Consider the following 1,153,433-nt stretch of genomic DNA (forward strand, 5'->3'; position numbering starts at 1 on the left):
AGATGACCCAGACTTTTACCTCAACATATTGGCCCTCATTACGACCCTGGCGGAAATCGAAAAACGATGGCGGAAATGCAATACCGCCATCGAATAGCGCTCGGTGCGATCATGACCCGTCACCGCAAAGTACGATGCCATTAGCGACACCGTAGTGAACGCCAACGCTAACTGCACCAAGTACGCGCGCACGCGCCATGCCAAACCGTAATTACCACCATGGCGCAACGGTACGCGAATTCTGACCCTAGCGGACATGCACCTAACGCCATCAAGCACGGCGGAAAGTACCATTCCGCCATGGTGAGAAGTACGGCATCGCGAACCAACCGTAAACGGCCCTACTGAGTGCCTGTACACCGCTCCCTGGCCACATTGTACAACTCCCCGTAGGTGCAATGAAGTCACACAATGCAACCAGTGAAATGTACTAGTCATCCATGCCTGCCAACAAACAAATGAATCTCAAGAGGGGCCAATGGGAGCTGCAGGGCACAGATGGCACGAATACAGAAGCTATACAAATGGACATGACCTCAGTCTCCCACCAAGAAACGCACACAAACACAGGCACCTGTGACCAGCAATATTCCGATAATCACATCATTCCACCAATCCAACTGGCTGACCGGCATCTGTTACACAAAAGCTAATCCCCCGCCCCTGAGCATGACATCATCAAAACAGTCATATTGGCAGCCCTTATCCCTGACCTCACTGGGCTTCGTAGGCAAACGCGCCCAGCACAGTACCACGCAACTATACTCCGAAGCTGGAACCCAATGCAGATCTCCTCACAATACATCGCTCCCCAAATAGGAATATGCCACATCACTTGCAAAGAAGAACGCTACACGGTTCATATCAGAATAGAAATTTAATGCACAACAAATTCACCAAGCCCATACAGCCATTAGGCCATGAACTCCAAAATACATTTCACCATTGTGGGCTGCATCCGCAATAAATGACCAGCTACTTCTTGTGTGACGCCCTGTTCCTTCATGGTACACAGGGGCTACATTCTCGTACGAAAAGGCAACATGGAAGTGCCTAGAACCGCAGGGCCGTCCCAATAGGGAGGCACTAGTCCAGCTGAAAGGCCGAAATGTTGCTCCTAGCCACTAGTACTGCGTAAGGGCATGTGGCCCATGAACTCCAAAATACATTTCACCATTGTGGGCTGCATCCGCAATAAATGACCAGCTACTTCTTGTGTGACGCCCTGTTCCTTCATGGTACACAGGGGCTACATTCTCATACGAAAAGGCAACATGGAAGCGCCTAGAACCGCAGGGCCGTCCCAATAGGGAGGCACTAGTCCAGCTGAAAGGCCGAAATGTTGCTCCTAGCCACTAGTACTGCGTAAGGGCATGTGGCCCATTGGCGATCGTCCCATAAGATCGTAATGCTGCTCCACTGATTAACACGAAGCAGCAGGTGTCGGGAGTAAAATCCATCTGCAGGAGTGGCATACAGATGGCAGTGGCAAAAGGGGAGGAGATACCTGTCAACCAAATGAAATGAAAAAGAATAGTATGGCCATCAGAACTACATTTGAATTACTCACTTCAATGATCACACCAAATCCACAGCCATATGCATGCTAGCCCACTCCAAAGGATCATCACCACCCAAAAACCACTTGCGAATCATAACTATCTATATCGAGGTGAAAACACTATCACAAACGAGTGTACCTGTGCATGCGTCTGTTAAAACAGAATCCATCAGATGGGATTGGTAACGTGCATAGACACAAGTGTCTGAAGGCGCGTCGAGACAGGGAGGGCTCAACAAGGCGAGATAGACGATGGTCCCACTATGGCAGCCCTGCATCACATAGCGCAGGGGAGGCGGATAGATTCCAAGAAGCCCTGTACATGGCAAACTCTGTATCAAATCATCTGTCCATGCATCCATACATCATTCCCTCATCCCGTAATGAAAACGCCTGTTTCCATACTCACATAACATGTGAAATTTCCATTGAGTCTGTGCGTTATGCAGCCTGCAAAATCCACTGTGCCCCAGCCCGTAATTCCAGTGTTGTGAAGTAACATGTATTTGGGAACGTCCGGCCTCATCGCCCACTTCGCTATTGCGCATCCCAAACTATTCATATCAATCATTGCATCCTCGCCATGGCCCCTGTCCCAAGGACATTGAACAATAGAACGTTATATTTGCAGTCAGACCTGTGGGCATCTCCTCGCCGCTAGCTGAAAACCGAAAGCGCTGCCCTTCGAATTCCTCATTTGCAACATCACGTCGAAAAGGCATCTGTGGCCGCTTGAAATCACAAATTAATCCATCTAGTGCGGCTGTGTGTGAAAATGGCAACTGCCTTCACTCACAAATGGGACGCCCCGCCCGTCGGTGAACCTCGGTACAGTGTTGCATGAGGGTCCACCGTTACTCGAGTACTACGTTCCACTGACCCTTCACAAGTCTGTTCGTGACTGCAAAGATAGTATGTGAAACAATGGGACCATAGCCGAATGAACATATCAACCAATGTTACACTGCCATCGGGTACAAATACATGATTGTAATAGCAAGATGCCATTCGTCGAATTGCAGCGTTGTGTGCGGGACGTGCTCGCCCAAAGGGGAGAGCAGCTTGCACAGGTGGAATGAATCACCACAGGTGGAGGCCATACAGCCTGAAAACACATAAATTGCACACCCAGTCTCCTCCCACAACCACACCCACTCCGAAATGCTACCGGCAGGACTAGCTATGTTGGCCCTGGGGGACCTGATAGCACTGCAAGTACTCCAACTTCAAGAAGAAGATGAACACCAACTACAACCGGCCGCACGGAGGAGACGCAGGAGGAGGAGGAGGGCAAGGCAGGACCAGCAAGGGCTGCCAGCACAGCCACTACCACCACGCAGGCAGCCCGCAATCCCACGCCTCCGAGCACATCCGTTCAACCTCACTGATGAGCAGATCCACACCCTCTACCGTTTGGACCGGGACACCATAACCGCCATTGTGGACATGACACAGGCTGACCTTGTCAGCATGATAGATAGCCCAACCGCCATCCCACCCCTACTGAAGGTGGTGTCTGTACTCCACTTCCTGGCCACAGGCACCTACCAGCACACAGTCGGACAGTTGCATGGCATATCACAGCCACTGTTCTCACGGACACTATTGCAAGTGCTCGATGCCCTCCTGCAGCACGCAGATGACTACATCTCTCTACCACGCTCGGAGCAGGAAATTACCAACACAAAAGTGGGATTCCATGCACTTGCCGGCATACCGGGTTGCATTGGTGCCATCGACTGCACCCATGTGGAATTGGTCGTCCCACATGCCATGGAGGCCCAGTACCGCAACCGAAAACAATTTCATTCTCTGAATGTACAAATGGTGTGTGACTCCAACAGGATCATTACACATTGTTGTGCCCGATTCCCTGGATCAACCCATGATTCTATGGTCTTGAGGAACTCTACAATACCACGCTACATGGAGCGACATGCAGGGAACAGATCCTGGCTACTCGGTGAGTCTCATTTCATGCATGATGATGTGGGGTATGTGATGCGGCAATGACCTGGCAGGAAGGGGGGGGGGTGCGTACGTAGCAATGGCATTCCTCAAAATTCCTTTATTGTCCACATACAGGTGATGCCGGGTATCCACTGAAGAGATGGCTCCTCACACCAGTCCGGAACCCACGGGACCAGCATGAGGAGGACTACAACCATGCCCACTCACGTACCCGTGTAGTCATAGAACAGGCATTCGGCCTACTTAAGACTCGTTTCCGCTGCCTCAGCAGGTCTGGCGGGGCACTCCTGTACCGCCATGTGAAGGTTGCAAAGATGGTCATGGCATGTGTCATGCTCCACAACATGTGCGTACGTAGAAATGTGCCCATGCCCCCTGACGCAGAACTGCAAGCACCTGAAGATGGTCATGATGAGGGTGGGGATGTGGCAGCACCTCAAGGAGTCTGCGAGGCACAGGAGGGCCGTGACATTCGTCAGCATCTCATAGATGCATGCTTCTAGCACTCACGCCTGGTGGCTGATACATGGACACGGGACTCGTGGCACTGTGTGTGTCTGGAACATGCACAATATGGACTGTACGCCTATAATGGCCTTGTACACAAAGATCAATGTCCACACATCTCATTGGATGATCGTGCATTGTTTATGGCATATGTGATATCATGTTAAACACCCTATCGACCCGCCACCCAAGTGAGCCCAACACACCCCCTCCACCCTCCTACCTCCCCCCCGAACACCAGTGTCCAAAGATGCTCATTGTCAGTGGGCAGTCGCTATTGCAAGCCCCCTCTGCGGGTATCAGGGGCACCCCTGCCTGTGGAGCGCAGGTTCCTCCCAGATCTACGTTGGGGGCTGCCCTGGACGGAACTTGCAACGGATGATGTCTCTGCCTGCTCACGTCCATGCATGTCCCTAAGGGTTTGTGAGAGCTCAGTGAGCACACGGCGCACTGCGGCAAGTTCGGCACATACGTCTTTGGACGTCGCATGCAGTTCCCCCCTCAGGCTCTCGGTGCTTCTCTCCATTTGTACTCTCAGGCTCTCGGTGCTTCTCTCCATTTCTACTCTCAGGCTCTCGGTGCTACTCTCCATTTGTGCCCTTAGTGTCTCTGTACTTCTCTCCATTTCTGCCCTAAGTGTCTCAGTTGATGTTTCTATGTCTGCCTTAGTGCCCCCACATTCATCGGCATGGTCCTTGAGGAGCGTGGCCAGTTGCTGCTGTTGCACGATTACCTGGTCGAGGGACTGTTGCCTCTGCTGGGCCATGGCCATTTGCGGTGGTGTCACAGAGTGGCTGATCACCTCATGTTGCCTTGCCACAGGGCTTGTGGGGGATGGCCAGTCGTCGTCTTGTGGGTGCCCCTGCGTGGTATCCTCATGGTGTACGGGATGGAACAGACAGGGGGATTGAGACAGGTCATGGATGGATCTAACTTCGACATCCCCGTTTTCTGTGTCGGAGCATGCTGCCATTAATGCAGTGTCACCTATGGTGCTGCTGCCACCAGAAGCAGTGCCTACTGTGGCATCCATTGGGGGGACCTGTGGTGGTGTTGTTGTGGGCATGCTGGCTGCTGGGGTGCCTGTTGGAGTTCCCTCCTCTGTGCTGCCACTTGATTTGTGCTGCTTCCGTGTCTTGATGCGTGCAGCTGAGGTGGAGGGTCTTTGGCCGTTGGTCTTGGCCCTCTTTGCAGGTGTGCTGGTAGGGGTGTCCTGGAGCTCGTCGTTTGGATCGGACCCTGTGGTGGAGTAAAGGAGGGCGAGCGTTATTAATGGGTCTGTGGGAATTGGAATGGCAATGTATCACATGCATTGGGGTGGTACCTGAGGGTGATTTGGGTCGGGGCCTTGGAGGTGGTTTCATTTGTGTGTGGAGTGAGGGTGCAGTTGTTTGGCAGCCTGCAGTTAGGGTGTGCCTGCTGCACGTGTAGAGGGTGTTTTTAGGATTTTTAATTATTTATGTATTTGATGTGAGTTTTAAAGTGTGCTATCAGGCCTATGTATGTGGACGTTCTCCTGGACATGTGTTACTGTTGCACTATGTGGGCACGTGGTACTTCACATGATTGGACATTGTGGTTTTGGCATTGTTTTATTTGGGACACCTACCTGATTCTTCGGATGTCTGCACTCCTTTCTCCATCCCTCCGACTCCCTCTATGCTCTCCATTCCAATGGTGGAGGCACAGATTTCTTCCCAGGGGGTCAACTTGATGGGTGATTCCGATCCTCCCCCGGTAGCTGTGGCAATGTTGCGGTTGGCAGAAAGTATGCTACGGACGCGTATCCGCAGGTCGTCCCATCGCTTTCTGCATTGCTGTGGGTTGCGGGGTGCGGTCCCCACCGCACTTACCCGCTGTGCCACCAGGGCCCATATGGCCTTCTTGTTCGCAAGTGCCGTCCTGGTCATTTGCGTGGAGAAGACGGCGGCAGCATTCTCCTGGAGGGTCTCTGTGAGCACGGTGAGTTCCTCACGGGAGAAGTGGACCTGCCGCTTGCGGTCGCACGCTTTCTTCGCTACTTTTCCCATTTTTCTTGGTTTCACTAGGGTGGATGACGGGTTGGGATGTGTCTCAGGGTAGTATTTTTAATGGTTGTGTGGAATTTGTGGTTTTATAGGCGTACGGCGTGATGTTTCCCGTTCCGGGACCATGCTTTTACTTCCGTTTCCGTATATTTACGGTCACCTTACTTTTCGGTTGGCGCTCACTGCGGTGTCCGCTAAGATGGGTGGCGGTATTGCACCTAGGGCGCCGTACGGCGGCGGTGTGGGCCGTTTTGGGGTCATTTCCGCCATCGCGGACTTTGCACTTCCGCCATGGCGTGGTGCTCATGCCCGATGGGTCGGAATGAGCCGCACTTTGCTCCATCGTGCAATGGCGGAAACGCTATTTACGCTATGGCGGTCCGGTCGGTTGATTTCCGCCAGGGTCGTAATGAGGGCCATTGTAATTACTGGCAACACTGGACACCTCTAGCATCATATGGGGTGGGAACGTCAATCTGGTCCTAGACTTAGAATTAGATAGATCCTCTAAAGTCAGAAGGGCACAAACCAAGGCATCCATTGCGCTGGATCAGATCATGCCACAATTGACATTGCGAGATGCATGGAGAGCAGTATATACATGCACGAAAGAATATACATATTACTCGAGTGTACACGACTCGCAATTGCGGATTGATTACTGGCTACTGTCTGAGGATGTGCTAGGCAGACTCGAGAACTGCAAGATACATCCTCGAACACTGTCATACCATTCCCCGGTATCCCTGGATATAGTATTCAGGAATGCCCCAAAACCACAAAAGAAATGCAGAATGCCCACAAACATACTTAAAGATCCTAATGTGACTGAATCCCTACACATAGAAATGGAAGAATTCTTTAATAACAATGTGGGGACGGTAGAAAAATACGCAACACTATGGGAGACATTCAAGGCCTGGGTGAGGGGGGCATTGATTTCTAAAACTACGGGACTGCTGAGGTCAGTGAGACACGAGCTATCCGAGACGGAGACACAAATCTGGAAAACTCCTATAGTGAAACCCGAAATACAGACACCCTAGCGGAGATAAATAAACTTGTCAAGGACTTTGATAGGCTGGCCACGAGGGAAATACAATACATAGCATCCCCAACCAGAGCGCGTAGATATGGGGAAGGTAATAAGGCGGGAAGGTCCCTGGCCAACCTCATCAGAGCTGATCAGCAACATACTCCAATCACAAGCATCCAAGATGGAGAGGGCGAGGTGGTAACGGGGGGTCGGGCCATAAACCACGAATTCTTGAAGTTCTATCAAAAATTATATTCAAATAACGATAAGAAATCATTACCAGAAATGCAAACATACTTAAATGGCCTGGAATTCCCAACGCTCCCGTTAGAAGTTAAAATGGCCCTTGAAAACCCGATCACTGAGGAAGAAATCACAGAAGAGATAAAAGCATTAAGTTCAGGGAAGGCCCCGGGATCTTATGGGTTGGGGGTAGAATTATGTAAAGAATTCGGCAAAGAACTGGTCCCAATCATGTTAAAGATATGGGAGGAGGAACTGGAATTAAATTAACTCCCTGACTCAATGAGAGAAGCAATAATAACAGTGTTACCAAAACCCTGCCGCCCTCCGCAGGACATGTCATCGTATAGGCCACTGTCACTCATACATGTAGACGCCAAGGTGTTCCCCAAGGTATTGGCAAACAGGTTATTACCAAACATGCCGACACTGATCCATCCCGATCAGAATGGATTTATCCCCACAAGATCCACAGCCTTGAATGTACGCAGGCTGTTCGCAATAATGGCGCCGATACAACCAGAAGCACAGGCAGTGGCGATATCCCTGGACGCCGAGAAGGCAGTTGACTCGGTGTCTTGGGTGTATCTCCTTGAGGTGCTCAGAAAGTTTGGAATGGGCCCCAACTTTGTCAAATAGGTTAAATTGCTTTACACAAAAACAGGGGCGAGAGTGCTCACGAACAATACAATCTCTGACCTATTTGCGCTGACCAGGGGTACCAGACAAGGCTGCCCATTCTCACCAATACTGTTCGCACTAACCATTGAACCCATGGCTATAATGGTCAGACTAAAGCATGGAGATAAGGGAATACGAATGTCAGGCCCAACCCAGACGATTTCGCTATATGCGGATGATACTTTATTGTATGTCCGGGACCCTGAAACCAACTTGGCACCCCTAATGCAAGACATACATAAATTTGCTGACTACTCGGGGATATAAAATAAATAACGAAAAATCAGAAATCCTCCCGTTGACGCCACACACCATATGCCCGACGACAACGGAGAATCTCAAATGGGCTACCGGGCACATACGTTACCTAGGTATAATGATATCCCGAGATAGGCAGACACTGTACACAGATAACTATGAACAAATTATACAGGTGCTTAATGTAAAGTTCCAAACATGGGCTAAGTTGCCTATATCCCTGAATGGCCGGGTCGCCATCCTCAAGATGGTGGGTCTTCCGAAATCGCTCTACCTGTTTGTAAATATACCAATATGGCCGGGTAGAAACTTTTTCGAAAAAATAAGAGCAATGGCAGTGACATTTGTGTGGGATGGGAAGACCCCCAAAATGAAATGGGAAACGCTGACCGAACCTTATAGCACAGGCGGAATGGCGGCACCAGATTTTGAATCATATTATTTGGTGGCGCAAGCGTAATTTGCAAAGTACTGGTATGACCTAGAAGACCGCTCACCCCATGTATGGCTTGAGAAATGTGCCGCATCTCCTATAGACCACCGTTCCATTATATTCAATCTTCAATACAAAGACTCCTGCCCCTATGACCCAGTGGGAACCATGGTACGTGTGTGGATAACATTGTATAAAAAGCTGAAAATAGAAACCCCATATGACCCAGATGTCCCACTGTGGAAATAGCCCGGTATTCCGCCCACGCTGGATAAAACAATACAGAGGCACTGGGGCCCGAACAAAGAAGTTTGAATGCGTGACATGTTCCCGAATGGGAAATTTGTGACCAGAGAGGAGCTTGGTAGTGCGGTTGGGTGGGGACCACTTAAAACTCTTCAGTGTCACAGGATGAAATCGGCATTTAATGCACGTTGGCCACTTTTTCCGGATGAACCACCCTCACACCCGTGCATACAGGCGGCCATGTCAGGTATAGGACTGGGAGTCTCCAAACTATACTCATTAGTACAAACACACATCCCTACAATAAATAATACCAAAGCTAAATGGGAAGAGGACCTAAACACAAGCATTTCAGAGGAAAAATGGACCAAATACTGCATGCTTACAAAATCATTGTCACTGAACGCAGGCCTTCGGCTGGTTCAATTGAAGGTCCTAAATAGGCTCTAGTAGGCTATACTCCAGCTAAGATGGCTAAATTCTCAACGGGACACTCGGGGGAATGCCCTAAATGCAGGGCAGTCCAGGCAGGGTCCTATCATATGTACTGGGAATGCCCTCTAATTGTTACGTTTTGGAAAGAGGTTGCGGAAATATTGGAAGAGATAACACAGATCCCAGCAACCCTATCTCCGCAAAAATACCTATTCGGGGTCATTGGTAAACAGGCCGAAACAACCAGGAGATTGATCAATGTCTCCTGTGCAGTAGCCAAAAGATGTATATTGAAATTTTGGACGAACCCTGTTCCACCTAAAATTGAGCACTTTCTCTGTGATCTGACCTATGTAAATGAATGCGAGGAACAATATACATTGACTGTAACATCAAGCAACCGCTCAAAAGACATATGGGCCCTGTTCAGGATATACCTGTGCGAAATCGCCTTGGATGAGGAAACCTCCATGTGATTGAAATGTAATTGATGAAATATGTATCTAACAATGTGAGTAATGTATGTACTGTGATATGCAATGTGCAATAAGTTGAATCTGTGTTGACCATCAATAAAACAGAGTTTTGAAAAAAAAGAAGGGGCAGAAGATATTGTATTTTTGTATTTTATTTGATTTTTATAAAGCGCTTTATATCAAAGTGCTGTACATCGAATCAGATGGTGCATACAATCAGAGATAACAGCATGTTTGCACCCATATCAAGCAGAGTGAAGTAAGTAGTACTTAAGGGAGTCACGGAACAAAGAAAGTACTGTGATAGCACTAAAGGAAAGGGGAAGAGCATTCCAATGCAGTGGGGCTAGCAAGGAAAAAGAGCAGATACATGATTGCATGAAGGGAGAATGAGGGGTGACAAGACGAAATTGGGAAAAAGAAAAAAGTGTACGAGTAGGGGAATCGAATGAGACCAAAAAAGAGAGGTAGTAAGGCACGAGATCATAGAGAGATTTAAAAACTAGGCATAAGGAATTCAATTTAAGACGGGACTGGAAGGGAAGCCAGCCAAGAGTAGAATGTGATGAAGAAATAGAGCCATGAGGAGCAAATAGAAAAATTAAGCGAATAGAGGCATTGAAAATAGATTTAAGACGTGCCAGATGGGTAAGAGGAAGACCAAAGAGAGCAGAAGTAGAGTAAAAGAGACAAGAAAATATTAATGAAGATAATAAAAGCTTAGTAGTGTCAAAAGTTAGAAATAGACAAGCTTTATGGAAATTGTACAGATGAAAGCGACAGGCATGTGCAGATAATGAAATGTGATGCTTAAAGGACAGTTCTGAATGAAAGTAGAGCCCTAGATTATGGGCCATAAGAGAAATAGATAAATAGGAAGGAGGAAAAGAAACAAAGGAAGTAGGGAGAGGGGAGGGAATAGTGTTAGCAGGGAAGAAAAGTACCTCGGTTTTAGCAGCGCTAAGTGCCAGAAAATGAGCCGACATCCAGTATTGGATGGCCAGAAGAACTGTAGAGAGTTGAGTGTGAATATCAGTGGAAAGTGAAGAGTAAGAAAGAAAGAGCTGAGTATCATCAGCATGAAAGTAACATAAAAGCCCAGAAGAGGAAATAAGATGTAGGAACTACCACCAGATGACAGTCCATGGTGCTCCAGTCGCATGAGCACCCCTCGTTATGAAGAAATGGGCCCAATCTAACGTGGACTGCCCGGAAGACCCAGCAAAGTGGACGTCCTAAACCTGTGAGAATGCCCCAACTAACTTCTCGGCAATACAACCACACCTCCTACCATACATTGCCTGCTGGGTATGAAAGCTACCCATGCCTGAGTGCCAGCCAACAGACACCTGGTTGGTACCTGAAGACCCCTTCTTGATCTGTGGCAGCAAGGCCTACAAGCAGCTGCCTGAACTCTGGAGAGGCAGCTGCGCCCTGGGCCATGTGGCACCCAGGCCTGGACTGGCCTATAGAGAACTCTGGAGATTTCCCGGTAGGCCTCTGCATCCTGGGCTTCTTTTGTGTGGTATGTCCACATTTTCTCATGGAAAACAGGTTGGGCTTGCTGAAAATGTGTCTTTTGGATCCCATTCCACCCCTGGTGGCACCCACCATCAGCGACACCATAGACATTCCAGCAAGATCTGGAATGCCGTGACCCACAACAAGCCTGTGATATTGTAAACAACTACACTCCTCTGACGGACCCACAGCTGTATGGCACCACATTAATACCACAGATGGGTGTCATGAGAGTAGGTTGGGCTGTGTATTGGTTGCAGGCAATTCTGGCTCTCGTGGCGAATGAGACAGTTGTCTCACTGGAAACATTGGCCACCGAGCAAAGGGAGTTGAGAAAACAGAGTTGAGAAAACGGACTCTCCAAAACGGTATGGCCCCTGACATGATATTGGCTTACCATGGCAGAGTGTGTGCACTTATTGGATCAGAGTGTTGTGTATTTGTTCCAGGTGCCTGTGATGAAATCTTTGACCATGCCACTGACATCACTACCCTTGGGGCTACCCCAAGGATAAAGCCAGGGACTTTCTGGATGGAATAAAAAAGTGGTTCAGTTGCTTCTGGGGAAAACTGCTTTCATATGTTCTGTATGCTGTTGGGGGGTTGCTTGCACTACTTATCATCTTCATATTATTCTGGTGTGTCATGTCCTAGTGTTGCCAGACCCCTGGGCCCTACTTGACCATGGCTCAGATCCCCCTCTATCCTAGAATCCGAAACTCCCTGAACCAAGAACTTTACAGACTTGCCCATATTGAGGTGTAACACTGGTCCCCATCCCAGTTGATGTGGGCCCTTTCAGGGCCAGAGGGGGGCTGTAGAAATGGCAATCTCCACGTGGGGATTCTGGACACCCTTCCTTGTGCTTTACATGTATGTCACTGGTGTTTATTGTGGGTTTTCTGTATTTTTTCTTACATTTTTCCAATGTATTGTGCAATGTTTCATTTCTCCAAGAGGCACTCTTCATCTGGCACGGTATGTGACTGTATATTTCCTGTTCCCTGCCTATGAATCAACATAATTGTCCCTGACTACAGTTGCTGTGCTTGTGTTTGTTTTAGCCTGTATTTAATTCCTGTTTATTCCTTTTATGTAGTTTATTTCTGCCAAGCGCTCCTGTGTTCTCCGGTGTTTGTATTTTGTCCATGACAAAAGCTTGGTCACTCAGTATTTGGTTACTGCATTGAGGCTTCACATGTACACCATTTCAACATTGCCTGCTCACTGTATTTTGTACCGTTACTTTATGATCTCTGTAGTTGCTGGGATCCTGGCACACTGGACATTGCCCACCTTTTACTCTTTGTTCCTGCACATATTGACAGCAGACATTGTGTTTGTTTTTCATGTATAGGTGTGTGTGACCCTGCCTTGCTTTGTGGACCTTGGTTTAGTTAATGCTACTTTGCTTAGTCCACTCTCTGTCCCCTGCACTGTGTGTAAGTATGGGTATGTGTTTGGGGGGCTGTGGAACTCCAGCCATGTTCCTGCTCTGACAAAGGGACGCCATTCCCTCCAAAACCAGTTCCCACTGTTGTTAAACCTATTGCCAGTCCAGGCAACAGCTAGTGTAATCAGCAGCCTGGGGCTGGCCCTTTCATCTCTCCCTGAGAACTTCCCCCCCTCCCTGTTGGGTAAGATTGTCATAGAAATAGTGAATCTTCCTGACCTGTGTCAACCCCAGAACTTTTTGTTTCACTGGTAGGTTGTGTTTCCTTATACCTCTGTGGTAACCTTTTTCCACACTCACAGAATTGTTTACTCTTTTTGTGAGTGTCATTTTTAGACTCTCCATAGTGTATTTTTAAAGTTATCCTCTTTAACAACTTTTTGGCAATAAGTGCCTTTTATTGCTCGGTTGCCCAAGGGGCTCCCCTTTTAACTTTCTTTTGCTACCTTAGAGAGAACTACGGTTCCCAAGGGTAGAAAGGATCTTTAGATCCCTTTTACATTTTATTTGGTGAAACCAGACCACCCCACCTTATGTGGAGTGCTGGGGAGATACAATGTATCCCCCTTCACACTAAAACTGTAACAATTCTGTTACAGGGACAAGCTTACCTTCAATGACTGGTGGCAGTGATATCTAGTATTAATTTGGTGCACCTTTACGGCGGGCTGTGTTCACAGCTGCAGTAAAGGCATCTAATGGTGCTCATTCCACCAAAATGGCCCCTGTCTTCTATTTTCGCCATTTTAGTATTTGGTGTCCTTTCCTGTTCCTTCCACTGACATCCGGGGTGGGAAGTTTCTTTGTGTGATTTTTATATTCGGCGGGAGTCCCCTGGACTCCCCTCCCAGGCTCCAGTCTGTCTGTGAAGGCAGGAAGCGAGGGAGGAGTCCAAAACTACATAGCCCTTTGTCTTCCTCCTTGCCTGAATGGGGACAAATCCCAGTAGGGGGCTGGCTGTACTGATTGGACAACCAAACCGCCCCTTGTTGTAAAATGCAAGGAGAGAATGCAGAGGTTGTGCTGTAGTTCTTGTTAAATACTGCGTACCTGGAAGCTGAAGACAGGTCAACCACTGTAACCAAAGCAGAAGAGGTTGATGAAGGAAAAGTGGCTGAGACAATTTCCAGAGACCCTGCTGTGTAACTGGAGCCTGCTTTAGCCCTTCCTTCCATTTGACATGGGGACTCCAAAAACAAAGACCCTGACCCAGACCCATATGGGACCCACTAGACTCAAGAAGTCCTACATTTTGAACCATCCCACATATTTCTGCGACCTTGTGGGGCTGCAATACCCCAATACCACGGGATCTCAAGCCATTGTGCGGTGCATGATCTTCTGAATACCGAATCTCGCTGAAACTTCTTGGACATCCTGGTGAATCTCCAGAGACAAGAAACAAGACCAAAAAGTCCCCTCACCAGAGTGCTGGATGTTTGTACCAATGAGAATGTAACTGCGATTTTCTGTCTTATTCTGTGCTCCTGTTAAAGGTGCCAAATCCACAGAACTGCATCCAGCCATGAGGAACACCCTGCCTAGAGCCTTCTTCTTTGATCCCTGCTGAAAAGTCCCTTCCAAGGTTCTGTTTCCAGTCACCATGAAAAGGAATCCACTGGCCGGGTTTTTAGCTGCAGATCCTGAAGTCTTCCTGCTGAAAAATCTTCTGCAATGCTGAGGTACTGTGTTGACTTGGGTATGTACTTAACCTAAGTATCTTGGGATTCCTGTGTAACTATGGGTGATTTCTGTGATGGGGAGGCCTCTCATCCAGTGCACCCAGTCCCTCTGCTAGAATCCTGCTAGGGTGTCTTTTGGAATGCCCTGGACCATCTTCTAACTCTAGAAGTAAAGTACTCACCTGTTTGCCCAGTCTTCCTAAGGAACTCTGACTTTTGTTACTTAAGAACCTATCCTGACACTGTCTGTTGGACACTAACTAGATCCAAGTGACCCCCCTTCTGCCACTGAGAACACTCATGTTCCAAGAATAAGGGAAAGACTTTTAAGGGATTGGGCCTTTTGCCTAGAAAAGAGAATACGTGTTTAAATGTTCCTTACTTGTAAAAGAGTTAGTTGGTAACTCTAACTCTAAGAGTCAACAGTAACAAAAGTTCTTACTTACCTTGGATGTGTGATGCACTATTCTCAATAGTATAATTAAAATCTTTCTTTCCTTAGAAACCGTTTTGACATCCTAATAGAAAGTAGATGTGATGGGTATATTACTCACCTGTGATTTGGTTGTACCTCTTCCCAAAAGTAATGTGCTGTTTTCACCAGATTATTCCTGTTAGGATAATTGTTTGAGTGTCCCCGAATTGGATCTTGCTTCCCCCTCACTTGCAGTTAGTCGGTCCAGAATAAGTCTGCATTAGGGTATTGCCTACTGGAATAACTTTGAGTCATTCGGTAAAGAGTAACATTGGGTTTTACTTTCCCTGTGCTATCTTACCCATTGACTTTGGTTCTAACTGTCCCTCATAGGTGGTACATAAGTTTAACTTGTAGTGCTGGGAAAGATCTAACCTAGACTTCATTGGGAGATTGAAAAAGTATATGGGTTTTACTTACCTTGAGTTAGCTGTGTGCCATCCAAAAATAAGTTACAAGAGTTACTGCTTATTTCAATGTGTGTTGCACTGATCTCAAAAGCACCTGTACTTGAATATTACATCCTTAGGTTTTACTCCCCTAGTATAACTGTGTGTTATCCCCAAAGTAGTTGTAGGTTTTGACTGCACCTAGAATAAGTGTTCCACTATTTACAAAATGTATACTGTCCCGTTGACTGATTATGCGATTTGCTGTTGAGTGTCAAGGTACAACTGGTAGGGTCTACTACCCTTGAATTACTGAATGTAATCTGAAAGTAACCATTGGTTTTTACCCCCCAGGAATATGTGTGACATATACTGAATGTGTATGAAAAAGTTTGACTTCCCTAGAACTACTGTTAGGTGTTCCAAATAAGGTTTATGCTTTGGTCTTCAGCATAGTGTTTTTATAATTGTGATTATATATAATGTGTGATAGTACTAATTTACCCCTAGATTTATCTGGGCCTACTTGTATTTAAATAAATCATTTATTTTTTATAATGCATAGTGTTTCAGTGTTTCTTTTTGACCATTTGTTTTACAATTTCATTTGTACTGATTCTACAACCCTCTCTCCCTCCTAAGATAAGCCTGGCCGCTCTGTCTACGCTACCATGAACTCAGGTGGTACAGCCTTGTACTAAGAGTGGAGGCTTGTACTGTCTCAGTTGAATGGTTTTACTAGGCCCTTAGTTGGACTTCAGAAAAACTGTCCTAACACTCCCTCACCCAGTAACGGCATCTGTTGGCTCTGCCTGTGTTTCCCAACCTGTCCTACACGCTGCAACTTCCCTCTCCCTTCCTGTCACCCAGTCTGCCTGGGAACAGCCCAGAAACCAGTTCCCCTGTTGTGTTCATCATGAGGAGGAGCATGCTCTGGAGGGGCACTTGTCCCTAGGCCTGTAATTTTCCTCTCCCTTCCTGTCACCAAGCCTCCCTGGGAACAGCCCAGATATCAGTTCCCCCTTTTGTGTTCATCATGGCGGTGGGGGTGGGTGGGCTCTGGAGGGCGGAGCAACAGCCTCACAAGGGTGTGGAGAGAGGACCTGGGGACTCGCTTTTTGATTTATGGCAGTGGTGGTCTGGATGCATGGGTGGGGAGAGAGAAGCTGCGGAGGCCCTTTAGCTGGTATCCTTCTCCCTGTCTGTCTTCTCCTTATCCTCTTTCCCTCCCCTTTTTCACCTTTCTCTCCAACCTGCTCTATTTTGCCACCACTGGGCCTCCCAGCTGCCACTGCCACTGACCCTCTCTCTCTCTCTCCCTCTCTCTCTCTCTTTCTCTCTCTCTCTCTCCTTCTCACTCTCTCTCTTCCTCTCTTTCTCTCCCTCTCACTTCCCCTGCTTCCCTCCTTCTCTCTCTCTTTCTCCCTCTTTCTTTTCTCTCTCTACTTCTCTCTTTCTCTCTCTCTCGATTTCTCTTTCTATCTGTCTCTTTCTCTTTCTCTCTTACTTCCTCTTTCAATTCTTTCTCTTACTTCCTCTCCTCCACATTCTCTTTCTCTTTCTTTCCTCACTCTCCCTCTCTCGCTCTTTTTCTCTCTCTCTCTCTTTCTCTCTCTCTCTCCCTCTCTCGTTATCACCTGTGGGCCTGTTGCTTGTTTCTCTTCCAATCCTTCCCTCTTTCTTTCTCTCTCTCTTTCTTGCTCACTCTCTCTCTCCTTCTCTCTTTCATTCTCTCTCTCTTGCTCTTTCTCTCTTTGTTTCTCTCTCTATATATTTCTCTTTCTCGCTCTCTTTCTCTCTTACTACCTCTTTCTCTTTCTTTCTTTCTCTTTTTTTCCTCTCTCTCTCTTTTTCAATCTCTCCCTTTCGGCAGCCCTTGACCCAAGTCTCTCCCCCTTCTATCAGCCCTCAGCCTCTTTATCCGCCCTTCCTGTCCCCTCTCCTACTATCTCCCCACTGGCTATTTTCTCGCTCACCGCACTCTCTCTCTTGCTCCGCAGCTGGCCGTTCCTTCTTCTTTCGCTCCCCTCTCCCCAGTCTCTCTTGCCAGTTTTTCATTTTCCCAGCAGCCTCACCACTCGGCTTTTCCCTCTCCAACTTTTCCCTTCTTCCCTTGGTGTGCCCCCCTCTGCATCAAAGGGTACTCTTCAGGCCCCCGTGACCCATGAAAGTGGTGGTGACTAGCCTGTATGTCTGCCATTGATGCCCCACCTTATGCCTGCAGCCCGGCTCAGAGAGACTGCTGTGTCCAGAGTGCCCAAAAAAGACTTTGGTGAATTCCTTGGTGCTCGCACTCTTTGGAGTTACTTGCCTATTATTGCCGGGGGGGGGCCTAGTCCGCCTGCATACACAATCCACCCTCACCGGGTCTGTTAATCTCTGGCCCTAAACTGTGGCTATGCCTGACCTTGCCCATTTTTGTTTGCCTCTCACGTCCACAAGAGTGTGCCAGGGAGCATTGTAACGCACAACAGTGTGCAATTTGTGTCACAAAGAATGTTTGAGTTTTTGAGAGAAAGGGAGATAGAACACCAAAGGACGGCATTGTATAACCCCAGTGCTAATATTTCGGTTGAGTGCGGCAACAGGTTTGTCAAGGAAGTAATACAATTAGCTTTGGGTAACAATTTGTATTGAAGTTTAGTGTTGATGGATGCTGTCAGGGTGCATAGGGATACACCCAATGGTCTCACACGGTGTGCACCTTTTGAACTGATGAGGGGCAGCAAGTCTGGGAGCAAATTGAGGCCTTTGTGCTTAGGTGGTGGTGTGTAAACTAAAGTGGATTTGGAAATGATTGTGAGAAAGACAAGGGAGAGACAAGAATGTTTAGCAGAGAAACACAATAAGATGTTTGGGAAGGAGTACCAGGTCTACGTAGGAGATGTAGTAAGAGCGAAGAGTCCCCGTTCTTTGAGAAATGGTTTGCCAGTTTTTTTGGCACTTTTGAAGGTGATGTCAAACTCAGTGATGTTACCATGTGGCGCAAGAGGAGAATTGCTGTTCAGAATTCCTCAGGTGCATGGTGGGTTGATGATGCGCCATGTGACACAGAAAGGTGTGTGGACAAGGTTACGAGAATAGAGCATGGTGATGATTTAGGGGGAGAAGTGTATGGTGGGGGCATGCCTGATGAAAGGAGGGACGAGGATGGTGGAGAGAGGGAAATGCATGGTGGGGAAGATGTGGGGCAGAATGCAGGAAACAGAACACGAGGTGGCTTGGAAAAGGTGTGGTCTTGCGCAGGGGGTGGGGAACAAGATGTTCATGCAGAATTAAATTGTTATCAAGAAATGTAGTGATTATGTTTGTTGATAATAGCATTGAAAGTTAAGCTTGTTTTGTTTTGGTTATTTTTTTTATTTTGTTTCTGTTGTGGGAAAGAGGATTACGGTGGGGAGGTATGTTATGGTGGGTGTTACATTGTCCCATTCAGTATTGATGCCATAGCATGGTGTTTACTTCTATGTTGACAGTGTTCAGGATTGACTGTTGTGGTCATTCCTGGAGAAGATAACCGTGGAGGGCCACGGATTAAACCCTTGTTTCACTTCACAATGTGGTGTCTTTCTTGTATGGGGCACTCACTACATAAAGCAGCCCAAATGTGTGTGAGTTATGAATTAAAAAGTAGTCTCTGACAAGCTTCTGCTGGCTTATCTCATTAAAAATAAGGAGTTTTTCCTGGAATCAGGATTTTCCAACACCTGTTTAACTGCAGTCTTGCATCAGAAACGTGACTGTTTTAATTTTTAGTAATTTCATATGCAAGTTAGACATTATGACCAGGCCAAGTAAAATTAATTAATGGAGAAAGCACTTCTAGCAGCGGTATGGATGTTGAGAAAATGACCGTCTGTTGATCGAGGTGGAACATATTAAAGATCAGGTATGGGCAAAATAAAAAGTGTCCAATAACTCAAGGATTAGCAGACCTGTATGACTGTGTTAGGGATAACTGAATATAAGATAAAGATTTTAAAACACTTGACCATGTCGAGTTGTAAGAAAATTTAAATTAGCAAGGAATGATCCGTTTATATGGATGGATGTTCTTAACATATAACTGGGAATAACGAGAAGGGATTAGTAGCTGGCATCAGAAATACTTGAGTAATTTACACCCTGAAACTTCAGCTGGTTATAAAAGGGGTCCCAGGAATAGTCCACTGGTAGAGCTAATGGCCATATATCAAGCCATCCTCACTGCTGTAAATCATCATCTCCAGGAACTGGTGATAATTACCAGTTCGGATTATGCCCAAAATGGATTTGTAGAACACTTGATGAATTGAAAAGCCATGAGTATGGTGTGTGCTAAAAAAAAAAAAAACTTGAAACAAACTATAGATGATTTGGTGACGTCAAACAGCATGACAATATACTGGAAAAAGATTAAAGGTCACTCTAAGATAGATGATGCTGACAAAAGAGGAAATTATTTGGCAGATCAATTAACCAACCCTGGAGCTCCCTAAGGGGATTCCATTGATACAGAACACTTACTGGAAAAAAGACAAATAATAGCACTTGATCAAAATATTATGCTGATAGTGACCAGAGATGCTTTGATGTCAATTTAATTACTGTTATGTTATGTTATGTTACTTTGACCTTTACAGTACACCATTACCATTTGCATAGACTCTAGGCGCTCACGTGGTTATTTAAAAAAGAGGGTCGGTGGATTATTGAGGGAAGAGGGTTAGCATAGAGGTTGTGCTCATCTGTTGATGCTTGCAGAACCAGGAGAAACTAGTGTCTGTGTGTGTCTGCTTTCTAAGTGTGATTTGATTGTGTGCACTGGCTTGTTGTGTCTGGAGGGTAATGCCCAGGGTCTGGGATTGTTTATTGTGTGTGCTTTTCGTTGTGGTGGATGTGTGTTTTGTGTGTTTTGTGTGTATTTTGGCTGGCCTTTAGGGCATGTGTGGTATTTGGGAGGTATGCGGGAGAGGAACCTGAGCAGGGGTGATTAGTACAGTAGCAAGCTTCAGGGTGTAGCATGTTTGCAACCGAGAGGCAGGATACAGAGGGCAGCAGTACTCTAATCAATACAGTGCCTGTACTTCAAAATTCAGCTAAATGCAATACATTGATTACCCTCAACTTCTTCTATGTGCAATACGTAGGCTACCCTAAGGGTTCTTTTAAGTGCAACAAGTAGGCTACCCTAAGGATTCAGCTAGATGCAATATATTGGCTACCCTCAAAATTCGTCTATGCACAATATATAGGCTGTCTTGAGGACTCTTCAAGGTGCAATACATTGGCTACCCTCAAAATTCATCTACATGAAATACATTGGCTACTCTCAAGAGCCAAACATTATAATATTAAGATTTACATGAACACACAATATACAAACACAAAGGAGGACAAAAAAACAGAGCTTGCATTTGCAAAGAAAGGCTTTGCATAAAATAACTACACAGTGCAGTGCACTAGCAAGGCATAAAACGATCCTCAACATTTCTCATTACGTGAGCAACACTAAGCTCAAACACAAAGACAATCCTTGCCTAACAAAGCCCCTGCATTAACAAGCAACATAAATATGCACACTCAAACGTGTGTGTCAATTGCACTCAAGCGTGAACTGAAAGTTTGCCTGCAGCCCCCAAGCTATGCACTAGGAGTCACTGGAGCCACCAGTTCCACTAACAGAATGTAACTGTGTCATTCATACAAATGCGACACATACATTCACACACACACACACACACACACACACACAATGCTTCATCAGGGCTTCAACCCACTGAGCGGTGTTGCCATTATAGTATTGCACGTTAAGGTAGATGCTGCTGTCTGTAGCTGTAAACACCACACTTATTATTTGCTAAATTATATGTAGTTGTATGAGTTTTTCCTCGTTTGTCAACTACTTAAATATTTACTCACAGTAAATCAGTGTAGGTTGTGTATAGGGTGCCAACCTCTCCCCCTCAACTGAATGTAGATAACATGATAGGCAGATCAAATGGTTCTATTATTGCAGAAATCAGGATTATAGTGCCTTTAGTTAAGGTAAAATGTGCACATGGCACTACGCATATCTGGGTTAGAATGACCCAGGAATTGAAGGGTGCTTTAAATATCACACATATACCATAAGTGTATAAAGATATATCATGAATAAGGGGTACAAAGTGAGAGATGCTTAAATAAATAAATAATAGCTCCCTGAAGAATTAATACAGTGTCGGACAAAAATATATTTCAAAATGGATAACTCAAGTACAAAATGGTGTCCAGTTCTAAGACAGGTTTGAAAGACTAATGGCAAGCATTTTCAGATAAGCAACAGAGGCTGATACATTAGAGTTAGTCTTTGGACGCATCTCGCAGTGAGATAATTGAGATTGTTAGGCTAAAAATGAAACTCTGTCGACAAGATTATTGATGAAGCTACATAAAACAAGGGAAACTTGAATACATTTATCTAGGTTGTTAATCAGAAGGTTACAATGTGCTTCATGCAGATCATTTTGAGAGATCAGCTGTATTATTTGGCATCATATAATAGAGTTTATCTTTTTCTTCACAGTATGAAGCATTAACTAACTTGGCAAGACCTCGAAAATCAGATAAGGAGTAGACATAGATGTGATGAGGGAGTTTTTGGCAGAAGTTGAAAACTGTCACACAGGAGCCGTATGGACCAAGGAACAGCTGCACACAGGGCCCAAAAGGAGCCACGACTGCCAACAGGACAGCACCCATTTCAGGAACAGGACCCCACAGGGGGCTCAAGACCTATTGACAATAGCCTTGATAAGGACCCACGGGTCGAAACACGTGTCGGCTGACAAACAAGGCGCACTACTGCCCTTAAGTGCACTTAACGCTTATCTGATGTAATATGATGAAACAATTCAACACTATCACTAATAAAAAGCAAATCCTGTATCGCACTAACTAAAGTGTTAGAAAAATTATTGCAACTACGGAAGCAAGATAGCCAGGAGAAAAACCTCCTTCTTTCTGTCATAAATGTGTCCAGCCAAGTCTAAAATAAGCTTATCAGTTTGTGAGTCAGAGAAAATTGTAGATGCCAGCTATGACTAATGTGGCCTTGGTGTACACCAGGTAAGCCATCCATTATTAAGGTACTATTTTTACTCTGACTAAGAGGACCTATCAGAAGCATAATCTGACCAAGGTAGTCATTTGAATAAGGATGTTGCATCATCCAAATAGCCTATTTAAGCAAGCTGAAGGCAAAATGTTTTTGAGTGTATTCCAGAGAGTGTCTTGTAACTACAACTAATAAAAAAGACTGCTGAGAAAACTCCTAGGTTCCTGATTTTCTTTTGTCTCTGCCTCTGAGGAGTGTTCATAGATGCCAGATGCTTTATGGTAGGGGAAAAGGACCCCCAGTTCATGTGGCACCCAATATGGGGCCCTAGTCTTTCCTAAAGATTCAGAGACAAGGACCCAAGCTTCATGGTGATGTTCTGGGAGACAGGGGAGATTGCTGAAAAAGATGATAAGGTGAGTGACAAAACTGCAGCATGGTCTAATTTCTGTCAGGGGGGTCTCCTCATGACCGCCAACATGGCACACCTGGCATCTGTGAATTATGGTATGTATTATGGGAGACAGAGGCAACAGAAAATAAATAAGACATGATCATGTACATATTAAGGGGTTGTGATCATTTTTGGGTAACTGGAAATATTGTGTGAAGAGAGAATAGCACCTAGAGAGTCCTGGCTCAAGGGAGCTTCAGTAGGAGACATTTCAAACTCCAGCGAGAGTGGAGCAGAAATATATAACGTGCAAACAGGTTTGCATAAGGTGATGTCTCAAACCCTGTACAAGGTAAAAGTAAAAGCGTGGAAAGGAAAAGGTGTGATCACAGTGTTTATTACAAGTTTTAAGTCGACTAGTCTGTCTGTTTGTTTATTGAGTAGAAATATTGAGGAGTGATAGAAGTTGTGAAGTAATTTGTAAAAGTTGAGAAGCAACAGTGATTGAGCATAGCAAAATGATTGGCGCCAATCAAGAGAATAGATAGGCTATTGAAATTAGAGGCTTGAGCAGCGATTGATGGGACTTGCTCATATTTGTTGTTTTAAAAGGGATGATTTAAGTTAAAATAAAATGGAGGCTTTATTTAAGGATCTGGTAAAAAATAGGCAGTCAACTGTGACTCTCTATACTATTAAACAAGGGAGTGAAATCCAGTAAAAAGATAAATAGAAGTTAAAATGATATACGCACAAAGATAGATCACAATGTTTTGAACGGTAAAAAGCTGATAAACGGAACACAAAATCGAAGAATGATTAAAGACAAGTGAGAGATTTGCAAGCATTTTTTCTGACTAAAAAAGTGTGCAATTGAAAGCATTCCTTAAAGCTGGGTTGTGTGCTAATCCGACAAGTGAATTCATTTTTTGTTTGAACAAATAATTACAGTTTATACATGGCATGTTTTAAAATTAACAGAAGATTGAAATGTATTCATTTAAAGAAAAAAAATACAATGTGCATAGTTGATAGAAGCCACGCACGGTATTCAGAGTGAGATTTATGTTTCAAAACTGCAGCATTTTTGAAGTTAGCCGAGGCCCCTTTTCAAAGCTAAAGATAAGGCCTGACACAGAGCCAGGAAGTGATTAATAGTTGCAAAAAACTTGAGACAACCCTGCAAGTTAAAGCGGCTATGAACTAGTTTTGCATGGAGAAAGAGGAATATGTTTTGTTTTAGTAAGAGTGACAATGTTTTTTATAAAACACAAGTGAAACTATGGGAAACCCTACAGAATTGACAAATGTATGTATGTGTATTAATATTGAGACAACAAAAAATCATGAACATATGGTCAATATGTGTGGGAATGAGTAGGGCCATAGCTAATGCATGCATGAGCCTTCTTGAAACAAGTAGTGATTTATTTGTGCATTTATGAAATATTTATATTTTCTGTACAGGGGCTGCAAGTGAGCCAGGGCTGGCTCACACCTTTATGGAAAGATAGCCATGAATCAGAACTCATTGAATTGACTTTAGTTATTTAGGGATTTTTGTGCTGCCTACATGTATGTCCAATTTTATCTCCCTCTCCTCCCCACTCTCCTCACCTGATCGGTAATCCTCCAACTCTTCAGTGTTGAGATGCCGACGTGAGCAGAAGTCTCTCTTCGTGGTCGAGGACACTTGTCTACCACGAGAGGAAGCCACAGTGAATGCTTGAAACAAGCAGTCCTGGGACTCCTCTCCCGTAGTAGGCGACAAGGGAAAAAAAGCCTTGACGGCAGAAAAAAAAACCCTTGGAAGGAACGATGCCAATCCGGAGTCTTCAAGGAAGATAGGTGGAACGTCGTCTCCAGTAGCTGCAGAGGAGTAGAAAGTCGGCTGCCGAGGAACTGAGGAGGTAGACTACAGCTGATGGTGGCAGAACAAGGCAGTCTTAGCCTCACAAGTCTGAATAGCAAGAGGGAGTCGAGCCGGCGGCGAGAGAGAGAGCCGCGGGAGCTGAAAGAGAACCAAAGTAAGCAAAGGAGGGAAGAGAGAGGGAGAGAGAGAGAAAGACGCCTCGCTCGAAGCTAGCAGAGGCGAAGGGAAAGGTACGGGCAAAGCCGCGGTAAGGAAAAACTAGCGTTCTCACCCAAAGCAGGAGACAAATCACTACGGGGGTTGCAACGCCGCGATCGCTGGGAGTAAGAGGCTGAAATACCTCCCAGCGACCGCCATGTTGCCGCAGCACTAGACCGCGGCTGCACGTAAGCGAAAGCAACGTGCTGGAACTACAGACTGCGCCGGAGCCTCCAATGCGGAAGTACCCGCCAATCGGCCCGGCTGCGGATGACAGTATGCCCCCTCACAAAGCGAACCCCCCCAGGCTTTCCCGGATATTTGCGATGGAAACCACTCAGCAACTGGGGGGCATGAATGTGGGAGACCGGTTCCCAAGAATCCTCCGACTCCGGGTAACCCTTCCACGAGACCAAGTATTCCAATCGTCCCCTGTAGAATCTGGAGTCACGGATGGCCGCTACTTCATACTCCTTCGAACTTCCAGAACCCTGAACCTGCAGACGGGGATGAGATCTCAGGTGAGGATCTGGAACAAAAGGTTTGAGAAGGGAGGAGTGAAAAACAGGATGCATGCGCCTAAGAGTTGGAGGCAATTTCAATCTGAAAGCGACAGGGTTGATCTTAGATAGAATAGAAAAGGGTCCCAAAAAGCGAGGAGAAAGTTTGGAAGGATGAACCCATCGAGGCAGGAATTTAGTAGAGAGCCACACCTTGTCTCCCTCCTTCCAATTGGGACAGTCCTGCCGACGTTTATCCGCCTGTTCCTTGTTCCGGCTTCTGCTCCTTTTTAGACTGAATTCCGCAATCCTATGTGCTTCTGCTACGGACCGAAGTACTGCTTCCGCAGTGGGAGAGTTTGAAGGAACTGGAATCACGGGAAAAATGGATCGAGGATGCACTCCATACGTGCAAAAAAAAGGGGAAAGACCTATCGCGGAATGTGTAGAATTGTTGTACGTAAATTCCGCGGTGGGTAACAACGACACCCAGTTGTCTTGGTGTCGGTTGGTATAACATCTCAGATATTGCTCCAAGGTGGCATTTAGTCGTTCTGTCTGGCCATTCGACTGCGGGTGGAAACCAGATGACAGTGCTCTCTCCATGCCCACTCTAGTACACAAAGCTTCCAGAAGTTTGAGATAAACTGGCTTCCTCGATCGGAAATGATCTTGTCAGGTAAGCCATGTAGTCGAAAAATGTCTCGTGTGAAGGTCTCTGCCATCTGAGTGGCGGTAGGTAAGCCAGGTAGGGGGGAAAAATGTGCCAATTTCGTGAAAGTGTCTATCGTCACCATAATGCAAGTGCAGGATTCGGACTCTGGTAGCTCCACAATGAAATCGGTAGAGATGAGACCCCAAGGGCGTGTAGGCATCTCGGGTTGGGTCAGCAAACCTAAGGGCTTGCCCGATGGGTATTTTGCTCTGGCACATATTGGACAGGCCTTGATGTAATCTTTAACCTCTCCTTTCAATTCAGGCCAGAAGAATCTTCTTGCTATACATTCCGTGGTGTTCTGTACCCCTCTATGCGCCGCGGTAAGTGGATCATGGCCCAAATGAATGATCTTCTTACGCCAAGGGCCTTCTGGAATGTACAGTCGGTCCTCGTAAAACACTAAACCTTCCTTCTCAGTATATTTTCCTCCTCTTAGCTTTGAAATTTTCATCCTTTCAGAAGCCAACGCGGTCTTCACTTCTTGGAAGAACACATTGACAAGTCCCAGGATCTTGTTTCTTCTGAACATAGCTTCTCGAGAATGAGGGTTATAGTCTCCAGGGACCTCCTTCCTTGATAGGGCATCTGCGACTTTATTCGAGGAACCTGGTAGATAGGTAATATGAAAGTCGTATTGGGTGAAAAAATAAGCCCATCGAGCCTGTCTTGAATTGACACACTCCATGTTTTGTAGTGCCTTGAGATTCTTATGGTCAGTCCTAATGAGAAAAGGATGACGCGCACCCATCAGTAAATGTCGCAATCCTCACAGGCCAGCTTCATGGCGAGTAGTTCCTTCTCTAAAACCGAATAGTTGAGCTGGCTGGGAGACAAAGTTTTCGAGAGATAGGCTACTGGATGTTCCACTCCATCATAGGTCTGTAACAGAACAGCCCCTATAGCCAATGCAGATACATCCGTCTCCACGATGAACGGTCGGTTTTGATCCGGATGTCGTAGAATCGGAGCGGAACAGAACAATCTTTTTAAGTCCCTAAAACCATGTTCAGCTTCGGATGACCATAGGAAAGGTCCAGAATCCTTCCTTAAGAGTCTCGTAATGGGAAGGACTATCTCGGAGAAGTTAGGAATGAACCTCCTGTAGAAGTTTGCGAGACCCAGAAATCTTTGTACCTCCTTTACACTGTCAGGGGAAGACCATTCGAGTATAGCAGAGACCTTGCCTGAATCCATGGAAATCCCTTCTTCCGAGAGAACGTATCCCAGGTAGTGTACAGAGGGGACTGCAAAAACACACTTCTCGGGTTTGACCAGAAGTTTATAACGTTGAAGACGCTCCAGCACTTGAGTCACATGAATGATATGGGATTCCAAATCGGATGAATAGATCAAAATATCATCCAAGTAGATGATGACAGTAACCAGTAACAGATCGGAAAATAAACGATCCATGAATCGCTGAAAAATGGCCGGGGCATTCACTAATCCGAACGGCATAACCTTGTATTCGTATAATCCGAACGGGGTGCGGAAAGCCGTCTTCCATTCCTCTCCCTTGGCAATGCGAAGCAAATGGTACGCGTTCCGAAGGTCCAGTTTAGTAAAAATGCGGGCCCCCTGTACGGCCTCTATGATCTCAGATATGAGTGGCATGGGATAGCGGTCTCTGATTGTAACCTTATTTAGTCCCCTATAATCAATGCAAGGACGCAAATCGGTGGAGTCCCTCTTTCTTATGAAAAACAATGAAGCTCCTGCCGGAGACTTGGAAGGTTGAATAAGGCCATTTTGCAAATTGGTATCCAAGTAGTTCCTTAAAACCTGTCTCTCGGTTTGAGTTAAGGAAAACATCCTCCCGAAAGGCACTAAAGCATTAGGTACCAGCTCTAAAGAGCAATCCTCAGGCCTGTGTGGGGGTAGATCCGCAGGTATAGTCTCCTTGAAAACCTGCTGATAGGGTAAACAATAATGTGGTAATGCGTGAACCCCCACATGATCACTTGTTAACACCGTCGAAGTAAGAGACTCCCCATGGAATGTTCCTGAGAGGCAGTGTTGTCTGCAGTACAGAGATGAAAAACTCAACTGGTTGCTAGTCCATTTTACCTGAGGATTGTGTTTCCAAAGCCAGGTAACTCCTAGAATTATAGGAAAGTGCGCTGCTCGGATGATATCGAACTTGAGCACTTCTCTATGTTGAAAAATGGTAACTCCTAGTTCTTCCGTGGTATGGGTTATCAGACCCGATGAGAGGGGTGATCCGTCCACACCCTCTACCTTTTGATCCTCTTTTCGGGCTACTCTATTAAGGCCCACCTTCTCTGCCCAGAGAGTGTCCACAAAGTTTCCGGCCGCCCCACAATCCAGGAGGGCTAGGGCGTCTATAGATCTTCCCCGGGATTCAATCCGTACAGGAATAACCATCAACCTAGAATCCTCCAAAGAGTTGGGAGCTGAAATGGAGAGAGAAACATAGGGACTAAACGGGTTGCAAGTTAATCCTCGGAACCAAGTCCCTACTGGCGCCGAGGAAGTTCGTTTCCCTGTGACATGGTTGGAACCACCTGACAATCTTGGAGCTGGTGCTGCTCAGACCCACAATAGGCACACAATCCCTTTTCCTTTCTCCTTCTTCGCTCAGCAAATGAAAGAGGACCCCTGGTAGCTCCGATCTGCATTGGCTCTTCGAGGGAGTGGGAGGAGGCGTGAGAAGAGGATGTAGAAGTATTGGATGTATGAGGACTTGTTGCTACACGATGTTTACGGAGTTCTGCTCGACGTTCGTGAAGACGATATTCAATCTGCAATGTGGAGGATAGCAGATCGGCGAAAGTCGGTGGACGAGAGGACCTAGCAAGCTCGTCCTTAATCTCTTCTCTTAAGCCCCTTCTGAAGATGGCGTACTGGGCTTGTTCCAGCCAACCTGCTTCTGCTGCCAGAGTCTTGAATCGGGATATATATGTTAGAACATCTGAGGAATCTTGCCGTACGTCCAACAAGTCTTCACATGCAGTGAAGGTTAGTTCCGGTCTCTCAAAGGTCTGTTGCAGTAAGGCCTGAAACCCGGCAAAGTCATGTAATATGGGGTTGGCACTGATCACCAATGGCGTGGCCCAAGAAAGGGCGTTACCAGTCATGTTTGAGATCAAAAAGCCTACCTTGGATTGATCAGTAGCAAAGGAACGAGGCCGAAATGTAAAATACACTACACAAGCCTCCATGAATTCTTTTATCTTCTTTGGTGAACCATCAAACTTCCCTGAAGGAAGCGACATTATCGGTAGTTCAGCAGGCGAAACCTCCCGTGTTGTGGCAAGTTGTCGCAGAACCACGTTCTCAGCTTTAACCGTCTGCAATTCTTGTGACAGGCCCTGAACCGCCTTCCAGAGTTCCTGGATCTGTTCTTCGGCTGACATTTGTTCTCCAGGCGTTGCAATCTGTCCAATTTTATCTCCCTCTCCTCCCCACTCTCCTCACCTGATCGGTAATCCTCCAACTCTTCGGTGCTGAGATGCCGACGTGAGCAGAAGTCTCTCTTCGTGGTCGAGGACACTTGTCTACCACGAGAGGAAGCCACAGTGAATGCTTGAAACAAGCAGTCCTGAGACTCCTCTCCCGTAGTAGGCGACAAGGGAAAAAAAGCCTTGACGGCAGAAAAAAAAACCCTTGGAAGGAACGATGCCAATCCGGAGTCTTCAAGGAAGATAGGTGGAACGTCGTCTCCAGTAGCTGCAGAGGAGTAGAAAGTCTGCTGCCGAGGAACTGAGGAGGTAGGCGACAGCTGATGGTGGCAGAACAAGGCAGTCTTAGCCTCACAAGTCTGAATAGCGAGAGGGAGTCGAGCCGGCGGCGAGAGAGAGAGCCGCGGGAGCTGAAAGAGAACCAAAGTAAGCAAAGGAGGGAAGAGAGAGGGAGAGAGAGAGAAAGACGCCTCGCTCGAAGCTAGCAGAGGCGAAGGGAAAGGTACGGGCAAAGCCGCGGTAAGGAAAAACTAGCGTTCTCACCCAAAGAAGGAGACAAATCACTACGGGGGTTGCAACACCGCGATCGCTGGGAGTAAGAGGCTGAAATACCTCCCAGCGACCGCCATGTTGCCGCAGCACTAGACCGCGGCTGCACGTAAGCGAAAGCAGCGTGCTGGAACTACAGACTGCGCCGGAGCCTCCAATGCGGAAGTACCCGCCAATCGGCCCGGCTGCGGATGACAATGTAATGCTTGTGATTTTTGAGTAGGGAAGCCCAGCTGTAGGTCCAAATGACAAACACTTGTTGAAGAAATTGACAATTGAGTAGGTTTTGAGAACAGCTTTTTTTCATGATATTTGTGCATGCTTGTTGAAGCTAGGTGCTAGAGAAGCTCTTGGTTGAATTATATGACATCGTGGGATAGTTAAGCCCCTGGTTGTTTAAGTTAAGCAAAGGTATATATTTTGAAAGATTGTTGTTTTGGCAAAGAAACTATATGGGACTGAACCATACTGTGAGTTTCCTGTGTTATACTAGAAATTGTCCCCAGTCATTGCACATATGTGAACTAAGGTGGTCCCATTGGGTCACTGTTTAAAGTCACTCAAGTAACTTCCCATTTCAAAGGGTTTGTTAGTTATTTTGGATTTAATGTTAGATACTTTGTCTGTTAGGCACACACTAGAGTACCCCTGATTTCTTTATCTCATTTTTAGCAATATAGGCATTTCATATTAGTGATAAATGGGAAATGTTGAAAGAGCATATATCATAAAGCATGCATGATCCTATCACACAGATGAGAAAAAGGTAATGGAACGGAACCATTCCAAAGAATTCTAGACACATTAATAGAAAATAATTGGAAAACAAAAAGGAAAGGTGCTTTGCTAAAAAGATTCAGTGCACTACCAAAAGGAAGAGCAGATACACACAGTTTATTTTCATAGAATTTGAAACAGAAAGCAAGGAAGTATGTCACCAGAAGAAAATGGGAAAGTGATTATAGAAGGAGAAAAGGAGAATGGGAAAGGGACACAAAATGATTAAGAGAGTAAAAGTAAGACACAGATTGCAAATGAAAGCACAGGAGAGTGCTATAAGTAACGGGAACAGTGAGAATATTGGTAATTAAGGACAGAGAGAGAAGGGATGGAATAGGCACCACACTACAATACAGAGTCATAAGGATATTACACATGCAGACTCACGCAGATGCACCAAAGCCACAGCAAATTAGACAAGATTCAAGAGGGGGGAGGGCCTCTCGCCCACTGCATAGCATAGATGCATTAAGAAAAATATGCATAAATTCACACAATTTGTGAAATATGTCGCCGAGAATAGAAATGTGATTATAAGTGCAAAATGCACTAAAAAGGATATTAGTACAATAGTAAATGATATTAGACTAAGCACAGTGAATATTTATGGGGAATATCAAGAATTAATAAGATAAAACACCTTTTTTCAGCAGAAATGTTAAAAGTGCATGTATTGGTGCAACCATTTGTATTTAGAATGGGGAAGCAGTAAGTAATGAGAGGAAGTACTCTCAAACGCTCCAAGGCTAAAGTTACAGAAAATATAGAGAAACAAGCATGATATATTTAACAGTTGTAGTGAGGAGAGATCTCATTAAATAACTTAGGAGATAACATGCACTTGTTTATGGATTAGTTATGAAGACACACAAGAAATCACACATGTATTTTTAAGGCCTGAACATATAAAGCAATATTTTTTACAGAACACACACCCTGAGTAATATGATTTTCAAGAATAAGGAGTGCATTATTTAGATTTTTTGCAGGGTTTGTTTAAATGGAACATATTCAAGAAAAAGTACAAGCAGGCTGAGAGCTGACAAGGAAAAACAAGGAAGGATTGACACAATTATTGAGCATGATATGGATTACTATTATGCATGATTAATTGATTTATTGGGAGAAGTAGAGAGAAGTAGAATTTGGAGTTATGAAAAGAGAAGACATTTTTCATGAGATTGGGAAAAATAGAGATAATTAGGTTAGAGTCCCTGTCATGATATGCTTATAGGGAGAGGGGGAGTGACACACACACACACATACACAAACATATGCACACACAGACACACACATGCATGCACACACAGGCATACACACACATGCACACACAGACACACCACACACACACATGCATGCACACACAGGTACACACACACATGCACACACAGGCACACACACATGCATGCACACACAGAATCTTGTAGAAGTACTGGCAATCAATCGAGTGCAGGCTCAATTCACATAAAAACACATATAGGTAGTCAGAAAAGGAACTGAGTGCTGCAATGAGGACACACACACATATTGGCTGTTTTTGCTTTACATTAGGAATACCAGTTAGGAACATTATGTCTTGCTGAAATACGATATAAGCGTAGCTGGATTGTTGAAGACTAAAAATGGAAGAGAGAAAGGGATACCTTGAATTTACAGGCTTAAGACGTGACAGGAAGGGTACACACTAATAAAGCTTCATATAAGAGTTGTAAGGATTCCTACTGGCAAGGCCAGGTAGGAGGGTGTGCATCAAATTCCCAGAAAGGTTATCAAAAAGAGAAGACAATACATCCACTAAGACGGTGGAGGAATAAAGTACATAGGGGAACAAAATAAAAGTACCCACATGCAAGGGATTATAATATGTAAAATATAAGAGTTTGTGTTGTGTTTAAACTGATTAATAGAACATAATAATAAACAGTTAAAACTAAAATCGCTGAAGTAAGAAGTTCCGAACCAAAAGATTGCTGTCAATTCAGGGGGTGAAATAAATAAAGTAAATAAAAAATTATGAATGAATAAATGGATATTAAAGCAACACGAAAACACAAGTTGATAGAAGATGTGAATAACGGAACAAAAAAACATTGTGAGACAAGGATGATGGAGGAAGGTGTGGATAAGATATTCAGATTTTCAAACAATTAGCAGCAATGGATGGTGCTTGTTTAAATTGATAAGTGTAGTATATTTGATTAAAATAAAATTTGATTAATGAAAGGCCAAGAACGTATGGATGGCCAGCATTGATCTAAGAGTATGAGGGAACTTTTAGCAGAATTGCACAAAAGAACATATGAGAGTAAGTAACAAGAACATTGTTTGTGTTTATTTGAAAATGTTGATTTATGTTCACACAGATGAAAAACAATTGTCATTTTTGGAAAACGGGAGGAATGTCTATATGGCCTTAGTGGAGTATAGTGATATAATGGGAAGAAACATTATGACAAAAGCAAGTACTAGTAGACAAATAGACAAAGAAAAGGTATGTACCAGATGACACAATAAGTGTGTGAATAACCTTATTGATCATTATTAGGAGTAAGAAGACCCAGGTGAGTACAGAAAAAGGGTAATAAGGGATACCGTTCTTTTAGGTCGCATTTTTCCCAAGAAAGGTATAAGCAGGTGTGAGTACAGAATAGTACACATGTGCAAGTATGGCCATATCTAATGAAGAGAGTGAAGAAGACTTTTGGATAAAAGGTGGAGTAACCTTTTTTGTAATCCTGATGACAAGGAATGTCAAATATGTATATTTGGTAAATGCATGAAACTTTAAGGATAGGCAAAACAGTGTATGCCTATATGCCACACTAGCATGCACTAAATAGGATCAGTGCTTGTTCCCAAAAACCACGGGTAGGTAAGATTAGTGTAGAAAGGGCAACAGAAAATGTTAATTATGTCTCAACAGAATAAATACAGCAAAGAAACAAGAGACCACAGTCGCACGCCATCAGGAAGAGGACTACAAAAGCACAGAGAACATTTTTAGCATAGCAGAAAAGATTAAAAACGGGCCGGTCACTACACTTATGACAATTCAAAAGAGACTAGAAGTGCACCATCATTTTATTTTTCAGGAAAATAAACCTGCATTTTAGTGGGCTGAGGATACCAAGAGATGACCTCAGCAACATCATGTCAAAAGAAAAAACAAGAGCCTATTTTAAGGAAATAACTGATCACTTTGGCAGCTTATCATGACTTTGCCTCTATTTTGGTTTCTACAGGGAGCAAGAAACCATATCACCTACAGATATACCAAGAAAAAAAGAAAGGGAGCGGCCGAAGACCACATCCATTTTTCGAAAACATTTTTTAATTTGTTATGTTGTTTGTTTTGTCTGTTATTATTTATATCATAAAGAAGGAGAATATGTAAACTCCACTGGTGTGAAGAATGACACAACCACAGAGAAAATGTTTCCTTTGTCACTAAAAAATAAGTACACTATAAAAAGAAATGGAATGGAAACCCGTGAACAAATGGGGCAATAAAGGAAAAAGCAAATATGTATGTGCTTTATGGTCTCATGTCATAGCCACACCCAGCTATCAGTCAGTATATATGAAGCATAGGTGACACTAAGATATGCAGGAAAGGGAGAAAGAAGCAGCCATTCTGTTATATTAGAAAAAGAGAAAATTAATTAGCAATTGTTTTTAGGAGGTAGGAGTGCTTAAAGGAAAACAACACAGTTATTATAAGGTTTAGGTTTGAGGAAGCAGTACTGATGATAAAAATGTACTTATTCTTCAAGAAACTCATCCAATTTTTATATTACAGATGAATGGGAGGCACCTGCACTCGAGGTGATTTACGGCAAACGATCCTGCGAGCAGGGAGAAAATCCCATATTGTCATGAAGAGTTGTGAGGGACCCAGCAAGATGCCCAGTTTCAAATAAAATTGAAGACTTTTCTTTATGAAACTCCCCCATAGTTGGGTTCCCCGGAAACAATCTAATGCCCCCCCCAATTGACTATTTTATGCAAATCAGAAGATTGAGGGTTCGAGTCACAAAACAGTGAATCCAAAAAGACTGGGCTTTGAATTAAGGGGCACTTGAACTTGCTGCAAAGCAGCTCAAAAGACAAATAAAATAAAATATGGACTAGATTGAGAAAGCCCTTGGACTTGGAATAAGGAGAATAAAGAATCAGGTGGAAGATGTGCAGATGGAAGACAAATAAGATGAAGACAAAACTGAATGCGCATGGGGAGAAGGCAGGGAACAAGGTTTTGTTGTGGGGTGGGAGGAAGAAGAAAATGTACAAAAATATTAAAATGTTGCACGTGGAAGGAACACTAGAAAATGAGCTGGTGGATTCCCTGAAGGAATGAGTAAATGTCCTAAATGATTTCTCCCGATTCTCATGGTGTCTGAAGTCACTTGTTATGCATGTTATTTTAATATTTAATTGGGTAACAGGGGTGGGAACAAGACAGGAGCAAACAAATTTATTGTTTGGGTATACGTACATACAAAGATTAAAAGATGGCAAAACAAATGCAATGGTCTTTCGACAGAAAAGAGATACATATATATCTTAGACTAGGAAAATACAATATGGTTGAAGACACTGTTGATTCTTTAGAATTGTCTTTTATTATACCTTCCATGTTGAGATTTTTGAGCATTACATTTAGGGGGTGAATGAAATAGGGATGCATAGGTACACTGTATATGGGGAGGGTGGACACTGGATGTAGTGGTCAAATATTAAACACTGGTTGAATATCGACCAGAGGGGGTATGTATAGGGGGTGCCAACCTCTACCCCCTCGACTGAGCATAGATAACATGATAGGCAGATCAAATTGTTCTATTATTGCAGAAATCAGGATTATAGTGCCTTTATTTAAGGTAAAAGGTGCACATGGCACTGTGCATATCTGGGTTAGAATGCCCAGGAAATGAAGGGTGTTTTAAATATCACACATATACCATAGGTGTATAAAGATATTTCATTAATAAGGGATATAAAGTGAGAGTGCTGAAATAAATAAATAATAATTCCTTGAAGAATTAATGCAGTGTCAGACAAAAATATATTTCAAAATGGATAAATCAAGTACAAAATGGTGTCCAGTTCTAAGACAGGTGTGACAGACTAGGACTCATGCCAAGAGTTTTCAGACAAGCACCAGAGGCTGATACATTAGAGATAGTCTTTGGCAGCATCTCACAGTGAGATAATTGGGGTTGTTTGGCTAAAAATGAAACTTGCCAGAAAAAGCAGACAAGAAAAATTATGAGGCTAGATAAAGCAAGGGAAACTTGGATACATGTATCTATGTTGTTAATAAGAAGGGCACAATGTGCTTCATGCAGATAGTTTTGGGTGTACAATTGAGAGCAAGGGGCACAGCACACAGCTTTTTGATCTTTCCCCTGGGAGAGCAGGGAGCCGACAAATTCAACATTTTTTAGCACTAAATGGACAGATGCATGGGGCAAATGCCTGCCCTTCCCATATCAATCACCCTCCCATGATGCAGCCAATGGCATGCCTAAACAGTGTGACAACTGTTGCATAGCACTGGCATGCCAGAATAGATGGTTGTGCGTTTATGGTGAACTGAAAGGGCTTTTTCTGCGGCTTCAAATCATCAAAAGGACCAGAGATAGTCTGTAGGAGTAGGTGGTTCTGGGGGCAGAGTGGTAGACCAGCGTAAATAACCAAAGAAAGGCGTGAAATAAGGAAGGGAGCAATTGGCATTTATGGATGGTCTTTTAGCAGGTGACTAGGCACATTTTCTGATTTAGGGGATGTTTTATGGCAATCAAATGAGTGACACCATGGGCCTCATTATGAGTTTGGAGGTAGCCATGCCGTTTTTAGCAGCATGGCTAACCCCAAACTCGGATCCGGGTCCTGAAAAATGGGATTTACCGGGCCATTCTGACATTTGTGGGCCCAGTAAATCCCATTTTCGGGACCCGGACCTGGTACCTCCCCATTCCCATTTGAGCCGCCAAAGGGCTCAATGGGAATGGGGAGGATGCTAACAATGGTCCCATTAATGACAGGTCCATTGTTAGCATCCTGTTCTGCTAACGGGTGCCACTCTGCACGTCTGGTCTGGCCAAGCATACAGAGCGGGACCCGCTGCAGAACTCGTAATGTGGCGGCCCGGTGTGAATGGTGCCGGCCCCTCATTGGCACCGTTCATACCGTGGCCGCCACAGTCGTAATGAGGCCCCATGTCATTTGAGCACTAGTGGGGTTTCTTTTGTAAATCATTGTTTTCTGTTATGTTTATCCTGTTGAGACACAAGACTTATAATTCCTGGACTGCATTGATCTAGTACACGAAAGCTCAAGACTGCAAACATGCTCAGGTGACATGGAGTCACCTTGCCAAACAATTTTTTTCACTGGGAGGAATAATAAGTTTGAGTAAGTAGGAAAAAAAGCAATATTGCTCTACATTATGTTTGTTGCTATGCCCTTTACCTTTTTACAAAGAGGGCGGAACAATTGGAAGTCTGAAGGCTGAGCGGACTGTGCAAGGGATTATTTTCTTTGTTTGGTTGTGTGTGTTTTAGTTACTGCGGACAAAATATATGTGGAAAGGTAGAAAACAATTATTATAACAATAATACATGACAAAGCCAAGAACTTTGACATGTGCCTAGTGAAATGTTTTTCTTTCTTGCTGCTGTAAGTATTGAAAACACATGCCCATCTAATGTTCATTCACGAGTTGCCATGTGTTGCAGTTATAATGTGGTAATTTTTATAGAGCTGTATGTAGCAGCTGGCCCACCTCTAAGCTCTGTATGAGTGCCTGGGGACCACTCTGATGGTGACGGTGTGCGGTACAAATACCTTTAAATATTAATGGGCATTGTTGTTGCCACTCAGCGGGTTGAACACTCTCTGCTGTTCTCTGTGTGATCTGCAGTTTGCAGGCTCGAATCCCAGCGAGGCCAAATCAGCCTTTAATCCTTCCGAGGTCGATAAATGAAAACCAACTTTGGTTGGGATGATGTATGTAAATATGTTCTATTTACAGCGTTTAGGTCTAGGGGCTATATAAATAAACAAATCATCATCATCATCATCCACCCCCCTGAGAATGAAGAAGGGCCTAGTCGGTGCATTGAAGGTTTCAAACTTGTCACATGACATTGTCCCATTCCTAAAATCAGTATATTGCACATGAGCTATCCATCCTGCATACATCTATTTACCAGAAGCCAGCATTATATGCCCAGGAACTCATACCTTTCGGCAGCTATTGCTATAACATGCCTAAGTACTCATTGTATTGTCTAGATATTGCCATGCGGTACTCAGGAACTCTCACCATATATTAGCTTTTCCCATTAGATGCTCATGCATTCACACCATTTTGCAGGTGTTGTTATACTTTGTCGAGGTACTCAGATCATATGGCAACATTTCTGCTTCAACTTATAGCCTAGTTTCTTCTCTGGTCTTGCCCTCTAGCTCTTTTAAGTATCTTCAAGGAACTCGTTCTACAATGACCATACTTGATATAGCTAGGAACTGCCTCCTTTTTCATCACCGCCTAACTCTTTCCATATATTTCACACCCATTTTCCATTCTTCCGCTGCAGCGCTGTGTTCACCAATTGAAGTGAGCTATTGGCTTGCTACACTTTAATTTGTGACAAAATCGTGGAAAAATAGATTATAGCAGCAGCAATAGACACGTTTGCGACAGCATCATCTAGGAGAGTGTCCTTCATTGAGATAAGGTCAAAAACATGAGAGAGAAAATTAATTTTGTTTAAAATACTGTTGTATGCATTGTCTGTTTATACACTGTAAGTGCACAGCTATGAAACAGTATTTAAATTGCAACCATTTAATGATTCAGGAGAGGATGTGAAGTGTGGGGTAGCAATAGAGGAGCAATGGCAGTTGTGGGTGTGTATTTTGGTGTTTACCCATAGAGCAATATTGTCTAGAAACTTTCATGGGTGAGTGTAAGGTCTCCTCTTTCCAGCTCCTTCTCGTAACAGAGATATACTGTTGAGAACAGCTACTTCAGAGAAGCCCCCACTGCTCCCCAACAGACTCTCCCCTTCCTCCCCAACAGCTCCACCCTTAGCCACACCCTCCCCACACAAACACACACACATACACACACACACACACACACACACACACACATAACATACACTCATTCACGGGAGCTTCATGAGATTTCTAAGCACTATAATTCAAACAAAATAGAACATCTGAGACAGTGTTTCAAGATTTCAGGTCAATTTTAATATACAATATGCATACAAATAAAAAACACTTGAGCGGACCTCATTTTAAACCACTGCCAATTTATGGCGAGTGCAGAAGTGAGGTGCCTTAATGGTTCACCAGGTTGCTTTTTATAAAAAAAGTGATCCTGTCAACATAGGTCATTTGTTATTCATTTGCAATAACGCAAATATGATTAAACTACATACACAATAATTCACCTAATCCCAAGAGGGCAGGACAATATTGCATATTCAACAGATGTTCCTGCTATGTCAAGAGTCTTTACTTTGCTTTATGTCTCAATTGCTTACTTTATGCCCCAGTTCACAGTTGGCGACCTATGTCTCAGGTCCTTAAACACAGAACCCACCTGCCCTTCGTTCCAACAATGGTCACCCCATTTGCACAACCTTTTAAAGATACCTGTCATGCTTTTAACAAGAATAGAAGGGCTGAACATTATGATTCAGTGTGTAACTAACCTTTGCTTAGTGCTGTCAGTCTTTACACAGCATTTAGCTAAGTGAATGAAACCATATTGAAACAGCTTTTCTCACATCATTGAATGGGTGGCCCTGCTTTTAATCTTATTCCACATACATTTATCAGTGAAGGCCAGGCAGCTAAAACGTGCCCTCTAGATGGACCCAGTCTTCTTCTGTCATAACACGTTCTTATAATGAATGACAGAAAAAGCCACAAACACATTTTCATTTTGATTTACTTAGTGAAACTGACAAATGCAACTCCTTTTTAACATTGTTAGGAGAACAGGGGTTTTGATCGCAAAAATGGATTAGCTTAGGGCTAAGAAAAATGCATATTATTATAATATTCTAACAACCCTCCTTTTAGCCTAAGCTCATTACTTTTCACCTAAATCAGTTAGACTTTCAATATCTATGCCCATTAAATCCTGAATTTGCATCTCTTCCATCATCATGATATTAATTATATGACAATCCATGGGAAGGGGCTTCATTCTTTTTACTACCCTAATACAGCTCTGAGATAAAAGGGAACAATATACAGGACTGCACTGGAGACAACAACAGCAACCTAACATCAAGCCAAATACCACTAATAATGTAGACAGCAACTTCCATGCCCAATCCTTTAACAAGTTCCAAAACCATTGGGACCACGTGCTCTCCTGTCCGACCTCATAATGTACTGCTTCTTTTAATACGTGTAACTGGTCAATAACATCAAAGATATCTCTGGAGCTATCTGGTTTATATGTACATCAAGAGGAGCCCACTATTTCACAGACCCCTCCTCTTGCAGCCATGAGAATGTCCAACACCATCCTATTTTGATGAGAACCATCCCCTGTTCCGGGAGCACCTCAAGACCTTCCTATTTGCTTCGGCCTTTGCCCCCCTTATCCCCTGCTGATCTGTTTTTCTCTTGGCACTGTGCACCTGGCCACCCTCTGTCCTCCGGGCCCAGGTACCTGCTCACTCTGCCACCCTCCTGCACTGCCTCCGGGCCACCCCTTGCATTGGGGTCTGTATCTGAACCCATACAGTCCCCCACCCCCGGTCTTTTCTTCTGCACTTATCTAACATACCCTGTCAGCTATACTCAGCACTTGCCACTTGCTGGCTGCACTACCACCTTTTATTGTCTTTATTATTTATTTATTTAACCTATTTATTATTATTTATCTGTTTCTCTTCTGCTGCGCACTTTCCACTTCTCCCCCTTCCATGAACTTTTCCCCTTTCCCTTTCCCATGCACTTGAGTGTTCTCAATGTCATTGGGCCTAGTAAGATCGCTGTTTTGTTCTCCCCTGTTTCCCTCCATTACCTTGTCGTGCTCTGAAACACTTGTGTACGAGCACGATATAAATAAAATATCAATATCAATATCAATATTTTGAAGTGCCACCAATCTAATATCGTTCTGTTCAGTTGTTAAATTCACAAATACATTTTCAGTCTCATTCAACATACTTTCAACCACTCTACTGAGCCTACGAATGCTTCTGGAGTCAAGGGCAACCCCTATCAATGGTATTATCCCTTTCCCAAAATCTGCAGCCACCTGGGCATCAGTATCAGTCTGGTCCACTTCTCTTTCCCCTCTCTGTAATGTCACATGCTGGTATATATTTTCTGTTGAGGCCACATAAATTCAAGGGAATACGTTATCAAGATAACATTTACCTGACCAATCCTTCTTTTACCATGTATATGCTTTCCCATCCTCATAAACATACATAATACCAATATTCATAAGGAAGAAAATCATTGGCATAATTTGTGTAGTCAACGATTGTATCAAAGAACTGTATATTATGATATGTTCTTCCTATAAATAATGGGGGCTCTCCTATCCTGTAGGTTACTTGGAATAAAGGATAGGTAACATTCATATAAGAGGTGTAGGGTCACCAAGGGAGTTTAGACACGCTACTCGAACTTGAAAGGTCACTTTTAAGGGTAGCATTACATATTTCAGAGTTTCTAATGCTAGTGTTAATCACTATCCTTGCAGGCAGGGAATGTGCTTTATACCAAGTATTTATGAAACTGCTATGAGACAGAAAAAGTACAGCACATAATATTGATTGATTAACTGGAACTTCTTAATAAGGTATTCCTATGCCATCTTCACTCTGCGGAATATGTGAACAAACACAACAGTTTTTTCTAGTAATAGCTTTTTGAACTTTGACCAAAGCCTGTACATATGAATTGTTACGGTACCCATCTCTGAAATACATCCAATGGGTGATGAGTATGGGTTAAAACATCGGAGGTAAAAGAGAGCTTGGTAGTAGCTTCATCATCATAGGGAAGAAGTGTCTTTAAAAGATGCACAGAATCATGCTCAAGATACCAAAAGATCACAGAAAGGCCCATCACCATGATCATACATAATGTCCGTATTACCATTGAGTCCCCTTTTGTCCATAGTTTTTTGTGAGCGAGAAGGTAGGGTCACTTTATTGTGTTTCCTTCGATATTGATCACTGAATGAGTGAAACACCATAACACATGTTTCTTCAGTCGTTGGCTACCCCGTTACCTACTGGTGTGCACCGGGATCAGGGCACATCGATTACTCGTAGGTGCAGGGCTGACCTCAATTTCAACCCTGCATTTGTAGGTTTTCAGTGGGCACAGACTGATATCAGTACAAGATATTCACTTGTAGATTGTTGATGAGCACAGAACTGACATCGGTACCAGATCTGGATTTGTAGATTTCAGAAGCCCAATCTTATTCTTTCATGGGTCACAAATTGTATCTGGTTGATCTCGGAATAGTATGATCTTCAAACAAGGTGGGTGTCTGTATTGCAGACTTTATATCGGAATTTGACAGACTCACAGGGGTGAAAAGATCCTTCATCTCAGACAAAGGGGAATGATGAGGACAAAGGAACCAACTTGATATGAGCAGCGTGGATCCAGTGCCTTTTCCCTTTTACTTGAACTGCAGTTTGGTCGGCCAACAACACCTGGCATGGTCCTAGCCAATGTGGTTCCAGTGCAGTGCTTCTTTTGAAAATGTCCCTCTCGCAAATGTTTGTCCAGCAAGCTATCCTTCACCTTCTGGTGGATAGAATGCAATTGTTCAGTCAATTGTTTACAATAATCAGCAAGTAGTGGGTGCTCAATGTCCTTCAAGGCTGGTGGTCTAGGAGCAGCCCAAACATTAGCTGGTCTGCCCATAACAATTACATAAGGGGATAATCTCAATTTGGACACAAATATAGTCCTCATAGAGAGCAATTTCAAAGGTAAAGCATCTGGCCATTTAAGTCCTGTGTGTGCACAAATGTTAGCTATTTTTTTTAATTCCATTGTGGCATCCAATTAACCCCGCACTTTGAGGATGATTAGCCGCATCAAATGTATTTTTAATCTGCAATCCACTGCACATATTTCGCATTACTTCTGCAATAAAGTTGGGGCCATTGTCAGACCAGATTACCCTGGGTAATCCAAATGTGGGGAGATATTCTTTCAACTTGACTTTCGCAGTGGAGATGGCTGTGTTGTCTTTTGTCATGCACTCAGCAACTCATCAAGTCACGTCAGACCCCGTACACAGTACCTTCAAGTACCTCTATGTCCCATTTTCCTATCCAGCAACGGCATGGTAGCCAACAACGCTGCGGTCGCCCGTTATCAAGAGGGATTCCGTTACAGCATTTGCAGTGTTCGTGGCGGCTATGGCCGCGTTGGCAGTTGCAGTTGCCATGGAGACTGAGAGAAGCTCACAGTACATGTCGAGCTGGTCACGTGACGCGATCCCGCTCACGTGACCAAGCGCTGTCCCGTTCACGTGATCATATGAGTGCAGGTTAAAAAGACTCTGAGCCTGTTACACAGCGCTTCTCAGCTGTTATTTCTACCAGTCTGTGACGCGCTTCATTCTTGTTCTGCTTCCTTGGATTTTTTACCTTGTTTTGCCTCCCGGATTCCTCACATTTCATCCTCTGGTTACGACTACTCGGCTGTTTGAACTACACAGAACTTAAAAAACTTGGCATTGCCACGCTGCGAACAGCACAAGAAACTTACCTGGCTGGTCGCCTCCTGGCCGGGGTCGCTCTGGAGTTCCACACACGCTGGAGAAGCACTGCGACCTGTAAGAAAGAAAGAACACAGGTTAGCAAAGGCAAGACAAAGCAGTGCCGCGCATAGCGCTTACTTACCGCATTACAGCGCTCATCACGCGCCATCATTTATCAGCGAGGCCCAACTTGACCAGTTCGCCTCGCTGAAACTCTGCACACCTAGGGAGAAAGAAACACATTATTAACCACAAGAAAGGCATGCAAGGATAACAGCACTGCACAGAACCTGCAATAAGACCTACCTTAGAGACATTGAAGTAAGTAACTTGGTCGCCCACACCCACTGAAGACAACGCGCCCCTGCTAAGAAGGCAGGACGGAGAGCACACCTAATTCCACAACAAGGTGAGGAGAGGGCCCAGAGGGGCAGAAGCCAAAAGGGGTGGTGGGAGGATACTTACCTCAGTTGGCCAGTCTTGAACCCAGCCCTCCTGTGTTTTCAGGCTGAACATCCTCCGTAGACAACATCCAGGGAAACTGGGGAGAAGATTCCGGAAACCAACCCGGGCTGAGTGGCGTCCCCGTGCATACCAGGTGAGTGTAACACTAAGCCCCAGGGGCCTGTGCCCTCAGTGGGGGGCGCCGGACACTGAACTGGCAGACTGCAAATGTACTGGACCGCATGCTGGAAAGGGGGAGTGGGTAATCTTCCCCCCTAAGGGGCCCTCGACGGTATGGAGGGCATCTTGTTAATCTTTGCAGCGGACTGCGGCTTTCTGTTCATGGAATGTTAATGGTTGTTTTGTTTAAGGGGACAATTTCAAAGGCAGCAAATATCTGTCTGGGATGTCAATTTCTCCATGAATGGTGTGGCTGGAAGTGTTGGGAGGCAGATGGAGATGGAGGAGAGGGGATGGAAGTGAAAGTGAGAGTGAGAAATGAGGCCAAATGAGGGCACCAGGAGTCTGGTCGTTGGCACCCTGAATGTGAAAGGCCTGAACTCACCAACTAAAAGATCCCTGGTAGCAAGGGAATTCCGGGAAGCCGCCCTTGATGTGCAGTTTCTGCAAGAAATGCGACAAGTGATGGGAGAGGAGCGGAATCTGCGTGGAGTGGGTATATGACAGGTACACTGGCCCTCAGGGACTGTGAAGAAGGGTAGGGTTGGGATCATTGTGCACAAACAATGCCGGCTGCAGGACTCGAAAGTGACCAAATTGCTGGATGGGCACTGCTCATACTGCAGGGCACCCTGGAGGGGGGGCGAATAATGTTGGCGGCCCTATATGCCCCCAATCAGGGTCAAGTGGGGTTCATACAAAGAGCACTGGACCACATACAGGCTTTGCACGCTGTGGTGTGCATCATTCAGGGAAACTTCACCTCCTGGGTGGATGAGGTGCTGGATAGGAGAACTATGAGAAACGGGGATGAACGTAAAGGGGAATTGAGATGGGTACACCTCCGACGGACCATTGATGTAAGGGGTTTGTCAGATGTGTGGAGAATGAAGCACCCAGGTTGTTTGCTGATCAGATGTCAGGAGACATTGTTGAGTATTTTGAGATAAATGACACAGGGAAAATAGACATAAAGAGAATATGGTATGCAGGAAAGGCCACATGGCGAGGTCTCTTAATTAGGGAAGGGGTACGGAAAAAGAGGGAAAGGAAGCTCCACAGGAAAGGCTCGGTCACGAGTTAATGGAGGGGGAGGCGAGGATGCACGCGGATGGTGATATGATATGATATGATGTGGCATTTATAACGCACCTGTAAACAAGTGTTTCTAGGTTGGGGATGGAGATGGGAGGCTGGAAAACTTGCAGGAAAAAAGAGCAGAATTAAAAGAGCTAAAACTGTGCGGATCCCTGTGCAAACTTAAATACCGTAAGCAAAAACATTATGAGAAAGGGGACAAAGCAGATGCACTCCTTTCAGCGATGCTCCGGGCCCAGAGGGCAGAAAGATGGGTTACAAACTTGGAAGAGACAGAGGGAACTCCCAGAACACGACAGTGGACATAGCGGAGGGCTTTGCGAACTATTACGAGGGCCTATACAAGACAGAATGCCATTAAGCAGCCGGAGGAGCAGAGGTATATCTTGGGGGGTGGACATGGTGAGTGGACATGGTGCAACTGACACAGAGCACCTAGAGAGCCCAATAATGGCAGAAGAAGTCCAGACGCATTCTCCCACTATCCCCAATGGCAAGGCCCCAGGCGATGATGGCTATACCACAGGGTTTTACAGGAGGTTCTCAGGCGTCCTCCTAGACCATATGGTGAAGGTATATAACAATATACTGGAAATTGGTGCTGCCCTTGCATCCTTTAGCAAGGCACTGATCACTGTGATACCCAAGGAAGGGAGTAACCCAGCACATTGCCCCTCTTATCGCCCCATCTCCTTGCTAAATGTTGATGAGAAGATTTTCACACGTTTTCTAGCCACCCGCTTAGAGGCGCGAATGCCACGCCTGTTGCACCCGGACCAGGTCAGGTTTATAGCTGGTAGACAGGGCACTGATGCAATAAGAAAGACACTAAATCTCATTGAACACTTATCCAGAGACCCAAGGGACTACACGCTCCTGAGATTCGATGCCGAAAAGGTGTTCGACTGAGTATAATGGGGGTTTCTGTCTGCAGTGCTAAGGAAGGTGGGTTTTGGTGACATGATACTGAGGGCCATAGGGGCAACATACGCAGAACCCACAGCACAGGTGGTGGTGAATGGGACAAAGTCTAGGGTCATTAGACTTGGGAGGGGCACTAGACAGGGCTGCCCACTGCCCCCCTGCTATTTGCAATAGCGATGGAGCCACTGGGCCGTGAGATACCGCAGGACGAGCAGATAGCGGGCATAAGAGTCTGGGATGTTGAATATAAGCTTAGCATGTATGCAGATGATATCTTGATCCATTTCTCGAAGGTGACCATAGAGGAGTACAGACGTGTATCTGGATTCAAAGTGTATACACTTGTGTATATGCAAGTTATAAATGCCATATCATATTATATCATAAAGTAAATGTGGGCAAGTCGGTACTATTCCCCATGGGCAAGGAAGTACGTGAGCGTACGGAGGAATGGGGGTACCTTGGGATCCCGTTAGAGGAAGGCAACATAAACTACCTGGGAATACAGATACCCAGGTCCATTACCCCCCATGCTACGGGCACTATTTAGGGACCTAGAGGCTTGGTCAAGGCTCACTCTATTGTGGCTGGGAATACTCAACGCAGTAAAAATGACACTGCTCCCTTGTGAGCTATATATATACCAAGCACTCCCCATCGAGATGCCAGACAGCCACTTTGCTGACCTAAAACAGGGGATAAATAAATGTATCTGGCTGGGGCAAAAGCAAAGGGTCTCATACAAAGTGCTGATGCAGCCAAAGGAGCGGGGAGGAGTAGGACTGCCTGACATGTGAACCTACTACAGAGCAGCACAATTTAGAGCGTTGATCCCCTACCGCAGGCTAGATCGAGAAAAACAATGGGTCGAAATCGAAAATGACCTCTAGAGACCATACACTGTGGAAGAATGGCTCTGGGCCCCGCTACATACTGTCCCGAAGAAAGTGAAAAGACACTACATAATGGGCCCATTGTTGACTCTATGGAGGACCAAAAGGGAGATGAAGGGAGTCACGACCTGGCCATCTCCGCTGAGCCATATGTGGGCCTCCCCAGTAAGAGAACATATCCCAGATCAAGCCAGGTTCCAGGACTGGTTTGACACAGGTTTGGAGAAGGTGGGTCAACTGGTGAAGGGAAAGACCTTTGTTGAAATAGGTGCACTAGAAGAATGCTTAGGGTTAGGGCTGCTCTCAATATTCAAGAACCTATAGTTTAAGGGGGTATTCATGTCAATGGGGTGGAAAGGTGCCCTGCAGAGAGATCTGACAGATACGGAAAAGGTGCTGAGTGCCGTGGTGGTAACGAAGGGATTGATTTCAAAACTATATCAGGCACTCTTATCTGCACGGGCAGGGTAAGTTGACACATACAGAAAAAGGTGTGAGAAAGACATGTGTGTGACTTGGACAGTGATCTATGGAGCAGGATGTGTATAAATGCCCACAGAACATCAGTAGCATGCCAGTACAAGCTCCACAGCATTAAATTAATGTATAGATGGCAGTGGAACCCGGTTAGATTATGTAAAATGTTTGCGGGAATTGACCCCAGAGGCTGGAGAGGGTGTGGCCAGAGGGCTGACTACTGTCACATGTGGTGGGGCTGTGGGGAAGTGCAGAGATTCTGGAAAGGGGTCCTAGGATGGATAAAGGCCTTAGATGGAGTTGAAAGAGATCTAGACCCCATGCTGGTACTTTTTTGGGAATCGAGATTGTGGAGGTAGAATGGAGACGGCTTCCCCACTTGGTGAACTTTTTGCTGTTTGCTGCGAGGGCATGCGTGGCAGCCGTGTAGAAAAGCAGTGGCGGCCGCTTACATTGACGGGTGGGCGCTGCCCCTCCACCGAGAGAGTAGAAGAGAAAAGACAACACTTCTTGCTATGCCTGCAAAATGGCAAATGCAAATGAAATTTGTGCAGGGCGGCAGATTAATTATTTATTTATTAATCTGCAGCTCTGCAATGCTGGGCTGCTTGCCTGGGCCAGGCCTGCTGCTGAGGCGGGGCGTGTCCTGATTTACGTAAATTTTCTGCGATGTAGAGTGTGTGTAGCTCATAGCTCTACGCACTCTATGTAACCATCCTCCCATTCAGGAGGCTGGCGGGGCGCTGGAGGAGTGGCCGCGCACTCTTGGTATTGTGCGCAAACAGCACACCAGAGTTTGAGTCCTCCTGTCTGCTCCTCCTACCTCTGTTCTAGCAGGCCCTGTAGCATAACAACAGGTAGGTTGTGGATTGTCATTGGCTGTTTACCAGCCAATGACAATCCGTGTGTGGTGTGGGTGGAGTCGGGTCATGGGCACACAGTGCCTAACCTTCTTCCTTTTCTTTCTTTGTATCCCAGGCCCCCTTGCTTGTGAGGTGGTGGACTGCTCGCGCCCAGCTGCCCAACCAGGCCCATCCACGTGTGCTGCCTGCCCTAACCGACGCTAACGGTACTCCAGTCCAGTCTCCAAGAGTCCAAGATAAGTGTTACTGTATACTGTTGATGTTGGGCTTGCATACTATGCTGCTGTAAGTTAAATTAAGTAAACTCTTATTCTTCACCATGCGGCATGATACCGCATGGTGAAGACTAAGAGTGTACTTAACTTTTAAAGGTAGCTCAGACCGCGGCACTCAGCCTACATCTCACTGTGAGATGCAGTGCCAGTAGCACGGCTCGCGCCCACTGACCATTTTGCCTGCAGCCTGCCTTCCGGCCTACCAGGATTCCTGGTGAAGGACGGGTGGCACCGCGGGCAGGTCTCAGGGTGCTGTGCACAGTGCTCCAAGACACAGAACACTCTGCAAGCTTCCGGTCGCTTGCGTTTTGAGAAGGAGGAATGCAGAATCAGGAATATTACAGTAGGCATGCAAGCCAAATATTATATTAAAACCAAATTTGTGTTTCAAGATGACAACTCGCACTCAGGATAATAGTCTTAGAGTTATCAAAGTCCACAAAATGGATTTTAGGGTTCGCAAAACAATAGATACAGAGTCTTCTTGGCTCTGAATAGCCTGTTTTATTTGCTTTGCTTATCAGAAAAAACAGCCAACACGTGTTTCGACCACCCGTATTGCGGACAGAATTGAGGTTAAAATTGGAAAAAGAAAGAAACAACCAAAAGGACATACCACACAAGAAGTGTCAGACGAGGAGTTGTAACATCATGGTCAGGTATTATATATTATAAATTTCAGAAACAGGGTAAGGCCCATATACTTTTCATTATATAGTGGTCTACATATATGATTTTTCAATTTAAGGGGAACATCCAAACAGTTTTATGGCGTTTTAGCACAATTCTTCATGAATGGATTTTGGGTGGAATTCATATCTTATTTTCAGAAAAAATGTGTTTCACTGGGAGGTTTTCAATCCTCTATCGCACGCTGACTGGCCGGTGTCTCTATACACTAATATGCATTAACTCATCAATCCATAATTTATTAGACAACTTGTTCACAATACATTTTTTGTTGAGTATTGTGCGAGTATCGTTGTGAGATCATTTATTTGACAATCATTTAAGCACAGTATGAGATGTTATTACGATGTTTACAGAAATGTTCCAATTGTTTCTTTTTATAATACCTGACCATGACGTTGCAACGGCTCGTCTGACACTTCTTCTGTGGTATGTCCTTTTGTTTTTTTCTTTCTTTTTTCATTTTTAACCTCAATTCTGTTCGTAATACGACACCTATTGATGTTTATGGATATGTATGACTTCTTACAGCCTTGAAAACGACCAAGGTGTTCGAAACACCTGTCGACTGTTTTTTCTGATAAGCAAAGCAAATAAAACAGGCTATTCAGAGCCAAGAAGAGTATGTATCTATTGTTTTGCGAACCCTATAACCCATTTTGTGGACTTTGATAACTCTAAAACTATTATCCTGAGTGTGAGTCATCTCGAAACACAAATTTGTTCTTTTTTTCATGATGCAAACCCCAGTGGGTGGGTTTTGTTTTTGGATCCTTGCTGCCGGAACATTTCTTACAATACTAATCCAATTGCAATATGGTCACGAGCGCACAGTAATTTGTATCAAACTCACAAATGTCTAATCCTTTGTTCATATGCATATTGATACCTACTGTGCATGTTAAACTCCATATTTTTCATCATGACTGATTGCATGTGTAATAGGGATCAGAACAGGGCTGCATTATTTGCTCCTAGAGACAGTACTGACAATCCTTTCAAAAGTAGTTATACCTCAGTGGAAACCCTCAAATAGAAATTCATCAAGCTCGAGAGATTATCCAAGAGTGAAATCAACAAATATTGGGAGCAAGCGTCACTCACCAATTATCTCGAAAATGACATTATCCCTCATGGTTTAAGGATTTTGATTTTCCCTAATTTTGATAGCGATGATGATGCAGACCTGGCATAAAAATGGGAGCGTGAATTTGAATCAAAGTTCCAAGGCCATGTTGGAATTACTAATTTTACATGCGACTCGGGAACATAAGAGCGTAATTACACAGATTAATACGTTAAAGGATGAAAAGAAGAGCATGCCTAATGCAGAAACCACTAAACAAAAGAACTTTGAAATAATGAATGAAATCCTCATAGAATATCAAGATGAGGTCAAGATGAGAAAGTTTAGAAAGTATTTCAGAGATGAGAGAGATTACAGACGAGAGAGTAAATACATTTCAGTCAAAATACGATAATGGTGGCCCTAGATCCAAACCCAGTTCATCTCACACAACTCCTGCTAGCTCAGATCCAGAATCTGAAGATGAAACTGCTGAAACAGAGGTTTCAGATGCAAAGACTTTAGAACCATTGAGTTTTTTTAGAACAAATTTACAGACACAAAAAGGGAGATCAGAGATTTCTCAATTCAAAACAGGTCTGATTTTAAACCACACCTACTGTCCTTACCTCAACACCAAGCACCACAGAAGGGTCAGGAGGGGGGGAGTCGCAAGCGGAAGTGTGAGTTCCGACGAAGAGATGGGTCGGCCAGGGATTCTGACCCGATCCAACACCAAGAAACGTCTAGTCAAATAACTCAACCCAATTTAGTGGTTAATCTTTCTAATCGTGAATTAACTCACTCTGAGATTTCAGTTCTGAACAAAGGACTCTCATTTGCTCCAGATATTGGTACTTATTTTGTAGATTTCCAAATTGACATGATAAAATTTGTGAGAAAATTAAAACTACGTTCTTTCAAGCCGCAACCCACACTTGATCCCCTCAGAACCTGTACTATATCAGAACTTAAAAATATAGAAACTCTGACATCTCTTAACCAGGACAACATCACTGACATACACACGATTTGTACTGAACTAGAGATCAAACCTAAGCATTTGGAAATCAAAGAATTCAAGCTTAATTCAAAATTCACTCCACAATTATTGTCAGAAAATGTAATGGAAGCTTTTTATAAGGCAATTACCGAAGATATACATGCTTATATTGACAGATCTAACATGAAACACAAAAAACAAGAATTATTGATCAAATCTCAGTAGTGATGAATGTAGGGCTTTGGATGATTCGACACAAGACCCTACCATTACTATAAAGGAGGCAGACAAGGGAGGCAACGTTGTTGTTCTTAATAAATCAGATTACATAAGAATGGGAAGAAATCATTTTGCAAGTCCCAACTGTTACATATTGCTCAAATCCAATCCGACCAAAAGAATAGTAACAAAATTACAAGACCTGATACTTGAATGTGTATAATAAAGGATACCTGTCTGATGATGAAAAAAGATTTCTGATTATTACTAATCCCACGATGCCTACACTATATTTCCTGCCCAAAATACATAAACCATATCATCATCTGCCAGAAGTAAGGCCCATAATGAGTTGTATTGGGTTGGCCACTGACAGACTTTCACAGTACCTAGTTGAAGCCCTCAACCCTTTTGTATTGAAAATGAAATCATGCATCAAAGATAGCACTCATGTTTTACAGTTTCTGAAATCTTTAAAATGGAAACCGGAATACTTGCTTGCAACCTTAGATGTGACCACGCTATACACTAGCATTGATCATGATATTGCAGTTAATACCTTAGAATACAACCTTCGCAACTCATCTGCATCTTATTGGAAACATATTGAGATGTTAAAAAGTTTTCTTGCTTTCACCTTATGAAACAATGTCTGTATATTCAATGAACAGTATTTTTTGCAAGCAAAGGCGTGGCCCTGGTGCCAAATGTGCCCCAACTTTGGCTAACTTATTCATGTACCAATATGAAGAAATGCATATTTATCATCAAGAATCTTTCTCAAGCAATTTGATCACATGGAGGAGATTAATTGATGACATGCTAATAATTTGGAAGGGAACTAGAGAATCATTTGACAACTTTGTGAAATATACCAACAACAATACATTTGGCATCACACTTACTGGTCATGCTAGCCCTTGGCAGATTGCTTTTTCGGATCTTCATATTTTCATTCAAGATGATACCATCCAAACCAGTACCTATCGTAAACCAACAGAGGTGAAGTCAGTACTTTATGCCAAGAGTAGTCACCAGCGTAGCACGATCAACAATATCCCATGGGGAGAATTTTACAGAGCCAGAAGGAACTGTAGTCTTGATTCAGATTATGCAGAAGAATGTGCTACTCTCACTCAATGGTTTTTAAACACTCTGATGTAAATAAGAAAGCTGCTGAGAAATGTGTTCATCTGAAGCAATCTGATCTGCTTGTTGATATAAAAGTGGCCAAAACCCAACCACAACACATATCCATCATAACGCGATTCTCAAGCGATTCCCCCGACGTTGTACAGATCGGTTGCAAAACATTGGCATCTCTTAAAATTGGAAAAAGATTTGCCACCCTTTATATCTGAAAAACCCATATTCACGTACACCAGAGCACCAACTATCAAGCAGAAATTAAGTCCTTCATTTCTGAATGTCTCTACTGCTAGTTCAGATAAGATCTGGCTTCAGAAAAGTAATGGTTTTTTCAAGTCTGGTAACTGTAACCAATGCCAATATGCATATGACAATTGTAAAGTTTTCATTGATCCTTTGGGCGTTCACATCAAGATTAACGATTTCATCAACTGTAAATCCTGTTTTGTAGTGTATGCAATTTTATGTGTGTGGGGTAAAATATATATCAGCAGTACTATCAGGCAGCTGAGGATACATATTTGAGAACATTTACAAGCTTAAGAAATCAAGATCCTAAATTTCCATTGGCCACGCATGGGCAACTAGAACACCAGTTGTCCAACAAAGAAGATTTATGATTTTTTGGGCTCATGAAAGCAAAAATGGGGAAAGGGGTGGGAACCTGCAGCTGAAATTGCATCAAATGGAATAGAAACGTATCTGTTTCTTACGATCTATGGAATATGGTTTGAACATGTATCATGAGATGGTTGTATTTTTGTAATTGTGGTCCACATGTAGGATTCTCATGGTATTTACTCGGCTGAAATAATATGCTTGGAGCATCATTTCTTGAAATGACTTGAGAAATGTTAGTGTGTATCAGTCACTGACCAGGTCACTCTTCGTATATTTTCAATACAATAACTTTGTATTGCGTTCCTTTCATAGCTCTCAACTCACACGCTTTTGGTGGGTGTCACCTGCCTTGTAAACAGCCGATTCACCCGCCAAGCCTCCAGCCCGCCCATTCCTTTTAATGGGCCTCTCACCCGCCAAAAATAAAATCGGGTGTTTTCACCCGCCTTTGCGATACAAATGGTTGAGAGCCATGTCCTTTGAGAATGAGATCAACAGCAGACTTAATGTATTACACTCATACTGAATACTCACTTTGATATTCATAATTGGAGAAGCAAAATTCCTCCTGAATGGAGTCTTTTTTACAAGCATTCTATTTGTTTATGTCAAGTTATTCTGGCAAGAGGTACCCATTTGCGGGCTTTACCAAATGAACAATTGCAGTGCTCAAACTATAGGTTTTTAGAATGAGTTAATACCCGCTTTGACCACATTTTAGTTCTTTGTCTTCTGTAATTCGTTACTTTTAGATGAACTCTGGATCTAATTGGAAATCTTTGCGGTTTTAGTGATTATAATTATTGTTCGTATTTCAGGTTATCTGGGACAGTGAAAATGCACCAATCTAGCATTGCAGTTCATTGTATCATAATACATTTAAACTTATTTTTACGATCCATGTGTCTGGCACTGGGCACTGACCTTTTTTGACGTCGCTTTGGTTACCTTTGACGGCACACGTACAAAAACGTGTGACGTCATCACGTTTCTTCGTCAGTATGGATGACATCAAGTTTCAATTTGGATTCTCCTGCTTGTGCAAGTGGATGGTGTGGTGGATAAGTGTAAACGCAGGCTGAATTTGTTGAGGGCGGTGACTGGGAAAGAATGGGGTGCGCAACAGAAGTGTTTACGAATGTTGTATAAGGGATTGATTTTGAGTGTGATGGATTTTGGGTGTCAGGTGTCAGTAGGTTATACGTCGAGTCAGAAGTTGCGGTTAGATAGAGTACAGGCAAGGGCATTGAGAGTGTGTTCGGGTGTGATGAGGTCCTCTCCAGAGAATGCGGTTCAGGTGCTTGTGGGAGAGATGCCATTGGGGATAAGGAGGGATGCGTTAAATATGAGATGGTGGGTGAAGTGTAGTGTGAAGAGTGTGGCTCATCCGGTGCGTGAATGTTTGAAGTATAACTGGAGGTTTGACTATTACAGGGATCGGTGGAGGAGGAAGGGGGGCACTTTTGGGTTTCACATGTGGGAGAAGGGAGTGCAGTGGGGTGTGGGTGATTTGATGATTGTGACAGATACGGATTTGGAGAGAAGGCCGAGGTGGATGATGAGAGCTCCAAAGGTGTGCTTGGAGTTGGCGAATGTAGTATCAAAGAAAAGAGGTATGCGGGGTGAGATCAAAGCTTTGGGTCAGGAGTATGTGGCAGGAAAGGAAGGATGCAAGGTGTTTACGGATGGTTCAAAGGATCCTGTGTCTGGGAGAGTGGGAATGGCGTATTATCTAGAAAGCATTGGGGAGTATAAAATAGGACGACTGACGAATGATGTGTCTATTTGTACGGCTGAGTTGGTGGCGATTGCATTGGTGATTGACAGGGTGTATGAGTTGGGGTATGAGAAAGTGGTGGTGTTTTCAGATTCATTGAGTGGGTTACAGGCGATTGTGGCAGGGGATGGTGATAGGAAGGATGTGATTTTGGACATTAGGATGAAGATTGATCGGTGTGTACGCGGAGGTATGGATTTGGAGTTGGCGTGGGTTCCCAGTCATAGTGGCATTTTGGGAAATGAGTTGGTGGATCTGGCGGCGGGTGAGGGTATGAGGAGGGGAGCGATTGAGGTGAGGTTGCCTTTGAGTGTGGATGAGGTGAAGGCTGTGATGATGAGACGGGTCCTGGATGAATGGCAGGAGAGGTGGGTGAATGGGGTGAAGGGCAGGTGGATGTTCGGTGTTCGTGGGAAAGTGTCGGTGAAGGTGGATGCAGGGAGTTCGGAATGGAGAAGGGGGGAGGAGGTGATGCTGAATCGGTTAAGGATAGGTCATGTGGGGCTGAACGACTGTCTATTTCGAATAGGGAAGCGTGAATCAAGGGACTGTGCGGTGTGTGGGGTACCTGAAACGGTGGGACATTTTTTGATTAGATGTGAAAGACATGTTACGGAGAGAGAATTGATGAGGGTTCGGTTGAATGCGTTGGGGGTGGTTGAGCTGAGTGAGAGGATTATATTGGGAGGAGATGGGGAGAGAGGCAGGAGGAGGAGTAGTGTGATGTTGGATTTTGTGAGGCAGACGGGTAGGTGGGAGGAGTTGTGAGCTTAAATGGAGACAAATAATAATTAGTGGGTATGGTGCACATCATCCTATAGGATGGGGAAGCGCCTGCGTGGGTCCGCCCACGCTTCCGATAATTAAGAAGAAGAAGAAGAAGGATTCTCCTGCTGACATCCGCTTCGCGCACGCCATTGAGGCTGTACATTGCTTTTGCGATCTATCCCAGGGATTTCCATGTTAGACACAGATAATTACATTGATGCCAAGTGACATTTATCTTTACGATCGTGATAGCACAGTCCCGACCGATTCCATGGTCGGGTCCCCTGTTATTTGAATCTCATATAAACATTAAACATGGACTAAGAGGATTTTATAGTATATCAGAATGCACATTGGATATTTGTATTGTAGGGGATGAACATGCAGTTTACAGACTGTTTCCCATGTTCATTCTCTGTTATTCAACACGCATTCCAAAGACGCCTCAAACAATTTACTCACAACTCAATTTAACATTTAGCATTCTTTATGATAGAATCTACAGATTTATTCGTTGGATTGAGCCAATCGAAGATAGAATACGCGCAATTGATCTCGGGACGCACCAGTCCCTCAGGTATGCATTTGTCCTCATTTTGGCAATCCCATTGTCAAATGTGATATTAATGCTGATTGTATTTCAGACAACAATTATTTAAAGTTAATTTTCAATGATTGATTTCTAGATTAAGGAAGCTTACATTTCAGAAACAGGATAAGGCCCATATACTTTTCTTTATATAGTGGTCTACATATATAATTTATAAATTTAAGGGGAACATTCAAACAGTTTTATGGCTTTTTAGCACAATTGTTCACGAATGGATTTTGGGTGGAATTCATATCTTATTTTCAGAAGAAAATTTGTTTCAGTAGGAGGTTTTCAATCCTCTCTAGCATGGTGAATGGTCGATGTCTCTATACACTAAAATGCATTAACTCATCAATCCATAATTTATTGTACATCTTGTTCACAATATATTTTTTGTTGTGTATTGTGTGAGTATCATTGGGAGATCATTTATTTTACAATCATTTAAGGACAATATGAGATGTTATTACGATGTTTGCACACAAGTTCCAATTGTTTCTTTTTATAATACCTGACCATGACATTGCAACTTCTCATCTGTCACTTCTTGTGCGGTATGTCCTTTGGTTTTTTTCTTTCTTTTTTCAATTTTAACCTCAGTTCTGTTCCTAATATGACACTTATTGATGTGTATGGATATGTATGACTTCTTACAGCATTGAAAACGACCATGTTGGTCGAAATACGTGTCGGCAGTTTTTTCTGATAAGCAATGCAAATAAACTAGGCTATTCAGAGCCAAGAAGATTGTGTATCTATTGTTTTGCAATCCCTAAAACCCATTTTGTGGACTATGATAACTGTAAGACTATTATCCTGAGCTCAAGTTGTCATCTCGAAACACAAATTTGGTTTTGTTTCATGATACAAACCCCAGTGGGTGGGTTTTGTTTTGGGATCCTCGCTGCCGGAAAATTTCTTACATTTTGCTCACAGTAATTTGTATCAAACCGACAAATCTCTAATCCTTTGTTCTAATATTATATTAGGCCTGCATGCCGACTGTCACATGCCACCATTCAATGCTACAGTGAGGAAGCGGGAGGGCGACGCACTGCATTGGATTGGGGAGATGGTGCCGCCAATGTAATGAGTTAAGGACACTCGATTGATGTAGTGATCTAGAGGAGGAGGGCATTTCTGAGGTCATGGGACCTCCACCTGTGAAAATATTCCTCCAGAGTCAGGCGTTATGCTCCACCTCATCCCAGCCTAGGCCACAGGTCTCTTTTGCACTATGAATTGCAGAAAATTCATGCAACCCTGTTTTTCTCTAGATTTTACATGAATTTGTTGTTTTTGTAGTGCACATTTGATGAAAATTGCATACAAGGGACCCAAGTGTACTGAAGTGCATGCATATGTGGTCCCCTCCAGTCCCTCTCATGGACCAATACACTTCTATCAATGGTCAAAGTGTATTTTTTGCCACATGTTTTCTCTCCTGAATCTCTCTCTTCAATCTGCTTCCTATGCTAACCTTGACTGTCTGTGCTAAAAAGAAACAAAGCACACCTCCGAAAATCATGTCTTGGATGTACACATGGCCCTTTTGATAAAAAATAATGTTTTGGGAAGCTATGGTGCGCAGTGGAGATAATCGTTAATTAAGCACGTGTAAAGCACAAGTTCACATTTATTTGTATTACCTGCTTAAACTGTAATAAATATATATTTGCTTTTTATGGTTTGGTTTCACTTGATTGCGTTGTGCCATAGGTGTGTCCGGATCGTGCGCATGCAGGTAGATGTAAGTTGATGATGTTGCTCATTACCTGTCTTTTTCCTGCCGTGCTCTTAACAACCCTGCTTCACGCCAATCAGCAGCTTCAATCATGCAGCAGAGAAGGGCAAGGGTTTGGCCGGCACATGCACAATGAATTCGCTGCCCCACTCAGAATATCCAATATTTATGAGCAAAGCTGAAATAGGGAGACGTCTAGAGCCTCGACATCTCTCTATTTCAGCTTTCAAGAGTGTCCGGTTGAGCTTCTAAAATGCAAACCCCCTGAATGCAAATGGCTCCTCCAAGCAATGTTATTCATCAATATGATGCAGGGGGGTCATTTTCCCTCCTTACCTTGATGAATAGCTTCCTACCGAGTGTCTCGTGGAATGTATAAAACATGCCTCATTCATCCAACACATGAGTATTCAGCCTAAACATTAAAAGGATATATGCACTTTCCTTGAGCATTTTGAAAATAAGTAAATCAACTAGAAGGGGGATCAGGCAAGGCACAGTCTAAGGATGGCCTTGATCTTCTTGTGATCTGTTGGAACAGTCCTGTCATATGTTGATTGAGGGTGGATGAGTTTTGCTTTAATAGGCTTCGCCTTGGTTCATGTTTTCATTTTAACTTTTACTTTCACGTCATGCGTCATTGCTGAATGGACACGCATCCACCTAGTGCATTTTCCACTCTCAGACGGAGTTTGTTGATGGCCCTGCTATAATTCCTATGCTAGCAGCGTGGTTCCCTATTCATGTAAAGGGCGAGGCGGCCGCCAGCTAACAGGCGCAGAACAGGCCGATGAATGGAGCCCATAGAGGACACTGGCCCACATAACATTAGGTGCACCTGCTGCTTACAGACTGGCAATCCACAGCCATCATTGGTAACACTGGCAACCTGTGTACACTTGGGCAAAAGCAGCAGATTTTGGAATTTTAACAACAAGCGTATTACATGTGGATGAGTACCACTACAAAAAAGAAACTATGGTCAGTCAGTGGGTGGGTGGGTAAATAACCAAGCAACACCTACAAGCTGTCTGTCCCTGGCCTGCTCATATGCCATTTCTCCCTAGCTGTGCAGGAGAGGTAACCTCAGAGAATTTGGAGGAATGGCAAACTTACTTGTGTGGGGGTATCTAAGCAGTTAACTCTCTCCTTCACGTCTGAAACCATTTTCATACTGCTCTCAGCCTATTTTGCCCTTTCTCAGATCAGTCTCTCGATTTCTCTTTACAGGCCATTCAAAACACCTTTCATGAACAAATCCAACCAGTCCAGGTTAATTGCGGAACCAAAAACATCAGAATTCAACCTGCATAGTGCACCTTCCAGATAGTTAATTGCAGTGACCATTCTCCAGAATGACAAGCCAGGTGAGCTACCACGAGTCTTATGTAGGGTTGGGTGCTCAGCTTTAAAAAAAATTAGAAAAGAAGCCCATGTTTGTAAGTGTTGGGGAAAAGCAGATGAACAGTATAGACTCATGAATGGTATCTATGGCTAGCTGAGAGGGTGGCATGCAAAAATGGAAAGTCATAAGACATATATTTGGAAAGAACCTCCATATGCGCCAAACAGAAGCAAACGTATTGCCCATTTGGAAACTGATTTTGCAAGGATAGGATTGGGGTGTCTGTTGCCACATACCTGATGATGATGTCCTGGTATCTTCCAGTTGAAAGGTATGCAGTGATTTCAATTTTATTTTACAGCTGAGAAATCTCACATTTAAAACCTCAGAATGCCTTCTTTCTTTCCCATTACTCCCAGTGCTTGGGAGTGGTAGGGCGATGCAGTTGGAAAAATCAAGGTGCATTTCTCCCTACATTGAAAAAAATGATTTTTTAGAACAATATTAACAGAACAAACTTGCCTCATTTTTCCCATAAGCACACATGCTCCAACACTCCTTTGACGCTCTGCCTTTCACAAGAATAGACTGTATTGCGAGAGACCTCCCGCGATAATCATCGCTCCTGACCTGCTCCAACAGATCCACTCATCCAAAAAGGCATAATAGTCACTCTGACACCTTGTCTGCACGCCCTGTGTTGTATTGTAGCGGTCTCCCTCCAGACAGGCTACTGCAGAGCTGCTCTATCTGACCTACTTGCCTATTAATTTAGCCATTGTGATAGTGTGCCTGTATGCCCATGCCATGCTCGTTAGCAAATACCTGCCATAACCACTGCCATTGACTTGCTCTAACCGATCATTCTGCCTAAATTGTAATTCGCCACTTTGGCTTCTTGCTTGCACACCTCATGGTGTCTTGTAGTGACTTTTCGTTATGTATTGCACCGTTCTCCCGCCACACTTGTTACTGCAGACCTGCTCCTATTAACCTATTTGTACCTTATCTTAGCCACTGTGAAAGCTTGCCTGAATGCCCATGTTGTGCTTGTTAGCAAACACCCGCCATAACCATTGCCATTGACTTGCTCCAACCAATCCTCTTGCCTAAAATTGCATTTTAGCCTATACACCCTGTGGTGTACTGTAGTGATTTCCCGTTGCATAGTGCAGCGTTCTTCCATAACATCTGCCACTGCAGACCTGCTCTTACTGACCTACTTGCATATCTTCTTAGCCTGTTGTGTTTTATAGAAACTTCTCGCCGTTTTGTAGGGGTCTCCCGGCATACCTGTTACTAGTGCCGCTCATACTGACATATTAGCACTTCCATTCTTAGCCATTGTGCTAACATGCCTGAATGCACATGTTATGCTAGCTAGTGGTCACCCGCCATAACCATTGCTGTTGACCTGCCCCGCAAGCTGCTTTAACTCTGTGCCCAACCTCTCCTTCTCTGATCTACCAAAGCCAAACCTACTATGTTAGGCCTCCTATCAACTATCATGTTCCCATACTGCATAATACACAATGCCATGCCCTGCAGAGGAGGGACTTACATCAAGCAAGACAATGGCCTAGCCAAATCTGGTTGCTAACGCCATCACCCTATCCCTTGCCCTACCCCTTTCTTGCCCACCACCGCTCCTTTTCCCCCCTCATATGAACAAAGAATGAATAGCCTTAACAAAATCACCACCATCCTAGAGCCGACACACACTTCCACTCAGATAACCACTAAACCCCCCTCTACTGAAGGAGTCACCAATAATTGCACTCCCATCATAGGCAACACCAGATACAAAAGACTTAGGTCACAAACCAAATCTCTCCACCTACCTATCACACCCACCCCTATTATCTACACACCCACCATAAAGACTCTATGCCCAATACTCACCAACACAATGGTTCACCCATAGCACCATCTAAACCACTGAAAAGTACCAAAGCCCCAATAACTACATCAAGACCAGACAACACACCACCCCTAGTACCCACTCCCAATCTCAAAGGTGCACTCATCAATGCACGGTCTCTCAGAGCACATGCCATGGAATTCATGACCTCATCATTGACCAACAACTAGACATCCTATTGGTCGCAGAAACCTAGCTACATCCAGCTTCAGGCCCATTACTAGCACTCGCTATCCCACCAGGATTCAGCATACTCTGGAAAGACAGAACTAACACCGAAGGAGGTGGAGTTGCCCTTATAGCCAAATCCACACTACAAATTAGACCATGCCCTATTGAAGCAACACCGGGACACAAATTCCTCCTAGCCAAATTCACCTCCAACCCCAAAACCACCAACAACTTCCTGGTTGTGTATAGATCCCCAAACAAAAACACACATCCTGATATAGACATACCATTACTACTCACCCCCTCATCAAACCTAACACTAAATCATACTCAGAGACTTAAACCTTGGCTACAATGACTCCCTTGATCAGGCAGCCACAGCATTCCACACAGCTATGCAAGACATGAGCTTTGTACAATTAGGCAATGTCCCCACCCATGATAAAGGCAGAATACTGGACTGGGTCCTCACTGTTAATTCACAAGTAACCATAGACTCTGTCCTTCCCACTGATTGGTCTGACCATCACATTTATGTATTTATTTATTTATTCGCATTTGTTTAGCGCACAGGCAGCCCAGAGAGCATTGTGGCGCTTGTTACACATATGAAAATGACTTGTTGTACATACAGTGAAGTCATTACTTAGTTGCAAGAGAAAAGGTAGCTACAGGAGAGGAGGAGAAGACAGGAGAGGAGGAGGAGAGAGTGGACGACACGAAGGAAGTGGAATTAGTTAAACAAGGGGTTTTCAGTTTTTTTCGGAAGGTAGTGAGAGAGGTTTCTGCTCTGAGCGTGCTCGGTAGTGCGTTCCATAGCTTAGGGGCAATGTAGGGGAAACTTATTCCACCTGCTCTGGCTCGTTTGATGCGTGGGACCCTGCGTTGGTTGGTGTGGCAATGCCTGGTTGGTCTGGAGGAGTGAGATCTGGTTAGCGGGTCAGACAGGTATGAAGGTGCAGACAAGTTGATACATTTGTGAGCGGTGGTAAGTATTTTGAATGTAATGCGCTCTTTGACAGGTAGCCAGTGTGCTGCCTTTCTGGCTTGCCCAATGTGGTCCCTTTTAGGTATATTGAGAGCTGCTCTTAGTGCATTGTTCTGTGTGGTTTGGAGTTTATTGAGATTGGAGTTGGAGGTGCCAGCCAATAGCGCATTACAATAATCTAGTTTGGCTCTAATGGTGGCTCTGGCAATAGAGAGGCAGTTATCTTTGGTAAGGAAAGGTTTGATGGCATTAATGAACTTAATGCTCAGGGCGGAGGCAGAAACAATGGAGTTGACTTGCTTGTCCATGGAGAGTGAGGCGTCGATGTGGACTCCTAGTGTTTTAACAGAAGGTAGAACTGGGATGACACAATTGTCTATGCAGATGTTGGTGTAGAGTGGGTCGAGGTTAGTGAGAGTGGATTTTTGACCAAGGATGAGAATTTCGGTCTTATCTCGGTTAAGACATAGGCCGTTCGTGGCCATCCATGCTTGGATGGTGGCGTATATATTCTGGAGGGCGGCTGTGTCCTGATGGTAGAGTCCTGTGAGCGGGAGGAGTACTTGGGTATCGTCAGCGTAGTTGGTGTATGTGATCCCAAGTGCGTCCAGTTTATCAAAGAGAGGTTTGGTAAAAAGATTATAGAGAGTAGGAGCCGTACATGAGCCCCGAGGGACTCCATGCCTGATGGTGGTAGGCTCTGCGTTAGCTATATTGGAAAACACTTTCAACACTCTTCCTTCGAGGAAGGAGGTGATCCAGTTTGTGGCTTGTTTGGAGAAATGTGCGGCCTGAGTGAGATGGTTAGTGAGGATGGCATGATCGACTAAATCAAATGCCGCTGAGAGGTCTAGGAGGAGCAGAAGGGCCGGCTTGCCTTTGTCTAAAATTAGGGTAATTTGGTTCTTCAGGTCTAGTAAAGCGGTTTCAGTGCCATGACCTTTGCGGAATCCGGACTGCCTTTTACCTAGGACAGAGTTATTTTCCAGGTAGGACTGTATCTGCATGTGTGCAGCTTTATCTAAGATTTTTAGAAGAAATGGAACCGTTGTAATGGGCCGGTAGTTGTTAGGTTGGGAAGGGTCCAGGGTTGGTTTCTTTAAGAGCGGGCGCACCCACGCCTCTTTAAGGCTGTCAGGGACTTTGCCCGTCTTGAATGAGGCGTTAATGAATGCTGTGTCGGTGTGAGGGGTGCCGCACACTCTTTAATGATGTTGGGGGGCATATATCGCCTTTGCATTGAGATGGTTTGAGCTGTTTGAGGATGTGGAGAGCATCAGATTCGGTGATTGGAGAAAAATTGAATTTGGGAGTGTGCTTATCTTTAGCAGTATTGACGGAGAGGGTCTGTTGGGGGTGCAGGGCCTTGAAGTGTTCTGCTATTTTATTTTGAAGAAGGTATATTTTATTTAACATCGCTGTTTGGATGCTATTGCACCAGGCTTCATCCTTAACAATCTCATCTGTACAGATAGGGGGGACGGTGAGCTCTTTAAAGATAGTGAAAAGCTCTTTTGAGTGGGAGTTAGCTTCCATGATACGTTTATTGTAGGTTTCTCAGCTTTTACCTTAACAGAATGACAGACCCCTCTGTGACTAAAAAACCTGAAACCTTTGAAACCCGAAGTATCAAAACACTCACAGAGGACAACCTCTCCCATGCCCCTAAGAGAAGCACCGGCCTCCACCATCCCAGATAGCAACAGCCCTACCTACCTAGCAGACTGCTACCAAAACTGCCTTACTAGCGCCATAGACTCACTAGCTCCTATCACAACGAAAACTCAGAGAACAGATAAACACTCACGTTTTATGCTCAATGAAGAACTAGTCTCTTTGAGATGCACCAAAAGATCACTAGAGCACTTCCACACAAAAACTAACACCCTAGACTCAGCAAAGGCATTCAACGATGCCAATAAAATCTACAAAAAAGCCATAATAACCCACAAAGCAAATGCCCTTAATCTGCGCATCACAAACGCCTCTTCTAATTCAAAAGAGCTATTCTCCATACTCAGAGAATTAGAGAATCCCTGCCAAGACACAACACCCATTATTGCCAGCAAAACATGGTGCACCACAATACAAGATGCCCTAGCTTCCAGAATTCTGCTTCTACAAAACAAAATTGCAGACAAAAAACAAACCCTAGCAGGCAAAACCGTACCTACCATCTCAGAAGAATCATTTACTGACAACCCCAGTAAACCACTCTACTTTACACTCGTCTCTCAAAAAGAGGTGTTAGACACCATAGCCAAACTAAAAGCTTCCAACTGCAAAGACGACCCATTTCCCCCTCACTTAGTTAAACTTTGTGCCCCCACATTAACCCCAATCATCACCAAATTCATCAATGCCTCCTTTAACACCAACAGAGTCCCCACTAGCATAAAAAGGCATGGGTGACCCCTCTACTGAAAAAGCCATCTCTAGACCCGTCCACCCCCACAAACTACCGACCAATAACAACGGTCCCATTCTTACTAAAAATAATAGAAAAAATAGCATACACCCAAATTCAAAGCCACCTACAACAACACCAACTGCTGGGAACCCGACAATCAGGATTTCGCCCAAACCACAGCACTGAAACAGCACTTTCCACTTAAAAATCCAAATGGATGCCTCCAGAGATGCAGGCAAACTCTGTCTTCTAATGCTGTTAGATCTCTCTGCCGCATTCAATTTAGTCGACCACGACAAGCTCTGTGCCACTTTCAATTTCTGTAAGGATGCCACCAAATGGGTGAAATCTTTCTTTGTAGACAGGACTTCCAGAGTATCTATCGGCAAAGTATCAGCTGACCCTATACCAGTGGCGATAGGCGTTCCGCAAGTATACTGCCTATCACCCACACTCTACAATGCCTATACCAAGCTGCTCTTCGCCGCCCTGGATGCCAATGGATGTCATGGGTGTCATCTACACCAACTTGGCAGATGACACCCAGATCCTTATTCCCCTAACAGGCAACCATGAGCAGGACACACTGCCTATCAATCAAATCTATGCACTAATTCAAAATTGGATGGCCCAGAACAGCCCCCGCCTCAATGATGAAAAAACAGAGCTGCTTATAGTCGGATCTTCTCCTAGAATTAACGCCCTACAGCCTGCTTATGCATCAATTATGATTGATGGCACCACAATCACAAACAAGTCAAAACCCTCAGGGTCTATCTAGATGCCAATCTCACCATGACAAAACAAGTAAACTCCCTCTCCTCCTCCACCTCCTATACCGCCATGCTCATTTCACTAAGCTGCACATTCCTCACACCAAAAAACTGTGCAAACCTTGCGAGAGCATTAATACTCTCAAAGTTAGATTACTGTAATGTACTCCTCCTAGGCACCTCCAAAGCTAATTTGACCAGACTCCATCTTATGCAAAATAAAGCTTTGCGAGCAACACTAGGGATAAAAAAGAGTGAGCACATCTCTAACACAAGGATAGACTACCACTGGCTAACCATTAACACAAGAATCATAGTCAAAACCTTATGCATTACACACAAATGCATTGCCAGCAAAGCCCCTAAATACATCAACAATGTTATTCTGAAAAAATCCTCCATCAGATCCCTTAGATTCAGCAACAATTCCCTCCTTGAAATCCCACGCTACAAAACTGCAAGAACGGGGGGAAACAGCTTCAAAGTTTTACCCCCTAGATACTGCAATGCCCTACCGACAAACATTAAAAACAAAGAATCCTGCCAGCAATTCAAAAAATCACTGACTGAAAACCTGGCTATTCAACCAATTTTAACAGACCTTGACACCCTTACATGACCGATCTATGCCACCATGGATGTCTTATGTACCTGGTCTGATTATGTATTCGACTTTTCGTTGTACTGTCTCCTCTTAATACCCTCTGTAGCATCTGTAAATACTGATTCTGCTTCTTGTTTTCACCTGTTCTGCATGTCCTGCCTAAATACCTCTCACCCAAACTGTAAGATTGTAATAACCAAACTGTCTGCAACTACACTATGATACCTATGGGTGTATAACAAATGTAATAAATAAATAAATACTGGCTTCTGTCACAGTTGCTAATGGGCATGTGTGTTAACTCATGCAGACAACATCTGCAATTCGACCCAACTAAGTTGTACTGGCCAATGATAAGTACAGCTGAGTTGGATATTAATTGCAGATGTTTTCTGTGCCTAGTCCCGACAAATTATACTTCTGTGTTATGAAAGAGCATACCTTTGAACAATAACTACATGATCCCATATAAATATGTACATCATATTTTGCTTATTAACAGGTGTCACTCCTCTTGAAAATGAATTTGGTGAATCAATTGCTCACAAAACCATTTTCCATACTCGCACACAGTGAACAACTGGAGGTGAAATGACTAGAGCCTGATTGGCCAGATTTAAAAATTGAACAGTCCACTAAAGATAGAGTAAAGGCCTACACACGCACACACGCACGTAGTGCACTGATCACCAAGTAGTTTATGTATTGGTTGGCTTTGATAGATTGCCTCACGTCCGTGGCTGGCAAAGGATATCTTAATAAGTCTGCAGTATTGTCCTTTCCCGGGCAGTGTACGATGTCGAACGAGTATTCTTGCAGCCAGAGTCCCCACCTTGAAATGCGTGGAGACATCTTGGCCGTTGGTTTGCCATAGATGGCTGTAAGGGCTTGATGATCCATGATGATAGTAAATGGACGTCCATATAGAAATAGATGGTAGTGTTCACATGCCCATACGTCAGCAAGACTCTCTTTTTCTGGTTGCGACTACGTGCATTCAGTTGTCAAGAGACTGCGACTCGCATATGCTACTATGCGTGTGGCTGAATTGGGCAGGGCTCCTGGTTTTGATTGTGCTAGGATTGCCCCTAAGCAGACGTGGCTTGCATCTACTGTCACTTCAGTTTCAAGTTCAGGGTCATAATATGCCATACAGGATGCCGATGCAATGCACTTTTTGATCTCCTGAAACGCCTCTTCGCATTGAGACGACCAGTAGAATTCTTGACATTTTCCAGTTAGCGGTCGGAGGGGTTGCTGACTGACACAAAGTCCTGAATATATCTGGTGCAGAAGCTCGCCATTGCCCGAAATGATCTAACTGCAGATGCTGAGCTGGGTGTATGGACTTCCACTAGGGCTTGCACGTTGTCTGGATCTGGTTGTCATCCGTTGTGGAAGAGTATGTGTCTGAAGAATTTAAGCGTAGACTTGCTGAGCTCACATTTGTCGGCATTTAAGGTCAAATTCGCTTCTAGTAGTGCCATGCACACCCTTCTAAGCGTGTCGTCATGTGCCTCTTGTGTGGCCCCAAAGATTAAAATGTAATCGCTGTAGTTTAAACACTGTGGAATATGCTTTATTACTTGATGAATTTCGTTTTGGAAAATTTCCACAGCTGACGACACACCGAAGCTGAGTCGCTTATACCTGAAAAGCCCCATGTGTGTAGAGAATGTCATTATATAGCTGGAATCTAGATGCAGCTCTAGCTGATAGTAGCCTTTGTTTAAATCGAGTTTTGAGAATGCTTTGGTCCCATGCAGCAAGTGCATCATGTCAGTTATGCAGGGTGCTAGGTGACACTCTCTTTCTATCGCCACATTGGGGGCTTTCATATTTACACAGATGCGAATGCTGGTGTTGTTTTCTTTCTTTGGCACAGGTACTATGGGAGAGACCCAAGGTGTGGGCCCTGATGCTGGCTCAATGATGTCTTGTTCCAGCAAGGATTGAATTTCGTACTCTACATGTCTTTGAATGTTGAGGGGTATACCCCGATAATGCTAAGCTGTCGGTCGTACTTGAATGTTTATATGTAACTTGAGTTGTTTGCCTTTAAGTTTCCCAAGGCCCTTGAATAATGTTGGGAACATTTTCTTTCGGCTGGGCGTGTAAGCAGACATAACCTGGTACATTACATTGAATAAACCCATCTGGATGGCTGACTGAAAACTGAGGATACTCCCCCTGTGCACTTCTCCTTTGACTACGTATATTTTGACTTTAAGGCTCTTGTACGTACATGTGGCAGTAAACATTCCTTTGCAGTCAAGGGGTTTGTTGGTGCCGTACAGGTAAGTGTCGGTATCTGCTTCTCGCAGTTCTTTCTTTTTGGGGAGTGACTTCATTGATGACATTCACTGTGGCTCCGATGTCGATGAGAAATTCACGGGGTCTGTCCATTGATTTGCAGCAGCAGCAGGGTTCGGCTATATTCAGTGGCTGTCTTGTTTCCAATGGGGTGTACGTAGCCTCTTTTTCGGTCACCACATGATGAGGAGGATTTTGATTTGCATCTTCGCTGTGGCGATGTGTCAAGGTATCTTATCTCCTGTCGGGGCACCCTTCTTTGTGATTCATGTCTGTATCTGGGTTGCTCCGTACCTTCTCTTCTGTTGTCACGCCGCCTTTCTCTATGAGACGATTCTCGAGTTCTGCTATGCAAGCTGTTTCTGCGAGTCGTTGGGGAACGCCATGTGCTTGTGTGAGGGCTCTCCCGTCTCAGTCAATGGCTTTCCCGCCTCCTGACGTCTCTATTATTCTCTGTAGATTGGAAGGATTTGATATTCTTGCAGACAGATTGGAAATGATTTTCTCCGCTACACTTGTAGCAGTGGTGTCCTACTACCGGGCATGGGCCGACATGCAGGAAGTTATATCCGCATCTATAGCATTTCTTTTGATCTGTACTGCATTCCGATGTGCGTATGGGGCACAGAGCTGGTGGTGACGCAGTTTGCAAGATCTTGACGTGGCTTAGGGACTCTGCTTGTAGAGACAGGGCTGAGTCTGCTCTTGCGAGTTGGAGAATTTTACTGAGGGTTCTGCTCTTTTGTAACAGTTTTTTTCCTGAACTCAGGTGACTCACATCCTGCTATTGCTTGAGATTTTAAAGCCTCCTCTGTGGAGTAGTGGTCAAAATCACAGTATTTTGCTGTCTTTCTTAGTCTCATGACAAAATTGTCCATGTTCTCTCCTTTTTTCTGTGTGGACTTGTGGAAGAAGTGTCGTTCATGGTCCACGTTCTTGAAGGGTGCGAAATAATTATTCAGCGAGTCAATTATGCCTTGAACTGTGTCCGTTGTATTTTCTGGCATTTCAAAAACAATGTCTCTCACCACGGGGCCTAGTGAGTGCATTAGTATGCCTCTAATACGGTGTTTCTCACTGACACCTGTGGGGTCAATATATATGTTTAGTTCCTTTAGCCACCTGAACCATCTGGGCACCAGACTGTTGGTGTCAGATATATCAAAATGTTGCATGGCTTGTAACTGCAATGACTCATGGCTTTGCTCCTGCCCTTGCCTGGGAGTGTGAGGGGTTGAATTAGTCTGGGGGCTGTGTGAGCTACTGCCCACTTTTTATTTTTTTATTTATTGTGCAATAGCCAACATTTGACTTTTAACACATTTAGAACAATACAAAAGATAACATTTTAAATTTAAAATAAGATTCTTCAATCAATTCCCAACATCCACAACAATAATATCTTCATCATACAAAGACAAAATGAAATAACAGAATGAAAACACATTAAGAGAAAAAAAGAATGAGAAACAGACTGTTCTCCCAAAAAAATCAATCAAACTGAAGATCCAAGTTTCACAGAGGAGAGTTCTCCAATATAATATAATAAGCAGGTTAATTATCCAAAATCCCTTAAGGACCCTCCATAGAAGAATTGGCCAGAATGACACTAGTTACTAGGATCTTAATTCATATGTAGGTGAGACTGAATCACCAATTAAATTAATTTCTCTTAGAGCTCTAACAAGAGAGAGCAGATTCAAGACAGGAGTATAATCGCCCCCAGAACGCATCAGAATCAAGCCAGGATGAATGATGAACAAACCTGCTAAATCTTCTGACCCTCATATTTCAAGTACCCTGGCAGCTAGATAATAGATGCTTTAGCGACTGGAAGACCCTGATTGAACACTTATCACAGTGTGGATCAATTTCCCCCTCTCCATCTCTAGAGGCCAAAATCTCTTGAGTGGGAAGTATATTTAAATGAAATCTAAGAAGAGATGATCCAAAACTCAGGTCAGGTGTTATTTTTAGATAAGTGGGAACCATAGAGAGGGGCTTATCGACCACAGAGAACGAAGCAGATCTTTTCGTCCTCTTCATGCTGTCAATCGTATCAATCCAGTCTCTTTGTTTCATCTTTCGTTTTACTCTGTCTGGATTTTGGAGTAATAGGGTCGAATCTCAATCCGCTCTCTCTAAGATTTCCAGGCATCGTTGCTTGAACTTAGTTAAGAATAGATTTTTTCCCTGATTTAATTCATCTGTAATTTCCTCAACAAGTGAATTTTTAGTAGCATCTAGAACTGATTTATATAGAGTTAGCCACTTCCATTGAAGCCATGATCTAAGAGACAGCAATCCCAATTCGTAACGGAGAGAGACTATTGGAACGCAGTCTGGGAGTCCCAGGGTACGTTTCCATATTCTGGATTCACAAGGATCCCATTCGAGGTCCATTGCTAGAATCTTATAGTCAAGACCAAACAAAAGAATTGGGATAACTTTACCTATATAGAATTTCACCAAGGGGAGAATAGAGCATTTGCAAAACTGAGATTTGATTTTTCTCATTTGTGCTCCCAATTTTACAACTTTCATTTCCAACAAGCGCATCAAGTTACCTTTCATTGGAAAGGAGCTAATTGAAGCTCACAAGTACATTAACTCCGAAACTACCTCAACTGGAAGTTGATCCAGGGTCCAGACATACTGTTTAATTATCTTTTTCGGATGTTTAAATATGATTATCTTGGATTTAAGTGGATTAATAATGAGGTTATTATTTCAGGCATAGTTTTCTAAGGCAAGCAAAAGACACTGGAGTCCTACTTGGGAATGATCAAGAACTACGACATCATCCGCATATGCCAACCAATACATTTTTGTTTTACCTAGTAGCAGAGATATTATACCTATTCCCTTCATTGCCTCAGCCAAATCTGCCATAAACAAAATAAACAAAAGGGGCGCTAGTAAGCAGCCTTGACGGACCCCTCTCTTTACACCAATCGGATTTGTCAAAAGGCCTGATCTACCCAATCTCACCTGCATAGAGTTATTGTGATGTAATTCTCTCAATAGAGGGCAAACCCCATTCATTTAATTTTTTCCAAAGAAAATGCCTGTCTATCATATCAAAGGCTTTGGAAAGATCTAACCAAGCACCGAAAAAGTGGTGGACCCTCCTTGGACAGACAGGAAGATCAAGGTACTCAAAACCAGCCCATTTAGAGAGGTAGATAAGCCCTTCCTGAAACCCGATTGTTGTCTTGGGATAACACCCATTTTTTTTGCCCATGATTCCAATTCCCCTAAAATGAGCCTTGTGAAGATTTTACTGTCTGCATCTAAAAGGGAAATTGGACGATAATTGGCAGCTAGCAATCTATCCCCCTTTTTATAAATTGGTATAACTAGGGAATTTTTCCATGAGTCCGGGAAGCTCTTCTGAAAAATTATATTATCAAAGAGTTTCTTTAGGATCTCAGCCCATAGGGAAGGGTCTTTTTTAAGGATTGATTTACCCAATCCATTTGGACCCCCCGCTCTGGTAGTTGATGATTTCCTTATTAGCATTTCCAGATTCATGGCTGTAAAGTCTAAGGACCACTTAATCAATTTGTTCTTCTCCCCAGTTATGGCGTTGGGTGAGTCATAAAGCCTGGCAAAATGCTCAGACCAAACTTGTTCTTGAATAATGACATCCATTTTTTTGATTCCTGTTTACCTCCCCTCCCCCTACCATTGTCCAGAAATGTCTTGAATTTCCCCTCGAGAGAGCAGATAACATTCTTTCTCCATCTTGTTGCCATATAAGGTACCTATGAACCCTGTACCAATTTCTATAGTTGTTCCTAAGAATTCTCATTCCCTCCTTAAATTGAACCAAATCTATACAGGAACTCTTTAGCTTCATTCTTTGCTGCCTGAGCTCCTTCTTCTTTTTTACAATTTCAACATTCTGAGTATGCTTGTGAATCCTATGAGGTCTCTGCACGTTAGAATTGACAGGAGCCAAATTAGAAAGAAAGAGAGAAAAGTCATCCAGATTACAGAAATGTGTCAGTTGTTGATCTGAAGATGGGTTGATCCAGCCCCGCAGTTCAGAGTTTAGATCACCCCTCCCTATGAAACCACCTAACAACATTTCCTACTCTATTCGTTGTAAGGGCCTGCTTACAAAATAATACCTCCCGAGCCCCTTCAAACAGTAAAAGCGCTCTCAAGATTTGGTGATCATCTATATTCCCTTCCCCCACTTGAAAGCTTGAGCAAGACTCAAAAATACATTGCGAGGCAAAGAGATAGTTAATGGTCGAGAAAGCAGAACCTCTGTTCCAAGATGGGGCACTAGGGCTGTCCCCCCTTACATTTCCATTAAACATTTCGAGGCCCCATTCATACATAAAGTCTGTCCAAATGTTCCCATTAGAGGTCTTCCGACAGTTTTTTCCTGAAATGGGATCAGTTGTGGAGAGACACTGAGAATTGAAATCACCAGCAATAATAAGATCTGCAGGATATTGCTGCAAACAGTCTACTAAAGCGTTCGAGTGATTAAGTAGAAAATCTGGGAGAGGGATAGCACTGGGGTTCCAGTAGACATTTATAACAAGCCAAGTGTTCCCCTTGATAATACCTCTCCTCTTCACTCTTACCACAAGAATGCCATCTCTATTGTTCCATACAATCTTTGAATTCTCAGAAATCTCATTGCTACATGCCACAAGCAGACCCTCTATGGGCCTACCCCCTTCTGAGCCTCAAGCTAGTTGCTGAAAGTCGAGAAGCCATCCAACTCAACTACGCCAGTTAACCAAGTCTCTTGAAATAATATTAATTCAGCTGATTTGAATATTTGCGATTTCCTTGGTTCCTGGGAAAAAGATGAATACCCTCTGGTGTTCCATGACAGTACGTTAATTTGAGCCTTCCCTAGAGTCTCTGCTGGGGAACACCCATTTTACGGAATACCTCAGAGATCATTTCAGGGACCATTTCCCACATGTTTGAAGAATTAGAGAAGATTCTTTCTTTATTGTTACTTTCCAGCTTCTGTTTTTGAGTGTTTAGAGGACCTTGACTCAGCTTTTTTACATTTGGACATATCTGGGAGATCATAAACCCTCTCTGGTCCCAAGCCATTGACTCACCCAAGATCAAATCAATAAACAGTCTTGATTTCAGGGTAACCTCTGCGGTATTTGTGTCAGGTCCAAAGGGAAAGCTCACCACATCACTGTCTGCTGTAGTAAAATATTTAAGGGCTGGAATCATCTTCATTTCCCACAGAATTGTAGATCGATTCAACGGGATTGTATTTTGGGAACTAGGAGATTTTCTTGAAAGAAAGACTCTATGATCTGTTAGTTTCATGTCAACGTGAGAGAGGCTCTGTCAGCCTCTCCTCTTCTTACTAAATTCATAAGTGTCTTTCCCGGAAATACTCCCATTGTCGCTTTCTAAGTTCACCGGTCCCTGAACCTCAGCAGGGGATATTTCAGGGTTTTTATTCAGTCGTTCTCCGTCCTCAGGTGATTCCCCTCTAGGTTTACGGAGGAACAACTTTTAACTTTTTTCAAAAGAATCGGAGCAATTTTTAACAACGGCTCAATGAGCTTAGTTTTACGTTTTGCCAGAAGGAATATAGGAGTAATTTATTTTGGCGGTTGAATTTTATCCGTTTCGATCCCCACCGTTAATTTTTCCACAGTTACATTTTTGTCCACTGAGTCCTTAATCTCTTGGCTCTTTGATTTAGTCTTCTTCAACTTTTTTCCTTGACCCTTTGTGGGGAGACTTTCCTTCTGGTTGAATTCGTCTTTTTTCAGACCATCTTTTAGATTTTTCAGGAACTTGATAGCCCTTGATGTCTTACAATTCTTTTTACTATTTCCTTGAGTAATAGCTGCCGATGGAACTTCAAGTATACCTCTTGCTTGCCTTTTTCTTTTCCGCTTGGTTCTTCCATTTACTTTCTTCTTCCTAGGAGCAGCACATTCAGATTCAGACGAGGATATATTAATCGGTTGGTCTGGGTCGGGTTGCGCAAGATCATTATCCAGCACAACTGCCAGCCTCAGAAACTCCTCCATAACCGAAGCTGATAATGGGGTATCTTGCAAGATGGATTCCATAATCATTTTAGAACTAGAGTCTTTCTCTTGGTTCACAGGACTTGTATCACTAGAATCACCTTTCTCTGAATTGATCACTGATACCCTCAGTAAATCAGCACAAACAGCTGCTATCTGATCCATTTTAAGAGATTGCTCCTTAACTTCTTCTTGGATCTCCTTCACAGCTACCCCCATTTATTCATTAATTGCCGATTTCAGGGCAGTCATAGTTGAGTCATTTATCTCCAATTCTTTAGTGACCTCCAGCAGAATACCCGTATGCTGGTGAACTTCCATCTTAAGATCTTCAAAGACTTTTACTAACGAAGTTAGAACAAAATTTAGGGCCATTATCGTCGGCTGAGCCAACTCCTGGGATTTATTGCCTTGGTCCATATTTGAAATTACTTGCAGAGATTTTGTAGATTTAGCAGAGTTACACACAGGAGGATTCTTAGTGGGCGATTGTCCTTGATCTTCGTACTCTGCATTTAAATCTACGCAACCTTTCGGTGATTCCATCACTTCTAGCTCCAGCAGATCTTCATCTCTTAGTTGGCTTAGATTGTCAATTGGTGGCAGTTGAGAATCCCCACACTGCGTTCGCATTATTTCTTCAATAGGTAATACATTAAGTAGATTACTCATAGAATGATCTGTTGATTTTGTTAGTTGGTTCGAAATCGCCTTTCTCATTGTCGTCGCTCTCAATGTACAATCCAGGGTGCCTTGAAAGAGTGCCCGAATAGGATGACTTGAAGGAGTTGATTCTGTTCCCCTGAGAGTTAGATCAGCAGAGGTTTTCTGGAGCCCTTATCCTGTAGGTGATTGATTATCAGCTGGATAGATACTAGGAGGAGGACAAAAATGCCTCCCCCCTCTTGTAGGGTTTGAAGAAACTTGAGACCCTCTTATCAGGACACTCTAAGGTTTCTGAAACTTCCTTAGTCTTGGAGTGGTCGTCCCGAATGCCTTGACCTTGGGTTGAACTTCGCAGATCATACATTATGGCCCCTAGTTTTGCTGTTCCCTTAATATGGTGGTATTTAATATGGTGATATTTATAAGGTCCAACTTTTGGTACCAACCCGTACCCAGAGTAGTTACAAATCACAGAGCAGTGGCTCAAAGGACTAGGTCCCGCAGTCACCACTTCCTCTAGATCACCTATTAAACCACCACTCCCCGGTGATCCTTTCATTTAGGGGAAAATTTATTTGGGAGTAGTACAGGCAAACCCAAATCACTAGTTCGGTACGTTCTCAAACAGAGCCTGCAAAGCAAATCACTGCCACAAGCAGCTTCTGTGCTTCTTAGCACTTCCCACACATTTAAGTTAATTGAAGAGATTGAGGATATAAACCCCAGGTATATAGGAGTGTGAGTGGCGTTTGGAGTTTTTTAAATTAGGACCAGTCAACAAAGGACACAGCAGTCACACAGCCACACCTTTAGTACCTCACCTGAGGCTCAGCCACCTCCTTCTATTCACAGCTGTGGTCCTCCTCCAGCCCAGTCAAGCAGGCACAGGAGGAGTTCACCGCCAGGCCTTTTCTGCTGATTGGTACTCGCAGTACCGTGGGGAGGCTAGACTCCCCGGGGGGGGGTGTTCCTAAAGCTCTAAAGCTCTGTGGGCCGGGGGTTGCTCAGGCACCACAGAGCCACCGGTGCTCACGTACCTCAATCGCTCGCTCTCACACACAGCCGATCCAAAAAAAAAACAAAAAAAAAGCTGCAATGCCACTACTGCTGCTACCTTCGTTGGCCTTTGTTGGGCTTAGTTGGGCTCATTGGAGTCGAGGTTGGCACCTCACAGCACAGCCGCTCCTGCAGTCGCGAGTCGAGTTTCCTAAGAACCTACTGAGACGTAAAAAAGTCAAGGGATCGTCAAGCCACACTGACACTGGCAATGCTACAATGCTATGTCAGCCGCTTCCGACAATCTCCAGCATTGCCCACTGCATTTCCAGACATGGTGGCATGGGCAGGAGGGGTTGTAACTGCTCACCTCTGAGTAATCTTGTGTGCTGGCTCTGGATGCCAGGTCTTCAGCTGTCATATGGATGGGTCAGTGTGTGGAGAAGCCTCACTGAGCACGTGGTTACCGGTGCCCAGCCTGTGGAGGATTGTCCCAATGAAGCTTTGGCCTTTGCTATGCAGGCGTCCTCTCTCTTTGACGGTGCGCAACACCTTTATGTGGCAGGTGTGTGTGAATGATGTTTCTTCTGTGGCGGTGAAGTTCAGGGCTGAGTTCACAACACGTGAGGATGTGGCTCTAACCACGTGTTACGAACACGCGTGAATACGCATTTCCTCTGTGGCAGTGAAAATTGTAACAGGCCCCGGAGTGCATGGCTTCCTTCGCTCTGTCATGCAGAGCAGTCCGGAGCGAGTTGATTTATAGCGTGGGCTGGAGCGGGCCGTAGCGTACCCTGGCTCCGTGATGAAACAGGAGCAGCGGCCTGCGTCGCGGTCTGGTGGACCAGAGAGGGCCCCTCAAATGTGACAGCAATAAAGAGCACGTCATGAGATGAAACCTTGTTGCCAATGTTAAATTCATATAAGCAGCAATGCAATAAGGCAGCAGGTAATAAGACACGTAACAATGAGACATGGAGACTCTGGACATGCAATGCTTCTACTTGATTTTCCTAAACCGAACTGGCACCAAGACGGTAACCACGCCCTTAACATCATGTGGGTCGCAGCCCCCAACATATCAACAACCGAAAGGCGACAGGGACCTCTTTCATAACAATAACAATAAAGAGGGGACACTACGCGCTCACAGCCACTTCGACCACTGTGTGGTAGCACGTTAGGAGTGATATGCAGCGTGTGCAGTTTAATACGGTTTCATTTGTGTCCATCTCTCCACCTCTTCCCCCCATTTCACCCAATCACCTACCCAAACTCTCTCACATTTAAGCTTTCCCATATAACACTACCCCCCACTCTTTCTTTCCTGCATGTCCCTTATGTCTCCCTCAAGCTTAAAAAAAGGGAATTGTGTGGCCTGGAGCTATTTGTACCCATTGGAATATAATTGCCACACGTTTCACGTCCTTACATGGTGTCCTGTTCCTCAGTAAAAAGGGGACCTCATATGTACTGCGGCGTAGCTGGTGTGGGAATGATCTATATACTGCTGCATAGCTGGTCCAAGAATTATCTATATACTCCGGCATAGCTCATGTGGGAATAATCTATATACTGCTGCATAGCTGGTGTGGGAATGATCTATATACTGCTGCATAGTTGGTGTGGGAATGATCTATACACTGCTGTATAGCTGGTGTGGGAATGATCTCTATACTGCTGCATAGCTGGTGTGGGAATGATCTATATACTGCTGCATAGCTGGTGTGGGAATGAGCACAAACATTTTTTACAGATGCATTCTCTGCAGTGGATATTGTGGGCCCCTATTTTCGACTTTCCCCCAAACATAATGTTTGGAGCATTCCAATTTAAAGCAAGAGGTGCTGGATGGCTGATTGGTGTCGCCTTCTGCATGGAGGAAATCTTTGTGGGTCTGACCCTGCATTACAGTAATGCTCAGAATCTCTTTTAACGCATAGAAGGTTGTTAAAGACTCCAATCAAGCAGTCCCACTAAGTCAGTGCCTTGTCTGGGATTGCTCAAGGGAAGCCCTTATTTATATATTTTTATGTCCAGTTCGTGTACTCTGGATGACAACCCTTATATAACACCCCTCTCTTAGAATCCCGCTGACCCCACTGAGCCAAGAAGTAAGTTTGTTTTGCAAATTTAAAACGTTTATTTGAGAATTAAACAATATATATATATCTCACACTTTTATAATAAATTAATAATTGATATCATACTTGTGAATATGAGCAGTAATCAGCAATGGATGAGGTGATATTAGCACGCTGGTTTAATTACTTAGGAGTAGTATATAGGATAAGGTAGCTGAGAATGCTTTATATGGTACAAGGAAATGCAAGGTGGAAAAGAAGCAACACAGGAATAAACTTGATATGATTTCAGCAAAACATAATATAATCACTTTTCCCCTTTTGGCAATTCATCCCCCCTCCCCCTCTATGCAATGTAAGGAGGTGGAAGTGACACACACAGTCTTCAGGAAAACAATCACAGTACAATCCCAATTCAGTTCCCCCCTAGCTAGCTTAGATCAACAGGGATGATTTTAAACACAGGCAAAGTACTTTAAAGGTTATATACAAAGAAGTGAAAAATATGCTAAAAATTATTTTAATTCCCTCTAGAGGTTCAGGGTGGGTGACAGCTACTTTGTATTAGTTCAGGATCACTTTAGCAATACTCTATGAATGATTGTCAGGTGGCAAACGAATTTCAGCAAAGGAAAGCAAGGAGCTGCTATTTTGCCAAGTGAAGAAATTGAGCGAAATTGCAATTCGCTGCAATTATTCAGAGTGCGTCGAGCGCGATTACGGAAAAAAGTATAATGAATAGAAAGTCGGTTCTAGGTTCGTTGGAAAGCCCAGAATCTTAGCTTTTATGCCAGTTAAATTTCGTTCCTAGGACAAACGGTTCCAGAGATACGGACGATTTTGTGAGGGTAGATTCTCAAAAGAAAAGTCAAGCTCAGAATGACAGATGACAGTTTTCAGATTTGAGATCACAGAAGGAACACAAGATTTCTAGGATGCAGTTCTCAATAGGTTAAAATAGTTTGAATTAGATTATTTTAAACTAAGAGATTGGGTTTTGCACAGTTCTGGCAGTACTCACACTATATTTTGGACAGGAATGCGACTTCGCCACGGATCGGGTCAGGATTGGACTGCGGTTCCCTCGCCACGGACGGTTTCTGCCTGGTTCTGCTCACAGCGATCTGGGTCAGCTCTGCTAGCGGCACTGCACAGCGGTCTGGATCTCTGGTTCTGGCAAAAGTTCTTGGAGCTGCACGGCGGTCTGGTCTCTGGTTCCGGGTACAGCTGTGCTTTCTGGGTGTTTCTGGCACAGGGTTTTAGGCCAGAATCAAACAGCTCAGCCCGGCTGTTTTACTCTGATGTGCCCCTTGGAAGTCTGGGGTGAAACAGTTTGCAAAAGATTTTGAGGCCTGCTGACAAATTCTGAAGTCTGAATTCAAAGTTCTGGTCTCTGTCTGGATTTGAAGTCTAAGTGCTGGATCTGGTGTCTTCTGGCAAAAGTTCTGCAAGTAATCAGCTTGAAGTGGGAAGTGAATCTCCCTACCTGTCCTGCACAGTCTCCTTTTATGTGTTTAGAAAGTGGGAGGGTCGGCTCATCTTCTATGCCCAACCCTCTCAACTTATCATTGGCCAGTTCATCCTCTCTCCCTTGATTGGGGAAACTGGGTTGTGAGTCAGAGTATTGAGGTAGATTGATGGTCACAGGATCCTCCCCTTGTCAAATTGCACACAAATCTATTTCTGATCCAAATACATATTTATCTATGTACCATTTTTCTAATATTATATGTCCAGTTAACATATTTTCTGAAGCACCAAACCATCCGATCCCTGTCTTTGTAAGATGTTGTGTCCACTTATGACAGAATTCTGCCCTTTTCATCCAGATAACGACCTCTAAACCTTTCCAGATTTTACACAAATGTGCACCAGGGATATGGGTTTCAGATGATAAAGTGTCAGATTTTTAACATGCATACATTTGGAGTAACAACCTTTTTTTCCGCTACTATCCCCAAGAACATACCACAGGGTCCTAACACCTCTTAAAATGTGCACAGAAAAATCACAAGAATGATGATGTTATTTATATAATTTTTACAAGTCCGCACTATGAATTACCCATCTTTTTAAAATTATGCTCTGGCCTCAAAGGGGTGTGGTTTTCCAAAGCACATGGTGGAATTTCTGGTTTATCCACTTCCCCCAAGCTCAGCTGGCTCACAGATGCAGTGCCCCTCCCCGATTCCTTCCAAGTGGAAGCCATTTACGACCCCCCTAATTTAAAATTTGCCTGGGCCAAAGACAGTGCTTTGTTTAGTTTCCTGCAGTCCCCAGGTGCTCCTCCCCTGATTCAATCAGGGAGGTGTAATCTCCTTTTGGTGGGGGCAGCAGAATGCAGCCAGGCCTGGGAAGAGTGGCTCAGCAAGTTTCACTCCTGTCGGGGGTAGTTGCCGGGCAGAATTCAATCTCTTTAAGCCGGCTTCAGCTAAATGTCACTTTGGTACCCAGTTTTCTACATTCAAATCAAACTGACAATTTTTACACATGCAGCTAGAACGCTGATCCTAAGTTCAAAACTATGACATTTCAACAGTTGAAAACTATGTGACACTCAACAGTAGGTCACTCATTTATTTTAAACATTTAGATTTTAGTGTCTTAGTCTCACAGGGCCTACGAAGTCGATTTGCAAATCTGACCATGGCAATGTCATCTCCTCTTTTGGAGCGGTGCACGGTGTGTGAGGGATGATGGCTGAAATTGTGCACACACCAGACACCCCTTCAAGTATTGGTCGAGGTCCTGCCCCATGTGTGGCCAGTATGCAACCTCTCTTAAGATCTCAAGTGTTGTGTGAAACCCCTTATGACCGACTGTGGCCGCATCATGGGCGTGACTTAACATCAGGCTTTCGGAATGAGGTAGGGACCACCCACTGATCATGGCCAGCTTGGGATTTCCTTACCAACAAACCGTCTTGGATTCGGAACATCTTTGGACATTTCATCAACACTCTAAGGTCCTCCTTCCCAATGTAATCGGTATCCGTCAGGGGAAAGTCTCAGGGTCCTCAATGTGATGGTAAAACTTACCAATTATTGGATCCCCCTTTTGAGCCGTAATTAAATCAGCATCAGGGGTCTCCTTACTCCATTGTGCAGTTGAAAGATCATTGTGAGCATTTTTCTGGGACCTAGTGATAGCAGTGACCTGGATTTCCCCCAACAGGGACTCTATTTCTATTAGATCCCCTTGGATGGCCCCGGTTTTGGCCGGCTGATCAGCTAAGTCATTTCCAGTTTTGTCTGGTCCCTCTACTTTGGAATGACCCTTGATCTTTTTCCAGTAGATGGTCATTCCATTCGAGGTGACCAGGTCATCAATGTTTTGGATTAACTTTCCATGTTTCAAGGGTTTGTTATTAGCACATAACAGGCCTCTGGTTTTCCAATTAACCAGGTGCTCCACTAACCCATTCCGTACATAATCTGAATCTGTGATTATGCCCAGTTTGTGGAGTTGATGTTGGACAGCAGTGAGGATGGCTTGATGCACAGCCATCAACTCTGCTACCTGACTACTTCGGGGACCAATTTTTTACCCAGCGGAGGGTTCTGGGGACTCATTCACCCATGCATTCCCTACGCCGGCAACCAGTTCTTTTTCCCCGTTGTTTTCAACATGGTAAGAGCATCCATCCACATAGACAGTGGGCATTCCCTCACACTTGTCTTCTTCAAAGACTTTGTGTGGGGAATTAAGGTATGCCTCCATGTTGTCCTTGAGTTTAAGACTTTCGTCCTTGAGACAGTTTTCTCTGGCACAATCATGCAAGTCAGCCAGACCTTGCGCGAGGGGACTCTTCTTGTTTTGGCCATACCTGACCTCCACAGGAAAGCCTTGCATTGACAGAATCCAGGAAGTAATTTGGGAATTACTCACATTTCCGGCCCGGATTCTATCACTTTGGAGGTATTTCAGAGGCTGGTGTGGAGTCTCCACTATGATGTGTTCCCCCTGGATGAACGGGCGGTAATTCTTCAATGCCCACACCATTGCCAGGAGTGACTTCTCACAATCATTGAATTTTTCCTCCACAGAGGATAAAGTTTTGCTCGCATAGGAGATTACTTTATTGACCTTGTCATGCTTTTGGTATAATACTGCTGTCAAGCACATATTAGAGAACCCTGTCTCCAGGAAGAACTCCTTGTTTCTGACAGGGTAAGCTGGTTAAGCGCTTGTGAGAGGCTTCTTTTGAGTTGTCTTACTGCCTCGGATTGTTCTGGACCCTATTCCCACTTGACCCCCCCTTCAAAAGATGAATCAGGGGTCTGGTGATCTCTGTGCAGCCCTCAATGAACTTTCTGCTGTAATTAGTCAGTCCAAGGAGGCTCCTTAGTTCCCGCAGAGTTGTGGGATCCTTCAGTTTCTGAAGTGCTTCCACTTTCTTTTCTTGGGGACAGAGACCCTGAGGAGTAATCTCATGCCACAAGAAATTAACACGAGTTCTACACCACTGTGCTTTCTGAAAGGAAAGTTTTGCTCCGGCAGCCCTCAACTGTGTCAGAACATAACGGATCTCCGCTATGTGTTCTTCCACAGATGAACTTTTGATGAGGACATTATCTACATAAGCCAGGTTACCCCTCGCACCCAGGTCGGGCATGGCCTTATGTAGGAAAATGTTGAATTCATTGCCGGAGTTGAGGTATCCGAAAGGAGTACAGGTCCATGTGTACTGCTGGCCCCCAAAGGTAAAATCCAGTTTGTATTGGTCCTCCGTACTAACAGGCACGGTCCAGTATCCATTGGTCAGGTCTATTGCAGTGAATACCTGTGACCCCTGAATCTGGGCCAGCCCTTGGTCAATGTAGGGCAGAGGCAATCGGGAAGTATGGACCCGTTTGTTGAGCTCCCTAAGGTCGGCACAGAGTCTCCACTGGCCGTTTGGCTTCAATATTCCCAGCACCGGATTATTGAAGGTGCTGTGTACTGGACGGATTATTCCCCGGGACTCAAGGTTCTTAATTATTTCAGTAAGGGACTCCATGGATGCGAGAGGCAAGTGATATTGCTTCACAAACGCTGGAGTCATGCCAGGGTCTGTGGGAATTGTTGTTGTGTGGATGTCGGTGTGACCACAGTCATATGAGTCTACAGCAAAGAGATCTTGGAAATCCAAGAAAACTTGTTTCAACTTTTGCTTCTGTTCCAGAGTCACACAGGCATCAGCTAGGTTGACTCTCTCTTCCACCATCTGCCTGAAGCCTGGAAAGACTTCTGGTTTTGCTATCTCAGCGGTCTCCTCCAGCTGGGTGGAGAAGTCCCTGGTCAGAGTGCTGATTTGGACTGGAGGCTTCAGGTGGGAAAGGCAGCCCTCATGGACCTGGAAAATCACCTCATCCCTTCTAAAGTCACAAGTCACGTCTTCCTTACCATAAGGGCAAGAAGTATACACCAGGAAGTTCCTCCCATGCCGGGTAAAGATCCTGTCTGGTGTTGTATTGTCATCACTGTCACTGTCAACACAGTCCTTGGGGATTGGTCCTAACAGTTCATTTCCTAAATCAATGGAAAAATGTCGGTCATCAACCGCCATTCCAACAATGGTGCCTACGGCTAGAGTAATACTCTGCAAGTCGCTGTTATCCACCTCTATTGGAATGGTGTTATGTTCTATGTTGACTAATAGTGTTGGGTTTACCCCTAACCCTTGCTGTTGGAGAGAAGCATTTAGATTAATGTAAGCATCAGGGTTTTTCAATTTTTGTCCTCTTTTAACCTTCACTTCCAGGGAGAATTGTCGGGTCCTTTCTGGGATGATGACTTCCTCTTTAATCTGAATTTCAACTGCATATGGTAGCAATTGAGCTGACCTAAATGCTTTTTCTGGATCATCAAAGCCCATGGGATTATCCGCTAATCGGGACCAAGCTTTGCAGTTTATTAGGTCCAAATTAATGGCGAAGCGATTGAGAATGTCACTGCCTAAGTAAAAGGTGGCAGTGACGTCTCGCACGACCCAACAATTATGGACTATGCTCTTGTTGCAAATGGAGATTTTGAGCATACACCTGCTTGGCAGAAGATGTTTCGAATTGGGTGTTTCCAGATCCATTTCCCATTTGTCTATCAGTTTGAATGTGGGAATGGCTGGGTCTTTTGGGAGTTGGCGGAACATGGCTTCGCTGATGAAGCTCTTACCGTTGTTCACACACACTTGAGCGAGAACAGAGTACTTCCCATCATTTAACTGAACAGGGATGAACCACTGCTCTCCAATTTACTGAATATCGGCCAGGCTCCGAGCTGATTTCACATCTTTCTGGACTATTGGAGTAGGAATGTCTGATTGTGAATTAGTAAAGAATTTCAGGGTGTTTCCCTCCAGTGTGGAATGCCACCTTAAACTGGAAGGAAGGTTGATTTTCAGAAATAGAGAGGACCCCCCATCACCAGTCTGTTGTCCTACTGCTATTACTGTCACATCTGGAATTTGGTTGTTCTGGAGGTGGAATTATACTTGGTCCGATTTTTGTTCAACCATGTAGCAGGTGCCGTTCAAACTAACATGCTTGACACTCTGTTTTAGTTTTATTGGTCGGCTAGTCTGGGTCCAGAGGACCTTGTTTACGCAATCTATTAGGGGTGACAGCCTTCTCAGGAGGTCATTCCCTAGTAAACAAGGGGTGCCCTCTGGAGTCACTACTATGACCGGGTGTTTCACCTTGTGTCGCCCAATTTTAATATCCAAGTCTGCAGTCCCCTCAACGGGAATTTTCTTCACATCAATGTTCTGCAGTTGTACAGGAAGAGAGGTGAGAGGAATGTGGTAATTCTCGCCCGTTCCTGCATTTATTTCATCAAAGGCCCTTTTGGACACTAGCTTGGGATCCAGTGTCCACCAGTGCCAAAATTGTACCCTGCCCCTGTACTTGTACCGGGGCATAGTATCTTCCCTCCTTCTCCTCAAGTGGGCACAGATGATGCACATTTTTGGACAACTGGTGGGCTAACTTTCTGGTTTTGGACATGGCGAGAGAAGAGATTTGGGCAGAATTCTGTGCAGAGTCATGGGAATCTGAAGGAAAAAGTTTACAACTGGATATTGATGTGGTTTTTGGTCCCCCTGGTTCCGGTTTTGGGCCGGCCCTGCCTTTTTGGAGGCAGTCACCAGTATGGGTTTGAACCAGGGGGTTTTGGTATTGTTGGTTCTGGGATAGGATGATGGGCGGCGACAGCTCAATCCTGTAAGCGGATTCAATTCAACACTACAGCTAAGTCATTGCCTAGTCTGGGATGCTGATGGAAACCCTTATTTATATATTTTTATGGCAAGTTATAATCTGGACGATGAACCCTTGTATAACACCCCTCTCTGAGAATCCCCCTGACCCCACTGAGCCAAGAAGTAGATTTGTTTTGCAATTTTAAAAGGTGCATTTGGAAAATTAAACAATATATATATATATATATCACACTTCTATAAATAAATTGATAATGGATAGTACACTTGTGAATATGAGCAGTAATCAGCAATAGGTAATCCTACAGTAGCACAGTTCTTTACAATCAATGAGGAGCTAGTATAGGATGGATAAGGTAGCAAAAATACTTTTATGGTTTCAAGGGAAAAGCAATGAGGAATAAAATGCAGTACAGAAATACTTGATATGATTTTAGCAAAAGATAAGATAATAACTTTTTCTCTGGCATTTCACCCCCCCCCCTATGCAATGTAAGAAATGGAAGGAGATGGAAAGAGGAGCACACAGTTCTCAGGAATGCAATCAAATACAATACGAAATTCAGTTCCCCCCAGCAAGCTTTGAGGAAACAGGTAGAAGTTTGAAACACAGGCCCAAAATGCTTTTAAATGTGATGGCAATGGATGGGAAAATGTGCTAACTGATTTTAATTCCCTCTAGAGATTCAGGGTGAGTGAGAGATGCTTGTTGGTATGAGTTCAGGCTCACTTTAGCAATGCTCTATGAGTTATTACCAGGTTGCAAACGGATTTTAACAAAGAAAAGAATGGAGCTGCTATTTTGACAAGTGGAGAAATTGAGCCAAATCGCAAATCGCGGTAAATTTCGCGAGTGCGTAATTCGCGACTGCGGAAAAAGGGAGTAGGAAGTCGGTTCTAGGTTCGTTGGAATGCCTAGAATCACAGCTTTAAAATGAAAGTTAAATTTCGTTCCTAGCCCAAACGGTTCAAGAGATACGGACGATTTAATAAAGGTAGATTTTCGGATTTAAAGTAAAACTCAAAATGACAGATGACAGTTTTCAGTTTAAAAGATGACAGAATGACACGATTCTAGGAGGCTGTTCTAATTAGGTCAAAATAGTTTGGATTAGATTATTTTAACTAAGAGATTGGGTTCTGCACAGTTCTGGCGGATACTCACTCCTAATTTTGAAATGAATGGGCCTCGTCACAGATCTGGTCAACACGTCCAGCGGCGGTTCTCTCTGCTCGGCGGGTCAATCAGGCACCGGTTCTGCTCACAGCGATTCGGATCTCTGGTTCTGCTCACAGCGGTCTGGGTCTGGTCTGCGGTTCCGGCAAAAGTTCTTGGCAAAGAATTCAAACAGCTCGCCTGGCTGTTGAATAGTTTGTAAAAGATTTTGAGGCCTGCTGACAAATACTTTTGCTTGCAGTGGGCCTTCTTGGTTCAAAGTTCTGTAGTCTCTGTTTAGCTTGGAAGTCTAAGTGTTGGATCTCTGAATGTGAAGTCATCGGTCAGCATGCTCCGCAGCAAATGGAATTGAATCCCTCTACCTGTCCCAGCAGTCTCTTTTTATGTGTTTTAAAAAGTGGGTGGAGAGGCTAGCATCACTAAACCTGCCCCTCTCTTGATTTGATAGGTCAATAGATTCTTTGGTCCCTGATTTGGGAAGGGATAGTGTGTCAGAGTGATGTCATTTTTATGACCTGCAGAAATGACACTCCCCTGGTCAATGTGCACACAAATCTATTCCTGATCCAAATACATATTTCCCAGGTGCACAGTTGTTTGACATCACATACACACATCATATATTACTAAAGATAGTCCCTGTCCCGACTCTGGCGTTTCTAGGAGCTTGCATTCAAAAATGGCAACTTATTTTCGATTTTAGTGGGTTTTGCAACATTGGTTTTTCATCAAAAATTATACAAAGGTACATTTCCCTTCCACATATATCCCAGTAACTTTCCATGTCTCTAGCTCAAATACAGTGTCTACAATATTCATAATTAGCGGGGTGTTGCCCCAGAACATGGTACAAATCGGAGTTTGGACTCAAATCGTGAGGGCATTTTCCATACTAAGACTCTCGAAGTTGTACATTCCTGTCATTTGGTTACAATAAGTTATCACTGTTACTATAATATATATATTTGTTACAATTCAACTCCCTAAAGTGTTTGGGTCTGCCTCCAGAAGTCTGGGTGGGTCAGTGATCACATGTCTCTCCTTGCTGGCGGAGGGCTGTTGACAGGAAACACTCAAAATTAACATACCCCATTCAACTGAAAGGGGCTATTGTCTCTCTCCTCCAGGCTGAAGGGGAAACCCCCTCCCTCTCACTCAGAAGGGCCATGTGATATCCTGCCTCCTGTTGTGAGTCTCTGGGGTGTTAAGAGTTCTCAACCTCTTGGCCTCTGGGAACAGCAGGTGGCTAAGATTTTCAATTAACCAACAAGCTTTGAAGTCCCTGCCCCTCTTGCAACTCCTAAATACAGTTTCCCTGTCAGAGTTTAGACCGCTAGCGCCGCCTTGGGGAATTTGTCGTTACTGCATCCATTTTTGAGTTGTCTTGAATTTGACAGGAGATTTTTGCTATTATTTTGATAGACATCCTTACATTAGAGTGGTGATGTGGAACCCCCCACAAGAAGGTTGTATCTTTGGAGTGGTCTTGTGCCAACTGCGCAGTTCTCCTGGATTCTGGCGTGAATGTGGGTGGCGACAGCTCATCCCCACATCCACCCAGTCTATTGATTTAGTTTGTTCTGGGATAGAATAATGGGCAGCGCCAGCTCATTCCCACATCTACCCTGTCTAAGGATTCAACATGGGTCAAAACCCTTGACAAATCCCCCCGCCTGACTGCACTTTGATTCAAGTCGAGGGGAAGTCTGGTGCAAAGGAGGTTTTGAGCCCTTGCGCTGGTATGTCCGCATTATCTTCTTCCAATTCTGTAGATGGCACAGTTCAGCATCTTTTCCTCCACCCAGTTGGATCGATCGGTTCTCCTCGCCGGTCCTGATGGGAATATTGGGCGGTACCCCGGGCCCCTCGGGTCTCTGCTCCCGGTCCCCGGTCGTCCTCCTTGGTCAGTCTCCATGGTTTCATCTCTCCTAGGATGATAAAGCAAAGCGGCAATACACATTCCTAGACATTTTTCCACCACTATTAATGGTGTGGCGAACATATACATTTTATGAATCAGAAGATATGAACATATACATTTTCTTTTTTAAATTAGGAGACAAGAACATATATATATACAAGAATCACAGAATTTTATATGCTATATGTGGAATATTTTAGGGTTGGAACTGAATTACTCTGGAGCGGCCCCCTCTGGGATTCCAGTGGATTCCTCCAGTTGTTGCAGAGTGTGCCTGGGATGGCAACACTTTAGCTGATTTATATGCACCCACTTGTCTTCCCCTTCCGCCATCATACCTTTGGAGATGCAGATCTTATACTCTACAGGGGAGATCTTGTCTATAATTTCAAACGGTCCCTTCCATGTAGGCAAAAATTTTCGCTGTTTGGCCTGGTTCCTTTGGAAATTGTATAGATAGACCCAGTCCCCCACAGTATATTCCTTCCTGGTGGTCTTCAGGTCGTAGTGGGTTTTCATGCTATCAGCTGATCTTTCTAGATTCCGCTGAGCATAGGCAAAAACATGTTGGAGGTCTTTCCTTAAATTTTCCACATACTCATGAGTTGTGGAGGCATTTATCAGTGTCTGCTCGTGGGTCCTGTAGAGCAAATGCTGAGGAAGCACCATCTTGCGTCCGGTCATCAACTCAAATGGTGACATTTTAGTTGCAGATGAAGGGGTAGATCTGATGGCCATTAGGACCAGAGGTAATCGGATATCCCAACTTGGCCCAGAATCCGCCACAAACTTTTTTAATATGCTCACAGTGGTTCGCTTGTATCTCTCCACTGCTCCAGAAGAAGCTGGCCTGTAAGCAATATGTAGCTTCCTTTTGACCCCCAGTATCTCCCACATCTTTGTCATTACTTCACTGGTGAAGTGGCTACCCCTGTCTGACTCAATCCTTTGAGGTAGACCAAAACGGGAAAAGATGTGGTTAATCATCAGGGCAGCTGCTGTTTCTGCCTTGCAGTTTGGGGCCGGGAGACATTCCACCCACTTGGTAAACAAGCATGTAACGGTCAACATGTACTTGTTTCCTCTAGACGAGCGAATTACAGGGCCCACAAAGTCGATTTGCAAATCTGACCATGGCAGTGTCATCCCCCTCTTTTGGAGAGGTGCACGGTGTGTGAGGGATGATGGCTGAAATTGTGCACACACAAGACACCCCTTCAAGTATTGGTCGAGGTCCTGCCCATGTGTGGCCAGTATGCAACCTCTCTTAAGATTTCCAGTGTTGTGTGAAACCCCCGATGACCGGCGGTGGCCGCATCATGGGCGTGACTTAACATCAGGCTTCGGAATGAGGTAGGAACCACCCACTGATCATGCCCAGCTTGGGATTTCCTTACCAACAAAACCTCTTAGATTCGGAACATCTTTGGACATTTCATCAACACTCTTAGGTCCTCTTTCCCAATGTAATCGGTATCCGTCAGGGGGAAGTTATCAGGGTCCTCAAGGTGTTGGTAAAACTTACCAATAATTGGATCCCCCTTCTGAGCTGTAATTAAATCAGCATCAGGGGTCTCCTTACTCCTTTGTGCAGTTGAAAGATCATTGTGAGCATTTGTCTGGGACCTAGTGATAGCAGTGACCTGGATTTCCCCCAACAGGGACTCTATTTCTATTAGATCCCCTTGGATGGCCCCGGTTTTGGCCAGCTGATCAGCTAAGTCCTTTCCAGTTTTGTCTGGTCCCTCTACTTTGGAGTGACCCTTGATCTTTTTCCAGTAGATGGTCATCCCATTCGATGTGACCAGATCATCAATATTTTGGATTAGCTTCCCATGTTTCAGGGGTTTGTTATTAGCACATAACATGCCTCTGGTTTTCCAGTTGACCAGGTGCTCCGCGAACCTGTTCCGTACATAATCCGAATCTGTGATTATGACCAGTTCGTGGAGTTGATGCTGGACAGCAGTGAGGATGGCCTGATGCACAGCCATCAATTCTGCCACCTGACTACTTTGGGGACCAATTTTGTATCCAGCGGAGGGTTCTGGAAACTCCTTCACCCATGCATTCCCTACGCCGGCCACCAGTTCTTTCTCCCCGTTGTTGTCAACATGGTAAGAGCATCCATCCACATAGACAGTGGGCATTCCCTCACACTTGTCTTCTTCAAATACTTTGTGTGGGGAATTAAGGTATGCCTCCATGTTGTCCTTAATTTTTAGACTTTCGTCCTCGAGACAGTTTTCTCTGGCACAATCATGCAAGTCAGCCAGACCTTGCGCGAGGGGACTCTTCTTGTTTTGGCCATATCTGACCTCTACAGGAAAGCCTTGCATTGACAGAATCCAGGAAGTAATCCGGGAATTACTCACATTTCTGGCCCGGATTCTGTCACTTTTTAAAGATATTGCAGAGGCTGGTGTGGAGTCTCCACTATGATGTGTTCCCTCTGGATAAACGGGTGGTAATTCTTCAATGCCCACACCGTTGCCAGGAGTGCCTTCTCACAATCGTTGAATTTTTCCTCTACAGAGGATAAAGTTTTGCTCGCATAGGAGATTACTTTATTGACCTTGTCATGCTTTTGGTACAATACTGCCGTCAAGCACGTATTAGAGAACCCTGTCTCCAGGAAGAACTCCTTGTTTCTGACAGGGTAAGCTAGGCAAGGCGCTTGTGAGAGGCTTCTTTTGAGTTGTCTTACTGCCTCGGATTGTTCTGGACCCCATTCCCACTTGACCCCCCCTTCAAGAGATGAATCAGGGGTCTAGTGATCTCTGCGTAGCCCTCAATGACCTTTCTGCTGTAATTAGTCAGTCCAAGGAGGCTCCTTAGTTCCCGCAGAGTTGTGGGATCCTTCAGTTTCTGAAGTGCTTCCACTTTCTTTTCTTGGGGACAGAGACCCCGAGGAGTAATCTCATGCCCCAAGAAATTAACACGGGTTCTACACCACTGTGCTTTCTGAAAGGAAAGTTTCGCTCCGGCGGCCCTCAACTGTGTCAGAACATAACGGATCTCTGCTATGTGTTCTTCCACAGATTAACTTTTGATGAGGACATCATCTACATAAGCCAGGTTACCCCTCGCACCCAGGTCGGGCATGGCCTTATGTAGGAAAATGTTGAATTCATTGCCGGAGTTGAGGTATCCGAAGGGAGTCCGGGTCCATGTGTACTGCTGGCCCCCAAAAGTAAAAGCCAGTTTGTATTGGTCCTCCCTACTGACAGGCACGGTCCAGTATCCATTGGTCAGGTCTATTGCTGTGAATACCTGTGACCCCTTGATCTGGGCCAGTTCTTGGTCAATGTAGGCCAGAGGCCATCGGGAAGTATGGACCCGTTTGTTGAGCTCCCTAAGGTCAGCGCAGAGTCTCCACTGGCCGTTTGGCTTCAATATTCCCAGCACCGGATTATTGAAAGTGCTGTGGACTGGACGGATTATTCCCCGGGACTCAAGGTTCTTAATTATTTCAGTAAGGGACTCCATGGATGCGAGAGGCAAATGATATTGCTTCACAAACACTGGAGTCATTCCAGGGTCCGTGGGAATTGTTGTGTGGATGTCGGTGCGACCACAGTCATATGAGTCTACCGCAAAGAGATCTTGGAAATCCAAGAAAACTTGTTTAAACTTTTGCTTCTGTTCCAGAGTCACACAGGCATCAGATAGGTTGACTCTCTCTTCCACCATCTGCCTGAAGCCTGGAAAGACTTCTGGTTTTGCTATCTCAGCGGCCTCCTCCAGCTGGGTGGAGAGGTCCCTGGTCAGAGTGCTGATTTGGACCGGAGGCTTCAGGTGGGAAAGGCAGCCCTCATGGACCTGGAAAATCACCTCATCCCCTCTGAAGTCACAAGTCACATCTTCCTTACCATAAGGGCAAGAAGTGTACACCAGGAAGTTCCCTCCATGCCGGGTGAAAATCCTATCTGGTGTTGTATTGTCCTCACTGTCACTGTCAAAACAGTCCTTGGGGATCGGTCCTAACAGTTAATTTCCTAGATCAATGGAAAAATGTTGGTCATCAACCGCCATTCCAATAATGGTGCCTGCGGCTAGAGTAATGCTCTTTAAGTTGCTGTTATCCACCTCTATTGGAATGGTGTCATGTTCTATGTTGACTAATGGAGTTGGGTTTACCCCCAACCCTGGCTGTTGGAGAGAAGCATTTAGATGTATGTAAGCATCAGGGTTTTTCAATTTTTGTCCTCTTTTAACTTTCACTTCCAGGGAGAATTGTCGGGTCCTTTCCGGGATGGTGACTTCCTCTTTAATCTGAATTTCAACTGCATGAGGTAGCAATTGAGCTGACCTAAATGCTTTTTCTGGATCATCAAAGCCCATGGAATTATCTGCTAATCGGGCCCAAGCTTTGAAGTTTATTAGGTCCAAACTAATGGCGAAGCGATTGAGAATGTCACTGCCTAAGTAAAAGGCGGCAGTGACGTCTCGCACGACCCAACTATTATGAACTATGCTCTTGTTGCCAATGAAGATTTTGAGCATACACCTGTTTGGCAGGAGATGTTTGGAATTAGGTGCTTCCAGGTCCATTTCCCATTTGTCTATCAGCTTGAATGTGGGAATGGCTGGATCTTTTGGGAGTTGGCGGAACATGGCTTCGCTGATGAAGCTCCTACCATTGTTCACACACACTCGAGCGAGAACAGAGTCCTTCCCATCATTTAACTGAACAGGGATGAACAACTGCTCTCCAATTTGCTGAATATCAGCCAGGCTCTGAGCCGATTTCACATCTTTTTGGACTATAGGAGCGGGAGTGTCTGATTGTGGATTGGTAAAGAATTTCAGAGTGTTTCCTTCCAGTGTGGAATACCACCTTAAACTGGAAGGAAGGTTGATTTTCAGAAATAGAGAGGACCCCCCATCACCAGTCTGTTGTCCTACTGCTATTACTGTCACGTCTGGAATTTGGTTGTTCTGGAAGTGAAATTCTACTTGGTCAGATTTTTGTTCAACCATGTGGCAGGTGCTGTTTAAACTAACATGGTTGACACTCTGTTTTAATTTTATTGGTCGGCTAGTCTGGGTCCAGAGGACCTTGTTAATGCAATCTATTAGGGGTGACAACCTTCTCAGGAGGTCATTCCCTAGTAAACAAGGGGTGCCCTCTGGAGTCACTACTATGACCGGGTGTTTCACCTTGTGTCGCCCAATTTTGATGTCCAAATCTGCAGTCCCCTCGACAGGAATTTCCTTCCCGTCAAAGTTCTGCAGTTGTCCAGGAAGAGCGGTTCTGTAACGCTCACCTGATTCTCGCAGAGGCGCCGGTCTTGACTGGGCGACTACCGTATCTTCAAAGGTGATGTGTAGCACCCGGTTGGCTCTTTGGGCTGGACCTCTGTGCACTGTATGCCTGACTTCAAGAGTAAGATGTCTGCAGACAGAAAATATGGGATTAATGAACTGGGGTTATTGGGGTGTCCCTATCTCTTCCCTTTTTTGCTCTCCTGTAGACCCCCAAAGGTTAACGCTCTCACCTTAGGTAAGTGAATGCCGAGCTCTCCATCTGCCTCGGGGCAGGGTGCTGTAACCAGTTTCTTCACTGGATCGGTAGCGCAGGCCTCTTGACTTTAGAGGACTGCTGTCCGTCGTTTACTGCACGAACGGTAAGTTTCAAGTAATTCTATTGTCTTTAAAGTCTTTAGCAATGATGTCTCTTGTTTTGCAGGTTCCGGCGATGGCGGATGACGGGCTGAAGTGAGTTGAAGATGGAGTCCGTATGATGAATAGAAGCGCTTGGAAGCACGTAAGTAAGCGCTTGTTGCCTGCTTCACGATGCGCTCTAACTGTCTTTTATTTTGCAGGTACGAGTTCGGAGCGGCTGCAGGGTGCCGGAATACCCACTGGGGTTGATGTGGAAAGAAGTAATGGCACGTGAGTATCAAAGTTCCCCAATGTCTTTAAACGCACCTTGTTTTGTCTTTCAGATGCAGGATGCAGCGCCGAAGGCCTCCGGAGCGTGCGAAGAGTCGGTAAGCTTTTGTCTTTCAGATGCCGGAATGCAGTGTGAAGACCTCCGGAGCGCACGAAGAGCAGGTAAGCCTTTGTCTTTCAGATGCCGGAATGCTAACCTGTTCTTTCTTGTCTTTATAGGTGTTGCTGAAGACTGGATTCAGGATGGTAAGCCTTTTTCCTTAGGCCCAGGATCCGATGCAGAAGACACGATGGCCCTCATTACGACCCTGGCGGAAATCGGAAAACGATGGCGGAGATGCAATACCGCCATCGAATAGCGCTCGGTGCGACTATGACCCGCCACCGCAAAGTACGAAGTCATTAGCGACACCGTAGTGAACGCCAACGCTAACTGCACCAAGTACGCGCGCGCGCGCCATGCCAAACCGTAAATACCACCATGGCGCAAGGGTACGCGAATTCCGACCCTAGCGGACATGTACCTAACGCCATCAAGCATGGCGGAAAGCACCATTCCGCCATGGTGAGAAGTACGGCATCGCGAATCAACCGTAAACGGCCCCACTGAGTGCCTGTACACCGCTCCCTGCCCACAAAGCACAACTCCTCGTAGGTGCAATGAAGCCACAATGCTACCAGTGAAATGTACAAGTCACCCATGCATGCCAACGAACAAAAGATCCACAAGAGGGGCCAATGGGAGCTGCAGGGCACAGATGGCACGAATACAGAAGCCATTCCAATGGACATGACCACATTCCCCCCCCGAAACGCACGCAAACACAGGCACCTGTGACCAGCAATATTCCGAAAATCACAACATTCCACCAGTCCACCTGGCTGACCGTCGTCTGTTACACAAAACCCAATCCCCCGCCCCTGAGCATGACAACATCCAAACAGTCATAATGGCATCCCCCATCCCTGACCTCACTGGGCTCCGTAGGCAAACGCGCCCAGCACAGTACTCCGAAACCGGAACCCAATGCAGATCTCCTCACAATACATCGCTCCCCAAATAGGATTATGCCACATCACTCGCAAAGAAGAACGCTACACGGGCCATATCAGAATAGAAATTTAATGCACAACTAAATCACCAAGCTCATACAGCCATCAGTCCATGAACTCCAAAACACATATCACCATTGTGGGCTGCATCCGCAAGGAATGACCAGCTACTACTTGTGTGACGCCCTGTCCCATCATGGTACACAGAGCCACATTCACGTACGAAAAGGCAACATGGAAGCGCACAGAACCGCAGGCCCGTCCCAATGGGGAGGCACTAGTCCAACTGAAAGGCCGAAATGTTGCTCCGAGCCACTAGTACTGCGTAAGGGCATGTGGCCCATTGGCGATCGTCCCATAAGATCGTAATGCTGCTCCACTGATTAACACGAAGCAGCAGGTGTCGTGAGTAAACGCCATCTGCAGGAGTGGCATACAGATGGCAGTGGCAAAAGGGTAGGAGATACCTGTCAACAAAAAGAAAAGAAAAAGAACAGAATGGCCATCAGAAGTACATTCGAACAACTCACTCCAATGACCACACTAAATCCACAGCCATATGCATGCTAGCCCACTCCAAAGGATCATCACCACCCCAAAACCACTTGCCACTCATAACTATCTATATCGAGGTGTAAACACCATCCCAAACGAGTGTACCTGTGCATGCATCTGTCAAAACAGATTCCATCAGATGGGAATGTCAACGTGCATGGACACAAGTGTCTGAAGGCGCGTCGAGACAGGGAGGGCTCAACAAGGCCAGATAGACGATGGTGCCACTATGGCAGCCCTGCATCACATAGCGCAGGGGAGGCGGATAGATTCCAACAAGCCCTGTACATGGCAAACCCTGCATCAAATCAGCTGGCCATGCATCCATTCATCATTCCCTCATCCTGTTATAAATACACCGGAATATTTACTCACAAGACATTCGGGATTTCCATTGAATCTGTGCGTTATGCAGCCTGCAAAATCCACAGTGTCCCAGCCCGTAATTTCTGTGTTGTGAAGTAACATGATTTTGGGAACGTCCGGCCTCATCGCCCACGTCAATATAGCGCATCCCAAACTATTCATATCAATCATTGCTTCCTCGCCATGGCCTCTGTCTCAAGGACATCGAACAATAGAACATTATACTTGCAGTCAGACCTGTGGGCATCTCCTCTCAGCTAGCCGAAGACCGAAAGCGCCGGCCTTCGAATTCCTCATTTGCAACATCACGTCGAAAAGGCATCTGTGGCCGTTTGAAATCACAAATTAATCCAGCTAGTGCAGCTGTGTGTGAAAATGTCAACTGCCATCACCCACTAATGGGACGCCCCGCCCGTCGTTGCAACCCTGTACAGTGATGCATGAGGGCCCACCGTTACTCGAGTACTACGTTCCACTGACCCATCACAAGTCTGTTCGCGACTGCAAAGATTGTATGTGAAACAATGGGACCATAGCCGAATGTACATATCAACAAATGTTACACGGCCATCGGGTACAAATACATGATTGCAATAGCAAGATGCCGATCCTCGATTAGCAGCGTTGTGTGCGGGACGTGCTCGCCCAAAGGGGAGAGCAGCTTGCACAGGTGGAATGAATCACCACAGGTGGAGGCCATACAGCCTGAAAACACATAAAGTGCACACCCAGTCTCCTCCCACAACCACACCCACTCCGAAATGCTACCGGCAGGACTCGCGATGTTGGCCCTGGGGGACCTGATAGCACTGCAAGTACTCCAACTCCAAGAAGAAGACGAACACCAACTACAACCGGCCGCACGGAGGAGACGCAGGAGGAGGAGGAGGCCAAGGCAGGGCCCGCAAGGGCCGCCAGCACAGCCACTACCACCACGCAGGCAGCCCGCAATCCCACGCCTCCGAGCACATCCGTTCAACCTCACTGATGAGCAGATCCACACCCTCTACCGTTTGGACCGGAACACCATAGCCGCAATAGTGGACATGACACAGGCTGACCTTGTCAGCATGATAGACAGCCCAACCGCCATCCCACCCCTACTGAAGGTGGTGTCTGTACTCCACTTCCTGGCCACGGGCACCTACCAGCACACAGTCGGACAGTTGCATGGCATTTCTCAGCCACTGTTCTCACGGACACTATTGCAAGTGCTCGATGCCCTCCTGCAGCACGCAGACGACTACATCTCCCTACCACGCTCGGAGCAGGACATTACCAACACTAAAGTGGGATTCCATGCACTTGCCGGCATACCGGGTTGCATTGGTGCCATCGACTGCACCCATGTGGAATTGGTCGTCCCACATGCCATGGAGGCCCAGTACCGCAACCGAAAACAATATCATTCCCTGAATGTACAGATGGTGTGTGACTCCAACAGGATCATTACACATTGTTGTGCCAGATTCCCTGGATCAACCCATGATTCTATGGTCTTGAGGAACTCTACTATACCACGCTACATGGAGCGACACGCAGGGAACAGATCCTGGCTACTCGGTGAGTCTCTTTTCATGCATGATGATGTGGGGTATGTGATGCGGCAATGACCTGGCAGGAAGGGGGGGGTGTGTGCGTACGTAGCAATGGCATTCCACATCATACGTTTATCGTCCACATACAGGTGATGCTGGGTATCCACTGAAGAGATGGCTCCTCACACCAGTCCGGAACCCACGGGACCAGCATGAGGAGGACTACAACCATGCCCACTCACGTACCCGTGTAGTCATAGAACAGGCATTCGGCCTACTGAAGACTCGTTTCCGCTGCCTCAGCAGGTCTGGCGGGGCACTCCTGTACCGCCATGAGAAGGTTGCAAAGATGGTGATGGCATGTGTCATGCTCCACAACATGTGCGTACGTAGAAATGTGCCCATGCCCCCAGACGCAGAACTGCAAGCACCTGATGATGGTCATGATGAGGGTGGGGATGTGGCAGCACCTCAAGGAGTCTGCGAGGCACCGGAGGGCCGTGACATTCGTCAGCATGTCATTGATGCATGCTTCTAGCACTCACGCCTGGTGGCTGATACATGGACACGGGACTCGTGGCACTGTGTGTGTCTGGTACATGCACAATATGGACTATACGCCTAGGATGGCCTAGTACATAATGATCATTGTCGACACATCTCATTGGTTGATCGTGCACTTGTTTATGGCATATGTGATATCATGTTGAACACCCTATCGACCCGCCACCCAAGTGAGCCCAACACACCCACTCCACCCTCCTACCTCCCCCCCGAACACCAGTGTCCAAAGATGCTCATTGTCAGTGGACTGTCGCTATTGCAAGCCCCCTCTGCGGGTGTCAGGGGCACCCCTGCCTGTGGAGCGCAGGTTCCTCCCAGATCTACGTTGGGGGCTGCCCTGGACGGAACTAGCAACGGAAGATGTCTCTGCCTGCTCACGTCCATGCATGTCCCTAAGGGTTTGTGAGAGCTCCGTGAGCACACGGCGCACTGCAGCAAGTTCGGCACATACGTCTTTGGACGTCGCATGCAGTTCCCCCCTCAGGCTCTCGGTGCTTCTCTCCATTTGGACTCTCAGGCTCTCGGTGCTACTCTCCATTTGGACTCTCAGGCTCTCAGTGCTACTCTCCATTTGTGCCCTTAGTGTCTCTGTACCTCTCTCCATTTCTGCCCTGAGTGTCTCAGTTGATGTTTCTATGTCTGCCTTAGTGCCCCCACATTCATCGGCATGGTCCTTGAGGAGCGTGGCCAGTTGCTGCTGTTGCCCGATTAACTTGTCGAGGGACTGTTGCCTCTGCTGGGCCATGGCCATTTGCGGGGGGGTCACAGAGGGGCTGTTGACCTCATGTTGCCTTGCCACAGGGCTTGGGGGGGATGGCCAGTCGTCGTCTTGTGGGTGCCCCTGCGTGGTATTCTCATGTTGTACGGGATGGGACAGACAGGGGGATTGGGACAGGTCATGGATGGATCTGACTTCCACATCTCCGTCTTCTGTGTCGGAGCATGCTGCCATCATTGGGGTGTCACCTATGGTGCTGCTGCCACCAGAGCCAGTGCCTTCTGTGGCATCCGTTGGGGGGACCTGTGGTGGTGGTGTAGTGGGCATGCTGGCTGCTGGGGTGCCTGTTGATGTTCCCTCCTCTGTGCTGCCACCTGATTTGTGCTGCTGCCGTGTCTTGATGCGTGCAGCTGAGGTGGAGGGTCTTTGGCCGTTGGTCTTGGCCCTCTTTGCAGGTGTGCTGGTAGGGGTGTCCTGATGCTCGTCGTTTGGATCGGACCCTGTGGTGGAGTAAAGGAGGGCGAGGGTTATTAATGGGTCTGTGGGTATTGGAATGGCATTGTATCACATGCATTGGGGTGGTACATGAGGGTGTTTTGGGGGTTTTTAATTATTTATGTATTTATTGTGGTTTTAAGGTGCGCTATGAGGGCGATGTGTGTGGACGTTCTCCTGGACATGTGTTCCTGTTGCACTATGTGGACACATGGTACTTCACATGATTGGACATTGTGGTTTTAGCATTATTTTATCTGGCCCACCTACCTGATTCTTCGGATGTCTGCACTCCTTTCTCCATCCCTCCGACTCCCTCAATGCTCTCCATTCCGATGGTGGAGGCACAGATTTCTTCCCAGGGGGTCAACTTGATGGGTGATTCAGGACCTCCCCCGGTGGCTGTGGCAATGTTGCGGTTGGCAGAGAGTATGCTGCGGACGCGTATCCGCAGGTCGTCCCACCGCTTTCGGCATTGTTGTGGTGTGCGGGGTGCGGTCCCCACCGCGCTTACCCGCTGTGCTACCAGAGCCCATATGGCCTTCTTGTTCGCAAGTGCCGTCCTGGTCATTTGCGTGGAGAAGACGACGGCAGCATTCTCCTGGAGGGTCTCTGTTAGCACGGTGAGTTCCTCGCGGGAGAAGTGGACCTGCCGCTTGCGGTCGCACGCTTTCTTCGCTGCTTTTCCCATTTTTCTTGGTTTCGCTAGGGTGGATGACGGGTTGGGGTGTGTCTCAGGGTTGTGTTTTTAGTGGTAGTGTGGTTTTAGTGGTTTTATAGGTGTACGGCGGGTTGTTTCCCGTTCCGGGCCCATGTTTTTACTTCCGTTTCCGTATATTTCCGGTCACCGTACTTTCCGGTAGGCGCACTCTGCGGTGTCCGCTGTGATGGGTGGCGGTATTGCACCTAGGGCGACGTACGGCGGCGGTGTGGGCCGTTTTAGGGCCATTTGCGCCATCGCGGACTTTGCACTTCCGCCATGGCGTGGTGCTCGTGCCCGATGGGTCGGAATGGACCGCTCTTTGCTCCTTCGTGCAATGGCGGAAACGCTATTTACGCTGTTGCGGTCCGGTCAGTCACTTTCCGCCAGGGTCGTAATGAGGGCCGATGAGCGTTCTGCTGCAGAGGATGCAGAATAACGCAAAGCAAGATTCATCCACCGGGTGTGGTTTAAATAGCCTCCTGTAGTGCTTAGATGTCTCCTTCCACAGCCACGCCTAGGTAAGAAAAGAGTTCCTGCTTTCCAGAAGAGTTCCAGTGTTCTGAATCTAGGGAGTGGCTCCTGCCCCACCCAACAGGAAAAGTAGTTCCAAACAGAAGAGGATCAGAGGCTCAGCTGGCAGGCAAGTAAGCAGCATGGTCTGCTGCAGGTAAGTCCACCCAAGCATCATGAGCCCGGCGCTTCCAGCGCTGGGACTGGGCACATTTATGAGCCTGGTGCCACTGGCGCCAGGACTGGGTCCAAAAGGTCCCAATTGGGACTGGTTGGCCCTCGGAACCTGGGTTATGGATCTGCTTCCAAGGGAGTTGGGAAAACCCTGACCTTTTGGAAGCAGAGATCATGACAGTACCTCCCCTCAAGGCCCCTGCCAAACCGGGCTTCTCTGGGGGTTTTGGCTTGTCAGGAAATGTTCGGTGAAATCTTTTGATTAGGCGAGGAGCGTGGACATATTCAGCAGGTTCCCAGGATCTCTCTTGGGGGCCGTAGCCTTTCCAGTCAATTAGGTAAAATAGTTTAGATTTGGAGATCTTGGAGTCCAGAATGCTTTTGACTTCAAACTCGAGGTCTCCATCAACTAGGATGGGTTTTGGAGATTTAGTTAGTCGGGTTTGAGGTTGCACGGGTTTTAATAGAGAGACGTGGAAGACCGGATGTATCTTCATGTGAGGGGGCAAGTCCAACTTCACCGCTACTGGGTTTATTATGGTAGTGATGGAATAGGGACCAAGGTATCTTGGGTTGAATGTGCGTGGCCCTTTTAGAGGTAGATATTTGGTGGATAACCAGACTTGGTCCCCTACTTGATATTGAGGGGCTTCCTTCCGATGTTGATCTGCTCCTTTCTTGTATTGTTCTTTAGCCCTTTGAAGGTGAGAAACAGCTTCCTTAAAGGCTTGGGTGATTGTAGAATGCAGGTAGTCTACTGCTGGTGTTTCAAGATCTTGGAGGGGATCCAACTCCGAGGTTCGAGGGTGACTGCCGTACAAAAGAAAAAACGGTTTTTTCCCAGTTCCCGAATGGACAGAGTTATTGTAGGCATATTCGGCTATCCAAAGGATGTCTTTCCAAGTTTTTTCAGTTTGTTGCAGCATGCAGCGTAAATACTGTTCCAGAGTTTGATTGGTCCTCTCGGTTTGTCCGTCGGTCTGAGGGTGGTGACTGGTCGATAGTCTCACATCAATTTGAGCCGACCGACAGCAACTTCGCCAAAAATGAGAAATAAATTGACTACCTCGATCCGAAATTAGAACCGAAGGAAAACCGTGTAGTCGGACGATGTTTTCGAGAAATTCTCGGGCCAGGGTTGCTGCTGTTGGCAAGCCTTTGAGCGGAATGAAATGCGCCATCTTGGAGAATAAGTCCACGATTACTAGAATTGTATTGTATCCGGAGCATGGAGGTAGATCGGTGATGAAGTCCATAGAAAGCGTATGCCAAGGGCGAGGTGGGATGTCAATAGGGCGTAAGAGGCCTGCTGGTCTTTCCTTTTGACTCTTGTTTTGGGCACATACTCCACAAGACATTATAAAGTCTCTAATATCTTTTTTCCAAGACGGCCACCAGAAGTAGCGCTTGATCTTTTCTGAGGTCTTGGCCATACCGGGATGACCTTCCATTAAAGAATCGTGATAACAGGAGATTACTTTTTTCTGTAAATCTGTGCTGGGTAGGTATAATCGTTTTTGAAAATACAATAAGTTGTCCTTTACTGCAAAGTCCTTTCCCTGCAGATGCCAATTCTGTATGTCTGCTGGAGTTACAAGTTGCCTGGCTTTATCCTTAACTTCCTCTATGGATTCTGTGGTGATTACACCCAGAATTCTTTGTTCGGGAATGATTGGTACAGGTTTAGGGTTGATCAAGTGTTCTTCCACTCCCATCCGAGAAAGGGCATCAGCTTTACCGTTCTTTGTACCAGGTCGATAGGTAATTATGAAGTCAAACTCGGCAAAGAATAATGCCCAACGGAGTTGTCTAGAGGATTGGGCTTTTGCGGTTTTCAAATATTGCAGGTTTCGGTGATCCGTAATCACAGTAACGGTGTGTCGGGCCCCCAGCAGATAATGCCGCCAAGCCTTAAAGGCAGACTTGATAGCCAGAAGTTCCTTGTCAGTAATCGTGTAATTGATTTCAGGAGGCGAGAATTTGCGGGACCAAAATGCCACGGGATGCAACTGATTGGTTACCGGGTCCTTTTGTGATAGAACTGCCCCCATGGCAAGGCTTGAAGCATCAGTTTCCACGATGTAGGGGAGTTTGGGGCGAGGGTGTTTTAAGATTGGTGCAGAGATAAATTTAGTCTTCAAATCCTGGAAAGCTTGTTCCGCCTCGGTAGACCATTCAAAACGTTTGTTTTTCTTTAACAAGGCAGTGATGGGCTGGACTATTCGAGAGAATTCGGGGATAAACCTGCGGTAAAAGTTAGCGAAGCCTAACATGCTTTGCACACCTTTTACGGAGGATGGTGATGGCCATTTGAGAACTGCATCGACCTTCTTTGAATCCATACGTACTCCGCCAGGTGATAATATGAATCCCAAGAATTCAACTTCAGTCACGTTGAAAACACATTTTTCCAACTTAGCGAAAAGTTTGTGTTGACGCAATCTTTCGAGGACCATTTTCACGTGTTTCCGATGTTCAGATTCCGATGAAGAATAAACGAGGATGTCGTCAATGTAAACAACAACACACACATCTATGAGCTCTCTAAGGACATCGTTCATAAAATATTGAAAGGCGGCCGGGGCATTGCAAAGTCCGAAGGGCATGACCTGATATTCAAATAGCCCATACTTGGTGCGGAAGGCAGTCTTCCATTCATCGCCCTTTTTTTCTCGTACCAAGTGGTAAGCTCCTCTAAGATCCAGCTTTGTATATATGCATGCTTTTCTGACTTGGTCCAGGAGTTCAGGGATCAAAGGTAACGGATATCTATTCTTAACGGTGATCTGGTTCAGGGAGCGATAATCGATACAAGTTCTAAGGTCTCCTTCCTTTTTTGGAACGAAGAACAAAGCTGAAGAAGCAGGGGACTTGGAAGGACGAATAAACCCATTCGCCAGGTATTGATCCAGGTATTGTCGAAGGTGAAGGTTCTCAGGCTCGGTGAGGGCATAAATTCTACTACAAGGAGGAGTAGATCCAGGTATCAGGTCTATCTGGCAGTCATAAGACCTATGAGGAGGTAGAGTGTTAGCCTGATCCTTCCGGAAAACATCTTGGTATTCAAGGTATTCGGGAGGTAACTGGGGAGTCTCTGAAGAAATTGCTGCCAGTGCAACACCAGGTGGAGGGTGACAAGTAGAGACACATTCTGGAAACTGGACCGTTCTTGCTCGCCAATCGATCAGAGGATTGTGTTTCTCTAACCAAGGTATTCCTAGAATAATCTGAAACTGAGGGGCCTTGATCACATCGAACACGATCTTCTCATGGTGTCCATCTTGACTTACTAGCGTCACCTCTTCAGTGGTATGCGTTACTGGCCCGGAGGCTATCTCCGTACCATCCACTGTAGTAATGACGTCCTTTACAGCCTTGGGACAAAGAGTTAGATTCATCCTCAAAACCATTTCATGATCCACATAATTGCCGATGGCACCGCTGTCGACGTAAGCTTCAATTGCATGTAATCGATCCGGATTATCAGGGCTAATGAGGACCATAGGTATCACGAAATGCGAGGTCACGGAACTGGTTTTCACGCTCGGCAAGAGGACCTCTATAAAACAGCGTAATCCTTTTGTCCTCAGGCCATTGAGTTTCCACTATAAGTCTATTGAAAGATGCAATATAAGCCAAAAGGTCTTGATTACCCTGTCGCAACGAAAGAAGCTCATTGTCCAAGGCCTGCCCCTGTGAATGTCTTGCGAACAGTTTTTCCATACTAAGCTGAAAGGCTTGAAAATCATGGAGAACCGGATCATCTTGATTAACTAGAGGGATCGACCAGTCTGCCGCATTGCCACTAAGGTACGAAAGTACAAAAGCTACTTTAGCTTGATCAGTTGGAAAGGCTGCTGGCCGGCATAAGAAGTGCAACCGGCACTGATTGATAAATACTGCAAACCTCTTTGGGTCACCAGAAAATCGTTCGGGCGAAGCCAGAGGTACATTCCCAGGTAGGTTGATCTGCACTGGATTCATAGAGGATGTTGAAGGAAGATTTGCCCCTGATGCGGGTAACGGGGTTTGTCCGGCTTGTGACTGTAGCAATTGTCTAGCAAGACCGTCTGTTCTCTCCTTGGAAATAATTAGTTCCCTTCTTAGAGCATTCGTTTCCTGACGAGCTGCATGCACTTCTGCCCTTAGTTCCCCAAGTAACCGGGCTAGATGGTCAGTATCCGAGGTTTCCATAGCGCCTGGGCGAGAGTTTTGCGGTAGGCTTTGCGTTCTGTAACGCTCACCTGATTCTCGCAGAGGCGCCGGTCTTGACTGGGCGACTACCGTATCTTCAAAGGTGATGTGTAGCACCCGGTTGGCTCTTTGGGCTGGACCTCTGTGCACTGTATGCCTGACTTCAAGAGTAAGATGTCTGCAGACAGAAAATATGGGATTAATGAACTGGGGTTATTGGGGTGTCCCTATCTCTTCCCTTTTTTGCTCTCCTGTAGACCCCCAAAGGTTAACGCTCTCACCTTAGGTAAGTGAATGCCGAGCTCTCCATCTGCCTCGGGGCAGGGTGCTGTAACCAGTTTCTTCACTGGATCGGTAGCGCAGGCCTCTTGACTTCAGAGGACTGCTGTCCGTCGTTTACTGCACGAACGGTAAGTTTCGAGTAATTCTATTGTCTTTAAAGTCTTTAGCAATGATGTCTCTTGTTTTGCAGGTTCCGGCGATGGCGGATGACGGGCTGAAGTGAGTTGAAGATGGAGTCCGTATGATGAATAGAAGCGCTTGGAAGCACGTAAGTAAGCGCTTGTTGCCTGCTTCACGATGCGCTCTAACTGTCTTTTATTTTGCAGGTACGAGTTCGGAGCGGCTGCAGGGTGCCGGAATACCCACTGGGGTTGATGTGGAAAGAAGTAATGGCACGTGAGTATCAAAGTTCCCCAATGTCTTTAAACGCACCTTGTTTTGTCTTTCAGATGCAGGATGCAGCGCCGAAGGCCTCCGGAGCGTGCGAAGAGTCGGTAAGCTTTTGTCTTTCAGATGCCGGAATGCAGTGTGAAGACCTCCGGAGCGCACGAAGAGTAGGTAAGCCTTTGTCTTTCAGATGCCGGAATGCTAACCTGTTCTTTCTTGTCTTTATAGGTGTTGCTGACGACTGGATTCAGGATGGTAAGCCTTTTTCCTTAGGCCCAGGATCCGATGCAGAAGACACGATGAGCGTTCTGCTGCAGAGGATGCAGAATAACGCAAAGCAAGATTCATCCACCGGGTGTGGTTTAAATAGCCTCCTGTAGTGCTTAGATGTCTCCTTCCACAGCCACGCCTAGGTAAGAAAAGAGTTCCTGCTTTCCAGAAGAGTTCCAGTGTTCTGAATCTAGGGAGTGGCTCCTGCCCCACCCAACAGGAAAAGTAGTTCCAAACAGAAGAGGATCAGAGGCTCAGCTGGCAGGCAAGTAAGCAGCATGGTCTGCTGCAGGTAAGTCCACCCAAGCATCATGAGCCCGGCGCTTCCAGCGCTGGGACTGGGCACATTTATGAGCCTGGTGCCACTGGCGCCAGGACTGGGTCCAAAAGGTCCCAATTGGGACTGGTTGGCCCTCGGAACCTGGGTTATGGATCTGCTTCCAAGGGAGTTGGGAAAACCCTGACCTTTTGGAAGCAGAGATCATGACAGGTGAGAGGAATACGGTAATTCTCCCCCCTTCCTGCATTTAGTTCATCAAAGGCCCTTTTGGACAGAAGGGTAGCTTGGGATCCAGTGTCCACCAGTTCCTAAATTGTACCCTGCCCCTGTACTTGTACCGGGGCATAATATCTTCCCTCCTTTTCCTCAAGGGGGCACAGATAATGCGCATTTTTGGACAACTGGTGGGCTAACTTTCTGGTTTTGGACATTGCTAGCGAAGAGATTTGGGCAGAATGCTGTGGAGAGCCTGGGGAATCTGAAAGAAAAAGTTGGCAACTGGAAATGGTTTCGGGTTCTGGGCTGCCCCCCCCCTTTTTGGAGGCAGTCATCAGCATGGGTTTGACCCATGGGATTTTGGTATTGTCGGTTCTGGGATGAGATGATGGGCGGCGGTAGGTCAGTCTCCACATCTCCCCAGTCTGAATTGGCATCCCTTGGAACCCATTTTTCCTTGGGAGGAGTTCCCCCAAATCTGAAGGAGAAGATCCTTTTCCCAGGATCTTCTGAGGGTCCCTATCCCTCAAATTGGAAGACCTGTACCTCCTCCACAAAGTGGGTCTGTTTGGGTCCTTTGTTTCTCCTACCCCCCTCTGCTCCTTGAGAGGCAGGCTTTCAGTGGCAGGAGATTTTGTTTCCGGTTCCTGGTTTTCCAGGGGCTGTTTACAAGTTGGGAAGGAAGCTTCCTCCAAGGCTTTACACCCCCCTTCCCCTTGTGCCTCGTCCCTGGGAACCGGTGGGTTATCGGGGTGCTGCCCCCGTCATTGTTCTGGAGCACCAGGTCCAGAGTTTGGGCATTCTACGGTGGCATGCTCATCTGAGGGTTCTGTTGAGCCCTCAGTATGTGACCCAGATCCCGTGCCATATTTTGGACCTGGCGCTCTAACTGGGAAACCCGCTCAGGCTGATACGGGGCTCTATTTTCTCCCCTGGGCTGATCCCGGGAAGGGTAGCTATCCCTTCTCTGGTAACACCCTGGATTGGGAAGATTCGGGTACCCCTCCACCCTTGGCCTCCCCTCTCCCGGATTAGGTTGTCTGGGCTCAGGGAATTGGGGAAAGAAGGATGGATGATTTTGGGGCTGGAAATTGGGTGGATACCTGGGCAAAAAGTTCTGCCCAGGATTTGGTGAATTTCTGCCCTCCTGGGGGATGTTAGGAGGGAAGTTCCCTGGGTCAGGTGCTTGGCTGGCTCCCCCCCTTGGGCTGGAGGAGTCCACACCACCCAGGATGGTTCGGTTTCCCTTGTAGCGGGGACTTACATAATCAGGGGAGCGAGGGACCCTATTTGTGGGACTACCTCCTCGACTCCCTGTCTGTGACTGGCCCAAGGGCCTTCTGGGCTGTGAATTATTTGGTGCAGGCAGGTTTTTAGGCCCCCCCATCTCCAAATCTAAAACGGGGGTGACCTTTACCTCTGCCACCTTGGCAGCAGCAGGGGTGCTGTTGGTTTTGGGGTTTTTCTGCGCATTATTTTTATTTTCTATGGGCTTCTGCACCTCATAGATCTGGGTAGCCTGTTCAATGACCCAGTCTAGTGACCTCTTCTCATGAAAATCTCTCACTAGCTGGGTCATGATGTATTTGGGCAAGGCATGGAAAAAAGTATTAACAAACTCTTTGCTGTCTGTGCGCACCCTTTTTGTAGTCTGTGCAAAAGCACGCTTTAACTCCTGCACAAATTCTTGTGGGGCCTGATCCTCTCCACATTGCAAATTGTAGGCTGCCTTGCGAGCCTCTTGAGGATTTCTATGAACAGAAAAATGTTTCAAGATGGCCGCCCTATATGTGGACCATCTTGAATGGTTTTGGTCCTCCAGCCCCGCAAAGAAACTGGAGTATTCAGGGGAGAATGTCCATTTGACGTACTGAATGCAGCTACTGCTGTCCTTCAAATGGAAAGTCTCCATCATTTGCTCATAGAGCTCCAAGTTTTCCCAAACAGAATACTTGGCGTTCTTATGATAAGGCGTGATGACACTCCTTATTGCCTTTATTTGTTTCAATGGGTCCTTAAGCAAGGCCCTTTTTGCCTTATTGGCCTTTTTGGTTCGGGTCACCCTGGTCCATTCATCCTCCGACTCAGAAGCGCTGCTCCCAGAGGTGCCCGGCTGATCTTCCAGGTTTTCCCGGATTCTGCGAGCCTGGGAATGGCTGGCAGAATGTGGGGACCTGGTCTCCTGTGTCCTGTGACGCTCAGAGGAGACTTCAGATCCCTCCTTGCTGCCAGTATTTGATGGGTATCCCCCCCACTGACCTAACTGGGCAGAGGTTTTCGTGATGCCCTTAGTGGGCCTACTCTCCTGGGGTTCCCCACTAAGTTGCACTGTGCCTGGGTGCCCATACCCGAATGCCCGCCCCTCCATTCCTGGGTGGTACTGGCCTATGAGCCCCATACTTTTAGCTGGATAGTAATCTGCCATCCCTGTGGCCCTGGGCTCATTTGCGCGAGGGGACATGGGGGTGGCAGAGTCCAGGGACTGGGAGAGACGAAGGCCTCTGGTACTAGGGCTCCTGAGGTTATGCTCAGGAGTTCCTCTTTCCCAGCGAACCTCATCTCTATCCGCCCCTGTTCCCTGTTGCAATGCAAGAGCCTGAGCTTTCAGTTCCTCAGTTAAGGCCACACTAGACTCTATCAGTCTCTCCTGCATCACTACCTGTTGCTGGAGCCTATCATTGTGCTGACAGAGAGCCTCATTTCTCTCTGTGCCTCCTGATTGGTCCTTGAGTACTGGGCCAGTCTTTGCTGCAGGATGGTTACCTCCTGAGTCCCATCCCTACTGGCCTGCTCCTTTCTTGCCAGAGCATCTTCCACCCTCCTGGTGTGCTCTAGCAAGTCAAGATGCTCTTTTTGGAGGTCACCCAGCCCCTGGAGGGCAAGGTGATTTTCTTCAATTTTTTCTTTTAATTGGCAGACTTCCTGGCCTAAGGTATCCCTTTCCTGACTAAGAGCCTGCATCTGTGCCGCCAGATCGTCCCTCTGCCTTTGAAAGGCACCAGCTTTCTGGCGTTCTTGATCAAACTCTGCCTGGGTATCCAGGTCTTTCAAAATCAATGTATTGCTTTCCTCTTTCTCTCTGTCTAGTCGGATTTGCAGGGTGGCTACTTGCTCTCTGCATGCCCTGTTAAAGTCTAGTTGTTGCTCCAGCTTTTTCTGGCTCTGCAGTAGGGAGTCCAAACCTTCTTGGTACTCCTTCTGTAAGGCCAGAAATCTGGTATCCAGGTCAGCCTTTTCCTGTTGCAGGATATCCATATCCTCCTTCATTTTAATGATGTATTGTCTACTCTCGTTTTCTGACTCCTGGCTTCTGTGCAGCCTCTGCTCAGAAGAGACCAGGTCAGATTGGGCCTTTTCTAACGCCGTCTGTTGCCTATTTGCCAGATCTTGGCCTTCAGCACATTTGTCCTGCATGGCTCCCACATATAGATACAAATATGCTGCTATCCTGGCAATCTTATTGTGTTCATCTTTTGCTTTAGGAGCCATATATAGTTCACTCAGGGCCACATGTAAGGGACCCTGATCTCTCCACATATCTGACCCAGTTGTAGTGACCTGTTGTGTGATCGCCTGCAACCATACATTTTGGTCCTGTTCAGACCATTCACCTCTCACGAACAGTTTATGTAAGAGGTGCTCCCTAGCTATCTTCATATCTACCAAGGTCGTCATTCTGGAACTTGATTTCCTTCCTGACTTACAGAAGTTTGTATTTTATTTTGCAAAACAGACCGTTTCCTTAGAGCGTTCCTTTGAGGAGTGCTTTACAGCGTAACACAGCGTGGTGATCTAACCGGATATGTATCCTGTCAGCTGGCACACTGTATTAATCTGCACAAGTGATAGACCTAATCCAGAATCCCCGGCTACGAGCCCCCACTTTGTTAAATGACTCCAACCAAGCAGTCCCACTAAGTCAGTGCCTTGTCTGGGATTGCTCAAGGGAAGCCCTTATTTATATATTTTTATGTCCAGTTTGTGTACTCTGGATGACAACCCTTATATAACACCCCTCTCTTAGGATCTCCCTGACCCCACTGAGCCAAGAAGTCAGTTTGTTTTGCAAATTTAAAAGGTTTATTTGAGAATTAAACAATATATATATATATATCTCACACTTTTATAATAAATTCATAATTGATATCACACTTGTGAATATGAGCAGTAATCAGCAATGGATGAGGTGATACTAACACGCTGGTTTAATTACTTAGGAGTAGTATATAGGATAAGGTAGCTGAGAATGCTTTATATGGTACAAGGAAATGCAAGGTGGAAAAGAAGCAACACAGGAATAAACTTGATATGATTTCAGCAAAACATAATATAATCACTTTTCCCCTTTTGACAATTCACCCCCCCCCCCTCTATGCAATGTAAGGAGGTGGAAGTGACACACACAGTCTTCAGGAATACAATCACAGTACAATCCCAATTCAGTTCCCCCCTAGCTAGCTTAGATCAACAGGGATGATTTTAAACACAGGCAAAGTACTTTAAAGGTGGTATGCAAAGAAGTGAAAAATATGCTAAAAATTATTTTAATTCCCTCTAGAGGTTCAGGGTGGGTGACAGCTACTTTGTATTAGTTCAGGATCACTTTAGCAATTCTCTATGAATGATTGTCAGGTGGCAAACGAATTTCAGCAAAGGAAAGCAAGGAGCTGCTATTTTGCCAAGTGAAGAAATTGAGCCAAATCGCAATTCGCTGCAATTTTTCCGAGTGCGTCGAGCGCGATTACTAAATTCTGATTCTAATGAATAGAAAGTCGGTTCTGGGTTTGTTGGACAGCCCAGAATCTTAGTTTTAAGATGAAAGTTACATTTCGTTCCTAGGACAAACGGTTCCGGAGATACGGACGATTTCGTGAAGGTAGATTCTCAAAAGAAAAGTCAAGCTCAGAATGACAGATGACAGTTTTCAGGTTTGAGATCACAGAAAGAACACAAGATTTCTAGGATGCAGTTCTCAATAGGTTAAAATAGTTTGAATTAGATTATTTTAAACTAAGAGATTGGGTTTTGCACAGTTCTGGCGGTACTCACACTATATTTTGGACAGGACTGCGACTTCGCCACAGATCGGGTCAGGATTGGACTGCGGTTCCCTCGCCACGGACGGTCTCTGCCTGGTTCTGCTCACAGCGATCTGGGTCAGCTCTGCTAGCGGCACTGCACAGCGGTCTGGATCTCTGGTTCTGGCAAAAGTTCTTGGCACTGCACGGCGGTCTGGTCTCTGGTTCCGGGTACAGCTCTGCTTTCTGGGTGTTTCTGGCACAGGGTTTTAGCTCAGCCCGGCTGTTTTACTCTGATGTGCCCCTTGGAAGTCTGGGTGAATGAGTTTGCAAAAGATTTTGAGGCCTGCTGACAAATTCTGAAGTCTGAATTCAAAGTTCTGGTCTCTGTCTGGATTTGAAGTCTAAGTGCTGGATCTGGTGTCTTCTGGCAAAAGTTCTGCAAGAAATCAGCTTGAAGTGGGAAGTGAATCTCCCTACCTGTCCTGCACAGTCTCCTTTTATGTGTTTAGAAAGTGGGAGGGTCGGCTCATCTTCTATGCCCAACCCTCTCAACTTATCATTGGCCAGTTCCTCTTCTCTCCCTTGATTGGGGGACCTGGGTTGTGAGTCAGAGTGATGAGGTAGGTTTATGGTCACAGGATCCTCCCCTTGTCAAATTTCACACAAATCTATTTCTGATCCAAATACATATTTATCTATGTACCATTTTTCTAATATTATATGACCAGTTAACATATTTTCTGTAGCACCAAACCATCCGATCCCTGTCTTTGTAAAATGTCGTGTCCACTTATGACAGAATTCTGCCCTTTTCATCCAGATAACGACCTCTAAACCTTTCCAGATTTTACACAAATGTGCACCAGGGATATGGGTTTCAGATGATAAAGTGTCAGATTTTTAACATGCATACATTTGGAGTAACAACCTTTTTTTCTGCTACTATCCCCAAGAACATACCACAGGGGCCTAACACCTCTTAAAATGTGCACAGAAAAATCACAAGAATGATGATGTTATTTATATAATTTTTACAAGTCCGCACTATGAATTATCCATCTTTTTAAAATTATGCTCTAGTCCCAAAGGGGTGTGGTTTTCCAAAGCACATGGTGGAATTTCTGGTTTATCCACTTCCCCCAAGCTCAGCTGGCTCACAGATGCAGTGCCCCTTCCCGATTCCTTCCAAGAGGAAGCCATTTACGACCCCCCTAATTTAATATTTGCCTGGGCCAAGCACAGTGCTTTGTTTAGTTTCCTGCAGTCCCCAGGTGCTCCTCCCCTGATTCAATCAGGGATGTGTCATCTCCTTTTGGTGGGGGCAACAGAATGCAGCCAGGCCTGGGAAGAGTGGCTGAGCAAGTTTCACTCATGTCGGGGGTAGTTGCCGGGCAGAATTCAATCTCTTTACGCCGGCTTCAGCTAAATGTCACTTTGGTACCCAGTTTTCTCATTCAAATCAAACTGACAATGTTTACAAATGCAGCTAGAACGCTGATCCTAAGTTCAAAACTATGACATTTCAACAGTTGCAAACTATGTGACACTCAACAGTAGGTCACTCATTTATTTTAAACATTTAGATTTTAGTGTCTTTCAGTCCAATTTCACTTCAGCTGCTGACATCCACAGCTCAGCCAGTTTTGTTATAAACATTGTTTTGGGCTCTTTCTCTTTCCAGATTTAGTATGCACACAAGAATACATTCTGCCAAATGTCTGCTGGTGTTCATTGAGATTTTTGAATATCTTGCGATGTTTAAAATAGGCATTTTTAGCTTGCATTTCAGAGAAACAAATGTGATTTCAACACGCTTTTTTATTTTAGCCACCGGCACTGCTGTTTTTCCTTTGGCACACATTTCACTCATTGCACTCCTGGCCCCTCACGCTCGCACTGGTGGGTGGCAGGTCTGGGGAACATTTTGCTGTGCGCAAAACTGCACGGTTCTCCAGGATTCTGGCGCAAATGTGGGTTTTTCCGCCATCTTGGATTTCCTAAGCCCACAGCACCAGATGTTGTAGCCTTATAACTTGAACGTGGGTCAAGACACCCAACAAGGTTTAATTACAGGGTGTGTACCCGGGGCAAGGGTGGCCTATATTAGTTGTAGGTAACTTTCAGCGGGAGGGCATGTGCTGACATGTTTTGTTAAGATAAGCATTGTGATTTTTCTTTGAGCATAGCCAGTGTGCATATGTGTTATAGCTTTTTCAGCTGGTCCATTTATTGTTACAACTATTGCATTGGAGTACAGTTAGGTGGGCGATAAGGGTGACGAGGGACGCAAAGCTTGTGAGTGTTTGGTAATTTATCCACCCATTAACTGCACATAGTCATGTTAATCGCCTTGGCCATTCCCACCCACTACCAGCACCGCCCTGCCTAAACACATCCTCCTGGGATCTCTTTGAAATAGGTCTTTTAAGCAGTAGCATTCAACGCTGGCCTGCCAGTGCTATATTTTAGTAGCCTCCTGAGTTAATGGCTTAATTGTAAATGTACTATTAATTTAACAAAATTGCCTAAACCAAGTGTATCTTCAGCCATTTGATTTACAAGCAGTGTGTGTGTCCTCATATCAGTACCTTGCACTGAAATCCTGTTAGAATCAAGCATCGGCAAAGGGCTTGTGAATAGTTAGTAGATAGATATATGCCAGCCAATGCTATCATATGTCTCCATCTTAGATCCAGTTGGCAGAATTATGACAATGCCCAGCAAAGAACTATCACATCCCTAGAGAAAAGCCCAAACTTGGCTTTGCCAATGCTTGTTTTCGTTAGGCAGAGAAGCAAGTGAAGTCTTTCTTGGAACTAGTAGCTTTAAAGTTTTGCTGCATTTGTGCAATTTGTGTACACGAACACATTAACACCTTAAAGCCTGCAGTTTCAGGAAAGGCTTCTCTCCTTAGTGCAGGGAATGGGCCGGAACGGCGCTCCGTCAATAAATGTCTTGCCGAGCCCCAGGGTGTCCCTGGCACGACTCTCACACCTACAGATTTGGGCTTAGGGTGTCGAAGCCAGCAAGGGAAACAGGGAACCCCATGCATTTCCCAAAAAAGGACACCCCTAGGAATCCACACATGGCCCAATTGGAGGGGCGGCACATCTCATGTAGCCCTCCCAGGGGCAGATAAGGGGGGGGCTGTCCTGCACTCCTCCCTGGGCTCAGGTGTCCGTTCCTAGGAGCAGATATCTGGTCCCAGGGATGGCTGCATGACATGGCAACCACTCCATTGCGGGGGCGAGGGGGTCAACGCCCCATCCCATTAGAAAATTCCCAGACCCTTTGGGGTGCCCCACAGCCCCCCATAAAAAGCATTCCACCATTTTCACTTTTTTCCTTTGGTAACCCAACTCCCCTTGGTGCAGAGAGGCACATTGATGTGCCAATCTGGCCCCAGGGTGACCAAACCTTACTGCCCCACCCACTGGGGGGTCTGTCCCACTATTTTTGGGGGCCCTCTCCCCCCTCAAACCAAATGGGTGGCGGGGGCACCTCATGCAGGTCTTCCTGGGCCTCCTACAAACGGCTGTGTGAGGTACACCCCCCTCCATTTGGGGTGGGGGGGAGAGGGCCCCCATAAATTGTGGGACGGCCCCCCCAGTGGGTGGGGCAGTAAGGTTTGGGCACCCCGGCTCCTGCTTGGCACAACAATGTGCCCCTCTGCGCCAAGGCAAGTTTCATAAACAAAACAAAAATGGAAAAGGTACACTACACTTTAGGGCGGGTTGAGGGTAATTTTCTAATGTACTGGGGGGTGACCCTCGACCCCCACACCAAATGCAGGGGGGGGGCATCTCATTCAGCCCTCCCTGGGGGCAGATGCCCCTTCCTAGGAGCAGATATCTGCCCCCAGGAAGGGCTACAAGGGGTGCCCCCATTTTTCCTTGGGGTGAGGGGGAGAGGGCCACCCCCCATTTCTGTAAAATATATCCCTGGTGGCAAGTGCCCCCCCACCACCCATCCCACCCAAAATTCCCTTTTTCTTATTTTTTGTTTTTGTTTTGCCCCCTTCCCTGGGGGCAGATGATCAGCTATCTGCCCCCAGGGAGGGGCCTAACCTGCAGGCCCCATCCATTGGGGGGCCTGAACACTAATTCCTGGTAGCCCTCCCCCCCACCCCCCAATTGGATGGGGGCCGCCTCATGTACTCCTGCCTGGGGCCATAAATCTGCCCCCAGGGAGGGCTACAAGGGGTGGCCCCCCTTTCCACTTGGTGTGGGAGGGGGAGGGCCACCACCATTTCATGGGGGCAAAAAAATCCCAGCACCCCCACCCCCACCCCCGTTCTATTTATTATAATTTTTTTTTTCTTTTTGCCCCCCTTCCCTGGGGGCAGATGATCAGCCATCTGCCCCCAGGGTTGTGCACATATGCGCCCCCATGCTTTGGGAGCCAGGGGGGAAGAGGGCAGCCCCCCGCCCCCCCACGTCACAAACGTTTTCATGGTGGTCCAGTGGGTTGCTGGTCACGGATCGAGCGCTTTGCGCTGATCCGTGACCAGCAATGCATCATATACGTGGTGTCCTTGGAAAGGGGAGATCCTCCCCTTTCCAAGGGCACCACTTTTTCCTATATCCCTGGTGGCCTAGTGGGCCCAAGGGCCCCAAACCCCCTCCCACCTCCCCCTTCCCTCGCCTTTTTTTTTCTTTTTCACCCCTGGGGGCAGTGATAATCTGCCCCCAGGGGTCTCCAGCACTGTGGCCCCATGCTTTAGGGCCACAGGGGGAAGGGGGCTGCTTATCAAATCAATCAAATGCTCTGCGTTCTATTACTCCATTAGCACCAGAACCTCTTTACAGCTTACCCATCCAATATCAATTAAGATGATACAAAAACCCCTGTCCACTTAGAGTCAGCCAGTAGATGGGCAATAGTCAGCCTTGCATGTGCCATCCTTAGAAATGTGGGCTTGCAATGTGTCTCCACTGGGTGGCACCTCAAGAGGTGGCACAGGGCAGCCCTTTTTAGGAAGACAGCTCAGGTGCTAGGCAGATTCTTGTAGGCAAAGTGGCATTCTTCAATAGGAGGCACTAGTGCATGCTCTAGAAAGGGGACAGCAAGAGAGCCTTCTCCGGGAAAGATGACCATAAGCAGAAGACTATCCCTGTCTACGGAATCCAGGTGCCTGTGGTCCAGGACTGAACAAACCCGCATTCACTTCTGATAAGGCAGGCGTGAACATGTCCATGCTGAGCCAGAACATTCAACAGTTTCTAGTCAATAGCGAAGTCTCATTTATTGTGCGAGGCATTACAGCATCCAATGCATCTATCCAATTTCTTCACATTTCACTGAAGTTAGTCTCAGAATTGTCCTCACGGATTAGTACCCCACAATAATGAACTTTGTATCTGTTATTTGGACTGTCAGATGCCTGGAGAATGAAGAGGTCCACAGAGGTGGAGGGGTAAACTCATCCTCAATGATAGGTAGAGGCTATTCTTATCTATAAATCTTCCCAGTGAAATGCCTTCCATCTCACTGAAGTACCAGGATAAAGTCGTGTTTACAACATCTACAAATCATCTTGGCTGTAAAAGGTGGGTTTTCATCTCCATACTTCTCCCTAACATGCTCTGTAATTTGGCATTTGGGGAGGTTCTCTGTGCAGTGCCCTTAAGAGTCTGCAGTGAAGTGTAAACATGCACAGCAATCACCTTACAATTGTACTTTGAGGCTCCTTTGACATCAGAATGCTGGCCTACCTTTATCTTTGCACTGCACCACGCAGTGATGGGTGCATATTTTTGGGGTGTTGGCAGAATGACAGAGATGCAAACAGCTTCAAGCAACTCAAGTTTCATCCTGTGGACCTGAGTCTTACCCGTTCATATACAGTCCAATTTTGGACACTGCCAGTCCCTCAATTTTTTTCTGTCGTCTCCCACATAGTAATTTTCATTTATTTTACTAAAATGATAACATTTGTCCAAAATCATCCTACCTCGCAATATACCTGGACGTGGCATGGCACAGTTGAACTGCCAACACACTTCTGTGCCATTCCAAAACCCATGCCCCGTGTACATGGTGGCAGGGTAGCCGACTTATGAATTTCCCGGTGGGTGGGGGGGGCTCAAATACAGGAAGTGACATCACTGGCAGTTATAGGACCACAAATTTGCATGTAGTCGCCAACTTGGTGCAACGGCGCGCGGGGGGGGTGGAGTCGCGCGCAGAACAGTGGAAGCATTGGCTAGCATGTGCTGCATATACTAAAGTCAAGTAAGAAGGAAATTTAAGCCTTCAAGTTGCATTCCAGTAAGTCATCAGTGCCCCTACTCCACCCCTCTATAATCATCCAGGTTGTATTAGCCCTCAAAAGGCAGAACAACACAACTAGGATGGGAGAACAAAATGCCGTCCAATCCTGCGAGTGTGTCAAACGTGAAAGCAAAGACTGTGCGGCTTCCTCCTACCTTGGAGCACAATCTCACTAATTAGGTGCACATCTCGCAAGTGGGAGCATGGGAATCCCCTGCGTGTGTGTGGCTGCAGACCCCGATTCACATGCTCACTTCAGTGTGAAACTCTGGCCAAGACTCTTTGGGCAAGAATTCAGGATGGGTCTCACACCTATAAACAGTGTGATATATTGAGTGGGCACCTCACTCCTTGGAGCATAGTATCAACCGTTGCTGGTAATATCACAACTGAATGTACAGTTTCACTCTTGGTCATCTCGGTGACCCCATGTATATTATTGGAGTCAGTCTCCCATCTGGGAAGACAATTATATTTCTGTTACAACACTCTGAATTGTCACTCCAGTTTTCTCGATCTATAGATCCATACCATATTCATTCAGTGTGTGCAGAGGTGATAACTTGTGTCTGAGAGAGCTAATTCTTTCATTCAGGACAGATAAAGGGGTAACAACCCCCTGTATGTGGGATCAGGCTCATTTTGCCCCATGGCCCCTCCAGAAAGAGTGAGCAGGTTTTAAGACACTGCTGATCCTGCTATTCCGACAGGCTCGAGCCTTCTATCCCTTGCCCCATCACGGCTCCCAAATCCTGAGCGGCAGCTTATGGACAGCAGGCAGCTCCGGACATGCCTGTTGCCAATTGAATGTAGACAGATCTACTATTTAGACACTGGGAGAGAGCCCTGAATCCACATTGGTGGTGAAGAAGCACTCAACATACAGAACACAATGGAATAGTGTTGCAGTCCTGCTGAGAAATGACAATTCTGAGCATGTGAGCAGTAGGCTGGATCAGTGCTGCCCCATAAAAGGTGTAGAAGCCTCTGTGAGAAGTGGTAGTACTGGCCCAACGGTGAGAAGTGTAGTATTTTCACATTAACTATGCTTAAGAACTTTGGGTTATTGAATAGTGCTGCTACATTCTGAGTAATTCCATCCCTTTAAATATATGAGCTCTTGTATAACCATGACAGTGTTGAGATATTCTGATGATGATGGACTTGTTCAATAGTTCTGGTTCTGTATCATTAAATGTACTTCAGATCTTTAGAGTATCGGAAGGATAGCTCAGGGACAACGTGCTCGCCTTGGAAGCAAGACGACACAGAGCAACACAGGTTCGATCCCTCAGTCCGCGCAACACAGGTTCGCTCCCTCGGTCCACACAACACAGGTTCGCTCCCTCGGTCCGTGCAACACAGGTTCGCTCCCACAGTCCGTGCTTAGAAACCTATGGGTAGTACACGCATTATAAATAACCAATAAAAATAAAAATAAATACATCTGTTGAGAAGTGCTGGGAGCCTTGTCAATAAGAGTGTAGCAGCTCAACTGAGAGGTGCTGATGTCGTCCCATCAAAAGTATAGCAGCCCCACTAAGATGAACTAGCATTGCCTCAACAAAAGCATAGTATTAACGCTGAGAAGATTCAACAATTATAGAAGCCCTGTTACAGCAGTACTATACCATCAAGAGTATAGCCAGCTAACTGAGGAGCACCAGCATTGCCCCATTTCAAATATGGCAGCTCTACTAGAAAGTGCTGGTTCATACGCCTCCGCTCCCCGCCCATAGCATTCAACCTCACCACGTGCACACTCAGAGACATGCAAACAGTCTCATTTTCCCTCTCCCTGTCCCTGCTCCCTGCCCCCTCCCTTGCCTGTACCTCCATTTCTAAAAAGCCTTCTGGGTTGGGTGTACCTCTACATCTGTTCACCCCTCTTTCCAAGAAGGGTGCACAGATGTACAAATACACCAAACCCAAAAACTATTTTTAGAAATTGAGGGACAGACTTGTTTTGCATCTGTGCCTCCATTTCTAAAAATCCTTCTGGGTTGGGTGTACCTCTACATCTGTGCACACCGGTGCACAGATGTAGAAGTATACCCAACCTAAAACGATTTTTAGAAATTGAGGGACAGATGCAAAGCAAGAGCCTCTTGCTTTGCATCTGTCCCACAATTTCTAAACATCATTTTTCCTCAGCTTTTACCCGGGCCGCCAGAGAGAGACACAGTATGGACGGAACAAAGGGCCATCTATACTGCGTCTCTTTTCTCCGGCCCAGGGGGGGTGAGGGGGCTCAGCCCCGACTTCATTCTGCCAGGGGGGTGGGAGGGCACGGGCCCCGCAGCCCCCCCGTACTCGGCGCCCCTGCATGGTGGGGTTGTAAAATCCACTGTGTCTTTTCCAGGGCCCTCAAGCCCAGTATTGCCAGGTCAGAAAGAGAAAATAAGCTGAATGCCCCTTCAAAACAAGCCAAAAACAAGCGGACTCCCAACCAAATAAGCTGAAAAAACAAGCACACCTCTAAAACAATGGGGATAGGTCTTAGAAGTTGAAAAATAACTGTAACGCAAATAATACATACAGCGAACACAAACATAATATGTTAACAAAAAGCATTTATTAAAATTGTTATTTTCTAACACTTGGTGTCTATTTTAATTTCTTGTATGTGTGCGACTTATAAGCGCATCATTGGCTTTTTGGATCCTTGGCTGCTCTGGTCCTTGATTCGTCGCTCACCTCTGGTCCTTGGCTCCATTGATGGTACCTTGCAAGTAGCCCCATGTCCTTCATGACACTGAGTCCAGTTATTTCCTGTTAAATGCTAGGACTGGTATTTTACTTCGTCCCATTATAAGTATAGGCCTACAAGGATCAGTATGCAAAGAGAAAATCCAGGACTGGCTCATGGCAACACGCATGACATAGCCTCCACCCCCTTGCCATCTTCCTTCTTTTCCTTCTGGTATTTGTCGTAATAAGAAAAAGAATAGCCATTTACAAAGTGTCGACTTGTACTCCCAAAGTGAACTAGCCAGGTGCTGTGGCAGTACTGGTGAACGGACTCAGTCTTCCGGTTCACGCTAGAGTTGGCCTATCAATGTACTGAGCAAGAAGGAAAATTTAAACCTACAGGAAAAATAATATATGAACAAAACACAAGCGGGAAGATAAGAATCATACCCGACTAGTAGCGCCCAAAACACCTTCTCATGGGAACTCTTTGAGCTCTCTTTAATCAAGCCTTAACATCAAACTTTGCACTCGACAATGACTTTATTTGGGCTGTAAATGCTACTGGTGTAATAAAAATGTCTTAACCTGGTCTGCCTTCAGCCAATCAATTTATAAGCACTGTGTGTGCCCTTCAGTGAAGTCCTGTTAACAGTTTTGGCTTTTAAAAACATATCAGGCATTTGCCAGGCACTGCCATTAGATGCCCAGGTACTTGCACCTGCTACCGTTCATACCATTAAAGACAGCAGGGCCTACCAAGGGCCTCTCCTATGCCTACACAAAAACCTAAACTATTGGCATTGCCATTGCTTGTTTCCATCTTGATTTAACTAAGTGTTGCCGTAAATACCCTGTAATTGTTTACCTCTTTGCTAGGTAATACGTCTTCAAAGGGTCTCTAATATTGAAAGAGCCCATCAATGCAAAATGCCTCCACACAACCTACAATGGGAGCGCTGGGAGTCCTTGCAGGTCATTAAGGGGCTGCAGACAGCCCGTCCAGGACGCTGCGTGTGGCTTAGAATTAGAATGGCAATCAGCCCGAGCTTCACATTGTGTGCTTAACTGCTTATGGGAGGATGGGATGTTCGTATTGTTTCATATGCATTTTTTTTTCTTTTTGTAAATGTGACCAAGTCGAGCAGGGACTGGAAAACAAGCGGAACAACAGCACTGAACTCACTGAGCCATGCAGTGTCAACACTTCTCACTGTAACGAGGCTTCATTAAGAGGGGGGGGGGGCAATGTGAACAGATGGCTGAGCGCGACTTCCCCTGTCCCTACTGCTTTCATCTGTAGAAAGATGCCTCTTCTACGGCCCTGCCCCCAGTGCTTAACTATATATCATGACTGAGCATGCGCAGTCAGCTGGATTTATCATGAATATGTATGTGTATGTGAAATAAGTGCATTATTAACGTGATAATGATGCACTTACTTCACATACAGGTACATATATATTTGTTATGTATACTTTCATATGTTTTGCACATTTAGTGCTTTTTAAAATCCTGGGACTTTATGAAACACAGTGTCCGCTGTGTTTATCTTCTGGAGTCCGGTGGATTTGTGAGGTTTGCTTACATTTACGAGTAGCTCTTAACAGGGCTTAGCCATGTTCTGTTATTTCAGTGAGCCTGGCTCACATCAAGTTACAGAAACGGCACCCCTGGGACCCCATAAACACAGGCAAACCACATTCCTGCTGTCAAAAAATCCTATCCTTTAAGTACTGACTGAGCATGCGCACGCATGCTCAGTCAGCAAGATAGGATTTTCTGACAGATAGGAAAAAGTGACGTTACACGAGCACCGCCCCCACCAATTTCTTTCCATTTCCACTGTTCTGTAATATTTGGTATCCCATACCGATCCGGTATCCCCTGTCTTCAGCAGACCAAAGTAGGAGATTTCCGAGCCTCGGTATGGGGTACCAAATATTGCACAACACCGGCATAACGCCCGAGTTCCATATTGTCCAGTCAGGGGAGTATTCAGCATTACCAGAGAGGCTGGGGGGACAACCACTGTGAAACTCCTGCTACTTTCCCATCAAATGCAGTGCACGCATTTCCAGGTTGTCTCATTCGCGCCCACAAACAACCCACCCCTGCTCCAATCAATTTTTTTAGTAACATTACTAGTGGCATCTCGCATTTTAATACAACAAAAAAAAACGGCAGAATCATTACAAATGCAGGGAACTCATCTATTAGAGCTCTGTCCAGGCGCTCTGGGGCAAAATACATGCACATCAACTAATTTGTATATGGATTGCACCAACAGAAATTACTTCACAGAAAGCACATTGCAAGGAGCATCATCAGTATTTGATACTTGGAGGCAGAATGCAAGTGACTTTAGAATAAACTGTCATAAGTAAGCCAAGTGGCAAATAATTTTGTGGTGCAAAATACCTAAATTGCACTGTTATATATGGAGCAAGTCAGGCTTTTTTAAAAAAAATAACAGCATGATATGTTAAAGCTTTGAAGTGAATCACTTACAGAGCTGCAGATAAGACGCAGTCTGATTACATGGGGCCTCATTACGACCCTGGCGGAAATGGAAAAATGATGGCGGAAATGCAATACCGCCATCGAACACCGCTCGTTGCGATTATGACCCGTCACCGTAAAGTACGATGCCATTAGCGACACCGCAGTGAACGGCAACGCTAACTGCACCAAGTACGCGCACGCGCGCCTTGCAAAACCGCAATCACCGCCATGGCGCAACGGTACGCGAATTCTGACCCTAGCGGACATGTACTGAACGCCATCAAGCACGTCGGAAAGTACCATTCCGCCATGGCGAGAAATACGGCATCGTGAACCAACCGTAAATGGCCCACTGAGTGCCTGTACTCCACTCCCTGGCCACATTGCACAACTCCTGGCAGGCGCAATGTACTCACACTATGCAACCAGTGAAATCTACAATTCACCCATGCATGCCAACGTAGAAATGCATGCAGGGGCTCAAAGCGCCCCGTGAGTGGGCATCCATGTACGGCATGTCACCATAGCCGTACTGATGCAGCACAGGCATGTGAAGGTACAATACATCAAAATGAAAATCAAGAACACATGACACAAAACAACAGTAGTCCCCCATCGCTTGCCACCAGCGCAAGGCAACATTCAAAACAGCATCCTGAGGGGGATTGCACCAGCCCTGTACTCTTGCCAGTAAACAAACCAACCATCAGCAGAAGCATGTACCACACAAGTTGGCAGAGTGACTGAGCAGCCAGGCTCATCCCAAGAGGGGCCGATGGGAGCTGCAGGGCACAGATGGCATGAATACAGAAGCTATTCCAATGGACATGACCCCAGTCCCCCTCCAACAAACGCACGCAAACACAGGCACCTGTGACCAGCCACATTCTGAACATCCCATCATTCCACCAATCGACCTGGCTGACAGGCACCAGTCGGCCAAAAGCCAATCCCCCGCCCCTGAACAGCACATCATGTAAACAGTCACAATGGCAGCCCCCATCCGTGACCATACTGTGCTACGTAGGCAAACGCGGCCAGTACAGTACCACACAACTCAACTCAGAAGGCGGAACACAATGCAGATCATCTCGCAATACATACCGCCACAAATCGAAAATCGCTACATCACCTGCAAAGAATAACGCAACACGCCAAATATCGGAATACAATTTAAATGCACATCCAAATGACAAAGGCCTCACAGCAATTTGCAAAATAACACCAAAACATCCATCATCACCGAGGGCTGCATCTGCAATAATTGACCAGCTTCCACTTGTGTGACGCCCTGTACCATCATGGCACACAGGGCCTACATCAACGTTCCAAAAGGCAACATGGAAGCGGCAAGAACCGCAGGTCCGTCCCATGAGGCAGGCACTAGTCCAGCTGAAAGGCCGAAATGTTGCACCTAGCCACCAGTACAGCGTAAGGGCATGTGGCCCATTGGCGATCGTCCCATAAGATCGTAATGGTGCTCCACTGATTCACCCGAAGCTGCAGGTGTCGAGAGTAAAACCCATCTGGAGGAGTGGCGTACAGATGGCATCTGCAATAGGGCAGGAGATACCTGTCACCCAAATGAAACACAAATTAACCGATTGCATTACGGGACTCATGATGCATTACAATCTTCATTCAACACACCAAATCCACACCCATATGCATGCTAGCCCACTCCAAAGGAATATACACACCCCTAAATCAGTATCGATTCATAACGAAATCAATCGAGGTAAATACACCATTGGCAACGTCGGTTACTGTGCATGCGTCCGTCAAGACAGAACCCATGACATGGGATTAGTAACGTGCCTAGACACAAGTGTATGAAGGCGCGTCGAGACAGGGAGGATCCGACAAGGGCAGATAGACGTAAGTCCCACTATGGCAGCCTTGCATCACATAGCGCAGGGGAAGGGGATTGATTCAAAAAACCCATGTACATGGCAGACCCTAAATGGAATCATCTGTCCATGCATCCATTCATCATTCCCTCATCCCGCAATGAAAACGCATGAATATTCACTCACATAATATTTGAAACTTCCATCGCGTCTGTGCGTAATGCAGTCTGCAAAAACCACTGTGCTCCTGGCCGGATCTGTAGTGTTGTGAAGCAAGATGGATTTGGGAACGTCCTGCCTTATCGTCCACTACGCTATTGCGCATCCCATTCAATTCATGTCATTCATTGCTTGCTCGTTATGGGCCCTGTCCCAAGGACATTCAACAATAGAACGTTACATTTCCAGGCAGACCTGTGGGCGTCTCCTCACCGCTACTTCGAAACCAAAAATGCTGGCCTTCGAATTCCTCACTTGCAACATTACGTCGAAAAGGCTTCTGTGAACGCTTGCATTCACAATTACATCAATGTAGTGCGGCTGTGTGTCATAATGCTAACTGGCTACAATCACAAATGGGACGCCACGCCCGTCGGTGAAGTACGTTACTGTGCTGCATGAGGGTCGGCCATCGATCGAGCCCTACATACCACTGACTCTTCACAGGTATGTAAGCGGCTGCAATTATAGCATGTGTAACAATGGGAGCATAGCATGAAAATCAGTCAAAGTACATCACACTGCCATCGGGATTTGATACATGATTCCAATCCCAAGATGCCATGCGGCCAAATGCAGCCTTACGTGCGGGACGTGCTCGGCCAGAAGGGATTGCATCTGCCACAGATTCATTCAATCAGCACAGGTGGAGGCCATACAGGCCGACAGCACATATATAGCAGACCCAAACCCCTCCCACAACCACTCCCACTCCAAAATGCTACCGGCAGGACTAGCGATGTTGGGCCTGGGGGACCAGATAGCACTGCAAGTACTACAACTACAAGAAGACGACGAACAACAACAGGTACAACAACCGGGCGCACAGGGGAGACGGAGGAGAAGGAGGAGGAGGAGGGCAAGGCAGGGTCAGCAAGGCCCACAAGCACTGCCACTACCACCACGCAGGCGGCCCGCAATCCCACGCCTCCGAGCTGATCCGTTCAACCTCACTGCTGAGCAGATCCACACCCTCTACCGTTTGGACCGGGACACCATAATCGCCATTGTGGACATGACACATGCTGACCTCGTGAGCATGATAGATAGCCCAACCGCCATCCCACCCCTACTGAAGGTGGTGTCTGTACTCCACTTCCTGGCCACAGGCACCTACCAGCACACAGTCGGACAGTTGCATGGCATTTCACAGCCACTGTTCTCACGGACACTCTTCCAAGTGCACGATGCCCTCCTGAAGCACGCCGACGACCACATCACACTACCACGCACGTACCAGGAGATTACCAATGCAAAAGTGGGATTCCATGCACTTGGCGGCATCCCGGGTTGCATTGGTGCCATCGACTGCACCCATGTTGAATTGGTTGTCCCACATGCCATGGAGGTCCAGTACCGCAACCGGAAACAATATCATTCAATCAATGTGCAAATGGTGTGTGACTCCAACAAGATCTTTACGCATTGTTGTGCCAGATTTCCAGGATCTACCCATGATTCTATGGTCCTGAGGAACACAAGAATACCACGCTACATGGAGCGACACGCAGGGCACAGATCCTGGCTACTCGGTGAGTCTCATTCCATGCATGACATCGTGGCCCATTTGATGCGTCAATGACCTTGCAGGAAGGGGGGGGGGCTACTTAGCACTATCATTCCACTGACACCCTTTATTCGTCTCATACAGGTGATGCCGGGTATCCACTGAAGAGATGGCTCCTTACACCAATCCGGAACCCACAGAACCAGCATGAGGAGGACTACAACCATGCCCACTCACGTACCCGTGTGGTCATTGAACAGGCATTCGGCCTACTGAAGGCTCGTTTCCGCAGCCTCAGCAGGTCTGGCGGGGCACTCATGTACAGCCATGAGAAGGTTTCTAAGATGGTCATGGCATGTGTCATGCTGCACAACATGTGCATACGTAGGAATGTGCCCATGCCCCCTGACGCTGTACTGCATGCACCTGAAGATGATAATGATGAGGGTGGGGATGTGGAGGCACCTCAAGGAGTCCATGAGGCACAGGATGCACGTGCAATCCGACAGAGCATCATAGATGCATGCTTCTAGCAACCACGCATGGTGCCTATTACATGGAAAGGGGACCTGTGGCACTGTGTGTGTGTAGTACAGGCACATTGTGGACTGTACGCCTATGAAGGCCTCGTACGCAAATATCAATGTCCACACATGTCATTGGATGATAATGAAGTACTGTATTGTGAATGTGATTTGATTTATACACCCTATGGACCCGCCACCCAGTGAAGCACAACACACCCCCTCCACCCTACTACCTCCCCCCCCAACACCAGTGTCCAAATATGCATGCTGTCCGTGGGTAGACGCTATTGCAAGCCCCCTCTACGGGTATCAGGGGCACCCCTGCCCGTGGAGCGCAGGTTCCTGCCAGATCTGCGTTGGGGGCTGCCCTGGACGGAACTTGCCACGGATGATGTCTCTGCCTGCTCGCGTCCATGCATGTCTCTGAGGGTTTGTGAGAGCTCCGAGAGCACACGGCGCACAGCAGCAAGTTCAGCACAAACGTCTTTGGACGTCGCATGCAGTTCCCCCCTCAGGCTCTCGGTGCTTTTCTCCATTTGTGCTCTCAGGCTCTCGGTGCTTCTCTCCATTTCTCCCCTGAGGCTCTCACTACTTTTCTCTATTTGTGCCCTGAGTGTCTCGGTGGATGTTTCCATGGCTGCCCTGGAACCCCCGCATTCATTTGCATGGTCCTTGAGTAGCGTGGCCACTTCCTGCTGTTGCTCGATCAGCAGGTCGAGGGACTGTTGCCTCTGCTGGGCCATGGACATTTGCGGTGGTGTGACAGGGGGGCTGCTCAACACATGTTGCCTTGGCACAGGACTTGTGGGGGTTGGCCAGTCGTCGTCTTCAGGGTGCCCCTGCGTGGTTTCGTCATGGTGTAGGGGATGGAACATGCAGGGGGATTGGGAAAGGTCATGGATGGTACCTACGTCGCCAGCACTGTTTTCCGTGTCGGAGCATGCTGGCATGACAGCTGTGTCACCTATGGTGCTGCTACCACCAGAGGCAGTGCCATCAGATACGTTCTTTGGGGGGACCTGTGGTGCTGGGGTTGTGGACTTGCTGGCTGCTGGGGTGCCTGTTGCAGTCCCCTCCAGTGTGCTGCCACTTGATTCCTGCTGCTGCCGTGTCTTGATCCTTGCACCTGAGGTGGAGGCTCTTGGGACGTTGGTCCTGGCCCTCTTTGCAGGCGTGCTGGTAGGGGTGTCCTGCAGCTCGTCGTTGGTATCGGACCCTGTGGTGGAGTAAAGAGGGCCGAGCGTTAGTTATGGGTCTGTGGGATTTGGAATGGCAACGTATCAAATGCATTGGGGTGGTACATGAGGGTGATTTGGGACTGGGCCTTGGAGGTGGTCTCATTTTCGTGTGGATTGAGGATGCATTCATTTGGCTGCCTGCAGTTAGGGGGTGCATGCTGCACATGTAGGGGTTGTTTATGGCATCTTGATTAATTTGTTTATTCATTCTGACTTTTAGAGGGCGCTGTCAGGGCAAAATATGTATTGCACTATGGGGTCACATGGTACTGCACATGTTCGTGCTTTGTGGATTTCGCATTGTTTCTCTTGGCCAACCTACCTGATTCTCCGGATGTCGGCACTCCTTTCTCCATCCCTCCGACTCCCTCTATGCTCTCTATTCCTATGGTGGAGGCGCAGATATCCTCCCAGGGGGTCAACTTGATGGGCGACTCTGATCCCCCCCCGGTAGCTGTGGCGATGTTCCTGTTCGCAGAAAGTATGCTGCGTACGCGGATCCGCAGGTCGTCCCACCGCTTGCGACATTGCTGTGGCGTGCGGGGTGTTGTCCCCACCGCACTTACGCGCTGTGCCACCAGGGCCCATATGGCCTTCTTGTTGGCAAGGGCCGTCCTGGTCATTTGACTGGAGAAGACGACGGCGGCATTCTCCTGGAGGGTCTCGGTGAGCACGGTCAGTTCCTCTCGGGAGAAGTGGACCTGCCGCTTGCGATCACACGCTTTCTTGGCTACCTTTCCCATATTTATTTTTTTAACTGGGGTTGCTAACGGGTTGGGATGTGTGTCAGGGTCGGATTTTTAATGGTTGTGTTGGGATTCGGATTTTATAGTTGTGCGGCGTGCTGTTTCCCGTTCCGGCCACATGCTTTTACTTCCGTTTCCGTATATTTACGGTGCCCGTAATTTGCGGTGCCCGCTCATTACGGTGACCGCTCATTACGGTGACCGCTAAGATGGGTGGCGGTATTGCACCTGGTGCAGCGTACGGCGGCGGTAAGGGCCGTTTTGGGGTCATTTCCGCCATCGCAGCCTTTCGGATTCCGCCATGGCGTAATGCTCGTGCCCGATGGGTCGGAATGGGCCGCACTTTGCTCCTTCGTGCAATGGCGGAAACGCTATTTACGCTATGGCGGTCCGGTCTGTTGATTTCCGCCAGGGTCGTAATGAGGCCCATTATTTCATAAAGCCTGCAGCATCATGCAACCTTCTAACACCCGATCACTCCCTGCCATGCACATTTCTAAAAGGACAAAAGTCCCTGCTAATAGTACCCCCTCCCTCCCATCAGTGCCTAATGGCTCACATTGAAATGCTCTGTTGACACAGAGCAACTTGCGAGCCCCTCTGCTGCTGCTCTGAGCTCCTTGGGACATTGTCCTGACAGAGGGTTCTGAAAGGGTAAGGTGTCCTGATGCCAGGACAATTACTGCGCTGAGCAGGAATTACTCAGCACACATTGTCCTGCCAGGTGGACACCTTTCTCATTGGGCACCCTCATTGAGGTGCCGAACGGGAAGGGTGGCCCACTGATGAAAGTCCTGGTCAGGCACTAAAAAGAGCGTGTGGGATGGCAACGTCCCCCCCCCAACCCCTGGCTCGGTATGGCACTGTTACTTGATCAGTCAGCTGAACTGCATTGAGTTAAATGAAACTTGGTTGGTTATATGGTTATTTGTAGCTTAAAAAAATCACAGCTGCCAACACTTGGTGGATTATTTGGTTATTATTAGCAAGCTGCCAACAGTGATGGAAATGGGTACACAAACTACGCTTGGAAATTGAAAAAATACTCCGAAATACTACCTCCTTAGGGAAATTGACCCGATAGATGGGTTCACTGAAGAGGGTGTTGTGTAGCGGTGCAGTCATCATGGCAGGCACGTAAAACACATACAAATAATATTTCATTTTACAGGGTTGACATGAAACGCAGATAAATCACACAATAAACGAGACTAACAACATATATATTACACATCTCACAGCATAGTGGGAGTATTTGTGGTGTTTCTCTTTTAAGAACATGTATTGACCCACAAAGGATGTCAAGAGAGGATTAGAATCAAAACCTACCCTTCTTCTAGGCCTTTGACTCTAATCCTCTCTTGACATTCCTCTCTACAACCTCTAGAGTCAGGCCCCCTCACAAAAAAGAGGGTCTCGCCCCATTTTCTCACACCCTCTAAGGATGTGTCATGACAGCCTCATACCTGACTGGAAGAAGGAGCCTCCGCATGCACGTGCAATACCACGGTGGTAGACTAAATGTAATGGCACTCTGTCTCTCACTGTGTAGGGCCTGCAGGCCTACCCCGTGTGATCACAGGCCTGCGGCCCTGCTAGTCTGGGTGCGGTCTGGGTGCCCCAGATCAGCATGTGTAACTGGGTGCCTCCAGGCCACTGGCCCTCTGTGCGATCGCAGAGCAGCTGCTTGACGGGAGCCCACGGCAGCTGCGGTCTTGTTATGTGACCACGACGATCAGGGTGATCCCTGCCACATTAATTTTGTGTTGGTGCCCCAAGCACCTGTTGGGCTGGCCCAGAGGCACAGTGCACAGAAATTATGTACTCCATTCCCCAATTCAAGGGATAGCTCAAGCAGAGCGTTGTTAAATGTTACCCCTCAAAAACAAGGGGATACCAAATATTACAACCCTATATTAGCCATTATATTTCGTATCCCCTTCAATAAAAGGATGAGATGGCTTCCAGAAGCTGTCACAGTGTAGGCTTATGATGTACTGCCCTCCCCAATGCAAGGGATAGTTAAAGCAGTACTTTGTTAAATGTTACCCCTCAACATCAAGGGGATACCAAATATTACAACCCTATATTAGCCATTATATTTGGTATGCCCTTCAAAAAAAGGATGGGATGGCTTCCAGAAGCTTTCACAGTGTAGGCTTATGATGTACTCCCCTCCCCAATGCAAGGGATAGTTCAAGCACTGCTTTTTTAAATGTTGCCCCTCAACATTAAGGGGATACCAAATATTACAACCCTATATTAGCCATTATATTTGGTATCCCCTTAAAAAAAAGGATGGGATGGCTTCCAGAAGCTGTCACAGTGCAGGTTTATGATGTGCTCCCCTCCCCAATGCAAGGTATAGTTCAAGCAGTGCGTTGTTAAATGTTACCCCTCAATATCAAGGGGATACCAAATATTACAACACTATATTAGCTGTAATATTTGGTATCCCCTTCGAAAAAAGGATGAGATGGCTTCCTGAAGCTGTCACAGTGTAGGATTATGATGTAAACCCCTCCCCAATGCAAGGGATAGTTGAAGCAGTGCTTTGTTAAATGTTGCCCCTCAACCTCAAGGGGATACCAAATATTACAACACTATATTAGCTGTAATATTTGGTATCCCCTTCAAAAAACGGATGAGATGGCTTCCAGAAGCTGTCACAGTGTAGGCTTATGATGTACTCCCCTCCCCAACGCAAGGGATAGTTCAAGCAGTGCTTTGTTAAATGTTACCCCTCAAAATCAAGGGGATACCAAATATTACAACACTATATTAGCTGTAATATTTGGTATCCCCTTCAAAAAAAGGATGAGATGGCTTCCAGAAGCTGTCACAGTGTAGGCTTATGATGTACTACCCCCCCCCCCCCCAATGCAAGGGATAGTTCAAGCATTGCTTTGTTAAATGTTACCCCTCAAAATCAAGGGGATACCAAATATTACAACAATATATTAGCTGCAATATTTGGTATCCCCTTCAAAAAAAAGGATGAGATGGCTTCCAGAAGCTGTGACAGTGTAGGCTTATGATGTACTCCCCTCCCCAACGCAAGGGATAGTTCGAGCAGTGCTTTGTTAAATGTTACCCCTCAAAATCAAGGGGATACCAAATATTACAACACTATATTAGCTGTAATATTTGGTATCCCCTTCAAAAAAAGGATGAGATGGCTTCCAGAAGCTGTCACAGTGTAGGTGTATGATGTACTCCTCTCCCAAATGCAAGGGATAGTTCAAGCAGTGCTTTGTTAAATGTTACCCCTCAAAATCAAGGGGATACCAAATATTACAACACTATATTAGCTGTAATATTTGGTATCCCCTTCAAAAAAAGGATGAGATGGCTTCCAGAAGCTGTCACAGTGAAGGTTTATGATGTGCTCCCCTCCCCAATGCAAGGTATAGTTCAAGCAGTGCGTTGTTAAATGTTACCCCTCAAAATCAAGGGGATACCAAATATTACAACACTATATTAGCTGTAATATTTGGTATCCCCTTCAAAAAAAGGATGAGATGGCTTCCTGAAGCTGTCACAGTGTAGGATTATGATGTAAACCTCTCCCCAATGCAAGGGAGAGTTCAAGCAGTGCTTTGTTAAATGTTGCCCCTCAACCTCAAGGGGATACCAAATATTACAACACTATATTAGCTGTAATATTTGGTATCCCCTTCAAAAAAAGGATGAGATGGCTTCCAGAAGCTGTCACAGTGTAGGCTTATGATGTACTCCCCTCCCCAACGCAAGGGATAGTTCAAGCAGTGCTTTGTTAAATGTTACCCCTCAAAATCAAGGGGATACCAAATACTACAACACTATATTAGCTGTAATATTTGGTATCCCCTTAAAAAAAAGGATGAGATGGCTTCCAGAAGCTGTCACAGTGTAGGCTTATGATGTACCCCCCCCCCCCAATGCAAGGGATAGTTCAAGCAGTGCTTTGTTAAATGTTACCCCTCAAAATCAAGGGGATACCAAATATTACAACACAATATTAGCTGTAATATTTGGTATCCCCTTCAAAAAAAAGGATGAGATGGCTTCCAGAAGCTGTGACAGTGTAGTCTTATGATGTACTCCCCTCCCCAACGCAAGGGATAGTTCAAGCAGTGCTTTGTTAAATGTTACCCCTCAAAATCAAGGGGATACCAAATATTACAACACTATATTAGCTGTAATATTTGGTATCCCCTTAAAAAAAAGGATGAGATGGCTTCCAGAAGCTGTCACAGTGTAGGTGTATGATGTACTCCTCTCCCAAATGCAAGGGATAGTTCAAGCAGTGCTTTGTTAAATGTTACCCCTCAAAATCAAGGGGATACCAAATATTACAATACTATATTAGCTGTAATATTTGGCATGACCTTCAAAAAAAGGATGAGATGGCTTCCTGAAGCTGTCACAGTGTAGGATTATGATGTAAACCCTTCCCCAATGCAAAGGAGAGTTCAAGCAGTGCTTTGTTAAATGTTACCCCTCAAGATCAAGGGGATACCAAATATTACAACACTATATTAGCTGTAATATTTGGTATCCCCTTCAAAAAAAGGATGAGATGGCTTCCAGAAGCTGTCACAGTGTAGGTTTATGATGTACTCCTCTCCTCTCCCCAATGCAAGGGGTAGTTCAAGAAGTGCTTTGTTAAATGTTACCCCTCAAAATCAAGGGGATACCAAATATTACAACACTATATCAGCTGTAATATTTGGCATCCCCTTCAAAAAAAGGATGAGATGGCTTCCTGAAGCTGTCACAGTGTAGGATTATGATGTAAACCCCTCCCCAATGCAAGGGAGAGTTCAAGCAGTGCTTTGTTAAATTTTACCCCTCAAAATCAAGGGGATACCAAATATTACAACACTATATTAGCTGTAATATTTGGTATCCCCTTCAAAAAAAGGATGAGATGGCTTCCAGAAGCTGTCACATTGTAGGCTTATGATGTACTCCCCTCCCCAACGCAAGGGATAGTTCAAGCAGTGCTTTGTTAAATGTTACCCATCAAAATCAAGGGGATACCAAATATTACAACACTATATTAGCTGTAATATTTGGTATCCCCTTCAAAAAAAGGATGAGATGCTTCCAGAAGCTGTCGCAGTGTAGGCTTATGATGTACTGCCCTCCCCAATGCAAGGTTTAGTTCAAGCAGTGCTTTGTTAAATGTTGCCCCTCAACATCAAGGGGATACCAAATATTATAACCCTATATTAGCCATTATATTTGGTATCCCCTTCAAAAAAAGAATGGGATGGCTTCCAGAAGCTTTCACAGTGTAGGGTTAGGATGTACTGCCCTCCCCAATGCAAGGGATAGTTGAAGCAGTACTTTGTTAAATGTTACCCCTCAACATCAAGCGAATACCAAATATTACAACCCTATATTAGCCATTATATTTGGTATCCCCTTCAAAATAAGGATGGGATGGCTTCCAGAAGCTGTCACAGTGAAGGTTTATGATGTGCTCCCCTCCCCAATGCAAGGTATAGTTCAAGCTGTGCGTTGTTAATTGTTACCCCTCAAAATCAAGGGGATACCAAATATTACAACACTATATTAGCTGTAGTATTTGGTATCCCCTTCAAAAAAAGAATGAGATGGCTTCCTGAAGCTGTCACAGTGTAGGACTATGATGTAAACCCCTCCGCAATGCAAGGGAGAGTTCAAGCAGTGCTTTGTTAAATGTTACCCCTCAACATCAAGGGGATACCAAATATTACAACCCTGTATTAGCCATTATATTTGGTATCCCCTTCAAAACAAGAATGGGATGGCTTCCAGAAGCTGTCACAGTGAAGGCTTATGATGTACTCCCCTCCCCTCCCCAATGCAAGGGATAGTTCAAACAGTGTGTTGTTAAATGTTACCCCTCAAAATCAAGGGGATACCAAATATTACAGCACTATATTAGCTGTAATATTTGGTATCCCCTTCAAAAAAAGGATGAGATGGCTTCCAGAAGCTGTCGCAGTGTAGGCTTATGATGTACTGCCCTCCCCAATGCAAGGGATAGTTGAAGCAGTCCTTTGTTAAATGTTACCCCCAACATCAATGGGATACCAAATATTACAACCCTATATTAGCCATTATATTTGGTATCCCCTTCAAAAAAAGGATGCGATGGCATCAGAAGCTGTCACAGTGTAGGCTTATGATGTACTCCCCTCCCCAATGCAAGGGATAGTTCAAGCAGTCGTTGTTAAATGTTACCCCTCATCATCAAGGGGATACCAAATATTACAACCCTATATTAGCCATTATATTTGGTATCCCCTTAAAAAAAAGGATGTGATTGCTTCCAGAAGTCATTGCCTTCATTTGGCAGTGCTTCCATCTCCTGTTGTGGGAGCTCAGGTGGTGCTCTCTCTGGTCATGGGCGACTCCTGTCGATTTCTTGCCTTTGATTCGGCCTCCAGTCACCCTCTAGGTTTCTTTCCATCCAGCTCCACGCTTCTCTGGGATCTGTGAAATGCACTGTCGTACCGTTGTGGTATATTTTCAGCTGTGCTGGGAACAGACGTCCGTATTTTATGTGAACAGCTTGAAGGCGTTTCTTGAGTGGGTCGAAGGACTGCCTCGCTTTCTGAACCTCCCTGGTGAAGTCTGGAAAAAAGGCGATTCTGGAGCCATTAAATGTTATGGAGCCCTTAGTTCTGGCCATCTGCAGTATGGCGTCCCAATCCCTATAGTTCAGGAGATTTGCTATTACCGTGCGCGGGGGAGCTCTGGGTATTTGTCTGCCCGTTGGCGAGCACTTTCAACTGAGAAGAATTTTGATAGGGTCTTGGGAGCGAATAGATCCACAAGCCATTGCTCTAGGAATAGCTCCATGCTCGGGCCTTCGGAGTTTTCAGGCAATCCAAGGATCAAGATGTTGTTCCGTCTTGCTCTGCCATCACTCTCTTCCACTCATTCTTCTAGTGCCTTGAGGCGTGCCAACGCTCCGGTCATTTGGTGATTTACAGTCCTCAGGCTGTCTTCTGTTTCCGACATGCGGCCCTCTGCTTCCCCGGTACGAGCCGTGAATTTTTGCAGCTCATGGCGCAATAGCGACACCTCAGTACTTATGCCATCCATGTTTTTTTCCATAGAAGTCCTTGAGTTGGTGATAGCATTCATGATGTCTTTAAGGGATATATTGTCATCCTTCGGTCCCAATGCATCACCAGAGTTGCCCTGCTCCTGCGGGGGAACTTGGGTAGTGATTGTGTACTGCTCCATTTTGCTCTGCGTTGTCACGTTCTTTGCCCTGTCTTTCCCCATGGTGGTCAAGCCAGTGTTGATTTGCAGTTGCTCCTTTCCCTCTCAGCCGATGCTTGTGCAGCTGTTTAGGTCAGTGGGGTGCTCGCTTCGGGCGCATCGATTCGGCAAGGCACCATCCAGTTGTTGCTGTTGGTTCAGGATCTTGTGGATACTGGTCAAGTGGTTCACCAGAGACACTTGTTCCACCTTCACAGGTGCACTTTCCAGCGTTTATTAACAAATGGTGCTGTCCGTGACCACCCGGCTGCGGTACTCCAAAGACGGCAGAGCCACGAGCCTTGGCTTCTATCTCTCTAGGGAGGTGCCGTTGTAATCTCTAACACCTCTTCCCTCCTTTTGGTTTCTCTTACGGTTTTATAGGCACTGTCCACTTTGTGGTTTTCTTCCCAGAAGTCCACTGCGTTATCACCTATGCCCTCTCCCTACTTTGTTTTGTGAGCCTGAGGATTGGCTTGGTCTGCACCCTATCTTTCGGGAAGGAGGTGTTTCTATTAGTTTCAGTTTAAACGTATGTCTTAGACTCGTATAGTGCAGGATTAGGGGCAGTGTTGCCGCTTCACGCCACGGACAAGCAGGCCAGTGCTCCAGTTGCCTCCTTTCCTGGGAGACGTGCTCGTTTCAGTTGTCTTCAGCAGTAGTCTTTGATCGGGCCGGTGATATCAGAATGTTGTTTTGCTCTGTCAAATCCTTGCAGCTTCTGAAATGCGCGCTGCCGCTCAAGTCGGCGCACTGGTTGTGTACAAGCTCGCCTCCCAGCAGGTGCTCGCTTTTGATAACGGTCTGGGCTCACAAGTGATTTTAAGTGTGTAAACCTTGTTTATTGCTGCATGTTATGGCGGCTAGGTGATGTATTCACAGGATATTAGTCTTATTGGGTTCACCAGGGTCACTCAGCGCTCAGCCACATCACTACTTTATTGGGAGCTCGGAGCGTTGTAGATTCAGTGCGCAGTTCTCATTCACCTTATAACAGCCATGCCCTCAGCATAGGCAGCTTACCTTCCATTCTCGGTTGCTTTGTGGCACGTGTGTTGCAATCCACGTGTCGCGTTCCACTTCAGGGTCCCACTGTGAGCGGTTGGGGTCCAGGGATAATTCTGCTGCGTATCGTTGTTGGTAGGCAGTTTAGCTTCTTCGCACTGTCTCTGGGTAGGAGACGTGTTTGATTTAGTTGCCCCCGCTCACTCCTTGTCGCAGGCGCTGCTCGCTTCGCTGTCGGCCTGGCTCTCCTGCAACCAGAGTGCCTTCAGGCAGCCTTCCTCGGTTTGCCTGCTAGCTCCGGACGCGTCATTCCCAGGGGCCCACAGCAGCTTCTCGCAGCTTCAGATGGGACCGCCCCATCGACCGCCGGGGCAGCAGGTAGGAGCCGAGCCGAGCTGGCACTTGGAGATCACATCAGGGGGAGGACCCATAGCGCGGCTCACCTTGTTGCTGCAGTGATCGGGATAGTAACGTCGGCTGGTCCTCTCTGTCGTCCTCAAGCAGGGTTGCTCCACCTCGTATCGTAGCAGGGGATGCCAGTGCCCGCCTGCTTTCATGGGCGCGCTCAACCACCTACTCGCAGTGTTGTTTGGGGTCAGGATCAGTGTTTAGTCTTCCTGATTTCGGCCTCAGCGATGTGATGGTAGTTGCTGTCGCGGGGCGCTTGGTTCAGTGGAGCCTTTAACGTAATGCGCACCTTCCTCTTAGCTCGCAGTCTCAGTGGCCATCTTGTCTGGCATACGCAGTGAGCCGCTTGTGGATTCCACAGCGCGTATCTCCGGAACCACACATCGGTACAGGTCCATAGTGCAATCACCCGTTGCAGAAGGGTTCTGCTGCTTTTGGAAGCTATTTTCGTAAGTTTAACAACATGAATTGTCAGGATAAAGGCAGGATCTAGCTGGCAGACTGGGAGCAGTGAGGAATCACGTCCTCATTGCCCGCTTGCTGGCCACACCCCCCTCCAAATTTGGTCATTATTGAAGGAAAGGTTACCCGTTTTATCGGGTGCTTTGCATCCGTTTACCGTGCGCAGCCCCTATTCGATGAGCCATAAACACATTTGGAGACCCTTTGCACACACCCGTCCATATTTCATTGTGGGCAAGGGGATGTTCAATGACCAGTCCTCCAGCGGATCTAACAGATCCTTTGGCAGACCTACACCCATTTTGAGGTTACAATCTCCGCCCCATATGCATTGCTCATTACGATTCCTCCTGTTTAGAAATAACTCACCAATAAACGCCTTGACTTTGGCTAACCTGTCTGCCTCAGCCTAATGGGGGCTGTTATAGAGGTTCAAAATGATTAACGGGTCCCCCCTAGAGGGTAAAATACAGAGCACCAATAGGTAGTCCATGTCAGTCTCCACTACCCTAAACCTACAGGTTAAGGAGGCTTAAATGAAAATCGCCAGACCCCCATAACATCTTACAGTAGCATTTATTTCGCTGAGATCCGCTACGATGTGTAGACATCTAACAGTGTGGTCTCCAAGGCCCAGGTCTCTTGCAGGAGAATGACATTGTGTTTTTTTTATTTTATTTATTTTTATTGGTTTTATGAAACAACAGAGAACCTTCGGAGCGAACATGAAAGGGACTTGTGTCCCTATAAACCTTATACAAAAAAAAATTAGATAATTCCCTGGCGTATACATCCTCCCCTCCCTCCTCCCCCCACCCCCTTTCAAGGCACAGTCTCTGATCGCTGCTTTCACTTATACTGTTCAATCCGTTGTCGGCAGTCCCGACCGGGCATTAGATCGTCAGAAATGGGCCGATTCCTCTAAATTAAAGTCTGTGTTTTCCAAGTCAACTATTTGGTGGGGCCGACTCACTGTTCTCCGGGAATTTCAACCAGTACGTTCCATGTTACTAAAAGCACTAAAGAACCCGAGCCATTCAATCTCTATCAGAACGCTGGATCCCTGTATAGCTTCTGTGATCTTTTCCAGAAGATAAATAACCCTGGCTACTGCCACCCATTCTTTCTTCAAGGGGAGGCAGATCCTTTTCCAAGTTCTAGCTCGACAGGCTCTGGCCACTAAAAGTAAACAATGTGACAGGTGTGGAAGATTGTCCAACTGCTCATCTCTTCTTTCAAATCCAAATAATACTAAGATTGGGTCTAGTGGGTGGGATCCTCCGTCCGCCTCTTTGATTCAGCTTAACACTTCTGTCCAATATGTGCGCACTTTGTGACATGTCCACCACATATGCCAATAATTGGCTTTTTCCCCGCATCCATGCCAGCAACGGGGAATCACCGCTGGAAACATCTTGGACAGTACTACCCGGTCATATTTCCACCTGTGAAGCAGTTTTATGGCGTGCATCTTATATTGACATGAAATTGAGGTCTTAAATGCCCTCTACAGAGTCGCACCCATAAACCGTCCCCAATTTCACAGCCCAAGTCCCTCTCCCATCTCGTTCTTCGACCCCTGATTGCTCCTATACGTTGGGACAAAAGCGCCGTATACAGGAGGGAGATGAGACCTTTCATATCTATATGCGTGTCCAAAACCTTCTCTACTGGGGTGAGTGGCCTCTGTATATGCTGCTTCCATTTCCCTGCCATGAATACCCCCTTCAATCTTAGATAGAGGAGTGGGGACAGCCTGCCAATGCCCAATGCTTCCTCCAGTTCCTGGATGCTTATGAATGTATTTTCTTTCACCAACTGACCTACCCTGCAAATCCCCGCTTCAAACTAGGACTGATAATGTTCGTGGCCAGGGATTGCATCCCTCACCAGTGGGGACCAAATGTGCCCACATTCACCTTCAATCCGGAAAAATGCCCGAACTCCTCTATCACCCGCAAGGCGGCTGGGACAGATTGGGCTGGCTGCCTCACGTGGAGCATTATATCATCTGCATAGAGACCGAGTTTAAAGGTTCTGTCTCCCACATCTATACCCATCACATCAGGGGACCCCCTCAGATATTGTGCCAAAATCTCCATGGTCATTGCAAACAATAGGGGCGAGAGGGGGCAGCCGTGTCGGGTCCCTCGCTGAAGATTAAATCTACATGATAGCCACCCATTTACCGTAACTCTGGCTGACGGATCTGCGTACAGAGCCTTGATCGCTCGTTGGGCACCCTCACCAAATTTCTCTAGTACCCCATGTAGAAACTCCCAGTTGACTCGGTCAAAGGCCTTTTCGGCATCTATGGCCACCAAGACTGGGTTGCCCCCCCTGGGTACTGCCTCCCTCATAAGATGGAGAGTCTTCCTGAGGGTGTCTGCTCCCTGCCTCCCCTGTATGAAGCCCACCTTATCAGAATGGATGAGCCCCGGAAGGAGGCCCTCTAGTCTTATTGCAATTATTCTGGTGAACAACTTTGCATCCACGTTCAGGGGGGAGATTGGTCTATAAGATTGGCAGTCTGCAGGGTCTTTTCCTTCTTTGGGGATGACCGTGATTAATGCTTTCCCAAATGACGGAGGGGCCCTCCCTGTGGACATAATATTTGTGAACAGATCTGCCAGGAATCCGCCAGTTGGCCTGCAAATGCCTTATAGAAGACTGCCGTGAACCCGTCCACTCCCGCGGCCTTCCCCAGCTTCAAACCTGATATTGCCCGGAGGACTTCCTCATCTGTTATTGGGGCCTCTAGGGTGAAGACTTCTCCAGGTCTAAGGGTCGGGAGGGTGACTCCCTGCAAATAGGATTCTAATGTTTCCCCTCCTACAACTCCTTCCTTCTTGTACAATATCTCATAGAAACTGGCAAATTCTCCTGCTATCACCTCTGGGTCCGATCTTTCCCCCTCTTTCCCATTCTTGATCTTTGCCACCCATCTATCTGGCCGCTGGGCGCGGAGCTTCGCCACCAGCCTGGCACCCGCCTTATCCCCTTTTTCGTAATATTTCTGTCTCAGGTGTTGGAGGCCTGCTACAATTTTACCCATCTCCATTTCTCTAAGTTCCTGTCTGTTGGTTTTGGTGATCCCCAGGTCTCTCTCCTTATCTTCCTCTTCCTTCCCCTCGACTCTCTCCAATAGGCGTATCTCAGATCTTAGTTTGTGAGCCAAGAGCATTCTAGTTCGCTTCTTGGCCGCCCCTTCACTAATCAATCTACCCCGCCATGTAGCTTTAGCCGCCTCCCATACTGTCTCCAAGTGAACCTCACCAGTGTTGTTTAACTCAAAGTACTCTCTAATGGCTGAAAACATCATCTGCTCTCTAAAAACCGCATCCCTCAATAAGAGGTTGTTGCACCTCCACAATGATTCCCTTGTTTTAAACCAGATATAATAATGTCTGCCCAAACCAGGTCTTGAACTGACCAGCTAACCCGGTGATGGTTACAAGCATCAGTTCTGCTCATATGCTGGTGTTCCAGAAATATATAATCAATCCTGGTTCTGGAGCCATGGACTGCGGAGTAAAATGTATAGCCTTTCATAATTGGGTGAGTCTCCCTCCAAAGAACTACCAACCTGTGTTTCCACATTAAGTCCAAGAACCCTCTGTAATGCTGCCCCTCCCCCCTACTACATTTGGGGGATTGGCTTCCCACTATGATCCAATCCCCGGTCCGCCCACATGTTAAAATCGCCTCCCAAGAGGATGAGCCCCTCAGCCCTATCCAATACCTCCCTCAGTACCTCCTTGATGAATTGCATCTGACCCATATTTTGCCATAAATGGCTGCTATGGTAATTTTGGAGTTTTCCAGGTTTCCCGAGACCACCACCGCTCTTCCATCTGCTCTGCCCCAAACTGACGACTCTAGCCTAAGGTTTCTGTGGCGTAGGATCCCAACACCTCCCTTTTTGGTGGGGTCCGATGCCCAGAATATCTGGCCCACATGTGAACCTGGAATACGCCTTTCTTCCCCTTTCACTGTTCTAGTTTCTTGTATTAGGAGTACACCCAGACCTGCATTCTTCATTTCCCTCCCCGCCCGCACCTCCTCACAAAGCTCCCAGTCGACTGGGCTGGGCCGGTCAGCCCTACGTTAGTCCAGATCTTCAGAGGAGGTTAGGGCCTCATACCGATTAGCTAGCTCAACCCCAATAGTATGCGCCTCTCCCTTCTGTGTGGTCAATCTTTCTAAATTAGGGTTGGACCTCCAACCCAACGGTAATCTGTGGCCAAGAGGTGGATACAAAGGCCCCTGTGCATGGGGTACTCTGTGCTTCCCTCCTCTTAACAAATTTGCTCAAGTGGTTCCCTGAATCAGCCACCCTCCCTGTACAACCGTAAAACAAATCCTGAGAGACCAGCCTACTATGGAGACTGTAGCTGTTTGGTTTTAGGCCTCTGGATAAATTAGAGTTGACCAAATAACAAACCACTATGCTGTCCCCCTTCATACATTTGGGTTTTTGGCCTACCCTTCCTACCCCAGTGCTCGGTCCAATCAGGTTGGCGTTGATCCAATAGGTCATTTTATTCATTAGTGAAATAGTTAATTCAAATCCACACTTAGGGAGCCCCGGTACACCCATGATAATCCCCATAAGAGGGGCTGCTGCAGGCAGTAAATTCAAAATGCTCTTCTACAGCGCTTCTATATGCATGTTAGCCCCAGTGTCCCGTATGAAAGTCCTAAAGCTTAAATCGGACCTCCTAGTACCCGTAAAATTTGAGTTAACAGTTACTGAGTTTAGCTGTGTGGTTACTGCATTATCCTTTGCCGGCATCACCAGCCCGCCAACCTCAGTGACCGGGCCAGGACGCTCACCACTCAACCCTCCCCCCCCGATACTATTTTACCATTTGGCTTTGCCCCAACCACAACCATACTTATTTCTGCCACTCTTTTTGTTAGAACTCTGAGTCATCCAGGATAGCCAGTGTGTTCATTACCCCAGACTTAAACATCTGCAATGACTCTAAAATGGTCTAAAGGGGCTTGAGCTTTACATCTAGAAGTGATTCCAGCCAGAGCTTATCCTTCTCCCCACTGGAGGAGGAATTTACATCCTGTCTCAGTTCCCTCTCCGGTCTCCCACCCATATGGCTATTCACCAATTGATCCGTTACTACACCCCCTCAAGGCACATAATGATGGATCCACACTGCGCAAAGTTACAATTAACTCTTTATTGAGTTAGTAACAGCAACGACCCCCAGCCAGGGGAAATCTTCTCAACTGACCTAGTGGAATGTGGAGTCCCTCAGATGCGCGGACACCACATTCCAGAAGGCGAATGTCAGTGAACATATTATGACAACAGTAACCAAGTTGTGAATAAGATGTATTGCACACACAAGCCCATCAATACATAGACATTTAAATATAATAACTTCTAATATGATAAACTGTAACCTCTAACACTCCCCATCCAGTCCCCCAGTCTCACCCCCTCCCCTTCCACTTCTACTTCGTTATCTGCCTCCATACCAGGGTGCAGAGGATCCTGAGGCATACAGACCCCAAGCACCTGCCCCTGTAGAGCCATTACCTGAACCACTGTGCCCCCTAAGGCCCCCATCCCCTCAATACAACTATTTTTTTCAGTGGCGCTACCTTTGGGATTCCCTCCTGAACCTGAAATAGCATCCCATGTTGCTTTTCCAGTAACAGTAATGTGATTCACTATTTTCTGGCCATGTCTTCCAAATACGAATCTAGGGAGTGTTGCAAAAGATGGGGCTTAACCTTGGCAAGCTCCTGGGCCGTTTTAATTTGTTTCGTTTTTTTTGCCCTTTCTGTAAGCGCCCCCGGTCTCCGATCATCCCTTGCTTATGGTGGAAATGCACCTAAGAACAGTAAAATTGAGCCATTATAAAATTGGTTAAAAAGAGTAAACAGACCGCTAAAACGTTAATGTCTAAATGGTGACTATGTATTGGGACCTTCTGGCATGTGCCAGAGCATAAGAAACAATTAGGAATGGGTTGTTGGCCACAGAGGACCACAACCATCTGCGGGACAAATGCAGCCACCCGCCACCCTGGATTGATAGCTTAGTAAGGACTGTTCGGCTCCAAAGGCAGCCACAACACCCATGGTCAGAGATGGCCACCGGCAGCCAGTCCTCACGAAAAACCTCCAGAGACCCAGAGAGGGGGGACAGGGAACGCCCAATGGCTCAAGGAGCAGCCTTAGTCTGTCTCCCCCTAACCCCACTCTCATAAACACAAATCTTGAAACAGTCAGAGGCATTGGAGAGCGATAGATTTCAGCAGCAAATCAATAGTCAACCAGTAGCGTGGCTCACGGGAGGGATTCTAGCTTGGCACACTCCTCCTTATCCAAATGCCGGGCAAAAGTGGAGGGCAGTGCAAATATATTCAAGTACAGTTTTTCAACAGTCCAGCTTTCACTTTACCACTTTCGGGTTACAGGTTTTCCGCACTCCACTATCATGCGGAAGTACCAAAGTGCAGAGGGGTGAGGAAACCCGGGTTACCAACCGAGGTCGGCCAATGACTTACTTGCAGACCTTGGTGACTGGAGTAACCCCCTCCATGCCGCTCCACCACGAACCACCAATAACCACTTGTGCCTCCACTTCACCTCTGTGCAGCACTCCGCGCTCATGTTAGGGTTAAATGCTCCTCCTCCTCCTCCACCTCACATGAGCATGGGCAGCAAAAACAGACTGGAAAGGCTGGCAGTCCCCCACCAATAATCACTTGTGCCTTGACGTCACCTCTGCGCCACGCTCCGCGCTTGTATTAGGGTTAAATGCTCTTCCTCCTCCACCTCACGTGAGCATAGGCAGCAAAAACAGCAGTAAATGTGCTAATCATCTTCATACCCAGTTTATAAAGGCTGGAGATTTCAATACCATTTTAAGCACCTCCCTGGGTAGATCCAGCAGAGTTGCTAGAGCTCTTTCATTCTCTGCACAGGAAATTCACAAGGGCATGTATGATTTTGAGCTTTTAGACCTGGGGAGGACACTCCATCCAAGTGATAGGGAATATTCATATTACTCTTCGGTCCATGAAATGCAGTCACGGATTGAATGTATCTTAATCGGGACGGGACTGTTACATAGGTCTCGGGAGTGTATTCTGCTCCTCAGGACTCTATCAGAACACCCCCGCTTATTGTGGACATTTCTTCTTGAGGAGAATGTGATTGAGCAACTTCTCTGGCATTTTAAATTGCATGCACTGTTGGATGTAGCATTTAAAAGTGACATCAACGTGGTCATTAACATCTTTTTTTAAACTAATATCGGCTTGGTCCCCCTGAATATTTACTATCTGGGACACAGTCAAGGTTTATCTTCATGCTGCATAGGCATAGAGAATGGAGCTATACGGCCATAAGGAGGAGTTTGATGGAACTCGAGGTAGAGATCAGACAACTTGAGATTGAAATAGATCAGGTCCAGCAATAACATCCTGCTTCCATCCATAAAAGTTCAACTGGACCAATTCTGCTCACTGGCAGATCAGGAGGTGAAATTAGTTTCTGCCCAGACACAGATCCGAAATATGGAGAGGACCGAAGACCTGCCACTTTCTAGCCTTACTGTTGTGTTCTGAAAGAGCCATCACCTCTTTTGTTTTGCTGTAGTCAACCCGAGTGGGTTGGGTATGCCCAGACATTGGTCCCGTGACTGCTGGGCCGAGAGACCCAAGCTACTCCTCACTGATGAGACCTAACAAGACCAAAACATGTTTGTGGATGATTGTGGTCTTGTGCAGAAGGGATGTGACCTAGTAGTTCAGGCTAGACTGCCCCTTTTGGGGTGGGACCAAGCCCAATTTGCATATGGTCTTTCCCCTTTTGTAACGGCTTGGCAGGCAATGAACAATGGCCTGGAGGGTTGCCCAGACCAATGCCAGTAGTTAAGATTAATTCTAAACCTTCCAGCCATCACCTCTTTTGTTTTGTTTTGTTTGTTTGTTTGTTTATTTATTTGATAATGCGCACCAAGCCGTGGGCAGCTGGGCGCAGCAATACAAGAATACTCAAAACTTAGTTACAATGCCTGTCCAAGATATAGTATATACATGTGATTACAAAGTGAATTACAATACAAGATACAATGCAGTCAATTGTACAGTTGTACAGTCAATTGGTATAATGTGGGTACATAAGTGAGGTAGAGTAGTCTTTGCTGTTCATGCAGCATTAGGACTAGAAAGTAGTAGTAGGTAAGTGAGAACCTATGGTTACCGCAATGAGTAAGAGGATGTGTAAATCACAAGTTCTTCGATAGTAGTTATGAGCAAGTGAGGAGACTATGGATCGTTCGAACGGAGCCATTTGAGAGCAGTGACTTTGAATCTAACGTATGGGAAGGGACGTCTTAGGTCGATACGTAGTGTGTTCCATGCTTGAGCGGCTTTAACTGGGAAGCTGGTTCCTCCAGCCGTGGTGAGTTTGAATCTAGGGATGTCAAGCAGGAAGGTATTGGCAGATCTAAGTGGTCGGGAGGTAAGTTTCCTAGTAACTTTTTCCGATAGGTAGGGAGGTGCTAGAGTGTTGAGGCATTTGGAAGTGATGGATAGGGTTTTGAGGAAGATTCTGTCCTTTATTTTGAGCCAGTGGGCTTCCTTCCTGAATTTAGAGATATGTTCTCTTTGTGAGGGATGTTCAGAGCTGCTCTTAGAGCGTTATTTTGTAATTTTGGAATTTGTCAGTCACATACTTGTTGGCTCCTGAGTACAGGGTGTTGCAGTAGTCTAATCTAGACATGATGAGAGCATTGGCCAGAGTAATGCACCTAGCATTGGACAGGAATGGTCTGGCGGCTTGAACTAATTTACAGGGATAGGCGGTGGTAGAGGAGAGAGAGTTAACTTGTTTTTTTAGGTTGAACGAGGAGTACAGGTAGAATCCTAGAGTTAACCTTGGTGATGTTATTATGGATGTTAAAGGATGTGTAGTTAGGGGTTCGTTTTTTTTAAGTTGGAGTTGGATCCGATGAGTCAGATCTCGGTTTTGTCATCGTTCAGGCAGAGGCCATTGGATGCCATCCATGCCTGAATGAGGATGTATATTTTGTTCACCAGAGCCAGGTCCTCATCATAGTTGCCCGAAAGGGGTATGAGGATCTGGGTGTCATCTGCATAATTAGTGTAGGTGACACCCAGTCTGTCCAACTCGTCAAATAGTGGCTTGGTGAAGATGTTATACATAGTGGGTGAAACACAGGATCCCTGTGGGACTCCACATGTTATTTGGATGGGTTTGGCGCAAGAGGAGGTAGAGAAAACTCTCATAGTCCGGTTGGCTAAGAAGGATTGAACCCAAGCGATGGCTTCTTCTGTGAAGTTGGCAGCAAATCTTAGGTGGCTACATAGGACTGCGTGGTCCACCAAGTCAAAGGCTTCTGAGAAGTCTAGTAGTAGTAGCAAGGCGGTTTTGCCATTGTCCTTTAACTCCTCAATTTTAGTCTTAAGGTCTAACAGGGCTGTTTCGGTACCATGGAGAGGTTGGAATCCTGATTGTCGTGAGCCTAACAGATGATTTGCTTCTAAGTAGTCTTGGATTGGTAGATAAGCTACCCTATCTATGATTTTGAGTAAGAAGGGTACAGTGGTGATGGGTCTGTAGTTGGTAGGTATTGAAGGGTCGAGGGTTTGTTTTTTCGGTAAGGGGAGGACCCAAGATTCTTTCAGGTTGGTAGGTACCGTGTTGGTTTTGAAAGAGGAGTTGATTAGCTTTGAGATGAAAGGGGCTAAGTCTCTGGCCGCGTCCTTGATTATTTGAGCTGGGCAACTATCACCCTTACAGTTGGAGGGTTTCAAGGAAAGAATAACCTTTTCGGTATCAATGATTGAGATGGTCTTAAAGCTAAATGGTTGTTGGGTGCGTGTTTCGATGGGTGAGCCGAGTGAAATGTGCGGAAAATGCGTTTTTTTCCCACATTTCGGACTTTGCGGGGGTGTCTGGGTAATAAATTCTGGGGCGATGTGCGCAAATCATACCTCTGCGGATTCCCACGGGTGTCCTCTTTTCGGAAATGCATGGGGTTCCCTGTTTTCCTTGGTGGCTTGGACACCTGAGGCCCATATCTGTATGATGTGCCAGTCGGCAGAGCGTCTGAAATTCAGGTCTGAAGACAGACTTGGTGTTACTTGTGTTTTAGGCTTTCCCCTTGGCGGCCAGGTAGGTGCACCCACACATGTGATGTACCGTTTTCATCGGGATACCTGTGGGAACGCGGGACAGTAGGCCATGTGTTGTTGGGGGCGTGTTTCGATGGGTGAGCCGAGTGAAATGTGCAGAAAATGTGGGGTTTTTCCCACATTTCGGACTTTGCGGGAAATTCTGGGGTGATTTGCCCAAATCATACCTCTGCGGATTCCCACGGGTGTCCTCTTTTCGGAAATGCACGGGGTTCCCTGTTTTCCTTGGTGGCTTGGACACCCTAGCCCCATATTTGTATGTTGTGCCGGTTTGCAGAGCGTCTGAAATTCCGGTCTGAAAACAGACTTGGGGTTACTTGTGTTTTAGGCTTTCTCCTTGGTGGTCAGGTAGGTGCACCCACACATGTGAGGTACCATTTACATCGGGACATCTGTGGGAACGCGGGACGGTAGGCCATGTATTGTGTTTGTGTGGTTTTCATAACGTTTTGACCTATTTGCTGGTGCCCTTTATCACACAACCCTTTCATTTCCCAAATGTGACCTACATTTAGTTGCTGCTTTAGGCACCATACTCTTTTGTAACCTGCACAAGTCACCTGCCCTTGAAAAGGTCTGTCTGTGCTCTTTCAGGAAATGTATGCTTGCCATTCCTCACCACATTGGTTTTCCCGATTTACACATGCTAAGTGTGTCTGTTCAGGCTGTGAGCGTAAAACACCTGTGTACCATGGCTCAGTGTTTGGCTTGTGGTATTGCTTGTTTTGTAAAACACTACAAAAAATGTGTGCTCTCCTAACTGAAAGAGTCGGGGAAATGTAGCGGAGCATTGCTTTTCTCAAAATTCATAGAAGCCATTGCTGTACCAAGCCAACCATGTCCAACACATAGCTTTTCTGTCGGTCATTTTCCTGCTTTTCCCCCAATCTATGGCAGTTTCCCCTACCTAGTTGTTGCCTGACCTACGCAAATCACCCCTTCCTAAACTTGGAATTTTGTCTACTTTTCAGAAATATATGCCTTTCCGTCCTCCAAATCGGCTTTCCTACCCTTTTCTTCCATTCCGTCCATGCATGTCCAATTGGCAAAAATGGCCAAAATGGCCAAAATCGCCTACCTCTCACAAAACGGTTGATAACCACATCAAAATTATTTTTTTCCTTTTCCACTCAACCTGTTCTTGAAAGCCAGGAAATTGGGGAATTCAGCACAGCAAACCATTCATTCCTAGCTCTACAAGGAAAAAACCACAGGCTACTTTGTACATCACTTTATTGGCATTTTTTGAAAAAACCCAACATTTTCCCACTTTTTGGTTATTTTCTCTCACCCCCCTACAGCAAGCTAGGATTCCTGGGTGGCGTTACGACCGCCTATATGTGGGAAAAAAAAGGAGCCGGATTTGGCTGAGATATCTTATGTAACAAAAAAGTAACAAGCCATTGAATGGCCACATACCGAAATCACCAAAAAAGGACCTGGCACTGTGGAGAAATACCCATGGCACTTAAAGGGTTAAGTAGTGGTCAGTCCAAGGTTGGGGGACAATGTCGGTAATGGTGATGTTGCAGTTAATTTCAGATACCCAGTCGAGGGTTCTGCCCTTGATGTGGGTAGGTGAAAGGACTTTTTGGGTAAGCCCGTGGTCGTTAAGTAAGGCTGTTATAGGGTAGGCGTGCTTGTTGTCTGGGTCATTGAAGCCGATGTTAAAGTCACCCATCAGTAAGGTTTGGGAGTGATTTCGCGTATTGTTCGCTATAAGGCTGGTGAGGTCCTCTTCGAAGGTTCCTAGTGGTCCTGGGGGACTGTAAATTAGGTGGATGGTCAGCGTGCGGTTGAGAGCTGTAGTTTAGCTGTGAGTAGTTCACAGGATGAGCAGGGGGGCGAGTTGGTCAGTCTAATAGGTAGGGTATTTTTGGAGAAGATGGCTAGGCCACCTCCTTTAGTTATTGGTCTATCTACTCTGAGTATCTGGTAATTATCAGGTGCAGCTAACATCAGAGTCGGACCTGCCGCCTCGTGAAGCCAAGTCTCTGTGATGGCGAGTAGGTCTAAACTACCATTACTTGGAATGTCGCAGATTTCAGGGGCATGGGCTACCATGGATCTGGTGGTGATAAGAGACAGAGTTAGAGTCAAGGAACTTTTAGGGGTCGGATTTTGAGGTGGTTTGATTAGGTATTTACCTTGATTTTGGTGCTTCTTTGTATAGGATAAGGTAGGCATTGGGTTTGGGATTACTTTTTTTGTTATTTGTGCACATTTGGCTAAGTGTTGTGGGGTGGGTGGGAATCCGGTAGTATTATTATTTCTTTTAGGCTCGTAGATGCAAGGTAGTCTTGCTCGAAGTCTAGTGTTTCTGTCCAAGGTAGGGCTTGTATTTAAAGTGGCGAAGGCAATGGTAGTAAGGAGAGCAACCGTAAATGTGAGGGTCAGGGTGTTTGAGTTTTTGTTCACATTGTTGGGTACACCTAGGTTCAGGATCCTCGGTAGTGACAGGAGTGGCCTGGGCAGATAGATGCAGTGGAGCTAAGGGTTCACCTAGGTTCAGAGGTCACACTAGTGAGTTAAAAGTGCATGTGCAGGCGCGGACACAATTTGAACAGTAAAAGGTTTACCTAAATTCAAGAATCATAGATAAGGCTAAAAAGGCATGCGCAAACAGGTACAGTTGACCAGTCGGGTCCACCTAGATTCAGGATTCCCAAATAGGGCTAAAGTGGGATGTACAGTCAGATGCAGTTGACCAGATGGGTTCACCTAAGTACAAAATTCACAAAGTGCGGCTACAGTGGCATGTGCAAGCAGGTACAGTTGACCAGAGGGGTTCATCTACTTCAGAAATCACAGGTACGGCTAAATGGCATACGCAAGCAGGTACTTGCATTCTGAACGACGGGGGCCTATCAACATAGCGACCATATTGAACGATGAAGGGACACTTATGTCAGATCTGAGTGACTTAGTGTATATGTTTCATACTTCTAGCAAGACACTGTATGCTAGGAAGAATACACAATTCCCTATGGAACTCAAAGCAAACCTATGCGATATGCCAATGCGCAAGTTGAATCAGAGCACCATATACTCTTAAATGCCCCAATCACAGAAAATGATATAATGAATGCCATTGCAGCGCTACCCACCTCAAAAGTCCTGGTATCGGATGGTTTAACTGCGTTATTTTTTTAACGAATTTAGTCCTAAAGTGTCCATACACTTGTTCAAAGTCTGGCAAGAAGCTTTCCAGCAAGGCTCCCTCCCTCCTTCTATGGGGAAGCCATGATTACGCTAATCCTGAAGCCCAGGAACGACTCCACTAATTGTGCCTCCTATAGACCCATAGCACTATGTGTGGTGGCATATATCTAGTTGGAAGATATGAACTCTTGTCAGGAAGTTCTGCGGATGAGGGGGCAGATAGAAAAAGGGGGAAGGCGGTGTAAACGCCTAATCTAAACCTAAATCTAAGATAGGAGCAAGCGTCGACCATCAAACGAAAATAAGGCAGTCCTAGTGGCATTGTGTCAAATGAAAAAGGGCCTATACTAAGAAACCTATTGCCAAGCCTTCCAACTAATAGAAAAAGGGTGTGGGATAATTTTCAAAAAAAGAAAGAAGTGTTCACAAATAATATGTCAGGATATGGTAGCCTGGGTCTTCCTTGCCCATGTTTTGAGCACGGGGTAAGGTGGGATCTTGGAGCACAGCACAGTCTCGAGCTCTCCCAGCATGATACGACAGTTCTGTTTTAGCTTATCAGGAGCCTTGATGGCCAAGTCTCTTTTATCTTCAAAAAGTCTCTTGCCTTCTAGGGCGAGTAAAATAACAAACACAAATTTCCTTTTCAGGTACCAATCACTTTCTACAAATCATATATACAGTCCTCTTTCAGTGGGTCTTGGGTGATGACTTCCACCCCGGGAACCCCCTCTTTTGGGCTTGGATCCTAAAACAGTTCCTATCAATATCAAGGCCTTCAGTGGTTGAGTCTCCTGTTTCCGAGGGCCTGATAGGTTTACAAAAATGACTAACAAACGCAGTTCTGTTCTACGTATTCCTCAGGGGATTGTTAGGCAGAATCCTGTGCAGTGCTCTTAGGGACTACTACACACAATTAAGACTACAGTTGGTGATACAAGTTTTACCTTTGGTACAAGCCTGTACTACTATGTCATAGTGGTAGCAGTGGCGGAGCAGCCAGGCTTATCTCAAGAGTATATGAGCAGTAGCAGAGATTACACAAAGGGACCACAATTACTGTGACTCAAGCAAACACTGACTCAAGGTTTCAGGTAGAAAAATATAAGTACATTTATTTTTTAACCATTCGTTATAAACACAACACTTCTATGAAACTTCAATAAAAACCACACGTTAAATATACAACTAACCAATTCACTTTGTACAGTAAGTCTCAAGGTAAGTACCCTGTGTTGGAATGAACCGGTGTTAGGCACAAAACACGTTACCGCGAATACGATTGCGATCTCTTTTTGACAGTTTGGTCTACTAAACAAATGGGTATCCGTGACATGAAATGCTACCGGGGCAAAAACACACTTAGCACGTGAGATACCCAGAGGGAGTTGGAGGCAAAAATCACAGGCAATATTTTGGTTAGGCAGGCAGAATCAAGAAACACTCAGAGACAGGAGTTCAAAAGTCAAAGGGCCGGAGCCAGGGTCGAAAGATGCCGGGGCCAGTTGCCGAAGATCACACGGTCAAACAGTTCACGATTCAACGCAGCCAAAAGTACTTCGATATTGTCAATGTTCGGAAGCAAAAGTTATAAGAAGGAGGGAAGACAAGGGCAAGCCTTGAAAATGAAGAAAAGGGATTCACCCAGTTTCCTCAACAGAACACAGTACCTTGTTCCAATGGTGCAGCTGGTGCCCTGGCAGTTGTTCCTGTTGGTTTCCCGCAGACCCACGATTCCTGGAGCTTCGTCGAGAAGGAAGGACGTCTGAAGGGGGTCTGCACCACACAGGGATGAGGCCGGCAGCAGCGACGTGGAATAAAAGGTGCGCTCCTTAAAAACAGGAGAGGCTCTTCAGGTGGCTATCCAGACCACTACAGCAGTGTGCAGCAATTTCGACCACGGAAGAGGATCCTCTGGCTGAAGAAGATGAGCTGGTTATCCCCACCAAGCTCAAGGGAAGAAGACTCCGGACTGGATCTTCTCTGAGTCGTTGAAGGGCGGATAGCTCAGGACTGCAGCAGGGCTTCACCGGGATGGGGTAGTTGCAGCAGCCATTGTTCTGTCTGCTTCTCTTCGGTTCCTTGTAGTTCCAGTGGCGACTCTCTGACTTCTAGCCCAAGAGACCTGCCTTTTATGCGAAAAATCCCCATTCACGCAGCCTGGCTGTCAATCACCCAGCAGGGGGGTTGTCCAGCACGGACAACTACCCTGGCCAATCATGACAAAGTGCGACTTGGGTTTCCTAGGATACCCTGTGCAGGGGGTGACTACACCCCTCCCTCACATTCAGCCCACCTAGACACCCAGGTGCCTTGAGGAGGGATTCTGAGCAGAAGCCCGCCAAAAGACAGTGAACATAGAAGGCGAATCTAGTTTGCCGCGCAAAGTAAAACACAAGAAGGACTTTAACAAAAAGAAATGGCGAATAAACCCAACCGGAGCAAAAAGAAAGACGATTTGGTCACGCAGGTTTATGTTCGAGGCTAATATAATAGCCAAGAACAGTACCACGTTTATCTAATATAATCGCGGTAGAAAAGTTAGGGTAGATACCACTGCCACCAGCCAAGTCTAAATGTTAAAAGAGCGAAACAATGCTCTAGGAGGTACAGATAAAAAGGCATACGAGTTAACCCTTTCCAGTATTCCATGGAAGATGGGGTGTACTGGATCTGTGGTAGATTGACTAAGTAAAGTTAATGGTAACTTTACCCTTTTCTGGGGGACAGTAGTCGCCTCAAAAATGGAGTCGAGGGAAGTCTCAAAGACAACCCGGTGCCACGGCACTGAAGGTGCTGTGTGACACACACAAAGAAAGGGGGCTACCGAAGTGGTGTACTTCAGAGTTCACACTCACAAAAACAGATGGAAACACATAGCAAAACACAGGTAAGAGTGAGGGAAAAGCTCTCACTCTTACCAAGTGGAGAAAAATAAACTCCAGAAGTCCAGCAAAGCTGCTGGGGGACTCACTAAGTGAGGGAAATTAGCCATAATTGAGAATTCTCCCTAACAGGGATGGCTTCACCCCTGGGTCCCCCTCTTCCAGGCGCAGACCCCTCGTTGCTTTCCGTCTCCCTCCACTGGGTGCACTATGGCTTATTTTTCGGGTGATGGCTTCACCCCTGGGTCCCGCTCTTCCGGGCGCACACCCCTCTTTGCTTTCTGCCTCCCTCCACCAGGTTCAATATGGCTTTCTCTTGGTTCCCAAATCTTAATGTCTTTTCTAACAGTTCATAGTGGACATCCCTCTACCAGGTTCATGTTTGTCAAAGCACTGTTTTTTGGGACTTTAGACTTTGTCCCCTCTTAGTCAGCATCACACTTCCGGGTTCACTCTGGCCAACTTCACATTCACATTTACTTTCAATGTTTGCAGGATTTCTCCAGCATGGGGTCTGGCATGGATTCACATGCTCATGAATATTCCCTGTCATCAGGCTGGGAATCCTCGGTAAAGAAAAAATCAGTTTCAGTTTCGTTTCTGAACTGTCTTCCTACTAGTAACCAATCACTGGTCTCGGGGTCATACTGCCCCCAACCAATGACTGCCCTCTATCTAAGCCCCTCCTCTGGCAGCCATCTTTAGATTTTTACTGCACGTTCAAGAGTCCTCGTGCTACAGCTCTCAAGCTTTTACTGCATTTTGCAATTTTTCGAAGAGATTACTTCCGATCAACGGGGACCCGTTTCGGAATTTTCTATGCCCCTCAAGGGCGAATTTTCACCAAGATTTCACTTCTCGGAGGATTCCGGAAGACCTTTGAGGCCTGCACCGCGTGGTCATGGCCCAGGACAAGGGAAACACGACTCCAGGACCCAAGCTGTTCAGAAGCTGCCCTGGATGCGGACTACAGAATGTCTTCAAGGAAGATGAGCACTCCCAGTGCCTCTACTGCCTTCACAACGACAAATCGCACGTGGAGAAGGACTGTGCGCTTTGTAAGAACATGTCGGAATGGACAATGAGGGATCGTCGTACCCGACTTGCCAACTGGCTGGAGGGGAAAGCCCCGGTCGATCCCGACAGCGACAGCCGAGGGGGAGCAAGGCAGCGACCCTCCCCACAAGGTGAAGGCCTCAGATGCCCCCAAAGTCGCAAAGGCCCTGATTCACCCAGCTAAGGCGTCGATCGAAGGAGTCGTGGCGGCCCTGGCAAAGCCTGTGGAGGTTAACCCAGTAGAGACGACATCCGGGCCTAGAGTTTCCCTGCCACCCCGGAGGGAATCCTGTTTTCAGCCTATCAATGAGACCCCTGTGAAACCCCGGGTGGAGGAAGAGGGGGGGCACGGTAGCCATAACAGACACAGATACCACCTCTGAAGATGAGCTGGATGGCGTCGCAAAGATCCTGGACAAGAGGTTTAAGGAAGTCCGGTCCTACGGGAGGGATCCCAACGAGGCAGACGTGGAAAGCGACGGTGGAGCCGACAAGGAGCCCTGGACCGTGGAGGAGACGGAGGACCCTACTCCCCAGCCATCGCAACTGGTGCCTATGCCACAGGACAACTCAGGAGCAATCTTGATGCCTATCCAGGCCCTGTGTACGGAGATAAGGACAAGATTGCCCTTAACCCCAGCAGATGATCCGGCAGCGCCTGGACCGTCGGGAAGCCCACTGAACAAGCGGAGGTGAATCCATCCTCCCCCTCCTTTCCAGCCTTCACCTCCTTCCCCTCCACCGAGGGATGAGACTGGAACGGAGACAGTGACGACAGGGACGGACGACGGCAGTGGGGACGACGGGACGGATCTCCCATCACCTCCTGCCCGGGCCTCCCCTCCCGATGAAATTGGCTCTTTCCACACCATGATCGCCAGGGCTTCGGAGCTCTTCCAACTTTGTACCGAAGAACAGAAGGAGTGCTTCCCCTACCAGCGACGGGAGGCCAAGAAGAAGACCGTCCTCTCAGTACCGTTAATACGACATCTGGGACGAAGGACTGTCGCTACTCAAGAACCCGTCCACAGCTCCTCAAAGAGGGACCGTTATGAGAAGAAGTACCAGGTCCCAGATTCCACCCGATGTGCCTCAGAGCTCAGCCGTCCCCGGATTCGGTGGTCTGCGCAGCGGCCAAGAAGAAATCAGCAGGGGCAACAGGATCAGCTTCCACTTCCCCACCGGACGGCGAGGGGAAGAAGCTGGACGCCATGAGGCGACCAGTCATCTCGTCGGCGGCGACGACCATCAAAGTGGCCAACGCCCTCGCGATCATGGCGCGCTACGACAGGGAGCTGTGGTTCAAGATCGCTCCCCTCCTGGACTTCCTCCCAGACGACAAGAGGGCAGAGCCCTTGAAATCCTGCAAAAAGGTGAGGTGGCTTCGGACCACGCCATCACGGTGGCCAAGGACATCGCCGACACCGGCTTTTGCGAGATGGGCAACAGCGTTTGCCTTCATCGGCGCGGTTGGCGTAAGGCCACCGATTTCCGTCAGGACGTGCAGACCAGGGTACTGGACATGCCCTTCGACGGGAACAACCTGTTCGGCAAGGTAGTGGATGAGTCACTGCAGGCCATCAAGGCGGACACTGAGACGGCCCGGGCCTTGGCTTCTCTCCAACAATGACGGTCACCCTTTCGGACCTCCGGAGGCAAGTCTCAAGGTGTCTCCAAAGGATTTGGTGGCGGTTCCTTGTCGTACCGCCAAGCGGCCCATTCATCGTCACAGGAGGCCTACAGAGGCTGCGGCAAGGCCGGAGGACATCGTCGTCGCCAGGGCGGTCAAGGCGCCAAGGCCTCGGCGAAGCAGGATTGAACCGGCCACGGCATCGGGCCCCCACCGAAGCACCCGAGTGGGAGGCCGGCTGGTGAAATTCGTTAGCGTGTGAGAGTCCATCTCCACCGACTGTTGGGTGCTGGACGTGCTGGGCCGTGGGCACACTCTGGAATTCCAAAGAAAGTGTCCCCATCTACCACCTGTGGCCCGGAAGGGAAACCACGTCCCACAGCTACTTCGGAGGTACGAGCAATGCTGAAAAAGGGCGCGATAGAACTCATCCCGAAGAGGCTCCGGGGGTCCGGAGTGTACTCGTGGTACTTCCTCGTCCGAAAGAAGACCAGCGGTTGGCGACCCATCCTGGACCTTTGTCGTCTAAACAAATACATCAAGTCCCAGAAATTCCGGATGGTCACCCTCCAGCACGTGCTGGGACAGCTGGAGGAAGGCGACTTCCTATCGTCGCTGGACTTGGAGGATGCCTACTTCCACATCCCCATTCTCAAAGGACATCGAAAGTTCCTACGATTCGTGGTCCAAGGACAACACTATCAGTTCAAGGCCCTTCCCTTCGGATTGAAGTCAGCACCCAGGGTCTTCACCAAGTGCCTGGCACCGGTGGTGGAGGCGTGGCTGCGCATGCAGGGTATCCACGTTTACCCCTACCTGGACGATTGGCTCATCCGAAGCAAAGTCAAGGAAACTCGCGGTTGATCACACAGTGAAGACCGTCCAACTGCTCGCGGTTCTGGGATTCTCGATGAACTTCACAAAACCCCACTTAGTACCGTTGCAAGACGCCCTGTTCCTGGGAGCCAGACTCGACACAGTGGCGCAATTGGCTTTGCGGTCGGAGGAAAGGACGAAGGCCATCTTGGGCAAGGTACAACAGGTGTTGACCATGGACGTGGCTAGGGTGAGGTCCATCAAGTCCCTACTCAGTATGATGTCATTGTGCATTTACTGCGTGCACCTATGCAGGTTGCGGATGCAACCACTGCAGGAATTCCTCGACGCCTGTTGGATGCAAGCGGCAGGCAGCTTCAAAGACAGGATCTCACTCAGCGAGACTTTCCGCCAAGCGATCTGGTGGTGGGGCACCTGCGCGCATCTAGCGGCGGGCATGGACTTCCAGATCCCGGCACATCAGGAAACGGTGACAACGGACGCCTCCCTGGAAGGATGGGGAGCGTACACCGGAGATCTCCACGCAAGAGGCCTTTGGCTCCCGGAGGAGAGGTCACTAAAAATCAACGTCCTGGAGCTCCGAGCCATGTTCTGGGCCCTCAGGTCGTTCCTTCCGTCCCTCAAGGGCAAGGTGGTAAGGGTCTTCACCGACAACACCACCACAATGTTCTACATCAGGAAGCAGGATCTGTGGCACTGGACCGTTGCCCAAGGGATGTTCCTGGTACCTTTCCATCTGGCAGGAATAAAGAAAACCATTGCCGACTCACTCAGCAGGGAGCTGCGCTTGTGCCATGAGTGGGAGCTTCGGCAGGATCAAGTGGATCTCCTATTCCGACGATGGGGCAATCCCCAGATCGACCTATTTGCGACGGTGACGAATGCCAAGTGCCGGAGGTTCGCCAGCAGGTTTCCCCAGCCGGGGAGCATGGGCGATGCCTTCTCATTCCCGAGATGGCCTGTTCCTGTATCCGTTCCCTCCGTTGCCGTTGCTGCTGTGACTCAGTCAACTGAGACGGTCCTGGTGCAGGATGATCCTCGTCGCACCGGCGTGGCCGAGGCAGATCTGGTTCCCGGATCTTCTGGACATGCCAGCATCCCCCTGGTCAAACTACCGACAGACGCGGATCTTCTCGCCAGGGAAGGAGGCGCCATCCTCCATCACGACCCAGAATCGCTAAACCTGCAGGCCTGGCTCCTGCAGCACTAGAGTTCGGAGGGTACAATAACCCGGTGGACTGCAAGGAGGTGCTTGCTTGCAAAGGCCAGGGCGTCCTCGACTCTCAAGTGCTATGGACACAAATGGAAGAGGTTCACTGTCTGGTGCCGTGCACAGAAGATTAACCCTCTGCGGATTACGGCCCCTCAAGTGCTGCCGTACTTGCTATCACTGGCCAAGGCGGGGCTGACACATGCCTCTATCAAGATCCATCTGGCGGCTATCTCCCGCTACACCCGAACTCCGGGGCGGTCATCTCTGTGGTCTCATCGCCTGGTGAAGGAGTTCATGAAAGGACTGTTCCGGTCGTTCCTGCCGGTGAAGGCCCCGGCCCCGGCTTGGGAGCTCAACGTGGTGCTGACCAGGCTCATGGGGCAGCCATTCGAGCCTCTGCATTTAGCACCGTCAAACTTCCTGTCGTGGAAGGCAGTGTTTATTGTGACCATCACTTCTGCACGACAAGTGGGAGAGATCCAGGCCCCCTCCTGTAAACCTCCATACCTGACATTTCACGAGATGAGTGTAGTGCTGAGGATGCACCCCTCCTTCATGCCTAAGGTGCCGTCGGACTTCCAACTCAATGAGCCTTTGGTGTTACCTGTTTTCTTCCCGTCGCCTTCGTCGCCGGCTGAAAGGACTTTGCACTCGCTGGATGTGGCAAGAGCGCTGAAGTTCTACATGGACCGCACGAAGAGTCTTCGGAAGACATCACAACTGTTTGTGAACTTTGGACCTGTGAAGCAAGGGAAGGCTCTCTCGAAGGCTTCCATTTCCAGATGGCTTCCGGCTGCATCATGCACTGCATCATGCACTGTCACCGGTTGGCAAACCGACCGTTGCCCGGCCGTCCGAGAGCCCATTCAACCAGAGTGATTGCTGCTACCATGGCGTTCCTGTCTGGTGTTCCACTGCTGGACATCTGCAGGACTGCTACGTGGACGTCGACGCACACCTTCACGAGATTCTACTGCGTTGACCGGGATTCCAGGGAGGAGTCCAGAGTCAGCCAGGCAGTGCTGCGCAACCTGTTCGCCTGAAGGTGAGCCTGGTGAGGAGGTAAGAGATGCTTAATGTTTAGTTGTTGAAATGCTTAATGTTGAGCCTTGCCATCTCCCGTGGTTGTGCATGTGTGTACTGCTATGTATTCTTGTATTCATGAGCATGTGAATCCATGCCAGACCCCATGCTGGAGAAGGAACAAGTTACTTACCTGTAACTGTAGTTCTCCAGCATGGGTTTGGCATGGATTCACATGTGAACCCTCCCTCCAACCCCTCTGCTGCTCTTCTCTTGGTCCTACTGCCACTTTACGTGCTACCAAATCTTAAGATGGTTGCCAGAGGAGGGGCTTAGGTTGAGCGCAGTCATTGGTTGGGGGCAGTATGACCCAGATTCCAGGGATTGGTTACTGGTAGAAAGACAGTTCAGAAATGAAACTGAAACTGATTTTTTCTTTACCGAGGATTCCCAGCCCGACGACAGGGCTTAATGTTGAGCCTTGCCACCTCCCATGGTTGTGCATGTGTGTACTGCTATGTATTCTTGTATTCATGAGCATGTGAATCCATCCCAGACCCCATGCTGGAGAGCAAAAGTTACAGGTAAGTAACTTGTTCCTTACTTCCCTTGATTTCTTATAGTTATTAGGTCAAAGGCTTTCGACTGTACAGGGATTTTGCTTGACCTCCTGTATGACCACTTTGAGCTATCTCGACAGCTCTCCTACGGCCTTCTGGTATCTGTAGTTTCACTCAGGGATCAATCAGAGTCGACCAGAGTTTCTCGAAGCGTTACCCACGTGTTGCAGGTCCCCTTCTGCAGCTGGTCTCCCCTTTACAATTTTTCTTTGAACTTCTTTTACTTTGCCACTTTGCAACTTTCATTCCCCACAGCCCGGTTCTTATCAGTTTTCCCTTCGACTCACTGGCTGTGATCAACTGCTTGGTTTTCTTCGCAACTGGAGTCAAGGCCGGTACCATGGTAGCAGGAGTCTCCCTCGATCCAGCTTATCAGCGTCAATACGCTTGGTGTACCTTTGACATCTGCTGCAAGACACTTGGGCTATTGTCCTCGGTCTTACGATTCCTTTTGCGGAGGTTTCACTGGGATTTGTCAAGAAGGGCAAGGTTGTGTCTCTCCTCGTCTGCCTCTCGATGTTTGTCGCCTTTCTCCTCCTCTTGAACTGCCTGGTCTTGATAGCTGTCTCATTGTACGGTCTGCCTCGCTCGTACTGTGCTCTCTATGCTCTCTTGCTCCCCTTTTTATCCCTCTGGGGAAGGGAAAGGGCCGTCAGGTGTGTGTGATTCTGATAAATTGCCTGACTTTCACCTGACCCTGGTATTGGGACAAGTCAGGTAAACGGCTCTGGTGTTAGTCCATTGTCTTTCATGTTGTGCGAAAGTGTTTGTGTTGGAAAAGGGGGGGCAGTGTTTTTGAATGTCCTACCGTCAGTGTCCCACTCCCACTCCCCGAGGACACCCCATCCAGGTGATCCTCCCTCACTAGTCCACCCACAGGATCCAATAGCGATGGCCATGTCCTGGCCACCTGGATGACAGATCTCCGGGATTTAGCCAGGGTGACACCTGCAGGTTTCTCACAGCGGTTAAACAGGCATAGGGTGCAAGCTTTAATCGGCCACTGAGTGACTACTGTATGTGTTTTATGTTGAAGGGAAAGTGTGAAAGGGAATTGTATCTGGGCAATCGCAAACAATGGAGGCTCTGCCAAAACTAGGGTGAGTTGGCAGTTAGTTGACAAGTTGTCCCACTGAGCTTGATCATAACCCTGGGGAGTGGCTTCCTCTGAGGGTTTGACAACTGAGAACTACGTCTGCCTCCCATCACAGTCTTCAGCTACAACCCAAACAGACTCGTTTTTGGGACACTGAGACTGCTAGGATCCCTCACTGATTGTTTCAATGTGTCCCTCCTCAGCACACGAGAGAAGCGGCTACATCCCCCATGCACAGCCACCACCCACTCACACAAATACTAGAGCAGTGTCTTCTGATTCTAGAATAGGTCTCTGAAGTACAGGCAAGTCGCAGTTCGGTCCAGAACCTTGCTACGACCCACCTCAGCAAGCTCTACCCCATGAGGCAGACGGGCGGCTGTAAGCCCGGTCTGCCGCAGGGCGTCCCTCTGTATCTGGTGGGTGATAGGGCACCGCTGCCACACTAGCTCAGGGAAGCCTTTCAGAAGCTACCCTGTACTGGTGTAGCAGCAACGTCCTATTTAAATGAAAAGCTCCAAGCTGCTGTGTACGAGCGGAGAGCTTATCACTTAAATAGTGTGCCACTGCCACACCAGCATGGGCAGTCTTTCAAAGGCTGGTGTAGCAGCAGTGCCCTATTGAAATAAAAAAAGTCCTGCTCCCGTGCTGGAGCACCCAGAAGAAGGGACATTTGTTTTTATGAGAAGCAAATCGTAATATATTTTTCAGTTTTTCAGGGGTGGGCTGCAGGGGCTATATTACAGGGACTCAACTTACTTTTATCTCTTATTTGATTAATTTTTTATTTTTTATTTGACTTTTTATTTTAGTAGAATTATTTGAGTACTGATTACATTTGAATTTTTAAGTTTTGGCTCCATGAGGTGGTGGTTTAGTTCCCCTCTGCATGTGAGCCAAAATTAATGGCCTAAATGATGACTAGGAGATAAGGTGTCAGGTTCAGTCCTTACCTCTTTGCTTCTGGACTCCTTTGCTGGGAAGAGGTAAGGCATGTCCTTTTAGGTAGCCACCATGCAATCCGATTACAGGATAACAGGTAAGCACTATGGCTACCCCGGGAGCCAGGTCCCAGGGGGGAAAAAACAAGGTGCTGAGAAGACGTTCCAGGTAAATTTGTTATTCTGGGAATTTGTCTTTACAGGAACCAGGAACAATTAGAAAACACAAGGTTGCATGGCAAACTAGCGTTCCGCAATACCAAACAATTGCAATGCGAGAAGCCTTCTGAATTACCTCTATTTATTTCTGGGTATCAGATGTTGCCGAGCACGTGAACGTGATGATGTCACCGCGTGGCAAGAGCGTCTGGGAGCTATCTTGGATCAGGACGCAATTTGAAAGTGTTTCCAAAATGAAACCTGATCAGAAAAGCGCCAAGTAGGCGAAAGCATGACATAAGGGTTGGCAGAGGCAGATATAGAGTCTGGCTTTTGTTTGGCTGAACTGTCTTTTGTCTTGGTTATCTGCAGTTAAAAGGGTTTGCATTTTGCATTATTCATATTACCAAACGTTTTTTAGGATCAGACAGTTGGCGACCATTGCTAAACACAGTTGGCCATTGCTGACTTTCGCCAGCGTCCAAACCAACCACAGTTGCCTATCCCCAAGTCAATCATTGCCAACCATGGCCCAACATCCCCAATCATAGCTAACCATTGCCAAGCATCACCAACCATGGTCAAGTCTTGCCGATCTTGGACAGCGATTGTGGACCATGGCCGACTATAGCCATCTGTTGAGCCAGTAAGGTTGTTCTGTGGGTTGAGTCCCCACCACAGAGATCTGAGGAACACCTCTAGACTCCACCTTTTATACTTTCAGGGTCTATCAAAGACCTTGAAATTATATGAGGTTAATGGTCAAGGTGTATTATTGAAGTGGCAAGAGTGAATTTAGTTTATGGAGGGTGTTTTGTCAAAGATTGTGTGACAGAGACAGGTAGAGAGAGATAAAGACAACACTTACCATTCCAGCACCCAATATGGCATCCAGAAAATCATCATGGAAGGGATAAACACGTTATAAATATAATCCCCACCTGTGGAACACCACCAATCACTGGGGCACCCTTGAACGGCATTAATAAGCATGCCAATTAATCTGTTTTTACATACTGCCTGCGCCTGCTATATGCATCTTCTTCTTAACAAATGTATGATATACAAAGCCCATAAGATAGGTAGACTGGTAATATTGCTCTGGAGAAGATTAATATACTTGCTACCGTGATCTCCATGTGAGCAGGAGTAGGTACAATTTTTATTTTATTTATTTGAAATATTTTCATGGTGAAACATATTCTAATGAGGCCTCACAGCGTTGACAGCATTGGCAGCTTCCACTGCCACAAGGTTGATGAAATAGGAACAGTTCCACTTTCTAAGAGTATCATCTGGTATGGAAGACTTTGCTAAACCAGGGGATTACACCGAGAACTGCACTAGAAGCAGCGAACATGCTTTAACAAGCTTGTGGCAGTGGGGTTTGAAAGGGAAGGCTTTATCAATCCTACTCACTGACAAATAATCCGGCAGGGCTTCTGTATTGATCTGCACAAAAGAGGAATACATCAGTACAGTACTCCACTCATGCACATCTTCTGAACCAAGGACGTTAGACCAAAGGACATGCAGGATAGAAGAGGTGGCACTTTGCAGCAGCACAACATCTCACTTATCTCCTGGCTCAGGGTCTGAGCCCAGGCCATTGTAAAAGGGAGGCAGCATAATGCGTGCCTGCTGCAACCATGCACCAAAGCAGTAGCCCACTTGTGTTCGGAATTGAGGGCTTCTTACCTGCAGATGCTGTAAGGGGTGAGAAGCACAACCATGTATGCCTACTGTGTTGATGTTTCTGCACAGCATACTGTGTTGCCCGCATCAATCTGCCCCACGCCACAAGGGCACGCTGTTCGTGGTCGAGGAGGCATTTCAGGGTCTCGCAGGGCACTGCACAGAAAATCACAGAGCGGCAGGCAGAGAGGTTTCTCCCATGGGGCTCTCCTGCTTGTGGAGTGAACTACACCATGCACACCAGCCGTGTGTGATAGCAGCATAGGTACTTTATGAAGAATAATTCTGTATCTTGTTAACAATAACAAGACTATGGGCCTCATTACGGGTCTGGCGGTAACTCTGCCGGTAAAACTGGCGGGTTGCCGCCAGACCCGACACAAATTACCAGCACCTGATTTCCCGGTAACGCCAAGGTATTTACAACCCCGGTGGCCGGGAAGTCAGGCGCCGGTAATTCTGTTCGTCCCCATTCCCATTGAGTCCAATAGGAACTCAAGTCCTATTGAGTTCTTGGAGTCCTATTGAGTCCAATAGGACTCAATGGGAATGGGGACCAAGGAAGCATCGTCACGGTTAATAACGGTTTTGGTGCTTCTGTGAAACTCTGCGGGCGGGACGGCACCTGCCCGCAGAGTCGTACTGTGCCGGTCCGGTAACAGTGCCGGTAGGCTTGCCAGCACCGCTGCTACCGGGCCGGCACAGTCGTAAGTCAACTTTATGTGTAGAAATGCTCATTTCTACACATATCTCTCAGGCATATTACCTCCATGTTCCTCTTCCTTGTCCCAGTACCTACTTTTAAGGTATCAGCCTCTTTGACAGAAACCCTTAAGGTGTCAGCATATGAGGAGGGTCACACAGCTTGCAGACTTAATTGCTGCTGTAAACACGCTACTGGTGTAATAAAAATGCTGAAGCCAGGTCTGCATTCAGCCACTTAACTTATAAGCACTCTGTGTTTATTTCATTGAAGTGCTGTTAAGCACAAGCATTGGCAAAGCCAACAATTTTGGCTTGTGTATAATATTAGGAACTTGCCGGGCACTGCTTACATGCCCAGGTACTGCCACCATTTTGCACCTGCAACTACCAATGGGCAGTTAATACCAATATGTCTGTGCCTGACAAGTGCCTTTGCCATGCCTACAAAAAAGCCCAAACTGTTCGCATTGCTAATGCTTGTTGTATCAGTGTGCTCCGTATTGTAGATGTTCCTGTTGCTGTCTGTCACAAACACACCTTGTACCCACCGACTTTCCTTATGTATTGCAGTTTGTGGTTGTTTTTATTAGTGCCTCTTTGATGGAAAATTGTATTTGAAAGGTTGCATTTTTTGATTTATGTAAGGAATCTGGTATATGAGTATGTATCACTAGTACTGTTCACGCTCTTTCTTGAATATAACATTTTGACAAAAAAAGTGTAGAACCTAATGGAGGAAGTCTTATGTGGTGTGTTAAAGCCCTTCAATCAGGAGGATGGGTGAAATGCACAAGGGTGGTTCATGAACTCATAGATGTGGCACCAGGGACTGTAAAGCTTCATATCTTGATCGGCTGGAGAACACCTGGACACAGTGGCGTACCGAGCGTGGCCTGGGGGAGGGCACACTGCTACCCCACATGCTCTTTTGAGAGACTGACTGGGACTTTCGTCTGTGGGCCACCTCTCCTGTTCGGCACCTCAATGAAGGTGCCCAAAAGGGAAAGGTGTCCCCCTGGAAGGACAATGTGTGCTGAGTAATTCCTGCTCAGCGCAGTAATTGTCCTGGCAGCAGGACACCTTACCCTTTCCGAAACCTCTGCAAGGACAATGTCCCAAGGAGTTCCAGGCAGCAGCAGAGGGGCTCGTAAGTTGCTCTGTATCAACAGAGCATTTCAATGTGAGCCATTAGGCACTGATGGGAGGGAGGGGGTACTATTAGCAGGGACTTTTGTCCGTTTAGAAACGTGCATGGGAGGGAGTGATCAGGTGTGAGACGGTTGCATAATGCTGCAGGCTTTATGAAATAATGGGTATTGCTTTACCCAAGGGGGGGGTTTGTTAGGCTCACATTAATGTGCATGATGCTATTGTGACTTTGCATGCAGGATGGGGACAATAAAACTAAATCCATCCTCTTATTGCTCAACATATTTCTATAATGGTGTATAGTTAAAGTTAATAATGAAAGGGTAGTTTCTTATGTAATGTGCTTTGCTTCCAAGACATTGCTATAAAGTATTATTTAAGCAGATGAAATGCAAAGGGAAACATTAATAAATATCTATATAAACTACAACTGTGAAGATGTGCTCAGTTGCTTAAATTGTCTCCATCCCGGTTTCACTATTAACCAAAGTGTGTAATCCTGGGAAGACCATGTAATCAGACTGTGTCTTATCTGCAGCTCTGTAAGTGATTCACTTCAAAGCTTTAATATATCATGCTGTTATTTTTTTTTTTTTAAAGCCTGGCTTGCTCCATATATAACAGTGCAATTTAGGTATTTTGCACCACAAAATGATTTGCCACTTGGCTTACTTATGACAACTTATTGTAAAGTCACTTGCATTCTGCCTCCAAGTATCAAAGACTGATGATGCTCCTTGCAATGTGCTTTCTGTGAAGTAATTTCTGTTGGTGCAATCCATATGCAAATTGGTTGATGTGCATGAATTTTGCCCCAGAGCGCCTGGACAGAGCTCTAATAGATGAGTTCCCTGCATCTGTAATGACTCTGTCGTTTTTTTTGTTGTGTTAAAATGCGAGATGCCACTAGTAATGTTAACAAAAAAATTGATTGGGGCAGGGGTGGGCGGTTTGTGGGCGCGAATGAGACAACCTAGAATTGCGTGCACTGCATTTGAGTGGAAAGTAGTAGGCGTTTCACCGTGGCTGTCCCCCTCACCACATCTTGCAATGCTGAATACTCCACTTACAGGATAATATAGGGAGGCTTTTCATAAGATGTAACTGTCTTGTTATTACCACAAAGCGCAGCTCGACATTTCACGAACTGTAAGGAGTCATTAATGGCTTCAGTCGAAGCCTCGTATTTTAATGACAAGTTAAAGTTTATGCAATGCCGAGCTTCGTTCCATTGTGGGTATAGATTAATCACTGTTTATTATTCTGAGAGAAAGCTTTATATCAGGGGCTCCTTAAAGACAGCCTCTCTTTTTAATGCAAAGCTTTCTCTCAGAATGAACAGTGTTTTATCTATTCAGCAACGGAGGCAGCTCGCGCGGTGCTCTGCTGCTTATGTCTGTGACAGCTCAAGAGGGGCTGTGGCTCAGGCTTAATGCAGCCAATCAGCAAGCAGCCGAAGACAGCCGAAAACCAGGGGATACCAGGCATTGTTTTCTTTTGCGAAGAAACATCTTGTTCGCTGCCATGGTGGTACTGGCGTGGAACCCGCTCCTCCTACTCAGTAAGAAGCGATGTTAATTATTTTTGGCAGGGCTCGGGTGCAGCCTACTCGTTTGGATGACATAATTTATTTGCGTGTGAGGATGTAATTCAAGCTGGTGTATTGTGGGAGAGGTCTGGGCGTGGTGATTTCTGTATACCCCCGAACCTTTGCGAGCGGGACGATCCGGCGAGGGGGATCATTATACTGTTTATGACTCTTCCACTTTATATTGTATTTGAATCCTGAAGCGGAAGCATCTGATACTTATTGTAGGTCCCTTTGCTGTTCTTACAATTTTACTCGTTTTGCTTGAAATCTTTGGGTAAGAATGTATTTGCCATGTTGGGTTAATACATATGTTTACCAATCAGACCTGCGAAGATGTGTGGTCAAGTAACTAAATTGCAGACTGGGCTCAAATCCCAGAATTACCATTAAACTGAAGTGTATGACGTTGTGAAAATAATGCCTTATTTGGCAACATTCTGAGTTCGTAGAAGTGAGTCCGTATGCAGTGTACACTTTTGGTCGCAGACCTTTTTTAACAAGACTTCCGTTTCGCGGCTTATTTAATAATAGTGATCGTTCATAAGCATTTCACAGTTATTCCTCTCTCTCTATTTTAATGTGACTTCCGCTGCTGCACCAGAGCATCCAAGGCGGATGTCACTCTTAGAAGTCGTGTCCTGTGTGTCTCTTAGAGCGATGCTGGTACACATGATGCAAATGAGGGGTTCCCGCACGTCTCGTCTGCATGGTGCGTGGCAGGGGAGTTGCTAGGTCTGGAAAAGACCTGGGGCTAAGCTGATGTCGGAACTGTTAGGACTCGGGGCTAGCTAGTCTTTTGGCTGTAGCTCCTGAGATTCTATCCAGGGCTACAGCCGAAAGATAAGGGGCTATAGCCCCCTAAGAAGCCCCCCTGCCCCCCAGCAACGCCCCTGGTGCGTCGTATCGTATAACTGGCCCTCGGGAGGCTCAGCAAGTTGGGAGGCTGGGGCTCCGCGCACAGCATGAGTATTAGAGAAGGCGTGTATCAATGGAAAATGGTCACTGCCAATTTGCATGCACCACACGAGTAACAGTGATACCTGTCGATCAGACAAGGTTCAAGGGCACTACAAAAGATTTGATACAAACATAGAGGGTGTGGGGGAGGGGGTGCAGAAGGAACCATTCTAATTGTAGATGACGTGCCCCCAGTGCAGAGCAATTCGATACAGTTGCTTAAGTGTCGCAAAATGTCTCTTTTCGGTTCCCTGTTTTAGCACAAGGCCACATAGCCTGTGACCCCGATATATGTACAGAGACCCCAATATTTGTGTGATTAAAATTCCTATTTGTATGTAAAAATAATCCCACTGCTATGCCTTGCTGCTTGATGACGTGGTGCTGATCTGCAGGAGCACAGGCCTGTTGCTCAGGACCTCATCTCCCCGATAGTGCTGCTTCTCTATTGATGAGTATCTATAATAAGGGTTCCTGGTAAGCCTTGGTCGTCCAGGTACAGTATTAGCAAAAACAAAAAGCAACAATCGCCAACTATGTAAAGACCGTTCGTATACAGCTAGAACCAACACTGCTTAAACTAGGTTGAACACAAAGAAAAAAAGAAAGTGAAAAAGGACACTGAAAAAACCAGGGTCCGGAAATTGTGTCTGTATTAGATATGTATTGTGGTGATTGTACAGATTGTTGCCAATAAAAGTGTATAAATGATTTGTTTGGTATGATAAATTCATGTTATTCTGGTACAAAATAAAAACCATGTTTTTACTAGAAATGTATAATTCTATGGTACTGGTTTGAATAACTAGAAATAGGGAGTGCGCCATAACAGCATTGGCGATTGTTGCTTTTTGTTTTTTCTCTATTGATGATCCAGGGTCAGACTCGAAGAGTTTTTTTTTTTTTTAAACATTTTGCACTCGGTGTGTATTCAAACATCTTGAGCAACGCACACGGGGCAAAAGGGTTGCAAGGTACACATACATCAGATCCATTCATTGTCACCTGCCTGCTCCATGCCATTATCGCCTCCTTGTAGATGTGTGAACGTGACAAAAAAGTGGAGGATTACATTTATTTAATACATTCGTTTGTGCTAATTTCATGAGATTAAATGTGCATTACTACCTGCAGAATTATGAACAATAAACACCAATGATTGCATGCCGTTTTTGAATCAGACAATATTGCATGTGTCAACCTTATCCTCTTTCAATTGCTTAAAACACTTGAGGTTGGCAATTTGGAATCGATTTATCCTGTTGCGTGTCTGACAAAAAAAGCACCTTTTATGCATGAATATGTTAAACTGGTTCCATGCCATAATATTGCCTGGAAAAAGTCGCCAGGTAGGCCCCTTTTCCTGACCCCTGAAATACTTTCCCCAAATATCCTGGAAGGGGTATCATTTATATTATAAACTCCAATCCTAGAGTATTTGGGGGAAAGTGTTTGATTTTACGGAGGGTGCCATTTTAGGGAAATGACGCCCCGTGGCGGCCATTTCCCAGGCGACTTTATCACTGGACACCATTACGTTGGGCCTCATTACAGGTATGGAAGTACCATGCCGCTTTTAGCGGCATGGCTACCCCCATACCGGGTACCGGGTCCGGGTTTCTTGAATGGGGAAAATACTGGGCCATTCCGATCTTGGAGGGCCTGGTATTTCCCCATTCAAGGAACCCGGACCCGGTACATCCCCATTCCCATTTGAGCCCCCATAGGGCTCAATGGGAATGGGGAGGATGCTGACAACGGGCCCGTTAATGACGGGCCCGCTGTTAGCATCCTGGTCTGCTCGCGGGACCCGCTACGGGTCCCACGAGCCAACCTCGTAAGGAGGCAGTAGTGTGTTAACGGCGCCGGCAGCTCTACCGGCGCCGTTAACCCCCTACCGCCTACCATGAAATGAGGCCCATTGTCTTGTATAAGAGTCGTTCTTTCCTACTTCAAAACTTCTGACTTTGCCACAGATGAGGGATAGTGGTGGTGGAACGAAGTCACGTGTCGCACTGGAAAATCACTGTCTCACTCCATTATCCTTCGTGCTTGTGCTTTTCTTTCTGTTATGTTATGTTATTTGGTATTTATATAGCACTATTTATATCATTGGTATGACCTCAAAGCACTGGTAGTGAACAGTAGTGAACACCCTCGGGGACCGCAAGCAGCAGTGTGTCATCAGCACTGGCGGCTCGCCAAGGGGCGCATAATCATATCACCTTGGAAGCAGCGGCAGCCCTCTGTGCATAGATCACCATTGCTATAGCAGGACTCAAAATAGTTGTTAGCGGGAGCAAACGTGTAAAAGAAGTTGATCAAAGAAATGAAAAACGGATAGAACATGGTAAATTAGCAAATATGTGGCTAGAAGAAAGTATACATGCAATAAGCTTCAATTGTCTGAAGAATGGGACTGGTAATCTATGAGTAGAAACCACTGCATTGGAGTCACCTAGGAGGGAGATTACATGTGAAGAGGGGCCCAAAGCTTGTACGTGTGTTTGGTTATTTGCCCACGCATTGGCTGTCGGTAGCCGTTCCCACGCTCTACCTGCTCCTCCCCAACCAAAACACATCCACCTCGGATCTCTTTGATCTAGCTCTATCATGCAGTGACATCAAACTTTGGTTTGCCAGTGTTATTTCTAAGTAGTCTGATGAGAATTAATGGCTTAATTGCAGCTGAAAATGTGCTCCTGGCTGAATAAAAACTTAATCAATTATGTCTTCAGCTACTTCATAGATATCTGTCACGTGCACTGTAAAAAGCAAGGATTGACAAAGCCAACAGTTTTGGCTTTTTTATAGGCATTGGAAGGCATTGTTATCATATGCTAGCAGTTCGGGCTGGGCTGCTACCTTCAGTGGCGGCAGCTGCTGACTGATTTGCACATGGCTGGTCCCCTTTTGCAATGGCGCAGACGGGCTAAAAAACGGTGGTGTGGAAGGTTGCCCAGAGCAATTACCAGTGGTTTAGATTCATTCAAAACCTTCCACCCATCACTTTTGTGGTCAGTTTGTTTCTCCTTGTGAGAGAGGGTATGCCCAGACGTGGATCCCTTGCTCGCTGCGCCACAGGGAACCAGGCTGCACCTCACTGAGGAGGTCCAACAAGGCCAAAACATGTCTGGGGTTGCTTGGTTTTCTGCGCAGAGGGGACCTGGCCTAGCAGTTCGGGCTGGGCTGCTACCTTCGGTGGCGGCAGCTGCTGACTGATTTGCACATAGCTGGTCCCCTTTTGCAATGGCGCAGACGGGCTAAAAACGGTGGTGTGGAAGGTTGCCCAGAGCAATTGCCAGTGGTTTAGATTCATTCGAAACCTTCCACTCATCACTTTTGTGGTCAGATTGTTATCATATGGCCAGGTTATCATATCCTTTTCCACCTGTTGCCATTTTATGGCCAGGTATTAGCATTATGGTAGTGCCTGGCAAATGCCTATCCCATTCCTACACAAAAGCCCAAACTGTTGTCTTGTTTCATATGAAAATAAAGGTCATGTAAGTCCCAGCATGCAGCGTGGACTGCCACATCTTGCAGAAGTGGCAACGCATGGAATATGTTCAATTTTCAGCAATAAGAGTTACGTTGCACACAAAGCACAACATTCACAAACCGAAACGTAACCATATTTACAAACAGTCAAAAACCCGAAAGAAAATTTAGGAACACACTCAAACGCAAAGGAAAGATACAACACAAATCTAAACCAGCATCAAACAGGAGCAGCCAAACATAATTATACTGTACTTTAATACAGCGTCAACTTCAAAATCCATCCAAAGCACCTTAAACCAAATACTTTACACCAGCAAAAAATGTTTTGCGTATGCAGGCTGCAGGATTTGACCCACAGCAGACTGAACATCCTGTCTGCAACTAGGAGAGGGGTGCAGAGCAAATTGCCACAATTTAGCTGGAACATCCTATGCTAGTAAGGTAGTTTATTGTGGTACAGGCTTGCTGAAGACCTATGCCCCTCATTTTCAAATCATATGGTAGGCTTACATTTCAGGGTGCGGGGGGTTATGATGGGTGCACGCCAGGACTCCATCCATATCAGAAGGGCATCTATTCCTGTAACAGTTTGAAATATAGACCTAAACCGGCCTTGCAAATAAGCAATGTACTTGTTAGTTGTACACTCTCAAATTAAGGGACTTCTCCAAATGATTACAACAGGGAGTAACTGATGGGCATGTGCCTGCTCCTTGTTGCCACCTGCACTGCTGTGTTGATGTGTATAGGCCACAGGCATCAGCAGCACAGGCCATATAGTGGAACTCTAATAAGAGTGTTATGCGATCAGAAGAGGGCCTTTGAGATTAAAAAGAATGCTAATTACTGCGCAAAAAGAAAATGTGTTACAGCAACCACTACCATTATTTTTAAAAGGTAACGTAGCCCCGACCACCTTCCAAAGACTTATAAACTCCATACTCAAAGGACATGAACAATATGTGGGGGCGAACCTCGATGACATCATATACAGCCAATCCTGGAAGAAACACCTGAAACATTTGGAGGCCATTTTAGAGACTTTTCAACAGGCCGGCCTACATGTTAACCTGAAGAAAACACATATGCAAACTTCAACACAAAATATCTGGGATTCTTTGTCGGTCAGGGTACCATCAGACCGCAGAAGGAGAAGATAGAGGCAATCAAAGACTTCAGTTCCCGGTCACGTCAGCTACTATCGCCGATTCATCCCTAATTTTTCAACTATAGCCACATCACTGACAGACCTTCTAAGAACCTCAGCCCCCGCCAAACGGGAATGGAGAAATGAAGCTACGGAGGCAGCCTTCAGTGCCCTTAAGAATGCTCTAAATGGATCAAGCGGTACTACGATGCCCTGATTATGAAGGCTCCTTCTTTCTTCATACCATCGCCTCTGGAACCGGTCTGGGAGCAGTCTTATTCCAAAATCAGGCGGAAGGCTGAGAGACCAATCCTCTTCATAAGCCGGAAACCTCTTCCTCATGAAATGGGATATGCTACCACAGAGGAAAAGTGTTTGGCGGTCAAGTGGGCAATGGAGGCCCTCCGGTACTACCTCCTGGGATGACATTTTACACTGGTGACTGACCATGCACCATGGGTCTGGTTAGCGAGACACAAAGATACGAACCCCAGAATTCTGAGATTGTTTCTGTCCCTTTACCCTTTTTCATTCCAAACCATCCACCATCCATGTCGACCGATGGCTCAAGCAGACTTTTATTACGCGCCCATACTCTTCCTGAATGTAAGGGCCTAGAGAGGGGGGGTCTGTGAAAGGGTTAACAAGGAGAGGGTGAGCCCTGAGGGAAAAGGTGGCAACACAGAGCATCACAGCAGTGAAGGGGTGCAAGGATGACTGCAGAAGGGGGGACAATGGGGATTGAAGATGGGTTGCTGCAGCGAATCAGAAAAGAGCAACTGAAGGTTAAGGGGCTTTCCTCTAATGTATTGTTGGTTCGTTGACATGGACCGTGTGTGGAAGAGGAGGGAGGTTTTGAATGGGCATACTGAAGCCCTCGGCGACAAAGAAGTCAGTGAGGGAAAAGATGTTCTAATAATCCAGCCGTGTTGGGCTGAAGTGAGAAAAGTGGCAGCCTCCAACAGCGTCGTCATCAGAGGGAAGCAGCCAAGTCAATTGTTTATAAAGGATGTCACAGGAGACCAGAGTAACTGACGAGGATCGCGTTCGGAGCCGTGTTGTCAAAGGGATTGAGAAGTAACTTGATTAATCACCACCGTCGCCGGAGGGAAACGCCCACGAAACACACTGCGTTTGTTATTGTTCAGAGTTTGAAGCATCAGTGTAACTGACATGCTCGCGTCCAGAGCCGTGTTGTCAAAGGGATTGAGAAGTAACTTCATAAATTACTGCCGCCGCCAGAGGGAAGCGGCCGCGAAGCTCACTGCGTTTGTTGATGTTTAGAAGTTGAATCTTCAGTGAAACTGACAAGCTCGCGTTCGGAGCCGTGTTGCAGAGGCAGAAGGTGAAATGACTCTGAAAGGCAACGCTGCCAGAGGGAAGCAGCCGTGGGATATTCAGCGCGTGTCAGTCTTTACAAGTAGACCAGTGAAAGTGACTTCCCCCGCGTTCAAGGCTGACCCATTTCATTGGAACAAAATGAGGCTGAAGTAGGGAGAAACCACGCCGGCAGGGAAATCCTGAATGCAGAGGGAAACACAGTAACTGTACAGGGAGCATATTTGTTTTACTTTCTTGAAACCTCTGAGGAGCTGAAAAGGGCCATACATTCACTTGGGCTGAAGACAAGAATATGCTCGAAACAGATTACAGTTGGGCGCAGAATGGGGAAGTGAGTCACCAGTTGTTCTAAGGAGGGAAAAGAAAGGACTATAGAGTTTCTCCAGTGGAACTGTACTATTACTATAATTTTAAATGTATTACTATTCCGCCCAATCTTTTATACGCTGAGCAGACCAGAGGAATAACAGTTTGATGTGAGAAAACAATACTACGGAGTGTTGTCCTTATTTCCCATGCATAGAAATTGTGACAGGGGGCAAAGTTATAAGCTGCGCAAAAAGTGCTCTTTCGATGAGTTGAGCAACATTACTAAAGGGCTGCTACCGGAGGTCCTTTAATATATATTTTATCCGATAGTGTGTAAAAAAAATAAAAAATAAAAAATAAAATAAAATTGCATTTAAAATATATTTTAAACATTACTTTAAATAATAATATATTTTAAAAAATGGGCATGCCCCTGCAACACAATAATTCTAAACTTGCCTGTCACCTGATAGATCCAGAAGGATGATACTTAATGGTTTGAGGCCCATTTCGTCAGTAATGTATTACCCTGCTTAATATCTATGGGCCTACAGAGGATACAGAGGATATGTACAAGAAGAAAGAGGGGATTCAACCTGGGAATCCTCCCGTCCTCTATCAAGCGTTGGTAAAAACCAATTAGTCAAATATTTATACAAAATGAATACATAGTACAATAAACATTTGAAGAAGAATTACAGAACTCAAGGGTTTATGAAAAAATACATTTTTGTATATTTTTTGGATATACAGGCACACAATGTTCAAAGAAATGTACAGATGGAAGCAAACAAAGTAGTTTGTTTTCTGTGGCAATGCGTTTCGAGGAATTGGTCCTCGTCTTCAAAGGACTGTACGGACTGTTAGAGGGGAATTGGACAAAGAAACTCAATGAACTACAACTGCTTAAGAATATAGAGAACTTTCCAAATACAGCGTGCTTACACGTCAAGTTTCTCTGTTTTGGTAAAGCACATCCTTATTTCATATTCAAACATTTTACAATCAAACAATTGCTAAAGAGATGTATAGCTCTGTAATTACGGCTGAAGAAGTTATCAATGCATAGTCAATTTTTGATGACGGGAAATATTGATATCTATCATTTTATGTAGATAACCTAACAAAATACAACAGTGGTAGATCAGCAAGTTTTGAATATAACTGCACCAAACGTGATGGAAATCATTACATCTGGGAAGTGAATCTAAGCTGAGGAGGTCATAATGGATAAACCCAGTGTCAAGAAATAGACAAAACAAAAATGGGTAGTAATGATGTGAAGGAGGTTGCCTAATATGGAATGCGCACTGGAGGATCTGAATCTCCAGACGATAGTGCCCGTGCTTTGAGTCTAGATAGTCTGCGGGTAACCTATCCCTGTGTAAAGGCGGGTGGTGTAGTATTATATAGCTTCAAAGCGACTTCCGTAAGCAGATTCTCCTTATAGTTTGAGCTCTGCAAAAAATATATCATACAGATATTTACCTTTTGAAAGTGCTCCTAATATGCAAGGATAGGTAAGTACTGAATGTACTGGAACAGACAGCCGAAAAGGTTTCAGCACTAAATCGTGTAAAATAGTAAAGGGAATTTGCAGTTGTCTACAGAGTTGGTGATATTGCCGGTGCGATAGCACAGCAAGTAGAGCGCTCGCTTTGACATTTGTGGAGAGCCTGCCGACCCAAGTTCGAATCCCGGCAGTGCTAAACTCAGCCTTTCATCATACAACATGGTTATTAATAATACCTAATCCCCCACACTAGCGTGAGAAGGGGGTTTCGATTCTATAAAAGACAACGAGGCGAGTATTATGCATTCACAATCTTTACTCTGAACCACAGCAGCAAAGAATAAAAAAACTTTGTAAAACGATTTTTTTTTTCCTCAAATAAACACAACGTTATGAACAATGCAATGGGAAACATCCCAGTCCAACATGGTGGGCAGGTCATGCCCTGGAGGTAGCCAGTGGGCTGTGAGCCAGTCCCATATATGTCCATTCCTTTAGCAACTCCTCCTCTTTCTGTCACTGATCCTTTTCACATGCCCACCGAACATTTTCTCCACGCAGAACGAAGAACAAATTCCCATGGAAACGTCGGAAACTGAAACCTTCTGCAACTTGGAGCTGAACATCCCGCTTCTTCCTGTGTCGAAGCCATCAACCGAAAGCTGAAACAACAACCAAACACCAGTAAGGGTGGGATAATACTCGCCTCCTTGTCTTTTATAGAATCTAAACACCCTTCTCACGCTAGTGTGGGGGATTAGGTATTCTATAGCAAGACAGGAAGCTCATATTAATTCAAAGCCCTTGCATTACATTCACAGCCACATGAGCAATACGTTTATGATAAAACGTCTTAAAAGTTGACTCCCTTGACCAGTCAGCTGCTTTTAAAATCTGTTCCAAACTACCCCCCAGAAAGGCTGCTTTAGAGGCCATAGCGCCCCGGACTGAGTGGGGGCCAAAAGAGGGTGGGGGTCATTCCGAGTCTGGAGGTAAGGTACACCATGCCGGTATTGATTTAGCGCCATGGTTTTCCGCTCCATGCCATTCCGACCCCTCAGACCGTAAATTACGGCACCGTAAACTACAATGCCGTAATTTACGGTCTTGGGTCGCGCGCGCGCACCACCATGGCGAAATTAACGCCATGGCGTAAACCGGAGCTGATTCCAAGTAAGGACCACACGTAAATTACGTCCTCTCCAAGGCCGTAAAGTACCTTACCGGCAAGCAGTACATACAGGCATCTCAGAGAAGGAGTAAAGAACCCTGAGCAGTGGGACCCAGAGCCACAGGTGCACACATGCAACACAGACGGAGGCCAGGAGTCTGGCATAGTAGAAAAGGAACACACCCACACACCACCACCCTCCCACACCAAGATGACACCAAGTCCACAACCACACAAACCCCTGCAACAACACCAGGCCCCCCCCACTGAGGAGACACAGGGATAGAAGGAGGGGGGAGACAGGCCCTGCATGCAGCACCAGTGCATCCTCCGTTACCACCCCTGCAGCCCCCATGCACACGTAGCATGACTTGACGCACTAGGAGAAGGCCTACCAGACAGACACCCCTGACCACCTAGACTGTGACACCGTCACCACCATATTGCGGCACAGACACAAGACAAGCGAGCACCATACAAATGTACAGTGCCAACCCGGCACAAGTGATGGTGTTGCCTGTGCCCCAGACCCATGCCAAAGGCACCCACCAGCACACAGTGGCATGTCACAACTGTCCATTATGCGACCACATATCCAAGTGCCCTTACACCCCCCCAAACACATCCCCAAACACACAAGGGTCCACCGATCCCCAACATGGACCACCCATGAGACACACAACAGTAAAGCTGGACCAAAAGCAAATGGAGGCATGCCAAATGACAATGGTGCCCCTGACAGCACCCACCGGTCGTATGTGGACCAGCTTGGCATGCACGTTGCGGACATCAACTGCAAACAATACCACTCCCCCTACGTGCAGATGGAATGCAACACTACCAAGAACCGCACACATGGGTGGGCCCGACACCAAACAACTACACATGACTCAAAGGGCCTGCTGAAATGACATGATATGATATGATATGGCATTTGGAACGCGCCTATACACAAGTGTCTCAAGGCGCGACGAGGCAGGGAGGGGGGAACAAGGGGAAGACAGACAACGATCCCACTAGGCCAGGTGTCACACAGACCGCGCAAGTGCAGGGGTAGTGAGAAGGGAAAAAGTGCAAGTGCAAGGGGACAGGGGAAGTGCAGTACAAAGTAAGTCGAATATCCAAAAATTAAATTAATAGGGCCAGCTGGTGGCAAGTGCAAGGTAAGTGCAGACAAGTGCTGGGAAGGGGGGGCTGTAGGGATAGAGAGACAGTCCCGCAGTGCAGGGGTTGCCAGGGAGGCAGTGCAAGTGGAGAGTGGCTGGGCCCAGGACCGAGGTCGGCGAGAGTGGCCCAGATCCAGATCCTGTGCAGTTTCAGTGAAGAATTCAGCAGGGGAGAGGGAGAGAGAAAGCAGAAGCAAAGAGGAAGGTCATGAGGTGCTTCCGGAACCAGAGATGGTTCTCCTCAAATATCAGGGATGCAGGAAGGCTGTTCCAGAGGGAGGCCCCTGCCGCGGAGAGAGATCTACCCCCAGCTCGTTGCTCCGAGAAGCGGCTGACCCTGAGTGAGTCGGAGACGGATGAGCAAAGGTCTTGGGAAGGAAGACATTCAGGAAGAGAGAGTAGAAGGTATTCATGCCCCAGGCCCCAGAGGGCCTTGTGGACAATGCATAGTGTTTTGAACTTAAGGGAAGGAGGGAGTGGGTGTGCCGATGAGGAGAATCTCAGTCCTACTAGCATTAAGGCAGTGTTCATTGGCTGCACACCATTCCTGGATATCAGACAGACAGTCGGAGATGAGGGAAGGAGAGGAGGACGCCGAGGGTAGGCTGAAAATTCGCCAGGTATCGTCCGCATAGCGCTGAAAGTTTGGGCAGAGGGTGGCGATGCGGTGGCTAAGGAGTGCCAAATACTGGTTGAACAGCCAGGGAGGGGGATTAGATCCCTGGGGAACCCCACAGGTGGAGGAAAAGATGTCAGAGAGGAGGGCCCCAAGTTGGACCTGGGAGGGTCGATTGAAAAGGAAAGAGGTCAGCACGCTACCGCGCCACATGGCCCAACATGCAGGATGACCTGTCTGGCTGGCTGTTGAGTCGTCTGACTGTGTCATGCAAGTGCACTGGTGCCACAGGGTGGGTGCCTGCATGAACCAACTGCGTAGAAACGATGGAGCCATTGTACGTTGTTCACCCTGACAACAAACCTGCCCAAGAACCAGGGCAACGGCACATATGAACATATTTTCACTTTGCCAGAATAAGGCACCCACATCACACTACATCTACACCAACTGACAAGGGATAGGCACACTACACCAGCACCACTCATTGGCGCACACCACAACCGCAAGTGCATATCCGAGGGCACACTGCACATTCACATTGTGGCATCCCCCAGCCTGGCACCACATTGGAGACCCACCCCTGAAAGTGGAATTCACGGAGGACAGCAGGGGTACGATATCACGTCACCGGCATGGCACCCCCATAGGAGTGTTGGGAATCACCATAGAATGGATCAGAGCTGGATGATGGACATGATCCACAGCCAAATGAGAATGTACACAGTACACAGCACCAGAATGATCCGACATCAGAACAGCAGCATGCGACAAAGGAACATTTACCCCAAGATGTCCACACCACCGTTCACGGACCATCATGTAGACACGACACCCCACAGCATTACATTGCATCGGACACATATTTGTGTCCCTGATCGTGCCGAATATATCTATGTACATGTACATATGGCCATCATCGAAAGCCTGCCATGACAGCCAAGTACTGTTCACCACCATGACAGTCCACACACCCACCTCATTTTGCGACACATGCAGCTGTTGGTGGATGTACCCTAACAGCAAGCCACATGACCCCTGTCATGAACCCCCTGAACAGACCCATGGGGCAACCAGACTATGGCCATACCCGTGCATGCGTGTAGATGCAGCAGTCACCAGGTTTGCGTGATGCACATATGTGCCCGCGAACCAGGACTGGTGGCTGACCCCTCCACTGATATGTGGTGTCGAATGGGCCCATGCCATATGTGCAGATGGACAAAAAGTGCAATGAAGAATGTCCACAACGGTTCAACTTTGCAACACCAATTGTGTATTGAGATAACAAGAAATGAAAAAACAGTGCTTACATCAGCAAATGCCCATGCCCCCTCCACCTCCCCCAACTCCAGAACACAACATCACCCCCCTCCCCCCAACTCCAGAACACATCACCCCCCGCCCCCCAACTCCAGAACACAACATCACCCCCCTCCCCCCAACTCCCGAGCAGTCGTCCCATGTAGGATCTGGGGACCACATGTGGCAGGAATGGCTAATGTCCCTTGCAGCCCTTGTCTGGGGGAGGCAAATCCCGTTTGCGCAAGGAACGCCGGAGGCGTCTCTCCGGGCTGCCTTGCGTGGCCTCACTTGTCGCGGACGTGTCCTCCTGCTGTGGCTCCGTATTTTGACTCCCTGCCTCAAGGGCATTAGCAATGCGGTTGAGGACATGGCATAGCCGGGTTGTATTGTCCGTCAGGGAGACGCACAATCTGGTGGTGCAGTCGTTGAGTGACTGGCGCATTTGATCGAGTTCCTCATGCAGTCCAGCCCTGGTCTGGCGATTTTCCCCAATATAGTTCTCTATGAGATCGCTCAATTGCTGAACTCTGAACTGGTCAGGTGAAGGGGGGCCATCGGATGATCTACTTGCACCAGCATGCTGTGCAGGGGGTTGTATGGGTGGACTGGGGGGAACGACGTCACACCCCAGCGGGTCAAGTTCAAGGCTGTGCACTGGTGATGGTGCATCCCCGGAGTCACTGCATGACGCCAGTGTCACGAGGCATGGTTCCAGCATTTGCATGCTCTCCTGGTCGTCCTCCGACATGGGCCCCTGGATGGGTGGCGGGCGGGGCTCCCACTCATCCGGTGCAGTAGCGGCAGCCTCCCCTGAAATGCTCGATTGTGCTGAGGTAGGGGTTTGCTCAGCTGCTGCCGCGGATGTTGTGTGGTTTGCTGGTCTGCCAGCTTCAAGTGGCCTTTCCGTAGGCTGAGGGGTTGTTTTCTTGGCTGCTGGCTACGACCTGGCCCTGCCAGTACCCGCGGAGGTGCTTGGCCGGCTTCCTTGGGGCTCTGTGCTGTCATGGTCTGTGCCTGTGGGGGTAGGAGAGAGGGACAACATTAGTGTATGTGCTATGTCCTATTTGCATACATGGTTGCATGGACATTTCAGTCATTCACGGGTTGTTCAGTTTGGGGGGTAGCTATGGCAGTGGTACATGTGCATGGTGATGACATATACACATGTTTGGGAGTGATTCGTTGTGCCCTGTTCATGTACATTTCGGCAGGTACTATGCCTACCACGCTGGACGGTGTGCATGATGGGCTGTGCAAGTCAGTGCAGTATGGTTGATGTGCGTTATGTACTCGCACTTGGGCCAGCATTAGGCGGCACTTGCCTCGGCATTTGTTGGATGGGGGGATGCGTTGGATGGGGGGAGGGCAACAGGAGAGGGTGCCTTTGATGGCCCCTGGGTCAGTTTACATGATGCAATGGACATTGCCAGTGTGCACTGTCAACACTCACCTCCTTCTGCAGAAGTCGTTCTGCCGCACTCCATGGTCCCCACGCCCTCTATGGATTCCGTGCCAATGAGCTGCGCGCAGGTCTCCTCCCACGGCTCTAGTTGGACCTGTGTACTTGGCCCACCTCCCGTCTGCAGGGCCTGGCTGCGGTTGCTGGAGAGGAGGCCCTGCACCCGCACCCGCAGGTCGTCCCACCGCTTGCGGCAGTCCCTTAGGGTGCGGGGGGTGCTTCCAACAGCGCTCACCCTCTGTGCCAGTTCCACCCAGATGGTCTTCTTGCGGAGGGTTGATTCCTTGCGCATATCGCCGCTGAAGACTACATCAGCATGCTCTGCCAGGTAGTCCACCATGACCTGCAGTTCATCGGTGGAGAATTTCACCTTGCGGACGCGATCCGCCACCCTTTTTGGTGCTTTCGGCATGTCCTGCGGTGCCTGGTCCGGTTCACGACTTTACTTTCCTCACAGGGCTGCTGGCAGCTGCGGATGGCAATGGATTGTGTTTTTAAAGATGGCCGCCGCTCTCCTTCCCGTTCCTGTGCGATGTCGTAATTTCCGGATCCGTTTTTTGGCGGAGACCGTAATTTACGGTTTCTGTAAATTACGGTCACCGTAATTTACGGTCACCGTTATGCACTGTCACTAATGCTTACAGGGCGGTGTAGTACTTTACGTGTCGGTTGCATGCCGGTAGGGGTTTTTCGGGGGGTTTTGCGGCAGGCCGCGCAGTCCTTTTCCGGCATGACGGAAAGCGCGTGTCCGAGAGCTCGGAATGGGCCGTAATTTTCGGACTTCAACCAGCACGGTGTCGTACTTTACGCCATGCCGGAAAATACAGATACTTACCGGCATGACTCGGAATGAGGCCCGATGTGTCAACCCCCCGCCTCCCGCATAACCCACTTGATCCATCTGGCCAAAGTAGAAGGGGAGACTGTCTTATGGAGTTTCCTGTAGGAAATCAGCAGCTGAGAGGTACTCAGAGGCCTAAAACCTTCAGTTTTAAACTCAAAACATTTCAAACAGTTGACCACACATAATTTACAATCTTCAGGAAAAGCTGGATAGGATATTGAGGAAGTCAAGCATTTAGTCCTTCGTGAGATAAAGAAAGTAACCCCTTTAGGGGTGAACATCTTATTATCCACATCCAGAGCTCTGATATCAGACACCCTCTTAATAGACACCAGACATAGTAACATAGCAAGTTTGCAAAATAACTGTTGCAGGGACAAATCTTCATTAGGAGGCCAGGACCTGAAGAGCTGAAGTACCATATTAACGTCCCAAAGAACCGAATACTTCGGTTTTGGTGGAACCTTAATATGAATAGATTTGAGGGCCCTACACACCAAAAAGTGCCTACCCACTGGTTCTCCCTTAACCAAAAGGTGACCGGCTGAAATAGCTGACCGAAACCCATTAACAGTCCTGTAGGCTTTCCCTTCCTTAAACAACTCCACTAGAAAATTAACGACTTCTACAGGAGAGGCAGAAACGGGATTGAGGTGCCTAACTACACACCAGCTAACCCAGCGGTTCCATGCTGAGGAATACCCAGACTTAGTAGAGGGCTCCCAGGAGTCCCTGATGACCGACATAGAGTCTTGCGAAAGTCCTCTGAAGCACCAGGAAGAGCTGAAATATTCCAAACCATAAGGGCAAGGTGTCCCTGCAGGACCAACTCATGAGGGAGACCCCCGGATCCACCAGCAACTGGGGATCTAGAGGGAGAAGACAGGGAACATCTACCGCCAATTCCAGAAGGGCCGGGAACCAAACCTGAGAGGGCCAAAAGGGGGTAACCAGAACCAGAGACACCGCTTGTCTGCGAAACTGGACCAGAACCTGAGCTATCGTGGCAAAGGGAGGAAAGGCATACCCCAACTGACCCGACCAATCCTGCAGGAAAGCGTTGGTGGCCTGAGCCAACGGATCTGATTTCCGACTGTAAAATCTGGGAACCAGACAATTTAGTCTCGAGGCAAACAAGTCTATCGCCAGGGGACCCCAGAGGGACGCTATGCGGGCAAAGAGAGACCTGTTCAACATCCAATCGATCCTGTCTTGCAGGTGCCTGGAGTTCCAATCTGCAACCTCGTTGCTGACTCCTGGGAGGTATTCTGCTTTCAATAGAATATCCCTGTCAAGGCAAAAGTGCCAAAACTCTCTTGCCAATTCTGCCAGGGCTTTGGACCTGGTGCCCCCCAGGTGATTGATGTACCTCACCGCAGAGATGTTGTCCATGTGGAGGAGAACACAATTCCCCTGATCCTTGAGGAGACTTCGAACAGCAAAGGACCCCGCTAACAACTCTAGACAATTGATATGTAGTTGTTTCTCTGACTCCGACCACTTCCCCCCCTGTGGAAACCTGACCCAGTCTGGCTCCCCAACCCGCTCTGCTTGCATCTGACTCCAGAATGACATCCGGAGATGGCCCAAATATTGCCTTGCCATTCCAGGCCTCCATGTGCCTGAGCCACCACAGGAGTTCCAACCTGGCCTCTGGAGGCATATCCACCATCTGGGAGTAAGAGAGACACTTGCGCACATGCTTGGCTTTCAGGCGCTATAGCGCTGTGTAATGTAGGGGAGCAGGAAAGATAGCGTGAATGGATGCTGACAGCATTCCCACAACCTTGGTTAACTGCCGGAGCGAGACCCTCCCTCTCCTGAGGAGCAAACAAATCTCCTTCTTTATCTTGGAAAGTCTGTTGTCCGGGAGAAGAAGGATGTAAAGCTTTGAATCTATATTGAAGCCCAGAAACTGGATACATTGCGTAGGCTTCAATGTGGATTTTTTTACATTTATCACAAAACCTAGATCCTGTAAAAGGGTAACAGTGAATTTCAGATGAGAGCACAGAGTTTGCTAATTCTGGGCTAGCAGAAGCATGTCGTCCAGATAAATTATGATCCGAATCCCTCTGGATCTGAGGAGAGCCATCACAGGCCTCATGAGCTTGGTGAAACACCATGGGGCCGAGGACAGACCAAACGGAAGGGATGCAAACTGCCACAGTCGACCCCCCCCCCATTGAAACTGAAGAAACTCCTGATGTGGGGGAAACACAGGAACCACTAGGGAAGCGTCCTTGAGGTCTAATTTGACCATCCAGTCCTCCGGGAGAAGGGTGTCCCTGAGCAAATGAATCCCTTCCATCTTGAAGTGGTGATATACCACAAAAGAGTTGAGGGCTTTTAGATTGATTACTGGGCGAAACCCCTCGTCTGGCTTCGGGACTAGGAAAATGGTACCCAGAAACTGAGAGGCCCTGTAAGAGGCCAGGACTACCGCCCCCTTGGAGATGAGATCCCCTACTTCCACATCTATGAGGGATTGTTTGACCCCGTCGAACACCAAAGGAAGGGGATAAGACAACTGGCAAGGAGGGGCATACAATTCTGATAGCCTTGAACAGTTTGTAACACCCAAGGATCCGAAGTGAGGGCCTCCCACTGTGGAAGAAACCTGGCTAGTCTGCCCCCTAGACTTTTGAGGGAAAAAACTTTTAGCACCTGAGAAAGTACCTCAGTGGCCCTCTTGATCTTCCAGCGCCTCTGCCGGCACGTCCTCTCCAATTTCAGTTTTGTTGAGGGTAAAACTGGATGTGTGCTCCTCAAGCAGAGGAGGGATTGTATGCGCCACGGGCGCAAATTGGCAGGGACGGGAGGAGCCCTGGGTAAAGCGGCCGGAGGAGTGGGCCCTACCTCGTCCAGCCTTGTTAAAAACCTTTGGGGCAAATACCTTTTTTATATTAGTCTGCCTCCCACCGGCACTAAATGGGCAGTCTGCAATCAACCCGAACCTTATGCCTTAAAAAACATGGACACTCCTGAACCATGTGGAAGATCTCCAATTGATGGATATATGGTGGATTCTCCACCCACTGCGGAGTGACTTTACTTTTTACTCACTTCATCATAAAATGTATGCTTGCTTAGATTATGATACCATTTATAATGCTATTATGCTTTCAGGCCCATATTTATTTTGAACCTAAATAGACAAGTGACTGCATGTGTTGAGTCTGAAAATTCAATGGGCACCACAGGAATTGCAGAACGGTAGCACTGAAGAATAACTATTAGGACGATCCCCAGGACCAGTGCCAGCCCCAGGTCTGCCAGCACCCTGTGCGAGATTTGTGTGCCCCCACCACAAATGCAGAACAGCAGGAGGCTCAGTTCTGTTGTTCGGCTGATACTTTTACATTTATCAGCCGAGCAACAGAACTGCGCCCCCTGCTGTTCTTTTAAAGTGTGTTTAATGGCTACGCCCGGTGCAGCATGATGCGCTAGGCCAGACCGATACTTGCGTTTACATGACACTGAGCTGGAGGCAAAGGACTAGCCTCCAGCTCCGTGTCATGTAAACTCAGGGCACCCTTTATTTTCTGCGCTAGGGGGTGGGGGCTGCCCATGTGCGGCTGCAGCACCTGAGCGTACCTTGAGACGGCGCTGCCCAGGACACAGCGAGTTAGTGGTCCTCTAGGAACTGTCACAGAGAGGAACGCCTGCCCCTCTCCCTGGGCGCATGGAACCCAGTACCGTATCCGTGCCAAGCTACCAGCGGGTTGTGCAACCTGGTGTAGTGGCATACTCCTCAGTGCCTGGCATAGTGGCATACTCCTCAGTGTACTCCTTTGGTATAAGCATGTACCACACAAGTTGGTAGAGTGACTGAGCAGCCAGGCTTATCTCATTTCTTAACTTATAGATTCTAAGAATGAAGCAACATATAGTGTTAGGTGAAACTGTACGTGTTTGCCTCCGTTGCTCATTCACTTATTGTGGAATATGTGCAGGATTATTATTCTTGCCCCATTTGCTGTGGTCCAATTTGAACGACCAAAATATTAATTTACTTTTGCACATTTTATTAAGGAAGATTTTCTCTAATTTTTGTTTGTGGAATGGGACTCTAGCTAGATAGTATTCTTTTATAGAAGTGTGTAAAGCAAGTCTGCCCTTAGTCTCAAAGTCACACTCACGCCACGGGCCAGACTCAGCCTAATATTAATGCGCTCCACCACGGGTGTGTAATTCACGAGAGAACAAAAGGGGCTGTGTGCTGCATTATGTAAATGGCAGGAAGTAAATGGCCATTCCTATAACAGATTAAACAGCCAATGAATTAACCTTTGCATAGACGCTACAGCGTTCATTAGCTTTGTTGTTCCAGTTGCCCGTACCAACACATCCTGGAGGAGGCTGCCAACAAATATCACTTTCTTGTAATGATAGTAAAATTGGGCGTAATGAAATATCACATAAAACGGCCAACAATAAATCCCTCATTCCGAAGGCCTTAGCACAGAAGTCCCAGCTTGTTACATCAAAAAGAACGTTCGGAGATTTAAGACCAAATTTCACCTGAATAGTGTTTATAGACTTTAAATCGGCAGCTTCGAGGTTTGCAAAATAAATCATTAGAAGGTTGCTTACAGCTGCTGGAAATTAATCCCTTTCCCATTTACCTACCCTTTGGAAGAAGCTGTTTGTTTCCTTCTCTGCAGGAGAAACACTTGTGTATAGGCGCGTTATAAATGCCATTTCATAGCATATCATATCAGGAGGGTGCGCAAATGGTACCCATGTTACAAAATCAAAGCTGCCTGAACCCAAGACATTATAGTTTTGTAAACGTTGTGATTGTTTCACTACTCCAAGTCACAGCATTTCGATCATGTTCAAGTCCACGGACTCATGTGGAGTCCGGACGGCAAGACCCTGGTTCTCTATGCATCCAGCAGTTTATAATTTTCCAGCATTATCCTTATTTTTCAGGTGTCCTGGAGAGAACACCTTTGCATATGTTGTACCAACGTCCCACATACAACATGCTCCTTAGAAAATGTCCGTGATCATTAAGCCTTCATAGCACTATGGGACCTGGGCCCTTCTAAAAGATGCCACACACAGACCTGGAGCCTCATTACAAGTTTGTCGGTCCGGTAACTACGGTACCGGTAAGCTTGCCGGTACCATAGTTGCCGGACTGGCAAACTACGAGTTCTGCTCGCGGGTGCCTTTACACCCGCCAGGACTGGCCTGCCGGGCTGAACGGCACCCGCGAGCAGAGCATGTCGGATGCACCAGCACCATTTTGAATGGTGCCGGTGCATCCAACCTCCCCATTCCCATTGAGCCCTGTAGTGCTCATTGGGAATGGGGAGTAAAGGTTTCCGACCCCTGGAAATGGGGAAATACAGGGTCCGCCAGGGTTGTAATGGCCCTGTATTTCCCCATTGCCAGGGGCTGGACTAATTCGCAAGTTTGCCGGCAGCCTTGTAATGTGGCCCATGCACATTTATTGGGTGCTATGGCTTTAGCTCACTGGACACATGCCACCTCTAGCCACAAGAAATTCAAGCATGACTGATGTTGTGTCCATGAACAGTAGGTCTTCACACCAAAAGTAAATTAGGGAGAGTCCCAGTAGGTCTTCGAATTCAAACTGTTTTACAAACACTCTTCTAATGAGCACGCAGTCAAAACTTAGAACGTAACTGAAACATCAGTGCTGGTCTGTGCACAATCAATACATAGCAACATTGCATACAACATAAGGTTGCCTTTTCATTACCTTATCAGGGTACAGTCGGATCCATCAAATCAGCACAAAACGAACTTAAGATTTGTTTTTTAACACTAATACATTAAGAGCATTCAAGGTGAAAGCTTGTCCACCAACAGATTTCAATATTGAACATGTCACATATGAAGAGAACACTTGCGTATTGTGAGAAATCACAGGCTTGCAGCTAACTCGTCTCGAAGTGGCTTATGGAGGCCGATGCAGTATTATAATATCAGCATTGGAAACGTAACGGTAAGGAGTACTTACCAATTAAAACTGTGAACTGCGTTATGCCAATCTTTGCACAGTGGCAGCCGGCCCGGCACACAGTGGCTACTAGGCTCTGTAGTTAGGCACCGCCTGGCTGGGCACCTTCCTACATTCTTCTGCATTGATCCCGATTCCTCCTCCGGCAACTGACACAGGGTCACACGAGGGCAGGCTGCCCAATCAATCAACCCCCTGTGTCATTGCAGGAGGGAATGTGGGGTGTGGCCAGGCCTGGGGCCTGGCTGGCACCACCCGGGGATATCAAAGCAACAAATGTTGCTATTTCCTGCCGTAGGCTGCTTGATTAGTAGCATCAATACAAATCAATGTGGAGGCCGGCGCCTGGCGTTGCAGGAGAGCACGAAATTGGAATGCAGAGAGATTCTTTGCATGCTCTTAGTCACTCTGGGTCTGGAGCATTTTTAGTAAAAACGTACATGCACACAAGTGGCAAACAGTATTAATAGATGAGGACTCTCGGACTGCTGGTGCGGCACCCCCGCTGAGATTGCGGGTGTGGCGCCCCCTAGAGGCTGACACATCAGGCAGCCGCCTGCACCGCCTGACACAAGACCGGCCCTGGGTGGGAATGACCATAAGGATTAGCATGGCCATGTGGACTCAATGGGTGGGAAAATAACGAAAGGACACCTACAAGCTTTGTGTTCTCCTCATATATGCCTCAGACTCAGCGAACTCCTTAGGCATCACCATTGACAGGAGCCTGTCCTTCCAGTCTCTTGTGGTCTCACACATCAATGGGGGAAATGCTGACAGGGCTCCCAGCTGCTCGCTTAGCTCCCCTAAAAGCAGTCCACCAAGCTGCAGCACATCTTATTATGGATGCACGGAAATTTGACCATCACCTCGTCTTACGCCAACAACATTAGCTTCCTCTCCTGGTCAGGATACTGTTAAAGACTGCATGTATCATCTACAAAGCAGTCGCGAGTAGGACACCAGCGTACCTGGTGGCTAAATTCCACATATCCGGTGGCACATGCTCCTCGTGCAGCAACCTTCTTAAATCACAACTCGTCCGCAAAGAGAGACCCTGCAAATAATCCTTCCCTTGTCAGGCACTCACATTCTGGAAATCTATCCCGGGGTCTGCTTGCACCCCCACAATTCTCAATGTTCAAACATCTCTCCAAACATGGCTTTTTCAACAACACTTGACCAAGGACTAATCCCAGTAGATGCATACACTGAAGCACAGACGTCATCTCACAGTACGCTGCTACTGTTAAAATTCCATCTCAAATGCTGGCTACGAATACCCTGTACAGCGTTCTGCTGTTCTCGAATTAGGTCCTCACTTTTAACAAAAAAAAACCAAATAAAATATGCTATCTCCCCAAGCTCTACATCAATGAATAGTTTTGTCTTATAAGTGCCAGCTAACAGCCAAAACTAAAAAGGAATACTTTCAAGTTACACTGAGCGATGAGGAATAAAGGAGTAAGTGTAGAAAGATGTAAGTGGAGACAGCCAACGGGAGGGGCATAAGGGGAAGTAGCCAAGGTTGTCCCTTCACTATTCAGACATCAGGAGATTTATTGTTTATCAGTAAAAAAAATGAAATTCAATCAAAGAACATTGCTAAAGTGATGTTATGGTTAAGTTGCCCAGAGAACAAGCTATACATTATCAGTAAAAACAAGTTTGTTAAAAGAATGTATTGAAAAAAGGTGCCAGTTAGGGTTCCTAAAGAAACCATAACTTAGCCACCAACTGCACTGCACATTACATCTCAAATTATGTCATTCATGATATCACTGATGAGCTCATATATCACCTTACCGACGGGTACACACTTCAACAAAAAGAAGCACAAACAAAACATATTCTGCATTGATGTGTGTGCGGAAAGTTCTGTTAAGGGACTGAGATGAAAATACGTGTATGTTACACATTTGCAATTGTAACATTGGTTATAGTGAACATTATCTGCACTAGGTGAACAAATAATGTTGTTTGTCACTTTTTGATTGTAGTGACTTTATGCATGGGGTATTGTCTGGTATACATTTCGTATGTGCCACATGGGTGGTATTTTAACGGCTGTATTGGAGCACCAAAGCTCTTGTGATGGGGTTTGGAGACTGACAAGTCTGATTGATATCTATGTATGGTGCATTCGTAGTGTGCAAGTAAGTGCTTTCTTCAGCAACATACTGTGACTTGTCATTTTACTTTGCCACAAGCAAATGTGTGCTTTCTGTTATACCGACATACACTCCTTAATATTGACTGACTTTATGTGGCTCACTAAACTGTCCTTAAATTGTTCTTTGCAGATTGCGTAACCCTTTTTGTAGTCCTGTGTGATGTCATCTTCAGGAACACAAACTGGCAAAAGTTTGAGGTTTTGTTTTCTTGCACTGCATACATATTGTCCCATTAACATTTTATTACTGATATTTCACAGGTTTATAATAGCTCTACTTCACTGCAAATTCCCTTACGTTACACCAATTATTTGTTCGATAGACCCATTGTCCCCTGCCAACTAGATGTAATCTCTGCTGGTTTAAAACATTTTATTTTCACTCCCTACTCCTGCAGTAATTTCCCAGAAATCCTTTCCGGTTTCCATGGTAGTGGAGCGTTGTGCCGATTCCCCCCCCGCCCCCGATAATGGAAAAAAACGGTCAAAAATTGCTGCAGAGCCTGAGCAAGATATCTGCCACTTAGTGTAGCTCTGGGGAAGAAGAGCCACTGGACCGAATCTCTCCCGCAATGGCCCCGACCTGTGCAGTATAAAATGAGGAATCATCGTATTAGCATCCTGTGCCTCTACTGGCTGGCATTGGGGCAGCTCCACAGCCTCGATTGCATGTAGTTGCAGTTGTACGGCACACATGAGCTTCAGACACAATCTGTGCCTGGGCCAAGATGAAGAGGGGCTGGGATACGCCTTTGATGGCCCTGTGAGGCCATGGCTGGCAATGCTGGATCTAGGAGGGGCCATAATGTGTGTGTGCTCATGAATAGAGGCGTGCGAGAGGCCAGCAGCGGCCCACCATCCAATCTGTTTGAAGACGGACCGGGGAGAGGGCCTCAGATGTGTTACGTGGCTGCTGCACTATGCCACTCCATCTATGTGTTTGATCTTGGCAAACGTGGGTCGCATGTGAGGCGGCTGGGAGTTTGCATGGTGTAGATGCTACTGGAATACTTATTCTGCTCACCTTACTTCCAAAGCAGATGGTGAGGATGGACACAGGTCTATATTCAATGTTGTGGACTGGTCAGGCAGTAGCTGTGCTGTTTTTCATGTTGTTAGGCTGAATGGATCCCTCCGCCTGCTATATGGAACAACGTGGAGAGATCTCTTCTACTTTCCAAGTATCCTCTGTGGTGACGGGCTACCAGCTTGTAAGCACTGTAGTTGGATGTGCGCCCTCATCACATATGGCAGGGTGAATCTATGGCCTACTGGGAGGCTGCAGCTTGGGAGCTGTTATGATCTGTGATGTTGTTCCCAGACCTCGATCACTGACCCTGCATACTTTTTGACATGTGGACTACTGACCCATGATCTGATGAACCTTCTGAGGAGGAAGTGTCCATTTCACACGGTTACCGCCAGGTATGTCCATTCACTCCTCGGGGTCCGATACAACAGAAACCACCCAATATGAGGGACGGATCACCAGATCACTTAATCCTCGAAGATTGACTAAGCATACTGGCAAGATGGACACCTCCTCGCAGTTTCAGGCTATAATGGTTGAGATGAAGATTATCAATCGGTGCAAACAAGATACTAATACCACAGTCCAGGACATTATGAAAGAGATAAAGGATATCAACGGACACATCAATTTGCAACCCGAGCACACTACGGAGAATGAATAGTGTATAAGCGCTGTTGAAGATGATCTACGAACCTTGGCGACTGATCTAGATGTGGCCATCAAGAAAATTCAAAAGCTTGGTGCAAAGATAGAGGATCAGGAAAATCATTCTCAACGGAATAATATAAGGATGATTGGTGTTCCTGGAAGTTAATGACATGGAAGGCCTCTTGTAGTCTGTGGCAAGATTCAAGATTACCTGCACAATGTGAACCTGTGACAGTGCATAATTGAACAAGCACATAGGGCACTCATTCCTAAACCCGACAAAGGAAACAGTCAAGAATTATAACAGTGCGGGTCCTGAACTTCCAGCACAAACTGATAGTGCTGAAGACCTATTGGGTGACGGGCACACTGCAAAAAGTTGGGACTCAGGTTCGCATTTTTTATGATTTCTTGACAGAGGTGTCCTGGTGATTCAGAGTGTTCAATCCAGTCTTTGAAGTTCTCAATGGGTCGGACCATCTATATTACTTGAAATTTCCTACGGTGTGGTGCTTTCAACTAAAGAAACAGTGTTATATGTTTGCCTCACCAGATGAAGCATAGCAATTCGTGAGGCGGCACAGCATACTTGCTGCAGATTATATTCCTGACCGGGAGACCAATTCCTCTACCATTGGCACAGATAGTCGACGGCATGAATCTTCAGGGCCCCAAAATCAGTGCACATAATATGGATGGGACAAAAGGGGTCCCTCCGCATAATGGATGTTGGTTCACAAGGAGACCTGGATAACTGATTTATATGTCCTTTTTGTGAGGTAGAGCGAGAGAGTTAGACACTGGACCAGTCCCCTGGGTATGTCTGAATAGACTATGGTCCGCAGATCTCTTTGAATGGAATGATTCTCCCCGTATCTATATGTCTGCTTTATCTGGACACTGGACAGGTGACGCAGCACACCTTGGTGCATACATACATTCTAGGGATGTCTATAAGTGATCCTTGGATTGCTCAGGTTTGGGTGGGGGGGTTGTAATTCCATTTGTGTTTTCATTCAAATGAATAACCGTGACTACACCTCATCCTTTGGTGACTCGCCCCCGCCCCCAATGCTGACTTTGGATGTGCTATCTTACTGGCTACATGTGTATGTGCAGCGATGGTGGGATCACATTGGTCTTGCGTGCCGGTTGTGCATTGGTTATACCCACTTCTTATCTGGCTCCTACGATGGGGCCCCAATGTTTGAAGAGCTTTGTTATTTGTATTATTTGTTATTTTTGTTTGGGGCTTCTTATGGATAATGTATGGGAAATGTTTATGGGATGGGGTACTTTGGGGTTTCGCGGTCTTCACAGGATGTTTTGGTATTTTGTCGGTCCATGGTGCGTGTAGTGTTAATTTTAGATGTATGGGCTATGTGCTCACACTGGGGCTCCTGGTAGTACGTTGGGTTCATACAATGGTTTTCACGCAGTGGAGTTGGTGGAGTCCTGATGTTCGGTGCACTTCCCTTCTCTTGACACGACAACGCTTCGGTTTATAACTGTAAATATACAGGGCATGGGCGACCCGATTAAGAGGCGTAGATTGTTGAACTTTTTAAGAGATGCTCGGGTGGGGGTTGGTTCATATTTTGACAGGAAACTCGGCTAGATAATCCTGAATCTGTGCAAGTAATGAGGGTGGGTTGGCCAAGCGTATCATGTGCCATATCATCAGAAGATTGGATTATCGAACTTCTTACACAAACATGTCCCATTTATTGCTCAGGGTACCATGGTAGAGCAGAAGGATATTAATTAATGGTTCGGGGTACATTTATTCAACAAAGTATTACCCTGCCTATGGAGGACAATCCTGGGTTTTACACACAAGTATTCACGAAATGCGCATCTTTAATGTATTCTCTCACATTAATGGGTAGAGATCTTACTGTTATGCTCTCACCGGCACTAGATGGGCAGTCTACAATCGATCCGAACCTTATGTGGAAGATCTCCAATTGATGTATGTAGGGAGGATTCTCCACCCATTGCGGAGTGACCTCCACCCACTGCGGACTGACTTTACTTTTTACTCGCATCATCATAAAAGTTATGCTTCCTTAAAGGGGCATGGCTAACTGCCATGCAGAGAGGATGTGTAGCAGAGGAGCTCCTGCAGATCTGACCAAAGATATGACTAATTAGGCACAGATGACATTTAAAAATCGAAAGGTGCAACTATAACTATCCCTGCAGCCTCGGCGTGGAACCAGCTTAGCCCTGTCTTATTCGGTTGGAGAGATTTACCAAGGTGAAAGCGTCCCTTGCTGTGCGGATCCGGAAATGAAAATAGCGGCTTTCATAAAGGCATCCTGTTGATTTTACAGCGCCGAGAATACAGAGCAGCAGCGGGTCCGCTACGGCCAGCTGATACAGCAGAGACTGGAAGAGTTGCTGAGGCTGCAGGGGAGATTGTATGTCGAATAGCAGGCTACAACCAAGAGGAGGAGGAGCGGCTTTGCGGTAACAGATTATCAGTGGAGGAACAGCGCAATCAAGATATCCAACCCGAAAGGATGGTGTGAAGCCGGTAACGCAATAGATCCTGGCAGGCAGCCAAAGTGAGTTGGAGTGGTGGACAGTGGAGGTGGCGGGTCGGGCCAGAGCCAGAGTAAAGTGTGGACTGCGCAGACACAGGCCGAAGCATCCCTTGACAACGAGGCAGACAGCTCGAGTGAGGATACCCCTGACGTTGGTTTCGGTGGAGACGTTGCAGAGCCAGGTCGCCGACTCTGATAAAAGACCACAGTGCCAAGACCTGCAGGATTCCGGCCTGGAGCCATTGAGACCCAGCGGACAGACGGTGCTGGGCCAGAGAGGTGTACTGCTCCAAACGGGATCGAGACAACGCTGGTGCGGGGGGTGCTCCCCCCCAGTGCTGAAACAGAGCGAGAACTCATAACACAGAGTGGAGTGACAGCGGCGAAGGACAAGGTGCCTGGACCAGTGGTCTGACAACTTGGCCCATGTTCCTAGGACAACAGACAGCAGCAGTCAGTGGCAGTAAGGAGAGGGGGCAATGCAGCACAGAGGGCTCGGCAGGGCGCATGTTCTGAAAGAGAGAGAACTGACGACACTGTTCCTACACGGCCATTGTAGGAGTTAAAGAGGAACAGAGACATGTGCAAATCGGCTGGCAAGCACCGCATTGGGGTTGAGCCAAACTACTACACTTCCTACTCCCCAGTGGCCACTGTACACAGAGGGGCTATTTGGGGGAAGGAACTCCCTAACATCAAGGGTGCATGATAATTGAAGGCGAGGGTATGGCTCCCTCCCACCAACAATACATGAACTTACATTAAGCGTCGGATCTGGTATAGGACTAACAGGTACACCGAGCCAACAAGAGTGGCTATGATGCAACGAGCCGCAACCCATATGCGTAAGTACGCTGGTGCTGTCCACAGTTATGATAAGCGATAACTACTGCTGCCGCTCCGCCCCAGCAGAAAAATTGAGATCTGGCTTGAAAGGGCACACACTTTCCCACCAACAGGAGCCAGACAGTATTACCATTGAGAAAGTAAGTATCCAGATCACTAAAGACAGACTACAAGGAGAAGGCACTTAATACACAGGTACCAGGTACCTCTATCACCGCAGCACTTGATGATGCCGGGAGTAAGCACATATACCACGTCAGCAAACCTAAGACACTCTAATACGAAGGCTGGTTGCTGTACTGGCTCCTGGAACAATATCCTCTCTATAGAACAACACAGAAACAACTTACATAAAGGACCAAAGTATAGTAGCCAAGCCAGAGCAGTCCCTGATACGGGAACCAAGAACATTGGGCTTTAGAGCCCAAATAACAATAAAGGCCCAGAGTGTGCACCACAACAGATTGATATTGAGTCATATTCATCAGAACAGATGGCAGCTAAAAACAACAAGACAAAGGGCAAACTGACCTCCATGGAGGCCTTTACTAAAGGTCCTGAGGCCGCTACAGATGGCAAAATCAAGAACAGAGAGGGCGCTCAGATCAAAGGACCGGTACAAACAGAAAACTGTGGAAATCAGCTGATCCTAAATGCCATCGCTGCTCTACAGGCCAACCTGGAATCCAAAATAGAAGAAGTAAGGGTAGATGCAGGCCTGTTGAGACAAGACGTACGTGATCTGGTGGAGCGCAATAGCAATCTGGAAACACAACTGCAGGAGAATACCACGGCCAGAGAGTATATATCAGAGGAGGTAAATATTCTACAAGAAAAAGTGAAGCTACTGGAGGAAAGAGCGGAAGACGCAGAAGGGAGAGCGAAGCGCAACAACATTAGAATTGTGGGCCTGCCGGAGGTAATGGAGGGGTCCTACCCCACCAACTACATAGAGAAACTACTGTTACAAGAGCTCGGCCCTGGAAACCTGATCCAAGGTTTTACAATGGAGCGAGCACACCAATCCCTGGTGAGATAGCCACCACCTAGAGCCCCACCCAGGCCTATAATAGCTAAAGTCATCAATTACAAGGACAGAGAAAAGATGCTGGCTTTCTCCAGAAATGGAGGTGATGTACAGAGGGCCTTTGCCAAACTGGCCATATACTCAGACTATACCTTCCAGGTACAGAAGAATCAGGCACAATTTATCACTACAAAATGTAGACAAAAAAAACCTTGGCTCAAATATATGCTAATTTATCCTGCCAAATTGAAAATCCTCCACAATTGTAAAGCCTTGTTCTTTGGAAAATTGTCGGAACCCCAAGATTGGATGAATGGAGCACAGATCCCGCAGCTAGCGGAGAGACAGCAGAAGGAAGACATGAGTTATGAAGCCATACTACTGCTAAAAGACTAGGTTACCGGCTGGAACATGCTGACGCCGGAAACCCTGCAGAGGAAGACCAATTTCAGAACAGCCGAGATAGAGAGTGGCAACAACTCTACAACCCTGGGTAGTATATTGTTATGGCAGGAGCAACTCAGACTATACACGGAAGACCAGTCCACATACTACCCCCTATCCTTTCTTTTTTTGGGGGTACGGGTTCGTACCCACCCGTTGGGCACCAGTAGCCCCGGCTATCAACTGGGCGTTCAAGAAGTGGGAGAGGTCTAGGCATGCAACGCATTGCTGGCAGTTCAGGGAAGTTTGGTTACATGTTGGTGGGAGGCGGGGGTTTGTTAACGGGAGGGGAAGGGATATAGGGGGGAAGCCTGATATAGTTGGGAATGTAAAACACACATTCCCGAGCAGAACGCAAGGTGGGCCTACCAATATCTGGGAAATTAATGCATGATGGTCGACAGGATAAAGATTATGAACTGGAATATCCAGGGTTTAAATAACATTGTCAAACGTCAAAGGGTGTTCTCGTATATCAGGAGACAAAAAGTGGGGATAGCGCTATTACAAGAGACGCATTTAAATGCACAAAAGCAGAATCAACTGGCAGGTGCGCGGGGGGTGATGGTGAGTTCCACATACTCGGTTTACGCAAAGGGTGTCCTTATTTGTATAAACCCAACTATCCCACTTAAAGTATTGAACACTAAGACGGTCTATGAAAGAATGGCTACATTTCATGGCATGTTGGAGAACCGGGAGGTATGCATTGTGAACACCTATGCCCCCAATCATGATGCCACCGTCTTTTTTAGGTCATTGTATGCAAGGCTAGGCCCCTACAGAACTGGAATTATGGTATCGGGTGGAGATTTCAATTGCACACTAAATCCCACAATAGATAGGTCAAATACGAAACACAAATGACCCGCCCCGATACGAAACACAAATGACCCGTCCAGCCAGCCAAAGTCTTAAACACACTCTAAAACCATTACCAGTTGAAAGACATTTGGAGGACACTACATAAGGACAGAAGAGAATACTCCCACTGTTCAGCCCCACATAAACTCTACACACAAATTGATTACTTATTCACAATAGAGGAGCATGTGACAGAATTCATGGATGCAGAATATCATGCTAGGGTGCTGTCGGACCATGCCCCTCTTGTAACAGAATGGAGGGTGTGCACCCCAAGATCGCCCATACCTACCTGGAGATTGAGAAGTGAATCACTGTTAGATAAGTGGTTTAATTAACACATCGGGAAACATACAGTTGAATTTATGGTAATTATTGAGGGAAGTGTCAAACAAGTAGGCACGATCTGGGAAACATACAAGGTAGTAATCAGAGGAGAGATGATAGCCACTGCCGGGGGGGAGTGCAAAGAACCATCACTAATGACCTAAGAGACACATAGGACAGGCTTTTTGAAATTGAAAGACAAGGAGATACTGGAGAAGGGAACCTGAGGGAGGAAATAAGGTTGAGACAAGGGTGTATAACACATTGGGACAGACTGGCAAAGGCCAACTATGCAAAACACCTAGAAAGAAGGCATGCGCAAGGAGATAAGCCAGGGAGAATGCTTGATTGGCTATATAAAAACAGAAATGGTAGAATCCCCATATATTCCATCCTTAATGGAAAGCAAGAAGAGGTTGATATGCAACTGGAGATTAATAAGGTCTTTTCAGACTACTATAAGGAGTTCTATACCGACCGACCCACAAGTAGAGCGTACAGAAGAACTGCAAGATGCCTTGGATCTTATTACCCTGCCGAGATTAGACGAACAACAAATGAGCATATTAGTACAACCCATTACCCCTGAAGAGGTAGAGGCCACTATTAGAACATTGCCCTCAGGTAAGACCCAGGCATGGATGGGCTGCCGGATGAGCTTTATAAAGCCTATGTAGACACACTGGCACCGCTCCTGGTCAAGGTGTACACAAATCAAATGAGCTAGGAATCCTCCCAGATAGCATGAGAGAGGCTACAATAATCCTGCTTCTTAAACCTAATATGATAAGTACTGATTGCGGTTCTTATAGGCCTCTATCTCTACTAAACCAGGACAGCAAAATCCTTACTGCAATTCTGGCAAATAGACTGATGAAAGTAATCCCCAAATTGATAAACCAAGATCAGACTGGATATGTGCCCGGAAGGAGCATTGCTGAGAATCTTAGACAACTACACCACGTCATTTATTGCACAAAAGACAGTGGGACGCAATGCGCCATAGCTTCGTTAGACACCACCAAGGCATTTGATTCCGTCCAGTGGGACTGGCTACATGCCACTATGGTTAGGATAGGAATATGACCACACTATAAGAAATGGGTGAAGCTAATATACACGCAACCGATGGCTAGGGTCAGGATTGGTACCACCTTCTCAGGCAAATGACAGCTATGAAAGGAAACAAGACAAGGGTGCCCGCTATCCCCAATGCTGTACATCATTGCAGCAGAACCCATTGAGGCCTTCCTAAGACAGGAATATGGAGATGCTGGAATAGAAATAGACAGGGTCTGGCATGTAGTGTCAATGTATGCGGATGATATGTTGCTATACTTGGCTAACCCTGAGGTGAATTTGCCATATGTGTTGGAGGTACTTGACAACATTGGTACACTGACCAGGATCCAAATAAATAAGGGAAAGTCTTGTCTCTTCCCACTGGGAGAGATGGCGACTCTCAGAGAGTTAGACCTACTGATCCTGCCTCTACCGTGGAGTAAGAACTAATTCAGATACCTGGGACTGAACATACACCAGGATCCCAAGCTAAACCATGAAGCCAACACTATGAAGGCTAGAGAAGGCTTAGCAAAATCAATGGGGTTTTGGAGCAGGCTAGCCTTGTTAATGGCAGGGAGAGCTGCATTATTAAAGATGGTGGCATTACCTAAACTTATGCATTGTTTCGGGGACGTCCCATACAACATCCAGAGAAAATTATTTCTGGAATTAGACGAGATGTGCAGAGGATTCCTTTGGCAGGGAGGCAGGCAAAGAGTATCACTTTCGGTGCTGCAAAGGCTCTATGCACAAGGGGATTGAAGATATCCATTTTCGAACTGTACTTCCTGGCGTGCCAGTTACACTGTAGTGCAATGGGTGGCAGATGAACCCACGGGAGAAACAGCTCTCTTATAACCGGCTATAAAAAAAGTTATTTCTACGAGACTTGATCTGAACCCCACAACGGGAACGGTATAATCATCCACACCTAGTGCAGTTGGGAAGACAATTATGGCATAGGACTTACAAGACCGTGGTTGGAGACCCATTATCGCCACAATCCCCATTAGCAGCGGTTATGGCAGATATGCAGGGATGTAGACTTAGGATAAGGGCATTTTTGGAAGGGTGCAGCATTGCAACCTTTGGGGATCTGAGGAAAGGCAATAGGCTGCTAGACTTTCAGGAATTACAAGAAGCCACTGGTATACAGGGGGTTCAATTCCTACTACACAGGACCATGATCAGTACTATAAGGGGTAGGTGGTCGGCCGTAATATCAGATAATATTGAGTGGAAGACACTGAAGCATTAATAAACAACTCAGAGGGAGGGCATGCTGTTTCTAGAATCTATGAGGTCCTGATAGATCGTACATCAAGAACAGAATTAAAATGCAGGGGACGATGGGAACAGGAATTGGGGAAATCATTTGAAGATGGAGAACGGCAAACTATAGTACTATATCACAAAAAGGTTTCAAGAATTTCCACACTGCAGCTCATTCAACTATACATCAGACAAAGGGCATAGTTAACCCTAGCTGTAATAGCAAAATGTAAAGGGGCGGGTAAGCAGACATGTCCCAAATGCAAGGAAAAGAACGCTGGGTTAGTGCATATGTTCTGGGAATGTGAGGTGGTGCAGGTATTTTGGATGAAGGTGGCAGACAAAGTTGTTCAAGGAGGCATCAATCTAGATATCCAGTCTTCAGAAGCATGTATGTTGGGACTTTTCAGGAGAAATACGAAGCAGTAATCCATGGCCAAGATCAAAGACCGTTTCTACATACTAGCTAAACGCAGCATTGCCATGCAATGGAAGGCCACTAAGGGACCAAATATTGACAGATGTTGGGAGGAACTGAGGAAATGGAATATGCGAAATGCACATAACTGTTGTATTACTGTTTATAATTGTTATACTGTGCAAAACCAAAAAAGATATTTTTAAAAGAAATAAAATAAAAAAATAATGTTTTTTGGATTACTGACTCCTACTATTCACTATGCTCTCTATGGTTGATCGATGTGAGATCTTCCCCCATCACAATCTCGGATCATGCTCCAGTGGTTTTGCAGGTCAATTTCCCATCTGTTCCTCCACAGGCTCCGCCTCGGAGAATAAACCTGGCTACACTGCTTTACTCAGATTTTGTTGGACATTTAATTGAGCGAGCAATGGAAGACTTGGTCGTATATTAAGGCTATCACCACTACTGAGGCACAATATTATTTGTCTAGATGGGCCCAATCCTTCCATGAGGAAGGGAACAGGCCTTTTCTCTGAATGACTATCTCTCTGAAGGGTCGACAGGGGGCCCAACTTATTGAGAAAATCAGAAATTAGGCTGGTGAAATGCTGACGGTGACCACTGATATAAATGACTGATTTGTGGAATTCTATCTGGAGTTATATGCCCCTCCCACCCACCGCTCATCAAAGATGATTTGATTGATACCTTCCTGCAGGGCATTCAGACACAGAGCGCCATTGCAGATGGCCAGACTGGCTTCACTACTGGACAAAGAGGATGGGTGTTTTGCCCTTCTCCCACACAAAGCAGTGATCGGTGAGCATGTGGGTTCACTGCTTTCTTCCTCATGAACTCTTGCATGCAGCACCAGATTATTGCATGACTTTAGGATAGTGTGATGGCTGCGTCTGTCGGGGCCGTGGTGGCAACTGCATGTATGCTTGGTGAATTTCCTATGTTATGGACGTGGACATCGGGGGCACAGGGAAGTGTTGCTGTTGTTAAGCTGGGCCAGCGGGCGTGTATTGATTGTCTTGCAAAATGACCCCACTTCCTGCAACCCCAGCACTGTACTGGTATTGCTCCCCCTCTCAGCCCAATAACTCAAAATCGACTTCTGGCCCCTATACCCTCTTCAAGCCCCCCTCTTCCACACTGCTGACCTCCTTGATACCACTCAGAATACTGTGGCTGCAGTCCACTGCTCCATTGCCCTTGTCCTGCACCTCGACAGAGCGCCGCTATTCTTGCCTCAGTTCACGCTGCTGCCTGCTCTGCTGGCTCTGTTTGAGTCATTGTTGTTCCTGCCCCTTCAACTGCTATTTTTCCTAGTTTCTTCTGTACCAGTTTTGCTTCCTCATCCTGCAACCTTTATGCTGTTTCCTTTGTTCTCTTTCTTTGATCCGCTTACAGTGACGTACAATTATAGTCTGTATTTCGGCCCACCCCTTTGCCTCTATGCCCATTATCTTCACGAGCGCTGTTGCACCTCCTTGGCCAGTCCCCTATTGATAACAAAATAGAAAAGAGGAACTGATCGGTCCCACCAGTCTCCCGTCCCTGCCCCCCACATCTCCTGCACTTTCAAAATGTACTGAGCAAGGTCTTCATCATCCCCCATCGTATATTGCATTATGGACTGTAAGTCTGGCGTGTCGGGATGTGCCTGCCAAAATGCTTCCCACACCTGCGATCTGATATAGTTAAGTCACCCCGTCATGTGTATCTTCATCTAGTACACTCCTGGGTATCCAACTTTAACCCAAACAATCCCAGCCTGATCTCCTACGATGGCTACAAGCAAGCATTGTATGTCTCCCACCACCAAAGGTATCCCATCTGTTTGTTTCTCAAAAGCACATATCCATTTCCCAGCCCCTGCAGGGAATGCAAGCACTGTAATCAGGTTGTTCTTATCCATCTGAGCCCAGGGTACATACTGCGTTCTCCCAGGGCCTTTATACAACAATGGCAACTACGTACCCAGTCCCATTCTCTCCTTCTTGCCGCAGCTCTCCTTTTTCCTTGCCACTGCTGCCCACCCAAATCTGCTCCTCAATTGCGTCCCCCACAAACTCTCTACCCATGGGGTAATTTCCAGCTTTTCACCTTCGGGTTCATCCATAGTGTCCCATTTCTCTTTCACACAATTCTCTGTTCGTTCCTCTGTCCTGCCTCACTGTCCCATGATCTACACACACAACTCCCCCTTACCCCCTTCTTCCCGGAGGGCCCTGAACCGCGCCAACTCTGCTTGCACTGCCTGTAAAGCTTCTTCTAGTTCCTTCTGAGGTTTTCTATCCGAGGCTACTGCAGGGTGGGGCAGTGCTGTTGCAGACAAGGGCATATATGTTGGGTTTGTATATCCAGTGGCGGGAAAGGTGGCTAGCGGATAAAGCCCCCCCTTGGGGTGAGGGTGGCTGTGTTCCTTAAGGGGCTGCTGTTTTGACTACACTCAGAGGTGGGCTGCGGTCATACTGGGACCTGCACTCCCCATTGTCCTCTATCATTTTTCACAATGATAAAATCTGTTTCCTCCTTCAATGTTTTTGACCTTTGTATCTAGCAATAGATAAATGGGGCAAAAGGAGGAACCCTCTTTTTTGTTTAAGCGGGGCCTGACTCAGGAGGGTAGATTACATATAGAAGGAGAAGAGAGAGTCAGAAGCTACCCCTGTTCAAAAACGCATTGGAGGTAGGTATGAAATGTTGCAGGCTAGGTTTAACAAATACTAGCAAAAGGCGGTCACAAAATAATCAGAAAAATAGATTCAAAGAAAATGTTTTGCTTTAATTGAAATAAGGACACACATCTAAAAAATGTAGGCCTATATATACAATATAGGACCTTAAAAAACACATAAGCCCAAGAGGGGAAGGCAAGCTAATATTTTCACTACACATTAAAGTGTGGGTTAGTAGCATAGATATTTGTGCAGATTCATATACTACTTATTGGTAGTAGTATGCCACTGTTGTCGACACATAAAGAAGTTGGTGTTTCTGGTTCGGAATGTTAGTGGCCTTCAGAAGATGCTATGTGATAGCAGGTGGTCTGAAGGGACTGAACTGTCCTCAGGACTAGGTCATTAGAAGACCAAGCAATGTGGAGTACCTTAGTAATGTCGTCAGGAGAACTTTAAATGAATAGATTCAGCCTGTTCTTAGTACTGGCAAAGTAGATTGGATACTTGTGTGTAAGGCATCTGGGAAGATTTGTTGGGCCAGGCCAACTGAGGGTGGCTGGTGTTGCCACGATAGAGTAAATTGCTGGCAGGATCGCCTTGTTACAGGAAAAGTGTTTGACCTTTGTATCTAGAAACAAAAAATGTGAACATGTGTTGCAACATCCCTCAATTATTTGTACTCTGCTCTGGCCATGGGCAGGACATTCACCCTTGGGTCTCTGCCACCCAATGCTTGTGATATTTCTCAATTTTATCTTTTTACAACAGCAATGCACTGCACATATACTCCAAAGGAGTCACTACCCCCATGTTGATAATCTTTATATTCAACAAATATTAAGTAGCATAACAAACACAATTTGTCATGAATGTTTCTACCAGTCCTCCTTTCCCTCTCCCGAGTCGCCTCTTGTCCACACCCCCTCCACGCACACTCTCTCACTCCTCACACTCGCCACCCACACTACTTCCACAGACCCTCCCTTGGCCCCGTCTGCTACACAATAAGAATTCAATATACTAAAACAACAACCAAATCAACAAACTAAAATAACAGCCTCTACTTCATCTTATTCCCCCTCCTGGGATATATCGGGCACAGGAATCTGAGCTCACTAATTATGCAGAGCCCCTACTTCTGTATTCTCTTTTCACAGGATACATTTTGGCACCACCTTCTTCCCTAGCTCGGAAATGATCCCACTTCTCTGTTTCTCTTCTCATCAACTTATAACAATAATAATTTTAAAAAGCCACGTGGCCTTCACACATTACCCAAGTCAAATACGCACTACTCTACCACACACTCTCGCTCCTTGTTCTTCACATGCACAAACCCACACACTGTTGCCCCCGTTCCCCCACTACTTACTTAGCGTGAACGCCCCGATGTTATAGCCCGCACAAGGTGTACTTACATCTGTGTGTGCTCCCAAGCTCCTCTGTCACAGGGTCCCAATAATGGCCTGCACCTTCCTAGGAGCTGTGATCCGCTCCAAAGAAGAGATGGGAATTCTGTGAATACGACTCCTGTATACCACTCCGGGTTGCGCTCTTGGGACTGGTGATTGCAGGTGGCCATGGCCCCTCCAGATGTGCAGCCTGGAAGCCTTAGTCTTTGAGGAAAATCTGGGATCATGTTGGGGTCACCAATGTAGAGACGCTCCTCAACGCTCACACCAGATAAAATACAACCCACTAGGGAAAAAGGCCCAGCACACTTCTTGCAAGGAGAACAAGCCTTATTGTCATAAAAAAGGCAAATACGCGCCAGCAAAGAACTCTGCTGCCACAAAGCACTCTGGCCAAAACCGCATAAGCAACACGTTCTAAAGGCACACAGTGTCATAAGTGACATAGATTACATAGGTTACAAATCCAAGTGACTGGTTGGTGCGACCCTATACATGTACTGACTGCTTCATAAGGGATGCCAGGCCATTGGTCCCAAATTCTGTCCGTCTTCATTGATGTGGGGTTCTTCTTTGCATGTCATCGGGTGCAAAACTCCTAATCAGCAATTACTAACACAAATCATTGCATTCCTTATCTGTGGCGTAATGTGCACCTGGTACTGCGGACATGGGCGCATAGGAAACCTTTGAGGTCACGATAACTTGCAAACCTCAGCTGCATCCCAGACGCATTGGAGCCTTTCCAAATCTTCTCACCCTGTTTTAAGGTTTGTTAGCCTCCCTCCCCCCGGCACCTGGCAGCACAAATTACAGGGACTCAGGATGTTGTGAGCTCTTCTTTCTGCTGTGATATTTCTGATAAATTGGCAATCTAACAGTTTTATGGTCAGTGGTCTGGGGCCGGCTGGTAGCCTGGAATGCTGGGGTCTTGGGATGGGGCATCTGGGCACTATAACTTAGGGTTTGAACGGGTGAAAGTCGGAGGCTGTGTCTCGTGGGATAACTTTTCACACGGTGCTCTCGGCCGCCTTGTGGCCTTGTAGGGCGCATTCCTTCTGGGATACAAGTGATGAACAATGGGGGGGTTATGAATGTCATGAATGTCCATGGGGGGGTTATGAATGTCCATGTGGCTGTTCTTTCTCATTGCGGCCTAGGCTGCAACACGACCAAGCAGGCACACGTATATATCTCTATGCTCTGAGCCTGGGGCTACTTCCCTGGCTTCAGCACAGCGCTATGCCTCGATTTCAAGATGGCTGCTGTTTTCTAAAATGGTGTTTCATTCACAGCGCAATCTATACCCAAACATGTACTACCCTACCCATAATGCAGCTTCTACTGACATCCCCCTACAACCTCTTTCAGGCCTACGACACACTTTCAGGCCTCCGCCTCCTCTGAAACCTCTTGGGAGCCTGGGACGAACGTCCCCGCTTCCCAACAATATCCACTGGTCAAAACACACAGTACCTTACTCCTCACCCCTAAATCCTACAGGTCTCCCATCTGGAAAAAAGTGAACATCACAATCCACCTAGACCACCACTCACCCTTACAGACACCAGTTGCTCCTGGTTCTTCATGCACCTACAATGAAGCAGACCACCACCTACAATGAAGCAGACCACCTTGTTTTTTCCTGCTACTCCCAAACCACCCCCTACCCTCGCTCTCTCGTTTCAATTTCAGATCTATGTAAGTACTGTGAGACCATGAAATTGGAGGCGTTGCATGGTACAACTCCCAGTATCATAAAACATTTAGCAAGCAGTATTGCAATGCACTAGATTTGAAGAATGTGTGCCCAATTCACAAAGATTTGCACTCGAGCAAATCAGAGATGCCCTCAAGCATCTCTTATTTGCTCATGCTTCCATGCACCTGATTCATGCAGCCTCAAAGTGAAGCAAAGCGGGAGATGACTGGAGCATCTCTGAGATGCACACGTGCAAATTGGATTCACAAAGATAAGTGCATTTGCACCTGCAACTCTCAGAGTGTTCTATGTTATTACAATGAAAGTCTTCTTTTTTTATGTGTTTTTTACTGAAACTTTATTTTTGAAAAACTCATCAAATACTTTTTTGGAGGGGTCACCTCCAGTCCCCTGTTAATTTAACATGATTCCTTACCCCCCACCCATATACCCTTACCCACTACCCCATATATTATTCAATTCGTTTTTTCGAGAATTATTTCTTTTTAAAAACCCATCGAAAAAAATACTGGCGATGTAACAACGTTGTACCATCTCCAGTGTTAAGCTTTGGCAGTGTGTAAAGCAGCAGGATCAAATACCCCGAGGCTTTTATAATTTACCCCAGTGCAAACCATTATGAATCAGGCCCTGGGTATTCGGACAACGTGAGTAAATCTGATTTTCTACTACAAAATAGCTTGTTGGGGAAGATTGCAAGATCCAACCCACATATGGACCACTCGCATAAGGAACCTGAAGCAGGCCGATGCCATGCTGGAACCCCTGCAGACAGGCCCCAGCGCAAAGAAGCTGTGTACAGGGCGCACATTGCACTTTATAAATGCTGCCCATCGTATTAATGAATCTGGCCCTACTGTTCTCACTGACATTTAACTGCTGTGTTAACTAGGCATTCGGGATCTGCCACTGGATGGGCCAATTGAAAATGTGCCTTTCTGCGCTGGCACATTTAGGGCCTGATTCATGGAAAAGTGTGCATTTCTCCCGCAATAGCCGCACACCGACAATGACACTGCGCGCCCCGCATATTCATGGAAGTGTCTGCACAAAGTAACCGTATATGCAAGTCGTGCCTGGAACGCCCCCTAACACCCCAACCGTAAAACAAAAACAGTCAGAACAGCTTTCTTTGTGTGCACCCCCCGGGTGCGAATACAGGCACCCTTGAAACAGTGTGTGAGGTCCCCCACAAGCGGGCCTGCATCTCGGGGACCCTGCGCGGCATCCCATGTAACTGTAACCGCACCCCGAGGACATGCATACAGTATCAAGGAAAGCATGTATATACACGGTCAAGCTACGCGTGTAACCTAAGGCCCTTCACCCCTACATACGCTCACCCCTACATCCGATCGGAACCCCATCTGTTTGCACGCACCCCTAAATCCGACATGCAAACTCATCTATCAGCATTGTAATTCCTTTGCGCAATTTCATACGCTTGCTTCCGGGTGGCAGAGATTTAGGGGGCACTGAGTGGACATTTCGCAGGCCAGAGGTTGCGCTGTCACATCCATGAATACGCTTATCTCACATTTGTGGGCGTGCTATGGACTACCTGCGGTCCGTCCCTTGTAACGCCCTCTTTCTGGCTTGTTCTTCCCAATTTCCGGTGTTCTGCCCCTTGCGCTGGCCACGCCCACCCCCTGCATGTAGTCTTGCGCAAGGCACTCGGCCACTCGCAGAGCCGTGCCAAGCCTGTGCAAACTCCACGCAAGTCCCAGAGAAGTCCCACACAGTCGATTCCATGAATCGACGAGCAGTGTTTCGCTCGCAGTTTGACGCGCAAGTTCCCATTTTACGTGCAAATAATTACATGAATCGGAGGCCCTTAGACTTTGTACAAATGAAATGATGTGTAGGCGACAGATTTGCACAATTCTATACAAGGCTCCTGCAAAATCAAATTTGGACGTGAACAGCAAAATATGACTACACCACATTCACGTAACCAAATTCAATTAAATTGGTCATGTAAAAAGGAGAAAATAAATGGCATTAATCAACGATGGTTAAAAATTGTATTCTATTATATCATTAATTGGGAGAAAATTGTACTCGTTGAGAAGGACACTTTTGCCCATTGAACTTCAAGAAAGAAAAACCTGCGACGGTAAGAAGATGGGGCCGCAAACTGTCTGAGGCGAAGACAGACTACAAGCAAACCATGTAAGGAAGTGAAAACTCCTGCGCTTTGCTAAAACTGCACAAAATAAACACAATGAGGTTTCTGTTGTCACGCAGCAAAGTGTGTTTCCAGCTACTGATGATATATGTCTCTAAATTCTGATAACGAGAGACTGAAATGTGACCTCCTTTGCGGCTGCAAAAAGTTCCCAGCTGGCCCCCATTTCCTCTTCTCAAGATTGGCGCTTTTGTACCTCGTAGTTCCCTCGCATCCTCCGCCCCCCATTGGTCGAAGTGTATGAAAAGAAGTAGTGGAACTATGTTCCCTGCTGGCCTGCCCCCACTCCCCTCAAACCCCATCACCACGTGCCCTCCCATGCGCAAAACAAACCCCCAAACAAACGTGTTTGCTATTTAAGAGAACGTTCGCCAAGCAGTTCATTTGGAGAGGTGACAGCAGTCGCCATTCCGGTGAATGCCAGTGCTCTGTGTACCCCACTGTGGCAGCTGTGTTGCTGCTGCTTCTGGATTAAACTACTTTAATCTGGATAGAGACCAACGCCAGTGAGCGCTATCACAGCGTCCACAAATACAGAGCCTGCATTGATGCGACTTAAGCACTTGAGGGCCAACCAGAAGTCAAGATCAGGGCACTGTATGTACTGTACACAAAAACTAGTTCTGGTGAGGCCGCAACTCACATTCTACACAGAAGAAAAACGATGGGTTAAAAAGAAAGAACCAGTTCCTCCTGTTCATTGAATAAACTGCTTCCCACACCCCCAGCCCAAGACTAAAGTCGTAGACGAGAAGATAAATGTGGGATTCGGTGCATATTCATATCACTGTTCCGTGAAACGTCAGGATCAGTTCCTCCAAATTTATATCACCAGGATATTATATGACGTGGCCCTAAGCCATTTGCATATATCTGTTTTATTATTAAGGCATGTCTCATTTTAAGTATGTTTTGGAAGCTGGGGGGTGAAGAGAGGTTCTAACATAGCAAGAATGCTGCTGCACAGAGCAGTGGATACGTGCTGTGTTAGGCAATGCACAATTCCGGCCCCCAAAAACAAACTACTTGGTTATAAATGCGGTTGGTCTCAATCTTTCAAATGCAAGAAACAATGGGATCATACCAAATTAAAGGCTGCGAAAATTTCGAAGACCAAAATACCGAATTTCGAGTACCCCATATTACCATACAGGGAGGGGTTAAGGTAATAAAATAGGTGGAGGTGTATTGGGTGGGGGGCTGCTTACCCATTGAGCCCTAACACCATCTGAACACTGCACCTCTCCACCAGTTTGACAAACCTAGTCCTCCAGCGACCTCAATTCACCCCCCCCCCAGAGCTGACTTAGTGAGTAGCAAACCAAGTAGGATAGCTACACCTGGGGCTCCACTCTGGATACCCTGAATACCCTTATCCCAAGCGCCCTCATCACAACTCCCCATAACATATGCCAACAGACTAAAACGGTAGTGTTTTGATTTTCACTCATCAAGTTTAAGGTTTTGCATCTTGCCTGTCCCTCTCCTCCCATCCACTTTCCTTGCCCACGCTCCGCATAAGCCTTCTGTTAAGATGCCACCGAAATGGCTGCGGTTGCCCTTACAAGACCACTTTACATTTGCCTGCCAGGGGCCAGATTACAGAAACTGAACACCAGTGCAAGTGCAAAAACTGCACGGTATTAGCACAAGGTCAAAGTTTGCCCTATTTTAAAAAAACACAGGGACATATTAGAAAACGATTGCACCACGACAAGTGCAATTTGGCATGTTATAAGCAACCGGGCAAAAATGGCCATAGTGCAAAAAAGGGACATTTTCAATGCATTTTTTTTACCAGTGCAAAGTTTGCCCTAGTGAAAATACCATTCGTATTAGCACTAGGGCAAACTTTGCCCTGTTGCAATAATGCAGTCAAAATGTATCTTTTTTTGCCCAAGGGCAATTTTTGCCCTGCTGCTTATACCATGTCGAACTGTACTTGTTATGGTGCAATAGTTTTCTAATATGTCCGTTTGCTTAAAGAAACAAAAGAATCTGGCCCCAGCAAGCCATTACACTCGTTTAGTGACAGAATAAACATTAGAATAGATGAGGACATGGTTATCTTGCTAGCACGTTGCAGGAGAGTGAGAGGGGTCCAGAGTGACACACAAACTCTTTGCTCTGATTTGAAAAAAATGTTGAGGTCCAAGATCACAGGTCTTTGAAAAGTTGAGTGAAACTACACAAATGCTTCTGCATAGCTCATGGTCAGGAATTGGATTTTCGGGACATTTAAGCAAAGCAAACTGTTGTTCGCCAAAGATGATATTTTTGAGGGTGGGTGAAATATGTCCCACTGGTGATAATTGGCTGGGATGCCAGTATAGAGCTGTGTGGCATCTGTGCAGATGTGAAATCCGACGTCATCCGAGCTTACAATGTTCCAAGCTAACCAGGCTGATGATGTATTAATGGCACGTAATGGATTTCTGGGTCTTTCTGAAGGACAGAACATGTGTAACATCTCTAAGACTTTGTGGGTAAAAACCTAATAAAATACCAATGTTGATAAAGGCACACTCTGTAAGCTTTAGACCTTGTTTTTGGGACTGCTATTAGCATCAAAATAAATATTCAATCTGAGTAATGTTCATTGAAAGGGGCCAGTTTGTCAGGCTGTTCCATTTCTGTCTGTATGGGTTTGAAGACGATTGAAATGTTTTTAACTGTATTTGGGAGCTGATGCAAAGGTAGGCGAGGCAACAGGAGCAAGTGGAGCATGGGAGAAATGGGGTGCACGTGTCTCAGACCATCTCCTGCTCTGGCCGATGCATTTTGGATCAGTTGTTGTACATGGAGATTGCATGTTTCCTGATCGCTGTAAAGTGAGTTCTATTCATCAAGTTGGCAGAAAAGAGACGACAGGCTTGCAGCTTTGAAGTTCTTCAGAGGGAAAATTCGTGTTACGTTTATATTAATGAATTATTGTAAGCAGTTGCCTTTTTTTCCTAAATGATCTCGGACAACTCACCCACTAAAGGTTATAGTCTAAAGGCCAATGTTTCTCTGTGCACAGAGAAGGTGAATAATAAGTCAAAGAGTTCACCAGAGAGCTATTTTTCACAAATGGGGTGTCAGTCCTCCGAGTTTCAAAAACAGGTATTTTATCTTAAGTAATTCATGTTGGACCCATACACTGAGAGGCAACTGGCAAGCGTCTTATTTTCGATGGAGTAGATGTAGTTGACCAGTCATTGCCTTCACCCACCATCCCCTTTATTTGGAGGTAAACCTTCGTGTCCACTCTAAGAGTAATTGGCTCCGATGAAGACGTCAAAAGATTAAACTTGAAGAGAAGTGTAAGAGGGATAAACCTTTGAGGCATTAAATTCCAGCCTGGGCTCATTGGAGCAGTGCACGTTTAAATGTCTGGTTTCCTGCTCTCAAAAAATAATTGAATGTAGCTGAGAAGTCAAGGTGGAGGAGGAAGGTGACTTCCCTGATTTTGCAATGGACCACAAGAGACATGTATGTTTATGCATGTATGTATGTCTGCATTAGAATTTATACAGCGGAGACCTCGCTGGGAAGCAGCACAAGGATGTACAGAAGGGCTTAAGGCATCCTGCTTTGTGGCGATTTAGGGGCATGTTTACAGTGCTGTAGATCAGATCGAAGCTGTAGTCACAAGGATATTGTTGTGGAAGTCCATTGACCATCGAGTTCTATGGGACCAAATCCCACCCACACCGAGGAAGGTCCTGGCCCATTCAACCTTTGCGTTTATCCAGTCATCCCGTATGAAAAACCTGAGACGTGGCATCACTCCAGTATTGCCAGGTGTGCCAAAGGATCCATCACAAAGATAACCTCACCATGAGTCATCAGCAGTGCACAGTTGCTGAAAGGCAATATGTTGTGTGCGTAACAAAGCACAAAAACCAGCAGATAAATGAATAATGCATGGCATATGGCGCTGCAGTAATTGCATGGCAGATTTCTACAGCCCATTGTCTGGGAGTGGTAGATTGTACAGCACACTAGGTATTCTTGTGGATTCTGGTAGGAAGCTCATAGAGGAAGGACACTATTCAGCGTTAAGCAAATCTACTGTGCCTGAGCTGTGTGTTCTATTTTGGCAAAATAAGTGGGGAAAAGGCCCGAGGTGTTCAAAGTAGATTTCACTAGCATGACACAATGCAGTAGTTTCGGTTTCACTGGTCTGGGTGGAAGCAGAATCTTTGTGGTAGTGAGAGGTTCAGAGTAGAGGGGGCCACCACGGGCCCTTGTCCGCTTGCTGGGTCATAGAGAATGGGGGAGGCATACGCCATGCAGTGGCAGAAGATTTTGTGGCAGGAGCCTGGATTGCTGGAGGCTGCCCAGCTTGGCCAGGGGATGAACTCCTGATGGCACTTGTATGGGGGGATAGATATGAGCTGCCTGGCAAGTGGCTTCAGGTATCATGCGGGTTAGGCGCACTTCCTCCCTTGTTGATGCGCAGGAGATGTTATCCACGCCGTGTACTGGTGCCCGCTGGTAGGCGGCGATGCACTGAGTCACCACGTGTTCTCTAAGAATGGCTGGCATGTTGCTGGGTGGAGCAGGCTCCTTTATGAATGTCCTGCTTTGGGTGGGGAGCAGGCTTGTCCCTGATGCAGTATGTAGTCTTGATAGGCTTGTCTGTAGTTGATAGTTGAGTATGCAGTTCGAACGTGTCCTTAGAAGTCCCCCGTGCATGTAGGGAAATCAATTGTTGGCGTGGGGGGTGCCACTCACCTGGTAGGAGCACGTGGCCTGTTGTACTTTGTGGCTTCACCCGCTGGCGGACTGCCGGGCGGGCCAGAGACGATGCTTCCTCAGTGCGCAGCCACGGACACGGTTCAGGCAGTCGCGATGGAGTAGTGCGGCGGGATCACACACGCTAAGGAGGAGGACTTCAGTGTGTGAGGAATAAACCTTGTCACCTGCTGTTAGGCGAGAAGGCCCTGCATAAATAAATGGAGCGCACACCGATGGAATCTACGTCTTGCTTTATTCACAACTTCTTCTTCTTCTGCTTCTTAATTATCGGAGGCGTGGGCGGACCCACGCAGGCGCTTCCCCATCCTATAGGATGATGTGCACCGTACCCACTAATTATTATTTGGCTCCATTTAAGCTCACAACTCCTCCCACCTCCCCGTCTGCCTCACAAAATCCAACATCACACTACTCCTCCTCCTGCCTCTCTCCCCATCACCTCCCAGTATAGTCCTCCCACTCAGCTCAGCCACACCCAACGCAGTCAACCGAACCCTCATCAATTCTCTCTCTGCAACATGTCTTTCACACCTAATCAAAAAATGTCCCACCGTTTCAGGCACCCCACACACCGCACAGTCCCTTGATTCACGCTTCCCTATTCGAACTAGACAGTCATTCAGCCCCACATGACCTATCCTCCACTGATTCAGCATCACCTCCTCCCCCCTCCTCCATTCTGAACTCCCTGCATCCACCTTCACCGACACTTTCCCACGAACACCGAACATCCACCTGCCCTTCACCCCATTCACCCACCTCTCCTGCCACTCATCCAGGACCCGTCTCACCATCACAGCTTTCACCTCATTCACACTCAAAGGCAACCTCACATCAATCGCTCCCCTCCTCATACCCTCACCCGCCGCCAGATCCACCAACTCATTTCCCAAAATGCCACTGTGACTAGGAACCCACGCCAACTCCAAATCCATACCCCCGCGCGCACACCGATCAATCTTCATCCTAATGTCCAAAATCACATCCTTCCTATCACCATCGCCTGCCACAATCGCCTGTAACCCACTCAATGAATCTGAGAACACCACCACTTTCTCATACCCCAACTCACACACCCTATCAATCACCAATGCAATCGCCACCAACTCAGCCGTACAAATAGACACATCATTCGTCAGTCGTCCTATTTTATACTCCCCAATGCTTTCTAGATAATACGCCATTCCCACTCTCCCAGACACAGGATCCTTTGAACCATCCGTAAACACCTTGTATCCTTCCTTTCTTGCCACATACTCCTGACCCAAAGCTTTGATTTCACCCCGCATACCTCTCTTCTTCGATACCACATTCGCCAACTCCAAACACACCTTTGGAGATTTCATCATCCACCTCGGCCTTCTCTCCAAATCCGTATCTGTCACAATCATCAAATCACCCACACCCCACTGCACTCCCTTCTCCCACATGTGAAACCCAAAAGTGCCCCCCTTCCTCCTCCACCGATCCCTGTAATAGTCAAACCTCCAATTATACTTCAAACATTGACGCACCGGATGAGCCACACTCTTCGCACTGCACTTCACCCACCATCTCATATTTAACGCATCCCTCCTAAACCCCAATGGCATCTCTCCCACAAGCACCTGAACCGCATTCACTGGAGAGGACCTCATCACACACGAACACACTCTCAATGCCCTCGCCTGTACCCTATCTAACCGCAACTTCTGACTGGACGTATAACCCACTGACACCTGACACCCAAAATCCATCACACTCAAAATCAACCCCTTATACAACATTCGTAAACACTTCTGTTGCGCACCCCATTCTTTCCCAGTCACCGCCCGCAACAAATTCAGCCTGCGTTTACACTTATCCACCACACCATCCACTTGCGCATTCCAATTCAACTTTCTATCCAGAATCACCCCCAAGTACCGAAACTCTTCCACGCTCTTCACCCTCACACCTTTCAAAACCAAATTCAACTCCTGCTGCACTCTTTTCCTTGAGAACACCATACTCACACTCTTATCCACAGACACCGAGAAACCCCATTTTCCACACCACTCCTCCATGCGTACTATCGCAGCTTGCAACCGTCTCTGTACCAACAACAAACACCGCCCTCTTACCCAGACCACACCATCATCCGCGAAGAAATCCACCTGACACCCAATTCCCGCCAAAGCTCGAATCAACCCATCCACCATCACATTAAACAGCATCGCACTAATCACACTCCCCTGCGGCATCCCATTCTCCATCTTCCAAACTTCAGACAGCACCCCCCTCACTCTCACCTGAAATGTCCTATCTGCCAAGAATGCCTTGATCCACCGAAACATTCTTCCCTTCACACCCATCTCCAACAGTCTCACTAACAACCCTCCCTTCCACACCATATCATACGCCTTCTCCAAATCCAAAAAGAACGCTCCCACCAACTCTCCATCACATAATGCCTCCTTCACCCCAGTCACTAATCTCACTAATGGATCAGCCACTGACCGATTCCTCCTGAACCCACTCTGAAAGTCACTCAAACATCCATTCGACTCCAAATAAAACCCCAATCGCTCAACCACCATCCGTTCCATAACCTTACACAGCACAACAGTCAATGCAATCGGTCTATATGACTTACACTCTGTAGGAACCTTGCCACCCTTCAAAATCGCCACTACAATCGCTCTTTTCCACAACTTCGGCAAAACTCCATTCTTCCAGATCTCATTGAACAACGCTAATACCTCTAACTTACATTCCTCAGGCAACTTCTCCAAAAATACATACATAATTCCATCCACCCCAGGGCTAGACCACTTCCCCTTCCGAATCGCTCCATTCAACTCTACCATCGAAAATGAAACCTCATATTGCTCCTCCCAAGGCCCAACATTCGCCACCACCTCTCGCGTCTCCTCCTCTACCACACCCATTCGTATCCTCACCTCTTCTGGAAAGTTCCTCGAACTGTGAACCCCCGCAAAATACTCCCCCAACAAATTCGCCTTATCCCCATCCTCACTAATCACTTCTTCTCCTTTCAACAACACAGACATACCACCCTGCGACCTCATTAATCCGGACATCCGCTTGAACTGTTTCCAAACCTCACTCACACCAGAATCACTCCCCAGGGACCCACAATAGCCCCTCCAATATCCTCTCTTTCTTTCCCTAATCACTCTCTGCGCCACCGCCTTAGCCTTCTTATATGCCACCAGATCCACCAACATTCCCGTTCTCACCGCTCTTGCTCTAGCCTTCTTTCGTGCCGCTACTGCTCTTGAACATTCCACCGACCACCAAGGAACCTCGATCTTCCCACCCTTCCCCTTCTCAACCTCCGGAATTGCTGCCACAGACGCTGCTCTCAGTCCCTGCACCAGATGCTCATTCCATTCATCCAACCCCCCCTCTCTTCCCCTTGGAACAATCAAATCCCGACACACTCCTTTGTACACCTCCCAATCAGCCTTCCTAAAATTCAACCGACTCCCAGTCATACATGACCTGATCCCTACCTCACCCCTCACAGTCACCAAAATAGCAGAATGATCACTCCCCATGTCTCCATCCTCACGCACCTCCCAATCACATTCACCTGCAATTGCAGCAGTCACCCAGGTCAAATCCAAGCACGACAGCTTCCCAGTCCTCACATCCAACCTCGTACCTGACCCATCATTCAGCAATACCAGACTCAATTCATCCGCCATGTCTTCCAATAGTTCTCCATTCGTATCTGTCCTATCACTACCCCACAATGTGTTGGCACTGTTAAAATCGCCACACAAAACACACGGTCCCACATGTCCTCTTATCACTCCAGTCAACACACCCACTTCCACCACCTCACACGGATTATAATAATTCAGCACCAATACTTCCGATCCTCCTACCCGAATCCCTGCCCCAATCGCCTCTACTGCTCCATCCACCACAATCTCCCTTGCAATCAACCCCTTTCGAACTGCTAAAGCCACTCCCCGCCCTCTTCCCTCCAACCTATCTTTACGAAACAACTCAAAACCTGGTATCACAAATCTCAAATCACCCCTCAACCACGTCTCCTGAATACAAACCACGTCAACATTCAATTCCTCACACAACACGGCTTTCAACTCCTGTCCATTCCTCAACAAACTCCTCGCGTTCCACTGCAAAATCCTCATGCCGGCACCCCATTCAGCTTCCGCACTTTAGCAACCTTCTTAAACACATCTTCTTCTGATACATCTACAACATTCAAAAACCTCCTCCCAGCTTCCACCACTCCTTTCGTAAGATCTGATGAACTGATAGACGTATTCCCCTGAACCAGATCCAGCACATTCACTATAAAGCACAAAAACTAAGTTTTCGGAACAACCACCATTTCTACACCTTTCACTTCACCCACCACTTTCTTTCTTCCCACAACCTCATTCACCACCAACTTTTTCTCACTCACCTCACTCACTACCCGTACTGGTTTCACCTTTGCAACAGCCTGCGCGTAAAACAGACCTTCCGCCGCCCTCACCTGTACCACTTCTCTCGCCACCCTGTAACTCTCACATCCCCTAAACGCGGAAGAATGCTCCCCCCCACAATTCACACATTTCTCCGGAGTCCCCACCTAACATTCCTTTATATCATGTTCTCCACCACACCTCCCACAATGTCTCTCATTCCTGCATGCTCTCGCCACATGTCCAAATCGTTGACACTTATAACACCTTAATGGCATTGCCACATAAGCTTTCACACGATACCGCTGATAAGCCATTTCCACCACCTCCGGACACTCCGTTCTCTCAAATCTCACTGCCACAGTTGTAGACACCACATCCCCATGTGCATCCCTCCTCCCCAACCTCCACGCCTCCACCACCCCCACTCCCGCCAGTTGCTCCTCCACCTCAGACATACTCATAACCACTGGCACTCCATACAGCACCCCCTTACAAGACACTTCACTTTGATCAAACACTCTTACCGCATGCCTACCCAGACAATGCACCTCCAGAATCTTTGCTTTGCTATCAGCATCCGACCCCTCTACCAACAACCGACCCCCAGCCACCACTTGAACCCGGGAAACATCTCCCACTGCTGCCTTCAACCATCTAGCAATCTCCGTTGGATTCACCCCCAGAAACGTCTTGTCACGATTTTCAGGTTTCAACACTACCTTCCACACACTATCAGACTGCATCTTCTCCTCAGACATATTGCTCACTGAGGCTTCCAGCCCCTCCAAAGCGCATTTTTCTGGAGTCCCCGACCCTGAGATGTCCCGGACCAGCCCCCCTTCATCATCCCTCTGAGGGGATCTGCTGCGATGCCGTCCCTCATTTCTCCCCTTCCCCCCTCCACAGGTGTAAATTTCACAGATGATGTCTTCCCCCTCTTTGCCTCCTCCTCCTCCACCCCCCCTTTCTTTCCAACCTTCCCTTTCCCCTTACCCATTCTTACCGCCTCCTCTGAGCACTCACTCCTTGCATCCGACTCCAGAGACCGCTCCTCCTCCTCGGACCCAGCACCCTCCACCCAGTCACTGCTCCGCCCTGCCTGGGTCCGCCTTCTCTGAGAGTCTCCTCTCCCCTGCAACAGAGCCACCGTCTCTAGTTCCTGTTAGAGGAACGGGCCTCTGCTAGCGTCCCTCCACCACTTCCTGTGGCTGTCACTAGTGTCGTATTCCCATCCGGAAGAAGCGCTCCCTCAACGCAGTGTTCCAGCGTGTCTAGTTTCTATCCGAGAAACGAGTAGTTCCCATCCCAGAAACGGAACGGACCGCCTTCTTGGCCCTCTTCCGTCTCCCACGCTTGTTGCTAGTTAGCTAAGAAATCCCATATTAGAGGAACGGGTCTGTCTAGTTCCCATCCGAGAAGCGGACCATAGCAACGCCCCGCCCACTCTTCTTTCACAACTTCTTAGGAACTGATTAACTCTCCCTTTTCCTCCTCCCTCCTCTTACGTCACGTGACCCGCTTCACTGGGGCTTCTCTGTCTCTTAAAGAGACACTGAGCCCAGTAACACCCCTGTGCAGCTGCACCCCCTGAGCGCACCTTAAGCTGCCGCTGCCCAGGACACAGCAAGTTAATGGTTCTCTAGGAAGTGTCACACCCTAGAGCTGTCTCCTCTGCAAAACTAGTGTTGTCAAACTATCGTAGCGCATCAAAATGACATCATAAATCGCCTAAATACTGTGCATTTTCTGCACAATGTTCGGCTAATAAGTTAAAAACAGGGAAGAAAATACATGAAAATTGTTTTTTTTTTAAAATGCTGAATAATGCAAATGGACACCCGATGCACTATGTACACAGCAATCATTTCATCAAATGCATCTGCAGCAGCTGCTTGTGATGTGTACACACTGTCCTTAGGCAAATCCTATTTACAGCCTTCCAAATTTACCTATCTACTTTCCATGAGCATGAGCTTCCCGTTCACACCATAGCATGCACGCAGGGATGTTCAGCCAAAAAAAAAAGCTTGAGCTATGCCAACAGTTTTGGCTTTTGTGTAGGCCTGGGAAAGGCGTTTGTGGGGCACTGCCATAAGGGTACTAACTGGACATTAATGAAAGCTGTTGCAAAATGTTGTGAGTACCTCAGCATATAATCGCAGTGCTTGGCAAATGCATATCTAATGCCTAAACACCAATCAAGATGGTTGGGAGGACTTCTGTGAAGGACACACAAGCTGCTTATAAATCCAGTGGCTGAAGGCAGACCTGCTTAAGACATTTATATTACACCAGTAGTGTGCTTACTGCTCCAATTAAGCCATTAACTTTCAGAAGACTGCTTTGAAATAACACGGTCAGTTACTTTGAGGGCAAAGGTTGAGTTTACAGCTTGATAAATTGACTCAAAGAGATCCCGTAGGGTGTGTTTTGGGTGGAGATGGGCTGGAAGTGGGTGGGAATGACCATAGGGATTGGCATGGCAATGTGTACTCAATGGGTGGGAAAATAACAAAAGAACTCCTACAAGCTTTGTGTCCTCCTCATATGCCTCAGACTCAACAAAATCCTTATGCTTCAGCATTGACCGGAGCCTGTCCTTCCAGGCTCTTGCGGTCTCACACATAGATGGGGGAAATGCCCTCCTGATGGGGCTTCCAGCTGCTCACTAAGCTGCCCTAAAAGCAGTCCACCAAGCTGCAGAACATCTTATTATGGGTGCACAGAAATTTGACCAATCGCCTCGTCCTACACGAACTACATTGGCTTCCTCTCCAGGTCAGGATACTGTTAAAGACTGCATGTATCATCTACAAAGCAGTCGCGAGTAGCACACCAGCGTACCTGGTGGCTAAGTTCCACATATCCGGTGGCACATGCTCCTCGTGCAGCAACCTGCTTAAATCACAACTCATCCACAAAGAGAGGCCCTGCAAATAATCCTTCCCTTGTCACGCACTCACATTCTGGAAATCTATCCCGGGATCTGCTTGCACCCCCACAATTCTCAATGTTCAAACATCTCTCCAAACATGGCTTTTTCAACAACACTTGACCAAGGACTAATCCCAGTGGATGCATATACTGAAGCACAGACCTCATCTCACAGTACTGCGCTACTGTTAAAATTCCATCTCAAATGCTGGCTACCAATACCCTGTACAGCGTTCTGCTGTTCTCGAATTAGGTCCTCACTTTTAACAAAAAAAAACGAATAAAATATGCTATCTCCCCTAGCTCTACATCAATGAATAGTTTTGTCTTATAAGTGCCTCCTAATAGCCAAAACTAAAAAGGAATACTTTCAAGTTACACTGAGCGATGAGGAATAAAGGAGTAAGTGTAGAAAGATGTAAGTGGAGACAGCCAACGGGAGGGGCATAAGGGGAAGTAGCCAAGGTTGTCCCTTCACTATTCAGACATCAGGAGATATATTGTTTATCAGTAAAAAAATGAAATTCAATCAAAGATCATTGCTAAAGTGATGTTATGGTTAAGTTGCCCAGAGAAAAAGCTATACATTATCAGTAAAAACAAGTTTGTTAAAAGAATGTATTGAAAAAAGGTGCCTGTTAGGGTTCCTAAAGAAACCATAACTTAGCCACCAACTGCACTGCACATTACATCTCAAATTATGTCATTCATGATATCACTGATGAGCTCATATATCACCTTACCAATGGGTACACACTTCAACAAAAAGAAGCACAAACAAAACATATTCTGCATTGATGTGTGTGCGGAAAGTTCTGTTTAGGGACAGATATGAATATACGTGTATTTTACACATTTGCAATTGTAACATTGGTTATAGTGAACATTAACTGCACTAGGTGAACAAATAATGTCCTTTCTCACTTTTTGATTGTAGTAACTTTATGCATGGGGTATGGCATGTCTGGTATACATTTCAAATGTGCCATATGGGTGGTAATTTAACGGCTGTATTGGAGCACCAAAGCTCTTGTGATGGGGTTTGGAGACAGGTCTGATTGATTTCTATGTATGGTGCATTCGTAGTGTGCAAGTAAGTGCTTTCTTCAGCAACATACTGTGACTTGTCATTTTACTTTGCCACAAGCAAATGTGTGCTTTCTGTTATACCGACATATACTCCTTAATATTGACTGACTTTATGTGACTCACTAAACAGTCCTTAAATTGTTCTTTGCAGATTGTGTAACCCTTTTTGTAATCATATGTGATATCTTCAGGCACGCAAACTGGCAAAAGTTTGAGGTTTTGTTTTCTTGCACTGCATGCATATTGTTCCATTAACGTTTTATTACTGATATTTCACAGGTTTATATTAGTCCTACTTCACTGCAAAATCCCTTACGTTACACCATTTATTTGTTTTATAGACCCATTGTCCCCTGCCAACTAGATGTAATCTATGCAGGTGTAAAACATTTTATTTTCACTCTCTATTCCCGCAGTAATTTCCCAGAAATCCTTTCCGATCTCGATGGTAGTGGAGCGTTGTGCCGATTTCCCCGATAAGGGAAAAAAAGGGTCAAAAATTTCTGCAGTAGAGTGGCGCTGGTGAGCCTGAGCAAGATGGCTGCCACTGAGTATAGCTCTGGTCGAAGAGGAGCCACAGGACCGAATCTCTCCCGCAATGGCCCGACCTGTGCAGTATAAAATGAGGAATCATTGTATTAGCATATCGTGCCTCTGCTGGCTGGTTTTTGGGCAGCTCCACAGCATTGATTGCATGTAGTTGCGGCTGTACGGCAAACGTGAGCTTCAGACACAATCTGTGCAAGGGCCAAGATGAAGAGGAGCTGGGATACGCCTCTGATGGCCCTGTGAGGCCCTGGCTGGCAATGCTGGATCTATGAGGTGCCATAACATATGTGTGCTCATGAATGGAGGCGTTCGGGCGGACGGCAGCGGCCCACCATCCAATCTGTTTGAAGACGGACCGGGGAGGGCCTCAGATGTGTGACGTGGCTGCTGCACTATGCCACTCCGTCCATGTGTTTGATCTTGGCAAATGTGGGTCGCATGTGAGGCGGCTGGGAGTTTGCATGGTGTAGATGCTACTGGAATGCTTAAGGTGCTCACCTTACTTCCAAAGCAGATGGTGAGGATGGACACGGGTCTATATACAATGTTGTGGATTGATCAGGCAGTAGCTGTGCTGTTTTTCATGTTGTTGGGCTGAATGGATCCCTCTGCCTGCTATATGGAACAACGTGGAGAGCTCTCTTCTACTTTCGAAGTATCCTCGGTGGTGACGGGCTACCAGCTTGTAAGCACTTTAGTTGGATGTGCGCCCTCATCGTATATGGTAGTGTGAATCTATGGCCTAATGGGAGGCTGCAGCTTGGGTGATGGTATGATCTGTGATGTTGTTCCCAGATCTCGATCACTGACCATGCATACGTTTTGACAGGTGGATTACTGACCCATGATCTGATTAACCTTCTGAGGAGGCAGTGTCCATTTCACGCGGTTACCGCCAGATATGTCCATTCACTCCTCGGGGTCCAATACAACAGAAACCACCCGATGTGAGGGACGGATCACCAGATCACTTCATCGTCGAAGATTGACTAGGCATACTGGCAAGATGGACACCTCCTTGCAGTTTCAGGCTATATTGGCTGAGATGAAGATTATCAATCAGCGCAAACAAGATTCTAATACCACAGTCCAGGACATTATGAAGGAGATAAAGGATATCAACAGGCACATCAATGTGCAAACAGAGCACAGTACGGAGAATGAACAGTGTATGAGCGCTGTTGAAGATGATCAATGGACCTTGGCGACTGATCTAGATGTGGCCATCAAGGAAATTCAAAATCTTGGTGCAAAGATAGAGGATCAAGAAAATCATTCCTGACGGAATAATATAAAGATGATTGGTGTTCCTGGAACTAAATGACATGGAAGGCCTCTTGTAGTCTGTGGCAAGATGACCTGCACAATGTGAACCTGCGACAGTGCATAATTGAACGAGCACATAGGGCACTCATTCCTAAACCCAACAAAGGAAATGGTCAAGAATTATAGCTGTGTGGTTCCTTAACTTCCATCACAAATTGATGGTGCTGGAGGCCTATCGGGTGACGGGCAACCTGCAAAAAGTTGGGGCTCAGATTCGCATTTTTTATTATTTCTTGGCAGAGGTGTCCTGGTGATGCAGAGTGTTCAATCCAGTTTTTGAAGCTCTCAATGGGTCGGACCATCTATATTACTTGAAATGTCCTACGGTGTGGTGTTTTCAACTAAAGAAACAGTGTTTGCCTATCTAGATGAAGCATAGCAATTCCTGAGGTGGCACAGCATACTTGCTGCAGATCGTATTCCAGACCGGGAGGCCAATTCCTCTACCATTGGCACAGATAGTCGACGGCATGAATCTTCAGGGCCCCAAAATCGGTGCACAAAATATGGACGGGAGACAAGGGCCCCCCCCCCGCGCGATGGATGTTGGTTCACAAGGAGACCTGGATAACTGATTTATATGTCGTTTGTGTGAGGTAGAGCGAGAGAGTTGGACACTGGACCAGTCTGCTGGGTATGTCTGAATAGACTATGGTTTGCAGATCTCATTGAATGGAATGCTTCTCCCCGTATATATATGCATGCTTTATCTGGACACTGGACAGGTGACACAGCACACCTTGGTGCATACATACATTCTAGGGATGTCTATAAGTGATCCTTGGATTGCTTAGTTTTGGGTGGGGGTTGTATGTTCCATTGGTGTTTTCATTCAAATGAATAACCGTGACTTCGCCTCATCCTTTGGTGACTCATTCCCACCACCCACCAAATGCTGATTTTGGATGTGCTATCTTACTGGCTACATGGGTATGTGCAGTGATGGCGGGATCAAAATGGTCTTGTGTGCCGGTTGTGCATTGGTTAGACCCACTTCGTATCTGACTCCTACGATAGGGCCCCAATGTTTGAAGAGCTTTATTTGTATTATTTGTCATTTTTGTTTGGGGCTTCTTATGGATAACGTATGGGAAATGTTTATGGGATGGGGTACTTTGGGGTTTCACGGTCTTCACAGGATGTTCTGGTACTTTGTCGGTCCATGGTGCATGTAGTGTTGTTAAGCGGCTTCACTTCAACACTACAGCTAAGTCAATGCCTAGTCTGGGATGCTGAGAGAAACCCTTATTGATATATTTTTAGGTCCAGTTCATGTACTCTGGATGACAACCCTTATATAACACCCCTCTCTTAGAATCCCCCTGACCCCACTGAGCCAAGAAGTAGGTCTGTTTTGCAAATTTAAACGGTTTATTTGAAAAATTAAACAATATATATATATATCACACTTTTATAATAAATTAATATCTAATAGTACACTGAGACATATGATGTGGATCCACTGAGACATATGATGTGGATCCACAATGGGTAATGTTACAGTGGTACACTTGATTACTTAGGAGTAGTATAGAGGATGAGGTAGCTGAAAATGCTTTATGGTTTCAAGGAAATGCAAGGTGGAATAAACTGCAGTACAGCAAATAAACTTGATATGATTTCAACCAACAACAATGTAATCACTTTTTCTCTGGCAATTCACGCCCCCCCCCCTATGCAATGTAAGAAGATGGAAGTAACACACACAGTCTTCAGGAATACAATCAAATACAATACAGAATTCAGTTCCCCCCCAGAAAGCTTAGAGGAAACAGGCAGAAGTTTGAACACAGGCCCAAAATGCTTTTAAATGTGATGGCAGTGGATGGGGAAAATGTGCTAACTGATTTTAATTCCCTCTAGAGATTCAGGGTGAGTGAGAGATGCTTGTTGGTATTAGTTAAGGCTCACTTTAGCAATGCTCTATGAGTTATTACCAGGTTGAAAACGGATTTTAACAAAGGAAAGAATGGAGCTGCTATTGTGACAAGTGGAGAAATTGAGCCAAAATCGCAAATCGCGGTAAATTTCGCGAGTGCGTAAATTGCGATTGCGGAAAAGGTATAGGGAGTAGGAAGTCGGATCTAGGTTCGTTGGAAAGCCTAGAATCACAGCTTTAAATTTCGTTCCTAGCCCAAACGGTTCCAGACATACAGACGATTTAATAAAGGTAGATTTTCGGATTTAAAGTAAAACTCAAAATGACAGGTGACAGTTTGCAGCTTTAGAATGACAGATGACAGGATTACTAGGAGGCAGTTCTACTTAGGTTAAAATAGTTTGGATTAGATTATTTTAACTAAGAGATTGGTTCTGCACAGTTCTGCTAGGTACTCACAATATAAATTTGAAATAGGCCTCGTCACGGATCTGGTCAACACGTCCAGCGGCGGTTCTCTCTGCTCGGCGGGTCAATCGGGCACCGGTTCTGCTCACAGCGATGCGGATCTCTGGTTCTGCTCACAGCGGTCTGGGTCAAGTGGATTCTGGATGTAACACTGCTTTCTGGGTACTGGCAAAAGTTCTTGGCAAAAGAATTCAGACAGCTCGCCCGGCTGTGGAATAGTTTGCAAATGATTTTAAGGATCCTGAGGCCTGCTGAGAAGAGTTCTCAGTTTGTGGGTTTAGGCCCTTGCTTTAAGTTCTGAAGTAAAGTTCTGGTCTTTGGAGATTGATGGATGTGAAGTCTGGAGTCTCCCGGCAGAGCGTCCCGCAGAAAATGGAATTGAATGTCTCTACCTGTCGCAGCAGTCTCTTTTTATGTGTTTTAAAAAGTGGGTGGAGAGGCTAGCATCACTGAGCCTGCCCCGCTCTACTTGTCATTGGCCCAATTCTCCCCTCTCCCATGATTGGGGGAAGGAAATGGATTGTCATCATGATGAGGTCTGTTTATGGGTCAGAGGATCCTCCCCTGGTCAATTTGCCCACAAATCTATATTTGATTCAAATACATATTTCCCAGATACACAATTTGTTGAAATTACATGTACACATTATATATTCCTTATGGTCCATGCTTGTCTGCCTCTGATCTTCCTGGGGGCTTGCATTAAAAAATGACAACATTTTGCGCTTTTTGACTGGTTTACCAATATCGGACATTTACCAAAAATTACACACATGTGCGCAAGGGGTATGGACATTAATTGATGAAGTGTCAGATTTTTAACATGCAGACATTTGGAGTAAGACCCTATTTTCCACTAGCAACCCCTCAGAATACACCACAGGGTCCTAACGCCTCTTAAAACGTGCACAGAAAAATCACAAGAATAATGATATTACTTATATGATTTTGACCAGCCCGCACTATGAGATATCTATCTTTTTAACTTATGCCCTGGTCAAAAAGGGGTGTGGCTTCCCACATCACATGGTGGAAGAACTGGTTTATCCACTTCCTCCAAGCTCAGCTGGCTCTCACAGGCACTTCTCCTCCCACTTCTCCCAAGAGGAAGCTACTTTACGGCCCCCCCAATATAACATTTGCCTGAGTCCATTGTTCAGTTTCCTGCAGCCCCCAGGTAATTCAATCAGAGAGGTGTCAACTCCTTTTGGTGGGGAAGCAGGATGCAGCTAGGCCTGGGAAGAGTGGGTGAGCAGGTTTCTCCTGTCGGGGGTAGTTGTCAGGCAGAATTCAGCAAATGTCACTTTAGTTCTCAGTTTAAATCAAACTTACAATTTTTACATATACATTAAATAATTACTTCCTTCAAGTCATTTCAGAATATAGTTTTACATTGTGTCCACCTCTTAGTAAGTCTTTCCTTGGTCTGGTTTGGGTTCCTCTGTTCAGTTTTACACAAAAGTCTGGTGGTTTTAAAATGCCGGCTTTCTGATAGTGGTGAGTACCGGTATTGCAACCATTTTTGGGATTAAGAAAATGAATTCCCCACAGTTCTGAGTTGCTTTTTGGCAATCAGCATTGCCATTCCCAATGGTTTCAGGCTACTGTGTGTGTAGCCCAATGGTGGTTTTAGGCAGTGCCCTCCTGTGCTCACAACAGAGGCAAAAATGGGTGGCAGCCTATTCTACATGTTTTCCCTGTGCACTCTCTGGGGAGTTCTGGCCATCATGATGTTTACCATGCCAGTGCTGCACAGTTTGATGGTAGGGCTTGGATGCATGGGTAAAAACATCCCACAAGCCCCCCCTCTTGCTATGGCTATTCTGTTCTTTCACTGATGGAACTCGCAAGATCTGGGATGTTCGCCTCCTCTTCTTCCAATTCCATAGATGGCACAGTTCAGCATCTTTTCCTCCCTCCAGTCGATCAATCAGTTCTCCTTGCTGGTCCTGATGGGAGGATTGGGCGGTACCCCGGGCCCCTCGGATCTTCGCTCCCGGTCCCCAGGTCGCCTTCCGTGGTCAGTCTCCATGTTTTCTTTCTCCTAGGACGACAAAGGAAAGTGGCAATACCTATTCATAGACATTTCTCCCCCACTATTGATATAGTGGGGCGACATATACATTTTATACTTTAATAGACATAGAATTCCAATTTTTAAAAACAAGATATAATTCAGAGACAGTGGCTTACAAGCGTCATGATATTTTAGAGACTATATATGGGATATTTTAGGGTTGTAACTGAATTATCTGGAGCTGCCTCCTCTGGTATTGCAGAGGACTCCTCCAGTTTCTGCAGAGTGTGCCTGGGATGGCAACGCTTCAGCTGATTAATATGGACCCACTGATCTTCCCCTTCCGCCAAATTACCTTTGGGGATGCGGATTTTGTAGGCAACAGGGGAGATCTTGTCTATAATTTGAAACGGTCCCTTCCATGTAGGCAAAAATGTTCATTGTTTGGCCTGGTTCCTTTGGAAATTGTATAGATAGACCCGGTCTCCCACAGTATATTCCTTCCTGGTGGTCTTCAGGTCGTAGTGGGTTTTCATGCTAGCAGCTGATCTTTCTAGATTCCGCTGAGCATAGGCAAAAGCATGTTGGAGGTGTTTCCTTAAATTCTGCACATACTCATGAGTTGTGGAGGCATTTATCAATGTCTGCTCTTGGGTCCTGTAGAGCAAATGCTGAGGAAGCACCATCTTGCGTCCGGTCATCAACTCAAATGGTGACATTTTAGTTGCAGATGAAGGGGTAGATCTGATGGCCACTAGGACCAGAGGTAGTCGGATATCCCAACTTGGCCCAGAATCTGCCACAAACTTTTTTTAATATGCTCACAATGGTTTGGTTGTATCTCTCCACTGCTCCAGAAGAAGCTGGCCTGTAAGCAATATGTAGCTTCCTTTTGACCCCCAGTATCTCCCACATCTTTGTCATTACTTCACTGGTGAAGTGGCTACCTCTGTCTGACTCAATCCTTTGAGGTAGACCAAAACGGGAAAAGATGTGGTTAATCATCAGGGCAGCTGCTGTTTCTACCTTGCAGTTTGGGGCCGGGAGACATTCCACCCACTTGGTAAACAAGCATGTCACCGTCAACATGTACTTATTCCCCTTAGCTGAGCGAATCACGGGGCCTACAAAGGCGATTTGTAAATCTGACCATGGCAGTGTCATCCCCCTCTTTTGGAGAGGCGCACGGTGTGTGAGGGATGATGGCTGAAATTGTGCACCCACAAGACACCCCTTCAAGTATTGGTCGTGGTCCTGCCCCATGTGTGGCCAGTATGCAACCTCTCTTAAGATTTCCAGTGTTGTGTGAAACCCCCTATGACCGGCGGTGGCCGCATCATGGGCGTGACTTAACATCAGGCTTCGGAATGAGGTAGGGACCACCCACTGATCATGGCCAGCTTGGGATTTCCTTACCAACAAACCGTCTTGGATTCGGAACCTTTTTGGACATTTCATCAACACTCTTAGGTCCTCTTTCCCAATGTAATCTGTATCCGTCAGGGGAAAGTTCTCAGGGTCCTCAAGGTGTTGGTAAAACTTACCAATAATTGGATCCCCCTTCTGAGCTGTAATTAAATCAGCATCAGGGGTCTCCTTACTCCATTGTGCAGTGGAACGATCATTGTGAGCATTGGTCTGGGACCTAGTGATGGCAGTAACCTGGATTTCCCCCAACAGGGACTCTATTTCTATTAGATCCCCTTGGATGGCCCCGGTTTTGGCCAGCTGATCAGCTAAGTCATTTCCAGTTTTGTCTGGTCCCTCTACTTTGGAATGACTCTTGATCTTTTTCCAGTAGATGGTCATCCCATTCGATGTGACCAGATCATCAATATTTTGGATGAACTTCCCATGTTTCAAGGGTTTGTTGTTAGCACGTAACATGCCTCTGGTTTTCCAATTAACCAGGTGCTCCACAAACCCGTTCCGTACATAATCTGAATCTGTGATTATGACCAGTTTGTGGAGTAGATGTTGGACAGCAGTGAGGATGGCCTGATGCACAGCCATCAATTCTGCCACCTGACTACTTCAGGGACCAATTTTGTATCCAGCGGAGGGTTCAGGGGACTCCTTCACCATTGCATTCCCTACGCCGGCTACCAGTTCTTTCTCCCCGTTGTTGTCAACATGGTACGAGCATCCATCCACATAGACAGTGGGCATTCCCTCACACTTGTCTTCTTCAAAGACTTTGTGTGGGGAATTAAGGTATGCCTCCATGTTGTCCTTGATTTTTAGACTTTCGTCCTCGAGACAGTTTTCTCTGGCACAATCATGCAAGTCAGCCAGACCTTGCGCGAGGGGACTCTTCTTGTTTTCGCCATATCTGACCTCCACAGGAAAGCCTTGCATTGACAGAATCCAGGAAATAATTCGGGATTTACTCACATTTCCGGCCCGGATTCTGTCACTTTGGAGATATTGCAGAGGCTGGTATGGAGTCTCCACTATGATGTGTTCCCCCTGGATAAACGGGCGGTAATTCTTCAATGCCCACACCGTTGCCAGGAGTGCCTTCTCACAATCGTTGAATTTTTCCTCCACAGAGGATAAAGTTTTGCTCGCATAGGAGATTACTTTATTGACCTTGTCATGCTTTTGGTATAATACTGCCGTCAAGCAGGTATTAGAGAACCCTGTCTCCAAGAAGAACTCCTTGTTTCTGACAGGGTAAGCTAGGTAAGGCGCTTGTGAGAGGCTTCTTTTGAGTTGTCTTACTGCCTCGGATTGTTCTGGACCCCATTCCCACTTGACCCCCCCCTTCAGGAGATGAATCAGGGGTCTAGTGATCTCTGCGTAGCCCTCAATGAACTTTCTGCTGTAATTAGTCAGTCCAAGGAGGCTCCTTAGTTCCCGCAGAGTTGTGGGGTCTTTCAGTTTCTGGAGTGCTTCCACTTTCTTTTCTTGGGGACAGAGACCCTGAGGAGTAATCTCATGCCCCAAGAAATTAACACGGGTTCTACACCACTGTGCTTTCTGAAAGGAAAGTTTTGCTCCGGCGGCCCTCAACTGTGTCATAACATAACAGATCTCCGCTATGTGTTCCTCCACAGATGAACTTTTGATAAGGACATCATCTACATAAGCCAGGTTACCCCTCGCACCCAGGTCGGGCATGGCCTTGTGTAGAAAAATGTTGAATTCATTGCCAGAGTTGAGGTATCCGAAGGGAGTCCGGGTCCATGTGTACTGCTGGCCCCCAAAGGTAAAAGCCAGTTTGTATTGGTCCTCCCTACTGACAGGCACGGTCCAGTATCCATTGGTCAGGTCTATTGCTGTGAATACCTGTGACCCCTGAATCTGGGCCAGCCCTTGGTCAATGTAGGGCAGAGGCCATCGGGAAGTATGGACCCGTTTGTTGAGCTCCCTAAGGTCGGCGCAGAGTCTCCACTGGCCGTTTGGCTTCAATATTCCCAGCACCGGAATATTGAAGGTGCTGTGTACTGGACGGATTATTCCCAGGGACTCAAGGTTCTTAATTATTTCAGTAAGGGACTCCATGGATGCGAGAGGCAAACGATATTGCTTCACAAACACTGGAGTCATTCCAGGGTCCGTGGGAATTGTTGTGGTGTGGATGTCGGTGCGACCACAGTCATATGAGTCTACCGCAAAGAGATCTTGGAAATCCAAGAAAACTTGTTTCAACTTTCGCTTCTGTTCCAGAGTCACGCATGCATCAGCTAGGTTGACCCTCTCTTCCACCATCTGCCTGAAGCCTGGAAAGACTTCTGGTTTGGCTATCTCAGCGGCCGCCTCCAGCTGGGTGGAGAAGTCCCTGGTCAGAGTGCTGATTTGGACTGGAGGCTTCAGGTGGGAAAGGCAGCCCTCATGGACCTGGAAAATCACCTCACCCCTCCTGAAGTCACAAGTCACATCTTCCTTACCGTAAGGGCAAGAAGTGTACACCAGGAAGTTTCCCCCCATGCCGGGTAAGAATCCTGTCTGGTGTTGTGTTGTCATCACTGTCACTGTCAAAACAGTCCTTGGGGATTGGTCCTAACAGTTCATTTCCTAGATCAATGGAAAAATGTCGGTCATCAACCGCCATTCCAATAATGGTGCCTGCGGCTAGAGTAATACTCTTTAAGTCGCTGTTATCAACCTCTATTGGAATGGTGTCATGTTCTATCTTGACTAATGGAGTTGGGTTTACCCCCAACCCTTGCTGTTGGAGAGAAGCGTTTAGATGTATGTAAGCATCAGGGTTTTTCAATTTTTGTCCTCTTTTAACTTTCACTTCCAGGGAGAATTGTCGGGTCCTTTCTGGGATGGTGACTTCCTCTTTGATCTGAATTTCAACTGCATAAGGTAGCAATTGAGCTGACCTAAATGCTTTTTCTGGATAATCAAAGCCTATGGGATTATCCGCTAATCGGGACCAAGCTTTGAAGTTTATTAGGTCCAAACTAATGGCAAAGCGATTGAGAATGTCACTGCCTAAGTAAAAGGCGGCAGTGACGTCTCGCACGACCCAACAATTATGGACTATGCTCTTGTTGCCAATGGAGATTTTGAGCATACACCTGCTTGGCAGGAGATGTTTGAAATTGGGTGTTTCCAGATCCATTTCCCATTTGTCTATCAGTTTGAATGTGGGAATGGCTGGATCTTTTGGGAGTTGGCGGAACATGGCTTCGCTGATGAAGCTCTTACCGTTGTTCACACACACTCGAGCGAGAACAGAGTCCTTCCCATCATTTAACTGAACAGGGATGAACAACTGATCTCCAAATTGCTGAATATCAGCCAGGCTCTGAGCTGATTTCACATCTTTCTGGACTATAGGAGTGGGAGTGTCTGATTGTGGATTGGTAAATAATTTCAGAGTGTTTCCTTCCAGTGTGGAATACCACCTTAAACTGGAAGGAAGGTTGATTTTCAGAAATAGAGAGGACCCCCCACCACCAGTCTGTTGTCCTACTGCTATTACTGTCACGTCTGGAATTTGGTTGTTCTGGAAGTGAAATTCTACTTGGTCAGATTTTTGTTCAACCATGTGGCAGGTGCCATTTAAACTAACATGGTTGACACTCTGTTTTAATTTTATTGGTCGGCTAGTCTGGGTCCAGAGGACCTTGTTTACACAATCTATTAGGGGGGACAACCTTCTCAGGAGGTCGATCCCTAGTAAACAAGGGGTGCCCTCTGGAGTCACTACTATGACCGGGTGTTTCACCTTGTGTCACCCAATTTTGTTGTCCAAATCTGCAGTCCCCTCGACAGGAATTTCCTTCCCGTCAAAGTTCTGCAGTTGTCCAGGAAGAGAGGTGAGAGGAATACAGTAATTCTCCCCCTTCCTGCATTTAGTTCATCAAAGGCCTTTTTGGACAGAAGGGTAGCTTGGGATCCAGTGTCCACCAGTGCCGAAATTGTACCCTGCCCCTGTACTTGTACCGGGGCATAATATCTTCCCTCCTTCTCCTCAAGGGGGCACAGATAATGCACATTTTTGGACAACTGGTGGGCTAACTTTCTGGTTTTGGACATTGCTAGAGAAGAGATTTGGGCAGAATTCTGTGGAGAGCCTGGGGAATCTGAAAGAAAAAGTTGGCAACTGGAAATGGTTTCAGGTTCTGGGCCGCCCCACCCTTTTTGGAGGCAGTCATCCGGATGGGTTTGACGCATGGGATTTTGGTATTGCCGGTTCTGGGATGAGATGATGGGTGGTGGTAGCTCAGTCTCCACATCTCCCCAGTCTGGATTGGAATCCCTTGGGACCTATTTTTCTTTGGGAGGAGTTCCCCCATCTCTAAAGGAGAAGATCATTTTCCCAGGATCCTCTGAGGATCCCTCTCCCTCAAATTGGAAGATCTGTACCTCCTCCACAAACTGGGCCTGTTTGGGTACCTTGTTTCTCCTACCCCCTCTCTGCTCCTTTGGAGGCAGACTTTCAGGGGCAGGAGATTTCGTTTCCAGTTCCTGGGTTTCCAGGGGCTGTTTACAAGTGAGGAAGGAAGCTTCCTCCAAGGCTTTACACCCCTCTTCCCCTTGTGCCTCCTCCCTGGGAACCGGTGGGTTATCGGGGTGCTGCCCCCGTCATTGTTCTGGAGCACCAGGCCCAGAGTTTGGGGCATTCTGCGGTGGCATGCTCATCTGAGGGTTCTGTTGAGCTCTCAGTATGTGACCCAGATCCGGTGCCATATTTTGGACCTAGCGCTCAAGTTGTGAAACCCGCTCAGGCTCATACTGGGCTCTATTGTCTCCCCTGGGCTGATCCCGGGAAGGGTAGCTATCCGTTCTCTGGTAGTACCCCTGGTTGGGAAGATTTTGGTACCCCTCCACCCTTGGCCTCCCCTCTCCCGGATTAGGTTGTCTGGGCTCAGGGAATTGGGGAAAGAAGGATGGATGATTTTGGGGCTGGAAATTGGGTGGATACCTGGGAAAAAAGTTCTGCCCAGGATTTGGTGAATTTCTGCCCTCCTCGGGGACGTTAGGAGGGAAGTTCCCTGGGTCAGGTGCTTGGCTGGATCCCCCCCTTGGGCTGGAGGAGTCTACACATAACCCAGGATGGGTCGGTTTCCCTTGTAGCGGGGATTTACATAATCAGGGGAGCGAGGGACCCCATTTGTGGGACTACCTCCTCGACTCCCTGTCTGTGACTGGCCCGAGGGCCTTCTGGGCTGTGAATTATTTGGTGTAGGCAGGTTTTTAGGCCCCCCATCTCCAAATTTAAAACGGGGGCAACCTTTACCTCCGCCACCTTGGCAGCAGCAGGGGTGCCGTTGGTTTTGGGGTTTTTCTGCGCATTATTTTTATTTTCTATGGGCTTCTACACCTCATAGATCCGGGTAGCCTGTTCAATGACCCAGTCTAGTGATCTCTTCTCGTGAAAATCTCTCACTAGCTGGGTCATGATGTATTTGGGCAAGGCATGGAAAAAAGTATTAACAAACTCTTTGCTGTCTGTGCGCACCCTTTTTGTAGTCTGTGCAAAAGCACGCTTTAACTCCTGCACAAATTCTTGTGGGGCCTGATCCTCTCCACATTGCAAATTGTAGGCTGCATTGCGAGCCTCTTGAGGATTTCTATGAACAGAAAAATGTTTCAAGATGGCCGCCCTATATGTGGACCATCTTGAATGGTTTTGGTCCTCCAGCCCCGCAAAGAAACTGGAGTATTCAGGGGAGAATGTCCATTTGACGTACTGAATGCAGCTACTGCTGTCCTTCAAATGGAAAGTCTCCATCATTTGCTCATAGAGCTCCAAGTGTTCCCAAACAGAATACTTGGCGTTCTTATGATAAGGCGTGATGACACTCCTTATTGCCTTTATTTGTTTCAATGGGTCCTTAAACAAGGACCTTTTTTGCCTTATTGGCCTTTTTGGTTAGGGTAACCCTGTTCCATTCATCCTCTGACTCAGAAGCACTGCTCCCAGAGGTGCCCGTCTGATCTTCCAGGTTTTCCCGGATTCTGCGAGCCTGGGAATGGCTGTCAGAATGTGGGGACCTGGTCTCCTGTGTCCTGTAATGCTCAGAGGAGTCTTCAGATCCCTCCTTGCTGCCAGGATTTGATGGGTACCCCCCCCCCCCGCTGACCTAACTGGGCAGAGGTTTTCAGGATGCCCTTAATGGGCCTACTCTCCTGGGGTTCCCCACTAAATTGCACTGTGCTTGGGTACCCATACCCGGATGCCCGCCCATCCATTCCTGGGAGGTACTGGCCTATGAGCCCCATACTAGCTGGATAGTAGGGCTCATGTGCGCGAGGGGACATGGGGGTGGCAGAGTCCAGGGACTGGGAGAGATGAAGGCCTCTGGTACTAGGGCTCCTGAGGTTATGCTCAGGAGTTTCTCTTTCCCAGCGAACCTCATCTCTATCCGCCCCTGTTCCCTGTTGCAATGCAAGAGCCTGCGCTTTCAGTTCCTCAGTTAAGGCCTTACTAGACTCTATCAGTCTCTCCTGCATCGCTACCTGTTGCTGGAGCCTATCATTGTGCTGGCAGAGAGCCTCATTCTCTCTCTGTGCCTCCTGATTGGTCCTGGAGTACTGGGCCAGTCTTTGCTGCAGGAGGGGAGCTGTGTCCCTATTGGCCTGCTCCTTTCTTGCCAGGGCATCCTCCACCCTTCTGGTGTGCTCTAACAAGTTCTGGTGTTCTTTTTGGAGGTCACCCAGTCCCTGGAGGGCCAGGTGATTTTCTTCCATTTTCCTTTTTAAGTGGCAGACTTCCTGGCCTAAGGTATCCCTTTCCTGACTAAGAGCCTGCATCTGTGCCGCCAGGTCGTCCCTTTGCCTTTGGAAGGCACCAGCTTTCTGGTGCTCCTGATCAAACTCTGCCTGGGTATCCAGGTCCTTCAGAATCAATTTATTGCTTTCCTCTTTTTCCCTATCTAGGTGGCTTTGCAGGGTGACTACCTGCTCAGCACATGCCCTATTGAAATATAATTGTTGCTCCAGCTTTTTCTGGCTCTGCAGTAGGGAGTCCAAACCTTCTTGGTACTCCTTCTGCAAGGCCAGAAATCTGGTATACTGGTCAGCCTTTTCCTGTTGCAGCACATCCATATCCTCCTTTATTTTAGTGATGTACTGTCTGCTGTCCTTTTCTGACTCCTGGCTCCTGAGCAGCCTCTGCTCAGAAGAGTCCAGATCAGATTGGGCCTTCTCTAACGCCATCTGTTGCCTATTTGCCAGATCTTGGCCTTCAGGATATTTGTCCTGCATGGCTCCCATATATAGGTACAAATATGCCGCTATCCTGGCAATCTTATTATGTTCATCTTTGGCTTTAGGGGCCATATATAGTTCACTCAGGGCCACATGTAGGGGACCCTGATCTCTCCATATATCTGACCCTGTTTCAGTGACCTGTTGCGCGATTGCCTGCAACCAGACTGTTTGGTCCTGATGAGTCCACTCACCTCTCACAAATAGCTTATGTAAGAAGTGCTCTCTGGCTATTTTGATGTCTACCAGTGTCGTCATTCTGGAATTTGAGTTCCTTCCTGACTTACAGAGGTTTGTATTTTATTTTTTGCAAAATAGACCGTTTCCTTAGAGCGTTCCTTTGAGGAGTGCTTTACAGTGTAACACAGCGTGGTGATCCGACCGGATGTATGTCTCCTGTCAGTTAGCACACTGTATTAATCTGCACAAGTGATAGATCTAACCCAGAATCTCCGGCTACGAGCCCCCACTTTGTTAAGCGGTTTCACTTCAACACTACAGCTAAGTCAATGCCTAGTCTGGGATGCTGAGGGAAACCCTTATTGATATATTTTTAGGTCCAGTTCATGTACTCTGGATGACAACCCTTATATAACACCCCTCTCTTAGAATCCCCCTGACCCCACTGAGCCGAGAAGTGGGTCTGTTTTGCAAATTTAAACGGTTTATTTGAAAAATTAAACTATATATATATATATATATATATATATATATATATATAATCACACTTTTATAATAAATTAATATCTGATAGTACACTGAGACATATGATGTGGATCCACAATGGGTAATGTTACAGTGGTACACTTGATTACTTAGGAGTAGTATAGAGGATGAGGTAGCTGAAAATGCTTTATGGTTTCAAGGAAATGCAAGGTGGAATAAAATGCAGTACAGCAAATAAACTTGATATGATTTCAACCAACAACAATGTAATCACTTTTTCTCTGGCAATTCACCCCCTCCCCCTATGCAATGTAAGAAGATGGAAGTAACGCACACAGTCTTCAGGAATACAACCAAATACAATACGGAATTCAGTTCCCCCCCAGCAAGCTTAGAGGAAACAGGCAGAAGTTTGAACACAGGCCCAAAATGCTTTTAAATGTGATGGCAGTGGATAGGAAAATGTGCTGATTTTAATTCCCTCTAGAGATTCAGGGTGAGTGAGAGATGCTTGTTGGTATTAGTTCAGGCTCACTTTAGCAATGCTCTATGAGTTATTACCAGGTTGCAAACGGATTTTAACAAAGGAAAGAATGGAGCTGCTATTTTGACAAGTGGAGAAATTGAGCCAAAATCGCAAATTTCGCGAGTGCTAAAAGTATAGGGAGTCGGGTCTAGGTTCGTTGGAAAGCTTAGAATCACAGCTTTAAAATGAAAGTTAAATTTCGTTCCTAGCCCAAACGGTTCCAGAGATACGGACGATTTAATAAAGGTAGATTTTCGGATTTAAAGTAAAACTCAAAATGACAGGTGACAGCTCGCAGCTTTAGAATGACAGATGACAGGATAACTAGGAGGCAGTTCTACTTAGGTTAAAATAGTTTGGATTAGATTATTTTAACTAAGAGATTGGTTCTAGTTCTGCTAGGTACTCACAATATAAATTTGAAATAGGCCTCGTCACGGATCTGCTCAACACGTCCAGCGGCGGTTCTCTCTGCTCGGTGGGTCAATCAGGCACCAGTTCTGCTCACAGCGATCCGGATCTTTGGTTCTGCTCACAGCGGTCTGGGTCAAGTGGATTCTGGATGTAACACTGCTTTCTGGGTACTGGCAAAAGTTCTTGGCAAAAGAAGTCAGACAGCTCGCCCGGCTGTGGAATAGTTTGCAAATGATTTTAAGGATCCTGAGGCCTGCTGAGAAGAGTTCTCAGTTTGTGGGTTTAGGCCCTTGCTTTAAGTTCTGAAGTAAAGTTCTGGTCTTTGGAGATTGATGGATGTGCAGTCTGGAGTCTCCCGGCAGAGCGTCCCGCAGAAAATGGAATTGAATGTTTCTACCTGTCCCAGCAGTCTCTTTTTATGTGTTTTAAAAAGTGGGTGGAGAGGCTAGCATCACTGAGCCTGCCCCTCTCTACTTGTCATTGGCCCAATTCTCCCCTCTCCCATGATTGGGGGAAGGAAATGGATTGTCATCATGATGAGGTCTGTTTATGGGTCAGAGGATCCTCCCCTGGTCAATTTGCCCACAAATCTATATTTGATTCAAATACATATTTCCCAGATACACAATTTGTTGAAATTACATGTACACATTATATATTCCTTATGGTCCATGCTTGTCCGCCTCTGATCTTCCTGGGGGCTTGCATTAAAAAATGACAACATTTTGCGCTTTTTGACTGGTTTACCAATATCGGACATTTACCAAAAATTACACACATGTGCGCAAGGGGTATGGACATTAATTGATGAAGTGTCAGATTTTTAACATGCAGACATTTGGAGTAAGACCCTATTTTCTGCTAGCAACCCCTCAGAATAAACCACAGGGTCCTAACGCCTCTTAAAACGTGCACAGAAAAATCACAAGGATAATGATATTACTTATATGATTTGGACCAGCCCGCACTATGAGTTATCTATCTTTTTAACTTATGCCCTGGTCAAAAAGGGGTGTGGCTTCCCACATCACATGGTGGAAGAACTGGTTTATCCACTTCCTCCAAGCTCAGCTGGCTCTCACAGGCACTTCTCCTCCCACTTCTCCCAAGAGGAAGCTACTTTACGGCCCCCCCAATATAACATTTGCCTGAGTCCATTGTTCAGTTTCCTGCAGCCCCCAGGTAATTCAATCAGAGAGGTGTCAACTCCTTTTGGTGGGGAAGCAGGATGCAGCTAGGCCTGGGAAGAGTGGCTGAGCAGGTTTCTCCTGTCGGGGGTAGTTGTCAGGCAGAATTCAGCTAAATGTCACTTTAGTTCTCAGTTTAAATCAAACTTACAATTTTTACATATACATTAAATAATTACTTCCTTCAAGTCATTTCAGAATATAGTTTTACATTGTGTTCACTTCTTAGCAAGTCTTTCCTTGGTCTGGTTTGGGTTCCTCTGTTCAGTTTTACACAAAAGTCGGGTGGTTTTAAAACGCCGGCTTTCTGATAGTGGTGAGTACCGGTATTGCAACCATTTTTGGGATTAAGAAAATGAATTCCCCACAGTTCTGAGTTGCTTTTTGGCAATCAGCATTGCATTCCCAATGGTTTCAGGCTACTGTGTGTGTAGCCCAATGGTGGTTTTAGGCAGTGCCCTCCTGTGCTCACAACATAGGCAAAAATGGGTGGCAGCCTATTCTTCATGTTTTCCCTGTGCACTCTCTGGGGAGTTCTGGCCATCATGATGTTTTCCATGCCAGTACTGCACAGTTTTATGGTAGGGCTTGGATGCATGGGTAAAAACATCCCACAGCGTTAATTTTAGATGCATGGGCTATGTGCTCACACTGGGGCTCCTAGTAGTGCTTTGGGTACATACAATGGTTTTCACGCAATGGAGTTGGTGGAGTCCTGATGTTCGGTGCACTTCCCTTTTCTTGACACTACTATGCTCCGGTTTATAACTGTAAATATACAGGGCATGGGCGACCCGATTAAGAGGCGTAGATTGTTGAACTTTCTAAGAGATCCTCGCGGTCGGGGGGGGTTCATATTTCTACAGGAAACTCGGCTAGACAATCCTGAATCTGGGAAATTAATGAGGGTGGGTTGGCCAAGCGTATCATGTGCCAGATCATCAGAAGAGGGGAATTATCTCAAACATGTCCCGTTTATTGCTCAGGGTACCCTGGTAGAGCAGAAGGATGTTACTTAATGGTTCGAGGTACATTTATTGAACAATGTACTACCCTGCTTAATATCTATGGGCCTACGGAGGACAATCCTGGGTTTTACACACATGTATTCACGAAATGCGCATATTAAATGTATTCTCTCACATTCGTGAGTGGAGATCTTACTGTTACGCTCTCACCGGCACTAGATAGGCAGTCTGCAATCGATCCGAACCTTGTTATGCCTTCGAAAACTAGGGCGATCCTGATCCATGTGCAAGATCTCCAATTGATGTATGTATGGAGGATTCTCCACCCACTGCCGAGTGACTTTACTTTTTACTCACATCTTCATAAAAGTTATGCTTGCTTAAAGGGACATGGCTAACTGCAATGTGGAGAGGATGTGTAGCAGAGGAGTTCCTGCAGATCCGGCCAAAGATATGACTAATTAGGCACAGAGGACTTTAAAAATCGAAAGGTGCAACTATAACTATTACTGCAGCCTGGGCATGAAACCAGCTTAGCCTGACTTATTCCGTTGGAGAAATATACCAAGGTGAAAGCGTCCCTTGCTGTGCGGACCCTGAAATGAAAATGGCGGCGGTCTCAAAGGCATCCTGTTGATTTTAAAGAGCAGCAGCGGGTCGGCGACGGCCAGCTGATACAGCGGAGACTGGAGGAGTTGCTGAAGCTGCAGGGGAGCTTGTATGTCTAACGAGCTGGATGAGGCAAGTTATAATACGAGGAGGGAAGCCCGGACGGAGTAGCAGCGAGAGCAGGAATATCAGGCTGTAACCGAGAGGAGGAGGAGCAGCTTTGCGGTAAAAGAATATCAGTGGAAGAACAGCGCAATCAAGATATCCAGCCCGGAAGGATGGTGTGTATCCGGGAACGCAATAGAGCCTGGCGGGCAGCCAAAGCGAGTTGGAGTGGCGGACAGTGGAGGTGGCGGGTCAGGCCAGAGTGGAGTGTGAACCGGAGCCACTCCATAACAACAAAATCGACACCGGCCCAGCTGCGCAGACACAGGCTGAAGCAAACCCTGGCAACGAGGCAGCCTGCTCGAATGAGGATACCCCTGACTGTTGGTTTCGGTGGAGATGTTGCGGCGCCAGGTCGCCGATTTTCATAAAAAGACCACAGTGCCGAGACCTGCAGGGTTGCGGCCTGGAGCCATTGAGACCCAGAGGACAGACGGAGCTGGGCCGGAGAGGGGTACTGCTCCAAACGGGATCGAGACAATGCTGGTGCGGGGGATGCTCGCCCCAGTGCTGAAATGGAGTGAGAACTCGTAACACAGAGTGGAGTGGCAGCGGCAAAGGAAAAGGCGCCTGGGCCCGTGGTCTGACAACTTGGCCCGGGTTCCTAGGACAACAGACAGCAGCAGACACTGGTGGTAAGGAGAGGGGGAAATGCAGCGCAGAGGGCTCAGCAGGGCGGATGTTCAGAACCCCCCCCACCCCGGGGAGAGAGAACTGATGACACTGTTCCTACACAGCCATTGTAGGAGATAAAGAGGAACAGAGACCTCTGCAAATTGGCTGGCAAGCACTGCATTAGGGTTGAGCCAAACTACTACACTTCCTATTCCCCAATGGCCACTGCACACATAGGGGCTATTTGGGGGAAGGAACTCCCTAACATCAAGGGTGCATGATAATTGAAGGCGAGGGTACGGCTACCTCCCACCAACAATACATGAACTTACACTAAGCGTCGGATCTGTTATACGACTAACAGGTGCACAGAGCCAACAAGAGTGGCTACATTGCAACGAGCCACAACCCATATGCGTAAGTACGCTGCTGCTGTCCACAGTTCCGATAAGCGATAACTACTGCTGCCGCTCCACCCAGCAGAAAAATTGAGATCCGGCTTGAAAGAGCACGCACTTCCCCACCAACAGGAGCCCGACAGCACCACCATTGAGAATGTAAGCATCCAGATCACTAAAGACAGACTACAAGGAGAAGGCACTTAATACACAGGTACCAGGTACCTCTATCACTTCAGCCCTTGATAATGCCGGGAGTAAGCACATATACCATGTCGGCAAACCTGGGACACTCTAATACGAAGGCTGGTTGCTGTCCTGGCTCCAGGAACAATATCCTTTCTATAAACACAGAAGCAACTTACATTAGGGACCAAAGTGTACTAGCCAAGCCAGAGCAGTCCCTAATACGTGAACCAAGAACATTGGGCTTTAGAGCCCAAATAACAATAAAGGCCCGAGTGTGGACTGCAACAGAGTGGTATTGAGTCAATATTCATCAGAACAGATGGCAGCTAAAAACAACAAGACAAAGGGCAAACCGACTTCCATGGAGGCCTTTACTAAAGGCCCTGAGGCCGCTACAGATGGCACAACCAAGAACGGAGAGGGAGCACAGATCAAAGGACCGGAAGAAACAGAAAACTGTGGAAATCAGCTGATCCTAAACGCCATCGCTGCGCTACAGGCCAACCTGGAATCCAAAATAGAAGAAGTAAGGGTAGACATAGGCCTGTTGAGGAAAGACATACGTGGTCTGGTGGAGCGCACAAGCAATCTGGAAACCCAAGTGCAGGAGAATACCATGGCCAGAGAGCATATATCAGAGGTGGTAAATATTCTATGACAAAAAGTGAAGCTACTGGAGGAAAGAGCGGAAGACGCAGAAGGGAGAGCGAAGCGCCACAACATTAGAATTGTGGGCCTGCCGGAGGGAATGGAGGGGTCCTATCCCACCAACTACATACAGAAACTACTGTTACAAGAGCTCGGCCCTGGAAACCTGATCCAAGGTTTTACAATAGGGCCGAGCGCACCGATCCCTGGTGAGATAGCCGCCAACTAGAGCCCCACCCAGGCCTATAATAGCGAAAGTCATCAATTACAAGGACAAAGAAAAGATGCTGGCTTTCTCGAGAAATGGAGGTGATATAGAGAGAGCCTCTGTCAAATTGGCTATATACTCAGACTATACTTTCCAGGTACAGAAGAATCAGGCACAATTTAACACTACAAAATTTAGACAAAAAAAAGCTGGGCTCAAATATATGCTAATTTATCCTGCCAAATTGAAAATCCTTCGCAATTGTAAAGCCTTGCTCTCTGGAACGCTGTTGGAAGCCCAAAATTAGATGTATTGAACACAGATCCTTCCACTAGCAGAGAGACAGCAGAAGGAAGACTTGAGTTAGGAAGCCGTACTACTGCTAAAAGACTAGGTTACCGGCTGGAACATGCTGACGCCGGAAACCCTGCAGAGGAAGCCTGATTTGAGAACAGCCGACATAGATGGTGGCAACAACTCTACAGCCATGGGTAGTATATTGTTATGGCAGGAGCAACTCAGACTATATACGGAAGACCAGTCCACCTACTACCCCCTATCCTTTTTTTTGTTTTTGTTGAGGATACAGGTTCGTACCCACCCGTTGGGCACCAGGAGCCCTGGCTATCAACTGGGCATTCAAGGAGTGGAAGCGGGAGAGACTCTAGGCATGCATTGCATTGCTGGACAGTTGCAGTTCAGGGAAGCTTGGTTACATGTTGCAGGGAGGTGGGGGTTTGTTAACGGGAGGGGAAGGGATATGGGGGGAAGCCTGGCATAGTTGGAAATGTAATACACACGTTCCCGAGCAGAACGCAAGGGTGGCCTCTGGGCCTACCAATATCTGGGAAATTAATGCATGATGGTCAATAGGATAAAGATTATGAACTGGAATTTCCAGGGTTTAAATAACTTTGTAAAACATGAAAGGGTGTTCTCGTATATCAGGAGACAAAAAGTGGAGATAGCGCTATTACAAGAGACGCATTTAAATTAAATGCACAAAAGCAGCATCAACTGGCGGGTGCGTGGGGGTGATGGTGAGTTCCACATACTCGGTTTACACAAAGGGTGTCCTTACTTGGATAAACCCAGCTATCCCACTTAAAGTATTGAACACTAAAACGGATGATGAAAGAATGGCTACATTGCTTGGCATGTTGGAGAACGGGGAGGTATGCATTGTGAACACCTGTGCCCCCAATCATGATGCCACCGTCTTTTTTAGGTAATTGTATGCGAGGCTGTGCCCCTACAGAACTGGAATTATGGTATCGGGCGGAGATTTCAATTGCACAATAAATCCCACAATAGGTAGGTCAGATACGAAACAAAAATGACCCGCCCGATATGAAACACAAACGACCCGCCCCACCAGCCAAAGCCTAAACACACTCTAAAACCATTACCAGTTGAAAGACATTTGGAGGACACTACATAAGGACAGAAGAGAATACTCCCACTGTTCAGCCCCACATAAACTTTACACACAAATTGATTACTTATTCACAGTAGAGGAGCATGTGACAGAATACATGGATGCAGAATATCATGCTAGGGTGCTGTCGGACCATGCCCCTCTTGTAACAGAATGGAGGGTTTGCACCCCAAGATTGCCCATACCTACCTGGAGATTGAGAAGTGAATTGCTGTTAGATAAGGTGTTTAATGAACACATCAGGAAACATACAGTTGAATTTATGGTAATTAATGAGGGAAGTGTCAAACAAGTAGGCATGATATGTGAAACATACAAGGTGGTAATCGGCGGAGAGATGATAGCCACTGCAAAGAACCATCACTAATGACTAAAGAGACACAGAGGACAGGCTTTTTGAAATTGAAAGACAAGGAGATACTGGAGAAAGGAACCTGAGGGCGGAAATAAGGTTGAGACAAGAGTTTATAACACATTGGGACAGACTGGGAAAGTTCAACTGTGCAAAATACCTAGAAAGAAGGCATGCACAAGGAGATAAGCCAGGGCGAATGCTTGATTGGCTATATAAAAACAGAAATGGTAGAATTCCCCATATATTCCATCCTTAATGGAAAACAAGAAGAGGTTGATATGCAACTGGAGATTAATAAGGTCTTTTCAGACTACTATAAGGAGTTCTATACCGACCGACCCACAAGTAGAGCGTACAGAAGAACTGCAAGATGCCTTGGATCTTATTACCCTGCCGAGATTAGACGAACAACAAATGAGCATATTAGTACAACCCATTACCCCTGAAGAGGTAGAGGCCACTATTAGAACATTGCCCTCAGGTAAGACCCAGGCATGGATGGGCTGCCGGGTGGGCATTATAAAGCCTAAGTAGACACACTGGCACAGCTCCTGGACAAGGTGTACATGAATCATATGAGCTAGGAATCCTCCCAGATAGCATGCGAGAGGCTACAATAATCCTGCTTCTTAAACCTAATAAGATAAGTACCGGTTGTGGTTCCTATAGACTTCTATCTCTACTAAATTGGACAGCTAAATCCTTACTGCAATTCTGGCAAATAGACTGAGGAAAGTAATACCCAAATTGATAAACCAAGATTAGACGGGATATGTGCCGGTAAGGGGTATTGCTGAGAATCTAAGGCAACTACACCACGTCATTTATTGCACGAAAGACAGTGGGACGCAATGTGCTGTAGCTTCATTAGACGCCACCAAGGCATTTGATTCTGTGGGACTGGCTACATGCCACTCTGGTTAGTATAGAAATAGGACCGCACTATATGAAATGGATGAAGCTAATATACACGCAACCGATGGCTAGGGTCAGGATTGGTACCACCTTCTCAGACAAATGGCAGCCACGAAAGGGAACAAGACAAGGGTGCCTGCTTTCCCCAATGCTGTAGATCATTGCAGCAGAACCCATTGAGGCCTTCCTAAAACAGGAATATGGAGATGCTGGAATAGACATAGACGGGGTCTGGCATGTAGTGCCAATGTATGCGGATGATCTGTTGCTATACTTGGCTAACCCTGAGGTGAATTTGCCATATGTGTTGGAGGTACTTGACAACTTTGGTACACTGACCGGGATCCGAATAAATAAGGGAAAGTCTTGTGTCTTCCCACTCGTAGAGATGGCGACTCTCAGAGAGGTAGACCTACCGATCCTACCACTACGGTGGAGTAAGAACTAATTGAGACACCTGGGACTGAACTTACACCGGGATCCCAAGCTAAACCATGAAGCCAACACTATGAAGGCTAGAGGAGGCTTAGCAAAATCAATGGGGTTTTGGAGCAGGCTATCCTTTTCAATGGCAGGGAGAGCTGCATTATTAAAGATGGTGGCATTACCTAGACTAATCCATTGTTTTGGGAACGTCCCATACAACATCCCGCGGAAATTATTTCTGGAATTGGACAAGATGTGCAGAGGATTCCTTTGTCAGGGAAGCAGGCAAAGAGTATCACTTTCGGTGCTGCAAAGGCTTTATGCTCAAGGGGGATTGAAGAACCCCAATTTCGAACTGTACTTCCTGGCGTGCCAGTTACAATATGTAGTGCAATGGATAGCAGATGATCCCACGGGAGAAACGGCTCTCTTATAACCGGCTATAAAAAAACTATTTATTTCTAAGAGACTTGATCTGGACCCCACAACGGGAACGGTATAATCATCTACACCTAGTGTAGTTGGGAATACAATTATGGCATAGGACTTGCAAGACCCTGGGAATCAGAGACCCATTATCACCTCAGACCCCATTAGCAGCTTTTATGGCAGATATGCAGGGACGTAGACTGAGGATAAGGGCATTTTGGGAAGGGTGCATCATTGAAACTTTTGGGGATCTGAGGAAAGACAATAGGCTGCTAAACCTTCAGGAATTACAAGAAGCCACTGGTATACAGCAGGGTCAATTCCTACTACATAGGACCATGATCAGTACTATAAGGGGTAGGTGGCCAGCCGTAATAGCAGATAATATTGAGTCCAAGGACACTGAAGCCTTAATAAACATCTCAGAGAGAGGGCATGCTGTTTCTAGAATCTATGAGGTCCTGATAGATCGTACATCAAGAACTGAATTAAAATGCAGGGGACGATGGGAACAAGAATTGGGGACATTTGAACATAGAGAAGGGCAAACTATGGTACTATATCACAAAAAAGTTTCAAGAATTGCCAAACTGCAGCTCATTCAACTATACATCACACAAATGGCATACTTAACTCCAGCTGTAATAGCAAAATTTAAAGGGGCAGGTAAGCAGACGTGTCCCAAATGCAAGCGAGAGAACGCTGGGTTAGTGCATATGTTCTGGGAATGTGAGGTGGTGCAGGTATTTTGGAGGAAAGTGGCAGACAGTTGTTCAAGGAGGCATCAATCTAGATATCCAGTCTCCAGAAGCATGTATCTTGGGTCTTTTCAGGAGAAATACGAAGCAGAAATATACATATATCATGGCCAAGCTCAAAGACCATATCTATATACTAGCTAAACGCGGCTTTGTCCTGCAATGGAAGGCCACTAAGGGACCAAATATTGACAGATGGTGGGAGGAACTAAGGAAATGGTCAACAGCAGAAACAGGAGTTTGTGAAAAGGCACTGGGAGAGCAAAAATAAGAACTAGGGAAGGACATTCTCCAATGGATTGCCCTAACAGTGACATTGTTTAACCAAAAGGATGGAGATAGCAATATCCCAGTCATGCAAGACTGAACTTGGGGAAGTTTATTGTACGGATATAGAAGTTGGAACAACATTCAGGCAGGTAAGGGGGATGCAGAGGGGGAGAACACAGAGAACATCGAAAGGAACTTGCGAAATGCACATAAGTGTTGTATCACTGTTTATAATTGTTGCACTGTGCAAAACCGAAAAAGATATTTAAAAAAATAAAAAATAATGCTTGCTTGGATTATTGACTCCTACTATTCACTGTGCTTTCTATGGTTGATCACTGTGAGATCTTCCCCATCACAATCTCGGATCATGCTCCAGTGGTTTTGCAGGTCAATTTCCCATCTCTTCCCCCACAGGCACCGCCCTGGAGAATAAACCTGGCTACACTGCTTTACTCAGATTTTGTTGGACATTTAATTGAGCGTGCTGAGTTTTTCAGGGAGGAGAACTTAGTTGGTGACTTTACTTCATTAAGGTTCTGGAATGCCTTTAGGGCTTTCTTCAGGGGAAAGTGCTTTTCACGGTGGGAGTACAAAAGTAAGCAACGGAAGACTCGAGAACAGCAATTGCTAGGTGAGCTAGTTGAGCTAGAACAGGCACACAGAAAATCTAGAATCCCCTCTCTTCTTATACAGGTGAAAAAGCTTTGGTTATATATTAAGGCTGTCACCACTACGGAGGCACAATATTATTTGTCTACATGGGCCCAATCCTTCTATGAGGAAGGGAACAGGCCTTTTCGCTGAATGGCTATCTCTCTGAAGGGTCGACAGGGTGCCCAATCTATTGAGAAAATCAGAAATAAGGCTGGTGAAATGCTGACGGTGACCACTGATATAAATGACTGATTTACTGAATTCTATCTGGAGTTATATGCCCCCCCACCACTCATCAAAGACAATTTGATTGATACCTTCCTGCAGGGGATTCAGGCACAGAGCGCCATTGAAGATGGCCAGGCTGGCTTCACTACTGGACAAAGCAGATGGGTGCTTTGCCCTTCTCCCACACAAAGCAGTGATAGGTGAGCATGTAGGTTCACTGCTCTCTTCCTCATGAACTCTTGCATGCAGCACCTAATTATTGCATGACTTTAGGATAGTGTGATGGCTGTGTCTGTGTGGGCTGTGGTGGCAACTGCATGTATGCCTGGTGAATATCGTATGTTATGGATGTGGACATCGGGGGTACAGGAAAGTGTTGCTGGGCCAGCAGCGGTGTATTAATTGTCTTGCAAATTGACCCCACTTCCCGCAAACCCAGCACTGTACCGGTACTGCTTCCCCTCTCAGCCCAATAACTCCAAATCGACCTCTGGCCCCTACACTCTCTTCAAGCCCCCCTCTTCCACACTGCTGACCTCCTTGATACCACTCAGATTACTGTGGCTCAAGTTCACTGCTCCATTGACCTTGTCCTGTGCCTCGCCAGAGCGCTGCTATTCTTGCCTTGGTTCACACTGCTGCCTGCACTGCTGGCTCTGTTTGAGTCATTGTTGTTACTGCCTCCTCAACTGCTACTTTTGCTAGTTTCTTCTGTACCAGTTTCGCTTCCTCAATCTGCAACCTTTGTGCTGTTTCCTTTTTTCTCTTTCTTTGATCCGCTTACAGTGATGTATAATTACAGTCTGTATTTCGGCCCACCCGTCGCCTCTATGCCCATTATCTTCACGAGCGCTGTTGCATCTCCTTGGCCAGTCCCCTATTGATAACAAAATGGAAAAGAGGAACTGATCGGTCCCACTGGTCTCCCGTCTCTGCCCCCCACATCTCCTGCACTTTCAAAATGTACTGAGCAGGGTCTTCATCATCCCCCATCATATATTGCATTCTCCAGCATGGGGTCTGGCATGGATTCACATGCTCATGAATATTCCCCGTCGTCAGGCTGGGAATCCTCGGTAAAGAAAAAACCAGTATCAGTTTCGTTTCTGATCTGTCTTTCGTAGCAATAACCAATCACTGGTCTCTGCGTCATACTGACCACAGCCAATGACTGCCCTCTACCTAAGCACCGCCTCTGGCAGCCATCTTCAGATTTTTACCGCACGTTCATGTGTTGGGATCCTCGTGCTATTGCTCTCGAGCGTTAGTGCTATTTTTTCGCGCTTTTTTCACAAAAACTTCGATTCTTCGGTCAAAGAGCCTCAAGCTCCACCGATACTACATCCGATCTACGGGGACCCGTGTCGGATTCATCTGTGCCCCTCAAGGGTGAAGATTTCGTCGAGCTACGCTTCGGAGGACTCCAGAAGCTTCTCAGGCCCGGTCTCGGAGATGGCCCAGGAGAAGGGAAGCTCGACGCCCGGAAAGCTGTTCAGGGTCTGCCCTGGATGCCAGCTGCAGAACGTCTTTAAGGAGGACGAACACTCTTTCTGCCTTTACTGCCTTCATGAGGACAAAACGCACGTGGAGAAGGACTGTGCGTTTTGCGGCGACATGTCGGAACGGACCATGAAGGACCGTCATCAACGTCTCGCCAACTGGCTGCAGGGTAAGAGCCCGTCTGGCGAGAAGAAGAAGAAATCCGAGCGGTCTTCTAAGACCTTTGAGGGCGCCCCGGCGACGGGGGCCCAACATAAGGCCAAGCACCGCGAGTCCGCTGGCACCGGGAGCGCCGAACGGTCGGGCTCTACGGGCGCCAGGCAGGGCGCACCCTCCCCGGCACCATCAACCACGAGCCAACGCTCTGGGTCGGGTAAGAGGAAGGCCGAGCACCCGGCGAAGCTCCTGGAGAGGCCCCGGTCGAGCTCGAAGGCAGAGGAGGAGCGTGGCAGTGCCCCCTCCCTCAAGGACAAGGCGGTGAGCGCACCTAGGGTGGTGAAGGCCTTGATCCATCCGACCAAGCCCTCTATCGAAACGGTCGCGGCGGCCCTGGCCCAGCCTGTGGAGGCTACTCCAGTGGTGGCGACCTCAGGGCCCAGAATCTCCCTGCCTCCTCGGAGGGAGTCTTCTTTTATGCCCATCGATAGGACCCCCGTGAAAACCTCCGTGGAGAAGAAGGGGGGGCAGGGCGTCGTCGTAGATTCGGCCTCAACCTCAGAAGAAGAGCTGGTCGAGGTCTTAAGCCACGGCCTAGGCGTGGAACAAGACCAGCCCGTCGGAATGGGTGCCGACGCAGGCGACGACGACGACATCGTCGAGGATGCCGACGGGGCCCCTGCTCGCCCGTCGGATTCCCCTCTGCCAGCGCCGCGAGACAACTCGGCGGCCATTTTGTTGGCCATACAGTCCTTATGCACTGAGATAAGGACGAGGCTACCGTTACCGACGGAGGAACCTCTCCCGTCGGGGGATCCAGAACCGGGACCTTCTGGTGTTCCCCCTGCCAAGAAAAGAAGGATCCATCCTCCACCTCCTTTTCAACCGTCGCGCCCCGTCCAGCCCTCCTCCCCGTCCACCCGAGGGGATGATACGGGGACTGACACGGCAGCGACGGGTACGGACGACGAGGCATACGACGAGGATTTTCCGTCGTCGCCCCCCACCAGGGCTTCTCCGCCCGACGAGATCGGATCCTTCCATTCCATGATCTCCAGGGCTTCCGAGCTTTTTCAACTCTGCCCCGAGGAGAAGAAAAAGGAAGGCTTCCTTTATCAGCGGCGCGAGGCCAAGAGGAAGACGGTCCTCGCAGTGCCTCTGTTGGACGACATTTGGGATGAGGGTCTTTCCCTCCTCAAGAACCCTTCCACGACGCCAGCTAGAAGAGACCGGTACGAGAAGAAGTACCGGGTCCCGGACACGGCCCCCCTATGCCTCCGGGCGCAGCCTACCCCGGACTCCGTCGTCTCCGCGGCGGCCAGGAAGAAAGCGGGGGGGGGTGCGGCCTCCACATCGACTTCCCCGCCGGACGGCGAGGGAAAGAAATTGGATGCTATGGGACGTAGAGTCATCTCGTCGGCAGCGACGACGATTAAAGCGGCCAACGCCTTGGCTATCGTGGCCCGCTACGACAGGGAGCTCTGGTACAAGATGGCTCCCCTGCTGGATTTTCTGCCGGACGACAAGAGGGCTGAGGCCCTTGAGATCCTCCAGGAAGGTGAAGTGGCTTCGGACCACGCCATCACCGTGGCGACGGACATCGCCGACGCGGGGTTCCGCCAGCTAGGCAACGGCGTTTGCCTTCGACATCGTGGATGGCTCAAAGCTACGGATTTTCGGCAGGACGTCCAGACCAGAGTCCTGGACATGCCCTTCGACGGGAACAACCTGTTTGGGAAGACGGTGGACGATTCCCTCCAGGCCATCAAGGCGGATACTGAGACGGCCCGGGCCCTGGGAGTCCTGCAGCAACGACGGACGCCCTTTCGGAGCGGCGGAGGCAAGGGCGCCTCCAAAGGTTCCGGTGGCGGTTTCGCTTCCTACCGTCAAGCGGCCCGCTCGTCGTCGCAAGAGGCCTACAGAGGACGAGGCAAGTCTAGCGGACCCCGCCGTCGTCGCCAAGGAGGTCAAGGCGGCAAGGCCGCGTCCAAGCAGGATTGAACCGGCCGTGGGGTCGGGCCCCCACCGAAGCACCCCGGTGGGAGGCCGGCTGGCGGGCTTCGTCAGCGTGTGGGAGTCCATCTCCACCGACCGTTGGGTGCTGGATGCCCTGGCCCGGGGCCACGCGCTCGAGTTTCAAAGAAGGTGCCCGCGCGTCCCCCCCGTGGCCAGGAGAGAACTTCACGTCCCTCAACTTCTCCTGGAGGTAAAGGCGATGCTCAGAAAGGGCGCCATCGAACTCGTCCCAAAGAGGCTTCGGGGCTCCGGAGTCTACTCGCGATACTTCCTCGTGAAGAAGAAGACGGGAGGATGGCGCCCCATCCTAGACCTGCGACGGCTGAACAAGTTCATCAAGGCGCAGAAGTTCAGGATGGTCACCTTACAGCACGTCCTGGGTCAACTGGAGGAAGGAGACTTCCTGTCGTCGTTGGATTTGGAGGATGCCTACTTCCACATTCCAATCCTAAAGGGGCACCGAAAATTCCTCAGGTTCGTGGTCCAAGGGCGGCATTACCAGTTCAAAGCCCTTCCCTTCGGACTGCGGTCGGCACCCAGGGTATTCACCAAGTGCCTCGCACCGGTGGCGGCGCAGCTGCGCCGCGAGGGGATTCACGTCTACCCCTACCTGGACGACTGGCTCATCCGCGCCAAGACGAAGGAGCTCGCCGTGGTCCACACGGCAAGGACCGTCCAACTCCTCACGGACCTGGGATTCTCCGTGAACTACACCAAATCCCACCTGGTGCCCGCGCAAGTCGCACTGTTTCTGGGAGCGAGGCTCGACACAGTGTCCCTTCTGGCCTCCCCGTCGGAGGAGAGGACCAGGACCATCTTGGGCAAGGTGCAACGGATGCTGGTGGCCGACGCGGCCAAAGTGAGATCCATCAAGTCCCTCCTCGGGATGATGTCTTCCTGCATCTACCTCATTCCCATGTGCAGGCTCCGGATGCGCCCGTTGCAAGAATTCCTGGATGCGCGCTGGATCCAGACGACGGGCAGCTTCGAGGAAAGGATCAAGCTCGACGAGAGTTTCCGGCGAGCGATACGGTGGTGGGGCACCCGCGCGCATCTGACGGCGGGCATGGACTTCCAGACCCCAGCCCACCAGGAGACTGTGACCACGGATGCCTCCCTGGAAGGGTGGGGAGCGCACACCGAAAATCTGCACGCGAGGGGACTCTGGCTCCCGACGGAGAAGTCCCTGCATATCAACGTCCTGGAGCTCCGTGCAGTGTTTTGGGCCCTCAGGTCCTTCCTTCCGTCCCTGAAGGGCAAGGTGGTGAGGATCTTCACCGACAACACCACCACCATGTTTTACATCAGGAAACAGGGCGGAACCAGGTCCCCAGCGCTGTCCAAGGAGGCGCAGGACCTGTGGCATTGGGCCGTCGCCCAAGGGATTTTTCTGGTGCCGTTTCATCTGGCAGGGATAAAAAACACCATCGCCGACTCACTCAGCAGGGAGCTGCGCTCGTGCCACGAGTGGGAACTACGGCAGGATCTAGTGGATCGCCTCTTCCGACGGTGGGGCACACCCCAGATCGACCTGTTCGCGACGGCGACGAACACCAAGTGCCGGAGGTTCGCCAGCAGGTTTCCCCAGACGAGGAGCATGGGCGATGCTTTCTCGTTCCCCTGGGAGGGCCTGTTCCTCTACGCGTTCCCTCCCTTGCCTCTGCTAATCCGGCTCGTCAACCAGCTCAAGAGGTCACGGTGCAGGATGATCCTCGTCGCACCTGCGTGGCCGAGGCAGATATGGTTCCCGGACCTTCTGGACTTGTCAGCGTCCCCGCCGATCAAGCTGCCGGCGGACGCAGACCTACTCTCCAGGGAAGGAGGCGCCATCCTCCACCACGACCCGAAGTCGCTGAACTTGCAGGCCTGGCTCCTGCAGCGCTAGAGTTTGGAGGATACGACATACCGGCCGATTGCAGAGAGGTTCTTGCAAAGGCCAGGGCGTCCTCGACTCTTAAATGCTACGGACACAAATGGAAGAGGTTCTCTGTCTGGTGCCACGCACAGAAGATTAACCCTCTACGGATTACGGCTCCCCAAGTACTGCCGTACCTGCTGACGCTGGCCAAAGCTGGACTGGCACACGCGTCCATCAAGATTCATCTTGCTGCGATCTCCCGATACACCAGAACCACGGGGCGGACGTCCTTGTGGTCTCATCGTCTGGTGAAAGAGTTCATGAAGGGACTATTCAGATCGTTCCCGCCGGTGAAGGCTCCGGCCCCGGCGTGGGAGCTCAACGTGGTGCTGACCAAGCTCATGGGACCTCCGTTCGAGCCTCTGCACTCGGCCCCGTTGAAGTTTCTATCGTGGAAGACAGCTTTTCTCGTGGCCATCACCTCCGCACGACGAGTGGGTGAGATCCAGGCCCTTTCCTGCAAGGCCCCGTACTTGACTTTCCACGACACGAGGGTAGTGCTCAGGACGCACCCCTCCTTCATGCCCAAGGTACCGTCGGACTTCCATCTCAACGAACCCTTGGTGTTACCTGTGTTCTTCCCGTCGCCTTCGTCGCCGGCTGAGAGGACTTTGCACTCGCTGGATGTAGCTAGAGCGCTGAAGTTCTACGTGGATCGCACGAAGGGTTTTCGGAAGACGTCACAACTCTTTGTGAACTTTGGACCTGTCAATCAGGGGAAGGCTCTCTCGAAGGCTTCCATCTCCAGATGGCTCTCCGGCTGTATCATGTACTGTCACCGGTTGGCAAACCGACCGCTGCCTGGCCGTCCGAGAGCCCATTCCACCAGAGCGATCGCAGCTACCACGGCGTTCCTATCTGGTGTGCCCCTGCTGGACATATGCAGGGCTGCTACGTGGAGGTCGACGCACACCTTCACGAAATTCTACTGCGTCGACCGGGATTCCAGGGAGGAGTCCAGGGTCGGCCAAGCAGTGCTGCGCAACCTGTTCGCCTGAGGTGAGCCTGGTGAGGAGGTAAGATGCTTAATGTTGAGTTGATGTGATGCTTAATGTTGAGCCTTTGCCACCTCCCGTGGTTGTGCATGTGTGTACTGCTATGTATTCTTTATTCATGAGCATGTGAATCCATGCCAGACCCCATGCTGGAGAAGGAACAAGTTACTTACCTGTAACTGTTGTTCTCCAGCATGGGTCTGGCATGGATTCACATGCGAACCCTCCCGCCTACCCCTCTGCGGCTCTTCACTTGGTCATACTGCCACTTCACGTGCTTCCAAATCTGAAGATGGCTGCCAGAGGCGGTGCTTAGGTAGAGGGCAGTCATTGGCTGTGGTCAGTATGACGCAGAGACCAGTGATTGGTTATTGCTACGAAAGACAGATCAGAAACGAAACTGATACTGGTTTTTTCTTTACCGAGGATTCCCAGCCTGACGACGGGGAATATTCATGAGCATGTGAATCCATGCCAGACCCATGCTGGAGAACAACAGTTACAGGTAAGTAACTTGTTCCTTATGGACTGTAAGTCCGGCGTGTCAGGATGTGCCTGCAAAAATTCATCCCACACCTGCACTCTGATATTGTTAAAAGTAACCCCGTCATGTGTATCATCATCTAGTACACACCTGGGTATCAAGCTTTAACCCAAACATCCCCAGCCTGATCTCCTACGATTGCTACAGGCAAGCATGTTATGTCTCCCACCGCCAAAGGGATCCCACCTGTTTGTTTCCCAAAAGCACATATCCATTTCCCAGCCCCCGCAGGGAATAGGAGCACTTTAATCAGGTTGTTCTTATCCATCTGAGCCCAGGTTACATACTGCGTTCTCCCAGGATCTTTATGCAACAATGGCAACTACGTACCCACTCCCCTTCTCTCCTTCTTGCCGCAGCTCTCCTTTTTCCTTGGCACCGCTGCCCACCCAAATCTGCTCCTCAATTGCGGGCCCAACAAACTCTCTACTCTACTCCTCGCTCACCATTCTTCTCCCCCCCTTTCGATATGTACATCCTTCATTGCAGTGCTGTCCAACCTAAACAAAATCTCTCCGGCCCTCCACTCATCTAGGCCACACCCTGATTTACCCCCTTCTTCCTGGAGGGCCCTCAACCCCGCCAACTCTGCTTGCACTGCCTGTAAAGCTTCTTCTAGTTCCTTCTGAGGTTTTCTATCTGAGGCTACTGCAGGGTGGGGCAGTGCTGTGGCAGGCGAGGGCATATATGCTGGGTTTGTATATCCAGTGGTGGGAAAGGTGGCTAGCGGATAAAGCCCCCCCTTGGGGTGAGGGTGGCTGTGTTCCTTAAGGGGCTGCTGTTTTAATTACACTCTGAGGTGGGTTGCGGTCATACTGACACTTGCACTCTTCATTGCCCTCTATCATTTTTCACAATTATAAAATCTGTTTCCTCCTTTGAAGTTTTTTACCTTTGTATCTAGCAGCAAAAAATGTGTACATGTGTTCCAATATTCCTCGATTATCCGTACTCTGTTCTGGCCATGGGCAGGACATTCACCCTTGTGTCTCTGACACCCAATGCTTGTGATATTTCTCAATTTTATCTTTTTACAACAGCAATGCACTGCACATATACTCCAAAGGAGTCACTACCCCCATGTTGATAATCTTTATATTCAACAAATATTAAGTAGTATAGCAATCACAATTTGTCATGAATGTTTCTACTAGTCCTCCTTTCCCTCTCCCCAGTCGCCCCCTGTCCACACCCCCACCACGCACACTCTCTCACTCCTCACACTCACCACCCACACCACTTCCACAGGCCCTCCCTTGTCCCCCTTCTGCTACACAATAAAAATTCAATACACTGAAACAACAAACCAAAACAACGAACTAAAATAACAACCACTACTTCATCTTATTCCCCCTCCTGGGATATATCGGGCACAGGAATCTGAGCTCACTAATTATGCAGAGCCCCTACTTCTGTATTCTCTTTTCACATTAAGAATTATGGCGCCACCTTCTTCCCTACCTTGGAAAGGATCCCACTTCCCTGTTTCTCTTCTCATCAACTTATAACAATAATAATTTTAAATAGCCATGTGGCCTTCACACACTACCCAAGTCAAATACGCACTACTCTACCACACGCTCTCGCTCTTGTTCTTCACACGCACAAACCCACACACTGTTGTCCCTGTTCCCCCACTCCTTACTTAGCGTGAACGCCCCGATGTTATAGCCCGCATAAGGTGTACTTACATCTGTGTGTGCTCCCAAGCTCCTCTGTCACAGGGTCCCAATAATGGCCTGCACCTTCCTAGGAGCTGTGACCCGCTCCAAAGAAGAGACTGGAATTCAGAGAAATGACTCCTGTATACCACTCCGGGTTGTGCTCTTGGGACTGGTGACTGCAGTTGGCCATGGCCCCTCCAGATGTTCAGCCTGGAAGCCTTAGTCTTTGAGGAAAATCTGGGATTATGTTGGGGTCACCAAAAATGTAGAGACGCTCCTCAACGCTCACACCAGATAAAATACAACCCACTAGGGAAAAGGAAAAAGGCCTAGCACACTTCTTGCAAAGAGAACAAGCCTTATTGTCATAAAAAAGGCAAATACGCGCCAGCAAAGAACTCTGCTGCCACGGAGCACTCTGGCAAAAACCGCATAAGCAACACGTTCTAAAGGCACACAGTGTCATAAGTGACATAGATTACATAGGTTACAAATCCAAGTGACTGGTTGGTGCGACCCTATACATGTACTGACTGCTTCATAAGGGATGCCAGGCCATTGGTCCCAACTTCTGTCACGATAACTTGCAAACCTCAGTTGGATCCCAGACGCATTGGAGCCTTTCCAAATCTCTCCACCCTGTTTTAAGGTTTGTTAGCCTTCTTGCCCCCGGCACCTCGCAGCACAAATTACAGGGCCTCAGGATGTTGTGAGCTCTTCTTTCTGCTATGATATTTCTTATAAATTGGCAATTTAACAGTTTTATGGTCAGTGGTCTGGGGCCGGCTGGTAGCCTGGAATGCTGGGGTCTTGGGATGGGGCATCTGGGCACTATAACTTAGGGTTTGGACTGGTGAAAGGTCAGAGGCTTGTGCCCTCCTTCTCATGGGATAACTTTTCACAGGGTGCTCTGTGCTGCCTTTTGGCCTTGCAGGGCGCATTCCTTCTGGGATACAAGTGATGAACAATAAGGGGGTTATGAATGTGCATGTGGCTGGTCTTTCTCATTGCAGCCTAGGCTGCAACACGACCCAGCAGGCACACGCATAGCTCTATGTTCTGGGCCCGGGGCTACCGCCCTGGCTTCGGCACAACACTATGCCTCGATTTCAAGATGGCTGCTGTTTTCTAAAATGGCGTTTCATTCCCAGAGCAATCTATACCCAAACATGTACTACCCTACCCATAATGCAGCTTCTGCTGATATCCCCCTACAACCTCTCCAAGTACCTGCGACACACACTTTCAGGCCTCCGCCTCCTCTGAAACCTCTTGGGAGCCTGGGACGAATGTCCCCGCTTCCCAACAATATCCACTGGTCAAAACACACACAACCTTGCCCCCAACCCCTAAAACCTCCAGGCATCCCATCCGTGTTTGCTATTTAAGAGAACGTTCACAAAGCAGTTCATTTGGAAAGGTGACACCAGTCGCCATTTCGGTGAATGCCAGTGCTCTGTGTACCCCACTGTGGCAGCTGTGTTGCTGCTGCTTCTGGATTAAACTGCTTTAATCCGGATAGAGATCAACGCCAGTGAGCGTTATCCACCGGCATGCATCCATAAATACAGAGCCTGCATTGATGCGACTTAAGCACTTGAAGGCCAACCAGAAGTCAAGGTCAGTGCACTGTATGTACTGTACACAAAAACGAGTTCTGGCAAGACCGCAACTCACATTGTACACAGAAGAAAAACGATGGTTTAAAAAGAAAGAACCAGTACCCCCTGTTCATTGAATAAACTGCTTCCCACACCCCCAGCCCAAGACTAAAGTCGTAGACAAGAAGATAAATGTGGGATTCGGTGCATATTCGTATCACCGTTCCGTGAAACGTCAGGATCAGTTTCTCAATTGTCTTTCCAAATTTATATCACCAGGATATTATGTGACGTGGCCCTAAGCCATTTGCATATATCTGTTTTATTATTAAGGCATGGCTCATTTTGAGTATGTTTTGGAAGCTGGAGGGTGAAGAGAGGTTCTAACACAGCAAGATGGCTGCTGCACAGAGCAGTGGATACGTGCTGTGTTAGGCAATGCACAATGCCGGCCCCCAAAAACAAACTACTTGGTTATAAATGTGGTTGGCCTCAATCTTTCAAATGCAAGAAACAATGAGATCATACCAAATTAAAGGCTGCGAACATTTCGAAGACCAAAATACCGAATTTCCAGTGCCCCATATTACCATACAGGGAGGGGTTAAGGTAATAAAATAGGTGGAGGTGTATTGGGTGGGGGGCTCTTTACCCAGTGAGCCCCAACACCACATGAACACTGCATCTCTCCACCAGTTTGCCACACCTAGTCCTCCAGCGACCCTCCATTCACCACCCGCCCCCCCAGCTGACTTAGTGAGTAGCAAACCAAGCAGGATAGCTGTACCTGGGGCTCCACTCTGAGTACCCTTATCCCAAGCGCCCTCATCACAACTCCCCCAAACACATGCCAACAGACTAAAACGGTAGTGTTTTGATTTCACTCATCAAGTTTAAGGTTTTGCATCTTGCCTGTCCCTCTCCTCTCATCCACATTCCTTGCCCACGCTCCTCAGAAGCCTTTGGTTAAGATGCCACCGAAATGGCTACAGTTGCCCTTACAAGACCACTTTACATTTGCCTACCAGGGGCCAGATTACAGAAACTGAACAACAGTGCAAGTGCAAAAACTGCACGGTATTAGCACAAGGTCAAAGTTTGCCCTATTTTAAAAAAACACAGGGACATACATATTAGAAAACTATTACATCATGACAAGTGTAATCTGGCATGTTATAGGCAACCGGGCAATAATGGCCATAGTGCAAAGTTTGCCAGTGCAAAGTTTGCCCTAGTGCTAATACCATTCCTTATTGACACTAGGGCACACTTTGCCACGTTGCAATAATGCAGTTAAAATGTATCTTTTTTGGCCAAGGGCAATTTTTGCCCTGGTGCTTATACCATGTTGAACTGTACTAGCTATGGTCCAATAGTTTTCTAATAGGTCCCTTTGTTTTAAAAAAAATAGGGCAAACTTTTCCCGAGTGCTAATATACTGTGCAACTTTGCACTTGCCCCGCTGCAAAGTTTCTGTAATCTTGCCCCAGCAAACCATTACACTCGTTTAGTGACAGAATAAACATTAGAATAGATGAGGACATGGTTATCTTGCTAGCACATTGCAGGAGAGTGAGAGGGGTCCAGAGTGACACACAAACTCCTTGCTCTGATTTGAAAAAAATGTTGAGGTCTGTCATAATGTGCTCGTGCTCTGTGGAGTGTTGATGCTTGCTCAGCAATCAACATTCCACAGTGGCGGTTGGCTTCCACAGTGGCGGTTGGGCTGGACTGCTGAAGGAAGGAGCCTGCGCTTGTGGGGTCCAGTAAATAAACCTTTACCTTATATTTGATGTCCGTGGATCTTGTCAAGGTCCAAATGACAGGGCTTTGAAAAGTTGAGTGAAACTACACAAATTCATGCATGGCTAATGGTCAGAAATTCGGTTTTGGGGACATTTAACCAAAGCAAACTGTTGTTCACCAAAGATGATATTTTTAAGGGTGGGGGAAACAGGTCCTACTGGTGATAATTAATTGAATGGGATGCAAGTATGGAGCGGTGTGGCATCTGTGCAGATGTGAAATCCGAGCTTACAATGTTCCAAGCTAACCAGGCTGATCATGCATTAATGGAACGTCATGGACTTCTAGGTCTTTCTGAAAGACAGAAAATGTGTAACATCTCTAAAACTTTGTGGGTGAGGGCATCTCTGTAAAAGCATACTCGAGGAGCTCTATAGGTTGTTTTTGGGACTGCTAATAGTATCAAAATAAATATTCCACCTGGGTAATTTTCATTGAAAGTGGCCAGTTTGTTAGGTTGTTCCATTTCTGTCTGTATGGGTTCGAAGACGATTGAGATGTTTTTAACTGTATTTGGGATCTAATGCAAAGGTAGGCGAGGCAACAGGAGCAAGTGGAGCATGGGAGAAATGGGGTGCGCGTGTCTCAGACCATCTCCTGCTCTGGCCGATGCATTTTGCATCGGATGTAGGACATTGAGATTGCATTTTTGCTGATCTCTGTAAAGTGAGTTCTATTCATCAGGTTGGCAGAAAAGAGAAGCTAGGCTTGCAGCTTTGAAGTTGTTGAGGGGGGAAATTCGTGTTACATTTTTATTAATGAGTTATTAAGCAGTCGCCTTCTTTTCTAAATGATCTCCGACAACTCACTCACTAAAGGTTATTGAGCAAAGCCCAATGTTTTTCTGCACACACAGAAGGTGAATTATAAGTCAGAGACAGCCCCGGGAGTTCACCAGAGAGCTATTTTTCACAAATGGGGTGGCAGTCCTCTGAGTTTCAAAAACAGGCATTTTATCTTCAGTACCAAGCTTGATCACCGTTGTTGAGGTTTTTTTGGTTGCCAACTTTACTTATACCCATGCACCAAATAGCTATTTATAATTCAAAAATAGTGTCGCAGTTGTGTGGGGCATAAAGGGGTATGACCCCAACCACTTCATAAAACAATGGAAAAGTAGTACGCTACACACTTGAAGAACTGCGCCACACTTGCAAAGGATAACTAATTATGGATTTATGTAGTTTTTTTTTTTTTTAAACTTTATTTATTGGTGCACACAAGCCAATCACATACATTTCACCATTCCAGCGTAATTACACGTCAATAATGATACACAATCAGGTATTCTCCGATTCTGATTCTTCCGCTGTAGCCTTGTCCGCAAGGTATTGCTTGTACCAGTCCCATATATTTCTGGGTCTGGCTATGGGTAGTACAGAGTCTATATACATTTCTTCAGTGTCATTAGTCCACAACATGTCTTTCTCCCAATCTGCCTTAGTTGGGGGGGTTACACTTTTCCATTTCAACAATATTGCCCTTTTGGCAATTAGCAAGCTCAAATTTAATAGTTTACGCCACATCGGGTTCATCTTCCCCACCACACCCAGCAAACATAGCTTTGGTGTCCACTGGACAGGTAGATCCGCCATTTCATCAAGCGCAGCACAGACCTCCCTCCAGTACTCTTTCAATTTTATACATTCCCAAAGCATATGGTAGATATTTGCGCCCTCGGCATGGCATCTCGGGCACAATCCCGAGGTGGAGGGGTAGATTCGCTGAAGCTTTGCAGGTGTGTAATGCAGTCTATGTATTATTTTATAGTGTATACGCTTATATCTGGAGTTGCATGAAATACTTTTGGTCAGCATACATATTTGCGTCCATTCGTGGTCCTCTATTTGTTGCCCCAAGTCTAGTTCCCAGTTGGTCCTGGACTGGTGGACCCCTTCTGGGCGTGTTTGGGTTATGATTTTATAGAGTGCAGCAGCTGTGACTTTTTGGGTCCCACTCGTGAACATATAGCCCAGCCCCATATTTATTTCTGGTTCTTCCGGAAAGGAGGGGTAAGCCCTTTGCATGGTGTCTTTAATTTGGTGGTACTGCCATTTGTGTCTATTCGTGTTCCCCACTACTTCATTTAGGTCGTCCCATGTGGCAAATAGCCCATCCCGGAACAGCTGGCCACACTGCGCAATCGCTCTGGAATTCCAGTGCATAGCCACCTCCCCATCGAGAGAAATTGGTGAACGCGGGTCCCCCCATATCGGCATACTCGGATGATACAGCTTGCCCTTGCCAAATATATCCGCTATCTTAGCCCATGCTGTGGTTGTCACCTTCGTGGGGTCTAAGGAATTATGGTGTTTAGGGGCCGGTTCCAGCATCTTATGCCGAGCCAGTATTGATTCTCTAGCTTGTTGGCCATGTGGCGGCGGCCCCGGCTCAATAAAGTTTGCGGCCCAGTATGCAGCATAGTAAGCCTGCGCCGAGAGGTAATATAGCTCCAAATCCGGAGCCGCCAGCCCCCCCCGTTGGTATGTGTTAGTTAATGTATTCCAGTTAAGCCTGGGGTGCCCGCCCCAGACGAACAATGTGCAGGCACTCTTTATCTTGGAAAACAGTGTGCGCCCCGGCCACACCGGGACTGTGTGGAACAGGTAGAAAAGTTTTGGCAGTATGATCATCTTAACAAGGGCTATTCTCCCCATTAGTGATATAGGAAGGGCGCTCCAGCGTTTCATTTTTGCACACAGGGAGTCAGACAATGCATTATAGTTTAGCGCTCGTGTGAGCTGGGCCGTCCTCGCTATGTATGCTCCCAGATAGAGTATATGTGTGGGGCTCCATATGAGACCGCATAAGTCCCTGGGTTTCGTTGTATTTTTCGTGAGTGGGAATACCTCCGATTTACTAGGGTTGAGTCTCAATCCAGAATACCCGCCAAACCTATTCACCTCCGCCAATACCTTGCCCAGCGTGCGGTCCGGGTCCCTAAGATATAGTAAAATATCATCGGCATATAAAGTGATGATCTGCCTCCTGCCTTCCAACCATATTCCGTATGCGCTATAACGTGCCCTGAGAATGTCAGCCAGCGGTTCTATCACTAGGGCGAACAGTAATGGCGACAGGGGGCAACCCTGTCGAGTGCCTCCCAACAGTTCCAGGACTTCCGTTAAAGCGCCATTGATTCTGATCCTGGCATAGGGGTGAGCGTATAAAACGTGAATCCACCTTATGATATTGGGGCCAAAGCCATAGTTGCGTATCACCCCAAATAAAAAGGGCCAAAAAACCGTATCTAACGCTTTTTGCATATCCAGTGAGACCGCTACTCCTTAGGTCTCTGGGGATATTGTTGCTAGTATCTTGTGGCATCGTCTGATGTTGGTCGCTGTGGATCTGCCCATAATAAACCCTGCCTGATCGTCATGTACCATGTATGGCATTAACGATGATAATCTGGTTGCCAGCATTTTAGCGAAAATCTTCGCATCTGTGTTCATTAGTGACAACGGCCTGTACGACCCACATTCCTCAGGTGGTTTCCCCTGCTTGAGCAATAGTGTGATCACTGCTTCCCTTGTTGTTTCAGGGAGTTCCCCTTTATTCAAGGCCTCTATCCACACAGTGTATAGCCTGGGCACAAGGAGATCGCTGAATTCTTTGTAGAACTCTGCTCCCAAACCGTCTGTGCCTGGGGCTTTCCCGTTGGGCAGCGCTTTTATCGCTTCGGCTATCTCTGCCTCTGTGATCGGGGTCTCGAGGGACTCCCTGGTGGCGTCAGCCAGAAGCGTTGTCGGTATTTGGGATAGGTAGGTGTCTATCTCCTCATCAGTACTGTCACATTGAGGGGAGTAGAGTTTCTTATAGAAATCATAAAATACCTTTTTCACCTTAAGATCTTCAGTGGTCACTGTGCCATCCGGCAGATGTACGCACGGTATCGTTGTCATGCCTCTCTCACCCCTTACCATTCTCGCCAGCAGCCTCCCTGGTCTTTCACCCTCCCCATACCTTCGTGCAGCCACTGGTTTGTTGAAATAGCGGATCTCCTGGTCCGCTGCTTCTTTGTATTCATCCAGTCTGATTTTAATGTCAGCGCTTGTTTTCGCTGAAGGAGAGTGTGCATATTGAGTTTGTAAGGTAGCTATCTGTGTTTCTAGTCGTGACAGTCTGCCCCTAATGTCCCTCAGGACTCCGCATTCAACAGCTATAGAGCTGCCTCTGATGCAAACCTTGAACGCCTGCCACAGTATTGCTGGACTAGACACCGTTCCCTCATTGATCTCAAAATACTCCTGTATTTTACTAGCCATTGCGTTTCTATAGACGAGATCTTGGAGAGCCAGTGGCTTGAACCTCCATGGTGGTTTACATGCCCTGATTCCGGGAACCTTTATTGTTAGCTGTATTGGGGAGTGATCTGAATACGTCCTGGGGTAAATATGTGTATCTGTAACCCAACCCAGCAACTCATTGTCAACCAGCCATAAGTCTATTCTTGAGTGCATGTCATGGACTGAGGAGTAGAATGTGTATTCCCTTTTGGACGGATTTAGCGCTCTCCATGCATCTTTCAGGTTGAGGTCAGACATGTGAAGGTGTATTTTCTGTGCCGCCTTGGTGAGTGTCCTAGACCTTGTTGACGTGCGATCTAGGTTCACATCAAGGATGGTATTGAAATCCCCCCCGCAGATTAAATGGGCCGTCGGGTAGTTTGCCAATTTCTCGAATATTCCAGCATAAAATTCTGGGTCATCTATGTTCGGCCCATACACATTGAGGAGGACCATTTCGCTGTCACTAAGGGTTCCATGTAGCAATATGTATCTGCCTTCAGGGTCTGTTTCTGAATGTATACAGTTGAATTGAAGTGATTTATGAATAAGGATCGCCACCCCACTCGCCCTTCTTGAGTAGGTTGTAAAATATTGATGAGGCCCCCAACTCGGGATTAGATGTCCAGCTAGTTGGGGCCCTAGATGTGTTTCCTGAAGGAAAACTATTTTGGGGCCTAGACTGTTTATGTATGCTATTATCTTTCTCTTCTTCATGTGGATACCCAAACCGCGTACATTCCAGCTCAATATTTTCAAGTCGTCAGTGTCTGGACTAGCCATTATCTAACCATTGATTATGACCATTTCCTTGGATGTGTAGCCTAACTGTGTATTTAATAGTTTTAGTGTCGAAGGCTTGTACGCTTTTCATTTTAACCTCAACTTTTTCATAACTAGTATCCCAAACCATCTGCCCGTTCCCTCCCCCCTCCCTCATAGTTCCCCGAACTTTAACTATGCTTATTGATCCCACCCTTCCTCCTCCCAACATTTAACGTGCACCTGCTACAGGGGGGGCTGTAGCTACCACCATTGCCCGGACCTCTCATCGTCATTTCCAATATGACTGGTTCTCCGTTGTTACTCTCATACATGTCAGCACATGCGGGTGGAGCTAGCATATGTGATTGTTCAGTTTAGTCTTAATCTTCCCACATGTGGGCCACCCAGTAGGGAGCCTTAGCTGTTTGCAGTCCCTTCTGAATCAGCACCATAGTAGCATTTTGTCTCCCGCATGTTTCATGAGTCTTCCTCGTTTCTAGGCCTCCCGGCAGGGGCAGGGGTGTGTGTCTCGACAAAGTTTGCCGCCTCCTCAGGGAACGTAAAGAAGTATGTCTTGTTTTGGTGCTGTATCTTAAGCCTTGCCGGATAGAGCATGGCGTATTTTACTTGGCGTTCGCGTAGTAGCTTCTTTACACCCGTGAACAGTTTCCTTTCCTGCTGTACCGCCATAGTGAAGTCTGGGAAGATGCGGATTATGTTGGCCTACCACCTTCATTCCTGTTTCTCCCTGGCAGTTCTCAATATCAGATCTCTGTCTCTGTAGTTGAGCAGGCGTGCGATAATAGGCCTGGGATATACCCCAGGCTTCGGTTTTGGTGCCAGTGATCTGTGTGCCCTTTCCACGATGAACATTGCCGACCAGCCAGGGTCCCCCAGTAGGTTACGGAGGAGGTCTTCCACCGCCTTTTCTATTGACCCCTTTAGAGCCTCCTCTGGAACCCCGATAATGCGGATATTGTTCCGTCGAGACCTGGCCTCCAAATCCTCACACTTGGATTTCACTGTTCCCAGATCGATCGCCATTGTAGACACCGTGGTCTTCAAAGCCTCAAGTGCGTCTTCTGCTCCGGAAATTCTTGTCTCCGCCTCTGTAATGCGTGCTGTTGTCTTGTCTAGCTTGGTTTTAATGGATGTAACCTCAGCTGTTATACCATCCAATTTGACATTGAGCGCGGCAAACCCCTGTTGCATAGCTTGGAAGACCGCTTGCGGATCCATCATGGCCGCTTGAGCCGCCGGTTGTTCACGTGGAGGCACGTCTTCAGACATCAAGGGTTGTGCTCCTTTGTCGAGTGCTTTCGTGAATCTTTCAATGGATCCCTTCCCTTTCTTTTGACCAGGACGATTGGGCATTGTCTGTACGGAGTCTACTCCTCACCCCCCTCCTCTCGAGGCTCTGGGGATTGTCTAGTGCCCTCAACCCGCTTATGCGTGAAGCTTGTGGTATTTCCTCCAGGCTGATTAATGCAACCGCCGTGGCCAGAGAGCACGTTCCAGTTCCTGCCACCCCACCTATTAGTTGCCTTGTCCTCTGGTACTGGACCTATGTGTTGCTGCGACCACGTTTAGCCCCCAACAGGGAGCATTCCCATCAGCTCCACAACTCCTCTGGCCCCAAGTTCTTCCGTACCCTCTCAGCGTGTTGGGGTGTGATGTCTGTGATAGCGGTGAGCCAGGGAAAAAACACCGCAATGCCTTTCAGATCCGCAGCCCACACCGGAGTAATAGGCCCTTATCCTGCACGTGGGGCTGCTGGCTGTACTCCCCCACCGCCAGTGACTTCCAGAGCGCCGCAGGCCCGCCGCCTCCGATGACCACCGCCTCCGAGGGCCACTGCCCACCAGCCCCCTCCAAATGTGCCTTCGTGTCTGTGCCCAGTTATCGAGCGTCTGCACTCGAGCCAGCCGTGGGATGTCCCTTTGCGGGCCGGGGGGGGCCTTTCGTCGCCGAGTGTCCACGTTTATTGAAGGGATGTGGTATGGGGCCAAGGCGCCTACATGCGTGGGTGGGAAGGGAGAGTACCCCGTTGGTCTTTTAAACGGGTTTCCTCAGTGTCACCAGATGCGCGTTAGTGCGGGGAGGCCCAATCCCTCGATGCGGAACTCCCACGCGCCCGGGGGGCAGCAGTCCAGCCAGGCACCCGCGCCCTCCTACCTTGCGGGCCGCGGCCCTGTCTCCGATCCTCCGGTTTGTCTCGTGCCCGGGCGGGGGTGGGAGGGGGAAGGCCAGCAGGCGCTCAACGGTCTCCGGAGCGCCCGCGTCCCCCACCCGACCCGCTGTGCCTTCTCCGCGTCCCCGGCAGCCCGCGCCGCCGTCGCCGGGCTCCTCCCCTCTTCCAGCAGCGTTCTGAGCCGTATGATCTTTCTCACGGCGCGACTCTGTCAATTGAGCGAGTTTCTTCACGGGACTTCGTTTGCAGTTGGATGAGGTGTTGCTTTATAAGTTATTCGCGTTTTTCATGCGAACCAAGTCGAATTATTCATCGTATTGGCTTCCAGGCCTTGGTCGTCGCAGGAGCTCACACGAGTGCGACCATTCCGTCTCGTGCGCAACAGCGCCCCCGGATTTATGTAGTTTGAATAACTAACATAAATTAACAGATGATGCCCTTTTAAGAAACACGTGTTTCGACATACCAGTGTCTTTTTCAAATCAGGGCTGAAAGCTGCATTATATTTTCCACAATTCAATACAAAACCAAAAAATGTATGAATAAGGATAATTGCAAGTCATGATAGAGTACAGTATAATACAAGATATACATTGATAAATGAAAGGTCAAATCAAAAATGATTCTTTCATCACAGACAAAAAAGGGGCGGGTAAAAGGGAGTGGATGTTTAAGGGATGAGAATAAAAACAAAAACAAAAATAGGGTAAGAAAAGTAGACAAAACAGCACGTAAGTATTATCAGTTGAATAACAGTTTGTATCAGTGTTTGTTATTTGGTATTGGTGCCCCTGGGGGCCTTACATATATTCTCAATAAATTATTCCGTCTGAAGAACCACAATATTCACGGGATGAATCCCCCTAAGAAAATTAGTTGGAAATCATAGGTTTAGGACTGCGTAGCATTTCCAGAGTGTCAGTTTCTATCTCTAGTTGAGTCCTACTCAGGTATACTTATTTGACTGGTAGGGAGCATTGTGGTATAACCCATTCAGACCTAAAGTTCTGTTGGGTGTCTGTAAGTATTTAGGGGCGGTCTGGTACTATTTGCGGTTAGCAATGCAGTTTGCTTGGTGTAGGCTGTAGTAAATGATGATGGGGTATAGAAAACAAAAACATATAATGCACTCGGGACTAATTCTAGAAACGTTAGTCTAATGCACGTTATTGAAACTACATGTGGTTGCACATAACAGTATTTCTTTATACGGGCTCAAATGAAGAAACTCAGTACATCAGTAAACTTGGATGTAGTAATGAGGTATAGAAAACAAGAACATGCAATGCACTCGGGACTAATTTCAGAAACGTTAGTCTAATGCTCGTTATTGAAACTACATGTGGTTACACATAACAGTATTTCTTTATACGGGCATACAACAGGCTTATCAAAAAGTTAAAATGATGAACAGGGATGATACTCTTACCCCCAAACATCCCATACAAAAGGAGGAACAGGATAAAGTTAGATATATAACAACCTTCTGCCCCAACAACTTTGAAATCAGGAGAATCCTAAATAAAAACTGGCACCTGCACAAGGAGTCACAAGGAGATTGCTGTGGAAGTGTATTGACCATCGGGTTCTATGGGACCAAATCCCATTCAAACCGAGGAAGGTCCTGGCCCACCCAACCTTTGAGTGTATTCACTCATCCCGTATGAAAAACCTGACACTTTGCATCGCTCCCGGTATTTCCAGGTGTGCCAAAGGATCCATCAGAAAGATAACCTCACCATGAGTCATCAGCAGTGCACAGTTGCTGAAAGGCAATATGTTGTGTGCGTAACAAAGCTCACAAACAAGCAGATAAATAAATAATGCATGGCACATGGTGCTGCAGTAATTGCATGGCAGATTTCTACAGCCTATTGTCTTGTGGATTCTGGTAGGAAGTTCATAAAGGAAGGACACTATTCAGTGTTAAGCACATCTATTGTGTTTGAGCTGCATGTTCTATTTTGGCAAAATAAGTGGGGTAAAGGCCCGAGGTGTTCAAAGTAGATTTCACTAGCATGACAAAATGCAGAAGTTTCGGTTTCACTGGTCTGGGTGGAAGCAGAATCTTTGTGGCAGTGAGAGGTTCAGAGGGTTGTATACTAATTGATCTTTTCACAATTGACCTCGGGAGAATTGACCCCGGGAGAATTGACCTAATTTAGAAGGTCAATTAGGACACATATGCGGGGGAAACCCCCTGCAACCCCACACCCAATCCAAAACACCCCACAACTCACCACCTAATCCCCTTAAATTATTTATAATCCAAAACCAACCCAAAACATATATAAAATAACTAAAATAATATAAAGGTCAATTGCGCAGAAGGTCCTTTAGGACCACTATGATTAGGTCAATTGTGCAAAAGGTCAATTGTAAAAGGTCAATTTGGGTAATACCGTTCATAGTAGAGGTGGGCAGACCAAGAAATGAATATTGAGAGCCAAGCCGGAAGTCTGACTCGGCCTTAAGAGCCAAACCATGATTGGAGCCATTGGAAAAAGGTGTATAAAAACACAGGGTAGGATCGGCCACCAGGGGGCACACGGATGGTGTCCTTCTCCGTGTGAGCTCCGTCCCCGTAGGTCTGCGAGGTGACCTGAGCCCCCACCCAGCGACCCCCCTATGGTGAAAACAGCAGAGAATCGTGCATCGGAATACACCTGCACCATCCTGGAGAAAAACCGATCGAAATCGGACCCATGAAGCCCAAGTAAACTTCGAGTGAAGGTCTTCGCTGGTGACGGCATGATATCGAAAGCAAAACTGGCCGGACCAGCGAGAGGGCCCCAGCAGGAGAGCAACACGCACCCCTTGAGGCGCTGATCAGCAAGCCTCCCCTCGGCCCTCAGAGCTACCCCCCTGAGGTGCCCCTGTACGATCCACGGCGTGGACCCCCCAGTCCACCCCCGTCCCGCAGATCATCAGAAAATAAGGAAGGCCCTGCCGAGAGGTAAGCTGCGCCTTCCACTATACGCAGGCCACACTGTCCACCGCTGTACATCCGAACACCGCGACCTTTGTGCAGTGCCCCGGCCCTCAAAGGGACTAACTGGTAGGCGCGCTCTAGGGCTACCATAACTTCCTTGAACACCTCCAACGCACGTTACCACATGCAAAATGGAGGAGCACGGAGCGAGGTGAATCCCAACAACGTACGATCTTCTACTGGCAAGGATCCTTCGGACTGTAGCTAGGGCCCCCGAAACAGGGGCGTGTGCCTCCTCGGATCCCTGGTATTGATTGGAATTGAGACCAAGGAGACATCTTCCAGCCTTACGCCAGGGACCCTGCATATTACAAAGGTTATCTGCTGGAGCGTGTGGCCCACTTGTCCCTCCTGCAGGGCGAGCACATCACCGCCAACAGACTAAGAACCGTGTGGGGCCGCAGCGCAGTCTGAGGGGCAAGCCCTCACGTCCTACCCTACGCTCCCTCCACCCACACACTCATCACCCCCAAGATGGCGACGGAACCCGTGGCACACAGAGAGACAGCAGCCACGAAAGGTGACATAGCAGCCCTCCTGACGGAGATAAAGAATATGGGGGCCAACCTAGGCGGCAAGATCGACAAAATCACCCAACGCTTGGATAAGATTGAGGACAGGTTGGAGAGGGTAGAAAACAATCAAGCCTCCAGAGATACTTTGAAAACACAACTCGAACACAGGATCACGGATCTCGAACAGCGGGAAGAGGAATACAGACTTAAGATGGATGATCTGGAAAATCGGGAGAGGAGGGACAATTTACGCTTTTTTGGGATCCCGGAACAGGATGGGGAGACGGAGGAGAGCCTGAAAGCAACACTTCATGATATCATCGAAATCTTGGCGGCTGATGATGAGATTGATGAACCAAGAACAGAACGGATCCACAGAGCGGGTGGCCCACCTGGAGGCCCGAGATCGGTCCTCGCCCGCTTCCACAGATACCAGGACAAAGCAAAGATTCTAGAGAAGGCAAGGCGTGGAGGCGTGATCACTCAACGGTCCCCAGGTCACCATATATCAAGACCTATCTGCTATGACATTGGCGCTGAGAAGGATGTGTGGCCCCCTGACAAAATGGTTGAAAGAGCGGGATACTCGATATCGGTGGGGATACCCCTTCTCGCTCTCTTTTGAACATGATGGCACGAGAATCAGACTACAGTCGGAGAGGGAAATAAAGGCCTGCATTTCCGATCTTGTCGATCCCCTTGAACGAAGGGAGGATGAAAACACTCCAAGAAACGAAGGGCGAGATTGGAACCTCCAGGGACCTAAGAGGCAGAGAGTCAAAGGGTCAAGAATGTTTCGGAGAGGTAACAACACCCCGGAGGGGGACAAGTGAGCTAGATCAGCGGCAGCTACCTTGACACTTTGAGTATGTTTGAGACAAGGGCTGCTTTCGGCCCAACACTAAAGTTATTTTCGATGGTTGTAAGTTGGGGTGAAATATGGGGGGGTGCGTGGGAGGGAGAGGGAGGGATCTGCAAGACAAGGGAGGGTACAACTATTACAGAACTTTTACTCGCTGCTGGGATGGGAAAGACACTAAGATTGGTTGAGGGTACGGAACACAAGATATGGGGAGCCATTGTTGTTAATATCGCATTGTCATATACTGATGGCCACTTCTGATGCAGGCATACGAGGCCCCTTGAAAAGTAGGGATGCTTAAAGTCAAACGCCTTAACTCACCTACTAAGAGGTCGTTAGTCTTATGGGAATTCCGAAGGGCTAATATTGATATCCTACTCTTACAAGAAACAAAGTATATGAAGGGGGAGGAGAGGTCTATTCTGGGGAAACGTTTCGGCATGGAGTTTTGGGGCTCGGGAGCATTGTGAAGAGGGGGAGTGGGAATCCTTATCAGAAAGGGACTTGATTTCCATGTCTCCAAAACCTGGTCAGATGCAGAAGGGCGAGCTTTGCTAGTTGTGGGGACTATTGGGAGGGTGGACGGAACGATTGCCACAATCTACTCTCCTAATGTAGGACAGCTCCGATTCCTCTCTAAAACTGTCCCCAAAATAATTTTGGAAGCCAAAGGCCATATTATACTAGGCGGAGACTTCAACCTATGGGCAGATCACGACTTGGACCGGAAAGCAGGATGCCCAGACGTCGATGTCTCTGTGAGAGGAGAACGCAGTGATTTTGCAAACATGATGCAGGTATATGCGCTAGTAGACGCATGGAGGATGATGCATCCTGATGAAAGAGGGTATACATTTTATTCACCTCCACACAGTACTTTCATCCGAATAAATTACATCTACCTTTCACGAGAACTGAACAACACCACCTCACACTCAGGGATTACCCCGATAACGTGGTCCGACCACGACATGGTCACAGTCGATATACAGTGGGAACATCTACCAGTTAAGGGCGGGAAATGGAGATGTAATGAGGCCCTATGGAGAGACCCCGTCTTCAAAGAGGAACTCGAAACAGAGATCAAAGAATACTTTAAAGCCAACGATACCGGAGAGGTCTCTAAACAGAGTGTGAGGAGGCGGCCAAGGCAACCTGCAGAGGGATCCTCCTACGGGAGGGGGCTCGGAAGAAAAGGGAAAGAACCCTTATTGAGAATAAGCTCCGGAGTGAAATATGTCATCTTGATAGAGAAGCTAGGGTGGGGGACACCACGGACCCTGATAAGATCCAAGAGGCGAAGGAAAAAACTGGAAGAACTTCGCCACCTAGAGCATGGTCAGATAGCATGTAGGCTACACCTACTGAAGCAGAAATTTTATGAAAAGGGAGATAAGGCTGATGCGCTGCTAGCAGCTAGACTCAGGATTCAGCGGGCAGAACGTAGGGTAAAAGAGATTACAGACCCAACCCCTGACCAGGCACAACCTATAACCCCCATCCCAGAATTGTTTGCAAATTTCTACGAGTCCCTATACACTTCAGAAGTAGACCCACAATCATAAGAGATAGACAACCACCTCGCTAGCATTGCTCTTCCGAAAGTTGCAAGCGCTGACTCAGCCCATCTTGAATCCCCCATAACTGAAGACGAATTACACGAGGTGATCAAACGACTTACACTGGGCAAATCCCCTGGTGAAGACGGATTCACTGCCGGTTTCTATAAAAACTTTTGTACCCTCCTGGCTCCATTCCTGACCACCCTATTTAATTAAATCCTTGACACAGGGATTGTCCCTGACTCATTCGCCCGAGCACTCATATCAGTCATTCCCAAGGAAGGCAGAGACCCCAAATGTTGCAGATCATACCTCCCCATATCCTTGCTCAACCTTGATGCCAAAATCTACACAAGAGTCCTGGCAGCCAGGCTAGAGGGCCACATGCCCCATCCCATCCATCCCGACCAGGTAGGGTTCATAATTGGACGACAGGGTGCAGACACCATGAGAAAGACTCTCCATTTGGTTGAAGCCTCCCAAACTATGTGCAACAATCCTGCCTTACTCTAAATTGATGCTGAAAAAGCCTTTGATCGGGTGGAATGGGGCTTCCTTGCCGCAGTCCTCCGTGCTGTGGGAATAGGGCCGAATGTTAGAAGGGGATAAAGCAGTCTACACCGCTCCTAAAGCCTCAGTGTCTGTCAATGGGGAATACTCGAGATGGTTCGAGCTGAAACGTGGTACCCGGCAGGGATGCCCCCTATCAGCCATCCTCTTCGCCCTCTCCGTAGAGCTCCTGGCCCAAAAAATGCAACAGGATACTCCAGTAACAGGCTTGCGTCAAGGGGACGAGGAATACAAAGTAGCGCTACATGCTGATGACCTACTCCTTCATGTGACGAACACCACTACATTCATTCCCAGGGCTTTGTACCTCTTAGACGAATACGGCCAAGTATCCGGGTTCAAGGTTAACAAATCTAAGTTCATCCTTTTCCCCTTACAGGGATCAATGGATACAAACACGGAAAGATACCAGTACCTGGGCCTTATGATTGCACACGAAAAAGTACTTAGGCACACATGTCACAAGATCACTAAAAGATTTAAATGAAGCCAATTTCCCTGCACTCCTCCAAAAATTTCACGCAGACCCTGCCCGATGGGATATCCTAACCATATCCTGGTTGGGGCGTTTAAATGCGAAAAAAATGACCTTTCTCCCGAGATTTTTATACCCCTTTCAAATGCTCCCCATTCAGATGCCACGTCAATTCTTTGCAGAAGTCAAGAAGGCGATATTAAAATTGCTATGGCAAGGGAAAAAGCCCAGAATTGCGTATTCCAATTTGCCTTTACCAAAAGACAAGGGCGGAGTGGGTCTCCCAGACATCCAAAAATATTAAGAGGCAGCCCAATTACGTATTCTTATTCCCCATCTCCGTAACCAAAAAACACCCCAGTGGATTGCTATGGACAATCACTACCTGTCCCCGGCAACAATCTCCGAATGGCTATGGTCCCCTAGGAAGAGGGTACTGAAAACATCTAAGACACACCCAATGTTTGTAACCATATGGGATATATGGTGAGAGAGTAGGGATATGGAAAAGATTACCACATGGCTATCGCCATTAAGTCACCTCTGGTCACCGGGCATGAATGACCAGATCCCCAATGTGGAAAGGTTTCAAGCTTGGTATGAGGCAGGCCTGGAGAGGGTGGGACAACTCCTAAAGAAGGACTCCTTCATTGCACTCCCTGAACTAGAGGAGGCACTCGGAATAGGCACACTGTCTGCATTCCACTTTCTACAGATCAAGGGTGTATTGTCAAAACCAGAATGGAGGGAAAAACTGAGCAGGGAACTTGCCCCGTTTGAAACCATACTCGACTCCAGGACGGTAACGAAAGGGCTAATATCTGCCTTGTATAAAACACTAATGGAAGCGGGAAAGGGCCCAACAGAACCGCTTAGGTTAAAATGGGAAAGGGACATGGGCGAAGACATCGACCCAGAGATATGGGATAAGATATGTAGGACAGCACCCAAGACCTCGATATCATGCCAATATAAGTTGCACTCGATTAAATTATTGAATAGGTGGCAAAATGACCCGCACAGGCTCTCCAAGATGTATCAGTCATCTATTCCAATGTGTTGGCGGGGATGTGGGTCTGCCGCAGACTACTGGCACATGTGGTGGGGTTGTCCTCAGGTCAAAATATACTGGAATGAAGTCCTAGGTTGGATTAAGGACCTAGACGGGATCCAACGAACGGCGGACCCCTACTTGATCTTATTTGGTCTTGAGAGGATCGAGGATAAATTGAGAAGGGTCACAGACATAGCTGCCCCACTGTTACTAGCCGCGAGAGCTCTATTGACCTCGAAATGGAAATCCCCTGTAACTGTTGAGACTTGAATGTCGTGTAGGCAAAAGAATCCTCTGTCCCCAAATGCCACACAGAGAGAACTCAGTCACTACCTGTGTGACCGTTGAGGCCACTGTTGGAGATGGTCAACTCCGGAACCGCAAACCTCTGGGACCCCAATCCGCTGCAAGAAAATACTGATTTAGTACCAAGCAAATGACAGTAAATGACAGTGCCAAAATAACGTGAAAAAAGGTCTTATCAGAGGGGTCAGGAGAAAGGCAATTAACCTAAGAGGTAAGGGTCCGGGACTCACGTGGGCAGGTAGACTGTAGTCCCAATAATGACGTGAGAACCATCTGATGACAAGAACGTGGTTTGATAGCTGTGAAGCTTGAAAGCAGGAAGTTCCAAAGAAAACCAGATGCAAAAGGGAAATCCGTGTTGCAGTCCAAAGAGCGGTCCGAGTTCAAAGCACAGGCAAATCCAATGTAACAAAGCCAGTAAGGTAATCCAAGCGAAGTCCAAGTAAGCAAACCGAGGTCAAAAATCCAAAAAGAGTCAAGAAATCCAAAAGGAACACGTAGCGCCAAACAGTTTGCAAAGAACAGCTGTGAAGCAGCAAGTACAGGGAGAGGTGTGTTTAAATACTCGCGCTTCTGGCATTACTTCCTGTCACATGACGTGCTGCTGCATCACGTGAGCAGATCCCCAGATGACGTGAGCACACAGCGCTGGTCACGCGACGCAGAAGCATAGTAGCGTTCCGCCGATAACCTAGGCGCCAAGGAAGCTGCCAATGCAAAAAAGGACGCAACCTGGAGAGCGTTCTGTTGCGGGTGAGGCCCACGTGAGTGCCGGAGAGTGAAGGGGGAATGAGATGGGACAGAGGGAGCGGGACGAGCTATAGTAATTCCAGAGTTCTGGGCAATGGCAGGAGTGGCAGTATTAACAGGTGTGTGTACAAGAGAAAGTGTGACAGAGCCCCCCCCAAAGGCCCACGACCCCGTGGGCAGGAAGGATGATCCCTGTGAAAACGAGCCACCAAGTGAGGCGGGTGGACATCAAAAGCAGGGATTCAGGACCTCTCCTCCGGGTTATATACAGTCCAATCCACCAGGTACTGCAAGCGCCCCCGGTAGATACGGGAGTCCAAAATGCTAGAAATCTCATATACATCCGGGGCCGACAGGGACACCGGGGCAGCAGGGGCGCGAAGACGGGAAGGACCCGGACAAGGCTTGAGGAGGGAGACGTGGAACACAGGGTGAATCCGCCAGGAGCTCGGGAGTACAAGACGGTAAGTAACAGGGTTGATCACCTGAGACACTACATAAGGGCCCACAAAATGGGGCAAGAGCTTCCTGCAACCCACCAACCACAAATGACGAGTAGAGAGCCAGACACGAGAACCCACCGAAAGAACAGGAGCCACCACACGCTTCTTGTCCGCCTGGCATTTCATGGATGCCTGAGCCTCACGGAGGTGTGCCGAGGTGCGGGCGTGAATAACAGACATATACCTGACACAAGCAGTAGCGGCTGTTTTGGAAGAGGCCATGAGGTCGGGTATAGGCAGAACACGGGGATGCTTGCCATACAAGACATAAAATGGGGAGAACCCAGTGGAGGCATGAACCACATTGTTGTAAGCGAATTCAGCATGACAGAGGGAATGCAACCAGATGGATTGTTGTTGAAGTATCAGGCACCATAGGTACTGTTCCAAAGTCTGATTGACCCTTTCGGTCTGACCATCTGTCTCAGGATGGTAGGCCGAGGAATACCGGACATCGATACCCAACAGTTTGGTCAAGGCATGCCAGAAGCGTGAGGTGAACTGAGAACCCCTGTCCGACACCAGGACAGAAGGCAGAACAAATAGGCAAAACACTGAGTCAAAAAACATTCTGGCCATGGTAGGGCCGGAAGGAATACCCTTACAGGGGATGAATCGTGCCATCTTGGAAAAGGAGTCCACTACCACCCAAATGGTATCAAAACCTTGCACCCGAGGGAGATCTGTAATAAAGTCCATGGACAAGGTATGCCAAGGCTTAGGGGGTACCGGTAGAGGAAGCAACAGACCCAGAGGACGTCCCCTACGGGGCTTACATTGAGTACATATGGAGCATGTGTTGACATAAGAGTCCACATCCCTCTTCATGCCCGGCCACCAGCACCAACGCTGCAAGAGAGTTAACGTGCGTTGTTGGCCCGGGTGACCGTTCACAGGGGCATCATGCGACCACTCAAGGGCCATGTTCCGCTTGTCTGCAGTGGGCAAAAACACGCGATTCAAGACAAAGGGAAGGCCATCATGAATTACCGGATTCCATTCTGACAGCTCATCAGGATGAAGCAATACCCACTTCCTTACTGCATCCAGCAAGGGCATTGATGGTGTGCACAGACAGACTACCTTGGTGTTGTCTAATAGCGTGTCGGGGTACACAGGCAGAGAAACTCGCCCAGGAGAACGTGACAAGGCATCGGCCTTCCCATGAGCCTAACCAGAGCGATGACGTATCTGGAAATCGAATTCCGCAAAGAATAGATGCCACCTCACTTGTCTGCTATTGAGGCATTGTAAGGAGGCTAGATCCTGCAGATTCTGGTGATCCGTGAAGACCGTGACCTGATGCTTGGCGCCCAAGAGATGATGCCGCCAAACATGGAAAGCATCCATGACCGCCAGTAGGTCCTTCTCGGTCACTGTATAATGTGTTTCAGGGATAGTGAATTTGCGGGAGTGGAAAGCGACCGGGTGCAAGCGGCCTGAGGATCTACAAGTCTGTGAAAGAACGGCACCTAAAGCAAAAGAAGAAGCATCCGCCTCAACTATAAACGGGAGATCTGGGTCAGGATGCTGAAGGACAGGGGCTGTAATGAACGCAGTCTTCAATGTTTCGAATTCGTTTTGGTGTGTATCTGTCCACAAAAAGGGTGTATGAGGACTGGTCAGGGCAGTGAGGGGAGACACAATGGACGAGAAGCCCAAGATGAAACGTCTATAGAAATGTGCGAATCCCAAGAACGATTGTAGTGCCTTTAGATTCGCAGGGACGGGCCAGTCTAAAACAGCTTTCACCTTAGAGTGATCCATAGACAAGCTGGCTGGGATGATGCAGAACCCAAGGAAATCCACACTGCTGACATGAAATTGACATTTCTCTGGTTTGGCGTATAAAGAGTGTTTCTGTAATCATGAAAGTACTTCACGGACATGGCGTACATGTTCATCTGGGGACTGAGAAAAGATTAGAATGTCATCAAGATATGCCACGACGAACACGTCCAAAATATCACTTAGGATGTCATTCATGAACCTTTGGAACGTGGCTGGGGCATTGCACAGACCGAACGGCATGACTGTATATTTGAATAAGCCATACCGGGTACAGAAAGCGGTTTTCCATTCATCGCCGGAACGGACGTGGACCAAATTGTAGGCCCCACGCAGATCCAACTTGGTGAAAATGGTAGCATGTGCAAGGTGGTTGAGTAAAGGTGTAATGAGGGGAATGGGATACCAGTTATTTCTTGCAATAGCATTAAGTCGCTGGTAATCCACACATGGGCGTAGGTCACCCTTTTTTTTTTAGGGACAAAAAATATGGGACTCGCTGCAGGTGAGGTGGACGGGCATATGTGTCCCATCTTCAAGGCTTTTTGGATATAGTCTTTCAGAACTAGCTCCTCCGACGGTGAGAGGGAATAGATTTGTCCTGTGGGTATCGTGGCGTCAGGGAGTAGATCGATGGGGCAGTCGTATATCCGATGTGGTGGTAAGTCCTCAGAAGAACCACGATCAAACACATTTGCAAAGTCTTGGTATTCGGGGGGAATGCTCGTGGCCACTAGCCCCACTATGTGTTCTGAGGATGACTCTTGCGAGTCGGACACGGTTAACTGAGCAATTGCATGAGCCGGGTTATCACTGCTGGTATCTGTGGGTAGGCAGAAATGTTGACATATTTCTGATTCGAAATGAACCAATCCTAACTTCCAGTCAATGAGTGGATTATGTTCCTGGAGCCAAGGAATTCCCAATATGAGACCAAACTGGGGCATGGCAATGAGGTCAAAACTTAGTTTCTTTGTGTGTGGATTGGATTGTCAGTAACACTGGTGCCGTTTGTTGTTTAATCGGGCCAGACACCAGAGGGTTACCATCCACTGCCTGTACTGGTTCTGGTCTAGTCTTGGTCAAAAGAGGCAGATTTAGGGAATTAGCCAAGGCAATGTCAATGTAGTTACCCGTTGCCCCTGTGTCTATTATAATGATGACAGGATGTGTAATAGTAGGTGTGGGTTGAAGTGTGGCCTGTACTTGTATAGGGCTAATGTGGCCAAAAGCAGGAATCGGGTTCGGGGTATGGTGAGAAGAGCTCGATCCCGTCCCCGGTTCTAAGATCGAGCTGTCCGAAAACCCTGAGTCTTGGTCTTTGGACGACGTGGGCACTCCTTCACAAAATGACCAACTGGACCACAATAGTAACAGGCATTATCCACCCTCCTACGTTCTCTTTTCAGAGGGGAAATCGGGCTCCTAATTCCCCCTATTTGCATGGGTTCTGATGAGGTGTCAGAAGGAGAATGTGAAGAGGGGAGTGTGACTGAGTGAGCGAACCCAGCTTCTGCTCTCCTTTCGGACCTTCGTGCATCTACCTGGAGGGCGAGGTCAACCAGATCTTGGAATGCTGTTGGTAATGAAGGGACCACTGACAAGGCTTCTTTCATGGGATTACTGAGACCCCTATAGAATACCACTGCCTTCTTGCTTTCGGGCCAGGATGTTTCAGTGGACAATTGGTTAAAGCGAGTTATATAGTCAATAAGGGAACCCCTACCCTGATTCAAATCCAGGAGCTCCAGGTCTCTCGACTGAACTTTGTCTGGTGTCGAAGACCCTGGACATTTCCGTGACAAGACGGTCAAAGTCATAGAGAGTGGGGCTATCGATTTCCAAGTGGGGTTGGCCCATGCTGCAGCAGTGCCTGCTAGATGAGAAAGGATAAATGCCGCCTTGGTAGTGGGGTCCAGAAAAGCAAGAGGTTGACACAAAAAATGCAACTTGCACTGGTTTAGAAAGGTTCTAAATTTCCTGGGATCCCCATGATACCTTTCAGGAGCCGCTAAAGGAAACGGTGAAGGCAAAACAACAGGGACAGGGCTTTGGGGCGATGGAGTGGCGTGGGTTGGGAGACAGAGGGTGTATCCCCAAATTCCATGTCTGTGGGCAATGGGCGTCTAATAATTTGCATGTGGTCAAGCCGCTGATGGATGGCGGTATTAGCGGCAGCCATGTCTGCCCGTAGTGCTGTGATGGCTTGGACTATAGCGGACATGGGATCTTCAACGTTTCCCTCCATTGCCTAGACGACAATACGGCTTCACAGTCTGTTGAGATTTGAATGTTGTGTAGGCAGAAGAGTCCTCTGTTCCCAAATGCCACACAGAGAGAACTTAAAGTCACTCCCTGTGCGACCGTTGAGGCCACAGGTGGAGATGGTCAACTCCGGAACTGCGAACCTCTGGGACCCCAATCCGCTGCAAGAAAATACTGATTAAGTACCAAGCAAATGACAGTGCCAAAATAACGTGAAAAAAGGTCTTACCAGAGGGGTCAGGAGAAAGGCAATGAACCTATGAGGTAAGGGTCCGGGACTCACGTGGGCAGATAGACTCTAGTCCCAATAATCACTTGAGAACCACCTGATGACAAGAAAGTGGTTTGATAGCTGTGAAGCTTGAAAGCAGGAAGTTCCAAAGAAAACCAGATGCAGGGAAATCCGTGTTGCAGTCCAAAGAGCGGTCCGAGTTCAAAGCACAGGCAAATCCGATGTAACAAAGCCAGTAAGGTAATCCAAGCGAAGTCCAAGTAAGCAAACTGAGGTCAAAAATCCAAAAAGAGTCAAGAAGTACAAAAGGAACACGTAGCGCCAAACAGGTTGCAAAGAACAGCTGTGAAGCAGCGATTACAGGGAGAGGCGTGTTTAAATACTCGCGCTTTTGGCATTACTTCCCGTCACATGACGTGCTGCCGCATCACGTGAGCGGATCCCCCGATCACGTGAGCACACAGTGTTGGTCACGTGACGCGGAAGCATAGTAGCGTTCCGCCGATAACCTAGGCGCCAAGGAAGCTGCCAATGCAAAAAAGGACTCAACCTGGAGAGCGTTCTGTTGCTGGTTAAGCGTGCATGTGCACGCAAGTCTTCAGGAGGCTCACGTAAGTGCCTGCTAGTGAAGGGGGAATGAGATGGGACAGAGGGAGCGGGGTGAGCTATAGTGATTCCAGAGTTCTGGGCAATGGCAGGAGTGGCAGTATTAACAGGTGTGTGTACAAGAGAGGGTGTGACAGTAACCCCCACAGAAAAAGAATGGGTTAATGTGACCTCCAATATGTGTATCATAGAAAAAATCACGACATCTATACATGGGAAAGCCACACAATGCGACATCTTATGGTTAGAGTTTGTCAACAAATATATGCCCGGAACAGCCCACTAACGCCTAGCGAATGACCAATGTCATGAGTAGTGAAACGGCATGATAAGCTCCCGAACAAGCTAGGCCTCAAGGTCTGACAAACATATCAACCAATCCGCCAAACGCTAGACCGCACATCCCATGGCAGCAGCTTATAAAGTCTTGTGGGTTGGTGGGAGGGGGACCAATGCTTATTGACATTGTAAAGAGGCGTTAACTGTTGATGGAACGAAAATCCAAGAATTTCGCTGATATATGAAACTAAATCTCCACTGCGCTTTCTATTTGACTGCAACACCTGCTTTCTTGTTATGATTGGTAACTCTGGTTGTATAAGCTGCAATCTTTTTGCTATAAACTCCAATAAAATTAAGTATAAAAAAAAACACAGGGTAATATTTTGTAAAGAACGTATCTTCAAGCAAAACTGTACTGGGAGGTCTCAAGACTGATTAACTTACAGCCTTCCGATTAACACTTGAAAAAGCATTCATGCCTAGCGAAACATTGTCTACATGAACTCTGGCCCTCTCCTAGCATTACATGGAGTGTATTTATTGTGGTGTGGTCCAATACAAATAAACTACAAACTCAATTCAGTTCAGTTTTAATACCATTTTGACAGACAATTCATAGGAAAACAATATACTATAAAAGCATGTGCAATACATGTAATGACAACAATTTCATAATACCAAAAACCTTAAATAACAAATCCTCCAATAAAAACAAAAACAAATACAATGTCAGTGTGAAAAAGTGCATGTAGTGTGTGTTTGCATCAGTTAGCAGCATTCAAGTAATGTGATCTTCTATACCAGATTCGGTGCAAAATATTTAGCTACTGCAATACTCATTATTTCATTCAGTCAGTAGCACTTTACTCGACTTATACGTCATACAGTGAAAATAAATGTAGACAATTAGAAATCACTGTTAAATTCCTTTACATTATACAAATATCAAAATACTAAATCCTATAAATAAAAAACCCGATTTAGAACAAATACAGCAAGTCTATAGACAATAAAAAACATTTCTGGTTAAGCTATTATGTAAAATAAAAATTTAATTTGAATCAGTTTTGTCGCAGTGGTAATTCTTTTTAGCCATGCTCGGTGTACGAATTTAACTACTGAGGCTGTGACTGCTTATTGGTGGTTGACTTATACAATGATATCACTTCAACAATGTTACAAATATTAGCAGTTCTCTATAAGGGTTTAGGGTAGAGAGATCTGTTTTTACCATAGCTTGGGCAAAAACAAAAGAAATGTTGCAAGCTTTCTACATCAACTGTGCAGCGAGGGTACTTATCAGAATGTCATGTCCGATGCGTTCATTATGGACCGCAGAGATACCGAGCCAAAACGAAATTTCAGTTACAATGAACGTGCATATGAGGGACCTAGGTCATCAATATAGTTTTTGCGCAGAGGTCCCTGTTTCTGTAACCAATGCACATGAGTCAAAGATGACTAATGTCAGAACTGTCAGGACTAAGGGGATACCTAGCCTTTCGTTTGTAGCCCCTGATCTTCTTCTCACTACAACACAAAGATCCGGGGCTATAGCGACCCAGCAACGCCTCTGGTGGCATGTGGTTTGATGTAGATTTTGGTAGGCATAAGGCTTTTTCAAAATATGTATTTTCCAGCACGGGCAGTTTGAAATACTGCTGACTGCCCCAAAGCTCAGGGCCATACAAAACATGCGCTTTGGCCTAAACGTTATATATATCGAGAGCAGGGGGAAATTACCCTTTACCATGTTTTGTATAGAATCTGAGTTTAGCATTACTACCTCACTCCAGTTTTAAACATGTCTTTTCTATATGATTCTACCAGTTTCGACTCCCCATAATCAACACCTAAGTTTTGAACTTGTTCAATTATTTGAACATCCACCACCCTAATGTAACTTTGGTACTTTTCAGTGTGGGGGTGAAATACTGTGCATTTCGTTTTTTCAGTATTTATCTCCTAACCATTTACCTTACAACCCTCGATAAAAACTTCCAGTTTATCCGGCAATCCTTTTGGGTTAAGGAAATAAGAATTACATTGTCCATGAATAGCAGCATGGGAATTGTCTATTCCAATTTTCAGGGCGTCTGGATTTCTTTAGATCAGCGAGAGCACCAATTTGTTTATAAAAATACTGAACAATGCGACGGCTAAAACTCATCCTTGATGGACCCCTCTTTGTATTTGTATATATGCAGTGGTCTCACCAGCCAAGTTCCAGCGGACAGAGACTTGGTTCTCCCTATATAAGCGCTGTATTCCCCTGAATAGCCCTATTGGAAGCCCATCTCATCAGTGTTTCCCATAACTTGACCCTGGGCACACCGTCAAAGGGGGTCCTTAGATCAACAAAAGTAGCATAGATACAAGCTTTCCTCAACACAATATACTTCGGCAGCAAAATAGTAAAACGCTTTGACCTAGTGTACTTTGGCCTTCATTGAACCCAGCTTGTAAATGATTTCCAATTTCCCCATTAGCTACTCACTCCAATAGATGTTGTAATACTCTCTTGGCAAAGATCTTCCTTTTGACATCATAAAGGGATATTGGCCGGTAATTGGCTCTGTCCTCCCTTTTACCCTTTGTGTGCAAGGATTTTGGCCAAAGTCCAAGAGTATGGAGTCTTGGACGTACGTGTAACTGAGTTAGAAATGTGATGCAAAACTGATGGCCAGACATCCAGTTCTGATTTAAAACACCTGTAGGGATCTTACCAGGTTGTGCGCCTTTCCACTTTTTTGAGTATAGCTGCCTTGACCTCCTCTAATTTAGTATGCCTTCATGGGATCAGAATGCATAAGCGTCTGAAATTTCCCAAAAAACACATCCTCAGATGAATGTCTATTCGCTAGAGGGGGCAGAGGCCACTCATTCGACCACTGTTTGACATCCTGAGGAGACACAGTCTAAGATTTGACTCATATGCGGACGACACAGAGATTTATCTGGAGACGGATAATCTGTCGGAGGCTTTTGAGACGATAGACCGTTGTATGCAAGATGTAAAAAAGTGGATGGCCTGCAACCAACTACAACTTAATGCAGGCGAAACAGAAATAATTCTGTTTAGATCAGAGAAGAAATATAGAGAGGAAGATACAAACTACAACCCGCAAATCCTGGGAGTGAATATCCCATTCTCAAGGAAAGTGAAAAATCTTGGGTGCATTTGGCAGGAAAACCTGGCTAGTGAAGCCCAGATAGGGGCAAAAGTAAAGTCAGTATATTATTCTCTGCGAATGCTCAGAAATGTGCTCCCTTTTCTATCATCTCAGGATCTCCCAGTAGTGGTGGGCGCCCTGGTTAACTCCCACCTTGACTACTGCAACAGTCTCTTGACAGGGATCCCTAGGAAACTAATGCTAAGATTTCAGAGGGCCCAGAATGCGGCCGTCAGGCTAATCTCTCACTTGGGCAAAAGAGATCATGTCTCCACAGCCAGGAAAACGCTACACTGGCTGATGGTGGAAGTTCGCATTAAATTTAAGGTGGCATGTCTGGTGTACAAGTGCTATCACAAACTTGCACCTCGATATTTGAACACCAGAATTCAACACTATTATCCAACCAGAGTCCTTCGTTCAGAAGATAAATTGCTGCTATGTGTCCCGAGGACAAAATGCATCTCAAAAGGAGACAGAAGGTTCTCTGTATTTGGGTCTAAGCTCTGGAATCAGCTGCCCCTTAGTATCCGATCTTGTACTACGCCTGGAAGATTCAGAAAGGAATTGAAAACCTTCCTGTTTAAATGATCCTATTCTTTTAGGGTCGTTGCTACTTCGAACTCTCCACGGTGATTTGTCCAACTTTTAGTTAACATCTGCGCCCGAATGCAGTTATCTGCCTGGTGCGCTCAAGAAATAAATCAAAATCAAAATCGGAAGAGGCATACACCCATGATCGCAAAGAGGATTGTTGTCAGGATGGCCCCCACCAATTGGATTCACGTAGATCAAAGGTGCGGACGTAGGAGGGATCGAGACTATATGCGGCAGCGGTGTCCGAGCACGTCAATCCATTAGAGGGCGGAACAGGTTCTTACTCTCCACAAAGCATGGAAAAGGCTGCTCTGCCCCGAAAACAGGCCCCTTACTACCAGCCGTAGTGAATGTTGGTGTAAGAGAGGTAGTCAAAATGGCTGCCGTGGGCCGCAGGGTTTGGGCGCCATTTTGTCAACACCCGAGACGAACTGCGTCCCAGGAGTAAGTGAGGCCATAGTCACCACAGGGGAGTCAGGGGTCTTATGTGCCATTTTATCCTTGGTACAAGGAACCTCGGCAGAGCCGGTACTAGCAGATCTAGAGTGTTTACACACACCTTAGGGACTGCTGAAGAACCCTCGGCGGAGCCAGTAGTAGAAGGCTTATGGTGCGTGAGTGGCTACTTTGCCTCCTCAGCAGGATTGGTTTTACAACAGGTCTGAGCGTGGGAAGGCTGAGAGCCGCCCCCTAAAGAAGGGACCCTCTAAGGGGGTCCTCAGTCTTGCCGGTGTTAGGTATACCCCAAAGAAGGGGAACCTCAGGAGTAACCGCGGTACATTTAGTCACCTTGGGAGGGACTTCGATCCGAGACTCGGTGCAGCTAGTTCCAGATGTGGAAACCTCACAGCTGACCCCGGTAACAAGAGCCACAGAAATACTGGGCCTAACCTTAGCCCCTAAAAGGGGAACCTCGGAAGAAGATCCGGTTTTGGCAGCCCCCTTTCGGTGGTCCTCGGAGGGTACTACGGTGCACCTGTTAGATCACTTGTGGGATACCTCAGGGAGATCCCCCGGTAATAGTGCTACTTGAGCTCCTCCCTGGCCTAGAAGACCCCGGGAAGGAGTCCCTGGTCAGGAAGCCCTGAAAAGGAAAGAACTTACCGGTTGTTTCCTTTTTTCTTCAACGAAGAGCTGTAGGTGTGGTGGAAGAACATATTGAAACACCTCTTCCCACCTAATAAGCCGACGCTGGAATGCACGGACGAAGAGGGAGTCGCAATAGAAGCATGAGTCCCAACGGTGTTCCGGGCCTAAGCACTCCTGGCAAAGAGAGTGGAGTTCCGCCCTCGTGAAATGACTTTCGCAGGATGAACAGGACACGAATCCCAGACGCTCTGGTGTAGACGGAGGACAAGATGACCGTGGAACTGGAGCAGGAATGAAGGACAAGGGAACAGAAAGAAAAATATTCTCAGTGATGCAAGTGCGTCCGACCCAGACCATGCGGAGAAAAGGACTGAAGGCGATACGCAGGCGGAGCTCAGGAAGACGGGGTTACAGTCACATGTGGTGGCCCAGCATAAAAAAAAAAGGACAAACATTACATTTTTTATGCTTTTTAACACAAGTGCGCCGGTCCCGTCCAGAAGGATGGAATATCCCACAAGTATGGAGTAAAAGGGTCGGGACGTAGGAGTAATAAGATTTTGTCTTTGTACATTCTTAAATAATAAGGTGTGGGTAGGTCTTCAATTATACTTGGAAACATTTTGTTCTGTCTAGGATGTTTGTTTCCTAAGTTTCTGCTGGCATTTATCTCCCTATCCGGTTACTATTTATATTAAAAAATCTAGCAGAAATCCTTCTTTCTCGATCGCTGGCCATGACACTAAGAGAATGTATCAAATTCTACTGCTACTAGCGACCTCTTATATCTCCAAACACATAGTTGAAAGGTAGGAGATACTGGGTAAAGAGTTAAATGAAAAACCCCAATCTGTTCAATTAGCTACAAATATTGTTACAACAATCCAAATAAATCTTCAAATACTGGTGCTGACAACACTGAGATGAGAAAAGGTCTTTTGGGGATTGTTATGCTTGAGCTAAAACATGGCGCTGGTGTGCAGTGCATTCTGGCGGCACTCAGAGCCATAATGGATATTTATCCCATGCCTCAGTGAGAGCTGAATTTGCTTTGCTGAAAAAACATGCTTTCCAAACCTGGTATGCGGCCAGTCAAGGACATTCTGCTGGGAAAGCTGGTTTTGTTATGTCTTGCTATGAGTTATGGAACTGTTTTCCGTGGCGTTTGTTCTTAGGAGAGGAGGGAAGCACTTTGCTCCTTGAGGTTACTGTCGGTTGACCCAGCTGGCAACCAACGGTCACTTATCAGTGCGCAAGCGCATTGCTAGAAGGTTCAAGAAATTGCCGACCCTGTTTGAGGAGTGCATATATGCGGAACCACTCAGCGGTCAGACGAGATAAGTACAAAGACCTCAGTCGGAAGGGGGACGCCTTTATCCGGCATACCTGTGGGCTGTTGTGCTCTCGGCCTGGCTGTTACCGGGGTCTTCCAGCCGCTTCTGGCGAGATGAGGGATTCAGTTACACCCACGGTGATGTCATTTCTTTTGAATTCTCTGTCTTTTCTGTGATTTATTTCTGTGTTATCACCTGTTGCTTCCAAGCTATGAATAAATAGCTGTATAAGTGCTCATTATTTTCTAAGCGTGCGTGTGGTTGTAAGCCATTGCGTCGTCTACCTGTGTTCAAAGTATTGGCTCTGCAACTGCGCTGGTGATTAATGACTGTCCGTGCACTCTGGGCGAGCAATACAGGGATGTATTTTGCGTTGCTTTACTATAATGTATTTCTATCAATGTGATCGTTGTACAAACATATATATTACCATCATACAGTCAAATAGATAAACAATATTTGTTCAGTTAGTCTTCTAATAACTGTTTTGATCCATATTATATTTGAACTGAGGCAATGATAATCTGGATATCATTCATTTTTATAATAGTGTGCCAGTTTTCTTCCATCACATTACTACTTTCCAACTGTTAAGTACGAAAATAGTGATTTCTCACTTCCGCCGGATATTTGCAACTTTGCATAAGTTACAATTTGCATCAAGGAAGTCATTGATATGACATCCTATTTTGTGTGAGAATTTACAGCTATGTTATCCCAACCTTGGTCCAGTGGATCAGTGTTCTCCTTCTATGAATGTTTGCCTGCTAATGAACCATTGGAAAAGTGCCATTGCCGCCACACTGATGAGTGGGTTCCAACTGTTACCCATCGTTAAGTGATGAAAAAGCTTACTTAAATGAAAAGGAATAAGTCAAATACTTTCTGTGACACAGGTTTTTGCTTCAGCACCTTCATGTTCCAGTAACAGGTTCCCTTTTCTTGCTTTCAGGATGCACAAGTTTAGTTTAGATAAATTTGTTCCTCTTTCTTAAGAGAGGAATGAAGATTACTCCTGCTAATTGCGCAGGGAGTATTAATTCTATTAAAGACTAGGAGGCGAGCATTATGCTTCAACTTCTATTTATTACTACTCCTCAGCAGCTTCAACAAAACGTACAAAACTTTTCTTTACAAAACTACAAATCCCTGAGTCTCTGTAGTCCATATGAGCACACCCCAGCTATGACACACATCCTGTCCCTGGGCTACTCCTCTCTTTTACGTGCTCTGAACTGTCTCTTGAACTTTATAACCATGTCCCTCTAACAGTGTGAAGACTCCTCGAAATTGTCAACCGGGATGCCACTGCATGCTCTGCTCCCTGATCCTCAGCTCGAGCCTCGGTGGCCGCCGCCTCCATCCTCACTTATTCTTCTGCTCTTCCCCTAGGGAACATACAATGAAGAAATTCAGGGTGGTGTCCATGTACTGTTATATTCCATACATATCACAATATCAAACAATACATGATCGGGTGGGAATTTAATGCTCGCCTCCTAGTCTTTATTAGAATTAATACTCCCTGCGCAGTTAGCAGGGGTAATCTTCATTCTATTACAAGACTGGAGGCGAGCATTATGCTTGTTCAAAGCTTCCCCAACACTGTAACAGCTAGACTCTCAGTTGGCTTAAAGTAAAACTCCTTAAATGTACGATCACTAGCCCAATCAGGTGCTAACATAATCTCTCGTAATGACACCCCTCTCGTAAAGGCTCTGGAAGCCATTGCCCCTCTTACCGAATGTGCTCTGTACCTTTCCAAATCAATACCTGCTGCTTGAATTACTTCTTTGACCCACCTCGCAATGGTGGCTGTAGTAACTGCGTGGAAAGGCTTTCTACGTACCATCAGCAATTGGGTGGTACCAGCTGCTCTGCAATCTGCTGTCCTATTCTCATATTCTTTAATGCATCCCGCTACACACCATTTAGGATTGCTTGGGAAATAAGGGTAATGTACCGTAGTAGTCCCCATCTTAGTCCTCTTAACTATTGAAAAGGTCACTCCTTCTGGACCGAAAGATCTCCTATTAATCTCCAGTGCTTTGACATCTGAAATACGCTTGCATGATATTAGGCATAACAGCATCGCCAGCTTGCCTGACAACTGCTTTAGTGACCGATATCTATTTGTTGGCTAACTCTCTAATAAACTCAGTACTACCGACACATCCCATACTGTCTTATGCCTTTGCTCTCGGGGCACCTTATACCTGGCTCCTCTGATGAGCCTTACTACTGCTCGATGTTCTCCCACTGGAGCTCCCTCAATCGGCAGGTGCCCTGCAGAGATTGCAGATCTGTACACACCTATGGTACGAAATGCTCTCCCATCTTGCAACAATTGTGCCAAGAAATTCAATCTAGCCACTACAGGGGCTGAAACGGGATGAAGATTTCGCCCCTTAAACCAATTTGTCCACTTGGCCCAAGCTGCGTCGTAACTTCTCCTAGTGGATGGGGCGCAGGATTCTGCAATAAGCTGTGCTGCCTGTACCGAAATGGCTGTCAGCGCCCAGCGTCTCCTGATATCCTGCACGCAACGAGCGGGAGAGTCCCTCTCACTCTCAGAGGATGACACGACCTAGCTGGGTCCGTGAGCAGTCACTCTCCTTCGGGGAGCACCATCGGCACATCCGCTACTAGTTCCATCAATGTCGGGAACCACACTTGTGACTTCCATAGTGGTGCTACTAAAATTAACTCTGCTTTCTCCCTCCAACACTTTTCTAGAACTCTGCTCAGCATCACGAAGGGGGGAAATGTGTAGTGCGGCCCTACCGACCATTCCTGTATGAATGCATCTGTCTCTTGAGCTTCCGGGTCTAGCCTCCAGCTGAAGTAATTGTCTGTCTGGGCATTGAGACGGGACGCAAAGAGGTCCATGTGTATCGGACCCCACCTCATATTCAGAATCTGAAAAACTGCTGGATCCAGTCTCCAGTAGCTGGAGTCCGTCAGATACCTTGAGTTCCAGTCAGCCACTACATTCAGTGTTCCAGGTATTCTGCTGTCACCGACGTTCCTGACTGAAGGTAGAAATGCCAAAAATCCTTTGCTAGCTCCGCTAGCATCCTGGATTTCGTTCCTCCTAGGTGATTTATGTAGCAGACTGCTGATATATTGTCCATCTTCAACAGGACGCACGATCTCACTTTCTCTCTTGTAAATGCTTTGATCGCAAATGATCCTGCCAGGAGTTCCAGGCAGTTTATGTGAAAGCGAAGCTCCTCTTCGCTCCACTTCCGCCCTGTCTCCAGGTCTCCGCATCGCGCTCCCAAGCCCATGCGTCTGGCGTCTGATTCTATCATCAGGTCTGGTCGGTTTCCAAAGATGGCACGCCCATTCCAAGCGTCCATATTCTGAAACCACCATTCCAGCTCCGTGATGGACTTCTGATCTAATGGCACTAGCTGATGATATTTCAAACATTGTTGCAAGTGTTATATTCTTAGACTCTGTAGTGCATGATAGAGCAAAGGTCCTGGAAATATGGCCTGGATGGAGGCTGCTAGCAACCTCACAATCCTTGCTAGAACTCTGAGAGAGATCACCTGCTTTCTTAGGCAGGTTCTAATGTCCCTTTTGATATCTTGTATTTTTCGGGCTGGTAGTTCAATGTAGCCTTCCTGGTGTCTAGTATGAATCCCAGGAAATCTAGATTCTGTGCTGGCGTGGTGTCTGACTTCTCCATGTTCACTAGAAAGCCTGAAGACAATAGTGGTCCTGTACCCATCTTGTCTGGTAAATTAGAGTGTCTCGATCCTCCGCTAGGAGTAATAGGGCGTTCAGGTAAATAATCAGCCTGACGCCTTTCTCTTGAATTGCTGCGGCTACTGGCTTCATCAATTTGGTGAAAGCCCAGTGCGCCGGCGCAAGACTGAAGGGCATGGTTTTGAATTGCCAGAGCTGGCCGTTCCAGCGAAAAACTAGGAATGTCCTGTAATCCTCCTGGACTAGTACTGTTAGGTAGGCATCCTTCAAGTCCAGCTTCGTCAGCCAGTTTCCCTCTCTCAGGGAGTCTCTGAGCTGATGGATACCGTCCATTTTGAAACCTTTCAGATTTATAACTGGTCGAACTTCTCCTTTCTGCTCACTAGAAACATGTTGCTTACAAAACTGGGGGGTGTTGTGCACTTCTCTATGATGTCTTTGTCCGCTAGCTGGAACAGTTTGCGTTCTAGGCATTCTTGCTCCGCTCGTGCTAAGCGCTTTTGGTGCAGCCAGCCTATGTGTACTGGCGGTTCTATGAACTCCAGCTGCAGACCTCTGACGGTTTGCAATATCCAAGCATCGCTGGAAAGTACGTGCCAATTCCCCCAAAACATTCCAGTTCTCCCCCCTACCAGAGGATAATCTATTGCTCTCACCTGGTGTAAAGCCTTGACCATGACCGGATCCTCTTTCTCTGCATCCTCCAGGGAAACATCCCCTGGTCGGGATGAAAGTATCCTGCTGTTTGTTCTCCCAGTATTGGGCACTGGGACTGGGGGGGGCTGGTCTTCTTCCTCCCTGATTCCGACCGGCTGCACGACCCGTGAAGCGGACGGTCCCGGCAAAAACTCTGTTCGGAAATATCCAACGTATGGAGGTTTGTGCTTTTTCCAGGGAAGTGTAGGTACCGACAAACAGGCCCATTTGTTTCCCAAAGGTGTCTCCGAATAGGAGGCACTGTGCTCCTTCTCTGGCTGCATATGATACAAGGACGCGCAGCTTCGGATGGATCTTGAGAAGCAATCCTCTCCTTCTCTCTGAGGCGATGGCGCAGTTAGCATTGCCCGGAAGGCAGACCGATCTTTGCGCCCAGCCTGCTAACGCGTCTGGGTCCACTTCCTCTCCTGTATCTTTAGCCCTCTCTGCCATATCCATTATCTTCGCGAGAGGGCCTGATAAATCCAATACCTTCCCCTGACAGCTCCTCCATGATCTGTCAATGCCGGTGGGAGGATCTTTACTGGTTCTGGACACAAATGTCAGCATCTTAGGATCCAGCTCAGGGGCTTCTACTACTTTCCCCGGTAGGTCTGGGCATGGGCATTCTGCGTGTAGGCATTGCCTAACCTCCTTGTCGAAGGCCTTTCTCAATCTCCTTGTCATATACTGTGCAACCCTGGAAGATGACTGGCAGTCTGAGGATCTTGGTTTCTGGATACTGTTCGGGTCGAACATGTCCTCTTGGTCTTCCTCGAGATGTTTCTCTTTGCTGGCTCTCTTCCCCCCGCTGGGTTTCACCCATTCCTCCTCGGTTACCTCCTCTCCAGCGTGCAAGGAAAGGTCTCTCTGCTGGGTCCTCTTCCGAGCCTGGGTCATCTTCTCCAAAATTATCCTCCCCTGAAACGGGGGTTGTGAGGTCTGGCACTGTCTGATGTGTTAGATAAGCTTCTTTGAGCTTAGCGAATGCATCGGCTACCTCCAGAGTCTTCTCTTTCACCCCATCTGATGGGCCCTGGGGGTCGTAAGAGGATTTACGCTTTTGGGCCTGGTTACTCCCCTTTGACCCAGATTCAGAGGGTCCCATGGGGGTGCGCTCAGTCTCCTTGGTGCTGTCTTTGGGCTTGCTACGCATTGCTTCTAGAGTCTCCAACCTCTCCAGCAGGGGTCTCACCCCCTGAGCCACTGCATCGACCAGCGAGCTTGCTAGCACTTCCTTAAAGCTGGCAGCGAGATCCAGAGGCTGTTCCTCCTCGCTCCATTCAAATTCTGACATTTTTGGAAGTATGCTGTGTGCCTGTTACCTAGGGCAGGTATCTTGGCACGCCCACGGCTCCTGGTCTGATCTTGTATACGTTCTTTTAATTATAATCACCTTCCTTCTTTTAATAATGAGTCGTTTTTATTTTTATTTTATTTTGTTGTGTTTGCACCAGACTGATTATACTCTTTTTCGCCTGTGGCAGGCTATGCGTGTGTCACTCGCCTCTCTGAAGAGGCCTAGTCATCTCAGGCCAGTTAAGTATGCCTGCTTCTGTGGGAGTGTTCTTCTCCCTTCCGTGAATTATGGTGCTTCACAGCTGCTCCTGTTTGTCTGCTGATCATGCAGCGTGCGACGGAGCTCTATTCCCTTGATTTCAGTTTATTTAGATAATTAGTAGATCACCGCCGGGCCCGGCTTTCGTTCTCTCTACTGGTCTCTCCCGCTGTTGCAGAGTAAATGCGACTCGTGCGCTGCAATATGAGCGTTCCGGCTCCGCCTCCACTATGGTGGGGACAGGAGCGCTGTGAGAGCCTGCGCTCCACCTCTGCAAAGGTGGGGGCCAGAGGCGATGCGCTGTTGCTCCGCGAGGCCGAGGTAAACCCCTGACGATCCGGGAATACGGCACGGGGCCACTCACCTCGCGGGGTCCGAAAAAGGCTACACTCACTCGTGAACCGCATCAATACTTACCGTTGCTGCTGCTTAGCCTTATCTACATTAATATATAAACGCGGCCGCTCTGCCTCAATCACTTAAAGTGTGAACCCAGTGAGACGCATGCACGCGGCTATCCTTCTACGTATCTTGCAATAACTTAAATATTTCTGCCGTTATGTTCCCTACATAACCTTATCCACACATATTCCCTCTCTTAAGTGCACATATAGCGCTATCTAATGCAGTATACAGAGAGGTGATAAAGTGGTACTTATCTGCTGAAGAGCAGTAAAAGAAGAGGAGGCGCCCAGGGACAGGATGTGTGTCATAGCTGGGCTGTGCTGGAATGGACTACTGAGACTCAGGGATTTGTAGTTATGAAAAGAAAATATTGTATGGGCACTTTTCAGAGTTTTGTATATGTTTTGTTGAAACTGCTGAGAATTAGTAATAAATAGAAGTTAAAGCATAATCCTCGCCTACAGTCTTGTCATAGAATTACATACTTTTTGTATACAGTGTTGAGAAGTTTTTACTTTGGTTGCATCATGTTCAATTCTGGAGTAGAAATATAACTGAGATGTATAGTTGGGTAAATGGGGCTTCTGCACTGAAACCTACGAATATTCTGTATTGTGGTTCTACAGAGCTAGCCTATTAATCCAGGCATTTAAACTATTTGGCTATATTGTAGGGACATCTATACAAAAGAAAAGGACACAATGAAAAGTATGCATTCTGAACAAAGCATTTGAAAGAAACGCAGGCATGGAAATGTTGTGATGCTAGCAGATCATCTACAACAGCATTGTATTTGTCCACAGTAAAAGACAAGGGTCAAAATAAATCTTTCCAGTTACATGAAAGTACACAGCAATCTTTATTAAATGGTCAAATGAAAAGTCATGCAATACATTCAAAATAGAAAATAAGAAACCCACAATAAACAAGTGACATAGTGACAGGTGACAGGTAAAGTTTGTCAGGGGTTCATATTTGGAGACTGCCATTTCCACAATACCTTTTAGAGGCTCCAAATAGGACTATTTTTTTTCACCAATTGTGTGCCTTGCTGCCTGTGCTGCGTCTAAAACATGTCTACAAGAGTGATTTCCCCTCTTCAGAGGAGAGACTCCATTTTGCCAGATGGAAAAATGGTTTTTAAATATAGTGACACCTAAGTTGATTCCTATATTTCCAAATGACTCTTCCACAGTACTTGGCCATACCTGGCATTGCAGCTAAGACAAGGTAAAACGACGTATAGTTTCTCAAGGGCTACATTTTATCTTTGATAATTGCCTATTATGTTAATGTGTCTCAAACAAAAAACACAGAATAGTTTAAAATGGATTGAACTGTAGATCAGGCTGTCATTATTCGCCCAATGACATTGGGCCAATCCCATATTATTTGCTAATATCTCAGGGTATTTAAACCTGTTGTCAGTAAGCTCCACTGCACATTCAGGATGGAATTAAAATCCCCTCTCTTTAAACAAGAATTTTTGGTTAGTCAACAATTAAGTCTATGCAACTGGATGGACCTCATCGGTTGTGAATTGTTAATAAGACTTATGACTTTTCTCATCTCTTTTTTTCCCCTATCCAAGTTCCTCACCGCTCCTTACTACTTAGCTATCTGATGCTACGTCTGAAAGATGTGTGGCATCAAGAAAACCTCCTTATGTAAAATACATTCCTAAATATGATCAGCAGAACTCCTCTTTCAAAGTGTATCCCGGAGTCTCGGGAAGTTGGGTTCAATCTCTTAGTAAGAGACACTGGCCTAAGAATCTTTTTCCTAACGTCTCACCATGCTATCTACCAGAGTAGCAGTAGTACACCAGCAAAATATGTCAGTATCAGGAAGCCAGTAAGAGCCTGATGCCCAAATTACAGACCTTAGTGAAATTAGCACCTTAATGCAGGGTCCCTCACCGGCCACTAAAGCCCACCGCCACAGGGAGCATTGCAATTAGCACCCTAGTGCTAAGCCCCAAGCTTTTTATTGTTTTTCTTCTTCTTTTTTTAAAATGATACATGACCCATGGCATACTTGCGGATTGCAGAGAAGGAGGATGTCATAGAAATTGGAACTGGACGCCGAACAGAACTGGTTTCCATTTAAATGACCTGGTAGGTGGTGTCGCAGGTGGTGCCAGAAAAAGTTCTGAGTGCAGTGACGGGGAAGCAGGAAAGTTGAAGTATGGGGACTCGTGGGGAGCAGGCATGGAATGGTGCAGGTTGGAGGAGGTGGCGGTAAATGGAAATTCCGCCCGGGTTCCTGTATGCCTTATTGGTTAGTTTCTTCTCCTGGGCACTAATGATCTGGAGGATAGCTGATGGGCAGTGCGTTTGTCTTGGAAGCAAGACAACGCACAGGTTTGAATCCTGCTCCCAGGGACGCCATGTCACCAAAATGCCAGGAGTAGCGGAAGTGACATCACATGACCCTTGACCTCTGATGACATCAAAGGACGTGATGTCATTTGACCCCACACCAAAGTGACATCATGGGAAGCAATAGAACATGACCTTTCACCCCTTTATCGAGTCTAGCAATGATTGTATTGAAATTCAGAAAGACAATATATTTGTTATTCCTATTCTTTCTTATTTAGAGTCACTACTCAAAGTGTTACACTTGTGGAACCCCCTGTTTTTTTTAAGAAGCCTCAACATGAATTCCAGCCTTTCCAGAAACAAAGTGCCGCATGGCACTGGCCACAGCCCAGGAGCTTCAATGTAAAATAAAAAAAAATGAAAAGAAATCTTTAATTATTTTGGGGGCGTAGAAAGGGAGACCACAAGGTAGCAAGGGAAACCTCAGGGGTCGCAGTTGCGACCACTGAGGACCCCCAAATGACATCCCTGCCTGGTCCCATGCTTATAGGCTGGTCTCGGGCCTAAGGTGCAATATAAACGATCAATTTAATTGTTTTAATTATTTTTTAATCGTCATTATAATCACGTTTAGCCTGATTAGTACCAACTGTGAAGCCTTCCTTTTGGCTCCCATATACATGCTCAGATTCCCTTAAATTAACTCGCACAGACAACTCGTCCTTTTTCAACCTTATAATTGCATTCACCAAATCAATTAGGAATCTTGGCCATTAAGCATATAACAACTTCCGGGTCAGAGCGCTACAATTGCAGCAGAGTGAGGGGGTGCGGGTAGTTGGTCTACCCCACAGCTGAATCTTATAGCACCAGAAGACGGAGTAGCTTCCTAGCCTGCGCTATAATTATACTCACAAAATATGCAGAATTAGAGAACTTAAGGAGGACAAGTTATCAGGTGTATGTGGGAGCACACGTTCACCCACAGAGTTGAATCTTGGCGCTATTCACAGACAACAGATGTTTTTATTGTTACCCAAATTAACGGTACTCATTTAATCGACTTCGGAAGAATGAATACTGAGTGGACTGCCGGGATTCAATCCTGTGACAATGAGGTCAAACCTATACCCTTGTAGTGGATGCATTAGTCCACTGAACCACAGACCCGACTCATTTGGCACCCTTTAAAGGTTATTGCTCAAGAATAAAAGAAGCACCAGCATGATGGGAAAGTCCAAAGGCAGATGAACCTCAAAGCAAGGCTCCTCAAAGAAAGCATCCAGGAGAGAGAGCGAGGAAATTAGACAATAAACTGCAGCAGACCACCTCCAGGTTACTATGGCATTGATTTCAGACTTTTGTGGCAAGTGGAAGGAAATATTGCGGCACAAAGCTGTAACCTTTCCAAAATGTATGCTTAACTAAAATAGGGGCATGCAGCCACTCGACTTACGGAGTTACATTGCTGATGCTCTCCTGCTCTTCTGAGTGAAAACAGGGAGTTGCTGTCAATGATGTGCGCATATTGAGGCCACAGGTGCGGTAGGAAACTGATATCAAATATTGGCTTTAATTATTCTTCCAAAAAGTTAAACGAATGGGTAACCTACTACATTTTGCACCTTTTTTGCAAACGGAGATCGTGATTGTTATTTATAAAACCAACCATATACGACCATCAAAGAACACATAGCAGATAACCAAGAGAAGAGAAGGTTAAAGGAAATAAGTGAGAGAGAATCCACCCCAACAACAGGGACGTCATTTCACCAAAATGCCAGGGTTAGCAGAAGTGACATCACACGACCCATGACCTCTCATGACATAATAGGAAGTAATGTCATTTCACCTCACCCCGAAGTGACATCGCAGGAAGCTATGGAACGCAATGTTTCACCCCTTGACAAAACAGGAAATGGCATCACATAGCATTGTTCCTAAGTACACCGTGATAGATATGGTTACGATATCACTGTAAGTATACATTTCATACAAGAATGGATCACCATATGTATCGTTAATATCAATGTGTATAGGGCCATATTACCAAATTACTGTGAATGCAAGCAGACGTCCAAGGCCAAACGATAATGACGTGTTATTATATAGCACTTATGCTTAATCGCTTATATAGAACACATATACATACAATATCACCCAACCTGTGTTGGTACTCATTTGTAGACCTCCGAAGGATAAAAGGCTGAGTTGGCCTTATGGGGATTCAAACCTGCAACCTGCAGATGACACACACACATCGCAGCAGCGAGAGCTCAACCCACTGAGCTATCTTACCAGCTACAGCAATCCTACCGGCTATTGTAAAATGAGGAATTACATATCTGAATGTTCTCAAAGTCAGAAAGCAAATTACACTCTGCAGTGGATACCAATAAACTGGTAACTGAGATTTAACAGCAGGAAAGTTCATCTGCAGGTCTGGTGCAAAGTTGGCCACATGTCAAGCCTGCGTGGATCTCCTTTTCAGGCTTCAGAGGTTGGCAAAATACATACCATTGGGAGGGTTCATAACTGTATTTAAGAATTTAGAGTAGCGGAGGGAAAGCAGCGCACTCACACGGCACCCCGTACTCTGGACACTCGTTACCTCATACATGCAAACATCCTGAACAGCATGCCATGGAGATAGGAAAGATAGACACACTACAACAAAGCATTCATTGTGGCACAATGAAATCGAGGGCCACTTGATGTGCTATGATCAAACATTTCTACACTGTACACAAGCTTTTAGGCACATGGATTTTGTCAAGTGACCGAGGACAGAGAGATGGAATGTCTTGTGATGATCGTAACAGAGACAACGGCAGAAAAAACATGCTATAACTGCAACTTGAGAAAAGCAAAATACATATCGTTTTTGGTTGCATTGTGAATTTGAGGTGTTTAAGAACAGACTAAATCAGTGATTCACCCCCTGAAGTGTGCCCAAAATAAACCTTTAATGAGTCTAGCAATTATTGTATAGAATTCCAGAAAGACTATTTGTTATTACTATTCTTTGTTATTCTAGGGTCACTGCTCAAAGTGTTACACTTATGGGACCCCCTGTTTTTTTAAGAGGCCTGTACAAGAAATCCAGCCACTCCAGAAACAACGAGCCACGTGGCTATGGCCACAGCCCAGGAGCTTCCATTAAAAAAAAAAGAAGAAAAAAGAAATGCACTTTTTTTTTTTTTTAGGGTTAGCAAGGGAGACCACAGGGGTAGCAAGGGAAACTCAGGGGTTGCAGTTGAGACCCCATGGTGACCCCCAAATGACATACCTGCCCAACACCCACCTACCCCCACCCCTCCCAAGACCCCTCACAGATAAAAGCTTGCTACAGAAGAATTTTATTAACATTCCAACATGCCATGTTAATACGTTTTAGTAGCATTTTGCAATATTTACGGAAGGTTTAAAAAAAAAATGTGCATCTTTAATTGCAAGTGCAAAATCCCAATAAGCTGGATGGTCTGTTTATACATTAGGTGACGGGAAGAACTGGGCTTTCGGCACTGACTATACCTAACTCTGACTGCAGGGAGAGCAGCGGGAGGAGGAGAGGACACAAACGACAACTCAAGACCTAGCACTAATGGATGCCCAGCAGCAAACGCTGTTTAAAAGGAAACAAAGAAGGGGACCGCAGTACCCAAAAGCAAGATTTTCAAGGAAAGGGGCGAGGACTTAAAAAAAAAACATTGCCGCATTTTCGAAGTGCTAGGAAGTGCTCTTAAGCTGTGGCTGCACCCCACCTTGCCTGGACTACTTTGAAGGATTCAACTGGTGCGGTTCAAACATCACAAGCACTGGACTTTTATGATTGTATCTATTGCTTGAGAGCTACTTGCTCTATTTAAAAGCGTACTGCTATTTTTACTTTGTTTCTTTTGTGTTTAGAGCTAAAACGCTGCTGGCTCCACCCACTTTCCCACAAACACCTATTTCAGTTCGGGCATGCGCTCCTTTGAGTGCGCGCATTTGCGAAGTGCTAAGAGGTACTGTTAAGCTGTTTGGCTGCTTTACTGCTTCATGCTTCGTGGTGAGGCCTCTGTTGTATATATTTTTTTAAACATTTTTATTGGTTTTACATATGTTAAAAACAGAAGATATCAACTCCCCCCCACGCCCCTATCTCTCCCTCGCCCCTTATACTCCCCGCGCGGATGGCGGTCTTGGGTCTATGTGTGCTTACTCTTTGCATGTTCACAAGATGTCCAGGATTCTGATATTATGCAGGCACAACTGGAGCATATAACCGTTTTGCAGGTAAGTGAGGATACTGCCCCATTCGGTTCGAAAAACTTCCAGGATTCCTTGGATTTTGCATGTCATCCATTCCATAGATACGAATTTCCATGCTTTTTGGAGCCAATAACATTTAGTGGGTGAGTTCCTTTGCTTCTAATGTGGACCTATTGTCAGTCATGCCGTTATGATTAGTGTCATTATTCCTCTCTGTGGATTTTTGTTTATTCTCTTGGTTTCGGGTCCCACATGCCCGCCAGCCATATCCTATCGTCCAATCCTTCGGCTCCTTGCACCATGTTCCCCACTTGCTCATTTATCTCCCCCCAGAATTGTGATATAGCCGGACAGTTCCACCATATTTATTATTATTATTTTATTATTACATTTGTTAAACGCTCAAACCCTCGGGTATCACAGCGTTGTTACAGACCTCTTATGCTAAAATCAAACAATAATACATTTACATGGACAACACTGGTTCAAAAATGTACATGGGTGTATACAATGCATAGCTATTTTCAATATTTACAGATTCTAATATAGGTCTATTCTAAGGAGTCATCTATCAAGACCTGCGGAAGGTGGAAGTTGTGTGGGAAACCTAGTATTGGTTAAAGAGCCAGGTTTTTAGTAGTTTTTTGAAACATTGGAAGGAGTCATCACTTTTAATGTTTAGTGGAACCTCATTTCATAGTTTTGGGGCCATGACTAAGAAGCTGTTGCCTCCTGCTTTGGTGCTTTTGAAACTGATGACAGCAAGGAGCAACTTTTTATTGGATCTGAGCATTCTGTTGGATTCTTTTTTACTTATTGAGTTATTTAAGTAGATGGGAGCTTTACTGGTAAGGCATTTCTGGGTGATACACTGTGCTTTAAAGATGATTCTTGCCTTAATAGGTAGCCAATGTGTTTCCCTCCTAATGTTAGCGATATGGTCAGACTTCCTGATTCCTAGGGCTGCTCGTAGCGCTTTGTTTTGCATTAATTGTAGTTTCCCTAAGTTGGCATTGGAAGACCCTACTAGCAGTGCGTTATAGTAGTCCAAAATGGATAGAATGAACACTCTAGCTAATGTGATGCAGTTTGTAGGCGTGAGGAACTGGCAACTTAATGCAATCAATTTGGAGGTGTAGGATGTGGACGCTGATAAAGTGCTAAGATGTCTGGTCATTGTAAGATTAGCATCCAAGGGTATCTAGACTTTCCATCGAAAATGGATTCATATAATGCATTTCCATCGAATTTTATTCATTGAAAATGCTCTCCATCGAAAAGCATTTTCATTGAATGAAATTTGATGGATTTTAGGCTTGGGGTTAAGGTTAGGGCAAGGGTTAGAAATAGGGTTAAGGTTAGGGCAAGGGTTAGAATTAGGGATAGGTTGGGGTCTGGGTTTGGGTAAGGGTTTTGGTTAGGGTTAGGGTTTTTGTTAGGGTTAGGGGGGTGCCCTTGGGGATTGGGGTGGGTGGGGGTTTTGGGAACCCCCATTAAATAATTAACACTGAAACGTTACATTAAGCTTGCCAGTGCCGAAATACTTTGAAGTTTTCAGCACTGGACAGCTCCATGTAAGGTTTTAACATGTGAAATAAATGCATGGAAATGCTATCTTTTACATTTAAAAGTACATAGACATCAAAATTTGTCCATTCCTATATTCGATGGACAAGTTTTGATGGATATGTCCTTTTCCATGTAAAAAATAGCAATTCGATGCATTTAAATTCAATGCATTTCATTCGATGGTTTTCGTTTTCGATGCAATGTTTTCATTGCAAAGACCATAAACGGTATCCAAGTAAACTCCTAAGGTTTTGACCTGTTTCGATACAGATTTCAGGGAGCCATCGATGTTGATAGCTAAATAGTCTGAGTGGAGTGCGCTGATTTTGTTTGGGAGCCCACAATACGAATTTCAGTTTTCTCATTGTTAAGGCAGAGGCTATTCAGAGCCATCCAATTTTGGATTATTGCGTATATCTTGTTAATAGTCATTGTGTCCTGGACATAGTCCCCTGAGATCAGGATGTGGATCTGGGTGTCCTCTGCGAAGTTAGTGTAGATGACACCCATAGCATTCAGAGCTCAGAAGAACTTTGTGTACGCATTGTATAGAGCGAGAGACAGCACCCTTGGGGTACCCCGATGGGGACTGGTATGGGATCGGCCAACTTTTTGCCAATGATTACTCTAGATGTACATTCAGCTAGGAATGATTTCACCCAGAGGGTGGCATCGTTAGAAAAGCAGAAGTCATTGGCTAACATGGCGCACAGTTTGTCATGGTCCACCAGGTCAAAGGCTGCAGAGAGATCTAACAGTAATAGTATGCAGAGTTTGCCTGAGTCCATAATGGTGTCTATCTGGATTTTCAGATCCAGGAGAGCCATTTCTGTACTGTGGTTGGGCCTGAATCCGGATTGTCTATCTCCAAGGAGTTGGTTTTGTTCAAGATGGGTTTAAATTTGATTGTAAGTTGTTTTGTTGATAATCTTGAGCAGGAACGTTACCGTGGTTATTGGACGTAGTTGGTGGGTAATGTTGTGTCAAGAGATGTTTCTTTTAGTAGTGGGGTCACCCACGCTTCTTTTATACTTGCCGGGACTGTATTTGTATTGAATGCGGCATTCAAACAGTCGTTAATGATAGGGGTGAGGAGATGGGTGCAGAGTTTAACTAGCTGGGCAGGAAAGTTGTCCCCTTTGCAGTTTGAAGTTTTTAGTTTAGAAATAGTGTCTGCCTCTATGTCTTGTGTCACTGGGGTAAATTTGAAACTTAAGTTCATATTTTCCTTAGTTTTATTGAGATTGGTATTCAATACATATTTTTCAGCTAGGATTTTTTTCCATGAGGATTTTCTTTTGGAGTAGCTCAATTTTGGAGGCTAGTGCATTTTGGATGGTCATGCACCATTCCTTGCTAGAATTAGCAGGCGCAGTAGCTGGGATTGGATTTTCCATTTCTTTAAGAATGCTAAAGAGCTCTTTGGAGTTGGAGGTTGCATTGCTAATGCACATATTATATACCTTGGCTTTGTGGGTAATAATAGCCTCTTTGTAGATTTTATTAGCAGCTCTGAAGGCGTTAGCCGAGTTTATTGTGGGGGATTTTTTGTTGATATGTTCTAGTGATCTTTTAGTTTGTCTCAGTGAGACTAATTCCTCATTAAACCAGACACTCTTTTGTTTGTCAGCACAGCGTATTTTGGTTGTTAAAGGTGCTACCGAGTCAATAGTGGCGGTAAGGTACTTGTGATAGGTTTCTGCTAAGAGAGCGGGGTTATTGCTAGTGACCATGTTAGGGGACAGTGCATCAGTTATCATAGAGGCTAGGTTCTCAATTGTAAGCTTACAGGTAATTCTTGTTCCGTAAGTGTCTGTTGCATTAGTCATAGGAGAGCTTATCTCCTTTTGAGTCAGGGAGAAATTGATGATATAGTGGTCTGTCCAATCAAGGAGGACGATTGACTCAATAGATATTTTAGAGTTGAGCGTAAGTATCCAATCCAAAGTTCGACCATTGGTATGTGTAGGGGCATTAACTAACGGTATAAAGTTCATATCTGTGAGTGCCGTGTATGGGGCTTCTGCTTTAGGGTCTTGCTTATCATTGTAACCTAGGTTGATATCGCCTAGGATGATACATTTGGTGTTAGGTTTGATGTGGGGAGCTAGCATCAAAGGTTTATCTAGGTCCAGGTGTGTGTTGCTATTGGGTGATTTGTAGATGACGAAGAAGTTGAATGTGGTTTTCTGGTCAGTAGCAAGTATGGCTAAGAGGAGTTCGTAACCTGCTATTTCTTCAATAGGGCAGGATCTAATTTGCAGGTTGGATTTGGCTATTATGGCCACACCACCTCCATGTGCGATAGATCTGTCATACCTGATGATTTTGTCATCTGGTGGGATGGCCAAAGCTAGTAGGGGTCCAGAGGCTTGGTGCAGCCAGGTCTCTGTGACTACTAGCAGGTCCAGTTGTTGTTCGATAATGAGGTCAGGGATTTCAATGGCATTCGCTCCTAGTGATCGGGCATTAATAAGGGCACCTTTAATGTTACAAGATGGCTCTGTTGGGAGCTCTGTGGTGAGGATTTGAGTCTGATCAACAATGGCATTAGTGCGATGTTTGGCAAAGGCTGCAGAGGGCATCTTATGTTTGTTGCTGGGCTGAGGTTTGGGCTTGGGTTGTATGGGCAAGGCACGGGCTGAGTTATGGATGGTGGGGGTCAGGTTGGTGCGTGCTCTTCGTCGATGTAGTCTAATGGTACCCTGAATCGGGTAGGTGGTTGCGTTGAAAGAGTTATTTGGGGCGTAGACCTGATCTATCAAAGATGTACATTCTGTGGGCAGTAACCTTTTGTATTTAGTAGTGCTTAGGGTATTGAGTAAGTCCTGGAAAGTCAGAAATGGGGGTCTGGTAGGTAGAAAGGGTATGGGACAAGAGATGGGCGATGCCGGTGGCAGGCTATTTTAGCGAGGCCATTTCCAAGACTGAGGCAGGAGTTGCCTGAGCAGGGTAGGCAGTCTTGCACAATGCTGAAAGGAAACCTGATGGTAAGTAGCAAACCAAGCTTTACTGAGTGCTCGGTAAGGGTGTGGCTATTACAGTATTGTAGTCAATCACTTAATATCAACTGACTATGTCGGGTGGGGATACTCTACGAGAGGGAGGGAAAGGCGATTAATCTAGAATTAAACAGGCCATTCCTGCAGGTGGTTAGAGGGAATTATACAAATTATTCCACTTGTGATTTAATCATTGCGGCGGGCAGTGCATGTTTGGCAATGAGAAGCTCACAGGCCTGATGATTGTAGATGAGTTAAATAAAAGTATTACATAACACAAGTCGGCCTATGAGAAAGGTCACATTAGCACAGTGCATTCCACGTTGGCATATATAGTAGCATAGCAACATAACAGAAGAATCATGGCCAGTTGTGGTGCTGGCAATCACTGGCTGCTAAAGAGCACAGATGGTGTAATATATTTTAGGGTAACAATTAGGTCATATGCAATTGTTTAGCAAGGGTAGTGGCTCACATATAGCACAGCAGGAAGCAAACTCATAGCAATGCAGTGTTTGCAAAAGACTGTGATCACTTATTGAGTGGTAGCTCTACGACTCGAAAAGGAGCAGGCAATCAATGTACTGTGGTAAAATTAAACTAGACGAGCGATATGTGGTAACGCTAACATAGGCTTAAGTTGGGTAAAGCTTATGAAAGTAACTATGAGCGTACTAATCGCATGCCATGTAGGCCGTGAAGGTATATGCTTTGATTTAGGACAGTCGTGACATGCAGTGCTCAATAGTATAGGCACAGGCTAATGGGACAGGCAAAGGCAGTATAGTGCCTACCGGGGTGTCATAGAGGCATTGCTATTACTAACACAACCATTAGAGACAATGGAGGTCATTCCGACCCTGGCGGTAGGGGATTAACGGGGCCGGTATAGGAGCCGGCCCCGTTAACCCCCTAATTCCTCATTACGAGTTCCGATCGCGGGTCCCGCTAAGGACGCCTGGTAAAACCATTCTTGGTAAAACCAGGCGTCCTTAGCGGGTCCCGCGAGCGTTACTAACGGGCCCATTGTTAGAATGCTCCCCATTCCCATTGAGCCCTATGGGGGCTCAATGGGAATGGGGATGGGTTCCAAGAATGGTGAAATACCGGGCCCTCCAAGGTCGGAATGGCCCGTTATTTCCCCATTCCAGGAACCCGGACCTGGTACCCAGAATGGGGGTAGCCATGCCACAAATTAGGTCAACTGTTTTTAAATGGTCTATACATGTGGAATTTACGGTCACTATATAGGAAATGTCTGCTTCCTTGTATCTCGGGTTCTCTGATGAATACGTTATCTACTTATGTTCAAACTACTGACCACAAATTGATGTCTTTCTGGAAACCGAAGATTACTGCATATATGACGCTAGCAGACATATCTCCTGATCTTTTACAAATCAACCTTGTTAGAGCGAAACACAAACTTTGGTGATATGATTGGATTTGTACCAGAGATCAATGCTTGACATATCAACATTTCCAAGAAGAGCAACTTTACCCAAAATGTTTCCGTACCATAGCATCATACCTGGCCAAATTTCCTTCAGCCAGATGCAGAAGTCTGTTTCTAAGATGTTGACTCAATTTGTGGAAAACTAAAGACATCTTGGTAAACGGCAGATTAATCCCCAAGAAGGAGAACATATGTAGGTTCTGTCTAGATAACGAACAGCGGGAGACCCTTAGGCACCTGCTGGCTAGCTGTCCTGAGTTATTATCGAAGCAAATAAAAAAAAATGTCAGTGCCTCTTTGACAATTATTTGATTGTTACATACGAATCACTGTGGTATAGATTCTTTAACTCTGAGCGGACGTATGTTAGAATTGCAATGATACATTTCCCAATATCTCTTAATTTAGACAAATTTTATCTTATGAGTCATGTAACCAAGTATTTTATACTATCTGAGATCTCAGAAGACAAAGTTTATGTAAAATATAATTAATTGAGCTTTTGGTTTTTATCTGTTTTAGGAACACTTTTTGCTCTTGTTTGACCTTGAATTGTAAATAGTTTGATTACTGTTTTTATTGTTTGTAAACTATTGAAAGGTTGATTTTGTTTCAACTATATCAATTCTTTTTTTTTTTTTTTACATGCATGCCTACAAATGAGAGGAAAGCTATTAAGTTGAACAGGTGACTTCATGTCAGCGAGACATCACAGTTCTAGTCCTGGACTTTCTTTTAACAAAGTAGTGTATTGTGACCATTATAATCATGCTTGACTTCAATGAGACAAACTGAATTAAGAAACTGATCAATAATTTGGATAGGTACATCTGTAAATAAACAAATCTCAATGACATGGAGCCATCTATTCTATAGGAATAGAGTGCAGCAGGAATCGTTCGACGCATAGAGGCATTAAAAAGGCTCTAATAAATAGCAGAAGAACTCGGATTTCATATGTGCCATTTTAGTCTCCCCTGTCCCCAATTGTTTGAAAATATATGAATTGCATGCTTTTCTGATATATGAAACCATAATAGATGTTTACATGTGTTATTATACATGTGTTTTTTTATTCATTTATAAGAGACCTAGTAATTCCATTAACAAATGTATGTCAAGCACTGATTGTAGGTTCTCTTTTAAGCATATTAATGTATATCTTGATGTTTAATCAACTAGGAATAAACATCATTAAATGAATAATATGATAAATGTATTTAATAATGGTTGACTGTGATGAAACTATATATATATATATATATATATATATGTTCAAAAACAGTTTTGGTCCTGCAATAAATGTAACTTTTCTGATGACCTTGACAACCTTCTAGATATTGCAAAACATCTTAGTCTTTCTATGTGAACCTGACTGAATAGGAGTAGACATTATTATGAGTTATGAGGGTCCCATCTTTCTGTTGGTTCAATAATATTATTACACAGGTTCTTGCTACTGTGCGTCTCTGCACGAGGGCCAATCATCAATGCAGTTGGTTTGAGAGGAAGCCAATGAGTGATCACAAAAGTATAATTGGGTTACTGAACACCCACATCACACTGAGAATGCTGTCATTTAACTATTAAACGTTGTAAGGGAAGAGCCTAAAATAGTGTGGACATGAGGAGGCTTAGCTTGGTGAGAGGTGTATCTCTTGGGGTGGGTGGGACACATATCTCTCTCTCTCTCTCTCTCTCCCTCTCCCTCTCTCCCTCTCTCCCTCTCTCTCTCTCTCTCTCTCTCCTTCTCCCTCTCGAAATGATGAGCCCAGAGTAAAAAATATGACCAAAGTGGCTCTTCATGATTATGTATTTGTATCTACAAACTCAATATAACATTTAATAAATGTTTTTGCATTTGTTTTTATCCTAAGGCATTCTTATTGGCCACTTGCAAGCAGCACCACGTGAGGTGAATGGAATTGTGGGAGGATCAGCCCTGCTTTCCCTGTTAGTTTCGCATGGTTGGCAACTAAAACAGGTGCGATGGAAAGCTGGTCCTGGAAAAACACTCCTTGGTGACTCAAACGGAAGAAGCTTTGTGCCATTTAATCTTACTTACAACAGCAAGTACAGCGGCATGATTGCAAGAATAGTAATGGGCAACGAGACTGCACTAATGCTAACAAACCTGAAGATGGAAGACACTGGGATATTTAAAGCTGAAATCACTTTGAGCAATGGGGATAGTGTGGAACAAGAATTTCAGCTCCATGTTTATGGTGAGTCACAGGTACAAAATGTATTCTATTTGTATGTAATTGATTATGACCTTTTGAATTCCAGAAGCATATATTGCTTTTATAAATATGATCAATTGAACTGTCAACAATATATTTTCGGTGTATGTCACAAAAAGTATAGAAATTAATGCATGTGTACAATAGTCCTACCTTTACCAACAATCATTGGCAAAGCCAACAGCTTCGGCTTTTGTGTATGCATGAGACAGGCATGTGTCAGGCACCGCCATAAGGGCAATACCTGATTATAGCATAGCAAAAGAAGATAAAAGCTGTTGGCTTTGTCAATGCTGTTTTCTAAGAGAATTTTAATGCCATGGATAGTTATAAAGCAAGTGTCTGAATGCACACTTTGTTAATGCATTTTGAATCCATCATTAGTGCATTTAGAGCTGCGATTGAGCTGTTAACTCTGAACTACCTGTATAGAGATACCATTAGAATCTTAAGTTTGTTGTTACTGATTTCTATAGCTATCTTAAATGACCATACAGATTAGCATGGCTATGGGCAGTTAATAGGTGGGTAAATAGTGAGACAACGCCCACAGGCTGTGTGTCCCTTCTCACATGTAATTTCCCTCCTATCGTTGCTTCAATGCATTCGTTTTAGCATATTGGTGACACTTGAGTGCAGCCTAATAACAAAAAATAAAAACGAAGATGGAGTACTTGTCCACCATTAACAGATTAATCAGTCAAAAAGCCAATAATATTGGACGAACACAAGTTCAGCAAGTTGTTCTATATCAAATGGCCAATAGTTGTCTCCGTTTTATCCACAGCCAGTTGTCAAATGCCTATGACAGACAGGCACTCAAATAGATCACATTACGACTGTTGGAGCATTATATTAACAATCGAAACCTGGAGAAATGTTTTTTCCTCAGTGAGTTCGCTCGTCTCTCCTCTCATGTTCGATGCTTGATTTGCAAGGTGAATAGTGTAAAGAAAGGAGGCAGTGCTGGTTTGGGGAAGAACTCGGCATATACTATGTGTGCCTTTTCAAGAGTTTTTTTGTGTCTTTTCTCAAAGGTTGTGACTCATTCTCCAAGAATTAATCCCAAAAGATGCTCATTGCCAAAAGCCAGTCTGCAGAGGATCCAACACCACAGCAAACATAAACCGTTTTTGAAAAAAATTCTGCTCTGGTTAGTACACAATTATTTCCATTAAAATCAAATGTCAAGATAAAATCTAGACAGAAAATAATGAACCATTTTCTAAATAACTCGAAAAATTTTGTAATTCAATTTGAGTAGAAATAAATATAGTATATTGAAATATATTTAGATTATTATAACGATTATAATTATAACGAGCGAGGCATATTATCCAAACGTGGGAAGTAAGCACTGAATAAAACTGGCCCCAATTACAACAAAAGCAATGTATATTAGAGCAACAGTGAGGCTTTAAGCACACTGAAATTAGGTTTCAGCCAAACACATTGGAACTTTGTATAAAAATCACATCCACTGTTTGCATGCCAGAGGGACTGGGGTTTACTACGAACTCACCGGTTCAGCTCCGATGGCCCAACAACCCCCCACCACCAGTACATGAGCGGAGGACTCAACCCTGTCGTTTATTACACAGACAGGGATCATACAGGACATGCGAAAATTCACAGAATCACACCTCGCAAGCCTGTGTCAGGCCATTTCGTTTCATTTTTGATGTCACAACATAAGCCCTTTGCCCGAAAAACCTAAGAGTCCACCTGGTTGGGTGATTGGGATGGTATTACATATTGCTTTATTGGTCCTCACATGTCAAGTGGCTGGCTTGCCCCTTCCCCTAGAAACTATCTAATACATTGTTGCAGGGGCGCAGGATTACCATTGGCCCTTGCCCTCTGCCATCCACCCCTGAATTCCCTGATTGGCTGGATTGGCTGGATTGGTCTGCCCAGGCCTGGGACCCAACTCTGTTCGCAGCACTCTGTGCACCTTCTCAAAGTAATGAGAGACTGTGTTGCCAATGTAACTGTTAACACCATCACTGCTGCCTGTGAGGGTGCACTCAGCACTGCAACGTTGTTAAAGATTCAATGTTTCACTTCATGTCTGTGTTACTGAGAACCGTCAGTCTTCCCACCGGAGGTGAATGACCATTGTCTGGTGCGGCTGCACCACGTGGTGAGGACTGCAAAATGGAGCTCTCGGGTCTGCAATTTATGAGAATTAATCCTGTTTTTCTGCATATGGCTCATTGTCGTTTTAGCTTCAGAATGTGCTGCTTGTCTCTGATCTTGGCTGCCAGCCCTGGTCTGCAGTTCTGTGCATCCTAGTTCTGCTCTCCCTCGTTTCTCATTGAGGCCTGTAGCTTCACGTAACTTCACTGCAGTTAGTCTATGGTTTCCTTACATATCTATATTGTGCTACGTTTCCTATAGGTTAGTCGTCTATTGGTCCTTCTAGACTCCTTTGTATGATCCTGTAGTTTCCTAGGGTTAGCTGCGATAGGCGTCTGCAAGCTTGCTCTACATTTCTTCGTTTGCCTTGCTTTCAGCGTTTCTGCACTTGGCTAATGAGAAAAATAATAAAACCTTTTGACAGCATGTATATGGATCTGTCCTCTATCTAGAGAACTGTGTAAGCATGTTCTTCATGTGTGTTTGTGTAACTTTGTGCATGGCTGTCAGTTTACTTCATGACTAATGTGTTTGGTGTCACTAATGACGTCAGCACAATGGTTTATAGGCATTAGTCATCCTTCGAGGCATTTGGGTCCATGACCAGTGTTGAGGCACCTGTGTCCAAAAACATGTTAACTGAATAAGATTGGAATGGTGGTCTAAGCAGGTATCTCTCCACATAGGTAGATGTCACTGGCCCTCCTAAGGGCTGTCCGAATAGTGAGTTGCTTCGTGCACTCTTAAAGGCATGGTCCAGTAAAATTTTTTATTGTCCCTACGGGTCGGCCATGTTTTTTTAAGCCTAAGTGGCTCGATTTTAGAAAACTTTCCTTTGGACCTTACCCGAGTTTTCGTCCATTAAACGCACGCGCAAACAGGCACCAGGGAGCCGCCATTTTGTGATAATCCTATCACTTGCCGCATCGCCCTGGCTGACCTGCTTCTGCGGCACTAAATCAAATCCCCTGAGCCTGACATTATCAAAACATTCATATTCCCCGCCTCTCTCCGTGACGTTACTGTGCTGCGTAGGCAAACGCTCCCAGTCGTCTTCTACGCGACTCCACACAGAACCCGGAAACCAACACAGACCATCTCACAACACAGCGCGCCACAATTCGGAATATGAAACTGTACTTTAAAATCAAACAGCAACACGGTACATTTGGTAAAGTACATTTATTTGACATTAAATGTTTAGAGAATATTCAGCAATTGCCATATGAACTCTGAAAGCCATTTATTTTCTTTTATCTGTATCCGCAAATCCGGATAAGTTTATATTGAGTCACACGCTGTTCCTTTATGGTACACAGGGTGTTGCTTTTCGTTAAAAGAAGCACTTTGGAAGCACGTTGAACCGCAAGGCTGTTCCATCAACTAGGCACTAGTCCATAGTAAAGGTTGATATATTGCTTCTTGCCACTAGTACAGCGTAAGGGCATGTGGGCCCTTGGCTATCGTCCCATAATATGGTTAACGTGCTCCAGTTGTTCACACGAAGCTGCAGGTGTCTATTGAAGAATCCGTCTGCCGGTGTCTCAAACCGATGACAGTAGCAGAACGGGATCAAATACCTGTTATGAAAACAAAAAAATTATTTTATTTATTACGGCCGATCAGAAACTATTTGCTTGCAAGGATAGTTCAATGGAGTATGGTCGGCTCTAAAATCAATGCGAAAAGTAACGAAATAAATCGAGGCCAACACACAGTGAGAAACGACAGTTAGTCTACATGTGTGTGGAATGATATGATATATGATATGGCATTTGTAACGCGCCTACACAAGTGTTTAAAGGCGCGGCGAGGCAGGGGGGGCACAAGGGCAGACAGACAACAATCCTACTAGGCCAGGTGTCTTTCAGATCACGCAAGGGGAAGGGGAGTGGGGGGTAAAAGTGCTGTACATGGTTAGTAGAATACAAGATAAATAATAGGGCCAGCTGGTGGCAAGTGCAAGGTAAATGCCGGGAGAAGGGGCTGAAGGATACAGAGACAGTCCCGTAGTGCAGGTAGGCAGTGCAGGGAAAAGTGGCTGGGCCAAGGACCGAGATCGGTGAGACCTGTGGACCTGCATGCCCATGTGCCCACTGCGAACACATTTTCCTTGCTTCATTCATTCATTTATTCATGCATCCATTCATTAATTCTTAATTCCGGTATAAAAGCGTCAAGATTTACTCACATTATATTTGAAATTTCCAATGTGTCTCTGCGTAATGCAGTCTGTAAATCCGACCGTGCTCTTGACAACGATTTTTCGTATACTGAACTGAAATGAAACTCAGTCTAGTTTCTGAATTTTCTGCCTTATCGTCTCTTACGTTATTGCGTACCCCCTTCAAATGAAGTTCTTTCGGCATGGTCCCTGTCTCAAGGTAAAAAAACAATAGACCCTTATACTTCCAGTGCGACTTGTGGGCCTCTTCTGGGCGTGAGCTGAAAATCAAAGCCGCTGTCCTTCGCATTCTTTAGTTGCAACATCCCGTAGTAAAGGCATCTGTGAGAACTTGAAGTTTAGAATCCCTCTATGTAGTGCGCCACAATGTGCAAATGCGAACTGGCTTCTTTCCCAAATGCCACGGCCCGCTTGGCGCGTTCTAAGGCCCCCAATTTTGTCCCCGTTGTCTGCGAGCTTTGCAGCCCCAAAGAATCAGAACTATTGAGACATTTAATTTTTGGCGGAAGGTCAGGGAAAGTATAAAGTACCACAGGAGTTGAGTTAAAAGTGAGATTTATTGTTTGTTTGTTTGTTTTATTATTTGCAATACGCAAGCCTCCCCTCCGTTAACAGTGCGCAACAGTGTGCAGCATTTACATTTACATGAGATGAGACATGAGAAAAATATGTACATACACATATATGAGGTGAATAGAGAGAATTCAAAGATTACACCCAGCTTGTTCGCCACCCATGATGGTGAAGGTAGGGGTTAGGGTTACAGGTACACTGTACAATAACATTTATTTACAAAAAGACAATCGTATTGCAATTATTTAAACCGGGATTTGTACTTCACAACCAGCTGTGCTTCTGGTGGACATGGCACAGTTGCAATGTTCGGTGGCAATGGATCACTGCTCAGCACAGAAACGTCCAAAATTCCATATCTGTGCTTCTCTAACACAGCAACAATAAGGCCTTTCACAAAGTCGAACTGCATTTCATCATAGACTGGTTTGATCACCCATTGCTTACTTCGTTTTGAAAACACCTTAGTGTAGCGAGGCATCCTTACTTTACCCCTAGTCCTAGATTGTTCACGTCCGACATTGCTGTTATGGGCCAAGACCGCTAGTAGAGTGCGATGTTTCATGCCCCGAAAGCTAAAATGCAAGCGCTTTGGCCTGTACTTTAGGCACATATTGTGGAACACCTCCAAATCTCCTGTGTGACAGAATTCTGTCAGTCCTCTCAAATCTCTTGATAGAGTTTTGTCGAAAACAATCTTCTCAATGGCTTTGTGTGTCGGTGAAGATGGAATCAACCACTTCTTCTTCCTTGCCTCCTCTGGGGACAAAGGGTCATGTTCACATTGGTGGAAATGTAGGTTTTCTGACCAGTGGTGCATCAGTGACCGCCATTTTTCAAGTAGTATTTCCACTGACCCTTCAAAAGTTTTTGAGCTCCACCAAAGATGGTTAGTGATAGACTGGGACCACTGCAAAATACTTTCAAAACCTTTTTTTTTCCTGCAGCCGAGATTTTCTTACTGATTGATTTAGCAAGATGCCATACGTTAAATTGATGATTAATAAGCGGGAACAGCTCTCTCTTTGTCTTGGCAATTGAAACGTGTCTGTCCGTGGCTATGAGGTCGATGTGCATTCCCCCTGATTGTAGATATTCCACTGATTTTATAAATCCTAGTTTCTCCATGGCCACTGAGGATGTACATTGTGTTACCTGCACGACCACCAAACTCACAATTTTCTTACTATCCATGTCCTGAAAGTGGTAGGTGCAGTACTCGGCAGAAAATCCAGGGCTGTCGCACTGTCCATCGCCGGCTAGCCTGAAACGTTTCCCTTCGAAAGTACTTGCAAGAGACAATTGTTCAATTTTTCAAGCATCACTATTGGCCGGAAACAGATAATCACGTTGGTATATGTAGTACAGCGATTTAGAAATGAAATGGAGTCCCACAAACTGAAAGAAAGCCTCTAACTTTCTAAAACTGGAGCCACTAAAAAGTGATGCAGCTGCACACAGTAGATTCCCTGCTGGCATTTTCCCCAGCATCGTTTGTGCAGACCATGAGAACCTATGATTTAATCGACAGGCGGCATTTATTTTGACGTTACTGCCTTTTATTTGACGAGTTACATTAATCAATGGCTTCCCACATACTTTCCCTCTAACTGAATGCCCACATTTCAGCATACTTATAATTTCCATCAAACAACTGTCGAATACAATGTATTTGCTCTCTTTCATTAGACTGTCATCCTGCGTCAACGTTGTTTCGGCCTGTGACGTTGCAGAGATTTCAACACATTGGAAAGTAATATCGCTGCTGTCAAGTTCCGATGCGTCTATGGATGCTGCGGCTGGTTCATTCTCTGTCATTTCGACATCTGCTACTTCAACATTGATGGGAGAACACAACAATGTCGACATGTTTTTGGGTGGCAATTTTTTGGCGGGTGTAGATTGTGTGAATTGATCTGCAACTGCAACTACTTCAGAGCTATCTTCAATACATTCAATATCATCTTCTTTTGGTGGTGCGGTCGCACTGTAGCAATGGTCCAATGCAACTTTGCTGTATTCTCCAAACACAGTTAATTCATGTTCTGGCCATTGGACATGAGCATCTCGAGCCTGAACACGCCTTGCCTCGATCCTCCATAGTGTACATGGTCTGGCAAGCAACATCTCTCATTCGCTTCACTGTCTGTGTATGTATAGTTCTGACACCCACGGGTAACTAGAGGAGAGATTGGAAAACGGATGTTCAGTTTAAACACAAGAAAAGTGTAGTCCAATTGACTGGAAAAAAACAAAAAATAGTCCCCAGCACAAACATTTTTTTAAAGTTATAAACTGTTTGTAACTAACCTTTTTTTGGTTTTTTTTGTTTGCAACTTTTTTGACTCGACCTTCAACATCTGCACGCTGTAGCTCTGATTCGTTTCTGCATGTCCTCCCTTCCTCTTGCGCTGCAACGACTATATTTTCTGTATCCGCATAGACAGCACGGAATGAGGCTCCATCGTCTCCCTGAAACATAGTACTTTCATTACTATGTATCAAAATATTGTTAGCATAACAAGACGAACACACAGGTACATCTCTAAGGCCAAACACGATTTAAACATTGTGTGCAACAATCAAACAACAAGTATTCGACCAGTGATGATCTATTTCGATGGAACTGTCAGTATCCATACCTCTGGCTCTGCATGGACTGCCATGAATGGTTGTATTGGAGAGGAGGCATCAGCATCTCCCTGAAACATAGTACTTTCATTACTATGTATCAAAATATTGTTAGCATAAAACACACGTGTGGATGAACACACAGGTACATCTCAATAGCCAAACACGATTTAAACATTGTGTGCAACAATCAAACGACAAGTATTCGACCAGTGATTATCTATTTCGATGGAACTGTCAGTATCCATACCTCTGGCTCTGCATGGACTGCCATGAATGGTTGTATTGGAGAGGAGGCATCAGCATCTCCCTGAAACACAGTACTTGCATTAGTATGGTTTTCAATATTGGAAACATAACACACACTTGGGGTCGAACGCACAGGTACATATAAAGAGATAACCACAAATGATGCATTGTCTAAAACAATCAAGGAAAATCTAAATATGATCACATTTCATCGAGTTATTTCTCCGATTTATTTACATCTGTATCATCTAAATGGGATGTTGTGATTGCAGTGGAAGCTCCGTCGTCTCCCTGAAACACAGCACTTGTGTTAATAGGGAAGAAAGTATAGCAAATGGAATCACGTTATATGATCACGCATGATGGAGCTGTCAGTATCCATTCCTCGTGCTGCTGAAGAATATCTATGGATGTTGCAAATGTAGTGCGCACTTCCGAAAGCTGTTGCGCCGATTCGTATACGCATGGTCCCACTTCCACTTCCCCTGGAATTACTTGAATGTCAGGCTCCGCATCAAGTGCAGGGGTTGACGCTCCATCAACTGCCTGAAACATAGTACTTGCATTAGTGAGGATTACAATAGTGAAAACATAACACACACCTGGGGTCGACAGCACAGGTACATATCAACGGCTAACCACGAATGAAACATTGTGTAGAACAATCAAACGACAAGAATTCCAGCTCTGATGATGACGCTCGATGGAGCTGTCAATATCCATACCTCCTGCTGGTGAAGAACATCTAGAAATGTTGTAGATGTGGCAGACGCTTCAGCATCTCCCTGAAAGACAGTACTTGCATTAGTATGGATAACACTAATTATAACTGAAAACAAACACCAGTGGACGATAACTAAGGTGTATATCAATTGGAAAGCACTAACCAAACATTCGGTAAAATAATAAAACGATAGAATAAAACTATTACTTGACATGCATAAAACAAGTCTGTAGCGGATTAGCCAAGTAAGATTACCTGATACGCGCTAGAAGTGGTTGATAACTGCGACCACGTCAAGGATGTAGAATGTTCTTGCTTCAGATGCAAGGGATAGTCAAGACGTTGTAAAGGTAAATTAATGATTGATAATGAAATGCCAATATTAAAAAATAGCCATGTAAGGCGACAGAATACTTGAAAAATGCTCAATACAGCACAGTTCCCTGTTCCCATATATATACATTTCGTTTGTGGGTTATGAAATTGAAAAAGAATATATTGATAAATGTCATTATTCGAAAAGCTATACACTCATATCAATATCAAAATTATTACAAGGGATAGAACACCTACAATATCAATGAATCCACACTACACACTACCTACACACTACCGCAAGGCCTAAAGCTAAATCCGGACACTTGACTCACCGGTGGCGGAATGTGGACGAATAGAGTGGGAATAGCGCTTTCGAGCAATTTCCGTGGCGTTCGCTGTTTATTCTTCTTTGTTACTCAAGATGTGGTGTACATGTCCAAGGAAAAGTGCCGGCTGCAGATGCGGTATCGATCACCCCTCTTGTCCTGTAAGACTTGTTGGACTCTACTTTCCAGCTCATCCAGTGGATATCCGCAATGTCTGACCCATTCTCTTATTCGATCAACAGTTTTCGGGAATACATGCATTGTAGTGCCTTCAGATTTCGCATGGGTCTTCGAAGGGCAACCGCTAATCGAACAGGCAGGCATTGTTGATAAATCTGAAAAGTAAATATCGACATTATTATACAATCTTCATGAATAAAGATTTGATACAAAAGTAAATGAATCATACAATGATTAATGCAAGGTTTGTTTTGGTCGCTGGAACTATACCAGTTCATTATGTGCGGCTTAGTATTTGCATAAGATGCAGAAATGTATAAATGATGTGACTAAAATCTGAACATGTGACTCGTCCCTTGGATGTTCTGTCTTGCACGAGAAGGAAACATGCTTACATTATAGACTGGACCCCCGAAGGATGCAATTCGATGACAATAGACAAAGATGAAAATAAATAGATCTATTGATAGCATAGCAATGGAAACTCAAGTCGATAGCAATGAGACCAATGAACATAGCACTATTTTGTACTCTACTCGCAAATAGATAGAAATTTAAAAATCTGCGAAATATGACTAGGATACATGGCCTTACCTTGACCAACAAACAGTTGGATTCAGCAAGCAGAGCAGTATGTTGCAGGAGAATAGGTGGGTGGCCACAGGTAGCACACTGATGGGTTTGCTCTAAGCGGCCACAGAAGTTCACGGATAGCATGACGATGAGCAGATTAGAGTAGATCTCAGTGGTTGCCAGGTAGCATGTTCAGGAGTTGACTTGCAAAGCACAAAGATGTTCTCATGAGACATATCAAGTGGTTTATAAAGTATTAGAAACAGGGGTGTGTTTGTGAATGAATGACGTATGTATGTCGTGGTCTTAGGGGGGCGGCCTGCTTGAAGGGGAGGCCTGGCTGGAGACACAGGGTCTGAGGAGGCCATGTGAGCGATGGCCCCTGGGCGTGGGATACCTTTTAAAGTGTACATGCTGTTTGGTACCTTGGCCGTTTGTGCCCGTGACAGCCCCCCATACCAGCGCTCATCCCCGGGTGCGAACCGCCTTTGATAGAGGGGTGGGATGGATGGGCCAGGGGCGTGCAGATAAGGCACAGGAAGACTACTGAATGGAGACACACTTATGTGGATTGCAGGGGGGCAGCCTGCTTCAAGGGGAGGCCTGGCTGGAGACACGGGGTCTGAGGAGGCCATGTGACCGATGGCCCCTTGGCATGGGATACCTTTTGAAGTGTACATGTAGTTTGGCACCTTGGCCTTTCGCGCCCCTGACAGCGCGCATCCACTGGCACGAACCGCCTTTGATAGAGGGTGGGTGGGATGGAGGGGACTGGGGCGTGCAGATAAGGCACAGGAAGACTGCTGAATGGAGACACACTTATGTGGATTGCAGGGGGGCGGCCTGCTTCAAGGGGAGGCCTGGCTGGAGACACGGGGTCTGAGGAGGCCATGTGACCGATGGCCCCTTGGCGTGGGATACCTTTTGAAGTGTACATGTTGTTTGGCACCTTGGCCGTTCGCGCCCCAGACAGCCCCACATGCCAGCGCTCATCCACGGGTGCGAACTGCCTTTGATAGTATATCGTTGCTTATCAATAACAAATGCCACATACCGGAGATTCTTGTGAGCACAGACCCACACTTCAACCGGTGTATTATAGTGGTCAAGACCCTAAGGCCTGTATAATGCAATGGTAATTGTTAGTATAGATATATGTGTGACTTTTATAGAGACATAACCTACTGAAAGACTTTGAACAAGTGTTATTTAGTGCATGCATTATCGAGAATATGTTATGTTAGCTTAGATAGATAGTGACCACCCTACTTCACAGCGACCAGACCTTCACCCATTCGGAGCACAGATGTCTGACGTCCGTCCTTGAATGGAGACACACTTGATTCATTTAAAAAATAGAAACAACCGTTGTTAAAATATATGTGGTGTTTTATTTTGTATCTTATTTTCATGACACAAAAATACAAGACTTTAAAGATTATACAGGTCAGGTTGCAGCACAGCGAGAGAAAATCCCCTGTACTGACCGCTGTCACTCGGGAACGTTTCTCTTATGGCACAAACGGCACAGGCGGGTATCGCTCTTCGAACGCGGTGTCCAAGCCTCCCGTGGAGCCACCATGTAAAGGAACGATAGGCCACCAGCCTGTACCACCTGTGAAAAGGAATGAAACAAACTGTTTTTAAATGACCAAGATAAGTTTAATAAACGTTTGTTGTCAATGACAATTCTTGTAACTAATGGCATTCTGCACGGACAAATGCTATCTAGACAATGCACACTATTGAACGACTTTCATGCGTTACTATGATATGAATATATAATTTTGGATATAGTAGAAGAACATGAAATAGGAGTGGCATGACAAGCAGAGTATACTTACTCGTTACTCGGATTACGAGGACGAACAGTTGCGCGAAGTTCGTGCATAAGCACCATCATTATTCTCAACACGGCCCGTGTGAGGCAGGCTGCCCTGAAGTCTGGCAGCTCGGTGATGCATTGCGGTCGTGGCTCGCCTTCCGAAATGTAGGCCAGGCATCCCGAGTTTTCTCGGCAGCAGCAGTTCTCGTCCTCGGTTGGCATTAGCTCGCACTGATTGCATGTGCACCAGGTGGAGACGCCATCCATGCGACTAGGCCCAGGCTCTTCATCTGTTGAATCGTCCTCCCAACTGCTGTCCGAATCCCCATCGTTTTCGCATGCTTCCCTTTCCAGTAGTTCCTCCTCGGTGTACTCGGGCTCGTACATATAGGGCATTATTGTAGCCATTGAGTGGTAAACAAAGTAAAATAATTTACAGAGATGGTACAGGTGTTCACACGGGCTACAAGCGGCGAAGGTAGCTGACCAGAGCACAGAAACGAGTCACATAATACTCAAAGTAACACAGAGAGAGGAATGGAATCGAAAATCTGCTGCTGTGTGTTAGGAAACGGTCTGTTTATACTTATTGAGGAAAGAGGTGTCCTGCCATTTCCATGGCGACACGTCATTAGCTGAGGCGCAGCGATTGTTGACACGAGACGTGCTTTGGATTGGAAAATGGGTGGTACGAGTCTGCTGATGACAGGCTCAGGGGCGGGGGATTTGATTTAGTGCCGCAGAAGCAGGTCAGCCAGGGCGATGCGGCAAGTGATGGGATTATCACAAAATGGCGGCTCCCTGGTGCCTGTTTTCACGTGCGTTTAATGGACGAAAACTCGGGTAAGGTCCATAGGAAAGTTTTCTAAAATCAAGCCACTTAGGCTTAAAAAAACATGGCCGACCCGTAGGGACAATAAATATTTTTACTGGACCATGCCTTTAACTCTTCGGGCTGTCATGTTCCTGGGGTAGAGGTGGGGCATTCCAGGGACCCTCTCTTCACCACGAATCCCAAAATCTATCTACATAAAGAGAAAGTTTGAGAAAAAAACACTGAAACTACATGCATAGATTATTGCACAAATTGAGTAAAAAAAGGTATGCTTTCACATGGCTAGCTAGCAGAAAATGATGTCCCTGAGTAAACCTTAAATAACTTTGTGCATTCAAAGTAAAGGGATGAGCAAAGCACTGACATACGATCTAGAATATTAAAAAAATGAATAAAATCTGATCATTTTTCTTTTAAAGTCTGTTTACAATATCTTCCTCAGTGGTGAAGCACAAGCATTAGAGATGGACAGGGCGCCGGTTAAAATGTACGACATCCCATCGCCATACATAAAACAATACAGAGACATCTTTAAGGGAGGGCAACAGGGGCATATGCCCTGGACCCCATCCTGTAGTGGGCTGCCACTTGGACACCTGATTCCAAGAAGTCCATGCCCACTTTTTAACAAAATTTAAATAACACATGCCGGGATGCTTTACGTTGCACAGCTCATGCTCTAACTGCTGCTTGGCTGTTGCTGATAGTTACTTGCTGCTCGGCTCAATTAATCCTTTAAAGTTTTCTGTGTTTGCTGTAGTGCACCAAGTTGGTCTGTTCACTATCACAATCACAACTCCTGTAGCATTCTCACCGTTCTGTGGGGAATATAAAGATCACATGCAATACTGAAATTTGAAATGCATATTGATACATCTGACTGCCATAATTGGTTGGAAGATAGCTCAGTGTGTAATACACTAATTACAGAGATTCGTGTCCATATGCCAGATCACAGTTCCAAATTCTAGCAAGGCTAACTGATTTTCCTATGTCTGAGGTTGATAAACTAGCATGTATACATAATTTTGACATAGAAACACCTACTGTGCTACAAAACAATGTACCAGCACCAGATAGCGTGTGTTATAAAAAGTAACATAGCATCAGCATGGTGCAGGTCTAGAGCGTGGATCCTCCAAACAAGGGTTGTTAAAAACTGCATCCCTCCACTGAAGAGCATAAAGTGTTTGTTTGGAGAGGTGATTATGTAGTCAAATTCGAGACTCTGGAACCAAAGTGTTGAGGATTATATCCCAGCTTTGCCAAAGGATGATGCAATGATTCTAGAAAAAGCATTTTAGCTCACTGTATTGTACTCTGTTGTCTTCTGTGTAAAGATTTGCCTTCTCACATACTGGTGGCATATTTTAGCCTACTTCCTTATCGTTCTTTTTATGTAGGCCATTTGAGTGGAAGGGGCTCTAAATGGAAGAGAGATGACCAAAATATCACAGGCCCGTGCCAAGCATATTTTCAGGACTGCTCATCTGCCAAATAAATGGTTTTCTTTTTTAAACCATTTCAAAGATACTTCTGCACATCTTAAACAGTTCACAGTCTGTTTGTTGGGTGTATTTAAAGCATTATAATACAATAGAAACGCTGAGATGAAACTTTTTAAGCTCACAACAGTTAATATTATGCTGCTTCTATATCTGCCCGAAAAAGTGATTGTACCAATCATTCCTCTTTTGCATAACATGCTTCTATAAAGTTTTTGTTTCAAACATTGTCCTGTGGTGTTATGTCATTTGCGACGTTTCCAAGTGAGTTCTAGGCATTTTATGTCATGAAAGTCAAGCATTCACAAATAATTTCACCTTGTACTATAAGAACTGGAAAACAATGTGAACAAGCACAGTAACGGCAGACTGGGCACATGCCAGCTTCACATCTTAACCAATGGGTAACTGGAGGGATAGCTCTAACCAGTGGGAGGACTATGAGCTGAATATAATTGAAAGAAAAGGGTTGGCGTCCTGCCACATACAATCAAATATGTACTAATATTTGTGTAAGTAATGCTCATGTGTTCATGTTTTTAGCTTAACAGGGACAGCTCTGTCTCCTATTATCAACTTACAAAGTAGAGAAGCAAAATACTAGATTGAGTTCATGCAGCTTTTATTATTTAGCTAGTGAGTCTGTATTTTCTCTTTCTTTTTCAAAACATTTCTTTTTTTGTTATTTTATTTTTTCGTGGAGAGTACTTTTCTATTTTATTCTTTCTTAAACAATCTTTAACAGTGCAGACAATAGCACAAAAACGTAAATATACAAACAATAACATGATGTGACACATCTCAAATACAGTTATGTACTTTAACAAGCAACATACAAATCATTATATACAGAGCATACAAGTTCAAGGCTTTATACGTTCCTAAAGATGCTAGGTGTTATGCTCTTTTCAATTGACCTCTAAATGATCAGAATATGCCAAACAGGAGGGTGACCTAGTCATCTGTCTATGGGCCTCATCACGACTTTGGCAGTAACCCTTAAAATCGGCGGTAATGCTATTAGCGCTGATTTTAAGGGTCTGTCGGATCACCAGTCCAAATACTGCCATCGCCATTACAGCCGGCGCAAGTACAGCCGGCTGTACAAGCGCCGGCCATAACAGCGCCAGGAACCATTCGTGCTAAAACATCAGCAATCACGAGTCCGGCGTTGGCGCTATTAGCGCCATAAAAGCGGCAGACAATCCGCCGAAAATACCTCCAGCAAAAAGCTGGAGGTAACAGAACACAGGCCACAGCAATAAAGACCCAGGTGGAACCACAGCAAATCAGAGGCTCACAAAGAACCCATCCATGCACAACACACCCTCCCCAACACCATTACACCAGCAGGAGCAGGGAGGAGACAGCAATAAGGACCCAGGTGGAACCACTGCAAATCAGAGGCCTACAAAGGACCCACCCATGCACAACACACCCTCCCCAACACCATGCTGCCATTTGGAGCTGGGAGCCTTGATGTTGATTTCTAGCTGGTGTGTCTGGAGCTACAGAGGGCAGCCAACCAGGCCAGGGTCCTGGGAGTGCAGGGGTCAGTGGGGATGAGGAAAAGGAGTTGGAGAGCAGCACCAGCAAGGCAGCCAGCCATCCCCAGGGTCAGGCCAACACCCTGGGCCCTGACTGATGGTCAGTTGGTGACAGATTATCGGCTGGACAGGGCGACCATCACCCAGTAGCTGGACACAATCCAGGGTGACATTGGCAGCCGCATAGCCACCAGCACGGCAGTACCTCCCCTAGTGAAGCTCGTGTCTGTGCTTCAATTTCTTGGGCCTGGCAGCTACCTACATACCGTTGCCATGATGCATGGAATGTGCCAGTCCATATTCAGTGCCATGCTGGAACAGGTGCTTGATGCACTGTTGAATCATGTGAACAAACACATTGCATTGCCAGCCACACAGGCACAGCTGCACCAGCTGAAGTGTCAATACTATGCCATTGCCCAAGTCACAAATGTAATAGCAGCCCTGGACTGCACACATGTGTCCCTCGTACCACCCCAGGCACATGAGGCTGCCTACAGAAACCGGAAACAGTACCATTCCCTCAACGTGCAGATGAAATGTGGTCCCAACCACACCTTCATCCACTGCTCTGCCCGCTACCCAGGATCCACCCACGACTCCATGGTCCTGCGCAACAGTACCCTGCCGGCGTACATGCAAAGGCATCGAGGGCAAAACACATGGCTACTGGGTGAGTACAAATGTATACCATAAAGCATGTCAATCCACAACTGATGGTGCCTGTCACAGAATCCATCATTCCCAATAGGCAGCAGCATTACTGCAGCATACACATTCAAGCACCTTGCACGATAAACCTCTGACATGTGCAACACAGCAGAACACACCCATGCAGGATGTAAGACATGTGGCGGCACAGTGACATATGGAAGCCCCACCACAATAAAGTCTCCTGTGTGCGTAGCACCATGGCTCCGAACACTGACACAGTACAGAATTCCCACCCTGCCCACCCGACAATAATTAATTTTCAAACCATAAGCTGGCACAACCACAAACGCACCACACATAAGTAGGCCGAGTAATGACAATGTTCATCCCACGAACACTGTCCCCAAAATGGCCAGGGAAATGCATGGAGAACAATACAGAGCAGTGACAACCAGCAAATGCAACTGTAGCCAAATGGATTTGCAAAGACACATGAGGCAGCCACTTCTGTCATGCAGAAGTAGATGAAAGTGCCCCTTATCCTGCGACAACTGAATGAGTACTGTTACATACAGATACATAGGCGTACCAAGTGGAGAGTACCCCATTGATTCAATCGTGCCCGTAGGACAGCACACTCCACAATGTTATAGGCCAAATGATATAAAAGGCAAAATGACACTGATGACAGAGCCCTGTACACCCACTGGACTTGCCTTGTCCCCATACTGTCTTCCTTTCCCCTGCAGGTGAATCTGCATATCCCCAAGACATGTGGCACATGACCCCTGTGCATCACCCCCACAAGGCGGTGGAGCGGGCATACGACCTTGCCCATGCCCATACACGGATCTGCGTGGAGAGGGCATTTGGACTGGCGAAGGCACGCTTCCGGTGCCTCAACCGCACGGGAGGGGCAATGATGTATGCACCAGAATAAGTAGGCTAAATTGTACTGACATGTGCCATGCTGCACAACATCTGCTGTCGCAGAAATGTGCCACTGCCCCCTGATGCCCATGTGCATCCACCTGAGGATGGTAGTGAGTGCGATGAAGTGCCAGAATGTGTTGCACATGCACAAAGGATTGGTCTGAGGGAGGGGAGGTTGGCCAGACAAGGATTGATTGATGGATTATTTCAGAAATGGGTAATGGGTAAATCGGAAATATTCAACTTCAACATTGAATTGCATCAGTGACAATCACTACTGTCCATGCATTGTGAATTTTCTAACGTGATTTATTTTTCATCCAACAATCCCCCCTGTCCCCAGTGAACACCCAGCACACTATCCCCCCTCCCCCCAGTGAACACCCAGCACACTATCACCCCTCCCCTCAGTGATCACCCGCACACTATCCCCCCTGCCCCCAGTGAACACCCAGCCCACTATCCCCTCTCCCCCAGTAAACACCCAGCACACTATTCCCCCTCCCCCCAGTAAACTACCCCCAACTGTGCAGATAGGCACATGTGTCTCATCAGGGCAACAACAGCGATGCCATGCACCACTAGGATGGTCGCGGGTGCTTCCCTTTTCCAGGCCCCTCCGGTGTGCGTGCCCTTAGGTGGGGCATGGACCGGCGCCTAGGAGATGGCTCTAGGGAACCCTCCGTGGGTGTGGTCGATGTCGAAGGGACTGAAGCGGTGGCCATCATGTGCTGTCTCATGAGCTTGTTTGCCTCCCGTGTCTGTTCAGCAAGTGCTGAGACTGCCTCCGTCAACTCCCTCACTTGTTGGCCGAAGCCTGTCAGGGCAGCGGTACATTGTTCAACAACTCGGCGTGTACGCGCATTGTCCCGCGCTATGTACTTGCACCCATGCCTTATCAATTGACTGACTGCCTTGATGTGCCTGCTCTGCACCTTCGCCATCGATTCCACCCTGGCCTGTTTGGTCTCAATGATGTCAAGTTGGCCCATCACTGCTGCCCCAGTGACGAAGGGCTCCCCTGGTGCATCACGTGGTGGCCTACGACTTGTGTGCTGTCGGGGGGGGGGGGGCTGCATGGCGACATGGCGCCAGCCTGGACTGGGCTGCCTGGCTCAGAGTGACGGTCTTCTGGGCTCCCATAAAATGGCGTGTCCACGTTGGGGTTTGGTGTGCGGACACGCCACACAGGCACATGTCCTCGTTCCTGCATTATGTGTGCCTGGGCTTGGGCTTCCCTGGGGTGTGATCATCCCTCCATCCTCACTACTTCTGGGAGAGTGTTGTCCTATGGCATGATGGCCACGTGGAGGTGTTGCTCCCACGTCGGGCTCCGATGCAGACCTCTCTCCCTCAGCATCGAGGCTGTGAATGGTGGCTTGGGGTGAGCTGGCGGTCGCCTCCCTGCGGCCATGTGTCTGCCGCTGCTGTCTGGTGGGGCTGCGTTGGGGTGAAGTGGGTGTTGGCCTGGGTCGTCTCCCTTCGGTGCGGCCTCTTTGTGGGGTGCTGGTGCTGGTGGAGGCGCAGTGCTGTGGAGCGCTGTGTTGGTGTGGCCTCCTCCCCATCATCTTCGTCCCGTTGGGATCGACGTGTGCCTGTGGGGTACATAGGGTGTGGTTTGAGTTCAATGCTACATATATTTGTGTGATGCAGGTCATGCCAACAAGTGTGATTGGAGACAGTAACAATGACGCATTCAACTTGCATTCTGTTCAGTCGCCATGTGGTGCTTGTTGTGAATGTGTATGGAGGTACACTGCATGGGAATGCGTGGTTGGGATGCACTGCGCTCTGGGTTTTGGGGGTGTGCACACTCCAACTCTACGTAGCTGTCCAATGGCTATGGAAGTCTATCCCCTGCCCCTGTCATTCATGCACTGCACGTACGGGGTCGTCTAGGCAGCACTACCGTTCGTTCTAGGGATGTAGGCCTCACTTATGGGTGTATGCAGTGCCTCAGACACGTCTTCGCTTTCATTCACTAAGGGTCTGCATGTGTGGTACTTTCAGATGCATGTATTTGGGGATGGGACTCACCTGCCGTTGGGTCGATGCCAGTCCCTGCCTCCGCTCCACCAATGCCCTCGATGGTTCCAACGTCTATCAGGGCTGTCATTTTCTCCTCGCAAGGTGTGAGTTCGGGTGGGGGTGGGGGTGGGCCTCCTCCAGTGGCCCTGCTTGCACTCCTGTGCTGTGACAGGATGCCACAGACTCGGACGCGCAGGTCATTCAGGCGCTTGTGGCAGTCCTCCCCATCCCGGGGCACGCGCCCCACAGCACTGACCCTTTGGCTGATGGTTCGCCATATTTGGGCTCTGCGCTGGCCACTTGTTTTTCGCTGCTGCAGCTCCTCGTGGTGTATCTGTGCCCCCTCGACCAGTACTGCTAGCTCCTGTTCACTGAATTTGGGCTTCCTCACCGTGTCCAGGGCGGACTTGCCCCTAGTGCGCTCCTGAGACATGTTTTGGCCTTGGATCGCGTGGATGGCTTCCAGGAGCTGTGATATCCGACGGATTGTGATTTCCAAGATGGCTGCTGCTTTATTTCCTGTTCCTGCAGTGACGCGTTTCCCGGGTGCTCATAGCGCAGGAACGGGAACTAAAGATGGAACATTCAAAGGAATTTAATTAGTCGGGGGCTCTTCTAAAGTGCAACTGTGCGTCAATGTAAAAACATGACTCGACATATAAATGTTAAAACCATAGACTGAGAAATATCTTTTTCTCAGAAGCACAATAGCAGTTCACTAACCTTGGCTGTATCACTCTAGCAGGGTCTCTCTGGAGGAAGAGGCTTGTAAGTCTCTGGGTTATGTCTTCCACGGGGTTCCCAGCATGGGATACTAACATGGAGAACTAGGTGGAAAAGGGGTGAGCATTAACATGCTGTCTAGCTAATGCATGTGATCCTGGACCTCTCATTTAATCTTGTAATCCCTAACCTGTCAAAATTGTCAGTCTTCAAACCTTTCAAAATTGGGAGCTGACAAACAGTGATTTAGTTCTCAGGGTATGGTCTTCAAGAAAGTATTGCTCATGTGTTAACTGTTTATCCGGGTGCCTTCTATGTTATAATAGTTATCATTGATATATTGCACACCAAAGTAATTTGTTTTTTGCTGGCTAATAGCAATACCACTTGAAAACAATTGCTTTCTTCTAATCTCAGTCTCTGTCAGGATATGTCCACCTTTCTTCTAATTTGTATCCACTATCTATGCAGTGATATCTGTACCTTTCTCATTTCTATCAATCTGTATCCATGCCTGAACCCTTTTAAATTACGAGAGAGTACTAATCTGAGGTCTATGCTGGGGGTTGTGTATTTTTTTCATATGGATGCTGAATCTGTGCCCTGCATCTACGCTACACCTTCCCCGTGGCTTCTATTGTTAAAACGTGTCCTGTACCTATGTTAGAACACAAGTGCCCTTGTTGTGGACTGCTAAAGGTGCCATTGAAATGCCACTTGCTTATTATTCAGATTAGAACAAGTCTGAAGAGAGTAAGGAGAATGGAAGGGCATACCCATGCATTATGTTGATTACGGAAGGAAAACATTTCAAGCTATGGAAGAAATACATTTAATCCATTTACTTTTGATATATTTTAATTAATTTAATTATACATGCTGTAAACAGATGCATTTAACAATGTAATTGTGTTGTGTAGAGCAGTGATATTCAAACGTCTTTATGCTGAGCTCGCCATTGAGTAAGAATATGCCTGTTTAGCTCCCCCTCCCCCTCCCCTTCAGTGAAAATAGTGTTGCAAGCCTCACAGATGCCATTTCTGCGTATGTGCCTATTGAAGTAGTTGCTGTACTCTCTTTTTGAAGAGCCTGGTGCCCCCTAACCCCTCCAGCCATCCTTCGGGATACCCCTAGGAGGGCCAGTCCCACAGTTTGAAGGCCACTAGTGTAGAGAATGGCTAAGATAAAATGCTCTAAAGAAACCGGATCTGATGCCATGTTTTGTGACAGTGTCTAATGTGTGTGTGCTTATTCAGTTGCTCACATGAGTTTGAAAGCTCAGTCTTGGTGGACACAAATAATGCATTTGTCAGACGCATGACATCCAGTTCCCTTGCAATGCTGCTAGAGCGCTCAAATATACCCAGGACAGGCAGATACAGCCCGTCCAGTGTTGTTTTTCTTTTAATTGTGGGGTTTGTAGTTTTGCATTTTCTGCTTTGAATGAAGCATTGCCAGGCCTAGAATGCACAGTAAACAAATCAGGAATGGAGGGGCTGCACCTGGCAGTACAAGTTACTAGTTCAGAGCTCTGTGGACGGCCCAAAAAAACGGAGAATATTGTGTCATTGCTATTTGCAACTATGTACTACTCCATTCAGGAATAAAACGATGTAATTAAAGTAAAATCAGATGTGTACTACAATTGTATGATTGCTGGTCTAAGCTGTATCCTTGATGATAGGCACAAAAGCAAGTTCATTTGTCTTTGAGGTCCTTTTAAAGCTCATGATGCCATGCATAAATGGTCGGGTTGTATTCCAGTCTTAGACTCGTAGTTCTGAATTTTAAATGAATATGTAAAGCTTGAAGTCCCAGTACGCAAAAAAAACAAGGACTGCATGGATATACTTGAGGACTATGTATATGAAAGTACATGCTATGCCTTTAATGGTGCATTTAAGTGTATCAGTGTATTACTACTACAGTGTAAAAACTTTGCTTATCAATCAAGCAAATTAAGAAATCAAACCTTGATAATCAGCTCAAAGTTTGTAAAATTAATAGATTAAAGATTCGTTTTAAAAACTGGACCAAAATTCACAGAGGATCAGCTGTCTCAGTGCGATGACAAGTTAAGAGAAATGCACCAAGAGGCAAAGATATGCAAACATTTTGATACATTACTTGGCCGGGGCAGTGGCCATGTAGTTATGGTTAAGTTGCTGTTTCCTTAGGAAGAGCACTTTTTGGGCGGCTTATAACTCCGCTCTCCCTGGACGAATCCTCACCAAACCTTGCATGCAAAGTATATTGACCACTCTGAATTTATTTGTAAAGTTTGGTGAGAATTCGTCCAGGCGGAGCGGAGTTATAGGGGGGTCCCAAAACATCTTTTTTTCCCATAGACTGAATGGGGGGAAAACTTTGCGCACGGCTACAGGTGAAACCGCTGGACGGATTTTGACGAAATCTGCGGCAGGTACAGGGGCTTGGTCCAGAAAGCGTGCTTTTGTAAATTTTGTCACCATACATGCAGTACGTTTATTTATATTTATGAAAAAGTAGGTCTGAAATAATTAGTGATATCTATGTTCGCTCCGCGGTCACACTTCCCTGTTCGGTCGACGAACAAGAAGCTGATTGGCTAAGGGGCGGCAGTCATGACCGTGTACACACGACGTCTCTGCCCATTGGCTGCTGCGAGACGTCTTCTGCTTCAGATGGTTTGGATGCGCCCGACATCTTGGATCCGCGGAAAGCGGAGCAACAACCAGCGTACACATGCTTTTTTCATTACCCTATTTTGCTGTGTCACAGAGCATTGGGAAAGGTTCACACAATAAGAAATGGGTGATCTTTGCATTTGTTCTTCGGCCGTTATGATGTAATTTCTATGGACACCTTGTACGTACAGTAAATGTGGGGGGTAATAACGATAGCACTTCAGTGCATGTAGTGGACAGGAAATTTGTAACACTTCAGTCCATGTAGTGGACAGGAAATTTGTAACTCTTGAAAGCACACGGGTATAGGTTGGCAACATTGAAATTGACAACATGCCGTGAACGCATTATTTTTCCCAATGGCTATTATTATATTCATTAGTACGCTGCCATGGGTGGCACATGCTACGGTGTTAGTGGCCAGGGGCTACAGTCTTAACATATGGGTGATTAATGCACTTGTTATGGGGGTCGGTCGTCATGATGTAATGTGTATGGACATCTTGTATGCACAGTACACTTATACCTACTTAATGACGTATGCTCTATGGCCTCTGTGTACGCACAGAAAAGGAGGGGTACAATAAGGCCAGTATTTGAGCCCGTGCACTGCATGGTGGAGTTGTTACATTTGTAAGGACACGTGTGGTGTTAGGGAATATTGAAATTACCAACATGCTGTGAATACATTACTGTTTCCAATGGCTATTATTATATTCATTAGTACGCTGCCATGGTTGGCACATGCTACGGTGGTTGTGGCCAGGGCCTAGAGTCTTGGATGAATGGCCGTCGGCCGAAGGCTGAAGGCCTTACTTCCAAGACTCTAGGCCCTGGCCACAACCACCGCCGCATGTGGCACCCATGCATACACCCCTTGTGTTGCATTTTCATTGGCAAGTTGTGGGGAGTGCGTGCAGTGTTGGGTGCATGGCCAAAGGCCATGCACCCAAGAACAAAGAGGTGGTTGTGGGGAGATCCTGCACTCTTGGGTGCAGGGCCGAAGGCCATGCACCCAATGATACACTTATACCTACTTTATGACGTATGTTCTGTGGCCTCCTTGTACGCACAGAAAATGAGATGTCCAATAAGGCCATCATTTCAGCCCGTGCAGTGCATGGGGGAGTTGTTAGATTTGTAAGGACACGTACATTACTGTTTCCAATGGCTATTATTATATTCATTAGTACGCTGCCATGGTCGGCACATGCTACGGTGGTTGTGGCCAGGGTCTAGAGTCTTGGATGCATGGCCGTCGGCCGAAGGCCTTACTTCCAAGACTGTAGGCCCTGGCCACAGCCACCGCCACATGTGGCACCCATGCATACACCCATTGTGTTGCATTTTCATTGGCAAGTTGTGGGGAGTGCGTGCAGTGTTGGAGTTGTTAGATTTGTAAGGACATGTGTGGTGTTAGGGAACATTGAAATTGACAACATGCCATGAATGCATTATTTTTTCTAATGGTTATCATTATATTCATTAGTACGCCACCATGGGTGGCACATGCTACGCTGGTTGTGGCCAGGGCCTAGAGTCTTGGATGCATGGCCAAAGGCCATGCAACCAAGAACAAAGTGGTAAGTACTAGACTTGGAAGACACTGCACACCCATCCCATGTGAGATCCACAGACTTACACCTAGGAGGGAAGCCTCTGGGCAGAGGTACTGAAGGATAACACACTCACCGAGGTGGTTGTGGGGAGACCCTGCAGTCTTGGGTGCATGGCTAAAGCCCATGCACGCAAGACTGAAGTCATAAGCAGTGGAGTTACAAGTTAAAATGGGTGTGGTGGATTGTGGTCGTTGTGTTGATGCCCTAGTTTCTTCACTTCATGGCTGCAGATGATGGTCCGAAAAGTAAATTTATAAGCAGCTAATTTACAAGGACCATGTTTTACATCTGCAGCGATGGTTGTGGATAGGAACTGTACTACTTGAAACTTGGTTGTAAGGCGTAGGTGGTAGGTTACTTATCGCAGATGAAAGGCCAGCCTACAGGCACTGCAGCATATTACTACCATAGATTAGATGAGTAGATTCCCATGTGTAGAAAATGCCTGCCAATATACTCACTCCTTACTTTGTTCAGAATTCATAAACTTTATTTATATTGGTTATCGTACTTGGCAGAAGTATCACTTTTTCCATTTCTTTGATGAACGAAAAAGGTGTGTTAATGTTTGCAGTTTTTCCACATTTAGCACCTTGCATAATAGACAGTGAACTTTTTTTTTTAGACCCTCATATTTAATTTACAAACCAGTGTACTGTGCATTGCGCTCAGTTTCTGTGTTTGCTTTTCTAATCCTTGGGTCTGGGGAAAAAAATCCTTGTCGGATTAAAAAAAACTTCATTTCTTATGCTAGTAATACTTCATTTTTTCCTTTCAGTGTTTTCTTCATTTTTCTGATCAATGTTATGTTTGTTGCCTTCCTGCCCATTTTTAACAACAGTTAGATACCTGTAGGCGTATTCTAACTGTGCATTTGTCCCTACAGATTTTTGATACTCATTCATTTGTGTCGTTGTTACATCCTGTTTCCTTCATCTTTCCCATTAATGTTTCTAACTGTTTGTAGTCTTTCACATACGTTGTTGACAATTTTGAAGTACACATTATTTCGTAAATTTTGGCTTCAAGAACATTAAATACGCATTTGTTAGGTTAGCTGGCAACCTCTGCTTTAGAGTAATGGTGGTATCATTACATTCAAACCATCCAGAATTCTTTTTAATGTATGCAGTGTAGTGACCTGCATTGGTTGTAGCTCCTGCATGGTAGATTATTCCTACTGTTGTAAATGTTTTCTTTCCAAGTGACACTTGACCGTGTGTAAATCCAGTTAGTTTGCAGTTGTTTTTGGTGCCATCTGCATTATAAGGTAGAAGCATAAGTATTATGTAGGCACTATGTGATTGTATCATTAAGGTAGAGCGATTGTCTGAATTGCAAATACTACATAATCGGCCATGGTTTGCATTTTGTACAAGTTCCTGAAATGGAATGCTCTCACAATTTGGTATGGAAATATACACAAATCGCTCATTTGGGATTTCTTCCTGTATCACTTTGTTACAGAGAGTGCATGTTTCCACATGTACGAAATTTGGGAGATTTAATTTACAGGTATGCTTTTGTTTTCCAATACTAATAGTATGTACATTAGAAATTCTTGTGGATCTTCTTGTGAGTTCATAGTGAATCTCACCATTCCAGCACAGTCGTCCAATTGTTGGCTTACTCCATGAACACTGTATGGGCCTCATTACGACCTTGGCGGAGGTCCATGGTGCAATTTGCACCATGGACCATGGCGCAGAGCTGCCAATACCGCCATGGAGGTTGGCGGATTTACCACCCCATGCCGACCTTGGCGGAGCGGTAAATCCCCAATCCCCATTTTGCCCTTCCCCATTCCCATTCTTGCCCCATAGGGTATAATGGGAGTGGGGAAGGAGTTAATTACGCCACCGTAGAGTACGGTGGCATAATTAACGACGAGGTTCATTACCGCCATGGATTTTTCCGCCTGCAAAAAGCAGGCGTAAAACCCTCCATGGCGGTAGAAAATCTCGTAGTATGGCGGAGAGGTACGCCATGCACTACGCTGGCGTAAAACCCTCTCCGCCAAGGTCCTAATGAGGCCCTATGTGTTGTCAGGATTGCTTGTTGCATTTCTATGCAGCACTAACATTTGCAAACACAATTGGTCTGTGCTGTGCAGGTAAATATTGTTAGCAATTGGTGGCAATTGAAATAGAATATTCATTGCTACATTTGCATAACAATTTACCCCACTTTCATTTGTAAATTTGAATGGGCCAGCAAGTTCTGTATCTGAGTGCATTTTTCGGCTTTTCTGTTGCTTCTTTGCCAACGTGCCTGGTTTACATTCCCTAACATGTGCTTCTATGTTTGCGGCAATTGATGAAACTTTAGCTTCTTTTCTTTTTTTTGCGGAATTTCCTGTTGCATTCTGTTGAATTTCTGTTTCATTTACTTTTCTTTTACCACCTTTCACTTTACCTGGAACAGGGTATTATTTCAGATGAGGGGTGTACAGTGAACGCAATCTATTGTATTCTAGAATGCAAGGAATATCAGCTTTGACTTTACTTGAATCAAAGTTTATTAGCAATAGACCGTCAAGTGTACGTAAGCGTGATAATGCTACGTAGCTCATGCCTTCCTTAAACACTGTCTTTCCTATATCTATCAATGCTTTCTCTAGACCGTTGGAATTTATGAATGGTAACTGCATATGCAAGAGTTAGAGAAAATTGCTCTCTACGTACATACATGTCTTTGAAGAGAAGAAATCGAGCCATTGAGCGCCCTATCCTTTTCACTTCTGAAACTTTATCAAAGCGAATAGTTACAAACTGAATGCTGCTATCACGTGGTCATGATTGAAAGCCAACAACTGTGCCCAGTGCTCCATTAACTAGCCCTTGCTCTACGTCAAGGTTACGTTTAAGCATTACTCTACAATTTAATGATAATTTCAATACTTTTTCCAACCCAGCTGTGTTGGAGATTGAATTTTGTAAACTATTTTGTCTTGTTGTGGCTTGCTCGCACATGGGTGCTGTCAAACCATGTACGTCTAGTTTGTCTGTGGCGCTAATTTCTATTATTGCTTGCATTTCTTTCTTTAACATTGTTTCATTGAATTTGAAACAGCTTGCAAGAGTTGGCATTAAGGCCATACAATTGACATTTTTGTGCACTATTTGTTCCATAACATCAGTTGCACATTCATTATCGCCATAAAGTGCATGTATATGCTGCTTTTTCAATACAGCTTGTGCTTCTTGCGATAATACACCAACTCTAATACTTTTTAAGATGTTGGCATAAGTGAGATCTGCAGATTGCTGCATGTTCTCAGTTAATTCTCTGTATTGGAAGGTTAACATTACTATGCTACCAACAGTTTTCCGGCAGAGTTTGTGGCCTAAGTTTTTAAAAATCGGTTCACCTTTTACTGGTGTCAATTGTAGAAGATCTCCGAAAACGATAATGTGTTTCCCTGCAAAGAGGTCTTCGTTATTACCTTTAAGTACTTCTTGCAATCTGAGATGAATCAAAGCCAACATTAGATTGGAGACCATGCTCACTTCATCTATTAGTAGCATTTTCATTTGTTTCAATACTCTACATAATTCCATTGCAGCTTCTGCAGAAAGTTTGTAGTAGTCTAATTTATTTTGATACTCTACTGGAAGCAGTATCTAGTATGTCTTCCTCTTTTTTTTTGTTGAAAAGTTGTAACAGAGACATGTAATATAGTTCTTTCTGTTGAGGAGTTTTTAATGACAATTTCACATGATTAATTCGCTTCGTTTGTTAAGTTTCATTAAGCTCCCTTCACAATCGGTCACTCTATATCTACGTTTGCTTTCATCGGGTTTTACATTATTTTTGTATGCAACGTTTTGAGCTATGTGGTATAGACACATGCTTTACAGAGTGGTACTCCTGTTCGGATAGTATGTGTCCAGTAAATTGTTTTTTAGAATGTCTTGGCTGTTGGGATCATTACTGGCAATTGTTTTTATGTCCTCATATGATTTTAGCACTCTTTTTCTAGATTTTGCAGGACCAAGACTGAGCCATACTATGTTGTCTGATTTTCCATACAAAGCAGTGCCGGTTAAACAATCTGCTGCTTCATAGGCCCAACATTCTCTATGAGAGAGCATTTTTATGCCTAGGCTGTACAATTTCTGTGATAATGTTTTGTCTGATGCTAGGTCATCACAGAGGTCTTGAAGTTCTGTTTTTTCTGCTTTTGTTAAGTAGGCTGTAACATATCGTGCAACAGCAGTTGAATTGTCTGCAATGTACCTCACATCTATGTTTGCATTCCATAATAGGGCAATGATTGCATTGTAATCATTGATATATTTTGATTCTTCCCTTCTTTTTATGCAATACGTGTTTTTAGGTGATTTACCTTTAACACTATGTCGAACTAAAGACATGAAGTTGTTTACTTCACCTGTTTCTGTAACTGGTCTAGGGGAAACCAAAGCGTCATTTGGTGTAGTATTTATCTTTGTTTTTGTATTTACGGCGACAATATTTGCCACATTTCTGTCTTTGAAATTGTAAAATCTGCCCATGAAGCTCAATACGTGTTTGTTGTGAAGGGATTTCACATACGACATATTTTTGGATAAACTGCAAAACAGTGCTATCACTGTCGTGCCCAAATTTCGGTGCACCTTTGATCCATAACAGCATGTGAATATGTTGTGCTCCTCTCGCTTGATATTATTTTCTCCAAAAGAAGTGTTCCACTTCTCCAAGGGGAGGAATAGTTTTATTGTAAATAAAGTGAAGCATTGCAATGAAACGATGATGGAAATATTTTGAGACATTAACTGGATCTAGAGAGCAAAGTTCTCCAGTTGTTAATATATCTATGTTGTTTTTGTTGCTGTTTGCTATGCTTAGGAACTCATGTAAATCTTCCCATGCATATTCTGCACAACTTAGCTTAACAAACCAAGTTGGTGGTCCAAGGTTTCTGATCATGCAACGCACATCTCCGTGCCGTCTAAACCAGTATTCCTTTGTACTACGCATGTTTGCAAACAAATTTGTTATACTTCATTGTAAAACCTCATCTTTTTCTTGTACTTTTTGTATTAACTGAGTAGCTGACATATTTTTAAAGTGCGTTCCAGATTTAAGAATGTGTGCAACTCCATAACATAGTGTTGCTAATTCACTTTCATAGAGTAGGTGGAATATGTATTCCACATTTTGTCTTAATCTGGGATCTTGCGAATACATTCGTAATGAGCGGTATTCTGATGCCCCAATCTGAGTGGGTCTATCATTGTATCTCCCACCTTTGCCAGTAGGAAATAGCAGTGGAAAAGCACGTGCTTCTATACTTTTTTCCCAAATACTGATTGGTGACCCTTTGGTTTGTCGCATTTGGTAAGTTTCTAGTGCATCATCTATGCTTTCATTGGAATGCAATGGATGAATTGTGTAATGGTCCAAAAGAGTGGATACTGTAGCTTGATCCAGAAGTTCGAATTGTCCAGTTTCTGATGGCTCTTGAATGATTTCAGTTGTTTGCCTTAAGCTTTCATCAATATTTATTTCCTTGTAGTACTCATTGTTGTCTTTTAGATATTGCAATGCTTGTGTAACTTTGTGTAAGTCTACTAATTGTTGCCAAATTTTGTTGTCCTTTGTTGGTACTCCATTTACCAAGACTATTAAAGAATGTTCTAGTGAACGTTCCACTCCTAGAGTCTGCACATTTTCCGTTAAATCTAATGGCAAGTAAACTACTTTGCCACGAATGCCTTTCACCAATTCAGAGGAAAGTAAATTTGCTGTTTTTGGATGAAGGCGTATAATTGCTTGAAATGGGTGAACTGTTTGAATTATTATGCTCTCATACAAATTGAGCTGTTGCAGGATTTTTGGTAATGGAAAGAATTCCAAATTATTTGTAATTGCACGTGAAGGAGTGTGGTTGTTGTCTAATTTTGCAGTACAGTAACTGCAACATATTAGGCGTTCAGTTATTTCATATTTGCTTTCAGCTAAAAGGTACAAAGCTAATTCAAAACATTTACAGTCTTCATTGTTTTCTATTTTGTATGCTATGTCCACATTTTTTGTGTTTAGTTTGTAAAACGTTCTGCGGCAACATACACACACATGGTTTGGTACTTCAGCCGATGACCTTTTAAATTTTAGTATTTTTTTTCTGTATGTGTGTAATAGAAGGTTGCTATGTGTAGAATTGTCGCTACTATGCTCTAAAACTGTTGCATTTTCTAAGTGGCTCTCACTTCCAAAATACTTTTTCTGAATATGGTCCATTTCTTCTTATAAGTATTTGGGTGTACCATGCAGAAGAGTGGTGTTTAAATTGACTAATTCTGAAGCTGGACTTTTTGCACAGTATATTTTATACAATAACAGGCCGATTCATGGAATTAATGTGTGCTGAAAATTCCCGCGCAAGTGTGCGAAACCATGCGAATCGCAGTGCAAGTGTGAAAATCGCAGCAAAACCCGCGCACATCGATTCATGGAAGTCCGTGCGCGAGTAAAATCTGGGATGTGCGCTGAAAATCTGCGTGGAGCACGCCGGCGCACAGGTCATTTAATGGCGTGCGCTAAGGCCACAGCGAAAGCGCACATAGCACGGCGCACATAACAAAAGTAGGCGTAACACGGTGCATGACACGCGGAATGGGGAACAACGTGTGAAAATGTGGGCGTCACGGGGAAGTACAGGAGGCAAGTGCGCAGAACACCCACACGCTCGCCTACAACACGTATTCATGGAATCGAATAGGGCAAACCAGCGCACGGGCGTAGAGGCGCACCGGCCTAAACACATACGCCACACGAAGGCAGGCGATAGCGTACCTGCGCATGAAAAAAATGTGCGCCAAAATGTGCACTAACAAAAAGCACGTATATACAGCTCTGATGATTGTCCCATACTGTGGCCCTCTAGGACAAATGACGTGCAAAGGGGAAGGCGACAAACACGAACACCCGCTGTGTCAAAAATAGCGTGTGCGTGTATTTCGGGGGTGCGTGGGTAGTTTCACACGCGATGGGCCCTGTGCGAGTGGGGTGCATGTATTCCTGGGGTTCGCGTGAAGTTTCACACGCGATTGGCCTGGGTACGTGTAAATCTGGGGTGCGTGGGAAGTTACACACGTGATTGGCCTTGGGCGAGCGGGGTACATGTATTTCGGGGGTGCGCGCGAAGTTTCACACACATGTATATCTGGGGTGCAGGGGAGTCCTACACGTGAATTGGCAGTGTGGGTCCTCCCAGGTGTTCCCTCTACACCCTCCACGGCCCCTGCAGGCAGCCCACACCACAGGGGACTACCCTGCACCCCTGGTCATGTCCCGCAGGCAGCCCATCCACCATGGGCATGCCCCCCAGCCAAGCCACATATCAGCTTGCACTACTGATCACCAACGCATGACCCCCTCCACCCCCACCCCCCAGCAGTGCAGGGCACCTGCCAGCAGGCCCCCACTCATGTCCCCTTGAACCCCCACCCCCCAGCAGTGCAGGGCACCTGCCAGCAGGCCCCCACTCATGTCCCCTTGCACCCCCACCCCCCAGCACTGAGGGGCACCTGGCAGCAGGCCCCCACTCATGTCCCCCTCATGTCCCCTTGCACCCCGACCCCCCAGCAGTGCAGGGCACCTGCCAGCAGGCCCCCACTCATGTCCCCTTGCACCCCCACCCCCAGCAGTGCAGGGCACCTGCCAGCAGGCCCCCAACCATGTGCCCTTGCACCCCCACCCCCCAGCAGTGCAGGGCACCTGCCAGCAGGCCCCCACTCATGTCCCCTTGCACCCCCCAGCACTGAGGGGCACCTGCCAGCAGGCCCCCACTCATGTCCCCCTCATGTCCCCTTGCACCCCCACCCCCCAGCAGTGCAGGGCACCTGCCAGCAGGCCCCCCTCATGTCCCCTTGCACCCCCACCCCCCAGCAGTGCAGGGCACCTGCCAGCAGGCCCCCACTCATGTGCCCTTGCACCCCCACCCCCCAGCAGTGCAGGGCACCGGCCAGCAGGCCCCCACTCATGTCCCAACCATGTCCCCTTGCACACCCACCCCCCAGCAGTGCAGGGCACCTGCCAGCAGGCCCCCACTCATGTCCCCTTGCACCCCCACCCCCCAGCAGAGCAGGGCACCTGCCATCAGGCCCCCACTCATGTCCCCTTGCAACCCCACCCCCCAGCACTGAGGGGCACCTGGCAGCAGGCTCCCACTCATGTCCCACTCATGTCCCCTTGCACCCCCACCCCCCAGCAGTGCAGGGCACCTGGCAGCAGGCCCCCACTCATGTCCCTTGCACACCCACCCCCCAGCAGTGCAGGGCACCTGCCAACAGGCCCCCACTCATGTCGAACTCATGTCCCCTTGCACCCCCCCCCAGCAGTGCAGGGCACCTGCCAGCAGGCCCCCACTCATGTCCCCTTGCACCCCCACCCCCTGCAGTGCAGGGCACCTGGCAGCAGGCCCCCACTCATGTCCCCTTGCACACCCACCCCCCAGCAGTGCAGGGTACCTGCCAAAAGGCCCCCACTCATGTCCCCTTGCACCCCCAGCAGTGCGGGGCACCTGCCAGCAGGCCCCCACTCATGTCCCAACCATGTCCCCTTGCACCCCCACCCCCCAGCAGTTCAGGGAACCTGCCAGCAGGCACCCACTCCTGTCCCCTTGCACCCCCACCCCCCAGCAGTGCAGGGCACCTGCCAGCAGGCCCCCACTCATGTCCCCTTGCACCCCCACCCCCTGTCATGATCTCTGCTTCCAAAAGGTCAGGGTTTTCCCAACTCCCTTGGAAGCAGATCCATAACCCAGGTTCCGAGTGCCAACCAGTCCCAATTGGGACCTTTTGGACCCAGTCCTGGCGCCAGTGGCACCAGGCTCATAAATATGCCCAGTCCCAGCGCTGGAAGCGCTGGGCTCATAATGCTTGGGTGGACTTACCTGCAGCAGACCATGCTGCTTACTTGCCTGCCAGTTGAGCCTCTGATCCTCTTCTGTTTGGAACTACTTTTCCTGTTGGGTGGGGCAGGAGCCACTCCCTAGGTTCAGAACACTGGAACTCTTCTGGAAAGCAGGAACTCTTTTCTTACCTAGGCGTGGCTGTGGAAGGAGACACCTAAGCACTACAGGAGGCTATTTACACCACACCCGATGGATGAATCTTGCTTTGCGTTATTCTGCATCCTCTGCAGCAGAACGCTCATCGTGTCTTCTGCATCTGATCCTGGGCCTAAGGAAAAAGGCTTACCATCCTGAATCCAGTCTTCAGCAACACCTATAAAGACAAGAAAGAACAGGTTAGCATTACGGTCTTCAGTGACAGCGCTTCACTTACCTGGTCCATCGGCTGTCACCAACGCCTCGCGCTGCATTCCGGCATCTGAAAGACAAAGGCTTACCTACTCTTCGTGCGCTCCGGAGGTCTTCGCACTGCATTCCGGCATCTGAAAGACAAAAGCTTACCAGCTCTTCGCACTCTCCGGAGGCCTTCAGCGCTGCATCCCGCATCTGAAAGACAAAACAAGGTGCGTTTAAAGACATTGGAGAACTTTAATACTCACGTGCCATTACTCCTTTCCACATCTAACCCAGTGGGTATTCCGGCACCCTGCAGCCGCTCCGAACTCGTACCTGCAAAATAAAAAAACAGTTAGAGCGCATCGTGAAGCAGGCAACAAGCGCTTACTTACGTGCTTCCAGGCGCTTCCATTCATCACACGGGCTCCATCTTCAACTCACTTCAGCCCGTCATCCGCCATCGCCGGAACCCTGCAAAAACAAGAGACATCATTACTAAAGACTTTTAAAGACATTAGAATTACTCGAAACTTACCGTTCGTGCAGTAAACGACGGACAGCAGTCCTCTGAAGTCAAGAGGCCTGCTCCCCTTATCCAGTGAAGAAACTGGTTACAGCACCCTGCCCCGAGGCAGATGGAGAGCACGGCGTTCACTTACCTAAGGTGAGAGCGTTAACCTTTGGGGTTCTACAGGAGAAGAGAAAGGGAAGAAGAGAGAGACATTCAATAACCCAGTTCATTAATCCCATATTTTCTATCTGCAGACATCTTACCCTTCGAGTCAGACATACCGTGCACAGAGGTCCAGCCCAAAGAGCCAGCCGTGTGTTACACATCACCTTTGAAGATACGGTATACGCCCAGTCAAGACCGGCGCCTCTACGGGAATCAGGTGAGCGTTACAGAACGCAAAGCCTACCGCAAAACTCCCGTCCAGGCGCTATGGAAACCTCGGATACCGACCAGCTAGCCCAGTTAATTGGGGAACTAAGGGCAGAAGTGCATGCAGCCCGTCGGGAAACGAACGCTCTAAGAAGGGAACTGATTATTTCCAAGGAGCGAACAGATGATCTTGCTAGACAATTGCTACAGTCACAAGCCGGACAGACCCCGTTACCCGCATCTGGGGGAAATCTTCCTTCTACATCCTCTATGAATCCAGTGCAGATCAACCTACCTGGGAATGTACCTCTGGCTCCGCCCGAACGATTTTCTGGTGACCCAAAGAGGTTTGCAGTATTTATCAATCAGTGCCGGTTGCATTTCTTATGCCGGCCAGCAGCCTTTCCAACTGATCAAGCTAAAGTAGCTTTCGTGCTTTCGTACCTTAGTGGCAATGCGGCAGACTGGTCGATCCCTCTAGTAAATCAAGATGATCCGGTCCTCCATGATTTTCAAGCTTTTCAGCTCAGTATGGAAAAACTGTTCGCAAGACATTCACAGGGGCAGGCCTTGGACAATGAGCTTCTTTCGTTGCGACAAGGTAATCAAGACCTTTTGGCTTATATTGCGTCTTTCAACAGACTGATAGTGGAAACTCAATGGCCTGAGGACAAAAGGATTACGCTGTTTTATAGAGGTCTACGTGGAGAGCTCAAAGATGTGTTAGCCCAAGTAGTGAATCCCCCACAAGATTGTTCGGACTATATAGACTTAGTCGTTCAAATAGATCACAGACTGCAGAACAGGAAGGCCGATCGTTCCAAGTTTGATGCTCGAGTATTTTCCAAACCGCCAACTCCTTCCAAAGGAGTAGACTCCGGGGAACCCATGCAAATAGGGGGCCTGAAAGGTCCTCTAACACAAAAGGAGCGGGAAAGGAGAAAACAGTTGCAATTATGCCTCTATTGCGGAAACTCAGGGCACTTTCTTCGAGACTGTCCTGTGAAACCTGCCAAGAAGGCAGTAGGAGCTGCAGTTACCAAAGTTACAAACTCTGAGCAGGGAAACGACCTCGCCCGACAAGAATAGAGGTCCTCTTGCCGAGCGTGAAAACCAGTTCCGTGACCTCGCATTTCGTGATACCTATGGTCCTCATTAGCCCTGATAATCTGGATCGATTACATGCAATTGAAGCTTACGTCGACAGCGGTGCCATCGGCAATTATGTGGATCATGAAATGGTTTTGAGGATGAATCTAACTCTTTGTCCCAAGGCTGTAAAGGACGTCATTACTACGGTGGATGGAACGGAGATAGCCTCCGGACCAGTAACGCATACCACTCAAGAAGTGTCGCTAGTAAGTCAAGATGGACACCATGAGAAGATCGTGTTCGATGTGATCAAGGCTCCTCAGTTTCAGATTATTCTAGGAATACCTTGGTTAGAGAAACACAATCCTCTGATCGATTGGCGAGCAAGAACGGTCCAGTTTCCAGAATGTGTCTCTACTTGTCACCCTCCACCTGGTGTTGCACTGGCAGCAATTTCTTCAGAGACTCCCCAGTTACCTCCCGAATACCTAGAATACCAAGATGTTTTCCGGAAGGACCAGGCTAACTCTCTACCTCCTCATAGGTCTTATGACTGCCAGATAGACCTGATACCTGGATCTACTCCTCCTTGTAGTAGAATTTATGCCCTCACCGAGCCTGAGAACCTTCACCTTCGACAATACCTGGATCAATACCTGGCAAATGGGTTTATTCGTCCTTCCAAGTCCCCTGCTTCTTCAGCTTTGTTCTTCGTTCCAAAAAGGAAGGAGACCTTAGAACTTGTATAGATTATCGCTCCCTGAACCAGATCACCGTCAAGAATAGATATCCGTTACCTTTGATCCCTGAACTCCTGGACCAAGTCAGAAAAGCATGCATATATACAAAGCTGGATCTTAGAGGAGCCTACCACTTGGTACGAGTAAAAGAGGGCGATGAATGGAAGACGGCCTTCCGCACCAAATATGGGCTATTTGAATATCAGGTCATGCCCTTCGGACTTTGCAATGCCTCGGCCGCCTTTCAATATTTTATGAACGATGTCCTCAGAGAGCTCATAGATGTGTGTGTTGTTGTTTACATTGACGACATCCTCGTTTATTCTTCATCGGAATCTGAACATCGGAAACACGTGAAAATGGTCCTCGAAAGATTGCGTCAACACAAACTTTTCGCTAAGTTGGAAAAATGTGTTTTCAACGTGACTGAAGTTGAATTCTTGGGATTCATATTATCACCTGGCGGAGTGCGTATGGATTCAAAGAAGGTCGATGCAGTTCTCAAATGGCCATCACCATCCTCCGTAAAAGGTGTGCAAAGCATGTTAGGCTTCGCTAACTTTTACCGCAGGTTTATCCCCGAATTTTCTCGAATAGTCCAGCCCATCACTGCCTTGTTAAAGAAAAACAAACGTTTTGAATGGTCTACCGAGGCGGAAAAAGCTTTCCAGGATTTGAAGACTAAATTTATCTCTGCACCAATCTTAAAACACCCTCGCCCCGAACTCCCCTACATCGTGGAAACTGATGCTTCAAGCCTTGCCATGGGGGCAGTTCTATCACAAAAGGACCCGGTAACCAGTCAGTTGCATCCCGTGGCATTTTGGTCCCGCAAATTCTCGCCTCCTGAAATCAATTACACGATTACTGACAAGGAACTTCTGGCTATCAAGTCTGCCTTTAAGGCTTGGCGGCATTATCTGCTGGGGGCCCGACACACCGTTACTGTGATTACGGATCACCGAAACCTGCAATATTTGAAAACCGCAAAAGCCCAATCCTCTAGACAACTCCGTTGGGCATTATTCTTTGCTGAGTTTGACTTCATAATTACCTATCGACCTGGTACAAAAAACGGTAAAGCTGATGCCCTTTCTCGGATGGGAGTGGAAGAACACTTGATCAACCCTAAACCTGTACCAATCATTCCCGAACAAAGAATTCTGGGTGTAATCGCCACACAATCCATAGAGGAAGTTAAGGATAAAGCCAGGTAACTCCAGCAGACATACAGAATTGGCATCTGCAGGGAAAGGACTTTGCAGTAAAGGACAACTTATTGTATTTCCAAGAACGATTATACCTGCCCAGCACAGATTTACAGAAAAAAGTAATCTCTTGTTATCACGATTCTTTAATGGAAGGACATCCCGGTATGGCCAAGACCTCAGAAAAGATCAAGCGCTACTTCTGGTGGCCGTCTTGGAAAAAAGATATCAGAGACTTTATAATGTCCTGTGGAGTATGCGCCCAAAACAAGAGTCAAAAGGAAAGACCAGCAGGCTTCTTACGCCCTATTGACATCCCACCTCGCCCTTGGCATACGCTTTCTATGGACTTCATCACCGATCTACCTCCATGCTCCGGATATAATACGATTCTAGTAATCGTGGACTTATTCTCCAAGATGGCGCATTTCATTCCGCTCAAAGGCTTGCCAACAGCAGCAACTCTGGCCCGAGAATTTCTCGAAAACATCGTCCGACTGCACGGTTTTCCTTCGGTTCTAATTTCGGATCGAGGTAGTCAATTTATTTCTCATTTTTGGCGAAGTTGCTGTCGGTCGGCTCAAATTGATGTGAGACTATCGACCAGTCACCACCCTCAGACCGACGGACAAACCGAGAGGAACAATCAAACTCTGGAACAGTATTTACGCTGCATGCTGCAACAAACTGAAAAAACTTGGAAAGACATCCTTTGGATAGCCGAATATGCCTACAATAACTCTGTCCATTCGGGAACTGGGAAAACCCCGTTTTTTCTTTTATACGGCAGTCACCCTCGAACCTCGGAGTTGGATCCCCTCCAAGATCTTGAAACACCAGCAGTAGACTACCTGCATTCTACAATCACCCAAGCCTTTAAGGAAGCTGTTTCTCACCTTCAAAGGGCTAAAGAACAATACAAGAAAGGAGCAGATCAACATCGGAAGGAAGCCCCTCAATATCAAGTAGGGGATCAAGTCTGGTTATCCACCAAATATCTACCTCTAAAAGGGCCACGCACATTCAACCCAAGATACCTTGGTCCCTATTCCATCACTACCATAGTAAACCCAGTAGCGGTCAAGTTGGACTTGCCCCCGCACATGAAGATACATCCGGTCTTCCACGTCTCTCTATTAAAACCCGTGCAACCTCAAACCCGACTAACTAAATCTCCAAAACCCATCCTAGTTGATGGAGAACTCGAGTTTGAAGTCAAAAGCATTCTGGACTCCAAGATCTCCAAATCTAAACTATTTTACCTAATTGACTGGAAAGGCTACGGCTCCCAAGAGAGATCCTGGGAACCTGCTGAATATGTCCACGCTCCTCACCTAATCAAAAGATTTCACCGAACATTTCCTGACAAGCCAAAACCCCCGGAGAAGCCCGGTTTGGGAGGGGCCTTGAGGGGGGGTACTGTCATGATCTCTGCTTCCAAAAGGTCAGGGTTTTCCCAACTCCCTTGGAAGCAGATCCATAACCCAGGTTCCGAGTGCCAACCAGTCCCAATTGGGACCTTTTGGACCCAGTCCTGTCGCCAGTGGCACCAGGCTCATAAATATGCCCAGTCCCAGCGCTGGAAGCGCCGGGCTCATAATGCTTGGGTGGACTTACCTGCAGCAGACCATGCTGCTTACTTGCCTGCCAGTTGAGCCTCTGATCCTCTTCTGTTTGGAACTACTTTTCCTGTTGGGTGGGGCAGGAGCCACTCCCTAGGTTCAGAACACTGGAACTCTTGTGGAAAGCAGGAACTCTTTTCTTACCTAGGCGTGGCTGTGGAAGGAGACACCTAAGCACTACAGGAGGCTATTTAAACCACACCCGATGGATGAATCTTGCTTTGCGTTATTCTGCATCCTCTGCAGCAGAACGCTCATCGTGTCTTCTGCATCTGATCCTGGGCCTAAGGAAAAAGGCTTACCATCCTGAATCCAGTCTTCAGCAACACCTATAAAGACAAGAAAGAACAGGTTAGCATTACGGTCTTCAGTGACAGCGCTTCACTTACCTGGTCCATCGGCTGTCACCAACGCCTCGCGCTGCATTCCGGCATCTGAAAGACAAAGGCTTACCTACTCTTCGTGCGCTCCGGAGGTCTTCGCACTGCATTCCGGCATCTGAAAGACAAAAGCTTACCAGCTCTTCGCACTCTCCGGAGGCCTTCGGCGCTGCATCCCGCATCTGAAAGACAAAACAAGGTGCGTTTAAAGACATTGGAGAACTTTAATACTCACGTGCCATTACTCCTTTCCACATCTAACCCAGTGGGTATTCCGGCACCCTGCAGCCGCTCCGAACTCGTACCTGCAAAATAAAAAGACAGTTAGAGCGCATCGTGAAGCAGGCAACAAGCGCTTACTTACGTGCTTCCAGGCGCTTCCATTCATCACACGGGCTCCATCTTCAACTCACTTCAGCCCGTCATCCGCCATCGCCGGAACCCTGCAAAAACAAGAGACATCATTACTAAAGACTTTTAAAGACATTAGAATTACTCGAAACTTACCGTTCGTGCAGTAAACGACAGACAGCAGTCCTCTGAAGTCAAGAGGCCTGCTCCCCTTATCCAGTAAAGAAACCGGTTACAGCACCCTGCCCCGAGGCAGATGGAGAGCACGGCGTTCACTTACCTAAGGTGAGAGCGTTAACCTTTGGGGTTCTACAGGAGAAGAGAAAGGGAAGAAGAGAGAGACATTCAATAACCCAGTTCATTAATCCCATATTTTCTATCTGCAGACATCTTACCCTTCGAGTCAGACATACAGTGCACAGAGGTCCAGCCCAAAGAGCCAGCCGTGTGTTACACATCACCTTTGAAGATACGGTATACGCCCAGTCAAGACCGGCGCCTCTACGGGAATCAGGTGAGCGTTACACCCCCCAGCACTGAGGGGCACCTGCCAGCAGGCCCCCACTCATGTCCCACTCATGTCCCCTTGCATCCCCACCCCCCAGCACTGAGGGGCACCTGCCAACAGGCCCCTACTCATGTCCCACTCATGTCCTCTTGCACCCCCACCCCCCAGCAGTGCAGGGCACCTGCCAGCAGGCCCCCACTCATGTCCCCTTGCACCCCCACCCCCCAGCAGTGCAGGGCACCTGCCAGCAGGCCCCCACTCATGTCCCCTTGCACACCCCCCCAGCAGTGCAGGGCATCTGCCAACAGGCCCCCACTCGTGTCCCACTCATGTCCCCTTGCACCCCCACCCCCCAGCAGTGCAGGGCACCTGCCAGCAGGCCCCCACCCATCTCCCCTTGCACCCCCACCCCCCAGCAGCGAAGGGCACCTGCCAGCAGGCCCCCACTCATGTCCCCTTGCACCCCCACCCCCCAGCAGTGCAGGGCACCTGCCAGCAGGCCCCCACTCATGTCCCCTTGCACACCCACCCCCCAGCACTGAGGGGCACCTGCTAGCAGGCCCCCACTCACGTCCCACTCATGTCCCCTTGCACCCCCACCCCCCAGCAGTGCAGGGCACCTGCCAGCAGGCCCCCACTCATGTCCCCTTGCACCCCACCCCCCAGCACTGAGGGGCACCTGCCAGCAGGCCCCCACCCATGTCCCCTTGCACCCCCACCCCCCAGCAGTGCAGGGCACCTGGCAGCAGGCCCCCACTCATGTCCCCTTGCACACCCACCCCCCAGCAGTGCAGGGCACCTGCCAACAGGCCCCCACTCATGTCCCCTTGCACCCCCACCCCCCAGCATTGCAGGGCACCTGCCAGCAGGCCCCCACTCATGTCCCACTCATGTCCCCTTGCACACCCACCCCCCAGCAGTGAAATGGCGATCTCATGACACAAACCAAAAGTCAACTATGTACATCAACACATGTCCGCCACACGAAGGCAGGCGGTAGCGTCCCTGCGCTAACTAAAAGCTCGTATATACAGCTCTGATGAATGTCCCATACTGTGGCCCTCTAGGACAAATGATGTGCAAAGGGGTACGCGACAAACACGGACACCCGCTGTGTCAAAAATAGCGTGTATTTCGGGGGTGCGTGGGAAGTTTCACACGCGATTAGCCTGGGCGAGCGGGGTACATGTACTTCAGGGGCTCGCGGGAAGTTTTACACGCGATTGTGCCTGGGTGAGCGGGGTACGTGTACTTCAGGGGCTCGCGGGAAGTTTTATACGCGATTGGGCCTGGGCGAGCGGGGTACGTGTATTACTGGGGTGGGCGGGGAAGTACAGGAGGCAAATGCGCAGAACACCACACGCATGCGCCAAAAAAGACGCGCTAATCCGGAAACACGTACGCCAGCAGGAAGCAGGAAGCAGGCGTGAGTGGACCCGCGCAGCATAAAAGTGCGCGCAAACAACAAGCAAGCTCAGACGCCAGGATGAACATACCGTTCCTAGCAGCAGTGGTCGTGGGATACCGCAGGAGGAGGAGGAGGATAGTCAGGCCCAGAATTTTCACACCCGGAACCAGCCTTTTTGGCATGCCTGATGACCAGGTGTATGGGAGGAAAAGGTTTCCACCTCACATAATACTCGACCTGGTCAGTGAGTGGGAGGATGACCTCACATCACCCACCCTCTGCTCCCAAGCACTCAGCCCCCTGGAGAAGATCCTCAATGTACTGCACTTTTTGGCCACCGGATCATTTCAGCAGACAAGTGCCATAGTGGGGGGGGGTGTCACAGGCCACGCAGTCACGCTGCCTACACCAGGTCTTTGCCATCATGACTGCACGCCCATCAGTCCGCAGGCACATATACCTGCCCAGAACACCTGCAGAAAGGCAGGCTGCCATCCAGGATTTCTACGGGGTGGCACAATTCCCCAAAGTCCTAGGTGCCATTGATTGCACCCATGTGGCTCTACGTTGCCCCAGTGCATCAGAGCACATCTATAGAAACCGCAAGCACTGGCATTCCATCAACGTCCAGGTAGTATGTGATGCCAAGGGAATCATCACCTCAGTATATGCCAACTATCCAGGATCCACCCACGACAGTTTCATTTACAGAATGTCAACCCTAAACTGGGACCTAGAAGCTGGGCGGCATGGCGATACATGGCTGCTCGGTGAGTATAAATGCCACAGCACATGCATGCATGCCAGATACTGAGTAATGTCACAACCCTACTAATGATACCCATCACCACCTCCCCAGGGGACAGTGCCTACCCTCTGAGCACCCACATGATGACGCCAATTCGGAACCCCACCACGCCACCCGAGGTAAGATACAACACAGCCCATATTGCAACCCGGGGCATAGTGGAGCGCACATTCGGAGTGCTCAAGTCACGCTTTTGCTCCCTTGACCGTCTGGCGGGCAGCTGTTATACGCTCCCCCAGTAGTGTGCAGGATCATAGTGGCAGCATGTGTCCTGCACAACGTTGCAACACGCCCGGGCCTGCCGGTGGACATGGTGGTGCCCACACATCCCCAACCACATGCACGCCCGCTGCGCATGTGAGGGGAAAGGGCACGGGGTGAGGCAGCCCGAACGCAGCTGGTGGCTAATTACTTCACTTAGAATCACACCCCTGTGGAGTGCACACAGCCCTGCCACATACCAGCTGACAATCGATGATGACACAAGGGACAGTCAACTGTCACAACCATACCAGCCTGAGATTGGTCACCTGGAAGTGACACAATGTGTGCATCCCTACCTACAGAAACACCACCAATGCTGTGTCATCAAAAGACACATATGCTGCTAAATGCATTACCCCCTTGCAAAATACAACATGAGAACAGTGCCATGTCACCCAACCCTCCCCAGCACCACCGCCCAACACACCATGGCATGTCATGCTATGTGAGAGCAAACAAAGCAATCCCGAAAACCTGACACAAGTGTCACAAAGTACAGTGTCCCTAATGGAAACTGGCCACACACAATATGCTCCCAGTAATGTTGAACTAACAACACACATTACCAAATACTTACCAACAATACAATGCAGCTACACAAGCTCAAACATAACTAAAACATGACAGTACTAAGTTAAAGTAGTCGTAGTCTTACAACCTGAATATGCCACCACATCGCCCCCTTACAACTGTAGTCTTGCCGGCTTCAAAACTTGTCTGTGTACTGCATACAACATGAACTCCATCTCCAAAGTAGACGGCCTTGTGAAGACATGAGGAATGAACCTGCAAATTCAGAAGGAGACATGGAAGCAGAAGCATACATAATTCCAACATGCAGTGTACAATACAACAACAATATACACAAGGAATACACAGTATTGACTACAGACTGCCCACACAGCTCATGGGAGCCCAACATCACTGTGTACATCACTGTCACTTGGTCACACCCTTTGCAAGCCCATGGAAATGGGAAGCAGGAGAGGTGTGTGTGTCTCATGAACCCAAGCATCGAACCCAAACTCGGGACAAGCCTGCATGTGCCCAGCCGGAATACAGCGGATGCCCACCGGAGCCACACAAGGCAACACACTGTTAAAAAATAATCAAAAATCAAAAAAGCAAAAATCAAAAATGGCCATGTGGGGGTCGGGGGGCGGGGGGAGGCCACCCAGGAGGTCCGAGGACAGGGTGCGCACCAACAGCCGCCTGTGTGGATGTTGGGGGGAAAAAAAACACCTCCATGGGCTCATGGCCTGCACGGCTATGCCAATGTGGGAGAACTGCTGCTGTCGCTCTCATTACCCTCTGCTGCTGCTACAGGAGGTGGTGGTGCTATGGGAGGCAGCCCACGCAAAGCCCTGGTATGGTCCTCCATGGCAGCAAGCATGCGGGTGAGGAAGGTCTCGTTCTGGAGGATTATAGTGCGGAGATCCCCATGCAGCACCTGACGTGATGCCCGGATCTCCTCCCGAGTTGCCTGCCTCTCAGCTGAGAGCGAACGTGTGAGCTGCTCCAGCTGCTGTTCTGTCCTCAAGTTAGTGGAAGTCTCAAGGTCAACAAGAGTCTCCCTGAGGTGATGGAGTTCTACCCTCAGGGCTTCCCTGTGGCCCTGGGACTCTATTGATATCGATTGGCGTAGAGTCTCCAGTGCCGCCCGTCTGTCCCTGTTGGACGCCAACATATCCCCCCTGTGTGATTGGCAAATGGAGTCTGTTGCCTGCTGTAGTAGCTCCATCTGCCTTTCAGGGGGGACAATGGAAGTGGCCACCCTCTCCATTGCTTGAGCCATCATCTCAACTGATGCTGCCTGTTGGGTTGCCATACCGTAAATGGATTGTTCCCATGAGGTATTGCCTGGTGGCGTACGGCCACCGCATCGGCGGGCACCACACCTGTTTGGGGCAAGGCGATCTGCGCCTTGCTGTGCCGGCACTGCCTGAGGCTGCAGGACTGCATTCCCCCTCTGATCTGCTGGCCCAGGAACAGGATCAGATGTTGTGGAGTGTGACCCTGCACCCGGAACCGCCAAAGGCTGACTAACCAACACTGACATCCCCATAGAGGGTTCTACCCCTGGTGCAGGTGGGTTGGACAGAACAGAACCCCTTCCAGAAACACTTACCTGCGACGCCACATAGGTCTCATCATCCGAATCAACACCTGAATAGAGGTCTGGGGAGGTGCACCCAGAGACACCCCTGGACATAATCGTCTGCAGCAAGAGTGGGTTCTCACCCACCACCACACCACGTCCCCCACTGGTGGCCGGTTGTGCCTCAGGTTCCTCCTGGGTCTGCACCATCTCCTCAACCTCAACAGCATCAAGTGCATCATCCCCTGCAAAAACATGAAAGACAAAAAATGGAAACAGGCATTAGCACCATAGCACACAAATAGGCCTGACAAGCTACAGAACCAGTACATGATTTACACATGTCCCACATGACTATAACCCTCCCATGCATGCACTGTCACAGAGTTGGAAGGGGAGGCGAAAGACTGACACTGATGACACCAAGATGGAAGAGCAACACATTTGCTGCATGCTGGGTAGCACTGCCATCACACATTGGCCTGTGAGTGGCATGTCCTATACACATACATGACACATGCCATCACACAGATGGCATGTACCATAGCCATGGTACATTCCACAAGTACATCCATATGTCAGTGAATGAGTACTGTCACCCATCCATGTGAGATGGACATGAAGAGATGAAAAATGCCACATAGTGTAAAAAGATACGCCATGTGCCACACACTGCAACACATCCAGTGTACAAAAATACAGTGATTGCAGGGCCATGTACACATCAATGGTTGTGCACTTCAACATGACAGGAAACAACTAGCATGTTCCACATTCAAACAGGCTCAAAAATATCATGTGATCAGCCTGAATGGACAAATCATTCAACTACCAAGGTGACACATGTGGGCCAATGTGGGGTTCTTCAATGACAGAAGCATGTCACATATGTCACAATAGGGCTGAGGAATCTGTTACAAAAGTGGGAGAATTGAAACAATCAGCCTGAAAGAACACTGAAAAATACAAACAATGTTGTTGCATGATGCCACCTCAAGGGCAACTGCCGTAATGTTGCGCTAAATTACTACTGTGGGCAGAAGGGATAGTGTCACACCCAAATTCAAGGCCGCAGAATGTTTTGGATGAAGCACATGGGTGACCCATACTACTCAGTCACACACACCCTCACCTGGCACTCAATCATAACCCGTCACCCAAACAACATACACATGCATTTACACACACACACACACACACGCATGGGCACTCACCGGACAATGTGTCATAATCGGGTAGTTCTCCCACACCTTGGATCTGTTCCTCTGTGACGAAGGTCCCAGCAACAGACTCATGTTCAGTGAGTTTGTTGTCCTCTTGTGGAGACCCACCGCCAGTCACCAGAGTAGCGGCATGACTGGAGGCCAGCTTGTCCTTTGCTCTGCGTTTCAGGTCGTTCCACCGCTTGTAGCAATCATCAGCTGAGCGCCTCACAAATCCAAGGGCACTTATGTGGTTGGCGATGGTCTGCCAGTGTGCCTTACGTTGACCAGGTGTGGTCTTGGACCCTGCAGTCACCACCATTTCGTGGCTATGTTGCAACACATAGCTCACAGGTGCATTAATCTCCGTGTCATTAAAGCAAGGCTTCCTTCACATGCTGGAGTGTGTAGCCGTGCCTGGGGTCTCAGCCTGTCGCGCCAGAGCACCCTTCTTCCTCTTTTTAGAAAGTGGAGCGGAGCCAGAGTGGCTAATGCCGCTCTGGTCAGTAGGGGCAGAATCACCGGTGGACTGCGTTGTTGGAGTGTGCAAATGCACATTGACCATAGGACTTGGTGCAGGCATTGTCTGAAGTGTGATGTTGGCAGGGGGAACATCAGTATGTCTGTCCTGGCTGGGAGAGTCAGAGCTGGGGCGGATGGAGCTGCAGTTGCCCCTGCAGCCTCACCACCCTGCATACTTGGGGCAGCAGATGACATAGCTGCCCCAGATCCACGTGGCTTGGTGACCACTTGCACCGCCACACGTGGCTTAGACTTGCTGACCTGGAAGTCAGCCAGGGAATCATCCTGTGCCAGGTCAGGTGCCACAATGGGCTGGTCCAACAAGGGCTGAGCTGGGATGGTCTCAGCCACGTTTCCCTCAACCATGGGGGGGGGGGCATGGGTGTCCCTGATTGGTCCTCCACACATGGGGGTATAGGGGCACCCTGCAAATCCTGGCCACATCCCCTACCGTGCCCACCACGTCCACCTTTTGAAGGTCGGCCACCTTTGCCTCCCTTACCGCTTGGTCGCCTCCCAACCATGGCACTGATGTTGTTGTGCGTATGGGAGGAGCAGTAAACTATTGTCCTGGGCAATTGGGGGTCAAAGGGGTAGGGTACTAGATGGAATTTGTACCCTAGTGCTCTAACAAGGCTGTCTGTGACCCCTGGGGGAAGATGACGGGTCACGCAACGCACAGGCAGCCCAAAAACTAAAATAAACGTGCACGCAACCCCTCGTAGACCACGTGCGTGGAAAAATGAACCCGCACTACGCTGTGGCACCCAGAAACACAAAAATAAGTGTACACGTGATACACGCAGCCTACAATGACCTCTGAAGGGGTACGCGACACACGGGGCAAGCACAGTTGCTAAGTACGTGCGGAACTCACCGTCTGCCTGGAAAAAGAACGTGAAAAATACGCACGTGTGCGCGTTGGCAACACCCCCGCCAAAAGAAGAATTGTACGCTGTTTGAGGAGACAGGACAAAAGGAGAAGTGAACACTGTTTGAGGAAACAGGCCCAAAAAAAGTAGAAAAATGAAAGCTGTCAGAGGTAACCGGGAGTACGAACTTGAAACGCTGTGAAGTAATCGCATGTGAATCGACAAGAAGTACAGAATCCACCCACTCGCTCTCCACAAAAAGCACGTACAAGGAAATGGCGTCCTACACGTACCTTTTTAAAACGGCCCACACGTACACGTCACTTACGCGTGTATGCGCCCTTTCCTCCAATTACACGCGCTGACACTCGGACATGCAGCTTTTCCATGTGTGCTCTGTCATCACGTGCTATGAGGGAAACACCCGCGCGCGTCACGTCAAAGACGCGCTTACGCGCTAAGGACCTTTGGTCCAATGAAATCGCGTACGTGCGCTGACGGGCTTACGCGCTAAGGGCCATTCCTCGAATTACACGCTGACGTACAAGATGTTCACGTGCCAAATCACTCCGTATCAAGCTGGCCACGCGTTCACACATGGAAGACCACGCTCCTGCCCAGAAGGCCTAATTACTGCCCCCCAGAGTCCCGAGCACGCTCCCACCTGCCATCTGCTGCTGCCTGATTGCCTGCTGCCCACGTGCCCTGCCATTTGCTGCCTGCACTTCAGCCATGGGTGCTGTTGCTGTGACCACCCCTGCTGGAACCGAAGACTCCCGACTGGGATTCCATCGCTCCACATCCCAGCCCCAGGACCCAGTTGCCCACCCATTCCTGCCTCTGGGGTTGCCATGTCCATCACTACATCATCTGGCGGCACTGGCAACCCCCAGCCAGAGAGGCAGAGGGCCACCAGCTTCACTGCCACCGAAGTTGGTGTCCTGGCGCAGTATGATGCCCTCTTCGGAAGGTTGCGCGCCGACAAGGAAGGACGGACCAGGATCTGGACGGACATCGTGACTGCCATCAACGCGGAGGGGGTGGCAGTCCGCAAATTCCATCATGTCAAGAAGCGCTGGGAGGACTTCAGGTCCAGGACCCTCAACAAGGCCCGGCTCCTCTTGAAGGCAGTGGATGCTAAGGGGCGCCGGGGCCACCTGTCGGAAGACCAAATGAGGTTCCTGGAACGCGTATGCCCAGCGCTCCACGTCCAGGTCCTTGAGAGGCACACCCGTCTGGAGTCGAGCGGTAAGTGTAAATGCATACTGATTGGAAGCTGTGCATGTGGTGGTGTGCCAGTAGTGTGCAGGTTGCAATTGTGGTTTTGTAGGGCCATGTACGGATGTGTATGTACAGGGCCGTGAGGCTGACACATGTGGGTCCTTTTATGTGTGAGACACATGGATGGTGTATTTGTGGGTAAGCATGCAGGCCAAATGCAGATGTGTGAGCACACATGTTTGAATGACTGTGTATGTCAGTTGTCAAGGTTGTGGTGTCACACATGGATGTTGGTTTCAGCTGCATGTATCTGCACTGTGTACATGTGCATGTATGTGTATCTGACAAGTGTGCAACTGTCATGCAACATGGATGCATGTGAGACTGATATGTAGAAGACTGATTGCCAGATGTGACATGGATGCCGATCTCATCACTGCGAAACTTGGTGGAGATGTACACATGCATGTAAGTGTGGTGGCATGTGTGCATGTCTAGTGCACTCCCTGTGTCTCATGTAATGTGTGGCTCACCTTTGCCTGCTCATGCTGTTGTATTTGTATTGATGGTGCTGGCTGTTGCGATATGGCTGTGGAATAGCTCATGTGTGTGATTTGAAATGACATGTGTGTTGGGGATTGTGATGCCATGTCTGAAGTTTGACAATGCCACTCATGTACAACTGTCATGTGTGTATGAGTCCATTGTACAGTGCCCTGATGCCTGTGTCCTATCTCTCCCTGTCTGCAGCGTCGACTGATGAAGAGGGCGGAGAGGGTGCTGTGGAGCACAGCGGCAGGGATCGCACCGCCAGCCGGAGACGCAAGGCCCGGCTCCCCTCCCAGGTTGTCATCTCGTCGGGGAGTGAGGAGTCTGGTGCCGCGTCCCAGGTCGCAGCTGCCGAGGGGAGGTCCAAGAGACAGAGGTCGGAGTTGGACTCCTCGGCAGCCGAAGGGGCAGCTGAGACCCCACAGGGCCCGACGGAGGAAGATGGCACGGAGTCATCCAGGTTGGTGTGGGGTTTGGTGGAGGAGGAGGCTGTGCAAGGGACAGAGATGGGGTCTGGAGGTGGGGATTCCACTGATGCTAGTGGTGCAGTGCAGGGGCAGGGACAGGAGGCAGCACAGGCCGCCGCGGAGGTGCCTGTGTGTAATCCTATCCCCGATCCTGTGACTGCATCATCTTGCACCAGCAGGAATACCTACGTCCAGACCCGTTTTCAGGCAGGGGATGAGCTTACGACAACTGGCCTTCCTCTGCCTGCGGACGTGGCTATCCGGAACCGGGTTGAGCCTGTCCTGGGTGGTGTGGCATTGCGTCAACGGGCCATGCGAGGCGAAATGCAGTCTTTTCATGGGGAGACTGCATGTCATCTCGAATGGCTCACTGACCACGTCGGCCTACTGGGACAGGTCACCAGGGCCGGATTTCTCCGTTTGCTGGGCCTTGTTCCGACCCCCTCCTCAACTGAACCCCCTATGCGACAGTCGTACTCCGTGCCATATTCCCACCCATGTGTCACCTGGGTGCCCTGTGGAGCTGCCTCTGACCCTGTGGCCAGGCTGGTGGAGGACACATCCCTGCCACAGTCGGGAGTCGGACGTCCAGCAGGGGTGGCCACCTCAACAACTGCACCCCAGCCGGAGGAGGATGTGCAGGCAGCAAGAGCCAGGGCACGGGGAGAGGCACAGCAGCAGCAGCAACAAGGTGGGAGCCATGATGGCTCGGGGCCTTTGTCATCGGAGGGGCAGGCATCGGCCAGAGGGCAGGAGGACCCAGGACGGGAAGTGTCTTCTGTGTGGCAGCGGTTAGGCCATGCCATAGATGCGGAGCGGCAGCGGGCAGAAGAGGCACGGCTCACGATAGTCAGGGCGGAGAACTCCATGCGGAGGGCCCTGAGGCGGGCCAAGTGCCTCGAGGCAATTCGCAGGGAGTTGGAGGAGAACATGTCGTCATCCCTGCGAACCCTCGGGGCCATGGAAGAGGACCGCCTCCGCGACATTGAGCAGGAGTTCGATGATGCCCTGGCCTGGGATATCCAAAAGTGAGCCGTCGGACTAGCCCGCTGCCCTTGTAAATAGTTAGCTACTGTTAGGTTTCCTTTGGTTTTTTCTTTATTTTGGTTGCGCTTGGACAATGCACCACGTTTCTGTATATAGTTTTTCATTAGGTAGTATTTTTGATAGGTTTCATTTCTTCAGTTGGGATCATGGACCCTGGATTGTTCATCTGTATATAGTTCACTATTGGATTCATCTCTTTTTTTTGGATTTCCCCATGGAGCAATGGTTTTCACTTTTGTTTTTCCCTTGGATTTGCTTTGTTACACCTTTCCTTTGGATAATGATTTCTTGTTTTTCATTATTTTACGGACATGCAGCTTTTCTTTTTTTATTCCCATTGTTGTTTGTTTGATTTAAATTCCATTCATGTTGCTTTTAATACATTTTTTTCTTCATACTTCGATGTGTGGTATTATCTCATTGGTTTCATGCATGTCATGATATGGGTTTTCACATTCACTGGCAACCATTGTGTGTGTGTGTGACGGACATGTGTTCATTTACATACTTGCCATTGGGGTTGTATCATGTAATTGCCTTTTCTATGTGGGTGGATGCAATACTTGGTTGGGTCTTTGGGCTGGGGAGGCTGGCCATAAGGGCCATGATTGAGGATCGTCATGACCTGGGGCCAGGGGGACATGAGTGGGGGCCTGCTGGCAGGTGCCCGGCACTGCTGGGGGGTGGGTGTGCAAGGGGACATGAGTGGGGGCCTGCTGGCAGGTGCCCTGCACTGCTGGGGGGTGGGGGTGCAAGGGGACATGAGTGGGACATGAGTGGGGGCCTGCTGGCAGGTGCCCTGCACTGCTGGGGGGTAGGGGTGCAAGGTGACATGAGTGGGTAATGCGTGGGGGCCTGCTGGCAGGTGCCCTGCACTGCTGGGGGTTGGGGGTGCAAGGGGACATGAGTGGGGGCCTGCTGACAGGTGCTCTGCACTGCTGGGGGGTGGGGGCGCAAGGGGACATGAGTGGGAAATGAGTGGGGGCCTGCTGGCAGGTGCCCTGCACTGCTGGGGGTGCAAGGGGACATGAGTGGGGGCCTGCTGGCAGGTGCCCTGCACTGCTGGGGGGTGGGGGTGCAAGGGGACATGAGTGGGGGCCTGCTGGCAGGTGCCCTGCACTGCTGGGGGGTGGGGGTGCAAGGGGACATGAGTGGGACATGAGTGGGGGCCTGCTGGAAGGTGCCCCTCAGTGCTGGGGGGTGGGGGTGCAAGGGGACATGAGTGGGACATGAGTGGGGGCCTGCTGGCAGTTGCCCTGCACTGCTGGGCGGTGGGGGTGCAAGGGGACATGTGTGGGGGCCTGCTGGCAGGTTCCCCTGACTGTATTGGGGTGGGGGTGCTGGGGACATGTGTGGGGGCCTGCTGGCAGGTGGCCCTGACTGCTGGGGGGTGGGGGTGCTGGGGGACATGAGTGGGACATGAGTGGGGGCCTGCTGGCAGGTGCCCTGCACTGCTGGGGGACATGCGTGGGGGCCTACTGGCAGGTGCCCTGCACTGCTGGGGGGTGGGGGTGCAAGGAGACATGAGTGGGACATGTGTGGGGGCCTGCTGGCAGGTGCCCGGCACTGCTGGGGGGTGGGGGTGATGGGGGACATGTGTGGGGGCCTGCTGGCAGGTACCCTGCACTGCTGGGGGTGGGGGTGCAAGGGGACATGAGTGGGGGCATGCTGGCAGGTGCCCTGCACTGCTGGGGGTTGGGGGTGCAAGGGGACATGAGTGGGACATGAGTGGGGGCCTGCTGGCAGGTGCCCTGCACTGCTGGGGGGTGGAGGTTCAAGGGGACATGAGTGGGACATGTGTGGGGGCCTGCTGGCAGGTTCCCTGCACTGCTGGGGTGTGGGGGTGCTGGGCGACTTGAGTTGGTGATCATATTGCAACATGACATGTGGCTTGGCTGGGGGGCATGCCCATGGTGGATGTGCTGCCTGCGGGACATGACCAGGGATGCAGGGTAGTCCCCTGTGGTGTGGGCTGCTTGCAGGGGCCGTGGAGGGGGTAGAGGGGACACCTGGGAGGACCCACACTGCCAATTCACGTGTAGGACTCCCTGCGCACCCCCGAAATACGCGTTCCCCGCTCTGACAACAGAATCGCGTGTGAAACGTCATGCGCAGCCCGGTAATACACGTACCCTACTCCAATCGCGTGTGAAACTTCTCGCGCACCCCTGAAATACACGTACCCAGGCCAATCGCGTGTGAAACTTCCCGCGCACCCCTGTAATACACGTACCCAGGCCAATCGCGTGTGAAACTTCCCGCGCACCCCTGAAATACACGTACCAAGCCCAATCGCGTGTGAAACTTCCCACGCACTCCTAAAATACACGTACCCAGGCCCAATCGCGTGTGAAACTTCCTGCGCACACCTGAAATACACATACACAGGCCAATCGCGTGTGAAACTTCCCGCGCACCCCTGAAATACACGTACCCAGGCCATTCACGTTCAAACTTCCCGCGCACCCCCGTAATACACCTACCCCACTCGCACAGGCCCTTCCACGTGTGAAAGTTCCTGCGAACCCCGTAATACACGTACCCTGCTGAAATCGCATGTGAAACTTCCCGCGAACCCCAGTAATACACGTACCCCACTCTCACAGGCCCTTTCTCGTGTGAAACTTCACACGCACCCCAGTAATACACATTCCCTGCTTGGCGTTTGCTGTTTGGCAGCCCTGTAAACTGGTCCAGGGTTAGCGCAGCCCTTTGCGCTGAATTGGGAATTTTGATGGCTTTTCCTTGCGCGAGGGCGTTCTTGGGGGCGTAACTGGCGCTGCTGCAGGGTCGCTGCGCCACCCTGCGCCACGGCTGGTTTTGGAGGCTAAAATCCATGAATACGCTGTGCGCAGAAATCGATTTTAGCGCACGCGGCTGGCGCAGACATTCGCACGTGCACCCTGTGCGCCAGCCGCGTGCGCCACTTTTGTGCGAAATTCTATGAATTACCCTGAAAATTTCTTATTTTGGAATGATGTACTGATATTCTTTTGATATCATGGAAGGTACTTTTGCAAATAGGCCCAGACATGCAGGCTAATGAATGTCCTTTTAGCCCTGTGTCTTTCCGCACTACGCAAATATCCATATTTTGCAGCACTTTCATTTTACTTTTGTCTTTACCTTTTACATATTGATTGAGGAACTGACGTAAAGATTTGAAAGCTTTGTTTGGAATGGCACACATTGATATGCACGGCCATTTGTATACTGGACGGTGTGGTTCTTCAGAATCGAGAGGTAATTCTGAGTTTTCAGAAGATAGTTTTGTAAGCAGAGTTTCCTGTTCCATGATGGTAGTAATGATTTTCTCATACCCTCGTCCACTGCTATGGATGGCAATTGTGTTTGTTTGATTTTGTTTGTATGCTTCTTCATTAAAATATGGCTCTGTGGTTGTTGTGTGACTCCATTCACCACCACAAACATGCAAAAAATTATTTTTGTTCACATTCCGTTTATCGCTGAGTTTCATTTGTAGTTTGGTACTTGGTTCTGTTAGTGCTTTCATCCTTTTTAACACTAATATGAACAACTTCCTTTTGAGAAGGATTGCACTGTCCACGAGTGCTTGTAGAATTAACATTCTACGGTACGTTTTAAGGGGTGAGGATGATTTTGGTCCTCTTCTTAGTAGATTCTGAAGGACTCTGTGACGAAACATTTTTGCTAAAATACTTTGTTTACTATGGGTTCTTCTTACACTATCAGGATTATTAGGAACATTGTTAGCTGTACTGGCAGCCGTTTTTTGACAACATTTCTGTGTTTTGTGACACTTTTTGATGGAGGAGGTACAGTTTCGGTAGTTGAGACTTCTTTTATTATGTTACCCAACTGCATTAGGTGGTTTGTACCAAGGGTATACACGCATTTCGTCGCCTGTATTTACATCGTGGGACTTTTCATCACCGACCCTTTCATCGCCAAATTTAAAAAAATGTATATATATATTTTAGGGGGGTGTTTGTGCGGGTTGGGGTATGTTTATTTAAGTAAGGGGGGGTTTAGGTGGGCGCAGCCCACCCATAAAAAAAAAATAATAATAATAATAATTTTGGTGATGAAAGGGTGGCGATGAAAAGTCCCACGAAGTAAAATCAGGCGGCGAAATCACGTAGAACCTGTACCAAGATTCTCCACTAACTCTACAACAGGTGGATGCTTACATTGGACACCTTTATTTTTATTTGCTCTAATTCTGTGTTCCTTTCTACAGAGCTGCTTTTTGGTAGACATTCTTTTTTGTCTGTTGAGAAAAAAAAGTATACTTTGGTCTGTTCAATGTATGTGTGCTGTGTGCATGTGTGCATAAATGTGATGGGGAAGCTCTTTGGCATGGTGTGTCAACGCACAGTGACCTCTAACTATCATTTGGTAAGGCTACTTTACTGTTTGTATACTAGTACAATGTGCTTTAGATGAGAGTACAAAGTGCCCTACTTGTGACGGGAACCATTATTAATAACACAAATGCCAAAAACGTACTACCGCAACTTATTTTCACAATCTAACCTTCTAAGGATTTCCTATGTTATTTCAGTACCAAACACACAGGGATTTGTCAGCCATTCCACCTGTTATTCTTTGTTCAATAAATTGATATTTGTAGGTAGAATGGTTTACAAATGAATGCTTGCTTTGGTGCCCAAAATAAACAAATAACCCACGCAGCCTCTTTAAGGAGTAGTTACAATATGAAGGTTATACCGTACTTAGTTTTTTGTGCAAGATGACCAGGTTTCTTCAGATATGTCGTCTACAGTGTAGATGCTGTTGATTCTCAGGAGAGTAGTCTTCACTGTGAATTAAAAAAACAATATCAATTACTTTGTGTATTTGCAGCGGTCATGATACTGCAGACTTTACTTGTACTTCTTTCGTCAGAGGATTCAACTTTCATATTTCAACCCAGTCCACTTGCACATTTCACTTCTCTCTGTGCAGTCTTTGCATACTACTTTCAATATGGTACTTGAAAGTCCTTCAAAATAACTACATTTTTGAAGGGTTTGCAAATGCCTTGTTCTTTACAAAGTGTAGTATGCATAGGAGAGAGGCTTGCAAGCGATAGGGCAAAGTAGTAGATGGGCAAACATTTTGTACTTGTTAATGAAAAGCACGATGTTCAAAAATCGGGAGACCCTCCGAAGGACATTTCAGCACCACAATCGGGAGCGCTTTCTATTCTCATACGATCACATTGCAAGTAGCATTACTGTAGGCAGTACAGAGTACAGAACTCCGACATTTGCACATACAAAATTGAGGTCTGCCCTAAATTATACTTATCAACTCGCACGCTTTTGGCGGGTGTCACCCGCCTTGTAAATGGCAGACTCACCTGCCAAGCCTCCTGCACGGCCATTCATTCCAATGGGCGTCTCACCCGGCAAAAACAAAGTCGGCTGATTTCACCCGCCTTTAAGACAAAAATGGTTGAGAGCCATGCCTAAATAGGCATGCTTGCAACGTATGTACAGGTTATGCAGAAGGCAGTAAGCAGTCGTGCGATTTGTTAATGACAAATCGGCAATCTTGCACTTTAAAAGGGGGAGCGTTGTTATGTGTTCCCTATGGAAATTTACCGGCATTATTTTGTCTATTTTAAATCATAAGGCTTCCACATGTACTCTGATTAAAATGTACATACCTGCACTCTATACTGATGCATGTGGACATGCATGGAGCTGTACGTAGAAATTCGCAGTCCTTGCACAGTAGCTTGTGAAGTAGGTGCTTTGCAATGGTATGCGATTTCCATTAAGAATCATCAACAGTAATTTTGAAGTGCGCAATGTTGATGACAGAGTTTTAATTAGCGATGTTCTATGTGATTGATGGATGATTCTGCGTCCGCTTAGTTGTGTCCAATGAGGGACTCACTTTGGTACCGCTGTAGAAAGGGTGGAAGGACTGGGTAAGAGTTACGTGCCCCACGTAGGCAACGCTTGTCCGCTGGTAGGGCGTGTCACATACGGGTTTCTACAGCAAATCCTGCATGGAAAGACAACTGTAGGCATCAGCCAATCAGATGTTCACATTACTCTTTTGTGTCGCAAGACGGTGCGCACACTGAAAATGGCAGAGGTGGAGAGGGTCAGGGTTTTGGTGCTTGGAGACATTTTTGTGCAAGGCTTACGACACTATGCCGAGAGTAGGCATGTGGCACACCATTTCGATGTGCGAGTAGTGGAGGTGGTGTGGAGCGCTGACACTGATGCCAATGCTGCAGCAATTCTGCAAGTTTGCAGAGACATGCGTAGAATGACCACTCATCATGTGGTAATTTTGCACTACGGTGCTTGCCAATTGGGATACCTGACTTCACGTACTTTGTTGGCAGATTTGGCACAGTTGGTTGAAGCACTCATGACCATCTACCCAACATCAAAAGTTATTTTTTCTGCTTTACTCCCGAGAGTACAATGAAACAACACTTCTGTTTTCTGTCCGGATCAAAGCACTGGGAGGTGCATCATCAATCGCGGCATGCATGCATTCATGCTACGAGTTGGTATGTTTTTTTTGTAGCCACGATAACATTGCTCCAAGCAATGCGCATTACTTTGAAGGAGATGGTGTTGCGCTATCCTCTTTGGGAAATGAGATGTTCTTTTGGAACATAAGGCTTGCTTTAGAGAAGGTTCTGTAATGTTTGCAAGAGTAAAGCAAGGACAAAAAATCCAAAAAAATACATAAAATACCACATGTCTGTACGATATGTGGCCAAAAATAAAAACAAACCGGCTCTTTTCAGAGCCTACCTTAAAGGGGAAAAAGGGGAATAGTACTTTAATGTACCGTCGTCACGCTCTGATCCTGTACATGTCCGCGAACATGGCAGTACTTAGCAGGCAGCACATATCACCAGCGGAGATTGGTCCATAAAGTTCAGTAGGTGTGTTCTGACCTACGACCTTTAGTAAGAACGTCGTCTCCCTCACAGGACACCACACAGCCATGGCTTTCTATGCTCGAAAACAGATTATCAGGATTGTGGGTGACTCTTGGATACATTGGTTGAAGGTGCATGCAGAAAGCTGCAGTTTATCTACAAATCTCGGATTTCCACATGCGGAAGTGCACTGGCATGGCGTGCGTGGCATGAGATGGCTGGACTTGGTACCTCTTTGTGTTACTTTACAGACAGAGCGTCCTCCAGATATACTCATCATTCATTGTGGAGGAAACAGTTTAGGCCATGTATCTGGAATTTCTTTACAATTTGCCATGAAGGAAGGACTCGCGAAGCTCATGGACATGTTTCCAAATTGTCAAATACTTTTTTCCCGTATTGCCCAAAGACAAATATGGTTGCGTTCTTCTGCATTTGGTCCACAAATGGAGAAAGTGAGACGCAATGTGAATAAGGCTGTGTGTGCCTTTTTAAGAGATGTTGGCATGTCCTCTTTCCACAATGAAAACATTTAGTTTCGTAGCAGTTTCATTTTTCGCAGAGATGGAGTCCACCTCACATATGCTGGCAATCAGATGTTTCTTCACAATGTACAAAATGCATTGCGCCCTCTTTTGCAATCACACTAACCTATCTGACAATCCATTTTCCCCAATCCACTGTTTTTGACCCACACAACACACCACCAAAAGGCTCTTTTCAGAGCCGCTACTTACTCCCAACGTACACTTTATTGTGTTTGCTCCGCTTGCACCCTCCCTTTTTCCCCTCTACGACTGTCCACAAACTTTTGCTGAACTCCGCAGGGGTCTACAGCCTTCACTTCATAGTTCTATTGTTCAACTGAGAAAGGCAGCTCTGAAAAGAGCCTTTTCTGTCATTTTTGTTGTTTTTACGTTCATTGCTTAACAGCACTCAACACACTAGGAGAAGAGGCGAAAGGAGGGTAAGGAAGGGACACCAGCCACAGGGATAAGAAAGGGCAACTGAACAGACAAATATTAAGGGTGATCTTTATTTAGGTAAGGAGCAAATCTTCTAGTGCTCAGTGACTGCAGCCTCAAAAGCACTTCGAAAACTCTCCCCCCCCTGCAGAGTACTGCGTCACAATACGTGCACACTACTGTCACCTTTGAAAGGTAAGGGTCCACAGCATTGCAAATGGCTTGTGAAGCAGCTGGAGGGAGGCGCTCCCCCACAGGAGTGTCTCTTGTGGTGGGAGGATCAGATTCCGAGGATGCTGTGGAGGAACTCAAACGACTACGCTCTTCACATGACACCACCTTGCGAATGTCCGCAGTGTGGAACGAAGTGAGGTGTCGCTTCATGGTTGTCATATCAAAACTGTACGCTCCAAATCTCCCGTGACTCAACACCACATCGCACTGGTTACACTTCAAAAGGTTTGCACATGCTTTTGGTACGTTCCCATAAACGGAAAACAACCGCCACGACTCCCGCCGAGTGCTCCTAGTGTGGAGTTCCTCCACTTCATTCTCTTCCTCTTCTTCCTCAATCTCTACATCCTCACCCATACATGTCTCTGCAGGCCCTTGGTGAGGTGGTGATGGTGGCGGGTTTGGGTGTGGTGCAGAGGCTAATAACCCAACAGCAGCCATGGAAGCCATACTGATTAATTTCCTTTTGGTCACTACAGCACTAAAGGCAACGCACCTCAATCCGCTATAGCTAGACGGACAATGAAGATGCGCTCGGGGATGTAGCCTTTTGTAGGGGTGCAGGGGTGTGCCTCGTGACCATCTTCACCCCTACAAAGCGGTACACATATTTTACACAGCAACTCCTGAGGTGGCCTATTGTTTGGAATGTGTGAAATTACATTTTTACACTCCAAAATACTTTGCCTTGTGTCTACAAGTTCATTTTTATTGTTGCGGAAGCACACAAACCGCGGAAACTAGTCCCCACGTTCAGCGTAGGTGCGGTCACAAGATGACGTCCTGTGGTTGTTGTGTGACTCCATTCACCACCACAAACATGCAAAAAATTATTTTTGTTCACATTCCGTTTATCGCTGAGTTTCATTTGTAGTTTGGTACTTAGTGTTGTTAGTGCTTTCATCCTTTTTAACACTAATATGAACAACTTCCTTTTGAGAAGGATTGCACTGTCCACGAGTGCTTGTAGAATTAACTTTCTACGGTACGTTTTAAGGGGTGAGGATGATTTTGGTCCTCTTCTTAGTAGATTCTGAAGGACTCTGTGACGAAACGTTTTTGCTAAAATACTTTGTTTACCATGGGTTCTTCTTACACTATCAGGATTATTAGGAACATTGTTAGCTGTACTGGCAGCCGTTTTTTGACAACATTTCTGTGTTTTGTGACACTTTTTGATGGAGGAGGTACAGTTTCGGTAGTTGAGACTTCTTTTATTATGTTACCCAACTGCATTAGGTGGTTTGTACCAAGGGTATACACGCATTTCGTCGCCTGTATTTACATCGTGGGACTTTTCATCGCCGACCCTTTCATCGCCAAATTTAAAAAAACAACAACATTTTTTAGGGGGGGTGTTTGTGCGGGTTGGGGTATGTTTATTTAAGTAAGGGGGGGGTTTAGGTGGGCGCAGCCCCCCATAAAAAAAAAAAATAATAATAATTTTGGCGATGAAAGGGTGGCGATGAAAAGTCCCACGATGTAAAATCAGGCGGCGAAATCACGTAGAACGTGTACTAAGATTCTCCACTAACTCTACAACAGGTGGATGCTTACATTGGGCACCTTTATTTTTATTTGCTCTAATTCTGCGTTCCTTTCTACGGAGCTGCTTTTTGGTAGGCATTCTTTTTTGTCTGTTGAGAAAAAAAAGTATACTTTGGTCTGTTGTCCAATGTATGTGTGCTGTGTGCATGTGTGCATAAATGTGATGGGGAAGCTCTTTGGCATGGTGTGTCAACGCACAGTGACCTCTAACTATCATTTGGTAAGGCTACTTTACTGTTTGTATACTAGTACAATGTGCTTTAGATGAGAGTACAAAGTGCCCTACTTGTGACGGGAACCATTATTAATAACCCAAATGCCAAAAACGTACTACCGCAACTTATTTTCACAATCTAACCTTCTAAGGATTTCCTATGTTATTTCAGTACCAAACACACAGGGATTTGTCAGCCATTCCACTTGTTATTCTTTGTTCAATAAATTGATATTTGTAGGTAGAATGGTTTACAAATGAATGCTTGCTTTGGTGCCCAAAATAAACAAATAACCCATGCAGCCTCTTTAAGGAGTAGTTACAATATGAAGGTTATACTGTACTTAATTTTTTTGTGCAAGATGACCAGGTTTCTTCGGATATGTCGTCTACAGTGTAGATGCTGTTGATTCTAAGGAGAGTAGTCTTCACTGTGAATTAAAAAAACAATATCAATTACTTTGTGTATTTGCAGCGGTCATGATACTGCAGACTTTACTTGTACTTCTTTCGTCAGAGGATTCAACTTTCATATTTCAACCCAGTCCACTTGCACATTTCACTTCTCTCTGTGCAGTCTTTGCATACTACTTTCAATATGGTACTTGAAAGTCCTTCAAAATAACTACATTTTTGAAGGGTTTGCAAATGCCTTGTCCTTTACAAAGTGTAGTATGCATAGGAGAGAGGCTTGCAAGCGATAGGGCAAAATAGTAGATGGGCAAACATTTTGTACTTGTTAATGAAAAGCACAATGTTCAAAAATCGGGAGACCCTCCGAAGGATATTTCAGCACCACAATCGGGAGCGCTTACTATTCTCATACGATCACATTGCAAGTAGCATTACTGTAGGCAGTACAGAGTACAGAACTCCGACATTTGCACATACAAAATTGAGGTCTGCCCTAAATTATACTTATCAACTCACACGCTTTTGGCGGGTGTCACCCGCCTTGTAAATGGCAGACTCACCCGCCAAGCCTCCTGCACGGCCATTCATTCCAATGGGCGTCTCACCCGGCAAAAACAAAATCGGCTGATTTCACCCGCCTTTAAGACCAAAATGGTTGAGAGCTATGCCTAAATAGGCATGCTTGCAACGTATGTACAGGTTATGCAGAAGGCAGTAAGCAGTCGTGCGATTTGTTAATGACAAATCGGCAATCTTGCACTTTAAAAGGGGGAGCGTTGTTATGTGTTCCCTATGGAAATTTACCGGCATTATTTTGTCTATTTTAAATCATAAGGCTTCCACATGTACTCTGATTAAAATGTACATACCTGCACTCTATACTGATGCATGTGGACATGCATGGAGCTGTACGTAGAAATTCGCAGTCCTTGCACAGTAGCTTGTGAAGTAGGTGCTTTGCAATGGTATGCGATTTCCATTAAGAATCATCAACAGTAATTTTGAAGTGCGCAATGTTGATGACGGAGTTCAAATTAGCGATGTTCTATGTGATCGATGGATGATTCTGCGTCCGATTAGTTGTGTCCAATGAGGGACTCGCTTTGGTACCGCTGTAGAAAGGGTGGAAGGACTGGGTAAGAGTTACGTGCCGCACGTAGGCAACGCTTGTCCGCTGGTAGGGCGTGTCACATACGGGTTTCTACAGCAAATCCTGCATGGAAAGACAACTGTATGCATCAGCCAATCAGATGTTCACATTACTCTTTTGTGTCGAAAGACGGTGCGCACACTGAAAATGGCAGAGGTGGAGAGGGTCAGGGTTTTGGTGCTTGGAGACATTTTTGTGCAAGGCTTACGACACTATGCCGAGAGTAGGCATGTGGCACGCCATTTCGATGTGCGAGGAATGGAGGTGGTGTGGAGCGCTGACACTGATGCCAATGCTGCAGCAATTCTGCAAGTTTGCAGAGACATGCGTAGAATGACCACTCATCATGTGGTCATTTTGCACTACGCTGCTTGCCAATTGGGATACCTGACTACACGTACTTTGTTGGCAGATTTGGCACAGTTGGTTGAAGCACTCATGACCATCTTCCCAACATCAAAAGTTATTTTTTCTGCTTTACTCCCGAGAGTAGAATGAAACAAAACTTCTGTTTTCTGTCCAGATCAAAGCACTGGGAGGTGCATTATCAATCGCGGCATGCATGCATTCATGCTACGAGTTGATATGTTTTTTTGTAGCCACGATAACATTGCTCCAAGCAATGCGCATTACTTTGAAGGAGATGGTGTTGCGCTATCCTCTTTGGGAAATGCGATGTTCTTTTGGAACATAAGGCTTGCTTTAGAGAAGGTTCTGTAATGTTTGCAAGAGTAAAGCAAGGACAAAAAATCCAAAAAAATACATAAAATACCACATGTCTGTACGATATGTGGCCAAAAATAAAAACAAACCGGCTCTTTTCAGAGCCTACCTTAAAGGGGAAAAAGGGGAAAAAGGGGAATAGTACTTTAATGTACCGTCGTCACGCTCTGATCCTGTACATGTCCGCGAACATGGCAGTACTTAGCAGGCAGCACATATCACCAGCGGAGATTGGTCCATAAAGTTCAGTAGGTGTGTTCTGACCTATGTACTTTAGTAAGAACGTCGTCTCCCTCACAGGACACCACACAGCCATGGCTTTCTATGCTCGAAAACAGATTATCAGGATTGTGGGTGACTCTTGGATACATTGGTTGAAGGTGCATGCAGAAAGCTGCAGTTTATCTACAAATCTCGGATTTCCACATGCGGAAGTGCACTGGCATGGCGTGCGTGGCATGAGATGGCTGGACTTGGTACCTCTTTGTGTTACTTTACAGACAGAGCGTCCTCCAGATATACTCATCATTCATTGTGGAGGAAACAGTTTAGGCCATGTATCTGGAATTTCTTTACAATTTGCCATGAAGGAAGGACTCGCGAAGCTCATGGACATGTTTCCAAATTGTCAAATACTTTTTTCCCGTATTGCCCAAAGACAAATATGGTTGCGTTCTTCTGCATTTGGTCCACAAATGGAGAAAGCGAGACGCAATGTGAATAAGGCTGTGTGTGCCTTTTTAAGAGATGTTGGCATGTCCTCTATCCACAATGAAAACATTTAGTTTCGTAGCGGTTTCATTTTTCGCAGAGATGGAGTCCACCTCACATATGCTGGCAATCAGATGTTTCTTCACAATGTACATAATGCATTGCGCCGTCTTTTGCAATCACACTAACCTATCTGACAATCCATTTTCCCCAATCCACTGTTTTTGACCCACACAACAAACCACCAAAAGGCTCTTTTCAGAGCCGCTACTTACTCCCAACGTACACTTTATTGCGTTTGCTCCGCTTGCACCCTCCCTTTTTACCCTCTACGACTGTCCACAAACTTTTGCTGAACTCCGCAGGAGTCTACAGCCTTCACTTCATAGTTCTATTGTTACACTGAGAAAGGCGGCTCTGAAAAGAGCCTTTTCTGTCATTTTTGTTGTTTTTACGTTCATTGCTTAACAGCACTCAACACACTAGGAGAAGAGGCGAAAGGAGGGTAAGGAAGGGACACCAGCCACAGGGATAAGAAAGGGCAACTGAACAGACAAATATTAAGGGTGATCTTTATTTAGGTAAGGAGCAAATCTTCTAGTGCTCAGTGACTGCAGCCTCAAAAGCACTTCGAAAACTCTCCCCCCCCTGCAGAGTACTGCGTCACAATACGTACACACTACTGTCACCTTTGAAAGGTAAGGGTCCACAGCATTGCGAATGGCTTGTGAAGCAGCTGGAGGGAGGCGCTCCCCCACATGAGTGTCTCTTGTGGTGGGAGGATCAGATTCCGAGGATGCTGTGGAGGAACTCAAACGACTACGCTCTATACATGACACCACCTTGCGAATGTCCGCAGTGTGGAACGAAGTGAGGTGTCGCTTCATGGTTGTCATATCAAAACTGTACGCTCCAAATCTCCCGTGACTCAACACCACATCACACTGGTTACACTTCAAAAGGTTTGCACGTGCTTTTGGTACATTCCCATAAACAGAAAACAACCGCCACACCCACGACTCCCGCCGAGTGCTCCTAGTGCGGAGTTCCTCCACTTCATTCTCTTCCTCCTCTTCTTCCTCAATCTCTACATCCTCGCCCATATATGTCTCTGCAGGCCCTTGGTGAGGTGGTGATGGTGGCGGGTTTGGGTGTGGTGCAGAGGCTAATAACCCAACAGCAGCCATGGAAGCCATACCGATTAGTTTCCTTTTGGTCACTACAGCAGTAAAGGCAACGCACCTCAATCCGCTATAGCTAGAAGGACAATGAAGATGCGCTCGGGGGTGTGGCCTTTTGTAGGGGTGCAGGGGTGTGCCTCGTGACCGTCTTCACCCCTACAAAGCGGTACACATATTTTACACAGCAACTCCTGAGGTGACCTATTGTTTGGAATGTGTGAAATTACATTTTTACACTCCAAAATACTTTGCCTTGTGTCTACAAGTTCATTTTTATTGTTGCGGAAGCACACAAACCGCGGAAACTAGTCCCCACGTTCAGCGTAGGTGCGGTCACAAGATGACGTCCTCAACACATCCGCCCCCGTAATAAAAGTCCCCTGGACAGCAAATGCAAAGAATCAAACATGCGCATGCGCACAAGTGTCCTACGGACAGTGTTCGGGTTCTCAAAACTACTTCAAAGTGCGGCACAAGTGAGACAGACAGTTAGGAACTGGCGTGATATTCGCAATTCTTACGTTTGTACTGCGCATGTGCACCCATGCTATGTTCACTGTCCGGACAGTTCCAGTGTCCTTAGGACAACTCCATTTTGTTTGCCTACGAACTTGCCGGCCACCGTGCCTGTTCTACTGACGGCACCATTTTGACTGCGCCCAATACGGACCGCTATACTGTCCTTCACACACTCCCTTTTTACTCATTTACACCCATTCCGGACATCTTGTGTGTTCTACGACCATGTATTATCTCGTTTCCAAGCGGTACGATGACGTAGTATATCCTTTGGACACCCCTTTCTGTTTATGTACGCACATTTTCTAAAGATGGTGCAGTCAGACATCACATCCGTCTTACTTCACATTAGACACCACCCACATTCCATTGCTTGTCGATAGGTCGAACAGGAGCGCTGTTCGCAAACATTTTACGTCTTTTAAAAAAGAAATTCTACACACACACTCTTTCTCTACAACTACTGCACAAAAACATTTCAAACGCACACACACATCAATCTAAAGAAATAGCGGGGGAAGCGGACACGGAAACAAATATGGGGGAATTGGGATTCAACACAGGTTGTTTATAAGGAGAAGATTTGTGAGGGGAAGAAGGGATGGATATTTCGTCAAAACGTCTATTTTCCTGTTCAAGGTTTGGGGATGGTTCACTAGGGAATGGAGAAGCAGGGCAGGTGCAGGTGGGGAAATGATAACAAACTTTTCCTCTCACACAGTCCTCCACAAACTCCCGTAAACTTTGAAAATTGTCGTTCAATGTGTCTATTTTCTGCTCTATCCTTTTTGTCCTGTCTTCTTCTGTCTCGTTTGTTGCCCTTTCGTCTTTTCTTTCCTAGTCTGTTAAAAAAAAAAAATACATAGGTTGAATGCCTCTAAAATACTGGTCACTATATGCAGAGCACTCTGTACCATTATTGTCGCTGTCTTCAGACATTTTGTCATGTGGGAAATGCTCCTCTAGCCACTCCAAGGTACTTGCCATTTCTGAGTCAAAACAACAGAAAGAAATTAGTATTTATGCACTACATACCACAAAAAATAATCACCCATATAAAAACATGACCTGTACTCATTCTTTTGCTGTAATGTCCCTTCGTCCTACTGCGTCCGTCCACTGTCGTTCCAGGCTGCCGAGTTTCTGTGAAGTGATTACGCTGGAAGCATCCTTTCTTTTTTATGGTACCATCCACTTTATTCTACATGGTTATTAAATGTGTGGTTTTCTTTTCCTAACTTCAGGTTTCCATATTTACTTATAATATCTTTATGTCCTTCTTCTACATTGCGCATTTTTTGTGTAAGACAATAGTACATTTTCACTTATCCCCCGACTCTTTGATTAATGTTGATGCTGTCCAACCCCGTCCGCAAACAGGTGCTCAGTTCGTCCCTTTCCAAAATCATTAAGGAGGGGGTTCTGTATGTTCTATGTTAAATGTATGTCAAGTACGTACATTATAACTACATATCTTTCAAAATCATATGATTACAGTGTATATTCTGCTGAACGACTTCATTGCCACGATTTCATGCTTAAGTTCCACCTTCCAAAAGCCTATGCAATTCCCTACAAAAAAAACTTTGTTACGGGGATGTTATGGTTAATTTGCCCTCCCAAAAACCAGTTAAATTCACTACAAAAAAAACTTTGTTTAGGGGACGTTATGGTTAAGTTGCCCTCCCAAAAACTAGTAAAATTCACTACAAAAAAAACTTTGAGGGGACGTTATGGTTAAGTTGCCCTAACAAAAACCTGTACACTTCACTAAAACAAACTTTCCACCTCTCCTTTATGCTTCAAATTAAAACCAAAAAACCCCTGGAATTCGACAGTTATGGTAAACTAAGCCCCCAACCCTGCCACCACCCCTGTGCACTGCTAATACTAACAACCAGACCATGAAAAATGTCATCTCAAATGTCAGTGATGACATCAATGACGACATCACTTGTTTAGCCCCTTTCTTTTCCTTCCCTGCCATACATATATATGTACATTCAGTAAAAAAAATTAACTAAAGGAATGTTATACTTCACAGTGCAACGAAACACCACCACTGCACATTCCCCCTTTATAGTATACAAAGCAACCATAACTCGCACCATCTACGTGCATTGCTAACACTAACACGCAGGACATCAAAGATGACATCCCAAATATCATTGATGTTAGCAGTGCACATGGGTGGTGGCAGGGTTGGGGGCTTAGATTACCATAACTGTCGAATTTCAGGGGTTTTTCTGTTTTAATTTGAAGCATAAAGGGGAGGTGGAAAGTTTTTTTTAGTGATGTGTACAGGTTTTTGTTAGGGCAACTTAACCATAACGTCCCCTCGACAAAGTTTTTTTTTTAGTGTCTTTAATAAACATAGTAATATTAGCAAACTGATAAGTGATCTAAACCCTATTTCTAACAATAACTGGAAAGAGTATATTTTGAACATGTATTACACGCAAAATGCAGCTCATGAAATACTATGAGGATATTCTGGAAAGAACTGCGCTAATTTTTACTGAGAAGGAGAATGAACTTATCTTCATTGGTCTGAAGTCATCCAGAGCGCCGGGGTCAGATGGGCTACCAAATGTCATTCTTAAAAAGAATCCGAAATTGTGGGCTGGTATCATACTCATTATATTCAAAGAGGTTATAAGGACAGGTTAGATCCCACTAAGCTGGAAATATGCAACATTGCTACCAATTTATAAGAAAGTTCTTCGCGACTTACTGACAAATTACAGGCTACTAGCCATGATAGACTCCAGTTCTAAGATGTTTGCACAGATACGTTTAAGTTATCTTAATATATGGTTAACTGAAGAGAGTATATTAAATCGCCAACAAGCAAGTTTTAGAAAAGGGTATAGCACTTTGTCAGTTTTGTGGACGTTAAATTATTTTATTAGACAGACACAATATTATCACCCAAAAACCTTGTATGTATGTTTCATTGACTTTTCAAAAGCTTTCGATATCGTTAATCAAAATTTTACTACGGGAGATCATGAGGGAAAATAGAATACAGGCACAGTTGTTGTACTTTATAAAAGCCTTATACACAGATGCTAGGATACATGTGAGAATCGTTAGCTACGGTGCCGGTGCTTCCATGACCAGTCTGCCTACCGTGGCCGTTGCGCCCGGCAGGGTCAGACCTGTCGGGCACAGCGGCCATGGCAGACAGACTCAGTTTGCCGATCAGGAAAACATGGGTGCCGGTGAGCTTACCGGCACCCTTGTTTCCGGACCGGCAAACTGAGAATGAGGCCCATGGTTGAACGATTGGTAATATACACCTGGAGGATGTTGAAACATGTACATACCTAGGTATCCCAATCTCATGTAACAGATGTGAGGAGTGTCTTTCCAGTGTCATAACCAACAAGGCCCTGGCTAGATTTTTTGCCATCAAGACTTTTATTCAAAAAGGCTCGGATCATTCTGTAGAGGGTCTAAGATTACTATACAAAACCGATACTGTGCCTAGTATCCTATATGGACTTGAAGTATTTACAACAAAGGAAGTGTACTGGTTGAATGTATTGGTAGGGAAATTATGGAGAAAGGCCCAGGGGTTAGCAAATTCGGTGCTGGTCGAGGCAATCTGTAATGAGCTGCGGCTGACCAGACTCAGTCCCCAGAAATAGATCTACTCCTGTTTTTTATACTTTAAGATGTTGGATGACTGTGTTAAGGATAACTATCTATGCTTACTTCCCAAGGCCTGATTGAACTTGTTTCACCCTGCTTAGCTCTGAAAAAGTGGGTCAAAGATGTAAGTACCTTCCTAACTGAAATCAACTACTCTCCCAGTGCGGAGGAAAACTGTGCTGCTAAGTGTAAAATGGTAAAAGCAAGGGCCTGGGACCGTTGTGATAGAAATGCTAAATTAGCAGGGACATCAACTTATGCCAATTACGCATTACAAGCATTTGCGATAGACCGCCCCTATCCAAAACCCTAAAACTTGGCACTTTATTATGTGTTTGAGATTAGGATAATTGCCCACTCTGTCTAGAACAGGAGCCTGGCAGGGTATTCCTAAACAAGAGCGACTGTGCAGACTGTGTAAATCTGACCTGGAAACTGCTTGCCACTTATTGACAAGATGCTCTGCCCTATCTCCATTTTATGAAAAGGATATGCAAAATTAGGATATAATGTGCAATTCTTTCATCAAGACAAGTTCTATTCTTATATTTAAGTGGCCGAAAACTCTGTCATGAATTACACTGTTTTTTATACATGCCAGGAAGTTTTAAAGATATTAATTTTAAATAAGGGAAATTATTTTATTGACTGCTATGCGTTTTTTTTATATCAATTAATGTATTATTGTGGGTCAAAAGGATAGTATTGTTAATTTTTGTACTAGAATTGAATATGTATTTGATTGTATGACTTCCTTTAATATTGATATAAAATGGTTGTTGTTTTTAACAACGTTTCTGTGTTGAAAGGTTTGTTTTAACCAGTGTGGGTGCCACTCTCATGGAACGTACTCTGAGTGCGAGTGCAAGGCAGAGTGAGGTCCGGAGGCAAGTGCAGGACTGGCGGAGGTGTGGTGGCCCCTGTGAGGATCTGGGGGTGCACCAGACGACCATTCAGCTGACTGAGCAGGTTGTTCATGAGAACAAAGGAGGAAAGAAGTAGAGAGGCGGAAGGAGGTTAGCAAGGGAGAGCGAGAGGGGAAAAAGGAAGAGAAGAGGAAAGTCTTGAGGAGTTTCCTGAACTTAAGGAGGTCAGGCTCAAGATGGAGAGAGAGAGGCAGGCAGCCTGTTCAAGGGGGAGGCACCTGTATAGGATATGAATCTACACCTAATTCTCTGTTTGGAAAAACAGCTCACCCCCAGAGAGTTGGAGGAGGCAGAGCGGAGGGCTCTGGAAGGAAAGTATTTAGCAAGAGAGCGTTGTAGCTAGTAGGGGCCTCGGTCCCAGAAAGCCTTGTGGACTATGCAGAGGGACTTGAACTTGATCCTTGCAGCCACAGGGAGCCAGTGGAGGGATTTCAGTGCCTGAGAGATGCAGTTCCTGGGCTTGAGGCCAAGGATAAGTCTTGCGGTTCTGTTCTGGATAAGTTGGAGAGGTCGAAGAGTAGAGGTAGGAAAATTGAGAAAGAGACTGTTGCAGTAGTCCAGTCTGGAAAGAACCAGGGCTCTAGAGAAGGTGAGAAAAGGTAGAATACCTCTGAGGAGGTGAAGCTGGTAGTGGGACTTTTTGGGCATGTCCGAGATGTGGGAAGAGAAGGAGATAGTAGAGTCGAAGATGACCCCCAGGTTTTTTGCCTCAGTATTGGGTGAGGGGGCGGGACAAAGGGTGGTCAGCCAGAGTGAAAGTGGGAAAGCAGGAGCAGGGGTCCCAATGGGGATGATCTCTGTCTTACTGGCATAAAGGCAGAGATCATTAGCAGCACACCAGGAGTGAATTGCAGAGACAGTCAGGGAGGAGAGGCCAAGTATGCATTTCATTAAGGAAAAGAAAAGCCAATGCAAAAACGTAACATTTTTTAATTAGATTTCATATTAATATCTTAATTTTAAGAAAGTTTGAGTTCCTGGTTTTACAAGGAACAAGGCCATTGTTTGGGAGCAGGTTGAAGGCACATGTGCATGTTTCAGCAATATGGTATCAGGACCACTTCATTTCTTGGAATAGTCTTTAGTTTGTGGACTAACATTGCACTCCTAAAATGAACGCACAGCGGCCATATTCAGTTCACAACATTTTTTTTTGTCTTCACGTGATGGGGATTTCCCTCGCTTTGTTTGTTGGACTTTCAACTATGTACATTACAGGGCATTCTCGCAGTTACTTTAACAGGTGCATTCACTTGGCTTAATTCATAGATCATTGTCAAAATGTACACTTTGACATACACCCAAACATGATATTGCACACTGTCAAGCAAGGAGCTACAGCTTTCTTAAAATAAGGCTATTAATTTCAAATCAAACCAATGCTTTTGGGGTTTTGCACTTTTCTTATATGAACAAGTATGACTGTGCACACGAACGACACATGTATGAATGTATGATGTCAAGAACAAGCTTTCAAATGTTACTGTTTTCGGTTCTTTTGGTTTAGCTAATTCTAAAATCTTGAAATGCATGAACTACGAATGTTACATCAAAAGATGTGCATGTTCTAATCGCAGATTACCTTCACTACATTCTGAGAATGAAAGCTATTAATTCTATGACAAGACCGGAGGTGAGCATTATGCTTATTCTCCTTTAATACTGCTAAATCACAGCTTTTCAAATTTAACATCATTCTCTTATTTATTTTTTAAACAGTAAACAACTGACGCAAAAGAAAACTTTCATAAAACATGAGTCTGTAAGTAACTCGAGGTACTGGGAACACACTACACCTCCCATGAGGCCTCAGGTGGCCAGTATTCTTAACCTCAGTCTCATCCTTCAATAAGAATGGTGGTTAGAGCATACACGAGTTGATATTATGTTGTTTCATAGGTATATGCTTAATGGGTGACGCGCAGCGTGTAATTAGGCGCGTATGAGGTGTTTTGTCTTCGCGCGAATATGCAAGATTTATTCCTCATTAGCATAGTACAGAGGAAAGAAATGGCCTGCGAGCGTTATCGCTAGCATTAGGGCTCATTTCTTCCTTAAATTTGGCTGAACACGTAATTTGTTTTGCCGGAGCCGCAAGCTCCTGAAGAAGGCTGTGGCGACGGCTTTTTACGGTCTGCGCATGCGCGCGCATGCACGATGATCCTCTTCCATCTCCAATGGCCACAGAGATTATTGGAAGACGTGCAGCTCCGTTGCAGAGCTAATAAGCCTGCGGGAGACACCGTTTTAGGGCGTTTAAGCTCCTATCCAGAGGCATACACTGCTCAGAAGCGCAATATATATATATAACTATATACATATTTGAAGAACATTACTTCAAGAAGCCTGACCAAGCTTGCTGTTTCAGCACAGGTCGAAGGTGCAATCCTCCAGGCACACGTGGCACAGCCCCTGAGAGTATAAACAATGGCATGTGACAGGGGTGAAGAGTATTGGGAGGAATATGAGGAGCAGGACACAGAGCTGCAGGAAGAGGAAATGGACGTGTCACTCAGTTTTAAGAGAGTGTTAGGTGATTCCCTGGTGAGAGCAGTTGCCCAGGGAGTGCAACCCATACAAGAGAGACTACTAGTCCTCGAGAATTTACTGGGCACTAAAGCTGGCTTGCAGGACGATCCAGGTGAAAGGACCTCCACTAAGCCTCTGGAAAATGCTAATAGGGGGTGTAAAGTGGCCCGGAAGAGAAAACACTTTTCTACCCCTTCCCCGTGCTCTATTAAGGTGATAAGAGAGAAGCCCCAGGAGGCAGCTGATGCTTTCAACAGACTGAAAGATGCTTTTCTTTCGAAATCAGCAGTGCCCTGAATCATACCCCCTGCTCCAGGGGTGGATAACATAGGGGATGCCATTTCATCATCCAAAGAGTTTGGACAAGAGGAGTAGGAGGATGATGGAAGTTCAAGCATTGACAAGGTAATAGAGCAACCGAAGACAGCCTGTAACAATAAAGCCAGCACAGTGGAGATTACCCCAGAGGATGACATATCCGATATGTTCGAGCCAGAATCTATTCGGCACCCAAGGTCCACAGAATGGACCCCGTTGCCAAGAGTAGCAATATATATGGCGCAAAAGATTAGAAAGCCATTGGAAATAGAAATAAGATTTCACCTTAAACCTGAGTGTCCCAGACCAGAACTTAGCGGCAAGGTATCTGAGACCCCGTAGCTAGACACAAAGAGGCTCACCTTTGTCACCAAAGCAGGCAAGTATGTCAGGAAAGGTATGGACTGCGCATGGAGATCTTGCCAAGACAAGATTCTAGACTTAACAGGGCCCATAGCAAAGATCATGGACCTAGCGGAGAGAGCCAAAGACACGGGAGAACCAGTGGATCCATTCATACTAGCAAGCTGGGCACAACGGCCCGTATGCTTGCTAAGGAGCGCAAACTCCACCATATCAGCAGAATGGAGGAGGTCCATGCTGCTGAAGATAGACACTAAACTAGGTGACTTGGCCTCATATGAGGCGGGAGAGGGCGCTCAGGGTCTGCTCTGCGGAGACACCTTTTTCAAGGAGATGAGCAGGTTCGTAGGAACTTATACGACGCTGGAGAAGGCACAAGCTTCGACTAAGAAGGTGTTCCCCAGACAGGTTTTTGTCAAGGCCGATCGATATAGAGGCCGCTCGACCGGCCATTTTAAAGGACCGAGAGCCCAATACTGGGAAACGCATCAGCAAGACGTCTTCTTTCCGAACAGAAGCAGAGGCAGAGGATACTTCAGACACCAGAATAATAACTCGGGTGAGAGAGCGCAATGCGACATATCTGCCTGTGGGAGGCAGGACTTTGCTTTTTATGCACAGTTGGCGCTAGTTTTCAACAGACGCTTGGGTACTTCAGACAGCACAGGGTTATCAGCTAGATTTCCTTTGCCCCCCCAGTCACAAAGTCCCCCGACACGCATACACTGCTCAGAAGCGGAGAAGGGGTTATTAGACAAGGAAATTCAAGCACTAGCGAGAAAGCAGACTATAGAAAAAGCTCATCCCCACTCCGTAAGTTTCTTGAGCAACATGTTTTTAGTTTACAGAAAAGGAAAAGTGCGGCGTGTTATCAATCTGAAAGAATTAAACAGCTGGCTAGTCTACAGGCATTTCAAGATGGAGGGAATCCATCCACTAGCGGATCTTCTCAGGAAAGAAGATTGGTTAGCACGCTTAGATTTGAAGAATGCTTATCTGACGGTACCCATTGCACCTCAGTATCGTCACTTCCTACAATTCATGTGGAAGGAACAAAGATGGCAGTTCAAGACCCTGCTGTTCGGCCTCGCATCCGCCCCCCTGGGTATTCACCAAGTTAATGAGACCGCTCGCGGCAGCTTTAAGAGACAAAGGGTTTCGAATGATCATCTATCTAGAAGACATTCTGTTTATGGCCGAGGACAAAGAGAGGTTGCAGAAGCAAGTTCAATGGGCAATGTCTTTGATCTAAGGGCTAGGATTTCTGATCAATTCAGAAAAGTCAGCACAAATACTGTGCAAAAGAATAGAATTTCTAGGTTTCATTATAGACACAAGGAAGGCCATGCTAGAGCTCCCTATGCCCAAGATCAGAGCTATAAAGAGAGATCTGAAATCGGCTCTGAAGAGACCTGTTATATCGCTTCGGAATCTAGCCAGAATAGTTGGTCTTCTGGCGGCTTCAATCTAGGCGATATTCCCAGGTCTGTTACATTATCGAGCTCTTCAGGGGCTCAAGATAAGATACTTGCAAAAAGGGTGGAGGTATCATCACCTAGTCCCCCTAGACGAAGACAGAAATTCAGTGGTGGCTCAGCAACATGGAGGCCTGGAATGGCCAAGCCATATTCAGAGACCTACCAGAGATCATTATAGAGTCAGATGCCAGCAGATCGGGCTGGGGAGCAAGATGCAGTCTCGTAGAGACAGGGGGAAAATGGTCACAAGGAGAGCTAGAGTTACACACCAACTGCCTAGAGCTTCTAGCAGGATCATTCGCAGTCCAAGCATTCACCGGAGATCGGGCGAAATGCTGCATCCTTGGACAATATCTCAGCAGTACGATATATCAACAAACTAGGAGGCACAAGGTCCAAGATATTGGTGAAGCTAGCCAAGGATTTCTGGCATTCCAGCCTAGAGAGAGAAATGGCAGTCAAAGCGGAATATCTTCCGGGAGCGAAGAACACAGTAGCAGACTGGAACTCCCGGTACTTAACAGACTCGAGCGACTGGAGGCTGCACGCATCAATCTTCAAGAAATTACAGCGAAAGTGGGGCCCTTTTGATACAGATCTATTTGCTTCGAGGCTGAATGCCCAACTGCCAAAATACTTCAGTTGGAGGCTGGATCCAGGAGCGGCAGGGACTGATGCGTTCCTGCACAGCTGGAAGGATCACACTCATTATGCCTTTCCCCCCTTTGCGATGCTGGTGAGGGCTCTAGCAAAGGTCCGCAGAGACAGAGTGGATCTAGTCTTAGTGACACCAGAATGGAAATCGCAAACCTGGTTTCCAGTTCTGATGGAACTTTCCATGGATTTCCTGCAGAGGATTGCCCACAGAGCAGATCTCCTAGTCGATCCGAGAGGCACACCTCATCCTCTGATTCAGAACAACACTCTGTGCCTAATAGCCTGCAGAATTTCAGGCGCATATGGTGCTTGCCAGGCCTTTCAGAAGAAGCTACAGAGCTTATCAAGGTATCATGGGCCCCGTCCACAATTCAGAGCTATAGTTCCACTTGGCAAGCCTGGGAGTTATGGTGCAGGGGGAGGGGTGTTTCTCCCGTTTCAGCCCCTATAGAGCATATATTGAATTTCTTAGCGTGCCTGACTTCTAGCAGGAAGGCACTTAGGACAGTGGGAGTGTATAGATCAGCCATTTCAGCAGGTCGCGATCTAATTGATGGAGCCCCAGTCGGAGAACACCCAACTGTATCTTGGCTGCTCAAGGGAGTTAAGGTGATAAAACCCCCACTACCCAGATATTCAGTCCTTTGGGACGTCAACAAAGTTTTACAGTTGTTTGAGCAATGGCCAAGAAATGACCTCTTGTCAGGGAGACAGTTATCCGGAAAACTAGCTACTCTACTCTATTTGGTTTCATACAGAAGAGTATCTGATGTTAAAGCACTAGAGATTGACAGAAAGATTTTCTATCCGGAAGGAATAGCGTTTAACCTAGCGCAGCGCACTAAGACTAATTCTAAAGTAATCTCTTATCCCTGTTTCCCTAATAACAGCAAGCTTTGCGTAGCACAATGCATTAAATGTTATGAGGCAGCGACCGCAGCAGTAAGGCTGCAAAATGTGTCTCAGCAGCTCATAGCGCGCCGGAAACCTTTCAAAGCAGTGGCCCCAGCTACTATAGCGAGATGGGTGAAAGAAGTTATGGAACAGGCGGGCATAGACATTTCTGTATTCGGAGCTCATAAAACCAGAGGATCTATGGCTTCTGGAGCTTTTGCAGTCGGCCTTCTGCTGCAGGAGATCTTGAGGGCAGCAGACTGGTCCAGTGACTCAGTTTTCAGAACCTTCTATTTGAAGCCTGTATGAAATATTGCAATGGCAGTAGTAAAGAGCTTTGAACAAGCATAATGCTCGCCTCCGGTCTTGTCATCGAATGAAGATTGCCAAAGCGCACAGCGCAGGAAGTCTTGATTCTATTAAAGACACAGAGGCGAGCATTATCCCTCCCTGAAGGAATGTCGCTGTGGGAGAAAATTTGACTTGCACTGTCTTTTTGTATAGATATGTTGATGAGATCAGCGAATTCCCCTCCCTAACAATCTTGCTCTCTTTTTATTCAAGGGGAAGAGCAGAAAAGTTCACAAGAGTAATTAAGCGGCAGACCAAGAGATCTTAGTTAGCCTTCGCAGAAGGACAAGAACAGAGAGGGATCAGCTTTTTTTAAGGCGTAGACTATGACATGGAGGAGTTTCAGTTCACCAAAAAAGAAGAGGAAGGCACCTTGAGACTAGAGGGACTTATACTAGCAGGAGAATCCTCATTGGAGGACGCGACTGAGGTTAAGACTACTGGCCACCTGAGGCCTCATGGGAGTTGTAGTGGGTTCACTACCTTGAGTTACTTTCAGACTCATGTGTTATGAACGTTTTTTTTGTGTCAGTTGTTTACTGTTTAAACATTTTTTTTTTTAAATAAGAGAATTATGTTAAATTTGAAAAGCTGTGATTTAGCAGTAGTAAAGGAGAATAAGCATAATGTTTGCCTCTGTGTCTTTAATAGAATCAAGACTTCCTGCATGGTGCGCTTTGGCAATCTTCATTAAAACCATGTAAAATATGTGATACAGTGTTGCATGTACATTTTTTAATTTAATTGAATCAAGCAGAACCATTTCTAATGATTCCCCACTGGGACATTGTGGGGGCCATTATGAGTTGGGCAGATGTTCGGGCAGGAATACCACCTCAGTAAAATGTAATCTACACCGGTGACATTCCTAAAATGCCACCCAGTCACTGCACTGTTACAATAAAAATGTATTCTTTAAAAAGATACATTGCAACCATTTCCACCATTATATCGATGGCAGAAATGGATCATGTGCAGCATTGGTACACACCACGATTGTACATGTGATGTACACACAGGTCATTTCTGACTCGTTTGTGCAGTACATGTACCTTTCCATCCCCTTTCAATGCCCCATTACAATACCTTTCCTTTGTAATGAAGAGAATGGTTTGTGCTTCCCTATTGTACATTGAAAAAGGTTTTAAAAGGTAACGTCTACCAAATGGGTGTCTATTGCTAGAGTAACTCCCTGTAACATGGAAGTTGAAATCTGAAAGAAGTGATCGAATCATTATTAAAATACAGCAAATCATTTGACACCCCCCTCCTCCGAGAAGCCAGCAATACCAGCACGTGAAGAGGTGACTGTATCTTCCACTTTGCCGCTTCGAAAAATCTTAAAGGGAGATCGTAAAGGAAACTTCTAATTAGTAAATTCCAAGGTCAAATGAATGTGTACGAAATCTTAAAAGTGGCATCTGCACTGATCCAGTATTTAAAGATCATGAATTCTGGGCGTACAACCATGTAGGGTAAGGTAAACATATATAACACATGGTGGCCTGCAACACCCATATACAAGCCTGAAAATAATGTTCTTACAATGCATGGCAGCCTGCAATATCTGTATAAAAGCCTGGAAATAATGTTCTTATTGCAGGCTAGTTGTGACATCACAACTGACCTGTATTAAGAAAATTACAGCACAACTGCTTTGTCATCAGTTATTATGCTTCAGTTCTGATGTCCCGATGCTAGCTGCTTGAGCCAACACGGAGAAATCCAGCTGTTACGGCAACACTTAATTAAAGCTGTAAAAAGCTTTTTAAATTCATTGCTTGCAAAATAGTGTTCTGTGTCACTTTACAGCCATTCATTTACAAGGAACTGTTCATGGTAGAATGTTGCATTTGTTCACCGCTGGAGTTTAACACATGTGAGCAAGAATTTGCATGTTGTTGCTTATTTTGAAAACACAAAATAAACTTATTTTGATACATTTTATTAAACTGCTTGAATTATTTTTTGGCAACACATTAGGAGCTGCATTTTTTTAAAATCCAAACAGTTTCTATGTATTGATTACATGGATCAGCAAATGGAAGCTCTTGAGTTAAAGGGAATGTTGTTTTGTGTCCATGTTTTATAAGGAATAAAACACCCCTTACTAATATCCCTAAAAGGATATTGCAAGTCACCTTGGAGTTCTGTGACCTTATTTGGTCACAAAACTCCTCTGTGACTTGCAGTATCCTTATAACATATGGTATGAGGTACTTTATACCATATATTGAGATCTAGTTCTGACATCACTAGTAACTTGTAATAGGAAAATGGCATCACTACTGCTCTGTATCTGTTATTATACTTCATTTGTGACATCCGATTGCCACCTGCTTCAGAAAGCAAACAGCAGAATTCCATGTGACACTGCAGCCATGACAAGTTTTACAAATGACTTTCTGTGACTCTTTACAGGCATTAATTGACAAGGAACCGTTTATGGTAGCATGTTTATTTTGTGCATTCCTGGATTTCAACAAATAGAAGTAAGAATCTATGTGCACATTGTTGCTTATTTTAAAGCACAAAACGTTTTTATATGTATTGTATTAAACTGCTTAAATTGTTTTCCTCCAACACATTAGAGGATGGCAATTAGGTTTCTTTTTATCCAAATGTATTAAACGTATTACCAACTGGAAGATTTCTTACATTACACTAAGCAAGAGGCTAGGTATTAATGGGGATGACATTGTGTGGCCATGTACTATAAGGAATACAATGCTCTCTACCAAGCCTAAAAAGGATATTGCAAGTCTCCTGGCAGTTCTGTGACCTTCAAAAGTAAGTCAGCTACTATTTGGTCATGGAACTCTGTGAGTTGAAACATTCTCATACCATATGGTAGGGAGTACCGTATCCCATATATAAGCCATGGCATGCTCTAATATCCATTTAAAGCTTTCAAATGATGGTCTAGTTGTGACATCAATCTTAACCTGAAATGAGTGAAGGATGGCAGAGTGGTGAAATTAATTACCTCCTCTCCTATCTTCACTTCACCATCGCCTGCAACCCCTCACGCTCCAGGGGACTCAGCAGCTCAGCAGGTGATAATTATCTGCCCTTGTTGTGAGGTGGAAAAACAGTTTGCAGAGTGCATTCATGACAGATATCAGAAAATAAGATTCTTCTTGATTGAAAATGAACGTGTATAAAGATGTGGGTTACTCTGCTCAACTACGGCCCACTGTGGGTCTTCAGGGGCTGAATCCACTTGGATGACCCTCTGGTGTTCAGCGAGGGATTCATCAAGGTGTATTGCAGTGCAGCTATGACCTCCATTCTCTTACTTTCTCGCTTGCTCTCTCGCTCTCCCTCTCATTCACCCTATCTCTCGCACTCTCTTTGTACCCATTAACTTATCAACCTAATCCAATACCAGTGCAGTTCAGGAACCTGGCCTTTACCACCTCTTTCCATGCAGGCAAGGGGCCTGGACTGCATTCCGGTGCATAGGCCCCGGCTCACTCTACCTTACCCTGCCCATATACACACATTCTTCCATGAAGCACGACGAGCGTATACATGTGTCTGCACATTCACACGTATGGAAGTGAGGGCAGCGTTGCAAGCTGCTTTCTGTCTCTCACTATCGTCAATGGCTGATGGTAGGCGAGAAAGTGTGCAAGGGTGTGTCAGCATTACCAGCCCTACAGAGCTTTAGCATGTCCTTACTCAGCCTTTATATCACATGCAAAGTAACCCCTGCCCAAGTGACTGTATTAGCGAGGGTTGTGAGGACACGCCCCTTGCACAATGTATTTCCGTTGCTCTTTCTGTTTCTAATGTGTGACTCCAAAATGCTGACTGTTCTGGGGGTAAAGCCAGTGGCATGGGGGCAGGTTTAACCCCAACTGGCCTTCCAGCAGAACCGAACTGTCAGAAATGTAATTTATTTTTCCATAGCACAAAAATAGGAAAATATGAATGTTTATAATACAATAGCAGGAGGCATTAGTAAGAACCCTCACTTGAAACAAGGAAATTATTGCAATGCTTTCTGTCCAATGCGCAATCAATCTATTTGGGTGGGAAGCCTGATTTTGAGAATTCGCTCCCCCACAATTTATTTGTGAACCTGAATGTTGCAGGAGGAGATCTGATATTTGAATCCCAGGACCTGTGCTGGAAACCTAGCTTTCGGATCACCTCCTTGGCAAATCACCTTTACTCTTGTTTCTATTTCCACTTCTCTGTCACAATCCAGAGTGTGCAAGACTCTACTAAATAATATGTTAAATGCATATATTATTGTGAGCTTTATTTGTTTTACCCACTGCAATGGAAGTTAATATGTTTACTAATTCTTCAGGTTCAGATACTACATTGTCATCTACCTTGGTGAGGCTACTACCTCAAACTACCTAGGCCTCTCCACTTTCATGGCACTTTTGGTCCCCAAACTACACATTGTTGACACCATTTAAAGCAATGGAGCAGTTTTGAATTGATGCTGACCTATGTGTGCAACAATCACCAAGGATGCCAAAGTAGTTTTCAAAGAGTGCACCTTGGTCGACGCTAATATGACTGTCCATGTAGAAAAGCAACATTCTGAGCTAAGTGTGGTGATTTTACATGTGACTAGAATCACATACAAATGTAAAAGCCCCATAAATCACATGCATCGTTTCTTTTGCGGACCTTAGGGGATGAACACCCCAACAAGAATCCTGGCGCAGTGATCCCAGGTTGCCTAAACAAATATGGCAACCGTAATGTAATTTATCATTTGGCTGCACTCTTCATCAGCATTATAGTCATCTTTATTATTGGTCTACCCCCCAAAGATTGCATGAGTTTGTGCTTTGGTGCTTTCATTGGTGCTGATGTGGGTGTGTGTGTATGTGCATGCTTGCATGTGTTATTATTCTGAACATATACTGAGTAAAGGGCTGTAAGGCTAGATGCCTGCGAGTGCATCTAGAATGCTCCGGAACCTTTGATATTTGGGGGCGTGATTTATGCACTCAGTTTCAAAATGTATTTGCTGATTGGTTGGGTTGTCGGAAGGGGTTTTGCCATAAAATAATTTTGAAGAGGGGGGTGAAGCCAGTGGTGCACGTTTGTGCTGTTCCTTTGTTACTGAGGGACAAACTCAAAGTGGAGCTAGACAAGCTTTGCACAAATGATGTAATTGAACCAACTGAGGCTGCAAAGTGACTGTCCCCCTGTGGTGATTGCACAGAATGGAGATGGCAATATAAGGATGTGTGTGGACCTTTGTTAATGAGGGCGAATCTCAAAGTTGAGCTAGACAAGCTTTGCACAAATTATGTAATTGAACCAATTGAGGCTGCGAAGTGGCTGTCCCCTGTGTTGATTGCACAGAAGGAAGATGCCAATATAAGGATGTGTGTGGACCTCAGGTCTCTCAATAACAACATTTTGGTGGACCGGCATCCTCTACCCAAGGTGCAGGAAATGATTTCCCTGCTGCATGGTGCCAGGTACCTTTTCTACAATCAACCTTTCCAGTGCATACCACCAAGTTGTGCTGCATACTGATTCGAGGTCCCTGCCTTTATTTGTCATGCCTTTTGGGGCATACCAGTTCAAGAAAATGCCGTTTGGGCTGGTGTCAGCTGTCACAGGTTTCCAGTGGTTAACTGAAAAGCTATTCAAGGGATTATTATATGTAAAATGTTTTCGAGGTGATATTCTTGTGTTTGCACTAGATCTTGAACATCATGAGGTGTATGTGCGTGAGGTGTTGAGAATTCTAGATCAGGCTGGTCTTACCATTAAGAGGGAGAAATGCATGTTTGGTGGGACGGAGGTGTCTTATCTGGGACATGTCATCGACTGGCGGGGCATCAGGCCTAAGACCAGTTTAGTGGATGAAGTGTTGCAGGCTCCAGCACTGCAGAATAAGGATGCTTTGAGAGCGTTTTTAGGTTTGGCAGAGTATTACTCAAAATGTATTGAGTAGTTTGCCTCTGTGTGTGCCCCGTTGAGAGGATTGTTGATGAAAAATGCCAGGCCATGAAAAATGACCTGGAATTTCAGGAGGCGTTCACTCGAATCAAAAAAGGTTTTGTGGGGGCCCCACACTGAGCATGTATAATCCTTGTTGCAAAACCATTCTTATGACTGATGCTAGCATGGTAGGGTTAGGAGCTGCCTTGATGCAAGTGCAGGAGGGCAAAGAACGTCTGATTGCATTTGCTTCTAGGGCACTACAAGGGTCAGATAAGAACTACTCTACTGTGCAGAGGGAAGCTCTGGCTTCTTCTGGGTTGTTAACCACTTCAGGATTTTCTGTGTGATGTGCCATTCACTGTGAAGACTTATCACAAACCATTGGTTCATGCGTTGTGTGGGAAAGGTGTAGATGGCTCTCCAAGGATCAATCGTTGGGCTCTTGCATTGCAGGAATTACATTTTTTTATGTCTTATGTTCGAGGATCATGTAATGTGGTGGCAGGCTGTCCCAGCTTCCCCTAGAAGTAGAAGAGATTTGTGAGAAACAGTGGTCCATGATCAGGCAGGTTGGCCAGGAGGGTGTTTTGGATTTAGCCAGATGGTTTGAGGAGGGCAGGCTAGATACTGAGATGGTTAAAATTTGCCCGCTTTTGGAGTATGGTTACTCTTAAGTGGGTTGCAGGTTTTGGTCTGCAGTTCTAGCAAGTCAAAAGTGGTGGTGTTAATGGATGCAGAGGTCTTATGCATGGGAGAGAAGAATGAGACTGTTCCCCCCGAGGGGGATGAGGACGCTTATTCTGGAAATTGCTCACAATGGCTCTTGTGGAGGAATTTTACACAAAAAAGGGTGGGAGAGATGTATTGTTGGCCAGGCATGGATGCTGAGGTGCAGCATTTAATAAGAAATTGGGCATCATTACGACTTTGGCAGTAGCCGTGCCGGTAATTACCGGAACGGCTGCCGCCAGAGTCATTCATTTACCTGCGCCCGGGAATGGGCAATTACCGGGGCATTACAGCCCCAGCGGACCCGGTAATTGTCCATTCCCGGGTGCCGGTAAATATTATTCTCCATTCCCATTTGAATCCCATGGGCCTCAATGGGAATGGGAAAGCTGGATGCTCCGGCACGATTCGTGAATGGTGCCGGTGCATCCGACATGGTCTGCGAGCGGGTGCCGTTCCGCCCGGCAGGTCAGACCTTCTGGGCTGACAGGCACCCGCTCGCAGACCTCGTAGTTTTCCGCTCCAGTAACAAAGGTACCGGCAAGCTTACTGGTACTGTTGTTACCCGACCGACAACCTTGTAATGAGGCCCATTGTGTACTGTGTGCATCCAGCAATAAGTCACATGTGATGACTGAACCTCCAATGTGCCCGGTGAAGTTTCCGACGAAGCCATGGGAAAAGGTAGTTTTGGACATAATTGGTCAATTAACAAAATGTTATCAAGGGAAGAACCACATGTGTGCTCTAATGGACTACCATTCAAAATGGCCATGTGTTGGCTGATCAGGTGAAATGACAGCCAGGTCAGCTGTAGAATTTGTTGATGGAATCTTTACGATTGAAGGATTTCCGTCTCTGTTGCTCACAGATAATGGTGTGCAATTTAAGTCTAGTGTTGTGACTGATTATCTGAAGAAGGCAGCAGTGCGCCATGAAACGACGGTGTTCTATTGTCAACGCCAAAATGGAATGGTAGAAAGGTTTAATAGAGTGGTGAAAGGTACACTCCAAATGGCCAGGATGTCTAACTTGAATGTTGAAGGATTGATTCAGGACATGCTGTGGACCTATATGACTACGCCTTGCTCCATCACAGGAGTCGGGGCTTTTGTAGCGCTTAAAGGAAGGAAACTGGTTGATTAGTTGAATCCAGAGTGGCTGGGGACCTCTGGTCCATTCAGAGTAAATGGGAAGGAATTGATCAGCAGGGCAGATATGTGCCAGGAGAGGTATAAGCAGTGGTATGACAATAGGAAGTGTATGGCTATGGAACTGGTTGATGTTAGTAATTAGGTCAGAATAAGGAACCTGAGAGTGAAGGGTGGGGGTGCTCCATATGTGTCTGTACCTGGGAAAATTGTGAAAGTCATGGGTACAGTTGTGTTGTTGGATGATGGCACCAAGTGGAGTTTGAAACAGCTTGTGAGGTGCCATGATGTGCAGAACAAGGTGGGTGAAAGCAGTGGTGCGGTGCACCAGGCACAGTCTGTTGATTCTATTCCGGCTGGTGTGTTTGGTGCTTGTGGCCCATCTTGCCAAGATGGTGGGTCCAGTTTTGCGGCGTTGGGAAAGAAAATGTACCTGTGGTGCGATTGGGCACCGGCGTGACATCTGGTGTGGGTGAGAACATCGGGGTGGAAGCTACGGGTAGACTGCAGGGGGCTCTGGAGGCACCAATGGGGAGCGGTCGAGCAGAAGCATACTTTGAATGCTGCTGGGTGGCGCGCTCCACAGAGGACAGCAGCAGGCAGTTGCCCAGAGACGCAGCGAGTCTATGGTGTAGCACCCATGTCGGGAGCAAAGCTCCAACTTAAAAGAAAATCTGTTACCTGTTTCTCAATGTCCTGTCCTTCTGATTGCCTGGTTCTTGTCTTCCACAGAGAGGGGCTCGCTGCAACAGAAGGTTAATTGATGAGAGTGGGACTCATACACCAGTGAGAACTAGAGCAGGTACCGGCCCAACCCAGACTCGACCTCATTGCAGGGACGTCATTTAGGGGTCACCAGAGGTCACAACTGCGACCTCTTGCGACCTCAAAAAATAAAAAAGTGGTTTTCTTTTTTTTTGTAATGCAAGCTCCTGGGCTGTGGCCAGCACCATGTGACTCTTTTAGTTCTGGAGTTGCTGGCTTTCTTGTTCAGGCACTTTAAAAGAAAGAAGAAAAATAAGAACAGTAGTGCCACAAGTCTAACACTTTCAGCACTGACCCTAAATAAGAAAGAATAGGAATACCAAATAATGTGTCTTTATGGAATTCTATACAATAATTGCTAGACTCATTAAAGGTTTATTTCAGGCACACTTCAGGGGGTGAGTCACTGATTTAGTCTGTTCGTAAACGCTTCAACTCAGCCTTTCATCCTTCTGAGGTCGATAAATGAATACCAACACAGGTTTGGTGATATTGGGTGTATATTTTTTCTATATAAATAATAACACATCATTATCATTTGGTCATGGACGTCTGCTTGCATTCACAGTAATTTGGTAATATGGGCCTATACACACTGATCTTAACGATACATATGGCAATCCATTCTATTCTTGTATGAAATGTACATCACATTATAGTGATATGTAACCATATTTTTTGTAGTGTACAATGCTATGTGATGCCACTTCTGTTTTGTCAACGGCTGAAAGTTCGTGTTGCATTGCTTCCCGCGATATCACTTCGGGGTGGGGTCAAATTTCATCACTGCCTGTGATGTCATCAGGGGGTCAAGGGTCATGTGATGTCACTTCCGCTACCCTGGCATTTTGGTGAAATGACGTCCCTGCCTCATTTACCCTTAGTCCTGGTAAATAATAAAGACTGATCACTTTATACTTCTCATCCCCGCAAATAGATGCTTCCAACAGTTTGTTATAACACCGAAAGTGCTTCTAGCTAGCATGCCTCTAAGAATTGTGTACGCCTGGGTGAATGAAACGCAAACCTATCTGAGTTGTGCTTCTTGAGAACATTGCTTCAGGGAGGCGGCAGCGCACTTGTTTGTATCCATAAGCATTCCAGGGAAATGAGTAATCCCACATCCTCCCGAACGATCCCACGAAACCAGTGGGGAAATCAGAAGCAACTGACTTGATAGAATGAAAGCTTCAGAATCGTGCACTCACGTCACAAGCGCAGACTTCGAGCAGGCTCTGCAAAGCTCTATTTGTTATGTTAAGCACATGCTTTGAATCTGGGCGGCGCATGACCGGCTATGGGAAACTTTTACATTTCTCAAAAGGCTGGTTTAGTCCTTGCTCACGTAACATATCCTGGCCTCATTGCCGTACAAAACAAGTAGAGCAATAAAGTAAACTAACACATGAGTAATCCTCCCCCAGTGCAGTGATACCATTATCCTAACAGGCGCCGGCCGCCCCCACTGGCCTTTCGGCCTGCAAACCCATGACCTATTTGGCATCGCCATTGACACACGAGGCCCATTCTTCTGGGGCCGAATGTTTCCGTTTTCTGTATGATCGCCCTCCTCGCGCCACTTCAGTCTTTTCCTTTCCAGCAAATCTAATATCCTCCATGTTCCTGCATGACCTACTGGAAAGTCACCCCACTCTTTCCCTGCTCTGCGCTATTGGAATACATGTTTAGGGCCTCATCACGAGTCTGGCGGTAACCCCATAAATCCGGCGGTAGCGCTGTTACCGCCGGATTTAAGGGTTTGCCAAATCAGGGCTTTGGCGGATTTCTCCCCAGCTCTGAGCTGGCGGGAAATCGGAAGAAACAATCGCGCTCATACCGCCCGCGGGAAATCCGCCAGCGGTATGAGCGGGAAATTTCCCCATTGAGCCCAATGGGGAATGGGGCATTCCCGAATGGGCTCAATGGGGAATGGGGATTTCCAAATCTAATAGCGCCGGTGGGTTTGGCGGTAGGGCAGATAGTGCCAGCGTTACCGGCTAACTCGTGATGAGGCCCTTAGTCTTCTCAGAAAAATAAATATATCATGTTCTTGGTTGACTTGTCATTGAGGAGCTCCCTCATGGTGATGCCCATTCAGCATTAACAGTTTCATATTCTGCTTCCACCCATTCAGGCTAGACCATTACTGCCTCCCATGAGTACAAGTACTCTCCGGGGTTAGGGAGCCAGTCTATGTAATGCTGCACCAAGAAGTGAACCGCCAGTCACACAGTCTTCTTAACCCCCACCTCCACTTGTGCCAACCCAACCCCTCCAGCCAATAGTGAGGGGGCCAAAGGGCACACATCAAGCGATGCTTTAGGATCTTGTGAGGTCTCATCCCACCTTCGGATGCAGATTTACCGGTTGAAATGGCTCCTTTCACAAGGGACATTTTATATACATCCGCTTATAATCGATCCAGTGTAACGTGACAAGATATCACCTATAAAAGAGATGTCAAGAGTTTGTTGTCACTACTCGCCATCAAAAGCCTAATGATCATACTCTTATAATGAGGGGTCTTCACTTTGGACCCTATATAACAGGCCAATTAATTATCCAGAAATGGCGTGCATCCACGTCCCCCAGAATAAACCCTGGGCAATCAATGAATGATCATGATACCAAATATTTACCCATTTATCTGCGGCAAAATGTCTGCTCTTCCTGGTCATCCATCTCACCCTCTTGTTAGCATTATAGCTTTTTGACAAACCCTGACGGGAAGGGGAAGAAAGCAAACCAATCTAGCTCCTGGCCACGGCTGCTTGATAGCCCAAAAATCCCTCCTGTGCCTTATTATTAATTCCAACCCGGTGAATTGTGCAGGCCATTCTCACCCAAATGTAAATAAAATAGGTCCGTCTGGTAAAACACAGATAAAACAGTCATCATTATGTCCCACCTCATTGTACTTCGGCCTAACACCAGACAATTACCAAATTCTATTTCCAAACCCACTGCTTCCTATGCAATTGGCTCCACCTGAACTCTGGTCACATAAAGAGAGACTGGCTGCATAACCATATGTCCTTCGAAGCCATTGACTGTGCAGAGAAAAGCATGCCAGTGCGTTTCATTGCCCTATATTTTCACCACTGCGTAAATGTGGCCTTCAAGTCAACATGACTGACCGTCTGATATCTTATTCTCTGAGCCACCCATACTGGTTATTGCCGGTATGATGCCTCCTTTCGACTAATGCTGCAACACCCCATCGACACCTACTTCTTCAGAGCTCCAGTCCAACCATTATCCATCCATTCAAAGATTTCTTTTCACATGCACCACATTTCCAATTCTAACCAAATACGTGGAAGTGTGCATAGTCCCCCCTGCCTCGTTGAATTGATTGAAATGCATTACTCCATTGCGCAGGGCCCCCAACTGCATTATGGTAGCTGGATCTGGATGCAAGGCCAACTGATCACCCGTGCTTCATTCTTATGCTCAGCATCACTACATTGACGGAAAAGGTCATGCTCCATTACGACTTCTCAGATATCCAAATCATACGACCTGAACGTAAGCAATACTCACCCCATCCCCGCCAGGACTAGAATAAACTATGATTAATAATATAAACGTATAGAGTAAAGGAGGGGTAATTCTCATGGGATTCTAAGCTGATAAAGGGTCCTTATACCAAGTGATAATGACTCCTCCAAGGTCTATAGGGCAATTAGCGCATAGTGGAAATAGCAATGACGCTTGTGGAGTTGTGGTGGTGAATTGAAAGAAAATGTTAATAGTGAGAAAGGAAGTAGTTAAATAGCAAGGTTGTCTTTATAAATAAAGCATTTTAATTGTTAACTTGGTGGAAGTGGAAAGGTTTTAACACAAGCTTGCATGAGGTGTAATTTAGGAGTAGTAAACAGTTTCTCTATGCACAATGGGAAGAACATTTCATTGTTTTAGGTCACACTTTGAGAACATGGATGTTGCAGTGTCTTGTTGAAAGGTACCTCGGTGGGAAATGGCATTGCTGTTTCTTGAATGCAGGGAAAGGCTTTCTGTTTTCTTGTCCGCTTCCGAAGTCAGATGGCCTGATTTTAAAAAGCGTTTCAAAATGGCGCAATCCCTTTGAAAACCTCTTTGCAAATAAGGCCCACAATATTCTGTATGTAGTGCAAAGAGTAGTTAATTGACTGCATTACAATGACCTACATATGCTAATAATGTAAAATCTGTAGAGTCACCTCCGCTAATAACAAAACCACAAGTACAATCGAGGAAAGAGAATATGGATTTGTAAAAGCTCCTGAAATGTAATGTACTTCCAATGTACACTAGCTATTGTATTGTATTGTATTGGGAGTTGTATAGAGCACAACCATTCATCATTAGGCATCATGGCACTATAGAAAGGCTGTGTGCAGTTTCAACTGATAAATCATGACAGAGAAAGTGGAGCTAAAATATCCATTAGCTGAATCAACGGTTGCCCTTGGTACATGAAATGGGGAGATTAGTATACATTTTCTGATGTCATTCATTCTGATTAGGACAGGGGTCTGCAACCTTTGTCTCTCCAGACAGTTAAGGTTGAGGGGACTTGGGCGTTGTATTCTAAAACATCTGGAGACCCACTGGTTGCAGACCCTTGCAACAGGTGCATGTAGATTGGTGCGCAATGTAGGTGGAAGCACTCTAAAGGACAGGCCACCTATACTAGGTTTGTGAAACCTGGGAATAAGTGTGTAGAAATCCTGGGATAGAAGAGGCCTAGAAGGTTGGTATTTTCAAAGGGTGGCTGCAAGAGGGTTGGCAAGGTTTCCATGAACACATTTGTGCACCAGACACAAGCTTTTAAAATAATCCTTTGTTTGATAGGAAGCCAGTGCAAAGAAAAGATGCACATTACTAGATCTAGATTAGCCATTTCACAATCAAAGGCACTAGTACTTTATTCAGGAATCATTTGTTGGAAGTGGATAACAAATTATATCTGGTAACACTTTGTTCAACTTCACTCTACGTTGCATAAATCTGGGATTATGAGGACCCAGTAATTTTACAAAAGCGGGATGATTATTTTTTAAACAACCATTAACTCTTCCCCTCAGCACCATTCATCCCAGTGCATACTGAATTAGGTCAGGCCTACATATCTGATGAATGTGGTTTGAGACCATTACCAATGTTCTACTCTTTGGACTAAAACCTCTGCAGTTCTATCTCAACAGGTATTAAAGGATATATTGGCCAGAGAGTATGCAATTAAAATTCCATAGTTATTTTGCATTAAAAAAAACAATGTGTATAAGGCAGATTTTATGGTTTTATGATCCGAGCACTTTATCTAGAAATGACAAAAGCATCCTACCTAATTCATTGAAGGATTCCTCGAAGAGAGAATATTGCAGTTATCAAAAAGAAATGTAAGGCTCACTGATTCCTCAGGCACTTCAAAACTGACCCTACACTACCAGAGGTTAGTTCTAGAAATGTTTTTTTGTGCTGTTTACTCTTGAAGCCCTTCTTTCTCCGTACCCTGGCTGGGGCCAGCCCCTGGTTTGGAAGGTCTGAAGCCCTGCCTCTTTGAGCCAGGCGATAGCACTCTGTTGTGAGCCCAGCATTCAATGGCAAGAGCCTGTAAAATGTATCACTTGGGACCACTGTGCATTTACTTACCTTTAAACAATTACTGTGGCAGCAGCAGTAAAGGTACAGAGGCAGAGGACACAAGCCTGCCCTGGCGATGTCAATATACCACCTTTGATTAAGCCAAAGGCTTAACTGCTGGCCTCAGCTTGTAGATGGCCCAAGCCTGCCCAGTGATTAGCACCACTTTCTGAAACTAAATAGCCTTTGAATTGGGATGTAAGATGTGAAAAGGATGCACCTTATGGGTCAATGGAAGGTGTAGTAACTATGTAGCCTCCTGGGCTCATAGGATGGGGAGTCAGGGGTCAACAATGCAATAATGGCCCCACTCACCACCAACTTTCAAATCTGTCACTCAGCCCCCTGCCCAATTGCTTGATACTATCTCTGCCCCTGATCCTTACTAATCTGTACTTGCCCCTACTCTCCTCCTCCTCCTCCTCTGTCCAAATCCACCCACCTTCTTTCCTCACCGCATCCTTCTCCTCTGTCTCTCTGATGTTACTCTCTCTCTCCTTCCATCTACATTTGCCGTCCGATGTTACTATGTTCCTTCCTACCACTCTCCCCTCTCCAATCTACTACTATTCTACCTTCTCCAACCTACCTCTACTTTCCCCAAATTTCCACTACTATTACTCTCACTGCTACTACTGTCACTGGTACTAATCTGCCTACTCCTCACTTTTTACTCCTCTGCCCATCCTACTACTACCACTCCCTTTGCAGTACAACTGCTCTCCTCTCCACCAAACTCAGGGATTTGGTGCCCTGCTCAGCCTTCCACTACACTCTCTCACTACTCTCAAACCCTCCCCACTTCTCTCCTTCACCTCTCTCCTCACACCCCACTCCTACACCTCTGTAATAGCCTCACTCTCACCTAACACTCCTTCTCCTACAAACAACTCCTACCCTACTTCTCCACTACTTTATCCCACACTATCTCTTTCTCTCTCTCACACACCTACTATGCACCACCTTCCCAACTTTGTACAATACACTACACACAACTGCTACCACTCTCTCTCAAATACCTAATCTTTGCTAAGCTATGTCAGAAACTCTCCAACACTCTGCTCTTTTGCCTGTCCACCTTCTGGTCTCTTGGTCTACCTTCAGCTCCTCCTGTGATATCACCCATACAACCCACACTATGCCTCACCTGCTGTCTCCTTGTATAGTGCAGGGCTGGTGACTCTGTGCCTTTCTCTCCTTTCTTTGTCTGCAGCGCTAACATGACACTCAGCACCAATCAGTGCCTGTCTTACCCCTAGGTCCCAAAGCAGAGGCTTTAAAAACCCTCCTTGCCCCGCCTCTTTTCCAGTTTGGATTTACAAACAGTTTCTCCTGCTGTTGCCCTTTGTGTTGTGGGTGTGGAAATTAGATTTTTTTCTGTTTTGGTGAGTTCTGACCTTGTCTGGAGTACTGGACACTGTGGGGTGCTGGTGAAGGCAAAGGGTTGTCTTTGTTGCAGTGTTGCTGCTCAAATTAGATCTGGGTCTTCTCAGATGCTCCCAAAGGGATTCTGGGAGTTGTGGTTCTGAAACAACAAAGCGAGAGCTGTGGCAAGCAACTGTATGGGGAGGCATTGAGATACATAGAATATTATCATCGGAAACATTTGTGGAACACACGGGAATCTTTGGGGGCTGGAGACCCCTTTGATGAATCCAATGGAGTCATCACAGATTGCCCAGCAGTGACCTCCTCCCATGCGTCCGGGGGACGGCAGCCGCAGCCTGGTCCTGATCTTGGGGGCAGTTTTGTGAGGGTGGATCACATAGGAGAAGTCAACTACTGGGCAGATGTCATGACTTCATTGGAGGAGTCGCAGTGTTTCCTCCTTCCCCATGAGGAAGACCCTCTGATACCCGAGTTCTTAAGGGCCTATTGTCACTCTAGTCAGGCCTCCACCTTTCACCCTAATACACATAACGCACGCATAACACCTTTTATTAAGGATGTACCTTTTTATGAAATCCGTGAAGAAAATGCTCTAGAGTTAAAAGCCCAAAGGAAGTTATGGGGCCTCATTACGAGGTAAGTGGTAAGGGATTACTGGCGTCGGTAAGGGCACTGGTGCCGGTAATCCCTTACCGCACTACTACCAGTTCCCTTTGCGGGTCCTCCCTTAACGCCTGGTTTTTCCAGGCATTAAGGACGGGACCCACAAAGGGACTCTGGAGCTAATAACGGTACCGCAATTTGCGGTACCGTTATTAGCGCCTTCCCCATTCCCATTGAGCCCTATGGGGGCTCAAATGGGAATGGGGAATGACCCTGGTGAATGGGGAATTATCGGTCCCACCAACCTTAGAATGGACCGGTAATTGCTCCATTCACCAGGGCGGAGTCGGAATGAGTTTGGAGGCGGCCATGGCGCTAATAGCGCCATGGCTACCTACAACCTCGTAATGAGGCCCATGGACTTCAACTCTCATAACCACTGATGTACTGGGACGAGGAAGACAAGGGAGTTTGTACACAGTGAAAGGAGCCCGAAATCCAACATGCAGACAGGTTGTTTTTCCAAACCTGTAATGAGCGGGACATTTATAAATGGCAACCGCTTCATGGAAGAGAGAGGTGCAACAAGCAGTGCAGAAGGAGACGTTACCATACACACTGGGGATGATAAGTGCGAGGAAAACCAAAAAGCTGGCAAAAGCGAGAATGCTGTTGGGACAGGGAGCGAGATGCAGGTAAGCAGGAAGGACCGTGGAGACACCGGGAGCAGTGCAGGAGCTCCTGGAGGTACGGCCGCTCAACGAGGCAACAGACTTCATCCTGGACCAAGCAATATAGCAGGCGTGTGAAGCTCAGAGCCACGACAGGTACTGGGGGAGCATCTGCACACTCCAACCTAGAAAGCTGAAGTAGAAGCCATACCGGAGAGCAACCGTGACAACAAGTGATTGAGTGATACAAGTTTGCTAATTCAGGAAATATACAAAGGCAAAGTTTGTTTGAATGCAGGCAAGGCAAACTCAATAAGAAGAATGTTTGATGAGGAAAATATACAGAGGCAAACTTTGTTTGAATAGAAACAAGACAAAGTATAAAGACGAACCCTCATCAAATAGAGTAGCATGTGATGCCAATATGGGGAGAAGTTTTGAGCAGTACATTTGAGAAAATATTACCACAAATAGATATTCCAAACATCACATAGTATATGCTATTGTGGTACACATAGGAATTGTGAAACACGTTCTGCCAGGCGTAAATACCAGGAAGTTGAAGTAATTATGTAAAGATTCCTGGGATGAGAGTACACCAGGAGCTCTGGAAATCTTAAAGAGAAGTCCTGTCAGGCGAGTACAGCAGGCAGCTGTAAATTGTATAAAGATTCCTAGCAAGGGAGTATACCAGATAATCTCCCAAGATACAATGGCCCTCATTCCGAGTTAGGACTACACCATGGAGTAAATAGCTCCATGGTTGGCAACCATGGAGCTATTTACTCCATGGAATACCGGCATGGTGAATGGAGTAATTACCGGTCCATTCCAAGGTTGGATGGACCGGTAATTCCCCATTCACCATAGCCCTTCCCCATCCCCATTTCTGCCCCCATAGGGCTCAATAGGAATGGGGAAGGAGGTAATTACGGCACCGTAAATTACGGTGCCGTAATTTACTCCAAGGTCACTTTGCGGGTCCCGTAATTTACTCCTGCTAAAAGCAGGAGGCAAAGAGGGACCCGCAAAGGGAACTCGGAATACGGAGGTAAGGGATTACCGCCATCGGTGCCCTTACAGGCGCCGGTAATCCCTTACCTCCAACCTCGGAATGACCCCCAATAACTTTTATAGAAAGACTATTGCAGAATATTTTGCTTGAACATAATGTTTTAGTTGTACAAGAACTTTGTGAGTCTATTAAAGACACAAAGGAACTGTTATCTAAAGAAAATGTTGCTATCCTGTTTAAGAATCCAGGGGAAGGGGATCACCTTCTGGATCTAACGGTCTTAACCTTGGAGAAAAACTTTGTTGGAGCCATTCTTACACTTTTTTGGTTTTTATCACTTTTTCTAACATCAAGTTTAAGACATTTCCTTGCACATTTTGTTGTTTGTTTATAAGTATGGGGGTCAGGATAGGTTGTTTTGGACACAAGTACAGCTTTTCAGTTACTGACATCTTCACACAAACAAATCATTAGTTTTAGTTTATAGGTAGGGAAGTTCCTCTTCAGAATAGGGTTAGAGAGACATTTTTCCAACTCATTTTTGTTTTAAAAAATGTCCTCAAGAATACAACAACCTTGTGTCCATCTCTCAATTCTGAACCCACAAACCCCCCAACTTCCACTTCACGTATCTGGGGCAGGGCTGGTTCTGAGTTTTCTTTTAGTTAGCCTCCTGTCACAGGTTGAGAAGGGCCCCTCTTCCCCCCACCCCCCTTGACTGGGTCATGCCCCTGACCCTGTAACAGCTGTATCAACTTGTAATACTATTGAGCCATACTTGAATTGAGCCCCAAGGTTCCAGGATAGGCATGTGTTCATTTGTTTTAGGCTTAATTTGCCTTTTTCTGGACAGATCTTTGGCCATCTCGAATGGGAAATATGAGCCTATAGCTTTATGCTCCAGCATAGATGGATCCATCTAGTCCTATTCTGCTCCAAATACAGGAATATTAGAAAGACAATCTTAATGCTGATTTTTAGATCAAGAGGTTTTCGAATTGGGCGACCTGTTTTGCTTTGTCTTAGATTACTTTTTGACTCAACAGTGGCTTAAGCTCTGAATAATTATGTAATTGTAGCCCTAAGAATCAGAAAGCAAGCAATTTAAAAATTGTGTCATAATTATGCTTTTATGTAATTTATTTCTCCCTGGAATAACATGGCTATCTAGTCAGACTTTACAAATGCCTTGAAGGTGACCTGGGATTTGGTTATCATAAGTTTTTGGTTGCTTAGTTTAACTTTGATTTATGTATCATTGTAGAATTATCCTTATGTGCTATTGTAAATGAATTATTGATATGATGGTCTATGCTTTTATATGCTGAATTGAATTGTATGGCTTGTGCCAAAATAAAGTATTTTGATTGATACCTCCTTTTTATTAGGATTGATTTTAAGGTAATCAGTATCCATCCAGTCTTTTATTGCCAGGAGGCAGCTCTTACAATTGCAATCAGATGTATCTCTGTATCCCCAGATAATTGTATGAAAAACAGGGTGTCATCGTCATGGTTTAATGTTTACCTACTCTCATTATCTTTCCACCAAAACCTTACTGACTTGTTCCTGACTTTTACCTGTAACAGCGGCTCAAAGACTCCGGGTTGTATATGTGCTATATAAATGAAATAAAAAAATAATGTTGCGCTCTATTAATATGCTCACTGGTGGGTGGGGAGTCCAACGAAGTGATGGAAACAAACAACGGATTGTCTTCCTAGCTGAATCACGACAACTACAATAATGTTAAAGCATTCTTAAAGCGAGACTGTGATGCATCCAAGTTCATAATAAACTAATAAAGCAGTACATTGTTCCAGTTTAAAACAATTAAAAGCTAACCTAGAGTACAATGTCAAGTGCAGGTACGAAGCAACTGCAAATCGAATCTGTGATAACACAAGTACATGCAAACGTGTTGAGGAAAGCATGAGAAATGAAAACCAGGAGTGGCTAAAACTATTGCTGAGCAGAGTAAAATGTGCCAAACAGTCGGTAGCGTAACAGATCAAAATCAAAAACTCAATAACACCCTAAGTTCATGATTTCAATTTTGTAAGGTGAATTGTGGACATGGACATGGTGGTAAGAAGAGCTATTTGGTTGGTAATGCATTTTATGCTTTCTTTCCATTAAAAACTGGTGTTTTATTTTGCCTGCAGCTTTTTCCCCAGAAAGGGGTCATATCTCAAGGGCTGCTCTGCCTACTTCTGGTTTTAATACAGAGATATTGCATTGACTTTAGGCAAGGGTCTGCCTGTCATCATGTGAAGTAGGACTTGCCACGGGGCATTCTGAATCTGTGAGATTTGCAGAGCATGTGTTAATTTAAGTGAAATGTAATCCACAAAGTCCTTTCTACATGACATCAATAATTTTAATCTTAACAATGTCACTAGTCAATACTAAGACATTTGTAACAGATTTTTGACTATGATGCTTCTCTTTGTTATTCTTAATTTTGCACCCGAGATGAGCTTGAAAGCTTGGAACACAGGCGTCATAAGCCGGTATTACACACAAGCTCAGAGATTTCAGGCACCGTCCTTCAGTTGTTCGCTTCTGGTTCACATTTCTCTCACCCTGCATTTCCCGTTTTAAAAATTCAAATGAGTAAAGTTAACTCATCGGTTCTTTGTCTCCTCCACATTTCCTCTGTAACTGCTGTTGTAAGGGCTCACATATGCCACTCGCAGGAAGAAAGACACGCTCCTCCTCTTCGATCACAGTTCCCTCAACACGCCTCCCCCGCACTTATCTCTTTACGTCCATCTCACATCTTCTCAATGAGTCTGCTGGTTCTTTTGACGGTACGTCAAGGCCGATCGTCTTTCTCAATGTCAACTCCCAGAGATTCTGTATCTTCCTGTTATACGGCTCCTCCATCACTTGTCGTCTCTTGTGTAGTCTTGTGTAGTCTGTGTCCCAACCTGTTCGCGGGCCAGCACTCTCTCATTTCCAGGTATGAGGTACTTGGAGAATGAAGCATTCCTGGTCACTTCCCTCTTCCCATCGGTTGCAGTGACCATTGTCCTTTTCACTTCTGTTACTCGCAATGGTATGTACTCATTTCTCGAATCTGTCTTCCTTTGTATTCTTTACTTTACTAAGACTTCATCTGCTTCACCATAACCCTTCATTTTCACCTTTCTCAGTCAGTTCGCTCCTTGATCACTTCCTTCTCTCTGGCATCTCTCTCTCGTATGTCCGCCTCCATTATCTCTATCTCTCCTGACTGGTCCTGATTCATTCCTTCTGCTTGGGGTAGTCATGTCTTTGCATTGTAGGCCCTCATCAGATCTCTGTGCGTCACCCTTGTCACAGTGTGCGGCGTGTTCCTGTAGTGTCACAACATTTGGCACAGAAACTGCTGTGTTGGCATCCCTTAAATAACAGCCTTCTGTATTGTCCTCTTTATGGATGACATGAACCATTCCGCAATGCCGTTGGCCGAAGACCACAGCAAAGTTATCTTCTGGTGTACAAACCCTGGGAACTCCTGGCTGTTGAACAGCGAACCATTGTCCATTTTCACAGTGTGGCCAATGCCCCATTCACTTAAGACCTTGTCGATTACCCACACCACCTGGGGAATGCTGTGGAGGCGGTCCTCTTCACAAACGGAAACCTCAAAAACAAATCTATGACCACCAACATGGTAGTCGGTAGTCTCCGGTTCCCATCAGTCCATAAAAGTGCATTGCAACCCAGTGCCACAACTTCTCAGGGATCACAGTCACTTGCGGGAGTGGCAGATCACTCTTGGCCGCACATTGACATGGGAAACACAGCCTGGCCGCCTCCTCAACCATGGCCATGGCATCCATGAATGGGAACCATACAGTCTGACTGAGCATCTTCTTGGTTGCTTCGGCCCCCACAGTGTCCTTCATGTGCCAGCAGCACCAGGCCCCTCCGCAGGGACGATGGTATAACAAGGCAACACCCTCTCAACAGTATGCCCTGTTCGGACACAGCTAGCTCCATGCATACTATTGCCATTCCTTCAAATGTCCTGCCTGTTGGCACCTCTGCATCATGGAAGCTGTTGCTTATAGTCCCTCCACTTGTTGGAGTTTGTAAGTTCTCTGTCCATGCTGATGGACGAGTCTTCCTGTGATTCCTGTGCCAGTTCTTCTGTGGTCAGTGCGGGCAGCATGGCCTGCTCGGTGACGTAGCAAAGATACTCTGCATCCCCTTCTCTTGCGGGCTGTAGCTTCAAGTTTGGGTGCCGTGAGATGTAGTCGGCTGGGTTGTTGTCCCCTCCTGGTCTTTGGATGATGTCATAATAGTATTCCTGTAGGTGGATGCCCCACCTCTCTTTCCTCGGCAGCATCTTTGTCATCGGGTTGCCAAACAACAATGGAAGGGCCTGGTGGTCAGTTACAAGTGTGAACCTTTTTCCTATTGCAAAGTCTCTTTCCTATCACGAAGTGGTGAAAGTACTCACAAGCCCAGACTGCAGCCAGGCTTTCTTTCTCCACTGCGAGTATGCACTTTCTGTCTGGGATAGTACCCGGCTGGCGCATGCCACTATAAAACCTGCCAGTGCCTTAGGCTGTTCACGTTGGGCGAGGATAGCGCTCAGCCCTCAGGGGTTGTCATCAATCACGATTTCAGTGTGCCATGCTGGGTAGAAGTAGGCCAGATGTGTTGCACTTGCCAGCTCCATCTTGAAGGTGTCAAACGCTCTCTGACATCTGACATTGCTGTGACCAGTGGAACAGCTCTTCTTTCTGTAACAGTCTCTGTAAGGTACCGGGACCAGTACCCTGCCATCTCCAAGAACGATCTGACATCAGCCATTTGAGACGGCACCAGGAGCTCCCTGATGGTGAGCACCTTCTCCGGGTCTGGTTGCATTCCCTGGCAGGTGAATATGTGGCCTTAAAAGCTGTATACAGTGTTTTCATCGAAAATGTTTAATTGAAAACTTTTCATCGAAACAATCTTTCATTGAATGTTTTTCTTATCTAAAATGTATGTATGTATGTTTGGGTGGGGTAAAGGGTTACATTTAGAAAACAGGTGTTTGGGGGGCCCCCACTAAAAAATATATATATATTTGGGAATGTTTGGGGTGTTTTAAAGGGCAGAACACGAGTGTTTGTGGGGGACTCCCCCAATAAAAAAAAAACATTCAGTAAATTCAGTATACACATTTTCGATGAAAAGTGTCATTAATCTACATTAGGTGAAAAAGTTTTCAATGAAACATCTTTCGATGAAAAATGTTCAGTGAAAAGGCATGTGACCCTTAAAAGCGCAGCTTGTCCTTGCTGATGTTGCATTTCTCATAGTTCAATGTAAATCCATTCATGTTCAGGATGCCACAGACAGCCATGAGGGCCTGATCATGTTCGTTTTGGGGATGTCCCATATACTAGAATGTCATTGGAGTAGTCAAATGCTGACTTCACAGGGATCAGCAGTTGCCTGATAGCCTTCTGAAAGATTTTTGCGGCCGATGATATTATGAACTGTAGGCGTTTGTAGCGAAACAACCCTTTGTGGGTGGCGAATGTCGTAATCACCAATGACTCCAGATGTTATTCCAACTGGTGATACCCCTGGTTGAGGTCCAGTTTAGAGAATTTTGTGGCACATTTTAGCTGAACGATCATGTCCTATATTTTTGGCCCTGGATATCTCTCCCTCTTTATCGCAGTGTTGTTTTGTTTTTATTTGTTTTGTTTTATTCGTATTTATATGGCGCATATCAGCCCGAGGACATCATGGCACTTGTTACAGTACAAAGCTTAGCTACATAGTAATGCAAAGTATATATACAAGGTTACAATATAGTTATATTACAGTTCTGTTTATATTACAATATACATGAAAGAAGCAGAGGAGGGGGTCGCATTGCTAGTTGAGGAAGGTGGTCTTCAAGTTGTTGCGCAAGACAAAGATGGAAGTTTCAGCTCTAAGGGTGGCAGGGAGTGAGATCCAGAGTTTCGGTGCAATATAGGAGAAGCCTTGACCTCCAGCTGTGGCTCTCTTGATGCGTGGTAAGTGTAGTTGGTTGGTGTTCTGAGCCCTGGTGGGGCGTGTGGAAGTGGTCCTTGATATTGCTTCAGATAGGTATGTGGGAGCAGTGTTGTTGATGCGTCTGTGTGTGATGGTGAGGATTTTCAGAGTAATTCGGTCTTTGACCTGAAGCCACCGTGCTGTACGTCTGGCACTCTCATGTCGACACATAGGGCCTCATTACGGGTCTTGCGGTAACCGTGCCGGTGATACCGGCTGGTTGCTGGCCGACCCGTAAACATTTACTGGTGCATGACTTGCCAGTAACGCCGGGGAAGTCAGGCGCCGGTAAAATGTTGTTCCCCATTCCCATAGAGTCCTATAGGACTCTATGGGAGTGGGGACCACGGAAGCAATGGCACCGTTAATAATGGTGCCGATGCTTCCCTTAAACTCTGCGGGCAGGTGCCCCCCACCCCCAGCAGACTTGTACTTTGCTGGTCCGGAAACAACGGTACCAGTAAGCTCACCAGCACTGTTGTTTAAGGACTGGCATGCTTGTAATGAGGCCCATAGTCTTATTTTATTTCCTTCCTTTGATACTGTGACCATGAGTGAGATCCATGGTGTGGGGCCAGTTACCCTCTCAATAATGTCATTGTTCATCAGCTGATGCAGTTTCCGGGACACTGCCTCCTGTAGGTGGAACCCTACTCTCTTGGGGTGCTGTGAAACTAGGCTGATGTGTCTTTCAGTCCTTGAAACAGCTCTGGGAACGTTTGTTATGTCACTTCCTTCCCCATCAGTATTCCAGACATGTGAGCAATGTTCTGACTCCCACTGGTTGTGCACTGCTACGGACTACATCATTGTCCTGAGAGTGAATGTCTTTCAAACCAAGCGCCTTCGCTGTCCAGTAACTGAGCAGACACTTTCTGCTTACTGGGCTCTTCAGCACGTGGATGGTGGTGTCGGTCGACTTCCCATTGTGCAAGAACATCGTCTGAAACTGTCCAAGTGATGGCAGCGGCGTGTTGGCTCCCCACTGCAAGATGCGTACCTTGGACTCTGTTAGATCTCTCCTGTCCCCTGTTTGTAGGAACTCGTGCTCCCCCATAATATTGGTGGTGGCGACCGTAACTATCAAGAAGCAGTGCGATGCCTCCCCCATCTAAACCATTACTTTCGGGGCTTCTATTCATTCTCACCATGCATCAAATTAACAAACCTGTCGGCGTATTCAGGGTATGGTTCCTGTGAGTACTCATCATATTCATTGTGGAAGTCTCCTGGGCTTTCATACTATTCTGGGCAATATCCTAAATGCGGCAACTGGTCTTCGCTCAGGGGCTGTCAATAGTACTGACTCAGGTCCATAGCCATAATCCTTCTTCTTGGCAGCTGCGGGTAGAATGGTGTTGTTCTCCGCTGTTGTCGTCGGTTTGGTTTGTCCAGCAGGTGCCAGCCTGTGGGTATTGCTGGTGGTTGTCATCCTGGTGGGAATGGTCTCCCTTCCTGACAGACCGTGTGGAAATGGCCCTCTCGGCCACACTTGGAGCATTGTTGGCTGATGGCCGGACACATTCCCATGTGTGGGAATGACTGGCCACATCGGTAGTATGGTCTCTGAGGGCAAGGTCTCATCCACACCTGCATGTATCTGTCCCTCTGCAGGCCTCTTGACACAGTTGGGCTGTGACCAGGTCCTCTTTCTATGTCCCTAGATGCCAGAAATGCTGCCAGGTCTCCTCCTTTTCGTTTCTCTTCTTTGATGTCTCCATGGCGGTCGCCTGGATTTCAACTCTTTCATGGACCCTCGCCATCTCCATGACTTTGTCGATGGTTAGGGGCTTCTTCAGGAGTTGCTTTCACAGGGCAGATGACACACACCCCTCTGTAATGCAAAGGCGAATCGCCTCATCATTGGAAAAATCAAAAAATTGCCAATGGACCAGTTTCTGTTGAAGATGGGTGATGAACTCTGCCACAGTTTCATGGGGGGATTATTGACATTGATTGAATACATATCTCCTGTAGTCTCTATTGGGTTGTATCACCACCTTCTTGTTCAATGCTGACACAAGTTTATTATAGGTGGTCCTTTCCTCAGCCAGGATCGTCTTGATGATACCCTTCATCTCCTTACCAAGAAGGTTCATGAATATGTCTTTTTGGACTGGCGATTTCTACTACCCGCAGCTCTGATACATTTGTGTAAGTCCTCAACCCATTGAGTCCACTGTGGCCCCTTGTCCCGTTACGGTATGAGATTGAACAGGGCACGGTTTCCTCAGAAAAGCCACTTTCACCACACCTTGCTGCACTAGACCCGGGTCCTCTGCCTGGTCCACCATGACAGCGCACTTGTCTGCTATTTACCACTCTCCTCCGCAAACTAGCGTGGTCCACAGCCCACCAGGTGGCACTTGCTGCACCAATCCAACGTGAATGTGCTTGCATGAGCTGGCACTCTGCTGGACCTCTGGGTCACAAGTGATATGCCTTAGTTACTGTTCCAACGTAGTTTGTCATGTACCAGCACTGTGCAAATGTGGAGGTGATCCCTTAATGGCCATATTCTGGGGGTTGGTTGCTGTGATGGGTAGCATGTTGTTTTAAAATGTTTTTTATTATTCTTATAAATGTATTCACCAAATGTTCACATGCACGTCTTCACGTGGCCTACAGCTCTGCAGCTTGAGCAAAAGCAGCACTGTACTGCTTGACAGGCTGCTTCGACTGGGGGAGACCTCCAGGCCTTATTGTTGGCTCTGCAATCAGAACAAGGCTTCCAGGCCTCACGACGTGCATACAATGGTGCGCGCGTCTCACATAGCGGCAGCCCTGCCTCTGAGGAGGACAGAAGGATGGTGGGTCGCTCTGCCGGCAATCCGGGCTGCATCCCAATGGGGATTCCAGCAGGAGCAGAATGCTGTATACTTGCCGCACTAGAAATCCAAAGGACGCGTCAACGGATGCGGGACACTGGAGGGGCACCGAAAGGAAACGGAGGCAGATGGCACTCCACACAATACTACGGACTTCACAGCAGACAATTCTACACACAGGAACTGGCTCATCTTCCCCTTGTCGCTGGTTGTTGAAAGGGCTCACATATGCCACTCGCAGGAGTAATGACACAGACGTGTTCATAGTTTAGCAACTTTATCTAACTGCCTGCTCATTCCCCCTGCAGGCTGCTCCTCTTCCTCCTCACATGAAGTACCCATAAAGGGTACGCCTGGATCTCAGTTCCCTCAAAACAACTGCTATAAACAAAACAAAGGGCCTCTTTCTTGAGATGCGTTTGCTTTGTTTTTGGTGGCCAGCTTGTTTTGTATTTATAATGTTTATCCCTACAAAAAAGTAATTTGCACATTTTGCTGGGGTTCAAAAGGCAGTAAATATATTCAACATGGGCCACACTAACTGATAATCACATCTCTGACCTTGATAATGGCTTTGCGTCGATCATGTTACCAGCCATTACAACCCCCTCCAAAATTTGGATCACCTAATTGCATGGATGTTTTATTATTGATCTTAAATCCAGTACATTTAATTAATGGGCCAAACTTTGTATCAGGTTTGAACCCAATAACACTGCACCAAGAGATACATTTGTGGGAAAACATGGTAGTGTTACTTCTTCCTACAATCCTTCCTAATATTAACAGTCCTCTGCATTTCCCCATTGGGAGTCCTATTCATACTGCAAACTCACTCATTCGACCCAGAGTTTTTCAAAGACAATATGATCTCTTTCATATTGTTACCTCTTAAAAACTGTACCCTTTATCCTGATTTGAAATTACACAATTATCTTTTAGGATCTCCCTAAAATACCATTTTCTATTAAGTGCTTTCTTTCTTAATCTTGATTACTATGACAGTATTGACTTTATTTTTGACAATAACTATCCTTTAATTAAAGGTAACCTAATACAATATAACATTCTAGACCGAGGGAGGCGTTTTCATCATTGGAGAATTACCTGATCCAAACTATGGGGCTGGATGAAGCCGAGACCTATACGCAGGGGCGTAGCAGAGGCCCCTGCAGCCTCCGCGGTGTGGGGGGCCTCACTGCCACGTGTCTGGGGGGGCTCACTTGCACTTCAAAAAAGAATGTATTTATTTTTTAAGTCACTCTGACTTCATAAAGAAAGTATGTCAGATAAAGTCCTGTAACAGAGAAGATTTCTTTATGAAGGCAGAAGGACTTACAAAATAAATACATTATTTTTTGAAGTGCAAGTGAGCCCCCCCCCCCAGACATATGACAGCGAGGCCCCCCACACCGCGGAGGCCGGGGAGGGCCTCCGCTACGCCCCTGCTTATATGCCTCGGCTTCACCTAGTCCCACACCACGGGACTTCAAAAAGAGACCATTTGTTTTTTAAGTCATAGGCCCGCCCCCACCCCATGACATAGAGGCTTCCAGGTTGGAGGCCTCCATGTCACGGGGTGGGGGAGTGGGAGCCCTATGACTTCAAAAAGAAATAGTCTCTTTTTAAAGTCCATCTGCCTTCATAAAGAAATTATTTCCGTTACAGTAATCGGTCCCGTAATGGAAATAATTTCTTTATGAAGGCAGAGGGACTTCAAAAAGAGACTATTTCTTTTTGAAGTCATAGTGCTTCCCCTCTCACATCCCGTGACATGGAGGTCTCCAACTCCATGACGGGAAGTGTTCCCACTGCAGGCCTCTTTCCCTGTCCTGGATTAACAGATTCAAAGCTAATGTTTATAATGTAAGGTGTGTGAATGCGTAAGTTCATGGCGTATGGGTGGCTGCCTGGGTGTACGTGTGCATGCATGGTGAAAGGATGCACATGTATATGTATGGGTGACTGTATGGTGAATGCTCTGATTACTTACAGTTAATTTTAATTACTCCTAGTCATCACTCTTCCTCACCACAATACTTGTGTATTACGCTCGGGCCTTTAACTACGGCCCCAGGGGGCATTACCGTGGCCAGTATTGTCCTGCTGCCGAGGGTCTTATAGCCATTAGTAGCCCGGCCCGTTAGACCAGGGTACTAATGGAATTTTTTCTGTTTAGAAACGTGGCCACGTTTCGAAACAGAAAAACAAAATAGTGAAAAAAAATGGCCACCGGGAAAGGGAAAACGTAGTCTGTTTTCCCTTTCCATGGTGGCCATCGGGAGCGGACGCGCTGGGAACAGAAGTGTAAGGGAAAAGAAAAAAGCCTTACCTGAATCCCCGGCGAGGGACGAAGGCAGCCTCCAGGCATGGGGAGGCTCGGAGCAGGGATTGCCCCGTTTCAAGCCTCCTCATTGGCTAAGGGGCTGCCACGCCCCTCACCAGGAACAGAGTACCCGGCACGCGCAGGACGCACCGGCGTACAAGGGAATACCGTGTGGTATGGCTCGCAAAAGAGCCAATCCACACTTTGTATTCCCGCCATGTAGCGCGTGCCGGGTACTAATGTGTAATAATGCCTATTATTACAGAACGGACAAATGGGCAGAATTCTGCATATAAAATTCAGACTCTCAAAGATGGACTTACTCTTAGCCAACACCAAGTGATGAAGATCTCGATTAAACTAGCAAAAATACTATAACTAGTCTCTGCAACATTCAGAAATTAAAAAACATGTTCTGAACTGCTCCCTAATCTTGGGACTTGTTCCTTAGGACTGCAAGCACGCTGCAATGCTTCTTTTTCTGAAAAAACCTTTGCTTGTGCCAGCTGATCTGAAGAGTTGTCCACTTTTTGGGCCGAGCTACTGCAAACAGTGCAACAAGTACAGGCTAATGTAGTTTCCATTAAAATCTAAGGTTTATTTCAGGCAGGTTTGCAACCTGGTATGCAGAGGTTTTTGTCACGTTTCCGACAGGAAAATGGTCTGCTGATTTTGACACCATTGATTGCATAATTCTTGGGTGCCTCCTACATACATTGCACATCACCCAAAAAAATCGCCCAAAAAATCACATAAGGGTCTGGGGCTATTTTCATCAGATTGGACTAAAGCAATAACTGTGGGCATGTTTGAATCCAAAAGTGCAGGTGTTGACTGTATAGTGCTTCAAGTCACTGCCTTACCACAAATTCTATTCAACTTATACCTCCAGCCTCTTGCAAAACTTCCACACCGGCATCACATTTTACACATGCACTAATTACAGACAGATCTAGCTCAACCTAGATTAAGATACCATGGCCACAGCCCACAACTATGGGTCGTGTATAAATGAAGTAACTGGGTAAATAAAAACCACCTAAAGATCAACGTGTCAAACTTGAAGTACTCTTCTGGACAACTAAAGACTAATTGGAATGCCTCAATGTGGCCTTGCCCCACCCCTATCCCATTGTAATCAGACTGAAACACAGGGATACTGATAAGCGCTCATCCCTCAAATAGGTATTACAATCCCTCAAATCGGTATTACAATCTGCTCTATGTGCCCAGTCCCTCACTGAGTGTCTCTGTATAGTCTCTAGAAAACTCCCCCTCTGCAACTTTGGCCCCCCATTTTGACCCCCATTTTCCTGCGAACAACCAAACCTTTTCCTTTGTCCGAGGCTAATCCTTCAAACCTGTCAGAAGATCCAGACCTTCCATCCAACTGACACGTGGATAAGGCATTACACGATGGACCAGGACAAGGCTCAATCTCTTTATTATCCAATTAATATACTGTTATAATGTGAAGAAAGCCAATATACAAAAAAGGGCATTTTTAGCAAGAGCGCCACCAACTGAATACCTCTTGAGCAGTGAGTTAAATTCTCACTGCTCTCACGCTCCATTTCAAACCTTCATCAAGCCAACATTAACCACAGATTCCATCAAACAGCTTGGACCCAAAATCTTATTCATAATATCAATTAAGTTTAAAAAAAAAACACCCCACAGGACAAAAAAGGGAAAAAATATGGTGGGATTTCTTTGAAGGGTGTAACTTGACAGTGCTTACAAATAGAGCCTCACAAGGAGAGGTGCACACCTTTATGTGGGCAAATGGAAATAAGGTGACTATGATCGACTTCTCAGATGAATTAGCCACAAAAGAGTATATATACGTTGCATCTAATGCCCTCCCGAGTGATAATTTAAGATTGTCAGCAACGCTTTCTCTCCTTAGACTACTACCTCTTCCTTTAAACAAAATGTGTGGAGTAACAACTGTTGGGCAGAGTCTGATATAAGGAAATTTAATAATGAGGGTGCATTCCGGGGCCACCTCAGAGATACACAGGAGGGTGGGGAACTGATATCATTCTTCCCAGTTTTTATAGCAAATTCTTTATGGCCGAGGAATATTAAGACTGGAAAGAAAAGACTAGATTACAGTTCTACTATCCAGCAATGTAAAAGAGAGCACAGGAGTGCACTGAACAAGCTTACTGGAGTGGGTTTGATGGGATCAGAGAATAAGAGGACTCGGAAAAAAATGAAACAGGCATACAAAAATAAAATGAAATCTTTGAAATCCCTGGCCTATCAAAAAGAATCAAAAAGAAAGTGAAAGTATGATCCTCACTTTAAGTGAAAAGAAAGATGTTTATTATTGGAAATGAATTAACCAAAGAGGGGCCCCTCAATGAGAGGCTCTTTCTAATCCCATATCGGAACAGGACTGGGCTACCCATTTTAGTCAATTGTACAACCAAACAAAAGACTTCAGAGAAAACTGGGACTTTAAAAAAAAGAAAAATGGGTGATTCCCTTCTTAATGGGGCAAATTAAAACATTAATTCAAAAACGAAGGAACTCGTGGGCCCTGGGCCCAAAATGCCTATCCAACACACTGATTAAAGCCAATACAGATTTGTGGGTGGCTATTCTCTTTAAGTATTAAAATGAAATGATTATGATAAAACAAACTCCCCAGACTTGGAAGGTGGCCCACATTGTTCCTATATTTTAAAAGGGTGATGGAGACTGACCAGAAAATGATCGCTTGATCACGTTGTTAGATGCAGACACTACGGTTTTCAGTTCGGTTTTACTCTCCTCTCTGGAACAATGGGCATATAGATTGGACATTATGAAGCCAAACCAAGTTAGTTCCTAAAAAAAGCCGAACAACTAGCATAGGCGGGGAGACACAAGGAAATATATGTAGTATCGGTAAACTTGTCCCTCGCCTTTGACAGGGTGAATAGGGACTAATTATGGAGAAAAAAGTCAAACTGTGGGATTCCCTGTTAGCCCCTCTGATCTATCTTCATGAACACGTTACCCTTAAGGTTCGATTAAATGGTGAGGGGGATCTTTCCTCTGAAATTCTTACCAATATTGATGTTAGGCAAGGGTGCATATTGGCACCTTTCTTATTTAATGCATACTTGGCAGACCTTGTCACCGTTCTTAAGGCAGCATCTTTTGTGGCTCTGTAGATCCTGGGTAAGAATATATATTGGGTTACGTACGCAGATGACATTATCCTTATGGATGGCATAAAGGTGAGGTTCCAAAGGTTGTTAAACTGGAAAATTATTATGCCGAGAACAACTTGATCATCAATAAGAAAAAAAAAAAACATCAGATTCACGGCTGGGATACGAACAAAGGAAAACTTCCTCTGTTTGGGGCATAAAAGTGTTGCAAGTGAAAAACCTAAAATACTTGGGATATGACATCTCGAATGTTCCAAAAAAGAAGTTAGTAATTGTGGTATTCTATAAAAAAAGCTACTGTTGCAGTGGCACAAATGCGAAACTTTAATTTCGAGTTTGGAAAATGTTCCATCATCCCCCTGATTACAAGGCAAAGGGGGTCCCCATGTTAATTTATAAAGCGAAAATTCATCAATGTCCCATGGTGGAGGACTTCTGCCACTTGGATGGTTACATATGGAAGAGGGTCCTTAGACTGCCGAAATCCATCCTGATATGTGCCAAATGGCACGAACTAGGCTTGTTATTGCTGGAGGTGCAGATTTTCTGCAGAAGAATTTTACTTTGTCACAAATTTAAAAATCCCCGCTGTGATACTCTGTTTGCTGACTTTGTGGAGGTAGAAGAGTCATCAAACAATAGTTTGATTGAGTCCAACATAAACAAATTGGCCTAGTGGGACCTGGGAGGAATCCTTCTAGAAAGCCTGTCTGCATCATATAAGTATAAAGTATCATGAGCGGACTGGTGTAGAACTTGTGATAAATGAGGATCATATAAACATATTCAAAAGATAACTCAGGACCATAAGAAACTAGGAGTCTGCATGCAGTATCTCTGCAGATTTCCAACGTGAAAGGTGGGTTATGCCTTGTTAAGATTACAGTTGGACATTTTACCCACAAGGGTAAATGGTGTTAAATGGAAAAGTCGGGATACCCAGTCTGAAATCTACAGACACTGGTCATTAGATAGAAAAACTATTGATCATCTTTTTCTCGACTGCTTTGGAATACCCTCCCATAAGCTCTTCCCGAGAAAAGAATTCATTGCATAATTTGCAAGCTCTTAAAACATTACCCTATCCTCAGTATGCGTCCCTTTTCCCGCCCTGTTCCAATGTCAGATCTCCAAGAGTGTCCCAGACTAAAACACTCAGCTCTGTGTTGACATTTAGGAGCAGGCATGTGCTTTATGAAAGAATATAACATAATATACAGTAAAACATGATATTCTCGAATGGCGTGATCATACAACCATACATACACTCACACATGGGGCATCAAATCAAGAGAGAAGTTCTCACTACTACAGTTCCAGCATTGGCCCATCAAGTGAGCCAATGAACAGCTATAAGGGGAGTCATCATGAGGGGAAGGCACCCTACCTAACCAGGCCTACAAATCATGCAGTGTGTTTACTTGTTCACACTTATTTTCAATGGCTGCCATGGAAAGGGAAAACTGACTTCGTTTTCCCTTCCATGGCAGCCATTTTTTAGATATTTTTTTTCTTCTGTTCTGAAACGCCAGAGCATTTCGGAACAGAAAGAAAAAATGCTTTTAGTACCCCTGTTTTACGGGCCGGGGTACTAATAGCAATAGGCCCCTCGCAGTGGGGTGCATTACAACTTCAGCTAATACCCCGGGCCTTTGTTAAGACTCTCGCTGCGCTCAGCCTGTAACTATGGGCCCCGGGGTATTACCTGAACTGGTAATGCCCCTCCCTGCTCGGGGCCTATTGCTTAAGTAGAGAGCAGTCCAAAAATCTAGGCACAGCTTTAATTGTTTGTGTTTGGGGCAAATAAAATTCTGCTCTGTACTGGTTCAAGCAGCAGACATTGTGATGTCAATCAACTGTAATAATTGATTACAGTGCATGTTATATCCTTTTCTAATTAAAGGTCAGTTTTGATGTCACAACTAGCCTGTATCAAGACAACTGTTTGGAGGCTTTATAAGGGTAGTGCAGGCTGCCATGTATTGTAAGAAAATAATGAAACACGGATTATGGATATATTTCAGTTACATAACTATTATAAAATTGACAACTGAAAACAGAGCATTTACTTTAGATTAATGGCCTGGACCTTTGTCAATGAATGGTGCTTGAGGTGACAATTCTTCTCTGCCTGCTGATTTTGTACTTTACCATGCAATGGGAATGAACAAAATGTCTGCATTTGTCTGATGTAAATTCTTTTTTCAACTCTGTAGATTTACAGCATTATTAGGTGTTGGGGCAGGCACAGCAAAGCATCTCCCACACTCTCCTCCATAATGAATGTGACTTTGAATCATTGTTAATTAACACGCTTTTCAGGCTGACCTTCCAAGGTGTCTCTGTCTGGCTTTGTTTGTGTTTGTACAAAAATGTGGGTATCTTGACTGCTATGAATGTGTATGTCCAAGCACTGCTAGTCACCTTTTTACAAATGACTACATTTATGTATGTCAATGCATGTGTGGCTCATTGCGGGTGATTATATGTATGCATGAATATACATCTCTGTGTGTGTGTACACATGTGTAGGGTTGTATGTTAGCACCTACATGCATGTATATGTTTCAAGGCAATTTAATTGAAATATAGAAAATATCTTGACCTTACCCTTCATTTCTTTACTGACCCGGCACCTATGATCTAACACCCCTTTACACAATGCCATCCCACAAATCGGCTGTGACAAGAAACAGAATGCATTTGGAGGTGAAACCTTGTTTTATTTAAATCAAAATCAATGCAGAGGTTGTGCCCAAGGTTTATGCTGGGGAAGTCACCATAATTTTGTACAATCAGAGCCAGCTTGTTTACAATAACAAAAAGATGTGACCTAGCTGAAAAAGTCTCACTAGTTCACTAAACACACGCAATCATTCACATGAATTCGATATTTATAGATCTATGCAGCATGACATGACTTCTAAGCAGCACCATGCAGTTCTATTTTAACACTGTCACGTTCCAGCCAGTGTGTTAAAGATTTTTCTTCAAATCATAAACTGCCCAATTCACTTTCTTGTTTGATGGCAGATTTAAACACACTTTGTTTTCTCAAATGTCAACAACACACATTGTTATCAGAAAAAAGTGACACAAACATCAACATCCCCCATTAGTATTGTATTTCTCTTTACATGTGTGGTGCTGTTGGCTTCTACTATATGCATGTAAGTAAAATGCACCCCATGGAAGGGTGTGTCAAAATCTACAGGCTTCGGTTTAGAAAGATGTGTTTTAATTTACAACATAAAGAATATTGAATCATCTACACAGCATAGGAGCATTGTTTTGTGATTTTCTGAAAGTAAAATAAGTATACCTCCCTCTTCACTTCACAAATTGGGTCTATATAATACAGAGTCCTCTCCCATCTGCACAGTATCATGAGTGGGGTTTTAATGGCCATTTAAAATTGCACCATATTCAAGGGAATGGAAGTGGCCCAGCTAACAAAGCAGCATTCTTTTTGGAATCAGTTCTCCCTGTGATCCCACCATCCTTTCCGGAGACTTAATGGGGAAATGATTCTTGAGGACATATATCTAGTTGTAGTGGGGCTTTTGTAATCACTTTTGGATTATTCTTTTAAAGCACAGAACTAGCATGCACCACACAGATTCCAGGTAATTCTCCCCAGCCTGGTAGGCTCTTCCAGGTTCTGCTGTATCCGTCTCAGGGAATCAGGTCTACGTCAGATAAAGTCTGCTTCAGGCTTCTTCATGGACATGGTCCTTCCTTCCCTCAAGGTATTATCCCACTCAGGCACTCCTCCATTCAAAGGTTCGCTGTCCAAGGACCATCAGTATCCCAGAGCTCTCCCACTACTTTGTGCGGTTTTTTAGGCTGTACATTTTCCCACAGTGTGTCATGCAACATCATAATTCCTGATTGGTTAAACTGTCTCATTGGTTGGCTTAATGGGTTGACACTTCCAGAGAATGCACCCCTTAATTTGATAGGTTCACCATATTTTAGGCATGTGCCAGGTGGCGGTTCTGAACAATTCAAACACACATTCATATTTTCTGTCATAACTCTTGATATAAATCTTTCCCATTATTGACATATAGATTTTTGGATTCGCACAATCCTAACGAATTGAAGCATTTGCGTGTGTAAGATGAAAATTCACAGACTTATTAAATGATATGATTTTATTAATAATGGATAAATATTAATTTAGAACACGTTTACCCATCTTGTGGGGCAGGCTCTTCCGATTTCACAATACTTTCTCTTTTATCCTGAATCATATTATTATTGAATTAAATTGACAATTATATTATGCATGGTTAATATATTTTTTAATTACTAAATTGTATTTCTTGCCCATTTTTTACTTGGGAGATGCATGTCAGCTAACCTCTCACAACCTCACCACATGGTTCAAATGTCTACCGTTGAGCACCATATGATTATCAATATGATGTTTATACAACAGCCAAGCTAAAACAACTGAATATGTGTAACTAATTTTGTTCATGTTATAGTGTTGAGCCTGAGATCAGGCTTTTTTAGCAATATGATGACAAATAAAATAGTATTTTACTGTTCAAATTGGTGATCTGTTTTATATGAAATACAGACTAACTTAAGGTGTCTGTAGAAGTGGAGTGCACAGTGTTCATACCTATAGGTGTGTAAGGGAGGGGTAGCCTGTATCCCTTTTGTATATATAGTCTATTGCAATCCCTTTAGATACAGGCTCCTCGATAACAAAAAAGAGGGCACTCTACCCCAATTCCTTGAAGCAAACAAGTTTGCTTCCAGTCTCATCTCCTCAGGCGAAGGGCGAAGGGCCTCCACCCCCATATGATTTTGATCACAGATAAAGGGCTCATTGTTTTGGCCAGCTTGTTTCAGCATGATCCATTGACCTCAGTTCAACTGCCCTGCCCCAGTGCTCTTGGGCAGCAAGAAAGGTCAGAGTCAGCAGTTTTGATGCACATGCGCAGTCCAGTTCATGGCAATCAAGTTGTGGCCAAAACCAATAGGGAGAAGGGAAGTTTCAGCTAACAAATGTCTGCTAGAGAAAAAGAAAAATAACAAACATTAAGCATCAGGGAACATAGTATGGTGTCACTGGAGGGCAAGATAATTTTTCCTGATAAGAAAACCCCACTCATTCTTTCCTTCGATTTCCCCTGTCTCTTTTATTTATTTGATTATTAACGAATTCAAGTCTTCATTCTTCCATATGGCTCATGGTACCAGAATACAGGGCCCCTTTCTGAAGCCTTTCATTACCTGAGTACAGAGGGTGAATTTATGGCTGAGTTTAGGTCAAAGGTTGAAACTTAATAGAAGCCAGGTGGTGTTCTAGCACCTTGAAGTGTCTCATTGGCTAGATGGAATTACCAATAATGATCTTGGACCCAAATAACCGGACAGACTCAAAGAATATGCCAAAGTACTATTTTATTATCAGCATAGAAATAAAGTAGGACAATCTGGAGAATAACAGACAGTAATTCACGCACTGACACCCAAATGGGATTTATTAAAAGGTTTTATACCTCGATATGCATCATCTATGATGTCATCCTATCTGGCAAACTAAAACCTATTGAAGGGAGGGATTGGTTAAGAGAACATATGTACATATAGTATACATACGTGTCAATAACTTCATTGGCTGCCCCTTATCTGGTGGGCACGCCTCGAACTACCTCTAAATATGTATAATACTGATTATAGTGGGAGAAATGGTAGCGGGTTGGTCTTTGCAAAATTGTATAGCATGTTGCTACATAGACCCACTGGTTGATTTGCATGCTTTCCCAACCTTGGACTTTTGACTTGTTAGCAGCACGTAAGCAAAAAGAAACTCGGGTGCTGCAAGTAACATCACACTACTACCCACTTTGCCAATTAGTACATTGCCTCTCATTGGTCAGGCCCCAAGCCAAGGCTTCTCCTTTGTAGAGCCTGCTCTCTGCTCGGGGACGTTCAAGGGAGTGTAGGTACACTATTATTTTTGTTTTGGCTTAATGAATGGCCCTTGTTTTCAACTTCTGAATCACGTGTGAGGAGACCACAATTGTGTCCATCTCGACCTTCTATTTACTGCTATTTGATTCAATTGAATTGGGTGTCATTACCCTTCTTGGCCTCTAGAGACTTGCTCACTCCATTTTACATGGGTTTTCTACATCTTTAATTGTCTAATACTTGGCTCTTACAGATGTTTTCTCCTTCGCTTAATCTAAGAGAAATATGTCTTATGTACATGGCTTATCCTTTTGACTCCCCTTGTGCCTTGCAATTATTCCTTGAAATAGCATCCTTGACCCCAGGCCAATAGACTTCTCTTTATTACTCACACAAAGCTGTTTTTCCAGCTCCACCTCATTCTGCAGCCCTGGTCTGTCTCTGAGGTAGCTTGAATGGTTTTAATACGAGTCCGACGTCCATCTTTCCATCATGGCCGCTGTAGACATATTATGTTTTCCTCTGCAACAAGCTTCTATATGTCTCATCTACCTTGTGTTTCGGCGTATATGCATTTATTAAACAGCAGGTTACTTTATCTTCTTCGCATATATGATTTCTTCATATTTGAATTTGTTTCTCTTATTACTTCAGTTAAATCCTTATTCTTTGAGTACTTGCATATAATTTCACTAAGCCTCAGTATCTTTCCTCTGTGACATCACTCTGCTCTTGTCAGATTTCACTTATAGCTCTATGATGTCCAATGGTGTGTGCAGAGGTCCTTCCACCCTCTCAGTGCAAGGGTATATTCGATAAGGTTCTCTGAGTGCATATCATCTCTCATACACTTGATGCAATAGTGGGATGATACCTGGATTCCCACATGGGGCTCTTCTCCTACTGTTCGAATAACAGAGGTGAGGGGGTGGGAGCTAGGGATAATATGTCCACCTGTTCCTCTACAAAGTCCCTTTAGGCTTGGTCTCTGAAATCATGCATTCCCAAATATGTGGCCATCTAACAATTATAAAATGCTGCTAGACCATGGAAACATTTTAGTTATCCCTATTTTCTGTATTTTGTAAGCCTTAAGAATGTGATTCTACTGTTGTACAAGTCCTACTGTGTTTCTTTAATGAAAGATAAGGATGTGTGTTTTTTCTCTTCCAAATGATTAATTTGTGATCAGCAGGGTCTTCCTTTTTCGAAATCGTGGTATTAAATGCTAAATTAACTGAAGTTACCTTGTGTCATAGGATTCACTGAAGTACAAGTTTTAGCAAAGGCAATTTTAGGCCCATGCTATTTGCAATACAAATAACACAATGGGCCCCATCACGACTTGGGCGGTAACGGTAATGCTATTAGCGCGGGCGGTATTAGCCCTACCGCCGAACTCCCCGGCGCTAATAGCGCCGGATCACGAGTTCGGCGGTAATGTCAATTCCCATTCCCCATTGAGCCCATTCGGGAATGCCCCATTCCCCATTGGGCTCAATGGGGAAAATTTGCGCTAATACCGCCGGCGGATTTCCCGCCGGCGGTAATAGCATGAATTTTCGGCAGATTTCCCCCCAGCTCAGAGCTGGGGAGAAATCCGCCGAAGTCCTGCTTTGGCGGACCCTTAAATCCGGCGGTAATAGCGCTACCGCCGGATTTAAGGGTTACCGCCAAAGTCGTGATGAGGCCCAATGTGTTTTATTTCTATCATACCAAATACATATGGTGACTTCAAAGTGTGCTGTACTTAATTCACATTAGTATCAAATCTATTTATTTCCCATGTATACATGGAAAAATTACAATGTACTCTGTAGACTCCAAATGTCTTCGTTTGTAATTGGGAAAATGTCCACCATATAGGAATGTATAGATTAATATTGCTATGTGTGGCAGTATATGTGTTTGACCATATATAAGAGTACATACTTCTATGAGAGTGGGACTTAACACTTCTATGTGTGAGTGTGGATGTGAATCCATGTAAATGTATGATTATGTGTGCATATCATGGCAATAAATGGCAATTTGTGAGTATCATAATAGCTGGTTGTATGATGGCAATACCTACAGGCCGATTCATGGAATTAATGTGCGCCGAAAATTTCGGCGCAAGCGTGCGAAAACGTGCGATTCGCAGTGAAAGAGCGAAAATCGCAGTGCAAGTGCGATTATCGCACAGAAAACAGCGCACATCTATTCATGGAAGTCCGTGCACGCGCAAAATGTGGGATGTGCGCTGAAAAAGTGCGCGGCGCACGCTGGCGCACAGGTCATCGAACGCCGTGCGATAAGGCCACAGCGAATTCGCACATAGCGCGGCGCCCATAACAAAAGAAGGCGTAACACGGGGCGTTACACGCAGAATGGGGAACAACTCGTGAAAATGTGGGCGTCACGGGGGAAGTACAGGAGGCAAGTGCGCGGAACGCCCACACGCTCGCCTACAACACGTATTCATGGAATAGGGAAAAACAGCGCACGGCCAAGGACGCGCACAGGCCCATACATGTCCGCCACACGAAAGCAGGCGGTAGCGTCCCTGCGCAGGCAAAAAATGTGCGCCAAAGTTCTACACGCGCGAGAAGTTCCACACGCGATCGGGCCTGGGGGAGCGTGTGCGTGTATTTCAGGGGTGCGCGAGAAGTTCCACACGCGATTGGCCTGTGCGCATGTATTTCAGGGGTGCGCGAGAAGTTCCACACGCGATTGGCCTGGGCGCGTGTATCTCAGAGGTGCGCGAGAAGTTGCACACGCGATCGGGCCTGGGGGAGCGTGTGCGTGTATTTCAGGGGTGCGCGAGAAGTACCACACACGATCGGGCCTGGGGGAGCGTGTGCGTGTATTTCAGAGGTGCGCGAGAAGTTTCACATGCGATCGGGCCTGGGGGAGCGTGTGCGTGTATTTCAGAGGTGCGCGAGAAGTTCCACATGCGATTGGCCTGGGCGCGTGTATCTCAGAGGTGCGCGAGAAGTTTCACACGCGATCGGGCTTGGGGGAGCATGTGCGTGTATTTCAGAGGTGCGCGAGAAGTTCCACACGCGATTGGCCTGGGCGCGTGTATCTCAGAGGTGCGCGAGAAGTTGCACACGCGATCGGGCCTGGGGGAGCGTGTGCATGTATTTCAGAGGTGTGCGAGAAGTTTCACACGCGATTGGCCTGGGCGCGTGTATTTCAGAGGTGCGTGAGAAGTTACACACGCGATCGGGCCTGGGGGAGCGTGTGTATTTCAGGGGTGCGCGAGAAGTTCCACACGCGATTGGCCTGGGCGCGTGTATCTCAGAGGTGCGTGAGAAGTTGCACACGCGATCGGGCCTGGGGGAGCGTGTGCGTGTATTTCAGAGGTGCGCGAGAAGTTTCACACGCGATTGGCCTGGGCGCGTGTATTTCAGAGGTGCGTGAGAAGTTACACACGCGATCGGGCCTGGGGGAGCGTGCGTATTTCAGGGGTGCGCGAGAAGTTCCACACGCGATTGGCCTGGGCGCGTGTATCTCAGAGGTGCGCGAGAAGTTGCACACACGATCGGGCCTGGGGGAGCGTGTGCGTGTATTTCAGAGGTGCGCGAGAAGTTTCACACGCGATTGGCCTGGGCGCGTGTATTTCAGAGGTGCGCGAGAAGTTGCACACGCGATCGGGCCTGGGGGAGCGTGTGCGTGTATTTCAGAGGTGCGCGAGAAGTTCCACACGCAATCGGGCCTGGGGGAGCATGTGCATGTATTTCAGAGGTGCGCGAGAAGTTCCACACGCGATTGGCTTTGGCGCGTGTATCTCAGAGGTGCGCGGGTGTTTTCACACGCGATCGGGCCTGGGGGAGCATGTGCGTGTATTTCAGGGGCTCGCGGATGGTTTCACACGCGATCGGGCCTGGGGGAGCGGGTACGTGTATTTCAGGGGCTCGCGGATGGTTTCACACGCGATCGGGCCTGGGGGAGCGGGTACGTGTATTTCAGGGGCTCGCGGGTGGTTTTACACGCGATCGGGCCTGGGGGAGCGGGGTACGTGTATTTCAGGGGTTCGCGGGTGGTTTCACACGCGATCGGGCCTGGGGGAGCGGGGTACGTGTATTTCAGGGGCTCGCGGGTGGTTTCACACGCGATCTGGCCTGGGGGAGCGGGGTACGTGTATTTCAGGGGCTCGCGGGTGGTTTCACACGCGATCGGGCCTGGGGGAGCAGGGTACCACTCACCGTCTGCCTTGCGTGTAGAAGAACGCGTAGCCAACACCCACCCGCTGTGAAGTAATAGCTTGTGAACCCCAACGCCTGCAAAACACACGCACCGCACCCCACGAAAAGCAACGCCCGTGCGCGATACGTCACAGACGCGCATACGCGCTATAAGGGCCTTTGGTCCAATGGAATCGCGTATGTGTGCTGACGCGCTTACGCGCTAAGGGCCTTTCCTTGATTCACACGCTGACGTGCAGAATTTTCATGTGCCAAATCACTCCGTATCAAGCTGGCCACGCGTAAGCACACGGAAGACCACGCTCCTGCCCAAAAGGCCGAATTACTGCCCCCCCAGAGCCCCAAGCAGCCTCCCACGAGCCATCTGCTGCTGCCTCCCTGCTGCCACCGTGCCCTGCCATTTGGTGCCTGCACATCAGCCATCTGCAGGGGTCCAGTTGCTGTGTCCACCCCTGCTGGAACAGAACACTCCCGACTGGGATACCATCGCTCCACAGCCCAGCCCCAGGACCCAGTTGCCCACCCACGCCTGCCTCGGGGGTCGCCATGTCGGGGCAAACACCATCCGAGACCACTGGCGACCCCCAGCCAGAGGGGCAGAGGGCCACCAGCTTCAGTCAGAAGGAAGTTGGTGTCCTGGTGGAGCTTGTCCTGGGGCATTATGATGCCCTCTTCGGATCACCACGCGCCGACAAGGAAGGACGGGACAGGATCTGGGACGACTTTGTGGTTGCCATCAACGCGGAGGGGGTGGCAACCCGCAACATCAAGCAAGTCAAGAAGCGCTGGGAGGACTTCAGGTCCAGGACCCTCATAAAGGCCCGGCGCCTCGTGGAGGGGGGCCAGGGCAGCATGAGTACCATCCAGCTGAGGGTCCTGGAACGCGTACGCCCAGCGCTCCATGCCCAGATCCTTGAGAGGCAGACCCGTCTGGAGTCGAGCGGTAAGTGGCCAAGCATTGCTGTGTGAGACAGGGCATGTTGCAGTGTGCTGGTTGTCTGATACTTGCCTGTATGTGTGACATAGGCCATGTATACGTGTGTGTGTGTGCAGGGACATAATGGTCATGCATGTGAGACCAGTAATGTGTGAAGCACACGGTTGGTGTATGTGTTTAAATGCAACATAGGGAGCCCTATGCGGAATGGACACATGAGAGCATGCCAGTCTCTGTTCCTGGACATGGGTGGGGGTGAGGGATGTGTGCTGATGCCATGTACATGTATGGTGTCCATGTCTGTGTTTCTGACCTGCGTGTCTGTGACTTGTGAATGCCATGGATTGCCTGCACTGACCCATGTGTTGTGGAGGGACATGATGGAAGTGATCTTTGACAGAGCCACTCATCTGCTGTTGCTTCCTGTCTAGGGGACCATTGTACAGTACCCTGATGCTTGTGTTCTATGTCTCCCTCTACACAGCGCAAAGTGAAGAAGAGGGCGGAGATGGCGCTGTGGAGCTAAGTGGCGGGGATGCCCCCACGGCTGCAGCGGAAGGGGTGGGTGAGCCCCCACAGGGGCTTGCAACGGCGGAAGACGGTGTGGAGCCATCCAGGTTGGTGGTTTCCACAGAGGAGGAGGAGGCCGCTACTGAGCCGCACATGGGGCCTGGTGGGGGCATCCCTGCTGGTGCAAGTGGTGCAGTCCAGGGGCAGGGGCAGGAGGCAGCACAGGTCGCCGTGGAGGTGCCTGTGCATGTCACTGTCCCTGACACTGTGACTGCACCACCATGCACCAGCAGGGATGCCCCATCCCAGGCCCGTCCGCAGGTAGGGGGGATGTCCATGTCATCTGACTCCCCTCCACCTGCGGACGAGGGGACCCCTGGCCGTATGGAGAAGGTCCTGATTGGTGTCGCGTTGCGCACGGCTGTCATTCGTGATGAGGTGCGTGCTTCCCGGGGGGAGCACGCACGTCATCACGAAGAGCACCGTGGCAACGTGGCCCAGTTGGGAGCGGTCATGGTCGGGGGTCTCGTACATGTGTCGGGCACTCTGGCGACCCTCTCCTCCTCTGTGGAGGCTATGCGCCAGTCGTACTCCATGCCGTCTTCCGGGCCCAGATGCCACCAGGGCCCCCTGTGGACCTGCCCCGACCAATGCAGCCACCTCGGTGGGGATCCCATCCCTGCCACAGTCGGGAGTCGGAGGTCCAGCAACTGGACCCCAGCAGATGGAGGATGTGACGGCATCATCGGGCAGGGCACGGGCACGACGGCGTCGGTGGATTCCATCAGCCTGGATGCCGTCGTGCTGGCACAGGCAGTTGCGTCGGAGGCAGCGGCAGGCTCGACGTGGGAGGCATCATGGCTCGGGGCCATCAACATCAGGGGTGCAGACATCGGCCGGAGGGCAGGAGAACCCTGGAATGGGAGTGGCTTCCGTGTGGGAGCGGTTGGGCCAGCAGATAGGTGCGGAGCGGCAGCGGGCAGAGGAGGAACGGCTCACAATGGTCAGGGCGGAGAACTCCATGCGGAGGGCGCTGAGGCGGGCTGAGTGCCTCGAGGGTCTTCGCAGGGAGTTGGAGCTGGACACTGCATTATCCCTGCGGGACCTCGGGGCCAGGGAACATGCCCGCCTCCAAGCCATTGAACAGGAGTTCGATGATGCCCTGGCCCATGACAACAACCAGTGAGCCGTCGGACTAGCCCGCTGCCCTTGTAAATAGTTATGTAGTTAGTGTTAGGTTTCCTTTGCTTTTTTATTTATTTTGGACCTTTTGGACAATGGGCCACATTTTTGTATATAGTTTTTTTTTATTAGGTAGTATTTTTATGTAGGTTTCATTTCTTCAGTTGGGATCATGGACCCTGGTTTGTTTATCTGTATGTAGTTGACTGTTGGATTTTTTTTTTTTTTTGGATTTACCCATGGAGCAATGGTTTTCGGTTTTGTTTTTACCTTGGATTTACTTTCTTGACTGTGACTTTGGACACCTTTCCTTTGGATTATGATTTGTCGTTTTTCATTATTTTACGGACATGCTGCTTTTGATTTTTGATTCCCATTGTCATTTGTTTATTTTTAATTCCATTTATGCTGTTTTTAATACATTTTTTTCATCAAACTTCAATGTGTAGTATCATCTCATTGGTATCATGCATATCATGATATGGGTTTTGAGATTCACTGACACCCATTGGATGTATGTGAGGGCCATGTGTTCGTTTCCAAACTTGCAATTGGGGTTCTATCATGTCATTGCCATTTCTAAGTGGGTGGATGCAATACTCGGGTGGGTGTTTGGCATTTGGAGGCTGACCATAAGGGTCAGGGATCTAGATTGTGATGACATTTTGGCTGGGGGACATGTGTGGGGGCCTGCTGGCAGGTGCCCCGCAATTCTGGGGGGTGGGGGTGCAGGGGGACATGAGGGGGACATGAGTGGGACATGAGTGGGGGCCTGCTGGCAGGTGCCCAGCAATGCTGGGGGGTGGGGCTGCAGGGGGACATGAGTGGGACATAAGTGGGGGCCTGCTGGCAGGTGCCCCGCAATGCTAGGGGGTGGGGGTGCAGGGGGACATGAGTGAGACATGAGTGGGGGCCTGCTGGCAGGTGCCCCGCAATGCAGGGGGGTGGGGGTGCAGGGGGACATGAGTGGGACATGAGTGGGGGCCTGCTGGCAGGTGCCCCGCAATGCTGGGGCGTGGGGGTGCAGGGGGACATGAGTGGGACATGAGTGGGGGCCTGCTGGCAGGTGCCCCGCAATGCTGGGGGGTGGGGGTGCAGGGGGACATGAGTGGGACATGAGTGGGGGCCTGCTGGCAGGTGCCCCGCAATTCTGGGGGGTGGGGGTGCAGGGAGACATGAGTGGGACATGAGTGGGGGCCTGCTGGCAGGTGCCCCGCAATGCTGGGGGGTGGGGGTGCAGGGGGACATGAGTGGGACATGAGTGGGGGCCTGCTGGCAGGTGCCCCACAATGCTGGGGGTGGGGGTGCAAGGGGACATGAGTTGGTGATCAGTAGTGCAAGGAGACATGTGCCTTTGCTGGGGGGCATGCCCATGTTGGGTGGGCTGCCTGCGGGACATGACCAGGGATGCAGGGTAGCCCCTGTGGTGTGGGCTGCCTGCAGGGGCTGTGGAGGGTGTACAGGGAACACCTGGGAGGACCCACACTGCCAAATCACATGTAGGACTCCCCGGCACCCCTGAAATACACGTACCCTGCTGAAATCGCGTGTGAAAATTCTCGCGCACCCCTGAAATACACATACCCTGCTGAAATCGCATGTGAAAATTCTCGCGCACCCCTGAAATACACGTACCCTGCTGAAATCGCGTGTGAACATTCTCGCGCACCCCTGAAATACACGTACCCTGCTGAAATCGCGTGTGAGAATTCTCGCGCACCCCTGAAATACACGTACCCTGCTGAAATCGCATGTGAAAATTCTCGCGCACCCCTGAAATACACATACCCTGCTGAAATCGCATGTGAACATTCTCGCGCACCCCTGAAATACACGTACCCTGCTGAAATCGCGTGTGAAAATTCTCGCGCACGTGTGAAACTTCTCGCGCACCTCTGGAATACACGCACACGCTCGCCCAGGCCAATCGCGTGTGAAACTTCTCGCGCACCTCTGGAATACACGCGCCCAGGACAATCGCGTGTGGAACTTCTCGTGTACCTCTGAAATACACGCACACGCTCCCCCAGGCCCGATCGCGTGTGGAACTTCTCGCGCACCTCTGAAATACACGCGCCCAGGCCAATCGCGTGTGGAACTTCTCGCGCACCCCTGAAATACACGCACACGCTCCCCCAGGCCCGATCGCATGTGGAACTTCTCGCGCACCTCTGGAATACATGCGCCCAGGCCAATCGCGTGTGGAACTTCTCACGCACCCCTGAAATACACGCACATGCTCCCCCAGGCCCGATCGCGTGTGGAACTTCTCGCGCACCTCTGGAATACACGCGCCCAGGCCAATCGCGTGTGGAACTTCTCACGCACCCCTGAAATACACGCGCCTAGGCCAATCGCATGTGGAACTTCTCACGCACCCCTGAAATACACGCACCCAGGACATTCGCGTGTAATACTTCTCGCGCACCCCTGAAATACACGCACACGCTCCCCCAGGCCCTATCGCGTGTGGAACTTCTCGCGCACCTCTGAAATACACGCGCCCAGGCCAATCGCGTGTGAAACTTCTCGCGCACCTCTGAAATACACGCACACGCTCCCCCAGGCCAGATCGTGTGTGAAACTTCTGGCGCACGCGTGTTCCCAAAACCCGTAATACACGTTCCCCGCTTTGCGTTTGCTCTTTGCCAGTCCGGTAAACTGGTACAGGGTTGGCGCAGCCCTTTGCGATGGTTTTGCGATCTTGATGGCTTTTCCTTGCGCGAGGGCGTTCTTGGGGGCGTAACTGGCGCTGCTGCAGGGTCGCTGCGCCACTCTGTGCCACGTCTGCTTTTGGAGGCGAGAATCCATGAATACGCTGTGCGCGGAAATTGATTTTATCGCACGCGGCTGGCGCAGACATTCGCACGGGCACGCTGTGCGCCAGCCGCGTGCGACACTTTTGTGCGAATTTCCATGAATTACCCTGCTAGTTTATGAGGTCACGCATGCATATGGTACAAGTACCAATAAATCTAATGACCGTACCTAGCATAAGGTCCTTGGGCCTGGGCACATGCTGTCAAAACCTGGCATGCAGTGGGAACACTCAACCAAAAGATTTGAATACATGCCATAGGATGTGAATATCCAGCGTGCATGGACATTTCATGGACTATTATGGCATTTGGTTCTAGCACCTGGCCATTCGATGGCACTGCTTGCATATACTGCCTTTCCTACACTGATAGATCCCTTTACATGAGAATTCCACCATGCATACATCTACTCTTCCAAAATCACATATCATTGAAAAATCCTACAACCCAAAACTCAAAAGCATACACATAAAACCCACCTCAAGCGTGGAATCAATCCTTTCTCTACCACTGCACCTATGTATACACTACACAAGACATATACTTTGCTTCTTTAACTTGTACAGAAAATCTGCACCACAGACTTAGCCTGGGGATTGTGCCAGTGCTACATTTTTCAATGAGAAGACTGAGATCTTGATGGCCGGGCCACCATCAGTCTTAAGAACCCCCCACCCCCCCAATATGCCAACTTCAGTATTGACAAGCTACAGATTCCACTTTACACCTGGGGAAAGACACGAGGAGTTTACTTCGATTCCTCGCACTCCCTGACACATCAGGTCAACGCCATCACAACATCAGCTGCCTACACGACAAAGCTCATTAATGCGGCCAGACCCTTCCTAGCCCCAGCCGACTGCCTTACCATTGATAGAGCTATCGTCGGAGCCAAGCTGGATTACTGTAATGGCCCTCTTTGCGGGCGCTTCCTCACATAACATTCACAAATGACAACTGATCCAGTACAATGTCATGCGTGCGGCTCTCAATACCCCAAAAGAGACCACATCTCTGAAGCAAGCTGGAATGCCCACTGGCTGCCAGTTAAGGAAAGGATTATCTTCAAAACTTTCTCGATCACACACCAATGCCTTTCGAACTCTGCTCCACTGTACCTCACCCAAAGCTTTGCTAAAGCCCAGTCTTCCAGACCCTTCAGAAGAGCTTACGTCCACAGACCTGTCCTGCCTAAATCCAAACTAGCCAGAGGTGGAGGTGCCAGTTTCCCTTCCGTGGCCGCTCCTCAATGGGACTCTCTCCCACCAAACTTAAGGGCAGAAAATTCGTATTGGGCCTTCAGAAAAGCTCTAAATACCTGGCTTTTCACCTAGTACCCTGGCCACTACTTTACCTGTTATTCGCTTTCTTCCCTCCTGCCTGTCCATAATGTAAGAGTGCCTGGTTGTAACAGCGCCTCGATGCCCACCGGTTTTGTGCGCTTAATAAATGTAAAAATAAATAACTAAATGTCTTCCAGTGGGGCACTATTCTGGTTTTCTCGCTTGGATTTCGTCGATTGCTTGCTGGACCTGACTTGTGGTCTCTGAAAAAGAGAAGAGACACTGACAAGAATATTGTTGAGGGAAAGCTGGAATAGATGTATTGCACAGTAACATACTGTCACAAGCAATGGGGGGGGACAGGAATTTCGGCTATCTCATCATCCACCTCAGTGGTAAGACTGGCTCTGGCTCTTTCCCTGGGAGGCCTCCTACCACCGGCTACGAGGGGTTACCTCCCCCTCTTGATAAGTGACCTGGTCACACACTGCCACCCTTTCTCCTAAATCCTCTTCTCTATATGGCTCTCCCTGACTTGCTGACTGCAGGTAGTGCGATAAAAAAAATTACGTTCTTCGGCTTTGTTACTGCTCAGTGTTCTAAAGTGAACAAAAAAGGTTGTAAAGCCAAAAGCGATCTCAAGACTCAGGAGTTTGTATCTTTATATCTGGCAATCCATACCAGCGGTGCATGATTGGTTATCAGTTTGAATTTCCGGCCCATAAAGGATATTTTAGGCTTTAGACTGCCCATTTATGGCCTGTGCTTTCAGCTCGACGATGGGATAATTCGCTATTCTCAGTCAGACTTTCTGACTGATGTATATAATCGGCTTGTCTTCCCTCTTTTCGGCCTGACAGTACTGCTTTGCAGGCCGATTGAGACATTATAAAGACCGAACTTAACACAAGGCTTGTTTTAGTTGGTGATAGGCCTTCTGTGATTGGTTATCCCATTTGATGATGTTGGATTTTTATTTCTTGAGTTTATCAGTGAGAGGTTCTGTCATCTCTGTAGAACTTTGGAATAAAATGGCGATAATAACTAACCAGGCACTAAAAGGCTTGCATGTCTTTGTTTGTGACTGGCCTTGCCACCTGCTGGACCGCTCAGACATTAGCTTTTTGTTAATACCTTGCAGTTTCCCACTTGAAAACCTAAGTATTTCACAGAAGATTGGGCGAGATTACATTTAGCGACGTTGACTGTGAGTGTTGGTGTCCCACTTCACCCTGAGCTTCTGACCCCAATCCTAAAGCCTGACGTGCTTATTTGTCCATCCTTCATGGAAATTTGAATCCGCCTATTTAAATCTGCTCTGCCCTATTTAAATTGTATGCTCATTTCCACCCTTTCTGGAAATTAAAATGTGCCAGTCTTACAATTGTTGTCTGCTGTATGTTGTATCCTAGTCCTCCTCCTCTCACACTTCGTTTGATTATTGCATTGTTGTGTGCATAGGGTCGTGTTCTGCAGTTCTCCCTCTCTAACCCCCTGCCTTCTCTCCTGTTTCCCCCAATGATGCTCTCTATTCCCTGTATCTTCTCTGATTACTATTTTATCACCTTTCCTATCCCTCTTACAAAGTCTGAAAGGAAAATGTTCAAGAAGGACCTTCTAGTTTCCAACCCAGTCCCCCTTATTGCTGACACCTCTGTAGATGCTTCTTCCAGACAGACTGTCGCTGACATCCTCTTTGTCGTCCCTACACTGACCGTCTGGACTCTCCACTTGATCTCTGCGCTCTCCCCTTTCTCTTCCTCTCCCATTAATGGGGGCACCCACTGGGAGGTACTCTTCGCATCCTCATGTCCTCTAGGGTCATAATTAAAGTATACTTAAATGGCACTGTCATGGCCCAGGGCTCTCAGCCCAGCCTCCTCCTTGATATGCGTCTTGTGTCTCTCATCAACTTCCTCCTCTCTCCTGCCACTCCTCCTTCTGTCTTCCGACTGGCTCCTCTGACACCCTCGACTTGTGGGCCATGCCCCTGTACCCCTCCTCGGAAGTCCTTCAAAGGGGCAACTTACTACACTTAGCTACCCTCAATTCTCGCTTTTCCGTCAAACACTCCTCTGACATCTGCCACCTCCTTGAGGGCCTTGACCTTGATGTCCTTGCTCTCACCGAGACATGGTTCACTGCCAGCTACGTCACATGTTTTGACACTCTCCTCCCTGAGGGCTACAAGATCCATTCTAAACCCATGCTTAACCGGTCTGGGGGCAGAGCAACCCTGATCATCCCTGAGTGGGTCGTCGCTACCATCATACCCACTCAGGCCTACTCCTCATTTGAATCTCTTGTCTGCAGGCTTGCTGTCTCCCCTGGCCTCACTCTTACTCTGGCCGCCATCTATAGGACACCTGGCCAAGTCTCCTTCTTCCTCTCTGAAAGGGCTGACCTCTTCTCTTCTCTCCTGACCTCCTCCTCCAAACTTCTCCTCCTTGGAGACTTTAATATTCACCTCGACTCCCTTAATGTAGACTCTGGGTACTTCCACAACATCTGTGACTCTTTCATTCTCCATTCTCCCCTCCGGTCCTACGCACTCTGCCGGTCACACCTTGGCTGCTCTCATCTCCTCAGACTTCCCCATCTCCAACCCTCTCAATACTCCGCTCTCCTGGTCTGATCATGCTCTCCTCTCTTCTCACCTGGACATCCTGAGGCCCCTGGCTAAGCCTCCACCTGCACTGCCAGCCTCCTTCTCCTTCATTTGACCAATGAAGTGACTGTCAGTTGCCACTTTTACTGCTACCTTCACTCCCCTTCCAACTCCTTCCTCTGTCTCTCAACCTGCCACATCCCTCACATCTCCATTTCCAACACTCTGGCCATCCTTGCCCCTGCAATGATGATCCGCATAAAACCGGCCTCTAAGTGCAAATCTTGGTACGACTTCATCCTGGCAGCTCTGAAACGTAATTGTAGAGTGACAGAGCGGAAGTGGCAGGCTTCAACACATCTTCTGACAAATTGGCCTGCCACCTGCTCCAAAGGCAATACAGACTCTGAATCTGTTCTAAGAAGAGAGCCTATATCCAAGCCTGCACCTTCGCAGACTCAAATTTTAAAATCTGCAAGGAACTCGCCAACCCTATTGCATTCTCCACTTCTCCCCTCCCTGGCCCTCTGCACTTCTCTGGCCTCTCACTTCATGTCCAAAACTCAGGACATCCTCTCCTCTACTCCACACCCCTCTGTTACGCTCACCTGGCTCCCACAGGGGCGTCGATCGGACCCGGACAGCTGGAGTCTCCACCAACGTGATGCGTAGTGCAGAGATGACAGACTGGACTGGCCCTCCTAATCTCGTCCGCTTGATCCGTAGAAGTATTCTCCTGCAAGTGGAGAGAGGAGTTTAGCCACACGTGGATTCTAGCGAGGGCACCCCGCTATTCTCCCCACCAATCAACTCTGAAATTCCCTTTCAGTAATCTCATCTTATATTCTTGAAAGATGAGCTCTCCATCCTGCTTGGATTGCAGGGGCGCGTAGATACCAGTTACTTCACTGGTTCGAAGGTGTTGGGAGAGTTCCGGATGAGTATTGACTCTGAGGTTCCTGGTGAGGACCAGTAAGTATCGTAGAGTTCAATATGTCCGATGTTCACGCTTGTCCCATTCCTATCTTATCTTACAGCTGAGTCCGAGAGAAGTTGGTCTCATGGCAGCTGATGGCGTGCAGGTAAGAGTCTGTATTACCCGACGCTGTCCGGTTAAATGATGCATGTATTTGACGTGTTGTTTTCTCTCCGTTTACAGGTGCGGCGTATGAGGATGTGGAGAGTTAAAGAATAATGCCTCCGTTGGTAAATCAGGTAAGTCTATGGTGGTAAAAGAGATTGTATTTGTTGGCTCTCTCGGCTCACCTTGTTGTTTCTTTTTGTCCCCTATGTGCCGGAGTTCGGCGAAGAAATGATGGAGGCAGCGCCGAATCGAAAGATGCTGTGAGGACTGGTGAGTATGGCGCGGCGCTGCAGCTGGCAATGCGACGCGTGCAGAAATAACTTTCTTTCCAGGTTCAGAGACGTGATGGATCCGGAACCAGGTGAGGAACTGAATAATGTTCGTTTTCTAACCTTGCCTCTTCTTTCCTCTTTTTCTAAGAGCTCCGGATTCAAGACAGGCGTGGCTGGATGCTGACTTGCAGGCACAGTGAGCGTTACGCTGCTGAGTGCAGAATAACGCGAAGCGTGTGCTGCTGTTCGGGCGTGGTTTAAATAGCCTCCAAAGTAGTCCCAGGTAAGAAGTTCCCCAGAACCACACCCAAGTAAAAAATAGTCCCTGTAGTAAAATAGTCCCATCCAGGCCTCACGTTGGCTTGGATTCATTTGCAGCATGGTCTACATGAGGTAAGTAATTTCTATGAGCCTGGTGCCTAAGGCGCCAGGACTGGACCCAGACAGCCCCCAGCCGGGGCTGCTGGGGTTTTAATAACTATCTGGATGCCTGCTCCCGGGGATGATGGGCTTGATCCGGATGCCCGAGGGTAGGCATCATGACAGCACTCCCCCCCCCCCCCCCAAGGCCCCTCCTAAAGTTGTTCTTCCCCTTGGTCCTGGTTTGTCTGGGAAGTTCTGATGGAATTTCTTCACCAACCGAGGTGCATGAACGTGGTCACTAGGCTCCCATGACCTTTCTTGTGGTCCGTAACCCTTCCAGTCGATTAAATAAAAAAAGTTTTGATTTAACCATCTTAGAGTCCAGGATATTTTTTACCTCGAATTCAGGTTCTCCATCTATTAGGATGGGGTCAGGTGGTTTGGTTAATCTTGTCCCGGGTTGAACTGGTTTTAGAAGTGAAACATGAGACGGGATGAATCCGCATATTAGAGGGTAATTTCAATTTGACGGCCACCGGGTTGATAATGGCCTTAATGGTGTAAGGTCCCAAATATCTTGGATTGAAAGTCCGAGTTCCCTTTAGAGGTATGTGTTTTGTAGCCAGCCAAACTTGATCTCCAATTTGGTATTGTGGAGTTTCAGTTCTATGTTGATCAGCATTTTTCTTGTATTTCTCTTTTGCTTGTTTCAAATGTTCTGTTGCCTCCTTAAAGGCTTGTGTAATAGTAGAATGCAGATGAGTCACTGCCGGCATTTCTAATTGTTGGGGCGAATCGAGTTCTGAGGTTCGAGGATGATGTCCATATATGGTATAAAAGGGGCTTTGTCCGGTTCCTGAATGTACAGAGTTATTGTATGCGTACTCAGAAATCCATAAAATATCCTTCCAATTGCTTTCGGTTTGGTGTAGCATACAACATAGGTATTGTTCAAGAGTCTGGTTGGTCCTCTCCGTCTGACCATCGGTTTGGGGATGGTGACTGGTTGATAACCTTACGTCGATTTGCGCCAATTGACAGCATTTCTTCCAAAATTGCAAAATGAATTGACTTCCTCGATCAGAGACCAATACGGAAAGGAAATCCATGTATTCGAACAATGTTTTCGAGAAATTCCTTGGCCAAAATGAAAGCGGAAGGTAATCCTTTTAAAGGAATGAAGTGGGCCATCTTGGAAAAAAGATCCACAATAACTAGAATGGTGTTAAATATATTACATGGAGATAGATCTGTAATAAAGTCTAAAAACAAGGTGTGCCATGGTGTAGGTGGAATATCCAAAGGTTGTAAAAGGCCAGCTGGTTTTTTCTTCTGACTTTTGTTTTGGGCGCAGATACCACAAGACATCACAAGTGACTTTACGTCTTTTCGCCAGGTGGGCCACCAGAATTGTCTTTTAATTTTAGCTTCAGTTTTTGCGATACCTGGGTGTCCTTCCATAAGGGCGTCATGATAATTGGAGATGACTAATTCTTGTAGATCCTTGTGTGGTAGAAATAGACGTCCTTGATAGTAAGGTAGGTCATTGATAACTGAATAATCTTGGCCTTTCTTTACCCAGTCCTGCAGGGCTGCTGGATCGAAAAGTTGTTGGATTTTTAAATGAATATCTTCTAGAGTCTGTAGAGTAGTTATGCCAAGAATTCTTTGTTCTGGAATTATAGGCACCGGTTCCGGGTTTGAATATGCTTCTCCCATCCCTATTCGGGATAAGGCATCTGCCTTGTCATTTTTTACAACCTGGTCGATAAGTGATCACGAAATCGAATTCGGCAAAGAATAATGGCCATCGAAGTTGACGCGATGATTGAGCCTTGGCTGTTTTTAAATACTGCAAATTCCTGTGATCGGTGATTACAGTAATGGTACGCCTGGCACCGAGAAGATAATGCCGCCAAGGCGGATTTGATGGCTAACAACTCTTTATCGGTAACCGCATAGTTTAACTCGGGTGCCAAGAACTTTCTGGACTAAAATGCTACTGGATGAAGTTGACCGGTTTCAGGATCCTTCTGGGACAGGACAGCTCCCATGCTAAACTGGATGCATCGGTCTCAACTATATATGGAAGCTCGGGGCGTGGATGCTTTAAGACAGGTGCCAACGTGAATTTCAATTTCAGCTCTTGGAAGGCTTTTTCAGCCTCTTCGGTCCACAAGAAATGTTTTTTTTTTCGCAAAAAGTGCTGTGATGGGGTGTACAACATGTGAGAAGTCAGGAATAGATCTGCGGTAGAAATTAGCAAATCCAAGCATGCTTTGTACCCCTTTAACTGAAATGGGTGATGGCCACTTGAGAATTGCGTCCACCTTTCGAGAGTCCATTCGGACTCCTTTTGGAGTCAGGATAAATCCAAGGAATTCAACTTCTGTAGCATGAAAAACACATTTTTCCAATTTTGCATATAACTTGTGCCGGCGTAATTTCTCAAGGACTGTCTGATTCTGAGGAGGAGTACACTAGAATATTGTCTATGTATACGACAACACAGACGTCAATGAGTTCTCGAAGGACATCGTTCATAAAATACTGGAAGGCTGCTGGTGCATTGCACAACCCGAAGGGCATCACCTGATATTCGAATAATCCGTACTTGGTGCGAAAGGCAGTCTTCCATTTGTCGCCTTTCTTTACACGTACCAGATGATATGCCCCTCGGAGATCTAATTTAGTGTAAATGCAAGCATCCTTTACTTGGTCTTGTAATTCGGGGATCAGAGGCAATGGATATCGTTTTTTTACCGTAATCTGATTTAATGCGCGGTAATCTATGCACGTTCTAAGGTCACCTTCCTTTTTAGGCACGAAGAATAAAGCTGAGGATGCAGGAGACTTGGAGGGACGAATAAAGCCATAAGCAAGGTATTGGTCCAAGTATTGTCGCAGGTGAAGATTTTCGGGTTCCGTAAGGGCGTAGATTCTACTGCATGGGGGTTGTGCACAATCCGAGAAGGTTATTCTCTTCGATCGCCATTCAATACAAGGATTATGTGTTTCCAACGATGGGATCCCCAGTATTATTTGGAACTGCGGGGCCTTGATTAAATCAAACACAATAGTCTTTCGATGCCCATCTTGACCCAACAGTGTCATCCCTGTAGTGGAATGAGTTACAGGCCCAGAGGCAATTTCAGTTCCACCGACTGTGGTGATGACATCCGAAGTGGTCTTTCTGCAAAGAGGTAGATTCATCCTTGAAGCCAATTCGTGGTCCATATAGTTTCCTACGGCCCCGCTATCAATGTATGCCCTTACTGCGTGCATACGGGATGGCTGCCTTGGATCTATAAGGACCATTGGTATGATTAGGTGCGAGGTCTGAGTGTCCTTCTTTAAGCTCGGCAAGCGGACCTCTACGCTTGTCGGGCATGGTCGTTTCCCGAATCAGGCTCTATTTGGCTTTTATCAGCAACTCCGACCACTTTCTTGGGTGGTTTTATAGGGCAATCCCGTAGGAAATGTCCTGAGGTTCCACAGTACAGACACAATTGCATCTGCCGTCTCCTTTCTCTTTCCTTTTGAGTTAAGGTTCCTTTAACCCCCCCCGATCTGCATAGGTTCTGATGCATCTGTTCCTTTTGGGGGTAACGTTGGGTTTAACCAATATCCGATTCTCGAACTTAGCTCGATCAGCCTTTCTATTCTGAAGTCGGTGGTCTAACTGGACCACTAAGTCTATATATTCTGCGCAATCCTGAGGTGGGTTCACAATGTGGGCCAAAACATCTTTGAGTTCTCCCCGAAGTCCACGATGAAATAATGTAATTCGTTTTACCTCTGGCCATCCGGTTTCCACCACCAACCTATTGAAGGTTGCGATATAGGTTAGCAGATCCTGGTTACCTTGTCGTAGGGATAAAAGTTTGTTATCCAGGGCCTGTGCCTGTGAATGTCTGGCGAATAGTCTTTCCATGCTCAATTGAAAACCCTGAAAATCCCAAAGAAGAGGGTCATCCTGGTTGACTAGTGGAATTGACCAATCGGCTGCACTGCCACTCAGATATGATAATACAAAGGCTACTTTTGCTTGGTCATTTGGAAAAGCTCCAGGTCTGCATAAAAAGTGCAAGCGGCATTGGTTCATAAACATGGCGAACCTTTTTGGGTCCCCAGTGAAGCGTTCAGGTGGAGCTAAAGGAATAGCCCCTGGTAAAACCACTTGCACAGGATTGCTCGATGAAACAGGAGTTGGATTCCCCCCGAGTCCAGGTAGGGGTGTTTGCCCAGCTTGGTTTTGCAGCAGTTGCCTAGCAAGATCATCAGTGCGCTCCTTTGAGACAATCAGTTCTCTGCTGAGGGCATTAGTCTCTTGGCGAGCGGAGTGTACTTCCGCTCTAGTTCCCCCAATAATTGGGCCAGTTGGTCTGTTTCTGAGGTTTCCATAACGCCCTGGAGGGGATTTGTAGAAAGGCTTCGCGTTCTGTTACGCTCACCTCGCTCCCACAGGGACGTCGATCGGACCCGGACAGCTGCGGTCTCCACCAACGTGATGTGTGACAGACTGGACTGGCCCTCCTAATCCCGTCTGCTTGATCCGTAGAAGTATTCTCCTGCAAGTGGAGAGAGGAGTTTAGCCACCCGTGGATTCTAGCGATGGCACCCTGCTATTCTCCCCACCAATCACCCCCGAAATTCCCTTTCAGTAAACCTTATATTCTTGAAAGATGAGCTCTCCATCCTGCCTGGATTGCAGGGGCGCGTAGATACCAGCTACTTCACTGGTTCTAAGGCTTTGGGAGAGTTCCGGATGAGTATTGACTCTGAGGTTCCTGGTGAGGACCAGTAAGTATCATAGAGTTCAATATGTCCGATGTTCGCTCTTGTCCCATTCTTATCTTATCTTGCAGCTGAGTCCGAGAGAAGTTGGTCTCATGGCAGCTGATGGCGTGCAGGTAAGAGTCTGTATTACCCGACGCTGTCCGGTTAAATGATGCATGTATTTGATGTTTTCTCTCTGTTTACAGGTGCGGCGTATAAGGATGTGGAGAGTTAAAGAATAATGCCTCCGGTGGTAAATCAGGTAAGTCTATGGTGGTAAAAGAGATTGTATTTGTTGGCTCTCTCGGATGGTGACTTGCAGGCACGGTGAGCGTTACGCTGCTGAGTGCAGAATAACGCGAAGCGTGTGCTGCTGTTCGGGCGTGGTTTAAATAGCCTCCAAAGTAGTCCCAGGTAAGAAGTTCCCCAGAACCACAACCGAGTAAAAAATAGTCCCTGTAGTAAAATAGTCCCATGCAGGCCTCACGTTGGCTTGGATTCATTTGCAGCATGGTCTGCATGAGGTAAGTAATGTCTATGAGCCTTGCCTATGGCGCCAGGACTGAATTCTATTATGAGCCTAGTGCCTAAGGCGCTAGGACTGGACCCAGACAGCCCCCAGCCGGGGCTGCTGGGGTTTTAATAAATATCTGGATGCCTGCTCCCGGGGCTGATGGGCTTGATCCGAATGCCCGGGGGTAGGCATCATGACACCCTCTCCCTCACATTCTCTCAGGCATCCCTTGCCCACTCTCTCCCCCCTACCACTCCCATCTTTTTCTCCCATAAAACCTGATGAGGTTTCTAGACAAGTCTGCTCTATGGCCGTCTCATTCAAACAGATGCTCCCCTGCGCCACCAGAACTTTCAAGGACAACATTGTTTCCCTTGCTCCAGCCTTGGACGATTTCTACAATCACTCCTTTGCCACTAGATCTTTCCCCTCACTCCTCAAGATCTCCCTTGTTCACCCCCTCCCATAAGTCTTCTGCTGACCCTTCCTGTCTGGCTAACTACCATCCTATGTCTACTACCCCCTTCTTGGGCAAACTCTTGTAAAAGTTGGCCATCTCCCAGCTTATCCACCACACTGAATCTGTCGGTTGCCTCCACGACCACAAGTCTGGTTTCAGAGCTTCTAGAGGCATGGAAACTGCTCTCCTGAACACCTGTGAAGACTTGCTCACTAAACCCGATTTCAGCTTTCCTTCTGTTCTCATCCTTCTTGACCTTTCATCTGCCTTCGACACAGTCAATCACGCAACCCTGATAAATCGACTCTGTGACACCCTTTGCATCATGAGTGATACGGCTCCACCGCGGTACCAGGAAAAGCTCCGGCCGCAACGGAGAACCACGCAGCATCCGTTTCCATCTATCCGCTCACAGCTGTTTTCTGTGACTAGTGAGGCGCTGACAGCTTGATTCATCCGGCAGCACGCCAGCCCATCTAGACCCTGCAACTTTACCGGGGCCTGAGCCACTAACACTACTATCTAAGAATTTCACCCCCTGTGACGTCCCTCCTGACTACACTGGGACTCATCAACTCCCTCGTGCAGATGTATTCACAATTTAACAAGCGGAATTTTACCTGCACTGGAATGACAGCTGTCTAGAGTAGGACTGGATCTCTCCCCGCCGCGGCGAAGTCCGTCGATTACACCCAGAGAGATCTCCAAACCTGAGGCCCAGACGAAGGCGTTCCACTCTCCAGCCGAAACACCCCAAGGCCAAGCACCTTCTGTGCCCTGTTGACCTTTACAACTTGATAGGGGGCCCTTCCCCTGGCGTAGACCGATGGTTTTGGTCCTCTGACCTTTCAATTTATTTGAACACCCCGATTTGACCCTTTACGTCCTCCTTAATACAGTGGGGCAATTTGAGCACCTGGCTGTATTGGGGGACGATGTAATCGGGATTTCCTTATTCCCTTAATTTCCCTTGTTGACGGTGTATTATTCACAAGCAATTGTTCTTGTTATACCAATTGGGTTCTGCTCTGTCTGAATGTATTTTTCTGCACTTGTTGGTTATCCAATTTAAGATAGGCTCATTAATCAGCCTTTGCTAAAACATGGGGACCAAACAATTGGCCAGTACATTTATCGCAATTGTGCCACAGAATAATTGAACAACTTGTTGATACAATTTAAAGAAAACCCTGTTTGTTTTTGTTCACTGTGCACAAGCCTACTATTCCTTTTTCTTTCACTGCACTACTAGATGATACTAACCCACTCACTGTGCGAATATCTAACAGCGCGAATATCTAACAGCGAGAGTATCGACTGTGACATTGTTTTTTTCTTCCATTGCATTCATGCTTTACTTTTCTGTTTAGGAATGAGACAGTTTTGGATTTTTATTTACTTCTTTTTGGTGAATTTGAAAAAAAAAACAATAAATTGAATTTAATTACAACTGAGTAGGAGGGATTTTTTTGCCTCTCTGCTTTATTGGTTTATGATTTAACAATATATGTAAAGGATATCAGACTTACGTTTTGAAGCTCTACTTTCAAGTTTCTTTAAAATAGAATTTTTGATACACCCCAACATTAGGAGAGTGTTGACAAGTCTATCTGTGGTTGGAGCTCTCTTTGTTCCACCCTTTGCATCATGGACTTGGCTCTGGAATGGCTGACCTCCTTTCTCTCTGACTGTCCCTCCCAGGTTCAACTGGGCCCTTTCCTCTCACCCATATCATTCTCCACCTGTGGTGTTCGCCAGGGCTCTATCCTCTCTCCCTGGCTCTTTAATATCTGCTTGGCCCCTCTCACCCATCTGACCTCCACCTTCTCTCCTAACTTCCAGTGCTATGCAGATAACGGGCCGCTCTCCTTCAAACTACACTCCTCTTCCTCCTCCACTTCCTTGCTCATTCCTAAATGCCTCTCTGCTATTCAGGCATGGTGCACTACCAATGATCTCTACCTTAATGCCAGTAAGACAGAGATCCTTCTCATTGGGAGCCCTGCTCCCTCTTTTCCTCCCACACTCTGGCCACCCTCAATGGGCCCCCTCTCCTCGCCCTCCTGTGAGGCTAAAAATCTTGATGAGATCTTTGACTCCTCCCTTTCCTTCTCCACTCACATCTCTGATCTTGCCAAGAAGGCCCACTTTCAGCTGCACCTCCTCAGAGGCATTCTCCCTTTCTTCACCTTTCCCCAGGAACTCAATGTCTCCAGAGCTCTGGTTCTTTCCAGACTGGCCTACTGCAACAGCCTCTTCCTCCCTACGCCCTCTTCAACTAATCCAGAATAGGACTGCAAGACTTACCCATGACCTCAAGCCCAGGGACCACATCTCTCTGGCTCTTATGTCTCTCCACTGGCACCCGGTTGCTGCAAGGATCAAGTTCAACATCCTCTGCATCATCCACAAGGCTTTGTGGGGCCTGAGTCCCTGCTACATCCAGCTCTCCCTACCAAAATACCTCACTGCTAGAGCCCTTCGGTTGTCGAGCTCTAACTCTCTGTAGATTAGACATTTTTCCAAGCAGAGAGTGGGGGGTAGATCCCTCTCTCCTCTGCAGGTGCCTTGCTCTGGAATGGCCTCCCTGCCCCTCTCAGACTTGAGCTGGATCTCCTTAAATTCCAGAAGCTCCTCAAGACCTTTCTTTTCTCCTCTTCCTTCCCTCTCCCCTGCTAATTTCCTCTTCTTCCTTTGACTGGCAGCCTGGTTCCTTCAGAGTCATACAAGGCACCGGTCTCACCCACCGCCCTGTCCAGTTTACCCCTGCACTTTGTCTCCCCTGACCCACCCTCCACCTCATCTTGCACTTTCGCTAACGGGCCCCCAGCCTGCACTTGACTGGCTGACTTTGAGCCATTCCTGACCCCTTCATTGCACTTAGCTTTTGGTCCCACCTTCCCTTGCTTCTCTTCCCAGCCCTGTCCTCCTGGCCTTCCCCTGCACTCTCTTTCTCACGGGCACCTCTGCCTTTGTCATACACTTCCACCTCCTCCCCTTCCCCTGCATTTCTCGTTACTGCACTTGCATGATCTGAATGTCACAAGGCCTAGCAAGATTGCTTCCTTTCTCCCCTGTTCCCCCACGCCCTAGCCTTGTTGGGCCTCGAAACCCTTGTGTATAGGCGCATTATAAATAACCAATAAATTAATAAAAACCGAGCAACTGGAGTGTATTAATGGAAGGTGTATTCAGAATTAGACCCTCTAGGATAGAATCCAGCTAGCAGTAGCCCACTAAAGCAACTGTGAAAAACTCATGGTGACACAAGTAAGACAGACACAAGTGATCACAGTTCAAGGGTGTTTATTGAACAATGAAAATGGTATGCGGGTTGGAAAAACACCTAATCTAAACCTAAATCTAAGATGGGGACAGGTGTCAACCATCAAATGAAAGTAAGGCAGTCCTAGTGGCGTCAAAGTGAAATACAAAGGGCCTATACTAAGAAAACCAATTGGCAATTCCTTACGCTAATCAAAAAAAGAGTGTGGGATACGTTTCAAGAAAGAAATGTGTTCTCAAATAATAAATCAGGAGGCGGTAGCCTGGTTCTCCCTTCCCCACTTTTGAGCACAGATGAAGGTGGAGTTAGTGGAGCACAGTACAGTCTTGAGCTTCTCTGGCACAAGACGATAATTCCAATAGTAATTCTCAGGACCGTTGATGGCCAAGTCTCGTTTTCTCGAAAGTCTCTTGCCTTCGGGCCTGAGGTGATGAAACCACAAAACAAAAGTTCATTTAACCAAATGAATGTATGTTTCCAAAGTTCAACTTGGGTGATGTTTTCACCCCTTGGATCTCTCTCTTCTGGGCTGACCCTATTCTTTCGTTTTTCACAATTCCGATAGGGTGACGGCTTCACCCCGGGCTACCCCTCTTTCTCAATTATAATCCACTGTTCGGATAGGGTGGTAGCTTCATGCTTGGGTCCCCCACTTCTGGACTGACCCTACTCAATCGTATTCCTAATTTTGTGTAGGTCAGTTCTTTTCTCATTAAGCTTTGGGTAATAGCTTTACTCTTTGGATCTCCCTCGTTCGAGCTAAGACCTCTTTCAGCTGCCAGCAATTGGGTGACTACTTCACCTCTGGATCTCCCCTGGTCGTGCTCAGATCTCTCTCGACTGCCAGTGTTGTATCAGCTTCACCCCGGATCTCCCTCAACTGGTTTCAGACCCTTCTCTGTTTCTCAGGGCCTTATTGTCCCTCTTCCCCGGCATCCCTCGCCGGATTCACTATTTCCTTTTCTAAACTTTCTACTGGTTTCAAATGTTTGTGGGATTCACATCCCTTTCCTTCGTTCACAATTTGGGACTCACTTCCCTTGCTTTTAGCCAACATACGGATCAAAGTCTTTCGATTGTACAGGGCTCTTGCTCGACCCTCACGTATGACCACCTTCAGATCCTTTGGCAGCCTTCGTATGGCCTTCTGGTTTCAGTAGTTCTTTTCTATTGGGGAGTCACCAGTGCTTCTCGAGTTAGCACTGTCGTGGTGCCGATTCCCATCTTCAGCCGGTCTCCCCATAACCACCTTTTTCACAGTTCAATGACAGTTAAATGAAATATATTCTTTCTTCTCACTCTCCGACCTTCACTCAACACATCCCTGATTTTATCGAGACTCACCGGCTGTGTTTAACTGCCTGGCTTTAGGCTTCTCTGGAGTCATGGCTGGTACCACGGGCGGGAGTCTCCTCTGCTCTTCCTTATTAGCAAAGGCTTGCCCCGTGTACCGTTGACATCTGCAGCAGGACACTTGCTCTATTGTACGCGGTCTCGGATTCCTCTCCACGAAGGTTCGGCAGGTCTGGGGTAAAAAAAAGGTTGCTTCTCTCCTTGCCACACTCTCGCTTCCTGCCGCCTTTTTCCTTCTCTTGAACTGCCTCCTTCTAGTAGCCGTCTCCTCGTGCTGCCTGTCGTATCCGTCTTGCTCATACTACTCAGAAGGGCCGTCAGGTGTGTGTGATTTGAGTCAATTGCCTGACTTTGCCTGACCCTGGGACTTGTCAGGTACACAGATTTAACATTAGTCTGCTGTCCTGGGTGTGAAACAGGATTCAGGACACAGAAGGGGGGGTTGGAGTACCAGAGTATCCTACGTGACGGGATAGGGAAGGTTGATGCAATGAGCGAGAGTGACTGGGATGTAAAACAGAACAGAAGGGATCGTGAAATAAACAATGGGATGTATAGGAACTTTAGTATGTTACATGAGCAGGTTGGGAATACGGAAAATAATAATCCGGGGTAACAGAAGAAGAAGGATGGGTAGTATTCAGATGGAGAACGGTGATCCAAGGATTCTGGGATTTATGCTTTTTGGATGCCACTGGCTTTGGGACCTTAGAGGATTGATTACGTACGGAGGGAATGTTTGATCGGGGCAGGAGAGATCTAATGGGAGGAAGGTCGGTGAATGTACTATAGCCTACAAAGGCCTCGGTATGTAGACCGCCTCTTCCTCTACCTTGGCATAGTACCGCGTCTCACCTGGGGCATTTCCCAGAGTACAACCCCGGGTTCCCCTACGCAGGTGATCCTCCCTCACTGGTCCACTCCAGGAACTGGATCCAACAGCGGCGGCTGTGTCCTGGCCACCTGAATAAGGGATTCCCAGGGTCTTACTGGGAGAATACCCTCAGGTTTCTCGCATAACCTATTGACTGCTAAAACCGTGCACAGCTGTGAACTAGATCCCTCACTGAATCTGTGGAACCAGGGAAAAAAGGAGCTAGTGAGCAGAAACTGAAAACTACCAAATGAGCGATATCAAACTTGGGGCCTGAGATCATCTGGGAATTGTTGGCATAGCAGAGCTCTTGGACCAATTGGGGAGAAGTAAAACATGGCACAGAAGCTGCTGGCAAGAACCTAAAGTGAAATTGGCTGAAAGCATCAAACCATCTGGCATCAGGGCTTTCAAAGCACATATGGCAATTACAGATCTGAGACACTTGAAATGCCTCATTATATCCACCCTAACTGAAGGTGAGAGAAAAAAAGTGTCTGTGTCAAATAATTTATCTTGAGATACATGAAGAACCATACAGAACTTCTGAGTCCTAGCTATTTCTAAGAGAATGGCTATAGGATTATGGCTCTGATCCATCAAAAAAAGGAGCATAAAAGGAAAGGAAATCTTTCAGGAGCATTGGTCATGCAGGAAGAAATGGAAAGACAATCACAAGCAGCGTACACCAAAACGTTTCTCCTAGACTACCAGGTGCCATCTTTGTGGGCCTTTAGACTCCTTTAGATTAGCAGTTACCATGTAATCGACCCTGCTCATCCAAAGATATCTGACTGGTAAGGGAAACATTACTTTGTTCTGTCAATGTGTTGTGCTATTCTGCATGGAATGCTATGTTATGCTAATACCCATTTGCAAAGTACAAATATTCCAAATGTTTACCATTATGCATTTATGTGACTGCGCCATTTGCTATGCAATGTTGGACTACAGTCCTCCAGGAACTCAGAACGGTCTAAGCTGGCACACCCAGATTGCCCGAAGTGGTAAGAGGTCATGCCAATATCAGATGAGTGCATTACATATGACACATTGCTTACATAACATAGCTAGTTTAGGTCAAGCTACTCTACCCACACAGTAAGATCACTGAAGAGGATGCGAGACACCCGGGAAAAAGAATTGGCAAATCTACCACTGAATGTAAATGGCATGAACTGGTATATAAGATGAATAATGTGCATACTTGTGATCTAAAATACCAGATCTAGTACTCCCACAGGAAATGCACCACAACAGCAAAGTAGCAGGTTAACATATGAGAGACTGCGTTGGGAATATCTGTCATTTATGGGTCTAGATGCTCTGTACTGGAGTGTTGTGTGCCCATCAGGTTGTCTGTCAAAGGGCTGGCCTTAAGCCATATAAGGGCCAGCTGCCATTTTGGTTTTCACACTGGTTTGTGTGAACAGAGAGTTGCACTCCCACCCTTTCTGTGTGCTCTGGTAAGTCCACTTGTTTTTTTACCAAAGGTTCATGAAACGATACAACCTATCTTGTTCAGGATTTGGTTTCCTTCCCCTGGCAGAGAGAGAAATAAATAACACCATATGGATGTGTGTCGTCAGGCTTTCATAAGGATTTTCCTCAGCAGAGCCGCTGGGGAACACAAAGTGTCAAGCCATTGTCTGGGCTGCTCTAGTATTTCCACTTTGTCTGTTTAAAGGTAACCTGGATGCCTCTTTTCCATGAGCAGTGATTGGGGCTGAATTAGAGGGAGTTTGTATCCCCCTTTCTTGTACAGGCCTCCATTTTAAGGGTATTTTCTGTCCCCAGTTGCTCCATAGTGGGTCTTTGAAGTGGCACACGGTGACAGACACCCACCGTCAGAAGGGCTACTTAGTCATATTAATCTTTTGGAGGATTTTGCATTGCAGCAGTACTTTTTGTGCACTTTTTTGTCATTTCCATTTACCTCAACTCAAGGTGAGATTTAGCTGAGCTGTTCTTTTTTTAAAATATATCTGTGGGTGATGTTTTCTTGTCCATATTTTCACATAGAACTGTGATCATTGCACACATCTTATGGAGCTGTCCCAAACTATTGACCTACTGGGACCAGGATTCTTCTAAGATGGAGAACAGACACAGAGGAGCTTGGTCCAAGTAACTATGATAGCCCTACATAACTTTTGTGGCTTGAGGGGATTATTCAAGCACTAGTGCAGATGGCTCGTTACAGCGAGCATGTATGTTCATGGGGATGCACTGCTACTCCCATTGTCCTGGAAACACACATAAGCTCCTATACGATTGCATCCTCCAGAGATATTCCCCTTTCTAAACTCAATTTCATTGAAATCTGTGGAGAATTCCTTGATATTTAATTTAACGAGGATTGTAGGTCTAATAGAGGAAATGCGAGTAGTTTGTCATGATTTTTCATCATCTGTTTTTCACTGGTAAATTTTCTGAACTGAGTGAGAGTTTGTTATAAAACCTCCTCTCTACCCTTATGTTTACTTGTACTTTATTGGTTCGCGTATTTTTCTTCTTTTTAACTAAAGGGTATCATCACGAATCCCCTGGAAGGGATGTCGGAGTGCATTTTAGAATTTCATTACATGTTATGTGTCAAATGTCAAATCAGTAGACATGGGTGTTGTTGTCCTATAGATTTAACTTGATCACATGCAAGGACTATAAAGTTGGGTTAACTCAGATAGATGTTGTAAAATCCATATACTTCTCCAACAAGGAGACAACCTGTTAATGGGGAGCTGACCTTTGACAATATGTGTCTATAAAAGTATTGGTCTATAAACTTGTTGTGTTTAAAAGAAAATTCAATAAAGAGTAAATGAATAAAAAAGATCAAGAACTTGCAATTTAAACTTCTACACACATCTTACCATACTTTCATTCTAAAACACACGTTTCTTAAGCTAACTGTAATAGCACAAAATGCTAATAAAGAAAAAGTAATTGAGTGAGGAGGCGAGATACCATGTTGAAAGTACATAAAACAATGCAAAGTCATCTTATTCATGATCTTTTTTTTTTTTTTTACATCAGATTCTGTTCCAGTCCCATTTATAGAAATTGAGTCCTTCGTGGACACATCGGATGGATGCAACATCACACTGGCCTGTCAGGTCCCCTCTGAGCAGAATGTAAGCTTTACGTGGGCAGTGGTGATGCCAAGGGATAATGCAAGTGAAGCTGCCGAGCACATTGCTAATGGGACTAAGCTCCAGCTTTCGGTATCCACTTACTTGGACCAAGAGTACATCTGTTTTGTCCGAAATCCTGTGGACCACAAGCAGGCCTCCATTTCTCCAGTCTGTCCGACAGGTAAACCAGTAGTCTGTTTCCTTTCATTGAACCGTTTAATTCTGATTCACTGCTTCAGCTTGGACTTCTCGGTTCCTTCCTGCAAAAAGGCACTGCGCCTACAGGCAATTAAGTGTCCCATGACGCAGAAAGGTCTACTTTATTGAAGAATGGACTCCTGGTCTTTGATTATCGCCAAGCATGTTAGCTTGCACAGTTACTTCACAGGGCCTTCAATCGCAAAAAATGCCAAGAATCACATTACTCACATTGTCCAATTTTTAACTGTTTGTGGGGTCTTCTTTCATTTCGCAATTGCATAACTCCATACAATCATAGCGCGTACAGCGCTCACTTTGACATCCGTGTAGAGCCTGCCAATGCAGGTTCGAATCCCGTCAGGGCAAAACTCAGCCTTTCATCCTTCCAATGTAGATAAATGAGCATCACACACCATGGGAAATAAAGCAACGCTCAGATGCCTGAGGGTTCGTAGCGCTATATAAATGTTAAAATAAATCTGGTAAAAAAATGTGAAACCAAAAATGCCCTTAATGTTGTTTCTGCAATTACCAGTCTCGAGATGAGACCGCCCAACCCATCAGGAAGCTAGGAAGGTGGGCTTTACCTCATTTTATGGCCTGCCTTTTTCAAGTCACCCGAGAACAGGAAGGCTGACATCTTTCCTCCCAGGTGATTTGTCCTCCCTGCATCATACCAACCCCAACTCCAGTTACCTGAGGCAGTCGTCTGCCTGAAACGTCCACTGTCATGCCCCGTCCCCTATGGGCCAATGGCCACCATGGAAAGAGGGAAGGCGCTATATGTAGATATCCTCTCCCTGGCCATTTTGTTTTGTAGTTTTTTTTGTTGAGAAACAACAACCTTGCCGTTTTCCAAAAAACAAACTATTAGCAACCCAGAAAGCATGCCTCTATGGGTGGTCATGACCAGTCAGTAATAGCGTCTGGGTCCAAGTTAAGACCCTCACTTCGCTCGGCCCTGTAATTCGGGCTGCAGGTCGTTGCCTGGTCGGTAATGCTCCCTAGGTGAGGCTTTATTGCTTAAAGAGTTAGCATTCTACATTCCCATACAAACTAGAACATCAGAATGTTCATATCTCTATTATTAACAATAGGTAGGCAGCCCAGTCTACTGAAACATTGGAGCCTGCGCCAGAGGGCTCTATTGTGTGCAGGTGACCTCTGCCAAAATGACTGGCAAGAGCACAAGGCTTGTGAAAGGAGAAAAAGCGCAGCCTGTCTTGGCTGCCTGACTTGCGACACAGCTTGTTCATGTCTCCTTTACCAGTGGCCAGTTTGTACACCACAAGAGAAAGCTTGCAATGTACAGGTGGCACAAGTCTCCATTCCAAGCTTGCTGACTGGCAATACAGCTGAGCACTGTGCAAAGAACAAAATAGAAGCAATGAGTGCAGGCTTCTACTATGGCTAGAACCTGCATTTCACACTTTCTGATTGTCTAACAAGTAGAAAACATGCCTCAATCTAGTGAGAATACCTGTGTTCGGGGCATACAGGGCCGGTAACGACCCACCAGCCTGAGCCCAAGGACTCTGGGCAGTTACCGGCCCTGTATATCTTTAAATTCAGGAGTTATTACTGTTTGAGCCCTGTGGCTCCCAGCTTGGTGCAAATATTTTACAAGTAGAATTTTGACAGGAAATGGGTTCGGCACGTAAAAAATAAATTGTGACACCTTGGATAGGCGCTCAGGTGGCTGTGAGACGGAGGTTACTAGAAGATTCCTAGCCACCTGATTGGCTGAGTGCATTCCTCTTGGTGGGAATCTGTGTTAGAGCCTGGTGACCCCACTGTAATTGTCATTCATTTATACAGAAAGAAGCAATGGCTGAAAGAAGAGGGGACACCACCTGGCCCTCATCATCTCTTTAGCCCCTTCCTCTCCTTGATATTTGCCCCAAAGTTTGTGAAAGGCTAGGGTGGTGGCAAGGTAGCAAAGTTTTCTCGCCCATCTCTCCACACTAAGCTCCTGTTGTAATCAAGTTGCTCATCTGTAACCACATGTCTTCTCTGTGCTCTCACTTGTGCTGCATGTTAGGAAATATTTTCTTTACGGCACCTTTCCCTCCATTTCTATGGACCCCCAAACTTGTTGCATTTATTTTGGATTCTGATCTGCTCTTTTTGCAGCGCAGTGAAGCCTTAAGCTTCACTGCCCTGTTTTTTGCTCATTTGCCATGGAGAAACTGACATGTCCTTCAGGCTGTCAGTACTGGGGAAACCCTGTTTCCCTTAGTCTTGTTACTTTGTTGCCACTTGTGGTAACTTGTTATTACTTTGGTAACTTTTTATCAGTGTACAATGCAGTAGAATGGGGTACACTTTTTGTTTTGCCCTAGACTAACACTCAGAGGATGTTCTGGTTACTTTAGGTGTGCTAAAGGGACACGCTGGTAGCAGCAGTTACTTTTACTGTGTTTTGGTGTAATTTACTTTAGCCTTACCTCATTTGGCTACCAATTGTGGCTAGTATCGAAACATGGTCGTGCCACATGGTTTTTCATTTGTCCCTTGGCTATATTTCCTTAACCCTTTTCCCTGGCCTGTGTGTGAGACCAGAAAAATCTTTATATGGACTTCCAGTGCCCGGAAAACAGAGGCTTTTGGCAGGCTACTGCAGGGCCATGGGTGTTTGCTACCAGGAAGTGGGTTGCGACTGTCTGGTACCAATCGACACACTGGTTTCGGTGTATCTGAATGGTATTTGAAATGTGATTGGACCACTGCTGGGGTGTGTGTGCGGACTGTCATTGACTAGTGGGAGTTTCAGCTCTTACCTGGCTTTTTGGATAAAAGAGGATTCAGGCGCCCACTCTAGAGAGATCCTGCAAGAAATGGAAGGAGCCAAGAAGCTTGTCCAGCTGCAAGACCTGCGAGGGAGACCAGAGACCCTTTGGAAGAAGGCCTGGTGACCAACTTCTGCTGCTGTCCTGTCTTTTGGACGATCTCCAGCAGTCCTGCGAAGGAGCTGCGACCCTTGAAGTGAATTGAACATCCATTCTCAACATCAGCTAGGAGTCCTACGAAGAAGAGCCTTTAGAAGTGCCCCTGGACCGCCCAGCGGCTGACCAGCTCAGAGTTTGGGCTACCGTGCTGCAGACGTCACCATTTTGAGTTGAGGCCTGGAACCTGGGGGATCCTCAGATTGTGCAATAAGAGTCACCTGTGTGAAATTTCAAGGGGACCCGAAATAGGAGGTGTAGTCGGACCGGGGCAAGTGAATCATTTGGCATCGCCGTTCATCAGTGGCCATCGTCCGAAACTTCTTACCTGCATCCAGTCCAGTGCTGAGAGAGCCCTGCATCAGGTTTTGCTGCATTCTCCAACCTGAAAACCTTGCACCAGCATTAGTCGCCGACCAGAGAAGTGCTTGAACCTGCAACCCCTGGGCATCAAGGGCTGAAGCTGATGGCAGGAATGGTGACCTCAAATCCTCTTCGGCAGACCTGCAAAGACCTTCAAAGAACCGAAGTACGGGGGGTGAGTTGTAGCAATACTTACCCGAACCCCTAACTCACTCTGAAAAGTTCTGATAACTTTTAAAAACGGTTGAAATAGTTTGGCTTTGCCACTGATTGCTCGTGCAAGCACCCAGAAAGTTGGGGACAGATTTTTTAGTTACAACTTGTCCTCCACCCCTCAACTGTTCATTGCACCCCAGAGAACCTAACTTCATTTTTTCCAGTCTCACAGAACTATATGGAACTTCGGAGAACTTTTGGGCACAAGGCCCCATACAGTACATGAGAGGGGAAGGTGGGGACTAAGTGCACCCAGTAGTCAGAAACAGGGTCAGTGCTGTGAGAGTGCCATTCTCGTGGGTCACTGACCAATGCAGTAGCAGTGAGGTAAGTACAGGCCCAGAGGCAAGTGCGAGAGGACTGGCGAGGCTGCCAGGGACCTGTGAGACACCCGGCGGCCAGTCGGCAAGCTGTGTGCAAGAGGAGGGAGAGAGGGACAGAGCCGAGAGAGAGGTTAGCAGGATAGAAGGAGCGAGAAAGAAGAGGAAAAGAGGAATGTCTTAAGGAGTTTCTGGAACTTAAGGAGATCCTCAAGACCAAATCTCTGCTTGGAGAACCGGCTCACTCACAGAAGGTTGGAGGTAGATGAGCGGAGGGATCAGGAGGGACAGTATTTAGGTAGGCAACATTGCAGATAGATAGGTCCCAGTCCCCAGAAAGCCTTGTGGACAATGCAGAGGGTCTTGAACTTGATCATTGCACCCAAGGGGAGCCAGTGGAGGGATTTCAGCGCTGGATAGATGCGGTACCTGGGCTTGAGGCCAAGGATATGTCTTGTGGTTCTGTTCTGGATGAGTTGCAGAGGGTACAAGGAAGGGGCATGGAGGTTGAGAAAGAGGCTGTTGCAGTAGTCCAGCCTAGAGAGAACCAGGGCTCTGGAGACAGTGAGCCGCTGGGAGAAAGTGAGAGTACCTTTGAGGTGCAGTTGGTAGTTGGACTTTTTAGAGATGTCCAAAATGTGAGCGGAGAAGGAGAGAGTGGAGTTGAAAATGACCCCAAGGTATTCTACCACGCAGGTGGGTGTGGGCACAGGGCCAAGGGAGTCCAGCCAGAGTGAGAGTGGCAAAGCAGGAGCAGGAGTCCCAATGCGAACAATCTCAGTCTTACTGGCGTTGAGGCAGAGGTTGTTTGCAGCACACCATGACTGAATTGCGGACAGACATTCAGATATGAGCGGGGTAGGGGAGGTGGCTGAGGGTAGCCTGAAGGAGAGTTGCGTGTCTTCCACATAACACTGGAAGTTACAGATGAAAGTGTCAATCCCATGTGCCAGAGCAGCCATGTGGACAATGAAGAACCAGAGGGAAGGGCTGGAACCCTGGGGAATGCCACAGGTTGAGAGAGTTATAGTTCAGAGAAAGGACCCAAGTCCCACCTGGGATGGGTGGTCGGAAAGGAAGGAGGTTAACCACGACCAAGCCTGACCTGTGATTCCCACTGTCACAGAGACGTGCAATCAGTATGTTGTGGTTTACTGTGTCAAAGGCAGAGGATAGGTTGAGAAGAATGAGGCCAGAGGGGGGTGTTTCGTGTAGAGATTTGAAAGCAGGTCTTCACGGGTGTTCAGGAGAGCAGTTTCCGGACCTCTGGATGCTCTAAATCCAGACTGATGTTCGTGAAGGGAACCAGCAGATTTCGTGTGGACGGTGAGCTGGATGATGGCCCACTTCTCTAGGAGTTTGCCCAGGAAAGGGGTGATAGAGATAGGAAGGTAGTTTGCCAGAATGGAGTGGTCAGCGGAAGTTTTCTTAAGCAGCGGGTGCACAAGGGAGTGCTTAAAAGAAGTTGGGAAAACTCCAGAGGCAAAAGAGAGATTGCAGAGATCATCCATGGCTGGGGCTAGAGAGTCAATGTTGTCCTTAATGGTTTTGGAGGGGTAGGGGTCTACCTGTTTGGATGAGGCCTTCATAGACCGGACTTGTCTGACGACCTCATCTGGTGTGATGTGAGTGACAGAGGAGAAGAGAAGTGGTGGAGGGGCAAAAGGAGGCTCCAGAGGTGTTGGTGGATGATGTGGTGTGGCAGTGAGAGAGGAAAGGATGTCTTGGGTTTTTGTGATAAGTGTGCAGCCAGGTCCGAGCAAAGGTCCTGGGTAGGTGTGACAGAAGAGGAGGCTGCTGCAGGATTGGCCAGTTCCTTGCAGACTTTGAAAAGTTTGGCCGTTTTCTTTGATGCCGCAGAGATGCAGGCTTGAATAAAGACTCTTTTCTTGGTACGGATGCAGAGTCGATATTGCCATTCAAGGAGACGGCAGCCCAGTTTGTCAGAGGGACCGCGTGATGCATTCCATTTCCGTTCAGCTGCCTTACACTTGCGTTTAAGGGCAGCCAGATCAGAGTCGTACCAAGAGTTGCACTTTTTGGAAGGCTTCCGTCGGACCCTCATGACAGGGGCAAGGATATCAACGGTGTTAGAGATGGAGAGATTTAGGTTAGCGAGGGCTGTTTCAGGGTGTGAGTTAGCTGCGGAGAGTAGGTGGAGGCGAAGGCAGCCTTTGTTACTCTTTTCATAGGTCTGGTGACTTTGAAAACGAGTGGCCGCACCAGGTGTGCCAATGCAAGGGGAGAGGAGAACTTCAAGTGTGAAGAGAGCAGCGAGTGGTCGTCCAAGAAAGAGGGGTAGCGAGAGGGATAGAGAGAGGGATGTTGGTAGAGATAATAGCATCTAAAGTGTGTATCGTTGTGTGCGTAGGTTCCGTAGGTAAGATAGACAGGGAGAGAGAATCGCATAGCTTGCGGAAAGGTCCTGAGGAGTCGGGAGAGTCCAGGTGGATTGTGAGGTCACCCAGCAGGGGGAGTCAAGAGGAGGATGAGAGTAGAGAGGAGGCCAGGTCAGCCTATTCCAAGAGGAAGCGAGTGGACTGTCCTGGTGGCCGATAGGTGGCCATGAGGAGAAAAGATTTAGGAGAGAGTGAGAGCCTGCAGACTAAGGATTCGAAGGAGGAGTAGGCCTGAGTGGGGATGATTGACACAGATATCCATTCTTGGAAGATCAGCGCCACTCACCCTCCTGAACCCCTGGGCCTCGGCCCAGAGAGGATCTTGTATCCTTCAGGGAGGAGTGTGTCAAAGCTCATGACAGAGCTATCCTTGAACCATGTCTCTGTGATGGCGAGCACATCAATATCAAAGCGTTCAAGGAGGTTGCAGATTTCAGATCTATGTTTGACAGCCAAGCAAGAGTTTAGAGTGGCAATATGTTGCAGCTTGCCATCTTTGAAGGTCTTCCACTGGGGGCAGAGGGGTGCAGGGGATGGTGGTCCCCCGCAAGGGTGGCAAGTGATCCAGCGGGATAGTGTCAGATGGCAGAGGGGCCAAGGCCAACAAGGGAGGCGGGAGAGTGCGACAGGGCAAGGGTGTCTGTGCAGAGGAGGAGGAGGGCACAGCAGGCAAGGGAGCCTGTGTAGAGGCACAGCAGGCAAGGGAGCAAGTGCAGAGGAGGGAGGGGCATAGCAGACAAGGGAGCCTGTCCAAGGGGAGTAAGGTTTGAGAGGCAAGGTAGGAGCCTGTCAAAGAGGAGGAGGGTTGGGGACCCTGAACCATGATGGTTTCATTCAGATAGACATTAATGATGACTCTGGAAATGGCGAAGAGGTCAAGGAGGACCTCCGAGCAGGTGCCACCATTGATGGGAGAAGAGGCGATAGGAGAGAGAAAGGCGACCATGTGCCGGGTTCATAGGTCGGGTGAGGTGACGACAAAGAGGATGTGTGTGAGAGTCTCTATGGCAGAAGCCGTGACATAGGTGTCTGCAATAAGAAGGCCTGGTTTGGAGCCCAGTATGTCCTTCTTAAGTTTTTCTGGCCAGTTTTAGTGATAGGAGAGGGATAGGAAATAGAGAAACAGTTAGAGAAGATAGGAGGGATAGATAGTGTCATAGTTAGCTGCAATGGTGATGAGGACACTTACCATTCTGGTGTAATGCGGCACATTGGAGGTGGGGTGGAGGGGGTGAGGGGTGAAAAAACAGGGGGTGGGGGACAGAGGGTGTGAAGGGGGGGCACTGAGGACCAGGTAGGGCATGCAGGATTGAGTGCAGGATGTTCTCAAGGTAGTAAGTAACAGTTGAGCCCCTAGCAAGAAACGATAGTAAGAGTGGTAACAGCAAGTACACCACCAAGTTCAGCTTTAACTAAGGCAGAAAGAGACCCAGAGCAGTGTATGCACTCTATCAAGTTCCATCCTGGCTAAGGCTGAAGGAAACACAATGCAGCAAATGCACACAGTCAAGTTTGAGGTTTTTTTTAAGCAGGAAGACCACAGTGCAGCAAGTAAGCTGAAAAAAAGCACAGTACTGAGCCTATCCACTTGGCAAAGTGTGCCATTGGAAGTAGGTGTATGTTTGAATAGTAGGATAGAGGCACAGCTAAAAGCAATTTTCAGTCAAACAGGCACTTTCAAAGCAGGTAGGAGGCACAGCTAAAAGCGATTTTCAGGCAAACCGGTACTTTCAAAGCAAGTAGGAGGCACAGCTAAAACGATTTTCATGACAACAGGCACTTTCAAAGCAGGTAGGAGGCACAGCTAAAAGCGATTTTCAGGCAAACCGGTACTTTCAAAGCAGGTAGGAGGCACAGCTAAAACGATTTTCATGACAACAGGCACTTTTAAAGCAGGTAGGAGGGACAGCTAAAAGTGATTTCCAGGCAAACAGGCCATTTCAAAGCAAGTAGGAGGCACAGCTAAAAGCAATTTTTGGGCAAACAGACACTTTCAAAGCAGGTAGGAGGCACAGCTAAAAGCGATTTTCAGGTAAACAGGCACAGAACTTTGGTGAATGGTACAAAAGTGCAGCGCAGCAGTAAAGTGGTTATGGAAGTGAAATAAGTCACAGGGAGTGAGACGCAACATGCAAAGTCACCGAAGAAGCATGGGGCATATTGAAGGCTGGATGGCTCGGAGGCAGAAGAAATGAGTTTGGTGGCAAAGGGCAGCCACTAATTAGCCATACTCACGTGATGGTCAAGTAGGAATGCCACAGTCATGAGGGGTAATGAGTGAGATGAATCAGCAACAATGCATTACCCTTGAAGATAGCAGAGGAGTCGGGCTTAGGGCAAGGCCAGGTACGGACAGCAACAGACAGGGCAGGAGGTGTGGGCCTTCAGGTTGGGGGCCGGCTTCCTCACCTGCCGGCATCTCATTGGTGGGATGAAGGAGTAAATGGGCCGATCAGAAGCCTTTATTACATGGCTCCATGGCAACCCTCGGAGGCACTCCAGTGCTGAGGAAGAGGGGGCGGCCATTACAAACACACAATGGCCACGGCTGCAAGGCCTGATGATAAAGGTGCAGCGCACAATGATTGCAGCGCACCGCACCGCACAAAAAGTAACATCCCACTCACCAACAAAGGTGTAACTGTGCAGAGTGCACCGCCGATCGCGCTGCCACTGTTCTGGAGAAATGATTCAACAGAAAGCAGATGGGAATCGCCGGTGCACCTAAGTTTGTGCTGTGGGCGGAGGGTGGTGGAGCAGGATGGAGCGGACCCACACTCTCCGGATGCAGGAGAGGAAAGGCTGCGTCAAGGAACAGACAGGGCCTTGAGGTGTGGGCCTTCGGGTTGGGGGCCGGCTTCCTCGCCTGCCGGCATCTCATTGGCGGGATGAAGGAGTAAACGGGCCGATCAGAAGCCTTGTTTACATGGCAACCATCGGAGGCACTCAAGTGCTGAGGAAGAGGGCGGCCATTACAAACACACAACGTACACAATGGCCACGGCTACAAGGACTGATGGTAAAGAGGTAGTGCACAATGATTGCAGTGCACTTCACAAAAAGTAATGTCCCACTCACCAACAAAGGTGCAACTGTGCAGAATGCACCGCCGATCGGGCTCCCACTGTTCAGGAGAAATGATTGAACAGAAAGCAGATGGGAATCTCTGGTGCACCCAAGGTTGTGCTGAGGGTGGAGGGTGGTGGAGTAGGGACGAGGCGACCCACGCGCTGCAGATGCAGGAGAGGAAAAGGGAAGGGGTTCATTGGAAAAATTGGAATACTGCAATTTGCCCAAGGGCACCCCTCTCAGTCTCCAAGGACCCATTGCCCAGGTAATCCTCCCCTGCTTGTCCACAGCCAGGGTTGAGATTCAAAAGCGATGGCCCTCCCCTGGCCACCTGAACAAAGAATCTTCAGGAATAACCTGGGAGAAACAGCTCAGGTTTCTTACAGAAGCCAGGAGCCAGCGAGGGACTACAGGGCATTTAGAAGTGATCAGAAGCATCCCTTTGCCTATCAGCACCCAGAGCAGAGCGGATGTGGAAAAAAGGAGCAGCGAGAGCAGAAAACCCCAGAAGGAAGCGATCAGGAGAGAAAAACAAATGGAGACGTTTCCCCAGTTAACCATGCCAACGAATGCCAGTGAGTCTGCCCAGACAGAGGCAATGGGGACTCCGGGGCATATCAGCAACCATACCGAATCAAAACGAGTGAAGCGCAATGAACCAAAAGGGAAAGAGCAAATTAACTGAATGTAAGAAGTGACTTTAAATTGCAAACAAAACCCTTACAACCAGACAAATATATTTTGTGCAAATGCGAAAGGAACTACGGATAATACATCCGAAGGACATACTGAAAGACAAAGTGTAAATGCAACTTTGGGATAAGGGTAGGGAACCTCTATAACTACAAGTGTGGAAATACAAGAAGTCCTGGCAGGGGAGTATACCAGGCAGTCAAGTGTGTGAAAATCAAAAGCCCTGGCAGGAAAGTATACCAGGCAATCACAAAAGTGTGAAAGTAAGATGAGATATATTCAAGAAGAGACATTTTGTAAAATCTGACAAGTTCGTGCAATTACATCGTTGTGGGTCATAAGAGGCCTAAAGACTTGTTACATGGTAAATTTCAAAGAGCAAGGACGAATCCAGGGGAAGGGAGCCACCCTCCCTCTGGAGCAGAGACTTCTTATCATCAAAGAACCTTTGTGTTGGAACCATTTATTCTTATTTTGTGAACACATTTTTAAAAACCTCCCAGAGCTTAAAGACATTTCCCGTTTCACCATAGAGTTTATTTTTAGTGTGTGGATCAGAATAGAACTTTGGGCACTGGACAGTATTATTTTGGACATTCTTACACCAACAGACCAGTATTTTTTCTTTAGACAGTTAAATCCTCTTATAGCAGGGTCAGAGAGGCATTTTCCCAACCCCTTTTCATTGAGGTAAGTCTTTAACCAAAAACATGGCAACCTTGTGTCCGAGTTTCATTTCTGACTCCTCACAACTGTCAAAAACCAACTACACAGAGGAAACCACTGAGTATTGATCTGTACACCTCTACATGTATACAGGTTATTTTGCAAAACATCAATTAAAAAATGCACTTTGATCCAAGTACAGGACAATAAATTAGACGCCGGCCCTCCAACGTATTCCGCAAACAGGCCCACTTTAACCTGAACAGCAACCTTATCCAAACACTGTGTCATGTCGATTATTCCAAAATCTGGCTGAGGACAAGTCATAGCATAACGCATCTGTATTTACCTACAAAAACACAGACAGTTCAGAACTGCGGGATAGTGTGCAAAACATTTGTGAAATGCTACTATTTTTATATTTTTATAAAGCACAACCACAGGCTACAAAGGGTGCACTCACAAGAATTTTGCGAAAACAACAGCTTTACCATGGTTACTGGCTGTAACTATCCCGTGCACCATCATAATGCAAACTATTTTTACCCTCCTAGTCGCTCCATCTCCTGATGAACGGCAGCTGTATGGTAAAGAAATTGCCCATGTGCTGGCCATCTTAGAGTTTGTAAAGTATTGACCAAGTACTAGAAAATGACCTTGAAAAATGATTTAAAAAAGGACCTGGCTCCGGCCAATATATCGACCCTGAGAGAACTGCAAAATCATATGTTTTTGTGCTGACCCTAAACATAAGCATGTCTGCAGGGAAAGGAAACATCCTAAAGGCTCATCACCCAGCTCTAAAACACATAAGTGGAGGTGCCAACTCATGTGCCTAGTGAACGATACATAACGGTGACCATCTTAGATGTACCGCTGTACCCTATTCTACACTTAACTACTGTGCATCTGTTACCTAAATAAATTTGACTCGGTGGACAGGAGCAAACATGCTTCACTCCTGATGCACCAAATTAAAATGAAATGTACAGAAGGCAAACACAAAAGCTTTTTCCAGGAGTGCGACACACGTCCTAACATCCGATTCTTAACCCAACAACCTGAGTATTCCTCAAGTTCCCCCAACAAAGAAGCCCAATGTAATTCCTCATTCAGAGCACTCACATGTGTATTAAGTTGATGAATCCAAACCTGTTCTAATTTGAATAACCTTGATGTCATAGAATAGTTATTGTGGTCTGGTTTAAGATGGTCAGTTATCAGCCATCTAAAATTCTATGGGCCATGCTGTTTACCGAAATAATGCTGTACCAGACGTGGCCTTACCTTACCCGGGCGGATTCTACTTTGATGTTCATTAATACGAATAGGTACTTTTTGATTAGTCCTACCGACATACAGTTGGTCACATGGACATATAATGATGTAGTTTCCCACCCCCTAGCCTGTCCCTCAATCCCCATTGGCTGTCTGGACCCCTCTTTGTATGACCACCCAGGGCAGCCTCTACTCAGACAGCCCTCAGCTAAGGGCCTCAAGGCAAAGGGCAGCTCATGAAAAAGCAACTCCAGTCTGTATTTGACCTTGTTCACTTGGGAAGCCTGCAACCATCAACCAGCAGCGACAGATTAGGTAAGAGTGGTGTAGGTAGGAGGTACAGCCATTACTGTATTTCATTAACTACCCCACCACTCTCATTACATAATATCGTATTTCCTCAGGCATTTAGCCTATGTATGCTAATAACTCACAGTTAGCATTTAACCTAATTGTAAAAGGTAGCCATTTCGAATCTGCCTCATTGTGTGAGGTGACCATATTCTGCATCCACTTCACTGGGTTACTCAGCCATACTCTGCATCTAGCCTATTTGTGTTAGCTAGCCACAGTTTGTACTTGGTCTGTTTTGGGTGGGGTAGAGATGTGTGGACCAGTCTTGCGCTACATGTAGATAGAATTTTTGAAGTTTAGCCTTGCGCACATTTAGAGTGAATTGCAAAGATTAACCTAGCCTCACATCTTGATAGAATTGTGAAGTTTATCGTTTTGTCACATCTGGATTGAATCTGTGAAGATTAGCATGTGTCACATTCCACGTGAATTGTGAAGATTAGCCTTGCACCACATCTAGATAGAATTGTGGAGATTATCCTTGTGTCACATCTAGATAGAATATGTGAGATTAGCATGGGCCACATTTAAAGTGAATTTTGAATATTAGCCTTGTGCCACATCTAGATAGAATTGTGGAGATTAGCCTTGTGTCACATCTAGATAGAACTGTGATGATTAGCCTTGTGTCACATCTAGATCGAATTGTGGAGATTAGCCCTGTGTCACACTTAGATAGAGCTACAAAGTTTAGCCTTGTGTCACATCTAGATAGAACTATGAAGTTTAGCCTTGTGTCAACTCTAGAAAGAAGTGTGAAGATTTGCATGCACCAAATTAAGAGTGAATTGTGAAGATTAGCCTTGCGTCACATCTAAATAGAATTATGAAGATTAGCTTGCTTCACATTTAGAGTACATTGTGGAGATTAGCCTTGCCTCACATCTAGATAGAACTGTGAAGTTTAGACTTGTGTCAACTCTAGATATGATATGATATGATATGATATGGCATTTGTAACACGCCTATACACAAGTGTTTTAAGGTGCGACGAGGCAGGGAGGGGGGAACAAGGGGAGACAGACAGCGATCCTACTAGGCCAGGTGTCATTCAGATCACGCAAGTGCATGGGTTGAGGGGAAGGGAAAAGTGCAAGGAGGAAAGGGAGAGGGGAAGTGCAGTACAGGGTTAGTAGAATACAAGATAAAATAATAAGGGCCAGCTGGTGGCAAGTGCAAGGTAAGTGCAGACAAGTTCTGGGAAGGGGGGCTGTAGGGATACAGAGACAGCCCGCAGTGCAGGGGTTGCCAGGGAGGCAGTGCAGGGGAGAGTGGCTGGGCCAAGGACCAAGATCGGTGAGTGGCCCAGTTGCGGATTCAGTGCAGTTTCAGTAAATTAGCAGGGGAGAGGGGGAGAGAAAGCCGAAGCAAAGAGGAAGGTTTTGAGGTGCTTCCGGAACTGGAGATGGTTCTCCTCAAGTTTCAGGGAGGCAGGAAGGCTGTTCCAGAGGGAGGCCCCTGCTGCGGACGGAGATCTACCCCCAACTCGTTGCTTGGAGAAGCGGCTGACACTGAGGGAGTTGGAGGCTGATGAGCGAAGAGCTCGAGAAGGAAGATATTTAGGAAGAGAGAGTTGAAGGTATTTTGGCCCCAGGCCCCAGAAGGCCTTGTGGACAATGCAGAGGGTTTTGAACTTAATCCTCGCAGCCACTGGGAGCCAGTGTAGTGATTTCAGTCCTGGAGAGATAAGGTCCGTGGGCTTGAGGCCAGGACAAGTCTCGCAGTCCTGTTCTGGATGAGTTGCAGAGGGCGGAGAGTTGAGAAAGGCAGATTTAGATAGAGGCTGTTACAGTAGTCCAGCTTCGAGAGAACCAGGGCTCTGGAGACAGTGAGCTTCTGGGGGAAGGAGAGGAAAGGAAGGATACCTCTGAGGAGGTGCAGCTGGTAGTGTGACTTCTTGGAGACGTCGGATATGTGAGGAGAGAAGGAGAGAGTGGAGTCGAAGATGACGCCGAGGTTTTTTGCCTTGCAGGTAGGAGCAGGAAGAGAGCCAAGAGAGGCCGGCCAGAGAGCTGCAGGGAAGGAGGGAGTGTGTGTGCCGATGAGTAGAATCTGTCTTACTGGCATTAAGGCAAAGGTCATTGGTGGCGCACCATTCCTGGATAGCAGAAAGACAGTCTGAGATGAGGGAAGGAGAAGAGGAGGCCGAGGGTAGCCTGAAAATGAGCTGGGTATCATCTGCATAGCACTGAAAGTTAGGGCAGAGAGCGGCGATGCGGTGGGCAAGGAGTGCCAGATACTGGTTGAACCGCCAGGGAGAGAGGTTAGATCCCTGGGGGACACCACAGGTAGGGAAAAAGGTGTCAGAGAGGAAGGACCCCAGTTGGACCTGGGAGGGTCGATTGGGAGAGGAAAGAGGTCAGCCACGCCAGAGCCTGACATGTGATACCCAGGTTATCATGGAGACAGTTGAGCAGGATGTCATGGTTGAAAGTATCAAAGGCAGAAGAGAGATCGAGCAAAATGAGAGCACACGGAGTGTTAGTCAAGGTTCAAGAGCAGGTCCTCACGGATGTTCAGGAGAGCAGTTTCCGTGCTTCTGGCAGCTCTGAAGCCAGACTGATGGTCATGAAGACTACCAACAGATTCAGCATGGAGATTAAGCTGGGCGATGGCCAGTTTCTCCAGGAGCTTGCCCAGGAAGGGAGTGATGAAGATTGGGCGATAGTTAGCCGGGCAGGAGGGGTCGGAAGAGGCTTTCTTAAGAAGAGGGTGCACAAGGGAGTGCTTAAAGGGGGATGGGAAGACTCCAGAGGCGAAGGAGTGATTGCAGAAGTCAGCCAGCGCAGGAGCCAGGGGGTCGATGTGGTCCTTGATGGTTTTGGAGGAACAGGGGTGGACCTGTTTTGGCCAGACTTTCATAGATCGGACTTGTCTGGAAACCTCGTCAGCAGAAAAAAGGGTAAGGGCAGAGAAGGAGGGGTGGCTGCAGAAGGGACAGAGGAAGAGCAGGGAATAGAGGGGGGGGAGATGATAGGAGGAGAGTGAGGACAGGATGTCCTGAGTTTTTTAAATGAAGTGAGAGGCCAGTGCCGTGCAGAGGGCCTGGGAGGGGACAGGAGAGGTAGAGACTGCAGCAGGGTTGGCCAACTCCTTTCAGATTTTAAAGAGTTTGCCCGAATTGTTAGATGCCGCAGAGATGCGGGCTTGGATACGGGCTCACTTCTTGGGGAGAACGGAGAGCCGGTATTGCCTTTGGAGCAGGCGGCAGGCCAGTTTGTCAGAGGATGAACATGAAGCACACCATTTCCTCTCTGCCGCCCTGCACTTGCGTTTTAGGGTGACGAGATCCGAGTCATACCAGGAGTTACATTTGGATTTGGGCTTCAGGCGGATTCTCATGACAGGGGCCAGGATATCAAGAGTATCAGATATAGCAGAGTGGAGAGTGGAGAGGGCTGTGTCAGGGTGGGAGTCAGCCGAAGGGGGAAGGGGGCGCGAGAAGGTGGCGGCGAAAGCCTCAACAGACACGCGCTTCATGGGTCGGATGACCGAGATGGAGCGTGGCAGTGATGAAGGTGGCTTTGCCTGAGAGGTAGGGAAGGTGAGGGGGGAGGATAGGAGAAAGTGATCACTCCAGGAGAGAGGATTGGAGAGAGGGACAGAGAGGGGAACGTCAGAAGAGATCAGAGCATCAAGAGTGTGCCCTGCAGAATGAGTCAGCCCAGACAGGAGATTAGAGAGTGAGAGAGAGTCGCAGAGGTCGCGAAAGAGTCAAGAGGGGGGGCAGGAGGCCTCCAGGTGGATGTTGAAGTCTCCAAGAGAGAGGAGTTGAGTGGTTGAGGACAGGAGTGAGGAGGAGAGGTCCGCCCACTCGGGGAGGAAGGAGGAAATTTGACCGGGTGGCCAATAGATAGTAGCCACGGTAAGGGAATGGCTTGGAGAGAGAGAGTCGGCAGACAAGGCATTCAAAAGAGGAGTAGGTCTGCGTAGGAGTGACAGTGGCAGGAATCCACTCAGGGAAGATAAGGGCAACACCCCCCCCCCAGTACGGTTGGGCCTGTGCAGGGAGAGGATCAGGTAACCGTCAGGTAGGAGTGTGTCAAGGCTGGTGACAGAGCTGGCCGTGAACCATGTCTCAGTGAGACCAAGGACATCAAGGTCCAGTTCCTCCCGAAGGCAACAGATATCAGAGGAATGTTTGACGGCAGAGCGAGAGTTAAGAGTGGCAATGTGGAGAAGGTTGCCATCCTTGAAGGACTTCCAGGGAGGGGTACAGGTCAGAGGTACGCCCTGCAGAGGTGAGGAAGGAACACGAGAGTGGGCCGGGAAGGATGGTGAAGGCAAGATAGCCGAGGACAGATGAGTGGGGACAGCAGGAGAGGAAAGGAAGTTGATGAGGTGTGGGAAGCATCTATCAAAGAGATGAAGGTTGGCCTGAGGGCCTTGGACCAAGACGGTCCCATTAGAGTAGACATTAATGATGGCCTTAGAGAGGATTGGAAGGAGGCCAAGCGGACATCCCAACGGGTGCCACCATTAATGGGAGAAGAGGAGAAAAGAGAGAGCACAGAGACCATATGAAGGGTCCATAGGTCAGGTGAGGGCACGAAAAAGAGGATGTCGGTGAGAGTTTCCTTGGAGGAGGCACTGGTGTAGCTGTCAGCGATAGGGAGGCCTGGATTGGAGACCAGGATGTCCTTTTTAAACTTTTTCCTACCAGATTTAGTGAGGAGAGCAGGATAGTCAATAGAGAAGCAATTAGAGAAGATAGGAGAGATAGAGAGCACCATAGAGTAGGGATGGGAGAGGCAGGGGGAGAGAGGGGAAGACACAGGAGAGAGCAGGCGGACAAGATAGTGGGTGGCAATCGAGTAGCGCAGGAGAAACAGACTCTCAGGGTTAAGAGCTCCAATGATCAAGAACCAGTGGGAAGCGACCCAAGTGTGAGAATCCTAAAAAGGGGAGAAAAGGCCTAGTTTCACAGAACAATTTTAAATACTGGCACAGTGCGTATTAACAACTTTGTAGAGACACCTCACTGTGAGAATCCTAAAAAGGGGAGAAAAGGCCTAGTTTCACAGAGCAATTTTAAACACTGGCACAGTGCGTATCAACACCTTTGTAGAGACACCCAAGTATGAGAATCCTAAAAAGGGGAGAAAAGGCCTAGTTTCACAGAGCAATTTTAAGTACTGGCACAGTGCGTATTAACAACTTTGTAGAGACACCTAAGTGTGAGAATCCTAAAGATTAGCATGCACCACATTTAGGTGAATTTTGAAGATTAGCCTTGCGTCACATCTAGATAGAAATGTGGAGATTGGCCTTGCATCACATATGGACAGAATTGTGAAGACTAGCTTTGCATCACATCTAGAAAGAATTATGAAGATTAGCTTGCCTCACATTTAGAGTGGATTGTGGATCTCTATGTGGCCTTGCGCCATGTAGAGATAGAATTGGGAGGATTAGCATGTGTCACATCTAGATAGTGATGCCACTAACAAACCCTACTAAAGAAACTCGCCCCTCTACATACATAGCTCAAACTCTGAACCAAACACAACCATACCTCTACAGCACAACAAACCACACGCACTTCACTACACCGCAACAACAAAACAAACCACACATAGCCTTGCACAACAGCATATGATGGCTACCAACTGAAAAACACACCTAAACTCAGCGAACGGTGTAAACCAAAATGAAGCTGCCAACAGCACATCACAACTCTCTTGCTCTTTTCTCCCACTCAGTCCTACTAACTTACACCCCCTAATCCTCTTGCCTTACAGATCCGCCAGAGCGCCGGGGAGCATGCAGAAAGTGTGCAGCATAAGAAGCTTTAACATAACATAAGAATAGTTTCTCTAAGCCTCCCTATGTGTCAAGACCCAGTGGGACTTTTTACACCTATGGAGCCAGTGGCCACAAGAAGGGGGACCCCAGGTGTTAGGGTAAGACCTTGGGGGTCCACTCTACGAGTTTAGCTACCAACTGTGACAAGTGTCCAAACATGGCCGTTCCACATGGTTTTTCATTTGTCCCTTGGCCACCTTGTCTTTACCCCTTCTTCCTGGCCTGTGAGTCCAGGAAATGCTTATATGGACTTCCAGTGCCTTGGAAAGCGGAGGCTACTGCAGGGCCATGGGTGTTTTCTGCCAAGAAGTGGGTCAGGACTATCTGTTTCCAATCCACTAACTGGTTTTGGTGTGTCTGAGTGGTATTCGTGAGTTGTACCACCAGTGGTCCTGAGTGGACCACTGCTGGTGTGTGTGGGTCAGATCTGTCATTGGCCAGTTGGAGTTTCAGCTCCTAACTGTCTTTTTGGATAAGAAGAGAACCTCCGCACCCACTCTATAGAGATCCTGGAAGAAACCGAAGGAGCCAAGAATCCTGTCTAACTGCAACACCTGCGAGGAGACCGTAGACCCTTTGGAAGCAGACCTGGCAACCAACTTATGCTGCTGTCCTGGTAGAGGCCTGTCTTGTGGAAGATCCCAACCAGTCCTGTGAAGGAGCTGCGACCCTTGGAGTGGAGGGAACATCCATTCTCGACGTCCGCTCCGAGTCCTATGAAGAAGAGCCTTCGGAAGTGCCCCTAACTACCCAGTGGCTGACCAGCTCAAAGTTTGTGCTACCATGCTGCAGACGTTGCAGCTCCGAGTTGAGGCCTGGAACTTGGGGAATACTCAGCGTGTGCAATAAGACTCACCTCTGTGAAATTTCCTGGTCCCAACCTCAAAGGGACCCGAAATAGGAGACAAAGTTTGACCGCGGCAAGTGAATCCCTTGGCATCACCGTGCATTGATTGCTGTCATCTGAAACTGCTTACCTGCGTCTAGTCGAGTGCTGAGAGGGGCACTGCATTGAGTTTTGCTGCAACTGCACCAGCATTAGTCGCCGACCGGAGAAGTGGTTGAACCTGCAACCCCTGGGCATCAAGTGCTGAAGCAGAAAGCAGGAAAAGCGACCTCTGACCCTCTTCAGCAGACCTGCCAGGTCGTACGAACAACTGGAGTATGGGGTGAGTTGTAGCGATACTTACCTGAACCCCTAACTCCCTCTTAAAGGTTTTGATAACTTTTATAAACTTTGAAATAGTTTGGCTTTTCCACTGCTTGCTCATGCAAGCACTCCGAAGGTTGAGGACACGTTTGTAAGAGCAACTTGTCCTTGACCCCTTGGAACTGTTCTTTTGGCCCCAGAGACCCTACCTTCATTTTTCCAGCCTCACAAAACTGTATGGATCTTTGGTGAATTTTTGGTCGCAAGGCCCCATACATCTTCGAGATGGACTTCTAAAGCTAGTATTGTATCTCTGTGAACCTGTAGTGCTTATACTAATTTGTTACCTTCCTGTTCAGGGGTTTGATATGTATTGTGCCCCACTCCAGTGATTGTATATATGTGTCTATTATTAGTGTTGGGTGATAACATTTCCTGCTAGTAGTCATTTTTCTCAGTGTTATATGACCATAATTAAATGAGTATTTTTAAAACTGATTGTCTAAGTGTAACCCTTGACTTTGCACTGTGTGTACTCATTGGGGACCTCTAACAAGCTCACCACGTATTGAGACTTAGCCTAGACCACTCACCTTGCTACCCTGAACTGGTTTGGCTACAGCTCCCAGAGTTGTCATTGTCACTAAACTAGGTTGGCATTCTATACATCTGTCCGCTAGGCCAGAGTATAGAAAATCAGTCCCAACACTGCACAACTGACATTCCAGAAGAGGTAGAAACAACAGGACGTTTATATCACTCTTGCAAGAAAATTTAGTAATTGGGGGTAAAGTAGAGGATGTTTTATAGTTATGCATTGTAGCCCTTTTCATTGTATTAAAGGCTCATGATCTGATATGATACAAAATGATATGATATGATATATGTCATTTATAATGCGCCTGTACACAAGTGTTTCTAGGTGCGACAAGACAAGCTAGGGAAGACAGAAGGACAAGACAAACGATCTTACTATGCCTTGTATCATTCAGATCGTGCAAGTGCGACAGCGGACAAGTGCAGGGGGGAATGAAGAGAGGGACGTGCCAGGGAGAGGGAAGGGGAGGTGCAATCAGTCCAGCAACGTTCTGAGTGAGTGCAGCCAGGGCAATGCAGTTCTGGGTAAGTGCAAGGAGGCAGGGAGCTGTAGAGCTTACCGTTACTGCCTATAAGGGCGCGCGGTAGGTCCGGAGACAGTGCGGAGGAGACTGATCATGGAGGATCCTGGTACCCAGTGAGACTCTGGGGCTAGCGAAGCAACCAGTCGGCACAGCAGACAGGTAGGTCAGCAGGGGAGAGAGAGAGAGAGAGAGAGAGAGGATGGTCTTGAGCAGCTTCCGGAACCTCAGGTGGTCCGGCTCAAGTTTGAGGGGGGCAAGGAGGCCATTCCAGAGGGAGGCACCTGCAGAGGAGAGAGATCTACCTCCCACTCTCTGCCTGGAGAAGTGTCTGACCCTCAGAGAGTTGAAGGTAGCTGAGCGAATGGCTTGAGAAGTAAGGTATTTTGGAAGAGAGAGTTGAATATAGTGCAGGCCCCAGTCCCAGAAAGCCTTGTGTACGATGCAGGGGGTCTTGAACTTGATCTGTGCCGCCACCGGGTGCCAGTGGAGAGAATTCAGGGCTGGAGAGATATGGTCCCTGGACCGGTGGCCAAGGACAAGTCTTGCAGTCCTGTTCTGGATTAGTTGCGGTGAGCAGAGAGTAGAGGAAGGCAAATTGAGAAAGGTGCTGTTGCAGTAGTTACTCTCTCTTTCGTGTCCCTCTGAAAAATCGCCTTCTCCACTGCCCCGGATTGTTTTCTACCAGGATTGATGTTTGACCTATACCACTGATCATTATTTTTGTACCGTTGCTTTTAAGTTTGTGCAGCCCGTTGGATTAAGGCGCTATATAAAATACAATAAAAATAAACAAATACGAAAATAGTCCAACCTAGAGAGAACCAGGGCTCTGGAGACAGTGAGCTTCTGGGGGAAAGTAAGAAATGGAAGAATATCTCTGACAAGGTGCAGTGGGTAGTGGGCCTTCTTGGCAAGGTCTGTGATGTGAGGAGAGAAGGAGAGCGTGGAATTTAAGATGACACCAAGGTTTTTTGCCTTACCGGAAGGCGAACGAAGAGGGCCCAACGAGGGCAGCCAGAGTGAGAGAGGGAAAGCGGGAGCAGGGGTCCCAATGAGAAGGATCTCGTCTTACTGACATTAATGCAGAAATCATTAGAGGTGCACCAATCCTGAATCGTGGATAGACAGTCAGTAATGAGCGAGAAAGGAGAGGAGGCTAAGGGGAGCCTAAAAGTGAGCTGAGTGTCATCCGCATAACACTGAAAGTTAGAGGAGAAGGTAGAGATGAGGTGGGCCAAAGGGGCCAGGTAGACATTGAATAGCTGGGGTGAGAGGATAGAGGCATGGGGAACACCACATGTGGAGAAAGAGGTGGTGGAGAGAAAGGACCCAAGTTGGACCTGGGATGGTCAGTCCAGGAGGAAGGAGGTCAACCACTCCAGCGCCTGATTCGTGGTGCCCAGTTCTCGCTGAGTCAATTGATCAGGGTGGCATGATTGACCGTGTCAAAAGTAGAGGAAAGTTCAAGGAGGATAAGGACAGAAGGAAGGCTGGAATCATGATTGGAGAGCAAATCTTCACGTGTGTTCAGGAGAGCAATTTCCGTGCCTCTGGCTGCTCTAAAGCCAGACTGATGGTCATGGAGACAACCAACAGATTCAGTGTGCAGAGTAAGCTGGGAGATGGCCAGCTTTTCCAAGAGTTTTCCCAGGAAAGGAGGGATGGAGATCGGGCGATAGTTTGCCAGACAGGTAAGGTCGGCAGAAGACTTTTTTAGGAGGGGATGCTCAAGGGAGTGTTTGAGTAGAGAGGGTAAGGATCCAGTGGGAAAGAGTGATTGCAGAAATCGGCCAAGGCTGGAGCGAGGGTGTCCATGTGATCCTTAATGGTTCTGGAGGAGCAGGGGAGCACCTGTTTGGATGACACTTTCATAGATCGGGCTTGTCTAGAAACATTGGGCCTCATTCCGAGTATGCTGGTATTCTGGCGGTAGAGCCCAGATGAGGAAATTTGAAGCATAGGCAAGGAGAGAGGAGGCAAGGTCAGCTTATCGTCGAATTACTAATACACTGCTTCGATGTTCTTTATGCACGCTTCACAATATGCTTTGTATGTTCTGGCTCTCATATGAGACACTTTAGCAAATCTAATCTCATCAGTGTGAAGAGGGATGCATGTCACATCTTGATGGTAGTATTCGAGTGATACACTCCCGCTCCTCACTCATTCACTGGCCAGGTATTGCTGGACCACATCCTAACATGATGCAGACAGAACCTGCCATTGATACTTTGATGATGCCATTCATAAATGCGTTGTCTCTGTATGACAATTGTTCTTCACAATATCATGATCACTTATTCACATTAAATGTGTTGTCTGTGAGGACAATTTTCAGAATTTTTTTTCTGTCATTCTAGATGAATTACTGGCATCTCGCGTGATTGGTTATTTCTTGATACCAGCAGTCCTAATCCCTTTGGCAATCCTTGGCCTGTGTATTTACTTGCAGATGTGGAAGAAGAAGAAAAGAAAGGATGAAGGCAGGTAACGCCACTTCACCGCACACTACAGTATCTCACATCTTAATGGTCACTCCATTCCCTGTTCTCATCTTCAGCACAGGCATCAATCTCAGAACCTGAACTTATGTATTTTATGATTAATTTCTGTATGCTTGTGAAACTTGGAAAATGTTGTTTGTCCATTTAAGATATATCAGCAAGCGATCAGTAAAACGCAAATGACAGTAATGTGCAAACGTGCAGTTTTAGAGCCTTTACATGCAGTTGTTTGCTCAAAGCAAAAAGAAATCTGAAGTCCGTGCAGCATCATTTACTTTTCATTTTCATGTTTACCTAAGACCTGGCAAAGGTTTGAGATGCCTGTTTTAAGGAGGTAAATGAATGTATACCTGGGACCATAGTACATAAACATGCACAACTACAAGTGCAATTTTACACAGTATAAGCACCAGGGCAGAAATTGCCATAGTGCAAAGAAATTAGTTATCGATTCATTTTGGCACCATGCAAAGTTTGTCCTTGTGCATTTGTATGCGTATGTATTAAACAATAAGGATGACATTCATAGGCTGCATAAGAGATAACTGAGGCATTTCCTGGGTAGTATGGTTGTACAATATTGGACAGTTGTCTGAAAAAGAGTAAAGCAAGTGATGGAGGAGTAGTGTCCAGAGATAGACCAGGGGTAGTGACTTTGTAATAGACATAAATGGGGACTAATTTCATTGAGAGTCTAATCCCAGGATCTACATAGAAACCCTGTATGACACCATCAGGACTGGTAGGTTGGGATTAGTGGAGGTGGGTTAGCGAGGTGAAGGGAGATACAATTTCACCGGCCAATAGGTGGATTTTGAGTCGTGTCTTGAAAGTGTCCACTGATGGGCTGACTTTGATGTCCAGGTGGAGAACTTTCCAGTGAAGGGGTGCAAGAAAGAGAGGAGGAACGGAAGCCAAAGGAGGCACTGGAGGTGCAGGCGGAAAGGTTGATGAGAGAGGATGAGCACTGAGTTTGAGAGGGAGAGTAGTGAGAGATGCAGTCAGGAAAGTAATGGAGGGAAGAAACATAGATTTGAAGATGAAGAGAGAGAACTTTAGAGTGCGATTTTGCATGATAAGCCATCCAGCATGGTATGGATACGTTTCAGTCGAGAAAGAATCCAGGTAGGCTGTAATGGATGTGTGTAGTGAAGTTGAGAACTTAGTTTAGAGGAGGGAAGGAGTAGGGGGAAAACCAAGAAGTAGGCCCAAACAGTAGTCCAGTTTGCTGAGCATGAGAGCAGAGATCAGAGTTTGTCAAGTAGTGGGTGATGTCACACTATATCTTCCTTATAGCGAGAAGGTTAATCCTGGCCACAGTGACAGTATTGAACTACTGGAGATTTATGTACCAGTCAGAGAACCCCAAATTTGGAAGCATTAGGAGTTTGAATGAGGAGGTCTGGGAGAATGAGATGGGTGATGAAAGATGGAGGAAGGGTGAAAGGTGACTTCCTTCTTGGAGGAGTTTAACATTATAGTGTCATACAACTGTGAGGCAGCTGGCCAGGCACTCAAAAATAGCAACCGTGAAGGAGGGAAAGGAGAAAAAGCTCTGGGTATCACCAGCAAAGAGGTGATATTGGAAGTTAAAGGATGAGATGAGTTTATCCAGGGAGAGGATGTAGAGAATTAAAATAATTACAAAGAAGATACTAATAATGTACGATCAATACTGTAGAAGATGGATCTGCCCATATTAGAAAGTGTGCTCAATAGTACCCACTGCACTAGTAAAGAGATGATAGAGCTATATGATGATCTGATTAGGGTCATGCACCTCCATGTGACTAAATCTAGAAAGGGAATGGAACAGGTCATAATTAAACACACCCATTGATGTTCTAAGGACTGTAGACCCTTTAAAAGGAAGCTAGTATACAGTCTGGAAAATTTAGATAACTGCAGCAAAGATAACATACGACTGCTAAGACTATCTTATAAGGAACACCTTGCAAACAAAAAGAAAGCTTATGCAGAGGGAACGTGGTGTTTATTAACAGACGCAATTTAAGATAAAGATAGCTCTACATTCTTGAAAATTCTCTCATAGGGGACAAGAGACCCCCAAAATAGGCTAACATGTAGCATTACAGAAAATAGGTGGTACACTAACTTTAAATGGCAATATGAGGAAACACATTACACCAGTACTATGGATGGAGATGACATTTCAGCCCTGAAAAATGATTACCCAGAGTATCTGTATTCTATTCTAGAAGAGATATATACTACTAGCAATTGCCAAAAAACTGGGAAAGCGCCACAGACGGATAGAATAGCAGTGGATATTTCTAAAGAGGAAGCTATTGTCTGGACTACTGTTTTTCAGCTATTATTAAACACCACTGTAGCTTCATCAATGGCACCTTAATCTGGTTAAAAGCAGAAATGTGTCCGGTTTATAAACAAGGTGCCAGAAATTAGATTAAAAAATGTTATGTTATCTTGATTTATACTGTGCACCGCTGCCATTTGCATGATCTCAGGGCGCTCACATGGCTCTGTATGAAAAGTGGGTAGGGTAGGTTAGAGAGGAAGAGGGGGATAGGGTAGAATTTGTGCTCATCTGTTGATGTGTGCCGAACCATGATTAACTGGTATCTCTACATGTGAGCTTTCTGGGTGTGCTTTATGTGCACTGGACTTGTTGTGTCCGTAAGGGTGGCATCCAGTAGTGTCTGAGTTGTTTGTTGTTTGCAGGTATTAGGTTTGTAGCATGGTTAGAGTGGGGTGTGCGGTTTGTGAGTATTTTGGTGGGTTGTTTCACTAGCCCTTTGGGCATGTGTAGTACATGAGAGGTGTGAGGGTGTGGAGACCAGAAGGGGGTAGTTAGTTGGTTGCAGGGGATCTGTGGGTGTTGAGTAGTTTTATTGTTTAGTGTCACGTGTTTGCTTTGGTACTGGTGTAGGCTTTGCAGAGTGGCACACCTAAACTAAATCTAAACAAATCAGTACAATTCAAAAGTCGCTAGATACAAAAGCAATGGATATCAATTCAGTATGGTTCTATTGTGGTGAAATCCAAAAGCAGTGGATTGCAATTGTAGTGCAGCTAAATTCAAAAGCAACATGTTGCAATTCTAATGCAGCAGAATTCATAAGCAGAGTTAACTAACTCAGTACAATTCTAGTGTGGCTAATTTCAAAACAGCGGGTTGCTATTCTACTGTGGGTAAATTCAAATGTAGAGGGTTGTAATTATAGTGAGGCTGAATTCAGAAGCAGCGTTAACTAAGTACTCTTCTAGTAGCTATTCTACTGTGGCTAAATTCAAATGTAGCGGGTTATAATTCTAGTGAGGCTGAATTCAGAAGCAATGTTATTGAACTCAATACAGTTCTAGTGAAGCTAAGTTCAAAAGCAGATTGTTGCAAATCTAGTGTGGCTGAATTCAAAAGCAGCGCTAACTCAGTCAGTAAAATTCTAGTGTGGATAAAATCAAAAGCATTAGGTTGAAAATCTAGTGTGGCTAAATTAAAAAAACAGCGGGTTGCAATTCTAGTGCTGCTGAATTCAGAAGCAGCGTTAACTTAGTATAATTGTAGAGTGGTAAGATTCCAAAGCAGCAAGTTACCATTCTAGGATGACTAAATTCAAATGTAGCGGGTTGTAATTCTAGTGAGGCTGAATTCAGAAGCAGTATTAATTTAACTCAATACAGTGCTACTAAAGCTAAATTCAAAAGCAGCTAGTTGCAATTCTAGTGTGGCTGAATTCAGAAGCAGCATTAACTAACTCAGTACAATTCTAGTTTTGCTGAATTCAAAAGCAGCAGAATTGCAATTCTAGTGCGGCTGAATTCAGAAGCAGCATTAACTTAGTATAATTGTAGAGTGGTACGATTCAAAAGCAGCAAGTTACAATTCTAGTGTGGCTAAATTCAAAAGCAGCGGGTTGCAAATCTAGTGTGGCTAAATTCAAAAGTAGTGTTAACTAACTTCAATTGTAGTGTGGCTAAATTCAAAATCAGCGGGTTTCAATCCTTTTTCAGCTGAATTCAAAAGCAGCAGGTTACAATTCTAGTGTGGCTAAATTCAAAAGCAGCGTTAACGAACTCAATACAATTCTAGGGTGGCTAAATTCAAAATCAGCGGGTTGCAATCCTAGTGTGGCTGAATTTAGAATGCTGTGTTAACTAATTCAGTGCTATTCTAGTGTGGCGGCTAAATTCAAAAACAGTGGGTTGCAATTCTAGTGAGGCTAAATTCAAAAGCAGCATTGACCAACTTATGCAGTGCCAAAACTCAAATGTGGTGCAACCCCCGCAGCAGCATTATTCAAAATGGGCTGCACTACTTTTGGGACACCATGGTGGGTGAAATGCAATAAGTGTGAGATTTACATCCTGATTCATGAAATTATCTGCCTGAAAATCCCTGTTTGAAGTATGGGGATTTTTGGGCAGAAAGGTGCGCAAATCTGCATTTTTCACGCAAATAATTCCATGAATCAGGCAGTTAATGTAACAAGCCCCCTCTTGGGAAGCATTATGCAGATGTGGCACAATTCATTAGTGGTAAGATTAAATGAAGACATCCCTTACCTGGAAGTAGCTGTAGATGGATAGCGAGGCATCTGGCACGGCTAGGGAACCTGGCGCACAGGGATGGTATGTGCTCTTAGCTTGTGCCCCATGCAGGCTGCACGGGCAAGGCTGCCCTGGGAGCGGTGCTGAAGAAATGGAGGGTGGCAGGGGAAAGAAAAAAATGTAAACAAACAAAAGACTAGACTGCAAATACAGGGCACTCTAGGAGCAGTCCAGCTAAAAACACAGATTGGAAATCAAAGTAAAAACACAGACAAATCACTCCAAAAGGCATCAAACTGGCCCAATACCGCCTTAACAAGTGTTTTTTTTTCTGCTGCAGGATGGCTACAGATTACAATCAGGAAAGGCAGGGGAGAGCAGAAAGAGAAGGCTTCAGAGTCAAAAAGACAGGGACACCTGACTGCCTTAGCCATTTGATAAGGATATGGGAGTGGAAAGGAAACAAAAACAGAAACAAAGGACTTGACTGTAAAGACAGGACCCTTTAGGAGCAGACCAGGTCAGACAATGGATTGGAAATCAAAGTAAAAACAAAGACACATCCCTTCAAAAGGCACCAAAGGGGCCCTAAAACTCCTTACCAAGTGGTTGATGTGCAAGATGGCTACAGATTTCAATCGGGAAAGGCAGGGGAGAGCAGAAAGAGAAGGCTTCAGAGACAAAAAGACAGGGACACCTGACTGCCTTAGCCATTTGCTAAGGGAATGGGAGGGGAAAGGAAACAAAAACAGAAACAAGGGACTTGACTGTAAAGACAGAACACTTTGGGAGCAGACCAGGTCAGAAAAAGGCGCCAAAGGGGCCCTAAAACTCCTTACCAAGTGGTTGTTGTGCAGGATGGCTGCAGATTACAATGAGGAAAGGCAGGGTAGATCGATAAGAGAAGGCTGCAGAGACAAAAGAACAGGGACGCCAGACTGTTTTAGCCAATTGCTAAGGTGATGGGCGTGGGGGGTGAGGAGAAAAAAGAAACAAACAAAGGAATAGACCTCAAAGACAGACTCTAGGGGCAGACAAGCTCAGAAAATGGATTGGAAATCAAAGTATAAATACAGATAAATCCCTCCAAAAGGCACCAAACACACCCAATCTTCCTCCTAATTGCAGGTGGTAAAGTATACGCAAGAGTCTCACTGGGTCGACTAAATGCTTGGGGTGAGGAGGAGAAAGCCATACACCAGTTACAAGTGGGATTTAAATTTGGGATGAGTACAATCTATCAGTGTCTTATACTATAGGGCCTCATTAGAAGTGTGCCACTTTGGAAAGAATGCTAGTTATTCTGGCTCGGCATTTTTCCCAGACCGACACACTTCAAGTTTGCCGATGGGGGCCACGGATCTCCCGACAGGCCTGACCTGCCGGGAGTTCAGACTCCTACCAGAAAACAAATGCCTGAATCACCGGCACCTTTAAGAATGGTGCTGGTGATTCAGGAAATCCTATCCCCATGGAGTCCTGTGGGAATGGGAACTTACTGGCTCTCAGCCACCCGTAATATTGGGCAGCCGAGATGGTAAGGCAGGTTTGCTTGTATCCCGCCGGTATTACCAGCGGGATACCGCCAAACCTATGAGGGCCATATTTCTACTTATAATGAAGTAAATATTTCTACGGAAAGTTTATTTGTATGTTCTCTTCATAGACCTAAGAGTTGCTTTCGACTCTGGGACCGGCACAGCAATTTGGCATTCCCCTGCCACTACTTAGAGCAATTAAAACCCTTTACAGTAATAATGAAGCAGTAGTCTGCTGGAACCTAACAGGTGATATAGCAAAGACCAAGTCCAAAAAGGCGTATGACAAGGGTGTGTTCTAGTATCAACACTCTTTTGTCTGCACATGAATCCTGTGATAGATTTCATAACACAATCTGTGACTGATGCACGCCCATTAGATCAAGACAAGATCCCCCTCCTTCTCTATCTTCTCTATACAGGTGATGCTATTCTTATCAACAACACCTATTCTTATCTTGAAGACCCCTTCCTGATTGAGAGAGCAACTCAAACATTTTCACCACTTCTGTACTGGCAATGGTATGGAAATGTACAAAACCAAAGCTAAATCTTATGATGTTTGGGTCGCCCGTAAATTAAAAGATTCCTAGATTAGTCATTTCCATCGAGGATACACCAGTTGAACAAGTGTCTTCCTATGATTAGCTTGCTATGTGCTCCTAGGATACCCAAATAGAGAAGTCTTTCTTGACACTAGATCGTACTACCAATGCACTACTTACATGTACTGGTATTCATGGAAATGGTGCAGCTAGTCCCCCCATTAACATTTTTTAGATGGAGGCCAGGATTACGGCAATTTATGGGGATTTATGAAAACATCAAAACTTGCAACTTCTGAAAACAAATTGATAAGGACATTTTTGGGTTTCCCCCCAATGGAACCCAGAATGTCCTTCTAAGAATGGAGCACGATCTGAGAGGCATCTCACATGAGCTACAAATTAAACTGGTCTTGTATTGGGCCCACACATGGTCATCTGTGCTACATGAAAAGTATGGAGATGCAACAGGTGATATTATATCACGGGGTGGAGGGGGAAAGTACCCCGGCTCCTCTTGAGAGAGCTGCCTGGACCTTTCTGAGCTGTGGAACGAATCCAACATCCATTACTAATAGTTCCAAATCACTGATAAAGATGCGATTTGATAGCATTCATTGGCAAGAGAATACCGGATATGAAGAATATCTAGAAATAATGTATCCACAACAAGAGCAAGCACTTTGGCTGAGGCTGAGACTGGGGTCTCTTCCTTTGAGCTACCTTAAGAAAAGATGCAATGTGAGGAACACCGATTCCTGCCTGCTCCGTGTATCACAGCAGAGACTTTACAGTGCGGTTTACTTTTCTGTACACTGCATGGAGGATTTGGAACTGCATACTTGAAACCGATTTTGAATGAGTATGTTGTTAGTACTACACAGGTTGCTACGAAAATGTGTAGAACAACCAACAACAACATCTAACAACTTACAACTTAGCAGGTGATCCTTCGGTAGCGAAATTCATTCACGGGGGTCTGGTTACGCAGAAAATGCTGTGTATTTGATTATTTGACATTTGGCATAACCTTGCACATATATGTTTACACTTTTCATCTAGCTCAATTCTCGAATTACTTTTTTATATGTACTGTTACTGTAAATATGTATACTCTGATGGTTATGAGATGTATGTTACTATTATTACTACTATGATTTAAGTACTGCGTTTATGAGTTATGTGGAAACAAAAACATTAAAAGTAAAGAAAGAGGACTGAGGGATGCCCGCAGGGAGGGGTGTAGGGCTGTGGGTGTAACAAATTACCTGAGATGGAGAAGGAGTGGCCAGAGACGTAAGAAACCACCAATTTGAGTATGGCACTGCTAAAGCTAACAAGAGGAGACGGGTTTTGGGGGATGGGGGCTGTGATGATTAATACAATTTAATTTCAGGGGGCGTTGACTACCAAGGCTCTCAGCAGGATTCTAACAGGATGGTTTTCAGATGTTTCATAAATTGCAAAAGGGCGGGAATTCCAAATGTCTAGTGGAAGCCTGCTCCAGAGTTCGCAGCTGGTGAGAATGGTGTCTCGCAGGGCTGGGGTGCCAGGGCCAATGGGCAAACAGAGAAGGTAGCTGCCAAACGATGGCACCCTTTGCCTGTGCCCTTCACCCGCTGCCTTGCAAGGCTGTCCTGGAGGAGATCTTCAAATATGGTGCTCCGGGTCTCGTGAACTGAAACACCGACTGGAAGCGACGAGGGCGGGCAGTGGGAGGGAGGGAGCGGGGACTGGGTCTGCGGCCTGGGGGATTGTGTGTGGAATTGCAGAAGGCACTAAAAAATGCCCCCAAAGAGCAAGAGGTACCTTGCCAGGGCTGCTCACACCTGGTGATGAGTCCAGATGGCCACTGGAGCAGGCAAAGGACGGGTTACGAATACCGCCGCCAAGTCCTTTTGGTGTTTGGAGGAAGAAGGAGCAGAGTTAGAGAGGGTGAAAAGGGCGGATGGTGTGTCCTTGATGATCATTAACTTAACACCACAGCGTTTTCTAGTTATTCAATGGCATTGCGAGAAGATGGTAAAGACATTGTGCAGGGCAGCCAAAGTGGCAGTGTCTTTGGAGACATCCAGGTTTTAGTGGCGTCTACCATCAACAGTCTGTGTTGAGGGGAGTATGTGGTCAGTGAGGAAGGGGGTTTTAATGGAGAGTGATTGGGCATTCCGGAGTGAGGTCAGAAGAGGGGCGATAGAGATTGAAGAATTAGGTTGGTAAGAGGCTGACGGAAGGTGGTGGGGTATAAACGGCTGAAGGGGATGTGAGACAGCGGAGCAGCCAATGTGCCGTTTAGAGGGAGAGTGGAGGATGAGGATGGGAAGAACTGAGAGAGGGGCACGAGGGGAGCGATGGGGCAGACTATTATTGTAGCTGGTGAGCCCACGATACCGAGACAGAGGGGGCAGTGAGAAGGAGAAGTAGGATAGGCGGGAGCATGCCGAGGTGAGGGAAGTAGAGTATAGTAGGGAATGGGGAGTGTCAGAGGTTCAGAGAATGTACAGGGAGGTGAAGATTACCTTGCTGTCCAATCCAATCCACGGTGAATAAAGAATTGTATTGTACTTAGGCCGATAATGACCAACAATAAAAAAAAGAATTAAAAAAATTAGTGCAGCATGGCCAATAGCAACTGAAAGCTGGCACTCACCACAATTACAGTGAAATAACCAAATAAGAGACACTAATGGACACACCCCAGTAGGGAATGAGACCAGGACCAAGTGCAAGTGAGGTAAAAGAAAAGACTTTATATAAAGTTGAATGGGGCACCCAGAGGACTCTGTTACTCCGAGCAAACACTGCCAAAAACAACAGAAAATACATGTTATCTTAAAACAATACATAATCTATGACATGTACTATAGGAAATACATTAAGTCGTGGTCATTGGACAAAGGGGACAGGACAGTATCTATGCTGTAGGGTTGGTGCTCCCGGATTGGTTGGTGCTGAACTGGCAACTTCGTGGAGCATGCGGGTCAACTGGGCTCATCTGGGAGGGGTGCAGGGTCAGGCGATGTCCAGGTTGCTGTGATTCATGCTATCTAACATTAGTCCTTGCGGCCACACACATTTTAGTACTATACATAAATTTAAAGGCTTATTGTGTATATATATAATTTAAACAGTTGACTTGAACAATCAAGAGTGAGGGTACATTGGTCCAGGTGCCTTATCAGACACAGTATTTCCAAACGTTCATTAATCAAAGCATCCCTTTGAATCTTGATGACGGTTTTTTACTTTTGTTAGTACTAGAAGAATATATGGCCACATGGGATTAGTGTTAGGGGGGGTGAACTGGAGTGGCACATTGGCGAGGGGCAAGCAAGTGTTACATCAAATGAGGTGTAAGGTTAGGGGGCTTGTGGTCTATATTTCTTTAGAAGGGGTCTGCTGGTGCAGAGACAGGTTTCTGGAGATGGATGTTTTTTTCCAGGACCAGGCTTCAGTCCGGTCACACATAGGGCAGTGATGTAAAGGAAGAAGAGCGATACAGTGTTTAGCTTGTTACAGTTCGCACCCAATGCTTCAGTGAGAACAGGACAGCCGCGAAGACGACAGAGGGGAGGACGTGGGGGGCTGGCATGCTGGCTGTGCGCAAAGATAATGAAGGGGTGAGGCGCAGGCCTGCATTCAGCATTTACCCGCGGCCTATTAGAAAATGGAGTTGGTAGTTTACAAAATGGAGTCTCATGGCCCATAGGCCTTGCACAGTTATGGGTCGTTCAGAGGTGGCCACACACCTTGGCCAGAGGCGTGCTGCCAACCGTGGAACGAGCATATCATGTGCATTGTTTAGAAATGGAGGGGGGCCTCGGAGACCCTTCCTCCCTTACACAACTAACAATAAGAAATGAATGCAATTAGGCCGGTAGCGACCAACAATAAAATAAATGAATACAGTTAACTTGTGGGCCAATAGTGTGCCCACCTGTCCTACTATTGGCTGCTGAATGCACAGGTCCATGCAGGTCAAAGCAAGATGCTTCTGTGCGACGCTATAACTGGAATAAATACCGGTTTTGAAACATAATCGAACTCCAAGCCTAGACTATGTGTTGAAAGTGCTGGATGGTGATCGGGCTTCCAATAAGGAATACATATTGTTGCCATAACAGTATTTATTGCCTCTGTGCTCTCACTGGGTACTGAACACCGCTCACAGGGGTCTATCAGGGCAAAGAAAGGTACAAGTGGGGCTCCTAGACGATGGCTGGTACAAGCTGCAGGTGAGGTGGCCCCTGGGGACCCGGAGAAATGAGCTAAGGCCATTCCATGTTAGACCTGGGGAAATCTTTGCTATGATGCAAAAATGCATTGAAAAATGGCTTTTTGCCTTAGGAAATCCATTTGCTCTGGGGCTTTGATCGTGTGAAATTGGACTTGTATTCGTGCAAGGTTTCTTTAATCAGGCCGATGTATTTTAAACCCTGTGCAGTTTGCTGTCATGAACAAGAAGAAAATGCACAATCCTACTGCATAGCACAACCCACTGAGCTAGCTTTCAGTTCATAATTTTGAATAGGCATTCTGCTCCCTTGGATATGCATGGAGTGTGTCATATATCATATTTACAGTTTTAAATAAAGTACACAAATGCCGTCTAAGTTCAAATCCTAGATTGTTACTGAGGATCAAATCTTTATTGTGTATGGAATCGTGATTGGTGAACGATTCCATAGTGTATACCCACTAAGTGAAATGCAGTCGCCGAGTGATGAATTATGTATGAGATTCGCAATATTTCACAGAGCATTCTCTGTGTAAGTACACAGTAACATCCTGTGACCCTTCCCCATGTGACATGCAGACAGTTGCACCAGCCAGGCATGTGACTACTCGTTAGATGGACTGAGTCAAGAAATCACGTGGAACAGTGCCGTAGAGCATGTGGAAAAGTATGTCAGAAGTTGCAATGACCATTTGACCTCTGATAATTATTCACCATAGTCAGCCCTGAAGAGTTTACTCTGGGCTTCTGTGCAGGGCCGGTCTTAGACCAGATTGTACCCGAGGCAGGAAGCATGGTTGGCACCCCCCCCCCCCCAAATGTTGGGAGAGGTGCTAACTTCAGAGATGATGGGGGAGGGGCAAACTCACTTGTGTAGGGGCATCTAACTTGTTTACACATTGTAATGAGACTATTCTAGTGCAGCATCAATATTACAATCAGTTAACTCTCTCCTTCACATCTTAAACCAGAGAAACCACACACTTAAGCACTGCTGTGAGAACGAACAGTCTTCTTCCCCTACCCTTCCAATCGCTGCCCTGACATGCAAGTACGAACACCCCTCCTCTTTCATTTGCCTAGAAATGTTTGCATATGAATGCATGTGCTAACAATGAAACGTTTTACATTAGTAATCGCCAGGCATTTGTTAACTGTGCAGCCATCTGCACCATTTATTATCTGTGTCCTGTTCTGTCCCTTACCATACATGATGAGGGGGGGGGGGGATCACTGAAGTCTGAAATGTCTGTCTAAGACACGGGGAGGGGTCATGGGCTTTGATGTGTTTTGCTTAAGATTACAGGTGTCAGATCTTTATCACTGAAGCTGATCAGGGGTATTTGCCTGGGTTCTGATTCACTCGAGGTGGACGGTTGGGGAGGGGGACGTGGGTGGGCGGTCTAACCAGGACCTGTGCCCCTCCCCACTATCCCCTCCCTCTCATTTGTGTCTGATCTGGTGCTTCTCCAGTACCACTGTGTGCCTCGGTGTGTGACCGGGTGCAACACAATGATGGGTGCAGCTTTGGGTCTGTGTGTGCCCTGTGCAGTCTCTTAGCAAACACCAGCATTACGGGGAAGCCTGGCCTGGGGGCACCTTTGTGACAAATTGCTGAGTGCTTGGGCAGCAAGGACGGTCCACAACATGTATAAGCATATGTGGGTGCTCTATCACTTCTATGCATGGCCCATTTAGCCTGCGGACAGTCACTGATTTTCAAGTTAATTGCATTGTTTCAGTGACACCATTGATGGCGAGGCCGAAACGTAAATGGTGGACTTCTAATATATAGATTGATGCTTCTGCGGTCTGCAACCCCAACTCTATTTTGTGTTATTACAGTGTAATATTACATTCTGAATGCTGTCCACAACCCCAACGCTACTTTGTGGTATTAAAGTGTAATATTACATTCCCAATGCTTGTTCCTCTATAGTGTTTATATTGCTTGAACAACATTAATATTAAAAAGAAGCTATTTTAGTTTGTTATTTTACACTCGTAATTTTTTGGAAATTAAATACTTTTTGTATATACATTTCTGTGCTTGTGCTACACCCAGAGCACAGCAAAGAAAGAGTGTTTTATGTCTGTGTTAAAGTGGCGACATCATTTTAAAAGTAGGCTGTTTCACTATTGCTTAGTATGTGAGTAAAATGTACATTAAAGGCGGATACACTTTTAATGAAAGGGCTTTGTAGTGCTCCATTAAAGTGACAAATGAACACCTTTGCATTCCCGAATTGCATTAACAATACATACAGCCTATGATATGAGCGACTCTTATATTACTGATAGGCTTGTACCGCATGGTCGTTGCACCACTGCCCCACGCCCACCTGCACAGCACTGGCCCCACAGAGCAAGATGCACAGCTACAATAATGCAAGCACAGGCACATCACCTCTTCGCATCCGGACCGTGTGTCCCACGCTGGCACAAAGAGTTGCATGTACCCGAGAAACTAACCACTCAAGCACAACTTTGCAAGTGCCGTCGACAGTGCCGTAGCTAGGATTGCCTAATAAGCGGGCCTGAAGCTAATGTAGTTGGGCCCACAGCGACGTCAACATCTGTAAATGCCCACACAGCTATGCTGAGTGGGCATTTACATATTTTGGTTGGGCCGGGCCTGCTCAGGCCCTACCCTATCTACGCCTGTCTGTATCATACCAGCCCAATCAATCGATCAGTCCCAACTCTGTACGGCACATGCGCTGAGGAGGAGGCACATGTGATCACCCTGGGAACGGATAAGCAACATATGTTGCTTTTAAGGCCCGGCCGCAAGGTCTTGCAAAGACCCAAGAGGGGCCTGGCTTTGAACGCACTCTGACTTCAGGAATTGGAGAGTCTGATGATTGAATAGGTTTCGCTTTGTTTTTTGTGTACTGTTGGTACTTTTTTACAATAATTAAAATGATGACAATGGTGTTGTTGAAGTCAGACTGGCACCCTCCTAGAGCCTGCCACCTCAGGCAGCCGCCTGCACTGCCTGATGCAAAGACCGGCCCTGCGTCTGTGATCTGTAGCTCAGCAACAACCTCTGAAGCAAGACGACACGAAACCTCTGGGTATTTAAGCGCGTTATAAATACGCAACGAAGACAACAAAAAAACAATTACGCAACAAAAAAAAAACAATTCCTGTAACAGCGCCACGATGCCCGCGGGCTGTGTGAGCGCTTTAAAAATGTAAATAAAACATTTCTCACTGGTAGGTGTTTGCGATCAAGAAACATTCACATTGTGACAACCCTTTCTTTGAGTTTGTAATCACTTATTTTCCTTTTTGAAACTCGGTGGGGGGGGGGGGCATTTTGACACATTTGTCCAGGTTGTAAAAATCAGCATTTTAAGATGGTGAAAGTATGTGCACGTGCGGTGTTCCTAAAGTAGTGCCTATCGGTTTTCCTTAAAATGTAAACACGTGTCTTGCCATTTTGAGGGATGGAAATTCACATGGGAAAGCAGCGTTCCTGTCCCACGGAGAATGCACAGACGGCTCAGGAACGACTCTTGTGCAATGTGAATGTCCATGCACAAGGGAGGAGGAGGAGGAGGGGGGGTCAACACCGGATGGCCACAATCCGCTTGGTGCGTCCCACGGCATCTATTTCGGCTGGTAACGTTTTTGCCTCCATCTTTAAGGTGGTATTCGCATTTGAAATAACGCCTGTTTTTAAGTATAACCTGTCCCTCATAGGCCGGGGTAAATCAGGAATTATTTTATCACTATTTTCGGAATATTTAATTTAAAGCCTTCCGCTGACATTTACAGGAATCATGACTGACGATTCAAATGCCATATATTATTTGTACTGTATTCTGTATATGCCACCCATGTAATGTTTTTAATGGTTTTCAGAAAGCAATTGATGGGATATCGGTCAATGAGGGTACAAGATGCAGTGTGTGTCATAAATCGAGCAACACCACATTATCACTTTTTAACAATGCCCGTGTTATACATGCAGTTATCTTTGCTTAAAGAGGGTGTGACATATCTTGTGCACAATAGAAGAGAGTCAAAAATATCTCACGGCAACGTTGCCTTCTCCATTGACCAAACGAGTATAAATCTGGCCATCTAGGCTCACCATAAAAGCCCCCTTTACTTATGCAAGGAAATATGAGCAGGCATGCCAGCAGACCAGTGCTCGATGCGCCCTCGTGGGCTGCAATCTCAGCCGTCTTTTTAGTTCAAGATGCAGTTTGTCAGACTCATTTTGCTCCACCACAATCCCCGTTTTCCGCTTTTGAATACACTTAGAGGGTGGTGGTAAAAAACTTTGCACCCGTACAAGTGCAATTAGCGCTAGGGGGAAATGCCTCTACTGTTTATTGCCTTTTTGTCTTGCAACTAGTGCAATCATTGCCCAGGTATAACAAATGGATTTTGCGAATGTGGGCTAAATTCTCAAAACTTTTTTGGGTGCAAAAGTTGAGATTTACTAGCACCTCTCATCGTTTGCGCAAAAGGAAAGATGCGACGTACAGGGTAATTCATAGAATTTTGCACAAAAGTGGCATAAGCGGCTGGCGCACAGTGTGCGTGTGTGAATGTCTGCGCCAGCCGGGTGCGCTAAAATCGATATCTGCACACAGCGTATTCATGGATTTTAGCCTCCAAAACCAGCCGTGGCGCAGCGACCCTGCAGCAGCGCCAGTTACGCCCCCCAAGAACGCCGTCGCGCAAGGAAAAGCCATCAAAATTCCCAATTCAGCGCAAATGGCTGTGCTAACCCTGGACCAGTATACAGGGCTGCCAAACAGCAAACGCCGAGCGGGGAACGTGTATTACTGGGGTGCGCAGGAAGTGCCACACGCGATTTCTGCAGGGTACGTGTATTTCTGGGGTGCGCGGGAAGTTCCACACGCGATTTCAGCAGGGTACGTGTATTTCTGGGGTGCGGGCTAGTTTAACACGCGATTACAGTAGGGTACGTGTGTTACAGGGGTGCGCGGGAAGTTCCACACGCAATTTCAGCAAGGTACGTGTATTTCTGGGGTGCGGGCAGGTTACACACGCGATAGGCCCTGTGCGAGTGGGGTACATGTATTTCGGGGGTGCATGGGAGTCCTACACGTGAATTGGCAGTGTGGGTCCTCCCAGGTGTTCCATATACACTCTCCGCGGCCCCTGTAGACAACCCGACATGGGAATAATCTGCACCCCTGGTCATGTCCCGCAGGCAGCCCATCCACCATGGGCATGCCCCCCCAGCCAAGCCACATGTCACCTTGCACTAGTGAGCACCAACGCATTACCACCTTGGACCCCCACCCCCCAGCAGTGCAAGGAACCTGCCAGCAGGCACACACTCATGTCCCCCAGGACCCCCACCCCCCAAACAGTGCAGGGCACCTGCCAGCAGGCCCCCACTCATGTCCCCTTGCACCCCCACCCCCCAAGCAGTGCAGGGCACCTGCCAGCAGGCCCCCACTCATGTCCCCCAGCACCCCCACCCCCCAGCGGTGCAGGGCACCTGCCTGCAGGCCCCCACTCATGTCCCAATCATGTCCCCTTACACCCCCACCCCCCAGCACTGAGGGGCACCTGCCAGCAGGCCCCCACTCATGTCCCCCAGCACCCCCACCCCCAAGCAGTGCAGGGCACCTACCAGCAGGCCCCCACTCATGTCCCCCAGCACCCACACCCCCCAGCAGTGCAGGGCACCTGCCTGCAGGCCCCCACTCATGTCCCCCAGCACCCCCACCCCCCAGCAGTCAGGGGCACCTGCCAGCAGGCCCCCACTCATGTCCCACTCATGTCCCCTTGCACCCCCACCCCCCAGCACCCGCACCCCCCAAGCAGTGCAGGGCACCTGCCAGCAGGCCCCCACTCATGTCCCCCAGCACCCCCACACCCCAGCAGTGCAGGGCACCTGCCTGCAGGCCCCCACTCATGTCCCCCAGCACCCCCTCCCCCCAGCAGTCAGGGGCACCTGCCAGAAGGTCCCCACTCATGTCCCACTCATGTCCCCTTGCACCCCCACCCCCCAGCACTGAGGGGCACCTGCTAGCAGGCCCCCGCACATGTCCCCCGGCACCCCCACCCCCCAGCAGTGCAGGGCACCTGCCTGCAGGCCCCCACTCATGTCCCCCAGCACCCCCACCCCCAGAAGTGCAGGGCACCTGCCTGCAGGCCCCCACTCATGTCCCCCAGCACCCCCACCCCCAGCAGTGCAGGGCACCTGCCAGCAGGCCCCCACTCATGTCCTCTTGCACACCCACCCCCCAAGTAGTGCGGGGCACCTGCCAGCAGGCCCCTACACATGTCCCCTGCACCACCACCCCCAGCAGTGCAGGGCACCTGCCAGCAGGCCCGACACATGTCCCCCAGGCAACACGTCATCACAATCTAGATCCCTGGCCCTTATGGCCAGCCTCCACATGCCAAAGACCCACCCAAGTATAGCATCCACCCACATAGAAATGCCAATTACATGATACCACCCCAATGGCAAGTATGTAAATGATCACATGTCCTTCACACACACACAATGGGTGCAAGTGAATGTCAAAACCCATATCATGACATGCATGAAACCAATGCTCCATGGTGAACACAAAAAAATATAAAAAAAGATGAATCCAGTGTAGAACTATCTACAATTGAAGAATCCAGGGTCCATGAGCCGAACTTAAGAAATGAAACCTACCAAAAACTACTACCTAATAAAAAAACTATATACAAAAATGTGGTCCATTGTCCAAGCGGTCCAAAATAAAGAAAAAACTAAAGGAAACCTAATACTAACTAATTAACTATTTACTAGGGTAGCGGGCAAGTCCAACGGCTCACATGTTGATGTCCCGGGCCAGGGCATCATCAAACTCCTGCTCGATGTCCCGGAGGCGGTCCTTTTCCATGGCCCCGAGGGTTCGCAGGGACGGTGACATCTGGAACTCCAGGTCCCTGCGAATGGCCTCGAGGCACTCGGCCCGCCTCAGGGCCCTATGCATGGAGTTCTCCGTCCTGACCATCGTGAGCCATGCTTCTTCCGCCCGCTGCCGCTCCGCATCTATCGCATGGCCCAACCGCTGCCACACGGAAGACACTTCCCGTCCAGGGTCCTCCTGTCCTCCGGCCAATGCCTGCCCCTCCGATGATGAAGGCCCCGAGCCATCATGGCTCCCACCTTGTTGCTGCTGCTGTGCCGCTGCCTGTGCCCTGGCTCCTGCTGCCTGCACATCCTCCTCCAGCTGGGGTGCAGTTGTTGAGGTGGCCACCCTGCTGGACGTCTGACTCCCGACTGTGGCAGGGATGTGTCCTCCACCAGCCTGGCCGCAGGGTCAGAGGCAGCTCCACAGGGCACCCAGGTGACACATGGGTGGGAAGATGGCACGGAGGACGACTGGTGCATAGGGGGTTCAGTTGAGGAGGGGGTCGGAACAAGGTCCAGAAAATGGAGGAATCCGGCCCTGGTGAGCTGTCCCAGTGGGTCAGCGCGGTCAACGAGCCATGCAAGAAGACGTGCAGTCTCCTCATGAAAAGACTGCAGGTCAGCTCGCATGGCATGTTGATGCAACGCCACCCCACCCAGGACATGCTCAACCTGGTGCCGGATAGCCACAGCCGCAGGGAGAGGAAGGCCAGTTGGTGTAAGCCAATCCCCTCCCTGAGTACGGGTTTGGACGTAGGTATCCCCGCTGGTGCAAGATAATGCAGTCACAGGATCGGGGACAGGATTACACACAGGCACCTCCGCTGCGCCCTGTGCTGCCTCCTGTGCCTGCCCCTGCACTGCACCACTAGCACCAGTGGAATCCCCACCTCCAGACCCTGTCTCTGTCCCTTGCACGGCCTCCTCCTCCACCAAACCCCCCACCAAACTCGATGACTCCGTGCCATCTTCCTCCGTCGGGCACTGTGGGGTCTCAGCCGCCCCTTCGGCTGCCGAGGAGTCCAACTCCAACCTCCACCCCTTGGACCTCCCCTCGGCAGCTGCGACCTGGGACGTGGCACCGGACTCCTCACTCCCCTACGAGATGACAACCTGGGAGGGGAGCCGGACCTTGCGTCTCCGGCTGGCGGTGCGATCCCTGCCGCTGTGCTCCACATCGCCTTCTTCATCAGTTGACGCTGCAGACAGGGAGAGATGGGAGACAGGCATCAGGGCACTGCACAATGAACTCATACACATATGACAGTTGTACATGAGTGGCATTGTCAAACTTCAGACATGACATCACAATCCCCAACACACATGTCATTGCAACTCGACACACATAAGCTATTCCACAGCCATATTGCAACAGCCAGCACCATCCATACATGCAGCTGGAACCAACATCCATGTGTGACACCACAACCATGCCAACTTACATACACAGTAATCCAAACATGTGTGCTCACACATCTGCATTTGGCCTGCATGCTTACCCACACATACACCATCCATGTGTCTCACACATGAAAGGATTTGCATGTGTCAGCCTCACACTTGCTCCACCAGGACACCAACTTCGGTGGCAGTGAAGCTGGTGGCCCTCTGCCTCTCTGGCTGGGGGTTGCCAGTGGTGCCAGATGGTGTAGTGCCCGACATGGCAACCCCAGAGGTAGGTGTGGTTGGGCAACTGGGTCCTGGGGCTGGGCTGTGGAGAGATGGAATAGCAGTCGGGAGTCTTCGGTTGCAGCAGGGGTGGTCACAGCAACAGCACCCCTGGCTGACGTGCAGGCAGCAAATGGCAGGGCACGTGGGCAGCAGGCAATCAGGCAGCAGCAGATGGCAGGTGGGAGCCTGCTCAGGGCTCTGGGGGGCAGTAATTCGGCATTCTGGGCAGGAGCGTGGTCTTCCGTGTGTGAATGCGTGGCCAGCTTGATACAGAGTGATTTGGCACGTGAAAATCTTGCACGTCAGCGTGTAATTCGAGGAAAGGCCCTAAGCGCATAAGCGTGTCAGCGCACGTACGAGATTTCATTGGACCAAAGGCCCTTAGTGCATTAGCGTGTCTGTGACGTGACACGCGCGGGTGTTTCCCTCATAGCACGTGATGACAGAGCAGACGTGGAAAAGCTGCACGTCCGAGTGTCAGCGCGTGTAATTGGAGGAAAGGACGCATACATTGTTTACTGGCCACACTGGGCAAAAGGTACGTGTAGAACACCATTTTCTTGTATGTGCTTTTCGTGGAGAGCGAGTGGATGAATTCTGTACTTCTTGTCGGTTCACACGCGATTACTTCACAGCGTTTCCAGTTCGTACTCCGTTACTTCTGACAGCTTTCATTTTTCTACTTTTTTTGGGCCTGTTTCCTCAAACAGTGTTCACTTCTCCTTTTGTCCTGTCTCTTCAGACCGTGTACAATTCTTCTTTTGGCAGGGGTGTTGCCAATGCGCACACGCGCATATTTTTCACGTTCTTATTCCAGGCAGACGGTGAGTTCCGCACGTACTTAGCAACTGTGCTTGCCCCGTGTGTCGCACTGCCCTTCAGAGGTCATTGTAGGCTGCGTGTATTACGCTTACGCTTATTTTTGTGTTTCTGGGTACCACAGCGTAGTGCGGGTTCATTTTTCCACGCACGTGGTCTACGAGGGGTTGCGTGCATGTTTATTTTTGTTTTTGGGCTGCCTGTGCGTTGTGTGACCCGTCATCTTCCCCCAGGGGTCACAGACAACCTTGTTAGAGCACTAGGGTACGAATTCCATCTAGTACCCTACCCCTTTGCCACCCAATTGCCCAGGACAATAGTTTACTGCTCCTCCCATACGCACAACATCATCAGTGCCATGGTTGGGAAGTGACCAAGCAGTAAGGGAGGCAAAGGTGGCCGACCTTCAAAAGGTGGACGTGGTGGGCGTGGTAGGGGACGTGGCCAGGATTTGCAGGGTGCCCCTAGACCCCCATGTGTGGAGGACCAATCAGGGACATCCATGCTCCCCCCCATGGTTGAGGGAAACGTGGCTGAGACCATCCCAGCTCAGCCCCTGTTGGACCAGCCCATTGTGGCACCTGACCTGGCACAGGATGACTCTCTGGCTGACTTCCAGGTCAGCAAGTCTAGGCCATGTGTGGCGGTGCAAGTTGTCACCAAGGCACGTGGATCTGGGGCAGCAATGTCATCTGCTTCCCCAAGTATGCAGGGTGGTGAGGCTGCAGGGGCAGCTGCAGCTCCATCCGCCCCTGCTCTGACTCTCCCAGCCAGGACAGTGTCGGTCCTGGTCCATCATACTGATGTTCCCCCTGCCAACATCACACTTCAGACAATGCCTGCACCAAGTCCTATGGTCAATGTGCATTTGCACACTCCAACAACCCAGTCCACCGGTGATTCTGCTCCTACTGACCAGAGTGGCGTTAGCCACTCTGGCTCCGCTCCACCTTCTAAAAAGAGGAAGAAGGGTGCTCTGGCACGACAGGCTGAGACCCCAGGCACAGCTACACACTCTGGCACGTCAAGGAAGCCTTGCTTTAATGACGCGGAGCTTAATGCACTTGTGAGCTATGTGTCGCAACATAGCCACGAAATGGTGGTGACTGCAGGGTCCAAGACCACACCTGGTCAACGTAAGGCACACTGGCAGACCATCGCCAACCACATAAGTGCCCTTGGATTTGTGAGGCGCTCAGCTGATGATTGCTACAAGCGGTGGAACGACCTGAAACGCAGAGCAAAGGACAAGCTGGCCTCAAATCATGCCGCTACTCTGGTGACTGGCGGTGGGTCTCCACAAGAGGACAACAAACTCACTGAACATGAGTCTGTTGCTGGGACCTTCGTCACAGAGGAACAGATCCGAGGTGTGGGAGAACTACCTGATTATGAAGCATTGCCCGGTGAGTGCCCATGCGTGTGTTTGTAGTGCATGTGTATGCATTTTGGGTGACGGGTTCTGATTGAGTGCCAGGTGAGGGTGTGTACTCCAGAGTGTTATGGGTCACCCATTTCCTTCCTCACATGGGATCATGTGCCTTGTATTTGGCTATGACTGCATCCCTTCTGCCCACAGTATCCTATTAGGTCCACAATTGTGCAGTTGACCTTGTACTGCCATCTTGCAACTACATTGGTCAGAATTTGTAAGTGTGCCTTCAGGATAATATTTTACACTCTCCCCTTTTTTGCTAGACATTTATCAACCATATTGTGACAAATGTGATATGCTTCGGTCATTGTTTACTGGCCACACTGGGCAATGCTTTACCTGGTTGTGTACACAATGAGACCATTCAGGCTGATGGAGTATTGGCCAGCACAAATGTTTAGATGAGTGCCTGTTTGCATGTGGAAAATGACAGATGTTTCCTGCGATGTCAATGTGACGAAAAATAGATCAGCCAACTATTACTGTATTCTTGTACCTTGCATGTGTTGCAGTGAGTGGCACATGTGTACTTAGTCCCAGTATGCGGCATTTTTCATGTCATCATGTCCATCTCACATGGATGGGTGACAGTACTCAATCACTGACATATGGCTGTACTTGTCAAATGTACCATGGCTATGCTAAATGCCATCTGTGTGCTGCCATGTGTCATGTATGTGTATTGGACATGCCACTCACAGGCCAATGTGTGATGGCAGTGCTACCCAGCATGCAGCAAATGTGTTGCTCTCCCATATTGGTGTCATCAGTGTCTGCCTTTTGCCTCTCCTTACTACTCAGTGACAGTGCAGGCATGGGAGGGTTATAGTCATGTGGGACATGTGTGAATCATGTACTGGTTCTGTAGCTTGACAGGCCTATTTGTGTGCTATGGTGCTAATGCCTGTTTCCATTTTTTTCTCTTTCATGTTTTTGCAGGGGATGACGCACTTGATGCTGTTGAGGTTGAGGAGATGGTGCAGACCCAGGAGGAATCCCAGGCACGACCGGGCACCAGCGGGGCACGTGGTGTGGTGGTGGGTGAGAACCCAATCCTCCTGCAGACCATACTTTCCAGGGGTGTCTCTGGGTGCACCTCCCCAGACCTCTATTCAGGTGCTGATTCGGATGATGAGACCTATGTGCCGTCACAGGTAAGTGTTTCTGGCAGGGATTCTGTTCTGTCCAACCCACCTGCACCAGGGGTAGATCCCTCTATGGGGATGTCAGTGTTGGTAGAGGCGCCTTTGGCGGTTACGGATGCAGGGTCACACTCCACAGCATCTGATCCTGTTCCTGGGCCAGCAGATCAGAGAGGGAATGCAGTCCTGCAGCCTCAGGCGGTGCCAGCACAGCAAAGTGCACAACGCCTTGCCCCAAACAGGTGTGGTGCCCGTCGACGCGGTGGCCGTACACCACCAGGCAATAGCGTATGGGAGAACTCCATGTACGCTATGGCAACCCAACAGTCAGCATCAGTTGAAATGATGGCTCAGGCAATGGAGAGGGTGGCCACTTCCATTATCCCCGTGAAAGGCAGATGGAGCAACTACAGCATGCAACAGACTCCATTTGCCAATCACACAGGGAAGACATGTTGGCATCCAACAGGGACCGACGGGCGGCACTGGAGACTATGCGCCAATCCATCTCAATAGAGTCCCAGGCCCACAGGGAAGCCCTGAGTGAAGAACTCCATAACCTCAGGCAGACTCTTTTTGAGCTTGAGACTTCCGCTAATTTTAGGGCAGAACAGTGGCTGGAGCACCTCACAAGTACGCTCTCAGCTGAGATGCGGGCAAGTCAGGAGGAAATCCGGGCATCACGTCAGGTGTTGCATGGGGATCTCCGCACTATAATCCTCCAGAACGAGACCTACCACACCCGCATGCTTGCTGCCATGGAGGACCATACCAGGGCTTTGCGTGGGCTGCCTCCCATAGCACCACCACCTCCTGATGCAGCAGCAGAGGGTCATGAGAGCGACGGCAGCAGTTCTTCCACATTGGCATAGCCGTGCAGGCCATGAGCCCATGGAGGTGTTTTTTTTCCCCAACATCCACACAGGTGGCTGTTGGTGCGCACCCTTTCCTCGGACCTCCTGGGTGGCCTCCCCCCGCCCCCCCAGCCCCCACATGGCCATTTTTGAATTTTGATTTTTGAATTTTGAATTTAAAAAAAAATAATTTGACAGTGTGTTGCCTTGTGTGGCTCCCGTGGGCATCCACTGTATTCCGGCTGGGCACATGCAGGCTTGTCCTGAGTTTGGGTTAGATGCTTGAGTTCATGAGACACACACCCCTCCTGCTTCCCGCTTCCACGGGCTTGCCAAGGGTGTGACGAAGTGACAGTGATATACACAGTGACGTTGGGCTCCCATGAGCTGTGTGGGCAGTCTGTAGTCAATACTGTGTAGACATTCCTTGTGTATATTGTTGTTGTATAGTACACTGCATGGTGTATTAATGTATGATTTTGCTTCCATGTATCCCTCTGAATTTGCAGGTTCATTCCTCATGTCTTCACAAGGCCGTCTACTTTGGAGATGGAGTTCATGTTGTATACAGTACACAGACCAGTTTTGAAGGCTGCAAGACTACAGTTTGAAGGGGGCGATGTGGTGGCATATTCAGTTTGTATGACTACGACTACTTTAACTTAGTACTGTCATGTTTTAGAAATGTTTGAACTTGTCTAGATGCATTGTTTAGTTGGTAAGTATTTGGTCATGTGTGTTGTTAGTTCAACATTACTAGGAGCATATTGTGTGTGGCCAGTTTCCATTAGGGACACTGTACTTTGTGACACTTGTGTCAGGTTTTTGGGATTGCTTTGTTTGCTCTCACATAGCATGACATGCCACGGTGTGTTGGGTGGCGGTGCTGGGGAGGGGTTGGGTGACATGGCACTGTTCTCATGTTGTATTTTGCAAGGGGATCATGCATTTAGCAGCATATGTGTCTTTTGATGACACAGCATTGGTGGTGTTTCTGTAGGTAGGGATGCACACATTGTGACACTTCCAGGTGACCAATCTCAGGATGGTATGGTTGTGACAGTTGACTGTCCCTCATGTCATCATCATTTATTGTCAGCTGGTATGTGGCAGGGCTGTGTGCACTCCACAGGGGTGTGATTCTAAGTGAAGTAATTAGCCACCAGCTATGTTCGGGCTGCCTCACCCCGTGCCCTTTCCCCTCCCATGCGCAGCGGGCATGCATGTGGTTGGGGTTGTGGGGGCACCATCATGTCCACTGGCAGGCCCCGGCGTGTTGCAACGTTGTGCAGGACACATGCTGCCACTATGATCCTGCACACTACTGGGGGAGCGTATAACAGCTGCCCACCAGAACGGTCAAGGGAGCGAAAGCGTGACTTGAGCACTCCGAAAGTGCGCTCCACTATGCCCCGGGTTGCAATATGGGCTGTGTTGTATCTTACCTCGGGTGGCGTGGTGGGGTTCCGAAATTGGCGTCATCATGTGGGTGCTCAGAGGATAGGCACTGTCCCCTGGGGAGGTGGTGATGGGTATAATTAGTGGGGTTGTGACATTACTCAGTATCTGGCATGCATGCATGTGCTGTGGCATTTATACTTACCAAGCAGCCATGTATCGCCATGCCGCCCAGCTTCTAGGTCCCGGTTTAGGGTTGACATTCTGTAAATTAAACTGTCGTGGGTGGACCCTGGATAGTTGGCATATACTGAGGTGATGATTCCCTTGGCATCACATACTACCTGCAGGTTGATGGAATGCCAGTGCTTGCGGTTTCTATAGATATGCTCTGATGCCCTGGGGGGACGTAGGGCCACATGGGTGCAATCAATGGCACCTAGGACTTTGGGGAATTGTGCCACCCCGTAGAAATCCTGGATGACAGCCTGCCTTTCTGCAGGTGTTCTGGGCAGGTATATGTGCCTGCGCACTGATGGGCGTGCAGTCATGATGGCCAAGACCTGGTGTCCCCCCCCCCACTATGGCACTTGTCCACTGAAATGATCCGGTGGCCAAAAAGTGCAGTACATTGAGGACCTTCTCCAGGGGGCTGAGTGCTTGGGAGCAGAGGGTGGGTGATGTGAGGTCATCCTCCCACTCACTGACCAGGTCGAGTATTATGTGAGGTGGAAACCTGTACCTCCCATACACCTGGTCATCAGGCATGCCAAAAAGGCTGGTTCTGGGTGTGAAAATTCTGGACCTGACTATCCTCCTCCTCCTCCTGCGGTATCCCACGACCACTGCTGCTAGGAACGGTATGTTCCTCCTGGCGTCTGAGCTTGCTTGTTGTTTGCGCGCACTTTTATGCTGCGCGGGTCCACGTACGCCTGCTTCCTGCTAGCGTACGTGTTTCTGGATTAGCTCGTCTTTTTTGGCGCGTGCGTGTGGGCGTTCCACGCATCTGCCTCCTGTACTTCCCCGCCCACCCCAGATTTACATGTACCCCGCTCGCACAGGCCCTATCACGTGTAAAACTTCACGTGAGCCCAACTTCCCGCGAGCCCAACTTCCCGCCAGCCCCTGAAGTACACGAACCCCGCTCGCCCAGGCACAATCGCGTGTGAAACTTCCCGCGCACCCCCGAAATACACGCTATTGTTGACACAGCGGGTGTCCGTGTTTGTCGCGTACCCCTTTGCACGTCATTTGTCCTAGAGGGCCACAGTATGTGAAATGAATCAGAGCCTAATATACGTGCTTTTTGATAGCGCACATTTTTTTAATGTGCAGGGATGCTATCGCCTGCCTTCGTGTGGCGGACATGTGTTGATGTACATAGTTGACTTTTGGTTTGTGTCATGGAATCGCCATTTCACTGCTGGGGGGTGGGGGTGCAAGGGGACATGAGTGGGACATGAGTGGGGGCCTGCTGCCAGGTGCCCCTGACTGCTGGGGGTGGGGGTGCAGGGGTACATGAGTGGTACATGAGTGGGGGCCTGCTGGCAGGTGCCCCTGACTGCTGGGGGGTGGGGGTGCATGGGGACATGAGTGGGACATGAGTGGGGGCCTGCTGCCAGGGGCCCCTGACTGCTGGGGGTTGGGGGTGCAAGGGGACATGAGTGGGGGCCTGCTGGCAGGTACCCTGCACTGCTGGGGGGTGGGGGTGCAGGGGGACATGAGTGGGGGCCTGCTGGCAGGTGCCCTGCACTGCTGGGGGGTGGGGTGCAGGGGGACATGAGTGGGACATGAGTGGGGGCCTGCTGCCAGGGGCTCCTGACTGCTGGGGGGTGGGGGTGCAAGGGGACATGAGTGGGGACCTGCTGGCAGGTGCCCCTGACTGCTGGGGGTGCAGGGGACATGAGTGGGGGCCTGCTGGCAGGTGCCCCTGACTGCTAGGGGGTGGGGGTGCAAGGGGACATGATTGGGGGCCTGCTGGCAGGTGCCCCTGACTGCTGGGGGGTGGGGGTGCAAGGGGACATGAGTGGGGGCCTGCTGGCAGGTGCCCCTGACTGCTGGGGGGTGGGGGTGCAGGGGGACATGAGTGGGACATGAGTGGGGGCCTGCTGGCAGGTGCCCCTGACTGCTGGGGGGTGGGGGTGTGCTGGGGGACATGAGTGGGGGCCTGCTGGCAGGTGCCCCTGACTGCTGGGGGGTGGGGGGTGCAGGGGGACATGAGTTGTTGATCATATTGCAAGGTGACATGTGCCTTGGCTGGGGGCATGCCCATGGTGGATGGGCATGGCGGGACCCTGAAATACATGTACCCAGGCCAATCGCGTGTGAAACTTTTCGCGCACCCCAGATTTACACATACCCCGCTCGCCCAAGGCCAATCACGTGTGAAACTTCACGCGAACCCCTGAAATACACGTACCCCGCTCGCCCAAGGCCTATTGCGTGTGAAACTTCCCGCGCACCCCCGAAATACACGCACAGGCTGTGTGGGTGTCAGTGTTTGTCGCGTACCCCTTTGCACGTCATTTGTCCTGCAGGGCCACAGTATGGGACATTCATCATGGCTGTATATAGGCCCTTTTTGTTAGCGCATATTTTGGCGCACATTTCTTTCATGCGCAGGGACGCTACCGCCTGCCTTCGTGTGGCGGACGTGTTTAGGCCTGTGCGCGTCTTTGCCCGTGCACTGGTTTGCCCTATTCGATTCCATGAATACGTGTTGTAGGCGAGCATGTGGGCGTTCCATGCACTTGCCTCCTGTACTTCCCCCGTGACGACCTCATTTTCATGCGTTGTTCCCCATTCTGCGTGTCATGCCCCGTGTTATGCTTACTTTTGTTGTGTGCGCCGCGCTATGTGCGCTTTCACTGTGCGCTTAGCGCACGCGGTTTGAAGACGTGTGCGTCACGCAGTATTTTGGCGCACATCCTGGAATTTCCTCGCGCACGGACTTCCATGAATCACTGTGCGCGGGTTTCGCTGCGATTTTCGCACTGAAACTGCGATTCTCACGCTTGCGCCGAAAATTTCAGCACACATTATTTCCATGAATTGACCCATTAGTCTCACACGGTAATTGGGTGCCTCAGATGTCCACATTCAAATACACCTCTTTCACCCCCTTAGCGTAATTGCACAAATCAGGGGGTGTTGCAGTACATTCTAAAGCACACCCCTTATTCATGGATAGGATGCACTTTAAAGTTCGTTGAAAAGAAAGATAAACCCTACAGATGTTTGGAACAGGCACAGTGAGAAGCAACAAGCATGACAGGATCATTTCTGGGCCTGTCATGCATTTGCTTTTGAGAAGATCAGCAGCAGTAGGAACCGCAGAGGTCTCCAATGCATTTCTACCCATCAGAGAGAGAAAGAATTTCTATTTTTAGCATTTCACAGTAGCAGGCCTTTGAAGGTCTGTCACTGTGAAATGTGCTGCTGGGATCCGGTCGCGCATTCGTTTTGGAAGTTAAATCCCGACACTGATTTTTGCAAGGGGACTGTCCAATGCATCTTTTTTTTTACTGCTGTACAGCCCACATGAAATGCACATCTCACCCTTGAGAATAAGGTGTACTGTGCATTCTTCAAACAACCGCAAATAAAAAAGTGCATGTTTTTTGTATAGTACATTTATTAATTGCACATGCACCGGTGCAAAGTTTCTGTGATACCAACATGATCTTTTTAGATGGTTCTATAGTTCCATCCACACAAACACACACACCTCTTACCCTTGGTTGTGGGCCCAAGACGGCTTTCCGCAATCCTGGCCCCATGTGGCGCAACTTGAAAGCTTTCATCTGCCATGTGTTCTGACACTTTCAGATTTCACAGTTGTATGGAAGGTCTTGCACAGGTCAGTATTGAAGGTGAATTGGGTATGACTGAGCAATAATCACAGCAGAGTGGCTGAGCTAACGGTAGAAGTAGAGGGATCTTGTTTGGGCTCCTAAGAGTACTTACTGTGCACTCATTAGTAGACACTAATGTTTCCCCGAAACAGTCTAGCACCATTGCGATCAGTTTGCAAAATGCTAGGAAATAATGTACTTATGTATGTATGGTTGCACATGATTTACAAGGTGGAAATCATGCAAGAGAGCAACGGAGCGCTGTACACAAAGGGCGCACCCTGGGGATTACAAGTAAGGGTGCAGGTGCAGCAGAAGTGCTGGAATGTATTAGGAGAGCAGGGGAGGTGTGGAGCTCCATTAGGGTTAAGTCGCGAGATCAACAATTGGTGGGATGTTCTTTGAAGAGCAAGGTCTTCAGGTCCTTCTTGAAGTGTAGGATGGAGGGGGCAGTCTTATTGTTGTTATTAGTTGTTCCAAAGACAGGGTTTGTTTTTGTTTGTTTGTTTGTTTTATTTGTAGGACGCACTGAACCTGTAGGTAACTGGGTGCAACACAGTGAAAGAATACTTGAAGCTTGTTACATAGGATACAGTTACAATATGAGGTGATTTACAATAGCATAAAGTGATACATGAAGGTAATACATACATGAGGCAGGTTGCATAAGATAAAGTTACATAGTGAAGAAGCTATAGTAGCATGACAGACGATGGGGATTAAAGGATAATACAAAGAGAAAGACTATACAGGAAAAAATACTATTTTGTAGGCAAAAGTGGTCAGATGTCATTTGAGCGCAACCAGTTCAGTGTGTTGCACCTGAAGCACAGGTAAGATTGGTGAACTCTAAGTGCTAAGGGTAAGGCGTTCCAAGATTGGGCAACTTTCACTGGGAAGCTGTTGACTTTGGATTTCTTCAGCTTGAATCTGGGTATCTCAAGGTGCATGGTGTTGTCAGTCCTGGTGGGGCGGGTAGTTCTCCTGACCATCCTCTCCGTTAGGTACGGTGGTGCTGTCTTGTTGAGGCATTTGAGTCAGAGAAATAGTTTGAGTAAGATTGTATCATTAATCTTTAGCCAGTGGTGATCCCTTCTGATTTTGGAAACATGTTCTCTGTTCGGGACGTTCAAGGCCGTTCTCAGGGCATTGTTTTGTAAGATTTGTATTTTATCCAGGATATACTTGTTAGCCTCTAGGTATAGGGCATTCCAGTAATCCAGTTTTGACATCATTAAGGTGTTTGCAAGGGTGATACAACTTGTTTTAGATAGGAATGGCCTGCAAGCTCTGATAAGTTTGCAGGTGTAGGCTGTGGATGATGCCATGGCGTTCACCTGTTTTTTTTTTTAGAATAAGGGTGGAGTCAAGGTAATACCCTAAGGTTTTAACATCCCTGGCTACCTTAATAATATTTCCATCTATGTTGAATGCAGAGTAGATATGGTTGAGATTTTTTAGACTAGAGGTTGAGCCGAGGATTAGGATTTCTGTTTTATCCTCATTCAGGCAGAGGTTGAGGAGGTATATTTTATTTACCAAGGCCGTATCTGTGTCATAATTGCCCGAAAGGGGAATGAGGATCTGAGTGTCATCTGCATAATTAGTATAGAGGACACCCAGTCTGTCCACTTTGTCAAATAAATACTTGGTAAATATGATATTCATGGTTGGCGATCCACAGGAGCCCTGTGGAACGCTGCAGGTAGTTTGGATAGGGCCTGCTGATGCTGATGGAGAGAAGACTTGCATCGTTCTTTTATCAAGGAAGGACTGAACCCATGTTACTGCACCTGTGGAGAAGTGGGCTGCCGTTGCCAGATGTTTACACAAGACTCCATGGTCCACCAGGTCAAAGGCCGCCGACAGGTCAAGGAGGAGTAACATGGCAGTTTTCCCTTGGTCCCCGAGTTCATCAGTTTGTGTTTTGAGGTCGATAAGTGCCGTTTCCGTACCATGTTTAGGCCTTAAGCCAGATTGTCGTTAGCCAAGAAGGTGGTTAGTTAGTTGCATAGCAGGAAAAGATGTGTCCGTTTCCTGTTAATTTTACCTCTTGCAGTTCTTGGTTTTCAACCTGGCGATGTTGTGGCTTCTGGTCATGTACGGATCTCCGGAGATGATGTGTTTCTCAGCCAGGCTTTGTAGGTGATCCAGGTTGTCTCAAGTATATACCATACTTGAAGCGTTAGCCACTGCAACTCCTGGAGGATGCAGGAAATGCAGCAACATTTTCTTAGTACTATGTTGAGGTTTGTGCAGCATGCAAAGTAGTTTTCAAAGGGGCCAAGGTGGCCTCTGGGAAGCCTACAAGTAGGGTGTTGCCACTGTCCTTGTTGGAGATAACAAAGCCTTGCACAACTATTTTGAGACTCTAGAGAAGGATGAGCAACTTGCTGTGGAGTGCAAGCTGGTACCATGGTGCTTGGGACTTCTTAGCTGTGTGTATTTTGAGTACACGTTCAGTCCCAATTGAATGTTAAAGCTGATAGATTTTGCATTGGGAGAGAGTTGAGACATGAATTCACGCAGTTTAATGTCAGTAAAGGTTGGACTTGGCCATGCTTGGTGGAATTTCTTTGGAGAATGAATTTGGTCTTTGTGAGGTTGAGCTTCAAGTAGGCGCTTGAAATCTGGGTTTGGATGAGGCACAGAGTGCTTGAGTTGATGAGGTCATTGATGCAATTGATCTTCATCTAAAGCTATCAGTCATCTGCATATGGGTATTTCCTGGTGTCCGTTTGGGTGGGAAATATTTCCTGAGGTTCCATGTTTAAGGATGAAGATGACAGGAAACAGGATGGATGTTTATGGAATTCCGCAGTTTATTGGGCAGCACTGAGATCTGTTGTTGCCCATCTTGGTGAGATGGTCTCTGTTGAAGAGGTAGGAGGCAGATTAATGCAGATCTGTTCCGGTGTGGCCTATATAATAGGGAGGATGCTGAAGAGGGCTCCATGGTCAATGGCATCAAAGGCAGCAGAGAGGTTGAGAAGGTAGGACAAGTAAGCAGGGGCCCCATATGTCCAAGATTTGTAGGTGATCATTGGCAATTTCTGTTGCATTGTGGTTGGAAAAGGAGTTATCCTTTTGTGCAACTGAATGGTCAAGGTCTTTGCAGTGGACTGGTAGATGCGTTTTGGGGTGATTTTAGGCAAGGTTAGCTGGGTCAAGTGTGGGTTTCTTCAGCACGGGGGGCATCTGTCCTATTTGCAGTGCCTCTGGGAAGGTGTCTTGTTTGAAGGATGTGTTCAAGACATTGACAAGTTGTGTGAGTGCTTCACCTGTGATGACCTTCACAATTGAGGAGGGGAGGATGTTGTCTTTGTAGCTGGTGGGTTTGAGGGCTGCAAGAGTGTTGGTCAGGCCCTCTGTAGTAATTTACCTTGGTCCATCTTGATATGTTTCAGGCTGACATGGGTGGGACATTGGTGGTGTGTTTGGGGCTGTAAATGTGTTGCCTTATATTGTCTGTAAGGAAGTTGTTGATGGTTTTGTATTTGTCAGTGAATTGCAGTATTGAAGGGTCTGGCAGAGGGTTGATGCAGTGATTCACGACTTGGAAGATCGCGCTGCTGTTTTTGGATGCTTCCATGATGGTTGTTGCATAGTATTTCACTATCGGGATGAGTGTCCTGCTTGTTGAACAGACGACTCTTAGGGTGGTTAGGTCTTATATTTGGTGAGATTTCCTCCAGCATCTTTCTAGGATGCATCAGTCATGGTTGCTATTATTAAGTTTGTGGATACCAAGGTGTGGATGGCTTGTGCTCTCTGAGTCAAAGTTTCAGTCATGCAGTCATGCATGGCATGCATGGATGTAGATGGTAACCCAGGATGCTAAAAAAAAAAAGTATTTTCTTTCCTACAACAGGACATGTGTGGAGTCTAGGAAGGAAAATCCTTTTCCAAGATATTCTGCCATGAACAGGGAAGGCAGGGCTTCATACGGAGCCTCTCTTCCCTTTCCATGACGGCCTGCCGGAGGCGAGAGGAAGGAGCCGATGCAGCGGGGGCAACAGCTGATGCCAAAATAAGGTAAATTGGGGTGGGGGAGAAAAAAAATGGGACGGAGGGTGGGAGGAATATGGTGGCGGGGGTAGCCGTCCGTCACGTTGCTTGGAACGCAGACTTGTACGTGTTCAAGCCCACGTTCCACATCCATCTGATTGGCTGGCTCCCCCCACACGGCTGTTGATGTCTTTCACTCCTGATTCCACATAGGATTCCTAGGTTTCAGGTGAACATCTGTTTCTTGTCGTACTAGTGATGAGTTCTCAATGAGGAATTCTTATATTTTCGAGCAGTATATGGCTTTGACTCACATTGAGTTATGCTGCATCTTGTGGCTTTTAATTTGGATTGTAGCCAGAAACGACAGTCCTGTATGTCATTTGGTGTGCCATTTGTGTCTCTTGAGTTTCATTTTGTGAGCCCTTAGACTCTTTCTATTTATCTTGTAATTTGTTTAATGGATATGACTTTTTCAGCAGCGTTTATTATTATGTAGTATATTTAATGATTGATGACTTTCGATGTACCATCATTGGATATGCTGCGAGTATGGGGTCTGGTGGTAGTGTAGGGGAAAGGCTGTACTGTCTAAAAAGTTTTTATGGCTTCAATCTCTTATTTGAGTGTGGTGCAGGAGTTAGTTGTATTTTCCTATATCTCAGACGGTGTTGTGTGTTTTTGGATGTGTAGTTGGGGTAGGTGTTTTTTTGAGTTGATTGTTTTGTAGGTTGTGCTCTGCTTGGAAGAGGATGCTGTTTTGGTACTATGTGGAGGAAACATATGTAGCAAAGGTTGAAATTCATGGAGCTATTTTTAGTTCTTGGTTTGCAAGGTTTTTGTGAACATCATATTTATGGCTCTGTTACCTATGGGTACAGTAATTGTTGCTTATTCCATCATGTATGAATGACATTGTCTGTGCTGCGCTTCCATGTCTGTGCAATGTGATGGCTGCCATTAATTAGTTCAGATATGGAGCCACATATGTCAAAGTGGCACCTAGGTGTTATGTCTGGAAGTTTACGACCAGTTCAATGCCACAGAACAAAGGCCTATGGGTAGGCATCATTGAAAGAATGCTTAAACCTCTGCATTATTTGAGATCAATTTCACTGTCTCATAGGCCAGATCTGTTTTATACATAGCTTTTGAAGCCCAAGGTGACCACTCTCAAAGATGCACACCTGCATGTCCCCCTCAATGGGCATCATCAGGGTGGTGTGTTTGATATCCATTTGATTGGAGCATTGTGGCAAGCTCAACAAGCATATTTATAAACAAAGGGGTGCCTGGTCAAGAAACCCCGGTCCACCAGGCTAGTAACAATAATAAGTAAAAATACCTGACCAGTGGGATAGGGAATGGCACATATTAAACATTTATCTTTTCAGAAATACCAATAAATGTGACTCTTTATATTCATATTTAATTTATTATCATATACAGATATAAAATACCAATTCTAAAAACATATCTGAAAATATTATCCAAATTCAACTCACTACACACATTCACTCCTACCAACCATCCAATATCTTAAAACATGTATAAATCATACTTGATTTGTTATCCCATTAGTCAACATATAGTTTATTTGACAGTACAAATGTCCTCCACCTCGATAGCAGATGGTACTATCTGTGTTTAATCAATTCCACAGATTCAGAAAGTCTACATATGTTTCGGTTGACTATTTGGACTGCCATAAATTCGTCCACTCGATAAAGCAACCTTCTTCAGGACCACATAAGGGAATTAAATCATTCCCATTTAACCAAGTAGGGTGAGTTACACCACCTAAAAGATACAAATGCAATACAACATATTAGAGATGTACATATTTAGCCATCCCCTACTTATTTGATTTGTACTATTAATGTACATACACATGATTCTAATAAGTAATCATTAGGCCTCTGTCTCTGAATGTAGTATCTATACATCACAGAGAAAGAGATATTTGCATTATTCCTATTCACACCTCTAAATTGAAATCAACCTGTCTCATCCCACTTCAAGAAATACAAAAAACAGCAAAATAACTTTTTTGTTCTCTTTAACTCTAAGTTCTCTTTATTCTCTTTAGCTCTAAACATCAGATATTTAAGATACTGCAGATACTTACTAGCAGACGCCAAATGCAGCGTTTTAACTATATCTATCTTGTCACTCAAAAAATATCATTAACAAGTTCAGAGGGATTCTCCATAGCCCAGTTGAATCTCGGCACTTAACCCAGGGCCATCATTTTATAATATATCAATTGATCTCCTGCAATAAGGATAATTTATCAGAAAACGTGTTCATGCCAACAACCTTTGACTAGAAATCTATTTAGAATAACATACTTATACTTACAGCCATTGTTTTTAGAATATTTGGAATTTTGCCATGTCTATTCGCAAGCTGTCTTAACGATACTCTATGCTTGCGGGGGACACCTCTGCAACCCCAGCTCCCACAAATTATCCCCCAGTGATATTTTTGGTGGGGATATTTTGTAGGGATACCCCTTGGGCAGGACAAAGACTGAATGTAGTGGAAATTTCTCTTCTGTGAAAGGATGGTGAGCTAAAGACTCTGGTTGAGACTGTAACCTGGGATGTAGGCCGGTAGTAGAGAAACTCCCAGAACCACCCTTGTTTTTGAATAATAACTTTTATTACAGCTCTTAGAAGAGAGTTGCAACTGAAAGTAAGTGCTAATATCCTGATGTTGTCATTACCAGTAAAGCAGTAAAATGTCCCCTTTACCTTGAATGTACCTTGTTATCCAGGTAAAAGTCCTAAAACCCTATGTGTGGATGTGTCAGAAAGCAGGGCGATTTAACAGTTGTATTCTGAAAACGACAAAGCATTTAAACTACAATAATTACATTGACTATACAATGATCTTCCTGCCTGGAAGGGCACCCACAATGCATTGCAGGTCCTCAGATTGCCTTCTTGGCTCTCATCACTTTACATGGAGAAATTCAACCACGCAAATCCTGTCATGGGTTTTCTTGAAGGTGAGTCTACTTCGTATTGTCTTGTCCAGCACTGTAACATATACCTGACATTTAGTACACATTTTTAGGGAAGTGACACATTTGGTTTCTATCTTCTAGTACTTCCTGTTCTCTGTAACGTGAAATTGAGTCATTTAGTCTAAAGATTTAGCAAGTTCTCTTTAGAAAATGCATTATGTGGTATTATGTAGCTGTTGCAATGGCAATGTTGTTCTAAGCATGTTTGTTCTTTAACCACTGCTTTGGTATCAGTGTCCATGTGCTGTGCCTGCTTGCCTGTTATATGTTTTAACCCAAACACCACTGTTCGTGTGTGAGGGTAGAAATCAAGCATTTTATACTCATACTTCTATCTAAGGCGCACTATTCTTACTCGTGCCATAGAATCAAAATCATTTTTTAATGTGAACATTTGTAATAATTTATTTTCAAATCAAATAATTTGGCAAAAAGAGTGAACAAGCCACACTTTACTTTAAGGTAAATAACTTCTGCCTTTGTCACAAGACCCCACTGACATGCCCTCTTTGTTTTTTTAAAAAGCTTTGTCAAAGGTTGAGCTGGTGAAAAGCAGCCACCCAACGATCCAGTACACTGAGGTCATGTTGTGTGCTCCTGAGGAAAATGAGCAGGTGAGCCTATGGGGATCTGCCCACTTTGCATATACTGCCTTCAATAATGAGTCCATTAACAAACTTGTGAAATGCACGCTTCATATACAGATTATCGTGGGTGATCTGCTGCCACGGTATTACCCAAATTGTTCTAGTACAATTGTTCGAATTATACAATTGACCGAATTACAGGGGTCCGAATTGACCTTCTGCACAATTGACCGTATGGTCATTTTTATATATATAATGGGTTGGGGTAATAATAATATAAGGGGATTGGGTGGGGGGTTGTGGTGGGGGTTTTGGATTGGGTGGGAGGCTGCGGGGCGTTCCCCCCGCATATATCCTAATTGACCATTTAAATTCAGTCAATTGTCATTCGGTCAATTCGTATACAACCGCTGCCACTGAGGCAGCATGGTTTAGGGCCTCATTACACGGTAGGCGGTGGACCAAGGTGCTATGAGCACCTTGGTCCATGCCGGTAAAATACCGGCACCGCCTTGGAGGAAAGGGGAATTACCGCCCTATTCCAAGGTTGGCAGGGCGGTAATTCCCCCTTCCCCCATTGCCCTTCCCCATTCCCATTTTTGCCCCATAGGGCATAATGGGAATGGGGAAGGTGCTAATTACGGTACCGCAAATTGCGGTACCGTAATTAGCAACCTGGTCCCTTTGCGGGTTGGTTTTTAACGCCTGCTAAAAAGCAGGCGTTAAAGTACCAACCCGCAAAGGGACCTCGTAGTAAGGCGGTAATGGTTAACGGTCACCGGTACCATTACCGGTGACCGTTAACCCTTACCGCCTTCCGTGTAATGAGGCCCTTAGTCTTTGCTGAACAGGTAGGTCCTAACAGTGATTTTACCTAATGTGATCTCAGTGAAGAGGTAAGAACTTATAATGTTAATGTAAGTCCTACAGAAGAACGGAGAAGACACTATCCTTTTCTTTCTTTCAGGATTAGGTACTTTCCCTGGAAGAATTGATGTTCTGCCTTTCTAAAACTTAGGAAAAGCAAAAAAGACGAAAAAGGAAACTTCACTTTCCAATCTAGTCCACCTTTATTTCTACCGAGACTAGTAAGAAGTAATTAAAACCATCAGTTTAAAACATTTATGCTTCTGCATGGTGTCATAAATAAGAGATTGCAGCTACATCTGTGTCGACCGGTTTCTGAGTACCAGCATCACCGAAATTCGAATGGACGAGTGGGTGGAGGATGAAACTTGTATGTGGAGGATTGGGGGCCACTCATAAGCATGTTGCTAGACTGACCACTGCACTCAGGGGCTCAGCTTCACAAAAACTAGGGTAGCCAATAGTTTATATGAATGCTGACTCAACATGATCTGAACATGGGTTGCACCTTCTTTCAAGCTGTGGAAGGAGGGAGATGATTCCTCTGGGAAGAAGGATAGCTCAGGGGAAACACATTTGTCTTGGCAATAAGACAACGTGGCACAACACAGGGATTCACCACTCGCTGGTATTAAGCGCGTTATAAATGAAAAATAAAATAATTTTCAACTAAAAAATTGGTGGTGAATCTTGTGTCCTGATGAAAGTAAAACAAGAAATTAATCACAGAAACCAGTCGACATTGTACATATGCAGACCATTCTGGTTGACATCTTCCAATCATCGATGGATGATATGCATGGAATGATATGCAATGTTCCCGCCATTTCCAAATTTTTTCAGTGGATTTTCTGTCCTTTTTAGAGGCACAGAAACACAGGCTTTGAAATTATTGTTTTCTTCTTGTATGTGATGGGCTCAGAATGCCCATAGATAGTGCACGTTTCCATGCAAAACAATGCGACAAATGATTCAATAAAGTAATGGTTTATAATTGTTCCTGTACGGAAAGCATGATGTACAGAGGTGGGATGGTGCAGAATGCCACATTTAATCTGAGGTAAATCACCGATAGACAGATCCAATTACCAGGAAGACCTATTAGTTTGCATGCTGAGAAAGCGGCCGGACTGGGGAAGTAATTATTAGTTAAACCTTGTATTTGCATTTTCATGTGCATTTATATTAGAGGGACTATTGTGCTTCAAACAGAAGCAAAGTACAAAAGGTCACAGGGCGAGTGTGGCAGTCCAATCGCTGGGTGCGTTATAAAAGTGGAGCCATTGAGAGATCAGTGAACTCACGTTCTTTTTTTTTCTTTTTCTGCACCAGTCACACCCGCTGCGCACCACACCGCATTCTAGTAAACCTTTAATTTTTCCTGGAGCCTCACTTACATTTCAACGCACGTCTCCTGTAGCATTAACATGGGCCGCATGCCCCTGCCCGTGACTTATGCGGTCGCAGGAGCAGAACGTAATCCAGCTGCATTTACCCACTGGCGTGTCTCAATGCCCCCCCCCCCGACCCCCCCCCCCGCATGGCTCATCGGTGGAGCAACACAAGTTCGATCCCGGTGTACGTGCATAGAAATAACCCATTACAAACAAGACAGGCTTTTCCACACAAACACAATTTTCATCCATATTATTTATATAATAATGAAAGCACTCAACACCATCATGTTACTTAAGGGTTTGTATTAACTTTTCATTGTAGCAATGTAACAAATGTATCAAAAAGCTGTCTGGGCATCGCAACTATAGATTTTCCATTTCTTTGATTTTGAAACTCTGGAAGAGAACTCCAATTTTAAAACGTTTTGGAGGTATTAATGTCAAAGTCTAATCTGTTAAATTTCAGCAAAGTACGGCCTCCATGTTTTTGACCGCGGAATGGCTGGTGTCAATTATAGTCGACATCGGAAGTCTACACCCCTCAAAACTCAGTGAAGAGAATACAGTATTGCATCCTTTGCATCTGTAATAAAGTTTTCTTATCGTGATGGCCAGAACTGCATCTCCATTTCACAGTTGTTGTATTTGTGCGATTCTCCTTTTAACTGTATAAATGTTGGCGCACACCGCTGTCCCTGGATCTTGCCTTATGAGGGTCATAGTTTGCCCATTTGGAGGGGAGACTTTTGAATGGCTGTGCTAGGTCCCGTAAGGAGGGATATTGGGACCATGGCACTGCCATGGAAGAGTAGTATACTCGGGGAATAGGGAATGGTGCATTCTTTCGCCCAGCGTGACGCTGGGCGGAAGAATGCACCATTCCCTATTCCTTGAGTTCTAACCATGGACAGGAAAGGGAAAATTAGAAGTTCCCTAGGGAGTCAGGTTGCCATCGTCTCAGGGCAAACACATAAAGTGTAGAGAAGAAGAAAGACAGATAGGTGTTACCGATCGGTAGTTTACCAACAGCCTGGTAAGGGCGTCTGGGGCTGGGAGGTGGGACCAGGTCCCGGGGCAAGTCTAGAGAGGAAAGGGCTGGCCCTAGCACCAATATTCCCATCCCATTAGCCCTGGAGAACCAGAAGAGAAATACAGCTGCACCTTTTACACCCTCTCGTACATGACCCTTCTCTATACTTATCTCTTAAGGTGTTCTCCTCCCACCACGTCACTGACCGTCCAATCTCACACTCCACCTTTCCACCTCCACCATTCGATCTTACTTCCTTTCCTACTCCTATTCTTACTCCTAGTTGTACCTCCAACGGTCCCTTTACCTCTGGTGTTTCCTTTTCCCTTTCTGTACTTCCCCACCTCTTGCTATTCCTCTCCTTATAATTTCTCTCACTTAATGCTAATAGCCACTTCTACTCTCCCACTCACTGTCGCTCTTCCCACTTTACTAGTGTTCCTATTCCGCTACTACCACTACCTCTCTACTACTACTACTACTGTCTTCACCGAAACTCCAGGGATATCATGCCCTGCTCACCTTTCTCGATAACCCCTGGTCAGACCCCAGGGACACCCAAGAATAAGGTGCCCTGAACACCACTCTACTATCTACTGCCACCTATCTCCTTCACTTGCTACTCCCACCACCTACTTGAATTACTTCCAGTTACTACTACCACCTCTACCACTACTTCAGTCTTCCACTACTCCTACTCTACCTCTAATACTCGCACCCTCCCTCTCTCACACACAAACACTCCACAGACCCCCTCATTAACAATAGCCTCCGTACTCCAATCACTCTCACCTCCACTGGTCTCTTGGACATCCTCCACCGCCTCCTGTCCTCACCTGTCAGGGATGGCACTCTATTAAGAGTGGCACAGGACACCCAAAAAGGGTTTGGGTGGTTGTGCCTAAATAAAGTGGACAGAGAAGCACACACACAGCTGAAAGGAAAGAGAACAAAGAGTAGGCAAGAGTAGCAAGGAAAAGGTACAGAATGAATTCCCTCTTGGGGTGTATGCAGATATAGGAAAAGAGTATTCCACGAACCTTAGGAAATACTCAAGCCTTCTGCACAGTTTGCTATAACAGAGGCCCACGCTGTTTGCTCATGACTTGGAACAGCAGCTATGGGTGTCTGTAATGTAGAAACGAGACAAGGGAAGGGGCAGAGGTTGACTGATGGGAACCAACAGACAAGCTCTGTACATATGGTCTACAAACAGGACAAGAGAAGATACTTACAGACAAATCCAGGAAAGGAGGTTGATAGCAAACTAGCAGAAGGAAATGAAGGGGAAGTCATGTAACAGGATAGGATAGCAGAGGACAGTAAGGAACAAGGTTGAGAGCTCAGAGGAGCAGGAAAGCAATGAGCAAGCCCACAGGAGCAGGGCTGTAAGGTAGAGAGCCCAGAGGAAAAGGGCTTAGGGCAGCAGAGTAAATCAGGCTGCACGGCCAGGAACCCAGAAGGACCGGGCAGCAAGGAGTGGGCCCTGAAGGGCAGGGCCGCTGACAGTAGAAGGTTGCAGAGGACTGTAGAGGGCTGCTAGGCCGAGAACCCAGCGGAAAAAGGTAGGTAGTAGGCAGCGGAGCGTGATAAACTGCAAAGTAGGAAGCCCAGAGGACAAGGGCTGTAGGCAGCCGGAGTGAGGCAGGCTGCAGAGCAGGGAGCCCAGAGGACAAGGGCTGAAGGCAGCCGGAGTGAGGCAGGCTGCAGAGCAGGGAGCCCAGAGGACAAGGGCCGAGGCTGGAAAGCAGCAGAGCGTGATCAGCTGCAATGTAGAGAGCCCGGCAGGGCAAGGGCTGAGGCTGGAAGGCAGCCGAGCGTGATCGGCTGCAATGTGGAGAGCCCGGCAGGGCAAGGGCGCAGGCTGGAAGGCAGCAGAGCATGATCGGCTGCAATGTGGAGAGCCCGGCAGGGCAAGGGCGGAGGCTGGAAGGCAGCAGAGCGTGATCGGCTGCAATGTGGAGAGCCCGGCAGGGCAAGGGCGGAGGCTGGAAGGCAGCAGAGCGTGATCGGCTGCAATGTGGAGAGCCCGGCAGGGCAAGGGCGGAGGCTGGAAGGCAGCAGAGCGTGATCGGCTGCTATGTGGAGAGCCCGGAGGAGCAGGGCTGTGAGGAAGGGAGCCTGAAAGGCTATGGCTGTAGGCAGAGAAGTGTAACAGGCTGCAAGGCAGGAAGCCCAGAGGAGCTGGACTGAGGCAGGGAGCCCTGAAGGCTAGGGCTGTAGGCAGCAGGGTGTAGCAAGCTGCAAGGCAGGGTCCAAGCAGGAGTGATGGTAAACAGCATACAAAGATCCGTAGAAAGACACGAAAGGTGGAGGAAGGTCTCTCAATGCAAGAGGCTGAGCCACTGCAGGCAGCAGCCTTTTATACTGCCTAGCCCAGCACAGAGGCAGGCTAATTGGTTGCACCTGGCTAAGCACACCTGCAGACAATCGGCCACCTCCCTCTCTGTTCCTGAGCTGGTGGAAGCAGAGCATATCCCTAGGGCTTCTGGGGGGTGTAGTTCCTTTGATGACCAATAGGAACAGCCAGGAATCGATGCTTATAGCCAAGTGCATTGTGGTATGCGTAGTTTGTTGGAAAAAATAATAAAGCACCAAAGTCTCGCAAATGGGAAATAAAGTCCCCAAAGTAAATATAGATTGATCCAAGAGTCTGTTGTAAATAAATGATAAACAAATAGTCCATATTGAGCGCAAATGGATGCGCCCATGGCGCAGGCATGACATCACCCAACTAACCCACACCTACACACACCTCCTTAAATACCCCACCCCCTCCGCGGATACCCAGCGATTGGACTGCCACACTCACCCTATGTACCCTGTCCAGTAACTTTCTTGCCTCCAAGGGGTGTGACAGGGGAAGGCCATGAGAGGGGTTAAAAGGACTACTAAGCCCCGCCCCTTTTCCAACGTGGACGCTGCTGGTGTCCCGATACGCTGGACTCCTCTAAGGTCTGTGTAATTAATTGTAGAAATAATAACATCCCTATTGACATAGTGGACAAGGTCTCCATGGGGCCTTTACTTTTTTTGTAAGAAATCCCTGGTGGGCTAGTGGTTTTTCTTCACAGGCTCCAGCTGACACCTGTCAGCTGGAGGCGCGCTCCTTTGCTGTCCTTTGTTTTGTTTTCCCTTTTGAGGATGGAAGTGTAGTCACAGGGGCACCCATGTGTTTTGACTTTTGTTCCAAAGGCTTTTGTCCAAATGTTACTCCGCTAACCCTTTGTCCTTCGTGCAACTGTACACACGCATTTCACCGCTGTATTTTTCATTGCGTGTTTTCTCATCGCCGTTTTTATTTCGAAAAAAAAATCATTTTTTTTTTTGGGGGGGGTTAAAAAATTCAATATATGGTTGTGGGTGTAAGGGAATAAAAAAAAAAGGGGGGCTTGGCCGGGGTAACCCCCCCAAAAAAAAATACGAGTTTTTTGAAAAAAAACGGCGATGAAAAAACCTGCAATGACACATACCACGGCGAAATAACATAGAACCCGTGCAACTGCTTGCTGCACAGCTTGACTACATACACGTTAATATAAATTGATATTCTAAGGTTACTGATATGGGCAATGCAGATTACAGTGCTATAAGGAACTTTAGGAAAGCTGAAAATGTGGTGTCTTACTCATTGTTAATCCCAGAGGAGCTTGGCAGATCACCAATGAGGTAAATCAATTTGGCAAATGTCACATCATAGACGTTCCCAGGAATTTCTGTCATGCTGTCACTAAAAGAAATGGTTTAAAGGATTTGTGTCAGTATTCAAAAAGGAACCGATGGAGTTGGGATTTGTGCCACACAGCGGAAAGACATGTAGCTGCATCTCAGACTAAGAAGGCTGCCATTGGCATGACTAAATCAAGGCAGAGGCGAAGCAAAAGGTGAAATCCAAGGCTAAAAAGAAGTGAAAAGTTCCTATAATGGTCAATAAATCTTCTTTCCACAAATTACATGCAACGGCTGTTGAGGGACCCGGCCCAGCACCACAACCTGACTTGAAGAGGTGATGCTTAATTTGCTTGACAATACCGAGCACAATGACTTGCAGAGTTTACTTTCACAAGGGAGACTCCGGAGGACAGCACCAATCTGAGGTCATTGTTAGTGTCCATCTTTGGACTGTCAAATGAGAATGCTGCGCTAGTCCTTGATTTATGAATGGTGCAGTTTACTATTAGTGAAACAAAAATATACTGAGTTAAAACAGGAGTGTTCTTTTTTTAAGATTGCTCTGTTAACTTAATTACTTAGATGGATTGAAAATATATACATATAGTAATGGAGGTGTAAGTTACAAAGCTGCCTTGAGAAGCCCATTACCACATTGTGTATGGGCGAGACTTTGATTTTAGAACATTGTGCAAGTTCAGCACTTCAGAATAATGTTTTCATATAAAACAATAGTTAATGTTTTACTTAACTGACCTAAATGCACACCTTCTGTAGTAGGAAAAGAAAAGAGGATCCAAAGATAGGAGCCGTCCCGTCCCCTGCCCTCAATTCTAAATCCATCAACAGATGGTTCATCAAAGTCAAATAAACTAGTTGTTATAACTCAAAGTATATAAGTTTTATGAATACAAAGATGTTCATTCATCTGGTAAAAAACCAAAGAAATTTTAATTGTAGTCACAATTAATTCACCATTAAAACTTAAAATGCAAAAGCCAAATTAGCTGTCAACAGAATATGATGATAAGCAATGATAATCCATGTATACAATTCAAAGGTGGCTGATGCGTTTCGAGATAAGCATGCCTTCCTCTTGAGCCAAGTTGTTTAAACTTGAATGTAGAGAAAGTAAAGTTTGTATTTTCCCTTGAAAATGGTGAAATGGTGTGTTCCACTTCGGTTAGAAGAAGTGTTCCTCTCCTGGTGTTTGGCTGAGATTGGCGTAGCTGGAAGACCAAAATGCCAGAGAAAAGGCTGAAGCCTTTGGAGGCGGGCGTGGAGAAGATGTTTGGAGTGAGTGAAGGTGCTCCACACTCAGGAGAGGAACACTTCTTCTAACCGAAGTGTAACACATACCTCCTTCAAGAAGTACATAGTTGCTTCTTGACATGGTTAGAATGGCTAGATAAAATAAACATATACCTTTGTGAGTCACATATAGTATGTGACTATCAGTTCAGGAAAATTCTGTTCATGGAATGTCAAGCAATAGGCCATTTCTATTAAGAGCATATAGAACATGTTGGACAATGTGAACCAGTTCAAAATAATTAACTCAAAAGTAGTTGTGCTCTAGCACCTTGAAGCGTCTGTCTGCTAGATGGAATTACCAATAAAACATCTCAGACTAAATAACCAGACGGACTCAAAGGAGATGGTAAAATACTGCTTTAATCTCAAGAAGAAAAGCAGGGCGAATAAACACTCATCAAGTCGATTCATGCAGGATCACAATGTCTTTTCGATTATACTTAGTTTATATAATGCTAGATGTGTCATCTATGACTTCATCCTGCGTGGTAAGGTGCAAAAACCTATCGAGGGATGGGACTCGAGGGAAGGAAACATGTCGACATATAGAATATACGCGTGTTAGTGCCTCATTTGTGGTCTCTTGTCTGTGAGACACACCCTAAGCTACTTCTATACATGTGGTGTAAGGCACTCGTCATAGCAGAGAAAATGGCAGCGGAATAATACTTTGCAACATTGTATGTAAAAGTGCATGGCAGGCTATTCTAATTGGTTGGCAACCCAAATCCAATCTTGGACATTTGGCTTGCTAGCAGCACGTACATAGAAACAAAACCAAGGTGCTTGGAGATACATCAGCTTTCCCCTTGTTTTCCCAATCAGTTCTACCCTCTCTCATCAGTAGGCATCATGCCAGTGTCTTATGTTTGAAGGATGACCTTGCCAGTCTGCACTCTCTCGGGACATTCGAGGGAGTGTAGGCACATCATTATTTTAGCTTCAGACTTAATGAATAGCCCTTGTTTGCGAGCTCTTGATCACGTGTTAGAAGACCATGAAATTGTCGATATCGACGGTGCATTTAACAACATTTGATTCAATTATGCTGGGTGCAATTGCTCCTATTGGCCTTTAGAGACTTGCTCACGCTACCCCATATTAACTTTATCCCCTTTTAATTGTCCAATATTTGGCATCAGTAAATGTTCTCTTTCCTCCTAATCTTTGGGAAATATATCCTTGCACATGGTTTGCTCATAGACTCCCATTGTGCTTTTTCTCCATCTCTCAAAATAGCATCCTTGGTTTCAAGCAATGTACTCCTTTATTTTGCAAGGGAAAACCACTTCTTCCTCATCTTTCCACATTGAGATCCTGAGCTCGTATTTTGAGGTAGCTGTGTTGATTGACATGAGCCATCGTTAATCTTCTTCTAATGGCCGTCCTATACGTTGAATACATATCTCTCATAAGCAAGCTTCTATGTATTCTTTCTACATTGCGTTTCAGTGTGTTTACAGTTATTGACCAGTGAGTCACTTCATTCTTCTTTGTGTTTGTAAGTACTGCATCATGAGTACACGTGTCTCTTAGTGCTTCAGTTAAATTGTCATTCGTAAGTATTTTCATATTGTTTCAACATGACAGCATTTTCTGAACGGCTGCCTGAGTGCATATCGTCTTTCATATAATCAACGTGGTATGGAGATGTCACATAAACTTATGCATGGGTTCCCAATTGTGGCTCTTTGTCTGTCATTCTAATAGGACATGGGTGAGGGGGCGGTGACTAGGGAGAATGCATCCACCTGCTCCAGTCATTCCTCAATTCAAATGAAGAAATGTGATGCAGTGGTGTTAGAACAATGTCGATATGTCTTTGCAATTGTTGATAATTTGTGTAGAACTCATTGATTTATAAAGGCTACATTATCAAGCTGACTCCTAATTATTATCTTAGAAAAACATGCAAACGGTTTAAACAGGAAAATGCTATATAGCAAATAAGTATTATAATGAGCCACCCATTTCAAAGCATAATGAGAAAAAGTAGTCTTTGACAAGATCAAATACTACCTCATTAATGTTTTCTTTAAACGATCATCACTATCTGGTGTGACACATTTTTAGGCCACTTGTTTATTTGCAAGAGAATATTCGTTATAATGTAAGTACATTATTACGCGGTGATATATGAACGACCAATACATTGATTACTGGTACAGAACTTAGTTTATCATATGCATAACATACATTACACACAATGAGAATGTTAGTATTTAAAAAGAACCGAACTAACACAGTATACAATTAACAAGAATCAACACCACTAGATCTGATAGCTAGTCTTGTCACAATGGTAGACTTTCTAGGATGTTATATTTGGGCAATGTTTTGTGGCACTATTTCTGCCAGCTAAAGGAACTCAAAGACTATTAAACTTCCAATATTTTTGTGAAGACCCCCCATAATGCAATTCCCCACTTCCGTTCCCATTGCACCACCAGCAGTCCTTGTATGTTGCCTACCCACTTTTTCATCATAAGCCAGCACTGTAAGCCGTGCCTTGCCTCCATACTATCATCACTTAAATGGCAAGCTGTTGGGGCAATATTTGAGGCACGTGCTGTGGATCACCTACAAATCACCAGTGTGTCCATTTTTTTTGAGGCTGTTTAAATCTTTAATGAGTCATTTGTTCCACAGAATCTTCACAAGGACAGTATGAGGTGGCGACCCAGACTGCAACCATTTCTTCCTCCTTCTTCTGTTTTTCGCTTAGTTGTGAATGTGTGCAGGCATAATAATGCCTGTTGACCACCCATTAATGTTTGTTGGCAGCATGGTGCCGATGCAATTGACACTTTCAACCTGTATATCTTTAGAATTTTGACAATTGCGTGAACCCCACCATAGATGATTGGTTATGGACTGTGGCAATTCCAGTAGTTCTTCAGTCCTTTTTCTTGCCTGCAGCATTTACTTACTTGGCAACAGACTTTGACACATGCCAAAAGTCGAAATTATGCTGGATTTTTTTGGACCTCTCTTGCATGACTTGGCAATGCTGACATGCCCATCAGTGGCTATTGGTTCAACTTGTAATCCTCTGGATTGTAGAAGGTCAAGAGATTTCACAAATCCATGCTTCTCCATCAGATCAGAGGAAATATATTCTGTGACCTGGACCACCATAGAGCTGAAAGCATTTTTACTGATCAAGTTCTGAAGGTGGTATGTGCAATACTTAGCACAGAATACAGTACTATCGCACTGTAGATCACCTGCCAACCAAAGCATTTTTCCTAAGAGAACATAGTCCACTGCTGTCTGCTCTTGCAGCCAGGCATCATGTATTGCATGGAGGAAGAATTTTCTCTGGTATCGTAAAATCTAGTGGCTATCGACTGTGAGGGGTCAGAAATGTGAGGCGGACAACTTTTAGATGATTTTTCAATAAGTTGGATTCAACAAAAAGAAACGAGGAAATCGGAGTTTGTAAGAAAGTTCCAGCACAATTCTCTGTACCTTTACCTTATCAAAAGAAAGTTCCAATAATCCAGTGTTCAACAAAGGAAAGATTCCTCTTCTTCCTTGAATAGATATGTTTACTCCATCAAATGACATCAATGATATTCTTGGTCAGGATGATTTGCCAGAATTGATAAGATTCAAAGGAACACAGCTTCTTGATATCAGCTTTTCTCAGCTCTCCTTTAAACACTATAAATCACAGTTTGTATATTTGTCAGGATAACTTTACCGCACTTCTACCTCCACCTGGTTTACTCCCATGCCAGGCCTACAACTGTAAGGATTCACCATGCAGGTTTACTTGCCTGCCAGACAGCTTACTACAATCAACAGTGCTTCTGACGTTCTAGATCTACTGACAACCAAAAGTTCTCAACAGCTTCAGCAGTTTGCAGTTTTACAACTTTCATAAACATTTCAGAAAAAGACAAGATTCACGTTTGTGCTCTTCAACATTTTCATGCAAGCAATGCACTTCTTCTGAACATTCACCTTCCAGAAGGGCTGCCTCTTTGCCACGCTTGTCTTCCTGTAACACCAGTTAACAAATATTTTTAATGCACGGAAGGCATGGTATCGCAAGTATTGACACTGACACAATAGATACAATTTGTAAAACTTTTAATGAAAATGTTGGGGTTGGAGAAACTCCTTTTTTGCCCTATAACTAGGATGGGAGTAGTCTCGACCATCAAACGATAAACAAAACAGTGTTAGTGGAGTCTGTCAATGTCAAATCAAAATGGCCTATGCTGACAAAAACCTAATGCCTACCCTATCTCTTGTACAAAAAATGTGTAAAAGGAGAAATGTATACAAAAGGAAAAATCAGTGTTCAAATGATTAATGTGGCTGAATCAACTCTCCTCCCCACGTTAGGCCTCACGGGGTAGGGCGATCCTTGTAGGCAGGATGACACACTCCGGATTGGTTTCCAGCAGAGTACACAGTTCAAAACTGTGGATCTAGGCCTGCCTGGCCTTCCACATTAAAGTTTCTTCCTCTCACTTCAAAAATAATGTTTAAATCAAAAATGTTTTCAAAAATTCCCCTCTGTCAGGCTCAGATCTCTCTCGATAAAGTTCAATACAAAGTTGCGAGGGGGGCTCTGTTTCCCAAGCTTATTATACTCCAGGTCTCCCTTCGCTGGGCACTTACCACTTTCGGATGAAGTCTTTCGAATGTGCGTGTCTTTCTTTACAGACCACCGCAGGACCAATTCGACCCAACGTTCACTGTTTTACTTTCACTCTTCCCTTCTCTAGGAATTCACTTTACTTTGGTTGTTTGTTCGTGTTTAGCTTCAAACAATGTACCTTTCATGGAGACCTTCGAAATGGCTACTTCCTTTCACCAGACGACTCCGTTACTGGGTATTGCTGATATCACAGCTGCATTTCACATTAAAGTTCATTCACAGGTCTGCCTTTCTTTGCGTATCATCCACCCGCATGCAGCTTTCAATTGTGATATAATGTTGCTACTTCATTCGCTTTAACACACACCAGTCTCTCAGGTGGCTTGCCAACTCACCGGCTGTTTGCGCTTCTTTCTTGCTTTGCAATTTCCAAATCAAGGTTAGTACTGTAGGCTTGTCCTAGCCTCCCCAACTCTGCTGTTCACCCAGCAGGGTCGCTGGTGTCCTTGAAACACAATGCAGTCTTCACTTGCGGGATTTGGCCCCTTCTCCATGTGTCTTTTGCAGTCTGTCGGAGGCAACAACCTATAGTAGGGAAGCCTTGGGGTTTTTTTTCAGACTGCTGCTTTCGTCCCTTGGTCCGTTGCTCTGCTCCAGTAGGTGTGCCTTCATCCCAGAAGTTCTGCTCATACTGGTGTTCTGCCTTGCTCAGAATGTGTCTTTATTCGTGTGATGAGAGCTAACTGGTATCAGGTGTATGCACCTAGTGTAAAGTGCCTGACTTGATTAACGGTTGACCTCCTTTCTCACCGACCGACCCTCTCAGGTCCAACTGGGGTCTTTCCTCTCACCTATCTCTCTCGCTACTTGTGGTGTTCCCCATGGGTCTAACTCTCTCCCTGGCTCTTCGACTACTACCTGGCACCTCTTGCCCACTGCATCGCTACTTTCTGCTCCAATTTTCAATGTAATGCAGATGACACTCGGCTCTCTTTCAGGCTCATTCACCTCTTTTCTTCCTGTTAATATTCATTTAATTTTATGCCTTGTTGTTAGTCTCTTTTGGCTTGGGCAATGCTTGTATGACTCTTGCCTTTGGGTAATGCTTGTATGTTCACTGAAACCCACAATCTTAAAGTCTGGTCACTTGGTTTAAATGCTACAATGTTTTCTGCTGCTTTATGAAGGATTCTTCAGTTAGATTTCACTTTAGATTAACTTTTAGACATACAGGATTGGTATTTAAAATGTTTTCTTTAGTTCTTTATTCAAATAATATTATCGAAACAATTTTGCTCCTATGCAAGTGTTACTTTTGTTGCCTTCTTTGTTCGACAATGAAACAGTCGGGTTTAAAGCAATTTCACTCGCACACGAGTGACTCTGTCTTGCTACTAATGCCTGGCTTTGATAATCGAAAGGCATTAGAGCACTTTGTAACACTCACCGGCTTCTTCCTTTGCCTTGGATCCCTTTGTGTACCGTCACTGATCTGGCTTTTCTTGAAGTGAAACACTTCCTCGCTGAAGGTGCCTTCATTCCTGCCAATTAAACACAGAGCTTTGCTTGCTCCTGAGATTCCAGGGGCACACCAGCCCCCAGCAGTCTCTTCAATTTGGTTCACATGGAGGAAAGCCTTCCTTCTTCACACTTCCCACTGCGCAATCTCTGCACTTCAGATTTAGACTTCTGCTTGGACTGCCAACAACAATCCTGCTTCTGCTTCTCCTGCTGCTTCTTTCTACATCTGCTGCTACTGCTGCTACTAATGACCTGCAACTGAGGGGGGCTTTTAAGTCTCTATGCCTCCCTCAGGTGTGGCTCATTTGCATTAATAAGCTGATCAGTCCTGTAACATTGCTCTTGAGCCCTCTTCCTTGTCCCAGTACTTGGGGTGTGATGGGACTTGAAGTCCCCAAAAACAAAATCAGGTTTTATAGTCAACTTTCTACTTTTGTACTCAAATTCATTCCTTCTAAGTGTATTTAAGAAAACCTCACATGAATTTACTTGGAAAGGGGAAGGCAGTTCATTTAATCCATTATTTACAGATTTCCTTTCACTGTACCCATGGGAGTTAGAATGATTTCTAACTTTATAGGTCTCAGACAGGCTTTTATTTCTTAAGATTTTTAGGGATTTCACATTAGCTTTATCCACATTAAAATGTTCAACTTCTGGATCGGACCAATCATAATGACAATAAGCCATTACATGCCTCGGTTTTTGTAAAAGGTTCTTCCCTTTTGGAAAAAAAAATACTGTGTCTCATTGCATGAAATCTCCACACCACCCTGAGCCTTGTCTCCTCCCAGGTGATCCTACTGCAGAGCACCACCCCCAAGGTCAGGTTCAGGAAGTGTCTGCCTTTCCCTGGACACCTGGGAGGAGACATTAGGCAGGGGTGTAGTGAGACGACCCCCTGAAGAAATGCCTGCATGCAATAAGCATATTGTACACTGGAGCACTTCCAAGCAGTGGTTGGGTGGACCGGGAAAGTCTGCAGTGTACATTCTTAAAGTTGCCATTAATGGTCAAGGGTTTTCACCTTGCTGTTCTTCTAAAATTAAGCAATGGTTCACTCCAACTATTACCCCTAGTTAATGTGCTGTAAAATCAAGCCGACAGCACTCAAACAATATTAAGATCTTTCTCTTCTCCTCCTCCTTCTCTCTCTCTCCCTCCCATGCTAACCATCCCCTCAGCCACTGAGATTGGCGGCCCGGTCCCTCAAGAGTCCAATAGGGTCATAGGGTTCTGGCCATTTGCCCAATTGCCACTAGCTTCCATCCACTTCCCCTGCACTACCCTCTGGGCCTAGACCTACTAGTTGGATGGTTTGTCTCAGCCTTGCACTTACCTGATGGGCATCAGACCTCCCTCTTCACTTGGGATGCTTCCGCCCATGCACTTACCTGTTACCTCCCCAACATGCACCCTTGCACCCCGTCCGGGGACCTTAACACTTACTCCCTCACCCCCCAGGCACCCTCTTTTTCTCTACACTTGCATGTTCTGAATGTCACGTGGCCTAGTAGGACCGCTGTCCGTTTTTTTTCTTAATTATTCATTGTCACTTCCATGTTTTATTTGTTCCCTTCCCATTTGCCTTGTGGTGCTTTGAAACACTGTCTTGTTGTATAAGTGCCTTACACATAACCAATAAATAAATAAATCTGTAATAAGGTTCACACACATTCTTTTGGCAAGTCACTTTCATCAGCCTCAAGCGTAGTGATAATTTCCTCCACACTTGACATGGTGTATGTAGTTGGGGTCTAAGTCTTTGTTATCAGTAATGTGCTGAAGCTTTTTTGTTGACCCGAAAAGGGATAAACCTGCTGGCATTGATGTGATATTGGAAAAACAAACACAGCATCTTTAAAAATGCCCTTCAAAGGTGTAGCTTGTGTCACCTGTTGTTCGGATCTGAATTCGTTTGACTAATGGCAGGTGACATAAACATATTATGAAGTCGCAATCATCTTTCATCACCTTTTTTTAAAATTTCATTTAGTTCATTACAAACTTTAAAATATATTAGAACAACATTTTCCATTTCTTCATAACTTCACTTTTTAAAAAATAAATTACATTATAGATCTCATTGTTGCACTTTATCAATGATGATGTCCTCACCTCCACCATCGTTATCAGCAAGTCTCACTTCAAGATCTTCCAAGAAAAATATCAATGCAAATATTAATTTAGTGTCAGTTCATTCTGTCATCACACTCCGCCACTCTTTCCCGCTTAAACAAGGTCTTTCTATCATCACTTTTCCCAATTGGACTGTACGCCATCTGCACCTTCCATGGCTCAGCAGTGGCCTTGAACTTGAAATTAGGGCACTGCACATGTGCATCCTTCATGCCAACATTTCCTTGACGTTCGGATTGCTGCAATAATAGTTATTTGAAAATCACCATTGTGTGACAAAAGATGTCCTATGTTTGAGGGTTGGTCTGCATTTTCCTGTTCTTCTTTTTCCTAGACCTCTATTTAAAAGTAATAAAAATGTTAATGGTGTGTCATGTCTTTCTCTAAAAATTAAACCTTTCAATTTTACAATGTTTTTGCACTGTTTATATGCAAGTAATTGCCCAAAATACAAAATTGGACACTGTCATAAGGTCCAATACGTCAGTAGTGATTGATAAAAGTAGAAGTGCAGTATCTATATGATGAGTTCATAAGCGTGTGAACACTACATCCTTATATGCATACAGCACCATATTGAACTTTACCTTATAAATTCAAGATGGCGCTCAAGGCTGCCCTACTCTAAGAATCAACAGCACTAGCTAGTCCACTGCCTATGCTCACATACGTAAATTGTTTTATAACAACGTTGTAACCACTTATCATGGTGTTCACCTACAAGTATAGGCATCTTGACAATTATTGGAAAGACAATTCATGATTGTACCGATTTCTAACGATTACTTACAATCAATAGCTGATAAGCACGGTTAGTTCTTAAACGTGTGAACACTGCACCCAATACAAATATGGTACCGTACTAAACAGTACTTAGCAGTTAGAAAATGGCACTTGAGACTTTCTTAAACTAAGAATAAGGAGTACTAACTAGTTCTACCCACAATGGTGCACACAGCAAACAACACCTACAAGCACAGCGATCCTGACCTAGGACAGCCCTGTCCACACATAAGGTAATATAGGGGAATCCCCAGGAGCAAATATTCAGTTCATAACCACTAGTAATGATCCAGGTCACTAGTAATGGTGGTCCAGGTCACTAGTAATGATCCCAACCAACATGATCTTAACGATCACTCATATCACCTTTATATTCTACTAGGAGACCACAATCACCCCAGCCAATAGGCGAGATTAACTGTAGGTTTAGAACCCTTCACCACGCTTGCTACTATACAAGCTGTAACCGTGACTATGTCTCAAACACTGAATATGGTGTTTTTCATTCATTAAGGTTGGTGAATGTTTGTAACATATTCTTCATGATTCTATCATTCATTATGTATAGATTGTGTTAAAGTATAAATGGCATAGTTAACAGACATTTGTCTGTTTCAGATTTCCACACACTGTGAATTTCAAGGAAAGAATCCAACTGAGCACGTAGGTAATCTCTGCATGTCCATTGCTACACGCTCACAATAATTATAACAAACATAGCACATATCTCGCCACCGAAGGATAATTACCCTCAGATCAAGTTGATTAATTTGATCAAATCAAGCAACATAATCCCCATTATTGGTTACTTTCATGGGCACAGAGTGATGCCTTTGGACACATGTAGATGTAGTGGTGTCATGATGGCAAAAGGAACAAAGAAGAATTTTATGAAAACATTTGGGTTTTTGACACTAACCGAATTAAGGCCTATCAAAGTGCTTGAATATTTTAAGCAATTTAATGAATATGAGTAACTCAACAAGTGCTGATCACTAATCTATGGTGGATTTAGTTACTCTTTGTTTTTTGTCTCTCTGTCTAATACTTTGTTTATCATTTTTTATTTTCTTTGTCTTTTGGATTGTGGTTTATTAATACAGTAAATGAAATGCTCTTTACTTATGATTTAGCTTGCTAAATTTGACTATGTATTTGCAGACTAATAGCTGCATTTAATCATTAACACTCGGCTGGTTATTTCAAATTGGATTTTTTTTGTTCATATTTAACCACTAATTTAGAAGGTTTTCTTAATTGTACAAGCACCCTAAAGAAGAGAAGTTGTGACAAATCAACTTCCGGGGCACCAGTGGTCCAGGGATGAATATTGGTTTCTAAACCATCAATCAACCCCACACCTCTAAGACACCAGAAGGGATCCGAACAGATTGGAATGGAAGTAAATTATAAGACCACCTTGTCCAATTTTGGTAACATGGATGGAACGGCAGGTTTATCTTTGCAAGGTCGTGGATCGTTGGTTAGTTGCAACACAGCGAAAATACAATTATTGCCCAATGATAAAAGGGACTGTCCAGTCAAAGTTGTATACACGTATCTACTTCATTATTACTACAACAGACAGTTCTAACACACTACCATTACAACCCACACTGTAAAGGAACACAGAGGACAGACAGTTGCACAAAGGAAAGGATGCACTCTGGATACTGACAGGAGGGTAGTTGGTAAAGTAATCAGTCATATAGTTCAAGATTATTTGGTTTCAACACCAAAGGGGCAAAGGATCGTAACTGTCTCTAGAGCAGAACCACAATGTATCTGGTGCTGAAGAAGTTCTTGGTGCTTGACAGCATGAAGGTGGTTCCAGGGCGCTTCGCAGCCTGTGAGACAGAGTTAGTGGCGAGAGACAGCTGCGGGTACCAGGCAGCAGGCAGTTCGGCAAGCGAGCCTGGACGGACATCTGCAGGCTATACGGCGCAGCGGCTCGGGGCCAAGAATTGTTGTATTTGTGCTGGTTGGCAGATCTGGAATTCTGGTTGAGGTGTCTTGGACCGCTCTGGTGACTGCGGTGTGACAACAGTCAGCGGTGCAGCCGGATCTGGTTCGAGGACTCGACTGTCTAAAAATTGTCCTTAAAAAGATGGACGCTGGATGATGCTTGAGTGGCACTCCTCTTAGCTTCTTCGCAGGGCTCCTGCCCTTTCAAGGCAGATGGCCCAAAGCTCAGGAGGTTGTTAGCAGGCAATGGCCTTGTCCTTTGTCCAAAGACTCTCTGGCACTTCCCACCTAGAAAGCTTGCTATCAGAACCTAGCAGGGCACTCTGTGTGCTGGCTGGGTACTGGTTCTGGAGCTGCTGGACGGGTCCTCTGAGTCTGGTATCTACCTCTGTTCCCTGGGAGATGTTTAGGGGAGGGATCTTGCTTCCCTCTTGGAACTCCTGGCCTTCCTTCATTGGCGGAAGATATAAGGTATGCTGTACCTTCAGCTCAGGTTCAAATGAGTCCTTCTTACTCCTTGCGAAGTCTTCAGATGATCTGATCAGTGAGGTGCTCAGCCCTCTTTTAAAGCCAAACATGCACCAGTGATTGGTGCAGGCTAAACCCACCTTAAAGAACCAATCCTGTGTCCCCACCAACTATTTTCAGTGATGCTTCAGGTCAGAATCAGAGTGCTTGGCAACAGACAGGGGAAGGATGACAACATATACTTCTAAGTCCCACCCATCTTCCTGTCTGCTGTACATCAAAGTGTCTCCCTAATTAACTGAGACCTATGCAGCGCTTGATCACAACATGGGCCTCCTTTGAAGTAGGGGGTTGCAGGCAGACTTTCGTCTCGTACAATTCACATACTTCCATGCTCTGAAAGGAGTAGTTACAGACAGGACATTCACTGCCCTTTCATATCAAGGAGGGTTGTTAGTACCACGTTGACACATTGCATTACAAAGAGGTGTTGGTCTCTGGTCTCCATTGTCACTTCTTGCACCCAGGCCTCCCTGAGGCCTTCTAATTAACATTCATCAGTATTCGCTGCCACCAGCAAGGTGTAACAATGGAGATGCAAATCCATGGGGCCTTGAAATGCTAATCAGGCTGCCCATGGACAGAGGCTTTTGATGTACCCACAGCTGTCGGGTGTCAGCTACACATGACAGGGGAGGGCGGCACTGGTATGCTGTCCTCCCAGAGTACATGACTATTTTTCGGCTGTGCAGTGAGAGTGGAAAATATGTGCGGGGGAACTCCACGTATTTTCTGGAGGTTGATCTCCCATCATTCATTCTAAATAAACAAAAATAAAAAAACCCGGGCGAGCGCACCCTCCCGTTGCAGATGGTCGAATTCCTCACACACGTGTAGGTTCAGCAGCTATAGTTATCTGCATTAAATTATGGTTCAGCAGTTAAAGTTGCTATCTGTATCAATGTATTCCTTTTGAGAAGAACTTTTACCAATTTGAAACTTAAACACAGTTGTGTAATTATCATATTTTGCAACCTCAGATGTTTCAACAGAATATAACCTGTCAGTGTTCATTCCAAAATAATTTCAGGGAAGGCACTATTAGAAACCAGGATCTCATTTTTGTGCAGTATCTTAAGCATTTACCATTGTTTTTTTTTTACATGTGACTGAACTTCCCACTCGCTATGAGATGAAAATTAAAATTACATAAAATTAAATGGGGTGACTTGTGGACATGACCTGCACTGTATTTTGCATACACCTACACAGAACAGACTCTAAAGTTAATTCATTTTCTATTTGCATTGCTCATTTGTTTGGAAACATTTGCTATAACAATTACTAAATCAAAAATACACGCTCAGTTTGAGGTTTGTGAAAGAGAACATTATTGCAAATGCATAAACCTCATGTATGGTATACCTGTTCTCCTTGGTTTGTCGGAGACAGGAGTTGCGATCATAGTCTTCTCCTGCAGGGAAACAGATGAAGATAGATATGAGTAAATGAAACTATACTAACAGAAGGAAATGGCACAGTGCTGTACATTCAACTAGTCCGAGAGACTGCAAGGACAAACAATACTGAGAGACTGCAAGGACAAACAATACTGACATGCATACACTTGTAGCCATGCACACATTTCCCCGTCAAAGCCCTAGGCAAAACACTTGTCATCCTTTTCTTCTTGAGTTGTGTCATACTGTCCCGAAAGAAGAGGCACAAACACAATATCCTCCTGCGCTACAAGAGATGAGTGTGAATTTGAGTCAAAGGAACAATGTTCTCTGAAAGAAATAGCATGGTGGGATACACCCCACTAGGCAAGTGGTCTGCAACCATTGTCACTCCAGATGTTTTTGACTCAACTCCCATCATCCATGGGCAACTTAGTCAATGGTGAGGGAGTTCAGGAATGGTAATCCTAAACATCTGTAGAGGCACATGTTTAAGAACCCTGGACTAGACCTAGAAACAGCACAGACATACCCTATTGAAATGAAAGCTTCAGTCTCTCGCTGTAATAACCTTTTGTCATGCGCCGTATTAGATCCTGGCGCCTGTTGCCCCCGAGTTCTTTTGCACATTTCCTGATTCCCATCACGTTCACTTCTCTACGTACATCCAGCGGTCTAGTTCTATTCCGCTCCGGATGTACGTAGGTCTTTTTAAGCCAGGCCCCCCTTCTGCACCTCGTGTTGCAACCCCTACGGTCGGCTGTTGTTCTTCGCTGCCGTTGTTGCGCTTCGCTTTTCTTTCGCTCCGTTTCCTTTCGGAGCATTGCTTTATTCAGTTTCCTCTTTTTGTTTAACTGCTCTCTCTATCTCTTACTCTGCCATCATTTCCGTTCAGCATTTTGTCTCCATTCAGTGCTTCCGCTCTTCTTCCTTCATCCGATTTCTTCCGCACTTGACTCCTCCTATTTTCTCCTTGCTGAGCCCCGCTGGCTTGCCTTTTGCTAGCTTGCTGCTTGTTTGGTTCCTGCTTTTGGATTTATTGTTTCTTTGGTCCACGGAATCCATTTGTTCCACTTTGCAATACTATTGCTATATTTCTACTGCTACGAGACCAGCTTCCAGGAGGAATCCTGCCATGACCTAAAATACAGGGGTTTTTTCTGCCATAGTCGGCTTTTTCCCCTTTTTGGTCCCTCCCGGTAAAAGGGTCACGGTGGAGTGCTTCTTTCAATAGCCTTCATTGTGGCTTCCTCCCGTGTGAGACACAAGCAGCAGAATAAAAAAGAAAAGGATTGCAGAGCCAGAAGAACTCTCAGTCCGGTGGACGAAGACTTCGACAGCACAGGTGAGGAGGAAGAGGAGGGAAGTTGGGACATTTCGAACAAACAGAACACAAAGTCTGAAACCTTTGCCCAGTAGAGCGCCAATCTACAATACGTGGTACTCCTGTTCTCCTTGGCTTGTCATATTTTCCTGAGAGAAGAATGGCAAACATGGTCTCCTCCTGCAGCTAAAGCAATGAAAATAGACAGGAGTCAAAAGCAAAAGCACCTTCTTGACACTCGTAAAGGGCACAGTTCTGTGCACTAAACAAGCCCAGGGGATTGCAACCAACGACACTCCAAATGCATTGGCTATGAGGCCTATGGCTGAAGCGAGTTGGAGTCAAAAATATTTGGAGATCCAAAGGTTGCAAACGTCTTCACTAGGCCGAAGGACAAAACAGACGTAAATTAGTGAAATGCATGCTTGCACTTGTTACAGCACACACCTATCCACAGCCAAGTACTAAGCAAAAAAATGTGGCATACCTGTTCTCCGTGGATTGTGACATATGGTCCAGAGAGAAGAGTCGCAAACATGGTCTCCTCCTGCGAGACGGGATATTAACATAGACAGAAGTCATGGGAACAATATTGACAGAATGACATGGCGTGGCGCTATACATGCCACTAGGGCTAGAGAAGGCACCGATGTACGGCACCGATGTACACTAGTGACATGCAGCCCACACATATCCAAAGCCAACTACTAAGCAACAAACCTTGCCATACCTGATCTCCTTGGGTTGTGTCGTGTGGTCCTGAGGGAAGAGTCATCATCAAATTCTCCTTCTGCAGGACAAGAAAAGAACATGGGGGACAGTTTTCAATATTTACAGAAGAACACTTCTTGGTGCAATACATTCCACTAGGCCAAGAGACACCATTCACGTACGTTCGTGACATGCATGCTTCCACTGGAGCAGGACACACATATCTGTTGCCAACCACTAAACCAAAAAAGATGGCATACCTGTTCTATTTGGGGTGAGTTATCGTCCTGAGTGAAGAGGGACACTCGCATTATCCTCCAGCGGAAAGATAAACGATGAGACGTAAGTGAAAGACACTATTTTGAAACGAGTAAATCGAGCAAACGGCATGGTGTTATATATTTCAATCAGAATAGTGACAGCACGGATATAAAATGGAGACATGCATGCCCCCAATTGTAAGCGCTCATACAAAACCCCCATAAAGTACAATGCTAACCCAACTGACATACCCGTGCTCAGTGCCAGATAACGGAGCAGTGATCACGGCATCATCCTTTTTCAAAGTCAATGATATGGAAAAGACCAGATTGATTTTATTTATTTATTTTTTTATTGGGCATTTGTATGGCGCCTGTATACAAGTGTCTCCAGATGCCAGAATTATCACATAAGCACATGGGAAATGGCAATGTTTTCTAAATGAGCAAAACACCCCAATTAAAACAATTATTCTCACCGCTCCTCAGAATGGGCTCACCATAAAACGCAATAGCAGTAATGGAAAAAGCAACAGTGACTATGATAAAAGCGTTGAATGAGGCCTGGAGTTGGGGGTAATGACATTGCTGTGCGTGAACACATCTTTTCCGGCTGAACATGAAACAAAATGAGAAATATGTAGAAAGTACTTTTTTAACACTAGCAAATGGGATGAAAAAATACCACAAACTCTGTCCAGTCTCTGTAAACACCGATTTTGTTGACAATCGAGTTCTGAAGTGCAAACCAGTGTACATGCTTTCACTAAGATAAAAAAGCAACTCTTGGAAACATGCCTGTGCTTCGTCAGTTGCTTCTAAAGCTGCTGTACAAGCCACATACATCACTGTTTCATAGAAAGTAAGAGTGAAAAGTAGAAAAAGAAAATTGGGTGAAAAAGGCTAATTGGATCGGTTTTAGTGAATGACCGCTTCCAATTGCAAAGCTATAATAGTAAACAGGAATGCAAGTGCATCAGTCATACATGGTTGCCGGTGGGTAACGAAACAACGCCGGGAGAGGCCCTCTTTTCTAAAAGAGAACAACTAATAATAATAATACTTTATTGTGTTTTAGTTCTTTACAAACTTTGCACAAAAAAAGAGAGCTAACAAATATATTAAAACAAATAATATACAAAACAAAATATCAAACAGATCTATTTACACACATAAAAATACATACAACATCACGCCAGTATAATTTCCATGATTTAAAAACATTCCTAAAGTTATGCAGGGCTAACTTATCACCTTTAAAACTGTAATTCAGTTATTGAATAATATTAGGCATGTGGGGAAACAGATATAACAGAACATAGCATATTTTCCACGTGAAGCGGAATACAGTCCGATGAAGCAAACCGACATATCCACGGTGCGTGGCATACCCGACCACCCTGTGAAGTGATGGATGTTTCAGTTACAGTTCACGACGTCCCGGTTTCCCACTGTGAACATTATATGAAATAAGGCTAAAGTCTGAGTCAATGAGAGGATACAAGCAAATTTGATTACTGAGTATGAGCATTTTCTAACGGCTGACTCACCACATGGACAATTACCAATGACATCGCTGCTATGTAGCAAAATATATTTCACGGACCTGCTCAACACAAGACAGCATGCAGTGCCATATCTGCACTCCATGTGAAGTGTCAGGTAGTGCTGCCGGAGTGCTTGATATCTCAAGCTCCTGCTTTGCCTAAGGTGAGAAGCCATCATCAAAGAAAAAATGTACTGCCCTTGCAAGTAGCATCTGAGTAAGTCTTGAGCAGCCCTTCTTTGTATATACAGAAGACTCATGCATCTTGGCTGTGAAATGTTCACTGCAGACGGGTATCAATTTCCTCACACATCTGCCAAGAGCTCATTGGCAGGGCTATCAGTCTCGGTGTGATTGTGTGGGAAGCTATACTTGACAATCCATTGTCTTATCAGAGCCAAATCTTTAGGAAACATGTGTAGCGCCAACCCAGTCGTCTTCAGAGGTGTGTTATTGGGGCATTCAAATGCAATAAGGCATTGTTTGGGCTGAAGCAAGTTCTGAAATAAAAGCAAAAAAGTTGTAATACACAATCCATTTGCATAAAATTAAATTACATAACATAAAGAATGCTCATCAGTCAATGATTTAAAAAATAGAAAGGGATCCATCTCCAAGATTTAAAACCCTATAAGAAAAAGAATTGCAAGGTATATTTAGGATAATATAAATAGTCTGTGTTAAAAAGAAGCAAGAGGAGGATGGTTAGAACATTGGCCATTTACATGATCTACCTGTTTTGTGAGGATCTGAGTTGCTGTTGTGGACAGCAGTGTGTTCAGAGTTGAAGGTTGAGTAATAGTTTGAGAATAGATACAAAGATGAATTTATACCTTATACTTGGCTGGGGTGTATGTGAAAAATGGATGGGTAGCAGATGGGAATGCGTTTAATTTGTTTTGAATTGATTATTCAGTATTTAACAAAACAGGCACAGGCGGCTGCCAACAGGGCACATTGTGCAATTCCCTTGATATTACAATAAAAGGAACATAAGAGGGCCATGTGCCCACCCCAAATAATTGTACCTCATCCCATTAGTAGAGCAACATGGTGCAGCATCCTACTCAAATCTATCTACAAGTTTTGTTTTTAGTCTCTTCATGTAGAGGGGGGAATTTTTCAGCAACGGCGGGTGCCTTTCATCCGATTGCTGTATACTGGCCACCTGCATTCGTCCTGAAAGAGACACAGTGACTGTGAGGACAGATATTTGAATGCTATTGAAGATTGCATCACTTTGAGTAGTCAATTGACTTATAAAACAGGACTTTACTTGCTCCTTCTTGGGTTTATGGCATGCACCCGGTGCAAGTTCCTGCCTAATTCAGTTATTTCAAGCTTGTGTTCAGTATTTCAGTCGATGATACAAGCAGAGAATTAGATTGAGGCTGGATATCGATACACACATTTTTTGCTTGGGCTATCAGTTGGGGCTTGCGTCACATATTAACCAAAATAATTGCATTAGAGTACAGATAGGGATACATGGCATATGAGGAGGGAGACACAGCTTGAAGGTGTTGTTTGGTTATTTGCCCACTGTGAGGGTGTCAGAAATGAGAGGCGGACACAAAGCTATACTTTTCTCAACATTTGCCATGTTTATGAAAAACAAGAGGGGTTGGGATAAAGGCCTATCTGTCCCTACTCTAACAAGAGTGTCCCCACCTAGAAAACAAAAACTAAAGAAAGTCGACCTGTGTCCTAAATATGTCTGGTTGTCACACTAAAATATACAACCAAAGTGTGCAAGGAAAATGTGTCTGTTTCCAGCTCAACAAAAATTAGCAACAGTTTAAAATTGTAACCCCAATAAAGTAATCGTTGTGCTCAGGGTTGGACTTTTTCCCCTGGATCAATTCAGGAATATTTTTGTAGGAGGTCTGTTTCAACAATGTTGTATTCAGTTCAATGTGAATTGTCTCGTTCATCCCATACATCTCTCGCATTGGCAAAACAAATGTCTCTTCCATAGAACAGTGGTTCAAAACCAAAGCAACTGTTTCTTTCACAAAGTATTCCTTCCAAGATGTCAAAATGGTTGCTCAGAAGGATGTAATAACAGTGTTTCTCATAGAATACTTTTTCAAGACCAAAGCAGCTGTTTCTTTCACAAACTATTCCTTTCAGGATGCCAAAATGATCACTCCTAAGGATGTAACAGTCTTTCTCATAGAATACATTTGTCAGAATGGCAAAGCCAGTCTCTTTTGTTGTACAATAGTTTGTCAAAATGATAAAGCAAATATTTTTCTTTCCACCACACTCTTTATAACAAAGATTTCTCCTTTAAAACAACTGCTCCTTTCCTGGTTTACTTGCCTGCCAGGAATGTTTTCTACTTCACACAACGTATTCCTTTCTCGGTTCACTCGCCTGCCAGGAATGGTTTCACTTGTACACAACTGCTAATGTTTTTCTGCAAACTGTTAATGTCCATGTGGCAATATTTGTTCTAGGTTTTTCCACACCAAAACATCATATGAGGAGAATTGTACAATATTTAACTGTTTCTTTGCTTGTGGCAATGTGCGTTCCAGATTTCCCCAAACTGACATCTCATGTGAGAAGAATTGTACCTTTTTTACCTTTCTGTCTCTTGTTTAAAGTCTCTTGGCTAATGGCACTGCGGGTTCTAGGTTTCCCCAAAATGTCTTTTAATGTGAGGAGAATTGTACCCTTTTAGCCGTTCTGTTTCACTTGGTTGGTATTCAAATTGCCTCCCTAAGTGTCCTTCGGTGTCACAACACGTCCCGGGGCACCCAACTCTTTTAGGTTGACTCACTGTGTTGATGTGTGTTTGTAACGAGCACTGTTACCAGGCTGATTGCCCCAGTTGCACAGAGTCTCTCGTGGTTTCTGCATCAGTCTCTCGTGCCGCTGCTAATGGAACCTCTGCCGTTCTGCAGGACAGTGACTTGTTCGGGTCTTGCTGCCGTCCACCAGAGTCTCTCTCCTCCGGCATGTAACACCTGTAAAAAAATATATATATTCCTTTTATAGTGCAATTACACCGGGCTGTAAATTGCACTCCCGTAAGCCTAAGTTCAATTACGCTCTGCCAGAGTCGAGAAATTTAAAATATCAAGTCTTTATTATTTAAACATAAAATTCATTACAATCCCAAATTTGTTCGCCAGAGAGTCCGGCAGCATGATACGTTTCGCGAAGATCCAGTAGCTTGTTCACAATATCTCCCCACACGTGAATGTCATTTACATATACACACAGGCTGATGGAAAGTGAAAAAGGATTCCATAATTCAAAAAAAACATGTCAGCCATTTTGGGTAATCTATAATACGCCAACGCTCCCTATTCGTCAGTTGTATGCGAGTCTGCCGCCATATTAATCTAGTTCAAACTTTATGCATTGCATTCCCAGTGCTATCTCATTCTGTGTACGGCATATGCTATAGCGGATAATTGTAGAATATCAGTATTCCTTCGAACAGATAAAGTGCACAGTGCTTTTCCCTGAAACGATGGGAGAGATCCTAAAATTAATGGTTCAGGTTGTGCACAGTAGAACAAGTTGCACGTTATGAGATAGAATCTATAGTCGTGCAATTCTGAACATCCATGTTATGAACCTAATACGATCATTATAACCGCCCCATCTCCGCTGCATAAAGTGTCTAGTGCTGTAGACCTCAGATAAGAGAAATAGGTCTAAAAAATATACATAGCCAATCAGTGCATGAACATCTACTGGATAATGTGCCTAGTGCCTGATGGATAGGTGGCAATCCTAGCAGCACAACTTTGGCAACATACATGGCAATAAATAAAGGGCCGAATGGATCCTAGCAGCACAACTTTAGTAGCATGAATAGCAATAGATTAAGTGCTTAGTGCTGGATAGATAAATATCGGTCCCAGCATTCCAACTATAGCAACATGTATAGCAATAAATATGTGTGCAATAGTCAGTGGATGGATTGCCTAGAGCCTAATGGATAAGTGGCAATCCTGACAGCACCATTTTGGCAGCATACATGACAATAGATAAATTGCTCAGTGCTGAATGAATATCAGTCCCAGCTTCACAACTTATAGCTGCATGTATATCAATAAATATATGTGCAATGTTAAGCTTTTAAAAATCGCAAATCATTGTGTAAAGTGCTGTGTGCAATAGACATCCATATATAAAGTGCTGGGCTATGCATGTATCTTTGTATTGTGTGCAGACACATATCGATAATAGGCAATAGCAGAGCCTAAAACCACTCATGCTGGGAGCTCATGTACTCCAGAAATGATAAGTTGGCATTATATTTGAATCTCATGGTAAATAACAGTCAGTCCCACATTATTCAACAACCATTCATCTTTCCATCGTATCAAGGTGAGATAGATATAAAGGCATACTAATAGAATCAATGTGTAACCAAAGACACCTAAATAGGTAAAAAAAAAGTTAGATTAAAATGAAAGAGACACCAGAGGAAAACAAAAAATCTAAAGATAGTCAAAATGTCAATCAAATTGGAAAGCTATGGAAAAGTAGCAGAAATGCAATACAATTAGATGCCAATTAAAAAGAAAACATTTTTCGATAGTTATGTTACCATAAGGCATGTGGGTACCCAAGAGGATATAATGGGACACAAACTTCTATTAATGAATATTAGGCTCATACAGGTTGCATGTAAGGCATGGACACATCAAATACAAAAATGACTACTACATGTCTCATCTATTCTATGCCTAAAAAGGTATACAGTTCTTCGTCAATATTGTGTCCTTTTGGATTTTTAATTTCAAAGTCTATGATGCCTTTGTCTCTTCTTGATGAGGTAAACGTTCTTTATCCCCTCCTCTAGGTCCTACTTCAATCTTTTAAATTCCAAAAAAGGTAAGTCCTGAAGGGTTACCTCCATGGAGTTCAAAGAAATGTTTAGCCATGGGGTGGGACGCATCATTGTTTTTTAATAGCTCATACAGGTTGTAGAATGCAAACCTTTAACTTACATTTGGTACTCCCCACGTACCACTTATTACATGAGCATCTGAGAACATAAATGACAAACTCTGACTCACACGTTATCTTGCTATTAATGGTGATGGGTGACCTAGTACTGGATGACTCTAAGTAGCGCAATTATGTGCATATTTGCAGATTTTGCATTAAGTGCATTTGAAGAAACCTTCCCCGCAATTTCTTAGCCACTTCATGATTTTGCTGTTGTCGTCATGTTGCATGAAGCTACTAACCAAAGTGTCTCTAAAAGAACAACTTTTCTGAAAAGTGATATCTGAATGTTTGTTCAATGTGCTACATAAATCTTTGCCAGCCCTTAAGATCCTCCACTACTTCTTGAGAATGTAACAGATAGATTTTGCATGCATGCCCAAAGTTAAGATAGTCTTGTAATGTCTTCATTGGTACTTTTGGTCTTATCTTCTGGTTGTCCTGATAGTAAGGTATGTCTATCCCGTAATCGGGCCTTAATGTAGGCACGTTTGATGATCCTCTTGGGATATTCCTGTTGTTGAAAGCCCTACGCAGTTACTTTGCTTGCGTTGTCGAATGCCTATAAGGGTTAGCAATTTCTACGCAATCTAATGAACTCCCCATAGGGGATGCTCCATATTAGGTTTTTAGGATGGCAACTGGTGGCATGGAGTGGATTGTTGTAGCCTGTGGGATTTCTATATAGTTCACACGTTAGTTGTTGGTTAGATACCTTCACAGTCACATCTAAAAAAACTATGGAATCAGGACTCAAATTACATGTGTTGTTATATAGCAATATTACAAAGTTGACCCATTCTTTCTCATTCCCTTTCCAAATAGCAAACATGTCATCAAAGTAATGGAGCCACAGCCCTATGTTGTCGGTGCATGCTTTGTTATTTTCAGACCCAACCTCACATTTTTCCCAATACCCCATTGTTAGATCGGCATAGATGGGGCAAATGTAGTGCCCATTGCCGTTCAACACCCCATTGTTAGATCGGCATAGCTGGGACAAATGTAGTGCCCATTGCCGTTCCTTGTACTTGTCTAAAGAAATCATTGTTAAAAAGAAATTGTTTTTGAGGCATAGGTCAATTTATCAAGAACCATTTCGGTATGTCTGAGGTAACTGAGTGACCTAGTATTTAGGAAGTAATATATATATATATATATTCTTGAAGTAGGGCGGTGAAACCTTTCTTGGTTGGAGCTGCACGCCCTTCTGCTGCAGTAATGCCAAGCCACGGCTTCAATTGCCGTCTGTGAAACTTAGGATTTCCAAAAATAAATGCACTGCACAATTACATACAAAAAGAGCAAAAGATTTTATTCAAAGATAGCGGTTTTTTAAAAAAAACAGAGGGCTTCCCAAAGAAAAGGAGGCTTGCTGACGCGTTTCGCCACACTCCTGTGGCTTGCTCACAGTTACTCCTCCAAATGGTTGGAGCCAAAATTTAGACAGACAATGATTAAATAACAAACAGTGAAAAGGTGACTTACTGACTGTTAGTAATGCAGTCGGCCATTTTGGAACAGGTTCATGCAGCTAACAATTCAACAATAAAAACGGATGTTAACAGTGTGATAATATGCCAAGCATTGTCAACAAATGTTATAGGATTTCTCAGGTAATATTATTTACACACATAGTGGATTCTGAATATTACTGAACTTTTAACCCTAAATTCTCCTTTAGATCTCATGAGAGCATGTGCTCATGCAATAGTATATGCCTAGGGCTTGCAAAGGAGAAAGTGCTATGATGTGTTGCACTGCTCATGAATATATATGATAATGATAAAGTACAAATGCCTTAATCACTGTCGATAGCCAAATTCTTCTTTAAATTACATGTAAACAAGTACTCATGCCTAATATAAATGCATAGTGCATATAAGAAGAAAAAGAAACAATATTACATGTTACTCAAAGGTGTATACGAATGATATATGATAATAAAGTACATATGCCTTGGGCCTACCCCTATGTGCCCTGATTGATCCATAATAATAGTTGTGTACTTTAATATGGCTTCTAAATACCAAAGTTAGACATCGAACCATACATTTCCAATTTCAATGTCAGTGTAAGTCACAAAAAATAGAAAAAGGAAATTGTGTGAAAGAAAAAGAAAAGAAAAAAGTATGTTAAGATCAGAAACCCTATACAAAAGTATTATCTAAAAAATGGGAGAGTGAAATAGAATAGAAAACAGAGAGTCAGAGAAGAAAATGCAAATCTATTAAATAATCAGGAGATCAAGGATCCCTATAATTTCATATTCCAGAGCTGCACATCGGATATCTGGAAAAAATAAAAAATATGAAAAAGCAAACCGGGATGGAACAATTAACAAAGGCCTGAAGAACAAAACTATCTATACTCCCAAAAACATATATAATTCCTCGTCTATATCCATTGGGGTATTTGCTTTTGAAGTCAATTATATATGTTGTCTCTTCCTGTCTCAACTGTCTCAACTGTGGGCCAATGTCAACCTTATAGATACCAAAGAATGTGAGAGTCTTAGGATTACCATCATGGAACTCTGAAAAGTGCTTCGCTATGGGATATGCATGATCCTTGTTAATGATGGCTCTAACGTGTTGTAAAATCCGAACCTTTAGCTTGCACTTTGTGCTGCCCACATACCACTTAAGACATGGGCATGTGAAGACATATACAACCAACTCAGACTCTCAGCTAATTTTACCCCTGATTTTCATGGGTATTTTCAGGATGGAGTGAGTGTAGCTATTGCAATTAAAAGCATATTTACAAACTTTACATTTACAACACTTAAAAAAGCCATCTCTTCCCCCCGGGAAGCCAATTGCTGCCCTTTTTAAGGTTGTCTGAGACCATGTATATATTGTGAAAACAGGAGCCACTTGTAACAGGTACATGAAGCCGTGACGGACTGCACTCCCAGAGCAGCCAAAGAATAGAAATCTTCTTCAGCACATTCAAAAAAGGGCAGCACTCCAAGACCCACTTCACACTTTAAATTTATTAAGCATTGTGCTGGAAGGGGAAAGCAGAAAACAGGACGACACGTTTCGGGTGCTCTGACCGCTTGATCACGTGGTTCGGCAGGGACACAAATGATGGACCTTAAATATACGTGCAACTCTACGGTGCATACAGAGTGTCATTCAGTTTGTTTAGGCATTCCTGTTGCATTTCCAAATCGGCCCCTTTAAAACATGCAATAGAAGCAGCTTGACACAGAGGAAATTGTGTTTACAATTAAAATGCTTTAGAATGCTTGTCCGTACCAAAGACATTTTTTCCTACTGATTGTTTTCATAATATGTGTTACTTCAAACTTCAGTTAAAGGTATTATTATACATGAATTAAAAAAATAGGGGGGGATTGGTGAAAAGAGGGGGGCCGACATCATAGTGTGTATCAAAATGTTGCCAAAAATATTGACCTCTGTTTACTTGAGCGTCTAGTACGACTCATACAGTGGATGTATGACAGTACAAAGAAACCCCTGAGCGACGGTACAGACTTTTATATAAAATCCTAATGCAAGCTGTCATTGTCAAAAATATGCATTCTGTTGACTCCGCCTGTGGAACGTAAGGCTTTGGTAGATATAGGTCCTTGTAATTGCAAATATGCTAGTGAAAATAAGCAGATGTATAGACCACATAAAGTGCAAACTGCCTTAATTTGTTTGTTTGTTTGTTTATTTGATTAAGTATAGCGCTCCAGACCCAGGGGTAAATGGGCGCTTGAGGACAAGTTGCAAAGTTACAGTATACAAGCAGTTATACAATTGTGGCGGAAATATGCCATGTATGGTATGTACAGGCAGGTAGTAAGGAGCATTTCAGATTAAGTACAATATATACAACAAGAATTGAGCTTATTCTATCTAAGGGTTTCCTTCTCCAGTAGCCAGCTAATGACTAGTTTTCTGAACAATTGGAAGGATTTGACCAGTTTAATATTCAGTGGCAAGGTGTTCCAAAGTTGAGGGGCGAGGACAGTGAAGCTCGAGCCTCCTGCTCTTTTGGCGGTGAATCTGGGCACGATGAGGCTGAGGGTATTAGATGATCTGGTGACTCTTGTGTTGGGTTTAAGAGTGAGTTTGTTAGTCAAGTATTGGGGGGCTAGGTGGTTTAAGGCTTTGTAGGTGAGGCAAAGGGTTTTTAGGTCAATTTTCTGCTGAATGGATAACCATTTGCAAGATATTCTTGTGTGGGAAATGTGCTCCCTCTTGGGAATATTTAGAACTGCTTTCAGCGCATTATTTTGGAGGATCTGAAGTTTCTTGATTATAGCTTGGTTGGCACCAAGGTAGAGGCTGTTACAGTAGTCAAGCTTTGATTGTATAAGGGCTCTCGCCAGAATGAGGCAGCTGTTTGTAGATAGGAACGGTCTACAGGCCCTGATTAATTTTCCCGTGTAGGCGGTGGCTGAGGCAGTCATATTGACTTGTTTGGCGAGGTTGGTATTGGCGTCCAGGTAGAAGCCTAACGTTTTCACGTTCTTCACAACTGGGATGATGTTACCATCTATGGTGAAGTTCGAATAATCGGGGCTGAGTTTCTGTAGATTATTGGGGGACCCGACTAGGAGGAGCTCAGTCTTCTCATCATTCAGACAGAGGCCATGTGTGGCCATCCATGCCTGAATGATGGCAAAGATTTCGTTAATCCTAGTGGCGTCAGTGTTGTAGTTACCAGAGATGGTGAGGAGTATCTGGGTGTCATCTGCGTAGTTGGTGTAGGTGACACCCAGATGGTCCAGTTTATCGAAGAGGGGCTTTGTAAAGATGTTATAGAGGGTAGGGGAGACGCAGGAACTTTGTGGGACACCACAGGTGATGGGGATGGGGTCAGCTGCAGCCACAGAAGAAAAGACCCTCATGGTTCTGTTGGCTAGGAAGGATTGAATCCACATGATAGCAGGGGCGGCGAAGTGGGCAGCAGAAGAGAGGTGGTTGCAAAGTATTTTGTGTTCAACCAAGTCGAAGGCTGCTGAAAGGTCTAGGAGGAGTAGGATAGCTGCTTTGTTTTTGTCCTTGATGTCATCAATCTGGCTTTTAAGGTCAACAAGGGCAGTTTCCGTTCCATGTTCAGGGCGAAAGCCAGATTGACGTAGGCCTAGCAGTTGATTAGACTCCAAGTAATCCTGGATTTGCAGATAGTCCAACTCTGTCGAGGATTTTTAGGAGGAAGGGGACCGTGGTACTAGGCCTGTAATTGGTGGGAATGGCTGGGTCAAGAGACTGTTTTTTTAGGAGAGGGAGAACCCAAGACTGTTTTAGGTTGTTAGGTACAGAATTAGTTGAGAAGGATAGGTTTACTAGTTTGGAGATAAATGGGGCAAGGTCTCGCGCCGCGTCTTTGATGATCTGTGCGGGGCAGCTGTCCCCTTTACAATTTGAAGGTTTGAGGGATGCTATGATTTTTTGAATTTCGGGTATAGTAACCGGTTTAAATGTAAAGCCGGAGGTATTGCTAGTAGGGGTGGGTGTGCTAGGTGTGAAGGCGTTGCCGTTTGATAGTTGTAATCTTTTGGATTTGATTTTGTTTTGAAGACCAGTGATTTTGTTAGCTAAGGCATTTTGGATGCTGGTGCACCATGCCTTGTCCTTCACGCAGGTATCGGTTGGAGGATTCGGATTTTCTAATTCCTTCAGGATGGTGAAGAGTTCTTTAGCAGAGGATTGGGCATTGTTCATTCTGACATTATAGGCTTCTTTTTTAGTCCGGATTATCTCCTTCTTGTAGTGGGACGAAAAGGTTGTAAGATTAGCTTTGTTATCTGCAGAGGGGTTCGTTTTCCATAGGGTTTCCAACTTGGCTTTCTTTTTTCTAAGAGTTTTAAGTTCCGGTGTGTACCAAGGGTTCAAGTGAGCTATATGCTTACATTTGCGTTGCTTTAATGGGGCAACGGCATCAATAGTGCTAGTTAGGGCATCATTGTAGGAGTCGACCAGAAGGTTAAGGTCGGCGGTAGCTGGGATTGTGTTAAGAAGGGGGAGGATAAGTGGTGTTAGGGTCTCTGCGGTGATGTTGCGCTTGTTTCTCGTCAGGCAGGATGGTGCGTAAGGGCGCTGTTTAAGGTAAGGATTGTTTTGGTAGATGTCAAATAATATGAGGAAGTGGTCAGTCCATATAAGAGGTTGTGGGGCTTTGCAGGTGATATTACAGTTATGGGCTGGGACCCAGTCAATAGTTCTACCTTTCTGGTGGGTAGGTAAAGTAACGACTTGGGTGAAGTCGTGCTCAGATAAGGCGTTAGCCAGGGAGGCAGCAGGAGAGTCGTTAGGGTCATTGAGCCCTAGGTTAAAGTCTCCTAGAATTATATTTTGGGAGTGTGGCTTGGAATTCTCTGCTATGAGAGAGGTAATGCCTTCCTCGAAGGAGCTTGTGGGGCCTGGAGGCCTGTATATGAGTTGTAGGGTAATGGTGCTCTTAGGGGTTGTTTGTACTTTGATAGTGAGTTGTTTGCAGGATTTAAGCGGGGGGGGAGGTGATGAGTCTGACGTCGAGAGAGGACTTGAATATGATTGCTACACCTCCTCCACAAGCGTTGGGTCTATCCGCTCTGAGGATGGAGTAGTTGTCAGGAATGGCGAGAGTGAGGTAGGGACCTGCTGCTTCGTTTAGCCAGGTTTCTGTGGTAGCAAGGAGGTCAAGGTCTCCTGAAAGGATAATGTCGGCAATTTCAGTGGGATGGGCTGCTAGGGATCTAACGTTGAGTAGTGCCCCTTTTAGAGGTGACGTGTTAGTGGCCTTAACGCTGTCCCTAGGTGTGGACTTGGTTGCCGGTGCGGTAGGCAGCTTGCCAATTGTGGTGGGTAGTCTGGCGCTGCGTCTGTTATTGCGGTCCTGGAGGGTAGGCTTACTTGTGGGGTGGTGAGCCAAAGGATTGGGATGGTGAGGTGTGAGGGCAATGTGGTCAGCTTTAATTATGTTGGGGGTGTTGGGTAGGATATTATTTGGTGTGGCATTAACTGTCGCAGTGAAGTGTGGGAAGGGTGGGAGGGAAGGGAGGAAGGGTGTGGGACAGGGGATGGGGTGGTGTCTAGGGCAGCCTAGTTTAGCTAGTCCATTGTTATATGGTATATAACTGTTGCTGCTACATGGAATGCTATTTTTGATGCAAAACGGTAGCATGGTGAGCATGAGCCAAGGGAGCATAGTTGGTATTATGCAGTGAGTGGGCAGTTTGGTTGTTAGCACAGCAGAGTGCAAAGGAGGACAGTGCAATTGCAGTAATTGCAGCGACAATCCTGAGATCGAAATTGCTCCTAGGTTATAAAGCGGGCAGTTCTAGTAATGCAATAACATGTACGCATTTACTAAATTCCGAGTTGCTGCTAGAGTTGAGAAGAGGACAAATTTGGTGGTGCAATAACCAATAACGGGAGGGCATGGGGTAAAACTCGACATTTCCTAGTGAAGCAACATCACTTTGGGCTTAGCAGTTGAAAGGCATTTGAACCATTGCAGTTGTGCAACAATAGATTCATTTGAGCTGCAGTGATGCAGTTCTAGTCCTGCAAAAGTTCGAATTTGTTTACAAGAGATGAATGAAGGCTGGGTACTTCTGCTAGTGCAGTTCGATGAGTGTACAATCCTGGGACTTGTACAGAAAATAAGGGGTGTGCTTACCCTGTAGGTAGATGGGTGGGCCGGAGGGTCGAAGGGTAGGGGTCTCTGCCCTAGGCTCGCCGGCGCAGGACAGGCGAAAGACAGGCACTGTGCCTTAGAGCGAGTGCCTTCGAGGCGTGGGCCGGCTCTCAGCCTGCCGGCTTGTGATTGGCAGTAAATGGTGGTGGTGAGCCAATCACAGCGCGCGCAGTGCTAAGAGGCCGGATAGGAGGCTCTGATGATGGTGGGCGGCCATCTTGGAGTGGGGTAAGCCTCGTGGCTTACAATGGCAAAATAATGCACTCCAGTGCAGGTCTGGGGTGCTCAAGATGCAGGAGGGGCGGCTGGCCAATTGTGAGGGATGGCGCATGAATGAAAATAAATGTCGCTGTTAAGTAGACTCACGATGCGGGTGCGCTCGAGTAGCGCCAGAGGAGCCTACCTTTCTCCAGGCAGGGTACAGCAGATTGCCTACTGCTCCTGCAGTAGGTGGGGGGAGCTCCTGCTCCTCCGAATGAGACGATCTTTGTGGCGAAAGACTAAATTGTGATACTAATAAAGTGCAAAGTGCATTCAAGTATATTCCAATAAAGTGTCTAGTGCCAACTAAATTCTACCAATATTTCGGGCCTATCTGTGATTCCACATTCATTAAAAGCAATGGTCAAAAGGTAATGACAATTTCGAAAATACATAAAACTAATACTCTTGCCAGTCAACACATGTTTCAGAAAGGCCGAAAATGCAATATTAGTGCAACCGTACATTAAAAAGTCCATATAATCTTGGTGCCCGTAGAACCAGTTCCTGTATTACTATACAATAAAGCCATATTGTTTAAAAACGGTTTTATGCAATAAAATGTCATTAAATCCATAAAAGTAAATGGTTCACTTGATGCATCTATACAAACTGTAACCAATGCAGCAGGTGTATCAGTATCTTGTGAAAACAAAGCAATAAAAACCATAGTGTTTCCCACATTTTGGAGACACTGGCAGTGATATGTCCGAGGCATACCTACTAATATGTTAATGTTATCAAGTACCTAGAAAGGTATACAATTCTTCATCTAAGTTATATATTACAGGGCCTGCGGTGGTGGCCGTGTAGTTATGATTACGTTGCTTAACTCCTAGGAAGAGCAGTTTTTGGGTGGCTTATAACTTTGGCGCTGATCAACGAATCCTCATAAAAATCAGCAAACAAAGTAAATGGCCACCTCAGAATGATTTTGCGAAGTTTGGTGTAGTTTCATCAAGGGGGTGGGGGGCAAAGTTATAGCGGGATCCCAAAACATTTGAAATCCTCATAGACGTAATGAAAACCATGTTTCGCTCGCACCTACTGCCCAAACAGCTGGATGGATTTGCACCAAACTTGCACGAGGAGCGGTGGCTTGGTCCGTTTTTCTAAATTTGGTGTAAATCCATCCAGTAGTTTTTTTTTTTTTAAATGGCTAAAGATTTAGTGATATCTACGTCCAGTCCATGGCCTCACTTCTTGATGTGGTGTCCGCAGACACTTCTGGACCAACCAGAGAGCTGCGTGATGTTCGTGAACATCGAATGCGCCGCTGACTAGACAATTAAAAATGTGAGGTGCATCAAAACATTTGAAAGAGATGCCATGTTGGATTTACAAACTGCACCCATAAACTGCACCCATAGTCCGCAAACGTTGCGGTAAAAACATATTAAAAAAACACATCATTGCACTTGTCAAACTAATGGAACAATCTCTGGGGAGCTGAGGGGTGATTAGGATGTGATGTGATATGGCCATAAAAAGCCAAAAATCTGGTGTTCGCCGACATTGCTAGGATGTTCGCAAACTTGACAAATGTTTGTGGACATCCGTGCATATTTCTGCATTAAAGGGTCGCTGAAGAGCAGTTTTTGGATGGCTTATAACTTTGGCGCCATTCAATGATACTGCATGCAATTTTGCAATATCAATTTAGACCCATTTCCGAATGCTTCTGCAAAGTTTGGTTCTGTTTTGCCAAGAGGGATCAAAATGCATGAACGGCTTATAAATTTGGTGCCATTTGATGAATTTGCATACAAATGTAAAACCAAACTTTGAATATTTTTGCAAAGTTTGGTGGGATATTATCAAGTGGGGACCACATTAGAGGAGGGTATAAACATCTTTAGATGACTTAGAACTTTGGTGCTGTTTGACGAGTCTAGATGGGAGTTTGTTAAAAGATTATAGACCCAACCTTAAATGTCTGTGCAAAGTTTAAACGGATTTTGTCAAGTGGGGGCTGTTATATCACTATTCTTTGTACACACCTTTTGACACTTTTCAAAATATAACATGGACGGATTTGCAGCAAATTTGTGTGAGGAGCATTGGCAAGGACCTGAAAGCATGATTTGACAAATGTCAGTGTTGTTTTGAAAGTGTTGTAATGTACGTACAAAAGAATAGTGATATAACTTTGAGTGGGCATGCCACCAGTGACCAGCTACATGGTATATGTTTTCAAAATCTGGATAGGTTTGATTGGGGCAAAGAATTCTGCTTGTGGCTACAGCCCGAAATGCTGGACGGGATTGCAGCAAGCTTGCGCAAGGAGCATCAGCAAAGTGTCAAAATGTAAGTACAAAAAATTGTGATATGACTTTCGTGTCTGGACAGTGGGCCTGGCCTTCGACAAGAACAAATGTCTACTCTGATTTGCTTATTGGGGCATGCGGCATGGCCTAAGCCCACGGTTTGAATGAGAAAAAAGGGTTGTCATTGATGTCATTCGTGATGTCATCCTTGATGTCCTGGGTTTACTGTTAGCAGTTTATGGTGGTCCACGAGTTATGGTTGCATAGCTTAGCATAACTGGTGAATTTCTTGGGTTTTTCGATTTTACATGTAACCATAATGTCCATTTAACAACGTTTTTTCACTGAATTTCATAGGTATTTGCCACTGCAACTTAACCATAACATTCCTTTTAGCAAAGTGTTTTCACTGAATATATATATATATATATATATATATATACCGGCACCCGTGCGCTTTGCTGAGCACGTCAGAATGAGCAGTACAGTGTGGAAACGCTAAGAGAAGAAAGACATAGCTAAAAGCCTGGTGATTGGAAGCAAGGTGAAGTAAGTGAACGTGTCATTGAACTGAGATGCAAAAGGAAGGTGAACCGGAGGGTCCGCAGCGCACAGCAAGGTAAGCTTAAAGCACGCTTCTTATACCTATATGAAATACACCAGAAGAACCGGAGGTTTAAAGAAAACCCATCCAGCGGCCAGGGTATACAGTATAATAAACAATTGTGGATGTTCTCGGACGACCCATATTAATTATCATACCAGTGTAACATACTGTGAATGAATTGGACATAAAGAATGACAGATAAAGAATCACATAGAGCCCGAGAGGTGACATCTTTATTTGATGAGCAAATCACTGTGGATAAGAGGCCATGATTACCTGCTTTTAACATACAAAATACCACATTAAAGCTGAAAATGTCCAGACTTGAAAAGTTACATAAGCAAGAAACAAGCAAATGGTGGGAGTCAACCTTGCTCCAAAATTATATTGAAAGAATACCTAAAAGTCTTCGTATTTTGACGATCCAAACCTATGAAAATCCCGATCCAGCAAAGCTTACAGAATGGGTTGAAGCCACGAATTTCTGCTCCTTTGAATTCTTGAAAATACTAGTACGGTATGCCAAAAAGAATAGAGAAAAGTTACTACAGGAAATCAAAGAGAGAGAATATAATGTATATTCTGGCAATGATGCAGAACAAGCAAGATAAATTCAAAAACAAATAGAAAATAATCTCAAAAAATATGAAACAGAAATCAAAGAGAGAAAACACAAATGTCTAAGGGACAAGCAAGATTACGAGATGGGCAGAATATATACAAAACTGATCAGTTGCTACCTTAGCCAGTCTGTTTTGCACAGAAATTACATCATTCCTTGTTTTTCTCACCAATCCAAGTATGTCTCCATTAAACGGAGCCCACATAAAGAAAAGTCTTATCAAAATCCACTTGTGCTGAGAGGCCACCAGGGGGCGCAGGCAAGATGGCTGCCTGAGCTTCAAGCTCCCCATATGGCCCCGGGAAACAAGCTCAGAACTATGCTTTAAGTGCCTTCAAGCCCCATTTGCCAGCAATATTCAAGGAGGGGAACCCCCGAGGAACGCTCGGGAGCTTGTCCGGATTCTGGAGGTGCCTCCGTTCGCCCGCTAGCAGCATATGGTCCACAGCCCTCCCCCAAGCACCCGCGTGAAAGCTCAGTGCCAGGAGCTGTGTGTCTCCCAGCTGCGCGGAGGGAGGAGGAGCCGGGCCCCCTGCCCGCACCTGCCCGTACTACGAACAGAGCCTAACACATCATCGCAGAGCTGGGCGGGCCCCGCGAAGACCCCCACCAGCTGCCGGCGACCCGCCCCCCCCACCGCAGGAGATGAGTGGCGCATGGCCGCCATCATAAGGGACATACAGCGAGCACGGCCACGCAGAGCACACCTCAGAGCACTCGGTGCCCCCACTCTCTTGTCAGCAGTTTATGGTTTGGGGCCCCCCACCTCCCCCCAACACCCCAGAGGATGTTCTGGGCCGAGAGCAGCGTGTCACCCAGCCCCGCCGAGGGAGGAGGAGCCGGGCCCCCTGTCCGCACAACGAACAGTGCCCGACACACTAACGTGGGGCCGGGCGGGCCCTAGGAAGATCCTCGCCAGCTGCCGGTGACCAGGCCCCCCCCGCACCGCGTGAGGCAAGCGGTACACAACCACCATTATAAACAGCACCACACAGACCCCAACTTGGGTAATTTGGGGAGCCGTGCCCTCCCCGCCGGTCTCACCACCATAGACACGATCTGGCCCGGGCCAACGCGGGAGCGCGCCTGGGCCCTACGTCTGTGGCCTGCACCCTTGTACCACCGCCATACGGTCACCAGGGGCCTGCCCTGCATAACCCCTCTGGGGGGACCTACAACCGGCAGAGGAGCCCACGAAAACATCAGGGTAGGCCTGGGCCGTCGCGGGAGCGCACCTGGGCCCCCCCACCTCCCAACCTGCCCACTTGCCGTTGTGGGTCCCTCGGGAAGGTGTCTCCTTGCTGGGCTCAGCAGCTTCAGACCTATACAGCGCGGTGGAGTCATATTGGGCCTCCTGTCCAGCGGTCGCACCCTGCTCCATGCCATGAAGCACAGGTGAGAAACAGCGCCACCCCTCAGGGGGCTCCCTCAAGGCCCCCAACATCTCCCTGCAATCAACACGCAGACACCGGGGGCTCGCCGTACCGGAGGGGAATAGGACATCACAAGGCCGGACTCACCCCTGAAAGTTAAACCACCATCCGAGGCCTCCCCGGCCCCCTGGGAGGACGGCCAGTGTGTGCCAGGGAACCCCAGCGACCCAGGGCCGGGCTGAGGGATACTGCAGTCCGGGCAAAATTAACGGGGTGCCCCACAAACCGGAATCCGGACACAGGCATACAGCCCCACCACCTGAAAATAGCCCCAAGGACTTGACACACACAGCAGGGCTAGCGATCCAGGACCCCAGGACGCTCCCAGAAGATACCCCAGGAGGTCCCTGTAACTTAAGGCGATTGACACCCCATGAGTTGGAGAGAAACTCTTGCCAAATACCAGTTTACCCCGGGATACCGCAAAATGGAGACTGGCCCAACCACCGCACAGCCCCCGGATATGAATGCCATGTGGTGTAATATCCAAACGATCCTTGAAGAGATCAGGGGCATAAGGACGGACATGGGGGCTAAACTGGCTGACCTCACGGCCAAGGTTTCTACACTAGAGGACCGAATAGAAGGGGTCGAGTGCAATCAGACATCAACGGACCTCCTTGAAACACAAATGGAAACCAGATTCCAGGAACTGCAGCGCCGTGAAGAAGATCTCCGGCTCAAGGTCGACGATATGGAAAATCGGGAGAGGAGGAACAACTTGAGAATTTTCGGCTTTGAGGAGACAGAAGGAGAGACCCCGGTGGGACTGGAAAGCAAAATTCAAGACATCATCAGAATTGTCCTGGGGTCTGACTCAGGCGAAACCCTCCTGCGTGACAGGGTCCACCGGGCTGGCGGTGGAGGTAGAGGCCTGCGCTCAGTCCTAGCGAGATTTCATTATTATAAGGATAAAGCTATGGTGTTGGAGAGGGCGAGAACCTTACGTGACATTCAGCATGGCAACTCCAGGGTGACGATATACCAAGATCTCTCCGCCCTCATGCTCCAGATGAGAAAGAAATGCGGTTCTATCACCAGATGGCTACAATTGAAGGGGATACGATATCGCTGGGGTCATCCATTCTACCTAGCGTTCGAATGGCAGGGCCAAAGGTACCAGCTAGTCACGGAGGTGGACATTCGAAGGGCCACAGAGGATCTCACGGGTGACATACATCGCGGGACCATCGGGTGACCAGAGCAGAACCGATAGGGATCACGGCCGTGCCCCTCGGAGCCCGGACCTCTCCCAGGAAAGTTAAAGGTCAAAGGCTCACACAAATTTTGGAAAACCATACACTGCCCCACAGACCGGGGGGACACCACATGATCACATAAATGGCAATCAAGGCTTAATTTCCACGACAAGGCTCGATTCACGTCCTTCTGGAGCCCGCAGCGACCTGATGATCCTGCTGGACACAGTATGTTTTTCCCACGACTACTGGGGAGTTCCTTGTTCAAATGACCTAGGTCAGAGTTGATATGTTGCCCATTTAGAGGCTGTTTTATGGTTCCATAGAGTGACACTCGGTGACTCTCCATCGAAGTGGCGGCGGCTTACGACCTTGCGCGATGGAACGCCCCACGAGAGACAAGGGGGGCTGACCATGCGCAAAGGGTTGGGAACACAATGAGCAGGAGGCACCACTGCCGGCTCCCCGCCGCGACCCAGAAAGGGGCGATACCTAATGGAGGAAGGCATGACGGAAAGCGTCACACCAAGAAATTCTTTTTCCCGGGGCCGGGGTAGCGACCCTGGCGGTTCGTCGCCTGTTACATCCCCACCTGGGGAGCCGGCGGCGAATGCCCTACAAAATGGGTAAGGGGGAGGGAAGGGGGGAGAGGCAGAGGGGGGACAGAGTTCTTTACGGGGTTAAAGGGGAGGGGGAAAACCAGCTCAAACCACGGACACTTGCTTTGCAGCGGGCTCCAAATAGCGGACACTTAGAGGTGTTTAAAGTGCACAAAATGAAAGACGATAATGATTGAAGGGAAGATGGGCACGCTGAATGTCAAGGGCCTTAACTCCCAGAATAAGAGGTCCCTCACGAGCAATATGTTCCGCAAGCAACACCTAACAGTCCTTTTCCTACAGGAAATACATTACAGGCAGGGAAGGGAGTCGAAAATTAAGGGGAAAGAGATTGGTTGTAACTACTAGGCCTCGCACAGGAGTTTCAAGAAGGAGGGGGTGGGTATCCTCCTGGGCAGGACGTTTCGTCTCACGGTAGTAGAAACCAAGAGGGGTTTCGCAGGTCGATTCTTGGGTATCAAGGGAACCTATGAGGGAGAGCGCATCACCTTGGCCACTTTATACGCACCCAACTCAGGGCAAATGCATTTCCTTACCCAGATCTTTAACGTCATGGATGAATGGGCAGAGGGGGCCATGATACTGGGCGCGGACTTCAACCTTATAATGGACCCCCTCTGGACTGGTGGTCCGCGAAGGGGGGAGCACCCATGGGACCTTCCAAAGATAATCTGGCCCTGCAGACCCTCCTGAGGGAACACTATTGGGTGGACGTCTGGCGCAAAGCACATCCGGGCCAGGGCGGATGCACCTTTTTCTCACCCCCGCATTGCACCTACACCAGAATTTACCTCTTGTTAATCTCAGAAGAGGGGAATGGGGCGGTTCAGCAGCCGAAGGTGGAACCTATAACATGGTCTGACCATGAACTACTCATGGCTAACTGGTCACTGACCATCTCTCCAAGATCTTCCCGATGGCGATGTACCGATATGCTTCTCAGGGACCCTGTATTTCGGGATTTTATGAGGCAAGAAATGCTGGCCTACTTTGAGACAAACGATAATGGTGAGAACGAAATGTCCATGGTGGGGGAGGCCGCAAAAGCCACTTTCAGGGGCCTCCTTATAGCGGAGGGCTTGAGGCGTAAGCGGGAAAGGGGCCTAATTGAAGGTAAGATCCGCATAGAGCTGAGCAGTCTGCGAGCCAGACTGGGCCTCCCTGGGGTGGACCGGGAGGCTCTCCTGGAGGAGATGCAGGGTGAAAGACAAGAGCTTCACACGGTCCACATAGCGGAAGTCATCAATAAATGTGATATACCAAGCAAAGGTATTATGAACGGGGAGATAAGGTAGGGACCCTTCTGGCACAAAGAGCTCGGGGTTGTAGGGTTGAGAGAGGAGTCGCTCATCTTAGAGACAGGGAGGGCGGGATTCACGGGGGCCGGGAGGAAATAGCAGTGTGTTTAGCTGACTATTATAGCAAACTCTACTCCAGACAGGCAGGCGAATCACTGGAAGATATCTGCGCCTACCTGGCGGAACATCCTCTGCCTAGATTGTCCGACATGGAGCTAGGGGTCCTGGAGGGGGAGATATCGGAGGAGGAGGAGGTGGTGGAGGGCGCCATCAGGAGATTTAAGGTGGGAAAGGCACCAGGGGGAGACGGCTACACGCCTGATTTCTACAAGCAGTCCCAATCTGTCCTGCTGAAACCTCTGGCCAAATTGTTTTATCAGATCAGGAACTGAGACTCAATCCCACCGACGTTCCTGCAGGCCCTCATCACCGTCATACCTAAACCCGGAAAAGACCAGACAGAGTGCGGGTCTTCTAGACCTATCTCACTCCTAAACCTAGATGCCAAGATTTTCGCCAGAATCCTGGCCTCCAGACTGGAGGGCTACCTTCCTCGCCTGATACACCCCGATCAAGCGGGATTCGTCTTAAACAGGCAGGGCTCTGATGACATGCAGAAGACATTTCATGTACTTACTTCAAGGGGGGTCCCTGACGAGGGCGCTCTCCTACTGGCCCTTGACACGGAGAAAGCCTTCGACAGGGTCAGTTTGGCTTTCATGGGGGAGGTCTTCATGACTCTGGGTATGGGCCCGAGGTGGCTTGGTTGGATGTCTGCGCTCTACTCCTCCTCCTCCTCCACTAGAGTGGTGGCAAATGGGACAGAGTCGAGAGTATTCCCCCTCGAACGCGGCACTCGGCAGGGATGCCCACTGTCCCCGCTTATTTACGCATTTGTAATGGAACCATGGGCAATCTCGGTCCGAAACGATGTGGCCATCAGGGGAGTACAGGTAGGAGACACGCAATGCAAAATCTGCCTCTTCGCGCATGACGCGCTACTTTACATCACAAGACCGTCCCAAACAGTCCCCCAGATGTTACAGGGTCTCTCGCGCTATGGGGAACTATCGGGGTACAAAGTCAACCTTGAGAAATCGGTGGCATTTATAGGGGGAAACTTGTGAGACCCAGAGACAGCCTTTGTGAATGAGCTCCCCTTTAAGCCAAGGGAGGAGGGATTCCGGACTCCCCGAGGGTCTATACTCGGCCAACTTCCCTCCCTTTGGGCTGCCATTAGAAAAGACACAGAGAGATGGGCGGGGTCGGGTCTCTCCTGGATGGCACGCCTTAGTCTTATAAAAATAGTAATCCTCCCCAAATTCCTATTTCTCTTCCAAATGCTCCCGGTACTGATCCCCAAAACATTCTTTACGGAAACAAAGCGAGTCCTTCTCAACTTCCTTTGATTGGGTAAAAGACATAGAATTTCTTACAAGGTGTTAACCAGGCCGAAGGAGGATGGCGGGGTGGGATACCCCGACTCGGAAACATACCATAGAGCTTCCCAGCTGAGGGTCTTGGTCGATCACTTCACCCCAGGTACAAAAAAACAATGGGTAGCCATGGATAACGGGCCCCTTGCGCCTGTCATAATAGAGGAATGGCTCTGGGTCCCAAGGAAGAAAATCCCTAGAAGTGTCCTGAACCACCCAGTCTTAAAAGTGCTGTGGTCCCTTTGGAGGGAGGGAGGTTACTATCGCTGGCTCACAACCTGGCCTTCTCCACTGAGCTGTATCTGGGCCCCCCCTTTCCTAGCCAAGATAGCAGAGCCAGCGGCATATCAAAAGTGGTTCGAGGCAGGCCTTAGCAGTACTGGCCACCTCTGGGTGGGGGGTTCGTTCCTACCTTTGAGAGACCTGGAGGAGGCCCTGGGAATAGGTACCCTGTCCCCCTTTTGCTATCTCCAGCTTAAGGGAGTCCTCACCGAACCATCTTGGAGGGACACCCCCAGGAGGGACCTCACAGATTTCGAAAAACTCCTCCTTTCCGCGAGGGGCTCTAAGGGGATAATATCTCGCCTTTACAAGCTCTTCCTGTTCTCTGTCCCAAGAGACCCTCCACCGGCACCCACACAATGGGGAAGGGACCTGGGAGAGGAAATTGATGAACGGTGGGCGGAAATGTGTAGGCGGCCCAATCGCTCCACGGCCTCACTCCAGTATCGCCACCAAGCCCTGAAGGTAATACATCGATGGCACTACCCCCCGCAGAGGATTGCTAGAATGAGGCCGGGATATGACCAACATTGCTGGAAGTGCGAGACTGAGAGGGGGGACTATATCCACATGTGGTGGGGGTGCTGAGTGGTCCAAAAATACTGGGAAAAGGTATTGGCCTGGATTAAGGGGGTGGATAGGGTGGCGTGGTCTTCCTGCCCCAGGCTCCTCCTTTTTGGAATCGATATCGGGGATGGTCAGGAAAACACCCAGGGCCACATGCTACAGGTTATGTTGGTGGCAGCCAGGTGCTGTCCGGAGCAAAAATGAAAGAATCCCAGAATGCCGGGGGAAAAAGCATGGGACCAAAGTGCGGGCCATTTACGATTAGGAATTTCTCACACATTTACTTGACGAGTCTTAAGTCCAACATTGAAGAAATATGGCTCCCCTTCTTTGACAAATATGGACGCCCAGTTTAGTGTTATGCACCCGGACCAGGGGACTCTTCCCCAGGGGCGTCATGCCACTGCCCACTAACCCGATTGCAAACCTCTCAAAGCTCGACTCATGACTTTGGCGTGCTAAGTGCACATCGTGAAAACACTGCTATGCTCTCTAAGAACCCGTCAAACAAGCAACCAGTGAGAACTTGAACTGGAGGGGGGTGGGGGGAGGGATGGGGGCGGCATGTTACAATTGGTTTTTTGTTAATTCACGTTTAAATATGCTCTGTATTGTTGTAGCACATGCACGAAACCTAATAAAATTTGATTTTCCCAAAAAAAATCCACTTGTGCTGGACTAACATTATGAAGCAACACAGGCCAGCATTACTACAAGAAATGCTCAAGATACACTAGAATAACAGACATCAATAAAATATGCACGTTCATCATTAGAAACATCAGAAAGTGACACATCTGAAACCCCAATAGATTTAATTTTTTAGAAGCAATCAGGCTTTTACATTTGGAAGGAAAAAATCCAATGAAACCGGATGGAACAGTGACAAGGACAAGAGAAACAGGATGAAGTTGTATAAGACACAGAGAGGCAGGAGGGGCAGGAAGCGAATCAAGAGACACAACCCCACAGATGCCATCGACTCGCTCTAGCAAAGCCAAGAACAAAAACAAAACATGGACTTGCAGGTGGTAAATTTGTCACAACAACAATTGACTTAAACTGAGATCAATGTTTTATCTAAGGGATTAAACTTCTGCCCAGAGGCAAGATTTGACTATGCACAAATGAGAATTGATCTTCATCAATTTATTCCAAAATCAAACTGTTGACATTTTATGAAAATCAAACAAGGAAATCTGAAGTGAACAATCGATATGAAGAGGAAGTAGACGCAGCCTGGAAAAAGGATGATGTTGGTTAGCTGGGGATTAACACTGCACTAACAGAGGAAAGTGGTTTCAAACCAAAAATCAAAATGTAGTCCAACTACTACAAATGGTGCCCACCTAGATGTATTTGTCGAATTAGTAATGGATGAATTGAAAAAATGGAGGGAAGCAATAAATAAACACAAAATGTATGATACAATCACGATAAAGCCATCAAACAGGGGGAGGGGCAATATAGTAGTAATGGACACAGTAGATTACATTACAGAAGCAATCCACCAAATAAGGAATTTGAAGCACTATCAGTTGTTGGATTATAACCCGATTTAGGAGTACCAAGAACAATTTGAGGAAATGACGCACGGATGGCTTGATAATGGACTGCTTCAATGGGAAAAAAGAGAATATCTTCAGGTAAAACATCCGATAACCCTGACACAAATATACAAGCGATTACAAAGACCACCTGGAAGACCCATCATATCAGAGATAGGTTCATTATTATGAAAAACATCCAAATACATTGATAAGTCCCTTTTGCCATTGTGTCCCCCCTCCCATCATATATTAGAAATACAATGGGCCTCATTACAAGTATGGCGGTAAGGCAACAATGGCGCCGGTATCGCTACCGGCACCATTGCTACCGTACCGCCATACTACCAGTTCTGCTCGTAGGTGCCCTTGCAGCCACCAGGTCTGACCTGGTGGCTGTACCGGCACCCGTGAGCAGAACATGATGGTAGCACCGGTACCGTTAATAACGGTACCGGTGCTACCACCCTCCCCATTCCCATTCAGCCCTATGGGGACGAATGCGGATGGGGAGTCCCTTATTACCGGCACCCGTGAATGGGCAATTACCATGTCCGCCAAACTCTGAATGACCCGGTAATTGCCCATTCGCGGGTGCCGGATTTTTTCACAAGTTTGAATGTAGCCTGCCTGTATTACAGCCATGGTTACCTCCAAACTCGTAATGAGGCCCAATGGATTTTGTGAGTAAGATACGGAAGATTCCATGGAAAGAAGCATACCTGTTGGCGGCACTGGATGTGGTGTCGCTTTACACCAGCATTGAGAATACAAATGGAATCAAGGCTGTACAACACTTTCTGCCAACAAAATCTGCAAGTTATATAGATCACTCACTAATGCTGATAGAGATGATAAAATATTGCTTGGAACATAATGCCTTTCTGTTTAACGTGAAATATTCATGCCAGTCCTGTCGAACAGCAATGGGGACCACCTTGGCGCCACAGTATGCTAATTTATAAATGGGAATGTTGGAAACAGAAGTCTTGCACACAGATGATTTGATGATTTATACACAGAAAAACCAACTATGGACCTGTTACGTTGATGGTCTGTTTATAATAAGGGAAGTCACTTCAGAAGAATGGTTGCAATGTGTATCTCTCATTAATATTAACACAGAAAACATCAAGTTTTCAGAGTTGTGCCGGTGCATCCAACGTGCTCTGCTCGTGGGTGCCGTTACACCTGCCAGGAAAAACCTGGCAGGTGAGATGGCACCCGTGAACAGAGCTTGCAGTATGGCGGTCCGGGAACTACGGTACCGGCATGCTTACTGGTACAGTAGTTCCCAGACCGCCATGCTCGTAATGAGGCCCAATGTCTTAAATTCTCCCAGGATGCAGCTAACAGATTCAGGGAAAGGAACTATCCAAAACAAATTACCGAAACAGCATATGTGAAAACTTGAAGATTAAAAAGAGAAGATCTATTGAAAACTAACAATAAAGATCATCAAAAAGAAGAAAATGACCCATTACATTTTATAACAACATATAACAATCAATCGGGCGGGGCGTGGCTTGGAGCGCCATCGATGTGGTCGCTCCTCTGAGGCCGCCCGTGGGATGCCCGCCGCCGCCGTCGAATCCCGGCGGTTCTAAGCGGGTTTCCGCATCGCCAATGCCATCTAAGGCGACCGGAACCGACATGGCACAAACTGGCCAAACATAGCCTTCGACCGAGGAGGTGTTCTACCAGAATTCAGCGGCCGAACTTCTCCCCCGTCTCCAACCGAAGAAACCAAGATGGCCACCAAGCCGGAACCCAGCAGCACACTCCGCACCTGGTGGTAGCGGGGCCCTAGAACGCCGGGGAGCTGGTGAGGGGGAGCGGACTCTAGCACAGAACCATCCGATTCATACCAAGGCGGCCCAGAACACACCAGTGTGCACCCTCAGCGACTAGGGCCTGAGTTCCCGGCGCACACACCGAGGGACCGGGAGAGCGGGCTTCCACCCCTCCCCCCGCTACGCGGACCATGTCGGGACCCCCGCTCAGCGACAGCCGACATCATCACAGAACCGCACACGAGAGGCTTATAGAGGGACCTGGAACCTCTACCACCGAGGGACCACCGATGGAGAGCGGAGGAGGGGCGGGGAAGCAGCGGAAGACTTGCTTTCATCCAGAGAGGCCTTGAACCTGTGGGCCTCATCGTAGCGACATACCCCCCCCTCATACAACAATCGGCCATCCTGCACCGTTCCCGACAGAGACCTTCCCCCACACCAACGCTTCCTGGGGCGCCCCTGCCCACTCGCCCAGATCTGGCCCAGAGTGGAGGTCGAGTGCGATATACACCCCGAGTGCAGTCTCCCGCCGCCCTGGGCCCCGCTGCTACTCTCTCAATCAAGACCGCCTGATACGAGCAGTATGTCGAGGCAAACGAAGGTGAGCAAGGGCACAGATATCTCCGCCATGTTTACTGCACCGGAGAAACCCAAGAAACAGGATCCTCCTAAACTGTCCCCACAGAAGCCACAAGAAGACAGGGGCGCCCTCGCTACCAAAGGAGACCTGATAGCCTTCATGGCGGATATTAAATCGGAGTTCTGCGCCTGCCTTTCGGAACTCACCGCTAAAGTTGATCAGACGGACCAAAGGGTCACAGAAATCGAACAGAGGCTCGGAGAGATCGAGGACCATTCTCAGGATCACACTACCACATTGGGGGAAGTGCAAAAATCCATCGATTCCCTGCACCACAAATACGAGATCCTGAAGTTCAAACATGAAGACCTTGAAAATAGGGCACGTCGCAATAACCTCCGCATTCGGGGCGTCCCATCCTCTATCCCCGACAACAAGTTAGCGGATTACGTGGGAGGCTTCTTTGAGGCCCTACTCCCGGACCTGGACAAATCCCAGCTCCTGCTGGACCAGACCCACAGACTCCGCCCGCGCCGTGAGACAGATTCGGACCCCCCCCAGATGTTATTACCAGGGTCCACTTCTTCACGACCAAAGAGGCAATATCAGCGATCAGTCGCCAAGGAGATGAGATCACTTTTCAGAGCACCCCACTTCAAATATACCAGGACCTCTCTCCACTTACTCTCCAGAAAAGAAGAGCACTTCGGCCTCTGACAGTGTTCCTTCAGGAGCAACAGATCCGTTACAGGTGGCTGTTTCCGACAGCTCTCCAGTTTACATATAATGGCACCCTACGCCGAATCAGCCACTTGGAAGACGCAGAGAAAATCTTACATCCAACCTCGCCCCGAGATCCTTCCACGCCAAACCCAGAGGAGACCGAAGACTCTGGACCGCTTCCCTCCCCAAAGCCCAAACGCACGCCATGGTCGTCAACCCAACTGAGCAACAGAAAGAGATGAACGAGGATGCTTCCACGGTCCCAGGTTCCGTCAGCAATTGAGCCTGGATGCAGATGCCCCTACCTAAAGTAGGACCCGCCACCTAGGTTTCGAGCTAAGGAACCTTGAAGGCGGTGGCGGCGGGGCATACCCATGGTCCATACCCACTCCAAGGATACTTTCCAACCTTTGTTTCTTGGAAACCCACAGTACTCGATACATGATGGGACAGTTGGCCCTGTTGGCAGAGGGTACGGCCGTACTTACAATGTCGGTCTACCCCCCAGTTAAAGTTGCGGGCCCCCGTTGGGATTCCGCGTTAAAACCTCAAGTGCGGGATGATATCAAGAGATTCCCTAACAGACATGGCAGTTGAATCACCGCCCCACGACCCCCCCTTAACCCTAGGAAAGGAGAGTGAGACTTCAGCGGACCTCCAGACGCTTCGGGTCCTCTCCCTGAATGTTTATGGCCTGAACTCCCCTAACAAGCGAAAGGCAATTCTACTGAAACTCCGGGACGAAGACGCAGCGATAGCCATGCTCCAAGAGACTCACCTGCTGTCGGCAGATGTGACCCGGCTTCGTTCCCGGTTATTCCCGCTCCAATTCTTCGCCTCTGGCACAAACAAAAAAGGAGGTACGGCGATCCTCTTCAGGAAAGACCTGAACCCACAGATCCTGGAAACGAAAATATGCCCAGATGGCCGATTTACAACGGTCAAATGCCTCCTAATGGGAGACCTATATACTCTCATCTCAGTGTACGCCCCTAACACTGGACAATCACACTTCTATGACACCTTGGGCACATCTCTCGCTAGCTTTGTGGAGGGCCAAACAATTGTCGGAGGAGACTTCAATGGGGTTCCCGACCCCACCAAAGACCGGTCACACCCCCCGACTCCAGGCGACTTCGCCCAAGCACTTAGCCTCCTCCGACTCTTCAGGACCCTGGAGATAATAGACTCATGGCGGGTGTTCCACCCCGACGAAAAAGATTTCTCTTTTTACTCTTTCGTCCATCGCACCTTTTCAAGGATCGACCTGTTCCTGATCTCCCTGCAAACGTTCCCCTCAGTCAAAGAAGTCTCCATCGGCACAAGAGCGATATCCGACCACGCCCCAGTGCTCCTGAAACTCCGGGTTCAGAACCCTAACCTCAATAACCCACGCAAATGGATGTTGTACGACCCGATCCTTAACGACATGGCCACCAGAGACAAGATCGCAACAGGTATAAGAAATTTCTTTAACGAAAACCCAGCCTCAGACACCTCATTAGCGAACAACTGGGATGCCATGAAGGCAGTAATCAGGGGCTCCCTGATAGCCCAAGGTGCGGCCTACCACCGAGACAGGCGTCAGACCCGGACGGCTCTAGAGAACGAACTAAGAGAGGCCGAGGCACTCCATAAGGAGAAAGGCTGGTCCCCCAAAACGCAACGGATCATTTGTACGGCACAGAAAAAACTGGAAGCCCACTATGCGGAACAAACCGCCCAACTAATGGCGAAGGCCAAACAGTCATACTACGCGAAGGGTAACGAGGCAAACAAGTTCCTGGTGGCCAAGCTAGCCAAGCAGAGACGCGTCAACGCAATCGCGGGCCTGCGTGATTCCAACGGGGTCACACTATACTCCGAGCCCGAAAAGCAACGCCTCGCAATAGATTATCTGACCCAAATCATGAAGGCAACCCCACGAAACTTACCACAACAGAAGGAATACCTGCAGCAGGCAGCAGTGCCCCGTCTCTCCGACGCAACGAGAGACGAACTGGAGGAGCCCATTACAGGGGAGGAAATTGAGGAAGCCATCAAATCACTTAAAACACGGGCCCCCGGCCCAGACGGTTTTTCAACCAGGTTTTACAAACTATTCAGAGCACAACTGACCCCCCACCTGGTTACCCTATTCAACTCCTTCAGGGAAACGGGAGCGGTGACCCCATCGATGCAGGAATCAACCACCATCCTCCTGCCTCAACTTGGAAAAGATCCGAGAAGCGTAACGTCCTACAGACCGATCGCACTTTTAAACATCGACTTGAACATATACTCAAAAATTCTAGCAACCCGCTTAAACCGCATCTTGCCGAAGATCATTCACCCCGACCAGTCGGGTTTCATCCTACACCGGACAGCAGGTGACAACATCCGGAGAACCCTGAACCTGGTGGACCTTGCCTCCCGGAACTCCCAAAAACTAGTTTTAGTGGCTCTCGACGCAGCTAAGGCATTTGATAGGGTGGATTGGACATTCATGAGACACACCATAGGGGCCTTCGGCTTCGGGCCAGCTTTCCAAACGATGGTTCTAGCCAATTATAATAGCCCTAAAACTAGCCTGAGAATCAACGGACATAACTCGGCCCCGATCCCCTTATCGTGCGGAACCCGGCAAGGCTGTCCACTGTCGCCCTTGCTCTTTGCACTCACCATGGAGCCCTTCGCACAAAAGATCAGGCGAAATGACCAAATCAAGGGCATGCAAAGTGGCCCCATGCATCACAAAATTGCCCTATACGCGGATGACATTCTGCTCACGATCTCGGAGGCCCACTCATCTCTAAAACACGCGATATGTGAAATCACCAGCTATGGCGAAGCCTCAGGCCTCACCATAAACTTCGATAAATCATCCGCCCTGGGTATCGGCCTCACCCCAGCAGAACGAGAACCACTGACTAAGATGTGCCCGATAACATGGGAAAAGAGTGCCATCCCCTATCTAGGGGTCCACATCCCGGCTGACCCAAGAGACACGTACAAAGCCAATTTCCCCCAACTCTTTAAAGAACTGGAAGCCGACTTGAAGCGCTGGGGGACCCAAGAGATCTCACTGCTCGGGCGCATCACTGCATGCAAGATGAACCTCCTTCCGAGATTCCTATACGCCTGTGCCTCCCTACCAGTAGCGATCCCCACACCAACTCTTCGAGGGATCCAGAGAAAAATGCTGAACTTTATCTGGAAAGGTAAGAAAGCGAGAATCCCTCTCAGAACTATGCTGGGGAGTTCCAAACTGGGAGGGCTGGGGGTCCCAGACTTGCAGGCCTACAGAGTGGCAGCCCAACTGGCCCAGGTCCAGGCTTGGCAAAATACGACAAACCGCCCTAGATGGGTAGAGCTGGAACAATCACGAGTGCCCCTACCCTTACGATTCCTACCACACATCCCGCCCCCCCTCAGGACTCAATGGGGAGAGCTCCTGCTATCAACCAAACACACCCTTATCATCTGGGACTGGGCGCTAAAACGAAAGGGAGTGCCAAGAGGACTGAGCCCATGCTCCCCGGTCATCCATAATCCAACGTTCGCACCGGGAACGAATCCTCGCAACTTTCGTAACTGGATCAAAGGTGGGCTGGAGACCATAGACCAGCTGTATACGGGGGGGAGACCTCTCACATTCGCCCAATGCAAGGAGAAATTCCAACTCCAGGAAAGGGATAGATTCACATACATTCAATTGCGCCACTGGTGCTCACATCCCCAAACTCTGCAAGCAGCGACACGCCCTCCTACTGCCCTAGAACTCACTCTGGGAGACCTTCCAACCCTCGGCAGAGTATCCACCCTATACAGGCGCTTCCTAAGTGACTTTCTGACCACAAAAACCCGCTGCATGGCCCAATGGGAGGCGGACCTGGGTCACCCGATAGAGGATCAAACCTGGGTGGACATATGGACCAGAACACACACCTCGTCCACCTGCATCAACAATAGGGAATGTGCGTACAAGATCACGCTGCGATGGTACTACCCGCCCCTCAGACTTCACCATATGAACCCCCAGGTGGATCATTCTTGCTGGAGAGGATGCAGCCACCCAGGCTCCTTCTTCCACATGTGGTGGGCTTGCCCGAAGATTCAACAATTTTGAAATACAAATTACCGGAACAACGATTCCCCTGGAACCAGAACCGGTTTTGCTGGGAGCTCCAATTCCCGGGACCTACCCGCGCTCCGGGACCAGAGCGAAACTACTAACCCACTGCCTACTAGAAGGGAAAACGGTGGTGGCCCGAGCTTGGAAAACCCCGGAAGGCCCTCACATAGCCCAATGGTGGACCAAACTTTGGGACATTCTGGTAGCGGAGAAGGTGACGGCAGCACAAGCGGGAACTCTTCATCGTTTCCAGAATATCTGGGCCCCAGTGCTGGAATTCGACCAGCGCTTCCCTGCCCTGACCTATAAACCTACTGGGGCCCGCTGGATCTTAATAAATCAGGATATCCCGGAGGAAGATACATAGACACTGAGGCGCAATCTGGACAGCCCGGGAGGGAAGAGTCCGCCTACAATGCCTGAGGGACAGATGGACCAAAGGGAGGGGGGAGGGAGGAAACTCAGGGGGGGATAAAGGACTGGGGATCAACATGCCTAAATAATCACTGCTTATAATGTTTGTACTTGTCATCCTGCCTTGATTTAAAATAAACAAAGTTAAAAAAAAAAAAAACAATCAATCGGGCCAAATTCAGATGATCCAGAATAGACATTGGAGGATTTTGAAACAAGACAAAGATATTAAGGATCATCTGAGCCAGAGAGTGATGATAACTTAAAGAAAGCCCCTAACCATTAGGAATTTGTTGGTTCCCAGATTTATCATCAAAAACAACCAGGACGTACTGGTTAGCCTTACAAAGAGTGGGATTTGAAACAAAAAATTCTGAAATGCAAAGCATGCAGTTATGATATTAGTACAGTAGAATGCATATACACACAAACAGGAAAGAATGTTAAAATCAGCAACAGCTAACATGTACTAGTATGTATGTGGTATATGTCATCAAATGTGGTTGCAACAAATGGTACATAGAATTTACCAAACGTGTGGCCAAAATCAGAATCCTGCAACATGTGTGAGCTATCAAAAAGAAAGATTTATCTTAAACCCTTGCAAAACATTGTGAAGAAATAGATGCAAGCAATGTTGAAACCTTGTAATATTTTATTATTTATCAAGTGGTGCAGCATCCCAGATGGGGAGATGGAAAATTACAGATAAAACCGAAGGAATCAAGATGCATTGTGGATTTGGACACAAAAATCCCACAAGATCACAACCTTGATGAGGAACGTTACACCTTTGTTGGTTTAGGGTAGAGAGTAACAGAATCTACTAGAGATAATTGAGATTGTATACTTTTCTGGTATGAATAATATGTACTGATCTCTCTGGGATAACTCTACCAAGTGATTAGCAAATTTGAATGAATGTAACACACCGGATGTTTTCCTTTATGTTAATATATACTTGGTATAGCTCTGATGGGAAAAATCTAAAAGGAAATGTCTTCTTACTTCTAAAACTCACTAGGCGAAGTATGTCTTTTGTGTACTTAGGCTGAATCTTTCAGGTATATTATTTAATATCTTGAAGTCCTAGGGCCTCATCACAAGTTGGGCGGTATCCTGCAATTTGCGCCAGATCACAAGTAGTGATAAGGCAGTAAATCCCCATTTAACATTGGGTCCATTGGACTGAATGGGGGTTTCTTGGTGCTATTAGTGCCGGTGCAATTAGCACTGCGCTAATAGTGCCGAAAATGGGTGGAAAGTGGAGATTATTACCTCCAGGGAAAACCTGGATGTAAAACTCCAACTTTCTGCCCAACTCGAGCGGTAAATGCAGTGGTAATAGCGTTACCGGGTCATTTTACTTCTCCACCCAACTTTTGATGAGACCCATAGTTTTGGAGCTATATATATGATAACATCATTTGAACATAATTGAAAAATATGAAGTATGAAAATGTGAGAATTTTACGATGCATTATGAGATGCACTATGCACTTTATTATGTGTTCCCTATACACATGGCATGTATTATGTGTATTAGGTGTATTGCGCAAATTATATGCACTGTGCACTTTACTACTATATTATCAGTGCAATATGGTCACGCAATATGCGGTTTATATATAAGAAATGTTCATGTATAACAATTATGCACTTTGCACTCTAAATGTACATTGAGTGTAACATTATAACACATTTAATGATTTATATAAATAATATATGTATCTTGATTTTGCAAATACCCCATTCCTTAGGAAACTATTCCACAAATACTATGCACTTTAATACTGAATAAGTGCAATATAAAATTGCATCATGTGCCTTTGGAAGTTATTTTAAATGAGATCCACTTTGCACTTTATTAGCACTTTAATAACTAACAAGTGCAATATGAAGAGGCCCTTTGCACCTTAGAAATTACTTCAAAATGAGTTGCACTAGGCACTTTATTATAAAAATTCATTGAGTGGATGCAAACTCTAATATTTTACAAGATGGCAGCCAGTTTTGACAAGTGTAACATGCAGTGTTTGTTTTGATCAACGTGAAAGAGGGACTTAATGTGTCTACCTGTGTATTCATTGTTGTTGTTGCATGGAGAAATGACTGAAGAAGCCTAGGAAGGGTGAAACGTGTTATTTCAGCAGTTTCGTTGGTGTTTTGTCTGTGTGTCAAGCCTGTTTTTGGAAATGGAATAAACCATTATAAACGTGAAGATGGGCATGCGTTTTGCTTGAAATGAAGAAACCCTAAGGAGTGGGGTACATGTTTGGCGAAACACAAATGAAGTATGGGAAAATATATATACGACATGACATGAAGGTAGGTAATACTTTATTCGGCTTTCTCCATTTACATTTAATGCAAAATACAAAATACCATAACATTTTAACCAGGCATTTGCATGTGCAAAATAAAATCCAAATCATTAGTACATACAAAATTGAATAAAAAATGGTCAGCAATTAAAATATATAGATGACCAAGCTTCAATTATAGGTGACTTTACACTATGTCAAAATGTTCTACCCAAACGCTTAAAAGAGGCACTGATATACTTATTAAGATCAGAGATGAAGCTACTCTCTGTGCTTGACAAAATATATTGCGTAGCCTCCAAGGTTTTTTTAATTTTATTACAAATAAAATGGCCACGCATATACCTCGACCTTAAATCTAACAGTTTACATATTAACAAGATGTGGGGTTGGTCCTCAATAGCCCCTGTGTCACAAGAATATTACCTCTCTTTAAACAGCCAGGACACATGAAATTTCAGTGGTAAGATATTTAACCTTACCATTGCCATTATGCGCCTATGGGTCGATAATTGAATTGTGCAGATTGGCGTGTATTGTAACGCTCACCTGGCTCCCACAGAGGCGCTTGTCTGGTCTGGGTTGCTGTGGCCTCTTCAAGCGTGATGCGCAGAATTCGGACAACCGATTGAACACGACCCCCAACTCTTGCTTGTCGGGCCCGTAGGATTATCCTTCTGCAGATGAGAAAGGGGATTAACTGTCTGCCGAATAGTGTGCTTGCTCCCCCCTTCCCCCCTTCGTTCTTCTCTGATTCCTCCAATACCCCCGGTTTAAGCTCACCTTATGGTTTGGAAGGATGAACTCTCCATCCTGCTTCTGGTGCAGGGGCGCGCGTTCGTCCAGTTACTTCACTGGTTTTCAGAATGGCGCTGGCACATCCACTTGACTTTTCTGAGTAATACGCCGTAAGTATGAAGATGTAAAAGTTCAAGTGTGAGCCTCCTTTTATGTTGTATTTCCTGACCTTTATTTCAGGTGCAGAACAAAGGCGATGCGTTGAGGGGTTAAATTGCCGGTGGTAAAATCAGGTGAGTTAGTGATGAGGGCGACCCCTCTAAATGTCTTTATAATTCCCCAGTAATGTCTTTTGTCCTTTCCCCATAGGGGCCGGGGTGCGGTACCTGCCAAAGATGCGGCGCCGACCCGAGATGTGGAATGATTCACCAAGAAAAGCCGGTAAGTAATATGGCTGAAAATGTCCTTTCCCCTTAGGGGCCGGGGTGCGGTACCTGCCAAAGATGCGGCGCCGACCCGAGATGTGGAATGGTTCACCAAGAAAAGCCGGTAAGTAATATGGCTGAAAATTCGGCTTTCCTCTTGTGTTCCCTTGCTCACCTTTTGTCTCTTCTTCTCTCCCCTAGGTGCAGAGATGTGGCGACCGGTGCTGAGAGCCGCGATGGAGCCAGGCGGCGTCTCGGGAACAGGTGAGTGAAGCACGGCGCTGCAGCGAGCAACGCAGTGCTTTTAAATGGAAGTCTTCCTTCAGGAATGCTGGCGTGAAGATTCTGGATGCAGGTAAGAAGGTTGAATAAGTTCTTGGTTTTCACCTTTCTCTTCTCTTATTCCCTTACAGGCGTTCCAGGTTCGAGGCGGGCGTGGCTGGAGTCCAGGTGCAGGAGCAGACACGGTGAGCGTTCAGCTGCTGGGATGCAGAACAACGCGAAGCACGTGTGGCTGTCCGGGCGTGGCTTAAATAGCTTTGGAAGAAGTTCCAGGTGAGTATTCTTCCACAGCCCCACCCAAGTAACAAAATAGTTCCATCAGAAAAATAGTTCCTCCTAAGCCTCATTTGGCTTGGTTCATCATGCAGCATGCTCTGCATTAGGTGAGTGTGCAGCATGGTCTGCTTCAGGTAAGTGCACCAAACACTTCCCATTATGAGCCTGGCGCTTATGGCACCAGGACTGATGTCCAACATGAGCCTGGCGCCAACGGCTCCAGGACAGAGTCCAAAGAGCCCCTATAAAGGGCCGCTGGGCTTTTACCCGGGGGCGTGATGCCTGCTCCCGGGGGTGCTGGGCCTGGCCTGGTGCTCCGAAGGTAGGCATCATGACAGCACTCCCTCCCAAGGCCCCTCCCAAAGTCTTTTCCCCAGGAGGTTTCGGTTTGTTCGGGAAATTCCGATGGAACCTTTTTACTAGCTGAGGTGCATGTACGTGGTCGCTGGGTTCCCAAGATCTTTCCTGAGGCCCGTACCCCTTCCAATCAATTAGATAGAAAAGTTTTGATTTTGAGATCTTAGAGTCCAAAATGTTCTTCTCCTCGAATTCAGGCTCCCTATCTATCTGGACTGGTTCTGGTGGCTTTATTAATCTGGTTCCTGGTTGCACTGGTTTCAAAAGCGACACATGAAAAACGGGATGAATCCGCATGTTAGCTGGTAGATCTAGCTTGACTGCCACTGGGTTAATTATAGCTTTGATCGAGTAAGGGCCTAAATACCTTGGATTAAAAGTCTGAGGTCCCTTGAGCGATAAGTGTTTGGTAGCCAACCATGCTTGATCCCCTATTTGCTATGGAGGCGCCTCCTTTCGATGCAGATCCGCATTCTTTTTGTATTTCCCTTTCGCATGTTGTAAGTGTGCAGTAGCATCCTTGAAGGCTTGAGTAATCGTAGAATGCAAATGGTCCACTGCGGGCATTTCGAGGCTCAAAGGTGAGTCCAAGTCTGAAGTACGAGGGTGATGTCCATATAGGGTATAAAAGGGGCTCTGACCAGTTCCAGAGTGTATCGAGTTATTGTATGCATATTCAGCCACCCATAAAATATCCTTCCAGTTACCCTCCGATTGGTGCAACATACATCGTAGATATTGTTCAAGGGTCTGGTTCGTTCTCTCTGTTTGACCATCGGTCTGTGGGTGGTGGCTGGTTGAGAGTCTTACGTCGATTTGTGCCAGTTGACAACACTTTTTCCAAAAATGAGAAATAAACTGGCTTCCCCGATCGGGGATTAGTATGGACGGGAATCCATGCAGATGGATGATATTTTCTAGGAATTCCTTGGCAAGAACAAAAGCTGAAGGTAATCCTTTCAACGGAATAAAATGGGCCATCTTGGAAAACAAATCCACCACAACCAGAATAGTATTGTATCCATTACAAGAGGGCAGGTCTGTGATAAAATCTAGTGACAAGGTGTGCCAAGGTGCTGGTGGAATGTCTAAGGGTTGAAGAAGACCGGCGGGTTTTGTTTTTTGACCTTTGTTTTGGGCGCAAACTCCACAGGACATCACGAAAGATTTAATATCCTTTCGCCAGGACGGCCACCAGAATTGTCGTTTAATTTTTTCCTCTGTTTTGGCAATGCCGGGATGTCCTTCCATCAGAGTATCGTGATGACGGGAAATAACCAGTTCTTGCAATTCCTTTTCTGGCAAAAATAAACGTCCTTGGAAGTAAGGTAAGCCATCGTTGATTGAAAAGGCAGATCCCCTCTTGATCCAATCCTGCAAGGCTGAAGAGTCCAGGAATAGTTTTACCCGTGCTTGAATGTCTTCAAGGGTTTGTAAAGTGGTTATCCCCAAGATTCTTTGTTCGGGAATTATCGGCACAGGTTCTGAGTTTGTGTCCATTTCTCCCATTCCAATTCGAGATAGCGCGTCCGCTTTGCCATTCTTACAGCCGGGACGGTAGGTGATTACAAAATCGAACTCGGCAAAGAATAAAGCCCATCGGAGCTGTCGTGAAGACTGAGCCTTGGCAGTTTTTAAATATTGTAAATTTCGGTGATCAGTGATCACGGTGATGGTATGCCTGGTGCCAAGAAGATAATGCCGCCAAGCCTTGAAGGCGGACTTAATGGCTAATAATTCTTTATCGGTGATTGCATAATTTATCTCCGGCGGCGAGAACTCTCTGGACCAAAATGCTACGGGGTGCAGTTGGTTGGTTTCGGGGTCTCTGAAACAGGACAGCTCCCATGGCTAAGCTGGATGCGTCAGTTTCGACTATATATGGGAGATCAGGACGCGGGTGTTTCAAAATAGGTGCGGACGTAAATTTAGCTTTTAATTCCTGAAAGGCCTGTTCAGCTTCCTCGGTCCATTCAAAACGTTTATTCTTCCGCAAGAGTGCAGTGATGGGTTGCACCACCCGTGAAAATTCCGGGATAAACCTGCGATAAAAATTGGCAAAACCAAGCATGCTTTGGACACCTTTCACCGAACTAGGTGATGGCCATTTGAGGATGGCATCCACTTTCCGTGAGTCCATTCGGACCCCTTTAGGTGTCAGGATGAATCCAAGAAACTCAACCTCGGTGGTATGGAAAACGCATTTTTCCAGCTTTGCGAACAGTTTGTGCTGGCGCAATTTCTCAAGGACGGCCCTGACATGTTTTCTGTGATCAGATTCCGAAGAGGAGTACACCAGAATGTCATCGATATACACGACAACACAGACATCGATGAGTTCCCGAAGGACATCATTCATGAAGAATTGGAAGGCAGCAGGCGCGTTGCACAACCCGAAAGGCATCACCTGGTATTCGAATAGTCCATATTTTGTACGGAAGGCCGTTTTCCATTCGTCACCTTCTTTTACTCGTACCAGATGATAAGCCCCCCGGAGATCTAACTTGGTGTATATGCAAGCGTCCTTCACTTGGTCAAGGAGTTCAGGGATCAAAGGCAGAGGGTAACAATTTTTAACAGTTATCTGGTTCAATGCGCGGTAATCAATACATGTTCTAAGGTCGCCTTCTTTTTTTGGCACGAAGAACAAAGCCAAGGATGCCGGAGACTTTGACGGGCGAATGAAACCATTGGCTAGGTATTGGTCTAAATATTGTCTCAAATGCAGATTCTCCGGCTCAGTAAGGGCATAAATCCTGCTACAAGGGGGTTGTGCACCGGGCACCAGATCGATTTGGTAATCGTACGATCTGTGGGGAGGTAACGTGTTGGCCTGTTCCTTTTGGAAGATGTCCTGAAAGTCTTGGTATTCCGGAGGTAGTTGCATGGAGACAGAGGTTACTGATGCTAGACTGATCTTCAGATTTTCTGGGTAGCAGGTTCGTGCACACTCCGGAAAGGTTATTCTCTTCGCTCGGCAATCAATTCGAGGATTATGTGTCTCTAACCAAGGGATTCCGAGAATAACCTGAAACTGTGGAGCCTTGATTACATCAAACACAACTGCCTCCCGATGGCCGTCCGGACCTACAAGTGTCACCTCAGCTGTGGAATGTGTTACCGGTCCCGAGGCAATTTCGGTTCCATCAACTGTGGTGATGACATCTTTGCTGGTTTTAAGACGCAGGGGAAGGTTAATCCTGGAGACCAATTCACGATCCACGTAGTTTCCTATAGCCCCACTATCGATGTATGCCTTTATTGCATGCAACCGCTTAGGCTGTTCCGGATCTACGAGGACCATTGGCACAGTGAAATGCGAGGTCTGAGAGTTTGTTTTCAAGCTCGGCAAGCGGACCCCTACGCTTGTTGGGCGGGGTCGTTTCCCGATACAGAGGTTTCATGGATTTTATCAGCGGCTCCTACCACCTTCCTGGGCGGCCTTGCCGGGCAATCTCGTAGAAAGTGTCCAGAGGATCCACAATAAAGACATAAGTACATCTGCCGTCTTCTTTCACGTTCCTTTTGCGTTAAAGGTCCTTTAACTCCTCCGATTTGCATTGGCTCAGAGGCTTCAGCCCCCTTGAGGTTAGCTTGGGTCTTGACTAACACCCGGGTCTCAAACTTGGACCGATCAGCTTTTCTGTTTTGCAGTCTGTGATCCAATTGGACCACTAAGTCTATATATTCTGAGCATTCTTGGGGCGGATTTACAACTTGGGCCAGGACATCTTTAAGTTCTCCGCGTAGACCTCGATAAAATAACGTGATTCTTTTATCTTCTGGCCACCCAGTTTCCACAATTAGTCTGTTAAAGGTTGTAATGTAGGAAAGGAGGTCTTCATTGCCCTGTCGCAGAGATAGAAGTTCGTCATCTAGAGCCTTCCCCTGGGAGTGACGAGCAAATAACGTTTCCATGCTTGCTTGAAATCCTTGAAAATCACGAAGAATCGGGTCATCTTGAGCTACCAGTGGAACTGACCAATCGGCAGCACTGCCGCTGAGATATGACAATACAAAGGCTACCTTGGTCTGGTCATTAGGGAAGGCCCCAGGTCTGCACAGGAAATGCAAACGACACTGATTCATGAATACGGCGAATCGTTTGGGGTCCCCAGCAAAGCGTTCGGGTGGGGCCAGCGGCATGTTTCCAGGTAGATTTATCTGCACCGGGTTACTGGAAAGCACAGGAGCGGGGTTCCCTCCGGAACCGGGTAAAGGGGTTTGTCCAGCTTGACCTTGCAAAAGCTGTCTAGCCAGGTCATCAGCTCTTTCCTTTGTTACAATCTCTTCCCTCCTGAGAGTATTAGTTTCTTGACGAGCGGTGTGTACTTCGGCCCGTAATTCCCCCAGTAGTTGGGCCAACTGGTCAGTCTCGGAAGTTTCCATAGCACCTGGGTGGGAATTTGTAGGAAGACTTCGCGTTCTGTAACGCTCACCTGGCTCCCACGGAGGCGCTGGTCTGGTCTGGGTTGCTGTGGCCTCTTCAAGCGTGATGCGCAGAATTCGGACCACCGATTGAACACGACCCCCAACTCTTGCTTGTCGGGCCCGTAGGATTATCCTTCTGCAGATGAGAAAGGGGATTAACTGTCTGCCGAATAGTGTGCTTGCTCCCCCCTTTCCCCCTTCGTTCTTCTCTGATTCCTCCAATACCCCCGGTTTAAGCTCACCTTATGGTTTGGAAGGATGAGCTCTCCATCCTGCTTCTGGTGCAGGGGCGCGCGTTCATCCAGTTACTTCACTGGTTTTCAGAATGGCGCTGGCACATCCACTTGACTTTTCTGAGTAATACGCCGTAAGTATGAAGATGTAAAAGTTCAAGTGTGAGCCTCCTTTTATGTTGTCTTTCCTGACCTTTATTTCAGGTGCAGAACAAAGGCGATGCGTTGAGGGGTTAAATTGCCGGTGGTAAAATCAGGTGAGTTAGTGATGAGGGTGACCCCTCTAAATGTCTTTATAATTCCCCAGTAATGTCTTTTGTCCTTTCCCCATAGGGGCCGGGGTGCGGTACCTGCCAAAGATGCGGCGCCGACCCGAGATGTGGAATGATTCACCAAGAAAAGCCGGTAAGTAATATGGCTGAAAATGTCCTTTCCCCTTAGGGGCCGGGGTGCGGTACCTGCCAAAGATGCGGCGCCGACCCGAGATGTGGAATGGTTCACCAAGAAAAGCCGGTAAGTAATATGGCTGAAAATTCGGCTTTCCTCTTGTGTTCCCTTGCTCACCTTTTGTCTCTTCTTCTCTCCCCTAGATGCAGAGATGTGGCGACCGGTGCTGAGAGCCGCGATGGAGCCGGGCGGCGTCTCGGGAACAGGTGAGTGAAGCACGGCGCTGCAGCGAGCAACGCGGTGCTTTTAAATGGAAGTCTTCCTTCAGGAATGCTGGCATGAAGATTCTGGATGCAGGTAAGAAGGTTGAATAAGTTCTTGGTTTTCACCTTTCTCTTCTCTTATTCCCTTACAGGCGTTCCAGGTTCGAGGCGGGCGTGGCTGGAGTCCAGGTGCAGGAGCAGACACGGTGAGCGTTCAGCTGCTGGGATGCAGAACAACGCGAAGCACGTGTGGCTGTCTGGGCGTGGCTTAAATAGCTTTGGAAGAAGTTCCAGGTGAGTATTCTTCCACAGCCCCACCCAAGTAACAAAATAGTTCCATCAGAAAAATAGTTCCTCCTAAGCCTCATTTGGCTTGGTTCTTCATGCAGCATGGTCTGCATCAGGTGAGTGTGCAGCATGGTCTGCTTCAGGTAAGTGCACCAAACACTTCCCCTTATGAGCCTGGCACTTATGGCGCCAGGACTGATGTCCAACATGAGCCTGGCGCCAACGGCGCCAGGACAGAGTCCAAAGAGCCCCTATAAAGGGCCGCTGGGCTTTTACCTGGGGGCGTGATGCCTGCTCCCGGGGGTACTGGGCCTGGCCTGGTGCTCCGGGGGTAGGCATCATGACATGTATTCAGAAGACAAACTGCGAGCAGTTACTAAATACCTTAATGAGCACAGATTCTGAATAATTTTTGAAGCCATATCGAACTGTAGATCTTCAGCTTTTGTTTTGAGCTGTGTTTATTAATTATACCCTTCTTCAGTTGCACAATGTTTATTCCCCACATTCTACATATCAGGGTGCATCGTTTCAGATAGGGATAAGTAACCTGAGAACCTTTTGACAACCTCTCCCCCATGGCCTTTCTGATATTTGGGTTTTCTGAGGTGTTTAAAAATAGTTTCCGGCAGAAGTCTAAAAATCTTAGTTCAATCCACACACTGAAACAGGGGGTGCCAGTTTCCAGCCTTAGGGCTGCCCCAGGGACACTCAGGCCTCAGCCTAATAGTTTCCTAAGAAACAAATGTTGGATGCGATCTAAGGAACGACAGCTCATGCTTCCCCTAATTTTGCTGCTATATAAGACGGACAAAAGCATTTGTCGAGACGATGGCCTCCAAATTTGCAGTAAAATCTCATCAGGCTGCACAAGCCTGTCCGAAGACTGTTTTCCACCTGCTCAAGATGAGGAAACCAGGAACAGCTGCCTGCAAAAACCACTCCCAGATATTAAGTGTTCACTACTTCTATCTTGACCAAGTAGATTTTGATTGTTACTACCAAATGTAACTATCTTGTTCTTGAAGAGTTTAGATTTAGCCCCTTTAGTTTAAAATAACTAGCAGCATAAAACAAACTGCAATTATTCCTTTCAGAGTTAAATCAAGTAGAATTATATCATCAGCATATATTAGTGAAGGATAACTGACGCCATTTAAAGCTGTCTGTGATAATACATTGTGCGAAAAACAGGGATTAAAATCAGATTAAAATATGATGAAAAGCAATTGGGTCATTGGGCAACTCTGCTTTACCCCTTTGTTAACACTGAACTGCTTAGAAGTGCTCAGATGGTCCATTACCTAGATGGCTAACAGCGGAGGCGATTACAACCTGAATAAACGCTAATAATCATCTGTAAAAGAGGTGCAGGTACTCCCAGTTTCTTGAGTTTACTCCACAAAAGAGCATGATCTACAGAATTAAATTCCTTAGCTAAATCTAAAAAGGCTGCACTCTAATAAAATATATTTTTTGACTATACATTTAAGAACAAAGGCGTGTTCGATTGTAGTAAACCCTTTTCTAAAGACCCCTTGATAAGGGGCTACGATATCATCCACTGCCCAAGAAGCGAGACTAACTGCCAGACAGTTACCAAAGATCTTTGAGGCACTGTCCAACAAACAAATGGGGCAGAAACCGTGTGGATCAGCATGTGGACCCTTCTTAAAAATAGGGGTGATAATGCTCTTATGCCATTTAGTAGGGAAAACCAGGGTGCGTGCTATAACATTGAATAGTTTCTGCAGGATTGGGGCCCATCAGCCTGGAAACCATATGTAGATGTCTGACCTAACACCGTCCGGGCCGAGAGTTTTACCCTACTGCATTGTGCAAAATAGTCTTCTAGTGGGATGCTCACTCAAGTGGCGTAATTAAGCTACTGTCTATTTCTGGACGATTTGAAAAACCACGGGCTATTAAGTTCCAAAATCCCCTTATATTATTTTCCTTGATTGTCTTTTCCAGAAGGTCCCATTGTAACTCAGCAAATACTGTTTTCTTCTCCTTGATAAGTTTATTATACTCTTGTTTGATTTTATAAAGGTGACCTGCTGAAAGCTTATTGTTCCTAGATTCAGCCCACAGTTCGAATTTAGCCCTGCGACATTCGCCGTCAAACCAAGCAGCATCTCTGCGCTCATCTGACCGACTGCATGAAGGAGAGCCTAGACCCCGTCAGTATTTACCAGTTATTAATGTAATTAAGTTCTCATAAGCAGAAATTGCCACGGCTGAAGCCTCTAACTGAACTTCCGAAAGGTAGCCTTGCCTACTGGACCTCTACTAAAATAGAAGTTAACTTATTTTTCGGTAGTTTCATTATGCAAGAGGCTTTAAAAGGAACAACTAAAACAGTAGACAGGTGAAGGTTTTGCAGGACCGTGTTCCACAGAAGGACCAACGGATCATGGTCATTTTCTGGCCGTTCGTGAACCGCAAAATCCATTACCCGTTGAAACGAGTAACAGTCTACAAGACAGTAGTCAATTAAAGAGACTCTAATACCAGACTTGAACTTGTGGGCACGTCGCCAGTACAACTTCCATTTAATTTAACGAATTAGTTTTGTTGTAAGAAAGTATTAAGGGAGGTCCCACGAGAGTCTGCCTGTTTTAAGCACTGATTCCGCCTTGGAATGCCACAGGGAGCTTCCAATGATTTTCTCTTTTTATCATTACCAACCCCCCCCGCCCCCCCAAGTTTGGTATTAAAATCTCCCACAATAGGTGTACTGCCAGCAACTCTACTAGCCTTCCATCAGGGACAAAACCATTTTTCTAATTCTCTTTCAGATGCAAATAAAATGACATGAAAGCAGGTTACATAGTATTGGGAACATCTTTACAGGTTTGTCCTTGCTGTCTAATCTGGAGCTCAGCGAAATATAGCTTTCACCCCTGCTGTGGTGGGCGGTCATGGCCTTTAACGGCCCGCCAGCCCGAGTCAAGTTAAGCCTGAGCAAAACGAGCGCCTCAGCAAGGGCTGGGTGAGAGCTGGGAAAAGTCTCCCTGTTGCCTCCCCACATTACAAAAAAAGAAAAAAAGATGACACCACCCGGCTTCACCAATCAGGTGGCTGAAGAGGATGCAGAATTTAGGATTTTATTAAGAGGGGAGAATGAATAAAGAGAGATGCATCCAGAAGTAGGCTAGAATCATGGTCAGGATGGATGAATACAGGGGTAAATATTAGAGTTCTGGTGGAGTGTTATATGGTCATGGTGTTGGTGGTGATGAATTGGTGGAGTTTGGAAAAACTGTCAAAGGAGGGCTCAGAGGTTGCTTATATTGTGGGTGGAGGGCGAAGGTCCTGCAGAAAGGCATTGGAGAGGTGCCAGATGAGCAGGGAGTTAGTAGACCTCTGTCTGGGGAGATGAGAATAAGACATCAATTTGCCATAGAGTAGTGGATGGCTTCAAGGATGTTGGAGATGTGAAGGTTGAGGCCAGGGATAAAGTAGCGAAAAGAGAAGATCTCAGTATCATCTGTGAAAAGATCTTAAGAGAAACTAAAGGAGGAAAGAGAAACTAAAGGAGGAAATAAGCTTGCAAAGGGGACCTTTGCGGTGCTTCCATTGAGAAAAGTATGCGATTAGGGTTGCGATCGTTCCAGTAGATGGAAGAAGCATGATCAGAGATGGAGGAAAGATTCAGACCAGTGTTGATCCTTGGATGCCCCAGTCTGAAGGGGATCAGAGGAGAAAGGGGTGAATAACGGTATCAAAAACAACTGAGAGTCTAAGAAGGGTGAGGATAGATGAGAGCTTGCAGTGATGCGTGGCTGTTTTCAAATTGAACCTGTGACTAAGAGATCCATGAGTGGTAACTACAGAATACTGATTAGAGGGGGTGGGGGTCACAAAGTGTGTTGAATTCTAGGTTATTAGTGATACATTTGAATACAGTGTATTCAAGGACGAGTGGCAGTCTGCAGGATAGTGAAAACAAAAGACGAATGGAAGCGTCAAAAACAGACTTTAAAGGAGCAAGATGAGAAACTGGAAGGCGAAAGAGTAAAACAGATTAGTTAAATAACCATGAAAAAATAAATTAAGAAATCAAAGGTTTGGTAGCACTGAACAAGGGGAGAATCCGCAGAACAGGTCCCAGCCCATGAGACCGAGTAAGAGCGGTTAGATATATGTGCATGAAACCAGGATAGTACAGAGCCAGAGAACCCAAAAGTAGAGACTGTGGGAGTAATGTATGGTCCACTGTGTCAAAAGCAGCAGAGAAATCCAAAAGTACGAGAATGGAAGAGAATAGAAGAGTGTTTAGATTAGCGAGCTGAAGGTTGGCCCAAGTATTTGGCCAAAGCTGACTAGAGGGCAGAATAGTTCACTATGGGGGCTAAGTATGGCTCCTACCCCCCTGTTTTTACAAAAGAAAGTGTAATGTACTGCGAAAGGCACATTATGAAAATGGCTCAGCATTTTCCTATGGATACATTAACATTTTCGTATACATTTAATAACTAAACGGATCAGAAAACAGCACATTGCCTCCAGCAGTATATTAAAATTCCATATACTGCTGGAGGCACGTTATGGAAATACATTCTGCACACTAGGCAGGATGGCATTAGCAGCCGCAATAAGCAAATAGATTATTTGCTGCTGCAGCCATCCCCAGCAGTTAGGCTCTCTGTGTTTGGCTATCATCTCTCAAACAGAGAGAATATAGCTAATCATAGAAAGTAAACTTCTGCTTCAAGCGAGTGATCCAGAAAGTATTCGGCATAGCCGAATACCTGAATTTCTGCCAAACGGTGGCCAATACTCACTCAAAGCCAACATTCGGTACACCCCTACTTTAGAATAGTGGCAATAGTTAGCTGGTCTGTTGGAATCTGACCCGGGCATTTGTAAGATGGAATGCACAGTCTGAGCCGAAGGAGCTCTTTAAAGTTTTTAAAGAATTAGAAACATCTAGGAATAATAATAAGGATTCAATTATCAAAGATGCAAAATGGTGTAATGCTATTCAAGACGCCATGGATGCTAAGCTTAGAAAAACTAAAAATGGAATCTTGATAGAAAAGAAAACTTTAACGCAAAATGACCATAACACTATTACCCCTATGCCTAAAATCTGGAAAGTAGGTGAGCATTTCTCTTTTAAACCTATCACTGAGAACGACCTTGCAAGGATTATAGAGAAGCTCAAACCCTCCTATTGTAAGGGGGATGTATGTCCCGCTCTAGCAGTTAAGGCCTGCTCTGCCTCTTTGGTTTCAATCATCTGTGGGTTTGTTAATGCCTAGTTTAATGAATGCCTGGTGCCAGACTGTATTAAGCAATCATGGGTCACACTGCTGCTAAAAGAACGTGGTCTGCCTACTGCTGACCCTTTAAACTATCGGCCCATATCGAACTCTCAGTTTTTATTAAAGATTTTGGATAGGGTTGCATACATTCAAGTGCTCGAACATCTTAGAGCTACTGACATATTAAACCAGAGACAATCTGGCTTCAGAGAAAAACATGGAACAGAGACGGCATGCTGGACTTAAAGTCCAGACTTCTCCATCACATGGATCATTCTCCATCACATGGATCAAGGCAAGACCAGCATGCTGATGTTGCTGGACCTGTCTGCCGCCTTCAACCTGGTTGACCATACTGCTCTGGTCACCAGGTTGGAGGAGGTGGTGGGTTTTGCAACATCGGCAGCCCGTTGGGTGAAATCGGTTCTCGAAGGACGTCAGTGGATAGTTAGTAGCGATCTAGCTGATGCAGACGCAATGGAGCTGACTCAAGGAGTCCCACAGGGACCTTGCTTGTCTCCCATATTTTATAATCTTTTCACAGTACCGTTTCTGGATTCTTTTGGACACTAATGACATAGAATTCATGAATTACGCTGATGACACTCAATGTGTCATCCCACTTACTGGTGTCTTTGCTGCTGATGAAATAAACATTAATAGAATATACCAACCCATTCAAAAATAGATGTGTGCCAAAGGCCTAGCAATCAACACAAGCAAAACCGAACTGATGCTTGTAGGAACCAAAGCAATATCTCGCAACCTAGACAGACAGCATGCACAACTCCTAATTGGAGACTGTAGTATTGAGATAAAGGAAAAAGGTTAAGGCACTGGGGGTCTATTTAGACTGCAATTTAGATATGAAAGCTCAGGTCAGCAGCCTGATAGTATCCTCAGCATATTATATTAAACGTATCTCTCATGCCCGGTCCTTTCTCTCAAGAGCAAGTATAAAATCCCTGGCGTATGCTCTTGTAAACTCTAGAATAGATTCTTACAGTAGCCTTTTGACTGGTCTGCCTAGTTGCGAGCTGAAGAGACTGCAAGTAATGCTTAATAATGCAGTAAGAGTTGTGATGGATCGTAAGAGATCAGATCATATCTGAGATGCTAGAAGGGACCTTCATTGGCTTCCTATTAAGGAAAGAATCCTGTTCTGGCTACAATTTGAGATCAAACCAGGGCTTCCTGCTAAATATTCCTGCCTGTAGACCCACGCAAGCAAAAATAGGAGCCTTCTATTCAATGGCACCTATCTCCTGGAATGAACTGCCCATCAATCTCAGGGGAGAAACCTGCATTAGAGTCTTCAGAAAGGGCCTGAAGACCCTTCTTTTTAACTAAATGCCTCAGTTGTGATCTTGGATTCCTCTGCTTTCTATTTTGTTGTGATATGTTCAGAGTCACCCTGTTGTTGTGTTTTTTGTTTTGTTTAGCTAGCGCCCTTAAGCCTCTGGGTCGGTGGCTGCGCTTTACAAGTCAAAATAAATGAATAAATGGCATTATGGCTGATTTTAAAACAGTCAAGAATGGTGCCTGGTTGAAGAGAAAGCTTGTAAAGTGAGGAAAGGTGAGTGTAGGAAAGAGTAAAAAGAGACTTTTCTGTCTTTGGAGAAAAAGGGTAATTCAGGACACATGAAGGAATAGCTTGCAAAAGAATTGGCTGCAGTTCAGCATGTGAGATGTGCAGGTAGGAGCAGAGAAAGGAGAGAATAAGCATGGAAGGTTGGGTAGGCATAGAGAAGGGATGTGGAATGGTGATAAGGGTAGTTAGGTTGTGCCCGATTTTATAGATCTGCGAAGTGAAATAGAGGGCAGAGTCATTGATGAATAGAGAAAGGTGATCTCATGAATGGGGGAGAGGCAGCATATCTTGGAGGGTAGTTCAGAGTTTGAGGGGGAGATACTGGAGGGAGGAGATCAGGTTCATGAGGATTCTGTTATTTGCTTAATCATGAGCATAGCTCAGGGTTGAGAGGGCAGCCTTGTAGAAAGACAAGAGTAGGGTGGATCTAGGTTTGTGCCAAAAGGTTAGTTCAAGATGCTTGTTAGCTTTGAGTTGGTGAATCGTCAGGGAGATACATGGCTAGTGTGAAGGTGCGAGAGGGGTTGTGGTGATTGAAGAGGGAGTTGAGAATGCCGTTAAAATAGAGGAAGATTTTTTGATAGAGTGGCAATGAGATGGTTAGAGGGTGATCAGAGAGGTCTGTACTTCTGTTAACAAGGGGGCCAGAGCTTGAAGTGAGTGCAAAGGACAAAATAAAGGCCAGAAATCAAAGATGTTGGCCCAGGATCAAAGGGCTATGGGGAGACAAGTTCTTGCTTGCCTCCTCACAGCCTGTCACTGTATACACGGGGCTTACTTGGCTGGCTGAGGTACCATGCACATCTTCTGATATACATGCTCTTTGAGTCTCGCAAGTATTTATGTTGTGAATGTAGCATATTTTTGGTTTTATTTGTAATGTTGTAACTCTCATGTATGGGTTCTTCTTGTGTGGTTGTTTGTGCTTTCTTCATGTAATTGTGCCTTCAATTTCTCATGTCTGAGAGTGTGTCTTCACCTGGCGGTGTGAAATGCCTGTTTTTTGTGGGCACCTGTTTCAGGTGGGTTTTGTCAATGATTTTGATTTGGATGTATCTGCAGCTTGGGCGCTGGTGTGTTTTTCAGGTTGCTGTTGTCACATAAACATGCTTGCTAATTTTGAATATTAAATCCTTAAGATCAGGAATACTATTGAGTCTAAGACTTCAACTCAATGTCCATCTGAAGTCCCCTCCAATCCTGCAGGTCCCTCGAGAACTGCACAGAATCCTATCCCTCAGTTTTCCTCCCAACCTGTATCCACTAGTGAAGTAGAAAAGATTATTCGAGAACTCAAAGCCACAAACTGTGCAAGTGACATATATCATGTTCACCATGTCTGGAGCAGGCAATCACAGCAATTGTAAATTAAGCCTTTTCCACTAGGTTCATACAAGATTATTGAAAGAGACCTGCATCATGCCTATTATCATAAAAGGATTCCCTAGACCCTTCTGACCCAACCAGCTAGCGTCCAATCACCACCTTCTGTTTTCTTTTAATAATCCTAGACAAGGCTGCTTATCTGAAACTACAGTGGGTTGCCACCACTTACAATTTACAGTTAGGCATTGGGCCTGTGCATAGCACAGAAACTTCCATGCTGTATGTTCAGCCAACATACTTGACATTTTGGACGATGGCAACGCAGGGCTGCTGATGATTTTGGGCCTTTCGCCGTCCTTTGATGTATTAGATCATTATTACATTATTATATAATATAATTATAATTTTTTATAATGCACTAAAGTGCAGGCCGGGATTCACACCTGTGTTGCTTTGCGTTGTCTTCCTTCTAAGACAAGCGCATTGCCCCCTAGCTATCCTCTCTCACGGACATCCTTATGTCATTCCTTACCTCAGACCTAAACCTCAACCAGCCAGCTTTCAGCTGGATCAATCCCTTACTGCGAGGCAGTTCTGCTTTAGTAGTGATGGGCCAGTACTCATCAAAGGCTCACCGGATCATGCAAGGGGTCCCTCAAGGTGCATGTCTGTGCCCCTTGCTTTTTAATCTCTACTTCATGATCTATAGTATAATAAAAAGACTCTCTTCCCAAATTATGCCGATGATACCCAATTGGTGTTCATGCTGTCTGGTGACATGGCCACAGATACCAACCAGGTCAATAACCTCCTTAATCCTGTCAGCAGTTGGATGAGAGATAACAGGCTCTGTCTAAAACACCAAAAAAACGAACTACTACTATTGTCTGCTCAAATCACGATCAAGAAACTGGGTAGTACCTAAGAATCCATGCTAGAAACACTGGGACAGCAGGAGCTGTGTCCTTCTGAAATCCCCGTACAGGCGGCAGACTAACAACAGAGGAAGTTTATTCAAGCGCTAGAGCAATAAACAATAGCGCAGGGATCCACAGTTCCTAAAAGCTCCAGCCCTTCGTCACTATCTAATCCTAATGAAGACACGGACCGCAACTCACAGTACTGTGTTACTGTTAAAAGATGACAACCCAAACCCTGGTTACCCTCACCTTGTTCTGCCCTTTGCTTCTCTTGACATAGGACCGCGTTTAAAGTAATAATATAAAAATATAAAAAAATACATGAAGAGATTTAGGGCCCAATTAGGAGTTTGGCAGTAGTGGTAAAACATGCAGTATTAAAAAATACTGCCCGTTATAATGCTCAGCCAAATTATAAGTTTTGTTTCTGAAACTCCTTAATTCAGTTACCTGACCATGCCAAGGGAGAATGGGGCAGGAGGCCTGCCAGGGTGTATGCCAGAATTAGTCCTACAAAAGGGGTAGGGTGATGGAGTTGGGAGGGCCCCTGTCTGTGCCCTCTCTCCCCATGCTTACAAGTACTAAGTACCACCTTTGACCACCCCGTAAATGCTGTACAAAATGCTTGCCAGTGTTTTCTCTCTTCTTTTGTGAGACTGCAGAGCCCAGAGGTCCTTGTGGCAGAGGTTGAAACATGCAACCAACCCCTGGCTAAAGTACAATAAACAGAGATGCACCAGAGCAGTATGTGCTGCGAACTGGCATTCAGAACACTGCAGCCCACCTGCTTAAAGACTTTGAAATTGACTATTTTGGTCATTGGCCACCATCCTGAAACACTGGCACGCCCGCATTTGAGAAGAGACGGAGCTTAAGAAGCACTTTAAAGCCTTGCACTTGTATGAACCAACCCTTTGGGGAGAGCCAGACGTACATTGGCCTGGGAACCAGGTGGGGGACAGAACCAATAGGAGGTTGAGCAGAAGAATACAAGGGGACGTGGGATGCCGAGAAGTGTGGGTTGTTTGGGAGAGGTCAAGGGAGTAAATGGCAGGCCAAGAGAGCAGGAAGAGAAACGACGGTGGAGCAGAGGCTGGAGGACAATTACAGGGAGCGTGTGGAAGGTGAGGCATTGGTTGGTGAGAGAAAGTGGGACGTAGGTGTGAGTGTGTTTGTATGATAAGTATGTGAGGGAGTGAGACTAAGTAAGGGTGCAGGGGAATATGTAAGTAGGAGTGAGTGAATAAGGTGAATGAGAGAGTGAAAAGAGGGTGATTTGGAGATGGTGTGGAATGTTCAATAAAGAGGCGAGTGGAGAGTAGTAAAAGAAGGGAGTAGAGTAATAAAGGGAGAGTGGCTGTAAACGGAGAAACATAGGAGGGACAGAGAGGAGAGTGGGAGGAAGAGAAGGAAAAAGAATAGAAGGGGAAGAAGGAAAGAACATCAGGGCAAGGCACGCAAGAGTGTGAGAGATAAAACACCAAAAGAGATCTGGGTGATTGGAAGGCAGCACTTCCGAAGAAGCTTCTTTTCGTGGGACCCCAGGTTAGGATCCTACTAGAAATTCCCAAAGGGAGTAAGAATGATGAGGCACTTGCTTTTAGGCCCTTGCCAATAGCCAGATAGCATTTGATTGAAGGGACTACCAATTTCTAGTGACCACCTTGGGATTTAGGGACACCTGGCCTAGGGAGGGAAAGGTCACGGTAGATGAGAGAAGGAGGGCCTTTAGTGAGACCATACTCAAACATTTCAATATAAACCCATGAACAGTTTTTGAGAGTTGGTGTATTTTCAGGGCCATCTGTGACAAATTATTAGTTCCTATTGCAGTTCGGCCTCCCAGCAGTAGATGTGCATGTGGAAGATGCAGAAGCACTTACCCAAATTTGAAAACAAGACTTTGAAGATGGGAATCCCAAGTTTAAGAGTAAAGGCCACCATTGTTGGAATGGTCAAGAAGTCTGTAAAATTGTTTGCCCCGTAAATGGAACCAATGGCTAGGTTCCTGCACAAGAGACCCGCTATGCCATCCTTTTATTAGTAGAGAAGGCATGGCGCTTACCACAGCCCATTGCACGGATGACATTCTTGTTTACACCATAGATGCTGCTTTGGCAATTCCTAATCTTGACTTAAAGCTTTAAATGTGTATTTTGTTCTACCTATAAGCTAAACTCTATGAAGACGTAGTCTATCTGTTTTAAAACTCCTGGATGTAATGGGCTGACCTCCTCTAAAGGTCAAGTATTTGGGAATTGTTCCATCATCTAGAGTTCAGTGAATTGGCATTCCTTACTTTGAAAGGATGTTTTCCGAAGTCACTGATCTTTTTAAACAATGGGGGTCTCTCGTCTTGAATATTATGAGCAAAATGTATCTGATGAAAATGAGGGTGTTGCTAAAATGTGGGTACTTATTTAGAGCTATGCCAATACATTTTTCAAAAGCCTAATTGGGGAGGTTAAACTAGTCTTTGCACTTGTTTATTTGGTGGAGAAGAAATGAGAAGAAATGTCTTATTAAGCAGCCTCAATCTCGTGTAAATGGGTAATTTTCCCTTTCCACATGTCCAATACTATAGCTCAGCCTCTCAGACAGAAAGAATGCTATTTTTCATTTACAAAAAGGTCTGTTTTAAGACTTTAGGAATATATGCTGTAAACTGGAAACTGGTCTGAAATATGACATCTGTTCTCTATTCCTTGATTACATGAAAATATCTTGTTTTGTTTAAATCCTGGAGTTATATTATTTTTCGTGATATCGTTGTGAAAAAATATGCTTTAAGGTTACTGCAATGGCTCTGCCAGCTTTTCAAGAGAAGGCGAGAATAACCTTATTTTCTTTTCGCCAGATGGACACTAGTTCTGGACTTGGGGGGGATCTACTTTTTGTTAAGGCCTTCAGATAAGGAACTTTGGGGCTCATTACAAGTATGGTGGTGCAGGAAAAGATTGTCTGTAACGGAATTACTGCCACTTTTCCCACACTGCCATACTAAGAGTATGGCCCTGGAGTGGGGGATTTACCTCCAGCACAATGCTGGAGGTAAATCCTCCCACTGTCTGCTGAAAATGTTGCTAAATCGTTGGAATTAAGTGGCGGTAACAGTAATTCATTTGGGCGTTATTCTGGCGGATTTACCGCCAGAATACTGCCCAACTCGTAATGAGGCCCTTTATTGTTTGAAATAAATATATCTGCTTTACCTCAAAAATGGGATGTGTTGTTTACAAGTACCAAGTCCTCTGGAAGGGGTGGGATTTTAAGAAAATACTCTAGTTTGATACCACTACCTTTCCAGGTCACAGCACAAAGTTTTGTAAATGGGTTCTTGTGTTTCTGGAAATTGATAACTCGGTATCTCATAAGAGAAGCTTGTTTTGGCTTTGAAGATCCAGTTGATAACTCGGTACAAGCACACATCATTTTCTCTGTTTCATTACTTTTGTATAGCTAATAAATCAGATTTACTGTTTCCCCGACTCTTAACAACTATCTCCATGCCGTAAGCTGCCAAACGCTAGGGTGGGAGCATAGCTCAGGGGCAACGCACTTGCATTGGAAGCAAGATGATGTAGTGCAACACAGGTTTGATCCCCCGGTCTGTGCTTGGAAACCCCTGGGTATTAAGTACATCATAAATAACCTATCACTTAAATTATAAGCTGTCAAACGCAGACCTAATGCTATTTTTCTTCTTTTTTTAAGTTGCAATCTTAATGGGGGCCTATGCAGGAAACTCTTAGCAAGATCTTAGGAATTTGGTTTGGCACAAATTGTCCTGTCTTGACTTACTGCTTTCTTCCAGAAGCCGGCCCTAGATTCTTCCTGGCCCCTGTTTCCTCTTTAATGCAATTTTAATTGCTTGTCTGAATATTACCAGGCAACAGAAGAAAGTTGCCCCACAGGTCGGGGTAATCTGACAAGCAGAATTACTATTAACATTAAAGAGTCTTTCTTGCCATGAACCTTGGAAGGATATTTTGTAAACATTCAAGCCCTGTTATTCGATAGGTTGATGATGAATATCCTGCCTTTTGTATTATTTTTAGGATATGAAATTATGGGATAATATTGCTGCTTCTGTTCGTAATTAGACTTTGATGGATTTTGCTAGTGTATGTTATCTGAATTCAGTTCTGTATCTAAGTTTTATTATGTAAAAATTATTACTGAATAATGTTACACTCTTTGTTTTGCCAATAAAAAAGAGAACATCTGTCCTCGCCAGTTCCAGGCCCCTCAGGATTCTAGAGCTAGTTCTTCTGACCTCTTTGGCACATTAAAATCGTTCCCACATTCCAGATGAAATTTAGATTTACATTCATTGAACGTAAGGGGCTTCCCATTGCAATATAGTTGGTGAAGCGTGAGAAGAATATGATATTCCCATGCAGACCTGTATCTTTTGTTCATCTCTGGAGACAAGTTTTGATGAGTTAATAAAGGCCCAAGAGGTCCCATTCCTGAGGGGGATACCAATCGTGCCAAGTCCCCTGTCCCAGTAGCTCAAAGAGTATGCAGTGGTCAGTGAGGGAGGTCCCCCTCCCAGTTTAGCTCACCTGGAGAGGTACAGTAAGTTTGATGAGGGGGGCTTGGAATCACACTATTCAATATCTTGCCAGATTGTTCTGCCGTGGGTAAGAGACCATTGCAATATAGAAATGTATTTTCTGTGAGACAGATACATACCTCTTGATGTTCATGATGCCTAGACTGCACAGAAGAGCTGGCCTCTAATGGACTCTGTGTGTAACCCAAGGGAACATTTTGCACCATATGAAGGATAGTATTTTACCCTGTTTTCTAGCAATCATTATGGCAGACAGGGACAGTGAACAGTCAGGCCCAGAATGTGCAGAGAAGTCTGGTGGGTAAAATCATCTTTACATTTGAAAACCAGTCTAACAAAGAGATGTTCCCAGCATCCCAGCACTCGTGATCTCCTTCGCCTGCCCTACATAGTGCTGGGAGACTTGTTCTATAAAGGAATTCACTTGATGGGGGTGATCTTCACATCTAGTTATTCTAGACTGTCTTAAGCTCAAGTAAAATGATAGGATTCCTGAAGCCTCCTGATAACTTCTGGTGATTATGCTCTATATTTAAGCATTTAGATTACAAACGGTTGTTTAAGATCCACATAGACTCCCAGAAAATACTCAGTTCATCATTATCATCAATTCACTTTATTCACCTAGGGCCGATGGTATTGCTATCCCTATTCTGTCCTACGCCAATGATAGCATAGTGACTGCCACAACACCCAATTCCTTGCAGAAACTACTAGACGTATAGAATCAGTTCATATAACGCTACTAGTAAGGTTTCACCTATGTGTGTTAGCCAGAGGACAAATATGTTTACATATACACGTTGTGTTCATTCATAGACCATTAATTTTCTTTAATTGTAATTTAATATGTGGGTTTTCATAGAGAATGTGAAAATTAGTGTGGGGTCAGGAGAGGCCTCTTTACGTGCCCCTCGTTATTGATATTGGGTTAGTTAGAGAGTAATGACCTGGAGTCTTGCATGAGGAATTTGAAAGTTGATTAGGATTATCTGGGGCCAAGACCAAAGGTATTGAATGGTAGTTTAATGTATGAACAGTTAATACTGTGAAATCCCTTGTGTGCATCAAGAGATAAAATGGCCAACCTCTGTCTGCAATTCGTATCAACCCTTTGCATGTTGACATGGACCTTGGTGTTTTCTTTAAAACCCAGCTGGGTGGGCATTCCCAGATCATTCCACATTCCAGTCCCTTGAGACATTCTCTTGGAAATAAGGCGTCAGGACATCGGAGATGTGGGATCTGATTTTCAGATCTCTCACATTCATATTAAGGTCTAATGGATTTTTGTCTATTGGGGCAAGGAATCTGTGTGCAGCCAAAGAGAGACTGGAGGAAGGTCTGATAGATATCTCTTAATCTCAATGGCTCATAGCCAGGGTATTAACGTGGGGGATACCATCAGACTATCAGTCCTTGAGAAACCTTTGTGAATGAAAGACAAAGGAGTGTATTTTATATCATTCTGGTGAAATAAAACACCAGTCTTCAATCATTGAGAGAGCCCTGAGGATTTTGGCCACAGCCTGCGCTTTCCATCTATCTGATTTAGAGGGAGGTAAAGTTGCGTCTGCAGTCAGCTGGAAGACAGAGTTGAAATCTTCCCCTATTTATTCTTTTTATTTATTGTGTATTGGTTTTTACAGTAAAACCTTTCACAATCTTTTTATATCATTTACAATAAAGCCTACATAGAAAACAAGCAACACCATAAAAATGAAATTTAAAACACAATTATACACATTCAATCAGCTAATTAGACAAAGTTGTGATTAAGGAATCTACACAGTTTTAAAATCAGTGACAGATTATTTCCATATAATAAACTACCCCATAAGCGTTCACCTGCCCCTTCGACGTTCGTATAAATAGTGTCCTTAAAGTGCTGTAGTTATGCAGTATTGACAGCAGGACATTAGATCACAAGGTGTTTCAATGATTCAATTGCTGAGGTATGTTTACACCTATCTCAGTATACCCAATGTGGAACCCCAAATCTCCATTGATGGTAATAGGTTGAGTTTAAATTTCAGGTAAAGATATCTTCTTTCATGGCAGGAAAATGCACTAGATATTTTGGTAGCCCTCACATCTTCTCAGAATATGTGCATAATTGATAATCGGAGTTTCCCCTTTGAAAATGTCCCCATAATCACCAGAATATCTTTAGAAATGTGGTTCTGTTCATCATTTGAGGCACAGCTTGCTATAAATGTAAACAAATGCCCATTCAAGATTCCCTTAATAGAGTATAATATATGCACTTTAATATCTTGGCAAATCAAATCATTATCCTGATGAAACTTAACTGGAAACTCCATTTTGCCTAGTCTGCGAAGAATTGATCTCCCTTTGGATGGTGAATTGAGACCCTGGCTTTTGGAAGTCTCTTTCTAAGCCACTTCATTCAAAAGTCCAATACAATTAACCAGAGTTAAGCCCACTACCCCACTGACAAAATAATTCTAAAGAGAAGCAACAACAACACATTGTACAAATAGAACAAAAGGCACATTTCCTTCTCCTATCTGATTACAACCAATAGGATTCAATAGAGTGAATTACCATCAAAGCTAAAATACAAAAGTGCATTGAAATGGGAGAATCACAACCTCAAAGAGCCCCCAAATGCATCCCCTGTGTCCTTGTGCATCTGCTAATAAAGCTGTGCCCATCAGATAGACCATCTGTCAAAAACAACCAAGTGAGTATTTCAGGGATCCACACATTCACCTCTTCCATTAAACATTTACATGTACCCCCCTATAGACTTGATCAATGGATCGGGCATCACCCGTCACAACTACATGGATGACAGACAAAATAATCTACAAACTTGAGAGCAATCGATCAAAAAACGCTTCAGATTTGAAATCATGCCTTGCACACATGGACGCATTTCACAGCAAACATGCTAAAACGCAACACTACCAGAACTAGAATTATGCTCTGTAATCCAAAAACTTCCAAAACCACCTCAATCCCTTGGCCTGATGAGATGGGCCCATGCCCAGTACCATCCGCAAGGGTAGGAACCTTGGAACCACAATGGACATCACACTTGATCCGCAGGTCAGAGCCATCATGAGAAGCTGCTTTGTCCAACTCTGTGCTCTACACCACGTCTTATTTTACTTGGTATTCACCCACAGACCCCTGGCCATGATTTCACTAGTAGTATCCAGACTACACTATGCCAACAGCCTCTTTCTCAGACTCCCAGACGAAAGGATGAGGACACTTTAATCCAAAATGCAGTGGAAGAGTGTACTTCCGAAAATGAGAAATTCAAACATGTAACACAAGGGTATTACCCAAATTGGTCGTTTACAATTGTTCGAATGAACAATTGACCGAATTTAAAGGGTCACAATTGACCTTTTCACAATTGACAGAATATATATAATGGTTTGGTAATATATATATATATGGGTTTTGGGGGGGTTTGGCGTTGGGTGGGGGGTTGTGGGGGGTTTCCCCCCACATATATGGTACAATTGACCTTCACAATTCGGTCAATTGTGAAAAGGTCAATTGTCATTCGAGCAGTTGTAAAACGATCAATTCATATACAACCAACACAAGTACTCATACTCTCCACTGCCTGCCTGTCAAGAATATAATATATATCAAAATCGTATGCATTGCCTATCACTTCTACTATGGAAGCAGCCCTCTTTCCTTCAGAAGGTAGTTCCAGCACTACACTCCTTCTGGAACCCTAAGGTCCAGCTACGTTGCACTAGTCCTAGTCCTGAATTTCGATAACAAACTACAAAGGGAAACCTCTTCCTCCTTTCTGGCCACGAAACTCTGAAATACCCTGCCTAAAAGCTCAGCCAGGAAGTGAACCACCTGACATTTGGGGAATAGTGCAATACTTGGCTCTTGAGCAAACCAATTTGAAAGATATACAAGGCAACAGCACTGAACCAAAGCTATGAAATCGCTATCCTCCAGAACCCAACAACACACCGAACAATTGGGTCCAGCAGTCAGACAAACATGTCATTTTGTGAGAGCAAACTGTTACAAAGTAGATTCTGTAGACCTCTTAAGCTTATTTACAAGATCTTTATTAGTAAGTCACATTAAGCTGTTAACTAGGAGACCACCGGTTCCCATCACCCAGGCTCAACTGACAAGGCTGGAACCCTGGAGCTGGATTCATAGCCAAACATTCTGCAGGCTCACACAGCATTCCATGCTAGCTCACAGCAGCATTCCTTGCAGGCATGCACTGGCAACAAGTACATTATAACACATCTCCTCCCTTTCCGATGACAACCGAAACAAGAGAAATCCAACACAACACGTTGTGTTATAATGCCGGGCATCTTTTAGAGAGATGCAACTCAAAATAAATTACTGGGAAGTTAGCACCACACACACTTCAAACTTCAGACTTCATACTATCAGCACTTGGGAACTTCAATACCATGATACAGCACCCCTAAGCTCGGAAAGATTTGCTACACCTAGACGGCATCCCTGAACTGACTTCAGGCTTCAAACTTCATGCTTAACTAGACTGGGACGTAATCCCTACATTGGCTTCAGACATCAAACTACTACTCTGGGAAGTAATCCCTACACTGGCTTCATGCTTCAGACTTCAGACTTTACTACTCTGGGGCGTAATCCCTACACTGGCTTCAGACTTTACTACTCTGGGACGTAATCCCTACTCTGGCTTCAGACTTCAGACTTTACTACTCTGGGACGTAATCGCTACTCTGGCTTCAGACTTCAGACTTTACTACTCTGAGACGTAATCCCTACACTGGCTTCAGACTTCAGACTTTACTACTCTGGGACTTAATCCCTACTCTGGCTACTTACTTCTCTGGGAGGTAATGCCACTTCAAACTTCAAAACCTCAAAACATCAGGCGGGAGACACTGACACAGCACCCCAGCCTGAGCATAGAGAATTCTGGAAATAGTTGACGAGAGTTGCATCTCTCTATAAAAAGATGTGCACCCCTTTTCCTCGTTGCCTATGTGTTTTTCCGTGTGTGTAGTATGGGAGATGTGTTTTGTTGCGCTTCGTGATTCGGTGTGTGTATTTTGTGCATTAGTAAGGGAAGGAAATGTGTTGTATGGTATCTGACCCTGCATGTTATGAGCTGGTGATGTCATGTGGAATGTTGATGTGTGAATTTGAGAATGCTTACCTGAAGGTTCCACACTCAGGCAGTTAGAGCTCTAAACTTCAGGCGGGAGACACTGACATACCAATCTTCCACACATGCCAGCTTACTATTGACATTCGAACCTTTGGCACTTAACTTCCTCAACTTTACTTCTTCATTAGTGACATTTGCATATTACCTCTACCATGCTATTGGTCTATAGGCACATTAGCTTCTATAAGTCCATGCTGCCTTAATGCAGCCTAGCCTATTTCTTATACGTTGCACATTCCTTTAATATTAGGAAAGTCCACGTTGCTCCAGAAAACGTATTTCTAGAATTCCTCAAACCGTTAGTTCTATCTCACTCACCCTCTTTCTTACACCTCTTGCACTATGCACTTCCAACTCTCAACATATTTGCACTTTTCAGTTCACTGTAGAGTCCATCAAAGTCCATCAAAACCTAAAAATCCTCAAATAGGTTATATTTATTTCATGAACGCTGACCCACTCACACCCATACCAAGTTTCACAAAGTCGTGCAGATTATCACCTTCACAATGCACAAATTACAAGTAATTTTTAACTTTAACTTCGTTCTCAATTTACTTCACAAAAGGATACATGGTACCTTACTGGCCAACTTGAACTTGTGCCAGCGCTTTTCACTACTTTCACGTTAGTGGCACTCAAGTATCCTTTTGAGACGTGCTTTCTACGCCGAAAACGAACTTCACTATACAATGGGCCTGATCACGACTTTGGCGATAACGCCGGCGGTATTACCGCCGGCGGTATTAGCCCTACCGCCGAACTCCCCGGCACTAATAGTGCCGAATCACGAGTTTGGTGGTAATGTAATTCCCCATTAAGCCCATTCGGGAATGCCCCATTCCCCATTGGGCTCACTAGGGAAAATTTGCGCTCTTACTGCCGGCGGATTTCCTGCTGGCGGTAATAGCACAAATTCCCCCCAGCCAAGAGCTGGGGCAAAATCTGCCGAAGTCCTGATTTGGCATACCCTTAAATCCGGCGGTAATAGCACTACCACCGGATTTAAGGGTTACCGCCAAAGTCGTGATCAGGCCCAATGCCTGCACGCTTCATCCTAATTAACCTTGGTGAGCTTTCGGTACTTCCGCTGAATCTTCCATATGTGGATCTTCACCTCTACACAGAAACCCCCAGGCATATCTACGTTCTTCCTCTTTATCGTTCCAAGACAGAACGATCTCCAAATCGTTATGTCCACTCAACGCCTCCATGCTGAGTAAGCATACGTTGCTCCTCAGTGAGGCACCTCTTATCAGCCCATAAGCGACAGGCTGCCCCTATTGGCATTGCTTCCTGGAGGCGTCACCTTACGTAGTAAAGTTCTTTACTCTTAACCGTACACAGCCCCACTTCGTCTCTGTCGCACGCACGCTAGAGTTCAGATGAACGCAACGGCTGCAGAGTGCTCTCACTTGGTGTTCCACTCAATCGCCATTACCCTGCAGCACACAGTGACGTCACCACTTTCCCACTTGGGTTGGGACGGAGCACATCTCTCGCTCCTAACCGTCATCCTGGGGAATGTCTTTTGCCGCACTGTAAGTACTTGAAACAGCAACAGCTATCTTGACACCATACACGCAGCAAACTCCTTGGCTCACATTTTAGATACTTCCAAGCCTTTGATGGACTGAAAAGCGCCTTGGCTCTGGGCTCCCACATGACATATCCCCTTCTCTTTTATCCTCAGTTTCAAAACTTCTTCCTCAGGGACCTGGCCTGGGTACATTCCTTGCACTTCCTTCACTGCACAAGAACACTCAAGACTTCCCCCTGCGGTTTTTAACCTGGAATCTACAGTTTTCCTTTCTTCTTCATTGCAGGGACTTCAGTACTAGAGCCTCCTTCATCTATCAGACTCTGCTTCCAGGGCTTTGCTTATCGTTTGGGGCTTAACTTCTTGACCTCCCACTTGGGGCTTCACTTCCCCCTTTTTTTCAAACTTAAAAGTCTATGCCCATTATCCCTGGGTGATGGGGCTTACTTCTTGTTCTCTGGGGGCAGTGGTTCCTCCTCTCCTTCTGCTGCTGCTCCCCCCTCAGCAGCTTCTTCTTTTCTGCGCAGGTTCTCAGTAATCCTCGTCGCCAATGTTACAAAGCACCCTCTATAGACTTCTTAAGCTTATTTTCAAGGGTAGCTCAGCGTCAACGTGCTTGCCTTGGAAGCAAGACGACACGAAGCAACACAGTTTCGATCCCCGGGTCCGCGCTTAGAAACCTATGGGTATTTAAGCGTGTTATAAATATGCAACTAAGACAGAAACAACTACGCAACTAAACAAACAATTCCTGTAACAGCGCCTCGATGCCCCCGGGCTGTGTGAGCGTTTTAAAAAATGCAAATAAATACAAGATCTTTATTAGTAAGTTACATTAAGCTATTAACTAGGAGACCACTGGGTCCCGTCACCCAGGCTCAACTGACAAGGCTGGAATCCTGGAGCTGGATTCATAGCCAAACATTCTGCAGGCTCACACAGCGTTCCATGCTAGCTCACAGCAGCATCCCTTGCAGGCATGCACTGGCAACAAGTACATTATAACACAAACACCTTTCTTCCCGCTAGTGATGAGCAGTCACACCCAGCTCATCCTCCTTTGCATTGCATAGGTGCTTCCTGGAATAATAATACCTCAATAAAACTTTCCCTTGGACCTTCAAATCGCAATCATTCTAAATGTCTTGACTTAATATCTTGACTTCTCTAGATTACCATTTGTGGGATTCCCTGCCGATTTGAGGCCATCGGCTTTGTGACACTGAACTGCAACAGAATCTCTCAAAGAAATCTACATCTAAGAGCCAGCAAGCAAAAATACCCCAACCCCTCCGACTCCACTCTCCCAACTAACCTCTCCTTTCCTAACTGTGCAACCTTACTCTTCACTCGCTCCCTTGAGAAGACCCTCCAAGTCTGCTGTACCTAAAAGACTTCTGGCCAACCTATCTTTTACCAACAACCACTCTCTCAATCGATGCTTTTCAAATTGGGGGCTGCCCATCCAGCAAGCCTAAGCCTATCCACACCCATCACAAAGAAGTTTCAGAGTTTTCATTTCAGCACACAGGTAAAGGGTACTTCCGACCTGCACCCATCAACACTTTGGGTTTTCTGCATCTGCCTTTCTTCAGAGCGAGGCACAGAAAGGCCAACTTTATTGGCAGAAGGGGACTTTATAGAGGCGCTTACCTTACCTAGAAATGGCACAGTAAATTAATGCCACTGAATACAATCTTCTCTTGCCTCCAGAAAATAAGCTATTGTTCTGCAACAAGTATTTTGTCTTTCCAAGATTCGAACATATCTAGTACTATGTTTTCTGCACAGGTTGCCTGTCAAGAAAATCGTATTAATTGCATATCACTTGTATGATGGGAGGAGCCCCCTCTCTCTCAGAACGAATATAAGCACTGCACCCCTCTTACAACACTAAGGTCCAGCAACGCTTAACTCGTCCGAGTCCTGAACTTGAATAAGAATTGACAAGAGTGGGTCCTCATTTTCCTTTATTAACACAAAGCTCTGGAATACCCTCCCTAAACATGTCAGCCTGGAAGCAAAACACATGACATTCAGCAAACAGCTCAAAACCTGGCGTTTGAAAAAAACTGTTTGAAAGATATGAAGGAAAACGGTGCAGAACCAAACCTATGCAACAGTTATCCTCCCAAACCCATCAACACACCGGAAAATTGATAAGGGGTCCAGTGTGTTGCACGAACATACCACATTGTGAGCGCAAACACCTCTATTCCCGTTAGTGGAAAGCATTCACACCCATTTTATAACCGCTTACATTGAATAGGTGCTATCTGGAATATTAATACCACCTCATTAAAACATGCCCTTCGACCTTCAAATTGAAATCCTCTTAGAATCTTGACTACCTCTCGAGATTACCATTTGTAATTACCAAATGCCAGTTTGTGACCCCTCTCGCATGACATTGCACTGCACCAGAATCTCTCCAACAAATCTACAACTAAGAGCAAAGAAGCGACAATATTACAACCGCTCCGCCTCCACTCTCCCCTCTCATCCCTCAACTACCCCATCACTAAATATCTTGCAAACATACGCTTTACTCCCCCCCTTCTACAACCCACCAGGTCGAATGTACTTAAGTCGCCTACCCAACCCATTCTTGACCAACAATCACACTCTCAATCGATGCTCCGAAACCCGGGGGCTTCCCATCCAGCTAACCTGCGCCCATCCATACCATCACAAGGAAGTGTCTGATTCTTCTTATCTGCGCAAAGCTAAAGGGTACTTCCAAGCTGCACCAACCAACACTGCAGGTTTTCTGCATCTGCCTTTCCCACTATCCGACCAACACCCCTTCCTGCCTTTCTTACAGGGCCATGGGCAGCGAGCCCAACATTATTGGCAGAAGGGCACTATGTAAGACCACTTACTGTGCCAACAAATGGCACACTGAATGAATGCCACTGATTAAATCCCTTCCTACATCCAAAGAATAAGCTGTTTCTCTGTAACAAGTATGTTGTCTCTCCATAAAAAGAGAAGACACTAGGTTGCAGCCACGTTATACACTCTCCTACCTCGAACTCTAAAACCTTTTCTGCACAAGAAACAATTATGCGGTCTTACCATAAAAAAGATGAGGCTCTTATTTATATACACTGAATGCACTCTCTGGGGTAATCTTCTCAGGCTAACAAGAACTGTCATGCGTGTTTGTCATGCAAGATGGTGACTGGGATGCAGCAGTGAAAAAAACTGCCTGTCCTATTTCAGTTTCTAGTTCTACCTCTCGTTTCTGCCTAACGAGACTGATTCCGAGATCTATGAACACATGCCCTATCCGGAACCACTGACAAGTGTTCTGAAAAGCTTGATTCAACAGAAATGCCTCGTTTTCAGGTGCTTCATAACATTGCCTAAAAAGTGTGTAAACGCTTTGAATCATCAAATGTAACCTGCAGCTGCACTATTCACGCACAGTACTGGGCAGGTGGGAACACGCCAAACTTGTTTTGAGCGACATTGAGACATGTTGTTCTGTTTCTTGACATTGGGCACTGGCAATGCATTCTATTAGTGGGCATTGGAGACTTGCATTTTCATTTAGTGGCCACGTGGGTACAATGTAAAGTTTACAGTGTATCTGAAAAGTTACAAAATTGAAGGTAAAAAAAATGGAGCTGTGGTTTCATTTTTTAAGAAAAAATAGATACAAATTGGAAAAAGGTGTACAAAATAAAATTGAAAAAATAGCCGGATATATATTTGCAAGTAAACCTCTATACGCCGAGAGCCAATTCATTTTTCAGGTAAGCGAAATATGCTTCCAAAAAAAGAGCTTTTTTTACTTTGCCCTGGAATCGCAGTAAATTAATGGTCGGTCTGTAATCATTTACAGAACTGCCAGATGTTTGTCATTCTCTTTACAGGGTAATGTGTGTGCCTTTCTATGGTGACTTAACAGGCTAAACATCCTGTTTCCGTGCACAGAAACCCCCCTTATTGCAGTCCGTCTGCACGTTTGTTTAGAAGCTGGAGCAGTCCAATCTGTTGCCTATCTCTACATAAAATATTTAGCTTCCTCTGTAATAACCTTCACAGGCTACAAAACTCGAAACTGCTTTAAATATTTTATAAAATGTTATCAGCCGTAAAGGGACATACTCTACTGTCAATCTGTTATCAAATATTAACAAATGCAGGCCTCATATAACTTGTATTGTTTTAATTGTTTAACAGATCCTGGAGCGAGGAGAGCTGAGACCGATATGTTCAAGGCTACAGAAAGAGAGAACCCACTGAAGCGAGCCTTGCGCTGGGGGTCCGAAGAGTGCACCGAAGACCGTGAGGGAGTTTGGCAAAACTAAAGGAGGGGCAGCTCACACGTTTAAACTGTGGCGCACTTCCTCCTCGGCCCTCTTCACCACCTCACCTGAAGACAATGTCATAATTCACAATGCAAGGCCAAAGTGATTGGTTACACTGGTGGTGAGCTCTGGCGTCACCAGAGGAACAGACGAACAGGACGTAAACAACAACGATGTCACGAGTTTCTTTTACGGTGGCGGTGCCGGGGTTTTCGGGCTCTCCAATAAACATCTCCTGCAAGAGCATTAGCAGAGGATGAGATGAAGACTGCAGTGCGCATGTCCGTGGGTATGCCCTCGCTCTGCACTGATCGAATACTCCTACCACTCCATACCAGAGCTACACCATACTCTTGCCATTTTAGCATAAGAGTGTATCATGGCCCATAGGCGAATTCCCCGCTCCAACTTTAGGTGACATCTGATAAGCAGCCTTAGTATTAGGCCTTGACAGCCTGCATTCACTGTTCACGTTAACCTGAATGCATTGTAAGAGTCAGAAATAACCCGGGCCTTTATCCATTACTACGCCAACATACATTTCTCTTGCTCATTCCTCTTGGCCCCTTCCTTTCCCAACCAGTAAGGTGCAGAATGAGACTTGTCCTCTTTTTGGCATAAAAAGGCCGCCGATTTATTTTCACACACATAATAAAAACACAGTAAACAATTGTGAAAGTAGCTCCGAAGGTGCGGCGACTGCTCCGTGTCCAAAACCTGCTTCTCCCTTTTCGCAACACAGTCCATAGTAGGCACAACTCCCCCAACCCTTCGTGTCTGAGACCCGCCTGCCCCTGCAGTTGTCCTGGGCTGGGAGAGCGCCGTTTGTTCAGGGGGAAACTGAGCCTCTCATTGTTACCACCGCCGCCCAGCCTCTTAGGCTCCCAAGAGGCGCTGGTCTGAGAAGAGCGAAGACCCTTCCGGCTTTCCCATGGCTCATTCGGAGTCTGCCTCTTGTCACTGTTCGCCAAAACACTGCCATGCCGAAGGTGGGTTACCGCCCACCACGACTCCCCCCTTTCCGACTTCTTAATTCCAGTGGCTACGTACATAACTCCAGTAACTCCATGCCCCGTGCTGACAAATGCACTCCGTCCTTGGTATAGTCCAGGACCCCCAGGTCTCGGCTTTCACCAATTGTGTGGTCACTTGTTTGCCATACTTCACCCTCAATCCGCTCCTCTCCATTTTCCATTAGCCCAAAACTCCCCAACCCACTTATCTTTGCTCTGCCTGCCCTTGCAGGAGTTACCATGCTGGGAGAGCACCGTTCCTGATGGGTGAAGTTGAGCTTTGTTCCTTTTTTATATTTCAAACCCAACTTTGCCTTCCTTCCCCTTTGTCTCAGTCCTATCCCTTTTTTAACAGGCAAATCCTACACCCTTCAATAATCCTCACACTGACGGCCCTTGCCGGAGATCTTGTGCTGGTGTAGCGTCGTTTCCGACAGAGGAAGATGACCTTTTCCTTCCATTAATAAAGCCCCTTTTACCTTAGTAATTTCAACAGGGAGGCCCCCCTTTGCATTTTACTTATGATGTAGGGCCAATCTCCCCCTCCCTAATCCTCTGCGGGTGGGCTGCCTTTGCAAAAGTTTTACTGGGCTAGAGGAGTGCCGTTCATGGCTGGGAGGAGCTGGCTCTTCTTCATTTTAAATAGACCTCCTTCACCTTTCTATTCCTTCAGCAGGCCAAAGCTCCCCAACCATAGACCCATCAGACTGCCTCCCCGCAGATGATGCCAGGCTGGGGGGGGGGGGTGCCGTTCCAGACCCAGACAGTCTGACTTGTCCTTGTTTCCTATCGGCCACCCTCGTCCCTCCTTCTGGCACTTAAATAGCTTCTTACTAAAAACCGATACTGCTATCTACCAGATGCTAACCCCACTCCCACTGTTTAACGATGCACCCCACTGTATTCCCGATGGAAGTGGTAATGCCTGCCCCATGGCCCCAGTCAGTGGCGGCCGCTTTCATAGGGCGGGGGGGTGCCGCCCCCTCTCCCCAGGGCCCCCACCAAGGCAAATGCATAAATGATATTTAAAGTTGTAACAGTGGAACTAAATCCGATTCCAATGATCCCAATAAAAATGAAATACGGTACCAAATACAGTCGTGACTCCTCGTGTGAGGCTCAGTCAGCTGTGACCAGCTTGAGCTGTGTACTTAACTTGTGACTGTCAGGGCAGGCTGCAACAGCGGGGCGCATCCCGTTTTACGCAGCTTTTTCCTATAGTAAAGTGCGTGGAGCTCATAGCTCCACGCACTTTATGTAAGCACATTTATTGTAGGATGCTGGCGGGGCGCTTGAGTTCTGGCCCCGCCAGTAATAATATATACGCAAACAGCGCAAGAGATTTCACTATGACAGTCAGACTGTATCTCTAGTACTTGGTGCGTAGATACAGAATGTCATTGGCTGTTTCCCAGCCAATGACATTTGAGTGTGGGAGTGGCCGAGTGGGGTGGACGGTGACTCAGTGTGCGTCACAATCGTGTGGTGTGTTTGACTTCTCTCATCGTGAGCCGTACCTCCAAAGACCAGGCCATTCACCACCAGTTAGCCGGTAAGTGTAATTTTACTTGTGTGCTAAATTTACATCATTCCCCAATCCCCCAGCGTGGCCCACGCAGCATGGACAGTGCAACTACTAGGCCCTGCACTCCAGGCCCCGGCGTGGCTACTAGTACTATGCCCTGCTGCATCGATGCAGCAGGGACTAGTAGCCACGCAGCACGATTGGCGCTCCGCTTGGCTGAGGTGGACATAGCACTGCCCTGGCTCGGCCTGGAATGTTTTCTGCCCTCAAATCCTCCACCACCGGGACAATGCTCGGATAAGGCGGGGAATGGGGCGGCATAATAATTTAGCATTTATATAGTGCTACGAACCGTCAGGTATCACTAGAAAATGCATAGTGTGGCATTCTTGAAGACGGTCACGGGCCGGCAATACACAAATATTTTGTTGTGCGGGTTTGATTTTTCCTCTTCTCTTTTGCGATGTAGCAGGAAAGAGCTGGCCAGTAAGAAATGCACAATAAAGTGCAAAATAAGTGTCTTTTGATGTTGTGGGGAGCCGCAACAACAACACTGCTGCCTCAAGCACTTATTTTGGGTGAGTCCAGTATGTAAGGTACATCACACGTTTTTGAAGCAGACGTAACTTTTAGTTCTTTAAAAGGCTTCAGTATTGAAATTGGGGAGGCGTCGGCGATGACAGCATTGTAGCATCCACCGAGTTCAGTTTTGTTGATTCTGGTAACATCAAAGCAATGTTAATTTCAAGATGTCCGAGCGTTTTTGCAGTTTCTCATACCATTGGCTGCTGACTCAAGTGATGCTACAGGAACAATCAGAATATTTTTCTGTTTGTTCTAGGAGGCCACATGTGTTCAGTTTAGGTGACTTTTCAACATGCAAAGTTGAAGAAATGATATGCACTTTTTTCCATACTTGGTATGTCGACAGATCTGGCAGGCCCTGAGCAGTCACTTGAAAAGCAGCTGCTCTGATCAGTGCTCAGCATCCTGTGTCAGTAGCTTTTCCGCTTTGACAGGATGATAATAGTAACTTTAGGACACCCACAGCAAACAGGAATGTGATCGAGAGAAAGGATTGAAATGGAACACGCAAAGTAGACTTAAATAACCGGTAGCTAAAATCTCACCCTAATGTAGCGCCTGGTTCTGGTGCGTGTTTCAGGTTTGTGAATTTCTGTCCATCAGTAATTTATTCAACCAACTTTCTCAATAGAAATTGTACGTGTTATATGTGAGTTTGGATGTGCATTTATAACACCTAGACATCAATCCCCCGCAATCCTACAGATTGATATTTGCAAATATGAAATGTCATATATGTTTCCATCATTACTGACTATATAATGAATTTCTTTATGCATACACCAAAGTACCAGCTATTCTCAATACAAGCTGCTGTAAAAGACACCATCACACGTGCACACGTAAGAATAATGTACCACCATTAGTATGTAAAACCTAATGCTTTTTGTCATATTTCGGTGGGTTTTTTGGACAGTACTGCACATATTGGAGGTCATTTTTTCCAAAAATGTCATGGGGGAGAACCCCCCCGGATCCCCCTTGAGTTGTGTGGGCTCGCGCGCTCAAAAAGTACCCCAGGGAAATGTACGCCCCACCAACTTTTAAACTCGCCAGCCGCCACTGGCCCCAGTCAAAACTTCAGAGATCCTGCTATCCCTCGTGCCAGCTGCCCCGTTAAAAGAACCCTGTTTGTCATTACTTGAACGTCGTTTCCTAACGCTGCTTTCTTAATTCTAGTCCCAACAATGCTGCATAACCCCCTAAAATGAAATCTGGCCTTTGTGAGGGTTAACTTTCCCCAGCGTCCTGTGTGCTTCAGCGCCCCTCCCGATACCGGTGTCCGGACATTTCATCGAAAACAATTGGTCGACAGGACATTTGGTCGACGTAATTTCGTCGAAAACCAAATGGTTGAATTTTTTTTTAATTTATATATATATTTTTAAGGTTGTAGTTTGGGGGGAAAAAAGGGTTTTTTAGAAAAAAAGGGGTTGGGGGGGACCCCCCCAAAAAAAGGGTAAAAATAAAAAATAAAAAAAATTCAACTATTTGGTTTTCGTCCAAATTGGTTCGACCATTTGTCTAGTCGACCAATTTTTTTCGATCAAATGTCTGGTAACCCCCGATACCATCTACTTTGCTCCATGACAATCGACAAATACCACATTCTGCGCAAAGTCACCCAGTTTTCGCCCCCGGGATTAAAGCTGCCCTGTTAAAAGTGTGCACACTCCATTCTCGCCCGCCGGCCACCAAGAAAGAAATACCATCGGCAGAGCCCATATTAAATTTGCGAAACGCACATTACCTTTATTATCGCAAAACAACCTTCCTAGCGTCAGGCCTGCCCCGCGTTGTCTGTCCTTCCACGTGCATTTACCTCAAACGTTAGACCACTATTAGACCACCAAGCAGATGCTTCCTCCTAATGCCAGGATTCACGGGAGCCGGAGTCGATACTCTCATCCGTACCTTCGCTCCTCTTTAAATCTGTCATCCCTCCCGTCATCCGACATTCGCCAAACTCAACAATACGCAGTGTTAATTCCCCTCACTGTGATAGTACAAATAAAAACATTCCTCTGGCATACATGCTTCCCGATCCATAATCCTCCTTGAAGAGCAACCCCTGCTAACACTTATGTGCCATCCATACCAACCAAAACAACCCCGTTGCCCGACACAATTCTAAATCCAGTGCTGTGAGTGAAAGTTACGTGAGCCTGATAAACCGCTTCCAATCTTCAACGATCCTCACTTATCTAAGAGAGTGCAGCCGCTACATTCAATAATTCATATTCAACTACGCCATGTTTTCATGAGCCGTGGCGCTTTTGCCGGTGTCGGGTCAAAGTTTCGAATCCAAAAGGATCGAATGCCATAGGGTCGAATCAATAGGACCTAAAACAAAAGGGTTGCATTTTAAAAAAAATATATATTTATTTTTTTGGATTTCCATATAGGAAAAAAAGTGAAAAAAATGGGGTTTAGGGGGACCCCCCCCCCAAAAAAAAAAAAAATCAAACATTTTTTTTAAAAAATCAACCCGTTTGTTTTCGGTCCTTTTGATTCGACCCTTTTGTCACTTGACCTTTTTGATTCGAAACTTTGACCTATAACCGCTTTTGCCCACAACCTACCTTCTTAACGCATCCTCCCACACCCCCATTACGCCGGGATATTAAAGATGGGGGCTGGGTTGCCGCAAATGACACACCAAGCTAGTGATATGTGACCCCTATCTCTGTGTGCTTGCCACGAGTTCTCAAAACCTCCGTGCTGATGAGCTATCTCACCTGCCGATTGGTATTTCTAGCTTTAAGACACAGCAGTACAGCTGTTGACTTGCCTGCAGGGACGCTTACATGTTCACCACACAGCTGATATGCTGAAGGTGAACCTTCGCCAATTCTGGTGTATACCGCAACAGCACAGAGACCCGTGAGCTTGTGTTCCTAATTTGAACAACGAAACTCCAGGTGCCAGCTTAGGAAGTATGCTCTGTTAAAAGCAAACACTCGCTGAGGCCGCTCCCCGCCTCTAACCGCCCTTTTGTAAGTCATGCTAGTTGATTGTGTAGCCCCAAAGTGTTGAAGTGCAATAGATGATTAATTATTCCTAATCCTCGATCGATGCCCCTTTGTGTCATCGGACGGATCGTAACCCGCACTAACTAAAGCTGGGCACCACCCCTTACCTTGCTCCATCCCCTTGGCGCTTCACTCCTGGCCACCGAACATTCCACAGCCTTATTTCCTTCACTCCGATCACGAACGACTCTCCATCCCCAAACGCTTACCAGGAACTCTTCCAGCCCGGAACGGCAGCAGGATCACGCAAACATCAAAACGAAAACCAGAAAGCAAAACTCCTTTTCTGCTGCGGCGGGCGTCCTTCTTCAGGAGGGGCTGGATGCTTCCTGCCCCGGATGCCCGCCGCCTATATGGGGCTTAGCGCACCCCTTTCCTTTGTTGCCCTTCGCGGGATTTCCAAGCGCTTTGGCGCGCTTCTCATTATCCCTCCCCTTTACACAGGGAGGAGGGAGGAAGAGGAGGACCCTGCCCCAGTTATCGGGGTGCCTCCTTCATTTCTTGTGTTTTTTCCGTCGTCACCTTCATACATAGCACCCGTAAATTACTCCCCACAGTTGATTCCTGTGTGCATCTGTGTTACATTTCTTTTATTGTACTGTGCGTGGAACACCCATGGTCCCGTGCAGACAACACATTTGAAAAAAAAGACTAGTTAAATAGCATGAAATAAAGCAGCGTCACGTTAATCCGCATACCGCATTTTCACCTAAGGTATTTTAAACATGGGCATTTACATCACAGCTGTTTTGCCGATTTAATTTTTTTATCTATAAGTGTTGTGTGTTTGAGGTATGGCATTGGAGGTGATGGGTGGCAGGGTGAGGAGGTGGGTATGGGTTAGATGGGGATTGGGGGGAAGCCTCCCAGTTCAAAGAAAAAATACCAGCCACGGTCAAAACACCACAGTGAAAATGCCCAAGTTTAAAACAGCCACGGTCAAAACACGGGAAACCCCTTCAACGGCTGATCTACTAATGACAAGTCCCAATAACACAGCTGAGGTATCAGGCAGAACTACAAGTCCAATGTCAGTTCATTCATTTGCACATGTTTAAGTAAACCAATGCTGACATATAATTTGTTACACTTTTCAGATGAAAATATTGTGTAATATCTAGTATGCAGTGCCGAGAAAACCGTCCCATCAGTATATGTTAGTATGTTTTTATACTATGACAAATCACCACCGTCTCTAGAGTGGCGCACTGTGCTCCCCCCTTAGCGGTGCCAACACCCATTGGCTCCACTCCCCCTTTCCGGGGAGGGAGTCAGACCACAGAACATAACCATTACTACTCAAATAATAAACACAGACGATTGTTATACATTTGGAAACAAAAAGGTCACATGTATTGGCGCATAAACAATACGGGGGCAGTCCCAGCCCTAAACAACGTCATGGTTCATGACCATAGACTTCTAAAGGTAGCCCAAAATCAGGGCAATGACAAAGTAGTGAATGTTTTGGTGTAACGTTGCTGCACACGGCTTTAGCAAGGCAGCAGGCATACGCTTCAGATTGAACTGCACGCAGTACTTCTTCCTCGGGCCACTGAAACTTGCAGGTGAGTTATCTCAAGTGTCCCTAAGGGACTCAGTGCCCATCGTCTGAATTTGGCTCGAGTGCGGCCATCGGGAAACCGCCCACGGTTGAAACCGCTCCGTTACACTCCTCCCTGGCTAGGACTTCCCCAAACTCCACCTGTGACAGAAATGGAACAATTAATACATGGTAAAGGAAAAACACGGAAAGCAGCACCTACAAACTTACACCTCGAAATCCGCTGAAACAAAAATGACATGTTTACACATTTTTATTCCAATTGATATCGCTAAGGTAAAAAATACTACCTACACCAATTTAGATACACCCAGAAAATGTAATAGCTGGCGCAGACAGTAACACACCCATAATCAACATTAGCTAGTGACTTATGACCTCGAGATCTGCTGAAAACCGAATTAAATGGCTGTACATAATGTTGCAAAATTGATATGCTATCCCGGACAAAGTAAGCCTACCTAATCTCTGACAACTTTGCGATCCCTGCCTGTTCTAAACTAGCCAGAAAGGTGCTGGTGGGTGGGTCTTCAGGCAGGGGGGACTAGAAAGAGACCTAGTTGGCATACCCCCGCCTTATATCACGTCCCTAGGTGTGCAACAGATGTGCAAGCCCTGAGGACCCCCCTTCCTCCTGGAAGAGGAAAAGTGGGAGTTCCCTGCACAGGGGGCCGGGGGGCCAGAGGGGTGACCAGCTATGCAGGCTGTCCCTCTAGCGCCTCTAGAAATAAAATGAGTGAGGGGAAGATGAGAGGATGGGCAAATGGGAAACAGATGCTACAAACACAGCAGAGCTCATTTTAATGACGCTCGTAATTTGACGGCAGGAAGCCGTTACGTTAGCAATGCATCATAAAATGGTACCCCGTTGTTCGAGCATGTCAGGCAGAGTTTAATTTTCATTGGGAACACTGCTTACCATGCGCTCAGGGTAAGCATTGTTCAAAATTACAAATAGCTGCCGTCGGGCTTCTTTTTTCATATGTTGCAACATGACATGTGACCGAAGAAGAAAGAGGGAAGAGAGTGAAGTGTGGTTTTGGGCTCCTGCTCCCTCTACTGTTGGATGCCTTGTCTGGGAGCCTGCATATCAATGATGTAGAGGCGTCAGAGAGGAGCACAGGGTCTCCGAGCCCTGTTTGCATCTGTGGCCCCTGTGTGGTTGCATTAGGGCATCTCTGCTCTCCAGAACATCTCCAGCCACAAACCCCTATCCTGTTCTTCTGTAACACTGTGTAGGGCAGAGAGGTGAAGGAGGTTGTGTGGGAGGTGGTGCTGGGCTATTTAAAAAATCCCTTGTGTGCTTTCCAGTGCTTTGCCATCAATGTCAGCAGCTGGGTGTTTGTTTAATAACAGTACCTGGCACACCAAGTCATCACACAGGTACATGATTGCTATACCTGGCAAAAGAAGTGAGTACCTTGGTGACTGATGGCAACACTTTGCAAAGAAAGTAGCTGGGCATATAAAAGCAATACTTTGCGAATGGTGTTGACCTGTGCACATTGTGGAAATACCAGGAACATGCTTCTAGTACCTCTACATTTGATTGCAAGTCCTGGCAAATATGCGTATCTGAGCAAATGATGGCAATACATGGCATATGAAGTGCGTAACATGGCATGTGGTGGCAATATATGGCAAATTACCCAAGTACCTGGGCAAATATTGGAAATACCTTGAAAACGTTGTGAGTATTTTGACAAATTATGGTAATACCTGAAATGCGAACATATGATGCCATTAACTAGCATTCAGCTCAATTCTCTGGGAAATTGGCGGCAATACTAAATGGTGCCTACTCATGGAAAATAATGTAACTGTAAAAGTAGTGTAAGTACCTGGGCATATAAGGACAATAGTAGCTAAATGGTATGAGCTACTTAGCATATGGCATAGCTTGGAAAGGTCCCCTATGAAAAAATGGATTAAGCCATCCGAAGCTACGAATCTACGACCCAGCAGAACCATTCAAGCGATCCAGTGCTTCACATGCAACCACAAACTCCAGAATCTAAAACCATGTCAAAATAGCAGTGGGACCTGTTTGGGTCAGCCTTACTGGTATCAATACTTACTGGAATAAGCCTGCATACAACACGCAAACCAAGAATACCGTGGAGATCAAACTCAGTTGGGTCAATCTCCCTATATTCTTCTGTCCATCAAACATAAAGCTGACACCGCAATATTATCAACATAAAATGGAATCCTGAACTGTAAGCACAACTCGCCTGATGGATAACAACACAGCAGAACCTCCACTTGTATCCTTTACCATAAAGGCAGACTGGAACTCTAACAGTTCAGTATAGACTTAAAACTTAAATAGCAGTGTTCCTCAAGAGTTCACACCAGATAGCCTTTCGTGAACAAACCAGTTCACCTTTCAAACTACTACCAACCGTATACTACACACACTGCAGATTTTGCTTCCTGGCACCACCACATCACACTAACCTTTCCCAGGTGTCCAGCCCTCTCATCTCGTAGAATCTAGGTCCTCACTTCTGGATAAACGATATGCTCAAATGTCACTGTCACAAACCCGATACAGACCCACAGGACTTGAATACTTCTACCCTGCACTCATGAACACCACAGTCTCCCCACCTGCCTCTCGCTCCAGCCTTCTAACCCACCCCCTCTTTTTTGACCAACCACATACTACCACGCCACTAAAAAGAATGTCAGATCGGAACTATACAAGACCACTTTACACTACCTGACATCACATATGTTTCGAATACCTGTCAAAAAGTTGTAGTATTTGGGCATATGATAAAAGTACCTGACATGTGGTACACAGAGACTGATCTCTGTCTCCCGACAGTATCATTGCACTGAAGACTTTTCCTCCTCTGTTTATCATCCTATCATTTATATCACATCAGATTTATATAGCACAAACCTAACTGGTAAGGTACAGCACACTCTACTAGTCTAAGGGGTACAAGTGACATGGTGCAGGGGTTGGGAAAGGGAGAGGCAGATGTGGGGAAGGATGAGTAGTGATGGTAACTCCACAATTTGCATTCCTCTGTGTGGGCAAACACACTTGTGATCTTCAAGTGAGTTGCTGATGCCTACAGCTTCAAGTGGTTTACTAGAAAGCTTGATATGCAACTTTTCAATTCTGTCACCTCAATTGTTTTTTCTGCACTGATCAAGCTGTGCACAAGTCCCTGCATGTTTGTGTATCTTAAATAGAGTGACAATACAGTGCTGCAGTCAGACTGAGACATTTGTGTGTCTAGGCTATACCTCCATTATAGCTTTCACAGCATTTGAATGTCTTCTCCCTGGCCATTCTAAATTTTGCTCCACCACCATTGTTCTTGAATTCAAATCCCTGATCTTGAATTCATTTGCAATAACTGTGGGCCCTATTATGATGTGCATTCATGCTATTTATGCTAGTAGGAAAAACTCTTCCTATGTTGCAGGATCAGCCATTTTAGATGGATCTATAAAGAATTCCTCGTACCTACTTTCTCCTAGCCGGTGGTCCTACGCCTGCACTTCAAGACACTATCTTCAGTCCATTCTCAAGACATCTTGTTTATTACATTCCATGTTTAGCACTAGGCCACGGTCATCAGGGGACGTGTAGTGCATTACGCTCTTCTTGGCAATGCAAGAATTCATTCTAAACTAACTCGGCCTCAGAGTGCTGATACGAACTGGGTGTTTCTGATGCAGGAATTCCTTGTTCTATCTACTGTGTGCATGGATTCTCATCATTTGACAAACCTATTAGGACCACTTGTTGGAGGGACTCTCTTGTAGAATGTATTCATGGCCCAGGGAGGTTTCTCGCCAATCTAAGCAAGCTTTGCATTCTCAGTGTATTAAGCTCATCTAGAATACCAGTGCTAAGGCAGCCAAGATGCAGCTCTTAGGGGGTGATGTGGGGCACCAGGAAAAAGTATATACCTTATCACTTTCAATAAATGGTATGCCCACACTGAACTATCAAAAATAATGCTTTGCCTTCATTGCAGATAAACGCAGAGGAGAGGATGTACCTACAGTAGTAGGTATGTAAATGCCCTCTTAGAGCTATGGTTGCAATCTATAGTTTGTATGGGTCAAACAGGGCTAACAAGTAATACAAGCTCCAATGTTATCTGGTAGTAGAAGGACAGAGTTCTCATACGCTGGATTAAGCGTAAACACTGGAAGTCGTAAAAAAGCTAAATTCAGTTTTCCTGTGCAGTTCTATTACAGCAACAGGCATTCATGCAACTTCTGGATGGGTGCAATTCGGGATCTTGTGGTCCAGTCTTCTTTTTTTCGTTCAGACTTCATTCTCCCTTTATTTTCAAAATTACCAGCTGTTCTTTGTTGAAGGTTTCCCTAATACTACAATTCGATGGGTGGGCCTAGTCCCTAATTAAAGACCCTGCTTCAGAATCTTGCAGTCAGGTTTTGTTTGTAGTTTCTGACCTTGTCTTCAAAGAAATTTCAAAATCAGCAGGCGCATTGTTTCAATGAATGGTCAGTACAAACAATCGATGGGATGGCTTTTCCTAAAGAGATTCCCAGTTCTACACTTCAGACCCTAGTTGGTGGCTCAGTGAACTAATGCATTGCTACAGGGGCCTGTCTTTGACCTCATGGTCACGGGTTCAAATCCCAGCAGGTCCACTCAGCCCTCCATCCTTCCAAGGTAGATAAAATGAGTACCATTAAGTTGGGTAACAATAAACATGTGTTATCTGTCAATAGATAGCGTCAAGATACCCTTCTAGGGGTGAACGTGCGCTCTACAAATACACCTGTTATGTTAACCTCACGTTCGTGCATCTAGATAGTTCTTTTTCAGCAGTCACATTGGCTGTGTAGTAGTCTATGGAGTCTTTGGTTGCAGGACAGCAGCAAAGAAGCAGGAGAATCTAGAAGATGGACCATCCAGGGTGTAAATATTTGTATCCAGCTCATTGCACAGCCACAGATTGCAGACCCTGCTGGTTGTTACTGCTCTCACCGATCCTGTGTGCCCACCTTTTTGGGCCAGTACATGTATAGATATCTTTTGTATGCGAGGCTTCAGTCTCATGGGGGATTAGAATGGGAGGTGTGCAACAGCTTGAGAGAGCGTGTGTGGCTGGTTGGAAAAGAGGGACGCGACGGAGTGGAGAGGCTGCCGGTGGGTGTGCTAGATAATTGTAACGAGCTGAATAAAAGTTTACTTATCCTCCAAAGGCTCTGGCTCGTAATAATTGTGATGAGTGCTGCTGGAGGGAACATTAACCAGGCTGGTAGAATGAAAGGACTGGGAGCACATCCACGCCCCAGCCCCATGAATAAGCAAACACGACACAGAAGGAACCTCATCAGGATTTGCAGTAGGCGGGCATGCCAAGTGGAATACCAGATGGTCAGCAGTTAAACTTTTGGCGACATTACAGCATCCTGGTGGCCAAATCGGAAATAAACTAGATGTTGTCTAGTAACTACTGCATGGAACCTTTACATATCCTAGGGAAATGAGCAAAACTGAATTTAACAGAAAGTTACTAATAGGTCAAATATGGCAGCTGCAAGCATGAACACACCCCACCTTATCTTAGGGAACCATGTGCTCCACCAATAGAATGGAAGCGTGGGATAAGAAGGTTCAAGACTTATGTCATTACCATAGGAGGAGAAAAGTCCTCTGCAGCCAGGAAGCAAGTAATACTATTTCATAACCTAGCCGCAGAGGCTCGGAACATATATGATGGTCTAGCAGACATAGATGAAGAAGGTGCAGGGGACATAGATGAGTTCAAAAGGGCATTTACAAAACCATGTGGGGCCCAAAACAAACAGTATTTGAGAGACACAAGTTATTCCAAAGAACACAGGAACAAAATGAGCTGGTCAAAGAATTTCATAGCTGCACTGAGAAGCCTGACTTCGGAGAACTGACATTGTCACTAATAAGAGATCAATTAGTTGAGTGTACAAATAACCCCAAAGTTCAAGAAATATTATTGGCTAGGTACACAACATTGGAACAGGTCAGTTAGCATAACTAGATGCATGGAACAAACTGACTCATACATAAAACAAATGGAAAGGGAAAAGTGAGAACATTTTGAAGTTTGTGCAGTGAAAACGCAATCCAACAAGCAAGAAGAAAATTACAAACGGGAATACATGTTTTCTATTGGGTGGCCCAAGGCATTAAACAAGCAAGCACTCTTGCCTTGCAAGGATTGTAACATACCTCAAATGCAAGAAGAAAGGAACATTACAAGAATGTGTAGATGCGTGGGAAATTCAACCACAGCTGAAAGAATGGTGAAATGCATTGTGGAACCTAACCACGAAATGAACAACACAGGTTGTCAAGTATTTGAAATAACAGCCATCCATCGGAGTAAATTAGCATCAGGGATATACATGGTGTGGAGACATGATTTACTTATGAAGGTGGACAGTAGTTCACCATGGACAATCATATTGCAAGAAACACTAGTGAGGATATTGCACAGAGATATCAGAGTTCTGCCCATCTGACATAAATCTGTTCGCCTATGCCGATGTCAAGATATATATAATGGGAACATTTCAGGATCTTATTTCGTTTTGGAACATAGTGTCAAACATGGATAGTTGTAGCAAAAAAGGGTTGTCTTTGTTGAGATGAGAAGAACAAAGAAAATTACACATCGGCATTAAAGCCTGTACAACATATCCTGTAACAGTGTCAGAGGTAGTGGATAGTTGAACACAGTTGTATCCAGAAGTACAGAGGGAACGTAAAGATTTTGAGCACCAGATTAAACTAAAGGCAAAAGCTTTACCAATTGTTAATGAATGGCGATCAGTGCCGCACAGCATGAGAGATGGGCTCAACCAAAAAGTGAATAAGATGTTTCAGGAAAGGGTCATAAAGGAATTCACAGTTCAGAATGGTTATCCCATGTTGCCTTGGTATCCAAGGCAAATGGCAAGATTAGAGTATGTATTGAGCTTGGTAGTAGTTTGTCATTTATATAGCACCTTTATCCCATTAGTATGCCCTCAAGATGTTTGTTGTGGGAAGGCCTCGGGGGACCGAAGTCCAAGATATGGGAAAATTGTCAGGAAGAATAGGATGCATGTGTGCATTTGGCCAAGATAGGGAGTTGGGTGGGCTGGCCAAGCTCCAATAAGCTTCTCATGATGGTCAGGCACGTGGGTGGGTGCTGAGAGATGGTAAAGAGAGTGTACAAGTGCAAGAGACTTATGTGTCCAGCTAGACAAACCTTTTGTTGTAGAGCATAGCTGCATTCTAATGGCAGCAATGTTGTGCTTTGTATTTAGCATCGTGTATGGAGGGGAATGCGTGCAGGAGTGTGGCCTTGCCTGCGGCTGAAGTTCCAAAGCATGGAGTGCGACAGGTTTAAATGCATTTGGCTATATTCTAACGAATGCCTTAGTGCACGAGCTACATTTTTCATTCACCTAGAATCCCTGCAATGGTTACATTCTTCCTTCGTCTAAATTTAAAGCCTGGGTTACTTTCTACCTACACCTAAATTCAATGCAATGACTACATTCTACCTTCATCTTGATTCAATGCACTGGCTACATTCTACATACACCTAGATTCAATCCACTGGCTACATTCTGCATACACCTAGATTAAATGCACTGGCTACATTCTGCTCAGTTCTATTGAGTGCAACATGGGCTAAACTACACAATTATTTTAAGTGCAATATATTGGATACACCTGAATAATAGAGAAAAGAAGAAAGGAGGAGGTGTAGCCATTTTGACTAGATCCTCTCTTGAAATTAAAAACTTCAAATCACTTGACTTGGATGCTACATCTCAGGTAATGACTTGTAGTTATTACCCATCACCTAATGAAGCCTATCGGTTGTTACTCTTCTACAGACCCCCTCGCCCAGCTACACTTGAAGCTTATTTTGGGTCTGAAACACTCCACCACTCAAAACTAGTTATCCTGGGTGACCTGAATATATGGTGTAATGTCCTGGAAGAAGCAGATTGGAGATATCTTTATGACATTCTACAGAGCCATGACTTGCATCTTCTATCTAATTTGACGACCCACATTGGTGGACACTGCCTGGATCCTGTTTTCTTCAGGGGGTTGAAAGTATGTGAGCATAAAATTACCCCAGGTAGCTGGTCTGATCGTGCGGTGGTGAGTTTTTCAATACCCACCAAACCACTGATCCTGTGGTAAAATGATGACCACTATTGTGCAATTGCCACGTCGGATGAAAGATTTGGATCTCATCTCAAGTAAAGAACTTTTGAGGGATCTAACTCATGTGCAATCTATTACCAATTGTACAGAATCATAAACTGATCTTATGTCACATCTCCAAATGAACTGCGATAACATCTCTCCTTTAAAAAGTGTAAAAAAACCTTGAATAAAAAAAAATCAATGGTATAGTGAAAAACATCAAAATCTTAGGAAAGGCTACTGGAAAAAGAAAACATAAGGCTTAAGACCAGGCATATTGTAGATCGCCATGTAGCCAAACTAGCTTTGGAAGAATATAAACACAAGATCATATTAGCAAAATCTTCCTCCCTGCAAAAACAAATTAACCCAGCAATTAAAAATGTCACCAACCCAGAATGTATTAACATTGGCCTGCCAGCCTCAATTCAAATGGCCAACAAGCTCAACGTTTTCTTTCTGTATAAAATTAAGAATGTTAGAGCCAGTATTGACACTGTCCATTGTTCTCAAACCTGTTCCAACAAATAAAAATATTCAACAGGATGTGGAAACCACCTGTTCTAAATTTGAGTTCCCACCGGTAAGGATTGAGGAAATTATCAATCTGCTGTCTAAACTTAAACCCACCAGTTTTGCATATGATCCAATTCCTGCTTACCTAGTTAAGTAGAATGCTTGTGCAATTGGCGAGACTGTACAGACCTTGGTAAATGCCTCACATGATCTGCATTGTGTTCCATTGGATTTAAAAAGGTCTTATCTCACACCCCTGTTAAAAAAGTCAACATTGGATAGTCAAGTTTTTTGTAATTACCATCCAATTGCTGGTCTTCTAAAGCCTGCCAAAATATTGGAAAAGTTTGTAACCACTCCCTGGAGAAACATAACCTCCTGGACTCATACCAGTCAGGTTACAGAGCAGGCCAGGGAACTGAGACGGCCCTGATGGCAGTCTGCAACGATCTGTTGGAGACTGCCGACGATGGGGGTATCAGCATGCTGGTCATGCTGGACCTGTCAGTGGCCTTCGATATGGTTGACTTTAAGATTCTTATTTCTAGACTGTCATCGGTGGCACAGGTATCCAACAAAGCATTGGAATGGTTTGTCTCATTCCTGACCAACAGGTCAAAATTGGTTCACATTTTTCCGACTCTTTATCTGTGGTTTATGGGGTGCCTCAGCAACCATTGTAGGCAATAGACAGAGTCCTAATATGTGCGGAAAGAAATTACAATTCGGATGCTGGAAAATAAGTGGCAATTGAATCCATCAAAAACTGAGGATATCGTATTTGGCTCTAAAAGAAAGGTAATGAACATTCTACAAACCATCCCATGTCCATCTTTGTTTGGTTCACTTACAAAGTTCTCTGATAAAGTAAAAAATATTGGCTGCATTTGGCAGTCCAGTGTGTACTGCAATCTACATGTCAACCAGACAGTTAAGTCTGCCTATTATCAATTGAAACTCATCAAGCCTCTATTGCCTCTAATTGCAGAAAAGGACCACTCAACATTGGTCGGTACACTTATAAATTCAAAATTACACTGTAATGCCCTTCTCATAGGGGTCTAAACATTTCAAATACATAGACCTCAGGTTGCGCAGAATTCTGCAATCAGGCTGATCTTTTCACTACCAAGGAAGTCTACTGTCTCTCAGTATTGTCAACATCTTCATAGGCTCCAGGTACAGCAGCACATTTTCTTTAAGGTACAGTGCCTGGTCTTTAAATGCATTCATGGCCTGGCCCTAACCTGATTTAAAAAATTCAAGCCATCACTGTACTCAATCAGTTTGATCTATGCGACAGGGCCTGTTAGCGGCCCCCTTTGCCAAAACAACATGGGGTGACATGCGTTTTTTGTCCTTTGACCTCTGTTCTTGGAACGCTTTACGAAGGGACCTTGACAGATTGAGTCTCTATCTATTTTTAGGAAGAATCTAAAAAAGTATCTTTTCATGTAATTTGTCCTTAACAATTAAAACAAACTTCAAGCGATAGCCTAGTGAAGTCTATGACCAGCTATTAATTAACATCTGCGCCTAGATGCAGTTCTGCTTTGACCCCATGGGGTATGCGCGTTACAAATAATGACAGATGACACCTGCAGTCTTAAACAGTATCCTGGCTTGGAGTGGAAGCCAATGTAGTTCGCATAGGATGGGGTAATTCGGTCAAATTTCTGTGCTCCCATAATAAGACATGCTGCAGCATGGTGAACTGCTTTTAGGGGAGCCAAGTAAGTAACTGGGAGCCCTGTTAGGAGAGCATTTCCCCCATTGATGTGCAAGATCACAAGGGCCTGCACTATGGTCTGGAAGTCCTGCGGCAGGATGAAGGGTTTGCTTTTTCGAAGGGTAGGGATTCTGAGTCAGGCTATTTGGGCCTTGTTGGCTATGTGTTTCTGGAAGCACAGGCTGATGTCAATGGTGAAGTCTAAGGATTTTGCTGAGCCTGAGAGTTGTTGATCAAATCCTTCCAGGGCATATCATTGAGTCATTTTTGGACAACTTGTTTTTTAGTGGGTGGAACGATGAGGACAAATTCAGTCTTGGATGAGTTTAGTTTGAGTCAGGCAGTCGACATCCAGGACTGGATGATAGCTAGGTAATTGCGGAAATGAATTATGACCTGCATGATATTTACTCTCCTGTACAACTGAGCATCCTCGCCATATTGGTGGATGGCTATATTGGGATCTTTGAGGAGAGTGCCCAGAGTCTCCATGTAAAAGTTAAAAAGGATTGGTGAGAGGATGGAGCCTTGAGGGACTCTGCTGGAGACCTGGATTTGGTTAGAATGCAACAGGTTCATGTGGACAGCCTGGTGCCTGACTGAGAGGTAGGAGGTAAACCATTTAAGGACAATGCCAGAGGATCCCATCCTGTCAGGAAGAAGGGAGAGAAGGATGCGATGGTCGACTGTGTCAAATGCAGTCAAGAGGTCAAGTAGGACGAGGAGGCATGACTCGCCCTTTTCCATTATCTTTATTTGGAGAGCCTCATCCACCACCTGGATGGTGGCTGTCCCAATGCTACACTTTGGACGTAAAGCTGACTGGTGGTCATTTAGGAGGTGGAGTTGCTCGATTCTGGCGAGTAGTTGTGTAGCAACTACTTTTTCCAAGATTTTGCCAATAAACAGGAGGTTTGTAAAGGGCCTGTAGTTAGACGGGTGCTGTGGATCTAGGGTTGTTTTTTTCAAAAGAGGTTGTATGAGACCAGTCTTGCAGGTGTTCGGAAATGATCCTTTTGCGAGGGAGGGAATGATGATGCTGAGGAGCGCATTGAGCACAGGGTCCGTCAATTGTTTCATGATGGAGACTGGAATGATATCGTTAGAGTAAGAAGTTGGTTTCAGGGAGACAATCATTTTTAAGAGATCCGGGGGAAAGGGAGGAGAGAATTCAGTCCATAGGAGCAGTGTGCATGCTGGGGTGGAGGGGATGCTAATGATGTGAGAGGTTGATTCGATGGTCTCTCGGATTTTGTCTATTGTTTCAATAAAAATGTGTTGATTCGGTCACATTTTTCCTGAGTTGCTGGTACCTCGGGGTCGGGTGAGGGTTTGGTACAATGCTTTACTACTTCAAAGAGGGCTTTGCTCCTGTTAGAGGCTGCTGCAATGGTGGTGGAGTAGTAAGCAGCTTTGGCCTCGGTAATCAGAATCCTACAGTTTGCAAGCAGAGATTTGAAGTTCGTGAGGTCTCCCTAGTTATGGTTTTTGTGCCACCATTTATCTAGGGCTCTGATTGAGCGTTTGTTGGAGGCTAGCTTGGGGATGTACCATGGGGAGGATGGTTTGGTCTTGGCCCGGTTGGGTTTTAGGGGGACAGGAGTGTTAACCAGTTTCATAGCAGAGTTGCTGTATTCCCTGTGGCGGGGAAGTCTGCAAAGTTTGCTTCTAGCTCATTGACCAGTAAGGTTTTGAATGAGCGACGTTGAGTGTGGGGGAGTTTAGCCTGACGTTTGTGAGCCATAGCAGAGTGGGTCACTGATAATGGGATGACCGCATGGTCAGACCAGTCAAGTGGTATAGGGTCTTGACAGGTGATGCAGGGGGATAACGTGAAGACTAAGTCTAGGGTGTTGGCTTTGTTGTGCGTGGGGGAGAAACCAATTTGCTTTAAGTGCATGGAAGCGGTCAGTGTGAAAAGCATGCTTCAAGTGTGGTTGTCAGCCTGTGACTCAGGGACGTTAAAATCACAGAGAAAGACCTTATTTGAATGTGCTAATTTGGCAGAGGAGAGTAAGATGGAGATGGCTGCAGTGAAAGAGTCACTCCTATGAGGTGGTCTGGAGATGAGGTGATCTCTTGATATGACATGATATATGATAAAATAGGTTATTTACAACATGCTTAATACCCAGAGCTTTCTAAGCGCGGACCTGGGGATCAAACCTGTTGTGCTCTGTGTCGTCTTGCTTCCAAGGCGAGCACGTTGCCCCCGAGCTATCCTACCTAGCACATGGAACATCCAATGTGCCTGTGGGCCTTTGGGTCACATGCACTTTACCTGAGTGTTACATCTGGCCACCTTCTCTTCGGTGCATGTGTACACATCAAACTGTCTAGAAGTCTGGGCGTGACCACATGGGTGCCCACACAGTTAGTGGTCTCGAAACCTGATGGACCATGTTGCAGTACAACTTTTCCCCCAAAATGGTTCTTTATTTCTGCACTAGCTATTGGACCTCATCCCGAGTCTGGAAGTAATTCAGCTGTAAGTCCATGGACTTGCCGCCAAACGAATTTACTATTGCCGCTACTCGGATCTGTGGCATTACCACAGTATTACAGGTAGTGGCACGGTGGTGTTAGTCCCTGTTTTTTGGACTCCGTAGGACTTCAGGGGAATTGATGGTGGATTTACCATTCAGTACATCCTCTACCTTACTGAAAAAAAATGTAGTACAATTGTACATTAATGCTACGGTAAAGTGGCGGTAACCTAATTACCGCCACTTTGCCATCACTTTTTACTGCATCACCATACTCGGAACGAGGCCCATTGTCTTACAGCTTGTGTGCTTTCTAGAAGTTACAGTTTACTTCGTCATGCTTTCTGCTGTGATAAGTTCATTGCCTGCACCTTCCTTTCAACGCCAAGAAGCCTTCTTAGAAGCCTATGTCAACAATAAAAAGCAATACGTTCAAATACAAGTAGACGTGGATACACAGCTTCCATGTTACAGACGTTTAATTAACTCGTGGTGCTGTAAATGATCATCTGTGTTGAGGGTATTTGGTGCCTGTACCTGATCAGTTATTGAACTTTATGTTTGAAATATGTCTTTCTTTTAAATTATGATTTTAGTTATGCAAACAAACCTTACCGCGTCAATTCGGCCTTGGAACAGATTAGCATACCTGGGTCGTGTGGGAGGCAAATGACCTGCAATGCGAACACATTATTAAGTGCATCGTGGTTACCCAAATCCATTTGTAGAATAAAGAGATACATTGTTCCTTAAAATCTAGTATGAACATGGTGTACTCTTTGGCCATTACCGGGTTAACAATTAGCACATTTAGTGGTTTATTATTTCCTATTACTGGATATTGATCAGCATTTCCAATCAGCTTTAGAAAGGAAACGGCGCCACCAACCTCCCTTGAATCAATACTAGACCGTGGTTAGCACGTGGTGTTTGGAAAAGTGGATAGTCACTAGGAGAAGCTTGAAGCCTCTATAGGAGCATGTGCTGTTTGTAGAGCTGCCAGAGCAGAGCAGTGTTTCGTTTAATGGGGTCAAAGGTTTAACTCTGTGCGGGTGCTTTCTAAGTGCATTATGTTTTCATTCTTACACCTTGAAATCATTATGCATAATTACGAGCCAACATGCCTTTAGGTGTATCACACACTGGGCTACATTAAAGTAGCTCCTATTCTTGATTTGAGATCACTGCGATATTTACATCTCTGGTGCAAATAATGTTCTGTATGAGGTTCATAACCCAGATCTATGTGCAAAGGTCACCCTGAGAATGCTGTCTGTTTCCAATGCCGACAGCCTCTGACTTCTCCTTTCCCGCCTCTCTGGCCCCATAACACAAATGCTGGTTCAACTGCAGTGCAAGCACTGGATACCCATTCAAAGTACTGAGCCTGTCTAGCCTAAGTTCTGTGCCTCGCAGGCATGCCCTGCCTTTCTTTCCCTTTTCATTTGGGGGCAGTCTACTCGTTAAACTGCCCCCGAATTTTCCACTCTGAACACTGACAGGTTGTGTTGAGAGGGGGCCCACCCCACTCACAATCCCCCATATTCCATCTTTCGCTTGTTCCCTCCCTCGCTGTTCCCCTATCTGTCTCTTAGTTCACACCCCCACTGCTCTTCCTGCTTGACAACACTGTGCCGTCCAGGCCACAGCCGCGCCATCTTGATGCCAGATGTTAAAATATACCTAATGTTATAAAGCTTGGGCTGGCTGCCTTCCTTTTAGCCTATTGGGTTATTGCTTCTATGAGCCTGTATGAAAATAGGATTATAGAATAGGTGGAATCTCTGCTTGAGATTCCCTGATAACAGAAGATATTTAATCAGAAAAACACCAAGTTGGATACATATGAATTTCCTTATTCTGAGCCCATAACACTCTTCCCCATGGGAGCATGGGCGTAGGACATGTGGGGGAAAGGAGGAACAAATCCACCCCACAATTGTAAGTGGGGGGGATATAATGGCATTTATCCCCCCAGAATATGCAAGTGTTTTGCACAGTGCACTGTGTCTCTGCCACTATCTGAAGTTGCATGCAGCATGTACAAATACTTCTGCAGGTTGCAGCCATCAGTGTGCAAAAGTACAAGTTCTGCAGGCTAAATGTACTTCTGCTCGATGCGTGCCGTGCGCATTTGGTACGTGTCCGGGCTGGGGAACAAACTGCACATGCCCCTGCGCAGTGCACTGCTGCGCAGCCTGCGTTTGTCCAGAGCGAAGTGGAGCAGCCAGGAGAGGGAGACTAGAGAGAGACTTGACTTGAGCTAAGGTTAAGTGAGTAGTAGTGTGTGTGTGATGTCGTGTGACTGGACGTGGGGGGACAGTGTGACTGAGTGTGTGATGTCGTGAGGGGGGACGTCAGGTAACGGTTCCCCTTGGCCCCAGACCATTAGCGCTCGCCCAAAAACAATGGCACCCGGGCCAAGAAACGGACATGGGTATACCACCAGGGAAGAGAGTGCAGAAAGCCATGGGTGTCGCTGGCCCGGCTGGCACTGTTCTCAATCAGAGCTTTTCCTCCTCATTGCCCCCACCCCAAGTAAGTTACTCACCTGGCCAAGGCAGACTGCCATACATCCAGGCTGTAATTAAATCAAGGGCCCGGGTCCGACTCGACATTCCCAATGGTGGGGCTGTGCAACCATTTCCCGGGCCTTCCTGATCAAGAAGTCTTTCGTGTCCAGCAGCCGGAGGAAGTGGTGCGAGCTCCTGCATGAGGAGAGGGGTGATGTCTAGGTGAGTTTATTGCCGCTGATATTTTATTACCCACTGCATGAAGTGACAGATAAGTCAGTTGCAAAGGCAGGGCTGGGTTCATAGGCTTTCCTGGAAGTTAGCGTTTTATGGCAAGGTCCGAACTTTACATGCTCCTTCATGTCCTCCCCCGCAAGTCGATCTGAGTGTGGGTTAGAGGGCTTAAGGGTGCAAATAAGCATCCTGGGTGAAGGTAACTGTTCACCGTACCTCGGTGCCCATGGCAATATTAAAACACTGCAATGACAAACGTTATATAGTGGTTTCTACGCTAATAAACCACACATCACATTGGTCTGCTATCTCGTGCAGCTCTGCTTGGCGATGGGAGCAATTATTGATTTTGTGGCGGTTGTTATTGTGTATATCCCTATGACACAAACAAAAATATAGGTAATGCCTGGTGCTTCCCAGGGACAAAAAGCACATGTCTAAGTAATGTGCAGTGTCTTGCTGGTGACAGAAGAGTCCAAAAGTAAAAGTAACAGATTTAGTCTGGAGTGGTCAGCCGACACCCACTGACTGTGAGGTAGTTTGGTGGGGTCAAGCCCTGACCCAGGGAATGGGCACATTAAAGAGTTCATTCTTTTTTCACAGGCATCCGTTTCTGAAGGAGAAGGATCCATGGGGGTTCATCTAACATCACATGCTTGACTTGCCAAGCTACCTGGCTGGCTATGTGTAAAAACTATTTGCTGAGCTTTTAGATTCGGCCCAAATCAGGCAGCAGATGTTTGCCCAAACCTGGCTTTTTAGTCAAATCCCTTTACTGCCGCACCTTCCCTTCAAGCCTTAGGAGCCCTCCCCAACCCTTGAGATCACGAGTCCCCCTCCATGCTCATGGACAAGCATTGGCAAGGCCAACCATTTTGATGTGTGTGTGTGTGTAAGCATGGGACGGGCAATTCCCAGGGATTGCCATAACGGTACTACAAGGTCATAAGACTGAAAAAATGATTGGTTAGACCTTTAGGTGGTCCGCGCTCGACCCAAAAGAAAGACGATTTACACAGTCAGCCAAAATATGAAAAAGGTTTGAAACCAAATTTAATCTTGAAAAAAGACAAAGCCATGGTTTATCTTAGCCTTTGTTAATTTCAATTTGCATATTAGAGAGTATATTTCATTGAAATCTATATTCATTCAATCCACCACTGTGTTGCCAGCATAACGTAAATAGTTGATAATTACATAGATCCAACCTAATCCCGACACGTGGTTCCCCGCCTGTTGTCTGGCTGTTCCTCAGGGGTTTGTTGGCAAATGAGTTTGCAAAAATAAACTAAATCACTCTTTGTAACGTTGTCAATTACACATTAGCACCTGATAAAGCAAAGAAAAAGAAGGGAAAATGTCAAAAATAGAAAATGTTAACAAATATAAAATGAGGTATTCAGGGCAGGTTTTGTTGGGCTGTTACTACTAGCAATCACTCAATAGGTTTAAACTTACATGATCAGCCTGCTCGTGTTATACAATAAGAAGATTTCAAGCTTGTGAATGACGATGTGGCTCCTAAATACTCTGTCATGTCCCTAGATAGAGACAATAAGCAAATGTAAGTGTCCCAATAGTGGAGTGCTTTCAAATAAGTTTAAAATTATGTGTGCATACTAGAGCTAGTAAGGCTGCGGTCTATGGATCAGAAATGTCCTTCTTACCTTTGATTTGGAAAACATTTTGTTGGAAAAAGCGTGAATCCGCGGTGCGATTGCCGTTCGACAGTGTAGTCAGCATTGTCAAATATGACCCGGAAGTTAAAGGCCTCAAGACTCGAAACGTATGCATCACGTTTCAGATATCAGAACCAGATCAACTCAGGTTCATCACGACCTGTAGTACAAACACTTGTAGCATCAAATAAATCCTACAAAGGAATTGGAACATTTTGACAACTGATGTAGAATTGAATATGTTCTTGGTAATAAGCCCAATATGGTTTTTCGGAACTGCATGAACCTTAAGAGAATGATCAGTCCATCATACTTTGATAATAAGAAATATGAAAATCACAAACAAAATCAATTGAAAAATACAGAATCTTGGCTTACACCTCCCATACAAGGGAATTTGAAATGTAGCAACTGCCAGATTTGCCCACACATGTGCAATGCGAAAAAAGAATTTGTGCAACCGAATGGAAAAATAACCAAGATTAAACAACACATCAACTGTAACAGTCAATTTGTTATTTACACCATTATTTGTGCATGCAACAAATCATATATTGACAGCACAATAAGGACATTAAAAATCAGAATAGGAGAACATTTGAGAGCAATCAAGAATATGGACATGAAATCCCTGTTATCTTTTCATTTTCATCAACATCACTTGGACTCAGACTTAGCAAAAATTAATGTTACGACATAGACAATCTCTCCCTTCCAAAAAGAGGGGGGAATTTGGAGCTACTTCTACGCAAGAGAGAAGCTTTTTGGATTTGGACTATGGACACAATTTATAGGGGACTTAATGTTGAACAGGAGTTACACCATTTTCTTTAAACTCCTTTGCTTTGACATGTATGCTCAACCTAAAATGATTATGAAGAAGGTCAGGTACAACTTTATTGTTTCACAACATTGTTTGCTTGCTATACTCAACTAATTATTATGCGAATGTCTTACATTTATTTGAATATGTGTAGTTTTTCTGGCAGCATTTGTAAGTCTAAGTTTGGCTTTTTGCTAGTGGTACATAAGACACTTTTGTATTGTGAATTGAGTCGAGTATATAAGTGACACAGAAAGTATTGAAATGACCGCCTCTCTATGTCAATTTATGTGATTTGAACATTACCTTTATTTCTTAGCCTGTAACATACTCAAATATAAAATGTTAGGTGCTCCACGACAGGTTTTTTTTCCCCGGGTTTATTAATTTAAATTCAACACGGGGCACTTTGCTTTTACCTCTGCATAGTCGCCTTCACACGGGCGTATTTCGCTAACAACCATCTGTCTGCACTGATTACTCGATACACGTTCCTTTTTCAAGTAATAGCACAAACACTTTATTTATGTTTGTTTCGAAGTACGCACAAGTCAGGACATGGCAGCATCCCATTCCAATATGGCGTGCGAGAAAATTACATTTTGGATCACGATCACGTGATGCATACGTTTCGAGTCTTGAGGCCTTTAACTTACGGGTCATATTCGACAACGCTGACTACACTGTCGAACGGCAATCGCACCACGGATTCACGCTTTTTCCAACAAACTATTTTCCAAATCAAAGGTAAGAAGGACATTTCTGATCCATAGACCGCAGCCTTACCAGCTCTAGTATGCACACGTAAATTTAAACTTATTTGAAAGCACTAGATTGGGACACCTTATATTTGCTTATTGTCTCTATCTAGGGACATGACTGAGAGTATTTAGGAGCCACATCGTCATTCACAAGCTTAAAATCTTCTTATTGTATAACACGAGCAGGCTCATCATGTAAGTTTAAACCTATTGAGTGATTGCTAGTAGTAACAGACCCACAAAACCTGTCCTGAAGACCTCATTTTATATTTGTAAACTTTTTCTATTTTTGACATTTTCCCTTCTTTTTCTTTGCTTTATCAGGTGCTAATGTGTAATTGACAACGTTACAGAGAGTGATTTAGTTTATTTTTGCAAACTCATTTGCCAACAAACCCCTTAGGAACTGCCAGACAACAGGCGGGGAAACGCGTCTCGGGATTAGGTTGGATCGATGTAATTATCAACTATTTACGTTATGCTGGCAACACAGTGGTGGATTGAATGAATATAGAATTCAATGAAATATACTCTCTAATATGCAAATTGAAATTAACAAAGGCTAAGATAAACCATGGCTTTGTCTTTTTTCAAGATTAAATTTGGGTTCAAACCTTTTTCATATTTTGGCTGACTGTGTAAATCATCTTTCTTTTGGGTTGAGCGCGTACCACCTAAAGGTCTAACAAAACATTTTTTCAGTTTTTTCTCCCTCTGCAGTCTGAGGGTAATAGACTTTTGTTCTGCTGCTCGCACATCTAAAGTCATTATTTAGTGAGCAGCGCCGGAATCGGCTATAGACTGGCAAATGGTGTGAATGTCTTTGCATATGATGGCAGTGCCTAGCAAATGCCTATTTATTGCTGATAAAAGTGCCAACACTGTTGGCTTTGCCAGGGCCTTTTTAAACAGAAATTCAATGCAATGAACAGATGTGAGGTCCAACATATTGGGGATCTTAAAGGAAACGTTTGCTTTCCATTCTGCATCACTTTGCCTTCTGGTGCTTCTGGTAACTACAGGGCTGTGACTCAAGGTTGCCAAGGAGGCCCATTGGAAATGGGCCTGGTTGGCTCCACACCAACAAACCAACCCCATACTGCAGAGCATGTCAGTGTTACGCGACAGCAAAGACAGTAGTAGAGGGCAGCAAGTGTAGGGTAACGTGTGTTTGCATGCTGATGGGACGTGACATGCACTGCTCTAGGATAGGTCCAAGCTTGATTTGCATATGGCTGCAGTCTGCAACCGTTCTGTAATCGCACAGAAGAACTAAAAACGATGGCACGAAATGCTGCCCACTTGAATTGTTAAACGGTGCAGTGCTTTGGTGCCCCGTGCAGTGCTTTGGTGCCCCGAGTGCATGGTAGGTGCTGTGCAAACCGAATGGGTAAGATTGATAAACCTGCGGTCACACGTTTGGTGTCCTGGCAGCCGGACAGACTCTGTCTTTCACCCTTCTGAGGTCGATACTTTCAGGCCGCTTTTCCTTAAGTGATAATAACAGCAGTTGTCTAGTGGGTGTGCAAGGTTGGGCCCTGAACCTTCACACTTGCGGACAGTCGCAGTCCCCACAGACTAATCTGCAGCTATAGGTTACCCTGAGGGAAGGCTGCACGCCGCCGCACACATGGCCTTTGAAAAGAGCCCATTAAACGAACCGCTGCAGATCATGGAATTAAATAATTCACGCCCAGGTATTCTACATTTTTACAAAAAGCGACCTTAATTATAAATTCCACTCAGCCTCATGGAGCCTCAGCAGTCTGGAACCCAGGGTCTTTAGGTCCTTCAGTCACTGTTAACTCAGTTGAAGTTCTGTCTCATTCAGCTGCAGCACGTCCCAGAATGCTGCCAAAACACGCTCGCCTACACCAGCTCCCACAGATTGTAGGCACACAGCTGAGAAATAGATGTTGCGGCTGCCAATGCTCTATCGGTGTAATCAAAATGTTGTAACCAGGTTCATATTCAGCACTCGATTTATAAGCACTATGTGTGTCCTTCACTGAAGTCCTGGTAAAAACAAACATTGGCAAAGCCAGCAGTTTTGGCTTGTGTACAAGTATTAGGCATTTGGCAAACACTGCTGTTAGATGCCCAGGTACTCACATCACAAGTGACTTTGCCTACTCAAAAACGCAAACTGTTGGCATTGCCAATGCTTGTTCTTTTTCAAATCAATTAGGATAAAATCAATAGAAAAAGATATATTGTGAGTACATGTACTCTATTGGTGAAAGTAAGATGCAAGCACTTGGACGTGGGACTTCAAAAATAAGTTATTGACAGTAGAATAAACATCTGCAAAAAATCCTTATAATGAAAGAAACTATATTAAATTAAATGCTATTTAATTATAATGTGAATTGGATTGAATTTTATGTAAAATGTAACAACAATTTTAACAGTTGTATAAGTTCTTTGAACTAAACACAACTTTAACAATAAATATAAATATATCGTGGGAAGTCTCAAAACTATTATAATAGATGTTTTAATATCCAAAGAGTAGTATTGTATTCTTATAATGTGAATATTGTCAGGATGAAATAATATTTTGAATATAAGCAGGATACAGAATCGCTATAATCTCAGTAAAGTCACTGGACATGTACTTGATTTTATAATACATCACACGCGTGATGCTCGACCCATGTCTATGCTTTGTGGCCCTCTGCTTTTAGGCTGATTTCTCCTAAGCATCCCCTGCAGGCCCTCTGATAGGGGAACCTCAGGATAAACAGGGCAGTTCCTGTATATGGGGAGCCCTCGCAGCCCTACTTTGCGTGACGCTAATGCAGGTTTTGGCTAATAGGTGGGCTGATGCATTCTGCTCACGGGTGTGGAAATTGCATTATCCTGGGCCATGTGTTTTGGTTGGATTGAGCCCGCTAGCACAGGAGCCGAGATTGAAACCAGCTGCAGTGGTTCAACCACTGCGGTTTGGTGGTGTGCAGGCACCTCAAAGAGGAAGGCAACTTTTATTTTTTATATGGGAGCACAGCCTTTTGTTATTTTGTGGACATAGAATACCCTATAAGGTTGGGACTCTGCATTTGACACCCTTCTAGGAAGGACTTGGAATGAGGGAGCCATATGAGCTCAAGCAATTACAACACACACGACCTCTTTGTACACATATTTCAGCGATGTCTCACATGCACTTTGATCGCCTCTGAAGTTTCCACACTATATACATCAAAAAAGCCCATGCAATGGAAGCCTCAGCCTCCTCTCCCAGCAACCATAAATCCCAGACTCCCATAACCTTGTGTGGAGATTGGTGCAATCAACTCACTCTTTCAGTTTTCTTTTCTTCTTTTCGCTTGTTTTATACTGTGATATGTGTAATTTAATACGTACTGCTATTTTAATTTTAAGAAAAGTCGTATATATGTATAAAAATAAAAGACGTTATATTTGAAAGGGGACAACCAATAAACAAAACTCTTGTTTGACATGTTTTTGTTTTAGAACTCCAACACTCTCCGGTGACCAGAGTGAGTAAGGAGGTCATCATGTCCTCATAGAATGGGACAATCTCCTTGTTGAGAGGTGACTCAGCTACCTCATCATACTTCTGAGGGTTAGCCAACTATTTCAGGCCAGCCTCTCCTATGGCGGGGCTCCATCGAACACTCAATTTGCATGCACCATCAGTGGGTAGACACGGAGGTGGATGAACACATGCTTATTCTCATAATAAAACTTCCTGTCAGTGCTTAGTGCATGTTTGTACTAGGAGATGCTGCAGAATCTGGAGAACTGGCTCATTTAGGAGTGAGCAGGCTCAAACCGGTAACAGCAAAACGTGCTGTACAACAAGGTCAATATTTTCAAACTTTAATGGGGAGTTTCAGGTGAAAGGGTTTAAGCCCATTCCACAGCTGAAAATGTAGTAAATAAACATTGAAAAGATCAGAGGAGACTATACAAAAGAACATTTGGGAGTTGGGGGCAGGATGGCCATTTTGAAAGCTATAGTGAGTGAGGCGATTAAACCCATTGCGCTGCCACCCCCTTTCTCTAACCCCAGAAGGATGAGCAGTTATTTTGCCTTCCTTTGGGCCTTTAGGTTTGTCTTTCCCCCCAATTCAGAGGCTATTTAATTTCACAAATATGCTAATCATTGAGGCATGGACCATTTGAAAGTTGTACCCATAAATTAAGCCTTTGACTTCATCAGAGGGGGTCTATTGATATCCCTTGGCAGGCTTTTGTCCTCTTCCACTCTACTTTCGCTACTGCAGCGTAAATAACCTGGCTCTCCCAGGTGAGAAATTTGACAAGCGCTTGGTAGATTGATGGCTTCTGCCTCAAAGTGGGAGGGCTTGAGCACGCCCAAGCCAGGGCATGCCGCCTATGTGTACAACCTGCTGCAAACAAAATGTAAAGCTTTCAAAAGATGCACATTGTGTCCTTGCTTAGACCAAGTGCCAAATAGAACCATGCTTCTTACTACCCTTAGTGCAAACACTGACTTTTACAGTGTGTAAGCTAACATTTTGGGGGGATTGTAAGAATCAGAGGTGCTTTGTACAGTAAAAATAACAAAAAGTGAAATAGGGGACCCTTTACAGAAGGTTTGTGTTGTGCTCCGCAAACAGCATGTTTAGCACATACACTAACAACACAATGTTATAATTATATTTTTACTAGCAGTTCCCCCCCAACTCCCGGCGTTGTCCGGGTCTGTAGCTGACATGCACGCAGGGGTCTGCTATAGCCTTGTCTATGTTATATTGTGTCCTAATTTCCTATTTTTGTCCTATTGTTGAAAGATTGCAAAATCGGCAACATCCCGAAATCGCTTATACTGGTAGCAGAGGGCCGGACCCTGTACCACCTCAAATTTCACTATTGCCAGTACAACAAGAACTGGTATGCCGACCTTGTGTCCTAACTTTCTATTTTTGAAGAAGATGTTGCAAAATCGGCAGTCACCTGAAATCACCTATACTGCTAGCACAGGGCCGGACCACGCCCTGTGCTGTGCCAATGGGTGGGTTTGGTCAGATTCCACTCTCCCCAGTACACCCCAGACTGGTATGCTGACCTTGGGCCAATATTTCAGCCCACAAACTGTAATGGGGCTGGAGCCAACCCCAAACATACAAACACACTTTCACATATATACAGATAGTGCAAATCTGAGCTACATTGGTATAAACTACTTTCATGTTACTGTTTGTTAAGCGAGTTCCATGGGACTATTGGCTTTCTGCCGACTGCTTTATTGCAACCTGGTACGTCACTAGTTCGAAAGTGAGCAGAGAGGAATCAGTGTTTCACTCTCCTGAAGTTGATGAAATGAGTACCACAGAGTTGTGAACTAACTCCTACTATAGAACTACCAAACAATTTTATATGTGATTTTTAGAGTGCAAATTACACTTGGAATTAACTTGTGGTGCATAATTGTGAGTCATAGGCCCTCATTACGACCCTGGCGTTGGACCATGGTGCTAATAGCACCATGGTCCATGCCGGTAACTTACCGACTCCGCCATGGCGGAATGGGGAATTAGCGCCCTATTCCGAGGTTGGCGGGGCGGTAATTCCCCATGCCCCATAGGGCTCAATGGGAACTGGGAAGGCGCTAAGTACGGTGCCGCAAATTGCGGCACCGTACTTAGCACCAAGGTCCCTTTGCGGGTTGGATTTTAACGCCTGTAAAAAGCAGGCGTTAAAATCTCCAACCCGCAAAGGGACCTCGTAATCAGGCGTTAAGGGGTTAACGGCACTGCCACCTTTTACGGCGCCGTTAACCCCTTAACGCCAGGGTTGTAATGAGGGCCATAGAAGCTGCAAGTAAGTTTCAGACAAGACTTAGAAACAGGTTCATAGATAGCATCATCAAACCCCCTTTACCGTGATTAACCTTCTTTCAGCTCTGAGGAAAGCTTACCCTGCGAAATTTAGTGTCCAGCCCTCACCTATTGCCTAGTCTGCTCTTAACACGGTACTCCTGGGTAGTACTTGAATTGGCCTAAAAGGGCAGTTTGGTGGTTAATCTATAGTGCTTTGTCTCAAATGTTGGAATGTAAATTGTAATAAGACAAAGGTGATTATAATAGGAGATAATTACGAGAACTTTGGGTAGAATGTTGGTCATTGTAAAGTGGGATCAGCTGAGAAATATACATAACTGGGATATCGTTGGATTCAAGAAATTCCTTTTACCCTTTGCACAAGGTAAAAAAGGAGCAGGTGTCTCCAGTCGACCTTTGTAATTTCCAAATTCGATACCAAGACTCCTCTAGTCAAAGCATACTTGTGTAAAAAATGTCTAGCCCTTTTTTTTCATAAAATCTTTATGCTGTCTTTCGTTTCAGAAAATCGAACATACACGTTATGTCCACTGATGCAAATAAAATCCCCAGACTTTACCCTACCCAGCCCCCAGGCAGTTCCTTTCACACTGTGGATGTTCTACTCGTATTTGTTTGGCTACAATTATTCCATGCACTTTTCGCCATCCATCAGCCCGACCCATTCATCCCTTACCAGTACTACCCCTCATATTGATCTCACAAAGAGCTCATCTATCCGCCACCTAGTCGGACATAGCCTTCTTTACTACTCTAAAACCTCTATGCAGAAATAGCTTAGTGTACCCTTAGTGTACCCAGACTCGTCATAATTGGACCAGCTCCACAAACAGGCCATCTTGGGGCCAGACTGCATTCTCAATTCGACCATTCTGGATTCACTCCTAACACATCACTCCAAAAACCTCCAATTATTGGATAAACCAACACTCTAGAAAATAAAGTCCTCCATTATGTATTAGAGAGCAGACATTAAACATTGTTTGACCTCCATCTAAAATAGCCTGTTCCTCGAATAATAAACCCTATACAGATATTCTAATTGAGAAGACTGGAGCAGAAAGCCATTTTCCAAGGAGACTGGGGTGCATCCCTCCAATCAACACTGCTGAACTCTTTTTTATTTCCAATACAAACAAATTCCAGGCTGAGTGCTGAGTTAAATTCTCTCTTGTACTTCAATTTGCAAACCATGGTCAGGCACAACGCCCAGTAATAGCCTATAACATTCGAGAGACCTAGACCTATCTCGCAAACAGAGTTGTATAATTTCTTAATGGTTACTCTTAAGGTCTCTTCCTGTCAATCAACCTTTACACCACCACCTCAATTCTGAGAGCGTTTACCTCCCCGACTATGTGAGGAGTGTCCTGAGCAATGTATAAACGCTTGTGACATGACATCAATCATTTTACAAAATCATAATCCTCCCAAGAGGGACAGCGGAAGAGTATTTGAGTGCCTAACATCTAGTTCATATTTCCTACTGACTACAGGTACATTCAATTCTAGGAAACTGGCTTAAACCTTGGAGCTCTGTTCCCACAGGTATTTGAATATACTACGTACTACATTTAAGGGACCTATTATGGAGCATGCCTTCATCCCTGCACTAGGAAGAGTATAGATTTGGAACAGCTGATCTTCAGGCCCATGTGTTCACAGAATTCTGTAACAATATTGGGCCTCATTATGAGCATGGTGGTCCGGGAACTACGGTACCGGTAAGCATGCCACTACCGTAGATCCCGGACCGCCATACTACGAGCTGTGCTCGCGGGTGCCTGTCAGCCCGCCAGGTCTGACCTGGCGGGCATAGCAGCACCCGTGAGCACAGCATGTTGGATGCACCGGCAACATTCTGAATGGTGTCGGTGCATTCAACGTCCCATTCCCATTCAGCCTTATGGGGCCGAATGGGTATGGGGAGTCCTTTATTGCCAGCACCCTCAAATGGGCAATTACCGGGTCTGCCGAACTCGGCATGACCCGGTTCTTGCCCATTCGTGGGTGCCGGTAAAAATGCCATTCCGTTGGCAGCCGTGCCAGTTTTACCGGCATGGCTACCACCAGAGTTGTAATGAGGCCCAATGTCCATTAATCTAGGAATTGTGATTTTTGCATTACCTGCTTACAGCTGAAAACCATCCGCATATAGGGATATCCTATCCTCCTCACCCAAGGTCTATTGATCCCACTTCCACAAATGGGTCTATTCTGACCCATGCTGCTGGGGATTCATTGCAGTTCTATGAACCGTAGCTGCATTTTTCTTTACCGAAAAGCAACTTCCCTGAATTTTATGTAGCTTGTTTTGCCGAATTCTTTACCACAAACAGTGGGGGAGCCCCACACCCGTCTTTCCACCCCCCCCCCCCATTATATGCCTTACCCCAGCTTACCATATACCTGTTTGTGGTAAAGTAAATTGGGGAAAAAAAATGTGGCACCACCGAATTGCCACTCTGCAAAAGTGAGCTAGACCATTCATGGTTTTATTACCCTGTGCCGCTAGTGCAAATACTAAAGGGGAAAGGGCCAACTCTATATCATACCGGTACTTAGTGAAAATTGCTCAGACATATATATTTTCACCCTTCCCTTTGCTGAATGAGCACTCTAGAACAATTCCACAAAGTTAATAATGGAGGAATAAATCCCAGTAAATGCAACATTTCCAACACAAAGGTCCATTTCAGTGAATAAAACACTATTTCTAAGTCAGTGACCACCAAAAGCAGTGGGTTGTTTATCATGATTCCATGGTTTATGGCAATTACCATCCTATTGCTAGTTTACCAAGGCCCTCCAAGATCTTGTATCAGGTTGTGACGTTCCATTTTGAGCATTTTGTGGATTCAATTGCTAGACTAGGTGTATATCAATCAGGCATTCAGTCAAACAGTGGAACTAAAACCGTTCTAGTGATAGTCAGGGATAATAATCAGGCCGACACTGATGATTGGAACTTGACAATATTGGTAATGCTTCACCTCTCAGCGGCATTCAACACAGTCGAACATTCCTTTCTTCTGTCTCAACTGTCCCCAAACAATTGACGTTTCAGAAGAAGCAGTGAGATGGTTCCAATAATCTTATCAATTCACTCACAGAGGGTCAATTTTGGCCCTTGTTCCTCCTCATTGCAGAGGGGAGGTGGAGAGTACAAAAGTAATCCCTCTTCTCATTTGCTATTCAATATTTACATTTGCCCTCATTTGAATATCTTTGCCAAATATGAACTTTCACATCACTCCTACCCTGTCGATACTCCAGTCTATTTGAAAGAAAAGGGTTCTAGCGATCTCTCTGACAATGTTTGGATGTGCTTAGATGAACTTCAGGGCTGGATGTTCCAAAATGCACTTCAATTAAACCATAATAAAATTGAGGTTATCCACTTCAGTCCTAGACCTCGTCTAAACAACTCAGCAATGATACCACCATGCTGTTCTGTCTCTGCAAACGTTTAGTAAAAAAAATAAAGAATCTGGGTTTTTACTTGCAGGTGGACATGAATCCGTTGTACCCAAACTAGCAATGTTATAAAGGCTTAATTCTTTAAACGCCAGCTTTCCCGTTGTGTCCTTCCTTTAAACCCTGAAAAACACTTTATAATTGGAGGGTATATGACTCAAAAATGTAACAATGCCAATGCTCTTTATGCCGGTTCACTAGAATACCAACTACAGCGCCTTCTCCGAGCTTAAAATGCTGCAGTCCATCCCATCTTTGGAATCAACAAGCAGCCTTTAGGCAATCCACCCACTGGCTGCCTGCTAAGAGCAGGACTTCCTTTATTATCCACTGCCTGGCTTTTAAATGTTTACATGGTCTAGTGACAAATCATCTTGAAAGAAAGATCACTCACCATAAACCTTCAAGATAAATGCAGTCTGACCACCTTTTTCTTCTAGCCGAAGTGGAGAGGTGTTATTAGGGGTGATGGCCATCATCTGGAACCATACCACTGGCCATCAGGAAGACCGACTCCTATCTTTCATTCCGTAAAGTCCTCAACACATATCTGTTTTGTTGATTTTCTTTTCACTATTTCCCCTTTTTTTGCACATCCACACTTAGATACAGTTAAATCCTCCCAGTTCAGCACAGTACAGCTAAATTCAAATTAAATGAAACTTAAATTCAAATCTTGGCTGCCAATTACTATGCCAAGTGAAAGCATAATAATTTACGGATAGTAGAACGCAAGGAAATACAACTTTTCAAAGTTTTGTTTTCCATCTAGAAAAACTGATTGATCGATATTTGAAGGGGACAATCTGGAGTCATTGCTTGGGTCTGAGACAAAGTAGAATGCTTACATTGATTTTTGAAACAGCAGGTCATCCGATATCTGTCGGCGACAGCCCTGCCTTCATATCTTACCTTCGACAATAATAAAGAGTTGTCAGACCTGCACGCATTCTAGGTGTAGTAAACTAGGTTTTCATAACTAATCCTCCACTGGAATATGAACGGGATTTAATCTGTTTGAATTCTTGGCACACAAGTAAGATTCTCATTATGGCAATGCTGTTTGCGATAACTAACAATTATAAAAGAACAATTATAACAGACAACAATTGAAACTATATGAATTGTTTGACTAACAGACAACTTGAAGCTGATTTACTATATTTGGCTGGCGAGTCTTTAGTTAAGGAATTTGTGATCTGCTTTCAGATGGGAGAAGGTTTGCATTCTTATTTAATCAACATCCCAAATAGGGTCATGAGATGTAATTTCATGGTATTATGATTTAGCCAAGATCCACTTCATTAGGTGAAGGAAGCTTTGGAATGTATTCATGGGGGGTGGGGGGGGGGGTCGAGAGAGAGAAAGAGAGGGAGAAATAAAGGAAGAAAGAGGGAGAGAGAAATGTACTGGTATAACATTATTTGACACTGAGAATTCTGGTAAAATTCCTGACAGCAGAAGTTTCTGTTTTAAACATATGGTGATTGATTGAGCACAAACGTGCTAATGATTGGCACTTAGTTGTATTCTTCACTTTCTTTGTAAAGATTGTGACTGTATATGTTCTTGTCTTATATTAGCGATGTATGAGTGATGTCAGAGTGCATGATGTCATGAGTGGAATGGATGCATGGATTTTGGAAGAAGGTAGCCTGGGTGGTGGGCACTGGTGGGTCCAGCTCCTGTAACTTGGACTGAACATGTAACTTACTTAAGCAACCTAATAAAGTAACTTACCATTATTACAGAGCTTTGTGGTGTAAAATATAGAAGTGAATTATGCATGAGTTATACGTTTTGTACATACAAGTATTGTATATTGTTATGTGTTTTGTTATACTTGTAAATGTTTTTTAAATACCAAAACATGAAAGTTAAATAAAATTAAGAAATACATATTCATACATTTCACACTGCATTATTGTGAGATTCTAAATTCCAACGAATTAATGTAAAAGGTGCTGCAAATACAGGACTTTTTTTAATCTCTTTTCCGAAGAGCCACTATTGTTAAATTCTCACACTGAAGAAAGATAAAAAGTAGTTGTCAGAAATGGCACTGAGAAGTAAAAGGCAAAAAGTCCCCACACTTCAATTTTGTAACACTGACCAACCACTCAATAAATAATGGTAATTAAGTTTTTGTTTCATTGTGTTTCTATTCGACAGCTAATAGAGAAGTGTATTTCTTGGCGGAACACGAACAATGCCCACCTACAACAACTTACGCCCAGATTAAAAGAAGACCGCCTGATGTAAATGATGAGGTATTTCCAATTCCAAGTTTTCTAAATAAGCACAGATTGCCCCGCTTTTTCTATATCAGGAAGAGAATGAAAACATTTTACAATTGAAAAGGTTGTGCAAAGAGGAAAAAACACTATATTTTATGAGTTTATCCAAGCAGCACTTGTGCTGTGAGTGATACCAGTGCTTTCAGATCTGATGTTTTCTTTTTCAATTCTCTATGCAGCCAAAGCACCTGCAAAAGGTTTTCCTTTTACCAACCCACAAATATGCTGTCCTTGGTCGTTGACCATTTCTTTATTGGGATTCACTTCACCCGTTTAAAATCATGTCTAGATACTCTGACACTTGGAACATTCCTGAGCACTTTCACGGTTGACTTTAATCCATTTGTGATGACAAGGTTTTGTCTCACATTTATTTATTGTGATTTTCCGGTTGTCTTTTAAAAGATATGTCTTAGTTTCTGATCATAATGATTTTATGATTGATTCCTGTGACATCCCTCTCATGATTCTCTATCAGTTTGGGGCCCAAAATCATGGTAACACCTTATGAGTTTTTCTACCTTAGTTTGAAGTAACACAAATGTACAATGAATCATCACATTAAGGGTTGACAACAGTTCAACCACACCACACTGAGCCCTCAAAAGATTGTAAATAACAAGGACAAACATAGGCACACAAACAAATCAATCCCCCTCAAAGTTAGCAAAATAACAGGCCTGAATGACATTCAAAACAAACAAGTGTAACAGAGTAAGAAAGTTGCCAATAACCACCTGCCTTGTCTAATTTATCGGTTAATCATCTAAGACGTTACAGGTGGTTTGAAAAGGCTACCAGCATCTAGTGGCATTCAGTGATGTGGAAGAAAAATAGTGGAAACTTGATCACACTTTCTCACTCCCACAGTCCCACATTTTGCAACAGGAGCACAGAGTGAAATATGTCAGACTCAATATAAGGCGGTCAGTAAGGTAAATACAAGTCATGAGGTGCATACAATACTTGAGATTGACATTTGGAGATACTGTGTTTTTATCTCACAGATACAGCAATTCTATTGACACATATTGCTACTGTGCTGGCCTCAAGATGTACATAATATGCAGCAAATACATTCTTGTGAGGCAATGCCTATTATTGTGTATCTGGGTGTCTCCTTAACATTCAAGAGGGGTCAAACTACTTGGACACGTCTGTGCTTCCATAATGTCGGACGGGCTTCTTGGACTGAAAGTATGTTCATATGCACTCAGACATGCATCACTACCAGAGCATTGGTGGACTAAACTAGAACCCTCGACATGGAAGGAATCAACTGCAGGAGCTGATTTTGATCCTCTCCACCAACAATCTCCTATTGTCTTTCAACATCACAGTAGATCCATTTCCAGGCACCCTCACATCCATCCCTAATTCCTTTTTTTATTAAAGGCATTTTATTAAACCTTAATAAACTATGATATCTCAAGTGTGGATTAAGAATGATTATAGTCCAAAAACTAAGATGGAAGCAAAGGCTACACAGTTCTTATATGGTTGATTGCATTTTGGTAAAGATGTAAAGTGTTTTGAAAAACTCAGCCAATGATCTCCTGTTTGGCATTTTCTTTCATCATATTATTGTTATTTGTTAATGTGCCTATTAATAAAGAAAAAACAATAGTTCTCAATATGACCACGTGGTTTTGGCAGACAAGGAGATCTGCCCACAAGTGACACAGTGACACAGTGAGTTGTTGTGGTGGATGTGTGTGTGGACTATCCAAAGTAGCCAGGTGAAGGGACTTTGCCACAACAACAATTCTGTGCTGTGGGCTTTCAACGACTGACTATCATGATTACTTTGTATTTTGGAAACTTAGAGAAAAAGAAGAGCACTGGAGCAGAGGTTCAAACCCAGCACCAATGTTGGTGGACTTTTCAAAGCCGCTCCCTTTATTCCTTACTTAAGATGAAAAATGTACGTATTAACAACTCTTCATATATGTATTAGATTTTGTATATCAATTTAGGCCATTTTAGATCCAGGCACTAATGAACATGTTCAAACCCTGCTCGCAAGGCATATCCTCTAGACTACCAACGCTCTGGTTGGGAAGTATGTGCAAGTGTATATGAGTGTAAACACAGCACAGTGAGTCACTATACACCGGGCTGCATCATGGCAAGGGCATTGAATGCATACACTGCAGGAGAGTATGTAATTGAACATGTTGACTATGGCTAACACCTTGTGGATGGCCATTGCAGTTTATTTGTAGTGCCACACCATGGAGCAAGCAGAGAGGTGCAGTTATTTTTCTTTTTGATGTATTACCGGCGGGGGAAAATAAATAAATGTGGTGAGGTGACTCACTGAGATGCAGGGCATCATATTGTGCCAAAGGGTATATCACTTGCCAGCAAATACAGATGTTGATGACAAGTGCTGTATTTATCTACTGCAGCATGTAAGAAGTACCGCACACCTGGGCGGATGACGAAAGCTGTTAAAGTCCACAAACACTGGGCAAATTTGAAAGCTGACCTTTAATCTGCATGTCAATCTTGGTGAGGCTTTAGCATTTAAAATCAAGACTTAAGTCAATAAAACTATCAAGTGCATTTATGCTGTCTCCCGAACCCTCACATACAGCAAATTGCTCATTTCGAAGGCCTAGTTGGGTGGTTTTCATGAACACCAACCAATTTCCCGTTCTAGTGGACATAAACTGCCAATGCTCCACTTAAGCGCTGTTTCTGAGAACTCTGATAAACTTTCCATCTTGTTTATGCATGTCAAGGAGACGCACCCACAGGCGTATGGAGAATAATTATGAACCCTTGATTCACCTGACAGATTGGACCTTTGGCTTGCTGCCATGTGAGATGCAAATTCCAAATTTTCAGGATTCCCTGATACACCTTGTAAAGACTGGAGGGGGGTTTCTGTACTCCTGACCTCTATATGGCAGAGTAGAAGCACAGAGCACCCAGCCAAGATTCCCTATATGGTAATGAAGGTCGAGCAATCGAGGCTTAAGCTCTCAGTAAGTGATGCAGGCTGGTTCTTAAGTACATTGTAGTCCCCCAAGCCCCAACAAAGGAATGTCCACACACTATGTTATGTGATTACACAGTTCTTTATATAAATAAGGTTCAATATATATACACAATCAATAACACACTTTGTGCTTTGACAATACTAATAAGGTAAATATTTACAATGTCTATGTGGTACCACAGTTAACTCTTGACTCCTTTAAAATGCACCAACTGCTGACAGTCTCAATGGCATACAAATCAAATAGTAAAGCGAATCAACAATAGACGTAGGAAGGAAGATAAGTTTGGTTAAACAATGGCAGAATACTGGGTCCCTGCGCCAGTCACAGTCCTGTATGAGGATCCCCCCACCTGGGCAACATGTAAGTAAAGTGTATTAACAAGCCCAGTCCATATATGTTTAAAATAGTCTTGTTTCCATCTAAAATGTTCTACTACCCCAATGTACCTGGTTTAGCAGAGTTCTTCAATGGTTCGTCGACAGATCCCTCTTGAGTGGACTCCCTTTAAAGCAGGATTTACGGGTCGTTGAGATTCCTATGAAGAAATGTGAACACTGTTGTCGAGGGAGAAGCTTCAACCTTCGCGGTGCTCGTCGATGATCGGTCGTGGACGTCCTGTGAAGATGAGGTGTGCGGTGCACCTCATTGATGAGAGTTTGTTGCCACAAAGCAGATCGATGAAGAATGTAGGCCCAGCAAGGGCGGCGGGTCATCGGCGTTGGCGTCGACGATTGGAACTCGACCACGGCTGGCTTTTGGATCTTCACTGGCGTCTTTGTGGACTTCAGGTGGCGGGAAACCTACCAGCAGATTCTCCTCAGTTTGTTGACGACCTTGACTTTCTCCGGAGGGACAAAGCAGTCGACGGTTATGACGAGGGAGTCCTTGATTTCAAAGTGTCTTAGGCAAAGGTGGAGTGTTGCGGCTCAGGTCGTCGGCAGCACAGCATCAAGCTGTCCCCATTTCTAGGCAACATGACTCAACGGGCTTCCAGCAGTTACGGCAGTGTTCCAAACCCTGGTCGACAATGATGGACTTTGATGTCCGGGTGCTTCACTTCAGGTTCTTGGTGGACCCTGTCTCCGGTCGGCAGCCTTTCGAGGGATGGCTTCCAGGGCGCCTTGAAGAAGATTAGCTTTTGCACGATGTTCCCTCATGACTCGGGAAGGGGTCTCCTAGCCAGGTCCTCTCTTGGATCAGTTCTTGGAGACATGACCGCTTTCGGATTTCAACCACGGCAAGCAGCAGCAAAGCCTTCTTCCAGCTGGGCTTCAAGGTTAAGCATCAAGTTTTGACTTACAATTTCTGACTCTCATTCACACTGCTGAGCCAATCTCAGGCAGCCAATCATTCAGAAGGGCATTCAGCAGGCAGGCGGCCAATCAGGCTCACAGTGCATTCAGGCCGTTCTTCTCCATCCAGACACTCGCAACAAGCAATGTGGATTGGAGCAAGCACCCAGCCGTTCAGCACACCACGCTGCATTCATATCAGTTTCGGGCAGGGCTGTCTCAGTCATTGTGTCACACACCAGAAACCAGACACCCATAACATGAAATGTATATTGGTAACACACTCCATTCACCCATGACCCATCCCAAGGGTGTACCCACAACATAGTCATTCGGAAGGCTCCAGCCAGTCTGGCCTGGAATTCCCCATAATACCATATATGGAACTTCCACCTAACAGCCAGTCAGGGGAAGGGACAGAGTCAGGGCTTCCCAGGACATTGGGAAAACAAGGTAACATGCAATAGAAAGCAAGAGGCCACAGGGGCCATCTTGTCTCCTATCAGGAATCAACTGATTCCAATGGCAGGGCCTGGGTATCCCAAAATGGAGGATACTCAGAGCACATGTCAAATTCATCATGGAGCTGCAACCAGCGCATACCCTGCTCTGTAGGGGCCACACACAGGTCCCCAAAAACATACACTAGGAACACAGGGTTGTACCCCCAACCATGGGTGTCATAATGGTATCCCAAGGGTCTCTGTTCACCACAACCAAAGAGAGGAAGAGCTGCACTGCCAAGCGTCCCACATGAACTTCTGTGCAGAAAACAACACAGAACACACATGATAAGAGTACAGGACAAAGACATGGAGGCCCTGTCCCTCCAATGCATTTCCAGCATCACACTCCTCAATTTCATAACAAAAAAGTTCAAAAGAAAAGTTATGGCCCCTGTTAGCCCCTTCCAAATTTCCAGAATTCTCCGATACTCCACAATTTCATTAAAAAGACAAAAGTCATGCTGGCATTTTGGCCAACCGATGTGGAAAGGGTACTGTGGCATCTGCGGCCTCCACTATGATATCCTACCCGATAATGCATTCCATGTCTTCCCTGTATCGTTACATTTCTTGTTTTTTGTTCCAGCTCTTTTGCAATCATTCTGTATCCCTCACTCTTTTCCTCCAATGCCATCCACCCTACCCTTGTTCCCACCCAATCGCGTATAAGAACAGAGGGGTTTTGCGGCATGTGCAGTCTCCACAGTAATACCATACCCTGATATCTCAGCCAACTTTGGAATATATGATGTAAGAAGGAATGTTCAAGTGGGGGAACATAAGGCAGTTGAGATGGCGGGAAGCGTAGGTGATAGTGGTGCCCTTTTATTTGTTTATGAGTCTTTGGTTTATAGTGATTGCATCGGAAATAAAGGGTCGACATACCAAACCATTGAATACAAAGCATCTAATGCCAAAGCATCGACAGGCAATCTTTTACATGTAAAAGTGCCTTTCCATCAAAACCAGTCCATCGAAAAAATAAATGGACTGGTTTCAATGGAAATGCACTTTTACATGTAAAAAATAGCATTTCGATGCTTTTTTTCTGTAACTTTAAAACGTTACATGGAACTGTCCAGTGCTGAAATGTCGTCACTGGCCAGCTCCTTGTAATGTTTTAATTTGTTTTTTTATATTGGGGGGTTCCCCCCTCCCCCAGTCCACCCCCCCAACCCTAACCCTAATATAACCCTTAATCTAACCCTAGCCCAACCCTAACTCTAACCCTAATTTAACCCTTAATCTAACCCCAAGCCCCAACCCGAACCCTAACCATAGCCCCGACCCTAACCCTAATGTAACCCTTAATCTAACCCTAGCCCCAACCCTAACCCTAATATAACCCTTAATCTAACCCTAGCCCCAACAATAACCCCCAACCCTAACCCTAATGTAACCCTCAATCTAACCCTAGCCCCAACCATAACCCTAATGTAACCCTCAATCTAACCCTAGACCCAACCCTAACCCTAATGTAATCCTTAATCTAACCCTAGCCCCAACCCTAACCCCCTAACCCTAATCTAACCCCTAATTTTAAGATTACATTTCGATGGATCCATCGAATTTCATCCAACGCAATGGCCATTTGATGGAATGCAATTTCGATGGATAAAATTTGATGGTTTGGTGTTAGATGGTTTCCCATTCGATGGAATGACCAGATACCCGAGTCTTGGTTTCCCTTTGCCCTTGCAGGAAGTAACTGACCTTCAGTCTCACAGTGATGGCTTCAATAACAAATCACTATTATAAGACAATGGCACACACGTATACCGTTCTTGTAACAGAGAGACTCTAAAACTGAGAAGAGACCTGACCTTCATTCTCACATGAGTTTAAGATACTGAAATATACCACCAAAACCTGGACGACCAAATGGTGTAAAAAATACCTGAAAGTAGATAAAAAAAGATTTAGACAGTTATTCTTTGCAACCTACCAGAAATAAATGTTTAGGGCTAAACAAGCGACCTTCTCCCATGCTAATAGAGGCAAAGACACCTATAAACCTATACAAGAATTCTCACTCTCCAGTAGTTGTAGAGTTGTGCAATAAAATATTTACAGCTTTCACCATGAAAATCTTCAACATAAGGGTCTCATTTTCTGCAACTGTGCCCCAGAAGGTAGGGCCCTTAGTAGTTGACACTGTCTACTGGATGTGGGAACCTACCCAAATTAAATGTAAAAATATATCCCAATCACCATGTAGAAAGTGGACCTTTTCATTTGTTCCATTAAACATATCAACACTATTGCCCAGTCACTTCCTTTCCTCTGTTATTAGTTGCTGGCCCCCTTCTTTGTGGCAATTACAAAATATCATCAATACCTCTTTGAAGGAAGGTGGCCTTCCCTCAAGTGTCAAACACACTTTTAAACTCCATCTTCTCAAGAAAACGATCCTGAGCCCCCTCAATCCATTACATTTTAGAACCATCACAATATCTTCCCGATGTCTCAGAAAAAGTGACCTCTTCAAAGCTCCATTCCTTCATCACCTCTCATGTCAGTTTTGACAATCATGGTTCTATACTAGGCACTGGTGGCCATCTGGGATGATGTGTTGGAGGCAGCAGATATGGGCAGGTGAACTCTTATCTTCGAATGTGGCATCTTGGCAACAATCAACACGGTCAACCATGAGGTGCTGGTGGGTATAGACCTGAAGCATACCTATCCACAGATACTCCCCAATGGGTCACATGCTTCTTGAAGCAATGAACACAGCATCTCCAGATTGGAACCTGCCATTGTGTGACCTTGCCCAAGGTCACAAGAATTCCCCAAGACGCCGACCCCATTCCTAATCTTGGAGACCAGATGGACTCGTCCATGTTGTTAATCCCTAAAACCAATAAAGTAAAAAACAACCTTCTTCAAAATCCAGTTGCTGCATCATATTGTACAGTTTCTCCTGCTGAAATATAGGGTTACAATAACTGGTGCATTAATCAATACCTACTGCAATTGCAGTTAATACCATTTATGTGGAACACCTCTTACCTGCAGCTGCTAAACTCACCCTTAATTTGCCAATCAGAGGCCATGCTATACCAGGACAGAAATGCTTCCATCGGCTCAAAGTACAAAGCTGAATACTTTTTAAAGTTCCATCCCAACTTGATCCCATTCCATTAGCGGTTATTAAGGAGATCATGCCAGCTATTGCTCTGCAGGTGTCCCATGCAGGTAATCTTTCCTGCTCTCGTGGTTACATTCCGGCAGAGCTGAAGCATGCAATCGTAATGCATCTTCTAAAGAAACTGTCACTGGACCCCCACCGTCCCTGCACATTTCCATCCTATTTCTCTTCTTCTGTTCTTTGTGAAACTCCTGGAAACTCTGATCTCTCCTCTTTTCACTACTTTTCTTGACGAAACTTTTTTTTTTTACCCATTTCAGTCAGAGTTCCAGCCTGACAGAGGCACATAGAGTGTGCTGGTCTCAGTGGTGGATGATCTCACCCAGCTGGTTGATCAGGTGGAGTGAGGGTGATGATTCTGCTCGACCTATCTGCAGCTTTTGATAGAGTTGACCACTCCATCCTGATCAGCCACCTCAACGCGGCCAGCTTGTCCGGCCCAGTCCTGTCATGGTATACATTGTTCCTGGCTGAGAGGGGTCAAACACTTGCTCTTTCTTCCTTTTTTTCCTCTTTTCACACTCTGTCATGTAGTGTCCCCCAGGGCTCTGCCCTCTCCCCTACATTATTTAATGTTTACATCAGCCTATTGAGTGCCTAATTGGCTCCCGCAGCTTCAGCTGTTACCCCTATTCTGATGAGATTGAAATCATCGTCCGGCTTGATGTCTCTCAGCCAGACACAGCGTTTTGGCTTAGGGGGTGTTAGTCGGCTGTCGCGGGATGGATGGGCAGCAATTGGTTTCACAAGTCCTGGTGGTGGGTTCTTCTTCATCTTCAAGCCCTCTCTCTTCGTCTCTTTGGATGTCATCTCTCTGGCTGCAGGACTTGCGTCCGCTGCCTACTCCGGTACCTGTGGTAAAAAATCTTGGGTTTAATTACTTGCATCTTTATCTACCAAGGCACAAGTTAGTGCTGTCTGTCAGACTGGCCATCTACATCTGAACATTTTGAAGAAGGTCTTGCCTTTTATTCTCTCCTATCTCTGTCCTCTGGTCGTTGCAGCACTTGTTCTCAGCCGCATGGACTATTGTAACTCTCTTTTTTAGATCAACCACTTTATCTCACTCAGCAACTTCAGCCCCTCCAAAACCTGGCAGTGTGTGTAGCCACGAGACCCCTTATGGTTCCCACATTTCTCTTGCTCCTCAATCCCTACATTGATTACCTGTTTCTTGAAGTATTTCTTTTAAATCTCTCTGCATAGTTCATCGGGCATTCTACGGTCAAGGTGCAGAGTATTTGCAGTCTAAATTTCCACCTTCCTGCCCAAACCCACTCATTGCGCTCTCAAAATGCCTGTTTGATTCTAGTTCCTTGATTTCGTCTATCCATACTCGGTGGCCGGTCCTTCTCTGTGTCTGCAGCGAGACACATTTGCAGTTTAGACGTCTGCTGAAAAGCTATTTGTTTTAGTTATTCCATTCTCTGACTCACACTCTGTTGGTATCCTTAACGCAAAGTTGCCTCAGGAATTTGTGCACTTTATAAGAATGCATAACATAACACCAAGAGCTGATTGATTTTGATGTGCACTCTGTACACATGTTCCTTCTCTCACTCACTCACATGCATTCAATACTGCATAATTACCTAGAAGTTGGAGGTAATGTTTTACACCGTCTCCCCGCAAAGCATGATAAAGAATATGTTCCTAACTAGCACATCCCATCACTTAAGGGATAAATGCATGAGATCCAATAAGGAGGGGCACTCTGTAATGCCCACATTCGCACCCCTTCAAGCATGATGCACAGAAGAGGCATGAGAGACCCTTCAATGCATTATTTTACATTGTACAGTAACTGTGTAGTCGCTTTTCTGAAAAAACAAATCTGGTATTTCTGAAAATGTGCATGCTTATCCTCAATTAGTGCAGTAAAGACCTAATATTGCTGCTACACTGAGATTACCGCATTCAGTAATCCAAAGGACAAATCATCACATTTCATAATCAGTCTCTAAGTGCATGCTAATCATTCGGGTGAAGTCCCCAGGAAAAAGGTGACTTTATCCAGCTGGGAAAGAAACAAGACTAAGGGCCTCATTAAGGTTTTGCCGGTCCAGAAAAAATGCTGGAAATAAATTCTGGTAATCCCAACCCTTGCATTTGTTCTGGGTCGGCAAAACACACGTTTGCTGGTGAGGGAGACGGATCTCCTGGCTGGCCTGACCTGCCAGTAGATCAGGCCCCTACTGGCAAAGAAATGCCTGAATCACTGGTACCGGGATATCGGACAGCGGAGACAGTAAGGGCAGTTTGCCGGTATCACGCCGGTAATACAGGCAAACTCTTAATGAGGGCCTTACAATGCAGCCCCAAATCAGTGTGTTGGAGTGATGATCTGGATTCATTTGAGAAAATCTACTTGAAATGGGCAGTCTCTATTTTCATCATTATTTGAGCTTTTTATGGACATTGGGGATAAGGATAGGCGTCCAAGTAATTTTTTCAGAGCCTTTAAAACCGGAGCTGATAGACAATGCTATAGATCCAATAAACAACTATTTAAAAGAAAAAAAGAAAAATCTTTCTTACAATGTATCATATTTGAGTGAATGTAGCCGGGATTAAATAATAGTGACCTGATCCTTTAGGCTGTGAACATCCTAAAACATTAGCTGAAGTTACATTTGGGTGTCGCCTGCAAACGTGTGTTCAATCTTCATCGTCCCTGTCTTTCCACGTACAGTTTGAAAATGATAGGTGACTAGATGGATGCACCCTGTCTGTCACTACATGGGATGACATTGAAGGTCCCACTTTGTACATACCTTGACTTTCTGAATTGTTTTAATTGCATCTTTACTCCATCGTTGGGCATTGTCAATATTACTGTCAATTTTCCGACACATCATACCATTCAAGAGCCCCGGAATTCTGTTGGTTTCCAGGCTGCCTTGAAGTAGCATAGTGCTTTTTCTCTTGCAGAGATATGTGGCTAGTGTGCCACCTCTGGGCGCACCCTTTCCAGGCCTATTGATAATTAAATGTTTGTGAAATGCAAGAAGTGGATACAGCCAGGGCACTGGAGCGTGCAGGTGACAAAATCAATTTTACACTCGGAACAATCCTTTGTGCACCCACGTGTTTAGGGTCCGTCTTTTGTATTGTCAGGATAATAGGAGTTAGCAGAAAGAATTGCTTGTGGTAGCCAGCCAGGGTGAATAAATAGAAAACTCTTGCAGCTCCTTTGTGTAGGTGGCAGTGACTTCACCCCTTTGCCACCCTAGGTCTCTTGAGCTTCTTGATATTAAAATCCTTTTTCGCTAACCTTCCCGTATTCTCCCCTGTGATATTGTGCATATTTGGCAGCGTTTCCCCAAGGGGAACATTTCTGTTGTGTAGTCCCCTTTCTCCTTTTTAAATTATTCATTCTGATGCTGTTTTCTCTACCATCAAAAAATGGAGAGAAAGGTCCAATGATGTTCTTTACTGCTTCCTTCAGGAAAATGTATGGGCATCAGGAAGGCTTTACCTCTTTTATTTAGGCACTTGCAGCATGGCCACTGTGGTGGCATTATTAGTGTTTGCTGTAGATGAGTAATCAGGAGGTTTTTTATTCCCTAGTAACTTTTGCCACATTGAGTTATGAATTATTGGTTCACACTTTCACTAAATTCTTCATGCATTTCGTTCTGTCTCTATCAGCATTGGCAAGGTCCCCTTAGGGCCCAGTTAAGAGCTCAATGTAAAATAAGAAAGGTGTCATTACGTAATGGAATGGCAATTTTCGAATTTGCTTGATACTCTGTGCGGAATTACACATTTCGTATTTTACATGGAGCTCAGGCTCAGACCTCAGTCTCCATTTTAGATACACTTGCACATAAGGTCACAGCTACACAGTGGTGTGCGAGCTACGGATCCTACACACATCTAACCCTTATTTGCTGCACTATTGATGAAAGTATGTATGTGAGCATAGTACAAAGGGTGTAAGCATGACCCTAGGAATAATGTTTTAGGTACTCGTACACATGTTTTCTTGGGCAAAGAACCCACCCAGCAAGGTATGTTGTCACTAATGGCCCAGAGGAAAAAAAACAGCTCATGGAAGTACTTGCAAAAATGGGGCAAAACTAAGTTTTATGATCACCCTAATATTGTGCAGGAAGGGAATCCCATAATTTGGGTGAAACAAATGGAGGAAAACCCAATGAAATGGGGTCCTTCCAGATATACAAGTTACCTAACCCACCTGGACACATATTTATAGCACAACCAGGGTAGGTCACTTGTTACAATTAAATAGAATTGCACAGCGAAAAACTAAATGGTCCCTTTAAAAACACTTTATTCATAGAATTATGCAACACCTGTCTAACAGAGGATAGCATACCCACAAACAAAAATTGAGTAACCTCTGGTGTTTATAACATTATTTTAAAAGTAAAAATGCCCAGCAACCCACTGCAAACAACATCATGTGTGTAGAACTGTGATTGTATAATTAGACAAAAAGGTGGCCATAAAAACACATACACCTGCCCTATGTAGTCTGTAGGAGACAAACCAACCTTTATTATGCTAGCTCAGGGTATTGTTTTGTATTTGTATTTTGTTTATTTGTATAGCGCTGCCTGCCCGTGGGCATCTGGGTGCATTTCTTACATAGGAGGTTACACATGGTACATTTCACAATAATAAACATTAATGTATAAAGTAATTACATAGTTACATTTGTGGGTGGTGCCATAATGAGGCAAATGATATGCAGATAACTGAGACTTGGGCTACAGATATATACAAAGCATTAAATAATTACATGCAGCTGGGATCATATGTTTACAGAAATATACAGAGCTGGGATCATGGGTTTACAGAAATATATAGAGCAGCAAATTATTACAGCAAATCATTACAATGATGTCGATATAGTGGGCGGGGGGCAAGACATGGCCTATGGGTCTTGCACAAGAAGCCAGATTTCGGCGTTCCTTCTGAATGGATGAAAGGCCTGTTCAGCTCTTAGTGAGTGAAGAAGGGAGTTCCATAACTTGGCTGCAAGTACTGGGAAACTACCCCCTCCAGCCTTTTGAAGCTTGAAGCCCGGGACTGGGAGGCAGTGTGCCTGTGCCAATCTCATAAGATGGCTTGAGATGTTATGGGTGAAGTTTTTGGTCAGATAGCTGGGTGCAAGGTTGGCAAGACATTTGTGGGTGAGTGAAAGAATGTATATGCTATCCTTTGCTTGATGGAGAAGAGCCAGTTTAGGTTCCGTCTAGCCTCCGATATATGGTGGGATCTAGGAATATTCAACACAGCCCTGATAGTGTTATTTTGGAGAAATTGCATTTTTCTCAAGTTCTGCTGGCTCGTTCTGAGATAGAGTGCATTGCAGTAATCTAACTTACATAGTGCTAATGCTCTAGCTAGGGTGATTCTGTTAGGTGTGGAGAGGAAGGTTCTTCAAGCAGTGATTAACTAACAGGTGTAAGCTATGGACGAGGCTGATGCGTTAACCTGTCTTGATAAGTTTAATGCTGAGTCATTGTAAATTCCTAGAGTTTTCACGTCTTTGGAGACCTTGATGGAGTTACCATCGATGTTGAAGGCTTCAAATTGTTTACTTAGCTTATTGAGTTTGAGCGTGGATCTTAGGAGGAGGAGCTCAGTTTACTCGTCATTTAGACATAGGGCCTCATTAGGAGTTTGGCGGTAACCGCGCCATGGGTGCCTCCAAATCCTTACCGGCTCTGCCCTGGTGAATGGAGCTATTACCGCCCCATTCCAAGGTTGGCGGGGGCGGTAATTCCCCATTCACCAGGGCCCTTCCCCATTCCCATTTTAGCCCCCGTAGAGCTCAATGGGAATGGGGAAGGTGCTAATAACGGTACCGCAAACTGCGGTACTGTTATTGGCACCAAAGTCCCTTTGCAGGTCCCGTCTTTAACGCCTGGTGAAACTAGGCGTTAAGAGAGGACCCGCAAAGGGAACTCGTAATTGGACGGTAAGGGATTACCAGTAATCCCTTACCGCACACATCGGAATGAGGCCGATAGTCCGTGCTTGGCCATCGAGGCTTGGATAATACTATAGATGTTGTTGAGCATTTTGGTGTCTGTCTCATAGTCCCCAGTGATATGTAGGAGTATCTGGGTTTCATCTGCATAGTTGGCGTAGGTGACACCCAGATGATCAATGTCGTCGAACAAGGGTTTGGTAAATGCATTGTATAATGTAGGGGATATGCATGAGCCCTGAGGGACACCGCAAGTGACTGGCGCGTGGTTGGCTGATGCAGTAGGAGAAAAGACTCTCATTGATCTGTTATCTAAAAAGGATTGTATCCATGTTGTGGCTTTGTGGGAGAAGAGTGCAGCTGATGTAAGGTGTGAGCAGAGGACCCTGTAATCTACTAAATTGAACGCTGCCGACAGGTCTAGGAGTAGCAGTAGGGCTAGTTTGCCTTTGTCTTTTAGCTCCTCAATTAGAGTCTTTAGGTCAATTAAGGCCGTTTCTGTGCTGTGCCTAGGCCGAAAGCCTGATTACCTAAGGCAGAGGACGTTTTTCCTTTCTAGATGCTCCTGGATATGCAGATAGGCTGCTCTATCAATGATTTTGAGAAGCAGTGGGACTGTGGTGATCGGTCTGTAGTTGGTGTGGGTGGCGGGGACTAAAGTTGGCTTTTTAAGTAATAGGAGGACCCAGGCATCTTTGAGGTTATTGGGCAATATGCTAGTTTCGAAGGAAGTTTTAATTAAGGTGGTGATCAAGGACGCCAGTTCTTTAGCCGCCTCCTTGATGATGGGTGCTGGAAAGATGTCGCCCTGGCATCTTGAGGGTTTTAGCTTTGAGATTATGTCTTCTACTTTTTTTATAGTTAGTGGATAGAAGTTGAAGAGAGGGCCAGTTTGAGTGGCTGGCGTTGAGATCGTGGACTTAGAGGTAGTGTCTAGGATTAGAGGTTTTTTGGACTCCATTTTGTTTTGCAGCATGGTGATTTTGTTTATTAGGGCTGCCTGTATGTTAGAGCACCAAGAAGCGTCTTTAATGCAGGTGATTGGAGGTGGTGCTGGTGATTCCAGCTCTCTAAGGACCTTAAAAGGTTCCTTAGTGTTTGATTTGGCTTGCACAATACAGGTGTAGGTTTCTTTTTTTAGATAGAAAGATTGCTTCTTTGTAGGCGAGGGAGGCTGATAGGAAGTTCTCTTCGTTGGAAGCAGTGGAATGACTTTTCCATAGTGCTTCTGCATTTCTTTTTTCTTTTCGCCGAGATCTGAGGTGTGCGGTGAACCACGAGTTCAGATGAGCGAGAGGTTAGGTTTTATGCAGTTTGAGTGGGGCGATGGTGTTTATGGCTTTTAGTACTGTTTGGTGAAAGAGGTCTACCAAGACCGTAGGGTCTGAGTGTTTCTCATTAGTAGCATTGATATGGGGTGCAGTAATGGGGGCAATATTTCCACTGTTATGTTACGGGTGTTTCTGGTTTGGGTGAGAGGGGCGAGGTTGAGAGAATTGTTTAGGTTTCCTTTGTCCTTTATGTTGAACGCAATCCGGTGGTGGTCTGTCTAGGCACAAGGTGCATTGGAAAGGATGTCAATGTTGCAACTGAAGTCAGCAAGCCAATCTAGAATCCTTCCTTTGTTGTGGGTAGGTTCTGAGATTCAGTGTGTGAAGCCTAGTTCGGAGATAGAACTGGCGAGAGAGGAGGCTTTAAGGTCTTTTGGGTCTTGGAACCCCAGGTTGAGGTCTCCCAGAAGAATAATTTGAGAGCTAGGTTTAGTATTGTTAGAGAGGAGAAGAGTGATGTCTTCTTCAAATGTGGATACTGGCCCTGGTGTTCTGTATACTAGGTGGATAGTGGTGGTGTGAGAGGCTGAGATGGGTAATTTGACAGACAGGAGCTCTGCTGAGGTGAATGATTGGTTTCAGATGGGCCTAAATTCTAATGCGGTTTTTGAGATAAAGGCAATGCCTCCACCTTTAGCTTGGTTAGAGTCTCTATCAAGTCTGATGATAGAATAATTGTCTGGAATGGCAAGTGAGAGGGATGGGCCAGCAGATGTGTGTAACCATGTTTCAATGACTGCTAGGAAGTCAAGGTCTAGTGAAGTTATGATGTCAGAGATGTGGAGGGGGTGGGCAGGCAAAGATCTAGCATTGATCAGTGCACCCCTGATTGTGGTTATTGAGTCATTGGTTGTGCTGATGTTTGTGAAGGTATTGTGAGGTCAGGTCACATTAGTGGGGTTTATCAGTGAATGCCAGGAAGGGGAGATTCTTGAGCCTAACCTTTTGTTTCTTGTTAGTGAGCATGATTGGTTCGGTGTAGGTTTTTTTGTAAAGTGCTGAATCCAGAGGTCTGGCACATTAAGGTAGGGATTGTTACCTACTGGTGTGCTTTGGAAAGGCTTAGATGCTTCTAGTAGGCATTGTGGCAGAAAGAGGGTAGATGGTATGTCAGCTTGAGTGGGTAGCCACTTCTGTGTGATTGTCTGCATTTTTAGTTAAACTCGGTGTGACACTTTTGTAGATGGGTGATGGAGATTGGTGCTGACTAGAGCCTCTGTATGTCAGAGGTGAGTAAGTGATTTGATGCAATACCGTGTGGAGGCAGTTGATCATATTTTGGAATATGAGCATGGTTTAGTAATAAGGGTGAGGCTCTGGGAGGTGGTGTCAGTAAGCCCTAGAGCAGATGATATGCAGCAGTCAGTATTATTAGGAGCTGAGGCCTAGGAGATGCTCTTGGTTGTGCGGGTTTATTGCCGCAGCGATAGCGATGATGTCAAAGTGGGGCGCTTTGGCACAATGTGGCACTACAGCAGATGGTCTATCACGAGTGGCATAATAGGGCCCTTAAGCAGAGTGCAGTAGTGATGCAATCAACTGTGGTATACAGCAGTAATCTAATGTGGTGTTACAGCATGGCGTGACAAGAAGGGCAGAGGGTAATCAGCAATAACATAAAGGGCACTTTAGCACAGTGCAGCAGTGATACAATCAGAAATGGCAGTCAGCAATATAGTACGGTGTTGCAGCATGGTGTGACACGAAGGGCAGAAGGTCATCAGCAATAACATTGAGGGCACTTTAGCGCAGTGTGGCAATGATACAATCAGTAATGGCAGTCAACAATGATATAGTACTGTGTTGCAGCACAGCGTAACAAGAAGGGCAGAGGGTAATCAGCAATAACATTAGGGCACTTCAGCACAGTGCGGCAATGCTACAATCAGAAATGGCAGTCAACAATGATATAGTGCCGCATTGCAGCACAGTGTAACAAGAAGGGCATAGGGTAATGAGCAATAACTTCAGGGCACTTCAGCACAGTACGGCAAGGATACAATCAGAAATGATATTCAACCATGATATAATACGGCGTTGCAGCACGGCGTAACTATAGGGGCAGGGGGCAGTCAGCAATGATACAATAGGGCACAGCAGTAAAGTATAGCAGGTGACCATTGGCCTTGGTGCAATATGGTGTGCAGTTGGGCAAGGCGGAGGTTGAAAACCGATTGAGCTCAAATGGATGCAAGGTGCGTAGGCACACTGGGAGGTTAGGAATGCAGTACTCTCATCCGATCAAGGGTGTAGGTTGCAGTGAGCTTTCAGCGGGATAACGGACATATAGCGGGGGCACAGTATTATAATCGGACATTGATTAAGAGTGCAAGCTAGATAGGATACAGACTTAGGTGCGGATTGGCTGGTCGTGTAGTCGCGGGGACTGTGGGTACGTTATTCACGTAAGAGCAATTGTGCTCAGTGGAGGGCACCGGGAAGAGGAGTACGTTCCGTGGTGTTCATATGCCAGTGATGTGGAGCGGGCCGATCAAGATAGTTTGTTGTGGGAGTGACTAGGTCGGGAGCAGGCTTATGGCAGGTTATGTTAACGGGTAGCAGCGTCTCACTGTGCAAGTTATGAGGTTTCCGGCTGTAGTACATTTAGCTGGTCCATATCCCTCTTCCTCATTCCAGTCCACCATTAATCATCCATTCTAATCTGTTGCACACAAGAAAAGATTAAATACTTGATAAACCCAATGTTGTGCAGCAGAAAAACAGATCTTGATAACAAATTATATGACATCAGTTATGTTATAAGAAACAAAGGCAGTGTGGGATCTATGTTAAAATAACGAATCACAAAAGCTTGAGCTACAAAAATGTGAAGCAGACTTGTTTGCATTTTGTAACTCAAGCTTTTGGAATTTTCTTCTTTTGTCCCTGCTCTACATTAAATGTATGTAGGTCACACCCCTGCAACCCACGAAGCTCAAAAAGCAGAACTAGGTGAGCAGCGGACACCCCCGCAGCCGCAGCTCACCTAGTTTGGCTTTTTTGGCTTCAACATTTTCTGCAATGCCAAATGCACAACAAATGCGCATTCAGCATTTTCTTTATGGTATTTTGGTGCAATACCCAGAATTAAAGGTGGTGGGAAATATAGCATAACAGAACCTTTGATATTCAGGGAAAAAACCTTTGTTGAAGTGATGTTAAGTTGCTGATTTAATGCAACACACCCCTAAAATTCAGCAGGTGTTGGAAGCTATGCCACCTTAACTATGAGGCCCCTATTGTGCAGCTCCTAAGCATACTGATGACATCACTATAGATATCTACTAAGCCATCTATATGTGGCATTTTAAGACCCCTCCAAGCAGACAGACATCAAAACACAGATTTGTACCTCTCTTCAGTTAATTTATATATCACAATCCAAACCAACGTATCCTTGCAGTATGGCCACGCAAGGCTCACTTCTAGACAAAGACACTGCAAGTGCCCTTGACACGAACCACCATGAAACAGACCCCTACACAGGCACTTATGAACTCCATACACCAACACTATAGCAATGCTATCTGGACATTTGCGCCTTTTCCCACTAACCAAACACAGAACCCATCACTTTCAGCCCTGGCAGAGTGACAAGAGGCCAAGTAAATGTCAGTGGAGCACAGTTTAAAACCCAACAACATAACAATTAGCACACACGTTAGTAAAGATGTTTACTGGCATATGGACATAATAAGAAGGAAAGTGTTCTCATACTAGCATTTATTGGACACAGGCAACATGAAAGTTCTTACAGTTCAGGACAATGGCAAATCACTAGTGATGGTTGGTGTGGGTATAGTATCATGAACGTGTTTTGCAGTGTATGTATGCGTGGGGACCTCTGCGGTCCTCTGGCACCAACTCTCTGTGTGTAAAGTGTTTCATTAAACAGAGGCCCACAGGCCGATCACTTTCTTCAGCTGTCTCCCTCTAATGGAACAGCCTCCCCTTTACTCTTCGTCTTGAGCAGGACTTCCTCAAATTTCGGAAGCTCCTCAAGACTTTCTTCTGCACCTCTTCCTTCGTCCCTCCTTTTCTAATCCCACAGTCACTGTGATTGGTGGCCAGGACCCTTATGTGTCCCTCAGGAACCTGGCCTCCCATACCTAATCACCCCAGCCTCTGCCTACCTCTCAGCACTTGTCTTGACACCACAGGCCTTAATCCTGTAGCCTTACACATTCTACCCCATGCGGCTCCAGGCCACATAGCACTTACCATGCTATGCACTTCATCTGCTGCTCACCCACGAGCACCGACATTTCAGCACTCATCCTCCACTTCCCCTCCTCCCACTGCACTTGCACGTTCTGAATACTCACAAGGCATAGTAGGTTCGTCTTTTATCTTCCACTGTATTCATTGTGTTCTCTCCCTGCTGCCCTGTGGGCACTTTGAAACATAATTGACTTACTGTATAAGCACCTACCAAAGGCACAATACATAAATAAATAAATCTATAAAGCACAAACATAGCTGCCAAGCAACAACGCATTGTACAATGTCGATGTACCCAAGGGGGATCTTCGGAGAGGGAGAAATAGGGCTGTGTGGAGCGATCAGCAATTGGGGAGATGTTCTTTCAAGATTAGGGGTTTAGGGTCCTCCCTTAGGTGTGGGATGGACAGGGCAAGTGCTCTTCTCTGGGTTGGTAACGTGTTCGAGAGACAGGGTGCATAACAGGAAAGGGCCTGTTTCCTATTTTCTTTCACACGTGCAGATCTTTGTTTCAAGCCTGGCAATGTTGTGGCCACTGACGGTGCACTGGCCTCCAGAGCTGGTGTGTTTCTCATCGAAGTTGAGCAGTGTTTTGATAGTGACTGCCTTGTAGGTGATGCAGACAGTCTTGAACATGATGCATACTTGAAGGGTTAGGCAGCGCAGCTCGCTGAGAAAAGGGGCGATTTTGTTGAACATGTATTATATTGTGAAAAGACCCATCATGAAAGTGTGTTGTTAAATGCTCCTGTTTGCTGTTGGTAAGCAGGCGTCTATTAGAGGATTTCATCATGTGGTACCCTCAAAAATGGTGCTTTAAAATGCTCAGTTTCAACCCATTACTTTAAAATAAATTCTCAGAGAGAGGAACCCCACCCACGAATCCTTCTAGCATGGTACCAACTCCACTGCTGCTCTTGATCACTCACACTAGTTTGGAGAAAATGTTTGTAACAAATTCACTGAAAGAAATCACAAGCTGCCACTCAGCATTAATCGAACAAAGACGGAATGCTCACTGTTTCTCCGCCCTTGAATGCACATGGAACCCCAACTAGGTCACACAATGACACCTTAATGTGTGTCTGGTGCAAGCAGCAGTGTGCCAAAACTGCTTTTGGCCAAGGGCAACATATATCTTTGCACATCCCCGGTGCTAGAGTACACCATAAAAGCAAGAGGCCTGTATCCTCATTTAGGTGGTGGACATCCGGAGAAACCGGACAGGTTAGAAGGGCTGGGCCAAGAGTAGTCACAACCTTCATTTGCCTAAAAGCGAATGAAATCTGCTCAGCTTTTTTTTCTTTTTTTTTTAGATGCACCACAGAATTAGTACGTTTCCTGGTTTGCCTAAATTCCGAAGGGGTCTGCCCTGTCTGACAGTCCCTTACTTCTGAATAGTGCCCTCTGCTCCCCGGGAGAGTGTCTGCTGATCTCCTTCTTCAGAGAACTCTCTTGCTCGGTAGTTAAAACTCACTTGACCCAGGACCCGTGAGTCTCAGCCCATAAGTATTGACAAGAAATGAAATTAAAAACATTGTTTCTCGTGGTTTAGTTCGCTTCAGTTTCTTAGCAGTATCTGGTCGGACAATTAGGCATGTATTGACTGCATGTTTTAATTTCCATAAAAAGCCAACACCTCCAAATGCCCCAATCTCTAGAATGCGGGGGAAACAGATTACTCCCAGCGCCTCCATTAACTATACACCACCCAGTGGATAACTGCATTATAATGATAACTCTATCAGGTGAGTACGATATGAACTGCCCTGATGCACACGAGCTCACGGCAGGGCTTGGGACCTACCACCAGCGTTTAGCAGGCGCTGTGAAATTATGGGCACTGGCGCTAGTACTTAGCATGGCGCGGGACCTCTATGGGAATCATCTGCTTCTACCCGCCATTTGAAGCCTCCCTTGCTGCGCCACAGGTGCTTCCTTTTGCTAAGAAGCGAGGCAAGAGTACATTGGTTTAAGAAATACCCTTTGCAAATTCAAAGTCTGATCCTCAGCAGGCTGAAAGCCACACTAAATTGAAACATCAGCGTTGGCGACCTGGGGAACTTAAGCAACCAAGCACGACCCCAACACTTCCCATAACAGGAAATCATGCCAACCACAAAGTTTCTGTCAGTTACATTAGTGAGAATCTGGTGGAGTGGGGGGAGGGAGGGACATTGCTCAAAAGACCACGCCTTAACACATTTAATATAACATTTTTACCTAGAGCTTTATGATGGATTGTTCGCACTAATAAATGTTTTCATAACCCAATTTGAAGTGACTAGGCCTGTTGAGCTGAAAATGGGGAAGGGCTCAGAGGGCCCTCCTGTGCCTGCAGCTGCAGGATGTAAACAGATATTCGAGTGGAGGGGAGGTCTTTGCAGTACTTTCCATAGCTAATTTGTCTGCAATGCCGACGTTTCTTTGCTTTTAGGTTTACTGCATGGGCTGCCTCCACAGTGTTATGGATATAACAGTAGCAGGCGTGTAGAAAGGGTGTGGCAACCACGGAGGCCCCAAATACTGTTTTGTAAACACAACCCTGTTTAATGGAACCTCTGCACGCACACCTTCACATAAAAGTGATTTAAAGTCACACACTTTGAAATGTCAGTGGCAGCAAGTAGTGCTCACTAGTGATAATTGTGGTGGGCGTTATTCTCAATGAAAAAATAAAAGTCCTGCCAACTGGTATCAGAAAGACGCCAGCGTCCACTTAACACACATTGACATCAACGCGCCCAGTCAATAATGATCCTTTCCATTTGATGCTAAAAAAATCTCTGCAGGAAATACCATGATCTTAATGGCCACAGTGTGTTATGCTGGTAATGTAGCAGAAAAGTATGCCATATTTTTAAAAGCCTCCTATTTTTAAAAAAACAATTGTAACAGAATTCCATCTGCGTGTGTGTGGCAATCTGAGTTTTTTGTAAAAATGTTCATAACAAAACATGGCGGTGTTCGTCCGAAAGTGAACTCTGCTAATCAGGCCTCACTTATAAACCTCGAATCTGAAAACGTATTGTGAAATCATGTGTCTCTGCTTGAACTGTCTACTGCCCGCTGCCATGTACTTTGGCAATTTCAAAGTGCATTCCTGTAAACTGCCTGCTGGATCCCAAGATTCCAACAGCCTGTGCTGCCATTAACATGGGAACCCATGATCCAAATTCTAAATAACTGTATATCCAAAAGGCTTGATGGCAGACTCATTGGTAAAATATACTTATAAAGCTTTTCTGGCTTGTGAAAGCAGCCTCTGTAAATATAATATTATGCTGGCCAACGTTCAATTGAATGTACTTTTATTGTCAACTCATTTAACTAGCAGAGTTGTGTATATCACTGTCTAGATCAGAGTTTCCCCCAAAGCAGACTGGTGGGTCCAGCAATAGATGCCCCCTTTGTTCTCTGCTGAGCAGGCTTCTCATCTTCCCAAGAGGACAGGACTAAGGGCTAAGGTGGGGACCAGTCCTTCAAAGGAAACTCCTGCCAGCACAATGGGGCAGTCACACCAGTGTGGTCATTAATTGAATCTTTGTAAGGAAGCCAGAGAGTGGGTGGAGTAGGTCAAGAGGGATGTTTAGCCAAGAGGGAGGTCCCAGCATTGTGGAATGCCTTGCACCGCTCAAACCTCCTGTGCCCCCCACCCCACTTCCTGGGGGCAACTTACTCTGTGAGCTTACATCAAAACTATTGTTCCAACAGCTGAGATTGGACCCTTAGAAAACTGGACCAATCCACAAAATGAGTAAACCTCACCTCCTTAATTGAGTCATCTTTGGACCACAAGAAGAAGAAAGATTCAACTGCAGCTTTTTTGGGGTACAGTCTGCCCCAAGTGTACTGCTAGAAGTGAAGATAAAGACCTCTAAGGAGGGAGCAAGACCGTCCGTTCACCCACTTCAATGGACCACTTGAAGTACCCTACTGGTAGACAAGGTCTGTCCGCTACTCAGTCATTTGTACCCAGGACTCTTCCGACTGGACGTGCCAGCACATGCAAATGAACTTTTAAGTCCTTGCTCGCTGGGCAGAGCAGAAGGAGAACTTCCCTTATCCTTTGAGGCCGCCGACAGGAACCTACAGCATCAACTAAGCAAAGGAACCGCATTGGACTCTGTTTCCCACCTCAAAAGCTTCAAGTAGACTTGACGGCTTTTGACTCATTTTCGAGCCACTGTAAGTTCCACAGAGCTACCTTTGAAACCTAACACATCTCACACTGCCTCGAGGCACTGACTTCACCATCGCCTAACTGCTCGCTATCTGATCCGAGGCAATCATGGTTGCGAAACTGCATTGCATCGCTGGACTGCGTCAAACTGACTTGACAATCTCATCGCTGACTCAATCTATTAGAAACACTTGACTGAACCATCTATCGCGAACCCAACTCAACCTATTGAAAGAGCCAAAAAACCTCCTTGATAATAATAATAATTTAGCTTTTATATAGCGCTACGAACCCTCAGGAATCTGAGTGCTGCTTATTATTACCCAAGGTGTGTGGTGCTCATTTATCAACCTCAGAAGGAAGAAAGGCTGAGTATGGCCCTGCTGGGATTCGAACCTGCATTAGCAGGCTCTGCACAGATGTCATAGCGAGCGCTCTACTCGCTGTGCTATCGGACCAGTTATTGCTGTCAAGCCCCCAAGAAGAAGATACAAAGTATTTGCAATGGGTCTGTCCCAATTGGGACCTTTTGGACCCTGTCCTGGCGCCAGTGGCACCAGGCTCATAAAGATGCCCAGTCCCAGCGCTGGAAGCGCCGGGCTCATAATGCTTGGGTGGACTTACCTGCAGCAGACCATGCTGCTTACTTACCTGCCAGTTGAACCCCTGATCCTCTTCTGTTTGGGACTACTTTTCCTGTTGGGTGGGGCAGGAGCCACTCCCTAGGTTCAGAACACTGGAACTCTTCTGGAAAGCAGGAACTCTTTTCTTAGGCGTGGCTGTGGAAGGAGACACCTAAGCACTACAGGAGGCTATTTAAACCACACCCGATGGATGAATCTTGCTTTGCGTTATTCTGCATTCTCTGCAGCAGAACGCTCATCATGTCTTCTGCTTCTGATCCTGGGCCTAAGGGAACAAAGGCTTACCATCCTGGAATCCAGTCTTCAGCAGCACCTGTAAAGACAAAGAAAGAACAGGTTAGCACTACGGTCTTCAGTGGCAGCGCATCTCTTACCTGGTCCATCGGCTGTCACCAACGCCTCGCGCTGCATTCCGGCATCTGAAAGACAAAGGCTTACCTACTCTTCGCATGCTCCGGAGGTCTTCGCACTGCATTCCGGCATCTGAAAGACAAAAGCTTACCAGCTCTTCGCACGCTCCGGAGGCCTTCGGCACTGCATCCCGCATCTGAAAGACAAAAGAAGGTGTGTTTAAAGACATTGGGCAACTTTATTACTCACGTGCCATTACTCCTTCCCACGCCGAATCCAGTGGGTATTCCAGCACCCTTCAGCTTCTCTAAAGCTCCGAACTTGTACCTGCAAGATAAAAGGGACAGTTAGTGCGCATCGTGAAGCAGGCTACAAGCGCTTACTTACGTGCTTCCAGGCGCTTCTATTCCTCACGCGGGTTCGATCCTCAACTCTCATCAGCCAGCCATCCGCCATCGCCGGAACCCTGCAAAACAAGAGATATCATTACAAAAGACTTTTAAGACATTTGAAGTGCCCAGAACTTACCGTTCGTGCAGTTAACGACGGACAGCAGTCCTCTGAGGTCAAGAGGCCTGCACGCTTATCCAGTGAAGAAACTGGTTACGGCACCCTGCTCCGAGGCAGATGGAGAGCTCGGCGTTCACTTACCTAAGGTGAGGGTGTTAACCTTTGGGGTTCTACAGGAGAAGAGAAAGGGAAGAGGAGAGAGGCACCCAATAACCCCAGTTCATTAATCCCATATTTTCTATCTGCAGACATCTTACTCTTCGAGTCAGACATACAGTGCACAGAGGTCCAGCCCAAAGAGCCAACCGTGTGTTACACATCACCTTTGAAGATACGGCATTCACCCAGTCAAGACCGGCGCCTCTGCGGGAATCAGGTGAGCGTTACAGAACGCAAAACCTATCGCAAAACTCCCACCCAGGCGCTATGGAAACCTCGGATACCGACCAGGTAGCCCAGTTACTTGGGGAACTAAGAGCAGAAGTGCATGCAGCCCGTCAGGAAACGAATGCTCTAAGAAGGGAACTGATTATTTCCAAGGAGCGAACAGACGATCTCGCTAGACAATTGCTACAGTCACAAGCCGGACAAACTCCGTTACCCGCATCAGGGGCAAATCTTCCTTCAACATCCTCTACGAACCCAGTGCAGATCAACCTACCTGGGAATGTACCTCTGGCTCCGCCCGAACGATTTTCTGGTGACCCAAAGAGGTTTGCAGTATTTATTAATCAGTGCCGGTTGCACTTCTTATGCCGGCCAGCAGCCTTTCCAACTGATCAAGCTAAGGTAGCTTTTGTGCTTTCGTACCTTAGTGGCAATGCGGCAGACTGGTCGATCCCTCTAGTTAATCAAGATGATCCGGTTCTCCATGATTTTCGAGCTTTTCAGCTCAGTATGGAAAAACTGTTTGCAAGACATTCACAGGGGCAGGCCTTGGACAATGAGCTCCTTTCATTGCGACAGGGTAATCAAGACCTTTTGGCTTATATTGCGTCTTTCAACAGACTGATAGTGGAAACTCAATGGCCTGAGGACAAAAGGATTACGCTGTTTTATAGAGGTCTACGTGGAGAGCTCAAAGATGTGTTAGCCCAAGTAGTGAATCCCCCGCAAGACTGTTCGGACTATATTGACTTAGTCATTCAAATTGACCACAGACTGCAGAACAGGAAGGCCGATCGTTCCAAGTTTGATGCTTGAGTATTTTCCAAACCACCAACTCCTACCAAAGGAGTAGACTCCGGGGAACCCATGCAAATATGGGGCCTGAAGGGACCACTAACACAAAAGGAGCGGGAAAGGAGAAAACAGCTGCAATTATGCCTCTATTGCGGAAACTCGGGGCACTTTCGTCGAGACTGTCCGGTGAAACCAGCCAAGAAGGGAGTAAGAGCTGCAGTTACCAAGGTCACAAACTCTGAGCAGGGAAACGACCTCGCCCGACAAGAATAGAGGTCCTCTTGCCGAGCGTTAAAACCAGTTCCGTGACCTCGCATTTCGTGATACCTATGGTCCTCATTAGCCCTGAACATCCGGATCGATTACATGCGATTGAAGCTTACGTCGACAGCGGTGCCATCGGCAATTATGTGGATCATGAAATGGTTTTGAGGATGAATCTGACTCTTTGTCCAAAGGCTGTAAAGGACGTCATTACTACGGTGGATGGTACGGAGATAGCCTCCGGACCAGTAACGCATACCACCCAAGAAGTGACGCTAGTAAGTCAAGATGGACACCATGAGAAGATCGTGTTCGATGTGATCAAGGCCCCCCAGTTCCAGATTATTCTAGGAATTCCTTGGTTAGAGAAGCACAATCCTCAGATCGATTGGCGAGCAAGAACGGTTCAGTTTCCAGAATGTGTCTCCACTTGTCACCCTCGACCTGGTGTTGCACTGGCAGCAATTTCCTCGGAGGCTCCTCAGTTACCTCCTGAATACCTAGAATTCCAAGATGTTTTCCGGAAGGATCAGGCTAACTCTCTACCTCCTCATAGGTCTTATGACTGCCAGATAGACCTGATACCTGGATCTACTCCTCCTTGTAGTAGAATTTATGCCCTCACCGAGCCTGAGAATCTTCACCTCCGACAATACCTGGATCAATACCTAGCGAATGGGTTTATTCGTCCTTCCAAGTCCCCTGCTTCCTCAGCTTTGTTCTTCGTTCCAAAAAAAGAAGGGGACCTTAGAACTTGTATAGATTATCGCGCCCTGAACCAGATCACCGTTAAGAATAGATATCCGTTACCTTTGATCCCTGAACTCCTGGACCAAGTCAGAAAAGCATGCATATATACAAAGCTGGATCTTAGAGGAGCCTACCACTTGGTACGAGTAAAAGAGGGCGATGAATGGAAGATGGCCTTCCGCACCAAGTATGGGCTATTTGAATATCAGGTCATGCCCTTCGGACTTTGCAATGCCCCGGCCGCCTTTCAATATTTTATGAACGATGTCCTCAGAGAGCTCATAGATGTGTGTGTTGTTGTTTACATTGACGACATCCTCGTTTATTCTTCATCGGAAACTGAACATCGGAAACACGTGAAAATGGTCCTCGAGAGATTGCGTCAACACAAACTTTTCGCTAAGTTGGAAAAATGTGTTTTCAACGTGACTGCAGTTGAATTCTTGGGATTCATATTATCACCTAGCGGAGTGCGTATGGATTCAAAGAAGGTCGATGCAATTCTCAAATGGCCATCGCCATCCTCTGTAAAAGGTGGTCAAAGCATGTTAGGCTTCGCTAACTTTTACCGCAGGTTTATCCCCGAATTCTCTCGAATAGTCCAGCCCATCACCGCCTTGTTAAAGAAAAACAAACGTTTTGAATGGTCTACCGAGGCGGAACAAGCTTTCCAGAATTTGAAGACTAGATTTATCTCTGCACCGATCTTAAAACATCCTCGCCCAGAACTCCCCTACATCGTTGAAACTGATGCTTCGAGCCTTGCCATGGGGGCAGTTCTATCACAAAAGGACCCAGTAACCAATCAATTGCATCCCGTGGCATTTTGGTCCCGCAAATTCTCGCCTCCTGAAATCAATTACACTATTACTGATAAGGAACTTCTAGCTATCAAGTCCGCCTTTAAGGCTTGGCGGCATTATCTTCTGGGGGCCCGACACACCGTTACTGTGATTACAGATCACCGAAACCTGCAATATTTGAAAACCGCAAAAGCTCAATCCTCTAGGCAACTCCGTTGGGCACTATTCTTTGCCGAGTTTGACTTCATAATTACCTATCGACCTGGTACAAAAAACGGTAAAGCTGATGCCCTTTCTCGGATGGGAGTGGAAGAACATTTGATCAATCCTAAACCTGTACCTATCATTCCCGAACAAAGAATTCTAGGTGTAATCGCCACACAATCCATAGAGGAAGCTAAGGATAAAGCCAGGCTACTGGTAACTCCAGCAGACATACAGAATTGGCATCTGCAGGGAAAGGACTTTACGGTGAAGGACAACCTATTATATTTCCAAGAACGGTTATACCTGCCCAGCACAGATTTACAGAAAAAGGTAATCTCTTGTTATCACGATTCTTTAATGGAAGGACATCCCGGTATGACCAAGACCTCGGAAAAGATCAGGCGCTACTTCTGGTGGCCGTCTTGGAAAAAAGATATCAGAGACTTTATAATGTCCTGTGGAGTATGCGCCCAAAACAAGAGTCAAAAGGAAAAACCAGCCGGCCTCTTACGCCCTATTGACATCCCGCCTCGCCCTTGGCATACGCTTTCTATGGACTTCATCACCGATCTACCTCCATGCTCCGGATACAATACGATCCTAGTAATCGTGGACCTTTTCTCCAAGATGGCGCATTTCATTCCACTCAAAGGCTTACCAACAGCAGCAACTCTGGCCCGAGAATTTCTCGAAAACATCGTCCGACTGCACGGTTTTCCTTCAGTTCTAATTTCGGATCGAGGTAGTCAATTTATTTCTCATTTTTGGCGAAGTTGCTGTCGGTCGGCTCAAATTGATGTGAGACTTTCGACCAGCCACCACCCTCAAACCGACGGACAAACCGAGAGGACCAATCAAACTCTGGAACAGTATTTGCGCTGCATGCTACAACAAACTGAAAAAACTTGGAAAGATATCCTTTGGATAGCCGAATATGCCTACAATAACTCTGTCCACTCGGGAACTGGGAAGACCCCGTTTTTTCTTTTATACGGTAGTCACCCTCGAACCTCGGAGTTGGATCCACTCCAAGATCTTGGAACACCAGCAGTAGACCACCTGCATTCTACAATCACCCAAGCCTTTAAGGAAGCCGTTTCTCACCTTCAAAGGGCTAAAGAACAATACAAGAAAGGAGCAGACCAACATCGGAAGGAAGCCCCCCAATATCAAGTAGGAGATCAAGTCTGGTTATCCACCAAATATCTACCTCTAAAAGGACCACGCACATTCAACCCAAGATACCTTGGTCCCTATTCCATCACTACCATAGTAAATCCAGTAGCGGTCAAGTTGGACTTACCCCCTCACATGAAGATACATCCGGTCTTCCACGTCTCTCTGTTAAAACCCGTGCAACCTCAAACCCGACTAACTACATCTCCAAAACCTATTCTAGTTGATGGAGAACTCGAGTTTGAAGTCAAAAGCATCCTGGATTCCAAGATCTCCAAATCTAAACTATTTTACCTGATTGACTGGAAAGGCTACGGTCCCCAAGAAAGATCCTGGGAACCTGCAGAATATGTCCACGCGCCTCGTCTAATCAAAAGATTTCATCGAACATTTCCTAACAAGCCCAAACCCCCGGAGAAGCCCGGTTTGGGAGGGGCCTTGAGGGGGGGTGCTGTCATGATCTCTGCTTCCAAAAGATCAGGACTTGCCCGACTCCCTTGGAAGCAGACCCATAACCCCGGTTCCGAGTGCCAGCCAGTCCCAATTGGGACCTTTTGGACCCTGTCCTGGCGCCAGTGGCACCAGGCTCATAAAGATGCCCAGTCCCAGCGCTGGAAGCGCCGGGGTCATAATGCTTGGGTGGACTTACCTGCAGCAGACCATGCTGCTTACTTACCTGCCAGTTGAACCCCTGATCCTCTTCTGTTTGGGACTACTTTTCCTGTTGGGTGGGGCAGGAGCCACTCCCTAGGTTCAGAACACTGGAACTCTTCTGGAAAGCAGGAACTCTTTTCTTAGGCGTGGCTGTGGAAGGAGACACCTAAGCACTACAGGAGGCTATTTAAACCACACCCGATGGATGAATCTTGCTTTGCGTTATTCTGCATTCTCTGCAGCAGAACGCTCATCATGTCTTCTGCTTCTGATCCTGGGCCTAAGGGAACAAAGGCTTACCATCCTGGAATCCAGTCTTCAGCAGCACCTGTAAAGACAAAGAAAGAACAGGTTAGCACTACGGTCTTCAGTGGCAGCGCATCTCTTACCTGGTCCATCGGCTGTCACCAACGGCTCGCGCTGCATTCCGGCATCTGAAAGACAAAAGCTTACCAGCTCTTCGCACGCTCCGGAGGCCTTCGGCGCTGCATCCCGCATCTGAAAGACAAAAGAAGGTGCGTTTAAAGACATTGGGCAACTTTATTACTCACGTGCCATTACTCCTTCCCACGCCGAATCCAGTGGGTATTCCAGCACCCTTCAGCTTCTCTAAAGCTCCGAACTTGTACCTGCAAGATAAAAGGGACAGTTAGTGCGCATCGTGAAGCAGGCTACAAGCGCTTACTTACGTGCTTCCAGGCGCTTCTATTCCTCACGCGGGTTCGATTCTCAACTCTCATCAGCCCGCCATCTGCCATCGCCGGAACCCTGCAAAACAAGAGATATCATTACAAAAGACTTTTAAGACATTTGAAGTGCCCAGAACTTACCGTTCGTGCAGTTAACGACGGACAGCAGTCCTCTGAGGTCAAGAGGCCTGCAAACTTATCCAGTGAAGAAACTGGTTACGGCACCCTGCCCCGAGGCAGATGGAGAGCTTGGCGTTCACTTACCTAAGGTGAGGGTGTTAACCTTTGGGGTTCTACAGGAGAAGAGAAAGGGAAGAGGAGAGAGGCACCCAATAACCCCAGTTCATTAATCCCATATTTTCTATCTGCAGACATCTCACTCTTCGAGTCAGACATACAGTGCACAGAGGTCCAGCCCAAAGAGCCAACCGTGTGTTACACATCACCTTTGAAGATACGGCATTCACCCAGTCAAGACCGGCGCCTCTGCGGGAATCAGGTCAGCGTTACACCTGCTGTGCTGCCTTAAATTGCAATGGCAATGTCACAGAAGTGTTGTAGACTTGGCCAGAGCTCAGGACACGCTGCGTGATGTGCTGTCTCAGACCGGCTATTGCAATCAGTCCACTGCTTCTCTGACCCAGAAGACCATAGAACGGCCGAGCATCGGAAATGGAGAGAGGAACACCAACGAGCATACAGGCGCCAATCCCTGTATGGTAAGCTACCGTGGCGGCTGCCAGCTGTTAAGGGCCTCCTTTTCATCCAAAGTCTGCATATTCTGTGTATTTCTTTGCAGGAGTGGGTTATTAGAGTTTTTAATACAGTATTTGTAATTTTAGTTTAATAAAGACTCCTATTTTTATAGAACCCGGATTGGAGATTTCTTTTATTTTGGTGCCTCAGTACTATTTCTGTTTTAGATGCTCCCTCGCTTGCTCACACCCATCATGAAGAGTATAGCCTGCCCTCTGCCCATGCTACCTTAAAGAGGCAAAGCAGTTATACTCTTCGTGGTGTGCCTCTTTGAGCTCTATAATTGGGATCACTGGTGGTTCAGTAGAAGTGTGAGTTAAAGCTTAGGAACCAATACCCATCCCTGTACTCCTGAAGAGCAGTAGTCATTTCATCACAGCCATCTAATTGTGAGTTGAGATTGCAAGAGGTATTTACTCCATTAGGTACATAGACGTTATTGCATTTGGTAAATAACCCATGTTTGAAATACATGTTTTACTGTTAACACTATTCTCATACGGAGGCCGTAATTGACAACAATTATGCAAAATAACAGATTTCAGTGATGTTGAAGAAATCCAATCACAATAATATGGTGAGAACTCTGTCAATAAAATGGATTGGTGTCCATTGTTGTGGGTCAAGTCCAATGCAATAATGTATGCCACCCTGTCCAGAAATTACTCCATCATTGTCATCCAATAATGTTTATTCTTGCATATGATCCATCACATGCAAAGACTAAACAACATTAAACCTTTGATCATTAATATTTACCCATTCAAATTCATCCATCCATACATGTTAGAGTGCATACAAAAAACCTTCTAACATTGATTAAAATGAACACATCTGCTCTACAAAATACAGATATTTTTTGCTCCTAAAAACAAAGTATGGTATGAAAAGACATGTGAAACATACTTTCTAAAGTAACAAGGTCACCCTAAGCACTGCACTAGGTTTTCCCTGTTAGCCTTTAAGTAAAATGCTCAAGGTTGCTGTAATTCATTCCTTATTAAGATAGGCCCTCATCAATAGCAGCCTCCATGCTCAGTTAATATAGATAGTCATTGCGAAATAGCACTTGGTTTTTTTACAGATCGTATCTAATTATTTCTCTGGATTGGTGTATGTCAGGGGTTTCTTAAAACAGAATATAAGGGACGTATAAACAAGAAGTGGATTTATTTTCCTTCCCTGGAATACAAAGGACGCTCTTCCAGCGTCATTCTGTGAGCCTTATATTTTGCCAAAGGCAAAATGCCTCATCAGAATTGAATGTTTCATTGCAGATGAAAATCTCAACCTTGCCAAGGTATGGTTTTATGGCCAGAAGCAATTTTATCTCTAGATATTCTTTTGTAAGAATTCGTATAGAGCCTTTCTGTGTCATATCATGGAAAACTCAGCAGGAGTAAGCGGTCTAAACTGCATGTACAGCTTGTCCTCCCATTATTGACTGGGTTTTATCCTTAATAACTTAGATTTACTTGCCTGAACTATGGCCACAGAGCTCGCCTTGGACTAGTGATCGCCCCCATCAGAATTTCCCTATTAACGTCTAGTCCTTCTGTGGTCCTCAATCTAGGCTAGTATAGAACCGGCTTGAGGTGAGCTGCGTAATCAGTACCTGTAAGTCTCAATTCCATGTTGGACAAGTTGGGCATTCCAAAGGCTACAGAAAAAAGAAGATATTTCATCTGGTATGTCCCCAATCTTCTGCGCCATAAGGTGCAGTTGTCAAGCTCTGAGCGATATTCACTCGAATTGTTTGGGAGGGGGCTTGTTAATCTGTTTAGTAGTTATTCATTCTTAGATAAGGGGGTGCTCCAAGTGCACCGCCTGCAGCGCCTAATTCTCTATGGAGCAAATCTCTTGCTGTCAAGGGTTCGAGGGCTTGCCAGACGTTTTCTCATGAAGCCAACCAAGGAGTTTGTTTTCTTGGGGTTGACCATTAATTCATTATGATTGCCCAATTGCTGGCGTGAGCTACAATTCATGCAGAGGGCCATTGGTGTCTTTGGTATTAATATTATGTAATCCGCAGACAATAAAATGATGATGGACTCTTTATTACATTTTTCCACGTCTGCCTCGAGCTTAGATATTTGCAGGGCCAAACAGGAATGTAGAACATAGGGGTGGGAGGACACAGACCTACCAAACCCCTACTTCCACAAGAAAAGGTAGGGGGGACCGCACCTCCCTGACCACAGCTCCCTACTTATTGGCCTATATATATTAGTCAGACTTTAGAAGAGGATGAGGGGCATTTGGAGAGTGGATTATGTTTTACAGGAATGGCCCTTGCACGCTATTAAAAGCTGCTTTGAAAACAACAGAGGAAATAAAGCGCTTCTTTTTTGGATCACCAACGTTTTAAATAGTAACTGTAATCGAAAAACCTGAACCGCGTCCCCCCTTTTCACGTGAAGACTGCCTACAGGCGGGTCGGCCTAGTATTATCTTCCGCCCAGGGTTGAAGATGGTTTAGCAAGACATTTGCCTAGACCTTTGGATATGAGCTGGTTGTCCAGTGCACCTTTGTATCGATGAGACCTGCCGCCGCCGCTCTTGACCACGTGCCTGGGATTAAACCCTACTTGTAGATAGCATTATATAGTTTTGCTAGAAAGGGTACCCAGTGTGCTGTTTCAGATCTCAAAAGCTCCAGGGGCGGCTTGTCTTGCCATGTGGCTTTCCCTGGTTTCTGAATTCTGAGTTTCCAGGACTGCATATTCATTGCACAAATCCGCCTCTTCAAATCACTTCTACAGATATGCACTGTGACTCTTTTTCATCTGCACCAGGAGCACACGCATTTGTTTTTTATTTTCGCCCACAGCTTCAGCAATCGGGACGTGTCTTAAAGGGCATGTGCTCCGGTTTTCAGGTCAGCGCTGCAAGAGACACGGGGTCAGTGTAACCGCAGGCCAATCTACCTGCACCCATGCTCGAACTGGCCTATACGGCAATTGGGGAATGCCCGAACCAAAAACACAAAGATCAACAGTGGACAGTTTTTCATTGGTGCCAGAGACAATTTTATGCCCCAGTCCGACTCTGCCTACACCATAGTGTGTGCCAGGATATGGACGAACTGGCTCTTTCAAGCACCTCAGGGGCCAACACCACAACGATGAACACAGCAAACGGTTGCTGAATCGGGTCATTTGGCAGTCCTCTGCGTCAATTTAATTAATGGGGGAGGCGGAGCTAACATAAATAGTTTGTCATTTGAGTCGTTCAAACAATGTATTAAACAAGGCCCAATATATTTATATTTTCAATTTAAAGGTCAAAAATGCTGTGAAATGTCAAGCTCTTTGCTAACAGAGTTTCATTCTGATGGGGAAATAAGGTCACTTACCTGACCCACTGTGCTCCTGTTAGCGGGGCACTACCCGTCCCATCCTGGTCACTCTGTGTGGTACCTGCCCCTTTAAGGGCGTACACACGCGGCGGAGTGACGGTGTGTGTGTGTGTGCGCTCGCGCAGTGGAGGGCTCACAGGGGTTCCATATGCCATTGGAACATTGCAACAGTGTCAACAAGGCAGGACACCAACCCGGGCATAGGCGGTGAGGGAGCAGAGAAATTTCTTTTTGTTTTCTGACTCCTACATGCCGCGGAGCCGGCGGTGCCCATGCGGTTTGGCCGCCATTTTGCACACGTGGTGGAGAGGGTTGCGGCTCTTTGCAAGAGTTCTCGTGTGCCCATCCACGCAAAATGTTTGGGATTCCCTGATAAGGGGACAGCAGATGCTGTGCATTTACTGATTTAGAAGTTGTTTGCGCAGTTCAATCACGTCGAGTGTGAGGTGAGGAGCTGGGGGAGGCCTGCCATCTTTTGTTCTTTGTCCCCTGGGCCCACCCCGCTCAATTTTTGGAGCCACTGTTTGTGGCATAGGAGTTCCTTCTTTGTTATTCCTGGCTGTTTGAACATTGTTGAAGGGGGGCTAATATGCTTATTGCCCTAGGGTGTTAGAGTGCAAAGTGGCTCTATGCCAGAATTTTTGGACAGTTGGTGACGGTGCCTGGGAAGCCATTTGGATGGCTGTGTGCTGGAGGAAGGTCATCACAAGTAGCTATGCAGGGGTGTCTGAATAACATTATCACACTCAACATCTGTGCACAGCTGTGCCCGGAGAAGAACGTCAGTCATTTGCGGCCCCAGTCCTTTGTGGGGTGCCTGTGCACTCACTGCCATGGATGCCGCTACCCAGGCTGCTGCAGTGGCCTCAGCCGCCCAACCACCACATGTGTCGCAACAGCATGGGGCACTTACACCAATACCCAGGTTTGACATCTTGGGGGCCCCATCCAGCCTGGGACTGAGATGGAGGATGTGGATTGACAGGCTTGATATGTACTTCAGGGCCACTGGGGAGACGGATGAGGACAGCAAGGCTACGCTCCTGTACTCGGCAGGAGCAGCGGTACATGAGGTCTTCCAGGGCCTGCAACCTGCAAAGGAGACATATACTGCAGCCAAAGACGCGCTGAGGGAGCACTTCATGACGCTTTCCAATGTGGATTACGAGCGGTTTGTAATGTGCAGCGCCCAGCAAACGGACGATGAGTCCCTGGACAATTTCTACGGACGGCTGCGCTGAATGTCCCTGCCATGTGCCTGTGATAATCCTGACACGATGATAAGGAACCAGTTAATACAGGGACGTTCATCCGGCAAACTGCGCAGGCAGGTGCTGCGAAAGCCTGGAATCACACTGCAACGCATACTGGAACTTGGACGCTGCCTGAGAGGTGTCTGAGGTGAGGGCGTCAAGGATGGAGACGGCTGAGTGCCCAGGGAAAGTGGAAGACATGTATCGTGTGGGCCGTGGTCAAGGTGGCAGAGGAGCAAGATCCAAGCGGAGGTCAGTGGGACAAGGGTGCAAGAGCCTCTGATTCATGAACAAAATGTGGGTACAACCTCCCACACCCTGCTGCATGCCCTGTGCAAGGAAAATCGTTTGGACGTTGTGGGGCGCTGGATCACTACGCCTGCATGTGCAGAGCTCGAGTGCCAGTAGTAATACCCAGGGGGCAGTAAGAGCGGGATTCTGCAGGTCACAGCACCCGCCCAATGTCGCCCAGATAGACCAAGGTGACAACGGTGCCCATCACAAGGAGGACACCGAAGAGGAGGAAGAAAACCTATTCTTTATCTCAAGCGTCAATGCGCTGCGGACCCCCAAAAGGAGACAACCCAGGGCCATCTTACTCACTTTTGGGGCCCGGGGCACAGAAACCTGTGGGGCCCCCCTCTACCAAACCAAAATAATTAAGGAATCTGAATATCTGGGCGCCCCCCCACTCATCACGATCACCAATCATAGCTTGATATGTTGCCTTGCAAAATAAGCATAGGTACTACCTTTCAGTGCAATCAGAATGACAAAGAAGTAGCATTTCAAAAACATTAGCAGTCCTCTGTAAGGGTAGTTCTGTAGCGGTTGTGGTGTGCAATATATAAATGCTCACTATTATGAATGATAACACTGTAGCCATTGAAAGCATGTGTGAGGCGCTTTTGAAGACCATACCCTGAGAACAAAATCACTCTGAACGGTGACATTTTGAAAGGTTTGGGGCCTGGTCATTTTGACAAGTTGGGCTAAATGAGATATACGAGATGAGGATCACACATTGGTTAAGTGGTAATGCTGGGATTCGTTCCCATTCTGCAATTTCTGCTAGTTTATTTTCCAGATCTTACCATGAACTAAAATAATCTCATTTTATACAAGCAACTTGGAAAGTACACAAGTCACATGACTCAACATGACAGTTTTTTTTAAACTACATTTTATAGAGGTGTATAATGAAAAACAGGGATGTTTCTACCTCAATTTCCTCTATCATCATGGAAAGTATTTAAATATCAGCATACTAATTGATGTGATCTTAAAAGATTTGATCTGGGTTTCTCTTTTGTATTTTAAAGCTTTAAATATTCCCAAAACACAAGCTTGTGAAATTATTTATTTATAAACTCAGATAACCCTGTGCATTGTACAAAAAAGCAAACCGTTTTTTTGTCTAAAAGATGCTTGCAAGAGGCCTTCAATATGTGGTCCGTTTTCTTCTGTGTAGAACCCCTTCCACTCAAATGACTTATATAAAAATATCAGCTAATGGGCTAAACGATGCTAACAACATGTAATAATGGAAACCTTTCCGCAGAAGACAGCACAGTACTGTCAGTTATATAAATGATTTGACCAGGATGACTATATCATCTGCTGACAAAGCACGGACACGCAAATGTACGTCTTGGTTTCACATTCTTGAATTAACACTTTATGCTCATCATAAGGGGTGGCTGCCTGGGTTTTCCAGCCACTGTCTGAAGAAACCGACTTCTGATTTCTAGACCTTCACCATACTGATGCTTTTTGTTTTTACAGCAATCGCTATCTGGTGCATGCACATTGCTGTTAATAGCACCTAATGTGCTACAAAGCAAAGTACATAGACATATTGGTTGATCAACTTCAGACATAGGAAAGGCTGAGTCGGCCTTTGTGGAATTTAGTTTTGTAATCTTGCATATGAACACCGATCTCAGGAATGAGTGCTTAACACGCTGAGCTATGTGGCAAGAAGGGTGAGGCAAGAAGGGAGGAGAGGAATGAATAATCACAGGGTGGTGGACTAGAGGCTTGCAGGCTACTGATCGATGGTTTGTTCGTCCCCGGGCGAGCAGCCCAAGACGAAGGCGAGTCTAAGTATGGAGAGGAGAACAAAGAAAGTATTACAGGGTGAATTAATCGGAACAGAATGTTCTTGTCAACAACAGACAGGCTATAGGTTTAGCCTCAGCAGCAGCCGTAAAATATCCTAAAGTGTGCCATTTATATTTGCTCAACAATGGAAACTTGTTTCTAAAGATAATGTAGCTTTATATGGCCCCCGTCCAAGGTGGGGGCCCGGGACAAGTGCCCCTTTTGCCCTCCCATAAAGACATCTCTGAGACAACCACAGTGTCTGGTGAAGGTGAATGAGTCAACAGTGCCGGTGTTGGTGGACACAGATGTGTCTGTCAATGTTATGGCGAGGGTGCACTACAATGCCATGGTGGTGCCGCCCACACTACAGAAGCCGAATGCCCGCATCATTACATTTAGCAGTGAACAACCAATCCCACTGGCTGGGGCATTTGTTGCCAACGTGAAGCATGGAGGGTCATCCATCAAGGCCCGGTTCTACATCACAACGGTCAGCAGCAACACCCTCCTGAGTTGTATGACAGCGGAGGCACTCGGCATTGTGAGCTTCGCATATGCTGTGTATGTCGACGATGTGCAGGGGCTGCTGGCAAGATACAGCCAGCTGTTTGAAGGTATTGGCCGCATGGCGGGCGGCCCGGTGAGGCTCCATATTGATGAGTCATTTCAACCCATTGCCCTGAAACACAGTTGAGTCCCATTTCATCTGCAGGACGTAGTGGACAAGGATCTGGATAGTCTGGTAGATTTGGACATAATTGAGAACGTGGATGGGCCGTCCCGCTGGGTGTCTCCGATCGTCGTCATTTCTAGAAAGCCCAAGCAACCGGACTCTGGACGAATCTGGGTGAACATGAGGCTCCCAAATAAGGCAATCAAGCGCAAGCGTCATATCACCCCCACGATTGATGACATCATCACAGAAGTACAAGGGGCAACCAGGTGGTTTTACACCCGGACTCTCGATACTTAACAACTTTCACCACGCACCGCAGCCTCTACAGGTACAAGTGCCTGAGTTTCTGTGTGTCATCTGCAGCGTAGGTCTTTCAGAACATCACCCGTGGGGCCCTTGCTGACTTGGATGGTGTTTGAATTTCAGCAACGACATCCTGGTGTTTGCATGGACGGATGCAGAGCACCTGGACAGGCTGGTCAAGACTTTGGAATGGCTCCAGGCACTCCGGTTAACGCTGCATAGGGACAAGTGCGAATTCCTCAAGAAAATCATTGAATTCTTCAGGCTTGTGTTTAAAGAAGGGGGTGTGTCGCCAGATCCTCGTAAGGTCAAGGACATTGTGGAGGCATGGCCCCCCGAGAACGTATCGGAGGTCAGAAGCTTTGGAGGAATGGTCACGTACTGTCGCCGGTTCATCAGGAATCTCGTGTCCCGGTCAGAACTGTTGCGTGCGTTAACCAAGAAGGGCACTATGTTGCAGTGGAGACCCTTTGAGCAGGCTGCGTTTGAGGATGTGAACGGGGCACTGACAGCAGAGGACACCATGGCCTTTTTCAATCCGGCCCTGTGATCAGAAATTGTGGTGGATGCCAGTCCGTTTGGTCTGGGGGCCATACTTACCTAGACGGATGCCAACGGTGAAGTGCGGCTGGTCGCATATGCAAGTAAGGCACTATCAGAAATGGAACAGAGCTATTCCCGGATTGAGAGAGAGGACCTGGCGGTCCTGTGGGGATGTCACCATTTCCACCTATATGTGCTAGGACGTCCGGTGACAGTGGTCAAGGACCACAAGCTCCTGCTGCCTATCTTGGCGGGTTCATCGTCTAAGCCTCCTGCCCGCATCGAGAAGTGGATGCTGGCGTCACAGGAATATGGAGTCTCCCTGGTGTACCGGCCCGGCAGCAATAATGCGGCCGACTACATGTCTAGACACTCGAAGTGCGAGCCGGGTGGACAAGGTAACATCAGTGCCAATTAGGCCGACAAACATGTGAGGCTGGTGGTGGAGGCGGTAACTCCCAACTCCGTGCCCATCCACGAGCTGGAACAGGCAGCGGCCGACGATGAATGCTTCAACATCCTGAAGGCAGCCCTTCAACAGGGCTCATGGAAGTCGGTTGTGGATACGCTGGCTCAGAGGAACCAAGAAGCAAGATTGATGTTGGAACAGCTGTGGAGGGTCAAAGACGAGCTAGTGTTTGTGGAGTTGGGGCTACTACTCTGAGGGGACCGAATAGTAATGCCACAGTGCAAGGTCCCCCAGGTCATCGAGTTGGCACACAGGGGACACGAGGGAATTGCCACGGCCTGCCTGCGAAAGAAGGTGTGGTTCAGAGACCTTGAGAGGCAGGTTGAGGAGTTTGTCACTGCCTGTGTATGGTGCCAGGTGTCGTCCCTGGCACAGAACGAGCCAAGGACATGGCTTGCAGTGAGCTTTATATCAGTCCCTAAGAGAGTACAGGGCCACCCTGCGTGCGCCCACAGGAGTGGCTCCGGCAAGCCATGTTCCGGCGATGTCCGAGTCGCCTGATTACAGAAGTGAGAGAGAGAGAGCCGGCTGTAATTGACAATGGCCAGGTGGAACGAGAGATGAGCCTCCGTATAGACCAGGGGTACATCAGGAGAGTTCTCCGGCCCCACTAGCTAGCTGTGGGAGATGAGGTGCTTGTAAAGGATCGGCACCCTCAAGGCAAACTGTTGCCAACATATGAGCCTGGTCTAATGGACGTGTTGGTGGTGCACAGCTCAATGGTGACTGCTTCAGACTGGGCTGCCACTGTCACCCGCAATACCAGCTTCTTTAAGAAGGTTGGGGAAACCAAGCCGAAAGTGATGCCAAGAAGGGACTTCAGTGATGTACCGGACGAGGGCAGTGGCCTGGCCCATCCAGCGGCTTCCCCAGGTCGGGGGAACACAGCTGAGGAGGGCCCAATCCGGGAGGCGGGCAGGAGGTATCCCCAAAGCGTCGGGAGGGGGAAGCCTGCCCATCTCAATGACTATGTTTTGGACCCTTAAACTGGTGGATCCAGCCCATGGACTGCAAAGTGACTGATGGGTCTGGGGTGGCATGTAATTAAAGGGGTGTTTATTTTTGGGTGCAGTGTATTGTTGTGTGTTGTGTGTACTTTACCTCTTTTGCTGTTTTGTTATAAAAAAGGAGGAGTGTGGTGGCTGCCCCTTTAAGGGCGTACACACGTGACGGAGTGACGCAACTCTGACGCGTGTGCTACAAATAAAGGTGGGGGGCGTTCTTGGCAGAGCGACTGTGGAGCCCAAACTGAATACACGTGTCCCGTGTGTGTGTGCAATGCGGGGTGACAGGGGTTCTGGATGCCATCGGAACATCACAACACTCTACACAGAGAGCGAGAGAGAGCAGTGATTCCCGTCATGAATGCAGAGTCCATCAGGACAGAGGAATTTAAGGATTCTTCTCGAAGGTCTGTGCACTCGCACAGTGAATTCTTGTTTGCCTATGTTTTCAGTTCTCTCTCTCCTTGGAATATACGGTACCTGCAGTGCCTTCTCGCACAACTGACGATGTCAGGAGTAGACTGGCCTATAGGGAACTCTGGAGATTTCCCGGTAGGCCTCTGCAGCCTGGACCGCTTTTGTGTTGTAGCCTATATTATTTCCTCATGGAAAAGGGTTGGGCTGGCTGAAAATGTGTAATATGGGGTCACTTTGAACATTATTTCCATGGTGGAGCAGGACGTATTGGCGCAGCCAGTTCGGTGTGGGCCGTTTCGCTGCGACCGCTTTGGCGCAGCAGACATTTTGACGCGCCCAGTTTGAGATATGCCGGCTAGAATGCTGGCTCGATGTTGCAAAAAAATTATAAGTTACTGTATCGAAGCAGGACACTTAGCCCCCTAACCCAAATACCCTTTTCAGGAAAAGTGGGAGCACTAATAATGAAAAGAATACAAATGAATAGGGTTTTTGAACCAAAATACAAATGCAGGTTGGCTAACTGAAATGCGGGTATATGTGAAAGGTAGGGCACAAAGACATGCAGACTGCTCGCTTATGGTGTTACCGCAGGACGATGCTCCAGGTGCTGATGAAACCCCCTGACTGCTGGCGTTGGGGCTTGCGTACCAGGAGAGGGGCAAGCAGCTTGATACTTATTCACTGACATCCGGGCGAAGGGAGGGAGGGGAAGGGAGGACTGAGCATGACGGTCCTAGAAGGAGGTTTGATTTATCCTGCTTCCTTCCAATTAATCTCAGCCATATCTCTCTCCACATGTGACACATACATATATATAGAGGAGCGCACATGTGATTATAAAAAGCAGAGTGGCTACCTGTGAGGCTCGCCGTGGCATGCGAGCGCTGTGTTTACCCGCCACCAGCTCCCAAACGAGCCCCATTTAAAGAAAATGCCAACACCGAAACTGGCATTACATGTTCATCAAATATCTGTCGAGCCAGCTTCGAAAGTAGAATTGTATCTTGGATTTAGTGTTACACTTGCGCTAGTGAAGGGTCATGGGTAGAAGAAGAAATGAAAAGGGTTTCCTTTTTGGCTACTGGGTTTAATTGGAGTCAATTTGTTTCTTGCATATGCGTGCATAAGTTAACTAGTATTACAGGCGAGAAATGGGTAAACATCAATCTTATTTCAGAATGTGGCCACAAGATGCCAACCTTGCATTACAGCATTTTCAACATAGGTGACTGCAATGTATGTGGAGCACGACGTAATGGCGATAAAGGGGGAGACAGAGTGGTACGCCCTCTTTTGGCGCCGTCGTTTAAACCCACCCACAATTCTTTTCAAATGCAACGCGTTAACAGTACCTGTCAACGTGCTGCATTTGAAAAGAATTATGCTTTTGAATTTGGCGTGAGGGAGTTTAGACGTGGCTGCAATGTCAGCCACGTCCAAACGTCCCTCGCGCCAAATCTCCCACGCCAGAAAGGCTCCTGCGCCAAAATGGGTGCGCCAAAATGACTGCTGCAGCGATCTGGCCCCGCTGAACTGCCCCGCGGCGAAACGGTGGCGCCAAAAGAGGGTGTACCGTTTCCATGGCCTCTTAATACATACACCCCCACACTGACCCCACCAGGAAATCCTGTTGTGGGCCAAACAGCACATAAATCGTTTTCCCAAGAGAGAAACATCAGGTCTCTGGGATGGCGCATCATCTCCTTGTGAATACCGCACCACGTAGCGGGTCCACTTTCAGGCGAATCATCATGCGTATCCAGTCTTATGGGTTCTGGGACAGCAACTCCCATTTCCTCGGTGAACCGACAGCAAGGCGAGAGACTTGCCAGAAACCTGCCAGAATTCCAGGAGAATTGACAGATGCACCAACATCAGACTGGAATGTCAAACAGCTCCAGAGTTACATTTGTAGCTTCTGCTGTGTCCTGTCAGGAGCAGTGCATGGTAGAAGGGCTCAGGTCATTAAGGGGAGTGGGACAAAGGGAGGAGGGTCAGAGGAATAGAATTATTGAAGTTGGGCAACTAGGAAAGTTGGACATCGGTGGTTTCTAGGTTTTGCATTGTAAACATATGATCCATTCAAAGGATGTTTGAACATGTGTTATTAATTGTATTAAAGTAGATTAATATCTAACCACCACCTCATTAAATTGCGTTTTTCAGTTTTATGATCGCATAATCTGACTAACGCTCACCAAAGTCCTTGGAGAGAATGGCCTGCTGTTAGGGCCTGGCCCAGATGCTCTATCCTTAGTACCCACAGAGCATGGTCACCAGCTATTTCTCCACGCAGTGCCCTTTCAGTGCCCACAGGCTGTGACATGAGATTTCTGTAAGCTGGGCAGAGAATTGATTTGCTTCCCCATTCATATTCATATACATCTATCTCCAGTGCCCATAGGGTGTGGCCTGCAGGCGTGCTTAGTGAGCACTGTGTGCAGGGCATGGGTTTCAGTAATTCCCTGGGCACTGTTCCCCTGACTACTGGATATGATGCGATAAGTCATTTATAACGCACATGTACACAAGTGTTTTTCGGATGTGGAATGCATGCAAACAATATGGGCCATCCATCGCCATTCCACTCCCTATTGTGCCCAGAGAGCGGTGCTTGAGAGCATGGCCAACATGCCACTTCCCACTGACACGGGCATAAGTGGCAACTAGACGTGCCCTGTGAAAACAGTATACCAGGTGAGAACTTTGCTTGTGCTTCCATGGCTCAGTGTGCCTGGCTGCATTCCTTGATGCACATGCAGCAAATCCATGTAGGCACTGTAGCGTGGCAGGTCCTGCGGCCCCGCCAATCTGCGTGCCCACAGAGAAAGCCTGATTCCATTATGCAGGCACAGCACCCTTGATTCATTGCTTACAGTTCACTAACCACTGGGCATTGACTCTGGCCATGCCCAGGTGCAGTTGCCCTACCCACGGACAGTGCTCACACAGCTTGGCCTGTGCCCTGTGCCACTAGGCTGCTATCCATGATATGGGGGGGGACCTGGGGCTGGGGAGGGCCTTCCCTAGGTAAAGTGTCTAATGATGCAGGCCTGAAGGGCATTGCTTCTTAAAGTGCATAACCTGCAGCCATGCTCTAAAACCCCAGAACAACAGTGAGCCTACCCACACTATGTCCAGGGCAAGAACTGCAGGCAGGATCTGTGCATAGGGCATGGCCTTCCATCAGCTCAGACACAGACTCCCTCGCTCTAGTGACCAGAGGGTAAGGCGGCAGGCCCTGTGCCCATGCTATGCCTAAGACAGAGTGGGCCAAGATGCCTGCAGCCATGCAGCCATGTTCTTTGGGTGCAGTGTCTGTGACATTGCTGCCCATTGGTTTCCTCTATAGAGAACCCAGAACAACAACGGAGGAATGGCCTTGAAATGTGAAGATGCCTTTGCCTCCAGTATTGGATGCACCAATAGTGGTAAAGACCATGCTACCACACTCTTGTCCTGCTTCCAAAATAAAGTGGAACTTCTCTGTTCCAATTGCTTCTTTAGAGGGCTGTAAAGATATGTCAGGTGTTGGTCTCACCCTTTGTTATTCGATATCTTTTTGAATATAAAGTATAAACCAATGGATGGTGTTGTACGTGGGCTTGGGAGGCCATTGCCACTTTCTGAGTTACCAACCGAGTTTACTTATGCATGCCCTTCTTATGCTTTTTTTCTAATGATTTGAGTTGGTGGAGCAAATTCCTTTGATGGATTTGATGTGTATGTTATCGACCTTTGAAACAACAGGTACTGAAGCCTTGCTGTGACTTGCATAGCAGCACGGCTGGACCCTCAGTCTTCTTTAGCCAATAGGGTTTTGGGACTCAAATTGTCCGAAAATGTTGAATACAAAATGCCGAATGCACAAAAAATGTGCTTTCGGCATGGAAAAAAATACTGAATCCCATTATATTGAATAGGGGTTGCGAGGGGTGTTTCCCGCTTTCCATGTTCAATATAATGGGATTCAGTATTTTTTTCCATGCTGAATGCGCATTTTTTGTGCATTCAGCATTTTCTATTTGACATTTTGGTATTCTGGGGCTGCAGGGGTGCGAGGAACAATAAAGTTAAAAAAAGGACCTTGCGACGGCAGTCACTACCGATTTCAGGGGTTGGAGACATACGTCGCGGGGGGAAGGCGCAACAGGAGGATCGGGCAGGAGAGATGGTAAGTGGCAACAAGCAAGGTAAGTAGGAAGTGGGGGTTGTGGTTAGGAGGAAAGCTGGATTCGAAATTTTCATTCTGTGAAGTTTTCCACTTCGCGCAATTGCGCTGCATTCTTTTCTGCTACGACTATACCCCGTAGATGCTTGGGACTCAGGAAAGTGGATTTAGCTGAACCTGTGTCTGAACATTGCTCAAACCTCGGGTGGCTAGAGCTCTTGTCCCTGGTACTGAGTGAAATGGGTCCATCAGCAGGCCTGGTGTGTGGGTCTTTCAACCTTTTTCATTGAAATGGGTTCATACCCCTTGAGGGAGGCCCTATGGCACTGCCAAATAAATCTGAATAGCTTTTCCTAAGTGGTCATTTAGTGTTTCCACTCCCCTGTTCCATGCCATTCTTCGCTCTGATGTACAGAGGAAATACTAATAAGACGATCCCTTGATAGTCTGCAGCCACTCACCCCATACCTATATACCCCATACCTTCATACCCCATACCTTCATTGCCTTATTGTGAATTTTCCACAGACTGAACCTTCAAGGTGGGGCTGACTGTGTGTTCATATTTCCCAAGGAAGTATCATCCTTCACAAACTATTTGAAGTGGCACTTGTGTGCATTGGCTGGTCAATGACAGATCTTTCTAAAAGGTATTCAATTACCACAGATCCGTTTACCATGATTCAACTTTAGTTGTCTGGCAGTGAATATTCTTGGAGATCAATGGCTTTGTAGGGGGAAGTTTAAGCAAGACTGAGACTGGCTCAATCATAGCAGGTGGAGCCAGGAAAAACCTACTTATTCATGTACCAATCAGCTTGGGGTCTGCTAACATTTCAATTAACAGCAGATCATGCTGAAAACGACTTTTCTATCAGAGACCTGTATTTCACTCAAAGCCAGACAGACTGGGTGCCTGTTGCATATCATGTGAGAAATGTTGCCAACAACAAACCAAGCTTGTGCCACTGTAATGTCTGTTTTGAAAAACACCCAGGGAAAGTATTTTACCTTCAATTTCATAAACCAACATGCCATGTGTTTTCAAATTATAAATATTTTAATATCATTATTATTATTATTATAATGAAATGGAACACAGCTTTGTTAATGCATGAAGAAAGTTGGTTTTATTCTGCATTATATTTCTTTCAAAGCATGTGAAATACTATCAAAGGTATTGATATGATGTAATTATAAATGAAGACCTACATGTCCACTCACACTGCAAATAATTGGGTGTATTTAACATAGTAGATGGCAAATAAGTGTATTTGTATTTTATTGATTCATAGAACGCGTACGCCAAAGTGCTTAGACAACCAGGGCTAACCGACAGTACAAAATCAAGTTTGCACAACAAACAATAACTGACAGGGAAAATTAGAAAACATTCACAGTCCGCTTTAAGAGGGGGAGCCAAGCAAAACAAGTTTTACTCAAGTGCAAAAGAGGTGTAACGAGGGGTAGGATCTGCTATCATAGTGGAGGGATTTCCTAAACTTTAGGAGCCAACAGAGAAAAGGAGCGAAAGCGAGATTGTGTCCAGGGAGGCTTAGGGGAAGATAGAAGGAACTCATTTGCAAAGCGGAGGTCCCTGGAAGATACATAGAAAGAAAGTACAGAAGAAAGGTATGGAGGAGCAAGACCATGAGTGGGTTTATAGACAATGGTGAGAAAATGAAACCTTATCCGATTGTCAAACGTAAGCCATGAGAGTGGCGAGAAGAGGAGAGCGAACACCGGTGGGAGAGCGAGAAAAGTGTTCCAATTGCATAATTAAGCAAATTGAGCATAAAGGAGCAAGACTTTAAGAAGGGAGACCAATAAGTAAGTCAGAGCAATAGTCAAGCCAGGAGAACACCAGAGTAGAGATTAGAAGATTAGTAGCAGGGAAAGAGAGGACGGGCCAAGCCTTATGGATATGAAAAAGTTGATAGCAGGATGATTTAGCAATGGCAGCGACATGAGGCGAAAGGAACGAGCAGGGTCAAAAATCACCCCCAGATTGCGAGCTGCAGGACTGAATAAGAGGAAGGAGGAAAGGATATGCAAGGGGAAAGAGAGGGGTGGGAACAGTGGAGGATGGGAAGAGGAGAATTTCAGTTTTACAGGCATTTAGTGAGAGGAGATAAGTGCTCATCCAACAATGGATGGCAAAAAGGCAAGTAGAGATTTTAGAATCATGGGAATAAGAAAATCCAGAAAAAAGGGATAATAGTGGCCTTCTTGAATGAGGAAGAAAATGTAGCAGAAGAAGAAGAATTGATCCAAGTGGTAAAGAAAGTTAAGAGCAGGGGGTATATTTTAGGAATGAGAAGGGATGGTATAGGATCCAAAGCAGAAGCAGTAGAGTGGGCACGGGCAAGAAACTGAGCAGTGTCTGAATCAGAGAGAAGGGAGATGGAGGAGAAAGATGAGCTGGATTTTAGGGGGAGACACTGGGTCAAATGATGAGAGGAGAGAGAGAAGCAAAATTTAGATACGTTGTTGGAAAAGAATGTGGCAAAGCCAGAGGGAGGGGGAGGCAGAATCTGGTTAAGAAGGCAGAAGAGGCGGGGGCTCTCTTGTGCGGATGCAGACATGAGCTCCCAGAGCTCTCTATTGGCCTCACTTATCCTATCAGAAAATATCCTATTTACTGAAGTAATTTTGTCAGTTCCAGAAGCAACGACATTGGGAAAACCCAAAGGGCAGAATAAGTAAATTCCCATGAGGGTTGGGCTCATAATCTCCAAGAACACTGCGGTCCTGGGAGACCAATCACACATCCAGGTGCCATCTTGGGAAGGAGAGTGGCCGGCAATCAGGCCCCAATGGGGTCCTTGCCTTTCTGAGAAGCATCAAGCTCTTGGTCATTTTGGAGAATGCATCCGGGGAGGACCGCCAGGAGGACTTAACAGGAAGTGTGGCGAGCACCGGAGCACTAGGGAATATAGGGCAGGTGAGCGGTAATGAAATGGGGAGCCGGTAGCGCGAAAGGCAGGGCAGCGGGGGAAGTCCAAAGACCTGTAGGGCACAAGACGGTGAGCCTATCCCCGCTGTGTTCCTCAGTTCTTCCCCTCCACCCCCGGATGGGTAAGGATGCCCAGATAGCATAGTGCGAGCAAGCTGTGGATAAAGAATACACCCCCATGTGTGACATGCAGACACTGTAATTGCATTTCCTGTTGAAGCGTCAGAACTGACAAGCTGAGCGAGTCATCCTGAACAGACCGTGAGGACCATCTAACTTGTCTCTGAGCATATCTTGACACTGTATACTGCCCGGAAAGGGGGAAACCCGGGACAACCACTCTCTCTGGAGACTGCCTCAGAAGGTTCCATTAACATACATCATTTATCCAAATACGTCCAGACAAGGCCGAAAGATACTGCAGGGAACACTGTAACCCAGTAGCGTGCGAGTGGGTAAGCAGGAACGGCTTACACATTGTTTTTCTAAAAGGGCAACAATACCTGACTCAGAGTTGAATCAAACAACCAACTGTGCCAAGCAGGCCGAATCAGAACCTGCCCCCCAACCCTCTCGTTCACTTGTCTTTCGAAATGACCAAGGGCAAGATCAAGAAACAAGGGACTCAAAATAAAAGGATCAATATATGCTGAGCCACCGTAACTTCTCACAGGTTCCATCACATACAGGGGGAATTACCGAAAGGCAAGCTTCAACCAGCTAATCTCTCACTCTTGGATGTGATGGGAGCTATCTCAGACTCTAGGACCTCCATGGAGGGGAAGATAGATGGGCTCAGTGCAGACGTTGCTCTACTATAACATGACCTACATGAAATATCATCTAGAATAGGGGAAAACAAAAAGTGCGTCTCGGACTCTGAGGATACCCTCCAGTGGATCATCAAATCTCTGATATGACACATTGGATTAAGATATTAGAAGACTGGGTCAAAGAAAATTAGAGCCATTCCCAAAGAAACAATATCCATATTCTGGAACTCCCAGAGAAATCAGAAGGCCCCAGTGTTGACATTTTTCTGGAAGAATGGCTCACGATCTCAAGAAAACCAGAGGGCTCTGACACTTCTTTTCCATCAAAAGAGCACATCGGACACCCACGGGCCCACCTACACCGGGAGCCTTGCCTCAGGCCCTCATTGCTAAACTGTTGAAATACCAGAATCGTGATGTGATACTTCATATGGCACATACTAAGGGCTTCATTGCTTACAATGGAGCAAGGATTGCCTTCTTCCCTGATTATACTATAGGAGTCCAGAAAGCATGTCAATCAATCGATTCAGCAAAGAAAAAACTGCAATTATTGGGACTAAAATATGCCATCTTCTTTCCAACTCAACTCAAGATTTACCAACAATGGAAAAACCCACTTTTTCACAGAGCCTCAAGATGCATGGACGTGGATGGAGCTACACGCCAGAAGGGAAGGTGGTCCTCAGAACCAGGGAGATAAGGCTTTGCTTAATCGAGACCGTACACCTCCTATATAACCGTCCCACTCACAGTATGATGCACCAAGATCACGAGAAAAAGAAGGGCAAACATCTTGGAATACAGGATGAGGACCCTTGTCACCCTCACACTTGTGGAACTGAAAAATACAAGACAAGATACTACATCTGACAACTTGACACCAGTCCTGAACTGGAGTCACCTGGCTTCAGTGATTATGCCTCTCATCCCTCACCCTTTCCTAGAGTTTTAAGTTCATGGTTCATTATTGTTTGCTAAGTCACTGTGGGCGACTGGTTATATGTTTGGGCGACAGTGAATTGGGGTGAAGTATAGGGAGGGATGTGTGGGAATTTCTGTTGGTTAGGGGTTTAGAATGGCAAACCAAAGCTACCTATCTTGCATGTCATCAATCAATGCAGCCCACCTGGGCCACTCGCGTGCAATCACACTCCACACAATGGCCATTTAATATATTAGATGGGGGAGGATAACAAGAAAAGAAATTGCTCGCTATTATGTACATGGCTTGTGCAACTGCATTAAAAGGGGTCTTGTTTTGCAGTATATCCACAAAGCACCAGACATAGCCCTTGTTCAAGAAACACAGTTAGCAGGCACAGAATGCAACTTCTTCTTTAAGAGAAAAAATTAGAGGACCTCCATACATGCCGGCTTCTCGAGAGGCTCCAGGGGAGTAGTGATTTTGATACATAAGTGCCTTCCACTCAAACACCTTTCAGTTACACAAGACCCTCGAGGCATATACAAACTGTTAGTGGGGGAGCTATGGGGAATCACAATAGGTACTCCTACCGTATACACCCCTCAGCCACTGTCTACAGAACTCTTACCTTAATACTTAGACACCAAGCAGACTTATGGATATTTGGGGCAGACTTCAACGACGTCATGGACCCCGTCAAAGACTGCACACACCTCGGAGGCAGAAACCCAAACATGCACACCAAACTCTATACCTTTACCTTGGCATTAGGGCTAACTGATACATGGAGGACATTACACACACAGGTCAGAGATTTCTCATTTCACTCAGTGGTGCATGCGTCTATATGTAGAATAGACTACTTCTTTGTCCCCCAGCAAGACACACACAGACTGCTATCAGTTAGGGTCCTAACAAGGGGAATATCAGACATCTCACTGCTCCTTCTGGAAATCAAAAGTAATAGAACTAAACCCAAGGCACAATGGCACCTATTACCTTGCCTTCCCAAACTTTATGGAGGGCGTTACTGCTAAAATGGATGAATACTTACGCTTAACACAACATCGGTTGACTGCACTGTCACACTCTGGGAAGGGTATAAGGCAGTAATTAGAGGGGAGGCTATATCACTAATGTTGGCAAGACATAAGACCCAGTTATGACTTATAGTAGAAGCTACACTGGAAGCCATAAGACTAGAGGAGTACTTTCTCTCCACAGGTTCTACTGAAACACACAGGTTTCTCCTCACGGCCAGAGAAAGACTTTGTAATATCTCTCTAAATAATGCACGAAAGTCCCAATAGGGCAAGCAAAGCATGATTTATGATGCAGGTGATAAGGCGGGGAAACCGCTAGCTTGGTTGGATAAGAGGGATGAGGAAATTAGATATAAAAGGGAGCTAAAAGATGGGAGGGGTGGAGTGATCTCTGAAGACGGTGGAATAGCTGAAGCATTCACAGATTATTATGAGATGTTATGATGGGCTCCCTGCAGACCTGACACTCTAAAGCCCAGATCTGTTATGCATTACTACACTCCCTCAACTCTCCTTCCATCAGAGGCTGGAATTGCAGGTAGAGTTCAGGGAAGATGAAATAACGGAAGCAATCTTGAAACTCCACTCAGAGAAGGTTGTGAATGGGTTTCTGATGGAATTATTGAAGAGTCTAGGCAATCGAACCACAAAACCCTTCCTTAATCTATTCTGCCGAAGTAGGGAGAACAGCGTGTTACCCCTGGATTTACACCAGGCTACCATAGTGGTTATTCCTAAGAAGGGAAAAACCCCCTATCTATGCTCCTCCTACAGACCCATCGCCCTCATAAATGGGCAGACCAAGATTCTCACCAAGATACTTGCCAATTGCTTACTAAAGGTCATCCCATCGCTGTACACCAACGATCAATTTGGATTTTTACCAGAAAAATCCATCTGAATGAATGTTAGATGACTGCACTTAGCGATTCATCAGGCTCCTGCTATCCAATGCCTTCTGGCACTCTCTCCATTGATTTTGAGAAAGCGTTTGACACAGTACTGTGGGGATGCCTCTGGAAAATCCTAAAGTGAATGAGTACTGTTGATAATTTCCTTTAAAGGATTAAACTGATTTATGAAGCGCAGGTTGCAGAGGTTAGGGTAAAAGGAATGACCCCCAGAACCTTGGAAGGGGGAACCAGGCAGGGAGGCCAACACTCCCCTCTCTGTTCACCTTTACCATCGAACCCCTGGCAATACAAGTGAGAACAGACCTGACATAGAATGGCTTCCACTGACTAATGCTACATGAAGATAAAGTGTCACTGTACACAGATGACCTGCTGATATTTTTGGGAGACCCAACACATTCATTCCCCGTCGTGACACAAAGGCTTCAAAACTACTGGGCGTTTAGTGGACTCGCATTGAATTGGCCGAAATCCATGTTTTTCCCAATACAAGGAGGTGATCAGTTAATTCCTCCGGACGGCGCCATCCCTATTACCCACGATTCATCTAAATATTTGGGCACACAAATTGAGATGGATCATTCACAATTTCTTAACAACTTACATCCCGTAAGATAGCGATTCATCCAGAACGTTAAACACTGGAACTCTCTACCGATAACACTAGGGGGAGCTGCTCTATTCAAATTGCTGAGGTTCCCTAGGAATATATCCTCCAAAGCACTCCACAATCTGGACACTGCTCTCAGGGTAATCCTTTGGGGGGGAATGCAACTCTGTATTGCCCTGACTACACTGCAATGCTCTGTGTGGGAAGGTGGCGTTGGATTACCCAACATCCGACATTATTACTTGGCGAGTCAACTAGTGACAGTCAATGATTGGTTGCATGATGAGCTCCAACTGCCCCACATAACGGCTCAATGCACATGGATGAAAGGGGTTACACCTATTCGGGTTCTGTATGGGGTTAGAGGGGTATATGCTCTTCCTACCATATCACAACACATAGTAAAGATCTGGAAAGATGTGACAAAAAGTATTGGTTGGGAAGATTACATTGACACAACCACTATGGCACAATGCGACACTACCCGAAATTATGACGATGGGTACATTCAAAATGTGGGTCCGTTGTAATATCTGGGCTTGACACACATGGTAGAAGGTAAAGCGCCTTCTTTCGTTTTATGATCTTCAGCATACATATCGCCTACCCGACACTTAATTATACCACTACGTTCAAATCACCCATGCCCTACATGCACATCTAAGGAGCATCCAGGAGGTCCCACTTTGCTCACCCCTCGAGGTAAACATGTTGCCTGAGAGAATTAGTTCAAAGGTCACCTCCACACTATACCAGACCATTGAATCTTTTACATCTCTAGAGCTATCCAACCTTAAAACTAAATGGGAAAACGAGGTAGGTCCCCTGGACTTAGAAGAATGGGTGGAGGCATTGATGTTTCCACGTAAAGTGGCGATTTCCTTTAGACTTCATTTGGTCACACACAGGCAATGCTTTTTAGGTGTGGCAAGGCAGGTCATCCACAATGTTTATGCTGTAAAGGCACAGAGGGGACCTTTTGCAACATAAATTGGGAATGTTCTCAGATACGTAGCTTCTGGGAATCAACTCTTGATAGATTGGCAACAGTGATGGGAGGGTGTACCGAAGGGCCCAAGATTGTTACTGTTGGTAATATGGGTTGAAACTTCTTTTAACAAATTTGAAAAACTATTCCTATCCACTGCAGTGACATTGATAGAGCGTAACATTGCTATGATGTGGGGAAAAACTGAGACACCCAACTACAACAAATGGTCTTCAGATGTTCACATTTTATGTCACGCGAAGAAAGAATATGCAACTCCAGAGTTTGCCCCACTAGAGGCTTACCTATGTACGGAGTGTGTAGGGAAAGGATGGGTGGATTGGTAGCAATGTTCTTACATGTTGTACATTACTTGTTTAACAGCTTGTTGATGCATTTCGCTGAATTTCGATACACATGTAAAACCAATAAAATGAGTTATAAAAAAAGAAGGGGAAAGAGGCAACGCAGGTATTGAGAGTAAAAGAAATACGATTTGAATAGTAGGTATTTTTAGCTAGGACTAGTGCTGAGTCATAGGAAGAGGGCAAGCAACAGAGAAAAAAGAGGTTAGCAGGGCAGGGGTCCTTTTTCCATTTACGCTCCGCACAACACAAGGAGCATCAAAGCAAATGAAGTGGGGGAGAGGGAGCCAGGGTTGAGGAGGACTGCATGAGGGGCAAAAAGGCCGGGCAGGGTGGAATCTGTCAAGGGTGTGTAGAAGAGTTACATTTAAAGATGATAGTGCATCATCAAGGGAGAGAAATGAAAAGTGTGTAAGAGGAGGGAGTGATGCGAATAGCGCTATATAGAGAATAAGAAGTGTCCTCATTTTTGGCTTTGACAGCACTTGTTTTGCTGGTTCTTCAGTGAATCTAATACGAGCTAAACCTTAGTTCATCTTGAACTGGAAGCATGAGAAAAGGGGGAGCCTTTGGATCCCAGGGGATTACCTCTGTCATCTGGAGAAAAAAAGCATAGTTATCTTTCATCAAAGAATTACATTGGGCTCAGTACTGCAAAAGATTCCACTCTCCATGCCTCTGGTTAATGAGATGCACTCACCCACATGGGTTCCTTTTAAGAGAAATACTCCTAAACATACATTGAAATACATTTCAGTACAGCCCCAAAATGTGGTCATCATAGTTGATAAGAATCGGGGTTGGTCACATGGTAGGCATCTTTGGGCTTTAGAACTGAATTTCAAATGGCAATTTGCTGCACTTAAAATGGCAACTCTGACCCCTGTCTCCCTATAAAATTCACCATCTGTGTGCTAATCGAAGACTTCACAAAGAGACCTGTCAACCACTCATATTAATCACTCGCTTCACAAAGAGCCCCCGAGCAATGCTCACATGATTTATTATGCAAGCACAGGTTTTGATGTGGACATTTCAAGAGAAATAATGTTGACAATTAAAATCACATTATTTGGTGAATTCAAGAAGAATTTGGATTTTGGCTAGATACTTACGTTGCATAGGTCTTTTTGAAAAAGGACAACTGTTCTGACATCGAGAGTCACCCCTACAAAATGAGACCAAGCACAATATATTAATATTGATTAATAATAGGTACATTATATAATTATGAATAATTTCATCACATTTCAGCACACACATTAAAGCTGCATAGCTATGAATTTGGTTTGGTCATAGTAATATAAAAATCCATATTTCATTGATGGGAAAAATTCCTAGCAGAAGTTGTAAGAAAATATGATGTTATGTTAACAAGAATTTGCAGAGCGTACGGTTGCCACTGAAGGCATCATGGCGCTACCAAGCTGGGCTCAGGCGAGGAAGGGACTAGAAATGGTAGGTTTCCGGTGAACGCCGAAAGTAAGATGCTCTTCAATGATTCTCAAATTAAGAGGAATGGAATTTCATAGCTGAGCTGCGGCCAATGAGAACAGCCGTGGAAGAACTTAAAACGGGGCACTGAAACCAGCTGAGCGTCAGCTGAGCAAAGCGCCTGGACTGGATAGTACGGTCATAATTTCACCTGCAGGTATTCTGCTCCGGAGTCATAAAACGCATGATGTACCAAGCAGAGCTCTGTAAATTGGACGCTCTTGGCAACGGGCAGCCAGTGGAGCTTACGCAGCACTTGGGAGATTGCCTAGGCATGGAGATGGTATCTCTAGCTCCAGAGTTCTGCATAATTTGAAGGGGCTGCAGAAGATAAGGAGGTTGTGTGAGAAATAAGGTGTTACAGTAGTCCATAGTCACCAAAACAAGAGACGATACCACAGGAGCTCAACTTTTAGATGGAAGCTAGGGAAGAATTTTGCGCAGAATCTTTAGCTGAAAATATCCTTTCTGACAAAAAGCACGTATCTGGAGTTCAGCAGATAATGAAGCAGATATTTTCACTCCAAGATCTTTCACAGATGAAGCCGGAGAGTGAAGAGGACCAAGACCACGTGGCCAAAAGGCCAAAGTCCAGAAAGATGCTGCAGATGGAGGCCCCACGCCCAGCACCTCCTTTTTCTCCCTATTTAGCTTAAACCACTTGTTAACCACCCATTCTCCCATAGCTTCAAGACACGCCCGAAATCTGGTTGCTCTGTCAGTAAGTGACAGATCTAGGCAGACCAAGATTTGGGTGTTGTTAGTATAAAAATACCAACTGAAGCCGTGGGAGAAGCCCCCTTCCATTCCCCAAGTCTCCTCTACCCAGGTGATCCTCCCTCGCATATCCACCCCCAGGGTCGATATCCAAAAACGATGGCCCTTTGCTTGGCCAACTGAGTAGAGGATATTGGGGAGAAGGAAGTGAGGATGCCCTCAGGTTTCTCACAATATGCACACCCTGGATAACACAGCATCTGACTCATTCTTCATCCTATTCTTAACTTCATAACACGTATTGTTGAGAACATGGGTCTTTTTTTCGATGTTGTGATTTACACTCTACTATGTCCATGGTGGATGAGCCAGGAGTCTCACGTGACCTCCCCTTTACAGCAGCAAGTGTTGTTATAGGTATCACCGCTACACAAATTGATAGTTGTGGATTGGCTAATTTTATTTATAGACCGTAATCACAGGAGCGTATCACACCTGCAACTATGGAGGTTTTCTCGGATTAGTATGGATGAAACGCCTTGATTCCGGATTGAACATTTGTGTTTTTTTTTGCTTTTTTAAATTCTTTATTTACATTTTACCAAACAAGAATACATACATCATTTGAATAGAACATCACACAACATTGCATACACAGTTTACCAATACTAACAGCATGAGAAAAGAAGAAAAGAGAAAGAAAAAAAAATATTACATACTCAAAAATACATCCCAGACCTTACCATGTAAGTGCAATTTTCCCAATCTCCTGTATATCAAGTTTTCAATAGCCGCCAAAGAAACCATCTCATCAACCCAATCATCTGAGCTAGGCGGGATCCGGGATTTCCACCCCCTCAAGATCATTTTCTTGGATATTGACGCTCCCCTGAACAAAAAAAAATTCTCAGACACAGAAAGATCCTCAAGTAAGACACCACAGCCCAAAACCATTGTCTTAAAATGCAAATTGATACTGCAATTCAGGACCCGCAGACACATAGTACAAACCTCCTGCCAGAAACCCCTGACCCTGACATAATCCTAAAGTAAATGTTCAAGAGTGCCAACTTCCAGATCACAACACCAACAAACATCAGAATCTGACATGCCCCTCCTCTTGAGTCTCTCCGGGCACCAATACACCCTATTGAGAATTTTAATTTGCCTAGAGCGCTCACACAAATTAATCGAGCAGAGCCTCACATTTGCACACAACTCAAGCCACATATCAGCAATGATCTCACAACCCAGTCTTCTATTCCACTCATCCATCAGACCAATGTTCCCTTCGTAGTTAGCAACAATCCGGCGATACACTTTGCTCACAATAGACTGATAGCCCACCGTAAAAAAATCCAAATTCACAGGCTTATTCCCATCAATCTCACCAATGCATCTCTTCAATTTCCTGTAGTCTGCATCTGAAAGGTTTTCAATAGTGAAATTTGCGCATAGCACATCAAAATCAACCCACTTCCCATCCCTGTATACATCACTAATCCAATGAACTCCTCCAACAAACCATTCAGGCCATAATATAGGTCTGCCACCCTCTGTGATTGCTTTATTAAGCCAAATCGAGGCCAAAGGTGATTTCAAAGCAATTGAACCACACATATCATGAAAGCCCTTCCACACATCCCTCAGAAATTCACTCAAAGGAAATCTCCTACCACGTTTGCTAACTGTCGTAATCACAGCTCGCGGGGCATGAGGGCCCAATGGGCTCGCCTCCGCCACTGCCCAAGCACTCCGAGAATCAACCAGAAAAGGAAGCAAAAACTGGCAAGAGAAGGCAAGATGATACGCCCTAAAATTGGAGACCCCGAGGCCCCCCTCTCAACAGGCAACTGCAGCTTCCACAATTTTAGTATAGGAGGTTTCCCGACCCAAAGGAAGGATTGTAGAGTCGCATCAATCAATCTCCAGTAACAAGCACTGACCTTCAAAGGGAGCATACTCCAAACATAGTTGATTTTCGGGGCCGCAACCATCTTCAAGGCGTTCGCCTTGCCCCACAACCATAAACGCAAGACCGACCACCTCTGTGTAGATGAATTCTGCTCACGACAGGCCTGCCCTAAATTCACCTCCACCATATCACTCACAACTGGAGTCAACCAAATCCCCAAGTATTAAATTCTGTGTAAACACCATTGAAATCCATAACCAGTCACCAATGATTTAGCACAGCTCCCTGTGATAGGCAAAACCTCAGACTTCAACCAATTTATTTTATATCCAGCCACCACATGGAATCAATCCAGGATGTTCATTAAAGATGGTAAAGAAATCTCCAGATCCCGTAAAACTAATAAAAGGTCATCTGCATAAAACCAAGTTTTCTGTTCAACCCCATTGATGGACACACCTTTCAAGCACAAATCACCCCGTAAAGCAATAGCGAGTGGTTTGATGGCCAGCACAAACAGTAAAGGTGAAAGCGGACAACCTTGTCTGGTGCCCCTCCAAAGACAGAAAGTTCCAGACAACAAATCATTCGTCTTCACATCCGCCGTGGGACGAGCATACAAAAGGGAAGCTCAAGAAATGTATTCATCACCCAAATTCATTGCCCTCAGCACCGTAAACATATATTGCCAATTAACACGATCAAACGCTTTTTCATCGTCAAGAGAGAACACAGCTACGTCCTCATCCAAACTCTGGGCCTGTGACATGATCAACAAGAGATTCCGAATATTGCTAGAAGTTCTACGATGTTTGACAAAACCAGACTGATCCGTGTGAATAACCCTTTGAATCACAACCTCAATGCACAAAGCAAGTATCTCAGCCAAGATCTTGTTATCTGTATTTATTAAACTTATCGGCCGATAACTGGATAGTAAGACACTATCCTTCCCTTTTTTTAGAAATACTGAAATGGTAGCATGATTGGTTGATTCTGGAAGCAATCCCACCTCCTTGGACTCAATATACATATCCCTCAACAGCCCCAACACCGCTTCAGGAAGAATCTTATAAAATTCAGCCAGTAAGCCATCAGGCCCTGGTGTTTTCCCAGAATTCAAACCAGAAATAGCAGTCCTAATTTCATCCAAAGTCACCTGTCGGTTCAGACCAGCCGTTTCTTCATCAGAGATTCTTGGAATATTCAAATTATCAAAGAAGCAATCGCCCCGACCAGTAATACCAGCCTCATTCTCATACAAGTTCATGTAGAAATCCTTGAAAACAGCATTAATCTCACGTGGATCAAAAGTGATCACCCCATTCAAACCCCTTATAGATGTAATGGCCCCTTCCAAAGCCTACTGCCTTAGTCTAAAGGCGAGCCATCGATCACATTTTTCCCCTTCTCAAAGTAGGCACATTTGATCCTATATACATTCTTTTCAGCTCTAGCGCCCAAAATGTCATTCAACTCCTTTTTCAATTTCTTTAATTCCCTCCTCTTATCGGTGTCATTCGGGTCACGTACCAAATCATTCATCACCTCAGTAATAGGGGTATCATTTTCCAACTGCACTTTTGCCAATCTTTTCCTCCTGCGACAGGATAAGCCCAAAGTAATGCCCCTCATCGTACATTTGAACGCCTCCCATGTAACATTCTTACTTAGCTCATCTGAACTATTCTCTCTCACAAAGTATTCAGCCTCCATCCTGATTTTCTCCAAAATAACCTCATCCTGAAGAATAGAGGAATTAATCTTCCATTGAAAGGTTCTACAGCGTTCAAAATTCAAAGACAGGCTCAGAAATATAGGCACATGGTCTGTGACTGCGATACAACCAATTTGACTACTCAAAAGACTTGTCGCCCCACCAGCTGTAAAAAACATATCAATCCTCGAGTATGTATTTTTACCCCTTAACACCCATTTTAGTTAAAAAAAAAAACTTTACCTACAAAATAAATGCATTTTTTGATGCATTTTTTTTCGAAACTTTGGCTACCGAAACTATATATTCGAAACAATGCCTGGATACCCTGGCTCACAGGAATCTTTTGATTAAATGGATGCCTCACAGGTGCCAACGCCACCATTATAGAGAAAGGGCCTTTTTTCTGAAGCCTCAAGCTCTTGCACCTAAAAGAGAGCTTCAGGCTTCAGAAAAAAAGCCTTGTCCTATAGCGGCTGGGGCTGTCAGGGGACATTAGGGGGCCAAGACAGGACCCTGCCTAAAACCCATATTTCGGAACCCTGGCCCACTTAAAGCCCTGCTTCACTGTCTGATCCCCACTCGACGTCTGCTTTTTGTTTGACGATCTTGTTTACAAGCTGGTTTTGTAGAGCTGCCTCTTTATATATAACATTTGTTTACAGTTTTGGTTTCTACAGCTTAAGAAGTCATTTTAAGTCCTGCTGCTTCGGCAGAGCAAGTTCCCTTTCAGAGTAAGTGCACACCAGACATAAGTGAGATTGCTGATACGATGACTTCCTCAGTTTCAAACTCTGACTTCCCTTCTGCACATTGCAACCTCTGAAGTTTTGCAAGCAATTGAATTGCAAAAAAAGCGCCAGTTCACACATAATACGAGTACTTGCATCAGAGTAACTTTGACCTGGTTTGGCTGTTGCAGAGAATGGAGAACTGAATCTCTTTAATACAGAAGTTAGAGCAATTCTGCGAAATAGTGTTGTTTCTGATCACAGTCAACATGACCGGTTCCTTATAATTATTACAAAGCAGGATTAATTCCAGGAATCCTAGGTTGCCTTTAAATTCTTTTTTTACCCTTTCTCCAAAGCTTTTATACATAGACAACACAAATATTTTGGACTATGTTTGCCTTGGCAGTCCGTAACTCAAGACCATTGAAGGACATGATCGTTATTACTTGCATCCTATCCACTCACGCGTTCACACATTTCAAGCTTCCTTACATTTCCCTTTTCTTCCTTTCTCTTCCTAATCTTCTTGTCTCATCTTCCTCCCTACTCCTTCCCCTACTTTCATTTTCCTCCAGCAGGCTAAGGTCTGGCGATCCAGGGGCGGGGACAAAAAACGCCCTAAACTCAGACAAGGATCAGAGATTTGAGACCACCACGAGGGTGATTCTGCACATTATAAAAGCTGCTCAATAATTAATTAATTTAGTAACAGCCAGTGGAGAACTTGCCGGCACTCTTCGGTTGAGGTGGCTGTCTCTAGCAATCCATGCAGTCTATTTACAACGTGCATGTTGGAGTGGCGATGTTTAGCCTCGAGATGTAACTAAATCACAGAAGGAGGAAGCGATACTTTCCTGTTCAAGAAGGCAGTTGGGACAGGCGCGGAAACACCTGCCAGCATGTTAGATGCTAGAAATATGTTTAAAAATACTTTGTTATCAGAATTTCTCTAACTGGAAATAAGTACGGGGTGGGCTCCCTTAAATAACTGGTCTGACGTAACAACAGAGAAGGAGAACTGTAGTGGTAGGCTTCTAATGTTTGAGTTTAAGGAGTGGAGCAAAAGGGTTGTCCTGGAGAACTACACCGGAATGCTTAAGGTTCTCTCGCCCTGGAGCTGCGGCGACTTAAATGTAAAAGGTTAAAGACGTCAGGGGAAACAAGGCACACAACCAGTTCCAATGCCTTTGGTAACAGCCGGGTCGGGGGAGGTGTGTCAAGGAACACTGGAGGCCTCATTGTGAGTATGGTGATAAAAGTAACACGTGGTATTTGAAATAACTCATTTGTAAAGAATACCAACTAATTAGCGGTAGGGATTGCATGGGATTTTATGCTGCACAGAATTTTTACCCTTTGCAAAACCTTATATGTTCCCCATGCAGTAAATGCCTCTGCAACCCCAACACATAATTAGCTGGTATTTTGAAACAATTGGCATTTAAAATACCACATGTTTTTATTGTTACCACCATATTCATAATGAAGCCTTTGGACATGTTCAGATGCAAAGTCTGTATTGTAGGATCCAACTTTCCCACCTGACATCATGACCCCAAAAATAACTAGACTTTGGGAGGACTTGGGTTGGTGTTGGCGAGCGCTTTACGCACTGACTTTGGTATCGAATGATTTGGGATCTCGCGGTGAGACATGAAATACCGCTGCATCTCACTTAGCTATTTTCAGATGAGGAGTGTGCCGAGGGAGTTGCAGGTCCACCTTTGATCACTCCACTTCTGCAATTACTCATTGAGTGGCAGGATATGGGGAACCTGGAATAGAACATCAAAGGGCCCTCGGCAAGGGCTTGGTCGGTAAGTACAGTGGCCCAATAGCTTCAGTATTAACATTGTGGCATAGAGTAGTCAGACAAGTTTGCACACCTACTGCATGAGATACCATAACTGAAGAATCGTCCAATCAGATCTGAGGTCTGTACTCCGGGAGGAATATGGGTTGTTTTTACTGATCCCCTTATACAACAACTGTGGCTTGAGTTCGTGTGGGTTATTCTGTGAGCAATGGCACATCCCTGCATCCTACGTAGCTTATATTCAGATCAAGAGTGTACCGAGGTGAAACTGGGCAGAGATAGGTCCAGTAATGATCATAGATTTAGGTGTGGTTGATAATGTATTTGAAGGATAAGAGGAAGAGGTTATCTATCACTGATCAGTCTGTGAGGCTACAGAGGGATTCACAGTGACTGCTGTGAGGCTGGGAGATGGCTATGCCCAAGGAGTTACTGCCCAGGGAGTGACGTGTATGCTGCAAAGTTGTTCATATTAGATCTCAGTTTAGAATATGCCCAAGTTGGTCAAGCATACATTTATACGTATAGCATGTCACTCTAGTGAAGCTATATGGCATACACCTGTAGACGCTAGATACTTTGCCGAGATGTGCCAAAGTGGGAGTTAGATTCTTGCATTTGTAACATATGGCCTTATTAAATGGCAAAGTCTCCAGGCAGATTCATGGGTTTCTGTTATTTTTTAACACAAACAGTGTAAGGTCTATCAGTTTCAGCAGTAAGGCAGGCAAGTGGGCTAATAGAACGCACTGAGATGGAGAAGAGAGTTTGTAGGAGCTTGCCATCCCTTTCGTCCTTGTCTTATATGCCTAAGGTTATTTATCTGGGCCTAAGGATTCTGGAGGAGATTCCCTAGGCATTACTTGACTTAAATTGATTTTTTGTAAGATTTGCGTAGAATCATACGAAGTGCATACTCGGGCATACGCAAAGCAACCAACCAAAAGGGGGATTAAGATTCATGAATACCAACCAAAATAGGCTTTGTCTTAGGTTATTCACTTATCGCAACAATCTTTATGATGTCCTGACAAAGTACCCCTGAATTTTCTTCGCATTCACGGCATTCTTTCAGTTACTTCGCTTTGTATTACGATTCCCTTATTTCTTTTACGGGTGACTTAATGATTGGCCAATTCGGTGGAACGTCCCGGCGGCTAGGATCAATTGTCATGTAGTTCCGGGAATGAATACCTGCGGGGAGGTTGAGTTTTCGTATGGTGACAAATGGTTTCCATTAGCAGGATTATCCTGGGGATTTTTGTATGATTGATAACAGCTTGTTTGTAAAAGAAGAATGATTATGACTGGGGGATCTGATTACTCGGTCAAAAACTTGTCAGATGTGCAATGCTGTGAGATTTCCCAGGGCCTAGTCACATTTATACTTCTGATTCCTAGTGAACGATGATAATGTTTCACTCAGCTTTCCTTACTTAGTGAGTTAACAGTATGCAGATGTCAGTATGATATGCTCTTCTGCAACGGTTCAACTACACCATGAACACTTTTAACTTAGCTCAGGGGCTTGTCACTGTGATAATGGAATTTGTAGTGTAGTGTAGTGTCGCAAAAGGCTCCTGAGCTCAAATCGGCACAGGCTCGTTTGGAGTAAAGAGGGCGTTGGGTGGGGTCTTTTCCTCTGATGATTAGAAAAGTCAATTTGGCTTAAAATGCACAGGGTTTGGACTGGTTATATGTGTCAGGCTTATAGTACATAATCAGAACTAAGGTGGTGTTGGTGGGAGGTGCTTAAGGTGCTTGCAGGGATTATCTGTCTGCATAGTCCTCGCACAAAATTGATAAGTTGTTCCCCTCACTGTTGTAAGAGGGGAGTGGCTTTCTCGTGGTTAAGTATGTATTGCAATATTTCAGGTTTTACAGTGGATACAGTTGGTTGAATGATGACTTAGGGAGGGGACGATTTGTTTACTTACCTACTCAGTACATGCTGGGGAGTTCCTCTGGCTGAATTTGGTAGTGGTCATTGTTTTGGAGTTATATGAAACAGGTGAAGTAATTGGTTTATAGGGTGGGGTTTATGTACTAGTTTGTTGGAATTGGTGTTCTGGGTATGATGGGAAAAAATGGGAGGGAGCGGGGCAGTGTTTCTCTCTACGTGATTACGGAAGGGAGGTTCCAGTGGTTTGGGTTAGACAAATCTTAGGAGGATTTTGTGTGTTTTGTGTGTTTGGTGTTTCTTGTTAGTTTTTTCGTTCTCAGTGGGGTTGTTTTTGTGTTTCTAAATTTCATCACAGTAGGGGTGCTTATTAGGGCAAACATGGGGATTTCTTATAAGAAGAGCTTGCAGGTGATCTCCTGGTATTTTAATGGTGCGAACTGTGTAAATAAGAGGAAAATGATTTTGAATAGACTTGATGAGTTGAGGGCAGATGTTGCCCTGCTTCAGGAAACGCACTTAGTGGAGACGGAAGCAGAAAAGTGGAAACGAGAGTGGGTTGGTAATGTGTTTTGCTCTGCTTTCACTTCAAGCTCTAGAGGTGTTGGTACATTTATTAGGAATATTTTACCAATTTCAGAAAAGAGTTTTGAGCAGGATAAGGAGGGAAGAATTGCATGTGTGAAATTAAAAATTCAAAATGTTACATACTGTGATTGTAATATATATGCTCCCGAGGGTGGGGATGTTTTTTTTTTTTTGTTCCTCTCGCACAGTTTTTACAAAATGTGAATGAAAGAAATATCATTGTGGGGGAAGATTTCAATGTAACACTAGATCCTCAGTTGGATAAGAGTGGGGGCTCTATAGACATTGAAAAATAGGTTGAAAAGGGAGGCCTTTTCAGAAATGTATGGCGGAATGGAATCTTTCAGATGTGTGGAGACTACAGAATCCTTTTCTCAGACAATATTCTTTTTTTTCTGCAAGACATAAAATGTATTTGTGGATTGACTTACTCTTAATTTCAGGAGTGTGCACGCAGAGCTTAAAAAGGGGCGATATTAGAGGCATCATAATCTCAGATCATGCTCCTATAACTCTGAAAATTAAATTAACCTTTCCATTACCAAAGACTAACACATGGAGAATTAATGTAACACTTATTGATGGCATTGAAATCTTGGACAAAATAGTAAATGAAGCAAGGTACTTTGTGGAAGAGAACTGTACTGGGGAAGAAAACGTGGAATTTGTGTCTGAGGCTTTCAAGGCCTACATAAGAGGAGTATTGATAGGCCTCTTGAGCAAAAAGAAAAGAGTGAAAGAAAATGAGAGTAAGAGCCTAAATGAGGAAATTGTGGAACTTGAAAGACAAAATATGCAAACGTACTCTGTAAGTTCTTTCAACTCACTCAAAAAGAAAAAAGAAAAACTTACGACGAGAGTAGAAAGCCTCCTTCTCAGAATGAGATGCAAGTATTATGAGAAAGGAGGAAAGTGTGATCGGCTACTGGCTCATCGTCTACGAGTGATGGATAGTGAAAAGACGATTAGTGCAATTTTAAAGAGAGATGGAATTGTAACATATGAGCCTATGGAAATTAACGAAGCAGTCAAGGAATATTATTCCAACCTATATTCCTCAGAGGTGCATGTGAGTCATGAGGAAGTGAAGCACTTCGTAGATAGCTGTAATTTGAAAAGTCTAGAGTTGAAGTACAGAGACATTCTTGAGAAGGACTTGAGTGTGGAGGTGTTAAAAAGAGCAGCAAGTGTGTTAAACTCAGGCAAATGTCCAGGGCCGAATGGCCTGCCAGCTGAACTGTATAAAATCTTTCCAGATGAGGTTTTCAATCTTATCCTGGCCATACTTTGCTCATCATTGAAAGATGGACGACTGCCGGAGACAACAAGACATGCCTCTATATCCCCTTTTCTAAAGGAGGGAAAACCTTCAATTAATACCAGCAGTTATAGAACTATAAGCATGATAAACACTGACAATAAAATATTTGCAAAAGCCTTAGCTTTAAGGATGGAACACTTGTTACCAGATATTATAGATTGGAGTCAAACAGGCTTTGTAAAGGGGAGGCATGCTTCGGAGGATATGAGGAGAGTATTACTGACCTTGTACGAAAGCTGGGAACAGCTAAAGGAAGTGGTGGTGTTATCGTTTTCATGCAGAGAAGGCCTTCGGCCAGATAGAGTGGAAGTACCTCTTGGCAGCTATAGAAGGCTTTGGATTTGGGAGAAACATGATAGAATGGATTAGACGCTTGTATTCATGTCCTACTGCTAGTGTGAACACAAATGGACATGTATCTGAGGTATTTGATTTTAAGAGGGGAACAAGGCAAGGCTGTCCCCTATCGCCCATATTATTTGTATTATTTGTCATAGCAATGAAGTTCCTGGCTGTGAAAATTAGGGAAGACAGGGCAATTGAAGGAGTACATTATGGTGAAGCCTGTCAAATAGTTTGGCTTTACGCTGATGATATGTTGTTGGTTCTTCAAAACATTGAGTCTTCTGTTCCAGTGCTCACTGACCAAATTGACATCTTTCACTGGATCTCGGGGTACAAGATCAATTGGACAAAATCCGAAGTATTGCCAGCATCAAACACCTGTTCGAAATTGAAATTGGATGCCTATGGTTTCAATTGATGCCCTGAGAAGATGCGCTACCTTGGGGTCTGGCTGACTAAAGATCTGACTAAAATGATGGAGGTCAGACCTTAATAGAGGAGACGTGCTGAGATTAAGCCTCTGGAGGAGAGTGGATGCTATTAAAATGATGTCAACACCACAAATTAACTATGTACTGGGCATGATCCCCTTGCAGACCAAAAAGACTTTCATAAAGAAAATTGAGGGCCTGATCCAATCCTTCCTGTGGGAAGGTAAGCAGCCACGTTTAAAACTATGGACCCCACAGACCCCCATTTTCCTGGGACAGTTGTAATTTCCATAGTTTTAATATGTCAATCTGCCCTTGTCAGGGTGCAATCGTTTTCTAGTGTGTGCCACTGATTTAAAAAATAGGGCAAACTTTGCCCTATGGCTAATACCATGCAACTTTGCACTTGCACTGGTGCAAAGTTTCTGTAATCTGGCCCCGGGTTGCATATCGCATCAATTACACCAACGCTGGGAAGTTCTGCACTGATGCTGGCGAATTAGCACCAACATTTGCACCAGTCAACGAGTGCACTAACATTTCTAAAGACCAAACAGTGCAGAACCCCGTTTTGCACCAGTTGGTTAGTACACATGTCAGTGCAGAATTGGCCGGCCTGGATGCCAGATTGCCTGGATCGCTGCAATGCCTCTGATCTAACCCAAAGAAGGACATTTTGGGGTGAAAAGACACAATGATCGTTCTGGTTCACTTTCTTTGGGCTTACTGTTGCGGGCACAATTTCCTTGTGGTTATCCAGAGAAAGATACAATGCTCAAATGCAGTTGAAATAATAACCAAATGTTTTCCTTCGTAGAAAAAAACTCACACAGTAATAGCTTCAAATTCATAATAGCTCTCAATGTATTGCAGCAAATGCAGATAACAGCCTTATCCCATGCAGACTCAGCATCCGGAAAGGAAGCGGCACAACACAATGCTGGAGCTATTCCCAAGATTACATTTAAGTGCGTCATTAATACTTACCAATGCCTGTTGTATCTTATTAGGATAGGGCCTGTGACTGGTTGTCTGGAATCATATTTTGAAAACTGTCTGCAGGAAGGGGATATTGAAGCCTTGGTGTGTACGATGAATGGAACTAAATTCATGTTCTGTTGCATTGGACAGCAATAGCATGGTGCATTGGCATACTAAACTGCAGTGTCCCCTGGGTGCAAATACAAACTTTCATTTACAAAATTATTATTACAAAAAATGATATAAACCCAATAACACATCAGTAATTCCTTAGCCAAAAAAATGTAATGCAAGAATCGAAAACAATCATACAAGAAATTGAGACATGGGACTGAAGCACAGCCCATGCTCTGGTATGAAAACTGTCAAGGAAGTGAAGGCATGTATTCATGCCTTTGTCAAGAATACCTATTGGTGTCCAGAGAGTATTGCCTGATATCTGACTGAGTCTGACTCTGCCATACATCCTTTGCAAGAGTGCCAGCCCAAAGGGGAAAAAGTGCACACAATAAACAAGCACTGGAAAAGCCACAAAATGTTTAGGGTACGGTTTTTGTAAAACCCCGACACACGAAAGAAAACGTGTTCTAAAGAAAGAACTTCATGATAAATAAGCAGTCCATAGGCAGAAAGTTACTAAATGAAAATGTGATTCGTTCCGGTTATAGGTAGGGTTAGAAAGTACAATCATAACGATAACCATCATAAGCACCCTGGAAGAGGGCGCTGGCCAATCACGAAGCTCGGAACCTGGCTCTATTCCCTGGCATAAGTCTGCATTCCGAGCAACATAAGTTCTGCTGGTCAGTGCCACCTACGCTTCCCTGCTCCTCCTCTCCCAACTTGCTCCCCCTGCACCTCTTAGCACCTGTGTAGTTTCTACGTGGGTGCTAAGGGTGTTTAAATTGAAAAAAGTCACATCCAACGACACATAAGCCAGACTGTGCAGCTATGCACTGCAAGCTTAAGGTATGTTTTCCTTTTTTCAATTTAAAATACACTGTTGCTAATGACGATATACCCATCAGCGGTGGGCCAATCCTGCCGGAAATGCCACAGCCACCTGCGTTAAGAGACCCCCTCTTCTCTCAGGCCCTTAACTTTGGTGACAATCTGTTACCAGCAGCATCAGCCCACCGCCTTGGTATATTTTGCCTCATAATATGCCATAAAAAAACAAGTTCATGTCGGCTGTGCCCATACATGTCCATGCTGGCTGTGCCAATAAATATGAGTGTTGCCATATAAGAACATACTCATGTTTGCCTTGTGCATAAAGCCAGTACTGATAATATAAGAAAACATGCCCATGCTTGCTCTGCCAATTTATGCCAGTATTCCCATGCAAGAACATACTCCTGTTGGCTTTGCCAGTAAAAATGTCGTGCCACAATAAGAAAATGTGTCCAGACCGATTGCTCCAATGTAGGCCAGTATAGCCAAGTAAGAACTTTCATCATGGTGGCTATACCCTTGATGCCAGTAAAAAATGCCATGCCACAGTAAGGAAATATATCCCGAATTGATTCACTAATGCAGGCCAGTCTAGCCATGTAATAAAACCTATCATGTCTGCCTAAATCTTGATACACAGTAGGAACGCCACAGTAAGAAAATATATCCAGACTGGATGCATGATGCATGCACCAATGTAGGCCCATCTATCAACGTAATACCTATGTTTGATTTACAATAGAAGCCCTGTAAATTTTGAACATACAACTAGACTGGCTGCCAAATTAGCTCCCCCTACCCCGGCAAAATATTTGACCCCTGGGCCCAGCACAAATGAAAGCATCCACTCTCTCTGTCACCCACGCACACGTACAGCATACACTTGCTTAGTCACATGCACACCCATACAGCATCCACTCGATCATTCACATGCGCACCCATACAGCATACATACACTCTCTCATTCACCCACACACCCATAGTGCATACACTCTCTCATTCACACGCGCACTTGCAGACAAAAACACACAGATAAACACATACAACCCTACATTTTTTGTTTTGGTCACCTACTTACTCCTTTGATCATCCTCACAATGGCGCTCTGGCTCCTTCACAGCATGAAAAGGAACCAGGAAGCAGCAGTGCTTAATTTGTAAAGAAATAATTGCCAGGGTCCACAAAATCCTGGCCCCATAATGCCAGCCCCGGGACTGGCGGGTGTCGCCCGCAGTGTGGCCGCCGCGGCCCGGCCTGGGACAGTTCAGTGCTAGACCTAGATCGGCCCATCACCAGAGGAGGACCACTGGACCAGGGTACACCAATGTTTGTGTCCCTAGTCCCTACACTTATGAGGCCCCACTTCATATTTCCTGCCTACCCCTCGATTTTGGGGCACCAGGCAGGGCAGGGGGTGCTTACCCCCTGTGCCCTCTTATGCTTTGGCACTGTTAGCCCCATACGGGGCTGTGCCATGGACTTTCATCAATCGAAAATCTATTTCCTTGTCCTTGACCATCAAACGCCTGCAGTGAGAAGGGTATATATCTACGCATTAAACCTGTGATTGCCATTATTACCACACGCTACCGCAGTCCTGAGCAATGCCAATGATGTAACGATGGGAGGATGAAAGTCTGAGCCGGTCTATATGTACATTTTTTATTCGCAAATGTGTGCCCAATCACAGTGGTAGATGCCGAGCCCACTATGCCACGTTATCACCCCACCCCACGTCTCCTTTCTTTCTTTTACTTACTCCTCTCATTCCTTCCCCTGATTCACCCTGCTTGCAATGAGGAACAAGACATGGAGCTGTGTCATTCGCCGCATCTGCCCTGTGCACCCCCGCACCACATTATGTGTGCCCGGCCTTCAACAAGATAACAACTACCGCAATCAACCCCGTGAATGCCTGCTGTTTGTTACGTGGTTGCGCCCGGTGACCAATAATTGATAGTTAAGTCCAAATAACAAACCATGTTGGGTGGGGGGGTTTTACAGAAACAATATCTTGGTACACACGGTAGGGCTCAGTGGGAAAGGTTTAGGGGACCACTGATCAAACTCAGCTCTCTGACTAGATGGCAATCGATCTCACACATGGAGAAATAACAAATAGTACATAGTTGCCAACATTCTGTGACCAAAAAGATGTAGGATTTTTCAAATTTCAAAAATAATAATTTGCATAACAATGACATCGCGGGAAAATACAAAACATATGTTGTTGACACCATTGAAGCATTCTAAAATACACAACCCATCAAACAGCACAAAATGGAAAGATGTTCAAATGTTAAAAATGTATAATTCTGAATGGTAAATTAACACCAAATTCAATTACACAGGTTGTAATCACACAGAGCTGGTAAGCAACGTTTGCCACTGCTCTGTAGCAGCAGCCTGGACAATACATATGTATTCCTGCAGTGCACGTTGAACACTGAACCGCTACGCCTGTGTCCATGCTCCATCCAAGATATTGTTTTATTTTTTTTGTTTAAATGAATTTACTGCTATTCAGTGTTTGGGCTTCAGTGGCTGGCCAGCAGAGATGAGTTTTGTGTTGGGCTTTGTGGAAGCAGTTGTCTTTGTTTTGTTACACATTGTCATGGGGTGACATTTCTCAGCCAAATGGCTGCAGTTGGTAGTTCGGGGTGGATGGGGCTGGTGTTTCTTTGTTTTGACGTGGGATATTTGTCTGCAAATACCAGAGCACCCGTGGCCCCCCACGCTTGTTAATGTCACGGGGACCCCTTTTATGTTGGTGCTTGGAGCAGATTGCATCTGTTGTCATAATTGGACAGCTGCCAGTGCCACCCTCCCTGTGTTTTACTTCAAATGCCCCCTCAAGTCTTCGTGTGCAGGATGATAAACGTGGTGTCTAGCTGCTGGCTGACCCCTATGTGGAACCTTTCCTACTGCGAGCTCCAAATTAACACCAGCACATCCTGATTGTCACCCCTCCGTGAGCGCCTCCCACAGTGCTTGTGAGGGATGGCCCTCATCATGAGTAAAACTGTAGCAGTCGCCAGGTTTAAATGCCACATGGCGTTCACTGGCTATATTTAAATGGACGAGTATATGATATGATCTAGGATATGGCATTTATAACGCGCCTATACACAAGTGTTTCAAGGCGCGACAGGTAGAAGCAGAGTAATGATGGTGTGTGTTATTATATGGCACTTGCGTTTGAGTACCTTATATAGAACAAATATACATACAATGTCGGAAACCTTGCTTCAGCACAGCGTGTCTAAGTTTGATTTTATCATTAATTCAAACTACACTGCCCATAATGCTCTGCAGGATTTCTTCCCGGCCCACGCTATCTGTACCGCTATGGCGCTATCCCTAGTTACTTAGACTCCATTCTGCGTAGGATTGTATGGGAATGTTTGGAGGGATGCAGATGGATAGGAGAGAGATACAAGATTGCAGATGGGAAGGCAAGACAGAAAAAATGCTAGACTACAACTGAGTGCCATTAATCACAGTTGTTTACGCAGAAGTGTGTTCTGTGTTCTTTAATTTATGCAGCGCTTGGTCTACAGACATGCTCTTTCATGCTATGGAATACTTTCAAAATGGTGCATAGCTCACCTCTGCCCATGATAACATGCACCACAGTAACTATGCACTTTTCAGACGGATTGGGAGGGGGTGTGCGAGATAAATGCACCCTGTGCAGGGACGTCTCTATGGGGGGGCAAACAGGGCACATGCCCTGGGCCCCCCATTCTGGTGGCCTGGAGGGGGCCTCCAGATCCTGGAGAGTGTCGTGACTCGTGTGAGAATAACACGTGCAAGCCTGCCTGCAGCAGGAGGCACGGGTGCACCGCGCACGGCTGGCTCCCCCTCCCAGGCCTTGACTTTAATTTAAAGTCCAATCCAAAGTAACTCAAAGGCCAAGAAGTGACTAAGCAACATAGTGCTCTCCTCTCTGTGCCCCCACCCCCAGCGGGCCAGCTTTCTGATTTCGAGTTGACAACAAGAGTTTGCTGCCTTGGATCATAAATCATTGTTGAAGGCCATGGCTGGGCGTGGGAGGGACCAGCAATAGCAATGCAACAACAGCCAATGAAAACTACCATTCTGTTGTTACTATGCAGTATTTGATATATTCTGCATAGTAACATAGAATGTGCAGTTTTCATTGGCTGCCGTGAAATGACATGGTGACGTGTTCTTGTTGTTGCCACAGGAGGCAGCGTGGCACCACCTTCATTTCACGAGTTGAAGGCGTCTAGGTGTGGCATTGGTTGACCGTCTTGAGACCAAGAGCCTGCCTGCTGCGTGCGTGCTGCCTAGTTGGGCCCTGCCAGTGTGCCACTGCCGCAGTGCCACTAGAGCCAGCAGTCCAGTGTGCACTATGCACCAGCCACCCACCCCCTAGGCCCTGACAGGAGATAGAGTTCCCGCCAGGAGCCGAGCCGAGTCCAGACTCAGGTAAGTGCCAGTGCCCTTACCCTGCTGCTTTAAATGCACGTAGACGCCCTTCCTTCCTGATAGTGTGCCTGCCTCCAAACCCTTTGATCTGCAGATGCTTCAAAGAGGGAGGAGGGCTGCATTCTGGCTGCAGCTGGAGGGGCACTCCATCTCTCGGAACACTGCACATTTGATAGGTTTTTTCTTAAACAAAAATGCTAAAAGTAAGCTCTCGGCTTCATAGGCAGGGTGTCCACAAAGGGCCTTTCTCCCAGCTAGCAATGCATGAGATGGAATCACAGTAAGCAGTTGGACCCTGTGTTATTGTGTTCTCACAAGCGTTCCAAAAGTAGAAAGTAAAAGAGCCCACAGACAAATGCATTGCTCCGACCAACCGTATAGCCCAGGCTCGGACTGGCCTACAGGGCAATGCCCGAAATGAACATGCAAAGTACTAGGGTGGGACAGTTTTTGGATCAAAGTGGGACTCTTTTTTTGGCCAATGTGGGCCAGTATGATAAGTTACTTCACCAGCGGCTAGTAGTTTTGCCCATTGTTCCTGAATAAATGTTCTTTAAATTGCACAATTTGCAGCACACTTTATCAAAAAACTCCCCCTTGGGTACTGTTCAGTCTGTCACAAAAGGAATGAATTGACATTTGCAACAGTGGCACACTTTTTCATTGGTGGCCAAGACCATTTGGTGATCCAGTCCACCCCTGGCATAGCCCCTTTCTACAGAGCGATGTCCTGACAGTTAAATATGCCAATGACCCGGATTTTAGGATTGTGTATATATTAGTTGTATTTGTGCAGGTAAGCCTTGTATGTGTGTTCAATTCCTAGGGTGTTTAGGAAGGGTGGGGTTGTGTAAGGGTACATTTGTTGCATACACATTTGTTTGCTGTGGATTTTTAGATGTGTGTGTGTTTGGTATTCCTGTGTATATGTACATTAGGTATCTGTTCGTACATTAATTTTGCACATTTCTATTAGTATGTGTAGCTGTATATGTATATATGTGTATTGTACATGCATCCCGTGGCGGGTATGTGGACGTGAGCGTTATCCCTCTATACAGACCCCATGTGTGCATGGACATTAGCTGTGTATGTGTGTGTGTGTGTGTGTTTCTTGTTTATGTGTACATTAGTTAAACGTACATTATGTGTACTTGCGCATGCTCCTAGGATTCAACTGCTAGTTGTTTGTCCATGCGGTGTGTATGTGCGCATTCTGCTGTGCACACACTTGTGCACATTGCGTTTGGTTGCGTACACATTAATTCTGTGGGTGTCCATTATCTCTGCACCGGTCAGTAACTGTGTATGTTCACACCGTGGGTGCCTCTGTGCAATAGTCACACACGTGCAGTGCGTGTGTAGATAAAAACTTGCATGCATGCATTAATTAGTTGCACTTGGACATGAATTGCGTCAGTAGGCGTTGGGTGTGGGAACGTGCTGTGTATGTTTGCATTTGGTGTGTGCACGTGTATTAGTTGCGTGTTTGATGATGCTTCCCGCATTAGCCTCTCGCTTGACCAGCACCCACCACCTACCCACACTCCCGAGCTCTTTATCGGCTGGGCTGTGATTGACTCGTCTAGTGCACAGGTGCTGCGTGCATGAAAAATCCTCCCGGATATTAGGCCGGAGGAGCCTGGGCAATGAAGGAGATCACCCCCATCACCCTCCCTCCACTGCTGCTGCATTGAAGCGAGGGATGTAGGTTGGGTGGAGGCATCTGTACATCTGGAGATGTAGTGCAATTGAATAGGCGATTTACTTTCCCAAGCCTACAGTGCATGGCAAAATTTCCACCCTAGCAAATGCGGAAGTGGTCTGCTGAAGCCTAGCAGCTGTAGCACCTACAAAGATAAGCTACTCCAGTGAGGAATCTCCAGTCACCTTGTCAAGAAGTGAGGGCACAGGCACCTTTCGAATGATGTGGGGTGCAGCAGGTGAAGGTCCTGCTATAGTATCAGTTGTCACAATAAGAGAGGAGCTCATGTTTTAAATGTATTCATCAAATTTATCATCAAAAGATTTGTAGGGACCTGCTTTTATAAAGAGCGGGTTTAGTTGCTGTACCATTCTGAGCAGAATTGTAGAGGACTTTGCACCTGTTATTTTTTGTCGCATACAAGGTAGTTTTGACTAGGTGAATGGCCTAGTGGCCTTGTTTGCCTGCTATTAGTGTAAAATAGATTATGTGCACTTTTATATAAATGATTCCGTGCATTCTGCATATAAACGATCGTGCACACTTTGTTATATAAACGGTACTGTGATCTTTGCTGGAAAGGATTATGTGCACAGTGCACATGCAGCATCTTCTCCACGTTGCATAAATGATTCTGTGCACTTCGCATTGAAAGGTTCCGCAGTGCACACTTGTGTAAATTGTTCTGTGCACTACGTTTGTATAGGAGGGAGTTTGTTCATTCTCATACTTAAAGGTTTTTGTACTAAATTAGTTTTTGCACACTTTCTGTAGATTATTCATCACAATCTATATATAGGAGTCTGTTCTCTGCATTAGATATAATGCTGTGTATATGGTATGCCCGCCCACGCACTTGATATTTGTTCACAGTCACCCGCCCCGTGATCCTTTGCATGGAGATTTGCACGTTTTATGCCGCAGCCGTGTGTTGCTAGTTACTTGGTCTAGGGGCCCGGTCAAAAACACCTTTCCCACTGCACATGCGTGGTTTGGGCCTCCCGTGTGGCGTCCTGTCACAGTGAATGGGGAAGGTGGTACTGTAAGAGAGAAGGCCAAATTGCAGGGCCTGGCACTCCATTTCACAAAAACACTCCACAAAAGCAAAGTGAAATGTCCTTAATATAGCATCCTCTTGGGGAAACAGATCACAGATGTATAATGTTTATATTTTATTAACAACTAGATAATCCATGTAAAGTTCTGAGGAGTATCTTTTGAATTGGACTCGAGATATGTAATCCCTTAATTTTTCACATTGGGAGGGGGCATGCGTGTCGTGCCGCGGTGGGTGGCATGGGTTTGGAGGGGTTGGGAGTAGGACATGGGTTTCGGGGAGGCGACATGGGTTACGGGGCGGTGACATGGGTTTCGGGGGGCCCCAAAGCTGTCTGTGCCCCGGGCCCCCAAAACTGTTAAGATGGCCCTGACCCTGTGTGACCTGCAGGTCACAGGTGTGAAGCCCATTAATAACATATCAGTCCCTCATAGTTCCAAGTTCAATATATGAAGTGCTGCAAATCAAAACTGCTGCACACAGCGCTATATAACACGAGCTATTGTTAGTGGGTAAGTGAAACCTTTACATCGTATTCACCCAGAGCACCATACCTATTAGTCCCTTCTGAAAATATGTGCTGCGACTAACAGGAGAATATTATTTGCTTCGATGGGTAGTTGATGGGGTTAATGTTGGATGTGTGCCTCTTTTTCATGCCTCTGGCATTTAACTGTGAGAGGATTCAGTTCGGGAAAAGTATACATTTTTAATACCCATCACGTCGGCTTTTGGACGCTTCAGCCAGGCCAAAGTGGCACCTTCCGCCTTTCCCCACATGCCTGGAAAGGGGAGGTAGGTGCACGTTCGCGCAATAGGTGTCAGTACACACCCCGCCGCAACACAACAACACATTGACCGACAGGGTTGCCCCAAACACGCCACTGCACACTGGAATAACGGCTGCACTGTGGCAACTGTACATTTCACCACACGACAACCTCTGACTTCCTGGTCTCTGCAAATGGCATTCGAGTAGGAGGAGAGATCAGCAATCCGAGGGGTGGGGTGGCTGGAGACCGGACACACCTCTCTGGATTTGGCAGTTACACCCCTGGCTACATAATAATACATGGTTTCCCTCTGGTGCCCTGCCTTGCTTAATGACAGAAAGAGAGAGCTCCAGTCCTTTCTGCGTGAACACCGGTTGGGGGGAGGGTGATAAAGGAAGGGGTGGACCTCGATAACGACCTAAAGGTACAAAAAGGATGTTACTTTAGTTGGCAGTGATAGGCTAGGGAAGGGTGCACAATCTCACCTCACTAATCATCACTCAACCGTACCATCTCTCCCTGTCCTGTACACAGCCCAGCCTGCTCGACCCAGCTATTCAGCAACATGAACAAATCATCGCAAACGCGTTCTGCTTTTCAAGATGCACTTTCAAACACTGTGCAATTCTTTCCTGTCCCCCTTGGCACACACCTTCAAACCCAGCTATACAATAGTTCTGCCTTACAGAAAATAAATGACTGTGTACTATCAGTCTGAAAAATACATACTTTCCATTTTGATAAATACAACGTCATATAGCCTTACCGTACATTATTATTGCGGCCACCGATGGCGGTGCTGCGGCGGCGGGCGCAGTAATAATGTAAGGCACCTTAAGCTGCTGCCTGCAAGGGCCTACCTTAGGCAGCTGCCTAAAGCTAAGTAAATTGCCAAGAGTTACTTAGTTACATTATTATTGGGACCACTGCGGCCCCGCCAGCGTTGGCCGCTTCACGCTTACCCTTATTGCGGGGCCAGGCGGCAGCCGCACTGGTTATGGGATCTGCATGATGATGCAGATGCAGATCCCACAGTCAGTGCCGCCGGGCCGGCCCACTCGCATTGCCTTGCGGCCTGAGTGACACTGAGTCGGGGCCCAGCCAACCATTATCCAGGAGGGGAGGCTCAGTGGCACGCACGAGAAGCTGCAAAGTTGGTGGGAGGCGGGGGGAGGTCGCACCAGTATTATGGTGCACGGTGCCCACGGCCCGCCGCCGTGGATGTCACGATAACTGAACTCATTCATTTCACAGCGGCGGCGGCGGGTGGACGCAGTGTGCACGCAATAATAATGTAGTAAGCTAGGAGGAGGCCCGATTCCCCAAACTAGTAAGAAACAAAGTTAAGTAAACGCACACAGACACTGTTGACTTACACTTACCGCGTTGTTCAACTTGTTCATCAGCAAGTGCGGCCTGCAGGAACTCAACAGTTATTAGGCCCAGGCCGCACACAGAACGGAACCAACCACACGTGCAGGGCAGGCTCTCAGTCACGAGTCTCACACCACGCCTTCTTAACAAGTAAGCTCGTGAAATGAAGGTGGCCTGCCTCTGCTCAACAATAGACCCACGTGACTCACCCACCCCCACACACTCACGTCATCATGTCATTTCACTGGCTGGAGACTGGAATCGAAAAGTCAATGAAAACTGTACATTCTGTGTTACTATACAGAATGTATCAAATACTGTATAGTAACAACAGAATGTTGGTTTTCATTGGCTGTCCTTATGAACACTCAGGCCCGGCGGCGCCAGGCCCTGCAAGCAGAGCACAGTGACTGAATGATTTATGGTGGAAACTTAGGAAAGTTGAAACAACAAAGCATTTACACGTGGCCAGCCGGCCCAATCATGTTCCGGTGCCCAAAAAAGACTGCCGGTGTTGGCCACCGCCAAACACCGGCACAAATTAAGCACTGAGAAGCAGGGAGAGCTTTTTTTCTTTTTTGTGAGGGTCTTTTTTATTTTTTTTATTTGTTTTGGTAGCAAAAATTAATTTACACCTTTACAAATTATACATATCAGATAAAAATTTCATATCAAAATTCATCAAAACTAAACATTATGAGCAAATCAGACATAATAAAACATTTAAAAACATATTGCCGACCCATACGAAAAAAGGACACCCCTCCACCAACTTTCTTTGGTCCCACAAGAAAGTATACAAAAAATCTGCCTAATAAAATCAGTCGAAACAAAATCATGAAGGAAATCACAAAACCTAGAAAGCCTGTGAGAAACAAAAAAATACAAAGAAGCAGACAATCAGAAGCAAAAAATGATAAAATTGCTACACCATGACAAATTATTTGGAAAAAGAAGAGTCCACAAACTGCCCACTCAAGATGGCCCTATTGAGTGTCAGCAAATGTTCCTCAATCATTACAACAAGTCTAACAGTTGCTAAGATGATGGAGTTGGTGTTTCCCTGCATGCATCTAAGCCAAACTAGGTGACATTCAAATGAAGAATAAGAAGTCAAGAATGCATCCAAGCAACTCGCCTGTGATTGAGGAAAAAGTTACAATACATAAACAAATGTTCCAGTGTTTCACTCTCAGAATTGTTTAAGCAAAATTTACAACCCTCCCACTTCACCAAATCCCTATAGCCAGACCAGTTCCTGATCCGAGCGCCCGTGTGGATAAGATCCAAACGGAATCACATGTAGGACCGTCTTGCAACTTTGTCAGGGAACACAGTACATAAGGCACCCGAGGTGTAACTGTGTGCCTGAATGTGGCATAGGTCATAAAAGAGAAGAAGCCTCCGATCTGATCAGAGTTACATGCCCATGAATTTTTGAAGAAGCGGTTTTTAACTTTATTCGGAGTGTCAATCAAATCCTGCTGCGACATATTCAATGATGTTAGGGTGGCATTTATAAGATCTTTCACTTCAGAGATCGACGAGGGACATTTATGGGTAAGCATTGCCTGAAAGTCCTCATAAAGAGAATTTGGAGGAGGAGAGATCATTTTAGAAAAGGCATTTACCATCCGCCAGAGATATTTGTCGGCTAAGGGATACAAACCCATAATTCATGTAAAATAATGGCATAAGGTAAGTATCCTGGGAGCCCTAGGATTTTCTTCCAAAGTTTACCTTGTAAAAGGTGTAAAAGAGGCCCCAACTTCAGAAGACACACGGCCACTGCGTAAAGTAGGATGGGCTCTACTTTCATGGTGTAATATTGTAGGAGGGGCAGAAGTGAATATCTACAATATTTTTGGAAGATGATTCTCATTTGGGGCAACAGTGGATTAAATTTCGCGTTCAACACTGTGCGCCAAGTGCCGACAGACGTCCAATTTGATAGGTGATAGCCCAGATAGATAATCTCTTCTTTCCTCAAGATAGGTTGTGCATTAATGGCAAAGTTAAATCTGGGTAGTTTTTTCTTGGCTGTAAAGACCATTAATTGATGGTCATGTTGTTCAGCGTACAATGGTCATAAAATAACTTTAGTTTGTTTTGAAGTCCAAATGGCACTCTATCGAATAGGATGACGTCATCCGCAAATGCCAGCCAGTGGAGCCGCATGCTACCCAATGTTGCCGGAAAAGAATTTGAGCCCTGCCAGATTTTGTCAATATCGGCCAGGTAAAGATTGAATAATACCGCTGACAAATTTCAGCCCTGTTTTACACCTATGCACGTGGGGATATTGTCAGTTAGTAGCCCTTCAGCGTTGATACGAACCCGGTAAGAGGTGTTTTGGTGTAGCGCAGCAATTATAGCTACCAAGGTGGGAGGGATTCCAAATGACAGCATCTTCTGCCAGAGACGAGTGCGAAGTACATTGTCAAAGGCAGCTGAGAGATCTAATGCTGCCATATATATATGGTACCATTAGACTTAGAGTGTGCAGTCCGAAGGAGATGAGCTAGAATCGCAGCATTTAACTGAGTGCCCATTGCCCGCCGAAAACCGACCTGGGCTTTTGAAAGAATATTTAGAGCACTTATATGAGCTTCCAACTCAGACAGGATCAGCCGTGCAAAAATGTTCACAGCTGTGTCTATAAGTGTGATTGGCCTAAAGTTTAGAGGATTACTTAGGGCACCCTTTTTGTGTATCGGGATTATTATAGCCATTAACCATGATTTTGGAACTCTGCCCATTTGATAAATCAACTGGTAGCGTGGAAGAAGGTACCTGGCCCAAAAATGGGGGTCGTCCTTAAAGACACAGGGGGGCAACCCATCAGGACCGGCTGCTTTTGAAAATTTCAGTTGAGTGATTGCCCATATGATGTTTTTTAATTCCCATGGACAAACATTTGGAAAGGACAACTACATGTTGATGCATTCTGATTTGGAATGAGTGTCTGGCAAGGCATATTTTTGACAAAAAAACTTCTCCCATTCAGCGCCCGAAATGGTAGCCACCGTACGAGTGTCTACCTTACCAGACGGATTTCTTAGGATGGCCCATAACTCCCGAGTTTTCTTTTTACATAACAAGCCAATCATATGTTGATTAGCTAAGGTATAGGCAGCCTGGCGAAAAGACTTTAATTGCTGCTTGAAACGGGCAGCAATATAATTTTTTTCTCGATGGTAATTAGGCAAACTGATAGACTTATTTCTTAAGGTGTGGAGATCACTATTTTTTTGCTTTTTTAAAATTGCTATCTGGTCCAAATTAAAATGGACATCCAAGGGGTTTCCCTTATCCAGGGAATTCTTCACTAACGATAACAGGTGCGTGTGAATCATTTTGATGTTTATTTCGTTAATTTTTTCCACATTACCCAGCGAAAGAGAGTCCTCCTGGCACACTAGGAGATCCCTATTCACCAAAAACACCAAATTCCTACAAACTGAAAGATGCCATTTGACAGAGATAGTGTGCCTATCACATTCAGTCAAACGAGCTGGTGCCGAGACTTTATGAGCATCAATCCCCATATGAAGACGCAAGGACAGCATGTGATGGTCGCTCAGACCCAAATCTAAAATTAAGATTGGGTCAAGCAGGCCAGAACACACTCTAGATGCGAGTAGATAGTCAATAAGAGACGAAGCTGCGCCACGACACCAAGAGATATTGATGGAGTGAGGCGCCAATTGTATTGGGTAGATGCCCCATGTTTCAAAGAAGCTTACCAGTTGCTGTCCTCTATGATATGCTTGTTGTGCATATGAAGAGGAAAGAGAGGAGGGACGTAAAACATTGCGAAGTTGCAGATATGAATTCAGGTCACCTCCAATCACAATTTCGTGATTAGGACAAGTAACAGAAGTATGGCCCAAAATCCGATCCAATTCCTCTAAGATCAAGTTCAAAGAGACTGCCATAGGATTCCAGTATATGGACAATAGTAGCAAAGGCGGGACCTTGGAATGTTCATGTGACAGCTCCACCAATATGCATGAATCCGAAGTGTCCAATATTGAAGCCACTGCTTTTAGGCCATGATTAATAAGAACGGCAATGCCCCCAGAAGGGCGGCCTGCAAGGATACGACGAGCCGGAACAAAAAAACAAGAGTACCCGTCTAGCGTGATATCGCTTAAAGCCATCTTTTCCTGTAAGAATAAGATGTCTGGTTTCTTATCAGGCTCAACCCGTTTATGCCATACTCCGAGGTTGCCTAAGCCACAGCAGTTCCAAGAGGCAACGGTCAGACTGGCCAATTATGAGCCAGGAGTAGGCCCTTTGATGGCGACAGCCACTTTTAACAGGGGTTCCAGCCAAGATAGACCACTGAGTGCTTGGGTCAGCGAGGCCAGTTGGATAGATAATTGGTTAACATGAGAGTCAGAGGAATCCATGGCTGGACATACCGAGCATACTGGCGGGGGAGCAGAGACCCAGTCAAGAAAGGCCCATGCACTTTCCATGTCCAGAAAGAAGGTGGGTACAAGGCCAATAGAGTGAAAATCATCTGCAAATTCCAATAGCATTTTATTTATATACTGCGATTGTACTCTGCAGAGCACTCTGTGGTTGTTGTGAGCCGCCAGTTTGACCCAGTCAAGGTCCTTAGATGAAAGATTCATCTCCGTAATTCCCATTACGGAGGCAGGTGAGTGGAGCAGCGATGCGCGGCGCCCATTTTTGGGCCAAAAACACTTGAAAAAGTGTCTGCATTCCCTACGAGCCCCAGCCACCATTTCCTGGTCTCTCCCCCTCCAACCCGCCTCCCATCCCACCCACGGGCAGTGATTGGCTGCCGAGCGTGCAGCATCGAGGCCCAATGCTCGCATGCTCCCACCAGCTCCATTTCCCATTATGGAGGCAGGTGAGTGGAGCAGCGATGCGCGGCGCCCATTTTTGGGCCAAAAACACTTGAAAAAGTGTCTGCATTCCCTACGAGCCCCAGCCACCATTTCCTGGTCTCTCCCCCTCCAACCCGCCTCCCATCCCACCCACGGGCAGTGATTGGCTGCCTAGCGTGCAGCATCGGGGCCCAACGCTCGCATGCTCCCACCAGCTCCATTTCCCATTATGGAGGCAGGTGAGTGGAGCAGCGATGCGCGGCGCCCATTTTTGGGCCAAAAACACTTGAAAAAGTGTCTGCATTCCCTACGAGCCCCAGCCACCATTTCCTGGTCTCTCCCCCTCCAACCCGCCTCCCATCCCGCCCACGGGCAGTGATTGGCTGCCTAGCGTGCAGCATCAGGGCCCAACGCTCGCATGCTCCCATCAGCTCCATTTCCCATTACGGAGGCAGGTGAGTGGAGCAGCGATGCGCGGCGCCCATTTTTGGGCCAAAAACACTTGAAAAAGTGTCTGCATTCCCTACGAGCCCCAGCCACCATTTCCTGGTCTCTACCCCTCCACCCCGCCTCCCATCCCGCCCACGGGCAGTGATTGGCTGCCGAGCGTGCAGCATCAAGGCCCAACGCTCGCATGCTCCCATCAGCTCCATTTCCCATTACGGAGGCAGGTGAGTGGAGCAGCGATGCGCGGCGCCCATTTTTGGGCCAAAAACACTTGAAAAAGTGTCTGCATTCCCTACGAGCCCCAGCCACCATTTCCTGATCTCTCCCCCTCCAACCCGCCTCCCATCCCGCCCACGGACAGTGATTGGCTGCCCCTCATCTCATAACCAGCCCTCCCAGGGCAGCCCTCTGCCCGGCAGCCCCTGCGGCTAAGGGCCCCATGGCCAAGGGCGGCTCCCACTATGGCGGCTCCAGAGAGTGTCTGCAGGTGTCAGCAGGGGAAGCCAATGAAGCCACCAGACACCGACAAAACTGTAAGTGCTGGCATGGGTGGGGAGTAGAGCAATTACTCTACTCCAGAAAGCTCCTGCCACTCTAATTTACCTTTCAATGGCCTGCAGTATAATGTTAACCAGTACCACACCCCGAGAGAAGCACAAAGATTAGCCTGCACCAAATCTAACACTGCACTTATATGGTACTCTCAACCTTAGCCCGCATCTCATCTAGGTAGAAATAATGATTGTTAGCATATGCCACACTTAGATGAATCTCAAGTTTAGTCTGCGCCAAATTTAGACAGAAATGTAATTGTCAGCAAAAACCGCACCTAGATGGCATTTCAGAAATGTGATTGTTAGCATATGTGATTCCTAGCATGCACCACAATTAGAATTATGAACCTAGCTTGCGCAGCATCTAGATAGAAATGTGACTCTAAGAAAAGCTGCATTGAGAAGTGTACCCAATTGCCTATGTGTATTTAGAAGTTGTGCCCAATAGCCTCTCTGAGAAAGTTGCATTTAGAAGTTGTGCCCAATGGCCTCTCTGAGAAAAGTTGCATTTAGAAGTTGTGCCCAATAGCCTCTCTGAGAAAAGTTGCATTTAGAAGTTGTGCTCAATAGCCTCTCTGAGAAATGTTGCTTTTAGAAGTGTACCCAATAGCCTCTATGTATTTAGAAGTTGTGCCCAATAGCCTCTCTGAGGAAAGTTGCATTTAGAAGTGTACCCAATTGCCTATGTGTATTTAGAAGTTGTGCCCAATAGCCTCTCTGAGGAAAGTTGCATTTAGAAGTGTACCCAATAGCCTATGTGTATTTAGAAGTTGTGCCCAATAGCCTCTCTGAGGAAAGTTGCATTTAGAAGTGTACCCAATAGCCTATGTGTATTTACAAGTTGCGCCCAATAACCTCTCACCTACCACTGAGAAATGTTGCATTTAGAAGTGTACCCAATAGCCTCTCTGAGAAAAATTGCATTAAGAAGTGTACCCAATAGCCTATGTGTATTTAGAAGTTGTGCCCAATAGCCTCTCTGAGAAAGTTGCATTTAGAAGCTGTGCCCAATAGCCTCTCTGGGGAAGCTGCAATTAGAAGGGTACCCAATAGCCTATGTGTATTTAGAAGTTGTACCCAATAGCCTCTCTGAGAAAAGCTACATTTAGAAGTTGTGCCCAATAGCCTCTCTGAGAAAGTTGCATTTAGAAGTTGTGCCCAATAGCCTCTCTGAGAAAAGCTGCATTTAGAAGTTGTACCAAATAGCCTCTGAGAAAGTTGCATTTAGACGTTGTGCCCAATAGCCTCTCTGAAAAAAGTTGCATTTAGAAGTTGTGCCCAATAGCCTCTATGTATTTAGAAGTGTACCCAATAGCCTCTCTGAGAAAAGTTGCATTAAGAAGTGTACCCAATAGCCTATGTGTATTTAGAAGTTGTGCCAATAGCCTCTCTGAGAAAAGTTGCATTAAGAAGTGTACCCAATAGCCTATGTTTATTTAGAAGTTGTGCCCAATAGCCTTTCTGAGAAAAGCTGCATTTAGAAGTTGTGCCCAATAGCCTCTCTGAGAAAAGTGACATCTAGAAGTTGTGCCCAATAGCCTCTCTGAGAAAAGTTGCATTTAGAAGTGTATCAAACAGCCTATGTGTATTTAGAAGTGTAGCTGGTTCCAGTATGGTCTGGAATGCAGGGAACGTTTGAAAGAGCATGTAAACCCACCATATCACACCCCACGCTTACTCTCTCCTCTACATCACCACTCAAATAGAACACAGAGATACTATGACACCATTCGGTATAACTGTTCTCATACCAACACTTCTCGCTCACTCCCCATCACTCTAAGTAAACACCGCTGGTTACACACCCCCCAGCCAGGCGTTCTCCTCAGGCCTAACGCAGCCACAGTCGGTCTGGATAAATCCTGCCAGAACTAACACATACCCCTGATATCAACCACCACACCTACCAATAAGAAGCAGCTATTTCACGAATAATGCACCAGCTGCACACATACCCAGTGCGCACACGCGCCGTTTGACCCTCCCCACTCTCTCTACTGACTTGAACTTCGGTTCCCAAGGGCGTTCAACCTACCAGCGCCTTCAGACCATACTAATGGTATATAAGGCGCTATATAAGTGCAAAATAACAATAACAATAACAAGGCAGGGATCTGAAAAAAGGAATTCATCAAGAATTACCTATTTATTCGAACTGGGCCATTAATATCCGGATTGCTGGTCCAGCCAAGGATTAATTTCATGTCCTTGGGCGTTTGCTAAAAGGACAAAGCATCGGTAGTTAGCTCTCCAAAGGATGAATGGAGAACGGGCCCATCCTCCACAAAGGCAGGCCACACCAGAGGCAAAGGAGCCTGTGCAACCTGTGGTGGAAAGGCAGGGATCACCAGCTCTTCAGCTGCCACAACAACAGATGCCGGAGGAACAGAATCTATTACCAGACCACCAGAAGACACTTCCGCAGGTAATGGAACGCTTACTGGGCACACAACAGGTGCCACTGTTGTGTCGACTGGCAGCCGGTAAGCACTTTTTTGGATTCGATATTCGGGAAGAAGCAGTGAAGCTGAGTTTGCTGCTTGGCCATAGGAGTCCTCGGTGGGACACGGGAAGCAAGCTGGATGTTACCGCTTTTCAGGGCTGCAACCTGTAGATGTTTCTTGCTTTCCTCATCGAGGTCACATAAGTCCAATCCAAGCTCGTCATGGCTGGCACCATTATTGAGATTTGATATTAAATTAGGCTCAGATGGTACCTGCACACACTTAGCTGTTGGTGCTTTGAAGGCGACTTTCTTCTGCCTAGCCTTTGTCTGATTTAGACGTTTTTGGGCTCTTAAGAAGGACTTCCTTGCCTTACGAGAGACGAAGTGTCTTCCTTCGTGCACTACAGGACCTTCCTCGAGGTCCGAGGGCAAAACAGCAACCAACGAAGGTGGACTAGACTGGACATCAATGATATCAGTCAAAGGAGAGGGGCTGTCCGGAGGGACGACAATCTCCTCAACAACTTCAGTTCCCTCTCCTGGGCAATCTGTCGGATCCAAGTGATAAGTGACAGCAAGCTTATATAGGAGATGCTCCACCTGTAAGAGACGATCGTGCTGGAGTTTAAGGACCTCCACCAGATCAATAGCCTCCGAATTGCCATGCTTCAATTTATCCCATTTATCACCTTGCACTACTTGGGAGTAAGATCTCTGAGGAGGATCTATGGGGCAGAACCCAGGTTCAGTTGGAGAACCTTGTGAGCAGGTCAGGTTAATACTCGGAGACTGCTTTAAAATAGAGGAAACGTTCACCAGCATTTTTTCAAAGCCAGATAGAAGGGTCTAGATTGTTCTTCTGCTAAAATAAAGCCTTCCATTCTAGCCATCTTGTCCTTTATAAGGGCAAGTGAAGCCTGCATCTCCCTTATTGAATAGTGTGTTAACTCATGTCCCTTATCCAGCAGATTAAGTATATGCGAGATTACTGGGAAGTTGGAGGGTTCATTGGGCTGAGTGGTAGAGCAAACATCTTCAGGGGTGGAGGCCGATCTAACCCCCCCCCCCCCTTAGGGGCAGAGAGATCGACCTCTTCGTTCCCCAGAGAAAAAGGGTCCACACCGCCTGGCAAAAAGAATCCTGATGGCAATCCCTCGTCAATATGGATGTTATCATAAAGAGGGGCAGCGCCCCCTTCCAGGCCCCTAAATGGAGTAAGCAACGGGGCACTCCCATGGCCACCAGATTTTTTGCAGCTGCTTTCTGAAGGGAGATGGAAGTGAACTTGTTCTCGAAAAGGGAAGGAAGACGACGCTGGAGACGAGGGGCCCAATGAGAGCCGCACTCTTCTACTTAGTTCGCTGACAATAGTGGGTGCCAACATTGAGGTGTCTGAGATGCAGGGAAGGCCTCGATGGTCATGCACAGGGGAACAGTTTAGATCATGTTCGCGGACATCTGTGTCACCAACCTCCCCAACATTGTCATTGGCTTCCTGAACTGAAAAGGTTGCCAGTACCAAGGCAGAGGGAGGACCAAGTGGGGATAGAACCTTAACAGAAGATGGTGCTACCATTGTAGCAGGCTCAAAATTCCCATCTTGAACCGACCCAACAACCCTCTCCACCGATGAGCTAGACATAGATAATAGAGACTTTTTGGTGATAGGCAGGAGGAGGGTAGTATTTTGGGTTTTGTTCACTGACTGTGGCACAGTTGCCTTCGGTGAGGAACCTGTTTTACAACCACTTCTGAGAATTGGGCTCATGCTCAGAAGCTATACGCGCCACAGAAACAAAAAATGGAACAACCCCCCTTTAAATATAAACAGTCGCAATACCAAGAGGTCAAAAAGAAAGGAACACAACCCTGCGCCACAGCTGCAACAAGGCTGAACTGACACCCATACCCTCATCGAGACACAGTGTTTCACCAGAGGCTATACTTGGAATCTGCATACAAAATATACAGGGTAGAATAGTGCCAAAGTTCGTTCACATACGCATAGCCTGCAGATGGAATAGACAACACTATGACAAGTGAACATGTGCTAGCGGTTGCAATAAGATTGACCAACTGTTGAGTATCACCAATGGCACTTCAGGACAAAAAGATTACAATCAACCTGAAGCACGTAAAGAGGAAGCACTCCTCGCTTCGAACTTCCTCACAACTTTCCCCCAGGATCAAAGGCCGAGGACCCGCAGTCTCCTATAGAGGAAAAAGCCAAGGGTGGAAAGTGGAGTACACAAAGACTCCGCTGATGCCCTAGCCTATGCACACTCCGCCCTTATCAAAGCTAGGTGGCAAGAATATGTGGCCAAAAGTGAACTAACTTACGTTCACGAGCACCACGCGAACAGCTAACTGTACTTGCAGGTACTTCGCTGGTGCGCGGCACAGGTGCGCGGGGTGGCGGGTCTTTGTAGAGGCTTCAGACGTCACGCAGCGCAGGGGGACGGAGCCTCCTATGCGGAGGAAACCTAAGAGGAGGGAGAACACACAAAGCAGGGGGTTAGACACACCTCCAAGCGGGTGTTACTTAATGTAAAACAAGAAAGTGAAGGGGGGGAGTTCCCTTCCCTAGGGACAGTTCAAAGTGGAAGGGGAAAAAAGTCACCTCCTCTGACCCACGAACGAGGGCAAGGCAAGCTGTGTGTTTCACAGAAAGACGTCCTCCAGCCTTCCAAAGCTTCCAAGCCGTACCAACGGCAACGAGAGAGTGAAGCACGGTGCAGCGCAAGTCAGAAGCAGCGCTGTGTCAGTAATCCGAGGGGCAGAGCGGGTGCGCGGGGTGGCGGTTCTTTGTAGAGGCTTCAGACGTCACGCAGCGCAGGGGGGCGGTTCCTCCTATGCGGAGGAAACCTCCTCTGACCCACGAACGAGGGCCAGGCAAGCTGTGTGTTTCACAGAAAGACGTCCTCCAGCCTTCCAAAGCTTCCAAGCCGTACCAACGGCAATGAGAGAGCGAAGCACAGTGCAGCGCAAGTCAGAAGCAGCGCTGTGTCAGTAATCCAAGGGGCAGAGCAATCCACAGCTAACAGTACTTGCAGGTACTTGGCTGGTGCGCGGGAGAGCTTTCTGGACAGAATCCCCATGTACGAATATACTGCTAGTGGCTTTTCCAGTAAAAATGCCATGCGACAATAAGAAAATATGTCCAGACTAGATGCACCAATGTAGGCCACTATGGCCACATAAGAATACTCATTGTGTGTGCTTTACCTTTGATGCTCAGTAAAAACGGCATTCCACCATATGAAAATATATCCAGACTGACTGCAACAATGCAGGCCACTCTATCCATGGAATGACACTTATCATGTTTGCTTTGGCTGTAATGCCCAGTTAAAAATGCCATGCCACAGTAAGCACTTCACTGAGAGTCACCGAATGCAGCCGGTAGCACCACACAGGGCACCCTGATTTTTCAGTTCAGAGATACTAAAAACTCACTAAAATCATTGAAGAACTAATACGTCCTGAAAACAGCTTTAAATTGTAGTCTGCAAAACGCTTACTTGGCCTTGAAAAAGTCCTTATGGTCGAAACATGTGTTGGCTTAAGTCATTCCATGATTTTGGGTATTCAATTCTAAAACAGAACATTGGGCTCAGCACAGTATGATTGGTGTTCACATTGACTTTACACTATTACCTTAAGAGGTTAGGGCATTTCCTCTAAAACACCACAATACGCAGCCGTCAACTCTAACAAATCTCTATCACTCCTAGAGCTCAGCACGTAAGACAATTGGTTGCCCTAAAATGGCCTACACCTATTTGTGTAATAATACCATGTTTTTTTTTACTCTTGATGCTCAAGTGCACATGTGCGGTGGGGCTGGAGTGCTTCCATTACACTGTTCTAGGCCATCTGAGAATGCAGGAAGGTGAAGCAGCACTCCCTGCACACATTTAGGCCCATGGTACCACAGCCTGCATTCTCAAAGGGCCATGCAGGGCTGGGGAAGCAAAACACCCCTACTTTGCATGGCCGATTAGACATGCGTGCTGGGGTAATAGGACTGTCAAAGGGAAACCATGGTTACCTGTATTATTTAAAGCAATCCCAGGAGTCCTCCCTCAGCTGCTTACAGCTGCTGGGGGAGTGCTCAATGTTTTCACTGAGCTGGCTTGGCTTGTTCATAATGGGTGGCGGGTAGGCATACCATTGCCCATTATGAAGGAGCCACCCCTGACTTCCTCCTTTCAAACAGCAAAGCAATTTGTCAAGCACACTTTCCACATGAAGACCTTGCAACCCATCATACACTCAAAATGAGTTCTCAACAAAAAGTTACGAAATGAAGAAAGCGACTAAGACGGAGAAAGAAGCAACCACACATAGAACACACACGCACACACAGAGCAAAGGGGATATCACTCTCTCATACTGTGAGGCTTCATAAGATCCACAAATATGAACAAGAAAAAGAAAACAATTACCCACAGGGGTAAGGGAACACATTCCTCTGCGCACTCTGAAGATAAACCAAATACTGTATAAAGAGAGAAATAATACCCTACATCACAATTCAGAACATACACAGGGAAAACCTCATTCTTCTCACAAAGCGGCATTGGAGAATATAACCCTTCTTCCCTAGTACGCAACAAAAGGGAGAACCTAACTCTCTGCACACGGGACAGCGGACACACTCACATCTAAAGGGAGAATAACTCACTCTGCACTTGCAATCAAGGGGGGCATGGTCCTTTTAACTCTGCCTCCCAATGAAGATATTACAACTCGGCTTATACCCACAATGAGATCACAACATGCAAGGAGGAAACAGGCAAAGTGACTAAGTAAGAGAAAGGACGAACAATATATAGCACCTGCAGAGGGCAGGGAGGCATCGTAGGCCGTGGTCAGTGGCCGCTTCTAGGGGACAGTGGTCACTGACCATCGCCAAAAGTCAGTGCTCAGTAGCCACTTCAGGAGTCCGAGAGGGCCATGGACAGTGGCCTCTCTAGGGAGCATAGTGGCCAAGGCTGCAGGCCACGGCCAGTGAGAACTCCCAGAGGCTAGAGAGTCTGGGACAGGCCACCTCAGGGGGCACAGAAGCCAGTGGCCAGCTGCACCATTGTGAGGCCAGGGGGCACATTGGCCAGTGGATATCTCTGCGGGATACGGCCTGTGGTCGTTCGCTGAGGGCATGGCAGAAAACCAAGGCTGAAGCACCAGAACACTGGCCATGGCCAGTGGCCTGTTCACAGGGCAGAGTAGCCACTGGCGGTCGCCCAGGCCAGCAGAAATAACCACACTTGGAATCTAGGGAGCCAAGGACCTGGCTGCTCTGGGAGGCCTGGGGCTGTCCCCATGTTTGAGGTGTCATTTCTTTAAAGCACGATCAAAGTCAAAAGATCTGTTACAGCTGTCAAATACATCACAGTAAACAAGATTATCAATCTAATGTCTTGCAATCTCACCGTGTGGAAAAGAAGCAGTGCAGACAAATTTGAATATTCTCGCACGGTCAGCGTTATGCTGTTCCAGAAACACCCGCGACTCTGCTTCTCCCCTATGCTGTTGTTTCTTAGTATGTAGCTTTGGCCTGGGAATTGAACATTCCGTTTTCTGAGGAAATGCGATACCTGTGTGAAGAACAGTTGCATTGATGCGTTAGTGTCCACGCTTGAATAAAATGCAATACATTGTCTCCGCATTGGGCATGGCCTCAGGGTTGCATGGTGGTGCCTTGGCGTTCGCTATGCAAACATTGACCTTGTGGTGCAAACACCAAGAAAACAAAAACATGGGAATACAAACGCCTTATGAGCACACACACACATAAGTACAAAGAGATAACAATTAGTGAATAGACAAAACGTAATGCAAGAATTGAAACTAAAGGACAGGTGGGGGAGGTGAAAGTAACCCGTTCAATGGCCGAAAAGGACATGTTGGTGGGGTACAGGCATGTCTGTGGAATTCTTATTGAGCTCAACAATGATTTTGAGCCTTCCTCTGCCCTATTTCCTTGCAGTGGTTCTGCCCTTGGAGCCTTGCTGTTACCATGCAGAGCTCATGTGTGTTCAGGGTTGCTGCTACACATCCCAGCTGGCCCCTGATGCCAATGCACTGATGAAATATCTACCAATTAAATTTAACTCGGCTGAATGGAGGCGCTGCTGCGCAAACGTATAGCTCTTGGGCTCCTGACTTGGAGATGGATCCTTCATCTGGGCAGTCTCCAGTCACAGACATCAGTTGCAGTCTGTAGGGGGAACAAGTGGTGGGTCTTTATGGATCCGAGCACCGCTTTTGATAATCTGAGCAGGAACACATGTTGTTAGTATTTTAATAAGCTGACTTGTCCAGAGGATTTACGGAACATATTTATTGCCATCCTGGCAGGTTCGGGGGATTGTGTGCGCTCTGGAAGAGATGGATGATGGATGTACACCATGGTTTTCTGGTTGGGACTGATGTGAGACAGGGCTGTGTGCTAGTACCGTCACTCTTTTTGTTATACATAGATGACCTTGCATATGTGCTAACCAACACCAAGGATGGCGCCCCTCATTTTGTGAATTCTCGAATACTAGTCCTGGCATATACCAAGGACAGTCTTAAAAGCTAGAACTCCATGTTCCCTCCAACTGCCTAGCGATAGTTTTACAACATTCATGAATGGTCTAGATCTGGAGGATAATGTAGCAAAGTCTGCAGTGATAGATCCTCGACCTACTTTGTGAAAGGCAAAGTTCTGAGGATGATAAATTCATATGAATATCTCAGTATTTATGTATTTATGTTTATAAAGCGCATGTCACTGGCCCGGAGGCATAATAGCGCTAACAGGACGTACAACATATAATCATAATATATCAAAACAGGAACTATGCCTAGGAAAGGGCGGACAGCCCACAGGCCAAGCCTGGCTGGGGCGCTGTAGTTAGACTGGGGTTACTTTCTGCACGAAACAACTGAATACAATGTCACAGATAATTGGAGCGATGTTCCGTTTCGTCAGATCATACAAGTCTCAAAAAATGTATATGCTTTTGAGGTTTACACTTTGAAAGCCAAAACGATTGCAAAATATGGTGCAGGGATTTTGGGGTATGTAAGTTCAACCTTTCTGGGTCTGCCTCTATCAGCCTCAAATGATGCTGTTCCTCTGGAAGTAGGCCAAACTTTCCGATTGGCTCAGGCTATGGCACAATGAGAAAGCGACTCCAACATCCCTTGTCCTGACCCACATGATGTTGACTGCAGGGGAAATTGCGTCAATTCCTTTGTAGTTTCATATTAAATAATTATTCGCTCAGGTACATTTCTGCAAATCTTTTAAATATGATATATACATTGATGGCCATTCAGCCACTATACTTAAGGGGTGACTGCCAGAGGTCATTCTCTCATAGGGAAAGTTAAGAACTTATAAAAACCCTTTAATTCTTGCCATATGATTCTAATGACCTACTTGCTCCAAAAATACTTACTTGTCAAGGCATTCTCATGAACACTCTTTAATTATAAGATCCAGTTGATGTTTTGCCCCTTAAACCAATAACAGCCATATGGTATATGGTCAACGTAATTAATTTCCGGTTTAAATTGAGAAATATGTAATGCTCCATGTGAAGACTTATTAAATTTTTTGTTTTTTTAATAGCTATGCTAACGGTTGTAAACATACATTGATTCCATTATTGAAGAAATTGAATTTTACGGCCTGCAGTGTACTATATGTTAATGGCGAATATCCCCTGAGTGGCATGGACCTGTAAGTCTTACTTAAGGGGAGTTTTGGGAATCAGAATTGCTCTGCTGAAAGCACTGTAGTTTAATCCTTTTATTTGCATACTTGTACCTGTCTTTTTTAACTACTTTATTCTAAGCATTATGGATATGAAATCCAAAATCAAAGTTTTTGATTAAGATGATATGGTATATTTGGCAAGTAAAGTGGGTATGCTTGAGGAACACCTCAAAGATATGTATGTTGTGCAGCACATTGGCAATTTGATTAGCCACCTGGAGTATTGAATAATATTAAACGGTAGTAGCTTGAAATATGGAGCTGTATACTGATAAATGACTTACTTTTTGTCTTACTAGACTGTACAGCATAAGGATTGGTGACAGAGATCTCCCCTTTTTGACACAATTGGTGAATGCCGCCCTTTTACAAGGCATGGTCCCACTGTATCTAAAAACAATCAATCATAGCACCTTTATTTAAAAAAAAATCTAATCTAGACCCAGACACATTACAGGGAGCATCAGGCGGACCCAGAGCCCTCAATCCTATGAATAAGAAAAGGCAAACTTTTGAGCCAGAATATATACTTTGCTTCACTTTTATACTTTCAGATTCTATTTAATTGGAAATGTGTGTTTGAAACTAAAACCTCTCCTGAAGATCTGTCCTAAATTGAATAGGAACTGTGAAACACGTGTAGAGGGGCACATTTTGAGAGGCAAATCAAATGAAAAGCACAATATACAAAAATATCAATAAATACATGGCATAAACATTTAATTGCAATATCTCGTTTTTTCAAGTTGAAATCAAACAAACAAGGGAATTATAACATCTATAGTTGGCGCAAAAAAACATTTTTCCCTAACTTATGTTATTTTCAATTTGTCGTTGTGTAGCAGTCACAACAAAAGGGACAAATAATCTTTTGCTTGACAACTAGCTTGCGTTTACAATAATTAGAAAAGAAACAAGGGGCAGCCAGGAATTGGATATCATTAACTGCTATTTAGAAAATAGACCTAGAAGAGCTACACAATTATTACCCTGTAGCTGGGTTAACATGCCTAGGGAAGACCCTGGAGAAGATGGTTATGTTCCCGAATAGACCTAGAAGAGCTACACAATTATCACCCTGTAGCTGGGTTAACATGCCTAGGGAAGACCCTGGAGAAGATGGTTATGTTCCCACTGCAGTAGTATGTCGGGAAGGAGTCCCTACTGGATTTGTTTCAATTGGGATTCCGGCCTGGATTTGGTATGGAGACAGCATTAATAGCTGTGTGGGATGAGCCTCTCTGAGTGGAAGATCAAGGTGAATTGGCATTGGTAGTAATGCTGGACTTTATGCAGCATTCAACACAGTAGATAGTGGTTTCATTTTAAGACGTTTTAGGGAGGTAGGAAACATCTCAGAACATGTTAATGGTTTAAGCCATTCTTATCGGACCTCCAGCAATGAGTTAGCCTGGGAGGGTTCATCTCTGAAACAGTACTCCCGGGTTGTGGAGTCCCTCAGGGGTCATCATTGTCTCCCCTGTTGTTTAACTTGTACCTGCGACTGTTAATAGACATCCTGAGGAGACATAAAGTCAGCTTTAAATCATACGCTGACAGCACACAGGTGTTCATTAAACTCAGCGATTTGGAGGAGCCTTATTACAGACTTGGGCAGTGCCTTGACAATATAAGAAAATGGATGTCCATGAACTGGCTGCAACTCAACCTAAGCAAAACAGAAGGGGCTTTGTTTGGACCTAAATACCTTCCAAGCTGAATTTTACCAACAAGAATAGTGTGTGTGTGTGAGCTGTGGTCAACGGTGGGTTGGGTGAAGGGGGAAGGCGGTAACGAAAAGACTGCCTTGCATGACGGTCAACCATAACAATAACATGGAGCCTGGCTCAAGTCCACACACTCAAGGCAAGCTCTGCTTCTTATGTGAACCTATGCTGCTGAAGAAAACTTTCACTGGTGAAGAGAACCTGTGAAAAAAATAATGTGGAGGCAAGGGTAAATGAGAATGTGACTGTCTGTCAGCAGTCGTGTGGTGATAACGAGAGGTTGGTTGTGTCTGTTCTCAATCGAGTGGCCGACGAAGGAATTGGAAATGGTGAACCGAGTGGCTGTACGGGAAATGCACTGGCTCCTGTATTATTTGAAGATGAGATGTTATCACCCATGGTAGACTGACTTGACCAGAGCCAGAATGGTGGTGGCTACGAGTCCACACGCCCTTGTAAATCAGGAATTGAAAATACATTGGGGCAAGCCAGAGCAGGGAACTTGCAAAGTGAAGCGCTCGGTCGAGACCCAAGGATTGAAGATACCCTCAGTAAGATTGGTGCAGGTCGGTCCCACGTGATGGAAAGTTTGGAAAGTTTGGAATCCAACATACAAACATCTACGGAGGACGTACGGCCGGTGCCTAACGTGCCTAATATGGACATACCACCCCGGGCAATAGACTGTGCACTTCTGTGCTGTGCATTTATGGACTCTAATGTGCCTGCATTCTAAAGAACCCTCAAAGGAACTGACGGTGGTGGCTAAGATGGATGGGGTGGTTGAGATGGACAAGCCCTTAGAGCACTCCAACAGAGAGCGACAGAGGCTCGCCTCCAAAATTCAGCCCCATATGAAGAGAAAGATGCCAGCAGATTTGGAGGGGGACATTACTCTACAAAGGAAAAACGTTTTTTCTATAGAAGGTCCCATGGCAGTCTGGTGGCGACAGATCTTACTGAAATAGCAGACCTAGATCTCATAGAGTCGACTGTGCTTGTGGAATTATATTTACAACAGCATCCAGCAGGAGGCTTAGGAATGACAAAACAAGAGCAAATTAAAATTCTGCCGTTACCGTTGAACTTTGACTTTGATAAGGTCCTAATTTTTGATGATGAACAGAGGCCGGTCCGTCTCATATACCCCAAAAAAAGATCAGTTACGTGGGGGTGGTTAAGGGTGGGTTATCAACCCCGGCGGAGAAACCCCCATTAGTGCCTCCAACATCAATTGGGCTAAAAGGTGGAGATGGCCACTCACACTTCCCCCAAGATTGTATTGACAGTGGTGAATCGAATTTACAAGTTGGTGAAAACATCTCAACCATGACAGGCACTCCAGAGGAGGAAATTGTAAGCATTACAGCTCTTTGAAGAGTGTGAAACAACACGTAGGTGGAGCAAGTGGAAGTTCTCTGGGGAACAGAAACAAGTACTCTCTAATCTGGGGGGCTGCCTTGGAAAGACCTCAGAAGATCATAGAAGGGCCATCAAGTATGAATTAGAGTAGGGGAACTGCAGAGTTTGCAGTGGGGCTGCATACCCCTCCTCACAACGAAGAGCCTAACACAGTGAGTCAAGATTTGGTCTCAGACTATCGGAGGGCCAAGTACTGAGTCAGTTCAAGGCTGCAGTGGTCAGCCTCAACCTCCTCAGAGAGCTCCTTGTCGTCTGAACCTTACACTACGTCACCATCGGCTAGGTGCTAAAGGAAGAAAACAGGGTTGAACTCCACTAGAGAGAATGATAATCAAACGGGGGATGAAGGGGTGCCAGTATACATATCGGTATGATGTCGCTTTGAACATTACATTGGCCCCATTCCTGAAGCTATACAAGCTACTAAATTATAACTTAAAAGACTACTCAACTATGCAATCTATGATGCATTCTAAATTGATTTTTATAGAAGGATATGTGACAGCGGTGCAGGGTATCTACAAGAAGAGCATGGTAGCTAACGCCAACACCCTGAAGAACACCTTGGAATCTCTCATGCAGGACCACATTAAAAGGAAATCTCAGAGGGAGGATGCAAAATACGTGAGAAGTGTTGCCCCTCAGTCACCTGAGTTGGTCCGAGGCAGTGCAGCAGGCCAGGGCATGGTGGAAGCGGAATGCAATCCCATGGAAGGCTCTTGGGATAGCCACAAAAACGGTGGTGACAGCACCATAGAGGTAGCTGACCTCACTCCATAATAGCCCCAAATTTGGAGAAAGAGAAAACACCTGCGGAACTGGCGTTAATTGAGAGTGGGGGCCGCTCCAAGGGAAAACAGCAATCACCCAAACCACCAAGGAGCTGGAACAGCATTTCCTAATGTTGGTGCTGATGAAGTGGTGGAAGTAAATAGCCCTGAAGGGGAGGGGGGGAATTCTATACATAGAGACTATCCAATCCTCTCTGGGAGAAAGATGAAAAAACAGATGCAGAGGCATCAGCAACACCAAGTACCAAAGAAATAAAAAAAATAGAAAGAACCAAGATCCAATGGTTTGCAAAAATTCCTAAGGAACCTGTCATTGCCAAGTTCACCGGGGGGAAAGGAAGGTGGAAAAAATGACAACAGCGCTGGTTCTTCAAATAGGGGAATCAAGGGATATAAAGATCAGGAGTATAGTGGTGAAATATCCGACGCTAAAGAATCACCAACTGCTTCTATAAAATTGCTGATGAGTCTGTCACACACCTCGATTATTGATCAAGGGGAAGATGCGCAAGCTTCAGACGCTTCCTGGTGAGACCACGTAGAAATGAAGGACTGGCGTATGGCAGACTTGGGGGAGGTCAGCGAAATGGCAAAAGACCTCAGTGAAGGGAACGTAGCAATTACAACTTTTGAACAAAGGTGCCAAAGGTCATCTAACCTAGGGGCAACGTGAGAGGCCTTGGCTGCTCCACGGAGAGACCCTTTAGATCAACAAGTGCTCCCACCACCTTTAAAAGAATCTAAGATCTACTTGATGCTGGAGCAAAAACGCAAAGCAGTAGCCAAGACGATGGGAGCATCACAGAACTTTGAACAAAAAAAAGACTTCAATGACGAACATGACGTTCAGCCCTGACAAGTGGAGGAAGGGTGGGGGGGAGATGTCGAGGGTGGCCTAAGCCATGTCTCTTTGAATCAACATGAGTACAAACCGGTCATTGGGAAAGACTTGGAGGGGAACAGGGGAAGGAGTGTGGGCAAGTTTCTTCCAGAAAAACCCAGAAGTGAAAACTGTAAGGGAACCCCAAAGATCAGGAATAAATTCAATCACTATATGTGTTTGGAAAGATTGTTTAGCCTAGCTGATGGCTTAATTCTGAACAGGTACAATGTATTGAGGCTCTTCCGCTGTATCCCCAGGCTAAGGTCCATTGAAACCAGGGATATTGACCTGTTGGAATTCCCCAATAAAACTTAACATCGAGTTTGGTGAAATGAATGCTGTTGGATGAAGCTGAAGGGCTTCTCTTGTTGGTGTTCAATTTGATGAACATAGCCTTGTCTATGAAGGGAATAGCAAAGTAGGTGGGTGAGTCGCGAGGGGACTTTGGGAGATGACCTATAAGGCTCACACGAAGGGATGATCAGAGAGCGCAGTTTGAAATGACTTAGGGAAGATCTCGATTATCTAGTATCCAGGAAGGAAATTTGGATTTATCAGTTCCATTTACAATCACGGGGGGAGATCAAGATCGTATGCAGGAAAAGATCATATTAACATAAAGAGATAGCCCTGGGGGGTGAGGCCTCCTTAATATCATGGAATACAAGTGGTTTTAAAAATCTTTTTGGATTGCGTTTTGCACAAATGATATCTCCCACTTTGATATGTCTACAGGAAACTTGGTTGTGTGATCCACTGATTATCGAGGGGTATTCAGTCATCCTCAACCCTGCTCTGAAGGGAGCAAAGGGGAGGCCGTCTTCAGGGCTCCTGATGGCAGTTAAGAATGACTGTGATTTGGAGGTGGTGGGGATTTCGCACCCAACCCATACATCGAAATGGTGACCATTGAAGTTTCTGACAAATGTGGCAAAATGTGGAGTGAGTGCTACATAGTTTGAAATTTATACTGGAAACCGGGTGATAAGGAAAATCGGATATTCCTAGAATCATTTGCCGAATGTTTGGTAAAGGGGAGGGAAGGGGCTTGAATAAAGCAAAAGGACGAGATGTCGAGGAGGTGGATGTGGGGATAAGAAGTGAGAAAAAGAAATCTACATATGTTAAATGGTCAGGTCGAAGGGGATATACCGGGTCAATCAACATGTATGGGGAAGGGCCTGGCACAATTCACTACGTGTTTGTAAGTGGGAAGATTCTGGCAGATGTTGAAAGGTTTGAAATCATAACTACACCAAGAAGTGATCACAATATCTTGCATATGCGTTGGTCCATTCACTCTGCTTTTCCCCTCAAAAAATGTAGGCCCAATTTGGAAGGTACGCAGGGACATAGCAGACTGCAAATGTCAAGTAGAGAGATAAGACTCTTACAGGAGAGACTATGGGAACAGGGAGGAGGTTTGGTAAGGGTGGGCTCTCCCGCAGACATTGACTACCCTCGACTTTTGCTGGTCTTTACCTCTTCAGCAGGTCACTCCAGTAAGAAGGAATTTGCCCCCTAACATGTTTATAACTTGCCCATCATGAGAGAGAAACAGCTTCTTAGATCTGACCTAAGACAAATAATGTTAGACCAGAGTCCCTAGTTGGGTTTGAGGCTGAAAAAAGGCAACAAAAGAATCACCACTAGGTCCTGTCCTTTAGATGGAGAATAGTCCAAAGAGAACAAGAATATATCAGAGGTGTGGCAACTGATTAATTCAGTGGGGTCGGAACCCTAAAGCTGTCCAAGTAAACGCAGTCTCTGAACTAGCTTGGGTGAGGCACTATACTGCCCTTTTGAAAACCCTGCAGATATGATAGGCCGTGGGCACTGTGGTTTGTGAGAGATAACATCTATGGTATGATAAATAGGGCAAGCAACTCTAGGGCCCTAGGGCCGGATAGTCTAACCAACATCATGCTGAAAACAGAGCCTAACGATTGGGCAGACTTTTTATGTGTGTTATTTGCAAAGATTGAGAATCTAAAAATTGTCCCGTCGTCCCGGAAAACATCAATCATGGTTCCCATCTTCAAAAAGGGAATTAGGGAGACCCTGTGAAATTATCGTCCAATTACTCTTTTAGACGTGATTGGGAAAATCTATGCTTCCTTGTTGCTAAATAGGCTGCTGAATTGGGTCAACCTTGCAGAAAGCTTTGACGTATATCAGAATGTCTTTTTCCTACACATTCTGAAGTCAACAGTCATGATGAGTAAAAAGAAAATGTTCCTGGCATTTGTAGACCATGAGCAGGCCTTTGACTCGGTCGATAGACCGTTACGTTGGGACAAATTGGCGCATAGGGGATGCCCAGTGGGATTGTTACAAGCGATACATGCCCTCTGTTTCTGACACAAGTCTGAGAATAAGGTTGGCTGCCAATGAGATGCTCTCATAGTCGATAACAACTAAGTGAGGCCTTAAACAAGGGTGCCATTGGCGCCAGAACTTTTTTAATTTTTATATCAGATTTTTGGGCAACCTTGGATATGGTAAGATCATTCCCGCCATGGATAAACGAGTGCCGCTTGGGGCATCTGATCTACACTGATGATTTGGTCCTAACTGACCAAACGCCCACAGGCCTTCCGAGACAATTAAATGCTCTATAGGCATATGTAGAGAAGAATAGGCTCAGAATCATTGTGCCAAAACAAAAATTCTAATATTGGAGCATGCAGTAAGGAGAAGGGGCCCTAGACCTTCCTGGGTCTTTAATAATGAACAAATCTCAGGAACAGCAACTTTTGTCTATTTGATAATGCTGGTGAATACTAGTATGAATGATAGACCATGAACAGAACAACAAAAATATACTGGGGTTACCGGCACACCTCTCACTGTGTGGTTGGACCCTGGGTTCTACCAGTTCACCTGCATGGGCCTGGGTTGCCCAGGATTATGGCTAAAACCCCAAAAGCGGGCAAGCCGTCTGACAGCTCTACTATGCTTCAACCGGTGGATAAAGCTAAGCGCCTTGTTACTGCTGCCCAGATTCATGCCTCAGATGCTTATCAGAGACTGTCATCTCATCTCTCCACCAAATTGGATCTGCAAGACATGCTTTACGAAATTAAAAAAGAAATTCAAAATATACGGAAGACTGTTTGCAAAATCTCAACGGTAGACAAAAATGGGTCTCTAATGCTGGAAGTAGGATTAATGAGGTGGAGACTTATGAGCTGATTAAATGGGCACACAAGATGGAGGCTCATTGTGAAGGCTTAGAAGCTAAGCAAGAGGATACAGAGAATTGCTCCCACAGAAATAATGTCCGTATTCAGCGGATTCCAGTTACGTTGCTGGATGATGATCTTCCTGAATTTGTAGAGAACCTCTTTCAATCTATTCTTGACCTTCCTGCTGACTCTGAAATTGGACAGGACCCACTGCACGAGACTCAGAAACCCCATGAAACAAGATAGGCTCCCGAAAGTTCTAACATAGGTGCATTTCTGTTACGCTCATCTGGTCTCCACAGGGACGTTGGGGCGCGGTTGCAGCCCTCCGTGGACCTGGCTCCATTGTATCAGCTCTCTCCCCCAGCCACTGCGTTATCGAGGACCCAGGATACTGGTTCTGCTCTGAGTGAAGATGAAAGACCTCAGAAGATCATAGAAGGGCCATCAAGTATGAATTAGAGTAGGGGAACTGCAGAGTTTGCAGTGGGGCAGCATACCCCTCCTCACAACGAAGAGCCTAACACAGTGAGTCAAGATTTGGTCTCAGACTATCGGAGGGCCAAGTACTGAGTCAGTTCAAGGCTGCAGTGGTCAGCCTCAACCTCCTCAGAGAGCTCCTTGTCGTCTGAACCTTACACTACGTCACCATCGGCTAGGTGCTAAAGGAAGAAAACAGGGTTGAACTCCACTAGAGAGAATGATAATCAAACGGGGGATGAAGGGGTGCCAGTATACATATCGGTATGATGTCGCTTTGAACATTACATTGGCCCCGTTCCTGAAGCTATACAAGCTACTAAATTATAACTTAAAAGACTACTCAACTATGCAATCTATGATGCATTCTAAATTGATTTTTATAGAAGGATATGTGACAGCGGTGCAGGGTATCTACAAGAAGAGCATGGTAGCTAATGCCAACACCCTGAAGAACACCTTGGAATCTCTCATGCAGGACCACATTAAAAGGAAATCTCAGAGAGAGGATGCAAAATACGTGAGAAGTGTTGCCCCTCAGTCACCTGAGTTGGTCCGAGGCAGTGCAGCAGGCCAGGGCATGGTGGAAGCGGAATGCAATCCCATGGAAGGCTCTTGGGATAGCCACAAAAACGGTGGTGACAGCACCATAGAGGTAGCTGACCTCACTCCATAATAGCCCCAAATTTGGAGAAAGAGAAAACACCTGCGGAACTGGCGTTAATTGAGAGTGGGGGCCGCTCCAAGGGAAAACAGCAATCACCCAAACCACCAAGGAGCTGGAACAGCATTTCCTAATGTTGGTGCTGATGAAGTGGTGGAAGTAAATAGCCCTGAAGGGGAGGGGGGGAATTCTATACATAGAGACTATCCAATCCTCTCTGGGAGAAAGATGAAAAAACAGATGCAGAGGCATCAGCAACACCAAGTACCAAAGAAATAAAAAAATTAGAAAGAACCAAGATCCAATGGTTTGCAAAAATTCCTAAGGAACCTGTCATTGCCAAGTTCGCCGGGGGGAAAGGAAGGTGGAAAAAATGACAACAGGGCTGGTTCTTCAAATAGGGGAATCAAGGGATATAAAGATCAGGAGTATAGTGGTGAAATATCCGAAGCTAAAGAATCACCAACTGCTTCTATAAAATTGCTGATGAGTCTGTCACACACCTCGATTATTGATCAAGGGGAAGATGCACAAGCTTCAGACGCTTCCTGGTGAGACCACGTAGAAATGAAGGACTGGCGTATGGCAGACTTGGGGGAGGTCAGCGAAAGGGCAAAAGACCTCAGTGAAGGGAACGTAGCAATTACAACTTTTGAACAAAGGTGCCAAAGGTCATCTAACCTAGGGGCAACGTGAGAGGCCTTGGCTGCTCCACGGAGAGACCCTTTAGATCAACAAGTGCTCCCACCACCTTTAAAAGAATCTAAGATCTACTTGATGCTGGAGCAAAAACGCAAAGCAGTAGCCAAGACGATGGGAGCATCACAGAACTTTGAACAAAAAAAAGACTTCAATGAAGAACATGACGTTCAGCCCTGACAAGTGGAGGAAGGGTGGGGGGGGAGATGTCGAGGGTGGCCTAAGCCATGTCTCTTTGAATCAACATGAGTACAAACCGGTCATTGGGAAAGACTTGGAGGGGAACAGGGGAAGGAGTGTGGGCAAGTTTCTTCCAGAAAAACCCAGAAGTGAAAACTGTAAGGGAACCCCAAAGATCAGTAATAAGTTCAATCACTATATGTGTTTGGAAAGATTGTTTAGCCTAGCTGATGGCTTAATTCTGAACAGGTACAATGTATTGAGGCTCTTCCGCTGTATCCCCAGGCTAAGGTCCATTGAAACCAGGGATATTGACCTGTTGGAATTCCCCAATAAAACTTAACATCGAGTTTGGTGAAATGAATGCTGTTGGATGAAGCTGAAGGGCTTCTCTTGTTGGTGTTCAATTTGACGAACATAGCCTTGTCTATGAAGGGAATAGCAAAGTAGGTGGGTGAGTCGCGAGGGGACTTTGGGAGATGACCTATAAGGCTCACACGAAGGGATGATCAGAGAGCGCAGTTTGAAATGACTTAGGGAAGATCTCGATTATCTAGTATACAGGAAGGAAATTTGGATTTATCAGTTCCATTTACAATCACGGGGGGAGATCAAGATCGTATGCAGGAAAAGATCATATTAACATAAAGAGATAGCCCTGGGGGGTGAGGCCTCCTTAATATCATGGAATACAAGTGGTTTTAAAAATCTTTTTGGATTGCGTTTTGCACAAATGATATCTCCCACTTTGATATATCTACAGGAAACTTGGTTGTGTGATCCACTGATTATGGAGGGGTATTCAGTCATCCTCAACCCTGCTCTGAAGGGAGCAAAGGGGAGGCCGTCTTCAGGGCTCCTGATGGCAGTTAAGAATGACTGTGATATGGAGGTGGTGGGGATTGCGCACCCAACCCATACATCGAAATGGTGACCATTGAAGTTTCTGACAAATGTGGCAAAATGTGGAGTGAGTGCTACATAGTTTGAAATTTATACTGGAAACCGGGTGATAAGGAAAATCGGATATTCCTAGAATCATTTGCCGAATGTTTGGTAAAGGGGAGGGAAGGGGCTTGAATAAAGCAAAAGGACGAGATGTCAAGGAGGTGGATGTGGGGATAAGAAGTGAGAAAAAGAAATCTACATATGTTAAATGGTCAGGTCGAAGGGGATATACCGGGTCAATCAACATGTATGGGGAAGGGTCTGGCACAATTCACTACGTGTTTGTAAGTGGGAAGCTTCTGGCAGATGTTGAAAGGTTTGAAATCATAACTACACCAAGAAGTGATCACAATATCTTGCATATGCGTTGGTCCATTCACTCTGCTTTTCCCCTCAAAAAATTTAGGCCCAATTTGGAAGGTACGCAGGGACATAGCAGACTGCAAATGTCAAGTAGAGAGATAAGACTCTTACAGGAGAGACTACGGGAACAGGGAGGAGGTTTGGTAAGGGTGGGCTCTCCCGCAGACATTGACTACCCTCGACTTTTGCTGGTCTTTACCTCTTCAGCAGGTCACTCCAGTAAGAAGGAATTTGCCCCCTAACATGTTTATAACTTGCCCATCATGAGAGAGAAACAGCTTCTTAGATCTGACCTAAGACAAATAATGTTAGACCAGAGTCCCTAGTTGGGTTTGAGGCTGAAAAAAGGCAACAAAAGAATCACCACTAGGTCCTTTCCTTTAGATGGAGAATAGTCCAAAGAGAACAAGAATATATCAGAGGTGTGGCAACTGATTAATTCAGTGGGGTCGGAACCCTAAAGCTGTCCAAGTAAACGCAGTCTCTGAACTAGCTTGGGTGAGGCACTATACTGCCCTTTTGAAAACCCTGCAGATATGATAGGCCGTGGGCACTGTGGTTTGTGAGAGATAACATCTATGGTATGATAAATAGGGCAAGCAACTCTAGGGCCCTAGGGCCGGATAGTCTAACCAACATCATGCTGAAAACAGAGCCTAACGATTGGGCAGACTTTTTATGTGTGTTATTTGCAAAGATTGAGAATCTAAAAATTGTCCCGTCGTCCCGGAAAACATCAATCATGGTTCCCATCTTCAAAAAGGGAATTAGGGAGACCCTGTGAAATGATCGTCCAATTACTCTTTTAGACGTGATTGGGAAAATCTATGCTTCCTTGTTGCTAAATAGGCTGCTGAATTGGGTCAACCTTGCAGAAAGCTTTGACGTATATCAGAATGTCTTTTTCCTACACATTCTGAAGTCAACAGTCATGATGAGTAAAAAGAAAATGTTCCTGGCATTTGTAGACCATGAGCAGGCCTTTGACTCGGTCGATAGACCGTTACGTTGGGACAAATTGGCGCATAGGGGATGCCCAGTGGGATTGTTACAAGCGATACATGCCCTCTGTTTCTGACACAAGTCTGAGAATAAGGTTGGCTGCCAATGAGATGCTCTCATAGTCGATAACAACTAAGTGAGGCCTTAAACAAGGGTGCCATTGGCGCCAGAACTTTTTTAATTTTTATATCAGATTTTTGGGCAACCTTGGATATGGTAAGATCATTCCCGCCATGGATAAACGAGTGCCGCTTGGGGCATCTGATCTACACTGATGATTTGGTCCTAACTGACCAAACGCCCACAGGCCTTCCGAGACAATTAAATGCTCTATAGGCATATGTAGAGAAGAATAGGCTCAGAATCATTGTGCCAAAACAAAAATTCTAATATTGGAGCATGCAGTAAGGAGAAGGGGCCCTAGACCTTCCTGGGTCTTTAATAATGAACAAATCTCAGGAACAGCAACTTTTGTCTATTTGATAATGCTGGTGAATACTAGTATGAATGATAGACCATGAACAGAACAACAAAAATATACTGGGGTTACCGGCACACCTCTCACTGTGTGGTTGGACCCTGGGTTCTACCAGTTCACCTGCATGGGCCTGGGTTGCCCAGGATTATGGCTAAAACCCCAAAAGCGGGCAAGCCGTCTGACAGCTCTACTATGCTTCAACCGGTGGATAAAGCTAAGCGCCTTGTTACTGCTGCCCAGATTCATGCCTCAGATGCTTATCAGAGACTGTCATCTCATCTCTCCACCAAATTGGATCTGCAAGACATGCTTTACGAAATTAAAAAAGAAATTCAAAATATACGGAAGACTGTTTGCAAAATCTCAACGGTAGACAAAAATGGGTCTCTAATGCTGGAAGTAGGATTAATGAGGTGGAGACTTATGAGCTGATTAAATGGGCACACAAGATGGAGGCTCATTGTGAAGGCTTAGAAGCTAAGCAAGAGGATACAGAGAATTGCTCCCACAGAAATAATGTCCGTATTCAGCGGATTCCAGTTACGTTGCTGGATGATGATCTTCCTGAATTTGTAGAGAACCTCTTTCGATCTATTCTTGACCTTCCTGCTGACTCTGAAATTGGACAGGACCCACTGCACGAGACTCAGAAACCCCATGAAACAAGATAGGCTCCCGAAAGTTCTAACATAGGTGCATTTCTGTTACGCTCATCTGGTCTCCACAGGGACGTTGGGGCGCGGTTGCAGCCCTCCGTGGACCTGGCTCCATTGGATCAGCTCTCTCCCCCAGCCACTGCGTTATCGAGGACCCAGGATACTGGTTCTGCTCTGAGTGAAGATGAAAGACCTCAGAAGATCATAGAAGGGCCATCAAGTATGAATTAGAGTAGGGGAACTGCAGAGTTTGCAGTGGGGCAGCATACCCCGCCTCACAACGAAGAGCCTAACACAGTGAGTCAAGATTTGGTCTCAGACTATCGGAGGGCCAAGTACTGAGTCAGTTCAAGGCTGCAGTGGTCAGCCTCAACCTCCTCGGAGAGCTCCTTATCGTCTGAACCTTACACTACGTCACCATCGGCTAGGTGCTAAAGGAAGAAAACAGGGTTGAACTCCACTAGAGAGAATGATAATCAAACGGGGGATGAAGGGGTGCCAGTATACATATCGGTATGATGTCGCTTTGAACATTACATTGGCCCCGTTCCTGAAGCTATACAAGCTACTAAATTATAACTTAAAAGACTACTCAACTATGCAATCTATGATGCATTCTAAATTGATTTTTATAGAAGGATATGTGACAGCGGTGCAGGGTATCTACAAGAAGAGCATGGTAGCTAATGCCAACACCCTGAAGAACACCTTGGAATCTCTCATGCAGGACCACATTAAAAGGAAATCTCAGAGAGAGGATGCAAAATACGTGAGAAGTGTTGCCCCTCAGTCACCTGAGTTGGTCCGAGGCAGTGCAGCAGGCCAGGGCATGGTGGAAGCGGAATGCAATCCCATGGAAGGCTCTTGGGATAGCCACAAAAACGGTGGTGACAGCACCATAGAGGTAGCTGACCTCACTCCATAATAGCCCCAAATTTGGAGAAAGAGAAAACACCTGCGGAACTGGCGTTAATTGAGAGTAGGGGCCGCTCCAAGGGAAAACAGCAATCACCCAAACCACCAAGGAGCTGGAACAGCATTTCCTAATGTTGGTGCTGATGAAGTGGTGGAAGTAAATAGCCCTTAAGGGGAGGGGGGGAATTCTATACATAGAGACTATCCAATCCTCTCTGGGAGAAAGATGAAAAAACAGATGCAGAGGCATCAGCAACACCAAGTACCAAAGAAATAAAAAAATTAGAAAGAACCAAGATCCAATGGTTTGCAAAAATTCCTAAGGAACCTGTCATTGCCAAGTTCGCCGGGGGGAAAGGAAGGTGGAAAAAATGACAACAGGGCTGGTTCTTCAAATAGGGGAATCAAGGGATATAAAGATCAGGAGTATAGTGGTGAAATATCCGAAGCTAAAGAATCACCAACTGCTTCTATAAAATTGCTGACGAGTCTGTCACACACCTCGATTATTGATCAAGGGGAAGATGCACAAGCTTCAGACGCTTCCTGGTGAGACCACTTAGAAATGAAGGACTGGCGTATGGCAGACTTGGGGGAGGTCAGCGAAAGGGCAAAAGACCTCAGTGAAGGGAACGTAGCAATTACAACTTTTGAACAAAGGTGCCAAAGGTCATCTAACCTAGGGGCAACGTGAGAGGCCTTGGCTGCTCCACGGAGAGACCCTTTAGATCAACAAGTGCTCCCACCACCTTTAAAAGAATCTAAGATCTACTTGATGCTGGAGCAAAAACGCAAAGCAGTAGCCAAGACGATGGGAGCATCACAGAACTTTGAACAAAAAAAAGACTTCAATGAAGAACATGACGTTCGGCCCTGACAAGTGGAGGAAGGGTGGGGGGGGGGAGATGTCGAGGGTGGCCTAAGCCATGTCTCTTTGAATCAACATGAGTACAAACCGGTCATTGGGAAAGACTTGGAGGGGAACAGGGGAAGGAGTGTGGGCAAGTTTCTTCCAGAAAAACCCAGAAGTGAAAACTGTAAGGGAACCCCAAAGATCAGTAATAAGTTCAATCACTATATGTGTTTGGAAAGATTGTTTAGCCTAGCTGATGGCTTAATTCTGAACAGGTACAATGTATTGAGGCTCTTCCGCTGTATCCCCAGGCTAAGGTCCATTGAAACCAGGGATATTGACCTGTTGGAATTCCCCAATAAAACTTAACATCGAGTTTGGTGAAATGAATGCTGTTGGATGAAGCTGAAGGGCTTCTCTTGTTGGTGTTCAATTTGACGAACATAGCCTTGTCTATGAAGGGAATAGCAAAGTAGGTGGGTGAGTCGCGAGGGGACTTTGGGAGATGACCTATAAGGCTCACACGAAGGGATGATCAGAGAGCGCAGTTTGAAATGACTTAGGGAAGATCTCGATTATCTAGTATACAGGAAGGAAATTTGGATTTATCAGTTCCATTTACAATCACGGGGGGAGATCAAGATCGTATGCAGGAAAAGATCATATTAACATAAAGAGATAGCCCTGGGGGGTGAGGCCTCCTTAATATCATGGAATACAAGTGGTTTTAAAAATCTTTTTGGATTGCGTTTTGCACAAATGATATCTCCCACTTTGATATGTCTACAGGAAACTTGGTTGTGTGATCCACTGATTATCGAGGGGTATTCAGTCATCCTCAACCCTGCTCTGAAGGGAGCAAAGGGGAGGCCGTCTTCAGGGCTCCTGATGGCAGTTAAGAATGACTGTGATATGGAGGTGGTGGGGATTGCGCACCCAACCCATACATCGAAATGGTGACCATTGAAGTTTCTGACAAATGTGGCAAAATGTGGAGTGAGTGCTACATAGTTTGAAATTTATACTGGAAACCGGGTGATAAGGAAAATCGGATATTCCTAGAATCATTTGCCGAATGTTTGGTAAAGGGGAGGGAAGGGGCTTGAATAAAGCAAAAGGACGAGATGTCGAGGAGGTGGATGTGGGGATAAGAAGTGAGAAAAAGAAATCTACATATGTTAAATGGTCAGGTCGAATGGGATATACCGGGTCAATCAACATGTATGGGGAAGGGTCTGGCACAATTCACTACGTGTTTGTAAGTGGGAAGCTTCTGGCAGATGTTGAAAGGTTTGAAATCATAACTACACCAAGAAGTGATCACAATATCTTGCATATGCGTTGGTCCATTCACTCTGCTTTTCCCCTCAAAAAATTTAGGCCCAATTTGGAAGGTACGCAGGGACATAGCAGACTGCAAATGTCAAGTAGAGAGATAAGACTCTTACAGGAGAGACTATGGGAACAGGGAGGAGGTTTGGTAAGGGTGGGCTCTCCCGCAGACATTGACTACCCTCGACTTTTGCTGGTCTTTACCTCTTCAGCAGGTCACTCCAGTAAGAAGGAATTTGCCCCCTAACATGTTTATAACTTGCCCATCATGAGAGAGAAACAGCTTCTTAGATCTGACCTAAGACAAATAATGTTAGACCAGAGTCCCTAGTTGGGTTTGAGGCTGAAAAAAGGCAACAAAAGAATCACAACTAGGTCCTTTCCTTTAGATGGAGAATAGTCCAAAGAGAACAAGAATATATCAGAGGTGTGGCAACTGATTAATTCAGTGGGGTCGGAACCCTAAAGCTGTCCAAGTAAACGCAGTCTCTGAACTAGCTTGGGTGAGGCACTATACTGCCCTTTTGAAAACCCTGCAGATATGATAGGCCGTGGGCACTGTGGTTTGTGAGAGATAACATCTATGGTATGATAAATAGGGCAAGCAACTCTAGGGCCCTAGGGCCGGATAGTCTAACCAACATCATGCTGAAAACAGAGCCTAACGATTGGGCAGACTTTTTATGTGTGTTATTTGCAAAGATTGAGAATCTAAAAATTGTCCCGTCGTCCCGGAAAACATCAATCATGGTTCCCATCTTCAAAAAGGGAATTAGGGAGACCCTGTGAAATTATCGTCCAATTACTCTTTTAGACGTGATTGGGAAAATCTATGCTTCCTTGTTGCTAAATAGGCTGCTGAATTGGGTCAACCTTGCAGAAAGCTTTGACGTATATCAGAATGTCTTTTTCCTACACATTCTGAAGTCAACAGTCATGATGAGTAAAAAGAAAATGTTCCTGGCATTTGTAGACCATGAGCAGGCCTTTGACTCGGTCGATAGACCGTTACGTTGGGACAAATTGGCGCATAGGGGATGCCCAGTGGGATTGTAACAAGCGATACATGCCCTCTGTTTCTGACACAAGTCTGAGAATAAGGTTGGCTGCCAATGAGATGCTCTCATAGTCGATAACAACTAAGTGAGGCCTTAAACAAGGGTGCCATTGGCGCCAGAACTTTTTTAATTTTTATATCAGATTTTTGGGCAACCTTGGATATGGTAAGATCATTCCCGCCATGGATAAACGAGTGCCGCTTGGGGCATCTGATCTACACTGATGATTTGGTCCTAACTGACCAAACGCCCACAGGCCTTCCGAGACAATTAAATGCTCTATAGGCATATGTAGAGAAGAATAGGCTCAGAATCATTGTGCCAAAACAAAAATTCTAATATTGGAGCATGCAGTAAGGAGAAGGGGCCCTAGACCTTCCTGGGTCTTTAATAATGAACAAATCTCAGGAACAGCAACTTTTGTCTATTTGATAATGCTGGTGAATACTAGTATGAATGATAGACCATGAACAGAACAACAAAAATATACTGGGGTTACCGGCACACCTCTCACTGTGTGGTTGGACCCTGGGTTCTACCAGTTCACCTGCATGGGCCTGGGTGGCCCAGGATTATTGCTAAAACCCCAAAAGCGGGCAAGCCGTCTGACAGCTCTACTATGCTTCAACCGGTGGATAAAGCTAAGCGCCTTGTTACTGCTGCCCAGATTCATGCCTCAGATGCTTATCAGAGACTGTCATCTCATCTCTCCACCAAATTGGATCTGCAAGACATGCTTTACGAAATTAAAAAAGAAATTCAAAATATACGGAAGACTGTCTTGCAAAATCTCAACGGTAGACAAAAATGGGTCTCTAATGCTGGAAGTAGGATTAATGAGGTGGAGACTTATGAGCTGATTAAATGGGCACACAAGATGGAGGCTCATTGTGAAGGCTTAGAAGCTAAGCAAGAGGATACAGAGAATTGCTCCCACAGAAATAATGTCCGTATTCAGCGGATTCCAGTTACGTTGCTGGATGATGATCTTCCTGAATTTGTAGAGAACCTCTTTCGATCTATTCTTGACCTTCCTGCTGACTCTGAAATTGGACAGGACCCACTGCACGAGACTCAGAAACCCCATGAAACAGGATAGGCTCCCGAAAGTTCTAACATAGGTGCATTTCTGTTACGCTCATCTGGTCTCCACAGGGACGTTGGGGACGCGGTTGCAGCCCTCCGTGGACCTGGCTCCATTGGATCAGCTCTCTCCCCCAGCCACTGCGTTATCGAGGACCCAGGATACTGGTTCTGCTCTGAGCGAAGATGAAAGACAGTAAAAATGGCATGGTGACGTCGGGATTCCCCTCAACCCTTTCATACCAGAAGGTTGTGAGCAAGAGTTTGCCCATACAGGCTCACCTATTTTGATTGAAAGATGAGCTCTCCGTCCTGCTTTCTTCCAGCAGGGGCGCTGTAGATGGACTTAGTTGCGTCACTGATCCTTGCCGTGAAAGTCCAGACTGGCTGCGACCATTCCGTCTTGAAGGTACGTTTTTGTAACTATGATTATTGTTCATATTGATTGTGTTAATCTTCCTCCATGATTATTGTCCGTACCTCTATATTGTCCTTGCTCTCTTCCTTAGGTATGAAGATGACCTAGGATCGTGTGACGACAAAGTCTACTCCGGAGGAGCTACCAGAGGAAAGTTGCCTCTACCTGAAGCTCGCCGCTCTGAGTATGAAAGTCTATGCAAGTGCTTACCTTGCATTTCCTTTCCCTTTGCAGGTGCATCTGATCGGTGATTGATGGGCGGTTTCCGAACTCCTACAGATGGCCTGAGATGCAGATCCTCGAGAATGGTTCATCGGAAGAAGATCCCGTGTGGATGGAAGTTCGGGACTGGTAAGGATGCCGGGCGGCACCTGCGATGGGGCTGCAGATCCAGGTAGGATATGCGCGTGGCTGCAGAAGGGGAAGCTTTAGCAGTGTTTCCAGCGATGGTGCGGCTGACCCAGGTAAAATGTGTGCATAGTTGCAGAAGTGAAGCGATGGCGGTGCTTCCAGCGATGGTGTGGCTGACTCAGGTAAGATGCGCGCGTAGCTGCAGAAGTGAAGCGATGGTGTGGCTGACTCAGGTAAGATGCACGCGTAGCTGCAGAAGTGAAGCGATGGTGTGGCTGATCTCAAGGTAAGATGCTGGAGGGTTCCGGAGACTGAGGGTACACGTGCTGAAACATGTAAGGTCTTCTGAACAGCGGTAAGTGTTACGCAGCACTAGCAGACTAACGCAAAGCACCAGCATGCAGGTGAGGCTGGCTTATATAGCCTGGCCCCAGCCACTGCCTTCAGGCCCCACCTTGAGGCCCCACCTTGCCACTCCTCCTGCCTTCTGCACGTGCCTTCCATGCATTGCTAAGGCCCCATCCTGCCCAGATGCGCATGCCTTCAACAGTCTGTGTGCCAAGCACATTTTATAATGAGCTTGGTGCCAAAGGCGCCAAGACTGGGTCCATTGGGACCCTGCAGGATGTGAAGTGACTGGCCAATGACCAGTGGCCATAACAATTTCTTCACAATAAAAGAATGCATACTGAGCGCTGCCTGCGCTTAACCGGCCATCACATTCAGAAATGTTGCACTCTCGCTGTTTCAAGATCTGACAGCTTCAACTTTAACCAGTAGGAGAATGCTACGTCCATTAACGGAATGGTGCAAAGGAAAGAGGTAGCATACAGATGGGGGTTTCCCATTGTGTTTATTTTCTCGAACCAGTGGAAATGGTGGTCCATTAAATCTATGAAGGAGGGAGAACCACTGTTGAGATCTGAGGATGGTGAGGCCTGTCTCTCCTTGTGCACTGTAGAATCAAGGAAATGGACAAGGGCAGAGAAATCCAGGAGGCCCAGGGGTCCACCGCAAAATAAGCGAGGGAATGATTGAGGTCGGAGCAGTGACTGATCCTTATTGTATCGTTATAAAAATCTGCCTAGGCGTGAGCGCCTTGCTTTGCAATCATCTGCTGCTTCCATCGTCTGACTTCTATTCAATTTGGGGGAGGGGGATTATTATTACTGATGTGTCTTACATCCCTCCAAGTCGGGGTACCCAATCCTAAGGTTCACTGGAGAACCTTTTGATGTTGAACTTAATATGTTCAGTTCTTGAATTTCAAAGGGCTTGGTAAGATTTTGTTATTGATGTAAACATTGACTGTACAGTCAAAAATGCTTCTGTGTTAATAGTAAGATATGTATCGCAGGCTGGTTTAATCATGTTAGCATGCTGCATGTGAATGTGCCTATGTCCCTGATGAAGCCAAGCAATGATGGGGAGGTTATCCATATGGGGAATTTGAATGACCATGGTCTGAATTCCCCCATGAAGAGGAAGTCGATTACCCAGAAAATATTAGACTTGTCACTGGCTATCGAGACCCACTTGCTTCAGCCTGATGAAAAAAGGATGAAACATAGGGCCTTCCCGTGTCAATATTTTGCTTCTGGAGGGGAAAGAAATTTGGGTTGCCCTTTTTATAGCCAGTAATGTTCCGTTCTCTAAGGTTACAGTTTTGTGTAATTCCCAATGGAGATATATCTAAGCCAAGGGCTTCCTGTATAATCATAAATTTACTTTAATTTCTCTCTATGTTCCCAATAATGGGTAAGACCAATACCTCCAGGCTTTTGTCCCTCAAGCTCTGGCTTTTGCAGAGGGACCAAGTTCTGATTAGGGGGGATTTTAAGCAGGTTACCAATTTGGAAATTGACAAGACATTGCAACTAACCAAAATTGATTATAGAAATGCCATTTAATTTGCTGCTTTACTGCGTGAATTGGGGTTGGTTGACACATGGCAGTTATTTAACAGGGAGGACAGGGATTTCTTATTTTACTCACACGTGTATGGGAGTCTCTGTAGAATTAACCTGTTGCTGCTCCCTAGTGCTTTATACTCTTGTGTGCAAGGGATAGAAATTGGCCATCAGACGGTATGCGATCCCGCTCCTGTCTTAGTCTCCTTAGAATTTATGGTTGGGCCGCCACCGGTTTGGCATCCCTGGAAATTGTATGAGCCGGTACTGAGGGATCATACCGTCGGGACATAGCAAGGGTTATATCAAATTACTTTCAGGAAAATAGCTGTACTGACCACTTTCTGGCCGTTATATGGGACACCTTGAAGGCTGTTGTGAGGGGGGAACTAATCAGCAGGATTGCGGCCTACACCAGAAAATGTAAACTACTTCAAACACAATTGTACGATCTGCTAAGTCTGCACACAAGACTGTGGGATCTTGTGCAGTGTTTCGAAAGCTAAAACTGGCACATAATGTAGTTAGAATCACACCTAGCAGAGAAATCGGCACAAGCAATACCTAAGACCAAACCACACTATTATGTCCATGGTGACAAGGCTAATTGGCTCTTAGTATAGAAGTTAAAAAAGCTAAGAACAAGGAACAACATTCAGGCTTTACGGGATGTAGATGGCTCTCTATGTCGGAACAACACCGATAAAATAGGAATCATCCAACGTTACTTTGCTTCTATGTTTACTGGTGAAGACTTATCACAGGAGTGTCAGCGTAGTTACCTTGCAGACGCCCATACTCCCTGGCTGCCCCCTCATCATGCAGAGACTCTGGAAGCTCTCATCCAGGCCTCAGAGGTAGAATGGGCTATCAGAAACAAAGCGCAGGGGCGATGGCTTCCCCGCAACATTTTACAAAAAGCTTTGCTCTTGTGACACACTTGAAGGCCTTGTTTAACTCTTTGCTGGTCTTTGGCAGAGCCCCTCCTACGTTAGAAATGTCCACAACTATACTAATACCTAAGCCAGACAAAGACCCAACCTGTTTTGACTCATACCATCCGATCACTTTGACAAATAATTATGTTAAATTGTACTCTAAAATCTTGGCTCACAGACCAATGAGGCTTCCCCTGGGGGTCATAAACCAGGATCAGACTGAATTTATAGTGAACCAAAGCGTGCATGACAACAATTGCAGGGTTTTAAATTTAATTGAGGTCAGTCTTAAAGAGGGGGTCAGGACTGGGAGTCATTGCTCTAGATATCCATAAAGCTTTTAACAGGGTTGACTGTGCCTACATGCAGAGTACCCTGGAAGCCTTCGGTTTTGGTCCTTATTTTAGCAGGCTAGTGCTTTTTAATTACCAGACTCAATCAACCACGATTAGGATGCATGATCTCCATACTACGAGTCTGTGCTTTCAAGGGAAGCCAGACAACGTTGTACCCTGTCACCACTGAAATTTGTGTTGTTCATTGAGCTGTTTTCCTGTAGAGACCGAAACAATGGGGAGATCAAAGAGGTGATGGTCGGTGATGTGGAGTATAAGATTTCTCTGTATGCTAACAATGTTTTGGTGAACTTCTTGAAACCCGGGTGGGTCCCTGAAAGTATGACAAGCTGCACTTGCTAGGTTTGGAGTCATCTCTTGCTTTCTGGTGAACTACAGTGAATCTTGTGGCCTCTACATCTCTGTTCCCCCTCGTGAGCGACTGCACCGAGGAAATCTCCCCAATAAAATGGACTCGTAAATCCATACTTTATTTGGGGGTGCAGATCCTGTGTAATGCATCTAAGATCTTCCAATGTAATTTTCCTCTGCTGATAAAGAATATTACTGAGGACATGACGATTGGACCAAGCAGGAAATGTCCTGGTTTGGAAAAAAAGCAGCTGTAAAAATGAACCTGGTTCCCAGACTCTTGTATTATTGTCTTGCTCTGCCTGTCAGGTTCCCAGACACTACCTTGAAGACATCGCAGGGGAGAATTTTCCAATTTTTTGGGGAAGGAAGAGTGCTTGAAGGTGTCATGATCCATAGAACGCGTCCTTTTTGGACTTCCTTGTATCTGTCACAACGGGGCTTGCACTCCTTGGTACTTCCAACATGGCCATGTAACGTGGTATGCTCTCCACCAGCCTCCACGTCAGACGTAGCTCATTCTACAATGAGACCACACCCCCGCGGCCCCGCGTGTCTCAACTCTACCGCTTGCAGTGGCTAGACGTGTGCTTCGTAGTTCGCTGTAACTAATCTCTTGTTTCCTGGTTTCCGGACCCTCGATTTCCCCCTCTTCCCTTCCTCCCTCCTTACTCTGTCTTGATTCCTGGATCTCGTGTACCGCCTCCGAGTACACCTCCCTCGTTTCCTGGACTTCCCAGAGACTCTGAGTACCCCTGGATGCTGAACGCATGCTGGAACCAGAAGAGGCTCGCGCAGGCTTGTACGAAACCCGATCCATACGCAAGAAGGCTCCTTCCAAGAATTCCTGCAAGGATCGAACTCGGGTGAGAAAGGGGGAAATCCGTGACAGAAGGTCCTAGTGAGGCTAATGCAAAATGGAGAGTTGGGGATCCCAGATATTTTCTGCTCTGATTTCTCATGTCATGACTTGGGGAAGGAGTGATCTGAGGCCAAAATGGAAGATGATAGAACTGTCCTACTCTTTGGTGGCCTTGTCCCTAACTCCCAATATGAACTCCGCTGGGAAGGTGGGTGGGGTTGGTTTCTCACTGCTGACTTTGACAAAGGCTACAATTTAATATATGTGAAGAGCCACGCATCATTACGGAACTCCAGTGGGAATGGGCCCACTAACACCGGTCTGGAATAATCCAGCGTTTCAACCAGGCATGCATGATAAAGGGGCAGTTTATCAGCTGGATCATTGGAGGTTTGGAGACACTCCAGTAGTTGTACAAGGAGGGTCCCCCTCTAACCTTAACTTAGTGCAAGGCAGAATTTCCTCTGGAGGCGGAAGAACGGTTCCGCTACACACAGCTACGGCACTGGGCATCCCGCCCCCTCACCAAAACCCAAGCTACCACATCCTTGAATGCTTCGGAGCTTATAATGCAGTTCCCACTCCTTAAGTCCAACATCTTGACTCTCTACAAACTACTAGATAGAGGGGATCCCACGAAGCGCCTATCCTATATGGAAAAATGGGAGCAGTACTTGGGGGTGGAAATCAATGATGATGCATGGTATAGAATATGGCACGCATGTTTAAATCATCAAGGTGTGCGACGGATAGAGAGTGCCTATTAAAACTATGTTATACATGGTAGCTGCCACCACAAACATTACACAAAATTAGCGGGAAGCATTCTTCCAATTGTTGGAGGGGATGTTCTGAAGAGGGTTCCCAGTTGCATATGCTGTGGTCCTATGGCAAAGTGAATCACTTTTGGAAAGAGGTATCGTCACAAATTAAGAAGATCACCAGCCTGCAAATTCTAATGGACCCCATGATCGTTCAGGTGATACAGGGGATGGAATACTACCCTTGTCGTGTCCTCTCAATATTTTAATTGGGTATTTATTGGTGGCCACCAAGATATCAATCACTGTAACTGGAAGAGTCTTACAGGCCCTGTAACTCGAATGTGGTGGAATAAGATTTGGGACATTTTGGTGGGTGAAAAGATTATTGCGATATGTGAAGGAAGGTATGCAAAATACATAGCTACATGGCTGCCCTTTGTAGAATATGCAGAAAAGGTTCCAGCACTCGTGGCAAAACCACCTATTCTTAGGCGATTCTCACTACTGTGATTTTGTTGGAGGGTGTTGAGAGCTCTCTTCTGTGGACTACCTGTGGATGGCCTAGAGAACTGTTATAGGGTAGGGGAGATGCAGAGGAGTGGGCAGTAGGGGTTTGAGGTGGAAATGTGGATGCTGATGTATGAGTACTATGTATGTAACCCATGCCATTGAAACATTGTAGCATTTATTTTTCTTGCGCTGTTGTACTCGCAGTCTGTGAAATAAAAGTTGTTTTAAAAAAAGAAACAGGGTGAGGAATAGTGGTGCCAGAGATACAAACAGCATTGGCAATTTCATTAGAAGAAGAAACATTTGAAAATTCAGAAGCGCGCAGTATGAAGCGTCTGGCCCCAGTGTCAACCAAACAGTTTAAAGGCATGGCCTAGTAAAAAATGTTATTGTCCCTATGGGTCGGTCATGTTTTTTTAAGCCTAAGTGGCTCGATTTAAGAAAACTTTCCTATGGACCTTACCCGAGTTTTCGTCCATTAAACGCACGCGAAAACAAGCACCAGGGAGCTGCCATTTTTTGATAATCCTATCTTTTCCCCGATCGCCCTGGCTGACCTGCTTTTGCGGCACTAAATCAATTCCCCCGCCCCTGAGCCTGTCATCAGCAGACTTGTACCGCCCATTTCCCAACGCCAAAGCACGTCTTGTGTCAACATTCGCTGCACTTCAGCTAATGATGTGTCGCCATTGAAAAGGCAGGACGCCTCTTTCCTCAATAAGTATAAACAGACCGTTTCACAACACACAGCAGCAGATTTTCGATTCCATTCCTCTCTCTGTGTTACTTTGAGTATTCTGTGACTCGTTTCAGTGCTCTGGTCAGCTACCTTCGCCGCTTGTAGCCCGTGTGAACAGATACCAGTACCACCGCTATAAATTATTTTAGTTTGTTTAACACACATTGGCTACAATAATGCCCTACATGTACGAGCCCGAGTATACCGAGGAGGAACTACTGGAAAGGGAAGCACGCGAAAACGATGGGGGTTCGGACGGCAGTTGGCAGGACGAATCAACAGATGAAGAGCCTGGGACTAGTCGAATGGACGGTGTCTCCACCTGGTGCACATGCAATCGGTGCAAGCTAATACCAACTGAGGACGAGAACTGCTGCTGCCGAGAAAACTCGGATGCCTGGCCTACATTTCGGAAGGCGAGCCACGACCGCAATGCACCACCGAGCTGCCAGACTTCAGGGCAGCCTGCCTCACACGGGCCGTGTTGAGAATAATGATGGTGCTTATGCACGAACTTCGCGCAACTGTTCGTCCTCGTAATCCGAGTAACAAGTAAGTATACTCTGCTTGTCATGCCACTCCTATTTCATGTTCTTCTACTATATCCAAAATTACATCTACATATCATTGTAACGCATGTAAGTCGTTCAATAGTGTGCATTGTCTAGATAGCATTTGTCCGTGCAGAATGCCATTAGTTACAAGAATTGTCATTGACAACAAACGTTTATTAAACTTATCTTGGTCATTTAAAAATAGTTTGTTTCATTCCTTTTCACAGGTGGTACAGGCTGGTGGCCTATCATTCCTTTACATGGTGGCTCCACGGGAGGCTTGGACACCGCGTTCGAAGAGTGATACCCGCCTGTGCCGTTCGTGCCATTAGAGAAACGTTCCAGAGTGACAGCGGTCAGTACAGGGGATTTTCTCTCGCTGTGCTGCAACCTGACCTGTATAATCTTTAAAGTCTTGTATTTTTGTGTCATGAAAATAAGATACAAAATAAAACACCACATATATTTTAACAATGGTTGTTTCGATTTTTTAAATGAATCAAGTGTGTCTCCATTCAAGGATGGACGTCAGACATCTGTGCTCCGAATGGGTGAAGGTCTGGTCGCTGTGAAGCAGGGTGGTCACTATCTATCTAAGCTAACATAACATATTCTCGATAATGCATGCACTAAATAACACTTGTTCAAAGTCTTTCAGTGGGTTATGTCTCTATAAAAGTCACACATATGTCTATTCTAACAATTACCATTGGATTATACAGGCCTTAGGGTCTTGACCACTATAATACACCGGTTGAAGTGTGGGTCTGTGCTCACAAGAATCTCCGGTATGTGGCATTTGTTATTGATAAGCAACGATATACTGATATAAAGGCGGTTCGCGCCAGTGGATGCGCGCTGGCATGAGGGGCTGGCAGGGGCGCGAAAGGCCAAGGTGCCAAATTAGATGTACACTTCAAAAAGTATCCCACGCCAAGGGGCCATCGGTCACATGGCCTCCTCAGACCCCGTGTCTCCAGCCAGGCCTCCCCTTGAAGCAGGCCGCCCCCCTGCAATCCACATAAGTGTGTCTCCATTCAGCAGTCTTCCTGTGCCTTATCTGCACGCCCCAGGCCCATCCATCCCACCCCCCTCTATCAAAGGCGGCTCGCGCCGGTGGATGCGCGCTGGCATGGGGGGCTGTCAGGGGCACGAAAGGCCAAGGTGCCAAACTACATGTGCACTTCAAAAGGTGTCCCACGCCAAGGGGCCATCGGTCACATGGCCTCCTCAGACCCTGTGTCTCCAGCCAGGCCTCCCCTTGAAGCAGGCCGCCCCCCTGCAATCCACATAAGTGTGTCTCCATTCAGCAGTCTTCCAGTGCCTTATCTGCACGCCCCAGGCCCATCCATCCCACCCCCCTGTATCAAAGGCGGTTTGCGCCTGTGGATGCGCGCTGGCATGGGGGGCTGTCGGGGGCGCGAAAGGCCAAGGTGCCAAACTACATGTACACTTCAAAAGGTGTCCCACGCCAAGGGGCCATCGGTCACATGGCATCCTCAGACCCCGTGTCTCCAGCCAGGCCTCCCCTTGAAGCAGGCCGCCCCCCTGCAATCCACATAAGTGTGTCTCCATTCAGCAGTCTTCCTGTGCCTTATCTGCACGCCCCAGGCTCATCCATCCCACCCCCCTGTATCAAAGGTGGTTCGCGCCGGTGGATGCGCGCTGGCATGGGGGGCTGTCGGGGGCGCGAAAGGCCAAGGTGCCAAACTACATGTACACTTCAAAAGGTGTCCCACGCCAAGGGGCCATCGATCACATGGCCTCCTCAGACCCTGTGTCTCCAGCCAGGCCTCCCCTTGAAGCAGGTCGCCCCCCTAAAACCACGACATACATACGTCATTCATTCACAAACACACCCCTGTTTCTAATACTTTATAAACCACTTGATATGTCTCATGAGAACATCTTTGTGCTTTGCAAGTCAACTCCTGAACGTGTTACCTGGCAACCACTGAGATGTACGCTAATCTGCTCGTCGTCGTGCTATCCGTGAACTTCTGTGACCGCTTAGAGCAAACCCATCAGTGTGCTACCTGTGGCCACCCACCTATTCTCCTGCAACATACTGCTCTGCTTGCTGAATCCAACTGTTTATTGGTCAAGGTAAGGCCATGTATCCAAGTCATATTTCGCAGATTTTTAAATTTCTATCTATTTGCGAGTTGAGTACACAATAGTGCTAGGTTCATTGGTCTCATTGCTATTGACTTGAGTTTCCATTGCTATGCTATCAATAGATCTATTTATTTTCATCTGTGTCTATTGTCATCGAATTGCACCCTTCGGGGGTCCAGTCTATAATGTAAGCATGTTTCCTTCTCGTGCAATACAGAACATCCAAGGGATGAGTCACATGTTCAGTTTTTAGTCACATCATTTATGCATTTCTGCAACTTACGCAAATACTAAGCCGCACATAATGAACTGGTATAGTTCCTGCGACCAAAACAAGCCTTGCATTGATCATTGTATGATTCATTTACTTTTGTATCAAATCTTTATTCTTGAAGATTGTATAATAATGTCGATATTTACTTTTCAGATTTATCCTTCAATGTTCCACTCTAAATATAGAGCAAAACTGTCCAGAGGGAGCAAAGCAGCTGATATCACAGGCGGGACTCCCTGGCATTCCTATGTTGTGCCATAGGAAATGCGCATGTCATGATAATCACAAGTTGCTGGTGGGGCAGGAGGAGTTGGGGGGATGGGGACCCAGAATCAGCTTGTTGGAAGAAATGATGGCCAGTCTATTTGCAATACCCACAGCAAGGTTGACCAGTTTGCATTTGCTGGGAAGGCAAACATTGTTGAGAAAAATGATGTTGTTCCTGTTGAGGTTTAACAAATTGTTGAGCATTAGGATTGCGAGGCGGGCTCTGAGCAACTTCAATGATAAGGTACAATTTGGTAGTTTTAGATCAGCCAGCCTGGCTGCGCATTTATAGTGAGCCAAATCCTTTTCTAATTTTGCATGCATATTTTTTAAAGATCTAATTTGAGACTCCCAAAGGTGCTTCTGTGCTACGTCATACCACGGAAAATATGCTTCCAATTGACATTGAAAAACCCTTGAGTTCAATTTTTCTAAAGCGCCACATAGAACGACAAGCTTATCTGCATCAAAACTCCCTTCCTCAGGAAACTGAGTCTGTTTTTGAAATCTAGTAAACAAATGCCAGTCTGCAAGATATTGGCAGGAGTATGCACCATAGTTATGATACATGTAGTAGGCATTTGTCCCTGTGTCTTATCTTAAAAGCACTTATAAAGTGCAATGTGCTCCCGAAGACATCTTGGCGCTACTTGAGCAGAACTGTCATCCAGAGCAGTAACGAACCTAAAGGATGTATACCAAAAGAACATTTTTCAAAGGGTGCCGAAAAGAAAGGTGGTCGACAGTCGCCTGCAGAGAAAAAGGAAGCAAATTGCAAAAACTTGCTGCAACAAGAGAAAAGGCACACCCACTCACCTGGGCAAGCCGCACACATGCAACTTGAATGGTGCACGACTTCTGTGAGCGGAGGGGGGGGGATTAGAAACGTACGGGTTACATTTGCACAGAAGGTACTCTGCCCTCCTGCCATAAATGTGGCAATGCACTAAGCATACAGACTTAAACTGAGCCCTTTGCATAATGGGGAGCCACTGAAACTGCCGCAGAGCGAGGGAGATGTGCAAATGGAGAGGGGCTGAGTCACCAGTTTGGCTGCAGCATTTTGCAGAACATGCATGCCCTGCAGCAAATATAACAGCTGAGCCAGGTAGAGAGAGTTGCAGTAATCAACCACACTAAGTACCAAAGCCTCCACCACAGGAGCATGAAACTGCGAGGGTATAAAAGTCAGCACCTTGCGCAGAAACCTGAGTTTATAATGTCCAGATTGACAAACGAATGCTATCTGAGCCTTAAGTGACAGGGAGGATGACAGCTTGACTCCTAAATCCTTCACCACAGACATCAGTGAGGTGAAAGAACCAAGAGAAAAGGGCCAGAACGAGGGGTCCCATGGAGATGAGACAGAGGGGGGCCCTCCACCATGACCTCAGTCTTGTCCCTATTCAAAGTCAGTTGTTGCTCATCCAGCAGCCCATGGTCTCGATGCAACTTCGCAGCTGAGCCACCAGATTAGGTTGAGAAAGATCAAGCCGCACAATAATCTAGGTATCATCAGCATAGGAGGAGCAACGAAGACCGCAAGAGTGTATGTGCCCCACCAATAGCTGGATACAAACATTGAATAAATTAGGGGACAAGGCAGAACCCTGGGGTACCCCGCAGGATAGAGGTACTGATAAGGTGCGGAAAGAGCGAATAGAAAGAGATTGTGCACAATCAACCAGAAATGCCTTAAAGGGATGGTCTAGTAAAATTTTTTATTAAAAAAATAGATAGGCCACATAAAAAAAAATACTAGCATCCTCCGTTTTAAAACTTCCTATGTAAAATTTTGAGCTATTCAAGCTCAAAATTCGAAAAAGCAAGCACAGGGGCGCCGCCATTTTGTGAAATGGAGGCCCTCCTGTGCTGGCTTTTGCTTTTGCGGCACTAATGAAGGAAAAGCCAGCCAGCTGTAGTAAACAAAGTCTACCGCTGGGTGGCTTTCCCTTCATTAGTGCTGGGACTCGGAGGACGCGGACCGGAGACCAGAACAGGAAAGCTGCAGCTGAATCTCGGTAAGTGCTATTTATTTTTTTTACAAAAAATAAGCACTAGCTGCGATTTTGTTTCTACGTTTTCCGGGCTGGAGGAGCCGGGAAAACTTAGAAATAAAACCGCAGCTTTAAAAACGTTGTATTTATGTTTGCGGTCGCTTTTGAAGCGACCGCAAACATAAATACAACGTTATTGTGTTGGAAAACGCTGCGGTTTTAAAACCGCAGCGTTTTCCAACACAACCGCGTTGTGTCTGCCTGAGCCCGAGAGCCCCAAATGGAAAAGCAGATTCAGGCAGACACAACGCGGCATTGCGGAAAACAACCGCGTTGTGTCTGCCTGAATCTGCTTTCCCATTTGGGGCTCTCGGGCTCCCCACGGGGAGCCCGAGAGCCCCAAATAGGAAAGCAGATTTAGGCAGACAACGCAGCATTTAGCATTTCCCATTTTGGGCTCTCGAGCCCCAAATGGGAAATCAGCTGCAGGTAGAGACACTATGCGGCATGTAAACATAACCGCGTGTGTTTCTGCCTGCTGTGGCTTTCACTTTGGGTCTCTGGTGCTCCCCCGGGAGCACCGGAGACCCAAAGTGATAGCCACAGCAGGCAGAAACACACGCGGTTGTGTTGGAAAACGCTGCGGTTTTTCTTTCCAAGTTTCGGAGCCTGAGAAACTTGGAAAGAAAAACTGCAGCGTTTTCCAACACAATAACGTTGTATTTATGTTTGCGGTCGCTTCAAAAGCGACCGCAAACATAAATACGTTTTTAAAGCTGCAGTTTTATTTCTAAGTTTTCCGGGCTCCTCCAGCCCGGAAAACTTAGGAAAAAAAACGCGGCTAGTGCTTATTTTTTGTAAAAAAAATAAATAGCACTTACCGAGATTCAGCTGCAGCTTTCCTGCTCTGGTCTCCGGTCCGCGTCCTCCGAGTCCCGGCACTAATGAAGGGAAAGCCACCCAGCGGTAGACTTTGTTTACTACAGCTGGCTGGCTTTTCCTTCATTAGTGGCGCAAAAGCAAAAGCCAGCACAGGAGGGCCTCCATTTCACAAAATGGCGGCGCCCCTGTGCTTGTTTTTTCGAATTTTGAGCTTGAATAGCTCAAAATTTTACATAGGAAGTTTTAAAACGGAGGATGCTAGTATTTTTTTTTTTATGTGGCCTATCTATTTTTTAAATAAAATGTTTTACTAGACTATCCCTTTAAACCAAGATAGCACCTGTTCGGCTATCCTCGCCCTATCCAAGAGGTTGAGCAGAATGGGGTTGTCGATAGCATCGAAGGAAGCTGATAGATCTAATAATATCAGTTCCGCCACTCCACCGTGATCAGAGAGACGGGCTAGGTCAACAACAACAGAGACCAACACACTCTCCGTACCGCGGCCAGTGTGGAAAGAAATTTGAAGTTTTGAGAAACTAAGTGAGGAAAGCAGAAATTAATGGTGGACTTATCTTCATGGAACCAGATCCCATGGCAAGTCCAAGAGAATTGAGTGCGAGGAGACACAGGGGGATGGGGAACCGCGAAAAGCAGTCTAAGAAGTTTTAAAAACAAACCATAATTTTGAGATTGGTGCCCTCAAAAGTTTACATACTGAAAGACAAAACACTGATAAAATAAATTTTGGGTGACAGAGCAAAGCAAGAGTGCATAGAAATATGGGAGTGAAAAAGTACAGGGGCGGATGTCCAAACAAGAAGGATAAACGGAACACCACCCAGTGTTCTCTTTAAAAACAACTGTCACTTAACTAACAATTACCAGAGAATCGTTGCGGCATGCCATTAGAGCGTAAAAGCGACATAACTAGATGGACTCAAGGATCTGATTTTTGATATTTGGAAACAGTGTAAGGAAGGAACAGAATGTCTGTCCCTTTGTTTTTCTTCTGTTCCTCCCTGTGAGTGCAAGTATGCGTGTACCTAACAGCTAAATATGTGGCTTTTTCCACAGCCGAACCATACAGACTCTACAAGTCCAGAAGGGACTGAGAGATTTTCTCATAAATATGAGAAACAATTAGTATCATGAAGATGCATATGATACTTCAGATGTGGACACAGATGTCAAAGCATACAATAAACAGGCAGGTTTTGGTCCCTGAAGATAGTTGAAGGACCGAAATGCATTGGACGTCTATGTCTGTCTGTGTCTTTGGATTAAACAAGCATTTTATGAACTTGGGAGTCAAGGATTGAACTTTATTATGTTAAATAATTACATAGCTACAATAATTGAATTACTTACATGAAGGCACATTGAGCTAGAAAAAACCTTTGAAAACAATGTATGGTGTGTGACACACAGGAGGTCCTTCCAATCCCTTGGATTGTCATACCTTAGGACAGTAATCACATAAAATATCAGTTAATTACATAAATAAACATTTAAGGACATCTGCACATCAGCGTGCCCAGTATAGAGTAAACGGTGAGTAAGGATACTCGCTTCAATACAGACATTCAGGGCAGTGTGGTGGCACATAAGACCTATGAGAGTGGCATAGGAATGCCTTTGAAACAAATGGCCAATTAGGAATGCCTTTACCCTTTGACCTATGTAAACAATCAAGACATACTTTTATATAATTACAATTGTTCTTTTATAACGTGCTTAATACCAGGGATTGGTTTCCAAGCATGGGATCGGGATTAGGATCTGTGCTGCGCTGCGTTGTCTTGCTCCCAAGACAAACGTGTTGCCCCTGAGCTATCCCCCCTCTCTTTTATATATAGAAACGACCATACAGTTGTAAGAATGCAGTTGAGCTGTACAGTTCAGCCCAGAAAAAGTAGGTCATTCTGCAGATAGCAGCCATGGCTCCCTTCACAGAGAGAGCAATTAGCGGAAGGAAGTCGAGGTGCAGCTGAAAAACGATAACTGGAGTGTCATTGGTATAGAGCCGAGCTAAAACTTAAACTATTCGTGCTCATGAAAGCTGAGAAAAACGTTCATATTAACAATTCAAATAGAAAATAGCAGTTTGTTTACTCATCCGCCAGATCCAGTCACTGGTTTACATCAGCACTGCAGAAGGTACCTGCAGTCTTACATCAGGATCACATTACCATGTGATGCCCAACTGTCAGGAAACGGTCCAGTTACCGAAAGTCACGTAAGAGTGAGACCCAATTACGGACTGGATCTCCTATCCATGGTTTCCAATCTCGTTTACACTCACCGTGTGTTACGCCAAGTACTTCTGTCTCCATGAAAAGCCGCCGTGTAGTAAATAAACGTCGTTGGAAGTTTCCATGGAGACACGCTCCTTTCCGCGTTCATGCAGTCACGTGTATTCACACGTTAAGCCTTGTTCACCGTATCACGTGATGTACATCTCCTACTTATGCCCCGCCTTTCATTTCTTCCTTGCTTCTGAATTTGTATTCTACGGCCATTGCTACCTTGTTTTGAACTAATCTCTTGATTTACTGACCCGGCTACACTCCACGAAACTCTCTTGCCTTGTCCTTGTCTATTTGCATTCAGAATTCCAGTTGTCGACATCGGACCGAATAAGACCCGCTACTCCTGCTGATTTTGTACTTCTGCTCTTCTGCCGCCCGCAAGGAAACTGACCCGGAACACTTGACCATTCTACTCATCCAGCGCACGGTTCTTCCTTCAGCTGCACAAACACACCTGGTGACTCTTCTACCGCTGGTCTCCGGACTCCCTTCAGGAACCACTCTACTCATCCAACGCACAGTATTTTCTTCATCTGCACAAACTTACCTGGTGACTCTTCTACAGCTGGCGCCCGGACTCCCTTCAGGAACTCTTCTACCGCTGGCGTCCTCATGCCGGCGGGTGTCAGGTGGATCATTGCTTCGCTGGAACTCGTACTCTTCCTGGGAACACTGCTAGGCGTCCTCGTGCCGGCGGGTGTTAGGGGGAACTTTTCATCATCTCATCAGTACCCTGACTGTGCAACTGAGGGCAGGTCGTTCTCTCCACCATCCCATCCCATGCTTCATTCATCCTGCAGTACCCTCCTTGGTCCTATGGTAAGAATTGTTGTTTGCCTGTCTTATTGTGCCATACTGCTGATTTTCTTGGTTTTCTCAATCCACCTACCGTTATCCATTTCATAGGATACGCCTGTTACTCAGCTCTGGAACATTGACCCTTATATTGGAATCTTGCTCGCTAACCAAGGTATTTATCCTTGATTTCCTATGGTTAGTTGTTTATGTGCTTACGTTGGTACTAATCTTGACCTTCCTTTGCAGGTCAGTGGTATCCTGTAGCGTCCATCCATCTTTGGGTCAATTAACTCCTCAGGCGATTGTTTTTACATCCCTGAGGGGTACATTGGCAGACAGAACTAGTCGGCTACACAACGGGTTCAACTGCTGGAACAGAACTCCAATCAGGAATCCACCAGAGTTCTGACACCAAGAGAACTCAGCACCAACTGTTGTGGTCATAAAGAATGAAGGAATTGCAAAAAGGACAGGTACACAATAACACACGACGAGGCAGGCTAGTGCATAAGTTCTTATCATGCACACGATAAACAGTTTCACAAATGGCAGCCTAGATTTGGAGAGAGCATTCATAGCAAGTGTCTCAGAGTTGTCAGAAGTACCTTTAAAGATGTGTTCAGGAAGAGAATCTTATATGGACATATCACTAATATGAAAGCACATTGGCCCAACTCTAAGTGGGAGCTACCTAGACAAGTTTGCATAACGGTATCAGATTCTTGCACAAGATGGAGTCGGGGCGTCAGTAAGTCTTGCAGTTTCTTTGTACCCTTTTTTAATATAGGGTCAGCTAACATATCACTTCTATGGAAAATAACATAACAGCAAACTGTATCCCAAATAAGGTAATGATATAGAAATGGGAAGTACAGCACTTTGGTGTGATATTGGGTTGCTGGGCTTGCAGCGGAAATCAGTCAGGCTTGTGTTGCAGTGTATGTCGTGAACAACATGTAAATTATGCATGGCTACACAGAATGGGCCTAGTGCAGCCCGATGATAACATACAGATAATATGCCACAACATTAGGCAGGTACTAAGAATAAGGAACAGGAATGTAGTAGTGTATAATAGCCTATGCCTAATCGCTCGGGTTTTAGTAGTGCTGTGTATTTTGATACCATGTTTTGTATTGTGTTGTATGAACTGTTTTTATGTATGAATTCTATTCCGAAATAAACAAAGGAGTAAGAATAATTGTTCCCAATTATCTTCAAATCTTTACATACATCCTAGATGAATTGTTTATAGTTTGGAAGCTATAATATTCTGCTATGAACTGCAATTTGTTTTAAGTGGATAGGAGTTTCTTTCCTACATTTTTTATTTCAAGGCACACAATGGGCTTCTTCTTCAATTTGACAAGAATTATAATTCAAATTAATGCAAATTTTGGCATGCAGATAGCACTGGTGGTGCATGGGAAATGAGCTCTTTTACATTTTACTGACATACAAAGCTCACATTTGCTTTTTCTCTTGGAGTAAAAAGTATTGTGGCTTCCATTAAATGTGTTGTAGAGTAAAATCGGATGGAAATCTTATATAAACACAATAACAATGGGTTACCGCAGGACTAGTAATATTTTACCGGTGCCTGACTTCCCGGTGCCACTGGGAGATTCCAAGTCCGGCGGCCTGGGAAGTCAGGCGCCAGGTAAAATGTAAGTCCCCATTCCTATAGAGTATAATAGGACTATATGGAGTGGGGACTCGGAAGCGTTGGTACCAATGCTAATGGTGCCAGCACTTCTGGGACCGATCTACCTACTGTGGCTCCTGTGCCTGCCAGGGTCAGACTTGTCGGGCACAGTGGCTCCAGCAGGCAGACTCCTAGTTTGTTGGTCCAGAAACAAGGGTGCTGGTGAGCTTACTGGGACCCTTGTTTCCAGATCGGAAAACATGTAATGAGGCCCAATGTCTTAGCTCCTGATCAGGTCACGTGGCTGCATTACTTAGGATGGGGCTGTTGAAGTTAAGTAAATCTAGTTATTTGTTCAGACATGTTCCATTTTGAGTTAAATCATATACAGTGGTATTCAAAGTGAAGAACATACATTGCACAATAAAATGGGACTTTGAATATTGCTTAATTCTATTGACACTTCGAAATACTTTAGTCAAACAAAATAGATATCACATGCAGTCACTGAAAACAAATCACGTTCTCTTAATACACAAGTGCAATTTCCTTTCTCTGTCCTTGGGACCCGTGATATCACTGTGATGAAATCCCCTACTTTTGCCTTTGTGCAATGTTCTCCAAATGTTTTGCCGTCTATTCAATTGTTTTTCATGTGGCTGCACTCCAAACATCTGGTCTTATCTTTTCCCATGGGGCACAGTTCCTGTTTTCTTTTTGACCTGTTCTTTTCAATTGAAAGGCCGTAGAAATGTGTGCAGTTAGTAAGATCTTTACTCGGTTGAAAAATGTTCCTGGGTGTGCACTCATTTATTTATACCTTACATTTGTATGGGGGCATGTACCTCTTCATCACGACAGTGAGCAAGATGCACAATCCAACAGGACACATATACTCTTGTGAATTGTGCCTCTCTCTCTCTTTCAAAAAGACTTTTCTGTTGTTGGTTAATTTTAGAAAACTATCTGCATTGCATTCTCTCCATCAGTACTTTATCTGGTGCTATTTATGTATGCTCAGGATTTATAATTTTTCATTCTTTTCTGAAAAGGAACAATTTTTTCAAAGAGGCACTATTTCTTCTGTGTAACAAACATTTGTCTACTGTGCATTGATGTTTTGGCGAGCCTTTGAAATTCTTAAAAATCCCACTAGACCTACAGGGCTAGATCCTCAGTTTACATACTCAACTCAAGAGAAATGCACTTGCACCAGGGTGACAGGTGGCAACATATTTACCAGCACTTTCTGTAAAATGGTGCATGTCACCATAGGAACACTTCATATTTGATGCCATATTGCCACTTAAAGGCCAGCCATGTACAGTGAAACATTTATTTGCCATTTACGGAAACCAAAGTTTGCTTGCAATAAATGTCAAATAAAAGTTTCAAGCATCCCCCATACTCGCCAGCATGGTCGACTGCAATGCAAATGGTAATCCCCCTTGAAATAATCTCCTCACCAATATGAGCGGGGTAGTAGATTTTGCAAGCCCTTCTGATGGGCACATAAGAGTATTTGCTGCTGCAAGAGAATAATGGCTATATGTGGTGGGGCTTATCTGGATCTATTAGATTAGTTCATGATTGACCATAAAAGTCTCTGAATGTCAGGAGAGCAAAAGCAGAAATGTCTTTATGATGAATGACCTTTCACTAATACATTTGGATAAAGCATTCTGAAAACTGCTGCATTTGCTCCAATTTGACAAATCCATGTTGGGTTGAGAAGAGCCCCTTAAAAGGACTCACTTACCTGCTCTGTGCAGTATGGTGTTTTCAGTACACACTTTCGCATATTTGCTTTTAGTTCCCATAGATGAACAGGTAAAGTGGATGCTGCGATGTGCCAAAGACCAGTTGTTGGCCATGGGTGCAAACATGTGCAAATGATGGGAAAGAGGCAAGGGGACGCTGAGAAAGGATACTGCAACTGGAAATTATGGGCCTGATTCACAGAGTGTTTTCCTATGGGATTGCAGCATTATAAAACCCTTCTGTGAATCAGCCCCTATGCATTTAATATTCTGTGAGTATGAGCAATTTTTCCCAAAGTGGGTGGACTGTACATAAAACGCCTGCTAACCTCTGTGATTCTGTTTTCTGAAACTATCTAGAGCCTGTATGCATCAAGGATGCATCCTCAATCCATTGCATTGACTATCTTGAAAGGCATGTCCTGCCCTGCATGGACGATGATGAAGAATGCCTTGTACGTGCTGTGATATGATATGATAGGTTATTTATAACACGTTTAATACCCAGAGGTTTCTAAGCGCGGACCGGGGTTCGAACCTCTGTGGCTCTGTGCCACCTTTCTTCCTTGAGCTATCCTTCCGAGCATTTATATATTGAGGCAATACAGTCAAAGTGGCGGACCTCTGTAACAAGTGACATCTGAAGTTATTACCCTGAGGTGAAGCCTAAAGCACATAACTAGGGCAAAGGGCAACAGCATCTATCACAACCCTCACCCCATGGCTGCAATGCATTATAATATGGCGGAATGACAAAGAACAGTTAAAAACCATTTCGAAACAAAGGAAACCAGTTGCAGATGGTGGTTAAAAGCAAGCAGTGAGCACTGTTTTGGTGGAATGTTGGCTAAGGGAGACACTGAGCACTGTGATGGAATGTTTTCCAGTGAAACATGAACTTTTGTAATACCGATTCTTTACAATGTTATAAACCCACTTGATATAGCCTGCCAAGAGGACCCTACAGGGCGTTAGAAGACCAAGGTCGGAAAGCAGCAAAAGCTTTAAAGAGGGTTGTGGCCCAGTAATGCCTAGTAAAGCCTGAGAACAATTTCTACAGAGCTATTTAACCCACATCACTCTTTCATGTAAAAGAAAGAGTCAAAAGAGCATTAAGGGTATTCACCCATCCACAAGTAATAGATGTATGGGCCTATATTACAGGCAGATTAGTATTCGATCCTTCCTAGGGGTAATTCGCACTCTGCTTTTGGTATTAACATTAACAATTAATGATAACGTTAAAGGTATTTGTACCATGCACTGTCAGCACCGGAGTGGTCCCCTGGCGCTCTGGCTGATCTGAAAAGAGGGTGTGAAAAAAAGTGGGGTTGAGGGAGGAAGTATGGGTGTAGTGGTACTAGGAAGGTGAGAGTTGTGATATTCTGTTGGCAGCTTCAGTTTGGTTTGCACCGTTCGCTGAGCTTAAGTGCGGTTTTCCGGTCGGTGTGAATTCCCATGTGCTGTTGTGCCAGGTTATGTGTTGTTTGTTGCAATGTGGTGAATTATGTGCTGAATGCTGTGCAGAGAAGTGGTTGTGTGAGTTTATGTATGAGAAGAGTATGCGGAAAGTTGAAGTTTAGACTTGGGTTAGCAGGTTTTCATTACCTCTTTGTCTTTGCGTTTCTGCACTCAACATCTATGATTATCCTGTGTTTGGTATTGTAGCTTGACTGCCTAGCTGGCAGTTTTCCTCAGTATTACTCTAGTGGTATGTGTACCTGGGGGATTCCAACCCCCTCCCTGGGGTTGGCAATGTTTAGGTTAGAGGATTTTGGTCCCCCCCCTACCCATCTTGTGTGGAGTCCGTACCTACCTAAGTTTCCTCTGTGGACTAGATGTATGTGGACATGGGTGGTTGGGGCGCCACCCCCCCTCTGATTAGGGAAGATTACGTTAGGGGTCATGGGTTCCTCCCTGGGATTCTTGTTTCCCGCTTGGTCTATGCTTCCTAATCATTTTATTCTGGTTCTGGAACAAAGAGCCAAGTTTTGAGTAGTTTTCTAAATTTCAGATGATCCCTTGTGTTGCGTATGTTTTTTGGTAGGTCATTCCAGGTTATTGCTGCCGAATTTTCTTGAATTGAATGATTTTGATTTTAGGCCAATGTCATTGCTTGATCTGAGTGATCTTGTCGGATGTGTGAGAAACCAAAGGGTGTCTTGCGCTAGTCCTCCGGGACTTGTCATCCAGGTGGTCAGGATATGGCCATCGCTTTTGGATCCAGTTCCTGGGGGTGGACTAGTGTGGGAGGATCACCTGGGTGAGGGGTCTTCAGGGAAGGAGGGTGAGACAGCTGATGATGAGACACAGTATTCCCCCTTTTTTTGTTCATCTACCCCATCCTACTTTGTAGGATTTTCCGAAGTCCCAACTACCCCCGACCCTCTTTTTACACAAGCAATGGGACGAGGAAGAAGGTGACTGAGAGTAACAGGACTAACTCTCTCACATCAAACTGGACATGTCCCATTAATCAGGTGAGGCAAAGTCAGGCACTTTACACTAAGTGCATACACCTGATACCAGTTAGCTCTCCTCACACAAATAAAAGGCAACACCTAAAGACACACTCTGAGCCAGGTGGAACACGAGTACAAGCAGAAGTTCCGGGACAAAGGCACACCTACTGAAGCAGAGCAACAAACCAAGGGACGAGTAGAGTGGGCTGAAAACCCCAAGGGTTCCCTACTGGAGGACGTTGCCCCTGACAGGCCGCTAAAGACACATGGAGGAGGCCAGATCCCACAAGTGAAGATTGCATTGTGTTTCAAGGACACCAGCAACCCTCCCGGGTGAGCGGCAGAGTTGGGTAGCCAAGGCCAAGCCTGTGGTACTAACCATGACTCAAGAATTGGAAAATATACAAAACAAGAAACAAGTACACACAGCCGGTGAGTTGGCAAGTGACCTGAGAGACTGGTGTGTGTTAAAGCGAATGAAGTATCAACATTACATCATTAGTGAAGGCTGCATGCGTGTGGATGAGACATGAAGAAAGGCAGACCTGTGAATGAACTTTGAAGTAAAACGCAGCTCTGAGATCAGTGATACTAAGTAACAGAGTGGCCCGGCTAAAGGAAGTAGCCCTAGCGAAAGCCTCTGTGAAAGGTACATTGTTTGAAGCTAAAAAGTGAACAAACGGCACAAGTGAATTAAATGAGAGTAAACGTGAACTTTGAGTCGAAGTGGTCCTGCGGTGGTCTGTAAAGAGAGCCACGCACATTCGAAAGTCTTCGACATCTGAAAGGAGTCTGAGCCCGATTGAGGGGAAGCCGAAGAACAATAAGCTTGGGGAAGGGAACCCCCATGCAAGTTTGTGTTGCACTGTGACATGAGAGGTCAGAGCCCGACAGAGCGGGACCTTTCCGAACTGTGTGTTATAAGGTCTGAGCCCGGCAGAGGGGGACCTTTGTGAACTTTCTGTTGGAATACAATTTTGAAAGTCAAGAAAGAAACTTTGATGTGGAAGGCCAGGCGGACCTCAATCCACGGTTTGGAACTGCTTGGAATTTTAGAAACCGAGCCATAGTGTGTCATCCTTCCTACAAGGACAGCCTTTCTCCATGAGGGTTAATATGAGATGGAGAGGTGGTTCAAGTGCCTTTATTCTTTTGAACACCGATTTTTTTTTTTTGTTGCATACATTTCTCCTTTTTATATTTTTTTGTACAAGAGATAGGGCAGGCATAAGGTTTTTGTTAGCATAGGCCATTTTTGATTTGACAGACTCCACTAGGACTGTTTTGATTATCGTTGGATGGTCGAGACTACTCCCATCTTAGTTATGGGGCAAAATAGGAGTTTTTCCAACCCCAAAATTTTCAAAAAAAGGTGTAACAAATTGTATCCGTTGTGTCAGTGTCATACTTGTGATACCATGCCTTCCCTTCAGATGGTAGAAGGTTATTTTCTCATTTAGAAACTGCTTCTTGGCCGTGGAGTGCTCTGTGTGTTATGCATATCGTTTTTAACTTTATTTGCTGTTTTATTTGTAGCCAGTGTAGCAATTTCAGCGCTGGGTAATGTGTTCTCTTCATGGTAGTTTGAGCAGGAGTCTGGCTGCAGTGTTTTGGATGCGCTGAAGTTTCTTTAATAGTCATTCTGGCATTCCTAGGTATAGGCTGTTGGCATAGTGTACTCTGGAAATTCTGCTTTTTAACGTGTGTAGGAGGAAGAAACATTTCTTGATTATAGCATTTACTTGTGGCTAAAGTGTTAGTTCGTTGTCCATCAAGACTCCCAGGTTCTTTACTATCATTGATGGAGTCGGTGCTGTTCCAAGTGCCGTCGGCCGGGGGATGCTGGGATTGCTTTCCCCGCTTTTGGTTTTGATAATTATTTCTGTTTTGCCCGGGTTGAGTTTGAGGCTGTTAGTGCTCATCCAGCCATAGAGTCGTTGTAGGTAGTCTTCCAGCATTGTGTTTTCTTGCTGTGTATCTTGTAATTTGTAGATGATTTGTGTGTCTTCAGCGTGGTTGTAGCATGTGAGGCCATGTCTTTTAATGAGCGTGATTAGTGGAGTCAGCTATATGTTGAAAAGCAATGGGAATAAAGAGGATCCTTGTGGTACTCCACAGGTGGAGTACCTTGGATTGGATTTGAAAGGTTTGATCCATATGGTTCTCTTCTGTTAGGAAGGATTTCATCCATACTAAGGCTAGGTCGATGATTCCTAGTTCTTCCAATCTCCCGATGAGTATGTCATGGCTACATATGTACATTTCTGCAGAGAGATCCAGAAGTAATAGAGCTGTGCTTTTGTTTGAGAATGCATTAGACTTTAGATCATCCCAGATTAAAAGCAGTGACGTTTCTGTTCCTCTCATCGATGTCATGCCTACTTGTGCCTGATCCAGCATTAGGTGTTCTTCTATGAATTCGTGTGTTATTCGACAGATGTATTTTTTCAGTGGGTGTGGTCTGAGCTCATGTGTTGAGGTCTTAACTGACTGAGGCTCCCACTGCGATCGTGAATAGATCCTTACAGCCGCAGCTAAAACTGCCTAAATGTCATAGCGTCTACCACCTTCCTGCAGGTGAGACTCGTAATCACCTTTGCCTGACACAAATCGGAGCAGGGAGCATGCAGAACTTCGACCCGAAAGTCCGGGACCAGAGCCTTCAAAGATAGTGGCCGCGGCGTACCCGTAATTTTCCCAGTCTCCGCTACCTACGACACAGCGCTGCTTGGTACTTGTCCGGAGGTGATCGTCCCTCACTGCTCTCCCCAGAGAGGCAGGCTCACACAGATGAACCGATACACGAACCACACAACGAGACAAACACTGTGCCTGGCTTTGGGCACTGCCAGGTGAGCTGAACGCAGAATGCTCCCTGCCCCCGCTGAGATTAAGAGAGGCAGCGTGCACAGTGTCGGCAGTGCTTCAGGAACAGCAAACTACCCCGTGACCCTCGCCTGCACCCTCCTTGCTGGCGTGCAGAGGAGGGCTGACAACAACAGCGTGGGCAATGACGCTGGACCACTTGCTATGCCTCGGCAGCTGCATCCTCCCTGGGGCTCTCACCTGCATCCTTCTTATCGGTGCACGGAGTGGGGAAGCCACTTATACTGTGTGCAACAAAGCAGGATCACTTGGCCCCCAGCTGAGCCTCTAATGTACCAAATGCTACTCTTCTAAGGAATACGGGCCTTTTCTGGTTTGACTACAACTACCAGAAGTGACTTACCTCTGTATCCTCCCTGGGCACTGTCAAGCGGTACCATTGTTCTAATATCCCCTGACTGCGTTTCCGCCATGGCACACACTCCAGCTGGGGTTTGATTGACTGGCTCTAGGGCATTTTTACAACTGGTGGGGGAGCCGTAATAACTGCCTACACTGGGCCAGAAATCACTGGCAACCTACATCTCCCACCACCCATTGTGCCTGTAAACAAGCACACATTCAGGAGCTTGGTCTACCTAGCACTTCAACCTGAAGAACCAGTCTGGTGGTGGTGCTGACCCGGGTTGGGAACCCTGGGCACTGTAATCTCTTTGGCTGACTGGCGGGGTGCATTACATGGACACTGTGGGGGAAGAACTACTCCACCTCACAAAGCCTGAGCTTTTCTCTGGGGCCCACATGAACACAAACTCTCCCTGGGTGTGCTGTCCCTTCGCTACAATGATGGCGGTGCACAATTACCGAGGCTGGAACTCTACTACTAGTTGCCCAGCTAAGCTTTGTTTCGAAGTGGCTAGCTGATGACCCTAGCTCAGAGTCAACATTACCTCAACATTTGGTGTCAACTGCCCGCATTAAAGAGGTGCTGTGGCTCCTGCCCAGCTGCATGAATGTAAGTCCAGAGAGGAGCTGGTTGTACTCCAGTGCTGGAAGGTATGGTGCATCTTTACATGGGAAGACGTGTATGTGGAAGGAAAGTTCAGGGACCTAGATAGCCTAACCCAATAAACAGGTTTGCCTAAGGGTCAATTCTTGCATTACATGAAAGTGATGGAGGTGGCGAGTCGTAGATGGCCCGGGTGGCCGCTGAACCTGAGAAGACAGCGCTTTTGGCCCTGATGTACATGCTCGAAGACGGCTGGAGGCCTGTAACCAGACTGTATAGTTGATTACTGTGTGGGTCAAGCCTTCAAAACCCAAACTTGAAGGCACGTTGGGACCTGGATGTGGGCTTTCACTGCAATTATTAATCATAAGTGGGAACAAATGCTTAATTTCCCTAAAAACGTGTCTCGGAACGCCAGATTTAAACATTTCAAACTAACATATCTGACCCCCCCCGCAGGGTTGCTAAATTTAACAAAAACAAGCACTCAGCCTGCCCCTGGTGTAACCTAGATAATGCACATCTGATTCACATGTTCTGGAAATGTTTAAAGACACAAGGTTTTTGGTCCCATATTGAGCAGGCTTGTAAGGCGGCAGGGATATCTAGATATAGCTGGGGCCCACTGGAATGTTTACTTGGAGCATATCCCAGGCTGAGGAAAACCAGACATGCTACTTGATTTATGGACTTAGCTTGCATACTCGCGAAGTGCCGCATTGCTATGTCCTGGAAATAAACAGTGGACCCACAATACAAGCTGTGGTATTCTGAACTTGAAACTTGGTGCGAGGCTGAGACAAAGGCATGGCCCGGATCACTACAAAGCCTGGACGAAGTCCACGCAGGGCCCTATGATTCTTGGAAAATACTTGGTTTCAATATGTTTTATCCTTCCGATGATAACCCTCCATGAAAGCCCACTTGACCGCTTACTACAGTCATGTAACATGGTAATCCCTGTGGTCTCCCCCAGGCTCCCCTATTTGCTCTACTCACTTTGATTTCTTGGTAGCCCAGTCAATTATTCCCATGACTCCACCTCAATTTTGCAACCTGATCCTTGTCACACCTTGTACAAGGGCCCAGTTAAAATGCCTGGAAAGTTAGAGCTTGTTTGGTCTGGTTTATGTGTATGGTACACTTCACACTCCTTGATTACTAAAGTTCAATGTTCCAAATGTGTATTGAATTGTCTTATAATCCAATGATCTATTGATGCTATGTTATTTTCTGCAAATACCAATAAACACATTTTAAAACAAAATAGACGTGTGTTTCGAGTAGTTTAGCTTGGTACTGGATGTTGGAGATGGGTCTGTAGTTGGAGAGGTCCTCCATCTTGCCTGCTGTGTCATTAAGGAGCGGCTTGATGTATGCCGATTTGAATGATCATGGTACTTTCCCTGTTGAAAGTGATTGGTTGAAAAGGTTTCTGTAGTATTCCATGGTTGTTCCTTGTGTGAGGATTAATTTGTGTATGTCTGGGGATCAGGGAAGCAAGGGGCAGCCTGCTTTGTTTCTATTGCTTACCAGCTTAACAAATGTCTCTGCTGATATTTGAGGGAAGCTTCAGAGTTTGTTCTGGTGATCCTTGGATGGTTGGGTGGGTTGCATGTTGTGGTTGCTTGGTCTGCTTTGTATGATCTGTTGGATGATGCTGATTTTGTTTTTGAAGTGGTCTGCAAGGTCGTTGCATAGTTTCACTGAAGGTATTGGTGTGTTGTTGCAGCCAGGGGGGTTTCTCATTAATGATTTTGAACAGTTCTTTTGGGTGTTGATGGCTTTGCTGATTCTGTTATCGTAGTATTTCTTTTTGGCCTTATGGATTTCCTTTTTGTATGAGTGGATTTGTCGTTGGAATTGTAATTTCTTCACTTTGTACTTTTTTTTCCTCCATTATAGTTCAAGCTTCCTGTTTTATCTTTTCATGGTGCTGAGTAGCAGGGTAAACCATTTTGCTGTCGCTCTTTTGTGCGATAGGGTGAATGTTTTTTCCTTGGAGATCTCATCTACTGTTCTGGTGAATCATTTGTCAAGTAATTCTGCTTTTCTGTCAAGGTCAGCTTCATCCAGTGCCATTGCCGGTGGTTTGTTGATTTCCAATAGTTCTACTAAGTTGCTATTTTTGATGGTCCTCAAGTTTCTTTGTGTGTTGGGTTGTTTGGCTGTTGATGTAGCTAGCGTGATCACGAAGGGGATGATGAGGTGGTCACTCCAGATGATCTGTATTGGTGGTGCTTTGGTAATGAGGTTTTTGTTGGTGAAAGATTGTGTCTAGTGTATGTCCCTCCACTTGAGTTGCTCCTTTGACTAGCTGATGTAGTTTCCTTGTCTTCAGTTCGTTGGCTAGTGATTTTTGTGTGTTTGCAGTTTCTTTGTCAAACAAGCTGTTGAAGTATCCAATGATTATCGGGTGTTCCTGCACGATGGCTAGGTTGGTGATGGCTTCAGTGAAGGCATCTACAAAGGTTGCATCGTATGTCGGTGTTCTGTATACCAGAATGAATTTGAGGTTTGTTTTTGGTTTTGTTGTTAGGCAAATGATTAGGGATTCACCGTTTTCGATGCTCAGTGGTTCTTCCGTTTTACTTTTCAAGTGTTCCTTGTATGCTATCGCCAGTCCTCCTCCTGTTTTGTTTTTCCTGTTTGTTTGTGAGCACTTGAAGTTGTCAGCGAGGCAGTTATGGAGTGGGATTTTGTAATTGTTGTCTAGCCATGTTTTGGTTATTAATAAGATGTCAATACCTCCATCGCACATGAGGTCGTAAGTCTCAGTTGGATGTTTGGACATTGATCTAGCATTGAATATGTTGCACTGGATCTTTTTGATGTGGTTAGTTTTTTTTTAATCCTTGTTTTGTCTTGCGGCTGTTCAGTTGGAGTGCTTCTTTGTTGTTGTCACTAATTGGTTTGTGATCCGTGGAATCTGCTTCTTCGTTGAGGTGGTCTGTTAGATTGATATTCGGGTTGATGATTTCTTCAGCTTCATCATCTTCTATGTTTTGATGTGGTTGCTGGTGGTGCCCTTGGGTTTTTGTGATATACAGAGTGAGGGTGTTGGTTTTCGTACCTTTCTCTTCTGGGTCCTCTCTTCCTTTTTTGTGAGGTTCCAATAGGTTCTCAGCGTGTCTGGACATGTCGGTGGCATGGAAGTGTCGAGGTGCTGCAGTTGTTGCGAGGTACAGTGTAAGAAATAGGGATTTCTCTTTTTTCATGATGTTTGTTATGTTGGCTGTAGTGTTTGTTGGGGTGATGCAGAATATAATCAAACATCAATAATAAAACGGACTCAGGAAGTTGGCAAAGTTCAACTGTTTTAATGTTAATTATCTAAAACAGGGAGTACAACAGACATCATCCGACGTTGCACAAGCAATCTCAAATATAAAATGAAAAAACTGCATTCTTCTACTAAAAATGTGTCATTACTGACGTAAATCTACATGGCAAACTACAAACATCTACGAGTGATGGTAGTTGGCTGTTAGAGGAAGATCTAAGTATACGTTCTATATAGCTGGGAAGTTGATTGGGTATCTAACATCAGGTGGACAACTTATGCCCACCCCTAGTGCCGGTTATTACGAATGTCATCAAATACACGACATCCCATTGGTTACATAAACTATAGGGCTCTCAATTACGTGCCCCTCTATAATTGGTTGGCACCCTTGTACACCTCTGTAATATTCCACATGCGTAAGCAGCTCGCACGCGGGCACCCAGGTGCTTGGTGGACTGGTCATAACCATAGCTTCCCACCAATTAGCCTACTATTTATCATCATCTCTGTCTGCCAGTCAATTAGTCCTTTGAACTTTGGCCTTGAGTTTGTTCTTTGTGCTTGAGAATAAGAGGGAGTATAGACATCCCTGCCTCCCAGTTTCGATTCAGCTCAGTCTAGTGTCTATTTTCATCTGACCATGTGACTGCAGACCATGGTTTTTAGCCTTTTGCTGTATTAAACTCTATTAAATGAAGAACCTCTGACGTCTTCAGTGTTTTTCCATCTCACCACAGCGAGAGTTTTTTCTTTTAACACGTTAATTGTAGCTTCTGCAAGAACATTCTGACTTGTGACGGCCTTGGCTACTTGGTATTGGGCTGACCAAATCTTTCCTTGATTCACCTCCATGGTTAAGCTTTCAATTTCTAAGGGCGACACACTGAAATATCCTTTCTGCTCACGGTTCCAGCTCTGCTAAAGTACATTAGGGAATATCTGTAGTCCATTTATTCCTATACATGTACGTGGGCGCATTGCCACAATCTATTCACTATATAGGTAGCCTTAAAGAATACTTCATCTGCTTGAGTTGCTGCGACTGTACAATTGTGGGGGGAAGAGCTGTGGGTGGGGTATCTGGCTCCACCTTTACACTACCCCCTCTGGGCGATTCATTGACCACTCTCTCATCAGTCATCATATGTAGACATCCTTGTCTGAAGAAAGGCTTCTTTTGGACCCATATCTTTATGACCCCTTTCAGGCATCCTGCTGATTTCACATGCTCATCAGTACTCCAGGACATAAGCATGAATTATCCACTTGGACTGCAGTAAATACATTTCTTTCTTTGGGTACTAGAATTTTCTTTCCTCAGGTGTGCGAATGCTGGCCTTCACATAGTCTCTGATTTCTTCATCTGTCAACTCTTTAGTCTTCCATCCTAATTCAACATCAATCATAATCTTCATTCCTACAGCTTTATTTGCAGTCTTCTTGCATTGCGAGATAATTATCCCGATCACACAAAATCCAAGCAATACCATCACTATCAGGGTTCCAAGGAACTTTAACATATCTGCCATCCATTGCAGGGCCCATGAGAAGATTGATCCAAAACAGCTGTCATCAGCAATATCTTCGACTTCATCTACCATCTGGCCATGTAAGTTTGTCAACATCGATATGGCCTCTGTCAAGGTGCCATTCTCTTCGTCGTGAGAAGGTGTAAATGTGCAACATGATTCTCCAATTTTGGCACAAACACCTCCGTCCATAGCTGTGATCATGTCCAAGACATATCTGTTCTGAAGAGTCATCAGTCGTATGGCTCTCAACTCTTCCTTGATTGCATTGAACCCCTTTATGGTAGTGTTGATCATCTGCAACAGTTCCCATCTGGTTATTTGTAACCACTTAGTGTTCGCATCCATTTGGATGCTGGGCATGAAGATCCTCGTGAATATCGATGAAGTCTTGCTGAACAATCTATGCTCATATGGGATAGCATCGAAAGCTTCTATTGACTTGGCTGAGAAACAGTTTTCTCTCTTTATTCGATTCAGGAGTTCAGCAGCTCTCTTCTTTCTTAGGTGAGCATCTGCTTTGGAAACTCACCAATATCCAGGTCACTTTTAGGAATCACTAATGCTGGAACATCAACGTTAACTATAGAACACTTTCCTCCCCAGTCTTTGGGCAGCTTCATATAGGCTCCGGATCCACATGCCCAGTAGTGATCCATTATCACTGCTGTTTCAATGCTCATTTCTGGCACGTCAAAGATTGCACCACAATTCTGATTTTCTTCAAGTTTTCTTGTGCCATGATATCTGAAACACATCTTTGCACTTTCCAGAGGCATTATCTGCAAGGGTCCTCCCTTATCTTTGACCCATGTCAGTAGTTTAGCAAGTCTAGGCCATAGGGGTTTGCATCCATTTTGTACAATGTCAATAGTCTGTTTGTAGAATCCAATTCCTACCCAAGGTCTGCAGATAACCACTCCTTCTTCCCATCCAGCTGGAGAAAGCACCCCAAATCTGCATTTGGCCTCTGTTGTTCCATCTTCGTATTTCTTCTGTAGAGTTTCCTGGACTCTCAAGTTTCTGTTCACTTCCCATCTAATTCCAGCCCATTTCACTGCAGGCTGTTTGTGTCTTATCACGTGATTGTTGGTGTGAGCTCTTGCTCTTGTCTTTGTATCTTGCTCATAATCATCTTCCTCTGGATCTGTCCATTCTGTTGCCTGTGCTAGATTGGCTGTTCGGCCCATGAACTGACCTCTTGCTAGACAGAGTGCAATGTGTGATAGACAATATGCTGTCTGGACATATATTTCAATAGCTATGAATATCTTAGACTTCCCCATACTTTAAGGTAGGAGTGTACATACATAGCATTCCTCCTTTGAGGTCCTTCTTCCTACCTCTTTCATGTGCTGATACAACATGTTATTCCCTAGATGTGCTGTGCTGTCTAGATAATCATTCAGGTCATGATCCTCTTCTTTTGCACTTCTCTTAGGTCTCCTTCATGCCTCATGAGCTCTTATGATCATCTCATGAAGTATATCACCATAATTCCTCCTCACTGAGAGAGTCATAGAGACATATGTCATTGTAATTGGTGTTGTTACATGTGCTACTGGTGTAGGATCAGTCACAAAATGTCTTTTGACATTATATGAGGGTAAGCCAATATTGTGAAAAATTTGCAAGCTTCTCCTCCCTCCAAAGTGACACTTAGACTTATGTGTTATAGGAATAGGCTCTTCCATATGTGCCACTGGAGTAGGAACGATCACATAAGGTCTCGGCTGCCTTGTAGTTGCCACATCAGTACCCTCCTGCTGCATAGAAAGATATACAGGAACTATTGCTGTGTTTGGATCTACATAATAGATGGTATGTACTGTGAGAGTGAGAAGAATAATAATAAACATAACACATGTGTATATGATATACCAGTAGGTCCACCTGATGCAACAATAACTTCTTGCATGTCGTGGTGCTCTCTCGTTGTTTGCCACATTATTATTGCTATCAATGTTGCCCACAATGCTTATAATTATTTTTGAGGAAGGAAAAAACAAACTTTAATCGGGCAATCGCATGACGTATTCAGGCAATTGCTGGATCTGCTCCTCAAGCTCCACGAGCAGCTGGCTGATTGCAGGATGGTTAATAGATAGGGGTCCTGATTAACACTAAAGAGTTATCTTTTCACCAAAACCAAATGAGGATGTTCTTCCAGTAAATAAGAAAAGACTAAGGCCAGTAAGTTATGAATGTCCTCATTCATCAACACCATCAGGATACTCAAAGCATTGCCTCAGAAAACAGGCGTACTTGATCAATGATATCACGTAGCAATTGATTGATTGCAACTTGATTCCTAGGATCTCTCAGTCAGTTTGTCTTCCAACAAGAGGCAGGCATTCTTCAATTAAGTAATAAAAGACCATTCCAACTAGTCTATGAGCATTGTCATCAGACGGGGGCATCAATACTTTCCATGCAGTACTCAGGAAGTTGGAGGATTTGCTCAATTATAGCTGTGAGCAATCTCCTCACGATTGGACAATTTATAGGATCTTGCAGGAACACTTGATCATCAACAGTTCTCCCAACCAGCGCAGGATATGCACGAAGAATGAACAGGAAAACAGCAAAAATGATCCGAGGAATGTTGCCATTAGGCACCACCATGGGCACTTCCAAAGAGAAACTCAGTAAGAAAGGAATCAGGATATTGTTCCCTCTTCCAGTTGTTGGCACGAGAATCCAACTTTGTCATTCTTCCCTTCATCCCAAATAGTCTCTGATCAGCACACTTCTGTGGCTCAAGAGCAATAGCCTTTTCACACCTTGCTTAGCAGCTACAAAGAGTGTCTCGAAAGAACCACAGTCGAATGAACACTTTATCTGTCTGCAGAACAGTCTTTGTGTGCTTCTTCCTCGTCATCAAACTAGTCTGCACATGCTGAACTTCTTCTCTGATGCTTGCTTCCGAATGGGGTGGGGGTGCGGTGGCCTTGCCGTTGTAGATTTTAATGTCACCAAGAAATATCCAAGCGCGTCTCCCTTGCACCTTCACTGCCGATGGAGTAACGTCCTCTACAACAAATGGACCGTTAAACCTAGGTTAATGCCATTTGCGGACAAAGTTTCTGATCAAAACTCGATCACTGGGGAATAAACTGGGTAATAGTAGTTCATTTGATCCGGTTGCTGTATGGTCTTCATCTGTGTTCTGAGACATGTACCCCGTCCGCTTGAGATGATCTGAAATGATAGAGACACTTGTAGTAATACATGTTAGGTTTGCACGTAGCTCATCTCCTAAAAAGTCTTTTGTTGTCTGGGCATCACTTCTAGTCCTCGATGGAGGAGTGAGAGGCATTCTCATTCACCTCCCTGTTACTAGTTCATGGGGTATAAGATGAGGGTCAGAGCCTGGTTGGTTCCTCAATGATTATTGTTCAAGAGACAGGCAATGCAGCCATCCTTTTTTCAGAGTTAACTTAAGTTTGGCTATTCTCTCTTTGAGCAGGCCATTGAGCCTCTCACATATTCTGTTCGTTTGTGGGTGATAAGCTGAGGAAAACGTATATTGTATGCTGAGCAATAAACTGATTTGTTCAAACACTTAATTCACAAAATGTGGGCCATTATCTGGTCTCAAAACCTCACATATTCCCCATCTAGGAAATCATTCTCGGACTAAAGTTTTCACAGCGCAAGTGGCATCTGGATGTGTGCATGGACCAGGTCGATCCACCTTGAGAACGGGTACACTACCAATATCATATATCTGTAAGCATTACAGACCTGCAGCATATCAACATAGTCAATATGTAAATGCTGAAATGGACCATTAGGTCAAGGGATAACACCTCTGACTGTTCGCAGCATGTGCCCAGCAGTAAACTTTTGACATACGATGCAATTTACCACATAAAATGCAACATGTTCTAATATATTTGGCACAAACCATTCCTCTGCAATAGTTGCTGCAAGACTTTTCCCATGACATGTGCAGGGTAGCGTAGCTGTTCCAACACCACCTTTAATAAAGCTGCAGGCATCACTGGTTTACCAGTGTGCTCCTGTCGCCACAATGCCTCGGAAGGGGATAAAGAACACCCCCTCCGTGTCCATAAATCTTTCACATCCTATGGTGCTTCACCTTGGACTTCCATCAACTGAGTTTTTGATAAATTATAAAAGCTTTCATTTACAATCATCATCACCACCATTCTTTCATTCACATCAGGCATATCAAAGCTCATAATAGCATCTGAATATGCAACCCTTTTGGCATCCTCTTCTGCTGCGTGGTTTCCACTTGAGATAAATTCTGCTATTTTAGTTTGTGCTGCACACTTAACTATCGCGATCGCTACTGGAAGCTGTAGTGCCTTAATAAGTCTGTCCAATAAAGTGGCATGCTGCACTGTAGTGCTGTCCACTCGTAGGTATCCCCTCCTTTTCCAATGTGCTAGCCCTGCATGCACTGTCGATGTCACATAAGCAGAGTCGCTATACACGGTTACTTCCTCGTCTGTGTGACTCTCAAGCGTGACAATCAGCGCCACTAATTCTGCAGCCTGTGCTGGAAAGTGAGACGGTAGTCGTGCACTTGTCAAGACTTCAAATACCTCAATAGCCATGTGCCTTACTACAGCGGCACCTGAATATCTTTGCCCATCAGTTTGATCAAATTTCGAGGAACCATCAATAAAGAGAATCTCCCAAACTGCCAAAGCATTTCCTTCACCCTCAGGATCTCATCATAGAACTCTTCATAGTTCGAGCAATCATGTGTATGCTCGTCCTCTGCCAGTGGTTCAGCTACAAATGTGGCAGGGTTCACTGTTTTACATCTGACTATTTTAATCACCAGATGCAATATGACCACTTCGTAAACAGAAGCTCTTTGAGATATCAGTGTACCCTGGGTTTTTTCTAAAACAACAAATAATGCATGCTCCACAAACATTGTCATGGAACACACCATTACTATACTAGCCGACTTCTCAATAGCGAACACGGCGGCAGCCAGCGATTGTTCGCAAGGGAAGTGACCCCTCATTACTGGGTCCAAAATCCCACTGTAATATGCTAAAGACTTGTACCCCGACGTAGTCCTATGCGTGAGTACTGCTGTCATTACTGTCCAATTTGTGTGTGAAAATAAAAATAAAATAATTCCTCAGAATAATTAGGAATCCCTGGAACTGGAGCCATACAAATTTCCTTTTTCAATTAATCAAATCCTTCCTCCATGTCCATACAATCTTTTCTCGATTCTGCTGTGCCTTTTTCAGTGCCTGCAACAATGGCCTTGTGTATGAACTATAATCAAATACCCATGCTCTCACATAGTTGCACAGTCCCAAAAATGGTTGGATGTGCTTTATCGTGTGCGGTTTTGCAGTTTTCAAAATTGCCTAGCCCTTTCAGTTGTTACTTTTTTTCCTGCATGTGAGATTAACTGGCCTATGTATAACACCTCTTCTTGACAATACTGCAATTTCTCTTTATTGACTTTATATCCTTTCTCTGCTAGGATAATCATTTGTTGAACTGAGTCACGTCTGCCCTCTTCCTCTGATATGCTGCAGACCAAAGTATCATCTACGTATTGCAGCATGCCACTTGGCAAATCAATATTGCTTAAAGCCATCTGTAGGACTCTATTGAAAATCGATGGTGACTCACAGTACCCTTGGGGTAATCTTGTGCTTTTCAACTAAGTCTGATGAAATGTAAATGAAGTCATATCCTGAAAATCTTTATGCAACAGGATTGAGAAAAACACATTTTTCAAGTCAATCACTGTGAAATATCGCACCTCAACAGGGATACTACATATAATTGTCACCTGGTTAGGAACTAGAGGAAACTCAGCCTCTACAATCTGGTTAATTGGGCACATGTCTTGCATTAAATACCCCCCTTCGATTTTTTCACAGGGTACACTGCGCTATTGCATGGTGACTTTGACGTCACTAAAAGGCCTTGATCCATCATGGCGGATATTGTCTTAAAAATATCCTTGTCTGCCTCTCGAGACATGGCATACTGTCATGCTCGAGGTAAAATTGCTCCTGGCTTCAATTTAATCTGGACTTCTCCTACCTGCTTCAATAGGCCTACGTCATAGGGGGCTGTAGTCGATAAAGAAACTGGCACATTTGGCATGTCTTCATCCAAAATGTGGGACGATGCCGCACTATCATCATTTTCTGTGGGACCTCACGTCTTTCTGCTCTGACCCAATATGTAATGCTCATTTCAAGCACTACCACGTCATCAGATGGGTCATCTTTAAACAGGTCCTCATCAGTGACTTTCCTCAATCTGTAACCCTCTCTAATAGCAATTACAGTGCTCCATGATATGCCTTTGTCATGAAATCCCATAAGCATAGCTAAGACTCCTCGTACTACAGCTGCTTGCAGCTCCAAGGGAAATACTCATCCCCCCTCTTCGTCCATGGGAATCTCTGGCCTAAAGAGAAATTTGTCAGGTATTCTCACAATCTTACCCACTAAACCTGGCAACCATATCAACAAAATGCGCACTCCACAATGAAAGACTTCTGGTTCCAACGGTACTCCTCGTATGGCTATTTGTCCTGTAAATGTCATGATAATTTTGCCCACATTTAAATAATATATTCCTGGTGTTGAACACACTATGCCTTCATCAGCAAAAGAAACCGTCATATTCAACTTAGTCATTAAATCTCAACCCAGTATATTAATTGGTGTCTGCTTTGAATACAACGAAATAGACATATAGCATTCTCCTGTAAAGACTGGCAATTTTTCAGTAAAAGGAACTCTACTTGTAGCTCCTGTGAAAGCTTGAGCATTCATGGCATTTCCCAACATTAAAGATTTCCCCTCTCGTATACATGAGCGAGTTGCACCTGTGTCTACTTAAAAAGAAAATAATTTGCCTCCTATCGTGACGTCAACCCTTTGTTCCTCTTGAGGATTAGGCGCTATGGATAATACTGAACACATCAAGTCATCCAGTGAGCTGTCCTATTGTGGGTACAAACTTATTCCAGTGCCCGTGAAAGGATTCCCACCCTCGATGGTGACGCCCCCTATCCTCGGAGTTAGTAACTGTCCTGTGTTTTGGAGCTCTGCTGTATTTGCATGGGTGCATGCTGTGACTGCCCTTGTGGTGGATTCAATGGTGCTTGCTGTGACTGCAAAGCCTGTTGCGTTCTCGGCACTTGTTCCTGGTACACTGTTTGGTCTTGGGCAAATCAATCCCTATTCCGTGAGCTATGGGCAGAAGGACAAACTGCCCCCCTCTTGAGAATTGCCCATTCTGTACATACCCTTGGCTTCCACATGTTCTTGCTATGTGTCCTGTCATTCCACATGTCCAACATACAGGAGGAAGTCTTCGAATCTGCCCTCCCTGCATGCCCTGATTATTGTTCTGTATAGGTTGAAACCCACCCTGGTTATTCCTAATAAGTTTCCCTTACTATTCTGAAAGCCTCCTCTTCCGTGGAAGTTTCCCTTTCCTCAAGATACAAATCCATTCCCTCCTTGATCAAACTGCTGTTGGTTATTCCTTTTGGCGTACCTGCTAATGGCTGTATTTCTGGCCCTTCTCCACTAGTTAGCATTGCTCCTTCTATAGTATACTTTGATAGCTTTTTCTGTACCAACTTAGCCTCCTCAAGTTTCCTACCTTCTTCCTTCTTTTGGTTTTTCTCTTGCAATAATCGGCAATGATGCGCAATGGTCAACTGTATTTCTGGCCATGGTTTCACCTCCATACCCACAAGCTTCTTGAGCTGTCTCTGTACCTTATCTGGTATAATATATGATAGAATACAGGTATAGATTTTTCCCACGTCTCCCTGCGTTTTGAAGCTCCATTGCTCTTGGTAATTTTGAATGTAAATCAATGAATCTATCCCTTCCTGCATCTTTCGTGCCATTATAGCTCCCATGTCTGATACTGTACTCGAAACGCTTTCCAGACTGCCGCTATGCAAAACAGTGCTCCATCATGCGCTGTATTCTGTGCAGTGACACCTGCATATCCCGCTCTCAACCAAATGTCATCAGTTCTCTCTCAAAGTATAGCTGATAGAAGGCCCTTAATGTCCCCTATAGCTAGCGTGTTTCCTCCTGTCATTCTCTATAACTCATAGATCCATTTTCTGGCACCCGACGTCAAACTGGGGAGTTTACACCTTAAAATATCCTTACCCATCTGGGGCCAAGGAATATACTGTGGTCTGACCCCTCCTTTGTCTAACAACGGGAATTGCGAGATCCCAAAATCGCATTTGTCCCCCATTGCCTGCCTGTTCATAGCAGGGACAATGGTTCTGCACTGTCTTCTTCCCGGTAATGACCTTAACCTGCTCATATAAGGTGGCGAGTCTCCCCTCACACTACGAGATCACCCTTTAGGTCGATATAGCTGCGCCAGTGATTCTGGCGTCCTCGATTTAGGTAGGTCTAGATCTGACCATCTCACTTCCCTGTCGGAGAACACTCCTTGGGACCACATGCACTAATTCTCTCCTCCCCACGGAAGGTTTCTCTGTCTTCGTTCGACATATGCTGTCCCCAACTGGTGTGGCTTCCCTCTTTCTCATCTCTATTTAGGTTCAACCTGTCGAAAGACAAGTCTTTATGCTCGAGGTTAAATAAACCTTCTTCCTTCCCTCGCGGATGTGCATCTTCAAATCGATCATTTTTTCCCTTGGTTTTTTATTCACTTTTGGCCCTCATTTCATGATAGGCCTTGTCAATTTTTTCTCCTATAGCTCCTATGTCCTAATCATCCTCTAGGTCTATTTCAGACGGTCCTGGCAATGGTTCATGTGTCGGGAAGAATTCCTCTAGGTCCTCCCATGCTACTACTGGATTAGGCTCCATTAATTCCTTTTCTATATGATCGAGATTGCATGCCCTTTGCCTTCTCTTTCATTCTATTTCTTCATCAACTTCCCTTAGTTTCGTAGATTCTTCACTAGTCCTGTCTTCTTCCTATCTTTTCATCTCTCTTGTCTCGTTTGCTCTACGCACTTCTTCATCCTTGCATCTTTGAATTCTTTTATTTCTTCATTTCTGTTCTTCTTCCTCTCTTCTCTTTTCTAGCCTATCATGTTCTTCGATTGCTCTCTGCCTGTTATCATACTTCCTTTGTTCCTTACTTTTTCCTGTTTTTTCAACTGTTCATCTTGATACAGCTGTTCTCGCCTTTGTCTATTCTTTCTTTTAGCCTTGTCTTCTTTCAATTGCTTCTCGCATTCTTGATCTTTCCTATCCTGCTCAGCCTGATCTTCCTTCTGCCTTACTTCCTCGATGCTCTTTCCATCAAATTTGAGCAATATCTGACCACCCATCCATTTGTTCTGTATGAGCGCTGCCTCGTCAGTTTTGTCTTTCTCTCTTTTCCATCTCTCTATTTCTCTCTCTGTATCTAAAGACATAGCTGGTTTATCACTTCTCTCCTTGTCCCATTTCTCCCTGTCCCATGGGACTTTAGGGATTACATCCCTCTCTGGAGTCTTTTCCGGACTCTTGTCACTGCTACATGCAGGTGACTTATACGTTGGGTTGCCATACCCTGTTGCTGCCTTAAGCTCTCTTTAAGGATATACTCCTTCTTCTTTCGTACTATTGCCATTTACTTCAGGTGTGATAGGGGAGCAGAAGGCGCTTCATCCCCCTCTTTACACTGGTTAAGCATCCAATCCTCAGGAGATGTGTCTTCCCATTCCTCCTGGTACATCATCCAGTGCTCTAAGCTTGCTAGCCTTTTCACTGCACATGCTGCATGTAAATATGTCATCATATGCTGCAAAACTGCTTTAGACAGTGATCCCCCTTGTGGCCATGGCATGAAAATTTTATCTGCCGTGCCCTTAACCCATTCTGCACTGTACTGCTTCAACTTGGGTGCGTGATTTGGCAGCTGTCTGCACAAATGTATGAGTGGCGTAATATCATCCATCATGATTTTTTGTCACAATCAACTGTCACAGTTCACCGTTATTTCACACAGATAAATGATTTCCAGAAAAATAATACAATATGAGCGTGCACCAATCGTCGAAGCTCCAAGCCTCTATATCATGTTTTACTTCAACCTACTTATTCACTGAACATCACCAGTCACTAAATAATCAATTTTCTCAACGTTTTATCACAATTTATAGCTTCTCGTTCCCTCAATGTTTAATTCTTTCTTCACCACATACAACATATAACATCTACAGACAAACAGGACAAACTTGACAGACTGGCCGTCCCACATATACTTTCGTCAACGCTCCTCATGACTTCTCTGCCCCTAAAAATTACTCTGATGGAGTATGAGCGTCCTCTTTAACAATGCCTTGATTGTTTGTAGTCTAGATTTGTCCACTTGGACTGTAGGATGGGTTCCTTCTAAACGTCCTTAACTTAGGATTCTGGGCTCATTATATAGAACATTGCTTGTCTATATACCTTAAATTATGACGCTCTTCGTCTTAACTATGACGCTCATTGTCTTAAACTAAAAACAAAATAAAATACCCCAACCAACCCTCTGTAACTCTATCCGCATTTTATGACTTGTTATCACTCAATGCTCATTCAATTTGCCATCTCACTCAGCCTACTCACCATTCGCATTTTCGACTTCCAACTCTCGGGATCGTCTCCTCCTTAAAGCAGCCGCTTCAGCCTTTGGTTCGCTCAGCTTCTTAGAGAAGTCGGGAGGGCAATTTCCCTTGAAAACGAAGGACCCCTCCCAGCTGTACTTGCAAGATTTATTTTAAACTAACGGCCGCTATCTACAAGAAGCTTCACGTCCTTTCAGCTAAATGGCAGAGGACGTCTGATATTAGCGGGACCCCAAAGCTTACTAGATTGATGGATTTTTAACCATCAGCTCTGCTACCACGTAAACTGGGTTGTCGAACCCAGCCCTTTAAGACGAGGTAGCACTGCTTAGAAATGGATGGTGATGCAGAATTTACTCAAACATCAATAATAAAATGGACTCAGAAAGTTGTCAAAGTTCAAGTGTTTTAATGTCAATTATCTAAAACAGGGAGTACAACGGACATGATCTGATGTCGCACAAGCAATCTCAAACATAATAAGAAAAAAAGGCATTCTTATACTAAATATTTGTCATTACTGACGTAAATGTACGTGCCAAACTACAAAAAAACTACGAGAAACGGTAGTTGGCTGTTAGAGCAACATCTATGTATACATTCTATATTGCCGGGAAGGTGATTGGGTATCTAACATCAGATGGACATGCCCACCCCTAGTGCAGGTTATTACGAACATCATCAAATATATGACGTCCCAATTGGTTACATAAACTATAGGGCTCTCAATTACGTGTCCCACTATAATTGGTTGGCACCCTTGTACCCCTCTGTAATATTCCACATGCGCAAGCAGCATGCAGGCTGGCAGCCAGGTACTTGGTGGACTGGTCACACCCATAGCTTCCCACCAATTAGCCCAATATCCATCATCACTCTGCTGTCTACCAGTCAATTAGTCCTTTGAAGTTTGGCCTTGAATTTGTTCTTCGTGCTTGGGAATAAGAGGGAAATATAGGCACCCCTGCCTCCTACTTTCGATTCAGCTCAGTCCAGTGTCTATTTTCATCTGACCACGTGACTGCAGACCATGATTTTGAGCCTTTTGCTGTATTAAACTCTATTAAATGAACAACCTCTGACATCTTCAGTGTTTTTCCATCTCACCTCAGCGAGAGATTGTTCTTTTTACACGTTAATTGTAGCTTCTGCAAGAACATTCTTTTTTTTAAAAAAACTTTTATTTACAGAACATTAAAATCACATACATTAGAATATACTCCATGAGACATTCAAATTCCCAAAACAATCAAAATATTTAATAAAACAACTACGTACATTGCAAGATATAACCATATATAGCCCCCAACCGAATTCTCAACATCTCTCATTTACCGTCCCACAACCCCTATTTACACATGTACAACACCAAGTCTAGTATAACTGAAGAAATTGACCCCAGATTTTCTCAAATAAACCCCTTTTTCCTTCTCTGCTGTAAAGTGTCCTCTCCATTGCTGCCAAGTCTCACATTTCAGTCAACCACGTCTCAATATTCAGAGTTAATACAGACTTCCAGTTTCGCAAAACAATTTTCTTACCGATCATCGCCCCTCGGAACAACTACTTCTTCTGATTTTGAATAAGATCCTCCAGAGACTCATCACTCCCCAATATCACCATTTTGAAGTCCAAAGCAGGCAACCCCTCAATTACCTCATCACACACCCGACCAATCTCACCCCAGAGCAACCTCACCAACTTGCAGTCCCACAACATGTGCTCCAAAGTACCTGACACATGTATACACCTCGGACAATCCGAGCTCTCCGACATCCCCCTACTCATCATTTTCTCAGGTGTCCAAAAAAATCTGATTAAGAATCTTTATCTGCCTCGACCTCTCTGTAAGCCCAAAAGAACACATCTTAACATTTTCACACATCCGTCACCACAAGTCTTCAGAAATATCCGAACCAATTCTCCTACTCCACTCCTCTCTTAGCAAGTCATTACCAATATAATGCGACACAATTTCTTTATATACTCGACTGGCCAGGCCTCCTTCCCTTCCAATTGGCTTTCTAGTAAACAAACAGAAATCAATTCTCCGCTCAAAATCCACATTCCCACTTGCTCGTTTAAGCTTCACATAATTAGAGGTCTTAAAGTTCTCTATGTCAAAGCGTTGTTGCAATTCCCTCACTGTCATCCAAATACCGTTTTTAAACAGATCAGCCACCCAACGCACTCCACAAAAAAACCAATCCACCCAAAAAACCACATTACCATTTATCCTAATAGCAGGGTTAAACCATATCGACGCACCAGGTTCTTTAAATGCGTCTACACCCAAATATATGCATATATTTTTCCATTAACTCCTCAAGTTCTCAATTAGCGGGTCTTTTCCACAACTCCTTTTTGAAACAGAAGTCAAGATAGCTTGTGGAGTCAACGGCCCAACAAAGCTAGTTTCAGCCCCCACCCACACATCTTGCAAGTCTTCCATGAATGGAACCAAAAAATCCAACATGAAAGCCAAGTGATAGGCTCTGAAATTAGGAACCCCTAAACCGCCCTTATTTAGTGGCAGTTGCAATTTCCACAACTTTAGTTTCGGAGGCTTCCTATCCCACAAGAATTCTTGAAGCATCCTGTCCAAATCCTTCCAAAATGATGACGGCAACACTAAGGGAAGCATACTCAAAACATAATTAATTTTTGGGGCAGAGATCATCTTCAAGGCGTTCACCTTGCCCGACAGTGAGAGATTCAACAAACTCCATCTGTCCAGATCAATCCTCAACCCACTGCATACAGATTTCATATTTTTTCCGAAATCAAATCTCTAATCATAGGAGTCAACCATATCCCCAAATACAGCATTTTATCGGGACACCACAGAAATTCTAAGTCCACCATAAATCTCCTGTCCATAGAATGTGCTAAAGACATGACCTCCGATTTAATCCAATTGATCTTGAATCCAGAGCACAGCTGAAAATCCGCCATTATCTCCATAAGCGCCGGTACAGACCTTTCCAGATCGCCAAGAGCTAGTAGCATGTCGTCCGCAAACAGCCATATCTTTTGTTTCAAACCCCAGCTTGTAAGTCCCACCACCTCATCAGCCGCCCTAATAGTCTCAGCCAATGGTTCTAGGGCAATCACAAATAATAACAGCGACAAAGGACACCCTTGTCTAGTCCCTCTCTCCAGCTCAAACTTCCCAGATCGCATACCATTAATGTTAACCTCAGCAGTCGGAACAACGTACAACAGCCTAATCCAAGAAACAAATTTCTCACCGAAACCCATCCTGGACAAAATTGAAAAGAGAAAATTCCAATTTACTCTGTCAAAAGCTTTCTCAGCATCCAATGACAATATAGCACAATCTCCCTGTCGATCCTCCGCTTTGGAAATAGTATTCAAGATTTTCCTAATATTACTAGAGATCTTCCTACCTTTTACAAAGCTTGATTGGTTAATATGAATCAGTGACGGGAGCAAATTTTTAATACGAATCGCCAATATCTATGCCAGAATTTTGTTATCAACATTTATAAGACTAATAGGTCTATAACTCGCAGGTAGAGTATCATCCTTTCCTTTCTTCAGAAAGACAGAAATCATGTCATGCCTAGTAGAATCTGGTAAAACACCATTAATCAACGACTCCAAATATATGTCTCTCAAAAGGCGAAGTGCAGATTGCAGTAGTAACCTATAAAATTCAACTGGAAACCCATCAGGACCAGGGGCTTTCCCCACATTTAGTTTTCCAATAGCTTTCTCAATTTCCTCAACTGTAACATCCACATCCAGCAACTTTGAATCATGTTCACCAATCTTCGAGAGATCCAATCTATCCAACAAAACTTCGCCCCTTCCAGTCACTTCAGGTTCATTTTTGTATAGATTCACATAAAATTCTTGAAAAACCTTATTTATCTCACCCAGATGATACATCATTTTGTCATTCCCATCCCGAATCGCCGGTATGGCTCTCTCAGCATCCCTCTTCCTCAACCTATAAGCCAACCATCTACCACACTTCTCACCCTTTTCATAGTAAGCACATTTGAGAAATAAGTTACTACATTCAATACGTTCATCTATCAATGACTTCAGCTCTCTCTTCGTCCTTTTCAGTTCTGCCACCGCTTCAGCACCTACCGGGTCAGCCATAACTTTTTTGGATAACTCACTCAACTTTTTCCCCAGTAACGCCTCCTTGTCATCAGCCTGCCTTCGCAGTCCACTAGAAACAGCAATCAAGTGCCCTCTCATTGTACACTTCAGCGCTTCCCAAACTATACCAGGACGAACTTCTCCCGTATGATTGCATGTCACAAAACAATCTATCTCCTTTCGCAATGTATCCACCACATCATCTTTGCACAATAAGGCGACATTCATCCTCCAGAAAATAGCCTTCTTTAAGGAATACCTCAACTGCAACTGCAGAGTCACATGTGCATGATCAGATAATATACTGCCAATTTCGCTCGTTTTATAAGATTCTGTCATCTTGCCAGCTGTTAAAAACATGTCCAGCCTAGAATATACCGAATGCGCTCCTGAAAAAAAACTATATTCTCGAGAGGTCGGATGCTCCATCTTCCAACCATCCTTTAGATCATGTTCCAAAAGTAAATCATCCAAAGCCAAGTGTTGCCTGTCAACTCCCCCCTTAGCTGATATCCCACTCCTGTCCATATTTGAGTTCAATACAATATTAAAGTCACCACCCAAGACAATTTCCCGTGACCCCATGTCTTGTAAGGCCTGCGCCACTTTCCTAAAGAAAGATCCGTCATCCACAGACGGCGCATAAATATTACAGATAGATACCAATTGGCCCTGTACATCTATCAACAGAGTCACCATCCGCCCTTCTCTATCTAACACCTCTTTCAAAATCTTAATAGGTGTGTTCTTTCTAATCAAGATCACAACCCCTCTTGATCTCGTATTGAACGAAGCACCATAAACCTTCCCTACCCAACCTTTCCTCAGCGTTTTAATCTCATCTTTCATCAAATGTGTCTCCTGCAAGCAATATATATCTGCCTTTAGCTCATCCTAATAATGCAATACTTTCATCCTCTTTTTCACATTATTCAATCCATTTACATTCCATGTCACAAGCCTCAGATCATCACTCATCTTCGTCACACCAATTCTATCCCAACACAAATTCAAATACTCAACTAGTAAATCAAAATGACCTGGTAAACTATGTACACCCACACCATATATACCCAACCCACCCCCGCTAAAACAGATGCAGAAAGCAAACCACAATGCAATGTAACAATTCAAAAAATACATTCTAGAGCCTCAGTGTCCCGGCCCACCCCCCAATCATATCCAACTCCCATTTGAAACCTTAAAATTAAGCAATATTACTCTAAAACCCCCCACCCTCCTCCACTGAAGCACACCCCCCTTATAGCCCCCAATTCCAAGTAAATCGACTATCGCCACAGACCCCCACAAATGTTCAAATACACCGCATTCAATTTGAATATTCAGAACCATACAACAATTTCCCTTTCCAATCTACTGCAGTATATGTCCCACCACTAACCCACCTCTCACACATTTTAACTGCTCAATTTTCAAGATAAAGTGAAATAGCTGCTCCAAGTAAACCACATACCACAGTTTCAAGTCCTCATCACTTCTCAAGAATAAACACACCATTAACCTCAATGCACCTAATGAACACATCCTTGTGAGTTGTTTCACGCTGTAGATAGGCCACATATCTGTCCCAGACACCCCATTACTTGATCTGCAGGAAACAAGAATCATCAAAATTAGTAGCCAGACCACCCCCTCACGACCTCCCAACCCATCCGAATTCAAATGCAGAGCAGCTACAAGTCCATATGGCCAAGACATACTCAAACCCAAACTTGGAAATACATTTTAGAATTCATGCCGAACGAACAAAAGTATATCAAGCACACTACTGGCAGTACCATCCGCAGAAGGCACACTTTAAAGTCTTAATAACCCGTGGAGGCGGACACAAAAAAGGTGCATAAAACAACTGCTGCATCCATTTCCAAAAATACACGGGACAAAAATACTCCTACTAATTGACCATGGAAGTTACATAAACTTTAGTAACACACCCAGCATTAAAAATTTGGAAACACGGTAACTCGATAAATAAAAAAAAATTTAAAAAAAAACATGGACCAAGTTATGAGCAGTGAAGAAAAACGACATTCAGAGGCAAGGGGAAGAAACATGTCGTGTGGAAACCAAACGACAAGGTGCAGAACAGTCTGCAGAAGAGCCAATCTAGATCCATTATCGCATTACTGATTAAATCCTCAATGTCATCCCTTCGCAATCTCTGACATTTTCCGACTGAATTCCCATCAGCATGTAATACAAACGACAACTGTTCGTGTTGGAGTGCAGTACAGAGCAAAAGGGATTAACGAACGCTGAGGGGTATTGTTTTATTTTAACCACTGACCCAAAATAACGCTTCCCCGGTACCCCTCTGTCCGAATTAAAATATTTCTTTGTGAAGTTATGCATCAGAGAATAAGATACTGCATTTTCAGGCAAAAATACTGAGCATTATTTGGAAATTTGACCGGTAATTGTGTGGTGTTGCGCAGCGCCACTGTGCAGGTGGCTGCATCTGCCCTCATAGATACATGCGTAAAATTATTTGCATGTGACCCCAACTCCTCTGCTCTCCATTATGTCACTGATCCTAAAGCACAGTGGGATTATCGCACGGTCTCCGCCAGATCCGCTACACATGTTAGATTAGAGTTAGGAGCAAACTAACAAACCCTGTGTTCGTTGCACGTAAAGATCACAAGGGTCCGGTGAAGATGCGGTAGCTGCATGCAAACTCCAGAGTCTCCACCCCACTTACTTCCATTATCGAAATCACCTGCCGTGTCTGCCAGGTCTGTTCGCAATCATATAATATGCCTCCCGTATTTAGAAAACAAACGCCGCAGTGTATGACGTGCTGCACGTCCAAGGGCTCCACGTGACTTCGCTCACCAGGCAGGTCCTTTCCTCTATCAGCATTCGCTCTACAGCCACGAAACAGAGCAGGTAAAATGCACGAGCAGAAATGGCATCATTTTAAAAAGTCAAAACCACATCATGAATATCTTAAAAAACACACAAAACCAAAAATAAATCCTACAAATGTGGGAATAAGGGAGGTATGCAAACAGTATTTTCAAACATCTCTGTTAAGTAGAGGCTCCAGCCAGATCAAAGCGTCTTTCGAATCTGAAGTAATCTTTTCACCTCCTGGCAGTGCAACAGTCGGTATATTATTTCTGTTTAGGAAAGCTTTCACTCCCACAAGTTTAGCCAGATCCTTAAAGACTCCTTTGGGTAATCGGGGTAAACAGAAATCTGCTTCCCCCCGTAGATGACATCACCCTTCTTCCTTGCATTCCTGAGGACATCCTCTTTAATCCTGGTACAAACAAAGGAAAGAAGAATCTGCCTGGCATTAGGATTGCCCTTTCTGCCAACCCTGTAAACATTGTCAATGTCACCTTGAGAAATTCGATCACATCCAAATGAGGATTTCAATATGTCCAACATCAGCTGCAATAAATCCTCAGTGTTATCTTCCTCTACACCAACCAGTCTCAAGTTATTGTTTCTGATCTTCAAGTCCAACTCCAAGTGCTTATCTCTCCCCTTCTGTACTTCTTCCTTCAAGCTGTTATACGCTCTGAAGCTGCCAGCTATCTCTCCAGATATTGATGCTGATTCACTTACTAAGGCAGAAACTCTGCAATCTAGCTGGGAAACCTTCAGGGACATATCCTCCATAGTAGACTCAACATCCCCCACATCCTGAACAACTTTCCCAACATCTTCAGTAACAGTGAATATATATCCTGGGTACTGGGTGTTTCCCCCATCTCAGAAGCTGGTTTTGATTTCTTGGGGATAGGATTGTCCGCCTTTTCAATTTTCTTTTTAGAGTTCATAATCCAATTATTATCAATACAAGGGGAGAGGGCCATGAGCTACAGGATTATGCTGCTGCCTCTGCTGCCTCTGCTGCCTACATTCCGGAATTCCCTGCAAGAACATTCTGACTCGTGGCAGCCTTGGCTACTTGGTATTGGGCCGACCAAACCTTTCCTTGATTCACCTCCATGGTTAAGCTTTCAATTTCTAACAGCGATACACTAAGAAAACCTTTCTGCTCACGTTGTCCAGCTCTGCTGCAGTGCATTATGGAATATCTATAGTCCAAATATTCCTATACATATACATTGGTGCATTTCTGCAATCTATTCACTATATAGCAGCCTTCAAAAATACTTTATCTGCTTGCGTTACTGCGACTGTACAATTGTAAAACAAGTTAATATCGTCTTCATTATTTTTCATAGCATGAGCATCTTCATCCCAAACCCGAAATGTTGCTCATCTTTAACATCTCTTCTTAGGTGCCTATGGATCATCTATATTCTCCCGTCTCTGCATATCTCCTGGGTGCTTTAGTTTTGCTCCTTTATAACGTTAACAATCTGCAATTTCACTCATCTTTACCACTTCCTTGGGGATTTCATTCAGATGGCCATCATATTGTCGTGAACGCATATATGGCTTTCTTAATGGGAACCTTGTTTCCATGATCCTTTTCGGTATTGGTATTCTTACTGGTACTGCACGTGTCTCACACTCTGGCTCCCAACATATAGGCAGCATGGGGGAGGAGCTTTGGGTGGGGGGTACCTGGCTCCACCTTTACAGTGTGGATCCGTTTGATTTGTTCCTTGTTCAGATTCTCTTTGGCGGCATCCAGCTCTGTGTCAGGGAATTTTGTTGTCCTTGGTAGTAGGATGCTTTTGGGTATTGAGGTTACAGAGGCAGTAGCCCGCCAGTAGGTCCTTGTGTGGTTTGGATGATTTAGAGTCTTATCCTCTTGTGCTGTGATAGCTGGATGCCCTGTATGGGTGGCTGTCCAATTAGTGGGTTAGGTGCTGGTGTTCATCTATCTATGGATGGACGGTCTAAGCTGGGTGCTGGCTTGGATACTACGGGTTGGAAGAGGGTAGCACAGTTGGATATGGGAAGTAGACAACGGGTTCCTAGTTAACTTGGGCAGTGACCTGGCTATTGTTACTTGCTTTCAGTGATTGCTGGGTGTTCCTGGGTAAAGGGAGGGCCTAGGATTTGCAGATGGCAGACAATGGGACAACACACCTAGACTTGAGATTTATAGATAGTGGGAGAAAAGGCCTATGTTTCACCAAATGATAGACAGTGAGCAAGCACACCTAGATTTGAGATTCCTAGATAGTGGGAGAAAAGACCTAGGTTTCACAAAATGGTAGACAATGAAAAAACACACCTAGATTTGAGATTCCTAGATAGTGGGATAAAAGGCTTAGGTTTCACAAAATGGTAGACAGTGAGCGAGCACACCTATATTTGTGATTCCTAGATAGTGGGAGAAAGGTCTATGTTTCACAAAATGGTAGACAATGAGAAAATATACCTAGATTTGAGAGTCCTAGATAGTGTGAGAAAGGGCCTAGGTTTCACAAAATGGTAGACAATGAGAAAACACACCTAGATTTGAGGTTCCTATATAGTGGCAGAAAGGCCTTGGTTTCACCATACAATAGACACTTCAATGTAAGCATGTGCATTGGGTTCAGACTGGATTCCCCAGGGTGTCCTGGGTGTGGATGTTTAGTGGTTGAAGTACCTATTGCAGGAGGTAGTGGTTTTGGATGGGGTGAACGTTAATGTAGTAATTCCTACCAGTAGTGCTCCCTACCTTGTCTGTTGATGCTGGTTGACGGCTGTCTGGTCCTCTTTTGGTACATGTGGATACCATCCGAAGCTGCTTATGCTGTTCGTGGGTGGAATTATGCCTCGGCAAACACCCAGATGAGTCGAGGTGGGAGAAAGGGAGCTTTTTGGCAGCTGCTTGGGGAATAAGCAGGGTTTGCCAGTCCAGCTGGGTATAAGGTGCCAAGCACTGCTTTATCTGTTGCTTGAGCTCAGCGTGGGGAGGGGTCTGGGCAGATGGGGCAGGTGCTACAGTGGGTTCTCAGGTAGAATATGTGGGCAGGTTTGGGTTAGGTGGCTGAAATTGGCGATTGTACTTTTTAGTGGGTGGCAGCCTGCTTCCCTTGCAGGCACCACCTGCAGCTGCCTGTAGGGGCTGCCCTTTACCTTGGGGCCATTAGCCGCAGGGGCTGCAACAGGCAGAGGGCTGCCCTAGCACTATAAATCTTATGAGAACCTTTGGCCAATCATGGAAGGGGGTGGGATGTGAGGTGGTCGGAAAGGAGAAAACACACAGGGTGCGACCAGGAGGGAACGGGTGAGCACACGAGGGCCGGGGGACCACATTTACTCAAAGGATGCACAAAATGGATGGGGAACACCTAAGGCATGACACTCTGTGCTGTGGCCTGTAGGTGCTGCCCACCCTAGTCCTTATTCAGGGCGAGTCCTTTGGAACTCGGCTGCAGAGACCATCAGTGTTTGAAGGCTGCAAGAACACCAATCAGCCAGCACAGGGTGGGAAGGGAGGTTGGCTGGGAGAGGAAAGCAGTGAGGGCGCGGCGGGGAAGTGAGGAGGGAAGCAGGCGCAGAGTGCGCAGGTGGGCCAACTAATAAAGGAATATGTATTAAATGGCAAGTGCAAAATGGAAACGGATTTTGTTTGCAAACAAACGAAAATGGGGTCGCTGTGGCCTTAAGGTGCTGCTCACCAGGGCAAGTCCTTTAGAACTTGGCTGCAGAGGCCTTCGATGTTTGGAGGCCGCAAGAACACCAATCAGCTGGCAAAGGGCAGGAAGCGATGTGGGCTGGGAGATGGAAGCTGTAAGGAGGGGCAGAGGGGAGGGAAGCAGGCACCGAGTGTGCAGGTGGGCCAACTAATACCATGGGCAGGCATGGTCCTTTTGTTAAATTTCAAACCTGCCTGGGCAGTTGTGAGGAATTTTCTGAATTTAGGCAGGGCCTGTTAACAGTACAAAAATTCACCTAGGGTGTCACAGGGAATTGACTGTGGTTGTGTCCACACTGCCGGTAGCCATGGAATGCAGCATTTCGAAAAATCTATGAGCTCTACCAGTTCTTAGAGTCTGAAGATTGCCTAATGATAATTCCAAAAGGAGATTCCAAGGGTTATACTATAGCAATAATACCTGATCAAGTGGACCTGATCGGGTGTTATTGCTATTAGCACCCTGGGTTTTAAATCCTGAAACCCGGGTGCTAAGAGCGGCGGCTTGTTCATTAAAGCAAAATGTTTACTTAAGATGGTCGCCATGGATCTGGAAGGCAGGGCTCCACACAGAGCCCCTCTTCCATTTCCATGGTGGCCAGCAGGGATACAGAGCGGCAGCAGTAGTGGTAAGTGGGGCTGGCGCGTAGGAAAGCATCAGAGATCGGAGGGTAGTGTTGGTGGGAAGATGGCGAGGCACGGTAAGCAGTCATTAGGCTGCTCAGAACGCATGCTGAGATCGTGGGAGTCAGCCCGCAATCCGAGAAACCTGACTGGTTAACTCTCCTGCCCCGGGTGCTAATATGGAATGTTTGGAGTGAACTTGGGTTGAGTGTTTCATGTATGTCCATTGTTGCCTGTGTCTCAGGGCCGATGGACCGTGGATGTTACTGCCAAGTCAAAACTAAGTTGTAACCTGAAGGTGTCAATAAAACAAGTGAACCTGAAAGGTCATTAGCTACATGCCATACAGTGTGACGCATACAGTGTGATGCAGTTATTTTACTCAGGGGTCACTCAGGTTTTGCCCGGTCTGTCATCATAGTCGTGACCTGGTGGAGTGCACAGAAACCTGGACTGAAGGCCTTTAATGATGTTGCTGTGCTTGAGGGTCTTCTAGTTAAAGAAAACATGTTGCATTTTATTACAATGACAGATTAATGGCTCTCTGCTCTTACAAATGGTATTTAAGAATATTGCACTCTTTTGAGGGTCGGATTAAATTAAGGCTCAGCTGCTGAATTGAATTTATTGAGCTCAAAAAAGAGGAGATTTGACATAAAAGTGACTGTCTCTCCAGAAATGCGTTTTGACCTTCCATTACTAAAAATTCAAAGGCATACTTAAGAAATCTGTGTTAGAACAGAAATACCAGTATCTTCAATTGTGGTTATGGCCAACTCCCTTCCGTCCCTCTTTTATTGGATCAAACTTTGGAGTTTGATCAGATAGGTCACATAGGTGTGTTCTGGATGGGTTATATCAAACTTAGTACAGTTAGCTGTTCTTTGTTTTTTTACTCAAGAATTGTGCCTTTTGTCTGAACCCACATATCTCTCAAGGAAAGATATCAATCTTTGTAAAGTCACACACTAGTCTTGCTCTATAAAGAAAATGTGTGAAGCTTCTATTAAAGGCTTAGTGGCAAAACCATTACCTGGAGTTGAGAAATGGTTCAGGCTTTGAGAATCATGTTAACACAATAGAACCAAATAATCTCACTTATACAAAGTTTTGATTCCGTGCTAAGTATAGTTAGACCCTAATCTACACTTTGTAAAAGTGAGATTATTTTTGACACAACCAGTCTAACCAGTTTGACCCACATCACTATGGAACACTGGATTCAGTAGTACATTTGCTTTGCCATACATATTTAATTGTATGCAAAAGATGGCTAATCTAGAAGAGCAGTAAAGCAAGAACATTGACTACTGCACTATGCTTTTGTAATGGCTCTAATGACCCTTAGGGGTTGCACACGTTTTGTATCAAACTTGGAATGTGTGGATGAAAAACATATCCCATGAGTAATACTCATTTTACTAGTATGGCTTCATTATTAACATTGGTTTGCTTGAGATCTTCAATGAGAGGGAGTTTGTATTCACGTTATATGGAACATTATATCAATGCTTACTCAATGATTCATCTATAGTTTAAAGCAACTACCATTTTTCAGTGTTATACTGAAGTTGTCTGCCTCTATACAACTGCATTATTTCGGTCTATTTATCAGTCTAAAAAATAAGCATGTGTGTTCTTTAAAATGACATTTGGTCTTAATTTCTTTATCTGTATTTGGTTATTGCTGAAGAACCTCTCAACATCTTGTTTTCAAATTGGCCTGTTATTTATATATAATTGTGTTTACATTATGTTGGCTAGACTGAGTTTTCTCTAATATTTTCCTGAAGTTGAATTTGAAGATACGTGTGTCTATCACTGATAGGTATCCATATTTGTTTTTTTATTTTCCCATTTACACTGCATTTTCATTACCTTTATCTTTTGAAAAATGTGATTTTAGTACAGAACAGTTCAAAAGATATTCACATTGACCATAAGCATTCAATAATTCACAGTTAAAGAAGCAACTGAATTCACCTGGCATTTTATAAAGATTACTGTATGATTGAAAATATGTTCTACTTGATAACTGTTTTTCTATTTTTAAAATGAAATCATTCTTTTTAAAATTAAAATTGGAGTAACAAAATATATTTTTCATGCTTGATTTAGTCTGCTTACTGTCTGGAGATTGAACAAGAAAGAAATATGAACCCGACAACAATCTACGATGAACTCAAATCACCGCCAGATCACCCTACCTGTAACAGCTTGATTGATGTGTGTTGACAAGGCAAACGCCGGAGGGGGAAAGGTTTTTCTGCAGAGACGTTCATGTGTGTATCAGAAAGAATAGGCTTGCAAGGCAAGAAAACATGCATGCTTATGCAGGTTATTAAAATGCTTTAGCATTCTTCCTGTTTTTCCTGTCAATAGGCCTTAGCGTGATGTTTTCATAAGCGGGAACTAGTTTGCTATTTTCCTATGTAGAATTCCAATATGGCTGTATGCAACAGTAAATGTTGACATCTGAAATTTACAGTTTTATTTACATACAAGTGAAGGTCCCCCAAAGAGGAAGCCTCGCACCAACAGTCCTCCTCATCTTCCAACAATCAACTTCCCCTTCCAATATCCCAACATCATCTGGATCATGACATGCGTCATGGTCCATAACATGCCCTTACCAATAATAACAACCACAACATCAACATGACAGTAAACTCCATAAATATTGTTGGTTACATAAGGCTAAATGTACATCAATTATCTTAGAAAAATGATTTTGTTGATAAGTGAATGTACAATATGTGCATGGACCCTAAAAAATATAATGCCCAACCATATAACATGCTATAAATAACTACTATAGATAACTACAACCGATAATAAGATGACTTAGGTGCAAGTTGTTCACTCTGTACTTATTCTACAACATAATCGCTCCATCTACATTCCTTGTTCTAGTGCTTTGTTGACTTCCACCCACTCCATTCCACACATTGTCTACTCCCAAACAATGCCTGGCACCCTGTGACCAATCCTGTGGTTCCTCTACAGTCAACAAAAATAGTGTCCACAATTATAGACACTCACGTCCCCTGCACACCACTATTACTGAACAACAGTCAAAGTTTCAAAACAATAATATGCAATTTAATGTATCAACAAAAATCAAAATATCAAAACGCATGTCACCAATATTGCTCTCTCAAGCACATTTTCATTAAACTATGGGCATTCATCACAATTCTTTGTGTCAACATCCGAGGAGGAACCAGTTTCTTCCTTCTCAATAAACTCCACCCACACAGCGCCAACACATCTTTAACCATGATATACACCATATCACAATGTGGTTTTATAGGCCACCCTCCTTATATATACACCTTGTATGTACATCACCAAATGATGTAATCCCTTATCCCCTTCAATGGCCCTCTTCCACCTCACCACCTCACAAGCCAAATCTCATACGCAAGCGACCCATCCATATGCTCTTGCCAACATCTCTTTTGTAACCTTACGAGAGATAAAAGCTCAACAGAAAACATGAACTCCTGTATGTTTGTCATCCATTTCGCAATCCAGGGTGTTGCCATACCCGACCCTCGAGGGAAGAACAAGAGAACAAAAGGTTTATGATTGCTCCTTACCAAAGATGCAATTACCCATAAATATGTCTGAAAATATCTTACTGCCCAGTAACAAGTCCAGGCCTCCTTTACAATGACTGAACATTTCTTCTCAAATTCAGTCAATCCTCTTGACACAAACGCAATAGTCACTTCTTCTCACCACTTGTCATTGGCTCAATACTGCTTCTATGCTATTCTGACAGGCAGGAATGGTCAAAATAGTTTTTTGCCACACTTCAAACCTTTGTAGAGTTACAGCTCTCACTACAGCTTGTTTAGTTTCCATTACTGCCTTCCGTGTATGGTCTAACATTATCTTCTAGTGCTCTTTTCTTTGCTTCCATCAATTCCGGTTTAGGGGTCAACCCTTCCCCTGTTAACACATTACCTAAATATGTGACTTTAGTCACCTTGACTTGCCACTTCTCCTTTTTCACCATCAAACCAGCCCTTTTCAATGTTTGGAACACCTGTTGCACCAAAGTATGATGTTCACTCTCCTCCCACGCAGCAATGTATCATTGTGGAAACAGTATAATCCTCTTTTGCCTTTAAACAAGTTCTCCATAACTCCTTGAAAAACAGTACTAGCTGAAGCCAGCCCAAATGGCATCCTATTTTATTAGTATGCCCCAACGAGGTGTTATAAATAGCGTGATGTGCTGTAACTCAGAGTGTAACTCTGTTTGGAGACAAACAACAGACAAGTCAATGGTGGAAAATCACCTTACCTTCCCCATTATTGATAACATGTAACTGATGTTAGGAAGAGGGTACCTATCCACCCATATTGCTCTACTGATATCAGGTAAATCCACACACACACATATTTTACCATTGGACTTCTGTGTAATCACAATAGGGGACAGCCATTCACTCACTTCAGTCAGCTCTATGATTCCTTCAAGACATAGCGCCTCATCACGAGTTGAGCGGTTACGCCAGTGCTATTACCGCCGGTGCTATTGGCCCTACCGCCAAACCCCCCGGCTCACGGGTTTGGCGGAACGGTTAGTGCCCATTCCCCATTGGGCCCATTTGGGAATTCCTCATTCCCCATTGGGCCCAATGGGGAAAATTCGCACTATTACCGCCGGCGGATTTCCCGCCGGTGGTAATAGCGTCGAAAATCGGCAAATTTGCCACGGATTTCCACCCAGCTCAGCAATAGCATTACCACCGCATTTAAGGGTTACTACCAGACTCGTGATGAGGCCCATAGGGCCTTATTACGAGTCGGGTTGCTGCCAGACCGTAACATTTTACCAGCACCTAGCTTCCCGGTGTCACCGGGAAGCTAGGTGTCAGAACATTTTACTCTCCAATCCCGTGGAGTCCAACAGGACTCCACAGGAATGGGTTCACGGAAGCACTGGTGGGAATGGGAATTAAGGAAATTATGGGCCTCAGTATGAGTGTGGCAGTCCGGAAACAACCGTGCCGGTAAGCTTACCGGCACCCGTGTTTCTGGATCGCCACACTCCGAGCCTGCAGCGGCCCCAGTAGGTAGACTCATCACGGAAGCACCGGTAATCCATCTAATACCCATCCTGAAAGTACTACTGTGTGCTGTTGTAAAGTCTCTTTTGTATCACCTGCAAGATCCAAAATAACTGCAACGACAAAGATGTAGGGAAACATGAAACACTACCCTAGGAAGAATTACCAAGGGACTGTAACAAGGTGGCTTCAAGGAAGCATGAAGAGGACCCCAAAACAACTGGAAAGATATTTTGACGTCATGCAGGGGCAGACCCCACTGTATAAAGTAGAGATTAAAGAAGGAGTCAGTGACTCGGGAAACAGGAAGCTGGCCTGCAGCACCATGAGGAAAACTGATGTTATGAGATACCGGCCCGGAAGATTCAAATTCGAAGAAAAGGACTTACCGAGAGGCAGTCATCTCTAGAGAGCGAGAACCTCAAGCAGCAGGCGGAGAGGCTCTCTGTGAGTCGGGATGTACCGACTCCAACATCCATTGTGACGAAGTTGGTGGTTGCTCGACCTCCACGAGGTGTATCAAGCAATCCAGAAACGATGTCCCGGACCGCTGCAAACAAAACAGTGCCACAGAGACAAACTGAGACAGAAACCAAGGAAGAAAGACGTGCAGGAGTAGCGTGTGCGCGGGAAGGCAACCGAGACCCTGGAACGAACTGGAGATGTCCTCCAACCACAGCCAAGGTAACAGAAGTTGCAGAAGACCCATGTGCGGTCCGGGGGAATTTTCAAGTCAGTTAAAGTATCAAAAGTTACTCGGGAGTTATCTCCCTCGTCACAGTGATATCCATAGAACCAATAGAAGTGTTACTCAGGAGTGATCTCCCTTGTTACAGTGATACCCAGAGAACCAAGAGTCAAGTATTACTCAGGAGTGATTTCCCTCACAGCGATATCCAGAGAACTAAAAGTAAAGTGTTAAACAGGGGTGTTCTCCCTCTTCGCAGGGATACCCAAAGGACCAAGAGGCCAGTATTTCTTGAAAATACAATCCTGCATATTTGTGCAGATATTCAAGGAGAGGAAAGGCATAGCTCAAGGGCAACATGCTCACCTTGGAAGCAAGACGTGCTCACCTTGGAAGCAAGAAGACGCGGAGCAACACAGGTTCGATCCCCGGGTCCACGCTTAGAAACCTCTGGGTATTAAGTGCGTTATAAATAACCTATCATATCATATCATATTTCACAGTCTCCCTAACCACCAAGCCTACTTGCAAAGTACAAAGTACATCAAGAGTGAATTTCTTCATCACAGTGTTGAAACCAAGAGTCCTAAATATCAAGAGTGTCTCAGGAGTGAACTTCCTCGTCAAAGTAGGAAATCCAACTGCATGAAAGGGATCAAAAGGAGCAAGAGCAGCCCGTGAGCAATCTCCTCTGCAGCCAAGATATAACTATCCCCAAGAGGGTATTTGTATTTTGTATTTTGTTTATTTATGTAGCACGCTGGGCCTAAAGGCATCTGGGCGCATATCTTGGGAGACAGTGTTACAATTACATACAATGGAAAATAAGTGGCTCTACCAGCTTACAGTCAACATGCGGGTAGAACTACAATATGACATGTGTATATACAATATATTATGCTTAAAGCATGTACAGACACTAAAGATATACAAGCGGTTACACTAAGAGTACAGGCATGAAAATATAGGAGGTTCACAAGAAAATATGGGAGGTTCACAAGAAGATAAGTTATCTACGTACAAGAGATATAGACAATGAAGAAAACATTCAACAGTATGAAGAAGAATTGGGTATCAACAGTAAGAAGAAGAACTGAGAAAAGCTTGATGCAGTTGTTTATCAATCCATGGGAGGAAATGAAAGGACTTCTAAAAATGTGTTCTGGAGACTATCAAGGAACAGTTTTCCAAACTCCCCCAAGTAGACAAGAAGAAGGGAGTCATTCTCCTGGTCAAAGTGCTTTTGGTAAAACAGGCCCTTTCACAAGAGACTACCATTAGGTCAACCACGACTGGATGATTTCACCAGGAGAAGGGAGTCATTCTCCTGGTGCTTTTGTTAAGAATAACCTTGAAGAGTGGGTGGTGTAGTTCTTAGTGGCCGGGATAGAGTAGTTGGCTTAGACAGAGGACAGTACTTTTTGGTTTTGACAGACATCCTGATGAGCACCCAAGTATTTTCTGTTGAGGCAGGGATAACCCCTCTCGAGGAAAAGACAGGTTTACTTTCTTTGATTTATTAATAAAAGTATATAGCCAAAATGAGAACACCTTGTCAGCCTCCTTACTCCATCACGCCACAGTACACATCATGGAGGTCTAGTGATGCAAGAGAATAGTGATGTCCCTTGAGGTTATCATCTTGTATTTCTGTCTATTTATAGATTTGTTTAGTGTCTGCAGGTCCAGAATTGGTCACCACCTTCCATCTGGCTTCTTGACCAGGAAATACTTGGAATATACAATGTTTCCCCAGTGCTTCTTGTATGGTGTTATTTTGGAGCATGTGTTCGACCTTTTGCTGTAGAAATGTTTGGTACACTGTTTATGGTTCTTTTGGCGGTGTGTTCGTGGGTGTTCTGAGGAATTCTAGGACATGTCCATGCCTTGCGATGTCCAACACCCACTTGCCTAATAATCTTTCTTAATCTTTCTTAATCTCTTTCTTAATCTCAGTGGGAAAGATGCTTTGTGATTCTGCCCCTGACATTCAATTGCATAGTGCACCACTTTTCTGCATTTTTGTGGTGGTGGATGACCAGCCGGAGTCTCTAAGAAAGGGGTGGAAGAACTTCCTTGCATGTAATGATGTGAACAATCTCACTCTGTCACATATATCATTAGGACTTGTAAGGCCTTTTGATTGTATCTCCGGGCATAAATCTGTGCAGCAAAGCCATCCTGTCTTCTAAGAACTGCCCCATTATTTATCTGCTTGAAGCCCATTTCCATGGTGTCCACTGCAATGTGTATGTTCTCCTTCTCAGAGCCCCTAGAGCTTATTTTCACTTTTCCTCTGGCAAATGCTCCAGTATAGATGCCATCCTATGCCACATTTTCCTATCATATCTGTCCATTATGTCAAAGGCATCTGTCTTCTGTCCCTCAGTATCAGGTGAGACAGAGGATTTTGTTGCTTGTGAATTGGCCTTTCCACTGGCCACCACAGAGACCACTGATTCAGGAGTGAATTGGGCAGTGAGGTGTTTTGTTTTCCGAATCAGGTACCCTACACTCCTTGTTGAGTTGTGCTTTCAGTGCAGGCTCTGAGAATGGGTGTTTCACAAGGAGGTGGTATTTCTCCCACACATGATATAAAATGGGGATAGAAACCACTGCCTTTCTGCACGTATTCACATAGTTGAATAAGAAGCAGCACTTTTCCTCTCAGATTTTGGGCAAAGGCTTCACACACCTTGTAGATCATGGCATGAAAATATCCCACCTCATCTAGTGGACATTTTGGGAATAGAATATGTACTCCAGTCATCATCTCTTTTTGAGACCACAGATGAAGGATCTGTGCCCCTTGCATCGTCATCTGTGTCCGTTTGTGGCAATTCTCTTACTTCCTAGTCCTCCAATGTAATTAGGCAGTGGATTGGCTCATGAAATGGATATCTAGGTGACGTGGATCTTTATCTTGGTACCCTGGATATTGGCCTGCCTCTGCCCTCAGCGCTGCAATGCTACTTTAGCCTGGGTGTCCTTGACCTGTGTCCTGGTGACCTGAATCTTGGCCATCTTGTTTGTTTCGTTGCTGGCATGGGTTTAGGCTATTGTGGCAATTGTATGTGCAGATTGAACTGCAATATTATGGTCTGTAATGATGTGCACTTGCATTAGCAACATTTGCGAGTGGATGCCCCAACCTACTATCTGCATCTGAGGTATTGGTATTTTAAGTGCTGCCACCTGTGACAGCACAAGTCCTTGTTGGCAGCTTTGGCACATGAGCCGTCACCCTCTCTAGAGGTAGGGGAGATTATCTAGTACAATTTTTATTAGGACTGACTCCTCAGTCTGAAAACATTGGCGAGAAACCATGCTGTGCCCCAAACTCTCCGTCAATATGATATTCCAGGATTTGATGTGGCATCACTTCTAGGAATATAATTGATGAGACAGGTCTAATGGGTGAGGCAGGTCTTTGGGGAAAGTGCAATTCCTGCTCTGAGGTCTTTTAGTTTTTTCCAGTTTCGGTTCCACTGCTTCCATCAACTGGCTTTTTTGCATGCTCACTGATGAGGATAGCTCTGGCAGAGGCACTTGCTGCTGCATTGTAGACTGAGTCATCACCAATGGTTCAGCTTGTCTGGCTGGGTAAGATGGGGTCAGCATCGCCGATGACCCCATTGATGATGACTTGGACGATGACTGGTCCTTTGACCTGACTATTTCTTCTGTCAACAACTTATCAGCCTTTTTCCTTGAGGGTTCTCCCTTCGTTGATGTATTCTTCATCGACAAGTCAAGGTGTCTCATCAACGATGTTGTCAACGGTTGGTGTTTGTGTGACTTTGGCGACGATGATGGTGACGTCCTGATGCCATCACTGATCAATGTATTCCAGACTTTGAAAACAAGGCTCCCATCTGTTCTGATGTTATCATCGATTTACTTCTTGATGCTCTTGTCATCGATGGGTCCACAGCGACACGGCTGCCTTGAGAGAATTGGTAGATGGACTGTTCGTCGACAGGGTGTTTTGAGATTTCAACATTGTCTTGGGTGACAGACCGCTCAATGACACAGCGCTGTAGTATTGGTTGGATTCTTGCCCTTTCATCATGGGGTTACGTTTCACCTTATTATCTGGTCCATGTGGCCTTTCTTCAGACCTAGATCTTTTTTGGGTAGATTAGGTCTTTTCTCTAGATCTAATGGCAGCTACACTCGTAAAGGACTCTGACTCTGCTACTGAGAGAGGATACTTGCCCTCATTGAGCCAACACACCATTGCCTGCGTCTATCGCTCAGTGTCTTGGTGCTGAATCCTTGACACATATCACCATCTTCATTAGTATGATAAGGTATAATGTGGAAGGACTCTGTTTAGCACAAGTGCACTTAGGATCTCAGCATGACCTCTAGGGGTGGGGCTCAGTACTCGATATTGCGTTGGATGGGAAAAATAACACCCTAAATGAGTTGAATGGACAGTAAAACATGCCTGTTTTCTTTACTGTAAAGTAGGAAGTGTGTAACTGAAGATTCTCAGTCTGGTGATAGGGAATATCCAAAACATGTGATCTATGAAAGAACCAATGTTGGAGAATGTAAAAGTAAGTTGTTCATGAGAAAGTGCAAGCATTTTCATAATATTTTTCCTTTCCCTTTAGTGTGTTAAATTGAACATTGCAGTGAAAAAAAGATCCTCACAAGGAAGCAATCTTGTCTGGAAATGTCATTGCTATTTCCCTGTCTGCTTTTGAAGTCAGAATATTTAGAATGCAGTCAATAGCAGTAGATATGCACTGCACTCCGAACATTCTAATTGGCTGAGAGGATGTCGATAATGACTTCCATGTACTTATATAGCCTTATTAACTGAGGGAGGGGTCGTTATTACGGATAATGAACCACCACCAAGTTATGGCCTGAAGCAAAGCAGAGAGTCATACATTGGGGAAGGGTCATTATCAAAAGCAAATATGACCCAGGGGCTATAAGGCTATTAGCACATGGTGGTGGTAGCAATACATGTTTTGTATTTTTAGTGGTGAAGGAAGTAATGGTGCTTTAAGGGTGAGTAAAGTAAATAGATAAACTGAGTTAGTAAAATAAATGTGGATTTTTTGCAGTATTTAAATAACATGGTTGTCTTCATAAGTTAAGCATTTTTATTGCAACTTGGTTGAACTGGAACAGATTTAACATGAGCACGCATTTGGTGTCATGCAAAAGTAAATGGTTTCTCTATAAGAATGTAAACAAATTTTCCAATGTTTTATCTTTGTCTTTCGTGTGTTAAATTGCATGATGCAGCAAAGAAAAGATCCTGCCAGAGAGGAAGGGTCTTGATGAAACAAAATGTTGCCTTGTACTTGTATTGTTATTTCCCAGCCAGCTTCTGAAGACAGAATGTTATGTTCAGAATGTAGTCAATAGCAGTAGTTATTAACTGCTCTCCAAACATTCTGATTGGCTGAGAGGAGTTCATTAACGATCTCCATGTGCTATTGGGAACGACGATTCATTTTGTCATAGATTCTTTAATCAGCATGTTGTTTTATTGAGTATTAAACTGTTTTGATTCTATCATTTCATCACTGTGGTTCTTCAAGAAAAGCTCTCTTTAAAACTTCTTCAAGTCGGGGCATTGCCACCATGACCTGCACATTAGTTGTCCTTGTGCCAACTTGGTTGGTGCCAACTTGCAGCCTGATTGGGCTGGTTAATTCACTCTTACCTCTCAGCTTGAGTAGCAGTGGCAGCACAGCTGCCAACCAGATACCTTCATGACTTCTTGAAATCAGCTAGGGGTCAACATGCAGAACAGGTTCCATGAAGCCAATGATGAAGCAGAAGTATCTCATGGATCCTTGCAATGGGCAAGGAGACATGCAGTACTGTCCTAGAAACACTGTTAGAACCAGGGCTCTAGCTTGCAGATCAGGTACAATGATGCCAATGATGAAGCAGAGGTTTCCCACAAATTCTTGGAAAAGTAAAAAGATGGGTAGTACTGTCCTAGAAACACTATTGGAATTAGGACTCTAGCATGCAGGCCAGGCAACATGATGCCGAAGATGAAACAGAAGTATCCCACGATCCTTGGGAAAAGTAAGAAGACACATACTAAGGTCCTATAAACATCTTGGAACTGTGCCTCTAGTATTCATCACAGGTATCATGACCTCAGTGATGAAGTAGAAGTATCCCACAAAGCCTTGGTAAAGAAAAGAGATGTGTGGACTGACCTAGAAGCAATCTTGGAACTATGGCTCTAGCATGCAGGGTAGGTACCATGACACCAATGATAAAGTTGAACTATCCCACTGATCCCTGAGATAAGTAAAGAGACACGTAGTACTGTCCTAGAAGCAATCTTGAAACTAAAGCTCTAGCATGGAGAAACGGTCCCACAATACCAAAGATGAAGACAGATCATCGAATGGATCCATGGGATAAGTAAGGAAACGTGTACAGGCACTGGCATGAAGAACAAGTACCATGACAGCAATTATGATGCAGAAGTACTCCACAAACTGTTAGGTAACACATAGTACAGTCCTAGAAACAGTCTTGGAATTAGGGCTCTAGTATTCAAAACAGGTATCATGACACCAATGCTGAAGCAGGAGTATGTCTCAGATCTCTGGGATAAGTAAGGAGAAATGTAATGTGATCCTAGAAGCAATCTTGGAACTAGGGCTCTAGGATGTAGAATAGGTACCACAATGCCCTCAATGAAGCATATGTATCCCACTGATCTTTGGGATAAGTAGGGAGACACATAGTACGGTCCTAGAACCATTTTTAGAACTGGGGATCTTGTATGCAAAACATATGATGATGCAAATGATGCTGAAGTATCCCACAGAACCTTGGTAAAGTAAGGAGACCTGTAGTGCTATCCTAGAAGCAATCTTGGATCTACAGCTCTAGAACACAGAGTAGGTACAATGGTGCGAATGATGATGGACAAGTATTCCATGAATTCTTGGGATAAGTAAGAAGACATGTAGTACATTCGTAGAACCAATCTTCAGTTGTCCAGGGACATAGAAAATAAATGTATCCCAAGCGAACATGACCCCTCCAAAGAGCTACAAGGCTATTCACACATGGTGCTCGTAGCAATACATGTTTTGTAGTTTTCACGGTGAAGTAAATAATGGTGATTTAAGAGTCAGTAAAGTAAATAAATAAGCTGAGTTAATAAAATAAATGTGGTTTTATATTGCAGTATTTCAATAACATGGTTGTTTTTATAAGTTAAGGATTTTTATTGCAACTTGGTTGCACTGGAAGAGGTTTAACATGAGCATGCATTCAGTGTCATGTAAAGGTAAACGGTTTCTCTATGAGAAAGTAAAAGCATTTTCCAATGTTTTATCTTTGTCTTTCGTGTGTTAAATAGCATGCTGCAGCAAAAGAAAAGGTCATGCCAGAGAGGAAGGGTATGAATGAAACAAAATGTTGCTTGGAAATTGCATTATTGTTTCCCTGCCAGCTTCTGAAGACAGAATGTAATGTTCAGAGTGCAGTCAATACCACTAGGTATTGACTGCACTGCAAACATTCTGATTGCCTGAGAGGAATTCAATAACGATCTCCATGGGCTTATAGGAAATATTCATTTTGTCATAAATTCTTTAATTTGAAAACTGCATGTTGCTTTACTGACTATTAAACAGTTTTGATCCTATCATTTCATCACAGTGTATTTTCTCGTCCTTTAAGGAAAGTTATCTTCTAAACTTCTTTATGTTAAGTTAGTTGTTCTAGTGCCAACTTGGTTGATTCCAACTTGCAGCTCCTTCTGCGTTTCTGGATATGCACCTACAGGCAAGAACTCAGGCATCCAAATAACTTTTCTGCTGGTTGCTTTGTAAATCTGTACAGACTGGGCTGGGTCATTCCTCCTTCCTTCTCAGCTTGACTAGCTGGGTTTGCACCAGATACCTTCAGGACTTCCTGGAATTAGCTAGGGGTCTAGCACGCAGAACAGGTTCTATGAAGCCAATGATGAAGCAGAAGTATCTCGTGGATCCTTGCAATGGGTAAGATGACATGCAGTACTGTCCTAGAAACACTATTGGAACCAGGGCTCTAGCTTGCAGATCAGGTACAATGATGCCACTGATGAAGCAGAAGTTTCCCATGAATTATTGGGAAAGTAAAGAGATTGAGTTGTGTAGTACTGTCCTAGAAACTCTATTTGAATTAGGACTCTAGCATGCAGGCCAGGTAACATGATGCCAAAGATGAAACAGAAGTATCCCACGATCCTTAGGAAAAGTAAGAAGACACATACTAAGGTCCTATTAGCATCTTGGAACTGGGCCTCTAGTATTCATCACAGGTATCATGACCTCATTGATGAAGCAGAAGTATCTCACAAAGCCTTGGTAAAGAAAGAAGATGTGTGGACTGACCTAGAAGCAATCTTGGAACTATGGCTCTAGCATGCAGGGTAGGTACCATGACACCAATGATAAAGTTGAACTATCCCACTGATCCCTGAGATAAGTAAAGAGACACGTAGTACTGTCCTAGAAGCAATCTTGAAACTAAAGCTCTAGCATGGAGAAACGGTCCCACAATGCCAAAGATGAAGACAGAACATCGAATGGATCCTTGGGATAAGTAAGGAAACGTGTACAGGCACTAGCATGAAGAACAAGTACCATGACAGCAATGATGATACAGAAGTACTACACAAACTGTTAGGTAACACATAGTACAGTCCTAGAAACAGTCTTGGAATTAGGACTCTAGTATTCAAAACAGGTATCATGACACCAATGTTGAAGCATGAGTATCTGTCAGATCTCTGGGATAAGTAAGGAGAAATGTAATGTGATTCTAGAAGCAATCTTGGAACTAGGGCTCTAGGATGTAGAATAGGTACCACAATGCCCTCAATGAAGCATATGTATCCCACTGATCTTTGGGATAAGTAGGGAGACACATAGTACGGTCCTAGAACCATTTTTAGAACTGGGGATCTTGTATGCAAAACATATGATGATGCAAATGATGCTGAAGTATCCCACGGAACCTTGGTAAAGTAAGGAGACCTGTAGTGCTATCCTAGAAGCAATCTTGGATCTACAGCTCTAGAACGCAGGTACAGTGGTGCCAATGACGATGCAGAAGTATCCCATGAATTCTTGGGATGAACAAGAAGACATGTAGTACCATCCTAGAACCATCTTCAGTCATCAAGGGCCATAGAAAATAAATATATATGTTCTTTGTTATCAAAGGGCGTAGGTATAATATATGTGGTATATTACTAACCCAACATATTAGCATTATGAAGGCAAATACATGAGCTTTATATTGGATAGGAGGCTCCCAGAGTCCCAGAAATTAAGCCACTTTTCATGGTAACTACAGTTACAGCTAAAGCAAATGCTTTGTTTATTTATTTATTCCCATTTTCTCCCGAAAGTGTTCAATGCATTCTGTTGAAGCATTACGACAGGACTGGTGCTCCCTGTCAATTAAACAAACATGGGTTTCGAAGACTTCTTTAGGGATGCTAGCAGTTTGACAGAAAATTGTTGGGCTTGTTAAGTAGATATTCTCTTTGAAGAGAATGAGCCTCATTACGAGGTCGGAGGTAAGGGAAAAACGATGTCGGTAAAGGATTACCGGCATCGCTAAATGCTCCGGTCCATTAGGACCCGCCAACCCGCTATTTGTTGCCTCTAATAGCGCCATTGGCATGGACATGCGACCCTACATAGCCGGCAATAGCGGCATGGGGTAAGCAGGAGCTGAAGTCAAGCGGACATGCAAATAACGGCCTACAGAAGCCCGAAAAGTACCTTACCGGCATGGAGTAAATACCAGCATCGCGAACCACCCGTAAATATCCATATGCAGTGTTCCCAACTGCCACAGGTGCACACAATCATCAAAGGTGGAGGCTATGTAGACTGGGCCAGCACAAAAGGAGCACACCCCACCCCTTCCCATGCCCAGGCACACACCAAAATGATACCAATACTAGTAGCAATGTTGGGGCTGGAGGGCATGATTGCAGTGGAACTCCAGCAACAACAACAACAACAACAGGCAGCACAGAGGAGACGCAGGAGGAGAAGGAGGGTGAGGCAGGCAAAGCATGCACCACCAGTGCAGGCAGTTGTACCACACAGGCAGCCTCCAATCCCTCGAATCAGAGCCAGTCCATTCAGCCTAACCGCTGAGCAGATCCACACCCTCTACCGTCTGGACCGGGACACCATCACCACCATTGTGGACATCATGCATACCGACATTGCCAGCCTCACAGACATCCGTACCACCATCCCCCCTCTACTGAAGGTGGTGTCTGTGCTCCACTTCCTGGCCACAGGCACCTACCAGCACACAGTAAGGCAGATGCACGGCATATCACAACCATTATTGTCACGTATGCTGAACCAAGTGCTCAATGCCCTCCTGAAGCACACAGGCGACCACATATTCCTACCACGGACTGCCCAGGAGATCTCCAACACCAAAGTTGGCTTCCATTCACTGGCAGGCATCCCAGGTTGCATTGGTGCCATCGACTGCACCCATGTTGAATTGGTGGTCCCATATGCCATGGAGGTAGTGTACCGCAACCGTAAGTTATACCACTCCATCAACGTGCAATGGTATGTGACTCAAACAAGATCATCACACATTGTTGTGCCCGATTTGCAGGATTAACCCATGATTCAATGGTCATGCGGAACTCAACGATACCACGCTACATGGAGCGACACGCAGGGCAACGATCCTGGCTACTCGGTGAGTTGCATGTCAAGCTCATTGCAGTGTGATGTGGGGAGATGATTGGGGGGAGTGATGCATACTTCACCTGGCTGAGATGGGGAGAGAGATGCATACTTCACCTGGCTGAGATGGGGGGGGGGATGCATACTTCACCTGGCTGAGAGTACCTGAGAGGATGGACCATGCTCAGACCCCAAAGCAGGCCACACTGGACCTGACACCTGACACCTAAAAGCAAGACGTAAACTGCCCTACTATGAAAATGAGTCAGTGCTACAACCATTCCATAGCCATCAACATGTACACTGCACATAATCAGACCATAGCCCCTGCAACACAATGCAGCGACATGCAGTTAGTATGGCCAATGCACATGACCATTACTGCGTACAAAGGAGTCACATGAGGGCAAATACATGAACCCACTCCTACACCAACACAGAGGTCCAGCATAACAGCATGGCAACATCTGCCGCCGTGGAAAGTGAGATCATCAAAGGTCTGCCATCAATGGTGACAGGATGAAAGCATACAATTGACCACACATCACCTAGATCATGGGAAGAACCGGCGTGGACAACGACAGCGCATGAGCACTCATAAGGAATAGGACACCCCTGCAGCCACTAGACAATGCCACGCACACCTGTCGATCAGATTAATTCACACATTGCAGTTACTTTATGTGGCTCTATTCATGCATGTATATGTGGATGCAAACAGGAAATTAATGCATGCTGTTGTGTCATTGATACAGGTCCCATTTGATGTAATCACTTACACATAACCATTGTTGCACACATGCAGGTGATGCTGGCTATCCCTTGAAGAGGTGGCTCCTTACCCCTGTCCGGAACCCGCAGAACAGGCACGAAGAGGACTACACTCGTGCGCATACACGTACCCGTGTTGTGATTGAGCAGACATTTGGCCTTTTGAAGGCACGGTTTCGCTGCCTCAGCAGGTCTGGTGGGGCACTCCTGTACGGGCATGCGAAGGTGGGCAAGATCATCATGGCATGTGTCATGCTACACAATATGTGCATCAGATGGAATGTGCCTCTACCCCCTGACGCTGAACTGCAACCTCCTGACGAGGGGGATGAGGAGGGAGGAGATGGGGCTGCACTCAGGGAGGTATCGATGCACAGGAGGGACGTGCCGTGCGCCAGACTTTGATTAACCAATGTTTCTAACACACATGGATGCAGAGTGAGCCATGGAGGTGGGACTAAGGGCACTGGGTGTGTCAGGGACATGGACACTGTACGCTGTTGACCAATAAAGCACACGTACACAATAAGCAGTGTCCAGTCATGTGAATTCTCATTTCACAACAGGTGTATTGAACAAATAGAACATAGAAAGTGCACAAGCCCTCCACCCCTCACACCCTCTACCCCCTCCCCCTCCCCCCTCAACTTCCCCACACACCCTCTCCCCCCTCTCAACTTCCCCACACATTGCATGCACCACTTCCCCACACATTGCATGCACCATTAGTCTTCATGAGTTCCGAAAGGCAGGCTGCACCTACACCCCTTATCCACTGCCAGCATCAGGTGGACCCCTGTCCGACCTGCGCAAGTTCCGCCCAGACCTGCGCAGGGGGCTGGTCTGAGTGGAGCTGACATTTGAGGAGGTGCCAGGTTGTTCAACCACCTGTGCGGGACGCAGGGCCTCCAATGCTGCCACCATGTGGGTGAGGACCTGCCTCACAGCCGCCAATTCGTTGCATATGTCTTTGGAAGTAGACCCAAGGGCAGATTTGAGGGACGCTGCACATTCCCTGATATCCTCCCTTGCCTGGCTACATTCAATGATGTGCTGGGTCACCAGCCCTGTCAGCTCCTCCTGGCGCTGTTGGATCACCCTGTCCCCTCTTGCCTGTCCCGGACACTGGTGGATGTCGAAGGTGCATGCAACATGGTTGGTGCTTCATGCATGCTCGCCGTGGAGGCTCCCTGGCCATGACTCCACAGCAGACAGCTCATGGCTGCTGGTATTGTGTATGCTGGGTGGGGAGAGGTGGGGTGACTGCAGGGGGCCTGTAGCGGTAGGTGTGCCAGGTGTCAGACTATGTCCTCCATCATCTGACACGGCTGCTGTGGCAGCTGCCTCTCTGACAGTACTGCTGGCAGTGGATACAGTGCCTTCAGCCACTGGCTCCTGTGTGGTGGTGGCTGGCGTGGGTGCTTTGGTGGTGGGCATATTGCACATTGGTGCTGTAGGTTCTTCGGTTGTGTTGGGCTTGTGAGGTAGTCCTGGTTTCACTCTTGCCCTTGATGTTGAGGGCCTGTTTGCTCCCTCCATGCCGCTGGACTTCTTGACTGGTGTTGCAGGCTGCTCCCTGGGGTCATGATCATCGCTGTCAGATTGTGTGCCTGTGGGGGATGAGGAGAGGGAGAGCATTAGTGATGGGTGTACATGCATCGGGCATGCATTGAGGTAGCAGCATTTCTATGGAATGGTGGGTATTTTCCGTTGGAAAAGTGACATACGGGTTGCTGGCCTTTTGGGTGGGTCATGCAGGGATGCATCTGGGCTGACACATGTATGGGGTGCTGTCAAGACCGATGGGGGGTATCTGTATTTCCGCTCTCTATATGGTAGAGGGGAGGCACAGAGGACCCCAGCCAAGATTCTCGATTACGGTAGCAATGGACGAGCAATCAAGGCCTAGCTTCTCGGGAGGGGATGCAGGCTGGTTCTTAAGTACAGTGTATTCCCCAAGCCCCCACAAAGGAATGTCCACACACTGTATTACTGAAAACACAGTCTTTACATAATTAATATTCAAAGGTTATGTACACTTATCACAATAACGCACTTTGTGCTCCGGAAGATCAACAATGATAAATATCTACAATTCTAAAGTGGTACCACTAATACTCGATTAGAGTGCATCAACACGACTGTCAAAATGCCCCACAGATCAATAGCAAGGAAACCAGCAATAGAGAGAAGAGAGAAAGCAGACGGATGAAACAATAGGCAGAAGACTGGTCCTAGCTACTGGACGCAGTTTCTGAGTGGAGATCCCCCCACCTGGGCAACCTGTAAACTAACAATATAATAAAACAAGCCCAGTCCATATATTGTTCAGGAGTCTCGTTCTCTCCTACAATGTTTTACCCCCCCAATGTACCTGGTGGAGTAGAGTTCGTCGGCGAGGCGTCGACCGATCCTTCTTGAGTGACTCCCTTTAAGGCAGGAGCCACGGATCGTCGAGAGGCGTCGCGGACTCGGGGTTCGGTGTCGGGGAATCGACGGCCCTTCTTGAATGCCTTCCCTTTCAAGCGGGAGACACGAGGCGTCGAACGTCCGACCGTGAACCGGGTAGAACAGCGTCGGTGAGGCAGCAGGCTTTGATCCGAGCGGTGCTCGTCGACGACAGAGCGTTGGCGTCCTGCAAGGAAGAGGCGTGCGGGGCACCTCGGTGACGATAGTTCTGGACCGCAAAGAGATGAAGAAGAACTGTGGCCCAGCAAGGGCGTCGAGTCGTCGGCGTCTCTGCGATCTTTGGGTGGCGGGAAACCCACCGGTGGATACTCCTCGGCGCGTCGACGGTCAGGCCTTCTCCAGCAGGAGACGACACGGCGATGCAGACGAGAGCGTCCGTTGATCAAGTGAAAGTTCCTTAGGCAAATGGGAGCACGGCGGCTCCAGTCGGCGACGGCGGTCGTCGACAGTGGCGGACAACAGTCCGGGTGCTTCTCTTTGGAATTCCTCAGCAGTCCCCGTATCGGGTCGGCAGCCTGTCGTAGGTCTGTCTACCAGGGAGCGTTGGCAAAGGTCAGCTGTGTACGATGGTCCCTCGTAGCTCGGGAAGAGGCCGCCTTACCAGGTCCTCTCTGGGTCAGTCCTTGGAGACACAGCAGCCTTTAGATCGTGAAAGAGAGCCTCGGCAATCCTTCTCCTCCAGCAGGGCCTCAAGGTCAAGCGTCAGTTACTCCAGTTACTCGTCGTAGTGGACTTCAGCTTCTGAACAATTTCCAGTGGTGAGAGGTCCCCAGATATACTATTCGGTCTCTCATCCACACTGCTGGCACACACTCAGCAGCCAATCGTACAGAAGGGCATTCATGCAGTCGGTCAGCCAATCAGGCACGCAGGGCATTCAGGCCACTCTTCTCCCGCTCAGACACTCACAACAAGGAATGTGGATTGAGAAAAGTACTCAGCCATTCAACACTACACACTGCATTCAGGCCAGTTTCGGGCAGGGCTGTCTCAGTCTTTGTCCCTCATGGCAGAAACCAGACAGCCACAACACGGAGTGCATATTGGTCACACTCCCCATTCACCCAGGTCCCACCCACAGGAGGTAGCCACAACATACAGTCAACGGGAAGGCTCCAGTCAGTCTAGCTGGGCCTTCACAACAACACCATATATGGAACTTCCACCCAACAGCCAGTCAGGGGGAAGGGACAGAGTCAGGGCTTCCCAGGACTTTGGGAAAACAAGGTATCAGGCGATAGAAAGCAAGAGGCCACCGGGGCCATCTTGTTTCCTACCAGGAATCAACTGATTCCAATGGCAGGGCCGGGGTACCCCAAAATGGCGGATACCCAGCGCACCTGTCAATTCAGCATGTAGCTGCCACCAGCCCATACCCTGCTCTGTGGGCCACCCACGGGTGCCCAAAAACATACACTAGGGGCACAGGGTTGTACCCCTACCCACAGGTGCCATAAGGGTATCCCATGGGTCTGTACACCAAACCAAAAAGAGAGAGCTGCACCGCCAGGAGTCCCACATGGACTTCTGCGCGGAAAACACGACAGAACACACGATAAGAACAGAAAAGGACAAGGATACGGAGGCCCTGTCCCTCCGATGCATTTCCAGCATCACAGGTGCATCATGCATGTGGACAAGACGGTGCTGTGCACTGCCTGTATGCAGGTTTGCGTACATGTGTCTGGTGGCCCCTGCTTTGCATCATTACACTGTCAGTTCGGGGGGACATCTTCATGGTTTCCATTACACTGGTTTATTTAGGACATCTACCTGCATCAGCCGATGATGGGGCTCCACGCTTCATATCCCCCACTCCCTCAATTGCCTCCATTCCGATGGTGCTCGCACAAATCTCCTCTCAGCGAGTCATCTTTATGGGTGAGCCACCTCCGCCACCTGTTGCCATTCCCAGGCTACGGTTTGCCGAGATGATATTCCGGATGCGTAGCCGCAGGTCATCCCAGTGCTTCCGGACATCTTTCACTGTGCGCGGGGTGGTGCCAACCACACTCACTTTACGCGACACCTCCGCCCAGATTTCTTTTTTGCGCAACAGTGCAGGTCGGTGCATGTCATTGAAAAACACAACATCCCCATTTTCTACCATGGTGTCCACGAGCATGTTGAGCTCTTCTTCGGAGAAGCGCTCCTTGCGCATGCGCGCAGCACCTTTTTTCAGGACCTTGGGAATTCTAATATGCTGCTGGTTTGTTTTGGGACAGGTGTGGTGGTGATGTGGATCTTCGGTGCAGAGGATGGCAATGGATTGTGTTTTTCAAGATGGCCGCCGTGCTCTTTCCCATTCCTGTGCGGTGACGCTACTTCCGGTTCCGCCTATTAGCGGTCGCCGCTATTAGCGGTGGCCACTATTAGTGGCCACCGCTAATAGCGGTCACCGCTAATGCAGGAGGCATGGATGGCGGTGGTGCTATCTGCACTTTACTCGATGCCGCTAAGGGCGATTTTTGGGTCTTTTGCGGCATGGCGGTGAGGTTGTTACCGGCATGGCGCAAAGCTTGTGGCTACAAAGTCATAATAGCTCTCTAATAGCGGGCTCTAGGCTACACAGACACAGTTTGACTTAACTTACCTCCGACTTTGTAATGAGGCCCAATGTCTCCTTACCTTCCCAAAGGGTTCACTTTAATTTTCCTCTATCTCAAATTGTGCTCTTCCATTGTAAACTGAAAGGTAGGTTAAACCTTGCAATGGATTGGTCTCAAACAGCCTTGGGATACCTCAAGCCTGCTCAGTAGAACTAAAGTCCCCAAACGTTTGCAAAGATTAAACTCTTACTCCTGCAACATCTTTAAAAAAAACACATATCTGCACTCATTGTTTGAAATAACAATTTGTGGGGTGGCTAAAATGGGCGATGGAGAAGTCGCATAAACAATAGCTCTGATGACCCTTACCTGAAGGCGTATTAAAGCAGGCGGTTCCCATCCCCACTGGCTTGACAAGGACCCTGCAACACAATCTGAAGGAGGGAGCATCGATGGAAGGAACGTGCGATGACCCGTGGCACTGACAAAGAAGGAGTGGAGGCCAGTGCTGGACTGGCCCACCGGGACATCGGGACTTTCCCCGGTAGGCCTTGGGGCATAGGGCCTCATTTCTTGCTGGGAGACTTGGGGGAAGGATACACATATTTTGGACATGAATTCAATAAAAAATATCAGGCCAGCCTGGGTGGTTCCCTAATAACTGGCTGCTGCATGCTGTATTTCTTTTCTGCCGACGACGGGCCGAGCCGGCCCCGTGGCTCACACCTGCGCATTTTGTGAGCTCATATTGCACAGGTGCAGTGCAGCCGAGGCCGCCCGTGTCGACAGTGTACTGCTGACTCTGCTCTGCTGCTGGCTGAGTGCTCGCCTCGATGGCGACTGAGGCTGAGCGCAAGTGCTGCCATTTCAGGTGCGTGCCGCGCCCACAGTGATTGGCAAATACCTCTTTCTCTTACTGTGTTTCTAACTAGCTCTCCTCCACTCTCTGTGCTCCTGTGTCTGCCGCCTTCCCTGTTTGCTTCTATCTTTTTCTGTTTCTAGCTAACTGGTTTAATATCGGACTTTCTGTCTTTCTCACTCTGTCTATATGACCCTTCTCTCTTACTTTTTCCTTCTTTCTGTTTTTCCATCCCCATGTTTCGCTGGATATTTCAAATGTTGCCACAATGCACAGGGGCATAGCTTACTCCAAAATAATAGGAGGGGGAGGTGGTGATTGTGTGGTTCTGTGCTTTTCACAAGTTACACGTGGGGTAAGAATAATATATTGATCACTACTTGGGTCCAGGTACCTCCGCTCCTTGTTAGAGGGCTCGCCTGATTCTCCCAATCTACTCTAATCCCTTAGATGGAAGTACTAAGTACACTTTTTCAAAATTAATGGGATCCTCGCTCTGAAGAAAAATCTCAGTCACAGATTTACTCTGGATTATGCTCTCAAGGTTAGTAGTTGGGCTACTTTATACCTAAACTTTCTAATATGGGATGCCATTTTTTGCATGCCGCAATTGATGTATCACATTTAGTGGGTTTCGAGTCCTGATCTAGTCCTGCCGAGCCTGGGGACACTGATCTTGTTTGGTGGCACTCCTTACATGATGCCTTCTGTTTACCCTTGATGTATACTTACATTTAGGGGTATTAGCAGGACAGGAGCAGATTCCTCCACTTTTAACTTGAGCACGGTGTATTCACATATTTGCGCCTTTTCACTATGTATATATATTTGTTTAGGGAAACTTATGTCTCTCATAATTGTTCCATCTCATTTTTTAGAATATATCAATATCTCCTGATGAAGACGTAACACAAAAAATGTTAACACGTCGAAACCGGTAGAGAAAGTGTGGATAAGGCTATTTGAGAAGACCCTCTATTCTTTGCCTATCCGAACCATTGACCACTCTCAAGAATCACTGTGGTTATTCTGTTTGTTGTTGTTTCTCACAACATATAATAATTTTTGTATAAATAATCGGATTGTGAATGAATTATGATGTTTTACATGTGTTTTTTGCTTGTACTTATTGATGTTGTGTATGAATGAGTTACTGTATGGTGTATGGCTGAAGATAAATGTGTGAATGATTTAAGAGTATGAATTTTATGAAATTATGATGAGTTTTTAAACAAAAGTGTTCTGCTACTATGTTTAATTAAATAATTGTTTGAGTGCAAAATAAACCTGTGATTAAACTCACACAACAAGTAATGTATTAGGTTTAATAAAATCCTTAATACGAGAAATTTAAATGATATTCTCTGGATGTTTTTTCCGAGACTACACGTTGTGTCCACGCCATATTTTGCCTTCAGGTCTTTAATTCCCTGCGTTTGATTGCAGCATTGCACGGCTGTGCAGTGTGCAGTGCTCCATGAGGTGAGTTACATGAAACTCCATTCAGGTGAACATGTGAACCTAATGGGATGTGTGACCTACTTAAAAAGTGCGACAATGCCTTGCACAAAGTCGGGATCAACGATTTATTCCATTAAAAAAAAAAAAAAATAGACTGTTCATCATTGTAGCCCCACCATCAAAGTATATGGTATTGCTCATTATCACCCAGGACCTGTTCCATCTGAAATATCTGCTCAGGCCCTGGGCCACGTTTCCAAAAGAGATGTGAAGAGTAGGGCCTTCCCGCTGCCCGCTGAGGGACAAAGACTTAAGAGGTAATGCATCATTCTGTGTCACTCAAGAGATGACTGGCGTAGTCAGTATAAGACCTTAATAACAAAATTTCATTTAAGTCACATAGTAACGTGGCACTGCTTAAACCCCTCAATCTACCCAGCAGGTGCGTGGGTTTGGACACAAACACCATGTTAGACTATCAAGGTGTGATATGATATGATGTGGCATTCATAACGCGCCAATACACAAGTGTTTCAAAGCGCGACGAGGCAAGGGAGGGGGAACAGAGGGAAGACAGACAACGATCCTACTAGGCCGGGTGTCATTCAGATCGCGCAAGTGCATGGGAAGGGGAAGTGGGAAAGTGCAGGGTGGGACAGTGCGGTACATGGGATAATAGAATAATAATCAATAAGTACAAGTACAGCCAGCAGGTGGCAAGTGCAAGGGTAAGTGCCTGCATCAGGTGTCAAGTGCTGGTAGTGGGACTGTAGGGATACAGAACAGTCCCCAAGTGAGGGGGTTACCAGGAAGACAATGCAGGTGTGCAACTGGTGGAGTAGGGGACCTGGACCCAAGATCAGAAGGTGGCCAGATAACAAGTACAGTATCAGTTTCAGTGTGGTGGGTTGGTTTTGGACACAAACATTATGGGCCTGATTCATGGAAAAGCGCGCAAAGATCCAGCAAAGCCTGTGTGCAGAGAATGAACCTGTGCGGTCCGTCACATATAAGAAAATCTGCATGCCACGCATACTCATGGAATTGTCCACGGAAAGTAACTCCATGTGCAAGTCGTGTCCGGAACGCCCATGACACGCTCAGAAGCTGAGCCATTCCAGCCATGGAAACAGACCTTTGCGCACTCCTCCCACGTGTAGCAATGCACCCTGGAAAAAATGCCTGCGTACCGTCTGTCCCAACCAGGCCAGCACCCGGCGGGGGTGCGTGGGGTCCCCCGTAACTATTCCCAGCATCTGCTCCACCTGCGTATCACGTATCGTAAAAATCATCATTTTCCTGTACACATGCATGCGAACCCCCATAAATGGTTCCTGCAACCCGCTATACTGCTTACAAGCACCCCCCAAGTGCGATCCGAACCCAGACTCCATGCACGCACCCCTAAATCTGATGCCGATCTTACCTCTGCATGGAAATTCCTATGCACAAGTGTCTGTATGCCTGCCTTCAGGTGGCGGATAGTTCAAGTGCATTACGTGGCCATTTCCTTGACAAGAAGTTGTGCAGACAGATCCATGAATATGCTTGGTGATGCACATTTGTGGACGTGCACTAGGTGTCCCTCGTAACGCCCACATTTTCCCTTATTCTTCCCCATTTTGAGTGTTCGGCCACCCAACTCCGGTCTATGCACACGCCATGCCCATGCTCTAAGAGGTTTCTTGCGGAAGGCACTCGACTGTTCGCAGAGACATGCCAAGCCTGCGCAAAGTCCAGGCGCAGTACAAAAAAGGCCTGCGCAGACGATTCCATGAATCTACAAACGGAGTTGCGCATGGTTTGGCGCAAAATGTCCCAATTTACCACGCAAATAATTCCATGAATCAGGGCCTGTGCTAGGTTAGGCTGACAGTCGTGCTGCTATTTTGAACTTTTGACTATTAGGATGTGCAAAAGCTAAAGTACCACCTATAAGCAAAAACGATTGCAATGAGCTACATTGCAAAGGGAGATGGGGTGTGGGGAGGAACACAAAGCTTGTGGGTGTTGGTTATTTACGCACCCTGTCACTGTCCAGGCTAATGCTGATAGCCATTTCCACCCACTGTCTGCCACTACCTATCCCTATGGTGCCTTTTGGGACACAGAGCTTGTACATGTTGTTGGTTTATTTAAACACCCATTGACTGCCCATTGCCATGCTAATCCCTATGGCCATTCCCACTCACTTTCTACCCCTCTACACCCAAAACACGTCCTCGCTGGCTGTTTTTTGGCAGGGTGTATCAAGCTTTACCATCACACGTTGTGCTTAAAGTGCCTGCCACTGTTTTCTCAAAGCAGTCTTCTGAGAGTTAAAGATTTCATTGGAACTGTAAAAGTGCTATTGGTGAAATAAAAAGGTCAACCAGGCCTGCCTTCAGCCACTCAATTTATAAGCAATATGCCTGTCATTCACTGCAGTCCTGTTAAGAACAAGAATTGGCAAAGCCAACAGTTTAAGCTTGTGTATCAATATTAGGCACTGCTGTTATATGCCCAGGTACTCATCATATTGCAGCTGCTACAATCCAGTTATTAGCACTACGGCAGTGCCTGGCAAAAGCCTTTCCCATGCCTAGACAAAAGCCAAAACTGTTGGCATTGCCAGTGCTCGGTTAAGAATGCCTTTTATCTGTGTGCCCTTCCCGGAACGGGAATAGGGTGACATGGATTAGGGATGCATGTTGTCTGGACACCTTTAATAGTGGATTAATTAGTTTTTCTCATCTGCAAAATGTGGAACGCCCCAGGTCCCTCTATCATTGAAGAGTTTCTTTGAGAGTTCATGAACATATTTAAAACATGACTTTTTAATCCAAATATGTTTAAAACAGACTTTAAATGCACTCATGACTAATATTATTCAACATTTTCTTGGGGGATACTCCCAATCCCCTCATACAGGGGTTGGGCTTAGGCGCTGTGTTCGCTCGTTAAGTGAAATGTGGGACCACTTTGATTTTATTTTTCCAGGGCCACTTTTGGTTCCCAGTCCGGCCCTGGTGGAGGCCACGCAGCGTGCCTGACTCCAACATGGTAGACACTCCAGTTTCAATGGACTACGCATTGGTGGTGCATTGCCAGCTCAGAGGGATAATAGCAGGCCCCAACCCCTATGTCTTCCGAGGGGGCAAAGAGCACAGCACTTCAATTCTGGAGACCCCACAGAGGCTATTATCATGCGGGGGAAGAGTGACCTCCTTCCTGTAGCCAGAAAACTATAACAAATCGAGCAAGGGGCCCACACGGCTGAAGGGGTGGTGCACCACGCTGCTTCCCCCCGCCAAGAAGAGCAGGTGAGCGGACTACAGTGCTGTGCAATTGTGGAAGTGGCGGTGGGGGCACGATGGGGTAGAGAGATCCTGGGGCCCGGGATAGCATAAAGGCCCTAGCCTCAGACAGTAACCAGAATCAGGTGAATACAGAGGGGAGGCGCACAGTGGAGACATAGGGAGTTTACACAACTGCTGGATATTGCGGCCACTATTGTGATGAAGATTAGACGAAAGTGAAGGTGGAGCATGAAAGGGGGCTGCAAAAAGCACAGAACTCTTCTAGCTACAGGCCACTGGCTCAAGAGTTGAAAGGACAGGAAGGGAGGTCCCAGAGCCACAGACAAGCCACCATGAGAGGCTCAGACTGAGACGCTTCTGAGAAGGTGCAAAATATTGAAAACACATGGGGAAGAGCGTTAAACTGGCCAGGATTAGAGGGGCTCCATAGAAAGATCAAGCAGATGTAAGCCCTGACCTGCAGCAGGGGATCATGCACACAGGGACAGTACAGAGGGGGCGATACTCAAAATCCCAGGACAACAACATGGTAAAATCGAACAAACCAATGAATACCTCCTTGATGAAGTTCCCCAGCACGCATGCCCAATGAGCCATGCAAGTTTGAATCCTTAGCCTTTCACAGCCCATTATAATTGCGTGGACCTTGGATTCAAACCTGTGATTGCTCTGCATCGTCTTGCTTCCAAGACGAGCGCATTGCCACTGAGCTATACTACCCATGCTTCGGGATGCAATCTGTGGAACTGCAGGCCTAAATGTTTCTAGGGGCCACTCTCATGGGATTCCCCACAGATTTAGGCCCTCCTGGTTGGCGTGAGGTATATGCTCCGGCTCCACTGATTATGCCCTCAGGAACCAGCAAACATGGAATGCAGTTTGCAATGAATGATCAGCTAATCAGTTGCTACTGATCCAGTTACATAATTTGCCTTGCACTTCACTATTTCCACTGCTGAGGGCAGAAGTAGAGAATCAAGTAAAGCAGCAAGCTAAAACCCATTACGTATAGGCTGACGTCAGGTAGCCACAGTGTTTCCATGGTATACCAAAGTGATGGGTAGCACCATGGGCGTAAAGCGAATCAGTGTAGATCATGGCAGATTTACCCTTCACCAAGACACATGTTCCAGTGAGAGCAATCAGTTCAGCAACGTGAGTAGAATGAGCATTTGTTATCTGATAAGCTTTTAGAACATCAAACTTTGTTCAAACTGTATGGCACAAAGAATTGTTTCCCTGAGAATTTCTGAAACAAGACCCATCAACAAACAGGATCATCCCAGAGTTCTGCAGTGGTGTATCTTTAAAATCAATTCTGGGAGTCAACAGTTTTGCTATTATCAATACACAATAGTGGGGATCCCCATCAGAATTTGGTAGGAGTAAAGAAGCAGGGTTTAGAATAGAACAATAGATACTAGTTACATAAGCGGAGACAGCAATACATTCTCATATTTAGTTTAGCAATGGTTAAAATTGGTCTGGGTCTTTCCATTCAAAAGGAATGCTAGAACAGCATGAGGAGCAACCAGATAAACCTGCTTTTAATAAATGCCTCGTCTGCTGCAGGGAAACATGGAAAAGGTTCAGGAGTTGAATCAAGAGAGGGCCTGTAGGTTTTTTTTTTATAAACAAAGCACACCCCATTATCCAATGGTGGCAGAAACCAACCTGTGGTGAACAGAAGACCCAGACCAAGTATTGGTGAATTCATGTTAGCCTTTTATTATTAGTTGTGAAAGATTCAAAATAACAACAAAAGACTTTGGGCCTCATTAGGAGTAAGTTCAAAAATCGGCGATAATGCTGATGTGGCAGAATCAGCGTTACTGCGGTGTGTAACAGCAGAATATCTGCCAGATTACAACCTGGCTGGCATGCACACACACTATTGGCGGTAACGGTAATTCCGCACATCGGAGTTACTGCCGATCAACCATGTAATGCCGTAATTTCTGCCTAAAACTGGCAGCATTACCGTTATCACCATGTCGGTCATTGGAAATCCGTCATCGCTATATAAGGAAACACCGCAATCCATTGAATATTTCGACATAGGAGTGTCATCCAGACACCCAGGCAATCCCAAACATGTCAGGAGGAAAGTGCAAAGGTAGAGTGCCCGATATGAGGCTGTGCAGGCCTAAATTCACGGAGCAGGATCTCACAGTGTTGGCAGAGCAAGTGGTCGCCCACTCTGAGGAGCTGTATGGGGCACAAAATAGGAAGACCAGCCACCATTGCACAAACAGCATATGGGCAGAAATCTGGGACAAGGTGGTGGATGCAGGCCACGTCCAACGTGAGGTGGACAGCATAAAAAAAAGGTGGAATGAACCCAAGGCCAGGGTCAGGAGCCTCATCTTCCTCCACCACCTGGAGACTGCTGCCAATGGAGGTGGGTCAGTAGAACCACTGAAACTGACACCATGGGACCACATGGTCAATGGCATCCTGCCTATGGTTGGGATCGAGGGCGTGGGCACGGCTGAGTTAGGAGCCAGCATCCAAGCTGAATTTGGTGAGTACCACAGCGTAATATGGTCCCGTACATGGACAACCTACCAGGCCTTCACCAAAACCCACACTGCCATGCAAGCAAGCGACGTGAATCCCATCAAGCATACATCATCCATGTGAAGCATCAGGCCACAATCACATGAGTCAGTGGGGACAGGCCCCCCCCCCCCCTTAAATGACACACAGGCATGAGGTGGAGGGGATTACGTAGGCAAGAATCACCATTAATACACAACTCAGAAGTTACAAAGCACATCCACATTGCACATCACACCCACTCCTTGCTGGCACAGTGGGCACCCGTGTACAGGCAACATAGCCATCATGCAACCATTTGACATGGTCATGCCCATGAATGTACATCAGTGGATAGTTGTGTCAGACCCACTAGCCCCTCGACTGCAACGCTTCATGTAGAGACACATTGAGGAATACATGTTCAGCAAAATGGCCACCTGACTCAAACACAATTAAATGTGCCTCAACCACTTTGCTGCACCACCAGAAAACTGCCAGCAACAGTCCTGATGCACTTATGGACAGGACACCCTGTAGCCCAAGCCATCCCAGGGATGCATGCCTGAAGCAAGCATGCCACCCCACACCTGGCCGATCACATTCAATACATGCCATAACCACAGTGGCTGACACATGATGCCATCCCCCCAAGGAGGCCGAACACACAATGATGACATAGTACAAGTGACAGTGAATGTTGATTTGCCATGCACCTCAGCACCAAAGTGGTAACGCATATATCAATTTTCCCCAACAGGAACACAAGACACCCAGGAAACAACTGAGGAGGCTGGACCCTCAAAGACACCTCCACTGCCAGCAAGCAGTCAGGCCAACGCAGTTTGGGGAGTGGGAGTTTGCCACCTGTAATGAACTCTCAGTGGCAACAGTAAATATGGACACAAGTGATCACAGTTCAACAGTGTTTATTAAAATGTATAATGGATGAGAAAACACCTAATATAAACCTAAATCTAAGATGTGAGCAAGCTGCGACCATCAAATATTAATAAGGCAATCCTAGTGCTGTCTTGTCAAATAAAAAGGGCCTATACTAAAAAACCTATTGCCAATCCTTACATGTAAATTACAAAATAGTGTGGGACAATGTTCTTAAGAGAGAAGTGTTCACCAAATGATAAGTCAGGATGGTATGGCTGGGATCTCCCTTCCCCACGTTTTTAGCATGGGACAAGGCAGGACCGCTGAACACAGCACACTCCTGGACCTCGCCAGCACAAGATTTCAGTTCCTTTCAATGATGCCAGGACCTTCTGGGGCCAAGTCTATTTCATGCAAAAAGTATCTTGCCTTAGAAGGCTGGTTGTACCATAAACAATAAACAAACAAAAGTTCCTTTGGTAATCCTTTCACGTTGGGCGATTGCTCTTCGCCCCTTGGATCCCCCTCAGCCAGCTCTGATCCGGTTCACTACAGCCTTTCACTCAAGAAACATTTCAATCAACAGTTTCAATGTTCTTTTGACCAACTATCCATTGAGGACATCGCTCAACTGGGTTCACACCTGTCGTCACAATGTTCACGGTATATCACTGTTTACCCTCATCTCGCAGGCATCCCTCTGTCGGGTTGACATTTTCCAGTTTCACAGTTCAATCAGTTTTCTCCAATGTGTCAAAGACTTACGAGTGTACAAGGGGTTTTGTTCGAACTTCGTTGGACCACTTTAACACTTCACACTAGCCTCTCCTAAGACCCCTTGGTTTTCGTAGTTTCAACAAAACAACACAAACCAAAAGGTCTTCAGTCAGAGTCCTTCGAATGAGTGCCCCGGCGAAGCCTAACTACTCTGCTTCTGAACCCTTTTTTTCTAGGGTTTAAAGTTCAATTACACAAGTTCTTTGTTCTGCAAGGTGGCCGCCTGCAACCTTGGGCCCAGCACAGTTCGCTTTTTCTATCTGTCTTCTCTGACTCACCGGCTCTGCTGAACTGTTGGTGTTTCTTGCCTCGGGAGTCAAGGATGGCATCACGGCGGCAAGCACTTCTACTCACTTTGGCTGTCAATGCAGGAGGTCCCCGTGTGCCATTGACACCTGTCACACCACATGCCAGCTGGACTTCCCGGTCTTATGATTTCCCTTTCATAGGCTTTTCGGGTCTCAGTTGAAAAGGACAAGGGCAATTCCCTCCTCATCGTCTTTCCAGGTCTCTCCGCCTTTCTCCTCTGCTTGAACTGCAAGTCTGGAATAGCTGCTTCCTTGTGCGTACGGCCTTGCTCAAACTGCTCTCTCGTGCTCTGCCTTTTATCCCTGTGGGGTAGGGAAAGGGCTGTCAGGTGTGCATAGTTATTGTCAATTGTCTGACTCTGCCTGACCCTTGTGTTGGGACATGTCAAGTAAACGGCTCTAGTTGTAGTCCGTTATCTGTCACAGCGTAGGAAAGTGTTCGTTTTGGAAAAGGGTGTGGGGGTAGAACCTCTGAATATCCTATGGTATAGGATGGTGAAAAGGTGTTATAGGGAAGGTGTATAGGGAAGGGGGTAGCGCGTGTCACCCGTTGGTGTCCCACTTCCACTCCACTAGAACCCCTCATCCGGGTGATCCTCCTGCACTGGTCCACCCCCGGGAACTGGATCCAATGGCGAGGGCCCTGTCCTGGCCACCTGGATGACAGATCCCTGGGGACTAGCAGGTGAGTCCCCCTCAGGTTTCTCACACACCCAAGAAGAGGTACCGTGCCATCAGCCCATCGACGGGCACACTGACCGTCCAGACGGAAATTGTCACGCGGCCACCGCAGACCCCAATCCTGGAATCAGTGCAACCAGCAACAGGCCAAGACACCACCACAGCTGGTCCGACTGTGGGCGCACACCTGGGGCAGAGTGGTGATGACAGCCTCCAATGTGAGCAGGCCACTGCAGGCACTGAAAATGTGCAGTCTAAGTGTGCATCCCCCGCATCTAGCCAGCTACATTCCCACGTCTGCCAATTTTCACCAGAATCCTCCCCTTTGCGCAGCCTCTCCCCACTGCACACACCACCATCCCATCAGGCATTCCACCATGCTCTGCACTATGCAGAGGAGTCCTCTGATGAGCAGGCAGAGAATGTTCGCCGTACAAGGCACCATGAGGACCATGACAGTGGACAGTCCCCACAGGCAGTGAGTGGCCCCACAATCCAGGCCATCTGGGACCCTCTGGAACAGAGGCAGGCAGAGATCTGCGCGATGACCCAGGAACAATTGAGGAATTCTCAGGCCATGCATTCAATCCAGGGGGCCTCTAGACGGTTGTCGAGGTCCATTGACTGTCCTTGCAGGAGCACAGTGTCTTGCAATTCAAGCCTGTGCCTCACAAGTGTCCTTGTCCCATGAGTACATGGCGAGAGCCATACACCTTTGCATGGACCACCTATGGGAGAGCATGCAGGGGAGCTCACAGTCTACTGAGGGGTCATTGGCGAGCAACCCGCCCAGGCCCTCACAATGGTGTGGTTCGCATGCTACAAAGCCTATGGACAAGGGGGAAAAGCGCGAGCGCTAGTGGGAGTAGTTCTTGGAGCTTTGGGTGGGGGGGTGCAAGTAGTGGGATAGTTGGTGTTGAGATTGGGGTGGGGGATGGGAGTTGGTGTTTGGGTGGGGGGTGGATGTTGGTGTTGGGGCTTGAGGTGGGGGTTGGTGTTGGGGCTGTGGCTTCCTTGTTACCAGAAATAAACACTGTTGAATAATGATTATATTGATGGTTTATATTCTATGCAATTGAGACATTTGCATTCATTGCATGCATGGGCTGCATGTGTCCCAAGTCAAAAGAAGTTGTCCATGAGGTTGTGGTGGACCATTCGTCCTTCCCTCACATCCCCACGTATGTCCTATGGTGCCCTGTTCACACCTTCATTGTCTTCCTCATCTGAGCTAGCGGGGTTATGGTCCTCATCTGCAGGCCATTCAATGTTCCTACATGTGTACAAGTTGTGCAGCATTGTGCATACTACTACAATTTTGCCAACTTTCTCGGGGCTCTAAATGATTGCACCGCCTGTGTCGTGAAGGCACCTGAACCTTGAATTCAGCAGGCCAAATGCCCACATGTGTGGCCCCATGGTATCGGACATAGCAGTGGCTGATTGTGAGATCAGCATCACAGATCATTTGCACATTCAGGGAATGGTACTGTTTCCTGTTCCGTTATGCCTGTTCTGTTGCCTGGGGGGTATCAATGCCACATATGTGCAATTCAATGCTGCTGTGGTATTGGGGAAATGGGCAATGTTGTAAAAGTGTGCATTTGCTGCATGCACCTACGCCTGGGTGATGGGCATGGAGATGTGCAGATGGGCATGCCTCATGAGCTCATTCAGGACTTGGTTGAGCCCCTTGGAGAAGGTGGGCTTTGACATCCCATACAGTGTTAGTACTGTGTGTTGGAATCCACCCGTGCCATTGATGTGTATGACTGCCACAAGCTTCAGGAGGGGGTTGGAGGGGTTGGCAGTTCTGATGGCAATGGCACTCTGTATCAGGGTGAGCAGTTCGGTGATGGTGGGACCCTCCAATCGGAATAGGGTCACTAATTGGCTGTCCGTCGGTGTCCATGGGGATGGGCCGACATGTGGCATGGGTGCTGTAAGGAACGCATGGTATCAAACAGTGAAGACAGACACAAATGATCACAGTTCAAGGGTGTTTATCGAACTTCAATGGGTTGGTTGAACCTAAATCTAAAGATGGGAGCAAGCTACGACCATCAAATTAAAATAATGCAGTCGAAGTCATGTCTGTCAAAATAAAAGAGCCTATACTAATACATTTATTGCCAATCCTTACTTCTAAATACAAAATGGTGTGAGACAATGGTGAAAGCAAAAAGAAAAGTATTCAAGAAATAATATGTCAGGAAGGTTGAGCAGTTGGCTTCCCTTCCCATCGTTTTCAGCACAGGGCAAGGCAGCACGATACACAATATTATGATAGTCATGACACATACATGGAATCAAAAGACAATCAGTTTGCATTGTGAGAAAACACCAGAAAAAACAAACTGGGGCAGGATACAAAACAGAAAAGTGCAATATATGTGTTAACAAAGGTCCAGCAAAGCAAATTTAACATCCATAGGTTGATGCAAAAGAAATCACAAAAGATACCAATGTAGCATGTAATGATCCAGGGAGAAGAAACAGAAAAACATAGACACATAATGAGGTAAAGATATGGTCAACCAGAAGTTAATGTTCTAACTTGATGGGTCCGACTTGATGGTCGTGCAGTTATGTAATGCCTCCGTCCCCAAGTACCGCTCGAGCAGAATGTAAAATACTGCCCTAGTAATCTTTGAGGCCACAGGTAGGAGTGTTGTCGTCAGCCTGGTATTGAGAACGCCGGAAGGGCCCCTGAGTGCTGTAAGGCAAAGGGTTATGATCAAGAAAACACTCTAAAAGGCAATTGGCAGTTGGCAGAGAGTAAACAAGATGCAGTGACACCAGCTTACCTAATAGAGGTGGAGCGTAGGTAAAAAACCTATGCAGGGGAATCCACGGCAGGCTGGGATGATGTAGTTGGCACTCCTGAAAGTACCTGGTGGACTTGGTGGAACAAGACAGGATCCGTGGCAAAGCGTGAAGCAATCCGAGGGTTGCAAAAACAGAAGGGCAATCCAAAAGCAAGTCCAGTATACAAAAGGTGTCAGATGTCCGGGAAATCAGAGAGCACGCCAGAGTCCAAGGGTAATCCAAGAGCAGTTTCAAGAGAGTTCCAAGGTCGAAGCAAACAAGAAGCAAAGGTAACGCGTGACAGTCCTCCGTAGAAGCAGCTGTGAAGCAAAGAGTCTTGTTTGCCGGCTTCTTTTGAAGTGGCGAGCGGTATCACGTGACGCATCACGTGACTGCTCGCGCACGTTGCGTGGAGCGCAACGCGGCCAGCGATTGGGGCTGCCGGTACTTCCTGGTATCCTGACGTCGCCGGCTGTGCAGGAGGTGCCATGGCAACCGCCAACGCGGAAAAGGGCGAAAAGAGGCGGATCCGCCCAACATGGTATTCCGCCTGCCGTGTTTCCCCCGCTGGTGTAAATGGGAAATACGACGGCGAGAAGCGCCTGATGAGGGAGACAGGTGTGAGGAGGGAAGTGAGAGATTGGTTGTGTGAGAGGGCGTGACAGAGCCCCCCCTCAAAGGCCCACGACCGCGTGGGCAGGAAGGATGCTCCCGATGAAACCGGGCCACCAGGCGAGGAGCGTGAACATCCCGGGAAGCAACCCAGGAGCGGTCCTCAGGGCCGTACCCCCGCCAGTCTACCAGATACTGCAACCCACCCCTGTGAATACGGGAACCCAGAATAGCCCGTACCTCAAAGACATCGGGGGACGAGACAGAGACCGGGGCAGGAGGGGCAGCCAATCGGGTAGGGCCAGGGCATGGCTTGAGCAGGGAGACATGAAAAACCGGGTGGATCCGCCAGGCGGGGGGCACCGCCAGGCGCATAGCCACCGGATTCAGGACTTTGACCACCTTGTAAGGACCCACAAAGCGAGGGAGAAGCTTGCAACAGCCAGGAATGTGTAAATGGCGGGTAGAGAGCCAAACCCGGTCCCCCACCTTGTACGCAGGTGCATCCGCCCTCCTCCTGTCAGCAGCGGTTTTCATGGAGGATTGGGCCTCACGCAGGTGGATCAAAGTTTGGGCATGGACAGAGACCAAATCCCTAGCGCAGGCCGAAGCAGCGGGGGTATCAGAAGAGGAGAAGTCCGGTATGGGAAGAGTACGGGGATGTTGGCCATAGAGGGCGAAGAAAGGTGAGAACCCAGTAGCTGAGTGCAATGTGTTGTTATAAGCAAACTCGGCGAGATGCAAGAGGTTAAGCCAAGTGTCCTGATACTGTAACGTTAGGCAGCGTAGATATTGCTCCAACGACTGATTGACCCTCTCGGTTTGCCCGTCGCTGTCCGGATGGTAAGCAGAGGAATAATGAGCATCGATACCCAACAGAGAGGTAGGGCCCGCCAGAAACGAGAGGTGAACTGTGTGCCTCGATCGGACACCAAAACATGGGGCAGGCCAAAGAGACAGAAGACAGACCTAAAGAAATGTTTGGCTAAAACCGGGGCTGAGGGTACCCCCTTGCATGGTACGAAACGGACCAGTTTGGTATAGGAGTCGACAACGACCCAAATAGTATCGAAACCCTGTGTACGTGGCAGATCAGTAATCAGGTCCATTGAGACCATGTGCCAGGGACGTGGAGGAACAGGGAGAGGAAGAAGAAGACCCAAAGGTCGGCCCCTGCGTGACTTGCCCTGAGCACAGATTGAACAAGTATTGACGTAATTCTGTACGTCACGTTTCATAGCCGGCCACCAACACCAGTGTTTGAGTAATTCTAGGGTACGATGCTGCCCGGGGTGACCATTAATGGCAGCATCATGAGACCACTCCAACGCCAGGTTCCTGGTTTCACTCGTGGGAAGAAAAAGCTTCCCGTGTACAAAGGGCAGCCCATCCTGCATAACGGGATCCCATTCTGTTAGTGACTGTGGATAGCAGGAGACCCATTGTCGTATGGTGGACTGCAATGAAGGTGATGGTGTGCAGACACAAACTACATGAGACTCACTCAACAAGGTTTCAGGGAAGGATGGGAGAACCTCCCCCCCAGGGAACGAGACAGAGCGTCTGCTTTCCCATGCCCGACACCAGGTCTATGTTTGACCACAAAATCGAACGCGGCAAAGAAGAGATGCCAACGTACTTGTCGGCTATTGGTACATTTCAGGGAGGCAAGGTCTTGGAGATTCTTATGGTCGGAGAACACCACCGTCTGGTGTTTTGCGCCCAGAAGGTGATGTCTCCAGGTCTGTAGGGCGTCCTTAATGGCCAATAGCTCTTTTTCTGTGACTGTGTAGTGTAATTCACTTGCCGTGAACTTGCGAGAGTGAAATGCCACCGGATGTAAACGACCAGTGGCAGGACATGGTTGGGACAGTACAGCTCCTAGTGCATAAGAGGATGCGTCTGCCTTGAGGACAAACGGGAGTTCAGGGTCAGGGTGTTGTAACACCGGAGCAGTGGTGAACATAGTTTTCAGAGCGTCAAAGGCGTTTTGTTGTTTTACGGACCAGACATAGGAGACTGAAGGACTAGTGAGCGCAGTGAGTGGTGCTACAATAGAGGAAAACCCAGCTATGAATCATCGGTAAAAGTTGGCGAAACCCAAAAATGACTGCAGTTGCTTGAGTGTGGTTGGAATTGGCCATTCGTTAATTGCCCGAACTTTGGACTGATTCATAGAGAGACCCCCGGGGGAGATATGGAACCCCAAGAACTCAACCTGACTGGTGTGGAAAATGCACTTTTCGGGTTTAGCAAATAGCGCATTGGCTTGAAGACGCAACAACACTTCCTTGACATGCATGATGTGTTCATCGAGAGAGGAAGAGAAAACCAATATGTCATCCAAATACACTACTACGTAAGCGTTCAAGATATCGCCAAATATGTCATCCATGAAACGCTGAAACGTAGCAGGAGCATTACAGAGGCCAAACGGCATAACTGTATACTCAAACAGCCCTTGTCGTGAGCAAAAGGCTGTCTTCCATTCACCTCCCTCCCGCATGCGTATGAGATTGTACGCACCCCGCAGATCCAGCTTGGTGTAGATCATGGCATGAGTAAGTTTGTCCAACAACGGGGTAATGAGAGGTATAGGATAGCGGTTTTTTACTGTGATGGCGTTCAAACGCCTGTAATCAATGCAAGGACGGAGATCCCCTTCCTTCTTTGGCACAAAGAAGATAGGACTTGCAGCTGGGGATGTTGATGGGCGAATATGACCCAGACGCAGGGCCTGCTGTATGTATTCTTGCAGGACTCGCTCTTCTGTCTGGGTTAGGGAGTAGATCCGCCCCTTTGGGATGGGGGCATCCGGGACTAAATCAATGGGGCAGTCGTAGGATCGATGCGGAGGAAGACCTTCCGCAGAGCCTTTGTCAAACACAGCCCGAAATTCATAATACTCAGAAGGTATGTTGTTTGTGACCGCCCCTATCATGTGAGTTTCCTGGGAGTTGGATCTGTCTTCTATGGCTAATGAAGCGACTACCCCTAGGATGTCCGCGGGACTGGACACCCGAGGTGTCTCAAGCAGGCAGTAGTATTGACACGTTTCCGATTCAAAGAAGACCTGACCCGTACCCCAGTTAATCAGAGGATTGTGCCTCTTTAGCCAAGGAATGCCCAAGATAACACCAAACTGAGGCGTGGCTATGAGATCAAATGACATGGTCTCTCTATGGACTTCCTGTATGATTAATTCCAAAGGGGCTGTCTGTTGTAAGATTGGTCCAGAGGCTAGGGACGTCCCGTCTACTGCATGAACCGGTTCGGGGTGTTTCTTTTGGACCAGAGGTAAGTTTAGCGCACTGGCTAGTGCTATATCTATAAAGCAGCCTGTAGCTCCAGAGTCGATCACTATTTGTACTGCATGGGAGACTCCTGCAGCTAGGTTCAAGGAAGCTTGCAACACCACAGGTCGGATGGGACCAAAAGCTGGATCATAGGTATTTGGTATAGGACTCGCCCCAACCCCTGATCTCAAGGGCGAGTCTTCGGAAAACCCGTAACTTTGTTTCTTGGCCGGCGGGGACACTCCTTTACAAAATGCCCGTTGAGTCCACAGTAGAAGCAAGCGTTGTCCGCCCTTCTCCGCTCTCGTTCGGCATGAGTAATAGGACTGCGTACCCCGCCGATCTGCATGGGTTCAGGTAATGTGCCAGATGAGGTTGAAGGTGAGGTATGGGATAACCCTGCTTCCCCCTTACGTTCTGCCCGCCTGGCGTCGATTTGCAAGGTTAAATCTACCAGGTCGATATAGAGTGAGGGAAGAGATGGCACCACAGATAAAGCATCCTTCATGGAACCACACAGGCCCCAATAATAGATCACTGCTTTCTTGTTCTCTGGCCAGGAAGTCTCAGTAGCGAGTTGATTAAACTTGGTAATATACTCAATGAGAGTGGATCGGCCTTGAGTGAGATCTAAGAGTTCCATGTCTCTGGATTGGGCTTTATATCTAGTGTCAAAAACCTTGGCCATTTCTTGAGTCAATAACTCGAAATCGTACAGAGCAGGATGATTACCCTCCAACAATGGGTTAGCCCATGTGGCTGCCACACCCGACAAATGGGAGAGAAGAAAAGCCGCCTTAGAGACCGGATCAGAGAAAGCCTGGGGTCGGCATAAGAAATGCAGTTTGCAATGATTTATATAGGTGCGATATTTCAAGGGATCCCCCTGGTACCTCTCAGGGGCTTCTAGAGGAAATGGAGTCTGAACCACCACAGACGGGGCTGGCAGAGTGGGTGGTGTGATGGGAATCGTGTTTTGGGATGGGGCAGCATCGCCAAACTCAGCGTCAACAGGTAAGGGATGTCGGGTGCTTTGCATGGCATCAAGACGGTGGTTCAGTGCAGTGGTGGCAGAGGCCAAATCAGTGCGGAGGGCAGTGGTAGCAGCTGCCATATCTGTCCTAACCGATGTCACTGCTTGCATTAAAGCAGTCACAGGGTCCCCGGCTGAAACATCCATAACTGGACGACCATAAGGCTTCACAGTCTGTTCTAACTTGATGGGTCCGACTTGATGGTCGTGCAGTTATGTAATGCCTCCGTCCCCAAGTACCGCTCGAGCAGAATGTAAAATACTGCCCTAGTAATCTTTGAGGCCACAGGTAGGAGTGTTGTCGTCAGCCTGGTATTGAGAACGCCAGAAGGGCCCCTGAGTGCTGTAAGGCAAAGGGTTATGATCAAGAAAACACTCTAAAAGGCAATTGGCAGTTGGCAGAGAGTAAACAAGATGCAGTGACACCAGCTTACCTAATAGAGGTGGAGCGTAGGTAAAAAACCTATGCAGGGGAATCCACGGCAGGCTGGGATGATGTAGTTGGCACTCCTGAAAGTACCTGGTGGACTTGGTGGAACAAGACAGGATCCGTGGCAAAGCGTGAAGCAATCCGAGGGTTGCAAAAACAGGAGGGCAATCCAAAAGCAAGTCCAGTATACAAAAGGTGTCAGATGTCCGGGAAATCAGAGAGCACGCCAGAGTCCAAGGGTAATCCAAGAGCAGTTCCAAGAGAGTTCCAAGGTCGAAGCAAACAAGAAGCAAAGGTAACACGTGACAGTCCTCCGTAGAAGCAGCTGTGAAGCAAAGAGTCTTGTTTGCCGGCTTCTTTTGAAGTGGCGAGCGGTATCACGTGACGCATCATGTGACTGCTCGCGCACGTTGCGTGGAGCGCAACGCGGCCAGCGATTGGGGCTGCCGGTACTTCCTGGTTTCCTGACGTCGCCGGCTGTGCAGGAGGCGCCAATGCAACCGCCAACGCGGAACAGGGCGAAAAGAGGCGGATCCGCCCAACATGGTATTCCGCCTGCCGTGTTTCCCCCGCTGGTGTAAATGGGAAATACGACGGCGAGAAGCGCCTGATGAGGGAGACAGGTGTGAGGAGGGAAGTGAGAGATGGGTTGTGTGAGAGGGCGTGACAGTTAAATAGGAGCATTTATAAATTGGACTGTAAGATTGCAGATGTATATGGGTGATGAACAATATTATACTGCCCAATTGGGTGACATCAAAGCCAAGTGCAGCATAAAGCATAAAACTCTCTTTGCACATTTTTTTTGTGTTTTTCACTTCTGCTCACTTTTTATTTTTGCTCACGTTATTTTTGAAATTTCATGTTTGAACCTTATGTATGCATTTGTGTTGTTGGAAATCCAATCAACATACCTGTGTTAACCCAGGGGTGATAATTTTGTGGTGGTGTTTTGTTTCCTTCTCCTGTCTCCCCATCACCATTTTACTTGTATTAATTATACCCAACCAAAACATTGTCCGGTTTAATTTACCTTGCTTTGTGTTGAAAGATATGTTACATTTAATTTATATCAGCCTCAAAGGAAGAGCAAGGACTGCTCAAAACACGTGTCAGGCTACATTTGTTCTCATTAAATAATCCTACAGCTAAAGCAGTTTCTGCAACTTCTTTTTGGTGGCGCAGTGAGGCTGGAACAAGTGTTAAATTGTGCTATTCCTGTGGAGTACTGGGGAAACGTACCCACAACCTCCAGCCACCTGCTGCCTCTTCTGTTCTAACGTACCTTGCAAGCGCAGTGTCCTATTAGGCTTTTTTGCTCTACTCTCTTGCTTACCTTCTTTAAGCCCTTCAGACCTGCAGCTGCATCCAACATCATGGCTGAATCAGCCGAATATCTACTCACACGAGAAGACGATATTAAGGCACTCTTTGCCCGATGGGGCTCAACGCTCAACCCTTTCAAAAGAATCACCAAAGAAACAGCAGATTTGTGTTCCCTTTTTGTAAAACTTGAAAGACTCAGCATTAAGGAAATTAACACATTTTGGGTAAAACGACGCTCAGTTATTATCTGAAGGAAAACAAAATCCCACGGGGCTCAGAATTGTTATCTTACCTGATTTTGAAGACCCCCAAGACATTGATCTAATTTCAGAATAAGAAACCAATTTAGAGACCAGTTCAAACAACATGATGAAACTTCTCATTGAACATGCCACACGCAAACAAGCACGCATTGTCACTGAGATAGACAAAATTAAAGAAGAAATCAACCTCTTTGATGTGCTAAGTGCCACCGTGGACAAGAACTTCCAGACTCTATACAATATTTTAAGGAGACACCACAACGATGTCAAACTACGCAAATCACGGGAATTTTCCAGAGATGACAGAGATTACCGTGATAACAGGGTATATACCTATCAGCCAAAATATGATCAGGTATCACGATCCAGATCTAATAGCATTGCCTCATCACTTGCAAGCTCAGATCCAGATAGTGATACTGAGACACAAGCCCCCAGCACCTCTGCAAGTGGGCAGGGTGAAACGGACAATCCATCCAATGTGTCAACGAGGGATCCAACTGAAGATGAGACCACCCCCTTACCCTCAACTGCACCCAATGCTTTTTTAGAACAGTTCAAGCGATACAAAAAAGGGAATCGACAGGCCCTACTTACCAACAAAAAAACAGTACGGTTTCAAACACCATTCGTTACCAATACCTCAACCCCAGGCACACAACAAGGGGGACCAGGGGCGGCAAACAACACCGGCGGAAACGCCCCAACCACACCACGCAGGTTCACCAGAGCTTACCATCAACATCAACTGATGAACCAGAATCGCTGAATCTTGTATGCAATTTGAGCAATTATCATCTCTCCCCAGCTGAACATTCCGTACTCAATAAAGGATTATCTTTCGCACCATCTGGTTTCAATAATTATGTGGATATTCAGATAGATGTTTTCAAATTTGTTCAGAATTTAAAAATCAGGAAGGCTGGGGAACAATTGAGTTGGTCATTAGTAGACAAAGGTGGATACCATGTCCCTCCCAAGGGAATCCAACTCTTAATCCCCAAAGACCCTCCACCCAGGTGATACTCCCTCGCTTGTCCACCCTCAGAGTCAGGATCCAAAAGTGTTGGCCTTTCCCTGGCCACCTGCGCAGGGACCCAAGGGGAATAGGAGTGAGAATAGCCTCAGGTTTCTCACACTGCGAGGAGTGTCATCCTGGGATATGGCGATGGCGAGGTAGCAAGTGGGACCAATAATATGTATTTTTGTTGACAATGAGGTGGAGGAGCTTTCCTTCAAAGCACTTAAAGATTTAAGAAAGGGCCTTGTAAACGGTTGAAACGACAGCATCCCAGATGCCCACATTGCCACAGCCTGTCACAGGAAATGCTTAAAAGGGACAATATTGACTATTATGTGCATAAAATACAACCAGTAATGGTACTATTCAAATTATAAGTAACACCTGACTGTTCCATCCTCTGTGTGAGTTATTCGACTGTGCCCATAAGTGAGTACCACAAACTAGCATGCTTTTAAGATTCATGGTTATTATTCACGGCACTTCCAAACTCTTTTTTGTAATGAACTCACAAGTGCTCAAGAATCTCATCAGAAAAGAGGAGAAGCAGTCATACAGAATCAAATCAATGAAAACCTCCTATAAAATATGTAGTGTAACTTTGTTGTCAAGAAGGATTCATGGTAAGTGGCTTGCAATTGACAGAGGATTTATGCGCCACAGTGTAAGCCAACATTGACACCCCGGTTGACGTATGTCATTTAAATGCATACTTTGCCGAATGCCATTTTGAACATGAGCCTATGGCCTATGCTCATTTCCATATCAGTGTTGTGGTCCACATGTGGAGTCCACCCAGGCCGCACCGCAACATTGCTGAAATCAAGATTATTGCTGGGCTAGATCTAAACGGAAGCCAGTAAGGCTTTCAAACTCATCTTACTGTAGCTAGGCTGGAATTTGAGGGATTTTCTCTTTTTTTTCTCACTTTGCACCTGTGTCCCTGGAACAAAAGTCGAGCAAACATGCCAAAGGTCTGGGAGACCCTCTACTGAGAACGAACACAGAAAAAAATAACCTGTTCTCTGGGTAGGTTCCCACTCGGGAGGGTCTGCAATTCTTTGCCCCCCTCTCGGCCCGCCTTTGCTGTCTCTATATATTAACCCCCCGCTTTTCATCCATGGATATCCTTGAATCCGTATTTCGCACTGTAAAGATCTCTCTATTTCCCCGATAATTTGAGAAATGAGTTTGTGCGTTCATGATCCACACTGAAGATGGTTAGCGAACAGCTAATCAGCTAACAGCAATACGTACTTATCAGGTGTTGAGAAGTCGGTGCATTGAGTAATGTTGCAGTATGTGGCAGAGAACCAAGGGTGAAATGATTTAAGCGATAGACAGAACTTCAGAAGTCATTTATTGGGTTTGAGGTGGAAAAGCCTGTCTTAATCAAATTCTTTTTTTTTATTAATGAAATTGCTTGGAAGTGTACAGGCATGGTACAACTATGTTTCATTGTGTTGTGTTTGCTTGACTTTATATTGAAGAAAGACAGGCATGTTTTGGTAAAACCTCTTTCTACGGTAATGCAATCAGCACCTAAGCCGACCTGAACCGTATGGTGAGACAGATCGGCACCACACCCACACGGCTGCAGGATGGCCTCCATTCTGGACATCTATATCAAACAAGACATGCATTCCCATGGCACAAATGCTTCTTTGTGGACACTAGCAAACAGTAACGTGTGGTGTACATGTTCTGCACCGCACCTACCAGCATCTGTGAAAGAATGCATAAAAGTTGTTGGACAAGGCGCCTTGATACCATTAAAATCGAAGGAAATATTTTGCTATCTGGAACAGTTGAAATATTTAATTGTGTTTCACTGATCAGCTTACCATTGAAGGCAAATTATATTGTTCATTTTGGCATGTTTTTCCAAAAACAAAATTGAGAACACACAATAACAGTTCTCATTGTTATTTGTCTTTGAGTCAACCATCCTAATAATTTAAGGGACACAATGTGTCGAATATCCACAAAATATTGATAAGATTCCCTGAAAAGTTAGGTTTCTATTACTGAGATCTGGCATCTGAGGCGGTTGCTCAGCCTCACATACAGAGAATGCAAAATCAACCAATAATGTAAGCATACTTACACATAACATGCAACAGAGGATGGCAAGTGTGCTGTATGCTTGAAGATTAACAATGTGCCGGATGAATGTTCATTTTGATGCAAAGACTAGACGTGTTACGCGTTAATTTATACGTAAATTGTTAGTTAAGATATTTATGTACCTTATATATTCTATTATAAACTTCATACTGGAATAAATGTTTGTGTTTTAAACTTTGCATAGCTATGTTCTACCGATGTGTTCTTGCCATAGATACAATCTTCCTGTTTATGAATTCTTCAATGAGAATTGGACAATAATCTTCAACAACGCATCTGTGATTTCGACTTTCTGGGACGATCAGCATGCACCAATCTGTCGTTTTGCAATAGAAGTAATAAGGAGCGGCATACAAGCCTTCATGGTCTGTAAACGTGCGGCTGGAAAAGTGTTGCATTTGAAAGTGAAATGACTCCTTTCTTCTCACTAACGGAAAACTATGTGCATCGATCAAACATCAGTGATGGAACATAAGTGCATTAGATTAAACCACACAGAACTTTCACTAAAGAATGCAAATACAGGGATTATTTGATCGATAAATGCAATCAGCAATATTTGAAGATCGTTCACACTGATAGAAAAAATTAGAAGCATGCGAAGTTTGCTACTATAACTTCTACTGGCAAAAGTTATCTATGTTTTCAAGGACATAATCTATTTTGAGAGTTATGTTGAAAATTAAAGTACTTGTTACATTCCTGACTATTGGTGTTTTCTTCAAAATAAATGTTATTTTCTTCTTTTTGTGAAAGGAAACAAACCTTTGCGTTGTGTGTGGATGGGTGTGTTTATGCTCCTAGTTCTGGGTTAGGTAACGTTATGACATGGGTGATGACAGGGTACGTTTGGTTGCACTGCCCACAAAGATCTTGAGAATAGATGGCGCATATCGTTTTGACTAGTGATGTCAGCCTTAGGTGTGGGTGATCTGAATTACTGTCACAGGGGCACTTGAACTTAGGGCGATGGATCAACGGATATAATTAGCACAAGATGGCGGTACCCTAAACATAGTTTTTGCATGTGTAAATGTGAGAAAAGCTAAGATAAGATGTTTTGGATTCTGTTTTAAGATCGGTAGATGTATGCTCAGAAAGACATGCCCGATCAATTGGGCTAATAACATTTCTGAGTGAACTTCCCCTTTAAGACCTTGCACTGTCTGGTTTGCCATCTGAATCATTTTCCATCTAGTGATTTGCAGCCATTTTGTGTTGGCTGCACTCTGGATAACTGGCACCAGGAGGGAGGCAAAACACGTTTCTGTCTTGGTGAACAACCAGTATTCTTCCGGGATCGCCTTTAGTTTCTCAAACTAGTTTTTGGACAGGTAGTTATATCTCTTCTGGCAGCGATCTCTAAGTGAGCAATGAACTGCTAGAACCTCGTTGTGTAGGGTGGTAAGCGAGCATACACCCCTTCATGATGTTCTGAGGTGTAAATATGCATATTGTCCACACACCCAGTACACGTCCATTAATGCTGCTGTGCCCTCACATAGATCAGGGATGAATAAAGTTTTATTCCAAAGGCTGGTGGTTCCTTTGTGTACTGTGCCATTTCCTTGGAAATAAAAAGAGTACTCTGCTGGCCTTTGTACTGTATCAACAAAACAAGAGCGGGATAAAAGAAGACAACAACAACTATGTTTGTATTGTGGACAACCAGGACATTTCCTGAAGGACTGCCCAGTAAAACACCCAAGGAGGATAGTCGGGGCCACAGAAAAGGATAAAGTTAAGGAATCGGAAAACTACCAAGCTCAGCAAACGTAGAGGTCAGTTTGTCGAGTGAGAGGAAAGAGTTGTTGACCTCGCACTTTGCAATACCAGTTTTCTTAATTAACCACCAACGGTCGTCAAGGATGCATGCCGTTGAAGCATACATCGACAGGGGGGCAGTTGGAAATTATATTGATCAAGAGCTGGCAGCAGAGATGGGGCTTCCCTTATGTTCCAAGCTGACCATGGACAAGGTAACCACTGTGAATGGGACAGAAATCGCTTCAGGACCCGTAACCCAGTGCACAGCCGGGGTAACCTTGCTGTGCCAGGATGGACATCGGGAGTCTATTTCGTTCGATCTCATCAAGGCACCTCAGTTCCAGCTAATACTAGGGATGCCATGGAAAGTTGCTCACAACCCTTTGATAGACTGGCGGGCACGAAAATTAACCTTTCCCAGCGACTGCTCCTCTGCCTGCTATTATCAAGAGCAGAAACCCGACTTCTGTATCTCCATGACTCCCGGAACGAAAGCATCAACCCTGGGAGTGTCATGATGCCTACCCCCGTGGAACCAGACCAGGTCCAGCAACCCCGGAAGCAGGCATCAAGTTATTTTGAGCAAGCCCAAAAACCCCTGCTAGGGGCTGTTTGAGTGCGGTCCTGGCGCCTATGGCGCCAGGCTCATAGAGTAGAACTTACCTGATGCAGACCATGCTGCAAGCTTACCTGATGCAGACCATGCTGCAGAGCGCCAAGCCAAATGAGGCTTGGAAGGGACTATTTTACCTAGGGACTATTTTTTTACTCGGGTGGGGCTGGGGAGGAATACTTACCTGGGACTACTTTGGAGGCTATTTAAACCACGCCCGAAGAGCAGCACACGCTTCGCGTTAATCTGCATCCAGCAGCATAACTCTCACTGTGTCTGCAAGCCTGCATCCAGTCTTCTGCCACGCCCGCCTCGAGTCTGCAGCTCCTAGAAAAAGGGAGGAACAGAAGGAGAAGAGGTTAGAATAAGAGCAAAACCTTTGATCCTTACCTGAATTCTGGATCCACCGCGCCTTCGAGCTGGAAGAAAGAAGCATTTTACGCGTGCCGCCTCTCCTGCTGCAGCACCGCGCTGAACTCACCGACCTTCGCAGCATCCTCACGATCCACTGCATCCTTCTGCACGTTCCCGCCGCACTCTGGCACCTAAGGGGAACACAAGAACAGCAAAGGTGAGCCAAGGGCAATAGTAACTACCCCCATAGACTTACCTGATTACTGCCGGGGGTACTATTCCTCTTCACGGGTCAGCGCAGTCTCCATTGCATCCTCGCCGTACCCTAAGGGGAACAAAAGGACAACAAGGTGAGACAAAGGGACAAACAAGGGGAACTCTTCTCACCACAATAGACTTACCTAATTTTACCGCCGGAGGCTTTATTGCCCAAACTTCATATTTTCTCTCCACATCTGAATAAGGGAGCAAGCAACAGGTTACATTCTGGCCTTATTTTATTGAACTGTGTAGGATAAGCCAAATCCTTACCTGAACTTCATCAGCTACCACGAGGAACTCTTTGCTGGGGTCAAGCTGCAAACTGCAAGGAATCAGACAAGAGTGAAAGTCAGACATGTGAACTCTTACAATCTACATACTTTTCGGAGTCAATATTGTTCTGGAACTCACCAATTCCTTCGAGCCAGTGAAGCAACTGGTTATCAACGCGCCCCTGCGCTCAATGCAGGATGGATAGCTCATCTTTTCAAACCATCAGTTGAGACTATAAGAGGGGACATCAAAGGTGATCTGTGGGGAGAACAGCGGGGGTGGGGGGATTTACGCTCAACTCCACAGGTGGTTAATCCCATTTCTCCATTTGCAGAAGAATATTCCTACGGGCCAAGCAAACGAAGCTAGGTGGGTCAGTCCAGTCCGTCATCTTGGCCCTACGCGTCACATTGGTGGAGACCGCAGCTGTCCAGTTTAGATCGACGCCTCTGTGGGAGCCAGGTGAGCGTAACAGAACGCGAAGCCTACCCACAAATTCCCACCCGGGCGTTTTGACTGACCAATTGGCCAAATTACTAGGGGAACTGAGGGCTGAAGTGCATTCCGCCCGTCAAGAAACCAATGCTCTTAGGAGAGAACTGATTTTGTCAAAGGAGCAAACTGATGACCTTGCTAGGCAACTATTGCAAAGCCAGGCTGGACAAGCACCCCTACCTGGTTCCGGGGGAAATCCAGCTCCTGTGTTATTGAGTAACCCTGTGCAAATAAACCTACCAGGAAATATTCCATTAGCTCCACCCGAACGCTTTGCCGGAGATCCCAAAAGATTCACCGTGTTTATGAACCAATGCCGCTTGCACTTTTTATGCAGACCTGGAGCCTTCCCAAACGAGCAAGCCAAGGTAGCCTTTGTATTGTCATATCTCAGCGGCAGTGCAGCTGATTGGTCAAATCAACTAGTTACTCAGGATGACCCAATTCTTCGGGATTTTCAGGGCTTTCAAACGAGCATGGAAAGACTATTTGCCCGGCACTCCCAAGGACAGGCCCTGGATAACGAACTTTTGTCCCTACGACAGGGTAAGCAGGACCTTCTATCCTACATCACAACCTTTAATAGGTTGATAGTGGAAACTGCATGGCCTGAGGTAAAACGAATCACGTTATTTCATCGAGGGCTTCGAGGAGAACTCAAGGATGTCTTGGCTCAAGTCGTGAACCCACCTCAAGACTGCGCTGAATATATAGACTTAGTGGTCCAGTTAGATCACAGACTTCAGAACAGAAAGGCTGATCGAGCCAAGTTTGAGAATCGGGTGTTGGTCAAAACCCACGCTAACCCCAAAGGAGCAGCTGCTTCAGAACCATTGCAAATCAGAGGGGTTAAAGGACCCTTAACCCAGAAGGAAAGAGAAAGGAGACGGCAAATGCAATTGTGTCTATATTGTGGAACTTCTGGGCATTTTCTACGGGATTGCCCTGTAAAACCACCCAAGAAGGTGGTAGGAGCTGCTGATAAAAGCCATATGGAGTCAGACTCGGGAAACGACCACGCCCGACAAGCGTAGAGGTCCGCTTGCCGAGCTTGAAGAAGGATACTCAGACCTTGCATTTCATCATACCAATGGTCCTCGTAGATCCAGGGCAGCCATCGCGTATGCACGCAGTAAGGGCATACATTGATAGCGGGGCCATAGGAAACTATGTGGAGTATGAATTGGCTTCCAGGATGAATCTACCTCTCTGCCGAAAAACCACCTCAGATGTCATCACCACAGTGGATGGAACTGAAATTGCCTCTGGGCCTGTAAATCATTCCACCGCAGAGATGACACAATTGGGTCAGGATGGGCATCGAGAGACTATTGTGTTTGATCTAATCAAAGCCCCACAGTTCCAAATAATACTGGGGATACCTTAGTTGGAAACACATAATCCTTGTATTGATTGGCGAGAGAAGAGAATAACCTTCCTGGATTGGGCACAAACCTGTTATCCAAAGAAAAATCAGAACACAGGCCTGGCCACAGCAACCACAGCAGTCATGCAACTGCCTTCAGAATACCAAGAATTCCAAGATGTCTTCCAAAAGGAACAGGCAAACACCTTACCTCCTCACAGATCGTACAATGGTCAAATCAATCTCATACCTGGTGCACAACCCCCTTGTAGCAGGATCTATGCCCTTACGGAACCTGAGAATCTTCACCTACGACAATACTTAGACCAGTACCTTGCCAATGGTTTTATTCGCCCATCCAAGTCCCCAGCATCTTCAGCTTTGTTCTTCGTGCCCAAAAAGGAAGGTGACCTCAGAACGTGCATAGACTACCGCGCATTGAACCAGATAACTGTTAAGAACCGATACCCATTGCCTCTGATCCCTGAACTACTAAACCAAGTGAAGGATGCTTGTATATACACTAAATTAGTTCTCCGGGGGGCATACCATCTGGTACGTGTAAAAGAGGGCGACGAATGGAAGACTGCTTTCCGCACTAAGTATGGATTATTTGAAAACCAGCTGATGCCTTTCGGGTTGTGCAATGCACCAGCAGCCTTCCAATACTTCATGAACGATGTCCTTTGTGAACTCATTGACGTTTGTGTTGTCGTGTACATCGATGATATTCTAGTATACTCCTCTTCAGAATCTGACCATGTGAAGCATGTCCGAGCAGTCCTTGAGAAATTGCGCCAGCACAAACTTTATGCAAAACTAGAAAAATGCATTTTTCATGCCACAGAAGTTGAATTCCTTGGGTTTATCGTGACCCCAAAGGGAGTCTGAATGGACTCACAAAAGGTGGACGCAATCCTTAAGTGGCCATCACCAAGTTCAGTTAAAGGAGTACAAAGCATGCTCGGCTTTGTCAATTTCTACCGCAGATTCGTCCCAGATTTTTCACGTCGTACATCCCATCACAGCACTCTTGTGAAAAAATAAACGCTTTATGTGGACTGAAGAAGCTGAAAAAGCCTTCCAAGAGCTGAAAGCGAAATTCACGTCTGCACCTGTGTTAAAGCACCCGCGCCCTGAACTTCCATACATAGTGGAAACTGATGCATCCTGTCTAGCCATGGAAGCTGTCCTGTCTCAAAAGGACCCTGAAACTGGCCAGCTTCACCCAGTAGCATTTTGGTCCAAAAAGTTCTCAGCACCCGAGTTAAACTATGCGGTTACCGACAAGGAGTTATTAGCCATTAAATCCGCCTTCAAGGCTTGGCGGCACTATCTTCTCGGTGCCAGGCATACCATTACAGTGATCACCGATCACCGGAACTTACAGTATTTAAAAACAGCCCAATCGTCACGTCAACTCCGATGGGCATTGTTCTTTGCCAAGTTCGATTTTGTGATAACCTATCGACCAGGTTGTAAGAATGGTAAAGCAGACGCCTTATCCCGAATAGGGATGGGAGAGGCAGAAGTGAACCCAGAACCAGTACCTATAATTTCCGAACAAAGGATTCTTGGCATGACTACTCTACAGACACTAAAGGACATTCAGGTAAAGATCCAGCAACTCTTTGATCCTACAGCCCTGCAGGACTGGGTAAAGAAAGGGCCGGACTACTCTGTCACCAATGATCTGCCTTATTACCAAGGACGGCTATTTCTGCCACACAAGGAACTACAAGAGCTAGTCATTTCCCGTTATCATGATACCCTAATGGAGGGGCACCCAGGTATTGCAAAAACTGAAGCTAAAATTAAAAGACAATTCTGGTGGCCCACCTGGCGAAAGGATATTAAATCATTTGTGATGTCTTGTGGCATTTGCGCTCAAAACAAAAGTCAAAAGAAAAAACGAGCTGGACTCTTACAACCTTTAGACATTCCGCCTACACCATGGCACACGTTATTGTTAGACTTTATTACCGATCTACCTCCTTGTAATGGGTTTAACACCATTCTAGTTATTGTGGGTCTTTTTTCCAAGATGGCCCACTTTATTCCTTTAAAGGGATTACCTTCAGCCTCAATCCTGGCCAAAGAATTCCTTGAAAACATTGTTCGCATACATGGATTTCCGTCCGTGTTGGTCTCTGACCGGGGCAGTCAATTCATTTCACATTTTTGGAAGAAATGTTGTCAATTGGCGCAAATCGACGTGAGATTATCGACCAGTCACCACCCCCAGACCGATGGTCAAACGGAGAGAACCAGCCAGACTCTTGAACAATGCCTGCGTTGTATGTTACATCAGACTGAGAGTAATTGGAAGGACATTCTTTGGATCGCCGAATATGCATACAATAATTCAGTACATTCTGGAACTGGACAAAGCCCCTTTTATACCCTATATGGGCACCACCCTCGAACCTCAGACCTTGACTCACCCCAACACTTAGAAATTCCCGCAGTGGACCATCTACACGCTACGATTACACAAGCCTTTAAGAAGGCAACTGCACATTTAAAACAGGCGAAGGAGAAATATAAGAAAGATACTGATCAGCATAGAAGTGATAATCCAAAGTACCGGATAGGGGCCCCTGCGCTCAATGCAGGATGGAGAGCTCATCTTTTCAAACCATCAGGTGACACTATAAGAGGGGACATCAAAGATGATCTGTGGGGAGAACAGTGGGGGTGAGGGGATTTACGCTCAACTCCACGGGTGGTTAATCCCATTTCTTCATTTGCAGAAGAATATTCCTACGGGCCAAGCAAACGAAGCTAGTTGGGCCAGTCCAGTCCATCATCTCGGCCCTACGCTTCACATTGGTGGAGACCGCAGCTGTCCAGTTCAGATCGACGCCTCTGTGAGAGCCAGGTGAGCATAACAGGGAGTAACTAATACCTTACCAAGTGAATACCACGATTTCCAGGATGTATTCCGAAAGGACCAAGCAAACACATTGCCGCCGTACAGGCCCTATGACTGTCAGATTGACCTTGTTCCTGGTGCACAAATCCCTTGCAGCAGAATCTACGCTCTCACAGAACCGGGAAATCTTCATCTGAAATCCCATTTAGACAAGTACCTTGCAAACGGATTTATCTGCCCATCGAAGTCCCCGGCAGCCAGTCCTTTGTTCTTCGTACCGAAGAAAGAAGGGGACTTGAGGACCTGTATTGACTACCGCACATTAAACCAGATCACTGTGAAGAACCGCTACCCCTTGCCACTTATCCCTGAAATGCTAGACCAAGTCAAAGATGCCCAGATTTATACCAAATTGGACGTTCGAGGAGCGTACCACCTGGTCCAAGTCAGAAGCGGAGATGAGTGGAAAACTGCTTTCCGTACCAAATACAGCTTGTGTGAATATCAAGTCATGCCCTTTGGGTTATGCAACGCTCCAGCGGCGTTTCAATATTTCATGAATGACGTCTTGAGAGAATTAATAGACGTCTGCGCCTTAGTGTACATAGACGACATCTTAGTGTACTCAGCCTCAAAACAAGATCATATCAGGCACGTTTGTTCAGTCCTCACCGAGCTCTGCCAACATCGAAGTAGAGTTTCTTGGTTTTATCCTTACTCCAGGAGGCATCAGAATGGATGTGCACAAGGTAGATGCCATTTTGAAATGGCCATCACTGACGTCGCTGAAAGGGGTACAAAGCATGCTGGGCTTTGCAAACTGCTACCACCAGTTCATCCCAGACTTCTCTCAGGTTGTGCATCTGATCACAGTACTGTTACGAAAAAAACTATGAAAACTTTGCTTGGACCGAAGAAGCAGAAAAAGCTTTTCAGGAACTTAAACGAAGGTTTACCTCCACTCCAATCCTGCGACATCCTCGTCCAGACCTCCCTTATGTCATGGAAACTGATGCTTCCAGTATGGCAATGGGGGCTGTCCTTTCACAGAGAGACCCAGAAACCGGCCAGCTACATCCTGTGCCCTTCTGGTCAGAAAAAGTTCTCACCTCCGGAGATTAATTACGCCATCACTGACAAAGAACTCCTGGCTATTAAGTTTGCCTTTAAGGCCTGTAGGCGCTACCTTCTGGGGGCCAGACACACCATTACAGTTATCACGGACCACCGAAACCTGCAATATCTTAAAACAGCCAAGGCCCAGTCCTTGCGCCAATTGCGGTAGGCCCTTTTCTTCGCTGCATATGATTATGTAATCACATTTTCACCAGGGGTCAGGAATGGAAAGGCTGATGCATTATCTCGTATGAGCATTGATGAAATGGTATATACAACTCCAGACCCAGTACCCATTATACCTGAAGACAAACTGTTGGGTATCACGACAGCCTTAAGATAAGCAGAACTACGAAATGAGATTCAACAGACAATGAACCCTGATGCTTTCCTTGCATGGCAAACTCAAAGAGAACAACATTCCATCAAGGACCACTTACCCTTTTTTAGGGATTGTCTATAGGTACCAACAACAACATATTATTTCAGGTTATCATGATTCACTGATCGACGGGCACCCTGGGATCGCCAAAACCCTAGCTAAGGTGAAACAGAACTTTTGGTGGCCTACCTGGTGTAAGGACATCATCCAGTATATTCAGTCCTGCGGTGTCTGCGCACAAAATAAATTACAAAAACAAAAAGCATCTGGTCTCCTAAAACCATTGGACGTCCCTCCCACTCCATGGCACACTCTTTCCCTTGACTTCATCACTGACTTACCTCCCAGTCAAGGGTTTAACCCCATTCTCGTAGTAGTGGACTTATTCTCAAAGATGGCACACTTTATTACGCTCAAAGGCCTCCCAGACGCATCCACTTTAGCAAAAGTGTTCCTGGAGGGCATTGTTAAGCTACATGGCTTCCCATCAGTTCTGGTCTCTGATCGAGGCAGCCAGTTTGTATCCAACTTCTTGAGAAAGTGTTGTGCAATGGCACAGATTGACGTCCGGTTATCTACCAGTCACCATCCACAAACAGACGGGCCAACCGAGAGGACCAATCAGACTCTCAAGCAATATTTACGGTGCATGCTGCACAACGAACAAAGGAATTGGAAAGACTCACTATCAATAGCTGAGTATGCATATAACAATTCCTTGCATTCAAGCACGGGACAAACGCCCTCCTATACCCTTGATGGCAGACACCCACGTACCTCTGAACTAGACCCTCCAGCCAGCTTGGAAATGCCTGCAGTGAAGACTCTTCACACCACCATCACTCAGGCTTTCAAAAAAGCTAAGGAACATCTCATTCATGCCAAGGAAAAACAAAAGAAATTCACCGACCAACAACGAAAGAAAGCCCCTGACTATCAAGTAGGAGACAAGGTTTGGTTGGCCGCTAAATTTGTACCCATCAAGGGAACCTGGACCTTTCATCCTCGATACTTAGGACCTTATACCATCAAGGAAATTATCAACCCAGCAGCCATCAAACTGGATTTACCGCCTCATCTACAAATCCACCCGGTATTTCATGTGTCCCTCTTAAAACCAATGCAACCCAGTACACGGATTGGAACACCACCAAAACCCATACTTATTGACGGAGAACCAGAATTCCAAGTCAGAGGTATCCTGGATTCTAAATACTCTAGGTCCAAGTTATATTATCTCGTTGATTGGAAAGGATTTGGACCCCCAGATAGATCCTGGGAGCCCAGTTAGAGCATTCATGCACCACGTCTGATCAGGAAATTTCATAAGAACTTCCCAGCTAAACCTGGGCCGGACAGAAGGAACACCGTGGGAGGGATCTTTGGGGGGGACTGCTGTCACGACCCTCATCCCATATCCCCACTGGCAAGCCCAGTTAATGGCCTTTGTACTTTGGCTGGTTTTTCGTTTAGTTCAATCCATGTCAGTTTCTGTATGTAGTTGTAAAGACTGGAGGGGGGTATCTGTACTCCTGCCCTCTATATGGCATAGTAGAAGCACAGGAGTCCCAACTGGACTCCTGTGCAGAAACCAACTCAGAACACACATGATAAGGGAGTACAGGACAAGGACATGGAAGCCCTGTCCCTCCAATGCATTTCCAGCATCACAGTAGTTAAGCCATTTTCTGCCACAGTTTTTGCTCAAGTGTGCCACCGCATCTTCAGGAGTCCCCAGTAAGCCCCCACTGTACAACTCACTACTCCTACCATCCTTCTATTGTTGGAAAACAATGCTTCTTCCATCTACAACAATGCCCACCCTTGCACCGCGCCTGCTCACTCTTCTTGGCACATTCTTCATTGCCTCTGTCCATGATGACCGCCGGGACAGTGTGCCCTTGGAAAAGACTCTGTACTCTGCATAGGGTCAAATGTACCAGGCACTGGGTTATAAGAGGCTGCATTTCCTGGGGTATAAGCAACTTGGGTGCGCCCGCCGCATGAGCTATCAAAAAGCATACACAGCAGCTCTCATTTGACCTTTCCCTCCCCACATTGCACATGTGATTATACCGCATGTTATCCGATTCATGGTCGTGCACATCGGACATGGAGTCAAATATAATGCCCTCATACTGATAATACTCTTGTCTCCTCCTCAGTTTCCCTCCTAATTCATGTTATCTCCAAGTGTGTTTAATTCTCAAAAACATTCCATAATCCTCATATCCCTCCTTTTATATGTCCCCACCATATAAAATAATCCAATAACAATATACAACCTGCAAGGGAAAAGCAACATATATATTACACAACGTCTGTGGTGTTGCACCTGCAGAGGAAGAGAAAAGGCATACATCCATGCAAACAATTACAAATCCATTATTATGAAAAAGAAGGTATTGAAATTAACTTTAATATCAAAAAAGGGACCCTGGTTACTAATGCACTTTATTTGAATGGGTAACTCTGTGCAAAGGTAATGTGATGCTCAAAGGTAAATCAGTAAGGGACTCTTATGCATGATACTACTCATAGTTGGTCACTAACTGGGCCAGCACAATTTAATAGGACAATATGCAACTCTATTCTGGTTCAATACTTAGGTCTGCTTCAACAGAATGTGGAGCTGTGTCTGGTGCCTTCCGAACATGGGATGGATGGACCCAGAACTGCAAATCCTTCATCTTAACTGCGAAATGCATGGCAAAGACGACAGTGAAAGTTCCCTGTAACCTTTGCTGGTTCCAGCGACGGACCAAGTTATGCACAAAAATGTTATCCCAAGGAACAACTTTAGTGGTGGCAAGTTCAGTTGATTAGTTACCGCTTTCACTGCTGCTTCTTCTCTTCTAAGAGCAATGTGTCGAGAGAGCACTTCAGTGCATTTTGTTAATTCAAGCAAATACCCATGAACTTACTCCCCCAAAAGTCATGCTGCCCTTTGAGCTTCTGATACTGGGAATGTATGAGTAAGAGATGTGTGCATCCTTCTCCCTGTCACCATCTAATACGGGTACAAGTGTTGGTCTTTTCTGGGCTCCGTTCTCAGGTTAATCAAAGCCACAGGAAGACATTGCACCCAGTTCCTCCTTAATGTTACACATAATTTAGCAGGTTTACTTTTCAAGAGCCTGTTGATGTTTTCAACAATTCCATTGGCCTGTGGTTGGTATATGGAGCAAATCTTGTGCCAGATCCCCAACAGATGATATCTCCTAAGTGAGTTCCATTATCTGATTTTAAGACTTCACACACCCCCAATGAGGAAATACCTTTCATACAAGAAATGTTTCTGCAGATTTTGCATCTGGATGTGCACAGGGATGAGCCTCAACCCAAAGGGAAAATGGGCATACCACAACAAGGTAACAGTAATGACGGCACCTGTTAGACATATCAGCGTAATCAATGAGATGTTCATGGAATGTCCCGGTGGGATGGGGCAATCTGCCATGCAGCATCCTGAGTGTCTGCCCAGTATTGTAAAGGTGGCATTTGCACAGTTTTCCACAAACATGTTCAGGAACTCCTGCAAATTGGGGACAAACCAGTCCTCCAACATGTTTGCCGCAATGTGTTGTTTCGAAATATGTACTGAATAGTGCAGTGGCTCAAAAGCAACCGTTCGCAACCCCCATTACCACCTTAACTGTAATGTTTTCTCTCCAAATGAGGTCCGTCAAGGATAGCGTGCAACTCTTCTTTACCCATAACTCTGTCTCTTTTTGGGGTGCCTGCCCCTGCAACTCAATTATGTGTGTAATCGGTACTGCAGTGTATGAAATTGCTAACTGTAACTGTTGATTTGCCACCTCAGGATACGCAGCAATATCTGGGTCTGTCAGATATCTCACTTCTTTGGCAGTCCTGTCTGCACCATCATTGACGAGTGAAATTGGGTCTGTATTTTGAGTGTGGGTGGAGCATTTGACAACCACTACCATGGAGGGGTGGAACAATGCATAAATTAATCTTTCCAATAAGGCTGCATGTTGCGCAGGGGTACCATTGGACCTGCAAAACCCCCTGCTCTTCCATCTGGACAACCCGGAATGTATGGCTGTGGTGACGTACGCTGAATCAGAGTAAATGGCCACCAGACATCCCTGACATATTTCCAACGCTTCAATTAAAGTGATTAGTTCTGCTATCTGAACAGACTAGTGATTAGTTCTGCTATCTGAACAGACTAGTGTGGTGTTGGTAATCTTTTCTAGATCATACCCTCATATTCCCCATCGACAAAGCTTGCCACTGCTGCCCCTGTGTGCCTCCGGCCAATCTCCAGATCAATTGGTGCTGAACCATCAATAAAAAGAACCTCCCCCTCCTCCAATGCATCCTCCCTTGCCCAAACTAAATCATCTTCAGGGCCTTCATACGTCACACAGTCATGCACCTCCTGCCCTTTCTCGACAGGTATAGCAATAAATGTGGCTGGGTTCACTATGAGACATCTCACAATATGAATGGATGGGCTGAATAAAATTACTTCATAGCCAGAGGCCCACTGTGTTGTTAATGTGGATTTTGATAATTCAAGTATGGCGAACACAGGATGCTCATCATTTAATGTAACTGAGCACCGCATAGGTCTGGTCAAACTTTTCTCAGTAGCAAATGCTGCTGCAGCCAATGCCTGTTAACAAGGAAATTGACCCAGCATTACTGAATCTAACTTACAACTGTAATATGCTAGGGGCTTGTGCCCCAGGGATGATTTCTGAGCCAATACAGTAGTAATCACCTGTCCATTCAAAAGTTAAAATAAATGAAATTCCTTTTTGTAATCGGGGGTTGCCAATAGTGGGACATTTTTCAATTCTGCAAAACATGTCACCATTTCCCCTGTGCGTGTGAGTGTCCCCTTCCTTTTCTGTGCTTCTTTGAGTCCCTGCAGGAGGGGTTTTGTGTAACTAAAATAGTCACAAATCCATGTTCTATTGTAGGCACACAAACCCAGGGATTGTTGCATCTCTTTAACTGATGTAGGCTGTGGTGTATTCTTAAGCAGCAGCTCTTTCAGGAGTTACTCCTTTGCCTGCTGATTATATTATTTGTCCCAAATTCATAACCTACTTCTGACAATATTGCATTGTCTTCTTGCCTCCCTTGTGCCCTTTGTCTGCAAGCAATGTCAATAGTGTGATGCAATCAGCTCTGGACATCTCTTCTGTGGTGCGACATACTAGAAGATCATTCAAATACTGAATGATTGTGCTGGGTACATGCATGGTGCCTAGACTCACGTGTAGTGCTGTGTTAAAAATACTCATGGACTCACAATACCCTTGTGGAAGTCTGGTGTGTTGGAATCACTGCTCATGATAAATAAACAAGGTGAGGTATTGAGAATCAGGTTGCAATGCGATAGAAAAGAATGCATTTTTCAAATCTATGACAATAAAATGACAGCAAAATGTGTGGCTTCCCTGGGTGTAGTGCAAAGAATTGTGGCAGGGTTTGGTACAAGTGGAAATTCTGCCTCCACTATGCTATTCAATGGGTGTAAATCGTTTTTGAATCGTTAAGACAGTACCCCTGATCTCAACTTCTCTCCTGGAGAATGGGAAAGCTGATTTGTTTTTGGAGCTGAACTAACAGAGACTGTGTTTTATTCTCTACATCATATACCAGGCCTGAACTTCTAAAATGGTGTCACTTCTGTCAAGTTAACACAACAATCTTGCTATTACCACACTACCTTGCTGATTCCATCTTCTGCTTCTTTTCATCCTTCCCTTACATCACGCTATCCTATGTCACTACAATGCATCAACTGAACCCGGGTCTATACTTCTGTCCTATCTATAGCCTCTGCAAATGCAATAATAATACATCTGTTGCTCGTTCTTTGTTGCTATATGTAGGTATCTAATATGTATCAGACCTAACTAATACAATGGCTGTGCTTTCTAACACACAACCTTCAGTCTGCTTTCATAATGTTGTTCTCTAATACGTTTTCCTCAACCTAAACCTCTTTGCCTGGCTGGGGCACTGTACATGCATGCCAAAACTTCGTAACTATATTTCTATGAGGTTGGATGGTGTGGGAATAGTACGAAGCAAGATGAAAGATAAGGACTCATCAGCAGAGGCATGATTACATCATCACATCTAGGTATGCGATTACCATCCGGAACACCACACGTTCCACTAGTGTTTTTGTCCTTCACTGCAGATTTTCAGCATTTAGATTGTGTGCTGGCTACATGTTGCAAGTACCCCTAGACACCTGTAAGTGTGTGTAAAACCATCATATTAAGTTCTTGGATGTTCAATAATGTGTGCATACATTTCGGTGGTAAATTTTCTTTTTGCGTTGTTCCTTCTTTTTGAACAGGAAGGGTCACGGCCAGCACAGCATGACTTTTCAAGTTATTTGATGTCAAAGGTATTGTTTTTGTTATGTCACTATTTTTGTAGAGAATCGGGTATTTTGGTGACCTATGAGAATGGCTGACAGTCTAATGTTTAAATATGTTGTAGATTACTGAGGGTGATGCAAGTTCCATTTGGAAGAAGGGTATGTTCTTTGCACTTGTGTTTCCTAAGGTTTACTTGATTTGCTATTTATGACTACTAATCAGTCTTGGGGACACCATAATAATTGTAATATGTCCTATTTTAGATGTCATCCCTGACGATGGACTAATGGGATCCAAAATGCAAATTTCACCTTGTATTTGCCGTATTAAAGAACTTCAACACACCTCAGAATATTTGTGGAATGTGAACCTACATTGTATAAAAAACAAGCAGAGTTTTAGTGCAAGGAAGCACTCAACTCGAAGAATTCATTTTCTTGGTCCATGTATTAATCTATGACGTATGAGACCCTAATCATTCCCAACAACCAGAGGGATTTTCACAGGGTCCTGGACCACTTGCACCCTATCCTAATATAGAAAAGTGGACCTTGGCCACAGAATGGTGCACATGCCAATGCATGGATACAAAGTTCATCACCTCCTCCCAAATGTCAAGCCGACTGGCGAGAGCCCATTGGAAGCACTCAACTAGAACACTGTTCAAACTCTCAACAAGGCTGTTGCCTTGTGGAGGGTACAGAGCTATGGTGCGATGGGCCCCTCCCCAGGTCACGAGGAAAGAGACCACCTGTCTGGACATCAGCTGTATGTCTGTGGCAAGGATCTCCCAGGGCCCTTCATTTGCAAAGATCTCCTTCAGGAAATAAATGACAGCTAATGTGTCCCAGCTTGACATCACGCCATCTAGAGAAATAATCCAGTTCACCTCCCTCTTCGCGTCCTCCCCACCCCTCCAATCCCCTCACCCCCCAGACCCTCCGACTCCCGCTACACCTGTGTGCCTTCTCTGTGTGCAGTGTCACAGTAGAATTTCCCCAACATTCTATGTAGAGGCTTCTCTCCCCCACATTTCGAAGTTAGTAAACTGGGACAGTGGAGGGAGGAAGTTGTCAGATATAAAGCCCTACTATTTATCTTCTCGCTTCACTAACCATTATTTACCACAACAACTCTCAGGTCGCTGATTAGGATGCACAGCTCTACCTCATCGTTGGCAGGGGAAGGCCCACGTTTGGGCCAGGACAGAGGGAAATTACGCTGGGTTAGGGAGAGGGTTTCTGGGACAGGGGTCAGTTAGTGATACACTGATGTGCAATAAAGACGTGTTTGTCTAGCACTGGCCGTGTACTTGTAGTATTTGGAGGGAGGCCCCCAGGCCTGAGCGGTCCTCAGGGTTCGGGGGAGTCAGGACTTCACAACAACACAGGCAGATTTGATCCTTTCAGTTTGGGTAACTCCCATGTGAACTGCTTAGAAGTCCCTTTGATAAGTGACAAACCATCACATTTGTGCACCAAAGCAGCCTCATTCCCTTCTGCTACAATGGACATATGTTAAGATGTGGGTGAAGGTGTTGAAATGATGAGTCGGGAGTCCAAGTTAGGTTAAGAGACTTTAGTGGGTTCGTAGTACAGGTTACAGGTAATAAGGTTACAGGTAGGACAAGTACATAAGGGAGGGAAGCATCCACCGGTCCCCCTCTTCCCAGATCCTTTTCCAACTGACAGAGGGAGAACCTTGGCACCCATACCATCACATTCCAAATGGAATACACCACACAACACATTCCAAACTCAGCCTCACACATACATAGGGAATGGCGACAGACTCAGGATAGGTTAGAACATAACAACATACTGATCTGCTCAACAGCACCACCACCCTATACACATTGGCATCATGTGACATGACATTGGCGAGCTCATGAGATTGACCACTTCAAATGGTTAGCCAATTACCTGCTCCACTTCTTTTTTTTCCTGAACATGCAGTAGAGCGAATTTAGGCACACTTCAACGTTCATATGAGGATCGAACATGAAGAAGCAACGTCATCAAACATCAACATTCCATGATGTCATCATTTGGGCTCTTCCCTGCCACAGCCACATCCATCCAGGTCAACCTTTAGACTAGATGCCAAAAAAAGAGTAGAATCTCTCAGGAGGCTCCAGTATCTGCTCATCATATGACGCAGCCTGAGGAAAATGAATGCACTAGCCACATTTTCAACAACATGCCCTGATGCATACTGGGAATGACTGCTCTCACTCCTCAGCAGATCCTTAACACTTATGCCCTAAGTCCACCGTCACAGGCACCCTCAACTAGTGTACACTGCAATATCACCGCGCTCTGTTGCAGGGGAACACAACTCTGAGCACTTCCCAGAGTTCTCTCAGTCAGACAGAGGACACAACTCCAAACACTGGCAAAATGGCAACCTTGGTGGTGTTACTTCGCTGGGGATATTGGGTCTTGTATGTTGGGCTGCTCCCCTTGCCAGAAGTCTGAGGTCCCTGCCCAGCCTGTCAACAGAGTAACACGGTAGGTATCTTCAATAATGTTCTGCGGGATATAGCTATACAAGTTATATTCCCTTATTTACAGGTATCTAACTAAAGGAAAGTAAGGGCAAAACAATGACCCACTGGTACCCACAACCAAGATAGCTGGCCAACTGGAATGTAGCAGTGAGGTCCAACATAACGCTTCCACTCTGACGTCACACATTCCACACTCTGTAACAGCAGGTGGAGATGGCCAAGCAGGATGCCATGCCACAAGTACATTTTGATTAACTATTCAATTGTTACTTGCATGACTTTTTCCAAATTAAAGATTGCCCTTTTTTGTAGATTATCAGGCCGATTCATGGAATTAATGTGCACTGAAAATATCGGCGCAAGCGTGCGGAAACGTGCGATTCGCAGTGAAAGAGCAAAAATCGCAGTGCAAGTGCGAATATCGCAGGGAAACCAGCGCACATATATTCATGGAAGTCGGTGCGCGAGTAAATTCAGGGATGTGTGCTGAAAAAGTGCGCGCTGCACGCTGGCGCACAGGCCATCTAACGGCGTGTGCTAAGGCCACAGCGAAAGCGCACATAGCGCGGCACACATAACAAAAGTAGGCGTAACACGGGGCGTAACACTCGGAATGGGGAACAATTTGTGAAAATGTGGGCGTCACGGGGGAAGTACAGGAGGCAAGTGTGCGGAACGCCCACATGCTCGCTTACAACACGTATTCATGGAATTGAATAGGGCAAACCAGTGCACGGGCAAAGACGCGCACAGACCCAAACCCGTCCGCCACACGAAGGCAGGCGGTAGCATCCCTGCGCTGGAATAAAAAGCACGAATATACAGCTCTGATGAATGTCCCATACTGTGGCCCCCTAGGATAAATGACGTGCAAAGGGGTACGTGACAAACAGCAACACCCGCTGTGTGAAAAATAGCGTGTGCGTGTATTCCGGGTGTGCATGGGAAGTTTTACATGCGATCGGGCCTGGGGGAGCGGGGTACGTGTATTCCAGGGGTGCGCGGGAAGTTTCACACGCGGTCGGGCCTGGGTGAGCGGGGTAAGTGTATCACTGGGGTGCGCGGGAAGTGTCACACGCGATTGGCCTGGGTATGTGTATTTCAGGGGTTCGTGTGAAGTTTCACACGCGATTGGGCCTGGCCAAGCGAGGGTACGTGTATTACTGGGGTGCACGGGAAGTTTCACACGCTCGCCTACAACACGTATTCATGGAATCGAACGTGGCTAAGGCATGCGCCCAAAAAGACGGGCCAATCCAGAAACACGTACGCCAGCAGGAAGCAGGCGTATATCGACCCACGCATCATAAAAGTGTGCGCAAACAACAAACAAGCTCAGACGCCAGGATGAATATACCGTTCCTAGCAGCAGTGGCCGTGGGATACCGCAGGAGGAGGAGGAGGATAGTCAGGGCCAGAATTTTCACACCCAGAACCAGCCTTTTTGGGATGCCTGATGACCACGTGTATGGGAGGTACAGGTTTCCCCCTCACATAATACTCGACTTGGTCAGTGAGTGGGAGGATGACCTCACATCACCCACCCTGTGCTCCCACTCAGCCCCCTGGAGAAGGTCCTTAATGTACTGCACTTCTTGGCCACTGGATCATTTCAGCGGACAAGTGCCATAGTGGGGGGGTGTCACAGGCCACGCAGTCACGCTGTCTACACCAGGTCTTGGCCATCATCACGACACGCCCATCAGTTCGCAGGCACATATACCTGCCCCGAACACCTGCATAAAGGCAGGCTGCCGCCCAGGATATCTACGGGGTGGCACAATTCCCAAAACTGCTAGGTGCCATTGATTGCACCCATGTGGCTCTACGTCCCCCCAGGGCATCTGAGCACATCTAAAGAAACCGCAAGCACTGGCATTCCATCAACGTCCAGGTAGCATGCGATGCCAAGGGAATCATCACCTCAGTATATGCCAACTATCCAGGGTCCACCCACGACAGTTTCATTTACAGAATGTCAACCCTAAACTGAGACCTAGAAGCTGGCCGGCATGGTGATACATGGCTGCTTGGTGAGTATAAATGCCACTGCACATGCATGCATGTCAGATACTGAGTAATGTCACAACCCCACTAATGATACCCATCACCACCTCCCCAGGGGACAGTGCCTACCCTCTGAGCACCCACATGATGATGCCGATTCGGAACCCCACCACGCCACCCCAGGTAAGATACAACACAGCCCACATTGCAACCCGGGGCATAGTGGAGCGCACATTCGGAGTGCTCAAGTCACGCTTTCGCTCCCTTGACTGTTCTGGCGGGCAGCTGTTATACACTCCCCCAGTAGTGTGCACGATCATATTGGCAGCATGTGTCCTGCACAACGTTGCAACACGCCGGGGCCTGGCCATGAACATGGTGGTGCCCCCACATCCCCAACCACATGCATGCCCGCTGCGCATGGGATGGGAAAGGGCACGGGGTGAGGCAGTCTGTACGCAGCTGGTGGATAATTACTTCACCTAAAATCACACCCCTGTGGAGTGCACACAGCCTGGCACATACCAGCTGACTATCAATGATGATGAGTCAAGTGACAGTCAACTGTCACAACCATACCAGCCTGAGATTGTTCACCTGGAAGTGTTCCATTGTGTGCATCCCTACCTACACAAACACCACCAATGCTGTGTCATCAAAAGACACACTTCTATGCTGCTAAAATCATTACCCCCTTGCAAGATACAACATGACAACAGTGCCATGTCACCCAACCCCTCCCCAGCACCGCCTCCCAACACACCATGGCATGTCATGCCATGTGAGAGCAAACAAAGGAATCCCAAAAACATGACACAAGTGTCACAAAGTACACTGTCCCGAATGGAAACTGGCCACACACAATATGCTCCCATTAATGTAGAACTGACAACACACATGACCAAATACTTACCACACTACAATGCAGCTACCCACCCCCAAACATAGCATTCACATGACAGTACTAAGTTAAAAGATACATAGTCTTACAACCTGGTGATGCTAGCACATCGACCACTTCCAACTGTACAGTGTTGGTGCCACGCAAATCTGGAAGTGCACTGCTTACAACATGAACTCCATCTCCAAAGTAGACGGCCTTGTGAAGACATGAGGAATGAACCTGCAAATTAGGAGGGAGACATTAATGCACAAGCACACATCAATACACCATGCAGCGTACAATACTACAACAATATGCACTAGGAATGTATACACAGTATTGACTACAGACTGCCCACACATGTCATGGGAGTCCAACGTCACTGTGTAAGTCACTGTCACTTGGGCACACCCTTTGCAAGCCCATGGAAATGGGAAGCAGGAGGGGTGTGTGTCTCACAAACCCAAGCATCTAACCCAAACTCAGGACAAGCCTGCATGTGCCCAGCCGGAATACAGTGGATGCCCACGGACGCCACACAAGGCAGCACACTGTAACAAAAAATCAAAAATCAAAAATGGCCATGTGGGGGCACACCAACAGCCACCAGTGTGGATGTTGCGAAAAAAAAACACCTCCATGGGCTCATGGCCTGCACGGCTATGCTATCGTGAGAGATTCAGAATCGCTGTGGTCGCTCCCGTCACTCTGTGCTGCTGCTGCCACAGGAGGTGGTGGTGCTATGGGAGGCAGCCCACGCAAAGCCCTAGTCTGGTCCTCCATGGCAGCAAGCATGCAGGTGTGGAAAGTCTCGTTCTGGAGGAATATGGTGCGGAGATCCCCATGCACCACCTGACGTGATGCCCGGACCTCTTCCCGAGTTGCCTGCATCTCTGCTGAGAGCGTACGTATGACCCGCTCCAGCAGCTGTTCTGTCCTTGTGACAGTGGAAGCCTCAAGGTCCTCAAGAGTCTGCCTAAGGTGATGGACTTCTACCCTCAGGGCTTCCCTCTGGCCCTGGGACTTTAAAGAAATGGCTTCCCGCAGAGTGTCCAGGGCCGCCCGTCTGTCCCTGTTGGAAGCCAACATGTCCTCCCTGAGTGATTGGCAAATGGAGTCTGTTGCCTGCTGTAGTTGCTCCATCTGCCTTTCTGGGGGGACAATGGAAGTGGCTACCCTCTCCATTGCTTGAGCCATCATCTCAGATGATGCTGCCTGTTGGTTTGCCATACCATATATGGATTGCTCCCATGCGGTATTGCCTGGTGGCGTACGGCCACCGCATTGGCAGGCACCACACCTGTCTGGGGCAAGGCGAACTGTGCCTTGCTGTGTCGGCACTGCCTGAGGCTGCAGGACTGCATTCCCCCTCTGATCTGCTGGCCCAGGAACAGGATCAGATGTTGCGGAGTGTGGCCCTGCATCCGTAACCACCAAAGGCGGACCTACCAACACTGACATCCCCATGGTGGGCTGTACCCCTGGTGCAGGTGGGTCGTACATAACAGAATCCCTTCCAGAAACACCTACCTGCGAAGCCACATAGGTCTCATCATCCGAATCAACACCTGAATAAAGGTCTGGGGAGGTGCACCCAGAGACTCCCCTGGAGAGAACGGTCTGCAGCAAGAGTGGGTTCTCACCCACCACCACACCCCGTCCCCCACTGGTGCCCGGTCGTGCCTGAGATCCCTTCTGGGTCTGCACCATCTCCTCACCCTCAACAGCATCAAGTGCGTCATCCCCTGCAAAAACATGAAAGACAGAAAATGCAAACAGGCATTAGCACCATGGCACACAATTAGGCCTGACAAGCTACAGAACCAGTACTTGATTGACACATGTCCCACGTGACTATAACCCTCCCATGCATGCACTGTCACTGAGTTTGAACGGGAGGAAAATGTCAGACACTGATGACACCAAGATGGAAGAGCAACACATTAGCTGCATGCTGGCTAGCAGTGCCATCACACATTGGCCTGTGAGTGGCATGTCCAATCCACATACATGACACATGCCATCACACAGATGGCATGTACCATAGGCATGTCACATATTGTTTGACAATAGGGCTGAGAAATGCGTAGTGAAAGTGTGGGAATTGAAATCAGCCTGAATGAACACTGAAACATACGGAACAATGTTGTTGCAAGATGCCACTTCAAGGGCAACTGGCGTGATGTTGCACAAAATGTCTACTGTGGGCAGAAGGGATACTGTAATACCCAAATCCAGGGGCGCAGAATGTTTTGGATGAAGCACATGGGTGACCCAAACCACTCAGGCACACACACCCTGACCTGGCACTCAATCAGAACCCCTCACACACACAACATACACATGGATCACACACACATGCATGTCCACTCACCGGACAATGCCTCGTAATCTGGCAGTTCTCCCACACCTTGGATCTTTTCCTCTGTGACGTAGGTCCCAGCAACAGACTCATGTACAGTGAGTTCAATGTCCTCTTGTGGAGACCCACCTCCAGTCACCAGAGTAGCGGCATGACTTGAGGTCAGCTTTTTCTTTGCCCTGCGCTTAAGGTCATTCCGGCGCTTGTAGCACTCACCAGCTGTGCGCCTCACAAATCCAAGGGCACTTATGATGTCCGCGACGGTCTGCCAGTGTGCCTGACGTCGAGCAGGTGTGGTCTTGCACCCTGAAGTGATCAACATTTCGCTGTCATGTGTGGACACATACTGCACAAGTGCATCATGTTCGGCATCATTGAAGCTAGGCTTCCTTGGCGTGCCGGACTGCGTAGCCGTGTCTGGGGTATCAGCCTGTACTGGACGAGCACTCTTCCTCTTTCTTTTGGAAGGTGGTGGGGATCCTGAGTGGCCTACACCGCTCTGGCCACTAGGGGCAGGAGCACCGGTGGACTGGGTAGTTGGAGTGTGGGAATGCACACTGAGCATGGGACTTGGTGCAGGCATTGGCTGAAGTGTGACGTAGTCAGGGGGAACGTTAGCAAGATGGACTGGGACCAACACTGCCCTGGCTGGGAGAGTCAGAGCTGGAGTATATGGAGCTGCAGCTGCCCCTGCAGCCTCCCCACCCTGCCTACTCGGGGCAGCAGATGACATAGCTGCCCCTGATCCACGTGGCCTGGTGACACCAACTTGCACCGCCACACGTGGCCTAGACTTGGCGACCTGGAAGTCAGCCTGGGAGTCACCCTGTGCCAGGTCAGGTGCCACAATGGGCCGGTCCAACAAGGGCTGAGCAGAGATGGTGTCAGCCACGTTTCCCTCAACCATGGGGGGGGCATGGGTGTCCCTGACTAGTCCTCCACACATGGGGGGCTAGGGGTACCCTGCAAATCCCAGCCACGTCCCCTACCATGCCCACCACGGCCACCTCTTGAGGCTTGCCCACCTTTGCCACCATTACCGCTTGGTCGCCTCCCAACCATGGCACTGATGTTGTTGTGCGTATGGGAGTTGCAGTAAACTATTGTCCTGGGCAATTGGGGGTCAAAGGGGTAGGGTACTAGATGGAATTCGTACCGTAGTGCTATAGCAAGGCTGTATGTGACCCCTGGGGAAAGATGACGGGTCATGCAACGCACAGGCATCCCAAAACCAGAAAATAATGTGCACGCAGCCCCTCGTAGACCACGTGCGTGGAAAAATGAACCCGCACTACGCTGTGGCACCCAGAGACACAAAAATGGACATACGCATGTTACACACAGCCTACAATGACCTCTGAAGGCGACACACGGGGCAAGCACAGTTGGTAAATACGTGCGCGACTCACCGTCTGCCTGTAAAAAGAGCGTGAAAAACACACGCGTGTGCGCGTTGGCAACACCCCCGCCAAAAGAAGAATTGTACGCTGTCTGAGGAGACAGGACAAAAGAAGAAGTGAACGTTGTTTGAGGAAACAGAAAATCAGAAAAAAGCTGTCAGAGGTAACAGGGAGTACGAACTAGAAACGCTGTGAAGTAAATCGCGTGTGAACCGACAGGAAGTACAGAATTCACCCACTCGCTCTCCACGAAAAGCACGTACAAGGAAATGACATCCTACACGTACCTTTTGAACCGGCCCACGCGTCCAACGTCACTTCCGCGTATACGCGCTAAGGCCCTATCCTCCAATTACACGAGCTGACACTCGGACTGCCCCCCAGAGCCCCGAGCACACTCCCACCTGCCATCTGCTGCTGCCTGATTGCCTGCTGCCCACGTGCCCTGCCATTTGCTGCCTGCACGTCAGCCTGGGGTGCTGTTGCTGTGACCACCCCTGCTGGAACCGAAGACTCCCGACTGCTATTCCATCGCTCCACAGCCCAGCCCCAGGACCCAGTTGCCCACCCACACCTGCCTCTGGGGTTGCCATGTCGGGCACTACACCATCTGGCACCACTGGCAACCCCCAGCCAGAGAGGCAGAGGGCCACCAGCTTCACTGCCACCGAAGTTGGTGTCCTGGTGGAGCAGGTCCTGGGGAAGTATGATGCCCTCTTTGGAAGGTCGGCCGCTGACAAGGATGGACTCGGATCTGGACGGACATTGTGACTGCCATCAACGCGGAGGGGGTGGCAGTCCGCGACTTCCAACATGTCAAGAAGCGCTGGGAGGACTTCAGGTCCAGGACCCTCAACAAGGCCGGCGCCTCTTGAAGGCAGCGGATGCTAAGGGGCGCCGGGGCCACCTGTCGGAACATCAGATGAGGGTCCTGGAACGCATATGCCCAGCGCTCCACGTCCAGGTCCTTGGCAGACCCGTCTGGAGTCGGGCGGTAAGTGTACATGCATACTGATTGGAAGCTGTGCGTGTGGTGGTGTGCCAGTAGTGTGCAGGTTGTACATGTGGTTATGTAGGGCCATGTATGGATGTGTATGTACAGGGCTGTGAGGCTGACACATGCAAGTCCTTACATGTGTGAGACACATGGATGGTGTATGTGTGGGTAAGCATGCAGGCCAAATGCAGATGTGTGAGCACACATGTTTGGATTACTGTGTATGTAAGTTGGCATGGTTGTGGTGTCACACATGGATGTTGGTTCCAGCTGCATGTATCTGCACCGTGTACATGTGCATGTGTGTGTATTTGACATGGGTGCAACAGTGATGCAACATGGATGCATGTGAGACTGATATGTAGAAGACTGATTGCCAGATGTGACATGGATGCCAATCTCATCACTGCGACATTTGGCAGAGGTGTACACATGCATGTAATTGTGGTGGCGTGTGTACATGTCTAGTGCACTCCCTGTGTTTCATGTGATGTCTGGCTCACCTTTGGCTGCTCATGCTGTTGTATGTGTATGGATGGTGCTCGCTGTTGCAATATGGCTGTGGAATAGCTCATGTGTGTGAGTTGCAATGACATGTGTGTTGGGGATTGTGATGCCATGACTGAAGTTTGACAATGCCACTCATGTACAACTGTCATGTGTGTATGAGTCCATTGTACAGTGCCCTGATGCCTGTCTCCTATCTCTCCCTGTCTGCACCGTCAACTGATGAAGAGGGTGGAGAAGGTGCTGTGGAGCACAGCGGCAGGGATGGCACCGGCTCCCCTCCCAGGTTGTCATCTCGTCAGGGAGTGAGGAGTCTGGTGCCGCGTCCCAGGTCGCAGCTGCCGAGGGGAGGTCCAAGAGCCGGAGGTTGGAGTTGGACTCCTCGGCAGCCGAAGGGGCAGCTGAGACCCCACAGGGCCCGACGGAGGAAGATGGCATGGAGTCATCCAGGTTGGTGGGGGGTTTCGTGGAGGAGGAGGCCGTGCAAGGGACAGAGACGGGGTGTGGAGGTGGGGATTCCACTGGTGCTAGTGGTGCAGTGCAGGGGCAGGGACAGGAGGCAGCACAGGCCGCCGCGGAGGTGCCTGTGTGTAATCCTGTCCCCGATCCTGTGACTGCATCATCTTGCACCAGCAGGGATACCTACGTCCAGACCCGTTTTCAGGGAGGGGATTGGCTTACACCAACTGGCCTTCCTCTCCCTGCCGATGTGGCTATCCGGCACCGGGTTGAACTTTCCTGGGTGGGGTGGCATTGCGTCAACATGCCATGCGAGCTGACCTGCAGTCTTTTCATGAGGAGACTGCACGTCTTCTCGCATGGCTCGTTGACCGCGTTGACCCACTGGGACAGCTCACCAGGGCCGGATTCCTCCGTTTTCTGGACCTTGTTCCGACCCCCTCCTTAACTGAACCCCCTATGCGCCAGTCATCCTCCGTGCCATCTTCCCACCCATGTGTCACCTGGGTGCCCTGTAGAGCTGCCTCTGACCCTGCGGCCAGGCTGGTGGAGGACACATCCCTGCCACAGTGAGTCGGACGTCTAGCAGGGGTGGCCACCTCAACAACTGCACCCCAGCTGGAGGAGGATGTGCAGGCAGCAGGAGCCAGGGCACAGGCAGCGGCACAGCAGCAGCAACAACAAGGTGGGGGCCTTCATCATCGGAGTGGCAGGCATCGGCCGGAGGGCAGGAGTTCCCTGGACGGGAAGTGTCTTCCATGTGACAGCGGTTGGGCCATGCGATAGATGCGGAGCGGCAGCGGGCGGAAGAGGCACGGCTCACGATGGTCAGGGTGGAGAACTCCATGCGTAGGGCCCTGAGGCGGGCCGAGTGCCTCGAGGCCATTCGCAGGGACCTGGAGTTCCAGATGTCATCGTCCCTGCGAACCCTCGGGGCCATGGAAGAGGACCACCTCCGGGACATCGAGCAGGAGTTCGATGATGCCCTGGCCCGGAACATCAACATGTGAGCCGTTGGACTTGCCCGCTGCCCTTGTGAATAGTTAGTTAGTTAGTATTAGGTTTCCTTTGGTTTTTTCTTTATTTTGGACCGATTGGACAATGGACCACATTTTTGTATATAGTTTTTTTTATTAGGTAGTAGTTTTTGGTAGGTTTCATTTCTTAAATTGGGCTCATGGACCCTGTATTCTTCAATTGTACATAGTTTTACATTGGATTAATCTTTTTTGGTATTTTTTGTGTGTTCACCATGGAGCAATGGTTTTTACTTTTTATTTTCCCTTGGATTTGATTTTTTGAACTGTGACTTTGGACAACATTTCTTTTTGGATTTCTTTTGCTTATGTTTTCTTGATTTTCATAATTTATCGGACATGGACCATTTCTTTTGTTATTCCCACTGTTGTGTGTTCAATTTGATTTGCGTTCATGTTATCTTTAATATATATTTTTTTATACTTCCAGTTGTGGTATCATCTCATTGGTTTCATGCATGTCATGATATGGGTTTTGACATTCACTTGCACCCATTGTGTGTGTGTGACGGACATGTGTTCATTTACATACTTGCCATTGGGGTTGTATCATGTAATTTGCATTTCTATGTGGGTGGATGCAATACTTGGGTGGGTCTTTGGCATGTGGAGGCTGGGCATAAGGGCCAGGGATCTAGATTGTGATGACGTGTTGGCTGGGGGACATGTGTCGGGCCTGCTGGCAGGTGCCCCTCAGTGCTGGGGGGGTGGGGGTGCAAGGGGACATGAGTGGGGGCCTGCTGGCAGGTGCCCCGCACTGCTGGGGGGTGGGTGTGCAATGGGACATGAGTGGGGGCCTGCTGGCAGGTGCTCCGCACTGCTGGGGGGTGGGTGTGCAAGGGGAAATGAGTGGGGGCCTGCTGGCAGGTGCCCCACACTGCTGGGGGTGGGTGTGCAAGGGGACATGAGTGAGGGCCTGCTGGCAGGTGCCCCACACTGCTGGGGGGTGGGGGTGCAGGGGACATGTGTGGGGGCCTGTTGGCAGGTGCCCCTGACTGTTGGGGGGTGGGGGTGCAAGGGGAAATGAGTGGGACATGAGTGGGGGCCTGCTGGCAGGTGCCCTGCACTGCTGGGGAGTGGGGGTGCAAGGGGACATGAGTGGGGGCCTGCTGGCAGGTGCCCCTCAGTGCTGGGCGGTGGGGGTGCAAGGGGACATGAGTGGGGGCCTGCTGGCAGGTGCCCCTCAGTGCTGGGGGGTGGGGGTGCAAGGAGACATGAGTGGGACATGAGTGGGGGCCTGCTGGCTGGTGCCCCGCACTGCCTGGGTTGTGGGGGTGCAAGGGGACATAAGTGGGGGCCTGCTGGCAGGTGCCCCGCACTGCTGGGGGGTGGGTGTGCAAGGGGACATGAGTGGGGGCCTGCTGGCAGGTGCCCCGCACTGCTGGGGGGTGGGTGTGCAAGGGGACATGAGTGGGGGCCTGCTGGCAGGTGCCCCACACTGCTGGGGGTGGGTGTGCAAGGGGACATGAGTGGGGGCCTGCTGGCAGGTGCCCCACACTGCTGGGGTGTGGGGGTGCAGGGGACATGTGTGGGGGCCTGTTGGCAGGTGCCCCTGACTGCTGGGGGGTGGGGGTGCAAGGGGACATGAGTGGGACATGAGTGGGGGCCTGCTGGCAGGTGCCCTGCACTACTGGGGAGTGGGGGTGCAAGGGGACATGAGTGGGGGCCTGCTGGCAGGTGCCCCTCAGTGCTGGGGGGTGGGGGTGCAAGGGGACATGAGTGGGGGCCTGCTGGCAGGTGCCCTGCACTGCTGGGGGTGGGGTGCAAGGGGACATGAGTGGGGGCCTGCTGGCAGGTGCCCCTCAGTGCTGGGGGGTGGGGGTGCAAGGGAACATGAGTGGGACATGAGTGGGGGCCTGCTGGCAGGTGCCCTGCACTGCTTGGCTGGTGGGGGTGCAAGGGCACATGAGTGGGGGCCTGCTGGCAGGTGCCCTGCACTGTTTGGGGGCTGGGAGTGCTGGGGGACATGAGTGGGGGCCTGCTGGCAGGTGCCCTGCACTGTTTGGGGGGTGGGTGTGCTGGGGGACATGAGTGGGGGCCTGCTGGCAGGTGCCCTGCACGGCTGTGGGGTGGGGGTGCAAGGGGGTAATGCGTTGGTGATCACTAGTGCAAGGTGACATGTGGCTTGGCTGGGGGGGCATGCCCATGGTGGATGGGCTGCTTGCGGGACATAACCAGGCGTGCTGGGTAGTCCCCTGTGGTGTGGTCTGCCTGCAGGGGCTGTGGAAGGTGTAGAGCGAACCCCTGGGAGGACCCACACTGCCAATTCATGTGTAGGACTCCCCTGCACCCCCGAAATACACGTACCCCACTCGCACAGGGCCTATCGCGTGTGAAACTTGCCCGCACCCCAGTAATACACGTACCCTGCTGAAATCGCATGTAAAACTTCCCCGCACCCCAGAAATACACATACCCTGCTGAAATCGCGTGTGGAACTTCCCGCGCACCCCTGTAATACACGTACCCTGCTAAAATCGCGTGTTAAACTTGCCCGCACCCCAGTAATACACGTGCCCTGCTGAAATCGCGTGTGGAACTTCCTGCGCACCCCTGTAATACACATACCCTGCTGAAATCGCGTGTTGAACTTCCCCGCAACCCAGAAATACACGTACCCTGCTGAAATCGCGTGTGGAACTTCCCGCGCACCTCTGTAATACACGTACCCTGCTGAAATCACGTGTTAAACTTCCCCGCACCCCAGAAATACACGTACCCTGCTGAAATCGCGTGTGGAACTTCCCGCGCACTCCTGTAATACACATACCCTGCTGAAATCGCGTGTTAAACTTCTCCGCAACCCAGAAATACATGTACCCTGCTGAAATCACGTGTGGAACTTCCCGCGCACCCCTGTAATACACGTACCCTGCTGAAATCGTGTGTAGAACTTCCCCGCACCCCAGAAATACACGTACCCTGCTGAAATCACGTGTGGAACTTCCCGCGCACCCCTGTAATACACTTACCCTGCTGTAATCGCGTGTTAAACTTCCCCGCACCCCCGAAATACACATACCCTGCTGAAATTGCATGTGGAACTTCCCCCGCACCCTTGTAATACACGTACCCTGCTGAAATCGCGTGTAAAACTTCCCCGCACCCCAGAAATACACGTACCCTGCTGAAATCACGTGTGGAACTTCCCGCGCACCCCTGTAATACACGTACCCTGCTGAAATCGCGTGTAAAACTTCCCTGCACCCCAGAAATACACATACCCTGCTGAAATCGCGTTTGGAACTTCTCGCACACCCCTGTAATACACGTACCCTGCTGAAATTGCGTGTTAAACTTCCCCGCACCCCAGAAATACACGTACCCTGCTGAAATCGCGTGTGGAACTTCCCGCGCATTCCTGTAATACACGTACCCTGCTGAAATCACGTGTTAAACTTCTCCGCAACCCAGAAATACACGTACCCTGCTGAAATCTCGTGTGGAACTTCCCGTGCACCCGTGTAATACACGTACCCTGCTGAAATCGTGTGTAGAACTTCCCCGCACCCCAGAAATACACGTACCCTGCTGAAATCACGTGTGGAACTTCCCGCGCACCCCTGTAATACACTTACCCTGCTGTAATCGCGTGTTAAACTTCCCCGCACCCCAGAAATACACGTACCCTGCTGAAATTGCATGTGGAACTTCCCGCGCACCCCTGTAATACACATACCCTGCTGAAATCGCGTGTAAAACTTCCCCGCACCCCAGAAATACTCGTACCCTGCTGAAATCGCATTTGGAACTTCCTGCGCACCCCTGTAATACACGTACCCTGCTGAAATCGCGTGTTAAACTTCCCCGCACCCCAGAAATACACGTACCCTGCTGAAATCGCGTGTGGAACTTCCCGCGCACCCCTGTAATACACGTACCCTGCTGGAATCGCGTGTAAAACTTCCCAGCACCCCAGAAATACACGTACCCTGCTGAAATCGCGTGTGGAACTTCCCGCGCACCCCAGTAATACACGTTCCCCGCTCGGCGTTTGCTGTTTGCCAGCCCTGTATACTGGTCCAGGGTTAGCGCAGCCCTTTGCGCTGAATTGGGGATTTTGATGGCTTTTCCTTGCGCGAGGGCGTTTTTGGGGGCGTAACTGGCGCTGCTGCAGGGTCGCTGCGCCACTCTGCGCCACGGCTGCTTTTGGAGGCTAAAATCCATGAATACGCTGTGCGCGGAAATCGATTTTAGCGCACGCGGCTGGCGCAGACATTCGCACAGGAACACTGTGCGCCAGCCGCGTGCGCCACTTTTGTGCAAATTTCTCAGTCTTGCTACAAAAATGTGGCATTAATGTTGCATGTGTATTTGCATGCGTTCGTTATATGCTGAGCATGCATTATTTAAGAAGCTGTCTTGCGGCTGAGACACCAGCAGAAAAAGCAATTAGAGAGAAGGGGAAAATAGCTACAAAGACAGCGTACGAGAGACAAAAAGCTAAGCAAGAGCCACTGCATGGGGCTAATACTGGAAATAAGGCCACCTTTTTCTGGTGCAACAAAAACAAGGGTGACCTAGATACTGATGCAGAGTTCAATTTAAAAAAATCATGCTGGTTTTGGTAATGCTCAAGGTATGCATTAGTCAGAATGTAAACAGTACCATCAATTTGTCCCATTGAGCAACAAGAAATTATTGGAATGCACAAAGATGAAAAATATATATTTCAATTATCGATTTACAGGACGAAGACAAGCAGCAACATTATGAATAAAGTGGAGGCATTTTAGTAAGTAAGCTGGGATTCCACATAGAGTAAAGATGGGGGAAAGCGTAATGCTAAGAAGGCCTTAGTCCAGGTAGCTAAGGATAAATTAAAGTTACTGGAACACATTTCTCACTGATGGCACAGAGCACAAGCTTGCGCCCATGGAAGTGGGGTGGAAGGTGAGTATCCATAGAGTGGTTTGATCAAAAGGCAGCATAATCCCTATAGATACATTTTAGCCAACCCTCTCAGCCACACATTGATGGCCTTCATCCATCAGAAGACCTAAAACGTATCAGCAAAGCTAGAGGTTTTAGGAAATGGACGAGAATGGGTTTGACAATGAGGCAAACACAGAAATTAAAACAATGGTGAGCTGCATGACTCTTGTGTAACTCCACAAAAACAAAGGAACAAAAAGATAAACAAAATGAGTACTCAGCGTGGGACAATCAGATTGTTACACACGATCTGATTGGTCCTCGCCAGGTCCTTACCAGCTAGACAAAGCACTGGTCACAGCTGCATCCCTCAGTGTTTCTTTTAAGACTGGCCTCAATGGAAAGGGTGAAGGGACTAAGTGCAGTCCCTTCTCGCCTTTCCATGGTGGGCATCTTGTTATAATTTGTTTTTCCTTTTTGCTACGCCACCATGGAGAGGGAAAAGGGACTACACATCGTCCCTTCATTCTTGCCACGACGTCCACGTGTTTTCATCTTTTTTTTTCAATTGCGAAACGCCACAGTTTTGCAACTAAAATAAAAACACTATTAGTACCCCGGTCTAGCAGGCCGGGTACTAATAGCAATAAGCCCCTCACCAGGAAGGGGGCATTACCTCGTCAGATAATGCCCCTCTGCCTTCGCTAGGTCGACCTGCCACCCCCATCTCTGGGCTAATAGCTTAAACAATAGTGGGTAAAAATGTTTTGTCCTTAAAAGTGAACTAGAGAGACCTACAAAACAGTATTTTCCCAGAGGCCCACACCAAGGAACGGGTCAACTAGAAGAGAATGCTAAACAGTGACCAGGTATAAAAATGCTTGTTCAGATTGAGGCATTATGCCCAGTGTGGATATAAGAGATAATTGTTTTTGATTTTCCTGCATTACGTTGTTGTTCTTTGCTTTATTCTTGATGTATTCAACATTTTTATATTAACTAAATAACCAATGTTTCACTTTAGTAAATTGCATCCTCTGGATTCTTACTTTCTGTAAAACAGGTCTAAAAATACACCAACATCAAAAGCTCTTGAGATGTCATCTAGGACGGAGAGCAGGATAGAGTCTGTTCCATGAGCAGGACGAACGCCCATCTGAATAAAATCAAAACAGTCTGCAGCCACTTTGAAATAGGTCAATTGGAGAATGCCCAAACATTCAATCAGCTTTGCAGGACCCCCTTGCCCCATCCACTGAAAAGAGTGTGACTCAAATAGGTTATATTCTGCTTACTATAATTTTGTACTTTTAATGATCTGGTAGGTTTTTAATGAAGCTTCGCGGCTGCTAATTGATATATCATATGTTCAATGCTGTTCAAACTACCTGTTCACCAGGTGGTGGACATTTCTGCACAACATTGCCAGGGCAAAAACTGTATGCTTAAATTAGATAGTTACTAAACGAATAACAAACCATGTGAGGTGATTCGCATTATGGTTTAAAGCAACCAGGGTGGAGGAGGGGGGAGGATTTAAAAGACTGGTTGAAGGTTAAAAACCACTTCATCTTGCTCCATTTCATCAAGGAATCCCTATGGAGGTCTCACAATTTGACACATATGTCCAACCTCCCTTGTTTGCATGCTATTACAACCTATGATACCATTGGGCTTGCCATCTTGCAACCCAATAGGCATATTTCCACCTTGAGCAACTCACTAATATTTTCCATCTGCTTTCTTTAGCAAAATCTCTATTTTAAAATGGTGCAAGGAGATTCAAAGTACACCCATATCTTTATTATGTTCCCTTTGATATTCACAACACAATATAGTGAATTCACAGTGTTACATTAGCTTCCACAATCTATCACCAGCACCTGTGATGAATCCAGGGAATTTTTCCTCTCTCCCCAAGGAGAGGCCACCACTGTTGGGACTAGTGAGGTAACCTCGCTAGGCTTAACACCCCTTAGGGGACAGGGCAAGCAGGATACCACTGTGGGTGATCCACCTGCCCCCTTAAAGGACGGGAGATCCCTATCCCCAAGCCTCCAACATCTTTATTGGCTACATGGAAGTTAAGTTGTATGATTACTTGCAACTTCCTGTAAGAATGGCTGGTGTGGTTTCTCAGTCCTCCCAGGGAGTGACAGAACATTGCAAAATCCCACCCCCTAACCGATGGAAAGATAAATATCCAATCAGGATTCGAACAAGGAGATTGCCGCAGAGCTGGAGACATGCAGAACTCTGCTCCTGGGAGGCTGGGAGGTGTGGCAGGGGATTGAGACTGTACACCTGGCATGGAGGCCCTGCCTGGGGCTGAGCCTACAGAGCACTCACAGCCCTGCCAGTAGAAGAGCTGCATGGAGCACAAGCTGCCCGACAGCCGGCGGGCTGAGAGACTGGCACCAGAGGCCCGCAGGAAAAGGAGGCAAGCTCAGCTCGAAGCAGAAAAGGGAGCACCTGGCCAAGAGGAGTCGTGCAGAGCTCAAGCTGCCCAACAGCCAGCGTTTCAAGGGGCTGGAACTGGAGCCCCACAGAAAGCTTGTGGACAAAGGAGAAAAGCTCAGCTTGGAACAGAGCACCAAGAAGAAGCCACAGAAAGAAGTGTAGAGGTGGTGGACGAACACGCAGAGTCTCCGGAGGAGCCTTGCCACAAGATCAGAGGTATGTGGTTGCTCCTGCTAATTGTGAGAGGGGAGGCGAGGCTGAACAAGACCCCAAGGGGGTGAGAAACATACAATCCCAATGTATGTTGTAAGAAGCGAAACCCCAAGGTGTGGTGAGAGATAACAAACCCAAAGGCGGGGCAAGAGAAGTGAGACCCCAATGCGGTGAAAGAGAATCAAGACCCCAAGATTGGGTGAGAGGAACCAGACCCCAAAGCGGGGTCAGAGAAGCCAGGCCTGAAGGTGGGGCGAGAGAAGCAAGACCCCAAAGCGGGTGAGAGAGGTGAAAACTCCAGGTGGGGTGAGAGAGACAAGACTCCAACGTGGGGTGAGAGATACCAAACCCCAAGACGGGGAGAGAGAAACACAACCCTAAGCTGGGGCAAGACAGCCACAACCCAAGTGAGAGTACAAACCAAGAACTGCCTCCAGGTTGAGAACGTCAGGAACTTTTCTGGTAAAGAATGCTTGGAACACCCTCACAAGGGGAGGAATCCATGAACCAGACGTTCCCCACTGAGAAAAGACACAAGGAGAGACATTTATGAGACTTGATTCAACTGTATAGAAGAGAGCGGGCTATTGAAAAGGCAGTCAATCTACTGAGTTAGACTGTGTATTAGGGCGAGGACTCCTACTGAGGGAGACATACCAGTGTGGAAGTCAGAAACAAGCCACCTTCACTTGTTAAGGCCAAAGGACTAACTGTACCTTTGTTTGATTTATCTGTTTATTTTATAGTGGTGGCATAGGACTCATGGTTAGCCTATGTTTCCGGACAGAGGACTTTCTTGTCTTTGCAATGACCTTCCTGACAAGCACCCTTTTTTAGTTCCTTTATAGAATAGTGCCTAGAATCTGAGACCTTGGAACAGCATAGGCTTTGTGATTGATAATAAAAGAAAGTCAGCTACAATGCCACCTTGTCCGTCTCCTGATCCTGATCTGCAAAAAACAAGGGGGGTCCTGGGAGTCCCTCTGCCGGACATTAGTCCCGGTTACGAGAGACTTACCCAGAGTCTTTAGCTCACTATCTTTCACAGAGGAGAAATATCTAACACATAGCAGTCTTTGTCCTGCCCCATGGCAGTCCAGCACCGAAATGCTAAGCAATTCTCCTCTGAACAAGAGTACCAACAGCACCCCGAGATACCTTTTTCAGTCTGGTTGGACCTCATGAGTAGGGTGGAGCTGTGCCTCTCATAACCAGGACCAATGTCTGGCAGAGGGACTCCCAGGTCCACCCTTGTTAATCCTGATCTGCTACAAACTACACTTGAGGTTTCATCTCCATCCACACTGTACATGTTTTGCGCCACCCCTGAAAGCTGACACAATAAATAGGCCAATGTCATACAGCAGGATCGAGTACCGCAGGGTTGGGGTATTCCAGGCCAGTGTCGCAGTTCGATTCTTCCAGAAAGTTTCCACTGTAGTAGACGCTGCAGCAATAAGCAAGAAATTACTTACAAGCTTACCATGGGCATTGAGTCCAGCATGTGGTCATTGGTGCACAGCGCCAATAACTTAACTGCAGATGTCAATTGGAGGCCTGTATTTTTCCATGCATATTTGAGTAGTGGCAGAGGACTTTTGCATGTTAAAAGATGTTTGTGCAATACTGGTTAATTTCCTGGGGTAGCCCTTGCTCACACATGAAAGAATTCCAAGCTATAATCACAGGAGCATCAGAAAAATCTGGAAGGAAGCGTAAATGTTATGTTACCACCATTTGTAAGGTGCACCGTCACCAGGAAGACATCATGTGGCTAAAGGAGAGAAGGATAGGAGAACGGAAAGTCAGACAAGATGGCTCGAACAAGAGTTTTTTCATTATTAAACCTCCAGAAGACATGTAAAGCATGAATGGTCAAAAGTTCTGGCACTACTTGATTGTTGCATCTCGTTTGGAAGCTAGGGTTGGGCATGCTATCTATTAGCGTCTCATTCTGCATTAATAGCAGAGAAAGAGAAAGTCAGCAATGTCGCATCACAAATAAGAGATGGCAGCAGAGAGAAAAAATACTATGGCAGTAAAGAGACAGTAACAGAGAGTAAAACCCGTAACAGAGATTAAAACGCAGTAACAGAGGTAGTGCCAGAGTTCCGATGTAGCAGCAAAGATAGGGAAAGACTAATTGAGAGATAGTAAGAAGATAGAAAAACTGAGAGAGAAAGAAATGTAAAAGAAATAAAAAGAAAAAGCAACTTATAGTGAAATTAAAAAGTGAATATATGTAAAGCAACATGGCAAGAGACAGAGGATTCAACAGAAACACCAAATGTACATGACATAGCAACACAACAATAGAAAAAGGGGTGCAAAGCATGTGCGTTTCAGGTGCATGCCACCGGTTGGAGAAAAGAAAACAAGCTGCACCATCTTTTGGGGACTCCATTCATGAGACTGGACCTTAACAGCTCCTGGGCCACAATGATTAGTTGCTGGTCAGAGGAAAATCCTGACACCAAGGAGCTAAGCCCAGCTCCTGCTCCTTGAATTTCAATGTCAACCACTGTTATGGTATCTGTGCTTGTTTTCTATGGTGACATATTCAGCGCTTGCTTATGCTACATGTGCTTACATGTAGTTTGTCTACATTTAGAGTGTAATACAGGGCATGTGTGACTACGATATGCAAAATCCAAACTGAGTCTCAGTGACAATGGCATGTACCAGAAGTTAGGGCTCTGTTCCAAGAAACCCCCACCCCCTATCCATTCTTGTTTCATAATCGTCGTTCCGGTTTCCCTAGAAACCCCTTACCTATCCACAATCTCTCCCTAACCCCTTTCACTCCTTTGGCTGCCACAAGGTGACCTGTTGAGTCTGAGTCTGGCACCCGTGCCAACCAAGATGGGAGGTTCATGCCTGATTCGGCTTCCGTGGTGAGGGAAATTGTGAGGATATATCCAACCCTCAACTGGGAGCTGACAAACAGAAAGAGAAAAAAATGGAGATCTTCCCTCATCATTCTCAACATCTTCCAACTCCTCATATTCCCCATCATCAGAAGAGGAAGATGGGCAAGAAGTACAATTTCTGAGCAATTATGAGGTAGCAGAAGTTGTACGGGGAAATGTAGTTTGCGCTTCCTTCCCCTCGATTCTATAGTTTAAGAGGAAGATCCAGATTCTTATTATTCTTATTATTATTATTACTATTGTATTTATTGAGTGTGGACCTAGCTTTGAGAAGCAACAGAGTACATAACGGAGCGATTTACAGTGGTGTACAACATTACAAATGCATAACAGAGTGGGAGGGGTTGGATACAGAGGGGAACAGAGGAGCAGTACAGCTGTACTGGGTGGTGGGGAGCAGAGGGGCAGGCGTCATCTCGTGAGTCAGGTGGCGCATGGGGCAACCTGATGGCCTAGGTGTTGAGGAGGAGAGACTCCTGGAAGAGATGGGTCTTGAGTTCTTTTCGGAATTTTAGGAACGTGGGCGAGAGTCTGATGCCGAAGAGGGGGAGGTTCCATAGTCTTGGGGCATAGGCAGAAAAGGCCTGTTTCATGGTCCTTTCTTTTTTGCAGTGGCGGATTTCAAGTCTGCACGTGTCCTGGCTTCTGGTGGTGCGCTGTCCACCGGAGATGCAGAGTTTCTTTGTTAGGTAGCTGGGTTACTTGAGGGCGACTACCATATAGATGATGCAGCAAGACTTGAATGTGATTCATGCGTGAAGGTCGATGAAGACAGGTGTGATGTGGTCATATCTGTGTAGACCCTTGATGAGTTGTGCGGCCGCGTGTAGGGCACTTCTTAGGGGCACATGGGAGGATGACGGCAGGCTTTCAGGGAGTGCACTGCCCACATCCAGGTGGGATAGGACCAGTGCTTGAACAGTGGATATAAAGCTGTCTGGAGGGAGGAAGGCCTTCACTTTCTTCAAGAGGGAGGGCTGATACCAAGCTGTCTGCGTTTTTTAGCTGTTTGTGTCTTGAAGGAGAGGTGTTTGTCGATGTGGAACCCGAGGGACTTGGCACAGGAGTGGAGCTCGGGTGTGAAGCCCCCAGAGTTCAGAGTTGATGGTTGATAGCCAGGTCTGTATGTCTGGGTGTTTGGTGTTGTTGGTGAGGAGTAGGAATTCGGTCTTGTAGGGGTTGAGCTACAAGTATGCACTGGACATCCAAGACTGGATCAGCGAGAGGCAGATTTTGAGCCTATGGATGTCATTGCTGGCGTCAATCTTGAGGTATAGCTGTATCTCGTTAGCGTATTGGTGGATGTGAATGTTGTGTGTGGCTAAGAGGGCTCCCAGTGGCTCCATGTATAGATTAAAGATCACTGACAAGAGGATGGAATCCTGAGGGACTCCACAGGTGATGGGTAGCATTGGCGATCTGGAGGATCCATCGGAACAAACTGCTTGAGGTTGGTGAGGTAGGACCTGAACCAGCGAAGTACAAGGTTGCTGGTCCCCATCCGCTGATGCAGTGTGTCCACAAACACCTGGTGGTCTACTGGGTAAAAAAGCGGCTGAGATGTCAAGTAGAACCAGGAGGCAAGGGTGGCCATCATCAAGGATGTTAAAGGTGTTGTCAACCACCTGCATGGTTGCTGTCTGCGTGCTGCATCTGGGTCTGGAGCCGGATTGGTAGGTTTGAACTAGATTGTTGGTGTCGATGTGTTGCTACAGTTGTGCGGCTACCGCTTTCTCAATGATCCTACCTAGGAAGGGAAAATGGGTGATGGGGCCATAGTTACCTACATTATCGGGATCCAGAGTGGGTTTCTTTAGTAGAGGGAGGATTTGTCCTGTATTTAAGGTCGATGGGAAGGTGCCTTGAGTTAGGGAGCTTTTAATGATCAGGAAGGAGAGCTACTATGGGGACGGTCTTAAGGATGGATACTGGGAGGATGTCATCTGTATACGATGTGGCTTTCAGGGCGGCCGGAGTTTCTACCAAGTCCTCGGTCCAGAGTGTCTGGAATGTTGTCCGGAGTGTGGAGATTTTGTGAGGAGGCACGTGAAGTGGTCTGTGTATGCAGAGCTGGCATCTATATGCTGGCGTATCTTGCTGATTATTGTGATGAAGAAGGTGTTGATAGCAGTGGATTTTTCAATGGAGTGTGGTATGGCAGGGATTGGGTAGCGGATTGACGCTCCGCTTGACCACATTGAAGAGGGCTCTGGAGGACCGTTGTTTCATAGGCACGTGTTGGCCAATGGAGGCTGAGAGGGTGGCGTTGAGTGCTTCCAGTAGAGAGTCGCAGTTTGGTTGTGGTGTTCAGTCCATGTAAGTTGTAGGTTGGTGGAGTCTTCTATCAGGGCTTCCACTGGGAAGTTCTTGAAGGACCTCAAGGTTTGTTTGCTGAGTTTCTGCTAGGAGTGCTTGACTGGGGTGGTGGGCAGGATGTTGAAAGGCATGGCTAGGTGTTGAGAGCAGTCAAGTGGGAGAAGAGAGCTGTAGTGGCGGGAAGACAGTGCGGTGATGATTAGGTTGAGGATGTTACATTTTTTGTGCATTGGGTCTTTTGTGTGCTGTGTGAGGCTGAGGGTGTTGAGAAGGCTGAGAAGAATTTCCTTCATCCTGTTTGCTGGCCTTGTTGTCTGGGAGGTTGAAGTCTCCTAGGAAGATACTGCTTGCATGCGTGAGGGACATGGTGGTGACCAGGTCGGTGAAGTCTCCGATGAAGGCGTATTGGGTTTGGGTGGTCTGTAGATGAGATGGAAGGTCGCTGTGTCCATCGAGGAGTGCGGGAAGTGGCAGAAGAGGACTTCAAATGAGCCAATGTTGTTGATGTCAAGTCTTTTGGAGGATCACATGGTCTTGTGTATGACTGCAAGGCCTCCGCCTGTCTTGTTCAGCCGGTCTCTGTGTTGCATGCTGTAGCTGTTCGGGACAACAACGTCTAGGATGTGGGTGGAGGTGGGTGTCAGCCAGGTCTCAGTGATGAAGATGACATCAAGGTTGTGTGTAGTGATGAGGTCAGCGATATTGTGCATGGAGCGGACATTGGTGTGCATCAACTTCCGTGTTGTGGACAGGGAGGAGGTCTTGATGGGCTTTAGTCTGATGTGGATGAAGTTGCTGCATTGCAGAGTCCAGGCCTTAGAGAAGGGGTGATGTCATTGACATAAGAAACCAAATCTAGACCAACGAGAATCTGTGAATTTAAAAGCTATTACCAATAGTAACTTTATCCTGAAAGTAATGGACAAGACTGCCACAGCACAACTACTAGCATATGTTGACACCAATGAGATTCTGCATAACCAACAGTCAGGTTTTCGTGCTGCACACAGTACTGAAACGGCTATGCTGGATTTGTAAACTAAAATGCTGGGCATTATCGACAAAGGCAAGACAGGTATGCTAATCCTACTTGACCTCAGTGCAGCCTTTGACCTGCTAGACTATCAGTTATTGCAGCAGGCTCTGGAGAAAATCGCTACTGCTCCAAAGAGGCAATCTGCTGGTTAACGTCTTTCCTGGCGGATAGAACATCCAGAGTACACTGGGGTGATACATTTTCACACGAGTCCTATATCTTTGGTCGTGTCCCCCAAGGAGCTAGCCTCTCACCACACCTTTTTAATCTTTATCTACACCTCCTTTATGAGGCTCTGGACAATATAAACGCTTTCTTCACCAACTATGCTGACGACACTCAGCTAGTGGTGGAATTAAGCAGGGAATATGCAAAAGACATCAAAACCATTAATGACCTCTAGAACATCATTGAACTGTGGATAGATCAAAACTGGATGTGTTTGAACGTTTCATTCCTGATAAAAGATTCCCTCATCAAAGTAGTGGGCAGGGTCAAAATCTTGGGTATGACCTTAGAAGCTTCCATGTGCTCAGACGCTCAAGCCTCTTATGTCAGTAAAAAACTGTTCATATTACTTGTGGCTGTTGAAAGCTATTAGACCCCTACTTAACAAAACCAACTGTGTCCACCTAGGGCCACAGAGCACATCTATCGCAATCACAAGCACTGGCATTCCATCAACATGCAGGTTGTATGTGATGCCAAGGGAATCATCACCTCTGTACATGCCAACTATCCGGGGTCTATCCATGATCGTTTCATATTCAGAGTGTCACCCCTACAGCAGGCCCTGGAAGCTTGGAGGCATGGCAACGCATGGCTCATTGGTATGTATAAATGGCCCTGTAACTGCATGCATGTCTAACACAGACAAAACCACACCGCTCACAACCCATCTCACGTCGATAGGGGAGAGTGCCTACCCTCTGAGCACCCACATGATGACGCCAATACGGAACCCCACCACACCACCCCAGGTAAGATAGAACGCAGCCCATATTGAAACTAGAGGCATAGTGAGTGGAGCACACATTCGGAGTGCTAAAGTCACGCTTCTGCTCCCTTGACCACTCTGGTGGTGAGCTACTATATGCGCCACCAGTAGTGTCCAGGATCATTGTGGCAGCATGTGTCCTGCACAACGTTGCAACGTGGCGTGGCATACCAGTGGACATGATGGTGCCCCCACATCCCCAACCACATGCACGGTGGCTGTGCATGGGAGGGGAAAGGGCAAGTGGTGAGGCTGCCCGTACCAGGCTTGTGGACCCATTTTTCACCTAAAATCCAACCTCTGCAGAGTGCAAACAGGCCTGGCACATTCCAGGTGACAATCGATGATTACAAAGGGACAATCATCTGTCCCAACCTTAACACCCTGAGAATGTGTCCTCGGAAGTGCTACATTGTGTGCATCCCTTAGTACTAAAAGTATCTCAATCTGGGGTACACAAAAGGAACACATGGAAGATGGAGTATGCCAGAAACTGCATGATAAAGTACAAATCTAAATGCTGGTATGTCACCCAAACCCTCCCACACTTCATGTCACCTGCTTGACACACCATGCCATGGCATGCAATGTCTAAAAAGAGAAATAAATGGCCAACACATAACACTACTGTCACAAAGCATGCAACGATCAACCTAAAAAGTCCAGAAATAACTCACTCATCATTATAATCATGTACACAGGAACATCAATTGGCCAGTACAACAAACCAGAAACACAGGACCCAAGAGTTAATTAATCTGCCTGACCGTGACCATACCCAAATGCACATGTGCCTCAATGTGTCATGACTTGCACATGCCACCCTTCTAAATTCCTCCCTTCCAAATTTGTGTGGCACTGCTAACCAAAGGAGGCCAGGGAAGGGCATACAGAGTGAAGGCTAACAACAATGGAGACATTCAAGGCAATACATGAAGATGGAACATGAGCAAAGGATGCATCTCAATGTACGAACATAAAATTATGGCAACCATGCACTGGACAAACAATCATGAATCGCACTAGGGCTGTATACACAGGTCGGACTTGAGACTGCCCACAGATAGAATGGATGCCAATGCCACTGTGTAAGTTACTTTCACACGCTGCACTCCTAGTAAGCCCATGGAAAGGGGAAGCAGGAGTGGCATATGGACCCAAGGCACAAACATCAACATGAGACAAGCCTCTATGGGATCAGCTGGAACCTACAGTGGATGCCCTCGGCTGCCACACAAAGCAACACATTGTCACATAAATGCACAATAGACAAAAAAAGAATTTTAAAAAAATCAAAAATGCCCATAGGAGACCGGGGGGGGGGACCAAGGAGGGAGGAGGTGCAGGGTACACGTCAACACCCACATATGTGGACGTCAAAAAAGGACCCTCCATGGGTTAATGAGCTGCCCAGTTATGATGGAGTGGGAGACCCGTCGCTGCTGTCGCCCCCCTCTGGTGCTGCATCGGAATGTGGTAGTGGAAAGGGAGGATAACCACGCATAGCCCTGGTCTGGTCCTCCATGACAGTGGCCATGTAGGAGTGCGATGATTGGGCTGGAGGTCTCCATGCAACACCTCACGGGATGCATGCAGTTCCTCCGTGATGGTACGAGTCATCAGTTGCATCTGCTGTTCAGACTGTCTACTGCTGGCTGCCTCGAGTGCAGCAAGTGTAGTCCAGAGGCACCTATACTCTGACCTCAGGGCTTCCCTGTTGGCCAGACCCTCTGCAGCCATGGATGCTCGCAGAGCCCTCAGTTCTGCCCGTCGGCTCCTGTTGCATATTCAACCTGTGTGAGCGGCATGTGGACCACAATGCCTGCTGCTGGTGCTCCACCTGTCTTGCTGGGGGTATCATGGAATTGCCCACCCTATCCATGCCCTGAGCCAACATCTCATGTGAAGCAGCCTGTTGTTGTGCAACAGCATACATGGACTGCTCCCACACAGAATCGCCAGTCAACACACGGACACCACGTTGGTGGACCCCACACCTGCCTAGGCCAAGGGTACCTGGTCCCTGATGTGATGACACCATCTGTGGCTGCAGGACTGCTTCCCTCCCTTGATCTGCTGCCCCAGGAGTCAATACTGTGGAGCCTGACCCTGCAACCATAAACACCACAGATGGACGTCCCGACACTGACTGGCCCTGTGAGGGGTGTTCCCCCTCCAGATGTTTGGGATGCAACAGCACCCACAGTCGATGCACTCACCTGTGACACCACAGAGGTATCCATATCTGATTCACCACCAGAGCCTAAGGCTTCCTCGAAGGCAGATTCAGACTGAGTCTGGGCCAGGATGGCCTGTAGCACCAGTGGAACTTCATGAGCTACCACACCACGTCCTCCAGTGGTGGTTGGTCGTGGCACACTATCCTGTTCCTCCTCCATCTCCTCCTCTGCATCCAGTGCCTCATCACCTGCACATGGACAGCAAGAAAATGAAGAGCCATGTAAATACCATAGACCACACACATAGGCATCACAATGTCATCATGTAACACATCAACCTGCCATATCACAAACTCCCGCACCTACGCAGTGTCAATGCAAGTGAAGACTAGTCTGAAAGCAGCCATGGACCTGTGTGGAAGGGCTAAATACAACCTGTAGTGCATGGTGCATAGCACCTGCTACACACATGAGCACCTGATTGGTATAGTTCATCCACCAACATCACAAATGCAACAAACACATATGTCATGTATGATAGCCATGCCTGATCTGTAACGCTGCATTAGATGTGACTTGCTGACTACTGTCCCAGAGCCATGTACAATGGATGTGACATGACATGACATGTAAATCACAAACTCAATACACACAGTTGTCACACAGTGCAGAGATGCAAGGATGGTGGAATGGAGTGAAGCCAGACACACCCATTCCATGAGGCCAGCTCACATTGACATCACGCGAGTGAATAGGCATGGTGAAGGTGAGACCTGGGGTTGGAAGTGGGAGTGGGCAGTGCAGTACATGGGAATGGCATTCCAAATAAATACAACTACATTATCATCAATTAAAATGCGGTGTGCTGGCGGAAGTGTATGTGCAGACATCAGCTGTCAATAGCTGCTAGAGGGTTGTAGGGATCCAGTTAACATCCACCGAGTGTGAAGTATGGCAGGGAGGCAGTGCATGGGTACAACTGGTGGCTCAGAGGCCTGTGTTGGAGATCATAGTGTAGGTAGGTGACTAGTGAATTCTCTCAGTCATCCAGGATTCTAGCAGTAGAGAGCAGAACACATGAGGAAGGATCATAAGAGCCCCCAGACCCAGAGAAGGTTCACCTCCAGTGCCATTAAGGCAGGGAGGCTGTAGCAGAGGGGGGCCCCAACTGAAGATAGACATTAACCACCAACTAATTGCTCTGAGAAGTAACTGACCCTGAGGGAGTAGGAAAGGGATGATCAAATACCATGAGAAGGAAGCAAATTGGGAAGAGGGAGTTGAAGGAACTGCAGCACCAGGAGCCATAAGGCCCTGTGGACAATGCAGAGCGATTGACAATGAACAGTCGTAGCCACTGGGAGCCAGTGCCATCATTATAGTCCTAGGGAGACACAATACCTGGCACCAACACAAAAGGACACTCACCACTGTCCAGGTCAGGATGAGTTGCAGAGGGAAGTAGAGGCACAGAAACTGGGTAGGCTGTTGCAGTACCCCACCATAAGTATGACCAGTCCTCTGGAGACACTGAGCTACTGGGGCAATCATAGGAATGGAGGAATCCCCCTCAGGAGGTGCAGCTGGCAGGGTGACCCATCAGAGATGTGCTGAGAGAAGGCCAGTGTGGAGTGCAAGATTGTCACAGGCTATCCACCATCACAAGTTGGAGCAGGAAGAGGGCCAAGAGTGCCTGTACAGAGTGACATGGAAGGATTAAGCAGGTGTGGTGATGGGGTTTGTCATGGTATGCAGCACATTGTGCGTATGCAGTCTGCAGGTCAACGAGCACGTGTCAGTCCACCATGACATGGTTCACCCGTTGCAGTCATGCAAATGCAGGCAGAACTGCCAGACAAGCAACACACTTCATCCAAGCAACATACACATGACCTGTACACACACGCATCACCAATTACCAGACATTGCATCACAGTTTGGCAGGTCTCCCACACCTTGGATCTGCTCCACATCAATCAAAGCACCTATAATCTCCTCCTGTGGAGTGAGTTCATTGTCCTCTTCTGGTAACCCACCTCCAGTCACCAGAGTAGAGGCGTAGTTGGCACCCATCTTACCTTTGGCTCGGCGCCGCAGGTCATACCAACGCTTCATTGTGTCAGTAGCTGAGCACCTCTCGTGGCCAAAGGCGTTAATAAGGTCAGTGACACACTGCCAGTGGGCCATACACTGGGCAGGCGTATGTGTGCTCCCTGCCTGCACAAGCATGTTGCGTTGGTGTACCTGCACATAGTCCATGAGGACCTGGAGCTCCTCATCACTAACGCTCCTCTTCCTCGACGTGCAGGCCTCCTGTGCTGTGCCTTTGGACTGAGCCTGTTTGCCTACTGTACGCTTTGCCTTCTTACGAGGCTGTGCACACTCCGAGTGGCTGGGACCACTTGGGTCAGTATGGGCTGGAGCACTGGTGGCCTGGGCTGTGCCATCACGCACTGATGGTGTGACTGTAGGTGCCCTTGCAGGTGGCTGTACCTGGGTGCCGGTGCCATGATGCTGCACAGCATGTCCCTTACCCCTCGATGCTCGGCTAGCATCTGCGCCTGCGTCTCCGTGGACCGGGGTGAGGAGCACCACAGGCATGGCTGAGTGACCTGGAGGCTGGGTGGTGGTTGCTACAGCTGCCCATGCAGCTTCCTGACCTTGTTGGGTGGGGGGCATGGCTCTCTCTGCACAGAGCCGGACACCTCCGCCACCTCGGGCGCCTCCGCCACCTCGCACACCTCCGCCACCTCGGGCGACTCCGCCACCTTGGAGCCTCCACCACTTTGGGCGCCTCCGCCACCCCGGCCAGCTTTTCCTCCCTTACCACTAATTGCCCTCCCAGTCATGGCACAGATGGATTGGTGCAATGGGAGGTGCAGCTATTGATTGTCCTGGGCAATTTGAGTGAGGGGGCAGTGTACATGATGTCAAACGTACCAGTGTGCCCCAGCAAGGCTCAATGTAATCCCTGGGAAAAAAATAAACGAGCCGCGTAACGCAGAGGCACCCCAAATATTTAAAAAACATGTACGCAGCCCCTCTGCAGGCCACGTGTAAAGAAGAAACCTAACGCAGTACTCTGTGGAACCCAGCAACACAAAAAATATGTACGCGAAGGACGCGCAAGCTACAGTGATGTTAAATAAGGGGTTATGCGACACACAGGAGCACCCACAGATTGCAAAATGTGTACGCAACTCACCGTCAGCCTCAAAAGTACACGTGCGTGTACGCAGAGGCAATCCCCAACCAAAAGAAGAGGCTTGCACACAGTGAAGAGATTGCGTGGAAACGAAGTCCACACGTCCGTCGGCTATAACTCGGCAAGCGTATGATGCTCTCCTATGCACTTCTTTATCCCGATCCTGAACGCCACCCCCAACGTTCAGCACGTGTTACGTAAGTTGCGCACTTAGGGCCTTTCCTCTGAATCCACGCTAACGTGCTGGTTTCCGCACGTGTAGAGTCACTCTCTTTCCGGCTGGCCACGCGAGTAACACGGAAGACCCACGCTCCTGTCTACCAGCCAATTTACCTGCCTCCAACTTCCCCAAGCTGCCTCCTACGAGCCATCTGCTGCTGCCTGCCCACTCTGTGTACCTGCTGCCGACGTGCCCTGCATTTTTGTGCCTGCTCATCAGTCATTGCCAGTGATCCTGTCGTTGTGACCACCTCTGCTGATCCTGAAGACTCCCGACTGCCATACCACCGCTCCACAGCCAAGCCCCAGGACCACCTTGCCCACCCACACCTGCCTCGGGGGTTGTCATATCTGACACAGCACCATCTGAGACAAGTGTCAACCCCCCTGGCAAGAGAAGCAGAGGACTGGCAGCTTCTCACCCATGGAAGTTGGCATCCTGGTGGAGCAAGTCCTGGGGCATTATGATGCCCTCTTCCCCGGACCATCACAAGTCAGCAATGAAAGACGGAAGAAGATCTGGGCGGACATCATGGGTGCCATCAACACGGAGGGGGTGGCACCCTGCAACTATCCCCAAGCGCTGGAAAGACATCAAGTACAGGACCCACAACAAGGCCCGGTGCTTCTACAAAGCTGGTGATGACTGAAGGGGGTGCTGGCGCCGGTTGACCACCGATGAGATGCGGGTCCTGGAGCACTTCCACCCATCGCTGTACGCCCAGGTCTTGGAGTTGGTGCTGCATCTGGAGTCGACTGGTAAGTGGCCATGTGTTCTTGTCCACCATAGTGCATGTTGACGTGTGGCTGGATTGTGCACCTTGGCCTTATCTCTGGCATGCCTCCTGTACAGATGTCTTTATGCATGTCCCAGACACTGCTGCATGTGAGTCCATTCAAGTGTGTGCAACATCAATGGTGTCTGTGTTGAAATGCGTGATGCGCGCCAGCATGTAACAACGTGCACATGTTTGCATCCCTGAATCTGGACTGTGGCCCACCAGAGGTGTGACACATGAGTGCGTTGGCCGACATCATGGACATGCATGGTGTACATGTGCATCTGTCTGAGTAGTGAGTGTGTGACTGGACAACACTCTGTGATGTATGTTACTTGAGCTTTTGATTGCGTGATTGCCTAACGCTGCCAATTTGACCTCGAGTGCACTCTGACTTGATAACTCCATGGCCTGCCTCATGACTGTCAGGTGATGTGTGTAAATGAGATGTATATTTCCCATGATGCGTGTGAGCTGAATGCACAATTCTGATTAGCTGGCAGTGCCTTGTCCAAGGATGTGAATGTCTGTTGTGAATGACAGACAAGATTTTCCATGTGTGTGAATGCCACTTCCCTGTGTGTAGTGGACGGTGAGGATGGTTGTGACCTTTAACAGTTCCACTGATGTACATTTGCATTGTGACAAACACACATGTGTTCAGTACCCTGATGTATGTGTTCTATGTTTCCCTATCCACAGCGACGATGGGAGAAGAGGGCGGAGAAGGCACTGTAGAGCACGGCAGCAGGGATGCCTCCACCAGGTGTAGACGCAAGGCCCAGTCGGCGTCCCAGGTACTGTCATCTTCCGGGAGTGAGGAGACTGGTGCTGCGTCCAAGTCAACGGCCGCAGCTGCTGAGGGTACGTCCAAGAGGGTGAAGGTGGTGGAGGACTCCTTAGCAGTGGGAGGGACAGGTGAGCCAGCACAGGGGCAAGACACTTTAGAAGAAATTGGGGAGGCATCCAAGTTGGCAGGGGAGGGAGAGGAGGAGGAGGCCACATCAGCCCAGCCAATGCGGCCCGACGCGGGTGATGATGTAGGTGTGACTAGCACAGTCCAGGGTCAGGGTCCAGAGGCAGTGCAGGTCACCGTGGAGGGGCCTGTGCTTAATCCTGTCCCTGGTACTGCGACTGCACCAGTATGCACCTGCGGGCATGCCCCAGGCCGGACCCATCCGCAGGTGGTGGATGTTTCCATACAGACAGAAACACCAATGCCTGCGGATGTCGCCATTCGGTACAGGGTGGAACCTGTGCTAGCTGGTATCACTAGGCGGGCAGACTCCATCCATGATGATGTGCAGGCTTCCAATCGGGGGCTTGCACATCATCACGAGGAGATCTGCTGTCTCGTGAACTGGCTAGCACATTTCCTGGTATCGAAATGGGTGCATGGGCTGGCCACATATTTGACCCCCTCGTCATCTGCCTCCTCTGTGTGCCAGTCGTCCTCCCTGCCGTCTTCCGGCCCACATACCACCAGGGCCCCCTGTGTACCTGTCCCAACCCCGGCGGCCAGTCTGGTGCAGACCACATCCCTGCCAGGATCGGGAGTCGAAGGAGGATCAGCAGAGGTGGTCACCACAGAGATCCATCATGCGACAGGACATGTGGCAATGGCGGAAGAACGGGCACCAAGCAGCAGGGCACATGCACGACAATTCCAGGGGTTGTCATCATCCCAGAGGCTGTCCCGGAGGTGCAGGCACTGGGCTATTCAGGCTCGGCATAGAAGGTGACAGGACTCGGGGCTTCCAATGGAGGGGAGGCAGGTATTGGCCATCGGGCAGAAGGCACACATGGATCTTTCAACAAGGATGTCTTCCGTGTTGGAGCGATTTGGCCAGCAGATCGGAGCAGAGCGGCAGCGGGCATGGGGGGGCATGACTCACCATGGCTAGGGTGGAGAATACCCTGCGTCGGGCAGAGAGGCAGGCTGAGTTACTCGAGGAGTCTTGCAGGGAGTTTGAAAGGAGCACATTGGAGTCCCTGCAAGCCATTGAGGGGAGAGCACAAGCCCACCTATTGAAATTGACGCAGAATTAGATGATGCCCTAGCCGAGACTTGGGGGAAATGGTGAGTCAAAGGACTAGCCTGCTGACATTGCACATAGTTCTTTAGGTGTAAGTTTCCATTTGTTTTTTCTTTCTTTGGAGTTTTTGGACTTTACTCCACGTTTGTATATAGTTCTTTGTTGTTTTTTATTCTCCATCATTTTTGGACATGATTTGGGAAAATGGACCCTTGTTTTTTGTACCTAATTCTCTTTTCAAAGGATCATCTTGGGTTCACCATGGAGTAATGGTTTTCTTTTTATTTGTGTTTTCATTTTGAACTGATTTATGGACATGGACCACATCTTTACTTTCATCTTAATTTGTTTGACTTACAATTTTTTTTCCATGATGCTGGCCTATGTTATTCATGTTTGTGCACACATACGTGCATGTGTCATGTTTGACTTCAAATGGCATGTGGCATGTTGTGGCGTGCATGACCAACGGATGTGTCTTAAGGTGCACTTTGAGTGTGCAGCGTGTGGTGGCATTTCATTTCACATCTGCTGCATTTATGTCTATCGGTACACAGTGTGTTGGGGGTGGGGGTGCGGACATGTGGCAGGGCCTGCCTGCAGGTTGTCGTCACAGGTGGGGGTTTCAACATGAGGCAGGGCCTGCCTGCAGGTTGCAGTCACAGGTGGGGGGACAGCATGAGGCAGGGCCTTCCTGCAGAGTACCATTACAGGTGGTGGGGACAACATGTGGCGGGGCCTGCCTGCAGGTTGCCCTCACAGGTTGCGGGACAACATGAGGCGGAGCCTGCCTGCGGGGTATGGCTACGGGTGATGGGGGTCCCATGTGGTGTGGGCTGCCTGCGGGGTATGGTCACGGATGATGGGGGCTGCCTGCGGGGTACAGTCACGTGTGATGGTGGGGGTCCCATGTGGTGTGGGCTGCCTGCAGGGTATATTCACGGGTGGTGTGGGCTGCCTGCGGGGTATGGTCACAGGTGATGGGGTGCCCATGTAGTGTTGGCTGCCTGCAGGGTATGGACACCAGTGATGAGTGGCCATGTGCTGTGGGCTGTCTGCGGGTAGGGTCACGGGTGATGGGGGGGCCCATGTGATGTGGGCTGCCTGCGGGTATGGTCACGGTTGATGGGGGAGGCCCATGTGGTGTGGGCTGCCTGTGGGGTATGGTCAACGGTGATTGGGGGACCATGTGGTGTGGGGTATGGTCACGGGTGATGGGCCGGCCCATGTGGTGTGGGCTGCCTGCGGGGTATGGTCATGGATGATGGGGGCCCATGTCATGTGGGCTGCCTGCGAGGTATGGTCACATGTGATGGGGGCCATGTGGTGTGGGCTGCCTGCAGGGTATGGTCACAGGTGATGGGGGGCCCATGTGGTGTGGGCTGCCTTCGGGGTATGGTCACGGGTGATGTGGGAACCATGTGGTGTGGGCTGCCTGCAGGGTATGGTCACGGGTGATTGGGGATTCCATCTGGTGTGGGCTGCCTGCGTGGTGTTTTCGCGACTGACGGCTGCATGCGCCGGCATTTCCACACGATTTGGCTGGCTTGATACTCTGATCAAGGGTGCCCTCATCAATGCCAGGTCTCTTCCTGTGCATGCGCTGGATATTGCAGACCTCATCGCAGCCCAAAACTTAGATTTCCTAGCCATTACAGAGACCTGGTTACACACAGCAGCTGGTCCATTAATCTCTCTCACTATTCCCAATGGCTACTCCATTTGTAGATGTGACCGAAATACCAATCAATCCAAAGGCGGAGGCGTCGTCTTCCTTTACAAAAGTTCCCTTGGTCTTAGACCCATCCCTAATCAGCATATACCTTCAGGAGTTACTATCTGTCAAATTACCCATCTCACCCAAGCAAACCGCCACCATGCACCTTATCTACAGACCTCCAGGACCTGTCTCTACTTTTGCTGATGGAATCTCCTCCCTCCTAGCAGCTAACACCAAGCCCAATTCACAAATGATCCTATTAGGGGATCTCAATCTTGGTTTCCAAGATCCCAACGACCTTAAAGCTTTGGACATTGCTAGTACATTAATTGATTTGGGCTTCTCCCATCGCATTCATGAACCTATTCACAACAAGGGGAGAACTCTTGATTGGTTGGCCGATCTGAATTGTAGCATTGACTTAGGGTCTAACACACCATGCGGATGGTCAGATCATCATACAATAACCTTTAACATTAAAGCCAATATCCAATGCTCTAAACAGATCATTGGACCATCTATCAGCACAAGAAACAAAAGGGATGTAACAAGGGAGAAACTTCTCCCAGTTATCCTACCTATACTAAATAATGCCTCAGTGTTGTGCACGGACGCCACAGTCCTAGTCGATACTTTCAATCAAACCATACTTACAGCCATGAATACAATTGCCCCAATTAAACTGCGAAAACCCAAACCTTGTGCACATCTCAACACTTGGTTCATGCCACACCTGAGAGCACTTCACAAGGAAAAGAGAAACTGTGAGGCCCGCTGGAAAATCCATCCAGCAGCTACTAACAAAGACAGCCTTATCATAGCTTCCCTCAATTACAAAGAGGCAATTTTCCAAGCTAAAAATGATACGTACGACAAGCGTATTCTGCAAGCGGAATCTAACACTAAAGAGCTAAGAACTCGAATCGCCAGCAGCCCCACCTGACACCTGTATTAAAGACAGTATATGTAGGGTTTCCTGTTTTAGGGGTTTCTTTTTTTTTACTTCCGGGGGTGTTTTTCCAGTGTTTTCAAAAACTTTGGGAATCTGTGTTTATCAGTGTTTTCCCGTTTGCCCCTTTCAAAAAATCGCGGACAACTGTTTTTTCAGGTGTAAACACAGAAATGTTCTTTTATTGCTTCGTTGCGTGCATATGTAGGGTAATCTCTCAGTGCAAGATGTTCTAAGCAATTTCATGTTAATCAAGTAATATGTTGCATTCCTACAAGGCAAAATGATTGTAATAAATCATACAATATTTCTTCAAGGACTCTTTGCCCATCCGTGCCCTTTCTTTTCTTCCCATAAAGACTTTTATTTGGGAAAACGACCTTTCCACATTGGCACTGGACACGGGCAGGGCCAAAATATCCAACAGACAAGCTGATAAATCTGGCCACTGTTGGTGCTTTCCCAACGAATACACATGCACCCGAAGCTGCAGATTCTCAGCCACAGGCTCTGCCAAATAGGCGTTAAACTAGCTGCACACAGTCTCAGTGTCTTTAAAATGGTTAAAAATAAATGCATATTTTTCAAAGTTTTGACTAAATTCTTTTTTGCGGAAGGGATCTAGTACTTGCACGGCATACCACAAAGAGGCTTCACTCACTTCGAATGACATGGTGGCTGATGGAATGTTTCGACACAGCATTGCTTGCCATTTTACACGCATTGTTGCGTAGAATATCCTAAAATTTTCCTCAACAGTCCTTTGTTTTCCAAGTGGCAGACATTCCAAAAGTGCACATGTTACTGGACCAAAGTCCCTGAAAGTGTCACCCAACTTTCTTTCAAATAAGAGTTTGACCTCCACACCAATGACATTGTACACTTGGTAAACGTATGTGTTTTCGGATTCCAGCCTCTTCATTATATCAACGACAGCGGTCATGTTCTCCTGCAAAAATCGAAGAACACAGTAGACTGTACTTTTATTCACCTCACTATCAATGTGCGCCCTCAGATCCTCACATTTCTTGCCTAAGGCATCATCACTAAGGAGGAAATCGGTAAACGGTCGCCACATCAATAGTATGACATTCACTGCCTCTAATACAGAGAACCACCGACTAAAGGAGACAATTGGGATGACCTTTTCTTTCATGCCATACAAAGTGCAAAATTTGGAGCTCGGGGCACAAAGTGGTAAAAAGCGGAACACACATGACTCACTTACCTTACTGAAGATACTGAATGGGGGGTAGGGAGATGGGTCGCGACTCCCGGGCAGGCTGCAGGCTGGATCCTCTGGGGACTGACGGTGATGCCGGGCAGGAGCAAAACAAAGAAGAAGCTGGCTCAGGCTCACTGGAGAAAGCAGACGAGTGGCAAGTTGCTGCTGTCAGTGCTCTCTGCTCTGTTAGTGACACTGGGGTGTTTTTAAGCGCTTTTTACGCGGGCAAACTGGTGCTAGTATGAATGAGTCACAGAGTGTTAACTGATGACAGTTGCACACCTGCAGAGAGGTAAAGCTGCCTAGAATGCAGGCCCACTCCCCATGCACCTGCGCACCTCCCCTACCATTACAATAACAGCACAAAACCATTCAGTGACTAATGGCCCATCATTAGCAGTTTGGTGCTGGCATTGTAATGGGAGGGGCTGATATTAGGTGCAGGGAGAACTGAAGTGTTCTTATTGTTGTGCTTATGAAGAAATAAGCACAACAATAAGCGACTAAAACACACGATAAGCGGACAAAACCCTCGACAAGCGACCTATGAAAAAAACACGCAACTTACTTAAAAAACAAGCCCAAAGTTTGCAATGTGAGGTCCTTATGACCAGGCAGTCAAATCGGCATTTGGCCACAAGGTGGCAATATGGGATAATAAAAAATGATCATTGCAGCGTCAGTAGCAATGTCAGTTCCAATAGACAATGCTTTAACAGAGCTGCTAGGATAGCTCACTGGCAACGTGTGTGTCTTGGAAACAAGACACCATGGTTTCGAATCCCGCTCCCAGCACTATGAAATACAGGGTTTATCGGACAAAATCTCCTCACTACAAACCAAAATCAATGCCAAAAAAAGCGGTCTACTGTCTGACTCACAGTACAGCATTCCCACCGGAATAACTGTCCCCCTGCCACACACTCATAAACCTTTTAGTTTCTCACCCATTTCTATTAAGTAAACTCAAACCCTCCAATTGCCAGGGTGACATGTGCCCAGCCGCTATCATCAAGGAGGCTACCCACGAATTAGCAACCTTCATCACCACCTTTATAAACTCTTCATTCCACACAGGTACCGTTCCTGATAACCTGAAGGATGCCTGGGTCTTCCCCCTCCTCAAAAAATCCTCCCTAGACCCTAGCATCCCTATTCATTACCGGCCCATCAACACCGTCCCCTTCTTACTTAAAATCCTGGACCGAGCTGCCTATCTGCAGATCCAAGAGTACCTTGAATCCAATAAACTCCTCTGCCTTAGACAATCCGGCTTCTGATCGGGGCACGGAACTGAAACTGCCCTCATCGATTTAAAAACCCAAATTGAGGACTTCAAAGTTAACGGCAAGCTGGTCCTCTTACTATTGTGAGACTTATCTGCAGCATTTGACTTGGTTAATCATCAAATCAAATGCCATCATCTCAAGTCTGCAGCACATTTTTCAGACAAAGCCACTACATGGATCAGTTCCTTTCTGGCAAATAGATCCATGAGGGTCTTCTCCCCTTCAGCCTCCGCTGAACCCTCGCCAGTTCAGTTCTTGTTTCCCCTACACTCTACAACGTGTTCAAGAAACCACTCTTTGATATTCTTGACTATTTGGGTGTCACCTACACTAATTACGCAGATGACACCCAAATACTCATCCCTATCCCTGGGGACCATACAGTTGACACCAAAGCCTTAAACAATGTCTATCAGGTCATCCAGGCATGGATAGCACAACATGGGCTCTGTCTTAACGACGATAAGACAGAGCTACTCATCCTGGGCTCCCACCACAGACTTAACAGATTGGATCCAGCATTCAAATCTTTCATCATTGATGGCATTACCATTAAGGTATCCAATGACACCAAAACCCTAGGCATTTATCTTGACTCTACTCTATCTCTTATGAGACAAACCAATGCTGTTACCTCCACACCTGCCTACACATGTAAACTCATTACAGCATGTTGACCATTCCTTACCACAGCCAATTGCACCATCCTGGAGAGAACCCTCGTCTTGTCGAAACTCGACTACTGCAATGCGCTTTATCTAAGGACCAGTCAAAGTCGGGGCACGGAACTGAAACTGCCCTCATCGATTTAAAAACCCAAATTGAGGACTTCAAAGATAACGGCAAGCTGGCCCTCTTACTATTGTGAGACTTATCTGCAGCATTTGACTTGGTTAATCATCAAATCAAATGCCATCATCTCAAGTCTGCAGCACATTTTTCAGACAAAGCCACTACATGGATCAGTTCCTTTCTGGCAAATAGATCCATGAGGGTCTTCTCCCCTTCAGCCTCCGCTGAACCCTCGCCAGTTCAGTTCTTGTTTCCCCTACACTCTACAACGTGTTCAAGAAACCACTCTTTGATATTCTTGACTATTTGGGTGTCACCTACACTAATTACGCAGATGACACCCAAATACTCATCCCTATCCCTGGGGACCATACAGTTGACACCAAAGCCTTAAACAATGTCTATCAGGTCATCCAGGCATGGATAGCACAACATGGGCTCTGTCTTAACGACGATAAGACAGAGCTACTCATCCTGGGCTCCCACCACAGACTTAACAGATTGGATCCAGCTTTCAAATCTTTCATCATTGATGGCATTACCATTAAGGTATCCAATGACACCAAAACCCTAGGCATTTATCTTGACTCTACTCTATCTCTTATGAGACAAACCAATGCTGTTACCTCCACACCTGCCTACACATGTAAACTCATTACAGCATGTTGACCATTCCTTACCACAGCCAATTGCACCATCCTGGAGAGAACCCTCGTCTTGTCGAAACTCGACTACTGCAATGCGCTTTATCTAAGGACCAGTCAAAGGAATCTGAGCAAGTTACATGTATCCCAAAACAATGCTATCAGGGCAGCACTAAATATTCCTAGGAACCAACATATCTCTGACACCAGACGTAGCCTGCACTGGCTATCGGTCTCACAAAGAATCTCCCTTAAAACCCTCTCACTTATGCGTAAATGCGTGGCTAACCAGGCACCTTAATACCTGGCAAACTGGTTCACACCCCATTCATCCATTTGCCCACACAGAGCAGCACAAGCTCACTGCCTTTCTCTACCTAGGTTCAAGCTTCAGAAAGCTGGGGAGGGGGTGCTGTTTCCCAGTTCTTGCCACCAAATTGTGCAACTCACTTCCTAATCCACTCAGATCTGAATCCTCCTTCCACGCCTTCAAGAGTAAAGCTGAAATGTGGCTCATAGCGCAGGACACTCAAAACCTCCACCTGTCTCGTTGACCTTAATAGATTACTCTGCTCCCTGCTACCTACATTGCTTGATTCTGCCTCTCTGTCTAATCGCCTTGTAATTATATTTATATATTTATAATTATATTGTAATTATCTTGTATATCTTTTGTATGTATTGTTGAAATTATCTTGTATATTTCTTGTATGTACTGTAACTTCAAGAAATGCGCCCAGATGCCTTTTAAGCCAAGCGTGCTATATTAATAAATAAAATACAAATACAAATACAGAGGATGGTTGAGTATGCCTGTTCGGCTCTTCCTCTGCAGCGCCTGCAGGGCTGCGGGGCACTCGAATGCACCAAGGGACCACTCCGGTGGTGACAGTGCATGGCATAAATATCCTTTAACATTAACAATAACCTCACAGAAAATGAGCCCGATGGGGAGGTGCATACTCATGCAAAGGCCATCAAGAGCCAGCTTGGAAATATCCTGCCTGCAGTCTGTGAGGAGTCCAGCCTACCAGAAGGGTGATGTGGCAGCTTTGGGGGAGCCAATAGCTGAACAGCTTCAGTAGATCACGCAGTGTAAGTATTGACTCAGCTACATGGAAACTAAGGGGGGTGGCAAAGTAACATTGGGTGTGGGGTGGTAACGAGTATTGTTGTGTATCTTTGAAATATTGTTGAATATTGTTTAGTGGTGTTGAGTATTGTGAAGTATAGTAGGGAAAGGAGCGGAGGTAGATGTCCTTTTTTGTGGTTATGGGAACATTTGTTCTTGAGGTAAAAGGTTCTAGTGAACAACGTAGACTATTGACTTAAGGGTACAGATGACAGAAGCTATGTGAATATTGGATTTCCTGTGGACTGGGCATTTTAGCTTGGGTCATGGATGATGGTATCCCTGTATAAAGGATTAGCAAAAGGAGATAGCCTAGATTGTGGAAGGTGGTCTTCTGGTTAAGTCTCGTGGAGGTGTTTTATCTACAAGGCATCGCTGTAGGTATAGATTGAACATGAGATATATTGGTATCCCCATTTAGGAGGCATGTTGGGATGGTGTAAATGTTTGTGTAATGGGACATTAACATTGTGAGCATTGTAAGTGAACTCTACACTCCCTTGTTTAGTGAAGTGGTGACGTCACCCATCAAGTCTGTGCATAGTGTGAGAAACCAGAAGGTGTCTCACCCGCTAGTCCCCGTGGATCTGTCATCCAGGTGGCTAGTACACGGCCATCACTTTAGGATCCAGTTCCTGGGGCTGGACTAGTGTGGGAGATCACTTGGATGAGGGGTCTTCGGGGAGTGGGAGTGTGACGCCGGATGGTGACACGCTGTATCCCCGTCCCTGTAACACCTTTTCCCCATCCTACTAGGTAGGATACCTAGGAACTTAACCCCTTTACCCCTTTCCTGACACAAACACTTTCTCACGGACAGGTCACTGTGAGAGAAAATGTACTAACAACTGAGCTGTATACCTGACATGTCACAATACATGGGTCAGGCGAGGTCAGGCAATTACTCATAATTGCACACACTTGACTTCCATCACATTTCCCTACAGGGATAAAAGGGGAGCACAAAGCACTCTCTGAGCAAGGCAAAACACACAAGGACGCAGCAGTCCCAAGATGGCAGTTTAATATGAGGAGAAAGATGGCAAGACCCGAGAGGGTTGCAAGGAGGGAAGTACCCTTGACCTTTTTGGAGAAGAACGCTACTTTCATGAGCCCTCGAGATCAAGAAACATAAGACCGGGAATTAACGCTGAAGAAAGGTGCATTGTGTGTCGAAGGTACCCGAAGTCCTCCTGCATTGACAGAAAAAGTGGGGAGGAGCGATTGCCTCCATGGTACTATCATTGGATCCTAAAACAAAGCAACGCCAGTAAAGTCAGCTCAGCCGGTGAGTCGGGGAGACTGATAGCAGACCGGTCCGTGTTAGAACCAATGTTGCAGGCGGCAACATTGTATGAAGAAATCTACAAAGAACAGAGTGTGAGGCGAATGTGATGAGCGGCGCGGATATAATTGAACATCCACGGGGTGACTGAACTTTTGAAGCCAAGATACCATGTACAGAGTGTTCCGGCACCACGTGGGTGCTCATTCAAAGGTCTCTGTTAGGTATCCAACTGAGAGTGTAAAATTGTGAACTGTAAAATTGAAGTGGTGCTGCAACGAGTCAAGCTAAACCCTGTGCACATTCGGAAGTCTTTGATAACTAATACGAGCTGCAATTGGTCCAAGCCAGGCTGAAAGAGACTAATTGTGTAAAAGGGATCTGAGCCCGGCTGAGGGGGATCTGGGGTGAACATGGAATCACCTGAGAAAAGATATTCGATAGCCATTGGAGAGGAGGATCTGATTCCAAAAGAGGGAGATCCATACTAAAGATTGTGGTATAAAAGGGATCTGAGCCTGGCTGAGGGAGATCCATGGTTAAGAGTGAATCGCACCACTTGAGAACTTGTAAAGGAACTTTTTGTTTGTTTTGGTACATCAGGCCCTCTGTATGAAGAGGCTTTGATAACTTTAGAGAGTTGGGCACAGAAGGCCCTGATGTTGGTAACGGAACTGTGTCCTCATGCCGAAGAAACCAGAGAGAGTGCTATGCTCGAGGGAACTGCCTTGGCCCATGCTGACTTACAATTTTTTTCATTACCCCACACTATTTGTACTTAGCGGTAAGGATTGGCAATATGTTTTTTTAGTATAGGCCCTTTTATTTTGACGAGACTCCACTAGGACTGCATTATTATTATTTGATGGTCGTAGCTTGCTCCCATCTGTAGATTTAGGATTAGATGGGCGTTAATCACGCCTTTGTTAAAGTTCAATAAACACCCTTCAACTGTGGTCACTTGTGTCTGTCTGACTTTGATACCATGCCTTCCTTACAAAAGGACTAGGAGAGCATGAGTAGGTACAAAAGTTGACGCAAAGAGTTTAAAATTGACAGAATAGGTTGCTAGGTAGCGGTGCGTGGAAGGCGCATGTGCAAGAGGGTTGGGTGTGCCTAAGGAGGCAGAAATTTGTAGAAGGGCAGTGTGCGGAGCACGCCTGACAGGTTGATTGGGAGCCAGAGAGGCTCTGCAATAATTGACAAGAACTGCTGTTTGTGAAATTAAGAAAACTGATTTGAAAGTATTCTTTTGTGCTTGTGTAATAATGCAAATATCGAAAGCTTCGACTTGAGTTCAAGTAAATATAAACCAATGTATCAGGGGAAGTGCAGGGGGGATACGCCCCTACAGCACCTACATAAGGCCCTTCGTGACATAAGGATAACATTTGTAGATATGGGGCAGAATGGATGAAAAGCACAGAAAGCAAATTGACAAAGCCATGACCACAATGTGGAAGTTTCACCAAAACTGTGCAGCAACCATTACACACACATACACGAAACTTGTAGGGGGAAGAAATTGTCCCATGGCATGGCGAAATTCAAACTAAGGAAGATGTTCCAGCAGGACGAGGGGGAAGTAGCGAGGCGTCAATGGATGCTGAGCCAGCAGGAGACACCGGGCGCTGTGCCCTTGGCCCCCGCTCCCCCACCTCCTTGTGAGCAAGAGAAAGAAGAAACTGCAGCAGGGGCTATACCATATACAGGAGCTAAAGGCAGCAGAGGGGTATACAAATACAATATTTCAGTCCCCAACATACACAAAGGAGGAGGGGCAGAGAGGGGTCAGGCAGACAGATGGTGGGAAAAGAGCACACAGCGAGATCCAGACAAGCACCAAGGAGGGGCTAGAGGGCATGGCGTCAAACGAGTGGGTAGGAGGGCAGATACTTCTGACGTTGGATGGGTAGATAACGGGAAAATCAGTAGAGGCGAGAAAAGAAATAGTGGGTCATAAAGGGAGCAGCGAAGTGCAGGAGCGTGCAGAGATGATGGAGGAAGTTGAAAGACAAGAGGGGAAGAAAAGGAAGAGCACGACAGAGTTTAAAGAGACAAGCAAAGGGAGGAAGAGAAGTAGCGTGATCAGTGAGAGATGAGGAGAAGGAGGGAGCTTGCAGAGTTAGAGAAGCGAAGAGAGGAAGATGAGAAGGAAAAGCAAGTTTTACTAAGAAGAAAAAGGAGAAAGTGCGAAATAGAGCGACTCATAAGAAAACTCTAATGGAAGGAGGCGTGTGTAGTAAGAGACATACGAATAAAGTAGGGAATGGACAAGGTAGATGACAAGGTGGGAGGAGGTAGGCAAATGGAGCAAGACTGCGGCACCACATATGACAGGACTGCTACACCATCAGACAGGACAGACAGGCACTTGATTGACTTTGAGGGGAAGCTAATGGAAGACATGATCTCACTGAGGCTAAGCTTCATGGACGATATTGACAGTGATGTGCAGGACACCGAATCGGAAAAGGAGGTAGGGGGAAGTGAGGTCGAGGGAAAGGGGTGACCCAGGCATAAATCGATGGGGAGAAGCGCTGATAGAAGAAGCATGACATGGGAAATAGAAAGGGATACAGGGAGATCTAGGGGTCACAAGGGTGAGAGAGCATGACAGTCCAGAGATGCATCACGCAGTATGAACAACCTAGACCCATATGTGCAGAGGCTCAGAGTTCTTCCAGGATGAAGGGAGAACCAGCATGGGCACTTACTGACACTAAGGACGCTGAGAGATCAACTAGGCAGATCAAGCTGCCACAAGGAGCGAATGGGGAGATCGGGTTTACAGAGGTGCCCTTACTGCAAAAGGAAGGGGGAGACCTCAATACAAACCATGGAAGCATATTGATAAGGAAAACATAAGGTGTACACTACCCTCCTTAACCGTGGGTGCAGGGAAATGGATTTATGAAATGGAAAAGATGACAACAGGACAGAAATTAGCAGTGGGAGATGTAAAGGGGCTATTAGTGGTGATCCTTGGGGAAGCCGCTGATGATGTATGGAAAAGAGCAGGGTACCCAGGAGTAACCATCATGGACACAGCGCACAATGACGCGCCATTTTGCTAACTACCGAGTAGCCATGTGGAAATCTCTGTGGACACAATACCCGGACATGTCAGTGTTACGCTCACTTGGTCTCTGCGGAGGCGTTGGGGCACGGTTGCAGCCCTCCCGGGGTGAGGTCACTCGGGTCCAACTTCGCCCTCTGCGCTCATGTGGTGATTGGTGGTAATAGGTTCAAATTCGGCACAGCCCTAGGATGGATGTTCTAACATTGTCTTTCTTCTTCTTCACAGGGTCCGAGTTCGTGGATGCGGGGTGCGGTACTGCAGCATCGGGATCAAGATCAATGGATGTCAGGAGATGAGTCTGCAGATGAAGTGATGAACCACCGGTTTCCTAGAGATGAGTATGCAGGAGAACGCCTGGTTTCAAAGGTAAGTAGACCGGTCCAAGTGGCAGTGAGCGTCACGTTGCACGCGAGTGCACAGTAATGCGAAGCACCGGCCTTAAGGAAGGAGCAGTTTATATAACTGAGCTTCTGAAGCCACGCCCACCTGGTTCAGCCTGCCTGCCACACTCTGCCACACCTGATGAGTCAGCACATAAAGACCAGGCGTAGGGAGCCACACCCGATGAGTCAGCACATGAGGCTGTTCTCTGGAATAAAGGCTTTCAGCTCCTGGAAAGTTCTTGTAAAATAAAAGCACTCCTGCACTGAAATAAAGTAAAAGCACTCCTGCACTGAAATAAAGTGTTCCTGCTCAAATCTCTATATGATTTTAACCCGAGGGAAAGCCTGTGGCCGGACAGGACAATAAGGCTATAAAAATATTTCGAACAAGAGGGTCCTGACCTCAAATATTTAGGCTACAGTTGTTTGCTGTAGACACAATTCTCATACCTCTCCATGTACAGTACTTTGCATTTAACAAATTATGTATCCTGGGAGGGAAGCGTACAAATCCAATATCTGTAAAGACTGGAAAACCAGTTTGTAGACCTTTATTACTTTAGGTCACATATAACAGTGAAATTCTAGTACTTCCATTGTTTAGTAATCTTACAAATGAATAGAGAATGCAAACAAACAAAGAAACATAGTCATTAGCTTGCTCAATTGTATAGAGCGAGAGCTCAAGTATTTGGACAAAAAGAGAAAAATCATTCAAAAACAACTTTTTTGTACTTGTAAGCTAACAGAGATCAAAAGATAGACTGTTGGCATTCTGCCTATATTTGAGAAAAAACACATTGGTAGGAATAAAGGTGTAGTTTGTTAACTTCACAATGTTACCCTTTACTCTCTTATTTTATCTGTGTTTTTGGTGTAACAAAATATTCATTCATATTTGTCTCCACATGTATACAACCAATACTTTGTACAAGGCAATCTATTACTTCATAGAACCTAAAGTTTTTTAGTCTGCTGAGAGGCAACACAAATGCAGACAGTGCTTTGTACAAGTCAGTTATTTGCTTCACAACACCTAAAAATAGGAGCTGCTAGGAGGCGACGTCCACACTCAAGGTGGTAGGGATGATGTGTGTCATTGGTCTCAGTGTTGTAATTGTAAGACAGGAATGACGCGGGACGTTTCGGCTGTGTAGGGATGTCAGCCTTCTTCTATGGCCCGAAAATAGCAGGTCTTCCTATGGTTAAAAAACAATATGTACAATATTGTTAGGTATCCAGAAAGTGGATAGTGTAAGCAAATGTTAAAATACCCGTTGGGTGCTACAGGGTGTGGACTGGTCCTCCGAGCCCAAGCACTAACCTTGCACTTTGAAAGAGTGGGAGCTCGTGTTGACTGGGCTCCTGGAGAGAGAGAGGCGGAGGCCTGTTGATTAGATGCGCCACGGGGCACCCTGCAAGAAACACGTGAATGAGGGTTACACACATGGCTGGGGAACCTAGTTGTGGTTGTGAGAAGCCATTAGGGGAGAAGAAAAGGTACCTTGTTGGTGGAGGCACCGTAGATGAGTGGTGCCAATGGAATCCCGTGATGAGGAAAGGATTGGGTGGAACCAGGCACTGGTTCCTATCCAGCGATAAGGAGCGGTCAGGCCGTGGTTGCTGCTGGGCGGGGCGAAAAGAAAGAGGAGAAGAACAAAGCAGTCAGCTCCTTATCGCTGGATAGGAACCAGTGCCTGGTTCCACCCAATCCTTTCCTCATCACGGGATTCCACACGGTTCAAGGATGAGGAGCTGAACATGTTAGTTGACACCCTAGTGGCGAATGCTGATGTGGTAGTCTGCAGCGACCTCGGGCGTCCAGTCCAGCTGAAGAAGAAGGCCATCTGGGAAGAAATAGCCCGGAAAGTAAGTGCAGTCGGCACCACCGCACGCAAAGTGCGCGATTGTAAAAAGTGATGGGATGACCTCAGGCTGAGAGTTTGGAACATCTTGTCGGCCAATCGGAGCCAGGGGCTGGCAACAGGTGGAGGACCTCACTCACCAGTGAAATTGGCCAGATGGGAGGAGACTTGCAGCTCAATGATAGATGTGGAGTCAATTGAAGGAGTTGGTGGAGCTGAGTTTGGCGTGCCAACATCGGCAGATGAAGGTGAGTGTCCCTACAAACACACGACAACCAATCATCACCATTCACCTCCAAATGTGACAGCAATGCCAGCCAATACATGGCCCATCATGCACACCTACACATATCCATATACACATGCTGGGCCCACCACTATCACATCCCAATGCATGCTGCATGCCGCGCCCACACACAAATACACACCCGACACACAGATGACCTGCATGTGTCACACAGCACGTCAATCACAACAAACATCAAGGCCCAACAGCAGCCACCATGGAGTACATGTGAACACCTGCACAATTGCAAACAGCACCGCCCAACCTTGCATGTACCCAGTCCGCTGTAAGGCCAGGCATGCAACTGATCACATGGCGCCAACTGCACAAAGACAAACGCATGCATGATGCAAGCACCATCATCACTGATGCCCTGCCACTCTCTGTCCCCCACAGGTATGGATGCAGACACCGAAGAAGCACAGGGAAGTGCACAATGCACAACACCAGCCAAAAGGGCAAGGGGCCAAGCTGATGGCACCGGACCATCTACTTCGAGTGGACCAAGGATGGGCCAAGCAGCACGCAGGACAACAACCAGTGCCCTACCAGCCACACTGCAACCCACAGAGGACCTGCCCCTGCACCCCTAGACACACAATCGGCACAGGCCGAGGACACATCTGGCATGGACAATGATGGCACACAGTCCGCTGCTGCAAGCACAATTGGGGAGATGGCTGCATCGGCACAGCATAGTGGTGACGAGGAAGCTGACCCTGATGATTACAGCAATGCAGGACTTGTCCACTCAGAGCCTGTAGGTCAAACACCAAGCCTGCAGGTCACCCCACAGGACACCCCTCGCCAGGATTCATCCGAACAGGGCAGCCATGGAGAGTGGTCTCCGACATTGCACAGCCCCATATTGCATGCAGTATCACCACGTAACCCACCAGCCACCACCCACACTGCCATACGGGACCTTGAGGGATGTCTGCCCAGGATGAAGGGCCGGCAGGAGGAGATACAAGGCTAGGTCAAACAGTACCTTGCTGAAGGGGAGTCAACACGCCGTGTCATCCGTGACAGCACTGCGGCCGTAATCCAGGCCATCAACTCAAGTGCACAGCAAGTGCAGATGAATTCAATGCCTTGGGACGGATCCTCACCAGGATTGCTGACAGCATGGAGCAGCAGCAAACTCCAGCTTTGGGGTCACAACCATCTGGCTCATCCACATCGACCACGCCAGCGAGTTCCAGGCAGACCAGCCATGTGCGCATGTCCCTGCGTAGTGCACGGCGCTCAGATATCCAACCCCCACCTCCGAAGGGGGCTCCACAGTAGCAGGGCCACCCTGCAGAATCTCTTTAGGAATACATCCAGACACATGTTGTGCCATTGTTGACTTTGGGTGTTAGAGGGAGGGTGGAGGGTGGTGGTGGGTGTAGAACTGGGGGTTTTGGGGGGCATGGGGGTAGCGTGGGGGTTGTGTGGGGGTGTGTAGGGGGAAGTGGAGGGGTGTTGGGGTGCGTCGGGTTTGTGTGGTGGTGTGTGTGGGGGAGGGGTAGGGGTGTATGGGGGCGTGGATTGTTAAATCATGTTGTACAAAACATCACTTTAATACACCTGTTGTGTACAAAACATCACATGAGTGGACATTGCTTCTTTGGTGTTTGTCAATTTATTGCTTCATAGTGCACTGTGCCCATATACCCACACACCCAGTGCCCACAGTTCCCAATACATGGCACCCTCTGCATCCCTGTACATCAGAATGATTGGTCTATGATCAATTGGCGCACTGCGCGACCCTCAAGTGTATCGCGTACTGGCCTATGTCCAACATCTACTCCTTCCTCTCCTTCTACTTCAGCAGGTGGTGGCAGCTCCATGTCAGGTGGCAGGGGTACATTCCGCCGGATGCACATGTTATGCAGCATTGCACATACCATGATGATCTTGCCCACCTTCTCAGGCCTGTATATGAGTGCCCCTCCCGACCTGCTGAGGCAGCAAAACCGTGCCTTCAACAGGCCAAACATCTGCTCAATGACCACACGTGTGCGTATATGTGCTCGATTGAAGTCCTCTTCGTGCCTATTCTGCGGATTCCTGACAGGGGTGAGTAGCCACGCCTTCAGAGGAAAGCCAGCATCACCTGCATGGGAGCAGAAGGAGGTATGTGTAAGGATAATGCTCAGTTGCCATGTGTGCTCAGCCTGTACATCTTTCAAGTTCATGCACTATCCTGTCAATGGCAGCCACATCCACATGACGATCTGCCCTGTACAGTACATGCCAATCCATGGTGCGAGCCTTGGGTGACATACATGACTTAGGGGCCTAGACATTTAAACCACCAGGCCCCCCAATGCATTTTGGCTAGGTCCATTTTGTGTGGCTGAGGATAACTCAAGATACTTTCAGACACCCCCATCCCTCTCCTCCCATGGCCCAGGGGGCATTCCCCTTGCATATGCATGTAGCCTCCCCCAATCCCTCTCCTCCCATGGCCCAGGGGGCATTCCACTTGCATATGCATATAGCCCCCCCATCCCTCTCCTCCCATGACCCAGGGGGAATTCCCCTCGCATATGCATGTAGCCCCCATCCCTCTCCTCCCATGGCCAGGGAGCATTCCCATTGCATATGCATGTAGCCCCCCCATCCCTCTCCTCCCATGGCCCAGAGGGTATTCCCCTTGCATATGCATGTAGCCCCCCCATCCCTCTCCTCCCATGGCCCAGCGAGCATTCCCATTGCATATGCATGTAGCCCCCATCCCTCTCCTCCCATGGCCCAGGGGGCATTCCCCTTGCATATGCATGTAGCCCCCCCATCCCTCTCCTCCCATGGCCTAGGGGGCATTCCCCTTGCATATGCATGTAGCCCCCCATCCCTCTCCTCCCATGGCCCAGAGGGCATTCCCCTTGCATATGCATGTAGCCCCCCCATCCCTCTCATCCCATGGCCCAGAGGGCAGACTCACCCAACAGCCAGCCACTTCGTACGATGTCTCCTTCCATGTAGCGTGGTAGTGAGGAGTTCTGCAGCACCATGGCAACATGCGTGGATCCTGGGTATCTGGCACAGCAATGTGTTATTATCTGGCTGGCATCACACACCATCTGTGGTGCACCATCTCCACGGCATTTGGGACTACCAACTCTACGTGGGTGCAGTCGAGGGCACCAATTACATTGGGCATACCTGCCAGTGCATGGAATGCTATTTTGGTGGCATTTGCCTCCTGTGGTGTCTGTGGTAGGGATATGTAGGCACTTGCGTGCTTCAGTAGTGCATCCAGCACTTGGGTTAGCACAACAGAGAAGCATGATTGTGACATGCCATGCATTTGGCCCACTGTGTGTTGGTAAGTGCCTGTGGCCAAGAAGTGGAGCACAGATGCCACCTTCAGCAGAGGGGGGATGGCTGTGCGGATGTTGATCAGGCTGACCAAGTCTTCCTGTATTAATTCCACTATTTTGGTGATGGTTTCCCTGTCCAGCCGGTACAGGGTGTGGATCTGTGCTGGGGTTAAGTCAAATGGATTGGCCCTTATACGTGGAATTGATGGCTGTCTGCGGGGAACCTGCACTGGTGGGATTTGCTGGGCTAGTCTCACTCTCCTTCTCCTCCTGTGTCTGCTCTGTGTTGCCTGTTGTATTGCCTACTCAAGGAGTAGCAGTGCAGGCATGTCCTCCAGCCCCAGTATGGCAAGTGCAAGTGGTAGCATTTTGGTTTGGAAAGGGGTGTTGTGTGTGGGTGTGCTCCTTTTGTGCTGGCCCTGACTCCATTGCCTCCACCTGTGCTGATTGTGTGCACCTGTGGCACTTGGTTACACAGCAGATTGCTGTTAATGGGTGATCCGCGATGCCGGTATTGCCGGCATCATGGTGGCCCCTCTACCGGCATCTCGATGCGGTATGTACATGACCGTGCGACTCGTGGTGTCCTCTTTGTTGCGGGATGCCGGTATTACGGGCACGCCATCCGCGCGCGCTCCTGCTGCCGGTACGATGGTGCACGGCCACAGCGGATACTTGTCGATGCCGGTGGTTCCGGCGTCTAGGGTCGTAATACTACGGACCTGTAATGGAGGCCGGTATTGCCTTACCGGCTCCGTTATTACCGGAGCACATATCTCGTAATGAGGGCCATTGTCATGTCACATCCCTTACTCACAAGGTGGGGAATGTGGCCATGCTTACCTGTTCACAGAAAAAGATGCATCAGAAGTATGCTGTTCGTGTTGTGCTTGAATTCTGTAGTCACTGGAGAAGTGTCTCTTCCAAGATAGTGGCCGCCTTGGTCACCAATGACCTTCCCAAGATGGCAGATTTCCGGTTATGGGTCTCATCAGTCGCACAGCACCGGAATACTTATAAGCGGGGCTGCTGCCAGGCTCGTTACGTCGTAACACTAGTGGTGAGTGTCACAGATGCTAGTTCCCGTTCCTTGTGTTATTCCCTTCTGAAGCCTTTGTTCTTCCGCCTTCGGCTCCTGATCTGTGTCCTTTCTTGACTTGCTAGACTCTTCCCTGTTCCGGGCTTTCTTACCTGCTGCCTCCTGCTTAACTCTCCTCTTCTTTTTGGCTTCCTTAATTCACTGTCTAATGCTGCTTGACACCCCAGCCTCAAGCTGGACCACCGGGCAAGTGAAAGAGTTGCTCTGTATTTATTCTCGGTCTGCTCTCCTGTGCATGAGTCACAGTTAACTGGACGGGATATGATACGCCATCGAACGCTCTGGTTTAAAGAGCAAATATTAGGAGCTCTGTTAACGGCTCAGCAGAAGACAACAATTGTCTTCCTAGATGTGGCCCCATTGAAAACCACATGGCACAGATGGGCACACCGAGAATAAGGGTGTGAGTTGTTTAGCATCTGGTGGCAAGGGGACGATATATTAGTGTCTGGCGTCATGTATAGCCTTAATTTATTCAGTAGGGAAACATTTGTGGCTTAAGTAAAAGGTATTTATATGTTTTACCACATAGGTCATTTCAGCGACTAATGATGATGACGTTTGGAATGTTCAAAACGAAGCTCGTATTAGTGTATTCACTAACAAGTAAGTCGGGCAATAAATACATGCATTCGCATGATGCATGACAAGAATACATTCCTAATTAGAAATCCCAGGATAGACAGGAGATTCGAATTCCTGGCACCTTGAAAGTTGGAATAAAAACAAAGCTGTCTGTGCCCATCAGCAGAGGCTTTAGGATCAATTCAATACAAGCAGATATAGCTTTTCTTAGTCAATTGACTGCAGCGATGATTGGGCGGCCAGGATTCCCTGGTTTGCGGATCTTGGTGAGCATAAATAATATCCCAGGAATCAGATTATTTGGTATCAGATGTTGGTTATGTCTTTCTACACTGCTTGGTATAGACTTGATGATTAGTTTCAGAGTTTTTTGCACTCCATGGTAGGGTCATCACCCAGTTCCTGGTAATACTCCGGGTCAAGATGCTGTCTGTATGCCTCTGCTTTATTTTATCCATGACCACAACAGCTCTACCCTTGTCTGCAGGTTTTATTATGATTTCTTTGTTTGAGACGTAAGCATTATATGTCGTCTTCGATTTCCCCCAAAAGTAGAATGTTGTCAAGTTTCTGGCTGGGACAGAAGGTCAGTCCCTTGGAAAGTTCTGTTTCTTCTGCAGGTGTAAGTTCATGCCTGAAGAGGTTGATAACTGATAGTTGATTGGTGGTAGGATCACTCATTGGGTTCACAGTGTTTGTTCTGTTCTGAGTATGGATTACTCTTTCAAGGGGTGCCTTGAACCTTCCCTGTCCCCAAAAGGCACTTTGCACCATTCTTTGTAGATCGCAGAATTTCCAGTTTTTACGCGTTAATAAAGCATTCAGTGTTAATCCCAATGATTTTCAGGCCATCTTAATGGATGCCAGCGAAAGCACTCTGTAAACCAGACTGTTCAATTTGGTTGTTCTCCCTTCTAAATCATGTGACACATCACGCACTTCACTATAAAGCATGACAAGATCATTGGTTGAACTAGGGAAGTCTGTCTCAGTACTGTGCCAGGTGCTGTAGTTCAGTATGGATGAATGCTGCCGATTGACGACTGTCGGTAAGCGGGGTTATCAGGACTTTACTTGATGTACCCTCTCACTATGATGACCACACATGCATGTAATGCATTCCTTTACTGTATTAAAGATGGCCATTATATGCCTGTGCATAATAACGCTTGTGTGACCAATTAATACAAGTCACGATTAATCAATGTTACATCATCTTTTCATTGGTTTCAGATGAAGGAATAAAGGTAATTTTCTCCATGAACTGATCTTTTAATTAATTCATTTCAATTAGGTTTTGCCACTTAAATGATTCATTTGTTATTACTGCAGTTGATTTAATGAAGATGTGTGTGAAGATGGAGACAGGTTTACAACAACTCCCCACCGACAAAGTAGGTAACAATACCATTAGGTGACTCACCTCTGCAAACTGTTGGTTTCATACAAAAAAAAAGAAAGGGGAGTCACGTGTAGTTTTGTACTGTTTTTCAGAATGACTCGTTATTCTTGTTACCCTGAGGAAGACGAGGCTGGCCATTTCATTTAGTCCAGTAATTCGTTGAAACTAGTATACAATTTTTCAAAATAATAGGCCTCATCATGAGTTCACTGGTTACACAGTGAGAATTAACATTACCGCCGTGGTGTCCGGTGGAATTACTGCCTTTTCTAATGACACTTTGATGCACAATCTGTGCATGCATTTTCCATGTATTGTGCTACAACATGGTTTTCCATCCCAGTTATTGGATGCAGAGCCAGTCACTAGGGGAAGCATATGCATTTTCGTGTTGCACCATTCGCACAGCTCACAACCAGCAGTCATCACTCTCATGGTCTGTGATTGGCATTGCAGCGTGCATGTGGCCTGTGTTGGACCTGTATGTTGCTATGCATGTGCCCTGATGGGAAATTTGTTCTTGTGCATGTTTGCAGTGTCTGCATTCCTTCCATTATGGTTTTACATACATGGTTACCAGATTACATGGCATTACTTTCTGCCAGTGTTGCACTGTCTATCTCCAGTGTTGAGCTGTGACATTCGATGTGTAGGTATGTGTCCCCTTGCATTGTGGTCTCTGCAGTCCTCTTTGTGTGTATTGCTTGCTTGTTGGGGCCATATACATTGCTACATTCAACTGCATTGTCCTGCATGTCCAAGTCGTGTTGGCGGCTGTTATGTGCGGGCAAGTCCTGCATGTACAAGGGCTTGACAGGGCATGCGTTGACCAGTTGTGGTAATGCCCCCGTCCCCTTTCACATAGCATTTCACTAGTGCTGCGAGATCAGTTTGTGTGCTGGCACTTGTACTCACCCAGTTGGTCTCTGTGACTCTTCATGTATGCAGGCAGTGTGCTGTTCCACAGGACCATAGTATGCATGGAACTAGGGAAGCAGGCACAGCAATGTGTGATCACAAGGTCAGCATCGCAAGTGACCTGGACATTCATGGAGTGATACTGCTTCCTATTGAGGTATACCTCCTCGAATGCCTGGGTGACGACACATGGGTGCAGTCCAGAGCGGCAATTACTTTGGGCAGGTGGGCTGCTGCATAGAAATGCGCTTTTGTGGCATTTACTGTGCTGGGATGGTGGGCATGGCACAGGATTGCTACCAGCACCAGCACAAGCATGTCTGAAAATGTGGACTGGGATATGCCATGCAGCATGCCCACAGTGTGCTGGTAGGTGCCAATTGCAAGGACACGTAGGGCTGACAAGGAGCAGCAGAGGTAAAATAGTTCTGATGTTAATCCTGCTCTCTGTGTTGTCATGCTTAGGGGAGAGTAGCTCTACAATGGTCTCCCAGTTCAGCCTGTAGAGGTTTAATCAGCTGGATGTCAGTTCATGTCCAGGGTGAGGGCCTGACCCAGGGAATGTGCCCATGTCTTTTTTTTTTTTAATTTTAATGATTTTTATTGTTAAAATATTGATTTTGATACAGATATCAACAGGTTACAGACTTTGAATAAAACAAGAACCACAAAGAAATGACATAGTAAATGATTTTGATCCTTTGTAATAGTATTTCTATAAGGCTAAGTCATTTGTTAAATTCACAGCGAATGTAATATGAACTATAATAGATATAAACCGTGTTAATATAACTTGTAGTTTAGAATTAATTATATCACAGGTCTGCAACGAGTGACTTATATGTAGTGAATATAGAGATTTGGGGGGAGACGTACCGGGAGACAGACTTGAGACATATAAGGATAGGTAGGGAAGAGGATAGGGGGGGGAATGGGTATATTGGATTATTTCATCAAAATAATCTAATCATTTCAAACATTATCAAGTTATAGCATTTCTGAATAAGTATGGAAATATGAATAATGATGCTAATATAAGGGTGTAAATTTATGTACCATGAGCCGTTGCATTAAAACAGTTAAGATACCTGGTGAAATAATACCATTTAGCATTATATTTAGGAATTGCGTTGTGATTATTGGCCATGCACATCTCTAGTTTATGAGTGTTACAAATGGTGTTCCACCAGATTTTGGTGGAAAGTAAACTAGAGTCTTTCCAGTTAGCCGTAATACATTTTAAAGCTATACAGATGAATAATTCATAAAGTCTTGCAGAGTCAGATGGGAGATAAGTTGTAATGGCTATACTTCCTAAAAATATGTTAACAAAGGAAAAGGGCACATCAACACAGAAGATGGCATTTTCTCCTCTACTCGGCACCCTTTGCTGCTTTTCCTGCCTCTGCAGCTCAATGTGGAGCTGCATGTCCCAGTTAGTGACAGCTAGCAGCAGTATGGTGTTGAAAGTTTGTTTGGGTCAGGTGCAGACCTTTTGTGGTCTTTCAGACTGGATTGGGTGCACCTCTGATTTTTTTTCCATCAGGTACATGCATTTAATGCACTGTGTTTTTTGACAGACTTACCGGCCATTTTCTGCAGTATTTCAACTTGCGATATGGCAGAAATACCTTTTTCACTCTTGGCGATAATTCCGCGGGCCAATACTGCCAACAAAATTAGCACCAACTCCTTATTCGGTGATGTGGTAAAAGTAGTGGTAATTCCCTTTCTGTCACCTTTACCATATACCACCAAACCCATGATGTGCCCCAATATTTGCACACCATGTGGCAGCAATACATGATTGCTGTACTGCCCAATTAATGTTACAACTAATGTAAATGATTTGCATATGTTTGAGTAGGACAAATGAATGTTGTTTAATGTATGCTAGTCCTGCGTGAATTGAATAGGACAAATGCTTGGTAAATAATGTGATGCATTTGTATAGTACAAATTAGCCATCATAATACATGTTCTTATTTGTGTAAGTAGAATGATGCATTTGCACTTCAAGGATCAGTCTTCATCAAATGTGACTAAAAGATCCATATGGTTATTGTTCTACTATTGTTTGAAGAGATATGATATGATAGTTTATTTATAACGCGCTTAATCCCCAGAGGTTTCGAGGCGCGGAACCCGGGGATCGAACCTGTGTTGCTCCGTGTTGTCTTGCTTCCAAGGCGAGCATGTTGCCCCCTAAACTATCCTGCCTAGCCTATGTTGGCATATTTGTCTTATCTGCAAACTTACAGATGCTTGTTTTGTTCCTCATGGGGTACAATGTTACGCTCACCTGGCTCCCACAGGGGCGTCGATCGGGCCCGGACAGCTGCGGTCTCCACGAAAGTGATGCGTAGTGCAGAGATGACAGACTGGACTGGCCCGCCTAATCTCGTCTGCTTGACCCATAAAAGTATTCTCCTGCAAGTGGAGAGAGGGATTTAGCCACCCGTGGATTTAGTGATGGCACCCCACTGTTCTCCCCACTAGTCACCTCCGATACCCCCTTACAGTAATCTCACCTTATGTTTTTAAATGATGAGCTCTCCATCCTGCGTGGAATGCAGGGGCGCGTAGATACCAGTTACTTCACTGTTTTGAAGGTGTTGAAAGAGTTCAGGATGAATATTGACTCTGAGGTTCTTGGCGAGGACCCGTAAGTAAAAAGTTCAAAGAGTTCAATATGTCCGATGTTCACTCTTGTTCCATTTTCCCCTTGTGAATTGCAGGGGTCCGAGAGAATATTGTCTTGAGGCAACTGATGGCGTTCAGGTAAGAGTCTGTATTACCCAACACTGTCCGGTAAAAGTTGCATGTGTTAACTTTTTGTTTTCTCTCTCTTTACAGGTGTGGCATAAGAAGATGTGGCATGTTAAAGGTTAATGCCGCCGGTGGTAATCAGGTAAGTCTATGGTGGTAAAAGTGATTATATTTGTTGGCTCTCTCGGCTCACCTTGTTATGTCTTTTGTTTCCCAGGTGCTGGAGTTCGGCGAAGAAAATGATGGAGGCAGCGCCGAATCGAAAGAAGCTGTGAGGACTAGTGAGTATGGTGCAGTGCTGCCGCTGGCGAAGCGACACATGCAGAAATAATGTCCTTTCCAGGTTTGGAGACGTGCTGGATCCGGAATCAGGTAAGAAATCAAAAATAATGTCCTTTCCAGGTTCGGAGACGTGCTGGATCCGGAATCAGGTAAGAAATCAAAATAATGTCTGTGATCTAACCTTTCCTCCTTCTTTCCCCTTTTTCTAGGAGCTCCGGATTCGAGGCGGGCGTGGCAGACGACTGGATGCTGACTCCAGGCACGGTGAGCGTTACGCTGCTGAGTGCAGAACAATGCGAAGCGTGTGCTGCTGTTCGGGCGTGGTTTAAATAGCCTCCAAAGTAGTTCCAGGTAAGAAGTTCCCCAGAACCACACCCGAGTAAAAAATAGTCCCTGTAGTAGAATAGTCCCATCCAGGCCTCACGTTGGCTTGGATTCATTTGCAGCATGGTCTGCATGAGGTAAGTAATGTCTATGAGCCTGGCGCCTATGTCGCCAGGACTGATTTCTATTATGTGCCTGGTGCCTAAGGCGCCAGGACTGAACCCAGACAACCCCCAGCCAGGGCTGCTGGGGTTTTAAATAATGTCTGTGTGCCTGCTCCCGGGGCTGATGGGCTTGATCCGGATGCCCGGGGGTAGGCATCATGACATACAATGGCTCTATCTGAAACAGAGAGGGAGAGAGAGGGAAAGAGAGGGAGAGGCTGGCATTGGAAGGTAGAGCTATTAGACATGTCTGCAAATGGCCAGAGATAGTAGTGCAGGGTTGCAGGGTGTTTTTTCTTGTAATGCCTATTCCCACCTTCCCCCAACTAACCGACTACCCAGTAATATCTCCTTCCACCTTACACTACACACACAAACCCCCAACAGAAGGCCACCCCAAGCCTAGCCATTAGCAGATCAACACTAACGGAGCCATGACTAAGCTCTCATCTATAGGCCTGTCGCACTCTTCCACATCGGCAACTAACCAAACCCAAATCGCTGTAGCCTTTTAGATCTTGGGCTCTTCCCTATGGATAACTTACTCACAAGTTTCTTCCACCAAGCCCATAGATAGCAAATTGGCACTCAGAAAATGGGTACTTCCAAACAGCACCCATCAACACCACAGGTTTCCCATCTGCCTTTCCCACTGTCCCACTAACGAACGCCATAGAGCCAAGCGTACAGAGGCCACCAATGGTGGCAGGTAGGCTCTATTCAAGACAACTTACATTACGTTATATAAAGATGGTGGTAGTAATTATTGAGCAATTAAGTCAGGTCATTCAGTGGAAACAAAGAGGTTTATGTTACTTACTTTATGTTTTGCATGTGGTCTGCCAACTGTGACATGCTGACAGTGATTTAAAGAGCTCTTGTGGGCATATTACAGAAACTTTACACTGGTACAAGCCCACTTTTACACAGTATTAACGCTAGAACTAAGTTTGCCCTAAGGAGAAAACCCTGTGCTTCCAATGCATTTTTGCTGCAGTGCTAATACAGAATGCTATTATCAGTAGGGCCCCTTTTGTCCTGGTGCAAAAATGCATTGAATGTGTATGTTCTTGTGCTAGGGCAATCTTTGCCTTAGTGTGAATACTGTGTAAAATACCAACGCAATAGAAACCTGCGATCAGGCACTGCACTCCTCCCTGTGATCCCTCCCTTCAAATCCACAAGAATAGGGGGATACTCCATCTCCATCCAAGCCCCGTCAATCTGGAACACAATTCTCCATAGCATCCGCTGCAGAGCAGATCACCTTGCCTTCCAGAGGGCCCTCAAGGCCTGGCTTTTCCTCCCCGCATCCTGACAAACCCATGCCTCCCTTTGGGATATTTAACCATCTCACAGGTAGGTCGGAGCAGCTATAAACCCGACATGAAATGTACTGAGCAACACAGAGAGCAAACTCGAGCAGACCACAGGACAGAATCCATGCCACTTCTTCCAAACCAAGAAACCAGCCAGAACACACAGGTGTGTATCACACTCCATGCTTATGGCAGATAGGCGAAGGAATGTCCACCCACCCGCACACATCTGCTATCATACACTACTTAAGACACATCACACAACACCTCTGCCACAAGAATGCAGCTATCCCCTACGACCAAAATTCTGTCTAACTGGACACATAATGAGTCACCTGCGCTGGCATACTCTCCAGACTATCTGCCGGCACCCATCCACATGCCAGCTCGACATGGGTAGCTAACAGAGACTTGCCCACCCCTCGCTTCCTTCGTATTGGCTAAAATGCACACATGTACTCTAAACTCCTCTGATAAATTTCGCATACCTTGGACTTGGGTCCCCCAGGGGCGTTCAACCACAGCGCATTGAGGTCATACCACTGGGAAAAGCTGTTATACAAATGAACAATTACATTGCATTACATTACATGCACCGATGCAAGGTCCCTGTAATGTGGCCTCATGTTTAGTTTAAACTTGTGGTGCCAGGTATTCCTCCAACAACTACTCTATGTCCTGTTTATTGACCTTGGAATTTTTTAAAGAAATGTATGCAGAAAGTTGATTGTTTTAATGTCCACTGCTTTCTTGCATCTGTAATTTCAAAATGTGATTTCTCTGCGAAAGACTTTTTGAACAGTAACAAATGAGACAAGATTATAACATGCAATTGAACATTTTAGAGTAGGCACTCTGCCACTTAAATAATAAATATCAATCTGTAGGTTATCAAAGTAAACTTTAAGTTGGAACATATCATACCATGTTAATGCTGTAGAATTCATTGTTTTCATTAAGAAGTTAAATAAAAATGTCTTTTGGCATGGTTAAGCTTTCAGTGCACCAATGCAGTGCCCCTAATGTGCGTTTTAGCCAGCTCCAAAAAATGATCTATGTAAAAGAAATATTGATACTTCGGGTCTCCGCAGTTAGGCATGGAACGCAGCAGGCATGAGTTGGGGCATGCGAGAATGTTTCTCACTTATATACTTTATGGAAGGGCATGGCTGACTGCTGTGCTGTGTTGCCAGGGATGGCCTTTCTATAGGGAACTATGTGTCTAGCAACAACTGGCCACCGGAACTTTAGTTGGCAGTGGGAAGGCAGCGTGGTGCATTAGTGAAGTTGCGCAGGCATTTCATGGTTCTGGTTAGAGAAACGGCCAATAGATTGCCCTGTGTTTTTGCAGTAAGTGGTGAGTTGCGTTTCTATTTTTTGTTATATTTTCTCAAAAAAACAATTTCAGGGTGAATCAACACTAAATTATTGTTTCCTGTGTGTTGTACTTGGCAAGGTTGTTCGATTATGAAATATACAATATGCATGGTAGAGATGGGATACTATATCATGGCCTGAGGTCACTGCACAATGGGCCACTATTTTGTACTTGCCCCCAAGGTCAAAGGTTGTCAGTCCTCCCCTGTGCCCCACATTAATTCCCTCCTCCACACTACTACAACTCAATCACCCTCCTTCAACTCACTACTATACACTTCACAGGCCACCCCTTACACTATCTACCTAAGCTCAATATACACACTAACACACACACTCAAACTGCTGTAACAATTGCACTCACTATCCAATACCTCAACTTCGCCAGAATCTGCTTCCATGATCCGCTATTCCTTCCTTCCTACTGCTGCTTTCTTGGTCCACCACCTCCACCTCCCCTGACCTCACCCAAAAACCGACACGTCCTACTTCCTGTGAACCCCTTTTATCTTCTTATCCCTTTCTGAGTTGGCTCTCTGCCACTGGTCAATCTGGCCCTGTAGTCCTCACCCAGACTGTGTTTTATGTTGTCAAGATTAAAAAGCCCCTCCCAATTTGCCACGTAGGTCCACTGCAGAACAATAATGGCGGACCAAAAGGCTGAATGTTCCTGTTCGGTAGCTTTGTTCTTTATGCCCCAAAGGTATGTTCCATAGTTGATGGGACTTGTGTCCATGTTTCCAGTCCCTGGTGGCGTAGGGGGGAGACGGCGGTGGCATTGTGTCTCTGCACGCACATGGGAAGTGTTGGGTGGCTCTGCTGGTTGATGCATATTGCTTGTCCCACTAGTCCTCTCTTTTTTCCCAGCTCCTGCAGTCCCTGGCACTGACAGAGGTCTCAAACTCTTTTGCTGTGGCTCTTTGTTCGGGATAACTTTATTGGCTCTAAAACAAATGGAAAAAGACTGGCAAGCATTTCTTGGAGTCATAGTGTGAGAAAATGATGGTCTGCATAGAAACAGACTGGCACAGGGGTCACGAACCGGGGCTCTCTCAACTGCCACATCTACCTTTGGTGTAGGACTGGCTCTGGATTTCTCCCTGCTAGGCCTCCCACTCCGGCTGAGCCATCCACTCTTGATAAGGCCAGAGTACGAGCCTTGTCACAATCATTCTCATAAGATATGTATAAATGTCTAATTCATATGTCGTTTCCAAACTAAATATCACAGTATCCGTGACTGGCCCTCTGAGTTGTTCCGCTCAGGTCTGGTACCGGGTACCGTTTCATCATCTTTACGTCCTAGCTTCCTTACTTATTCCTTTCATTCAGATTGCCTTTTATGGTAGCAGAATAACAAAACGCGGGCCTGCGCAAAGGCTGCCGTCTTGGAGCTGCACTCAAGCTCACTGGAGACTTTTTGTGATCACATGTCTACGTGTGAATAGAAATTGCACTGTTGTCATTACATTTTATTTGTTCATTAGTGTAGTATTAAAAAGACCGCTTTGTTTTGTTTGGACATTTCTTTTCACAGACAGCGACACTCTGTAGGGTTACTTCCTTTCATTTCAAGGAAAATAAACTATGTTTCCTATGCAGAGGTGGAATGAGAAACAAAACAGGGCCTGGACATATTTTTCAAAGTGGCCCCATATTACACATTTTCAGCAAGCCCCAACCATGTTCCTATGGGAAAATAAGGAAATACCACAGGCAAGAGGCCTAGGGTGCAGAGGTCTACCAGGAAATCTCCAGAGAATTATTATAATTTTATAATTAATATTTATGTTGATTGTGGGTGGGTTGACCCTGTCAACAATAAACTTCAGTTTACCTTCAGAAGTAACATCTTGTTTTATTGATATGCATATTTGAGAATCATTTAAATTTGTTTTTTTTTGTAATATACACCTGAATATATGAACTTTACTGTAGGACATCCGTCCACAGAGTGCAATTGGGTTACCCGTTGGCAACAACAGGTTTTGTGGAATTAGTGTTGTATTGAGTCTCCGTAGGCCCGGAGACTATACCCTCTTGCACCAGAAATACTTTATGCCCTAATCTTTTAAACTAACAGAATTTGTAATATAAAGTGAACCTTAGTTACCCGTAGTGCCCCTCCGCCTCATTTCTTTCGGAGTTACTGTTGAGACTGACATCATAATTATCTCTCAGCAATTCAGACACCAGCATGCTAATGTGCTTTAAAGATGTCACACTGGCATGCACTTTTTTGAGTGGCATGACAACTGTCTGGGGGGATATATACATTTGTCTAGTTTGGCCACTTCATTGAAAATGAATTGAACAATTTTTTCAGGGATAACATTGAAATGAAATAGAGAAGAAATGTGTCTCTAGCCTAGACAGAGAGAACTCCCAGGGGATACAAGCCTATAGTGGAGATACCATTTGACTTTTCGCTGGTTACTGCAGACACTATTGTTACACTTCGGCTGAGCTTAAGACCTATGTCACACATATTTGACCCAATTCCAGCATGCATTGCTAGGATGTATGCTATTCATTTTGCACCATTTAGGACAACATTTGTGAATTCCTCTTTAGAACAGGATGTGGTACCAAAGGTGCTGAAGTTATCGACGATCACCGCCTTACTAAAAAAAAACATGCCTGGATTTACAAAACTACCGGCCGGTTGCTGGGCTATGCTGGCCTTCAAAAATACCGGAAAAAGTCATTTCTCTCCAACTGCAAATTCATGTGGACAAATCGTAAGATTTGGACACCTTTCAGTCAATCTTCCGTCCTTTGCATGGAACAGAAACCAATTTTATTTCGGTATGGGACGATATTCTAAAAAAACTCTGACGAAGGTGACTTAACATTGATATGATATGAAAGTTTATTTATATAGCGGCTATACACAATGTGTTTCAAAGCTATTCAAGGCAAGGGAAGGGAACAAGGAAAGAACAATGACATTCTTACAGGCCATGAACAGTAAGGATGTGAAATTAACTATCGCACTCAGCCTGACGACATTTCAGATAGTGCAAGAGCTAAAACATAGATAAGCAAGGGAGGGGAGAGTGGGAAGGAAATGGAAACAGACAGGCGACTACCGTACCAGGCCTGATGACATTTCTGCTAGAGCCGGAGAAAAACAAAAGGTGAGGGCGAGGGGTGCAGAAAGGGAGGGGAGGAACAAACAAGCCACTATCGTACTAGGCCTGACAACATTTCAGATAGTGCTGGATGGGGGGTGGGGGTGACAGTAAGGGGAGGCGGGAGGAGACAGACGAGGTTGCAATCATACTAGGTTCCCGGAACAATTCTGATAGATTAAGTGCATAGAAGAAAGTAAGGGGAGGAGGGGAGGAGATTGTCGATCATTTTTGATTTATCATCAGCATTTGATACAATAGACTTAGATATTATGCTTGCTAGACTATATGAGGTTGCTGGAGTCTCTGAAAACGACATGAAGTGGTTTCGCTCTTTTTTGAGCAACCGTTTTCAATGTGTCAAATTGGGGAGTTCTAGCTCAGAGTCCATTTCAGTGCCTTATGGAAGCCCCCACGATCCTCTCTGTCCCTGCTGTTATTAAACATTTACACATGACCACTCATTGTGATTTTTACTAAGTACGATCTGTTCTACCATTCATATGCAGGTGACACCAGGTTTTTATGAAGGTGAATAACTGCATAATATAATACAGTGTACTACAGAAGTTGGTCAGTGGATGACAACCAATAAGTTGCAGTTGAACCCAAGCAAGACAGAGCTTATCTTCTTTGCGCCCAAACATATTATAGGGGTGCCCCTAGAAATGACTCCTCCTTGCGTATTTGTTCTCCGTATAATATTCACACCCAAGATCAAAAACCTAAGGTGTATTTGGCAGGCATACTTAGGGTGTGAACTACAGTTGGAGCAATAGTAAAATCATTGTTTTACAATTTGAGGCTGCTCCGGCCTGCCCGCTCTATATATTGCACCCATAGATCATGCTAGGGTGTGGGCTTTCTTGTTAATTCCAGGCTGGATGGTGCAAATGGCTTGCTATCAGGCATACCAGGCAAACAACTTAATCGATTACAGAGGGCTCCGAATGCAGCAGTCAGACTTATTTTTAAGCTTCCCAAAGTAGCATCAGTTTCCGCTTTCCGGATATCCCTGCGCTGGCTGCCTTTTAGGCAGAGGATAAAATTCAAGATCTTGTGCCAGGAATTCAAGTCTCTAAATCCATTGGCACCTCCTTATCTACCTAATAAAATTGCCCATTATCAGCCGACCGTGTTCTTAGTTGAACTCATTTGCCCGTGCTAAGGATTCCAACATCTAACTGTGTCTCTCGAGGTGAGAGATGTTTTCCAGTCTACGGGCCCTGGCTGTGGAGTGCACTAACACTCTCTTTGCACAAACTTTCCTCTTTTATGGTCTTCAGGAAAGCACTGCAAACTTGTCTTTTTCAGTGATCTGTGTTAGTGGCTTCTGGTTCATTATCTATATGCAGCTGATATACAGTGTTAAAATCTGGGCCTAAATGTGGGTTGGTCTGTCAGGCGCGCAGTAGAAATCAAATCAAAATATAATTGTAATTTATGTTGAAATGTAAGTTGAGAGAGAGCATGGCAGCATGTCTCAGTACAATACATCAGGATGATGTGTTTTGCTGGTTTTGAAGCCGCGGTTTCTAAGCAAGAGCTAAAGAGCAGAATAAACACAGCTGAAAGAAATGTGTACATTCGCACCTACCAATCGAAACCCATGTATATTTACCACACACTGTCCTGCTTTTACTAATAGTCTGGCTCAGGGCAAGTCAGGACAGTCTATCAAAGCTTTGGGCCAGAGAGGTATGGTGTTTGGAGAAGGAGGGAGCAGGTGATGGGGCGAGCTAGCAATATGGAGGAGGTTGGAGCACAAGAAGGGGTTGGAGTACAGGAAGAGGTTGGATAACACCAGGAAGTTGCAATATTGGAGGAGTTTGTTGGCATGATGATGTGTTTTACTGAGGCATACTGTCATGCTTTCTTTCAACTTACATTTCAACTGGAATTACAAATCTATTTGTGCAACATATACACAGGATGCATAATGATTTTATTTACTGGGACAACAGTAGGTGGAGGCAATACAATGGCAAGATGGTAATTTGTTTTACTCTTGATGCCACTGTTGAAATAAGCATGACATTGTTCATAGTTGATTAACCTGAGCAGTTTGAAGTTGGTTTGTCAAATTAGAAAATTCATGTGGTTTTGTTTAAAGGGACAGGCTGGGACATTTAGCTGACCCTTGGCATTCATAGTAACCTGCCCTATAGTACAAACGCTTTGCCTTACCCAGTTTCGGATATCAATGTCTCTCTTTTCAAGGCTCCCCCAAGCCCTTTGGCCCTCTGATCGGCTTACTTTAGGGGGGCCATGGTTAGGCATATTCCTGTTCAAGTTTTCCTGGCTTCCATAACCTTTTTGGCTTTCCTAGCGTTCTCTAACAACATCTCTCATTTCAGGGCTCATCAACGCCCTTTGTCCCTCTGGTTGGATTACTTAAGCTGGGCCTTGGTGGAACATATGCCTGTATCGAGCATGTGGGTTTTCCTGGCTCCCATGCTTCCTCAGGCTAGGAGACAACTGTTCGCCCCTCTGAGCGGTGTTAACTCCTCAGGAGCGTTTGCTTCCCTTGCTCTGCCCTGCTTGGTAGCTGATGCACTTTTCTTATGGGGATCGGGGAACCGATCTCTCTGCTGCAGTCTGGTCTTGACGTCGGTTAATGGGCCCAGGTCACAAGGTGTGGCCACGCCCCCAGTCGAGACGGTCTCTTAACCACCTCCATCTCTCTATCGACTTCGACTTCATTGCCATCCAGGACGCCAGCCTTTCAGCATCTTGCTAGCGATCCACTCACTCCCCACGCTACCACTGGCTCCGCGGTCTAGCATGGCTCTGCCCCTCCAAAGCATCCTCCCTTCAGAGGCTCGCCTCTGCCTAGGATTCTCTCTCCACCATTTCAAGTTCCTCGTTGTTTTACATACATCACACACAAACAAAAGGGGTGTGTCATTCCTTTTTCACTGTGAAGTTTAGGCGAGATCCAGCATTATCTGAAGGCAAACAGATTGAAGAAATGCCACTACCAGGAGAATTCAAAACAGAAGTAACAATAGTCTTTCCGATTCCCATGTAGACAGACAGATGTATCCTGGACAGGGCATTTCTTATAGGAATGGGAGTCCTTATCACCAACAGGGGTGTCACCACGAGTGAGGTCCCACTTTCCAAGAACCCTGAGGGTCTTACTTAGCGGACTCACATCCGTAGCCAAAACGGGGGTGGCTCCCCACTGTGGAGAAGGGACGTATAGTCCAGATTCATCACACCATACAGTGTTTCTAATGGGCACAGCATTTTCCGCAGAACAGATACATGATTTTTTGCTCCACAATGCTCCTGTGCCCTTTCCTCTCTTTGAGTAATCGCAAAATATGTTTTCAAGAGCGACTAGACATTTCTTTCAAATTTTGCTCATGCACATAGAAAAAGTTAATTTTCTCCTTCTATGCACCGAGGCCAATATATCGAAAGACTGGGAACATCTAGTGGGTTGACAGAGGGGACTGGAGACCTCCCTGAGCTAGCGGATTATGAAGCCAAGGGTGGTATAGGGAGTGTTCACTGATCGCTGTGTGCGGTCAGAAATGAGAGGCGGATACAAAGTTGCAATATTTTCAACAACAGACATCTTTATTAAAGAAAAGGGGATGGATAAAGGCCTTCCTGTCCTTATCCTAAAGAGCGTTTCCCTTCCTAGGAAACTAAAACTAAAGATCAGTCTGTGTGCCATCAGAATTATGTAAACTGTCCTTGTGTCCAAAATCAGACCCTCACACTAAAACAATCAAAGGTGTAAGGTAAGTGTCTCTGTTTTGATTTAGCACAAGTGTGTAAAAATCAAATATGAAAATTCAACAACCAATCCTTGAATCCAGGAGGTGGTTTCTTCCTCTGGATTGTTGCAGGTAGAATAGTGACAGTGTCCTTTTCAAACAATACTTCCTTCAGAAACAATTGAAGTTTTTTATATTTTTCTTTTCTGTGTTCATCTTCTTGTAAAAATCACTTTGGTGATTATACACTCGTAATAAAAAAAAAAAAACAATACTTCCTTAAGAGTAGCAGAAATGTCTCGTTCATACAACACTTTCTCAGAGATAGCAAAACGTGTCTTTTGAAGAATAAATGTCTCTTTCACACAACAGCTTTTCAAGGGTGGCAAGAATGGGGAAAGTGTCTTTTCAAACAATGAGTCCCCACGATTAGCAGAAATGTCACTTTCACCCAACACTTTCTTGAGGATGGTTTCCTGGTATACTCCCCTGCCAGTTATCTTCCTCTGAAAGGCTTACTTCCTGGTGTGCTTCTTTCACCAGGACTTCTTACAAGGTTCTATTTCTCATATTCAAAATGGATTACCCGGTATACTCCCCTGCCAGGAATCCCCCTCTGGGTGTTGTAGATCCCCTGATACCCCCTTGCCAGGTATATTTCTCCCAAAGGCTCACTACCTGACGTACTTCTTTCACCAGGACTTTCTTCAATGTTCTCTTTCAGTATAAAACAGTTGCACTCCTTCACTATTTATACTGCATTGACTTTAGGTACTTCTTGTTCCAACTTTCCTCAAAGTGACATCTCAAATATGGAGACTTGTATACATTTTGCCTTTCAACTTCTTCATTAATATTCATTTGCTGGTGAGAATATTAACTCCAGCTTCCACATATTGACTTCTCTTATATGAGGATTTGTGTAAATTCTGGTTTTCTAAGTTACTTGGTCGGTATTCAAAATAAGTGTTCAGTTGTTCATTTGCCTTTTGGCATGCCCCGGGGTCCCCGACACTTATTCATAGACTACCCAGTGTTTGATGGCGTTTCTGAACGGTGGCACATTAATGCAGCAAAGTATTTACTCTGGGAAAATGTCCCGTTTTGCAGACCCTCATTCAGTTCTCTCGCGGCTACGCACTCCTCTGCCAATAGAACTGTTGCTGCTCACCAAGACTGCATTCCCAACAGCCCTGCTGCTGCTGGTCTTCCAGCAGTCCCTCCAATGCATCTCCTGTGCCTCTCCCGGTCTCACGCCTCTCTGGTAAGTTATGTTCCCAAGCGGTTGCTTGGAAGTGCTTGCCTCTCGCAGCGTGTACCATTTCCCTGCGTCTGCTTCTGCCTCCGGTTCTGTGTCCCACTTCGTCCGCTCTGCATCTCTTCTCCACCTCCACTTCTCAATTGCAGGTGTTCACCATGTTTAAATGTCCCAAGCAGCTGAATTCCATTATAACAACTAGTCTGCACCTTTAGCTTGGTGTTTTTTTTCAATCCACATTGACTCCTTCTTCCTTTTCCTCGTCTCAGTACTCAGGGCTTTATGGGAGTTGGAGTCCATAGGAAATTTGAATCTTTTAAAGTTATTCTGTTTTGGACCTTTGTTTAAGTAAAACCATTAGAAATAGGAGATGTTAAATGAGTATTATGTGTATATGGGGTATGAATAGTGTTCTTTTCAGATTGCTATGCAGAAAGGGGTTTTGGGATTTTACAATGAGAGAGACTTATCTTATTTCAAGACACAACCAGTATGTTATGTTATTTTATGTTAATTGCTATCTATAAATTGCACTTCTGCTATGGTTGGGCCATCCATCACCCCAGTGAGTGGCTGGAAGTTGAAGTTTTAAACCCAAATATGCTGACGCTGTGCGGAACAGCTGTAGACAGTGGCAGCTGCGAGCGGTCAGCCCCTTGCCACGATGTGTCCAAGGTGTACTCGAAAATATTTGGGCCCTGGCACTTCTTTTTTTTTACAAGCACTTTCTATAGGGGCTAATACGGGCCCCGCAGTGAGGTGGGAAAGGGAGGGACAGTACCAGAGCCTGCTATGGCAACCTCACTCCAGAAACAGACTATGCACAAAGTACCTGCATTTGCCACTTGTGGAAAGAAAACATTTATCAAAGCAAGCGATATGAAACCACAAATTAAAACCTCTTTTAGTTGTCCAGAAATGATGAAACAGTTATTAAAATGTGGCATTCTTATATGCTAGTGTGGCAAACTCTTTGATAGTCTTTCGTGGGACACTTGCCCACAAGGCGGTGATGATGTCATGTCACTCACATTTGGCCCGCCCCTTTTTTAATGTACATTTTTTTAATGGCTCTTAATTCCTGGCTTAATTGAAATGCAAATGGTTTGTCCTTGGCAGGTGATGGTCACGTTTGTTAACTGCAAACATGACCATCAGGACCCCAGGAACAAAGGATTAGCATTTGAATGAAGCCAGGTGTCAGAGCGGTACAGCTCGACCTGCAGGCTCAAAAGGAGCCAGGGCTGCAGAGCCCCCCCACCCCCTCCCACCAGAAAGAAAGCAGCAGGTGGCAGCGCCGTGCTGTGTACATGCCCACTTCAGTTTGCAGAGTGGCTGTGCGGGAGGCAGGTTGTTCCGACAAAAGTCGGGACAACCTGTGTCCCGCACAGCCACTCTTCAAACTGCAGGACAGAGTCCCTAATTTCAGGAAAATCCCACGAAATCCGGGACAGTTGGCCACCCTATTATCTGCAGTGCCGACCCCTGTTCTGCCAGCGCCACGTGCACCATTTTTCGGTGTGCCCGCCCTCTTACCCTTCCCACCCCACCCTATGACCACAAATGCGGAACAGCAGGGGGCTCAGCTCTGTTGTTTGTCTGATACAAGTAACAGCCGAACAACAGAAGTGAGCCCCTTGCTGTTCTTGTGACGTGTCTTTAAGGGCCGCGGGGTGATTCTTTAATAGGCGCTGGCTGGTCCAGACCGATACTTAAGTTTACACGACTCTGAGCTGGAGCCTCCAGCTCAGTGTCATGTAAACTGGAGGCAAGGCACCCTTTATTTCCTGAGCCGGGAGGAGCGCTCCTGTGCGGCCGCACCACCTGAGCTCACCTTGAGCCAGCGCGGATTAGCTGCTTTACCAAGCATCAAAAAAGTAGAGGCGGGACTAATTGCACAGGCTTTTATATGCTTGGACGTTTGTGGCTTGGCTGTTGTGGCGTCGTGAACCCAGGTTCTTCTTGAAAAGGTTAATTTTGAACAGCAAACGTTTTCTCAAATGTATATTTTTTCTTTCCTGGATGTGAACATAAAGAGGATTAATGTGCATATTCTCTGGCAAAAATATTTCCCACATCACAAGATGTACAGCATTTGTGATGTCAGAGGTTTAAGTGGGCTCGGGCTAGCCGGGTGGAGCTCTGGCAGTTTCCAAAAAGTGCTCCAGAAGAGTACCTGACTAGCCCTAGTGGTATGGCGTGTGCTACAAATGAGTAACCTAAACTAAACTTGTTGCATTTTCTGAGCTTCTGATGTGTGCATCAGTTTATTCTCTGATGCACTGCCACGACGATGCTGGTTACATGAATGCATTGCTGCACACCGAGAAAAATACATTGATGCACTGCTTTCTGGGACGCAGGCCAGGCACCTTAGTATCCAGTTTTAAACGTACCGTTTTGTCTCATAGTCTTGTATGCTTAGTATCATATACAACGATTTTAACGTGTGAAATAATCGCACGTTTAATCATTGCAAACACTTCCACCAGAGGGCACTGTTTACCTACCTATGAATCATCGTGTACACTCGGCATGTTAACAGAACGGGAGAGCACGAGGTAAGATTTCAAGTGTTTTTAGCTCTTCACTACTAGGCGGGCGAGTGGGGGCGTTTCAACAATTAAACATGAACAGGACCAAGCCCCGAGCTATAAGTGGGGCAAGGGTTTAAGAGGGGGATTGGACAAGGAGGTGTGGTCTATGTGGCGGGGGGTCAGAGACACGGTGGAGGTAGTGAGTGACAAGCAAGAGGGGTGGTGTGCTTTGGTGCGCCCTCTGCTTTTGTTTCTTAGTCACCAGCTCAGACCCAACAGGGTCGGAACCATTGATTAAGAAACAAATGGAAAGGCTGTGCTAAAAGAATTGCAGCACCCTGCCTTTTGTTTCGTTGTGAGGGGTACCAATACTTCAGGCAGCCTTTTAACTCAACATAGCACGTGTGGTTAAAGCGCTGCCTGCAAGGTCAAGGCCTCAGTTTTTTGTAATCAGAAGCTCCAACCTCGGAGGAAAACCTTTAAACCATGCACCTGTTAGGCAGAATCATGTGCAGTACCATTTGGGAACACTGCACACAAATGTTTAAGTACAATTTCACCTTTGGTACAAGCCTGTACTGCACAGTAAAGTGGTAGCGATGGCTGAGCAGCCAGACTTATCTCAAGAGTAAAGTGAGCAGTAGAACAAGTTACACAAAGGACCAACAATTACAGTGATTCAAACAAACACTTACTCAAGGTTTCTTGGTAAAAGAATATACATTTATTTACACAGTCAGTTTGAAAACATTACACTAGCAAGAGCGTGCTCAATATCATACACTAATAAACCACAAATACACAACTGATAAGTAAATGAACAAGTTTAGCTCCCCTGAAGTGGGAGTAAAATGGCACTTCAGATACTTTTAAAAGGGGTAAAAAGACAAGGTTATAAGAATAGACAGCACAAATACTTGCATATGCAGGGCAAAGGGTTTCAGTAAACTACAACCAGCAATTCAGTTCATAGGCCTGGGCCAAGGTCAATGTTTCAGAGTCTTAGTATAGGATAGCACAGTTCTGGTAGTAAACGGGTAAGTCTTTGCCACGGAGTTTAGAAGAATTTGGCTAGGCGAAAAGTTAGACGAATGTTTAGGGAAGGACAAGCCTTAGAAGTTGAGAAAGTTTCCACAAACTTTCGCAATGGCCGAAAAGATTTCCAGACCGTGTTTGCACAGTACCTTGAAAGTGAAGAAGAGCTGTAGCTGAGGCAGTTGTTCCTGGCAGTTCGAGCAGATCTCGCTGTTCCTGAGCTTCAGTCGTGGTGGCAAGAAGGAGGACGTCGGGAGGTTCCTGCACTGCCCAGGGATGAGCCAAAAGCTTTAGCAAGACGTTGGTTTAAAGTGTGAGTGCCTTAAAGTCCACGAGCTGGTTTCCTTCCCTCTGGCTATCCAGTTTTCAACAGCACTCTGTAGAAAATTCAACCAGATGCGGACGGTGTCCAGGTGGCTTGCGAGTTGGTTGTTCCCACCAAACTCAGGGAAGAAGTTAACCTTGAAGGGCTTCTCTGTCGATGGAGTTTCAGATAATTCGGACCTGCAGTAGGGCTTCACCGGTCATCCAGGAGTTGCAGCAGTCCTCTTCCTTCAGCTCATCTTCGGTTCTTTCGTTCCAGTGGTCGACTCTGATTTCCAAGTCCCAAAGACCTGCTTTTAAACAGTTTTCCCCCATTAATTCCAGCCTGGCTTTCACTCACACAGCGCATCTCATCACTTGCGGACAGCGCATCTCATCACTTGCGGACAGCGCATCTCCTCACTTATGGACAGCGCATCTCATCACTTGCGGACAGCGCATCGCATCACTTATGGACAGCGCATCTCATCACTTGCGAACAGTGCATCTCATCACTTATGGACAGTGCACCTCAGCACTTGCGGACAGTGCATCTTATCACTTATGGACAGCGCATCTCATCACTTATGGACAGCGCATCTCATCACTTATGGACAGTGCATCTCATCACTTATGGACAGCGCATCTCATCACTTATGGACAGCGCATCTCATCATTAATGGACAGCGCATCTCATCACTTATGGGCAGCGCATCTCATCACTAATGGACAGCGCATCTTATCACTTATGGACAGCGCATCTCATCACTTGCACCAGAAAAGAGCTCTAGAATCTGGTCCCTAATGTACATCCTTGTTCCTGAGCCAGTTATCAAAATAACCAACAATTGCTAGTTTATGCTAGGATGCTGCAGACATAACAATCATAATAATGATACAAATAATGGAAATATGACATTTTCATACAGAGATTCTAGGGGGATTCATTCAGCTAATAACCGCTGCAGTAATAGGTACTAGAATGACCAACGTTTTCATGGTACTCAAATTATCGACCTCCAAATAATGAAGGCCTGACTTGGTCCTGCGGCGACCCAAACCTATCCCTCAGGCAGAAAATAAATGATCACAGCAGGTTTTTAACTTGCTGAGTTATCTTAACGTCCTAAACATGTGCAAAGTCACCTTTCAAGGGAGGCTATGAATAATATCACCAGGACCGGTCTTACACCAGATTGCACCCCAGGCGGGAAGCATCATTGGCGCCCCTCCAGCCCAAAAATGGTATGTTACAAATGTTGTAAATAGGGCTCTCGATAAAGAACTAGATGGGAATACAAATTCAAACAAAAATGCATACATTAGATACTATCGTAAACACGCATTGCCCAGCTCTAAACCCCTCTTCGTCAGCACTTGGCTGATGTGAACGAACCAATGTTAGAAGGAAATTAGGTGATAACACTTCTTTATACACTGTGGGAAGAGAAAACATATTTTGTAATGCAGGCGCTGCAAAGCGTGCATTTTTAGGCCCAGAGTGAAAATAGAGCAATTAATATATTGAAAGACTGCTGACAGGAAACCTAGGGCAGTTGCTTTGGGCCCACTGAGGCTCGAGGTCCCTTTCATTTGAAAAGGTTGAAAGGCCCTGACAACATTCCTGTAAAACAATTGTGATCAAAGATACTGGGTCTTCTCTTAAATGTGTGTGTGCACACAAAATGTACACATATTCCAAGGGCAGAGATCATTTTTACATACAAGTAACTCTTCGGAGACGTTCCCCAAATCTTTAATTTCACATCTTCATAAAGGTTGTTTGAATAATTGTGGGCCTATTAAATGTAATAGTAATTTCAGACCTAATACATCAATGTCTCTCCATCAACCACCAGCAGGCTAAAATAAGATATTACCATCACCATCACCACCACATGTTGAGAACGCTAAAAAGGGCTGACAACATGGTAAAGTTGCAGAATCCAGAACCCTGAGAAGACTGGTTAGTTCTAACAGGAGACCTCCCGACTGAACCATTTCCCTGAAAAAGTGGTTTGAAAGTGCTGTTCGGGCTCAACGACAAGAGTTTCCTGGTATGTGCTACTTTTAACTGCACATTGATATAACAATCAAGATTCGTAGTGTGTCTTCTTCTTGCACCATTGTGGCAGGTGCTCCATAGAAGGCACTAGACATTGCTCCACTTTTGTACTCTTCAGTGAGGGTCAATGAAACAGCTTGTTTAAGATGACGAGGCATTGCCCCAGGCAGACAGAGCGTACTTTGTTCCCATGGAGACCGCACCGAGGTTGGGTTTGATGTACGGACTTCGACACTTCTGCTGCAACAGAATATAACTACCTCAGCAATTAACGCGAAACCTACACCATCTACACCTAGTGATCCATCTGCTTGTCTTCCAAAAAGGATGTTGTTGTCAGGCAAATGTAGCAAGGATAGATGGTGCACAATTTGGGAGGATTAGAGGGGATGCCACTCACTTAACATTACTTTAAAAGGGTGTTGTGTAGAAAGGCACACAGTAACCACACCAAGAAGCTATGCACAAAAGCATCATCAATGATTATACAATCCTGACAATCAAAAATCTGATGCCTAAATATCATCACTGACGTTTGGCATTTCACCCAAGGTTATTCTTCTTTGGCCTATTTTGCACTTTTCTATGTTCACTTGCTTTATCATGGATTACATGTTTTCTTAGTTGTTTAAAGCTTCCCTATTAGTTAATTATTAAAGTAATGAAATGGTGCAGTTCTAGAGCTCAGCAATATATCTGTCACCTCAATGCATGTTTCCTTGCAACTAGCTATATGTCCAAACTAATTGTGTTTTGTATCACATTTTTGGACGACAACAACCAGACATTGGCAAATCATGTTTACAGCAGTAATAAAGAGAATGTTTGCTGTTGATGAATGTCTAGCCAGCACCTCTCCAGTGTGCGTTCAGAATCTGGGTGACGTAGCTGTCAAAGAGCATACAATATGGACAAGTGGGGAAGCCCAGAGATGGACCATGAGCTCCTAGACCCTCACTTAACCATTTAATATCCTGGAATGTAGTGGGAAAGGTCCTCACCATTCACCAAAGCAGCATAGTCTACTCCCACTGAGTCATGCGTGGCCAGTCTTTGCATCAGGCCATGCATTTTTGAAATGTCAAAATGAATTCACAGGATTGAAAGCGCTTTTTCAATCCTGCAAGTTATTTTTGATGTTTCAAAAAGTGTACTACTGTCTGTCAGAATAGCCCCCAGGACAATCTGGCTATTCCAGGCAGTAGGTAATACACCTAATCGTTTCTTTTCTTATGGGTGGGGGGGGAGGCGAGGGATCACTGTGGTGGTCGGTGCCCAAATCGTACTTACCCAAATAAATTCCATACGGACTTGGCACAGGGGCCAGCTTCCCCCTCACTGGAGCTGCTTGCTTGCTCGATGGAGTTTTTGGCCTCCTCCTGTCCCGCTGCCCCACCTGGGGACCTGCTGGCAGCTGTGCTGGGCCTTGATCCTCCAAACCCAATGATGGTGAACTGGCAATTAATCAAAAGTTTCTTTAGCGTGTCTGTCCGTCCAGTCCTGATGATCTGACTGAACACAGCCCAGCCAGCCCAATAATCACCCCTCCCTCTCTGACTGCAGTGCATTTGCTGAGGAGGAGGTATGTGCGGTTGCGCCTGGCTGGGCCCAGACTGATAAGCTACAAATGTACTTTTAACTAAGAGAGGCTGAATAGCCGATTATAAAATCAATCTGGTGCTAGCCTGTCTTTGCTGGACAGCACCAGCAGCCAGAGCTAGGCATCATGCAGTCCGTGGCAGTGCTCTCGCTCTCATACTGAGTCTGATTTCGAGTAGCACTTAAAAAAGAAAATGTTTACATAGATAACGTTACCCCATGGGCCTGTGCTGGTTTAAACGTGTGTACTCTCTTAAATCAAATGATGCAGCAGCATATGTGTTGTTCCTCTCAGACAGCGCTGCCTGGCGCCCCCCAGAGGCTGGCACATCAGGCAGCCGCCTTTACTGCCTTATGCAAAGACCGGCCCTGAGTAGAAAGGTACAATGAGACCCATACACAGCAAAATACACCACACAATATACTGTAAACATATATATACTATGTATTAAGTATTGCATAAGGTTAAAACCACTTTTGAATAAGGGAAAGGGTTTGTGGGAACCACAAGCACTTGGGCGTTGGATATTTAGAGCTTAGAGTTTGTCCAATTTGATTTAATAGGTGGGGCAAGAGAAATGAGCAGCCTTTGTCAACTCAATTGGTTTTGGGTGTGGGTTTATTAACATTTATGGTGCTGACACGTGTTTCGACCCAATAGGGGTCTTTATGGTGCCCCGCTAGACATGCATCTACAATGCCAATTAAGCTTCCGCTCGCAGCTCGCAACTACAGTACCAGCACTCGCCTCGCCACACAAGACCTGAGCACCCCTCGCTATCTCTGCCTCTTCACCCCACCTGTCTGCTCTAACATAACACCACCCACCTCCACTTCCACCCCCCTCACCTCTGATAACCCCATTCAGTACACCGCCCACCACGAGGGACTACCCATCCACCTGGGTACAGGAGTGCCGTCAACAGCATCCAGGCAACGCCACTTCACCCTACCCTTCCCCTCTAACACAGCAACACCCACTCACCCCCCACAAATCCCCCTCCTTCGCCGCCGTCAACTCCATTCAACACATAATCCTCCACGCGGGACTACGATTCCTCTAGGGCACACGAGTGCCGTAAACAATCACACTTAGCAACACATGCATTCTCAAATCCTCTGCGACCCCACCACGTCAGGGACCCACGACCTTGCGCCACCGCGAACCTTCCAGGGCCATTCTCACAATTCTCAGGATATCAGCCCAACAACTGTGTGTCATCCGTACTCACTAAGCCCGCCGCCCATGGCTTCAACAATCCCCTATTACAACAATAACTCATCTCCCACACTAGGCACTAGGCATAATCTGTTATCCCATACTCGAGGGGCCCCCAAGCAGCCCCCTCCTCCCAACCGGACACACACTACCATCAACAACTTGCTCCTGTCTTTTTTCTCCCTTGCTGCATTTCCTCCTCCCTCGGTTTGATGCATAAACCTTGTACTATGTAACCTTTATATGCAACGTGCAATGTTAACACTGTGATTGAATCATCCACAATATGACACAATCATTTAACTTAAAACATTATTTTTTTCAATCAAACCAACCGCAACTGTCCACAAAAACTCTATGCATCGCATGCAGTCATATGTCACTGATATAAATCCTTCGACACCCCTGCGCTGGTGTCACATCACACACACTGTTTTTATCACCAAAGCGAAATGCTTTTTTTAACTACAATTGTCACGGAATGTACAATACATGTTCATCGCTGTACGGTTGAACCTTCAAAGCCTTGATAAAGACCTCTGTTGGATCGAAGCACGTGTTGGCACCATAGATGTTAATAAACCAGCACCCAAAACCAATTGAGCTGACAAAGACGGCTCATTTCTCGTGCTCCACGTTTTAAATGGAACTGGACAAATTCTAAGCACTAAACCCTTTCCCTACCTAACTATTGGGACAGAAGAGCAATGTCCCCTGGGAACCCACAAACCGGCAGCAGGAACCACACTGCAAGACCTCTATAATATCAGCGCAGCGATGCCGCTTTCCCAGTGCTCTGCCTCCTACCCGTACACTTTCAAATAAGTACTATAACTACTATAAGTAGGAAACGCAAACCTACATAGCACGTATATTTAAAAAAAAAAACTATTAATGGGTTGAACAACTCCCAACTCCCTCCAGCACCTTGTAATCAACGCCAGACACTAACAGTGCACTCCCATACACCCTAACGTTTGTCAAAGGGGGAAGCAAAGAGGGTTAAAACAACTGGGCAGGGCATAACAGTCACAACTATTTAACTGTAATTAAGGAAAATACACTATAGGTCAGTGAAGAACTCAGTTCCCCCTGAAAACCCACTAGTAACAAGTCCTACCAAATAAATACAGGTTGGGTATCGCAGGTAATGCATTTAGAGTTACTGCATGACTTGCAAAACTCAACCCAATAAGTCGCCTGCAGTGATAGGTAAAAGGTATTTAAAGTGTAACTACCGCTTTTAGGTGTGGAAGAAGTGGCAACTCTTCAGCTGGGGAGTCTTGGGGACCCCCAAAGGAGAGTTCAAGGCTGTGGTTCCAGAACCAGAGGCCCAGAGAAGGATGGATGCAGTTAGTGTGGTCTTCCAGTTGCAGCCGTATTACAGTCGCAGTCCACGGGACACAGAAACCACTCTGCACCTGGAGCCAGGGGATTCTGGGGGAAGGACCAGTGACTGGAGGGGAGTCCATTGCCCTGGGGAAAGCTACTCACAGTGCTGGTTGTGTCAGAAAAGGCCCAGGAAGAAGTGCAAAGGAGTATTGGAGTCGGGATTGGATCTGACTTCTAGGATATCCGGTGATGAAGTTGATGTGAAAATGGACACCAGGTGGCGCATTTGACTACAAATGCACCCTCCAGACGATCAAATACTTTCCCCAAATATTCTAGGATTGGAGGTAATAATATATAACTGTACCCGTCCTAGAGTGGTTGAGCACTCCCAGGGGTGCTAGCCCATTTCCACACAGACCAATTTTTTCAAGGCTCATTTGTTCAGAAATTTTACCACATTTCACCACAAATGTAGATGGGGGGTTGGGTTTAGGTGTTTAGAAAGGTGGAGGATGTGGAGGGGTTACGTGGGGTCTCCCCCTGCATTTTATGTGGTGACAAATGGGCCTCGTGCATCACAGATCCGTCCCAGGTGCAGATGAAGCCCAGACACCAGGTTTCCAACAAAGGAGAACTCCCACTCGATGTCCCACGACAAGGAGGTCACTGGATCCCTGACAGCACCAAAGTAGCAGGTAAGAGGACCCAGTAAAGGCCACGTGCGGCTCAAGGGAGAGCAAAAGAGCAGCCAGGCAACAGGCACTGGCATACTTGCCAACATGACCCATTCCAATCTGTAGGTGTTTATCCAGTCCTGTTGTTTTTTTTCTTTGCATTCTGGGATGTGTAGTTCCACTTTACCCATTATAAAACTCGGATTACAAGTCCCAGAATGCAACGAAAAACCAGGACTGGATAAGCACCTGTAGATTGCAATGGGTCATGTTGGCAAGTATGCACTGGTGTAGCAGGGGCCCCCGCAGCCCACGCGATGTGGTGGGCCCTGCCATGCAATGTCCAGCCTCAAGAATCTTTTGAAATAAATAATTTCTTCAGAAATCAGAGCTCAACTTCTGAAAGAAATTATTTCTTTCAGAAAGAAATGCTTTGGTTGCGCCATGGAATGAAGGACCATTCCACTGTGCAACCAGAATGTTTCTTTGTAATGGAGATGCCCCCTCTATGCATGCCAGGACCAAGAAAGCAATGCGAGCCCCTGTTTTTCTTTTTTATTTTATTTATTTGTGTTTGATACAATGCACCTTTACAAATATTAAATAGACAAACAATAAAGCGAATAAAAACGAGAGAAAAAATTACATTACAACGTAAACAATTGATTCAAGTATACATTAGAATTGGTTAACTAAAAAAAAAGTCTCTTTAAACTTAAAACATTGCGAAATCAACAAATGTTGCTTTACATAAAACACAAGCAATCTCAGCCTATTCTTCAAAGTCTAGGGTTCTTTGCTCTATTACCGCGATAAAACGTGTTAATGCTATTATTAATTTTTGCGATTTTCCCCACATGCATTGGCACCATAGCAATTCTCTCGAGGTTGCCGAATTACCATTGTAAAATTGGCCCATAAGAGAGCTGCGATTGATTTCAAATTGAGTACAGTATATCACAAGATGTTTTAACGACTCAGGGGTGTCTTTGTTGTTACAAAATCTGCAACGTACACCTTCTGTGATGTCATGGGTTTCAGACCAGTGCTTGGTTCTTTCTCCTGTATGAATAACATTTAACTTAAAACTCAAGTACAAATTCCTGGCCTTAGGACACGGAAAGATTATTAAATATTGCATTTTTGGAGATTGTTTATGGAAAAAAACGTATTGATCTTTATAGGATTTATATTTTGCGTTGAGGTCGATGATGTTAGACCAGTCCATTTGAAAGAATTTCCTTTTTACCACAGTAGATCGTTCATATAGATCCTTGTGATCCATGGCAATAGAGGATAAAAGCTCTTCCATTTTCCTCACATAGCGTTGGATAGATGTAGGATATTGTTTGTTGACCTTTTCGCAGAAGTCTTGATATAATGAATTCGGAGGAGGATACAACATTTTGCTGTAGTTCGTTAGCTTGCCCCACCAGAATTTTGAGGCTAAAGAGTTCAACCCGAGTTCATGAATTATGATTGAATTATGATTGAATTAGGCAAAGATTTAGGAATGTTCAGGACGCTCTTCCATATTTTTCCTTGGATCCTGTTAAGAATTATTGTTAGATCTAAGATGCACAAGTCAAGACCATATAATAACACAGGTTCCACTTTTAGGGTGTCAAATTCAAACAGTGGTTCAAGGGAAAACTTCGTATATTTGAAGTATACTACCTTCATTTGTGAAATTAGGAGAATTACCTTTAGAGTCAACGTATCTTTCCACATAGCCAGGGAGTTTGAATCACACAAATTGTAACCCAAAGCGAGCCCCTATTTCTTTGCTCCTGTCAGCGTGGCAGTGCTCAGGGAGCTCAGCCGGATGCCTACCTGGGAGAGGAGTCCCTTGCACCGGCAGCAGTTAAGAAAAAACATTGTTGTTTTAAGTGTATGTACTTTTGTGCATGCAAGCGAGGGAGTTTTCCTGTGTATGGTGGATGTTTATATGTATGTATGTGAGCATGGAAGGGTGAATTATGCAATGTATGTGATTGAGTGAGTTTGCTGTATGGGGCTGCATGGAACTGAATGCGTGTTTGGGTTTTTAAAGAGAGGGGGGCGAGCATACACCTCATCAGAATGAGGCTGTCTAGCATTGCACCCACGCCTATATTGATTGAAAAAGGAAGCTTTGTTTACAAGGGTAACATTCCATGTCAGGGTCAGGGGTGATTCCCAAATCTGCCAGTTTGTGCCACTGCTTTCTGTACAGGGAATGTTAAAAGAAAACTCAATCTGCACATCAAAAGGCGCTTAAGAATGAAGGTCGGGCTCCTAATTGGCTTCTGATGGGCAGTTAGAGATGCGAGAATGAGATGGAGTTTATAAATGGCCAGTTTAAGGGTGCAGGGCTTATGCAAACACAGCTGATGGCTCCCCTCCTAGGCTGCCTAATGCATGCATGTCAAAAGGGACTGTTTATGGGGCAAACCATACTTCGAGTTCATTAACATTTTTGGAAGCCTGCATATCAATGGGTGGTTGGGTGGGGGCGGGGGGGGGGTGACATTACCATTGAATTGGATTAAGCACATCTGAGACAGTGGATAAAATACCAAATTAATTGTACTCCTCCCAAAGTACCCTAGAACAAATATGGTGCGATGAGCAGATCGCGATAAGGAGAAGACTCTGGGCCCCTGATGCTCTGAACTCCAACTGAAGGGGTCTTGTTTAAGGCTATCAGTCACTGATGACATTTTGTTTCGCTGTGTAAAAAGCCTGACCTGACCCCAGAATTGAAAGCAGGTGCTATGCCTGCAGCCTCCAGCCTTTGAACAGGTGAGGCACTGCCTTAGGGGCGCAGAGAAGTTAAAAGTGAAGATGCCTGCTTGGAACTGTCAGGCCCCTGCAAGGCTACTTTGGAAGACAGGGCCATGGACGCTCGGATACAGGCTCTGCCGTGCTTTGCGTACAAAGGCTACCTGTGCTGTCTGCAGCCTCTTTAGTTACAATGGCTGCAGTAAAAATAGCTCCTGCGAGGGCCCCCTGAAGCTTCCTCTCTCCCCTGGGAACGCCTTTCACCTGCCGGGAGGAGTTTGGGGGGACACCTGAAAGGCCTCTGTAAGTGGGTATCACCGGAGACAGGAGTCTTGCGGGCATTAGCCCTCAAAAGGTGTGATGTCTGCCAGCAGCGCAGGGCAGCAGACATGGCTAAAAGAGCAGCCTGTCTGGCGTCACGAGATAAGGTGGAATTACCGCTGCACTTAAAACACCTGACACTTTAGTGGGGCGTAATCACAGCCCAGTTCCAATAACAGGGGGAGGGTGTAATTGGAAATTGTGTTAGGGTTGCCAAATGATGTCAGTTTTCCCTAGGTTTACAATGCAAACAATCCCAGTCGCAAAATCTTTAGGAGGCATGTATATAACTCAGATGTCTGCTCACTACAGTGAGGTAGACCAAGGATGACCTTTGTGTGATTTTTGGTTGCTGGTAGTTCATCCACAGAGCTAGAGGAGTCATTTTGCTAGTGTCAAATTTGAACAGATATGTGACAATTTTTGGAACTGGATCACTGCTACCAAGAACATCCAGAAATTGTTAACATACCTCCCATGTGACTAAGGTGCTGTTTGATTGTCTTTGCAGGGACGGCCATAAAGACAGAAATAGGACTGCCTAAACTTGGCACGGCAAAGGACCGTCAACGCAGACTGTGCGTGCCTGTGTTATGATACTCTTCAGGTGTTAACCCCCCACCTACCCGCCTGTAATCCACTAACACCCATGTTTGTGATTAATTATTGTGCCTATCTTTCTAGGCGTAAACCACAGGATTCATGCATCACCCTTGGTGTATGGTTTCCAGTATGAATGGAGTAAATGAGAAACAATGTTGTGTGAATGGGTGCCAATGTCTGCTGTGTGTAGTGTAGTGCTGGAAATGGACAAGGAGGAGATCAGGTGGGGGAGGCGGATTGTCAGTGGTGTGGCTGGGACTGAGGGACGGAGCTAGGTATCAAATAATGTGGGTGCCCTGAATTTTAGATGCTGGCTGCCTTGCATGAAAACCAAGTGCATTTTTGGAACATAAGAATGAACACCAAGTTATCAAACATGTGTGCGATAGTAATTAAAATGTGCATTCCGACAGAGCATTTATGACAGAGTTTTATGCTCATTTCATCTGTCAGAATAGTCACAATGACAGTAAAATGTGTGCAAAGGATGAGACGTGTATACAGCTTTGTACTTTTTCAATGTTGGAGTTTGGGCTGTCCTGGTGAGCAAAGGACGGCTTTCAGAAGCAGTTTGTGAAGGCGATATTGCTGCACGTATTGAGACTCCAAATGCACAGCATTCTGTAAACCTGTGGCAGTCAGGGGCAGAGAGCTTCCTCAAGTTAGGGGGGTTTGAGCCTCAAGTCTACACTGAATGCGCTCTGGCAAGTCCATTTTTACTAAAGTGCATCTCCATCTTGATCTGGCCCAATACATTCCCTGCATGTGTGATGGAGTTTCTGTTCGGACGGCCACAGAGGGGCTGATTTTGGCAGTTGTGGGCTGAGGGGTGGGCTTTGGTGGTGGGTGGGGAGGGGTTGGTGGTGGGGTTGTGCATTTTTGTCACATCGATCCATGATAAAGCAAGCTTCAAGCATGATATGCTATTACCTGGCTAGACTGGCATTTGGGTGCAGGCAGTTTAGCCACTCCTTACTGTGGCATGACCTTTTTAATGGGCAGCCATCCATGTTTAAGCAAGCATGAAAAGTCTCATTACGTGAGTAGACTGGTATTTTTATGCAGCCAGTTTGGACATGTTTTCTTATTGTGGCATGGCATTTTGAATGGAGAAGCCAACAGGAGTATGTCTTTGGCGGGCATTCTGGCATTTATTGGCTGAGCCAGCCTAGACATTTTTTCTTATAGTGTCATTACTGGCATTATGTGCAAAGCCAAAATAAGCATGTTCTTTTCTTACATGGCAATACTGGCAAATACATACATGCTGCCAAAGTGGACATGTTTGGGCACAGCCAGTTAGAACATGTTTTAATACTGGCATATATTGAGGTCAACCGCATTATGGAAATGCTCCTGTGCACTGTTGGTGAATTGCATCTGTTGGATTTTTGGGTTAAAACCAATTGCAAATTGTCTGGCTTTTTAACCAGTTTTTCACAGAAAGTGTGCAATATAACGCACCATTTGAACCTAATATTCAAATATATTTCTCATGGATGGATGGACCCTTACCCACCCAAACCACTTTTGGTTGGTTCAGAAACCCTTGCTACGCTCTCATGCTCTGGCATATTTGTGGGAAATGTTTACACCCCTCCAATTAACCTAATCACCAGCAACCAATTGGTGAGTGGCTGGTGAGTGAATGGTTATGAATGTGTGCATGCAAGGCTGTGGCCCATGCGGCATTATATCATGGATGTTTTCTTACAGGTTTTACTGGTATTTTTGGGCAAAGCCAATTTGATGAATGTTATTACATGGAGGAGGGGAGGGGAGTTATAGCACAATAAGGCAGGCAGACTGGACATTTTCTTTGTTTAGTATGGCATTTATTACTCATGTAAGGGGCAAGGCCAACATGATGTGTGTTTGTACGTGGGGAGGTTGGGGGTACTTGTGCAGTCAGCAAGTAAATGTTTTCTTAATGTGGCATTGCATGTTATACTGGTGTTATAGGCAAAGTCAACATGATGAGCCTTCTTACATATTGGGTGACAACACATGTGCAGCCAAACAAGGAAATTGTTCCTTAATGTAGCATCACTGCATGTTTTAGTGGCATTGAGGGCAAAGTCAACATGAGTATTATTGCATGGTGGTGCGGGGTTGGGCAAGTAATTTGTGCAGCAACAGTAGCATGTTTTCTTCTTGTGGAAGGAGAGTTTTACTGGCAGTAAGGGCAAAGCCAAAAAGAGAATTTTCATACATGGGGATACTGGCACTGCCAGCATGAATGTTTTCTTATGGTATCAAAACTGTGCATGATATTACTGGCCACACATAGAGCTGGCTAGTACATTTGGGTATCAGGACGCAGGCACAGCTCCCTTGTTTCTATGCTAGGAGAAAGATTTAAGGCTTGATTAAAACACATACTTCCATCTTTCGCCTAGTGCAGTGCACAGGATTTCCTTCCAGCAGAATGATCATCATGCACATTATGCATGCATGGTGGTCCAGGCATGCCCTGAGTGTGGTGCGGCCCGTGCTTTGTTGCCAAGCTTGAAGGGTGGGCCCTCAGCATGGCTTGTAGAGCGGCCCCCACAATTTGTGTCATCCCACTAGCTACAGGAAGTGGTCTCACGATGGGGAGTAGCTGCAGAATGCCAAGGTTGGATTGCCCAGTTGGACATTCGGCCCAGGGGTGAAAGTTCTCCCACGAAGATGGGCCAGTTTTGAAGTTAATGTGTGGGCCGGTTTTGTTTTTCAACTATGCATAAGAAATAGTGCACTAAAATCACTTTACTTCAATATGCATAGCTTGCAAATAATTACATGGATAATTCTGCATGCACTTCACACTGTACACTTTACACAATTATTAGCACCTTGCTCATTGATATGCATGGAACAAGCTGAGGGTCGCCTGGGACGTGCACATCAAAACATCAAAGCCTATTAGATGTTAACTGTTCATCTTCCTGTTTGTGTGCTGGTGCTTGGCACGCGCACATGCAGGAAAATCGGGCCAGGAACAACAGAAGGTAAAATATCTATTCCGTTTTTAAATTTGTGCTCCAAAAGTTCAGATTTAGCAGAATAGTAGCCTGTGCAACAGGTTAGTTACCGTGATGGTGCTTGTGATACCTAAAGAAGGGGGAAGAGGCATAGATTTTCATTATTTACATCCATGCAGGGCACAAACGGGTGGACTGTGTCTGCCAATGCTATGTTTTTGCTGCCGGCTCTAATGAGTGGTTGTTTGATCTTTTAAATTAATGGTTTTTATCTCCCGCCCGCCTATAAATCACAATACACTGCTCAGTAACTACAGCCATCTACAAAGACACCTCTTCTATGCCACAGTATTGATTGGCTCTTGCACTTGTCCCACCGTTGTTCGGCTCCTGCTCCTCTCCTTAAAGACATGGATGAGTGTCGGCCATGCCCAGCTCTGCAGTGAAGCTGCCCCACTTGTGCTGGACATCCTGGCAGCAGGGCAAAAATGAGGGGTACATGCTGCCCCCTTGGGTATTCTTCTTAGTCCAGGAGTAAAAAAACATAGTGTGTTCCTGTTGAAGGAATTCAATAAATTAGCTGTCAGGCCATCAGTTTCAGGGGACTTGAATCCAGTTACAACACTGTCTTTTATCGCAATTCAAGTCCAAGTGATGGCTAGCTGCTTTCTGCCATTGCCTCGGTGCAAGCGGAACAGGGCTTTGACTATATATTCTCCTGAAGTAGAACATGCTGAAGTTTCATAAAAGTGAAAGTGCCTTTAGTGCATCCTTTCTGAGGTGATAGAGGTTTCAGATTCCCAGTTCTAGCTGCTAAAACTTGGAACTCTCTGCCCCCTGCGCTTAGAGATGAACATTCCTTCCTTACATTCCGATTCAAAGTGAAATCCTGGCTCCTCTTCCCAACCACCTCCTCCTAAGGGACACCCTCGCAACCACATACTGCTTGTATATTAATGCAAAAATTTAAAATGTCTACCACAGTGTCGCTCAATGCATGCTACTTGTAAATTCTAGCACACCCCATCTATTTCCTGTTATTTATTGTAACCTCGCCCTCATACTGTAATTTACTATATCTGTATATATCTGTATATTTTCCTGTACGCTATTGTACTTCATTATGTATAACTTGTCTGTAACACGTCCTTTAAGTCAAGCGCCAAGCTGCCTCAGGGTTCAGCGCGCTATATAAGCAAATAAAACCAAACGAAACCAAGTGCTAGAAACGTGATATAGGCTTTGCAGGGCATTGGTTGCATTTGGCTTAGGCTCAACATTTAATGATGGGATGGGGGCTTGGACGAACGATTTCTACCATGTGGGGTATGTTACATTCCTAACAAAACTGATTGGGCATTCACAAGCCACCCTTCATTTATGACTATCATTATCATAATGTGTGTTCTTATCTAGTGCCTAATGCCGGGTGGCCCAGACACAAGTCACTCAAAGTGATGTGACGTTTATGAGGTGCTGCACTTTGAGGGTGAAGGGTCGATTCCCATTGTGGTTAAAACCCAACAATTATTTTCACATGTGGGGCTCATAGGCTGGAATGACCAAGACCTTTGGTTTGTTGTGCACTGTCAGCGACAAAAAAAATAAGTTGTGCTTACTAGTGTGAGCACCTTCTTTTGTTGATGTCCCAGAACCCTATGGAGAATATGCCTGATACTGTCTTGCTATGAACCTCTTGGAAGAAAACCAACCCCAATGGGAGAAGGGGTTACCCTGGCGCGCCTCTGCTCTATATGAATACCTAACTTAACACATTAAACACATCATTAATCTTTAGTAAGAGAGCAAATTGTATTGCCTCATCTAATCCCGTGTAGGCAATTCACTGTCCTGCCCCATCCAGGCCGTTTTGGATGCAGGCATTGCTTTCTAAATGGCAGTTGTCATTAATGCTTTGGGGATGGAATAATGGGGCATTCGCCACTAATGTCGCGCAAGACTTCCCTCTCCAGAAGATGTCCTGGAATACATCACTGCCCACTCATCGTCCATTGCCCACCTGTAGGAGAGCACTGGTAAGGTGCTTTGCCACTGGAATGAGGGGCAGATGTTCCAAAGTGGATTCCAAATGGCGAAATGAGAGAGGAAGGTGTGTGATTACATGGTGAGAGAGGAATAAGAATGATTGGAGGAGGAGAATGTGGTTTCAAATACCAATGGATAAGGATGGAGCAGGGTAACTTGGTCCCGTCAAGAAAAACATAAGACAATATGAACAAATACGTTTCTATGTGCATAACCCCTAGCCGAGAGTCAGTGATCTGCTCCCCACTATTTCTTCGCCTGGTTGCTTGTAGATCTCTTGCTGTCAATTGCCCACCCTTGCTCTCCTCTATTAGCTCCCTGCTCTTTTTTTCTCTGCTTCCCTCGCTGTGTTGTTTCCCCTATGATTGTAAAGCGCACCGTTGCTTCCCGAAGCTAGGTCTGTACTAAAAAACGACTCTAATAATAATACAACTGCCCATTGTTCGGACACACACACACGCATACACTCACACAACTCACACACATGCGCACTAGTTTCTGTTTTACCTATGCATTCTGAGACTTGCAGTCTTGCATTTGTAATGGTCAAAAGCACAATTATCAATATGCAGTTAAAAGTGGTACTGGGTGGTGTTAGGCAGAATCATGTGCAGTGCCCTTAGGGACCACTACACACAATTAAGACTACAAGTGGTAATACAAGTTCACCTTTGGTACAAGCCTGTACTACTATGTTAAAGTGGTAGCAGTAGCGGAACAGCCAGGCTTATCTCAAGAGTATATGAGCAGTAGCAGAGATTACACAAAGGGACCACAATAAGTGTGACTCAAGCAAACACTGGCTCAAGATTTCAGGTAAAAAATATAAGTGCATTTATTTTTAAACCGTTTGTTATAAACACAACACTTCCATTAATTCAAAACCACATGTAAAATACACTACAGCCAACCAATTCACTTGGTACAATATAACTCAAGGTAAGTACCCTATGCTTTAATGGACCGGTGTTGTGAAACAAAAGACGTTACCGGGAATACACTTGCGATCACTTTTTGACAGTAATGACAGTTCGGTCTTACTAAAGATACGCGTATCTGTGGCAAGAAATGTTACCGGGGCAAAAACACAGTTAGCACCTGAGTTAACTAGAGAGAGTTGGGGGCAAAAATCATAGGCAATACTTTTGTCAAGGCAGACAGAATCAGAGAACACTCGTTTGACAGAAACACAACAGTCAATAGGCCGGAGCCAGTGTCAAGTGGAACCGGGGTCCTGTTGTCGAGGATCACACAGTCGGACAGTTCAAGATTCAACATAGCCAGGAGTACTTAGATATTGTCAATGGAGGAAGCAAAAGTTATAAGAAGGAGGGAAGATAAGGGCAAGGCTTGTAGGAGGAGAAAAGGGATTTACCCTAATTCCTCAAGCAGAACACAGTACCTTATTCAATGGAGAAGCTGGTGCCACTGCAGTTTTTTCCTGGTAATTTCCTGCAGACTCACGGTTCCTGGAGCTTCGGCACGAAGGAGGATGTCTAGAGGGTTCTGCACCACACAGGGATGAAGCCGGCAGCAGCAACGGTGAATAGAAGGTGCACTCCTTAAAAACAGGAGAGGCTCTTCAGATGGCTATCCGGACCACTACAGCAGTGTGCAGGGATTTCGACCAAGAAGAGGATCCTCTGGCCATGGAAGATGAGCTGGTTATCCCCACCAGGCTCAAGGGAAGAAGACTCCGGACTGGATCTTCTCAGGTCATCAAAGGGTAGATAGCTCAGGACTGCAGCAGGGCTTCACCGGGACGGGATAGTTGCAGCAGCGTCTTCTTCTCTGCTTCTCTTCGGTTCCTTGTAGTTCCAGTGGCAACTCTGACTTCCAGCCCAAGAGTCCTGCCTTTTGTGTGAAAATCCCCCATTCACACAGCCTGGCTGTCAATCACGCAGCAGGGGGGTTGTCCAGCCCGGACAACCACCTCAGCCAATCATGGCAAAGTTCGACTTGAGTTTCCTAGGATACCCCATGCAGGGAGTGACTACACCCCTCCCTCACATTCAGCCCACCTAGACACCCAGGCGCCTAGAGGAGGGCTGCTTGGCAGAAGCCCGCCAAAAGACAGTGAACAAAGAAGGCAAACCTGGTTTGCCGTGCAAAGTAAAACACAAGAAGGACTTTAACAAAAAGAAATGGCGAATAAACCCGACCGGAGCCAAAAGAAAGAGTATTTGGTCAAGCGGGTTTATGTTCGAGGCTAATATAATAGCCTAAAACAATACACATTTCTATAGTATAATCGCAGTAGAAAAGTTAGGGTAGATACCACTATCACCAGCCATGTCTAAATGTCAAAAGAGCAAAACAATGCTCTAAGAGGTACAGATAAAAAGGGCTAAGGATTAACCCTTCCCAGTACTCCATGTAAGATGTGGTGTACTGGATAAGTGGTTATTTGACTAAGTAAAGTAAATGGCAACTTTACCCTTTTCTGGGGGACTGTAGTGAGCCTCAGAAATGGAGTCGGTGGGAAGTCTAAAAGACAACCCTGTGTCACTGCACTGAAGGTGCTGTGTAACACACAAAAGAAGGGGGCTACTGAAGTGGTGTACTCCAGAGTCCACAATCACATAAACAGATGAAATACACATGGCAAAACAAAGGTAAGAGTGGGAAAAAGGGGTACACTCTTACCAAGTGGAAAAAATAAAATCCAGAAATCCAGCAAAGCTGCTAGGGGACTCACTAGGTGAGGGAAATTAGCCATATAATGAGAATTCTCCCTAACAGATGGGTGTCATATACTTATAATATATATGTCTACAGAGAGAAATTATGTTTAAAAATTACAAGTTGTAAGGTTTGCATAGTTTCTCGGTGCAAAGTGGGTGGCAAAGTGGGGAGAAAGATGAAATAGTGCAATGTTACCTTCTGTGCCATGCCCTAGAATACTTAGTACATTGGGCATGGCACAAGGTGAATCTGAATGGGGAGAATGCAATGAACACACAGAGCTCTATCTCATCAAAATCCAGCAGGCCTTGTACATAAATGTCAATTGCACGGTTATAGCTAGGGATACCGTGGCTCCTTGTATTTGCCACCTAATTCAGCTGGCAAGGCTGATGTTCAAAGGGCCGGAAAACAGCTAGATTACTGTGCATTTTTAATAATGAGCAAAGATTGACATACACACTCCTCAACACCTAGGCCATCACGTGGCCCCTCGTGCCATCTGACTCTGTAAAGGCCCCCCTCCTCCCCACCACCAGGTGCAGCTGTACCCCTCCTCTATGCCCCTCTGTATCCTACCCCCGCTGTATGTGTTCTGTTGTTACCTGTGAAAAGCGCTCTGTTATGCATCTGTAATGTTGTATACCTCTGTAAATCGCTCTGTTATGTATCTGTAATGTTGTATATCTCTGTAAATCGCTCTGTTATGCATCTGTAATGTTGTATACCTCTGTAAAGCACTCTGTTAGTTCTCGAAGCTAAGTCTGCGCTCAGTAAATACCATAATAATTAAATAATAATAATAAAACTCCTCATAATGAATGGTTTGCTTATGTAGTGTTCGGGCAACGCAGTTGGGTCACACTGCAGTGGGACTCCCTTTGATGATTTTATAAATCTATCATGCTATGTTTTGCAACAACCACAAATGTGTGTGTAGTGCTGCCCTTCCACCATCCTCCCAAATAGACTACTGGAAAAATGTCTCGAATCGCTGGAATTTGCAGAAGTTTTTTGATGTTGTGGGCCACTTTTATCTATGTTGTTGCCCGAGCTTATTTCTGTCCCACTCCAACCCTGCAGAGGCGCTACCCAATACATGTCGCGATGAGCACAGATCAGGCAGAGGAACGGCAAGTCACTGAGGGCGCCAGCAAGGCAGAAGCAGGAGCTCGCGCTTCCGAGATCCAGAAAGGTCTGGAAGGTTTCCACGGAGCACAGGCACGGAACTTCCAAAATAAACGCTGAAGAGAAGCTGGAAAAGAGTCCAACAGAGTTTCTTGCATCACACAGAGGCAGGAGACCTCCATAAAAGGACAGCTAGCAGGTCACGGCACCCTCAGGAGTCATCCATCTTGCCAGCAAATCTTCCAGGTAAATAAAATGACTCTGAGGAGCTCACAGCATCTCCCACACGCAGGTGCTCGCTAGTGACGCCGACAAACCATGGGGCAGAGCTGCTCAGCCAAGAGTTCAAACATTTCTGGATTTGGACGTCTGGAAGAGCCCATTCTGGTTTAAAGTAGGTACAACACAAGAGCACTCCTTGCTTAAGAAAGATAGAGGGCAATATATTTGTTTACACCCCTGTTAGAGTCTAAGTACTCCACAAGGGTATATTTAGGCAGCACGCTGCACCGCGAGATGCAAACATTACATTAAGCATTACAGCAATATCCAGTAGATGGCAGTGTTCACCAAGCTGTGATTAATATTGTACTCTGAACATATTAACGATTGCACGACCTAGGGTTTCAAGATTTGTGATCTATTGGCACTAGGCAGCCGCGGTATAGAATCAAATTCTACCCTACAGAGGGACGGTGAAGCATTATAGTAACACTGGAGAGGAGTTTGATGTGCAGATGAAACTGTAGGCAATACGAACATGCAATCAATGCCCGCCTCAGAGACTAAAATAATCTGCTGCTCTACTTGCAATATCTTGATGGTAGACAATGTTAGACTGGTGGAGAAATCACTGACTAGTAGTGCAGTGGCTACTCAATAGGTTCATGTTTTCCAGTACGGGATTCACACAACATGGATGATTCTGGAAGAAAAGGTGACTTCTAAGAGTGCCGGGAAGAGTACACAGAGCTCAGCACAGTGCACTCAAGTCAAGTCCAGGTGAATGAGAGCCAGATCGCATCTTGTGACCTTTTTAGGGAGGTAGTGTTGAGCAGAAACAAGAACCAGAACACACATACTGCTAATAAATCAAGTGGCTGAAGGCAGGCCTGTTACGACTTTTTTATTGCACCCGCAGAGCGCTTAGAGCCTCAATTAACCCATTAACACTCAGAAGACTGCCTTGAAAAAACACTGGCAGGCACTTCAAGTGCAAAGTTTGATGATAAGGCTTGATTAATGCAAACTCAAAGAAATCACAGGAGGGTGTATTTTGCAGCGAGGCGCAGGAATTGGGTTGGAATGGCCATAGGGATTAGCATGGCCATGGGCAGTCAAGGGGTCAGTAAATACATAAACAATGCGTACACTCATTGTGTCCCTCCTGATATGCCATCTCTCCCTAGCTGTACTCCAATACAATCGTTTTGGTTTATGGGTGGTGCTAAAACGCCACCTTATTGGGATTCTACCATTTCGTCAGAATCTGAAGCCAATCTCCTTCTCGCCCTAACGCTCCGAGAGGAGACATGCTAATAGAGCAGAGATCTGGGAGCATAGCCGACTGGGAGATCCATCACCCATAAAATAATACCAAGAACTTGTTAATAATAATACATTTCTTATATAGCGCTACACACCCATAGGTCTCAGAGCACTCAAATAACAGAAGACATTATTATCCCACAGAGTGGTTCTCATTTTATCGACCTCGGAAGGATGAAAGGCTGAGTTTACCCTGCTTGGATTCGAACCTGCCACAGCAGGCTACACACAGAAATCAGGGATGAGCACTTAGCTCGCTGTGCTATCTGACCGGCTATACCAGGAGGGTGGCATATCAAGTGTTGTCTTACTGCAACAGCCAGTTTACATTGATGAGGGAATTTAGGAAAGGACAGTAAATATGCAACGCGCATCTGAGCACTAAAGGAAGAGCAGAAGATGTAGGAAGTCGACGGAGACAGGAAAATCTCAAGCTTTTTCGGGGTGAGGGGTCGAGCAGAAGGATGAGCCAATAAGGGCCAAATTATGAGGTGAGTGTTAATGGTAGAGCGGGAGGTATATTCAGAGAATGCATATTTTACTAATCCACCCAATTATTAGGTGTTGGGGGATTTACAATACGCAATATTCTCAGCAATAACTCATACGGTACATTTCGCCAAAAATATTCATTTCAATACTGAAACACTGTAGGGCTGAAATTTCAAATTGGAAAATGCTTACCAGATGTCTTTTCCTTCACTAAAGTGAAATGCAACCACTTCCATTAACAGCAGGACACTCATTTCCTGAATGGTGACCTCCAAAGTCGATGAGATGGGGGATACACAGATGCTGACAACAAAATAATTTTCAAGTTTTCTTTTAATTATTTAGGCAATATGACCCGAAAAGGGGGCCATAACTGGTCAGGAAATGACCCCTGGGCCATAGTTGGAAGCTCGAGCCAAGCCCCGGGGGCATAACCCGACTGGTAATGGCCCCCATAGGAGGGTCATGGTACTAATTGCAATTTGTCTCGAGTCGAGAAAGGGCGCTGCGACCGTTTCTCAACTCTAGAAAAATACATTCTAAAAAATGGCTGCTGGGGATCTGGAGAAGGGACTACACGTTGTCCCTTCTCCCTTTCCATTGCAGCCATTGAAATGAATGGAACAGGGAGAAGGGACTAGAGGTAGTCCCTTCTGCCTGTCCATGGAAACGATGCTCGAGATCGGCGCGAGATGCACGCCGCAACGTCGTTGGGATTACCATCAGGTAAGGCTCCTAAACGCACCAAACAGTGCATTTATTTTATTCACATTTTGCCGCGCTGGGTACTAATTAAAAGCAAGACATGGGATTGCTGCATATGAATTGTTTCTGGATGGCTGCAACCTGAGAGTCCTTGGGGTGTGCAGTCTTTTGGGCCAGAGGCTGGGGACAAAGGGGCAAGGAAAGGCCACAGCAGAAACCTCTAGGCAGGCAGCGCTCCGGCTTAGTTTGTTCTGTTGCTCGAATAATTTCCCCTCTTCTGAAGACCACAAGTGTTCTCTGCCGTTCTCTTGGTTTAGGGATTCTTTCTCTTCTAAAATCTCCCCCTCCCTTTCACCGACCCCACTGTTCTGGGACTCAAGGCACTTTCTTCCTCTCTGTTGCTCACTCTTTTCTGGAGAGTCAGATGCTCTCCGCCTTTATGCTTCTCATTTCCCTACTTCTGGTGATCAAGGGATCCCCTTCTCTGGTGCTCTCCATCTTCTCTCCTCAGCTTGCTGCCCAGAGACACTGGCTGGGGCTCGTAGCCTCCCTCTTAAAGCCCTCATCCTCCACATTGGCTGAGGGAAACTTTTCCATTGGTTAGATGAATGCTTAATCATCAGGCGCCTCTTCATTCGTTGTTAGGGGCGGGTGTTCAGAATGGCCGCTTCTGATTGGGTCTGAGGCTTCCTAGTTCAGGGCAGCAGACCAACGCCTTTAAAAGGCTGCTGACATTTTGGATTTATTTCACTGTGTTTCCACTGCAGGAGCTGGCGTTTGTTGCTCTGTTCCTCCCTTGCCCACTGGACTGCACTGAATTACGTTGTGGGGCTCTCTGGTGGCTGGAATGCCAACATGAGGGACGAGAAATCCTCTAGAAAGCTTTGCCACTGGGAAAGTCGATTATCTTTTGAGAAGAGGAAGGGGAGCATGTCTACCATTAAGTGCAGCTGCTTCAAGGGGGAGACCGTTCTCCCCTATAAGTTCTGCTCCTGTGGGGGAAAGAGTCAAGCTTCTCTCAGTTTAAGGCCCCTCACCTGCTTTCTAAGAGTTCCTCAAGGTTGAGCTAGGTTTTCCCCATTGCTTATTTTTCTCTGAACCCCTGGTCGACATTCCCAAATCAGCTCCTGGTTTCGGAACTCTGAATACTTGGCACATCATGGTATAGGCAATTCAGAATGTCCACTTTCTTTGGGGTATGGGTGTTATTAGCTGGTTGATCTCTCAGGGCTTTTGAGGACAGTCTGGGAATGATTTGCCTGACATCATGGAACTGTTTTAGAGAGACCCCTGGCAGGGTTGGGGGTTGTGTTAGGGCCCTGTCAGTCTTGCACTGTGCCTGGTGGCGGACCGGGCACGCTACTGATGGGCCTGTGACTTCAACACATAAACTTCTCATATAATATTCCATGAAATGCACAAGAGGGTCACTATTTACCATTTTGAGCATTGACTTTTTTTATAGAGTTTGCCATTTGTGAAATCTGAAACTGCTCCACTGAAGTCATACCCTGGCCAGACATGCGTCATTTACTCCTCTCCAAAGCAAAACACATTTCCGAGCAGACTACCTCCGAATCGCAGGACACCAGCCGGCTAAAATTACATTCATAACCCCATTATCAAATGACTGGAAACAAAAGGTGCAGAATCAGTTGTCGGCAAATCAGCAGGGGTTTACAAAGCCTGCACTTTAAAGGATACCAGAGGCGAAAGACGTCCAGGAAGCTGCAACTAAGAAGTGGCAGGTTCTTTCTAAAATATACAAGGTAATGGTATAGCGTCCAAGTTTCTTATTTTACACACATAGGCCCTGATTCACAGGGCGTTTTACAATGGGCTTTTGCCATTATAAAACACTTCTGTGAATTAGGCCTGTAGACTTGTGTACTTACTCTGTTTCAAGCGGTTTATAGTGATAGCATCGAATGCAAAAGCATGGATAAAATGCATCCAAAAAAATGTATTTTTTAAAAAAAATTAATGGGGGGTCCCCCGCAACCCCTGTTTTTTTACCCCTTAAAACCTATTATAATAAAAATAAAACCTTTAACTTTAAAAAATATTCATTTTTTGGATGCTTTTGCATTCGATGCTTTTTATTCGATGGAATCACTGGGTACCGTTTCAAGCTACTTGATATGATATAATATCATATTTTATTTCTATCGTGCTCGTACACAAGTGTTTCAGAGCGGGACAAGGCAAGGGAGGGGGAACAGGGGAGAACAAAACAACGATTTTATTAGGCCCAGTGAAATTGAGAACGTGCAAGTGCATGGGAGAGGGGGAGGGGAAAGGTGCATGGCGGAAGGGAGGAGTGGAAAGTGTGGAGCAAAGGAGAAATATAAATAATAATAAATAATAATACATAAATAATAAATAATAAAGGTAACAAACAACGGTAGTGCAGCCAGCAAGTGGCAAGTGCTGGATTTTAGGCAGCAGACAGGGTAGGTCTGATAAGTGCAGGTAGAAGAAAAGAAAACAACAAATGTTTAACCACAAAATCCATCATTTAGACACCTACTCCAGCATCTGATCCTGTCATGTTAGGACTCACACAATAGAGTCATGCACATGAAAACATATATAATGAATCTTAAATACTCTGGGGCAGATTCTAAAATATGAGCGCAAATGAAAAAAAGTGCTGAGGATACACTTTTTTTCATTTGCACTGATTGCTGAAATGCATGGTTCACCAAATTCTGAAAGGTGACTTGTGCATTTCAGGGGGGGCTGCACAGAGGCGGAAAAATGCACTGCCCTGCCCACTTGTGACACTATTGTATGATAGGCTCCAGCATCCATGTGGTTGTTGAGAAGACATAATTTCACCGATATGGGCCATTAAAGTGGATTTCAATCCCTGTTTAGAGGATGGAAATGCAAGAGTGACAGCTGCAGATTGAACCGTGGCTGCTATGATTACAGAAAAACATGTCCCTGGAATGATTTGCGCCTTCCCCTGCACCTGTTCTGAACAGGCGCAGGGAGATGACCCTCATTTCTGCATATTCCATTAGTGAATTCAGGATGCGCTTTTAAATGTGCAGAAACGCCCCTTCATCTGCACAAATTTGCAGAGGGGGGAAAAAGGTCAACTGAATGGGTCATCTAAGATGCGCTTATCCAGATGACCTTTGAGAATTGGGCTGCTCCTCTGTTTGGCGCAAGTGAGGAGATGTCCTTGCACAAAAAAAAGTTTGGAGAATCTGGCATTCTGAGTGCATGTGTATGTTCCTCACATGTTCATTGTTAGGGAGAATTCTAATTTATGTGCTAATTTCCTTCAACCTTAGAGGCAGCTAGCTCTTTTTCTGGACTTTAGGACTTTTTCAATTTTAACCCTGGAGTGAGTGAGCCCTTTCTCTCACTCTCTCATGTGTTTTTATCTGATTTGGATTATGTGTTTCCTTTGTTATTGGAGTCTGGCAAACTCCATATGCATCTACTTTTTGTATGGTGACACACAGCACCTTCAGTGCAGTGTCACAGAGAAATCCTTTAGATTTCTCATAAGGTTTAGATACCTTTTCTTGTGTGAACTACTGTTCCCAAGAATAGTAAAGTGAAATTGACTTTACTTACCTTTGTGTAGGTCCAACACACCCCATCTTATGTGGAGTGCTGGAGGGGGGGTTACTTAGTAGCCCCTTTTCCTACTTACTCATGTAACATTTTTTATGTTACCCTCACTACATTAAGTGGCAGCCGGCAGTGGTTTAATTTTCCTACCATTGTGCTTGTCTACCGCAGGCTGAATCCTCAGCTGCAGTATAGCACCCATGGGTGACCATTTTGTCAAAATGGCCTGGTCTTCTTTTTTCGACATTTTCTGTTTGTGAGGTCTGTCTTGGGTTTTACTCTGCATGCCAAAGCAGGTTTGAGCACTCTGTTAATTTTGCCTTTGCCAGGCTTCAGTACTGAGACCCGCCTCTGGATCTAGTGTGTCTGGGAGGGCAAGAAGTGAGGGAGGTTCCCGAAACTCCCCTGTCCTTTGTCTTTTGGAATGCCTGAATGCACCCAGTCCTGATTGGCTGGATGGCTGTCCTTGCAGGACAGCCACCTGATGTTTGAGTGACAGCTAGGCTGTACATGAATGGGAAAAACCTGCTTAAAAGGCGAGGGTTTTGGGACTGAAGGCAGAGTCGAGCACTGGGAAGAACAACCCAATGAAGAAACCGTGAACAAAGCTTGCTGTATCCTACAGGACTATTGAACTGCCCGGTGAAGTCCTACTGCTGTGCTGAAACTCCTTTTTCTAATTGACAAGAGAAGCTCCAGAAGGGACGACTTCTTCCCTTGGGTTAGTGGGACCCACTAACCCTGAGACGAACTCCACTGGACACCCTTCTCCGACTGGCTGTACTTCTTTGCTGCTGCAGGCACTGAGTGACAGGGGTTGAGAAATCCATTGTGGAGTGCAACGTCTATGAGCCGGCCAGAAGCTCCAGGTGTCTCCCAGGACCCTCCAGAAGAAGGACGAACAGAGCTTGAGTCCCCTCACCAGAGTGAAGGACTAAAGGAGTGAAGGAAGCCCAACTTGTATCCAAGATCCACGGTGGTGCTGTTTACTGAGTGCTGAAACCGTGAAGTGCGGCTGATTCGAAAAGAGCCCGTAGCTGCTGCCGACCTTCGAATTGCTGCTGTAGGAGTCCCCCGACGTCCTCCATCTTGTCCACATGACTGAGGCCCAGGAACACAGGATCTGCATCACTGCAACCAGACAGAAGCCAGCTGGACCACTCTTCTTCTAACCAAAGGTAATGTTCTGACTTGGGGTACTTACCTCAGTGTCTGTAGCTTTCTCTTCTCAGTTGAGACTTGCAGTAGCTGCTTTGCTAGAGTTGATTTCAGCTATGCCCTTCACAAATGTAACAGCTTGTGATCCTACAGTGATTTTTGTTCAACAAACTCTTTACCTTTGTGCAACACATTTACTCTCTGAGAAGTGCTCTGAGAGGAGACATGCTAATAGAGCAGAGATCTGGGAGCATAGCCGACTGGGAGATCCATCACCCATAAAATAATACCAAGAACTTGTTAATAATAATACATTTCTTATATAGCGCTACACACCCATAGGTCTCAGAGCACTCAAATAACAGAAGACATTATTATCCCACAGAGTGGTTCTCATTTTATCGACCTCGGAAGGATAAAAGGCTGAGTTTACCCTGCTTGGATTCGAACCTGCCACAGCAGGCTACACACAGAAATCAGGGATGAGCACTTAGCTCGCTGTGCTATCTGACCGGCTATACCAGGAGGGTGGCATATCAAGTGTTGTCTTACTGCAACAGCCAGTTTACATTGATGAGGGAATTTAGGAAAGGACAGTAAATATACAACGCGCATCTGAGCACTAAAGGAAGAGCAGAAGATGTAGGAAGTCGACGGAGACAGGAAAATCTCAAGCTTTTTCGGGGTGAGGGGTCGAGCAGAAGGATGAGCCAATAAGGGCCAAATTATGAGGTGAGTGTTAATGGTAGAGCGGGAGGTATATTCAGAGAATGCATATTTTACTAATCCACCCAATTATTAGGTGTTGGGGGATTTACAATACGCAATATAGCAGCTCCATAGACCTTGCACCAATTGACTTTGGATGTCCTTGTGCCCTACATACTCTTTTATTCCATTTGACTTTGATACTTACTGTCCCTCATAGGTGGTGCATTGGTTTTAAACTAATATTGCTGGGAAAGGTTTTTGTCTAGGCTTCATTGGATGATTTTAAGTGCTCACATGCTCTGAGAACCTGTGTAACCTTTTTCCTTCCTCTAAGCGTTCCTTTCTGCGAACCTCAGAATCGACAAAGTTTACTTATGATATATAAATGCCATTACTGTCCTAGTTAGTGAAGTCACCTCAGGGTGTAGGAAGTGTGTATAAAGCATCTCAAAGAGTATCTACTAGCGTTGTGTTGATTCTGGAAAAGTATTTTAAAGTGTATTATTTTATCTAAAAACCTTCAGTGTAAGTGTTACTTGGCTACTTGTATTTATGGCTTTCATTGCTACAGCTCTCCGGCTCACATTTACCCCTCTTGAGATAAGCCTAGCTGCTCAGTCACACTACCAACTTTAGTAGTACAGGCCTATACCAATATGTGGGTTATGTAATACCAAGAGGACAAGTGTTGTGTAGTCTCCCACAGAGTTACTACATCAATTATTGCCTAACACTTGTGGCAGGCAGTGGGATAGACATAGAGTGGTTACATTATTTGCTGTACTTGTGCCCAACTAAACCAGCCACAAGGCTAAGCTCCACCAGAGCGAAGGCGCAATTGTAACATGCCAAATATGGGTAACTTTAATGAGGCAGCCCTGATTGTCCTGACAGTAGATCAACTGGAAGACATGTGTAAAACCAGGGGTCTAACTCTGAAAGGAAAGAAATGTGAATTGATTACAAGGTTGTTGAATCACCAAAGTTTGGGTAGTAAGTCTGTAACACTTACTCACCCAAGTAATGTGGAAGATAATGATGAGGATATCAGCTTAGAGTCAAGCTCCAATCTGCAAGAGGATTCAGAGGAAGTAGAAGAGTCTCAGTAAGAGAGACCCTCTCTGCCACAGCCTGCCCTTATGCCTCAGCCAGTTTCCATTGGGATCCCACAAGGTCCACAGTTAAGCCCAGAATATGTTTCTCTTGAAAGAAAGAGATTAGATTTGGAGTTCGAGCAAGTACATGCCCAAGCTGAAGCCAAACATCAGGACGTGAGACAAAAGTTCTTACAGTTGGCACATGAGATTCCTCTGGCTGGCCACTTGATTTTCAAGACGACCAAAGAGAGGCTATCTCTGTATTTCTACTGACCCAATATGGGGGCTGATGTAGAATAATTCTGTAAGAGCTGCCACACTTGACATTGTTGGTCCCCTAGACTCTCCAACTTCTTCAGGCTACCGATTTATATTGGTTGTGGTAGACCATGATACCAGGTATGCTGAAGCCATACCTATGAAAACTGTTACTGCTCAGGCAGTGGCTAAGGCCCTCCATGGTATCTTTACCAGGGTAGGTTTTCCTAAGGAGGTCATCTCCAACAGGGGTTCAAATGTATGTCCCACTACATGCAGAAAATGTGGAAAAACTGTGGAGTGACCTAAAAGTTATCAACAGTCTACTACCCCAAACTTTATGGATTGGTTGATACGTTTAACAAGACTATGGGCCTCATTCCGAGTATGGTGGTAGCCATGGACCAATTAGCTCCATGGCTGCCTCCCATACCGGTACCGCCTCCGGGTTGGTTCAATGGAGACTTACCGGTCCATTCCGACCTTGGAGGGACCGGTAAATCCCCATTGAAAAAACTATTCCCCATTCCCATTTCAGCCCCATAGGGCTCAATGGGAATGGGGAAGTAGCTAATAACGGTATCGCAATTTGCGGTACCGTTATTAGCTCTAAAGTCCCTTAATGGGTCCTGTCCACAACGCCTGGTCAGACCAGGCATTAAAGGAGGGACCCGCTAAGGGACCTCGGAATAGGGTGCAAAGGGTTTACCGGCACCGGTGTCCTTACCGGTGCCAGTAATCCCTTTGCACCCAACTCGGAATGAGGACCAATGACGATGCATGATAGGTGCTTTAGAGGAACCCCTTAGAAGAAAGTCGGACCTTCTACTGCCATGCCTTCTCTTTGCTTATAGGGAAGTCCTTCAAGTAGGGGTTGGGTTAAGTCCCTTTAAACTTCTCTATGGTCATCTGGTCAGAGGCCCCTTGGCCCTGATCAAGGAAGGGTTGGCGAGTGCTCCTTCCCTACAGCCAGTGAGAGTCACTAACTATGTGCTAGGCCTCAGGAAGAGGATGGCACTCATGATGACAGAAGCTTCCGATAACCTGAAAGCAGGTCAGGCTCTGGTCAAACATTCCCATGACCAGAAGGCCAACATAGTGGAGTTTACTCCAGACCAGCTTGTCTTGGTTATGGTACAAGGTGGAGGGCCTTTACAGGACAAATGGATTGGACCCTTCAAGACTGTGGGTAAACTTGGAGAGGTCAATTATTCAGTGGACTTGGGCAATCCCATGCAGGCTCCTAGAGTCTATCATAGTAACCATCTGAAGGTTTGTTTCCAGACCAGAACTAGGAGCTTTGCTTCTAGCCTCTGATCAAGAGGAGGGGGAGAGTGAACATCTCCCTGATCTCCTCAGGGGACAACCCTCAGATGGGACAATTGAAGGAGTGAAACTCTCTTCCGATTTGACTCTGCAACAACAGGAGGAGTGCAAGGCTCTGTTGAATCAGTTTGCCTCCCTGGTCTCACTGACACCAGGCTTAACCCCTTGGGGCCAGCATGATATTTGTCACTGGTAAAAGTCTCCCTATCAAAAGCAGGGGTTACAGAATGTCCGATCATGTGTCGGAGTGATCTCCCGGGGGTCGGCAAGGCTGTCCGTGGACCTCTGGGGGTAGGGAGGCCCCAACTCCTCCTGCGGTCCCCAATGAGTATGAGACACACGCAAGAGCAAGGCGTTACTGCTGTTTATTAGAAACGGCAGGGACAGGTTCTGGGATCATAGGTCATCCGGGAACTCATCTCACAAGAGTGGACTCGTAGGCCCCTTTTCAGCATGTGTGATGCCTCGTCGTGCGTCACCTGGGAAACTTCCCCCAAAACCTAACGCCACCTTGGGTTGGCTCCCCGAGTAATAGGGTTAATATAGGAATATATAGGTAAGTTATTGGTTGGTGGAGAAGAGGTCAGGTGGTACGCTTGGGTCATCCCTAGCAATGGTTACACCAAAAATGCTACATGGGAGAGGTTAGTGATTGGCTAGGTTGTAGTGCCGTCAGTAGTTAGCCCCCCGTGCCCTGATTGGTTCATCCGCGAGCCCCCAAGCCTGGGACCATCGTTGTTCCCAGCTCGCAGTGTACCTGATTTTAGAAACAATGGGTCTCTTTACGACTTTGGGGAATTACCGGGTCATTCTCAGTTTGGAGAGCCTGGAAATTCTCCTTCAGTGAACCCGGACCTTCCCCATTCCCATTTGAGCCCCCATAGGGCTCAATGGGAATGGGTGCGGGAGCTAAAAATGGTCCGATTATGACCGGCCCATTGTTAGCTCCCTGGTCCCCTCGCGGGGCCCACTCTGGACGTCTGGTAAAACCAGACATCCACATCGGGTCCCGCAAGGGAACCTCGTAATAGTGTAGATTGTGTTTAACGGTGCCGCCACCATTACCAGTGCAGTTAAACGCATTCTGCACAGGTCGTAATGAGGCCCAATGTATGACTTTGTGTCAGTGGAGGACAATGGACAGGTCTGCCATTAGCTGCAGGAACGCGTCTTCTCACTGCCGTCAGTGTCCAATTTGTCACTTCATTGTTGCAGTCGGTGTCCCAAACGTGAGACCCCGGAGTTTCCCTGGTCCTTGGTACTGGGCACCACATCAAGTCGGTTTGGTCACGTGTGGTTAGACCATGGCTGGAGCAGAATTATGAGCATTTGATTTGTATTGTGGCTCTAAGGGGCGGTTAGCCGCAGCAGGTGTAACCTTGGCTTGGGGCGCACAGCGTGTAAGTTGCAACGTCGTGGACTTGGCTTTGAGGCACTCGTCAGGGTTTGTTCTGCATAATCAGCACCTTGCAGCTCCGTCCGAGCTGCTCTGGGCCTGTGCCTTCTGAGTGTGCAGCCTACTGTGGTGCTGAGGCCTACTTTGGCCTGATCCATGAGAGGCGGCATATGGTTCACAACACGGGGGTCGCGGTGAGCGGCAGAGGTCCTTATACATGAGTGCCTTATGTTGTCGTGGTTATAGTAGTGATGAAGCATTTGCAAGCATGTACACGAGCTCTTCTTGTGTCTTGCGTTTCTGCTGTGCTGTAGCTTAGCCTATGTGAAAAATAACAACGATGCATCACTGTGTGTAAACGGTCCGTTATGTCATGGTAGTGAGTATGTTCTTCGTGTGAGATTGGTGTGGGTCTGACCAGTTGTGCATGGTGGCACGTGTGTTACCGTCCGTTCGGCTATGTCGTCATGGCATCTCTAATGATGGTGACTTCCATTGCTGCTGCGTTAGTCAAGTTGATCCATATGGTCTATACCAGCTTCGCCAGAGGTCCCAGCATGTGGCTTGACTGACTGGCAGTTTCCCTGGCCACGTGGGGCGTGGCCATGGTAGATGTTGACGTCTGGGGCATCTGTGAGTGGGTCAAATTCCTTTCGTGGTGGGTGCTTAGGCCATGACGATCTAGGCCGTGGTCTGGCTGAGAATCGGGGAAGGGAGCTTCCCATTTTCCCTCTTCAGTCCCCCCTTTGGTTGACTTGTCGACCACAAAATTATCCACTCTCTTGTCTCCTCTTACTCGCCATACCTTTGTTATTCCCGTCAAGTGTCCGTATCAGTCCACATGATCTTCAAAAGACCAATACATATAAACACATCCATCACCAGGTTTGCAGTAAACCCACTTCCCAACGTAGCTCTTCGGGTTCCTTGGATTTACAACTTTAATTGATGGGGGGTACAAGTCTGCTTCCACTATTTGTTGGTGCAGTCGCTCAAGTTCCTTGATGATAATGTCTGCATTCTTGTCATCTTCAGCTGGCATTAAGACGTGCATACCTATCATTTCCTCAGCAGTGTGTTTAGATCTTGTCTTCCATACCTTCATCCCCATTATAGCAGCCATTCCTAAAATCACACATTCTGCTACTACTTTGAGGCCGTCTGATAGCCAAGATGGCATCCAGGACCAGATGTATGGAAACCAGTTACCGTCCTTCTTCACTCATTTTGCTTCATCTTCCATCTTGGCCTGCATATGGGCAAGCTGTGATACTGCCTCTGATAACGTACCGTTATCTTCATCATTGGCAGGGGTAAATGTGCAACATGAACTTCCTATTTTTGTGCAAACACCTCCTTCCATTGCTGTTAGGAGGTCCAGTACATATCTATTTTGTAGGGCCACCATTCGTATTGTTCTTAGTTCTTCTTTTATTGCATTGAATCCGTTCACAGTGGAGTTGATTGTCAGCATGAGCTCCCACCTAGTTATCTGTAACCATTTAGCATTGGCGTATGCTTGTACTCCGGGATGTATGATGGAGGAGAAGAACATTGCTGCTCTGCTGAATACCCTGTGTGCTGGAATGTCACTCAGGGCTGTCTCTGATTTTCCCCACAGGTAGTTTCCTGTCAGTGGTTCTCCTTGCCTCTTCACTCTGGAAAGGCATGCTGTGTCTATACCTTGTTGCCCTCCTACCATCCTCGGTGATCTTTTCCTTCTTTTATTTGCTTCGTCCATTTTCAGGAAATTTTCCAAGTTAACATGCTTCTGTGGTACCACCAGTGATGGCACATTGATATGTATCATAGTGCATACTCCATCCCACATTGGCGGCATGCTGTTGTATGCTCTTGCTCCACAGGCCCAGTAGTTATCCATTAGTACAGCTGTTCCTGTGCCCCCCTCAGGAGGCCTCACTATTCTCTTGCATCCTTCATTTGTTCCAACGTCTATCTCTCTGTCATGCTGGTAACACAGTGTCGGTGCTGTCAGTGGAAGTATTGTTATTGGTTCCTCTTCTTTCTCTAACCACGTCACCAGTGCAGCACTCTTCGTCCATTCTTTATAGCACTTGTCATTTTCCTCTTGCACTTTCACCACGGGTGACTTTGCCAATGTCAGCATCTTGCTTCCCGCAACTCGGTCCACCCATCCATCCTTTGTGAACCCCTTCCCATATATCAGTATCAGTGGTCTTTCCCAGCATCCTAGTTCACCGGCAACCTCTTTTGCATACCACTCGCATGGTAGGTAATCCAGCATTACTTCTTGCGTTTTTCTCCTTTTTCTGGTCCTTCTGCTATATACTTGAGTCCTTTCGTCTGCTGCCAGGAATCATCATACATGGGTAGTGTTTTGATGAAGTTGTTCTTGTATGGGTATGTCGATCTTGATTTCCACCGGAGTGTCACCCTTTTCCCTTGGAACCTTCCTCTCGTTTGCAATAATGCTAAGTTTAGCAAGCATTCAGCAGATGTTGCAGGCACTTCTGTGGCAACAAATGTTCTGGAAGCGCTCATGGCTTAGGGAATCAATGAACACACATAGCAGTTGTCCTTTGTCGTATCCTTAGCAATTTTTGACATGTGTTTATACCACATGTTGGAGATGTGTGCAGATTCTGTGAGATATGTGTCAACCCCGTTTACATCACTGGATACGCTATGTTTGTTCCTCTTAATATTTTGCCCCGTGCTAGTTGTACCACCTGACTTAGTGCTCCTTGCGGGCATTGGGGGGGGAAATATTAGTAGTGGGAATTGCAGCCACATAGAAAGCGTAGTATGCCTGCCAGACAGCAGCAGTAATGAGGCCAGTGGTCAAACATATTGTGAGCATTTTAATTACAGTTGCTAATACCACTGTCATTTCCACTCTTACCTTTGCTGCGGTATAGGTACCCGCCTGAAAATTTCTGAAAATGTGCTTTATTTTGTTTAGTTAAGCCCTGCGTCTTAGGTAATCGTTCAATGCCCAGGCGAAAATCTCTTCCCACGTTTTCCTTACCGTCCTATCTCGTAGGGCTGGTAGTGCTTCGTGGAGGTGTGGAAATGATTGAGTAATTATCATAAGAAATGTAATCCTTCTTCTTTTTAGTTATTTTGGTCTTTTTATAACATATACAAACTGATGTGATAATGCTTCTGGGGTGTTGTCGTCTGCGGGCAGCATTTACCCCTGGGCAGTGACTCTGTTTCGTTTTATATATATGCTTTTGCTTTTATTGTAACCACAATTACAATACGCAATTCCTGCATGTGCGAGACAAAAAAGAAGAGAGCATGCATGTGTTTACACAGTGTGGTGTATATTACAGATACTTTTGTCAATGTCCTTTAATGGTTGGTGGTTAGGGAGTGTTTACTTAATGCTAAGTCGATTTGTTTTGTTGGGACCTTGTAATCATGGGGTGGCCTATAGGGCGTTGATCGTTAGTGTCGTTTGGGGCGTTTTGATCTTGTGTGGCGGCTATTTCTGCTGTCGCTGCTGAAGCGTTGGCCCTTTCGCTGAGGAGAGGGGGGTCAGTGCTTTGCAGAGCTTGATGTTGTGCAAGTGAGTCCAGACCTCTTTGCCCCTGAGCTTCATCGCCCTGGGGGCTACTTTTTCAACCAGATAGGGGCCTGTGAAATGCAGACTGCTCCACGTTCGCCGAAAGTTCTTTAACAAAACTGCATCTCCTTCTTTCACTGTCCACTGTGTTGTCTGTTCTTGTTCCTCGTTGGTGGCTTCTCCTTGTTGATCGTTCTTCGACCCTCTCTGTGTCTGTTTAAGCTGTTGAGAGATAAAAGCGGCACTAGTAACCAGGGAAGAGACATATTCGTGCATTTCATTACCAAAAACATTACTAGTTGATTGGCAATCAGTTGTAGCCCTTGATGGTGGTGTGAGTGGAAGGTGCATTTGACGTCCAGTCACCACCTCATCGGGCATGAGGTGGTGGTCTGACCCTGGTCTATTCCTCAATTCAAACAAAGCCAAGGGAAGGCAATACAGCCAACTCTTCTTGGTTGTTTGCTTAATTTATGCTATTTCTTCTTTTAGGAGGCCGTTGAGGCATTCGCATATGCCATTAGCTTGAGGGTGGTATGCACATGCAAACTTATGCTTGATCCCTAAGAGAGTGGTTACATGTTGGAACAGTTCGTTAGCGAAATGGGGCCCATTGTCTGACCGTAATACTTCGCATACCTCCCACCTTGGGAAAACCTCCCTCACCAGGAATTTTGCTGCCCTAAATGCATCAGCATGAGAGCATGGATCGGCCTCGATCCATCGTGAAAATGGGTACACCACTACAATCATTCATGTATCTGTAGCCTTGACATACATTGATCATGTCAATGTAGTCAATGTGGAGGTGTAGGAAGGGTCCTTCAACCCGGGGTATGGTACCTTTGATCACTTGCAGCGTGTGACCGGCCGTGAATTACTGGCATGTAAGGCAGTTACTGATGAAATTAGTGACATGTGAGTTTAACTCAGGACAGAACCAGTTTTCCTTTATTTGTGCTGCAATTACCTCTTTTCCTGTGTGTGTGGGATGGTGCAATTGTGTCAGAGCTATTTTTAACAGTGCTAGGGGCATCACTACTTTCCCTGTGTTGTTCTGGCACCATAGTGCTTCTGTGGGAGACATGGTACACCCTCTTTTTACCCACAGCTCCTTTTCTGCCATCGGTGCTGTTGCCTGCAGCTCCATGACCTGTGTTTCTGGGATGTGTGTATACCCTATACCCATCCTTCATCAGCATTTGTCTTACCCCCCCTTTTGTTTTTGTTTTTCTGGGAGGGTCCATATTTCGCCAAAGTATGTAGCATGCTTAGCATGTGCATCAGCTGCTTCGTTACCTCTTGATATTGGGTTGTCACCATTGGTGTGAGCCTGACACTTCACAAGTGCTACCTCTTCTGGGTAATTAATTACTTCAATTAATTTGGCCAATAGGAGAGCATGTTGTACTGGTGTACCATCAGACCTCTGAAATCCTATTATTTCCCATTTTATTAATCCTGAGTGTACTGTTGATGTTACATATGCACTATCCAAGTATATTGTTATTCTTTTGCCATTACCCTCTTCTAGGGCCAAGATAAGGGCTACCAGCTCTGCTGCTTGGGCTGAGTAGTGTTGGGGCAGTTTAACATATTTAACAGGAATGAATGTCCAATCTTCCCCGAGCCGTACTACGGCTGCACCTGTTCTTCTTATTCAATCACTCTGGTCGGTAGTTGATGACCCACCTATATACATAACCTCTCCCCCCTTTAATACATTCTCCTCCACTTTCCTCGCTCCTGAGTAATTCTCAATAGCTTCAGGGCAATCATGTTAGTATTCTCCATTCACTGCTTCCCCTGCTTTAAATCGTGCTGGGTTTACATTAGTGCATCACACTACTGTCAGTTCTGGCCTAGATAAAATAATCTCATACCCTGATGCTCTTTGTGGTGTCAGTGTTGATTTTGGTTTTGTCAATATTGCAAAGAGGGCATGTTCTACATACAAAATAATTTGGCATCCCATTGCAATGGAAGATGATTTTTCCACTGCACATGCTGCGGCTGCTAGGCTTTGTTTGCACGGGAAATGCCCCATCATTACAGGATCTAACTGGCCACTGTAAAATGCCACTGGCTTGTGTCTCATGCTAGTCTTTTGGGTTAGTACTGCTTTCATTACTGCTGAGTCACAATGTGAAAAGATGTAAAATTATTTTTGATAGTTGGGGGTGGCCAGTACTGGTGCAGTTGAAATAGCATTTTTCAATTCATTGAATGCATCTGTCATTTCTTGTGTCCATTCCAATTGCCTTTGCCCCCTCTGTGCCTCTCTGAGTGCCTCGAGTAGTGGTCCTCTGTAGGAGCTGTAATCAAAGACCCATACCCTGCAGTAGTTGCATAGGCCAATGAACTGCTGTAGTTCTCTCACTGTTTGTGGCTGTGGTGTGTTTTGTATTGCTAGTGCTCTTTGTGGTGCAATGTTCCTTCCTTTTTGTGAAATGATCTGTACAATGTAAAGTTCTTGCTCTTGGCAGTACTGCAGTTTTTCCTTGTCTACCTTGTATCCTTCTCAGCTAAGACTGTGAACATCTTGACTGAGTCTCTCCTACACTTTTCCTCAGTTGTGCTGCATATTATAATATCGTCAACATATTGCAGCACCGTGCTTTCCATCTCTATGCTGCCCAGATCCATTTGTATTACTCTGTTAAAGATGGATGGCAACTCACTGTGGCAACCTAGTGTGTTTCCACTTTGTGTTGCGGTATGTGAAACTAGTTAGGTCTTGCGAATTAGGGTGCAATGGGATGGAGAAAAAGGCGTTTTTGAGGTCGATCACGTGAATCGTGATGCCTCCGCTGGAATTCCGCACAGTATCGTGGCTGGGTTGGCTGCAACAGGGTACTCTGCTTCCACAATGTGTTTAAGAGGCCTTAAATCTTGGATGAAACACCATGACCCCCCTTTTGCCTTACGCACTGGGTACGCTGCTGTGTTGCATGGTGACTCTGATGGTACTAGTATCCCTCTCTCTACTAGGGTGGCTATTGTCTCATATATCCCCTCATCAGCTTCTTTTGATAGTGGGTACTGTTTCACCCTGGGTAGCATTGCCCCTTTCTTTAGCTTTATTTGCACACCTCCAATGCTCTTGATGCAACCCACTTCATAGGGACTAGTCGTCCATAACAATGCTGGTACTGCAGCTAAGTCTTCCTCATGAAATGGTACCTTGGTAGGGCAGGGCACCTCCAGTGCCATTGCCATTTTTTGAGCTACGTCTTTGAGTGTTACCTTCAGCCAAATATACACACTCATGTCAAACACCATTTCCCCATCTCCTTTGTCATCGGAGAACAGTTCCTCATCTGATACCTGTGTAAGCATGCATCCTTCTGTCAATGCTATCACTGCTCGCCATGCCTTCCCTTCCCCATCCTGGGCATGTACTGCAATGTAGTCTGGTTTTGCAACAATACCCTCCACATCCACTGATATTATTGCCCCTTCCTTTTCATCAGTGAGTGTCTCTGGCCTGAAGAGGTATGCTGCAGGTCTCCTCCATATCTTGCCCTCTATTCCCGGTAGCCACGCTATTGCTATGCCTGTCCCGTATTGGAAGAGGTCCCCATCCACTGGCTCTGCCCTTATCACCTTCTTTCCACAATAATCCTGTAGTATGTGTCAGGCTGTGAGCATGTTTATGCCTGGTGTGGAGCACACTATTCCCTTGTCAGTAAAAGAGATGGTCATATTCAACCTGCTCATGATGTCTCTTCCAAGAATATTTACTGGTGATTGTTTTGAATATAACAATGGTAGAGATAAGTTGTGCTCCCCAACAGATAAGGAGATGTTATCAGTGAAAGTAACCAGCCCTTTAGCCCCAGAGAATCCTTGAGTGTGCATGGCATCACCTGACAAATTAAACTTCCCTTCCCTTATGCAAGACCTAGTTGCACCTGTGTCTACTAGAAAGGAAAATGTTTTGTCACCTATCGCCACCTTTATGCGTGGTTCCTCCACAGCGTTAGGTGTTACCGACAGGATGGGACACAGCAAGGACGTCTGTGGGCTGTCCTATTGGGGGTACAGTGATTGTCCGTTCCCTGTGTATGGGTAGTGGCCCCATTAGTGTTACCCTCCCCAGATGTGTTTGTTGCATTGGTTCCTCTGCGGGTTGTGGGGTACTGTCCTGTATCTGTGTTAGTTGTTGTACAGTCTGAATGTGTTGTTGCTGTGTCGTTGTCATTTGTTGTTGTGCTTGCTGCTGCGCTGGTTGATGTTGTGGTGTGTATTGAGGTTGTGGCGGCATTAGTTGTTGTATTTGATTTTGTGTCATCTGTTGTTGCAGTGTCTGTTGGTAATACTGCTGTCCCCCATTGTATTCTTGTTGCCCCTGCTCTCCCCATCCAGCTTGTGCCGGTCTTGCCCTGCATGTGCGTGATACGTGCCCTACCACTCCGCACTTCCGGCATGTTGAGGCTCTCGTGCTTGCCATGGGTATCCCCTAGTGCTGTTTGAGTACCCTTGATGTGCATATGTGTTGTACCCTCGGAACCCTCCGCCTTGTTGTTGTGCTGTTGGCCCGAATCCCCGCCCTCTGGTTGCCCCACCTCTTCCTCTATAGTTGTTCATTTGGCCGTTTCCCATTTGTGTGTATCCACCCCCCACCTGAGGAGCATAGGAGTGTTGTGCTGTATATGGTGGTGGCGGTGGCATTTGTTGTGTAATTACCTGTGCTGGTTGTATTTGTTGTGCTACTGAGTGCTGTTGTGTTGCGTCTGGTGCTTGTACTGCTTGTGTGGGGCCTGTTATTAGTGCACCCTCCATCGCATATTTGGACAGTTTCTTTTGTACCAATTTCGCCTCTTCTGGCTTCCTATCTTCTTCCTTCTGCTTCATCTTCTCCTGCCACAACCTACAATGGTGTACTATTGTTAGCTGAATGTCTGACCATGCCTTTACTTCCATTCCCACTAATTTCTTTAATTGTCCTTGTACCGGCTCTGGGAGGCCCTGTATCAGTATGTGGTAAAACATTGCTAGCGTTTTGTCCCACGGTTCTTGCGTTTCCAAGCGCCACTTCTCTTGAATTTCTTGAATGTAATTGACAGGGTCCTCATTCTCACGCATCTTACGTGATGTTATTGCTCCTATGTCTGACGTGTCTGGGTGTTGTACTCTCAGTGCTAGCCCTAATGCGTGTCTGCAGTTTGCAAATGGTGCCCCGTCATGTGATGTGTCGTTAATGGTCACTCCTGGGAATCCCGCCCTTTTCCAGATGTCATCTGCTCCATCACCCAATATAGAAATTAACAACCTCTTTACATCGCCCACTGCTAGTTTTAGTCCAGCAGTTTGTTTCTCCATTTCATATATCCATTTCCCAGCCCCTCCACTCAATGATGGTAACCTACATTTAATGTTCTCTTTATCTACATGCTTCCATGGAACGTATTGCGTCCTTGCCCCCCCCCTCTCTCTAATAATGGCATTTGTGTGTATTCTCTTATCTCCCCTGGTGTGCGTCCGCGTGGTGTTATATGTACCTATTCGCTATCCTCCTCCATGTCAAAAAGTTCCTCGATAAAGTCAGTAAGGTGTTGTGTAAGCCTACTCTCTCCTCCTGCCCCATGCCCCTTCCGCTTACCTACCTTGTCCTTGTTATGTTGTGTTGTCAATTCCTCCATTCTTCGTCCTGGGAGGTCCCTAAGCCAATTAACGTAAGGCGTGTGTTGTACTGGCGGTGTGAGCGGTCGTTGTGCCCTCCCTCCTTGTTGTCTCTTTCTCACCCTTTCTCCCTCTCCCCCTTCCTATGTCTTGCATTCCCATGACGACCCACAGCCTGTGCGTTATGTATAGTTTACTCAGCCCTTCTCTGCTTCCCTCGCTTTGTCCTTCGCAGGATCCTTCTTCTTCCTCACTGCAGAACCCATCTGAGAAGGCCAATCATGTAGTTATGCCTTTCCCTCCTACTGTTACTGTGTCCAGATCGATGTCAGCGTACTCTCCTGCCTTTTCCGCATCTCCTTGTGTTTGTGCCATTGGCGCTTCCTCTGTGTTATGCGCCTGCATTTTATTCCCGTGTGCCTTGTTTGATCCTCCCATTTCCGTGTTTCCTTGCTTGCTTCCCCCGCCCTTTACCTCTGCTCTTGCCCTGCCTTAAAGTCTTGAAGTCTCTATCCTTTTCATACCATACCCGCCATCTTTTCCCAATAAGCTCTCTAATATCCTCCCTTCTTCAAACTAACGTGCGCTTTCTGCTATAATCTTTCTTTTCCACAGCGCCATCTCCCTGTAGTTCTCTTCTCGTTCCTCATCTTTCCTCATAAATTCCCGCTACTCCATGCGTGCTACCCTTTCCGCAATTCCCCTTAAGCGGTCTTCCTTCTTCTTCTGCTTTCTATCTCCTGCTTGTTTAACTCCGCTCTACCACTCTTACCTCCCGTCCGTTTCCCCTTTTTCTGATGTTCCTCCTGCTCCAGTTGCCTGATCAGTACATCCCGTGCCTCCCTCAGTTCTGCCAGCTTTTCTTCCAGCATCGCCTCCTCTGCTCTTGTCATCTTCCCCTCTTCTGTAGTATCTACCTCGCACCTTCCGTGTGCTCCTCCATCCTCCTCCTTTTCTACCCTGATAATTGCTTTTTCCTCCTCTTCTGTTAGTTCCCCCCATAGTTTCAGCAACACTTGGGCAGCTATCCATTCATCTGGTCCTACATCAGCAAGGTTTACATGCGCCTTCTGTGCACTTCCCGTGTTTACATGTGCGTGCGCGGCGCTCCCCACACCCTTCCCTTTTTGGTAGGTATCTGTTGGTGTGTACGGCAGCTAAACATGGGGTTTGAATACCCTTCTGCAGCTGTCAACTGTGACCGTGCCGTCTCTCTAAGTTCTGTTACTGGGTACAGTCCTTCCGTTTCCTTCTTTACCTCCTTAGTTATGGGCGTCTCACCTTCCCCTTCTTTTTTAACCTCTGCTACTGGGTATGACCCTTCCGATTCTTCCTCACTTTCGTCCGCGTTGGGAGGTGCCGTAGGCACGCTACACCCGCCCTCTTCTTTCACCTTCTCCTCCTTCACCCCCTACACTATCAACATCCCCGTTACCCAAGTTATGCATCCCTGGAACAGCTTCCAGAGATCGAAAACTTCTAGGTGGTTTGTTAGCTTCTTTCCTTTATATGTGTTATGTAGATACGCTAGGAGAGAGTGTTGCATGTACATGTCAAAGCTGCCATTGGGCGGCCATGGTATCCGTATCTTATTATCTGTTCCTTGTGTCCACTCAATACTATACTTTACTATTTTATCTCTATGTGGAGGTAGCGTAGTGCATATGTGTTGGAGTGGTGTTGTTAGTGGGTTCCTGTACCCCTCCCCCATTCCATTGTACATAGACATTCTTAAAACCCTTACTTTCTCGGTACCGCCGTTACCTGGCCCCGTAAACTGGGGTCTGCCGACTCTCCGCTGCAAAGAAAACAATGGTGTTACAATACTTTTGCACTCTGCCCCCCCTCTTTTCTTTAGCCACGGTTTCGCCTTCCTTATGCTCCTTTCTTAGTGTTAGGGTCCCCTTCGACCAGTGGCGCGAGAAGCCACACCACCTTCCTTGCACCGCCGCTACCTGGCGTGCCTTCAGTCGTTACCCCAGCTCCTCCCCCTTTTCTCTTCTCATTCCACCACCAACAGTTTCCCTGTTCTCCCGTTTTCCCTCTCGCCATTGCTTTTCCACCACCTCCCGTAGCCGCCCCTGGATCGAGGCAGGCTAGCGTTCTCCGTGCGCAGCCGCCTCTCCCTTTCACCCCACCTTTCACCGCGATTCAAAAAGCTCTGCCTAATCCTATGCAACTCTATGGGTGATGTCACCAGACCTAGGGCAGTTGGATACGGGTACGTACGAATACACACGAAAATAACATGCACACTGTTTTACAATGTTGTTCCCCATAATCCCCACAGCTGCCTTCCCACCACGCCTGGAGTGGAGTATTCATTAATCACTTCATTATTACAGTAAACTGCACACGCTGCGTTGCCTCGCGTATGATATGCTCCCGCACCGGGGAGCTTAACCAGCCCACTATCTTCTGCACCGAGAAACAATCAAGCTATCTCAGCCAGGAATAAGTCATCTTTTCACCGAGCTAAAACACTCAACCAACAGGAATCCTCATCTACTCATCAATCAAAAACGTCAACTCGTAGGAATGCCACAACCCCCCCCCTTTTCGGAGGTGCCCACGATCAAAACCAATCAGCGCGATTCACCAGTCACATGTGGGTGCCTTAAGCCCCACCCTACGCACCTTGCAATGCTATACGAGGCGGCCCTCGTGCCTGCCCCACAATACTTTTCACGTCAACCGGCGCTCAATTGTCAAAATCTTTCTGAACACCCTTCAAATCCACCTGCCACCCTCGTTACAGTTCCTCACGCCATGCGCACAATTTTGCATTGCTGATTGCGCATGTCATACTCACATCGGCTTTCGCCTGCCGGTGCCGCTCGGCTGCGGTGTACCCCTCCCAATCTGCTCGTCACCTCCCCTCGTCTGGAATACGTCTGGACACTCGCCAACCGCGGGTGGGATACTTTTCAAGTTGGCTCCCGACGGCCACTCTCTGGATTACGCTGTCCGGTCTTCTTGCAGTTCCGCGATGGTCCTGTAGTCCTCCAAAGGGGGCAACGGCAGAGGGGACCCGATGTGCCGGGCCACCTTGGCACAGGCTGCGTCTCCCTCTTGCCTCACCCTCAGTGCTAGGTCTCAACAGATCTCAGCAGTGCCTCCAACTTGTCGGGGTGATCTCCCGGGGGTCAGCAGGGCCATCCGCGGACCTCCGGGGTTAGGGAGGCCCCAACTCCTCCCGCGGTCCCCAATGAGTATGAGACACACGCAAGAGCAAGGCGTTACTGCTGCTTATTAGAAACGGCAGGGACAGGTTCTGGGATCATAGGTCATCCGGGAACACATCTCACAAGAGTGGGCTTGCAGGCCCCTTTTCAGCATGTGTGACGCCTCATCATGTGTCACCTGGGAAACTTCAAGTTGGCTCCCTGAGTAAAAGGGTTAGTATAGGAACATATAAGTAAGTTATTGGTTGGTGGAGAAGAGGTCAGGTGGTACGCTTGGGTCATCCCTAGAAATGGTTAAACCAAAAATGCTACATGGGAGAGGTTAGTGATTGGCTAGGTTGTAGTGCCGTCAGTAGTTAGCCCCCCGTGCCCTGATTGGTTCATCCGCAAGTCCCCAAGCCTGGACCATCGTTGTTCCCAGCTCGCAGTGTACTGTAAGAGGATTCAATTCAACACTACAGCTAAGTCAATGCCTAGTCTGGGATACTGAATGGAAACCCTTATTGATATATCTTTATGTCCAGTTCATGAGTTCTGGATGACTACCCCTATATAACACCCCTCTCTTAGAATCCCCCTGACCCCACTGAGCCAAGAAGTAGTTCTGTTTTGCAAGTTTAAAAGGTTTATTTGAGAAATAAAACAAAATATAGATACCACGCTTTTATAATAAATTAATAATCGTTATCGCCCTTATAAATATAATGTTAATCAACAATGGGTAATCTGACACTAGCACACTTCTTTATAATCAATGAAGAGTTAGTATAGGATGGATCAAGTAGCAAAAATACTTTTATGATTTCAAGAGAAAAGCAATGAGGAATAAAATGCAGTACAGAAATACTTGAGATGATTTTAGCAAAAGATAAGATAATCACTTTTTCTCTGGCAATTCACCCCCCTCCCCTATGCAATGTAAGAAATGGAAGTAGATGGAAAGAGGAGCACACAGTTCTCAGGAATGCAATCAAATACAATACGAAATTCAGTTCCCCCCCAGCAAGCTTAGAGAAAACCGGTATGAGTTTTAAAACACAGGCCCAAGTGCTTTGAATGTGGCGGCAATGAAGTGAGAAATATACTGAAAATGCTTTTAATTCCCTTTAGGAGGTTCAGGGTGAGTGAGAGATACTTGGGATGAGCTCAGGCTCACTTTAGCAATGATTCAGGGATGGTTATTAAGAGACAAACGAATTTTTAGCACAGGAAAGCAAAAAGCTGCTATCTTTTTACAGGTAAAGAAATCAGGCCAAATCGCAAATCGCGGCAAAATTCGCAAGTGCGTGAATCGTGATTACGGCAAAAGTATAATGGTTCCAGAGATATGGACGATTAAATAAAGGTAGTTTTTCGGATTTAAAGTAAACTCAAAATGACAGGTGACAGCTTGCAGCTTCAGAATTGACAGGTGACAGTTGTGCAGCTTTACAAATGACAGATGACACGATTTCTAGGAGGCTGTTCTACTTAGGTTAAAATAGTTTGGATTAGATTATTTTAACTAAGAGATTGGTTCTGCACAGTTCTGCTAGGTACTCACAATATAAATTTGAAATAGGCCTCGCCACGGATCTGGTCAGGTTTTGGACTGGACTCCGGTTCTGGTCTCGGCCCTTCACAGTGATCTGGGTCAGCTCTCTGGTTCTGCTCACAGCGGTCTAGCCTCTCTGGATTCTGGATGTAACACTGCTTTCTGGGTACTGCTACAGGTTCTGGAGATTGATGGATTTGAAGTCTGGATCTCTGAATGTGAAGTTGTCGGTCAGCATGCTCCGCAGCAAATGGAATTGAATGTCTCTACCTGTCCCAGCAGTCTCTTTTTATGTGTTTTGAAAATGGGTGTGTGCCTGGGCCTAGCTAAGCCTGCCCCTCTCTTCTTGTCATTGGCCCAATTCTCCCCTCTCCCATGATTGGGGGAAGAAAATGGATTGTCAGCATGATGAAGTCTGTTTATGGGTCAGAGGATCCTCCCCTGGTCAGTTTGCCCACAAATCTATATTTGATTCAAATACATCCTTCCCAGATATACAATTTGTTGAAATTACATGTGCACATTATATATTCCTTATGGTCCATGCTTGTCCGCCTCTGATCTTCCTGGGGGCTTGCATTAAAAAATGACAACATTTTGCGCTTTTTAACTGGTTTTGCAATATCGGACATTTACCCAAAATTACACACATGTGCGTAAGGAGTATGGACATTAATTGATGAAGTGTCAGATTTTTAACATGCAGACATTTGGAGTGATACCCTATTTTCCGCTACCAACCCCCCAGAATACACCACAGGGTCCTAACGCCTCTCAAAATGTTCACAGAAAAATCACATAAATAATGATATTACTTATATAATTCTGACAAGTCCGCACTATGAGTTATCTATCTTTTTAAAATTATGCTCTGGTCAAAAAGGGGTGTGGCTTCCCACATCACAGGGTGGAATAACTGGTTTATCCACTTCCCCCAAGCCAGCTTGTTCACAGAGGCACAGCTGCCCCTCCCAGTTTCCCCTAAGAGGAAGCCACTTTACGGCCCCCCAATATAACATTTGCCTGAGTCCAGGACAGGCCTTTGTTCAACTCCCTGTAGTCCCCAGCTGCCACTCCCCTTTCAATCAACTGGGCCATGTGACCTCAGGATGCAGCCAGGCCTGGCAGGGAACACAGCTGTTGATCCAGTTTCAACTCCTGTTGGGGGTAGTTGTCAGGCAGAATCCAGTTTCATTAAGCCAGGTTTCAGCTAAATGTCACTTTTTGTTCCCAGTTTTCTACATTCAAATCAAACTGACAATTTTTACATATACATTAAATAACTACTTCCTTCAAGTCATTTCAGAATATAGTTTTACGTTGTATCCACCTCTTAGCAAGTCTTTCCTTGGTCTGGTTTTGTTTAATTTGTTCAGTTTTACACAAAAGTCTGGTGGTTTTAAAACGCCGGCTTTCTGATAGTGGTGAGTACTGGTAATGCAACCATTTTTGGGATTAAGAAAATGAATTCCCCACAGTTCTGAGTTGCTTTTTTGGCAATCAGCATTGCCATTCCCAATGGTTTCAGGCTACTGTGTGTGTAGCCCACTGGTGGTTTTAGGCAGTGCCCTCCTGTGCTCACAACATAGGCAAAAATGGGTGGCAGCCTATTCTTCATGTTTTCCCTGTGCACTCTCTGGGGAGTTCTGGCCATCATGATTTTTTCCATGTCAGTACTGCACAGTTTTATTGTAGGGCTTGGATGCATGGGTAAAAACATCGCACAAGCCCCCCCTCTTGCGATGGCCATTCTGTCCTTTCACTAATGGAACTCGCAAGATCTGGTATGTTCGCCTCCTCTTCTTCCAATTCCATAGGTGGCACAGTTCAGCATCTTTTCCTCCCTCCAGTCGATCAATCAGTTCTCCTTGCTGGTCCTGATGGGAGGATTGGGCGGTACCCCAGGCCCCTTGGGTCTCTGCTCCCGGTCTCCGGATCGTCCTCCTTGGCCAGTCTCCAGGTTTTCTTTCTCCTAGGACGACAAAGGAAAAGCGGCAATACCTATTCGTAGACATTTTTCCATCACTACTAATGGTGTGGCAGACATGTATATTTTATACTTTAACATACCTAACATTTTACTTTTGAGATACAAGTTATCATTCAAAGACAGTGGCTTACAAGAGTATAATATTTTAGAGACTATATGTGGGATATTTTAGGGTTGGAACTGAATTAATCTGGAGCGGTCCCCTCTGGTATTGCAGAGGACTCCTCCAGTTGCTGCAAAGTGTGCCTGGGATGGCAACACTTTAGCTGGTGAATATGGACCCACTTGTCTTCCCCTTCCGCCAGACTGCCTTTGGGGATGCAGATCTTATAGGCAACAGGGGAGATCTTGTCTATAATTTCAAATGGTCCCTTCCATGTAGGCAAGAATTTTCGCTGTTTGGCCTGGTTCCTTTGGAAATTGTATAGATAGACCCGATCACCCACCTTATATTCCTTTCAGGTAGTTTTAAAATCATAGTGGGTCTTCATGCTCTTGGTTGATCTTTCTAGATTCCGCTGAGCATAGGCAAAAGCATGCTGAAGGTGTTTCCTTAAATTCTCCACATACTCATGAGTTGTGGAGGCATTTATCAACGTTTGCTCTTGGGTTCTGTAGAGCAAATGCTGGGGAAGCACCATCTTGCGTCCAGTCATCAACTCAAATGGTGACATTTTGGTTGCAGATGAAGGGGTAGATCTGATGGCCATTAGGACCAGAGGTAATCGGATATCCCAACTTGGCCCAGAATCTGCCACAAACTTTTTTAAGATGCTCACAATGGTTCGGTTATATCTCTCCACTGCTCCAGAAGAAGCTGGCCTGTAAGCAATGTATAGCTTCCTTTTAACCCCCAGTATCTCCCACATCTTTGTCATTACTTCACTGGTGAAGTGGCTAACCCTGTCTGACTCAATCCTTTGAGGTAGACCAAAACGGGAAAAGATGTGGTTAATCATCAGGGCAGCTGCTGTTTCTGCCTTGCAGTTTGGGGTGGGAGACATTCCACCCACTTGGTAAACAAGCATGTAACGGTCACCATGTACTTGTTTCCTCTAGATGAGCGAATCACAGGGCCTACAAAGTCGATTTGCAAATCTGACCATGGCAGTGTCATCCCCCTCTTTTGGAGAGGCGCACGGTGTGTGAGGGATAATGGCTGAAATTGTGCACACACAAGACACCCCTTCAAGTATTGGTCGAGGTCCTGCCCCATGTGTGGCCAGTATGCAACCTCTCTTAAGATTTCCAGTGTTGTGTGAAACCCCCTATGACCGGCGGTGGCCGCATCATGGGCATGACTTAACATCAGGCTTCGAAATGAGGTAGGAACCACCCACTGATCGTGGCCAGCTTTGGATTTCCTTACCGGCAAACCGTCTTGGATTCGGAACATTTTTGGGCATTTCATCAACACTCTTAGGTCCTCTTTCCCAATGTAATCGGTATCCGTCAGGGGAAAGTTCTCAGGGTCGGGTCCTCAAGGTGTTGGTAAAACTTACCAATAATTGGAACCCCCTTCTGAGCTGTAATTAAATCAGCATCAGGGGTCTCCTTACTCCATTGTGCAGTTGAAAGATCATTGTGAGCATTTGTCTGGGATCTAGTGATAGCAGTGACCTGGATTTCCCCCAACAGGGACTCTATTTCTATTAGATCCCCTTGGATGGCCCCGGTTTTGGCCAGCTGATCAGCTAAGTCATTTCCAGTTTTGTCTAGTCCCTCTACTTTGGAATGACCCTTGATCTTTTTCCGGTAGATGGTCATCCCATTGGATGTGACCAGATCATCAATATTTTGGATTAACTTCCCATGTTTCAGGGGTTTGTTATTAGCGCATAACATGCCTCTGGTTTTCCAGTTGACCAGGTGCTCCACGAACCCGTTCCGTACATAATCTGAATCTGTGATTATGACCAGTTCATGGAGTTGATGTTGGACAGCAGTGAGGATGGCCTGATGCACAGCCATCCATTCTGCCACCTGACTACTTCGGGGACCAATTCTGTATCCAGCGGAGGGTTCTGGGAACTCCTTCACCCAAGCATTCCCTAAGCCAGCCACCAGTTCTTTCTCCCCGTCGTTGTCAACATGGTAAGAGCATCCATCCACATAGACAGTGGGCATTCCCCCACACTTGTCTTCTTCAAAGACTTTGTGTGGGGAATTAAGGTATGCCTCCATGTTGTCCTTGATTTTTAGACTTTCGTCCTCGAGACAGTTTTCTCTGGCACAATCATGCAAGTCAGCCAGACCTTGCGCGAGGGGACTCTTCTTGTTTTGGCCATATCTTACCTCCACAGGAAAGCCTTGCATTGACAGAATCCAGGAAGTACTTCAGGAATTACTCACATTTCCGGCCCGGATTCTGTCACTTTGGAGATATTGCAGAGGCTGGTGTGGAGTCTCCACTATGATGTGTTCCCCCTGGATAAACGGGCGGTAATTCTTCAATGCCCACACCGTTGCCAGGAGTGCCTTCTCACAATCGTTGAATTTTTCCTCCACAGAGGATAAAGTTTTGCTCGCATAGGAGATTACTTTATTGACCTTGTCATGCTTTTGGTATAATACTGCCGTCAAGCATGTATTAGAGAACCCTGTCTCCAGGAAGAACTCATTGTTTCTGACAGGGTAAGCTAGGCAAGGCGCTTGTGAGAGGCTTCTTTTGAGTTGTCTTACCGCCTCGGATTGTTCTGGACCCCATTCCCACTTGACCCCCCCTTCAAGAGATGAATCAGGGGTCTAGTGATCTCTGAGTAGCCTTCAATGAACTTTCTGCTGTAATTAGTCAGTCCAAGGAGGCTCCTTAGTTCCCGCAGAGTTGTGGGGTCTTTCAGTTTCTGGAGTGCTTCCACTTTCTTTTCTTGGGGACAGAGACCCTGAGGAGTAATCTCATGCCCCAAGAAATTAACACGGGTTCTACACCACTGTGCTTTCTGAAAGGAAAGTTTTGCTCCGGCGGCCCTCAACTGTGTCAGAACATAACGGATCTCCGCTATGTGTTCCTCCACAGATGAACTTTTGATGAGGACATCATCTACATCAGCCAGGTTACCCCTCGCACCCAGGTCGGGCATGGCCTTATGTAGGAAAATGTTGAATTCATTGCCGGAGTTGAGGTATCCGAAGGGAGTCCGGGTCCATGTGTACTGCTGGCCCCCAAAGGTAAAAGCCATTTTGTATTGGTCCTCCCTACTGACAGACACGGTCCAGTATCCATTGGTCAGGTCTATTGCTGTGAATACCTGTGACCCCTGAATCTGGGCCAGCCCTTGGTCAATGTAGGGCAGAGGCCATCAGGAAGTATGGACCCATTTGTTGAGCTCCCTAAGGTCGGCGCAGAGTCTCCACTGGCCGTTTGGCTTCAATATTCCCAGCACCAGATTATTGAAAGTGCTGTGGACTGGACAGATTATTCCCCCGGACTCTAGGTTCTTAATTATTTCAGTAAGGGACTCCATGGATGCGAGAGGCAAGCGATATTGCTTCACAAACACTGGAGTCATTCCAGGGTCCATGGGAATTGTTGTGGTGTGGATGTCGGTGCGACCACAGTCATATGAGTCTACCGCAAAGAGATCTTGGAAATCCAAGAAAACTTGTTTCAACTTTTGCTTCTGTTCCAGAGTCACACAGGCATCAGCTAGGTTGACTCTCTCTTCCACCATCTGCCTGAAGCCTGGAAAGACTTCTGGTTTGGCTATCTCAGCGGCCTCCTCCAGCTGGGTGGAGAAGTCCCTGGTCAGGGTGCTGATTTGGACTGGAGGCTTCCAGTGGGAAAGGCAGCCCTCATGGACCTGGAAAATCACCTCATCCCTCCTGAAGTCACAAGTCACATCTTCCTTACCGTAAGGGCAAGAAGTGTACACCAGGAAGTTCCCCCCCATGCCGGGTGAAGATCCTGTCTGGTGTTGTTTTGTCATCACTGTCAGTGTCAAAACAGTCCTTGGGGATTGGTCCTAACAGTTCATTTCCTAGATCAATGGAGAAATGTTGGTCATCAACCGCCATTCCAATAATGGTGCCTGCGGCTAGAGTAATACTCTTTAAGTCGCTGTTATCCACCTCTATTGGAATGGTGTCATGTTCTATGTGGACTAATGGAGTTGGGGTTACCCCCAACCCTTGCTGTTGGAGATAAGCATTTAGATGTATATAAGCATCAGGGTTTTGCAATTTTTGTCCTCTTTTAACTTTCACTTCCAGGGAGAATTGTCGGGTCCTTTCTGGGATGGTGACTTCCTCTTTGATCTGAATTTCAACTGCATAAGGTAGCAATTGAGCTGATCTAAATGCTTTTTCTGGATCATCAAAGCCCAGGCGATTATCCGCTAATCGGGACCAAGCTTTGAAGTTTATTAGGTCCAAACTAATGGCAAAGCGATTGAGAATGTCACTGCCTAAGTAAAAGGCGGCAGTGACGTCTCGCACGACCCAACAATTATGGACTATGCTCTTGTTGCCAATGGAGATTTTGAGCATACACCTGCTTGGCAGGAGATGTTTGGAATTAGGTGCTTCCAGGTCCATTTCCCATTTGTCTATCAGTTTGAATGTGGGAATGGCTGGATCTTTTGGGAGTTGGCGGAACATGGCTTCGCTGATGAAGCTCTTCACTCGAGCGAGAACAGAGTCCTTCACATCATTTAACTGGACAGGGATGAACAACTGCTCTCCAATTTGCTGAATATCAGCCAGGCTCTGAGCTGATTTCACATCTTTCTGGACTATAGGAGTGGGAGTTTCTGATTGTGGATTAGTAAAGAATTTCAGGGTGTTTCCTTCCAGTGTGGAATACCACCTTAAACTGGAAGGAAGGTTGATTTTCAGAAATAGAGAGGACCCCGCATCACCAGTCTGTCGTCCTACTGCTATTACTGTCACGTCTGGAATTTGGTTGTTCTGGAAGTGAAATTCTACTTGGTCAGATTTTTGTTCAACCATGTGGCAGGTGCCATTTAAACTAACATGGTTGACACTCTGTTTTAATTTTATTGGTCGGCTAGTCTGGGTCCAGAGGACCTTGTTTACGCAATCTATTAGGGGTGACAACCTTCTCAGGAGGTCATTGCCTAGTAAACAAGGGGTGCCCTCTGGAGTCACTACTATGACCGGGTGTTTCACCTTGTGTTGCCCAATTTTAATGTCCAAGTCTGCAGTCCCCTCAACGGGAATTTCCTTCCCGTCAAGGTTCTGCAGTTGTGCAGGAAGAGAGGTGAGAGGAATTCGGTAATTCTCCCCCCTTCCTGCATCTAGTTCCTCAAAGGCCCTTTTGGACAGAAGGGTAGCTTGGGATCCAGTGTCCACCAGTGCCAAAATTGTACCCTGCCCCTGTACTTGTACCGGGGCATAGTATCTTCCCTCCTTCTCCTCAAGGGGGCACAGATAATGCACATTTTTGGACAACTGGTGGGCTAACTTTCTGGTTTTGGATATTGCTAGCGAAAAGATTTGGGCAGAATTCTGTGGAGAGCCTTGGGAATCTGAAAGAAAAAGTTGGCAACTGGAGATCAGAGCCATTGTGGGTTCCCCTGGTTCCGGTTCTGGGCCGCCCCCCCCTTTTTGGAGGCAGTCACCAGGATGGGTTTGAACCAGGGGATTTCGGTATTGTCGGTTCGGGGATGAGATGATGGGTGGCGGTAGCTCAGTCTCCACATCTTCCCAGTCTGAATTGGCATCTCTTGGGACCCATTTTTCCTTGGGAGGAGTTCCCCCATCTCTGAAGGAGAAGATCCTTTTCCCAGGATCTTCTGAGGATCCCTCTCCCTCAAATTGGAAGACCTGTACCTCCTCCACAAAGTGGGTCTGTTTGGGTCCTTTGTTTCTCCTACCTCCTCTCTGCTCCTTGGGTGGCAGACTTTCAGGGGTAGGAGATTTTGTTTCCGGTTCCTGGTTTTCCAGGGGCTGTTTACAAGTTGGGAAGGAAGCTTCCTCCAAGGCTTTACACCCCCCTTCCCCTTGTGCCTCCTCCCTGGGAACCGGTGGGTTATCGAGGTGCTGCCCCCGTCATTGTTCTGGAGCACCAGGTCCAGAGTTTGGGGCATTCTGCGGTGGCATGCTTATCTGAGGGTTCTGTTGAGCCCTCAGTATGTGACCCAGATCCCGTGCCATATTTTGGACCTCGCGCTCAAGTTGTGAAACCCGCTCAGGCTGATACGGGGCTCTATTTTCTCCCCTGGGCTGATCCCGGGAAGGGTAGCTATCCCTTCTCTGGTAGTACCCCTGATTGAGAAGATTTGGGTACCCCTCCACCCTTGGCCTCCCCTCTTCCGGATTAGGTTGTCTGGGCTCAGGGAATTGGGGAAAGAAGGATGGATGGTTTTGGGGTTGGAAATTGGGTGGATACCTGGGAAAAAAGTTCTGCCCAGAATTTGGAGAATTTCTGCCCTCCTGTGGGAAGTTGGGAGGGAAGTTCCCTGGGTTAGGTGCTTGGCTGGACCCCCCCCCCTGGGATGGAGGAGTCCACACATAACCCAGGATTGGACGGTTTCCCTTGTAGCGAGGACTTACATAGTCAGGGGAGCGGGGGACCCCATTTGTTGGACTACCTCCTCGACTCCCTGTCTGTGACTGGCCCGAGGGCCTTCTGGGCTGTGAATTATTTGGTGCAGGCAGGTTTTTAGGCCCCCCCATCTCCAAATCTAAAACAGGGGCAACCTTTACCTCTGCCACCTTGGCAGCAGCAGGGGTACTTTTGGTTTTGGGGTTTTTTGGCGCATTATTTTTATTTTCGATGGGCTTCTGCACCTCATAGATCCGGGTAGCCTGTTCAATGACCCAGTCTAAAGATCTTTTCTCATGAAAATCTCTCACGAGCTGGGTCATTATGTATTTGGGTAAGGCATGGAAAAACGTATTGATAAATTCTCTGCTATCCGTGCGCACCCTTCTGGTGGTCTGCGCAAAAGCACGCTTTAATTCTTGCACAAACTCTTGTGGGGCCTGATCCTCCCCACATTGCAAATTGTAGGCTGCCTTGCGAGCCTCTTGAGGATTTCTGTGAACAGAAAAATGTTTCAAGATGGCCGCCTTATAGGTGGACCATCTTAAATGATTTTGGTCCTCCAGCCCCGCAAAGAAACTGGAGTAGTCTGGGGAGAATGTCCATTTGACGTACTGGATGCAGCTACTGCTGTCCTTCAAATGGAAAGTCCCCATCATTTGCTCATAGAGCTCCAGGTGTTCCCAAACGGAATACTTGGCGTTCTTATGATAAGGAGTGATGACACTCCTGATTGCCTTTATTTGTTTCAATGGGTCCTTAAGCAAGGCTCTTTTTGCCTTATTGGCCTTTTCGGTTCGGGTAACCCTGGTCCATTCATCCTCTGACTCAGAAGCACTGCTCCCAGAGGTGCCGTCTGATCTTCCAGGTTTTCCCGGATTCTGCGAGCCTGGGAATGGCCGGCAGAATGTGGGGACCTGGTGTCCTGTAATGCTCAGAGGAGTCTTCAGACCCCTCCTTGCTGCCAGGATTTGATGGGTACCCCCCCACTGACCTAACTGGGCCGAGGTTTTCAGGATGCCCTTAATGGGCTTACTCTCCTGGGGTTCCCCACTAAATTGCACTGTGCTTGGGTGCCCATACCCGGATGCCCTCCCATCCATTCCTGGGAGGTACTGGCCTATGAGCCCCATACTTCTAGCTGGATAGTAATCTGCCATCCCTGTGGCCCTGGGCTCATGTGCGCGAGGGGACATGGGGGTGGCAGAGTCCAGGGCCTGGGAGAGATGAAGGCCTCTGGTACTAGGGCTCCTGAGGTTATGCTCAGGAGTTTCTCTTTCCCAGCAAACCTCATCTCTCACCGCCCCTTCTTCGTGTTGCAATGCAAGAGCCTGCACTTTCAGTTCCTCAGTTAAGGCCTTACTAGACTCTATCAGTCTCTCCTGCATGGCTACTTGTTGCTGGAGCCTATCATTGTGCTGGCAGAGAGCCTCATTTTCTCTCTGTGCCTCCTGATTGGTCCTGGAGTACTGGGCCAGTCTCTGCTGCAGGAGGGTTACCTCCTCAGTCCCATCCCTACTGGCCTGCTCCTTTCTTGCCAGAGCCTCCTTCTCCCTCCTGGTGTGCTCTAACAAGTTCTGGTGTTCTTTTTGGAGGTCACCCAGTCCCTGGAGGGCTAGGTGATTTTCTTCCATTTTCCTTTTTAAGTGGCAGACTTCCTGGCCTAAGGTATCCCTTTCCTGACTAAGAGCCTGCATCTGTGCCGCCAGGTCGTCCCTTTGCCTTCGGAAGGCACCAGCTTTCTGGCACTTCTGGTCAAACTCTGCCTGGGTATCCAGGTCTTTCAAAATCAATGTATTGCTTTCCTCTTTCTCTCTGTCTAGTCGGATTTGCAGGGTGGCTACCTGCTCTGTGCATGCCCTATTGAAATCTAATTGTTGCTCCAGCTTTTTCTGGCTCTGCAGTAGGGAGTCCAAACCTTCTTGGTACTCCTTCTGCAAGGCCAGAAATCTGGTATCCTGGTCAGCCTTTTCCTGTTGCAGCACATCCATATCCTCCTTTATTTTAGTGATGTACTGTCTGCTATCATTTTCTCACTCCTGGCTCCTGAGCAGCCTCTGCTCAGAAGAGTCCAGATCAGATTGGGCCTTCTCTAGCGCCATCTGTTGCCTATTTGCCAGATCTTGGCCTTCAGCACATTTGTCCTGCATGGCTCCCATATATAGATACAAATATGCCGCTATCCTGGCAATCTTATTATGTTCATCTTTGGCTTTAGGGGCCATATATAGTTCGCTCAGGGCCACATGTAGGAGTATTTTTGCTACTTTATCCATCCTACACTAACTCCTCATTGATTATAAAGAAGTGTGCTAGTGTCAGATTACCCATTGTTGATTAACATTATATTTATAAGGGCGATATCGATTATTAATTTATTATAAAAGCGTGGTATCTATATTTTGTTTTATTTCTCAAATAAACCTTTTAAACTTGCAAAACAGAACTACTTCTTGGCTCAGTGGGGTCAGGGGGATTCTAAGAGAGGGGTGTTATATAGGGGTAGTCATCCAGAACTCATGAACTGGACATAAAGATATATCAATAAGGGTTTCCATTCAGTATCCCAGACTAGGCATTGACTTAGCTGTAGTGTTGAATTGAATCCTCTTACAGTACCTGATGTTAGAAACAATGTATGACTATGTATCTGGGGAGGACAATGGACAGGTCTGCCATTAGCTGCAGGAGTGCGTCTTCTCACCGCCGTCAGTGTCCAATTTGTCACTTCATTGTTGCAGTCGGTGTCCCAAACGTGAGACCCCAGAGTTTCCCTGGTCCTTGGTACTTGGCACTGCATCAGGTCGGCTTGGTCACGTGTGGTGAGACCGTGGCTGGAGCAGAATTATGAGCATTAGATTTGTATTTCGGCTGTGAGGGGTGGTTAGCCGCAGCAGGTGTAACCTTGGCTCGGGGTGCATGGCGTGTAAGTTGCAACGTCATGGCCCTGGCTGTGAGGCCCTCGTCAGGGTTTGTTCTGCATGATCAGCACCTTGCAGCTCTGTCCGAGCTGCTCTGGGCCTGTGACTTCTGAGTTTGCAGCCTACTCTGGTGCTGAGGCCTACTTTGGCCTGATCTATGAGAGGCGGCATATGGTTCACAACATGTGGGTCGCGGTGAGCGGCACGGGTCCTTATACATGTGTATAAGGACCCGTGTCGTGGTTATAGTAGCGATGAAGCATTTGCAAGCATGTACACAAGCTCTTCTTGCGTCTTGCGTTTCTGCAGTGCTGTAGCTTAGCCTATGTGAAAAATAACAACGATGCATCAGTGTGTGTAAACGGTCCATTACGTCATGGTAGTGAGTATGTTCTTCATGTGATATTGGTGTGGGTCTGACCAGTTGTGCATGGTGGCACGTGTGTTACCGTCCGTTCGGCTATGTCGTCATGGCATCTCTAATGATGGTGACTTCAATTGCTGCTACGTTAGTCGAGTTGATCTATATGGTCTATGTCAGCTTCACCAGAGGTCCCAGCATGTGGCTTGACTGACGGGCAGTTTCCCTGGCCACGTGGGGCGTGCCCACGGTAGATGTTGACGTCTGGGGCATCTGTGAGAGGGTCGAATTCCTCTCATGGTGGGTGCTTAGGTCATGACAATCTAGGCCATGGTCTGGCTGAGAATCGGGGGAAGGGAGCTTCCCATTTACTTTCTTCACATGTAAGATCCCACATAAAGAAAGAAGTCAAGAGGATGCTTGATCTTGGGGTTATAGAGCCATTTACAAGTCCATGGGCTAGTCCATTTGTACTAGTGCCAAAAGCAGGGACCAAAGAGTTGAGAGTCTGTGTAGACTATTTTATTTACATGTATAAAGTGCACAAAGCGGCCCTAGGGCATTGTGGCACTATGACAGTAGAATTTACTTAGTTGTGTGACATCCACTGGAAGGATTGTGTTTGGTTCTTGGTTACAGTGAACCGGATACAGGGAAGTACATGGTTACATTGACGTAAACAAGCTGTACATTTAGTTACGGCGTTTGGTTCTTAGAAACAGTGTACCTAATACAGGAAAGCACATGGTTGCAATGGAACTAACAGAGGTGAAGTTGGTTACAAAGGAGCCAGAGATGGCTCTAGCATTCCTAGGAATGATAAGGGTGTGGGCTGGTATGGTGGTGGGGGCTAGTTGAAGAGTTTTGCTTTGAGTGCTTTGTGGAAGGATATGCGTGAGGTCTCATTTCTTAGGTTGTAGGCAGGGCATTCCAATATTTAGGTGCTAGGCATAGGAAGCTAGAACCACCTGCTTTGGTCCTTTTGAAGGTAGGGACGTTAAACTGATTAGCATGGTGTGAACGCTTAGGTCTTGAGGAAGTTGCTCTGACTACTTTTTCTGAGAGGTAAGGAGGGGCTGTGAGTGTTATGCACTTGTGGGTTATAGATAGGGTCTTGAAGAGTATACAATCTTTGACCGGGAGCCAGTGAGCATTATACCTTGCATGCGAGATGTTCTCCCTTTTGGGAATGCTTAGTGCTGCCCTCAGCGCATTATTTTGAATTATTTATAGTCTGTTGAGGGTTTTGGCCAATGTGCCCGCAAATAGGACATTACAATAGTCCAGTGTGGCACCAATGGTGGCTCTGGCTATGTAGAGGCAGTTTGGAGTGGAAAGATAAGGTTTGACTGCATTGATAATTTTGGTTGTGAGTGCAGCAGAGGATGCAATGGCACTCACTTGGCGTGTTATAGAGAGAGTAGAGTCAATGTAAACTCCCAAGGTTTTAACTGCTGGCAAGACAGTTATTTGGGTGTTATCTATGTTGAAAGTGCTGTATTGATTGTCAAGCTTGTTGAGCATTTCCTTGGGGCCTACTAGGAGTATTTCAGTTTTATTCCCATTGAGGCACAGTCCATTAGCAGCCATCCAGGCTTGGATGGTGGCCTAGGTTTTACACAAAGTTTCTGCGTCTTTTTCATAAGAGCCAGTGAGTGGGAGGAGGACTTTAGTGTCATCGGCATAGTTTGTGTAAGCTATGCCGAGATTGTCCAAGTTGTTGAAGAGGTGTTTCAGGGGTGAATTGGGCTGAGTTCATGAGTTGTCTGCAAAGTGTCTTATGATCGACCAGATGAAAAGCTGCCGACAGATCGAGGAGGAGGAGCGTGTGGGCTTGCCTTCATGCATTATTTCCCCTTGTTGGTTCTTTAGATCTAGTAAGGCCGACTCAGTCCCATGGCCTAAGTGGAAGCCTCATTGTCTTTTTCCAAGAATGTGATTGACTTCCAGGAAATGTTGAATTTGCAGATATGCAGCTTTGTCTAAGATGTTTAGCAGGAAAGGTACAGTAGTAATGGGTCTGTAGTTTTTAGGTGAGGCAGGGACCAGGAAGTTTTTTTTAGGAGGGGGCAAACCCAGGCCTCTTTTAGGCATGAAGGGACAATGCCAGATGCGAATGAGGCATTAATGAAAGCAGTAAGGAATGGAGCTAATCTGTCTGCGCAATCTTTGATAAGATTTGCCAGGCAGACATCTCCCTTGCAGTTCGAAGCTTTAATGTGTTTAAGGAGTGCTGATACTTCAGTTTCTGTCACACCTCTAAAGGAGAATAGTGTCTTCTCCTTGGTGTCAGGGCTTTTTATTGGCAAGGTGGCCATGTCTTATTAGGGCAGGGCATTGTAGTGAGAGTTAATTTCCTCCAGGGCATTTCTTGGGTGTCTTGGGTTCCTGTTGGTACAAATTGACATGTGCGTTATTACATTGTTGTTGATGTGCTTTGGAAAGCAACATTCACTGTCACTTGTACATTGTCATCACTAGGTGTTGTGCCTCCTGGGGAGGGGCGTGGGGGGATGGTATCATCTGTCGGCCACTGTGTACATGGCAAACATTGCATATGGACTATCAGGTGTGGGTTGGCTTGCTAGATTTGGAGGTGCATCAAAGGGATTTGTTAGGCCATGGGCTGTCCTGTGCAGTGGTGAGTATGGACTCTTGGTGGCAGCCAACTGGTGGCACAGTCAGGTGGGTGGAGTGCATTTGGTTGTGTGTGGGTCAGGTGGGCATGTTGACAGATTTGTACTCCTCAATGTGTCTGTACATGGGCCATGGTGGCCGAGGTGCATGTGGCTGCGACGCAACTATCAACTGTCGTGCATCCATGGGCAGAGACAAGTTGCATGGTTGCATGGTGGCTATGTTGGCAGTGCATGGGTGTCATGTGAGGGGGGTCCGGTGGTCAATGATTGCTATCAATGGGGCCTGGTGCCTCACATGTGTGGTAATTGCTTTCTGCCTGCATGGTTGTGCAGTAATTGTTGCATGTGTCACTGTGGTACTCACCACATTCAGCTTGGCTGCTAGCTCTGCCGTGCCCACACACTCGATACCGACCATGTGCAGGATGCCATTGACCATCTCCTCCCTCGGTGTCAGTAGCAGTGGTTCTACTGTGCCACCTCCAGTGGCAGCAGTCTCCCAGTAGTGATTGGTGATGAGGATCCTGACCCTGGACTTGAAGTCATTCCACCTCTTCTTCATGTCCTCTACGTCACGTTGGATGTGCCCTACAGCCACCACCTTGTCCCTGATTTCTGCCCATATGTGGTTTTTGCACTGTTGGCTGGTCTTCCTGTGAGATGGGCCATATATGTTAATGTTAATGTTAATGTCAATGTTAATGTTAAAGGTATTTATATAGCGCACTGTCACCAACGGAGTTGGTCCCCAGGCGCTCTGGTGGATCTGTAAACAAGAAGGAGGGCAGGTACAGTTAGTCGGGAGAAGGGAGAGTGGGAGAAGTGGTGTGCTGTTGGCGGCTTCAGTACGGTATACACCGTGCGCTGAGCTTTTGGTGTGAGTAACGGACCCGGTGAGACCACTTGTGTTGTAGGCGCTGTTTGTTTGTTGCTGATGCAGGGTGGTAAAGTGTGCGTGGTTTGCTGGGCGAGACATGGCTGTGTGAGGTTTTGGGTGGGTTGGGTATGCAGAAATTTGAGAAACTGAGTTAGTTGGCTCTGTCTCCTGGTTCAAATACATCTTGTTCCATTTGAGTTGTATTGCTGTGGCTGAGGTGGTTGCTGATTTCCTTTAATGGCTGTCTAACTGTGGTGTGTTTTGGCATGGCATGGCAGTTGTATCCTAATGAGCATTATATAGTGTGATTTCCTTTAATGGCTGTCTAACTGTGGTGTGTCATGGCATGGCATGGCAGTTGTATCCTAATGAGCATTATATAGTGTGATTGGTATGTCTATTTCTCTCCCTCTGGTGCTGAGGTTGGGTGCTCCCTATTCCCTTGCTATCTATCGTGACATGGGTCTTTTGGGGCTTGGGTCTGGTTCAGGGCCAGGGTGCTATTGATGGATTGTCCTAGAACTTGTGTCTTGTTCTGCCTATGTATTCAGTTTTTTAGTGTCCTCCTATCATGGCTATCTCTCAATTAGTCGTTTGGTATGTCATGTAGCATCTTCCCTAAATTCTATGGTTTAGTTGGTTGCTCGCTCCCAGCTGTATCCTGATGAGCTTTGTCTAATGTGTTTGTGTATGTCTATTGCTCATTTTCTGGTGGCGGAGCAGAGGGTAAGGTGGTCCCTATTCCCTTGCTATCTATCGTGGCATGGGTCTGTTGGAGCTAGGCTGTGGTTTTGGGCCAGGGTGCTATTGATGAGTCGTCCTAGTACTTCTCTCTTGGTTTGGTTATTTGTATGGTCTTTAGTGTCCTATCATGGCTATCTCTTGGTCAGTCGTTCGGTATGTTGTGGGGTGTCTTCCTTAGATTCCTTCCAGTCTATTGCTTAGTGGGAATTGGGATCTGTGTTATCAATCATCATTGTTTTAGTTACGCGTGTGTCCCTGTGGGCGGTCTTGTAGTATAGACTATTGGCGTAGTCTACTCTGGACATGACGAGAGCGATAATGGTGGTTGTTTGTTGGCAAATGATAGGAGCAGTAGGATTCTTTTTGCCGCTCGCAGGAGGCAAAAGCATTTCTTGAGTATAGCATTTACTTGTGGCTCTAAGGTAAGATTGTTGTCCATCAGGACCACCAGGTTTTTTACAATCTGCAATGGTGCTGGGGTTGTACTGAGTTCCCTTGGTCAAGGGATGACGTGGTTGTCAGCTACGTTTTTGTGACGATCATTATTTCTGTTTTGCCTGGGTTGATTTTGAGGTGGTTAGAGTTCATCCAATTGAATACATCACGAAGGCAGTTCTCTAGCGTTGATTTTTTTTTCTTGAATGCCTTGTATTTTGAAAATTATTTGTGTCATTGGCGTAGTTGTAGCAGGTGAGGCTGTGACTTTTGATGATTTTGATTAGTAGAGATTGGTAGATGTTGAATAATAGCGGGGAGAAGGATGATCCTTGTGGTACTCCACATGTGCAGTCTCTTGGCATTGATTTGAAAGATTTCATCCATATGGTTTCCGTTCTGTTTGTTAGGAAGGATTTGATCCACAGTAGGGCGGTATCTGTTATTCGTAGTCCTTCTAATCTCGTTATGAGAATGTCGTGATTAACTGTGTCGAATGGTGCAGGATAGGTCTAGAAATATCAAGGCAGTACTGTTGTCCGACTCTGCGTTTGTTTTTAGGTCGTCCCATATTGAGAGGAGAGCTGATTCCGTTCTCTCATTGGTCTGAAACCAACTTGTGCCTGCTCTAGTAGGCAGTGTTCTTCGATGAATTCTTGGGTTGTTTTGTATATGTACATTTCGAGCAGTTTGGCTCTGTACGGGATGTTAGAGATGGGTCTGTAGTGGAGAGGTCCTCTACGGTTCCCGCTGTATCTTTGAGTAGTGGCCTGATGTATGCTGATTTGAAGGATTGTGGCACTTTCCCTGTTGTGATTGAAAGGTTGAGGATGTTCCTGTGATATTCCATGGAAGTTCCTTGTTTAAGAATTGATTTGCATATGTCTGGGGGGGAGGGGTCCTCCGGCGAACCTGAGTTGTTGCTTTGATTTACCAGTTTGACAAAAGTCTCTGCTGATATTTCGGGAAAGCTTTGTGGTTTGTTCGGGTGTTCCTCTTGAGGGTAGATGCTGTTCGTAGTAGGATCGGGTGGTCTGCTTTGTATAGTTCATTGGATGCTGATGATTTTGTTTTTGAAGTGGTCTCCTAGGTCGTTGCATAGTTTCATCGAAGGAATTGGCGCATTGTCGCATCCCTGTGGAATTTTTATTTCATTTATGATTCTGAAGAGTTCTTTTTGGGTGTTTGGTGGTTTGAATATTCGGTTGTCGTAGTGTTTCCGCTTCACTTTTTGTATTTCCTCTATGTATGCACGGTTACGTTGCAGGAATTTCAGTTTATTCGTAGTGTTGTTTTTTTTCCTCCAGTTCTCATCTTCGTTTTTTTCTTTTCATGATGCTGAGTAGTGGGGTGTACCATTTTGCCAGTGCTCTTTTATAAGAGGGAGTGAAAGGTTTTTCGTTGGCAATGTTGTCAATGGTTGTTACAATCCAGGTGTGGGGCAGGGCTACTTTTTTGTCCCGGTCAGCTTCTTCCATAAATATGGGTGTGGTTTGCTGAGCTCCAGGAGTTCAGTTAGGTTGGAGTGTTTGATGGTTCTCCAACTTCTTTTCATGGTGGGCAGTTGCTTGTCTGGTTGCTTGTTTACTGGAGTGGTCATTGAAATTAGTAAGGGAATGATAAGGTGGTCGCTCCAGAGTATTTGAATTGGGGGTGCAGTGGTAATGAGATCTTTGTTCGCGGAGATTGTGTCAAGTGTATGCCCTGCCGAGTGGGATGCTCCTTTGACTAGTTGTTGTGGATTCATTGCTGCTAGTTGGCTGGTGAGAGATTTTTGTTTGGTTGTGGTTTCTTCATCGAACCAGATGTTGAAATCGCTGAGGACGATCAAGTGATTATGATTGATGGCTAGGATGGTGATTGCTTCCGTGAGGGTGTCTACGAAGGTTGCATCGTAGGTTGGTGGTCTGTATATCAATATGAATTTCAGGTTGGTTTTGGGGTTTACCGATAGGCGTAGGATTAAGGATTCACATTTATCAATGTTTAGTGTGTCTTCCAATTTGATAGCCAGGTGTTCCTTGTGGATGATGGCCAGCCCCCTCCCCCCTCCTCTCTTTTGGTTTTTCCGTTTGCTGGACGCATTTAAAGTTTTACGGCAGGCAGCTGTTGAGAGTGATCTTGTAGTTGTCGTCTAGCCATGTTTAATTTACAAATAGGAAGTCGATACCTCCGTCGCAGAGGAGATCATATATTTTTGTGGCATGGTTGGACATTGACCTTGCATTGATTAAATTGAAGTGGATCTTTTTGTTGTGGTTTTGCTTATTAGTTGTTCCTTGTATTGGTTTGCAGCTGTTCAGACTCAATGCATCTGTGTTGATGTCAATTGGATGAGGATGAGGATCAGCCAGGGCTGCATCTTCATTGAAGCGATCTGCTAGATTGAAAGCTTGGCTGTTCAATAGCGGTGCTTCCCTACTCATGCCGATTGGTTGAAGATCAGCAAAGGCTTCTTCTTCGTTAAATCAGTCTGTTAGATTAATGGTTGTGTTGTTGGTTATTAGTACTTCGTCATTTTGTCTGGAGTGACGTGTGTGTTGGCGGTGCCCTTCTGTTCTTGTGATGTATGCGGTGATGGGGTTGGAGTCTTCCCACACTCTTCTTGGGTGCTCCCATATTTTTCCTTGTTGTCTGCAGCTCTTCTTTGCTTGGCTCGGGGTCTCTGTGTCGTTGAAGTATCCAGGCTCTGGTGTTGTTGCAAGGTATGGTGTGAGATAAAAGGATTTTTCTCTTTCGAAGTTTGTTCTGTTCATATTGGTTTTTGGTGGGGTGTTTACTGCATTTGAGGCTGGTACTACTGGGGCCAATAAGATTTGTGTGTCCATGTCCATTGTGGCATGATTTTGTGCTCATTCTCTGCGCCCATTCCTGTTCCGGGGCATTTTGGTATTCGGTGCAGAGATAGCAGTTCAGGCGGTTGACTGTAATGTCAAGGGCAGTATTGGTGTTTCCACTAGTGTAGGTAAGCTTAGTGCTTTGGGTGTTGTGTATTCTACAGGTGCAGTGTCTGGGTGATTTAGGGGGTACTGGGCATACCGTTGTCAGGTGGTCTAGTGCTCAGTTTGGTCGCTATTTATGTAGTTCTCTGCGTTGTTAGTGACAGGTTGATGCAATACTATCTCTGTAAATTCCTCTCTAGGTGTGTGTCAAGTTAGTCTAAATAGAATTTGAGTGCAAGACTAAACACAGCTAGATTTGAGAATCCTGTATAGTGCGAGAGAGGCCTACTCCTAAAAATGTAAGATGAGTACAAGACTAAATACAGTTAGATTTGGATACAAGACTAGACAAAGTTAGTTTGGGGGCTAGACTAAACACAGCTATATTTGGGAGTCATGTATAGTGGGAGACAGGCCTACACCTAGCGGTGTAGGATGAGTACAAGGTTAGACACTGTTAGATTTGAGAATCCTGTACAGCTGGAGCCCACACGCAATGATTCAATTTGAGCACAGGACCAAACGCAGTTAGATATTGAGAGTCCTGTATAGTGGGAGAGAGGCCTACACCTAACAATGCATTTTGAGTACAAGCCTAAACACAGATAGGGCCTACATGTAGTGATGCAATTTGAGTACAAGACCAAACACAGCTAGAATTGAGAGTCCTGTATAGTGGGAGAAAGTCATACACCCAACAATGCGATTTGAGTACAAGCCTCAACACAGCTAGGGCCTACACGTAATGATGCAATTTGAGTGCAAGCCCAAACACAGCTATATTTGAGAGTCCTGCATAGTGGGAGAAAGGCCTACACCTAACAATGCATTTTGAGTACAAGCCTAAACACAGCTAGGGTCTACACGTAATGATGTAATTTGAGTATAAGCCTAAACACAGCTAGAGCCTTCACGTAATGATGCAGTTTGAGTACAAGACCAAACGCAGCTATATTTGAGAGTCCTGCATAGTGGGAGAAAGGCCTACAACTAACAATGCATTTTGAGTACAAGCCTAAACACAGCTAGGGTCTACACATAATGATGCAATTTGAGTGCAAGCCTAAACACAGCTAGAGCCTACACATAATGTTGCAATTTGAGTACAAGCCTAAACACAGCTAGGGCCTACACGTAATGTTGCAATTTTAGTACAAGCCTAAACACAGCTAGCGCCTACTCGTAATGATGCAGTTTGAGTATAAGACCAAACGCAGCTAGGGCATACACGTAATGATGCAGTTTGAGTACAAGACCAAACTCAGCTATATTTGAGAGTCCTGTCTAGCGGGAGAAAGGCCTACACCTAACAGTGCATTTTGAGTACAAGCCTAAACACAGCTAGGGTCTACACGTAATGATGCAATTTGAGTGCAAGGCTAAACACAGATAGAGCTTACACGTAATGTTGCAATTTGAGTACAAGCCTAAACACAGCTAGGGCCTACACGTAATGTTGCAATTTGAGTACAAGCCTAAACACAACTAGAGCATACACGTAATGATGCAGTTTGAGTACAATACCAAACGCAGCTAGATTTGAGAGTCCTGTATAGTGGGAGAAAGGCCTACACCTAACAATGCATTTTGAGTACAAGCCTAAAGACAGCTAGGGCCTACACCTAATGATACAATATCAGTACAAACGTAAACACAGCTACAGCCTACACGTAATGATGCAGTTTGAGTGCAAGCCTAAACACAGCTAGAGCCTACACGTAATGTTGCAATTTGAGTACAAGCCTAAACACAGCTAGGGCCTACACGTAATGTTGCAATTTTAGTACAAGCCTAAACACAGCTAGCGCCTACTCGTAATGATGCAGTTTGAGTACAAGACCAAACGCAGCTAGGGCGTACACGAAATGATGCAGTTTGAGTACAAGACCAAACACAGCTATATTTGAGAGTCCTGTATAGCGGGAGAAAGGCCTACACCTAACAATGCATTTTGAGTACAAGCCTAAACACAGCTAGGGTATACACGTAATGATGCAATTTGAGTGCAAGCCTAAACACAGCTAGGGTCTACACCTAATGTTGCAATTAGAGTACAAGCCTAAACACAGCTAGATTTGAGAGTCTTGTGTGGGTGGAGAGAGGGAGGCAGAGGAAGGGAATCACGGTGTTATACAGGTGTAGTTGAGTTTGCTAAATATTCGGGTGTCCAGAGTAGACTAGTTGTACTACTCCCCACCCAGGCCACTCCTACCGTACTGGTCGCTGCAGGTTGACGGCTGGCCACTGGCTTACCCTGCTGACACCTTCAGACATGATGTGGTGCCGCCTCTGTTTGGTTCGCCCTTTGCTTCGGGGCACTTAGCCGCAGGGCTGCCGGGCAGAGGGCTGCCCTGGGAGGGTCACTTATGGCTGTCAAGCACTCCAATTTGGGGTTACAAGGGCTTAGCACAGAGTGAGGGAGTGCCCAATCAGGGAAGGCGGGCGGGCTCGGAGGCGGGAGGGAAGCTCAGGTGAGGAAATGGGTGCCGGAAGGGAGACGCGCTGCAAGGAGGCCCTGAGGGCTTAAGGAGAGGCCAAATTGGTGAGATGGTGGCCTACAAGGGTCTCAGCAAAGGGCAGCCTCACCTGGGTCCGATGGGAAATGACTCCAACGGTGTACAGCAGGCCGCTACACCGAGCAAATACTAAGCAAGTGCCCAATCACGGAAGGTGGGCGGGCTGGGAGGCGGGAGGGAAGCCCAGATGAGGAAATGGGTGCCGGGAGGGAGACGCGCTGCAAGGAGGCCCTGGGGGCTCAAGGAGAGGCCAAATTGGTGAGATGGAGGCCCACGAGGGTCTCAGCAAAGGGCAGCCTCACCTGGGTCTGATAGGAAATGACGCCAACGGTATACAGCAGATCGCTACATCAAGCGAATACTAACCAAGTGCCCAATCAGGCCAGGTGTGTAGGCTGGGAGGCGTGAGGGAAGCTCAGATGAGGAAATGGGTGCCGGGAGGGAGACGCACTGCAAGGAGGGCCTGGGGGCTCATTGAGGGGCCACATTTGTGAGATGGAGGCCCACACGGGTCTCAGCAAAGGGCAGCCTCACCTGGTCGAAGAGAAATTACCCCAACGGTGTACAGCAGGTCGCTACACCGAGCGAATACTAAGCAAGTGGCCAATCAGGGAAGGTGGGCGTGCTGGGAGGCGGGAGGGATGCTCAGATGAGGAAATGGGTGTCGGGAAGGAGATGCGCTGCAAGGAGGGCCTAGGGGCTCAAGGAGAGGCTAAATTGGTGAGATGGAGGCCCGCAAGAGTCTCAGCAAACGGTAGCCTCACTTGGGTCCGATGGGAATTGATCACAACGGTGTACAGCAGGTCGCTACACCGAGCGAATACTAAGCAAGTTCCCAATCAGGGAAGCCAGGCGGGCTGGGTGGCGGGAGGGAAGCCCAGATGAGGAAATGGGTGACGGGAGGGAGACGTGCTGCAACGGGGCTCTGGGGGCTCAAGGAGAGGCCAAATTGGTGAGATGGAGGCACAAAAGGGTTTCAGCATAGGGCAGTCTCACCTGAGTCTGATGAGAAATTACCCCAACGGTGTACAGCAGGTCGCTACACCGAGTGAATACTAAGCAAGTGCCCAATCAGGGAAGGTGGGCGGGTTGGGAGACGGGAGGAAAGCTCAGATGAGGAAATGGGTGCCGGGAGGGAGACGCGCTGCAAGGAGATCCTGGGGGCACAAAGAGAGGCCAAATTTGTGAGATGGAGGCCCACGATGGTCTCAGCAAAGGGCAGCTAAACCTGGGTCCGATGGTAAATGATCCCAACGGTGTACAGCAGGTCGCTACACCGAGCGAATACTAAGCAAGTGCCCATCAGGGAAGGTGGGCGGGATGGGAGCGGGAGGGAAGCTCAGATGAGGAAATGGGTGCCGGGAGGGAGACATGCTGCAAGGAGGTGCTGGGGGCTCAAGGAGAGGCCAAATTGGTGAGATGGAGGCCCACGAGGGTCTCAGCAAAGGGCAGCTAAACCTGGGTCCAATGGGAAATGACCCCAACGGTGTACAGCAGGTCGCTACACCGAGCAAATACTAAGCAAGTGTCCAATCAGGGAAGGTGGGCTGGCTGGGAGGTGGGAGGAATGCCCAGATGAGGAAATGGGTGCCAGAGGGAGACAAGCTGCAAGGAGGGCCTGGGGGCTCAAGGAGAGGCCAAATTAGTGAGATGGAGGGCCACGAGGGTCTCGGCAAAGGGCAGCCTCACTTGGGTCCTTTGGGAAATGACCCCAACGGTGTACAGCAGGTCGCTACACCGAGCAAATACTAAGCAAGTGCCCAATCAGGGAAGGTGGGTGGACTGGGAGGTGGGAGGGAAGCCCAGATGAGGAAATGGGTGCCGGGAGGGAGACGCGCTCCAAGGAGGACCTGGGAGCTCAAGGAGAGGCTAAATTGGTGAAATGGAGGCCCACAAGGGTCTCAGCAAAGGGCAGCCTCACCTGGGTCTGATGGGATATAGCTCATCTGAGTTGGCAACCACTTGCTCTGCCAACACTGTGAGCTCCTGTTTGCTGAATTGTGGCTTTCGCTGCCTCATATTGTGCACCCTGGATTTGCCCTTCCCTGTGGACATGTTTGCCCTTAGCTGGGTGTGTGGATGATACTCCTTTCTCGAGATATTTGATGGATTGTGTTTTTCAAAATGACCACTGTGGAACTTCCTTTCATAGCGATGACAAATTTCCACAAGCAGAATTACCGCCGGGGGAATTTCCACAGTACGCCATGGCGGTAATTGTAATTCTGCAAAATATAGACAGATTTACTTTGCACCACAGGGTTTTCGGTGGTAACTCTGGGATGTAGATTTACAGTTACCGCCATTGCTGTGTGCGTGCGCAAGCAAAGTTGTAATTCAGCGGGAATTCTGTCCAGATGCATGGCGATAACGGTAAATCCATATCAGCGGATTTATCGCTGATTTTCCGCTGAACTCGTAATGAGGTCCTAAGTTTGTGATGGACTAAGTTTGCACGGATGCTGAAGGGAAGAGCCAGATTTAGTGAGCTTTCCTGAAGGCGAGGTGATCTTCAATGCGGCTGATGGTAAATGGTATCGAGTTTCAGGTGGTGGGTACTTGGACTGAGAAAGCAGAGGCCCCTATTCTGGTAGATCTTGCCCCTGGAATGATTAGGGGAATTGCTGCGCTTGATCTGAGGTTTCTAGTAGGTCTGTAGCATGTACGTTTATGCTGCAGATATTCTGGTCCTATGTTGTGGAGCGCTCAGTGGGTGATGCACATTGCCTTCAAGGTAGATTGTCGCCTGATCGGAAGCCAGTGAAGGACACGGAGGGCAGGTGTGCTGTGTTCTCTATGGCCTAGGGCTACGAGGTGTCTTTCAGCAACATTTTGTACTCATTGGAGTTTTCTTAGGTGTGATGCAGGGGCCCCAGGCACAGGCCATTAGCATAGTCTAAGTGTGAAAGGATGATAGCAGCCATCGCAGAGACTCCATGTGGGAAGGGCAGGTAGGGAAAGATGCGGCAAAGGATGTGCAAGTGTAGGTATCAGCTTTTTGTCACAGGGTTATGTGCTGTGATAGGTCATGTGCATCCAAGGTCATTTAACCGTGTTGTAGGTGGTGATGGGTGGGCCTAGTGAGCGCAGCCACAGAGTGGGTTGGGGAAAGAGGGTGGTCTACCCACAGGGCATGATCTCAATTTTTCCTGGGTTGAGTAGAAGGTGGTTGGTAGTCATCCAGTGTGCGATGAGAGACATGATGCGAAATCAGGGGCAGTGGAGGAGGGGTCCCTTAGGATTTTGAAGACAATTTGGATGTCGTCTGCATGGTTGTAGCAGAAAGGCTGTGAGATTGAATGAGTGCAGAGAGGGGGCTCAGGTAGAGGTTGAAGAGCAGCGGGGTCAGAGAGGCACCCTGCGGAACTCCAGGGGTAACTGGGCGTTTCGTCGAGGATAAAGGAGACATGTGTATTATTTGTGATCTGATGGAGAGGAAGGGAGATAGCCACTTCAGAGCTCTGTCGCTGATGCTGAGAGAGTGGAGTCTATCCGTGAGGGTGGGGTAGTCAATGGTGTTGAAAGCTGCCGAGAGGTCGAGTTGAATTAGGGTGGTGAAGCCTTAAGAGTCTGAATGTCTTTTAAGATCATCCCAGATGGAGACTAGGCCCAATTCAGTTCCTCTGAAGGGTCTGAAACTGGATTGGGTGGGGTCGAGGATCTAGTTGGACACTGTGAAATGCCATTTTTAATGAGCTGTTTTGGTCGATTCGTTTAGCTATAAATTGGTTGTTTGAGATGGGTCAGTAATTAGTCGGCATAAGGTTGTCAAGTGAGGGTTTTTGGGCAGAGGCTTGATGCAGGTTTTGAATTCTGCTGGGAAGGTGCCAGAGGAGAAATGTGTTGATGATCGAACTTGCATTGTCGCCGGCACAGGTGGAAGATAGGACTTAATTTAGTAGAGTATGAGGTCCTCAGGAGTTTCTGAGGCATGGCTGTTAGTAGTTTTAGAAATTCAGGGGGAGAGTGGAGAGAAGGATGAGAAGAGCGGGAGGATGGATGGCAGTTCTGATGTCCTGGTCAAGGCAACAGGGAAGGGAGGAGTGAGCTATGCCATTTTAGTGACGATGGAAATGTTTCTTTCTAGAGCTATGTTGTGGAAGTCATCTAAGAGGGAGTCGCAGAGGGTTTGGGTGTGGATGGGGGTAGAGGCAGTGGATGCAGGGGCATTGAATCCGTTGATAAGCATGTGAAGTTCCCTTGAGGGGTTCCGAGCTTTGATGATTATATTCCAGTAATAGGATTTTTTAGCCTTGCGTATTTCTGACAGGTAAGCTTTGAGCTGGCTGGTGTAGGCTATTCTGTTCAACAGTGATGGGTCTGGACGCCATTTGCATTAGAGGATATTGTTGTTGGATTTAAGAATTTTGAGGGCTGAGGTGAACCATCTAGGAGAGGGGTCTTGTCTGCTAGAGAAGGATCTGAGGAGGTTGAGGGGGTGAGTGGGCTAAGTGCTTCTGAGAGCCAGAGATGAAAGTGGCAGATGGAGATCTGGCCCAAATATGGGGGTGTGGAGGCCATGGATGCGAGTAGGAATCTGCCAGGTCATGAATTACTTTGACTTTCTTCCAAAGGTGGGAGTGGGTAAGGTGCCCTGGGGCTGTCTGGGGTGGGGTGAATGGAGGGTCTACCATGGAAAGAGAGAAGAGAGTGGCCCAGGGGCCCGAACAGATGAGTGGCTGAGGTGGAAGTGTAGTGATAAGGTCTGGTGAGCTAAAGATTGCATCTAGTGTGTGACCTACAATGTGAGTAGTTGTGTTAGATGTAGAGTTTCCAGGTTGTCCAGTAGGGATCGTATCATTTGGTTGTGTGGGATGTCAAACCAGATATCCCCTAATATTGTGATGAAGATGGCCACTTAGGAGTCACTAAGGGATTCTGCAAAGCATCTACTGTACCCCACTGGTCTATATATGAGCAGGAAGCTTTGAGAGTAAGAGGGGGTGAGCAGAAATCTTGCCAGGAGGGATTAGCAGTCTGGGTTGCAGGCTTGTTCATTAGAGTGTGAAGTGGAGAGGAAGGATTTGCAGAGGATGGCAATGCCACCTGCCTTACTGGTCCTGTTCTGCACAATGAGATTGTAGCCTGACAGGAAGGTTTTGTGTGCAATGGGCTGGATGTTTTGTGAGAGTCAGGTTTCGGTGATGAATAGGATATCAGATTAGATGAGGTGGTAATAGTTGTGATGATTTTTAGCAACGTATCTGGCATTGATCAAAATGCACTTTAGCCCACTGATTGGTTTATTGTTTGAGGTGGGGGGGGGTCAAGATTCTGGGGGTGGGGATTCCAGATGGCCAGGGTTGACATGATATAGATGTGGGAGGGTGAAGGCTGGTGCAGTGATAGCTGCAGTGAAGGGGGTCTGCTAGGGGTGGTCTGGTGACTGACATAAGTAATTAGGGTGGACGAATTTGATGGATGGGAACATTGGGTACTGTGAGAAACCTGAGGGCACTCTCACATCTATTCCCCTTGGATCCTCTGCGCAGGTGGTCAAGGAAAGGCCATCGCATTTGGACCCTGACCCTTGGGGCGGAGAAGCGAGGGAAGGTCACCTGGGTGGAGGGTCCCTGAGGATTGGGGATGAGATCCTCTCAGACGAGAGAGCCTCAGTATTCCATGTTTTCCTTTCAGGAAGAAACTCCTGTCCCAGAGGCAGTTATGGTATATTGTTCCCCATTTCCCATTGATCAAGAACAGGACAGGCGATATCAACAGTACAGAAATACCAGAAGAAGGAGGAAAAGGAAAAGGATTAAGGGTGGGATAGGTGAGACATGGTATTCGCCTCTTCCTCTTGACAACCAACCTAACCCTTGCCCAACCTTTATGAGCTACTATAAGCCAGCTCCCCTCATTTTCCCACATATGACACTTGACAGTACTGAGACGATGAAGAGGAGACTGAGAGTAATGAACACTGCACACTCTCACCACTTTAGTACTGGGACAAAGAAGAGGCAACTGAGAGCAATGAAGATTACATCTTTTCACCACTTTAGTACTAGGATGAAGAAGATGCCTGATAAGAGCTGTGAGAGTCAGGCTTGTCCCTTTATTGTGGTCAGGCAGGGCTAATTGGACATCCAAAACTGCAGATTGTCAAGTGGCTGCAGGTGTATTAAATGAGACCAGCCCAGCAGGGAAGAGAGCGACAGGAGCAGCAGGAGACCCTTATGAGGAGGCAGCCGTGGTGGGACCAGAAACAGAGCCAGGATGCCAGCAATTATCCCAGAGGACTTGTGGGACACGAAACAAGTGGATTGTGCAATTTCCCCAGGTCTGGGAGCATTGATCGCCGAAGTGCGAGCGGCTGGAGCTTCTGAAGAGAAGCCTGGTGCAGAGAGGATGCTGCCTGCATCCAGAAAGAAGCCGTGGAGCCGGTGTGCAGAGAGAAGCACACAGCAGGTGTGCGGGACTCACGCTGGTGGTTTTCCCGACTTCAGAAGTCAAGAGGAAGTCGCAGGAACCACCGAGAAGGCATATAAAAGGCTGGTGAGGCACGGGAGTGCGAGTATGCACCGGGCCGCTCCTCTGGGACTGCAAATGAATAACGGTCTCTGCTTTGAAGCCAATATATGCATATTGAATACCGAACTAAATAGAAACTGAACTTTGAAGCAAATAAAGTGCATATTAAATACCAAACTGAATGAGATCTTACAATTGAACAATATAAGTGCACATGGGACACTGAACTGAAAGTAAACAATATTAATTGATTCAGGCGGGAGACTCACAATTTTTCAACTAAAATTAGCATTATATTTTACTGACTCCCACCTAAACTAACTATATCGCCAATGTAATCCTATGGGGAAATTACCTTCTCTCGATTTCTGTAGGGAAATCCACCTTGCAGGGGCTTAAGAATGTGGGCATGTCTGATAGGTTGCACCACAATTTAACTTCAACTCAGAAATGAAATACATCAAAGGCTAAAGAGAGCTGCACAGTGAACTTTGATAAGTGATTGCAGTGCGGCAAGGCCACGGATTGGCAAGAGGTGTGTGGCACATGGTGGTGAAGCCACAAGGCTTATGGGAGAAGCCAGAGAAGTGCAAGAATACCCTTGAAGCCAAGAATCTAATAAAATGAACTAACTGAAAGTAACTTGCTGCACAGGAGCAAAGGCTGAGGAACCTGTCCCAGGGTACTGGTTGTGCAACATGTAATGGGTGGACTGTGTGGTATGATAACTGTGCCTGAACCAGAGAGCCCTGAATGTTGAAAAATAAGGACACAGAGCAACAACCTAATGAAACTACTGCAGATGAAACGTATTTGATGCCTTGAGAACAGAGTCTCAAGACCCCTTTTGTTTTGAACTGTGTTACCTGAAACTTGGGGAAGGGAACCCCAAAGGTAATTATAAGGCTTTCTTCTGCTTGGGAAAGGGGGAGCTGAAAGAAATCCGTGAGCTGGCGAGAGCTGAGAACTTTGAGTTGAACACTATTTCTTTTGACTTTGACATCCCTACACATTGGTTAATTGTAGTTGTGAGGGCAAGGATAGGTTTTGCACACAGCCATACTTTTAAGTTGAACTCTTTGACTCAGACTTTCCTTAGTTTCGTTCAGATAGGGAAATCCCACCTTAGCATAGGGCAAGTTAGGGCTTCAACCATCCTGACATTTAAGTTAACATCTTTTTTATGATCTTTAAGGGCCTCATCGCGAGCTTGGCCTCAGCCCTTAAATGCAGCGGTAACGGTATTACTGCCACATTTAACGGCTGGTCAAATCACAGCGCAATTACCACTGGCAGTGGGGAATGGGGATTTACCGCCCCGCAACTCATGATCCAGCGCATATTGTGCCGGACCGAGTTGCACAAGCGCTATTAGCATTGGCCGGTATCCTGGCTATATTACCAATGGGATACCGCCCAACTGGTGATGAGGCCCTACGTCTGTTGCCTGTGTCTTGCTTCATGATGACTTCACAATACCAGGTCAGAGATGCATTTCAAGATGAGGTGTCTCTCGGGGGAGGCTGGGGGTTTCCGGTGGAGGTAGAAGAGATGGTGGTTTTATGTGCTGATTGTGTGGGTGTGAATGGTGCTCGCAAGGTGGGAGTCCTCTGGGAAAAGGAGGGTGTAGTGGTTACTAGAGATGGTAGTGTGTGTTAGGGGTGAGGAGTGGAGTCCCATATGCAAGGCTGAGGTGGGATGGTGGAAGTGGATTCTGTGGTGTATATGGGGTGGAGGGGGTTTGCAGGGCTCCGAGTAGGTTTCCCAGTCTTGTTTCCATTTGGTACAGGGGGGGAGGTCTGGTGACTGTCTTCTAAGGGTTCTAGGAGACTCTGGTGAAGGTCGTCTAGAGGTGTGAAGGGAGGGCTATTTAGCTGGGTGATTGATTTCACTGGTTTAGGTGGTTTGGGGGAGGTGGCGAGGGTGCAGGTAAGGGGGGGTGTCTTGGGTCTGGATGTGAGGTGGGGATGTATCTTCAATAGAGAAGGCACAGGAGGCACATTGTCTGTTCTTTAGAGGTTTGGGGGGCTGGGGGCATTTGCGTAAGGGTGGAGAAGCTGCTGAGCAGGGGGTGGCATTAAGGATTGCACGCAGAGTGTTTAGTGATGCAAAGCGTGGATCAGAGAGTGTGATTGTGATGTTGGAGTGTACGTGGGGGTGGTTGTTGAGAGGTCCAGGGAGGGGAGGGACTGGTGGAGCTGAGGCTATTGGGAAGGCAGCCTGGGAGTGAAAGGGGATGATTGAGTTGGTGATGCAGGGTGGGGGGGGATCTTGGCAGAACACAGGTGTAGGTTGTGTCCTTTTGTCAGTGCTAGGGTGGGTGGAGGTGGCATGTAAGGGTGGGATCTGACCAGGGGAGTGGAGGTGTTTCTGGTGCACCAATAGGCGCCTCTGATTTTGGAGCTGCTAGGTATGGTGAGGGCGGGCACAGTGTGGCAGTGGCGAGGCTCCGCAGGAGGCCCCCCCTGGCGGAATCTGTGGAGAAATTAAGGTGCATTCATAAAACAGGGTCAAGTCTCAAGGCCAGACACCAGGCCTGGGCCACTCCAGGGTAAGAAAATGCAAGCATGATCCAGCCACAATGGCCGTGAAGGTTACAGCAGGAAACCCACCCCTATCGTGCTCCCGGCAGGAAAGATGCAAGTGTGGAAAAACACAACTGAGACGAAGCTTGAACTGCAAAATTGCACCAGGAGCCCTCTATGAGGAGGGCATGTGAGTGAGAATACAGGGCAGCAGCAAAATACTAAATGGTAAGCCCAGTTCCTGAACCTTGTGTGAGGCCACGTGCAAGTGTGGAAAAACCATACAGTAGCAAGAGTGAGTACAGAGTGAGGCCCACACCCTAAGGGAGGAAAATGCAAGAATGGCTGTGCCAAAAAATTCAAACTACAATTGTGAGACCCCCATCCTGTACTCTAAGGGAGGAAAATACAAGAACGGTAGCATAAAACAACAGCAAAATACAATTGTGAGACCCACAGCATGTGATCTAAGAGAGGAAAATACAAGAATGGCAGTGTAAATGTAACAGCAGCCCCGGAATTCAGAGAAGACGTCCTTTACCTGGAAGTAGCAGTAGATATATTACTTGGCATACTGCTGGGCTGGGATACCAGGGCGAACAGGCGAACAGGGATGGTAGGGGTCCAAGGGAAGGCACCCTTTGCCTGAGCCTTTCGCCGGCTGCCTGGACATGGCTGCCCTGGGGAGAGCTTTAAATATGGTGTTCCGGGTCTCATGACCTGGAACACCAATCGGAAGTGTCAGGAGTGGGCTGTGGGAGGGGAAGGGGAAGGGGGAGATGGGTCTTTGGGCCAGGGAGCATGTGGGAGCTCTGAAGGCACTGGAACATGAAAAATGTCCCCTAATTAGCAACATTACCTTTCAATGGCTGCTTATGCCCTGAGATGGGTCCTGGTAGTCATAAGAGCGGGAAATGGATGGATTTCGTGCATTGTTACAGTGGGAGGTGATGATGGGTTGAAGTGTGTAATGGAATGCACACAGAAGGGGTGGCAAAGTAAACCAGATTGTAAGCCAGCATACACCATGGTTAAGGATGAGCTTATACCTTGTGAGTGGGGATTGATGAGAAAAGGAAAGCCTGTGGGCCTCATTATAAGTATGACGGTAAGGTAACAATGGTGCCGGTAGCGCTACCAGCACCGTTGCTACTGTACCACCATACTACGAGTTCTGCTCGCGGGTGCCCTTGCAGCCACCAGGTCTGACCTGGTGTGCCGTACCGACAACCAGGGAATAGAACATGACGGTAGCACTGGTACCATTATTAACGGTACCGGTGCTACCACCCTCCCCATTCCCATTGAGCCCCCCAGAAAAGGGCAATGACCGGGTCCGACAAAGTCGTAATGACCCGGTAATTGCCCTTTATCTAAGACAAACTAAGCTACCGCCAGCCTTGTAATGAGGCCCAGTTCCTCTTCAAGAAGTGACACAAAAGTTTGTGACCATGCTCACCAAGGACACTTATGTCGCAGTCTTACTAAAAGAAGACTGAGGGTACGATACTGGTGGGCGGGGATGGATGAAATGACGGAGAGCGGAGTGAAGGATTTTCAGGCATGTGCAGAAAGTGGCAAGACAAGGAAAACTAATGCAGTGCTGTTGAAACCTGTGGGGTACCAATAGATATATGGGAAAAAGTAGGGATTGATGTGATGCACCCAATAGAGTGTGTGCAGGAACAGTATTGCTATCTAATTGTATTGGTGTATTACACATTGAGATGGTTTAAGATAAGGTTTTGCCAGTTTTAACCACCAGGGTGATAATAGATTTTCTGTTGGAACTTCCACCTTGGAAGTGTGTGCTGTAAGGGAGGCATAGTATCACAAGTATGACACTAACACACAAGGTACAATCTGTAAAACCTGTATTGAAGTTTCAATGGGGTTGGAGAAACTCCTACTTTGCCAGACAGATAAGATGGGAGGAGTCTGAACCATCAAATAATAAATAAAACAGTCCCAGTTGTGTCCGTCAAATCAAAATGGCCTATACTATCAAAAAACTAATGCATTCCCTATATCTTGTACAAAAGGTGTGAAAAGGAGAATAGGTATGCAAAGGAAAGTCAGCATTCAAATATAAAGAATAAATGTGTCTGAGTCAGCTCTCCTCCCCATGTTGGACAGCATGGAATAAGGCAGTCCATGTAGGCAAGACAACACACTCTGGCTCAGGCTCTTAACACAAAGGCAGTTCAAGACGTAGATCGAGGCCTGCCTGGCCTTCCACGTTAAAGTCTTACTTTCCAATTTCCAAAACACAGTTCACCAAAAAGTTCATGTCGGTCCCCCTCTGTCCGGCTCAGACCTCTTAAAGCAAAAGTTCACATCGGTCTCCCTCAGTCGGGCTCACACCTTTCACAACAAAAGTTCACGTCAGTCTCCCTCAGTCAGACTCAGACCTCCCAAGGTATTGTAAGGAAGGCATGGTATCAACAGTAAGGCAGACACAAGTGACCACAGTTCAAGGGTACGTATTAAACTTGCACAATGGTGTGATAAACGCCTATCTAAACCTAAATCTGCAGATGGGAGCAAGCTACGACCATCAAATAATAATAATAATGCAGTGCTACCGGAGTCAGGTCAAAAGAGCCTATCCTAAAAACCTATTGACAATCCTTACCACTAATTTACAAATAATGTGGGGTAATGTTCATGAAAAAGAAAAAAGTGTTCACAAAATAATATGTAAGGATGCTCGGGCCGATGGCCTCCCTTCCCCACATTTACACCATGGCACAAGGTGGGTCACTTGAGCTAAGCATACACTCTGGCTTCTGCGGCACAAAGATATAGTTCAATTTTCCCAGTTCAGGACCTCTTGTGTTCAAGACTCTTTACTTATTGCAAGTCTCTTGACGCAGAGAGCCTGCTGTACCAAAAACAATATGCAAACGCTCTTTTCCTTTCACCGGTATTCAACTTGGGTATTCACCCTGGTTCCCCCTCAGCCAGGCTCAGATCCCTTTCAAAACAAGGTTCAGAGAATAATTGTTCAGGTGACTCACGGTTCACTCCAGATCCCCCTCTGCTGGGCTCAGATCCCTTCCCTTCATTCAATCAGTCTCCCTCAGCCGAGGTCAGACCAATTGTGATGTGCATCAAACTATCAAAGACTTTCGAATGAACACAGGGTTTAGATTGACCCATTGCATGGCCACTTCGATCTCAATATTTCTTTCTCTCACACTCCGCATCAGTTGGATACCTAACAGAGACTTTCAAATGAGCACCCACATGTCTCCGGACCACACTGTATATGGTATCTTTTCTTGGCTTCTTGGCTTCCAATTGTATTTGCGTCACTCATCACAAACGCTTCACACACTGTTCTCTTTATACAATGTTGCTGCTTGAAACCTTGGATCAAAAAACAAGCTGGTTTGGTATCGGTCTCTCTGACTCACCGGCTGTGCTGTCTTCTCTGACACCGCTTTTTGTTGTAGGAGCCAAGAACAGTACCACAGCGGCAATCGCTCCTCCCTGCCTTGGTTATTGATGCAGGATAGTCCCAGGTACCTCTGACTCACTGTGTAGGTTTGATCAGCCTTAGTTCCTGGTCTTCGGTTCCTTAATTTCCAAGGCTCACGAAAGTAATAGTCTTTACCGATCAAGGGTACTTCCCTCCTTGTAACCCTCTCTGGTATCACCGTCTTTCTTCTTGTATTAAACTGCCATCTTGGAACTGCTGTTTCCTTGTGTGTTTTGCCTCGCTTAGAGCGTGCCTTCGTGCTTCGACTTTTATCTGTGTGGGAAAGTGTGATGGAAGTCATTTGTGTACAATGATCCATCATTGCCTGGCCTTGCCTGACTATAGTGGTCGGACATGTCAGATATACGCCTGTGTGGTTAGTCCGTTGTCACTCACTGTGGACTGTCCGTGAGAAAGTGTTTGTGTCAGGAAAGGGGAGGGCTTGAGTTCCTAGGTATACTACCTGGGTAGATGGGGAAAAGGTGTTAAAAGGAAGGAGATACAGCAACTCACCCTATGGTGTCCCAATTCCACTCCCCGAAGACCCCTCATCCAAGTGATCCTTCTGCACTGGTCCACCCCCAGGAACTGGATCCAAAAGCATTGGCCGTATCCTGGCCACCTGGATGACAGATCCCCGGGGACTAGCAGGTGAGACACCTTCAGGTTTCTCACAGTATCAACAGTTCACATAAGTCTCCCTCAGTCGGGCTCAGACCTCTCAACAAAAATGTACTTGATTCAACGTAGGTCTACCTCAACCGGGCTTTGACCTCACAATCACAGCACTTTTAGGGTTTCCCTTCCCCAAGGTTCCTTCACCTCCTTTAGGGGTTCCCTTGCCCTAACTTATTACACCTTCAGTCTCCCTCAGTCGTGCTGACCGTTTCCTGTTGTCGAAGACTTTCAAATGTGCGTGGCTTTTTTCTACAGACCTATGCAGGACCACTTCGACTTTCCAGCTTTCAACTCACACTCCTATGTTATTTGCCCCAGTGCTTCCTAGTCTGGGTAGTTCACTGTATTATGCACCAAAGTTCAACAATCACCTTTTTACTCTCCTCTTTTTTTGGGGTCAATTTCAATTACCTTGCTTTTACAGTTCCTTCACTTTATCGCTACAAACTTTTCACCTTTCACTGAGACTTTCGAGTGGGATACTTCCTTTCGCCGGACCACTCTGTTAGTCATTATCACTGACTTTACAGCTATCATTACTTCAAGGTTCATTCAAAGGCCTGCCTTTCTTTGCGTCTCATCCACATGCATGCAGCCTTCAATTGTGCGATATAATGTTGCCACTTCAATCTTTCTTTAGCACACACCGGTCTCTCACATTGCTTGCCAACTCACCAGCTGTGTGTGTTTCTTTCTTGTCTTTACTGGTTTCCAGTTTACAAGTCAAGGTTAGTACCACAGGCTTAGCCTCACCTCCTCAACTCTGCAGTTCACCCGGGCGGGTTGCTGGCATTCTTTAAACACAATTCAGTCTTCTAGTTTCGGATTCAGCCTTCTCCATGTGTCTTTTGCTGCCATTGGGAGACAACAACCTCCTGCAGGGAACTCCTGGGGTCCTCCACCTGTGGTTCTCGTCCCTCGGTCCATTGCTCTGCTCCGGCTCCAGTAGATTCACCTTTGCCCCGGAAGTTCTGCTCTTACTCGTGTTCCACCTTGCTCAGAGTGTGTCTCTATGTTCCGCATTTTATCCATGTGAGGAGAGCTAATTGGTATCAGATGTATGCACTTAGAGTCAAGTGCCTGACTTTGACTCACTCAATTAGCTGGATATATCCAATGCCGTTTGTAAGAGTTAGCATTATTACTCTCAGTCTCCCTATTGACCGGCCCAGTGTTTGTGTGGAAAGGGGGGGCAAGAGTTGGGACATAAGAGAATCCCATGAAATAGGAGGGATCATGTGTATGGGAAAGGGAGGGATACCACGTCTCACCACCGGCTGCCTCACCCCCACTCCCTAAAGACCCTTCACCCAGGTGATCCTCCCACACTGGTCCACCCCCAGGGTCTGGATCCAAAGGTGATGGTTGTGCCCTGGCCACCTGAGAGAGATCCCCAGGGACTAGCAGGTGAGACACCCTTTGGTATCTCACAGTGCGCATGAGAGATATCCCAAGTACGTTGTGAGTGATAATGGAGTACAATTTGTTTAGAATGAAATGTGATTCTTGGAACATCACTATATCAGCAACAGGAATGGACTGGTGGAAACAGTGAATAGGTAAACCTACAATTGACATTGGTGAGTGGATTGCAGTGGGACCATGTTCTATGGGAAATGCTTGCAGCATATAGAGATACCCCTCAACACATGACAGGATATTTGCCTTTTGTGATGAGAAGGAGAGAAATGAAATCGGATGTATGTCCTCTGTGGTTGCAGGGAAGAATGAAAAATTGCATTGGATGAAGAGGGGTTAATAGAGAGAGTATGCCGGTATCAGTCAGTGTATGAAGATAAATATGATGAAAGACAAAGAGTACAAAGAGAGAACATGCAAATAAAGGGGACTGGGCGAAGATCAGAAAACCACACAGAGTACTGTGAGGAGCCAGGAGTGAGACTTGGACACAAGTGAGTCCTGGTTTTGGTCAAAGACTTTTGAGTACAATAAAAGTGGGTGGGGCAAGGCCTCTCTGTCCCTGGTCTAAGAGATGTCTCCCTACCTAAAACCAAAACTAAGAGTCTGTCAATGCCAGAATATCCAAAGCAAAACCGTCCTGTGTCCAAAGTACTATGTTGACCTTCACATTGTAACTAAATTCATGTTAAGGTGAAAAGGATAATGTCTTTGGCCTTGAGTGGTGTCTAAATGTTCAAAAAGAAAATACGAGACTCCAACACAAAAGTTCCAGAAGGATACAGTTCTTTGTTCGAGAGGGTGGTTCCCTTCCCCTGGATTTCTCTTCACCATTTTTTTAATTCAAGAAAATCAGTTCCTTAGGTTTCTCTTGATCAAGAACACAACTGGTTAATAGAACAACTTGGCTGTTATTCTTTATTTTGCCTGGAAACCTGTTGTACTCTCCTGCCAGGTTTTCTCCCCAGGCCCCTTAATATGTTTCCACAGCCTTTTGCTAGTCCTGATGTATCCTTATCAGGACTTCCTTGAGTACTGTATATTACACATTATTCAACTTAACAATGCCTGGTATGCTTTCCTGCTAGGGCCTCCTTATATGAACACACTTGCAACTTGCATTTGCCTGGTATACTCTCCTGCCAGGGCCTTTCTCATATGTATTCTTCCACCTCTTAATCTGCCTGGTACTCTCCTGCCAGCGCTTTTCTCATGTGTGCTCTGTGCAAACTTACAAACTCTACAGTCTCTTATACTTGTTTTGACTTCCCTTAAATCTGCCTGGTGTACTATCCTGCCAGGGCTTCTCTCACAGGTGTACTGCATACACTCACAAACATGACAGTCTCTTAGGCTTATTCTACTTGGCCTTTTTACAAGATATTACTTTACTTGTTCTTTCTCATGTATTTCATTTAGGATTATTCCACATTTAGACAATGCTGCCTTTACACCCCAGTGTCTCTGCTTACCTCTGCTGCACTCCCCGGTTCTTCCTGGCGTAAGGTGATTCTTCTGCTGCAAGCCCGCAGTGTCAAACATGACAGTCTCTTAGGCTTATTCTACTTGGCCTTTTTACAAGATATTAATTTACTTGTTCTTTCTCATGTATTTCATTTAGGATTATTTCATTTAGACAATGCTGCCTTTACACCCCAGTGTCTCTGCTTACCTCGGCTGCACTCCCCGGTTCTTCCTGGCGTAAGGTGATTCTTCTGCTGCAAGCCCGCAGTGGTCATATGGGCTCCGCTCCCTCTCACTGTTTCTGGTTTTTGGCTTCTCTGTCTTTCGTGGCTCACCCATTCTGTGTCATTCCGGGCTTATGTGAAGTGGAGGTTGCTTCCTAGTACCGGTGAACGCCCAGAAGCCTTGCTTCTGCTTCTGGAGTCCTTGCTGCTTACTCTCCTCAGCAGTCTGCTAACTACTTCTGCGTCGGTGAGCCGGTTGGCTCCATTGACTCTGTATTAGCCCCACAGTATCTCAGACAGCACCAGGAAAAGCAGCGTTCTCTGGATAGTGTCTGCTTGTCAGCTGCTTTGCTGGTTTAAATTTTCCAGCCTCCGCTTTGGTTCACCAAACACTAAAGCGCAGCATGTGCTCTTGACTCCCAGTGATCCGCATTACTCGTTTCATCTTTCTCGTCCCAGTATTCTCGTGCTTATGTCAATGGTAGTCTGTTTCTGATAACTTATATTCAAAGTCTGGAAGAGTGTTTCTAATTGTATTAAAAGGCAAGTCAGTTCTTGATGAATATGCAGAGTCTGAAAAAGTTTTCCTAGTGATTTGAAAAGGCAAGTCAGTTCTTGATGACTTATATGTAGAGTTAAGTAAGGTGTTTTCAGGATCCTTCCTAGATGGGCGAGGGGAGGTATGACAATATGCCATCAAGCCACGGGGAATGGCAGGGTATCCTCAAAAGAAAAGGGGGATACCATGTCTCGTCCGATGATGTCATGACACCGTCCCAAGGACTGCCTCTTCACATGCGATTCTCACTTATATAGCTGCCCCCAGGTTCAGGATAAGGAAGTGGCTGCCGTCTCCTGGACACATGGGGAGAGGTCACAGCCGGGAAAGGAGTGATGACACCATCGGATTCATCACAATATGTAAAGGAGAATCTGTCTATTTTGAACCAAGAAGGGTGGCAAGCAGTGGTTCCCACAATGTGGTCCTGGAAGATGCACGGAGATGGAATAGATAGAGAGTGGCCAGGTCCAGCAGTGGTCAACATGAGAACAGAGGGCGGAGTGAGGGGTTCCAGGTGAGAGTGCAAAGTGAGAATGTTGGAAGGAGTAGTGAGCAGGATAAACGTGACGATAGGAGTGAGGATGCTACATGCAGCAATCAGCGTGGCTTCAGGATTAGAGTCGTTCCTGGCAAATGGAGGGTTATGAAATGAGATGAAATAGGGTGATCATATGTGTGCAGGTAGTAAGTGGCGTGAATTCATTTTTGAGTATTTTGTTTTTAGCATCACTACTGTAGTGATTTCGTTTTAAAAATTATTAGATATTGTTATATAGACATACTTATATTAAGAAGTTTCTGAAATGATCACATTTTCTAAAGTGTTTTAATATGTATATATCAACACATACATTGTTACTGTTCAATTGTTTAAACTAGTTAATTATTTGATTCTTCAAAAGGGCCTATGCTGTAACATGGAACTTGGCTTCAACCAAGGTCCATGTGATTTACGAAAGGTTCCGGTTCTGTTATTGGAGTTTGGGGGGGGTACAGGGCTCCATCGTGCATACTCACCGAATAAAACACACTACCCTCCAATTACCCGTGTCACATGGACTTATTTCAGATGTGCTGTGTGTGAGAAAGAGCGGTCCCAATTAACGTGGTGTGGAGAGTGAAGGTGTGTCAGGGACAGGGTGAAAAGGAGAGAGCATGAGAGAGCGAGAAGACCTGTGAAGAGAGTGCATGGAAGAGAGAGAGGAGGAGAATGAGAGAACGGCTAGTAACAATAGGCGGGGGGGAGGGTGAGGGGGTAGAGAGAGAATATGATGGAGTGGAGAGAAGGAGAGAGGCTATGTGGAGAGAGATGGAGCACAGGTTGAGACTGGCGAGAGAGAAGGAAAGAGAGGAGTTGAGAAATATTGTTGTTTGAAATACACAGAATAAGGATCCCTTTATAAATTCCCCTGAGTGGGAAAGATAGAAAAGGTCAAGACCTTTAGACCTTCCCTTAGACCAGAATAGATTTAGGCAGTAGGGATTACTGTGCTTTAGATTTATGTGTCAGAAAGTTGTTGTGAGAAATGGGGACATCTGGGTGAGGGTGGAGGAAGCAAACAGGAAGGTGGAGCATAGACCATGTAGACCATGCCCACCACAACATCCCAAAAATCCCTGGTCAAAATATATCCTCTTTTGTCTGTGGATTATTGGGGCCATCTGTGACACTATGAGCAAATAAACCAAAGTGGCTCAAGCTCTTCCCCAACTGTAAAGGGGAGTTTAGTCAATGCCCTCGGTAACCAATGCATTATATCAGCCTTGCAGAGCTGAAGAGACATCCATTTAATATGCAGACTCTGCAGCATAACGTCTTCTGTCTCCATGCCCCTTACCCATTTTGCAACTTTAAATGGTGATAAGCATGGACGCCTAAACAATCATGCTGCGGCATGGCACAAAAAAACGGCCCCTGACCAGTGTCTTAGACACCTTCCAACAAGCAGTCTGGTTCAAGGACCCATAAAACCTGAGTGAGCTTCATATGCATCTAGCCATGCACATAGTGAAAGAGAAAGAAAGCACTGTCTCAGTGGAATGCAGGGAGCATCCGTAAGTACCACACCTGCCCTACAAAACCACTCCTTTGACTCTGAGTAATCTACCCATCCAGTCCATAGCTGGATGGCCTGCAATGGACAATCGCTCCTGGGCTGGCTCTGCATGCAAAATCTCCTTATCTGCTCAACCTGGGGCCAAGCATGGCAGGGTCTCTGGGAGCCAGCAATGCAAACTCACCTCCTGTTCCAATCAAGCCCAGCGGGACCGCGTACCATGGAGCAGAGGCCACTACTTTTGTCTCATATTCAAATCCCTCCATGGTCTTGCAGCCCCCTATCTTCCCTCCGTCCTCACTTTCTACACTCCTCCTCATTCTCTCCGCTCTTCAATCTCTACCTACTCTCCTCTCCACCTCCACCCTGTGCCCCTTCTCGCTTCCACTCTTTTCCAACTCCTTGCCCCTTACCACTGGAACCGCCTTCCTCTTTTTATCCGCTCTACTTCTTCCTTCACTTAATTTTGTTTCTCCCTAAAATTCTATGGGCCTCATTACACGGATGGCGGTAATGGTTTACCGGTACCGGTATTTTACCGGTACCGGTAAATCCTTACCGCCTTACTACGAGGTCCCTTTGCGGGTTGGGGAATTTAACGCCTGCTTTTTGCAGGCGGTAAAAACCAACCCGCAAAGGGACCAGGGAGCTAATTACGGTACCGCAATTTGCGGTACTGTAATTAGCGCCTTCCCCATTCCCATAGAGCCCTATGGGGCACAAATAGGAATGGGGAAGGGCAATGGTGGAAGGGGGAATTACCGCCCGGCCAACCTTGGAATATGGCGGTAATTCCCCTTTCCACCAAGGCGGTGCCGTATTTTACCGGCATGAACCATAGGCTAATAGCGCCATGGTTCACCGCCATCCGTGTAATGAGGCCCTATATCTTTCATTCACCTCCTTAAAACCCTTTGCTTCCTCTTACTTCTTTTAGTATTCTCTCCTTTTCCTTTTCCTACTTGCCTTCATCCTCTGTCTCTCCTTTCTCTCCACTCGCTCCCTCCTTATGTCCTGCATGTTTCTCATCCTCCTCTCTTCCTTCCTTCTCCCTACTCCCTCTGCCTCCTCTCTTACTTCTACTCTCACCTTCCCCCCCACCCACTATCTCCTCTCTCTTCTTGACCCCTCCCCTCTCTTCTTCCCCTTCCATAATGTTAATTGTTTTTTGTACTGCTTTCTGGTTTAATTCAAATGTTATGTAATGCTTGCTGTATATTGTTGGTTCCTCTTGTAAAGCGTTTTGGATTAAAACGCTATATAAATTCGATAAAATCCAAATACAAATACTTTATACCCGAGCTGGCAGGGGTTCATGGAACCAACATTCTGAAATGTGACAGGAAGAAACATCAGGAGCTGCCTGGGCTCAGTAGGCCCTTTATATGGAATGAAGCATAAGGTCAAGGAGTTTCACCACAGGGAACAGGTAGAGCAGAAAAGCTTGCAATCTTTTCCTGTGACAGACTGGGAACCTCAGTTAGTAAAGACTATACCTATCAACTCACACCTGTATGCATACCATCATGCCCCATTCCATTCAGGACCTGCCTTCGGAAGGAGTCAAAAGCCATGCAGTCAGTTAATATGCCAGCCCCTTGCCCTTCCATAGATTTGCACAGCTGCAAGTTGCCATATGTCATGGGTGACACTGCGAGCCAGTCCTGCTTTTCCCCATTGCATTTGTAGGCACATTCATACAATGGAAAAAGAAACTACACATCTCACCATGAAATGGGAAACAACTGGAATGGCTCAAAGCTGTCACGCCTGATACATGGCAAGCCTTGGTATCTATGGATTCAGGGTGGCCAACCATCCCATATTTTGTGTGTTAGTCTCGTTTTCAGGGGCTGGGTCCTATGTCCCGCACAAAGCCTGCCCATGATGGATAAAAGTCATGACCTTGCTCCTTTGCTGCTGATATTCTCTACAAAGCATTCAAGATCGGACATCACACTTTTCATGTGATAGTTTAAATCGCAGGGAAGCACAACCGCTCCCCTTGAGATCAGACTTTGTGTAAACAAAGCTTTACAATCGGCACTGTTAGAGGTTGATGGGAGAAATACAAAATAAAGATGACTAGCTTTTAAATATTGCAATGTAGTTGGGTGCCATTTTGATTTACGTAGCATCTGTTTTGTGTTGGCATCCATTTTATGTGAAGAGTCAGGTGATGTAATGTTTGTGGGTTGGGGGACAGAGACACAAGGTCTGTGCCTCGTCAACACAGCTGTATTTGTGTAAAGTAACTAATTCATGGAGGGTCCTTCCTGATGAGAAGTTGATCGATGATTGTTCTGTTAATCCTGAGCTGGTTCTAAACTATTGTAAAACAAGTTCTGCTTACATGTGCCTACGTGTAAAAGATCTGCTGACCAGCGTGCCACTATGTATATACATTAACTGCTAAAGCCTATGTTCATTTGTGTTAACCACACGGTTAAGCAAATCGTTCCAGCCTAAATGCAATAAAAGGCAACTTCCTTTGAAGCATGGCCTCTGTCTCATATTATTCTGTTTTTCTTTAATATTCCAGTACATATTTGGTGAGCCAGTTAGGAGGCCTGGAGTCCTGCATCTTCCCGTGGCAACCTGCCTTTCCAGGATACCCTCCATAGGTATTCTGCCCTCAGAGTTCTGGTGCGCATGAAAATTAAGGTAACCCAGACACCAAGCTTTTGCTGAAAGTCTGGGAACTCTGAGTGGTGATAGACAGGGCGGTGTGGAGTACGGGAGGAGGTGGGAACCTTGGTTTCGATATGTCAGAGAGACAGGAAACGTGTTTTAAAGGGATCGAAAGGGGTCCACTCTGTAAGTATTGCGTGAGTGATGACATTGTGAAACACGGGACCCTGTAGGGGAAGCTCTGAATTTCAACCATGCAGAAAGGTTGACACAGCTCAGACATTTAGGGTGCATGACAGTATACACAGAAATTGTTCAGATAGGTGTGCTTTAGAACTGATGTAAGCTATTGGCGTGCACCAATGGAGGGGTAGCTAGGGATTTGCCCCGCAATGTGTGCACATTTGCAGGGAGTGTAGGGACTGTGTTCTAACTCCTAACATGATTAACTACTAACTCCTAACCTGTAACATATTCATACAATTAGAGTTTAGAGTGGGACAGCTGAGTCCATAGCATGTGGTGCAAACTTAGGGTGCAAACTGGGATGTAAATGGGAATTCAGACACAGGCTCCGAAATGCTGCCTAGGGAGCAAATGGGAGAATTAAAGCTGCTTTTGCGATGGGGAATGTGAGGGTTAGAAAACATGGAATGAATGTGCAACACGCTAGGTCCATCGTTTGTGCAGGAAACTGGAAGGGAAAATGTTTCAACTAAGCCATCCGGGCTCGCTGTTCTACACTCTGTGTAAAGTTGACAGGATCGGGACACATGTTTGTTTTCTGTAAGATTCTATGGAGCCTGGTATCTGTGAGGAGGTGTCTGATTGATGGGATGACATCACTGCTAGATTCATGGAATATGGTATGCCTTCTGGTGGAAGATATACATTGGAAGGAGAAGTGCAGAAAGAGTTTTAAAAGGTGCAATTGGAGAAAGGTTGGGTCTTTGCTGCCAAAAGAGGAAGAAGGAGGATGGAGGAGAGAGGAGACAAACAGCCAAGCTGCCTGTGATAGAAGCCTTCTGCGATAGAAGAAGGAGGATGTGCTCGGAGAGAGACAGATAAGCAGCCCAGTGCACAGAGAGGCATCTCTTGCTGGCGTTACAAGCAATATCCCTCAGGAATCTTGGCAAGCAAACCAGTAACCGAGTGAGGAAATTACATCGTGTTTGTGTGTGATAAAATATAGCTTGGGTGAGATTTACATGTGAGCAATCAGTTGCAAGCTGGCAAAAAACATTTGAAAGTAGGTCAAAGTTCCACAGATAATCCCTTCTTTGCCTGCTAAGTGTCCTTGTGGGTGGTTTTGTAACAAGGGATTTCAAAATGTTTTCACATCCATTGAGCTTTGTAGAGTGCAGGCGGTAAAGTGTGAAATATGAACTGACCTTGTTTATTGCTAAATGTTTTCCCTCTCTCTCTCTATATTTCTAATGTCAATGATAAATCGTATTCATGTGTTGACCATATTTTGAGAATATATATAAATGCTGAAGGGCACAGTTTAAAAAAAAGAAGCGTCTGGCTGTTTATTGTGAGTATATTTCTATGATACAAATGTTACATATCCAGCGTTGTGTCGGAATCTGAGTCCCTCTCCAAACGGCCCGGGTAAAGTGAAGATAATTGCAAACTGTTTCGCCATGTTATGAATACATCACTTTACAAGTGACGTGGTAATACCACGCAGGGAAATTTTCTAGCTATGCTCACCACCATACCACCAGTATAAATAAGACAGAGACATTGGGCCTCATTACGACCCTGGCGGAATGGGTTAATGGGTGCCGCTAATGGAGGCGGACCCGTTAAACCCATTCCGCCTCATTACGAGGTTCCCTCGCGGGACGCAGTAAGGACGCCTAAAACCAGGCGTCCTTACTGGGTCCCGCGAGAGGACCAGGGAGCTAACAACAGGCCAGTCGTAATCGGCCCGTTGTTAGCTCCCTGCACCCATTCCCATTGAGCCCTATGGGGGCTCAAATGGGAATGGGGAAGGCCCGGGCCCGGGTTCCCTGAAGGAGGAATTACCGGCCCTCCAAACTTGGAATGGCCCAGTAATTCCTCATTCAGGGAACCCGGACCCGGTTTTGGTGGCAGCCATGCCCTTATTAAGGGCATGGCTACCGCCAAAGTCGTAATGAGGCCCATTGTGTACCTTGTGCAGCACAAAGTCCTACTTTTGGTTCCACTGAATGATCCCAATGTGAGTATGGCCCTGTGTTTTGTGGCAAGCTAGGGAACCTCACAAAATACCCAACAAATGTATGGTGCATTTGCCGGGATAGGCTGCAAAGCAATTGCTGGGCATGGCTTTGCATAGCATAGCATAGCCATATTGTGTTGCACTAGATGGACTTTTAATTTTGTTCACTTTGTCCTTTCCCTACCTGAAGTGCATTGTGTGGGAAGCGGTGGTGATTGTGCTTGGTGCACGCTTAATTTTTCTGTATTGTTTTGGTGGCACTGAGTTCAAAGATGAAAGAGAATAAAGTGGACTTTACTTACCTGCGTAATTACGCAGAATCAAAATTATTCACCTTAGTGACATGGTCTCCGGTACAATATCAAATTGGCGAGAAAGAACTAATGCTGAAATTGAAAAGGAAGATTTTGGTGAAAATTTTGCTGAAGGGAGTGTTTTAGAGACATATCTTGCCCAGCTATTCCAGGCAGGGGACCGTAAACAAGAGGTTGATTGCCTTATCCGTTTGTGTGCTTTCAGGAAGGCATGGTATCACAAGTATGACAGAGACACGATAGGTAACATTTTAAAAACCTTTATTGAAATTTCTTGGGTTTGGAAAACTCCTACCCAATAACTAAGATGGGAGTAGTCTCGACCATCAAATGACAAACAAAACAGTCCTAGTAGAATCTGTCAAATCAAAATTGCCTATGCTAACAAAACCTAATGCCTGCCCGATCTCTTGTACAAAAATTGTATAAAGAAGAAATGTATGCAAAGGAAAAATCAGTGTTCAAATTAAAAAAGGTCTCCTCCCCACATTAGACCCCATCAGTAAAGCGTTCTTTGTAGGCAGTATGACCCACTCTGACTCAAGTTCTTAGTACAATAATCAGTTCCAAAATGTAGATCAAGGCCCGCCTGGCCTTCCACGTCAAAGTTTCTCATTCAGACCTCTCAAGCAATGTTTCAACACAAAGTTCACATAGGTCCCTCTCTGTCAGGCTCAGACCTTTTCAAACACAAAGTTCACGTAGGTCCCCCTCTGTCGGGCTCAGACCTCCTCACAAGAACAATGTTCATATAAGTCACCCTCTGTCGGGCTGAGACCGCTTTACAAACACTTGTAGGGTCCCCCTTCCCCGGGCTTTACACTTTGGGTCTCCTACAGCCGGGCTCAGACCACATTCGTGTGTCAAAGACTTTTGAATGTGCGTGGATTTCTTTGCAGACCTCCGCAGGACCACTTTGACTTACAGTTCAAGATTCAACATCCACTCTCACCTTCTCTAGGAGATATTTCTGCTTACTTTGCTTTTACACTTCATTCATTTTATTGTTGCAAACAAGGCACCTTTCACTGAGACTTTCGAGTGGGCTACTTCCTTTTGCCAGACCACTCTATTACTCGGTATCAATGATTCCACAGCTGTCTTTTTACTTCAAAGTTCATTCACAGGTCTGCCTTTCTTTGTGTCTCATCCACACGCGTGCAGCCTTCACTTGCAATGGAATGTTGCCACTTCAAAATTTCTTCAACACACACCGGTCTTTCAGGTCACTTGCCAACTTACTGGATGTGTGCGTTTCTTTCTTGGTTCTAATGTTATCCAATTCATGAGTGAAGGTTAGTACCACAGGCTTGGCCTCACCTTCCCAACTCTGACGTTCACCCGGGAGGGTCGCTGGCATCCTTGAAACACAATGCAATCTTCACTTGCGGGTCTTCTCCATGTGTCTTTCGCAGCTGTCGGAGGAAACGACTTCCAGTAGGGAACTCTTGGGGGTTTCGACCCACTACTCTCGTCCCCTGGTCCGTCGCTCTGCTCCAGTAGGTTTGACTTCACCCCAGAAGTCCTGCTTATACTCATGTTCCACCTTGCTCAGACAATGGGCCTCATTACGAGGTTGGAGGCTATTAGCGCCATGGCTGCCTCCAAACTCGTTCCATCTCCGCCCTGGTGAATGGAGCAATTACCGGTCCATTCCAAGGTTGGCAGGACTGGTAATTCCCCATTCACCAGGGCCCTTCCCCTTTCCCATTTGAGCCCCCATAGGGCTCAATTGGAAAGGGGAAGGCGCTAATAACGGTACCACAAATTATGGTACCGTTATTAGCTCCAGAGTCCCTTTGCGGGTGTAACGCTCACCTGGTATCCACGGGGACGTCACTCAGCCTGTTCTGACCTCTTATGACCTCGAACCCTTCCCTGGAGTCTACTCGACTGGAGACTGGGCCTGAAACACAGGATTGGTAGAGTTTAACTCTTTATTGTCTCTGTGTGTTTGAACCCCTTCTTCCCCGGGGTCCAACCCTTCCCTTTGATCCACAGCTCACCTTGTTTTCTTGGAAAGTGTGCTCTCCGTCCTGCTTTCAGCTCAGGGGCGTGTTGATTGATGCGGCTCGTTGCTGCCTAGTTACTTCACTGGCAAGAGTCTGACAGGTAAGTATAATGTGTCTTTTGAAGAGTTCTCTAACTTCGTTCCTTTCCTTCCTGAGATGATGGCCGGTGTCCAGGGATGGCGACGTGCTGCTGAGATGTGTAGCGCTGAAGGTGAGTGAGAGCGCGATGCGCGATGCGACCCTTTTGTATTTGTATTGAACTGAGTTATTTTTCTGTGTCTTTTAGGTGCCGTGACATTTTCAGCGTGGAATCCGGTTATGGAGAATAAATGCAGTGAGTAAGCGCGGTATGCGGCACCTCTAGATGTTTCCACGCTAACCTGGAGTCTCTTTTCCCTCTTGCAGACCGATGAGAAGTTCCGGAGACAGAGTTCCCCCAGAGGAGCTGGGATTCAGGTAAGCATTTGAAGCTCGTTCAGTCTTTAAAAATAAGCAAAGATTTGCTGAATGCTTACTAATGCCTTTTTTCTGTTCTTTTCCCTTTTCCTCAGGAAGCGGCGTGCCGGGATGGGAATGACACCGCTGAAGATGCCCACAGAACAGAAGAAGCGATGAATGATGGGCAGAAGCGTCGCAAGGTAAGGCTGTTCCTAACGGTGTTCTTGTTCTTGCAGGAGCTGAGCGCAGAAGAAAGATGCAGGCCTACTGTAGACCGATCCGAACACGGTGAGTGTCACGCTGCAGGTGCAGAAAACACAAAGCATGTTTCTCAGCCTGGGTGTGGTTTAAACAGTCTCTGGGTATCCCAGGTGTCTCTGGGCTGAACCACACCAAAAAGACTAGGCTGCAGATGCAGTTCTGGGAACCGAAATATGTGGGGGCCTCCATCTTGTCCCCATCAAAGCACTACAAGTCCAATTCCCAATGTTATCCTATGGGAGTGAGTGAGACTGGTGCCACAAGCGCCAAGTCTAACTCCAAGTGGGTCTTTGGAGGGATGGAGAGGCCCTTGAAGGCCATGTAGGTGATCGTGGCCTGGCTCCAGCCTGACATCTTGGAGGGCTAGGGACATGAGGGGCAGGAATCATGACAGCACTCCCCCCCCATGGCCCCTCTCAAGGTGGCTCTTCTGTCTGGTCCTGGTTTGTTTGGATGGTTTTGATGAAATTGTCTAAGCAAGCGAGGTGCATGGATGTACTCACAAGGCTCCCTTGTCCTGTCTTCTGAGACATACCCCTTCAAGTCTACAAAGTAGTATAATTTGGATCTGACGTACTTTGAATCCAGGATGTCCTTGACTTTGAATTTTGGCTCCCTGGCGACTACTATAGGCTGCGTTGGCGTTGTTACCCGGGTCCCTGGTTGAATAGGTTTAAGGAGAGACACGTGGAACACAGGATGAATCTGCATGTTTGACGGCAAAGCTAGTCTGACCGCCACAGGATTTATCACGGAGGTGACGGTGAATGGACCTTGGTATCTTGGACAGAAAGTTCGGGTTCCTTTAATGGACACGTGTTTAGATGCCAGCCAGACTTTGTCTCCCACTTGGTAGTTGGGGGCCTTTGCTCGGTGTTGATCAGCAAACTTCTTTTGGCGATTCTAGGTAGAAGTAGGGGTTCAGTTGCCCTTTTAAAGGCTTGAGAAATGGTTGTGTACAAAGTTTTGACTGCTGCCATTTCCAGGGTTGTAGGAACGTCCAACTCAGAAGTACGTGGGTGCCTGGCATACATGGTATAAAGGGGTGTCTGCCCAGTGCTGGTGTGTAGGGAATTATTATAAGCATATTCAGCTATCCATAATAGGTCGAACCAGCTTCCTTCAGCTTGGTGTAACATGCAACGCAGATACTGCTCGAGCGTCGGATTTGTCCTCTCAGTTTGACCATCCGTTTGGAGATGGTGACTGGTGGATAGCCGGATGTCGATCAGGTTCGTAGAGCAGCATTTTCTCCAGAAGTTAGATATGAATTGAGTACCTGGGTCAGAGACTAAAACTGAAGGAAACCCATGGAGCCGTACGATGCATTCAAGAAATACCTTTGCCAGAGTGGAAGCATTTGGGAGCCCCTTAAGAGGAATGAAATGTGCCATTTTTGAAAATAGGTCCACGACCATAAGAATAGTGTTAAACCCTTGACTGGGTGGTGTTAAGACGGATTTCTGAACTCTGTCCTGGCGGCGCAGAAGTTCAGAAGGCCAACCTAATTACTTGGAACAGGGTAACCTCTGGACAAGCCAGACCAATCAGGGTAGCGATCGCGGCGGTCAAGATTAGGTCTCAAGAGGGGTGAGGGTGACTGAAAGCCCGCAATGAGCACACAAAGCAAGGACACTTACAAACTACTCCAAACAGGTGTTATATTAAAAATATATACACATTTATTCCAAGGCCTTTAAAACAATGACTGTAGCGAGAAATCACAATACAACTCTAGTAAACCAACACATACCATACCAATACAATATATATACAAATACAAACAGTCTCAAGCGTTAGATGCACGAAATGTGTAGTCCACCTAAAAGGGAAGGAAAACAGGCAGTGCGAAATAATGCTTAGACCCAGTCCGCCTTCAGAGGCACCTAACTAAAAGGAAGTCCGAGCCCTACGAAGAGTGGAGCCTTGTGCTCAAAAGTACCTGCACACGCTGGTGCCAACGGGCAAAAGGGGAGTCTCTTCGAGGGAAATCAGGCAGTTCAGTTTAGTGCACAAATGAAGAAGAACAGTGTTCCGCGACTCAAGCGCAGCCTCCACTGTGGGCAGAAGCAGAGCGCGAGTACGGAAAGGCGTGCTGTTTTGACACAGCGGGGAAAAGCAATGGGCTCCTGCAGGAGGGCGACCAGTTCCTAGCTATGCTACTCACCGGTCCCCGATGCAAGCAGACCCAGGCTTCTCCGCGTCAGTTTCAGTCGCTGGCAGGTTCAGAAAAGCAGGGGACGTCTCGTCGTCGTGTTGAGTCTGCAGCAGCAGAGTTGAGTAAAAGACGTCCCAAACGAAGGAACCCGCACAGTTTGTTACCACAGCAGGGCAACGGAGCGGCCGTGTGTATCTGAGCCAAATGTACACTACTCACTTCAGACCTGGGAACGCCAAGTGTACGAATCGTGTGAGAGTGACAAGGACTCGAAATACTACACAACCTGGTGGCGGTTACAGAGCAAGACTCCTGTGTAGGCTGGTCAGTCTGCTGGTTGGCCCAGAGACGCTTCCGAAGGCTTACTAGTAGGAGATGGTGAAGATGCCGAGAATAGCTGTCCCCGCTATTCCAACGGTCGAAGTACCAGTACAGGCCTTCTGGTTCGATCAAAGGTGAAAAGGGTTTCACAAGGCGACAGCAGTGCAGAGGAGCAGTCCTTCAGCGGGTCACCAGTGATTCCTCGGTTCAGCCTCTTGGTTGCAGGATACTTGGCTCCTGTATTCCTTCGTTCGTGAGAACTCAGGAGATCGACATGGTAGTGGTGTTTCCAGCCCCCTCTTATCCACGGTTCCCTTCGCGCCAAAACGGAGGGGACCCAATGGGAGATCCGCTCATCAACACTCACACCATTCGTGGACCTATCACGGACCACGGTGGTCTCAGGCCTATGAAGTAGGTGGAGGGAGGATACAGCCTCTGCCCAGTAAAGTACAAGCAGTACAAGACTGGCCTACCCCCACTACACAAACCCAAGTGAAAGCCTTCTTAGGACTCACGGGGTATTACCGAAACTTCATGGCAGACTATGGCACCATAGCTGCCCCTCTGACTGCCCTCACCACTCCGAGGAAACCCAAGAAGGTAACTTGGACCGACGAGTGTGAGAAGGCCTTCAATGGCTTAAAAGACTCCTTGTGCCAGGCCCCTGTCCTCAGGGCCCCTGATTATCAAAGACCTTTTATCGTGCAGACGGACGCCTCTGACACTGGGATAGGAGCTGTACTATCACAAGTAGATGAGAAGGGTAAGGAACACTCTATTGGTTTTATTAGTCGCCAGCTTAAGGACAGAGAGCTCAGATGGTCCACAGTAGAGAAAGAATGTTTCTCTGTTGTGTGGGCCCTAAGGAAGCTGAGGCCCTGCCTCTATGGGACCCACTTCACTGTGCAAACTGACCATAAGCCCTTAAAGTGGCTAATGAACATGAAGGGGGAGAATCCAAAGTTGCTTAGGTGGTCCCTAAGTCTACAAGGCTTCGACTTCACTATTGAGCATAGGCCAGGTGTCCAACATAGCAATGCTGATGGGTTGTCCAGAATGTTTAACCGACCTGAACAAGAGACTCATCCAGGGGTGGATAAGTTCCCCCTGGCCATAGTCTGGGAGGGGCGAGTGTTAGGAAAGATTTCGTAATTGTAGGTAATTTTACTTCCATGTGGCAACCCCTAAACTTTTTGCTGTTGTTTTTCACCTTGTTCTTGACTTTGCCAGAGAAGTGCAGCCTTATGCCGCACTCCTCTGGGCTTTCGCTCCTTTCTTACGGGGAAACTGACATGCCCTTAAGACAGTCAGTACCGGGAAACGCTGTTTTCCGTAGTTTCTTTTATCATGTTGCGGCTTTCGTGCAACATGACACAAGAGGGCACTGTAAGCTAAGTTACTGCTCTCTTGGGTCTCTAGCCTTCTACGGGCCCTAGATACTCTTTTAGGATTGTAACTGATCGGTGCAAGTGATTCACGGACGGGAATGTTGGCAGCGATCGTTTCTTGTGTTTTGAGCTCCTTTTGGCGTTCTAAGCGTGTTTCTCGCGCTTAGCCCAAAATGGTGGCCTGGCTCCCAAAATGGCCAGACCACGAGGCTCCTTTGTCCTGTCCGCTGACCGTCTTGCTCCCTTCACCTTCCCCAGGTCGAGCCGACCCGGGGCCTTCCTTATTTGGGCATGTACTTTTTCGCAAAACACGGATGCTTTCGCGGGCTTCTACATGCCTGGTGTGTGCCTCCAGGATGTGGGCTGGGATGTCTGGTCCCAATACACATCCTGGTGCCAGAGAGCCTGGGGTGAACCACTGAGCCTTGTCCAATCTGGCATTTACTAGCCTTTATGGTCAAGTGTGCTTTCTGAAGAGCCTGGAGCACAATCCCGAGGTGTTTCACATGGTCTTCCCAGGTGGCACTGAAAATTGCTATATCGTCCAGATATGCAAGACAGAATTCGTCCAACCCATTCAACATATGATTCACAAGCCTCTGGAAAGTGGCAGGTGCATTCTTCAACCCGAACGGCATTACCCGGAATTGGTAAAGGCCGTCTGGAGTAGAAAACGCTGTCTTCTCCTTGGCATGTTCTGCTAAAGTTATTTGCCAATAGCCAGCAGTGAGGTCAAACGTGCTGAGGTACTTGGAGGCACCCAAAGTATCCACCAGCTCATCTGTTCGAGGCAAGGGGTGTGCATCTCTCTTGGTGACAGCATTCAGAGCCCTGTAGTCCACGCAGAACCTCAATTCAGAAGTGCCTGCCTTTGGAACCAAAACCACAGGGCTGGACCAAGGACTACTAGAGGGTTCAATCACCCCAAGGTCTAACATCTTGTTGACCTCGGTCTTAATATAAAACCGTACTTTGTCTGACATCCTGTATCCCCTACTTTTGGTAGGTACACTGTCTCCTGTGTCTATGTTATGTTTGCACCAAGGTGTCAAACCAGGCGACTGTGAAAACAGGGGGGAAAACTGCCTAAGCAAACTTTTCACCTCAGCCTGCTGATCAGAAGTCAGGTGAGGGGCCACTCGGACACCCTCAAAGGAGCTATCTGAAGGACCGCTTTGGAACAGGTCGGGGAGAGGTTCAGACTCCTCTTCCTCAACATCTGAAGCCAGTAGCAGTGCTGCGATTTCGACTCTTGGGACGAAAGCCTTCAGCCTATTCACGTGAAACACTTTTGGAGCCTGTCCAGGCCTTCCAAGGTCCACTAAATAGTGAACCTCACCCAGGGGCTCCACCACTGTGTAAGGGCCTGACCATTTGTCCTGTAAAGCTCGAGGCCTTATGGGATTCATGATCAGGACTTGCTGACCAGGTGTAAAGTTGATGAGGGAAGCTTTCTGGTCGTACCAATGTTTCACCAGCGCTTGTCCTGCCTTCAATTTATCATTAGCCAAGCCCATCAGAAGTACCATCCGTTTTCTGAGCTCTAGCACATAATCAACTACGTTGGTAGTAACAGGGGGAGTGGGCATCTCCCATCCCTCTTTGACTATGGCTAAGGGTCCCCTTACAGGGTGACCGAACAGAAGTTCGAAGGGGCTGAAGCCAACACCCTCCTGTGGTACCTCTCGGTAGGCAAACAGTAAGCATGGTAAAAGAAGATCCCATTTTCTTCTCTGAGGTTTTTCCAGAGCCCCAATCATGCTCTTTAACGTTCTGTTGAAACGTTCCACCAGACCATTGGTCTGGGGGTGGTATGCAGAAGAGAACTTGTAGGTGACCCCACATTCTTTCCACATAGCCTGCATATACTTTGACATAAAGTTGCTGCCACGATCCGACACAACTTCTTTAGGGAAGCCAACCCTAGTAAATATGCCAAGTAAAGCTTTTGCAACTGACTTGGCAGTTACAGTTTTCAATGGGATGGCCTCAGGATATCTGGTTGCATTGTCGACCAGCACCAGGATAAACCTATTGCCCGAGGATGTTTGCGGGTCAAGGGGATGAACAATGTCGATCCCTACCCTTTCAAATGTTACCCCCACAACTGGGAGCGGTACCAATGGAGCTTGGATTGTCGAGCCAACCTTACCAGATAACTGGCAGGAGGCACAACTCCTGCAGTGACTTTCTACTTGCACCCCCATCTTGGGCCAGTAGAAGTGCATGGATAACCTTTGCTTGGTCCTCTTAATACCAAGGTGACCAGCAAGGGGCCCTTCATGCGCCAACTGCAGGAGGAAGGGCCTGACAGCAAGGGGAACCACCAACCTCCTATGGTCTCCTTCTGTAGACTCGGTGGGCTCACTATACAGGAGTCCACCTTCCCAATAAATCCTATGCGTCCCAGGAGGTTCACCCTCAAGCTGGGAGCAGGCCTGTCTCCTTAGGCCTTCCAGAGATGGGCACTCACGTTGGCCTTTACTGAATTCGTCCCTATCAGGACCTCCTTCAACTAACAAGTCTTTTAGTTCAGGATGGTCGTTGGGGTCAAATACTTCAGGCATCGCCACCTCCTCGTCAGGCCCGGGCGATTGACCAGCTTCCTCCACCGCAGTGGTAGGCGAGCTCGGGGGAATATTCTCTTTCCCTCGTCTTGACTTGTTTACTCCTTTTGCCTTGGGTTTCCCCTTCGGTTGGGGCAGCGTATTGGTCTTGGCCAATGCTGCCCGTGCTTGCGACCGTGTGTAGGGTCTTTCGGCAGTGTCTCCTACGAGCCCTAAAGCTCTGAGATCATTACCTAACAAGACCTTTCCTGGGTCGTTTCTCTGAATGCTCACTGGAATCCTGACTGCTGTACCATTTAAAGTAAGATTTACAGGTATTACGGGGAACATACGGAGTGGGCCGTCAGCCGACTTAGTGGGCATCAGAGTAGCTCTGGCAACTTCCTCTGAGTCTACCAAGGTAGAATCCACTACAGTTCGACTGCACCCACTATCCCTAAGAGCTGGAGTATCTACTCCATTGATCAGCACTGTCTTTACAGTAGTGCTTGGTATTATCTGGAATCCTAGCATAAGCCTCTGCGACTTTAGGCTCCCAGGAACCCAGGGAAACTAAAACTACCTCAGCCTCTATCCCGCTGGGAAATGAGTCTGAGGAGAAGGATGCTCCTGTAATCTCTTCTTCCTCGTAGGAGGAGAAGGCCAGATTAGCGGAGTGGACCCCCAAAGGTCTAACCTTACACCGGGGATCCCCCTTCACGTGGTCAGTTGCTCCACAAGCAAAACAAGATCCATTGGGTCTGTTTACATAGGGAGGCTTATTGTAACCTGAGTTGTGTTTCGGAAGCTGACCTCCACTACCCTGTGAGTTCTCTTGTGTCTTACCCTTATTTTTCTTTTTGTGGCCCTTTTGAGAAGAAGATTTATCGGATTCTCCACCCTCCTTATCTTTGGACTTTTTCCCTTCCCTTCCTCCTGCTTACCAGGATGAGTTTTGTCCTTATGGGACACTCGATGTGACACCCATAAGTCTGCTGCAATGGCCAGCTTCTTAGAATCTATCTCCTTCGAATCGGCCAAATGCTGTTTAAGCTCCGGGGAAGAAGATACAAAAATGTGTTCCAGCATGACAAGATTTATCATGCCTTCGAAGGTAGAAACCTTATAACCCTCGACCCAGCCAGTTAAGTTTTTCAAGGATTCGGTGACATAAGATACCCAAGTACCACCTTCCTTTTTCTTATTCTCTCTGAATCGTTTTAAATATTGGGCAGGAGTCTTCCCAAACTTTAAAATGAGAGTTTGCTTTAACATTGCGAAATGAACTCGCTCAGCCTTTGACATTTCCATAATGGCACTACAGCCAGAATGGGGCAGTCTGCTGAGTAACCAGGCAATCTTATCAGCATTGTCAACTTGTTGAACTTCGCATGCATACTCAAACGCATTCAGCCAGTCCATAATGTCATTCCTTTCCTCATACACACTGAGCAGATCTTTCGGAAACCGTGGATGAGAGGAGGCCCCAGACCCATGTCCAGGACCCTCGGACCCATTTGCAACCTGAAGCTTGGCCAGTTCCAACTGGTGATCCCTGTCTTTCTGTTTTTCTGCCTGTTCGATTTTTAGTTTCGCTATGCTGAATTCAAGCTCCTTCTGCCTAAATCGCAGCTCTTGCTTGTTGAATTCAAGCATTGCCTCCCTATCAGCACTGGCAGAGGAAACATTAGACATCTCATCCTCCCTGTCCTCGTGGTCACGGTGGATCAGTGCAGCGGCAGAACCGTCGGTTCTACCAGTGAGAGCAGCCCCACCTCCTTCCGCACTGTCCTCAGAAGTTATAGCGTCAAGCTGCGCTTCTTGCCACGCCACGATTCTTTGGATCATATCCAATTTCCTGCCTTGAGAGGAAACACCTCTCTCCGCACACATCTTTTTCAATGTTTCTGATTTGGAAGCATTTAAAGTTAACAAGGTATTTGTTTCCATACTGTTAGATAGGACTATGCCTTTTTAAAGTTATACTACAACAATTCACTACGTGTCCTGGTAGGAATAACTTGAAATGCCTTAGTTTGTGCGCAACACTGGATACCTTCAGTCGTATCCCACCGCTGTACACCAATTTGTTAAGACGGATTTCTGAACTCTGTCCTGGCGGCGCAGAAGTTCAGAAGGCCAACCTAATTACTCGGAACAGGGTAACCTCTGGACAAGCCAGACCAATCAGGGTAGCGATCGCGGCGGTCAAGACTAGGTCTCAAGAGGGGTGAGGGTGACTGAAAGCCCGCAATGAGCACACAAAGCAAGGACACTTACAAACTACTCCAAACAGGTTTTATATTAAAAATATATACACATTTATTCCAAGGCCTTTAAAACAATGACCGTAGCGAGAAATCACAATACAACTCTAGTAAACCAACACATACCATACCAATACAATATATATACAAATACAAACAGTCTCAAGCGTTAGATGCACGAAATGTGTAGTCCACCTAAAAGGGAAGAAAAACAGGCAGTGCAAAATAATGCTTAGACCCAGTCCGCCTTCAGAGGCACCTAACTAAAAGGAAGTCCGAGCCCTACGAAGAGTGGAGCCTTGTGCTCAAAAGTACCTGCACACGCTGGTGCCAACGGGCAAAAGGGGAGTCTCTTCGAGGGAAATCAGGCAGTTCAGTTTAGTGCACAAATGAAGAAGAACAGTGTTCAGCGACTCAAGCGCAGCCTCCACTGTGGGCAGAAGCAGAGCGCGAGTACGGAAAGGCGTGCTGTTTTGACACAGCGGGGAAAAGCTATGGGCTCCTGCATCAGTTTCAGTCGCTGGCAGGTTCAGAAGAGCAGAAGAGCAGGGGACGTCTCGTCGTCGTGTTGAGTCTGCAGCAGCAGAGTTGAGTAAAAGACGTTCCAAACGAAGGAACCCGCACAGTTTGTTACCACAGCAGGGCAACGGAGCGGCCGTGTGTATCTGAGCCAAATGTACACTACTCACTTCAGACCTGGGAACGCCAAGTGTACGAATCGTGTGAGAGTGACAAGGACCCGAAATACTACACAACCTGGCGGCGGTTACATAGCAAGACTCCTGTGTAGGCTGGTCAGTCTGCTGGATGGCCCAGAGACGCTTCCGAAGGCTTACTAGCAGGAGATGGTGAAGATGCCGAGAATAGCTGTCCCCGCTATTCCAAGGGTCGAAGTACCAGTACAGGCCTTCTGGTTCGATCAAAGGTGAAAAGGGTTTCACAAGGCGACAGCAGTGCAGAGGAGCAGTCCTTCAGCGGGTCACCAGCGATTCCTCGGTTCAGCCTCTTGGTTGCAGGATACTTGGCTCCTGTATTCCTTCGTTCGTGAGAACTCAGGAGATCGACATGGTAGTGGTGTTTCCAGCCCCCTCTTATCCACGGTTCCCTTCGCGCCAAAACGGAGGGGACCCAATGGGAGATCCGCTCATCAACACTCACACCATTCGTGGACCTATCACGGACCACGGTGGTCTCAGGCATTCACATCACCCCAGACTCTCTGGCACCCAGGATGTGTATTGGGACCAGACATGCCAGCCCACATCCTGGAGGCACACACCAGGCATGTAGAAGCCCGCGAAAGCATCCGTGTTTCACGGGAAAGTACATGCCCAAATAAGGAAGGCCCCGGGTCGGCTCGACCTGGGAAAGGTGAAGGGAGCAAGACGGTCAGCGGACAGGACAAAGGAGCCTCGTGGTCTGGCCATTTTGGGAGCCAGGCCACCATTTTGGGCTAAGCGCGAGAAACGCGCTTAGAACGGCAAAAGGAGCTCAAAACACAAGAAATAATCGCTGCCACCATTCCCGTCCGTGAATCACTTGCACCGATCAGTTACAATCCTAAAAGAGTATCTAGGGCCCGTAGAAGGCTAGAGACCCAAGAGAGCAGTAACTTAGCTTACAGTGCCCTCTTGTGTCATGTTGCACGAAAGCCGCAACATGATAAAAGAAACTACGGAAAACAGCGTTTTCCCGGTACTGACTGTCTTAAGGCAGTTTCCCCGTAAGAAAGGAGCGAAAGCCCAGAGGAGTGCGGCATAAGGCTGCACTTCTCTGGCAAAGTCAAGAACAAGGTGAAAAACAAGAGCAAAAAGTTTAGAGGTTGCCACATGGAAGGAAAATTACCTACAATTACGAAATCTTTCCTAACAGGTGGTAGGTCAGTAATAAAATCGAGGGACAACGTGTGCCAGGGTGCTGGTGGAATTTCCAATGGTTGCAATAGCCCAGCCGGTTTCTGCTTGGATGACTTGTTTTGAGCACCCACTCCACAAGATAGGATGAATTGGATAATGTCTTTACGCCACGTGCGCCACCAATAATTTCGTTTTACCTTGGCTAGGGTTTTAGCGATTCCGGGGTGGCCCTCGATCAAGGAATCATGATAAACAGACATGACTTGTTCTCGTAGTTCTTGGTTTGGTAAGAATAAACGATTTCTGAAGTAGGGCAACTGATCTTTTATCGTGTAATGTTCTCCTTGTGCACTCCACGCTTGTAATTGCTCCGGACTCATCAGGTTTTGGATTTCTTCATGAAATTCTTTCTGAGTTATGGTTGCTGTGATTCCTAGGAGCTTGTCACTCGGGATGATTGCTATTGGGTCAGGGGTCTGATACCCTTGCTCTTCCACCCCCATACGGGAAAGGGCATCGGCCTTCCCGTTTTTCACCCCTGGTCGAAATGTAATCATGTAGTCATATTCAGCAAAAAAAAGAGCCCAACGTAGTTGTCGTGAGGATTGGGCCTTTGCCGTTTTTAGGTACTAAAGGTTCCGGTGGTCAGTTATTATGGTGATTATGTGTCTGGCACCCAAGAGGTAGTGCCGCCATGCCTTAAAGGCTGACTTAATGGCCAGGAGTTCTTTGTCTGTGATAGCGTAATTGAGTTCAGGGGGTGTGAATTTATGCGACTCGAAGTCAACAGGGTGTAACTGGCCCATTTTCGGGGTCCTTTTGTGAGAGGACGGCTCCCATAGCCATGCTTGAGGCGTCCGTTTCCACGAGGTATGGGAGATCAGGGCGAGGGTGGTGTAAGATTGGGGCAGATGTGAAATTTGCTTTGAGCTCCTGGAAAGCGTCCTCGGCTTCTGTTGTCCACTGGAACTTTTTGTTGCTTTTCCTTAGCAATGACGTGATGGGATGCCCGATTTGCGAAAATCCTGGGATGAACCGGCGGTAGAAGTTTGCAAAACCCAGCATACTTTGAAGCCCCTTGAATGATTTTGGGGATGGCCAGTTCAGGAAAGCATCTACCTTGTGTACATTCATTCGCATTCCATTCGGGGTGAGAATAAAGCCCAGGAATTCCACCTCAGAGATGTGGAATGAGCATTTTTCGAGCTTGGCGTAGAGCTGGTGTTGACAGAGTTTCTCCAATACGGATTGGACCTGTTTAATGTGGTCCTGCTTTGATGCGGAATATACTAGAATATCATCGATGTACACTAGAGCACAGACATCAATCAATTCCCGTAGGACATCGTTCATGAAGTATTGAAATGCTGCAGGCGCGTTGCAAAGGCCAAAGGGCATTACTTGATATTCGTACAAGCCGTATTTGGTGCGAAAAGAGGTTTTCCATTTGTCCCCCTGTTTTACGCGAACAAGGTGATATTCCCCCCTCAGGTCTAGTTTTGTGTAGATTTGGGCATCTTTGACTTGAACAAGCAATTCAGGGATCAGTGGCAGGGGGTAGCGTTTTTTTACGGTAATCTGGTTCAGTGCGCGATAGTCGATGCACGTTCTTAAGTCCCCCTCCTTTTTCGATACAAAAGAATAGAGATAGAGGACTGGCTGCTGGAGACTTTGTGAGATGGATGAACCCGTTAGCCAGGTATTGGTCAAGATAGGCCTTCAGGTGCTGGTTTTCTGGTTCTGTGAGTGCGCAAATTCGCCCACAAGGGATTTGTGCGCCGGGTATCGGGTCGATTTGGCAATCGTATGGTCTATGCGGTGGCAGGGTATTAGCCTTTTCTTTCTGAAAGACATCTTGAAAGTCCTGGTATTCACCTGGTAGGGTGCCGATTGCCACATTTGCAAGCGTGGAGGTTCTGGTGTCTATTGGTTGTTTCTCTTGGCGATAACATGTGTGGGCGCAAGTCTTGGGAAAGGCCAATTCTTTTGCTCGCCAATCGATTAGACGATTCTGAGCTACCAACAATGGCATTCCCAAAATTAACCGGAACTGTGGTGCCTTAATGAGGTCGAAAACGATAGAGTCTTGGTGTCCATCCTGGCACAGAAGGGTTAAAGCTGCAGTGCATTGGGATACTGGACCAGAAGCTATTTCCGTGCCGTCGACAGTGGTAACAGTGTCGGTGTTTGATTTAGGGTGTAACGGAAGCCCCATCTTTGCCGCAAGATCCTGGTCAATGTAATTTCCAATGGCTCCACTGTCTATGTACGCTCTTACTGTGTGCATCCGAGATGGTTGTTGGTGATTGATTAAGACCACAGATAGTGCAGAATGGGAGGTCTGTAGTTCACTTTCTTCGCTCGACAAGTGGACCCCTACACTTGCCAGGCTGGGGAGTTTTCTGATTCCTTGATGGTATCTTCCTTGTCCGTGGCCCCTACCATCCTCCTCGGTGGCTTCACAGGGCACTCTTTAAGGAAATGACCTGACCTTCCACAGTACAGACATAACTGCTGCTGTCTCCTTTTATCCCTTTCCTCTTTAGTCAAGGGGGATCTGACCCCCCCCCGATTTGCATTGGTTCTCCTGAACCTTCCGTTGTGCGGGCAAAATTGTCTTTGAAAGAACATACATAGGGCGAGGGTCCGGCCTGGTTCGATCTGCTCTTCGGTCCTGCAACCTATGATCCAGTTGAACAACAAGGTCAATGAATTCTGAGCAGTCTTCGGGGGGTTCACTGCTTGTGCAAGAACATCCTTGAGCTCCCCCCGCAACCCCTGATAAAATAACGTGGTTCTCTTCTCCACTGGCCATTCTGCTTCAACTACGAGTCTATTGAACGTGGCTATGTATGTTAATAGGTCTTGATTCCCTTGGAGTAGGGACAGAAGTTTGTTGTCTAATGCCTGCCCATGAGTACGACGGGCTAACATCTTTTCCATCTCCTGCTGAAAGCCCCTGAAGTCATGCAGCAAAGGATCGTCTTGGGCCACAAAGCGGCGCTACCACTCAGGTAGGATAGCACAAAAGCGAACTGTCAGGAAACAGAATTGGGGCAAGCCTCAGTGACCGTATAATAAGAAATAAGGCAAGAAACTACATTTCTCAGTAGGCTGAGGGGTGGGGGTAGTTCAGAACTCCTCGCGCCATTCACCAGCTGCTGGTAATTGAGGCGTCTACTAAACCGTTGGCCGCCCGTGCACTGGTGCTGATAATTGTTGATTGTGCAGCACGGGCGGCCACAGCATTTCTACAGGAGCCAGCAGGAGAGGAGCAGGCATGCAGGCGGGTACTTAACCTTCTGAGCGGTGAACGAGAGCCGCTCAGTATTCAGCACTCGGGAACTCTTGCCTGCTGTAATGCGTAGCTGAACTGGGCAAGCGGTGACTTTGTAGCCGGTATCCCACTTCCTTCCGCGGCGGTGAGCGTATCTCGCTTCCTTCCGCAGCGGTGAGCGTCCTGACGGCGGGCTGACGGCGTCATTCCTGGAGGTCCGGCTGTTCTTACGAGACACCCGGACACACAGATAAGTGTTTTACCTAATTTATGGTCATTTAATAGGACAAGTAGGTGTCTATGTTCTGTTGGGGCATGGCTGAATTGAAGCTAGTCCGCGTATTAAGTTACACGAGTCATGCGCTCGCCTTTTCTGGGCATTTTGGTTGATGAGGTGACAATAAGACCCTCCATAGGGGCAGGAACATTTCGAGTATGAATGAATACTCTCCAGAGAAACCACACAACCTGTGATGAGTATAATATAATCCAGAAACGTGGTACAAGAGTTCATGCCTGTGCAGAGGGGCAGAGTCCTGTCACAGTCTCTGCTATCTTTCTTGTTGTTTGTTGCTTTGCTAGCCCAATGGGCCATGTGTTCACATTCAATTCATAATGGAAGCAGCTTCCTTGTTTGTGCCATTCAGCTTGCTGTCATTGTGGGGTCATGTCATTGTTGCTATCTGTGCTATGTGATATGTGATATGCGAAATCAGGTTTCGGTAGGAGGTTTGGGAATACTATGAAAAGTCTGAGATAGGTGAGGGTCCAGGATTAGGAGTACAGATTTGGTGGTATTATTAGTTTGTGATGTTAGAAAATTGTGAATTGTATGTTGTCTCCCCATCTTTCCTTTATCATTCCACACCCTTTCCCTAACTCCGTCTTCCCCCCATTGGCTGCCACGTGGTTCTCTGTGATATTATATTCAGACGCCCGTGCCAGCCACGGTGGGAGGGTCGATCTATTCGGCATCTGTGGTTCGGAAGAGGGGGTCGATCCCCTATCATCCCTTACGGTTTTGACACGACCCGTGATTGGTCATTCGGAAAGGCCCCTGGTCTACAAAGAAAGTGCAGGCGGCACTGGTTCATGAACATTGCAAACCTCTTGGGATCCCCCGTAAATCGTTCGGGCAGGGCCAAGGGAACTGTCCCAGGAAGGGTTATCTGAACGGGATTGGCTGATGGTGCTGGCATCGAGGGCATGCTTCCCGGCAATGGTGCATGCCCTGCTTGTGACTGGAGAAGTTGCCGGCTTAAATCATCAGTGCGTTCTTTGGCTACTATCAGCTCTCTCCTCAGGGTGTTGCTCTACTGCCTGGCTGCATGTACTTCGGAACGCAGCTGCCCCAACATGTGGGCTAACTGGTCGGTTTCTGACGTTTCCATGACGCCCAGGTGGATTTTGGTGTGAGGCTTTGTGTTCTGTAACACTCACCTGGTATCCACGGGGACGTCACTCTGACCTCTTACGACCTTCAACCCTTCCCTGGAGTCTACTCGACTGGAGACTGGGGCTGAAACACAGGATTGCTAGAGTTTAACTCCCCATCGTCTCTGTGTGCTTGAACCCCTTCTTCCCCGGGGTACAACCCTTCCCTTTGATCCACAGCTCACCTTGCCTTGCGGCGCCTCTAGATGTTTCCACGCTAACCTAGAGTGTCTTTTCCCTCTTGCAGATGGATGAGAAGTTCCGGAGACAGAGTTCCCTGAGAGCGGCTGGGATTCAGGTAAGCGTTTGAAGCTCGTACAGTCTTTAAAAATAAGCGAAGATTTGCTGAATGCTTACTAATGCCTTTTTTCTGTTCTTTTCTCTTTTCCTTAGGAAGCAGTGTGCCGGGATGGGAATGATACCGCCGAAGATGCCCGCAGAACAGAAGAAGCGATGAAATGATGGGCAGAAGCGCTTCAAGGTAAGGCTGTTCCTAACGGTGTTCTTGTTCTTGCAGGAGCTTACAGAAAGTGTGGAAGAATTAATGCATGTATAAAAATGTTTATATGATGTCCAGAAAGATAGGGACAGAGCAATCGCAGAAAGTCAGACACTCAGAAAGGGTGGTAGTGAAAAGGCCAAGGAATTGCAAGCATTGGAAGATGACATTTTTAGATCATTACAAAGCACAGGTTACTGAAATGCAGGGAAAAGTTGTTCAATTAAGAAGAGAGAATTTTGCTCTTTACAGTCAAATTCAAAACCTCCAAGCCCAGTGCAGGGCCGTAAGAAGGCAACTAAGTGTCAGGGGTGATAAGAGTAGGGAGTCATTCGCAAATCCCTATAAGCAAAAGGAGTACTTTCACTGAGACAAATTGCAGTCACAATTGGGAGATGGGTCAGCTATTATTCAGCCAGCAAGAACTGGATGCCCTCCAATGCTGGACACTGTATTTACCGTCCCAGCACAGAGCAAGAGGGGGCAAACCACTACACTGGGAAGTACACCGCACTATGAACTGAAGGTGATGAAGTCTATCAAGGCTTTGGTTAAACCATTCAAAAAAGAGTCAGACAGTTGTATCGAAGACCACATTGAGGTTGTAACTGAAAGTTTTCAAATGCCTCAAATTCCTAGGGCACAATGTGGCCATTACATCCATCTGACCCTGGAACTGGCCTCTGTTAGTGTTATTCGAGGCCTAAATGAGCAACAGAATCTTTCTTAGGAAGATTATGAGAAAGAAATTAGATGGCATTTCTCGCCATATCATTCTAGTCAAGAGACGAAAAAGGGCGCTTATAGCCTGTCAGCCCAGCCAAATTAGTCTCCTGGCCAGTTCCTACAAAATGTACAGAGGGCATTCTCATGTTTTGATGTGGCCTATGACCCTCACTCAACAGAATTAAAGAATGCGTATTTCTATGGCCTCATTGAGACATCGTGTCCCAGCTGGTGCACAAATTTAACCAGGATTGAACCCTAGAATGGGGCATTAAACAAGCTACTGTAAGCAACTCATGGTGGCAACAGTTAAGACAGACACAAGTGATCACAGGTCAAGGGTGTTTATTAAGCTGTATAAAAGGGTGAGAAAAACGCCTGATCTAAGCTTAAATCTAAGATGGGAGCAAGCTACGACCATCAAATAATAATAATAAGGAAGTCCTAGTGGTGCCTTGTCAAATACAAAAGGGCCTTTACTAAAAAACCTATTGCCAATCCTTACCACTAAGTTACTAAGTTACAAAATAGTGTGGGATAATGTTCATCAGAAAGAAAGAAGTGTTCACAAAATGACAAATCAGGATGGTATAGCTGGGGTCTCCCTTCCCCGTGTTTTTAGAAAGGGGCAAGCCTCCCCTGACACCACCCTGTCTAATAGGCAAAGCACCAGGCAGACTGACCCCAGAGAGACCACCCAGTATCAGGACAAAAAAAACAAATAAGGGGGAAAAAACTGCAGTTCATAGATTGGCAGAGCAGGCAAGTCGAGAACAATGCAGAAGAATGATCGCAGTGAAGTGACCCAGGAAGATGCAGCAAACGAAATGCCAGCAAGGTACTCCAGCTAAGGCAGACAATGAAATAAGCAGAGTAATCCAGGATTAGCAGCCGGGGATGCGGGACAAGGAAGAACAAGGAAGACAGGAACATGAAGGAGAGGAACCAACAAGGCCAGAGCGCAAGACAGCAAGGAATCAAGGAAGAAGGAAGGGGGAAACATGGACAGGAGAGAGCGCTGAGTTTAGGAAGTACAAAAACGAAGGCAAGGAAGTACAACCAAGCGTTGAGAAGCAAGGTCACTGTGTCTCTGGCGCATATACGTCTCCGCCGCATATGAACGCCGTTTGAGAACTTGACAGCGTTCACAGCAATCCGGGAACACTTGTGGTGGCCATCTTGGAAGTAAAAATGGCTGTCGCAATCGAAGAATGAGACCTCCAAGCTTGCCAAAACAGCCAGGCACGCACTGTGAGATATGACAACAACACACAACTGGGCTTCTCAAGCACAAGGCTACAGTTATTTTCAGTGATATCAGGACCTTCGGTGGCCAAGTCTCTTTCATACAAAGTCTCGGGCCTGATGTGTCAACAATAACAAAGCAAACGTTCCTTTCCGTAATCATTTACGTTCAGTGATGACTCTTCACCCCTAAATCCGCCTTAACCGGGCTCCGATCCTTCTTAAATGTTAGCCGCCCTCTGTTGGGTTCACTATGGCCTTTTACTCAATGGGCCTCATTACGAGTTGGCGATAAGGCAAAAACGATGCCGGTATGCTAATACCGGCATCGTTTACCGCTCTGTTGTAGTCCGACCCGCAAACCCGGTATTAGCGGCACTCTAAATAACGGTGCCGCTAATAGCGGCATAGGCGCGTACACGCACCCCTTCAGGGAGCAAATACCGGCATGCCCGTGATAGGGGGAAATGCCAACCCACGCAGACATGCAAATACCGCCATAGCGAAGCCGGTAATCACAGGATGCACGATGCCGGCCATACAGGCATCACGGACCACCCGCAAACAGCAATCAGGATACAAGGCAACTGCCACAGGTGCACACAATCCCCACAGGTGGAGTCAATGGAGGCTGGGCCAGTATAAAATGAGCACACCCACACACCACACCCCTTCCAACACCAAAATGCTACCACTAGCTGTTGCAATCATGGCGCTGGAGGACATGCCCATACTGCTACAACTACAGCAACAATAGCAACAACAACTACAGCAGCAACAACAGGCAGCAAAGAGGAGACGCAGGAGGAGAAGGAGGGTGAGACAGGCCCAGCAATTACCACCAGCGCAGGCAGCAGTGCCTCGTAGGCAACCACCAACCCCTCGCACCAGACCCAGCCCTTTCAACCTAACCCCTGAGCAGATCCACACCCTGTACCGGTTGGACCGTGACACCATCACCACCATAGGGGACATGATACAAAACAACATTGCCAGCCTCATTGAAATACGCACTGCCATCCCCCCGCTACTAAAGGTGGTGTCTGTGCTACACTTCCTGGCCACAGGCACCTACCAACACACAGTGGGCCAGCTGCATGACATTTCACAGCCACTATTTTCACGCATTTGAACCAAGTGCTGGATTCCCTCCTGAAGCACGCAAGCAGCCACATATCCCTACCACGGACTGCCAAGGAGATAGCAGACACCAAAGTAGGCTTCCATGCACTGGCAAGCATGCCCAATTGTGTCGGTGCACTCGACTGCACCCATGTGGAATTTGTAGTCCCCCATGCCATAGAGGCGGTGTACCGCAATCGCAAGCAATACCACTCCATCAATGTGCAAATGGTATGTGACTCCAGCAAGATCATCACACATTGCTGTGCCCGATTTCCTGGATCAACACATGATGCCATGTTACTGCGTAACTCCATGCTACCCCATCACATGGAGCGACATGCTGGACCACGTGCCTGGCTGCTTGGTGAGTTGCACAACCTTCCCATCTTAGTGCTTCGGGGCACTGATGTGTGGGGATGCATAAGGGGGGAGAATACTGCACCTGGGTGTGAAAGTGGGGGGGATACTGTACCTGGGTGGCAATAGCTGGTGATTGGAGAATGCATGCAGAGCTAAACACTCCTGACCTGAACCATTCAAATGGAACATGACACATCACTGGGCCACATATCACAAATAATGCATATCGATGTCAACAAGTAAGAGGCACAACCAGGCCACCATGGTGATGGCAAGCAATGCATGAATGAACTGGATGGCAACTGTGGCAATGTGGTCAGTGTGACCATGCATAGTGGAGAATGAACAGCATGCATTGGGGGCTAAACATTGTGGCAATAGCACTGTACATCTGCCTCAGCATGCATGATTACACCCTGCATCATCTATTGAACGCCATCCAGACTACCACACCCCATGACAGTATAGCTTGCATCTAGGTAACATCTTTGCATGTGTACAGGGACATGTGCATGGCCACACCAAATAGCTGCCGCCATCACTGTGCTCCCTGAAGGTGGCAGTTCAGAGTGACACACGCCTATTTGTGTCTGCTTGCAGGTGATGGAGGATATCCCTTGAGGCCGTGGTTACTCACCCCTGTGCGGAACCCGCAGAACAGCCATGAGGAGGAGTACAATCGTGTGCACACCTGTATCCGTGTTATGATTGAGCAGATCTTTGGCCTGTTGAAGGCACGGTTCTGCTGCCTCAGCAGGTCTGGTGGGGCACTCCTACACAGGCCTGAGTAGGTGGCAAAGATCACCATGGCCTGTGTCTTGCTGCACAACATGTGCATCCGGAGGAATGTACCACTGCCACCTGACATTGACATGCATGGGCCGGGTGAGGATGAAGGGGATGGAGACGGAGGCGAAGGAGCGCCCCTGACAGTACGTAATGCACGGGATGGCCATGCTGTACGCCAAGCACTAATCCACGAATACTTCTGAAACACAGGGACCATGAAAGTCATGTGCCAGTGACACACTGGCTGCATGTGGAAATGCACACTTGTTTTGTTTGAAGTTCGCCACTGTACACCATCACACATTAAATGTACATGCACAAAATGAAGTATGTCCAGCCATTGATTTTCTTGCACACAACGGGTGTATTTTTTAGACACGTAATAATGTAATCATTCCCCTCACAACCCCCAGTGAACTCCCTCACCCACCCTACAAACCCAGAAAATACCCCAGTGAACTCCCTCACCCACCCTACAAACCCCAAAAATACCCCAGTGAACTCCCTCACCCACCCTACAAACCCCAAATGTACACCAAAGATTGTTCCCTTGACCAACATCCATTTGTCCAACGGCATTGTCTGGACACTCTACTTCTTTGCCTTTTTGGGATCCGGGGGTGGCATGTCCAAGCGCCGTGCACTCCTCTGGGTCATCCGCATGGGGCTTGAGGGGGCTGAGGTCGAAGGGGTTGTAGCAGTGGACGTGTCAGTGTCCAGTCCCATGCCTGCTCCAAGGTGTGGGCGCTGCATTTGAGGCAGGTTGGACATCAGGGCTTGCGTAACTGCCCCAGACACTCCCTCATGGCAGTTGTGGATGCCTCAACGGCAGCAGTGTTAGCAGCGATGGCTGTAGCGATGGCCCTCATGGAGTCCTTCCCATCGGCAATATGTTGCCGCAGTAGGTCTAGCATCGACTCCTGTCATGCCTCCACCCTTGACAGGCGAGCCTCAAAGGAGTCGTTGGTAGCGGGAGTGCTGGTGGCCGGGGTGGTGGTACCCGGGGTGGTGGTACCCGGGGTGGTGGTAGCCAGGGTGGTGGATGGCGCTTGCGTGGGGCCCACGTCCAGGGAACTGTCCTCCTTGAAGGGGCATATGTCGGACTCTCTGAGGTCGGAGCCGTGGAGGCAGGGATTGTCGCTGCTGTCAGCCTCTGATTGGGGGTGGAGGGTGGTAATGGGGCTTGGGGTGGGTGTGATGGACACGACTGTGTCACCCTCAGTGTCCACATCAGCATCCGTAACGTCCGCGGTGGTTGGCCGTGCGGGAACGGAAGCATCTCTCACTGTTGTGGGTGGCTGCTGCTGGACTCCATGTATGTGGCCCACACTGGCTGCAGGTGTTTCCTGCTGGGTTTCTGCCTGGTCTGGCACACTGCCTGTTGGTCTGAGCAGTTTCTCGGGCTGGGGCGTGGGGGTGGTGGTGGCCCTTTTCCCTTGCCGTGATGGAGATGCCCTTGCTCCCCTGTCCTGCCAGCCATCTTCCTCATCGGTGCCTGGGGGATAGAAGAGATGCAGGTCATCAGTGATGGTGTCACATGGCAGCGATATTCTATAGTGCTGTGATATGTTCATATATTCATGCATCCAATTATTACAGGGGTGTGGCATTTGGTGTTCTGAGGGGGCATGTGGGCAATCAATGCATGGCTGGTGGCATGGCATTGATATGGTATCTGTGTGGTGAGTTACATGGGCACGGTCGAGTCATGTTGCCCGTGTGTTGGGATTGGGATTGGCACTCAGCATGCATTTGTGTGTGGCAGGGTGTGGCACGCATTCTTGACTGGATATGTTGATGTGGGCCTGGGACATGCATTGCCTTGCCTAGTCCCACTTCCACGTCACTTGTGCCACATCATGGTTTACCCTCCAGGGATGTGCTGGGTCACTCACCTTCTTCTGGGGATGATGCGGCGCCCATCTCCATCTCTCCCAATCCCTCTATAGACTCGGGATCTATGAATGAACTGGCTGTCTCCTCCCATGGCATCAGCTTCGCTGGTGAGTGTGGCCCCCCGCCTGTCGCCATGGCGGCCCTCCTGTTGACTGCCAGGATGTTCCTCACCCTGAGGCGGAGGTCATCCCACCGCTTGCCACAGTCGTGCACAGTCCGTGGGGTGGTTCCCACAGCCGACACCCTCTGGGCAACTTCCTGCCAGATTTGCTTCTATTTCATCTGGGCAGCATGCTTCATGTCGTTAGACCTGATGATGTCTGCATGCTGGGCCAGGGTCTCTGCCAGCATATTAAGCTCAGCGTCAGAGAAACGCTGTTTCTGCTTCCGGGGGGTCATCTTCCTGGTTGCCTTGGACATCCTGAGTATTTTCTGGCACAGCACAACACAAATGGAGTGGTGGTTGGGGAGGATGGCAATTGATTGTGTTTTTAAAGATGGCCGCCAGCCCATTTCCCGTTCCTGCGCAATGACGTAATTTCCGGGTCCGTTTTTTGCAAACACGGTATTACCATGGTGGTATTACCGTGCCGGTATTTAGGGGTTGGTATGAGGCGGTACCACTATGGGCAGGTCCTGCAATGCCGGTATAGGGGGGTTGGATGGCCTTTAGCGGCATGGCAGTATTGCCATTACCGGCATAGGGGAACGCGCGTGCTCGCGCACTCGTAATCACCCGCTATTAGCGGGTTCATACGAGCACGGACCCGCTCATTCCGGCATGCCGGCAATGAACCCGCTTTTACCGGGTTACTCGTAATGAGGCCCAATGTCTTTTTACACAACCTTTCACTGTGGATATTCCTCAACCGGGTTCACTCTTGTCAACACAATGTTCACAGGGTTATTATGCTTCACCCCAACTTGCAGGCATCCCTCAGCCGGGTTCACATTTGCCAGCTGCACAATTCACTTTGCTTTATCACAAATGTGGGATTCACTTCCCTTAGCTTTCCTCTTGGCTACGGGTCAAAGACTTTTGATTGTACAGGAGTTTTACTCAACCCTTGTATAACCACTTTCACCTGTGATGTCGGGCTCTCCTAGGTCCTCCTGGTATCTGTAGTTTCACCAAAAGGGGACCAGCCACAGTCTTTCAAGTGAGTGCCCACGTGGCGCTGGATCACTCTGCAGCTGGTCTTTCCCTGGGTTTTAAAAGTTCAGTAATACACAAGTTCTTTGTTCTTAAGTTCTTTCAATTCATATCATGTTGCCATCTGCAACCTTCACTCAACACAGCTCGGTCCACTATCGGTTCTCCCTCCGACTCACCAGCTGTGCTGAACTCCTTGACATTTCTTGTCTCTGGAGTCAAGGACGGTACCACAGTAGCAGGTGCATCTCCCCGACTTGGTTATCAGTGCACAAGGGCCCTGTGCACCGTTGACATCTGTTACACCACATGCCAGCTGTAGTTCCCGGTCTTATGATTCTTTCATGGAGGCTTTGCAGTTCTGGGTCGAAAAGGGCAAGGGCACTTCCCTCCTTGTCGTCCCTTCAGGTCTCGCCGTCTTTCTCCTCGTTTTGAGCTGCCATCCTGGTGTAGCTGCTTCCTTGTGCGCTTTGCCTTGCTCCAAGTGTGCTCTCGTGCTCCATGTTTTATCCCTGTGGGGAAGATAAAGGGCCATCAGGTGTCTGTAGTTATTGTCAATTGCCTGATTCTGCCTGACCCTTGTGTTGGGACAAGTCAAGTAAACGGCTCGGGTGTTAGTCTGTTGTCTTTCACGGTGTAAGAAAGTGTTTGTGTCGGAAAGGGGGGGGTAGAGCTTCTCAATATCCTACAGGGTAGGATGAGGAAAAGGCGTTATAAGGAAGGGGTACTGCGTCTCACCTGTCAGTTTCCCACTTCCACTCCCTGAAGACCCCCATCCAGGTGATCATCCACCACTGGTCCACCCCCAGGAACTGGATCCAATAGCAATGGCTGTGTCCTGGCCACCTGGATGACAGATCTCCGGGACTAGCGGGTAAGACACCTTCAGGTTTCTCACACTACCAAGATTTATGAAATAATCTCCCATGAGAAGGAAGAGACTAAGGGAAAGGAATCTAGGCAAAAAGCCCAACAATCTACCCCCGCAATTATAGAGGTGAAATCTGGAAAGATGCCATTCGAGACAGCTCAAACTCAAATTAAAATGACACACCACACAACCAGAGGGGCAGGGCCGCACAAAGGGCACCACTCCAAAACCCTGTGTTCCAATCTATAGATCCAAATGACAGAAATACATATATTAGTCCTCTGTATCTTGGTCATTCTCCCAAGGCAGGATTTCGCTGCGATATGTCAGGGCTAAATAAGACCCAAAATCAGTTGTTTAACGAGCCATTTCAGACATTAGGGGCCCAGAGTAGGTTTGACCCTACCACAATGGCATATGGCAACCGAGCGAGACCAAGATATGTAGATAGGTTCATTGAAAACGGAATATGTAGATAGATTCAATCATAATCCCCATCTATAAAAAAGGGGATCGACAATCCCCGTTGAATTATCGACCCATATCGCTCTTGGATGCAGATGGGAAGATCTTCTCGAGCATTATACTGGCCAAATTAGAAAAATGGGCGGAGGCAACTAGGATTATTCCTAAGAAACAGACAGACGTTAGAAGAGGTATTTCTACCAATCTCAGCACTCTAATCCTCAATTTTTTAAGTTCAGAGACATACATAAAAGGAGCCTCCCCCCTATTCGGAGCCTGGGTGGATCTTAGCCAGGCTTGCGATACCATTAATAGGAATAAAGTCTGGCAGAAGTTAAAATCATGGGATTTACCAGATAATTTGTTATCGATCTTGATAAAGCTGCATGAAAGATCCTCACTAAAAGTCGACCTGTCTCAATCAGGCCTTCTTTCCCAGTCTACCAAAATAGAAAGGGGCGTGCGCCAAGGATGCCTGTTGGCACCTTTTCTCTTTATTCAATACTTGTCTGATTTGTGGCAATGGCTGGAGAAAGGTGGCCTGGTGGCTCCTAAATTGGGCAGTATGAAATTTAATTGGCTAGCATATGCTGACGATATTGTGATTTTAGATCATTCACAAATCGGTCTGCAACACTTATTGGGCCTCATTACGAATCAGGCGTTAAGGGGTTAACGGCGCCGTAAACGGCGCCGACCCTTAACGCCTGATTACAAGGTCCCTTAGCGCCATGGTGATATTAACGCCTGCTTTTTGCAGGCGTTAAAATCCATGGCGCTAAGGGACCATGGTGCTATTTACGCCACCGTAATTTACGGTGGCGTTATTAGCGCCTTCCCCACTCCCATTATGCCCTATGGGGCAAACATGGGAATGGGGAAGGGTAAAATGGGAAATGGGGATTTACCGCCCCACTCACCTTGGAATGGGGCGGTAAATCCGCCATCCACCATGGTGTAAACGTAGTTTACACCATGGTGGTAAGGGTACGACCCAGGCGGTAACTTACCACCTGGGTCGTAATGAGGCCCATTGTCTATATTATCAGATTATGCCAATGAAAATGATCTTAAACTCAACCCAAATAAATGAAAAATCATGGTATTTAAACATCCTTTAAAGAATCTAAAATCTTTTTTTTGGTAACTGGACTCTTTTTCTATTCCTGTGTCCAAACAGGTTACTTATTTGGGCTCTAAATTAAAAGCCTGCCTCACTCAAGTCGACCTACTCCAGACCATAGAATTAAAGGTTGTAACTTTGACTGCTCAAATGAAAAACATTTGTTTCCAATATTGTACATTTTCCATGCTCCCACTTCTTAAATTCTATATTGGTAAGGTGGTCCCGGTAATCACTTTTGGAATGGAATGCAATCTGTTGGCCCTAGATGTGGACTGGAGTTAAATAGAAAGTAAAATCTGGGAAAAAAACACTGACACTGCCGAACAGCGTCCCCATTTGATGTCTAAGATTCGAACTTGGCCTCATTTCTCTCGATGCATGGATGGAATGGAAATGGGTATCGCTGTACAGGCCGATATTGGTCCCCCCCAAATCCTCACTTTATGAGGAAGTTGCAATTGCACTGGATAACTCCACATCTATTTTTCTTAATAAACTAAAACTTAGATGTAATGAAACGTTGGCAGCGGCTGATACTGACATCGACACTTTAATCTCTAATCCGATGAAAGTGAAGGAGGCTCTCCATCGTATGGATTGGATTAGGACTATAGATAAAATGCAAACTATCATCCTCACCATCTCTAATCGATAAAACTAGGTCAATGGTCCCGAAATACCTAAGGGAATTTCCTGATTCAGTTGTACAGATGAATTTCTTGAGGTTGAGGCTTAATCTACTCCCAAAGAGGGAGATTCTGCATGTCCGACAGGGAGATGTTTATCCGCCAAATTTCTGTGATAAATGTGATGCAAATGTTATACAATCTACTCATGTTCATGACCCTCATTCACTCCTCTCAAATGCATTCTGGAACAAGTTGATTTTGGGAATGGAAACTTTTCTTAAGGTGGGTGCTCTGTTAAAGGAGCTTAATTTGATTACTAATAAGGGAAATATTAACCTGAATGTTAAATGATATGCTCCATTGTAATGATATGTGCCCAGTTGAAATTTCTTTTTCATTTCCTTGTTTATTCCTTTTATTATTTCTTTTTAAAAAGTAATGTTTTTCTTTTTTGGCTAATGCACAATAAATAAAAAAGAAAAAAAAAAGAATATGCAGATAGGTTCATTGAAAATGGAAATTCCAGCCACATGAAAGACAGAATGCGAACTATGCACCTTGCCAATGTAGCCAGTCCCCACCACAGGCTGACCATGGTCAAAGGATGATCACCCCACACATTGGAATTCTGGGGAAACACAAACAGAAATCAGTCTCCTGAAAGGTAGCAGAACAGACCTGATCGGGTTGAATTCAACCATTACCAGCCTAGAGCACAGAGGGATGAGTTTAGTGACATAGACAGGTTCCAATGCTTAGAGGCCCAATTTAAAATGTTGTCTGTGCAAATATTGTGTGCAGTACAAAAACAACAGTCAAACGCAAGCAGAGCATATCATAGGAGTAACCTTGCACGAGTGACAATAAGTGACTAGTTAGTCATATTTGCCATGATGAGAACAGAGATGACCATGATTTACCTTTGAATGAACTGTGGAAGAGCAGGTAGATGCTTTCTGACTAGTTTCCACCACTCACCGCCGTCATACTGGTACAGCATGGGACCCACTGTATTATTCCCATATCGCATCAAGTGTATGAGAGACATTATGCACTCAGACAGCAATATCGAATGTACCCATGTACTTAAAGTGTGGAAGGATGCTACATGGAAGGATGTCAACACGCACCTATAGACGTCATGCAACGTTCAGTGAAATCTGATGAGGACAGAGCGATGTCATATATGATACCTATGCTGAAACGATATGAAAATACTTCAGTAACAATGTAACTGAAGCACCAAGAGAAACATGTACCTAAAGCTAAAGTAATCATGAATACAAAGAAGATAAGTATAGTGGAATATATATAGAGGAATATATGTATTTATTTATTTTACATTTATAAAGTGCTCACACAGCCCACAGGCATTGCGGCGCTGTTACAGGAATTGTTTGTTTTTCTTAGTTGCGTAATTGTGTGTTTATTTTTTTATTTTTATTTTTTTGTCTTAGTTACGTATTTATAACGCGCTTAAATACCCAGAGGTTTTTTTTTTAAGTGCGGACCCGGGGATCAAACCTGTTGTTGCTTCGTGTCGTCTTGCTTTCAAGACGCGCACGCTGCCGCTGAGCTATCCTCCCGGGACGTGGCATATAATGTGGCAAGGACGGCCATGATAGGAAAATGGATGCTGGCTCATGTCGAATTCAACCAAGCTACTACAGAGACAGACCAAGGCTGTAGAATCAGTACCGCGGGGGAAACAACTCCGTGTCCAGACCCGACGATGAGTCAAGGTTGGCCCGAAACTAAGGCTGCTATTTTAAGGGATAAGCACAAAGCACAAAGGGAGTTACATGGATAAGCTCTGAATGTGGGACATTCCTCATAGATTGAAGAATAACAAAACATCTGCAAGAGCCAAACTGTTGGTCAATTAAAAGTGTACAAAGTTCATATGAGATGGAGTGAGCAACTCTTTAGAGGCCAAGAGGAGCAACAGCACCCTGCATAATTGAATCAAATAGCAGTAAACAGAAAGCTGAAATTGACAGATTTGTGGTCTCTTCACATGTGACTCAGAAGTTGAAAACAAGGGCTATTCATTAGAGCTTCAGATGAAGATAGTGGTGTTCTCACACTCCCTTGAATGTTCCAGGACAGTGAGCATGCAGCAAGGTCACCTACAAACAGAAGACTTTGGCTTACGACCGACCGATGAGAGATGATGGACTAATTGGGAAAACAGGGAGTAGTCTGATGGGATTCAAACCCCTATGTTTCGTTTCACGTACGTGCTGCTAAGGAGCCGAAAGTCCAAGGTTGGGATAGCATGCCAACCAATCAGTGGGGTTTGAGGGACAACCTAACATACAATGTTGCATAGACCAATCCATTGCTATTGTGTCTGCTATAATCAGTAGTTTACGTATGTAGAGGTAGATCAAAGTGTGCCCTACAGATAAGGGTTAGCCAATGATGCACTAATCCTTGTATGTACTATAAGTAGATATGTTCCCTTAAACAAACCCTTACCTCGATAGGTTTTGTATTTTGCCACATAGAATGATGTCCTAGATAGCGCATAATGGGGTATAAGGCCTTTGCACAATCAAGGTTAGTTGTGAGTGTGCATGCATCATCTGATGCCGGTGGGTTCTCCCTGCTTTATTAAATGAGAATAAAGTAGTACTTTACCATATTCCTTGAGTCTGTCCAATTATTTGGTCTGATATCATTATTTGTAATTCCATCTAGCATAAAAGACGCTTCAAGATGCTAGGTAGTAAATACTTGTGTACACTCATCTTATAAATTACTTATCATATCATATCATAGAGCACAGAACACACTGATTTGCTTAAAGGTATGAAACCAAAAAAACATAAGAATGAAAGCGAGGTAGGCAACAGTAATTCACACAAAAAGGGGGTGTTGTTTAATTTAGAATTGAACCAGACTATTCAAGTGTGTGAAAATGAGGAACAGGAAAGGAACAATGAACAAGAAAAAGCAAAAGAGCAGTTTACATGTTCCCTAAATGCAGAGTAACTGCAGACAAAATATAACTACTGGAGGGAATGCCCCTACTGGCGTTGGCTGGGGCAAGCGTACATTGATGAGGGGAACATGTAAACTGCAACCTAGAGCACCATGATTTTTCAAGTAAATAAGCAATCCAATAAATCCTTCTAGAGGGGGACCTGAGCCTTGTGAGAAACTAGAAGGTGTCTCGCCCACTGGTCCCCGGGAATCTGTCATCCAGGTGGCCAGGACACAGCCATCATTTTTGGATCTAGTTCCTGGGGGTGGCCCAGTGCAGGAGGATCACCTGGGTGAGGGGCCTTCGGGAAGTGGGAGTGGGACACCGGATGGTGAGATGCGGTATACCCTTCCCTATAACACATTTACACCATCCTACAAGGTAGGATATTTAGGAACTACCCCCACCCCCTTTTAAAACACAAACACTTTCTCATGGACAGCCCGCTATGAGAGAAATGGAATAACACCCGAGCTGTATACCTGACATGTCCTAAGACAATGGTCATGCGAGGTCAGGCAATTACTGACCATCACACACACACCCGACTTCCATTAAGCTCCCCCACACGGATAAAAGACGGAGCACAAGAGCACACTCTGAGCAAGTCAAAGCACACAAGGAGACAGTTTCGAGACAGCAGCTGAACAAGAGAAGAAACACGGCAAAATCGAAGGGGATAGCAAAGGGGTGTGAAGTTCCCTTGACCTTTTCGACAAGGAACTGTTACTCTCCAGAAACCTCGAGAATAGAAAGTGTAAGACCAGGAAACCAGGCTGAAGAATCCTGCATTGTGTCGGAGATACCCGGGGCCCTACTGCATCAATAATCAAGGCGGGGAGAAACACGAGCCGCTGTGGTACCGATCTTGGGCTCCAAGAACAAAGCAGCGTCAGTGAAATCAACAGATGGTGAGTTGGGGAGACCGATACAAGACCGGTCTATGTTGAGGTCAAGGTTGCAAGCAGCAACATTGTATGGCGAGCGCTAGAACGAATATTGTTAAAACGTGTGTGATAAAAGACACAAGTAAAGTTGAACTACTGATGAGTGATTGAACTTTCAAAGCAAGATACAATACCTTTGATAGAGTGATCCGACACCACGTGGGTGCTCAATCGAAGGTCTCTGTAAGGTATTCAGCTGAGAAGTGGCAAAAATGAAAGTGAGAAAGAGGTTATATCAGGAAGAGAGTGAGTAATAGTGAATTGAAGTGGTCCTGCAACGGGTTGAGCAAAACCCTGCGCACAGTCAAAAGTCTTCAATTTTTTAAATAAAGAAAACTTGCCAAAGTAGACAAAGTTGGTCCGAGCCTGGCAGAGGGAGATCGATTGAAAGCTTTGTGTTAAAATGGGTCTGAGCCCGGCAAAGAGGGGCCCGCAGTGAAGCGAAAATCACCCGAGAAAGTTTTGTGTTAAAGTGGGTCTGAGCCCAGCAGAGGAAGGCCCAGGGTGAACAGAAAATTGCCCTAGAATTTGTACATGTGAAATCCTAAGAAGAAAGGAACTTTGATGTTTGTCGCGTTGCATGAGGCCCTCAGAAATAAGAGACTTTGAATGGCAAAGAAACTTTAGCACAGAAGGCCCTGATGTTGAAGTTCTGAACTGCATCCTCGTGCTAGAAAAACCAGAGACTGTGCTACGCTTGAGTGTGCCACCTTGTCCCATGCTGAAAACATGGGGGAGGGAAGCCAAAGGCTTGAATATCCTGACATATCATTTCTTGATGACTTTTCTTTTGCATAACATTGTTTCCCACACTATTTGTATTTAGAAGTAAGGATTGGCAATAGGTGTATTAGTATAGGCCCTTTTATTTTGACAGACTAGACAAGGACTGTGCTATTATTATTTAATGGACGTAGCTTGCTCCCATCTTCAGATTTAGGATTAGATAGGCGTTTTCCAAACCCAATTGAAGTTCAATAAACACCTTTGAACTGTGGTGTCTTGTGTCTGTCTAACGGTTTGATACCATGCCTTCCTTACAGCCTCCACAACTAAAGCACTCTTTAGGAGGCATTTAGAAATAACATTGAAAATTTGAATCACGTATTCTGTCATTGGCAACTGATTGTTCTTTATCAATGTACACCTGTCCCAGCCAACGTCAGTAGGGGCATTCCCTGCAGTAGGTATATTTTGTCTGCAGTTACTCTGCGTTTAGGAAACATGTAAACTGCAACATGGAGCACCATGTTTTTTTTCAAGTAAATAAGCAATACAATAAATCCCTCAAGAGGGCCCTGAGCCTCACAACTAATAATATTTTGACTTTCTTTTTAGAAAAAGGACTTGATGTATTTGTATTTTAATAGTTTATTTCGCACATTTTCTTTTTTATTCCCCCCAAAAAACAAAAATAAATCTGTTTACATGAGAGATTATCAAAAGATAGACAGTTAAAAAAAATAAAAACAAAAATAATGATATAACTGAAAACCAAATTCTATCTGATGACATGAAAACTTGTGGATGATACGTTCTGTGAACAATAACTGATGACTTTTAAGTTAAAAATGAAAAATCTTTATTTTCTTACAAATGCACCCAAGATCACAGGGCTGATGAAATGGTGTAACCGGGATTATTTTTGTTTTGTTTGTTCCCAAAGAGGTCCTTTAGGTCAGGGCTCTACAGGAACAAAAATTGTGGGGGGTGGGTGGAGGGGGTGCTGCACATTTCAACCATGCAGAAAGGTTAGCACAGCTCAGACTTTTAGGGTGCATGACAGTATACACAGAAAATGTTCAGATAGGTGTGCTTTAGCACTGATGTAGGCTATTGGTGTGCACCAATGGAGGGGGTAGCCAGGCATTTGCCCTGCAATGGTAGTGCACATTTGCAGGGAATGTAGAGACGCTGTTCTAACTCCTAACATGATTAACTACTAACTCCTAACATTAATACATATTAATACAATTTGAGTTTAGAGTGGGACAGCTGAGTCCATAGCATTTGGTGCAAACTTAGGGTGCAAACTGGGATGTAAATGGGCACAGGCACAGGCTCGGAAATGCTGCTTAGAGAGCAAATGGCAGAATTAAAGCTGCTTTTGCATTTGGGAAAGTGGGGGGGTAGAAAAAAATGGAATGTGCAGCAAACTAAGTCCATTGTTTGTGCAGGAAACTGGAAGGAAAATGTTTTCAACTAAGCCATCCGGGCTTGCTGTGCTAAACTCTGTGCAAAGGTGACAGGATCGGGACATGTGTTCCTTTTCTGGAAGATTCTAGGGGCCCTGGCATATGTGAGTAGGTGTCTGATTGATGGGATGGCATCACTGCTAGAGGCAGGAATATGGTATGCCTTTTGTAGGAAGATATACCTTGGAAGGGGGAGTGCAGAGAGAGTTTAAAAAGGTGCACTTTGGATAAAAGGTGGGTCTTTGTTGCTGAAAGAGGGAGAAGGAGGGTGGAAGAGAGAGGAGACAGACAGCCAGCTGCCCGTGACAGAGGCCTGCTGCGATAGAAGAAGGAGGGTGTGCTCAGAGAGAGACGGATAAGCAGCCCAGTGCACAGAGAGGCATCTCTTGCTGGTGTTACAAGCAAGATCCCTCAGGAATCTTGGTAAGCATATCATTAACCGAGTGAGGAAATGACATCATGTTTGCGTGTGATAGAATATAGCTGGGGTGAGTTTTGCGTGTGAGCAATCAGTTGTAAACTGGTGAAAAGCATTTGAAAGTAAGTCAAAGATTCACAGATAACCCCTTCTTCGCCTGTCAAGTGTGCTTGTGGAAGTTTTGTAAAAAGGTATTTCAGAATACTTTCACATCCATTGAGCTTTGTAGAGTGCAGGCGGTAATGTGTGAAATATGAATTGACCTTGTTTATTGCTAAATGTGCTCTCTCTCTCTCTCTCTCTGAATTTCTAATGACAATGATAAATCGTTGTCCATATTTTGAGGATATATATGAACACTGAAGGGCACAGTTTAAAAAAAGAAGTGTGTGGTTGTTTATTATGAGTACATTTCTATGATAAAAATGTTACATATCCAGTGCTGTCTCTGAATCTGAGTCCCTCTTCAAGAGGCCGCAGCTAAAGTGAAGGTGATTGCAAACTATTTCCCCATGTCATGAATGCATCACTTTATAAGTGGCTCGGTAATACCACGCAGGGTAATTATCTAGCTATGCTCACCACTATACCACCAGTCTAAATAAGACAGAGAAATGGTGTACCTTGTGTAGCCCAAAGTCCTACTTTTGGTTTCAACAAATGATCTCAATGTGAGTATAGCCCGGTGATTTGTGGCAAACTTGGGAACCACACAAAATACCCAACACTCCTGTGCTTAGGTCAAGATAAGGGACCCACCAAGCACTCTTGTGCTTAGGTGAAGATAAGGGAGCCGCCAAGCACGTTTTACTTCGGCGTAGAATAAGATAGCTGCAAAAACGTTTTCTCCTTCTAAGTACTGGCCCAGGAATACAAATTAGAAACGATGTGTGAAATTCACACGGCAAATAAAAGTAAAATATGAAAATATTGTGCAGAATGAGTGCAAGCAACAGGAAACTACACTGTGTCTTGGCCAAAAGTGGGGGCTTTCTGTCCCAGTGTACTGAAGCATATGTACACTATATTGCAGGCAACCATAAAAGGAAAGAAAAGGGAAAAACGCTTGCGCATTTTACATGGAAAAAACATGGCGATAAGAGTCATGTGCAAGAACCTGAATTGCATTTTATTGTGGAGCCTACTGCTGCGCCTCCATAGGAAATTGGGGAAGATAGAGCTTTAGGCTCTATGTACCCTGCCACTGGAAAGGTAGCTACAGGAATTCCATTACTGCCTCTTAGGGAACATAAGGGAAAGAAGGGAAGTCCCGAGGCATTGACATTGTGTCTGAAGATATAGGTGAAAGTACAGATACAGATTCAGAGATGGAGGGAAAGGGAAAGGGCTAGAAGGCCAAAGTTAAGTCTAAAACGAAGGATAAGAAAAGGAGAACGGATAAAGAACATGATTTCTCATCGATTCATTGGGGAAATGAAAAAGGGACTGCTGACTTAGTTCCCCTATGTAGAGAAGATAGGGAATTTTATGGATGAAACAGAGGAGGAGGATGAGCTTAAAAGAGGATTCAGCAAGAAAACAAAAGAAGGGGTCACGATTGGGGGAGCCACACCCTCATGAAGCAAGAGAAGGAAAAGGGACAGGATGTACGGCGGGAGCCTTGTAAAAGATGGACAAGAGTGCAGATTTGAAAGTTAAAGAGGAAGAAGAAGGTACAGGGCATGTTGATGAAGAAGGAGATGAGGAAAAGTCGAGAGAAAGGAGGAGAGGAGGAAAAAAACCTTTTGCTAATCGAATAAGGAGTCAAAAGAAGGGACAGTTATATAAAGATGGGGTTGGGCTGGCATTTTAATCCTTAAATGGGACAGCTAAAACAGTAGGGAGGAAAAGAATGAAGGGGAATCACGTGTGATGCATCCAGACATGCATGGTTTTTTTAATGCTATGATGCGTCGGTTCACTTTTTCTTGTACATGTCCCAGCAGGCATCATCAGCCAGTGCAGACAGGGCCACTGGAGGTGTCATGCATGGCAAGGCGCATGTCGGGATGAATGTGCTACTATACCATTGAAAGAAGGACCACCCTGCTGTTAAGAGCAGGCATTACACCATTACAGTACTAGGTGGCCCTAGTAAAAGGCATTGCTTTATTAAATGTCCACTAGATCCGCAGGCACTGCTATTAGGTGAATAAGACTATAGTAGTGCTGATAAGTCCTGGCACTGTCTTAACAAAAGATACATGTTACAGTTTTGAGGAGTGCAAGGCATCAGTATGCAAAGGAGTGCACTCAGGCACAAGAGAGGTTATATAAGGGAGACAGTTGGATTCAGGATTATTGGGCATTGGGGGTTTATATATTTGTATAGCAATGAATTCCTGAGATACACTCCCAGCATTAAGTCAACCTGGTTAGCTTCTCTAGCTTATTGCGAGTGTGGGATGAAGAAGAAAGGTGACTTTTAAAAGTTCATCCCACAGAAGCAGTATGTTGGTGAGTTTTAATTGGGAGTTAAGGGGTGCACAGTGGGACAGCAGGTTGCCTGGTGACCCAAATATGCATCTGTGTGGTACATTTGATATTTTAAATTATAGAAAATATTGTGGTTGTTTATTTAATAGACCGATGTTTCCCCGATTTAGGAGCCATGTGATACTTACCTTTCATATGTAAAAAAAAAAGTGTTTCTCTATGAAGACGGTTGTGTGAAGTATATGTATATGTCCTGGTCTTCCTAGTGTTTCTAGGAGCCCTGCTGTTAATGTACAGATGCATATGGAAATCTTCTTGTGCGTTTTCTGCTCTCTATTCTGTCCACCAGTTTTAGCATTTTGAGGGTGTCTTTCCATTGAATGCAATAAAGTCTATTATTATTTCCGACATGTTGAACTGGTTTGTGCACCTTTGTTTTGAGCGTTGATAGATGTTACTGTTGAGCATAACTCTATGGGAAATGGAATTACAACTAAAATCTCCACCTTACACTTCTGTGGACGATGTAAAGGTCATGCTCTTATTCTCCCAAATTCCCCAACGTCAGGCGTGGCCTGTGTATTCGAGTTGCATTCTGGGACTTGGAGTTTTGCTTTGTTTGCTATAAGTATGGGACAAAGATGTAAAATCTTGATTGAGTAAGTTCCAGTCATGTGTGGAGGCGACCAGCCATACATATTTGCTAGTTATTATCGTGTGAACAGTTCATAACTCACAACTGTCAATATTTAGGAAGTGGCAGAATCCCCTATTTAGAAGTTTATATCACCTTTTAAACCTTTTTGTGTAACCTCTCTAATTCTTTCTGTAAAGGCAGTGAGGGGTGTGCGTAACTATTTACTGCTCCAAACACTGGAGTTAATATTTACATGAATGATACATACTTATTGTAAAGTCCATTGCATTTGTACTATTTATATTATAAGAAAACTATCAATACAAGTTAGAGATGGGAAGTCTGTAGAATCAATCACCCCTTTCTGAGGCATAATATTGTAGAGAAAGGACAAAGTATAGAAGCTATGTGCTACAATAAGGAAATTGTGATTTAAGAAAAAGGCCATATTATTTACTTTTGAAAGGGCTTTCTGTGTGTTAGAGGCATAAGCATAGCTGTTTGTTCTGCATGCTCCAGCTTTCAGCCCTTGGCTCCAAAAAACTGGAATCCCTGCCTACAGCACTAAGAAGCGAAAAATCATACACTGTCTTCCGCAAACTGCTGAAAACTAATCTGTTCAACTAAGCCTGCCTCTGCCCTACAAGTATATACTCTGCTGTTCTGATCTAACCAATTTAGCTTGTAATAATAACTCATACCCCTATGCTCTGTATTGTTGCTCCATGCATTGACTGAATCAAGCAAGTATTCTGTAACAGCGCCACAATGCCCCTGTGCCATTTTGCCCTTTATCAATTCAAATAAATTAAAAAAATAATAATAATACATTGGTGAAGTTACCTAGAAGTTTAACGTTGACAGAGAGCAGAGACAGCAAAACGCCTGCAGGAGTGCAGTGTGTCAGGAGTGCTGCCCTATAGCGAGCAGTGCAATAGTTTAAAGTGGGTTTTAGAGCTATTAACATGTTAATGTTACAGTTGGCCATTGTGTGCACGCTCCCTCATTTGGAGACAGCACCAGCAGTTCACTCGCGTTTGGTGAAAAGGAACCACACCTCAAAATTCTGTGACCATCCAATGGGAGCTCGGACCAGGATTTTGATGTGTGCCTATCCTCATTATTGATTATTATAGGGGTTGAAAACGTTATTAAATGGTGCACTACAATTTGAAATGCCAACTGCTGCAATCAAGATTTGATCACATATAGGCAACACAGAGCTAGTAAACCACATGCTGTAAGTCTAGCCTTCACAAGAGAGGCAGGCTGTGGCTTCTTGGCCATTTTCTATGACTATATATGCTTAATAAATATTTTGGATATGTCTAGGTGATCCTCTCTGCACATTACCAAAACAGAGTAAATAACGAATAGGCATGTTGATATAATGGTGCCAGTTGGATTGAGGAGTCAATGGTTACTCCTGGTTTTAAGCTAACCAGACATTGGGCTATTGCAGGAGCCAAATAGCTATTATAATTTTCAATCCGGATGTTTGTTATTTTAAACTAATTGAAAGAATGGAATATTGAAAGTCAATAGGAGAAACTACACTATTGGAGGTGCCAAACCTTGGATCTTCACGCCCCTCTCAAAACTAGCACTCGGAAAAAAGACCACCAGCACAACTGGTTCAGCGAAGACCCAGCTATCGCCGCGAAACTAAGCATTCTACAGAACATATCTGGTGGAAAAACCCTTCCCCCAGCAACAAAGATGCCTTCAGCATCTGCGCCACCTCCTAGAAACTTGCCATCATCAACACCAAAGCCAGCATCTACAATACCCGCATCTCAGAAGCCCAGTCTAACACAAAAGAGCTATTCAAAATCCTAAAAGAACTGGAAACCCCAGTCCCACCCGTCTCAACCTTCCCAAAGTCAAAGCCTGGTTCACGTTGGTACAATCCACCTTAGCCAACAAAATACAGAACCTTAGAGATAAAACCATCCTCAAGAAAGCACAGATCCCTCAAGCTGAACCCTCCCAGACTACATCCTCCCCACCCACACCCTCCATCCCCCTCTTCCAATTCACCCCCATCACCATTGCAGAAACCATTAGCATCATCCAACACCTCAAAGCCTCCAACTGCACTGGTGACCTCTGCCCTGCACACATCATCAAACTCTGTGCCAAGCTCTTGGCCCCCACCATTACTAAATGTATCAATGCCTCCTTCAGCACCTGCACGATACCCTCCTCCATCAAAGAAGTCTGGGTCAAACCACTACTGAAAAAACCTTCCCTTGATCCCACTCTCCCCACCAACTACCACCCCATCACTACAGTCCCATTCCTCTTGAAAATCCTTGACCCCACTGCCTACCTACAACTCCAAACACTTACTCGGTCTACGCCAATCTGGCTTTAGACCAAGACATAGCATGGAATCCTCCCTCCTCAACCTCAAGATACAACTTGACCTCATTTGCGACAAACGAGATCTCACCATTCTCATGCTACTCGACCTTTCGGTGGCCTTCAATCTCGTAGACCACGATATCCTCTGCCACCGCCTCACTACCTCCTTCAACCTTTCCCTGGAAGCAGCCAAATGGGTCAAATCCTTCCTGAGCAACCGAACCTCTAGTGTCTTCGCCGGCACAAAACCGGCAGACCCCATCCCAGTTCCCTATGGTGTTCCACAGGGATCCTGCGTCTCACCCACGTTCTACAACACATACACTAAGGACCTATTTCATTGCCTTGATATCCTCAATATCCATTACGCACATTTTGCTGATGACACCCAGATCCTCCTCAAACTATCTGGCACCTATGACCACGACTGGGCAAACATCAATGTCATGATTCCTGCCCCTCATGTCCCTAGCCCTCCAAGATGTCAGGCTGGAGCCAGGCCACGATCACCTACATGGCCCTCAAGGGCCTCTCCATCCCTCCAAAGACCCACTTGGAGTCAGACTTGGCGTTTGTGGCACCACACTCACTCACTCCCATAGGATAACATTGGGGATTGGACTTGTAGTGCTTTGATGGGGACAAGATGGATGCCCCCACATATTTCGGTTCCCAGAACTGCATGTACAGTCTAGTCATTTGGGTGTGGTTCAGCCCAGAGACACCTGGGATACCCATCAACTATTTAAGCCACGCCCAGGCTGAGAAACATGCTTTGCGTTTTCTGCACCTGCAGCGTGACACTCACCGTGTTCGGATCGGTCTCCAGTAAGCCTGCATCTTTCTTCTGCGCTCAGCTCCTGCAAGAACAAGAATACCGTTAGGAACAGCCTTACCTTGCAGCGCTTCTGCCCATCAGTCATCGCTCCTTCTATTCTGCGGGCATCTTCGGCGGTGTTATTCCCATCCCGGCACGCCGCTTCCTAAGGAAAAGGGAAAAGAACAGAAAAAAGGCATTAGTAAGCATTCTGCAAATCTTCGCTTATTTTTAAATACTGTACGACCTTCAAACGCTTACCTGAATCCCAGCCACGCTGGGGGAACTCTGTCTCCGGAACTTCTCATCCATCTGCAAGAGGGAAAAGACACTCCAGGTTAGCGTGGAAACATCTAGAGGCGCCGCATACCGCGCTTACCACCGCATTTGTTATTCATAACCGGCATCCACGCTGAAAACGTTGCGGCACCTAAAAGACACAGAAAAAGAACTCAGTTCAATGAAAATACGAAAGGGGTGCATCGCGCATCACACTCTCACTCACCTTCAGCGCTACTCATCTCAGCAGAACGCCACCATCCCTGGACGCCAGCCATCATCTAAGAAGGAAAGGAACGAAGTTAGAGAACTGTTCAAAAGTCTCATTATACTTACCTGTCGGACTCTTGCCAGTGAAGTAACTAGGCAGCAACGAGCCCGCATCAATCAAAGCGCCCCTGCGCTGAAGGCAGGACAGAGAGCACACTATCCAAGAAAATAAGGTGAGCTGTGGATCAAAGGGAAGGGTTGGACCCCGGGGAAGAAGGGGTCAAGCACACAGAGACAATAGGGAGTTAAACGCTACCAATCCTGTGTTTCAGGCCCAGTCTCCAGTCGAATAGCCTCCAGGGAAGGGTTTGAGGTCGTAAGAGGTCAGAACAGGCTGAGTGATGTCCCTGTGGATACCAGGTGAGTGTTACAATCAATCACATCTACAACATCATACAGGCATGGATGGCAAACCACCACCTATGCCTAAATGATGATAAAACTGAGCTACTCATTGTCGGAACCCCCCACCACCTCAAACATCTTGATTCTGCCTACTCCTCCTTCATCATCGACGGGAACAGCATCCCTGTCCCCCCTCATGTGAAAACACTAGGAGTCCACTGAGATGCAGAGCTAAACCTGAACAAACACGTGAAATCAATGACCTCTCCCGCTGCATACTCGACCAAACTCCTCAATCTCTCTAGAAAATTCCTCACCCCTAGCAACTGCCTCACTCTTGCTAGAGCAACAGTTGGTAGCAAACTTGACTACTGCAATGCCATCTTAGCAGGGACCTCCAACAAGAATCTCAATAAACTATAACTCACACAGAACAATGCCCTCAGAGCAGTTTGGATCCTCAAACGCTCAGAGCACATCTCCCAAATCAGACTCGAAGCCCACTGGCTTCCCATGAAAGCATGCATTGGCTTTAAAATACCCTCCACCACCCATCGCTGCCTCTACAACACAGCCACCACAGCTCACGCACCGCATCTCCAAGAAACCCAATACACAAATCTTACGTTCAACTTCCGCCATCTCACTTACTACACCTACAATCAACAGAAAACAATCAGGGGGCTCCTGCTTCACTGTCATCGTGCCCACGCTATGGAAAACGCTCCCTCCCACCATCAGAAACGAACCTTCCTACCTTGCAATTCGCAAACAAGTAAAAACCACACTTTTTAACAAATATGCATGATTACCTATGTAACTACTGTTGACTGGACTGTAATGTAACTACCTACGCTTTACTGTATGTAATCTAGGGCTGTGGTACCTCCGGGTCCTGGGCGCGTATATCAAATGAAATAAATAAATAAAAATATAAGGACAATTATTCTCTTAGAAGAATTTTATTCAACCCACAAATTCCATTCAGTGCTTAGCCAGCCTGGAAGGGGTGACAGAGGAGTCCCAGTAAAGGTCAATCTGACTCACTCCTGTGCAGGTCCTTCTCAAAATGGTTGCAATGTGTGCATTAGCTTCTCGAACGTGCCATGTGTTGCTGTAGAGTTCATCACATTTTCAGATATACCGCTGAATACACATCTCACAAATGCATGTATGCTTTCTTTTATATACAGCAGAAAACATTCGTTATTTTTCGTATTCCTACATACATTGTTGTTGTTAATATAATGGTGGCAATTCTGAAAACGTTGGTTGAGGCAAAGTATAGTAGACATGGTCTACGGGGAGACATCTAAGATTACTTGTGGCAGCAGTTATGGGCAATGCAATGCATTTGGCCAGCAGGTTACTACTACCTGTTCAGATTCTGCTTGTGTTGTGTTCACAGTATATTCAGGTATTCAAAGATGAGAAAGGAGAGATTTTAAAGATTCTGATGGCTGTCTCATCATGTATGCTAAATTACTTTGGGTCTCATTATAAGTTTGCCGGTCCAGGAACTACGGTACCGGTAAGCTTGCCGGTACCGTAGTTCCCGGACCGGCAAACTACGAGTTCTGCTTGCGGGTGCCATTACAGCCATTGTGAATGGTGCCGGTGCATCCAACCTCTTCGGGGCTCAAATGGGAATTGGGAGCATTCCATTCCGGTGCCCGCGAATGGGCAATTGCTAGGTCTGGCAGGGCCGCAATGACCCGGTAATTGCCCATTCGCGAGCGCTGGAAAAAAATTCAAGTTTGGCGGCAGCCTGCTGGTTTTACCGGCAAGGCTACTGCCAAACTTGTAATGAGGCCCTTGGTCTTCTTATTTAAACACTGAAGTTACACGTTGAGGTAGTGTTATTGAATGTGCAACTCGCACACAGGGAAAGGACCTTGTTTCTATTTGGTAACGCATTAGCAGATCAGATAGCCATAAGTCTGGCAGCCATGAATTCGGATATACCGTCACTAATGGAGCAGGCGTTACTGGTAAGTACTGATTTTGATGTTGATATTCCGTATGCACAGCTGTCTTTAGCAGCTTTAATAGAGACACACGGCCAGGCTTTACAACAGGAAAAGGACTTTTGGCTCTGGGTGCCGTATGAAGTTACATGATGAAATATGAAGACATAAAGTTACAGGTAGAGTAGGGATGCTATACAGTTTGCTTTTACATAAATACTTTTTCCAAATCATGAACCTAAAGAAGGTATGATGTCTGTATTGTAAAAGAATTAGGTTGTCCCACACATGTCAGAGGTGATAATGTTTGCCCATTGTATTGTTTTGAGAAAAGAAAAGAAAAAGGATCCAACCACCATTTTACCCCCATGAAATAGTGACTGCAGGGCACTAGACCCTGAATACGTATGCCATATTTATAATACAGAAGCAGGAAATGAAGTATTGGGAGATGAGATGAGTGGATATTTGATGGAGGTAATCAGTACAGTGAAGTTTTGTCTCCAAACAGGCTCTTCCCTACGTCTCCAAGGAAAGTCACGACCAACAAGAAATTCTGCAAATTATTCCAAGGGATTTCATAAATAGTAAAACATTTTGTAACGAAATGGAAGTAACCCAGATACGAGGAGCCATTCCAGATCCTTCTAAGTACGTCTACTGCAGTAAAAATAAAAGAGAGCAAGCCCTAACACAATTTGTCAGATGCAGGATAACAAAGTCCAAAACAACACTGGCTGCTTTAGCCCCCAAAGAGAAAGACATTATTTCCCAATAAGAAATAGATCACTGTATTTTTCTTATGTTTTGCATTCTGTTTGATTCTGTTTCTGTTGTGGTGTTTCTATGATGGTGTCCCTTTGACTGGAAGCTATGTTGTTCTTATTGTAAGGTCAGCAGTATCTCCACGTGTAATGCCAAATGCAATCTGATATGATGATTCCAAATGTCTTATTCATTTTGCACAATGTCGTTTAGGTGGGAATGTATAACGTTCTGTTTTCCAAGAATTTAGGTTTTTTAGTTAATGTCACTCGATGGAATTCAGTACCATTCTTATTCATGGTATGAAAGGTCCAAATTAGAAATATTATAATTCATCCCTTCCAAACTGTCAATTTCGACCTTTTCTTTTTGTTGCCAATGAGAGTTTATGGTGAGGACCAGGAGCTTGGATGAAGGCAACGTTCCCAATATTTTGTGGAGGAATGCGTTTGTGGATCAATGGTGTCGATATCTCTGGTACTGTTTTTGAAACCTGTGCTAAATACACTTCATCACCTGCTTGGATGGCTCCTACTGAACCTCCCGCACTCTCTCTGAAACTTCTCATGCCACAGTTGTGTTACCGGGCTAATGGAGCATTGACCATAGGAACAAATCTGGGATGTGGAACTATTCTGGACATTGCAGACTTGCAGCTAAGCACCGTAGTTCCCATGGATGTCTTCTGGCTCTGCGGAGGGTTGACATATGATCAGCTGCCTCCGTCCTGGTCGGGGCTATGTTCTTTGGATACTTCTGTTGTTATTCTTCCAAATCAAGTTCTTCATACTTTCTTTGAAAAGAGTAGCTCCATTACGTTTTAGAAGCAATTATTTTGCTTCTTCAGCAAGACTGAATCCTGTTTGCGTCTATTCTAGTTCCAAGTGTTCAGATAGAAGCAAATGCAAAATGGCTGAAGAAGAGACATTTTGCAATGATGCAGTTTATCAATGGTGCAGAAGATGGTCTCAATGCCATAAAAGAGTAACTTAGGGGCATTGGTCTTACAGTTCTTCAAAATTATTGTGCCTTGGACATTTGACAGCATCATCAGGAGGAGTTTGTCAATTATTAGGAAGTACTTGCTGTACTTCCATTGCTCAAATGATGCGGGAAAATGTCTCCCTGACTCAAGCTATCTCAATTCTTCATAATCTACAGAAGAAAGTATCACTGGAGACTGGTTTGTTGGCTGGTCATTGAAATTGCCCGTGTGGGCTTTTTCACTTCTGAAGATACTATTGCCTTTTGATTGTTTTCTGCACGTTTATAGCCTGGTACAAGTTTGATGACATGTATTAAGAGATGCTCCTCCTGCACAAGTCCAATGCTTCCTACTCGGTTTTCTGAGTGTACACCCTCAGCTCCTTTTCTACCTCCACGCTCATCTCCACCTTCATGTCCTTGTGGTCATACGATGCATAGTCATTAGGGTGTGGTGATAGTTATCACCACAAGGGGGGAATGAATGGACAAATACAAAATAAAGACGACTAGCTTTTAAATACTGTGCTGTAGTTGGATGTCATTCTGATTTACCTAGCATCTGCTCTGTGTTGGCATCCATTTCATGTGAACAGTCAGGTGATGTAATGGTTGTGGGTTAGGGGACAGTGACACAAGGTCTGGCCTTGTCAACACAGCTGTATTTGTGTAAAGTAACTAATTCATGGAGGGTCCTTCCTGACGAAGCCAAGCAAACTGAGTAGACTGGCGATTTCTCTGTTAATCCTGAGCTTGTTGTAAACTATTGTAAACCAAGTTCTGCTTACGTGTGCCTACGAGTAAAAGATCTTCTGACCAGCCTGCCACTTTGTGTATAAATGAATTGCTAAAACCTATGTTCATTGAGTCATTTTTGTTAACCACATGGTTAACCAAATGCTCCCAGTTGAAATGCAATAAAAGGGAACTTCCTTTGAAGCGTGGGCCTCTGCCTCATATTATTGTGTTTGTCTTTAATATTCCAGTACAATGGCTCAGACACCCAGTGCCTGAGGAAAGACTATTGTTGAGGGTGACCAGACGTCCAAGTTTTGCAGGATCTTTCCCAGAATTAGGCTCTCTGCCCCGAGCCCAAGAGTTTATTATTTTAATTTAAAAACCCCACCCTGGTTTTAGGAAAGGGACGGTGACCACTGTGTAGATACAACAATTCAATGTAAAATGTATGCACCAAATGAGCAGTACATCAGTTCCCTAATTTTGCATTATCACTTTTTCAGACCGCTGCCATCCAAGGTGAGTCTGAAACCCTAACCTTTCTGTTCAGAGTCACATGCATTTACTGAATGTGGCGGCATGGAGGCTAGTTAGGAAAGAGACATAGCACGCCTTTTAATAACAATCAAAGCAAAGGCACTTTCGTTTTTAACATGGTTGCTGTCACAGTCGAATCAGTTTGTATATATCGGAACAGTGCTGGAAATGGTATGCATTCAATGTGTGATACTGGTGGAGGGGGTGGCAAGGCTGGGAGTTGGTAGTCCTACTTTTATGTTTTTGCTCAGTCCTGGTTTTTTATTTGGAAAATCTGATCACCCTACTACTGTCCCTTAATAAATGCAGGTGTAATAAATGTGGGGGCAGGGGGCATAACACTGCATGATGTATGGAATAATGACGTCAAATTGCACTGCATTTTATTTCACTGTGGATGCAGGTTTAAAACCCCATCGAAATGTGTTTGGGGTAATATGCCATTACAAGATAATACTGCATTGTTCATTCAGGACGAGGAAAATGAAAGCAATCAATATTTTTACAGAACAGGTTTCTATAAACATTTATATATTGTCAGATTTGTTTCTTTTATTATTTGTGTACATTTTGAATGAATAATTATTGAAGCTTATTATTCCCAAACCTTAACAAATATTTATACGAACTAAAGCTGGCAAAATACTTTGCACACATGGCCCAAATCCTGGTTTTACCACTTAACCAAAATGTGCAATCCTGGGCAAATGTTTAATCTCACTGTTTTATCTGACAGACCCTGGAAGTGATTAAGATGACAGCTTTGTCTATAAAAACACATCCACCTTCATGGTTTCCTAAACTATAGAGTACTTCGTGTACAATAATAATTAGCATTCATATATTACACACCACAAAGTTATTTGGCTTTTGGCTTACAAATGGAAACTTCCTCTAATTTCACTACCAAAGATGCACTTTGAGTCGCAGAGGTGGGTGAAAAAGCCCCATTTTGGTGGTTAATGCTATGATTACTTACTGTAATCTTCATTACTCCTAGTCCTACTCTTCCTCATCAGAGTACTTACCTCATGAGGCCCCTGCCTGCGACACAGGACCTTCTTTTGTTTCCTTTATCCCCTATAACTCCTCCCAACCAAACCACACAGTTTACATAACCAAGCCGGAGCATGGGACCGAGACACAACTTTAGGGAGGAGCTTCGGATCACACCTCAACACCACTGGAGTGCGGCAGCACCCTCAGGAAAGGGGGTGTGACACAATAGAGCCCCAATCTCCCCCAGCCTACGGGCAGAAGTGATGGTGATAAGAAAAGCAGTCTTCAGAGTAAAATGTTTGATGTCAATCTCAGAAATGGGGAACCGTAAAACAAGAGGGAGATCCCAGGGTGGAAGCCCTTTATAAGTACAAGGACGGGAAGAAGAAAGCCCCCGGAGCAACTTCCCCACCAACACCTCCCAATCCAGGTGACCATAAGAGTCCCCCAAGAGGAAATTTATGGGAGCCCATTGAGAGCGAAATGTGGAGACCACCAGGCCTTTGTCAAACCCTTCCTGGAGGAATTGGAGAATAGCGGGCAGACCTGAACTCAGGGGAGGGAACACAGACTGCCCACACCAGTCCCAGAAACGGACCCCATGCCTGCCATACGCCTTCAGAGTAGAGGCTCTACAAGCATTCATGATAGACTCTACCACAGGACCCAAAAACCCCTAAGACATCAACCTAGACCGTGCAATAGTCATATTGCCCATTGAATCTGTCAGACTCCAAACCCCAGTACCCCTTGCAGGGGACATGGCCACTGCGGAACCAGCCAAGGGTCCTGGGACTGAAGCTCCAACAGAGAGGGGAAGCAACTCCGGCGGGACCAGAACGGATCAACCAACAATACATTTGACCTGGACATTCTGATGTGCTGAACCACCTGGGGAAGAAGGGTGAGAGGCGGAAATGCATAAAGGAGACCCCCAAGGCCACTGCACTAAGTGGGCATCCACCCCCTAAGCGCCCTCAGCCTTAAACTCTGAACAGAAGAGGGGAACCCCTGCCGATGTTAGAGAGGCAAACAGATCTAGAACGGGGTCCCGAATCTGACACATATCTCCAAAAAAACCCAGCCCGATAGAACCAGTTCCGCAGAGGAGGGAAACCGGCGGCTGAGAAGATCTGCTTGAACATTTTCCACCCCCCTGACAAGTGAAGTCACCACAGACACCAGATGAGATTCCCCCCACTAACCTATCTGAGCAGCCAGAGCATTCAAGGAGCGGCCGGAACCCCCCTGGCAGTTGACATATACCAAGGTTGTCGTATTGTCTGTCTGGACCAATACCACCAGCCCTCCAGAAACACTTTGAAGTACACCAGAGCCCGGAGAATGACACACACCTCCCTCCAATTGGATGGCCGCCGGCTCTACGCTGGATCCCACAACCCCTGGGCCGAGAGGACCCCCAATATTGCCCCCCAACCTCTTCCGCTGCTGTCTGTAGTAAGAGTGGTCATAGGAGGAAGGACCAGGGATACACCTGCCCAGAGATTCGGAACCCCCAACCACCACTGCAGGGAGACCCTCAGAGCCGGGGAAACCAGGATTAAGGCCTCGTAAGCCTGAGATGTCGGGAGCCAGTGGGAGGGAAGATAAGATACCAGAGGACGCAAATGAAAACGCGCCCAAGGAACCAGAAACATGCAAGATGCCATGTTCCCCTGTGACTTGAGCAATAGGCGAGCCGAGACATACAGCCTCCTGAGAATCCTTCCCTAAACAGCCGGCAAGCAATGGACCCTCTCCTGGGACAGAAACACTCTCCCCATCCTGGTGCAAATCTGAGCCCCTGTCAAACTGAAACAAATCTACCTTTGGCCTAGCCTCATTTGGGTGACCACTTGTTAGTTTCCAAAACTACCTCAGAGGGGTGTGGACAATAATGGCCCCCTGCTAATGTATCTCAGGGCGATTGTGCACTGTGTTACTCCTAAGTTACTATGCTATGGACACACAAACATACCCTCTAATGCTAAGAATAGACACAAGATACAACATGCACGACAAACCAAATCAAACACTAAGAAATGACACAAGAAATAAGATAACAATGGACACAAATGAAAACACACAAGTCAGTCTCAATTATAACAATGGAATACATTTATTCATACACAGCAAGGCATGATAAGCACTTCTAGTCAAAACATACTGGCTTCTATGCAAGCAATCTAATATCAATTATCCAGTCCTGCTGGATCAATAATGATAATAGCAAAATACATATGGTAAGTGTCAGCATTCAGCTTTCCTCTCTAATCCACACCACACTTCACACTCTCTCTCTAAGACAATCCCTGTCTGATTTCCCCTTCTATCAAACCAAAAGCTCTGTGTGAGTGTCTGGCCTAATTCCCCATTGGCACGTACCTTATTCAGATCAATTAGGCCTCATACTCAATCATTCAGCAATACTCCCCTCTGCATGTGCAAGCTTCCCAATCTCGAATGTGTCCCATCTCTGTCCTCTCCAGCTCCCTTGCAGCCAGCCAGTCAGGGCCTCTCTCCTTGGCCTCTCAGTGGTCTGTTCTCTAGCCAAAGCTCCCTGCTAGAATGCTTCCCCAAGCTGCATGTCAGCTAAAGCCATCCGATTCTCCAAAAGCCTTTCTGCCAAACCGCCTCCGAGCTGCCACCGCCAATGCCCCACCAAACGTCTCCCTCCATGGCACCACTTCCTTTTCATTCTCTCTCTCAACCTCCTACTTCTCATTTCAGGCTTCCAGTTATAGTGTCAAATGACGTACTCTTTCTCCATGGTTACATGTCTCTAAGTTAAGATTCACTCTCTTTCTGTCAGAAAAGCATTTCTCTAGCCAAGCGCCTGAAAGTCTGTGTATGCATGTCTTGTTCTGTTCTATTCCAGTGTGTTCTGTCATCGTGACATTGTACATCATATCTTGTCTGTGTTCTATGGCCTTCTCCTGTCTGTGTTACTGTATTACGAAACACCATCCTCCCATTTCTCTCATTCACTGTCAGCTCTTAGCTAGCTAAAATCCTTTTTTCTCTCCGTGTCTGTCTCTGTGCAAAGCACTCACTCCCTTCTGCGAAAACCCCCACCTTTCTGTCTGCGAGCAAGCCAGGGCCTGATAAAGCCATGCCCTTCTTCGTTTCCACTAAGGCAAAATTCACATCTTATCTTCCTGTCTGCCAGCCTTTTACACATTCCAATCTTTTCACAGTGTAAATCAAAACAATCTTCACAGACCATGGCGCTGCTCTTCTGTGTCTCTTCAGAATGGCTTAGGAGCCAGCAACATGCTTTATAGTGCCTAACGCATTCACTCAAACCAAGCGCTATACCATGGCTCAATGCATACTCTAAGTGCAGACATGCGTGTGTCTCTACAATGCACACATAATACATAATAACATATGACTTTCTAAACATGTCTCTACAAGGCACTTAATATAACAGGGCCTCTTTCTCTAGCAAACCAAATGGCTGAATAATATGTGTAATCAATTTCTAATGAAAACATACCAGGCCTCTTCATATAATATCTGGTTTTGCGCCCCAATGAAAATTAGATCCTGAGAGAGCTCCAGCTGAGACATCTGCCAGTTTACCAGAAACCCCCAGTCCCGCAATGCCTGGCAGAACAACTGCAGCTGAGTCAAGACTGTCCGCCTGAGGGCAGCCTTGACCAACCAATCGTCCAGGCAGAAAAGAATCTGAATGCCCCTCAGGTGAAAATGCGCCACCAAGGAAGCCACCAGCTTGGTGAACACTCTGGATGCTGAACACAACCCAAACGGGAGCACTCGGACTGGTAAGTGTCGGGATCCCACTGCAAAATGAAAGAACTTCATGTGACAGAGGCTGAGAGCCACGTGGTAATATTCATCCTGGAGATCTATAGATGCCAACCAGTGTACAACATTGGGAGAATGTTCTGCAAAGTCTCCATCTTGAAGCGTTCCCTCCAGACGAAGCAGTTTAGGGCCTTGAGGTCCAAACTCAGGTGATACTTCCCAGAAGGTTTGGGGACCAGGAACACCTGTGAGTAGAAACCCTGTCCTCGAAACGGGAAAGGATGGGCCTGATGGCCGCCGTCAGTAATAACTCGGATAGAGCGGTTTCCATGGCCAACCTCTTGGTCCGTGACCTGGGAACCACAGTCCCAGCCTGGACAGGAGGAAACAGGAAGTTCACTAGATAACCTCTCTGAATGGTGTCCAGAACCCAGGAATCCAAGCACCACCTGTCCCATACTGGTAAAAACAGCCAGAGACGCCCACCCACCGGGCTCTGCAAACCGTCAGGATTTCTGTACTGGACCAGGACATGAACAGCGTGGAGGACCCCGAACCCCCTTGAACTCTGAAAAGTTTGGGAGGAAGAGAAAGGGAAAGACCTTCTGGTCACAGCACCCCACCAGAGGAAGACTTCTTGGTTGCCGAGGAAGGCTTGCACCACAATTTGTCAGTGTGTTTGTCAGCCCTAAACACTTTATGCACTTTATCTTCAAGTGTGTCACCAAAAAGTTTGGACCCATCAAAAGGATGTTTTAGGGCAGCCGCCTTCTGAGAACCTTCTGTTTTGCAATCCCAAAGATGGACAAGCTGACGGGGCGACACACCAGCCCCCTTGGCCATGGCCGAGCCACGCACCCCATCAAATGCCAGATCGGACAAAAGTTCAACCTGTCTCTGCATCTCGGATAACAAATGGGCACAATCAGAACCCCATCCACTGCCTTTTTTAATTTTCTGAAACCACTGAGCACTGTTTCTGCTGTGTAGGAACCGTAGATATTCACCCTGAGGGCTAGATGTGCCCCAGCATGAACCTTCTTTAGGCTGGAATTAACCCTGCGGGCCACCGGGTCCCGGATAGCTGCCTCCTCGGCAGACATAGAGGAGCAACCCACCAGGATGGAGACGATATCATCAACCTCAACTGGATCCAATAGCAAAGTCTCATCCCCTTTCAATGAGTAGAGCTTGGCCATAAAGCGGGGCATTACAATCTTTTCTTGACCACACCATTCCCGAAGGATTTTGTCTTGGGGTATGCCTATACTGGCAAATAGGAGGGTCAGCCCCCTCCACCATAAACCACGGGCTCTGAGAACCTCTTGCAGTCCCAAACTGTCACACGCAGGGGCAGCTGGCCGGTGGCATTGGGGCGGCCATTAGGCCAACCCGCCACGCTCGCACACAGCTCGCGTCTGCGGTCTAGTCTTCCGAGTCTCAACTCGTTGGAAGCCTTTTACGCAGCCCCAACCCAGAAGCCCACGCATTGCAACCTACTCACGTTAGGCTTTCGGGTTGGTACGCTTACGTCTTCTCTCTGGCATTGCTGCCAGTTTTCCCCCTCTGTCCTGCCTTTGTCTCCTCTCCGTTCCCCCTCTGAGAGTTACGTCCTCTGCCCCGTTTGTTTCCGCTTCCTTTATTGTTCTGTTCTTGCTCGCTGCTCGGCAGCCTTCCCTATTAATTTGCTTTCTTTTCTTTTTTTCTCTACCTGGTCCTCTCCTGGCTCATTTTGGCACTCTCTACTTTCTTGGAGTCCACCGCCAGTTTGCTTCGACATATGGTCCAGAGATTGACAACCTAGCGCTCTGCTGGCGCTTTCATCCTCCTTTCCATCCTTCATTTATTGTTGCGGAAAGATCAGCAAGACACAGCCTGGAAAGGTTTTTTTTATGCCTAACGGCTTTTTCCCCTGGCCTTGTGTGCTTCGGAAGAGGGGCCCCCCTAGACCTCTTATCCGAGGGTCAGGTGGTTTCCTTCCGAGGTAGACATTATCTACATTAACAAAAAAGGCTCTGTGGAAAAAGAGGCTCGGAGGAGATCCAGACCAAGAAGCCCCAGGTGAGGAGGAAGGGGAGTGAGGTGACCAGGCTTCAGGGGCCAAGATAACAGATCCTGAGTGTGATAGTTTGCAATGCCAAAGGAAACCTATGGCCACCCCCGAGCAAATACAAGAGCTGGTAACAGATGTACAGGCTATGAATGTGGAATTACAGAATGTGAAGGCAGATAATGCTGCTTTGAGGCAAATGGTGGCTAATCGCGAACCCCGAGAGACGGACTTGCCTCCATGGCTTTATCCTCAGGTAAGTTCGACGGTACCCCTAAGCGTCTCAAAGAATTTCTAGAAGCCTGTTCCATATACTTTGCCTTCCGTCCTCATACTTTCTCCAATGACCACACTAAGGTGGGGTTTATGGTGTCTAACATGATCGGAAATGCCCTAGCCTGGGCTACCCCACTGGTAACGAATAACAATCCAGTAATTCGAGATCATGGAGCCTTTCTGACTCCTACTCCGACAGACCTTTGAACAACCTGAAATAACTCATGTTTCAGAAGAGGAGCTTCTTGATGTACAACAAGGAACCAGTGATTTACTTACCTACATCTCCACCTTCAAACGGTTGCCTACAGAAGTGGGGTGGCCAAAACATGCACAATATACAATATTCTGCCGTGGTTTGAAGGAGGATATAAAAGACGAACTAGCGCGTATAGCTCACCCAACCACCCTGTCTGATTTGCTGTCTATTGTAATGCAGATAGACTAGCGCCTCAACGAACGAAGAGCGGAAAGAAGGAAACATGAGACCCCAATCACCCATACTCCTGGAACTTCCTCTTTGCCTCCCATTACTTCACTAAGCAATAAGGAAGAACCTATGCAAATTGGTTCCACGAGAGCACAATTGACGCCTGAAGAAAGAAGACGACGCAGGGACACAGGACTCTGCATGTATTGCGGATCCAACTCCCATCTACTCTGTAACTGTCCTGAGGTACCACCAAGGCAAGCAGGAAACGATCAACCTCGGACCTAATGGGGACGAGTATCTGAGGTCCAACCCCCAATCCCTATATTACAGTAACAGTGGCTTCTCACACCGCAACCATGGACTTGCGCCTCATGGCGGTTACTATTCAGTTGGAGACACAAACCACAGTGCTCACTACCATGGCCCTCCTTGATTGTGGGGCGGCCGGGGTGTTCATGGATACCATTTGGGCTCACAAACAAGGTCTCCCCCTTCTGAAACGAGAAGATGCCCAGAAGGTGGAAGGGGTAGACGGCTCCCCCTTTCTTCCGGCCCAATCACTCATTCTACTGAACTCATAAAGGTACAGATTCTTCAGCATTCTGAACAGTTGCAATTTGACCTAATCCGAGCGGCCCATTTTCTGATCATCCTTGGCATTCCTTGGCTGAGGAGACACAATCCGCTCATTGATTGGGCCCGGAACACCATGGCTTTCGAATCTCCCTTTTGTAAACAGAACTGTCTATCCCAACCACAAGGGGACATTGTGCAAATCCTTACTCCAGAGCAGAAGGAAGTCTGTGACGTTTGCTGTGTTCCTCCGGAATTAGCAGACTACCATGAAGTCTTTAAAGACAACCCCGCCCTGGACCTGCCTCCACACCGCCCAGAAGACTGTGCCATAGGGCTGGTGCCTGAAGCGTTAGTACCATTCGGTCGCATGGTTTCCTTATCTATTTACAGAAAAGGAAGTGCTACGGGCCTATTTGGACTCACATCTGACGAAGGGCCTCATACGACCTTCAAGATCACCAGCTGGGGCATCTCTATTTTTCATACCCAAACAAGACTCTTCGGAGATAAGACCTTGCATTGACTACAGGGCCTTAAAAAAGGTCACCGTTCGGGATCGCTACCTGATGCCCCTCATTGCAGACATACTGGAAGCTGTTCAGGGGGCAACCATTTTCTCGAAATTAGATCTACGGCGTGCCTACCATCTCCTCTGTATTCGGGAAGGAGATGAATGGAAGACGGCGTTCCGAACCCCCTTTGGTTTGTACGAATACCGGGTCAAGCTGTTTGGGTTGGTCAACCCACCGGCCATATTTCAGCGATTTATGGACCGTCTATTTTCAGATGTACTGTTCATCAATACTATCATTCACCTTGACGACATCTTGGTGTTCTCTAACTCCCCGCTGGAACATACCCAACACCTTAGGACAGTACTTCATCGCCTCCAAACCCAACACCTCTTGGTAAAACATGAGAAATGTATCTTTTATGCTTCTTCAGTCCCTTATCTGGGATACATCCTTTCACAGGAGGGTATCACCATGGACCCGAGGAAAGTGTCTGCCATCTTAGAATGGCCGACGCCTACCTCCTTGAAGGATGTACAACGTTTCTTGGGCCTCGCTAACTTTTATAGGAAATTCATTGAGCGATTTTCCCAGATAGTGCTGCCCATCACCGCCCTACTTAAGAAAGAAGCCAGAGCATTTCAGTGGACAGGCCAGGCCAATCAGGCCTTTGTGGAACTTAAGAAGAGATTCTGCACCGCTCCTGTCTTGTCCCAGCCGGACCAAACTCAACCCTTCATTGTTGAAGCCGATGCCTCTGCTGGTGCTTTGGGAGTAGTACTTCTTCAAGTCAAGAACGAAAAGCAGCACCCGGTGGCATACCTTTAAAAAACCCTAACTGCAAGCCAACGAAATTACTCAGTAATAGAAAAGGAACTATTGGCCCTTAAGGTCGCATGCGAGGAGTGAAGACACTTATTACAGGGAAGTTCCCATCAATTCACACTACGTACTGATCACAAGAACTTGAAGATCCTCAGAAGTATGGAATGCGTGAATTCGAGACAAGCTCGCTGGGCTCATTTCTTTAGCCAGTACGACTTGACCATAACCTACATACCAGGTACCCATAATAGTTTAGCAGATGCCTTGTCCAGGCATGACACCCCTGAGTTACACTCCGTCCCTTCCAAGGAGTACTTGTTTCCTCGGAATAGAATCCTGGGCTTGGTATCCTCGTTCCTCCAGGAGGTCAGAACTGTCACCACACCTGATCTTGCGACAAAGGTGCCTGGGACCAGACGTCGTCAGATCCGATGGTCGTATGGCTTATTGTTAATAGGTCAGAGATTGCATGTTACTTCTAAGTCCTTACAGCTTAGGATCTTAGGATGGGGTCATAACCATGTCACGGCCAGTCATAGAGGGTTAAAGGGTACTTTGGAGCTAATCTCTCGTTCATTCTTCTGGCCTTCCCTTTCGCAAGATGTAAAGAAATACTGCAAAACGTGCTTGACATGTGCCAGTAGTAAGAACTCCACCCATAAACCTTACAGCCTACTGAGACAACCTGAGCTACCTGTTCGACCGTGGTCCCATATATCCACAGACTTTATAGTTGATTTACCCAGGTCTCAGGGGTTCACCTGCCGATGGTCACAGTTGATTTGTTTACCGAACTGGCACATTTTTCCCCACTATCAGGCGTGCTATCAGCATCAGAAATTGCCAAAGTCTTTCTCAGGGACATCTTCAGACTACATGGATTTCCTGATAAGATCATTTCCGATCAGGGAAGTCAATATACTTCTCAGTTTTAGGGTGCCCTATGTCAACGGTTGGCTATAGAGCGGGCACTTTCCTCAGAATTTCATCCCCAGACCAATGGCCAGACTGAACGACTTAATGCCTCTCTTGAACAATACCTCAGGTGCTATATCAACAGTTTTCAAGACAATTGGGTAGCCCTGTTGCCCACCGCAGAATTTGCATATAATAATGCTGTACACATCGCTACGGGCCTTAGTCTATTTTTCTGTACATACGGAATACACCCACATGGTATTTTCCCTGTGTTTAACTCTCCATCCAATATACCCACCATTGAGTCCACCCTGGCGGAGATAGCCACCGCTCACAAGACAGCCCAGCAGAGTCTAGTCACGGGTAGAAGGAGGCACAAAGAACATTTTGACCGGTCCCGACTACCCTGTCCCGAATGGAAAGAGGGTGATCGGGTCTGGTTATCCACTAAGTACTTACCTAGATGGATCCACCCGACCAAGCTAACTCCCCGGTTCGTGGGGCCTTTTAGGATTACCAAGAAGATAAACCCAGTGACCTTTAGGTTACAGCTCCCTAAGACCATGAACCAGGTAAACCCTGTTTTTCACTCCTCTCTTCTCCGCCCGGTGGATCCGGACACCTCTATTAGAAGAAGTAAAGGCTTGCTTAGCCGTTCCAAGTCTATCCCTGAAGAGTACGAGGTGTCCATCATCCGGGATTCTAGATATAGAAGGGGACGGTTAGAGTATTTAGTGGCATGGAAGGGTTATCCCCGTTCTGAGGACTCTTGGGAACCAGAATCACACGTCCATGCACCTGAATTGACCCGGCGGTTCCATCGGCTTCATCCGGGTAAGCCAGGAGGCGTGGCCCGGGGAGGGGGGCATGCTGTCACACACAGGGGCAGCTGGCGTGTTTGGAGCCGGCGGCGTTGGGACAGCCATTAGGCCAACCCGCCACGCTTGCACGCAGCACATGTCTGCGGTCTAGTCTTCCATTTCTCAACTCGTCGGAAGCCTTTTACTCAGCCCCAACCCGGAAGCCCATGCGTTGCAGCCTACTCACGTTAGGCTTTCGAGTTGGTACGCTTACGTCTTCTCTTCGGCATTGCTGCCAGTTTTCCCCTCTGTCCTGCCTTTGTCTCCTCTCCGTTCCCCCTCTGAGAGTTACGTCCTCTGCCCCGTTTGTTTCCGCTGCCTTTACTGGTCTGGTCTTGCTTGCTGCTCAGCAGCCTTCCCTATTAATTTGCTTTCTTTTCTTTTTTTCTCTACCTGGTCCTCTCCTGGCTTATTCTGGCATTCTCTATTTTCTTGGAGTCCACCGGCAGTTTGCTTCGACATATGGTCCAGAGTTTGACAGCCTATGACTCTGCTGGCGCTTTCATCCTCCTTTCCATCCTTCACTTATTGTTGCGGAAAGTTCAGCAAGACACAGCCTGGAAAGGTTTTTTTTTTATGCCTAATGGCTTTTTCCCTTGGCCTTGTGTGCTTCTGAAGAGAGGCCCCCTTAGACCTCTTATCCGAGGGTCAGGGTGGCTTCCTTCCGAGGTAGACCTTATATACATTAAAAAAAAAACGCTCTGTGGAAAAAGAGGTTCGGAGGAGATCCAGACCAAGAAGCCCCAGTTGAGGAGGCAGGGGAGTGGGGTGACCAGGCTTCAGGGGCCAAGATAACGGATCCTGAGAGTGAGACAAACTTGACCAAGCACCTGCTCCACTCCTTCCCTGTCCAGATATTTCCCTTCTGCATCAGCCAATGAGGAACAGGAAGAAGCAGAGGACTCAGTGCCAGAAGATGAGGACGAAGAGGAAGACAGACAGTGGCACTTGTGGCCATGCACATGGCTGTGTTTCCCTCCAGCATGATGCTTTAGCAGCCTCTTCAATTCCTTCCTGGTCAAGGAAAAACTTTTGACTTTTTCTTTCTCCTCCTGCGTAGTTCAGGTGAAAAGGATGATGAGGAAGAAGACAGGACAAGGTGTCTGAGTTTTTCAGTATGTTTACCCATGCCGTGCACAGACAAAAACAGAACACGAATTTGCCGACTACACGTTTAAAACGGTAGGCCAGGAGAACTCCCACCAATGGGAAAGATCAAACAATCTGTCTCCTTAGGAACGGGCAGTTCCATTGTGCACCGCCGGAGGAGGAGCCCACCCGCCTCTGTAAAGCAACGTCGGGAAATAACTTTAAATGGAACCGGTTAGCCGCGTAGCAACGCTCGGCCCCACCGGCAGGAGAATGAAAGGCATTTTGCAAATGCATGAAGCCCACACCCCTTACCGCCAGGACCCAGGTTGTAATGCCATCACTCGGGTTCAAAGCCCAGCAAAAAACCAAGCAAGGTATTCCCGCTCAACCAGGACCCCAAGCCCCACAGGGGGCCCAGGAGTAATGCTGCACCTGAAGAAGCCGAAGGCCCTGCCACACAGCCCCACCAGGGGGCCAGCAATTGTTCCCCTGTGCCCCGCACCGGGAATAGTCCAACATGCCAGAGGCAGGAAAAATTAAGTGGGTTATATGGTTGGAGGGGAGGAGTTGTAGGGGATAAAAGAAATAAAAGAAGGTCCTGTGACGTAGGCAGGGACCTCATGAGGTAAGTACTGTGATGAGGAAGAGTGGACGTGGAGGTAATGGGAATACACAAGGCTTGGCGGGGGAGTCAGCTGATTGTAAGGCTGTTTGACACCAGCCAAAACCGTGTACGTTGAGACCTATGCTGCCTAATGGCTTTTTAGATTTATAATCATAGGTCTCACCTCACATGATTTTGGAGGGTGTCACCCATCTTGGATGTAGATCTATCACCCACCAAGCCCCGTGGACTGTAATGTGTCACTTCTCCTGGGAGCTTGGCATCTCCCAGGGCTTGTGCTGTTAGTAACCATGTGACCTAACGAATAAAAGGAATGAGCGGCTTCCCACTCTTCAGTCTTCGGAAGTAACTGAACATGGTGTCCTGTGTCATTATTCTGCAGCACCATGCTGGTGCTGCGTAGCTGGCTGAGGGCCTGTCCTGCAGTGCCCTCCACCAGGACAGTGCCCCTGCTGGGCAACGCTGTCCCTCATGGCAGTCCGCTATGTCAGTAGAGTCCCTACTGGGCAACTCTACCAACGGAAGCCGGTGCCCCGGCTAGGCAACACCGGTGTCATCTGGCCTTGCAGACCTGGGTGCCCTCAGGCCATGGAGGAGCCTGTGTGCTCACGGGCTGACTGGGTGCCCCCAGTCCGGAGATGTCTGCTGGGTGCCCCCAGCCTCGATGTCATGTTGGGTGCTCCCGACATCTGCAGGGTGATCCCTGCCTGTAATCCTGCTGCGTGACCGCAGCCCATGGTCCGCTTGGTGCCCCCAGTATGTTGGCTGGGTGCCCCCAGCCTTGGTCTGCCTGGCTTGGGTGCCCCCAGGCCAGGACATAACATTGACAACAAGGGAGTGAGGGCACCTGTGCCCCGCTGTGTCCAGTGGCGTAATGCCCACCATCCGGAAGGAGGAGGAGCCGTTCCAGTGCCGTGGCTATCCGGCGTTATTTTTGCCGGGCCCTTCTGGGGTCTGTTGTAGCCTCAAAGAAGTGCAGCGTCGGCCACACAGCGATGGAGGCGGCCTGCGCCCCCCACCGCAGTGAAGAAAGAAGATGCCCAGCGGCCTCTGCCGTAAGAAGAAGAGTTGGACTGCCCCCCCTGCGGGGAAGAAATGGAGCGGCCGCATGAATAACAGCATCGCCCACCGGGGCTAAGGAGGAGGTGAGTGCCCGCCCCCCACACCACAGCAGGCAACACCGGCGGTTGGTGCTGATGGCTCCGATCTGGAGCAAAGAGAGGGATGTCCTGCGGGTGGCCGCGTCCCTCAGGGAATAACCCTGGGCACCCGCTGGCAGCAGAGATAGCACGCTCCACGTCGGAGCATTAAAGAAAGAAAAAAGGTGCATGGGCAGTGAGGTTTGCGGTGCTTGATGACAGAGAACAAGAAAATAAAAATAAACAGCTGTGCGTTCAGAGCAAGGATCGATCCCGGGCAAGGTGCAGTGAAAGCTGCTGTACTGCGGAATCGGAGTATGAGGGAAAGTAAAGTGCTCCTGACATCTGAGCATTGAAGAAAAAAAAGAAAAGGGGGGGGGAAATCTTGGTGTGCGTGGCTGTGGCACATAAACAGAAGCGTTCCTGAGCCAACCGGCGAGTCCTCTGGGTGAAGCTCAAAGATATGCACAAGCAGATATGTGCTAATGAGGAGATAAAGCGCCGCCCATTGCAGCTGCTGCAGCAGGAACACACAGGCTCATCAGAGGATCCCGGGCCCCACACCAGTGACAGGGACTGTTACAAAAAGAAAAAAAAGCAGGAAGAATGGAAAGGAAAGGGGAACAACAAGGGAGGGTTGCAGCTCTTTTGAGTGTTGTGCGCCCTCCTATACCAACAGGCCCACTACCAAGAAGAGCTGCAGGAGTGAGAAGTGGCCTGTCATCCGTCACCTGTACCCTGCCATGGGTTCCCCCCAAATGTATATGGACTAGGCCGATGTAGCCCCTGGGCCTCTCCAGGTGCGGCTTTGCCAGTCTTTTAACTGTGATGACTGTCCTGAACTGTTATTGGCGAAAAGCATAAACTGTTCTCCCGCAACTCCACAAGTGCATAAGATGGACACCGTAGACATCCCCATGAAGGCTGGGAGCCTGCAAACCTGGACTTGCTTAAAATGGCCCGGTCAGTGGGTAATGTAAAGATGTGAACATCCGTATGTGTGGAGTGCTTTATGTGGTGCCAGGAGCTCTCATTGGCACAGTTCAAGGGCAGTATACCTCCCTCCCCAAGGTTAATAAAGAGTCCTGTGATAATGTAATGAAACCTCCAACGTGCCACCAACCGCAACTGGGGTATATGCTGATTATGATCTCATGTGTAACTATCAAAATGTAGATGGATGTGTTTCGTGTTCGCACCTACTGTCCCAAGTAGTGATGTTTGTGATGTGTTTAGATGTCCAGTGAAGTCTGTAATTTGTTTGTTCCCCATGAAAAAGGAGGAGGGTAATGTGTCACCCCTCCTGGGAGCTTGGTATCTCCCAGGGCTCGTGCTGTCAGTAACCACGTGACCTAAAGAATAAAAGGAATGAGCGGCATCACCCTCTTCAGTCTTCGGCGTAACTGAACATGGTGTCCGTGTCATTATTCTGCAGCACCATGCTGGTGCTGCGTAGCCGGCTGGGGGCTTGCCCTGCAGGGCCCTCTACCAGGACAGTGCCCCTGCTGGCCAACACTGTCCCTCATGGCTGTCTGCCATGTCAGTAGAGCCCCTGCTGGGCAACTCTACCAACGGAAGCCGGTGCCTCTGCTGGGCAACACTGGCGTCATCTGGCCTTGCAGGCCTGGGTGCCCCCAGACCATGGAGGAGCCTGTGTGCTCATGGGCTGACTGGGTGCCCCCAGTCCGGAGCTGTCTGCTGGGTGCCCCCAGCCTTGATGTCATGTCGGGTGCTCCCGACATATGCATGTTGATCCCTACCAAAAATCCTGCTGCGTGACCGCAGCCCATGGTCTGCTGTGTGCCCCCAGAATGTCGGCTGAGTGACCCCAGCCTTGGTCTGCCCGGCCTGGGTGCACCCAGCCTTGGTCTGCCCGGCCTGGGTGCCTCCAGGCCAGGACATAACATGGACCTCAAAGATTGAGTGGTATGATTTATGTTGTCTTGTGTATGTTAAAATGCGGTTGTCACTAATATTACCGTAAAAGTCGATATGGGGAGAAGAGAGAGTGAATGAGGCTGTAATCTTACCTGCTAACCCTACCGATTTAGGCGGTAGGATACTGCTTTTTAAGCAGTCCTACCGCCTACCGATTTATTAGCGACAAATACCGATTTTTGCGCCCCTCCGCTGCGTGTGCCTTTGACAAAAGGTGCCATTAGCCCCCCACCACGCCAGCTCGGGGGAGTCTTTCAAGGGCTCCCCAGAGCTGGCGGAGCGGGAGAAGGCACAGCATGCAGGCTTTTGATGTAAAAGGCGCCCATGCGGCGGGCAAAATGCACCCCTCCGCCGTGGGTGCCTTTGACCAAAGGGTCCATTAGCCCCCCACCACGCCAGCTCGGGGGGAGTCATTCAAGGGCTCCCCCAAGCTGGCGTGTTGGCAGAAGGCGTGGCAGGCACCTGATTGTCATTGAATGCACCCGCGGCGGGCTCATTCAATGACAATGGGCTGCTGACGTGCCCTATTCCTATCATTACCTAATCGCCTGACTATTTTTGAAACTTTAAGATTCCTACAGATTTTTGGTCACAGAATATTGGCATGTATGTGTAATGAATTACGGACGCCAACAACTACTTCCGATGCATCTCGACATCTTGTAAAGTTGGGCCCCATATATGGATTTATTTCAATAGGCTCTCCGACTACCTGAGGAAAGATTGTTTGCATCAGGGAAGTGTTACAGCTAAAAGAGAACATATCCACTAGGTGGCGGTCACGATTCATTGTTGGGGTGTGTAATGTGATGCCACTGATGTGGCACGTAACTATGGATTGAAAAACAACGGAAAAGCAAGAACACCTTCGCACGGAGCAGCCGAGATCTTTGAGCACGAGGTGGCCATCTTGAAACAGAACTTGAACCTAATCCCAACATACTGAGGAAAGACAGATATGTTTGAAAGAAAAACGTTTTCAAGCAAATTTATGAAACAACCGATTAACTACATCAGGAATTAGTACTATCGGCTCGGAATATGTGAATTTAAATAATCAAATTAAAATAGACTAAATATGCATATTATGCCACTGTACTTCTGCCAATGTACTTCCTTAAATGAACATATAAAATGCTGCTCCTGGTATAATTTAAATGAAACTTTCTTGTAAACCTACCATGTATCTATACTGCCAGATTCGTTTCTTTATCCATATATGGAGTTACCCAAAGGGTTCCCTTTCATCGCCCGTAAGAACGTTTTACGTCACAGGGGAAGGCATTCCCTTAGAAGGCGCACGCTCTCTTCACCTGTGACTCATTAACGTCACAAGACCAGCCACCCACTCACCTGACGCGCTGATGGTTTCGTTCGCCTAGAGTCTGGTGACGCAGAAAGCGGCAGCGTACAATGCAGGGAGGAACAAACCAGCAGCTGCACCCCAGAAATCGCCAACCTGCGGGGAACCTAGGTTTTCAAGCGTTCGTTACACCTGGTGGATTCTTTCAAAACACAACAAGAAAACGCTTCTGTGTACAAATGCATACAATAAATACAATACGGATTTTCTGAGCAAGCTGTCGAAAAATCACAGTTTTAAATTAAAGACAACCGAGCCATTCGTTTTGTGAACATTATTCCTGTACCCAGGGCACAGGGTCCAGACACACCTTTGCTGGGCCCAGCCAACATATCCAGATGCAGGGATCACCCTTTGTTACCTTGAGTATACAGTCGGATCATGGCTGGGGGCACCCAGGCCAACACAGCCGGAGTTGCCGGGCAGGGGCTCTGGGAACATGCACGCAGAGTTGCCCAGCAGGGGCTCTGCTGATTGTTGTGACTGGACCTGCGGTCACGCAGGCCAGTCTGTCCATTGCTGGGGGCACCCAGCACACACATTAGCCTACACAGTTACGAGCTGGCCCACAGGCCAATCCGGGGGTCTTACTGGGGGAACCTAGCCGACATCAAAGGACAGGGGGCGCACTGTCCTCTCGTGGTCTCATGGGCGCCTCAGTGGCCTGGGGGCAACCAGGCCATCATGTCAACACAGCCAGTGTTGCCCAGCAGCAGGGGCTCTGCTACTGCTGAGGGATACGAGTACAGCGTTGCCCGTCAGCAGCACGGTCCTGGTGTAGGGCCCTACAGGTTAGGACCTCTGCCTGCTACGCAGCGCCACGCACTGCAAGAACGACACAGCAGGCAACAGTCAGCTGGTCCAAGAGTGATGAGCCGGCCGCTCATCACTTTTATTGATTTAGTCACATGTCACTGACAAGTGACATGAGCACGAGCCCTGGGAAAGACCATGCTCCCAGGAGGGTTGACACAACACATTGAGCCGAAAACGGCTTGTCCCTTTTATTGTGTGTCACATGGTCACAGCCTGTGACATTTGCACGAGCCCTAGGAGGGACCCTTCTCCCAAAAGGTGTGGCGCACCACAGGAACTAGGGGGCTAGAGCTGGGCCAGGGGTGCTGTGCCTGGAACCCCAGGATAAACGGGTCCAAGCTCATCCTTGCTGGAGGCACCCAGCCAACTCATAATGGCAGGGGGTACCCTGCCAGCCCGTGGGCGCACCATGGCCTGCACCCAGTCCATCACGGATTATGCAGCCGGAGTTGCCCAGCAGGGGCATCGACACACACATGCAGACTTGCCCTGCAGGGGCTCTGCTATTTCAAGGGGGGGCAGTGTTGCCTCGCAGAGGCATTGTCATCAGGATGGGCCCTGCAGAGCAGGCCCATCTGCCTCGCAGGCTGCGCTGGCTGTGTGTTGAAAATGACTACAGGAGGCAGGAGTCTGTTGGTTCTGACCGATGAGCGGGCAAATGCTCATCCCTTTTATTGCCTCGGTCTCATGGTCACATACATATAACATTCGCACAAGCTCTTATCCAAGTCTCATCCTCTTAAAGGGGGGCACACTACAATGGGGTCTGGCACCATGGGCCAAATGCGAGATGAGGCAAAAAACATGGCCTCATGTGGTGGGACAGTGAGGGGGAGTGGAAAACGGGTGGGTGGGTCTGTATTGAAACAGCAACAGTATGTTGTTTGTGTGCAAAAAAGGACTGATACACAGGGTGGGAAGAAAAAGCATGGCACAAGTGTTTTTTGTGTGGATTTGGTGTCCTGGGGCGGAGAACGTGGAAAAGGGGATGGTGCCCCCTGGGGGTGGTGGAGGATAGGATCAGTGCTGGTGTTTCGGGATCAGGTGGGGGGCAAAGACAGCAGCAGTATATTTTGAATGGTGAGGGGAGAGCCCCAGAGGAGCCGAGAGAGGTGATAGGCAGGTACGTACCTTTAAACTCACTGCCAGCTGCTGCACCACTGTGCTGGGAAGTGCTCCTGTCCCGTCCCAGCCAATCAATGAGTGGCTGGGGCGCAGAGGCGTTGCTGAGGGGCTATGGCCCGGGTCTTTCGGTTGTAGCCCCGGATAGAAGCTCAGGGACTACAACCAAAGGGCTATAGCTAGCCCCGAATCCTACCAGTCCCGACATTAGCTTAGCCCCTGATCTTTTCCGGACCTAGCATCACCCCTGCTGGAGCGGGACAGGAAGTCAGGTGGCTGGGACAGGAAGTCAGGCAGACACGCTCTTGTAGGTTCTGTCAACACATTAGGTGAGTTTTTTTCTCACACACATTTCTATTTTCCATTATGGTGGGCAGCAAGTGGGGCTTGTGCTTTAGAAGGCACTAGCCCAAGAGAAGGGTCAGGCCACAGTTCCAGTTTTGACCCGGGCCAACAGAGTCCTGCCGCGTTCTACAATTTAGACAGACCCTCCAGACTATCGTGAAAAATACTGCTAAAACTGCTATTTTTTTCAAAAACCCACAAATGTACGTTTTAGCAAAAACACATGCCAAAACAGAAATGTTTGCAAAAAAACTTATTTAAAAAAAAATAAGGCAAATGGGCAGCTTTTCCAAACTTTTTTGGCCCAAATGAGATGTTCGAGCGTATCTCAATACTTGTGCCAAAAAAAGGAGCAGCCCAACCCACAAATGACATTTGAATAGGTGCCTCTTATATGCACCCATTCAGGTTTCCCTTTTCACCCCTTTGCGCAAATTAGGGGGTATTTCGGCATATTATTTAAAAGCACATCTTAAATTCACAAACAGGATGCGCTTTTAAATGCACAGAAAAGTAAGGTAAACCCCTGCACCTGTTTGGAATGGGCACGGGCTGAGGGATGCGTATTGCATGACTGGTTTTTCCTGGCCCGGTCTGAATGAACTGCTGCTGTCTCATTTGCATTTCTATTCCTCAAACAGGGATATAAATGCTACGAGGCTTAAGAACATTAGTTTCGGGGTAGCGCTCCGACACTAATGTATTCAAGGCAGCTGTCCAGCGCATCATTTGTACTACAACCCTGGAAATGCGCTGGTCACCTTTGAGAATAAGGTCACCTGCTCATTTCCAAGAATGGGGCATCAAAAAACAGCGCCTCCTCTACTCTATTTTTAGATGTCCAATTTTTTTAGGGTTTGGCCCAAAATCTACCTTTAAAACAAATGTAAAAGGTCACAATATGAGGGGGAAAGGAGAGAGAGAGAGGGGGGGAGAGCGATTGGCAAAAAAGTAGATGGTGAAAAGTGGGCTAGACGGGGAAGCGGTGGACAAGAGAGCAGAGAGGGAGTGGTGGTCCTGCGCCAAGCACCTTAAACCAACAAAGTAGAGCAAAACAAACACTGTTCTGTCAAGCCAGGGACATCTGGAACTCTTCCGATTAAATTTATACAAAAGATACAAATAATGAGAGCCCAGCTCTCCTATAGCCTCACTCACTACCACTATTTTGCAACCTGCCAATCTTGCACCCTCAGCTCAATAAAACATATGCTGCAAAAATGCTGTAATAAATATGATTTTGTGCCACAAAATGTGCTTTTTTATGCAGCAAGATTTTATATTTCATGCCACAATGTCCTGGAGGGTCTGTTTAAACGTTGTAGCACATCATCGACAGTCTTCTGTGCCATACAGTGTCATTTGTGCCCATATATTCCCACACATTAACTTTTTTGGTAACATTAGTGGTAGAGGAATTTTTAACACACACAGCACAAATAAAAGTGTAGTACCATTATGCAAGCAGGACACTGACATGCTAGAGTTCGGTCCACGCCATGTGGGACAAAAGCCATGCAAATCTCCCAATCTGCATATGTATTCACACCAACAAATGTGACTTCACAGAAAAAGGCACTGCAATGAGCATCATCAGTCTTTGGCACTCCAGGGTATCATGGGAAGTGACATTACAGGAAATCATCATGAGTAAGCCGAGATACAATTAACTTTGTGAAGTGAAATATATGAATGGTCACTATTATTATGTATGTTATGCCATGTTCTCTTATATTTGCATAGTGCCTCCTGCCATTTATTATAGCGGGCAAATACAGAGCTACTCTATAGTTAAGTAAAAGGTGAGTGAGGCATTGTTTTAATAAGAACATAGTATAATAACAGAAGCTATGAACTGAATCACAATCCCTTACAAAGACTCCAGATAAGACACAGTGCAATTAAATGATTTGTAGAGGATGACACAATTTGGATAAGTGGTAACACGGGATGTGTGCAATTTAAGCACTTTGAGTGAGGGGGGTGTGGACACCACCACTGGCATAAAATGAAAGTAACATAAGAATAATAGAAATAACGATAGCGTGACAGATGACCCAACGTGGTATCATTAAATGTGTCAGTACTGTGGATCTACCAAAGATAACCTCCTTAGTGTGCTCAACCATGTGGTCATACCATTCCAGTTACTGTAGATATACAAGTACAGCTAAGCCAAATGATCAGAGTAGTCTTTGTTAAAAGATTGTTATGTAAGGTGACACAGAAGTAAGAAAATGGCCAAAAGCAGACACATTCACTTTGGCCAAATCATTTCGGAAAATAATCCTTCCTCAGGGCCAAGCTATATACAATGAAACAAACAAAAACATAAACATGTCATAAATCAAACAGGACCGGCATAATCATAAATAATGTGTCTCTGAAAATGAATAAATGACTAGTCCCATGGGTGTCAGATGTCATACCTAGTCCGCTTGGAATGGCAGGAGAGCTGCATCTGTATAGGATAATATAGTATACGTGATACCTATATAATAAATCAAAATGTAGGAGATGAAATACTTAGAGAAAATCCAAAACAAGACAAAAATAATGCAGTAACGGTATCTATGTCTTCATATCACCGCCTTCATAAACGCCTCATTCAAAACAGGTATAGTCCCCAACTGCCTCAAAGAGGCATGGGTACGTCCACTCCTAAAAAACCTACACTAGATCCCTCCCAACCCAATAATTATAGACCAATTACAACCGTCCCATTTCTTCTTAAAATATTAGACAAGGCTGCCCACAGGCAAATCCAACTGTACCTCGAAACCAACTCCATCCTTGGTAAGAGACAATCCGGGTTCCGTAAAGGACACGGAACCGAAACCGCCTTACTAGATCTGAAAAACCAAATCACCTCCATCCTTGACATGGGTAAGCCTGCCTTACTCCTGCTCCTGGACCTCTCAGCAGTGTTTGATCTCGTTGACCATAACACCCTCACCAACCACCTCACGAATGCTGCGCATTTCTCCAATCACGCAGCAACATGGATCATGTCCTTCCTACAAGGCAGAGTCATGAAAGTGTTCTCCAATATAGCAAACGCTGAACCCACTATCATACACTGTGGTGTTCCCAAGGGATTCTGCACTGCCCCTACGCTTTACAATCTATTTACTAAGCCTCTCTTTGATAAACTGGATGCACTTGGGATCACATACACAAACTATGCTGATGATACCCAGGTGCTCCTTCCCCTCACTGAGCGCTATATCAAAGACGCTTCTACCCTTCAACAAATTTACTCCGCAATCCAAGCCTGGATGGCCACCAATGGACTATGCCTCAACGGGGACAAAACTGAAAACCTCATTCTATGTCAAAAATCCATGCTAGCGAAATTGGATCCATCCTATCAAAACTTCTGCATTGACAACTGTATCATCCCAGTCCTTTCGTCAGTTAAAACGCTCAGAGTCCACATTGATGCTACTCTATCTATGGATAAACAAGTTAGTGCCATTGTATCAGCCTCCTCTCTGAGTACCAAACTAATCAACGCCATAAAGCCATTTCTAACAAAAGATAATTGCCTCTCCATTGCGAGAGCCACAATAGGAGCAAAACTGGATTACTGCAATTCCCTCCTAGCGGGGACATAAAAAAAAAAAATTAGCCAGACTCCAAACCACTCAAAACAACTCTCTCAGAGCAGCTCTAAGTATTCCCAAAAGAGAGCACATCTCCCAAGCAAGAGAAAACACTCACTGGCTACAAGTTAAAGACCGAATCGCCTTCAAGATTCTTTCCACCGCACACAAATGCATCAACCTAACGGCACCCTCTTACTTATCGGACTCTCTAGTCAGATCACAATCCACTAGACCCACTAGACTCGAGTACACCAACCAACTCACAGTGCCACGAATCACCAGGGCTAAGGCAGGAGGTCTAGGATTCCCATACCTAGCACCTAAACTCTGGAACACGCTACCCACAGCCCTCAGAGCGGAAACCTCGCATTAAGCCTTCCGAAAATATCTAAAAACTACACACTTCAACTAGCTGCTAGCTCACTGTACATACCTGCGCACTACTATGCTCCTTGCACCTATGCGCTACAAGCCACATGCCATCTCATGCTGTATGTATTTACGTGACTACTGTAACTAAGATATGAACCTCTACTGTAACCAGCGCCACAATGCCCACGGGCTGCTGTGCGCTTAACAAATGTGAATAAATACATAAATTAATAAATATGTCGTATGACAAAATATCATGAGACCCATGCACATAATCAGAAGTGACCCACTGGTAAAAGATGCATTACACAAAGTTGCTAGTCCAGGTTAGCACTAAATTTACCAAGAGGTGAAGAAACAAGCATACACGGTGCTCACGGTTCAACCTTGGCGAGAAAAGTTTTAGCAGAAAATGGCTACAGTAACTTTAAAAGACACTGAGCATGGCAAACACATTACTATGATTGCATCATGGAAGAACGTGATGAGGTCACAGCGTTTGACGAAATTCATGCGGGACACACTGCACAGGGTAGATAAATAACCAAAAAGATTGGAAAAAGTGGAAAGGATGTCCTAGTAAATTTGGATATTGAGTAACAACATTAATCTATATTACAACCAGTGGAATCTCTGTTCCTCAAGGGTCCACATCAATTCTTATAACTGGAAGGTCAACAACTATCAAGTACCAATATTTAAGAATGTAAAATATATATTCATTGTATGAAGTTCAATTTGTAAAAAAATACATCTGTATGTGATATAATAAGTATAGAAATCCCATATAAGTGAATATAGTATCAAGTACAGAAATCCAACCAACGCAGGAAAACTCCACATTTGAAGAAATCAAAATGATGGAAAAAATAGAACAAACAGCAGAAGACACGAAAGAGACATTGGGCCTCATTAGAAGGTTGCCCATAAGAAATTAGATTTTCCTGCATGCCGGTGCCACAGTGTATGGCAACCTGTGATGCTGGAAACCACAGCTGATTCTGTGTTGGTGTGCACGCACATTCCGTCATGCCGGATACGATGGCACAGGCATGCCAGGAAATACCAACCAAGCCCTCCCAAAATGACAATACTGTCGTCCTTGGTGCCAGTGACTCCGAATGCGGCAACATGGTTTCGGAGCCACCGAAATACAGTGTTTTCCAGAAAAGGAAATTGTCCGGCGGCCATTAGTAAAACACAATCCATTGCAATCCTGGCCACAGAATCTCCACCTTTAACATGGCATCAAGAGTCTGTGAGACACGGAGGCGCAAGCCACGATTCAGCGAGGCAGAGCTTAACATGTTGTCGGGCACCATAGTCTAGCATGTTGATGAGCTTTTTGCAAATTACCAGCGCAGGCAGGCCCAGCTGCGGAAGAAGGCGATCTGGGGGGAGATTGCCCAGAAAGTCTCAGCAGTTGGCACAACCCCCCACACTGTGCGAGACTGCCACAAGAGGTGGGCAACCTCTGCTTGAGGGTGTGCAACCTCCTCTCGGCCCAGCGCAGAGAGGGCATGGCCACAGGTGGCGGGAGCGCATCCTCAATCCACCTGCTGCCCTGGGAGGAGACGTGCAGCAGTGTGCTGCACCTCGAGGCGATAGAAGGGGTTGGTTCAGCGAAGTCCGAAGCCAGGACTTCTGAAGAGGTGGGTCAGTACACGTAAACCCAATGTAACATTAACCTCCCTGTCTACCCTGCAGCCACTACTGCAGCAACATATGACATGAATGTCAAGTGCATTGTGCACAACACCAATGAAGTCCTTCCTGCCCCCCCAGAGACCTGCAACCTGAGTGAACACACCGACATGTACCCTCCCCAAAACATCACTCATACCACTAATACACCTAGAACACAGCAGAGGCACCCTGTACTGCCAACGGAACATGCTTCTGCTGCCACTCAGACACACATCCGCCTGCCACAGCTAAATTTGAGTGTGTCTGCCATGCTTCCCCTGGCACTAAGTCAAATCAGTGAAGCCCCTTCACCATCCACAAATGACCAGCGTCACACACAAAGAAAACTTGTGACTCCCTCGTCCCAGCCAGCCTGACCCTGAAATTGCCACCTATCCTTGTAAGTGCTGCAAGCAGCAGGCACATGGCGACCCCCTCCATGGCACACCCCTCCCAAACCCAACATCACACAGTGGGTAGGCCACACCCCTAAAACCCTACCCAGCAATTGTCAGTACACCACAACAGTATCTCCGGACCACCACCCTACCATGTGCGGACATCACACATCCACGCACACAGTACGCATGACACAAGCATATGCGCACCATGCCATGTCCCCTGCATGTCCCTAACACAGCACCGGCACAAACAAGATAATGCATGAATCTCTGCCTCATCAATCTACACTCTTCACTGACAACCTGCCTTTCTGACTCCCTCAGGCATATATAGTGATTTAAAAAAAAAAGTTTTGAATGACAAAACATTCGAAAACAAAGTTTCGAAAAAAAAAGCTTTGACAAGCTATATTTAATATGCAGAAATGCATTTCTTTCTAAACCAATCCATCGACAATAGACATGGACTGGTTTCAATTGAAATGCACTTTCACATGTTAAAAGTAGCATTTCAATGCTTTTTTAGTAACTTTAAAACGTTACATGGAGCGGTCCAGTGCTGAAATTTCAGCACTGGCCAGCCCCTTGTAACATTTTAAAGTTTTGCGTATATTGGGGGGGGGGGGTTCACAACCCCCATTCCACCCCCCATCCCCCAACCCTAACCCAAGCCCCAACCCTAACCCTAACCCTGATTTAACCCCTAAACTAACCCAAGCCCCAACCCTAACCCTGTTTTAACACTTAAACCAACCCTAGCCCCAACCCTAACCCCAACCCAAACCCTAGCCCCAACCCTAACCCTAACCCTAATTTAACCCCTAAACTAACACAAGCCCCAACGCTAACCCTAATTTAACCCCTAAACTAACCCAAGCCCAAACCATAACCCTATTTTAACATTTAAACTAACCCTAGACCCAACCCTAACCCCAACCCTAACCCTAAACTTTAACCCTAGCCCCAACCCTAACCCTAAGAAAACCCTGAAACTAACCCAATCCTCAACCCTAACCCTATGTTAGATCATTTTTCATTTAGATATATTTCAATATGACAATCTAATTTTTTTCAAAAAAATGACTATTCGAAAAAAATACTTTTCTACAAAAAGTATTCTCAAGATTTGTATTCAAAACTTTGTGTTTCGAAAAAATGACTGGATACCATCATCTGATAATGAAGAGGCCTGTTCAAGCACCTCAAGGAGCACCAGCCATTGACGCCGCCAAACCCAACGGACCGCCACCTCCACCCAGGACTCCACAGCCTCAACAGGCACAACTGCCACTGCGACCAAACCTGCACCCATCCAGCCACCTCCGGTCCCACCAGCTCAACCCATCCAGCCACCTCTGGTCCCACCGACTCAACCCATCCAGCCACCTCCGGTCCCACCGGCTCAACCCATCGAGCCACCTGCGGTCCCACCAGCTCAACCAACCCAGCCATCTCCGGTCCCACTGGCTCAACCCATTCCACCACCTCTGGTCCCACTGGCTCAACCCATCTAGCCACTCCCGGTCCCACAAGCTGCACCCACCCGTGCAGTCCCAGCTGCAGCAGTACCACCACTGTAGAGGTTATAGCTGACGACGGGGCAGGGGAAACGGGGGAGACCACCGACCACAGCACTGATGAGCCCTTGCTATTCAGCTCCATGGGCCCAATTAGCCCACAACGCCCACCGTTCCCCAGTGTGAGGGAAATTGATGGCAAACTCAGCTTCATGGAACAACACCAGGATGCCTTGACAGTCCTGGTGCAGCAGCACCTCCAGGAGGCGCAGCTTATGCATGAGAGCGTCCAGGCTAGTGGATGCCGGAATTCCCGTGTACTTGGCCGCTGTACACGTGCTATAGTGCAGATGTCCAGAAGGGTACGGGAGGGGAACAGTTTAATGTCATCTATAGCCAAGACAAGGGCCATGTTCCTCCAGGCCTTCCTGGACCGACAGCCCACAGCACTCCCCCATGCACCATCCACACGTACAATGCCTGCTAGTTCGGTGCAGAGCAGCCCAAGGCAGTGTTCAATGCGGCTGGCCCCTCGGCACACAGCCACACTCCTGACCCAAAAGGGACACGAAAATAGGCCATGGACACAAATGTGCCCTGTCTGTGACTTGTGCAAGTCATCCTTGCAGAACAACATGACAGGAGTTGCATAGAGAAAGTTCGGGAGGGGGAGTGGGAGGGATAGTTGGGCAGGGGTTCTGGGGAGGGATAGCACAGCCAGTTATTTTTTTCCACATTTGTAAATATTATCATTGCGCAAATTATAGTTGGTGTTGCATAGAAATAATGACTGGACATTGCTTCTTCAGTGTGAGTGATTTATTCACTGTGCAGTGCCCAGTGAACTAGCTAGCTTGTGCCACGGGTGTGTGTGAAGTGATCAGAAATAGTGGTGAATAAGTTCCTCTCATGCAACACGACAATCCATGCCATTACGGCGATATGCAATTGGCAGTTCATCATCACTCTCATCCTCCTCCGCCTCTGGTGGGTGCATGTTCCTGTCGGGGGCAGTGGGATGTTGCGCCGGATACACAAGTTGTGCAACATGGCACAGGCAAGGACTATCTTTTCCACCTTCACAGGGCTGTACATAAGTGCGCCCTCGGATCTGCTCAGGCAGCGGAATATTGCCTTTAACAGGCCAAATGTCTGCTCTATTTTACAACGAGTATGGGCACGGTTGTATCCCTGCTCGTGCTGGTTGTGTGGTTGCCTGACGGGGGTCATCAGCCATGGCATCAGGGGATATCCAGCATCACCTGCACTGGAGCAACAGAAAGTGTAGAATATCATACTTGTGCCCGTATCATGTTGGTACAGTCTGTCTAGTGTTCACTAAACAATACACAATTGCACATGCTAATTGCTGGTTTCGTAGAATATGTTCTATTTTGGGGAGTTGAAATGCGCATTGTCAGTGTGATGAGATGTCCATGCATTGTATGGGCCATTTTGAGTAGGATCCGGGTGATGTCAGGGATATTTGTCTGCAGTTGTCAATGTCAATGTAATAACAAGTGCTAAATGCAATTGTGGCTTCTACGGGTGTAAGTGTGCGGGTGCCATCAGCAGATGGCATTGTTTAACGGCCAGGAAAATAGTCTTTGGCCTGACACAGCTGGTTTGCCCGACAGGGCAGAACCTGCCTGGTCCCGCAGACCTAGTGGGCATGGATGACACGGGTAAGGACGTTAATCTGCATTGATATATGCTTCTAAATTTATTTGAAATCTGTACATGCCTGAAGGCGTACTTGCATTCTGAGGTACATTACGTGCTGCATGGGAGTGGTTGAACAGCTTCACTGATTAGTACAAAATAATGGATGTTGACATATTTGCAGAGAGATACCATACAAGTAATTTCATGGATGGAGAAGGCAATGACAGCCTAATGATTGACATGAAGCAAATACACCTTGTCAATATGCGTGGTGGGTGTGTGGTGTACAGTCGCTTTGACATGGCCCATTCACAGCTCCCATGACCTCTGACCCTTTCACTACAACACACACAAATGAGACTGGTATGTGTTATTATTCTGTTCAAATGCAATAATCCTATGATGGGCATGTGTCACAATCATAGATATGTGTGGGTAATCCTTTCAACTTCAGGTCACATGCATACGTGTGGGGCAGGGGACCTGGCTACTTGGTGTGCGGGACACTAGTAGTATGTCAGTGGAGTGTTCTGATGCATAAGTATTATCAGTCTGTGCATGGGGGGGGTTGCTAATTGTGTTTGTGCTGGATTCTGGGACATTGGTGTGATGCATTCTGCTACATGCAGTGCTTTTGATGTTGCCATACGATTTGTATGTTGTTATGCATGCACATATTCAGTTTGGCCAATTGAGACACGCCTGTCAAGGCCTTGTACTCAGGCATGCTATTACTGTGTTGCACATTGCATTGCAAACATCCACTGCTGATAGGTGTTGTACATACCCCCATTCAACAGTGCACAGGCTCTGGTAGTTACACTCATGCAACAGCCAGTACGCTATGGTGTGTTCTGCCCCCCAATTCAACAATACACATGCTCTAGTTACACTCACCCAACAGCCAGGTACGCTATGGTGTTTTCTGCCCCACTCCAATTCAACAGTGCACATGTTCTGGTAGTTACACTCACCCAACAGCCAGGTACATTCTCCAGTGTGACGTGCCATGTACCCTGGCAGCGTGGAGTTCCGCAGCACCATGTAGTCGTGGGTTGAACCGGGGCATCTGGCAACACAGTGGGTGATGAGGTGGCGGGCATCACACACCATCTGCACATTGATTGAGTGGTAGAGTTTTCTGTCCGGTACACTGCCTCAACGGCATGCCTGGCCACCAGCTCCACATGTGTGCAGCCCAATGCACCTATCACATTGGGCATGCCTGCAAGGGCATGAAAGGTGATTTTAGTGGCATTGACCTAGTCAGCTGTCCAGCATAGGCTGATGTGATCTCCAACCTGACACAGGAGTGCATCGATGACCTTAATCAGAACACGTGAGAAACAGGGTTGCGATAGCCCATGCAGTTCACCCACAGTGTGTTGGTAGTTGCCCGTGGCTAGGAAGTCTAGCACAGACACTACCTTAAGCAAGGGGGGCTGGCTGTACGGATCTGTATCAGGCTGACCCGATCGTTATGGATCAGGTCCACTATGGAAGTGATGGTCTCCCTGTCTAGCCGGTAGAGGGTATGGATCTGGATGTGGCTCAGGTTGAAGAGTGTGGCCCTTATGGGTGGTATTGGTGGCTGCCTGCAGGCTGGAACCTACTGGCCATTGTTGTTTTGCTGGGCCATGATGGCCATCCTGATCCACAAGCGCCTCTGCTGCATCCTCTGCCTCCTCAAGTAGTAGGCCTGCATGCAGGGCCTCCAGCTCCAGTACTGCTACTTCTATTGCTAGCATGGTAGTTTTGGAAGGGGTGTGGGATGTGGGAGTGGTCCTTTTGTGCTTTTGCAGTGCTCATTGGGGCCACCTGGGCTGATTCCACCCACCTGTGGCCTGTTTCTGCACACCTAACTCTAGTTAACGCCTGGTCCGCGATGCTGGTGTTTCCGGCGCGGTGTTCATGGTTCTACCTGCATGTCCATGCCAGTGTTTCTATGTGCGTGGAGCTCGGAATATGCACTTACTAATGCCATGCTGGTGTCTGAGGCACAGTCAATGCGTCTTGCTGCAGATTCCGGTCATGGTGTTGCCAGATGCAGTAGGTCACTTGCGGTGACATTGTTTGCGGGATCCCGACTCAGAGTATGCCTGACTGGAAAAAGGTGCCGGTACGGTGAGACTAGCACCGATATTTGCGGACTGGCATATTTGTAATGAGGCCCATAATCTAGTCAAACCACTGCAGAGGGAGTCAGGATTCTGGGACCACCCCGCTCTCCTACTGAATTCATGACGAGACGGAAGGCCAGAAAACATTGCAACCACCCATTCTAGTTACAGGAATCCATGTTGCTGACATAATTAGAGACATCACGACATAACAGCATAACAGCATTAGCCATGAAGTACATGTGCAGTCCGCACTGCACCACACAAACACACACTCATATACATGAAGAACATGAGCGCACAGTCCTATAGTTAGAGGACAGATACAAATACATACTGTCATTGATTCTATTATTTTGTCATTAGCCAAATGCAGTAACTCAGAAACCACAAGGCACAAGAGATCCTGAGCAACCTTGCTGATGCTTAAAGTCAATAATCGCATGGACATACAGGAGTAGATATGGAACCTGATTAAACCATGTTTAGCTAACCCATAGGGAGTGTAGTATATCATGGACAATTTAGAAACCGCATGATAAAGTTACAGCAGGCCTCATATCATTGAGCAGGTGATGAGCTGAGCCGATTCAGGCTGCACAGGGAGCAAGACACGTGAGATGAGGCCCACAGCCTGTCACGCTTACCGGGAGACCGGGGTTCATTGCTCGTGCTCTTCCTCCCTGGCGCCTCTATTCGCGCTTTCGCGCTTGGGGAGGTGCCGGGGGGAGAGCTCCGGGGACATGGGCTGCGGCTCCTCGGCGCGTGCGTCAGGGACCACGGTCACGGTCCCGCGCAAGCGCCGTGGGGCGGTCACCCAGGATTGGAGCAGCTTGCTGCTCAAGCCTCATTCTGGGTCCGCCGGCGCCTCGCAACCATCAGGCTTGCGCTCCGGCCCTCGCAGGCGCCGGCGGCCCATAAAGGGGGAGACGCGGTTGGGAGCAGATCGCGTCTCAACGCGTTCTGTTCCGGATCGTGTCCTCGTTCACCCTTGCTTAGCTCAGCTTAGCCTTTTCCCCAGTTTCCGGACCTGCTCCCCTTCTCCTTTTGCCTGCTGCCTTTTGGTCTCCCCTTGGGCAAGTTGTTCCCAGGTCTCTCCCCCCTGGTTCCAGTCTGCTTCCCTTCTCTTCCTGGTTCCTCTCCCTTGCCAGCCCTGGTTTTCCTGCCTGCCTACTCCCTCCTATCCTCCTGGCCAGGCCATTTCTCTGTGGTTCCCTCCAATGCTTCTCTTGGGACTTTCTCCATTTTTTGGACTCTCATCATCTCAGTCCCCAGTACCAGCTACGGAAGTACGGAATCCACACCTTTGGTCTCTCATCTTCACAGCCTTCAGTACCAGCTACGGGAGTACAGCTTCCACACCTTTGGACTCTCATTACCTCAGCCTCCAGTGACTGTTACGGGAGTAGGCTCCCACACCTTCGGACTCTCGTCACCACAACACCCATTGCCAGCTACGGGAGTACGCTCCCACTACTTGGGACTCTCAACTTCTCAAGACATCCCGTGCTAGTTTCTGGAGAACAACTCTCTCATCTTTGAACTCCGGAGCTTCGCCTCTTCAAGGATAATCTCCTTCTACTTCACCTGCCTGTGCTTGCACAGTTCCGTCGTCACTGAATACAGCTTGTGGCGTTGGGAATCGGTCCATCTTCTACCCAGTATCCATTCAGGGTGGAGGAGGGGCTGGTTGCTTGCGTCACCCAATCTTCTTGTCAGCCTGGCTGCCCCGTCGAGATCGACCAGGAATTCAGGTACGCAACATTCCCGTGATTCTCACCTTAACAGATTGAGACGCCTACCTTCCGATCTGGAAATGGAAGACACACAGGACCTGCGGAACAAGTTGCAAGCCCTCAGAGCAGAAATGACTGCCTTACACCAAGAAAATCAAGTCTTACGTCAGATGGTAACTCAAGGGACAGGAGGTGCTCCGCAGGCTGAAAGTTCTTTGGCCCATACTGCCCCAATCAGGTTCGATGGAGACCCACGTCGAGTGGCGGAATTCTGCAACCACTGTCGTATCAACTTCCTTTTCAGGTCTACCTATTTCAATAATTGTAAGGCCAAGATCGGATATATCTTGGGAAATTTAACTGGGAATGCCCTAGCCTGGGCTACACCTTTGGTGGCTACTAATAGCCCCATTTTGAATGATTTTGCTGCTTTTGAGAAGGCATTCTTGGAGGTTTTTCAGACACCCAATCTGGCTGCCGCTGCACAGAATCAGCTAATGGACATCAAGCAGGGCAGTTCCGACATAATAACATACATCAGTCGCTTCCGCCTGCTGGCTACAGATTCACAATGGCCAGAAGTCACGCAAAAGACCCTGTTTCGCCGGGGGTTGAGGGAGGAATACAAGGACGAACTACTTCACATCCCCGAACCTGAGTCTCCAACTCTTAATTAATCAGGTGCTTCGCATTGACCAGAGACTAGCCGAACGAAAGGCTGAGAGACGTCGGCTGGAGAAAGTCGATCCCAGAACAGCCAGTCTTCCCGCTGGGGCTTTTGGTTCAACAGAATCTGGACCAGAACCTATGCAGTTGGGAGCAGTGAGAGGGCCTTTATCGGACGAGGAGAGAAGACGAAGAAGAACTTTACGCCTATGTCTGTACTGTGGTGCTGCCGGACACTACTTGGGAATGTGTCCTTTACGGCCACAGAAGAAGAAGTCGGGAAACTAGAGGACCTGTCGTGTGGAGGAAAGGCAATGACAGGTCTCACCCCTTTTTCAGACCTTTCCACCTTTTGCTCGATTCTTCTTCCCATGCAACCTGCTGTTCTACAAACATTGAGGGTTCAGATTCAACTGCCCGGTCGGACGCTTGAAGTTTTTGGGCTGTTGGATAGTGGAGCGTCTGGCAATTACATCGATGAGGATTTTGCTAGCAGCCACAAGATTCCTCTTTTGCCCAGACACACAGTCCTTCCTGTGGAGGTTATTGACGGCACTCCTTTGTCTTCTGGACCGGTTCGTCTGCACACTGTAGGATTAAGTCTTCGGATCGCCGATCACGTGGAGAGGCTTGCTTTGGACGTTATCAGGTCACCTACCTATAAGTTGGTTTTAGGGTTACCTTGGCTCCAGCATCACAATCCGGTTATTGATTGGAGGACGCACACCTTGACCTTCTCCTCCACCTCTTGTACCTCGAAATGCAGCTTGCCAGTCCAGACTCTGGTTTCTTCGACTAATTTGGAACTTCGCGACAAGGGGACCAGCCTTTGTTCCGCATTACTGATTCCTCCTGAGTATGCCGACTTCGAACAAGTTTTTGCTGAACCAAGTAACATACCCCTGCCACCTCATCGGTCGTTCGATTGTGCCATAGAACTGTCTCCTGGTGTTGAGATTCCCCATGGCAAACTGTACGCTTTGTCTCGGGAGGAGAGACGAGTGTTTCAGGATTACTTATCGGACTGTTTGAGTAAGGGGTACATCGTACCATCCAAATCTCCCGCTGGATTTCCTTTGTTTTTTGTAAAGAAAAAGGAAGGCACTTTAAGACCCTGTGTAGATTACCGGCAATTAAATGATATTACCATCAAAGACCGGTACCCACTACCGTTAATTCGTAGTATCCTTGAGACCCTACATCAGGCTCGGATTTTTACTAAGCTTGATCTTCGAGGGGCCTATCATCTGGTCCGCATCAAGAGTGGAGATGAATGGAAGACAGCATTTAAGACACCATTTGGGCATTTCGAATACAGGGTGATGCCTTTTGGTCTGTGCAATGCCCCTGCGGTTTTCCAACGGCTCATGGATCACATCTTTGGAGACGTAATTGGAATCTCAGTCTGGATTTATCTGGATGACATTTTAATCTTTTCCAGATCAAAGGAGGAACACATAAGTCATGTACGAGAGGTCCTTAATCGACTTTTCCACAATCGTCTGTTTGTTAAGGCGGAGAAGTGTTCCTTTCATCAATCCAGGATAGAATTCCTAGGTTTCGTAATAAGTCAATCTGGTATTGAGATGGATTTCAAGAAAGTCCAAGCAATTCAAGAGTGGCAACAGCCTCATGATGTAAGGTCCTTTCAACGCTTTTTGGGATTCGCCAACTTTTACAGGCAATTCATTCCACGCTTCTCTGAGATCTCTGCACCTCTCACTAGACTGACGAGCAGCAAGATTGCTTTCCTGTGGGACTCTTCTTCCACACAAGCTTTTGACGCCTTGAAGTCAGCCTTTATGGCTGCTCCGATCCTACGCCACCCACAGGATGACTTGCCCTTCATTGTTGAAGCAGACGCTTCGGACTTTGCTGTTGGGGCAGTACTTCTACAGAAGGATCCCGCTACATCGGTTGAACATCCCGTGGCTTACTTCTCTCGCAAGTTGAATCCTAGCGAAAGGAATTATGCAGTTATTGAGAAGGAACTGTTGGCTATCAAGATAGCGTTTGAGGAATGGAGACACCACCTATTGGGAGCCCGCTTCTCGGTTGAGGTCCGTACTGATCACCGAAACCTGCAGCATTTGCGCTCCTTGCAATGTCGGACACCCAGGCAAGCTCGGTGGGCCTTCTTCTTTTCTCCGTTTGTGTTCCATATTACTTACATCCCCGGGTCCTCGAATTTAAGAGCAGATGCCTTGTCTCGGTCCTTGGAGATAGAGAAGAAAGAAGACAACTCCAGTCAGATTCAACCACTGATCTCTTCTCATCATTTTCTATCAACCTTATCACCACTCTTACAGTCAATAACGGACGCCACCCGGTCTGATTCTTGGAGGTCAGTTTTGCTTCGACGGCCCTCAATATCTGAAAATCATGGCCTCTTATTCTTTCGGAAAAGACTGTACGTCCCTGAAGGAGAGATACGTGATGGCATTTTGCACGGTGTTCATGATTCCCCCATTGGAGGCCATCGAGGGATTCGTGCAACACAAGAATTACTATCACGACAATTTTGGTGGCCTGGCTGGGCTGGAGAGGTTCGGAGATATGTACAGGCCTGTCCGATCTGTGCTCAATCCAAAGTTCCCAGACAACATCCTTTGGGGTTGCTTTCTCCTACTGAATTACTGCCATACCCTTGGCACTCAATTGCTACCGACTTTATTGTCGACCTTCCTCCCTCTGCAGGGCACACTTGTATTATGGTCGTTGTGGACTGTTTTACAAAATATGCCCATTTCATCCCTTTTGTGAAGATACCTACCGCGGTCCAGATGGACACAGCTTTTCTACACGAAATCTATCGTTTACATGGTCTTCCTGAGAAAATCATCTCTGACCGAGGGGCTCAGTTTCTCTCTTCCTTTTGGAGTAAAGTTTGTGGTCATCTTGGTATCCATAGAGCCTTAAGCTCGGGTTATCATCCGCAGTCCAATGGTCTCACGGAAAGAACGAACCAGACACTGGAAACCTACCTCCGTAGTTTTGCAAATGCCACGCAAACCAATTGGAGTACCTATCTAGATTTAGCTGAGGTGTCCTACAATAATTCTTTTCATTCTTCCATTGGGACCATCCCCTTTCATTGCTCTATGGGACAACATCCCAAGTTGTTTCCTTTCCACCCTGCACCGACCAGTACGGTTCCTTCCGCTGATGCCTTGGTTTCAACTATCCAACGGCAGCATGAATTGGCACGTAACTCTTTGAAGGCTGCTCGTGACCATATGAAGGTTCAGGCTGACCGTAGGAGGCAGGTGGAACCTGATTTCCAGGTTGGGGATAGGGTTTGGCTGTCCTCTAAGAATCTGCCTCTCCGCAACCTACCTGTTAAATTGGCTCCTCGGTACTTTGGCCCATTTAGGATTGTTAAACGCCTGTCCTCTGTAGCTTTTCGTCTCCAGCTGCCCCGTTCGTGGCATGTTCATCCTGTTTTCCATGTTTCCCTCCTGAAACCCTATGTGGTAGATCCCTATGGTCGTACCGGTGCTTGTCCGGCCCCTGTTCTGGTACAGTGAGTTCCAGAATTCGAGGTTCAGGAGATCTGTGATGCCCGCTATCGCAGGGGGGTGCTCCATTTCCTGGTGGATTGGAAGGGGTACCCGGCCTGTGATCGCACTTGGGAACCCTCTCGGCATGTGCACGCTCCGTGTCTTGTGCGCGAGTTCTATCACCGGTTTCCCTGGAAACCTGGGGCTCCGGGCCTTCCTGGGAGGGGGTATAGTGTCACGCTTACCGGGAGACCGGGGTTCATTGCTCGCGCTCTTCCTCCCTGGCGCCTCTATTCGCGCTTTCGCGCTTGGGGAGGCGCCGGGGGGAGAGCTCCGGGGACATGGGCTGCGGCTCCTCGGCACGTGCGTCAGGGACCACGGTCACGGTCCCGCGCATGCGCCGTGGGGCGGTCACCCAGGATTGGAGCAGCTTGCTGCTCAAGCATCATTCTGGGTCCGCCGGCGCCTCGCAACCATCAGGCTTGCGCTCCGGCCCTCGCAGGCGCCGGCGGCCCATAAAGGGAGAGACACGGTCGGGAGCAGATCGCGTCTCAACGCGTTCTGTTCCGGATCGTGTCCTCGTTCACCCTTGCTTAGCTCAGCTTAGCCTTTTCCCCAGTTTCCGGACCTGCTCCCCTTCTCCTTTTGCCTGCTGCCTTTTGGTCTCCCCTTGGGCAAGTTGTTCCCAGGTCTCTCCCCCCTGGTTCCAGTCTGCTTCCCTTCTCTTCCTGGTTCCTCTCCCTTGCCAGCCCTGATTTTCCTGCCTGCCTACTCCCTCCTATCCTCCTGGCCAGGCCATTTCTCTGTGGTTCCCTCCAGTGCTTCTCTTGGGACTTTCTCCATTTTTTGGACTCTCATCATCTCAGTCCCCAGTACCAGCTACGGAAGTACGGAATCCACACCTTTGGTCTCTCATCTTCACAGCCTTCAGTACCAGCTACGGGAGTACAGCTTCCACACCTTTGGACTCTCATTACCTCAGCCTCCAGTGACTGTTACGGGAGTAGGCTCCCACACCTTCGGACTCTCGTCACCACAACACCCATTGCCAGCTACGGGAGTACGCTCCCACTACTTGGGACTCTCAACTTCTCAAGACATCCCGTGCTAGTTTCTGGAGAACAACTCTCTGATCTTTGAACTCCGGAGCTTCGCCTCTTCAAGGATAATCTCCTTCTACTTCACCTGCCTGTGCTTGCACAGTTCCGTCGTCACTGAATCCAGCTTGTGGCATTGGGAATCGGTCCATCTTCTACCCAGTATCCATTCAGGGTGGAGGAGGGGCTGGTTGCTTGCGTCAGCCAATCTTCTTGTCAGCCTGGCTGCCCCGTCGAGATCGTCCAGGAATTCAGGTACGCAACATTCCCGTGATTCTCACCTTAACACAGCCAAGGACAAGAGATATGAAGACATTCCAATCCCCAGATGACAAAGGGACCAGCTGCAGAGAAATGAAATAAATACTCATAATTTGGAGCTGTAGAGCTCGATTTCCTGGTCTCTAGACACATCATGCAGCTGAAGCAGACAATGGACACTTATCGGTGGTGAGAAAGGGGAACCGATCCCAGGCAGCTAGACGCACACTGCAACAGACGAGTGGGAGACGGTCTCATAGGCAAAGGTGGTACACACAAATTACAATACAGTGTGCTGAGAACCATTTCGGGTCCCAGGCCTGGGGACGTCAGCTCTAGTCAATCACAGTTTAGCACTGTAGAGGTGGATAGCAATGGGCAGGAACCAATTGTAGGCCCACTACTCTGCAACAATGCAGTAAGTTATATTTTGGGGAAGGTACAGGCCAGCCACCTCACATGTAATAGCCAGTAGAATAATGTTGTAATTGGATATTTGGGTTGTGGTGATGTCATTTGGAGTGTGGAGTGTTGATGGATGTGATCTATGCAAGGTTCCACGGATGTCAGTTGGACCTGCTGAACTGGGCTGGGTGGATGTCCCAGTGCTTTCTCTACTATACAACTACTGGAGAATAAACCTACCTGTAAACTTACCTTCTGGTCTTGGTGTTGTGTGAGACAGGTGGACTCACGTTATATCACTGGTGACGAGGAAGGTTCTCCTGCTGGGAGGGGGCAGCTGGTGAGAAGCGCTGCATTCCAAGTGACATCCGCCAGTTTAACCAGTTCCGGACGGCCAGAGGCTGATGGCTTGTCAGATCCTGCAGGCCGGGTGGTGCAGGGCCTGCGGAGGTCCATAGTCAGGTCCAGGACGGGGGCCCTGAGAAATTTCGGTTGGAGCACATGGTAGGAGGAACAAGGAGGAACATCGGGCGGCGCAGTTGATGTTCGTTGTGTGAAGCGGACACTGACTTGCTTTGGGGGTGGAGCTAGCCCATCGTCAAGCGAGGTGACCAGGGGTGGTCATTTTCCTGTCCTGTCTGGGCCGTGAGGCATGGTATGGGTACTGGTGGCAGGACGGCACCAGCATGCGAGGTTCGGTCCATATCTGGTTGGGCCAAGTGACAGCACCGGTGGTGTTAGGCGGCCTGGAGCGGAAAGACGTGAGGTGCGGTGAGGTACTCGTGAGTAATAAGGTGTCTCTGCTACCAATCTGTAGCAGCCTTATGGCCGGTGAAGAGTTGGCTGGGAGCCGTGCGGCACAGCTACAGCTGGACGAGGACATGGTTTTGTTGCCAGCGAGTGCAATGATTACATCACCGAAAAGGGGGCCGGCGTTCCAGTGGGCCCAGCTGGAACGCAATGTTCCTTGGAACGCGGCTTATGCGTGGAATGCCGCTGGGAGTCTGAGACAGTTGTGTATTGTGAGAAGGACGTTTCGTGGCAAGGCAGCAGAGGTGCCGCATCGAAGGAGCATGGAACAGAGGTTTTCAGGGATAATTGGTTGTCCTGCAATGAGAAATATTCTGGGCAAGGGGTGTGTGTGGCTGTTGTCCCAGAGCTTCGCAAGAGGAGCGTGGGTGAGATCACGTGTTTTATGTGTGCCAGGGCATGGACTTACAGACAGGATTTTTGTGACAGGTGCTGCAGTGTGCAGACGAGTTTGTGGCAGCTGGATCCTGATTTGTGGGGCGTTTACACGTGCGTCAAAGCTCTCTTTTGGACTGAGGACTGAGCTTGGAGGTGTCAGGGGGTCCTGTTATTGTTGTTGTCTACATATAGTGGCCTCGAGGATAGCGAGTGTTATGGGGTTGGGTCCTGTGTCGATATTAGCTGTTAAGGCCTGTTTTATGGCATATGAGGTATCGTTGTGTGTTTATGTCTGTGGACTCTTTGTTTAGGGCGTCCTCCTGGGTTTTGTCATGGACTTGTGGGTGTGGGTTCACTATTGTAGGGGTGCTTTTACTGTTAAGTGTTTTCTCTTTGCAGAGGTGGGTGGCCGCGAGGATTGGGGCTGCATTGTTATGTATGTTTTTGTTTTCCTTTTCTCCATGAACATGAGTTTGCGGGGGTAGGCGCTGTGACTTTGGGTTGTGGTATGCATTATTGTATTTCGGTTTTGGGGCATCTATTTGTCTGTTTGCTATCTGTGTGGTGCATTTGTGTGTTTGTAGGGGTTTTCCCCTGGTATTGTCTGGAGTGGCTGGGTGGGCTCTGGGGTTTTTAGTGTTTTTTAGTGATGTGCAGTTAGGTGCTGCTGTAGGTTGTGGCAGGGCGTTGCTGTCTACTTGCTGTGAGGGCAGTTCGCTGTTGTCTAGTTGCTGGGGGGTGAGGTGCTGTCTAGTTACTCTTTTGGGGCAGTGAGGGGCTGTCTAGTTACTTTGGGGGCAGTGAGGTGCTGTCTAGTTACTTTGGGGAAGTGCGGTGCTGTCTAGTTACTTTGGGGGCAGTGAGGTGCTGTCTAGTTACTTTGGGGGTAGTGAGGTGCTGTCTAGTAACTTTGGGGACAGTGAAATGCTGTCTAGTTACTTTGGGGGCAGTGAGGTGCTTTCTAGTTACTCGGGGGGCAGTCTGTGCTGTCTAGTTACTTTGGGGGCAGTGAGGTGCTATCTACTTACTTTGAGGGAAGTGTGGTGCTGTCTAGTTACTTTGGGGGCAGTGAGGTGCTGTCTAGTTACTATGGGGGCAGTAAGGTGCTGTCTAGTTACTTTGGGGGCAGTGCAGTGCTGTCTAGTTACTTTGGGGGCAGTGAGGTGCTGTCTAGTTATTTTGGGGGCAGTGGGGTGCTGTCTAGTTACTTTGGGGGCAGTGCAGTGTTGTCTGTATTGTGGGGTTGCCGGATGGGCTTTGGTGGCCTTAGGTGTTTGGAGTTTCAGGATTAGCAGTAGGGTGCTGCTATTTTATGCCAGTTGGTGTTAGTTGTTTGGAGCTAGTTTGGAGCTGGTTGGCTTGGGGATTTGGGGATAGTTGCTGGCTGGTGTTCTATGGCTATTTTAGTACTTTTGTTGGGTACATCTGTAGTGCACCAGTTTGTGTTCTCATTTTCTCTCGATCGGGTGTGTTGCAGATTTTCCTATGTGGTGTTGGGGTGTTCCATCTTGTTAGGTTGTGGTCCCAGTACTGGTGCTGAAGTTGAGGGTTTAGCTACTTTAGGCTGTGTTTCCCCTTTTCTGTGTCGCTGCTAATGGTGGGGGAACCATTCTTATTGTTTCTATTTGGTGCGGATGGCGATGGGTGCTGGTAGCGTGTTCACTGAGCGTGTTGTCCTCTTAAAGGGTTTATGGGGGTTAGGTGTGTTGTAATTGGATCTGTTGGTTGTGGTGATGTCATTTGGAGTGTGGAGTGTTGATGGATGTGATATATGCAAGGTTCCATGGATGTCAGTTGGACCTGCTGAACTGGGATGGGTGGATGTCCCAGTGCTTTCTCTACTATACAACTACTGGAGAATAAACTTACCTGTAAAGTTACCGTCTGGTCTTGGCGTTGTGTGAGACAGGTGGACTCAAGTTATATCAAATAACATATATATGTGACCATATAGGTTATTATGCTCCTGATGGCCAATCCCACCCAGCGATAGGTTTTTGGAGAAAGGCCCAAGCGATGACTGAGCAGTGACACGTTTTTAGGACAAAACTGGTGGTCTGCGCGCCATTTACTGTGTGACATGCTGGAAATTCTCTGAGTTCTTGTATTGTTCCCTGTTGGTTTTTGTCTGTAATAAACCGCAGTTTGAACTTGCCGTTGACTGAGTCTGCCGTCTGTACTGGGGAGGGAGTTGGGCTCTCCAAGTCTGCGGATTCCAGCATCACTCTGGCATACCTGGGAGTCTGTCCCAACACCACGAAAGTCAAAGAGAATGATAATATGTTCATTAAAAACATACGTTGCATTTCTCGTTCATCCACCTGAGGGCCACATCATCAAGTCTGTCAATCCAGAAGGCTTCCCTACAGTGCAATGTCCTGCAGATGTCTCCATGTGCTTTAGTGGCGATCACTTCTGGTATTAGCAATCTTATCTGCATAAACTGGTGGCGATGTTCTTGGAAATGCATTGTAACTACTGAGTTCAAGTTCCCATTTTGAATGTTGGATCAGTGAAGTTGGATTGGTGTTCATTCCATTGTATTTTTGCTGATCTTTTGGATATTCCGACATAGTATGGCACTTGATGGAATATATGATCTGAGCGGTTTTGCAGGTTGCAAAATGTCTAAGAACAAAGATTTCTCCAGTCCTGGATGACACACAATGTTGCCCTTGCTCACATTGTTGCTATGTGTGCAATGAAGACAGGGATACGGTCCACACTGTTGTAAAGGTAACTCTTGTCTCCTGTCATAAAGCTACCTCTTTTCAAATTATTAAATACCTATTAATGTTATTTAACAATCATTTTTCAGTGTACATCATTAAGAAAGCTAAACATTGTACATAGTTATCATTGTTCTTAGAATGTAGTGACGGCCTCACCCTCAGAGCGAGTGTTAGAATTGTAATGGCTTGAGAGTTCTAGATTCAGTCTTACCTTTATACTTGAATAAATTCCTCTGCAACTTCATCCAGATTAATCCCGTATTATTTCTGTTCCCCAGCAACTATATAATACACACCTTGATGTATTTTTAAAAATATTACCTTTTTTATTATCATACCCGCTCGTTCGTACATGCATATTTTTCAATTTGTTGCTGTGCTTATCATTTTCAAAAAAGGAGGAACAGTGAAAAATATTTTGACCCTGTCGTCACTCGTAATGATATTCCAAAGTTTATGTTTAATGTTCCTTATCCTGTTACTTCGAATGAATTAGCTGGATACAAATACCATGTCCGGATTAGTTCTTGTCCTGGTTTTGGTAAGGGTGTAGTCTCTGCTAAATGCAGCTACCTTATTCTTAGAAATCAAGAGATAGCTTTCAGCATAGCCCATTTGGCCGTATTGCTTTATAATTGTGTCCATTTTAATTGCACATTGTTCAGTATTGCTCACTATGCGTGTGACTCACAGAAGCTGGCTGTAAGGTAAATTCTTGATAACAATTTGGAGGGTGAAAGCTTAAATGGTGCAATAGGTTATTCTTGTCAGTAGATTTATAGTAAATGTTAGTGTCGGGGTTAGAACCAACCGGATTGACCATAACGTCTAGGTAGGTAATTGCAGAGTTTCCTAATTCAACAGTAAACTGTATTCTACAGTCATTCAGGTTGAGATAACCTGCAAAGTCAAGTAGGGTCTTAATGGGGCCGTTCCATATGCCGAAAATGTTGTCTATGTAACCACCTCAGTACTTCAAGTATGTTTGGCAGACAGGGCGTTGAAGTATGTGATCCATCTCGAATTTGAAAATAAAGCGATTGGCATAAGATGGGCTCCCATCCATGTGCCAGTGATTTGTAGAAAAGGTTGGTCCTTGAAACTGAAATAGATATTCAGAGATATAAATACCAAAAGGGTCATGATGAAATTATGGGGTATGCTGGTATAGAAGCTCTTAACGTCAATCGTAAAGAGTTGTCTTCTGTGTCTAAAGTAAGGTCTACCAATACTTTCGACAAATGGGTAGTGTTTTTTATGTGAGTCCTGGTTTTCTGCACTATGGGTTGCAAGAAACAGTCAATATGTGTGCCCATGGTTGAAGGATGCTTTTGGTAGCTGCAACACCAGAATGCCTATGGGGATTATCTAAATCCTTATGTATTTTAGGTAGTGTGTAGAATTTAGAAAGTTTGGATGCTGTGTGAAAAGTAATCATCAGGTATTCACACTGATCCAGTAAAACTCCTGTGCACTATCCAAGATGTGTTTTAAGTTGCCCTGAATTTCTTTTGTGGGATCATGATTCAGAGGCATGTGCGCCATCTAACCATGAGGTTGTCGTAGACATTCTGAATCATAGTCAGAGAAATTGAGGATGATCAATGCACCTCCCTTATCGGCTGGTCTAATTGTGATATTTTCATCACTGTATGGATATTAATGAGGGAAATTTCATTTCTCTGTAAATTTGTATTGCCTGGAGGTTTGAAAGAAAGTTTCCTCAAATCCGTGTAGACCGATTTCTCAAATGTCTCTACAGCAGGAACCGAAATGGGGATCATGAAGTTGCTTTTAGGTCTGCACTCAATATATTGTTCGTCATCACTACCATTGGGTGTCATAGTGGTCTCATTAGTCCTACTTCGTTTGTGGGAAAAAAGCACATTGAGTTTCCTGGTAAATTGCAAAGAGATCGAATTTGATGTCAAATAAGGAAGTGCTGTACGTAAGTATGAAACGGAGGCCTTTCTGGAGTGCATTGGTCTCTTGGGTACTCAACGTATGAGCAGGCAGATCAATAACTAGGTTCTCCTGTTCTGTTGTCTCATTTGTATTTGGCGCTCTTTATTTAGATCTCCGCCACTTGTGGGTCTTTTTCCTAAAAAGCAGTGTTAGTAGAGCTGAAGGCAGTGGGGCCAGACCCCTGGTCGCACCCATTGGTGTCTGAATATTTGTTCGCCGGAATGTCGCAGTCTCTAGTTTCGGAAGTCTGATCAGATTCTGAACTCAATAAGTTGGAAGAGCTACTACCTCCTGTTCTGGATGTGGGTGGTTTTAGGTTGTCCATCCAGGTATATACCTCCTCATTCATGTAATCATACGTGTCCTTGTTGAATTAGAAAACCCTGGCGTTAACTTCCTGGACGTTTGGGTCAATCCGGTTGGTCCTAACTTTGGCGCTAAAAATGACTATACATCTAGTGACAAGAATAACCTATTGCACAGTTTAAGTTTTCACCCTCCAAATTGTATTAATAATTTTCCTTACAGCCAGCTGTTGCAAGTCAAAAGCGTAGAGAGCAATACCAAACAATGTGCAATTGAAATGGACAAAATGATTAACAAATTTGACCAGAGGGGCTATGCTGAAAATGATCCCATGTTTACCAAGAATAAGGTAGCTGCATAAAGCAGAGACTCCACCCTTACCAAACCATGACTACAATTAATCTGCACCTGGTTTTGTATCCAGATATTCCATCCAAAGAAAGAGGATAAGAAAGATTAAATATAAATATTGGAATATCATTATGTTGTGTTATGTTAAAAGTTTTTATACCACGCACTGTTGCCACCTGTGTGGTTTCTTGCTGCTTATGAGTGTTGACAGAGTCAAAACATTGCTCACTGTTCCTCCTATTTTCTCTTATAAATGCAGCAACTTGTGAACTATGCTTAGACAAACAAGCAGGTTTGGGAAAAAAGTGATATTGGTAAGAATACTCAATGTGTCGAACTTCTTCATTGCACAAATTGCAAGGACCACATTGCCCCAGAACTGGAGAAAGAATTTTTCTTAAACATTTGCGCCATATGACACTGCTCAGATTATATATTTCATAAAGTGCCCCTTCGGCAGCATAAACTATTTTGGACAATCCAATAGATCCGCAGAAATCCGATGGAATGAACACTGATCCAACATTCGAACTGGGATCTTGAACTCAGCAGTCACAAGGCATCTCCAAGAAAGGACCAATTATCAATCATCCAAACTCTGGATAAAAAATCAAATTAAGAGATTATGCGACCGGTGACAACCAAAACATCATTTACAGGATCAAATGCCCATGTGGATATTTCTATGTAGGTCAAACACAACCCACGGCGAAAACTTGTTCGAACGAACATAGATCTTGTATCATAATCCGAACCTTTTACCTCTGCAGTAGCAAGACATTGGTGTGAGAAACGTCACAGTTTGGCACAGATAAAATTTGTGATCCTGGAGGTGGTACAAAGATACAACAAATATGAAAACTTGCAAAAGCGACTTGACCAACGAGAAACGTACTGGATTGATCGACTGGGCACCCTGGCGCCGAAGGGTAGCAATGAAGAAATAAATGATATGCGCTATTTGTAGTTTTGTAATTTTTACTTTTTCCCACTGTTTCTAGGGATGCACCTTGTTGTCTTGCCGTCTGGGATACCCTGTAATCTAAGCATGTTTCCTTGCTTCAGAACATTAAGCTTTTTATGATGGACACCCTTATATAACAGTTCACTATTTGTGAACAGAGAAATGCACTGAAATATGCCCCAGTTTGGGCTATCAAACACATACCTTAAACAGTGCAACTGTTTTTAATTCCCTGTGCTTCTCTGCGTATCTTTGTATACTTTACTTGTCATTATTTTTTACCTTTGCCTTTATGACGTTCTTGAAGTTATATGCTTGAAATGACATGTTTTTGTGCAACATTCTCTTTTGTTTACCTGACTGCCATTTAGCCTATCTATGATTGTGTGTGTATTTTGAGACAGGTTCAGCTATAATCACATACTCTTTCAGGCAACAGGACTCATTTAGATTATAGTGTACCGCTTACTGTGGCTTCGAGATATGTAAGATTTTGTGTTCGCGCACCAGCCGCTTTTTCTCTTTTGAGAAAACCCCCGCATTTTGAGTTTTCCACGTATTACAAAGCTTCCCCGCTCCCATGGTGATTGACCCACCTTCTGTGACGTCATGAAGATGGGACCCAAGGCGTACGTGCACCTACACGACGCCGTTGGGTCACCATGGAAACATTTAAATACGGAAATAGGCATTCGCACGCGTGCTCGTGCGAATTCAGTTGTCACTGACACAGCGTCGCTGACAGGTAAGGTTGACTCCATTTTCCCCGCACTTACGTCTCCAACCAATGTTTCATTCATTGACTAGTTTCCCTGTGGGTTTTACAGGAGCCCGCACTTCAACCCGTTGCTTCTCACACATATGGAGGAACATTTGAGAATTATTTGAAACTTAAGGTATGGGAAGCTTTTTATAAACATTGTTTTGCTAATTTGCGGTATAAATAGATACTTAGTTATTGACATAGAGCTTTTTTGCTTTTTTCTTTGCATATTTTCTTCGTTGTGGAACACTTGGATCTGGTATCTGTTTAAATTTGTTTATCTAAAACATGGTTGTTATATAATGGTTGACAATTGTTGAAACATTGGTCAGTGAAGATAGATCACTGAATTAATGTACGGCCCTGATGAAGGTTTTTGTAACCGAAATGCATTGGCATCTGTACATATAATCCTAGCCTGATTTGATGCAGCCTCATTGAATATGACAGAATAATATTCAAAAAAAGTTACGAAAAAGGGATGTGAATAAACATTTCCATAAATCATCACATTTGATGTCAATATTTTATCTTTATAAATCTTGTGGATAAACTATCTGATACATAATTTTCCGAATGTGCAGCCCTCTTTAGGGCCAACTGCGAGCACTAGTATTTGATAGAGCATACTTATTCTATCTCTTGGTTCATGATTTTTTGGTCCTTATGCCAAAGGATCTCTTTATAACTGGTTGCCCCAGGCGAAAGCTTCTCAAGATTGAATAGCATTAAATGTTCAACGTATGAGTTACATTGTAGTGCCCACCTTTATACTTTGTTTTTGTATCTCCAAGAACATCGCCACCATCTAACGCAGATAAGATTTCAAATACTAGGCCTGGTCTCCACTAAAGCACATGAAGACATCAGCAGGACAGTAAACTGCAGGGAAGCCTTCTGGATTGACAGACTTGATGCCTACCCACCAGCCCACCAGGGATGAACAAGGAATGCAACTTATCATGTATTTTATGAACATGTCATCATTCTCTTTGACTTCCGTGGTTTGACTACGTTATATGTCTCTTTTGTATCTTCTACTGTTCTATTTTTTGCATCATTTTGATTTCTTCAAATGTGTAGCTCCTCTGAGTTCATTCGATGTCTGTACTTGATACTACATTCACATATATAGGCATGCCCTCTTGATGTGAGTACTTATTGAATCTCATACAGATGTTTTTTGTTATACATTGAATATATATTTCACATTCTTAAATATTGGTACTTGACAGTTGTTGGCTTCCAGTTATTAGAATTGATGTAAATGATATGGACCCTGGAGGGATAGAGATTCCATTGGTGTTATTATTATAGATGTGTGGTTTTTGCCACATATCCAGAAGGTTCACTAGGGCATCCTTTCCACTTTTTTCAAACTTTTGTTTATTTACCTACCATGTGTAAGGAAAGCATGGTATCAAACAGTAAGACAGACATAAGTGATCACAGTTCAAGGGATTTTATTGAACTTAAATTGGGTTTGAAAAACACCTATCTAATCCTCAATCTAAAGATGGGAGCAAGCTACGACCATCAAATAAAAATAACACAGTCCTAGTATAGTAGAGTCTTGTCAAAATAAAAGGACCTATACTAATAAACCTAATACCAATCCTTACTTCTAAATACAAATAATGTGGGAATCAATGTTATGCAAACGAAAAGTGTTCAAGAAATTTCAGTATTTCATATGTACAACTTCTTGGCTGATTTACTGTTCACCCCAGGTCCCCCTCCTCTGGGCTCAGACCCAATTTAACACAAAGCCTTCAATTGGTCTCCCTCCGCCGGGCTAGGACCAAATTTATCTACTTTTCTAAACTTTCTTTACTTCATCAAAATTGAAGACTTTTGATTGTGCGCCAGAGACGTAGACAGGGTAGGGCCTCAATGGGTAACGCCCACCCAAAATCTGTATAGGCCTACTTGGCAGCGCTGTGTGGGAATTTACAGATGTTAATGTCATTGCAGTGGGCCCAACTACATTATCTTCAGGCCACACTTGTTGGACAATCCTGGATACGCCTCTGCTGTGTGCAGGATTTTGCTCGACCCGTTGGAGGACCACTTCGATTCACAATTCTTTGTGCTTTTCTTAATAGAACCCTTTTAACATTCCCTTCTCCGCTGGATACCTTACAGAGACCTTCGATTGAGCACCCACGCGGTGCTGGGCCACTCTGTCAAAGTTATTGTATCTTGCTTTTAAAGTTCACTCATCAGCAGTTCAACTTTACTTGCGTCTTTTATCACACGCGTTTTAACAATGTTCGTTCTAGCGCTCGCCATACAATGTTGCTGCTTGCAACCTTGGCTCCAACACAGACCGGTCTTGTATCGGCCTCCCCAACTCACCGGCTTTGTTGATTTCACAGATGCTGCTTTGTTCTTGGAGCCAAGGACGGTATCTCTGACCCACAATGGAGGAATCATCAGCCTGGGTTTCTGGACTTATGCTTTATAATCTTGAGGGCTCTTGAAAGTAATGGTTCTTTGTCGGAAAGGGAAAGGAAATTTCCCTCCTTACCATCCCTTCCTGTTTCACCGTCTTTCTTCTCTTGTTCAGCTGCCATCTCAAAACTGCTGTTTCCTCATGTGCTTTGCCTCACTCAGAGTGTGGACTTGTGCTCCGCCTTTTACCCATGTAGGGAAGGTTAATGGAAATCAGGTGTGTGTGATGGTCAGTAATTGCCTGACCTCGCCTGACCATTGTATTGGGACACATCAGGTATACTGCTCGGGTGTTAGTCTGTTTTCTCCCATAGCGTGCTATCCATGTGAAAGTGTTTGTGTTGTAACGGGGTGGGGGGATTCGGGTCCATAAGTATCATACCTGGTAGGATGGGGTAAAGGTGTTACAGGGAAGGGGATACTGTGTCTCACCATACAGTGTCCCACTCCACCTCCCCGAAAACCCCTCGCCCAGGTGATCCTGCCTCACTGGGCCACCCCCAGGAACTCGATCCAAAAGCGATGGCCAGGTCCTGCCCACCTGGATAACAGATCTCCAGGCTAGCTGGTTTCTCACACCTGTGAAGTGTCCCATATGCATTTCAACACACGCTGTGATGTTATTACGTTCTCGTGACGTTGTCCTGTTAACATGCTTGCCATTCTCTGTGTCTTATACAGTTACTGTAGCCATTTTTTGTTACAACTTTTCTTGCTGAGGATGGATTGTGGGCACTGTACATGCCTGTCTCATCACCTCTTGGTCGGTAAGTGTAGTGCTAACCTCGACTAGCAACTTTGTGTCAGCATTTTTTGACCTGTCACTTTTGATTGTGCCTATGGGTCTTTTCAGATGATGGTTTTTTGAATGACACAGGTACCCTATACTGCATTATTGCTACCTTGTTCTGGATTTTCTCTAAGTAGTTTGTAGAGGAGAAGCTGCATGCCTCTGCAGGAAATCCCACTCCGCTGCCCTCTATATGTTGGAAGTTGGAAACTGCACCTTGTTTGATCCCGGCAGTTGTGACCATACCACGGCGAGTATTCGAAAGAAGGTACCCACTGAGACAGCCCTATCGAATGTATCCCTGAAGAGACGATAATCTGAGGTAGGAACGGAATGTGAAAAAGATGACGTCACAAGAGACGAGTGTGACGCACTGAGAAAACTGGTTGAAGAGAATGCATGGATCTTACAGAACATGATGACGAAGTTAAGAATTGGGTAAACTTTCATGTGCGAGAAGAAGATTTCACGTATGCGAAATGCTACAGAAATGCAACCGTTCAATGATTTTACAGACACTGAAATGCAAGTAGACTAAGTGATCATAGACGCTGGCTATACGTAGTGAATAGACTGCAGGCAAAGCCACCATTGTATAGAAGCTGGACATCAGTGTCATGAATTTTAGGAAGCTGAAACCCATGGAGAGGAAAGACTGAGAATTGTGTTGCAGCACGAATAAGCTAAGATCGTGGAACAGCCTGGCAAGGCTGTCTGGCATGGCATCAAAACAGAAGTAGCCATGGTCGGTTATCTATTCTTGACAGCAATAAACGTTAGAAGGATTAATCATCCCTTTTCGAGGAGCAAAGAAATAACACCAAGAGTGCCAAGTTTTATTCATTTAAGACATTTAAATGTGGCAAAATACACCAGAATCATGGTTTCCTGTCACGTGAGCTGGGGATGGAAATAGAGTTGTGCTTGGAGTCCTAGAACAACAATAGTGAAAGCCTGTACTCCCATATATTCCCACAGACAAGGATATTTTGCAAGGCCAAGTTCAAAGACAATCTGCATGGCAGAAGGCATGGGTGATGAGAGATGATGAGCTAATTGGGTGGGGAGGTAAAGTCAAGGCCACCTCCTGGCACCTGGGTATGAGTTTACGTGCTGCTAATTGTACTGAATGTTCCAGACATGGCACGAGTGTGTCAACCAATTATAGAGGGCCATATATTTCGAATAGTTTGTCTACAGTCTTTCGGACTATCAAGTATCCTCTGCCATTAGCCAGAAGATTGTGTGGTTTCCTGTGGAGAGAGGCCGATAGAAATAAACTTGCAAGAAAAACCGAGACGGTGGGCAGCGACAGCGCATAACAAGTAATTTCTAGCATCAATGATTGAGTGTTATAATAAAATGTTGGATGTGCACTTCAATTGCTTATTTGAACTGTTCTGTGATGCAATTCCCCCTTAATGCTTTCTGCTTATATGGTATGGACTTGGACAAAGAAGAGGAATGGGGTAATTCCTAGATTATCTACCAGTAGTCTCATTACTCTGAGACCTTCCTTTCCTTGTCCCAGTCCTGGGTCTTCCATATTGGAGGTGATTGTTGCAGATAATGTTGAATTAAAGACAGACGGTGTGCTGGTTAAATTGTGCCTTTGTACCCTGCTGCTGGGGAGGGGTCAAGGGTCACCCTTACCGGGGGCGGGGGGGTAGAGACAGGGCTGTATGATTCGTCAAATAGAGAAAAAGGTCTGTCTAGTTTGAGAGGCGGGTGCTTCAAAAAACAAGGATTGGGACACAGAAGAGAAGGACTCAGAGAGTAATGGGATTACTAGTTATTAATCTAGACATTTCCATAAATTGATTGGAGTGCTTTAAGTTGGATGAGAAATCAAGGGGATGTGGCCCAGTGGGCCTGACCTAAAGGGGGACTGGTGGCAATATGTAACTTTGCGGTGGGGGTTTAGTTGAGGAAGGAGGCGACCTCAATAGGAAATGGTCAGTAGCTGGGGCTTTCTTAAATGGAGGACCAAGTGACACTGACTTTGAATGCAATATTATCCTCCCTTTAAAGAAGAGAATATTAATGCATGAGGACTTCTCAATTGGTAGGGCTGTGAACTTCAGTCTCCGGATTGCTGACCCTGCCAATATGCTTTATTGGAGCTCAATGAAGTGGTGGCACTATAAAGTGGTGACGCACAGGAATTGAAGGGGATATGCTAGTTAATGGTAAGTGACTTCAACTGCAGTGGATTGGAGACTGTGTTGAATGAAGGGAAACTCTGTACGATAGAGAAGAAAGGTATTTTTTAGAGGAGGATAAATATTTTAGGATTGAAATAGTGCTGGTATGTGGTGGTTGCCAGTCTTTTTTCGCTGTCAGTCCCTGAGAAGGAGGCGACTACTGCAGGAAACAGTGAACACTGCTTTAAATTCTCCTGTTACGTGCGGAGCGCGGTGCGGTGAAGAGGTGGTGAGAAAGTGGTGGTTTACGGTGGATGCCAGTCTTTTTTCGCTGTCAGTCCCTGAGGAGGAGGAGACTACTGCAGGAAAAAGAGAACACTGCTTTAAATTGGCCTGACACTCACCGAGCATGGCGCGGTGAAGAAGTGGTGAGAAAGTGGTGGTCTGCTGTGAATGCCAGTCTTTTATCACTGTCAGTCCCTGAGTAGGAGGAGACTACTGCAGGAAACAGACAACACTAACACTACTTTAAATTGGCCTGATACGAGCGTAGAATGGCACAGTTGAGAAGTGGTGAGAAAGTGGTGGTTTGCAGTGGTTCGCAAGTGGGTGCGAGAAGCTACAGCAGACTGTTGAGAGAAAAGTAAGTGCATTGCCTTCTGCTCTCTCTGTAGTTCTGTCATGCCAGAGAGTGCAAAACACTATCACCTGCAAAGTGGGGAACACGCTACTAATAAAAGCCAAGCGGCTATTAACAAACCGGACAGAAAAACTGCTAAAAAACACAGAGGGAAATTGGGCTTGGCTGGGTTGATTGAGTCGGTGGGTGAAACGCAAGATAATAGCCATAACACACAAAACAAAATCACCAACTATTTTAAACCCCCAACTAGCTGTGTCTTGACACCAAGCGCCATCCCACCTCCCCCTTTGGAGGACTTGGGCTCTGAGGATATTGCAAACTCTTCTGGGCTACCCCCTATTGATTACAACTCATTACTCAAGATGGTTCTTAGCCTGCAGGGGGAGTATATAAATCAAGTAGAGCCTACGCCGGATAGCGAAGTCAACCAAGAGCCCACTTTCTTAGCTGATACTGGATTGTGTCCACCTACAATCTGTCTTCTACACCTAATTTGGAGGGAATTGCGGTAGAGGTATGTGCCTCCTGGCGAACCATCCTCAATGATTCCTCATCCTCCTCGGGATCCTCTGAGGAGCGGAACAGAGACCCTGAAAATATTATAATACTGAAAGCTCTCTACACCATCTGTGTGAAACTGGTGAGAGAACAGGCAAACGTAAAGGAAGGCCTTGTAATTCTGGTGTTTGCAGTATTTGCCAACACTACTTGGGTAGAAAAGCTAGGAGACTTGGGTCATCTACAAGAGAAACCCATGCTCTCCTCCTTATTATTAGTGTGGCTGAAGACTCGCCGGCTACGCAGGAGGTACAGACTGTGGCCACTATTGCAACAACAGCAACTGAGATGTGGGAATACCACCTAGCTGGAAGTGTCGCTGTTAACAAAAAGAAAGCCATAAGTAAAGAGCCCTGGGTTTGACCCCTTAACAGTGTGGCTAAGAAAATGAATAAAAAGAAAAGGGTGGCAATATCTATTCAAGCATTAGCACATACTCCTTCTGAAATTTTGGATCTCATTGAGATGGACAAAAGCACTGAATTCCTTGCTGCCTGACCACAAAGAGTGGACTGGAGGGAACCTGAACTCTTGAACTTGCAGGGCCCTATGGACAAATGGGTAGAGAGCCGAGCTGATAATGGGGCATCTTATGAAGGTACTTCCTTAACTGCCCATGGACCTAAAAGTACAAGGGAAGGGTCTGCCAAACAAGATGGTAATAACCAGAGAGCCATACATACTTTAAGAGGTTCTGCTCAAACACTCCCTCAGAGCTGCAAAAGCACGGATCAACTTTTGGCACATATAGACATAAAGAAATGTAAGATCAGCATCATCAAAGTAGTGGACATTTATGCAAAAATGAACAGTCCTTTTTTGAACCAGGCAAATATCCTGGAGCTCATACACTAATTACCCCAACTTAGAGCTTTTTGCTCCAGTGACTTGGAGCCGGACGAAATTCCTCTGACCGCTACTGAGGCCAATTGGTCTTGGAAACATGTGGCGTCACCGATTGTTTACGAATTAATCATGTACTATGCCTCACAATTCCTGAAGCTTGGTTATAAATGTGAGAAATTCCAGGAACTCGTGCCCAAAGAAATGCCAAAACAAGATAGAAAAAATAGAAAGGGGGAATACACTAACTGAGCCGGATATAGAAATAATTGCAAAGAGGGTTTCATGGGGACATTAATGAGGGGTTCACACAGACTAATGATTAAGTGTTTGATAATGAATGGGGAGACAATCTGGGGGAGATCAGTTGACCAAAACCCCATAGCCTTGATTTTCATTTTCTTTCCTCGAATACTAGGGGCTATAATTCCTTTTTGAAACCCGGGGAGGGGCTAAAACAAATACTTGCAATAGAAATATTTGCATTACAAGAAACATGGTTAGTGAAACATGTTATTATTGACGGCTTCCATGTGATCTGTAGGCCTTATGGAGACCTTAAGGGGACCTTATGGAGATCTTATGGAGGTTTGATGTTGGGTGCTGGAAATTCTTTACGATTAACAGAAATACACGATATATTAAAACCCCACGTCCTTGCAGGATAATATCAAAATGAAGAGGAAGGGGTCAGATCTTCTGATACTGCTTATAAACTTATATAGCCTGCCTGATAATGCCAGAATATTAGACATCATTGATCTTTGTGACAATATTATAAACTCCTGGTCACAAGCTAACCGAGAGGGACTATATATTGTCATGGGCCACTTGAAATATTAAAGAACAAGTCACCCAGGGAAAACATGTAGAAATAGACATAGGCTAAAGGCTGTACCTTTGGATGGTAATAGAATCTCTGTCATTGTGGACCACTGGTTAGGGTTTATAGAATTCCATGGTTTATACCAACTGTGTAATTCAAAGAGCAATGCTCAAGCAATTTCTTACACCTGGAGTAACGGACCTACCTCTCTTGGTTGGATTATTTTTTAGTCCATCTTCTTAAAGATTTGGGGATTTGAGCTATTGCCAATAAGGAGTAATGACATACAATCACCAAATGTACACTAAACTATGAACTCCAAAGGAATCATAGACTGTTTGGGGAAATTAAGGTGAATGGCTCAGCTTCTAAAATCTCGTGGTCAAGTAAGAATGTAAAACGGTTCAACAGTATATTGACCTTGTGGGTTACTCTAGTTGGAGGGGTTAGCGTAGAGGATAATGTGGGGCTGGAAGTAATTAAGAAGGAAGTGTAGGAGGAGATGAAGACCTTTTCGAGAAAAAAAAAGGTAAGACATATGGGGCGAGAGTATAATGGATTTGTAAATGACTCCAAGATAGCGGAAAAGAAAAAAACATATAAGAAAGAAGTAGGTAGAATTAAGAAGATGAAGTTGGATAGGGTATACGAATATAAAATGCTGGAGTGCACGTATGAAATATAAAAATAGGCTAAGAGAGTACAGAACTACTCCAGCTACCTCCCAATGGTTTAACTTATGTAGAGTGCTTCGAGATAAAGATACTCAAGCATTTTGGTGACTCTATAATACGTGTGCAGCTGGAGATGTGAAAGGTCAGGAAATTAATCCCATCTCTTATGATACCTGGATCTACTACATCACAGAATTATATAATTGCAGAAAAGAAAGGGAAGAATACCCATTGGGAATAATGCTAGTAATGAAAGTACCCACCATGATATATCCATAGGGAGTATTCTAAGCCTTCTACTTATGCTCAACGCATACAAAGTTCCGGGCCCTGATGGGACCCCTAATATATGGTCCGGGAGTTATGGGCCAAGATATTGCACATACAATTTCAAAATATGCTTACATAAGGGGTGATACCCCAAAGTTGGAAGGAGTCCATCATGATCCTCATTTACAAAAAAGGCCAAAGAGACCCCACAAACGATCGACTGTTGACCATGGTTGATGCTTGCTCTAAGCTCTTTGCAAAAACCTTAATGGTAAGCATCAACCAGTGGATTGAACAAAAGCAAATACTGAAGAACCAACAAGTGGGCTTTAGAAGGGGCTATACCATGCTATTGAACTTATGTGTACTGAAATGTATAGAAAGACGCGCTGAAATGAGTGGGAAAAAGGTAGTGAGTATTCCTGGGATGATTGCTGTCTCTAAAATAGGTGTGGCTAGCAGTAAATGTGTACTTTATAGCATTTGCGTATAAATATGGAAGATCTGATGGTGTAACTCAAGCTTGATAATGTGGCTGATGTGAGAAGATTGGGTAGGAGAAATGGTGAAGGTTTTTTGGGTCTACTATGGTATTGTTGACCTTCAAGCCTGAATATGTGCTTATCGGCTATGAAAAGATTTGACTTGTGAAATATGTGCCTGTCATGATCCAACGGAGACCCGGGCATTGACTGACAGGATGGTCGCTATGGCGATGTTGGATACATCCCTCTGGGTCTTCCGTTTGAGTTCCCTGGAGCACCCATACCAAGATGGCACTCAGGTCACACAACCAAGATGGCACCAACCTTCTGCATTCTCGCACCGGAGTGGGGAACGGAGATATGCAGCCTCTTCCCGTAAAGAAGACACTGGATGCCAGGTGCCTCGCATTGTAATTTCAAGGTAACCCACCCTGTTGCCACGCTATTTCCTTACTCAGTCTTGCCTTCTTAGTACCTCTGTCTCCCTCGTTCTTCCCTTCTTTGGTCATAGCCCTTTTCCTGTGTTTCCCTTTCCTGCTCCTTCCCTGGTTCCCTGCGTTGGATTTCTACTGGGATCCCAATTGCCATGATGACCAGCTGTAGACTCTGTTTGAGGTTTTTCCCCTATTGTTTTTTTCCATCCAAGGAGATCCGCTCCAGGCAACACACACCTTGCGTGTATTGCAGGCAGGGTGGTGTCCGGAGAGGTTTTTCCCTATCTGAGGTACTCCAGTCTGCAACTGCGCCAACGAGCACACCACAAAACAGACCAATCTAGATTCTGTTCTAGACAACAGGCGAGCCCACCATCTGACAGTTTGTGACACCTGCAAACCTCAACCAACCTGGACCAGATGCAGGACTTGGTGTGAGCAATGCAAGACCTGATCTCAGAGGTGCAGACCCTGAAGGTGCAAAATATGGCCCTAAAACAGATGATGCTTCCCCAGAATGAGGTTGTACAGGAAACCTGTTTGGCCAGAGTCCCACTGGAAAATGGCAGATCCCCTTCGAAATTATGTGAATTTCTGGTCTCCTGAAAAATCCCGTTCACTTTCTGCCCAACAGTGACATGCAGAGGTGGGATTTTTGGTATCCCATCTGACAGGCTCAGCCTTTGTATGGGCCACACCTTTGGTTGTAAGCAATGATCCCGTGCTGGACAACTACGCAGGATTCCTCCTTGCATTCAAAGCTATGTTTAACCGTCCTGACCTAGCGTATTCTGCTCAGGAATAATTTTTTGATTTCGTCCAAGGGACCCAAGATATATTAGCATGTACCACCCGATTCAGACAATTGGCTAAGGAATCAGGTTGGCCAGAGGTGGTCTGATTTACCCTGTATCGCAGGGGTTTGCAGGATGATCTGAAGGACGAACAAGCTAGAGTTCCTCGCCCTGGATCCTTTTCAGCCGCAATATCCTTGGTTCTATAGGTAGACATTCGGCTCCAAGGGAGACAAATGGAGAAACGCAAAGGATGTCATTTTGCACCAAGAAACACAACCAATGCTCCAACTCCTATGTTATAAACCCAGAGTGAGCTAGAACAATTGCAACTGGGCCTAGTCCGATGTCCGTCGTCTCCTGAAGAAAGAAACAGACGCCTCACTCCGGGGTTGTGCATGTATTATGGCTCCAGGGGTCATTTGGTTGGGGAATGTCTAATAGCCTCTCCACACAAGAAGGGAAACGCAGTCTTCCGTTCCTAGAAGGAGCAAAGAAACAGGAGGAGACAGACTGCTCCAAAACACCTTGGGTATCCACAGGGATAACCACTCTTTCACAGCTAGGCCTGCATGTCACGTTTTCCATTCCGTGACGTGTTCAAATTACCACTTTAACTCTCATCCACTCTGGAGCCACTGGCCTGTTGGATGATGTTTGGACGTGGGATCAGCAAATACCCAGATTCCAGAAAGAATCTATACAAGTGATTGAAGGAATCTAGGGCCATCCTCTCTCCTCAGGTCCAGTAACCGAACAGACAGCAAAGCTCAAGAAGGGCATAGGCAACCGTACAGCGACATTGTGCTTCCCCCTCATCAAAGCGCCCCACTTTACAGAAGTACTGTTCAAGAAGACAGAACCCTTTCGACTGGGCAGCAGGGAGCTTGTTCTTGGGTTCCAAATGATGTAGCCAGCATTGCCAGTTTGAGAATCGAGTCTATCAGATAACAGACCGCTTAGCTCCTCTGTGTGACATGATTACAGAAAGCAGAGGAAGCAGATGCAGGAGGAAGAGGGAGGAATAATCAGTTCCTTCCCGGACTCATGCGGTGTAGTCACCTGCCATGAGTAAACAATAAAGAGCTGTTTAAATAACATCATTATTCGCTACATGCTGGCAGAACCTTGCACAGGCGACGCGGTACTTCTACCTGTGACCTCGCGAGACTTTTGGGACTGTACTGCTGCTTATCAGGGGCCACTGGCAGAGCTCACTGACGCACTAACCAACGAGCCACTGGTGCCCACTCGTGTCTCTTTCTCCATCTGCTGATGTGAATATCCTCATTCCTTTGTGCACAACCCCCCATCTCCCCCTTCCCCTTCATAATCTGGTAGTGCCTTTGACTCTTCCGCACCATGGAAGCGGCCCGATGTGGCAGGCGGTGTTCACCCCCACCTTCACTCCTGGGCATTAGCAGTAGCCTGCACCAATACATGCACCAACTTGGCCTAGAAGACACCACCACACAAATGACGAACAAACGCGCCGAGTGGGCTCGCGGCGGCGCTGCGATGAACAACACGCAGTTCAAACAGCATAGAATCGACATTTTACCCAATTTGCTTGTGGAGCAGTACTGTACATCGTCGTTTGCTGTCACGGCAGCGCACATAACACTCCTACAACGTCATCACCCAGGGGGGCAACCTCCACAGCTGTGTCTACTGACAGTCTCCATCGTCTCAGCTGACTCTCTGTTTGCAATTACCATTGCAGCTAGACATTTCTGACGCCAACAACTTGGAGTCTTGCTGGTCTCGACGGCATCGTGTTCTGGACATCCTGATCAAGGCCATGGCTTGATATGATATGATAGGTTATTTATAACGCGCTTAATACCCAGCGGTTTCTAAGCGCGGACCCGGGGATCGAACCTGTGTTGGCTCTGTTTCGTTTTGCTTCCAAGGCGAGCACGTTGCCACTGAGCTATCCTCCTGAAAAGAGCTTGAAGGATGATCAACAGTTTCTACGTAGTGCAGTGCTGCACTTCAAACTGCTGGGTGACGATTGTTATACCTTTGGTGCCCTCAAGACCAGTCAGGCCGACTACTTCACACCAAAAAAGAATGTTGCTTGAGAGAGGTACTGTTTTCCCTCCACGAGACAAGGGAACGGCGGAACCAAGCACAATTTTGTGATGCGCCTCAAAAGCTGCATTAAACATTGCAATTTCCATTTGTATTCCAAAAATGAACCTCTGAAGGTATTGGAGACTGTGAATCCTCCACCATAAAATGGAAGGTCTTGCAAAACGCCAGATTTTTGCAATGGATGACCATAGCTTCTTTTACTGCTAAAGTTCAAGTCGAGATCATGGGATGTGCTGTAACTTCTTACTCCATGCCCGGCATCATTTGCAAGTTCAAACCACTCTCCAAAGCAAACTTCCAGTAGTAGAGAGTGCTATTGTTGTGGTCAGCGTCCCCTACACACAAATATGTGACCTGCCATGGGACACACTTGCCATGCATGTGGTACAGGAATCCTTTTTCAAAATGTTTGCCGCACCTTCAGAGGAGGTAGCACAAGAAGACAGGGTAGGCCAGTCACGCCCAGCTGCAGCTGCCTCTGTTTAGAATGGTGTGCCTCTGCACTGGCTTCTATTCTAAAATCCATTTCAGGCCAATGCAGTGGCAGTGGAACTCTGGAGTTAAAGTTTCTTGTTTTTGTATTGATGTAAAGTTACAGATATGCGTCACACCAGTTTACACGTAAAACATCCATGAATAGTCACAGTATAAGCTACAGAAAAAGTTCCCTCATATGTCCAAGTTGCGTTCATAATTTTATTCTGCTTTTCGTGTTATCCCTTAAGGAAAAGTGTGTTTTATTGAGGAGTCCGTGCAAATCCATACTTCTTGGATACTGGGGTTGGTGCTGGAGAAACGACTTTAATGTCGACAGTGCACTGTCCAATCTGAAACTATCCCCATATTCCCTGCACATCCACGATGATGGCCTGTCAGCCAGGACTCATTCTGGGATGCTCGTTCCAGGATGGGATGCTTAGTGGATCAGGCAGCCAGACACGCCTAAACATCTCTTTCTGGAATCTCGAGCGCCATCCATGGACCACCGTTCTAGTGAGCGGCATGCTAGACTGGGAAGACAGCATAGCCATTCTCTTGCAAGTCAACTGGGCCTCATTACGACCCGGGCGGTAAGGGAATACCGGTACCGGTAAGGACACTGGTGCCGGTAAACCCTTACCACCCTATTCCGAGGTCCCTTTGCAGGTCCTCCCTTAATGCCTGGTTTAACCAGGCGTTAAGGACAGGACCCGCAAAGGGACTTTGGAGCTAATAACTGTACCGCAATTAGCGGTACCGTTATTAGCACCTTCCCCATTCCCATTGAGCCCTACGGGGGCTCAAATGGGAATGGGGAAGGGCCATGGTGAATGGGGAATCACCGCCCCCGCCAACCTTGGAATGGGCGGTAATTGCTCCATTCAGCATGGCGGAATCAGTTAGGTTTTGGAGGCAACCATGGCCGAAAGTTAAAGTAATCATGGAAACAAAGAAGATGAAGTAACTTACTGACCAATAACTGTAAATATGCAGTAATGCAAGGTAGAAAGAAAACGTATAGCAGCTTACTATAGAGGAATATATAACGTGGCAAGGACGGCCATAGTAGGAAAATGGACGATGTGTCATGCGTCTGGGCTCCTGGAGTGTGTGGTAGCGGTGGAGATTGAATGGCCGTTAGTTGTTCCGGCATGTTTTTGTCTGTGGTGTGGTGGCGGTCGAGTCTTTTTTCAATATGGTGGTTGCTGAGTACTTAATCACTCTACTCCCAGCATTCCCTGCATTGCAACCACGTAGTTGGTCTACTTGCTTTCTGGTTAATGCGCTACGTCCTTTCTCTGCTGTTCCTTCTCGGAACGCTCAGTTCCAGTGTTTTCGTTGTTCCCGCTTTGTGCGTGGCTCTCCGCTGTGTACATCTCCCTTCTTTACTGCTTTTCTTTCTTTTTACCTCCTTGTTTGCCTGCAGCCGCCGTTCTCCATTTCTTACCTGTGTACGACACTATCGGAGTCCGGTTCCCGAAGCCCTGCCTCCTTCATTCTGGGAACTCTCTATTGACTCGGAACCTCCTGGATCCCTTCCTGGCACCCCTGTGTGTCAGGCAGACGGAGACATAAGGCAAGCATTGTGACTTTTCAACTGCTCCAGATCTCTTTATCATCTTCTGGATTCCTCGTTCTTCAGACATCCTCTTTAACGAATCCTGCGATCTTCAGTTGGGTTTTTTCAGCATCTGCTTTTCCCCACATCAACCTGTTCCGGAGGAGGGGCCCAGGGTTGCAACTTTTATGCTACCAATGTGGCTTCCCTCCGAGGCAGGATAACACCTCAAAAGAATGAAAAGGACTATACCTACTGACAGAGTCTCGAAGTCTTCAATACCGATTCCAGCCAATCAGGCGAGGAGGAGGCTGCTAATAGTGGGTCAGAGGGTAGTGATCAGACATTTGACACAATGGCTCACGTTGAATTTAACCAAGCTACCTCAGAGACAGGACGAGGCTGTAGAATCAGGAGACAGAGAAAAACAGTTCTGTGTGCAGAGCCGATGATGAGTCAAGGTTGAGTGACAGCGAAGATGCTATTTTCAAAGGATAAGCACAGAGCACAAAGGGAGCAGGTGGATAAGCTCTGAATGTGGGACATTCTTCATAGATGAATGAAGAAAAAAACATGTGTGGGAGCCAAACTGCTGGTCAATTAAATGGATATAAAGTTCATGTGAGATAGAGTGAGCAAGTCTCTAGGGGCCAAAAGGAGGAACAGCACCCTGCATAATTAAATAAAATATCAGCAAATAAAGGCTGAAATGGACAAATTCATGGTCTCTTCACATGTGACTCACAAGTTGAAAACAAAGGCTATTCCTTAGAGCCTTAAGCCAAGATAGTGGTGTGCTCACACTCCCTTGAATGTTCCAGGACAGTGAGCAAGCAACAAGTTCAACAACAAATGGAAGACTTTGGCTGATGGCCTACCGATGAGAGATGATGTACTAATTTTGGAAAATGGGAAGTAGTCTGATGGGATTCAAACACCTAAATTTTGTTTCACGTACATGCTCCCAAGAGCCAAAAAGACCACGTTGGATAGTATGCCAACCAATCAGTGGGGTTGGAGGACAACCTAACACACAATGTTGCATAAACCAATCCACTGTTGTATTGTCCACTATAATCAGTACTATACATATATATAGGTACCTTGATCTCGAGTTTGATCTCATTGACCACGACACCTTATGTAAACAACTCAAGAACTCTGCCCATTTCTCCCCTGAACCTAAATCATGGATCTCCTCCTTCTTGAAGGGCAGACTTATGAAAGTATTCTCGGACTATG

At 46.4% G+C, this 1,153,433-nt stretch overlaps 1 protein-coding gene across 13 annotated transcripts; it reads left to right on the plus strand.

Moving 5' to 3' along the window:
- Positions 1-168,760: 168,760 nt before the first annotated feature.
- LOC138447993 (SLAM family member 8-like) lies at positions 168,761-824,903 on the plus strand. Of its 13 annotated transcripts, none has more exons than XM_069604520.1 (7): positions 168,761-168,906; positions 312,390-312,737; positions 456,943-457,221; positions 479,981-480,103; positions 516,601-516,689; positions 647,014-647,111; positions 815,709-824,903. In XM_069604520.1, exons 1-6 carry the CDS (start codon positions 168,870-168,872, stop codon positions 647,101-647,103), a joined length of 966 nt encoding a protein of 321 aa, XP_069460621.1. In that variant the 5' UTR covers positions 168,761-168,869; the 3' UTR covers positions 647,104-647,111; positions 815,709-824,903. The 13 variants fall into 13 exon arrangements, 9 of the variants coding, with proteins under 9 accessions (XP_069460621.1, XP_069460620.1, XP_069460618.1 ...); XM_069604519.1 differs by lacking the exons at positions 647,014-647,111; positions 815,709-824,903 and adding exons at positions 534,619-534,663; positions 608,743-609,113; XR_011259980.1 differs by lacking the exon at positions 815,709-824,903 and having other exon boundaries at positions 479,981-480,107.
- The last annotated feature ends 328,530 nt before the right edge of the window (positions 824,904-1,153,433 follow it).

This window comes from Ambystoma mexicanum, chromosome 1p (genome assembly GCF_040938575.1).
Source record: "Ambystoma mexicanum isolate Mex_15411 chromosome 1p, UKY_AmexF1_1, whole genome shotgun sequence".
Lineage (NCBI taxonomy): Eukaryota > Metazoa > Chordata > Amphibia > Caudata > Ambystomatidae > Ambystoma > Ambystoma mexicanum.

Bases quoted from the DNA above. Each gene is read 5' to 3' on its own strand.
- LOC138447993 (XM_069604517.1), top strand. From the start codon at position 168,870: ATGGTGGTACTGGCGTGGAACCCGCTCCTCCTACTCA. The intron at 168,907-312,389 runs GTAAGAAGCGAT...TTTTATCCTAAG, and splicing joins GAACCCGCTCCTCCTACTCA to GCATTCTTATTGGCCACTTG. The intron at 480,104-647,013 runs GCAGGTAACGCC...TCTATTCGACAG, and splicing joins GAAGAAAAGAAAGGATGAAG to CTAATAGAGAAGTGTATTTC.